Source organism: Toxorhynchites rutilus, chromosome 2, assembly GCF_029784135.1.
Source record: "Toxorhynchites rutilus septentrionalis strain SRP chromosome 2, ASM2978413v1, whole genome shotgun sequence".
Classification (NCBI taxonomy): Eukaryota; Metazoa; Arthropoda; class Insecta; order Diptera; family Culicidae; genus Toxorhynchites; species Toxorhynchites rutilus.
In genome coordinates, this window is record NC_073745.1 from 326,288,608 (window position 1) to 327,442,040 (window position 1,153,433).

At 38.4% G+C, this 1,153,433-nt stretch overlaps 10 protein-coding genes, 1 long non-coding RNA gene, 2 other non-coding genes and 2 pseudogenes across 23 annotated transcripts in view; 6 read left to right on the plus strand and 9 right to left on the minus strand.

The window, feature by feature from the left end:
- Positions 1-435: 435 nt before the first annotated feature.
- LOC129769103 (glycogen-binding subunit 76A) lies at positions 436-53,342 on the minus strand. Of its 9 annotated transcripts, none has more exons than XM_055771136.1 (4): positions 53,246-53,342; positions 51,891-52,608; positions 3,947-4,118; positions 437-3,379 (listed from the first exon to the last, which is right to left on the minus strand). In XM_055771136.1, the coding sequence occupies exons 3-4, from the start codon at positions 4,100-4,102 to the stop codon at positions 1,634-1,636; spliced, it is 1,902 nt and encodes a 633-aa protein (XP_055627111.1). In that variant the 5' UTR covers positions 4,103-4,118; positions 51,891-52,608; positions 53,246-53,342; the 3' UTR covers positions 437-1,633. The 9 variants fall into 9 exon arrangements, with proteins under 9 accessions (XP_055627105.1, XP_055627111.1, XP_055627106.1 ...); XM_055771131.1 differs by lacking the exon at positions 53,246-53,342 and adding an exon at positions 9,436-9,468 and having other exon boundaries at positions 51,891-53,231; XM_055771139.1 differs by lacking the exon at positions 53,246-53,342 and adding an exon at positions 52,861-53,230 and having other exon boundaries at positions 51,891-52,095.
- A 12,080-nt stretch (positions 53,343-65,422) lies between these two features.
- LOC129770465 (divergent protein kinase domain 1C) lies at positions 65,423-70,516 on the plus strand. The gene is made up of 4 exons (XM_055773306.1): positions 65,423-65,844; positions 66,055-66,213; positions 66,274-66,963; positions 69,941-70,516. Exons 1-4 carry the CDS (start codon positions 65,662-65,664, stop codon positions 70,151-70,153), a joined length of 1,245 nt encoding a protein of 414 aa, XP_055629281.1. The 5' UTR covers positions 65,423-65,661; the 3' UTR covers positions 70,154-70,516.
- Positions 70,494-71,868, minus strand: LOC129770466 (replication factor C subunit 2). Its single transcript, XM_055773307.1, has 3 exons — positions 71,638-71,868; positions 71,464-71,575; positions 70,494-71,402 (listed from the first exon to the last, which is right to left on the minus strand). Exons 1-3 carry the CDS (start codon positions 71,721-71,723, stop codon positions 70,569-70,571), a joined length of 1,032 nt encoding a protein of 343 aa, XP_055629282.1. The 5' UTR covers positions 71,724-71,868; the 3' UTR covers positions 70,494-70,568.
- Positions 71,869-73,766: 1,898 nt separating this feature from the next.
- On the plus strand, positions 73,767-75,335 carry LOC129764230 (uncharacterized). The gene is made up of 3 exons (XM_055763111.1): positions 73,767-73,944; positions 74,009-74,280; positions 74,343-75,335. The coding sequence occupies exons 1-3, from the start codon at positions 73,851-73,853 to the stop codon at positions 75,333-75,335; spliced, it is 1,359 nt and encodes a 452-aa protein (XP_055619086.1). The 5' UTR covers positions 73,767-73,850.
- Positions 75,336-75,461: 126 nt separating this feature from the next.
- On the minus strand, positions 75,462-76,500 carry LOC129767102 (uncharacterized; annotated as a pseudogene).
- A 4,075-nt stretch (positions 76,501-80,575) lies between these two features.
- LOC129770144 (deoxynucleoside triphosphate triphosphohydrolase SAMHD1) lies at positions 80,576-96,815 on the plus strand. 3 transcript variants are annotated; one of them, XM_055772793.1, is made up of 10 exons: positions 80,576-80,844; positions 80,938-81,072; positions 81,457-81,677; positions 81,740-81,827; positions 81,882-81,971; positions 82,320-82,759; positions 82,845-82,895; positions 95,827-96,004; positions 96,063-96,214; positions 96,276-96,815. In XM_055772793.1, exons 2-10 carry the CDS (start codon positions 81,004-81,006, stop codon positions 96,406-96,408), a joined length of 1,422 nt encoding a protein of 473 aa, XP_055628768.1. In that variant the 5' UTR covers positions 80,576-80,844; positions 80,938-81,003; the 3' UTR covers positions 96,409-96,815. The 3 variants fall into 3 exon arrangements, with proteins under 3 accessions (XP_055628768.1, XP_055628769.1, XP_055628772.1); XM_055772794.1 differs by lacking the exon at positions 80,938-81,072 and having other exon boundaries at positions 80,577-80,844; positions 81,435-81,677; XM_055772797.1 differs by lacking the exon at positions 80,938-81,072 and having other exon boundaries at positions 80,577-80,844.
- Positions 96,816-100,064: 3,249 nt separating this feature from the next.
- On the minus strand, positions 100,065-677,125 carry LOC129764690 (heparan sulfate 2-O-sulfotransferase pipe). Its single transcript, XM_055764045.1, has 6 exons — positions 676,459-677,125; positions 661,617-661,841; positions 432,453-432,610; positions 173,406-173,509; positions 101,020-101,579; positions 100,065-100,951 (listed from the first exon to the last, which is right to left on the minus strand). Exons 2-6 carry the CDS (start codon positions 661,658-661,660, stop codon positions 100,627-100,629), a joined length of 1,191 nt encoding a protein of 396 aa, XP_055620020.1. The 5' UTR covers positions 661,661-661,841; positions 676,459-677,125; the 3' UTR covers positions 100,065-100,626.
- LOC129764691 (uncharacterized) lies at positions 104,463-105,895 on the minus strand. Its single transcript, XM_055764047.1, has one exon. The coding sequence runs from the start codon at positions 105,802-105,804 to the stop codon at positions 104,671-104,673; it is 1,134 nt and encodes a 377-aa protein (XP_055620022.1). The 5' UTR covers positions 105,805-105,895; the 3' UTR covers positions 104,463-104,670.
- Positions 267,459-268,683, plus strand: LOC129764692 (uncharacterized). The gene is made up of 4 exons (XM_055764048.1): positions 267,459-267,625; positions 267,685-268,062; positions 268,139-268,293; positions 268,424-268,683. Exons 2-4 carry the CDS (start codon positions 267,924-267,926, stop codon positions 268,610-268,612), a joined length of 483 nt encoding a protein of 160 aa, XP_055620023.1. The 5' UTR covers positions 267,459-267,625; positions 267,685-267,923; the 3' UTR covers positions 268,613-268,683.
- Positions 313,633-314,332, plus strand: LOC129764693 (uncharacterized). Its single transcript, XR_008741197.1, has 3 exons — positions 313,633-313,789; positions 313,853-313,965; positions 314,033-314,332. It is a non-coding gene; the product is annotated as an uncharacterized LOC129764693 (long non-coding RNA).
- Positions 651,556-651,725, minus strand: LOC129772239 (U4 spliceosomal RNA; annotated as a pseudogene).
- A 17,011-nt stretch (positions 677,126-694,136) lies between the features above and the next one.
- Positions 694,137-1,153,433, minus strand: part of LOC129771902 (uncharacterized) — a 473,701-nt gene continuing 14,404 nt past the window's right edge. Inside the window, exons 2-16 of the mRNA XM_055776027.1 lie at positions 1,098,002-1,098,494; positions 955,838-956,024; positions 936,880-937,016; positions 898,916-899,041; positions 897,717-897,821; positions 834,635-834,720; positions 826,252-826,488; positions 747,687-747,845; positions 721,726-721,898; positions 709,353-709,543; positions 700,930-701,655; positions 700,609-700,866; positions 699,870-700,543; positions 699,578-699,807; positions 694,137-699,515 (exon numbers count right to left, since the gene is read on the minus strand). Coding sequence (XP_055632002.1) covers positions 699,253-699,515; positions 699,578-699,807; positions 699,870-700,543; positions 700,609-700,866; positions 700,930-701,655; positions 709,353-709,543; positions 721,726-721,898; positions 747,687-747,845; positions 826,252-826,488; positions 834,635-834,720; positions 897,717-897,821; positions 898,916-899,041; positions 936,880-937,016; positions 955,838-956,024 — 3,552 coding nt within the window. The 5' untranslated portion in view covers positions 1,098,002-1,098,494 and the 3' untranslated portion in view covers positions 694,137-699,252. The remainder of the gene's footprint in view (positions 699,516-699,577; positions 699,808-699,869; positions 700,544-700,608; positions 700,867-700,929; positions 701,656-709,352; positions 709,544-721,725; positions 721,899-747,686; positions 747,846-826,251; positions 826,489-834,634; positions 834,721-897,716; positions 897,822-898,915; positions 899,042-936,879; positions 937,017-955,837; positions 956,025-1,098,001; positions 1,098,495-1,153,433) is intronic.
- Trnai-aau (transfer RNA isoleucine (anticodon AAU)) lies at positions 728,099-728,172 on the minus strand. The gene has a single exon. It is a non-coding gene; the product is annotated as a tRNA-Ile (tRNA).
- On the minus strand, positions 728,752-728,823 carry Trnaw-cca (transfer RNA tryptophan (anticodon CCA)). Its single transcript has one exon. It is a non-coding gene; the product is annotated as a tRNA-Trp (tRNA).
- LOC129771903 (uncharacterized) lies at positions 885,203-886,672 on the plus strand. Its single transcript, XM_055776028.1, has 3 exons — positions 885,203-885,947; positions 886,009-886,186; positions 886,244-886,672. Exons 1-3 carry the CDS (start codon positions 885,203-885,205, stop codon positions 886,605-886,607), a joined length of 1,287 nt encoding a protein of 428 aa, XP_055632003.1. The 3' UTR covers positions 886,608-886,672.

The window sequence follows — 1,153,433 nt, forward strand, 5'->3', positions numbered from 1 at the left end:
GTCAGGCATCAGTGTCGAAAAAATAACGATGCTTCCACCAATATAAACAAAACCATTGCCGAAAATTGAAAAATGAAAATTTAACCTTCAGAGCACTAGCTCGAGTTTTCCGACGTTTTTCACTATACAGTGCGACAGCAGATGAAAATTTAATATCTTGTGAGTAATCGATTAGAGTTTGGTTGATATTACTTGATGGGAAGTGTGCGAAAACGATCATTCTCCTCACACTGTTGCGCAAAATTATTAATTTCAGGGCGAGGGGCGAGGTAGGAAGATGAAAAAAATGAGAGCCATTGTGGCTGCCATACCTCAAGAAGAAGATCTCCGGACGATTGTATTGTACAAAACGTGTGCCTACTCTGATACGGTTCTATAGGGAGTTTTGTTTGCTGCGGTGCCAGCACAGTAACAAAGTTCTTTGCAGACATTTTTTCAAACATTTCTTTATTCTATAATCTTTGGATAAACTTTGTTATTATACATGTGTTTATGTTTTTGCTCTAAATATACTCATATTCGCTTTCCTTTTCTAAAAATCTTAACTTATTTCCATGGCTTTGCCGTTCGTTATATTCCTGTTGCACTTTTGCTGTCTCGTGTTTTTTTTGTTTTTGTATCGACTCATGTGTCTCATGTGCGAGTGTGAAGTTGAAGTTTCCACGTTGATTGAATGATTAAAATTGCACTACCTGGCTAGTAGACAACAAATGAGTAAAACAACTCTGCTTAACGCATCCTTTTATTTTTTAAAGCTATGCTGTTCAGTTGTATGTGACTGACTTTTGGGGATGAAAGGTCAGAAAAATAAAAGTGTTTCGTACTCTTTCGTTCTTTGACGAACATCCTGCGTAACAATGTATTTAAAATGTGGGACTTATATTCTTACGTAACAGATTAAAACTTAACATGCATTTTCACTCTGCTCTACTCATCTAGTAAAGCCCTTCAGCTTTCCTTTTTGCTGTCCTTATGCTGTCTGATTGAATAATAGTTTGATATACATACACACCTACCACATGCTCGAAGTATAAGTGTTTATTTTGCCTTACAGTAGGATCCAATAAAACTTTTCTTACGTGCAAAATCTGCGAGACCTTGATTTACAATTTCTTGATCGGCCGGCACCGGCCGAGTTTTGCTTGACGTCAACTTTGCCAGTCTTTTCTGTACAATTTAAAATTTCTCTAACCTTTGATAGCTCTCACTAGTTGCCTAATAATATCCCCCTCGCAAAGGACAATGCAAATTTCTCTTCGAATTCTCTGTGAAGTCGTTCATTTGACAGGCAGAACTTTTGCGAAAAGAAACAGACACTTTTTAAAATAGGATAGAATGGATTACTAAGGGTCGGTGTGGGGTTTGGGAGAATCGCTAATAAATAAATTGATGATCACTAAAAATATTACTACACACTAAAACATTGTTCGACATTGTTGCTCTTCGCATACACGTAGTGACATATTGAGAAGCCGTGAGCTACTTCCCGCCTATCGTTTTTGCCATTCGTAACGTTGATTCAACAACAATGGTTAGTACGAGAGTTCCTGCTATTCGTTGATATAATTTCCAATATTTCAAGGCGGAGCGAGGTAACATCGGAGGGAGGTGCGTAGCCAAATCAGCTTACTCTCTAGTAGAAGCTCTTGCACCAGGCATCATCCGGGCTAAGCATTGCTTCGAGGTTGGCTGGTTTGACCGCCGCCTGGGGGAAGTGGTTCTGCTGGGTAACAGGCAAACACTGGAAAACGTAATTCGTATCGTAGTTATTGTCCCAGAACTGTTGTCCCCGACAGTGGAAGCGCATCGCCATTTCGATACGTTGCCCTATCTGGACCGAGTTGCCGTACAGAGTGAAGCTAAACTTGTCCGAGAAACCATCGCAGGAGTTATCTACGTAGCTGGCCTGCAAGTCAGCGTAACTGCGCCAATTGTCGGTACTATAGCGCACGTATACCGACTTGTGGAAGTCGAGATTTCTCACGCGCACCGTACCGGTGATCGTCAGCGTTAAGGGATCTGTAACGGCTGCATTCTCGAGGTTGACCTGTTTCTCGCGTACCCTGTCGAGGAAGCAAGGCAACGCGCCCGGTTGCTGGAACAGTGGCACCAACACCCGGTCAGCCTTTGGCCCGAGGCTGATTTGCGGAACTTGTTGCGGTTCTAGGTTAATCTCCAGATCCTCGTATGCAGACTTTGGAACCTTAGGAACTTCATCAACGAATGTTTTCACATCGGCTAGGTCCAAACCCAGCACGTCTGCAAACCGCACGATCTTCTTTCTCCCCGGAGTTCCCGGAGGTGTTTTACCCGTCTTTAGTGACGAACATCTGCGAATTCTTTGCGGCCGACTAAACTCTTCGTCTTCATCCCCAGAAGACGCCGCTTTCGCTTTATGTTCTTGGCATTCCTCTTCGTCTTCCCGGACAACAGCGCAATCTTGCAACTTCTTCTCAACGTCAGCCATCTCAACCTTCGGACTGAGATCATCATCCTCTGGTTCATCCTCGGCAATTCCGTTGATGAACTTAAGCACATCTATGGTGTACGGCTGGGATTGCTCGAGCGTTTCAACTTCCATATCTTCGTTCATTATTGTCACTCGTGGCATTATGGCATGTCCGTTCGATACTAATACTTTCCCGTCGTCGATCTCATCACGTCTCGCCACCTCCTGGCAATTGGCACTACTACTACTGGGCACTTCGGGTTTGCTACTGCAGGTCACCGCGTCTTCTCCCTCCATTGTGACGTCTTGCAGGGTGCTGTTTGAATTGTTCGAGCTCAGTCCTGTGTAGGTGGAGTCACGCGATTCGGTGGACTGTGACGGTGGTAACGATTCCGAGCAACTGTCACTATCTATCACTACTAATCCCAGCCCACTGGGCAGGTGACCGTTTTCCGGTTTCGGGCTTATCGCTGTCGGTACCGTTTTTCCTGAGGTAGAAGTGTGTGTGCTGCTTGTTGATTGCGCCGATGACGCCGATGTCGTAGACGGATTACAATCGTAGAAATCCGATCGCTGTTCCGGATCCGAACTTTCCGGGTCGTAGAATTGACAGTCTGAGGAACTCTGGCTCGAGGGACTGATCTGCTCCTGGCTGACCTGGGGCGTAGAGCAGGGCGATGCGCACACGTATCCCGATTCGGTTGCGGCAATTTCGGCCGGCGTCACCGAAGTGGTTTCGATGAGTCGTGTGTACTCGCACTCTTCCGCCGGCGAACCCGGGCTTTCGTTTCCGAGACCAAAATCGAAGAATGAGTCCGCTTCGGTCGATGCCATCCGCAGTGGCTGGAATCTGGTTACCGCCGCCTCGTCCTGTGAGAGCCATGTGTTATCGACCGGTTCGTTGATTTGGACTTCCTCGTCGGCATTTCCCTGCAACGAATATTTAACCCTAATTAATGACGATTAGAGGGTGGTGTTGTTCTATTCTATTGATATGAGAATTGGTTACTTTTTGGAATTTGTGGTTAGTAGCATCCCTACCGGAGAATGGTGGTGGTGTCGTTGTTGGCGAGAAGATGGTATCAGTCGGTGGTGGTGGGTGGCGTCATAATTGTTTGTACCGCCAGTTAGTTGTGTGGAGATATGGTGGCATAACATAGAAAGCAGTGAGAACATGCGCACGATATTTCAGGTCAGAGAGCACAGGTTTTTGTTTTTGGTTTTTTTGTTTGTTTGTGTCACAGGTCCAGTTCACACGGGCAGGGAAAGAAAAATAGAGAAACAGTGGTATGAGCGAGATCAATTCGTCGCGGTCAACTCTTCGCGCGTTGTTTGCTTAGTTTTCGCTGTTGGTCTGGGGTCCAGAGTTTGGAAGGAAATGACCAAAATGACAAAATTAAAATTAAATGTAGATGGGAGGATGATAAAAGAGAGATATCAAATGGTTATTAGGTGGTGATTCTAAGCTACCGCCAGTGAGTCATGTGCTGATCTCACCTGTGCGCCGAGCGTTCGCAAACGGGACTGGAGGCTACGGGCGAATGCTTCGGCACGACCGCGGCACGACATGCCGATCGGTAGCAGTGATGTAATGCCGCACGGTCTGTTATCAGGTCCTCCACCGGCTGCCGACGGATCGCCCGAAGTATTCATGGAAGCTAGACAGTTTCTGTAAAGGAAAGAAAAAAATGACGATATGAATAGATATGTTATGATTTGTGAACTCAATGCAACATTTAACAAAGTAGTAAATCAATCATTAGTGGTATAGTATTAGACCCTTCCTTCCTTGTTTGTATTAGAGAGGCTTTGAACTTTGCAGTTCATTCGCCTCTAACACATTATTTATTTTTTCAATAGAGTGTCCATTTCTATTTTAGGGTGGTCCGAAGAATAATTTTTTCCCATTTTTTCTAAAAAAGACTAGCTCATTGGCTTCAATTTAGTATGTCGATCATATGAATCGGTCCAAAAGTTCAAAGGTTATGAACGAAAATGTTCACGTTTGGGGGTGGGGTGCAGATAATGCTCACTGGACACGCTAAACAAATATTTTTTAAAAGTATTTGTTCTTTTTTCTATTATAAATGAGATCTGTTCTGCAAGAATGTTTAAACTTTCCGACCATTTTGAGTGCTACATATTTATCTATAAAATGGTTATGTCGAATATATTTCCATATCATCGAACTTCTTCACTGAAATATGTATCCTGAATGAAACATACATATACGGTGAGCGATGAGCGATGTGAGCTATGTTGATAACTTGATGGAATCACCGGAATATTTGAAGGACTCTACAAATAATTTGTACAACGGGGCGGGGTTTTTACGGGCAACGATTCGTGAATGGATTTCCCTGTCTACATAGCTCTGGACAGTCCAACAGTGGTACTGCACGTGCCTCGGCAGTAGAGTGTACACATCACAAAGGAATCTTCTAGCAACAGCAGATTTTCTCATTCGTGAGGAAACCCGAACTATAGCTACCAGTAACCAACGTAATTGCAGGAAAAAACTACGCGCTTTCGGAAACGAGTAACAATCAACTTTTCACTTCCGTTCTACGTAAGGATAGTCTCATTTGATATCTATCATTAGGTGACATGGTTTTTTTTACGCGGAGTTTCCAGCTAACGCGGTTTTTTTACGCGGATTTTCAAATTAACGCGGTTTTTTTTACGAGGTGCGTATCCCCCGCGTAAAAAAAAACCTGGGTGTAGATATTTCCTTTATTGTTCAATAGTTCAAGAAAAATGATTTGCATGTAGCGTGAAGAGAGAGCATCAATATTTTCAGCCTGCATGGGATTGCTTCGAATTGAAATGCAATAGGCTCATTATTGAGAGACGTCGTGTCAATTGTAATGAAAGCCACGATTAATCTTGGGAGACTTCAACTCTCACGGAACTGCCTGGGGGGAACCGTACGACGATAATCGTTCATCGTTGATATATGACCTTTGTAACAGCTTCAATATGACCGTTTTGAACACTGGGGAAACAACACGTGTACCTAAACCTCCTGCTAACCCAAGTGCTCTTGACCTCTCGCTTTGCTCGAATTCACTATCGTTAGATTGCAAGTGGAATGTAATCCAGGATCCCAACGGTAGTGACCACTTGCCAATCAAAATTTCTATCACCAATGGGTTGAATTCTTCTGAATCAATAAACATGGTATACGACCTCACAAGACACATTGACTGGAAAAAATATGCGGACGCGATTGATCTAGCCATCAATTCCAGAGATGGTTTGCCTCCATTGGAGGAGTATAACTTCATTTCTCGTTTGATCTATGACAGCGCGGTTCGCGCTCAAACGAAACCCATCCCAGGTTCCACCATTCGTCGAAGGCCTCCCAATCCATGGTGGGATGGCCAGTGTTCCAAGCTTTATGGAGATAAATCGAATGCATTTAAAGCTTTTCGGAAACGTGGAACCATTGAGAATTTTCAAACGTATTTGGACCTTGAAAATCAATTTAAAAACTTGATCAAAGGGAAAAAACGTGCTTATTGGCGAAATTTCGTGGGAGGGCTGTCACGAGAAACGTCAATGAAAAAATTAAGTGGCTCGAAACATGAGAAATCGCTCTTCAACGAATGAAAGCGAGGAATATTCACATCGATGGATTTTTAATTTTGCACGAAAGGTTTGTCCCGATTCCGCTCCAGTGCAAAGAATTATTCGAGATATACCACAAGATAGGTGCGATCTTGATTCCGAGTTTTCGATGGTAGAATTCTCTCTTGCTCTCCTTTCATGTAACAATTCTGCTCCGGGATCGGATAGAATTAAGTTCAACTTGCTGAAAAATCTCCCTGATGTGGCGAAACACCGCTTGTTGAACTTATTCAATCGGTTTCTGGAGCATAATATTGTTCCAGATGATTGGAGACAAGTACGAGTTATAGCTATTCAAAAACCCGGAAAACCCGCGTCCGACTTCAATTCGTACCGCCCAATAGCAATGCTGTCTTGTATACGGAAATTGTTGGAGAAAATTATCTTGTTTCGCCTTGATCGATGGGTTGAAACGAATGGCCTACTCTCAGATACACAATATGGGTTCCGCAGGGGCAAGGGGACGAATGATTGTCTTGCGTTGCTTTCTTCAGAAATTCAAATGGCTTACGCCGGAAAAAAAACAAATGGCTTCAGTATTCTTGGACATAAAGGGGGCCTTTGATTCTGTTTCAATAGAGGTTTTGTCAGACAAATTACAATCTCGGGGTCTGCCGCCTCTATTGAGTAATATGTAACTTGCTTTGTGAGAAACATTTGAACTTTTCTCACGGAGATTCGGCAGTAAGTCGGGTCTCTTACATGGGACTCCCCCAGGGCTCATGTTTAAGCCCCCTTTTGTACAACTTCTACGTAAGCGACATTGACAATTGCCTTACACAAAATTGCAACCTAAGACAACTTGCAGATGATGGAGTGGTGTCTGTCGTAGGATCAAACGAATCCGACCTGCAAGAATCCTTACAAGATACTTTGAACAATTTTTCAACCTGGGCCATTGGGCTAGGGATCGAATTCTCCACGGAGAAAACAGAGATGGTGGTTTTTTCTAGGAAGCATAAACCAGAAAAACCAAAGCTTCAACTTTTGGGTAAACCGATCACTCATGCTATGTCATTCAAGTATCTTGGGGTCTGGTTTGACTCTAAATGTACTTGGGGGGCCCATATTAGGTATCTGAGTAAAAAATGTCAACAAAGAATAAACTTTCTCCGTACAATTACCGGCACCTGGTGGGGAGCCCATCCCGAAGATCTTATAATGTTGTATCGAACAACTATTCTCTCAGTGATGGAGTATGGCAGTTTCTGTTTTCAATCTGCTGCCAAAACACACCTCATTAAACTCGAGCGAATTCAGTATCTTTGTCTCCGTATCGCGTTGGGATGTATGCCCTCAACGCATACCATGAGTCTCGAGGTTTTGGCAGGCCTACTCCCACTAAAAGATCGCTTCAATTTATTATCTCTTCGGTTCCTCATCCGGTGTAAGGTTATGAACCCATTGGTGATCGGAAATTTTGAGCAGCTGATCGAGCTAAATTTTCATTCTGGATTCATGAGCTCATATCATGAATTCGTCTCCATGCAGGTTAATCCTTCTTCGTATATTCCCAACCGTGTTTGTTTTCCTGACTACATCAATTCCTCTGTGCATTTTGATCTGTCCATGAAGCAGGATATCCATGGAACATCAGATTATCTTCGATCGAGGATCGTTCCAACGATCTTCGATGCAAAGTATGGGGATATCAATTGTGATAATATGTACTTTACTGATGGGTCCTCTATGAATGAGTCCACAGGATTTGGAGTGTTCAACGAATTTTTTAGCACCTCACACAGTCTTCAGAATCCTTGCTCAGTGTATATTGCTGAATTGGCAGCGATATACTGGGCGCTGGACAGCGTCGCCTCACGACCTGTTGAACACTATTACATTGTAACGGATAGTCTTAGCTCTGTCGAAGCTATCCGTTCAGTGAGGCCGGAAAAGCACTCGCCGTACTTCCTTGAGAGAATACGAGAAATTTTGAGTGCTTTATCCAGACGCTGTTATGTCATTACCTTTGTCTGGGTCCCTTCACATTGCTCAATTCTGGGTAATGAGAGCATGACTCATTAGCAAATCGGTTTCGTATATTATTAACATTAGAATTAAGGAAAAATGTATATATATACTAGTAACAATACAGTAAGGAGTTCGGCTCCTTTAAACCTATGTAACTGAGCCTGTAAAAATAAACGATTTAAATAAAAAAAAATTGTAATGAAATTGTACGGTCCTGGTCAACAGTATCCAGTTAAAAGAAAAATACTTTTGAATTGTGATGACGATTTTTGATTCTCTTGGTTTCAGTGATTTTCTGAGCGATACGATGAGTGATGTTGGGTTTACAAAGAAGTTAATCGTTGCTAACGATGGAACCAAATGGGTAGGCAAATCCAATTAAACAAAATGAAGCGTTTTTCTGGCGCTTAGAACAAAAATGGCCTAGTGCATCAGTTAATATCTGCACAACCGATCAAGAGCTTTTTACTCCGCCATACGCTCCCGTCCTCTCGGTCTCTAACTAACCACTTGGCCACGGGTGCATGCGACGCATAATTGTGTGCATATATAAGGAAACAAACATCTTCAAAATAAGCTGTCAACGCGACATTCTGAGCCCAGTTTAAGTGTGTTGCAGTCCGTGGATAAAATTCCAAAGAGAATAATAACAATTCAGAATATATTTTCAATTCTATTACGAATGTTTTTTTTAAATTTGGAATAACTCCATTGATTTTCAACACTCGAAATATATTACACTAGTGAAAATCACACTAGCTCACATGTAGTATTTCCTTCGAAATTTATTACGCCCTGCTTCCAAGTACTCTCGCTGTCGAACTTGTGACGTGCTCTCATTAGTTGATGTTTTGGATTTTTTTTAAACTTTTTTCTACATCCTTCCACTCATCCCTTCCCTACGAGAGGAATGATTTTCAAGCTGTGTTTCCCAAAAAAAAACCATATCACCCCGCATTGACGCTTCTGTCTGCCGCTCACATTCGATTATTTCCTTGCTCGCCCACCCTTTTTCGTTTTGGGTGCAAAGCGCGTTCTGTATTTTTACTCTGTTCATTGGCATCTAAAAATATATTAATATTCGCCAACTAATGGCCGTTGCTTGTTGTGCAGACAGTGAAAGCGATACTTGTGGCCGCTTATTATCGCTAGTCATCGTTGAAGTTATTGCCTCATCATATCACACATCACACGTTGAAAAGCCAGAATATGAACAAGAAATAACTTGAGTAGGTTATTTTCTTCGTGGTAACGCAGAAAAAAACTGAAGCGATGGGATTAGATGAATCATTCGTAAACAAGCATACAAGCGTGACAAACACTGCAAGATTTGGAAAATGCCGAGAAAACTATTTAAGTGTAAAAACCTGATTAAAGTAACGCACCACTAGAAGAGCAAGAACCGGGCGTCATGGAATCTAAAAGAAAGAGGGAACGTAGGAAAACTGGGTTATTCTATGTTCGATTGCGAAAACTGAACGTTTTTAAATCATTCAAAAGCAAGATTCAAAAGCTGTTTTTATATAGTGAAGAACCTAAATGCACCTCATAATGATAAGTGAAGAACTATGAAAAAATTGTTCGATTGTGGTGTAAGATTATTGTGCTTGAATTTTATTGTATTGTTCAGAATCAGGTTGTAAGGATTTTTTTCCCTGCTGGGTCTGATGGAATATATATTCCTGACCGGCGATACAAAACAGGGCTCCAGAATAGGTCCAGAATAGCGTTATCGTCTTGTAAGCGTCTTGTTAGAGCTCCGCAATTGCAGATCAAATGTTCCGAGGTTTCACTTTCGGCATTACAAAAGTGACAAATATCATCTTATACGGAACATCTTTACTGCTTATTTCGTAGTGTTGTGCGGTGTAGTCAAGATTACATTCTTCAAGGTGGAGAAGTTTCACCAAAACAGAAAAGATAATAAGGAAATTCGGAATAAGCTTTTGGAATGAAGATAATTTTAACGAGTCTCCATGTGGAAGGAATGTGCTTTTGTGTCAGACTTGCCTTGAAAGACTCGATTAGAGGTGGAATTAGCTTTCGATTCTTCTTTTTGAATCAGGACTGGGCTGTACTTGTAGATTTGTATGGTTGAAAAGATCTCTCCACGTTTTCTACTCTAGTCTTCGTGAAAACCAGCAACTATGTTTGCGACCTCCTTTGCAGTTTTAGGTTTTATGAGAACCCTCGAGAGCATTCTATATCACGATTATAGCTAAGACTAGTATCAGAATGAACGGATTGTGATCCCGGGAAGTGAGTCTTCATCAGAAAGTCTAATACTTCTGATTAAGATTTTGTGAACGTACCGTTCTTCTTCTTAAGCGAACCAAGCCCGTTCGAGTGGTCTTTTGCCAGAGTCTTATTGAGTCTGGCAACGATTGTGGTATTTTCAACGCTTTTGAATTTATTTACTCAGGATTGTTCTTGGTTTACTGTTATATTTGGTTAGGGCATCCAAAAATGATATGTCAGACAAAGACAAAGACGTATCTTCCGAAACGTGCCAGTTGTGTATTTTCTCAGAAATAAGACGTCGTGCACAAATTACGTAACGATAAAAATCCGAATTTTGGACCCCCTCCCCCTACGTAATGCATTTCCTATCTCTAACACACAGAAAGTAACGCAACCTCGAGCCCGCTCCCACCCCCTTTTCACGTTACGTGCACGTTGTGCACGACGCCTTACCGGACTGCACAGTGTTAGGTCCAGGACTGCTTGTCTAATAGTGCTAGTAAACTTTGGTTCATTTCCTATATTGGCAATGAACCAAATGAATGTCAATGGTGTTTGAAGAGAGAAATTCTGAAAGACATTCACCTCGACCATTTATGCCAGAACTACCCCACAAAGTGTGATGAACGTTGCCATCAAGGATGGAAAACAAGGGAGCATGATGTGATTTACGATTAATCGCAAACTGCACAGATCGTAATCTGTGCAAACTGCGACTAACTATTAATCCTCACCCATCATAACCAAATGATTTTCTCTTGGTAACTCTGAGTTGACCAAAGCATTACTAGACTGAAACTAGTCTGAATAATTGAGTTACTCTCCTTCCTCGTTTTGCTTTCAACTCCTAACAAGAATTTGCTCCATGGGAATGAGTGTCTCTATGACGTACGATTCTCGCTCTCTCATCCGGGTGTTCAATTTTCCTTTCCGAGCGCGTTTACTTCGATGAAACTGGGTAAAAAAAAAAAGCGCTACAGCAGATAGGACGACTTTAATGTTTCATGTTTCACGGAGGATTTCTCAGATGGTGTTTAAATTAATCAAGAGACTACAAACAATAATCCCTCTCAAATCACTAATTTTATGAGTTAATGTAAATGCGTTATTGGCCAAGGCTTTTACGACATCGAACACGTGGTCTTGCGAGATATATTTTTCCGCCTGCCCAAATACAGACCACTTTTTTCGGGGCCGAGTAAACTGGTGTCTAGAAAAGACCTTGATTACCTTGAATTAGCGCAAATATGTCAACATGTGTTTTTTTGTTTAAGCACGTAAATATTTGCTCATAATTTTTTTGGATTGTGGCACTCTACATAATTTGTATGCAGATAGACTATCCACAGTTTGTGGGGGAATGGAATACTCATACAACTCAAATGGATAATGATTATCTGCTATCACAAAGCCGAGAAATTTTTTGACGTTTTGTTTTACTATTGATTCATTCAAAAAAAAAAGCTTTATTTTTAAATGTTTTCTTATCCTGAGACTGGCTCACCATATTGCACTGCTACTAAAACCGTAGGCTAACTTCAAGGATATTTTTTATTCATTTTCGGCGAATAATCAATAGAGTGCCGTGTTATGAAACATCAGAATAATAGCAAAAACAATATAACGATCATAAGGTGTTGGACAGGTTATTCCAGACGACATTGGAATATATTCCATCTGATCATCTTTAGAAAGGTTAATGACCTTCAAAGGATAAATTTATCTTGGGCACATTGAATTGATGTTCATGACTTCCAGTCGGACGTTTATTCGCTCTGATAATAATTGTGTGGTCCGCATATATTCCAATGCCGTCAGTTCACTGAAATTATTCGCATACCGTTTGATGATAAGGTAGGATGTTGATAATCATTTGCTGCGATACCTATTGATCCAACAGTATTCATTCGACAATATGAAGACTGAATACCTGAAATTAACCAGATTCTACCATGCAAATCTGCGGTCAAAGCAGTATGTACACTTGAGAGATGCAACAAGTTTGAAGGGATATAAAAAAACATTAGTCGTTCGACAAATCTACTGCCACATATGTCGGAAGTCCACGATACATGAATATCATACGTCCATACTATTTCATTACATTTATTCGCAACGAAGAACGTAACCACACAGAATTGAATCAATCAAATATGTGATCCGTTTTATCTACAAAATAAAAAAGGGTCTGAAATTCAATCGAATTCGAAAGGTGTTTCGTGAAGTCACTAATTGAATTACTGTTGGAAAAATTATTTGGAGAGAAATGTGAATGTTCAGAATTATTGGAATCTAAAAACAATTTTGGGCGGGATGAGATTCGCCCAAATCTGCTGGTAATAAAATTAATCAATTGCATCCATTACCCGTCTGCTGTTTATCGGGCGGGAGACGACAGCAAAATAAAATCGACACGAGACTGAGTCAGCCACTCACTGCGGACAGTGCAATAGAGAATTAAAAATCCCTCGATGAGTGTCGTAAGATTTCAGTTGATCGTCTCTTGTTACACTTTCCGATCAAGAACTCATCATCCGCTCTATGGAATGGGATTAATCGTTTGTGGCTTGCACTCACGATAAAACCTGAGTAGTAGAAGTAATGCTTCGAGAGTGCAAGCAGTTGGGATTCCGCTCTCATATTGCTTTTTTGAGATCTTGGTAGCTCACCGTTCCAAGTATTCTCTCTGTGTACATATGAAGAATAAAAGAGCCTCGCCTGCTGGGGGTGATTTAAAAACATCCGACTAGAGGGATATACTTATTCATTGATCGTTGAATGTGATTTTTTACCATCCCTGGTTGCCATCACAGTCGAAGATAAAGTCATTGTTGACTTCTCTGCAGTAATTTACGAACGTCGCAACCTCTTGAGGAGGAACCTCTGGGACGTCGTCAGGGAAATAAGCAGACGCAATTATTATGTCGGATCTTCCCTTAGCGTTTGGTATCTCAGCTCTGATCACGAAAATGCCCCGTTCAAAGAATTCTGTGGTTGGATGTTGATACCTTGGATTGCTGCCATCGTGGTCCACGTTTTTCCTTGATGCTCAACTGTTTTGCAGGTTCGACAACGTCCAGTGGATTTTTGCCCTCCTGTTGTCTAGCTATCATAATTATCAAATTTCGAACGATTTCAAATGTCTGCTTGATCATTGCAGTCCGACTTTGGATAGAAGACGCCGAAGTCATCATTAATTGTGTCCCGACCACGAGCAGAATGATTATTCATATAGGCGAACAAATCTGTATATACGAAACGTTTCTCTGCAGTCCTTTAATCAGGGCTTCAGACAGTTGTTCTGACTGTTGGTTCTGGTTGTTGGCTCTTTTTGTAGACTGAGAGTAGTATGTAGAGAGGATTTGACGGATTTGAAATATTAGGCTGTCAAAAAAGTCCTGCGGTATTTCCGCGAGGTGTCGTTGTAAGCGCGTAGTTCTAGTTGTAATCATTGTATCGAGCCATACTATAGCTTGTTGGAAAGATATTTTTGCGCGCTATAATATAGTTCTTGACAGTGTTTTGTTTGGTTAAGTCGTTCGTGAGTTATAGTGTCGCAAATATGGAGCAAAATAAAGAGAAAATCCGACATATTTTACAGTACTACTATGACAAAGGCAAAAATGCATCTCAAGCTGCCAATAAAATTTGTGCAGTTCATGGACCCGATACAGTTTCCATTTCCACCGCACAACGATGGTTTCAACGTTTTCGTTCTGGTGTAGAGGTCGTCGAAGATGCGCCACGCTCCGGAAGGCCTGTCGTCGAAAATTGCGACAAAATCGCTGAATTAGCCGGGAAAGACCGGCATAGTAGCAGCCGTAGCATCGGCCAAGAGCTGGGGATAAGTCATCAAACCGTTATTAACCATTTGAAGAAGCTTGGATTCACAAAGAAGCTCGATGTATGGGTGCCACACACGTTGACGCAAAAAAACATCTTTGACCCTATCGACGCATGTGAATCGCTGCTGAATCGCAACAAAATCGACCCGTTTCTGAAGCGGATAATGACTGGTGATGAAAAGTGGGTCACTTACGACAACAACTACCATCTGTTTTTGTCCATGGCGAACGAGCTAGGTAGTCAGAAGTTAGCCACAAAAGAGGCCTGTGAAAATTGGTTATCCGAGTTTTTTGCCAATAAGGAAGCGAGCTTCTATAACAGGGGTATTATGAAGTTGGCATCTCGTTGGGAACAAGTCATCGAACAAAACGGCGCATATTTGACTTAAAACAGTTGATTGTAACTAATTTTATGAACAAATGAAAATTAAAAAAAAATACCGCAGGACTTTTTTGACAGCCTAATATATTGCGCTTCGAGAGGTGACGAACAATTTACATGAAAAATTGCTTTCCAAGTCTGTATGCCTTGAAACAAACAAAGAATGAAATCATTCCGGTTTCGGAGACATCAGCAATGGTGGATATTCAGGAGCGAGTCACTCAACGGTTAACGGTATTGTTGAAATCTAGCACGTAACTAAGCCTACAAAAGTGAAATTAATCTGTAAATGGGGTATGGATGGCAGTACTTAAAACAGAAAATGCAACCGATGAATTCTTGTTCTTGATTGCTATGATGCCCATCAAATTTATTGTTGTTGAAACAGGAGAAAAACCTTATGGTAAGATCCACGTTCAGAATCTACACATTTCTGCAGACCTATCAAGTTTATGTTTGCAAAAGGGAATGCAAACCTTATTTTGAATGAGCAACCTACAGTGGTCAGTCTGCCCTACGGCACATCAGCCCATGGTATCGATCTGCAGGTAACTTTCGAGTTTCTTTTCCACTCCTAAGGAAATGAACAGCTCTAACATCCACGAGACAAGTGCTGCAATCACTGGGATAGGTGTAAATCTCATCATAAGATTTTCAACCATTTTCAGAATTACAAGCGGCAAGCAAGTTCATATTACAAATATCAAACAATGTTGCTGGAAACAAGGCAAATCTACTTAGCTCTTTATAGCTGGTACTGCATGCCTTTGCCGTACACAAATTTTTGATCCATAGTGCCAACATTATTTCAATGTTGGATCTACCTATTGGGGACCTTTGTGAAGAGGCGTTGGAGATTACCCATAGGATCATCCGAAAAAGCCCTTCCGATCCATCAATATCCCTTAAGCGAAAATCGTCAGTTTGCAAGCATCAGAAGGATGACTAAATTATCTCAGTATTTTTTGGCTAACCGTGAAGTAGAAAGTTTCTAGAACGAAATTTTGAAAGACGTAACTAGATATTTCTAGTTACGATGACATTGAAAATGAGAAGGAACAATAGATGTAGAATGCAAAAGAACAGCTTCTAATATGTGTTTGGAGCAAGCTGCAATTTTATTCATGAATTAAAAGGTAAGTAGATAATATTTTAATGGAAAAGTGGCTTGGTTATAATAATACTCTTAAAAAACGGGGAAGTTGAGTTGGCAAAGTAATAAAACATTACCATTGATGCAATAAATGTGTAATTAATGCCAGCAATGTGAAGGGTATTTCAATAGGGACGCTACAAAAGTAGACCTATAGGGACAGCAAACGACGCCATATTTTCTCCCGCTCTCTTGACATTTCTCTTCAGTAAGGTTTGCCTTTTCATAATGGAAAAATATACGATCCAACAACGAGTCGAGATTGTTAAAATTTACTACCGAAATTCGGAGTCAATGGCCTCAATTTTAAGAGCGCTACGTCCAATTTATGGTCGTCATAATCATCCTGCCAGATCAACAATTGAGCGTCTAGTGGATAAATATGAATCCACAGGCACAGTACAAAATGTTCCCGTGCCAGTGAGACAAAGAAGCGTCCGTAGTGTTGAGAATATTGCTGCCGCTAGTGCATCAATTGAGGAAGACCCAAATCAGTCTCTCACACGTCGTTCTCAAGCGTTGGGCATCTCTGTGACGTCGTTGTGGCGAATTTTGCGAAAAGAGCTTGGTCTACATCCTTACAAGATCAAATTGACGCAACTGAAGCCGCTTGACCACCAAAAGCGTCGTATGTTCGCGAATAGGGCTGAGCAACAACTTGAAAATTATCCGGATTCTCATTGAAAAATCATCTTCAGCGATGAGGCTCATTTCTGGCTGAATGGCTTCATAAATAAGCAAAATATGCGTTATTGGTCAGACAGCAATCCACACGTACTCCATGAGTCACCATTGCATCCCGAAAAAAATGCGGTTTGGTGCGGTTTATGGTCCGGCGGCGTCATTGGGCCGTACTTCTTCCGTGATGATCAAGACCGGTACGTTACTGGGAATGGGAATCGCTACCGCTCAATGATAACCGAATATTTTTGGCCCGAACTGGATGATATGGACTTGTACAATATGGGGTTTCAACAGGACGGCGCCACAAGTAACACAGCGAATTTAACAATCGATTTAATGAAAACTAAGTTTGGTAAGCGTGTTATCACACGAAATGACCCAGTCAATTGGCCGCCTCGGCCGTGCGATTTCATGCCGTTAGACTATTTCCTGTGGGGCTACGTCAAGTCTATGGTCTATGCCAACAAGCCAGCGACGATTGATGAACTTCATACGAATGTCGAACGTGAAACTGCAGCAGTATCGGCCGATTTGTGCTCGAAAACCGTCGTGGTCATGCAAAATAAATCGAGTACATATTGGCATCAGATGTACTTCCACATGGATAAAGAATTTCATTGATATCCAAAACCGTTTTTGTTTTATTTAAAAAAAAATCGCTCTTATTGAAAAACCCTTTATATCCGAAAAGATAAGCACTTTTCACTTTTGACAAACAAAGATTTTTTTACATGAAACACATATAAGATTATTTAAAAGACATAACACACTGCGACAGTTTTTCTGATCTTAAAAAACAACTACTTAAACATCATTTAAACCAGTAATGATTCTGCGTATCCGAAATGATCAGATTTAACTTTAGAGAAGCAAAAATTTTGTCGTTTGAGACACTTTTGCGATTATTCAAATGACATGAGACTTTTGTGCAAACAGTAGTTTCGATACTTATGAACAATTTTTCTCATCACACCAAAGTATCACAATGACTTAATTCTGCTGTTAATATTTCTGGACATTTCATTTATCCCATTTTTTCTGCTCAACATTGTTGTAAATACAGGTCGGACTCGATTATCCGGAGAATTAATATTTTTTCACTCCGGATAATCGAATCCTCCGGATAATCGAACATAAAAAAATCGAATTTTCTCTCGGTAAACGTAATACAATTATGATTTGCACTTATTTATTAAACGGTTTTATCTAGGTTGACCTGTTTGTATGTTTGTGACTTTGTAACTTTGTCTGTAGCGCTGTACCACATTAATAGAAATCCAAACAACTAATTACTGTTTAAATTGTTTCATTCAGCTAGACCTGTTCTAAAATTTCCGAAAATCAAAAATAAAATACTCCGGATAATCGAGTCTAAAGTTCCGGATAATCGAGTCCGACCTGTAATTCATTTTTCATCATCCATGACTATTCGCTTGAAAACGGCGCGTTTCCGATACGTTTTTGAAGTGACCGCGGGAATCGCAGATGGAGATGCAATCCATTATTTTTTTCCGGTCAAATTGCATATACTCCATACATAGTACCGATCAACGTAATCAAACATCACCAGATGCTCATGAATTGTGATTACAGATATCCGTAATTAATCTGCCCATCTGATTCTTGATCAACGTCTTCATTTGGACATCCTCAGTGGCGGCACAAATTTTCTAAATCAAACGAGGTCGATGCAAATCGATTCGAGATTTTATGTGGATGAAACCATGTACTGCTTTTGTTAACCCTTTGCTGTCGGAATTAATTTCCCTTGAAAGAGATCCTTTTATCTTCCCACGCTAATAATATTTCATTTATACTGAGTACCGTTGCCTATTCTGCCGTTCTACGCATAGTAGTCCCATGTTCCGAAATCAGCAACTGAGAAAAACGCAATCAAAGTTTTCTAGCATAGTTGTCTACCAGAAGCTTTAGGGGAAAGGGGGGCAGTTTCGGATTATGCTTGTAAAAATTAAGTGGTAGAACTTTCAACCAAATTAAAAATATAAGTAAGTTAACAGCTCTTCCACCAACAGTTGTCATATGGTTTGACATCTCCTGGTCGTTTATTACTTACGAAAACAACACAGTGCCCTTTTTCATACACGTTTCGAAACTTTTGAGCTTGAAGTTGTAAGTATTTCCCTAATTCCTTTGTGAACGATTTAGAAATTTAGGTACACCAGCTCAGTTAGTAACTAATATGAAATGAATACAACAACGCATACAATGCATACAACGGGGAAATAAAGGTCTATTTTATTAGATAAAATTATGATTTGCCTTCGGATGGTGGTGGGGCACATTCGGACACTGTTTAATACCTCATAAAATTTGTGTCTGATTGTTGTTTACTAACAATCATCAATTTAGTCCGATTCTCAGACATAATGATGATTCGAAACTACAAAAAGAAAACCGATAGAACCAGCATCAACGAAAATGAGATGTAAGGAACTATCGAACTAGTTTCGAATAGAACGTTTTCAGGATTCTAGCTCACAGGTTCATTATCTTTGCTAATTTCCCAACTAACGGTTGAATAACGGGAAAACTGTTTCTCAATGTTCTGTAACATTTGAGAAAGGTATTTTTTTTTTTTTTTTTTTACTGTATTATAGTGACTTTCAACTCATTTGGCTGGTTCGTCACTTTTACTTCCATTTTTGGAAGAATGTCGGGAGTGAGAATTGAACTCGTGACCTTTAGCGTGAGAGGCATGGATGTTACCACTACGCCAGATCGCCTCCTCTTGAGAAAGGTAGCAAAAAACAACGTAAACGAATCAATTTCAAAAAATCGAAAAGTCACTTGCACAATTGCACTTTGGAAACAATTATATATTGCCGAGAAAATTGCACAATTTATGTATCTTTTCCACCTTATGTCACAAATCGCTTACAACCGCTGGATGTTTCAGTTATGGGCCCTTTCAAGCAAAAGCTCTCAGTTTCCCAGAACGATTGGCTACTCAACCATCCTGGAAAAATTATTTCTATACACGCCTTTCAGGTATAGTTGCATTGGCTTATAATGCTTCTTTCAATCTGAGTAATATCCTAGCTGGATTCAAAATGACAGGTTGCTATCAATTCTCAAGAAAGGTTTTTTCGGACATGGATTTTGAATGCTCGAATGATTTCACCTACTGGAGCGGAGGTAGCAACTGACTCATCGGGTAATACAACAATGCTGCGAAACATTGCGTCTACAGCACAGATAGATTTTCCAAAAACTTCACCGCGGAAAACCACCACTCGGAAACGGAAGAAAGTAAAATCACGAATTTTTACTGACTCTCATAGCAAGCAGTTTCCCTCCAGACAAATACTTATAAACAGAAAAATGCAGAATATGCTGGAAATAAGAGGAAACGGAAGTAATTGTTGATAAACAAAAAATTTTAATTTTTTTTTCGTTGTCCGAAAGTGCCCCAGGACTGTCCGAAACTGGCCACACATGGAGCACAATCGAACAAAAAGGCAATTTTCAAAAATTCGAATAAACCATTCGTAATTGCATCGACGCACACCTCTAACACGCTCATATGATACATTGATGTCCAAATGACAACCAGGATGAATTCAGGATTTTTTTTCACAGAAAATATTAAAAATCAAGGAAAAAAAAGTGTCCGAATGTGCCCTCCTTTCCCCTAAGCAATAAACCGGGTTTTTATGAGCAGTAAACTAGAGTCCAATGCAAAGCGAAAAGTTCCCCTCACATGAATCAGTCAAGCTTGATTACGGTTTAAAGATATATGGTGGGACAGTTATGCCTAGAATAATAACATGGGACAATTGAACTTGATGTTGTTTTTTGAAATACTGGGAACAAACAATAAGTTTTTTAGTGTTTAGCATAAAAACATTGTTTCATGAAGAAGGGGGTGATCTGCAACACCTTTGTAGAATATAAATTTCATTTTTATAAGTCATTCGCTAACAAGGTGTACACGTGTTCTGTTAAACTTTTTTCTCATTTGTTTGAGAATTAATTCGTTCTTCCAAACCAAACATCTGAAAACGTGACATAAAATTCTTGTACATGAACCGATTCATTTATTATGGATCCATAAAAAATACATGGAGCGACAGTTATGCGTAGAATATCAACATGGGACAATCGAGCTTGATGTTGTTTTTTTGAAAAGAGAGGAACAAACAAAAAGTTTTTTTTTGTTTTTCTAGAAGACTAGGCATAAAAACATCGTTTTATGAGGAAAAGTGAAAATTGTCAAAAAGTAACATGGGACAACTATGCGTAGAACGGCAGTATTGTTCATAGAAACTCCGTATACATTCGTGAAAAAAATCACTAAACATTAAAAATCGTATCGAAAAAATGTAAACTATTACATCGTTGAATAAAGTATTTAGTATGATTTCTTTCCGGGTGGCTGAGAGCAGACAAACGACCGCAAAGGGTTAATAAGTTTTCTGAACCAAATTATATAGCACAAAGTCTATTTCCCTTTTGGTGCCATTCGATATCCTGATCCGATATCATGATGTCCTCATAAATAATGCATATTCCGTCTGTCCTTCCATTCGAAAGGCAACAGCATTGGGTCCAAAGCACGGTACTAAATCAATTTCTTTCCATAGAATCGCCATCATCATTGATTTGTTCAATCAGTCTTATATTTTTTCGGCACCATCATATGCTTTCACAGAATGTATCAATCAGCAAAAGTCACACTGTACGGGGTTCGGGGTCAATTTCAGCCTAAATCAACCGCATCCATGTGCGGGAGTGCGCATCTCGTCGCTCGCAGGAAAGACGTGTTGCGGTGGCGATTCGACACAAACAACCACGCGGTATCCGTCACCCCCATTCATTTAGTCGCTTGCTCGCATTGCTGACGCACTTGCTTGCGTGTTCTTAGATCCCCCAAGGTCAAGTTCAGGCGGCATCTGCCTTCGGTTCCCACCAACCAAATTTGGTTCTAGAAAAATTGATGAAAACTTCTCCTGTTTGTGTGTGTGCGTCTTCTGAGTTGGGCAACAAAGTTAAGGCTGATTTAGACGATGCCAGTCAGCGCTCTAGTTGAAGTATCCAGTGAACAGAGAACAGACACTCTGTTCAAGTTACTTTTACCAGTATCGAACAAGTAATTGACCTCTAACTTAAACAGAGTGAGTCGACTGGGTGCTTGGCATCACCTGTAACGTGGCTACTCACGGGTCGGATTACGGGCTGATCTGAGGTTGGGATCCACTGTGTGCCGGGTAAGTCCATGTTGACGGGACGTCCGCACTAATTAAACAGAGTGTCTGTTCTCTATTCACTGGATACTTCAACTAGAGCGCTGACTGGCTTCGTCTAAATCAGCCTTTAGTTATTCAATCATGTCGCAAATTATTTCGCACAGGATCGCCGTTTCGCTCGTTTGTTTTGTTTGCTCGATCTCTCGCGCTCGAGTTTACACATCCGACGGGTGTTTGCGTGCTGCAACAGAAGCAGCTGGTTCACCTTCGAATGACATTGCACATATAAATGCCGAAATGAATGGACTTAATATGACTGGCCAGTTAGTGGTCAATGGAGGGAAACAAAAATGGCAAAAACAAACCGAAACGCAGATGGACGATATCAGCAGAAGTCATATGCACCCCACATGTGTTGATTGTGTTACTGTTCGGTGGTCATTAGGGAAGCTTTGCCCTGGGCAAAGTGCCCCAATTTCTCAAAGGTACAATAAAAGGTGTTTCATACGAAATGTAACGGCGCACGCGTGTAACAAGTTCTCCGGTGGACTTCCTCGCGTTGGTGCTTTTTGGTGTATGTGTGGGAATTTCACTTTCATCCGACCGCGGGAATCTACGCACTGTCGGCAGTGGAAACTGCCTTCAATTCATGTGATTTTGGCCTGTTACGAAACAGCGGAAGGAACTCACTGTGTTTGTGTCACAAGGACAGGAATGTGCGTGCCTGTCGTGGAGAACATCATCTCTATGTGGCCTTGGCACATAATTTCATAAATTCAGCCGAAATAGCTGGCACGTGTCGTCATGGGGGTGAGTCGGGGTATTCTATGCCAATGTGACTTCCTCCTTTTTCATTAAATCGATTCAAACATCAGGATTCAGGAATGTAGGGTGCTGGGAATTTCTGATTGATTTTATAGGGAACAAGAACTGTAAAATGACACATCTTTACTGCATCGAAAAAATAAATAACATTAGCATAGATTTCTTTTTTACAGAAAACACAAAACTTAATCGCTTTCAAAACTCGTAATCGTATAAGTAATAAATAATGTTCGTTCCCGGAACAAGATACAATGTTCAAGTGAGACATGAAAAATAGTTATTTTCTGATAATCTACGCACATTTAATCTCCCTAGCGGTCGGTGTCGGAATGTTTGACGGGAGACTGTTTGACAGGTTATCATCATTTAGTAATGAAGTATTTTGCTACGATTAATTCAGTTCTGAAAACTTTACAAACAATGGATGTTGAAAAAAGAGTATAATGGCGAGTTCGTTGAATTGTTCTAGATTCACCGGCATTCCTGAAATCGGGGTTTTGAAAAAATTGATGCCAAATGTCTTCAAATTACATGAAACGTCGAGATCTACTGTCATCTCGAAGTATTTTTTTTTTGTTTAAAATCGCCTCTCTGGGACTGGGATTTTTTCGGAATACGACCCAAAACGTATGGTTTCGAATGGCAATTAAAATAATCATCTCGATTTTTCATACGGGACTTCCTGCAAAATGTTGATTTGAACGAAAAAATACCCTATGCGAAATAATAGCTCTATCGAACTTCATTTACTAGTGTCGCACATGTCAAAATTTGAGTTTTTTGAAACTGAAAAACCATCCACAACCCAAAAATCAGAAAAAAAAAAAACGAGACAGCAGTAAAGCTCGATGTTTCATGCAATTTGAAGACATTTGGCTCCACTTCACCGAGATGCAGTAGTAGAGTTAGAAGTCTACTTTTTTGCAAGGAAAAAGTCTCACTAGTAAATCATTATGTGTGGCCGTTTGGATTCAAATCAGCAAACAACAATTTTAGTGTAAAACCTTTTGTTGTTGGATCTTGAAGAATGCCACTCAAAATACAATCAAAATACAAAACGATTATTTGGCCTAGAAATTTCAGTACAATATCGACGGATCAAAATCCACTAAATACACCCAAACTAGCGTTGGCAGAAAACATGTCATCTTTTGCAGAAATGATGTCATTCAGTGTGCTGGAGCGTCAAATGCGCAAATAATGAGCTGTTTTAAAAGCTTAAAAATGGTTTGTATATATGCGTGCAGACATCTCTTTCTGTTTTCTTTTCTCATTTCGTTTGGGATTGTGCAAAAAAAAAGTCCATACTACGTCAATGGGGATCAAACCAGGGCTGGAATGCAAAGCTATTTTACACGACCACGCTATCCACATGGCCAATGATGCTTCAGCAGTTGTTCAGCAAATGCGTGATAATATTGCACCTGATTATAAAACGAAGTTGGGAAGTGTTTTCTAAGAGTGAAAAAGGAGAGCATGAAGGAGAACAATATATATCTCGGTCTGGGCCGTGTATGTGGCAAAGTAAGCTGAAACCTTATGTGTCTTTTGTTTTTAAATTTTTAAATTTTATGACGAAGATTGTTACCGATGAAGTTTTATACGAACGGATAATTTAAAGGGGGATTTTTTTTGCATTTTCAATTAACCTGACGAAGTTTTTTTTGAACGGATTATATTATGTAAACTACTTAATTTTTAAATTATCTTTTTTTTAATTTGTATTTTTGTCCTCTCTATTATGCCCGTCATGATACTGGCGATGATGGACTATTTTTATTTTTATTTTGTTGTTTTTATATTATATTAGTTAAAAAAAAAATAAAAGTAGTCTACATAAGTTTGAGCGTCGCGCGCGTAACACAGATATAAAGGATATTAAATTGAAAGTTTTCTAAGTGCCGGTCTAGAAATTTTTCGTTAAGGAAATTTTCTCGATTTCTCTGGATGAGGATATTCATAGTCAATCCAATACAAGGTTGGCGGTTGGGCTTGTGCTCTGGTGAACCACTTGGCTGCAAGGGCCTCGTCGGGACCGTATCGGCTCTGTGGCGGACATGACTGAGTATTGGCTTGTCATTTGAAATTGCAATTGTTTGAACTTATATCTGTAAATAAAATCAGTTCGTTGTTTTTTTTTGTTTGCCTAACTGATTTCAATGCTGAAAAAAATAACTAAATTATCTTTTAGATAACTCGTCTTGCTCAAATATCTGTAGAGGAAGGAGGCGGGACCATCATCATCATCATCACCGCTCGCTCGTATTAATCTTATATTGCTGTACCATGTATATTATACAAATGCTTACCAGTATTTGTGAGTCATGACACTTTCTGTTATGTTATGTCTCATTTAATGTCATAAATCGGGATGACAAAACATGAGCTAAAAATCAATTTTGGGTGTAGTCACAAACATACCATATTTGGATACCTTTATTCAGTGTACAATTTTGCACGAAAAATAAACTAATGAGGATATCATGGAGCAATTCCACCCCAAATCAACTCGACCCGACGGATTTTTTTCTCCGATTTTTTTGAAACTTGATACTTATTCCCAATTTCCAATTTTCATAATCATATGATCAATTTGAGTTACGACTGTTATTTCAAAGGTCGTATTTAGATATGGAACGGATATCCGGTAACTATCCGGTATCCGGCCTATCCGGCCAACATTTTGTAAAGAACTGAGAGTTTTTCCATCTGGTTTTATAGTTATGAAACATTGGAATTTTTGGTTTTTGAATGTTTCGTGCCTGAACACAACAATAAAGTTGAAATGGCCAGTCGTATAAATGAATATAGTTATTGTATTCTACACTATATACTTCAGTCCAACCGACTTCTTACATATCTCTGGAAACTCAGAAAAAATGAGTAGTTCTATAGTTGTGAAACGCAGTGTATAACACAATATTGCATGAGACATGCAATATTATGCTTCAACTAATTTTCGTTTAATATTCTTTCATTGTTTCATTGTTAAGCTTTGTTGGGAGATTCTTTTGCACGCACCTCATAGTTCGAATCTGACAACAAGTGAAGGACAATGGTTTCTAAGAGAGATGAATTATGGAAATACTTTAGAAATAACAACAAGTTATCCAAAAAACTGTGCATGTGTTTAATCTGAATTGGATCATTTGAACTGTGCTGAACAAAATCCTGATATACGTAAATAAAATTGATTTCTTCTTCCCTTAACCAATTTATTTATCATTGAAATCCCATTATTAACACCTAGAGCAGAGTCCCAACCGGGCTGGGACCGACAATGAACTTTCCGTCTGGTCCTCACGGGCGGAGGATAGCCGAGAGTAACATTTTAACAGTGTGATTGAAATGTTATTTTTCTTAAACATATGGATTTTGATTTTTCAACAACTTTTCCGTACATAGTATTTTAATCAGATATTCGGCTAACAATTTTATTTTGAAAAAGTTACTGACTCTGCATCAGGTCTTGGCAATTTTGAAACTGAAAGATGAAAGATGAAAATTACTTTTTACTTCTTCCTTTCTCTTCAGCCAATTTCAAATTTGATTGTGTGTATTCACTACGCATACTGAAACATCGAATCTTCAATTTCGTTTTCGTTCTGCTGTAGTTTCCTTTGAATTAGAAAGCAGACGCTTTCACTTGACGATTGAAATTGCCATATTCATTATCATTTGAATGGGCTATACTGCTGTTCTACGCATAGTTGTCTCATGTTCCAAAATCGGCAACTGAGAAATTGCAATCAAAGTTTTATACCGTATTTGTCTACCAGAAGCTTTAAGTATTTCAGAGTGACTGCCATCATATGTACAAAGCTTAAAAAATCGGAGAGGGTCAAGACTGCGGCTGGCTGATTTGCCGTGGAATTGAGTCGTATTCAAACGTATCTGATTAAAATCATTGTTAAAAAAATTTAAAAAAAAATTAAATTATAAATATCTTGCATCAACCTTGCTTCCCACAGGGAGAACCTTCACAAATTTTCGGTGAAATCAAAATCTAATTGTGAAAGTGTTTCGTTATGATTTCGGCCTAAGACTAATTTTGAGCCCATCGTTTGAAACTCTCTCAGATAGAGACGTCGGTTAATCGTTCGATTAATTCAAATAATCGAATATCTGCAATTTTAATCGATCAATTATGTATCGAATAAAGAAAAATCAAAATATGAATACATCGAATAATTATCACAGTAATCGCGATTAATTAAAAAGGGAATCATTTTTTCCAAAAAATACAGTGCGAAATTTGTTTAATCACCATGGTTTTTTGTGGAAATTCATCGAAAATACTAAACCATTTACGGTTGAAGCATATAAATAATTCCCTGGTGGTGGAAGAGATTGGGAAGAAGAATTTAACATCTGCAGGAGTAAACGGCGGAATTGAAGGAGGTGGTCCAAGCTCCCGCACTAAAGTATTCAAATTCGGAGTACCAAGGAAAATATACCATACTAGTGGCCAATGATTCTATAAATATACTTCTTTTGAACTAGAAGCTATAGGGACCAAGCAGCAATTTTCAAACAAATGTACTATTTAAACAGATCAGGTTAAACAGAAAAATCATAATCTTTTTTATTATAAATCTCTGTTCATTTTGTTTACAATAAATAAATATTCGCTCGATTAATCGAATACTGCAAGACAATTATTTGAATGAATTGAATATTGAAAAATGGCCCCAAGATTTATCGATAATCGAATAAATGAAAAATTTAGACATCTCTACTCTCAGATACAAGCAGTGGATCCGATGTCGATATGAGTGACAACCGAAGTGAAATTTAAATAAATTAACGGGGTTTAGAGGCATGAATAGAGGAGAGTAGTCCTAAACCGAAACCAGACCAACAAGTCGACCTCCCTGGAATTCAAGAACAGCATGGTCAACTGATTTTTCATTGGTGTCAAAGTAGTGACATATTATCAAACATATGGAGAAAATCATTGAGTTTCCGAAGCTATCGATGATTGCAACATTGATTTTCAGTTCTCTCAGTTCAGTAACTTCTGTTTCTACAGCTTCAAAACCGACGTAAGTTCTTGTGGCTTCATCAGATGCTGTTAAAGATATCCAAAATTCTACGGTCGTAGTTGAACCTTTTTAGGTTGTGTTTGAATACGGATTCCAGTAAATAAAATTAGACTAATTATGAGTAACATTAGTCATCATCATTATTTTCAATGAGTTGAGCTCCAATATTTGCTGAGTTGAGTTAATCTTAATTGTTAACTTTGGGCGCTATGGGCCTTAAAATAACTATAAATGTAAAGACCGCGATGCGTTTTTCTAACACGGACTAAACTGTTTTTTCAAAAATATCACGAATTCCTCATGAAATTCCGGAGCCAAAATTGGATAATTTTTGTTACTGATATCATTTTTTTTAATTTGAACTCACTAAATGTTTCCGAAAACGTAATCCTATCTGTTTTAAATTTTTAAAACAAGACCTTTCAAAGAAAAATATAATATAAGCGCACTTTTGAAATTCAAATTCACTGTGTTTTAGAAAGAAAAGAAAAAACAGTGTTACTTATTTATTGTAACGCTAGTAGATGACATAGATTGTTGCGTCTTTCCGCATCAGATCGAACATGAGAAAGCAGGGTATCACGCTACATATTAATGCCAAAATGGCTCTCTTTCAGACTGATTCAAACGCTATATGAATAAAATGTGAGATGGGAAAAAATATTATTGACATCAAGACATAACTTATATTGGAACGTTATTTGAAAAAAATCTGTAATCGGTGACTACAGATTCTTGGTTTCAAATAGTCTAAAAAATCTGTATAAATACAGATTATTCTGCAGATATGGTAACCCTGCTTGTAACATCATACTCGTACGCAACATCGCATACCACACCCATATGTTGATGGCATGTTGAATGGATGTCTGTTCCATGACCACAGCCACAGCCACTGAGAGATGATTGAGTTTGTAAACACTATCCCGCCCCGTTATTGTCAATACTTGACGTTTGTCCCAATCGTGATCTCGAGAGCATCCACTTGCCATGAAATTTACACAAGCTATTATAATATTGATAAGCGTTCACCTGCTGTTTACTGATTAGCGATTTGAAACACTCATTCGAGCAAGAATAGAACGCGAACCGATGCTAAGTAATTTGCTCAATAACAGCTGTTAATATTATATTGAGTGGCACATCGGCGTGAAATAGACACACTCAAATTAGTCAACAAGGTGATTGTTAATGTTCGTCCATTAGACGACATAACCTGTTCGTCTCTCGCAATTTCGCGTATCATCAGCACACGAGAATGGCATAAAATCCAACACCTCGTAAATCACCAAGTGACTCCACCGAAAAGACGCGCGTTTTCGCTCTCTCTCGCGTCTATGGGTCACACAACGATCCAGAAATAAACCCCTTTGTGGTACGGATGACAGACGACGCGGTAGCTAAGAGTATGACTCTAGCGCCACAAAAGTAAATAATCGAAAAGAAAAAAAACAAAAGGAATCGTGTATATTCGCTCGAAATTTCGAAACAAGATCGAGAGTGAACATCTCTTCTAGCGTTGTCTTCGTCTTTCGATTTGATCGAGAAAGACCACGACACGGCCGGCGCTACGCAACGGTCATCCAACTCTCGCAACTGTAACGGTTCACGTGATCGGGTCGTGTCTTGTGGGTGGCTTATCGTGAGTGTTGGGGTGTACTATGAAGGGATTGGAAACTTAAACCGTTGTTCATCATTCACGTTCTATTTTGCTCTGTAGCTGAAGCTTTGGTGCGATAGAAAATCGGAATACTCGTGAATGATATCGTACAAGCCTCGGCTATTTGATGGTTGTTATAACATTGGGCATGTGGTTTCGAAAAAATATCGGGTAGTTGACGGATTGATGGTTCTTAGATGTTTCAAGTGTTACGAATATGGCCATAAGATTGTCGATTGCAAATCAGAGCTTAGTGTATGCCCAAAATAAGGTAAAAATCATCAATTCAAAGATTGTAAATCTGAAGAAATTCAATGTTCTAATTGCACCAAAATGTAAAATGAGCGAATATTAGACATAGATACAAAGCATTTTGCTTGAAGTAATAACTGCCCTATATTCCTTCATAACTACGAAAGGAAAAAGGGGCAGGTGGATTTCTCCATCTAGCCATCCAAGAAAGGAGCATATCGAAGATATGATATACTTTACCTGAATGTGGCAGGATTACGTACACATTTCGACGAAATTGAAATCTGGGTATCCAACAAAAAACCGTAAATACTAATATTGGTTGAAACACACTTGATGGTGTCAGCCGATCTAAATGAATGGTGTATTCAATAGTAAATTGCTTGTCGAGGTCTGTACATACTGGAGGTGTATCCATGAACATTTCGAACCTCATGAAGTTAAAGAAATCCATTATGATACATACGGGGACAATTGGTTTCTAGCTGTAGAAGTCAGAGGATGCAAAATGGCTGGGATATACGCTGGCATAAACCATTCGCCTAGTAGTAGCGATAAGGACTTTTTAGAATTTCTGGAAAAGTCAGTCAGTCAGTCAGCGTAATAAATATTGCACGCTAACGTTTATATACAAAATGACGAATAAGATTACGCCGAATTACCTACGAAATACTATAATGTACGGAAAAGATATGTATCGATATAATACAAGACAAGCAAGTGACTTAAGAACCATGATTTAGATTCTTGACCTGGTGTATAATCAATGATAATATGTAAGAAGACGAAGCTATGACGGATTAATTTTTTTTTGTGCTTTTGTCTTTTTTTGTCATTAGTCTATGATGATTGTGGTATTTTAGTTGTTTGTACACGTTTTTTAATTTTTTTTATATATTTCGAGTAGTCTACAACAGTTCGAGCATCGTGCACGTGAAGCAGCACAGAGAAGCCTAAAATTGAGCATTGGCTAAAAATGATGGTTCTGTTTTTAAGAAAATCATTTTATTCTAAGGGATTGAAAGTGGAATTTGCGAACAAGCTAGGGATAGCTCCACCGGAATTCTTGTAAATTTATCTTTTTAATAGATGATTGACGAGAACTTTCTGTGTTTTGGCAGATCTCATTGCAGATTCAGATTGAAGCAATTATGCCTCAGTTTGAATGAAGGGCCTGAAGTATCGGCTGGAATTAGGCTTAGGTTTGCTCACCTGTCTGGTCTCGAAAACGATTAACAGACCGTTGTCGGGTAACCAGTAAAGCGGGATTTCCTTTGTAAATTCAAGTCTGGTATGGGCATAGGTATTAGGTTCAATTCTTGATCGGTCAATGGTCTTCTCGGATTGGAAATTCTCTTGACATGCCTAGGTATATCTAGCGTTCATATAATGCCTTTACTTGCTCTTACGATTGACAATCTATGCCAGTGCTTACTGGTTGATTTGATATTACAAAGACACGCCTCCATATAATTATCTACAAGCTCAAACCTACGAAGGGCGGAAGAGTGGGACCAAACAAAAATCTGGTCTGGTTTTGTATAAACTTTTTTTTATGCCAGGGCTCATCTATCGGATGCACTCAGGGCACTAGGAAGGCAATCTGACTTACCGGTTAGAGACATCTTAGCTAGTCGCGATCTCAACCTTATGCTTTCTCTTCACCAATTTCTCAAAAAAGATGATATCTCGGTTTGATTCCTTCCCCCCTCATCACTCAACTCAACTACCCCACTTGGTCCATCCTAGTCCTAAATCCTAATCCTGTCCAATCAATCTAGTTTTAGATATAGTTATGATTAAATTGTTAGTCTTGAATATATAGAAAATAAGTTATATTTTCAAGTGAAATTTGACTCTGTAAACGTTAGATAATGAGTAATTGAGTCTAATTAAAAAACGTTTTTGGAAATAAGCCTCGGCTATTGTTGAACCTTAACAACTATGGTTGTTCAAAAAATGAGGACAGGATGTTAAATATCAACAAATTTGCTTCGGTATATGCATAATTGAAAGGGATACCCACCCTGGATAGGCGGAAAAAAATATTTTGTTTTACATTTTCGGGAGGTTTATACCTCCAGGAAAATGTTACACCGAAAGGATTTTTCGATATTTTATCTGATTGAACAGTTACAGCAAAAACCACAAGGTAAGTAGCATTACTGTATGAATTCATTAACGCGTTTTTCTCAAAATCATGTTTTTTCACCTGGTGGTATGTTCATGTCAGAATGTTGTGGATCGATTTGGCTGAAAAAAAACCTGCAGCATTTAAAAATGAATTATCTAAATTGTTACGTAGCGGTTTTTTGATATATATTTTTTTATGATTTTTTTCAAATATAGTAACGTCTCGATTATATCACATTCAAAAAATATTTTCGCGTGATATAATTGTAACGTGATATATTCTAAACAGTCTTGTTTTCCGTAATGAAAAACCAACATTTCAACATTGTTTTTCGAGCAACATATAAATTGTATAGAAACAACATTTCTTCTATTATTTATACCATAGACGCACAATACAAAATATCATAACATATCGAAATTTTGCTGCAGTATTGTCAAGGAAATAAAGGTTTTTGGTTTTCCCATTCAATCATATCATCCAAATTGTTAACTGCCGTTTTGTGTGGATTGCCCTCTGTTGATGTCATTAGATCACATGTATCAGAGTCACTCTTTGTGGTATTAAAAAACCACTCCCAATGAAGATGAAGATCAGCGAAAAATCAATCAATTGTTGTTTTTAGTATTTCAATGTCTTTTAGTTTGTTCTTTTTCGTAAAGTTAATAAATATAAAACGCATAAATATTTGTTGTTTTAAATTTCATATTTTGGTACTGTACTACCCGTTATTCTCATTGTTCGTGGTCACGTGAGGCTTTGCACAGAACTAGTCATTTCCAATACCATGAAATACAATTAAAACAGTTGGAAATTGTTCGAATTGTTCGAATATTTTTTTATTTTTTATCTCGGTTACTTGTCACTACCAAGGTCACACTTGGGAAGCAGCAAAGGCCGTGCATCTCATATTCCACACAATCAAAGAGAAAGTCGTTCATAACAAACCATAGTTGTTGATTCTGAAATTTGGAAGTAGAACGAGGTGCCTTTCAAAGAAATACGTGGTATACACAGTGAAAAAATCCTGCTTAATTCTCATATTTCGTTCAAAAAATTAACGAAGAATTGAATTTTTCACATTATTTCTCACGTTAGGAAAAACGTGATATAAGCGACACATTTTCAGTGATCAATTCACAGTGGTATAATTGAGACGTTACCGTAGCAATTTTTGTCGAAAAACAGATAATTCATATTCAAATGGTAGTCATTTTGACAAATTTTCGAATTTGCAAAAACCGCTACGTAACAATTTAGATAATTCCTTTCATAATTCATTAAAAAATTTCAGTCAGATCGGTCCACTAAATTCTGAAAACAAATTGTAAGGGGTTGTGTTTAGGACACGACTACATTTGACGTAAAACAACGGAATTATATTATTCAATCCGCTTGTTTATCACTTCGTATATTATTTCAGTATGCATCAGAATTTTTAAAATAACTTTTTAGTTATTTAGTCCCGAAAGACGTAGTCCTACGTAAAATATATTAATGTCATAAACAAAGTAACCTGGTTGTTCAGAGTACAAAAACTGTCGAGTTTCGTTTCGAATAAATAGCATTTGCGCTATATGCAGCTTTTGTTTCTTCATTTGAAGAGAAAGCGGTCCTAGCACATTGATTGCTCGTGAAAGCTTATAGTGAACAAGCTCCGGCAGTGATAACAGGTCAGGTTATCACCTTCTTACTTCAATGGGGCATGTACTTGCATAGCAGCACTTCGTCAAATATGATGATGTCAAAGAAGTCATGGGGACTGATCGTTAGAAAACTATTTACAAATTAAAGTAGTTTGGGAGTGTTGAAGTGCTCAAACGAACAATTTAATCTACGTGGAACGAGATACGAATTTCAACACGCCGTAGCTCAGTTGAAGGCATGCTAAGGTTTGTTTCAGTTAGAATCCAGAATTACTGTTCATTTTCTGGTGACGCGCCAGAAGCTCCGGGAGCTCGGATGGGAGGTTCTTTTGCATCCGCCGTATAGTCCAGACCTTGCACCAAGTGACTACCATCTGTTTTTGTCCATGGCGAACGAGCTAGGTAGTCAGAAGTTAGCCACAAAAGAGGCCTGTGAAAATTGGCTATCCGAGTTTTTTGCCAATAAGGAAGCGAGCTTCTATAACAGGGGTATTATGTAGTTGACATCTCGTTGGGAACAAGTCATCGAACAAAATGGCGCATATTTGACTTAAAACAGATGATGGTAACTAATTTTATGAACAAATGAAAATTCAAAAAAATACCGCAGGACTTTTTTGACAGCCTAATACAATCTCAAAACATAGGTTTAGCACAAGATGATATTTGTCGCTTTCGTAATGCTGAAAGCGAAACCTCGGAACGTTTGCTCTGTAACGGCGGAGCTCTAACAAGACGCAGACTATTCTGGAGCCCAAGGAAGTTTGATCTTTGTCGCCGGTCAGGACTATACATTTCATCAAACAGATTATTCCTAATTGGCACCTATCTTGCTATACCTTTCAGTCTACTTCTTCATCAATAAGCAGTAGATAAGCTAGAAGCGTAGTATAAAAAATGAGGCATACCACAATAGTTCAAAATAATGGACGCATTGGTTCACACCTAACAAGGGGGAAAAAAAGGTTCTCGACACAAGCAAGAGAACAGACTCGAAAATTTATACGGAAAAGTACCTGCAGGAACGTATCCTACCCTTTTTCGCCATATGGGGCCGTTTTTGTTTTCCTCTTTACGTCGTTCGGTTTGTCCAATAACGTTGCATAATACTCTCCTGTAATTGTTATTCCCTTCTGCAGGTAATTGATGAAGAATATGAAGAATATTTTGATGCCAAATGTCTTATAATTGCATGACACGTCGAGATTTACAGTTATCTCAAAAACAATTTTTTTGTGCAAAGGCGCAAAAAAAAATTTTTTTTGACAAAACTTTTGTTTTTCGAGATAACATTAAATCTCGACGAGTAATGTAATTTTAAGACATTTGGCATCAAATTTTTTTTTTTAAAACCCCGAATTTCGGTGATCTTTCATTTTTCAAAAAAACTCAAATTTTAACGTCTGTGACACTAATAAATAAAGTTCGAATGAGCTAATATTTTGCATAGGGTTTTCCATAGCAAGTTCCGAATGAAAAATCGAGATAATTATTTTTATTAGCACTTAAAACCATACGTTTCGTCTCGTATCCCGGAAAAAAGTCCCAGTGTCGATTTTTGACAAAAAAAAATTTTCGAGATGACACAGCAATTTTAAGACATTCGGCATCAATTTTTTTTTTGAAAACCCCGATTTCCTTTCCTTTCCGACCCTTCCTCTTGGGTGATTCTTTGATTTTCAAAAAACTCAAACTTTGCGCCACTCTTCCTTAAATCAGATTGAGCTGATATTTGGCCGAGGGTGTTTTTTCGTGGCGGTGAACATTTTTTTATGTGGTAATTTTTTGAAATTAGAGATGACCATTATCATTGATATTAGCTCATTAATTTTCCAACAACTTTGTCAAACATCATACTCCAATCAGACATCTAGATTTTATTTCTTCAAAGAAAGATCAATGATCTTGGAAATGCCCTTTTCAAAAATCAGCCGTAATCAAAATTGGTCAATTGACAACTATGATTTTTGGTAGTTTCCATCCTAAGTATCAAGTTTCAATAAAATTGGAGTGGGTCGGGTAAAATTTTTCTGTTCTTTGGTCAATTTGGTGTGGAATTGCTCTATGCTTACACCCGATAAATAAGAATGTAACGGGTGCGTTGATAATTATTGCGAAACTTTCAAACTTGCGTAACTTTTTTCATATTTGACCAACATTAACAAAATATTGCTCAATTTCCTTTTTGATTGTTTGTTTACATTCGCTACGTTTTGCAATTGTCAGTGACAGTGTTGCCAGTCTTCCAGATTTATCTGGAGTGTTCTTGACTTTCACGGAGTATCCAGACATTCAGATTGTCCTTTCTCTAGTCCAGACTTTTTATGATTCCTTCAGATTTCATCAGATTTGTTGCAATAATATAACATTAACTGTTCTGGCTGGCTTCAACTTTCGTGAAAGTTGATGAGTTTTTAGCAGTTACTCAATGACTTCTATAGCAACCTAAACTGTGTCTCTTACGAAGCAGAAAATATTCATAAGTTTCTGGAAATGATGCATCTGAGGCTGACATATGAATGCGCGAAAAGGCTGTTATTAAAAGCTCAGAGAGTTCTTGGTAGATTTGATGTTCTATGAATCTCTTTTCGTTTGTCGATTATGTAGAGTAGACCAAAGCGGTATCAATCTATAACTCGTTGAAAAATCAATTTTATCAGCTCTATTTGACTTATCTCTTATATATTTTCAAACTAATAATAAAACGAACAAGCATATATTTTTTAATATAGTTTCAATGTTATGATTTATATACCGTTACATATGTATCAATGTATCGCAATTCAAACCGTAAAAACAATTATTTCATAAATTTAAAAATATCCCGACACATCCAGACTTTTTATTCACCCGCATCTAGGGTTACCATCTGTTCTGATTTAGCAGGACATGACCTGATTTTGAGATGCTTTTGGGGCGTCCTGATTTATTTTTCATATTCTGATTTTTATGAAAAATTCAATTTTGTTGATGAATCACATCACTTACAATATCGCTTCAATTGATACATCATCACTCACTAATGACTCTATCGCCTTTCAATTTGCTGCAAACTCATGTAGGTTAAAAATAATGTTACTCTCTCTTCACGCTCAATAAAAAGTTAAAAGCGCAGTTATCAAATCGTCAAATGAAAATGAAAGCGTCTTATATATGAATGAAAATGACGATGTGGAAGGATGTGCAATGTGCCAGCAGGAAGAATCAGTTGCTGACGCTGGTTGTAAGACTAATATACCCTCATATGCCTCTGTTAATTCCTCTTTTTTTTTTGGAAAGACAGTCCGGGAAAATCTAGTGTGGAGAAAAGAATCTGAATGAAACATTCAATTGGTATACTCTCCCTTCTTCGCACCGTGTCCAGGCTTAGCCATTTTTGTATTGGAATGAATAAGCCAACTAGTCTAGTTTACACTAAAGTTAAAAATGGCACATATAGATACAGGTCGAACTCGATTATATACAATGTAAAAAAATTTTATTTTCGATTTCAAATATTACTTTTTTCAAGTGAAAATGAAATATTTCAACGTTAAAGTGAAAGGTTATTGACTATTATGAGTACATTGAAGTAAAAATCGTGATTTTTGTACATTCTAGTTGAAGATTCACCAGGAATTGTTTAACATGATATTGCAGCGAAATTTAAAAAGTAGGGTGTCCAAGAACAGATTGTAGAGCGGTTAGATTTATTAAATTTTTCTTTTATATTCAAAAAAACGAATAATATTTGCATAAAAAGACAAAAAAAAATTTTGGCTCGATTATATACAGTGAAAAGAAATCGGAGACTGTATATAACCGAGTCCGCCCTGTACCGTCTAGCAGGACATGTTCTGATTTGAAATTCTTTTAGGGCGTCCTGATTTATTTTTCATATACTGGCAATTGTCCTGATTTTTATAACAAATTCAATTTTGTTGACGGATAATAATTCATTCATTTTTTTTTGTATTTTGTTTTTGAGTAATTTTTTTTTTATTGGTGGTTTAGTGGGTTGTTCTTGTGTTTTGTTTCAATATTTTTAAATGTCTATACGGAAGTGTCATTTAACCGACTCATTACGCCGGAAGTACCTTTGTCTCACAGAAAGATGTAATGACTATGAGGTTGAGTACTTCATATGTGATTCATATATGCATTTGTGCATTTTGTCATTTTGTTGAAACAGAAGTCTGAATCCACAATGAACTATTACAGGTAAATCTGATTCGGAAAAGCATATCCAAACACCAAACATTGCAAAAAATTTCGATTGGAGTTCACTTTCAAATCAATACTGGATTAAAAAAAATTGGTTTTATTTAAAAAATTGGTTTTATTTCGTTAACTATAGCTGAATTAACAATCAATTTGAAGTGAATAATTATCGACTCGCCCTGCATAAGCTGTAGAAGTTTTTGGTGTTTTTATGGATTGACTCTTTGATTTTTATATTATGCAATTCTGTCCTTTTCAATATTTTAATTTGTCCACTTGACATGATATAAAAAAAAACAGAAAATTGTTTTTTCTGATAATAGCGATATGTTATTACATCATTCCAATACCTATCACAATGATTATTTATTGCTTCGATAAAATTTTTACTGATGATAAAGAAGAAAATTGGTGCTCCCGTGGCCGAGTGTTTAGCGTCACACCTAACATGCCAGAGGTTCGCGTTCGATTCCCGTTCTGATCGGGGGAATTTTTCGTCAAAGAAATTTTCTCCGACTTGCACTGTAGCCACGCGTATTCTAAGGCGTGCCACTCACAAAGTATCCAAGGTGTGTTATTTGGCATAGAAATCTCAACTAAATACTAATAAAAATGACGCAAGTAATACCACGTTGAGACGGCGAAGTGGCATTTAAGAAGAAATAAGAAAATTCCTTCTTGAACAGCCCAATTCAATAATTTAAATGAAACGAACTGTTGAAAAAAAGTCACAGGAGGGTTGTGTCCGAGACACGACCGCATAGTTGACGTAGGATTCCGTTAGGCTATCTGTTGTTTTGGATATCTTTAAAGAATTACATTGTTAAACTCTTCGATAATGATTTGGTAGCCCGGAAAAGGGCCCTTTTTGTGGTTGTTAGGTATTGTTTGTTACTCGACCAGTGTTCACACCCGAGTGATGTTGATAGAAGGATGGTGATTAGTCATTGGATGGTGCGTATCACGATAGAAGATACCAAAGTGGAATGAGATATAATGAAAGCCGCCTTCCGTGGCCCTGAACGAGATGGCTTATGTGTTATGTGTGGATAAAATGAAAAATAAACTCATTAACGTAATATAAGATAATTATCATTAACGAACACAATCATAAATTTTTCTCACCAGAAAAAGTGTTACTTTATTATAGAGAAAATATATTTGAAATGGAAAAGGTAATTTAATTTATAATTTTTACTTTCTGAGTGTTTATTCAACCCATTTTCATTTTCACTTGAAACCCTACGGAACACGGAACACGAGATTTATATTTCCTATTTTTCTCGTCGCATGCACTTTCCTTGGGAAAAAAATCGTTTCATATTTCAAATCATTTTAACACAATCGCTACCATATACAACTTGCGCTGAAAGTGTTACAATGCATGATCGGTCATTGATATGAAATTTCACGAAACAACCAACATAAAAGTTCCAAATTTAAATTTTATTTATAGGCTATCAAACATAAATTCTATTCAGTTCATTGAAACATCATTCTTAAATCAATCCATCCAAAGATTCTTCATCGCTCCCAACTCATTCGCCAGCACGTATGCAATCAGTAATGCCCACGCTAGTCACAATGAGCATTATCCATTTGCGCGCGTTGATAGTTAAACTATCTTGCTTGCTTGCTTCTTTGTTTTTAAGAGGCTTGAAGCTTTGCAGTTCATTCGCCTCTAAAATGTTAAACTATCGACCACGAGGGTATTCATATGCTGATTTCCCCCAGGTACCTTGAATTTGAAATCTCTGTTAGGGGATACATGTCGGTGGAAACAAAAGCTCCCCCTGCTTTCATGTATTTGCAATGCAGACTTCTCCCAGGCAGCTTGGTTTTGATGTCTCTGTTGGGGAACACATTTCGATGGGAACAAAAGCTCCCTTTACTTTGATGTATTTGCAATGCTGATTTCTCCGTATTTTCAATTTCGACCGATTTCAGAACGAGGTATTTCCGTTTAGAGATTTTTCGATTGTTCTATAGTTAGTTTCATATGATATACTATTTTATCAATTGGGATGAGCTTTTATGGAGTGCAGGAAATAACTGACCAACAATTGTAAGTACATGAGCCGTCGCATGCGTCGTCAATTTCGACCAATCAGAGGTGAGTATCTCCGTTAGGATGGGGGTTGAGATTTTTCAATTGTTCGACAGTTAGTTTCATGACATATATTATTTTATTCAATGTAAAAATTTTTATGGAGTGCCGAAATTGATGGACACAAAAATCTCATCAATCCATCATGAAATGACTGAGCAATGAGCGTTTGAAATTGGACAATTTTCACGATGTGCTCGATTTTCGATTTTCAATTTGTAACCCAATATGTTCCCGAAAGACGTAATCCTGCGTCAAAAATTAATCCTGACTCTGACTATAATCCCTCATAATGAATGACTTGTCAAAAATGCCACATTGAAGAGACAAAATATATATTAGCTGAAAATATAGACCTTCGTCGGGAACATATGATACTATCTCTTTAATTCAAAATTATGTGCCATTGTGTGCACAGTTATATCAGCTCATATCAGCTGACTCCCTCAATCAGATGAGAGAAACAGAAATCGCGATAGGGAAGGTCCTTGAACTCGGGGATACACGAGCTGATAATTAAAACGTAATTTAATCTACCCCCTATAGCTGATCCAAACAAACACACCATATGATTCGAGATGAAAATATATCTCCCCAAAAGCACGACCAAGATCGTTTTCAAGTCAATCTCGGATCGGTACAGCAAACGGAGCGACGCCGACGGAATTGAGTGGCGGTTCCGTAGGCTATTTCCTCGGCGATCGTCGCCAAAATATTGAAACATCAGATCGTATAATTAGACACTCAATGTCTGCATCGTCTCGCGGTCGAGGGTAAAATTAGTCGCGACATTGTCGGTTTTACGGAGCACCAAAATGGCACAAAATATGTGAACAGGTAAAGTGAATACGTCGGATGGTAAATCAGCCACAGTCATGGGATTTGTAGCCGTTGGGTGTGTTATGTGGGCGGGGAAACAGATGACATTTGTCAAAGGCGAGTGTTTATACGGGTTGGAAAATGGAGGAGGAGTCGAGCGATCGTCGTTGTCTCTGTTCGATATGGATAGCCCTTCGCGAGTATAGTATAAATAAATGGGGAAAAGCTTACAAGACCTTTGGAGGAACAACCGACATTTTCGGTTGTAGACAAGAGATATAATATCCAAATATTGAACCTATTCTTCCTACATACGAAGCAGAGACATACTCCATACGAATCATCCCTTGCATACAAGATCTCTCAACTATCCACCAAATAGTGCGCAACGACCGATGCGCTGTGAACAGTAGCGGTGAAAGTTTTTCCCATATACGATAAATATTCTCAAGGACTTACACAATTTGTTCTCCCAACTAAAGTAGGGGTAAATGGGTCAAAATCCTTTTTCTAGGGCAAACCAATTGAGAGAGCTTCGCACTCGTTCTCGTCAGTTTGCTGAGGGAATGCACTTTTGTGTAGAAGTTAAAAAATAATGAAATCCGCAGCAGGATCTACCATCTTTTAATCCCCATGCTTTCGCAACTAAAATACAGAGTCTTTGATTTCATTGATCCATCGTTGATTAAATAAACTCCACAATCGACTGTCCACTGCAACTGTATGGCGGTTTACTTATGCCCGAGTATATGTGACAACATACCAACGGTGGATGCGTTAACGCTGCATCTCTCGCGAAATGGGTTCTAAAACCTGTTCCCAAATCATTGCTATTCAAGGCGGGAACATTCTGACGGATATCAACTTTTTTCCCACCATACCACATACTCATTACTCCATTTGTGTACCCGAAAATTATCCTTGTTTGCGCTCTGCACGCTGTTCGTAATTATCACGCAAACATGGATTGATTTCTCGCGCACACTCTCTCTCGCGTATGCACTCAAAGGGTAATGATATTTTGAGTTCCGAATGCAGCCTTGTTATTGTTTTTATTTCGCGATGTGAACAAATCCTTCGCCGGTTAACGGTTCAGCACAGATTCCGTGCAATCCCACTAGGCAACCGTCCTGGCCGATAGAATCTTCTCGCGGCGCCATTTAATCAGGATTAATATGTGGATGAGCTCATTTTGTGTTGTACATGTTTTGTCTCATGCAAATATGTATAATAAAATACATGAGACAAACTGTGTATTTGTACAAGTATTGCCGTATTTACCGCAGAGATAACTGCAGGTGGTAGCAAAAATGTGCGAACAAAAAAGCGTTTTACACGTTTAATTTCGTATTCAAGACGCATTATGAAGAACACTTGAACCGAGAATTATTTATTAATTGGTACACACCAACATAGAGCAATTTTACATAGAACCGGTCCAGAAATGATTGATTCTATCGCAATTCCCTCTTATTTTGTTGAATCTTTGCACATATGATGTTGAATACAAAAAACATTTTTCATTACCATATAATCAATTCCATTTGAGACTATTCTATGGATCATATCCAAGAAAAGTGCCATCTTCGAAAAAAAATTAGTTTTAATACTTCAGAGTGGCCACTCAATTTCAATTTTTGAGTTTCCGCATTTTTCTCGCATGATTGCACGAAATTCCCGACTCTCAAAACTCAACGACTCTTGATAATATTGTGTTATTAGTTAAGAATTGATTTTTGAAACCCGAACTGCAAAAAATATTTTTACATTATTGTATTCAGGTTCCGCATTGTGCTCCCGTGGTCGAGTGGTTAGCGTCACACATTATCATGCCGGGGGTTCAGGTTCGATTCCCGTTCTTGACGGAGGAATTTTTAGTCGAAGAAATTTTCTCCGACCTGCACTGTGGTCACGCGTATTCTAGAGCTTGCCACTGGGAGTTGAAATGGACAGTCACATCCATAAACACATCCAATGCATGATGGAATGTGAAGGGAAGAATATTGAACTCTTTTTTATATTGCTTTCTCTTTTTGTTCTATTTCAGTTACTGGACGCACATACGCTGAGAGAGAAAATGAAATTATTCCTCTCGCGAGCGATAAACCTCTACGCTTCGTATATTATAAACCTGTCCATATCCCCCCACTACATGTCCATTATACTCGCATCGATAAAAATGTTCTACTTTTCGGCTTGTTTTATTTTCAGTAAAAAACATGGAAAAACACATTTTAAAAAAACATTTGGCCTGTTATTTCGAAACCAGTATATTGAACTGCAAGAAACTGCTTTTAATTTTTTGAAAACATGAGTTTCAAAGATACAGTTGAAGTTTTCCTTAACATGTCCGTCTTACCCCCATCTCCCCCTAATAACAATGAAGCAAGTAATACTACGTTGAGACGGCGAAGTTCCTCTAGGAACGTCAGAGCCATTTAAGAAGAAGAAGATGTGATAAACAATTGGACGGTGTGTTTCTCAGCAACAAATTGTGGGTTGAATGTAGGGTTCATGATATTCAGACGGGATCGTTTCTGTAATATATGCACCTGGGACCTGAAATGCTTTAAAACGTATCAGATTCCCCCCACATCTACCTACTATGTATTCAAAAAGTTTCATTTATTATAATAACTGACCAGAACCTCTTTGATCACATCCAAACATATTTCGAACATGTCTCGTAAACCTTCTATGATAAGTTCCTCTTCTATGCAATCAAAATTCTACAATTAATTCAATGTAAGTCAAATCAAGTAATTAAGTTACTTGAATCAAGTCTCATACGCGTGTCAGAATAAACAAAAATTAGGCAATCATGTTTTTAAAGCTCATTTTGAGATTCAGTAAGATATGTGGATTTGTTCAGGTTTTTGTTTAAATAATCAACCCGTGTTTAATTATTTCATTAAATATCGCAAATAAAATTTCACAGAAAACCTTTCTTGTTAAAATAACGCTGAACAAAAATGCTTAGCAAGAATAGGAGCGTATAAGACAAGATGAAGTAAATAACACGAAGTAAGTAGCACTTTTTAATGACCCTGAATTTGACGCCTTTCTCTTTACAATGCGTCCCATTTTTACTCCAGAGCCTTGATTTATTTTAGGGATTTGTTTCGACCCGTATGCTGGATCTACATTTCAACTATCAACTACTGTTATTTCAAAGATACGAATTTTTCTATTCGATGCCATAAGAAAACCATAAGAAAAAAGAACATAAATTAATAGTTTTATGTTTATTGCGTCATTACAAATCCAGTTCAACTTTCAACACGTTATAGCGTTTTAATTTTCTCGTCCATCAAGGCTGTCTGGGCGAACAAAAAATCCCGACTTCATGAAACAATTCCAGACTTTCTCCCGCATTTTTCCCGATGGATTTTGATTCCCGGCTTTTTCCCGCATTTCCCGCTTTTCCCGAATGGGTGGCCACTCTGATACTTCCTGCAAGATTGAAAAATGATATCCCAAAAGATCATGGAAAATAAACCCTTTAATCTCGTGGTGAATCAAGTCTGGCTCATGGTGCACTTGCATATCATAGGGCGTTAGAACCCTTAACAGAGCTCGATGCGTGACCAATCCTATGGAAGTTGAGGAACACAAAAAAATCTCAGACACAATTTCCTTAACTTTTCTAATTTCAGTATTCAAAAATTTGAATTAATTAATTTATTTGAATTTTGTGTGGAAGAAATTTACTTTCATTTTTCATCTAAAGAATACCGATTGAAATGTCCTGAGTTGTGGCTGTTACACAATGCAACATTTTTCACCCTTGCGATATTACCGAGATATTTCTCGTTGGAGGCCGTTTACAATGTTATCAAAATCATTCAAATGAAACCTAAAAACAAAATTAAAAAAATCGTTCAACATAGATATAAAGATATCATATAACTGTACATATACACTCTGTCCAACTTCTATAAGACCAGCCTGAATCATTTCGTTGCAACACAAACAGTTATAATTTCAACAAGATACATTAATACATTGTTGAATGCTTAGAATAAAGTATATTGAACGTCAATTTCGTTCAAAAGAGTAGTTTGTTTATTTATTGGGCTTAAATATGATAATTTCAGCTGTCCAGTTTCTATAAGACCATTTCAAAATTCATAAGTATTATCAATGAAAACTTCAAAACAATCGGTTGATTTACATGTCAATAATTGGCAATCTTGCCATTTCGGTTAATAACCTGGAAAATTGGTGTTAGAATACTATTTACCAAATGCTGCTGAGCGAATTTCTCGTTATTTTTCCATGTTTCCGAAATTGTGACCTTCAGCTCTTCAATCGTGGTGTACCGTTTTGCCTCAGTGTAAATTCTGTGTACAAGGATCCCCCTAAGATTTTCAACAGGATTCAAATCTGAAGAGCGAGCCCACCAGTTCAAAAAAATTAGTTTTTGGTCCTTAATCCATTTTTTAGTTTCCTTGCTGGTATAAATAGTAGCATTGTTTTGCTGGAATGTGAAAACGGTAGGATACAGGATTCCAGAACATTTATATAATCATTGAATGATGTGAAAGCTATCTTGAGCTTTCCGGTTGCACAGAATCCCGCCCAAACCATGCACGAGCCTCCACCAAAATTCCTGGTTGAAAAATACTGTTTCTTCATCCGTAAATCACGCCAGTATCTGTTGAAACCATCAGGACCATCCAAATTAAACTTTTTCTCGCCAGTGAAGATAACCTATACATTGAAGAAACTTTTCGTTATGGTATATAGCAAAATGTATTCTTTTGGAAACATTCTTTGTCACAACATACCATGTCCCACTGTCGGTTCATGTGAGCTTTGGCGAAACTCAGACATCTTCCGATGTGAGATGGTGTAAGATGAGGAGCCATAACCTTTTAAACACCCTTTATGTGAGGATTTTTTACCAAAACTTGACAAATTGTCACCCGAGTAACATTTAAATTGGAATATTGCTTCATTTGCATAAGCGATTTTGAAGTATTCGAAGCTGTTCTACCAATTTCTCACTAATACCGGTCAGAGAGCTTCGATTTACGTGGAACTCTCTCCTTCTTACCGTATTCTTGAGGATTCGTCAAATAATTGAGAACTACTCGATGGGATCGTTCAATCAGTATATGCATAACTTAAGCGTGTGTACAAGTAGCTTTCAATATTCTCATGACAAAATTGAATATTCTCAAAAAAAAATTAATGTAATAATGAAAGAGGCTCTCCAAAACCCATGAAACGTAGCAGTTTCGTGTTTGGTTAGACCTCACTTGCTGAACCATGTTATCGATAAAAGGCAATTCCAAGATAACGTTCCACCTATCTTGAGCGATGTTTCCAGTATTTTCTTCTGCCAGAAATCCATCCAAGGGCATCCAGGAGAAAATGCAGTATTGTGAAATATTGTCAAATATTACAGTGCTTTGAACGTTTCCAGATTATCGCAGATACAAACCTTAACCTAATGAAAATGTGAAAAAATCAAGATAAAACGCATAGACCGGTACATAGATCAATGGGACGCTTCGTGAAAACGAAAAGCAAGACAGTATGTGGCAAGTTAATTCTGGGATTCAAATCGTATCGTAATAAGGTAAATGATCTTGGTTTGTCCAGTCGAAAATATGATCATGGTTTGCCCACTTTTTTGAATGCTCTAATTCAGCGCTCCTGTGTCAAATAAGGCCTTTGAATGTTTCGAAACATATAAATGAAATTGCCTTTTACATGATTTATAGTAGTTTGATAGTACATTTTTACGAAATCACATGTTTTAAAGGATTATAAAATACACCTTCTATTTGTGTCAATGCGCCCCTCATTCGAGTTAACTTTTAATCGATCACCAGATGATTATTTGGCACGTATTCAGACCTTTTCTGGATTACAACACTTATAAATATTGTAAACATCATGCTTGCTCACCATTAGTATCGGGTTTACATAGCTAAACCATTAAATTAACGCATTTTGATGAACTCTGATCATGAGTTGTCCAATTCAATAATGTTGTTTTGTCCACATGATTTCTATGGCAACCGCTTGGCGCGCTGCAGATTGTTTATGTTTGTTTATGGTGAGCTTCGCGCATAGCAGAAGTATGGTTTTTCTGTGTTGATTGTGTTGAGGTGAACACTTCTAAAATGCCCAAGAAAAGGCAATATTCTGAAGAAAGCCTAAATTATGAATGAATCAATATGATGACAGTAAACTCAAGCAATGATAAATGCAACATCTAATTGTGAAATCGAATGTTTTCATTCAAAAATGAAGATTTCTAAAACCGGACAAACCATGATCATTTTTTTTTTTTGGGCAAACCATGATCAGAGGTGGTCAAACCATGATCATAATTCTTCTTTAAGGAAAATCGTTAAAAAAACATAAAATTTGACATTTGAATAATTTGAACACCTTATGGTAGTATTAGCAACTAGAGACTTGGGGCTTTTCAACAAACCCAAACTCGTATCGATTATGTGTGATTTTCATGAAGAAAAATCGATTTGCATTTACTAGTTGCGTAAAAACATCCCAAATTGGACAAACCAAGATCATTTACCCTACCTTGCAAAAATGCATAGCCGATGCGCATTTCCAGAGCAGGGAAATCTTTAGGTCAGGCTCAGTTTAGTTTTCATGGTTATAGCATCTAATTTATATCCAAATTTTGGAAGCTGGCGAGAAATAATTCTATCGAAATCTTGCATCATGACAACGCACTGACTTTTTTCTTACTAATTGTTAACGAGTTGATTTTTTGACAAAAAAAGTTGATTTTTTGGACCATCCGTTAATTATGAAAAATCATAACTCAAGAACAAAAAATAACGCATCTCTAATGCCTGGATATGTATGCGAAAAAAAAACCTCAGCTTTCAAGAAAAAAATTATAGGAGATTGTGTCCAAGATACGACCGCATTGTTGACGTAGAACTACGCTGTTATTTTATATAAGTCGCTTGTTTATACCTTCGGATATTATTCTATAATGCTGTGAAATTTTAGAATTTTTTTTTATTGATGATTCATTCTTGCCCTCGCAAAACAATACACTAGATGATCGTATGTCGCAATTTATTTCATGTCAATGCATTGAAAATTTACCTCGAACGCTTTTCCGGTGGCTTTTTTCGCAATTGACATAGACTCGGCTGCAGTCGATTATATACATGTTGCACCAGCACCATTATTCCACATCTCATAACTACATCAATATATCTTTGGCACCGCATGGAAACAACAACAATGACAACACTTGCAAGTATCAAATATCATGCTACAGGTTATTTAGTACTGCCTCAAGGAAATCGCACCTCTAGGCATCGTTCGTACAACGTAAACCAAGCGCCAAACAAGCGTTCGCCATAGCATGCATACAGAGCCATACATTGGTGGCTTGAAACTACTAGGAATGTAAACACCTCTCATCATTTTGCGCTGTTCTCAAAAGAAACGCTTCTGTTAATATTACTGGCCTCGAAAAAAGTTGCATTACTCTCTCGAGAGGAGCGCAGCTGACACCCTTAGTGGAGGAAGTTTTGTTCCCGGCAAGCGAAACCTAATACAAAATTCCAGAACGACATTTACTTTCTTGGTGACTAAACAAGCGAAATAAACTCTTTTTGTTAATAACAACCTCGAAACAGTAGCAATGCTTCGTCATGATCAATATTAGCGCAAATGCAATCCTAGTTGAAGGCAGTTTTGCGACTGGCACGCGAACCCAAATAACTTCTAACATTCCAGTAAGATATTCAAGATGCTTGATATTCCCCAAATAATTTTTTGGCCCACAACCTTAACGCCTGCTTCGCCATAACGTCAGTTTAATGCATTGATGCATTCTCAAAGACACCAACGAAGCCCTCATGATGACGGAAAACAAACAATGTTAACTGCTTGGAAAAAGACTGAATTATGCCACATAGTTTGTACTCTGCTGTAACACCCATCGATGCGAATTCGCTGATGAGTTTGTCAAAAGCGACCACCTTCACCACCAGCGGGGGGAGCTGGATTTCGGTTGCTGCCTGGGTAACGGCGTTTACATTTTCGACCTACGCGGCGAAATCGCCTACTTCTCTGTTGTTCGATGCGGTGTCACACTCGCGAAGGTTCAGTTCAGTGCGAGCGCTTTTCACTGCACCAACATCGCGTGCGTCATTAGATGACGTTTGCCTCGAAATTTTATTGCCCCTGGCAATGCGTTCATTTTTTGCAGCGCTCGAGCCTGCCTTCCTCTTCTTCTTGCTCATCACACACTACGCGAAGCCAATTTATGACGCGGAAAAAAATACACGATACGAATAACGCAAAAAACGAACAGAAAAACCAAACGACGATATCCAAGTTGGATTACCACTGGTGGGGTCCAATCTTAGATCGAAGCGCAGCGAAAGCAAAGTGAACTGGATTGCTCAACAGTCCGATGCCGAATGAAAGTTCGCCTCAGCGAGATCCACTGTTTATACTCAAGGCAAATATTCCCCTTCATTCTTCTACTTTTCCTTTGTTCACGGAGACTTTAAATCCTACGATTTCCCCTCCGTTGGTCGTCGATAAGTTGCTCGTTATTGACAGCTCTGTTCGGGAGAGCACACAAATGGACAGAACAAATGTATGGCAAAATTGAAACGCTTAAGTTTTCATGAATTTTAACCATTTACAAACCAGGGGATTCCCTTCACCAGGCATCCACTGGCTTCGACATCTTCAATGAAAATTCCAGTGCCTCTTTCAAACTCAAAGATCCTTGTTCCGTGTATGTCGCTGAACTGGGTGCGATATATTACGCATTAGGGATCATTGAAACATTGCCCATCGACCACTATTTTATTTTTTCAGACAGTCTCAGCTTAATAGAGGCAATCCGCTCAATGAAAGTTGATAAACGCTCATCTTATTTCCTAACAAGAATAAGACATCTATTGAGTGTTTTGGTCGAAAAATTATTCAAGATTACCTTAGCATGGGTTCCCTCTCATTGCTCTATTCCGGGGAATGAGAAAGCGGACTCGCTAGCTAAGGTGGGCGCTTTAGAAGGCACACTTTTTGAAAGGCAAATTGCTTATAACGAATTTTTTCACATTCCTCGTCAGCACATTCAGTTTTTCATACATAATACATAAGTTGGCAGCGCATGTGGAGTGAAGATGAGTTCGGTCGTTGGTTACACACGATTATCCCTAAGGTCTCGACTAGTGCATGGTTCAAGGGGTTGAATGTAGGTCGTGATTTCAGTGCGTGATATCTCGGCTTATGTCCAATCACTACAACCTAAACGCGCATCTCTATCGCATTGGGCTCGCAGCAAACAATCTTTGTGATTGTGGCGATGGCTACCACGACATCGAGCATGTTGTCTGGTCGTGTATCCGGTTCCATGATGCTCGCTCTCAGCTCTCTAGAGCACTGAGAGCACAAGGCAGACAATCGGATATCCCCGTCCGGGATATCTTAGGTAGCCGTGATCTTGATCTTCTGCTTCATCTATACCTGTTCCTCAGAAACGCCAATGTCAACGTTTAATGATGTTTCCTTCGTTGTGTCCCTGTTTCATATCCCTTTTACTTTGTCGCGGCAATACATACACACACTCTTTACAGATACACGGGCCAAAGGTTGTGCAGTCCACTGATCATTCAACAAGAGCCAAAGGTTGTACCGCTCACGACAACTCTACACGAGCTGAAGATTGTACCGCCCAGTGACCATTCTTCCCTGGATTCCTCGAGTCAAGAGAGATGCACCACGATTGATATGAGGTACAGAATAGGGGGGCGTCGCTGATTAATGGTCAGTTGCACCCCAATAGGAAGTATCCCGTGTCGGCCACACAAACAGAGAGTACTGGAGACTGCAACATCCAAATTATGAGAATCTTTGTAATACTAACCTCGAGCCAACCGCGAGTAATCTGTTACATATTACTAACATAGATGTAAGACAAAAATTGTCAAAATATTGAACTCCCGGCCCCGTCAGGCTAACGCCACATGTGCCTTAATAAAATATATATTTAGGGAAAAAAAAGCAAAAACCCATTTTTTTGCGAGCATAATATTTTTCCAAAAAAGACTAGCTAATTGACTTTAATTTAATATATCGATTATATGAATCGGTCCAGTAAATTAAAAGTTATGTTTCTTTTTTGAATTGTATTTTGCTGTTCGGAATTTGAGACAGTGACAAAAATGGTGTTCGGAATTTGAGACAAAAACGATTAAACATATTTTTAGTTTTTCACCATGAATATGTATTTGTAAACCAATTTTATTGTAGTCAAATCAAACAGAAGGCTCTATTGTATCCAAAAATCAAACTAATTTCGCGAAAGAGTACCATTTTGAGTAATGAGACACTGTTTAATGGCCATCAAAGCTTAAGTGTTCGGAATATAAGACAAAACGGTAAAAGAAGCAAGACAGGGAAAAAAGGATTGAGGTAATTCCACTTGAAAGGTGCCACTAGAAGCCTCTTTTGTCTATACAGTAGCGTGTGCTAAATCGATCTCAAACTATCAACAATAATTTTACACTGTTTACACTGCAAAATTTTCCAGAACTTCGGGCAAAACACAAGAATACTGCTGAATAATTTTGACATTACCTAAATAAAGTAGAAATGAAAAGTAGCAAAGAAAAGAAATTCATGCGTGTGAAAGTTTGTTTTCGTTGAATCTGAAACCTCACTACGCTTGAAATAAATTTTAGACAGATCACATACTATGCCCAAATAATCTTGACTTGTTCGACGTGATTATTATTAGCGACGCTATGTACTGTGATGCAGAAATTTAGAAAGTTCCTTTTAATGAGAAAGATTATTCAGTCTGTTCGAGTAATTTCGAGTAAGTTCAGATTAATCTAGGAAAGAATCCTCTTTCGCCCAAACTCAAATTTCCAAGAAGCTATCTATGGAATGCATCGAAACGCAAAACGAAACGAAAATTCGTATCATGTGAGTCAGCCAGCAGCACATTGCGAAAAGGTTATCCAAAGGACGGGCGCGTGATAGTGATGAGGTGACTCCGTCCGCATATAAAGCGACCGTTTTGTTCAATACATTCGGCGAATTTTGCTAATAGAGATAATCAGGTTGACCATGTGACTGAACAGTGTTTTGTAAATAGAGCGAATTGTGTGGGATGAAAACATTATGAAGCACTGGCCGCGTCGGCGATTTATTGCTCATTTGAGAGATTGGTGGATGGATGCATTCCCATGAAACACACCAATGAAGTAGATTTTTATTCTAATTTATTCACCATCTATATGCGCCGGAACACATAAATAAATTCGTTTGAGCCTTAAACATTTGCTTTTGAGACAAGTTTACATACGTAGAATATTCTTGGAGGCCGCTTCAACAATAACAAATTTCGTCCCGCCGATAACCGATAACCTTATCGAAATGCATACAAAAATATTCACAGAATGCATCACGAAAGCAAACAGGTATTAGTGCAGGTCAATTCCCGCGCGATTGCAACGCACAGCTACAGACGAACAATCAAGTGGTCAGTTGGAGCTGGTTTGGGCGCATCCAAAATGTTCTTCAGAGCAATTGCGGTTGCACCCAAATTGTGTGGGTGCGGGAAACAAAGAATCTTTCGTGTGCGTATGCGTTCGAGTGTAAACTTACCGCAGTTCAATGAATAACCCGATCAGAATCGCAGTCAATGTGATGATGATGTTGAACACCCAACCACCAAACTTTGACAGTGACGACTCCGTGAGTGGGGTGGTAATATCCTAGCGTGCTTTTTCAGGGCAGTGTTGGCTCGGCTGAATCGAATGCTTTGGCTTTGAACTCGTCGCAGTCGTTCATCAGGAACTTTCTCACTTTACTTGAGGAGGCACAAAGGGTTCATATCAACACCGCACAGATAACGTTGAAAACAACAACAACAATGAACATAAACAGTTTGAGTTGGATTAAAAAAATAAAATTGCTTATTTCTTCATAACTGGACTGGACCTTTGGTGAGGACGCGTATCGTTGCTTCGAATTATTTTAATGTTGCTGATGGAATCACTTGTGCCAAAATATGACGCTCGTTCGATTTTTTTTTTTTTTGATATTTGCGCTGTTTGGTTCTATTTTAAAAATAACCTCCCACTTATGGCCTATGTGTTTTCTCGGGGAAATTCGATTTCTGTCTGGAAAATTTCTTTCTATTTCCGTTGGCAGATCATCGATTTATGCAATCAATTCCCAACATTATTATTCCTCACTATTTCTTCACTCACTTTATATCAAGAGGACGCAACCTGCTGTATGATTGGGTGCTCTCTCACTGGTTGTGTTCGAATGGTTTGTTTCACATCGAATATTTATTCCCCTTTTCGCCAGGTTGAATCTGTGCGAGATTGAGAGAAATTTGAAGATGTTAACGCAGATCGTTCGTCGTTTTAATGGGATTAAAGAAAAAAAAAACCGCGCGGCCCTTCAAATTTGTCTCAATTGGCTCAAGTACACACGCTGGGTCTGAACGCACCCTAAAGTTGTCAAAACAAAACACCTTATTTCATATAACCGAAGTGGCTTGATAACACTCGGGCATCACTGCTATCACCGTTGCAAAACACAACACACAACCGATGAGTGGTACCTGCGAATTTTGGCAGAAATCTACAGATAATGGCCACTAACTACACAGTCCATCAAGATCTTTTGCTTGTCACGGCTATTCCGAACAGTTTGCCTCGAACTACAATCACCGCCGAAGCCAGATGAAGTGATCCTTTCCAGAACTCGGAGCCCAGCAAATCGAACGCTTCCGATTCGGCCACCGTTCAGCGAAGAAATTTTCTTTTCCTGCAGCAGCGCCAGTATCCAAGTGTCAAGAGAAGGACGTAGCAAGGTCGTTTATACACGGCTGCTGGTGGTTTACCACCCGAGATATTCGCTCTTCCTCTCTCGGTGGCCGAGTTCTCAATCTCGGTGGTTCACGGTGGCGCATGCGTTTCGCTCTCCGGTTCCGCTCAGGTACTCACCACCAAAACGCCAAACCGTTTACCGATGCAATACGAGACGTTCTGAGGATGAAACTCTTCTGGACGCTGATCTGGTCGCTGGTTTTGTGTACAGAGGCACCGATTCCACGTTTACGTTCATTAATAAAAATTGAGCGAGAACATAATCAAAGTAGAGCGCTGAGAAAGCTCTACTCGTCACATGAGCATATGAAACGCTCCGACTCCCGCGCTCGCTCTCTCTCCCTCTCGACCGGTTCTTTGATAGTAATTGATCAAAACATTCAACACATACCGTTTTACGGTGGAATCGAATGGGAATGACCGTCTGACGCTGAGACACGCGAGAAGGGTGGGTAATTGAATTTGGACGCGGTATTTTGTCACTTGACTATGGGCATAAACGTGTGGGTATTATTGGATAAATGGAATTAGGGCTCGCGCTATCTTTGCATCATCTCACGTGACGTTGGACAAGAGGGAATGTCGGGGGTGGTTTCTGAATTTTGTCAATGAATGATGCCCTCGACAGTCAGGTGGCAGTTATGTAAAAAAACTAAACTATCGGAAGGATGACGATTCATTTCTATCAGATGAAAGGGAGTGTTCTGTGTCTCGTCTTGCTATTTTCATAAATAACGAACGATTTGATTGGTTGAGCTACAACACTACCCGTGTTTGTATAGGAGACGTAAGCGTCAAAATGAACAAAATCGACTTTTTCGCCGTTATGCATTCTACGCAATGCGATACGTTTGCTCAACATGCAAACAAAAATTTTTTGTTCGAAATCAATTTTAAAGTTCAAATATGACTTATTTCAAGAAAAAATGTAACCTTTCAACGTTAAGGTGAAATTTAAATGGCTATTATAAGTACAGTGGGGTAAAAATCGCGATTTTTGGAGATTTTGCTTGAATTTTCACCATGAATTGTTTATCTGGGTTTCTCAAAGTGGTCGATATCGGTTTCTCGGGGGTCGACATGAACCAAAACTGATTTTGGGGGTCGACGAGGTCTGAAAATCGACACAAATAATATTAACACAAGTTCTTATTTATATTTTAGTATATACTTATATTTATTGATTCGAATGAAGGTATATAAAAAAAGTAAATATTTTTGATTCGAATGAAAGCTTGTATTTCGTTTGGGTTGGAGCAAATATGAGTTTCCCACAGCAATTTTTTTGACTCAAGTATAACTTTTGAAAAGGGCGTATCGATTTAGTAAGAGAATTTATGATAATTTATATCTCAAAAATTGTGATTCGTACCGAAATAGTGTTTTAGAAACAGTTATAGAATATTGATGTTTAAACGTGAAAAAAAAAATTATTTACAAAAAAAAACTTTAATTTGCAACATCTAAAATGCATATTTCTTATTTTTTTTATTTTTTTCATAAAAAATAGAAGTCATGTTGAAAATTTAAAAAAGCAGTCTGATATGGTAGAATTTTTTGACGAACTTTGTGGAACATCAAATTTATATGAATTTTCGAAACTTCAAATTTTTGTATATTAACAATCATTTTTAGCCACAAATTATGAATCCTGATGTAATTTCAAACAAAAAAAAGCTCATTATCAATCTTTATATCTCTTCGGTTCCTCATCCGGTGTAAGGTTATGAACCCATTGGTGATCGGAAATTTTGAGCAGCTGATCGAGCTAAATTTTCATTCTGGATTCATGAGCTCATATCATGAATTCGTCTCCATGCAGGTTAATCCTTCTTCGTATATTCCCAACCGTGTTTGTTTTCCTGACTACATCAATTCCTCTGTGCATTTTGATCTGTCCATGAAGCAGGATATCCATGGAACATCAGATTATCTTCGATCGAGGATCGTTCCAACGATCTTCGATGCAAAGTATGGGGATATCAATTGTGATAATATGTACTTTACTGATGGGTCCTCTATGAATGAGTCCACAGGATTTGGAGTGTTCAACGAATTTTTTAGCACCTCACACAGTCTTCAGAATCCTTGCTCAGTGTATATTGCTGAATTGGCAGCGATACACTGGGCGCTGGAAAGCGTCGCCTCACGACCTGTTGAACACTATTACATTGTAACGGATAGTCTTAGCTCTGTCGAAACTATCCGTTCAGTGAGGCCGGAAAAGCACTCGCCGTATTTCCTTAAGAGAATACGAGAAATTTTGAGTGCTTTATCCAGACGCTGTTATGTCATTACCTTTGTCTGGGTCCCTTCACATTGCTCAATTCCGGGTAATGAGAGGGCTGACTCATTAGCAAAGGTAGGTGCAATTGAAGGCGATATTTATCAGCGTCAAATCGCCTTCAATGAATTTTATTCTTTAGTCCGCAAAAATACCATAGTTAACTGGCAACGCAAATGGAACGAAGATGAATTGGGCCGGTGGCTCCACTCGATTATCCCTAAGGTTAGCCTCAATCCATGGTTCAAAAGTCTGGACATGAGTCGGGACTTTATTCGCACCTTCTCCCGACTCATGTCCAATCACTGTTCGTTAGATGCGCTACTCTTTCGTATTAATCTTGCCGACAACAATCTTTGTGTTTGTGGCCAAGGTTACCACGACATCGAGCACGTTGTTTGGTCGTGCGAGCTGTATCTTGTCGCCAGATCGAATTTAGTAGTCACCCTTCGGGCCCGAGGAAGGCAGCCCATGGTGCCGGTGAGAGACGTGTTGGCTCGGTTAGACCTTGATTACATGTCCCAAATATATGTATTCCTTAAAGCTATCGATCTTCGTGTGTGATTGTCCTTATATCCTTATTTTCTCCTTTTCCTTTTCCTTTGTGAGAGATCGGATCCCTTCTTAAGAATAAGATGAAATGTAAATACATATTAGATATAAGATAGGTTTAAGAATTGAGTGTGATGAGTGTGATTGAGAGTGTGAGTGTGATCATTGTCAACATATCCTCATATCCCCTCCTTTTCCTGAAGAAAATATGTCACCCTTCTAAACTCGAGTTGACCGCGAGTAATCGGTTTCCTATATTATTAACATTAGAATTAAGGAAAAATGTATATATAAGTTACCAACGGATCCACCAGCATGACCCCAGTTGGCAACGATACCGAGCCATCGTCAAACATCATACATTCATTATTTGGACCCCGTCAGCAGTTAGCACTTTATTGACACCGGAACAACGGGCATTACCCTCAAGCAGCATCAGCAGAATTCCACCGATGGACAACAACGTTAACTAGGTCACGCAATTCAGCAATAAACATCCGGGCAACGACAACGACGGCGAACGACCCTTGGACTGGCATCGACAGGTATCATATTGATAGGTCAGCAGATTCATTTAGGAAGTGTAGGGTAGAATTAAGTATCGGAAAATAAAGACGATCATTATTGGTCTGAAAGTTGAACAGTGAAGTTCGTTTTCATTTTTTTAAAAAAACTCGGCCGTAGTCCGCGATTCGTTAACTTATACTAGTAACAATACAGTAAGGAGTTCGGCTCCTTTAAACCTATGTAACTGAGCCTGTAAAAATAAACGATTTAAATAAAAAAAAATCAATCTTTAGTCATTCTCGAGATATTTAAAAAAATATTTCTGAATTATTATCTTTTTTATAGTAAACTAGCTGTCCCTGTAAACTTCGTCTCGCCCAAAATGTTTTTTTGTTATAAATACTATCAAACATTCACGTTTTCTTACTAAGCGAACGTCCATGGGTTCAATCGAAGAACTGTTCATTGATTGATTTTGGCCCTTTACAAATTCCTTTTAATATAAATTTCCTAGTACTTCTACCAGAACTCGTCATTATAATATCAAAATGTTTACAAACCCACTTCTCGTTAAAGATTTTTCAATCACTTGCAAATAACACGTTTGTCCTTTACATGGAATACATGTTTGATACAGAAAATATAATAGAATGATGACATCTGAAATCGGAATATTCCATCCTCGAGTTTTACCATTACCCCTTTGCTTGATTAATTTTCGAGTTATGCAGAAATTTGTGTTTCATTTGTATGGCTTCTCCTCCCTCTCTGAGGGGGGCCAGTCTTAAGTCTCTATCACAAAAACCTTCCCCGGTCCCAAAAACCCCTACAAACAAATTTTCACGCCATTCGGTTCAGTAGTATCCAAGTCCATAAAAATCAGACAGAAAGACAGAGCGACAAACATCACTCCATTTTTATATATATACTAGCTAACCCGGCAAACTTCGTCCCGCCCATTTACTTGATTAATTCTCGAGTAATGCAGAAATTTGTGTTTTATTTGTATGGCAGCCACCCCTAAGAGAGGGGGGAGGGGTATCTAACCACCATAGAAACATTCATTGCACCCTAAAGTTTCCATATGCCTAATTTGGTTTAATTTGCTTGATTAATTCTCGGGTAATGCAAAAATTTGTGTTTCATTTGTACGGCAGCCCCCTCTAAGAGAGGGGGAAGGAGTATCTTAACACCATAGAAACATTTATTGCATCCTAAAACCTCCACATGCCAAATTTGGTTTCATTTGCTTGATTAATTCTCGAGTAATGCAGAAATTTGTGTTGCATTTGTATGGCAGCCCCCCCTTTGAGTGGGGGAAGGACTGTCTAACCATCATAGAAACATTTATTGCACCCTAAAACTTTCACATGCCAACTTTGGTTTCGTTTGATTGATTAATTTCCGAGTAATGCAAAAAATTGTGTTTCATTTGTATGGCAGCCCCCTCTAAGAGAAGGGGAAGGAGTATCTTATCACCATAGAAACATTTATTGCATCCTAAAACCTCCACATGCCAAATTTGGTTTCATTTGCTTGATTAATTCTCGAGTAATGCAGAAATTTGTGTTTCATTTGTATGGCAGCCCCCCCTTTGAGTGGGGGAAGGACTGTCTAACCATCATAGAAACATTTATTGCACCCTAAAACTTTCACATGCCAACTTTGGTTTCGTTTGCTTGGTTAATTTCCGAGTAATGCAGAAATTTGTGTTTCATTTGTATGGCAGCCCCCCCTTAGAGAGGGGGGAGGGGTCTCAAAATATCACGAAAACCTTCCCCGGCCCCAAAAACCCCTACATACCAATTTTCATGTCGATCGGTTCAGTAGTTTCCGAGTCTATAAGAATCAGACAGACAGACAGACATCACTCCATTTTTATATATATAGATAGATAGATAGATAGGCTCTTTTAATATGTTTGTCGTGTTATACCGTGTTGCACAATCAAAACACAAATAGTTTTTAAAGAAGAATTGAAATCCGAACAACACAAACTGTTTGATTCAACCGTACGTTATGGGTACAAAAATATTTAACTTGTTTACGGTATGCCTAGATTGTACTTGTACTAACTTTATACACCTCTGTATATGTGCATTGACGAATCTACGCAAAGCTGCATCAGCTCATGCGACACCTACATTAGAGAACCACACAAGTGATGATGTTTATATTATTTCTATAATATTCTGTTGTAATTCATTCTAATCATTAAATGTCAACAGTAAATGGTAAGAGATTAATTTTTTTGTATATTTACAATGATTTTAACACGCAACTGGACCAAAGTCATAGATAATCTTCGAAACTTTTGAGTTTGATAATGCATATAGGTTATGAGTACTAACTTCCGGCCATTTTTCAGAAGCTCATACTGTGGATAATGGCGATACAATCGACATCATATAGCGGACCTTACACGGTCAACTTTATTGACAATATGATGACATTTGAGAGCATAATGACAGCTGAACATGGCCGACGACGCAGAAATCCGGATTTTCTGATTTTCGAGCATCAATATCGTGACATTTCATATAGATGCATGATGTTGACGTTTTACCTCACGGACTTCCAGACTGAGTTGCCAGATATGCAAGCGCACATTTAATTTTTGTTAGTCTTTTTTGCGATTGCAATTAAAATTTATAAACTACTGAAATTGTAGGTATCATAAATGGAAGCTTTTGGTTTGGAAAACCGATACTTTGAATAGCAAAATACGGTACTTTTCACGATACAAATCAAAACTTCAAAGTAAACTGACAATGTGATGGTGAGAGAGTGGATGAAACTTAACAACGTTTTAGGAATTTTTTAACGTTGAACTCGGTCATTCTTTGCGCTAGTGAGCGGGTTGTGTGCTTCTTCACACTCCGCTATAAAATTTGGAGAATGAGAAGATCTGGGGAAATCACAGATGAAAAAACATCATGTGTTAATTCAAGCTACAGTAGAATCCCGATTATCCGCGGAATAGTCGGGCAAACTCACCGCGATTAACGAATATCGCGATGACCCATTAAAGGACAAAAAAATGCAAACACGAAAAGAGATGTTTCAACATAAAAACTATGTTCTATGAATACAAAAATCAATCAACTATCCATCTATAAGGTCGTGTACACCAGTGGCTAAATAATGTAAAAGCCATGACCACAACAAAAGAGCATGGGCCTACCACTCACTAACAAATTCCGGAAAGGCCTATTGATTTACTATGGAACTCGCAGTCACGAATAATCCGCAGGGCGGATCACCCGCTCGCGGATAATCGGGGTTCTACTGTCATAGTCTCATTTATGGAATATAAACATTTGCTTGCAGATAAAATAACTTGCATATATTTTCGCAAACTAAAATAATCTGGCATCTCTGAAACTGAAAGGAACAGTCTGTATTTGTGAAACGAGTATTATGATGTATTTTTGAGAAGAAAAACCGAATTCTAAAGTGTAAATTATGAATGAAAATTAACTTTTACGAATCAAATTAGTATTCTATGTGAATGCAAATCACTTTTTTTTTTCTGCAAGAGGTGAGAAAATCCCATACAAAAATTATGTCTGAAATTGACGTTATATTATAATAATACTGTTTAGTAGGAATATCTGAAAATTCAGAGGAAGTAGGTTAAGTTAAGGTTAGGACTACGCGCTTCAACTTATTAAATATTACCAAGTAGATATTTTCATTCAAATTTTACCAATTGAAAATTGCCTTTTAGCCTTCTAATCTGATAGAGAATAGTTTGGATCCCAAACTCGAATGTCGCCACTAGCCATCGCGGATATTTTCGTTGTCTCGGGTTGAGGGCGATATTGACCGTGTAAGGTGGAAAAATATTGATTGAGGTTAGATCAGATGTTGAAAGCCTAGCTGTCACGATATTGAAGACACTTATTGTCAATCCGGTTGATCGTGTGAGGTGCCCATATCACGTCGATTGATATCATTGATTATGAAGGGGATTCCGTTCGGCCGATACGAGAAGGATCTGCAGTATTTGAAGCGCAACACATTCCACTCAACGTTTGCCTAGTAAAAAATGTAAATTACAACACTTATACCAAGTTGTTCTTCATATGTTATGAATGAAACAATGTAAAATGATGATTTTCTAACGTTCTCAGCGAAGAAAGAATATTTGATCCCGGAAAATTTGAATAAAAATTATGATTTTTCCTCAAAATTTAACAAATTTCAAACAAAAAAAAAACAAAACGTCATCATTTTACTCGCTACGCCATCTGGTTTAAAAATTTACGTAGATTCGTCAATAAAGTTACTCAGATTCAAACATTGCCCATCAGTCGAACAATCTGCCTTATAGAGTGAATAAAGTGCGATTCACATACAACATCCACGTCACGTTCACGCCACGTCACGTCACGTTACGTCAATTATTCTCCCATGCAATTCTTATGAAAACATTCACATACACCGGCAACGGAAACTTCGACTTGCCGTTGATGGAACTTATATCGCATAAAATGTAAAAAGCCGATTTTATATACCATTATCAAATTAAGTCGCAATTCGGGATAATAAACATCAATTTTCTGATGTACATTGTCCTCCATCAGGGTTTCCCCTGACTTCGATGATGTACATTGTCGTTAAATATATTTAATCCGCATCATATGCGTATATTACGCTGATACAGTTTGTGTGTCGTACAAGCGTATAATTTAAATCGATTCTGTACTGTAGTAAATCGTGTTGCATGCTGAAGAAAATCATGAAACAGTAAATCATATTAAATCCTAATAAAGAACATATTACATCATATTGAGGCGATTCGTGAGGCTATAATAAACATTTCACGAAAATATTTTGCGCCATTTGTTTTTTTTCTATGTCTATAATAAATCGTATATGAGTATGGCAAAAGTCGTATTGGGCGCTTTGACAATTCATAAATATATTCATATTAGATCGCAATTCAATTTCAACATAATCGCTATTATAACCGGTCAAAGTTGCATATTCATCCAAACAAATTCGGTAAGCATTTGCCATGTATGTATATAGCCTCCACTTTTGCATGCATATGCCAGTTAGGTGCATTATATGCCAACCAAATTTTAGGGCATATGATGTTATATATACGCTTGTTATGCGATTTAATGTTGGCTGCCCAGCAAACATTAAATTGTATAATTTTGCACGTGCCAAGTCTTACAAGAAATCCGAATAAATCAGAATCGCATATAATATCAATCAAAGTATGTATCGTGTATATTTGAAGTCGCATAAAATGTAAAAACTCGATTTTATATATCATTATCAAATTAAGTCGCAATTCGGTATAATAAACATCAATTTTATGATGTACATTGTCATAAAATATATTTAATCCGCATCATATGCGTATATTAAAGGGTGTGTCACATCAAATTGCATCACGGAAAAAACGCTGTAGAAATTTAATTTTTAGGAATTATAACTTCAGCTTCCGCTTATAATCAGATAAGAGTGTATAGATCACGTTGGACATGCTTCACTGTCAATTTTTCGTAAATTTGGAAAAATGTCGTCGAACGAAAGAGAGCGTCGTGAATTAATCCTGTGCACTCATTTCGAGAATCCGGAGTTGTCACATCGGGACATCGGCAAGATGCTGGGAATCGTCCAATCCACGGTCAGCAGAGTACTAAAACGATACTTCGAGAACCTAACCATCGACCGGAAGGTGAAAAACGGCAATAATGGATGCTCCGTCAGTGAAAAAGATCACAAGCGCGTAGTTAAGCAGTTTAGACGTGATCCGAGAAGTTCGGTCCGGGATGTCGCCAATAAGCTGAATTTGTCAAGTTCATTCGTCCAGCGGACCCAGCAGCGGGAGGGCCTGCGTACATACAAGGTTCAGAAGGCTCCTAACCGCGACGAAAGGCAAAACATGGTGGGGAAGACGCGAGCCCGGAAGCTGTACACCGAAATGCTGACGAAGCCGCATTGCCTGGTAATGGACGACGAAACCTACGTCAAAGCGGACTTTCGTCAGCTGCCGGGCCTGTTGTTCTTCTCCGCAGAGGACAAATTCAGCGTTCCGGAGGAGATTCGCAAGCAGAAACTATCCAAGTTTGCCAAAAAGTACATGGTGTGGCAAGCGATCTGCTCTTGCGGAAAGCGGAGCGCCCCCTTCGTGATGACCGGCACGGTAAACGGGCAGGTTTACCTTAAGGAGTGCCTACAGAAGCGCTTACTACCACTATTGAAGCAGCACGAGGGCCCGACCATCTTCTGGCCGGATCTCGCTTCGTGCCACTATTCAAAGGACGTGTTGGAGTGGTACGAAGCCAACGGGGTCACCTTCGTGCCAAAGGAAATGAACCCGCCCAACGCGCCGGAGCTTCGCCCAATAGAGAAATATTGGGCGATTATGAAGCAGGCCCTCCGGAAGAACCCAAAAGTTGTCAAATCGGAGGCGGACTTCAAGAGAAAATGGATTTCTGTTCAAAAAAAACTACAACCTGACGTTGTACAGAACCTTATGGACGGGGTAAAGAGGAAGGTGCGAGCATACAGGCTTGGGCTCGAAGTATGAATAAAAAGAAAATGCCAAAAGTTGTTTAATAGTTTTTATTTTACTGTCTAAAATTTTCAAAAGGATCGGTCTACTGGGCGAATTTCTACAGCGTTTTTTCCGTGATGCAATTTGATGTGACACACCCTTTACGCTGATGCAGTTTGTGTGTCGTATAAGCGTATATTTCAAATCGGTTCAGTACTGCAGTAAATCGTGTTGCATGCTGAAGAAAATCATGAAACAGTAAATCATATTAGATCCTAATAAAGAACATATTACATCATATTGAAATGTCAATGAAATGCTTTAACATTGACAAGTTTCATTTCATAACAGCAATGTCTGAACACATTTCAAAAATGGACTTCTGAATATCAACACTCGAAATTGCTGATGTTCGATGAAAGTAACAACGACAAACATCCCTTCTAATGAAACATGCAGCAAAACGAAGTGAACTACGCCATTGAACGCCAATCTTAGATATATACCACATCGAATCTGGCACATTGCATCGCATCGCTTAGCAAGATTGCCAGATTGGTTTATTGTATTCATTATAATAGTGATCAGAATTTAGTTGGATATGATTGAGAAAACATATTGTACAGTGAAAATTGTAATAAAAATAATTTAAAATTGAGATAGTTTCATTGATGTTCATTTATTTTTGATTATTCCAGTTCAATGATATTATATATTTGGTTTCTATGATAGGGAAATCAAAGATCCGTTTCTTAAATAATAAAATCGGCAACCAGGAATGACTGATCTTACTGCATAGAATGTATTAGGTTATATCATATCGAATCATATGTACGAGTTTTAACCGCTGTTGAATTAAATTTCAGATGGCCGTGCGAGATAGCTGGTGGGTGATTATCCAGACGACCGGAGTTCGAACCCACATCGGAGCAGTTTTAACCAAACATCAATCTGTGCCATTTTAAACATTTATATTCCGCTCCCAACACAAGTAAATTAAATTTTGCGCCATTTGTTTTTTTTTCTATGTCTTTAATAAGTCGTATATGAGTATGGCAAAAGTCGTATTAGGTGCGTTGACAATTCATGAATATATTCATATTAGATCGCAATTCAATTTCAACATAATCGCTATTATAGTCGGTCAAAGTTGCATATTCATCCAAACTAATTCGGTAAGCATTTACCATGTATGTATATGACCTATGTTTGCTGGGTGGGTCGTGTTGAGAGACAATGGTAATTTTAACTAGCTAGAAACATCAGAAGATCGATTCCACATTCAATTGCCTAACTGAATAAAACGATTTCGCTAGTACTGATACACTTCTCCAAAAAACGATACTAAAAATCGACTGCTTTTTGTGCTAGTATTTCTCCAATTGATGATTTGATTGAGTCAAATCAAGCTCTGCCCCCAATATTATCTTTTTTTGCCTGAATATCACACGACATGAAGATGTTCCGAGTATATTCCGTTGGTCTCCTCAGATAGCCCACATAGCTTCCCGATCTCATCCACATGTTGATGTTGAGCCTCCGTACAAGAAATAAACAAAACGCAAATATCTCACGCATTCATTGTTCTTGATAAATCTTAATGAATCGTAATTGATAGAGACGATCCAAAAATAATTGTTCGGTTTGGGTTACTCGTGTCAATGAGAAGAAATACGACTGGTGCGGGGCTTTCCGGTTGACACCAAGGCGCGTGTCGTGTCGATTGATTTCTGTTAAAAAATTTTAAAAGATGTACGCATTTTTCGCTGCACTATATCATTACATAATAATTTTTAGAGTTTTTTGACCTATAATTTCACAATTCGGTTAATTTTTTGTATCGTCAACTTGAGCTGGTAAATGTGATTCCGCCCTTGCTCTTTTCATTGACCTCACAGGTGAGCGTCCTTTCCAGACTCTGTTCAATTAAAACTGCTTTATGAGCAAGCCAATGATTCCTTGTGACGTTTGGTATTTACGTTTTTATGTAACTATTCGAACAACGCATGCGTCCGTTGTTATCCGGTCATCATACCCGTCAGAGAGAGAGAGAGAGAGAGAGAGAGAGAGAGAGAGAGAGAGAGAGAGCACCCCCATATGACGTCACTGTTCAAAACAAACCCTCCATTGCTTGGCGGAGAGTCCCGCCAAAGTATACGAAGAACTTTCGATTTCGCTTGGTTTATTTGTATTGATTTTGAATGGTTGGCACGCTCACCTGTGCATCATAAATGGCATGGAATTCCTGAACTTTAGTTTAAAGCCTCAGGAATACACACTTAAACATTCCCACTACCAAGAAAGCATGAACGTAATGTTGGCTTTGAAGTAATCTCACACGGTACATAGATTACGAGAAAAGAAGAGCACGAGAGCGCAATTTATTTGTTTACAGTGCAGGACAATAGAGAGCGAATCCTTGAACACCTTTTACGCCCACTCCTTTTCAGTGAGCACTGTGAGCACATATTGGCACGACGGAAAATTGAACTACGCGGTCCGAATTTAGTTGGGAAAGTTCACATTTGTTGCATTGATTTGAACGCTGTGTTCGTCAAAAGGATATTTGGAAGCCACACATGTTCACTGTTGGTGAATAGCGGATAGCTGGTGCTGTTCCTAGGGCAGGGTTCTGTGCGGATTCTTCACGAGAAGCCCTCGTACGGAACAATGATGGTCGTGACGAAGAAAGAATGGAAAAATCTAGCCCGAAAGCTACGATTTTCATCGCGTAGACGGCACTATCTGATTTTGGTGGCCGCCGTCTTGCTGATGGTGATATTGGTCTACTACCTCTTAACCTCGTCTTACTATTGCTTTGATACCGGAATCGAGTGGAAAGTATCCAAATTCGTAAGTGTTTTGAGTCGAGACTTGTTTTTCGTATCACATTTTTAGAGATGGTGGCTTTCCATCCACCCACAGGTTGCAGTTGTGTTTGTGAGCCGGCATTTTGCTAATTATTGATTTCTGTGTCGTATGATTTGGGAATTGCAACATAAGTGCATACATAAGTGATCTTTCTTCCTGTCCTTTCAATAATGGTCTTCATTCATTTTCCAGTGCAAACGCTATCACAATCTGGGTGCATCCGGGCTCTTATGTCTCGACTTTTGCAAGCGCAATGTTTTCTGGAACTTCCGATGTCCAGAGCCGAAGCTTGAGATTCATCATCCCAATCGTTTCCAAACGCAGAAACTGGAGCAACCTTTTTCAGTACTCGTAAGCTCTGTATACAATACCGGTATCGATTGACTCATAAAATGTGAAACATTTTTCTAGCAAGCGGTACCCAACGAGAACTACGAAAAGCTGTTCTGGGTCGACAGCCACTATCACGAGGAACACTACCCGACGGAAGCCGAGTACGAGAATATAGTCAAACGATACATTCAGAACAAGTACAACATGGACATTCCGTTCGACAAGATGCGGTCCCTGCTGCGATTAACGCATAAAGAGCAGAGGCAAATGTTTCACACAAGCCTGCGGGACAGCTGGAACTTGATTCAGAACCACGAGTACATCATGATGAGTTTGTTCGATGAGAAAGATCTTTTCCCGTATGTCACCGGAAATTGTGGTGAAATGTTTGCGGTGGAGCATCTCACAGCGGTTGATTTTGATGGCGGTCGCAGCAATTACATGAAGCATATCGATGTCAACCGCTGGCGGTACCATATAAAGGTGGCTGTACTGATCGTGGACTACATAACCGAGTTGGAACTGTACGGAGTTCAGATGTGCCACGTGGATCTGAGTCGATTCGGGATTAACAACAATCGTTTGAAGTACGACGATTTGAGGTTTATTTTTACGGAGTACACCATTAACAGGAAGCTTTCGAGTGGAACCCCCTGTACACGGCACGAGCACTGCAGTTTTATGCAGTGCAAGTCGGAGTGCAATTTGGAGAAAAATCGTTGTGAATCGACGGTATTGAACAATAATGTTCAAATTATTTGCGAGAAGGTAGGTAATAAACACCGTATTCTGATATCCGATCGAGTCAAAACTATCCGAACATATCTCAATTTTGTATTCTGCAATCCGATCGGCAACCCTGCCACGCAATTCGGCAAAGACGAGGTTGAGCTTCGTGTTGAATTTCTGTGAAATGGAGATTAACTTTTCTATATTGAGTATATGTTTTATGTAACAGAGTAACAAATTTAAGCGGAAATGCTACTTTTTTAGACAAAATGGTAAAATAAGGGTCAGAACTACGTTTTCAGAAGAATTCAAATAAGATCAAAAAAATTTCATCGCAATTTCAACATTTTAAAACAGTTTTCGGGCCTGCTAATTTGATAGAGAGTAAACAGCTTTACAAATAAGGATGAATAATGTTAACATTTGTTTTGCGTTAATGGGAAAGTTGCCACATTTGCACATGTCGATTTGATTTGAGTCGAACAGGTTTTAGAATGTAAAAGTCGATTTTGATCGATTCCGATCGAATTCCGGAATAACGGTGATATTATCAATATGATATTGAGCTGATATTCGGCTTCATTAAATTTTCTTTGATATATCCACCGTATCTAGTATGAGAGATTTTTCCTCCAATAGTCTTCATTAATTTTTGCACAGATGGGTTTCAATCGAAAGTAACCCTGTTCCTTACGATTTATGCTTATGTTAAAAAAGCTTAAATTTGGAGTACTTCCGAACAGCATTAATGTAGATAGTGGCTTCCCAATGTTGGCAATCCGATGTTTCAGAAGCCGGTGTGAACGGAGAAAAGCTGAATCATCGTCACTTCATGATTGTGGAGCGGACGTAGATATTAGGTCGTATGAATAAAAAAAAGTATTCACTTATTCTGCCCGTTTCCAAGTAAAGTAAACTTTCCTAGTATTTACTTGAATCCGTATGAATAAAAGTTTACTTTACTAATTTTATTTTCGAATTCGAACATAGTTTTTACTTTGTCAAACATCTATCAACTGATTGTTTAGGTTTCGTTTCAAAACGTTTTTTTTTTTGGACAAAGCGTGAATTCGCGATGAAAAAGGAATAGTGTCGACGTCTGGTGGCGACTTTCAATTAGGGACCATAGTTTGGGTTCCTATCTCGATAGTGTAATACCTATCATATTAGAAGACACGAAGTCAGTTTTCAAATTTGAATGAAAATGTTCACATCATTTTATTTAATCACTTAAAACACTTTTCTCCGACTTTTATTTAACCCTTTGTCTATACATTTCCAACATCATTACTGAAACTTTTCACTATAATATAAAGTTGTCTTCAAAAACAATATTCGTACAAGATTTTTTCACCACCTGCGAACAAAAGTGTTTTTCATTTAAACAGAATGCCAAATTGGTACGGAAAGGTTATTTTTCATTCATAATTTAAATTTTAAGAACGTGTTCATTCCGCCTGAAAATCAATCAATTTTTTTACGCTCCCCTAAACTAGTAAACGAAGCTCAATGCCATCAATGCGGATCGTTAATTTTATGTTTTATGTTGCCTGCGCTCAATTTACATTGGTTGGGATAGGGTTGCCAGAGCCCCGGTAGATATAGTAACCCTGCTCTAAAGAGAGGGCTCCTATACAAATGAAAAATACATTTCTGCATAATTCTAGAACTAATCAAGCAAACTGAACCAAATTTGGCAATTAGAGGTTTAAGGGGGCAAGAAACATTTGTAAAGTGGTTCAACACTCCTCCCACCTCTCTGAGCGGGAGGGGGAATGTTTCTATGATGGTATGACACCCCTCCATCCACTGGAATGGAGAGGGGGTCCCATAAAAATGTTACACATATTTCAACCAAAAATATTCCAACCAAAAAAAGAAAATTGAAAATTTTCGGAAAACTCTGAAGGAAAAAGGGAAAATTCGGAAAATTAAATTCCCATATGTTCTACAATTACATAGTGACAAATGCTGTTAGTCCATTTGATGTTTGCGTTAACAAAATTGATTGTTCGAAACTGGAAATGGATTTTTATGTGATGAAACGCACTCCTATATCTTCTTCTATCTATACCAATAAAAGAGTATCGCCGAATGTGTTCATAAGAGCAGAACTCGAGGAAGGAATTGTCCGATTTAGGGCTGTCTTTATTCTATCATATTTTCTGTATCAAACATTTATTCCATGTAACGGAGAAACATGTTATCTGCAAGTGGTTGAAAAATCTTGAACGAGAATTGTGTCTGAAAATAATCTGCTATTATAATGATGAGTTTTGTTAGAAATACTAGGAATTTTATAGTAAAAGGTAAATTCAACGGGGTCGATTAGAAGATCAATCAATGAACAGTTCTGCGATTGGACCCATGAACTTGCTCATAGTAAGAAAACGTGAATGTTTGAAGATATTGATAACAAAAAACAAATATTGAGCGGGACGAAGTTTGCCGGGTCAGCTAGTATCATATACAATATTTGCCATACAGCTGGTGATTTGGTTTGGGGGCACTTTTTACTCCCTTACCCGGCCAGGCCCTTTGATGCGTCAGCTCACCTATCGCCTAAAAGAGATGAATTTTCCGGAGATTGAATTATCTAATGGTACAAAACTAGGTGGTGGCCTGTTAACACACTGCGGATCGCTCACGAGTTTTCTCGTGTTTCGCATTCCGTCTAATACGGATGGATCACGAAATAACCCATGTTTTCTACACTTGATGGTTAAATTCTTGATCTTCCAAGAATCAAACAAGGCCTACCGATGTCTCGCCTTCGTCTCATCCACACCGAAGGAAACGATCTCATTCATGGAATCCGAACTAATGAAGCGTACAAGTTTGCCCCAAAACGTGCGGTCCTTAATGTGTTAAAACCAGAACTTTTATTTTCGCACTAGTCTAATGTACATCTACTCCCAACAACATCTTCAATGTGTATCACAGTAGAATAGATTCAAATATCATATCATATAATCTAATAACTCATATTTCTCTACAATCTTTGATATATCAACAGATCTTTCTCGGGACCAAACAATCGCCAGGCATTTTGGTGACGCAAAAGACGTCGGATCGCCTAGAGATGTTGGTGCAGCGCTGTGCCAACCCAAAGCGGGACACAGACATCGCTCCGGATCGTCCTCTTGGCACATCAGAAGAACTGAAGAAAATACTTTATAACGAGCTCACTGATACATACGAGAAACTTTCGACGATACGTGCTCCCTAGAAAGGTTCAAGCATACCTCGACTGGTTCACTTTTTGAACTGTTTGTGTATTTTTCGATTTAGATGTACATATTGGCTTCGACTGGAGGTTTCAAACATTATTATTAGCATTGGTAGTGTTACTATTGTGAGAAACCAAAATGAGGACAACCACAACCATCACAATCCTTTGAAACAATCATCCTCAGCAGGAGACAGATAGAGAAGTTCTACAATTATTCTTGTATTTGAAGTATTGTTTGATATTCGTAGGATATTTCTCATATCATCTGGAACGACCAATAATGAACTATAGGAACAACTAATAAAAATGTTCTCCCGTAGAGAGTGAATTGAATAAATTTGGTTCAACAATGTAGTAAACATTGTATTCATTCGAGCGATGTAATGAGAATTTTATTATAAAATAAGAAACATTATTGATAATCATACGACACTTCACACAGCTTCGCCAATAGTCCAGACATCTGCAGCAATGAGTTCAATCCGTCCACAATCTTCATGTGCGTTTCCCCAATCTCTCTAATGAAGCACAGCTTCAATTTCTCATTCATATTCAATCGCTTGCAAACGCGAAATATATTCCCAATAATATCCTCCGCAGCGTATCCCAATCTCCACAGTTTGGCCATAATCTTGTAAGCCTTATGGATATCTCCTTTAACGCAATGCTCCAGCATGTCCTGCACCAGCAGTGGATGTGGTTCATCGCACACTTTGAACACATTCGCCCCGCTAATGTGTCCGAATCCATTTGTGGTTGATTGCAGATTATTCAGTGCCTGTCTCATATCGCCCTGCGCTGTGAACACAATCGCTTCCAGTCCATCCTCTTCGTAGCTAAGTGCTTCCTTCTGGCAGACCTCAATCAGTTTAGCCAACACTTGGGAGTCCGACAATTTCGAGAAGCGCAGCATAGCGCACCGTGACTGAATCGGTTCGATAATCTTCTCACTCGTGTTACAAGCCAGTGCGAAACGCGTAGTGTTGCTGTAGATTTCCATCGTTCTTCTCAGGGCCTGTTGGGCACCCTCTGTCATACTGTCCGCTTCGTCCAGTATGACGATTTTGTGGCGACCACGCGGCAGAGTAACCTTCTGCTGGGCGAACATCTTGATCTTGTTACGCACCACATCAATGCCGCGTTCATTGGAGGCATTCAACTCAAGCACGGCCTCGCGGAAATTCTCCCCCAAAAGAATTCGAGCCAGACACAGTATGGTTGTGGTCTTGCCCACTCCGGGGGGACCCTGTGAGAAACAAGTGTTTAAAGTCATACACTCCAGTTCAATGCAGATAAATTTCTCTTACAGCGATAATTATGTTCGGAGCATTTCCCTGAGTGGCAAATACACCCAACCGACTGACGGTGTCCTCATTGCCAACGATCTCTTCGAACCTCTGTGGGCGATACTTTTCTATCCTACAATTTGATTATCATGAGCAACAATTACGTATTGGGCTGCCAAAAGCTTCGTAACTCACCAAGGTAGATTCCTCTTCTTACCGGAACCAGTGTCCTTTGGCGCACCTGAGGTGGACGCTCCTTCATTCACATGAGATTCTGGCATAGTGGATTTGTTTTGGGAGTAAAACTAATCAGATCAAGCAAAATAGAAATGCAGAACCATACACAATGTGCAACCTGTGCAGCATTCGAAAATAAGATTTTAGCGGTTTTATTGAATTTGTTGATGTTTTGATGGGAATCTGAGACGACGCGACTGCTGTCATAATAAAAAGCCTCATCGGCCGGAAAAGGTGCTTCATTTTATTAAGGTCCATCCTCACAAATCGTAACGCGACACTTAATTTTTGTAATGAAGTCGTTCAAAAAAAATGGTCTTGCATAGAGGCTTTAGAATGAATACGTACAAAATTCTAGGGTTCATTGGTTTTCCGTGAGCCATGAGCCATGAGTTTTGATTCATTTTAATTATTTGTTTGGCAACATAAACAGACGAAATTTTCGAACGAGTAGGATGAAGTAAATTATCGACATCGATGACAGATGTTTTCACTTCTACACCTCTGTTCTGTTTTGATTTGAAATTCAATCAGGGACATTGTGCACGGTCTTCAAAAGATGCCTATACGAGTATCATGCCTATAGTAGGAGTGGTAGAAGCTATTCGCATCGCCTTGTTTGAATCGAAACCTATTCGGAACAATCAACTGTCTGTGATGCCACGCGAAATTTGCTTTTCCCGCTGCAGCTTGTATTCCTCGATATAGCATGAGCTCGTTGGTCGATCTCGAACTGACGATCAACCCGCTTACCTCACCACCAGCAAGCATTAGCATCCCGTAAATTACCTAAAAACTGTCTCAATTGTTCTCATGTGAAGCTTTTCCCCTAGCTTTGTGTACGAAGTCTCGTCCACGTGTTCGAGTATCTAGAAACAGCGAGAGCCAAAGAGAAGAAATCGAAAAGTGGTATCGATCGGCACGCTACCCTAATCGATACCACTTTTCGATTTCTTCTCTTTGGCAGTCGCTGTTTCTAGATACTCGAACACGTGGACGAGACTTCGTACACAAAGCTAGCCGAAAAGCTCTCTCGGCGCTCTCGTTGAAAAATTCCTCCGGAAGTCTGGTTTCGATGGTAAGCGTTGATCTCAGGAAGATCCGTACGATAATGATGGCACCTTTTCGTCCAAATGGTCGCCCATTCCAATACACACAGGCTTCAGTGGGAAATCACCACCAGCTTCAGTTGCACCAACAGCAGCAACAGGTACAGCTTAAAATAATGTTATTTGTTATACTACAGACAGACATACAGCTGTACTAGCGTTGTACGTGTACAGCGTTGTAATGGTACCATCAGTGGCATCGACTGGGGCGTGCGGAGGGGGCGGACTGGGTGCACGATTTTAGGGGTGCAGAATGAACAGAATTTATATGTATATGATGAATCTGCCAAGTCACGTATCTTGTATCCAGAGATGCTAGGTTTGAAGACATGTCTTCATTTTGAAGACATTTTACTTATAGCGAATTTGTTTTTGTTCAATTTCAACCCCAGTACCACACTAACTGCTGCCAAAACGTTTTTTTTTATTCACTCAGTTTCAACCTACCCAGCAAACATTAAATCGTATAATTTTACATATGCTAAGTCTTACAAGGAATCAGAATAAATTATAATCACATATAATATCAATCAAAGTATGTATCGTATATATTTGAAATCGCATAAAATGTAAAAACTTGATTTCATATATTATATTGTAGCTTGCAAGAAATATCAGCAAAAGGCGATTATCTTCCAACATCAGAGGAAGCTGTCAAAATATAAGCGCAATAACTACTCAAGTCACTAATTTTTACAGATACACTAAAAACGCTCTTTTTCCACTGAAAAATACGGTCATACTGCCAATTTATTAAGTGACTCCTAGTAACCACAGTCAAATCCAGGGGCCCTTTACGGCTGTCAAAATTGCACAACTCTCGCCATCCGTGTAATCTAAAAATTTGATTCAGATGTTTACATTCTGTTGTAGGAAGGTGGTCGAACTTTGACTCAAAGTGTAAACAAACCGTCAGGAAAGGAGAAAAATACTCACTGAAAACGATTTTTTTCTACACTCCCCCTGGTCAATGCAGGCTAGTTTTAATTTACTTTTCGATCAACACATTTCGGTTGCTGAAAAGAGTTTGTTTCAAGGTTTGCTTCTTTTTGTACAACGGAAATGAAAAAAGTCCGTCGTAAGCGTCGTAGGATGGATGGATCCGAAGGCGGTGGCTTAGATACTGAGGTCTCGTCTTTGAGCTCAATCTCTGAAGGTAAAGGACAACAATAATATAGAACGAAAAATGAAATATACAATTCCAAACAATGCATTTTCAGATACAACTCTCCCTGACAAAAGTGACTCCAAGAACCCAACTCCGGATGCCCCGGATCCTGATGAGTATCAGTTCAATGATAATTCCATTGATTATGATGTGGAATATTTTGACGAAGCTCAAGATCAAAGCTCTCTCGAAAGGACAAGCAATGATGAATCGCATGCAGACCCTCTTTCCGAATCAGGAACTTCTCATTCAGCAAAGCCAAGTAATGATGATTCGCAAGCAGACCCACTGTCCGGACCAGGAGCTTGCCATTCAACAAAGCGAGTAAGAATATTTTTTTTACTTTTCTGACCAATTGATATTGAAAGGATTTCGTTCAATTGTAGCGGAAGACAGGTAAATCCAAGAAACAAATACGAGATCATACCTTTCATTCTGAGCTAGACGAGCTACTACACGGATCCAAGGAGAATGACAACCAGTATCGGTTCAAAGGTACTGTATTCGAGAAGAATTTCAAAAACCAGAAGTCATTCGAACGCTGTGGAGACATTATGGTATCCGGAAGTTGTGTAGAAGACGTTATGAGCAAAGTTTGGCAATTTTGTTTGAAGTTTATTTATCGTGGTGTTGTTTTCCCGGATGCGTCCGATGAGTCAGGAGATCTCAAATGGGAGGATCCACCCACGTTTGATGACCGTGACAAATTTATGATCTTTCACAACAAAATCAGCAAGCGAAGCATCATTCCCTCCTTGGTAGACGGACATACGCTTCAGACGTGGCTGACGAAGGATGTGTCAGTAATTTTATACAAATATTCCAATGTTGTATCAACGCTTCACAAGTGGAATCAAGTCGAAAGCCAACTCCTACGTTCGAAAACAGTGGACCGGGCAGGTGCAGAATCGGTTGGATCTCTGAATGATGTAAAGGAAGACTTGAAAAAACGGCATGGCAAATATTTGAGTGCCGACGATGTGAATAGGGGATGTTGGGCTAACTGGATTTGCAGCAAACCGTTGACAATGCGAGATGATCTGATGAGTCACACTCCACCACAGCATATCATTGGACTTTTCAGTACAGTTCCTGTCCACAGTGACGTCCTTTTGGAAAAGGCGAGATTGGATTTTCAAGTAGCATCCACTGTAAACAAAGCATATGTGAGGGTCTTGCAAGACCTGAAAGACGATCATCGTCAATTGATGAACATAGCATCCGTGATGGGCCAACGAATTACAATGCTTGAGGAAAAACAAAATGAATATGATACAATGCTTACTGCTATGAATAGCTCAGTATCTGCTAGAGAGAACAAGTTTTCAGTAGAATTGGCTCAATCCGTTACAGATTGCGTTGATGTGGATCACCTGTGATCATATGATGTTAATTGTTGGTGAATTTTTAATCGAATAAATAAAATGCACATTCAAAAAATTTTTTTTTTCTTTATTGAGTATCATCAAGCAAACAGATCAACCGTACCGTAAATGGCAGTAACATTAAATTTCAAACCCAAACGTTTTCATGTCTTGGCCCAAACCAATGCTTGGGTCAAATATGGCACCGTGAAGATACCCACATTTTGCAAAAATTTTCTCGGAATCATAATTTTTAAAATGTTTCAAAGCTTCACATATGGTAATAGTCAAATCTTTAGAGCTAATCTCAACATATGTTTTCTTTAAGTGTTTTTTGAGATATCCAAACACGTACTCTATAGGATTATAGAATGGAGCATACGCTGGCAGAAAGATCACAATAATTCCTAATGATCGTAGGTACTCTATTATTGCTTTGTGGCAGTGGATACGGGCTCCATCCATAACCCATACACTATATTGCCCAGGATGTCGTTTAACTGTTCCGCTTAATGCAAACGAACGCACGCAATCAAAAAATTTGTGTCGGGTAAATGTCCCCTCGGTGGAGAACGTTTCAAGCACACCGTTGCTCCCCAAGAAACTCAGCATAGAACATCTGGGCTTCCTAACGAACTCCCCACGGTATATAAGACGATAACCTACCGGTGCGTATCCTTTATTTCGGAGCAGTCCACGATTGTCAAAGGATATTTCATCCAAGAACACCAGGCAATGAATGTCCCAAGCTATAATGGTCATGTCGGATTGAAACCGGTAGATATCTTGTTGGCGTAAATGCAATGCCCGTCTTCCACGTATAACCTTCTGAGTGAAGGATTCGACTGATGGATGCGGAACTTATTGACTTATGGAAAGTCCGTTCAAACCGTTCCTTAGCTTCAAGTAAGTACAAGATGGGACAATCTTTATACAAGTTCACTATCCAAGATCTCTTCTTCGGACCAAATTGAAGGTAGACCTTTACTCTTTCCTTTCGTCCAAAATATTTGTTTTCGTCGTAAAGACGAATCCACTGCGAAATTGTTGAATGATGCTTGGCGTAGATTTTGGCCAATGTATTCTTCTTGATGCCTAAGTAGAAATATCCGTAGAGGCAATGGTAAACAGTGTTTACGGAAGCATGACGATGAAGAACGTTTTCGCGAATATTAGCCATATCAAATCGAGCCGGAACCAAGGTCGAATCTAAACGTTGACAAAACGTAAATCAGTATTTTTAACACATAAACATTGTTTCATAATAACCTACCGTTTTCCAATTTAAATGTAAAATCAATTCTAAGCAACTCTTAAACATTGAAAAAAAAAATTAATTCATCTCACGGCGATCTGTTGACATGAATGACAATAACAAGGGAGAACAAGAAGAGAAGCAAAAAGTCAAATGTGACAATCGGTGACAGCGCTTATTTTACGAGTATCTTTGGTGCGCGTTACCGCCGTCGCTGCATGCGGATTTATTATAAGCGCCGCAATATCATTATCAAATTAGGTCGCAATTCGGTATAACAAACATCAGTTTTATGATGTACATTGTCGTAAAATAGATTTAAACCGCATCATATGCGCATATTATGCTGATGCAGTTTATGTGTCGTATAAGCGTACAATTTAAATCGATTCAGTACTGCAGTAAATCGTGTTACCCAGCAAACATTAAATCGTATAACTTTGCACATGATAAGTCACATATAATTTCGTATCAAATCACAATCGCATAAAATATCAATCAAAATATCGATCATATATATCTAAAATCGCATAAAATGCAAAAACACGATTTTCCATGTCATCGATGGATTGAGTGGTAACGTTGTCATATCAAATCGCATATCAGTCCAAAAAGCATCGCATATCGTTATATACGGCTTTATATGCGTACGAAAAATGGCATATACGTATATCGCCTCCACTTTTGTGTGTATATGCTAGTTATCTGCATCATATATCATACAAATGTGTCTTTGTTGTATGTATATCGCATCCAATTATAGCTATTCATACGACTTAATGTTTGCTGGGTACATGCTGAAGAAAATAATGAAACAGTATATCATAATAGATCCTAATAAAGAACATAGCACACCATATCATTGAAAGAATTTTACTGACAAGTTTCATTCCATAATAACAATGTCTGATTACATATGGAGACATAAAAAAAAATTTTAAAAAAGAAGTGCTTTTGGTCGCTTGTTCCCAAAACATCGCAACTGCTGGAGATGCTAAACGGATCTAAACGAGTATGAACGAAACTCATCATCAATTAACAGATAAAAATGGATTATTGTTTGATTCATCAAAACAAAACAATTTGGTTTTTGATGTGATTGCCGTCACTTCAGCCGACTTAAAATTTCGGAACTGGCGGTTCATAATTATTGAAATTGATTTGACAGACCCACGATACTCTCTATCCTGTTATTCGGCAGTTTCGAGCAGCTATTTTGCTATTTTGCCAACGAATGCATTTGTCACCAAAAGATACGACTTGTTTTGTAAACAAATTTGTTTTTTCACGAGCAATGGCCGAACAGCAATTTTGACATTGCGGTCCACCTATAATACAACGCCTTGGATGTATACTACATCGATTTTGACACATCGCATCGCATCGCTTTGCAAGGTTGCCAGATTGATCTATTATATTTATAATAATAATAATCAGAACCTAAGTTGGATATGCTTGAGAGAACAAAATGTACAGTGAAAATTTTAACAAAAATAATTTAAAATTGAGATAGTTTCATTGACATTCATTTATTTATTTGATTTCAATTCAATGATATTATATATTTGGTCAAATTATCTTTTCCTTAGAACATAGTTAAATAAATAAAATCGGCAAGCAGGAATGACTGCACATACTGCATAGAATGTACTAGGTTATACTTTTTTCGAGTCATATGTATGAGTTTTAACCGCTGTTGAATTGTATTTCAGATAGCTGATGGATGATAATCCAGACGACTGGAGTTCGAACCCACATCGGAGCAGTTTTTACTAAACACCGATCTGTGCCGTTTTAAACATTTATATCCCAAACCCAACACAAGTCAATTGAATAATTCTTATTTCTACAAACATGAATACTCATATAAAAATGGCGATTTGTGAGCCTATAATTAACATTTCACGAAAATATTTTCCGCCATTTGTTTTGTTTTCTATGTTTGTAATAAATCGTATATAAGTATGGCAGAAGTCATATTAGGTGCGTTGAAAATACACAAATATATTCATATTATATCGCAATTCAATTTAAATCGATTGCCGTTGCCGATTTTATTATTTAACTATGTTCCAAAGAAAAGGATCTTTTATTTCCCTATCATAGAAACCAAATGTATAATATCATTGAACTGGAATAATAAAAAATAATTGAATATCAATGAAACTATCTCAATTGTAAATTATTTTTATTACAATTTTCACTGTACAATTTGTTTTCACAATCATATCCAACTAAATTCTGATTACTAGTATAATAAATATAATAAATCAATCTGCGATGCAATGTGCCAAATTCGATTTGGTATATATCTAAGATTGGCGTTCAATGGCGTAGTTCATATCGTTTTGCTGCATGTTTCATAAGAAGAGATGTTTGCCGTTGTTACTTTCATCGAGCATCAGCAATTTTGAGTGCATTTAATAATCTTCGAGTGCATCAGCATTTCATTGACATTTCAATATGATGTAATATGTTCTTTATTTGGATCTAATATGATTTACTGTTTCATGATTTTCTTCAGCATTCAACACGATTTACTACAGCACTGAATCGATTTGAATTATACGCTCATACGACACACAAACTGCATCAGCGTAATATACACATATGATGCGGATTAAATATATTTTACGACAATGTACACAATAAAATTGACGTTTATTATACCGAATTTCGACTTAATTTGATAATCTCGATTTGATAATCGAGTTTTTACATTTTATGCGATTTCAAATATACACGATACATACTTTGATTGATATTATATGCGATTATGATTTATTCTGATTTTTTGTAAGACTTAGCACGTGCAAAATTATACGATTTAATGTTTGCTGGGCGTACTTCGAGACACTTCTGCCGAGTCCTTATTCCACCGCTATGCTGTCGGTTTTGGTCAAGGGCAACTTCCTGTGCCTACTGGTGTGATCCGGTAGTACTGCATCACTTGGGGGGTTTTGGTCGGTCGGTGTCAGATAGGGTGGAGAGGGGAGGGGAAGGGAGGATTGTCGGAATTTTCGGATCTTTACAGAAATTGCAGCTCTTGACCCTTCTTCTTGTTGATCTTTCTTGTTTCTTCCCGGTTCCTGCGGTGGATCGCAGTGCTCCTTATACTCTTCACGGCCCGTCCCTCATGGATGTGTTTTGCCGGGTTTTGACGTTTTGCCGACGATTGTGATCGGTGGTTTGATCAATTGGATATTTTCCGGATTGGTCACGATGGAAGTTCCGGGGTGTTCTCCTGGGAGAGAATAATGGTAAGAATTGAGCAGTCCATCGTAACTGTTAGTAGTAATGATTGTGTACTTTTTCTAATTTGAAGCCGTGAATCAGACCCAATCGATGCAGGATCAGATGTGGCACTGCAGTGCAATGAATGCGTTGGCTGCTGTTGAACCAGAACTACTGGCTTCCAATTCATGAATGTTGTTAATATCGTATTTAAAATAGATAAATAAATAATGAATAAATATACATACAATAGCACAATAATTACTAAATAATTTGATGAAAATACATGCATAAAGGTTGGGTTAACATAACGTGTTTAGGGTATATGTGAAACCCACTTTGGATCAACGGCTTATACTGGGTTATACTGGCTGATTTGACATTTGTTTACCATTGTTATCGAGTAATATGAACGAAAAATACGTATTGCAAAAAATCATTCATTTGTAATATTTACCAAAAAATTCGTCATACATACCAATTTTTCGGGAGAGTGTATTAATTGAATAAACTTGAAAACCTCAAGATAAGTTTAATGAAACGTTCCATATAATCGATGGAATATTGTTCAAAATTAAGTTGTGAATTTTAGTATTCTTCAATATGCTAATTAAGACATTTGAAGACTTTTTTTCGTACCATGTAAAGACATTTGAAAAAAAACAGACATCCATTCTTGTATCCAACATTATACTTTCATTGCTAATATTTTCCCCGAGTGTAGCGCCACAATAATGCCGATGTGTGTGAGTGAATTTTCTACCAAAAAGCATGTCAAAATTTACTGACGAGTTTGTTGTTTTCTTTCCAAGAGGAGAATTCTTATTGGAAACAAATCGCGTTATATCAGTGCCAGTAAGAAGCTCTGCCTGAGCTTCAAACGCATTCGCTTTCATATACCCTTTGCTGCGGGATCACGTTCTTCTCCAGCTGTTAATCGTGCACGCGTGGAGGTGTTCGGAACTTGGGATTGATCTGAAGAGCCTCGTTAGACCGGGCATCGAAAGGGATTTATTTGTCTGCTGTATTGCAAAGGTAAACTTAAGTAACAAACAACTGTAGGTCTACGACTTAGTTAATTGGTTTTGTTCGATTCTGCTACCTCCGTTCATTATCATCTTCCGGTAGCTGCTGCTGCCACAAAGCACACGTACGATAGGAAACATAAAAGTGATAAGGAATGTGAAGGTCAACATGGTTGGAAATAGTAGTTCTCCCAGCTGGATGCAGCGTCTGTTTCGATCAATGATTTTGGTTGCCATGGTAATTGAGCTTTCGAAATGTTGCTGGGTAGTGAATGTTTACAACATGTTTTTGTGGGGGAGCATTTGTGGTACACCACGCATGGTGTACGCCTCTATTTGTGATGGCAACCGACTCAAACATTAAGCATTCAGCAAGTGTTTTCAATCAGAACTTTGTGTTTAGTTTGTGCTGGAGAGCAGAAATGTGCGTGCTAAGCTCGAATAGTTAGAGAAAGGTTCCTTTGTGAAGACCATTAACATCGGTTAATCGTGTTTACTCACGTTCCGTCAAGCGCGAGCATTAATTTTTTCTTTATTTCTACATTCGACGCGTTTGCATTTTCTTCCGGTTAAGAATTTGTTTCTCCTTGTTTCTTGAAGCATGCTGAAGTACTCCGATCAGTTTCAGAAAGGCGCCATGAACAACACGAGCAGCACCATAATTCACGCGTCATCGGAGTGGACACTAGTGGATGCGGTTCACGGAAAGGTTTGCTACCCGGCTTACGTTCGAGATATCATCGATACAATAGAATTCCAGCGACTCCGCAATTTGAAACAGCTGGGGACCGGCTCGAGAGTTTTCCCTGGTGGAACTCACACGCGGTTCGAGCACTGTCTAGGGTAAGCATAACAACTTTGGTCTTTTTTTTGGCATGGGATGAAGATTATCTTCTCTTTGACAGAGTGTGCTTCCTTGCTGGAAAATTACTGAAAACGCTCGAAGAAAACACTGGCGTACAAATTAGCGATATTCACCGGAAGTGTGTAATTGTAAGTATGGCAGTATGGCATTTCTTAAAATTTGAAACTGATTGTGCGTTTCAGCTGGCGGCTCTTTTGCACGATATCGGCCATGGACCTTTTTCTCACATGTGGGAGGACTTCGTGCACAGTGGAAGTGACAGTCATTGGACGGTAAGTTCAATAGTGTACAGTAAGTAAGAAGATGTGCTCCCGTGGCCGAGTGGTTAGCGTCATAACTAACATGCCGGGTGTTCGGGTTCGATTCCCGTTCTGGTCGGGGGAATTTTTCGTCAAAGAAATTTCCTCCGACTTGCACTGTGATCACGCGTATTCTAGAGCTTGCCACTCAGAATGCATTGCAAGGCGTGTCATTTGGCATAGAAATCTCAACTAAGTACTAATAAAAATGACGCAAGTAATACTACGTTGAGACGGCGAAGTTCCTCTAGGAACGTTAGTGCCATTGAAGAAGAAGAAGAAGTAAGAAGAAAAACAAAACAAATGTAATTTAAATTTCAGCACGAGCAATCTTCGTGTGATATGGCTCTCCAGTTGTTCGCTAACAACAACATAAAACTGTCCCAAGAGGCGTACGAACATTATTACGCCGAGCAGTTGATCTGCGCGCTGATCACTGGCAATCAGGATGCGCTGAGGACGCTCCTCACGCCGGACACAATGTTCCTGGCGGAGATTGTTCACAATAAGCGGTACAAGATCGATGTCGACAAGTGGGATTACCTGATGCGGGATTTATTCCACCTGGGCGCGGCAATTCAGGTTAACACTGAGTTTCTACAGCTGTTCGAGCGTGTTCGAGTTGTGCGCGATGCAAGTGGCGTGACGCACATTGGTTACAGCGCGAGTGATTATAGGCGTATTGTTGCGCTGTTTGAGGCGCGAACAAAGCTGCACATCGAGTGCTACCAGCATCCCACTATTTTGGGCCTGGAGAAAATGTAAGTGCTCGACAGCTGTGATCGTTTATTTTGGAAAAACTAATTTTGCCTTTCTTCTCGATTCTGCTTGTTTCGTACGGTTTAGGTTAATTGAGGCACTCATTCAGGCGGAAGAGCTCGGCTTCAGACTTCGTGGGTAAGTGTTTTTATCTGGTTATGCATAGAATAGAGTTTTCAGTTGATAATCAAATTGGAAAATGGGGAGTTTATCGCATCATCGACAGTTAACACAGGGACTGCTTACAATGGGTATCCGGTTTTGATTCCCGTTCTGGCCCTTTTGACAAAGGACTATGTGTTTGATTTATATATCCTCACTCTAAGATAAATGTAACGATTCATTAAGAGTTTTCAAACGCATATTACACAAAACCTCAAATTCATAACTCAATGAGCAATCTTTTTGCCTACAATTCGGCGTCAACTCACAATGTGAGTTGATGCGTATCACGAGTTAGTCTCCATTTTTTCGGACAAACAGACATTTATAAGTTGGCAGAATCAATGGAGGGATGATCTTGGAAGGTGGTTTTACTCTATTATCCCCATAGTTCAATCAAGTGTTCTTTCTTAACCGGAAGAAAATGCAAACGCGTCGAATGTAGAAATAAAGAAAAAATTAATGCTCGCGCTTGACGGAACGTGAGTAAACACGATTAACCGATGTTAATGGTCTTCACAAAGGAACCTTTCTCTAACTATTCGAGCTTAGCACGCACATTTCTGCTCTCCAGCACAAACTAAACACAAAGTTCTGATTGAAAACACTTGCTGAATGCTCAATTCACGTCTTTACGTGTAAGTCTTGTTACTAAAATTTATGTAATTGTGGTCCAGGATGTCATAATAACGAGCATGTTGTTTGGTTGAGTAGAATGTAATTAATGAATTAAACTGGCAGCTGATTTAGAAGTTCGAAGGTGAATACTCACGTGTATCGGATTATGATAGCTGAGTAGTCGTGAGGCCCGCTTCATTTCCTCGAATGTACTTGCCCACTCTCTTTTCCATTTCCTGTACATAAGCAGAACTTAGCAGCCAATGAGATCAATTCAGTACAGCAGCTACACAACCTTCCCAAGACAGCATGGCCAGAGGATACTTAATATACATCACCTGGCTGTAAAGTTATTACAACCCTCTACAAACAATGTTCCGGACAACGTGGCAACGAAGGAGAAGATGCTATTTATATCTATATTATATTTCTGTAGTCATAGATTTATTTGACTTAGGTTTATATTTATGTAGATTTCAACTATTTAGACTTGCGTTTAAAAATGATAAATGATGACTCCGTGTCTTTTAATTGAATAAACAGAAGAAAGTGCTAGTAATGGCTTCAATGGTATTCTTGTGTACATTATATACAGAATATGGTTCCGGATTCTACCACGTTATCTCATCTAACCCGTTTAAAGGATACACGTTCATACAAGAAACGGGTTTTTTCAGGGCTTCCAATTGATGTTTCAAAAAAAAAACAGATTTTGAACAATGAAAAAACTCAATTCAAAAGACATAACCCACAGTCCTATGCAGGGATGGTAAAAAATCACATTCAACGATCAATGAATAAGTATATCCCTCTAGTCGGATGTTTTTAAATCACCCCCAGCAGGCGATGCTCTTTTATTCTTCATATGTACACAGAGAGAATACTTGGAACGGTGAGCTACCAAGATCTCAAAAAAGCAATATGAGAGCGGAATCCCAACTGCTTGCACTCTCGAAGCATTACTTCTACTACTCAGGTTTTATCGTGAGTGCAAGCCACAAACGATTAATCCCATTCCATAGAGCGGATGATGAGTTCTTGATCGGAAAGTGTAACAAGAGACGATCAACTGAAATCTTACGACACTCATCGAGGGATTTTTAATTCTCTATTGCACTGTCCGCAGTGAGTGGCTGACTCAGTCTCGTGTCGGCTTTATTTTGCTGTCGTCTCCCGCCCGATAAACAGCAGACGGGTAATGAATGCAATTGATTAATTTTATTACCAGCAGATTTGGGCGAATCTCATCCCGCCCAAAATCGTTTTTTAGATTCCAATAATTCTGAACATTCACATTTCTCTCCAAATAATTTTTCCAATAGTAATTCAATTAGTGACTTCACAAAACACCTTTCGAATTCGATTGAATTTCAGACCCTTTTTTATTTTGTAGATAAAACGGATCACATATTTGATTAATTCAATTCTGTGTGGTTACGTTCTTCGTTGCGAATGAATGTAATGAATTAGTATGGACGTATGTTATTCATATATCGTGGACTTCCGACATATGTGGCAGTAGATTTATCGAACGACTAATGTTTTTTTTATATCCCTTCAAACTTGTTGCATCTCTCAGATTTGCAAGGTTGAATCTGGTTAATTTCAGGTATTCAGTCTTCATATTGTCGAATGAATACTGTTGGAACAATAGGTATCGCAGCAAATGATTATCAACATCCTACCTTATCATCAAACGTTATGCGAAGAATTTCAGTGAACTGACGGCATTGGAATATATGCTTTGTGACGACACACAATTATTATCAGAGCGAATAAACGTCCGACTGGAAGTCATGAACATCAATTCAATGTGCCCAAGATAAATTTATCCTTTGAAGGTCATTAACCTTTCTAAAGATGATCAGATGTTCAGATATTCCAATGTCGTCTGGAATAACCTGTCCAACACCTTATGATCGTAATATTGTTTTTGCTATTATTCTGATGTCTCATAACACGGCACTCTATTGATTATTCGCCGAAAATGAATAAAAAATACCCTTGAAGTTAGCCTACGGTTTTAGTAGCAGTGCAATATGGTGAGCCAGTCTCAGGATAAGAAAACATTTAAAAATAAAGCTTTTTTTTTTGAATGAATCAATAGTAAAACAAAACGTCAAAAAATTTCTCAGTATGTGATAGCAGATAATCATTATCCATTTGAGTTGTATGAGTATTCCCCCCCACACACTGTGGATAGTCTATCTGCATACAAATTATGTAGAGTTCCACAATCCAAAAAAAATTATGAGCAAATATTTACGTGCTTACACAAAAAAACACATGTTGACATATTTGCGCTAATTTATGTTTTTTGATTAATTCAAGGTAATCAAGATCTTTTCTAGCCACCAGTTTACTCGGGCTCGAAAAAAGAGGTCTGTATTTGAGCTGGCGGAAAAATATATCTCGCAAGACCACGTGTTCGATGTCGTAATAGCCTTGGCCAATAACGCATTTACATTAACTCATAAAATTAGTGATTTGAGGGGGATTATTGTTTGTAGTCTCTTGTAGATTAATTTAAACACCATCTGAGAAATCCTCTGTGAAACATTAAACATTAAAGTCGTCCTATCTGCTGCAGCGCAGTTATTTATTTTACCCAGTTTCATCGAAGTAAACACGCTCGGAAAGGAAAATTGAACGCCCGGACGAGAGAGCGAGAATCGTAAAGCGTACGTCATAGAGACACTCATTCCCATGGAGCAAATTCTTGTTAGGAGTTGTAAACAGAACGAGGAAGGAGAGTAACTCAATCATATTTTCACTGAAACTCATAATTGTAATATAAAAACATCATCAAACACAGTTCTTGTTCAGAGGGGTTTCTCCACTTGCAAAAGAACGTGTTGCTCCATTACAAAAATAACATATTTTATAAGAAGAAGGTAATTTTCATTCATAACTTTTATTTTCAAACATGTGTTTATTGCACATGAAAATCTATTATCACTATCATTTCCCAAAAGCAGAGCACGAAGTTCCATGCCATCAGCGCGGATTGACAGTTGTTTGTCATGTCTGTTAGTATTAGTACAATTCAGGCAGTTTTTCGTCCCATGTATTAGTATGTGTGTGCTATTGACGTTTGTTTGTTGTTTTTGAAATTCAGAATTTGCAAGTGATATGGATGGATTTCTACTTTACTCCTTTATTTCGCTGCTGTGGAACAAGTTTAGTGATGCAGGTTTCTGCTCAAAGCAAAGCTATGGTCAGCGATTTTATCGAGCTGAATGTGAAGGTCAGTTTTCGTTAATTTGAACACACCAACAATAGCTCTCTACTCATATTCTTATTGGGTATTCCACACAGTTCGACCTGACCCGGAAAGCGATCGATGACAGGGCTCGGCTCGAGGAGCTCAAGACCAAACTGTCTGCCATGTGACCGGTGATCAAGATGTTCTCCAGCCCGATGCAGAAGCATCGGCTCTGTCAGAGCGAAATCATCCAGCGGTTGGCATATCTGATTCGGTCATTTTTCGCCTAGGATCCGCGTATTGATAACTATGTATTTAAGCGAAATGCGCTCGAGAAGCCGTCCCTGCCCCGGGAGTACGCGATCGAGGAATTGCGAAATAGGCTGAGCGCGATTCTGGATGAGAATCTGCGGAAGCAGCGATGAAATAGTTTTTGAAGGAAAATTATGTTGTTTTAATCGTAAAGATTCATACTGCAATGGTGGAATAAAAAGACACTCTAGAATAGATGGATTATCTCGTAGGCAAATTCTAAGAAAATCACAGGAAGTGAATAAATAATTGAGTAGTGCCCTTAGCTTACGAAATGTTTTTTATTGGTTCATTCAAATTCTATTGGAAATATGTGGCAACAGAGCGTATGGATTGAATAATACTGTTTGTGTAAGTTTGGAAATAAAACAATTTAGCGTATGGATAAATACACCGCAACTGGACTTTTAAATTTATTTGTCATTACAATTGTATTCTGAAATGGGGCGAGAAGATTCACACCTTCGACCGCTCGATCGCACCTATCGGTAATAATACCGTTCTGATGCAGGGTACGCGTCATTTTCGCAAGAACCGCAATGTTTCTGGTGTGCCACATTTTAACACGGCCGTATATACTCTCCAAAGGAACGTAAATTTGAGAAGACTCGTAATTGCTGCAGCAGCCGTGTTTTCAAGGTTTTCCGTATGCAGACGGCTACATGTAGCAGGAGTATTTGCAGCAATGTTTATCTGTCAATCCACTATATAAATAAATGCACGTATGTGTATGTGAGAGATGCACGGTTTTGTGTAGCGCGAGGTCTTTTTCACATTGTTATCCGATTATCCGTCCAAACCCAGCGGTGCTTTTTGAAACCGGTCCGGCTGAAACCGGATAATGTGTAATCACCCTTACCAAGAGAAAATCATTTGGTTATGATGGGTGAGGATTAATAGTTAGTCGCAGTTTGCACAGATTGCGATCTGTGCAGTTTGCGATTAATCGTAAATCACATCATGCTCCCTTGATTTCCATCCTTGGTCCTATGTCATCCGTGCCCCTAGGCCCAGATCCATCAACTTTTTTTCTGTTAAAGAACGTTCTTCCGACTTACACCGGTACACGCGTATCTTTGAAACGACCGCTAAAACTACATTCAAAGCGTGTTGTTCGGCATCGAAATCTCAAGCGATATGAGTGATATGAGATAATAGAGATACTTCGTTGAAGAGACGAAGCCTCTCTAGAAATTTCAATGCGATTTAAGAAGAAGAGATTGAACGTAGTTTAAACTTCGCAGTTGCAGTTCATTTCTAGCGATTGATAGCGGTTGTGAACTCAACTTCTTACTAATTTCTCTCGTTCCGAACACACTTCACTGAACATATGGGTTAACCGTAATACTTTACACAAATGCATTGCAAACATTTCTTAACGGTGAGAAATCATTCGGTCTCCCAGCTCGCATCTATCTTGTGCATGGAGTTATAATTTGCAGAGAGTGCCTTAAATTTATTTTGCAAAAATCGCGCTTTCTATAATATAATACGGTGTCCTAGAGGCTGTCCATTGGGGTGGCAATTAAAATGGTCATCTCGAATTCCAAAAAGTTACCCCATAAAAAATGTTCACCACCTCGAAAAAACACCCCATGCAAAATATCAGCTCAATCGGACTTAAGGGAGAGTGGCGCAAAGTGGTCAAAATTTGTGTTTTTTGAAAATCGAAAAATCACGAAAGGAAATCGGGGTTTTCGAAAAAAAAAATTTGATGCCAAATGTTTGAAAATTGCATGAAACGTCGAGATCTACTGTCATCTGGAATTTTTTTTTGTCAAAAATCGGCACTCTGGGACTGTTCGCGACCGACAGCGCGAAAAATCCATCGCCATCCTTATTCCCATCCAAATCACTCGCTTCCATTCTAAATGCAGTGTGTGGTGCATAACACAACTACAAGCAGCAGCAAAACTCGAAGTACAGCGTAATCGAATACCAACGAAGTGTAAAGTGCATACAAACCGATAGGGCGCTTGCAGCGTGCATATGGATTAGTGATCTGTTGGGCAGGCAAAAAAGATCGCTGCATAGGATTTATATGGATTATTTTAGCGAAATAGTTGTAGATATTACAAGCTACACTGCATTAATAACATGCAAATATATGTCTCTTTACATAAAAATATTTACTTTTATCGTCAAAGCCATATATACGGAGAAAAATAGAAATTTCTGTTATGGCTATGATCCATATCAAGCGAAGCAGATTGATTATTCAAAAAGTGTTCACAGAAAAAGTGCGATCGGCACATTGCGATTGTATAGCCGGATTGTGTGAAGTGTGCTCCCATTTAGGCTTCGTGCTTTTTACCCTAAAATGCTGGTAAACTATAATGAATATTATTTTGCAGATAATCTTAATCGGTGGTTAGTTTTGCCAAAAAAGCAGATGATTATGTTGAAATTGAGAGCATATTCAGCCAGAAAGATCAACCAACCCCAGATATGATTTCCGGGTACCTGAATGCGCTGCGGAGAAGTGAAATATGGGTCTAAGAAAATTGATCGGAAACGAAGAAAATCTATCCATTGGCTAATTCATGGAAAATACAAGGAAGCATTCGAACGTGAGCTCGAGCCTCTTGAATCTAGGTCCGAACATGCTGATAATCCTTTCCTGTTATTTTTTCGATTCAAATCTAGTAGGAAAGTCGCTTAATGAACATCGCGAAATAGGTGCTAGTAAGTTAAGCAATATGCGTCACACAAAAGCTCTTGTTCGGTAAATAGCATGCCTAACTGTTTCACAAAGTTCATGTTAGTTCTATGTATCTATGTATCTACAAGAACGTCGATTGATAATGAATCCGCTTCTGCTGCATAGAACCTACGAATGTAAAACAAATGATGTTTGCCCAACAGATGCTCTGCATGTATGTTTAGCAAAAGCCCTATTCATCCAATATTACTTCATTCCAAATCGAACCTTTACCCGAGTAAGATCGCGAAATAAATCCATGTGTGTTAGAAAGTATTCATATGTCTTGACGTGGGACTGCGTATAACCGGAATATATGGGGGGTAAAATAAAAACCTAAACATAGAACATGCAAGAAAAAATGAAAGATTCCGAATGTTTATAACTCGAACATTTCTTACTGGATCGGAAAGTTGTTTACATCAATTGATAGGGAATATTTCTACGCATCTACCGCAATTAAAAAAAATTAGATAAACAATTGAATAACTGTAAAATGCGAAGCGTTATCTAAACGCCCTAACTAGTTCGCTTTGATTGGCTCGATTTACGGTTTCCCCAACACAGCCATCATAACCAAGCAGCCTTGGGGAAATCGGCATTGCAAATACATGGAAGTATGCGTACTTTTGTTCTCACCGAAATGTGTTCCCTAACACAGACTGCAAAACCAAGCAGTGTTGGATAAATCATCATTGCAAATACATGAAAGTCGGGGGTATTTTTGTTCCGACTGAAATGTGTTTCCCTAACACAGACTTCAGAACCAAGGTGTCTGGGGAAATTGACATTGCAAATTCATGTAAGTTGGGGGCAATTTTGTTCCGGCTGAAATGTGTTTCCCCAACACAGACTTCGAAACCAAGGTGCCTGGGGAATTGTCATTGCAAATTAATGCAGATCAGGGGTATTTTTGTTCCGACTGGAATGTGGCTGCCTAACACAGACTTCAAAACCAAGGTGTCTGGGGAAACTACGAGTACTTTTGTACTCGCTTGCTTTTGTGCAGACTAGAACAGCCATTTCATGCCAAATCGATATAGTGGTTCTCAGATTTCTATGAAAAAACATAGTTTCGTTCTTTATTGCAAAATATTAGACCGGTTTTTTTGACATAGGCTATGTCTTTGATTTCTATATAGGGGGGTCACTCTACGAAAAATGTAACGATTCATTAAGAGTTTTCAAACGCATATTGCTCAAAATCGTTATTGCGACATATGTTGTGTTATATATCATTAGACAGGAAATTTATTCAGAATTTTTTTTGGTTTCAACATGAACAGTGAATATAGTAGAAAAAAGTTAACAATTTGACGATTAGAATGGGTATGTTTTCTTTCGATAGCACTAACCGTTCGTTTTCTTTCCCGATGCAACGAGCAATCTTTTTGCTTGAATTCGGGCGTTAGCTCACAATGTGAGTTGATGCGTATACACCCAGGTTGTTTACGCGGTTTTTTTACGAGGTTTTTTACGCGGATTTTCCAATTAGCGCGTTTTTTTTACGCGGACCGAACTATAGCTACCAGTAACCAACGAAATTGCAGGAAAAAACTACGGGTTTTCGGATGCGAGCAACACTCAACTTTTTACTTCCGTTCTACGTAAAGATTGTCCCATTTGATATCTATCATTAGGTGACATGGTTTTTTTTACGCGGATTTTCGAATTAACGCGGTTCTTTTTACGTGGATTTTCCAATTAATGCGGTTGTTTTACGCGGTTTTTTTTCACGAGGTACGTATCACTCGCTTAAAAAAAGACGGGTGGGTAATGTCGGGGACATAACCGGAGTGACGTAGGACTATACAAAGGGGACAGCTTTTGTTAAATTTATATTTTAAATATATTGTTTTATTTTGTTCTCCTACGTGAATACCTACCTATCTATCTGAAAAATGAATTAGTTTACTGTCTACTCTTTATGAACATGTTGGTGGTTCTGAAAAGAACCTTTGGTGTTGTGTTTTGTTTTTATGATGTGATGCGATGCGATGTTAAACGATGCCATACAACCACACTGGCTTGAAAGAAAATGAGATTTTTTTTTGGGGTCCGCGCGTTTTGTACTCAAGCGGTACACACTCACAGGATAGAGACAAATCGGCAGACTGAGCCAAAGGGGCGAGTCCAACGAGACGAACGAATGAGCGTTAAAAGGCAGCGATGGCAAAAAAATATATTCATTACGATTTGTTCGCTCATTGCATTCACATGCAGTTGTTTCTAACAAACACGAAGGCACCGAAGACTAGTGGAATAGTGGAAAAGCCGCCAAAAAGTTCGGCACGGCGCAGAAGAATATTTCGGAAACCGACAAGAAGAAGGAGAAGGAATCATATGCTATCTACATCATAAGGTGCTGAATCAGGATCATTCCGACACCGGTTTCTCATCAAAGACGATGAGCGTCAATGCATCTTTGAGCGTATCGTACCAGAAGCTCCGCGTCTGATCCACTACGATAAGCGGTCAACCATTACGGCGTGGGAAATTCAGATCGCAATGTTGCTGCCCGGTGAACTTGCATGCGGTTTCCGAAGGTACCAAAGCGGTGACGAAGTATACCTGCTCCAAGTAAAGAGCGTTTACGACTGGTGATCCGGAAGCAAGCCCTAAAAAGGGTCCTTTTCAGGACCACAAAATCATCTTTAATCTAAAGAGTTTATTGTTTTGTTATCACTCGATATCCCCATCTTGTTCGGCTAAACCTTCCTGTTTAGCGATTGCGTTTGCCACTCGCCACAGCTTTCACAGTTACAAAATTACTTCCCATCCAGATTGTGACATGTTGTACAGTAAATTACACTTAATGCGACGTGCCGAAGCACCACTCAGTGTCGCATTGGAAGCGATTTTAACCTGTAATTGAACATCTGCGATGACAGTGGTACAGTGTTGACTTTCAATGTGGGATCATAATTTGGATCCCGATTTCTATGTTTACAAAAATGTCCAACCAAATATGTTGCATTACATGTCCGTCCAATTAGCTAAATGTTGAAATAAATGTAAATTACTGTACTTTCAATCTGGAGGCAATTTAAGAATTGGTGAAAATTGAATAATTGCGACCATCAATAAACTCAGAACAACTGACAAATTCATATACTCATCATATCCTGGCAAACAAATTATGAAAAAATCAATTTGTGTTTTATTATTATTTTGGATATTATTTTAGAATGCATGTTATACAACTGTATTTCGTGAACTCTTTTTTTGAAAGGTTTAATGGCCCTGATAAGCGCCGTGTTTTAAGGAATGGTTCCAATTTAGAAAACTCAATACTCGTGGTTTTGAAAAAAACCATTTCGAACGCCCTCGATGCCACCTTGTTCTGGATTTGCCACCAAAATAGTTTGAATAAAGAACAAACTTTTTTCTTCTGCTACCTGCTGCCGTTTTGCGATTGCGTTTGCCACTCGCCACTCACTGCAACTGCCTGTTGTTGACTTGGTGTCCACGGAACCGATTGTGGTCTGTTCTAAATGCGGGTTTTCTTATCGTCGCGATCCTCCTTTGCTCCTTTGGTCCTTTGCCATGTCCAGACATGGCTGCTTGTGTTGGTTTGTTGATGTGATGTGATGCGAAACGATGTGGTGTATGGTTTGGATGAGAATGATCGTTACGGCATCGGAGCGGGGATTTTTAAGCTGACTGGCTGACTCGAGAATTACGCATGTGTGAGACTGCGACCAATGTTTCGTTCATTTTTTTTTCTTTTTCCTTTCCAATCGTGCTTCATTCTATTTCGCTGCTGCTCTGGTTGCCCGTTTTGGTCGGTACGATTTGAGGAGCACAAAATGGACCAATCAAAAATGGGCACATAGTGTATTTGGACAATTCTTGATATTTCACAATTATTCAATTGTTTATCTCAAGAAAAATGAAATGTTATTCGTTATGATAGATGCGTAGATATATTTCCTATCAATTGATGCAAACACCTTTGCGATCTATTGAGAAATGCCCGAGTTATAAGCGTTCCAAATCTTGCATTTTTTCCTACTTGTTCAGTGCCTAGATTTTCATTTCACCCCCTATATCTTCCGGTTAGACGTAGTCCTACGTCAAAATACCTGGGTGTAATGAATTATTGTCCATTTACCGATAATAGGCATTTATTTGTTATTGCATTGTATGTTGCCCAATCAATTTGTACTCAATTCACGTTTTTATCGTGTAGGTCTTGCTACTAACAATTTATGTAATTGTGGTCCAGAATGATTTCTATACATAAGCAAACTTATCACCCAATGAGATCAATTCACTACAGCAGCTACACGATCTTCCTAAGAGAGCACTCATAGCCATAGGATACTCAATATACATCACCTGCTTATAAAGTTATTACAACCCCTTACAAAAAATGTTCCGGACAACGTTGCAGCGAAGGAGAAAATTCTATTTTTATCTATAATATATTTCTGTAGTCATGGATTCATTCGACTGAAACTTATATTTATGTAGATCTTAACTATTTAGACTTGTGTTTAAAAATGATACATGATCACTCTTTGTCTCCTAGTAATGGCTTTAATGGTATTTTTGTGTAAATTTTTGAACAGAATTAGGTTTCGGAATGTACCACGTTTTTTTAGGGCCTCCATTTGATATATTAAAAGAGAAAAAATAACAGATTTTGAACAATGAAAAAACTCAATTTAAATCCGATTTAGATGATCAAGATATAAAATTAATGCCAATGTTTTTTTTTTTTGCAAGTTCAATATTGTTTTATGAAAGGCTAGCTTATTGAATTCAATATATATATATATATATATATATATATATATATATATATATATATATATATATATATATATATGGATTTCTGTCTGTCTGTCTGATTCTTATGGACTCGGAAAGTACTGAACCGATCAACATGAAAGTTGGTATGTAGGGGTTTTTAAGGCCGGGGAAGGTTTTCGTGATAGTTTGAGACCCCTCCCCCCTCTCTAATGGGGGACTGTCATACAAATGAAACTCAAGTTTCTGCATTACTCGAGAATTAATCTAGCAAATGAAACCAAATTTGGCATGTGGAGGTTTTAGGGTGCAATCAATAATTTTATGGTGGTTAGATACTCCTCCCCTTCTCTTAGGTGAGGCTGCCATAAAAATGAAACACAAATTTCTGCATCACTCGAGAATTATTCAAGCAAATGAAACCAAATTTGGCATGTGGAGGTTTGAGGGTGCAATAAATGTTTTTACGGTGGTTAGACACTCCACCCCCTCTCTAAGGTGGAGTTGCCATACAATTGAAAGACAAATTTCTGCATAATCCGGAAACCGATCTAGCAAATGGAGCCAAATTTGTCATGCGAATGTTTTAGGGGACTTCACTGGAGTGGAGAGGGGGTCCCACAAAAATAGTAACATATTTCAACCAAAAATATTCTCACCAAACATGACAAAAAAAAAAAAATTCGGAAAACTCTGAAGGAAAAAGGGAAACTCGGAAAATTAAATTCCCATATGTTCTACAATTACATAGGTACAAGTTCTGTTAGTCCATTTGATGTTTGCGCTAGCGAAATTGATCTTTGTTCAAAAGTGGAAATGGATTTTAATGTGATGAAACGCACTCCAATATCTTCTTCTATCTATATCATAAAAAAAAAGAATGCCGGATGTGTTCATAAGAGCAGAACTCGAGGAAGGAATTGTCCGATTTAGGGCTGTCTTCATTCTATCATATTTTCTGTATCAAACATTTATTCCATGTTTCGGAGAAACATGTTATTTGCAAGTTGCTGATAAATCTTGAACGAGAATTGTGTCTGAAAGTAATTTGATATTATAATGTCGAGTTTTGGTGGAAGTACTGAAATTTTATAGTAAAAAATAATTTTAAAGGGTAGATTAGAAGATCAATCAATGGAAAATTCTGCGATTGGACCCTTGAACGTGCGCTTAGTAAGAAAACGTGGATGTGATAATGAAAAATAAATTTTGGACGGGACAAAGTTTGCCGGGTCAGCTAGTTCTTTATACAACAATGATTTAATGCCAATCAAATTAGTATTTGCAACGAAATTAACGAGTGGTTCCCATTTCAGATCAAAATTATCAGAAGCTCACCAGCTACCGTCAGTCTATCTTTACTTGGATGATAGCATCGTCAACCTGATCGAAATTAGTGAGAACGCCAAATTGAAAGGTGCACAAGACTTGCTGGCCAGTATTCGACTGCGGAGAATGTACAAAAATATTCACGTATCCTGCGAGCCATGTGATGTAAGTGTTATCATCCTTGTCTGTCGCAGAACTAATATACCAAACATTATCGTTGCAGATCGAAGATCTCCACAAACGTTTTGGTGGTCACCATTTCTTCCAAATCCGCAAGCGGATACCTTACGCCAGTGAGATGGCTCCTCGAGATGTACCGCTTTACGATGTGCAGGGCAACGTTATCGATAGTCAGGAGGTGGTCGATAGTGTGATGTAAGTGAACGCTGGTGCGATGTGATCTTGTATAGTCTAATATTTATTTTTCAATCCACAGGAAATCGCTTCCAAACCGTGGTCACTTCGAACAGTATTTGGTATACAGTAAGACCACCGATGAGGACTTTGTGGACAACGTTCGAGAGTATCTCCAGTCAACATGCTTACCAAAGATTGTTCAACAACAATAAGTTCTATGCGGGTAGTAGTGCACATATGCTTAAATTTTACGTATATTTGCACCTTTACGGATATTATTTATTGTTCGTTTTAAGAGTTTTTATTCGTTAGATTTGTTTTTAATTGTTAGTTTAGTAATATGCGGAATGAAAGTTTACCGCATTGAGATTAGCGTGGGCTATGGAATCAAAAAAAAATGAAGCAAGGCAATGTGCTTAATCAGGAACACGTTTTTATAGTATTGTTTTCATCTCGAAATTTAAGTGATATTCTTAGTGAACACCAAAGTTTTCATTTACAATTTCTGTATATTTGGTTCATTTGAAAATATGAACCAATTCTAATCACTGTGTTGTCAGGAATAAACCATTTTTACTTAAACGGAATAATAAACCTATTTACCATCTTAGCAAACAAGTATTGAGTATCTTATTACCGATCCTAGAAGATACCGAAAAAATCACCTTATGAAGCCTTACAGTTCATCACTATATTGGTCGTCACTGTTGGCGCGTTCTTAAGCGCAAAGGCAGTGGACTGTAAAGCGGAAAGAACGTTTCAACTGTGTGGAAATAAACTCTTTCTTCTTTCTTACAGAAAGGCAGGTATTGGTTTCCACAGCAGTCTACTAGCCAGATATCGATGGTGCGAAGGTTTCTCCTGGAAGGCAAGAATGCACATGGAAGTCAAACATTTGTTACTTTTTATCACTAGGTTTTATTCGAACGATGTTGCACATATACCGTGTGAAAACAGAATATCATCATCTCTCGACCACCACCTCTTTTTATGTGTCCTAGATCAATTAAGCAACGAATGTGATAACCACTAACTGCTACTTGCCAAATTATTTTCTAGCTCTTAGTACATTAAACCGTTTAACTTAAAAAGGTTTTTTTACTTATTTTATTTTCTAGTTTCTAGTAAATTATCTGTATCATTAGTATACTTCTCTACAATAAAATCATTCAACTTTTTTTAAAATTTTTATTTCTTACCTAACTTTCTTCGAAATATTTTGATGTTGTACTGTATGCTATTAGTCAAATCATTTCATTTGATACCCATATTGAAGGGATTGCAAAAAATACATAGCCGACCATTTAGTGGCGCGACCTCTTTGAATTTATGTTGTTTATTATGTTTGTGTTCTCCAAGCCAAGTCATTCAGTTATTTTTTAGCAATGGCCACATTGAATTTTTCAACATCATGTAATACGCAGTTTTATAATGACAGTAGAATTAGTGATGTCTTCCAAATTTCAAATTAATCAGTTATGAGGAACGGAGTCAAATTTCAATTAACGTGGGATAACCCTATAAAAACTCCAACATACATACAAACAGGGCAAGCTGAATGAAACCATTGAAAAGTAATTGTTTATTTGGGAACTTGGATTTGGATTTTTCATGATCTACTGTGTTCTATCAGTCGAGCACTTTCATTTAATACCCATATTGATATGGGGCTTTGAAAAAAAATTATGGCACCATTTTGTGGTGGCGGCCATTATGGATTTCCATTTTTCATAAATAACTGTGTTCTACTAGTCAATCCCTTTAATTTGATATCCATATTGATGGGGTTCTGTGAAAATATGTAATCCGCCATTTTGTAGTGGCGGTCATTTTGGATTTGCATTTTTCATAAACAACTGTGTTCTACTAGTCAAGCTAATCAAATCCATATTGATTATCCAATATGGAATTATTATACAAATTATTCAAAATTTCCGATCTAAAAATAAGAAAATTCAAAAATAAAATACTCCGGATAATCGAGTCTAAAATTCCGTATAATCGAATCCCAGATAATCGAGACCAACCTGTATTGTAAGTTTTTTTTTGTAAATAAAAAAAAGAATACTAATTTATTTTTCTCAGTGTATTTTTTCCACATTTTAATATGAATACTCTATAGCTTCTTTCGATACGATTGATAGTTTACTAACTAACTCTTACTTAAATCGATACGCCCTTTCCAAAAGTCACACTTGAGTCAAAAAAATCCCAATTGCTGTGGAAAATTCATATTTCCTCCAACACAAACGGAATACAAACTTTCATTCGTATCAAAAATACTTTTAATGTTCTTAAAATCTGAATTTTTGTTATACCAAATAAGTTGAAAACGGGAAAAACGGAGTTTTATTAGTTGCTCGTTAATGATGCTATGGGTAGGGTAAGCACACAAATCGTTTAGGGATTAGGGAATTATATTGTACTAGCTGACCCGGCAAACTTCGGCCCGCCCAACATTTGTTTTTTGTTATCAATACCTTCAAACATTCACGTTTTTTACTAAATGCAAGTTCATGGGACCAATCGCAAAACTGTTCATTGATTGATCTTCTATTCGACCCCGTTGAAGTTACCTTTTACTATAACATTCCTAGTATTTCTAACAAAACTAATCATTATTCATTAATCATTTCTAACAAAACTAATCATTCTAAATCATTATAATATTAGATAATTTTCAGACACAATTCTCGTTCAAGATTTTTCAACCACTTGCAAATAACATGTTTCTCCGTTACATGGAATAAACGTTTCATACAGAAAGTATGATAGAATAAAGACAGCCCTAAATCGGACAATTCCTTCCTCGGGTTCTTCTCTTATCAACACATTCGGCGATACTTTTTTATTGGTATAAATAGAAGAAGGTACAGGAGTGCGTTTCATCACATTAAAATCCATTTCCAGTTTCGAACAAAGATCAACTTCGCTAGCGCAAACATCAAATGAACTAACAGTACTTGTCATTACGTAATTGTAGAACATTTGGGAATTTCATTTTCCGAATTTTCCCTTTTTCCTTCAGAGTTCTCCGAAAATTTTCAATTGTCATATTTGGTTGGAATATTTTTGGTTGAAATACGTGTAATATTTTTATGGGACCCCCTATCCATTCCAGAGAAGGAAGGGGTGTCATACCATCGTAGAAACATTTGTATTGCAGCTCCCCCTTGGAGAGCGGGTGGAGTATCTAGCCACCGTAAAACAATTTATTGTACCCTAAAACCTTCACATGCCAAATTTGGTTTCATTTGCTTGAATAATTCTCGAGTAATGCAGAAATTTGTGTTTCATTTGTATGGCAGCCCCCCCTTAGAGAGGGGGTGGAGAGTCTAACCATTATAGAAACATTTATTGCACCCAAAAATCTCAATATGCCTAATTTGGTTTCATTTGCTTGATTACTTCTCGTGTAATGCAGAAATTTTAGTTTCATTTGTATGACAGCTCCCTCTTAGAGAGGGGGAAGGGGTCTCATACTATTACGAAAATATTCTCCGGCCCCAAAAACCCCTACATACCAATTTTTATGTTGATCGATTCAGTAGTTTCCGAGTCCATAAGAATCAGACAGACAGACAGACAGACAGAAATCCATTTTTATATATATAGATAGCATATCAGACATATCTTGAAGAATTTCCAATTCTATTACTATGCAAATCATCAGAATCCGTTCACTGTGAAAATAGTTATTAACGTTAACTTTATTTCATAAAAATGTGACCTGTTTTCTGGTTTGGAACCCTTCCTGAAAGACGTAGTTCTGCGTCAAAAACGCAAACAGGGTGTTTATGTTAGGGCTTTCTCAGTCTTATACATCATAATCTAAATTAAGTTAAGTTACAGTTTATTATTACTTTCTACAGCACATCTACAACTAGTAATTCACTAACGATCTACAATCTCCTCGTAATTTCTTTCTTGTAAATAGATCTAGGAAGGCTTTCTTGTTTTTCCTTTTTTATTTGTATATTTTCACGGCGATTTTCCTTTTGTTATCGGTTGCGTCACTATCAAAATGAATTCTCTGTCGAAATTGCCGAAAAATAAATGTACACATTTACATAATTTAAGCATCTATCACATTGGAAGTTTTGAACCTTCTCTGTTCGCGGATTAAAACAAAAAAAAAACAGCAATTCCTATTAATCGTCATGTTCCTTTCTTCTTCTTCTTCTTCTTCTCGATAACTTACTTAAACTCGATTACAAGCTATAAATGTGTGTGTTCGTCAGACATGTATAAATATGAGTCCTCCCAACGGCGTCAGGAGAGAGGAATGATGAAATGAAGACTTGTTTTAAAATGGTGGAACTTGAAGTGGTTGCCTCTGGCGGCGAACAGACATTTCCGCTGCCGAGAAGAACACCTGTCAAGGGCGTCAGAGTTTTTTCTACCGGTCTATCGGTTTCGCTGGCTTTTCGTTATTTGTGGGGTAGCTGAGTTGCGAGAAACTGTTTGTACAGCCGTTGTTTGCAGAACTGGTAGAACTCGATTTCGCGGGTAAAGTTTTTCCGAACCAGGTCCTTGATTTCCTCGCTGACCGGGGGCTTGAAGTTGTTTTTGTTGATCTTCTGTAAAAGGTTCACCTCGTTGAAGTACACGGAAGTTGCCCCGGAGAAGAACTGCGGAACGTATCGTTCCAGCACAGAGAGCGTTGTGTTTAGATCCTCCAGCACACCGACCACGGCGTACTGGCTTTCGACTACGTATTTGGCGCGCTCCAGGGCTCCTGGACTGTTGAAGGGTCTAGGAAGAACAGATAACAATGTTTGTAGGAAGCTTGTTGATAAAAAAAAAAATTGTGGTTATCTTACAGGCACTCCTCATCGTGACCACAGAAGAATAGAGTCTGCCGTCGATGATCTCCGATTCCTTCGTGGATTGCTCCCTGGGCATAAGTGCACTCTGGATCTCCCTGTAGCACACAAGTTTCGAAGTCCTTTTTCAGCCAGCGTGGATCGGGCAGGGGCAGATCGGGGAAGGCTTGCTTTCGTTCGACGAAGTACCATGGTGCCCGGACATAGTAGTACCAGCTGATAATGCGCTCGACCGGATCGCGGACCATATTCACGTAGATTGGCATTGGCAGTCCGAAGCGGGTGAAATTGGTGTAGCAGACGTGTTTCACGTAGACCGAAGGCATAGGCAGATCCGAAACCATCTCGGCCAGCTCCTGCTGGCGGTCCGGTGACAGACGGATTACCTCCAGACGTTGGACGACATCCCGATGGAAGGTGTAATCGTTGCGAATCGCTAGACGGCGTAGAAGCTCCATGAACGTTTGGCTGCCCACCTTCGGGACTCGGTTGAAGAAGATGATGGGGATTTGCGAGCGGCGTGTGTTGTTTAAGTCACGTGCACTCAGTGTTTGCATCTGTGGGGAGGAATAAAATGGACATTTGACCATTAGAATTAGAATTAGAATTATGGTAGTATCTATCATGATAAAACAACGGTGTACACAGATTTTATCGTATTAGCAAATTTCGGTTGAGCTAGAGGCAAGAGTGCTAATTAAGCTATCAAAATTGTAGTACATTGTTGTATAACAGTTTTGGAAGTGAGATCCACTATTCAAATTGATTGAATGTGCTATTGGAACTTACTAAAAAAGAAGATTGAGAATTGCTTTTCCCAGGGAAAAAGATCAAAGAATAGACATATACTGAGATTATTTAGAAACTCAAATCACGCTATAACAAATTTGATTCTGATGTTACAAAATGTTTTAAATTTAATACGCGTTCAGAGATCAGATGAAACTACTGAGAGTTATACTCTACAGTCTGTCCAACTTCTATAAGACCAGGTGATGATTTTGTTGCTTTGTGCCATTGTAAACAAACAATGCTTTAACTTACATTCTAGTGTATTGGTATTGGTGACTACCATATACACTGCATAATTTTCATATGTGTGTGTGCAAGCGCAGAACGTAAATCAATAAAAATCAATGTTTTGTATTTTTCAAGTGTCAAGTTTCTATAAGACCAGTTACATTTTTTCGTTGATTTGGTTGTTTTGATCAATAAATCTGGAGATTGCCGAGGGGAAAAGTACTCACGGAGAGAAAAGAAAGACAAATCGATGCATTTCACCAAGAAAATGTTGATATCAGAGAAATTTCTCGTCGTATTGGTTGATCCCATCAAGTACTTGCTCAATTATTTAACGAATCCTCAAGAATGCGGTAAGAAGGGGAGAGCTCCACGTAAATCGAAGCTCTCTGACCAGGATAAGCGAGAAATAGCTAGAACAGCTTCGAATACCTCAAAATCGCTTATGCAAATAAAGCAATATTTGAATTTCAATGTTACTCGGGTGACAATTCGTCAAGTTTTGGTAAAAAATCCTCACATAAAGAGGGTTTAAAAGGTTAAAAATCCTCATCTTCAACCACCTCACCTCGGAAGACGTCTGAGTTTTGCCAAAGCTCATATGAATCGACAGTGGGACATGGTATGTTGTGACAAAGAATGTTTCCAAAAAAATACATTTTGTTATATACCATAACGAAAAGTTCTTCAATGTAAAGGTTCTCTTCACTGACGAAAAACCAGAAATGTTGGTGGAGGCTCGTGCATGGTTCGGGCGGGATTTTGTGCAACCGGAAAGCTCAAGATAGCTTTCACATCATCCAAGGATTACATACATACTCTGGAATCCTCTCTCCTACCATTTTTGCTTAGACATCGTCACAAAAATATCACATATCATATCATATTCATATCAGCAAGGAAACTAAGCAATGGATTAAGGACGAAAAACTCAATTTTTTGGACTGGTCGGCTCGCTCCTGTTGAATCCTGTTGATAATCTTAGGGGGATCCTTCTACGCAGATTCTACACTGAGGGAAAACGGAACACCACGATTGAAGAGCTCAAGGTAGCAATTTCGGAAACATGGAAAAAAATATCGAGAAAATCGAGAAAATAACCAGCATTTGGTAAATAGTATTCCAACACGAATTTTCCAGGTTGTTCACCGAAATGGCAAATGACATGTAAATAAGCCGATCGTTTTCAATATTTTATTGATAACACTTATGAATTTTGAAATGGTATTATACAAACTGGACAGCAGAAATTATTATATTTAAGCCCAATAAATAAACAAACAACTCTTTTCAACAAAATTGACGTGAAATATACTTTATTCTAAGCATTCAACAATGTATGAATGTGTCTTGTTGTAGTTTCAACTGCTTGTGTTGCAACGAAATAGAATCAGGGTGGTCTTATTGAAGTTGGACAGAGTGTATATACTACAGGGTGGGCCATTTAAAGTGGAAGCATCTGGCAACCCCATAACTTTTGACAGAGATGTCAGATTAACAAATGTCATACCGCGTTGGAAGCGTCATTTCAGTACAATTTTAACCATGGAACAATACACACCTAAACAACGCGCTGAAATTGTTCAGCTGTACATTCAAAATAACTTCTCAATTGTGTTAACTAAACGTGCGTGGAAAAATAAAAATATAGTTAAAACATCGCCTGGAGACAACACTATACGTCGATTATATGCCAAATTTATATCGTCTGGTAGTGTTGGTAATGCCAGTCATCTGTCCAGACAACGACCAAGACGTTTCGACGAGAATATTGATGCCGTTCGAGCCAGTGTTGCAGAGACTCCATCGACATCAGGTCGCCATCGTTCGCAAGAGTTAGGCATCTCTCGAACCACTCTCCGACGCATAATTCGTGTTGATTTGAAAATGTTTCCGTATAAACGGCGCTACATGCCATACAGCGGCTGCCACGACCAAATTATTGCGCGAAATGTTCCCCGGAAGATTAATATCGAAAAACGGCGATTATGACTGGCCACCGAGATCACCTAATTTGATGCCTCCTGACTTTTTTTTATGGGGATATTTAAAATCCAAGGTATACACTGGTAAACCAAGGACCCTGGCTGCGCTGAAAGACAATATCCGACAAGAAATTGCTGCCATATCGGCCAAAACATTGGGCAAAGTGATGGAAAATGCCGAAAAAAGCGCACATTTTGCGGTCAAGGCCAGAGGCGGTCATTTACGAGATATCATAATCAAAAAGTAGTTAGAACAAATCTCCTTGGACCAAAATAAATGAATTTCAAAAAAAAACTTTTAAAATTCCACTTCTTTACTTTGCTATTGCAAAAACAAATCCTTCCACTTTAAATGGCCCACCCTGTATATATAAATTATGCCGTGACTTAACTCGCGGTTTAAAAAAAACTTTTATTTAATTTCTAATTACCTTTTTATTCGTTTATAACACTTTACATTCGGTTCATAAACCTTTATGCCCGTATTCAACTCGGCTACGCTCAAGACTAAATTCTATAATCGTATTACAAGGCTTAAATAGACTACATCTGCTGATCTCATTATTTCCGTCGGTGGTTCGAACCTGATCGAACCTTTGTTCGCGTCGTTCGATTGATTTCCGCGGCGTCGGCAAATGTTGGTTTACACGCGCGGTGTAACTTTGACGCCTCTGTCTGTTGCTATGGGTCTCGGCTGGGCTTTTGCTGACGTCTTGACTTCTGGGACGCCTTGGTCGGTCGGTTGTGGTGTAACGCCTCCCCCCTTAGATTCTCGTCCGTCCTCGGACGATCTTTCGAAAAGGACGAGACTCGGTAATGGTCCAAATTCTCCTTTTCCAATGGTTTGTTTAAGTTCCGTGGTGGTTCCAACATGGCTTCGAATTTCCAGAGTTGCTCTTTCCTTCGCTTTGAATCTTCTGTCGATGATATAAATGGTAAAAGAACAGATAATGATTAGCATGAGGAGGACTCCTCCTCCGATGGTTGTTGTCCTTTTTGAACGATGCAGGTCTAACTTTATGTCCTGCAGACTGTTAAGGTTTTCCAATTTGAGGTGGTTGATTTCATTATTCTCCTCTGTATAGTTTAATTGTATCAACTTATTTCCGTATATTGGGAGAAGGTATTCTTCACTATTTCCAAAAGTTACTTGGTTATTGAAGGTGATGTTCATCACTTTGATTGTACAGTTGTTTGTTTCGATGATTGTCGGGGTGTTGATCAGTCTGGAATTGTTGCATGAATCAGAGATCAATACATTTTTGTTTGTGTCAACAAGTATGACTCCTTTCTTAATTTCTTCGACACGGATGGGTTGTCTGACGGGTTTTATGATACATTTTGGTGTTTGGTGATTCAGAAGGTTATAGATGCAATCATCTTCGAGAAGGGTTGTAGCTTCGCAAATGTCGCAAAGTTCGCTTTGTCTGTAAATGATGTCTCCATGCTTTGCCACCAGTTTTACGTCTGTGCTGATTCGTGTACTGTTTATGTTGAGCGTCTGAATGTTGATCAGGTCGAACTCGTTGTCCCCGAGGATGGGTATTTTCACCAGTATTATAATTTCACCTTGGCTTACAATAACGCTTCCTGAGCTGTACTGGAATATTTGATCTAAATAGTCTAGCTTTAGCTTTTGAGCATTGAGTCTGTTGAAAATGTACTTCTTCTCTTCAAATGAAAATAAATTTCTGTTTAAAATGTTGAGTTTAGCAAACTCGATTTGTTCTTCAATATTTCCGAGAATCTGAATTATAGAGTCAAGGTTTACAATCATGTTGATATATTCCAAATCTGCTCTGGTTACCAAAGAATTGTTCCTCTGTTCCACAATCTGTTTATTGATCTTTTTGAGTACGTCTGTTATGTTATTAATTTTGTTTTGTATTTTTTCGTTAATGATTATTTGTCTTGATATAGATTTCGATAGTAAATTTTCCTGTTTCTCTAAAGTTCCCAAACTATGGTTTATAATTTCTAAATCGTCATTATCAGGGTTTCCTGCTATTAATTTTATTGCTGTTCCTAATGCGTTTACTAATGCTCTTTTACTTCTGTGGGAATACAAGCTCATCAATTTACCTTTTGAGTTTTGTATTTTGAAATCTAAAGTACTTCTTAAGTGGTCTATAACTTTAATATTTCCTGCGATTTTTTCAATGTAATTGATATTATGTTCGATAGAGTGGATATTAATCTTTTGGATAATTCTCTCGAATCCTATCCTAATCCTGACTTGTTTTAATTTTATGGCAATTATACCATTGTTGTGAGATAGATCTTTAAGTTTTGTGCAATTTATTATGACGATGCATGAAAATCTGCAACGAGAGTTAAATAATTGATTTATCGGTTATTTCTTTATTCTATTTTTGTGGATTTTAATATTATTGACGTCTTCAAATGTTAGTTCGTTGTTGTGTTTAATCGTTGTTATTTTAAACGGATCTTTGTCCTTTGTTAAACGTTGAGAGTTTTTTATGTATTTAATTTCGCCTGGTTGAAGATCTTCAGGTTTTTCGTTATTCATATTTTGTTGTTCGTATTTATCTTTTCGTCTATTTAGTTCGATTTTAACTGCAGATTGCAGGTTTTTAGATTTTTCAGATATTTCTTCCATATTCGTAGATCCAGAGTTATTAAAAATCAAATTTCGCGGTTGGGTTTTTATTACTGAGTGGAAACTATTATTGTAAATGTCGATGGCGATATTTACTTGCTCGTTTAATGTTAAATCTTTAAATTTTGCTTTGTTTGTGCGGAAGGTTTCAATTAAAGTGGAGTGGAAACGTTCCACGATACCATTTGAATTGGATCCACTTGCGAGGTGTATCTCTATATTGAGATCATTTAGGAATCCCATAAAGTCTATGGACCTGAAAGATGGCTCTTGGTCACTCACTATAGTTTGAGGTCTTCCAAAATTTCGAATGTGTTCGGTTATTGCGGTTTTGATATCAACTATTGTTCTTGTGCTTAATGGAATCGCGTTTGCAAATTTTGAAAATGAATCAACTATGGTGAGCCACTTTTGACCTTTTAGGAAGAAAATGTCAATGTGGACTCTGTCGAAAGGTTTCTGTCCAAATGTGCTTTTTCTAATTAGTTTGGGTGGATTTCTGTCATATTTGGCTTTTTTGCAAATATCACAGGAATCGACATAAATTTTGACCTTTCGATCGAGTTGCGGGAAAAAGTGTGTTTGTAGAATCTGGTTCCGGTTTTCTTTGATTCCTCTGTGTCCGTATTGGTGAATTCTTCTTATGATCTCGTCTTGCTCGACTTCCATTCTGATGTCCTCCAACATGGTCTCTGAAATAAATACTTTGTAAATAATATTTGAGGAAAAATGTTTTTTATACGTCTCCTGCACTAGTTGTGCTAATGAGATAGGTACTTTTATACAACTCAAACCCTTCGGATTCAGGGTCCGTTTCAACGTTTCAACTATGTCTTCTTCGGTGTATGTTCTTTTTACTATTGTGTGTCTGTGATATTTTGGAAAAATTTGTTCGTAGGCTGCAAGTTCTACATTTCCTATTTTGAATATGACTTGTGTCCGAAAAACGTTGATAGGTCTCTCAGTATACCGAATAAAGTAGTCATCACTCGTATCCGCTGAGTGTACTGTCGTTCCGTCACTTTCGTCGTCTGAAGGTTCGTTTCCTCGCTCAGAAGGTTCAACATTTAGGGAAAGCGATGATTGCGAGTGTGCGTTCAGGTGTTTTTCTATGTTTACGCGCGACAGCGCGTCGGCGACAACGTTTTGTTTTCCCGGTTTGTAGATTAGTTCGTAATCGAATTCCTCTAAAGCCAGCTTTCCTCTAATTATTCTGTGGTTAGCGTTCGTGAAAGAAAATGTTAGTGGTTGGTGGTCGGTGAACATTTTAAACTTTCTACCATAGAGGTATGGTCTGAAATGTTTCACTGCCCATACTATCGCGAGAAACTCCTTTTCGGTAGTGGAATATCGTTCTTCCGTTTTATTCAAAGTACGTGAGGCGTATGCGATGGGTCGGTCGTTACCTGCTGGCCCTTGTGACAACACTGCACCAATAGCGTGGTCACTCGCATCCGTTGTTAGTGAAAATTCTTTGCTAAAATCAGGGTAAATTAATACCGGGTCGATCGTCAGAAGTTGCTTACACTTTTCGAAGCATGTTACTACTTCTGGTGTAATTTCGAATTCAATATCCTTTCGGAGAAGTGCTGTTAACGGCTTTACAATTTTTGCGAAATCCTTAATAAATCGCCTGTAGTAGCCAAGCATTCCTAGGAATTGTCTCACTTCTTTTTCGCTTTTAGGTATTGGCCATTGCCTTATTGCATCAATTTTGTCGCTGTTTGGTCGTACTCCCTCTTCAGAGACTGTATGACCTAAAAATTGCGTTTCTTTCCTAAAGAACTCGCATTTGTCCAGCTGAATTTTTAGTCTTGCTTCTTTCAATTTTGCGAAGACTTGCGACAAATTTTTCAAGTGCTCTTGAAGCGAGCTGGAGAAGATGATGATATCGTCCATATAGACGAAACAACATACTCCTACTAAATCTCTCAGAATGCAATCCATGACTCTTTGAAAAGTCGCTGGGGCATTCTTCAAGCCAAATGGCATACGAGTAAACTCATATTTGCCACCGTTTACGGAAAAAGCAGTTTTTTCTGTATCTTCCTCCTCTAATTGAATTTGGTGGAAGCCAGAAACTAAATCGATTGTTGAAAAATATTTCGCCTTTCCTAATTTATCCAGAATATCCGTAATTTCTGGTATAGGGTATTTGTCATTAATTGTTTTCTCGTTTAGTTTTCGGTAATCGATCACTAAACGGAATTTTTTTCGTCCAGATGCATCGGACTTTTTAGGAACCACCCACACAGGTGACGTGTAAGGCGAGATTGACTCTTTTATGATTCCGTCTTTCAGCATCTTTTTAACTTGCTCCTGCACCTCGCTTTCGTACACGTAGGGGTACTTATACGATTTGGAGTGTATCGGAATACTGTCCACGGTGCGTATTTTATGTTTAATTTTATGGGTGAATGATAACTTATCACTTTCCACATATAAAACGTCGTTGTATTTCCTGATCAATTTCCTGAGGGTATATTTCTCCTCCTCATTCATATGATCGTCTCTTATGGTGTAATTTTCAGAGTCAACCTTTTTCGGTAGCTCTGTCAGCTCGAATGGGTCAACCTCTGTATCCAAGTCATTGCAAAGCTTGATCTCGTTCGAATTGATTTCCATCGATTTTTTTGTATAATTTTGCACTGCTACAAAGGCTGTGTTATTAGCACTTCTGTAGAGGCCTGGCAAGATAGAAAATTTTCCGTGAGGCTTTTCTTCCTCTATAAGAAAATCTCCATTTTTCTTGGTTTTCAATTTTATGAACTGATATTCTTGTTCATTTAAATTGATTTTATGTTTCTCGGGAAATCTCTTTTTCATTGCGAAAGTTTTTCTCCCGATCCTCAATGTATTTTTACTGACGTCGATTTTAGCATTTAAATTTCTCAATGACTCGTATCCGATGAGTCCATCGAAAAATTTATGAAATTTGAAAATGAAAAATTTCAGTTTTTTATTTATAAGAAATGGGTCGAAGGAAGCGGATTTATCGATTGTAAAGGTTCCCTTAATGTTGGTTACTTTTGAAATCGGTTCTGTTTTGCAGTTTTCTATGTTTACATGCTCGGGTGATATGTAATTTTTGTTCGCTCCTGTGTCGATCAAAAATTTCATCTCGCCTTTGGATGTTGCAATGGTGATGTAGGGAATAAAGTTATTATCGTTCATTATTTTTCTTTTTGTAGCGCCTCGGCCACGTGAAAATTTAGTTCATCGTTGACGAAATAATCGTCATCTTCCGAATCGAGGACGGATTCGTCCAGCTGTTCCGAAGTGTCAGGTTCTGTTTGATGATTTTTGCTGTGTTCTGCTGTTTCGTGGCTGTTAACCTCTGCCCGCGATTTCGCTGTCCTCATCGAGACATCGTCATCTGGCGGTGGAGCTCTAGCTTTGAATTTCGCAGACCCGTATGGTTTTTGATTATGCAAGTTATTGTTAGAATTTGAGGTGGATGGCTTCGCGTTAAAGTGATTGCCATTACTATTGGGGTTGGGAGACGGTTTCGAATTATGTGAACCGTTACTATTGTTGGATCTGATATTTTTATTTGTGTCAGATGGTTTTTGGTTTAACTTCTGCCTATATGCAGCGTTGGCATATTGTATGGTGATTGCATACGCTTCCTCCAGACTTTTAGGTCTGTAGCTTCGCACGTGCATAGACAATTCCTCTGTGAGCCCATCTATGAATCTAGTGAGAGTCATAAGGCTCACTAGATTATTTATTGCTCTTGTAGAGTTGTTATAATCATCCATTGTCGCTGCTGTGGATTTAATAGCAGTGTCTATGGTTTTGATTCGGTTGTAGTATTCAGTGATGGATTTTTTTCCTTGGTTTATATAAAACAACGATTGGATATGAGATGTCAAATCTCTCCTATCGCCGTATGAATTTAGAATAATTTCTTTGATTTCTGCCCAACTGTTCGGGTTGCCGGCAGCAATCAAAATTTCTTTGGCCTCTCCCACGATTTTATTCTTTACCGCTCTGACCAATTGGCTGTAGACCGGATCATCTCTGTATCTTTCAAAAAGATGCAGGGTGTTTTCGGCGTCTTCAAGCCATGCGTTTGTTTCCCGTTTGTTTCCGGAGAATGTTGGTAAATTCTTAATAGGATCCGGAGTTCTAAACTGCATAAACGGATCCTCCGCTTTTGCTTTAAGTGTTCTCAATTGCCCAATCAGTTCGTTCTGATTGTGAGTTAGGCTCCTTATGTGTTGGAGTAACCCTTGAATTGTTATTTCTTGTTGCGGAATTGGTGCATGATCATCCAATTCCGGGGCCAGAAGTTCCGGAGAAATCATTTGCTCCCGCTCGGCCATTTTAATAAATTTGTTTTTTCAAAAGAAAAAATCTTACGTACTTTATACGCGCGAGAAAATGTGTTGTTCTACACTTCACTTGTTAATGAATTAGTTATTCACTTTGTGATATATCAAGTGTCCGCTTACCACTGGTGGGGGCTCGCACTTCTGAATTAGTATTTTGTTGTGTTAGGTTTAGATAATTGTTCGTGTTTACTTACAGGAAGATTACTGCTTTCATCTCCTGGAGTCTGGGTAGGTTGAATCGGTTTCCTCGTAGATCGTTCGTTCCAGGTGGCGGGATTAGTTTTCCTAACGGCAGCGAGTCCTTGATTTTCGCTCAGGGGGTCCTCTCGCTTGTTCGTTTGGTTTCTTCAGTAGATGTAAACTTCTCCTCTTTAACTCGGTGGCGGTGCTTCCAGATATCCGCTCTATAAACACTACTCACTTCGTTGTACCACTTGGCCAATGACTGCGCCAATTATGCCGTGACTTAACTCGCGGTTTAAAAAAAACTTTTATTTAATTTCTAATTACCCTTTTTATTCGTTTATAACACTTTACATTCGGTTCATAAACCTTTATGCCCGTATTCAACTCGGCTACGCTCAAGACTAAATTCTATAATCGTATTACAAGGCTTAAATAGACTACATCTGCTGATCTCATTATTTCCGTCGGTGGTTCGAACCTGATCGAACATTTGTTCGCGTCGTTCGATTGATTTCCGCGGCGTCGGCAAATGTTGGTTTACACGCGCGGTGTAACTTTGACGCCTCTGTCTGTTGCTATGGGTCTCGGCTGGGCTTTTGCTGACGTCTTGACTTCTGGGACGCCTTGGTCGGTCGGTTGTGGTGTAACGTATATATACTATGCGGTCTTGGAATTATTAAGATAAGGCTATCAGGGACCGTATTTTAGTGGGAGGTTACGATAAAAATCTGCAAAAACATATCATACGATTCACAATCCGAGAATATAAACAATTCCACGATCCAAGATCAGACAAAACAATCATTTCATTTGTTTTGCACATGCCGAATTTAGCGATAGGAATATAATCAGGACATAGGAAGATTACTACATGGGCTGAAAAGTCCCAGGATTTTTCAACAGATGGCGCCACTAAAAATGAACAAGATTCATTTCGAGATGTTCATCTTTCACTAGTTTATGTGTGAAGTTCCATGATACTTCGTTCATTTGTTCACAAACTACAGTTGTTTAAGCGTCACTACCTGAGTGTGGAAAATGGAAAAAGAGAAATATCAAACATTGTTTTTTGATGGGAAAAACTCCTGAACAATGAATGCAGTGGTTGACGAAATGTTATTCCACTTCTGCTCCTGCTCCTGCTTCTTCCGAAGACTCTGTGTTGAGTAATTAAGTGAAAGTGAATAAAGTGTACTTATTTTGTAAATTGACGTTGCTGAGCCGATTTCGAAGCTTATCCTTGCTCTGATTATATTCAGAAAAAATGCAAGTCGAGGAGTGAGGCATAGTGAGATCGTAAGGAGCATGGTATCGAAGCGCCGGAAATGCGAGCGAACCGTTAATACTTTTAGGCATACTTCTTTAGGCATTTGTTTTCAAAAATCTCATCTTTCCTTTTGGAGCGATTCCACTTTTCTGTCACGGAATTCGCTCTCCAGATCTTGTAAATCCCCATCGTTAAACTCTGGGAACGCTTACTATACAACCTTGATGTTTGTTAAACAGGAAAAGTTTCTGAGATTTAACATTGCAGCTGCCTTCAGCCTCAGATCATTTAAATAGAATCTTTCTCATTTGCTTGATCGGTTCCATGAAAAAACTGCTACAAATATCTTTAAAAATTATTTGCCTTCGCCATTTATTGTTCTGATAGTTTCTTCTGCTACCATCTCCACATGAATAATTTTTTTTTCCAAAAACGTTAATTAATCAGACTTAATTACTTATTATCTAACGTTTACAGAGTTATATTTTTAAGATATTAATACATTCAAACATTCTCGTTTTCTTACTATGAGCAAGTTCATGGGTCCAATCGCAGAACTGTTCATTGATTGATCGTCTATTCGACTCCGTTGAATTTACCTTTTACTATAAAAATCCAAGTATTTCTAACAAAACTTATCATTATAATATCAGACTATTTTCAGACACAAATTTCGTTCAAGATTTTTCAAACACTTGCAAATAACATGTTTCTCCGTTACATGGAATAAATGTTCTATACAGAAAATATGATAGAATAAAGACAGCCCTAAGTCGGACAATTCCTTTCTCGAGTTCTGCCCTTATCAACACATCTGGCATTCTTTTTTTATGATATAGATAGAAGAAGATATTGGAGTGCGTTTCATCACATTAAAATCCATTTCAAGTTTCGAACAAAGATCAATTCCGCTAGCGCAAACATCAAATGGACTAACAGCACTTGTCACTATGTAATTGTAGAACATGTGCGAATTTAATTTTCCAAGTTTTCCCTTTTTCCTTCAGAGTTTTCCGAAAATTTGCAGTTGTCATGTTTGGTTGGAATATTTTTGGTTGAAATATGTGTAATATTTTTATGAGACCCTCTCTCCATTCCAGAGGAGGGAGGGATGTCATACCATTATAGAAACATTTCTCATACCCAAAAACCCTCACATTCCAAATTGTGCTTGATTAGTTCTCGAGTAATGCAGAAGTTTGGTTTCGAGACTAACAATTCAGTAATAACTAAATCTAAAGCTAGATTAATTGGACAGGATTAGGATTTAGGACAAGGATGGAGCGAGTGGGGTAGTTTGGTTTGATGAGGAGGGAAGGAATCAAACAGAGATATAATTTATTTTGAGAAATTGGTAAAGAGAAAGTATTAGGTTGAGGTCGTGACTAGCTAGGATGTCTCTAACCGTTAAGTCAGATTGCCTTCCTAGTGCCCTGAGTGAATCCGATAGATGAATAAATAATTTTTGCCGTCTTTCAAATGATTTCAAATGATGATCAAATTCAGTAGCATTGAACATTGAAACAATGTAAAATTCTTTGCAAATATTAATGAGAATGGTTAGATAAATATCAGCTCTTCATGTAGCATTGTTCAGGGTTTTCATCCTGGAAAAAATCAATTTGTTGATCGGGGGCAAAATATACTCCGAAAAAGCAAGAGAGGTTATGTCATTTAATTTTTGAGGGCAGTGAGTATTCTTCAAGCAGTCTGATTTTTGTCAAAGTTATACTAAAATCTTTCCATCTGTACTATTCTTATCAAAAATCTGTATGGCAATCTGCACCATTCAAAATATTTGTTGCATTTGTTTGTTGTTGTTTGATTGTGATGAATTATAGAGACTTTAAACTTTTGCAGTTCTAGTCCCTTGGGGACAAACTCAATCCAAATTCCTTCTTCACCTGCCTTGAGAAAGACAGTTCAACGTAATTTCTTGCCAGCAAACCGTGTCCCCTTCCACAAAGATCAAACGACGTTCTCTTGAAAATGTTCAATAAAATTCGCAATCTATATAAATAAAAGTGTGAGGCAAAATCTGTTGCCCGAAACCCGAAGAAGGGATGGTTCGATTTTAGCCTTCTTTATTTTGTTGTATTCGTCTCTTTCCGTAGATCAATATGGTGGAGAGAAAAACCGGAAAATTTTCGGAAAACTCTGAAGGAAGGTCAGAAAATTCGGAAATTTGAATTCTCACATGTTCGAAAATTACATCATAATAAGCGTTGTTAGTCCATTCGATGTTTGCGCTATCGAAATTGATCTTTGTTCGTAAGTGAAAATGGATTTTCATGCGAAATAACGCACTTCGATATCTTATATTCTATAAATAAAATTGGAAGGCCAAATGTGTTGGTAAGCACAAAACCCGAGGAAGGAATGGTTCAATTTGATTCATCTATATCAATATAGCAGAGAAAAATCTAAAAATTCGGAAAATTGAATTCCCATATGTTCTACAATTAGCTAATCGTTGTTAGTCCATTTGATGTTGGCGCTAACGAAGTTGATTTTTGTTCGAAAGTGAAAAAGGATTTTCAGACGGAATAACGCATTCCTATATCTTCTATAATATTATCTATAAACAAAAATGGAAGGCCAAATGTGTTGGTGTGCCTTAAACCCGAGGAAGGAATGGTCTGATTTGAGCTGTCTTTATTTTGTAATATTCTCTGTATCAGTCATGTATTCCATGCAACGGAGAAACATGTTATTTCCAAATGCTTGAAGAATCTTGAACGAGAATTGTGTATGAAAATAAATTTATATTATAAGGACGAATTTTTGTAGAAGTACTAGACAATCTATAGTAATCAATCAATGAAGAGCTCAGTGATTGGACTCACTAACGTTCACTTAGTAAGAAAACGTGGATGTTTGAAAGTATTCAAATCAAAAAATCTATTTTGGGCGGGACGAAGTTCGTCGGGTCAACTAGTTGAATATAAAAATGTCGATTAATCCAGACAAATCCAGACTTTTGATTTTACAAGATCCAGATTTCTGTTCAATACACCTGGCAACCCTGGCTTAACCCTTTATAAGACCGTTGAAACTAGGCAACGAATCGACTCAAACAACATAATCCTTGCATGAGAAAGAACACATTATCTTTGATTAAAAATATAAAACTGTTAAAACAGTTAAAAAAATGGTGGAGGTATAGTTGTCACTGTCCGTTAAGCTTAAAATCACTGCTTACCGCTGCCTTGTAAGCTCATTCTATTGTTTTTTGGTTATAGAAAAATTAAAACAATATCTCTAGTGCAGCAAAAAAAATTATATAGACTTACAAAGAAAAAAAATATAAAATTTTAATTTTCCATCAAATACACCATTCTTTTATTGAAGAAACTGCATTGAATTACACAGTAGATCGTAAATAGAGCGCTTATAGTGCAAAACGTATCAACTTGTTGCATGTTCAACGAATTTAAAGCATTTTTTCCGGCGCTATGAAATCGCAGATTTTTTAATATAAAAATGAATGAAATTAATATCGCACATTTTTAGCAGCCTCAAAAAAATTGAAATATTTACAGATACTATTAGAAGTCTTTGGTTAAGTAAACTATCCAAATAATATACCAAGTGCGGCAAAAAAAATTCTGTGGGTGCCAAAAAGTTGTTAAGGCCTTATAACAGGTTAACCAATCGCAAAGTCTTTAAATTAATAAGAATTTTATATGAATATTTCAAAAACTTTTCGTTTAGAAAAATTGGGTATAGGAGTCTGAGGTATCACTTAATCCAGGAAAAGGGGTCTATATAATCATCCTGGAATTGTACACTGTCATATCAGATAAACTTTCGTTCATTCGAATATTGAATTGAATATTATATTGTAATTGCTTGATTGTAGAAAAAATGTAAGTATTAGAAATTTGAGTTCATTCGTGAATTGTGTAGGGGAAAGACCTATAGTATCAGTGATATCGACTCACGAGCCGATACCGATTATATATATATATATACAGTCATTCCATGCCATCATCGTTTACATCGTTTCGGAACCACGGGCCATATATTTTTATATTTTTTCCTGAAAGTTGAGGTTTTTTCATATCATACATCCGTATACCAGAGAGGTGTTGTTCTTCGTTTTTAAGTTATGATTTTTCAAAGTTAACATGTTTTCAGTTTTCTTTCAACATTTCTATGCGACCAGACTGGATGTATGTGATTATAATTCAATTAATTGGCAAATGTGTTATTTTTTCAAAAAAAGCTAGCTAGTAGGCTTTAATTTGATATGTCGATCATCTGAATCGGTCCAGTAGTTCAAAAGTAATACATTTTTGAAGAAAGTAATTTTTGGGAAAAAAGGGGAAAATAATTTTTTGGACCATCGGGAAACTTTAAAAAAATCATAACTCAAAAACCTCCTTGGTTTCGAGTTATGTTATAAAAATCCTCAGCTTTCCATAAAAAATATAAAAAAATATAGCACCATAGAAAAAGTCGATATTTCGAATCACCCTAAAATAAAAATGAGCACCCTAACAAAAAATAAAAAAATACGAGTCTAATAGTTTGCGATAAAGAACGAAACTACCACTTTTTACGAAAATCTGAGAACTACTCTATCGGTTTGACATGGAATGGCTGTATATATATATATATATATATATATATATATATATATATATATATATATATGTATATATATATATATATATATATATATATATATATATATTAGGCTGTCAAAAAAGTCCTGCGGTATTTCCGCGAGGTGTCGTTGTAAGCGCGTAGTTCTAGTTGTAGTCATTGTATCGAGCCATACTATAGCTTGTTGGAAAGATATTTTTACGCGCTATAATATAGTCCTTGACAGTGTTTTGTTTGGTTAAGTCGTTCGTGAGTTATAGTGTCGCAAATATGGAGCAAAATAAAGAGAAAGTCCGACATATTTTACAGTACTACTATGACAAAGGCAAAAATGCATCTCAAGCTGCCAATAAAATTTGTGCAGTTTATGGACCCGATACAGTTTCCATTTCCACCGCACAACGTTTGTAGAGGTCGTCGAAGATGCGCCACGCTCCGGAAGGCCTGTCGTCGAAAATTGCGACAAAATCGCTGAATTAGCCGAGAAAGACCGGCATAGTAGCAGCCGTAGCATCGGCCAAGAGCTGGGGATAAGTCATCAAACCGTTATTAACCATTTGAAGAAGCTTGGATTCACAAAGAAGCTCGATGTATGGGTGCCACACACATTGACGCAAAAAAACATCTTTGACCGTATCGACGCATGTGAATCGCTGCTGAATCGCAACAAAATCGACCCGTTTCTGAAGCGGATGGTGACTGGCGATGAAAAGTGGGTCACTTACGACAACGTGAAGCGCAAACGGTCGTGGTCGAAGCCCGCTGAAGCGGCTCAGACGGTGGCCAAGCCCTCATTAACGGCCAGGAAGGTTCTGCTGTGTGTTTGGTGGGATTGTCAAGAAATAATCTATTATGAGCTGCTTCCCTATGGCCAAACGCTCAATTCAAACCTGTACTGCCAACAACTGGACCGCTTGAAGGTAGCACTCATGAAGAAGAGGCCATCTTTGATAAACAGAGGCCGCATTGTCTTCCATCAGGACAACGCCAGGCCACACACTTCTTTGGTGACGCGTCAGAAGCTCCGGGAGCTCGGATGGGAGGTTCTTTTGCATCCGCCGTATAGTCCGGACCTTGCACCAAGTGACTACCACCTGGTTTTGTCCATGGCGAACGAGCTAGGTAGTCAGAAGTTAGCCACAAAAGAGGCCTGTGAAAATTGGCTATCCGAGTTTTTTGACAATAAGGAAGCGAGCTTCTATAACAGGGGTATTATGAAGTTGGCATCTCGTTGGGAACAAGTCATCGAACAAAACGGCGCATATTTGACTTAAAACAGATGATTGTAACTAATTTTATGAACAAATGAAAATTCAAAAAAAATACCGCAGGACTTTTTTGACAGCCTAATATATATATATATTATGTTGGCATTCAAAACGGTACTTATGTTTGTATCGGTATTTTAAAGAACCACATCCTTCTCTGGGTGAAGGTTCACGTTTCTTCTGATCAACACGTTGTTCTACTGCTGTATTGGGTATCTAGTTTTTATGTGATTGACCAATATGATCAATTTGATCAATTAATTAAGGGTTTTAGTTTGAAGAGTATTATCGACACCCATAATTCTCTGTACGCTAAATTGCTTCTAGGAGACCACAAGATAATTAAACGATTAGTAGATGCAACCAATATCACGCTCCACCCTCATCCGGCTTTGCTTCAAAGAGCTGTAAAGTGCATTTCTCGAGTGCCTCCAACTGAGAAGTTGCTCGGCAAATACCCATGACGAACAAACTCTAATCGAGAGCGGCATTATTATTATTCGTCTTCGGCTTCGTCACCACGTCAATTATAAGCGAAATCAAATTAGCGGCACACAGTTGGAACCGTTGGAACCCGCTGAAAGGGGCGCCCATTCGCCAGTCCTAATGAAGGAATGACGTGACAATGGCGCGCACAGGCACCGAAATGAGCAAACATAAACAGGACTCATCCCCGCTCTTTCACTACGCGTCACCCTCTATATTGAAATAATTGTACACAAACGGCGGCACGTGTACAGAGAGTCTGCTAACTGTTTTTCCAGCTCTTGAATGCCTTTCGTGCATTTTGGCTTTGTTGGACGGTGTGCCGATGATGCGTTTTCTTGAAGGAAAACTAAGTGAAATTACCTCATCGTAAAGTTTGAAGGCTTCATATACGAAAAATCTAACATTAGGAATTCAGATGAGCTTTGTGCCTTCTAGATTCGAAACGTTTGTCGGAAAAGCATTTTCCTGCTTAACGAACCCCGGTGAGCGTCGCCGCTTCACAGCCCAAAGACTGCAATCATATAATCCTCAAACGATGGGCAAATTTCTATGCGCTTTATTATGTCTCTTTTGTTAACTAGCGAAGCATACAACTTAATATACATTTGTGCTAAACCGTCGACGTTTGTCGACATTTCATTTTTTTCTCTCTCTCTCGACAGCCTTCATATCCATCCTGCACCACCCCTCGGCTCGGCTCACGTTTCCCGGAGCAAGCAGATTATTCTCATTCAAACAAACCAGTAATTCGGCTGAGGATGATGATAATGATTTTATTCAGTTTTCATCCTTTTGTGAGTGTATGGTTTGTATGTGTTATTCGGGCGAAACAACAGTGAACGGAAGAGCCCGGTAGTCACGGTTCGGCTCCCAAATTCTTGGAAGAAGACTGTGTGCGACTATCTTTTGGGGTGGCACTAAGTGGCGAAATTGCAGCCAGGAAAAAAGGGGGAGAATGACAGCAGAGAAATGCAGCTATTCACCAGAAAAATGCTTGATTTACATGTGCATTTTACTCGCGAGCGAGAAAGCTGCTCCCCTTGGCCCGTTCCATATCCATTATGCACGACGAAAACAATTCTCTGATGGTGTTTTTGCAACGGGTCGTACGAAGTCGTTCTCTTTTGGAGCTCATTGTCTCACGCCATAATGGGTATAGGGTTTTCCCATAATCACTTTTTAGAATAGCAAAGTTATTTAGAATTTCAAAATTTTAACACTAGATTGCCCAAGCAAGTCATTTTGACTGCTTCTTAATTTCAATCTAGTGTCAAAACAGAAAATCTACGATGTACAGTGAACCGCCACAAATGAAGATATACTTAAAGTTTCAATTATCTGAAATTGAGACATTATTTTAAATACATTTTAATTACATTAAGGATGCCGAAATTACAGATTACGAATAAAAAAAATTGGTAACAAAACCTAAAACTTCATAACCCACGTTATATGCGAACCATTCCGAAAATTCTTCCGGCTTGCACTGTGGTCACGCGTATTCTAGAGCTTGCCACTTTAGAGTACATTCAAGGCGTGTTATTCGGCATAGAAATCTCAACCAAGTATTAATGAACGACGCTAGTTAATGAATACGTTGAGACGGCAAAAGTTCCACAGGGAACGTTAACGCCATTCAAGAAGAAGAAGTGAACTGCATTTTGATATTATACAAGGGCTGTGGAGTTGGAGAAAAATTTCCCGACTCCGACTTCCCACAATTATTAGTACCCACTCCAAATCCGACTCCTGCTAGAAAAAATAAACAATTCGAAACTAGGGTTTTCATTAGAGTTTAATTTACGATTTTCTCTGATTAGACAATAAAAATAAACATCAATATTTAGAATTTCTTTTCTAAAGCAAAATGTCACCCTTCTAAACTTGAGTCGACTGCGAGTAATCGGTTTCCTACCTTATTAACCTTAGAGTTAAAGAAAAATGTTGATATATACTAGTAAAAATGTGAATAAGAGTTTGGCTCCTTTAAACTTATGTTACTGAGCCTTTAAAAATAAACGAATTTTAGTAAAATTTAGAATGTTTGTAAAACAGAATTGCCTCAGCAAAATCTTCCTTCATTGGGGCTCGAAAATCTGACTTCACAATTTTCGAAGCAAAGAACAGCCTTTCTGTGCTAACTTGAGTTAGTAGGATGTTGTATTATTTGCTGTATTAGTTCGAGCAACATCCACGATGAGCCTTGGAAACGCTGGAATCACTTCATGAACTCTCATGTTGTACGATCGGACATATTTTTCAATCTCTGGCAAACAAGCTAGAATTCCACTTGTTCAACAGCAGGTTTTCCTTCTCTTTAGGTTTGTTTTTTTTGTTATTCTGCTAAGCATGGAAATTTGTGTTTTCTGATGAAGATGAAGACTCAGGATTATCGCTGCAAGTTTCGTCTACAGGTCCTCCTTCGTCAACAACAAACCTTTCATCAGTTCCGATGTTTTACATAGTGCTTTCTGGGCCATCGTTAATTGGCTCTCGTTAAGTAAAATTCTGCTCTTCGGTTCGATGAAAATTACTGCTAACAATATAGGGTTAGCCAGAAGTGTATGTTTTCTTTCCATGAATCGTACAACTCCATCTGCAATTGGTCATTGGGCGGAAAATCAAACTTCTTAATTCCAACATAAACTTACTAGGTGTCAGTTCTTCAAGCTAAAGTATTTTAGTTAGGTTGAACGGTTGAAACAAGAGCTTCTCCAGATCGATCGCTTTGTTCCACTGATTTTCGGTTAGGGAAGTATTCTCATTATCCATATCATTGATAAAATTTCTAAGTTCAATCTGTCACTGAATCGTGAGATATGTAGGGGAAGGGTGGTAAAGACGGACACCCTAAGAAAAAGTTGATTTCGTGAATTTCACAAAAAATATATAGCTATCTCACCACAAATTGATATTCTATGTCTCTTTTTTTTTAAATGTCTTTGAGGCAGAAATTTTGAAAAATGAATGTATCCGCATGAATGCATCCGTCACGAATCGTCAACTGGAGTGTGTGAACGGTGCAACGCATATGGAAGATCCATATCGGTAACTTCATCTATTACGGTATGAAATTACTTTCAACGAATTCAAAATCGGTTCTTAACGGATTTGCACAAGTTCAGTTTGCGGTTGAATCCGTGCTGGATGCTGTTGGCTTCCTAAAAACCAATAGCCGCAAATCTTTGACGCTTTGTCCAATGCTCTGCATTAGTTGGCCAGCTTTTCAGACTCCTAACTCGTTAAACGTGAAATGAGAAATCGTAAAATATTTAAAACCATATAATTACTTACTAATATGAGCCTTTTCAAAAAAAACTAATACGCACTATGAATTACTATAGGATGAAGCTTTCCTTGGAACTTTGGTTTCCGATTTTCCGAAAATTCCAAAATTCTCAATCGTTATCCCTGAAATTGAAAATATTATATCAAAATAACGCAAAACACTTCTTATCGCATAACTTTCCGCCACTGCTGTTGGTGCACTAATCTGTTAAAAGTATGCTGTGTTGACAGAATTTTATGCTCGTATCATTCAATATGACCAATGCGAACTTTTGTCCCGCATTACCCTTTACGTGATTTAACATGAAGAAAGTCATGATCAAATTCAAGTCCAAACATGCTCTTGATATTTTACTCCATTACAATCTTGCACATAGATTGTAAGCTCATTTGCGTTCAAAAATTCGTTGGATCATAAACTTATCTACTAATTTGATTCAAGAGATTATGTTAGATTGGTAGGTTTAAGACGCTGAACCCCGATTTTTTTTTGCTGCGCTATACATTCAGCCCGCATCAGGAGGGTTTACACAATATCAGTGTCGGTCTCAGTTCCCAAAGAAACTTATCGTAGAAATAGGAAACAGTCAGAAATTCTTCTGGAAAGTATCACATTTTGTAAAACATCCGAAAACAAACCGTATATATTTTTATTTTCTTACTTTGTAACTGTCAGTCAGTCAGCGCGGAAGGTGTTTAGAATTTCAATAATAACGAACTTCATAAAACACAAAACGATGTGAAACTATTCCACAGTCTTATTTTGATAAAAGAACACACATTGTGATGTACGAAAAATACCATGCGATTGAACCTCCAGCAGGAAAAAAGTGAGAAAGTGAAATGTTGAAGAAATCGAACATTGGCCATAACGAAATTTCAGCAGCGCATTCAAGATTGTTTACTTCGGAAGACGGTATATTTTGACGTGGGACTACGTCTATCCGGAATATATGGGGGGTAAAATGAAAACCTAAACACAGAACATGCAGGAAAAAATGAAAGATTTCGAATGCTTATAACTCGAACATTTGTTACTGGCTATTGATTAAACAATATGCGTTCGACGTGCATGTCAAAATCGAAACTGAGTGCCTAAATTTCATCAAATCAAGCAAATTCGCGGTTCGAGAAGTGTGTACACTTGAGCGATGCAAACTTCAGAGGGAAATGTAAAATAAAATAATCGTTTGATAATTCTTCCGTTCACATGTTTTGTCCTAGGCACCATACTGTTTAGTAAAAGGACTGTCATTAAATTTACTTGTAACGAAGAACATAATCTATTATAATGCATGAATTGACCTTACACAGCATTTGTTCAATCTTTTTGCTCACAAAACAAATATATTGAATTCAATTGTTTCATTCAATCAAAAATCTAATCAATACAAACAAACGATTGCTAGGCTAAGGTAGTCCAACGTCAACCTTGCGGTTATATAATAGATTTTTTTTATCCCATTTATTTATTTAAAGCTCATTAGCATTTCAGTTGTAACAGAGCTGAATTTTAATCGTGTACATGTCACATGGTTATCATATCTATAATTAGCACATTACACAGTTGCCATTCGCCAGTATTCCTTCTATACCATTAAATATGATACATTTACACAGTAGCCATTTAGGCGTAAAGAGTATTCTTTCTGTTCTCCATTAGACCAGTTAGACCACCGGACAGCGGAGACAGTTGATTGATCATTGTTGAGTTATTTATAGAACAGCAGTCCGATGTGTCTTGCAGAGCAGAGCATACAACTGCTCTGCTCTGCAAGACACATCGATGATCGATCTTATTTCGACCATAGATCGATCACCATCGATGATGATTGTTGCGTGGACGTATCTATTCTGCAACAACAAAGATGGTCAATGAGGGCCCTGAGTTTTGAACTCACGATCGATCGCTTACTAAGCGAACGCGCAACCAATGTGGCTACGGAGACCCCCATATAATAGATATAACACACCCAATTTTTTTTTCATTCATTTATTTCATCATTTCTGATTATAAATGTTTACCGGTATCGATTAATTTAGCAAATATTAGTATTAAAAATTTTCGTTTGAAAGAAAATGCTTGATTTGAAATTTTGTAAAATAAGGAAGGTGTATAAATTCAAGTTTTTCTTCAGAGACATCCATCCTCCTGTAATTGTTCGTCTGGGAATTTAAAATAAATAACATATATGAATGCCGTATATGTACTAATTGGAGTGATTTTTTGTTCGCAGTGGGTTTGTACTTGCAATAAAAATCGTAGGTTTTTGCCAATATTTCCGATTTTCCAAGTCATTTCTTGGAAAATGATAGATGGGGAAAAAATTGTTGAACATTGTTTTTTTTTTTGCGACAATAATTAAGATTACACCAATGGCTTTCGTAAAAAAAATTTGGCGACGTGGTCGTTTATGAGTTAATTGGCTAACTCTGTATCGTTCATAAACATTCTTTCACTATAATTGTTATAATATTGAATTCGTTAACCCTTTCACCTATAACATCGAGTTCCATTCGTGGTCTATTTGCATATTATAGGGCATTAGGACGCTCAGCAGGGTAGTGAAATTACTCTTTACGTGACCAATCGAAGTGTTTGAATTTTGTGCGCTCTTTTGGAAATTGAATCGAAGGCTAAGATGTTAATATTCGAATAATGACTTTACATTTTTAAGTTTATTTCATTTCATACCTTAATGAAATTGTAATTCAAATACAAATAAAAGAAACAATCTCTGGTCATAATTTCTTCGGTACCGAAGTAAAGTTCAGGAAGGTCCAGGTGGAGATGTCGCTGATTGGCCTTCAATTTGGCGAAAAAAGCCCGACGAAAAATAGGCAAAGATTAATAATAATGAATATTGCTGGAATTATTTAGTTAATACTCATGAAACTACGTTTAATTTTATCCACCAGATAACTCTATTCCGACCGAGATACCGTCATTTCAGACTCCCCGACAGTATCTACCAACCCTCCAGATGTGTCCTCGTCGCCCGGCGAGAAAACCACCCAATCTCCCATTGGAATAGTTTAACGTTTTTAGCAGAAGCTGCATCTTGGTCGGTCCGCTGTCATTCACTAGGTGGTATGCACAAAATGCACAATTGCAAGCAATTTTGCCCTAGTGAGTATTTTTTTCCTCTTCTCCCCTGTTGCAGTAGCTACACAGAATAAAAGAAGCCACTACACGAAACAGTCAAAAAATAACTGATGCGCTCAATTTAAATTTTATGTGCTCCTTCCTGTCCTAAAAAATAAGGAGGAAAAAAATGTCATAAAGTTTGCTTGTGGTATAAAGCAGCACTGGCTGAGGGGGCAAATGAAAGTCACACAAAAATTATGAAATATATTAACCAAACAAAAGATAACTGTCTCTCGGTTCGTTTCGGATGGAGGGGGAGTTGGAAAATAAAATTTTGCACACGTCCGACACATAAATGTTAATGCACATTTGCAAGAGGGTCGCTGTTTGAAACATGGTGCGCTTTCTCATGGTACTCTCGGGAACGGATCAGCTAATCGAGAGGTATATGACTGTATCAATCATTGGATTGTGACACCTGCTAACTCTGAAGCACTAAGGTTATTTTTTCTCCAACCACAATCTGAATGATATAAATGATGACCCAAAGCGCCACTAAAAACTCTATGATTGTTAGCTCGAACAAAGTGGAGTGATTAATTTTTCTTAAGAAATGTGTCTCGGTGCTAGGGAGCCAGTGAATCACCAATTTGATTGACGAGCCATCAATGCTTCAAAGCTTAAACCCCACAAAACCTCGTATTAATCAACCCTAGTGAAATCAATCAATTTTGAGTCATAAAGCTCGGGAGTCTGTCACGCGCAGAGAAACGCTGGATGGAAAGTGGAAAACCGTGGCCATTCGAGACCTGAGGGGAGGGCAGCCGAGAAAATTTCATTTGGCGTTCGATCAAAAAACGGTTGTATTTTCTTGCGCTGTGCCAAATTACCTAACAACGGGACTATGCGTTGCAAGGGTTGCAAGATTCATCAGTGGAAATTATCCTTTCACAAAGTGCAGGAAGGAGGACGTAACTAGGGTTTTGTTCCCATTGGCTGGGTTATTTTGTTCTATCATCCTAATTAATCTTCTTTCAATGGAAAGGAAGAAGCGCCTGTCTTTAGGATAAAGATAAGAATGATCGAGTCTAAAGCCAATTTTTACCAAGTTTATAATGGGAGCTTCGAGATATTGGGCTCGTTCGGAAATTAAATTTAACGATTGTACTTTTCAACCAAGCATAATAATTTTTCACAAAATTGTTCAAAAGCTTTTAAATTTTATCCAGCTATAAAATTGTTGCTGCATGAGGGGTCTTCGTATCTATTGGTTACACGTTCGCTTACTAGGCGATCGATTCTGAAAGCAAAATTCAGGGCCCTTAATTGACCACCTAAGTGTGTTGTAGTAGAATAACTACGATCCCGAAAAAATCATCAATGAAGAAGATTGATTCACGGTCGAAGTTCTATTCTCTGTCCATTCACACACGCTCTGCTGTATACAACAAGAAAAATCGCAATAATGATTACATCCAGGTTTTTTTTTATGCGGGGGATACGTAGGGTAAATGATCTTGGTTTGTCCAATTTAGGGCGTTTTTACGCAACTAGTAAATGCAAATCGTTTTTCCTTCATGAAAACCACATATAATCAAGACGAGTTTGGGTTTGTTGAAAAGGCCTAAGTCTCTAGTTTCTAATTCTACCATAAGGCGTTGAAATGGCGTTGAATTTTTTTTTCACGATTTTCCTCAAAAAAATTATGATCATGGTTTGTCTTCCTCTGATCATGGTTTGTCCAAAATATGATCATGGTTTGTCCGGCTTTAGAAATAACCATTTTTGAATGAAAAAATTGAATTTAAAAGTAGATGTTGCATTTTTCATTGCTTGAGTTTACTATCATCATATTGATCCATGCATAATTTAGGCTTTCTTCAGAATATTGCCTTTTCTTGGGCATTTCAAAAGTGTTCATTTCAACACACTCGACACAGAGAAACTTTAGTTTTGCTATGCGCGAAGGACACAATAAACAAACTGCAGCGCGCCAAGCGGTTGCCATAGAAATCATGTGGACAAAACAACATGAGTAAATTGGACAACTCATGATCAGAATTGAGTTCATCTAAATGCATTCATTACATGGTTCAGGCACCTCGTAAAAAATCGCGTTAATTGGAAAATCCGCGTAAAAAACCGCGTTAATTGGAAAATTCGCGTAAAAAAACCTCATAAAAAACCTGGGTGTATATCCACTATATTCGCTGTCCGGTCTAACTGAGCAATGGAACAGAAGGAACAGAAGGAATATCGTAGAAATTGCTATTGTGTAATTCACCATGTGTAAAGATACGATTAAATTATGTAACATGTACATGATTAAACCCGGCTCCGATACAACTGGAATGCTAATGAGCCTAAATAATTAAACAAATAGGATAAGAAAATATTGCTGGACAAATTTTCTCGCTCTGACGCAGGCGCCACAGAAGGTAAAACGATCTCCACAAAACATCGACAATTTTGTTATCAACCTTTCGTCCGCACAGTTGGCTAGAACTGAGCTGGATCTATTGAACAAGGGATTGAATTTTGCCATCTCCCCCTCGCGCCCCCCCCCATCGCAGTAAACAATATTGAAAGCGCAATACAGTACAACACTTTCACGTCGAAATCAGCTATACGGTACGACGTTGAGCAATGTTTATTAAAAACAGTACCCAAGACGGAAAGTGGGAAACAGATGAGCTTTGATACCTGGTGTGCAATACGACAGCTAAAAGCTCGCGATGTAGTTTATTCACGGGCAGATAAAGGGAATGCGGTTGTGATCATGGATAAACATGATTACGACTTACGGGTTCTTGACATGATTCGCTCCGGTCCGTATGAAGAGCATTGCTTCAAAAATGGGAAACCTAAAGATCCGCTTAATGCAATGACTGAAGAAGCTAATTCTGTTCGCCAAAAAGTCACACACTTGATGGGTGGGGATAAACTTGAACGAAAACTGAATGTACCCAATCCAAAAGTGGCATCGTTGCACTGCCTCCCAAAAATACATAAAAATCCAGTGGCGATGCGACCGATTTCGTCTAACATCTGCACTCCAACTGAAAAAATGGCTGCTTGGTTGGTTGAAGAATTGAAAAAATATTCCATAACTCACGGTAAAAGTGTCAACAATTCGTTTGAGTTGGTAGACCATTTGAAAGGCTTCGAGGTTAGGCGAGGGGAAATTCTGGTGTCGTTCGATGTTACAGCTCTTTTTCCGAACGTGCCAGTTACAGAGGCGGTAGATAGTTTGCGCAGACATCTGGAACGGAAACGCGTACCACCCAATCAGATCGACGCATATCTTTTGGTAACGAAAACCTGTATGAATCAGAACTTCTTTTCGTTCAGGGGAAAGTTCTACAAGCAAACGTTCGGTCTCAGTATGGGTAGCAAGCTATCGCCACTCTTGGCGGAGGTTTTAATGAAAGATTTTGAAACAGAGTTGGCGAAAGAAAAATTCTTCCCTCGGATGTGGAGACGCTATGTAGATGACATCTTCGCAGTTGTGAAAGAACGTTACTTGAAGCAGACGTTGGAGTTGTTGAATTCCCGACATAGGACGATTAAGTTTACCGTCGAAAAAGAAAAAGACGGTACACTTCCTTTTCTGGACCTGTACATTACCCGGAAGGAAGATAATCGGCTAAAGTTTGGGATATACCGTAAACCAATGTCTACGGATAGATATATAACTTCCGACTCTAATCACTTCGGCGCACAAAAACAAGTAGCCTTCCACTCCATGGTGTATCGTCTCCTCAACATACCAATGGAGAGAGATGATTACATAGCGGAGAAAAATAGAATCTACTATGCTGCAGAGCTGAATGGGTACAAGAGATGTTTTGTGGAGAAACTCCTTCGGAAACACGAGAAGAAGAAATGGAGAAAAAACAACACTACATTAGAGCCTGAGAAGGAACGATACAAAAGGATCAGCCTACCGTACTATCCCAAAATAACCAACGCAGTCCAGTCTACACTCCGGAAACACGGATTTCATGTGGTGTACAAAAGTGAGAGCACCCTGAAAGACCTTTTGTGCAACCTGAAAGATAGAATTCCACCGGATGAAAAATCAGGGATCTATCAGATTCCCTGCAAAGACTGTACTAGTGTATACATCGGTCAAACTCGTCGGAAATTCAAAATCCGCCTACGTGAACATAAGAATACAAGTGTGGCAGCACATGCTTGAACTCAAGCCCACTGCGTAGACTGGGAGAAGGCAAAAATTATTAGAAATGTACGAAAAGCCTCACAGTTGAATGCATGAAAATCAATGTACATCTCAACCAGCGATTCCCCACTTATGAATGAAGAAGATGCACCAATATCATCTCAACTCTTCCATCTGACGAAGCTGATAACTCAGCAAAATATATCTTCGACAAGTACTGATAACCGTATGAATATGTGTTGTGTCCTAGTTCCGTGTCGCGTCTCGCGAGTGAATAGTGATAAATGTCCTTACGTTAGCACAACCAAAAATAAGTTATTTTCAGTTATTTAATTATTTTCTCAAACTTGTAAAATCATTGTAATAAAAACTCTATTTGTTCATTCTGTTGAATTTTTTTTTATTTTATTGATTGCGCAGAGCCCAGTTATACCTCTCTCTTTCTCTATCTCAAAAAAAAAAAAAGAGAAGAAACGCGTCTGTGGAAAACAATTAAAGATGACTGTAAGTAAGACTAAAATCATGCTCATTATATTAGCAAACTCCTTATTAAAATATGATTTTGAAATAAATGATGAGACAATTGGATGCATTATACTACATAAATATTTGGGAGTTGGTATTGATCACAAATTGGATATCCATTCTCACATTGAAAATAATATCAACTTAACTTTTGAAAGTCAGAGAACTCATTACCATACAAAGAAGCGAGTATTTTTTGAAGCGATGACCAAGACATCTGATGAATTTCTATAAGATCAGTGGAGTTTTGTCCGCCATTTGATATTAAATGTAATTGACTTGGCGGCAACAATATAGTAAGGTACACCGGAGCAAGTGCAAACACGGGGTAAGTTAAAATGGAAGTCATAACTTTTACTAGGAATGATAGATTGATATATTCTTCAGTAAACATTGCCTTTCAACCCACCTTATGACGGCGCCAGTGGTTGTGTGGTTAGCGTAACCGCCTTACAATCCGATCGGCCTGGGTTCAATCCCAGCTGGCGTCGTTGGGATTTTCAGAGGCGAAAAATCTCTGGTTACGTCTTCCTTCGGAGGGGAAGTAAAAGAAGTTGGCCCGGCTCATGAGTTGTTGAGTCTGATAGGTAGGAACAGGTGGAGTCGCCTCCCTGATGTCGGTGATTGGCACTGAAGTGGCGGAAATAGGCCGACGAAAAATAAGCGAAGATAAAAAAAACCACCTTATGACAGCCATTACCATAATATTGGAGTGCTTTAACGCAATATGCGCCTTTCTTTACTTTTCCTCGTTCATGAAACCAAAACCAACATTTTTGCGCGCCGACTCAATCGGTCCGAAAACACTGATTTTTTCAAAAATATCACCAAAATTGTAGGGGAGCCGCAGGTAAGACGGACTTACCTACCGTGTAATGACCATCTTGACAATGAATACTGATCAAAAGTGGAATAGAGAAACAAAACCGAAGATCGAACATGATTCCGCGTGTGGATGTAACTTTTGCGTCTTCGATATTAAGCATTTTGAGTGGTTTAATTGTAAAATTGAATTCGCTGATGGTTATATTTCGGTTTGTGAGTTCACAGAGAAGCGATATTAGGTATGTATGGAAAAGTAAATTCATTTGTAAGTGGTAAATTTAAATTATTGAAACAATTGCACTAGGGGGGTTGAAATGGACAGTCACAACCATAATCACATCCAATGCATGATGGAAAGTGAAGGGAATAATAATGAACTCTTTTTTATACTGCTTTTTTGTTCTATTTCAGTTACTGGACGCACAAACACTGAGAGAGAGCGAAATTATTTCTCTCGCGAGCGATAAATCTCTACGATTCGTATATTATGAACCTGTCCATTTTCCCCCACTACATGTCCATTATACCCGTTATTATAGGCTTGTTTTATTTTCAGTAAAAACATGGAAAAACAAAATTTAATAAAACATTTGGCCAGTTATTTCGAAAACCAGTAGATTGAACTGTAAGAAACTGATTTTTCATTTGTGAAAACATGAGTTTCCAAAGATACAATTGAAGTTTTCCTAAACATGTCCGTCTTACCCCCATCTCCCCTACGTCCCCATTAATATGGATATCAAATGAAAGGTCTTGACTAGTTATAATACAACAATAACAATCGATATTGGTATCAAATGAAAGGGCTTGACAAGTTGAACACAGTAGATCATAAAAAATCCAAATCCAAGATGACCGCAGTCACAAAATGATCAATTACTTTTCATCAACTCCAACTTTCGCATATTGGTATCAGATGGAAAAACATCATCATCAGTGGCTGGGTGTGGGGGTGTGGAGGGGACGGACCGCCCCCGGGTGCACGATTTTAGGGGTGCAGAATGGACCGAATTTGTATGAAGAAATTGGATAAATATGATTTGGGGGGTGCAAATCGACCCTTCCGCCCCGGGTACGAAAGTTCCACTCGACGCCACTGATCATCATCATCAGCATCATCAGAAAAAAATAAAGAAAGAAATAAAAAAAGTTGAATGGTTCTAATGTAGAGAAATATACCAATGATACAGATAATGTACTAAAAACTAGAAAATTAAATAATTTAAAATTTTTTTTACACGTTGAGCCCCGGATTTTTCAAACTGCGCTACGTGTTAGTCCCCGCTTTTAAAAAAAATTATTGTATTAAAAGAAAACAGTCGGGAATTCAACTCTAAATTAGTCATATATCGTAAATCATCCGAAAACAAACCATGGTATTTTTTATTTTCTTATTTTGTAACTGTCAGTCACGGTGATCAACGTCTTTCTAATGAAAAGCTCAATGTCAGTCCCTACACCCAAAATTGATTTTTAGCTCATGTTTTGTCATCCCGATTTATTACATTAAATGAGCGTGAAAATAACAGTCACGACTCTCAAATACTGGTAGGCATTTGTATAGTATATATGGTATGGCAATATAAGATTAATACGAACGAGCGAAACAAGAGACACGTTTGAAATAAGCACGCATTACTTCGCCACATATGTACACTAATATGTGCTTATGAAAATGGTCGTCTCGAATTTCAAAAAGTTACCCCATAAAAAATGTTCACCGCCACCCTATGCTGAATATCAGCTCGACCGGACTTAAGGGAGAGTGGCGCAAAGCGGTTAAAGTTTGAGTTTTTTGAAAATCGAAAGGAAATCGAGGTTTCTGAAAAAAAATTTGAAGCCAAATGTCTTAAAATTGCATGAAACGTCGAGATCTAGTGTCATCTCGAGAAGAAATTTTTTGGCAAAAATCGGCACTCTGGGGCTTTGTTTCGGAACACGAAACGTAAAGTGTGGTTATCTCGATTTTTCATTCGGAACTTGCTACGAAATGCCGATTTGCACGGTAATATACCCTATGCAAAATATTAGCTCATTCGGACTTCATTTACTGGTGTCACAAACGTTAAAATTTGAGAAACGAAAAATCACCGAAAATCGAGGTTTTCAAAAAAAATAATTTAATGCCAAATGTCTTAAAATTGTATTATTCGTCGAGATTTTTTTTTCTCGAACTTTTTTTTAGCGTGGTCGTGCAAAACAGTCTTGCATTCTAGCCGGCCTTAGTTCGATCCTCGTTGATGTCGTTTGGCCTTTTTTTTGGGTGTAATCCCAAAAAAGATGAAAAAAGAAAAAAAGAAAGAGATGAAAGAGATGTTTCCATACATACAAACATTTTAAAGCGTTGGGGAACAGATGATATTATTTGCTCATTTGACGATACAAGGCATGAAAAGACCGAAAATAAAATGCTTTCTAGCAACCCAAACTAGTGTAGAGACCGACACGGACCTCAATATGTTAAGTTAAACGATTTCGTTGTGATTAAACATAATAATAATACAGATAGTTTACTAAAAGCTAAAAAATAGTAAAGCAAGTAGCAGTAAACACTCAATTGAAACGCGGTCTTCTGTGTGGAAGGAGTCCGATGCATTGGTTGGCAAACTTCAAGCCTTCATCCAGAAGCTGAACGAAACTCTGTCCATCCTCGGCTCTACGAAATCGTTCTGAAGCGGCTCTGAGCTGCTCACTGAAATGAACCGTCTCACAAATTGGTAATTTAAGTTTCAAAATATCTGAAGAGTACGGGCCTTGTTCAATCACACTGGTACCATTTTTGGTACGAGATTCGTTTACAACGATCGATCGATGAGTTGGTACATTATCGTGGTGCAGAATCCAAGTGTTATTCTTCCACTAATCGGGTTGTTTGCGACGAATTTTCCCTCTCAAATGCCAAATAACCTTTATTGACCGTTTGGCCAGTCGGGAGGACTTCCGAATGGACAACATCATATCAAAAATTTCCGCACAAAAAAAAAAATGTTACGTTGCTTTTATGCGGGGACATCGCCGGTCTGGTGAATTATAGAGGAGTTCTACCGGTTGCATTTAGAGGTTATCCATCAAGATTCTCTGCCATCGCGTATTGATATACATACGATTTCCGGAATTCCATTCGTCTTGAGTACCTTGTAAGTCAGGATAGGGGTTGTTGTTCGATTCGCTAAAAAAGAATCAAATTACAAAGAGTAAAACGCGCGATGAGCCAAGATCCGCCGCCGCGTGTCGAAATATACGATAGAATTGAGTTATACTCGAAATGATACACCTACCAAATAGCAGGTCAAGTTTATGAGAGAGAAGTTCTCTCGGTCGGTCGATACCTATGGAAATCTGCTTCTTATTGAAATCCTTTCGAATTTCAAAGTTTTGCTTCCTAGAGTGGTCGAGAGTTCGCGTTTTCATAATTACACCACTCACAACAGTAAATCTTGATTCATATTCCTCATAACTAACAGAGAATAGTTGTGGTGGGGTAACTCCTCTGAGTGCAAATATCGTACTAACATTCCTTCCCTCTCCCCGGTGATTGTAGGGACGTGAAACTGCCTCGTTATATACCTTTCAATCTTGAATCAGTGAAACCTGTAAAAACAACTATGGATTGCTACACCCAGATGCCATTCAGTGTGTTCTTTGTTATATTTCGCTAGTTCAGATTCATCATGGAAAGTGATTACGTAGTGTACATTCTATCCAAGCTCAAGCGCAAGCACTGTGAATAATTGGTGAATGAAGATTGCAAGGCGTGGTGATATGTACACATATACATACGCATTCCCACATATAAACACACTTCTTGCCCACAAACTTATAAAAACGAAAGATTCGAATCGTTCATTCTGAGGGTACGCGTAGAATGTTATACTTGTGGCTTCAATTAATTAATTTGGGACGTTCGTGGGATCGGATATCGATTTGAACAACACGCGTATTTGTTTGAGATAAAAAACTGGTGTCGTCCAGATCGGGTGATCGTTACAGGCTACAGTCACTACCTTATGGATTGTACGCAGGCCAATAATAATTATCGTTAGGTGATCGGTCCAACGATCGGGATCATGACAAACAATGACAGCTTTCAATGTTCTGTGTCATCTCTCGATCATACCATTGGACTGCGGATGATATGGTTTTGTTCGAAAGTGACTTATCCCAAAGGTGCGAACAAACTCTGCAAAAAGCGTTGATTGGATTTGTCGTTCTTGATCAGAGGTGATGTATGTTGTTACCCCAAAACGTGAAATTCATCCAGAAACTAGTGCTTGAGCAATGGTAGGCGATGTCGTATCTGGAATTCGTATTGCCTCCGGTCAGCGTGAAAATCGGTCGATGATGGAGAGCCAGCACCGGTTTCCATTACTTGGTGGAAATGGACATACAATATCGACGTTGATGTGACAAACCATCAGGTGTAGGGTATCGAAGGAAAGGTGATTGTGTGTGACGAGCAACTTTCGAGCGTTGACATTCTTCATCAATTTGACTGTCGGTGTAGGGGTAGTGCGGGGTAATATGGTCACCTGCTTGTTTGTTTGGTATATTGACTATTGATACCGCATTGATAGTCATCTTATGTTTGAAGTATTTCATGACTCTTGAGTCTGAAAGTAACCTTTTTGCTCGGTAATTTGCCCATCTAGCTCACCTGTTCTTACTCTCAGGGTCGGCTTCCGATCTCGGGAGGACTCATACTTCAGACGCGCGTAACTAGGAGGAACTTTTAAATGCCAACAAAAGTAGAAGGGACTGGTTCTTGTAAAAATCACAATTGTGTTAAATTTACTGGTTTCTTTTATTTTTCACGTGGTTAGTAAGCTCCTGGTGCACTTTTTCCGCTGGTCGTTGGGAAGGGGAGAAGGAGTAGCGTATCTTCAATCGTTGGGTTTGGTGGAGCCAGGTGTGTTCTGGATAATGTCCTTCTTCGGGTTCGTCTTCGTCCGGTGGTTTCTCCGTCGGGTAAAGGGGTCTCGTACGGATGAAACTATCCCCAAATGGTGGGATATAAGTTGCTTCACGGGCCTCTGCGATGGTGTAGTTACACACTGCCTGAATCGTTGGCGGTAGGATCAGTGCAAGTGTGGCCAGAGATGGTTTTCCGGGGACACACCTGAGAGCGACGGAGTGTGTACCGGAGCGTTCCACAAGTACTTGGCTATCTTCTCTCCACAACACCAAACGTACTATTTTTCCTTTCACACCACTATTCGCACTTCTCGTAACTCTTTGTCTCAAACTTTTCTAACCATATTACTCTCGATCTCTGGCATCAATGGCCGAGCCAATCCTTTCCGCTTTCCTTTTAAACTACTCCTTTCCTCTCTCCTCTCCCTTTCCGTCCTTTTCCTCCTCACCCTTCAATTCCATCCATCCTTCCTGTTTCCGGTCATTGTCAACCGTGTCCTATATATATATATATATATATATATATATATATATATATATATATATTAGGCTGTAAAAAAAGTCCTGCGGTATTTCCGCGAGGTGTCGTTGTAAGCGCGTAGTTCTAGTTGTATTCATTGTATCGAGTCATACTATAGCTTGTTGGAAAGGTATTTTTGCGCGCTATAATATAGTCCTTGACAGTGTTTTGTTTGGTTGAGTCGTTCGTGAGTTATAGTGTCGCAAATATGGAGCAAAATAAAGAGAAAATCCGACATATTTTACAGTACTACTATGACAAAGGCAAAAATGCATCTCAAGCTGCCAATAAAATTTGTGCAGTTTATGGACCCGATACAGTTTCCATTTCCACCGCACAACGATGGTTTCAACGTTTGTAGAGGTCGTCGAAGATGCGCCACGCTCCGGAAGGCCTGTCGTCGAAAATTGCGACAAAATCGCTGAATTAGCCGAGAAAGACCGGCATAGTAGCAGCCGTAGCATCGGCCAAGAGCTGGGGATAAGTCATCAAACCGTTATTAACCATTTGAAGAAGCTTGGATTCACAAAGAAGCTCGATGTATGGGTACCACACACGTTGACGCAAAAAAACATCTTTGACCGTATCGACGCATGTGAATCGCTGCTGAATCGCAACAAAATCGACCCGTTTCTGAAGCGGATGGTGACTGGCAATGAAAAGTGGGTCACTTACGACAACGTGAAGCGCAAACGGTCGTGGTCGAAGCCCCCTGAAGCGGCTCAGACGGTGGCCAAGCCCTCATTAACGGCCAGGAAGGTTCTGCTGTGTGTTTGGTGGGATTGTCAAGGAATAATCTATTATGAGCTGCTTCCCTATGGCCAAACGCTCAATTCGGACCTGTACTGCCAACAACTGGACCGCTTGAAGGTAGCACTCATGAAGAAGAGGCCATCTTTGATAAACAGAGGCCACATTGTCTTCCATCAGAACAACGCCAGGCCACACACTTCTTTGGTGACGCGCCAGAAGCTCCGGGAGCTCGGATGGGAGGTTCTTTTGCATCCGCCGTATAGTCAGGACCTTGCACCAAGTGACTACCACCTGTTTTTGTCCATGGCGAACGAGCTAGGTAGTCAGAAGTTAGCCACAAAAGAGGCCTGTGAAAATTGGCTATCCGAGTTTTTTGCCAATAAGGAAGCGAGCTTCTATAACAGGGGTATTATGAAGTTGGCATCTCGTTGGGAACAAGTCATCGAACAAAACGGCGCATATTTGACTTAAAACAGATGATTGTAACTAATTTTATGAACAAATGAAAATAAAAAAAAAATACCGCAGGACTTTTTTGACAGCCTAATATATATACAAACCAAAAAAAAAACAAATTTTGAACGAGAAAACAAACAAACAAAACTCTACTACGGTGACATCTAATTGTTCCGTATTTCGACGGTAACAAGTCACCCTGTACTACAATGGAGCTGTCCCATGTCAAGAAATAAATCCTGTCTTCTCATGATGAACGGGTAATTGTACGAACATTGAGAAAGAACCCTAAAACAAACATTCGTAAATTGATTACCGAAGTAGCCGGCATAATTGGAAGACCTGTCTGCGCAGACACTGTCCAGAGAGTAGCATGTTAGAGTGCACAGGAAATGTGGAAGCAATTCTTAAACGAGAAGAAAATAGAACCCGTGTCGTTCGTATTAATGACAAAAACGAAGTGAATTTTTATTGAACAAAATTGAATTACATTCTAGAATAATATGATACCAGTATAGCCAGATTGGCTCAAATTTAGACTGTCGGTGCTGTGGAGCAAGGGGCTCAACACAGCATACAGGAACAACGTGAGAGGTCGTGTTGGCCGTGAAAAGTATTGCATCTCAAAGGTGAATATGAAAAAAACGACTACAGTTTGTTAAGGCATATGTAAACATACCTAAGGAGTTCTGGAACAAGGTCTTTTATACGGATGAGCCGAAAACCAATATCTTTCAATCGATCAGATGGCGTGGAAGAAACCAGAATCGGTGCTTTAGACTCAGCATTTGGTTATCACAGTTTAACACGGCGGCGGTAGTCAGATGATGTATAGTAAATTGGCGGCATCTGGAACTGGAACCATGGTGTTAATCGATGGACAAGGTGGCTTAATTGGTCTTCTTGAAACGTAACCTGCAGTCTCCCATTCATAAATTCGGTCTTCCTCGTGATTACTACTTTCAACAGAATAATGACCCGAGGCAAACTGACTTCGTGGTGCCGGAATGCCAGCTCTATTATGTCCCAATTAACTCAAAACACCTCCGAAATCACCGAACTTGAACACTATTGAGTATATATGGTGAGAAATCAAGAACCATCCATCCATCAAAATCCAGGGAACGAAGCGGAACTCAAAACGACGATTACGGATATCCAGGAGGTTCTTCCGTCTACAATGACCAGAAATCTCGCCTCGGAGCTTGCAAGAATGCTGGACGCCAGAAGGGGGCCATACCAAATACTAGGGGAATTGATTTTTGTTATCTGTTAACATTTCTGAAATGATTTTAATTTTATTTTTAAGAAAAACTTGAACTATACACTCAATTTTGCCATATCTTAATTAGAGATTTTTTGTTTGTATCAAATATGAAGTAGAAATGTGACCATTTTTTTTCTTATCACTACATGAGAGTAAAAAGACTCGATTTTACGATGAATATAAGTCGCATTCTATTATTTATTTTTTAACCCCGAAAAACTCAACAATAACAAAGCACAAGCACAAGTTGTATACTCAATTTTGCGATTGACTGTATTTCTGGTACAGTTCGCGATGAAGTAATTTAATCCAAACTTTGATCGATCGGTTAAAAAAACGGCTAAATGTATCAATATGTAAATCATTATGTCAGCTCCAAATTACCTGAAAACGTTCTGAAACTTCTGGTCACGAGAGGTTGTGTTTTGAAATAAGCCTAAAGTTCCGTATGAAGGTCTCTTTGTTCAAATTTCTGTGGTCAGCACAGTTCGAAACATTTCATTATAAGTGATGCCGATTCGTTGTGTATATCTTTATGTTATACTCTTATCACAGTTTGTCAAGTCAGTAAAACTAATATATCGAATGCAGTATCTTCCAATTGATGGAAGTATTTTTTTATTTAATTTTTTGATCTTTCATTTCTCAAAAAGATTTATAAAAGTCGTGCTGATCTGCTACATTACTGCTGGTTATTAGATTACTTGGCTGGATAGCACAAGTAATTTTGAGTGGTACTGCAGCGATTGTAGTGAGACATTGCTTGTGACGCTACTTTGTAGCCACCACACCAAAGACTGAATGCACTCTTAACTGTTTTATAGTTGGTCCCATATATCCTCTTTTCCAGGGAGGTTTTTTTTTCAAAAAGTCGTAGAAAGTCCTAATAAAAATGTCGAACTTAACAGCCGTAACTCTGCATCCCGAATCAACAACCGCAGTGCTTGCGAACAGTTACGTTAAACCGACGGACTTAATGCACTCTTGTTCGAGCAATGAGGGTACATACGTGAGTCGTCCTTTTATGGCGTCCTGATATGGATAAAGCAGCGAATTGAAATTTAATTTTATGGATGTGGCCATAAAGACTAAATGCTGCACTCGTAAGCGGTTAGAATATGTTGAGTGCACACTGGCACGAGGGGTACCCCAACGGCTAGCAACAATGGCAATTTGTGTGAAGCAAAATCATTATTTTTGGTTGCCTGATTGATCGAAATTCTCGACCTGGTGTCTTTTAAAAAAAAAAAAAATCGAATAAGTAATCATGTTAGGTCCCCCAAATATCTGCAACCTCTTCACCGACGCGCTGAATTGACGATTTCTTTCACTATCACATTCCCTGCTGGCACTATTTACAGTTTTTATCCTCCCAAGAAGATGAATGTGCGCGAAATTGCACTAAAATACTACTTCTTGCTGCCGGCGCTTACCGGCTTTCGTCTGCCATCGGCCTGTGGAATGGGCTGGCAGAGAAAGGCTCGTCAAAGATGCTAGTTATCTCAAGCCCGGCTTGGCATGAGGCAGAGGTGACGGAGTTCCGGGGAGGGGAGAGGCTGCAGGTTCGCCACAGATGTACCCCCGCTCCGCCGCTCACAAGCAAGCAAGCAAGCGAGAGTCGGTCCGACATTGTTTGCTTGTTTTCAATTGCACTTTGATTGCTGGTTTTATGCGCGGAGGTCTAGCATCTTTCGGGGAGTCAGTCAGTCTGCCGGTTTTCCCCGTCTTCAGGGATGAGGGATAATCGGAAAGGGATAAGTGGCAAAGGGGTCAGTTTGGGAGCTCGGTTTTTCCGCTGATGGGCTCTTAATGAAGACAGTACAAAAGTGCAATGTGAACCGACCCAGGGAGTCGTCGGGGTTGCAGCGAACGATGTGTAGTTCCGAAGGAGATAGGAGAGCCGGAAAAACATGAACACTGAAAATGGACCGTGCCGAACGGACGATGATTTATTGTTAGGGGCAACCGGTGGAACGGGGAAAAATCATTATTAAGATGCTATTAATAAAATAGAAATGCTTTGCGGTGGGCTGAAGGGAAAGTGGATTATAAAGTGAACAAGGAGGAATTCGAGAGCACCCAGCAGCTATTCAGAACGGTGGTGGGTAGAAAGCTTTCCTATAGGCGGAATGAAATGTTTCTGATTCATATCCCACTATGACACCATCGCGACCTTTTGGAATGTGCGAAATTCCTTTCGCCACCGAAAACGATGTTAATTGATTTCACTTTCTCCAAATTGAAGAAATGTCTGATTAACACTCATTTATATAAGGTAATTTTTTCCCCACTCGAGTCGTCTGTCCGGTTGATGATATCGCGAAGCGAAACATTGTTGATCCAACGGCTGCCTCTCACGCAACCCGCTGACAACAAACAAAGTGATAACACTTTGAGCACTCAAACAAGACATTTTATTCGCGTGCTTAAACTGAACTACGAGAGCTGTGTGCGCGGATGGTATTGTTGTCCTCGTCGCGGAACCTTGTTCCTTTCTAATGCAAACATCTAATTTACCATCGCCAGAATTTATCCACTTTTGCTCGCGCTACGTTTGCAAACCCAAGCGTCGTATGCAAATAAGATACCATTCTGTAAGCTTTTTTATGTTTCGTTTTCGAGGGCAGCAGCAGCAGCTCGGCAGACTCGGTTTTGACACTGTGACAGAATGGCAAAGACCTATCCCACTCCCGCGCACCACTGGTAGCATCTCTGTTGCATAAAATTGTTGTTGACTGAAACGAAAGCTAGCGGCGGTGAATGGGTACCCATAAAAGCGGTGCAACGCGAACGAGATCACTTTTGGAACCATCAAGAAGAGCGGTTCCACACATTCTTTCCCAAACGCAGTCGTAACTGAATAGAACGTTTCTTAATGCGTGATGCTACATGGGATCGTTCAAATGTTGCTTTTGAATGTGCTTTGTACAGTAGTTCATCAAAACAAGACACATTGCAACCATTGTCACAAGCTGACACCGATATTTATTGCGCTTTGGAAGATGAGCGGAAATTGTCAATTTTCTACGACTACCAGGGAGCAGACATGTCGAAACATTCTACGTGCTCTTCATGTCTTGTTGATATTCACTTACTCATGTTGCGATACACGATTATGCAGTTCTATTTTATTCTGGTACTGTTGTAATGTAACTTAGTTTTTCAAGATGTATCTTTGAAACTATACGTTGTTTACATATAAATTTGAATCTCACGTTTTCTTACTTTTTGTGTCACATGCCTAAACGGAAACCGTTAGGCATGTTTTACATTTAATTTTACATTTCAACGTTACAACGTAACTGTGAATGATCCCGACATCTTGGCCGTAATACTGGACAGCTTTTTTCGTTTAACTCTTTGCGGTTGTATTTCTGCTCTCGGTTACTAGGCGTGGTACACAAATTACCCCCTATGTTACAATGAGTAACGGAACACAAGCCCCCTTCCCCTTAGGTTACGTAACGCCAACATAATATGTGCAAAAAGTCAAAGTTGTTTGAAAAATGTTCATAATACTCCAGGTTTGGACGTAAAACGTAATAAATCAGATACCTGCCCATGTCGAAATCAAATGTTCATATGGAATTTCCTTATATGCAAGAAGTAATTTCGCAAGAATTTTCGACAAGTTCAACACCAAGAGATGGAAAATTAATGCTCACAAAAGTTGGGAGTGGTGCTTCCAATCCATCTGGTGTTTGGCTGAGAGGAACATGGGTTGACATCAGTGCCACAAATTATCAAAATTTATTCACGAATGAAGGAATTATATTTTTCCCAGTATCGGATGAATTCTCTTCTGTTGAATCTCAACACTATATCTGTCATAATGAGTTTAACACAAGAGACGAGACGCGTGAACTTTGGGCCTGATTCTCGAATACACTTCACGGTGGAAACGAAATAAACGGCACGCCATTGAACTACGTTTTACGGGTTAGTGAAGTGTCGAAGATAATGATGAGTTTTCGGGCAGAATGAGCACTTTTCAAATAAAAAATCATTAATGAAAATTTACTTCTTCGTATCAAACTGGTATTCAATGTGAGTGGAAAACTTTGTTTTCTTCATGTGATATAATAATCTCATACAAAAATTTAATCTGAAGATAATTTGATATTATAATGATAAATTTAGTGGGAAACTAATCTCGCATCCAGATGTCGACACCGTACCGTTGTCATCGCGAATGCGTTTCATACCGTTTCCACCGTGAAGTGTATTCGTAGTGTATTCGAGAATCAGGCCCTTTGTCTGGTATATTGATCGAAAACAGCATGAACGAATTTCGAAAAGCCTGCATTCAGGCACTTCCATTACTGTCAATAATTTCAGGTGATTATCACGAACGTTAAGTTGATCTTCATCGCTTGCAGGGAATTTTTATTGAAAACTTGTCACCCATTGCACATATAAATGGTGGTGTATGCCATTTCCGGGCAATCGTGAGTAGATTCATAAAACGTAGCAAGAGTTATTCTATACATTCCATTGCCGAACTCGCCAAAAACAAGAATTTTTTGTGATGAATTGCCATCCTTTACCATTAATTGATTTCAATCTCAATTGGTGACGTTGAATTTTATGCTTTGATTTTCATTAACACGCAATGATCTTCATTTTAGACCTTACGAATATTATGACGAAAAGGAAGATGCAAATGAAAAATTAACTTCATGGAAAGCTGATGTTGATGTTCATTCCACTGGGGTTCATTTTTTTTTTCCAATTAATTTATTTGTAAGGCTCAATCGCATAAGCTTTGCGGAGCCGCTAATTCAAGGTTTGTTTATACAAAGTTTCAACTAATTGCTATGTTTAGTAGGATTCGACCGAATACTCGCGGTTTACTCGAGGTTAAAAGGGCAACATTTTTGTGGGACGGGTCAGGTTAGGGATATGGATATGAGGTATCGTTGTCTCAACTGAGAGTTGCCGCACGCACTGTAGCATTGTGCATAATGACCAGGGATAGCATCTGGTGTTCGACTATCTGTCGATGGTGGGCGACGGTGAGATGGGGGGACAAGACAAACAAACTAATAACGAAAAAGAAAAACACAAAAGCATTAAATACTTATACTAGACCGTTTCACAAACATATAGATCAACTGCATATAGCAGATGTCGCGAGTTCCCAACACGTCTCTAACAGGAACATAGGGTTGTCTTCCTTGGACCTCAAGGGCATTCAAAAGGTACTCTCTGGCTGTGTAATTATCCGTACATTGCCAAACTGCGTGATCGATGTCATCGTAACCGTTTCCACACCGACAGACGTTGCTTTGAACAAGATTTATTCTGTGGAGATGCACATCTAGCGAGTAGTGGTTGGACATAAGTCTGCGCATTACACGAATGAGGTCACGACTTACGTCCAAACCTTTGAACCACGATCTCGAAGAAACCTTTGGAATAATTGAATATAACCACCGCCCAAGACTTCCAGTGTCCCAATCGGTTTGCCGTACACTGTACACTGGGGTTCATTGCAGTACACTGGGGTTCATTGATAGTGGTGTTTCATATTTATCGACTCTCGCTTGAGCAGTAGGTTATCAATACAAGGAAGGCAGAGATTCGCCGAATTTGAATGTCGTGAACGTGAATATTTTCAGCACTGGTTGACATAAATTGATGTTGATTTACAAAAAAGCAACAACTCCGTGGTTCAATGCAGCAGTTCCTGTCGTTGCATTTCACTACTCGCAACTGGGATGGTCTCACATGACAAGCGAATCACTCGGCTTAATATCGTACTAATACCGCTTCATTGATTTGGGAGTTTGCGGACTCAATATATTCTGCTTTGACAGGATATCTATCGATCGCTAGGCTATTTCACACATCATCTAACGATTCCCCTGCATATTCAAAATGTTTCTTTAGCAATTCCGGGTCCCTTGTTTTGAGTTTTTCATCCAAGTGAAGTCTCTTAAAATCATATGGAAGTATTGAATCTGCTAACTCCCGGGGATTAGGGTCCTTCAACTCGGTTGGAAGCCCTGCTTCCCGGGGTATTTCAAGCAACGAATATTTCATCAAGATTCGATTGATTAAAATGATAACAATAACAATAACTGCTCAATAATAAATAACAATAAAGTAACAATAACACTAAAATGACAACAGCCATGTCAAAATTATCAACGCGATATTTGAGATACATTAAAGCAGTATTCTGGTCTAGAAATTTGAAAAAAATCAAAATTTTTTTCCTTCATATTTCTATAGATTAGGCATTTAAGGATATACCCTAGAGAGAGCTTATCGAAAATCCTATTATTTACCGAGTTAGAGCCATTTCAGTTATGCGGTATCTAAACTGGTACGGCCATAACAATGAACTTCAAACGCGTTTTTCTCGAAACTAGTTTTTTCAAACTTGCGTACACGATATCTCAAATTCTACTGAACCGATTCATGTTGAATTTGTTTGGACTGCATTTTGTTTTTCAAACGGCCGCCATTTTATCAAAAAAGACGTTTTTGACTTGTCCGAGGTTCATGCGATAGAGGCATCTTTACTGATTCAGAATCTGTTGTTTTTTGTTTTTAGAATTTTTTGTTTTAGATAACCAGATAATTTAGAGAAGAAACCCAAGAACGTCGCGTTGGGCGTCGAACGTGTTAAGTAACACATCCTCGACCGACCTACTCGCTGGTAGGTTAAAAAATCCCTTAAATTTAATACAATTCAATTACATGGAATATATTCTAAGAAACGGATTTTTTTCTACGTTTAGTGTTCCTACTCTTCACATAGAACAATCAATTCAAACTTTTTGTTCTATACAAGTATTAGGCTTGCGAACAACAATTATTCTCGCATAAGGTGAGATGCCAAGGTCAACCAGATTCGTTCCGAAAATGCCTTTCGAGATTACGGTTCGTTGCAACTATTGTTTGTGGATCACATGTCTGTCATGTGGTTGCAACACTGACTGAATTTCATTCCGGATGACAAAAGATAAAAAATAAACGTTCACTAAACTACTTAGATACGCATGGTTGACGTGGCCACCAGCACCTCTCAGTGAGGAAGAACATTTTCTTCTTGATTTTATCAGAATAATCAAGTGCGGAAAAAATGCGGCTTAAAACGTTTTTTCCCACGTTTCCCGTTTTTTTAAAAAATAGATAAATAAAATAAAATATACTGTTATAGTTTTTTAGTGGTTCATGCGATAGAGAAATGCACACAGATTGTATTCATATGAATTCGACATGAATCGGCTCAGTAGAACTTCAGATATCGTGTACACCAGTTTAAAAAACTAGTTTCGAGAAAAACGCGTTTGAAGTTCATTGTTATGGCCGTACCAGTTTAGATATCGCATCACTAAAATGGCTCTAACTCTATTTACTGAGGATTTAAAAAAAATCCTCTCTATGGTATATTCTTGAAAGTCTAAACTTCAGAAACATGACGAAGAAAAAATATTTTTTTTTTCCAAATTTCTAGACTAGAACATAGTCTTAATAAATATGAACGCTCAAAAGTGGACTAACGGAGTTTTATGGTTTTTGTTACATTAATTCAACTGTAAAATACAGTAGGCACTTATGTCAATTATGCATATATGGGTAGTAAAGTGAATCGATTTTTTTTAACAGTCTTCATAAAACACACGCAGCGCTGCGCTTGGGTTTAATTTTCATCAGCGCGCGTTCAAAGCAAACACGTATTCTCTCTTAGTGCGAAGTGCACAAAATTCATAAACACGACAGTGCAAAATGTACCCGGTGCAGAATTCAGATACTAAACATCACTTCTCACTTGTGTGATGCGCGCTTCATTCTATACACACACACACACACAAATACACATCAAATCCTAGCGCTCGCTTTGTCTTCACTCGTTCTAAGGAAAGCATAAAAACAACAGCGCGTCTCCATACGAACCGTATACGCTTGTGTGAAGAAAAATATTTCAACAGAGAGAGCAATCCAGATTCAAGAGCGTAGTATAGAACTACGGCGCAAAATTCAGCGCAAATATGGCGCTGACACCAAAACATTTCTTGCGTAACTTTTGAAAAGGTCCTAAGTAACAAAAGTGAACAAATCGAGTTAATGGATGCATACTATTAGTGCTCAATCATTGAATGCAATGCGAAAACAACCGTTCAAGTATCTATCCTTTTCACCTTTTTTATTACCAATACAAAAAATGTCCAATGTACAGATTCGAATTTTAAGCACTCGACTATTACTTCGGACGCCACTTTCCTCTGACGCTCGATACGTCCGAAGAAACAAAGCAATAAAAACAACACGAAGTCGCACTTCAGACATTTTGAGTTTTTGTTATTTTCGGGTGTTGATATCGTTTTTAGTGCAATTCAACGGGTTATAACAATAATGATCTGCTTTTAGCACGAAATGCAAGTATTTGAAGCGTTGTTCAGTAGTTATTTGCAAATTGTCATCGTACAACGTAATTTGTCCAATGTACGAAGCGATCAGTCAAAACGTCCAATATAACATTTTTCGCTCGGAGGTTTCAATATCAAACTAAAATCAAATTAAACAACTAAACAACAGTTACGATTGGTTTTGTGGAGTTATTATTGACTGCTAGTGGTAAAAGTAGTGATGAAGATCGATTTCTTTTGAAACAATTCGCGGAACAATGTTCCGATTTTCAACTTCCTTTTTCTCGAGTTGATGTGAATGTTACATAGGACCTTTTCAAAAATTACGCGAGATTTCATCTGTGTTTCGGAGCGTGCTCATTCGCCAGAGCGCATGTGTGCACAAGGAGTGGGAGCTCAACTGGGTAAAAATCTTGTTGCGCATCATCACCGTGTTACATTCAGGAGACTGATTTTTAATGACGATAAATGGGTCTCATGGAATTTTGATGAACTTCAATTCAGATCCTTGCTCCTCGAAAATCTATTTTCTCTATGATTACACAGATAGCAGAATCATTTTCAAAGTAGATGATCCTCCTGTCCAAGTCGGTCCCAATTAGTAATTTGGTGAGTTTCGATTACGGAAAATTCTGTGAATCATTCAAAACAGGACATGCGACAGATTGGTCTTTGATGTAGGACTACGTCTTTCATCTCTATACGGAATTGTAAGTCCAGCATTTCGTGAATGAGAGCATTTGAAGCGTAATGTTTTGGGCGTTAATACCTCTTTGCCAACTGAACGAAGTGGTATAACAAACACGTCATTCGAAGGATAAAATGTTCACGAGTGATGTTTGGGTTACCTATTGACCCGAAAACTTGTTTCAATAGTTTAAAAGTTGCTCTGAAAGCAAACTATTCAAATCTCAAAAGTCTATTGGGTGTGCAACCTAATTTGTTTTTCGAATGAAAACACATTTATTCCGTTGCGAAAGAAGCGTTAATCTTTTCGAAGTCAAGGATTAATCCAGCCAATTTTCGATACCCTGTTCTGAAGTAGAACATCTAAGCGTTCCGATCGATCGAAACAAATGGTAGTCGGAAGGAATAAGGTCTGCGTTAAAAGGCGAGGGTGAACCAGAAATTCTGATCCGCTATATTTTGAATAGTTTTAAACACTACATGTTGCTTAGGGTGGCAATGGATGTATGGGAAAAATTTCATCATCGAATTTCAAAAACCGACCATGCACATCGTGTTTATTGGCCCAAAAAAATGATCTGTGCGAAGTTCCAGCTTGATCGCACATGATTTAGGAGTGCCTCAAAGCGCTCAAAGTTTTGATTTTTTCATCCTCGAAAGTCTTCGAAGGAGTAAAGGAAATTTGGAAAATCGAAATTTTTTTCCGATGCCAAATGACTTTAAAATGCAAGAAACGTCGAGATCTGATGTTTTCAAACTTTTTCGGTTAGCATAAACGGTATTTGTCTTTAACACTAAAATTACCAGTTTCAAATCGTTCAAACTATTCCCTACAATGTTTTTCCGATAGTGCTGAGTCTCCATGAGTTTCCACAAGCATTCGAGGCGCTTCAGCTGTACTTTTCTTCCAACGTAAACAGAAAATCAAATCTCGCAAATGGTGCGTATTTGCAACGAAACTCGATATTTTCAATGTAGTTAAAATTGAACTTGTCGTGCAAAGCTTAAGACTCGTCAAAAATATTTGGTTGACATTTCACGATTCACGATGCAAAAAAATCAGCTGTGCCCGTCAACTCTTCATAACACTTTGAGCCATCTTGTGGAAACGGAACGAGTTAAACTGCACTACTAATAAAACAAAAGCAATGTTAGGCACGAAACAAAACGTCAATTTTTTTGTTAGTAGAAAATTACTGAAAGAATTGTACTGGTGGGTTAAACGGACAATTGCCAATGGGCGTTAGACGGACAGTGAAAAGTCTGTCCATTCTATTTTTAACACGTTGAACCCCGGATTGTTGTTGCTGCGCTTTCCAATCCGTCTGCATCAACAATATTTTCACAAAATCAGTGTCGATTCCCGCTCTCAAATATATTTATTGTATAAATAGAAAATAGTCGGAAATTCGACTAGAAAGAAGTCACAAACCTTAAAACAGCCGAAAAAAACATGTTCTTTTTTGTTTCCTTATTTAGTTATTCTTAGTCCCAGTGGTTAACTTTTTCCTAACAAAAACTCAATGACAGCCCCTAGGGACTGACACGGAGCTCAACGTGTTAAAGAGTGTCTCTCGTCTATAAGCGGGAATCAAACGGCCAAATATTGATTACCAAGCAGCTGACTGTAGCTTGATGCGAAATAGATGACCGTTTATACTATTGAAAAGCGCAATATAACTTTTAGGAGGATTAACATTTATGTCCATTACATTACATCATCACATCAATGTATTAATCTTCAGAAGGCGGGATTTAAAAAGAATCGCTTTTAAGGATTTTCGCGCCAGCTCGCCTCGAGTTGGCAGCACCCTCTCAAAATTCATTAGAGATATGAGTTAACCATCTTTGCATATTCAACTTTTCCAAAAACTGTATAAACATTCTTCTGGATAGTGTGAAACCTTTTTCGGATTTTTTTAATAGATCGATATAGTTCGAAAATGGCAACTGCCACAAGTTTTAAGTCATAGTTCATTAATTATATGTAAAAATGTGTTTGTTACTCCCTTAAAAGTAAATCTTTCGTTTGCTTCAGGCTTACATGTAGTTTCTCCCAGTTTCGTATTTGTAAACAAAAAGCCGAATATCCGGCGGCTGAATATCCTCAAAGCTTGCCAGATATCCGGTATCCGGTATCCGGTCCAACTACTATCCGTTTCATCACTAATTTAGAGGCATTATCGGCAAACCGAAAGTCAAAACAAGATTATATTATTTTTCCGCTGGTCAGTTACTTTCATTCATTACCCATATAATGGTGTATGTTATTTGAGAGTAGAATCGCTGCAAAAATCGAAGGCCCGTTCAGGACCATGGGGAGGTCTGTTTAGGACCACCATTTTTGAAGGTGTTGAAAAATGAGACTTCTGATTTGGCCTCTGTTTTCCCCTCTTTTAGTACTCATGAACCACATCGACCAGTATAAAACATAGTTTATGAGTTATAGCATTCATTCCAATGCCGAAGTTGCCAAAAAACTCAAAATTTTATGTGGTGAATGGCCGTTGCACCCTCTAATTGGTCGGATCAGGGCCACCTTCCCCTACATACGAGTAATAAATTGGTAAAAATAATTGTGTCTAGAACTCGACGACTGAATTGGCCGTAACATTGGAATTTAGATTGAAACGAAATAAACCCAATCAAGTTCATCATTTTAAAAAAATCGAATTTTGATGGAATTCTAATAATTGTAACGTTTTTGAAAACCTGATAAAAAATTGATAATGAAGCAAAGAAAATCGTTCAAAATTGAAATAAATAACATTAATGACATGATTTTGCAACTGAGGGAATGAAGATCGATCATTTGATTCAATTCTAATCAAGGGGAGATTTTTTAATGTAATATGTAAATTTATGGATGAACATATTTTTTATTTATCAAATTCTAAGAGTAAAGATTTGTCACGATAACTATCCGCGTCTCACGCATACGTATTCGTTCAAATTTGTGCTTACTCAATCAAACGATATGAGTGAGTTCATCAGCAGAACGTTGGACTTTTTTTTAAATTTTAATCAATTAGTTTGTTGGTTCACTAATCTGCATTTTATTGGAAGACAAAAAGAAATCAACCTTTTTCTTTTCATATTCAAGAGTAGTGAACAGATACTTTAACTCCTGTTGTGTCCTTCTCTCTTCAAGGTGGAAGTACTCGATTTTGAGTCGGAATTTTTCACTCCTTATTGCAGAAAACATAATGATAAAAAAATAAACGGAAAAAACGGTAAGAGTGAAGTTTATCCTGGTTGTAGTACCGAAGCGCCCTTCCAGAAATGCACATCTAACAAGATTATATTTAGGAATACAGGTAAACTTCGATATATCGTACATTTCACTTTCAAAATTGTACGTTGTATCGAATTGTACGTTATATCGAAGCATAATAAAGGGTGTGTCACATCAAATTGCATCACGGAAAAAACGCTGTAGAAATTTAATTTATAGGAATTATATCTTCAGCTTTCGCTTATAATCAGATAAGAGTGTATAGATCACGTTGGTCATGCTTCACTGTCAATTTTTCGTAAATTTGGAGAAATGTCGTCGAACGAAAAAGAGCGTCGTGAATTAATCCTGTGCACTCATTTCGAGAATCCGGAGTTGTCACATCGGGACATCGGTAAGATGCTGGGAATCGTCCAATCCACGGTCAGCAGAGTACTAAAACGATACTTCGAGAACCTAACCATCGACCGGAAGGTGAAGAACGGCAAAAATGGATGCTCCGTCAGTGAAAAAGATCACAAGCGCGTAGTTAAGCAGTTTAGACGTGATCAGAGAAGTTCGGTCCGGGATGTCGCCAATAAGCTGAATTTGTCAAGTTCATTCGTCCAGCGGACCAAGCAGCGGGAGGGCCTGCGTACATACAAGGTTCAGAAGGCTCCTAACCGCGACGAAAGGCAAAACATGGTGGGGAAGACGCGAGCCCGGAAGCTGTACACCGAAATGCTGACGAAGCCGCATTGCCTGGTAATGGACGACGAAACCTACGTCAAAGCGGACTTTCGTCAGCTGCCGGGCCTGTTGTTCTTCTCCGCAGAGGATAAATTCAGCGTTCCGGAGGAGATTCGCAAGCAGTAACTATCCAAGTTTGCCAAAAAGTACATGGTGTGGCAAGCGATCTGCTCTTGCGGAAAGCGGAGCGCCCCCTTCGTGATGACCGGCACGGTAAAGGGCAGGTTTACCTTAAGGAGTGCCTACAGAAGCGCTTACTACCACTATTGAAGCAGCACGAGGGCCCGACCATCTTCTGGCCGGATCTCGCTTCGTGCCACTATTCAAAGGACGTGTTGGAGTGGTACGAAGCCAACGGGGTCACCCGCCCAACGCGCCGGAGCTTCGCCCAATAGAGAAATATTGGGCGATTATGAAGCAGGCCCTCCGGAAGAACCCAAAAGTTGTCAAATCGGAGGCGGACTTCAAGAGAAAATGGATTTCTGTTCAAAAAAAACTACAACCTGACGTTGTACAGAACCTTATGGACGGGGTAAAGAGGAAGGTGCGAGCATACGGGCTTGGGCTCGAAGTATGAATAAAAAGAAAATGCCAAAAGTTGTTTAATAGTTTTTATTTTACTGTCCAAAATTTTCAATAGGATCGGTCTACTGGGCGAATTTCTACAGCGTTTTTTCCGTGATGCAATTTGATGTGACACACCCTTTAAAGTACTCACAAACGTAGTCTATATTACATTATTGTGTTGCTGTTTTAGTAAAGTTAATAAATAACTTCAATCAGAAGACGAAGCCAGCCTTTCTCATGATGTTTCCCTTCGTACTGTTGATTAAAGCATGATTCATTTAGAACCCGGAATCACAAAACCAGCTGTATTTCGAAATTGATTGAAGGTACAAAACTTGTTTTAGCATCACAATAAAAATAATTCATTGTTCTATCAGAAAAAAAATATTGAAAAAAAATTTCCTTTACACTTTGGAAATATGTACGTTATATCGAGGTAAAATGTACGTTATATCGAGTGACGTTATATCGAGGGTACGTTATATCGAAGTTTCCCTGTAATAACAGTGTAGTAAAAGGATGAACCTCTTCCAAACAATTAAGCTCGTTTTTATACATTATGGATTACCTAAATCTGAGGCTGATGTTCTCTAACAACTACCCAGTGTATTGCGTTGTAAAAATATGGATGCCATCCGAAATCTGCAAAAAATATCTTCAGTTCCATTTTCATATATTGCGGATGCTATCCATACCTGAGTGCAGCCAATCATGTTTAATTAACGAGACGACAGAAATTATCCTCTGATGGTGCAACACTCTCGATAAGACCCGACATAAGCTGCGAGATTTTCACGTTCGGTTCAAATCAACCGGTACACGGCAATCCTTTTTTCATCACTTCAATGAATAAGTGTAACGTACAATAAAACATATTGAAAAGAAGTGCCGATTCCGCCCGTTCTTGCTAATTCCTATAATCCCTTCCCCCACTTCAACAGATTCGTATTTCGCCGAACGAATGGCGCAAATCCCAACCTTCAACCCCTGGGCACGTGGGAGCAATTCGCACACTGAAGCTCTGGTCGCAGCATTCGAAAGGGGAGGTGGAAGGGGGACACGGAGGACAATCCGGTGCCGATTTAAGTTGTCGTTCGTTCCAATCTTGTGCGCTTTCTTGGAAACAAAAGCCTTGCGAGATGAAAATGAAATCAAATGAATATTCAATGCCGATAATATTTGCTGGATGTCGTATGAATGTATGTGTGAGCGGCGTGCTTTCGGAGGACTGCTTCCTATCGTTTGCTGCCTGATGCTGCTGATGCTGCTGCTTTTAGGTACATGATAGAACCCGGTGATGATGGGTGGGAAGGAGCCGCCTGATGGGTTTATGAATATGGTTCACTTGGCAATAATTCAACCCTAAATACTTTGGAACATAATAAACAACTTCAAACCAGTTGTTCTCGGGGTACTGGAAGCAAACTGGATGATATTCCAATCATAATTGTTTATGTTTATTAATTCCAAGACGTGTCTCTGTTCTCCAAACTTCCTCAGGGGAGGTCCTGTTGCGTTGTGAAAATGTGTGGCTAACGATTGGAAGTAATGAGAGAAATGAATAGGAAGCAATAATTGAATTCTGGTAGAGGCGAACGGTGGTCTTTGTCAACAACACCTTTAGTTTCCACACTACGATTTGTTTTCCGTCCATTGACAATGAGTTATAGACAAAATTCAGACAGCAAAATAAGGACGACGAAAAGGCGTCGGTGTCGGAGAATAAAACCGACGCCATTGTGTGGAGGCAAGATTTAAAGTCCTGCATGCACCATTCAGCGCAAAAACACAAACGAAATTAAAGATGCGGAAGTGATAAAAACAAATCTCGGGAAGGGCAAGAATTCGCCGGAAACCGAAGCCATGTTACCGGCGCGATATGCTGCATGTTGAAGTTAAGGTTATGTAAAAAGGATCTTTTTGTGCCGAGCACTGTGCATAACTATACTATTATATTTGCAACTCGCCGTGTGATAGCTATTCGCATTGCACAGACATAACTTCTGCACCACAAAGCATTACATTAAACGTTAGTTGTGATTTATGAACGTCTTGAAAAGATCACCTAAAATTAGGTGAATTTGTTTTACGAAAACATCTGGCGAGCGAGGACAACTATCGTGGTTGCCTATCTGATTCGAATCTGTGCCATCGGATGCAGACACCATAAGAAGCCAGCTTGATTGATTGCCTGGCGGAAAATATCATCTTATTCACAACACCGAAGTATTGTATCAAAGGAGAGATCTCACAGCCGCAAATTTTACCCGCGCAGAGGTCGTAAACATTCCCACCTCGACAGCCAAACATTGGCAAGAAAATTACAAACAAATGGCGGTCGGTCAGCGATTTGTGGCGCGCCAGCGTGGTTTCGGGCACGTGCCTTTCACCGACACCGACTTTGGCACCATCGATAGATCATAATTTACCGTCCGTCACTGCCCAATTCCACCTGCCACCGCGCTCAACCGACAACCCAAGACAACATCAATTGCAACGATTCATGTATTTTATTACCGTCAGAAACAGACCACAATCCGGGTCTGAGCCCGGGCACGGAAATGAATAACGTGACTCGCTATCGGACCCGTTGGAACCCGGCTAATGTAAGTAAGCCACCCTTTGATGGACTGCTCGGCGACGAGGCATTAATCAAATTTTTTAAGCGCGATCCAATTATCGAAGCCGTTTGTTATATCATCGCAAGTCGCAAGTGCACGCATCGCGCGGAGATTTACGATACGTATTTGCGCGCTCTGGCAGCCCCCCAGAGGGAACTCCAGGAAACGAGCAACGGAACGCAAAGCCTCCATAAAAAGTGGAACCACTTTAGCTCAATACGCTAGCCTAAATGGATCATTAAATACACATTTCTGTGGCATAAATCTCTTCCGGTACGATACGCTCACCTTTTGCGCTGGCGAAAATACAGGTTCGATGTTTGAAGATCTTTGTTTCCCAGCAACGGAGAAATGGTTTTGTGATTTCGCAACTGTTTCAACTTCAAATATCCCAACCAAATGCGTTAACCGAGATAGCTAAACGATTCACCTTGATATATTATAATCGGGTTTATCAAGTTTTCAAATTCCGATACATCAATTTTATCTTCTTTTTTTTATTGGAAACAAAGAGCTTCCAAAAATATAGCACAATTTATGGGCGTTGCGAGCAGGTTCGTATTATCGACAGAAAATTTTCAAGAGCCTCAAAGGGAAAAAGTAAAAGTAGGTAAACCTAGTGGAGCTTCTTTTTGTTCAGAGATACATTTAATTCTCAAAACTATTCCTTCATATTGTCAGATTTTTTGAATGTTTCTCTAAATAAACGATTCTATAATTGATGTGCTATTCTTCAAGGTCTTTCATTTATTGCCATTTTTATCCCTTACATAAAATAAAAAGGGTTTCCGCTCATAAATTTCTGAAGATTTGCGACTTGAATTTTTATAACATGCCAAATTTAGCTCCATTTGCTTGATTAGTTTTCGAGTTATGCAGAAATTTGTGTTTCATTTGTATGGCAGCACCACCCCAACCCCCCACCCCCCCTTGAGAGGGGGGTGGAGTGTATAACCACCGTGAAAACATTTATTGCACCCTAAAACCTCCATATAAGATAGAGCCATTTTTGTGTTAACAACTCCCAATTCAGAGCAGCGAGAGCAAATTTCCCGTAAAGTTATTGAAAAACAGTCATTGTGTTGAATTTTTGAATACATATGAACTGTTTAGGACCTGTTGAGTCTGATCATGAATTTTATTAGTGGTTTTTGTTGAAACTAACATGAAAATTTCAAGTACAAAAAACATCTGGCAACATTTTTACCATCAAGTGTTTTCCGCTAAACGGGCTATATTGCTATATTAACTATATTACCACCAATATTTTACGCTAGCTGTGCAGGTGGCATCTTTATTGCCACGAACATCTAACACTAGGGGGTCTTCGTAGCCACTTGGTTACGCGTTCGCTTACCAAGCGATCGATCGTGAGTTCAAACTCAGGGCCCTCAATTGACCATCTTTGTGTTGTTATAGAATAACTACGTCCACGCAACCATCATCAGTGATGGAAATCGATCCACGGTGGAACAAAGATCGATTCATCCATACAACTGCTCTGCTCTGCAAGAAACATCGGGCTGCTGTTCTATAAATAACCCAACAATGATCAATATCAACTGTCTCCGCTGGCCGGTCTGCTGAATAATGGAAGAACAGAAAGAATACCCTTTCGCCCAAATGGCTACTACTGTGTAATTTACCATAATGTAATGGAACAGAAAACTTAACGCCTAAATGGCTACTACTAACGACTGTGTAATTTACAATTTATAGAAACGTAAATATATGTACATGTACACGATTAAACCCGGCTCTGTTACAGCTAAAATGCTAATGAGCCTAATAAATAAATAAATAGGATAAAAAAAAAATCTAACACTAGCCCTTTTACGGGCAGGTGGCAGCTATATTGCCACCAACATTTTACGCTAGCCGGGCAGTGGCAACTATATTGCCACCAATTTTTTCAATGTTTTTGATTGTTTTGCGTATTGATAAAAATATTTTGTCTATTTTTTTTTAATTTTATTTTGTCTATATAAATATGTCCTTGTATTGGAGTTTGCGTTGATTACATGCCTCGTCCTCACGGCCCTCTAACGGGTTAAAGGGTTAAGCTGCCTTGACACTTCAATTTTAATTTAGGGCAATGCAGCAAATTATCAAATTATTAATTTGGAATCTGCCTGGCTCTGATTCAATGGATTGAATCAAATGAATTCGTTTTTTTGCCAATGATATGAAGTTAATCAAAAAACAATAAATCAAAATATTCCAGAATAATACATATTTTCATGCAAGACACAATTCAAGAGTTTCAAGAGTGCATCAGGTCTACCGTTTTTTTGTCCAACCTTTTTTCCCATATTTCAGACAACATATGGATTCCTCCTCTGAAGAAATGCTTGAACTGTTTTCGATGCGATTCACAAACCAACCTAATTTTTGGTTACTTTGTAAGAATAAAGTCTGCTTCATTTAATATTGGAACAAATTCTTTTGCTCATTGTGGCGCTCCTAGTGAACGGATTTGGAAACTTTTTTCACCCACGTGTCGGGAAATTCATTACCTTTCACCATGTATTTATGTCATAACACCAAACGATAGCATTTTGTAAACAACCGCCATGGAAGTCGAACGGAGAGATAAAATTGTGCACAGTTTTCTTGAAAATCCATTGTTGTCGGCATCTAAGCTAGCTAAACAGCTTAAAATGCCCAGAAATACCGTATGGCGTGTTATCAAGCAGTACAAGGAAACATTGACGACGGCTCAGAAGCCGCATTCGAAGCGTCGGAGTGGAACTGTCGACCGGAAACTGCGTGGGAAAGTCATCAAGGCCGTCAAGAGGAATCCCAATCTTTCAGACCGCGATTTGGCCAATAACTTCCAGGCCGCTCACAGTACGGTGCGACGAATTCGTCTCCGGGAAGGAATAAGGTCATTCCGAGCCAGCAAACAGCCAAATCGGACGCTGAAACAGAACAATGTGGCCAGAATCCGTGCTCGAAAGCTGTACGACCAAGTGCTGACCAAGTTCGACGGATGTATTCTGATGGACGATGAGACCTACGTGAAGGCGGACTTTGGGCAAATCCCAGGTCAAAAATTTTATTTGGCGACGGCTCGGGGGGATGTACCTGCAAAATTTAAGTTCGTGTTTGCGGATAAATTCGCCCGCAAGTACATGATTTGGCAGGGAATATGCAGTTGTGGACAGAAAACCAAAGTCTTTCTCACTGACAAGACAATGACATCAGAAGTCTACAAAAAAGAGTGCCTACAGAAACGGATTCTGCCGTTTATTCGTGCCCACGACCGTCCAGTAATGTTTTGGCCGGACCTCGCAAGCTGCCATTACAGCAAAACGGTTATGGAATGGTACGCAACGAACGGGGTCAGCGTAATACCGAAGGACCTTAACCCCCCAAACTGCCCCCAGTTCCGGCCGATAGAGAAATACTGGGCAATCACGAAGCGGAGGCTTAAGGCAAAGGGAAAACTTGTTAGGAACATGACTCAAATGAAGAACTGGTGGAATCAAATCGCTAAAACGGTGGACGAAAAGGGTGTGCGCCGCCTGATGTGCCGTATTACGGGAAAAGTACGAGAATTTCTTCGAAACAGCAATGAATAATTTTTTAAATTTTTTTTTATGAAAGAGTAAAGAAAATGCTACATTTGTATGAAAAACAAATTATGAATTCGTTAATAAATGACTGAACTACACGCAATTGTTTGTGTTCCAATATTAAATGAAGCAGACTTTAGAAGTGCTGCTCAGCCAGGCCAAGTGTCATCAGTCAACGTAATATAATTATGATTTGCACTTATTTACTAAACGGTTATATCTAGTCTGATCAGTTTGTATGTTTGTGACTTCGTAACTTTGTAACTTTGTCTGTAGAGCTGTAGAAATTTAACCCTCTTCCTGTTGACCGATTGGTCTTAAATTTGGAACAAATCTTTGTCTCTGGTATCATTATAAAACTGCGTATTCCATGATCTTGAAAGTCCAAGATAGCGGCCTCAACAAAATGGCAATTATGTACAAATTTTCTCAAAATCTCATCAATATCTTCTTCTTCTTCTTATATGGCACTAACGTTCCTAGAGGAACTCCGCCGTCTCAACGTAGTATTACTTGCGTAATTTTCATTAGTACTTAGTTGAGATTTCTATGCCAAATAACACGCCTTGAATGCATTCTGAGTGGCAAGCTCTAGAATACGCGTGACCACAGTGCAAGTCAGAGGAAATTTCTTTGAAGAAAAATTTCCCCGACCAGAACGGGAATCGAACCCGAACTCCCGGCATGTTAGGTTTGACGCTAACCACTCGGCCACGGGTGCACATCTCATCAATATGGGTTTTCCCAAAATCAATATGGGTATCGAATGAAAGGGCTTGACCAGTAGAACACATTTATTTACAAAAAATGCAAATAAAAGATAGTGGCCGCTACAAAATGGCGGATAACATATTTTATCAGAACCCCATCAATATGTATATCAAGTAAAAGGGATTGACTAGTAGAACACAGTTATTTATGGAAAATGTAAATTCAGAATGGCCGCCACCACAAAATGGCGCCAAATGTATTTTTTTCCAGACCTCATCAATATGGATATCAAATTTATTTATTACAAATCAAAACATTATGCAGAGGTATTATTTGGTTGATATTTTTAATAATTTAGTTCGATATGCTTTTAAGCTTTCTATTTTGGTACCAATTTGATTGAAAACATAAAAAAATCATCGAATAAAATGATTCTCGAATGAAGCGAATAGGAATCAAACTTCGGACACTATTTATAAAAAAAAAATTCGGACAGATTGAAATCAAATTTCGGACACTCCGTTTGCATAACGCTTTCTTGTGGTTTTAAGCACAATTTTGATTTCTGTACAATCACTAATACTATAAAATGATCAAACATCCGAAAACAACCCAACTTGGCCTGTCTAAAAGTCCTTCCATGCACACACAAATGTCTTAAAAATTGTCTGCAACCATTGATGGCTGGTTAAATTGTAATAGAACTTTAACCAATTGATTGTTTAATTGGCTTGAAATAATTTTCAACAATCTTTTTTATGATACTTTCTATTTTCCCCAAAATGCTTGTCGTTTATTGATGTTTCTTCGTAGCTTCATGGTTGAAAATACCGTAAGGCTCATATTCCTTCAATGATAACTATATATTTGAATTCAGGTTATTTTTGTTCAAAGTAATGAAATAATTGAAGGCATCAGAGAATGAATCTTGATTTTTGTTACATAGTTACATCTATTTTGTCATTATCCTTTTGTACCAATTTCTGTTTCTTAATTCTTGATTGTGCAGCTTTTTAAGTATTTTTCGATTCTTCAAGTTTTTCTTTCCGCTCCATCTTTTCATCCTGCTTTCTCAGCTTAGCTAATGTTTGGATTTATTTTTTTTCCCGTTAAAACTCAGTTTTCCATTCTTTTTCCTCAACTTCTTTGGCGCTTCGGAATTGCAATCAACTTCTTCGCAGGTTCTACTTCTTTATACAACATATCCCAGGACTCGCTTCTAGCCACTGCAGGAGTAACGTGAGGCTTACTTTTACCATAAGTTGATGAATTACTAGAATACACAGCAGCATAGGAAGGATTCAAGGTTTCTTCTGCTAGAAGTTCATCCAGTTGCACATTATCCACTAATTATTCAACTTCCCTCATATCTGTCTGTTGGTCTGAAGCTGAATAACATGTGTATTATTTATACAAGATTTCAAAATATTTTGGTGCGTTATATGAATCTACGCTTTGCATCCATAAGAAGCCTGAAAACTCACATTGTAGTATCACCAATTCCAACTGTCCGAAATATGAATCGTACACCCAAACTAGCGTTGGCAGAAAACGTCATCTTTGGCAGAAAAGATGCCATTTCCTGTGCATGAGAGACAAATGCGCAAATAATGAGCTATTTGAAAGCTTAAAAATGGTTTGTATGTATGCGTGCAGACATCTCTTTCTGTTTTCTTTTCTCTTTTCATTTGGGATTGTGCAAAAAAAAAAGTTCATACGACGTCAATGGGGATCGAACCAAAGCCGGCTAGAATGCAAAATTACTTTACACGACCACGCTATCCATATAGCTGCCAGCGCTATTATAAAGGAGCGTGATAATATTACACCTCATCATAAAATGAAGTTGGAAGGTGTTTCCTAAGACGACAAAGAAGAACATGAACGAGAATATTTCTTTCTCTGTCTGGGCCGTGTATTTGGCAAACTATATGAAAAGCTTTCATATGCTTTCATTTAAATGTGTCTCCTGTTTCGCTCCCTCATATTGGCTCTAGCATATATATTATGCAAATGATATACATGTATTGGGGAGTAGAACATTTTATGTTATCTTTCAGCTCATTTAATGTAATAAATCGGGATGCCAGAACATGTGCTAAAAATTAACTTTGGGTGTACACCCAAACTAGCGTTGGCAAAAAAAACATGTCATCTTTGGCAGAAATGATGCCATTTAGTGTACTGTTGAGTCAAATGCGCAAATAATGAGCAATTTTGAAAGCTTAAAAATGGTTTGCATGTATGCGTGCAGACATCTCTTTCTGTTTTCTTTTCTCATTTCATTTGGGATTGTGCCAAAAAAAAGTTCATACGACGTCAATGGGGATCGAACCTAGGCCGGCTGGAATCCAAAGCTATTTACACGACCACTCTATCCACATGGCTAATGATGCTTAAGAAGTTGTTCAGCAAATACGTGATAATATTGCAACTGATTATAAAATGAAGTTGGGAAGTGTTTTCTAAGAGTAAAAAAGAGCGCATGAAGGAGAACAATATCTATCTCGGTCTGGGCCGTGTATGTGGCAAAGCATGCGGAAAGTATATGTGTCTTTTGTTTCGCTCGCTCGTATTAATCTTATATTACTGTACCATGTATATTATACAAATGCTTACCAGTTTTTGTGAGTCATGACATTTTCTGTTATGTTATGTCTCATTTAATGTCATAAATTGGGATGACAAAACATGAGCTAAAATCAATTTTGGGTGTAGTGACTAGGTATGAATGCCATATTTAATGAATGAATACTTAAATAAATAAATGAATAAATTAATATATAAATACCTAAGAAATGTGGGTAAAAAGGATAGTGGTGGGTAAAATAGACATGCAGTTGATTGCAGCAGCGTAGTGAGGGTAGACAGCGCCCCTGGCAAACTATGAAAATGACGCCCCAAAAATACCACTTTTTTCAAATTTACTACTATAATTACACTTAGGTGCCTACTCTATCAAATTTCTTTTAAAAATCCTATTCAATTTGAACAAGTAAAGTGTCACCCATATCTAGGTGAAGGACCAACAAACGTTGTATTGCTTAAATAACTGTAAAACATCGCATAACACGTAGGGGCGCCCAGGAATGCGTAGCGAAAAAAACCAAAGGGTAATATAATGTTGGGTGTTTCAATTTTTCGAAAATCAAAGAGAGTTCGTTGGTTTCATGCAGGGAAAGAAGCAACTATTCATGATGAATGTCTTTTTACTCTATTGAAAGATGAAATATAATTCGGGGAGAAAAATTGCTTTTGGAAATGGTTGGATTTTGGCGCCCCAAAGAGTCGGCGCCCTCGGAAAATGCCGGGTTTGCCACCCGCATACTACGCTGCTGGTTGATTGGAATAGTTAACTCCTAACCCCTTCACGTACAATTTAATTTTCGAAAGAGCGGACCAAATGCAAACGCTTCGATGGATCACGCATCGAGTAATTTCACTTCTCTGCTGAGCGTCTCTGTGCCTCCTGCGTTACAAGCGCACCACGAGAGAGACTCGATGTTGTACGTTTTGGCACAATCATTTCAAATCGAGTGAGACTCGATGTTGTACGTGAAAGGGTTAATTTACGTATTCAGTTTGATGAGCACCCCTCCTACATGTTATGGTTTGCTATAAAATTAAATACTTGTCATCTGTGACCAGAAATTGAAAATTGTAAGTGATTTTGCGCGCGGATGTATTTATTTCGACATTGGTAGCAAGCATTTCGGATGTTTTAATTTCAAAATTTGACCCAGTGGTGATTATACTTTGCTGGATAAGTTAACTTTGAAGCGATGTTAGGAACGTAACAAATAGACAAATTCATTTGCAAGTGAAGGATTGTGAATTGTTCAAATAATCGTACCGGTGGGATCAAATGAGAAGCTTCATCCACCCCACAAAACTGTTCAACGGTCTGTTTATATTTCATTGTTTTGGGAAACATTTCTTTCACGCAGGACTATATCTTTCCCTAAGGGTGTCTAATTAGAAAATGCGTGATGTTAGTAGCAGATATATCTGCTACTGATGGATATTGATGATTTACATACCAATCGAATCACATTTTTTTCAATATCCTATACATTCAGTCTTCAGAAAACAAACGCAGCGCTGCGCTTGAGTTTAATTTCCATCAGCACGCGTTCAAAGAAAACTCGTATTGTCTCTTGGTGCGAAGAGCACAAAATTCATAAGGATGGCAGCGCAAAATGTACCCGGCGCAGAATTCAGATACTAAACATTTCTCGCCTAACTTTTGAAAAGGTCCTATGTAAAAAATGTAAACAAAACGAGTTAATTGATGCACGCTATTAGTTTTCAATCATTGAATGCATTACAAAAACAATCGTTCACGTATCTATCTTCTTCATCTTTTTACCGCCAATACAAAAAATATCCAATTTACATATTCGGATTTTAAGCACTCATCTGTTACTTCGGACGCCACTTTCCTCCGACATTCGAAAAGTCCGAAGTCAAAACAACACGAAGTCGTACTTCGGTCGATTTAAGTTTTTGTTCTTTTCAGGTGTTGTTATCGATTTCAGTGCAATTCAACGAGTGATAACAAAAACAATCTGTCTTTATAACGAAATGTTGATATCTGGATTGTTGTTTAGTAGTTAGTTCCAAATTCTTATCGTGCAACATAATATGTCCAATGTGCAAACACGGCAGTCGAAACGTCCAATGTAACATTTTTCGCTCCGAGGCTTCAACTTTAAGCTCAAATCACGGAACAACAGTTACGATTGATTTTTCAGAGTTATCATTGACTGCTAGTGGTGTAAGTGGTGATAAAGATACCTTTTAACACCTTCGGCGCCCATAGCGATTCGGTCGAGTTTCTTGCGGGGCCCAAATTCAACTGTCGGTGCGCTAGATAAATAAGCAGGCAACGATAATAATGAATTCGGGTTCGATTCAGGACTACTTTTCTGTTGAATCCGAATGAAATCAACCGAATGCTGATTAGAAAACTTATAAAAATAAGTTTTCTGTCAATTATACAGTGTTGTAAATGATAATAAAAATGAAATTTAACCGAACGTACTTGCTTTATGTACTATATTCGATCGCGATGAATAATTACAATTTTATTGGAGAATATGGAATATTCTGTTCAATCGATTGCGAAGATTCTGTGAATATATCATACTGACACATGTATGAGAAAATAATCGTCATAAACTATATCACATTTGGTAACTCCGATTTTTCACGTAATTTGTTTTCATCGTTCTTTGCGCTTGGTAGTTAAAAATCTAAAAGACGAAGCAAGTTGCAAGTTTTTTTTTGAGAATGAGAATAATAATTGCGCAACGCGGAGAAGCCCTTGTTTATTCCAAAAACAATATGTTTATTATGTTTCTTAAGACACTCGTGTTTTTTCATTCTTAAAATGTTCACCGGACGGCGTAATAGTAAATTTGATAGCGAGTATATTAGTAACGACGAAATAGTGCGAGGCGTTAGAAGAAAAGTTTCGAGTATTATCTCATCGAGTTCCGATTTGGATATTGAGGAACTATACGCAAGTGAAGACCTGGACGATATGCTAGAAGAACTTACTATAAACGACATAAAGATATTGATTTTTCAACAGTACATTTTAAAATACGATTTTTCACAAATAAGTATGTTCTACTATTCAAGCTGGAGTCAGCTCGCGCAGTCCGAAGCCGCCGGACGCAAAGTTGTTCGTGTCCGTTATTGTGTTGGAACAATACCGTTATCGGTTTCGCTGAAGTGATTGTGTCGCTCTAACGGTGTTTTCTTTATTGCGAGAGTGAAGTGATAAGTAATCACAACCAGCGGGAGGGAGAAGTCCTCCACTGCGGGCGCTGTGAGCGTGTGCCGTTCCTCGTCATCGTATTGTGGTGCGATACACCATTGCTGTTGTGCCAAGCGATCATCACGTGGTTCGATTGGAGCACCGTTACAAATCATCCGCACCCGTGCACTTCAAGTATTTTAGTTTATATATATATTAGGTTAAGGATTTAAAAAAAAAAAAAAAAAAGTATAATTGTATATCTGCCATAATGGCAGAGTGCGATCCTCTTGATATGGACATTGAATCTGATGTTTCCTCCTCACTAACTACTGGGAAGTCGCTTAAACGCGTTCCCCCCTCAGACGATGTCTTTTCAGAGGAAGAGTTAATCAACCTCAACAAGCCCCCTTCAAGAAAATTGGCAAACTTTTCCACTTCGCCCCCTCAATCTCCCGCTCCCGCTTCCGATTATCTCCCGAACTTGCCTCCCAGCCCAACTGTTCCCGCTCCCGCTCAACAATCGACCTCGTCCTCCCCCTCAGTTGTCCCCTCTCCGCGTGTCAAGGTCTATCCAGAAGATGCATCTGGATCTGGCCCATGGGTTGTTTTCTTCCGGCCAAAACCCAACGGGAAATCGCTCAACGTCATTCAGATCATGAAAGATCTGACAAAAAATTATTCCTCCGTGGTCGAAATTAGAAAGGTTCGACCGAACAAACTGCGTGTTGTCGTGGCTGATCGGAAGCAAGCTAACGAGATTGTTGTCGACAATAGGTTCGTACTAGAATATCGCGTCTATGTGCCCTGCCATAACGTAGAAATTTCGGGGGTGATCACAGAAACGGGTCTGACGAGCGCATTAATAAAAGAGGGAGATGGCAGATTTAAAAAGCTCCCTTTGACGAAAGTTAAAATTTTGGACTGCCATCAATTAGGAAAAGTGTCCCAGGTAGAGGGAAAAACAAAATTCACGCCGTCCGACTCGTTTCGAGTAACTTTTGCTGGTTCCGCCCTCCCTGACTACGTTATGGTGGACAAATTGAGGCTTCCGCTGCGTCTCTTCGTGCCAAAGCCCATGACTTGCAACAAATGCAAGTCAGTTGGTCACACAGCAGACTACTGCGCCAACAAGGAGCGCTGTGCCACTTGCGGAGAGCAACATGTGGGCAAATCCTGCGGTGCGACTGAGCATAAGTGTCCATATTGCGGGGGGACCCCACATGAGCTCTCAGCTTGTGAAAATTACAAGAGTCGCTGGGAGAAACAGAAGCGCTCTTTAAAGGAACGCTCGAAACGCACTTTTGCGGAAATTTTAAAGGGCGCTTCTCCACAGGCCCAACAACAACAACATCCAATCTCCTCACACAATATCTTTTCCACGTTGCCAGTTGACGAAATGGAAGCGGACACAGCTCACGGGGGTACACCGTTTATTTCCCAAGGGAATCCCCGGCGCAAAAATGTGACCACTCCCAAAATTCAATCACAAGTCCCTCCGGTGATATCCCCTGTTAGCTTGCCTAAAAAAACGAGTGCAGCGGACAAGCAAAATCAGGTTCCTCCTGGCTTCCGTGGGAATAGTTCACCTTCGAACGACCCAGCACTCGAGGGGACATCAAAAACCCCAACTGTCCCTATTTTTCCGTCCAGTTCAACTTCCCAATCGGGATTTATAAAGTTGTCTGACCTTTTGGATCAAATCTTCAAGTGTTTTAACGTTTCCGACTCCATCAGAACCATTGTCATTTCAATGCTTCCAGTATTAAAGACAATTTTGCAACAATTGATGCAAACATGGCCCCTCCTTGCAATGATTATCTCTCTTGATGTCTAATTCAAATAGAGAGGTCGGAGATATCACTGTTTTACAGTGGAATTGTCGTAGTCTTATCCCTAAATTGGATACATTCAAATTTTTAATTCATAAGTTCAATTGTGATGTTTTTGCTCTGTCCGAAACTTGGCTTTCTTCGCGAGATGATCTCTCTTTCCATGATTTCAATATTGTACGCTTGGACCGTGATGACAGATACGGAGGGGTGCTATTGGGGATCAATAAGTGCCACTCATTTTTTCGAATTGACCTTCCACCTATTGGAGGGATTGAAGCTGTTGCTTGTCATGCAAACATCAGAGGCAAAGACCTCTGTATTGTCAGCTTGTATTGGCCTCCGAGAGCTGCGGTTAGCCGCAAGCAACTTGTTGACATGTGCTCACTCCTTCCTGAGCCACGATTGATCTTGGGAGACTTCAACTCTCACGGAACTGCCTGGGGGGAACAGTACGACGACAATCGTTCATTGTTGATATATGACCTTTGTAACAGCTTCAATATGACCGTTTTGAACACTGGGGAAACAACACGTGTACCTAAACCTCCTGCTAACCCAAGTGCTCTTGACCTCTCGCTTTGCTCGAATTCACTATCGTTAGATTGCAAGTGGGATGTAATCCAGGACCCCAACGGTAGTGATCACTTGCCAATCAAAATTTCCATCACCATTGGGTCGAATTCTTCTGAATCTATAAACATGGCATATGACCTCACAAGACACATTGACTGGAAAAAATATGCGGACGCGATTACTCTAGCCATCAATTCCAGAGATGGTTTACCTCCATTGGAGGAGTATAATTTCTTTTCTCGTTTGATCTATGACGGCGCGGTTCGCGCTCAAACGAAACCCATCCCAGGTTCCACTATTCGTCGAAGGCCTCCCAATCTATGGTGGGATAGCATATGTTCCAAGCTTTATGTAGAACAATCGAATGCATTTAGAGCTTTTCGGAAACGTGGAACCCCTGAAAATTTTCAGACGTATTTGGACCTTGAAAATCAATTTAAAAACTTGATCAAAGGGAAAAAACGTGCTTATTGGCGAAATTTCGTGGGAGGTTTGTCACGAGAAACGTCAATGAAAAAATTATGGAAAGTGGCTCGAAACATGAGAAATCGCTCTTCAACGAATGAAAGCGAAGAATATTCACATCGATGGATTTTGAATTTTGCACGGAAGGTTTGTCCTGATTCCGCTCCTGTGCAAAAAATTGTTCGAGATATACCACAAGATAGGTACGATCTTGATTCCGAGTTTTCGATGGTAGAATTCTCTCTTGCTCTCCTTTCATGTAACAATTCTGCTCCGGGATCGGATAGAATTAAGTTCAACTTGCTGAAAAATCTCCCTGATGTGGCGAAACATCGCTTGTTGAACTTATTCAATCGGTTTCTGGAGCATAATATTGTTCCAGATGATTGGAGACAAGTACGAGTTATAGCTATTCAAAAACCCGGAAAACCCGCGTCCGACTTCTATTCGTACCGCCCAATAGCAATGCTGTCTTGTATACGGAAATTGTTGGAGAAAATGATCTTGTTTCGCCTTGATCGATGGGTTGAAACGAATGGCCTACTCTCAGATACACAATATGGGTTCCGCAGGGGCAAGGGGACGAATGATTGTCTTGCGTTGCTTTCTTCAGAAATTCAATTGGCTTACGCCGAAAAAAAAACAAATGGCTTCAGTATTCTTGGACATAAAGGGGGCCTTTGATTCTGTTTCAATAGAGGTCCTGTCAGACAAATTACACTCTCGGGGTCTGCCGCCTCTATTGAATAATATGTTATATAACTTGCTTTGTGAGAAACATTTGAATTTTTCTCACGGGGATTCGACAGTAAGTCGGGTCTCCTACATGGGACTCCCCCAGGGCTCATGTTTAAGCCCCCTTTTGTACAACTTCTATGTAAGCGACATCGACAATTGCCTTACACAAAATTGCAACCTAAGACAACTTGCAGATGATGGAGTGGTGTCTGTCGTAGGATCAAACGAATCCGAACTGCAAGGACCCTTACAAGATACTTTGAACAATTTTTCAACCTGGTCCATTGGGCTAGGGATCGAATTCTCCACGGAGAAAACAGAGATGGTGGTTTTTTCTAGGAAGCATAGACCAGCAAAACCAAAGCTTCAACTTTTGGGTAAACCGATCACTCATGCTATGTCATTCAAATATCTTGGGGTCTGGTTCGACTCCAAATGTACTTGGGGGGCCCATATTAGGTATCTGAGTAAAAAATGCCAACAAAGAATAAACTTTCTCCGTACAATTACCGGCACCTGGTGGGGAGCCCATCCCGAAGATCTTATAATGTTGTATCGAACAACTATTCTCTCAGTGATGGAGTATGGCAGTTTCTGTTTTCAATCAGCTGCCAAAACACACCTCATTAAACTCGAGCGAATTCAGTATCTTTGTCTCCGTATTGCGTTGGGATGTATGCCCTCAACGCATACCATGAGTCTCGAGGTTTTGGCAGGCGTACTCCCACTAAAAGATCGCTTCAATTTATTATCTCTTCGGTTCTTCATTCGGTGTAAGGTTATGAACCCATTGGTGATCGGAAATTTTGAGCAGCTGATCGAGCTAAATTTTCATTCTGGATTCATGAGCTCATATCATGAATTCGTCTCCATGCAGGTTGATCCTTCTTCGTATATTCCCAACCGTGTTTGTTTTCCTGACTACATCAATTCCTCTGTGCATTTTGATCTGTCCATGAAGCAGGATATCCATGGAATTCCAGATTATCATCGATCGAAGATCGTTCCTACGATTTTCGAAGCAAAGTATGGGCGTGTCAATTGTGATAATATGTACTTTACTGATGGGTCCTCTATGAATGAGTCCACAGGATTTGGAGTGTTCAACAAATTTTTTAGCACCTCACACAGTCTTCAGTATCCTTGCTCAGTGTATATTGCTGAATTGGCAGCAATACACTGGGCGCTGGACAGCGTCGCCTCACGACCTGTTGAACACTATCACATTGTAACGGATAGTCTTAGCTCTGTCGAAGCTATCCGTTCAGTGAGGCCGGAAAAGCACTCGCCGTACTTCCTTGAGAGAATACGAGAAATTTTGAGTGCTTTATCCAGACGCTGTTATGTCATTACCTTTGTCTGGGTCCCTTCACATTGCTCAATTCCGGGTAATGAGAGGGCTGACTCATTAGCAAAGGTAGGTGCAATTGAAGGCGAAATTTATCAGCGTCAAATCGCCTTCAATGAATTTTATTCTTTAGTTCGTAAAAATACCATCGTTAACTGGCAACGCAAATGGAACGAAGATGAATTGGGCCGGTGGCTCCACTCAATTATCCCTAAGGTTAGCCTCAATCCGTGGTTCAAAAGTCTGGAATTGAGTCGGGACTTTATTCGCACCTTCTCCCGACTCATGTCCAATCACTGTTCGTTAGACGCGCTGCTTTTTCGTTTTAATCTTGCCGACAGCAATCTCTGCGGTTGTGGCCATGGTTACCACGATATCGAACACGTTGTTTGGTCGTGCGAGTTGTATCTTGTCGCCAGATCGAATTTAGAAAACTCCCTTCGGGCTGGAGGAAAGCAGTCCAATGTGCCGGTGAGAGATGTGTTGGCTCGGTTAGACCTTGATTACATGTCCCAAATATATGTTTTCCTTAAAGCTATCGATCTTCGAGTGTGATTGTTTATAAATCCTTTTCCCCTCCTTTTCGTCCTTCGCGAGCTATCGGTTCCCTTCCTACTAACATTAGAATAAGTTAAATTGTAAATACATATTAGATGTAAGGATAGTTTTAAGAATTGAGTGTGAAGTGTCAGTGTGAATGAGAATGTGAATGTGAATGTGAGTGCGAGTGTAAACACAAATCTCCTTACATCCCATCCTTTTCCTAATGAAAATGTGTCACCCTTCTAAACTCGAGTCGACCGCGAGTAATCGGTTTCCTATTTCATTAACCATAGAATTAAGGAAACAACATGTTGATATATGCTAGTTGAAGTATAGTTAAGAGTTTGGCTCCATTAAACTTATGTAACTGAGCCTGTAAAAATAAACGGATTAATAAAAATTAAAAAAAAAAAATACTATTCAAGCCATTTCGTTTGATAGCCATATTGATGAAATGAAAAAAAAAAGTCCCATTTTATGATGGCGGTCATTTTGGATTTACATTTTTCATAAATAACTGTGTTCTACTAGTCAAGCCCTTTCATTTGATACCCATATTGATGGGGTTTTGATAAAATATGTAGTCCGCCATTTTGTTGCGGCCGCCATCTTGGATTTTCAAGATTATAGAATACGCAGTTTTATAACAAAAGCAGAGATAAAGGCGTGCTTCAAACTTCAGATCAATCGGTCAACAGGAAGGAGGTTAAATTTCTGTTTATGTGGGACAACCCTGCAAATAAATATACAAACATATGTGTGTGTTTAAACCGTATACGATTGTGTGAAGAAAAATATCTCAACAGAGAGAGCAATCCAGATCCAAGCGCGCAGTATAGAAATACGGCGCAAATTTCAGCGCAAAACTCAGCTTAAAACTGGGCGCAAGAACGGCGCTGACAACCAAACATTTCATCTGTGTTTCGGAGCGTGCTCATTTGCCAGAGCGCATGTGTACACAAGGTGTGGGAGCTCAACTGGGTGCAAAAATCTTGTTACGCATCATCACCGAGTTGTAATCTGAAGACTCTACACATTACAATTCCCTAGTAAGTAAAATTTTTAAATTGATGAAATTTGGAAGAAATACTCCACCTTTGCATCGGGACGAGTATTAGAAGAAATTTTACTCGTGATTTTAACTTACTCTCGCTGCAACCAGCGAGCATCCAACGTGCGCACTCAGAGGTTTTACCCGACTCGAAGCCTGAGAGAGTCGAATGAAAAATATCACTCCACAGTGCAATTTGAACCATATATTTAAATGTTGTTATAGAATTGAATTATAGGTGGCTGAATGAAAAGATGAATCTCGTTGGTTTTCATATCGTCAGAGTGAGAGGTTTCATTTATGATTGAATCATTGTTGATTTTATGCGTTGTCACAGTCAGACAAAGGTAATAGTGTAGGAACAAATGTCACCAGTTCATTTTACTGAAAGAAATAATTCCAAAACTTGGGTGTATTATAAAATAATATTCGAAGTGATTAATAAGTGAATTGTATAAATAAAATTCCTACGTCAGCAAAACGTTCATATTCTGGTGTCACCCCTGATACTAAAAAAAATTGCCTTTATTTTGAACTGTGCAGCCTGTGTTCAACTAATCAAATAATCAATTCAACAAAAATAGTCCGGAGTCTGCACGTCTTTCGTTAGTTATTCTTTACAGTAACTCTGTTCATGCCGTTACTGTAAAGGCATGTTCAGAATTCTCCATTTCTGAACCAATGCCGAAAATTTTGCAGTGAATTTAATAAGGAATCATTGCTATTATATATTCTGGTTGTAAGTCTTTCGAACTGACACTAGCAGGCAGATGTCAGACTCTGGGTGCCAGAGAATGTGTCCGACCGGTTCTATTTCGAATGCCACACAAAAACAACAGGATCCCCGAACTCACCCCCTTGGACACCTTGTATGATTTCGGGAACGAAAGAGAAAGTTCATTTTTAGCATTGATGGCATAACACACACACATTCCTCTTCTCCCCCGCAGGTATGCCTTCGAACACCGAACGGCCAGAACCAGAACCAGAACGCTCCCAAACCAGGCAAAGATGATTCCCAAAGGATCTTTATTGGTTTTGTTCGGTGTGTGTCTCGTGTGTGTGGGTGTTTGTATGTGCTCCTCTAGAGATGCTTTGCACAAATAGCTTTGTTGTGTTTATAAAGAGTGCTGCATTGTGTGCGTGTGTATGTGTGGCGGTCACTGTCATTGTTGTCAAATGTGTTGTATGTGTGTTTTTTTTTCTCGTACTGCACGAACATGTTCCCGAATTAGAACTGACATCGGGTTTGCTTTTGATGCCGGCGGTGGGGGTGGTTAAGTTGAATGTTTTTTGTGGTCAATTCTTAATAAAATATCCAAAGAGCGGTCGGTCCGGAGTCGGTGTCGGAGTTGGAGAAGGAAAGCAATATAATGTTATTATCAGATGAGAATCTGTGAGGTTTTTGTGGTCTCGGTTCGTGGAAAGTGGGTGAGCATGTGAGTATTTTTACTGCGAAGGGATACAAGCAGCAGCATGGCAGAAGACATGTGAGGTATGATGTATGTGATAGTTTTTAAATTTCGTTGTGACTTCGAATGTCTTATCGTTTAATCTGCTTGTTTTGCTTTCTCTGCAGGGGCTCGAGTATAAGAGTGGACGCCTTTGTTAAGCTTTGTGTTCTATTAAATGGAACCATTTTTAGAATAGACACAAGAGCATTGAGAACCCTTAACAAGAGCCATTCCGTTTTATAACATCGAATCAAAGAGGTATTTCACTGCCTCCAGACGATCACTTTTAATAGCTTTTCGAGAGTCGTCATCTTGCGAAAGCAAGATAATACAAACCGAGAGTATAATAATTTTTATCGCCATAGTTAAAATCGTTTCAAATCACAAAACATTATCGATGCCACTCCATTACGATTGGATATGCCTTTTGAGCGAGAAGCTTATTTGCAAAGGTACAAACCCAATCAGCATGAAACGCCTCCAGGAAGCAACTCTTCTACTCACCTGTCCCGTGCTCTTCAGGTAGTTGTACGTGTGATGGAGATTACTTTCACCGGGTCGGGGCTGTAGATGCTGTCCATGCCCCTGATTGGTAGTTCCAGAGGCAGCTGCAAGTAGGCAGAAACGGGGGAAACTGTTATGTTTAAGTGCAAAAGTGCAATAATTTCATTTTGAGCGAGATCATCAAACAGGATAATTGTTGGAGATTTTTCATTTGACAGCGCTGAATCATTCGTGAGAAACTATGCCGGTTTTGTGTAACTTGGGATTGGAACATTAGGGTACTATCGTGAAAACGGTATAAACTAACTTTCATCGGTTGAATGCGATATTTGCGAAATAGGATTCGATTTTACAATACAGCCGGTGTCGTGAGAATGCTAACGAGTGTACCACCATCGGGAAACTTTTTATCACGCAACATTAATCCCAAGCCTTTCAGTTGACCTGTAAGCCTTTCAGTTCGATTATTCACCAATCGGTGATACAGCCAGGTTGTAGGGATAGTTTCAGCATGTTGGTTATACTTTTCGGATCAACAGCAGAGCACCGATTGTCTGTTGATTTGGTGAAGGGGTTCAAACTATTGCAAACTTTTTACCGGGCGTTCAGCTTTTTTTTTGCCAGATGCTGCCAATTTCCACTGTTCTGGTTGATCAGTTGTTTTGAATTGTCGAGATGCTGTTGTTTGTGCTATCGTGCTGACCTGAGTCAGGTGTCCACGCAACTTAGAAATTTTGTAACCGACTATAGACTAGCTATAGGCGAATTTTATGCCAAATCATCTTAGGAGATGGTAGCACCATCTCAGACAGCAGCTTCAGATCTTATTATAATATGAACTTTTATCGAAGACGCCAACATTATATTTTTATAGTTTCTAGGCTCTTTTTTGTAATGTCTGACTTCTGAAAAAAAGTATTTTATACTCGTAACATTTTTGTGTGTAAATTCTCGCGTTTGGAATGTTCTTGACATGTTTCCAAATAGAAAAAAAATGCAAAACATGTAAATCGTATATTATACACACTAAAATGTTACGAGTAGAACACTAATAGTATTTTTTCGAAGAAAACATGAAAAAGTTGTTGTTAGAAGAACACTTTCCCTGTAATAGTTCCCTTCTTTCGATGAATGGGTCACTTAGTGCTAATTATATGGAGTATTCATATATTTTTCTTAGATTTTATAAAGAATATATATATTTTTTAGAAAAATGAATTTCAATTTTCAAAATATTTTGTATTTTGGGGTTGGTTGCAGGTACAAAACATATTTTAGTATCAAAATGCACATAATTTATTTTCTTTTCAGAAAAAAATATTCAAAAAAAATTCCTTTACACTTTGATAATGTGTACGTTATATCGAAGTTCCCCTGTATACACACAAAAAACTTACGAGTAGAACATCAATAGTAATTTTTGAAAGAAGACATGAAAAAGTTGTTGTTAGAAAAACCACTTTCCCTGCAACAGTGTCCTTCTTCCGATGTATGGGTGACTTATTGGTAATTGCATGGACTTTTCATATATTTTAATATTTTTTGAGAACCCAAAAAAAATGTATATATATATATATATATATATATATATATATATATATATATATATATGTGTGTGTGTGTATTTTTCATATATTAAACCATTTTTTATATTTCATTCTCTGATCAAAATTTTGAAGGTTTCAAAGTTTTATAATTTTATAATAATTTTAATAATGTTTTATAATTTTTCGAAAAAAAAACTAAACAAAAACTTTTAAACTTAAAAACAATCGTGCTCAAAAACACTCAGAATTTAATCAGATATATACAGTTTCAGATTTTAGTCGAAATTTGGAATATAGAAAATTGTTTAGGTTTTCATTAAAAATACAAAAAAAAATATTAAAAATTTACACTGAAAAAATTGTTTTTGAAATTTTTTCATTTTTCCTAAAAGTGTACACTGGTGTCGTATTTCACGCGGGGGATACGTGCTGTCTAAACAAAAACCACGTAAACTCCTAAATCCACGTAAAAATAAACTAGGTGAATTTCAAAATCCGTGCAAAAATCTAACGAACATTGAATTATTTGTTTAAAATGCAACCCATTTTCTAGCAATTGATTAACTGATTTTCTTCTATGCTACAATCATGATATCTGTTTCTTCATTTATTTCTCAGCTACTAATCAGTGATACAATACAAACTTATTTCGTGAAGAGTCGCATTAAATTTTTACGCGGTTGATACGTGTCGCGAAATCCGCGTAAAAATAAACCACGTTAAATTCCTAAAACCTCGTGAAAAATAACCGCGTAAAAAGCGACTACAGTGTATTTTTCTAAATTGTGAACGAAAATTGTATGAATAATTCATACAATTACTTTTTCTTTGTTTTCTTTGAAAAATTACCATTATTGTTCTACTCGTACAATTTTTGTGTGTGTATTATCGCGATATAACTTTCGTTCAGAATAAGAAAAAACACTTTTGAGAAAAATTGATTTCAACTTAAATTTTTGATTCAGTATAATTTTTTATTTTTTATGACCAAACAATTTTTCATATTTCAATCTCCGACTAATATTCCGTAGGTTTTAGAGATTTTGAGTATAATATTTTTTTTTTCGAAAAATTATAAAAAATAAAAAAAAATTATAAAATTATAAAGTTTTTGAGCTTTTAGACCTACAAAATTTTAATTATAGAATGAAACATAGAAAATTGTTTAATCTTTAAAAAAACAATACAAAAAACATAAAAAAATCACATTACAAAAAACATTTTTAAATATATATTTTATTTCAATAATTGAAATTCATTTTCCAAAAATTTATTTTTTGAAATTCTTAACAAATTTCTATATCCATATAATTACCACAAACTCATTCATACATCGGAAGAAGGGCACTGTTACAGGGAAAAAGTTCTTCTGACAAAAACTTTCCGATGTGTTTTTCTGAATTACTATTAATGTTCTATTCGTAACATTTTTGTGTGTCTTCAAACTTTTTCTATTTAGATACATATCAAGAACATGTCCAATGTGAGAATTTATACACAAAAATACTACGAGTTAAGCATTATTTTTTCAGGAGTCTCTATACAAAAATGCCATATATTCCAGAAATTATGAAAGATAGAATGTTGACCTATTTGACAAAAGTTAATATTTCCATAATATCTAGGACTTTGTCGAATACACAACGTTGCTATCTTGACTTTGAAGAAAATTAGAATTAGTTGTAACGGGTGTTAAATAAAAAATGAGAATTTTTTCAATACCTTTCAGTAACTCAAATAAAGAGCGTAAAATTTTCTTTCTCCAAGAAAATAGCTCTTTGGGCTCCCTAGAAACAGTAGGCGTGTTTGGTTTTGCTAGTTCGAATTTAGTCAAAGCAAAGATAGCGTCGAAACAGCACGTGCTCCACGAACGCATTGTACGGTTCTACGAAACGCATTTCCAGCAAGGAAAAAAGTTCACGGTGGCACATTTTAAGGAAGAAAATGTACCTGTCAGTACGGTATATCGTATCCTGGGTTCCCTAAACGGAAAGCGGAAGGTCGGAAGTGGTCGTCCGGTGACGATAATGACGAAGCAGAGGAAGACATCGTTAAAGAAGCTGTTTGACAACAAGGACGCAACCAGCCTGCGTGATGCCGGTCGGAAATATGGCTGCTCCCACGTATTGATCCATCGGACCCTCAAGATGAAAGGAATCGTCTGCAGGAAGAAGACGAGTACACGGAGGAGCAGATTGAGACGGTTAAATCACAGTGTCGGTGGATGACTAAAACATACCGCGGGACGTCTTTCGTTCTGGACGACGAAAGCTATTTTCCGCTGTCCAAAACGCATATTCCAGGAAATGATAATTACTACTCCAGCGACAAGTCATCCACACCGCCTGGAGTGAAATACAAGTTCAAGCACAAGTTTGGAAAAAAGGTTATGTTGTACATCGCCATTTCCGACCGGGGCATTTCAAAGCCTTGGTTTATGCCGAGCGGTCTGGCAATCAACAAACAAATCTATCGAGAAGAGTGCCTCGATAAAATCCTGCTGCCGTTCCTGAACGAGCATCACGCGGATGGGAAGTACGTCTTCTGACCGGACAAGGCGTCTTCCCATTACGCCAAGAAGACGCTGGCGTATCTTGAGGAGAAAAAGATACCGTTCGTGCCGAAAGATCGTAACCCAACAAACTTGCCCCAGTGCCGCCCAATAGAGGATTTCTTTGGCTCACTCAGTGCCCTAGTGTATAAAAACAATTGGAGGGCACGACACGAAGGACACGAAGCAACTGACTACAAGAATCCGGAATTGTATCCGGAAAATGGACGTAAGTGCCGTACAACGTTCTTGTGAGAGCATCGTGACAAAGTTGCGTCGAACAGCAGACCACGGCCCTTACTCAAACATTCACTGACATTTTTTTGGAGAAAATACATTATGTTATTAATAAAAAATACTGAAATCGATGAAAAAAAAAATTTTTTTTTATATGTGATTGCAAAAATTCTCATTTTTTTATTTAACACCCGTTGTTTTTTCCAAAAATAACATAAAAAAGTTTTTGTAAGGACACTTTTTTCCTGTAAAAGTGTAAAAGTATTCTAAAGTATGGATGATTTCAAGGACTTTTTTCACGTATTTTTTTCTGAGAATTTAAGAGAATATGTATGTTCTTATAAAGTTTTGTCTCATATTCTGAACACTTCATTTTTAAATGCAAATTTACTAAACTTTAATGTTATAAATAATTGGATTATGAAATCCTTACATTTTTTGGGGTATAGGCTTCATGCAGCCTATAATTTATAATATTAAACATTTGCAAAAAAAAAAATGCAGTTAGAATAAATGATCAAATGTTTGCGTAAATTCAGTAAAAGAACCAAGCATCGTTAATTTTCTTCATTTTTTAGTTTTTTCAACTATTTTGTTTGCTGTTTTCGTGTTAAGTGCTAGAAAAAGTAAGAATCTACTACACATGGACGAAAAAAAAGATATTTGATGCAGAATTCTTCATAAAAAATAGCATCAAAGTAGTGTTCGGAATTTGAATCAAGTTTCGATGGATGGTTCACACTATTTTCAAGCAAATACTGCAAAAGTTCACAAATTGAGGTTCAAGAACGATCCAATTTTGGAGCAACAATATAAAAAGACCATTTGTTAGCAGATGTTTGTAAGTTCTTTTCTTACAAAACGTAGATCGCGGGCACAAATCAACGAGAGTAAATTTTGATTTTCTTAGCCAGGTTTTGCGTGGAATGCCGTATGAAGTCATCAGCGGTTCCCAAAGACTTCAGATCTGGACGTCGTCTTTTAGAGAGGGCTTGGGACGAGTGACCAAGGTTTCAACCCTCACTCTCTTAAACTGTCACCTGGTATATGTAGACAGCCCCTTTAATGGACGTTAACTTCCAAAGCTACAGGGAACATATCATTTGCATTTTTGCTGTTCGGAATTTGAGTCAGTGACATATTTTGAGTTTTGTACAATGTGTTACGGCTTGATCCGGACCGTACAAATGGATTCAAAAAACAGGGAACACACTTCGATTCAATATTAACACTTTATTTCACACCAAAATAAAACTACAATAAAACAACGTTTAAATTTTCGCAACGATATCCTGGATCCTGGAAATATCCTGGAATATCCTGGAAACATTGTAGAATAATTAATACTTTATGTTATACATAACAATGAGTACCACATTTAAAACATTCCACTTAATACTTGAAGAAACAGTCGTCACAATGTATATAAACAATAACATTGCAGAATCAAAACAATAACAATCGCATTGTCATAGATTAGAAACGGATGGAAACGAACCTGCTATAAAACAAAGCTCAATTGTTTATAGCGAAAATTCTATAATACCCGAGCAAAAATGCAACACTAGAATTTACTGTACCGTGTACCGTATAAATAGGGTACGAAATGTACAGTACACAGTTCAGTCGCAAAGAAATCATTGTAGTGAAATGTTCAGTCGCAAATAAACTATCGAAGTGAAATAGTGAAACTACTTGAAACCGAGAGTTTAACAGAAAACGTTTCCTCGAATTGGAAAGTGTGATTCCGAGCAGTTAAAGAAAAAATAAAAACTCTCAACGAGAGAAGCATTTGTTCTGTCGAAATACCAAAAGTGCCGGGAAGTGTTCGATTCCAGTTCCGAGTCCGCCAGTCGTCGATTTTCACGCGATTTCAATATTTATTTGTAAATCAATTTCATTGCAGTCAAATGAAACAAAAGGCTCTATTGTATCCAAAAATCAAATTAATTTAGCGAAAGGTCCCATTTTGTGTAACGAGACACTGTTCAATGACCAACAACACCTAAGTGTTCGGAATTTGTGACAGAACGGTACATGGTTTTCTTGTAAGCTGAGGTTGTTTTTACACCAGATATCCAAAAATCAGAGATGTGATTTTTATCGTTTTAAAGTTATGATTTTTCAAAGTTGATCGTTGGTCTTAAAAATATTTTGACGTGGGACTACGTCTAACCGGAGTATATCGGGGCTAAAATGAAAACCTAAACACAGAACATGTAGGAAAAAAAATGAAATATTCCGAATGCTTATAACTCGAACCTTTCTTACTGAATTGGAAAGATGGAAAGATTTCTACGCATCTATCGCAATTAATAAAATGTTATTTTTCATTAGATAAACAATTGAATAACCGTAAAATGTTAAGCGTTATCTAAACGTCTTTACTACTTCGTTTTGATTGCCTTTGTGCAGACTAGAGTATGTTTCCTTAAGACGGTCTTCTAAACTTAGGAACCTGGGAAAATCGTGCAGACATTAGAGGCGAACGAACTTTCAACTTTGAAGCCTGTATAGAATAAAAAGTAGAAATTGAAGTTGTTGATTCATGCAAGCCGGGGATACTTCTGCACCCGCATGTTTTTTTGCACTCCGAAAACTGTTTTTCTAACATGGACTGCAAAAGCGGGTACGAACACAACGTTCCGGCTCGGTTATTCAAGATCGCATTGAAGGATATGCGTTCATATCTTCTGCTCACTGTATTTCTACGCATACGAATTGATGATTAGGTAAAAAGTTGATATCCATTTGCTGCGATAACGCCTATTGATTAAACAATATACATTCGAAGTACATGTCAAAATCGAATAGAGTGCCTGAAGTTCATCAAATCAAGCAAATTCACGGTTCGAGATTTACGTACACTTGAGGGATGTCAACTTCAGAGGGAAATGTAAAATTAAATAATCGTTTGATAATTCTTCCGTTCACATATTTTGTCAGGTCAGGTTTTCATCGTACCAAACGTAAAAAGACTGTCCTTAAATTTACTTGTAACGAAGAACATAGTTTATCACATTGCATGAATTGACCTTACATGGCATTTATTCAATCTCTTTATTCACGAAACAAATATATTGTATTCGATTGAATTCGGAAATTGTTTCATTCAATCAAAAATTTAATCAATACGAACAAATGATTGTTACGCTAAGGTAGTCCCACGTCAACCCTGCGGTTATATCGTATATATAACCCACCCATTTTTCCCCTTTTTTTTCCAAAATGACTTTGCTCAAAAATTCATAACTTTTAAACTACTGGATCAATTCATATCATAGAGGTCTAGGTCCTTATTAGCGAAAAACCATAGCAATAGATTTTTACAATCTTCTCTTGATCCCAATTACTTATCACTCTGGAAATTTTCCCATGCGAGAAAAAGGTGATAATCTTTTGGTGCCAGGTTCGAACTATATGGTGGATGTAATAAAATATCCCAATCAACGTCTCGAAATTGTGTGGCCTTGCGTTGTCCTGATAGAACACAACACCTCTTCTGTTGGCCAATTCTGAACGTTTCTGGTCAATCGCTAGCTTCAAACGGTCAATTTTTTGACAGTAGAGATCATTATTTAGTGTATTGCACTGAAAAAAAAAAATAAAAAAAGTTTTTTAAAAAATAAAAAAACAAAAAATCTCAAAAATCAATCAAAAATCTCAAAAATCAAAAATAAAAAAAAACAAAAAATCAAAAAATCTCAAAAAATCGGTTCTCAAATGGGGATCAACATAGGGTAGGAGCCTGCCTGTTGGTCTCAAATGTTCCTATCTCACGCCTCCACGAAGATCATATGACGACATTTTTAGATCGGGCGTGAACTGGAAACACACACCTGGTCTTGGCTCCGAGAACGGGTGTCGAAAGTGGCTAAGTGAGGGGGTGCGAGCGAGTCAGAGCGCTATATCTCTCCCGGGGAAGGCCTCCCGGGTCATGGAGGCCTTGCCAACCCGCTGTCTCCCGGGCAAAGGAGATACACCCACTAAAATGGAGCTACGATCACGAAGATTAATTAGAATGCGATCACCCGAGGAGGGTCCCCGAACTGGAGCTGGTCCTGGAACGGGTGTAAGAGCGAACGGCCAGCGGCTGGAGGGCGATGTGCAAGAGCGGGCCACCAGCCGGGTTCAACCCGAAGAGCTACCGCCACACGGAAACAGCAGCCATCGACATCACCCAAGAAACGCTGCGCCTACGAGACGTGTTGCGACTGCCAGACGACAGTCGTCCACACTTGTGGGTACCACTAGGCGCCGGATCATGTGGACACACGAAATGAATGAATTCGTGATCCGCGCCTATTACATCTGCACTGCTTTAGAGACGGACATGAGCGGTCGCCCTCGAATACTAACAATGTTCGAGGAAGCGTATCCAGAGTTCGTCGGGAGGCTTGATCAGAACGCGATGAACGCGAGGCGTAGAGCGATAGTACGCAACAACATGCTCTCCCAAACGCAAATCGACGAGATCAAGCAGCAGGTGCAGAGAGAAATAAGCTCCAGGAACAATAGAGCAAGCGATGTGTCGAGAAGAAGTTCAGTACGGCTGAGCAATTCATTCGCGAGTGGGGCACGCGAATCAGCACCAGTGGAGGCCACAGTACAACAACCCCCTGAGCCGGAAGACCCACAGCCAGATCAACAACTACTACGCGATCTGGTCTTCCACTACGACGAGGCGATCTCACAGTTCCGCGACACAGACCCATTGTCGCGCCCCAGGATCCCGAAGTTGCAGCATTCCCGTAGGCTGACAAGTGCAGTAAAGCTCATGAACGAGCACGTTCTTCCGCTGCACTTGGTTGATGCTGAGAACATGGAGGAGCTGCAACTGAAAGTTTACTGTGCTGCTGTGGCGACCGCCAAAAGTTTAGGATACCGTATTAGGCCAAGAGGCAGACTGCTCCAACATCTCCGTGAAAGGCGTGAGCCTCCATGGCGAAGGAGATTGGAGCAACGGATCCTAAACAAGCGCGCCGCAATTGGAAGACTGATGGCGTACAAAAGAGGCAGCAGATCGGCGAAATTATGTCGCCAAGTTGCTGTGATCGTGCGGCCTACTGAACTTCGCCAGCTGGGAGCTCACCAGCTGACGGAAAAACTCGACACACTGGTACAGCAATTGAGCGTCCTTACAAAGCGGCTGAAACGTTACTCTGACTCTGCAAAGCGCCAGGAACAAAATCGGATGTTCAGAGATAACGAGAAAGCGTTCTACGACCACATTAGCGACGAGAAGCCCGACTACCGCGAAGGTTTGCCAGATATTAGCGATGTGACGAACTTCTGGGCTGGTATTTGGGAGACCCCAGTAGAACATCGCGACGGGCAAATGTGGTTAAGACGGGAGGAGGAGAGTTGTGGTGAAATTGGGGAGATGCCAGCTATCATCGTCGGAGAGAACGATGTCCGCGAAGCCTCGCGGTACCTGAGGAACTGGGCAGCACCGGGCCCCGATGGTGTCCAGAACTTTTGGCACAAGAAGCTGACCGTCGCACATCCAAAGATAGCTGAGTGCTTCAACAAGGTGCTACGTGACCCACACAACCTCCCTGAATTCGCCACCCGTGGCGTCACATTCCTCCTCCCGAAAGACAGCAACACATTGAACCCATCAAAGTACAGACCGATAACGTGCCTATCGAGTCTGTACAAGATATTGAGCAGCATCATAACCGCCAAAGTTTCTGCCCACTGCGAACAACACCATATCATCGCAGAAGAGCAGAAAGGATGCAGAAAAAATACGCATGGCTGCAAAGACCAGGCCATCATCGACGCAGCCATAGTCGGCCAGGCGGTTTATAACCAGCGGAACCTAAGCATGGCCTATATCGATTACAGGAAGGCTTATGACTCCATACCTCACTCGTTTCTCGTCCGGGTATTGGAGCTCTACAAAATTGATCCCGTCGTCGTTAGGTTCCTGCAGCATGCGATGAGGCAGTGGAGCACGTCTCTGCACCTTAGTGATGGGGAAAATGTGTTGCAGTCTAGAACGCTGCAGATAAAGAGGGGGATATTCCAAGGCGACTCTTTCAGCCCGCTTTGGTTTTGTCTGGCACTGAACCCCCTCAGTAGGACGCTCAATAGAAACGGTCATGGCTATAAAATAAGGTATGGCGACGGCGCCCACGAAGAAGTGACCCATACCTTTTACATGGACGATCTCAAGGTCTACGCTGATTCACGTCAGCGTCTAGGTGTAGCTATCCGGGTTGTCGAAGAAATAAGCAGGGACATCTGTATGGAGTTCGGCCTCGACAAGTGTCGCTGTGTCCACCTGCTGAAAGGACAACTTACCGAATCCGAAGGCTACGAGGTCTATGACGGCGAGTTTATAAGAGACATGGTTCGTGGCGAATCCTATAAATATCTTGGATTCCGACAGCTCACCGGGATTCGCCACTCCGACATCAAGACGGAGCTGCGAGACAAGTTCTTGAGTCGAGTGAACTGTGTCCTGAGGACTTTCCTCAACGCGGGGAACAAGGTACGCGCGATCAACACATTCGCGGTTCCCCTGCTGACCTTCAGTTTTGGTGTAGTCAAATGGAGCAAAACTGACCTAGAGGACCTTGAGAGGAGGATGAGGAAAGCATTCAAAGAGGCCGGAATGCACCATCCTCAATCGGCACTGGAGAGAGTTTCACTACCACGCAAAGAAGGGGGACTTGGAATCGTCGACATTTCTGCACTGTGTGTTGCCCAGGTACGACAACTGCGCGAGTACTTCGCAGAACGCGCCAACCAAAACGCGCTATACCGGGCTGTCTGCGCCGCTGACAGAGGATACAGCGCTCTGCACTTGGCGCAAGCGGAGTACCAACTAAACTGCAATCTGCAGACAGTGGAGGAGAAGATTGCAGCTTGGAAGCAGAAGGCAGTGCATGGTGCCCACCCCCATCAACTGGACCGGCCACACGTCGACAAGGCCGCATCTAATCTGTGGCTAACGCGTGGTGAACTCTCTTCAGTAGTAGAAGCCGACATGATAGCCATCCAGGACAGGATAATGCCGACGAGAAACTGCAGGCGGTACGTCTGGCATCAAGACGTTGATGACATTTGCCGGATGTGCCATCAACCAGGTGAAAACATAGAGCACATTATGGGAGGCTGTCCCGTTTTGGCCAACGCAGCCTACACCGAGCGCCACAACAACGTGGCCCGTATTGCTCATCGACAACTGGCGCTCCAATGTGCTCTGCTGGAAGACAACGTACCAAACTACCGGTACCTGCCTGCACCTGTCCTGGAAAATGACCGTTTCAAGCTGTACTGGGATCGCACTGTTCTGACCGACCTCTCGATCCACCACAACCGCCCAGATATAATGGTTTACGACAAGAGCGACCGCAAAGTCACCATCATCGATGTCGCTATTCCACTGAACCAGAATCTGGAGGAGACCCACGGTCGCAAAATCTGCAAGTACCGACCATTGGCCGTGGAGCTCAAGGAACTGTGGGGGCTAAGGGAGGTCCCAAGAATTGTTACAGTCGTTCTCTCTGGAACTGGAATTATCCCGAAGACACTTCTGGAAGCGCTAAAGGTGTTGAACATCGAGAAGGAATTGGCCGGCATCCAAAAGTCGGTCATCCTTAGCACCTGCGCGATTGTCCGACAATTCCTCGGTCAGGACTAAAACAGCACGAGCATGCAGATACGTGCATTCCGCAGAGCCTAGTCCCCCTTTGGCATTCAGAAGCCCGGGGGCAGGTGAAAATTCTGGCTAGGTTCGCCTAGTTAAGAAGTGAGATAAGTCTGCCAAAACACAAGAAAAATTAAAAAATATTGAACTAATTTGCGCGTATATTACTGTTGCAGTATCGGCATTATAAACATCAATCACAATTTCAGCGGCCTGGCTTGCATTTTCGCATTTATAAAATAAAAAGTGTAAAATGTACCGAATTTTCTCTTTATTAGCCTCCATTGTTAACACCCTGTAACTCAAAACTGATTGGAACAAACAAAAAACAACGAATGATTTTTTTTAGTGTGAAATACCACCTTTACAACGAGTCTAAACTTGAAATTGTATGATCGATATTACGCGAACTATTGACCACTAAAACCAGCCAACGAGAAAATAATGGATAACTTTTTCCCCAACCTAATATAAAAAATATAGCGATCTTGGTCCCGAAACCATGTAAACTATAAAAAAAAACAAATACAATCAATAATTACCTAAACAAAATCCTTTTTTTTTTGTGAGCATAACATTTTTTTTTCAAAAAAGACTAGCTAATTGGTCCAGTGGCTCAAGAGTTTTTGATTTTTTCAATTGAATTTTCGCTGTTCGGAATTTGAGACAAAAGTGTTCGGAATATGAGATAGTGACAAAAATGGTGTTAGGAATTTGAGAAAAATGTGATCAACATATTTTTGGTTTTCACCAGGAATATGTATTTGTAAATCAATTTTTTTAGTAGTCAAACGAAAAAGAAGGCTCTATTGTATCGAAAAATGAAATTGATTTCCCGAAAAAGTACCATTTTGGGTAATGGGACACTGTTTAATAGCCACCAAAGCTTAAGTGTTCAAAATTTGAGATAAAACGGTAATCATAAAACGTAGAAAAATGGATTTCAATTTGTTTTATTTTTCAAAAAAAATTAAATGTTTTGGTATCTCTTATGGAAACATAAACTATTTTCTACATTTCATCCTTTGACCAGAAATTTGTAGGTACTATAAGTTTTGACTTACAATTTTTTGTAGAAAGTTAAGAAAAAAAAAATTTGGCCTTTTTCAAAAAGTAGTCTTATTCTTTTTTGAAGAATTCAAGTATATAAAGTTGCTTAAATGATCAACTTCTTTACACCCCCAAAGTTTCACTGCAATCTGAGATGTTGCTGCCAATGGCCAGTCGAGTTGGCATGAAATTCGTCTGTAGTAAAGCAAAACCAAATGATTAGCATACGTCAAAGTATGAACAATGCAGAAACAAACATCTTTTACTGCGAACAAACAAATCGATACCGTCATTCCAGCAACTTAATTGTGTCAAAACTCTAACCGAAAATAAATTCGGAGGTGCGGAATGTATGACATCTTTCTGTCGGCACACATTCCGCTTCGACGCTCCGTTGATAGCGCCGAGTCGCGTTAAATTTTCAAGGGACGGCCCCAAAACCACCCCGCTGAAAAATGTCCCCCACTCCGCACCAAACCCCCAAACCGCAATCTCGACAGCAGTGTGACGTGTTATCGGGTATTAGGGAATCTAGATTATTGCGGTATTTTTCATTGGCACCCGGTGGATAGCAACTTCCGCTTCCCACTCTCCACTCTCACCCACCAAAAAGGATCAGAATTTGGCGCGCTATTGTCACGCTATAACACCATCCGAACAGCTCTGTCGAGCCGAACCGTGACAGATTACGCGGCGGGCTTTTTATGATACAATTTATGTGATACCTGTTCCCATCAGAGAGAGACAGAGCGACAAAGCCCTCGGACAGGTTTCAGTTCGCATCCGTCGTCGTCGTCGTGGTCCGTATGCGGTGGGTATGCGAGTGGGTCATGCCTCATGAGCATAAATCATTCCGATAATTTGCTGGATGAACGATGGTGAGCGATATTGTAGCCGGCCGCTATTGAGCTGGATTTATCAACTGCTGAAATCTGGGAAATTCTGTAACCCTGTTTATTTGCGTACTATCAATTATCTGCTTGGGATGGGTTGAGATCGTCACATGTGTGTGTGGGTTTTTGGGTGAAACCATACGCAACTGGAAATAAGTTTGTTAGTTAATTTTCAGCGCGAATTTTGTTTGTTTTTTTGTTTCAATGTGATTCCCTCTTGAACAAACTGTTTTCTGTTTTTCTCAAATAGTTGTTATTAAATTATTTTCGGCGCTGATTATCGGTATGCGATGTTAATTTTTCGCTTGATAGAGAACTTCAATTCGTCGGATTGTTTTCGTCAGTAAACGAATAAAGTTTTAAAGTACTGCCTCGACCATTTGGCTTTTCGGTAGACGAAAAACCGATTCCTCCCACCGAATTTAAGCAGTAATCTTAATTGCGTTATATATCGTTTGCTATTTTTCTCCTCCGAAGGCGAAGTTCATCCCACAGAAAAGAGCGATTCTATTCTATTTTTAATGACTTCGATTTGATTTTGTTTTCTTTAGACGACTTTTTTCAGCCCCACTCATATGAAGTCATTCTGGGCGTCGAAATCCGTCGGGCTGTTCCCTGCCTTTCTTTCAGGAATTCACAAATTTCCAATTCAATCGTTTTGCTTCCGGATTCGTTATATTGCTTCCTTGATTATGTACATTTCCCGGTTGGCTATTATTGCTGTGGAGGAGTGAATACTGGAACATTTTGTTTCGTTTAAGAAAAAATATTTTCTCAGTGAGCTCTTCCCAAATTTATATCTATATAGCTGACCCGGCAAACTTCGTCCCGCCCAAAATTTGTTTTTTTTTGTTATCAATGCCTTCAAACATTCACGTTTTCTTACTATGAGCTAGTTTTGATCAAGATTGATCTTCTATTCGACCCCGTTGAATTTACCTTTTACTATAAAATTCCTAGTATTTCTAACAAAACTCATCATTATAATATCAGATTATTTTCAGACACAATTCTCGTTCAAGATTTTCAACCACTTGCAAATAACATGTTTCTCCGTTACATGGAATAAATGTTTGATACAGCCAAATTAGGCATATTGAGGTTTTAGGGTGCAAAAAATGTTTCTATGGTGGTAAGACTCTCCACCCCTCTCTCTAACGGGGGCCTGCCATACAAATGAAACACGAATTTCTGCATAACTTGAGAATTAATCAAGCAAATGAAACCAAATTTGGCATGTGAAGGTTCTAGGGTGCAATAAATGTTTTTACGGTGGTAAGACACTCCATCCCTCTATCTAACGGAGAGCTGCCATACAAATAAAAGACAAATTTCTGCATAACCCGAGACTCATAAGGCAAATGGAGCCAAATTCGGGATGTGAGGGTTTTTGGGTACTAATAATGTTTCTATGATGGTATGACATCCCTCCCTTCTCTGGAATAGAGAGGGGGTCCCATAAAAATAATACAAATATTCCAACCAAACATGATAATTGAAAATTTTCAGAAAACTCTTAAGGAAAATGAGAAAATTAGAAAAATTCAATTCGCATGTGTTCTACAATTATATATTGACAAGGGTTGTTAGTCCATTTGATGTTTGCAGTAACAAAATTGATCTTCGTTCGAAAGTGGAAATGGATATCCTATATCGTCTTCTATCTATATAAATAAAATTGGATCGCCGAATGTGTTGATAAGAGCAAAACTCGAGAAAGGAATTGTCCGATTTAGGGCTGTCTTCATCCTATCATATTTTCTGTATCACACATTTATTCCATGCAACAGAGAAACATGTTATTTGCAAGTGAATGAAAAATCTTGCACGAGAATTGTGTCTTAAAATAATCTGATATTATAATGTCGAGTTTTGAGTACTGAAAATTTATATTAAAAATTAATTTCAAATGGTAGATTAGAATATCAATCAATGAATAGCTCTGCGATTGGACCCATTAACGTGCGCTTAGTAAGAAAACGTGAATGTAATAACAAAAAACAAATTTTGGGCGGTACGAAGTTTGCCAGGTCAGCTAGTCTCCTATAAAACTACTGTAAATCATGAAGAAGACAATTTTATTTATATGTTTTGAAACATTTGAACACCTTCTTTGACACAGCTGCGCTGAACTAGAGCATTCAAAAAAGTGGACAAACCAAGATCTTTTTTTTTTTGACTGGACAAACCAACTTCTTCACCCTATAAAGTGAAAAGAATTTAAAGTCTGTATATAATCGATTCCGCCCTGTAGTGCAATAATGTTCCGGCAAAATTAATTGAACCGTATGTTTTTATTGAAATTTCAATGTATCCAAGTAATTGTTGATACTAACAAACTTGTTAGATTGAACGAGTTGAGCGTTTTATATTCACATGAATACAGGAGTACACCCATTCAAATATTTTTCAACAAAAAACAGGAAGTGGATTATTTCTGTGATATAACTGCGAGGTAAACGTAGGACTACCGTTAGCTCGGTAATCATTTATTTGAAATTGCATCGGAATCAATTCTGAATGACTGAATATTTTGAAAGATTCCTGAAAGTTTTTCTTGTTAGTGTATGGTTTTATGAGTATAAGTATGGAATTGTTATTAACATAAAATTCTACTTTTTCTAACTTGTTGGTGGTCCCGAAACGAGCCGATGAAATTTGAGTGGCCTTGTGAAAGCAACTGTAGATGTTTGATACATGATTCATTTTCGTTTTCGTGAGAACAACACGAGATTTTTCATGACCACTCCATGCGCAGAATAGAAACTGAGGGCGGCACTTCACGGTGAAAACGAAATAAAGTCTATATAACCTTGCATAAAATTCATTTCGTTTTTATCGTGATGTGGCAATTTTTCATGATTGATCCATGCGGAATCAGAACAGAGTCTGATGCTATGGACGGATTTACGTTAGATTTGCAACCAAATAGCGCAGCGAGTAAAATGATGATGTTTTGTTTTTCGATTTGGTCGTTCAAATTTTTTAGAAAAATCAGAATTTATCTTCAGATTTCCCGGTTTCACGTATTCTTTCTCCGCTAGAAAGGATAGAAATAGCCATTTTACAATGTGGTATGTATATTTTGAAGAATGGCTTGATATAAGTGTTGTAAATTACTTTTTTTTCAACTAGATAAACGACGAGTAGCTTGTGTTGCGCTAAAAATATTGCAAATCCTTCTTGTATCGGCCCGTACATTATCAATGATATATCCAACTTAATATGATATCGATTTCATCACCATTATCCACAGAATTCATAACCTGTATGCGTCATCAAACTCAAAATTGTCGTAGATTATCAATGATTTTGGTCCAATCGCGTATTGAAATCATCGTAAATATACAAAGTCCTAACTTTCTTACCATATACTGAAGACAATTGGTGGTTAAAATGAATCTAAATAGAAATAAAATGAATAATCACGACAGAATCTTGCTTTTCAGTGCGTAGAATAAACAAATATCATCACTTTTGTGGTTCTGAACTCTAATGTAGGTGTTGCATGAGCTAATTCAGCAACAATTTTTCATGACTGTTCCATGCGAAAGCAGAACAGAAACTGATGCGAGTAAAAGTACTCACGCCTTGCATGTATCCGCTATGGTTTCCCAAACACTAATGCAAGCGAGCAAAAAAAGTCGCAGCTTGCATGTATTCGCTATGACGGTTTCTCCAGGTGCCTAGATTTTGCGTCCGTGCTCGGGAACACATTGCGATCACCAATCATCATCAATGAGCAATGATGATTTCAACAGCTTGCTTTCAAAGCAATTTTTAAGCTATTGAAACGATTTTTTGGACCAATAAGTAAAAATCATATAACTCGTTGACATTTTATCTTTCGGATGAAGTGATTATTATACTGCTCCAATCAGCCGGTAAAGAGGTATTAACGTGCAAAACCTTGCACTCCAGCGTCACTCTCTCGTTTTCGAAACTTTGAACTTACACCCCGGTTCAGAAATGAAAGACGTAGTCCTATGTCAAAAGTAGTTTCCGAACTTCATAACTGGAGTTCAAGTAGCCCCGGCAATTAAACAGGGTTTTTTCTTTCTTTTTCTTCCCATCTTTGTCCACATTCTGGTCAGAAGATTGCGTACAGTACACAAGCCCCGCAAGTAAACGACCTGCAGTGAACCCAAACGGTCTTTTGGGCATATAAATAAAATTCTGCTGGGAGGCGACAATGTCTTACTCAAGTTCACCATCGACCCTGTGAGAGTAAAACCCAGCAGCAGCAGCAGCAGCAGAATCTGTTCCGACTTACCCAACAACTAATTGTGCCCAGCGCGATCTCTGTTTGTGTAACTGTTGCTAATTGTTATGTAATTCCTGTCTAGCTTTCGGCCGGTATGTCTCACTCTCGATAAGCTGCAATGCTGCCGGGAAACGGTGTGTGGGATCTCTGGCAAACCGTACAATACGCATTAACATAAACAACCACAATTAGCGCTCGATGTGTGTTTCTTCGGAGGTTGGTTTCCCCGTGTGTTTTGTTCTAGCCCCATGCCATGATCGTGCAGTAGCTGCCTTCAGAGATCATTATGTTGTTGCGTTCAAGCGGGAACCGTTTTTGATAATTGGCCGAGACATTGCCGCATAAGGCGAACAAGTGAAATTGAAGAAGAAGGGAAAAAACTGTACATACCCGCGGTTACCGGTTTCGGAATGCCGGTTGCGTTCCGTGTGGCCTACGTTTCACATGGCTTAGGGTATGCAACACAACACACGGAAAATTGAAAGAATGTAAACATAAAAAAAGCAATTGCGCACATTCGAGTCAGTCTTGTTGAAGAATGATCACCATTCGTCGTTTCCTATTCGTGGGTAGATATTTTTTTTCGTGGCATCTCAAACTTTCCATCTCCCCCTGTGATCCCGACAGCACCATTTATCACTTTCCATACAAGCTGAGATGAGATGAGAAAGGAAAAAAAAACAGTGCGCGGAAAGCTGCGATAATGTCAATCACAGCGATCAGCCCGACAGCGGACCGTTGAAAGTTTCGCCCAACCCCTTGGAACCTGTTAGCGGATTGGCGCGCGCGCTCGGAAAAAGCGCATCGCACGGAGATAATTTCACGACTTATCCGCCGCCGCCGCACTGTGACATATAATCACCGCCATTCCTCGTGTTGGCTAGGAAAAAGCCTCAATGTGCGGACCTCGTCCATCTCTCCCACCAGCTGGATTCGTTTGGTTTGGTTTGTGACCAGCGGACGAGTTTTTCCCGTATCAATTTTAATGGTAGAAAGTGCATGATTTACACATTCCTAGCTTTGAAAGGAACTGTGGTTGTGTAAGTGTAACATTTGCTTCCGTTGAAGTAGTCCTAATTTTTTCCACGCTGGAATATTATCAAGCAATGTTGAAAAGTGAGGCTATATGGCATCGTACGTATCTCACAGTTTTCTGGCAGTGTTTCATGCGTATTGATGAAACCATAGCAGATAAGTGAGCACATTACGTGGCGATGAAATAATACAAGTCAATCAGAACATTGATTCTGCTAGCGGAAGATTGGTCAGCATAAATAGCATCCGTGATTCCGCAATTGTTTGGCGTTCCCCAATGATGTCCGGATTAATTCTGTATTAGCTGACCCGGCAAACTTCGTCCCGCTCAAAATTTGTTTTTTGTTATCTTCACAAATTTGGCTCCATTTGCTTGATTAGTTCTCGAGTTATGCAGACATTTGTGTTTCATTTGTATGGGAGGAGCTCTGGTGCTTGTGCTCCAATTCTAAGATCACCGCAGTTCCCAAATAAAAAATTACTTTTTAATGGTTTCATTCATCTTGCCCTGTTTGTATGTATGTTTCAATGTTTGTCGGGTCCTCCAAGATTAATTGAAATTTGACTTCATTTCTGATCACTGATTGAACTGAAATTTGGAACTTACCTTTAATGCTGCTGTCATTATAAAACTGCGTATTCCATGATCTTGAAAAATTCAATTCGACCACCGCTGAAAAATGGCTGAATGGCTTCACTTGGATAATACACTACATTATGAACAACATAAATTCAAAAAGGTCGCCGCCAAAAAATGGTCGACTATGTATTTTTTGCAATTCCCTCAACATTGGTGTCAAATGAAATGATTTGACTAATAAAATACAGTACATCATCAAAAATTTCAAAAAGTTGAATGGTTTTATTGTTGAGCAGTATACTAATGATACAGATAATTTACTAAAAAATAATAAAATAAGTAAAAAAAACTTTTCAGTTAAACGGTTTAATGTACTAAAAGCTAGAAAATAATTCGTTCATTAATCTGGAGACTAAACTAAAATCGTGGAGTATATGATGAAACAACTAACTGTGGATAATGGAAATCCAACGTTTTTTTGACGTAGGACTACGTCTAACCGGAAGATATAGGGGGTGAAATGAAAATCTAGGCACTGAACAAGTAGGAAAAAATGCAAGATTTGGAACGCTTATAACTCGGGCATTTCTCAATAGATCGCAAAGGTGTTTGCATCAATTGATAGGAAATATATCTACGCATCCATCATAACGAATACAATTTCATTTTTCTGGAGATAAACAATTGAATAATTGTGAAATATCAAGAATTGTCCAAATACACTATGTGCCCATTTTTGATTGGTCAATTTTGTGCTCCTCAAATCGTACCGACCAAAACGGGCAACCAGAGCAGCAGCGAAATAGAATGAAGCACGATTGGAAAGGAAAAAGAAAAAAAATGAACGAAACATTGGTCGCAGTCTCACACATGCGTAATTCTCGAGTCAGCCAGTCAGCTTAAAAATCCCCGCTCCGATGCCGTAACGATCATTCTCATCCGAACCATACACCACATCGATTCGCATCACATCACATCAACAAACCAACACAAGCAGCCATGTCTGGACATGGCAAAGGAGCAAAGGAGCAAAGGAGCAAAGGAGCAAAGGAGGATCGCGACAATAAGAAAACCCGCATTCAGAACAGACCACAATCGGTTCCGTGGACACCAAGTCAACAACAGGCAGTTGCAGTGAGTGGCGAGTGGCAAACGCAATCGCAAAACGGCAGCAGGTAGCAGAAAAAAAAAGTTTGTTCTTTATTCAAACTACTTTGGTGGCAAATCCAGAACAAGGCGGCATCGAGGGCGTTCGAAATGGTTTTTTTCAAAACCACGAGTATTGAGTTTTCTAAATTGTAACCATTCCATAAAACACGGCGCTTATCAGGGCCATTAAACCTTTCAAAAAAAGAGTTCACGAAATACAGTATAACATGCATATAACATGCATTCTAAAATAATATCCAAAATAATAATAAAACACAAATTGATTTTTTCATAATTTGTTTGCCAGGATATGATGAGTATGTGAATTTGTCAGTTGTTCTGAGTTTATTGATGGTTGTGGACTTTCGCAATTATTCAATTTTCACCAATTCTTAAATTGCCTCCAGATTGAAAGTACAGTAATTTACATTTATTTCAACATTTAGCTAATTGGACGGACATGTAATGCAACATATTTGGTTGGACATTTTTGTAAACATAGAAATCGGGATCCAAATTATGATCCCACATTGAAAGTCGACACTGTACCACTGTCATCGCAGATGTTCAATTACAGGTTAAAATCGCTTCCAATGCGACTCTGAGTGGTGCTTCGGCACGTCGCATTAAGTGTTACAGTAAATTATGTCACAATCTGGATGGGAAGTAATTTTCTAACTGTGAAAGCTGTGGCGAGTGGCAAACGCAATCGCTAAACAGGAAGGTTTAGCAGAACAAGATGGGGATATCGAGTGATAACTAAACAATAAACTCTTTAGATTAAAGATGATTTTGTAGTCCTGAAAAGGACCCTTTTTAGGGTTTGCTTCCGGATCAGCAGTAGGAAAACGCTCTTTACTTGGAGCAGGTATACTTCGTCACCGCTTTGGTACCTTCGGAAACCGCATGCAAGTTCACCGGGCAGCAACAGACTGATTGCGATCTGAATTTCCCACGCCGTAATGGTTGATTGTAGTGGATCAGACGCGGAGCTTCTGCTACGATACGCTCAAAGATGCATTGACGCTCATCGTCTTTGATGAGAAACCGGTGTCGGAATGATCCTGATTCAGCACCTTATGATGTAGATAGCATATGATTCCTTCTCCTTCTTCTTGTCGGTTTCCGAAATATTCTTCTGCGCCGTGCCGAACTTTTTGGCGGCTTTTCCACTATTCCACTAGTCTTCGGTGCCTTCGTGTTAGAAACAACTGCATGTGAATGCAACGAGCGAACAAATCGTAATGAATATATTTTCTTCTTCTTCTTCTTTTTGGCTTTAAGAGGGTTTAAACTTTTCAGTTCATTCGCCTCTAATGAATATATTTTTTTGCCATCGCTGCCTTTTAACGCTCATTCGTTCGTCTCGTTGGACTCGCCCCTTTGGCTGAGTCTGCCGATTTGTCTCTATCCTGTGAGTGTGTACCGCTAGAGTACAAAACGCGCGGACCCCAAAAAAAATCTCATTTTCTTTCAAGCCAGTGTGGTTGTATGGCATCGTTTAACATCGCATCGCATCACATCATAGAAACAAAACACAACACCAAAGGTTCTTTTCAGAACCACCAACATGTTCATAAAGAGTAAACAGTAAACTAATTCATTTTTCAGGTAGATAGGCAGGTATTCACGTAGGAGAACAATATAAAACAATATATTTAAAATATATATTTAACAAAAGCTGTCCCCTTTGTATAGTCCTACGTCACTCCGGTTATGTCCCCGACATTACCCACCCGTCTTTTCTTACCTAATTTTCTTCGGAATATTTTCATGATGTACTGTATTCTATAAGTCAAATCATTCAATTTAATACGGATATTGAGGGGAATGCAAAAAATAAATAGTCGACCTTTTAGTGGCGGTGACTTTTTTGAATTTCTGTTGTTTTATTATGTTTTGTGTTCTCCAAGCCAAGTTATTTAACCATTTTTTAGCGACAGCCAAACTAAGTTTTTCAAGATCATGGAATACGCAGTTTTATAATGACAGTAGAATTAAAAGTGTCTCCCAATTTTCAGATCAATCAGTCAACAGGAACTGCGTCAATTTTCTATTAATGTGGGACAACCCTACAAACATTCGAACTTACATACAAACAGGTCAAGCTGAATGAAACCATTTAAAAAGTAATTAGTTACTTGGGGACTGCGGCCATTTGGATTTGAATTTTTCATGATCTGCTATGTTCTACTAGTCGAGCACTTTCATTTGATACCCATATTGATTGGGTTTTGAGAAAATATGTACATAATCCGCCATTTTGTAGCGGCTGCCATCTTGGATTTTCAAGATCAGATCAATCGGTCAACAGGAAGGGTGTTAAATTTCTATTAATGTGGTACAGCGCTACAGAGAAAGTTACAAAGTTAGACAGTTGAACTTCCTGTCAGAAGCTTATTATCTTTCTTTGTTCGTTACAAACCGTTTGAAGGTTACGAGTACATACAACAAACGGCCCAGGGGGTCTCCGTAGCCACATTGGTTGCGCGTTCGCTTAGTAAGCGATCGATCGTGAGTTCAAAACTCAGGGCCCTCATTGACCATCTTTGTGTTGTTACAGAATAGCTACGTCCACGCAACAATCATCAGCGATGGAGATCGACCCACGGTCGAAATGAGATCGATTCATCTATACAACTGCTCTGCTCTGCAAGACACATCGGGCTGCTGTTCTATAAATAACCCAACAATGATCAATCAACTGTCTCCGCTGTCCGGTGGTCCAACTGGATAATGGAAGAACAGAAAGAATACTCTTACGCCTAAATGGCTACTGTGTGAATGTACCATATGTAATGGTATAGAAGGAATACTGGCGAATGACAACTGTGTAATGTGCTAATTATAGATATGATAACCATGTGACATGTACACGATTAAAATTCGGCTCTGTTACATCTAAAATGCTAATGAGCCTTAAATAAATAAATGGGATCAAAAAAAACAAACGGCCCAATTCATGGCTACTATTTAGAGTTTCAAAAGAGTTAAACTAACAGATTTCTGAGCAATGAAAAGAATTACATTTGAAATAACCAAGTGTTCAGAACAATCACAGTCCTACGTTAAACTTCCATCCATGCCCCTAGGCTCAGACCCTTCTACTTTATTTTAATGATTCGATTATCCGGAGTGAAAAAAATCAATACTCCGGATAATCGAGTCCGACCTGTACCTGTAAAAATTAACTTTGGGACATCGAGACACTAGTTACAGCAGCTATGGGACAACCACTAGTTACAGCAGCTGAACTGTCAACTTCTGGCGAGCTTTTTGTGTTTGTGTTTGTAAAACGTTCAATTTTGTGTGCCATCAAATCAACTGAAATGAAATGCAATAATCAACGTAAGTTGAGAATATTTTAATGGCAAAGTGGCTTGATTCTAATAATACTCTTGAAAAACGGGGAAACTAAATTTGCAAAGGAATAAAAATAATGACATCAATTCAAACTTATCAACTTGGAAAACATTCCAGTTTTGGAGACATCAGCAATGGTGAACATTCAAGAGCTGGTTAGATCAACAGTTAACGGTATTGTCAAAACCAAAACATTCCACCATCTACATCTCCCTTATTCCTATACATTGATTGGATGTTTAATTTATTAGATAGAACGAATTATTGCACACAATTTTGTGTTGCATACAACATTCACGGAAACCAATCTGAAAGAAAGAATACATAATGGGCCTGATCACGAACATCACTGCCACGTACGCTTTCACGTCACTTACACTTCACTTAATCTTTCTGTGTCTATCATCATTGTCACGGACAGTTGCGTGTAAAAATGAACTCCGTGAAGTGAAAGTGTTCATTCCCGCTTATAGGAGACATGTTGGTTGCATAATGTATGGTGTTTGAACGTTGTGTCGGTTGCATAATTTCGGGTAATATTACAGGTAAACTTCGATATAACGTACATTTCACTTTCAAAATTGTACGTTGTATCGAAGCATAATAAAGTACTCACAAACGTAGTCTATAATACATTATTGTGTTGCTGTTTTAGTAAAGTTAATGAATAACTTCAATCAGAAGACGAAGCCAGTCTTTCTCATGATGTTTTCCTTCGTACTGTTGATTAAAGCTTGATTCATTTAGAATCCGGTATCACAAAACCAGCTGTATTTCGGGATTTATTGAAGGTACAAAACTTGTTTTATCATCACAATACAGGTAATTCATTGTTCTATCAGAAAAAAAGACGGGTGGGTAATGTCGGGGACATAACCGGAGTGACGTAGGACTATACAACGGGGACAGCTTATTCTAAATATATATTTTAAATATGTTGTTTTATTGTCTTCTCCTACGTGAATACCTACCTCTCTACCTGAAATATGGATTAGCTTACTGTTTACTCTTTATGAACATGTTGGGAGTTCTGAAATGAACCTTTTGGTTGTGTTTTTGCGTTTTTTTTGTAAAAAATTTCTCATTTTTTTCTCACTGTCTTATATTTGATTCTTGATTTTTTTTCCGAAGGCTTTGTACTCATTAAATGTTCAACGCCGGGCATTTTTCGGCGTATGCACATATCGTACAATCAAAATGATGGCTGTGATAAGGAATGCATAGGTGGTCGTCAGTTCATTGAGCACATTACCGTACCTTAAACTGTGGTTTCGGAGACGAATGAATTGTAATATTTGTAGTCTCCGCAAACAAAATAAATAAAAATGAAAAGAACTGAGGTTTTGGAGACGAACTCTACAATCTGTCGAGGAATAGACGAGCTATAAACGTTCTGAAAAATCAATGTGAATACTTGTTCTTGCTACCGAGAAAATTCGTTAATGCCATCCTGCATACAATGTGTTGTAATTTGGAGCCACTTTTAATTCGGAGACCATGTATGGGTTTGTGAAAACTGAATGATCAATTTAAAAGACCTCAACCACCAATAAGTTCAAAAACAAGCATAAACAAAATAATTCAGTTCATATTATATGTCATATTATGTCACTTTAGAATGCATTGGTATTGTGAATAACTTTTAATAACTTTTCTTTGAATGGCTTAATAGCCATGAAAGGCGCCGTGTTTTACGGTGGCTGGTTTTGCCACCAAAGCAGTCTGTATAAACAAACATTTTCCTTCTTCTACCTGCTGCCGTTTTGAGATTGCGTTTGCCACTCGCTGAAACTGATTGTTGCCACCGAACCGAATGTGCTCTGTTCTGTAGGCGGGTTTTCTTATTGTCGTGAGCAGCTTTGCAAGCCAACTCGAGCACTCCGGCGGCCGAAATTCTATAACCGCTATTAGGTATGCTGGTGCTCCGGCACCAATCTGTTGATGCGATGTGATGTGAAACGATGCCATACAACCACACTGATTTACGGTTTGAAAGAGAATGATATATTTTTCAGCGGATCCGCGCGTTTTGTACTTTAGCGGTACACGCTCACAGGATAGAGACAAATCAGCAGACTCAGCCAAAGGGGAGAGTCCAACGAGACGAACGAATGAGCGTTAAAAGGGAGCGATGGCAAAAAAATATATTCATTACGATTTGTTCGCTCGTTGGATTCACATGCAGGTGTTTCTAACAAACACGAAGGCACCGAAGACTAGTGGAATAGTGGAAAAGCCGCCAAAAAGTTCGGCACGGCGCAGAAGAATATCTCGGAAACCGACAAGAAGAAGGAGAAGGAAGCAAACGCTAAAAAGGGTCCTTTTCAGGTCCACAAAATCATCTTTAATCTAAAGAGTTTATTGTTTTGTTATCACTCGATATCTCCATCTTGTTCGGTTAAACCTTCCTGTTTAGCGAGTGCGTTTGCCACTCGCCACAGTTGGAAAATTTCTTCTCATCCAGCTTGGGACATGTTGTACTGTAAATTACATTTAATGCGACTTGCCGAAGCACCACTCAGTGTCGCATTGGAGATGATTTTAACCTGTAATTGAACATTTGCGATGACAGTGGTACAGCTTTCACAGTTGGAAAATTTCTTCCCATCCAGCTTGGGACATGTTGGGTCATAATTTGGACCCCCATAGAGTTTACAAAAATCCAAGTAGCTAATTATCGAACTAAAATTACTGTACTTTCAATCTGGAAGCAATTTAAGAATTGGTGAAAATTGAATAATCGAGAAAGTCCCCAACCATCAATAAGCTCAGCACAACTGCAAAATTCTCATACTCTTCATATCCTGGCAAACAAATTATGAAAAATCAATTTGTGTTTTATTATTATTTTGGATAATATTTTAGAATGCCTTGAACTGTATTTCGTAAACTCTTTTTTGAAAGGTTTAATGGCCCTGATAAGCGCCGTGTTTTATGGAATGGTTCCAATTTAGAAAACTTTGTACTCGTGGTTTTGAAAAAAAAAACCATTTCGAACGCCATCGATGCTGCCTTGTTCTGGATTTGCCACCAAAGCAGTTTGTATGAAGAACAAACTTTTATCTTCTGCTCGTCACTCGCTGAAACTGCCTATTCTTGTCTAGATGTCCACCGAACCGAATGTGGTCTGTTCTGAATGCGGATTTTCTTATCGTCGCGAACAGCTTTGCCAGCCAACTCGATCACTTCGGCGGCCGAAACTATATAACGCCGACTAGGTGGACTGGAGCACTGGTACTAACGCGCTCGGCATAGGGATTTTGCCTTTCCCTTCACTTTTCCTCCTTTGTCATGTCCAGACATGGCTGCTTGTGTTGGTTTGTTGATATGTTGTGATGCGAAACGATGTGGTGTATGATTTGGATGAGAATGATCGTTACGGCAGCGGAGCGGGGATTTTTAAGCTGACTGGCTGGCTCGAGAATTACGCATGTGTGAGACTGCGACCAATGTTTCGTTCATATTTTTTCTTTTTCCTTTCCAATCGGGTTCATTGTATTTCGCTGCTGCTCTGGTTGCCCGTTTTGGTCGGTACGATATGAGGAGCACAAAATGCACCAATCAAAAATGGGCACATAGTGCATTTGGACAATGCTTGATATTTCACAATTATTCAATTATTTATCTCAAGAAAAATGAAATGTTATTCGTTATGATAGATGCGTAGATATATTTCCTATCAATTGATGCAAAAACCTTTGCGATCTATTGAGAAATGCTCGAGTTATAAGCGTTCCAAATCTTGCAGTTTTACCTACTTGTTCAGTGCCTAGATTTTCATTTCACCCCCTATATCTTCCGGTTAGACGTAGTCCTACGTCAAAAAATATTGAAAAAAAATTTCCTCTACAATTTGGAAATGTGTACGTTGTATCGAGGTAAAATGTACGTTATAACGATGGTACGTTATATCGAAGTTTCCCTGTACATCGTATGAGATAATATTCCATTTAATTAATCGTATGTTTTAAAATGACAAGTTTTCGATTCTACCCTAATGATTAGTTTGCAGAATCAAATGCTGGCTCAAAGATAGGAGGAGGAATACTTGGTTGCTCTGGAATAATGTAGTTGTTGAACTTATAGGGATGTAATTTTACGCAAGAGATAAAACATGACTATTATGTTTAATAATCGAAATCTCACATACTCTTGTACTTAGCTCTGTCTTACTCATTTGAATAGTGAGAAATACTTAGAATCATTTTTTATGAACCGTTTCTACAATTTAGATGAATAATAATATCTTCTATATCTCAGAACAAACCCGAATGTATCCACCTCACGATCAACATAATCTGAGCTACTCCCATATGGGATTCTGAAGTTTAATTCTCTTATCCTTCCCATTCTCGTGTAATTTGATACACGGGACATGAGGTTTGATTTAATTATTTAAACAGAAACTGGTCAGCACTTTTTTAATATTCGTTCATTCAAAGTATGTCTTCGAAACAATACAATTGAAAATATCTATAACGTTGAAAGTTATAACTATTTTCTGGTCTGGTCCATCAATTGTGAATGTTTGAATTACAAAAACTAGCTTTGCAATGTTGGAAAAATTTTACAGTTATTATTTTGTATTCAAAATATCAACAAATCAATATTATATATAATCAACCATAATGATCGTATTTGGGACAGTGGCCCCCATTGCCATTTATGGTATTGCAACTCTCTCTTAGTCCAATCCTAAAAATAGAAACAATAAATTTCTATTCATTTGGGACAATCGGAAGTAGACCTTCGCCATGTTTCAATGGGCCTATGGGAGCTACATTTTCAATCCTTAATTGTAATAGCCATAGCGCATTTACCGAATCCAAATAAACAAATTTACGTCCTCTGGATACGTCAGAATTTCGTTCTAAAAAGGCCACCAGGCGGGTAAATTGCTGTCTGTTTATCTTTTGTTTCTTAAACACGACAAGACAATATTCAAAATGTTAGCAAAAAAGCTAAATAAATGCAAAATTAAACTTACTCCATTCCGCGTGACTAGCTTTCACCATCTAAAACACAAGTGACAAATATACCTGTTTTTCTCCGTGACATGCAAGTATCGTGGTATTCATAATAACACCGAGTTCATCAAAGTTGTCACGACGGAACTCTTCTGGATTCTACACACACGGTGACAGCCGTAATAAGGTTGTATACAATTCACTTCGTTTTCACCGTGAAGTGACGTTCGTGATCAGGCCCAATACATGAATTAGTTTCGCATTCGCTCGCAAAATATACCTCTTCTATTCGTTAAATTGTTCATATTTTTTACAATTTGCACCGTTGATGTATCAGGTCAAAAAATTGCTAGATAAATTTGTCGTCTAATTGTATATATCAGAGATGGCCAAACGGTAGTCCGCGGTCTACCGGTCCCTCGCGTAGGTGTTCCTAGGCGCATGCCAGCTGGTCTAGGATAGTGTCACCTCCACAATGCGCAATGGATTAAATGTCCCTCAACCTATTGCCGTGATCATTTTATAGGGTGTTTATGCTAAACTTAATAAAACATGTTAGTTGTACGGGAAGATATTACTTCATTAAATCTTGCGTTCAATATTTTCTTTCAGATTGTTAGTTATTTTATATTAACACATCCAGTTGTTCGACCGTAACTTGTAATTTTTTTTTGAAGTTTTCACTTTTGTTTTTAAATTGTCACTAGGAACAATTTCAACAATGTTTTCTCCAGGCATATTATTTGTTAAATGATGAAACCAATAAAAAATACATTTTTGGAGAAAACTTCATCTTCGAAGACTGCGAAATGCGTATTTTAATGAAGTATTGTTATATTTATTTTAAAACTGTCATGAGTAATGCGAATTAATTGTGCAGATTTCTTTCGAGGAATATTGTTATGAATAGAACAACAGTGACTAATGAGAAGATTGAAATTTCTAAAAGTAAATATTGGGTGCTATTATGTAATTCTAATTGAACAGAATTTTATTCGCTAGCTCTATTTTGCTGTTATAGATACAGTCGCGTGAAAGCTTTAAGCATAATTTTTCGAGCTTTACTTGTTGCATTCTTGTTATTTTGGGGGAAACATTTCGGCAACACTTCCAAATATGCAATTTGCAACACATGATGTTCGACAAAGAACAGGATTCGAAACGATTCTATCGATTTACAAATTCGAAAATTTACTCGGTGTCATAGTTATAGGGATTGAATCGACTATTCGATTCAACCTACATAATAGGGACCAATATTTTCGATAGACTTCTTATTAGTGATGAAACGGATAGTAGTTTGGTCGGATACAGGATACTGGATATCTGGCAATTGTCGGGTATCCGGCAGTCGGATATTCGGTTCTTTATTTGAAAATACGAAACTGGGAGAAACGGCATGGAGTAATGAACGAATTTTTACATAAAGACGTTTTGGCACAATAAATTCATATCGAGTGAGACTCGATGTTGAGCGTGAAAGGTTAATACTAGTCGAGTGAGAGTAAGTACTAGGGTAAATGATCTTGGTTTGTCCAATTTGGGGTGTTTTTACGCAACTAGTAAATGCAAATCGATTTTTCTTCATGAAAATCACACATAATCGATACGAGTTTGGGTTTGTTGAAAAGCCCCAAATCTCTAGTTGCTAATACTACCATAAGGTGTTGAAATTATTCAAATTTTTATGTTTTTTAACGATTTTCCTTAAAAAAGAATTATGATCATGGTTTGACCACCTCTGATCATGGTTTGCCCAAAAAAATGATCATGGTTTGTCCGGTTTTAGAAATCTCCATTTTTGAATGAAAACATTCGAATTCACAATTAGATGTTGCATTTATCATTGCTTGAGTTTACTGTTATCATAGTGATTCATTCATAATTTAGGCTTTCTTCAGAATATTGCCTTTTCTTGGGCATTTTAGAAGTGTTCACCTCAACACAATCAACACAGAAAAACCATACTTCTGCTATGCGCGAAGCACACCATAAACAAACTGCAGCGCGCCAAGCGGTTGCCATAGAAATCATGTGGACAAAACAACATTATTGAATTGGACAACTCATGATCAGAATTGAGTTCATCAAAATGCGTTAATTTAATGGTTTAGCTATGTAAATCCGATACAAATGATGAGCAAGCATGATGTTTACAATATTGATAAGTGTTGTAATCCAGAAAAGGTCTGAATACGTGCCAAATAATCATCTGGTGATCGATTAAAAGTTAGCTCGAATGAGGGGCGCATTGACACAAATAGAAGGTGTATTTTATAATCCTTTAAAGCATGTGATTTCGTAAAAATATACTATCAAACTACTATAAATCATGTAAAAGGCAATTTCCTTTATATGTTTCGAAACATTCGAAGGCCTTTTTGACACAGGAGCGCTGAATTAGAGCATTCAAAAAAGTGGGCAAACCATGATCATATTTTCGACTTGACAAACCAAGATCATTTACCCTACTACATAAATAATCAAAGAGTGTCAATCAATTATTTTCATTCATGACTACAAAACATGGAAACAGTGTTGCCACACGTACAGATTTATCTGGAAAGGTACAGATTTTTTCGTTATCTTTGGTACAGATTTTCGTCAAAAAGTACAGATTGGTACAGATTTTTTTCCGCGTATGGTATCTTACATTTGATTAAAGTAAAATTGAGATACACGACACGGTATCGGTATAGCTTGGTTTCAGAAAAGAACTATGGGCCTGATTCTCGAATATACTTCACGGTGGAAACGCAATAAACGGCACGCCACTGAACTACGTTTTACGAGTTAGTGAAGTGTCGAAGATAATAATGAGTTTTCAGGCAGAATGAGCACGTTTCAAATGAAAATCATTAATGAAAATTAACTTGTCGCACAAAATTCCATTTAAAAAAACTAAAGTATTGACGAATAGAAGGAAGACATTCATCGACTCAAAGAATAGAAAACTTCACAAGACAAAAATTAAACGACGTCGAAAAACATAAAAAAAAAAATCTACAAAACAAATAAGAAATACTAGACTAAGATTAATCTTCAATAATAACATATTTCTAATTTTAGGTACACACAAATACAAATCGATGGAACATCCATTCTACAAACAACATTACGAAAAAAATAATGAATATTCTTATATTTTAGGTACATCTATTTGTGCTGGAATGAATGGTTTTATTATAATGTGCAAGGGAAATTCTAAATAGCTTTTTTGCAACGTCTATGTATTTGTCTTGAATACATCTGTAGATTTCGCTTATTGTTGAATGGAATCTCTCGACGATACCATTCATTTCACTTTTATTCGATGCAGTGAAATACATGTCTGTTCCAAGATCAAGAAGCATACCTCGGATATCTGCGGATTTGAGTGATGGTTCGTTATCACAAACTATTAATTTAGGGCATCCGTACATTGTAATTAGTTTTGTTATGCCATTTCTAATATCGGGTATTGATCTTGATTTAATTGGTATCATCATCCCATATCTAGAGAGTTTATCGACTGCCGTAAGAAAGATATTCGGTTGGGAAATATAAATATCTACATGGACAATATCCAACGGTTTTTTGGGTATGGGGGTTTGTGAAAAAAGGATTTCGTATGGGTGACGTTCGTATTTTGCTTTTTGACACGTTTCGCATACACGAATGATTCGAAATTTTCTTCAATTCCTCTATGAGCTCTAGAGTGAATAGTTTCTATTACTTCGTTCTGCTCCTCAGAAGTTTTCAAGTCGACTAGAAGTTTTTGGGAAATAAAAATTTTGAACGTTTTTACTCTGCTGAAGTAGTTTTTGTATACAATCTGTATGGTATTGATTAATTTTTCTGGGCAGTAGATGCAATTTGTTCGGGAAAAATCTATTTTTGTTTTGAGAATTCTAATAAGAAGTGGAACGCCGTAAATATGTTTCGTTATTGTATGTCGAAACACTTTAGGAAAAATTTGTTCAAATTTTTCGTCTTCGTTAGTGCTAATATTTAAAATTATTTGATTAGAAAAGGAGTTTACTGGTTTCTCTGTGCATGGTATAAATTCTGAGTCGTCTGTATCTGCTGAATGTCGGAAGATGTGTCTTCCTCTTCATTTGCATTAATTTCTTGTGGTATTCTAGATAGACCATCTGCAACAACGTTTTGCTTACCAGCCTTGTATTGGATGTCATATGAATAATCTAGCAAGGCTATCATCCATTTTGCTATTTTCGTAGAAGGATCTTTGAGATTCATAGCTCCGGTTAAAGGTTTATGATCTGTATATAATGTAAATTTCTTTCCAAAGAGGTAAGGGCGAAAGTATTTAGTTGCCCAATAAATGGCAAGTAGCTCTTTCTCTATCGTCGAATATTTTTCTTCACTTCTATTCAGTGTTCTTGAGGCAAAGGCAATTGGCCTGTCTTTTCCTATCGGTCCCTGTGATAAAACAGCACCGATTGAATGTTGTGATGCGTCTGTGGTTAAGTGAAATTGTTTTTCGAAGTCTGGATATTGTAGCACGGAAGTACTAGTTAATATTTGTTTACATTTCTCAAAACAGTCTAAGAACTGTTGTGTGTGTTCGATGTTTTCGTCTTTTCTCAGGCATTGAGTAAGAGGTTTAGTTATTCGACTGAAATCTTTAATAAACCTTCTGTAGTAGCCTAGCGTTCCCAAGAAGGATTTGATATCTTTTTCAGTTCTTGGAGCGGACCAATTCTTTATTGCGTCTATCTTGTCTGGATTCGGCTTAACACCATCTTCGTTGACGATATGTCCTAAAAAGCTGACTTCTTTTTGCAAGAAAATACTTTTGTCTAATTGCACTTTTAGGTTAGCATTTTCTAAAGCATTGAATACTTTGTTCAGATTAACGTAATGTTCTTGCAGGCTCGTGCTGTAAACGATAATATCGTCCATATACGCAAGGCAAACGGATCCGACAAGACCTTTGAGAACGGAGTTCATGAGCCTCTGAAATGTCGCTGGAGCGTTTTTTAGTCCAAACGGCATCCGCAAATATTCGTAATGCCCTTCGTCTGTGGAGAAGGCTGTTTTTTGGATGTCTTTCTTATTCATACCGATTTGATGAAAACCGGATGCGAGATCCAGTGTTGAAAAATATGTGCATCGTCCTAATTTATCTAGGATGTCTGTGATATTTGGTATTGGAAATTTATCGTCCCCAGTTTTGGCATTTAATTTCCTGTAATCCACTACAATTCTCCATTTTTGTAAGCCTGAGGCATCTTTCTTCTTTGGTACAACCCATATTGGAGAGTTCCATGGGGAAATAGAAGGTCTAATTATACCTTCTTTCAACATCTTTCGAATCTGATTGCTAACTTCCTCCCTATGGCAGTGAGGATAACGATAGCTTTTCTGGTATACTGGTAATTCGTCTTTTGTGTGTATTGATTGTGTAACTTCTGAAGTGTTTGAAAGTGATTCGCCGTCGATGTAAAATACTGATTGGTGTTCGTTTATGACCTTTATTAGTTGAGCTTTCTCTTCTGAATTCAAATGACCTAATCTTAATTGGTCAATTAGTTTCCTGTATCTGTTACTGATGGGTACGTTATCATTTATGTGGTTTAAGTCTGTACTAGATTTCAATTGTTCGAAATTATTTGATTCTATTTCGAATGGGGAGTTTAAACTGAGCAGCTGTGATACTTTTGCTCTGTTTTCTATCGCTACAAAAGCTTTACTTTCATGTGCGTGATAGAGTCCAGCACATATGATTAAATTAGGTGAAATTTCGAAATCGCTTTCAATTAAGAAATCTCCATTTTTCGTAGAAACTGGGATTTCGATATTCAAGATCGTTTGTCTGGGAATTTCTTGTGAAATAATTTCTGGATATTTTCTGTACATTTTGTATGTTTTGTTTGCAACGTTCAGTGTATTGTTTCTAGTGTCAATGATTGCTCCTATCTCCTGTAGAGTTTCATATCCGATTAAGCCATCAAAGAATTTATGAAACTCGAAAACGTGAAAAACAAATTTGGATTTGATGATATCAGGGAATTGGTTAAATTCAACATAGCTATCAATCAAATGTTTTCCAGAAATATTTGTGACCAATGTTGGAGACGGTAATTTTGTTTTACAAGTCTGGGGCTCAAATAATTTTTATTGGCTCCTGTGTCGACGAGTAATTTTAGGTCGAATCCTTCTAGGGTTTTCAATCTCAAGTACGGTATGAAGTTCATGTTATCGGGTCTTCTTTGGTGCCCATATGAACATTTAGATTATCTACTAAAGCGGAATTTTCTACCGGAGTGTTTTGCGATGGTGGTTCTATGGTCAACTGTTCCGTTTTTTCGGTAGTTTTATCGTAATTTATATTATGATCGTAATATTGATATGGCTGTGGATAGTAATAGTAGTATGGATCGAATGATTCATCCACTGCGTTATGTAATTCTTCTACGTGAAATCTTGGTGGTCCAGTTTGCTGAAAAAGGTTACGGTTATTCTGTTGCGGGTGTATAGGAGGATAATTTATTATCTGGTTTCTTGAATTGGGTCGATTCATGTAGTCTACTTGTCTAGATCGGATTGATCGATCTACTTCCATAGGTACTTGTTTTGGTTGTGGTACCGGGTATGATTTTGGAGCCCAAACGTTTCTATTTGGTATTGGTATTCTTGGTATATTAAAGTTATAGTTTCTTGGTTGATGTGCGGGCATCATTCTAGAGGTTGATGGTTGAAATCTAGGATTTAAGGATTTAAAATATTTTGTACACGTCCGAAAAATTCCTCAACAGTGTTTACTTGCTGTAATTGAAATAATTCGCGCGTCAATGTTACGCTATCCCTTTTATCGTTATAATAAGCGATCAGGTTTTCTTTAATACTATCCCAATCTAGTGGAGTTCCATAGATTTCCAGGACTTGGTCTGCGTCGCCAATAACTTTTGCTCGAATTGATTGGAGCCACACACTATGAAAGGGTGTATTTTCCAATGCCGTTAAAAATGGAATCAGATTTTCGACTGAACGAATAAAGCTATGGAGCTTTACAGGATTTCCGTCGAAATTCGGAAGCTCTCGAATAGCTTGCGGAGTTTGCATAGATTTTAAGATTGTTTCGGCTTGCTGAAACATTTGCGCTGTTTCTACGGCCCTTCTGTCTTCATCTTCGTTGCTCTGATTTTCTACGTTCGCAATATTTGGAAATCGGTTTTCCATTGCTGTTCTGAGAATAATCAACACTTTCCCTTTATAAAATTATTGAGACACTGAATGAAACTTTCGCTTGGTAAAATTATTGAAACAAAAACAATTTTCGTTTGGTAAAGTTATTCAAACACTTGTGGTTTAATATTTTGTTACTACTAGTTTTTTAGTTATTTGTTACTTACATTAAGAAAAGGATGTGTTCCATATCCGCTGGAATTCCTTTGGTCCGGTCGTCGTAATTTTGGCTGCTTCTGTATTCACCTCGCAAACACTAGTATTCGCTTAGTCTTAGAGAGTTAAATACGTAGCCTGAACACTTTTCAAATTCAACTGATTTTCACTCAATGAATTGATAGATTCACCAAAACACGACGCCTGTTCGACTGCGCCAATTATATGTTTAGAGACGGGAACGATCTTTTTAAAAAAGAGAACAACTACACTTTTCGGAGGTTTAAACTAGACTGGCTTTATTTCTAAACTGTCCCTACAAGCTAAGCTAGATTCTGTTTTACATTTCCTATGCTACGAAACTACCCACACGTGTTCTTCTCTTCTTTCACTCATGTGTTGAGTGAGATGATCCTTATGCTGGCGCGCATGTTGAGTGTCCGGGGGTTCTATCGCTTCGTTGCTTATGTTGCTGTTCGGTTTATTGCTTCGGTTGATTTACGATCCTGCGCATATGGTTCCTTGCGCTTATCAATGAGTTCCTTGTTCGTGACGAGGCAGCGTTTGCTGGCTCGGGCTATAGTTTATGTTCTGGTCGTAAACGGATTGCACTTATGGTGAATGGTTTTCAATTCATGGAATCGGCTCTATGGGAAGCTTATGGCGTTGATACTGCGTTGGCTCTTCTGATGGAGTTCGTGTGGTCTATTGTGAGATCGGATGTATTACAGGGGCTAGGGTGGTACGTTGTTAACTTATATATATATATATATATATATATATATATATATATATATATATATATATATATATATATATATATATATATACATATATATAGGATAGAAAATCGTAAGTGATATTCTTTTCATTTTCTGCTATGACGCTTGTTGCTTAATTACTTTCATTTCGCCGGAGACCAACCGCGGATCGTTACCACGATAGCATCACTGTCATTTCGAAGCTTGAGCTAAGAAATGTACGAGCTCGAAACAACAACGCTCATTCAAGCAAACTAATCCTTCTTGAACGGTATGACCTACCACCACCAAATTGGCAATCTTTTCTGTTAAATATTAGGTTAAACTTCGTTTGCAGTCAACGCCTGCAATATATTTTATACATATACCCATCCATCCACAGTATCCGATTGACCATCGTCGTCCCCCCGGGGAACCACAAAGGAGGAGTGCATCTGGGGTGTGCCTCGGGTCGGGTGTGAAAGGGGTCGAACTAATCTAATTCAGGTCACTACACAACATCACAACCTGCCAATGCCAGTGCTAGCAGAGCCCCCGAGTACATGTCGTCTCGTACACTTATCAGCTGTGATGAAGCTGTTGGCTGCCAATCACCGCATCACATCTCTCATCTCAAATTTTTCGATTCTCCCACGAGTTAATTTATTCATGGTGCATTTCACCCCCTCTGGTGTGTGTGTTTGTGTGCCCAGTGCAGTGCCAGTGTCTTGTGCTGCTGCAATCTCGAATGTCGAAAACAGAGTGAATACCGGAGAGGCGCCCCCAGGTGCAGAGACCAAGTGGGCCACATGAATGACGCTCTTTGGTCTCCGCGCCGGCCCAGGCATGCATTCATTTAATTTGCATCGAAAATCAAGATGATAGTGCAGCGCTACTACTGCCCGAAGAACGCTCCGGACGGCTCCGGCTCCGGAAACGTTGGATGATTTAATTTTTAGTACAAATATTATCGTTTGATAGCGGAAAACAAGGTGATTAGGTGCGAATGGTCGTCACGGTGAGGGGACTTTGTTCGAGGTGTATGCAAATGAGGATTTAAATGCTTCAATTGATTTCAATTGCACCAACGGTTCGTCATGATGGTGAGTGAGTGCAAGTGCTCCACAAATATAGAGCTCAAGCAAAACAACAAAAAAAACGCTGGGTCGAGAACGCTGTTTTGAAAACAGGAAACGCGATGAGGTGCAACAAGAGCACTGCTGAAAAGTGACCACTTAATCAAATTTGATGTACATCAGCTTACGTGCATCATGCCGCTCTGGGTGAAGTCGAGGCCGATCGTGTGGGCGAAAAAGTCATACACATCGCCATCCGAAGGTCGCTGGGAAATGTGCAGCTGGTGAACCCCAGGCACTGACATCGCGACTGGACGGTTTTCACGGTTTTATGGTTGGTTCGTGGTTGATTGTGTGGAACTATTGAAGCGGAACCTAACACGGTTACCGTTGACCATTGTCGGTTGGATGGGAGGATGCTTCGGAGCATACAGTCAATTTAGCAGCGTACACTTTAAGAATCGTTTGATATGATATCACAGATTGATTTTCACCACCACATAGTGTTATTGAATCACCGAAAGTAACCAACTGACCGGCCGGTATGGACTTGTCAACCAATCAATTCAATCTGTCGCACTAATCAGGGCAACTACTACTCAACCCTATGTGGTGGAACAAGGTACCCATACTCGGTCCAAAGATAACACAAAGCACTATCTCACTCTCACCTAGGGAGGAGGGAGTCACCCACCCACCGCGGAACTATGCTCGCGTGCGATCGATCCACCGTGAAACTGAAACATTTCTGTTCGGTTAGGCACGGTTCGTTAATTTTGTTTACCAGTTCAACAGCTTCCAGTCCGTCAAGTTCATTATAATTTTTATTTTTGCCCCCGCTTTGTTCGACGTGAAGTGAGTGTGTTTGTGGGTGGTGGGTGGACGTGGGAGGTCGTTAATACACACCTACCTATATCGATGGCCCTTCCGGGTTCTAACTGCTGTTCGGTAGAATCTAGCGTTTGAATAACGTTGCGTTTTTTTTTGCCTGGTTCTACATCGATCGAGTGCAGTATGGAAAATGGAGCGGTCAAACTATCCAGCTCCGGGAGCAAATCGATTTATTGTAATCAAAGTGACGGGAGAATAATATCTAAATTGATTGCAAATTGAAAATTTATATGGTTTTCCCCTTTCGATTGGAATTACAAGTTATGGTCAAACATTTGTTTTGAAACATGTTGATGTTTGGATGAGGATGGTTGTTTAAATTGTTCATGAGATTTTTACATTTTGTCCCGATCTACTTATCATGCTTTTGTATTTTTTTTTCATTTGATGCTCAATTCAAATGACAATTGAAGCAACAAAAATAAGACATTTAATAAATTTATGTCGGTTGGAGATGAAATAAGCGTAACCCATGTATCGAATCTTTATATTCGGTTATTCAAACATCGAAGTATAATATACAAGATACTCTTAAACGAGTAGGTTGGGATCCCAAATGATGATCAAGACATTGGTGTAAAAACAAACGAAAGGCTTGAACATATAGTTCATAGAATAAAAACATTCTCTTAATTATTTTTTTTTTCCTTTCCTTGATAATTTCATAAAAAAAACTAGCTGACCCGGCAAACGTTGTTTTGCCATAAACATTATTTGGTGAAAAATATACGTTTGCTGTTTTCAAGATGGACGGCTAAATTTCTAACTGCTAGAACCCGTTTATTAATTGGAAACGCCAGACAACTTCATTGGAGGTGATGTACCGACGAATTTGGTAGCGCATTATTCCGTCGTTGTCATTTAATCGAGGAGAATTCACATCGGTATTCTGAATTTGAAAAACAGCCATATTGCTGCATTTGTTCACGGACTTGCAATTGTATTTATTGCTCTTTATCGATTTGCAGAACTCAACATTAGCATGAGCATTGAATGTTTTGCTCAGCTGAGGCGAGTGTGGTACTACCCAACGATTGTGAATGTCAATGCTGCGTTGTTGATATTTGCGAATGGTTGTCCGCCATTATCAGTACTTCTTCGTTGATATATTGGACATCCGCCTACGCTTGCGTTCGTGTCGTTGGGAAAACGCTTTGTACATTTTTCATCAAGGCGAAAAAAGTTTTAGACCAACATCGGGCCATGAATCATGTTTGTGGTGACAGTATCGTACAGTCACTTATAATCCATCATTAGCAGACTCGAAAATAATTTTAAATTGTTAAAAATTTAATGGAAATTATTACTCGATGTTGTTTACATACTATAGGGACATAGTCCTGATGCTAACTTAACTATTTTTCTATAAATCTCCTTGCATTTCTGCAAAAAACATTATTCAACATTATCAGAGACAATTCACGTTCAAGAGTTTTCCCCATTTGCAGAGCATGTGTTATTCTGTTACATAGAACTCATATTAGAGCATATTTTCGTTTTTTTTTGGTAGGGTCTATTTTCATTATAATTGTTGTTTTAAAAGCGTGTTTATTTCACCCGGAATTTTTCTTTCTTTTTCGCACGGAACACGAAACACGAAGCTCAATGATATCTATATCGAATTGCGTTTCAAGGTTGCCATATTTGCACAGCCCGATTATATAATATGGCGATCGGGTTGATGTTGTAACTGGTCATCGAAGACTTCCATTTTTGTTTAAACAAAGGTGATGGTACTAGGTCGGCGTTGCTCATGATAGCGTCTCGCAAGTGAATGTATTTTTCCTCACTGTTTATTGTGTCGTAGGAATCGCAGTCGTTCGCTCTCTACCTCTCTACCGTTCGCAAGTAATTCTACGATCTGACGGCGAACGTAAGGAACTTTAGGAACGTTAGTATCATTGAAGAAGAAGATGTGTATCAACGACGAACTCCAGATTATTGTTTCTTCTTCGAATCACGATTACTCGAGTCGCTGTGCAGTCTTCTCCAGGATTCCAGCAAAGTCTTCAACAACATGCGCTTCTACACACATGTTCTCCAGTTATTTTATCAGAATTGATGATTGGTTGTCACCTTGGAATCCGAGCATGTATGATATGAAGAATTTAAATAGTTGATTGAGGCTTCCGGTTCGCCGACGATGCACCTGGTTTTAGCCGAACTGGTGTTACTGGAGCATGTGTGGATGATAGTTGGATGAAGCGGACGTTGCCATCTGTCATTGAACAACGTAAGTATATACAGGGAAACTTCGATATAACGTACCCTCGATATAACGTCACTCGATATAACGTACACATTTCCAAAGTGTAAAGGAATTTTTTTTTTCAATTTTTTTTCTGATAAAACAATGAAATATCTGTATTGTAATGCTAAAACAAGTTTTGTACCTTCAATCAATCCCGAAATACAGCTGGTTTTGTAATTCCGGATTCTAAACGAATCAAGTTTTAATCAACAGTACGAAGGGAAACATCATGAGAAAAGCTGGCTTCGTCTTCTGTTTGAAGTTATTCATTAACTTTACTAAAACAGCAAAACAATAATGTATTATAGACTACGTTTGTGAGTACTTTATTATGCTTCGATATAACGTACAATTCGATACAACGTACAATTTTGAAAGTGAAATGTACGTTATATCGAAGTTTACCTGTATTTGTTCTGTTTGGAAAACTACGGGTCAATTATTTGGACATAGTTTCGGTATCCTAGCGGTATCATATATAGTTTACGACCTATCCTCATCCTTACCAAGTTTTTTTTTTGTTCCATTTATTTATTTCAGGCTCATTGGCATTTTAGCTGTAACAGAGCCGAATTTTAATCGTGTACATGTCACATATTTATCATATCTATAATTAGCACATTACACAGTTGCCATTTTTCGGCGTCAGAGTATTCCCTTCTATACCATTCCATATGGTACACACATTTACACAGTAGCAGCCATTTAGGCGTAAGAGTTTTCTATCTGTTCTTCCATTATCCAGTTAGACCGGACAGCGGAGACAGTTGATTGATCATTGTTGAGTTATTTATAGAACAGCAGCCCGATGTGTCTTGCAGAGCAGAGCAGTTGTATGGATGAATCGATCTCCATCGCTGATGATTGTTGCGTGGACGTAGTTATTCTGTAACAACACAAAGATGGTCAATGAGGGCCCTGAGTTTCGAACTCACGATTTACCAAGTTTATTAAGCATAATTTCATAAAAATCGGTCGAGCCGTTTCGAAGGAGTTCGACTACGAACATCGTGACACGAGATTTATATATATATATATATATATATATATATATATATATATATATATATATATATATATATATATATATATATATATATATATATATATATATATATATATATATATATATATATATATATATATATATAGATTCATTGATCATTGATTCGAATTTATACTAAATTTATCGTGAGTTTAGTTTTAAACGTTATTTGGCTGTAAAAATGGCTAGCGGATTTTGAAACAGAGACACCAGAGGTGGATTTCGAATCAACACATTTCTGCAATACTGGATCTTCACAAACTGATTTGGTTGCAACCAATTTTTTGGTTTGATACAATATAATGGACTCGAAAATGTATAGGGAAGAGTGCACGAAGAACCGTCTCCTCCCGTTCAAAGTTCACAAAGGTCGGATAAAGTTTGGCAAGCTGCCACTACAGTCGAGAAGAGCTTCAGTGCTATCGTGACTGATAAGATGGCGGAAAATGTGCCGTGTGTCCAGTTCACTTGATCGCTAAACTGACGATGCCCGTGTTGCCAAAACTGGACATGCCACACAACAATGAGGTTGATTACATTGAAGATGACCTTAATCCTCCCAACAGCCCCCAATTCTTTCCAATGGAAGGATAATGGGCAATTATCAAGCAGAAATTGAAGAAGGGTGCCAAAGTGTCTCGCGATGCCGCAGACATGAAGAGATCGTGGAATAAAATGGTCGCTGAGGTTGACTATCAGAGGGTCCAAACTTTACTTTATCAAAACTGTAACTGTTACCTAATCCCGATACACAACTGGTTTCGTGATTCCGTGATTCCGAAGCTACCATACCCGACGTACATAAATATTAGAAACTAGCTGACCCGACGAACTTCGTCTCGCCCAAAATAGATTTTTTGATTTGAATACTTTCAAACATCCACGTTTTCTTACTAAGTGAACGTTAGTGAGTTCAATCACTGAACTCTTCATTGATTGATTACCCTTTGACCCTTTACAATTTCCTTTTACTATAAATTGTCTTGTACAACGGTTTTTTTTTCATTTAGACCGTATTGGTTCGGAAATATTAGGCGATTTACTTAGGAGCTCCAAACTGTTCCCGCTTACCCTATCTATTGAATCTAGTTGAAGCCATACGAAGATTAGCAACACTAGTATTGCTGCTTAACCTTCGTAGTATCCAGATAATGTTTGGCTTTTTGAAATCAATACTATTTTTCAAACCTTAAACATATGATTTGTTTTTGCAGAATCACTACGAATCGTCAATTTCAATTTCACATCGAGCAACTTTGTAATGTAATCCGTGAATTTTTAACGGCCAATATCTCCCAACCAAATCGCACTACATTTCCGCAGCGGGTTATCCCAAAGAATAGCAACCGGAAGCTGCTACATACACATCCGAGTGGATCATCAACCGCATCGAGAAGTTATTCGTCGGAGGGACCTAACTTTTTCACTGCAGCAAGCGTGTTGCCTGCAGTTGGTGGAGTCGGTGCTGCCCTCTTGCGCTCTCATGGATTTGAATCCGAGTCGTAAAATTTAATTTCACTCAGTGCACACACATCCTTGCTTCCCTGCAGATACCGGCTTTGTTTGTTTGCTGCCCAACGGATTGCGGTGGTCGTCCTTCCCATTAGCCAAAGCAAACCTCGCCGGTAAATGGATTCCGTTCGTTCGGCACATCCTCACGTTCGGCAAGTGGTCTTCCGATAACACGATGGGTTGAAAACAAATTTTAATCGTAAATTTTTATTATGTTCTCCGCTCTCTGGTGCCGGTCGGAAAGTGGGATCAACCGAAATCGTTACGCATTGGACAAAAGCTGTTGTCGGTGGATAGTGCCCCCTATCGGTTGGCGAGCCCCTTTCCCGGATTTCCGGATTGAGACTACCGACTCGTGCCTATCACCGTTTGGTTGCGGGTCGAGAATTACAGCTGTAAATTCTGGCCAAACGTGCGTCAGGGAGAGATTTCCCGCTGAGGTCTTCCAAGAAAATAGAACCCCACCGAGAGGGAACAGAGTTCGGTTCGGTTTAGCGTGAGTAACCCCGAGTTGGATAAATCAAAACAAAAGTTCGTTTTGAGATCCACCGACTTACAGCTTCAGATTCCGCCTCGCCTCGGTTTGTTATTTTACCCGGTGGAAGTAAACAGAACGTATTGCAGGTGACCCTTTTTCCGGTGAGGTTTTAATATTGCATTAAGTTCAAAATGGGAAGATATGTATATGGAATCGTGGGGTAGACATTTTAATAATGATATATGTCAGCGTGAAAAATAACGATGCTTAAATGGAAAATATTTTCAGTGGATATCCACTATTTGTTTCATGATCGTTTTTTTGATTAATGAGCTTATGCACCCACAAATAGGTGTAAGCAACATATAGATTGTTGCAGAGACGACAGTTGAAGTGAAAAGTGGTTATTTGAGCGGATCATACATGGGGAATACAACGCGTAGCGCCCATACTGTTGAACTAGGGTGGGAAGGGGCCTTGCTTATTTATGCGTATAGTCGTGCAGACCGGGTGTGCCTTTATCAGTAACCCAAGAGTAAGTAACTGTATACCCTATTGGTTAGTGGACCGTCGTGCTGCGTTGGAAAAAAGCGGAGGAAAACAACCCATTGGCTTGTTTTTTTTATCTATTTAGTTTTTCCGGTTAAGCCATTCGTTTTACTTTCATTTGTCTGTCTATGAAATGAACTTCTTTCGGTAGGAAATTATTAGTAACTTGCTTGATGCATTCTCAATTTAGTTATCAAAAATATGTTTTCATTTTTTTTATAATTTTTACCTCTACTTGTTTTTCTATTGTGTTTATTTCAATTCAAGATCCCTTAGTCCAATACTTTTAAATGTCATAGATATATTTATTCTGATAATGGATGAATCTACGGCGTTCCAGAATTTTTGTGCCATTGAAAATATCTCTATCATCCAGGGTGAACTATAGAGAATCCTCTCTAATCTTTTTTCTCATTTTTTGAAATACGTTCTGCGAAACTTCTTTTAACTGTGAATAACTTTTAACAAAAATATATCTTATCCAAAACGTAGGTTCGGAAGAAATTGAATATGTAACGAAAAATATGAAAACGTTTATAGCTCGACTATTTGTTGGTACAGTGTCGGACAAAACAATAAGACCACTCCGATGTAAAATATTTAAATGATCCTTTAGCCGCCAATTCAAATAAAGCATACAACGAATTTCATGTCAACTCGTCGTAGGAATTGGGAGCACCATTTTAGATTGCATTGCAACGTTGTGTGTGTAAAGTGATTGTTCGTCAAAACAACTTTGCATACTTGAAATAGCCATTTGAAAATTATACTACTTTTTGAAAAGGGAGAAAGTTTTTTTTCTTAGTTTTTTACAAAAAATTCTTATTCGAAAACTATATTGCCTACAAAATTTTGGCATTGGGATCGTTGATAGTAATATTTGTGTTTGTGGTGATGGTTATCATGACATCGAGCATGTGGTCTGGTTCTGTAGCAACTTTTATTCTGCCAGGGCTCACCTATCGGATTCACTCAGGGCACTGGGAAGGCAATCTGACTTACCGGTTAGAGACATCTTAGCTAGTCGCGACCTTAACCTTATGCTTTCTTTTTACCAATTTATCAAAAAAAAATTATATCTCTGTTTGATTCCTTCCCTCCTCATCAAACCAAACTACCCCACTCGCTCCATGCTAGTCCTAAATCCTAATCCGGTCCAATTAATCTAGTGTTAGATTTAGTTATTATTAAATTGTTAGTCCTCATTATATAGAAAATAAGTTATATTTTAAGGTGAAATTTGACTCTGTAAACGTTAGATAATAAGTAATTGAGTCTGATTAATAAACTGTTCATTGATTGATCTTCTAATCGACCCCGTTGAATTTACCTTTTATTATAAAATTCTTAGTATTTCTAACAAAACTCATCATTATAATAGCAGATTATTTTCAGACACAATTCTCGTTCAAGATTTTTCAACCACTTGCAAATAACATGTTTCTCCGTTACATGGAATAAATGTTTGATACATAAAATATGATAGAATAAAGACAGCCCTAAATCGGACAATTCCTTCCTCGAGTTCTCCTCTTATCAACACATCCTTTTTTTGGTATAGATAGAAGAAGATATAGGAGATACATCAAAATCCATTTCCAGTTTCGAACAAAGATCAATTTCGCTAGCGCATATGGGAATTTAATTTTCCGAATTTTCCGTTTTTCCTTCAGAGTTTTCCGAAAATTTTCAATTGTCATGTTTGGAGGGGTGTCATACCATCATAGAAACATTTCTCATACCCAAAAACCCTCACATCCCAAATTGTGCTTGATTAGTTCTCGAGTTATGCAGAAATTTGTGTTTCATTTGTATGACAGCCCCGCCCCCTCAGAAAGATGGGAGGAGTGTTGAACCGCCTTAGAAATGTTTCTTGCACCCTAAAACCTCCACATGCCAAATTTGGTTCCATTTGCTTGATTAGTTTTCGAATTATGCAGAAGTTTGTGTTTCATTTGTATGACAGCCCCCTCTAAGAGAGGGGGAGGAGTATCTAACCACCATAAAAACATTTACAACATTTACTTGATTAATTTCCGAGTGGTGCAGAAATTTTTGTTTCATTTGTATGGCAGCCCCCCCTTAGAGAGAGGGGTGGAGACTCCAACCACCATTGAATAATTTATTGCACCCTAAAACCTCCATATGTCAAATTTCGTTTCATTTGCTTTATTAATTCCCGAGTAATGAGAATTTTGTGTTTAATTTGCATGGCAGCCCACCGCACGACCCCCCCCACCCTTGGAGTGGGGGAGGGGTCTCAAACTATCACGAAAACCTTCCCCGGCACCAAAAACCCCTACATACCAATTTTCATGTTGATCGGTTCAGTAGTTTCCGAGTCCATAAGAATCAGACAGACAGACAGACAGAAATCTATTTTTATATATATAGATGTGCATAGTCAATGTTTTCGAATGTTTCTAACAATCTCAAATATTTTCCTAAGTAATCTATTATTGTAATTTGGGTAAGATAAACTCGCAAAATATACCGATGGCGTAGAACTGATCAGCCGTTCTCCCGTGATGAGATTTTACACGTACGTGGGGAAATCCTTCTTTTATATATAAAGATACTAATATGGCTACGGAAAATAGGTTATGGGGGTGAAAATTTAAGTTTATACGCATATTTTGAAGTCAAATTTAAGATAAAAAAAAACTAAAAACAATTTGATTTTTTTTTGGCATAAGACCACCCTAATCGGCATTAAATATATAGTAATCCATACCCTAGCGGTACCATATATAGTCTGCGACCTATTCACATGTCTACCAAGTTTTCTGTGCAACGTTTCATAAAAATCGATCGAGCCGTTTCGGAGGAGTTCGACCACGAACATCGTGACACGAGATTTGTATATATATATATATATATATATATATATATATATATATATATATATATATATATATATATATATATATATATATATATATATATATATAAATATATATAGATTGACCATCGCAACTTTACGGTATGTTCAATGTACTCGGTCTATTGAGTCTCGCTGTCATTGAATTCTGCATTCTCATATAGAGCAATTAATAAATGATGGAAGCTACCAAAAACCAATTTTAATTGTAACTGATTTTTTATAAGGGCGTCTGCAGAAACATTGAACTTGTTTTTCAAAACATCGTTACTCAAAATCTAGATGCGCGATACATAAAATATGATGTTTGACAAAGTTGTTAGAAAATAAATCAACCATTTAGAAAAAAGTACATTTTAAATTTACTTTTGCAAAATCTTTTGAGTTTTGCCTATAATTTCCCACATTTTTTTTTCTATGGGTTTTATAGTTTTTGAGTTAGAATCTTACTTAATACTTAATATTTATACTTAGACCCTTTTCAAACAGTCAAATTTGAAGCACGCAAAACTCTTTCAATGGTCAATATTATTATACACATTAAGTTTCATTGAAACCTGGGACGGTTTTATCAACGGCTAGTAGAATTGGCATGAATTCCGTCATATATAATAATTATATCATATATTCGCAGTTGAATTATTAAATTCAATGATTCTACGGTGATGAAGAATTCTTGTATAACAACCTTTTTATGAATTGATAGATAAAGAAAAGAAAAGAAAAGAAAAGAAAAGAAAAGAAAAGAAAAGAAAAGAAAAGAAAAGAAAAGAAAAGAAAAGAAAAGAAAAGAAAAGAAAAGAAAAGAAAAGAAAAGAAAAGAAAAGAAAAGAAAAGAAAAGAAAAGAAAAGAAAAGAAAAGAAAAGAAAAGAAAAGAAAAGAAAAGAAAAGAAAAGAAAAGAAAAGAAAAGAAAAGAAAAGAAAAGAAAAGAAAAGAAAAGAAAAGAAAAGAAAAGAAAAGAAAAGAAAAGAAAAGAAAAGAAAAGAAAAGAAAAGAAAAGAAAAGAAAAGAAAAGAAAAGAAAAGAAAAGAAAAGAAAAGAAAAGAAAAGAAAAGAAAAGAAAAGAAAAGAAAAGAAAAGAAAAGAAAAGAAAAGAAAAGAAAAGAAAAGAAAAGAAAAGAAAAGAAAAGAAAAGAAAAGAAAAGAAAAGAAAAGAAAAGAAAAGAAAAGAAAAGAAAAGAAAAGAAAAGAAAAGAAAAGAAAAGAAAAGAAAAGAAAAGAAAAGAAAAGAAAAGAAAATATAGTTGGTTCTCAAATGGGGATCAACATAGGGTAGGAGCCTGCCTGTTGGTCTCAAATGTTCCTATCTCACGCCTCCACGAAGATCATATGACGACATTTTTAGATCGGGCGTGAACTGGAAACACACACCTGGTCTTGGCTCCGAGAACGGGTGTCGAAAGTGGCTAAGTGAGGGGGTGCGAGCGAGTCAGAGCGCTATATCTCTCCCGGGGAAGGCCTCCCGGGTCATGGAGGCCTTGCCAACCCGCTGTCTCCCGGGCAAAGGAGATACACCCAGAAAATGGAGCTACGTTCACGAAGAGTAATTAGAATGCGATCACCCGAGGAGGGTCCCCGAACTGGAGCTGGTCCTGGAACGGGCGTAAGAGCGAGCGGCCAGCGGCTGGAAGGCGATGTGCAAGAGCGGGCCACCAGCCGGGTTCAACCCGAAGAGCTACCGCCACACGGAAACAGCAGCCATCGACATCACCCAAGAAACGCTGCGCCTACGAGACGTGTTGCGACTGCCAGACGACAGTCGTCCACACTTGTGGGTACCACTAGACGCCGGATCATGTGGACACACGAAATGAATGAATTCGTGATCCGCGCCTATTACATCTGCACTGCTTTGGAGACGGACATGAGCGGTCGCCCTCGAATACTAACAATGTTCGAGGAAGCGTATCCAGAGTTCGTCGGGAGGCTTGATCAGAACGCGATGAACGCGAGGCGTAGAGCGATAGTACGCAACAACATGCTCTCCCAAACGCAAATCGACGAGATCAAGCAGCAGGTGCAGAGAGAAATAAGCTCCAGGAACAACAGAGCAAGCGATGTGTCGAGACGAAGTTCAGTACGGCTGAGCAATTCATTCGCGAGTGGGGCACGCGAATCAGCACCAGTGGAGGCCACAGTACAACAACCCCCTGAGCCGGAAGACCCACAGCCAGATCAACAACTACTACGCGATCTGGTCTTCCACTACGACGAGGCGATCTCACAGTTCCGCGACACAGACCCATTGTCGCGCCCCAGGATCCCGAAGTTGCAGCATTCCCGCAGGCTGACAAGTGCAGTAAAGCTCATGAACGAGCACGTTCTTCCGCTGCACTTGGTTGATGCTGAGAACATGGAGGAGCTGCAACTGAAAGTTTACTGTGCTGCTGTGGCGACCGCCAAAAGTTTAGGATACCGTATTAGGCCAAGAGGCGGACTGCTCCAACATCTCCGTGAAAGGCGTGAGCCTCCATGGCGAAGGAGATTGGAGCAACGGATCCTAAACAAGCGCGCCGCAATTGGAAGACTGATGGCGTACAAAAGAGGCAGCAGATCGGCGAAATTATGTCGCAAAGTTGCTGTGATCGTGCGGCCTACTGAACTTCGCCAGCTGGGAGCTCACCAGCTGACGGAAAAACTCGACACACTGGTACAGCAATTGAGCGTCCTAACTAAACGGCTGAAACGTTACTCTGACTCTGCAAAGCGCCAGGAACAAAATCGGATGTTCAGAGATAACGAAAAAGCGTTCTACGACCACATTAGCGACGAGAAGCCCGACTACCGCGAAGGTTTGCCAGATATTAGCGATGTGACGAACTTCTGGGCTGGTATTTGGGAGACCCCAGTACAACATCGCGACGGGCAAATGTGGTTAAGACGGGAGGAGGAGAGTTGTGGTGAAATTGGAGAGATGCCAGCTATCATCGTCGAAGAGAACGATGTCCGCGAAGCCTCGCGGTACCTGAGGAACTGGGCAGCACCGGGCCCCGATGGTGCTCAGAACTTCTGGCACAAGAAGCTGACCGTCGCACATCAAAAGATAGCTGAGTGCTTCAATAAGGTGCTACGTGACCCACACAACCTCCCTGAATTCGCCACCCGTGGCGTCACATTCCTCCTCCCGAAAGACAGCAACACATTGAACCCATCAAAGTACAGACCGATAACGTGCCTATCGAGTCTGTACAAGATATTAAGCAGCATCATAACCGCCAAAGTTTCTGCCCACTGCGAACAACACCATATCATCGCAGAAGAGCAGAAAGGATGCAGAAAAAATACGCATGGCTGCAAAGACCAGGCCATCATCGACGCAGCCATAGTCGGCCAGGCGGTTTATAACCAGCGGAACCTAAGCATGGCCTATATCGATTACAGGAAGGCTTATGACTCCATACCTCACTCGTTTCTCGTCCGGGTATTGGAGCTCTACAAAATTGATCCCGTCGTCGTTAGGTTCCTGCAGCATGCGATGAGGCAGTGGAGCACGTCTCTGCACCTTAGTGATGGGGAAAATGTGTTGCAGTCTAGAACGCTGCAGATAAAGAGGGGGATATTCCAAGGCGACTCTTTCAGCCCGCTTTGGTTTTGTCTGGCACTGAACCCCCTCAGTAGGACGCTCAATAGAAACGGTCATGGCTATAAAATAAGGTATGGAGACGGCGCCCACGAAGAAGTGACCCATACCTTTTACATGGACGATCTCAAGGTCTACGCTGATTCACGTCAGCGTCTAGGTGTAGCTATCCGGGTTGTCGAAGACATAAGCAGGGACATCTGTATGGAGTTCGGCCTCGACAAGTGTCGCTGTGTCCACCTGCTGAAAGGACAACTTACCGAATCCGGAGGCTACGAGGTCTATGACGGCGAGTTTATAAGAGACATGGTTCGTGGCGAATCCTATAAATATCTTGGATTCCGACAGCTCACCGGGATTCGCCACTCCGACATCAAGACGGAGCTGCGAGTCAAGTTCTTGAGTCGAGTGAACTGTGTCCTGAGGACTTTCCTCAACGCGGGGAACAAGGTACGCGCGATCAACACATTCGCGGTTCCCCTGCTGACCTTCAGTTTTGGTGTAGTCAAATGGAGCAAAACTGACCTAGAGGACCTTGAGAGGAGGATGAGGAAAGCATTCAAAGAGGCCGGCATGCACCATCCTCAATCGGCACTGGAGAGAGTTTCACTACCACGCAAAGAAGGGGGACTTGGAATCGTCGACATTTCTGCACTGTGTGTTGCCCAGGTACGACAACTGCGCGAGTACTTCGCAGAACGCGCCAACCAAAACGCGCTATACCGGGCTGTCTGCGCCGCTGACAGAGGATACAGCGCTCTGCACTTGGCGCAAGCGGAGTACCAACTAAACTGCAATCTGAAGACAGTGGAGGAGAAGATTGCAGCTTGGAAGCAGAAGGCAGTGCATGGTGCCCACCCCCATCAACTGGACCGGCCACACGTCGACAAGGCCGCATCTAATCTGTGGCTAACGCGTGGTGAACTCTCTTCAGTAGTAGAAGCCGACATGATAGCCATCCAGGACAGGATAATGCCGACGAGAAACTGCAGGCGGTACGTCTGGCATCAAGACGTTGATGACATTTGCCGGATGTGCCATCAACCAGGTGAAAACATAGAACACATTATGGGAGGCTGTCCCGTTTTGGCCAACGCAGCCTACACCGAGCGCCACAACAACGTGGCCCGTATTGTTCATCGACAACTGGCGCTCCAATGTGCTCTACTGGAAGACAACGTACCAAACTACCGGTACCTGCCTGCACCTGTCCTGGAAAATGACCGTTTCAAGCTGTACTGGGATCGCACTGTTCTGACCGACCTCTCGATCCACCACAACCGGCCAGATATAATGGTTTACGACAAGAGCGACCGCAAAGTCACCATCATCGATGTCGCTATTCCACTGAACCAGAATCTGGAGGAGACCCACGGTCGCAAAATCTGCAAGTACCGACCATTGGCCGTGGAGCTCAAGGAACTGTGGGGGCTAAGGGAGGTCCCAAGAATTGTTCCAGTCGTTCTCTCTGGAACTGGAATTATCCCGAAGACACTTCTGGAAGCGCTAAAGGTGTTGAACATCGAGAAGGAATTGGCCGGCATCCAAAAGTCGGTCATCCTTAGCACCTGCGCGATTGTCCGACAATTCCTCGGTCAGAAAAAGAAAAAGAAAAGAAAAGAAAAGAAAAGAAAAGAAAAGAAAAGAAAAGAAAAGAAAAGAAAAGAAAAGAAAAGAAAAGAAAAGAAAAGAAAAGAAAAGAAAAGAAAAGAAAAGAAAAGAAAAGAAAAGAAAAGAAAAGAAAAGAAAAGAAAAGAAAAGAAAAGAAAAGAAAAGAAAAGAAAAGAAAAGAAAAGAAAAGAAAAGAAAAGAAAAGAAAAGAAAAGAAAAGAAAAGAAAAGAAAAGAAAAGAAAAGAAAAGAAAAGAAAAGAAAAGAAAAGAAAAGAAAAGAAAAGAAAAGAAAAGAAAAGAAAAGAAAAGAAAAGAAAAGAAAAGAAAAGAAAAGAAAAGAAAAGAAAAGAAAAGAAAAGAAAAGAAAAGAAAAGAAAAGAAAAGAAAAGAAAAGAAAAGAAAAGAAAAGAAAAGAAAAGAAAAGAAAAGAAAAGAAAAGAAAAGAAAAGAAAAGAAAAGAAAAGAAAAGAAAAGAAAAGAAAAGAAAAGAAAAGAAAAGAAAAGAAAAGAAAAGAAAAGAAAAGAAAAGAAAAGAAAAGAAAAGAAAAGAAAAGAAAAGAAAATAGTGAACGAAGACTGAAAACATTTAGAAATATCATACTTCTCATAATAACTTAAAAAAGATAAAAAGCCTCTCTGAAAGGAAACTCAACTTTCAAGAAAAAATATTGAAAGGTATAATACTCTCTATCTTCAACCGAGTAAACTATAGAAAAAAACAAATACAATCAACAATTACAAAAACAATTCTTTAGCAAGTTTAATATTTTTGAAGAAAGTTGTTTTTGGAAAAGGTTGAAAAAAATTATTTCTCGGACCCCTCTAATATGGAAATGAGCACTTATATTTACGATACGGAACGAAATTTCCACTTTTCACGAAAATCTAAAAACCACTATATCGGGTTCATATGGAATGGCTAAGAAAAGAATAGACAAGAAAAGAAAAGAAAAGAAAAGGAAAGAAAACAAATCAAAAGAAAAGAAAGGGAGAGAAAAAAAGGAAAGAAAATAAAATGGGGATTGCAAAAAACAGCATTTGAAGTAACTACATGCCCGATATGTGATAAACTCCAATTCAGGTGAGTGTTTTTACGGTTTGCCATTTGAGTTGTGAGAGAGAAAAATTATGGATGGGTCATACCTATGATATAACCACAAGGTTGACGTAGGACTGCCGTTGGCTTAGTAATCTATCGTATTTCTTCAATTAGCAATAATCCCACCTCGGATGTTCCTCATTCGGTACGATATCGCCGCTGCGCAGAGCTATCTTTTGTGTGAATTGATTAAACTAGTGAATGAATGAAACTATTTACGAATTCAATTGCAAACAAATCCCAATTTAAGTCAATTCATGCATTATGGTAGTAGTTATCGCAGTCTTGAATAATCGAGCCAAAGCGTTACATTTGTACCCGCTTTTATAGACGTGATAGCAAAACGAATTCCGGAGTGTGAAAATGATTGGGGGTATAAACGTATTGCCGACTTGAATGTATCTGCAATGCCGATTTTCGCAGCTTCTTGGTTTCAGAATCTGTATTGGGAAAACATATTCCGGTTTACAAAAATGCAAGCGAGTACAAAAGTATCCGTAGTTTGCATCTGTTTTGCAATGCCAATTTCCCCAGGCTACATGTTTATGAAATCTGTGTTAGGGAAACATTCCAATTTGCAAAATCGCAAACGAATACAAAAGTACTCGCTGCTCACGTCTATTTTGCAATGCCGATTTCCCCTGGCTCTATGGTTTAGAAGTCTGTGTTAGGGAAACTTCCATCCATTCCAGCGATCGTACCTCAATCGTTGCGTAATCATAGCTGAGTGGATTTCCGAGCGATACTCGCTTATATACCGATTGCTATGATTTCAAATGCCTGTTTTGAAAGCAATTTTGGGGCTATTGAAACAAGTTTTTGGATCTAAAGTAACAATCATATAACGCGTAGACATTTTATCTTTCGAATGAAGTGTTTATCATACCATTTTGTTCAGTTGTTTAGGAGCTATTAACGCACAAAATCTCAATTCATTTCAAACCAGCTAAAGCCAAAGGCGCAATTTCATTTCAATCCAGCCAAAACCATGTCTATTGCCAGCGTGAACACAGTGGAGAGGACTTTGTGGTTTTAAAAGATACTTAAAATAAATTTACAGCGGAAGCATTTGAGATAACAGTGTGGTGTCAAAGAACAAATTGTAGAGCAATTGTAGGCAATTTGAAGGCGACATTCATCAGCGTCAAATCGCCTTCAATGAATTTCATTCTTTAGTTTCATTCGATTATCCCTAAAGTTACCGTGGTTCAAAAGTCCGGACTTTATTCGAATCTTCTCCCGACTCATGTCAAATCACTGTTCGTAAGATGCGCCACTGTTTCGTTTCAATCATGTCAGCAACCATCTCTGCGTTTGTGGCCATGGTTATCACGACATCGAGCACGTTATTTGGTCATGCGAGATGTATCTTGTCGCCAAATCGAATTTAGAAAACTCCTATCAGGCCCGAGTAAGACAGCCCAATGTACCGGTGAGAGATGTGTTGGCCCGGTTAGACCTTGATGACATGTTCCAAATATATGTTTTTCTTAAAGCTATCAATTTTCGTGTGTAATTGTGCCTATATCCCTATATTCTCCTTTCTTCCTATATACCTTATACCCTATCATTTTCCTGAAAAAATATGTCACCCTCGCGGTCGACTCTAGTTTAGAGTAAAAACCTTACCAAACCATAGATTTAAGGAAATTGTTAATGTATATAGTTATTAAAATATAATTAAGGATTCGGCTCCTTAAAACTTATGTAACTGAGGCTGTAAAAATAAACGAATTATAAAATAAATAATGAGTACACCGTGTAAATATGATGAATTACGCAAGCCTCCCAACAAAAAGTCGCTCGTCGTCTAGCTTCACCTCGTTTTCACATTTTCGTCAATTGTCGATAGTGATAAACAACTAATTTTCACGTTCGCACATTACCCGTTCCAAAGTATCAATATTCGAATTGAATTGAGTTTCGTTCGCGACACGCGGTGCTGTGCGGAAAACGCCTTCCTCTAGCCAAGACGCTGATTTACTTTCAAATAGGTACTTCAGGTTTGCTTTTTTATATCACCGGGGGCAGACGATGGAATCCAGGGAAATGGTTTTAGACTGATTAAGAAAAAATCGAGCAGGACTTTCATTGTGAGGCTTCTGACATTGGCTCCGGAAACAGTTTCGTTCGCTTCAGTGGCTAACGAAATTGAAAATACATCCAGTTTAAAATTGAAAACTTTATTCGACAGGAAAGGGAGCCCCCTTACGAATCACTAGAGGCACTGTTGCATGTTGTCAAACTTTTTTTCTATGCCAAATTCACAAAACGACAGTAGATGGATAAGTGGTGTTCCCGCGCTTTACCCACTTGTCACCCAGCGACAATGAAAGTTGAGTTTTGAGAGGGGGTTAAAAATGTTGAAATCGACTTTTCATCCCAATCTCTAGCGAAGCGGTTCTGAAGACAACTGAGAAGCCGTAGCAGAAGAAGAGAAGCACCGATAAAGGAGCGAAAAAAAAATAGTTCAACTGTTTATATTATTCATAAAACCAGCAGCAAGGGTGAGGAAGGAATTGAATTGCGAGAAATTCGGATCAAACTGGCGTGTGCAATTGCTGAAAATCTCTTGAATGGAAAACGAATCAAAGTGAAGTTCTTCGGAAGTGTATCCATTGCTGGAAGACTTTTTTTTTTAACACATGTGTTATCTGATGAATGTTCAAGCGAATTTTCGGGAAATTAGATACGCAGTGTACAAGTATAGCATTATTTATTCCAACATCTCAGAGATATGGACATTCTCATACAATAGCAATGTTATTTTCTGTGTATAAAAATATATTTTGATTGAACAAACTTGGCTTATGGACTCGGTTTGTTCAACAGTGACTCTGTTGAAATTCATTGAATGAGGTTTGGTTTGTAACTAAACTGTCAAATTCAACCTACAAACTTCAAACGTGTTTCAAGCGTATATGAAATCAATTTCCTCGTTTCTACTTCCAAAACCATTGCCTGAAGCATGTTCAAAGTTCGAAGCAACAGAGCGCTTGTAAACATCTTCTTAATCGGATTATTGAACGAAACAGAACGCAACGAAACATTATCTTTTGTCCGTGCAAACGGAACGAAAACAATGGACGAATTCCCGGGGAAAATCGCCAATTTTGCCGCCACCGGGTCAACTGGATCGTAAACAATCCGCTTGAACGAAAATTTTATTTTGTCTTGCAGTCACACGCTCGACCGGCTGGAAGGGATGAAAAACAAGTGGAAAGTGACGGAGAAAATGGTAGAAGCCGAACGGTTCACGGTTGGCAGCATCCGAAGAAGTCAAGTTGGACCGTTTTATTATTCTCAACATAGAGACCCCGGCAGCAGTTCATCTTCTCGTTACTGCTGCTGATTGTTATTGTAGCTCCTCTTCCTCTGCTCTGATGACCTACCGCTGACTCCAGCGAACCTTGAAGAAGAGATACACGCTTTCGACCCGCTCCCCGAAACAGTACGTGTGCACAGTCTGATGAATCAAAGCTTCGCTCGACACCGTTCTGCCACTCGCACTCGACACTTAAACGACAAAGAAAGCTTCAAGGATCGTCAGATAAAAGGATTACCCCCGCGAAAGGGGCCTCGCATGGTGAGATAACGTTTGATGATGATTCCAGGCAAACACTGACAACAAATACCGACGAGTACATCATGCAGATGCAACAATTTCTAGCATAATAGATTTTAAATCCATTTAAGCTGTTGTGTAATTGCCGAGGCATAACTCGCGTTTGTCTGCCATACTTTTCCGCGCTCTTCCGCGTGGGTGGGGTCCTAGTCATACTGCTTCAATCGACTCGTGGCTCATCCACTCGATGATAATCATAAACATATAAACATGGATTGCAGCTTGTGCACTTCTTCCAATTACCCTACTTTGGATGTGGAGTTCGCGCCGCATTCGAACCAAGCCAAACCACCGAAGGCATCATCATATTGCATTACGCCACTGATAGAAAATGAAGAGAAAAAAACTCCGACTGCAGTTTTGCTCGCGTTCGCTTGCATGTGTGTAATTTTAACGCGCTCAACGCTACCGTTTGTAACACCTCGATGCGTCCGCCCCCCGAGGCATCCCTTCTGGATGGAGTCGAGGATAGCGCCGCCAGCCGGGGAAAAAGCATACAAAGTCGATTGCGGACTCGTTTGGCTTGCACTTTGTGAACTCTTCCAGCGCCGCGCATAAATCACTCTAAATGGCTTTGATGCGGTCGATGATTGCTGCAGATAGCAGACAGCCAGCCAGCCAACGAGCGAGAAGCCATTGTGAGCCGATTATAAGCAGCAGGAACAAACGGGCAAGCCCCCCAGTGATAACCATTAGCTCTATTTCAACAACGTGTTCGATCTTTTTTTTCTGGGTCCTAGGATACACATCGCGCGGTTAATACTTCTGCATTGTCGAGCCGTACAGAGATCGATCCTGTCGAACGTCAGGCTTACAGATTGGTGATTATCTGTGGTACCTCCAAATAAACAAGAGAATAACTGAGGTAGACATGGTTTCAGTGAACTTCCCACCTCCCGTCGAATTCTACTCCCACGGAACGAATAATGTTCTAAAATGCGATTATTTCATAGAAATCCTAAAAAAAGCGATAAAGTTAACGTTCACAAAAATTACATAAAAAATTGGCTCCATTTTTGATGTTGCTAGCAGTAGTAGCATACATTCTGTCAAATATAAACCAGGAACTTGTTATTTTGAATCTTCCTGCTTTTTAAAGTTGGTACTACTGTCAGTGATCCTAAAGTCAATTTTGAGCGTGATCTGTCATTTAGTTCGTTTACTATAAAAAAACACATCAATTTATTTAACGACACACTTTATGTATTTTTATTTACACTTAAACGAAATTAAACAAACACTACAACAACTCTACACAAAATACGGTACCTGAAAAGAATGACAATTAATATCTCACATAAATGGCTAACAATTGTTACTTACCTTTTTCATCGTCCATTGAAACCTGTTAACCAAAACCTAGAATGGAACGATGATTAATAGAACACAATATACAACATAATACTTACCAGCTCTGAATACGACAGACAAAACCACAACAATTCAATTCTATACACATATTTTACGGTCTATATTATATATTACGGTCTATACATATATTTTTATTCTATACACATATTTTTATTCTATACACATATTTTATTATACATATTTTACGGTCGTTGGTTACATACGATTATCCCTAAGGTCTCGACGAATGCATGGTTCAAGGGATTGAATGTAGGTCGTGATTTCATTCGCGTGATATCTTGGCTTATGTCCAATCACTACAACCTAAACGCGCATCTCTATCGCATTGGGCTTGCAGCAAACAATCTTTGTGATTGTGGCGATGGCTACCACGACATCGAGCATGTTGTCTGGTCGTGTATCCGGTTCTATGCTGCCCGCTCTCAGCTTTCCATAGCATTGAGGGCACTAGGTAGACAATCGGATATCCCCGTCCGGGATATCTTAGGTAGCCGTGACCCTGATCTTCTGCTTCATCTATACCTGTTCCTCAGAAACGCCGATGTCAACGTTTAATGATGTTCATTTTTTGTGTCCCTGTTTCATATCCCTCCTACCCGATCTATAAACTTTTACTCAGTCGCGGCAATACATACACATCTTCTTCAATGGCACTAACGTTCCTAGAGGAACTTCGCCGTCTCAACGTGGTATTACTTGCGTCATTTTTATTTGTACTTAATTGAGATTTCTATGCCAAATAACACGCCTTGAATGCATTTTGAGTGGCAAGCTCTAGAATACGCGTGATCACAGTGCAAGTCGGAGGAAATTAGTTTGACGAAAAATTCCCCCGACCAGAACGGGAAATACATACACATACTCTTTACAGATACACAGGTCGAAGTTTGTGCAGGCCACTGACCATTCAACAAGAGTCAAGAGAGATGCACCACGATTAATATGAGGTACAGACTAGGGGGGCGTCGCTGATTAAGGGTCAGTTGCACCCCAATAGGAAGTATCCCGTGTCGGCCATACATACAGAGCACTGGAGACTGCAACATCCCAATTATGAGAATCTTTGTAATACTAACCTCGAGCCAACCGCGAGTAATCGGTTACATATTACTAACATAGCCGTAAGACAAAAATTGTCAAAATATTGAACTCCCGGCCCCGTCAGGCTAACGCCATATGTGCCTTAATAAAATATATATTTTGGAAAAAAAAATCAATTCTATGTAAACAACAATAAAGGTAATTGTCATACGCGTGGAACGGATGGAAACCGATTCACTATACAAACAGCAATTCTCGCGTAACTTTTGAAAAGGTCCTAAGTAACAAATGTAAACAAATCGAGTTAATGGATGCACACCATTAGTTCTCAATCATTGAACGCATTGCGGAAACAACCTTTCAAGTATGTATCCTTTTCATCTTTTCATCACCGATACAAAATATATCCAATATACAGATTCTAATTTTAAGCACTCAATTGTTACTTCGGACGCCACTTTCCTGTGACGCTCGATACGTCCGAAGTAACAAAGCAATCAAAACAACACGGTCGCACTTCGGACATTTTGAGTTTTTGTAATTTTCGAGTGTAGATACTGTTTTTAGTGCAATTCTACGAGTGATAATAATAGAGATCTGCTTTTAGCACGAAGTGCAAGTGGTTTGATCGTTGTTCAGTAGTTATTTTCAAATTTTCATCGTGCAACGTAATTTGTCCAATGTACAAAGCCGTCAGTCAAAACGTCCAATGTAACATTTTTCGCTTGGAGGCTTCAATTTCAAACTAAAATCACATCACAGCAGTTTCGATTGGTTTTCCAGAGTTATTGGTGGCTGATAGTGGTAAAAGTAGTGATAAAGATCGAGTCCTTTTGAAACAATTCGGGAAACAATGTTCCGGTCTTCAATTTCATTTTTCTCGAATTGATGTGATTGTTACAAAGGACGTTTTCAAAAGTTACGCGAGAATTGTATTATAGCGAATACTCTAGACGCGATCCAAACAAATAGAACTATAGATATTTGTCTATATATATATATATATATATATATATATATATATATATATATATATATATATATATATATATATATATATATATATATATAAATGGATTTCTGTCTGTCTGTCTGTCTGTCTGATTTAAATTGGTATGTAGGGGTTTTTGGGTCGGGGGAGGTTTTCGTGATAGAGGGGGGGGGGAGGTAAGTGCCATACAAATTAAACACAAATTTCTGCATTACTCGCGAATTACTCAAGCAAAAGAAAACGAATTTGGCACGTGGAGGGTTTAGGGTGCAATAAATATTTCTATGATGGTTGATCTCTACATTACTCGGGAATTAATCAAGCAAATGAAACCAAATTTGGCACATTGAGGTTTTAGGGGGCCATAAATGTTTCTATGGTGGTTAGACACTCCACCCCCCCTCTCTAATGGGGGGCTGCCATCCAATGAAACACAAATTTCTGCATTACTCGAGAATTATTCAAGCAAATGAAATCAAATTAGACATATTGCGGTTTTAGGGTGCAATTAATGTTTCAATGGTAGTTAGACTCTCCACCCCCTTCTCTAAGGGGGGACTGCCATACAAATGAAACACAAATTTCTGTATAACTCGAGAACTAATCAAGCAAATGGAACGAATTACTCAAGCAAAAGAAAACGAATTTGGCACGTGGAGGGTTTAGGGTGCAATAAATATTTCTATGATGGTTAGACTGGTTAGAGGGTGTTTCTGCCATACAAATGAATGATAAATTTCAGCATTACTCGAGAATTAATCAAGCAAACGAAATCAAATTTGGCATGTGGAGGTTTTAGGGTGCAATAAATGTTTTTATGGTGGTTAGATACTCCTCCCTCTTCTCTAAGGGGGGCTACCATACAAATGAAACAAAAATTTCTGAATTACTCGAGAATTAATCAAGCAAACGAAACCAAATTTGGCATGTCGAGGTTTTAGGATGCAATAAATTTTTCTACGGTTCCTCCCGCTCTCTTAGGGTGGGCTGTCATACAAATGAAACACAAATTTCTGCATAACTCGAAAGCTAATCAAGCACAATTTGGGATGTGAGGGTTTTTGGGTATGAGAAATGTTTCTATAATGGTATGACACTCCTCTCTCGTCTGGAATGGAGAGGGGGTCCCTTAAAATATTACACATATTTCAACCAAAAATATTCCAGCCAAACATGACAATTGAAAATTTTCGGAAACCTCTGAAGGAAAAAGTAATTTTATAGTAAAAAGTAAATTCAACGGAGACGAATAGAAGATCAATCAATGAACAGTTCTGCGATTGGACCCATGAACGTAAGTAAGAAAAAGTGAATGTTTGAAGGTATTGATAACAAAAAACAAATTTTTGGCGGGTCAGTTAGTATCGTATAAATAGGGCAAACCATGTTCAGTAGGTCAGTTGCAAATAAACCACCGAACAGTATAGACCAACCAGCTTTGGCTATATTCGTTCTCATCTCACCGCATAACGGGTACTTTGATGTCCCGGATGTTCACTGTGAATTGCTGACAGCATCTTCTTCCGCCGCGACAACTGGCTCCACTTGCTCGCGATCTTCTGGCCATCCTGAAATAACCACCTGCTTCAATAGTTGCATCTCTTCGTCATTGTTAACGTGATCTCGAAGTTCGCTGGCTGCTCTTTTGGACATATGTAACACGATGTGTACTTCCAGCTCCTCCTAAGATTTCTCGGTTAGCGGATTCGACACATCTCGGCTTAGTATATCGGAAATCTGTAAGGGTAGTGGGGGCAAAGTGGTCATGGGGGGCAAAGTGGTCACCTGCTTGTTTGGTAGTATAACTATCGACAATGGATGCTGTATTGATAGTCACCTTATGTTTGATGAATTTAATGAGTCACCCTGTACTTCAGTAGAGCTGACGCACGTCAAAATATCAATAAAAACAGAAATTGCTCTCTCGATAGCCATTCGGCCGTAGTTCTGTGCGCATGGTATCTAAGGAATTTCTCGTGAAATTGAGTTTTTTCAATCTGGTATGTTGGACCAATCATCAGTTTGGTCGACTGTTCACATTTTCTAGGAGAGGTGAACAGATTTTTTTTTCAATCTCAGCGGTTAATTAGCATAGAAATTACTTTGATGTTTGGGGGCAAAGTGGTCATAGGTGCATAACGACTTACAATGTTCTGATTACTAAAGCTGATATACCTCATCACATTCTGCTCTTGAAGTGGTTCCTTTTGTGGCTTTCACCTCCTTCTGTGGCCACTCCAACTAAACCAAGCCTTATTATGCGGAACGTTATGTGTTTTTTACAACGTTTTTGTATGCATGAAAAAAATTAAATTGAGACTCTAGGTGAATAGACCAAGCTTATTTCATACATGTACCTACTATATCGAATATGATTTGAACAAATTTGGACGAAAAAAATGCATAAATTCATCCCATTTAGCTTGATATGTGCGAGTGACCACTTTACCCCCACAAGGTGACCACTACCTCCAAGCAAAAAAAAAGTTCGATTTTTCACCTTGTTTTGTAATGACGGAAAATGTACTATTTTGAAATTTTATAGTAAAAGCCGTATGCTACCTTGAACAACAATGAGTTGAACTATAATATACTTAGAAAAACGGGAATTGTAGCGATTTGTGGACGTTGGAAATAGACATATTCCTTAGGGTGACCACTATGCCCCCACTTCCCCTATATCCTTTCCTCTCACGCACACTACTCGAGGGTTGTACTGCACTACGTCCAATTCTCTGTTTATCAAAGATGGCCTCTTCTTCATGAGTGCTACCTTCAAGCGGTCCAGTTGTTGGCAGTACAGGTCCGAATTGAGCGTTTGGCCATAGGGAAGCAGCTCATAATAGATTATTCCTTGACAATCCCACCAAACACACAGCAGAACCTTCCTGGTCATCTCGAATTTCAAAATTTAACCCATACAAAATGTTCACCACCTCGAACAAATACCATATGCCAAATATCAGCTTAATCGGACTTAAGGGAGAGTGGTGCAAAGCGGTCAAAGTTTGAGTTTTTTGAAAATCGAAAAATCACCCAAGGAATTCGGGGTTTTCGAAAAAAAAAAGTTTGATGCCAAATGTCTTAAAATAGGATTACTCGTCGAGATTTACAGATATCCAAAAAAAAATTTTTTTTGTCAAAAATCCAAAACCGGCTACAGGGTAACTTCGATATAATGTACATTTTACTTTCAAAATTGTACGTTGCATCGAATTGTACGTTATATCGAAGCATAATAAAGAACTCAAAAACGTAACTTATATTACTTTATTGTGTTGATGTTTGAGTAAGTTTAAGGAATAAATTCATCTGAAAGACGAAACCAACCTTTCTCATGATGTTTGTCTTCGTAATGTTGATTAAAATTTGATTCATTTAGAATCTGGAATCGCAAGACAGTTGTATTTCGGGATTGGTTAAAAGTACATATCAAGCTTCAGTATCAAAATATAGATAATTTAATGTTCTTTCAGAAAACCAATAATCAAAAAAATATTCCTTTGGACTTTGAAAAAGTGTACGTTATATCGAGGTAAAATGCATATCGAGTTATATCGAGTGACGTTATATCGAGGGTACGTTATAACGAGGGTACGTTATATCGAAGTTTCCCTGTATTACATATCGCTTGGGTGATTTTTCGATTTTCAAAAAACTCAAACTTTGACAGCTTTGCGCCAGTCTCCCTGATATTTTGTATAGGGTGTTTTATCGAGGTGGTGAACATGTTTGATGGGGTAACTTTTTGAAATTCGAGATGACAACTCTCATTGGAACCTTACTGTGCATATATTAAAAAAAAAAAAATAATATGAAAACAGCCACCAATGATATCGATTTGTTTCATGCTGCATGGTGTGTATTCAATCTGTAATCAACTTTATGCTGTTTGTTCAACTCACTTTAGAACTGATGAGCTATCAACCGAGCGAAATGTTCTGTTTTAATCATTATTGTTCCGATGCCACTTAAAGGTACGTATGCGGTACTGCACAACTATTGCATTGGTGTTCTGATATTGACATGCCACCCGATCCGGTTGCCCTCATAAGCAGGAACTAAGGGTAAAATGACACATAACGCCAATGTATGTTCGTCCCATATAGTGAAGAAGCCACCACCGTTCACAATGCTCGTTTACCCAGCTATTACATAATTATTTAATCGATCCATTATTCCACTCAGCCGCGCCCACATTACTGCCGGCGAGCTCCGAAAGCTCGTCGATGGGACATCCGAGTGGAAGCTATTAGCATTAATTTCCAATAAAAATAACAAATTAGTGTGGAATTGATCCGCTGGATAATGTTTCTTTTTCGTCCTGTTTTGTTTTCGCCAATAAAACACTTGCCTCATTATACTTTTTTTTTTTTTGTGGAATGGATCAATTACTCTTCCGAAACCGTAACGACGACCGCGCGGAGGAATCGAGACAGTTTGCTCCATTAAGGAGAACAACTTTCTTGTTTCTCGCTGCTGAAACCTCGCCGGGAATCCATTAACCATATCGTAGGGACGCAAAGTCAACGGTCAACCGAAGAGTCCATAAAATTGAATAAGTCATATAATGTGCCATTGCGATTCTCCGCAGTAGGAGCCCATTGAGACAAAGTCCACCATTAGCTGGAACCACGGTTGCTTCCCCTTAATCGCTGGTTGGGGCAAGCAGCCAAATCGAAACAGGAACCAAATTCGGTCGCAATGTATTCAGAATCATTTGCCATCAGAACCATCATTCATAGACGACAAACTACACAGGGAAAAATCCCATCGGACCGCCCCCTTCACCGACGCTCGGAAGACAACAAAAGTCTCGACGGACGTGTGAATGTTCCTCCAAACGCCAGATAAAAGTTGCATGTACAATCCATACCATCCGTTGCCATCGGCTTTTGGCCGGCTACGAGGCGACAACGATAGAGTCCGGGTGCAAATCCTGGTCGTCCTGGAATGTCGCCCGCCGTATGCCTCCCGCATATCGAAATCGGGGCAACGCGAGGAGTGGGCGCGACGAAACGACACTCCATCTTATCACCGGAAAAGTTCCTTCGTTCGGCCGGCAAGCAATGTTTCTTCCGGCCGATGGAAACGGATAATGTGGGGGCGGGGAGGGCATTAATACATGTGAGAGGCTTTCGGATGCATTATTGATTCTTCTGATGTTGTCTCTCGAGGGGGGACTTACGATGATGGCGTTTGTAAAAGGTTCATTTGGGTAATCCAAGCACTGACGTCAGTGGTTTCGTTTGTGGGCTTTCGCTAGGTCAGTATTTTGTTTTGTTTTCCAGTGTGGCTGCGGAACGTTAATAATTGATTGTGCAAAATTTATTCTATGGAAGCATGGTCATTTAAAGTTAATAGTGAAACTGTTGAGAATGATGTAATAAATATTACATTTCGTAGTAATCTTTAAGCAATCGTTGAGTGAATATTTGTTGTATTGTGGCTCGACAACACATTATTCAATAAGTTCCAATAACATTTGTCAAGTCATTGCACGGTTTAAACGATACTAGTTCACATTGAAAAGCAATGTTCCAGCAGAGAATAGAATTTTCCTGATTCCTTGTTCTAATTCTGATTTCAGACAAAGATTCCAGATTCAAATCTCATATTACATAAAAGAGTATCTCCTTATCCCTAATACTTCTTTTAAATTTTGTTTAGATCTAGTAGGGTGAATGATCTTGGTTTGTCCAATTGAGGCTGTTCTCACGCAACTAGTAAATGCAAATCGATTTTTCTTCATGAAAATCACACATAATCAAGACCAGTTTGGGTTCGTTGGGAAGCCCTAAGTCTCTAGTTTCTAATTCTACCATGAGGCGCTGAAATTATTCAAATATTTATGTTTTTTAACGATTTTCCCCAAAGAGAAATTATGATCATGGTTTGTCCAGCTTTATAAATCATTATTTTTGAATGAAAACATTCGAATTTACAAGTAGATGTTGCATTTCTCATTGCTTGAGTTAACTGTCATCATATTGATCCATTCATAATTTAGGATTTCAGAGAAACTTTATTTCTGCTATGCGCGAAGGCCACAATAAACAAACTGCAGCGCGCCAAGCGGTTGCCATAGAAATCACGTGGACAAAACAACATTATTGAATCGGACAACTCATGATCAGAATTGAGGTCATCGAAATGCGTTAATTACATGGTTTAGCCATGTAAATCTGATACAAATGGTGTATGATGCAAGTATGATGTTTATAATATTTGTAAGTGTTATAATCCAAAAAAGGTCGGAATACGTGCCAAATAATCATTGATTGATTTGAAGTTAGCTCAAGTGAGGGGCGCATTGACACCAATAGAATATAGATTTTATAATCCTTTAAAACATGTGAATCCGTAAAAATATACTATAAAGCTAATGTAAATCATCTAACAACATGGACAAACCAATATCATTTACCTTATTTAATATGAAAATCTCAAATAAGTTTTTTAGATTTCAGTTCATTGATCATATGTAATATCACGAATGTGGATTACGAATTAAGATCCCTATTTATATATTATTAATCCCAGGTTATTAGATGGATACAAAAGGGGGTCTTCGTAGCCACTTGGTTACGCGTTCGCTTACCAAGCGATCGATCGTGAGTTCAAACTCAGGGCCCTCAATTGACCATCTTTGTGTTGTTATAGAATAGCTACGTCCACGCAACCATCATCAGCGATGGAAATCGATCCACGGTGGAACAAAGATCGATTCATCCATACAACTGCTCTACTCTGCAAGAAACATCGGGCTGCTGTTCTATAAATAGCCCAACAATGATCAATATCAACTGCCTCCGCTGTCCGGTCTGCTGAACAATGGATGAACAGAAAGAATAACCTTACGCCTAAATGGCTACTACTGTGTAATTTATCATAATGTAATGGAACAGAAAACTTAACGCCTACATGGTTACTACTAATTACTGTGTAATTCACAATTTATAGAAACATTAACATATGTACATGTACATGATTAAACCCGGCTCTGTTACAGCTAAAAATGCTAATGAGCCTAACAAATAAATGGGATAAAAAAAAAGATGGATACACCGGAAAACAATTTTGAACACTGTTTGTAAGACACAGATTTACCAATTTGCAAAAAGGAAAATAGGATGTTGGGCCCAAATTTTAGATAACAGATAAATATTTTTTTTTGAATTTGAATTTGAATTTGAAATCTTAATGTGGAGCTGCATTCGGGATCTTATATCCGAGCATATGAACAGAAACTGTAATCCGAAATATGCAACTAGAGTTTTGGAATTTGAAAATGAATCTTAAATTAGTCAAAACAAAAAAAAAGTCGAGAAGTTTCAAATAACAATTAGTGATGTGGTGTCCAAATATAAAACAAATATACAGGGGATATACAAAACCCTAGGAAAATGTTGTCACCATTCAAGTATTCAAACCCCTTCGGAAAACATACCGATTTAGATGCCACTAGTTGCAAATGAATGGGAAGAAATGTAGTCCTAATATTCTGTCTATTTTGTATTGATTTCAGAAATTAGAGCTTGGGTCTCCGGCCAGTATCAAACTCGTCATTAAATGGCTATCATACCCCATATTCAATGGATAGATGGAGTATTCTCGCGTAACTTTTAAAATGGTCCTAAGTATCAAATGTAAACAAATCGAGTTAATGGATACACACTATTAGTTCTTAATCATTGTATGCATTGCAAAAAAGTCGTTCAAGTTTCTATCCTTTTTACCTTTTTATCACCGATACAAAAAATGTCCAATATACTGATTCGAATATTAAGCACTCGGTTGTTACTTCGGACGCCACTTTCCTCTGACACTCGATACGTCCAGCAATCAAAACAACACAAAGTCGCACTTCGGTCATTTTGAGTTTTTGTTATTTTCGGGTGTTGATATTGTTTTTAGTGCAATTCAACGAGTAATAACGACAATGATATGCCTTTAGCACGAAGTGCAAGCATATGGATCGTTGTTCAGTAGTTATTTTCAAATTCTCATCATGCAACGTAATTTGTCCAATGTACAAACCAGTCAGTCAAAACGTCCAATGTAACATTTTTCACTCGGAGACTTCAATTTCGAACTAAAATCACATAACAACAGTTACGATTGGTTTTTCAGAGTTATTATTGACTGCTAGTGGAAAAAGTAGCGATAAAGATCATTTCCTTTTGAAACAATTCGCAAAACAATATTCCGATTTTCAACTTCGTTTTTCTCGAGTTGATGTGAATGTTACATAGGACCTTTTCAATAGTTACGCGAGTATTGACAAACTTTCTGAAAGTGATATTATAGAAATGGTTATACAGGGCGGACTCGATTATATACAATCTTCGATTTCTTTTCACTGTATATAATCGAGTCAAAAAAAATTTTGTTAAAATAATTTTTTTATAAAAATATTTTTGGCTTTGTTTTGAATATAAAAGAATTTTATTTATTTTTTTTTTTAATTTAATTTTTGATCCATCCTCTCAAAGTCATAAAATATCTTTCTCATATAAAAAAATATTTCAGGAGGTGATAGATTTTTTTCATATTTGATGAAAAAAACCCTTTCTACACATATTTTCGAATTTCAACAATGACAGATCCATTGAACTATTTCTCTGTTTCGGGCTCTGTTTGCATTAAACTGGCTCTAATTTAAAAACTACGTCACGTAAAATAATTCCGTTGCTTCCATTTGAATGGTGAGAAAATTTTTCTACATGATACAATTGTGAAATTTACTAATTAGTGGATATACCTAACATTTCAGAAGCGGAAAGTTTAAAAGTTATTTGTTTTAAGATTTTATTCTTAATTTTATCTGAAAAATATATAATAAACTTGAATGTTTCTATCAACCAAATTAAAATTCTCTAACCGCTCTAAAATTCATTCTTTGACACCCTACTTCTAGCTTTTCAAATTTGGCTACACTATCATTTTAAACAATTACTGGTGAATCTTCAACTGGAATCTACCAAAATCACGATTTTGAATGGGTATGTTATTTCGATTTTACTAGCCACTCGTTCTCCCTTACAACGCAATGAACAATCGTTTTGCCTACATTCGGGCGATAGCTCACAATATGAATGCTCAATTCACGTTTTTATGTAGGTTTTTCTACTAACAATTTATGTAATTGTGGGCCAGGATATCATGATATCGAGCATGTTGTTTGGTAATGTAAAATTCAATTAATGAATTCAACTGGCTGCTGATTTAGAGGTTCGGAAGGGTGTACTCACACATGTTATGAATTCACTTGTTCGTTCTTCATATTTTCCCTATAAATACGCAGAACTTAACACCCAATGAGATCAGTTCACTAGAGCACACATGCCCATAGGATACTTAATATACATCATCTGGCTATAACGTTATTTCAACTCTCTACAAACAATATTTCGGACAACGTGGAGGCGTAGGAGGAAATGCTATTTTTATCCATACTATATTTCTGTAGTTATTGATTTATTGGACTTAGGTTTATATCTATGTAGATCTAACCGATTTAGACTATTGTTCAAAAAGCACTGATAAACTCCTTGTCCTCTTCTGCATAATGAAATTCATAGAAGAAAAGGGTGGCATGTGGTTCTAGATTCCTATTTAATTTAAGGGGAAAGTACACTATGAACACCATAAAAAATATGAGATTTTCACGATTCAACGATTCAACGAAAAAATAAATTACTATGATTAACCTGATATCACAGTTTTATTAGGCATATATTCTTTAACAAACAAAAAAATGGTGCCAACTGGACTGTCCCCTGAATAGCTGCTGTTAGCTGTTGTTAAACCCTTGCAGCCAAAACCTTGTGTACTGGTGGGAGTTCTACCTCCGGAACGGTCCAACCGATTTCGATGAAATAGTTTTTCCTAGATTCTCCACTAAATTTTCGGTCATCGTCCGTGGGAAAAATATTGATTTTTAACGAAATGGCGACATTTTTGGCAAAAAAATGCGTTTTTGCCTCAAAAATCAAGATAAAAACATTCACCAAAATATTATTATTCAAAATATCGAAAATTTAGTGGAGAATCTAAGAAAAACTATTTCATCGAAATCGGATGGACCGTTCCGGAGGTAGAACTCCCACCACTTTGCAAAACATGGTTTCGAGAAAAACGCGTTTTAAATTTTGGATAGGAATAGTGGGGTAAAGTGGTCAACTGCTTGTTTGGTAGTATAGCTATTGACTATTGACACCATATTGATAGTCACTTTATGTTTGAGGAATTTCATGACTTTTGAGTCACCCTGTAATTCAGTGGAGCTGTCGCATGTCGAAATGGAAATAAAAACAAATATCGCTCGCTAGTCATTCGGCCGTAGTTTTGTGCGTTTCGAATTTAAAAAAATTTCTAGTGAAATTTAGTTTATTTGACCTGGTGTATTCAACAAATCAGCAGTTTGGACGACTGTTCTCACATACTAGGAGAGGTGAAGCGATATTTTGTTTAATTTCAACGATTATTTCGCATAGAAATTACTTCGTTTTTGATCCAGGAAAAATATGCCACCCCAACCAAAACCAAACCAAATCATTATGAATAACGCTATGTGTTTCGTATCATGTTTTTGTACGTATGAGAACATTTCAATTACGACTCTAGGCCTAGCTCATTTCATACAAATTTGGACGAGAAAAGACGCATAAATCTATCTCTTCTAACACGATATTCGCGAGTGACCACTTCCCCCCCATAGGTGACAATTTTACATTCTCGCTAAAAAAATGTTCGAGTTTTCAACCATTTTTTTTAAAATGAAAAATGTACTATTTTCAAATTTCATAATGAAAATCTTGAACAACAATAAGTTGAGCTACAATATTATTCGAAAAACGGAAATTGTAGTGGTATGTGGACACAGTAAATGGGCATGTTCCTTAGGCCGACCACTTTCCCCTCACTTCTCCTATCTGTGAAACTAGATTTGTGGAACAGAGATTGCAGAATTTCGTATCCCAACTGTGAAATCCGCGTTGACGGCATTGAGCTTCGTATTACGAAATGAGGGCGTAGGCATGACAATATGGGTTTGCAGAAGAAATGAACACACCTTTCAAATAAAAATTATAAAACAAAATTATTTTTCCCAAATAAAATTAGTACTCTTTGTAAATAAACATCACTTTTGCTTGCAAGTAGTGAAAAAATATCGTGCAAAAATTGTGTCTAAAAATAATTTTCTATTATAATGGTAAGTTTTGGTGAGAATATCTGAAAATTCATAGAAAATAGTTTAAATTAGGGTCAGAACAACGTACTTCTAGTAGGTAAACAACGCTTAGAAAATTTTTTCATACAAATTTTAGCAATTTAAAACTGCCTTTGGGTCGACTAATCTGATAGAGAATAGTTGGCCTCATACAAACTAATGTCGTATTCAGATGTCGTCACCATTCCGCCGTCAACGCGAATAGCTCTGGAAGGAAATCATTATTAGGGAAAACGAACATGTGCCGGATTGGTGCAGAAAATTTAAATAGGGTAAATGATCTTTGTTTGTCCAGTCGAAAATATGATCATGGTTTGCCCACTTTTTTGAATGCTCTGTGTCAAATAAGGCCTTCGAATGTTTCGAAACATATAAATGAAATTGCCTTTTACATGATTTTTAGTAGTTTGATAGTATATTTTTACGAAATCACATGTTTTAAAGGATTATAAAATACACCTTCTATTTGTGTCAATGCGCCCCCAGATGATTATTTGGCACGTATTCAGACCTTTTCTGGATTACAACACTTATAAATATTGTAAACATCATGCTTGCTCACCATTTGTATCGGATTTACATAGCTAAACCATTAAATTAACGCATTTTGATGAACTCAATTCTGATCATGAGTTGTCCAATTCAATAATGTTGTTTTGTCCACATGATTTCTATGGCAACCGCTTGGCGCGCTGCAGTTTGTTTATGCTTGTTTATGGTGTGCTTCGCGCATAGCAGAAGTATGGTTTTTCTGTGTTGATTGTGTTGAGGTGAACACTTCTAAAATGCCCAAGAAAAGGCAATATTCTGAAGAAAGCCTAAATTATGAATGAATCAATATGATGACAGTAAACTCAAGCAATGATAAATGCAACATCTAATTGTGAATTCGAATGTTTTCATTTAAAAATGGAGATTTCTAAAACCGGACAAACCATGATCATTTTTTTGGGCAAACCATGATCAGAGGTGGTCAAACCATGATCATAATTCTTCTTTAAGGAAAATCGTTCAAAAACATAAAAATTTGAATAATTTCAACACCTCATGGTAGTATTAGCAACGAGAGACTTGGGGCTTTTCAACAAACCCAAACTCGTAACGATTATGTGTGATTTTCACGAAGAAAAATCGATTTGCATTTACTAGTTGCGTAAAAACACCCCAAATTGGACAAACCAAGATCATTTACCCTACCTCAAAAGAAATTTGTTCGCTTGCACTTCCGACACTTCGATGCTTCGTTTTTTTTAATTTTTACATCCTAGGCGGCCGTTGTGCGATCATCTTCTGAGCGACGAACTAGTTTCGTTGTTTCGAAATAAACTCGGCGTGGGCAATTCGAATTTTTTTTAACTGATAGTACGTAGGCTACGTTCATCAAGAGGTGACCGGAATAAATCGCCACAGTAAACAACTGCAACAGAAACAACCGCTTAGAAAAAGTGTAGTAGGCTAGAAATATTTGGCGCGGGAAAAACATCATGTGCCTCACATTTCTATTATAAATTTATTCTCTTGTTCTCGTTTTTCGAAATTTATTCTGAGGACAATGTAATGGGGACGAAGTCCCCATTTGGCGAGGATAAGGAATCGAGGCGGCCCATGCCGCCAAGATGACGCAATCCGAGTCCACCGCCGACCCGCCGTCGGAAGCGGCGGTGTCTCGCACGCAAACCTGGGATCCACTGATTGCCCGGTTAGTTTGAAACATAGGATACGATCCTTTAGCAATGTCCGACCGAGCTCTAGCGAGCGTCGGACGGTATACGTCTGCCCGGGGCGTTACGTTTGCCTGGGGCGATACGTTTGCCCGGTTAATTCTTGTTTTGAAATACAATACCGCGCCACAATATTTATAGCCTACTACACATTTTATAAGCGGTGGTTTCTGTTGCAGTCGTTTTCTGTGGCGATTTATTCCGGGAACCAGATAGGGTGCCAATGATAATGGTCATCTCTAATTTCAAAATGTTACCTCATAAAAAAATTTCACCACCTCGAAAAACACCCTATGCCAAATATCTGCTCAATCGGACTTAAGGGAGAATGGCGCAAAGCGGTCAAAGTTTGAGTTTTTTGAAAATCGAAAAATCACCCAAGGGGGTGTAAAGGAAATCTGGGTTTTCGTAAAAAAAAATTTGATGCCAAATGTCTAAAAATGGCATGAAACGTCGAGATTTAGTGTCATCTCGATTTTTTTTGTAAAAAGTCGACACTTTTTTCGGAATACAAAACGAAAAGTGTGGTTTTGAGTGCCATTAAAAATAGTTATCCGGATTTTTTATTCGGAACTTTCTACGAAATGTTGATTTGCTCGATAATATATCTTATGCAAAATATTAGCTCATTCGGACTTTTTATTCCGGAAAACAGGTGTCCGGAATTAAAAGCAAAAGTGTCCGGATATCAAAGCATGATTGAAAAAGTGTCCGGATTTAAAATCACGACACGATGAAAGAAATTTAAAATTTTGAACAAATATGACATGATGTTGTGGAGTTCTGTAGTTCATAACATAGATGAAGGCCTTCTAATTCCATAGGAACGCTAATTGTTAGTGCTATGAAACGTCAATATTTTTTAGTAGTTGAAGTTATATTCGTAAGCGCTCAAGCGTCCAGATTCTGATGCATTACTATATTGGTATCACAAACGTTAAAATTTGAGTTTTTTTTTAAAACGAAAAATCACAGAAAATCGGGGTTTAAAAAAAAAGTTTGATGCCAAATGTCTTAAAATTGCATTGCTTTTTTGTCAAAAAAAGTTTTTTTGGCACTTGGTCGATTTTCTATCTGAAGAATCGATTTTTTAAAAAAAAACATGTTTTTTAGATAACTGTAAATCTCAACGTGTCATGCAATTTTAAGACATTTGGCATCAACATTTTTTTATAAACCCCGATTTCCGGTGATTTTGTGGTTTTCAAAAAACTCAAATTTTAACGTCTGCGACACCAGTAAATGAAGTCCGAATGAGTTAATATTTTGCATAGGGTATATTATCATGCAACTCAACATTTCGTAGGAAGAAAATATGTCACCCTTCTAAACTCGAGTCGACCGCGAGTAATCGGTTTCCTATATTATTAACATTAGAATTAAGGAAAAATGTATATATACTAGTAACAATACAGTAAGGAGTTCGGCTCCTTTAAACCTATGTAACTGAACCTGTAAAAATAAACGATTCAAATAAAAAAAAAAACATTTCGTAGCAAGTTCCGAATGAAAAATCGAGATAACTACTTTTATTGGCACCCTAAACCATACTTTTAGTTTCGCATGCCGAAAAAAAACGAAAAGACCCAGAGTGCCGATTTTTTACAAACATTTATTTTCGAGATGACACTAGATCTCGACGTTTCATTCCATTTTAAGATATTTTTTCGAAAACCCCGATTTTCTTTACTCCCCCCTTGGGTGATTTTTCGATTTTCAAAAAACTCAAACTTTGACCGCTTCGCGCCACTCTCCCTTAAGTCCGATTGAGCTGAAATTTGGCATAGTGTGTTTTTTCGAGATGGTGAACATTTTTATAGGATAACTTTTTGAAATTTTTTTTTTTTTTTTTTTTTTAAATTTTCATTCATTGGCACCCTAATGTATAAGCATAATCGAACGAATGAATATTTCATGCTTGAGTGTTATATTTTCATGCTAATAACACACATTTTTCTATGCAATATATATTTTTAGTGGTACAGATTATGCTACAGATTTTTGAAAGAAAAGGTACAGATGAGAGAGATTTTTAACCCTCTGAGTAGTGATGAATAACGGGTGTTAAATAAAAAATGAGATTTTTTTCAATACCTTTCAGTAACTCAAATAAAGAGCGTAATATTTTCCGCTGTCCAAAACGCATATTCCAGGAAATGATAATTACTACTCCAGAGACAAGTCATCCACACCGCCTGAAGTGAAATACAAGTTCAAGCACAAGTTTGAAAAAAAGGTTATGTTGTACATCGCCATTTCCGACCGGGGCATTTCAAAGCCTTGGTTTAAGCCGAGCGGTCTGGCAATCAACCAACAAATCTATCGAGAAGAGTGGCCCGATAAAATCCTGCTGCCGTTCCTGAACGAGTATCACGCGGATGGGAAGTACGTCTTCTGGCCGGCTCCTACAAGGCGTCTTCCCATTACGCCAAGAAGACGCTGGCGCATCTTGAGGAGAAGAAGATACCGTTCGTGCCGAAAGATCGTAACCCAACAAACTTGCCCCAGTGCCGCCCAATAGAGGATTTCTTTGGCTCACTCAGTGCCCTAGTGTATAAAAACAATTGGAGGGCACGACACGAAGGACACGAAGCAACTGACTACAAGAATCCGGAATTGTATCCGGAAAATGGACGTAAGTGCCGTACAACGTTCTTGTGAGAGCATCGCGACAAAGTTGCGTCGAACAGCAGACCACGGCCCTTACTCAAACATTCACTGACATTTTTTTGGAGAAAATACATTATGTTATTAATAAAAAATACTGAAATCGATGAAAAAAAAAATTATTTTTTTTATATGTGATTGAAGTAATTCTCATTTTTTATTTAACACCCGTTATGTGGCAATTCTGTTTCCCAGGAGAGTATAAGGAAGATTCTTAGCATATCACCCAGCATTGGAAATTTATACACCCGAGTTTGTCCGAATCACCCCCGCCATCATCTCCGGAGGAATCAACAGCAATAATAACCGGCCAGAATCACATTCTCTAGATTATTTCCACTCGGCATAATAACACAGCCCTGCTCATGTCGCCGACCGCCCCCAAATGCCACCATCTGATTAATCAGCATATTGGATTGGAAAACATATTTACATGCAGATTATCAAAAACATGTACCTCAGCTGGTTGGGTCGGCGGCAAAAGCGTGTCCATGAATATTTACGATCTGTGCAAGCGGTGTCCCCCCCCCCGTTTTCCAGTCGCCGCGCTCGTGCTATATTTACCCGTGGCTCTCGGTTTGCGTAAAGCAGGACTGCAGGATGAAAGGCACTCGGCGGCGACGATAATGTTGTGAAATGGGATTGAAAATTGCTCGGAAGGCTGCGAGAACGCTGATCGATTCATTGATGTTCCGAAGAAAGAGGGGGGAAGCGTACGAAGGTAAGGCATTGGTGGAAGATTGCCGACAAACAACCGTCCCGGCCTCGCGGTGGGATGATAAACAGATATGCGCGACCGTACCGAGCGACGACCGAGTGATGGGAGTGCGCTCCCGGAAGCGAGTCTGGGGAGTAATCGCGGACAATGTCCTCTTCAAACTCTTAAATAATCAATAATGGATACTCTAGATATTTCACCTCGTCACATAACCAGGAAGACAAGTCCCCAATCTCTCCCGCAGGATTGCAGGAGGCGTGGTGCGTGTGACCGGAAACCGTCCCCAAATACGTTGGGGGAAACATCGGGCGAGGTTCGGGGAAGTTTAAGAACTTAAATATCGCTCATATTAATTATCAATTTGAGACTCGAGCCAAGAGAGCTTAATCCATTATGATCGACCGAGTTTATGCAAACTCGGCTGTTGCTGTTTGGTCGGTTGATAGCGCCAAGTTCGACCTGTCCTTTGGCGTTCGTTCGTTGCGAACAACGACGTCAGAGGACGATGATGATAGCAAAGGCCTGCCTATGGCTCCGTGGAATCTTCTTGTCGGTGTCTGGCAGCCCCGGAGCATCCCCGGCCGATTAGAAAATGCTAAATGTGCCTTGATTAGAGGCATTATTGTGCGCCCGACAAATGTGCCCTCATTCAGTTGGTTGGTTGGTTGGTGAGTGAGTGGGTTGCAGGCTCGGGTGAAGACAGACTGCTGGATAGAGTCCGACTTCCGCAAGGCTTTGCATGAGTAGTCGTACTAATCGGCAACGAGTAAGACTAAGCACATCCGGGCAAATAAAGAGTAATGTGTGGAACTTTCTGAGAGCATAACTCTAACCGCAAGGTACCTCCGTCGTTTTCACGTGGCCTGTTGGTGGCCGGGAAGCGGATTTTGGGTACGAGTGAAATCGAAACAGTACGATAACAACCACAGGGCCCCGGGCGGACCAGACTTTATTAAGCTTTGGCTGATTGACGACGAGGCGACCTATCTTTTGGAACGTATGATGAAGTTTTCCACATATTTTACACATATCATTCATTGGTGAGAAGAGATTGGTGATTATTCAAGGGCGGACCGAAAGTGTTGTCTGATATTTTCTTTTGATAAAAAGACGTTCTAATCGCACATCGTCCCAGCCCGCGTCAATCAGGACAACATTGCGAGTGCAATGGGGTAGTCGGTGCGTGGTCACAAGGTGCGATGTGGTTTCGAATGCGTGTCTGATTGCGTGTTACGTGCGCCTAGAATTTTGCGGTAGCAGCATTACCGTTGCGTTGGGGCGTGCGAAAGCGGTCAGCTTGCCGGATACTAATTGAATCCTAGGGACGCGAATCGCGGAAGTTCGGGCGAGGGTGAGAGGGTGAGAAAAATGTGCGTGATTGGTCTCATTCGGCCGAATGCGGGCTAAATTAATTTATATCACAGCAATTGCAAAGCCCATTGGTTCGGATTTCGAAGTCTTACTGGCAAGATTGTAGAGTAAGCCACGTATGTGTGTCGACAGAGCCTACATTAACCACAAAAGCAACCAGAAACCGCACACACAAACCGGAGGGGGGTATCGATTCCCAGCTAGACAATTACATAAATTATTCCACTCATGGATTCGTAGAAAGTAATCGCAAAAGCAATTTCCATTACCTCATCCATCCGATTCCGGGAAGCGTGCTTTTGCCAATCTTCGTCGAGCCAAAGTTCTGACCCCGCTCAGTTGGTGGGAAGGCTGGGCGGAGAATTGCTTCCACCGGTTTTCCACTTTCTTGCAAGAAATGTAGCCAACCGCACTACGATACTACACTCCCATACACCCACACACGCACACCCTTGGCCTAATTGCGGCAGCCTGGGGAGACGAGAAGGGGTGGAATTGAGTCAGGAATAAATTATTCAAGTCGAACTGCTTCGTTGGTTGGCGATGTTTGCTCCCAGTAGCTGCTAGCTGTGATCTATGGATCGGCTGGGCGGCTGCTGAAAAATGGAAGACTGAACGGGATGAGCTTCGGTACCACCCGCGCTCGTCGCAAAATCGTTTGAAGTCAAGAAAGTAACGTTTGAGTTTGCCGTGGCTAGGATCCGCGTTCTGCTGCTGTGACTGCTTGAGTTACAGTTATGGGATACGGCCGGCTGAGACGTTGACGCTGCCCAAGGACCTTCAAACTGAGCATCAAATTATTCCGGTTTTCTCGTGAATTATTATCAAGGTGTTTGGGTCTTGGAAGACGGTGACTCGGTGTTATGTGTGTTGAAAAATACTCAAGCAATCTGTTTTTTTTCACGTATTTAAAAAATAATAGAAGTTCCGAAGAATTTCTCAATTTTTTCAAAGAAATCACATAGGAGGAGGATCACGTTTTTTTTATGGTGAACAAGGTGAGTCGATTCATATTAAGCATTATTCTATATTTGCCAGCAGCAAGCACATAGGTGTTGTCCAAATACCACGTGCACAGAAAAAAGCACAGTTTCAGACTCTCCCTCTTTCTCCGTAGATAAGCCTGGACAATTATCATATCGCTCCCCCTGTTAACCAGGTAGGCGTTCTTCCATTGTTTCATTTAAAAAAGACTGGTGGGTGATGACGTGGACATAACCGAATAGACGTAGGACCTTCTCACTTCGTCCTCCACTTGTCATTCGACGTAAATACAGCGCGGACTCGATTATATACAGTTTCTGATTTCTTTTCACTATATGTAATCAAATCCTGTACATAATCGAGTCAAAACAAAATTTTTGACGTGGGACTACGTCTAACCGGAGTATATGGGGGTGGAATGAAAACCTAAACACAGAACATGCAGGAAAAAATTAAAGATTTCGAATGCATTTCTTAATAGATCGGAAAGATGTTTGCATCAAGTGATAGGAAATATTTATACGCGTCTATCACAATTAATAAAATGTTATCTTTTATGAGATAAACAATTGAATAACTGTAAAATGTTCAGCGTTATCTAAACGCCCTAACTACCAAGTTTTGATTGGCCCGATTTACGGTTTCCCCAACACAGACTTTAAAATCAATGTACCTGTGGGAACCCGCTTTGCAAATATACATTCAAGTAGGGGGTATTTTTGTTCCCTCCGTGCTGTGTTTCCCTAACACGGACTTCAAAATCAATGTGCCTGGGGGAATCCGCTTTGCGAATATATGCAAGTAGCGAGTACTTTTGTGCTTGCTTGACTTTGTGCAGACCGAAATATGTTTCTATAAAACGTACTTCTAAACTGAGAAGCCTGGGAAAATCGTCATTTCAGATACTAGAGGTGAATGAAGTTTCGCGGTTCGAGAATTACGTAAACATGAGAGATGCAAAGATTTCAGTGGGAAATGTAAAATACAATGATCGTTTGACAATTCTTCCGTTCACATATTTTGGTAGTCATAGGCATCATACCAAACGTAAAAGACGGTCATCAAATTTACTTGCAACGAAGAACACACACAATGCATGAATTGATCTTACATGGCAACTGTTCAATAGTTTTTACATACAAAGCAAATATGTTGAATTCAATTGATTTCGAAAATTGTTTCATTCAATCGATAATTTTATCAATACAATACAAATGCTCACTAAGACAATGGTAGTCCCACGTCAAACTTGCGGTTATATCATAGGTATAACCCACCCATTTTTTTTATTTGTTTTTTTTTGCATGTATTTTTCGTTTTTTTGAAAATAAAAGAGGAATTTCATTTTTGATTCATCCCCTTAAAGTCAAAAAAACACATTTCTCACATGAAAAAAATTAATTTATCCAGATTCTCTCAGGAGGTGATAGACGATCATATTTGATGAAGAAAATCTTCCAACGCACATGTTCGAATTTCAACATTGACAGAGTCATACAACTTTTTTTAGTTTCGGACTCTGTTACCTCAAACTGGCTCTACAGTAAAAAGTACGCTAAGGAAGACGATTCTGATGCTTTCATTTGAAAGATGAGAAAATTTAGTACAGGTTATAGTAGTGGAACAACTAAATTAGTGGATTTTAATAACATTTTGGAGGTGAAAAACTTAAAAGTTAATAATTTGCAATGTGTTATTATTAATTTTATCCTAAAAATTTATAATCAACTAGATTGTTTCTATCAATTAAATTAAAGTTCTTTAACCACTATACAATTTGTTCTTTGACATCCAACTTCTATCTTTCTTAATTTGGCTGCAATATCGATTTAAACAATTCCTGGTCAAAATTCAAGCAAAATCATCAAAATCACGATTTTTCCCCACTGTACATGTAATAGCCACTAAAATTACACCTTAACGTTGGAAGGTTACATTTCTTCTTGAAATAAGCCATATTTGAAATATGAAAAAAAAATCCAAACTGTATATAATCGAGTCCAAAATTGTATATAATCGAATCACATATAATCGAGTCTGTATATAATCGAGTCCGATCTGTACCTTATTTGTATTTTGGCTCGTTCGGGCCCTATAATAAAACTTGGGTAAACAAAACCGTCCGTTGTTATGAGATCGCTGCACAGAGACCTAGAATTGGGAATCGAGATTTGGAAAATTAAAACCGTGTTTTAGAAAACCTGTGGTTCAAAATTGTTTCGGGAAGATTGTGGTTGAATAAGAGATTTTCTAGATTTTATATTTCATTTTACAAATCCTGATTTGTAAAATGAAATATGAAATCTAGTGATTCTAGATCACTGATATGATTTTTATATAATTTCGGTGTTAGATTCCAGTTTCACATTGAAGAGTCTAGAGTTTGGATATATATTATAGATTTAGTTTTCATGTTAAGATACTAAACCCCAAATTCAGATTCCCATTCCAATTGATTTAATTGATTCGAAAAATTTTACATTGGTATCTTGAAATATGGATCTGAACAAGATTTTTTTAAAACGGAATAAGAATTTAAAATCTAAATTGTATTCTAAAATTTGTGGATTTTTGTATCTCATTGTCAAATTGAGATCTGAAATCTAGTAAAATCAAGTAAATGAAACGAAATTTGGCATGTGGAGATTTTAGAGTGCAATAAATGTTTCTATGGTGGTTCGACACTCCTCCCCCTCTCTTAGGGTGGGCTGTGATACAATTGAAAAACAAATTTCTGCATAACTCGAAAACTTATCAAGGAGCCAAATTTGGCATGTGAAGATTTTAAGGGGATCCTCCTCCTTCTCTAAGGGGAGAAGAGGGGGAGTTGTCTGTATTTATTCTATCATATTTTCTGTATCAAACATTTATTCCATGTAACGGAGAAACATGATATTTGCTAGTGGTTGAAAAAACTTGAACGAGAATTGTGTCTGAAAATAATCTGATCATAATATGAATATAATGAATAATATGAATCATGAATCTGAAATTTGGGATGTTGTATCGGAGCCTCAGTTATAAGAAGTATATGTATACAGTTATTCCATGCCAAACCGATATAGTGGTTCGAAGATTTTTATTACAATTGGTAAATTAATTCCTTATCAGAAAATATTCGACTCGTATTTTTCCATTTTTTCATTAAGGTGCCCATTTCCATTTCAGGGTGGTTTGAAAAATCAACTTTTTCCCCTTTTTCCAAAAATGATTAATTTCAAAAATTCATAATTTTCAAACCACTTGACCGATTTAGATTCAAATTACATATCAAGTATCAAATAAAAATATAACTACACTATTATGAAAAAAATATTGCGTCTGTAAAAAATACGGATTTTGTTTTCGTAATTATTGATTCTATTTGTTTTTATGATTTACATAGTCTCGAGACGCTATATTTTTTATATTTTTTACATGACATATCCGAAAATCAGAGGTGTTTTCTGTTTCGTTTTTGAGTTATTATTTTTCAAAGTTAACCGATGGTCTGAAAAATCATTTTTCGCTTTTTTCCACAAATAACTTTTTTCCAATTTATTAAACTATTGGACCGATTCAGATAATCGATATATTAAGTCTTAATCAATGAGCTTGTCTTTTTTTGAAAAAAAATATCACACTTCTTCGAAAAAATTGGATTCTAGTCGCTGGTTTATACGGTTAGATCATCTCTGGTTTCTGGATATGTTATGTAAAAAAATTCTCAGCTTCAAAAAAAAAAAACATTAAAAAAATATAGCGCCCTTGGTGCCGAAATCGTTTAGGGGTCAGGGACTCTCAACGTGGTCGATATCGACCATACAGATGCCATAAAAATGAAACACAAATTTCTGCATAACACGAAAACTAATGAAACAAACGGAGCCAAATTTGGCATGTGAAGGTTTCAGGAAGCATGAAACATTTCTATGGTGAATAGATACTCCTTCCCCCTCTCTAAGGGCAAGGGGGTTGCCATACAAATGAAACACAAACTTCTGCATAACGCGTGAACTAATCAAGCAAATGGAGCCAAATTTTGGATGTGAGAGTTTTTGGGTACGATATTTTTTTCTATGATGGTATGACACCCCTCCCTCCTCTGGAATGGATTATTTCAACCAAACATGACAATTGAAAATTTTCGGAAAACTCTAAAGGAAAATGAAAAAATTCGGAAACTTCAATTCCCATATGTTCTACAATTACATAGTGACAAGCGTCGTTAGTCTATTTGATGTTTGTACTAACGAAATTGATCTTTGTTCGAAGTAGAAATGGATTGTAATGTGATAAAACGCACTCCTATATCTTCTTCTATCTATATAAATAAAAATGGATCGTCGAATGTGTTGATAAGCCATCCAATTCCAATTTAGGGCTGTCTTTATTCTATCATATTTTCTGTATCAAACATTTATTCCATGTAACGGAGAAACATGTTATTCGCAAGTGGTTGAAAAATCTTGAATGGGAATTGTGTCTGAAAATAATCGGATATTATAATGACGAGTTTTGGTAGAAGTACTAGGAATTTTATAGTTCAAAGGGTAGATTAGAAGATCAATCAATGAACAGTTAGTAAGATAACGTGGATGTGATAACGAAAAATTAATTTTAGGCGGGACGAAGTTTGCTGGGTCAGCTAGTTCCTAGTAAAACTTATGGCTTCCGTTACATATTACCCCGATGTACCTCATATCTATTGAAACGTGAATTAGTATGAACATTTTACAGACTGGAGTGAATTTCTAAGATATATTTTGGAATCCGGAGTTCAAATAAATAATCTAGAATTTGAAGCTAATAATCTGAAATTGATTGGAATCTGGAAACTGAAATGAATATATGAAATATGAAATTACAGTTTGAATGAAATTCCTTTTATTTTTTAAATATGAAATTTGAGTTTAGCAACACATATTGGCACCTGAATTAGGGATTTTGTATGAAAAATATTAATCAATTTGAATCTGTTCAAATATTGCATTTCGTATCAATATCTCATATTCACTGTATGAATTGGTTTCCAAAGTTGAGACCTAGGATTTGATATTCGAATTATGAATCATAAACTAAAAAAAAAATAGGAAGAAAAAAAAGCCAGGTACATTACATCCTTATTACAACTGAAAATAAAAACAAAAGCTTAAATCCGAATGATCTAATCTGAATTTATTCGGAGTCTACAGACTTGATTTTCAATCTAGAAACTGAAAACAGAAAATTGATACTCATTATTAATAATCCAAGTTTTTGATATTTGTAATCTGGAATCTGGAAATTTGTCATGGGAACCGAATATTCAAATATTGTTTATGAAATCTTGAGCTTCACACCAAATATGTAACGAGGTTTTCCAACTCAAAGGGTACTCGGATCTGGATTTGTAATCTTTCTCTGAAATCTGGATCTAAAATCTGAATAGCGTGCCACAATCTATTCGGGGAAATACGCGTCTCTTTGGAGTTGTTCTATGAACGTTAGTACCATTGATGGAAAAAAGGATAAAAAGATGATTATAGATGCTATACTCTGGAATCATAATTTTAAAAATGAAAAAAATGAATGAAAATTAATTTCTAGTTTTGATTCCGAAGCTGCATTCTGAAATTCGAATTTCATTCGAAAATCCGTGGTAGCAATCGAGAATCATATATCAATATTTAAATTTGTAACCTGAAGCTGAAATTTTAAATATTGAGTTTATGTCTTCGAATATGAAATTTGTTCTGGATGTAAAAATCTGGAATCGGAAATTGAATCCTAGCTTTAGAGTTTTAGAGAGTTAATCGGTGATCAGAATGTGAGTTACCAATTAGGAATCTGCTTAACCATGAGACGATATTATCATGAGAGTGAGTCATTACTGTGGTATTCTAAAAATTGTGTAGGGGTAGTGATAATCATCTTATGCCTAAAGATTTCTAAGACTTTTGAGCCATCCTGTGCATCAGTAAAGCCGCCGCATGTCAAAATAAAAATAAAAACAAAAATCGCTTTTTCGGTAGCCATTCGGCCATAGTTGTGTGCGCATCGAATCTAAGGAATTCCTCTCGTAATTTAGTTCATTTGACTTGCTATTTTCGCAGAATCAACAGTTAAGCTGACTGTTCACATACTCCTGGAGAGGTAGGTAGATATTTTGTTTATTTTCAGCTAATTATTTGCATCGAAATTATATTGCTCTTTGGGGGCAAAGTGGTCACCTAAAAGTTGATTTTTGATTTTATAGATGACTTGTAATTATAAGAGGATAACTGATTGGCAAAGCTGGACACAAGAACAGTTGAAAACTGCAATAGACGCAGTAAACAAAGGAATGTCCAAAAAAGCCGCTTCGACCACCTACGGAATTCCACGTATACTCAGGAGACGGATTGTTTCGCCGAGAAGAGAGAATAGTTAGTAGGTATATTCGTGTATTTATTCAAAGGTACCACCGAAAAAAAGGAAGACTGCTGCAATGAAGGGTAAGCGACAGGTCGGCTCTATAACTTCATCTGAAGGAGGCGAGAATACAACAGTAATGCTGTGTTTGTCAGCTAGCGGACGACACCTGCCTCCGTTCATAATTTATCCTAGAGCGCGATTGCACGAAGCATTGAAAAAAGGTGGACCCTCCGAAACCAAGTATTCCTGCAACTGCAACTCATCAGGTTATATGACCAGTGACATCTTTATAGATTGGTCATATAAAAAAAATGACCTACAATGGTTTGAGCAGGACGAGTTATCTTATTGATAAAAATTGAGTTACTTTATTTTACATCATACTAACCAGTACTAACCAGTGAGCACATTAAATTGAAAAGAAAACGGACTGGTTTTCCCGTAGACATAGAAGACATATAATAATATAATTGTTCTTTCGATTATATAGACGTATAATCGAAAGAACAATTCAAGCCTTTATCTAAAGTATTCATTCCATGGCATGTCGAGAGAACTTCCAATCCGGGAAGACCCTAGACCGATCGGGAATGAAGCCATGAATTTACAAGGGAAATCCCGCTTTATCAGATCCCCGGCCACGGCCTGCAATTGAGATCGTTTCCGAGTTCTAGTAGCTGAGCAAACCCAAGCCTAATTTTAGCCGATACTTCAGGCCCATTACTTTACATATCCCAAGGCATGTCAAGAAAATTTCCAACCCGAAAAACTCCTTGACCGATCAGGAATTGAACCCAATACCTATGTCAGCATTAGCCTTGAATTTACAAAGGAATTCCCGCTTCACTGGATACCCGACAACGGTCTGTTAATCGTTTTCGAGACCAGACTGCAGAGCAAACCTAAGCCTAACTTCAAGCCCTTCATTCAACCTGGGGTATAATCGCGTCAATCTTAATCTTCAATGAGATCTGCCACAACACAGAAAAATCTTGATATAATTATCTGTTGAGTATTTCGATTGAGCTATCCCCAGCTTACCTCAGGTTTCCACATTAAACCTCTTGCAATGACTTTGTTTTATTCGATCAGAAATTCTTTTGCTTTTGTTCAATCTCACGTTCTCTATGTTTGCCAACGCGCGTGGGCTCAAACTATTGCAGACTTCACAATTATTTTTTTAATTTAATTGAATAACTAAGAAATAAATAATAATAATAAAAGCAAAAAAAAAAAATCATCACCATAGTCTTGACATGAAAAACACACGGACACATAAAAGACAATAATTTCTTCGTTTTATGAAATAATGAAATAGTGATGATGGTCACCTCAAAAAGTTTGAACTGTACGAGTTCTCTTGTTGATCTTTATGTAACAATTATCAAAATAATCAGTAAGCACGTTAAAGTAAAAAACAAAACAAACGGACTGGTTATATTTCAAACATAGATTCCTAATTGAAGAACAATTTATGTTATCAACTTAGACCGACTAAACCGATCGGGAATTGAACCCAATGCCCATGTCAATATTAGCTATGAACTTACAAGGGAAATCCCGCTTTATCAGATCCCAGGCCACGGCCTGCAATTGAGATCGTTTCCGAGTTCTAGTAGCTGAGCAAACCGAAGCCTCATTCTAGCCAATACTTTAGATCATTGGCTCGATAATTTCGTCGCTAAAGTGCAACCAACGGAGCAGGACCCTGCACTTTTAATAATTGATGGGCATAGTTCACACACGAAGAACCTAACTTTTCTTGACAGAGAAAGGGCCAATTTTGTCACAGTTCTAATACTTCCACCACATTGCAGCCATCACATGCAACCCTTGGATGTGACTTTCATGAGCCCATTTAAAGCACATTATGCCAATGCGGCCGAAGCATTTGAGAAACAGAATCCTGCTCGTGTGATCGGTCTGTATGATGTGGCTGAGTTAGTTTGTACTGCGTTCAACAACACCACAACAACAAAAGTGGCCATTGAAGGGTTCAGAAAGACAGGGATTTACCCGCTAAACAGGTCTGTCTTTACGGAAGAAGATTTCGCTCCATCTGAAGTGACCGATAAGCCTCTATTGGGTTCATCTCAATCAGATACAACTGGAGAGATCGATTCCACGGGTGATGCTGATTCCTCGGGCGAATTTTCTAAATCTGATCCGAATTCATCATTCACTGTTTCGCCATCCGAGATATTAGGCCGTATGAGTAAAAAAAAGTATTTACTTATTCTGCCCGTTTCCAAGTAAAGTAAACTTTCCTAGTATTCACTTGAATCCGTATGATTAAAAGTTTACTTTACTAATTTCATTTTAACGTATGTTGATGATGATGATGGTCCCGCCTCCTTCCCCTACAGAGGTTTGAGCAAGACGAGTTATCTAAAAGATAATTTATTTATTTTTTTCTCAACATTGAAATCAGTTTAGCAAACACAAAAAAAAACGCACTGATTTTATTCACAGATATAAGTTCAAAAAAATTGCAATTTCCAAAGACAAGCCAATACTCAGTCATGTCCGCCACAGAGCCGATACGGTCCCGACGAGGCCCTTGCAGCCAAAGGGTCCACCAGAGCACAAGTCCAACCGCCAGCCTTGCTTTGGATTGACAATGAATATCCTCATTCAGAGAAATCGAGAAAATTTCCTTTACGAAAATTTCCTAGACCGGCACTTAAAAATCTTTCAATTTAATATCCTTTATATCTGTGGCACGCGCGCGACGCTCAAACTTTTGTAGACTACTTTTATTTTTTTTTTTCAACTAATACAACTATAAAAACAACAAAATAAAAATAAAAATAGTCCATCATCACCAGTCCATCATGACAGACATAATAGAGATCAATACTAATTAAAAAAAAGATAATTTAAAAAAATTTTAGATAGTCTACATAATATAATCCGTTCAAAAAACTTCGTCAGGTTACTCAAAAACATTGAAAAACAAACTACCAAAAATTGTCCACATTAATTATCCGTTCGTATAAAACTTCGTCAATAAAAATCTTCGTCATAAAATTAAAAAAAAATCGTTCGACTGTTAATAAAACACAGTTTTCACGTGTGAAATACAGTGCCTCTTAAATTCTGTAAGTGTTGTTGCGCATTTAATATGTCTTGGCATCGAATTGAAAACATTTATTCCTTTGAAGTACAACGAATTTTGTGAAGCACATGACAAGAAATTAGGTGTTCTTAATTCATTCGCGTTTCTAGTGTTATATCTATGGAAATCACTTCCTCTTTCAACTCGATCACACAAATATCGAGGCAGCAAACCGTGAACTACTTTAAAAATGAACACCATAGTTAAATAAATAATTCTTTGCTTCACGGATAACCATTTTAGAGCGTCCAGCATCAAAGATGAGGAAGTGAATCTATTACATTTTAGAATCAACCGCATTATTTTATTCTGCAAACGCTGTAATCTCGATATTTGTGTATCATTGGCTAAAAATAATATGGAAGAACAAAAGTCTAAATGAGGAGAGATGATTGATTTGTATAGCTGTATTTTACTGCACATAGTTAAATCGTTTTTCAATCGGCATAAGATTCCATACTTCTTGGCAATTTTCCTGATGACATTGTCAATGTGAGTATTGAACTTGAGTTTGTCATCAATAATCACGCCAAGATATTTAATCTCCCGAACGCGATCAATGGTCTCATCATCAATTATAATAGAGACGTTTTCATTAGAACGATTTCGCGAGATTACCATAAATTTAGTTTTATTTATATTCAACTTCAATTGCTTATACTTCAACCATCTACTTAAAGAACGCAAATCTCCATTCAAATATAAAACGACCTGATTCAAATCATTAGCTGCAATGAATAACACAGTATCATCTGCAAAAAGGTTAATATCACAAAATCGTAAAACTCGTCGCATGTCGTTGATGTACATAATAAATAGAAGGGGCCCTAATACACTTCCCTGAGGTACTCCAAGATTATTCCCTACGGGACTGGAAATTGAATCATTAAAAATAGTCCGTTGAGTTCTGTCATACAAATAACTTTCAAACCATTTATATGCAGTACTCGTAATTCCAAAGCGCTTAATCGTATTCAACAACAAGGGCCTAGAAATTGTCTCGAAAGCGCGTTTCAGATCCAAGAAAACAGCAATGATGGTATCTTTACATTCTAATTTCTCTTTCCATTTTGCTAACACCAAGTTCAATGCGGTTTCACAGGAATGTCCTTCTCGATATCCCGATTGTTCTGGTATTAGCAAAGCGTTGAGATTTAAATATTGCAACAGCTGGCCTTTAACAACTAATTCTAATATTTTCTCTAATGTGTGCAACATGTTGATGGGACGAAACTCTTCGGCTTTAATCGTTCCAGCAACCTTTTGAATAGGAACTATGAAAGATTCCTTCCACACCTGAGGCACATGCCCAGTTAATAAAGACTTATTAATAAGGTCCAGCAAGATGTGATCAATGACATGAAAGCAATCTTGAATAACTCTAGCATTGACATTATCCACTCCAGCCGTTTTACCTAAAGAAAAGCAAATAGTTCTAAGTTCATTTAATGTAATTGGGTGAAATCTTTCAAATCTACAATTACTATCAACCGGCTGTCTTATTTCATCAGGTTCATCGACCAATTCAATGGACTGATTGATCAATGAAACACTATTGACGAAATAATCATTAAACTTGGATACTATAGCCTGTTCAGACTGTTCAAGTGTGCCATGAAAAGCTATGGACCGCGGTTTACTATTACTAGGTTTCAATAAAGATTTCAAAATTTTCCATAACTCTTTGCTGTTGTTTTGATGCTGATCAATCTTCCTCTGAATATATTCACAACGAGTTTTCTTAATCGATTGTGAATATCTATTGCGCGCGATCGTGTACATATTCCAGTGATTTCCATCATTTGTTCTACGAAATTTGTTGTACCATTTGTCTCTCTCACGTTTAAAGCGCAAAAGATCCAAATTGTACCAGCTGTTCGAGTTTTTCAAAGATACATACTTTTGCGTAACTAGCTGATTTGTACACGTTTTCAAGGTAATAGTAAGAACAGCTGCTGATTCATCTAAATTATCGACCTCGAATGGAAAATCCAGGCTTCTCATCACAAGATTCGAAACAGCATGTTTCGAATATTTCCTCCAGCACTTTAATTTAACAAAATCGTCGTTTGGCACGAAATTATCTACAATATTGATAACTAAGGTCTCATGATCGGTTATTTTCAAATTGGTATCAATGACTGTGTTAATAGTTTCAAAATTGGAATAAACATGATCAATTAAAGTTTTACTGTGCCTGGAAATACGCGTGAACTCATTTACTGTTTGTTTCAAATTGAAGAAATCAGATAAGCGCTTCAGATGGTTCGAATTGTAGTCATCACGCCAATTGATATTGAAATCACCAGCTAATATATTTAATTTGCTAGAATCAAGGAACATTTCGAGCCAGTTTTCTAAAATTTCAACAAAACGCTGATCACTTGAGCTGGGGCTATGATACAAAACACCATAATTACCCATCTTCATGCCACGTTCAACTGTAATGCCCAAAAACCAGTTTCCATCAATAACTTCGTTGAGGCGAAGATTGAATTGAACTGATTCTTTGACATAAATAGCAACACCGCCAGTATGTCTAGAATGCGATAAACAAGCAGCTACATTGTATCCCGGAATACTATATTGATCAAATGATTCAATTTCAATAATATGTGTTTCTGATAATAAAACTAAAAGTGGACGCTTTTCCTCAACAATCTGACGTAATGCTACGTAGTTTGTTGACAACCCCGCAATATTCAAATACAGAACATGAAATTGATTCACAATTCTTCTGGAACATGGTTGCTATTTATTGAAATGTAAGCTGCCTTTTTTCAATTCATAAAGTCTTTTGTATACTAAACACTCAGAACTAAATGCGGCATGGTTGACGTCCAAATTCATTTTACGTTCTCTATTCATTTTCAAACAATTAACACATTTCAATACAGTTGACGTGCACTCAGATGTCTTGTGTTTCTGACTACACCTAGAACACGTTTCACAATTTTGTTTGCAATCCGTGCTCTTATGTCCAAATTCTCCGCATTTGAAGCATCTTAACACACTAATCGCGGGAACTACGGAGCACCGATCAAACCCCACATTTATTTTTTCCGCACTCAGTAAATTATTATATGTGTCAACATCTACTTCAATCATAGCGCTATACTTGTTGTATGTGAAGCGTGGATTTTCGAAAACTTTCAAAACTTTTACATCTTTTATTGCGATGTTTTCATTTTGACTCTTTAAATAGTCAATGAAAACGGCGGAGGAATGCTGATCGCTCATGCCCACAATTTTTAATCTTGGCACCGATATGGGAACAACAGCATGGTAATTTTCACCCAAATTGCTTTCAATATCATTTTTGACATCATTTATGTTGGCTCCATTTGAACACTCGACAATGATGGAGCCATCTCTACCATTCCTAAAATTCCCAATTTTGTGTGTTTTTGGATCTAGTTTTGTTTTTAAATGCTTACGAGTTTCCTCGCAAGCTTGTTTGGACTCTTTGGGTTTTATTACAATAACCGACTGAGTTTTACGACTATTTTGCTTGATACTATTGCTCTTTATATTATTATCAATAGCATTGTTTGAACTTTTGACTACATCCGCGAAACTTATGTTATTAAGAATGACATCATCATTATCATTATTCTGATATTTACGTTTCTTCCGTTTAGGAATGTTTTGGTGCGATTCAGAAGGAATTGCACCAGGTTCATCGAGCGAATCATTCCTTGCAGCTAAATTATTCTGCGCGGTAAATGTTAAAAATGAACTTGTCATAGAATCCAATCTCTCACATATCAATTTTTCAAGAGACTCACATATATTTTGTCTCAAATCTTTCATACCGCACTTTAGCGCGCTGTCTAGCTGAGCCGTAATGTGATCTCGCATGTCCGTAAGCGAGTCAGAGAGTGAAGATAGTTTCATCACCTCCTTCTCTACCTTTCGCACACCCGAGATAAGATCACTTTGCTCACCACAACCCTGGTCTGATAGACAGTCATTACATTTGAAAAAAACATTTACGTTCTCCGTGATAAGCTTTGCTGTTGGCCTGCTCAGAAGTGTGCATTTGTAGTGGAACACTCCGCTACACTTACCGATACAGCAAACCGGCAGATCGCTTACCACTATCCCCAGTTTACACACCGAACATTCCATAGCCAACACAGATTAAAGCGGGACGCTATACAACCATACAGAGAAGAGAAATAAAGAAAGAATAAACCGCCACGGCTGCTATACAAGAAAAACAGCACGCCGGGGCCGGCTGAAAAAGGCAAAATTAAACAAGAATCGGTTGTTGTAGGCAACCGTTCTCCTACTTATCCTGATTTCTCAACAAAAAGGGCACGCGAACGAAGACTTCTTTCGCTGCACAGGGCAATATTTCACACTAAATATTCATAAACTATCACAGCACAAAACACAATACTATGTCCACCATGATAATTTTATAATTATCCGTAAGTTTGACAAAGTAAGAACTATGTTCGAATTCGAACATAGTTCTTACTTTGTCAAACATCTGTCAACTGATTGTTTTTGTTCGGTTTCAAAACGTCACTTTTCTCGCCCGTGTTGTGATCCTTTCATTGAAAAAAAATCGATAACAATGATTTTTGGCCACGAAAACATCGAGGTACTCGAAGAGATTGTTCTGGTAGATGATGGTAAGTTGAGTTTTTTAATTGTTGCTTAAAAATACTAGTTTCCAATCATAAATTTACAGTCAAAAGATCTGCCGAAAAATCAATCAGCAGCGGTAGCGGAAGAAAGAGGAAGAATCAATCTAATCAGGAACAAATGGATGCTGTGTTTGTGGATGTAGGAAAAATTTTACTTTCCAAATCGCAAACACCACCTGTGCGGGAGAAGCAAAAAACAGCGTTGGCGGCGATGCGACACCAGTTGCTCATCCGATGTGGATTGGAGTTCTCTGGCGACTAAATATTGAAGAAAATCAATAACATGAAGACCGCTGTTAAAGAAAAAACGGATACCAAAAAAAAAAAAACAGAGAACGTTAAAATTGTGCTCAACCAACCGCAAGAAAAGTTTTATGGACTGCTGGGGGGTGTTGACAATCCCAGCATCATCAGCGTTCCGTGTAAGTTAAAAATTATTCAATTATTTCAATTATATTGAAACTTATGAAATGTTATCATTTATCATAACTTTTACAGATGGTCTGGCAGTAGGAAGCAAAAATATTGCAATGGGGAAGGATCCACCGAAGGAGGAGCATGATTCATCTGATGATTACGATTACAACAGCTTGCAGAACGAGTTTCTGGCGCCGAGTCAAGCGTGTCAAACACTAAAAACAAATCAAAAATCGGTATGTGTTTTATTTTAATTCTACTTTTACTTTTCATGCGTTCTCAGTGATTAAAATGGTCTAAAAAATATCCTAAAATTGTTCTTCAAAGAACTTTTATAGTTTTTTAATTCTTTTTTTCTTATTCCAGGCACGTGGCAGAACACAACAAACAGTGTGTGAGGAACAACTTAAGTTCCTGAAAAAGCAACAAGATTATACGGATGTATTGAAAGCAAACCAAGAAGAGCGACACCAAAAAGAAATGGAGCTGTTGGTTCTGAAAAAGGAAATTGCTGTCCTGAAAATCAAAAAACTCAAAGAGAACATGATCATCTGAAAGTGTATATATTTTTTTGTATATATTTTTTAAATTAAAGTTAAATTAATAAAGAGCCCGATTTTTCTCAAATGAAGGACCGATGTCACAAACGAGTGGAAAAGGAATATTTGGCGCATCATAATACATTTACAATACAGCACTAAATATTAATCGCATAAGATAAACAAAAGAGTTTTCAGAAGGAAAGTACGCTCATGAGCATACTTGATAATGACAAAGTAAATACTTGATAAATGCTGTTTTATTCATACGAAATCAAGTAAACTTCCATTTTCGAAAAGTTCATACTCAGTTGCCAGTTTTATTCATACCAAACGTAGTAAATACTTAATGTCACTGCTCGAATGCGTGATTCAAGTAAAGTAAAGCTGAATTTTATTTTTATTCATACGACCTATTGCCACTTCCCAAAGCGAAGGCTGTGAGTTCTAAACGCAAGCGGAAGGTTACCAATGTCATAGAAATAACGACAGAGACGTATCGACAACAGTTGGCCGAGGCAGAAGCTTCGAAGAAGATTAAATCCATCAAAACTAGCCGCACTTCATTGATGCGCAAGCGTAAAAAAATGCAAAATCCAATACATACTCTGTGCGAGACATGTGGCACTCTTTTTTCGGATTCTGTTGATGGACATGGATGGATTGAGTGCTACAAATGTTTGGAGTGGTTCCATTCTTAATTTTTTCTTCTAACATTTTGTTACTGATATCTGATGTTCAAATCCCATAAATATGAAATAAATCAACTGAAGAAATTCCACTACAATGTTCTGTTTGGTAAAAGTTATAGACCATTATCACAAGCTGCTCTTGAAGGCGTCACTTATGGCTGGCCTTATTAGAAGAGTTTCGATAGATGATGGTATTTAATCCTGGGTAAATCGGCCATTCCAGCCAGAACCAAGCCTCATAAAGTGAAGCATTACCTATGATTTTCATTCTGAGTTTTTTTTTATATGAGAAAACTGCATTTACCTTATGTTTCAATGATGATTCAAACAAGCTTGGATAAGAAACAACGCATAAATCTATCTCATTTTGTATGATATGTATAGGTCCACTTTGCCTCCGCATTAAAAAAATGTTCGATTTTACTACTTTTTTTCTAATGATGAAAAATATACTGTTTTCAATTTTTATAATAAAAACCGTTTGCTATCTCGAATAACAATTAGTTAAGCTACAATATTCTTCGAAAAACTGGGATTGTAATGGTTTGTGGACGCAGGAAATGGACATCTTCCTTAGGGTAGGAGGCGATCTTGCGTAGTGGATCACCTCCATACCTCCCCCGCAGGGATCACGAGTTCAATTCTCACTCCCGGCATTCTTCCAAAAATGGAAGTAAAAGTGACGAACCAGCCGAAATGTGTTGAAGGTCACTATAATAGTGAAAAAAAATCTTCCTTAGGGTGACCACTTTGCCCCCACTTCCCCTACTCCCAACTCATCGAGTCACTTGAGAGCAGCAGTAACTTCATTGTAGCGCTCTGTATCGCTTAACACTTGTACCAGAAGTGATTCAATCGATGGTTCGATCCACATAATTTTTATTCCGATCCGAAGGAACGGTACGTGAAATGGTGTAGAGTACCGTTCGTGCAAACAACCAGGAAATGCAGATTGGATCAGATTCTTCTGTCCTTATTCACTTTCCTTCCATCAAGCCTTTCACCCGTTCTCATCTATTTGAAAGTTTTGTGGAGCGTAAGCGCTGCGAATACAAATCGGAGAAAACATTCCCCCTTTTTTCCACCATCGGTCGAAATGGCGTGATGGCGACTGCTAGCGAAATGAAATGAGTATGTAAACAAGTGAATCTTTTCCGATAAATGATTGCGCCTGGTTGGGCCATCTTCCATGATGGAACTTTTCCCTCGGGCGATTCAATGGCTGGAGCGTCTCATATCCCTTCTGGATCGTATGAGCCGCTAGGCATACGAACCGATTGTGATGCGATACAAAGTAGATATTCATTTACGGGTAAATCATCCTGTTTTAGACACGCTGAAAACATATGCGGTACGCTTGGGTTTCGTACGGTTTCGTCCGACAGTTGACAATCCCAGTTGAAGAGAGTTCACCCCAAATTTAAATCAGTTTTCACCAGTGATGAAAGACAAGTAGTCCACAGGCTAATGGAGTGTTAAGCCGACCCCCCCCCCCCTCTTTCTCTCTGTTGTTAGGGTATTAGGGATCAAAAAGGGGACACACAGTCCACATTGTCTGCTGCAGGAGATTTTAAATCCGATGGTTGCTGACCCTGTTCGGATTGCTGCTTCAACAAGACTCAGATACTCACAATTGCCTCTGGTTGAATCAATATTAGCACTCACCTGGAAAGACAGAAAAAGGAAAACGGTTCAAATTAGTTTGCTTACAGCATCATGTGGGGTTAACAGCTGCAAAACAAAGGAAACAGAACAAAAAAAAATTAAAGAACAAAATCCGTCTCGTGAGAACAATTTTCTTTGTTCCAGCAGAACCTTGCGTCATCCTTTTCGCCCATGTGTGTGTTTGTGTGTGTGTCAAGCGCAAACAAAGACGTGACGCGATTATGTAAATCATCAGGTAAATGTTGGCACCTCAAAGGAATAAACGTCCCACCAAAGCAAATCCCGGTCTCTCTTGGGCGGAGCAGAGCGATGACGAAAATTTTGCACCTATCTGTTTGCGCCATCGAAGCAAGAGATGAGATGAGTTCGGGATTCGGATGAATGGAGATCTCGGTGTGTTGAAGGAAGGGTTTCATTAGAGATGCATTGGGAAATTTGATCACGCGCTCGTTCGGAAACCTCGTTCGGATAAGATTTTGCCAGCTGCATGGCGTTTGCTGGTTCGCGTTAGAAAGTATGAGAGAATGGTTGCGACAAAAAGTGTTTCTGATTTTCGATTTTCTTTCTGTAAAACAGAAAAGTGTTCTTGAGTCCAGGTGATTCAATATAAGTGTAGGAAATTGACGGAATTTTCCGGTTCATTAAAGTATATGTGTCAATCTATGGTATTCGGTAATATATTAAAATATTAGCCGGATTCAGATGTTCGTATCGTTGCATTGATTATTATGTTAAAGGACCTGGCCGGGTAAGGGAGTAAAAAATGCCTTCAAACCAAATCACCAGCTGTATGGCAAATATTGTAAAGGTTATTAAATAAAACATTTTGGCAGTAGTACCATATATTTGGGTCCTTATATGGTGCACCATATAAGGATATATGATAAAAATGCACCTTTTTTTTCACCACATTCCCAATAGCTATAACACAAAAATAAGATAAAATATTAAAAGTACATTTTTTTAAGGTGTATCGATAAATATCTTCAAACAATTTTTTCATCAAAAAATATAATAATAGAAATTTTTTTAAATACGCGGTAAAAAAATATATATATATTTTTTGGCATTTCGAAATTTTGAAAAAAAAACTTTGAGACCCACTTCTGCTCTAACTTTTTTTAAATGCGTTCGTGTGTGTTTTTTTTTCTACATGTGACGTAATTTTTCCTGAATTTTTAAGCGCATTACACATTAGAGTAGTACTGAATCTCTAAATCCCAAAAAAAATTTCAACATTTCTATATTTTTTTTAGTAATTCAATTTTTGATATTTTTTTTAATATAATTTTTCTTGATACACCATAGTAAGATGCACATTCAGTATTTTTTTTCAAATTTTCATCTCGAAGCTTTTGAGGATGGCGTGAAATAAACGAAAAAGTACGTTTTTCACCATAGACCCTATGTTAAACCACATAGGGATTCAAAAAAACCGCCAAAATTCGATATCCTATACAATATTTGTCATACAGCTGGTGATTTGGTTTGGGGGCACTTTTACTGCCTTACCCGACCAGGCCCTTTCCTGATTGACGATAACGGTTACAATGAAAATGTCGCTTTTCAAGCCACAGGTACAGAAAACCAGAAAATTCCCACATTTATTAGCAAAGGTTTGGAGTCTTCATTTGAAATCGTTACTTTTTCGATGATTTGTACAAAGTGTTCCTTGAAAGTAGACTTGTTTGAATCAATTTTATCAATTAGCACGTTTGGTATGAACTGGATTTTCAGCATGTCGAATCTACTGACATATTTTCATTACATTTCTTGAAGTCGTCTTGTCGAAATATGTAAAGATATTAGTTTTACTATAATATTTTTTGTGACTGAATTGAAAATTGACTTTGTGCGTCAGCAGCAACGTTCGATTTTCATGTTCAGTAAACAACCTGATAATTCTGTTCTTTTGAACTAACAAACATAAGTTGTCGGAACACACAGTCTTTCCAGGCCCCTTCGCCGAGATAAACGTATTTTCTTTTACCCCGAGTTTAAGGAACGCTTTTTCTCGGCAAATATGACTCCGTTGATTATTCAGACATTCCATGCCAAATCGATATAGTGGTTCTCAGATTTTCACATAATTAATATTGAATGAAGACTGCAAACAATTTAACTTTGGAAAATCATAACTTAAAAACGATAAAAATCACATCTCCGATTTTGGGATATGTTATGTAAAAAACCTCAGATTTTAAGAAAAAATCTAATAGAATAAAGCGCTCTCTATCTTAAACCATGTAAACTATTAGGTGCGAACAACTGCTCCAACGGCATGAAAGAAAGGGTTTTTTGCATTCAATCGTTACTGGCGATGAAAAGTGGGTCCATTACTACAATCCTAAACGTCTGGCAACGTGTGGATACCCTGGCCATGCATCAACATCGAAGGCCGCGCGGAATATTCACGGCCAGAAGGTTCTGCTGTCTATTTGGTGGGACCAGTTGGGTGTGGAGTACTACACAATGCTCGGCCGCATGTCGTGAAACCGGTCAAAACATACTTGGAAACGCTGAAATAGGAGGTAATATCCCACCGTATTCTTCAGATATCGCTCCGTCCGATTACTACCTACCTAGCATTAGTTTTGAAAAAAAAAACCAAGATACTTACCGGTACTCTTATTATAAAAAACAAATACAATCAATAATTATGAAAACAAATCCAATATCCAATATCCAACATCGAATATCCAATTTTAACGCAAGTGTATTTTTTTTCAATGAAACTTCAATTTAATTCGATATGTCGATTTTCTCTCGATTGTCTGAAAAGTCATGAAGTCATTTTTTGAAAAATGTCATTTTTGAAAAAAAAAGGAGAAATTGATTTCAATGACCACCATACAAAGGAAATGGAGACCACAATGAAAAAATAAAAAAAATAAAAATGGTCCAACATTCTGCGATAAGGAACAAAACAACCATATTTTACGAAAATCTGAGAACCACTATATCGATTTGGCATGGAAAGGCTGTATTTGTCTAGCTCAGTAATTGCAACAGTTTCTGGTTATTGCGAGCTTCAATTTTTACCAGCCTATTCATCGAATAACTCCCACACAGATGATCGCGCATCATCATCCTCGATTTAGGGTAGTTCCGCAGGTTTTCATACACGGTTACACGGTTTTCTCTTCGGGTATTGCTACATTGTTAAAAACTCGAAGAACTTTCCACCGCATGCTCGATTACAACTCAGTCCCGGGACTCCAAAATAGAGAGAACAGCACCTTTATTTAGCAGCAGTTTATCCAACACATCATATATTGAATTCAAACTAGTTGGAACGTCTCTTTACATCCTTAGTTTGGGCTTGTTAAATGTGTGCTGCTTTTCATGGAGCTTGCTTTGTGTGTGGCGAACTATTTAGCTTAAAGTATTACATAATTGCTTTGCATTTATCCACGGCGGCTTCCTTACATGCTGAAATGGCTGTCTTGACAATCAAGTTGACCGAATTTGCAGAACATTCCGAATGCGAAGAAGTGTGGCAGTTAATGTCATATTTGTTACTATTACCAGAGCTGTTATTTTAACATGTATAGAAAACCATGTTAAGATTGCTGTGCGTATTTTCCACCCCATGTTTGCGGGAAATTAAGCGTACTTTAGCAAGAAGGTATTCAGTTTTATATTTGTGTCAATAATGAGTACTCCCTGCGTACAAATTTGTGTTATTAATGCTGGTTATATTGATTGCACGCAAAAAATTGATGAAGCTGACTAACTTCGACTAAATGTTTTTGATTCGAAAAAATATACGTCTATAAACGGATTGATGAAAAGCCTCGGACAAGAGTTTTCGTACAGAGGGCATCAGAGGTAAATTCATGATGATGGTATTCGGTACTCTTCGTATTGTATTGTCCAACTCATCGCCGTCGATTGTTATACTACTACCTAATCGGGTCCTGTCGTGCTCGGATACGGAAGCCAGCATGTATTTGGTTTTAGACGCATTGCTTTTCAGCCTAATTTTCTCTGCTTCGTGCTTAAGTCTGGTGTAATGTTCAGCTACCGTCTCAAATGTTCTGCCGACAATGTCTACGTCATCAGCGAAGCAGATGAATTGACTGGATCTATTGAAAATCGTACCACGCAAGTTAAACGCCGCTCGTCTCATAACACCCTCTAGCGCAATGTTGAACAGTAGGCAAGAGAGACCATTACCTTGTCGAAGCCCCCTGCGGGACTCGAATGAATCAGATAATCCACCCGATATTCGCACACAGCACTGCTTTCGTAGCCTTAAACAGTCTTGTCAGCTTCATGGGGAAGCCGTTTTCGTTCATGATTCTCCATAGCTCTTTTCGTGTTATTGAATCGTATGCGGCTTTAAAGTCGATGAATAGATGATGCGTAGGGACTCTGTACTCACGGCATTTATGGAGGATCTTCAACAAGTCAGTAGTAGACTTATTTTCGATGAAGCCGGCTCGATAACCTCCCACGAATCTGTTTGTCAGTGGCGATAGACGACGGAAGATGATTTGGGAAAGCAGAAAGCGGCGGCATTTAGGACGGTGATTGCACGAAAGTTTTCACAGTCTAGTTTGTTCCCTTTCTTGAAGATAGGACAAATAACCCCATCTTTCCACTCCTGCAGTAGTTGTTCTGTTTCCCAAATTCTGACTATCAGCCGATGCAGATAACTAACCAACTTTTCAGGACTCATCTTGATAAGTTCCGCTCCGATACCATATTTGCCAATTGATTTATTGTTCTTAAGCTGTTTGATAGCATTCCTAACTTCACCTATCGTTGGGGGTGGTACATCTTCATTATTTACTGCACCAACGTAATCGCATCCATCGTCATCTTGGTCTTCTATTTGTACGCCATTCAGATGTTCATCGAACTTTTTTTTGTAAACTAATCGTCCTAAATAAAAGCCGCTTCTTCAAGAAAATTGGGTATTTTAAAGTATGTTTTTTACCGATAATTTACCGGTTTTACCGGTAATGAAATTTGCATTACCGAATAACCGGTTATTGAAATATTGGCACGGTAATGCAATCCCTAATTTTAATTAGAGAAATTTTTGATAATTTATATCTCAAAAACTATGAGTCCTATCGGAATAGTGTCTAAGAAACAGTTATAGGGTGCCGAATGCGCAAATCTTCTTTTGCTCGAGCGCATTTGCAGGCGAGTTAAAGAAATCACGGCCTGCATGTATTCGCGATGGCGGTTTCTCCGGGTACTTTGATTTTGCGTCCGTGTTCGGGAACACATTCCGACCACCACAAAAGCATATTTCATCAATGAGTTAGATTGTTATGATGCTAATAGCCTGTTTTCAGAGCTATTTTCAAGCTATTGAAACGATTTTAGGCTCAATAAGTGACAATCATATAACTTTTTGACATTTTATCTTCCGAATGAAGTGATTATTACACCACTCCATTCAGCCGGTAAAGAGGTATTGACGATCAAAACCTTGCACTCCTACGTTACTCTCTTGTTCACGAAACTTTGAACTTACACTCCGGTACAGAAATGAAAGTCGTAGTTCTACGTCAAAACATGATTTCCATTGTATTGTTATGCTTTGTTAAACACCTGAGAAAAAATAGGGAAGTGCGACAGCAAAATGTTGTAGTCATATTCGAAACGCTGCAACTTCGCTGTAAATTGATTCATGCAGATAATAATGTTAAAGCTAGAAGTTTCTGGGTTTGAAAAATTGTGCGCACATATTTTGACATACCCACAAATGCATGAAAACTGGTGGACAAAATAGCAGGAAACAAAACAAAATTATAGGGGGTTGTATCCAAGACACGACCGCTCAGGAAGTACGACTACGCAATGCCAGATGTACAGCGAGTGAAAAATACGCTCGCGTCCACAGCTCGAGGGGAAGCGAAGATGATTACAAAACGAGCAGAATAAGCGATGTTCGCTGTTTCGGGTAGATAAAGACATTGGAAATTTTCCTCAGATGAAATGCAATTTTTTTTTCTTTATTAGAGAGATTTTCAGCCGAAGGCTGGTTCATCTCGGCCAAATGCAATATTTATACGCTAACGACAGCGTACATACTGTGCAAGGATGGAGTTTAAATCGCAAATATTCCCTTTTCGTTTTCCCCCTTCCTTGTTTCTATCCTCGCGGCTGCATAAGTTGCCCCTCATTGACAGCACGGCATGGGAAGCACACAAATGAACAGAACAAATGTTTGGGAAAATGTGAATGCTTACAATTTTCATCAATTCAAACTGTTTACAGACTATGGGATTGTAATGTATAACACATCAAACAAATCTTAGAGTATGTTCCGATTCGATTGATATGCAAGTCGTCTAAATCTGTTCGCAGCAAAAAGTTTCTGGGTTAACTTTCTTTCTTAAAACCGTGACCTGTTTCCTGATTTGGCACCCTTCAGGAAAGACGTAGTCCTACGTCAAAAATCCGTCTCTTCTAAGTTTCAACAATATACTTCTAAACAAGTCAATAACAAATCCAATTAAGTGAATTAATTCAGTTTCATTTGATTCTTAGAACATCTTATTAGAGATTTTTTTGATTCAATGGAAAATAATCCTTTCGGTATAGGTAGAAATATTTCATAAAACTCCAATCGCATAGCAAATCGATAAATATGTTTCGAAACTTGTAAAATTACAGTAGATTTTCTAAAATACTACACCTCTGCTCTCCAAAAAATGAAAAATAAAAATAACTTGTTTTTTTGTCAGAGCAATACTTAGAATTTGTATAGAATGTTTTCAAGTTTCCAAAATGCTCATCGATTTGCTGTGGGATAATTAACCCTTTGCGGTCGTATTAAATTTGAACATGAGTATCATACTGGTCGTGATTATTTTTACTTGAAAAAGCAGTGATGTATAACTTTGTGAGATTATATGCAGTATTTTCATAACTTGTGAGATTATGAAAAATGAACACGATTAATTTTATTTTGTAAACTTCAGATAAGTATTTACTAAACATGTGTTCCAATGCGTTACTTTCATACAGAGAATATGTGCAAAATTTTTTCTTTGTTTGATATCTTTCGAAACAGATCATAAAATGCAACCCTGGTTTTCGCATATATCACAAAAATAATTAGTTTGATGTCTTCCGCCTTTACTCTTTGTCACCAACTTGCAGAAATTGGCAAATAAATATTCTAATGTATTCTAGATCAAAAGTATACAAAAGTTTACTACACAGTGTTTTATTAACCAAGTCAATAGCAAATCGAATTAACCTTATCAATTAGCATTTATTTGATTCCAAGAACGCTCCTGCAGGTCATTTTACTACAGGAAAAAGTTTTGATAGAATGAATAATTTTCCTTTTTCTAATGAATACTTTTTCAATAATGCGATTATTCCCCAATCAGAAGGAAGTTTCGAAATTTCCGATTAATTCTGTACAAGATCCATTATTTATTATTCATTATTCGGCAATTTTTGCATAATTTTTGCTTTTGCTTTGATCGATTCTCTTAATTGACTTTCCGGATACCAAATATTGACCGGATAGGCAGGATACCGAATATCCGTTTCATCTCTAGATCAGACTGTTGGTATGTGATTCTCGGTTGTAAAATAACTGCCTGTTCCTCGTTGACGAGCGTCTCTGCTAGCTGACAGGAGAATCACAAAGGCGTGAGGATTGTGATGCAGTTTTCGCTTCTCTTCAGGAACTGAACAAATGATATTAACACATTCACTGAAGATTTAATTTTCGACAGAGTGGATCAAACAACTATGCTTCGGTCGGACACGCATACTGCTATTTCACTGCTATCGAACATTTAAAAGCGCCCTATGATATGCAATTGCACAGCGTGAAAATGTGAGGTACAACCATAATAGCATTTTATTTCGATAAAATCGCATGAATTAGTCGAATCACAACATCAAGAAGGTTGTAATGTATGCATCTTTACTGTGTTTGCATCAAAATAGCTACTTCACTGTTAAGAAGCAAGCATCAATGGGACAAACTATTTTCAAACTAAATTTTTCAACCAAAAAACAATGTTTTACATGGAATCAAGTACCAAAATCGACAAAAAAAGAAATTTCTGATGTTTAAAAATCACATTAGAGCCTTCAAAAATAAGATATGTTTTCTAAACTAGTAAAAAACTCACGCGTATTACCATAATAGGTACTATTGAGATGATACGTATTTCTACCCTACATATGAAAAAATAAGCGTGTTCGTACGAAACGAAACCTGTAGTCGTAAATTGATGTATATTTCACATCCATGCGTTTATTTATAACCAGCGTAAGTGAAATTTGAAAAAAAATTATATTTCTGTTGTTTCGTCTGTCTATCGCGTGAATCAATAAAAATATTTTTTTTAACATAGGACTATGTCTTTGATTTTTATATAGGGGGGTAACTCTACGAAAAATGTTACGATTCATTAAGGGTTTTCAAACGCATTTTACTCGAAATCGTTATCGCGACATATGTTGTGTTATATACCATTGGACAGAAAATTTATCCAGATTTTTTTTTGGCTCAAGATATGAAAAGTGAATACAGTAAAAAAGTTAGTAATTTGACAATTTAAATGGGTATGTTTTTTTCGATTTTACTAGCCTCGTTTTCACCGCAACGAGCAATCTTTTTGCCTAAAATTAGGCGTTAGCTCATAATGTGATTAGATGCGTATTATGAATTATTCTCAATTTGTCGATAATAAGCATTTATCAGTTGTCAGAATCAATGGAGGGATGATTTATGAATGATATTGGATGATGAGTCTCGATCGGGCAGTAGTCGGGTGCGGATGTGTTTCCATTTGCTCCGTGTTCGATTTATTTCGTCGTTCGACATGTTTCAACTTGTCACAGGTCAATCCAATTTACAATGTGTAAAAGTGTTGATGAAAAAACTACCTTAGCGTTCGATAGTGATTTTAAGTGGTGTAAAGTGAATCTGTTGCGTGTTGTGTTTAAAAAAGCATTTATGCATTGATTGAATGATTTTTCGTTCTCGAATAATCGAAATGTGTCGATGTGTACAGTTGGTGATTTTCAAAGGCCACTGCGTATGAATGTATTCTCTCGTTTCTCGTGCCTCGGAGCTCGGATACGCTCATTCTCAGTAGCGCTCGGTTTCTTGCTGTGACGGTTTTTTTTTTTGCAACGCGTGCGGATGATATTGCGGCGAATAAATGTGTTTCTTTTGGCGAATTCGATGTTTGTTCTCCATAGTGAATTTATCACCGATGAAGGAATCGCCGATATGGTTTGACTGACGAGCAGTGATGTTCTAAGCTAAGTTCTTTCTTTTTGTTATCTTCTTTCATAAATATTTCATAAATATTCATTCACATTTTCATTGCATTTCATTACATTTTCACATACAGTAAAAATGACTATTTTAAGAAAAATGCTCTAGTGTGGAACCAAGAATGACAGAAGTAATCATTGTCTCTGTTGCATTTTGTATTTTTCATAATTATAAATTATTTCTTTAAATTTGTAATGTCTATTTGTCAACAAATAAGACCAGACAAAACATCTTCCGTGGATCGTTTTCCTATTATGTATGCTTATATTTTATATATGTTATAGAATTATCTATTAATAATTAGCAAATTTCCAAGGAATTCAATTTTTTTTTTGACAATCAGATAGAGCATATAATTGTCGAGAGATTTTGTACCAACGAGAGAAGTGATAGCCAACTTTCACTACCGCTGTTTTTTTTCTCAATCAATAAAAAATCAGATCAAACATTTCTTTTACGCAGTTATTGACGTGACACCAATCGAAGGGTCGGATTGCATTAGACAATTTAACTGTTTAATTTCGCATAACTTTACTAACCGTTTATACTTTTATTTAATGTTTATACTTTTAATTTAATATAATTGATTAATTAACAATGGGTATTGGTTACCAAATTGTTTTATTTGTCCACGGAGACTTTGAGGGTGCTGAAGGAAATTGTTTTTTTGTTCTTCTCAAAATGTTTGTCCACTGCACACTTCGGAATAGGGGTATGTTGGTGAAATGTTTAGGGACTTGAGGCTCGAAGCGATGTGTATCCCATTTTCATGCAATGGTTTTTTATATAGTTGCAGCGTTTCTGAAGGCACCTGAAGGTTTTGATTTCGTCATTTGTTTTTCTGTTTTTGTCGAGTTTATAATAATAAACATATTACGTCAGATTCCGGAGGTAAATTGCAGTCCCGCATATCATAAAATTCACAGATTCATCATTTCAGATGCTGCATTTAAAATTTTGAACATTATGTTCAGGTTCCTGAACTTGGATATTCTCGAATTTCAGTATTCAACTTCTTTACAGGCCGCGGATATTATACAGGTGCTTTTACTACATACTTGGATAATACATTGTGTTTGTAGTTAGTAATTGCCATATATTTGTGTTGAATTTAGGTTACGATTGAAAATTTCAACAGGAACACGCAGAACATCTCGGGTTCAGCCTTTTCTTTCATATTCATTATTTGTTATCAATTTTCTAATTGAATATTGTGTTTTGTATACTAATTTTTTTTTAAATGTTTGTCAATAAAAATGAAATCATAGTTTATCAAAACAATCCTTTCCTTACAGTTACTAATGTGACAACGAAGGCCGGAGCGCATTTACACCATTTGATTTGGTATCATATAATTTTACTAATCAATTTTCTTCCTCACCAGATACCATTTGCACTAGGTAATAGTAATATTAATAGTGGTAGTAATAATAATAGTAATAGTAATAGTAATAGTAATAGTAATAGTAATAGTAATAGTAATAGTAATAGTAATAGTAATAGTAATAGTAATAGTAATAGTAATAGTAATAGTAATAGTAATAGTAATAGTAATAGTAATAGTAATAGTAATAGTAATAGTAATAGTAATAGTAATAGTAATAGTAATAGTAATAGTAATAGTAATAGTAATAGTAATAGTAATAGTAATAGTAATAGTAATAGTAATAGTAATAGTAATAGTAATAGTAATAGTAATAGTAATAGTAATAGTAATAGTAATAGTAATAGTAATAGTAATAGTAATAGTAATAGTAATAGTAATAGTAATAGTAATAGTAATAGTAATAGTAATAGTAATAGTAATAGTAATAGTAATAGTAATAGTAATAGTAATAGTAATAGTAATAGTAATAGTAATAGTAATAGTAATAGTAATAGTAATAGTAATAGTAATAGTAATAGTAATAGTAATAGTAATAGTAATAGTAATAGTAAGTAATTATTAGCAATAACAAGCCCTGCCAGCAACACCGGCTGAGTGTATCCTATGGCTTACCTTCCCTACTAACACACTCCTAAATTCCCGAGACATTTATGAGAGGTCGTAGAGTTCTCTGCATCTCTCTTAAGTAAATGTTGAACTAACATTCCTTCCCTTTCCTTAGCAGTTGCAAGGACGTGGCCAGGACAATTCTTAACTGTTGGAGAAAACATGCCTTCATCTAAGAGATATTACCAATCATCAGCAACGGATGGAGGCTAGTTTTCAACTTAACAGTTCTGAATTCGTACCACCTACGATATTGTGCAACTTGCTCAATGCTAATGCTAATGCTAATGCTAATATTGAAGATGATATTGGATGATCTCACTCTATACTCCCCAAAGATTTGACGAGAGCCTGGCTCAAAAGGTTAAACGTCGATAGAAATTTTATTAGATTGAAGTTCAGGTTGTTGTCCAATCAATTCGTACTCAATTCACGTTTAACGTGTAGGTCTTGCTACTAACAATTTATGGAATTGTGGTCCAGGATGTACAATACAACAAATACAATAATACAAACAATACAATTACAAACAATACAACAAATACAAACAATACAATTAATGAATTTAACTGGCTGCTGATTTAGAAGTTCAAAAAGGTATACTAACGCATATGTTCATGACATCCATTTAATGTATTAAAAAATACAAAAATACAGATTTTGAACAATAAAAAAACTCAATTCAAATTCGATTACTACACACAATCACAGTCCTATGTCAAGATCGCGTCCGTGTCTCTAGGCCCAGACCCAATGAGGTACATATAGAGGTGGAGCAGTAGGCGAAGTGTATCTGTATTGGTAAACAAAATATAGTGTCGTAATTATTTGCATTCAATATGGAATGTATATGTAAGAAACAAAACAATGTTGAAAGTACTCACGGTTGCATGATAATTTGAGCCAAAATTCTCATGAAATCATTCAACTGGTTGTTTTTTAACAGATGACAATTATATCGTGGCTTATTTCGATTATTCATGTGGTAAAAAGGTCCAGAGAGCAGTCGTATGCTTAGTTCTCGAAAACAGTAACATTTTCGGTGAAATTTTGAATAATTGGCGATTATTATCTCACAACATACACACCGACACTGAGAGCCTTCGAAAAATCAACTTCATAACGGTAAAATAATGAAACTTCGTTTGTTTCTATGAACGTGGGGGAGTGAAAATGCCGCATGGAAATATCACTTTTACCAGTCTTTTTCGACGTGATTTCACAAATATTCACTCCACGCTATCACATTAGCCTCGAAGTCAACGGGAGCTTTACAAAAATGAACGTTTTTAATTGATAAATTTCCTCCTGAAAATAGCATTTTCACATGGATGCGGTGGGCAATCAAAGATAAACACAACGACTGACGTCACTATTTGCGAAATAGTTATGGCAGCGTATGCTATATCGCTCGAAACTCGACCATCTTCATTACCTTTTTTCCAGGACATTGGCCCAGACCCATCAACTTTTTTAATTTTGCTATTTTCAAAAAATAGGAAAACGTAAAAAAATCATTTAAAACCGATTTTTCTCTACAAACAGCAGCATTTTTTCAAAAAAAAAACCTGTTTTTGACTTGTCCGAGGTTCATGCGATAGCGGCACCTATACTGATTTAGCATCTGTTCGATTTTTTTTTGTTTGAGATAACCAGAAGGGCTGGAATCGTGTACGCCCTGGCCCAACTTTTTTTTGAACCCTATCCCTTTATAAGTATGTAACTCTTCTAATTATGAATAATTTTTTCTTTCGTTTAAATTTGGTTTTATTGTTGAGAGATAGTCAAATAAATAATTATATATTTGATGGTAAAAATATTCTTTGTTTTATTTTATCGCAGCTCGAAAAACCGCCCGGAGTTCGTGCCTCTACACTAGAACACCCTCTTAAATTGGGTTTCAAATTTTGTGTTTATTTTCAGATAAAACTAAAATTTCGAAACCTGCACTTGAAACGGTGTAACCTGAGGAAATTATGTCGGTATTCTAAAAAAAATATACAAAAAGTATCGAAGTGTAGGTAAGAAGTTGAGATAAGAGAATTTTTCAATATTGAATTCTATTTTTGAGGACGTTTTTTATTTTATAATTTTTTGAGGTTCATGCTAACTGAAAACTAACAACTTTGCAACAATTTTGTCGACCTTTATATTTCGTTCAAGCTTTCGAGATTGATTTTTATAAAAAAATAAGGTCAATGGTTTATGAATACGTCGCAATAAAGAACTACTCGTTTTTAAAGTTGATCATATGTGAATGAAAATTGTAAATTTTGGGTAGCAATCATATACATGTACGCATGTACCACTTTTTTTTTAACCGAAAAGGGTCGGGGAGGTGTCCGATAAATTGTACGTGAAATTACTGTAAAGACTAACTCCAGTCTATTTGGGATGGCATCGTATTGACAAAATCTGGAACTTTCTCCCACACGCCGCTTTGTCCTTCCTGGAACTAACACATTGTCCAAAAAAATTCAAATCATTTTTGCTACGGAGTGAATGTGATTTTCCTAATTAGCTGGTGCGGGTGTGTGTCACGTAAGGGAAAGGATTTTCAAGCAGTCCCCGACATAATTCGAATCGATAGAATTCCCACGCACGTATACATTTGGGTATCCCGAGGTGGTTTAGTGGATCATGAGAATAAAGATACCGTGTAATAACATTGCCCCGATAGGTTCGCTTCGTAAAAATACACCACACGCAGTAATACGTGAGGACAGGTGAAAGGTGGCTGAAGCAGGCAGGCAGGTACACGAAAATATATTTCGATCGGATCCGATGGGTTGTCTGGGCACGTTTTTGTGCTAACGACAAAATCTGTAACATGGCTCCCCCAAAAAAACGCTGTAATTAATTCGTGTTACTTTTTGTTTCATTGGTCGACATTCGGTTATTATTTATGCAGTCTTCGTACACATCGTAATACATCGATTTGAATCATGCAAAGAAAACGAAAACATTTATTTCTCGCCATTAAAACCGCTTCCAAAATCGTTGATTGTTGTGTAACGTACGAACGTTCGAATGTACATTGCCTGGCTATTTGTGCTATCTAAATTCAAACGGTCAATCAAAGTGTACCCAGCTGGTCACCGACCGCAGTATCGGTACGGTTCTCCGCAGGGCGCCATCAGAGCCATTTTATTGACGTTTATCATGTAAAGTTCAATGTAATTTGTGAGCAATTATTTCACTGCAATTACCAATCGGTCCCCATATAGGCAAACGGATGAAACACCCGGCAATTGCCCTAACAGAGGCGGAGGACTGAACACCTCTGCCTGGTGCTGGCGAATCTGTTCGTAATATCGATAAGGCGTTAGGTTTCTAAATCCACTTTAGGACCAGTCTCATCAATATCACACTCGTATCCTCTTCATCGTGTTGGGTGTACCCAATAGTAACATGTTCGAATGGAAACCTATGGCCTGTAGGAGGTTCCTTCGGAAAGGCAGGTACACATCGACCTCTGCCTCCGGCCCCGTTGGGCACTCGAATGGCAATGATTGTGGCTTTACAAACCGAATGAAAACTGCCATCATTTATTTTCATTTTCTCTGGACTCTCCTTTTTCCGCTCGTCAGCTGCTTCGTTTTGGACAGCTTTCCGGATCCGCATGTGTACTCTGCGAACCCAAATTCACCCTCTCACCCAGCCAGGAAAGAACCAATTGGTTGGTTCCCCTCCCCTCCTACTTTCCCGATCGTCCATGCTTACCTGGAACCTGGACCGGACCAAATGCCACCATTCGAAAGCCATGGCCTTAACACCACCACCAACAACAACGGCAGGGAGCAACACTCGAAACAACTCGGAAATGGAACTGCAATGAATGTATAATGCAGCATAGAGGAGACAAATTTATGCAAATTAATAAGATTTGTGAGCTGCCGGTGCAACTGCCATTGCTACTGCTGCAACTACTTTTGGACTCAACGTTCTATGCTGGAGGTACGGTTTAGTCATTTTTCGACTCCTCGTCGACCTCACATACATGCAAACATTGACTGCAGGAACATACGGATTCAAGGAGCAGGAGCTTTTCTGACCCGAGATGAACGATAACAGCCGTCATTCAGTTGGATTCCGTGCGGAAAAGGGTTCTTCCTCTGGAATTACTTGTCAAAAAATATCTATATCCCGTAGGAGTTGAGGAATGACAGCCATGGACAAAATTATTGAATGTCAATCTTTTTATAATACAACTTAAATTTAAAATTCAATCTGACAATCAGCTATTACAAGCAAACAAACAAACCGAGAAACAAAAAAAAAAACAAAAACAAAGCACGAGAGGTAATTCGATGCACAAAACCAAATTCATTCGGCCGGCAATAATTTATCATCCGGTGGTTTCCCGCAAGCCAAATTGCATGCGATTAATGGAAAGCTATCTGCATACACCACTTTTATTGCCCTGCCAACAGTGGAGGAGTATGATGACAACGATGAATTGGATTGCAGTGTTTCGACCCCTAATTATCGATTTATTGGCTCATCCTCTAAAGTTGGAGAGGGGGTTGACACGTGGCACTTGTGCTGATCGTGGTGGATCGTTTCGGTGAGCAGATTGAAATAATTGGTCCGAAATTAACCATATGTCAAGCCGCTACTCTCGCTCCTGGTGCTAATGTGGCGGCAGTTTGATGTTGGCGAATGGTCAGCAAAATCCGCGTCCTAAATGGTAGTCACCTGAAACGCGTCGGCTAACGTTGAAAAATTTAGTTTGTGGATGATAATTCAATTCAGAGAATGAGTTCTGAGTACTGTATGGAACTATTGTAACATTCCTTCGTTCAGGCTCAATTGCAATCCAAACTACGGATATGTGGAGTAGTAATATTAGGTTGGGGAAAAAAGTTATCCATTATTTTCTCGGTAGCTGGCTTTAGTGATCAATATCCCGCGTAATATCGAACAATACAATTTCAACTCGTTGTAAAGCTGACATTTCACATTTCACATTCAGTTGTGAGTTACAGGGTGTTAACAATGGAGGTCAACAAAGAAAAAAATCGGTAAATTTTACACCTTTTCTTTAATAAAGGCAAAAATGCAAACCAGGCCGCTGAAATTGTGAATGGTGTTTATGGTGTCGATACTGGAACAGTAAAACACGTGTAATTTAATTTAGTTTAGTTTTTTTTTAATTTTTTTTTATTTTTATTTTTTTTTAGTGCAATACACTAAATCCAGGTCTCTACCGATAACAAATGGACCGTTTGAAGCTAGCGATTGACCAGTAACATCCAGAATTGGCCAACAGAAGAGGCATTGCGTTCCATCGGGACAACGCAAGGCCATACAATTCCGAGAGCTTGATTGAGATGCTTCAATGCATCCTCCATATAGTCCAAACCTGGCACCAAGCGATTACCGTTTTACGCGTATTTTGCGTTAGCAAATTCCGTAAAAACAAGCATCGTTCAATTTTCAGTTTTTGCAGTTATTTCAACTATTTTGTTCACTGTTTTCATGTTAGGTGCTAGAAAATGTAAGAATCTACCATAAATGGATGAAAAAAAAAAGTTATTTAATGCAGAATTAAAACTAGTATTGAAGGAGTGTTCGGAATATTAATCACATTTCCACGCATGATTCAAATTCCGAACACTTTATTTTTTAATGAAAATTTACTGAACTTTAATGTTATAAATAATTGAATAATCCCTGACATTCTCTGGCTTACAGGTTTCATTTTAACATCATTTACAGTTATCTATACATCCTATAATTTATAATACTAAGCATTTGCAAAAAATTTGACTGTAAAAACCAGTGATAAAATGTTTGCGTTAGTAAATTCCGTACAAAACAAGCATCGTGAATTTTTCAGTTTTTGTAGATGTTTTATCTACTTTGCTTGCTGTTTTCATGTTAAGTGCTATAGAATATAAGAATCTAACATAAATAAAGCATAGTTCATCTTAAATCTGGACGCACTAAAACGGGTCTATCTCGGAGCTATGTGAACGAAATAAAAATATTATGTACTCAAAATGTAGGTCTTTAATTGCACTTTAAAGGAAAAATCGAGGGGTTGTATCCAAGACACGACCGCTTAGGACGTAGGACTACGCAATCTTTTTTTTTTTTAGTTTGTTGGTTTATCATTTCGGATATTATTTGCGAATACGTCGAAAGTTCATAAATAACTCTTTAGTAAAAAGTTCCGCGGACCATGCAAAGGTTTAATGGCGTGCGTGGTTTTGTAGAATCATTCCGAGAAGCAACGATTCTTTCTTGCCTTTGCGAGAACAATACACTAATTGGTCATATGTCGCAATTTGTTTCTTTATATCAATGCACGCATTGCACTGAGTATTTAACGAGAGGCATCTTCCGTGCATCGCCATTCAACAAGCATCAAACACGCTTCTAACAGATGCACACAGTTGCAGCGATATACTTTAAGTGAAATATTCGCTAGCGTTACAGATCGAGGTGAAACATAAAACACAAAACGAGCAGAACAAGCGACCTCTGTTGTTTCGGGCACAGAAAGATTCGAAGAATTTTCTTCAGAGGAGATGCAATACTTAAACTTTAGCGACAGCTTACTTACATCGCAAATATTCTTTTCGCTATCCCTCTTCGTTGTTTCTACTCTTCTTCTTCTTCTTCTTCTTTTCCCTTATTTACGGAAACTTTAAATCCAACGATTCGTCTCCGGCTGTTTCTATTCTAGCGGCTGCATAAGTTGTTCGCTATTGACAGCTCTGTTCGGGAACGCACACAAATGGACAGAACAAATGTATGAAGAAATGGGAATGCTTCCAATTTTCATCAATTTAAACCATACACAGACTATGGGATTGTTATGTATAGTATATCAAACAAAACAAAGTTTCCGATTCGATTGGTATGCAAATCGTGAAAATCCGTTCGCAGCAAAAATAGTTATTAACGTTAACTTTATTTCATAAAAACGTGACTTGTTTTCTGATTTGGCACCCTTAATGTAAGACGTAGTCCTACGTCAAAAATAACAAAAAAATTATTCCGATGTGGTTTTAGATGAAATCTCGAACTTTTCGGCGAATACCACTCATCATAGTTTGGACACCCTGTTCGCTGACCTCAGCGGCCATTTTGTTCCACCATCTCTTCATCTCTGTTGCATCCCGAGTCGTCCTACCATTCTTCTTCATCTTCCGCTTGACAATTGCCCAATATTTTTCAATAGGGCGGAATTGAGGGCAGTTGGGTGGGTTGATGTCCTTTTCGACAAAATCCACCCCGTTGTCTCGATACCACTATAGTACGTCTTTGCTGTAGTGGCAGCTAGCCAAATCTAGCCAAAACTTTACTGGTCCTTTGTCTAATGTACGGAAGAATACGTTTTCTCAGGTACTCCTCCTTGTACATTTTGGAGTCCATGGTCTTGTTTGTCACAAAAACAGGGGTTTTCGTCCGCAGCTGCAAATACCTGCCAGATCAAACACTTTCTTGCAAACTTATCGCCAAAAACGAATTTGAACTTGCCGGGGACATCACCCCGACCAGTGGCTTTATAAAATTTTTGGCCTGGAAGCTGCCCAAAATCCATCTTCACGTACGTTTCGTCATCCATGAGGATGCATCCGTCGTACTTCGTTAGAACCTTGTTGTATAACTTCCGGGAACGTCCTTTGGCTACTACATTCTGCTTCAATGTCCGGTTTGGTTGCTTACTGACCCGATAAGATCGTATCCCTTCGCGCAGACGAATCCTTCTGACGGTGCACTGGTCGGCATTGAATTTCTTGGCGATGTCATAGTCCGACTGCCCTGGGTTTGCCTTGATCGTTCTCAACAGCTTCAAATGAAGTTTCCGATCCTTAGTTCCACTATGACGCTTGGTATGAACTTTCCGATCGATAGTATGCATCTCACGGAAACGTTTGAGAACGCTGCACACGGTCGATTTGGCCATTTTCAACGATTTCTCGATTTTTGAACCTGACCACGTCGGGTTTTTGACGTGGGTGTCCAAAATTAATTTTCGTTTCGCGGCTTCCATCATGTGTAACTTTTTTGAAACAAAACGAATCGTAATGAAATTTTCAGCACTGATAGAGGAAACAGAGCAAACAGTGCTGTCAAAACATTCTAGATCCGACCACTAGGAGCGCTGTGGTATATTATACAGTGCGTCCAGATTTAAGATGAACTATGCTTTAGATGGAATTTTCATTAAAATTAGCATTCAAGTAGTGTTCGGAATTGGAATCATGTTTCGACGCGTGCTTCTAATTCCGAACACTATTTTCAGGCAAATACTGCAATAGTTCGTAAATTGGGGTACAATCCAAAAATATATCCAAAATCAGAGGAGTGATTTTTATCGTTTTTGAATTATGATTTTTCATTAACCGTGGATCCCAAAAATAAATTGCTCCCATTTTCCAAAAATGATTTTTTTCAAAATTCACATCTTTTGAAATACTGACCGATTTAGATGAACCACATAATAAATTGAAGTTAATTCTTCGAAAAAATAATAGACTTGCACAAAAATTGGATTTCCCATGTTCCTATTATCTGCCCACTAAGTTACAATAAGCTACCAACACATCTCAACTTTGGAAAATCATAACTCAAAAACGAAAAAAATAATCAGATCTCTGGTTTTTGGATGTTATGTAAAAAAATCGGCTTTCAAGAAAAAATATAAAAAATAATGCGCCCTTGGTCCCTAAACCATTGAAACTATGAAAAACAAGTACAATCAGAATTAAGAAAACAAAATCCAAATTTTTTGCTAGAATAATTTTTTTCCAAAAAAGACTAGCTTAATGACTTTAATTTGATATATCGATCATATGAATCGGTGCAGTACTTCAAAAGTAATGATTTTTATAAAAAATTGCATTTTCGCTGTTCGGAATTTGAGACAAAAGTGTTTGGAATATGAGTCAGAGACGAAAATGGTGTTCGGAATATGAGACAAATGTGATTGAACATTTTTGTAGTTTTTCACCATGAATATGTATTTGAAAATCAATTTTATTGAAGCCTCTATTGAATCCAAAAATCAAATTAATTTCACGGAAAAGTACAATTTTAAGTGATGAGACACTGTTTAACGGCCATCAAAGCTTAAGTGTTTGGAATTTGAGACAAAACGGTATCACCTTATTTTCGCATTTAAACATTTCCAGAGTGAAATTGGGATCAAGAGAAGATTGTAAAAAAACTATTGCTAGGGGTTTTCGCCAATAAGGACAAAGCCTTCTTTGATAGAGACATTATTAAGCTACCTTTAGAATAGCAACAAATTTTACAACAAAGCATTAGCATTAGCATTAGCATTGAGCAAGTTGCACAATATCGTAGGTGGTACGAATTCAGAACTGTTAAGTCAAAAACTAGCCCACATCCGTTGCTGATGATTGGTAATATCTCTTAGATGAAGGCATGCTTTCTCCAACAGTTGAGAATTTTCCTGGCCACGTCCTTGCAACTGCTGAGGAAAGGGGAGGAATGTTAGTTCGACATTTACTTAAGAGAGATGCAGAGAACTCTACGACCTCTCATAAATGCCTCGGGAATTTAGGAATGTGTTAGTAGGGAAGGTGAGCCATAGGATACACTCAGCCGGTGCTACTGGCGCAAGTTATTATTACTATTACTATTACTATTACTATTACTATTACTATTACTATTACTATTACTATTACTATTACTATTACTATTACTATTACTATTACTATTACTATTACTATTACTATTACTATTACTATTACTATTACTATTACTATTACTATTACTATTACTATTACTATTACTATTACTATTACTATTACTATTACTATTACTATTACTATTACTATTACTATTACTATTACTATTACTATTACTATTACTATTACTATTACTAGTACTACAGTCAACCCTCTCTAACTCGATATCCAAGGGACCGTCGAGTTAGGGAGGTATCGAGTTCTGGAGAGAAAAATGCTTGTAAAATCAATCGAATGTGCCATGAAATCCATCGAGTTAGGGCAAATATCGAGATACAGAACATCGGGTTAGGCAGAGTTGACTGCATTACTATTACTAGAAAAATATGATACTAAATGTTATAAATGAACTTCAGCCTTCCGATTACCGTCACGTTGATAGCTGTGGAAAAAGAAAAGGTTTATTAAATTTTCAGATTTCTACGTTTTTAGATTTTTAAATTTTTAGATTTTTTGATTATTAGATTTCTATATTTCTAGATTTTTAGATTTGTAGATTTTTAGACTTTTTCAGATTTTTAGATTTTTTAATTTTTAGATATTTGGATTTTTATATCTTCAGATTTTTGGATTTTTATATTTTTAGATTTTTAAATGTTTAGATTTTTAGATATTTGTATTTTAAGATTTCTATATCTTAGATTTTCAAATTTTTAGATTTTTAGATTTCTAGATTTTTAGATCTTCAGATTTTTAGATTTTTGGATGTTCAGATTTTTATAATTTCAGTTTTCAAATTTTTTGGGTTTTTCTATATTTTCAATTTTTAGATTTTTCAAGATTTCTAGATTTTTGCTCTTTAGATTTTTAGATTTTTAGATTTTTTAGATTCTTAGATTTTTTAGATTATTAGATTTTTAGATCTTCAGATTTTTGGGTTTTTAGATTTTTAGATTTTTATATTCATATTATTTGCTTAGAACTTGCTTTGCTTTCCGGGATCGTTCTAACAATCGTTTCCGGAATAGCACCGACTCCGAGATTGCTACATCGGTGAGTGGAAAAACACCATCACTATCTCGCATCATCAGCGAGCAAGGAGAAGTTAACTTCTGTAGCATCCGATCTGTTTATGAGTTCATGAGAGAGAGCAGCGTCAATAGATTGTCAAATTATAAACATGCAAGTTCAAGGAATGTTTACTATGATGCGAGAAGTGTACTTAAACAACATTCCAACTCTTTAGAAATGTATACAATTTAGTATGAAAAAAGCTGTATGTGTATATGGTAAAAGAAAACTTAGCTGGCATTGCTGCATGTTCAGCCCATCCGTGTCGGTGATTCCTTCATTTGTGATACACTCACTACGACATAATAACTCCGCACTCGATGTATTAGACGAAGGCAAACAAACCGTTCGTCATGATGAAATATGACCGTGTCTGAGAGAGAGAGCACTATAATACAGAACCGAACATGCGACGAATTGAAAGTGCAACAAAAACGATCTCTTTACTACCACAAACGCGATATAAAAATGGCTTCCCAGAAAACTTCACTTCACCAAACCATCTCAAAAACATCTTCGAAGAATTGAAAAATCTAATGGTTTCGAAATCACATGCACTATTTTTTGCCCATTCAAAATAAAATAATCAACACAGCACTAACGCGCACATATTTTTCAGTATGCTGCCTCCTGCTCAACACAATGAAAACACAAGAACTCGCAAACGAAATACGCGGAGCACAAGAAATACACGTCCGCACCCGACGGCCGCTCGATCAAAACCTTCAGCAACAAATTTTACAACAAAGCATATGCATATTTGACCAGAATCGGACAATCCGAAGCATGTTAAAAATAGTTTAACCCAAAAATAATGGATAACTTTTTCCCCAACCTAATATTAATGAGAGTACTTTGCCAAACTCATCAGTTTAACATGTTTCCTCATTGATTGAAAACAGTTCAAATAGTCTTACTGTTGAATAAATTGTGAAGCGATGTCGAACATGAACGAACTTTTATATTTGCATCCAAACAGAAACCATCAGTGATTCATTAAGGCTTACAAGAATTCGGAACGTAAAACCATTTTATTATTTTTTAAAGTTACTTGTTAAATTTTGTACAATTTTTATGCGATTTATTGTGCGGTCCATGTCCTTCGCACAAAAACGGACAGATTTGGAGATGTACTGAAAAAAAGGAACATTTTTTTTCGAGGCGCTCTAAAAGATGGAGCATAACTCGGGAATTATATAACCGATTTAGCTGAAATTTCGCTACTACACTGCGTTTCAAAACTATAGAACCACTAATTTTTTCTGTGTTTCCAGATATAGGTAAGAAGTCGGTTGAATTGAAATATATAGTGTAGAGTACAATAGCTATCTTCATTTATACGACTGGCCATTTCAACTTTATTGTTGTGTTCAGGCGCGAAACATTCAAAAAACTAAAATTCCAGTGTTTCATAACTATAGAACCAGATGTCAGAACTCTCACTCCTTTACAAAATTAACGCCAATTTCATATGAATAACAATAAGTTTCTAATTCGTGTGTCATCTTTAGTTCTCAATCAGTTCACATAAACCATTCGGGGTGGTTACGACCAAAGTGCGCCACGTTGTAGTGTGTATCTTGTTCTACGCAGAGGATACTTCTAGGTTGAGCTCTTCAAATCACTCATACTGCTTGTAAGCTGCATCTACTATTCGTACAATCACTCCTCATAAGTTTTTGATAGGGTTTTGATCTGGTAAATAAACTGACCAGTCCAGAATCTGAAGCCCCTATTCATGGCATGGTTTCATGACCTTCCGGATTTTATGATTTGATGCCAAACTACTCAATTATCAAATTGTTTTTGATGCAAAAACAGCAGCAAATAATTTAGAAGTACTTCGTTTCACTCATACTGAAGGGATTTACGAAACGTGTAATTTAATTTTTCAACTCGTAGCTTTGCTGGCGGCACTGTGATGGTTTGGGGAGAATTTTCTCAAAAAAGACCTGGTTTAGAATGAACAGCCAGAAGTGAAACGAAGTACTTCAAAATCATTTGCTGCTGTTTTTGCATCGGGTTATTTGAACTGATTGAAAACTAAACCTAAACTTGTAATTCATGTGAAATTGGCGTTAATTTTGTGAAGGAGTGAGAGTTCTTACATCTGGTTCTATAGTTATGAAACACTGGAATTTTAGTTTTTTGAATGTTTCGCGCCTGAACACAACAATAAAGTTAAAATGGTCAGTCTTATAAATGAAGATAGTTATTGTATTCTACACTATATACTTCAATTCAACCGACTTCTTACATATCTCTGGAAACTCTGAAAAAATTAGTGGTTCTATAGTTGTGAAATGCAGTGTATATGCGAAAATGTGTTCTCTAAGACGCAGATTAGCGGTTATAAAAAATTCAAAAAATTGTATGTCAATCTATCTCGTGTCACGATGTTCTTGGTCGAAGTCCTCCGAAACGGCTCGACCGATTGTTATGAAATTATACACAAAATATTCGGTAGGCATGAGAATAGGTTGCAAACTATATATGATACCGCTACGATACCGATTACCGTATATTTAATCGGGGCTGTGGAGTCGGAGAAAAACTTCCCGACTCCGACTCTGACTCCGACTTCGCAAAATAATTAGTACCGACTCCGAATCTGACTCCGACTCCGACTCTTGCTAAAAAAATGAAATAATTCGAACCCAGGTTTTTATTAGAACCCGATTATGATTTTCTCTGATTAGACAATAAAAATAAATAGAAAAATTTGAATTGCTCGTAAAAACGAATTTGCTTCAACCAAATCTTCTTTTATGGAGGCTTAAATATCTGACTTCATAATTTTCCAAGCAGAGAACTGCTCTTCTACGCAGACTTGAGTTGGTGGCATGGCAGTAATGGTTCGTGCAACATCACGATGAGCTCAGAACATGCTGGAATCACTTCATGTATCGTCATCTTGCACGATCGGTCATATTTTTCAATCTCTGGCAAACAAGCTTGGATTTCATTCCGAAAGATGTTCATTGGCAGGTTTTCCTTGTGATTCTCTCCTCCGGGGAGACGTCGTTTTGCTTCTTCAAGCATCGTAAGCGTCGAAAGATGTGCTCTCTGATAAAAAAGAGGATTCAGGATTATCGCTGCCAGATTCGCTGACAGGTACATCATCCTCCTTCGTCAAAAACAAACCTTTCATCCGTACCGATGTTTCACATAGTGCTTCCTTGATCATCGTTAATTGGCTTTCGTTAAGTAAAATTATGATCTTGGATCGATGGAAATTGCTGACAACAATGTAGGGTCAGTCAAAATTGTACTTTCTAATCTTTAAAATGCTGGAGAATCTGACGGCTCTAGGTTGAGTGTATCGTTAATGTGGGTAATTTTCGAGCTGCCACCACGATGTTTGACCTAATCCTTTGATCTCAAAATAGCGTACATCGTATCGTTGCTGAGCCGATTTCAAATCTTATTTTTGTTCTGATTATATTCAGAAAAAAATCGCTCGAGAGTTGCCGTGGAGTGAGGCATAGTGAGAACGTTACAAAACAAGGCATCGACGCGCCGAAAAGAGAACCGTCAATTCTTTTTAGGCATTCAAAACCAACCCTGTACATGCTCGTTTTCTGAAATTGTGATTTCCTTACGGAGCAATTTTATTTTTATGGTACGGAATTAATCCTCCACATCTTGTACATTCCCATTGTAGAATCCTGGAAACGCTTCTAACTTCTTTCTGGTCAAATTGGAAAAGTTGTTAGGATTTAACATTGCCGCGAACTTGAGCGTCGAATCACCAAAATCGAATCTTTTTTTTTATTTGTTTGATTATCTCTACGAAAAAAAACAGCGACAAATATCCTTTGAAATGATCTGCCTTTCATTGTCCATTACTCTGATAATTTATTCGGATGCTATTCCATCCTAAACTTTTTGTCGCTTGATCTTCATATTTAATAGCATTGGACATTGAAACAACATAAGATTCCTTGCAGATATTAGTGAGAATGATAAATTAAAAATCTTTCAGCTCTTCATGTAGCATCGTGAAATCAGGTTTTTCAGCCTGGAACAAATGATTCCATCTGTTGATCTGGGGAAAAACATACGTCGCACCGTCCGGCGCGAATCCTTCCAGACGATCCTTGCAAGGAATTTCATTCTAATGAAACTTTGGATTGTAAATGCTTTTATGATCAGCAGCACCAAGCGATACTGCCTCGTAAAAGTCGTATTTACCTCAATGTTGTTTTGTTCAAATGTAAGAAATTTCACAAATGGAAAAAAATCGGTACCAATCTATACTTTTTGACGAAAACTCTGTACCGTACAGAATCTGTACCATAAATAATGATAAAAATTGCACCATTCCAGATAAATCTATACGTGTGGCAACACTGGCTCTAACGTTTCTAACGTTCGCCTTTTCAACGTAATATTACATATAGAATTTTTATTAGTTCTTATTTGAGATTTCTACACCAAACAATACGCCTTGAATGTATTCTTCAACAGTGAAAAGACAAGGCGAATGTTGCATAAACATCAAACAAAACTCTAATGAAGTTCTCTGGCATATCTTCCGTTTCTCATACAGGTCGGACTCGATTATATATAGTCGACCATTTTTTTTTTCAACAATTATTTTGAAATCCTATACATAATCGAATCTCAAGAAAATTTTTTTTTTCATTAATGTATGAATGTCAAACATTAATAGAAAAACACTTTTTTTGTGATTCGATTATGTATTGGATTCGAAAATTAGCGTTGAAAGCGAAATTGCGATTATATATAATCGAGTCCGACCTGTATACATTTCTCATATACGATTCTCATCTCAAATCTATAAATTTTGTCGTCCATATTGAAAATTAAAAGAGCGTATTTTTCACCAACATTTGAACGAAATTAGTATCGACATAAAATATAAAAACTGTACATCAACGACATGCGACGAGTTTTACGATTTTGTGATACAGGGAAACTTCGATATAACGTACCCTCGTTATAACGTACCCTCGATATAACGTCACTCGATATAACGTACATTTTACCTCGATATAACGTACACATTTCCAAAGTGTAAAGGAAAAAAAATTCAATATTTTTTTCCTGATAAAACAATGTGTTATCTGTATTGTGATGCTAAAACAAGTTTTGTACCTTCAATCAATCCAGAAATACAGCTGGTTTTGTGATTCCGGATTCTAAATGAAACAAGCTTTAATCAACAGTACGAAGGAAAACATCATGAGAAAGGCTGGCTTCGTCTTCTGATTGAACTTATTCATTAACTTCACTAAAACAGCAACACAATAATGTATTATAAACTACGTTTGTGAGTACTTTATTATGCTTCGATATAACGTACAATTCGATACAACGTACAATTTTGAAAGTGAAATGTACGTTATATCGAAGTTTACCTGTATTAACCTTTTTGCAGATGATACTGTGTTATTCATTGCAGCTAATGATTTGAATCAGGTCGTTTTACATTTGAATGGAGATTTGCGTTCTTTAAGTAGATGGTTGAAGTATAAGCAATTGAAGTTGAATATAAATAAAACTAAATTTATGGTAATCTCGCGAAATCGTTCTAATGAAAACGTCTCTATTATAATTGATGATGAGACCATTGATCGCGTTCGGGAGATTAAATATTTTGGCGTGATTATTGATGACAAACTCAAGTTCAATACTCACATTGACAATGTCATCAGGAAAATTGCCAAGAAGTATGGAATCTTATGCCGATTGAAAAACGATTTAACTATGTGCAGTAAAATACAGCTATACAAATCAATCATCTCTCCTCATTTAGACTTTTGTTCTTCCATATTATTTTTAGCCAATGATACACAAATATCGAGATTACAGCGTTTGCAGAATAAAATAATGCGGTTGATTCTAAAATGTAATAGATTCACTTCCTCATCTTTGATGCTTGACGCTCTAAAATGGTTATCCGTGAAGCAAAGAATTGTTTATTTAACTATGGTGTTAATTTTTAAAGTAGTTCACGGTTTGCTGCCTCGATATTTGTGTGATCGAGTTGAAAGAGGAAGTGATTTCCATAGATATAACACTAGAAACGCGAATGAATTAAAAACACCTAATTTCTTGTCATGTGCTTCACAAAATTCGTTGTACTTCAAAGGAATAAATGTTTTCAATTCGATGCCAAGACATATTAAATGCGCAACAACACTTACAGAATTTAAGGGGCACTGTATTTCACACGTGAAAACTGTGTTTTATTAACAGTCGAACGATTTTTTTTTATTTTATGACGAAGATTTTTATTGACGAAGTTTTATACGAACTGATAATTAATGTGGACAATTTTTGGTAGTTTGTTTTTCAATGTTTTTGAGTAACCTGACGAAGTTTTTTGAACGGATTATATTATGTAGAGTATCTAATTTTTTTTAAAATTATCTTTTTTTAATTAGTATTGATCTCTATTATGTCTGTCATTATCTGGTGATGATGGACTATTTTTATTTTTATTTTGTTGTTTTTATAGTTGTATCAGTTGAAAAAAAAATAAAAGTAGTCTACAAAAGTTTGAGCGTCGCGCGCGTGCCACAGATATAAAGGATATTAAATTGAAAGATTTTTACGTGCCGGTCTAGGAAATTTTCGTAAAGGAAATTTTCTCGATTTCTCTGAATGAGGATATTCATTGTCAATCCAAAGCAAGACTGGCGGTTGGACTTGTGCTCTGGTGGACCCTTTGGCTGCAAGGGCCTCGTCGGGACCGTATCGGCTCTGTGGCGGACATGACTGAGTATTGGCTTGTCTTTGGAAATTGCAATTTTTTTGGACTTATATCTGTGAATAAAATCAGTGCGTTTTTTTTGTGTTTGCTAAACTGATTTCAATGTTGAGAAAAAATAAATAAATTATCTTTTAGATAACTCGTCTTGCTCAAACCTCTGTAGGGGAAGGAGGCGGGACCATCATCATCATTATACCAATATCAATATAATTTTTTTTATTCAATTTTTGTAGCAAATATCAGAAAATAATTTTTTTCAAATGAGAAAAAATAACGCATTTTAACTTGAATTATACTGCGATGTGCTGTAATGAATGAAGAAATTTGTTTAAAAATTTGTAATTTCATGTTTTCATGTTTTAAGGTTGTAAACAATTCGAAAATGCAAACATTGAAAATCAAATTTATCATCTTGGGGTCTTCCCTCAAATGCTAACTACTACAATTCCCGTTAGACGGCAGATATGTGAATATGTTATGTAACAAATATTCAGCTTTTAAGAAAAAAATATAAAAATAAATATAGCGCTCTTTATCTCTAACCATGTGAACTTTAAAAAAACACAAATACAATCAATATTTACGAAAACAAAATTCAATTTTATGAATATTTGTGTAAAGAAAACTAGCTTATTTGTATCAATTTGATAAGTCGATCATCTAAATCGGTCCAGTAGTTCAGAGGTCATGACGTTTTTGGAAAATATTTTTATTATATTTTTGGGAGATAGTGGATAATCACTGCCACAAAATTCAGATTCCACATTATTATAAAACTGAAACGGCGCACGAACTTTTCAGTTGAAAAATCAAAAAGAGAGTAGGAAATAGTACACTCTGTCCAACTTCTAGAAGACCAGTTGCAGATCTTGCTACTTTGTGTTATTGTGAACAAACAATGCTTCAATTTATATTCTACTATGTAGGTATTGGTAACTACCATACACTCCATGATTTTCATATGTGTGTGTGCATAAGCTGATCGTAAACGAATGTTTTTGTGTTTTTCAAGTGTCAAGTTTCTATAAGACCAGTTACATCTTTCGTTGTTTTAGTTGTTTTGATCAATAAATCTGGAAAATGTCGAAGGGAAAAGTGCTCACGGAGAGAGAAGAAAGACAAATCGATTCATTTCATCAGGAAAATGTTGGTATCTGAGAAATTGCTCGCCAGATTGGGCGATCTCATCAAGTAGTGCTCAATTATTTGGTGATTCCTCAAGGATGCGGTAAGAAGGAGAGCACGTAAATCCACGTAAATCGAAGCTCTCTGACTAGGATAAGCGGAAGATAGTTAGAACAGCTTCGAATACTTCAAAATCGCTTATGTAAATAAAGCAATATTTCAATTTAAATGTTACGGGATACAATTCGTCATATTTTGGTAGAAAATCCTCACATAAAGAGGGCTTAAAAGGTTAAAGCTTCTTATCTTACACCATCTCACATCAGAGGTCTGAAGTTTTGCCAAAGCTCACATGAACCGACAGTGGGGCATGGTATTTTGTGACAAAGAATGTTTCCAAAAAATACATTTTGCTATATACCATAACGAAAAGTTCTTCAATGTATAGGTTATCTTCACTGGGGAAAAAAAGTTCAATTTGGATGGTCCTGATGGTTTCCACGGGTACTGGAGTGATCTACGGAAGAAGGAACAGTATTTTTCAACCAGGAATTTTGGTGGAGGCTCGTGCATGGTTTGGGCGGGATTCTGTGCAACCGGAAAGCTCAACATAGCTTTCACATCATTCAAAGATTACACACATGTTCTGGAATCCTCTCTCTTACTGTTTTTTGTGTGGATATTGTCACAAAAAATCACATTCCAGCAATTCATCGCAATTTCAGAAACATGAAAAAGTATCGAGAAATCCGTTCAGCAGAATTTGATAAATAGTATTTCAACGCTAATTTTCCAGGTTATTAGCCGAACTGGCAAGAATACCAATTATTGGAATGTAAATCAGTCGATCGTTTTGAGTTTTTCATTGATAATACTTATGCATTTTAAAATGGTCTTATAGAAACTGGACAGCTGAATTTATTATATTTGAGCACAATAAATACTTAAATAATAATATACTTTAATAATAATATTAATAATTTATATACTTTATCCTAAACATTTAACAATGTATGAATGTATCTTGTTGAAATTTTAACTGTTTGTGTTGCAACGAATTATTGTCGGGGTGGTCTTATAGAAGTTGGACAGAGTTTATTCAAAAAAAGAATTAATTTCGCAATTTATACATATTATGTTACAAGTAAAAATAAAAATGCCTCGTGAGAAATAAGGCAATACTTTACAATTTTTTTATATGCCATGTAGACAAGTTTTAAGAATCCAAAAATATAAACAGTCGTGGTATCTGATCTGAACATTTTTTTTAAATCATAAATATAGGGTCCATTTTTATTTCATAGAAATAGCAAATGTACGTTCTACGGACAATGTGGATAGAGAAAAAAGAGCCACATCGTTTCTGCATCTGTACTGGGGGGTTAAGTTGAAAATTTCGAAAACGTGAGCGCTACGTGTGGGGTGTACGTATTTGAGCGTCAATACCTTTTTGTCAGCTTAACGAAGTGGTATGCCAGTCACTTTCGTGTAATGTTTGTGAGTAATGTTTGTTACTTATCGGTACCAAAACTTCTTTTTATACAAACACAAACTATTGGAATCAAGAATCTATAAAATCGCTTAAATGTTATGTGCACCCGTGGCCGAGTAGTTAGCGTCCCACATTATCATGCCGGGTGTTCGGGTTCGATTCCCGTTCTGGCCGGGGGATTTTTCGTTAGCGAAATTTCCTTCGACTTGCACTGAGGTCACGCGTATTCTAGAGCTTGCCCCTCGGAATACATTCAAGGCGTGTTATTTGGCTTAAGAAATCTCAACTAAGTATTAATAAATGACACTAGTTAATGCATACGTTGAGACGGCAAAAGTTCCACAGGGAACGTTAACGCCATTCAAGAAGAAGAAAAACGCTTAAAAGTCCATCAAAGTTAAGATTGGTCAGTGGTTGATACATGTCGTCGGATGACCATGAAAACACTATAAATATTGTGCTCGCCCTGTCCAACCTCGGTTTCTGTTTTGCTACCGGGTAACGGAAGTGCAAAGTTTTCGCCCCAGAATGCATGCTCAGAATATGCGCGAAGTAAGTATAGTGTGAAGCTTTCACTGATGGGCTGAATGAAGCAGAAGAGAATATATAGGACACACCGCGTCCGTTTTTATACCATTATCTGGAGATTGATTGTGAATGGTTTAATCACACTTACGAGCTGCTGATTTTATGAGTTATCAAAAAGATAACGGTATTGGAAAAACAAATATGTAATCACCTCGGGTTGCACTGTGTCTAACACAAAGAAAAGTCGCGACGCATACTGAGTACGCTACGTGCGTGGCAATAAGGACAAAAATCTTATGTACTGTTCTCGCGGGAACAAGAATGAATAATGAATTTACCATCTTCAACTGCTTCTACAAAATCATGGAAACCCATCAATCCTTTTCAGGGTCACCAGAACTTTCTATGAAAGATTTATTTTTAAAAAATCGTTGCATTCTAAATAAGATAATATCCGAAGTAACCAAAAGTGGATTGATTTTCATAATTTTTTGACGGAAGAGAACTTCTGTGAATTTAGGAGCGTGCTCGGATGTATTGCTGTTATAATGATGATGTTCTGAATTCCTCAGACTCTCAGACTTTCTCCGTTCACTTGTATCCAACCCCCAATTCGAAACAGGCCAATTCGGCCAAACAGGCCCCAATTCGAAACAGGCCAGGAAACAGCCCAATTCGAAAAACTAAACTAAACACATGGCCTTGAGAAGAACCATTTGGGAAGCATTGCTGACGCTGCCATATAGTCGCTAGCAGCATTCAGCATTCGCGATTTATTGGTGACTTTTTCCGATCGATCAAATAATTTTCGTCAATCTGAGCATTGTTTCCGGGTTAAAAGTGGCGGCAAAGTGAAGCACATTTCGAGCCGGATGTATTTTTCAGCGGCGTTCTTCGGTGGAAAACTGGAGGTAAAACATTATTTCGCAGCGGTTGCTGTCATTTTGCTAAGAGATTCTTGAGATTCCGATCTTCTTAATTTTCTCTTGCGGCCCGCGACACCATTACTGAATGTGAATGGACGACACCGATTCATTGGAATCAAAATCTCTTCTAAAATGTAAAATTTAATATCTAGAAAATATTACATCACATAAGCTGCTTAACACAACTCAAGTCAAACACAGGGGAAGCGAAATCGAGATATGAAAAATCACGAGGAGTGAGTCGTTTTTCGTTTCGTATGTTCTCTAACATTAAGACTGAATCTGATAGTCCCATTTTGATTTCAAATACCTCAATACATTTCTCTTTTTCATCTCATACCTTCAAAAAACAGAATACCCAAAATTCACTTACAACATTCTTTGGTCTGTGATTATCTCACGTAGTTAAATAAATAAACTCTTTATCACTATAAGATCTGCGAAGTTAACTACTTTACTATTGCTGATAGTTACACGGCGAAGTAACCAAAGGTGCTGCAGAAATTAAAAGAAGCTTGATTTAAATGACTGATTGAGTTAATCAGGAACAAAGCGTTTAAGATATAATATGGATTATTTGAACAACAGTTCACAATTTGATCAAAATTATATCCGACCAATTTGTTTGTATTTTTCTGAGAGTGTAAACCTTATATCTATTCAATATTTTCCCGAGGTCAACCAATTCTGAGAGTGAACTGATTTTATGTTTCCTGATTCTAACGAGCTTTATCTTTGAGAGTCTGAGTTCATAAATGCATCGAAGAAGCCTTCCGGGCTTGAGTCTACAAGGGCTTCCCATCCTAGTTCATACTAAAGTTCATTAACATTTCGGATCACGTTCTGGCGACTATAACTACAGGGTGGGCCATTTAAAGTGGAAGCATCTGGCAACCCCCTAACTTTTCACAAAGATGTCAGATTAACAAATGTCATACCGCGTTGGAAGCGTCATTTCAGTACAATTTTAACCATGGAACAATACACACCTAAACAACGCGCTGAAATTGTTCAGCTGTACATTCAAAATAACTTCTCAATTGTGTTAACTAAACGTGCGTGGAAAAATAAAAATAAAGTTAAAACATCGCCTGGAGACAACAATTATATCGTCTGGTAGTGTTGGTAATGCCAGTCATCTGTCCAGACAACGACCAATACGTTTCGACGAGAATATTGATGCCGTTCGAGCCAGTGTTGCAGAGACTCCATCGACATCATCGGACAATGATAACCGATTTTTTATTGCCATTTGTTCGTGAAAATGAATTGGACAATTACTGGTTCCAACAGGACGGCGCTACATGCCATACAGCGGCTGCCACGACCAAATTATTGCGCGAAATGTTCCCCGGAAGATTAATATCGAAAAACGGCGATTATGAATGGCCACCGAGATCACCTGATTTGACGCCTCCTGACTTTTTTTTTATGGGGATATTTAAAATCCAAGGTATACACTGGTAAACCAAGGACCCTGGCTGCGCTGAAAGACAATATCCGACAAGAAATTGCTGCCATATCGGCCGAAACATTGGGCAAAGTGATGGAAAATGCCGAAAAAAGGGCACATTTTGCGGTCAAGGCCAGAGGCGGTCATTCACGAGATATCATAATCAAAAAGTAGTTAGAACAAATCTCCTTGGACCAAAATTAATGAATTTCAAAAATTTTTTTTTAAATTCCACTTCTTTACTTTGCTATTGCAAAAACAAATCCTTCCACTTTAAATGGCCCACCCTGTATTTATCACCCGAACGCAACAGCCCCCGTTTATGCACACATCGCATCACATCATCATCATCATCAACACAAACGCACAAATTGTAGCGTTCATCCAAGACAAAAACCACACTGCACACGCAAACTGCATTCCATTTCAATCCTCGTCGACTATGGACACGAAACATCTCCGGGAATCGAGCAGTTCAGTGTTGTCCCTGGCGGAAGCACAATACGGGAGGAGGTGGTAAGGTTTGAGGCAGGGTCTCGCATTTGAATAGCACGCAATTTGTAGAGTATCATTGTTCTTGCGGCCACAACTCGACCTCCACGGTATGCTAGCACTCACTCACGAACCACACACACTCCGCCCCACCCCATCCTCCCTTCCCAGCTGAGTGAACATTCCACATTGTGAAGACCGCTCCGCAAAATGCGTTTGTTAACAAATGTTTTCTTGTTGGTATTCCTCCCCCGTCATGAAGCTGCAGCGAAAGCACTTCGTCGAGCAAACGACCATTCACCCCCACACTCCCTCTTATTAGTGATCTCGAATACGGTAGGAAGGGCTGCTGATATGGGGTTCGGTATGATGTAAGTTCTGACTCGCTTATCCGATTTGCAACAAGATAACATTAGTGTTAATGGAGTGACCAATTGCTTTGCTTGTTTCGCTCGCATTTGGTAACCACTGAAGTTGACTGAGCGAGAAGCTTCACATAATGATTCGGAAGATATTTTCCCGTTGCAAACTTGGATGGGTCCAACCGCTGGCAGCTGCCGAAGCTGCCAGGACACACTGCGAGACGACAAACCTCTATCGAATTATCATTCTCCGCCCCCTCTTGAGTTGGTGGTTTTAATTTTCCAGCTTCAGCGCAGCCTTAGCATCTGGACGAAAACCAGGCCGTTGGGTAAATTATGCACGACCTCATGGTGATTACTAATGCTGTGGTTGTGCGAAAGCGCACTGCATAAACAAATAATCATCCGGCAATCATCGACAAGCGTTGGGCCTCGGAGACGGCCCCATTCCGGTGCGATCTGTGTGACGTTTGAGCGATGTCCGACGCTTTCACCGCCCAGGAAAACTCAGGAACACTGCTTGCCTGTCGGAACGTGACTGCAATGGGTAAATATCGGACCCGCTTGGGTGAGCTAATTACCGGATTTAGTGTTCTGGTGTTTTAGCGCGGCACGTCGGAATTCGCTAAAGTCGATGGAGTTCGGGGACATCAAAGTTTGTGTTCCGGGCTCCGGTCAAACGGGCCGACATGGACTGAGACTGAAAGAACTATCTCAACCTAATGTGAGATTCTTATAATTGATTTTCGTTTTTTATTGTTTTTTTAAAGTAAGAGATGAAAAACAAAGATGGATTGAGGTACAGTAGAACCTCGATTATCCACGAAATATTCTACAAATTTCACCTCGAATAACGAAAATCGCGAATAACGCAATAATGGACTAAAAATGAGGTCACGGAAGGACACGAGAAAAAAGGTATTTGAGCATGAAAACCATGTTTTATCAATACAGAAATCGTTAAAATATCAACCTTCATTGTCGTATACACCAGAGGTCAGATAATTTAAATGCATGACCAAACAAAAGAGCATGAGCCTACCACTCACAGAAAAATTCTCAAAAGGTTCATCGGGGAACATCCGCTCGCGGATTATCGGGGTTCTACTGTATTCAAAATAAAAATGGGACGATCAGAGTGAGGCTTTATTTTCATGTGAACTGGAAAAAACGACTGAATTCTCAGGGAATATTTCTACGCGTCTATTGCAATTAATAAAATGTTATTTTTCATTAGATAAACAATTGAATAACTGTAAAATGTTAAGCGTAATCTAAACGCCCTAACTGCCTCGTTTCGATTGGTCCGATTTACGGTTTCCCCAACACAGCTATCAAAACTAAGCAGCCTAGGGGAAATCGACATTGCAAATACATGAAAGTAGGGAACATTTTTGTTCCGTCTGAAATGCCTTTCCCTAACACAGACTTCAGAATCAAGGTGTCTGGGGAAATCAACAAATTCATGCAGGTCGAGGTATTTTTGTTCCGACTGAAATGTGCTTCCCAAGGTGCCAATGGGCATTGCAAATACATGCAAGTCGGGATCATTTTTGTTTCGACTGAAATGATTTTGCCTAACACAGACTTCAAATCCAAGGTTTCTGGGGAAATCGGCTTTGCAAATAAATGCAAACTGCGAGTATTTTTGTATTCGCTTGCCTATCTGCAGACTAGAATATGTTTCTCTTACACGGTCTTCTAAACTTAGGAACGTGGAAAAATCGTGCAGACACTAGAGGCGAATGAACTTTTAGGTTTGAAGCAAATTCGCGGTTCGAGGAGTACGTACACTTGAGAGATGCAAACTTCAGAGAGAAATTTAAAACGAAATAATCGTTTGATTATTCTTCCGTTTGCATAACGAGCGCAAAAGAACTGTCATTTAATTTACTTGTAACGACGAACGTAATCTATCACAATGCATGAATTGACCTTACATGTTAAATTACTTACAAAGCAAATATATTGAATTCAATTGAATTCGGAATTTGTTTCATTCAATCAAGAATTTAATCAATACAAACAAGTGATTGCTAAGTTAAGGTAGGTCCCACGTTAACCTTGCGGTTATATCATAGATATAACCCACCCATTTTTTTTTAGCTCGACTTCGTTTCCCCTGTGCTTGACTCGAGTTGTGTTAAGCAGTTACTTATGTGATATAATATTTTCTAGGTATTACAAATATTTTTTCATTCCGCGACTACGCTTGAGGTGGTGTATGCAAATAGTTTGAATTTAACACCACTTTTACGAGGATTTTGGCTGGTAGCTCATTAATAACCCATGTGATATCTTCCAAGGTCTAACATGTTAGAGGTTCATCTGTCTAGACGGAAGTCTTTTCGTCACCCCACAAACAGTTGGTTGGCCCATCTGGTGTTACTCTATTTAGTCCATTTTGTATGAGTAACAATAACGAAAAGCAAAGAAATCAATGACCTTTTTTTTTATGTAGCACTACGTGTTCCAGTGATGGCGTCAAATAAAAAAATAGGTCACATTTTTTTCATAAGACTAGAAAATGCAATTTTCGTCCTACGAACAATGTGAATATAGTTTGCTGTAATTCAAGCTCCGGCTTTGTCAATTTATGTAGAGAAGAGAGTGCTTCTGTGTTTTTGCACATCATAATGCCTACATTCCTACTGGTGTGTAAGTTCAAAATTTTTAAAACGAGAGCGTTGCGTTTGGGGTGCAAGGAACCGAGCGACTTTTTTTGTTGGCTGAACGAAGTGGTATGGCACTTTCAAATGATAATCTAAAAAAAAAATTTGTATACCTCAAACCTTTCGAAGAACCAGTAACAGCTTGGGCCATGGAAGAAATCACACCAGTTATCACAAAAATCTATACATTTTGAAGAAATCACAAAAATCTTTTAATATGTTTGAAAGCTCATCCAAGTCGAGATTGGTCAGTTGTCGGATGACCGTGAAAGCACTATAAATGTTGTACTTGCAGTGACCAACCTCAGTTTCTATTTTTATGTTGAATAGACGTGCAGACGTACCTTAGAATGCATTCTCAGAATATGTACGAAGTAAGCCTAGTGCAGAGCTTGCACTGACGCGCAGAAGCATTGCAGGGCAAAGAAGTATTAACACTAGGTTTACGGACGTTTCTTATACACCTATCTCTACGAACACGCGTCATTTTGACGCAAAATTCATGTTGTTTCATTTGAGATTACGATATCGGATAAAATTCATATGTTATTTGTTTTTCCACGTTTACTTAAAATATCTCTACGGATATGCAGTTCATTCGCATATCCGTAGAGATAGGTATACCACATAGAGAATTTCAATAGCTCAATGCTTTTGGAAGAAATAGACGTATATATATGTTCACCTCGATCAATGGATAAAAGTGATGATGTAATTTCTACTAGTTCTCAGTTTCTTATAACGCGGTTTCCATACAACGCGATAGATTGTTTCCATACAACGCGCTACGAATTAGCCTGGTTTGTATAGTTAAATCCGAGTTTCTTATAGCGTGGTTTCCATATAACGCGGAACGCACTCATCGCGCTATAGGAGGGATGACTGTAGAGAGTAGAGAGTAGAGAGTAGAGAGTAGAGAGTAGAGTGTAGAGAGTAGAGAGTAGAGAGTAGAGAGTAGAGAGTAGAGAGTAGAGAGTAGAGAGTAGAGAGTAGAGAGTAGAGAGTAGAGAGTAGAGAGTAGAGAGTAGAGAGTAGAGAGTAGAGAGTAGAGAGTAGAGAGTAGAGAGTAGAGAGTAGAGAGTAGAGAGTAGAGAGTAGAGAGTAGAGAGTAGAGAGTAGAGAGTAGAGAGTAGAGAGTAGAGAGTAGAGAGTAGAGAGTAGAGAGTAGAGAGTAGAGAGTAGAGAGTAGAGAGTAGAGAGTAGAGAGTAGAGAGTAGAGAGTAGAGAGTAGAGAGTAGTGAGTAGAGAGTAGAGAGTTAAAAGTTAAGGTTAGAAGAGCATGAATTGAACGCAGGGAAAGAGTAGAAAAAAAAGAAAAAAAAGTTGCGAGAGTCTTTTTGAGTGCAAAAACAAAGCTATTTCAATGACTATGCGGGAAGCTAATGAAAACATGGGACTGGGCCGCTAGCTGTCATTAAATTCAGGAATTATGAAGTGTAATTAATAATTTAAAGAAATTCGTGGGGTTGTATCCGAGACACGACCGCTTAGGACGTAGGACTATTATATTTATAGCAATATTTTTTTTGACGTAGGACTACGTCTAACCGGAAGATATAGGGGGTGAAATGGAAATCTAGGCACTGAACAAGTAGGAAAAAATGCAAGATTTGGAACGCTTATAACTCGAGCATTTCTCAATAGATCGCAAAAGTTTTTGCATCAATTGATAGGAAATATATCTACGCATCTATCATAACGAATAACATTTCATTTTTCTTGAGATAAATAATTGAATAATTGTGAAATATCAAGCATTGTCAAAATGAACTATGTGCCCATTTTTTAATGGACCATTTTGTGCTCCTCAAATCGTACCGACCAAAACGGGCAACCAGAGCAGCAGCGAAATAGAATAAAGCACGATTGGAAAGGAAAAAGAAAAAAATGAACGAAACATTGGTCGCAGTCTCACACATGCGTAATTCTCGAGCCAGCCAGTCAGCTTAAAAATCCCCTCTCCGCTGCCGTAACGATCATTCTCATTCAAACCGTACACCACATCGGTTCGCATCACAACACATCAACAAACCAACCCAAGCAGCCATGTCTGGACATGGTAAAGGAGGAAAAGTGAAGGGAAAAGCAAAATCCCGCTCGAACCGTGTTGATCTGGAGTTCCCCGCAAGGGTAGCTAGGCCGAGCGCGTTAGTACCAGTGTACCAGTCCACCTAGCCGGCGTTATATAGTTTCGGCCGCCGAAGTGATCGAGTTAGCTGGCAAAGCTGCTCGCGACGATAAGAAAACCCGCATTCGGAACAGAACACATTCGGTTCGGTGGACATCAAGACAACAGGCAGTTGCAGCGAGTGGCGAGTGGCAAACGCAATCGCAAAACGGCATCAGGTAGCAGAAGAAAAAAGTTTGTTCTTTATACAAACTGCTTTGGTGGCAAATCCAGAACAAGGCGGCATCGAGGGCGTTCCAATAGGTTTTTTTTTCAAAACCACGAGTACAAAGTTTTCTAAATTGGAACCATTCCATAAAACAAGGCGCTTTCCAGGGCCATTAAACCTTCCAAAAAAGAGTTTACGAAATACAGTTCAATGCTTTCTAAAACAATATCCAAAATAATAATAAAACACAATACATTGATTTTTTTCATAATTTGTTTGCCAGGATCTGATGAGTATGTGAATTTGGCAGTTGTTCTGAGCTTATTGATAGTTGGGAACTTTCCAGATTATTCAATTTTCACCAATTCTTAAATTGTTTCCAGATTGAAAGTACAGTAATTTACAATTAGTTCGACATTTAGCTAATTGGACGGACATGTATTGCGACTTATTTAGTTGGACATTTTTGTAAACATAGAGATCCACATTATGACCCCACATTGAAAGTCGACACTGTACCACTGTCATCGCAAATGTTCAATTACAGGTTAAAATCGCCTCCAATGCGACACTGAGTGGCGCTTCGGCACGTCGCATTGTATGTAATTTACTGTACAACATGTCACAAAGCTGGATGGGAAGAAATTTTCCAACTATGAAAGCTGTGGCGAGTGGCAACAAATCGCTAAACAGGAAGGTTTAACCGAACAAGATGGGGATATCGAGTGATAACAAAACAATAAACTCTTTAGATTGAAGATAATTTTGTGATCCTGAAAAGGACCCTTTTTAGCCTGCATGTGAATCCAACGAGCGAACAAATCATAATGAATGTATTTTTTTGCCATCGCTCCCTTTTAACGCTCATTCGTTCGTCTCGTTGGACTCGCCTCTTTGGCTGAGTCTGCCGATTTGTCTCTATCCTGTGAGTGTGTACCGCTAGAGTATAAAACACGCGGACCCCAAAAAAATATCTTATTTTCTTTCAAACCGTAAACCCGTGTGGTTGTACGGCATCGGCATCGTGGACGTAACAAAGGAGGACAAGTTAAGGGAAAGGCAAAGTCTCACTCGAACCGTGCAGGTCTCCAGTTCCCTGTTGGTCGCATTCACTGATTGCTCCGCAAGGGTAACTAGGCCGAACGGATTGGTGCCGGAGCACCAGTATACCTAACAGCGATTATAGAGTTTCGGCCGTCGGAGTGCTCGAGTTGGCTTGCAAAGCTGCTCACGACAATCAGTAAACCCGCATAAAGAACAGAGCAGCTTCGGTTCGGCGCTCATCAAGGCAACAATTAGTTTCAGTGAGTGGCAAAGTGTTTCTCCGGCACGTCGCATTAAATGTAATTTACTGAACAACATGTCACAAGCTGGATGGGAAGAAATTTTCCTACTGTGAAAGCTGTGGCGAGTGGCAAACGCAATAGCTAAACAGGAAGGTTTAACCGAACAAGATGGAAATATCGAGTGATAACAAAAACACAACACCAAAGGTTCTTTTCAGAACCATCAACATATTCATAAAGAGTAAACAGTAAACTAATCCATTTTTCAGGTAGATAGGTAGGTATTCACGTAGGAGAAGAAAATAAAACAATATATTTAAAATATATATTTAACAAAAGCTGTCCCCTTTGTATAGTCCTACGTCACTCCGGTTATGTCCCCGACATTACCCACCCGTCTTTTTTTAGTTTGTTGGTTTATCATTTCGGAAATTATTTGCGAATACGTCGAAAGTTCATAAATAACTCTTTAGTAAAGAGTTCCGCGGACCATGCAAAGGTTTAATGGCGTGCGTGGTTTTGTAGAATCATTCCGAGAAGCAACGATTCTTTCTTGCCTTTGCGAGAACAATACACTAATTGGTCATATGTCGCAATTTGTTTCTTTATATCAATGCACGCATTGCACTGAGTATTTAATGAGAGGTATCTTCCGTGCATCGCCATTCAACAAGCATCAAACACGCTTCTAACAGATGCACACAGTTGCAGCGATAAACTTTAAGTGAAATATTCGCTAGCGTTAGGCCGATTACACATTATCCGGTTTCTGCCGGACCGGTTTGAAACCCAAATGGCAAATTTCGACCGTACCAACCTCTTCACGGCGCCGTGATGCAGCCGTCTACTGCGATTTTAAATTATACCATTTTTGTATAATTTTCTTGATATTTTCACTAAATCTCATCATTATAATATAAAATCATTGTTAAACACAATTCTTGTTCAGGAGTTTTTCCCTACTTGCAAAAGATCGTGTTACTTTATTACATAAAGAACGTATTTCATCAGAAAATAAAAGTTTTCATTCATAATTTTTATGTTGTATATGAGTTTACTGCACCTGAAAATCCATTATAACTATCATTTCCCAAAAGCGGCGCACGAAGCTCTATGCCATCAACATGAATTGACAGTTTTTTGTCATGCTGTTAGTATTAGTACAATTCAGGCAATTTTTCGTCTCATGTAATAGTATGTGTGCACTATTGACGTTTGTTTGTTGATTTTGAAACCAGTTGATAATTTGCAAGTGATATGGATGCTGAAATTTTTATTTCACTTCTTCAACAACTACCAGTGCTGTGGAACTAATTCTGTGATGCAAACTTCTGCTCAAAGAGAAGCAATGGTCACAGGTGCACGATGTCATCATTGAGCATATTGCCACGGACTGTGTTATTAACGGTGAGTGGTGTTTTTCGACAAGCAGATCGAGTTATTTAATTAACCTCTATTTTTTGTTCACAGGCAACATTCCTTATTTGAAATTATTACTGAACGAGATCGGGGAGGTCAAGCAAATCTCCAACTGGTTCATCGAGGGGCGGATTTTGAGCGACTTAATCGAGCCGAATGAGAAGGTTAGTTTTTGTAAATTTGAACACACTAAAAATAATTCTCTCGTCTAATATTCTTTGGGTATTCCAGTTTGACCTGACCCGGGACACGATCGACGACGAGACCGAGGCACTCAAGCCCAAACTGTCCTATATGTGCTCTGTGGTCAAAATGTTCCCTTGCCCGACGCCAAAGCATCGGTTCTGTCAGAACGAAATTCCAGATTATCTGATTCGGTCATTCTTTGCTCCGGATAAGCGTATTGATAGCTGTGATGCGAATTGGGCTCGAGAAGCTGCCCCTGCCCCAGGATTACGTGCTCGAGGAATTGCGGCATATGTTGAGCGCGTTCTTGGACGAGGATCAGCGGAAGCAGCAAAGGAATAGTGTTTGAACGAATTATGTTATTTTAATCGTAAATTTTTTTACTGTAATAATGAAATAAAAAACACTCTAGAATGAATAGATGTGCATACATTCTCTTGTAAGTAAATTCCAAAATAATCACAGGAAGTGAACACATTATACATATAAATAAACAGTGCCCCTAGCTTATTACGGAATGTTATTATTATTGGTTCATCAAATTGCACTTTTATCTAACCGTGTTTCTGAGACTGTTGAAAAAATATGTGGCAACAGAGTGTGTGAAATAAATCAAGCTATTCATGTATGCTTGGAAACAAAATAATTATGCGTATGAATGAGTAAACCACAACTGGACTAGAGTTAGTTTTTGTAAACGTATTCTGAAGTGGGGCGGAAGTATTCACGATAGGTACGTTAAGAACGCCGTTATGATGCAGGATGTGTGTAATGTCCGTGAGGCCTGGTCTCACTTTGATCATGCTCATGGTGTGCTACACTCCAACAATCGGCCTTATGTGCTTTGCAAGGAACAAACATATGAGAACGCTCGTGGTTTCCGCAGCAGCTATGGGTTTAAGATTTTCCGTCTGCAGTCAGCTGCAAGTAACCGGAATATTTGAATCAATGTTTACCTGTCAAATCCACATATAAATAAAGTCATGTATGTATTTGTGAGAGATGTACGGTTTTGTGTAGCACGAGGTCTCTTTCACATTGTTGTCCGGTTTTCCGTCCAAACCCAGCGGCGCTTTTTGGCCGTTTTTGGCCCTTAGGCCGATTACACATTATCCGGTTTCCGCCGGACCGGTTTGAAACCCAAATGGCAAATTTCGACCGTACCAATCTCTTTACGGCGCCGTGATGCAGCCGTCTACTGCGACTGCAATGTCCGGTGACCGGACAAACATTATACGCGATGACAGTAGTATTGTGTCGACATCTGGTGGAGACATCAGTTTGGGAAAGCAAACCATTATCTATAACATTCTCAGACCATGAGACAGTTTTAGGTTGTTCAAACTTTGAATGAAAATTTTTACTTCGTATTATGTGATTACTCAAAACACGTAGAACTGACTCTTACTTAATTATTCTTGTATAACTTTCCTGATATTTCACCAAAACTCATCATTATAATATGAAATCAAATCAAACACAATTCTTGTTCAGGTTTTTTTTCACTACTTGCGGAAGAACGTATTGCTCTATTACATAAAAAACATATTTGTTAAAAAAAATGTTTATTTTCATTCATAATTTTTATTTTGTATATGTGTTAATTGCACCTGATAATTTATTTTTACCATCACTTCCCAAAAGCGGAGCACGAAGCTCAATACCATCAACGCGAATTGACAGTTGTTTGTCATGTTTGTTAGTATTAGTATGATTCAGGCAATTTTTCGTCCCATGTAATTGTGTGCTATTGACATTTGTTGATTTTGAAATCATTCAGAAGTTGCATATGGATGCCGAAAATTTTATTTCGCTTCTTTATTTCGCTGCTGTAGAACAAGTGATGCAAATTTCTGCTCAAAGCGAAGCAATGGTCACAGGCGCACGAGGTCATCATGGAGTGTTTTGCCATGGATTGTGTTCAACGGTGGGTAGTGTCAGCGACAAATTATTCATAATTCATTATTTAACTTCTGTTTTTGTTTTGCTCACAGAAAACTTCCCTCATTTGAAATTGATACTGAACGAGTTGGAGGATGTCAAACAAATTTTTTCAAGGGACAGATTTCGTGCGACTTCATCCAGCTGAATGTTAAGGTGAGTTTTTGTTAACTTGAACACACCTAAATAGTTTCTCTTTTAATATTCTTATTCGGTATTTAATACAGTTCAACCTGACCCGGAACGCGATCGACGAAGAGGTGGTAAAGGCTCGGCTCGAGAAATTCAAGACCAAACTGTCCGATCTGTGCTCGGTGATCAAGATGTTTCCCTGCCCGACGCTGAAGCATCGACTCTGTCAGAACGCAATCACCATTGGTCATTCTTCGCCCAGGACCCGCGGTGCGTTGATGCAAAATGCGCTCGAGAGGCTGCTTCTGCCCCAGGAGTACGTCCTCGAGAAATTGCGGCTGAGCGCGTTTCTGGACGAGGATCTGCGGAAGCAGCAATGTGATAGTGTTTGGAAGAAAATTATGATGTAATTTTAATCGCAAAGCATTATTACTACAATGCTGAAATAAAAAAAAACACTACAATGAATGGATGGGTACACATTCTCTCGAAGGCAAATTTCAATATGATCACAGGAAGTGAACACATAATACATTTAAATAAGTAGTGCCCCTAGCTTTTTGGGCAATGTTATTATTATTGGTTCCTAAAGTTGTACACTTTTATCTAACCGTGTTTCTGAGTTTGTTAAAAAGTATGTGGCAACAGAGCGTGTGAAATAGATCATGCTGTTTGTGTATGATTAGAAAGAAAATAAATTAGTGAGTGGATGAGTACACAGCAACTGGACAAAACTTAGTTTTTGTAATACTGTTGATGACAGCCAAGTTTTTTGTGCAGTAAGTTTTTCATGTTTATTTATCATTGCAAATTTACGTTGTTGTCGATGTTGGAACCGTTGTGGAACCATATGCGCCTAAGATGAACGCGTGCGCTCTGCAAATTACGGAAAAGGTTTGCGAACGTATTTTGAAATGGGGCGGAAAGGTTTACGCCTTTGACCGCTCAGATTGCACTTATCGGTAAGAACACCTTCCTGATGTGCGACTAATGTCTGCGAAGCCTGCAGTCACTTTGGCCGTGCTCATGGCGTGTCACACTTTAACGTTCCTCCGTATGTACTCTCCAAGGAACGCAAATTTGAGCAGGCTCGTGGTTGCCACAGCAGCTGTGGTTTCAAGATTTTTCATATGCAACCTGTTCATGACCCATCCCCAAAATCACCCCCAAAAGGCACATCATGAGAGGGTGAATGCCCTAAGCTGCTCACTAACATTAGTGAGAATTCAAAAAACACGGGCTCGATCAGCTCGGTGCAGCTGTACCACAGGCAACAAGAACAAGGTACAGATGCTTGATCTTCGCTCACTCATATGCGATCGGGAAGTGAAAGATTGGGGAATTCACCGCTGCCGATAGCGATCGGGAACATCGCACAAAGATGCGATCAACAAAGCGTAAGCGGAAATGATTTTATTATTCTGCGGAGCAGATACTTCGTCCACCATGGAAACAACAAAAAAATAAATATTTTATCGGATGTTTTGTTAAATGAATACAAATTGTAATGTTGTAAAACTGTACATTGTGAATATATGTTTTATAAACCTAGTGTTTTCATGTGAATATATGTAGTTCTACCAGAACTATTTTTTGAATGAAGAGAGGGATTCTTTGATGTTTGTGCCGGTTGTTTCGCCGTTTTGTATTTGCTGTCGGCATTGCGTGGAGTGAAGTTCAAGCTTTAGTTCGCCGATAGCAATTTGTGGTGGGGAAAAGGATTGGGAGCTGGAAATTGCGGGCTGTCGAATTGAGCCAACCACCCAATAGCAATCAGTTGCATGTAGCAGGAATATTTGCAGCAATGTTTACCTGTCAATCCACTGTATAAACAAATGCATGTATGAGTATGCGAAAGATGTACGGTTTTGTGCAGCGCGAGGTCTCTTTCACATTCTTATCCGGTTATCCGTCCAAACCCAGCGGCGCTATTTGAAACCGGTCCGGCAGAAACCGGATAATGTGTAATCGCCCTTACAGCTCGAGGTGAAACATAAAACACAAAACGAGCAGAACAAGCGACCTTTGTTGTTTCGGGCACAGGAAGATTCTAAGAATTTTCTTCAGAGGAGATGCAATACTTAAACTCTAGCGACAGCTTACTTACATCGCAAATATTCTTTTCGCTATCCCTCTTCGTTGTTTCTATTCTTCTTCTTCTTCTTCTTTTCCTTTATTTACGGAGACTTTAAATCCAACGATTCATTCGTCTCTGACTGTTTCTATTCTAGCGGCTGCATAAGTTGCTCGCTATTGAGAGCTCTGTTCGGGAACGCACACAAATGGACAGAACAAATGTATGAAGAAATGGGAATGCTTCCAATTTCATCAATTTAAACCATATACAGACTATGGGATTGTTATGTATAGCATATCAAACAAATTTTAGAAATTTCCGATTCGATTAGTATGCAAATCGTGAAAATCCCTTCGCAGCAAAAATAGTTATTAACGTTAACTTTCGTTCATAAAAACGTGACCTGTTTTCTGATTTGGCACCTATAATATAAGACGTAGTCCTACGTCAAAAAATTACAACAATAACACTTTCAATTAGAATATTTGTCATTCTTATAACAAGTTGATTCACGTAACACAACTTATACAGCACCTTGAATGTTTCAAATAAGAACTTGTGTTAATTAATAGGGGTTGACCTGGTCGATTACCAATTCAGTTTTGGTTCCTGGCGACCAATATCGGGAATATCGACCACATTGAGAACCACTGGTCTAGAGTTTCAACAACAACTTGCATTGTTTTTCGTAGCAAGTAAACTAGTCTCCAAAAACAATTTTCACAAACACACATCATTATGCATCCATTTCCAATGGCTACCATCAAAGTGTGAACTACTAATCGTGAGTGCTGTTTATTGCTTCTTCAAGTGGTGGAGGCTTTTTTATTACCTTTCTTCCCCAAACGTGCGTGTTGTGTGTGATAGAGCCGCGTGCGTGATTGTTTTGGGCAAACTCTCGTTTTCGTTTCGATTCAACTTCTGCCTGGATGTGTGTGTGCTTTTATCACGTAACGATGCGCGACGCGAGATTTTAGGTTTTTACGATTACGTCTCTTTACGTCTTTTCTCTTCACTCCATGGTCTCGGTTTATAACTAACTTTTAAATCCCATCAACCGACTAACGAAGCGTCGTGTGCGAATAACACGCGAGAGAATTTCTTTTCTGTGCAATCTGAATGAAATCAGTTACACAAATCAATTAATCTTCTTCGCTGGGGAAAATTTTGTGTTGCGAAAAAACGCCAATATGCAAACAATGGTGGCACTGGAAAAAAAGGTCCGCAAAAACCGCTGTGATGTTTACGGTGTGGAATCACCGTGTTTTGTTGAGGATTCTTGTTTTGTGTTTTGTTTTCTCTCCAATGTCGCATTGAGACCACCGATTGTTGTGTCTGATTTGATAGCGACAAAGCACAAACAGTGCGCGGGCGGAGTTACATCACACGCTGGTTATTGAACCGCGAGTCGATAGACTCGCACAATAAATCAGTTTCATTTATTCTCGAGAATCGATAAAAGATGTTGGTTCACATCTCTTTTTTTCTCTCCCGCGCATAAATCACACTCCGATTCCGCAATTACATCGTTTCTACCCGGTGTCCGTACAGGTGCCAGATTGAGGTTATTTCCACCCGAGACTATCACGTGCCGAGAAGCGTTCCGAAGTGAGTTTACAACACACTCAACCCGAGCGTTCTCGTATCAAAACTCAAGTAATTACTATTCAGCTCACACCGTTCCCAGATCCAGAATCGACCACTACTTCCGCGTCTTGTACCGAAGCTGGAACGAACTAAATAAATGTGAAATATTCTCCAGGATATCCGGTGCCCCAGCAGAGGGCACACGTTGATACGTACGATTGTTGCGGTTCCTCTGTGTGTATACCTCTATACATTACGCCCGACGCTCCGTCTGTATTATGAACTTCTGGAGCCAGAGATCAGAAATGGCTGTCCGACTGTTCGGAGATTGGAAAACAGTAAGAGTTACGCCCCATCCGCCTCTCCCGGTTGCTGCTGCTGCCGCCTATGTTGTGGTGGCAGCCGTCTGCGAGTGCGATTAACGGTTTTTGCCGGAGTTCCGAGAGTTCAACTCGAGAAAACGTTTCCGGAATATAAAGTGTGCCTGTGTTTGTATGTGGGCGCGGGAAATGTGTGGCCCTGCCTGCCTGCCTGCGACTAGGATCAACATTTTACCTCTGTTTTTGTGGTCAAAAGTGAACCACACGTGGTGCAGCCATTCTTGTGCCCCCACCCCCGCTTCTCGTAAGGTGGTAATGAGAAACTAGTTACAGGAGCTTTTTGCCAGAGCAGTCTGCGCTATGCGAAACCCTTTTCCGCTTCACCCGGTTTTACCGGGTCCTGAAATCGCGGTTTGACTCGTAGCTTGATCTCTGACCGGCTGGGCTGGTATTATGGTGTTGTAACAGCGTCGGCTGAGGATGCTTGATAACAGTCGGTAGACTTATCAATTGTGCCACCTCTGGAGAGGCTTGTGACGCAACGTGATGAGATTCGTGGATTATTCATGTTTCGATATTTGCGGGGGTTGAAAGGGCGGATTCACGAAAGGCGAACCAGCGATCAGGTAGATGAATTAAATTGTATAAATCATGATTATTCATAGTAGAGAAGATTTTTGGAACGAAAGCGCCGCGCCCCCGAACGAATTTTATCACACTGTGGTGTGGAGAGCACAATCAATTGAAAGGGGGGAAGCTGCTAGGCATTCGGAATGCTAAGTCGATGGGCGAGTCAATTACTTTCTGTTTCCAAAAAGGATTTGTAAACTTATGGTTTCGTGGCGGGGTAGAAGAATGGGGCGATGGAAGTGGAACTTCCCCCTTCGAGTTCGGGAATAATCACTTGTTCAGGTGAGGCAGCTTTGAGGGTGGGTACAAATTAGAATAAGAATTAGAATACGGCATACAAAAGGGGTTCTAGTCGCCACAAGGAAAAAAAACAAATTGGTGGATATTTAACAAGTTGAGCTCCGAGTGGTTAGCTTTATACCTAACGTGCCGGGGTTTCGGATTCGATTCCCGTTCTGTTCGGGGGAATTTTTTTCGCCGCTGAAATTTCCTCCAACTTGTACTGTGGTCACGCGTATTCTAGAGCTTGCCGAGTGTCGGTCTCTGCTTCCAAATATATTCATTGCACAACAAGAAAATAGCCAAAAATTAGACTAAAAAGTAGTAATATATCGTAAAATAACCGAAAACAAAGCATTTATTAGACCCGTATTTTTTATTTTTATTAGGGTGCCCATTTCCATTTTAGAGTGGATCAAGAATCAATTCTTCCCCTTTTTTCGAAAATGTCTTTTTTTTTAAATTCATAACTTTTGAACTACTGACCGATTCGGTTGATCGTCATATCAAATTGAAGTCAATTAGCTTAGTTTTTTTTTAAATACTATACTTGCAAAACAAATGGATTTTGTTTTTGTAATTATTGATTGTACTTGTTTTTCATAGTTTACGGGGTTTATGGACGCTTTATTTTTTTTTATTTTCTCTTAAAAACTGAGGCTTTTACATAAAATATCCAAAAATTACCCTAACATAAAAATTTAAAAAAAAATACGGGTCTAATATTTTGCGTTAAGGAACAACACTTTCAATTTGCACGAAAATCTGAGAACCACTACATCGGTTTGGCATGAAATGGCTGTAAAGTAATACATCGAAATCCGGACGCTTAAGCGCATACGATAATAACTCAAACTACTAGAAATATTGACATACCATAGCATGAAAAAATACTGTTCCTATAGAATAAGAAGGCTTTCATGTAAGTTATAAATCACAGAATTCCACAAAACCATGTTATATTTGTGTCGCCTAGTTGCAAAACCGGCCAACTCCAAAAATAAAAAATTTAAAGGAGAGACGATTTTCTGTTGCATCATGCTACCTGTTTTGCAGTACAACATGATTTTGAAACGCGTGTTTTGTAGGGAATTGACAGATATTGGTGCTGTTTCTCACTGCCAATAAGTGGAAAAATGTATCTAAGGTCTAAAAAACCGAAAAAACGAATTTCTCAAAATTGTGGAGTTGACCGGTTTTGCAACTAGGCGACACATTTGTTCAAAATTCAAAAAAGGTACTGGAGTGTGGTTTTTCTCCTGAAAACACATTTCCACTTTCGAACAAAGTTCAATTTCGTTAGCATAAACATCAAATGGACTAACAACGCTTATCATGATGCAATTGTAGAATATATGAGAATTAAATTTTCTGGGTTTTCGAAAATTTTCCGATCCCTTTGTCTTATCAACACATTTGACCTTCCATTCTTATTTATATAGGAGATGATAGAACCATTTTTGCAATGATTATCAAATTTTGAGAGAAAACAGCGGATCTCAATTTGCACTCCAGACACGATAGGTGCAGAGTTGCCAACTATAATTTACAATAATTAGGAACATTAAAAATAAAAATCAAGACGATGTCAGGATAGTTTATAAAGGGTGTGTCACATCAAATTGCATCACGGAAAAAACGCTGTAGAAATTTAATTTTTAGGAATTATATCTTCAGCTTTCGCTTATAATCAGATAAGAGTGTATAGATCACGTTGGCCATGCTTCACTGTCAATTTTTCGTAAATTTGGAAAAATGTCGTCGAACGAAAAAGAGCGTCGTGAATTAATCCTGCGCACTCATTTCGAGAATCCGGAGTTGTCACATCGGGACATCGGTAAGATACTGGGAATCGTCCAATCCACGGTCAGCAGAGTACTAAAACGATACTTCGAGAACCTAACCATCGACCGGAAGGTGAAGAAAGGCAAAAATGGATGCTCCGTCAGTGAAAAAGATCACAAGCGCGTAGTTAAGCAGTTTAGACTTGATCCGAGAATTTCGGTCCGGGATGTCGCCAATAAGCTGAATTTGTCAAGTTCATTCGTCCAGCGGACCAAGCAGCGGGAGGGCCTGCGTACATACAAGGTTCAGAAGGCTACTAACCGCGACGAAAGGCAAAACATGGTGGGGAAGACAAGAGCCCGGAAGCTGTACACCGAAATGCTGACGAAGCCGCATTGCCTGGTAATGGACGACGAAACCTACGTCAAAGCGGACTTTCGTCAGCTGCCGGGCCTGTTGTTCTTCTCCGCAGAGGACAAATTCAGCGTTCCGGAGGAGATTGACAAGCAGAAACTATCCAAGTTTGCCAAAAAGTACATGGTGTGGCAAGCGATCTGCTCTTGCGGAAAGCGGAGCGCCCCCTTCGTGATGACCGGCACGGTAAACGGGCAGGTTTACCTTAAGGAGTGCCTACAGAAGCGCTTACTACCACTATTGAAGCAGTACGAGGGCCCGACCATCTTCTGGCCGGATCTCGCTTCGTGCCACTATTCAAAGGACGTGTTGGAGTGGTACGAAGCCAACGGGGTCACCTTCGTGCCAAAGGAAATGAACCCGCCCAACGCGCCGGAGCTTCGCCCAATAGAGAAATATTGGGCGATTATGAAGCAGGCCCTCCGGAAGAACCCAAAAGTTGTCAAATCGGAGGCGGACTTCAAGAGAAAATGGATTTCTGTTAAAAAAAAACTACAACCTGACGTTGTACAGAACCTTATGGACGGGGTAAAGAGGAAGGTGCGAGCATACGGGCTTGGACTCGAAGTATGAATAAAAAGAAAATAAAATGAATAAAAAGAAGTATGAATAAAATGTTGTTTAATAGTTTTTATTTTACTGTCTAAAATTTTCAAAAGGATCGGTCTACTGGGCGAATTTCTACAGCGGTTTTTTCGTGATGCAATTTGATGTGACACACCCTTTATTGGGTTGTCCGGAAAGTTCGACGCCGATTTTTGGGAAAACAAAAGCATCACTTTTCAACAATCTTTCGTAATGCTTCACTCAGCAGTCTATCTTCCCAGAGAATATTTGCCTTCTCGTCGAGAACTGTTCATGGTATGTTTTATGCCGACCATAGAGTTGAAGTTCTTACCCTTGAAAAAAATTGACAGAGAACACGTGAATTCATGACTTTCTTCCGGTGAAGACCGGCTCAAGGGTTAGCTAAATGTGGTTCATTTCGCTTGCCACAGGTTTTTTTTACCACTCACCAAGCAAATCCATCACGATTTGCTTGAAATAGGTATTTTAAGTAGTTACGTTTATGAACCCGCAGAAGAAGATGGAATCTTTTAAAGGTTTTTCGATCAGATTGTCTGGAATCCTTATATCGAAACGATTCACGTAACCAAGTTCAGCAGTTGCACAGAAACGGTGGTTTTAGGTATCTCTAGCGAGAGTGCTAATTCATTTGTCGTGTACTGAGGATTATTCTTGATCAGTGCTAGATAATTCGATGGAACTCGCCAGATTTCATCGAATAAATAAGAATAAGAATAAGAATATTCTTATTATTGATCAGTGCTAGATAATTTGATGAAACTCGTCAGGCTTAAGAATAAGAATAAGAATAAGAATAAGAATAAGAATAAGAATAAGAATAAGAATAAGAATAAGAATAAGAATAAGAATAAGAATAAGAATAAGAATAAGAATAAGAATAAGAATAAGAATAAGAATAAGAATAAGAATAAGAATAAGAATAAGAATAAGAATAAGAATAAGAATAAGAATAAGAATAAGAATAAGAATAAGAATAAGAATAAGAATAAGAATAAGAATAAGAATAAGAATAAGAATAAGAATAAGAATAAGAATAAGAATAAGAATAAGAATAAGAATAAGAATAAGAATAAGAATAAGAATAAGAATAAGAATAAGAATAAGAATAAGAATAAGAATAAGAATAAGAATAAGAATAAGAATAAGAATAAGAATAAGAATAAGAATAAGAATAAGAATAAGAATAAGAATAAGAATAAGAATAAGAATAAGAATAAGAATAAGAATAAGAATAAGAATAAGAATAAGAATAAGAATAAGAATAAGAATAAGAATAAGAATAAGAATAAGAATAAGAATAAGAATAAGAATAAGAATAAGAATAAGAATAAGAATAAGAATAAGAATAAGAATAAGAATAAGAATAAGAATAAGAATAAGAATAAGAATAAGAATAAGAATAAGAATAAGAATAAGAATAAGAATAAGAATAAGAATAAGAATAAGAATAAGAATAAGAATAAGAATAAGAATAAGAATAAGAATAAGAATAAGAATAAGAATAAGAATAAGAATAAGAATAAGAATAAGAATAAGAATAAGAATAAGAATAAGAATAAGAATAAGAATAAGAATAAGAATAAGAATAAGAATAAGAATAAGAATAAGAATAAGAATAAGAATAAGAATAAGAATAAGAATAAGAATAAGAATAAGAATAAGAATAAGAATAAGAATAAGAATAAGAATAAGAATAAGAATAAGAATAAGAATAAGAATAAGAATAAGAATAAGAATAAGAATAAGAATAAGAATAAGAATAAGAATAAGAATAAGAATAAGAATAAGAATAAGAATAAGAATAAGAATAAGAATAAGAATAAGAATAAGAATAAGAATAAGAATAAGAATAAGAATAAGAATAAGAATAAGAATAAGAATAAGAATAAGAATAAGAATAAGAATAAGAATAAGAATAAGAATAAGAATAAGAATAAGAATAAGAATAAGAATAAGAATAAGAATAAGAATAAGAATAAGAATAAGAATAAGAATAAGAATAAGAATAAGAATAAGAATAAGAATAAGAATAAGAATAAGAATAAGAATAAGAATAAGAATAAGAATAAGAATAAGAATAAGAATAAGAATAAGAATAAGAATAAGAATAAGAAGAGGAAGAAGAGGAAGAAGAGGAAGAAGAGGAAGAAGAGGAAGAAGAGGAAGAAGAGGAAGAAGAGGAAGAAGAGGAAGAAGAGGAAGAAGAGGAAGAAGAGGAAGAAGAGGAAGAAGAGGAAGAAGAGGAAGAAGAGGAAGAAGAGGAAGAAGAGGAAGAAGAGGAAGAAGAGGAAGAAGAGGAAGAAGAGGAAGAAGAGGAAGAAGAGGAAGAAGAGGAAGAAGAGGAAGAAGAGGAAGAAGAGGAAGAAGAGGAAGAAGAGGAAGAAGAGGAAGAAGAGGAAGAAGAGGAAGAAGAGGAAGAAGAGGAAGAAGAGGAAGAAGAGGAAGAAGAGGAAGAAGAGGAAGAAGAGGAAGAAGAGGAAGAAGAGGAAGAAGAGGAAGAAGAGGAAGAAGAGGAAGAAGAGGAAGAAGAGGAAGAAGAGGAAGAAGAGGAAGAAGAGGAAGAAGAGGAAGAAGAGGAAGAAGAGGAAGAAGAGGAAGAAGAGGAAGAAGAGGAAGAAGAGGAAGAAGAGGAAGAAGAGGAAGAAGAGGAAGAAGAGGAAGAAGAGGAAGAAGAGGAAGAAGAGGAAGAAGAGGAAGAAGAGGAAGAAGAGGAAGAAGAGGAAGAAGAGGAAGAAGAGGAAGAAGAGGAAGAAGAGGAAGAAGAGGAAGAAGAGGAAGAAGAGGAAGAAGAGGAAGAAGAGGAAGAAGAGGAAGAAGAGGAAGAAGAGGAAGAAGAGGAAGAAGAGGAAGAAGAGGAAGAAGAGGAAGAAGAGGAAGAAGAGGAAGAAGAGGAAGAAGAGGAAGAAGAGGAAGAAGAGGAAGAAGAGGAAGAAGAGGAAGAAGAGGAAGAAGAGGAAGAAGAGGAAGAAGAGGAAGAAGAGGAAGAAGAGGAAGAAGAGGAAGAAGAGGAAGAAGAGGAAGAAGAGGAAGAAGAGGAAGAAGAGGAAGAAGAGGAAGAAGAGGAAGAAGAGGAAGAAGAGGAAGAAGAGGAAGAAGAGGAAGAAGAGGAAGAAGAGGAAGAAGAGGAAGAAGAGGAAGAAGAGGAAGAAGAGGAAGAAGAGGAAGAAGAGGAAGAAGAGGAAGAAGAGGAAGAAGAGGAAGAAGAGGAAGAAGAGGAAGAAGAGGAAGAAGAGGAAGAAGAGGAAGAAGAGGAAGAAGAGGAAGAAGAGGAAGAAGAGGAAGAAGAGGAAGAAGAGGAAGAAGAGGAAGAAGAGGAAGAAGAGGAAGAAGAGGAAGAAGAGGAAGAAGAGGAAGAAGAGGAAGAAGAGGAAGAAGAGGAAGAAGAGGAAGAAGAGGAAGAAGAGGAAGAAGAGGAAGAAGAGGAAGAAGAGGAAGAAGAGGAAGAAGAGGAAGAAGAGGAAGAAGAGGAAGAAGAGGAAGAAGAGGAAGAAGAGGAAGAAGAGGAAGAAGAGGAAGAAGAGGAAGAAGAGGAAGAAGAGGAAGAAGAGGAAGAAGAGGAAGAAGAGGAAGAAGAGGAAGAAGAGGAAGAAGAGGAAGAAGAGGAAGAAGAGGAAGAAGAGGAAGAAGAGGAAGAAGAGGAAGAAGAGGAAGAAGAGGAAGAAGAGGAAGAAGAGGAAGAAGAGGAAGAAGAGGAAGAAGAGGAAGAAGAGGAAGAAGAGGAAGAAGAGGAAGAAGAGGAAGAAGAGGAAGAAGAGGAAGAAGAGGAAGAAGAGGAAGAAGAGGAAGAAGAGAACCTTTTCGCCAATTTCATCCACATAGAATATCTGTGGTTTATCGCCGAGAAGCTTTGAAACGAAATTGAACGAAATCAATGGGAGTTCATGGGAGTCATTGGAGTTCTACAGAGAACGATACAAATAATAGCGATTCGGTGCAAGGTCCGTAATCAAAGATGTGTATGGTTTCACTTTGTCTTGATGCGGGACAACATCTATTCTGTTGATCAATTTTGGTCGTTTCCTCCTAATCGTTTCGTGTAATATATCAAGTTGTTAGCAATAGACCTTTGACATAACTTTGACAAGACATAACCTTATTTGGTGTCAATCCAGGTTTTGAAGTTGTGTGGGGTGATTCGTCACGCTTACCCAGTGATCCTTTGTGAACAATATTCCTATATTCTTCTCCCTTTCATCGCACGTGATGATTTTCTTCAGAAATGGCGTTTGCCATTTTCGTTTCTTCATATAATGCTTCGCTGATGGAATAAAATATACAGCCATTCCATGCCAAACCGATATAGTGGTTCTCAAATTTTGTTAAAATGTGGTAATTTTGTTTTTTATCACAAAACATTAGACCCGTTTTTTTCCTTTTTTTTCGTTAGGGTGACCATTTCCATGTTAGGGTGGTTCAAAAAATCAATTACAGGGAAACTTCGATATAACGTACCCTCGTTATAACGTACACATTTCCAAAGTGTAAAGGAAAATTTTTTTCAATATTTTTTTTCTGATAGAACAATGGAATATCTGTATTGTGATACTAAAATAAGTTTTGTACCTTCAATCAATCCCGAAATACAGCTGGTTTTGTGAATCCGGATTCTAAATGAATCAATTTTTAATCAACAGTACGAAGGGAAACATCATGAGAAAGGCTGGCTTCATCTTCTGATTGAAGTTATTTATTAACTTTACTAAAAAAGCAACACAATAAAGTATTATAGACTACGATTGTGAGTACTTTATTATGCTTCGATATAACGTACAATTCGATACAACGTACAATTTTGAAAGTGAAATGTACGTTATATCGAAGTTTACCTGTATTTCCACTTTTTCCTAAAAATGACCTTTTTTTTAATTCATAACTTTTGAACCACTGAACCGTTTTAGACGATCGACATATCAAATTGAAGCCAATGATCTACCATCTTATTAAAAAGTATTGAACCAGCAAAAAATGGATTTTGTTTTCGTAATTATTGATTGTAGTCGTTTTTTGTTGTTTTCGTGTCCAAAGCCAGGCGCTATATATTTTTTTAATTTTTTCTCTTTAAAAGCTGAGGATATTTTATATAACATATCTCGATATCAGAGATGCCATGAAAACAATAAAAAACGACCACAATCAATAATTACGAAAATAAAATCCATTGCTTTTGTAAGTTCAATATTTTTTTCATAAAAGGCTAGCTCACTGGATTTAATTCGATATGCCGATCATCTAAATCGGTTTAGAGGATCAAAAGTCATGAATTTTTGAAAAAAAAAGTCATTTTTGGGGAAAAGTGGTAAAAAATGATTTTTCGGACCACCCTAAAATGAAAATAATAAAATATACGGGTCTAATGTTTTGTGATAAAGAACAAAACTACCACTTTTCATAGAAATCTGAGAACCACTATATCGGTTTGGCAAGGAATGGCTGTATATAAGGATATATTGATTTTTTACTGAGTCAATATATGGACAACAAACTCCGCTACCACAAAACCAAACAAACTTTTTATCTATATTAATGTGCCCTAGTACTTTTTTCCATAGTCTATACCCACATAAAGCAGAATATCCAGACATTCGATGTCACTAATGGAATTACTTCAACACCGCTGAAAACATCAGGGAAAATCCGTTGGAAACCCACGTGAAATCGCGCACATCTTATCAAAATCGTAGCCCACGCAGTTTTTTGAACTGGAGAGAAGTTCTGAACCTAAATCAACGGTCAGAGCGAAGGTTCAGTCAACTTTCGTTTCTATAACAATTTTTATTTTCGTCCGAAATTTGGGGCTGTCCAGCACCAATGCGTTTCATAAATGATTCCTTCCAACCAGATGGTCTAAACTTATCGTGTAATGATGAGCCTAGGCTTACAACTTTATGGTTTTAAATGGCCCAAATGAAAATTAACGAGATGCTGGCAGCTGTTGTCAATGGCCGTAATGATAACCCCCCCAATTAACAGTTACGTTTAATTACGCTCAACATCACTCCGGCGGAGAAGAACATGGCCCATTAGCGAAACGGGTTCCTGTGTAGGATGGAGGATGGGACACAGAGCGAACACATCACACAGGCTGCAGGCTTTAGAGGTCGGCCGGCTTAGTAGCTGCTCCCCCTAAGCAATGCATCATTTCCAGTGGCCGAAAATAGCCCCATTAGCAGTTGCCGAAAGTCGTAACGTGAACCCGCGGGTCGTGTCGTGACCTGAGATAGTAATTTTTCGGCATTACATATGTTTGGGGTTGGCTAATTCTGCTGACGAGATGATGATGATGTGAAAGTGGAATCGTACGCAAAAATAGAGCGAAAGTGCAGCATCGCGAGTAATAGGGATTATGCAATTGAATTATGGCCCGGCGGAAAGGTACAAAAAAGAATCGTGGAATAGAGGCATTGCCCTAATGGGAGGATATTACATCGAGATGTAGGTTGAGGAGCAATTAAATGAAAGCTCCTATTTAGAGCGGCGAAGCGTTATGCAATCGGGACGGTGTGTGTTTTCTTTCACAAGCGTAATAATATTCGATAATGTTCTTCTCGATTCTACACAATTCAAGCCTGGTTATCGGCTTCATTCTCAATGGAGCAGGACAATATCATTCCTACAAGACATCATCAATGCGTTCAATCACCTGTAGGGAAAGTTAATTGCCGCACAAAAAGCGATACATTACCAAATCAGAGAATATAAACATGTTTTTCGAGCAAAGAGTCTGTTGTATGTGCAGCACGATGACGACAAATTCTTGTAACAGAATGAAGAAAAAAGCGTTCGATGAAGGAATATCTCTCCAAGGGTATCGCCATCCTTGCTCATACGAACGGAGAACAGATTTTTCCTCGCAGGCATTTCCGCCTCAACGTTGTCAAGAAATATGAAACTTTCTGTGATTTTATTTTCTCATCTCGATAATTCATGAGGGGGCCGTTTGAGCCCCATTCGCTGGCTTGACTTGATGGCAATTGATTTCGGAACGCTTCAAGTATTCTAGTCAGCCAGCAATATCGTGTAAAATTTCATCCGAAGCAGAATGGTATTCAACAAGATAAACTTCGTCGTGAAACTTTGTGTCCTGGAGCGAGGAAGCGATGAACCGAGAGGTCAGTGTCCGAGTTTCCGTATGTGAGTTTTATCGGACAGCCGCTTGTCATCGGGAAGGAAGATATGGAAGCATTTTGCGTCAAAAAGTATATAAATTTTACAATAAAGACACGCTCGGGAGATGTTCTGCATGCTTATGATGGGAGGCGGATATTTGTATTCCACCAAGCAATGGGGGTGTTTCCGATATGTTATCATAGTAGAATGTCATAAATAATAAAGACATTTCACTAAGACCCATCTCAGCGATTTGTATTTAGAATTTTTCGGAAAATAAAAGAATCTGAACTAGAGAAGTTATGTTCTAACTGGAAGTTTAATCTTGTTGTTGTGCGGTCACAAACGAATCAATAAATTTGTTAATTTATTCTCACAACCGTGCAGTATATTTTCGAGTAATAAATTACAAATTTCCTGAGAATAACATGGGTTACTTAAGAATATGTTCTGTATAATTAATAAAGGGAACTCACTTTTGGTGATTCGTTATCGCACTAATTTGTTTAGCCAGTTTTTACTCGCGGTGAGATTATCGATCTTAATCAATCTGGAAACTCCTTTATGAGTAAATAATTGGTTTTAAGTTCTATTGTTATTAAACTTCAATGATGTACAATGAAAACTAGATATTGGAATTTTCAATTTCATCCGTTCATAACTTTTTTACACCCATCTATTGTTTTTATAATTGTTTATATTTATAACCGTCGTGGAGGCGATCTGGCGTAGTGGTAACATACATGCCTCTCACGCTAAAGGTCACGAATTCAATTCTCATTCCCGACATTCTTCCAAAAATGGAAGTAAAAGTGACGAACCAGCCAAATGAGTTGAAAATCACTCTAATACAGATATAAAAAAAAAATTATAACCGTTGACAACCCCATGTTCGACACATGCGGTGTTCAGTCCACCGCTCAGCGCAGCGCACTGAAAGTACGACCGACAGGATGGCAGAGGAAGGAACGCTACGAAAGGACGATCGCGAGGACACAAACACCAACATACGCCCCACCCGTGGGAGAGTGCATTGCGAGCGCAAGCAAATTGCACTGCGTGCAGGGAGGAAGACTTCTATTTCAACCGCCAAAGGAAGAGGTTTATTTCGCGTGCTAAAACATTGGAAAGCAAGAAGCTAAAAAGAAAGTGATAATATTTTATCTTGTAAATTTGGTGTAAATAAAATGTGTACAAAGGAATAAGTGACTTATTTGCTACCAACCGATTAATCCCTCATTCGGTCCGTGGTATAGTTTTTGGTTTTGGATTGGTCCTTAACAGGACCAAAGAAGCGAATGGAATTTTCCATTTGCTTCGCATCGCACGCGGCACTGGGCCGCTCGGAATTATTTCCGTGGAAACGCATTCTCTCCTAAGTAGCATAACTGCTACTTTGGTTGAGATTGCCATATTCGTTGACCTTGCGTGTCAGCCGCATGGGCGGCTGTGGAAAAGTTTGGTTCGAACACGCACAAACATGATCGCAGCAAAATACAGTCCACTGCTTGGTGAAACAACAGGCGGGATCGTGTTCACGCATTTCTGTCAACCGTAGTAGAGACGTTGGGGCTCGTCGGGTCACGTGGCGGGCTCAACACTTGTTGTAAAATTGTTAACCTTCGTTAACCATTCAATAAAAAAATGAAGAATTTTCTGCTAACTGCGAAACTATCTATCGTTTCATTCCGAGTTTCCTTGAATTGCAAAACGTTTCCATAAGAATGTAGTTTTAATGACAATTGGCTTGTGGTGCTAATGTTAAACACACGAATTCCGGTCGAACCTAAGGATTCTTTCACCTACACTGCTATGATCGTATCCATTAACTTGCGATCGATAAACTATCAAACTATTTCATCGTCAGAACCTCTACCAGATAATCATGACATCGACATGTGTTGCTCTGTAGAGAGTAATGCTATTACAGAAGAAGATATTCAAACTGTTGAATTCAAATGTAAAAGTTACAAAATGTTCCACGTTAGAGACATTTAATAGCTCAATATAAATCAAATGTCGCAGTATAATACGAAGGAATAAAATAATAGGTTAATCACAATGAATACACTTTTCAATGTATTAGGCTGTCAAAAAAGTCCTGCGCTTTTTTTTTTCAATTTTCATTTGTTCATAAAATTAGTTACAATCATATGTTTTAAGTCAAATATGCGCCGTTTTGTTCGATGACTTGTTCCCAACGAGATGCCAACTTCATAATACCCCTGTTATAGAAGCTCGCTTCCTTATTGGCAAAAAACTCGGTTAGCCAATTTTCATAGGCCTCTTTTGTGGCTAACTTCTGACTACTTAGCTCGTTCGCCATGGACAAAAACAGGTCGTAGTCACTTGGTGCAAGATCCGGACTATACGGCGGATGCAAAAGAACCTCCCATCCGAGCTCCCGGAGCTTCTGGCGCGTCACCAAAGAAGTGTGTGGCCTGGCGTTGTCCTGATGGAAGACAATGCGGCCTCTGTTTATCAAAGATGGCCTCTTCTTCATGAGTGCTACCTTCAAGCGGTCCAGTTGTTGGCAGTACAGGTCCGAATTGAGCGTTTGGCCATTGGGAAGCAGCTCATAATAGATTATTCCTTGACAATCCCACCAAACACACAGCAGAACCTTCCTGGCCGTTAATGAGGGCTTGGCCACCGTCTGAGCCGCTTCAGCGGGCTTCGACCACGACCGTTTGCGCTTCACGTTGTCGTAAGTGACCCACTTTTCAGCGCCAGTCACCATCCGCTTCAGAAACGGGTCGATTTTGTTGCAATTCAGCAGCGATTCACATGCGTTGATACGGTCAAAGATTTTTTTTTGCGTCAACGTGTGTGGCACCCATACATCGAGCTTCTTTGTGAATCCAAGCTTCTTCAAATGGTTAATAACGGTTTGATGACTTATCCCCAGCTCTTGGCCGATGCTACGGCTGCTACTATGCCGGTCTTTCTCGGCTAATTCGGCGATTTTGTCGCAATTTTCGACGACAGGCCTTCCGGAGCGTGGCGCATCTTCGACGACCTCTACACCAGAACGAAAACGTTGAAACCATCGTTGTGCGGTGGAAATGGAAACTGTATCGGGTCCATAAACTGCAAAAATTTCATTGGCAGCTTGAGATGCATTTTTGCCTTTGTCATAATAGTACTGTAAAATATGTCGGATTTTCTCTTTATTTTGCTCCATATTTGCGACACTATAACTCACGAACGACTTAACCAAACAAAACACTGTCAAGGACTATATTATAGCGCGCAAAAATATCTTTGCAACAAGCTATAGTATGGCTCGATACAATGAATACAACTAGAACTACGCGCTTACATCGACACCTCGCGGAAATACCGCAGGACTTTTTTGACAGCCTAATATTAAAAAAGGCCGTACTGATCTCATAGTAATTTCCAGTGATTTTTTCTTAATTAGTTTCCTTTGTATGATTTATTTTTCAATGCTTGCTAGGATGAAATTTGAAGACATTCATTTATGTTTGAGGAATAATCTTGAAATTGTCAAATATAATTTCATAATGAATTTAAAAATCTAACTCAAAGAAATTCATTGAAAAGAATAATCGTTTTCGAGACAATCTTAACAAAATCTTCTCATTCAAAGTTCATCCTTGTCATAAGTTTTAACCCTTCTCAGCATGATTTTACCTTTATTGGTGAAATAAATCGAGGTCCAGACACGATCAACTTAAAGTGAATTTGTTCTTTTATATAATTTTTGGGCATTCAATGTTATGATGGAAAGTGAAAAACGATCTGAATGGACTTTCGAAAATAGCTAGTTCTACAGATCGGCACTGGCCTCTAGTATACTCGAGCATTCAAAACAAGAAACAAAACGACCAGTTGTACCTCGATATCTCAATCAAGAACTAATGAGGTTGAAGTAATTTCGAACGTGTACAGACTATTGACTATTGACTTAACCAATATAGGATTTTTCACATCCAGAATTCTTCGCGTAACTCCGCGAAAAAAAAACCCAGCAATATCATATCACTTTATCTTAACGGCTTGGATTGATTGATGAATCGAATCGCTAAACGTTGGAATAACGCGATTTGGAAATTTCTCACGGAATAAAGACAAAATCTTCACTGAAACTTTGACAAGTCTTACACGTTGTTTGAATGTCAAACGAGTCATAGTTATTGTAGAATTGCATCAAATTGAAATTTGAAATTTAAAAGATCGCATGTTAGACGACATTCTCGCTCACATGTTTGACAGCTGTCAGAAGGATACATAACTTGATAAATAATTATACTTGTAGATACCTATTTTTTGATAATGTCCATTTCTATTCTTTTTTTTGTTTATGACCATATTCGAAATATTTATTCGAAACAAATAAAAAAGTGTTTTTGACACTTTAGGGTACATCATTCAGTACAAGGGATTTGGCTTTTGGATATTTGGAAAGGTGAGACTTTTTTACGTAACATATCGAAACTCAGAAAGGAATGTATTTTTTTTGTATTTTTATTGACTCATATTTACTATTTAATGAAAGTTCATCTAATTATCATCTGGGCGTCGTCTACAATTTCTCCGTGAATAAACAGTAACTATCATTTGTTGTCAAAAGGTCGAAAGTTGGTCTGGCGGTTTTGTATATAGATTATACATTTTCAAAATTGAATTGAATCGTCGAAATCAGGATTGAAATGGAAACAACATATTTCAGCAACGAAAAAAATTGAAATTTGAAATTTTGTTCTTATTTACACAACTTAGATAATCAGCTAGCTAAGCGGACGTGTGCTTTTTCGCTCCGTGATGTGACCTTTGTGTGCTTGCGTTGTGTTTCTGTCGTTTGAATGATTTATAGTTTGTGAACAGCTGAATATGTACTGTCTTTTCTATAGATTTGAAAAAGTGATTTTTTGTTGAATTCAGTGCATTAATCGTGAAAATAGAAATAAATAGCGACTCAGTAATTCGAGCGAAGTCATTTTTTCAGTTCGCATTTGTGAGAGAGAATTTTCTCTAATCGTGCTCCTAATTGTCGCGCTCTTTGTTTCGCAATGTGCTTTCGTTCGTTGCGCTCTCGGTTTACCATACTGTTCTCGATCGTCGCGCTCTCGGTTGTGCATTGTGTTTTTAAATCATCACGCTCGCGTTTCCACTACGTTTGTTCACACCGCTGCAGTGAAAGTATCACAACAGGGGAGTCGCTGGCATGGATAGGATGAGGAGCCAAGTTTTCATTTTAATAAGATCCATCATAGATATTGCATTTTACTATTTGTGGGGTTTGAAGTAAAGATCTCGGATAGAAATTTTATATGACAGTGGTCCCGTAGCGCTCGATTGCTCGACGAAGCGGAATATGTGTGTATGTAGCGTGGAACAACTGCAGTGTATATCGGATTGCTTCGGAGAGTGAGATCCACTTATTCGCCATCGGTAACCTCTCAAACTTAATGACTCAGCACTCACTCAGTGCTGCACTTATTTTGTTAATATTTGTGGAATGGTGGTGGAGTCGGATTTATTTATGCTACTGTGTTATTTGCACCGGCTATTGGGAGGCCGTTTGTAGCGGCTCAGCACAGGCGGACATGTTCTTGATGCGATTGTAACGTGAAAATTACCATTCGAATTCAACTTGGAGCGTTGATGACTTGCTCTGAATTCCACATATCAGATTTCAAGTTTTCACAAATCTGAACCCTAATTAAAGAAAGTATCAAGTCTGGTCTTGTATGTAAGTGTCACATTGCAGAACTATGCTTTAGATCATGGAACTTCCAGAATTAATTAGGTAGTTCGTGTCTGAAGTAGTTTGTGTATTTTTTTAATTTCGTTTTTTGTTTAAATTTCTTTGTTATTATATTGATTATATTGACCTATCATTCAAATATAGTATCTTTGTTTTAAATTTAGCGAGGTAAATTTCAATTTAGTTAACATATGAGGTTCAGTATATTAGGCTGTCAAAAAAGTCCTGCGGTATTTCCGCGAGGTGTCGTTGTAAGCGCGTAGTTCTAGTTGTATTCATTGTATCGAGTCATACTATAGCTTGTTGGAAAGGTATTTTTGCACGCTATAACATAGTCCTTGACGGTGTTTTGTTTGGTTAAGTCGTTCGTGAGTTATAGTGTCGCAAATATGGAGCAAAATAAAGAGAAAATCCGACATATTTTACAGTACTACTATGACAAAGGCAAAAATGCATCTCAAGCTGCCAATAAAATTTGTGCAGTTTATGGACCCGATACAGTTTCCATTTCCACCGCACAACGATGGTTTCAACGTTTTCGTTCTGGTGTAGAGGTCGTCGAAGATGCGCCACGCTCCGGAAGGCCTGTCGTCGAAAATTGCGACAAAATCGCTGAATTAGCCGAGAAAGACCGGCATAGTAGCAGCCGTAGCATCGGCCAAGAGCTGGGGATAAGTCATCAAACCGTTATTAACCATTTGAAGAAGCTTGGATTCACAAAGAAGCTCGATGTATGGGTGCCACACACGTTGACGCAAAAAACATCTTTGATCGTATCGACGCATGTGAATCGCAACAAAATCGACCCGTTTCTGAAGCGGATGGTGACTGGCGATGAAAAGTGGGTCACTTACGACAACGTGAAGCGCAAACGGTCGTGGTCGAAGCCCGCTGAAGCGGCTCAGACGGTGGCCAAGCCCTCATTAACGGCCAGGAAGGTTCTGCTGTGTGTTTGGTGGGATTGTCAAGGAATAATCTATTATGAGCTGCTTCCCTATGGCCAAACGCTCAATTCGGACCTGAACTGCCAACAACTGGACCGCTTGAAGGTAGCACTCATGAAGAAGAGGCCATCTTTGATAAACAGAGGCCGCATTGTCTTCCATCAGGATAACGCCAGGCCACACACTTCTTTGGTGACGCGCCAGAAGCTCCGGGAGCTCGGATGGGAGGTTCTTTTGCATCCGCCGTATAGTCAGGACCTTGCACCAAGTGACTACGACCTGTTTTTGTCCATGGCGAACGAGCTAGGTAGTCAGAAGTTAGCCACAAAAGAGGCCTGTGAAAATTGGCTATCCGAGTTTTTTTCCAATAAGGAAGCGAGCTTCTATAACAGGGGTATTATGAAGTTGGCATCTCGTTGGGAACAAGTCATCGAACAAAACGGCGCATATTTGACTTAAAACAAATTTTTTTTTTTTTTAATCCAAAATATATATTTTTATTAAGGCTCATATGGCGTCAACCTGACGGGGCCGGGAGTTCAATATTTCGACAATGTTTGCCTTATAACTATGTTAGTAATATGTAACCGATTACTCGCGGTTGGCTCGAGGTTAGTACTTAAAACAAATGATTGTAACTAATTTTATGAACAAATGAAAATTCAAAAAAAAAACAGGAAGTGGGTTATATCTATGGTATAACCGCAAGGGTGACGTAGGACTATCGTTGATTAAGAGATCATTTGTTTGAAGTTTAATCTAAATCCATTCTGAATGAATCAATAAATGAATATTTGGGGGACGAGAAAACGAGAGCGTTACGTTGGAGGCACAAGGTTTTATGCATCCAATATAGGATACGAAAAAACTTGTTCTGAAGAATAATCTTCAGAAGCTTTCCTGCTAACTGTACTTGATTAACAAATCACAAACCCAAATGTATTATATGGATATTTTATGGATAGAAAACATTAAAATAAACTCTTTCGCTTGAATGTAATTTTCAATTCCAAGGGGAACTGGCAGATTGTTTTCCAGCAACGATTAGATATTTCCAAATTTTCCTCGATACTGGAAGCCCACCAGTGGTTAATGCTAATTCGATAATCACCTGTTAATAGCACTTGATTGAAACATATTTGGTCACAGTGTTACATGGATAGAAAACATTCAAATAAACCCTTTCACATGAATGTATTTTTAAATTCCCAGAGGAACTGGCAGATTATTTTCCGGATCTTTCTCGATACTGAATGGCATCCAAATGGAAAGAATTCCGTGCGTGTATGTGTGTGTGTAGCGGCTGCTTCGTTGGTCATCTTCTCTTCTCCTGAAGGATTGGCTTCTCTGTGCTCCCTCACAGTTTCAAACAAACTGCGTTTCAGGGCAGATCTCGATCCTTCGCTGTCCAGCACCCTCAGCAACAATGTTGTCTTGTCGATGTCCTCACGAAAAATGAATGCGTCTCACCACCAGAATATCGCTTAAGTATGCTTTTTGTGCGTGATTGAAACGAGAGAAGGCGTGGTTTACGATGGCAATTTGGAAGGCAAACTAGAGGGGAATGAACTCTCTGAGCTCGGAACTTTCGGCGACTGAGCAATAATCGATTGCGTACGCATACAATATTGGATACGGAACTATCCTACTGATGGGGAAGAATAATCTTCAGAAGCTTTCCTGCGAATTACACTTGGTTGAAAAATTACAAAATCAAATGTATTTGATCGCTGTGTTATATGGTTAGAAAACATTAAAATAAATTCTTTCACATAAATGTATTTTTAAATTCCCAGAGGAACTGGCAGATTATTTTCCGTATCTTTCTCGATGCTAAATGGCATCCAAACGGAAAGAATTCCGCGCGTGTATGTGTGTGTGTAGCGGCTGCTTCGAGATCTTCCCGGGGAACCGTTTGTGGCATCACTGATGGATTCCCTTCTGGCCTAAGGTGCACAAACAGGCTCTTGATGACACCGTTCATCCGCGCTTTCATGATAAACGAAGAGCTTCACCACAAAAGCGACAACATGCTCCAATCGCTGTTCAATTAGAACGAATGAAGTGTTTATCATACCATTTCGTTCAGTTGTTTAGGAGCTATTAACGCTCAAAATCTCGGTCTCCGGCGTAACGCTTTCGTTTTCGAAACTTTGATTTTACACCCAGGTATAGAAATGAAAGACGTAGTCCTACGTCAAAATACCGCAGGACTTTTTTGACAGCCTAATATAAATTTATGCAGTGTAGTTGAGTAACGAAATATATCACCCGTTCAAGATAGATTTTAGAGGAATTCTCTTCTCAAGTCTCCCAAATGTAGCATTCGCGATAGAATTTCGATAAAAAGTAAGTGCGATAGATAACAAAATATATGGATTTCTCTCGGTTACCTTCTCAGGTTTCCCAAAGATATGGCGTAGAGTTATTCCGATGAAAAATCGGGGGAAAAAAATATATAGATTTCTCTCGGTTACCTTCATAGGTTTCCCAAAGGTAATTCTCCGGCGTCGCGATCGGATTTCGATAAAAAGTAAACGCTATAGAGGCGACCTCTCTGGCCTTCGGGCGGCGAATAAAAAAACTTAGACAAATTCTTGAAAAGAACCAAAGTTTTTTTTTCTTAATTCTAATTCAAAAACTATGAAGCCTACAACGTTTTGACCAAAGAATGAAATGTAGAAAATCGTTTGAGTTTTGAATGTTTATGAAAAATATCAATTTTTCGAAATTATACTGACGAAAAAGAAATATTTTAATAATTGAAATTCGTTTTTCTCAAAAAAATTATTATGAATAGTCCATACAATACCCAACAAGTCATTCATACATCGGAAAATGGGTACTTTCACAGAGACGTTAGAAGTAATTTTCGAAGAAAACATGAAAAAGTTATTGATAGAAAAACCCTTTTCCTGTAACAGTGTCCTTCTTCCGATTTATGGGTGACTTTTTAATAATTTTATTGACTATCCATATAATTTTTGTTAAGAATTTAAAAAAAGTTTTTTAGAAAAAATGAATTGTAATTTTCAAAATATGTTTTTGCTATCGCATTACAATACTTGGTCAACTTCAACCATATTAGATTTAGTTTTTAATCATATCTGTTGTATTCCATATGAAATCTGCCAAATTAAAGCAGTAATGTAAAGCTGTTGTCCTAGAAGAAGTGTTCTATCCTCAATGCTCATTTATTCAATTCGCGTTGACCGTATTGAGCTTCATGTTCTGTCATTGTGAAGCAAAAATCATAATGGATTCTTCAGGTTTTTATAAACGCAATTTTTTGTGTTTTTTTTTTTGCATTTTTGGGAAGCTTATGTCCTCAGAAATATCGAAAAATCCTTTTAGGACACTAAAAAGATTTTTCGATATGATTTGATTTCATTGAAAATTTACACCCAAAAGTATGAGGTCACCTAAAAAGATATAGTATTGTTGTACGAATTTAAAAACGCGTTTTTCTCGAAGCCATGTTATTCCAACTGGTGGTATCGATATCTCAGGATCTACTCGACCGATTTGGCTGAAATTTTTAATCAGCGTGTAGAAATGAATACTCTAAGGCGTTACATAGTTCTCTGATATCTCATTTTTTTAAAATCGCTATTTAGGGGATGTCCACATACCACGTGGACAACTTTAGGGGGTGTAGGAGATAAAACAATGTCCACGCTTGTCCACGGAGAGGGGGGAGGGGGTATTGACCGAGTCCACGTGGACAGGAAGAATATTTTTTTTTAAATACAGCCCCCTGTGTTCTGATAAAAATATACGTGGTAGCCGATTCGGAATATTTCAGGAGGTGATAGAGGATCATATTTGATGAAAAAATTCTACGCATTTGGTCTATTCTCAACTAAAGTTGTTGAACTTTTCTTGAGTCGAATTCTATGTATTGAATCTAATGTAGAAAGTACGCTACTCAGAATAATTATGCTACTCATTTAAAAAATAAGAAAATTTTGCGTAGAATGCATTTGTAAAACATTTGAATTAATGGAACCAAGTAACTTTTAGAGGTAAAGATGAAACTTAAATTTTTGTGCTTATATATGTTTATATGCATGATAAACTGGATTTTCTAAAATGCACGATAAACTGGATTGTTTCTATCAACCAAATTTAAGCTGTCCAACCATTCTACAATTCTTTCCTTGAAACTAAACTGTTACCCTTCTTTTTATCTTGCTAAATTTAAATGATTCACAACATAATTTATGCACAAAATTTCTCAAGCGTAGTTTTTGAATTAAAGTCAGTTCAAGGCAAAAAAAAACGGTCTCAAGGAAAAGTTCAATAATTCTTTCGTAGATGAGATTTGACCATAAGCGTGGAAGATTTTTTTCATCAAATACGATCCTCTATCACCTGAAATATTTCGGATCAGTTACCTAACAACTTGTATATAACAATATTTGAAACAGATATAATAGTATTCGAAATTCTATTCAATTTATGAAAAAGTTTTCTCAGCAGTTTAACCCATTAACGACCAAGCTGTAAAAAATATTTTTTTAAAGAACTCATTTGGTGTTATTTTGTTTATTGGCGTTACAGAAACCCAAATCTTCAAGAAATAATTTTTTCCGTCCTTCCGTTTTCCGGAAAATGACAGAAAACCGAAAAATCGACAAACAAAAACAATGGCTAAAACTTACATTTATGATCCTGTAGGAGGTTCAACCCAACTATTTTTTTTTCAACATCACAATGTGTGTTCTTTTATAAAAGCAATACTGTAAGAAAGTTTAAATATATTTGCATTTTAGAAGGTTATGTTTTTTATTAGGTTATGTGAGGTTATGTACTTTTCGCACATAGTTGCTTTAATCTGAATTTATTGTCCAAAAAAGTTATACAGAATCGAATGAAATTGATGGTAAGTTATAGCTAATAAATTGAGCTCTCATTTGATGCCATAACTTTACCATATGGTAGCTTTCCAAAGCCATGAACAATCATCGAAGATGCTGTTCGATTTCTCGAACGCTTGGCCTGAAATGGGTAAAACATTTCTTCATGTTTTTGAAGAATCAATTAACTTTCTATTAAATTAATTGATTTCTCAAAAACTTATTCCAATCGGGCAGGATATTTCAAACCAAAAATTTGCAATTTTTTTTAAAAAAGGGAGGATCGGGCCAGCGTCTGATTAATTTGGCGTTGAATTGTTTTTTAGTAAACTGTTTGAATTTGATAAGTGATGTTTTGATAAGGATTCTAGCGGAGGAAACCCAAAGAGCAATACAAATAATTTTTCGGGCAAGGTAAGTGAAAAAAATCAATGAGTCGTGAGTTTTCTGATGAATACACCGATTCTGCATTCCGTCGGACTTGCATTCCGTTCGAAACCATTATTTCGGTCGAGATATAATTTTGCATTCCCTATTCTTTGCCCATTCAATGTTCGAAGAGAAGCAGATTGAACGGAATACAGAATGGAATTTTATCAAATCGATCGAAATATTTCGGATCGATCGAAATACAGAATAGGGGTGGTAGTTTTTCCCCGCGAGCATTTTGAAAGCCATCTATACACTCCATGAAGAATGGTCAATAAGCAGTTGAATAATTTAAAAATATACATTGAAAATATTCCTAATACGCTATCAGTACCCTCTTAAATTTCCGAAACTATAGCGGAAAAAGTTTTGCATTGCGCTGATGACTTAAAGTGAAGCGAATGTGTAAATGAATCGACATTTCCTGTGACCAATCGTACTCCGGAGTTCTTCAAAAAACTACACTCGACAAAAAAAATAGAGAAGCAAAATGCGACATCGAAAATTTTGAATGATTTTTGAAACGGTATAACTATGTTATAAAATAATGCATTCGTCAAAGCAACAACTAGACCTTGTATAGAATATTTTCAAGTTTGCAGTGGACAGGTTTGACCATCGATTTGCGGTGCGTTCATTATTTCATGAAATATTTATGATTCAAAATTAAAGGATAAACGGATCATTCTTTGAAAAGCAAACGTTTCTTTTCTTGCATTGTCTTTTGTTTACAACGCATATACACATTAAACTAAAATATGTACGTACGATATCCATAAACCAGAAATTTGTAGTTTGAAAATGCCGATTTTTTTGTCTTCATTTCATGATTTATATCAAAAATACAGGCGTTTCGAAATCGCTTAGAAATTTCGACCCTTTACTCCTCAATCCTTTATCAAATGAAGATCTTAAGATATCAGTGCATGGTCTCTATGCCATCTTTTCTTTTCTTGAAATTCTTTTTAATTGATAAAAAAAAATCTATGCATATTAAATTATTCGGTTTGTTTTTGTGCGCTTCATAAACTCGAAAAGTTCACCACTGATGGAACTCATATTATGACACAATATAAAATCCACCTCAAGGATTGTTGTTGCTACTGCCAACCCTTTAGGAAGCTATAAGATTTTCAGATGGAATAAGCACACTTCTGAAGTAAAGCTGTGAGCCTAAATCAACTTTCTAGTATTGAATACGTATTCTATGTGGTAGCAACACATTTTTCTGCAAGTGCCCACGTGGACAGCAGGGGGAGGGGTAGGAAAATGTCCACGCTTGTCCACGGAGGGGGAGGGGAGAGTGTAAAATCGTGCTTTTTCTGTCCACGTGTTATGTGGACAGCCCCATAGAGATTTTTCATGAAAAATATCTCATTTTAACAAAAATGGCCGCCATTTGGCTATTTTTCGAATTTTCAAAAACTCATTTGTAACGCTTTAGGTATTGTCCCAAAGTTTCAAAATATTCATTGGAATTTGTTCTATGACACCCCGTTGCTTCAGAACCGATACCACCTGCAAGGTACCGATTTTCAGACAGCATTTACGCATTCAGCTGTAAACAGCGTCTTAAGCATTATTCGTGCACTCAAAAAATGGAAAATACATCTTCAAATATACCTTAAACAATAACCAAAATACACGAACACTTTACTTTATTCGTAACATCCGAAAGAAATCAACGAAAATTCATTATTTTCTGACCTTCCAGACAGGGGTCTCCCCTTAAACAAAACACTGTATCTGATGATTTTATTTCATAATGGTGAGATTTTTTTGTAGAAATATCAGGAAATGTCTAGACAAATGGTGAAACAATTGAGCTTCAAAAAACATCAAGTAATTATTTCCGTTCAAAACTATGTGAATCTGTTTCGAGTCTCTACGTAAAGCTTCGAAACACATATTTGTACATAACTCAAGAACTAATGAAGCAAACAGAACCAAATTTGGCATGTAAAGATTTAAAGGGGGCGTTGTGAAAGTTTTCCGAAAAAAATTGTCATTTAGTGAAAGGATTTTAGAAGTATTTTGATAGAAATAATCAAGTAATAATTTTGACTAATCACGTAACCATTTGGCATAGGGATCGGTCTTCAAGTAATCACGCATCAGCTATTTTACAACACCTACACAGCATCACACAGGATAAAGCACAAGTCCTTCGCGATGGTGATTGATTGTTATCCGCGTGTGTAGTCATCATTAGCCCAGAACCGGCTCTGTCCGGCGCAAGCAGCGAACCGTAGCCACGATTGACATCGTCATTATTTACCTTTTTGACAGCTAATGGCATTTTGGCCCTCTGGTACTTCATCCCCCCAGCAGGTGGGTGGTCGGTGCAATACTCTACGAGAGAGTGTTTCCTGCCGTTGCGCCCCCAGTCTGTGGGGAGGACACCGCCGCCATCCAGTCTGCTGACACAGACGCCGAGCGCAAGAAGCAGCATATTGCAGCGAGAGGAGAAGATATAACTTTCCTCCATCGCCAAGGGTAACAACGAGCAGGAAATGCGAATTCAGACACTAATGTTGCAACAAACTTCGGACGAAAAAGGCAACCAAGCGCACCAGCTGCTCGGGTTGGGGGAGGAAATTAATTGACTTTTTTGTGACCGGTAGACCAACTGATTCCAAAGTCCGAAGAAGTAGACCAGGAAATCTGAACTGGTAAGAAAGAGGGGGCGACAAAAAGATAATTTCATTTGGGAAGGAAATTAACTGTTTTTTCATTAGATTAGCGAGCATTTTTGCGCCTTTGGTTTTGCTGCCCCGGGTTTTCTCCATCTGCCGCCCTGTCGCGGGTATTTGTGATGACTCTTTTATACTTTTCCGAGAGTAGTCTGGTTGTGATAAAGCGTTTCCGCGAGACTATTGATAGAAATTTGCTGTAAAACTCACCCACCACGATTCACACCAGACATCACACGTTTCACTGTATATCATTAGTATGGGCACACGTGAGCTTAGATGACTTAATGCCGCTCGTCAATTAAGGACCGAATGAATCCGTCATTAGCATTCCCCTTGTCGCAGTTTGAAAGATAGGTACGATCAAAACCGCCTCCTGCCGTCGCCTGGGGCAAATAGATTTCGCTGGAAACGTAAACTCCCGCCCATCCATCCTTCCGACCCCCGAGTGGAATATCTTCTTCCATCCGCGCCTTCACTCTTGCTCCAAGGTACCCGGAAAATTTGTTTCCATCCGCCGAACGATGACATCCTGATCCAAGTTTTAATCCAATTTAAAATGGTAATAAGGATTTGTTCTCGTGATTTTCCGCAGAAAAGGAGTAACAGATGATTCCCGTGCTGATATGATGGTGGTGCTTTTACTTTACATCCAGGTTTTTTTGATCGCTCTGTGCGCCCGTGAGGCTTCGACGCGGTCGGCGATGCTTGTTTGAAGGCTTTCGGGTTCCAACACTAAATCTTGACGGGAATGCGTATGTGTGTGTGAGTGTGGTATTCATAGTTTACATTTAGCGAGGCGTCAGCAGGGAAGGTTAAACCGCTACACTTCAACATCCTGAATAGCAGGAAAAGCATGCAGATTACTCGGGACCACAATTTCAGATTGGCGCGAGGATGGAAGTGGAACCGGAGCGGGAGTTAGTGAAGAGAAGATTTGTTCAGCACTCGGGGGATCGGAAGGATGGATGAATGGGAAGCTGGGTGAAGTCAACTTTATAATTACGTGAAATGTAATTATCAGAAAATGTTCAACTCTTACATTGGGTGTGCGCATGATATGCCTAAGAGTTTAAAACTTCTTTATGTAAATGATGGTTATAAGCTATCATGATGAGCCTTGCGGAGCTGAGCGTGTAGCTCTGACAGGGAAAGGTGGGTAGGCTAATTTACGGGCCGGAGAAGGGGGTTTAAGATTGCTTCAAACTTTAGGAACGCCCTGAGGGGGAAGGTAGAGAAACGCTTGATGATCGTTCAGTTCCACTGTGATAATATATTAATTACTGACATAGTAGAAGACATAGTAAAGTGCTAATGCTCGAGACTCTAGAGAGTTCCTCGAAACGGTAATTGTGTTGGGTGTCACATATTTGCTAAAAATTAAATTACTGTTTTGTTATTTAGGTACAAAATGTGAGTACTACATGAATATGAAATTTGATCGAACTGACATTTTGTTTCCAACGACTGTTCATCAAAGGCTGATTTTCGAATCTTTGCTATCAAAGGATTGGTAAATACTAGGCGAGAATGGGAATAGAAGTGTATACCAAAATGGGTACTTTAAGAAACTTTCGAAACTTTCGAAATAAGTTTATTTGTGATTTTTTAAGGTGCAAGACCAAGCTTCATACTTGTTTTTTTTTATCACTTTTGGAAGGCTGATATATTTTAACATTACATATCGATAAAAGTAAGAAGTGTATGTAGTTCAATATTTCTTTCTAGAATGTATTGACCAATTATAAAGGGTGTGTCACATCAAATTGCATCACGGAAAAAACGCTTCTGTAGGCACTCCTTAAGGTAAACCTGCCCGTTAACCGTGCCGGTCATCACGAAGGGGGCGCTCCGCTTTCCGCAAGATCAGATCGCTTGCCACACCATGTACTTTTTGGCAAACTTGGATAGTTTCTGCTTGCGAATCTCTTCCGGAACGCTGAATTTGTCCTCTGCGGAGAAGAACAACAGGCCTGGCAGCTGACGAAAGTCCGCTTTGACGTAGGTTTCGTCGTCCATTACCAGGCAATGCGGCTTCGTCAGCATTGCGGTGTACAGCTTCCGGGCTCGCGTCTTCCCCACCATGTTTTGCCTTTCGTCGCGGTTAGGAGCCTTCTGAACCTTGTATGTACGCAGGCCCTCCCGCTGCTTGGTCCGCTGGACGAATGAACTTGACAAATTCAGCTTATTGGCGACATCCCGGACCGAACTTCTCGGATCACGTCTAAACTGCTTAACTACGCGCTTGTGATCTTTTTCACTGACGGAGCATCCATTTTTGCCGTTCTTCACCTTCCGGTCGATGGTTAGGTTCTCGAAGTATCGTTTTAGTACTCTGCTGACCGTGGATTGGACGATTCCCAGCATCTTACCGATATCCCGATGTGACAACTCCGGATTCTCGAAATGAGTGCACAGGATTAATTCACGACGCTCTTTTTCGTTCGACGACATTTTTCCAAATTTACGAAAAATTGACAGTGAAGCATGGCCAACGTGATCTATACACTCTTATCTGATTATAAGCGAAAGCTGAAGATATAATTCCTAAAAATTAAATTTCTACAGCGTTTTTTCCGTGATGCAATTTGATGTGACACACCCTTTAATTATAATATTCCCTTAGTATAGTTACTCGTGTTTTCAATCATGTTTGCCAAGCGTTTGAATTCAGTATTACAAGATAATCTTTTAAATGAAACTGATTGAATATGTGAATAATTCATTTATTCTGTTCGAGATGTGAATGTATATAAATAAAAATGTAAGGCCAAATGTGTTGCTAAGCGCGAAACCCGAAGAAGAATTCGTCCGATTTGAGCCATCTTTATTTTGATGTATTCGTCTCTACTCGTAGATCAATGTTATAGGGAGAAAAATTGGAAAATTTTCGGAAAACTCTGAAGGAAGGTAGGAAAATTCGGAAAATTGATATCCCATATGCTTTACATTTACATCATGACAAGCGTTGTCGGTCCATTCAATATTTTTCAGGTGAAATAACGCACTCCTATATCTTCTATCTTCTATATCTAGATAAAAAGAAATGGAAGGCCAAATATTGGGTTGGGGAAAAAGAAATGTCGTATTTCTGATCGAAATTTGACGCTTTATTTAACATACTTTAAATTATCCAATTTAAGTCAAATATGCGCCGTTTTGTTCGCAAACTTATTGCCAATTTAGAAGGCAACTTCTTTATCCCCCCCTTATAAACCCCCCCCCCACTCCATATTTGCAAAAAACTCAGACAGCCAGTTTTCGCAAGCCTCTTTTGAGGCCAACTTGGTATCACCAAGAGCGTTTTGCATGGGCCGAAAGAGATGATAATCACTTGGAGCCAGGTCCGGACGGTGGGTGTAATAGGACATTCAATCCGAGCTCCCGTAGCTTCTGGCGGGCCATCGAAGATGTGTGAGGCCGAGCGTTGTCCTGGTGGAAAACAACACCACCAAAACCTTCCTGGCCGTCTACTTGGATGATTTTAACGATTTTATCGGTTTCCACGACGATTGGCCTACCAGTACGGGGTGTATCTTCGACAGCCACTACACCAGAACGAAATCGATCAAACCAACGCTGTGCTGTGCGAATCGTTACAGTATCGGGTCCATAAGCTACACAAGCTTTTTCGGACGCCTCCGTTGCAGTTTTACCTCGCAGGTAGTAAAAACGTAAAATAAGGCGAATTTCTTGTTTGGTGGACTCCATCTTTGACGCGCTATAACTTGAGACTGAAAAGGACAATCACAACACTGTCAAAACGACACTTGTAGCACAGATTGCCGTCTTTGAATAGCCGTATAGATGCGATGCGATAAGTACAACACAAGATATGTTTAAGTGTTGCCATATGTTGATAATATACGACATTTCTTTTTCCCCAACCCAATATGTTGCTAAGCGCAAAACCCGATGAAGGAATGAACCGATTTGAGTCGTTTTTATTTTGTTGTATTTGTCTTGTTCCATAAATTAAGATAGCGGATAGAAAAATCGGAAAATTTTCGGGAATCTCTCAAGGAAGTTCGGAAAATTCGGTAAATTGAATACCCATATGTTCTAAAATTACATCATAATAAGAGTTGTTAGTCCATTCGATGTTTGCGCTAACGTAATTAATCTTTGTATGAAGGTGGAAATGGATTTTCAGTCGGAATAATGCATTCCTATCTATGTAAATAAAAAATGAATGCCAAATGTGTTGCTGATCGCAAAATCTGAAGAAGGAAAAGGAAAAGACAATGTTTTGATGAGAAAAAAGTTTAGAAATTTGTTCTTTACAATTCATATCAAAACAATAATTTTGGGCGGGACGAAGTTCGCCGGGAAATAAATATGGAAATCGAATAATTTTAAAGGAATGTCTGAAATATAATCCTGCACCAATTGTATTCTTTAAAAAAAAAACAATTGTGATAGTACTTTTGAAGTCAACCGTTGATCTGCAGCCGACAAAGGTCCAAGGTCGATGTCCGAGCACAAAACAAGCATTGCTGCCACATATTAATCTGTACTGGAAGGCGTAAAAATATTTTTCAGCTGTACCCTTTTTTTAAAATCTGTATCATTAACCATATTTGTTGCATGGAAAAAAATGTTTTATTAGCCCAATGAAGAAATTGTAATTTAATTTTTGTATTTCTTATATGGCTCAAATTTTGCAGACGCTCTTTCTTTCTTTGATCTTTGTGACCAAAAAGGACAATTTGCGCATCACCGGTTTGCCGTTTTGATTCTAGCCTTACTTTTGAGAAGGACCTAAGCAAAGATTGCTCGAAAATTTCCAATAAAACATAACTCAGAATAGGTCGTTCCCAGGGCTGCTAACCATAATTTAAATAAAAAATTGGAAGAATGAAACTAAAAACCAGGAAGAAATCATGATAGCTCATATTGGGTTGTCTGGAAAGATCGTGCAAATTTTTGGGAAAACAAAAGTATCATTTTCAAAGGTAGACATACATTTATACAATTTTATACGCAGCGTTTCACAATGTTTCGCATCTTTCACACAGCTCTAAAATTTTATTCTCCCAGAAAATGTTCGCTTTCTCGTCGTAAACTGTTCAGCGTATTTTTGTGCTGTCCGTGGAGTCTTTGAGTACTGATTCCACAATCAATTATTCCAATCGCTTCATTTGTACATCAACATTGAACTCAAACCAGATCTTTTTTTTTTTTAATACCCGCAATTCAAATTTTGAACCGTATAAGAATATTATACATTATACATATGAAATTTGCCAAATTTAATTTTGTCACCCATGAAGTAAGATTCTGGAGTGAGAGTAAAGAAAAACTTACAGCATTATCCTTCTTGTTCATTTATTCAATTCGTGAAATGAAAATAATATAAGTGCACTTTTAAAATAAAATTTAAAATTATAAATGAAAATTTACTTTATAGGGGAACACTTTTTCTTCTCAAATGATGACAAATATTAAACAAAAAATCGACGTAGGACTACGCAATCTTTTTTTTTTATTTGTTGGTTTATCAATTCGGATTTTCGGAAATGAAACATCGCGTAAATTACCGTTTATAAAAAATCATTTCTCGGCTCTCGGTCAAAACCGTCAACAAAGCTAGGAGCTTATTGCCTGCGAACAGAGCCGATGCGCACGAGAGCAAATACGAATGGCAACTAAAAGTATCGGAGGTGTGCTATTCACATGTTCAGGAAATGAACAAGTTCTAAGTTTCGCGCAACGAAAACAGGCAACACACACAAAGCCAAACACTAATGGCTAGAGCGACCTATATTCATTTGCACTTTTCTCTTTTTTCGCCTGCTTTGCCATGGCTCGGATGGTTGTGTTAATTGCAATGTCAGATGCACTTCTAGTGAAATATTCGCTAGCGTTCAGAAAGATTCTGGCAATTTTGGTCAGATGAGATGCAATACTCATACGCAAATATTCTCTTTTCGTTATCCCCCTTCGTTGTTTCTATTCTAGCGGCTAAGTTGCCTTAATGTAAGACATAGTCCTTCGTCAAAACTATACCGAATAATAATGTTATATTATAATGAAAAATGTAAAGACAAACATTTGGCATGTGGAGGTTTTATGGTTCAATAAATGTTTCTATGGTGGTTAGACACTCGTCTCCCCCGTCTAAGGGGGAGTTGTCATAAAATGAATCCCAAATTTCTGCATAACTCGATAAAACGCTCTCCTATATATTCTTCTATGTATATAAATAAAAAATGGATCGTCGAATGTGTCGATAGGATCAAAACTCGAGGATGGAATCATCCTATTTAGAGCTGTCTTCATTCTATCATATTTTCTGTATCAAACATTTATTCCATGTAACGGAGAAACATGTTATTTGTAAGTGGTTGAAAAATCCTGAACGAGAATTGTGTCTGGAAATAATCTGATATTATAATGGCGAGTTTTGATAGAAGTACAGGGTTTTCCAACTTTAAATTCCGAAAGTAAATTGAAATAAAACACACTTAGAATTCGAATTTCGATGAAACTTTTATTTCAAAATAAAGTTTGGTTTATGCCATTATGTGTGAAATACAACATCATTCAAATGTCCACCTAGGGCTTCCTCGCACACCTTGATCCGGAACAGGTAATTTTCGATGACTTTTCGGCACATATGGGGCGGTATCTCGGTCATAACTTCACGAATGTTGTCTTTCAAATGCTCAAGAGTTTGCGGAGAGTTGGCATAGACACGGTCTTTCGCATACCCCCACAAAAAAAGTCTAGCGGGTTCAAATCGCATGATCTGGACGGCCAATTGGCATCACCAAAACGCGAAATTATGCGTCCCTCAAATTTCGTTCGCAATATGGCCATGTTCGGTCGTGTTGTGTGGCACGTGGCGCCGTCCTGCTCAAACCACATGTCATCCGTATCTTCAAATATCTTCAATTTGTGGCAAAAAAAAATCGGTTAACATGCGGCCATAGCGCTCACCATTCACAGTTACCGTCTCGCCGTCCTCATTTTCAAAGAAATACGGCCCGATGACTCCACCAGACCATAATGCGCACCAAACAGTGACTTTTGGCGAATGCAATGGCCTCTCAACAATCACGTGTGGATTTTCTGAGCCCCATATACGAAAATTTTGGGTATTCACATAGCCACCGAGCTCGAAATGTGCCTCATCGCTGAAGAAAATTTGATGCGAAAATTCAGCATTTTGCTGCTGTTGTTCGTTCACCCAATCGACATATGCCCGACGCATTCCATGGTCACCACGCTCTAATTTTTGTACCAGTTGGACTTTATATGGATGTAGGTGCAAGTCCAAATGCAAAATTCGCCACAATGATGTGTTTGACAAGCCCAATCGCTGAGCACGCCGTGGAATCGAAACATTCGGGTCATCCTCCACACTGGCAGCCACAGCAGCAATATTTTCGGCCGAACGCACATTACGATGATGCACAGGTTTCACAATATCCGCTACGGATCCAGTTTGTTCGAATTTATGCACTACATTAGCGATTGTGTGCTCTGTAGGCCGTCCTTGACGACCAAAATCCGTCCGTAATGCTCGAAAAACATTTGCCGGTTTTTCATCATTTTTATAGTATAATTTAACAAATAAACACGTTGTGCAATGCTAAAACGATCCATATTGTAAAATGGCATTCAACTAACGATATGACGCTTTGGTTGACAGCTATGTCAAACGGTTGTCAGCGCAGGGCTGTATACTTTCGGATGCCCAAAATGGAAAACCCTGTACTAGGAATTTTATTCTAAAAGGTAATTTTAAAGGGTAGATTAGAATATCAATTAATGAACAGTTCTGCGATTGGACCCATGAACGCACGCTTAGTAATAAAAACGTGAATGATCGAAGGTATTGAGAACAAAAAAAAAAGTTGGGTGGGACGAAGTTTGCCGGGTTAGCTAGTATAGTATAAGTGAAAAATGAAAATATGTAAAATTAAGGTTCAGTGACCCAGTGACCATTCTAGCCTGGATTCCTCGAATCAAGAGAGACGCACCACGATTAATATGAGGTACAGACTAGGGGGGCGTCGCTGATCAATGGTCAGTTACACCCCAATAGGAAGTATCCCGTGTCGGTCACACATACATAGCACTGGAGACTGCAACATCCCAATTATGAGATCTTTGTATTACTAACCTCGAGCCAACCGCGAGTAATCGGTTACATATTACTAACATAGTTGTAAGACAAAAATTGTCAAAATATTGGACCCCCGGTCCCGTCAGGCTAACGCCACATGTGCCTTAATAAAATATATATTTGGGAAAAAAAAGGTTCATTTGAGATAACTACACTCTGTCCAACGTCTATAAGGTGCTGATCTTGCTGCTTGATGTCATTGTAAACAATGTTTCAATATATATTCTAGTGTGTAGGTATTGGTGATTACCATACACTGCATGATTGTCATATGTGTGTGTGAATTTGTAAAGGTAATCTGCAATGTTAGTAATTTCAGCAACACGATTTACCGATATCACGATCAATCGCATAAAGATGGTGGAGTGACTTACCACAACGGTATGAGTAAATTCTGAGTATAAGTAATAATTCGATGTCGAATCCGATACAAATATGGGCAGTATTGTTTTCACATCCATATTTTTTTAAAATCAATTCTGAGAAAGTGCTGCTAATCCCACGCAGTAAAACTTAATGTGTTAATAATGGTCGATCAGAAACAAATTGTGTTATCACACATAATTGAATTCCCGTCAAACGCCTTCATAGTTACCCACTTATGGTTGCCCTCCTTCCAGTTGCTTCCGGTAGTCACGAAATGCACATAACATGGGCAAATAAGGGGATTTTAACACGCAAAAAACGTTCTAACTGTTCATAATACTCTTAATCCAATTAAAGCGTAAGCGACCAGCATTAAAGATGGCGTGGCTCTTGCAGAACCAGCGACACACAACGGGAAGAGGATGCGCAAAAGCGCCCAGACGAAAGAGTTTAACGACGCTTGGCAATGATTTATCAACTCTACAGTAATGTGCCACCGAATAGGCTCCCAAACCCGCCGTCGTCTCGAGAGATAATCTTCACGTACTGTACGCGATAGGATTTACCAAACCCCTCCGTTCTCCCTCCGGTCCACTTTGGTCAAGTTCCAAGTCTGGCGCTGCCTCCGTTGCTCTTCGTCGTCGTCGTCGTCGGCGGCTTTCTGCTCTTCCGCACTCTTGGACGCATCATATTGAAGCCGGTAATTGAAACCACAACACCACTGTCGAGTCAGACCACAAGATAACGATGGCATTGTGGCCGGACTATCATCACCATCGCCATCATCATCGTCATGTCTGCTGGAAGGCATTGGCAGTTGAAGTCCCCTCGACATGTGTTAATGAATAATGGGAATTCTGTGGAAAAAATCTGCGATGCTTTCTCCACACCCATTCGTGCCGCATCAGTTAACTGCTTCTTTTGCGATGCCCCCCCCACTTCGGGCAGAGATCTGGACAGAGACTAATTTTATTACGTTCATCTCGAAATGACAGAATATCAATTCCAATCAAAGCCCCGATCGGGCCGATTCCGAACACAGGCTACCACCGAACCAATGAACCACTCGAATCCCTAATGAATAGCAAGCGGCACAATATGTAATCAACGAGCTGTTAGGCCAGGAACAAGATGAATGCCCATTGGGGATACAAGAGCCGCAGCCGGATTTATTTAGGCAATACAGGAAAATGGGCTAATCAGAATTGTTCCTCTCGTGCACTTCATACCCGCCAAATGTGGCCGGGGTTGTCCAGAGGGGGACACGTGCTCTGACGGTCACTAGTTATGAATTAGCGAATCAGATCACATTTGATGAAATAATACTGTCTGATTCAAAATCGTCGAACTTCCTGAAATCAATTTCAAGCTGTGAACTTGGTGTTGGTCAAACGGAAATGTCATTTCAAAATAAGGTACCGTGTGTTTGAATGCGTTGCATATTTTTCATCTAAATTAGAAACAAATAAGCAAACGAAATTGATTTGGGTTTGTTGTTTATTGGAATGAGGATAGACTTTTCGAAAATTCACTTTATATTGTTAACGTCAAACGCTGGGAAAAGTTATAAAGATTTAATTTTAATGCAATGTAAGTTTAAAGGTTCATTCCAAATTTGGATAAGTGTCTAATTTTTTGCAGCTTAATATACTTTGATCCAAAGACAGTTTGATCCACTTAGTGCCAATGCACAGAAAGTGTAATCTGCTGCATGAAATTGATCTTCAAGAATTTTCAGCACTTCTGTTTTAAATTGACTCTACGTGTTGTATGGAGCAGGGATGACCAAATGGTAGTCCGCGGTCTACCGGTCGCCCGCGTAGGTATTCCTAGGCGGCCGCCAGCTGGTCTAGGATAGTGTCACCTCCAAACGCAATGGATTAAATATCCTTCCACTTTTTGCCGTGATCATTTCACAAGGTGTTTATGCTAAGCTCAATAAAACATATTAGTTGGAAGAGTAGATATTTTTCTTTAAAGTTTCCGTTTTAATATTTTCATTCGGATTGTTAGTTGTAACAACATACAGTTGTTCGACTATAACTTGTGATTAGGCAAAAAAAAATTGTCACTAGGAACAAATTAAACAATGTTTTCTCCTGGCAAATCATTTGTCCAGTTGTAACCAATTGAAAATTCTGGAAACATTTGGAAGCAAACACAATTTTGTTTTTATTGAGCTAAATTATTGGACAAAACTTCGCCTTTGAAGACTGCGAATACGAGTTTCAATGAATTATTGTTACTTTGATATTAAAACTATGGTAAGTAATGTGTACTAATTGCGCAGATGTCTTTCAAGAATTATATTCATGAATAGAGCAACTAATGAATGAGAAATTAGGAATTTCTAAAATAAAATATTGGATTCTTTTATGTAATCCAAGTTAAACAGAATTTTGTTCGTTAGCTCTATTTTGGTGTTATAGATACAGTTTTTCTAGCTGTTTTGTTTGCTTGTTGCATTCCTGATGTTTTGCTTTGGAAAACATTTCGGCAATGTTTCAAAATATGCAATTCGCCGACGCTCGATGTAGATTCTATCGATTTACAAAATACGAAAATTTGTTCAGTGTAGTTCAACTCTTACATTGTAAGAATGGCATTCTATTTCAGTCATATGACCATCACGGGCTCATTTACAGCGATCGATCCGTTGAACCTAATTTTCCACTACTTGGTCACTCATTTCGACCGAAATGTTGCGAATTTCACGTTGGATGTTGTCTCTGAGCTCTTCTAAAGTTGCTGGCATGTTGGCGTAGTTCAGTGACTTGACATAGATCCATAAAAATAAATCCAATGGCGTCAAATCGCATGAACGAAGCGGCCAATCTCGAAATAACATATTCACCAAACTTACTTTTGAATACATCCATTGTAACGTGCGCTGTGTGGCAAGTGCCGTCTTGTTTAAACCACATATCATTGATATTAAGATCTTCCAAATCTGGTTATCGACGAAGAAATACGGTCCAATCACTCCTCCGGCATCAAAACAACACCAAACTGTATTTTTTTGCGGATGCGATGATGTTTCTTGAAGCACAAATGGGTTTGCATCTGACCAATAACGCGCATTTTGCTTGTTGACCATTGTTGGTCGTTTAGCCAGAAACGAACCTCATCGCTAAAGATGATTTTGTGATGAAAATCACCTTTTTTTTCAAGATTCGCCAGAGCCCAATCAGAGAAGTTTCGGCGCTTCATATGTTCAAGTGGCTTTAGTTCTTGAGTCTATTTGATCTTTAAAGAATGTAGCCCAAACACTTTTCGCTAAATACGTCACAATGAGGTTGTCCAATTCTTGAGAACGCCGTGCAATTGACTGATTTCTGAGGAGGCGATCTGGCGTAGCGGTAACATCCATACCTCTCACGCAGAGATCACGAGTTCAATTCTCACTCCCGACATTCTTCCAAAAATGGAAGTAAAAGTGACGAACCAGCCGAAATGTGTTGAAAATCACTATAATAAAGACAAAAAAAAATTACTGATTTGGGTAATTTCGGATGGATTTACTACTTGAGGCCGCGATATTTTTGTTGCTTCGTGCGGGGCGGCTTCTCGTTGAAACGGAACGTTCAACTCAAATTTGGTCACTAAACTATGCGCATTATTACGGCCGAAAATTGGAGCAAGCGCTCTTAAAGTTTCAACCACTGACTCCAAATTTCGGTAGTAATTTTTAACAATTATTGAGCGTTGTTTGTTCGTGTACTTAACCTAGTTGAAAATGTTGATTTTGACTAACGTTTCGACATTGACAGATCATTGAAATATTTTAAGGGGTCGTTTACACGAAGACACAAAACGGTCAAGTCGCTAACCCTTTACCTCTAAGTAATTGAGGAATATAATAATCGTCTGGGGTCTATTTTTATGGTAAACAGTTGCTTTGTATGTTCATAAATGACGATATCCTTACAAAACAACGATTTTTATTGATGAAACTTTACAGAAAATAAAGAAATACTTATCAATTGTTTAGTAACCGATAATTATTTTATTATATTTATTTATTTTTTATTTAATTATATCTTTTTTTGCCTTAAAAAACGTTTCGTATTGCAAAATTACAGAAACACACACAGTCTGTAACATACGAGTTATGATTTTGTGCGCGAGTACAGGAGAGTCAAAACTATGTTTTATTGTCAAGAACTACTTCAATGGTAGACTGCGGCCTAGCATTTGAACAATTAGTCGCCCGTAAGGCCCAAAAGTTCATCCACCCCTGGTATAGAGAATACAATTTTGAACCTTTCTTTGCATCCATAACTGGCACGAAGATTTTCTCTTGATTCTTAAATTTTGTGATAAAAGTCGTGATAAATAATTGACGAATTTCATGCCAACTCGACTGGCCGTTGGCAGCACCATCTCAGATAGCAACGAAACGATGTGTGAGTAAGCGCATGGGTCTTTTAAACAACTTTGCATACTTGAAATATTCAAACAAATTAGACTACTTTTTAAAAAGAGCCAAACAATTTTTCTTGATTTTTTACAAAAAATTCTTACTCAAAAACTATAATACCTACAAAATTCGAGTCAAAGGATGAAATGTAGAAAATTGTTAAAAATCTTTTATAGTTTCTGAAATATAGGCCATATTGATATGGAGACCCCTGAAAAAAATAATGTTTTACTCGTTACATTTTTGTGTGTAAATTCTCGTGTTTGAAATGTTCTTGACATGTTTCTGAATAGAAAAAAGTTAGCAGAGCATGTAAATCGCGATAATTTATACATAGAAATGTTACGAATTGAACATTAATAGTATTTTTCAAAAAAAAAACATGAAAAAGTTGAGGTTTGAAAAACTTTTTTCCTAAAAAAGTAGCCATCTTCCGATGTATGGGTGACTTGTTGGAAATTATATGGGCTATTTATATCTATTTTATCACAATTAAAAAAAAACATAGATTTTAATATTCAAAAGTATCAATGCTTGATATGTCTAAATCAAATGTTTTTAAATAATTATCTACATTGCATTCTTTAACCAACATTGTGTAGATCTTATAGGTTTTTAAGGTCTTAAAGTTAAAAAACCCCAAAATTTCAAATAATTTTTTTATGGTACGGACGATCATTATCGTCTCGGCATTGTTTGTTTAGGATTTAGCCTCATGGGAGGTAAATCCATAACCATAGCGAGACGTCTTTTATGATCTGTTCGTCCTACGATCACTATCGCTTTGTCATGCCTAACCTAGGATATGGCCACATGGGTGGCAAATCCATAAGCATGACGAGGGTTGTTTTATGATCGGCATTCTCGGCATCCTAGCGAATGGATAATATAATGAACGCAAAACAAGTAACGAGTAAAACATTATTTTTTCAGGGGTTTCCATACCAAAATGCCCTATATTTCAGAAACTACAAAAGATAAAAAGTTGACGTCTTTGACGAAAGTACGTATTTTAATAAGATCTAAAACTTTGTTGAATACATATACACAATACACACTTGACTTTCAACAAAATTAGGATTAGTTGTAATTTTGACGTAGAACTACGTCTTTCATAAGACATTTCATTTCATTTCAAATCAGAAAACAGGTCACGTTTTTATGAAATAAAGTTAACGTTAATAACTATTTTCGCCGCGAACGGATTTTGGCGATTTACATACCAAACGAATCGGAAATTCCCTAAGATTTGTTTGATATGCTATACATTACAATCCCATAGTCAGTATATGGTTAAAATTAATAAAAATTGGAAGCATTCCCATTTACTCATACATTTGTTTTGTCCATTTGTGTGCTTTCCCGAACAGAGCTGTCAATAACGAGCAACTTATCAACGAGCAACGAAGTGGAAATTGTAAGATGTAAAGTCTTCCAACGGCCTTTTTGAAGGTTAGAGACGAATGAACTGAAGAAGTTTAAATTTTTTTTGGCAGACTTATCTCACTTCTTAACTAGGCGAACCTAGCCAGAATTTTCACCTGCCCCCGGGCTTCTGACTAGGCTCTGCGGAATGCACGTATCTGCATGCTCGTGCTGTTTCAGTCCTGACCGAGAAATTGTCGGACAATCGCGCAGGTGCTAAGGATGACCGACTTTTGGATGCCGGCCAATTCCTTCTCCATGTTCAACACCTTTAGCGCTTCCAGAAGTGTCTTCGGGACAATTCCAGTTCCAGAGAGAACGACTGGAACAATTCTTGGGACCTCCCTTAGCCCCCACAGTTCCTTGAGCTCCACGGCCAATGGTCGGTACTTGCAGATTTTGCGACCGTGGGTCTCCTCCAGATTCTGGTTCAGTGGAATAGCGACATCGATGATGGTGACTTTGCGGTCGCTCTTGTCGTAAACCATTATATCTGGACGGTTGTGGTGGATCGAGAGGTCGGTCAGAACAGTGCGATCCCAGTACAGCTTGAAACGGTCATTTTCCAGGACAGGTGCAGGCAGGTACCGGTAGTTTGGTACGTTGTCTTCCAGTAGAGCACATTGGAGCGCCAGTTGTCGATGAACAATACGGGCCACGTTGTTGTGGCGCTCGGTGTAGGCTGCGTTGGCCAAAACGGGACAGCCTCCCATAATGTGCTCTATGTTTTCACCTGGTTGATGGCACATCCTGCAAATGTCATCAACGTCTTGATGCCAGACGTACCGCCTGCAGTTTCTCGTCGGCATTATCCTGTCCTGGATGGCTATCATGTCGGCTTCTACTACTGAAGAGAGTTCACCACGCGTTAGCCACAGATTAGATGCGGCCTTGTCGACGTGTGGCCGATCCAGTTGATGGGGGTGGGCACCATGCACTGCCTTCTGCTTCCAAGCTGCAATCTTCTCCTCCACTGTCTGCAGATTGCAGTTGAGTTGGTACTCCGCTTGCGCCAAGTGCAGAGCGCTGTATCCTCTGTCGGCGGCGCAGACAGCCCGGTATAGCGCGTTTTGGTTGGCGCGTTCTGCGAAGTACTCGCGCAGTTGTCGTACCTGGGCAACACACAGTGCATATATGTCGACTATTCCAAGTCCCCCTTCTTTGCGTGGCAGTGAAACTCTCTCCAGTGCCGATTGAGGATGGTGCATTCCGGCCTCTTTAAATGCTTTCCTCATCCTCCTCTCAAGGTCCTCTAGGTCAGTTTTGCTCCATTTGACTACACCAAAACTGAAGGTCAGCAGGGGAACCGCGAATGTGTTGATCGCGCGTACCTTGTTCCCCGCGTTGAGGAAAGTCCTCAGGACACAGTTCACTCGACTCAAGAACTTGTCTCGCAGCTCCGTCTTGATGTCGGAGTGGCGAATCCCGGTGAGCTGTCGGAATCCAAGATATTTATAGGATTCGCCACGAACCATGTCTCTTATGAACTCGCCGTCATAGACCTCGTAACCTCCGGATTCGGTAAGCTGCCCTTTCAGCAGATGGACACAGCGGCACTTGTCAAGGCCGAACTCCATGCAGATGTCCCTGCTTATGTCTTCGACAACCCGGATAGCTACACCTAGACGCTGACGTGAATCAAAGCGGGCTGAAGGAGTCGCCTTGGAATATCCCCCTCTTTATCTGCAGCGTTCTAGACTGCAACACATTTTCCCCATCACTGAGGTGCAGAGACGTACTCCACTGCCTCATCGCATGCTGCAGGAACCTAACGATGACGGGATCAATTTTGTAGAGCTCCAATACCCGGACGAGAAACGAGTGAGGTATGGAGTCATAAGCCTTCCTGTAATCGATGTAGGCCATACTTAGGTTCCGCTGGTTATATACCGCCTGGCCGACTATGGCTGCGTCGATGATGGCCTGGTATTTGCAGCCATGCGTATTTTTCCTGCATCCTTTCTGCTCTTCTGCGATGATGTGATGCTGTTCGCAGTGAGCAGAAACTTTGGCGGTAATTATGCTGCTCAGTATTTTGTACAGACTCGATAGGCACGTTATCGGTCTGTACTTTGATGGGTTCAATGTGTTGCTGTCTTTCGGGAGGAGGAAGGTGACGCCACGGGTGGCGAATTCAGGAAGGTTGTGTGGGTCACGTAGCACCTTGTTGAAGCACTCAGCTATCTTTGGATGTGCGACGGTCAGCTTCTTGTGCCAAAAGTTCTGGACACCATCGGGGCCCGGTGCTGCCCAGTTCCTCAGGTACCGCGAGGCTTCGCGGACATCGTTCTCTCCGACGATAATAGCTGGCATCTCTCCAATTTCACCACAACTCTCCTCCTCCCGTCTTAACCACATTTGCCCGTCGCGATGTTCTACTGGGGTCTCCCAAATACCAGCCCAGAAGTTCGTCACATCGCTAATATCTGGCAAACCTTCGCGGTAGTCGGGCTTCTCGTCGCTAATGTGGTCGTAGAACGCTTTTTCGTTATCTCTGAACATCCGATTTTGTTCCTGGCGCTTTGCAGAGTCAGAGTAACGTTTCAGCCGTTTAGTTAGGACGCTCAATTGCTGTACCAGTGTGTCGAGTTTTTCCGTCAGCTGGCGAGCTCCCAGCTGGCGAAGTTCAGTAGGCCGCACGATCACAGCAACTTGGCGACATAATTTCGCCGATCTGCTGCCTCTTTTGTATGCCATCAGTCTTCCAATTGCGGCGCGCTTGTTTAGGATCCGTTGCTCCAATCTCCTTCGCCATGGAGGCTCAGGCCTTTCACGGAGATGTTGGAGCAGTCCGCCTCTTGGCCTAATACGGTATCCTAAACTTTTGGCGGTCGCCACAGCAGCACAGTAAACTTTCAGTTGCAGCTCCTCCATGTTCTCAGCATCAACCAAGTGCAGCGGAAGAACGTGCTCGTTCATGAGCTTTACTGCACTTGTCAGCCTGCGGGAATGCTGTAACTTCGGGATCCTGGGGCGCGACAAAGGGTCCGTGTCGCGGAACTGTGAGATCGCCTCGTCGTAATGGAAGACCAGATCGCGTAGTAGTTGTTGATCTGGCTGTGGGTCTTCCGGCTCAGGGGGTTGTTGTACTGTGGCCTCCACTGGTGCTGATTCGCGTGCCCCACTCGCGAATGAATTGCTCAGCCGTACTGAACTTCGTCTCGACACATCGCTTGCTCTGTTGTTCCTGGAGCTTATTTCTCTCTGCACCTGCTGCTTGATCTCGTCGATTTGCGTTTGGGAGAGCATGTTGTTGCGTACTATCGCTCTACGCCTCGCGTTCATCGCGTTCTGATCAAGCCTCCCGACGAACTCTGGATACGCTTCCTCGAACATTGTTAGTATTCGAGGGCGACCGCTCATGTCCGTCTCCAAAGCAGTGCAGATGTAATAGGCGCGGATCACGAATTCATTCATTTCGTGTGTCCACATGATCCGGCGCCTAGTGGTACCCACAAGTGTGGACGACTGTCGTCTGGCAGTCGCAACACGTCTCGTAGGCGCAGCGTTTCTTGGGTGATGTTGATGGCTGCTGTTTCCGTGTGGCGGTAGCTCTTCGGGTTGAACCCGGCTGGTGGCCCGCTCTTGCACATCGCCCTCCAGCCGCTGGCCGCTCGCTCTTACGCCCGTTCCAGGACCAGCTCCAGTTCGGGGACCCTCCTCGGGTGATCGCATTCTAATTACTCTTCGTGAACGTAGCTCCATTTTCTGGGTGTATCTCCTTTGCCCGGGAGACAGCGGGTTGGCAAGGCCTCCATGACCCGGGAGGCCTTCCCCGGGAGAGATATAGCGCTCTGACTCGCTCGCACCCCCTCACTTAGCCACTTTCGACACCCGTTCTCGGAGCAAAGACCAGGTGTGTGTTTCCAGTTCACGCCCGATCTAAAAATGTCGTCATATGATCTTCGTGGAGGCGTGAGATAGGAACATTTGAGACCAACAGGCAGGCTCCTACCCTATGCCTGTTAGACCATTTTTTTTTTTTTTTTTCTTTATTATAGTGATTTTCAACACATTTCGGCTGGTTCGTCACTTTTACTTCCATTTTTGGAAGAATGTCGGGAGTGAGAATTGAACTCGTAATCTCTGCGTGAGAGGTATGGTTGTTACCGCTACGCCAGATCGCCTCCTCAAGAAGTTTAAAGTCTCAAGCAAGGAAGGAAGGCAAACTTTCAATATCGTTCTGTATTCAAAGCAATGAATATCGCTTGTTCTTCCTTGTTTTGCGTCATCACATGTCTTCGTTTCGGATTGAGCTGTGGACGCGACCAAATTACTCACTCGCTGATGTCTCTGGCACTGCAATCATTGCATCAAACTGACGCCATTGCACAATGGTCCAGGAGATGCATTGAGGTGGAAATTAGCATTTAGAGCTTGACAGTTATTCTCTAAACAAAAACTGTCTTAGACAAAGTTGTTACTCATAATAGAGCATTCGTTTTTATGTTGTCAAAAATAGGGTGACCAAAATTGTCGATGAAATAAAAAATATAACTTTCTTATCTTTATAGATAGAGGTAAACATAGTTCGACAACATTGTAGCTCCAATTATATGAAACATCTTTGTAGAACAAAGTTATTCTCTATCTCTTGAAATAACCGATATAGCGTCTTTTTTTACGTAAGTTACGTAAGGGTCACCATGAAAAAAACCGTTTTTTGCTCTAACTTCTATATTTAAAATTTTACATGCAAACTGTCTTCGAAACACTTTTAGAGCTTACTAAAGGGTGTGTCACATCAAATTGCATCACGGAAAAAACGCTGTAGAAATTTAATTTTTAGGAATTATATCTTCAGCCTTGGTTTTATAATCAGATAAGAGTGTATAGATCACGTTGGCCATGCTTCACTGTCAATTTTTCGTAAATTTGGAAAAATGTCGTCGAACGAAAAAGAGCGTCGTGAATTAATCTTGTACACTCATTTCGAGAATCCGGAGTTGTCACATCGGGACATCGGTAAGATGCTGGGAATCGTCCAATCCACGGTCAGCAGAGTACTAAAACGATACTTCGAGAACCTAACCATCGACGGGAAGGTGAAGAACGGCAAAAATGGATGCTCCGTCAGTGAAAAAGATCACAAGCGCGTAGTTAAGCAGTTTAGACGTGATCCGAGTTGTTCGGTCCGGGATGTCGTCAATAAGCTGAATTTGTCAAGTTCATTCGTCCAGCGGACCAAGCAGCGGGAGGGCCTGCGTACATACAAGGTTCAGAAGGCTCCTAACCGCGACGAAAGGCAAAACATGGTGGGGAAGACGGGAGCCCGGAAGCTCCCGAAATGCTGACGAAGCCGCATTGCCTGGTAATGGACGACGAAACCTACGTCAAAGTGGACTTTCGTCAGCTGCCGGGCCTGTTGTTCTTCTCCGCAGAGGACAAATTCAGCGTTCCGGAGGAGATTCGCAAGCAGAAACTATCCAAGTTTGCCAAAAAGTATATGGTGTGGCAAGCGATCTGCTCTTGCGGAAAGCGGAGCGCCCCCTTCGTGATGACCGGCACGGTAAACGGGCAGGTTTACCTTAAGGAGTGCCTACAGAAGCGCTTGCTACCACTATTGAAGCAGCACGAGGGCCCGACCATCTTCTGGCCGGATCTCGCTTCGTGCCACTATTCAAAGGACGTGTTGGAGTGGTACGAAGCCAACGGGGTCACCTTCGTGCCAAAGGAAATGAACCCGCCCAACACGCCGGAGCTTCGCCCAATAGATAAATATTGGGCGATTATGAAGCAGGCCCTCCGGAAGAACCCAAAAGTTGTCAAATCGGAGGCGGACTTCAAGAGAAAATGGATTTCTGTTAAAAAAAACTACAACCTGACGTTGTACAGAACCTTATGGACGGGGTAAAGAGGAAGGTGCGAGCATACGGGCTTGGGCTCGAAGTATGATTAAAAAAAAAATGCCAAAAGTTGTTTAATAGTTTTTATTTTACTGTCTAAAATTTTCAAAAGGATCGGTCTACTGGGCGAATTTCTACAGCATTTTTTCCGTGATGCAATTTGATGTGACACACCCTTTAATACAAACATTTTTCGATGCAGAACTTGTCAATATCTTAACTTTACTCAGAGTCATTGATATTTTTTCCCAACAAACACGCTCTTTTCATTTGTTTGTCATTTTTTCTGGGGCAAACATAAAAAATGTTTGTTGACGGAATTCGAAAGAACAGATTTCACTCTTTATAATATGTGATTTTCAAGAGTACGTTATTTTTTGTGTTTGAGTAAATCAAAATTGAAATCATGAGTTTTTGGATGAAAACTCATCAATAACTTTGAGCAGGATTAAGATGTTGACATGTTCGGCATCGCCAAATGTTGGTATTGATAAGCTCTAAAAGTCGTACGAAGACCATTTTGATGTAGAATTTTAAATATTGAAGTTAGAGTAAAAAAACCTGTTTTTTTCAAAACCTGTTTTTTTCATAGTCACTCTAATGCAACTCAGATAGAAAGCGCTAAAAACAACTTTGTGGGAGATATTTATTGTTTAGACAAAAACTGTCTTAGACAAAGTTGTTACATATGTTAGAGCGCTCATTGTTATGTTATCAAAAATAGGGTGACCAAAATTGTCGATGAAATAAAAAATCTAACTTTCTTATCTTTACAGATAGAGAAAACCTAGTTCAACAATGTTGTAGTCCCATTTATTTTAAACAACTTTGTAGAACAAAGCTTTTTTCTATCTTTTAAAATAATGGATTTAACGCTTTTTTCTAAGTTGCATTAGGGCGACAATGAAAAAACGTATTTTTTCTGTTTTAACTTCTTTTAGTATTTTAGAGCTTATCAATACCAATATTTTGCGATGCAGAACTTGTCTATATCTCAATCCTACTCAAAGTTATTGATGGTATTTTACCCAAAAACTCATGATTTCAATTTTAATTTACTCAAACACAAAAAATAACATACTTTTGAAATCCACACATCATGTAGAGTGAAATATGCTCTTTCAATTGCTGCCAGTAAACTTTGTTTACGTTTGCCCCAGAAAGAATGACAAACAAATGAAAAAAACGTGTTTTTTGGGAAGAAATATCAATAACTTTGAGTATAGTTGAGATATTGACAAGTTCTGCATCGAAAAATGTTTGTATTAGTAATCTCTAAAAGTGTTTCGAAGACAGTTTGCATGTAAAATATGAAATATAAAAGTTAGAGCAAAAAAACGATTTTTTTCATGGTGACCCTAACGTAACTTGGAAAAAAGGCGCTATATCGGTTATTTCTAGAGATTCTTTGTTCTTTGTTCTACAAAGATGTCTCAAATAATTGGAGCTACAATATTGTCGAACTATGTTTACCTCTATCTATAAAGATAAGAAAGTTAGATTTTTTTATATCATCGACAATTTTGGTCACCCTATTTTCGACAACATAAAAACGAGCGCTCTATCATGAGCAACAACTTTGTCTAAGACAGTTTTTGTCTAGAGAATAACTGTCAAGCTCTAAACGCTAATTTCCACTTAAATGCATCTCCTGGACCATTGTGCATTGCATTAAGGTTCTGAGCTACATAATTGTGTGGGGAATCATCAAGCCAGGCTATCGCCGGCTCACCAAGAAAATAAATGTTATGGAATTTTGTCAGTCAATTGGTTTCGCATGACTGTGGGAAAACTCTCTCCACAAAAGATGACAGCTAAGCTAATCTAGACTGGCAATATTAACAGAAAGCGCAAAACGGAGATAAGTGTGTGTATATTTAGTTGCTTCGAGCCATCGATATATGGATATTTGTATGCGTACGTGCGTGCTTCATAACCCGTACGTTATAATAGTGCATCTTCGCTACGCTGAAACCCCATTTGTATCGGCTGCCGTATGCATTGGCCCTGTAACGATACAACAATCGCCTAATTTTTTTGCTATGATTGACGATTGTTTGGTGTTGCAAATTATGCAGTCGTAATGATGAATGTAAACAAGAAGGGGCGAGAGCGGGAGGGGAAATATTTACGCTAGAGTATTGGTAATGAATCTCTGCTGAGGTAAACATTCACCCTTTTTCCAAGCAGTTAACATTGTTTTTTTCTGTTATCAATGCATTGAACTGACGCTATGGTGAAACACCGTTTGTGCACCAAAAGTGATTTGTGGAATACCAAGTTATTCAATAAGTTATATTAAGTTATTAATTTATTTGGACTCGCGTGCCAGTCGCAAAACTGCTTTCAACTAGGATTGTATTTGCGCTAAACTTGATCATAATGAAGCAGTGCTACTCTTTTCGAGGTTGTTGAGATTAACAGATAGAGTTTATTTCGTTTATTTGATCACCAAAAAGTAAATGTCGTCCTGAAATTTTGTATGTGACTTGGTTTCGCTTGCCAGTAGCAAAACTTTCTCCACTAAGGATGACAGCTGCGCTTATCTCGAGCATGTAATCTTATGCTTATCTTAACTCTCCAAACAATTATCGTCAAATAATTCTCAATGAAAAGAAAACATTTCAGGGCGACCAAACTGGTAGAATGGTTATTTCAAAATTTTCGTAGCATTATAAAATAATATCCGCAGTTATAAACAAGCGACTTGAATTAAACTACAGCGTATTTCTACGTCAACAATGCGGTCGTGTCTTGAACACAACCTCCTATAATTTTTTTTCACAGAAAACATGAAAAAGTTATAGTTACAAAAACTTTTTCCCTGTATATGTGCCCATCTTCCGATGTATGGACGACTTGTTGAAAATTGTAAGAGCGCTTTTGAGAAAAGTTATAAAATAATTTTTTATTCACTGTTTTCTTCCAAAAAAATGATCTTTTTTTATGAAAATCTAAACAATTTTTTACATTTCATCCTTTGACCCGAATTTTTTTCGTATTATAGTTTTTGAGTTTTTTGTAAAAAACCAAGAATTTTTTTTTCTGTATTATAGTGATTTTCAACACTTTTGGCTGGTTCGTCACTTTTCCTTCTATTTTTGGAAGATTATCGGGAGTGAGAATTGAACTCGTGATCTTGAGCGTGAGAGGTATGGATGTTACCACTACGCCAGATCACCTCCAAGAAAAAAAAATTGTTCTAAAAAAGTAGTCTATTTTTTTAATATTTCAAGTATGCAAAAGGTTTTTTTTCCCGCATTGGTGCTTATTGGTGTCGCGCGTGAATTAAAAATAGTTTCCGCGATAGCATAATCAGAAGAAAAGCTCGCCTCAGCTAAGACTATCAAATCAGCTGAATTTTGGTTTTCACCAAATCATCGCCATTACTATTGGCATCGGATACCAGTGGTCAATCAGTGTGATTCGTCGCTCATTGACGAAAACGTGAAGAAGCACTTCTTGGTAGTGGTGGTGTTGGATTACGATCTCTCTTGCGCCGAGCGCCCAGCACGCGATCAACCGAGCGACAAGTTCAGCTGCACCGGTGGGTGCGTTTAGGTATTTAAGAATTATTAGTTTTTAAGATTGGATAGTTTGAAGATTTGAAAAAAAATGTTTTTTTTAACTGCCGCATAATCATGGCAGAAGGGGGAAGAGAGTTTCCTGATATGGAGACCTCTGACTCCGAAACTAACGCCCCTTCAGTTGTGCAAACGGCAGGAGGAAAATCGCTCAAGCGAAATACCACTTCGAAAGATGTTGCTTCCGAAGAAGAGTCATCCCACCTCAAGAAGCCCCCCTCAAAAAAACTCGCAACCCTCTCTTCTCAATCCCCGGAACCATCCACTTTACCTCAACCTCCGATCTCGCATCCATCATCTGTTGCTTCCGATCCCCCTCAACCATCCACCTCCTCTTCCCCCTCTATCGCCAACGTTCCCGCTCAACCATCGACCTCGTCTTCCCCCTCCGCTGTCTCCGCTCCCCGTGTCAAGGTCTATCCGGAAGATGCACCTGATAATGGCTCGTGGGTTGTTTTCTTCCGGCCCAAACCAAACGGGAAATCGCTCAATGTAATTCAGATCATGAAAGATCTGTCAAAAAATTATTCCTCCGTGGTCGAAATTCGCAAAGTTAGACCGAACAAACTGCGTGTTGTCGTGGCTGATCGGAAGCAAGCTAACGAGATTGTTGTCGACAAGCGGTTCATTTTAGAATATCGCACATACGTGCCCTGCCATAACGTAGAAATCTCGGGGGTGATTACAGAAACGGGTCTGACGAGCGAATTAATAAAAAACGGAGGTAGCAGATTTAAAAAGCTCCCTTCGATGCTAGTTAAAATTTTGGACTGCCATCAACTAGGTAAAGTTTACCAGGATGGGGAAAAAACAAAATTCACTTTTGCTGGTTCCGCTCTCCCTGACTACGTTATGGGGGACAAATTGAGGCTTCCAGTACGACCCTTCGTGCCAAAGCCCATGACTTGCAACAAATGCAAGTCAGTTGGTCATACAGCAGATTATTGCGCCAACAAGGAGCGCTGTGCCATTTGCGGAGAGCAACATGTGGGGAAATCCTGCAGTGCGACTGAGCATAAGTGTCCTTATTGTGGGACACGTGCTCTCAGCTTGTGAAACTTACAAGAGTCGCTGGGAGAAACAGAAGCGCTCTTTAAAGAAACGCTCGAAACGCACTTTTACGGAAATTTTAAAGGGCGCTTCTCCACAGGCCCAACAGCAACAACATCCAATCTCCTCCCACAATATCTTTTCCACGTTGCCAGTTGACGAAATGGAAGCGGACACAGCTAACGGGGGCACACCGTTTATTTCCCAAGGGAATCCCCGGCGCAAAAATGTGACCACTCCCAAAATTCAATCACAAGTCCCTCCGGTGATATCCCCTGTTAGCTTGCCTAAAAAATCGAATGCAGCGGACAAGCAAAATCAGGCTCCTCCTGGCTTCCGTGGGAATAGTTCATCTTCGAACGACCCAGCACTCGAGGGGACATCAAAAACCCCAACTGTCCCTATTTTTCGGTCCAGCTCATCTTCCCAATCGGGATTTATAAAGTTGTCTGACCTTGTGGCTCAAATCTTCACGTGTTTTAATGTTTCTCAATGCGTTTTAATGTCATCTCAATGCTTCCAGTATTAAAGACAATTTTGCAACAATTGATGCAAACATGGCCCCTCCTTGCAATGATTATCTCTCTTGATGTCTAATTTAAATAGAGAGGTCGGAGATATCACTGTTTTACAGTGGAATTGTCGTAGTCTTATCCCTAAATTGGATACATTCAAATTTCTAATTCATAAACTCAATTGTGATGTTTTTGCTCTATCCGAAACCTGGCTCTCTTCTCAAAATGATCTCTCTTTCCACGATTTTAATATAATACGCTTGGCCCGTGATGATAGATACGGAGGGGTTCTATTAGGGATCAATAAGTGCCACTCATTTTTTCGAATTGACCTTCCACCTATTGGAGGGATTGAAGCTGTTGCTTGTCATGCAAACATCAGAGGCAAATACCTCGGTATTGTCAGCTTGTATTGGCCTCCGAGAGCTGCGGTTAGCCGCAAGCAACTTGTTGACATGTGCTCACTCCTTCCTGAGCCACGATTGATCTTGGGAGACTTTAACTCTCACGGAACTGCCTGGGGGGAACAGTACGACGACAATCGTTCATCGATGATATATGACCTTTGTAATAGCTTCAATATGACCGTTTTGAACACTGGGGAAACAACACGTGTACCTAAACCTCCTGCTAACCCAAGTGCTCTTGACCTCTCGCTTTGCTCGAATTCACTATCGTTAGATTGCAAGTGGAATGTAGTCCAGGACCCCAACGGTAGTGATCACTTGCCAATCAAAATTTCCATCACCATTGGGTCGAATTCTTCTGAATCTATAAACATGGCATATGACCTCACAAGACACATTGACTGGAAAAAATATGCGGACGCGATTGCTCTAGCCATCAATTCCAGAGATGGTTTGCCTCCATTGGAGGAGTATAACTTCCTTTCTCGTTTGATCTATGACAGCGCGGTTCGCGCTCAAACGAAACCCATCCCAGGTTCCACTATTCGTCGAAGGCCTCCCAATCTGTGGTGGGATAGCCAATGTTCCAAGCTTTATCAGGATAAATCGAACGCATTTAAAGCTTTTCGAAAACGTGGAACCATTGAGAATTTTCAAACGTATTTGGACCTTGAGAATCAGTTCAAAAATTTGATCGAAGTGAAAAAACGTGCTTATTGGCGAAATTTCGTGGGAGGTTTGTCACGAGAAACGTCGATGAAAAAATTATGGAAAGTGGCTCGAAACATGAGAAATCGCTCTTCAATGAAAGCGAAGAATATTCACATCGATGGATTTTTAATTTTGCACGGAAGGTTTGTCCCGATTCCGCGATCTTGATTCTGAGTTTTCGATGGTAGAATTCTCTCTTGCTCTCCTTTCATGTAACAATTCTGCTCCGGGATCGGATCGAATTAAGTTCAACTTGTTGAAAAACCTCCCTGATGTGGCGAAACATCGCTTGTTGAATTTATTCAATCGGTTTCTGGAACATAATATTGTTCCAGATGATTGGAGACAAGTACGAGTTATAGCTATTCAAAAACCCGGAAAACCCGCGTCCGACTTCAATTCGTACCGCCCAATAGCAATGCTGTCTTGTATACGGAAATTGTTGGAGAAAATGATCTTGTTTCGCCTTGATCGTTGGGTTGAAACGAATGGCTTACTCTCAGATACACAATATGGGTTCCGCAGGGGCAAGGGGACGAATAATTGTCTTGCGTTGCTTTCTTCAGAAATTCAAATGGCTTACGCCGAAAAAAAAAATCAAATGGCTTCAGTATTCTTGGACATAAAGGGGGCCTTTGATTCTGTTTCAATAGAGGTTTTGTCAGACAAATTACACTCTCGGGGTCTGCCGCCTCTATTGAATAATATGTTATATAACTTGCTTTGTGAGAAACATTTGAATTTTTCTCACGGGGATTCGACAGTAAGTCGGGTCTCCTACATGGAACTCCCCCAGGGATCATGTTTAGGCCCCTTTTGTACAACTTTTGTGTAAGCGACATCGACAATTGCCTTACACAAAATTGCTGCCTAAGACAACTTGCAGAAGATGGAGTGGTGTCTGTCGTAGGATCAAACGAATCCGACCTGCAAGAACCCTTACAAGATACTTTGAACAATTTTTCAACCTGGGCCATTGGGCTAGGGATCGAATTCTCCACGGAGAAAACAGAGATGGTGGTTTTTTCTAGGAAGCATAGACCAGCAAAACTAAAGCTTCAACTTTTGGGTAAACCGAGCACTCATGCTATGTAATTCAAGTATCTTGGGGTCTGGTTCGACTCCAAATGTACTTGGGGGGCCCATATTAGGTATCTGAGAATAAAATGTCAACAAAGAATAAACTTTATCCGTACAATTACCGGCACCTGGTGGGGAGCCCATCCCGAAGATCTTATTATGTTGTATCGAACAACTATTCTCTCAGTGATGGAGTATGGCAGTTTCTGTTTTCAATCAGCTGCCAAAACACACCTCATTGAACTCGAGCGAGTTCAGTATCTTTGTCTCCGTATTGCGTTGGGATGTATGCCCTCAACGCATACCATGAGTCTCGAGGTTTTTGCATGCGTACTCCCACTAAAAGATCGCTTCAATTTATTATCCCTTCGGTTCTTCATCCGGTGTAAGGTCATGAACCCATTGGTGATCGCAAATTTCGAGCAGCTGATCGAGCTAAATTTTCATTCCAGATTCATGAGTTCATATCATGAATTCATCTCCATGCAGGTTGATCCTTCTTCGTATATTCCCAACCGTGTTTGTTTTCCTGACTACATCAATTCCTCTGTGCATTTTGATCTATCCATGAAGCAGGATATCCATGGAATTCCAGATTATCATCGATCGGGGATCGTTGCTACGATTTTCGAAGCAAAGTATGGGCGTGTCAATTGTGATAATATGTACTTTACAGATGGGTCCTCTATGAATGAGCCCACAGGATTTGGAGTGTTCAACAATTTTTTTAGCACCTCACACAGTCTTCAGTATCCTTGCTCAGTGTATATTGCTGAATTGGCAGCAATACACTGGGCGCTGGATAGCGTCGCCTCACGATCTGTTGAACACTATTACATTGTAACGGATAGTCTGAGCTCTGTCGAAGCTATCCGTTCAGTGAGGCCGGAAAAGCACTCGCCGTACTTCCTTGAGAGAATACGAGAAATTTTGAGTGTATCCAGACGCTGTTATGTCATTACTTTTGTCTGGGTCCCTTCATATTGCTCAATTCCGGGTAATAAGAGGGCTGACTCATTAGCAAAGGTAGGTGCAATTGAAGGCGATATTTATCAGCGTCAAATCGCCTTCAATGAATCTTATTCTTTAGTCCGTAAAAATACCATCGCTTACTGGCAACGTAAGTGGAACGAAAATGAATTGGGTCGGTGGCTTCACTCGATTATCCCTAAGGTTAGCCTCAAACCATGGTTCAAAAGTCTGGACTTGAGTCGGGACTTTATTCGCACCTTCTCTCTACTCATGTCCAATCACTGTTCGTTAGACGCGCTACTCTTTCGTTTTAATCTTGCCGATGGCAATATCTGTGCTTGTGGCCAAGGTTACCACGACATCGAACACGTTGTTTGGTCGTGCGAGTTGTATCTTGTTGCCAGATCGAATTTAGAAAACTCCCTTCGGGCTGGAGGAAAGCAGTCCAATGTGCCGGTGAGAGATGTGTTGGCTCGGTTAGACCTTGATTACATGTCCCAAATATATGTTTTCCTTAAAGCTATCGATCTTCGAGTGTGATTGTTCATACACCCTTTTCCTTCGCGAGCTATCGGTTCCCTTCCTACTAACATTAGAATAAGTTAAATTGTAAATACATATTAGATGTAAGGATAGTTTTAAGAATTGAGTGTGAAGTGTCAGTGTGAATGAGAATGTGAATGTGAATGTGAGTGCGAGTGTAAACACACATCTCCTTATATCCCATCCTTTTCCTAATGAAAATGTGTCACCCTTCTAAACTCGAGTCGACCGCGAGTAATCGGTTTCCTATTTCATTAACCATAGAATTAAGGAAACAACATGTTGATATATGCTAGTTGAAATATAGTTAAGAGTTTGGCTCCATTAAATTTATGTAACTGAGCCTGTAAAAATAAACGGATTAATAAAAAAAAAGTATGCAAAGTTACTTAAAAGACCTATGTGTTTACACCAACAACGTTTCGCTGCTATCTGAGATGGTTGTGCCCACTCCTAAGGCGAGTGGGCATGAAATTCATCAATTATCTAATAATTTTAATTAATTTTTTGATCATAACCAATCATAAAAATCAAATAATAGATGCGTTTCATAATTTCAAACAAAAATACTCGTAAGTTGGCTTGATAATGAATCGAACACTAAAATTTCAAGAATTGAAATAATCACTAAATAAGAAGAAATAATTCATCATATTTACTATTAACCATTCTTTCAATTTTGATTTTTAAGGCTGCTTTCGTAGCTAATATATCAAATGTGAATTTTTAGTTTATTGCAGGACTCCACCTCCACCATATCGTGATTGTTAGCAATCTCCACTTCTCTAAACTCCTACTATGGTACAATCATACCGCCGAATCGTACTCATTCTGTTAATAAAATAAGCTCAGCTGGAGCGACATTTCCCTCCCCCACTCCTCGAGTAATTTTTTTTTGGCGTAACTTTATAATCCGCTTATCAAACAACTAAGCTGCTGGCTGCTGGCTCCCCACTTTTTTTTGTCGGGAGGCGTGACAAAAAAAGGAATGCTTCCGCTTTCGGGGTTCGCTTTCATCCTCTGAGCCCAAACTTCCACCAAAATCGAAATACAAAGTCTTAATTGAAAGTCCCTTAAATTGCCGCGCTTCGTTGGCAGTCGCGTGACTCACCGCCATCACCATTATGCTCGAATTTAACACGATGTCAAGCCGCTGCCGCCGCCTTGTTAACTAACGCGTTGCAATTAACTTTTCTCACACACATTTTCTTTCGCTCACTCGATTATGTGTTGCAGGAACTGTGGTTTGCCGGGCAAGACCGGGGAAAATTCCATTCTTGGAACCATGGAACCCGTGCTAGGCGCCTGCAGGCGGTTCTTTGATCCATTCTCTCGACCTACTCGTTTCGGTGGAAAAAAGGACGGCTGTGTGGACTCTTGGTCTTGGCAGCCCGCAAGCGCCAACAGGAAGTGTCAGTTCATTAAACGGTTTTATGCTCACCATTCGGTAGTAAATCGGTGCTGGTACGGAGTGCGGTGCGGCTCAAAACTGTTTGCTTTTGAACGCAGTGGTCCGTCGTAATTACTGCCAAGAGGACGTATCCAATGGATTTAGCCGAGTTTCTGTCAGGCGGAAATTTGCATACGTACATAATCGAATCGTTATCGCGTAACGACTTATTTGCGAAGGACCCTTCCTAGCTGCATTTGTCGTCGATTGCGGTTCTGTTGATTATGTCCGTCGAATAATTACAATTTTTTGTTGAATATTGTCTATTCTGTCAAATACAGTGACTCAAATCCGTAATCGTACTTCACCATGCAGATCTTTTTTCCCTTGTTTTGAAAGGCGAAAACGAGCTTTCGGAACATTCTATTTGGATAAAGTCATAGTGTCATATGAGAGTTAAAAGGATTGCTATCTGTTTTCAGAATAATAGTTTTTATTTCTCTACAAATGGCGAATGTATGTGCTAATGTATGGAAATTGACTCAAACTCATAATCGTATGTTGGTTGAAATTTAAATTCGATTTCGAAGGTGTTGGTCAATTTTCGAATTCCATCATTAGTGTGGTATCGCTTGTTCATTGCTACTATCTTTAGCTGTCTTTGGCCCTATCTATGAGTTTTTTGGTATATTCGGAAGGAGTATTTATCAATTTTTTCATCAAGTGGTTTTTAAAATTGTTATTTTTATAAATTTAATGGTTTCTAAATTACCTACACAGATAACTTCCTCATTTTTTTTACTGGGATTGATGTAGGAAGATTGTTGAGCAATAACTTTGGAGCAATTGTAATGTAACCATGTACGAGCTTTATATGTCCTGAACTCTGGGTTATTGTCCTGGAAAAACTTGAATCCTCGATTCCATTCCATTTTGTTGACACTTTGCTTCATATTTTCCTTCAGGATGTTCAAGTAAACATTCTGATCCAATACACCATCGATGAAAACCAAATTGCTCATACATGCACCCTCATACCATCCCTCCACCACCACCATGTTTAAACGTTACTTTCAGTTTTTTTTTTACATTTAATTCATCGTAGGCCTCCTCCATACGAAATGATACCGATCGGAGCCAAAAATATCAAATTGGGACCCATCTACGGAAATAACATCTTACCAATAAGACATTGATGTGTTTCATGCTGTTTGGAATGATCAAATTGGAGTTACTATATAGAGGCGAATGAACTGCAAAGTTTGAAGCCTCTTAAAAATAAAGAAGAAGAAGAAGAAGAAATTGGAGTTACTATTTTTTTTGCTGAAAAAAGATTTTTCCCTCTGTGCCTGGGCATTGAAGTTGCCCTCCTTAGGCACATTACAATTTTTTTGGCTCAATTTGTTTTTTTTCGATGGTGTGATGGATCAGAATGTTTACTTGAACATCCTGAAGGAAAATATGAAGCAAAGTGTCAACGAAATGTGATGTAATCGAGGATTCAAATTTTGCCAAGATGATGACCCAGAGCTCAAGACATATAAAGTTCGCATATGGTTACATTACAAATACTCAAAAGTAATTGATATTCCTCATCAATCTTTCGAGATCAATCCCAGTAAAAAACTAAGGAAGTTATCTGTGTAGGAAATTTGGAAACCATAAAATTTATAAAAATAACGATTTTAAAAACCACTAGATGAAAAATTGATAAATATTCCTTCCGAATACATTTTGTTGTTTTTATATTGTAGTAGTTGAAAAAAAAAAAATAAATAAAAGTAGTCTACAAAAGTTTGAGCGTCGCGCGCGTTGTGCAGATATAAAGAATAAGAATTCAAAGTTTTGTAAGAGCCGGTCTAGAAATTGTTCGTAAATAAAAATTCCTCGATTTCTCTGGATGGGGATATTTAAAGTCAATCCAAAACAAGGCTGGCGGCTGGACTTGTGCCTTGGTGGACCATTTGGCTGCAAGGGCCTTGTCGGGACCGTATCGGTTCTGTAGCGGACAAGACTGAGTATTGGCTTGTCTTTTGACATTGTAATTTTTTGAACTTATATCTGTAAATAAAATCAGTTCGTTTTTTTTGCTAAGCTGATTTCAATGCTGAGAAAACAAAATAATATCTTTTAGATAACTCGTCTTGCTCAAACCTCTGTAGGGGAAGGAGGCGGGATCATCATCACCATCATCATCATCATCAATACATTCAAAAACTCGTAGATAAGACGTAGATAAGACTAAATAAGACTAACAGCTAAAGATAAGTGCAATGAACAAGGGATACCATACTGATGATGTCTAGTCTACAAATTTGAAGGAAATCAAAAAAAAATTCTTCAAGAATACTTTTCAAGAATATACCCTAGAAAGGACTTATCGAAACTCCTATTATTCACCGAGTAATAGCCATTTTAGTGTATTAGAGTATCTGACCTGGTACGGCAATAACAATGAGCTTCAAACGCCTTTTTCTCGAGACTAGTTTTTTCAAACTGGCGTACACGATATCTCAAGTTCTACTGAATCGGTTTATATCGAATTTATATGAATATATTTTGTATGCATCTCTCTATCGCATAAACCTCTAAAAAACGATGTTTTTTAAATTTTATTATTCTCAAAAAATCGGGAAACGTAAGAAAAAACGTTTTAAACCGCATTTTTTTTTCAAACGGTCGCCATTTTGTCAAAAAAAGATGTTTTTGACTTGTCCGAAGTATGCGATAGCGGCATCTTTACTGATTCAAAATCTGTTCGATTTTTCTGTTACAGATTCTGGTTATCTGGTTATCTGGCTGGAATCGTGTACACCATGGCAAAACTTTTTTTGAACCCTCTAACTTCATCAGCTCTTAACTATTCTAGTCATGAATATTTTTTCTCCGTTCAATTTTTGTTTTATTGTTAACAGATAGATGAACAAATAATGATATAATGAGTATGTAGAAATTTTCTTCGTTTTATTTTTACGGAGCTCGAAAAAACGTCCGAAATTCGTGTTTCTACACTGGAATACCCCCTTAAAGCGGCCCATAGACGTTCAATATTATGGAGCAATATTTTGGTTTATGCAATATTATTGATTGTCTAGGGGCAATATTGAAACCCCTACAAATAAAGCATCAATTTCTGCATAACTCAAGAGCTTATCAAGCAAATAGAGCTAAATTTGGCATGTGGAGGTTTTAGGGTGCAATAAATGTTTCTATGATGGTTTGACACTCCTCCCCCCTCTCTAAGGGAAGAAGAAGGGAGGGATCTGTCTTTATTTTATCATGTTTTCTGTATCTGTATCAAACATTTATTCCATGTAACGGAGAAACATGTTATTTGCAAGTGGTTGAAAAATCTTGAACGAGAATTGTGTCTGAAAATAATCTGATATTATAATGACTAGTTTTACTAGTTTTGGTAGAATTACTAGGAATTTTATAGTAAAAGGTAATTTTAAAGGGTAGATTAGAAGATCAATCAATGAACGGTTTTGCGATTGGACTCATGAACATGCGCTTAGTAAGAAAACGTGGATGTTTGAAGGTATTGATAACAAAAAACAAATTTTGGGCGGGATGAAGTTTGCCGGGTCAGCTAGTTATTAATACAAATTCAACTATAATACTTCTCACTAAAATATTATTCATTCTTATAACGAGTTGATTCACGTAACACAATTTATACAGTATCTTGTCGACCTCTTGGAAATTGAATTCGACTCCAAGGGGTCGATATCGACCACTTTGAGAAACCCCTGCCCTAGACGAACAAGTATATTACACAAACCAAAATAATCAATATTATTGATCAATAATATTGAACATCTATACTGCCACACACTCTTTACAGATGCACGGGCCGAAGGTTGTGCAGTCCACTGATCATTCAACAAGAGCCAAAGGTTGTACCGCTCATGACAACTCTACACGAGCTGATGATTGCGCCGGCTAGTGACCATTCTATCCTGGATTCCTCGAGTCAAGAAAGACGCACCACGCTAGATATGGGGTACAGAATAGGGAGCGTTGCTGATTAATGGTCAGCTGCACCCCAATAGGAAGTAGCCCGTGTCGGGCACACGTACAGAGCATCGAAGACTGCAACATACCAATTATGAGAACACTTGTAATACTAACCTCGAGCCAACCGCGAGTAATCGGTTACATATTACTAACATAGTTGTAAGACAAAAATTGTCAAAATATTGGACTCCCGGCCCCGTCAGGCTAACGCCACATGTGCCTTAATAAAAAAATATATTTTGGGAAAAAAAAATCTATACTGCCGTTCTACGCATAGTTGTCCCATGTTTTTTTTTGGACATTTTTCACTTTTCTTCGTAAAACGATGTTTTTATACGTCTTCCGGAAAAACACAAAAAAGTAATTGTTTGTTCCCAGCTTTTAGAAAAACAAGATCGGGTTCAATTTTCCCATGTTGATATTCTAGGCATATCTGTCTCGCCATATATTTTTTGTAGATACATAATAAATGGATCGGTTCAAGTACAAGAACTTTATGTCACGCTTTCAGAAGGGCTAATGCACTCATTTCCGGTTTGGAAGAACGAACTGCTTCTCGAAAAAATAAAAAATAAATTACAAAACCAGTGTACACCTAGTTAGCGAGTGCTTAATAACAATGAGATTAATATTTTGCAAAAGTGTTGCAGATCACTCATTTCTTCATAAAACGATGTTTTTACGCATAATCTTCTAGAAAAACACAAAAAACTTATTGTTTGTTCCCAGTATTTCATAAAACAACATCAATCTCAATTGTCCCATGTTGATATTCTTCGCATAACTGTCCCATTATGCATTTTTAGATCCGTAATCGAGATGGATTGATTCAAGTGAGGGGAATTTTTCACATTTCATTATACAATAGTGCTTATGAAAAACCTGGTGTATTGCTAAACTGAAATGCTTAAAGCTTCCGGTAGACAAATATGCTAGAAAACATTGATTGCGTTTTTCTCAGTTGCTGATTTTGGAACATGGGTCAACTATGCGTAGAACGGCAGTATGGGCCGTTTAAGATAGTAGAACCAACTAAAAAAATATAAAAAATGTTTAGTGAAAAGATTTAAAATTACAAATTTCCGGTATATATTTGACAGAATATATTTATTTAGAAATGTATTCAGTTTATTTCAGTAATTCAATTGTCAGTTAGTTTGAAGAAGAAAAAAAAGTATGCTTACAATAGTTTCAGCATCGTTGCGATGGCATTGATGGGTACAGATAATTGTAATTCTTCACATGTTTTTAATTTCAATGTTATGCTTAGACTTGAGAGAACTAAGCTGATGATTCTGAACACTTGTAGAATAATCTATTCAGGGATCATAACGAGATTTTTCTAGGTTGTGACAGAACTGATTATAAATTTCGATGGCCGCGTTTATACTTCATAAATTCTGAAGGGCCTTAAGTGATGGTTCTCGAATAATGTAAATATTATTTGAAAAGACTAATTTTGAAACTGGAATGAAGCTTGGTATAGCTCCATATATTTTCTCCGAGTTGTCGTAGCTTTGATTGCGTGTCCTTGAAGTAATGGTTAAAATTAGGGCTTGGGTTGGCTCAGCTATCTGATCTCAGAAGCGATCGAATTAGGCGACCGGTAGCGAGAAATAGTAATGCGGGTACTATTTTCTATGAGGGTTGTTGATTTATCGCTAGTATGGTAGTAGTAGTTATTCCATTCAATTGTCGATCTGTCAAGAAGTCATTCGAGTTGGAAGTAAAGGAAAGCTCACGTAAAGTTTTAATTCGTTTTTTTGGTAAAAATTATATGCCTGTGGATGGATTTTGAGAGGGTATTGTCAGTTCCGAGACAAGTTGGCAGGAAATATTTCATATTTTAAGTTATTTTAAATTCAGTAGCACAGAGAACTTATCTGTCGTGATGTGTATTTTGCATCTCATCTGCTTATATTCGCGTTGTGTATCTTACCTGAAATAAGAAAAAAAAAACAAATTTTAAATTGTGGGTATGGTTAATCAATGAAAAGAATTAAGCTACAAAATTACTTTATCCTTTTCTGAAATTCTGTTGGTACAATCCGAAACACAGATAGAAAACTTTACGCAGGGAACCAACCATTTAAATGTCACTCGCTATATTGAATTCCAATGCTTTATTTTATTTTCTGATTATATATTTTTTTTTTATAAAACGTTTATTTGTATATGCTCAGTAACATAAGTTTAAAGGAGCAAAATTCTAAATCCAATTTAAGTTCTGAAGTATATATACAATTTTGCTTATTCTACGATTAATATGATGGGGAACCGATTACTCGCGGACGACTCGAGGTTAGTAGGGTGTCAATTTTTTATCATGTAGAGGATTGTACATAAAGAGATTTGGCCAATACTGATGATTAAACACGGAGATCGAGATTTTTGTGGAAAACATATATTTGGAACATGTAATAAAGGTCTAACCGTTTGGTAGCTTTGTTCGCATTTTTTATTAGGGTGCCCATTTCGTTTTCAGGATGGTCCGAAAAATGTTTTTCTCCCTTTTTTTCAAAAATGACTTTTTTAAATATTCATAATTTTATATTTTTTAATTTTTTTCCTGAAAACTTAGGCCTTTTTACATAATACAGGCCGAACTCGATTATATACAGTCTCGGCTCCTATTTAAAAGATGAGAAAAATTATTATGGTATATACTAGTGGAACATCTAAATTGATTGAAGTGATTTTTGAAGTGAAAACTTGTTAGTTTTTTAGTAATTTTTAATGTTTTTAATGTGTTATTATTTATTTTATTCTAAAAATTCATATTAAATTTGATTGTTTCTATTAAATTAAATTAAATTAAAGCTCTCTAGCCGCTCTACAATTTGTCCTTTGACACCCAGCAATATCTTCAAAAATCACGATTTTTACCCCACTGTATAATATAATAGCCACTTAAATTTCACCTCAACGTTGGAAGGTTTCATTTTTTGCTGAAATAAGTCAAACTTATAACGTGAAAAAATTTTTTTTTCAAACTGTATAATCGAGTTCAAAATTGTATATAATCGAATCATATGTAATCGAGTCTGTATACAATTGAGTCTTTATATAATCGAGTACGACATGTATTTATAGTTTTCGAGTTTTCGTTCAATATTCCCATGTGAAGGTTATCACTATGAATAAGTCTGGATGTTCATAAATAATTACGTGTGTCATCGTATCTTGCATATTGTCTATTGCACTCTTTTTACTACAAGTTTTCGTTATTGAAATGAAGGAAGTTCAGACACTCCAGGAACAGTGGGCGTTGTTAGTCTAATTGAACGAATAAAAAATCTGAGGTTTTTCAATATTTTCGCATTTTTATTTAATGTTTTCGAATTTTTCTCGCTGTTCAAACATCGTTTTTGGCGGAGACGAACACAACAATACAAAAATAGCTCAAATTTCCCGCTTTGTACCCGAATGATGCGAGTAGAAACATTTGTGGAAATACATTTTCATATAGACGAATTGTGAAACGTTCAGAGTGTGAAAACATTGTCCATTTAAGCTGCTTTATGTTCTTGAAATTTCAAATAATAATTTATTTCTGAAAAGGTCCTAAGTTTTTTACGCGTTCTCTGCCCATCTTCCGATGTAAGGACGACTTGTTGGAAAATTCAAGGGCTATTCATATATATATTTATGGGGAATTAAAAAAATACGTTTTTGAAAAAAATCAATTTTAATTTTTAAAATACCTTTTTTGTCAGCGAAATTTTATTCCAAAAATTTTTTGGTTTTTTTTTGAGAAAATTTCTTACATCATCCTTTGACAAGAATTTTGTAGGTATCGTAGTTTTTAAGTCATAAATTTTTGTAAAAATTAAAAAAAATGACTTCCAAAAAGTAGTCTAATTTTTTTTTCGAATATTTCAAGTATGCAAAGTTGCTTAAATGACCCATGTCTTTACACCCACAACGTTTCACTACAATCAGAGATGGTGCTGCCAATTCCTAAGACGAGTCGACATGAAATTCGTCATTGAAGTAGTGTACGGAATATGAATCAAGTTTCTACGCATGATTCAAATTCCGAACACTTCATTTTCAAATGCAAATTTACTGAACTTTATAAAAAAATTAATAATCAAAACCATGATATTCTTTGGGTTATAGCCTTCATTTTAACATCATTGACATGTATCGATACAACCTTTAATTTATAATATTAAGTATTTGCAAAGAAGTGACAGTTAAAACCAATGATAAAATGTTTGCGTTAGCAAATTCTGTAAAAAACAAGCATCGGGCTATTTTGTTTGTTGTTTTCATGTTAAGTGCTAGAAATGGTAAGAATCTACCATAAATGGATGAAATAAAATGATATTTTATGCAGAAATCTTCATTAAAACTAATGCTCTGAATATGAATCAAGTTTCTACGCATGATTCAAATTGCGAACACTTCATTTTTAAATGTTATAAATAATTTAATATTCAAAACTCTGACATTCTTTGGGTTATAGACTTCATTCTTACTTCATTTACGGCTATCAATACTGATATAGCGCACTTGGTCCCGAAACCATGTAAACTATAAGAAACAAATACAATCAATAATCAAAAAAGCAAAACCCAATTTTTTTTTGGGAGCATAACTTTTTTCCAAAAAGGCTAGCTAATTGACTTTAATTTGATATATCGATCATATGAATCGGTCCAGTAGTTTAAAAGTTATGATTAAAAAAATATGCATTTTTGCTGTTTGGAATATGAGTCAGCGACAAAAATGGTGTTCGGAATTTGAGACAATAGTGATTAAACATATTTTCCGTTTTTCACCATGAATATGTATTTGAAAATCAATTTTATTAAGGCTCTATTGTAACCAAAAATCAAATAAATTTATCGAAAGAGTACAATTGTGAGTGATGAGACACTGGTTAATGGCCATCAAAGCTTAAGTGATCGGAATATGAAACAAAACGGTACAGAGTTTCTTGAGAAAGCAACCCTAAAAAAAACTATTCCAGCGATAATGACGTTGCTCCCGGAACAAAGGGTCATACAGCTAGAAGAAAATCGGAAATAAATTTAAAGCATTGTTTGCAGGAGGGCGTTCCAAAACCATAAACCATCATTTCATAACGATTCTTGTTTTCTTGCGTGCCATTCACATAGCAAAATTTTGCACTACAAAAACAACAGGTACCCCATTCTCTTTTTTTCCCCGACAAAACCTTCGGTTCCGCCGACGAATTGTGCACCTGCGCCAACGATCCAACCAAGCGATTGTGTACACTTTCATTTGCTGTCGTTACTGGGATAAATCATCGCAACCTTTCCAAGCGCAACTGTCATCCGTGTGCTCGCCACGATCTGATTAAACAATTAACCCCTCAAAATCCACTTTTGCTCTTCCTCGTTTCCTCGCTTTGCTTGACTCTAAATTTGTTTACACTTTTCCTCTGTCGGCTCCGCAAATCATAGCATAGCTAATCCACGGCTGATCAGCATCGCGCTGCTCCGGACCAATCTCCGCGGCACGAGGAGACGTCGTTGATGGAAATGTTAATCAAATTGTTGAACCACCCGCCGCTTCACCGGGGAAAAATCACCTCTAACCTGGGACAACACCATAAACAACAACAACAACAACACCATCATCACCATCATTCACCATCATCATTGTTGTCTCCTTCGTCGTTGCCATAAGCAGCTGCGGCACAGATTTTGAGCGCAATGTCATGCTTTTCATTGTTGCTGGGGTTGTCCGAGTTTCCACCCGAATCAGTAAGGAAAATTATTGGTCTGCGCCTCTGTTTCCTAACAAATTTGCCGCAATATGCATTTAATGTGTATACTTGATTACACCGTTGAAGAGAAGGAAAAGAAAAATCGACGGTTGGCGCGACCTAGGTGAGAGACTAACCTTACAAATTAAGGTCACAAAAAATGGGACCATTCAAACTATCTCAATAGCCTCCGCTTTCCCAACATTCAATTTGGGACCAAACCGCCTTCCCCACCGGTCGATTTCGCTTTTTCGATGGTAAGCGGGAGTGGGGGGAGAAGAATGAAATAACACAATTAGCAAATCATCAGTCTGATCATATTATTACATTTTTTTTACGTCAGACAGTCACGATTGTAGCCACCACCGAGTAGGAATCAACGGGAGAAGGTAAAGGCAAACGAAAACGAGATCAATGTGTACTTGGTCTCATGGAAGGCAAATAGTAAAGTGATTGAAAAAAATCAAACCAAATGAAATGGTCATTGTATTGAAAGAGGGGAGAAATCAAGATCGCCCGGATGGTAATTATCCAATTAGGTGGATTCACAGTACTCCATTATCCGCTCGCTAGACGAACCCCCGAATTTGTTGTACCAGGGAAGGTGAAATCGTAATTAAAATCTCACACACATCTCGATCGATTCGTCCGTGTGGCCGAGATGAATTGCATGGTGCTAAAACGATTCATCGAAAACAATGTTCGCCAGCTTTCGATTGGTAATTGTACGTTTCGTGTCCTACTGAGTTACTCAGCTTACCGAAAATCAGAAAACTTCAGTGACTCAACTCACTTCTGAATTATGCGCTCTGTCAAAAGGCGTTTGTGTTCGACCGATCTTCCTCTCGGTGTCGTTTGCTCACATTATTGGTCAAAAGCCATACGGCATCGACCGTACGTACCGTCGGTCGTCTCCCGGGCGAAGCTGCATGCAGCATGCAAATGTATGATACAGAACTCTTCTCCTCGTTGATGCGGTTTCGAGTGCATTCTGGTTTCTCCTTGAAGTCTAAGCGATCGCTTGAACCGGAGCAAGATGTGGTTTTTGCAACGTTTGCGACACAGAGTTATTTGGGTTACCGCATAGCTATGCGCCCCTATTAGCTAGGGTTCCGAGCACTTCGGTTCGAGATAAAGATAGATGCTCATATGGATTAGAACGCACAATTGGTTGGTGTGTTCGGACATAGAACAGAGCTGCAATTTCTGGAGGAAACATAACACAAGCTATTGACAGTGGTATGAGATCATCACCGAAATACATACAAAGCTCACTTACAGTATTTTCTTTTGTTCTAAAGTTGAACTGAGATGAGACTTTGTGATTTGGTATTTTTGTATTGGAATCATAATTGTAATTGTAATATGTGTAAATTGTAGTTTGTCGCTAGTCATTTATCTCACCGTTCGCCAAATTCACGCTCGATTTGGACACGGTTATCTTTTCGATTTTATCACTCTGTTTCCATATATTTATAAATCCAGCTCGTAGTTGTTTAAAACGCATACAAATTTTGTTCTCTCATAAGTGTTTTGTTGTTGAATTTCACGATACACACTCCAAAAAAATAGAGGAACAGAGTGCGGAGCAGGGTTATCATATCTACAGAATAATCTGTATTTATACAGATTTTTCTGACTTTTTCAAACCAAGAATCTGTAGATACAGGTTACAGTTTTTTTTGATTTTCATACAGATTTACAGATTTTTCAAAATAAAGATAAAAAATTAGTTATGTCTTGATCTCAATAATATTCTTCCCCAACTCATCAATTTCATTTATATAGCATTCAGTCTGTCAGTCTGAATGAGAATCTTTTTGGCATTCATATGTAGCGTGTAATACTGCTTTCTCATGTTCAGTCCAATGTATTGGAGAAAAGGTAATGAAGATGGTAGAGTCATTACGCTGCCATTTCTCAAATAGTGACGTCAGTCGTTGTGTGTATCTTTGATTGCTTACCGCATCCATGTGAAAATGTTATTTTCAGGATGTAATTTATCAATAAAAAAACGTACAGTTTATTGAGATCTCGCTGAATATAAGGCTAATGTGATAGCGTGCAGTGAATATTTGTGAAATCACGTGAAATCAATTCATAATAACTATGCCAATCAATGATACTAGAGCTAAGATTATGCTTCAAAATTGGACTTATAAATTTAACCGTTTGCGGTCTTATTAAATTTCGATATGTGTGTTGTACTGGTCGCAATTATTTTTACTTGAAAAAGCAGTATGTATAACTTTGTGAGATCATAAAAGATGAGGAAGATTCCTTTATTTATTGTAAACTTATGTAAAGTATTACCAAACAAAGTTTTTATGTTTATGTCTAAAAATGTTGGGGTACCCATCCAGGAGACCTCATTCAGTTGTACAAAACAACGATATTGTTAGTGTTAGGATATGGCAGTTTTTGCTTCCGATCAGCTGCCAGGATTCATATTCTCAAGCTGGAGAGAATACAATATCGTTGCTTGCGTATAGCCGTGGGGTGTTTGCATTCGACACATACGAAGAGTCTCGAAGTTTTGGCAGGAGTACCCCCGCTTACTCTTCGGTTCACAGAATTATCCTACAGATTTCTCATCCGTTGCAAGATCATGAATCCATTGGTGATTGATAACTTCGAAAATCTACTCCAACTGACTCTTCAGTCAAGTTTTATGTCTTTATACCATGAGTACCTTACCCACGACGTGTACCCTTCACCAGGCATCTCCAACCAAGTTTGCTTCCCATACTTCTGCAATTCCTCTGTCATTTTTGATCTGTCCATGCGACAAAAAATCCATGGAATCCCAGATCACCTACGCTCCGATTCTATTCCGCCGATATTTTCGTCAGAATATGGGAAAGTTAGATCTGATAAAATGTTCTTTACTGACGGTTCATTCATAAACGGGTCCACTGGCTTCGGCATCTTCAATGAAAATTCCAGTGCCTCTTTCAAACTCAAAGATCCTTGTTCCGTGTATGTCGCTGAACTGGGTGCGATATATTACGTATTAGGGATCATTGAAACATTGCCCATCGACCACTATTTTATTTTTTCAGACAGTCTCAGCTCAATAGAGGCAATCCGCTCAATGAAAGTTGATAAACGCTCATCTTATTTCCTAACAAGAATAAGACAACTATTGAGTGTTTTGGTCGAAAAATTATTCAAGATTACCTTAGCATGGGTTCCCTCTCATTGCTCGATTCCGGGGAATGAGAAAGCGGACTCGCTAGCTAAGGTGGGCGCTTTTGAAGGCACACTTTTTGAAAGGCAAATTGCTTATAATGAATTTTTCCACATTCCTCGTCAGTATACGCTCGTAAGTTGGCAGCGCATGTGGAGTGGAGATGAGTTCGGTCGTTGATTACACACGATTATCCCTAAGGTCTCGACGAGGGCATGGTTCAAGGGATTGAATGTAGGTCGTGATTTCATTCGCGTGATATCTCGGCTTATGTCCAATCACTACAACCTAAACGCGCATCTCTATCGCATTGGGCTCGCCGCAAACAATCTTTGTGATTGTGGCGATGGCTACCACGACATCGAGCATGTTGTCTGGTCGTGTATCCGGTTCCATGCTGCTCGCTCTCAGCTCTCTAAAGCACTGAGAGCACAAGGCAGACAATCGGATATCCCCGTCCGGGATATCTTAGGTAGCCGGGATCCTGATCTTCTGCTTCATCTATACCTGTTCCTCAGAAACGCCGATGTCAACGTTTAATGATGTTTCCTTCGTTGTGTCCCCGTTTCATATCCCTCCTATCCGATCGATATACTTTTACTTAGTCGCGGCAATACATACACACACTCTTTACAGATACACGGGCCGAAGGTTGTGCAGTCCACTGATTATTCAACAAGAGCCAAAGGTTGTACCGCTCATGACAACTCTACACGAGCTGATTATTGCGCCGGCTAGTGACCATTCTATCCTGGATTCCTCGAGTCGAGAAGACGCACCACGCTAGATATGGGGTACAGACTAGGGGGGCGTTGCTGATTAATGGCCAGCTGCATCCCAATAGGAAGTATCCCGTGTCGGGCACACGTACAGAGCATCGAAGACTGCGACATACCAATTATGAGAACACTTGTAATACTAACCTCGAGTCAACCGCGAGTAATCGGTTACATATTACTAACATAGTTGTAAGCAAACATTGTCAAAATATTGAACTCCCGGCCCCGTTAGGCTGACGCCCAATGAGCCTTAATAAAAATATATATTTTGGATAAAAAAAAAAAAATTCATCTTTGTGTGATATCTTTCGCATGTATCACAAAAATAAATAGTTTGTCGTCTCTCGCCTTTTAAATTCCTGTCTGTCTCAAGCACGGATGACAACTTTTGTTTAACTGAGTACCGTTATCTATTATTCATAGTATCACCGTTTTGGTTCGTGAACTTATTCAACAGACTAAAATTCGTTTAGAGAAATTATGAACTGACTCATTGTTGCATAAATTATAATATTAGTATACTTCTTTGCTGTAGTGGCTGAGAGCAAATAAACGACCGCAATGTGTTAATACAGATTACAATACAGATTTTCTGAGAAAAAAACTCAGATTTCAGGTGATTTTTGTAATGCTGCTACCTGATGAAAAATCAACGCATGAAGAGGGATACACTTCGTTTTGAAGCTTTCAAGTTTCGGAATATTTTATGATTATATTTTCATTCATCATTCGATATTTTTTTTTCCATACTTTTATTGTCTCTCAGGCCCAAAAGGTCGATTTTCGGCCAAAAACATTTTTTTGAGATGACACCAGATCTCGACGTTTCATGCATTTTTATGTTATTTGGCATCGAAAAATAAAATCGATTCTCCAAATTTCCTTTACTCTCTCCATGGAAGATTTTTGAGGATCAAAAAATCAAAACTTTGAGCGCTTTGAGGCACCCCTAAATCATGTCCGATTGAGCTGAAACTTTGCACAGATCATTTTTTTGGGCCAAATTCGATGATGAAACTTTTCCCATACATCCATTGCCACCCTAGGGGTCTCCCATACAATTGAAACACAAATTTCCGCATAATTCGAGAACTAATCAAGCAAACGAAACCAAATTTGGAATGTGGAGGTTTTAGGATGCAATAAATGTTTTTATGGTGGTTCGACACTACTCCCCCTCTCTTAGGGTGGGCTGCTATACAAATGAAAAACAAATTTCTGCATAGCTCGAAAACTAATCAAGCAAATGGAGCCAAATTTGGTATGTGAAGGTTTTAGGGGATACGAAACGTTTCTATGGTGAATAGACACTCTTCCCCCTATCTAAGAGTTGAAGAGGGGAGGGGTCTGTCTTTATTCTATCATATTTTCTGTATCAAACATCTTGAACAAGAATTGTGTCTGAAAATAATCTGATATTATAATGATGGGTTTTGGTAGAAGTACCCAGATTTGAGCCATCTTTATTTTGATGCACACGTCTCTGCCCGTAGTTCTATGTTATGGAGAGAAAAATCGGAAAATTTATGGAAAACTCTGCAGGAAGTTTTTCTGCAAATAGTAAAATATTGAAGAAGGTCGTCTCCAAAAAACGTTCGCATTGTTGGAGTGGAATTTCGAAATTATCGTCTATACTAGGTTTTTTCAAAGTGGCCGATATTGAACTCCTGGGGTCAATATACACAATAGTACACCCAAAGTTAATTTTTAGCACATTTTCTGGCATCCCGATTTATTACATTAAATGAGCTGAAAGATAACATAAAATTTTAATGATTTTCATTTTCATTTAAATGAGACACATTTAAATGAAAGCTTTTCGTATAGTTTGCCAAATACACGGCCCAGACAGAGAAAGATGTATTCTCGTTCATGTTCTTCTTTATCGTCTTAGAAAACACCTTCCACCTTATTTTATGATGAGGTGTAATATTATCACGCTCCTTTATCATATCGCTGGCAGCTATATGGATAGCTTGGTCGTGTGAAGTAACTTCGCATTCCAGCCGGCCTTGGTTCGATTTCCATTGACGTCGTATGGCCTTTTTTTTGCACAATCCCAAATGAAAAGAGAAAAGAAAACAGAAAGAGATGTGTGCTCGCATACATACAAACCATTTTTAGTCTTCAAAATAGCTCATTATTTGCGCATTTGACTCTCATGACCAGGAAATGGCATCTTTTCTGCCAAAGATGGCATGTTTTCTGCCAACGCTACACCCAAAGTTAATTTTTAGCACATGTTCTGGCATTCCGATTTATTAAATTAAATGAACTGAAAGATAACATGAAGTGTTCTACTCCCTAATACATGTATATCATTTGTATAATATATAAGCTAGAGCGAATATGAGGGAGCGAAACAGGAGACATATTTAAATGAAAGCATATGAATGCGTTTCGTATAGTTTGCCAAATACACGGCCCAGACAGAGAAATATATATTCTCGTTCATGTTCTTCTTTATCGTCTTAGAAAACACCGTCCAACTTCATTTCATGATGAGGTGTAATATTATCATGCTCCTTTGAAATAGCGCTGGCAGCTATATGGATAGCGTGGTCATGTAAAGTAACTTTGCATTCCAGCCGGCTTTGGTTCGATCTCCATTGACGTTGTTATGGACTTTTTTTTTGCACAATCACAAATGAAAAGAGAAAAGAAAACAAAAAGAGATGTCTGCTCACATGCATACAAACCATTTTTAAGCTTTTAAAATAGCTCATTATTTGCGCATTTGACTCTCATGACCTTTTCTGCCAAAGATGGCATGTTTTCTGCCAACGCTAGTTTGGGTGTACACGCAAAGTTATAACTGCATGAGTTACTGGTCATTCACTGCGTTATTCATACACAGCATTTAGTAGCAAAAAATCTGAGCCCTAGATCGCGCCAGTCTTTATTGTATGTTATAAAAATTGTGGTCTCCATGGCCTAGTGGTAAGCGTTGCGCTTGCCAAGATGGGGGCTTCGGGTTCGATTCCCGTTCGGGTCAGAAATTCTATCGTCATAGATCGTTTTTCTGGCTTGCACTGGTAAAAGGGAACTGTCTAGGGTATGGTGGGATGAGCAATTGCGCATTGCCAGTCCCAAAAACCCGGAAACAGCTCCTCTAAGCGAATTGACGCCGCTATAAGCCGGTCCTGGTGGTACTCGGGACGTAAAGCAGCAGTATCACGATGGTCCTCCTGCGAGATAGTGGGGTTGGTCGCAGGCCTTGCAAGCCGCGCCACTAAAACATCAAGCAACGAACGATACACAAGAAATTGTGAATCAGGCCAAATTGTAAAGACGTTAAGCCAAAATAAATAAATTAAAAGAATTGCTCATTGATACTTCGAAGCAATTCTTTCAACACTCTATTATTTGCTCGGCTATATGAGTAAAACGACGAAATCTTCACTCGGTTACTTTTACACGTTGGAGTTCGCTGACTACCAAGAGGCTCCCGCTTAGCAAGGTTTTCAGCTTTTTTGAATTTGTGTTTCGGATGCAGGGTGACGACTTCAACTTGATTGAAACAATATCAATAATATCGGCCTTTCTGACAAAACTCTAAGAACAAAATTTAAGCAGAAAAGAATATTCACAGTTTCCGCATTTGTCATTGTCATTTGTCATATTATATTATCATATGTCACTCACTTGGACGCATAACACAGGATTTTTTCTAAGATGTTTTAGGATCTACCAAATTTTTAAATTCCCTAATGGATAATAGACCCGTACTATATCACAGCCATGGAATGGGCCAAGGTGATTATGCAAGAAAAGTTGATTATCATCAGCACAGATGAGGAGCTTAAGCAGGAGTACAACCAAGGTTTTCATAATTTCTGATTGCCACGCAATATTGAAACACAGTATCCTACGTTGTGTAACATTGCTGAAAAATATCTCTTCGTTTCTTCATCATCATACTTTGTCGAAAAAGGCTTCGGTGTGGTGACAAACAACCAAAAACGAAAGGAATCATTTATAAACGTATCAATTTATCAACGAACGCGAAGATTTATGGCTTTAACTAACCAATTGAACCGTATTTTGATATTTTGGTAGTTGTGATAGATTGGTTTGCGACTTAAATGTTTTTATAGTCTGTGAGTAATTTGCATTAATAATTATTAATTACAGTTGATATTTACTAAAATTTATGTCTATTTATTTTGTTGAATATGAGAAAATATTTTTTCTCTGTATTATAATGATTTTCAACACCTTTGGCTGGTTTGTCACATTACTTCCATTATTCGGAAGAATGTCGGGAGTGAGAATCGAGCTCGTGACCTTTTGCGTGAGAGATATAGATGTTACCACTACGCCAGATCGCCTTCACCAAAAACTTTTAATTTTGGAACACTTTGATTTTAAATGGGGTTTTTTTTACATCCATCAGTGTAATATCTGAGGTAACAAAAAGCGAATTGATTGTTGATTGTTTTCCACGAAATATCTAGTGTAAATTTACGAGTGTGCTCGGACTCATTGATGTTTTCTTTTCGGTTGATAAATCAATTTTCGTGAATTCGAGCGTTGTTTTCGGGATTAAAAAAGGCGTAAAAGTTCAGCGCATTTCAAGCCGTATGTAAAAAAAAGTAGAGAGCTGTGTTCTTCGGTGGTAAACTGGAGGTGCACATTTGTAGTATTCTAGAGTTCATTCTAAAATTTAAAAATGTTTGTTCTCGCTGTTCTCACTAGTTTAGTTACGTTGACAATGCGGTCGGACCTCGGACACCTCCTTCATAATTTGGCTAAGAAAATGACCAGCCCTGTTGAGAAGTAATCTGTAATCAGTTATTCGGTAGAAGCCCGGTTCTGTTAGCACAAGATAATGTTACTAATCGGCTAGCATAGAAGTAGACATAGAGTTTGTTGCTTGTCAATATTTCGTTCACCAAGAAACATAAGATTTCATTTCAATGAATTCATTGTTCTACTTATAATATCCATTCAAATTTCTAAAATCTCTGAGTATGCAAATTGGTCCATTCATGAACTGCATTACTGATTACTTACAGCTAGAAAACGAAAATCCGTCGGAGTTTTGCTGTCCGTCACTCATTAGCATATTTCCAAGCCAGTCCCACTTAAGCCGTTGTTTTTGGGTGTCAACGAAAATACTAAAATTTCGTAACCTATCTTCGACCGAATTAGATATTATTCGTTTGTAATGAATGTAATCTTTTGAGGTTCTATGTGAAATCCTACTTTGGGTTTTGGGCGCGAAAGATTGACAAATTTATCCCCTTCAGCGTCGAAGGAAATCGAGAGGGGTCACTCGCCGAGTTGTCCGCCGTTGTTTGACTTCTCGGGAAATAAAACTTTCTTCCTACCGAGCGCGGTAATTAATTGCTCCAGCTTATTTGTATTGCTCTGTCATGTTCGAGAGGGTCATCAAGATTGATGTGATCTCCCCTCTCCAGAAAAAAACCCGAGCGCGAAGAATTTCATCTCTGTAAATAACTCAATCAGCTTGTACATTTTTTCGGAATCTTCGCCGAAACTGGAAGCGGAACCTTTTGAATAAATATTAAACTTTTCCCCTTTCCATTTCCCGGTATTATTTTTTCTTAGGCTGTGTGTGTGCTGTGTACTTGCAAAATTTTCTTATAAAATATTTTGGCGTTTCCCCTTGATTGGCAAGTCTCATGTTTTATGGGGCGGAAATTTGCTGCTCGCGTTCGCCCTTGGTTGGAGAGCAGAAAAAAATGATTATGATTGCTTTCCGTGGGCCGAACAAGGCAAAGAAACATGATGTTGATGTCGTGTCGAAGTATATGAGAGCACATATTTCCCGCCGTGCGCACGTGAGACTTGCTCCTTGCTTACTTCGAGAGCACTTTTGTTTATGAGCGTCGAGGCGTTCGTGTCATAAATGATTATTATCTTCAGGTACTGCTATCGCTGATGCTGCTGTTGATGCTGCCAGAAGCGGTTGGGGATCTTTGGCAGGTGAAAACATAGCTACAACCCACAGGCAGAGAACAATTGGCTCAGTGCAATTTCATTTTCAAATGTGCCATTCGCTTCGGTAATGTTTCCCAATGAGGTTGGCATAATGGTGCGTTCGATACTTCCCAATCCATTATTCATAATTGTGTGATTGACAGGGGTTCGGAGGGGGCAAATCAATAACGGTGCGAATTGAATAAAATTTCTTTTTTTACGAGCTCAAAAGTCATCTCCGTAATTTGATCTGGTTTAATGGTATTGGAGAGAGCGAGCAATAAAGTGAGCCCTGGCTTGATAATTCTCGGAAGATTTTATGGCCCCGGTCGTGACACAATCCGAGGACTTCGAGGGCTTTAAATTTTTCCTGGAGCTATGGGCTCGTCTCGCTACATTGCATAAATTGTTTGGCTTTCTATCCACTTATCTCCTCCGAGCGTAAATAATTCGAAATAATAAATATACATATTCCGGAGCGCACCAATCTCGTGATAACAACTTTCAATGACTCCGGTCCCAGTCTTGCTTTCTGCATTTGAACAATGCGGCTCGCTGTCACAGCGATACCTCATCTGATGTTGCCCACTCCAATTTTCTTTCTCCAGCGGTTCGAATCAATTACGTGCACTCAATCGTATCTACCGCTCCCCCGCCCGACAGGCTGGCTGGAGTGTCATTCTCTGTCCCACTGCCACTCCTGTTTTCTCTCGACTTGGTTCCATTGCCTGCTGCAGCAGACGACCGTCGTACGACGAACCTGGCCAAACCGGTGGTCCATGAACTCACACTTTCACGTGCGGACCGCACTACGGTTGTGGCGAAACTCTTGGCGCTCGTTCACCCAACGTGTCGTCAGTGGGTAAACGGTGCGGCCGGAAAATCGAAAGTATCTGTCTCGTTCCGCAATCGCGCAATCTGACTCCCCCACTCCTTCTCACCGGCGCGATAGATTCAGGAGCGCAGATAAATTTACTTTCAGATTGGGCACTCGCATATTTGCGTTGTTTGTCAGAGGGATTTCTCGCTTTTTATCTCCATCAAACCGCAATCGGCTCAATGGGGTGGGCGGTGCGTAAGGTGTCTTTGTGGTACTGACGGCTTTTCCGAAACAACTTGAATATTTTAAAGTTTAAATCGCGGAGCGTGGAAATAAACAGTCGGAAAATTATGCCGTGAATTATAGCACAAATTGATGGAAAACGTTATAGCCACAGCATGAATAGCGGTTCACATCATGAACTGAAACCAAATTTTTGATTAATGAATGAGAAAATGGGTACGACGAAAAATGCGTTATTCTAAAAGTTTCTTAGAAAATAATGAAGACTGTTGTCTCCGCTCAGAGAGGGGTCTGAGCAGAGTTCCAGAGTTAAGAGTAGACTGGCTACCCGATGTAGTAGAGAAATGATAAGATCGAATATAGACAAAGCAGGTTTGATCTATACTGATCGATGAGTTTATTGCGACTAACTTGCTCTGAACTTTTCGTGCCCTATTTATTCGATTGGCCCATAGTCATTTGAATAGTCTATAGCAATTGTTTCTTTGGTCGGGTTCCATCTCGAATGTTCGCTATAAACAATATGCTTGGTGTAGCGAGTTCGTTTCCATGCGTTCCCTATTCCGTGACAATTGGGTTGTTATTGTTTATACGAGTGTTATGATTGTCGTGTTGTCCTCAAAGGTGAGTATTATGTGTTGTCCAATTGAGCTTGAGCTTGAGCTTGGGTAGACTGTACAGTTCGTAGTTGCTCTCCGTGATTGACCTGAACCAACCAAATTGCACAAAGAACACACAGAATGACGCTTGGGACTAGCAAATCATTCTCGTAGGTAAAAATCAGGATTCACTGTGGTAAGTGATGTGATTATGTAAAGGAGAACTATCGACCACTCGACGAATCGAAAACCCTAGAACCTTGTGTTACGACACGCGGCAGAAATTGTATTTAGGTATCCTGAAAAGGAAACCCTGTAATATGAATTAGACCGACTATATATTTTATTATTTATCGCGTGTACTCTTCATCCAAATCCAATCGCGACGCCGGAGAGCTATCCTTGGGAAACCTGAGTAGTTAAGCGAGAGAAATCTTTATTTCCTATTATTTATCGTACGTACTTTTCATTAAAATAACTCTACGAATTATCTCTAGGCAACCTTTCATCGACATAACTCTCCGCGTCATCTTTGGGAAACCTGAGAATATAACCGAGAGAAATCTATATATTCTACAGAGGCTATCCATGGTTTATCTCAAGGGCCACTCGTAGGCTGTGAATCACTCGGCTACTAAAAGAAATTTGACATTTGATTTGCCCGTTTGAGGATCGCGATCTTCTCAATTCTACAAAAAAAAATCGAACTTTTTCGTCTTTATGTCAACACCCGTTGATGGAGGGTATCTATGGGTTAACATCTATGCACACAATTACGTAATCAACTATCAGATATCCAATTCACCATTTTTTGCTGACATATCCGATTAAACAGATTGTAGCAGATTGTACCAAATTTGCACCAATCGCCCAAATCCAAAAGAATGATGGTCGAACAATGATTGATCACGGCACTCACAACAAACATAAGAACGGCGTAACTTAAATTCAACACAACATCGGCCAAACTGCCACGCAAATGCCTTGACTGCATGTACATATGATACATTTGCATGTACATGCAAACACATGACCCGCAAGAGAGAACACTGGAAGCTGTGCTGCATTCAAGCTGCGTTACCATTGCGACAACGTAAGCTACAACATAAATCGAATTGAACAGTAGCACTTCACCAATCCTTTCCTCCACCAACAACTAGCCCACACTCGGTGAGTATTATGTGTTGTCCAATTATATGTAAACAATTATCTTTTCAGGCTGTGACTAACTAAAAGGTAGGTAAGCATACGTATCTGGGTAGGGGAAGCGAGGGTAAGCCCGCCACTGAGGATAAGACCGGCACCCCCTGAGTTTTACTAGAAAACTCTGATTAACTACGTTTTTGAATACTCTACATGTTAGTATTTATTATTTTAGTCGTTTTCAATCACATCGAACCCACCGTCATCCGTCAATTGTCAAAATATAAATCAAAACAAACGCGAGTGCCGATGATATGTAGCCGGATGTAATTTTCCGTCAGTGAAGTTTAAGCTTTTATTGTTGAACGCGGTTTCAAATTCTTTTCCGTTGCACTACAGTTTGTCCCCTGGATTGTTAGTAATCACTGGGATTCGAGTTGAGGTAAGTTAAAGCAATAAGTTAATAGAAATAGTCTTCTTGAAAAATGTGTGCTGTCGGGGTAAGTCCGTCACCCTTTCAGTGGGGGATCCCGGCATGGTTTGCGTTTAGTTGAAGGTTTCTAAGACATATTTTCCATCAATTTCAGATGCTTCGCAGCTACCAAAGGAAAACGAATCGAGGGAGTTGGTCCCAGGAGAACCTCACCCTTGCAAAAGAGGCTATTGTTAGTGGAGTTTCTATCAAACGTGCTTCCACGACTTTTGAACTACTGATGTAAATTTAATGTTGGATTTAAGCTGTTCGATAAAATTAAATGAACTTCATCATTGAACGAAAAATAATGGCTGTATGGTCTTAACGAAAATAATAAACTAATTACAACTAAACATAATTATAATTAGTTTTATTGCCATCATAATCACAAAAACCTGAAATCTTCTCTGTGATTTCAAGGCGAATCCTAGAGTGATTAAAAGCGTCGTATGACGGATATTGATTCAAGTAAGAAGAAAAACTGACCACCGGTAAGTGTTCAATGTGGTCCTAGATTCCATTAAACTTGTAATTGAATTGTGGTGTGGTTTGGTGATATCTTCTCCATATTCCATGTTCATCGGAACTTGTTCCGACCATATCTCCGGAATCGGTTGAGCGATTCGAACCATACTCGACATTTCGAATTAGAATACCTTCTATTTGCCGACTGTCACATTCAAACTGGTTCTATCTGTTGCCAAGTAGATGACGGTCTTACCCCATAGGGTACCGGTGTTACCCCCATGGGGTGCCGGTTTCACCCGCACTGGTTGATGAGCTTAATTTTTATGGCAGTTTTTTAAATTGACTATTACTTGAGAAAATTACCTTTAAATGTACTGATATTCCTTATAAAGGGTGTGTCACATCAAATTGCATCACGGAAAAAACGCTGTAGAAATTTAATTTTTAGGAATTATATCTTCAGCTTTCGCTTATAATCAGATAAGAGTGTATAGATCACGTTGGCCATGCTTCACTGTCAATTTTTCGTAAATTTGGAAAAATGTCGTCGAACGAAAAAGAGCGTCGTGAATTAATCCTGTACACTCATTTCGAGAATCCGGAGTTGTCACATCGGGACATCGGTAAGATGCTGGGAATCGTCCAATCCACGGTCAGCAGAGTACTAAAACGATACTTCGAGAACCTAACCATCGACCGGAAGGTGAAGAACGGTAAAAATGGATGCTCCGTCAGTGAAAAAGATCACAAGCGCGTAGTTAAGCAGTTTAGACGTGATCCGAGAAGTTCGGTCCGGGATGTCGCCAATAAGCTGAATTTGTCAAGTTCATTCGTCCAGCGGACCAAGCAGCGGGAGGGCCTGCATACATACAAGGTTCAGAAGGCTCCTAACCGCGACGAAAGGCAAAACATGGTGGGGAAGACGCGAGCCCGGAAGCTGTACACCGAAATGCTGACGAAGCCGCATTGCCTGGTAATGGACGACGAAACCTACGTCAAAGCGGACTTTCGTCAGCTGCCGGGCCTGTTGTTCTTCTCCGCACAGGACAAATTCAGCGTTCCGGAGGAGATTCGCAAGCAGAAACTATCCAAGTTTGCCAAAAAGTACATGGTGTGGCAAGCGATCTGCTCTTGCGGAAAGCGGAGCGCCCCTTCGTGATGACCGGCACGGTAAACGGGCAGGTTTACCTTAAGGAGTGCCTACAGAAGCGCTTACTACCACTATTGAAGCAGCACGAGGGCCCGACCATCTTCTGGCCGGATCTTGCTTCGTGCCACTATTCAAAGGACGTGTTGGAGTGGTACGAAGCCAACGGGGTCACCTTCGAGCCAAAGGAAATGAACCCGCCCAACGTGCCGGAGCTTCGCCCAATAGAGAAATATTGGGCGATTATGAAGCAGGCCCTCCGGAAGAACCCAAAAGTTGTCAAATCGGAGGTGGACTTCAAGAGAAAATGGATTTCTGTTCAAAAAAAAACTACAACCTGACGTTGTACAGAACCTTATGGACGGGGTAAAGAGGAAGGTGCGAGCATACGGGCTTGGGCTCGAAGTATGAATAAAAAGAAAATGCCAAAAGTTGTTTAATAGTTTTTATTTTACTGTCTAAATTTTTCAAAAGGATCGGTCTACTGGGCGAATTTCTACAGCGTTTTTTCCGTGATGCAATTTGATGTGACACACCCTTTATCTCATGGCAAATAAACTAGACAATGATTCTGTGGAGGAAACATATCAATATGTGCCCGCAGATCTCACAAAACAATACTTTTCCTTAGGGGGTCGGGCATACCCCCCATTCCCCTATATAATATAATAACTGTCCTTTTTTTCAGGTGCGACTTCAGACTCTGCGGTGAATGTGTTTGTAGTGTTTTTTTTGTGTAGTTTTCTTCTGTGTTGTGAATAAAGTGTTTATAAAAATAAAATGTGTGTTGTTCCTTTGTTGGCCGTGACAGCTGTTTTACTTATTCGATATAATTTTTATGGTTTTGAACACGCTGAATCCAAAAATGCTCCCTCAAAACAAATTAAACTAATCTTATAAAATAATTGAGTTTTTATAATTATTATATTTATAATCTTTTTTTTTTCTTCCCTTCATCTTTACATTTCTTCAATATCCTAGTGGAGTCGTTCACAATGTTCCTCCCTCACAATTCCCAGTTTTCCAGGTAAGTAGAGTTCTACGCGCGATAAGCCACATCACCGATTTATCATCGACACATATTTCCAAGACATTGGAGATCTTCGTAACCCAATTGGTTGCGTGTCCGCTCACTAACGATTGATCGTGAGCCAAAACTCAGGGTCCTCAATTGACAATTTATGGGTATTATTATAGCAGCCATTCCATGCCAAACCGATATAGTGATCCTCAGATTTTCGTTAAAAGTGGTAATTTTGTTCTTTATCGCAAAACATTAGACCCGTATTTTTGTATTTTATCAAATTATTCCACTATTTTCCAAAAATGACTTTTTTTCAATAAAAAGCAAAATTATCACTTTTACGAAAATCTGAGAACCCCTAGATCGGATTGGCATGGAATGGCTGATAGAATAACTATAATTTCATGAAATTATTCCAAGCAGATAAACATGGCTAATGGAAATTGGTTAAAATTATCGATTTTTAGGAATGCGTGGCCTTGCTCGCGCCTATAGTAGATTACTATTATTATGTCAAAACATTGAAATTTGTGAATTTCCGTAGGGAAAGACGAATAACAGCTAGGGGTAGTGGGGCCAAATTGGTCATGGGGGGCAAAGTGGTCACCTGCTTGTTTGGTAGTATAACTACTGACTATAGATGCCGTAAGGTGACTATCAAACCTTATGTTTGAAGAATTTAATGACTTTTGAGTCACCCTGTACTTCAGTAGAGCTGTCGCATGTCAAAACACAAATAAAAACAGAAATTACTCTCTCGATAGCCATTCGGCCTTAGTTCTGTGCGCATGGTATCTAAGGAATTTGGACAAATCATCAGTTTGGACGACTGTTCACATATTCTAGGAGAGGTGAACAGAAATTTTGTTTAATCTCAACGATTAATTAGCATAGAAATTATTTTCATATTTGGGGGCAAAGTGGTCATAGGTGAATAACAACTTACAATGTTCTGTTTACTAAAGCTGATATACCTCATCACGTTCGGCTCTTGAAGAAGATCCTTTTGTGGCTTTGACCCTGGATAAATATGCCACTTCAACTAAACCAAGCCTCATTGTGCGGAAAGTTATGTTTTTCTTACTACGTTTTTGTATGAATGAGAAAATTTCAATTGAGACTCTAGGTGAATAGGCCAAGGTTATTTCACACATGTACCTATTATATCAAATACGATTTGAACAAATTTGGATGAAAAAAATGCATAAATCTATCCCATTTAGCTTGATATGTGTTGATGACCACTTTGTCCCCACTAGGTGACCACTTTACCTCCAAGCAAAAAAAAAGTTCAAATTTTCACCTTTTTTTCCTAATGATGAAAAGTGTACTATTTTGAATTTTTAAAGTAAAAGCCGTTTGCTATCTTTAGGAACAATGAGTTGAACTTTAATATTCTTTAAGAAACGGGAACTGAATCGGTATGTGGACGCTAGAAATGGGCATATTCCTTAGGGTGACCACTATGCCCCCATTTCCCCAATATTTTTTTGGTACCATTTTCCATTTCCTAACTTACTTAAAAACAAACAAATGTTCATTATTCCAGTGATACTGAGATGGTACTTCCGAATCTCTCAGTGTCGGAATGTGACGCGGAAAACAGTCTGCAATATTGAGCTAAAAACTAAAAAAAATAGAAAATAGAAAATAGCGGATACGAAATGTTGGTTCACCCGCTATATGACCCAGACCATAACCCTCCTGACTACCATTTGTTTTGATTGATGAGCAATTCCAAATGAAATCGACAAATGACAAAACATGAGAATTTTTGATTCGAATGAAAGTTTGTATTCCGTTTGGGTTGGGGGAAATATGAGTTTTCCACAGCAATTGGCAATTTTTTGACTCAAGCGGAACTTATGAAAACGGCGTATCGATTTTAGGAAGAGAAATCTTTGATAATTTATATCTCAAAAACTATGAGTCGTACCGAAATATTAGGCTGTCAAAAAAGTCCTGCGGTATTTTTTTTGAATTCCTTATTAGCAAAAAACTTGGATAGCCAATATTCACAGGCCTCTTTTGTGGCTAACTTTTGACTACCTAGCTCGTTCGCCATGGACAAAAACAGGTGGTGGTCACTTGGTGCAAGGTCCGGACTATACGGCGGATGCAAAAGAACCTCCCATCCGAGCTCCCGGAGCTTCTGGCGCGTCACCAAAGAAGTGTGTGGCCTGGCGTTCTCCTGATGGAAGACAATGCGGCCTCTGTTTATCAAAGATGGCCTCTTCTTCATGAGTGCTACCTTCAAGCGGTCCAGTTGTTGGCAGTACAGGTCCGAATTGAGCGTTTGGCCATAGGGAAGCAGCTCATAATAGATTATTCCTTGACAATCCCACCAAACACACAGCAGAACCTTCCTGGCCGTTAATGAGGGCTTGGCCATCGTCTGAGCCGCTTCAGCGGGCTTCGATCACGACCGTTTGCGCTTCACGTTGTCGTAAGTGACCCACTTTTGATCGCCAGTCACCATCCGCTTCAGAAACGGACCGATTTTGTTGCGATTCAGCAGCGATTCACATGCGTCGATACGGTCAAAGATGTTTTTTTGCGTCAACGTGTGTGGCACCCATACATCGAGCTTCTTTGTGAATCCAAGCTTCTTCAAATGGTTAATAACGGTTTGATGACTTATCCCCAGCTCTTGGCCGATGCTACGGCTGCTACTATGCCGGTCTTTCTCGGCATCTTCGACGACCTCTACACCAGAAATCCAACCATCGTTGTGCGGTGGAAATGGAAACTGTATCGGGTCCATAAACTGCACAAATTTTATTGGCAGCTTGAGATGCATTTTTGCCTTTGTCATAGTAGTATTGTAAAATATGTCGGACTTTCTCTTTATTTTGCTCCATATTTGCGACACTATAACTCACGAACGACTTAACCAAACAAAACACTGTCGAGGACTATATTATAGCGCAAAAATACCTTTCCAACAAGCTATAGTATGACTCGATACAATGAATACAACTAGAACTACGCGCTTACAACGACACCTCGCGGAAATACCGCAGTACTTTTTTGACAGCCTAATCTATCTATCTATCTTCTATCTTCTATCTTCTATATATATGAAAATGGATTTTTGTCTGTCTGTCTGTCTGATTCTTATGGACTCGGAAATTACTGAACCGATAGACATGAAAATTAGTATGTAGGGGTTTTTGGGGCCGGGTAAGGTTTTCACGATAGTTTGAGACCCCTCCCCCTCTCTAAGGGGGGCTGCCATACAAATTTCTGCATAACTCGAGAATTAATCAAGCAAACGAAACCAAATTTGGCATGTGGAGGTTTAAGGGTACAATAAATGATTATATGATGGTTAGATACTGGACCCCCCTCTCTTAGGGGGGGGGGGGGGGGGTGGTTTGTATCTGCCATACAAATGAAACACAAATTTCTGCATTATTCGAGTCTTAATCAAGCAAACGAAACCAATTTAGGTATATGGAGGTTTGAGGGCGCAATAAATGTTTTCACGGTGGTTAAATACTCCACCCCTCTCGCTAAGGGGGGCTGCCATACGAATGAAAGACAAATGTCTGCATAACTCGAAAACTAACCAAGAAAATGCCAAATTTGGCATGCGAAGGTTTTAGAGGACACAAAACGTTTCTATGGTGAATAGACACTCCTCCCGTCTCTCTGAGGGGGGAGGGGGGCTGCCATAAAAATGAAGCATACATTTCTGCATAATTCAAGAACTAATTAAGCAAACGAAACCAAATTTGGAATGTGGAGGTTTTATAATGCAATAAATGTTTCTATGATGGTTCGACACTCCTCCACCTTTCTTAGAGTGGGCTGTCATACAAGTGAAAAACAAATTTCTGCATAACTCGAAAACTAATCAAGCAAATGAAGCCAAATTTGGCATATGAAGATTTTAGAGGAAACGTTTCTATGGTGAAAAGACACTCCTCTCCCTTCTCTAAGGGGCGAAGAGGGGAAGGGTCTGTCTTTATTCTATCATGTTTTCTGTATCAAACATTTATTCCATGTAAAGGAGAAACATGTCAACCACATGCAAGGTTGAAAAATCTTGAACAAGAATTGTGTCTGAAAATAATCTGATATTATAATGATGAGTTGTTGTAGAAGTACTAGGAATTTTATAGCAAAAGGTAAATTCAACGGGGTCGATTAGAAGATCAATCAATGAACAGTTCTGCGATTGGACCCATGAAATTGCGCTTAGTAAGAAAACGTGAATGTTTGATGGTATTGATAACAAAAAACAAATTGTGGGTGGGACGAAGTTTGCCGGGTCGGCTAGTTTACTATAAAAAAGACAATAAATTAGATTTTTTTTTCAAATATCTCGAGAATGGCTGCATTTAGAAGGAGATTGATAAAAAGCATTTTTGTTTTAAATCGCATCAGAATTCATAATTTGTGGCTAAAAAAGATTGTTAACATACCAAAATTCGAAGTTTAGAAAATTCATAAAAATTCGATGTTTCACAAAGTTTGTCAAAAATAGTTTTATCATCTTGTATTAATTTTTTAAATTTTCTAAATCTGAATATTCTTTTGTCATTTGTAGATTTCATTGGAATTGCTGATTGATCCTTTTTCAACAACTAAATTTTATGCTATAAAAAGATATCGTTACCCGACATGTATGAAAATGATTGTTGAATGTGATATTTTGAGCGCTTCATGAATCCGCCAAATCAATATCTTCCGGCAAAGTGAGTTTTGGGATTGAACGGATCAGTAATCTTTTGTTTTCACCCAATTGAAATGCCATTTACGGGATACATGTGCCGTCAAACTATATAACTGATTTTGCAGGGAGTATGATTGAATATGATGCTTTTTACAAAGATAATCCCTCTTTGATAGCCTGCGTTGCTCTCTTCCAACGTCGTTTGCCCATCTTTATTTGTTTTTTTTTCGTCGGCATCTCGAATCAATTAAACCCGAGAAAAGCTTCAGCTCTGTATGCATTAAATGCATTTTATTTCATTTATTGTTATCAAACTTACAGTTTCGCCGCATCAAATTATTCCTTTCCTGTAGGCACTTTACTGAACAATACACGAAAAGTTTGTTTAATCGATGTTCGAAAATCTTACATTTTCTGATAATTTGCTTTGTTCATACTTCCGTTTACTTCCACCTGTAAAATTTTACCAAAGCTTTTTTCAACGTTAGGTACATACGGTAATAAAAGGAGATGACATTACATATAGAAAAACCAAGTTGAGTCTCACTTTTCGAGATAAGTGGTCCCAATCACCCCGACTTACCCTACTAGGAATGAAACGTAGGGACTCTTCCGCCAATATAGCAAAAAAAAAGGCTGTCACCAACACGATTTACAAGATTTAACAAATAAAAAATTCTAGATAACTGCAAATCTCGACGAGTAATGCAATTTTAAGACATTTGACATAAATTTTATTTTCAAAACCCCTATTTTGGGTGATTTTTCGTTTTTCAAAAAAAAACTCAAATTTCAACGTTTGTAACACCAGCAGATGTATGCTCCCGTGGCCGAGTGGTTAGCGTCATAACTAACATGCCGGGTGTTCGGGTTCGGGTTCTGGTCGGGGGAATTTTTCGTCAAAGAAATTTCCTCCGACTTGCACTGTGATCACGCGTATTCTAGAGCTTGCCATTCAGAATGCATTCAAGGCGTGTTATTTGGCATAGAAATCTCAACTAAGTACTAAAAAATGACGCAAGTAATACTACGCTGAGACGGCGAAGTTCCTCTAGGAACGTTAGTGCCATTGAAGAAGAAGAAGAACACCAGTAGAGGAACTGGTACAAATTCTGTACCCCGTGGGTAATTTGGTACCCACCCGGATTTACGGCGGTAATGAGCGCACTCTGGTGATGAATAAAAAAAGTGTTCTAGTAATGTAGTAACAAACGTCAGATGCCAAAACCAAAAATATCTAAGTTTAAAAATAAACCAAGTTTTGTTGTTTTTGAAATCTCGACAATTTTTCATGTGCGTCTTTTGAAAAATCATTGAAAATCGAATAGTGAGCCGATTTTAAATATTATAGCTGATTTGGATCAAGAAATTGATGTTCTTCAACGAATTCGAGTAATTGTATCGAGATGCTATTAATTATTCATTAAGTATATTGTAATTGTAATGTAATGTATGTAATTGTTGTCTACTATAGTTTGACGAAATAAAGAAATAAATATTCAATATTTTAATCACAAATAAATTTCATTCCAAAGTGAAAATTCGGTGTGCGGGTAATTCGGCACCGCAATGTAAACATAATGTTGATGATACACTATGCTAAGTATTGCATTCACATGCAGCAAAATAAATTAAAATATTAACTACGCTTGCGACTTTTGTAAAGACTTCTGATTCGTTTTACTTTTTTTAGTTAGAAATAAATCGAGATGAAATTTGTTCGTTTTTTCTTGAAAAAATCGTTTTTTTGTTCCTCTTTGTTTTGTAAAATTGCATGCTTTTTGTCAAAGTTGAGTTAATTTACGTAAGATAGTGTAGTTCACTTCTATTTTGTATGAAAATGTCAAAAAATACATTTTTCAGTGATTTCAGGACGATTCTTTTAATTTGAAAAAATAAAAAAATGGAGTGCCAAATTTATACCCAGGCATCTCGGGTACTAGAATTTGAGTTATTTCACTTCTATGCTCAAAGCTCCGAGCCAAATCAAGATTTTTGAAATAGGTTTGCGGGAAAAGTCTGCAATAGATACCGTCGTAAGCTGACGTAATATGAAGAAATTTCGAGCATTGGCCAAGAGCTAAGTCCAAAAAAACAAAATAAGGCACCGAATTTGTACCATTTCCTTTAAATGAAATCAGAATGAGCTAGTATTTTGCATAGGCTATATTATCTTGCAAATCAACATTTCGTAGCTTTCGTAGTTCCGAATGAAAAATCGAGATACTTTTTTTATTGGCACCTAAAATTATACCTTTCGTTTCTTACTCCGAAAAAAGTCCCAGAATACCGATTTTTGACAAAAATTTTTTTTTCGAGATGACACTAGATTTCGACGTTTCATGCAGTTTTAGGACATCTGACATCAATTTTTTTTTTCGAAAACCCCGATTTCCTTTACTCCCCCCTTGGGTGGTTTTTCGATTTTCAAAAAACTAAAACTTTGACCGCTTTGCGCCACTGTCCCTTAAGTCCGATTGAGCTGAAATTCGGCATAGGGTGTTTTTTCGAGGTGGTGAACATTTTTTATGTGGTAAATTTTTGCAATTCGAGATGACCATTTTCATTGGCATCCTAATGTTCATGCAAATGAGCATTACATGTTACATTTTATGTTATGAAGAGAAGAGGAAGCCTAAAATAGTAAAAATAATTGCGTTACGTAATATTAGAACGACCCCTAGTCGCAAAATTAACAAATTTTACTTGTATCATGTCTGTGTATTCATAAATTATGTAGAACATACTGAGGAACGAAATTTGAATGACTCTTATTTTTTTAATTTATCATCATTCATTCATACAGCAATCACCAACAAATAACGTCCGGCATCTGCAGAAATGTGTGAAAATAATCTAATTTCATTGGTTTCAACTTACCCCAGGGTTGAAAAAAGCATGGGGTGAGTTCAAATGCTCAGAGCTATACGGGAAAAGATTTTTCAGTTTAGTTTTCAAAACCACTATACTTAAGTATCCCTATTCGATTACCTAAAGTGCGATTCTGGCGATATTTCCGAAAAAATCTGTGTTTTCGGACCGATTGAGTCAGTGCGCAAAAAATGTTTGTTTTGATTTCACGGAACAAGCAAGAGTAAACAAAGGTGTAAAAGATGCCCAATACGCAAACTCGGTTGATGCGAAGGAATCGACACGATTCCAAAGACTACTTGCTTTACTCAGAGAACCTTGGGTTTTTATACCATTTTTATTCTATCCTAATTCTGAGTTTCTCGAATGAGCATCGGGAGAGAACTTGTGTTACGCGAGCGGAATGGAGATAAAAAGCTAAGTGGTTTCGTTTTCTCCTTTTTTTTCTTTTTTCACTCTATAATCAATGTTTGCGTCCAATAAGTCTTTTTTACTCTCGAAACTGGACATGTATCCGATAAGAATAATTGGTGTTAAAATACAACTGTAGAACATATACTTTCCTTTTTTGCATGTATGAATGATAGTTTTAAATTAGGTATTCGCAATAATAGAAAGTGGAATAGTATTTTCGTTCGAAAATTTTTGCGACGCTCTGTGATGGTGGCTTGGGATGCTTGATGCCCTGATGATATAACTATAAAATTAATATCACAATTGATTCTTTAGAGTAACCCTTCAGTTATATCATCAGGGCTTTAAGCATTTCAGGTTGTTGTTGCAGGGTGTGTGGTTTGTGGGGCTGTCCGGGATGTGCTTCGGAACGGTACGTCCTATTAGGATTGATTGCCGCATTCGTCGCTTTGCCAGGGTTTGCCTCCTTGGATGAGTCCAATAGAAGAAACTAAACTTTTTTGGGATTAGTAAAAGTATTTTCAGTGTTTCCGTATGCTTCGTATATACTGTATAAATCAAAATAATAGTGGCATTGTAGGCATTGAAACAAATAAACTTAACTATAGCATTATAGGAAGAAAATCCTAGAGAGTTTACAAATGGGATAGGCTTAATAAGGGGTTTAGTAGGCCCTTAATCTATATAAACTCTAGTTTAGACTCTCCGTCGTCGTGATTAGAGTTCTATGAAGCGCACGCGCCAGGAATAACAGAATATATCGCCGGGCCGATGTGAGAAATAATGGGATATATAGCCAGTCCAATTAGTTTTACAGGTTTTCCTGCTCAGGATACCGCGTGTTGTGACATATGAAATTTTCGTTTCATCGAGTGGTTGATATACATAGTCAGTTTTAGCGAGTTTAAAACAATGTCTTCGGTGACCTTCTCAGATTAAGAATATATCGTCGATTAGAGGAATACTAAAAGGGTTTATTGGCGACCTTCTCAAGTTGCCAAAAATAACCTTGGTCCCCGCGATTGAATAAAATAGCTAGATAAATAACATTAATAGATAAAATAAAATAAAAAACAGATAAAATGAAATAAATAAATAAAAAATAGATTAAATAAAATAAAATAATAGATAAATATCAAGAGATAAAGTTCGAGAGTTTTTCAAGGAGTTTTTTTATAACCTTCTCAGGTCAGCGAAAATATCTATGTACTACGCACAATGTATAACGAAATGCATGACCGGTCCGATAAGAATGTATATTTTCTTCAAATATCATTTCGCGGAATAATTGAGAGTTCACGTTTTATAGAATCACATCACTTACCGCAGTGAATCCTGATTTTTCTTAACCATTCCCACTAACAACTATCCCTTCCATGATAAACGCTAGGGAACCACGCTATAGAGGCGACCCTTCTAGCCTTCGGGCGGCGAATATCATACTAACATTCCTTCCCTTCCCCTGGTGACTGTAAGGACGTGGCCAGCGTCGTTATTGACCATTTAAAGCTCGAATCACCGAAAATTGCACAACGAGGATGATTTGCTAGTCCCAAGCGTCATTCTGTGTGTTCTTTGTGTAATTTGGTTGGTTCAGGTCAATCACGGAGAGCAACTACGAATTGTACAGTCTACCCAAGCTCAAGCTCATTTTTATTCTATCCTAATTCTAGCCTAAATTCAAATCTAAAGGTGCGTCCACATTATGCCGAATGATGCCGATCGGCCTGTACCAGGCGGCATATTCGGTTCGTTATGTAATGTGGATGCCCCATCGGGTTCACGAAGCCAAAGCCCCATCGGATGCACGAAGCCGTCACGAACACACGAAGCACAATGTCGTCAACGCTAATTTACTTCGTTTTGTTTTGGTTCGACTTTCTTCGATTCGGACCCATTTGTTTCGGGTTGGGTTCGGGTTGATCCGAGTCGGTTTTCGGCACGTCGGCAAGTCCGGGCGGTACGTCCACATTTAGTTGTCTTTACCGGGCGGCCAAGGCCGATTGGGCGCATTGTGGACGCGTCTTAATGTGTGAAGGAAAGAGAAAATTATAAACGTTATTGCTGCTTATCATATAAGTCCTTTAACTATCGCTTATCTGTGATTCTCCACATGCAACCTGATTAGAGCTTATCTTTGACTCGTAACTGTATTCAAAGGGCAACGAACTTAGCACGATAAGAAATGTGGGCGATCTATTTGGTCCCTTTCCTTTCCGTTATTTTATTGCATCGGGTTTTATTGCACCCGCTTCCGATAGCGTTAAAGCATTTCAATATTCTGGTAATGGCTGTAATAAGGTGGGTTGAAAGATAATGTTTACTATAAATATTTTTATCACATCAATCTATCATTCCTTGTAGAAGTTATGATTTCCGTGCACCCGTGGCCGAGTGGTTAGCGTCTCACATTATCATGCCGAGGGTTCGGGTTCGATTCCCGTTCTGGCCGAAGGATTTTTAGCCAAAGAAATCTCCTTTGACTTGCACTGTGGTCACGCGTATTCTAGAGCTTGCCCCTCAGAATACATTCAAGGCGTGTTATTTGGCTTAAGAAATCTCAACTAAGTATTAACCCTTTGCGGTCGTATTAAATTTGGGTATGGGTGCCGTACTGGTCGGAATTATTTTTCCTTGAAAAAGCAGTGATACATGCAAGATTATGAAAAATAAACATTTTTTTGTGAACTATATACAGTCATACCTCGATATAAAGCAACCTCGATATAACGCAACTTTTACCTCGATATAACATAACTTTTTAAGATGTAAAAATAAACAATACAGAAATAGTTTTTGGAGTATAAATTATTTCGAATAAATGTTCCTAGTGAGTTTTCAAATAAATAAGTTCCATAAAATGGGGTAGTATTGGTAGTTTTCATTTTGGATCTTAATTTTATTTTTTGATAAAAAGGAGATTGTGGAAAAGCTATGTACGGATTTTTTTTGTATTACAGTCCACGACAATTTCCCTTATGAAATATGCATGCCTTCAACCTGAAGTTCTTGGGCGGTCTTTACACTTGGTATTATTATGGCATTTTTTGAACTTTTAGCATAGATTTGAACGTGTTTCAAGTACAAAATTCAGAGGAATTCCCATTTGGAGATGAAGTCAGTCAAACATAGAAACTATAAAATGAACATTGATACTAGAGATGAAACGGATATCCGGCCTATCCGGCCTATCCGGCCAATATTTGCTATCCGGCTGAATACCGTATATTTGAAAAATACACAATTTCTCATTAAGGTGAAGGTGGAAGCTAGCCACAAATGGCTGCCACAATGGCGCTCATTTCTTTCATCTCCCTCCCTCACCCCTCGCCCGAAAATCAATAATTTTGCGAAACAGTGTGAAGAAAATTATCGTTTTCGCACACTTCCCATCAAGTAAAGGCAACCAAACTCTAATCGATTACTCACAAGATATTAAATTTTCATCTGCTGTCGCACTGTATAGTGAAAAACGTCGGAAAACTCGAGCAAGTGCTCTGAAAGTTAAATTTTCATTTTTCAATCTTCGGCAATGGTATTGTTTGTATTGGTGAAAGCATCGTTATTTTTTCGACACTAATGCCAGACAACATCATCGAAACAGATTTAAAAAACTACTCAATAAAATGTTGTTCCTGAGTCATAGCGTGACATGTTATGAAAATCAATAGAATAAAATTGTGTTGATATCAATACAATCATTATTCTTACGTTTAATGGGTCTATAATGTAAGTTTTAGCAACTTTAACATTGGGTAAGAAAATTGTATTGCAGAGCTCGGAACACTGCCACGGCTGCCTATTCTTTCAAAAACAATAAACGGAAAAGTATTACATTCAATCAAAATGTCTCGGCCAACGAAAAGAAGGGTTAAGGCTCTCCAACGTGAATATTTGAAAACAATACGACCAACGAAGGAAAATATTAAGGAATTATCAGCATCGAGTTACTATGCGGAAAAACTTGTTAATATCAAAAGAGCCCTAATTCGCATGTGTTATAAATTTGCTCATGTTACGCTCGCATATAATCAGAATTTTACTTCATATGCAAATGCACCTTCTATATATATTTATGTTTGCAATTGTTCATCGGAATATTTTGTTCATACATCTAACTTCAGTATTGAATTGTTATTTTTTTACAAATGTATTCAAAGACTCGTGTCAATGAAGCGCCACACAGTCTGATAAGTGAATTGATCTATTCACATGTGCTTTACTCTTCTCTCACTAACACTATTACCCCATTTTTACAAGTGGGTTTACCTATACTACTACAATGGCTAGCTTCCACCTTCACCTTAACACAACATAAATAACGGACGGCGCCAGTGCTGCCGTGATCTCGCAAAGTGACGCAAGCGCCAAAATTGACATTTTACTTTTTATGTTATAGATCGAAAAAGAATACCAAATCCGACTGCAAAGTTTTATAGAAATGTGGAAAAATGACCTCGTAAAAGCTTGAAAACGAAATGGCGTAAGACCCATTTCCACTATGATGTGGCGCGAGCGCCATTTCTCTTATAATGTGACGTAATTTGAATCTGATGCGATGTGATTTTTAATCCGTTCTGATGGCATAGAATGAACGAGAAGGGACAACAAATTTCAAATAACAACATCAACCAAGGGACAAAGCATCTTGACGATGTTCACTTACGTCACTTGCCCAATGTCTCTTTCGGATGAATTGAAGCTAAGAGTTGATCGAAGGGTAACATTACCAGCAAGACTGTTTACGTTTCAAGTATGACTATGTCGTTTGACTTGATCTTCGGGTCTAAACAGGTTGCAATTAACTAATTCTTATCTTCTCCCCTTATAAGAAAAAAAAAACACTGTTGAAGATTACTTGCAGGAAACTTGAATCTCTATTAAAGGATATCCACGTAAAAGGAAAATTGATTCATAGTTCATTATTTTTATGTAAAAATGTATCGTTTCATCACTAATTGATACCAATTTCCCTTAAATATTTCCAGACCTTTTCCTCTACTGATCATGTTTGTCTACGAAATTATCTTAATTGGGATAAGAAAGGTTTATAAATACTGCTGGGTGATAGAAAATTAGTTTTTGCGCTCGTTTTGAGTAATCATGAACAGTTTTGCATCAGTCAAAATAAGAAAATTTATTTTGCTTCGATATAACGTAACTCGATATAACGTAACGAGAAAAAAAAAATGTTGCCTTATATCGAGGTATAACTGTATATGTTTCAACTTAACAATGTTTTTATATAAAAATTATATTTTATAATTCGTCTTCGTGTGAAATCTTTCGAAACAGTCTCCAAGAGTAAATCATATGAAGTATAATCAATTCATAATTTTATTTTTATTATCCGTTGAATATTAAACATTTTTGCCATTGTAGTTAATGTCAGCAATGTGTATCGGAAAAGATCAACACTTTTCATTTTTAACGGTCAAGGATTTTTTAAATGAGATCATCATTTATATCAGGAGACATAAGACACTTATGCCAACTATTATTCTGCTCTTTAAAACAACTACTTCAATATAATTTAAACCAGTAGTTAAAGGGTGTGTCACATCAAATTGCATCACGGAAAAAACGCTGTAGAAATTCGCCCAGTAGACCGATCCTTTTGAAAATTTTAGACAGTAAAATGCAAGCTATTAAACAACTTTTGGCATTTTCTTTTTATTCATACTTCGAGCCCAAGCCCGTATGCTCGCACCTTCCCCTTTACCCCGTCCATAAGGTTCTGTACAACGTCAGGTTGTAGTTTTTTTTTAACAGAAATCCATTTTCTCTTGAAGTCCGCCTCCGATTTGACAACCTTTGGGTTCTTCCGGAGGACCTGCTTCATAATCGCCCAATATTTCTCTTTTGGGCGAAGCTCCGGCGCGTTGGGCGGGTTCATTTCCTTTGGCACGAAGGTGACCCCGTTGGTTTCGTACCACTCCAACACGTCCTTTGAATAGTGGCACGAAGCGAGATCCGACCAGAAGATGGTCGGGCCCTCGTGCTGCTTCAATAGTGGTAGTAAGCGCTTCTGTAGGCACTCCTTAAGGTAAACCTGCCCGTTTACCGTGCCGGTCCTCACGAAGGGGGCGCTCCGCTTTCCGCAAGAGCAGATCGCTTGCCACACCATGTACTTTTTGGCAAACTTGGGTAGTTTCTGCTTGCGAATCTCCTCCGGAACGCTGAATTTGTCCTCTGTGGAGAAGAACAACAGGACCGGCAGCTGACGAAAGTCCGCTTTGACGTAGGTTTCGTCGTCCATTACCAGGGAATGCGTCTTCGTCAGCATTTCGGTGTACAGCTTCCGGGCTCGCGTCTTCCCCACCATGTTTTGCCTTTCGTCGCGGTTAGGAGCCTTCTGAACCTTGTATGTACGCAGGCCCTCCCGCTGCTTGGTCCGCTGGACGAATGAACTTGACAAAGTTAGCTTATTGGCGACATCCCGGACCGAACTTCTCGGATCACGTCTACACTGCTTAACTACGCGCTTGTGATCTTTTTCACTGACGGAGCATCCATTTTTGCCGTTCTTCACCTTCCGGTCGATGGTTAGGTTCTCGAAGTATCGTTTTAGTACTCTGCTGACCGTGGATTGGACGATTCCCAGCATCTTACCGATGTCCCGATGTGACAACTCCGGATTCTCGAAATGAGTGCACAGGATTAATTCACGACGCTCTTTTTCGTTCGACGACATTTTTCCAAATTTACGCAAAATTGACAGTGAAGCATGGCCAACGTGATCTATACACTCTTATCTGATTATAAGCGAAAGCTGAAGATATAATTCTTAAAAATTAAATTTCTACAGCGTTTTTTCCGTGATGCAATTTGATGTGACACACCCTTTACTCGAATAATGATTTCTGTATAGTCGAAATGATCAGAAGTTTTCACTTCAGACGAACAAAGATGTTGTTGCTTGAGACACTTATGTGATTATTCAAATAACATGAGACATTTATGCAAACAGTAGTTCTGATACTTATGAGCAATCTCTTCCATCAAACCAAAGTGTTACAATGGCTTAATTCTGCTGTTATGATTTTTGTCCCACATTCCCATGCGTTCAACGCACTGTGCGTAGTCTTGTGTGGGTGACTACTTTTGTTGATACTGAGTACCGTTATCTATTACTCATAGGAGCACTGTATTGATTCGTGAACAGGCTCACTACACATCAAGCTTCGTTTAGGAAAAGCATAAACTGATATTTGGTTGAATAAAGTATAAGTTTAGCATGATTTCGTGCTATGGTGGCTGAGAGCAGGCAAACGACCACAAAGAGTTAATAAATTACACTAGTTAATGTATACGTTGAGATGGCAAAAGTTCCACAGGGAACGTTAACGCCATTCAAGGAAGGAATGATGATTTCCGTTTTAACTTGCCCCGGTGTACCTTATATCATTGTTTTTGTTTATTCATCTCGGAAGAAGGATATGGCTAAATATATTTCATTGTAAAAACTTTCATCCACTTCCATAGGATATCATAACCGTCAAATAACTAGCTTTCGAAGCTTTCGTAACAGTTTCACTTTCCGTTTTTTTTTCTCTTTATTATATTTCATCACAAAAAATGCATTTCATTAACTTCAATTTCATGATTTGAATGAGAGCGGCGAATGTAGAGAACGAGTCCACACCATACGCCATGGGGGCGAATCGACTCGAGTGCATAGAAGCTGCCACCGCAAAGAGCCGAGAGTGAACTCATCAAATTTGCATTTCCTGCTGAAAAAGATCGCTCGGCAGTCGCGCTTCTGGTGAGAATTACCCCTGATTTGAATTCAAATTTAAAGACTTTTTCTTGCTATCTCGATTTTGCTTGTTATGTGTGCGATTCAAATCCACCGGAAATGTGACGATCTATGCAAGGAGACATTTATTGAACGAGGGTGTGTGTGTGCACTGAATGCAGATGGAGCAGACCCCGAGATGAACACATGCACTTTACATTTTCGAGCGTAATTGTCCCCCCGTTCGGTCACATAGAAGTTATGAATTACACCGGAGTGCAATCAAAATAGCGCTCGTGCAAACACCAACGGGCAAAGTCGCCCCGAAGGATGCTGGCAGGGAGTAGAATAGTGGCAGCCAATATCTGTTAACGGAGCTATTCCCTCCAGTCACTGTCCGTCCGGACCGTTTCCGCGTGAAGACAGAGAGATAGAGAGGTGGAAAACATATTCTCGTTTTCTGTCGCCAGCATCATCGATTCCGTCATCGTCAGCCCAACAAAGTGCCGTCGATATTCAACAAACCCTGCTCTGCTACTAGTTTTCGTGTCAGCATTTCCGTCTGCACTTATGCGCCAGGAGTTTTTCGTTCCCCGTCCGTTTGCCCCTTTATCTCTCCCGCTGCCTCCCCTCAGCCAAGCCGCGTTCAATCAATTTATTCTCATCCCCGTGGCAGTGCCAAACCGATCACAATTTACCCACCCACAGCGCCGAGGAGCAGCGTCTCTGAAGAGCCTAATTCTCGGTGCTTCCCAGAGCGTTCCGAGAAGAAACCACAGAAAGAAGCATAAAACTTAATGAAGCATAATATTACACAATTCAGACTAGCAGAAAATATGTTGCATAAATATTATTACTGGGTAACGCGGTGAGGAGCACTGCGGGGAAATCCGACCGGAATTCGGTCGATCAAACGAGAAAGGGGATTTTAGCGCTGTTTTTCCTGTCACCCTTCATGCAAGCATAACGAAGGAGGTAAATACAACACACATACACACGAGATGCTTTTCCTAGGAAAAGTGGAATAAGAAGCACCGTCGAAACTTTGGCTCCTAACTTATCGCGTGCGCTTCGGTGGGAGGGTGGAGAAAAAAAAACTTTCCACCATCGCCAAGCCACAGTCGAGGCGATGTTTGTTTAGTGCTATCCTGTTTGCGTTTACACCGAAAGTGAGCGCCCCTTGAGATGATTTCCGCTGTCGAGGTGTTATTGGAATTAGCCAAGTTCGATATTCCGAATATAGCTTACAAATTACAACGTTTCTCCATGAGCTGTGCAGAATACGGAGACGTCTTGCAATTTATAAAATCTCTCACAATCGAATGGATGCCCAAAAAGCTTACGTATGTATCTGAAGACGTCGAGATAAACAGGTTCTGTCACAATGTTAGACGATTAATACAATGTGCTCCCCACCCGCTTGGAGCTCGGAGTACTTACATGCGACAATGCCGCACACTTCGAACAAACATTCTATCCGAACCGCCAGCATAAACCGAACATCGGCTGCCGCTCACAAAAGGAGCAAAAGGAGCACATTCTTGGCTCGTATCAGTAATTTCAATAGAATCCCACTTATTTCTTATCACAATCAGATGTCCGAACAAATGCGGGAATTGCATTGTCGTACACACGGGGGCCATATCCGTCGTGACGTGAAGTTGGCTTCTTTGGCCAACGGCGGAGTCATCTTAAGAAAATGATGATGCCTCTGTAGGGGGGGGGGGGGGGGGGTTTGTGGAGTGGAGATGGGGTGGTCCACGTGCAGCAAATGTTCGCTGCAAATATTTGCGCAGAGGAACTGTGCAAACTTACAGCGCGGCACATTCCAGAGAGATCCGGAGGGCTTTTCTTTTCTACATTGTAGTAATTTGTTAAACTGCCAGTATCTCACCCCTGGTTCTTACACAGACTGGATTGAGTAAGAATTGAGGCTGAGTTCTTCTCCAATTCATCAACTCATACGGCAAGCTTTCGGTTCTGTCTGCGTTTCCGTACAAACATTATAAGTTTACTATACAAAAGATGGAAAATAACATCGCAAGTGACGGGTGGCTCCGTGTGTGTGTGTGTGTGTGTGTGTGTGTGTGGTGGGTGTTTGTGTTTGTGTACATACGTATGTTTTATTGTGCAGATGTGGACTGCACAAAGAGATTTAGTTACAGTAAACAACTTTCAAGAGAGACGGCAGACGGATGCTCTGATTTTATTGGAAATACTGCCCATCCTATGTCACACCTCAATACCATGGATTTCACAGAGATAGATATCTATCGATTTTACACATGAGATGTGTGTCACAGAGGTACGAAATGGACTTGCTCTTTCGAACCTTTCTATTAAATTTTTTTACTCCAAGTTTTATCCTTAATGTCTCTTGCAGGCATTCGTTAATGTCATAAAAAAGCAATAAAATATAATACTACTTACTGTAAACCAAATAATTTAAATTTAATTTACAGAGAATCATCCACAGCATTTTATTGTGCACGCGTTGAAGTTCCTGCGAACTGATACTTCGGGTTCAGCTCAGTTTCATATTTATATAGGGGAAGTGGAGGCATAGTGGTCACCCTAAGGAATATGCCCATTTCCAGCGTCCACATACCGATTTTATTCCCGTTTCTCGAAGAACATTATAGTTCAACTCATTGTTCTTCAAGATAGCAAACGGCTTTTACTATAAAAATTCCAAATAGTACATTTTTCATCATTAGAAAAAAAAGGTGAAAAATCGAACTCTTTTTTTGCTTGGATGTAAAGTGGTCACTTGCACATATCAAGCAAAATGAGATAGATCTATGCGTTTTTTCATCCAAATTTGTTCAAATCATACTTGATATAGTAGGTACATGTATGAAATAAGCTTGACCTATTCACCTAGAGTCTTAATTTAAATTTTCTCATGCATACAAAAACGTAGAAGAAACACATAACTTTCCACATAATAAGGCTTCGTTCAGTTGGAGTGGTATATTTTTTCAGGGTCAATGCCACAAAAGAAACCTCTTCAAGAGCAGAATGTGACGAGGTATATCAACTTGAGTAAACAGAACATTGCAAGTGAATGACACCTATGACCAGTTTGGCCCCAAACACGAAAGCAATCTCTATGCTAATTAATCGCTGAGATTGGACAAAATATCTGTTCACCTCTCCTAGAATAGGTGAACAGTCGTCCAAACTGATGATTCGTCCAACATATCAGATTGAATATACTAAATTTCACGTGAAATTCCTTAGATACCATGCGCACAGAACTACGGCCCAATGGCTATCGAGAACAATTTTTTTGTTTTTATTCACGTTTTGACATTTTGACAGTTCTACTGAAGTACAGGGTGACTCAAAGGCAATTAAATTCTTCAAACATAGGGTGACTATCAATCCGGTTTCAATAGTCATTAGTTGTACTACCAAACAAGCAGGTGACCACTTTGCCCCCCTGTCTGATTCTTATGGACTAGGAAACTACTGAACCGATCGGCATGAAAATTGGTATGTCGGGGTTTTTGGGGCCGGGGAAGGTTTTCATGATAGTATGAGACCCCACCCCCCTCTCTAAGGGTGGGCTACCATACAAATGAAACACAAATTTCTGCATAACCCGAGAACTAATCAAGTAAACGAAACCAAATTTGTCATATGAAGGTTTTAGAATGCAATAAATGTTTCTATGGTGGTTTGACACTCCTCCCCCTCTTTCAGGGTGGGCTGTCATACAAATGAAAAACGAATTTCTGCATAACTTGAGAACTAATCAAGCAAATGGAGACAAATTTGGCGTGTGAATGTTTTAGGGGACACGAAACGTTTCTATGGTAAATAGACGCTCCTCCCCCCTCTCTAAGGGGTCATGTTTTCTGTATCAAACATTCATTCCATGTAACGGAGAAACATGTTACTTGCAAGTGGTTGAAAAATCTTGAACGAGAATTGTGTCTGAAAATAATCTGATATTAAAATGATGAATTTTGGTAGAAGTACTAAGAATTTTTAAGTGAAAGGTAAATTCAACGGAGTCGATTAGAAGATCAATCAATGAACAGTTCTGCGATTGGACTCATGAACTTGCACTTAGTAAGAAAACGTGAATGTTTGAAGGTATTGATAACAAAAAATAAATTTTGAGCGGGACGAAGTTTACCGGGTCAGCTAGTCAACGTATAAAACAACCTGAGAAGTACGCTTCACTTCGTTGTGATATTTTCGTCAATATGGGCTCTGAAACCTAATTGCCTGTGAAGAATTGGTCCGAGGTAGACTATCTCATCAGATCACTTTATATTGGAGTCATTGAATCATACTCTTGGTCGTCAGTCGGATCAAGCCTCGGAGATTGCGACTTGATGACCCAGCGTTTATGCAAATTTTCCAGCTAGTGAAATACTCTGTCGGAGCATCCAATCCTCCATCAAAGAGTACGACACGATCCTCCCGCAAAAAACTATTCGTATTCGGTCTTAGCCTTCGACTTTCCACTATATTTTTTAATATGTTCGAGAGGGCAGAGATCAGGATGATGTGGCGATAGCTCATGGTGATCGATGGATCTTCCCTTTTTCAGCCCTGTGATGTTCTTGGCTAACATTAACAATAAAGCGTAGCAAAGCTAGCAGCATCAATTCAATTCAAAATTTTGTGGAGGCGATCTGGCGTAGTGGTAATATCCATGCCTCTCACGCTGAAGGTCACGAGTTCAATTCTCACTCCCGACATTCTTCCAAAAAATGGAAGTAAAAGTGACGAACCAGCCAAATGAGTTGAAAATCACTATAATACAGATAAAAAAAAAAAAAATCAAAATTTAAACTACACAAACAATTTCTTGGTCTAATCAATGAGTTTGAATCTTTGCTTACATAACCATAGTGAGATTGTTGGTCATAAATGTTCTAAGCCTGCTGCATTCGGTAGGAGTTACGTAATCTAAGAAGTTAACGGGTGTTAAATAAAAAATGAGAATTTTTTCAATCACATATAAAAAAAAATTTTTTTTTCATCGATTTCAGTATTATTTATTAATAACATAATGTATTTTCTTTAAAAAAATGTCAGTGAATGTTTGAGTAAGGGCCGTGGTCTGCTGTTCGACGCAACTTTGTCGCGATGCTCTCACATGAACGTTGTACGGCACTTACGTCCATTTCCCGGATACAATTCCGGATTCTTGTAGTCAGTTGCTTCGTGTCCTTGGCCCTCCAATTGTTTTTATACACTAGGGCACTGAGTGAGCCAAAGAAATCCTCTATTGGGCGGCACTGGGGCAAGTTTGTTGGGTTACGATCTTTCGGCACGAACGGTATCTTTTTCTCCTCAAGATACGCCAGCGTCTTCTCGGCGAATTGGAAGACGCCTTGTCCGGCCAGAAGACGTACTTCCCATCCGCGTGATGCTCGTTCAGGAACGGCAGCAGGATTTTATCGAGGCACTCTTCTCGATAGATTTGTTGGTTGATTGCCAGAGCGCTCGGCTTAAACCAAGGCTTTGAAATGCCCCGTTCGGAAATGGCGATGTACAACATAACCTTTTTTCAAACTTGTGCTTTAGCTTGTATTTCACTTCAGGCAGTGTGGATGTGGACTTGTCGCTGGAGTAGTAATTATCATGGAATATGCGTTTTGGACAGCGAAAAATAGCTTTCGTTGTCCAGAACGAAAGACGTCCCGCGGTATTTTTTGGTCATCCACCGATACTTTGATTTAACCGTCTCAATCTGCTCCTCCGTGTACTCCGGCGACCTCGTCTTTATCCTGCAGACGATTCCTTCCATCTTGAGGGTCCGATGGATCAATACGTGGGAGCAGCCATATTTCCGACCGGCTTCACGCAGGCTGGTTGCGTCCTTGTTGTCAAACAGCTTCTTTAACGATGTCTTCCTCTGCTTCGCCATTATCGTCACAGGACGACCACTTCCGACCTTCCGCTCTACGTTCAGGGAACCCAGTATACGATATACCGTACTGACAGGTACATTTTCTTCCTTAAAATGTGCCACCGTGAACTTTTTTCCTTGCTGGAAATGCGTTTCGTAGAACCGTACAATGCGTTCGCGGAGCACGTGCTGTTTCGACGCCATCTTTGCTTTGATTAAATTCAAACTAGCAAAACCAAACACGCCTACTGTTTCTAGGGAACCCAAAGAGCAATTTTCTTGGAGAAAGAAAATTTTACGCTCTTTATTTGAGTTACTGAAAGGTATTGAAAAAATTCTCATTTTTTATTTAACACCCGTTATTTGAACTGCTATCTAAACTAGGTGAGGTACTCATCGGGAGTTGTTGGAACGGGACCACTCTACTATGTGTCACAATGATCGCGATTGTGCTTTTCGACCGATGCCGTGTCAGTCTAGCCATATCTTTGCGCAATACCGTCCCTTATACTGACTTTCTTGGTACAATAAACCGCGGTTATTGTGATAGAGTTGACAGAAGCGGAGACTTCCACCTTCAGAGCCCCCGCAGACTGCAGATTTTTGTTGGCCGACTTAATCATTACAGAGCTACATGCATATGCGCACACTACACCGATTCAGTATCGGCCGATAAACAATTTTGATGAGCTTCCCGATTGCATTCAAACTGTTTTGTTGGCCAACTATCGGCCGTCTGTTTAATCAGTACTGGTTAGCTTTGGCTTACGTACTCACGACGATTGTTTATCGGCCGGTAGTTCTATTCGCTCTCAATTCACTCTCAATTTTGGCATCCGACATACCAATAATATTTTTCAAAAAATGGAAGATTGATCTTAAAAAACCTGAAAGAAAATTGGATCCTTATGAATCGTTTGATATTAAGAAGATCTTTTTTGTTTTATCTAAAATCATTTTCATCATCAAACCTGCTACAGTACGTCTCCCGGCGAGTACAACAAATGAAAAATCAGTGTAAAAGGGACTACTATGATAACATGTTCCGGAACGCCGATCAGAAAAGTATACGGAATAACTTGAACGAAGTTTTCGGACTAAAAGATTATTCAGTAAAGATCGACGTGGATGGACAGTTAACTTCACATGGTCCTGCCGTTGCCAATCGTTTCAATGAGTTTTTCAGTTCCCAGCTTGCCTGTTCAATTTCTAGTAGACGGAATATCAATAAATTTAGAACGCTCAATCCCTTGCGAAACTCCATCTATTTGACGCCAACTACAGATCAAGAGGTTATTTTGAGAATAAGAGATCTTGATTCCAACAAAAGTTGCGGTTTAGATGGCATCCATGTAGCGTTCCTCAAAACACATCACGAAATGTTTTCTGGACTGTTACAGGACGTTTTCAATGAAAGCATTTCGACTGGTATCTACCCCGATCGTCTGAAGATGGCTCGAGTAATTCCCGTGCATAAGTCTGGCAGTAAAATGGATATCAACAATTATAGACCAATATCAATTTTATCCGTTCCAAGTAAAATACTAGAGCAACTTCCGGTATCAAGATTTACCAGCTTTTTCAACCAGAATAATGTTCTGTATAGCCATCAGTTAGATTTCGAGCCGGATCCAGCACTCTAACTGCTATGTGTGAGCTAACTGATGACATCTACAAGGCAATGAATTCACGTACAATAATGGGAGTTTTGTTTTTGGATCTTCAAAAAGCCTTCGACACTATAGACCATGAGGTGCTGCTGCAAAAGTTAGATTCGTATGGCGTAAGAGGAACAGCTAACGATCTAGTTAAGAGTTACTTAACTGACCGTACCCAATGTGTTGTGATCAGCAACTCCATAAGTGCCCAGTGTCCGTTATCTGTCGGAGTGCCACAGGGAAGTAACCTTGGTCCCTTATTGTTTTTGGTTTACATCAATAACCTGGCAAGATTAAACTTATATGGCAAGCCTCGTTTGTTCGCAGATGACACATCTCTGTCATACCAAGCATCAGATCCAGAGAATATTGTCCGGCAGATGAACAAAGATATGCATATCCTTCAAGATTCTTTTAATGAAAATCTTCTGTCTTTGAAATTGAGTAAAACTAAACATGTCGTGTTTCACTCGCCACGACTACGATTACCACCACATAGAGTGTTAGTCGTGAATGGAATGGTTTTGGAGCAAGTAGACGCCTTTAAATACCTTGGTGTAACTCTCGATGCCGCGCTTAGTTGGGAAGATCACATTGCTAAACTCCAAAGAAGCCTATGTATTATGCATTCGTCCAATATATGGTGTCAATTTGGGGAGCAGCGTCTAAGTCAAGTCTGCAAATTCTACAACGTATCCAAAACAGATGCCTAAAAATTGTTCACAGTAAACCACGACTGTATTCTTCATTCTGTATATATTCTGAAGTTAGTCCATCAACCTTACCAATCTCTGCCCTTCGTGAACTTCAGTGTTTAACCCAAATGCAGAAGCTCCAAGTTGATCCATCTGCTCATCACAATCAATCGGTCACGACTCCGTTGCATGGCTACGTGCTGAGAACCAAGGAGCTCTTTCTATTCGGCGTCCGAGGACTGAGGCAATGAAAAAATCATGCATATATTATGGAAAACATCGCTACAACCAACTGCCACTTAGTCTACGAGCTCAACGTAACATGACAGACTTCAAACATCAACTGAGAATGCGTATTAGATAAAATATTCGTAACTACATCATCTGAGTGCCTAAGGTGTTGAATCCCTGTGAACTCTACTGAGTACTTCTGCTTAACACCCCCTTCAAAGAGATTAATCTCACTGGGGGTGAGACCCAACCCAACTCCATGGATTTGCCACAACAACTGTTCGAAGGAACCACCATAATTATAACTTCTGGGTGCATACAATATATTGTAAAATGTTATGAATATATATGTTATAATAAATGTAACAATAATAATAAGAATAATAAAATCAGCACCTATTCAAGTGTTTGTTAAATAGAATCTACTTCGAAGCTTCGTGCAGTATTTATATGTAATTCATAAAATAGCGAAATAAACCATTAACCATTCGAGCAGATCAAAATGTCGTTTCCCGCCACTCGAACATTACTGTGAAACAATATTTGAGGATCTTTTCTTCTAGAAACTCTAGAAAATACGGTTTAATTTAAATAAGAGATATTAAAAAATCTCATATTTATCACTCGTTAATGACACGGTTTCTGGTTATATAGGGTTGGGGAAAAAGAAATGTCGTATTTCTGATCGAAAATTGACGCTTTATTTAACATACTTAAAATTATCCATTTTTAGTCAAATATGCGCCGTTTTGTTCGCAAACTTGTTGCCATTTAGAAGGCAACTTGATTATCCCCCCTTATAATTCCCCCCCCCCCTTCCTTATTTGCAAAAAACTCAGACAGCCAGTTTTCGCAAGCCAACTCAGTATCACCAAGAGCGTTTTGCATGTACCGGAAGAGATGATAATCACTTGGAGCCAGGTCCGGACTATACGGTGGGTGCAGTAGGACATCCCATCCGAGCTCCCGTAGCTTCTGGCGTTCATCAAAGATGTGTGAGGCCGAGCGTTGTCCTGGTGGAAAACAACACAATTCCTGTTGATCATTTCTGTCCGCTTTTGGACAATCGCCTGCTTCAAACGGTCAAGCTGCTCACAGTAGAGAACCGACTTGAGGGTCTGGCCATAGTTGAGCAGCTCATAGTGGATGATCCAATCCCACCAAACACACAGCAAATCCTTCCTAGCCGTCAGTCCGGGCTTGGCGATGGTTTGGGCCAGCTCACCGCACTTCGACCACGACTTTTTTCGGTTTAGGTTGTCGTACGTGATCCACTTTTCATCACCAGTCACCATCTTCTTCAAAAATGGGTCGAGTTCGTTCAGTTACAGCAGTGCACCGCACGCGTATGATCCGATGCGATAAGTACAACACAAGATATGTTCAAGTGTTGCCATATATTGACAATATATGACATTTCTTTTTCCCCAACCCAATAGATCACTGCATCAAACCCAACCTCAATCATCTGTTCTTTTCCTTCTTACTCGAATTTTGACATTTTGACATGCATAATGGAACATATCTCCGCGACGATTGTTTCTAGAGGAGTTCTCTCGGATTCTCAGATTTGCAAAAGATAACTCTCGTTCGAGATTGAAGTTCTATGTAGATGAATAAAGGAACATATCGCCGGCCCAAAATAACTCTCCGCCGTCGTGAATGGAGTTCTATATAGTGTATACGCTACGAATAACATAATATATCGCCGGGACGATTGATTGAAGAGAAGTTCTCTCGGATACCTTGTCAGATTTCCCACAGTTCACTTTCCTCCGTCGCGATTGTATTTCGATTGAAAAAGTTGCGATAAATAATAGTATATAAAGGGTGTGTCACATCAAATTGCATCACGGAAAAAACGCCCAGTAGACCGAAAAACGAATTCGCCCAGTAGACCGATCCTTTTGAAAATTATAGACAGTAAAATAAAAACTATTAAACAACTTTTGGCATTTTCTTTTTATTCATACTTCGAGCCCAAGCCCGTATGCTCGCACCTTTCTCTTTACCCCGTCCATAAGGTTCTGTACAACGTCAGGTTGTAGTTTTTTTTGAACAGAAATCCATTTTCTCTTGAAGTCCGCCTCCGATTTGACAACTTTTGGGTTCTTCCGGAGGGCCTGCTTCATAATCGCCCAATATTTCTCTATTGGGTGAAGCTCCGGCGCGTTGGGCGGGTTCATTTCCTTTGGCACGAAGGTGACCCCGTTGGCTTCGTACCACTCCAACACGTCCTTTGAATAGTGGCACGAAGCGAGATCCGGCCAGAAGATGGTCGGGCCCTCGTGCTGCTTCAATAGTGGTAGTAAGAGCTTCTGTAGGCACTCCTTAAGGTAAACCTGCCCGTTTACCGTGCCGGTCATCACGAAGGGGCGCTCCGCTTTCCGCAAGAGCAGATCGCTTGCCACACCATGTACTTTTTGGCAAACTTGGATAGTTTCTGCTTGCGAATCTCCTCCGGAACGCTGAATTTGTCCTCTGCGGAGAAGAACAACAGGCCCGGCAGCTGACGAAAGTCCGCTTTGACGAAGGTTTCGTCGTTCATTACCAGGCAATGCGGCTTCGTCAGCATTTCGGTGTACAGCTTCCGGGCTCGCGTCTTCCCCACCATGTTTTGCCTTTCGTCGCGGTTAGGAGCCTTCTGAACCTTGTATGTACGCAGGCCCTCCCGCTGCTGGGTCCGCTGGACGAATGAACTTGACAAATTCAGCTTATTGGCGACATCCCGGACCGAACTTCTCGGATCACGTCTAAACTGCTTAACTACGCGCTTGTGATCTTTTTCACTGACGGAGCATCCATTTTTGCCGTTCTTCACCTTCCGGTCGATGGTTAGGTTCTCGAAGTATCGTTTTAGTACTCTGCTGACCGTGGATTGGACGATTCCCAGCATCTTACCGATGTCCCGATGTGACAACTCCGGATTCTCGAAATGAGTGCACAGGATTAATTCACGACGCTCTTTTTCGTTCGACGACATTTTTCCAAATTTACGAAAAATTGACAGTGAAGCATGGCCAACGTGATCTATACACTCTTATCTGATTATAAGCGAAAGCTGAAGATATAATTCCTAAAAATTAAATTTCTACAGCGTTTTTTCCGTGATGAAATTTGATGTGACACACCCTTTATTGCCGGCTCAATTAATTAAACAGGTTTTCCTTTTCAGGTTACCTGAAGTTACCAAAGTAAATACACATCGAATCGATCGAACGAAAAATGTCAAAAAACAAAATTGGTCGAGGAACAGGAAGAGTTAGGGAGGGATGATATTTATGCATTATGAATTTATTTTAACTATCAGTCCCAGTGACCAACGCGTGAATATTTTTTTTGTGATTTCTTGTTCGTCCTATCTAATATCATTATAAATACGTTTCTTGTTTCGATAAAGTTGATGTTTCATTCAGTAACGAAACCTAAGTATTATGGAGGGGTGACACTCTTGTAACCCGCCCCGGGTGTCACCCGGTCACGCTACGCCACTGCGGATATCAATTCAATTTTACTTCATATATTTTTAGTTCAGTAGTCGTATAGCTTCAAGCTGGAAATCGAATTCGGGTACATAGTATTCCATCTACCATGCAAGGCGATAAAGGTTTAGATTTACCGCATGGACCATACACCATGTTTGTGGTAACAGTATCGAAAAGTTATTCGAAATCCGATTGGTTTGGAACTTGACGTCGTTTAAATACATAGAAGACACAGTCCCGATACTAACATAACTTTTTTGTCTATAAATTTCCTTGCATTTCCACTAAAACTTTATCCATAACATAAAATTATCGTCAAACACAATTTTCGTTCAAGACTTTTCCCCCAATTGCAAAAAAAAAGTGTTGCTTTTTCACATCGAACACATTTTTGTTATGTTTTGATGCTCAATGTTGTCTATGTCAAATTGCGTCGCAAGGTTGACACATTTGCACAACTCGATTGGACTTGAGTCGAATAATTTCGACTCTAACACTGTGTCGGCGTTGCTCATGATAGCGTTTTCCATTTTTCCTCACGCCATTTATGTTGATTAGGTTGTAGGAATCGCAACCGTTCGCTCTCTACCTTCGCGTACATGTCCACCATGAATTTTTGGCACAGCTCACGACATCATATAATGACATCATACGATACACATAAAATCCATCGAGCGCACTTCTTTGTGTTATTCGTCTGATATGGCTATTCATATATATTATTTCAAAATAAGTAATTATGTTAATAATGAATGGAGTACATTTGGCAGGATCACGTTGTCTAATGTTAGTGCAATATTCATCTTGTTCTTTCAGAACGGTCCAGGATTTTTCGTGAAAGATATTTCTTCTGACTTGCATTGTTGTCTCACTCATTCTAGAGCTTGCCACTCACCATACATTTAAGGCGTGTTGTTTGGTATAGAAAACTCAACTAATTACTACTAAAAACGATGCAAGTAATACTACGATGTAAAGGCGAACGTTGGGAACGTTAGTGCTATCGAAGAAGAACATGGAGAGAGAGTTTATTCTAAACGAAAAATTCAATATTCGTTCAAAATGTTTATTGAAAAATATACTTCTTTCTTTCTTACATTCAACGCTTTATTTGCATCATGTCACATTCCGTTTCTCTCAATTTGGTGCTGGCTAATAAAGAGCCGAATATCGGGCCATCCGGCCTCGAAGCTGGCCGGATATCCGGTATCCGGTCAAGCCACTATCCGTTTCATCACTACTAATGATACTAACGATTCTTGTGGACCTTCTCAGTACTGTTTTCTTATCGAATGAACATTGAAGCTTAACTGATACCGCAAATTTAAACCAAACTTCCGCTGGTATCAACGTTTAAAATAATCTTTAATTTGGAGTTCCGTCATCTTCGGTCATAGTAATCTTACTTGTTGGTGGTGCAACGTCAGCCCTACTAGCCCAATAATATCGCACCGGATCCTCGGTCTTGTCGTCCTTTCTCGGTTCGGCAGAAGTGGCGAAGCAGAAGTGCTTTTATGATGGGACAAAGATTCGCTCGACAACAGCATCAGTAACTGGTGGAAGAAGTGTATACACACGCAATAATTTATAAGACGGCGTCAACAATAAATTTATCGTTCCTTTGCTAAGCTCAAACATATCTCGTGGCAGAAGACGGAAACCGAGAGATATCCAGCGAGTGAGTGAGTGAGTGATAGAGTGAATGGGCGAACATTTATCCATTGAACCGTAGTTTAATTTATTTTCTCTCTGCGGTGGACAGATGAAAAAGTGCTTTGCCGCATCTCCGCAACCGAGAGAAAGAGGCTCGGCCTAATGCACTTACCAGGACTAAAGCTCATAATAGACGGAAGCAGCTTTCCTCCTCCGGCTGACTCTGAAACATGACTGTTATGAAAAGGGAAACGATAAATCGAATGCGATTTTATTGGCACAATATGTATACATTCGGGCCCACACTCTCCTGCTCTCGGCAAACGGCCGAAATTTTGTCAATTTATCTGAAAAATTCTTGCTTGCTTCAGCATGACTTTCATATAATTCGATAAATCTATTCATTAGCCCTGGCGCAGAGCAAACATTTTATCTGCACTCGATCCTTGGTTGATCCGAGCTGGCCAATCGAGTGCGCACACCCGAGGCCGCCCGGGGCCGCAGGAGCGCTTCACGTCGGGCCAAGCCGAGCCGAGCCTTTCGAAATCCATTAGCTTTGACGATAATTAAATTCCCGGACGGGGCGGCGCGGCTGCATCTACTGCTGCCGGCCAATGCTGTTGGACCGGATATGCCCTATCTTTTTGCGCTACTGCTTAAATATTGTCCACAGTCCACACAGTGAGTGAATGGAGGGCATCGATGCGAAAGTGCGATGAGAAGATCAATTTTCCTTCATTGGTAATACCGATTTAATAGCCGAATTGGGGCCGGTGCCTGGATATATTCGAAGTCACGACGAAATATGATGTAATTAATTCCTGCCGAGCGGCCAGGTGAGGATTATTCTCTTTTTCCACGGCGGTGAACGATGATAAAATTGGATATTTTCGGTTGGTCGCGTGCTCTGTTACCGGTGTTGTGTGATTGGGGGTCATATCACTTTTTACGATGTAAATATCGAATCCAATCGGTGGTGGTAATGTTTCACTAAGTTACGGAAAATAACGTTCATTGTGAAAAACCCCCATCAGCACGTTCCCGTCGAACGAAACTCGGTCTCCTAGGGGAGCTATTACTTCCCCCAGCTTGCCTCCCCCTCCCGTATCGACATTACTGCAACGTTTTCCAAACAAATTGGATAAATGGATATTAATTCGATCAGAGGTGAAAATCGATACCCTCTTCGTGACAGCAGAAAATTTTACAGCTCTCCCAGTGCCAGAGTTTCCTGAGGGAAGTCTGTCGATACCGAGAACCCACCCTTCGAACCGTCCGTGGCTATGTGGTGGGTGGGGAGATCGGGAAAGCATATAGATAGCTGATATCATCGCACATGTACCGTAATGTCTGAGGGAAAATTCATAATGATTAAGTTGACAATATTCGCTCCCTTGACACCCGGGGTTGAATCCTTTCGCGCAGCAGAATGTTCGGGGCAGGGTTCGGAGGGGGTTCGAGACGAGAGTTTATTTGGTCTGCCGTTCTCCAGACGGCGTGACACTTATCGTCATCGTGGCCCGTAGTAACGCATCCCGACAACCGTGAGCTCGCGAGAAATAGAAGGCAGAGTAGAGCTGTGCTGCAGCTCTGGAAAGGAGAACCTACCTTGACTAATTGAATTACCACTTAAACCGCTGCTTGACATTAATGACGAGGGCTGCAATTTATCTTCCATTTCACGGAGGCGTGACGTCAGGCTCTGGGTGTGCAGAAACAGGAACAGCGTGCACGAGATTGCAATCAGTGCAACGAATTCTGCATATCTGTTGGGGAAGAAAGTAACGGACAACGGATGGGTGGATTAATCATAACGTAGCTAGTAATAATGGGAATGATTTTGCTAGGATAAAAATTAGATAAGACGACGCTTCATCTCGCCGGCGAGAAAGAGAGAGAGCCCGAGAGATCGAAAGTGTGGCAGTTTCAGCGCAGCGCCACGAGGGTTTTCACAGACCAGGCAATCTACTGATTAAATGAGATGAGACGCCGGTGTGATCGCTGGGATTTGATAGACTGCTGCCAAAGGAAACTACGCGTGCAATCTAGAAGGGTAATGAGCTTCAAAATTAGATACATTGGAGAGTTTCGAAGACTCGGGCCAATTCATGCTACAATCTGACAGACAGAGATATTTGCTATTTTGCTGTTCCCTTGTTAGCGAAAACGAAATAATGTGGTGATAAATATTCAGTTTACTGATGATTGAATGAGTACATGACATGACCATATGGAAAATTGATGCAAATCATGAATCGAACAGCTAATTAAAATTTAAAGTGAACGATTGCAACTTTTTTATGAATTTATTTTCAAATGCATTAGCAAGGCAAATTGGAAAAAATATAAACTGAGAAAAATGGGCCTTTTTATTTACGAAAAAAAGCCATATCTCAAATTCATACTTCATAATTCATAATTTTTCGCTAGACTTTCCATGAAAAATAGAAGTCACTTAGGATGCTTTTTTTTTTAAAGTAAGATGTAAAATGATAAAATTGTTTTTGAATAATCATTGATGGTATTTCTGTAAAGAAAGGTAAAGAATATTGATCTGAAAAATGTTAGTTAATTCCAGAGCGTACAACATTGAACTATTCAACAAGAGAATCACCGGTACTAATGTTTCACTGATATTGACGAGGAGTCTTGGACCGGCTAGTTACCCCGAGTAGATATTCGAAGAAATTACGAAAGATGCAAAAAAATCCTTTTTACATGAAGAAGACGAAGAGTCGAATTATGAACAAAATGGCAAAAGAATACAAAAAATTAATTTTGAACAACTTTGCCTAAGCAAAATGCAAAAAATTGGAAAAAAATTGGGTTTAATAAACATATGGTAATTCGTGTCAAAAAATTGATATTGTCTACAATAATATAAATAATATAATATCTACAATATTCCGGTCAAAAAATGAAATGTAGGAAATTTTGAAAAGTTTTATAAACAATGCAAAAAAAAGGAAAAATTGCTTTGGGGAAAAATGAAATTTATTTTTCTCACGAATTTATTTTTTTTTATAAAAAATATTACAATTACCAACAAGTCCCCTATACATCTGGAGATGGACACTTTTACAGGGATAATTTTTTTCTAACAACCACTTTTTCATGTTTTCTTTGAAAATACTACAACTAATCCTAATTTTCTCTAAAGTTAAAATAGCGATAGAGTGCTTTCGACAAAGTTATAGATCTTATTGAAATATAATCTTTTGAAGACGAAGACGTCAACTTTCTATTTTTTATAGTATCAGGAATACGTGGCATTTTTGTATGGAGACTTTTGATAGAATAATGTTTTACTCGTAACATTTTTCTGTTTAAATTCTCGCGTTTGACATGTTCTTGACGTTTTTCTAAATAGAAAAAAAAACTTCGCGGAACATGTCGATCGCAATAATTTATACACTGAAGTGATACTAGTTAAACATTAATAGTATTTTTTCGAAGAGAACATGAAAAAGTTTTTGTTGAGATGACTGTTTTTTGTAGCAGTGCACTTCTTCCGATGTATGGGTGACTTGTTGGATATTGTCAGGTCTATTCATAGATTTCTTTTAGAATAAATGTATTTTTAAGAAAAATGAATTGCAATTTCAAAAATATTTTCTTTCAGCGTGATTTTTTTTTGAATTTATTTATGTAAATTTAAACCATTTCCTAAATTAGACCAATATTTTTTATGTTTTATAGTTTCCGAGTTGAGAATTTTCGGATAAATAAAATGAGTAAAAAAACTTTTTAAGTTAAACGGTTTCATTGTGATTAAACATAATAATGTACTAATACCTAGAAAATAATTAGGCAAGTAACAGTTAACGTTATCACACCTCTTTTCCATTAGGGACATATGATGAAATCCCTAATTGTGGATAATGGATACGTGCCCCACGATTTTATTTTAGTCTAATCAATGCCCTAGATTAATGAAGAAGAGGTGTGATAACTGTTAACTGCTACTTGCCTAATTATTTTCTAACTTTTAGTACATTATTATGTTTCATCGCAATGAAACCGTTTAACTTAAAAAGTTTTTTTTACTCATTTTATTTATCATAAAAATCTCAACTCAAAAACTATAAGACATTTTTTTTATTTTATTTTCTAGTTTTTAGTATATTATCCGTTTCTTTAGAATATTTCTCTACAATAAAACCATTTTATTGTATATTATTAGTCAAATTGTCAAATCATTTCATTTGATACCGATATTGAGTGGATTGCAAAAATACATAGTGTGTTCTCCAAGTTAAGTTCGTTCGTTTGATACATATTAGGCTGTCAAAAAAGCCCTGCGGTATTTTTTTTGAATATTCATTTGTTCATAAAATTAGTTACAATCATCTGTTTTAAGTCAAATATGCGCCGTTTTGTTCGATGACTTGTTCCCCACGAGATGCCAACTTCATAATACCCCTGTTATAGAAGCTCGCTTCCTTATTGGCAAAAAACTCGGATAGCCAATTTTCACAGGCCTCTTTTGTGGCTAACTTTTGACTACCTAGCTCGTTCGCCATGGACAAAAACAGGTGGTAGTCACTTGGTGCAAGGACCGGACTATACGGCGGATGCAAAAGAACCTCCCATCCGAGCTCCCGGAGCTTCTGGCGCGTCACCAAAGAAGTGTGTGGCCTGGCGTTATCCTGATGGAAGACAATGCGGCCTCTGTTTATCAAAGATGGCCTCTTCTTCATGAGTGCTACCTTCAAGCGGTCCAGTTGTTGGCAGTTCAGGTCCGAATTGAGTGTTTGGCCATAGGGAAGCAGCTCATAATAGATTATTCCTTGACAATCCCACCAAACACACAGCAGAACCTTCCTGGCCGTTAATGAGGGCTTGGCCGCCGTCTGAGCCGCTTCAGCGGGCTTCGACCACGACCGTTTGCGCTTCACGTTGTCGTAAGTGACCCACTTTTCAGCGCCAGTCACCATCCGCTTCAGAAACGGGTCGATTTTGTTGCAATTCAGCAGCGATTCACATGCGTTGATACGGTCAAAGATTTTTTTTGCGTCAACGTGTGTGGCACCCATACATCGAGCTTCTTTGTGAATCCAAGCTTCTTCAAATGGTTAATAACGGTTTGATGACTTATCCCCAGCTCTTGGCCGATGCTACGGCTGCTACTATGCCGGTCTTTCTCGGCATCTTCGACGACCTCTACACCAGAACGAAAACGTTGAAACCATCGTTGTGCGGTGGAAATGGAAACTGTATCGGGTCCATAAACTGCACAAATTTTATTGGCAGCTTGAGATGCATTTTTGCCTTTGTCATAGTAGTACTGTAAAATATGTCGGATTTTCTCTTTATTTTGCTCCATATTTGCGACACTATAACTCACGAACGACTTAATCAAACAAAACACTGTCAAGGACTATATTATAGCGCGCAAAAATATCTTTCCAACAAGCTATAGTATGGCTCGATACAATGATTACAACTAGAACTACGCGCTTACAACGATACCTCGCGGAAATACCACAGGACTTTTTTGACAGCCTAATATATCTCAATCAATATTTTTTTAGATGATATGGAATCAGCTATTTTGTAGCGGCGGTCAAATTGGATTTATCAAGATCATGGGACAAGCAGTTATAAAATAACAGCAGAGATAAAGGTGTTTTATAAATTCGGTCAGTTCATATTGGTCAAATTTCTGTTTTTGTGGGACAACCCTACAGACATACAAACATACATACGAACAGTTCAAGCTAAATAAAATCGTTTAATAAAGTAATTTCCTATATTGTGATTGCGGCCATCTTAGATCTGGATTATTCATGAACTACTGTGATCTACTATTCAAGCTCTTTCATTTAATACCCATATTAATGGGGTTTTGAGAAAATATGTAGTCCGCCATTTGGTAGTGGCAGCCATCTTGGATTTGTATTTTTCATAGATAACCGTGTTCTACTAGTAAAGCCCTTTCATTTGATATTCATATTAATGGGGCTGTGTTCCACCTTTCATTTGATACCCATATTGATGGGGTTTTGGAAAATCCATATCGATGAGGTTTTAAGAAAATATGTGATCCGCCATTTTGGATTTTCGAGATCATTAAATACGCAGTTTAATAAAGATTACAGAGATAAAGGTGTGTTCTAAATTTCAGATTAATCGATTAACAGAAAGGGGGTCAAATTTCTATTAATGTGGGTTAACAAACATGTTACAACATACAACAAACATGTTACAGACATACAAACATACAAACATACTACAGGGCAAGCTAAATAAAACCGTTTGAAAATAGAACAAAACCAACAAAATTTCATGAAATTTCTTATTTAAAAAAACTATAAGACATTTAAAATGTTGGTCGAATTAAATTTAGGAAATTGTTTAAGTTTTCATAAAAAAAATATTAAAAAACATTACACCAGAAAAAACATTATTTTGAAAATTGAAATTAATTTTTCCCAAAAACTTTTTTTGTAATTCTCAAATAATATATGAATATTCTTTTTATTTTTTTAATCAACATTCAAACAATTACTACAGTTTTAATTTTAGTTTAAGTATTATAGTTTATGAGTTATAATTTTTTGAAAAAAAAATAAGAAAAAAAACTTTTTTTGATGATTTCAAGTACGCAAAGTTCTATCTGAGATGGTGCTGGCAACTCCTAAGCAGGGTTACCATATCTACAGAATAATCTGTATTTCTACAGATTTTTTAGATTTTTTGAAACCAAGAATCTGTAGATACAGATTACAGATTTTTAGGGTTTCATACAGAATATACAGATTTTTAAAAATAACGCTCCAATAATAGTTACGGCTTGATGCTATTGATATTTTTTACCATTTCACCCATTTCATTCAAATAGCCTTCGAACCTGTTCAACTGAGAAACATCTGTTTTCGACATTCATGTGTAGCATGATGTCCTACATTCTAATGCCAACGTCTGCGTTATTAGTGTTATTTACATAAATTAAAATAGAACGCCAAATGTGTTGGTAAGCGCAAAACCCGCAAATTATTTATGATGATTTTTACCAATTGATTTGGGCTTTCCCTAACAATCTATTGCAATGCAATTATAAAATTTCCTATAGCTAATATGTTAAAATAGCATTGAAAATAGAGCTTCTAATTCTCCAATTAACTTTCTGTTGACGGCGAACGGCGAAGTAGTCCTAGTCGAAGCGAAGCTTCTGAGATCTTCATTTTTCACTTTCGAAGATATCGGACCCTGATAAGAATTGTTTCCGTTCAAAGCATTCCGAAACAATTCCAGCATTTTTCGCTTTCTTCCAGGAAAACTTTTCATGTTCACTCAATTTTTTTAACAGCGTTCAAAACACCCAAAGATACACAAGTAAGGCAAGCCATCGTTTAATGTTCAAATGACTGCAATGTTTATGTCCCACCCATCTATACAGTGAAGCTGCATCCGTAGGGCTTCCCAGCTGACACTGATTCGTTTGAAACGTGATCGAGAGTGGATCACCGCCACCCAGAATGAAAAACGCATCGCGCAACGAACGCATACTCGGATTGGAATCCACATCCGATCGGAGAAACCAGATCCCGCCTAAGGGGACGGAACGAAATCAGCTGTGTTTCGCTTTCAATCGCCTCTCTGAGTGCTTATCATAAACTAAGCATAGGTTTGAAAACTAGGGCGACAAGCTTCAAAAGATTTAAAAATAATACGTCCAGCAAGCACAGGTGATGTAAAAAAATGCGCAATGCAGATTGATTATTTTCAATCCATTTTCCTCGTGCGTTGGAATGCACCCAATTTCTTCAAACGGATCCAGGTTTTTCTTCTCCCTTTCCGACTGAACAGGGGTCCGGTTTCACTTTCAATTCCTCTACATCTTTGCGCGGCTCCGGGCTAAGATTGGACGGCGACTTCTCCGAAAGTGGGATATTTTTCATCCGAGGCGAATCGCAGCCTCTCGTCTGTACCGTGGATGCAAAGGTGGAAAATCTTGTGCCAATTTGGTCCGGTTTTGATTACAGCTCGATACTTTCTCTGCCATCGGAGCTACAGTTTGCAGCTTGCTTTTTTCTATCTATTTATTTTGCATTGAATGAAAACGATAGCAAACGGTTCACGTATCGTCGATAGCCCCCAGCGGCGAGAGGAGCTGCGGGAAGCGACGTCACGTCATCAGGTGCAGATTTTATAGTTGCTATTTTCTTCAATCGATTGCTACCTGATAGACGAGATCTCACTCACAAGCTCACAAGCGTTTGCATTGATTTACACTTTCGATGGCATCCGGAGAAAAACGAGAGGAGCAGAAAATTGCTGGCGATTATTTGTTTACGAGTATATTATGACTAGTAAATGGTGATGAAAATGAATTCGCAATATGCAATCAAACGAATTTCATTCACACAGCATGTTGCTTCATGTTAACCTGACACAGCAGAAGAGCAAAATTAAATGATTGAAAGATAAATAGTTTCATAGTGTAGTATGTGACTATGGGATGTTCGAGGCTAAGCTGCGCTAGCAGCTGCTTATTAACGTAATAAAACACATTCAATTTCCAGTTGTATTTGGATTACACTTTTGCTTCGATGTTTCGATATTATATTTAAGACATCTTATGACTGTTTTCGGGAATCTTTATCACGCGCATGGTAGAAATTCAATCACCATATAAGAGTTACGTCGAAATAAGTAACTAGTCAGAAAAATGTTCGTTACGTTTGAAGCGCTTGTCTCTTGGAGGTATCAGCTTCACTTTCGCAGAAAAACAAATTGATTCAGTCATAAAGCTCACAAATTAACACATTCCGTACTTTTATGTTTTTCTGCAAGTTAGTTCGAGAAAACTCTATAATCATTATATAGACAGACTCCCACCATCCATTTACTCGATACTTACGAAGTGACCGGTCTCGAATTTGTTTTACCTTCGTTAAAAGTTTTACTGGAAATTGATTCGAGGAAATAAATCACAGCATTTTTAGATTCAAATTGAAAATAAACTATTTACCTCACCTACCTTATTTTATTGAGAAAGAACTCGTGATTGAAGGAGTGTAGTGCGGTAAGATGAATTTATTTTGAACATTTGTGAAGAAAAATTTTCATCGTAATCAGAATAGCGTTATATTGCTAAATCCGTCACCATTTCAATAGTACACCCAAACCAACGTTGGCTGAAAACATTTCATCTTTGGCAGAAATGATGCCATTTCGTGTGCTGTAGAGTCAAATGCGCAAATAATGAGCTGTTTTAAAAGCTTAAAAATGGTTTACATACATACGCGAGCAGACATCTCTTTTTGTTTTCTTTTCACATTTCATTTGAGATTGTGCCAAAAAAAAAGTCCATACGACGTCAATGGGGATCGAACCAAGACCGGCTGGAACGCAAAGCTATTTCACACAACCACACTATCCATATAGCTGCCAGTGCTGTTATTACACCTCATCACCTCATCGTAAAATGAAGTTGGAAAGTGTTTTCTAAGAGGATAAAGAAGAACATGAACGAGAATATGTCTTTCTCTGTCTGGGCCGTGTATTTGGCACACTATACGAAAAGCTTTCATATGCTTTCGTTTAAATGTGTCTCCTGTTTCGCTCCCTCATATTGGCTCTAGCATATATTTTATATAAATGATATACATGTATTGGGGAGTAGAACATTTTGTGTTATTTTTCAGCTCATTTAATGTAATAAATCGGGATGCCATAATATATGCTAAAAATTAACTTTGGGTGTGCTCTTTTGGTTTTTCCAAAATAGGCCTCAGTTTCGGTAATCACTTCATCATCGGTCTTAACTTTCTTGCCAGCGAGCATTCTCTTCAGGTTTGCGAACAGAAAACAGATCTGGAGAATACTGTGGATGCAATTCGAAGCCCAATTCATGCAATTTTGCCATTTTCATAAATTTGTGATTTTTTCATTTTTTTTTCACAATAACAAGTCGATTTTCCTCAAATGTGATGAAATATAGAAATTCTCTATGTGGTATACCTATCTCTACGGATATGAGTCACTTTGACACGATCGTAATGTAGACAAAATTTTAAGTAAATATGCAAACACCAATGTTATATGAATAACTAGCTGACCCGGCAAACGTTGTTCTGCCATTTAAATTATTTCTAGAGAATATTTTGGGTGTTAAATAAAACATAATTAATGTATTATTTGAATGTGATCGATAAAAAGAACGAATGAAACGAACGGAAGATGTTATGATGTTTCATGATGCAATGTATTTCATTTCATTAACTGATATGTTCGATCTCTCAAAAGTTAAATATAAAGAAAAAAAGTAATAGATTTTTGTCGTAAAGTTGAAAAATGAAATAAAGAAAATCAATATTCATATCGCTCAAATGATGCATCATTGGAGGAAAAAACGCGCTTCTCTTTTTCAATATGCACGGCTAAATTTATAACTGCTGGGTCTCGTTCATGAATTGGGAATCCAACGATACGCTGGACAACAATTGAGCTGATGTATCGTTCTTATTTGGAACCGCATTACTCCGTTGTTGTCACTCAATCGAGGAATATTCACAGCGATATTCTAATCCAGAATCACAGTCACATTTCCACTCCCTTTATCCACGGACTAGCAAATGTATTAATTGCTTTTTACTCAGCTGAGGCGAATATGGTACTACCCAACGATTTTGAACTTCAATGTCTGCGTTGTTGATATTTGTGAATGACATAATCAGTATTTCTACGTTGATATATTAGATATTCGCCTACGCTTGCGATCGTGTCGTTGGTGAAATCTCTAGGAAAACACTTTGTACATATTCCATCTGCATGCAAGGCGATAAAGGTTTCGAATCACCGCAGAGACCATACACCATTATTGTGGTAACAGTATCGAACATTTATTCACTTCCGGAATCCGATTGGTTTGAAACTCTACCGAATTTCACGATCACTCGATGTCGTTTAAAAACATAGAAGACATAGTCCTATCTCTAACTTAACCTTTTTTGTCTATTAATTTCCTTGCATTTCCGCCAAAACTATATACATAAAATAAAATCATCGTCAGACACAATTTTCGTTCGAGATTTATCCCCCCAATTGCAGAGAATTTGTTGCTTTCTCACATCGAACATATTTTTGATACGTAGAATTAACTTTCATTAAAAAATAATAATTTAAAAGCGTGTTGATTCCTCCCGAATATCGATTTTGCATTTTTGCTTCACAGATGAGAAGGCGAACGTTGGGAACTTTAGTGCTATTGAAGAAGAACATGGAGAGAGTCGTATGAACGATGTGTATTAACGATGAATTCCAGATTATTGTTTTTTCTTCGAATCACGATTTCTCGCGTCATTGTGCAGACATCTTCTATGATTTTGGTAATCCTTGCGCACTGAATCTAGACACGTGCTCTCCAGCAGATGTTTTATCGGAATTGATGACAATAACGTGATTGCCATTTTGTAAACCGAGTAAGTGTGATACTTACAGCTCGCTGGCGATACGCCTGGCTTTAGACGAATTGAGGTTACTTGCGAATGTGTGGATGAAAGTTCGATCTAGCGTCATCTGTCATTTAACAATATAAATAAATTCGTTCTGTTTGAGAAACGACCGACGGTTAAATTGTTTGAATATTGTTTGTACAAAACTACTAAAATCGCGATTAAAAATAGGGTATGGGGGTTTAAATTTGTGGTTATATGTATTGCTTGAGGCAAAATTTAAGATAAAAACATCAAATTTTTTTCAGCATCGAGACAATCTAATCGGTATTAAATATTTAGTAATCCTAGCGGTATACAGTTTACACCCTATCCTCATGCTTACCAAGTTGTTTGTGCATAATTTCATCAAAATTGGTCGAGCCGTTTCTGAGGAGTTCGGTAACAAACACCGTGACACGAGATTTTTATATATATACATTCCACGTCAAACCGATATAGTGGTTCTCAGATTTTCGTCAAAAGTGGTAGTTATGTAAGAACATAACATAACATAAAGATATCGCAAATTATTAGAGTCGTTTTTTTTATTTTTTTTGTTAGGGTACCCATTTTCATTCTAGGGTGCTCCGAAATTTTTTTTTCGCATTTTTAGCAAAAATGACTTTTTTCGATATATCAAATTAAAGCCAATTAGCTGTTTTTTTTTGGAAAAATTCTACAATTGCAGAAAATTTGAATTATGTTTTCGTTATTATTGATTGTATATGTTTTTCATAGTTTTCTTGGTATCGGGACCAAAGGCGCTATATTTTTTTATATTTTTTCTGGAAAGCTCATAACATATCTTGAAACCAGGGAGGCGTTTTTTTTGTTTTTAAGTTATGATTTTTAAAAGTTAACCGATGGTCCGAAAAATATTATTTTCCCATTTTTTCCACTACAAAAAATCATAACTATTGATCTACTTGACCGATTCAGATGGTCGATATATCAAATTAAAGCCAATGAAATGAAATCTTGTTTGAAAAAATATTACACTCTGAATAAAAATTGATTTTGTTTTCGTAATTATTGATTATATTTGTTTTTTAAAGCTTACATCGTTTCGGGACCCAGGGCACCATAGTTTTTATATATTTTCCTGAAAGCTGAGGTTTGTTCACATAATATATTCGAATACCAGAGTGTTATTTTTCGTTTTTAAGTTATGATTTTTCAAAGTTAACATGTTTTCAGTTTCGTTCAATATTTGTATGCGACTAGACTGGATGTATGTGACTATAATCCAATTAATTGACAAGTGTGTTATTTTTTCAAAAAAGATTAGCTAGTGCGCTTTAATTTGATACGTCGACCATCTGAATCGGTCCAGTAGTTCAAAAGTAATCATTTTTGGGAAAAAGGGAAAAATTACTTTCTGGACCACCGGGTAAATTTGAAAAATCATAACTCAAAAACGAAAAAAACACCTCCCTGGTTTCGAGATATGTTATGTGAAAAATCCTCAGCTTTCCACAAAAAATATAAAAAAATATAGCGCCGTTGGTCCCGAGACTATGAAAACTATAAAAAAACAAATACAATCAATAATGACAAAACCAAAACCTGAATTTTAAGCGTAGCATTTTTCCAAGAATGACTAGCAAATTAGCTTTAATCTGATATGTCGACCATCTAATTCGATTTAGTAGTTAACAAGTTATGGATTTTTGGAAAATGTCATTTTTGGAAAAAAGGGGAAACAGTCGATATTTTGGATCACCCTTAAATGAAAATGGGCACTCTAACAAAAAAAAAATAAAAAAATAAAAAATATGGGTCTACTAGTTTGCGATAAAGAACGAAACTACCACTTTTTACGAAAATCTGAGAACTACTTTATCGATTTGACATGAAATGGCTGTATAGATATATTGGAATGTACCGACACTTCGGTCCGCTATATCCGTTATGCGATACGGACATCTCAAACGAAACAAGTGATAAGCAACTGTTGCCGAGAAGAATCAATAGAAAGAATGAAACACAGAAAGTCAATTGATGTCAGAGATTTTCGAAGGTTCTGTTTCAGTTCGTGTATTGAAAAATGAAATATTTTTTGAATTTATAATATAATTGTGAACCTTGATTTAACCATTTTTAATTGTTTGCTTATCGGTCATAATTAAATTGCTTTCTGAGTGTTTATATATGTATGTTGCGTCAAAATGTTTGCGTGTTCGTAGAGATAGGTGTAAAAGTAACGTCCGTAAACCTAGTGTTAATATTCCTCGAGTAGAAGATATTTTTTTCAACCTGAGAAGATCACAGAGTGAAATCCCTAGTTAGGAGTCTATCCATTTCCTTAGTAAAAGCAATTGATTGAAATTAAAGTGGCGTTCTCTATTTTTGATCGCGGACATAGATCGCATTAAGAAAAATGATTTGTGAGTGTTCGGAATTATTTGGATTAAAATTTCAATTGTTGTTGAAGTTCTTCGGAACAGCTAGTTTTTAAATTAAATTACAAGACGTATTCGTGTACTTTGCATACATAAATATAGAAAAATAAGTATTAAAAAATATATATTGAACATAATTGATAGATATAACTTACTTTTATTATATTAATTCGTTTATTTTTACAGGCTCAGTTACATAGGTTTAAAGAAGCCAAACTCTTATTTATATTTTTACTTGAACAGTTGCTCAGCGGTCTTAGGCTTTCTTTCTACATGAGAGATACAACCGTTCTCTTCTCTGTCCAAAAACTAACTCCTTTATTTTCTGTCCCTAGAAATTAAATACAAGTTTTTCTTAAAATTTATGACTCAACATGAGTAAGCGAACTTGCGATAACCTAACAGTAAGACTATGAGTAACACAAAAGCATAAACAAAAACGCTATCGTAAAACTAGACCTTTTCTCTTTTAGAATAAACAAAAATGAACTATGAGTCACACGATCCGCAAAAAAGGATCGTGCGATAAAGATGTATTTATTTAGGCTCGAGCTATTGATAATTATGGGTATACAAAAACCCGTCTGTTGCGGTCGCTGCATACTATTAACATGTTTTCTTAATTCTACGGTTATTAAAATAGGAAACCGACTCGAGTTTAGAAGGGTGACAAATTTTCCTTAGGAAAAGGATGGAATGTAAGGAGATTGTAACATTGTTCACACTCACACTCACATTCACATTCACATTCACATTCATACTCACACATCACACTGAATTCTTGAAACTATTCTTACATCTAATATGTATTAACAGTTTAACTTATTCTAATGTTAGTAAGAAGGGAACCGATAGCTCGCGAAGGACATTTACTTTTTTTTATTCGTTACCGCGTTAATTTAAATAACCCGTTGTCACTCATGGTGAGATTATCAAATTATTAAAAAAAAGTCAAAAAATAAATTTATAAAATATATACTGTTGATCGTAGAAAAAAAAACTTCTCGATACTACTTTTTGTCAATATTCTTTTACACTGTATAATTAGAACAAATAAACGCTGGATGGATATTACATCACATCGTCGTTTTTCAATTCGTCTATTGTTCCTATTTTATTTGTTTTGTGTTTACCACAGTCGACCATAGCCAAACCCACTAATTAGATGCACCACTTCGCGACCGAGTAATTTCGGCCTGCAGGCGATACAGAATATTTAAAAAAATAATATTTTTTTAAGTTATCGATAAATTTCCATTATTTTGTTTTATGACAGAATGTTATTTTACCGAATTTGTCATGTTTTTTCTTATACTAATTTTTTTTCAAATCACTCCGTCAACATAATGAAAAAAAAAGAAGAATCTCGGAGAATCATCATTCCCGAAGGTCCATGCAAACCGTTCAGTCTCATTGCGCTCGCAATCACTCCGTAGCGATTTAATTAATCTTAAAATGGTTTTCCCAAAAGCAGTCAATTAGCTGCAATGTTACAATCCTGGCAGTGCAAGTAACGAACCATGCTTTTCTACATTTTTTATCTCCCCCTCAACCGCTCTTAGCTGTACGCGAAAACATGCTTCGAGTGCCAGCTGAAGTTGTTTTATGCCGTTGTACTTTTTTTTTTATTTTCTTTTAGCGCCCCCTCCATCTCAGTGTGTGATACCATTCCCGTTACCCGAAGTGAGCATTCTCCATCAAGACAAGCTGTGTGGGGGAACAGGGGGGAATGAATGAAGCGGGTGGCAAACATGTGCGAAGTTTACATCGGGCTTTACATCAATTCCAGACACTATAATCTCGCTCACTCTCTCTCTATTTCTATTGCACTCTTCAGGCGAATGTATGTTAGGCCTCGAGTGAACTGCTCTCTTATCGCCAGCAACTGACTCAGCGAAAACCTTGGCAGACTGCTTGCTTGCACTCCATCACTGACCTATCCCATCCCGTCCGAAGCGAGGGCGGTTCAGCTGTTCCATTTCCTGCCTCCCGCGCGGTTTAAGTGTGGGTGTTTGTGTATGCACTATCACCTCCAGCAATGGACTATAAACTTGAACTCAAGATCCAAGAAGCTCTCGATGAAGTGCGCATTATACCACTCTCTCCAGGCTCATTCGAGACTCGGGGGGAGTTTGACAGCCACTCGAGACGGGATACACTCACACACACACTCACTTTGCTCTAATCCAATGGAAGCTGTCAAAATTTGTACAAAAAATCATTTTGTACGAACGATCCATTAATCAAAAGTGTGCGCGAAGTTAAGTAATAATACATTTCACAAGTTGTTTCCGTGCCCTCGTTGATGGTTATCAAGAAGAGCTTCTCAACAGTGGTGAAAATATTGAACTGAGGGTGTTTTCCTTTAATCTTTTTTCGAGTGTTCCATTGCAACGGAAACAAAGTGAACGCATTTACACCCGCAATCCGTCCGAGTATCGGTTCGATGAAATCGGAATCCGCAATGCTGTGCCATCTATCCACATTATAATTAGCTCCCCCTTCCACCCTGTAGCACCACTTTTTTTTTTTGTGAAAACCCAGCGGTACTTTAGAAGTGAAGTGCAAAATTATAGCCGCCGTTCTGCTGGCGTTCCGAGTACCAACCACTCCAAGAGACGCCTTTCGTTTTTTTGTTACTTTCTGGGAAAAAGGAAATACTATTGCCTTCGCGAGTGAATCGGGGCCGAGATGCAATGCTAATTGCATCCCTGTTTTCTTTTGCGTTCGCCCTCCATCCAATGCTCAACTGCATTTCTTCCTCGCTTCACGACATCGAAACCATTTGTTTTTTTTTTCTACTCGCTGCTAATGTTCGAAGATTAATCGATCTGATTTAGGAGTTTTTTTTTCTTCCCGCAAAGAGTGGGGAAAAAGCGAAACGATCGGACGCTTTGTGGCGATTGAATTTGTATTTATTGCACCGGGTACTCTCTCTATTAGCGTTCGAAATTGACGTTTCGAAGCGATCCTGTGAATTTGCGAGTATTCGTAGTAATGAGCTTCTAGTTATTGGGTAATCATTTGCAGTGGGTTTTTATGAATTCGGTTGTGGAATGAGTCAATTCATTTTCAACTTAGGGGATTAAAACGACTCCACTTAGCTAAATACCTCTTACTTTTGAGTATACGAAGACTAATAATCTTGTAAACTTTGAACAATTTTCGCATTTCACTTTGTGAATATTCATGACTCATCTATCTTTCATTTATTATATCCTTAAATCCCTTTTATTTTTACTGGTTTATTTTATTGTTCGTGCTTGTTTTTCCATTGTTTTTATATGAACATTGTTATGTCATTGCAAAAATTTCTAACTGTCTCTCATATCTGAATTTTCAATAAAAATGTCAAGTTCTAAAAATTAACCCCTTTAACGTCAATTTATTTTCAGTCAGCACTGCTCTGGTAGACGATTTATTTTTTTTTCTTTTTTTCTAGAAACATGCACACAAGTACAGGCTCTTTCAGATTAAACGCTCACGCAAAAAAAAATCGAATAGCTCCTTATAATTTTTTTTTCGCTCCGTCGATGGTAACACTGCATACTCCACTTCGGGACGATAATATTCGGCTACTCCTTCAGTCTGATTGGATGGTTTTTAGTGTCAAGACGTACAATTTACAAGAACGTGTATTTTTAGTGAAATCGTATTACTCGACCAACCGAAGCCCTAATGAAACTTTGTCCTCTTATGGTAAGAATTTCAACATGACCCACAGGCACTGCTCTCATGAAAAGCATCAAACCTCAATAATTTCTGGCAAATCCAGCTCGTCATTGTCAGTTTGTTCAGGAAAGTTTATGTCGTGCTGGACTTGTCGTTTCCGTTCAAGGGGTTAATCAAAGTGAAATTATTGGTATACAATATAATAGTTTTTGTGAGCTGTTCGTATTTTGAGAGCCTCATTCCTCGCTTTGTCGGGTTTTTAGGCTGCACCGTCATTTATTACATCTATAATTTCACGAAACTCTATCACAAAATCTCATTTATTACTAACTCTACTCGAAACATTTAATGAACACTAAAATTTTCACTTCAAACATTCATTTTACCCAATCTTAAAATTGGTTTTGAACAAGCTCACAAACAGTGTTGCCACATTTTAGTTTGTACCAGAGAGGTTGAAAATCTTTCTGATCTGTACTTTTTCGTTCCAAAATCTGTACCATCGAAAATTTTCGTTGTAGAAATTTAGCATGAAAAAATACTCATTTATTTGCTACATTTACATTTGCAAGTCCTTCGTGTGTTTTATAATGCTTATATATATACACAGTTTTTTTGAATCTAGATTGCGCACTATCATGAATTAAAATTAGTGCTGCACCTTAACACGATTCTTACGTGGATTTTAGGTGTTAGGTAACGGGTAGCTCAGCGGGCTGTCTTCTTTCTTCTTTCTTCTTTCTTCTTTCTTCTTTCTTCTTTCTTCTTTCTTCTTTCTTCTTTCTTCTTTCTTCTTTCTTCTTTCTTCTTTCTTCTTTCTTCTTTCTTCTTTCTTCTTTCTTCTTTCTTCTTTCTTCTTTCTTCTTAATTTCGATGAGTGTTGATCATGTCAATCTAGGGTACGATTTCTAGACAGCTCCAATCTGATAGAGGAAAAGTTTTGGAGCTAGAGAATAACTGCTCGAGAAGCCATGGGGAAGAATTGAATTCAACATGAAATTAAAAGGAAAACCGTAAAATCTTCAATGAAATGCTGTTTTTTTTCAGTTCTTTTCATTCCAGTATTTTGGCGCCGTTTTGTGTTTTCTATGCTTAAAATAGGAAAAGTTAGATTTTTAACCTGTACGGAAAATGAGTTAAATATTTTTGCCATTTCAACCGCTTAGGGTCAGCTGTTTAAAACAAGCAATATAAATTGAGTTTTCATTTACGTTTCCGTTTGTGCTTCGCTCTTTCGCTCTAAAACTTTCTTTGTCTCACTTTAACACTTGTCTAACTCAACTCCTTCAATATCAATTCCGGTCTATTAAAGTGTGTGTCACATCTAATTGCATCACGGAAAAAACGCTGCATCACGGAAAAAACGCTGTAGAAATTTAATTTTTAGGAATTATATCTTCAGCTTTCGCTTATAATCAGATAAGAGTGTATAGATCACGTTGGCCATGCTTCACTGTCAATTTTTCGTAAATTTGGAAAAATGTCGTCGAACGAAAAAGAGCGTCGTGAATTAATCCTGCGCACTCATATCGAGAATCCGGAGTTGTCACATCGGGACATCGGTAAGATGCTGGGAATCGTCCAATCCACGGTCAGCAGAGTACTAAAACGATACTTCGAGAACCTAACCATCGACCGGAAGGTGAAGAACGGCAAAAATGGATGCTCCGTCAGTGAAAAAGATCACAAGCGCGTAGTTAAGCAGTTTAGACGTGATCCGAGAAGTTCGGTCCGGGATGTCGCCAATAAGCTGAATTTGTCAAGTTCATTCGTCCAGCGGACCAAGCAGCGGGAGGGCCTGCGTACATACAAGGTTCAGAAGGCTCCTAACCGCGACGAAAGGCAAAACATGGTGGGGAAGACGCGAGCCCGGAAGCTGTACACCGAAATGCTGACGAAGCCGCATTGCCTGGTAATGGACGACGAAACCTACGTCAAAGCGGACTTTCGTCAGCTGCCGGGTCTGTTGTTCTTCTCCGCAGAGGAAAAAATTCAGCGTTCCGGAGGAGATTCGCCAAAAAGTTTGGCAAAAAGCACATGGTGTGGCAAGCGATCTGCTCTTGCGGAAAGCGGAGCGCCCCCTTCGTGATGACCGGCACGGTAAACGGGCAGGTTTACCTTAAGGAGTGCCTACAGAAGCGCTTACTACCACTATTGAAGCAGCACGAGGGCCCGACCATCTTCTGGTCGGATCTCGCTTCGTGCCACTATTCGAAGGACGTGTTGGAGTGGTACGAAGCCAACGGGGTCACCTTCGTGCCAAAGGAAATGAACCCGGCCAACGCGCCGGAGCTTCGCCCAAAAGAGAAATATTGGGCGATTATGAAGCAGGCCCTCCGGAAGAACCCAAAAGTTGTCAAATCGGAGACGGGCTTCAAGAGAAAATGGATTTATGTTCAAAAAAAAAAAACTACATAACCATAACCATAACCATAACCTTATGGACGGGGTAAAGAGGAAGGTGCGAGCATACGGGCTTGGGCTCGAAGTATGAATAAAAAGAAAATGCCAAAAGTTGTTTAATAGATTTTATTTTACTGTTTTTTCAAAAGGATCGGTCTACTGGGCGAATTTCTACAGCGTTTTTTCCGTGATGCAATTTGATGTGACACACCCTTTAGTACCATTTCCAACTAACCGAAAGCCACCATGTTCGTTTCGGAATACGATATTCGACTTCCACTGGTATAGTCCTCTCACCCAATACCCATATCGTAAGGGGTATCCATCATTATTGGTCATTTTGATCCATTATCAGCAAACCGGAAGTCGGAACAAGATTATATTCTTTCTTCGCTCGACAGTTACATTCATCCATTACCTATGGTTTCCCCTTTTTCGCACTCACCGCACCGCGCCTACCAGTATAAAACATAGTTTGGTAGTTATAGTATTCATTTCAATGCCGAAGTTGCCAAAAAAACCAGAATTTTATGTGATGAATGGCCATTGCAATTTAGGGGATCGGTTCAGGGCCACTTTCCTTTACTTTTAATGATACTTTTAATCCAACCATTTTCGTACACCTATACAATTGCAAGGCTTGTCATATTCAAGCATCATACACCATCATATCATAACAAAAAAAAAATATGAAGGGCAATAAATCGTCATTTTCACCATTGCTCGTGCCCAAATCTCCATATGTTTATTGCAATGCTTGTACTTCTGGCATAAAAATTACAATGTGCGAGAGCATAGAAATATGTAATTTGCAATTTATATTTAAAATCTCGCTCAAGCCAGCGAGCAGTCAACCGAATTTGTTGAAGCTAAGAGTTAGTTTTAAAATTTCCAAATTGCCTTTTGCAAAAGCTACGATAGCGTTCGCTAGTTTGCGATAGCGATTTGGTTTTGATCTTTGAGTGACCTATTCCAAATCGAGACATGATTAAGCTTTCAAGATTAAGGCCTTTTCAAGGCAAAGAAAAGAACTAAGGTACAATTTTCGACAGTTGTTGCTCTGCTTCGGTACGGATCGTATCGCATCAAATGTTTCGCTCAAAATGAAAATGGCTCAGTGCAATCCGTGCATTGATATAAGAAAACATTTTGAAATTTGCTCACAACTGCTCACAAAGTATGAGTTATTAAAATTAGAATCGATTTTTTTCTAGAAGAACCAAAACATTTTTTTTGTTAAATCACACTTCTGACAGTTTTTTACAACGAAGTGCTTCATTTTGGGTTGTTCTGCAGGGTAAATTTATAAACTTAAAGAATCCCGTGGTTTCTTAGCTTAGCTCAATTTGAGATTTCCTCTAAGGGGAATCTAAGGGGTACGAATTTTGGATGTTTGCTCGAGCTATGAAAAAATAAAACAAATAATATTTTTGCTATGAAACCATCATTAGCCATGAGTGGAATTGAGTGACTCTGATCACGTTTTGCGTCGAGAAGTTGTTAGTGATTAATTCCAGCATTGTCTACATATATCGTAACGGACTCAAAGTGCCTCTCGTCGGTTCAAACGACTTCAATCTAGTTCAAGTGAGTAGGATGGGGGCCCAAAATCTTAAAATCGTTCAGAAGGGGTGCTACAACGTTAAGCTACTCAGCTCACGCGCGACATCTCTAAATGCTCTTCATGTTTTAGCAACAGCTCATTTCCAAACAAATTACAATCACACCGTTGTGCGTTCATAGGTACACTCTACGTAGCAAGTGGGCTTCCGGTTCCTTCCAAATCTCTCCAGGGATAGGCTCATGAATAATTTGGTAAAACTCAAACAACACTTGAGCCCCACTTTCGAGGAACCGAGAGAGAGAGAGAGAGAGAAAGAGCGGCTCGTGCTTTGATATTGCCGTCATTAGATGTTAGCAGGTGACATTTTCCGAATCACTGAAGACCGAAGCGTAACGTTTCGCTTCGGTTGGCAATTACTCACGACTGGTTAAATATTAAATTTAATTTTCAGCTGCATTACAAGATGAGCTTCTAGCGAGGACGCCATTCCGACGCTCCCCCCTCTTTCCGAGGATGCTGTGCGTGGTGACGGTGGTTGGCTGTGGAGGACCTTGTGATGTCTCTCTGTCTCTCCCCACACCCCAGGTACATAAGTCGTCAGAGTGATGTATGAACACGTAAAAACGCACACCCACTTTACACATTCTCATCACGCGTGAAAGGATATCCTCTTCGGTTGCTACCAGCACCGAAAACACGTGCGCTGCCAGTGGTTCCACCCTCTTTCAGGGAAGTAGCTGCAGGTGGAAGCTTCTCTCCCTTTGGGGTCAAGCTGTTTCCGCTACCAGGACGACTCAGCAGAGTGGTGGTTTGATATGTGTGAATCGTGTCCAAAACTGACACACAACTCTTGAACCGTCGCTCTTCGGTCTGATGCAATTTTTGGCACAGCGCACTTTCCGTGGGATGCAATATCGTGTTCTGGAAGAAAGGAACACTAACATCGCCGCAGAAACACTTTCCAAACGTGGAAGGATAGGTCAGCCACCATCACATTACTACACTTGTATTGGGGAAGAGTATCAAATCGCATCAGTGTGACGGTGTTAGCACCTACGACAGAGTATTCGGTGTGAAATTGTGTGTACAGTTAGTGAAACCCGATAATGTTTCGAATCAAACTATTTGATTATATCATATTTTCACTTCCACATCGATGCCGAATAAGGCACAAACTTAATCACGATGCATGGATGGCCATCAAACAATCCCAAACAAATATAATGGCCGTATCGGCAAATTGAAGCCTTTCCGCTCAATTTGCCGATACGGCCATTATATTGAATTCCATAATTGAATATATTTGCACGCGCCGTCGGAAGACAAACGGTAAACTTAAAAATCAGAGTTGCTGCGGAGAGAGATTTCTTTGCGTCGTTTACTTTTATGACATCCACTGTTACTAACCACCGTGCTCATATGCATGTATTTTCGATACACACAAAAAAAATAAACCCTTGTAAGACATCGCGACCCATTTTCCGCAAACCTTACAGCTCCCGAACAAATCTCCGCGCCGACAGCCGGCGTCGCAAGTCTGCCTACAAAATTTGCGGCAATAAAAAGTTATAATCTAATTTCTGTGCGCACATGGCGTCACAATAGTGTTGTGTAAAACACGACCACACGCGGAGCGCATCTTTCTGAGTGGTTTTCTTCGCTGCTAAATAGCATCGAAACATCGCCGAGAGTAAGTTGTTTTGTTGGCGAGATGCATGCTGCATGGAACCGGTGTGGTGTAATTACTCGTCATTTTCGTTTCATGCTCTGAAAAGAATTTTCTTCCCATTAGATTCCGAGCTTTACGTCTCGTAGACATCGCACTAAAAATGTGGACGAAAATCTGAAATTTCGTTTTTAAGCTCGATAGCGAAAGTGTCGAAATACGGCGGTAAATGTAATGTGTTTTATTTGTGTCGTTGATAACGAGCCACTATGCGTTTTGACGTAGGACATTTCTGTACCGGGGTGTAAGTTCGAAGTTTCGAAAGCGATAGAGTGACGCTGGAGTGCAAGGTTTTGAACATTAATCACGTCTATTCCGGTTCCCGTTCGGGTTTGAATTTGGCTAAATGATGCATTTTGTAAACCGTTCGACTTCGATTACGCACATTTATCAATCCGTTCGACTTCGAATTATTTCGAAATTTGATTTTCTTCATTACAATGATGCCAAATTTGCAGAATTCTACAACACAAATAAAATTCGTATAAAGGTACACATTCACATCAAAAATTATCAAAATTTCGGCTGATTTCAATAGAATTGCAGTCAAAAGAAAATTCAATTTTTGATTCAAATTTATTGTTGTCGCGGTTCAGTTGATATGAAAGAATGCCGAATTTAGCAAGCTTTACATAATTATAACCAATTTCAGTACAATTTGTATCATTGCTGAAATTTGTATACCAGGCGCATCCGTCTAAATTTTTAAGATATTTCATAGCTCATGTATTCAACTAATTTCAGTTACTGTTATTAAAAGAAAATTTCATTGACTGGAGCCTTTGTTATGTAATTGCAAGTTTGTAATGACCCGGGAAACTGTGAAAAAAAAACATGTTGAGGGTAAGGTGATCAACATAAAATCAGCGAGACCCTGGTTTAGCCAAAAAACTTCAGCCAAATCAAAAATCGGATAAATTCAGGTAAAATTTCATTTGAATCTCATCTATTTTCGAAAAAAACAAACAAACAAACAAACAAAACAGTTTCTTTTTGGTAATTTTTGGCCAATGAAATATGAATCTTTATCATTTTTTATTATTAACTAGCTAACCCGGCAAACTTCGTCCCGCCCATTTACTTGATTAATTCTCGAGTAATGCAGAAATTTGTGTTTTATTTGTATGGCAGCCACCCCTAAGAGAGGGGGGAGGGGTATCTAACCATCATAGAAACATTCATTGCACCCTAAAGTTTCCATATGCCTAATTTGGTTTAATTTGCTTGATTAATTCTCGGGTAATGCAAAAATTTGTGTTTCATTTGTACGGCAGCCCCCTCTAAGAGAGGGGGAAGGAGTATCTTAACACCATATAAACATTTATTGCATCCTAAAACCTCCACATGCCAAATTTGGTTTCATTTGCTTGATTAATTCTCTAGTAATGCAGAAATTTGTGTTTCATTTGTATGGCAGCCCCCCCTTTGAGTGGAGGAAGGACTGTCTAACCATCATAGAAACATTTATTGCACCCTAAAACTTTCACATGTCAACTTTGGTTTCGTTTGATTGATTAATTTCCGAGTGATGCAAAAAATTGTGTTCCATTTGTATGGCAGCCCCCTCTAAGAGAGGGGGAAGGAGTATCTTATCACCATAGAAACATTTATTGCATCCTAAAACCTCCACATGCCAAATTTGGTTTCATTTGGTTGATTAATTCTCGAGTAATGCAGAAATTTGCGTTTCATTTGTATGGCAGCCCCCCCTTTGAGTGGGGGAAGGACTGTGTAACAGGATCACTGGACCACCTACAACCCGATACACATGCCCTTATGGCAACAAAATTCTAGCAAGTGCGTCACGCTGTGCAACCAAAATAAACATGCGAACCATGTCGTAAATTCAGGCCAAGGTTCCGATGGTTATTTATTGCATAATATGACGCGCTGACCATTAACTTCCTTTGTTTACTTTTGCACTTCTTCGCTAGCTTCGCTAGCGTGAATTTAATGACAAACACATGCTTGCGCAAATGCGCAAACGTTTCCTATTTTTGCTTTCGATTCCGGTTGACATCTTTTCGGACACATGTGTTATGTGTTTTACTACAATTCGCCTGACCACGCATAATAATAGAATTTAGGTTGTAGCTAGTTGTAAGAAATAAACGAATTGAATAAAAGGGAGTCTGACCCAGTTGGGCGGACTCAGTATGAACGCGTACGTGAAAGTCTTTTCATATAACCGAAAGAAACTACTGGGTGTCCACATGGCGATCCTGCGACCTGCGACATGGCGACCGAGACCGGGACTAGTGTGATCTGTGCGGTACTAAGGGTGAGCCGGAAAGTGTTGTTGTGCGACTGAACAGAAACCAATTAAGCAAATTAAGGTGCAAACAGTGATCTACAAATTTATTTCTCTCGAAAGAATAAAGTGAGTGATAGACGTTGGTCAAAGATTGTAGTGAAAGAAGAAGAAAATTCCGACAATGAATCGCTTGTTCCGGATTGATTGAACAATAAAGACATGCTGTCGAGCATATACAGCAAAGTGGAAAGCATGTTGAAGGAAAATGATTCCTGCACGGAGTCGGTTGGAGAAGCTCATTTGTTTGTGCCATCGTTGTCTGCTGAGAAGTTTGATTCACGATCGATGTTTACGTTGAACTGCAAGTGCTCTAATCCTTAAAGAGTCATTAACTGAACAAACCTATCCTTACATCAGAACCACCGAGCCGTCGGGGCCCAGCGCGAGACAAAAAGACAAAAAAAAAAATTATTTTAGCTGGTGCTGGTGAAAAAAAAGAGAGTGATTTGTGATTTGTGAGTGCTGATAAATGAGACGCATGACAGAATCAGCGAATCGATATTGAAAGCAGCAAAACAGGTGCGCGAGGGCATGACGCTAAAACACACCACTGGGTAGCCTCAACGGTCAGCAAGGCATTCCCATTTAAAGAGGCGTTCCCGCAATACAGTGATTCCGTTGGTACTTGCAATCGTACTGGTACCACCTGCAGCAGTAGCGTTACTTCACCACAGCATCGCTAAGTGTTACCCCCTCGTCAACATAGAAGGAAATCAACTAAGTCAGACAGGAAGCAGCCATCACATGCAGAGGTGCCGGATGGAAAAGCAAGGCGGGTGAGCTCCTGAAATCATTATATATATAAGCAGTTCTTAATAAAAAAAAAAAAAAAAAAAAAAAAAAAAAAAAAAAACGAAACGAAATAAATACATAGATAGTTGTTGCCCAATGTGTTTTGAGACCAGCATGGGTCTTTTTAGCTCTAAAACTGTAGCAAATACAGGAGACCCTCAGGTCCAAATATTGAACCACTTAGAAAATCATGGTCAAATGCACGAATACCAAGGAACAATCCTTTGTATTCTTCTAGGCGTAATTATCATAACAACGCTCATGAAACTTTTTAAAGCCTACAAAACATGGGTAACAGCTCAAGCTGTGGAGGCGGCACGTAAAATGCAAGCGGCGTCCGACCTAGTATAAAACCAGATGGATCAAACTACAGCTAAGTTACATAAAAACGTCCAAAAACTACAAACAATCAACAAGACGATCCAACAAGAAATAGTAAAAAATCTTAGAAAAACTACATTGAGGGCTAAGCTACAAGAAGCAGAGCAATTATATGCCGAAGTAAAACGAATTTTAAAACTAAATATAAATACTATTAAGGGATCGGACTGCCCCCACTACATATCAACAGCTAAAGAAACTATCCAAAATATTAGAGAAACTATAACTAGTAATAAACAGTATAAAAGACGTAGCCTAAAAGAGATTGGACTAGCGGTTTTATTTACAGTAGGATTGAACAAAATAAAATCAAAAATGGCAAACCTTCCAGAAACTATTAAACTCACTTCCTCCATAGTCCCTCAATTTGACGGAACAATCGACAAACTAAAATCATTTTTGGACGCACTGAACCTAGTAAAAACACTAGAAACAAATGACAATAAAACGACTATCATAACAGTTATTTTAACAAAACTCGAAGGAAGAGCTAGAAATGCCTTCCCCGACACACCATCTTCTTTGGAAGAAATCATTCAAACCCTTAAATCGACAATTAAATCCACACCCCCCGCTCAAATAATAGCAAAAATGACCGGTCTGAGACAAAATGGTAATATAGAAAATTTTTGCCAAGATCTCGAAATACTGGTCAACAAATTAGAAAATGCGTACATCGGAATTGAAGTTCCAACACAGGTTGCTAAATCATTGGCAACAAAGGAAGGAATAAAAAGCCTAGCTAACGGACTGAAAAACGAAAAAACCTCTCTAATCATCAGAGCGGGTACTTTCAACTCATTTTCAGATGCAACAACAAAAGCACTGGAAGAAAATTCCACAAGTTCGAACGTTAACATTCTCTCCTATTCGCAAATTAACAGAAACACAAATCGATACAATAACAATTTCAACCACCCTGCTAACAGGGGCAATTATCAGCGTTATCCATTTAATTCTACCAACAGAGGTAGAAACCAACACAGCTTTAATAATCAACAACGCAGAAACGCACAATTTTTCAACAACTCAACTTTTCCTCAAAGAAATAATAACAACCAGGGCCGACAGAACCAAGTTCGAGGTCAATTTACAAATAATAACACGCAGCGATATCACAACAACCAACACAATGCTAATTTTAACCGTCCGGTACAATACATCCGATTGACGGGAAACGAAGAAATTCCGACGGACGACCTCCAGTCCGAGCCGGTTATGTCATTGGAGGGAAACCAACAGTTAGGAAACCGATGTTAAACATTTACAAATGTGACGTAACTTGTTCAATGTTCGTCACCCTAAAAATGCAAATGACTAAAAGACCATGCACATTAATAATCGACACAGGTGCGGACATCTCTATAATCAAAGAAGACCCAATTAACGGAAAGCAAATAATAGACACCAACAATAAATGCATTATTAACGGAGTTACAGAAGGAAAAATAGAAACAATTGCAAGCACATGCACAAACATTATATTCAATGACATAGAAATTCCACATCAATTCCAAATCGTCAGCAATAAATTTCCAATAAAAGCTGATGGCATCTTAGGTAGAGACTTTCTAACCAAATTTGAATGTAACCTATGTCTGAAAACATGGCTAATGACATTCTTTTATGATAATACGCAGATAGAGATACCAATTCAAGATAACTGGGATAATAATTACGTTATCCCACCAAGATGTCAGTTAATAAAACAATTTTTCTTACCGAACATAGAAGAGGATACCGTCATAATAGCACAAGAAATTAAACCAGGCCTATTCTGCGCAAACTCAATAATCTCTAAAAATTCATCATATATTAATCTCATAAACACTAATACAAGTGAAACAACAATACCAACAGATTTCAAACCACTAGCAATACCTTTAAGCGAATACTCCATTAATCAACTTAACACAACAATAAATCAGGATTCTCCGAATAGAATTACCCAACTACTCAAAGAATTAAAACTGGAAAACACACCAGACAATGCGAAAACTAAACTTATCAAACTTTGTACAACTTATAACGACATTTTCGCTTTGGAAAAAGATACATTAACAACAAACAATTTCTACAAGCAAAAAATATGTTTAGAAGACAAAACTCCAGTATATATAAAAAATTACAGAACACCTGAAGCCCAAACAACAGAAATAAATAAACAAATTAATCACATGCTCGATAATAAAATAATTCAACATTCCATCTCACCATATAACTCACCAATATTACTGGTTCCCAAAAAATCTAACAACCAAGATAAGAAATGGCGATTGGTGGTTGATTTCCGCCAACTAAACAAAAAAATTACACCAGATAAATTTCCACTTCCAAGAATAGACGAAATCCTTGATAATTTAGGTAGAGCAAAATACTTTTCCACATTAGATTTAATGTCAGGTTTTCACCAAATAGAACTTGACGACAAATCAAAAAAATACACAGCATTTTCAACGTCTAACGGCCACTACGAATTCACTAGGTTACCTTTCGGCCTTAATATATCCCCAAACAGTTTCCAGAGAATGATGTCCATAGCTCTCAGCGGACTACCTCCCCAATGTGCATTTCTTTATATTGACGACATAATCGTTGTTGGATGTTCTGTAACTCATCACCTCAACAATTTAGAAAATGTATTTCAACAACTACAAAAGTATAACCTAAAATTAAATCCCCAAAAGTGCTTATTTTTTAGACCCGACGTGACATACCTAGGACACAATATTTCAGCTGTCGGCATACAGCCCGACCAAACAAAATTTTCAGCAATATTAAATTACCCCACACCTTCGACTCCCGATGAAGTCAGGCGTTTTGTAGCCTTCTGTAATTATTATCGAAGGTTTATACCGAATTTCGCAGAAATAGCACACCCATTGAACAAACTGCTAAGAAAAAACGTAAAATTTGACTGGACCCCCGAATGTCAAATAGCATTTAATAAATTAAAGAATGAACTCATTTCACCAACGTTACTTCAATTTCCTGATTTTACACGAGAATTCAAACTAATAACTGACGCCTCGCAAGTGGCATGTGGCGCAGTATTAACCCAAGAACAAGACGGAATAGAACTTCCAATAGCCTATGCGAGCAAAGCCTTCACGAAAGGTGAGGCAAATAAATCAACGATTGAACAGGAATTGACTGCAATTCACTGGGCAATAACGTATTTTAGACCCTATCTTTATGGTAGAAAATTCACTGTGAAGACAGATCATAGACCTTTAGTTTACCTATTTTCTATGAAAGACCCCTCATCAAAACTCACTAGAATGAGGCTGGATCTAGAGGAATTTAATTTCGACGTAGAATACTTACAAGGAAAACTAAATGTAACGGCTGATGCCCTATCAAGAATAAAAATTGACTCTGAAACACTGAAAACAGTGATGGCCATGCAAACTAGAGCCATGACTAGGAAAACACAAAGAATTGAAAATAACCCCGAAAAAGCGAATTTCACTGCACTCGACAACACCGAGTCTGATCAACTTAAAGTGTACGAGGCAGTCGAACCTAGAGAATGGGAGAGTCTACCCAAACTTCAATGCGGACGCGCATTTGAAAGTAATGAAATCACTTGTGAAAATGAAACTGAAATAATAAAATGCGCAATAACAAACAAAACAGGATATAGAGAAAAAATGTCGACATACACTGAAATTGCAAGCAATGACGAAAAATCCCTAGGAAACTTATTACAAAAAATTGAAAATATGACCAAGAAACTGAGAATAAGCGTGATAGCTCTAGCGTTATCGAGCGCAATATTCCAATTATGCAGCGTTCAACTCTTCAAGAAGACTTGTAACGACTCACTAAAAGACTTGCAAATAGTGCTCTACACACCCAAGCGTGTGATAGAAAGCAGTGAAGAAAAACTAAGTATCCTAAAAAATTTTCACAACACACCAATAGGCGGACACGTTGGTGCCAGCCGACTATACAAAAAACTCAGTAGACTCTATTCGTGGACAAAAATGAAACAAGAAATTTATGATTACGTCAGAAATTGCATACAGTGCAAACAGAACAAATACTTAACGACATCTAACGAAAATTATATACAAACCAAAACCCCTCAAAAACCCTTCGACCATATATCCATGGACACGATTGGCCCCTTCAATAAATCAAATTCCGGAAACAGATACGCCCTAACTATCCAATGTAACCTTTCCAAATATGTAATAATAAAACCAACCTCCGACAAACAAGCATCTACAATAGCAAGAGCTTTCGTCGAAAACTGCATCCTTGTTTACGGCACTCCTTCTGTTATCCAAACAGATCAAGGAACCGAATACAAGAATGAATTATTCGAGAACATATCTAGACTATTACAGATAAAACAAAATTTTTCGACACCCTATCACCCCCAATCCATAGGAGGACTAGAAAGGAATCACCGTTGTCTGAATGAATACGTAAGACAATTTGTCAACCCTACACAAAGTGATTGGGATGACTGGCTGCCTTACTACACATTCTGTTACAACACGACTCCTCACACAGACTTTTCCTACACACCTTTCGAACTCGTTTTTGGCAGAAACGCCATACTACCCTTCAATATCCAAAATCCTACACATATAGAACCAATATACAATCTCGAAGACTACCACAAAGAGCTACAGTTCAAACTAAAAGTTACAGCAAAGACTACTAAAGAGTTAATTGATAAAATAAAAAAGAAGCGTACAGATAAACAAAGTGAACTTGCCAAACCAATACAAATAAAAATAGGAGATTCAGTCCTGTTAACGAATGAGAACAGAAGAAAACTAGATAAAATATACCTTGGACCATTCCAAATAATATCAATTGAGCATCCCAATGTCACAATTGTAGACATTAAAACTAAAAACAAACAGACTATACATAAAAATCGCATAATAAAATGCAACTAATGAGCAACCCATCTCCATTAGGGGGAAGGGAATGCATAACTAAATTAAATTCCCAGACGATCACGAGTTTATAATATTACCTATTCAAATACCTATGTTGTATTGTATACTACAACAGTTTACCAAGTTAGTAATTAGTTAGTTAATTAACTCGAATACAAAAAAAAAAATGTACATATTCCAAATATTAAACAAACATGTTTATACATACAAAAACCAGAATAATTGTAAGGTCAGACGAATTCTAGGCGAAATTTACTGAACACGAATGATTCCATTAGATTACATCATTCTCAAAAAGAGGGAAGGTGTAACAGGATCACTGGACCACCTACAACCCGATACACATGCCCTTATGGCAACAAAATTCTAGCAAGTGCGTCACGCTGTGCAACCAAAATAAACATGCGAACCATGTCGTAAATTCAGGCCAAGGTTCCGATGGTTATTTATTGCATAATATGACGCGCTGACCATTAACTTCCTTTGTTTACTTTTGCACTTCTTCGCTAGCTTCGCTAGCGTGAATTTAATGACAAACACATGCTTGCGCAAATGCGCAAACGTTTCCTATTTTTGCTTTCGATTCCGGTTGACATCTTTTCGGACACATGTGTTATGTGTTTTACTACAATTCGCCTGACCACGCATAATAATAGAATTTAGGTTGTAGCTAGTTGTAAGAAATAAACGAATTGAATAAAAGGGAGTCTGACCCAGTTGGGCGGACTCAGTATGAACGCGTACGTGAAAGTCTTTTCATATAACCGAAAGAAACTACTGGGTGTCCACATGGCGATCCTGCGACCTGCGACAACTGTCTAACCATCATAGAAACATTTATTGCACCCTAAAACTTTCACATGCCAACTTTGGTTTCGTTTGCTTGGTTAATTTCCGAGCAATGCAGAAATTTGTGTTTCATTTGTATGGCAGCCCCCCCTTAGAGAGGGGGAGGGGTCTCAACATATCACGAAAACCTTCCCCGGCCCCAAAAACCCCTACATACCAATTTTCATGTCGATCGGTTCAGTAGTTTCCGAGTCTATAAGAATCAGACAGACAGACAGACATCACTCCATTTTTATATATATAGATAAACATTTCCGCTACATTTTAATCTAGGCTCAGCTTGATTTCAATATTTTCACCAATGAAAGTCATGTAATTTTTGGCAGAATGAATGAAACCAAATTTCGGTTGAATTCAGCAAATATTTCAGCCAAATTCAATTATTCTGTTTGTTTGCGACCGATAGCGCGAAAGAGGAGCAGCAATCCAATAAAGTCACTTCCCTTTCCCACCCCTATCCTTATTCACATCCAAATCTATTCCTCCCATTCTAAATTCAGTGTGTGGTGCATTACACAACCACAACCAGCAGCAAAACCCAAAATACAACATCAAACTCATACAACCAAACAAATGCAAATGAATCGATCCCTACCAATGCAATATTCATTCCGAATGCAAACTTTACCCGTGTAAGATCGCGAATAAACCAACCAAATTGTTTAGAAGTATTCCACGTTTTGAATTCCTGTGGTTTTTTTCCAATTGATTAATTTTCCTGTGCCACATCCAATGGTCTTCCTGAAGTACAGTATAATACCAATTCCTGAGCAATCATCGTCCAGGCCTCCTCCGACCAAAGGATTCGCCTTTCCTCAATGGTGTGATCCACCACTATTGATTCACTATTGAAGTTTTGTCTTAAAACATTGACTGTATATTCAATGTATTGCAATCAATGAAAAATTTATAGAAATCCGTAAATTTGAAAAAAAATATACACACAAAAACAAGTCTGAAATATGTGGTAGGATGAATACAGAAATAAGATATCGAAAAACAAAGTTCCTTGCACTGCTATATGTATGAAGTTCCCAAAAAATGGAAAAGGGTTGCACGAAAAGGTTGAAAACAATTATAAACCAGAAAAGGTGTCATTGCAATATTCTAAGAAATGGTTGAAGTTGTGAAAAAATATGAGTAAGCTTCGGGAAAACACACATTTCAAAACAATACAATTTAATCAACAACAACCGATATATTCGCTTCAAGTGATTTCCCATCCCATCCAAAATTGAATCACGTTTCGCATATCCCGAGAGAGAAAAAAAAACATACCCAGACACATACTCCCCCCCTCGAACGGATGTTTCACACGTAAATCCAAGTTTATTTTCTTTCGGTTGAATAACAATCGTTTGGCGTTTGGATAACATTTTGAATGCTCTCTCTGTTCGCAATTTTACTGATATTGAATTTTTGTCGCAAACTCTATCTTGTTGCAGACTGCAGGGATATGGTATTTCTTTTTTTATGACTTGGTTCAGTTCTCTGCGTTAACAACTTCTTTTTCAAACATCACGATGCGATTCTCGCGGTTAAAAAGGTATCTGGCAGATATTTATACACATCTACATTTCCGGATTAACATAGCAGATTTTCAAAAAAATCATCTGGGAGCCCTAGGGATGATGACATCAATTCTGATAAAGGCCGAAAAAAAAACGAAAACAACACATTTGTAAACTTTCATTTCATTTCCTCATAAAAGTGCGAAGGTTTGGCTTTTCTGTGGAAATCTTCAGGTCTACCGAACGGAAGAATCCCTCGGGATTGAGATTAGAAAATGTACCTATATATGCGGGAATATACCATTTACACAACAATTTCTGCTATGTAAGTTTGCTACAAATTGAAAGCCGGCGTAATTCATGAACGTTTATGAACATTTTTGAAACTGTTAGCTTATGGTTACCATGAACACGGAGCCGGTGCCACCGGAATTGCGCCCATATCTGCTACTGCTGATGGAACTCTTGACTGAATCGACAGTTTAACGTGGCGATGAACTGATGCCTTATGAAGCCGACTGGGCATCGATTCTAGATGTGGTTTCAGCTTGGACCCATTTAGTAACACTGCCACACTACGTATGCAAGTGATGCGCGACAAATACAAAATTGACATTGGCTGGATCATTATGCTGCATTGCTGGCTGGGTTTGCTGCAGAAAACGAGCGGGTGAATGTTTGTGCTTCGAAAATGGTGAATGATGTGGCACAATCGAAACGAGAGGGAAATTCATTCCTACGGAACCTGCTGAAGGAAAAAGTTTTTTTTCCTATCACACAGAGCAATGTTTGTGCATCCTTAAGCAGAGAAACTTGCACTGCAAGTCGCTGCCGATTGGGATGAACTGGGCGTCAATTTGAAGACACCCTGATCAAAACATATCAATACGGAAGGCGTTCCAAAAAAGATGTAAGTATCCTGTGGCATTCTGAGTAGTTTCTCGAGTGGTTTACGCGGAAGTTTGTATTTACCATTATTTTCTATACAACGAGTTTGCACATCCCATTACTGACGATGTCGTCTTATCGCAACTCACGTTCGTGATACATGTTCCTGGGACCATCGAATTTCAAGCAAATTTATCAAAGCCATTCAGCAAACATTCATCATAACAGCACAAGGGGACGAACGGAAGATTACTAGCGACTGTTTCCGTTTGCAGGATGTTATCTTTCGAGAAAATTATGATAAAATTGACAATTCGATAGTAGATAGTAGACAATGTTAATACTTTTTATTTTACTTGTTTCTTCGTTTTGTTACTCTCGTGATCATCTTTACTGACAGATATTGCCTTCGATTGCGTTTTTGAGTAGACTGGAGCAATACAATAAGGATTCTTTTGCCTTCTTAGCATATTTGAGAATTGCCTCACGAGGATCTTGATCATCTTTCACTCTCTTGCTCAGACTAAGATTCGTAATAACATACGACGACAAGTTGGCTCCGGAATTTACAACACACCCTCCTTGTCCACTGGTAATGGGCAAATGTGATCGTTTGGATTTGACGATATCCAAATGATTCTTCTCCAACTTCTTCCGATGACAGCGAGACTTCTCCTGATGGAATATCTACAACGCGAGAGGAGCGTTGAGTGGCTCCGATCACTTCCGCATCCCACTTCCGGCAATAGATACGAACCAGGCAAAGTTTGGCTCTATTTCCATTACCGAATTACATGTGAAAAAGTAATTGTAAGTCGTCACTGTTTCGAAAAGAATCAGAGATATTTGAACGTTAATTTTAAGAATAATTTGAAATAAAATGATTGATCATTGCATTGATCGACAACAGGTGTTTATTAGGCAAATGACAAAGCAAAGAAAATCTCAATCTGCGATTCTAGGTCAATCGAAAACATTCGTTTTCAATGCCTTACGTAATCCAAAACCGCATGTAGCCATTGGATATCCCCGAAAACGACGGTCACATGAAACGATTTTCTAGCACTGAACCATTGAAATCACAAACGAGGTTTAAAGACGAGTAAAGAGGGATCTCGATCTGGAGGGCATACTTTATTCCTAGCGGAAGAGACATTTGTTTTTGTTTTGGTTTCACAGTTGCCTGACAGCTGCGATGAATGTTCGAAATTCAAAACTCACTGCCCTTTAGAATTCGAGGCAAACGGGTAGAATACAAAATATTCGAACTCGAACGGATTGTGAAATCCAATCAATCCAATCGCCGATCGTGAACTGGAATGAGGGTGAATACCTCTTTACCGGCTGAATGGAGTGTGACAATAATCACTTCATTCGAAATATAAAATGTCAAAGAGTTATATAATTGTCACTTATTGGTCCAAAAAATCGTTTCAATAGCTTAAAAATTGCTTTGAAAACAGGCTATTGAAATCATAACAATCTAGCTCATTGATGATGATTGCATTTGTGGTGATCGGAATGTGTTCCCGAACACGGATGCAAAATCAAGGCACCTAGAGAAACCGTCATCGCGAATACATGCAGGCTGTGATTTCTTTTACTCGCTTGCAAATGCGCTCGAGCAAAGGGACATTTGCGCATTCGGTTCCCGTGATGCAATCGTATTCAAGAGCTTTCGCGTCGACGACGGAATGGTTTCGACATCTGGATACGACATTAGTTTGTATGAGACCAACTATTCTCTATCAGTTTAGTCGGCCCTAAGGCAGTTTTAAATTGCTAAAAACTTGTAAGAAAATTTTTTTTTGCGTTATTTACCTACTAGTAGTACGTTTTTCTGACCCTAATTTAAACAATTTTTCTATGAATTTTCAGATACTCTCACCAGAACATATCATCTATATGTATATATATATATATATATATATATATATATATATATATATATATATATATATATATATATATATATATATATATATATATATATATATATATATATATATATATATATATATATATATATATATATATATATATATAAATCTCGTGTCACGGTGTTTGTTACCGAACTCCTCCGAAACGGCTCGACCGATTTTGATGAAATTATACCCAAAATACTTGGTAGGTATGAGAATAGGTTGTAAACTATATATGATACCGGTAGGATACCGATAACCATACATTTAATACCGAAAAGGGTGGCTCTAGGCAGAAAAAAAATCTGGATATTTTTTTTTCAAAAATTTGACTTCATACCATACATATAACCTTAAATTTCGACCCCAATTCCCTATTTTTAATTGCGATTTTATTATTTTTGTGTCAACAATATTCTAATAATTTAACCGTTGTTCGTTTTTTCAACAGAACGAATTCATTTAAGTTGTTCAATGACTGATGGCGTAACGCCCGCTTCATTGAACATCCATCTACAAATACACAAGTAACATCAATTCATCTAAAGCAGGGAGCATCTCCGACGAGCTGGAAGCCTTTTTGAATGAGCACAATGAGTTATCGAAATTCTTCAAATCACATTTGCTCGGATTACAAAATGACAATCACGCTATTGCCATCAACCCTGATAAAACATAAAACACAAAACAGCACGTGTGTAGATCCAAAGCACAAGCGCTGCTGGAATCATGATAGCACGGTGACACGAGAAATTTAATGCGAAGAAAAAACAATAATCTGGAATTCATCGTTGACACACACCGTTCATACGACCCTCGTTATGTTCTTCTTCAATGGCACTAACGTTCCCAAGGTTTGCCTTCTCAACGTAGTACTACTTGCGTCATTTTTATTAGTAAATAGTTAAGATTTCATTGACGAACAATACGCCTTGAATGTATTCTGGAGTGGCAAGCTCAAGAATACGCGTGACTACAGTGCAAATCAGAAGGGTTACTTTAACGAAAAATCTCTTGCATAAACATTAGACCAACGAGACCCCGTCACAGGTACTTAATTCATTATGAACATCATTTCTCATTTTGATTTAATTTTTATGAACATGCGACGAAATAAACAGAGGGCGCGCTCGATTTTTATGTTTATCATATGGTGATTTGACATGGTCAAGAAACGCCAATACAAGATATCGTAAGCTGTGCCAACAATTTATGGTCGACATATACGCGGAAGTAGAGATTGAACGACTGCAATTCTTACTACACAATCAACAAAAGCGGTGCGAGGAATAATACATTCACTTACGAGACACTATCATGAGCAACGCCGACACAGCTTTAGTTATAGCCAGGCCAAAGCGCAATGCATTGTCATGACAATGCGCGTGTGTTCAAACACAAAATGAAGTTCGATCGTATTCGTCCCCACATATTGTTGGTTGTATTCTGTTGAATGGAAAAAGCGCAATTTTGCATTCTGTTCAAGCTCAAGTCCAATCGAGTTGAGCAAATGTGACAACCTTGCCACGCAATTCGACGTAAACAACATTGGTCTCCATGTTCCTTTTCTATGAAGCAAAAATAGTAATGGTTTTTCTGGTGGAATAAACACGCAAAATTTTGCATTCAAATACATTCAAAACAAATTTAGCATCCAAACGAAATCGAATAATAATTTTCATTCAAATTTCAACAATTTAGAATTATTTCCGGAATTAAGCCGATAAGATAGAGAATAAATTGAACCACAAATACGGATGACTTATTTTGACCATTGTTTCGCGACAAGGCGAACGAATTTAAGAGTGTAAAAGTCGATTTCGATTGAATTGTAAAATCCGATCACTCATATGCATATATGAATGTTGAGTTCTACAAATCGGTGAAGAGTAATAAAAACATCCATGAATAAAGGAAGCAATATGGCTGTGTTTCAAACTTAGATTACCGATGTGAATACTCCTCGATTGAATGACAACGATAAAATAACGCGATTCGAAACAGGCCGATTATTCAGCTCCATTGATGTTAGCTGGCGTATCGCTGTTTTCCAATTTATGAACGAGACCAAGCTGTTATAAACTAAGCCATGTTGAAAATCACATGCACGTACTTTCTAACAAGGAGACAGCAATAAATATTGATTTTCTATATTTCATTTTTTCTACTTTACGACAAACTTATATTACTTTTTTCAGTTGACGTTTAACTTTTAAGAGATCAAACATGTCAGTTACGTTAATGAAATACACCAAGAAACATCATATAACCTTTCCTTCAAATCACTTAATTCGTTTTTTTATCGGTCACATTCGATTTATTTTAAAGATCGTTAAAATATTCAAACACACTTACAATACATTAGTGTGTTTTATTCAACACCCAAAATATTCACTAGAAATAATTTATTTGGCAGAACAACGTTTGCCTGGTCAGCTAGTTATAATATAAAATTATCTTTAGACACAATTTTTGTATGATATTTTTTCACTTCTTGCAAGCAAAAGTGATTTTCATTTACATATAGTATTAATTTGATTTCGGAAAAATAATTTTCATTCATAATTTTTATTTTAAAAGTGTGTTCATTTCTTCTGTGAACTCATATTACCATGCCTACTTCCCCATTCCGTAATACGTTCAAATGCCTTCAACTCGGATTAGTATCTATTCTGCTTTCGCATGGAATAGTCATTTAAAATTATTTACTTGATTTTGCGCCCGAGCAGACATTGATTTTTCCGCAGACATTTGCCCATTCGGCTTGGTGTTCCGTGATGTAATTGCATTAGCATTGTACAGCATTAGTTTTTATTCTGTTTTGCACATCGAATGGTCATGAACAATCTCGTATATTATTCTCACGAATAAAAAAAACGAATCATGTATCAAATATTTTACATATCTTACAAAGCCACTCAAACCCATCGGTTCCTTTCAGAACCAGCAACAAGTTCGAAAGAGTTTAATGATAATAACAGTTCCATACTCATAATCATCCAGCCACACATTAAAAAGAAAAACTCAGCAATCTTCCAAAGATTCACTCATTCATTCATTGAGAACTGATTCAGATGCAATTTTAAATAAATGATTACTGAGACAGTGGTAGTCCTACGTCTACCTTGCGGTTATATCACCGATATACCCAACTGCTAGTTTTTTATACGATTTAAAGAAGGTTGTCGAAGGAAAATATGACAGGTTAATTCGATGGAATTGGTTTTGATCTCGCTTGAAGTACCCGAAAGTAGGACTCTTGATCAAAAGGTATCCGACATCACTATCGGCTAACACGGCTAATACTAGCGTTTTGAACCGAATTGAGGTTCAATCAACCAAATCATCGAAATTTATTAGAAAAAATAGACGTCTTGATTATATCACTGTGCGTTTATTTCACGTCTTGTTTCGTCACTCTCGAATTTATCACTGACAATTTTTTTATTGCTTGTATCACGTTTTTAAAAAAAAACATGGGAAAAAATGTGTAAAGTTCAATTCACTGTTAAATTATTGGAGAAAACATGACTATTAAGCAGATAAAAATATTTTAAACACTCACGCCAAATGTTGTGATTATCCGTATTCACGGTGTTTACGGAAAATTTTCTTGTCGCGTAATTTGTAGCGTATTCCACCTTTGTTTTGAAAATTGCTCTTATTAATTTCATACGTTTGGAATCAACAAATTATTATGAGCGTCTTTCTTTTTGGTTGTGTGAAATAAGATTGCACGGCTGGTTTCTCAAGTTTGGCCCGTGTACGAGGTTATAGTGAAGTATTCTATTTCGTCATTCATTTTTGATAGCTTTTGCGAATGTAGATTTGTATTTATTCCTGTGTAGCGACCAGTAGGGAAGTTAGGCTAATGGAAAAAATCGTCCAGAGTGCGAACTGAATTACAGCGCGTACTCGATTATATACAGTCTCCGATTTCTTTTCACTGTATATAATTGAGTCAAAAAAAATTTTTTTTATTCGTTTTTTATGCATATATTTTCCGTTTATTGAATATAAAAGAAGAATTTAATTTTTGTTATATGAAAAAAAAAAATTTTTTTTCTAGAATCTCTCAGAAGGTGATAGATGATCATATTTGATGAAAAAAAATCCTGCTACGCATATGTTCGAATTTCAACAACAGAGTTGTAGAACTTTTTTTTTGTTTCGGACTCTGTTGCTTCAAACTGGCTCTACATTAAAAAGTACGCTACGGAAGATGATTCTGTTGTTTCCATTCGAAAAATGAGAAAATCTAGTACAGGATCGTGGTTCCATTACCACGAACAACTAAATTAGTGGATTTTAACTACATTTTGGAAGTGATAACTTAAAAGCTAGCATTTTTTAATGTGTTTTTATAAATTTTATCCTATCAATTCGTATTGAACTTGTATGTTCCTATCAATTCAATTAGAGCTTTGTAACCACTCTACAATTTGTTCCTTGACACTCAACTTCTATCTTTCTTAATTTCGCTGCAATATAATTCCTGGTGAAAATTCAAGCAAAGTCTTATAAAAATCACCATTTTTATCCCACTGTACATATAATAGCCACTTAAATTTCATCTTAACGTTGAAAGGTTACATTTTTTCTTAAAACAAGTCCTATTTGAAATGAAAGAAAAAAAATTCAATCTGTATATAATCGATTCCAAAATTGTATATAACCGAATCACATATAATCGAGTCCGACCTATGTCAGTGATTGTTGATGATTGGGAGATCGAAGAACCTTCGATACAACACCTTCAGTGTATTACCTTGGGTCTCAATATGCCTTGCTGGCAACTATTTTGTGAATGGTTCAAAATAAAACTACAATTCAAATTCATTGTATTAGTAGACAATTGAAATGCGCTCCATTATGGGGATGAAATTTTCTCTAATAACAGATTGATGAGAGCATTTTTCTATTGCCTAGTCCAACATCTATTGCTCTATCAAGGATAAGAGAAAGATTCAAAATATAGAACTAATCTATCGAAAGCAACTAAAAATGACAATCATGTGCATATACACTGAATAAGACACTGCAGAAAAAAAAACATTGAAAGCTATATCTTGTCTATATGAGTCCTGATGACACGTTTTGTTAACCATAATAATCAAATCTTGAAGGCGAATAGGTGTGATGCAGAACAATGATTTAGTTTAAGAATACAACATTTCTTTGTCAACCTTGTTTAAAAGTTCTGATCCTTAGACTCAAATAGAAAAACGGGAGCTCGAACCAGAAATGATATGTCACATATCAGTATAGAGGATAGACAATTAATGGGGAATTAAAAATACTACAATTAGGAATGAATGAAAATACCGATGTTGAGGAGGATGAAGATGAACAAAAAAAAATTTAATGGTACAACACTATGCAATCCAAATAGAACGACAATCAAAAACATGACATGACATGATAGAATCCGTACAGCAAAACGACTTAGATTTAGCTCATCTCTTTGAGAACAAACGAGAAATTGTTATAAGAAAAGCACTGCAGCAATAGTTTCGTTATACAGGGTAACTTCGATATTACGTACATTTCGCTTTCAAAATTGTACGTTATATCGAAGCATGATAAAGAACTCAGAAACGTCTCTTATATTACTTCATTGTGTTGTTGTTTGGGTAAGGGTAATGCTAAAATTCAACTAGAAGACGAAGTCAGCCATTCTCATGATGTTTCCCTCCATACTGTTGATTAAAGCTTGCATCATTTAGAATCCGGAATCACAAAACCAGTTGTATTTTGGGATTGGAAGATACAAAACATGTTTTAGTTTGAAAAAAAAAAAACAGATATAGTAAATGCTCTTGGTTTGTCCGATTTAGGGTGTTTTCACGCAACCAGTAAATGCAAATCGATTTTTTTTTCATGAAAATCACATATAATCAATACGAGTTTGGGTTTGTTGAAAAGCCCTAAGTTTCTAGTTGCTAATGCTACCATAAGGCGTTGAAATTATTTAAATTGTTATGTTTTTTAACAATTTTTCTCAAAAAGAAATTATGATCATGGTTTCTCCACCTCTGATCATGGTTTGTCCGGTTTTAGAAATCACAATTTTTGAATGAAAAAAAAATCGAATTTTCGAGTAGATGTTGTATTTTTCATTGCTTGAGTATACTGTCATCATGTTGATCCATGAATAATTTAGGCTTTCTTCAGAATATTGCCTTTTCTTGGGCATTTTTAAAGTGTTCACCTCAACACACTTAACACTGAGAACCTTCATTTCTGCTATGCGCGAAGGATACCATAAACAAATTGCGCGCACCAAGCGGTTGCCATAGAAGTCATGTGGACAAAACAACATTAATGAATCGGACAACTCATGATCAGTATTGAGTTCATCTAAATGCATCAATTACATGGTTTAGCTATGTTAATCTGATACAATTGGCGTGCAAGCATGATGTTTATAATATCTGTAAGTGTTATAATCCAGAAAAGGTTTGAATACGTGCCAAATAATCATCTGGTGATTGATTAAAACTTAGCTCAAACGGACGCGCATTGGCACCAATAGAAGGTGGGTTTTATAATGAGCTTGAGCTTGAGCTTGGGTAGACTGTACAATACGTAGTTGCTCTCCGTGATTGACCTGAACCAACCGAATTGCACAAAAAACACACAGAATGACGCTTGGGACTAGCAAATCATTCTCGTTGTGCAATGCTCGATGATTCAAGCTTTAAATGGTCAATGACAATGCCGGCCACGTCCTTACAGTCACCAGGGGAAGGGAAGGAATGTTAGTATGATATTCGCCGCCCAAAGGCCAGAAGGGTCGCCTCTATAGCGTGGTTCCCTATAGTTTATCATGGAAGGGACAGTTGTTATTGGGAATGGTTAAGAGAATCAGGATTCACTGCGGTAAGTGATGTGATTCTAAAAACGCCAACTCTCCACTAGTCGGCGAAATGAGATTTGAAGAAAATATACATTCTTGTTGGACCGGTCATGCATTTCTTTATTCATCGTGCGTAGTACATAGATATTTTTCCTGACCTGAGAAGGTCATAAAAAACTTCTTTAAAAACTCTCGATCTATATATTTTCATTCAATTGCGGAGACCATGTTTATTTTTGGCAACCTGAGAAGGTCGATATTCCTCTAATCGACGATATATTCCTAACCTGAGAAGGTGACCGAGGAAATTCTTTAAAATCGCTAAAACTGACTTTGTGTTTTGATGTTCGTCGCTTGTATTATCTTTTGCGGCAGAAATTTTCTTCGTATATCCTGAGAAGGAAAACTCGTGAAATTACTTGGAGCGTTAACAAGTTTTAGGCTGTCACATTAGGCGGATTCGCCGCCGCGGAGCGGAGGATCTACAGTGTATTGTGAATGAGCCATGTCACACAGAGCGGGGCCGTTTTCAAATGGAGAAAATAACCGTCGCGATATCCGCGGAGGCGAATCGGGCTAGTGTGACATCAGCCTTATTATTTATCGCGCGTACTTTTATCGGACTGCAGTCGCGATGGCGGAGAGTTAACTTTAGGAAGCCTGAGAAGGTAACCGATAGAATTCCGTTAACCATCGGGCGTACTTTTAATGGGACGGTTTTTTTTTTTGGTAACCTGAAAAGGTAACCGGAAGGTAAATTATCATTCAATATCTCTATTTAAAAAATATATGCTGAAAAAAACCTAGCTCATCATGCGTGTAGGCTCTCATGGTGGTACTATCACTACGATACGTTCGAATACACACAAACATAGCAAACCAGTTACGAAAAAGCACCACATTCACAAAGAAGCCAGAACCGGCTTCTTCACAATGCACTCACTGTGCATTGTGAACTCTCTGTTCAATTTCATTTCTCAAATCGTACACACGCGACGAAGAAAAAAAACATGTCACAACACGAATAACGAACACAAGATACATAAATCTTCCGCGAAAAATTGACTTCCAATTTGATAATCTACGGAATTTATCCATGAAGTTTTAGGAAATCCAACTGGATTGAACTGTATTGAGTTAGGCAGCACACATTTTCGCAACATTGACAGATATTTTTCACTGAATGAAATCTCTTATTTTTCAAATATTTTTATATCCAAAGACGAAGGTTCCATGAGAAACCTGAAAAGGTCAGTGGGAAACACTTCTTCAACAAAGCGAATCTACAATACTCCTATACTTTCAATTATTTTTTTTAATACCTGACGATGTTATTAAGGTGAAGGTGGAAGCTAGCCATTGTAGTAGTATAGGTAAACCCTCGTGTAAAAATGGGGTAATAGTGTTTGTGAGAGAAGAGCAAAGCACACGTAAATAGATCAATTCACTTATCAGACTGTGTGGCGCTTCATTGACACGAGTCTTTGAATACATTTGAAAAAAAAAAACAAATAACAATTCAATACTAAAGTAAAATGTATGAACGATATGTTCCGATGAACAATTGCAAATATAAATATATATAGAAGGTGCATTTGCATATGATTCTGATTATACGCGAGCGTAACATGAGCAAATTTATAACACATGCGAATTGGGGCACTTTTGGTATTAACAAGTTCTTCCGCATAGTAACTCGATGTTGATAATTCCTCAATATTTTCCTTCGTTGATCGTATTGTTTTCACATATTCACGTTGGAAAGCCTTAACCCTTCTCTTCGTTGGCCGAGGCATTTAGATTGAATTTAATACTTTTCCGTTTACTGTTTTTGAAAGCATAGGCAGCCGTGGCAGTGTTCCGAGCTCTGCAATACAATTTTCTTACCCAATGTTAAAGTTGCTAAAACTTACATTATAGACCCATTAAACGTAAAAATAATAATTGTATTGATATCAACACAATTTTATTCTATTGATTTTCATGACATGGGACGCTATGACTCCGGAATAACATTTTATTGAGTGGTTTTTATAGCTGCTTCGATGATGTTGTTTGGCATCAGTGTCGAAAAAATAACGATGCTTCCACCAATACAAACAAAACCATTGCAGAAGATTGAAAAACGAAAATTTAACTTTCAGAGCACTTGCTCGAGTTTTCCGACGTTCTTCACTATACGGTGCGAAAGCAGATGAAAATTTAAAATCTTGTGAGTAATCGATTAGAGTTTGGTTGATATTACTTGATGGGAAGTGTGCGAAAACGATCATTTTCTTCACACTGTTTCGCAAAATTATTGATTTTCGGGCGAGAGGTGAGGGAGGGAGATGAAAGAAATGAGCGCCATTGTGGCAGCCATTTGTGGCTAGCTTCCACCTTCACCTTAAAAGAACTTGAGAAACCTGAGAAGGTCACCGGAAAAAAACCTCAAATTAAAATGGACTCATATATGATAATGTGCGTGATTCATCACGCTCTGAATTTTCTCCGATCAATGATATATCCGAAAGCGCGGCAGCCGCTTCAAAATTAAAATCTAGGATCTAGAATCTCAAATTTAAAGTTCGAGTATCCTGGTATTCGAGTTCTTCCTGAGTGCGGATCCTTATGCAGATACATCCACATTGGGAATCTGAAAATCTAAAAAAAACATACAAAAATACACCCAGCCCTACTGTGAATCCCCCGAGAAGTTATATGCGTTAAAGAGAAGAAAAAAAAAGAAAAAAGTCACGGGAGGGTTGTGTCCGAGACACGACCGCATAGTTGACGTAGGATTCCGTTAGGCTATCTGTTGATTTTGGATATGTTTGAAGAATTACATCGTTAAACTCTTTGATAATGATTTGGTGGCTCTGAAAAGGGCCGTTCTGTTAAGTTGTTGGATATTGTTTGTTCACTCCACCAGTAATTACCGAGTAATGCTGATAGAAGGATGGTAAACAGTAGTTGGATGGTGCGTATCAAATAAAAGATACCGAAGTGGAACGAGATATGATGAAAACCGCCCTCTGTGATCCTAGACGAGATGCCTCCTGTATTATATATGGATGAGCTAAAGAAAAACTCCAATGTAATAAAAGATAATTATCAAAACCAAACACAATTATCGATTTATCTCATCCGTAAAAACATGTTACTTTAATATAGAGAAAACATATTTGAAATGGAAAAGGTAATTTTCTTTTATAATTTTTACTTTCTGAGTGATACTTCAACCCAATGCGAATTTTATTTGGACTAACAACAACTAATACTATATGTAAAGCATATGGGAAATCACTTTTTCTAATATTTCTTCACTTTTCCAATTTTTCTCTCCGTATAAACTTTCCTTGGATGAAAATTAACACAACAAACAATTGAAATAAATCGTTTCAAATATCAAGTCATTTTTAACACAACTTACAATTTTACACTTATACTTGTGCTAATTTTTTCACAATACACGATCGGTCATTGATATGAAATTTCACAAAGCAACCAACATTAAAGTTCCAAATTAAAATTTTATTTGCTATAATTAATCGTATCACTCACCTTACTTGCAATATAAAAATGCCCCCGACTTGCATATATTTGAAATGCCGATTTTCCCCGGGAACCTTGGTTTAGATATCTACACGTTTCCACCGTGAAGTGTACATTTTGGGTAGGAGTTTGGGTAGCTACTTTTATGAATTTGCAATGTCGATTTCCCCCAGGCAGCTTGGTTTTGTCTCTGTTAGGGAATACATTTCGGTTGGAACAAAAGTGGCCCCTACTTTTATGTATTTTTAATGCCGATTTTGAGATTTTCCAATTTTTCGATAGTTAGTTTCAAGACATATATTATTTTCTTCAATATAAAAAATTGTTATGGAGTATCGAAATCGATTGACGAAAAAATTTCATCAATCCATCATGAAATGACTGAGCAATAAGCGTTTAAAATTGGACAATTTTCACGATGTGCTCGATTTTCGATTTTCAATTTGTACCCCAATATGTTCCCGAAAGACGTAATCCTACGTCAAAAAGAGAAAACTTAGCTCGCTTAGCTTTCCGCTGAGTCCAGGTTGGCAGCGTCTCGTTCAATGATGATGCCACCACTAAGGTGCACTACAAGAAAAACAGGCACATTTACGCTCGGAGGAACAGCTAAGAACACGAATGAAAACGAGTAGGCATCGGGTGACGCGAGTTACGGAAATTTCACACGAAAAACCATTTCAACCGGTATAAAATTCTACTGATATGCTCTCACAGAGAGCAGAGAGCTTCTCTGACAAAACTAGAAACGGAGTGATACAAAACAAAATATGGCCGCTTGAGTGGAACTTCGCAATAAACAAAGTAACTAAACATCTTTCTTTTCCCATTCTATCACAGTACTGCTGCACTGAACATCATTCTTTGATTGGATAAATTGTTGCAACAGCAAATCACTCCGCGCATGGTATTTTCCCACACTTGAACTGAATGATGTTTTCACACACTTTTCACAAATTTGCGCTCGAAAATTTTCTTCAGGAAGATTCTTAAAAAACTTCTTCATGCACATCACATCACACGTAATTGTAACCGAAATGTAATACAATAACAACAAAACGTAAGAACACGCTGGATCATATTGAATAATGAGCGATCCGAAAAAATATTATGTGCGGAGAAAATGAGAACGCGTCTGCGCTCAATGACTGCCGGATAGAGACTCCCAATAGAAGGTGTATTTTATAATCATTTAAAACAAGTGAATCCGAAAAATATACTATAAAACTACCGTAATTCATGAAAAAGACAATTTTATTTCAATGTTTTGAAATATTCGGACACCTGATTTGACACAAGTGCGTTGAATTAGAGTATTCAAAAAAAGCGGACAAACTATGATAATATTAGGCTGTCAAAAAAGTCCTGCGGTATTTTTTTTTTGAATTTTCATTTGTTCATAAAATTTGTTACAATCATCTGTTTTAAGTCAAATATGCGCCGTTTTGTTCGATGACTTGTTCCCAACGAGATGCCAACTTCATAATACCCCTGTTATAGAAGCTCGCTTCCTTATTGGCAAAAAACTCGGATGGCCAATTTTCACAGGCCTCTTTTGTGGCTAACTTCTGATTACCTAGCTCGTTCGCCATGGACAAATGGACAAAAACAGGTAGTAGTCACTTGGTGCAAGGTCCGGACTATACGGCGGATGCAAAAGAACCTCCCATCCGAGCTCCCGGAGCTTCTGGCGCGTCACCAAAGAAGTGTGTGGTCTGGCGTTGTCCTGATGGAAGACAATGCGGCCTCTGTTTATCAAAGATGGCCTCTTCTTCATGAGTGCTACCTTCAAGCGGTCCAGTTGTTGGCAGTACAGGTCCGAATTGAGCGTTTGGCCATAGGGAAGCAGCTCATAATAGATTATTCCTTGACAATCCCACCAAACACACAGCAGAACCTTCCTGGCCGTTAATGAGGGCTTGGCCACCGTCTGAACCGCTTCAGCGGGCTTCGACCACGACCGTTTGCGCTTCACGTTGTCGTAAGTGACCCACTTTTCATCGCCAGTCACCATCCGCTTCAGAATCGGGTCGATTTTGTTGCGATTCAGCAGCGATTCACATGCGTCGATACGGTCAAAGATGTTTTTTTGCGTCAACGTGTGTGGCACCCATACATCGAGCTTCTTTGTGAATCCAAGCTTCTTCAAATGGTTAATAACGGTTTGATGACTTATCCCCAGCTCTTGGCCGATGCTACGGCTGCTACTATGCCGGTCTTTCTCGGCTAATTCAGCGATTTTGTCGCAATTTTCGACGACAGGCCTTCCGGAGCGCGGCGCATCTTCGACGACCTCTACACCAGAACGAAAACGTTGAAACCATCGTTGTGCGGTGGAAATGGAAACTGTATCGGGTCCATAAACTGCACAAATTTCATTGGCAGCTTGAGATGCATTTTTGCCTTTGTCATAATAGTACTGTAAAATATGTCGGATTTTCTCTTTATTTTGCTCCATATTTGCGACACTATAACTCACGAACGACTTAACCAAACAAAACACTGTCAAGGACTATATTATAGGCAAAAATACCTTTCCAACAAGCTATAGTATGACTCGATACAATGAATACAACTTGAACTACGCGCTTACAACGACACCTCGCGGAAATACCGCAGGACTAACCTAATATTTTCGACTGGACAAACCAAAATCATTTACCTTACATTCAAATTCATAATCACTGACATTCGTTTGAATATGTTGAATTATAAAGATAGAAGCCTTCTATTTATATCAGAGATCGAAATCCTCGCTCGTATGCACGATAAATATTCAGTCAATCAATCTAGTTTTCGATGAACCGTGTATTGTTGAATTTTTCGTCTCTTCCTTTTCACCGAAAATTCTTTTTCAGAGAGAAAGAGATGTGGAAAATCTCTATCTCGGAAGTTCAACGAGAATGCTTTTTCGTCTCTCATTTGGTACTGAAAATATGTAGTGAAAAATCATAGCTAACTTTACCAACGTTAGTCTGTTAGGACAGCGTTCAAACGATCTGCATTTGGACAGCGTCTGAATTGAACAAATGTTAATCCATCTCATGTTCACTTCACGATGAAAACCAATATCATAACTCGATGAAAAATTAAAATCGGCATTGAATTTCTCGCGATAATCGAAGTGAGCGTAGAACATTCTCTCGCCTCTTATATTCTCAGCTATTTTTCCCTGTGGGTAAAAACGGATGTTTTTCGTCTCAAATCGGCGAGCATTTCGATCTCTGATTTATATTAAATTTTAAATTCCTCTAATTACCATTCATCACTGCTGTTTTATCAATAACCGTATTTCTTTATAGGACTAATTTACAAAATTAATTTTTATATACATGGTGGGAAAAAAAGGTGATATTCCAAATAAGGAAAACTCAGTTCTTGGGTTAGTACCCTACAAGCTACAATTACTGTCGCAAAGCACTCATCGTATTCAGTAATTATTGTAATAATAATGAGTGTTTATATAAATGTTTCAAGCGCTTGACAAAGAACTGAAATCCTAGAACGAGAGCTGAACATGTTTAATTAACCAAAAATGCAGCGGTTAGCATCCCTTCCTTGAGAAATATCCAGATTAGCATAAAACTACACTCAACAACGAAACAGGATCAATTCCCGGATTCCCGGAGCGGCACATAGTTTGCGCGTCTCATGTAGATCTACCATCGATACAGCTTCGCCGTTTCCGCACAAACTTTACACGCTAATTAATTTACTTTTCACATCATGTTTCCATCTGCTGTCTCAAGCACACACACACACATAATTTTCCCGGCAATATCCTCACCCCCAATTCCCAAAACGCAGCGGCTTCTGTTCGTTCTATGCCGAAAAGTGCACCGAAGTGAAAATTGATCATCACGTGAAGACCCCGATCCCTCTCCTTAACCCCGGCCTTAACCACTTCGCATTTTGCGCCGGTAATCTAACTGAGGAGCACTCGGCACAGTAACAGTAACGTTACATTTGAGAAATCTGCATCCGCCCCGCCTCGGTGCACCCAGCCAAGGAACAAGTCCCATGCAGAAACCCCCCGTTCTTCTCCGCCCCGTTCGGATGCCTTCTGTTTGCACATCGAAAGGAGAGGAAAACAGAAACCAAACTCATTAAAATCTGTCATTTCACTTCGTTAGACAGCAGCTCAGGAGTCCAGAATGCGCCTCGGCATAGCGCTCCTTCGCTCCGCCGCCATAATATCCTTGGGTTGCAGCGAGAGGAACGTCACAGAACAGAACGGGACTGTAATTTACTGGACTAAATATTACCAACATTCGGGAGGGGGCATGTGGATGTGATGGGGGGGACGTTTGGGACTCACCGGAAACCATCGGGCGACGCAAGGGAAAATAAGTCGCGCACCCGGTTTATAAATAGGAGATAAGATAATGAAATTAAGAAACACAATTTGAAACTTTAATTGGAATGCAGTCTGCAGGCTGGGCGTCATCCGGATGAGTTCAAATCGGATGCAAAAGTTGATGTCGGGGAAACAAAAACAATATGGGATTAACAAGAACCACTTCAAGGAGCGAGTTTTAACCGTTTAAGTAATTGCTTTAGGCGGAAAAGTGGTTTCGTCGAGAGGAGCGGTGAAGGTCCCAACACTAAGGCGACGTTAAAATATAACAAAACTTTATTAACTATTCACAATTCAGAGCAGGTTCGGTGTGCACTATGCTGTGTTTATAAATTCACTCAATTGTATTTTGCAAGGTCGAGATAAGGTGTATTCTCTTTTACCTTCGAGACAGCGCCCCTTATCGGCCCATCACGTAACCTTTTCTAAATTATGCGTGAGAATCACACCGGGGACCAATCAAGATCACATCGCGTAATCTTTCGACACAATAAATTACCACTTCGCGTCGCATTTGATCTTCTCCCATCAAGCTGGATCTGCTGAAAATGGAGACCATAGTACGTGATCAAGATCTTCTCCGGCAACAGTTTAACATCGTACCACCACGGATCACCACGACCGACGGGGATGTCTCCGAAAGGGTACCTGTATACAGCTGAATAATAATCTAATCGAATCCCTCGCGTCTAAAACAATGAATGCATTTCAACAGATTCACACGAGCTGATAATGGCTGACTGGGGGTGGGACGGAGAGGACGAGGCCTTAATTGTTTCGACTTGAAGTCAAGCATGAGCATGAGTTACTTTACAAGCTCGAACTCTAACTCCGGTGGCATCCGTTTAGCGGTGGCGGTGCCATTGTCGGAATGAAAAAGGTCGGTATTTACAACTTAATAAATTGGGGCACCATAGCAGCAGCAGTGGCAGGAGGAGCAGGGGAGGTACACCCGAGACGAGGCCAAAGCAGCCGTCGCGTTGGGAAAATATGGAAAGAGTGTAAGGGTGAGGTGGCTTGCGAAGCGTGTGCAAAGTTTTTCACGTCGTGTGGTGTTTTGATCGGTGTCAGTCAGAGCGACAAGAGGGACGAAGGCGGTTGTGTTTTTTGTTGTTTATGCTTGCTTTGGATTCATTGCTTTGGATTTGGCATGCGAACTTTTCAACATAAGGTCGTCGAGTCGGCCGAAAACACAAAGTAAGGTTCAAGTTGAGTCGCACTTCTGTGGTTTCGTGCTTCACGTGGGAATATGCGAGGGGCGCATTTAATTCAAATTTAACCCTTTGTTTCAAATCTTCATTTGCGTTGGGAATCTGTAACATTTTTCTGTTGCTTCCGTCATTTTGGTACATTACGAATTTTCAATGGGTCATGTTTTAATTTAGGAATATGAACACCAAATCTATAAGGGTAGTGAAGAATTGATTTAAATAAACTGCAATGAGCCTTTTTATTTTTCTCCAAAATTACGAGCAAATAGAAGTTCTACCCAAAGCTAAGTGTATTTTCAAAACATTTTTCAATCTTTGTCGGTTATCTAAAGCTAAAATTTGTCCTTTCACTTTTCTGAAATAATACTACTTTTTTATGAGCGAAGTTTAATGTCTCTATGGTCTTTATTGTCACTTTAATGATCAATGTCACTAATGTCGCAAACAATGGATCAAATACACATTCTAATGACACTCTCTCAGCAATATTCAGAGCTATTTGAATATCATTATGAGTAAGGCTCAGATCGACCATCATAATCCAAAATTGAAACAAAACGTAATGGTGTAGTTCCGATGAGAGTTAGGATTCAGAAATTGAACAAGAAGGTGTTCGCATCATTTTTTTTTATTAATTATTATCAGATGTACTGGTAAGTTTATTCGGCTTTACAACAGATGGCGTAACTTGATTATTATTCCAGTGAATCCCATTTCCACATTGGAAAGCTATTGTCATTGTGTGTCTTTTTCAGTATACGTCAAAAAGTTGAAGCGTAAACAACATAGTTTTTTGCCACTTCGCATATGTCGAGTTTCGTGCCAACTAGAATGTTTTTTCGGGGAGTGTTACTCCATTACTTCAATATGAAGAAAAAATCTGCAGAAAGTCATCGCATTTTGGTGGAAGTTTATGGTGACCATGCTCCAACTGAGCGAACGTGTCAGACGTTGTTTGCACGGTTTAAAAGTGGTAATTTTGACGAAGACGAAGAACGTTCCAAATCGCTAAAAAAGTTTGACGATGAAGAATTGGAGGCTTTACTCGATCAAGATCCGTCACAAATGCACCAAGAACTTGCAGATACACTTGGAGTAGCTCAGCAAACCATATCCGATCGTTTAAAAGCAATGGGAATGATCCGAAAGATAGGACATTGGATGCCGTTTGAATTCTCTCAAGGATTCGTCGAACGCCGTTTCTTCACGTTTGAACAACTGCTCCAATGGCATAAAAGAAAGGGTGTTTTTGTATCGAATCGTGACTGGCGATTACGACAATCCTAAACTTCAGGCAACGTATGGATACCCCGGCCATGCATCAACATCGACGGCCTGCTAAAACCGAATGAAACCATTACAGGGGTCCTCTATCGACGACAAGTGATGCGTTTGAGCCGTGCACTGAAGGAAAAACAGCCATCGTGAAACTTTTAAGGACTGTGTTTCTTCCAAATTATTCGAGATTTTTCTTGTCGTCTGATAACAATACTCGATCCAATAGATCAGTGTGCTCGTCGTATTATAGTTAGTCTTTTACTTGCAGGGAATCAACTATGCTCAAAAGTTCGTCTCGATAGAAAACCACTTTTATGTTCATTGTTCGTTTATTGTGAAATAAAATTCAAAAAAGCATTTCAAGTTTCTCTGTGATGCTCGAAAGTAAAAACGTGCTTCAATTTGGACGACCATTGGATCGGGAAACTGTCCGATATCTTGGAAAACTAATAATAAGAACACAACGTAGCGTTTAACCGATCATTGGGTTCTTGTGAGTTTAGCTTATAATGACGATCAGCGCAATACTGCCATGGATTGCTAGTTTATACTGCCATTCCATGCAAAACCGATATAGTGGTTCTCAGATTTTCGTTAAAAAAAGATAGTTTTGTCCCTTATAGAAAAAATATTAGACCCGTTTTTTAATTTTTTTTCGTTAGAGTGCCCATTTGCGTCATGGTCGGAAAAATATTTTTTTCCAAAAATGTTTTGTTTTTTTTCATAATTTTTGAACAACTGGATCAATTTAGAAGATTGACAAGTCAAATCAAAACCAATGAGCTAGTCTTCTGGAAAAAAATATTGCACCTCCAAAAAAAATGGATTTTATTTCCGTCATCGTTGGTTGTTTTTTTTTTAGTTCACATAGCTTCGGGACCAAGAATGCTAAAATTTTTTTCTTTCTTTAAAGCAAAGGTTTTTTACACACCACATCCAAAAACTAGAAAGGTGTAAGTCATGATTTTTCAAATTTTACCGATGGTTCCAAAAATGATTTTTTTTTCAAAAATGACCTTTTTTCCAAAAATGACTCTTTTTAAAAATTTTCAAAATTCATTACTTTTGAATTACTGGACCGATCCAGATAATCGACATATCAAATTGAAGCCAATGAGTTAGTATTCAAAAAGTTTCGTCACCATTTTTTAATAGTCTTCAAAACACTAGAAAGAGAACCTTTCTGTTTTTTTGGATGTAATGCCACCACCGCTTTCATGAAAAAAACATAAAAACTATAGTGCCCTTGGTCCCGAAATCTAGTAAACTATAAAAAAAATACAATCAACAATTATGAAATTCAAATTTTTCGCAAGTGCATTTTTAAAGACACATAACACATTGACTCCAATTTGGTATGTCGATAGACGAGTGCATTGAAAAAATGAACTAATTTCGGTTGGCGATAAAAAAAACTACAAAATTCAATTCAGTAAACCAAATTTTCCTTGAATCCTACGTATATTGGGCCTACTACAAAAATGTATCGACGCCCTTATCAATGGATTTGCAGCAGCCTTGGCGAAAACTGGGAAACAATTACGCCCGATACTTCGATCGTACTGCCAGTTTCTCTTCAGAGCGCAAAGAAGTTGGACATCGTGAGGCACTTCGTGTCCGCCAGATATAGCCGATCTGGCATTTAAAACATCCACTTTCTTCAGGAGAATGGCGAGAGCGCCGAAAGGAAGCCTGGCGCTGATCGTTCGACAGTGCTGCGCAACCGTAAAGTGCAGCAGAAGCTGAAGAGGTAAACCGAGAGCAAGGTGGCCTCGCCGACACGCGTCTCGGACCAGAACGACAAACTGTGAACAAGTACATGGTTTAAATTGCGGAAGCGTCAGTCTAGGCTGACCGTGTCGGAGCAGCAAGCAATCGCCCAAAAAGAACATGCTGAAAAATATTTTCTCATCGACCACTGCTAAGGTTTCGGTCAATTAACGTATGGCTGTCCGGCAGGGTGTCTAATAACTTTTTAGAAGGCTTAATAAATGTAGCATTCAAGCAAAATTTAGTCCATTGAATTAACTGTTGTAGTATTTTGCTATTTCATCGTCATTCGAAATTTGTCCATTTTGTTAATGCATACGTTATTTGAATCCAGTAGTTCAAAAGTTATGAATTTTTGAAAAAAGTAATTTTTGGAAAAAAAAAGGAAAAAAAGATTTTTCGGACCACCATAAAATGGAAATGGGGACCCCAATGAAAAAAAAAAATTGCGATAAGGGACAAAATTACCGCTTTTCATGGAAATCTGAGAATTATGTAGGGTAGAAAAACCTATCATCGCAATAGTACCTATTAGGGTAATACGAGTGGGTTTTTTTATTAGTTCAGAAAACATATCATATTTTTAAAGGCTCCAATATGATCTTTAAACATTAGAAATCTCTTCTTTGTCCATTTTGGCACTTGATTCAATGCGGAACATTGTTTTTTTGTGTAAAAAAATTAGTTTGAAAATAGTGTGTCCCATTGATGTTTGCTTCATAGCATTTTTCTAAGGAATATGCGATCAAAATAATGATATTTTTATGCTGTGAAGTAGCTGTTTTGATGCAAACACTGTGTAGACGCATACATTACAACCTTCTTGATGTTGTGATTCGACCAATTTATACGATTTTATCGAAGTAAACATGTATTTTTGCACTACCATAATTGGCACAAATTTACATCTACATTATCGAAAGCTGCCTTGTTCCTATTATGGATGTACGAAATCGCTGCAAAGCTGAAAAAGCAGAGATTCTATGTTTCTATTATGGTTGTACCTCACGTTTTCACGCATACATAGCGCGCTTTTAAACGCTCAGTAGTGTAGTGAAATTGCACTACGTGTGTTCGATTGAAGCATATTTCTAGATCAACATGTCAAAAGGGCCTATCTTCTTTGATCTATTCTCTTCACCATCTTTCTCTTTCGATAACCACGGCCTTTCAGACAGATTTTGCTCCAGTTTTGCCATGTAGTTTGATAAACGAGGTCCCCTTTCACAATCCTTGTCGTCGAACACGTCAGGAAATCCTATTACTGTTGAGTTATTAATGAAAGAGAATATAGATGAAGAGAATCGATCAAAGACAAGCAAACCATTTGTCATGACAATTGTCATGCGAAAATGCGAAAACAGAATAGAAACTGAGAGAGGTTGGCGTCGACATCATGCCTCATACCGTATGTTTCTATTCTGTTTTCGCATTTACGCATGACAATTGTCATGACAAATGGTTTGCTTGATCAAAGAAGATAGACCTTTTTGACATGTTGGTCTAGATTTGTTTGATCCACTCTGTTGAAAATTAAATCTTAGGTGAATGTGTTGATATCCTTTGTTCAGTTCCTGAAGAGAAGCGAAAAGTGCATCACAATCCTCACGCCTTTGTGATTCTCCTGTCAGCTAGCAGAGAGGCCAGGCCACGAGGAGCAGGCAGTTATTTCACAACCGGAAAGCACAAAGCAACAGTCTAATCTAGAGATGAAACTGATATTCGGTATCCTGTCTATGCGGTCAATATTTGGTATCCGGCCGGCTACCGGATATTAGAAAAAAAACAATAACTTCTCATTGACAGAAGATAAATCATAACCGGAACTTGTAATGCTTGTTAATTATTTTTTGATTTGAAGTTAATTAAGTGTACCCTCTCTCAGATTATCATCCCGGAAGTTCTTATTTTTTTTAAATTTTGAATACAAATAATTGGTTGATGTTCTTTACATATTGAAATTATTTGGAACAAAATCTGTCTGGAAGACCATAGGTATCGTAAGAGAATTAATTAAGATTTAAATTATTATTAATTCTAATTTATAATTAGATTATAAATTAGAATTAAGAGAGTCGATCAAAGCAAAAGCAAAAATTAGGCAAAAATTGTCGAATAATGAATAATAAATAATGAGTCTTGTACAGAACTTATTGGAATTTTCAAAATTGGGAATAATCGAATTATTGGAAAAGTATTCATTAGAAAAAGGGAAATTTTCCATTATATCAAAACATTTCCCTGTAGTAAAATGACCTACAGGAGCGTTCTCAGAATCAAATGAATGCTGATTGATTAGGTTAACTGGATTTATTGTTGACATGGTAAATAAAACATTGTGTTAATCTACAAAATCTTAAAAAAAAGTTTTCTTTTTTCTTGATTTTTTTCTTTCCAATATTAGTCTCCACTACACCTACACACAAAAAGATAGAAGCATTCAAGTATTACATCAAAACTTGAAGCTTTGAAATGATGTATAGCCCATCCTCATGTAATGGTTTTTCACAAAGATATAGTGTTCCTGAAATCATTTAAAAACTTCGACTTCGCGCTCCGTTCCCATAACTGTTGTCGAGTGTAGAATCAACGACATAGTATTGCATACCAGGAATAATGTTTAGAGGCATAGTTCTATTTTAAAAATATTATAGAAGTATTATTTGAATCCTTTTAACACTTATTTCATGTGACACCGACTATTACCATAATAGGTCCACTTATTACGAAACTTCAGGAACTCTATCACCATAATGGGTATATGGAAGTGGCATTTTTAAACATGTTTTTATACAATTTAGTCAATTAATCATGGAAATATCAGTGAGAATCTTCAAAAACAGAGTTCAAACTGATAGAAAAAGTATACTTTTGTATACTTTTGAACTAAAATAGAGTATTTATTCCCTATATGTTTTCAAAAATGAACATGGTTATTATAATTAGAACCTGCTATCGGTGGATGATTACGAAGTTTTTCTTGGGTCAATCGCAAGCATCGTCTGGCCGAAATGTGGTTTCAACAAGAGAGCGCTTTTGAAAAATATCGAGATATTATTCTTCCGTTTTGGACTTGAAAATTGACAGTCTTGATCAGGGGTGGCCAAACTTTTGGGCATTACGGGCGACTAACTTTTCAAATGTTAGGATGCGATCTACCAACCTTGACTGTATCAAAAAGTCATTGGAAAAAGAATTCAGTACAAGAGGATAAAACAATGTTTCAACTCTCCTGTATTCGCGCACAATCTCATAGCTCTTACACTCGCGTTAGAGAATGTGCGTGTCTCTGCTTTTGTATATTTTAAGACGTTATTAAAATTTATTTAAAGTTAAACAGAGATAATTAAATGAAAAAAACTTCAGAAAATATTTATTTATTTATTTAATTCAGCCTCCCTGACACAACATTGTTGTTTCTCGGTCTGTGAGACCGTATGCTCGGGTATAGGACGTATTTAAGTATTAAAGCATTTGAGGAAAATCATAGGCCTAATATATAATAAATATTCAATGTTAAATTATTTTATAAAATAAAAATAATTATCGATTACAGATTCTGTAAAGTCTCATCAATCAATATCGTTGATTTTTTGTCATTCATGAACATACAAAGCATTTATTTTCCATAAAAATACATTCATGGTGATTATTAATTCCTCCAATAGCTGAAGATATAAGTACTAAAAACATGATGTTAGAAAAAAAAATCAATAATTTCTCATTATCACAAGATAAATATTTTTTTTTCAAAATAAATTTAGTATTAACTCATAACATTAATTTACTAACTATATTACTTTCAATATATTTTTTGCTTCGTACAGCAGGCCAGCTTCAGTATTTCACAGTAAACACTACTGCAAGGAGCTGATAAACTCTGGCAAACCTTGCCAATTGGGGGTACTTGCTAGAGTTTAATGACCACCAAACGTAAGGAACGTGATTGCAACCGATTCGAAATGTTTTCGCATAACAGTCGATTTCGCTAGTGATGGATTTTTTTTCTGAACGCGACTGACGGCTGAACTGACTCATGAACTGAACTGATCGTTTTCATTTGCCTCTTCGTTGAAACTGTCTCATAAGGTGTCATTAGTTTCGTGTGTAACTCCGTTTCGTTTTTTTTGCTTCATTTGCTTCGTTTGCTTCGTTTGATCTAATTTGTGGTGAAGTAAGTGTACCCTCTCTCAGATTATCATCCCTGATGATAACTACATGTTTTTAAACAAATATAAAAAAATAATTGATTAATGTTCTTTGCTCATTTGAATTCGTAGTATCTACTCTTACTCGACCAGTATTACTTTTTTTTTCAATATTCTTTTTTACGCGGTTTTTTACGAGGTTTTTTTTACGCGGATTTTCCAATTAACGCGTAAAACCACACCAGTGCTATATCGCATCTCTCCCTCAGCTCACATTTCTCTCTTATGCTTCCTCAGAGCATAAAGGGTGTGTCACATCAAATTGCATCACGGAAAAAACGCTGTAGAAATTCGCCCAGTAGACCGATCCTTTTGAAAATTTTAGACAGTAAAATAAAAACTATTAAACAACTTTTGGCATTTTCTTTTTATTCATACTTCGAGCCCAAGCCCGTATGCTTGCACCTTCCTCTTTACCCCGTCCATAAGGTTCTGTACAACGTCAGGTTGTAGTTTTTTTTTGAACAGAAATCCATTTTCTCTTGAAGTCCGCCTCCGATTTGACAACTTTTGGGTTCTTCCGGAGGGCCTGCTTCATAATCACCCAATATTTCTCTATTGGGCGAAGCTCCGGCGCGTTGGGCGGGTTCATTTCCTTTGGCACGAAGGTGACCCCGTTGGCTTCGTAACACTCCAACACGTCCTTTGAATAGTGGCACGAAGCGAGATCCGGCCAGAAGATGGTCGGGCCCTCGTGCTGCTTCAATAGTGGTAATAAGCGCTTCTGTAGGCACTCTTTAAGGTAAACCTGCCCGTTTACCGTGCCGGTCATCACGAAGGGGGCGCTCCGCTTTCCGCAAGAGCAGATCGCTTGCCACACCATATACTTTGTGGCAAACTTGGGTAGTTTCTGCTTGCGAATCTCCTTCGGAACGCTGAATTTGTCCTCTGCGGAGAAGAACAACAGGCCCGGCAGCTGACGAAAGTCCGCTTTGACGTAGGTTTCGTCGTCCATTACCAGGCAATGCGGCTTCGTCAGCATTTCGGTGTACAGCTTCCGGGCTCGCGTCTTCCTCACCATGTTTTACCTTTCGTCGCGGTTAGGAGCCTTCTGAACCTTGTATGTACGCATGCCCTCCCGCTGCTTGGTCCGCTGGACGAATGAACTTGACAAATTCAGCTTATTGGCGACATCCCGGACCGAACTTCTCGGATCACGTCTAAACTGCTTAACTACGCGCTTGTGATCTTTTTCACTGACGGAGCATCCATTTTTGCCGTTCTTCACCTTCCGGTCGATGGTTAGGTTCTCGAAGTATCGTTTTAGTACTCTGCTGACCGTGGATTGGACGATTCCCAGCATCTTACCGATGTCCCGATGTGACAACTCCGGATTCTCGAAATGAGTGCGCAGGATTAATTCACGACGTTCTTTTTCGTTCGACGACATTTTTCCAAATTTACGAAAAATTTACAGTGAAGCATGGCCAACGTGATCTATATACTCATATCTGATTATAAGCGAAAGCTGAAGATATAATTCCTAAAAATTAAATTTCTACAGCGTTTTTTCCGTGATGCAATTTGATGTGACACACCCTTTATCACGGTAATAAGTGCTTGTAACGGAGTTTTACGGTCCCCGTTACCCGTTACGCAACACCTTTACGTGTGTTTTAGGTGTTGCGTAACGGGTAACGGGGACCGTGTTTTTACGGGCGACGATTTGTGAATGTCTTTTCCTGTCTTCTTAGCTCCGAACGGCCCAACAGCAACACAACATTACCCTTTTTACTTCCGTTCTACGTTGTGTATTGAACAATTTTATAATGGGTATGACAAAAAAAAAAACAATACAGAGGACGTGAACAATAAAATTTCAATTGGAATATTTGGAAGAGATAGGAAGCGCAACGAACATGCGCTACAAAATATTTTAGCGGTACAAGGATAGTCCCATTCGATATCTATCATTAGGTGACATGATTTTTTTACGCGGAATTTCCAATTAACGCTTTTTTTTTTACGGTGATTTTTGAATTAACGCGGATTTTCCAATTAATGCGGTTTTTTACGAGGTACATATCCCCCGCGTTAAAAAAACCTGGGTGTATCCGCAAAAGTTTCATCATAGAAAATATATATCAGATAAAAAATGCCCAAAATTCCTTGCAGAAAACTTGATACTCTATTAGGAAATATTCATACTATACGGAAAATTTATTCATAGTTCATTATTTTGATGAAAATGTTCTTGGTGCCGATACTGGAATACCTTCGCGGGCGACCGGTAGACCGCAGACTACCGTTTGGCCATCCCTGGTCTCGATCGTGTGATTTGACATCTTTAGACTACGTTATGTGTGGTTACGAAAAGTTTTAATAAAATTCGAAAATGTTTATGAATCATTAATAGTCGCTCACATGTTCGTACACCCAGACGTGACAAGTAATGAACCGTCATAAAGGTCCCTTTTGGTAACACACTTCCATGAATGTCCTCCCGAGTCATGACTCGCTCGCCAAAATCATCCACAAAACCGCTTGATGGGAAATAATTTCAACCCTTTCAGCCGTATCCAATTTGAATATTGCTGAGTTTGGAACTCTAGCCCAGAATCACACATAAAGTATCCAACCATAGCTCGTGCGAGTGTCGTTGCATACCCTCCAACGGAACGCAACGTGAGCAACTGGTCTCTTTCGGCAGATACCGACCGATAATTAAATGCCACTTAATTTCGAATCGTCCCACTGACCATCAGCCCGGGCGTTAGTATTCGCCGAACGACTCGGACTATGAGGCCTTGCCCTCATGTAGGCCCACTCTCGAGACGTCTATGTTGTCGAACGAAACGAGGCTAATCGCAATGATTTGTGTAATAATTACTATTCACAATCAATTCCTGTCAAAATATGGTAGCCATTGATATTTCGGATGCTATCTTCCCGCGCCCGGCTGAATTTATAACCAACCGACTGAACTATCCAACTCCTTTCCAATCGCCTTCAATAACGCCCGGTCGGTGCGTCGATTCGATTAGTTCGGACCGAGATGGTAGGTAGGCGTAGTCGCATCTTGCTCCGTTACTTCGCCGAGAAAATGCGTTAGTCGTCATTTAGGTTGCAGTGTTCTGCAGATGTCATAAATGCATAATCGATTATTAACCTTTTGTTGCTCCTGTCGGTCGAATGCGAAGCCACCACAGCGATATTTATTGCGGTGGTTCAGGGCACTACATTGACCGCGATTCACATTCGCGCAAATGAGCAGAACATACAGAGCCAATTAAAATAAGTGGAAAACGAGAATTGAATGCGTTTCTGGGCGGGTCTGTGCGAATTTGGGTGATTTTTCATCACATGAGTGGCAGGATCAAATTAACAAGGTGATTATTTTCGTTTGGCATGATTGCACATCGATGATGTGGTTTTGATCTGATGCTGCTCCGAAATTGGTTTGGCTGGTTTGTGGGCGTCATCTACTTTCGATCAATTCCGGTCAATGGTCTTGGGTTCTTGACACATTGGATTGATTTTAGTGTTTCACTTTCATCTGTACAATCAATGTTATCAAATTCGAATTCAGTTTGGTTTCAGCACTCGTGAGATAAACATCTCTTTAGTGAGCTCTTCAAATCAATTCAACGACTCTTTCTTCCCTATTGTTTGGTATAGTTCATTTGAGTCTCGTAACAAAGAAAACTATTGTGAAAAAGAGTGTCTAGTCGAACGAAATGGCGGATGGCCCTGGTGGTGGGGAGCCATCACGGTTATTCGGATCTAGATTTGGCCAACTAGCAGATATCGTTGACTATGAAACAAAGCAACGACCTTCGACAGGAACGACGCCGAAACAGAAGAAACGCGGAATTTCCAGAGATTTAATTCAGGAAAAACAGTTTTCCAAGGAAGCGCGTATAGAAGGGAACAATGGACCGCGTTACTTGATTCTGACTCGTACAGATAACGGGGAGACAATGGAAAAGGTGTCGCCATTCTTCATCAAGAAAGCAGTGGATAGCATTTCTCTTAATGTCACAATCAGTCGGATGCGAGACGGAAAATTGTTACTGAAATCGATCGACAGACAACAGGCGCAAAAATTGTTGAAACAAACAATGTTGGGAGGAAAATATGGCATTAAAGTTGAGGAACACCCAACCCTCAATTTGACCAAGGGCGTAATCAATTGTCGGGACTTTATGTTTCTCAAGGACGAAGAAATCTTGGAAGAACTAAAGACTGAACACGTAATTAGCATCAGACGATTCTCGGATCGAATCAAGGACGGAAAAACGATACGATCATCCACGTTCGTATTAACATTCAACCTTGGAAATTTACCTTCATCGATCAACGTCGGTTTCTACAACTGTAAAGTGAAACAGTATGTTCCATCTCCTTTGAGATGTTTTAAATGCCTACACTATGGACACGACAAAGAACGCTGTAGAGGGAATCAGATCTGTGCTAGATGCGCGAACCTCTACCACGAAGGAGAGTGTTCAACACCAGTAGTGTGTGTGAACTGTCGTCAAAATCACCACGCTCTCTCAAAAGAATGTCCCATATTCCAAGACGAACTTGAGATCCAGAAGCTAAGAGTAACTGAGAAAATCTCTATCCGTGAAGCCACCCGTAAACGACGACTTCAAGTTCCGCATCCTATCCCACACCGATTGACTAGAAGTTTTGCTGATGTTACCCAACACATGGTCACCGAGAAAGCGAGACCCGAAGGTGCTGCTGCAATTGTTGTGGCTACTACTACAGACGCTGCTGCCCATTCATCCAACAAAACCGAATTAACAATTAATCCGAACAACAAAGCCGGAGATGCTGATATGGCCGAGAACTCTATCAGAGAGAGAACTTCCGATAAGAACAACTCCTACAAAACAAAGAAACGAAGGTAAACTAACACCACTAACATCAAAGGACAATACTAATTTAACTGAAGTGAATGAAACAAATATGTTGCAAAATAACAGTCAATCCTCCATTGTGAGGAAAGGACAAGATGAAACACTAACACCACCAGAAAACTTATTTGAAAATTCAATGTCTTATCCCGTAATGGACGAAAACGAATTATCTACAATATCACAAGCAGTCAATACGTCCATATTTGTTGACGAGGTTTATTTAGATGAATTGTAAAGATCCTCTGATTTTCTTAAAAACACGCTAACCCCTTTTATTATGGATAGAACAATCATACAATGGAATGCAAACGGTTTTTATAATAATTTTGATGAACTCAAATTACTCATAAGTGAATATAACCCGTATGTAATCTCGATTCAAGAAACTCATTTCGATCATAGTCGTAGACCTACTTTAAAAAATTTCAATATGTATTATAAACTTGATCAATCCCATTTAAGAGCATCAGGAGGTGTAGCAATCGCGGTTCATGAAACCTTCTTCTCTGAAGAAATTAACGTCGATACAGAACTTCAGGCTGTAGCTGTAGCGATCACTTTTCCAATCCAAATGACTGTTTGTAGCCTTTATTTGCCACCAAACAAACCAGTTACTGATACCGAACTTAACGATCTCCTGAAACAGCTTCCTGTGCCATATTTGATTACAACCGATTGTAATACACATAACGTAATTTGGGGTTCTGGCAATACAAGTTCAAAGGGCAGACTTATCGAATCTATAATTGATCAACACAATTTAAATATTTTAAATGATGGTTCTCCAGTGTTGCCAATAACTCATATTCAGCTATCGATTTGTCATTCGGTTCTCCTTGTCTCCTCTTCCACTTTTCGTGGCAGGTACATTCAGACCTTTGCTCGAGTGATCACTTCCCTATTATACTGACACCTCTCCAACGTAATCTCAATATTACGAGACGCCCTCGTTGGGTCACGCAAGCAGCTGACTGGGCGAACTATCAACATTTAGTATCCTTAAATGCTGATTATGATCAGCCTGGCGATGTGTTGCATAAAATAGAACAGTTTTCCCCTTGTCTGAATATAAAATCTTGCGGGCAAGGGCCAGGCGAGAAATAAGAAAAGCGCAATATGAATCATGGTCTAAATTCGTACCAAGTATAAATCTAAACACACATGTTCGAGAAGTGTGGGCAAAAATACAAAAAGTGAGTGGAAAAGGGAAACCTCGAACAATTACGACATTGAAAGTTGATAATAATGTCCTAACAAATCAAAGTGAGATTGCTGAAACACTTGCAAACACATTCTCATCTACATCTAGCTCAGAAAACTATTCCCCCGAATTTTTGGAACACAAAATTCAATGTGAACAACATAATACTATAATATATGAAATTGGAGGTGTCAATGAACTCAATTCGCCGTTTACTTTCGCTGAGCTTGAACGGGCATTATATAGCTGCAAGGGAGGATCCACTGGACCTGATAACATCCATTATGACATGATTAAAAATTTGCCTTTGGAAGGTCTGTATCACCTACTAAAATTGTACAATGAGATTTGGGAACAACGAGTTTTCCCAGATCAGTGGAAAGAATCAATCGTTATAGCTATTCTGAAACCGTTGAAAAGTTCTTTGAATCCTCTTAACTATTGTCCGATATCGTTAACGTGCTGTCTCTGCAAACTTATGGAAAAAATGGTCAACAAAAGATTGATGTGGTATCTAGAATCTAATGAGATACTAGATTCGGTACAATCCGTATTTCGTAAATATCGAAATACGATGGATAATTTGATCACCCTAGAATCAGCTATTCAAGAGGCTTTTGTCAACAAGGAACACTTAGTGTGCATCTTTTTCGATCTTGAAAAAGCGTACGATACTTCGTGGAAATACTTGATTATTCAACTATTATCTGACTATGGCGTCAGAGGAAATATGCTTAAATTCGTAGATAATTTCCTCCGTGATCGACAATACCGAGTAAACGTCATCGCTACATAATCAACAAAATGGAGTCACCCAGGGAGCAGTGCTAAGTGTAACGTTATTTTTGGTTGCAATGAATTCCATAAAGAGATACTTCACCCCTTCTATAAGAAAACTTATCTTTGCTGACGATTTAGTAGCTTTCCTCCGCAAGAAATCTTTAAGAGAAATTCAACAAAATTTGCAGTCATTGTTGAATAGCCTCCAACAATGGAGCAATCATACTGGATTCAGATTTTCAATCCTAAAAACAAAAGTCATGCATTTTTGAAAACAAACGTCATGCTCGTCCCATCCATCGCTCTTCTTAAATGGGCACACACTGAATGTTGTGGATTCTCACAAATTTTTGGGAATGACTCTGGATTCAAAACTCAGTTGGAATAACCATATTAAACAATTGAAGGCTCGTTCAATGGCAGCAGTCAAAGTCATACGTACTCTGTCAAACACAAACTGGGGATCAGATCGAAAAACACTTCTTACATTACACAAAACTCTAGTCCTGTCGAGATTGGATTACGGTTCAATGCTATATTCTACAGCTCGAAAGAACATTCTTAAGCAACTCGACCCTGTTCATAATTACGGAATAAGATTAGCCATAGGAGCATTCAGAACAAGCCCGATTTCCAGCATTCTTGCTGATTCTGGAATGATTCCATTGACGTTGCGAAGAGACGTACAGACTGTTACATATGGAATAAGAATCCAATCACAAGCGAACCACCCTCTGTTTCCTTACATGAGTAATTCGGAAATCACAAATCACTACTCATCTCGACCTCGGCTAGCACGACCATTCTATGTAAGGTACTTTGAAACACTAGATAAATATCAATTAAACATTGAAAGTATTTCTCGTCGTGGTTTTCATACTATTTGTCCATGGACTGGAACGAAACCAAACATAGATATATCATTAGCTCGTTTTGAAAAATCGAGTACTTCAGATGATCAATATCGTATGCTTTTCAGAGAAATAGAAAACAAGTTCTGTGATTTTTTATTTGTGTATACTGATGGGTCTCAGTCTGGCGACTTCACCGGATTCGCAGTATTTAGTTCGTCGTATCAGTACCAAGAACATCTCGCACCAGGATCAACGATTTTCTGCGCAGAATTAAAAGCAATACATCATGCGATTAAATATGTATTTCAAGCACATTTTATCTCCAAAGCCCTAATTGCATCCGATTCCCTGAGTTCTCTGAAAGCTATTGAGAGTATTTTCAGTGATAATCCAATTATCCAAAATATCCAAGACGATTTAAAAACCGCAAATGGCTATGGCAAAGTAATCAACTTTTTATGGATTCCAAGTCATTCTCGAATACATGGAAATGAAACGGTAGATGAACTGGCCAAACAATCTTATGTGTTGCATATTAATGATCCAGCTCTAGACATATCTAGTGGTAAAGCTCAAATAAAGGCAAAAATAAAAGAGTGTTGGTTGAAAACCTGGAATGATATCACCGAGAACAAATTACGAACTATAAAAACTGCGCCTTATGAATGGCTCACGTCATATCGGCAATCACGAAAAGAGGCAGTGATTTTAACGAGAATGAGAATTGGCCACACACACATGACACACAGTTACCTTCTCGATAAGTCCCCTCGCCCACTATGTACAAAATGTAATTCCTATCTTTCAATCAAACACAAACACATTCTAGATGATTGCGTTCTATATGCAAAAGCGAGACAAGAGTTCGGTATCAGTACTTCAACCTTAGGAGACGATCTCACTGGTGTTGAAAATTTGTTAAAGTTCATTAAAGAAGCAAAATTAGATAACAAAATTTAGACATTAAATTAAATCAGATTAAAGTTATTTATAAGTAGGATGATTTGTTAGGATTATAATATGTGATAGCTTGTATATGTAAGAATTGTGTAGTTGGGCACAAAAAGCCATATTTGTGCTATGTGCCATTTACTTGAATAAAAAAAAAAAAAAAAAAAAATCGAATTACTTGCATTTTTGTGGTTCGAATGATGCGCCACATTTCACATTCCCAATTGGATGTAATTCTCATGAAAAGTAAATTTGCCTACTTACCTGGGTCCGATTAGGAAACCGGTGACGAGTCTTTTTCGCGACCCACAGTGCATATAATCAAAACATTCGCCCGTGTTGTTGACGATACGGTAACAATTAACTAATTTGTAAACATCATCGAACGTATGTTTGGCCTCCGTTCGTCGTCTGCCTTGCGAGTTAAACGTAATCCAAAATTGTCACAAACGCAATTTGCCTCTCCCAGAAGCGTCGAAACAAACTGTTACTGCTGTGGTGTAGTATTATTGTAAAGAAAAAAAAGCCAAAAAAAAAAAGAATGTATAAACAATCAGAAACAACAACAGAAGAAGCAAAAAAAAAATGCAAAACAAACATCTGTAGCGACAGCGAACGCGGTTTCGAATTTGTTTACAAATTAGCTGTAACATTATTAAATTAAATTTTACAACGGTCACATTAAAATGATAAAACCAAATGTGTGTTTATGACCGGAAGGGAACCGGAGAGAACGAGAGAGAAAGAGGGATCAAATCGAAATCCGCCCATTCCCCTCTTTTCCACGACGCACCATAGTAATTCGGGGCGAGTGAAATGCAGCCGGGAAACTGTTAACAAATTTCAAAAATAATTATATCACTCGCTGCAATTTCCCGAAAGCCCCCGCGGCTGGTCATTCGTTTTCCCCCTCAGGTGGGAATTCCATATGAGTGGGGTGCGGACTTTGGCCAGTGGCGGCGGGGGCGGCGGCAGCGCGTGCAGAAAATGCAAATACAGCTTAACAACAAACCGTTTCACGATTACTAATTGTTCCACGAGTGGGGTGTATTTTTGTTCGCTGTCAGAAGGTTTGGGCCCGCAAAAAAAACGCCGTTGTTGCACATAGTAAAAAAAAGGGATTGTTCAGTCTATCGTGTGTACTTTTTTTGTTCATCCAAACCGCTTGAAAATTGTGAAATGGCATGAAACGGGAAGAAGCCAGGGAGAAATGCAAAAACAACAAAAAAAGCACACACAAAAACGCGATGGATGATGCAAATGCAATGTTTAAAAAACAACGCTATCAGGAAAGTGAAATTAAATTTATCACATGCGAAATTGGAGGCGAATAAATCTCATTGGATTTACATACATAAATGTTTCTTAATGAGACAAACTGTGAAAATGCATTTCACGTCAACGGGACAAAGCTTTAAAGCAAATGGTAGCGAAACAGGGGGCGGATAATTGGGTGGAGGCCGTCGCATGTGAGCACTGTTCATTTTGTTTTTCGGTGCTCTGAGACGAATTAACTATACTTTAGGGAACACGGTTGACAACGGAACATGTAGTTCGCATATGTTTAAATCAACAGTGGAGATTTACGTTCGCAACATTACGTGCGAAATATTAATGCATCCCGATACTACGCGTGTTTGCATTAATTCGAAATGAAACGAAAATTTTTCGTAGAATGAAACATATTAATTTGAATATGACCATTCGTATTGCTTTCCGATTGGTTCTGTTGTTTTTTTTTTCATTTTTTTTGCTCATAGCAAACTAGCATTACAATTTTTATTCCACAAAGGGAGAAATCGGAGCAACTCCTCTTTTCATTTTTCATTCATTATTATATACCGTTCTGAATCATATTTCGGACGCTTAAGGTAAATGACGCAGAAAACAAATCTAAACTTTATGCACAGGTATTATTTGGTTGATAATTTTAATAAATTAGTTCAATATGCTTATAAGCCTTCTACTTTGGTACCTATTTGATTGAAAACATAAAAAATCATCGAATAAAATGCTTTTCAAATGAAGCGAATAAGAATCAAACTTGGGACACTAAATCAAATTTCGGACAGATTGAATTCAAATTTCGGACACTTCATTTTGTAATTTTTTGGACGAAAATTACATTACACTTGATTATATTTTATAGTCAACTGCGAAACACTTACCAATCAATTACAGTAAACTGTTAACAATGATGAGAACTGATGAAACACGGGATAAATTTAAATATTTATGAACGGGTAAATTCTACGTGCTCACGCTAAGGAAACGTCAAACACAAACGATAATGAGTAGTGTTGTAAGATTTCTGCCGATTATGTTATAATTCAAATGTAGTTCTCATATGAAATGATAGTGAAACCAACAGATTACTCTAAAGAAGAAATTGTGATATTAATTTGATAGTTATATCATCAGTGCATTGAGCATTTCAGATATTAGACCAAAGTGTCCGAAATATGATTCAGAACGGTACTCAATTTTAATGATGACTGATATTTTATACAGATGTACCCAAATCATTAATCTTTTTTTAAATCGTGACTTGAAATCCAGCTGTGTGATTAAAATATAGTGTTCGACAAAGTTAAAGTACAAAGTCAATTGACTTTCCAGGAAAAATAACACATCAAATTCACGAGTTAAACATATCTAACAAATGAATGAATTAATTTTTTCAAATTTTATTATAGAATCAAACATAATGTTAATTGTGTTGTTATGTAGATTTGTAGCGAGAATTAAAGTGTTGATATTGAATTGATGTATGTTCCTTTTTTTTTGTTTGAATCCGATCGTACGGTGTGGGTCGGGCCGTAACAATACCCTAGAAAGGATTTTTCGAAAATCCCATTATTTACCAAGTTATAGCCGTTTTATTGATGCGGTATCTAATCTGGTATGGCCATAACAATTAACTTTAGTGCGTTTTTCTGGAAACTACTTTTTTCAAACATTTTGGCCATTATTTTGTCAAAAAACATGTTTTTGACCTGACCGAGATTCATGCGATAGTGGCATTCTTACTGATTCAGAATCTGTTCGATGTTTTTGTTTCAGATAACCAGAAGGACTGGAATCGTGCACAACATGGCACATTTTTTCAATTCCCTCACTACATGAACTTTTAACTATTCTAATTATGACTCTTTTTTCCGTACAATTTTTGTTTCATCGTTAACAGATAGATAAATAAATAATGATATAATGGATAGTTAAAAAATATTCTGTGTTTTATTTTTCTCGAAAAACGTTCGTAATTTGTGCCCCTACACTAGCATACCCACTTAAGGTGAAGGTGGAAGCTAGCCATTGTAGTAGTATAGGTAAACCCTCGTGTAAAAATTGGGTAATAGTGTTTGTGAGAGAAGAGCAAAGCACACGTAAATAGATCAATTCCCTTATCAGACTGTGTGGCGCTTCATTGACACGAGTATTTGAATACATTTGAAAAACAAAAACAAATAACAATTCAATACTAAACTAAAATGTATGAACGATATGTTCCGATGAACAATTGCAAATATAAATATATATAGAAGGTGCATTTGCATATGATTCTGATTATACGCGAGCGTAACATGAGCAAATTTATAACACATGCGAATTGGGGCACTTTTGGTATTAACAAGTTCTTCCGCATAGTAACTCGATGTTGATAATTCCTTAATATTTTCCTTCGTTGATCGTATTGTTTTCACATATTCACGTTGGAAAGCCTTAACCCTTCTCTTCGTTGGCCGAGGCATTTAGATTGAATTTAATACTTTTCCGTTTACTGTTTTTGAAAGCATAGGCAGCCGTGGCAGTGTTCCGAGCTCTGCAATACAATTTTCTTACCCAATGTTAAAGTTGCTAAAACTTACATTATAGACCCATTAAACGTAAAAATAATAATTGTATTGATATCAACACAATGTTATTCTATTGATTTTCATGACATGGGACGCTATGACTCCGGAATAACATTTTATTGAGTGGTTTTTATAGCTGTTTCGATGATGTTGTTTGGCATCAGTGTCGAAAAAATAACGATGCTTCCACCAATACAAACAAAACCATTGCTGAAGATTGAAAAACGAAAATTTAACTTTCAGAGTACTTGCTCGAGTTTTCCGACGTTCTTCACTATACGGTGCGAAAGCAGATGAAAATTTAATATCTTGTGAGTAATCGATTAGAGTTTGGTTGATATTACTTGGTGGGAAGTGTGCGAAAACGATCATTTTCTTCACACTGTTTCGCAAAATTATTGATTTTCGGGCGAGAGGTGAGGGAGGGAGATGAAAGAAATGAGCGCCATTGTGGCAGCCATTTGTGGCTAGCTTCCACCTTCACCTTAAGTTAACTAAAATGATCGTCGTTGGTGTTACGTATAGCTTCGACGTTACCCATCAGTCTTTTTCAGCACAACGTATACACCTCAGCGTTTGATGAAGAAGTTTCGGATCATAGCATCTGAAAGCAATAAAGTTTCCTGTTGGAACCGCAACATAAAACCAGTTTTTCAATTATTTTAACTCCTTATTGGTGGTATGAATTGAAAAATTGTAAGGGGTTGTGCCACATTTTCGTGTCGTGTAAGGGGACACGACCACATTTTCGAAGCAGAACTGCGGAATTGAATTATTCAACCCACTTGTTGATTATTTCGGATATCATTTTACAATGCATCTAAATTTTTTAAATAACTTTTTTACTACTTCAGTAGTGTTAAATCGCAGAAGTTCCTCTGTTCTCGTTCATTGCCCGGACAGCGAATGTAAAGTGAATGTAAGCGAAATTGCAATATCTTCCATTTATTCTATTCTTGTATGTGTATATGTGGGTGAAGTCAGCATTAGACATAAATGATGTTCGCTCGGTTTATTGTGCTGGCTAGCTCGCTCACTCGCAACTGTGGCCTCATTCCATCCCGTTCCATTCCATATTGAACTTCTTCAGTTCATTCGCCTTTAGCCCTGAGAAAGGGCCTTTGTGGAAAGAAACACGTCTCCATACTCCTCCTACACTACACTGTTCTTAAAAGAAAATCTATTCCCGCTCGAAGCTCACCGGCAACGATGTTCCTCCGATGACCACCAAACGGGAAGTGAGCAAATTATTCTTTCTTTCTTTCTTTGTTTTTAAGAGGCTTTAAACTTTGAAGTTCATTCGCTTCTAGAGCAAATTATTTCACGTGTATTCTGTTTTATTGTGTTCCACACTTTGATACGACGGGCTTCTTCTTCTTCGAGACAGGCTTGTGTAGTCAATGTGATGCAACATCACGGCTTACAGAGACAAGGCTAGTTCTTTAGCGAGTAAACATTTTTATTGATGACGTCATCCGAGTCGTCAGTGTAAACCAGCCGTACGGCACCCGCTATGTTTTTGATGCCAACATCTCAAGCGTCAAAAGTATTTGTTTTCTCCAAAGGAGCGATCCACGTTGACGACATTGAGCTTCGTTTACTAGTTTAGGGGAGCGTCAAAGAATAGCTGATTTTCAGTAGGAATGAACGTTTTCAAAATTAACATTATGAATGAAAATTAGCTTTTTCATATCAAATTAGTATTCTATTTAAATTAAAAACATTTTTGTTTGCAGGTGATGAAAAAGTCTCTTACGAAAATTGTTTATTAAGACAATTCTATATTATAATGAAAAAATTCAGCAACAATGTTGGAATTTTATAGCCATATATGGTTGAATGAAAGGCAGAAATACGTGTTTCAAGTAATTAAATAACATGATGTGAAAATTTTCATTCAAATTTTAAAATTTAAAAACCGGTTTCGTGTTTTCTATCTGATAGAGATTACACTATCGAGTTTGGGACCCAAATAATGGCCCTAATTTGAAGTCGCCACCAGACGTCGACACCATCGCGAATTACCAATTTACCACCATCTGACATATCGTGATGTCGATGATGGACTTTTACAGCAGAGGGATAGTGAGATATGCGGTGACGGTAGGTAGAGTGAGATAGCGATAATCGTGCCATACACCTGGTGTAAACAGACGCCAGTTGTATTTTGTTTTCTGACTTACGCGTAAATGAAAAATCGAAAATGGTTCAATGCGCTGTGAGCGGGTGTATAAATTATGAAAATGACATTATCGGGCCAAAAAAAAGATTCTTTCGCTTTCCGAAAAACCGAAAATTATGTTCTTTGTGGATAAATGTTTTATCAAATTATTCATGGTGTTAAATATAATCAACTATATTATCAATGCACAAACTTACAAAGCGTTCTTCAACACACGGTTTTCTATTTGCTGATCCAGCGCACTCACAGATTACCCGAATTGCCTCGGATCTTCTGGACAGCTACAGTACTGCCACTCTTCGACAGATAAATAGTGTACCAAATGAAAACATTCGCATTCTGGACTTGTGCTTTGTCAGTTCTACAAACCAAGCTCCTAGTTTGGTACTAGCTCCGACCCCTTTAGTCAAGGTTGTACGGCATCATCCTCCACTGCTGATATCGTACGAAAGGAGTAAAATATCTTTAAGAGACGACCCTGTATCTGTGAGCTACAATTTTTACAAAGCCGACTTTTCTAGCATCTCTGATGTCTTGAATGAAATCAACTGGGACGAAATTTTAGATAATGACGACGCTAACAGTGCAGTGCAGACGTTTTCTAATGTTTTGGCCTATGTCATTGATCGACACGTTCCCAAAAAGGTTCATACTATTGCTAAAGGACAACCCTGGCAAACATTGGAGCTTCGCAACCTTAAATCGCGAAAAAGAGCTGCCCTGAGGAGATTTTCAATACAAAGAACTTCAATTTCAAAGATCTTTTATCGGCGTATAAACAGCGTTTACCACAAGCTCAGTCAAAGTTGTTTTAGACGATATCAACGTAATTTACAAAACAATTTTAGAAGAAATCCTAAATCGTTCTGGAAATTCGTCAACAAACAACGCAAGGAAGATGGATTGCTTTCTACAATGTCATACGAGGGTACGGCAAGTTCAGATACAGAAGAGATATGTCGTTTATTCTCGAAAAAGTTCTCCACTGTGTTCTCTGATCGCTCACTATCTACAACGGAAGTTGCTTCTGCTGTCAGGAATGTTCCGTCAATGAGCTACTCTTCGATGTTGCGGAATCCCATATTCTCACCGCCGCCGCTAAACTAAAATCTTCTGTTAGTCCAGGCCCAGATGGTATTCCATCCATGCTATTGAAAAGATGCATAAATAGTTTAGCGACGCCATTGTTGTATCTCTTCCGGCTTTCCTTGAGTTCGGGAACTTTTCCTGAGCTTTGGAAAACAATCGAAATGTTTCCGGTACACAAGAAAGGTGATAAGCGAAACGTCGATAACTATCGCGGTATTTCATCGCTTTGTGCTGCTTCTAAACTCTTTGAATTAGTAGTGATGGAACCCGTCTTCTCGTTTTGCAAACAGTACATAACTGATGATCAGCATGAATTCATGCCGAAACGCTCAACATCGACGAACCTGTTAGTATTTTCAAATTATATAGTGGATAGTTTGTCACGGAATAGCCAAACTGATGCCATCTATACGGACTTGACTGCTGCATTCGACAAGATTCATCACGACATCGCAATCGCAAAACTGGAAAAGCTCGGATTCACAGGAAGGATGTTAGATTGGTTCAAATCCTATCTCAAAGAACGAAAAATTCGCGTTACCATCGGTGATAGCAGCTCCAACATTTTTTCTGCAGCTTCCGGTATTCCTCAAGGAAGCCACCTCGGACCCCTGATCTTTCTAATCTACTTCAACGACATTTGCTTGGTATTAGAAGGACCTCGCGTTTCGTTTGCGGATGATTTAAAAATCTATTGCCGTATTAGTTCTGTAGCCGACTGCTGATTTCTTCAACGACAACTGGATATTGTAGCCGAATGGTGCGCCACGAACTGTATGGTTATAAATCCATTAAAATGTTCCACGATATCCTTCTCTAGGAATAAAGAACCGATCACGTTCGAATACGTTCTCTCTGGTGTTCCCATTCCACGAGTTATGAAGATCAAAGGTCTTGGAGTGATACTGGATTCGAGACTGTCGTACAAAGAACATGTATCGTATGTTGTAGATAAAGCATCTAGAAACTTGGGATTCATTGTGCGGGTTTCAAAAACTTTCACGGACGTACATTGTCTCAAATCCCTGTATTGCGCTCTAGTTCGGCCTGTTCTGGAATACTGCAGTATCGTTTGGAATCCGCACTATCAAACTGGCATTACGAGAATCGAGTCCGTTCAGAGAAGATTCATTCGGTACGCACTTCGCCTGCTTCCGTGGCGTAATCCTCATCAGCTCCCTAGTTACGAAACCCGATGCTTGTTGATCCATCTGGATTCACTGCACTGCAGAAGAAAGCTAGCTAAGTCTTTGTTTGTAGCGGGTACACTCACTGGTCGCGTCGATTCTCCAGAAATTTTAAGCCACCTAAATCTCAACGTACCACCTCGACGGTTGCGGAGAGTTCCTTTTCTGCGGACCATACTTCGGCGAACGAATTATGGCATGTACACAGCAATAGCAAGCCTTCAGCGTGCATTCAACACAGTTTCTACGGCGTTTGATTTTAACATTTCGCGTGTTACATTGAAACAACGGTTTTTAGAAATAAATAGAGTTAGATAATTGTATCATTTGGACCACTGTAGTCTGTTGATGCCAGAACAAATAAACAAATAAAGCACGAAAAATAAAAAATAAGAACACATTTTTCAGACAGTCTCAGCTCAATAGAGGCAATCCGCTCAATGAAAGTTGATAAACGCTCATCTTATTTCCTAACAAGAATAAGACAACTATTGAGTGTTTTGGTCGAAAAATTATTCAAGATTACCTTAGCATGGGTTCCCTCTCATTGCTCGATTCCGGGGAATGAGAAAGCGGACTCGCTAGCTAAGGTGGGCGCTTTAGAAGGCACACTTTTTGAAAGGCAAATTGCTTATAATGAATTTTTCCACATTCCTCGTCAGTATACGCTCGTAAGTTGGCAGCGCATGTGGAGTGGTGATGAGTTCGGTCGTTGGTTACACACGATTATCCCTAAGGTCTCGACGAGTGCATGGTTCAAGGGATTGAATGTAGGTCGTGATTTCATTCGCGTGATATCTCGGCTTATGTCCAATCACTACAACCTAAACGCGCATCTCTATCGCATTGGGCTCGCAGCAAACAATCTTTGTGATTGTGGCGATGGCTACCACGACATCGAGCATGTTGTCTGGTCGTGTATCCGGTTCCATGCTGCTCGCTCTCAGCTCTCTAGAGCACTGAGAGCACAAGGCAGACAATCGGATATCCCCGTCCGGGATATCTTAGGTAGCCGGGATCCTGATCTTCTGCTTCATCTATACCTGTTCCTCAGAAACGCCGATGTCAACGTTAAATGATGTTTCCTTCGTTGTGTCCCCGTTTCATATCCCTCCTATCCAAACGATAAACTTTTACTTAATCGCGGCAATACATACTCACACTCTTTACAGATACACGGGCCAAAGGTTGTGCAGTCTACTGATCATTCAACAAGAGCCAAAGGTTGTACTGCTCATGACAGTTGTACACGAACTGATGATTGCGCCGGCTAGTGACCATTCTATCCTGGATTCCTCGAGTCGAGAAAGACGCACCACGCTAGATATGGGGTACAGACAAGGGGGGCGTTGCTGATTAATGGTCAGCTGCATCCCAATAGGAAGTATCCCGTGTCGGGCACACGTACAGAGCATCGAAGACTGCGACATACCAATTATGAGAACACTTGTAATACTAACCTCGAGTCAACCGCGAGTAATCGGTTACATATTACTAACATAGTCTAAGCAAACATTGTCAAAATATTGAACTCCCGGCCCCGTTAGGCTGACGCCATATGAGCCTTAATAAAATATATATTTTGAATAAAAAAAAAAAAAGAACACATTGTTTACTTCAACGACTCAGATGACGTCACTAAAAAGTGACTGATCCGGAGTAGCTAGCCTTGTCTCTGTAAGCCGTGATGCAACATGTTTGCGTCCCTTTCGTTCTTCTTTCGAACCGTGTGTTTTTCTATGTGTGTGTGATATCAGCATTAGGAAAGAATATAGTCCACTCGCTTGGCCTGCTGGTTTGAAACTGTGATTTCAAATCGGGGATGGCTTATCCATACCAAACAAGTTGAAAACGGGTGAAAACGAATGTATTAGTTGCACGTTATTGCCTGTACGGGTGGCGTTCAATGTTACCACATTGAAATCTGTATTTACGAGTTAAAAAATCTTTTTTTATCTGTAGCGAAAATAGAAAATCTGTATTGGAATCTGTATTGTGGATTATGTACCTGATAAGAGTTTTGCGTTAGATTTAAATACGAAGCAATAATTGCATACTTGTAGTGAAGTGTATAGAGTCTGCTTATCCATATGTTTAAGCTCGTGATCACTGGTATAGCTTGCCAGTAGTTCTAATAAGAATAAGACTATTTTACGATTTTCAGGCCTATTCAAAAAGTTTACTGCGCAATTCTTTCTCGCACAGAGATCTAATTTGATAAAAAATGTGTAATATCTTAAATTGAGAGTGTTAGATACATAGAGAATAATGCTAAATAAAAAATAAGAAACATTTGAAAATGTATTTTTAGGGAAAACCGACGAAGAGAGTTTATTTTATTTAGTTTCGCGTTATAAACATTCATTTAATCCTCACTTTCCCACAGTGGTTTTTATGCATGGTCTTGCAGAATTTCACCTTGATGTCGTTTGACAACAGTACTGAGGCACTTCTCCCTCGGATTTTAACAAATTACTTCGATTTGATTATTGCGTTCACAGTTTCTGCAGCGAGACGGTTTCCAACTTTTGTCAATTGTTTGCACAATTGACAGAAGCAAAAACAGTTCAGTTCAGTTCTGTTCGAATTGTCTGAGTAAGTTTGTTAATTGTTGCGTAAAATGATCAAATATTTAAAAATTATTTCATCTTGTTACAAAATCTGTATAAAATCTGCATGAATGTCCAATAATCTATATTCTGTATTTACAGATTCTTGGTCAAAAAACATGCTGAAATCTGTATCATTACAGAAAAATCTATATATGTGGCAACACAGGTGGCGTTAGCACACAAATCGGTAGAACAGAGACAGAGACAAGGCTAGCTACTCCGGATCAGTCATTTTTTAGTGACGTCATCTGAGTCGTTGAAGTAAACAATGTGTTCTTTTTTTTTTTTTATTCAAAATATATATTTTATTAAGGCTCATATGGCGTCAGCCTAACGGGGCCGGGAGTTCAATATTTTGACAATGTAGAAGTATGGTAAAATGGAAATGCGTCTAGTTTTCATTAATTCAAACCAAAAACAGACTATGGGATTGTAATGTATAGCATATCAAACAAATATCAGAGAATTTTCGATTCGATTGGTATGAATCTGATGGCAGCAAAAATAGTTATCAACGTTAATTTTATTTCATAAAAACGTGATCAGTTTTCTGATTTGGCAACCTTAATGAAAGACATAGTTCTTCCTCAAAAAATTCTGAAATCTCAGACACATCGTCGTCATAAATTTTGCTCATTGCTGTAAACTAAACTATTCAGAACATTTACAATTCCCTATGAAACAATTACTCACGTTTAGTGATTTTTTTCTAGCTGATTAAAATTTTAACTGCATCTATCTGCACAAGATCCGAACAACATATTTCTGCAAATTTATCATAACCTTCATCAATAATTGTAACGTATTATTCCAATGAATAAAATAAATTATTCCTTATCTCTATTAAATTCTTCCTTTTCATTATTAAAATAGTATATATTTATCAGCAACTTTAATTGTATTGAACTGCCAGTATTTCGCTGTCTGACTTGAGATTAATCCTGAAATGCTGACCACCATTAGTACTTGGTATAATTTGGTATGAAGCATCAACACATTGAGAATGGTGTACATACTTTTACTATTAATTTACCAGAAATGGTAATTTCAACAAAATCTAGTTGATTGTATATGACGAATTTCATGCCAACTCGACTGGCCGTTGGCAGCATCATCTCAGATATCAGTGAAACGTTGTGGGTCTTTCAAGTAACTTTGAATACTTGAATGAAATATTCCAAAAACAATTAGGCTATTTTTTGAAAAGGGCCAAAAAAATTTTCTTATTTTTTCCAAAATTTCTATTTCATAAACTATGAAACTTACAAAATTTTATTCAAAGAAAGAAATGTAGGAAATCATTTAAATTTTCATAAGTCAAAGTTTTAAACATACTAATTTTTTTTTCCAAAAATTGAAATTCAATTTTCTCAAAAACCTATTTTTTTAACATATTCAAAGAACCTGTGTGAATAGCCCATACAATTATCAACAAGTCGTCAATACTTCGGAGGATGGGCACTTTCACAGGAATAAAGTATTTCTAACAACAACTTTTTCACGTTTTTTTTTAAATACAACTAATCCTAATTTTGCTAAAAGTCAAGATAGCGATATAGTGCATTCGCCAAGTTTTAGATCTTATTAAAATATATTGTGTGTACATTCTCGCGTTTGTCATGTTCTCGACTTGTTTCTTAATAGGGAAACCATGGCAGAGCATGTAAATCATGTTAATTTACACATAAAAATGTTACGAATCAAACATTGATAGAAATCAGAAAAACTTTATCCCTGTAAGGGTGCCCATTTGAGTGCCAATGAAAATGGCCATCTCGAATTTTCAAAGCGAACTTGATTAAAAATGTTGATTCCCATGGAAAACTGCCCTATGCAAAATATCAGCTCAATCGGACTTCATTTACTAGTGTCGCACAGCCGTCAAAGTTTGAGTTTTTTGAAAACCGAAAAATCACCCAAGGGAGGAGTAAAGGAAATTGGGGTTTTCGATTGTTTTTCTGATGCCAAACGCCTTCAAATTGCATGAAACGTTGAGACCTAGTGTCATCTCCAAAAATTTTTTTTGTCAAAAATCGACACTCTGGGACTGGCCAATTTTTCCGGAATACGAGGCAAAAAGTATGGTTTAGCGTGCCAATGAAAATCGTCATATCAATTTTTCATACGGGACCTCCTGCGAAATGTTGATTTGCACGATAAAATACCCTAGGCAAAATATTAGCTCATTCGGACTTCATTTACTGTTGTCGGAGATGTCAAAATTTAAGTTTTCTGAAAATCGAAAAATAACCCGAGGGGGGAGTAAGGTAATTCGGCAATTTCAAAAACAAGTTTTTGATGCCAACTGTTTTACAATTGCATGAAACGTCGAGATTTACTGTTATCTCGAAATTAGAATTACATATATGGAAATTTGAACGATTTCCTACATTCCCTTCTTTGACTAAAAATTTGTAAGTTTTATAGTCATTGAGATTTTTTTTTGACTCTTTTCAAAAAGTAGCCTAATTGTTTTTGGAATATTTCAAGTATGCAATGTTGCTTAAATGACCAATATCTTCACACCCAAAACGATTGACTACCCTCTGTCCAACTTCTATAACCACCCTGATTCTATTTCGTTGCAACACAAACAGTTAGAATTTCTGTTTGAATGCTTAGAATAAAATATATTTAACGTCAGTTTCGTTCGAAAGAGTTGTTTCATTATTTACTAGCTAACCCGGCAAACTTCGTCCCGCCCATTTACTTTATTAATTCTCGAGTAATGCAGAAATTTGTGTTTTATTTGTATGGCAGCCACCCCTAAGAGAGGGGACAGGGGTATCTAACCACCATAGAAACATTCATTGCACCCTAAAGTTTCCATATGCCTAATTTGGTTTAATTTGCTTGATTAATTCTCGGGTAATGCAAAAATTGTGTTTCATTTGTACGGCAGCCTCCTCTAAGAGAGGGGGAAGGAGTATCTTAACACCATAGAAACATTTAATGCATCCTAAAACCTCCACATGCCAAATTTGGTTTCATTTGCTTGATTAATTCTCGAGTAATGCAGAAATTTGTGTTTCATTTGTATGGCAGCCCCCCCTTTGAGTGGGGGAAGGACTGTCTAACCATCATAGAAACATTTATTGCACCCTAAAACTTTCACATGCCAACTTTGGTTTCGTTTGCTTGGTTAATTTCCGAGTAATGCAGAAATTTGTGTTTCATTTGTATGGCAGCCCACCCTTAGAGAGGGGGGAGGGGTCTCAAAATATCACGAAAACCTTCCCCGGCCCCAAAAACCCCTACATATCAATTTTCATGTCGATCGGTTCAGTAGTTTCCGAGTCTATAAGAATCAGACAAACAGACAGACATCACTCCATTTTTATATATATAGATAGATTGTGCTTAAATATGATAATTTCAGCTGTCCAGTTTTATAAGACCATTTCAAAATTCATAAGTATTATCAATGAAAAACTCAAAACGATCGGCTGATATACACGAAAATAATTGGCAACCTTGCCACTTCGGCTAAAAACCTGGAAAATTCGTGTTGGAATACTATTTACCAAATGCTGCTGAACGATTTTCTCGATATTTTTTTCCATGTTCCGAAATTGCGACCTTAAGCTCTTCAATCGTGGTGTACCGTATTCCCTTAGTGTAGATTCTGCGTACAAGAATCCCCCTAAGATTTTCAACAGGGTTCAAGTCTGGAGAGCGAGCCGGCCAGTCCAAAAAATTAAATTTTTTATCCTTAATCCATTGCTTTGTTTCCTTGCTGATATGAATATGATATGATATGTAAATTTTTTGTGACGATATCCACGCAAAAACGATAGGATAGCGGATTCCAGAACATGTAATCCTTGAATGATGTGAAAGCTATCTTGAGCTTCCGGTTGCACAGAATCCCGCCCAAACCAAACCAAAAAATACTGTTCCTTCTTCCGTAAATCAGGCCAGTTCCCGTTGAAATCATCAGGACCATCAATTGAACTTTTTTCATCAGTGGAGATAACATATGCATTGAAGAACTCTTCGTTATAGTATATAGCAAAATGTATTCTTTTGGAAACATTGTTTGTCACAATATGCCATGTCCCAGAGTCGGTTCATGTAAGCTTTGGCGAAACTCAGACATCTTCCGATGTGAGATGGAGTAAGATCAGGAGCTTTAACCTTTTAAACCCTCTTTATGTGAGGATTTTTAACCAAAACTTGACGAATTGTCACCCGAGTAACATTTAAATTGAAATATCGCTCCATTTGCATAAGCGATTTTGAGGTATTCGAAGCTGTTCTAGCTATTTTTCGCTTATTCCGGTCAGAGAGCTTCGATTTACGTGACGCTCTCTCCTTCTTACCATATCCTTGAGGATTCGAATAATTGAGCACTATTTGAGAAATTACTCTGATACCACCATTTTCTTGGTGAAATTCATCGATTTGTCTTTCTTTTCTTCCCGTGAGCACTTTTCCCTTTGGCATTTTCCAGATTTATTGATCAAAACAACGGAAAAATGTAACTGGTCTTATAGAAACTTGACACTTGAAAAATACAAAACCTTTGGTTTACGCTCAGCGCTTGCACACACATATGAAAATCATGCAGTGTATGGTAGTCACCGATACCAATACACTAGAATATAAGTTGAAGCTTTGGTTGTTTACAATGGCACAAAATAGCCAGCTCTTATAGAAGTTGGACAGAGTGTACAATCTGAAATAATGCTGCCAATTCATAAGACGAGTTGGGGTGGAATTCGTAATATTTGAATTTATTTCATCGCGAAGTTCGAACAATCGGTTCCCTTCTTACTAACAATAGAATAAGTTGAAATGTAAATACATAATAGATATAGGAATAGGGTTAAGAAATGAGTGTGCTCATCAACATTGTTACAATCTCCTTATATCCCATCCTTTTCCTGATGAAAATATGTCACCCCTTTAAACTCGAGTCGACACGAGCAATCGGTTCCCTCCCTCATCAACCTTAGAATAAGGAAATATGGGACAAGGAAAAATGTTAGTTTATACTAGTAAATATATAGTTAAGAGTTTGACTACTTTAAACTTATGTAACTGAACATGTAAAAATAAATGAATTGAAAAAAAAAATCGCGTAAATATCAGCAATTCAAAACTGCGCAGTGTAAGGCTGATGTCACATTAGGCGGATTCGCCGCCGCGGTTGGCTCGAGGTTAGTATCACAAGTGTTTTCGTAATTGTGATGTTTCAGTCTTCAATGCTCTGTACGTGTGCCCGACACGGGATACTTCGTATTGGGATGCAGCTGATCATTAATCAGCAACGCCCCCAAAGTCAAGTCAAAGTCAAAAATTTATCTTTATTTACATTAATTTTCAGTTTTGTGAACAAGTTTTTCTCTCAAGTGATACATTTATAATAAATTTTCATCTTTGCTTCTCTTGTTTTTAATAAAGTTGTGTGTGATTCCTAGGACTATGTGAATTTGAACCCTATGAATAGGGATTTGGTGATTCTTGTTTTTTTAATAAGACTAAAACTAAACTAATCTACCCTAACCTTCTTCTTCTTCTTATATGGCACTAACGTTCCTAGAGGAACTACGCCGTCTCAACGTAGTATTACTTGCGTCATTTTCATTAGTACTTAGTTGAGATTTCTATGCCAAATAACACGCCTTGAATGCATTCTGAGTGGCAAGCTCTAGAATACGCGTGACCACAGTGCAAGTCAGAGGAAATTTCTTTGAAGAAAAATTTCCCCGACCAGAACGGGAATCGAACCCGAACCTCCGGCATGTTAGGTTTGACGCTAACCACTCGGCCACGGGAGCACACACCCTAACCTAACCTAACCTAACCTAAAAATATTTACAATTTATACATAAAGATCCCTTATAAGGGGGTAATCAGATGCAAAACATTTTTGAACGAATTTGTCTTTATTATTTATGATAGTTACATTGAATGATTGTTGATTCAGCATTTCGTGGATTTGGTTGTTTCTCGCGTAAAAAGGAGCATTGGTGATCATTTTAAGCACTTTATTCGGAACTACTCTAAGCTTGTTTTTATGCATCATTGCACATGATTCCCAAACTGGTGATGCATATGTAATTACCGGTTCAATTATTTGTTTAAACACAAATTATTTGTTTAAAGACTTATTTGGTCTGGACAGTTTTGATCTTCGATTGATTAATGGGTATAAGCATTTAATCAGAGTTCCACATTTTGATTTAACTTGATCAACATGTGATCGGAATAGAAGCTTCGAATCAAGTACAACTCCTAAGTACTTTACATCGCGATACCAACCAATTTGGGTGCCCAGAACCGTTAATGTACAGTCTTCAGGAGGAATCAGTTTGGTGGACTGTTTATGCAGAAACATCACCGCTTGAGTCTTTGCTGAGTTTATTTTCAATTTCCACTCCTCCATGTATTTTATAAGACTATCAAGACATCGCTGGAGTTTGTTTTTAAGTTCTCTTGGCATCCTTCCCTTCACCATGATTGTCGTATCATCTGCAAAAAGTGACAGATTACATCCTTCAGGTAAGGGAGGAATGTCAGATGTGTAGATATTGTACAATATTGGACCAAGCAGACTACCTTGCGGAACGCCTGCAGGAATCCGAAAGATGTTTGATTTCACATACCCCAGGGACACCTTGAAAGTCCTGTTTTGTAAATAAGATTTAATTGTTTGGATTATGTGAGGAGGGATGTTGAATTGGCAGAGTTTATATATCAGTCCATAATGCCGCACGTTATCGAACGCTTTTTCGACATCAAGTATTGCCATTGCAGTTGACTTTGATACATATTTGTTCCTTTTTATGATGTTCAACACCCTCACCAGCTGATGTGTAGTAGAGTGTCCCTTTCTAAAGCCAAACTGCTCAGGCAATAAGGTATTGTTTCTGTCCAGACAGTCCGTCAATCTATCCAACAGAAGACGCTCGAAGGTTTTGCTCAAAGCTGGAAGAGGTCTGTAGCTTGATGTTGTTTTTGGATCTTTCCCGGGTTTGAGAATTGGGATTATTTCCGCTGTTTTCCAAATCGAAGGGAAGTAATGTAGCTCCAAACAACGATTAAATATGGCAGACAGGAGCGAGTAAACTTTGTTACTCATCTGTTTCAGCACAATATTAAATATTTCAACAAACCCGGGGGCCTTCATATTCCTAGTCGATTTCACAGCTGAAATAATTTGTTCAGAGGTTATTTTCTTATCTTGGTGTACTGTAAAGAATTTTCCCTCGAGATTTTGCACACAACTCGCAACCATTTGTGACTTTGAACTCTGTATATTCTTTCCTAAGTTATGTGAGCAGACGAAATGCTCTCCAATGGCGTTTGCTTTTTCAAAATGTGTTATGAGCAATTGATTATTATCCGCTTTGAGAGGTGGTATTTGCTTTGGCTTGGATTTTAAAACTTTAGCCATTTTCCAAAAGGGTTTTGAATGGCTGCCAAGCCTTTCAACGGTTCTGGAAAAATGTTGGTTTTTCAAAGCTTCTATTCGTTTTCCAATTTTCCTGGACAAAATTTTGACTTGCTGTTTTCCCTCTCCAGACCTTTGGAACTGGCGTCTAGTCAAATTTTTTAATCGTATTAAATATTTAGTTTGGGAATCAATAGCAATGTGCTTACCTTTTATCAACGTTCTCCTAACCCATGTTGCATCTGCCTCCACGATCGCAAATTGAAGGTGGTTTAGTTCCCGGTCGATATCTTCAGCCGATACTATTACCGGGTTTTCTCCGATGGCAGCATCCACAAGTCTTCGAAAGCGATACCAATCAACATGATGGTAATCCTTACGTGTTTCTTTCGGGGCAGGAACGATTTTGCAAACCATATTGCAGATGACAGGATAGTGGTCCGAGCTTAAATCGCTGTACACCACCGGTTTGGAAAGAACAACATTTGCCAGAAAAACGTCAAGTGTAGAAATAGTTCCTCTGGATGATAGGTAAGTGGGTTCATCTGGATAGTTGACCGTGTAGTATCCCAGCAATGCATCATCCGCCAGAAGAACACCATTTTTGTTTCTGCGAGAGTTTCCCCATAATTCATGTCGAGCATTCAAATCTCCTGCGATGATGTATCTCTCATGGCCTCTGGTGAGTTTTGCCAAGTCATTTCTGAAAACTCTAGAGTCTCCGCTGATGTCTGTGCACTGACGAGGCGTATACACGGCTACGATCCTAACGTTTCCACTGGTTAGATGTAATTCGATTGCTAGTGCTTCAATGATTTTCGTGTTTTGATGTTTGAGTGTGCTAAATTTCAATCCCTTTTTCACAATCAAAGCCACTCCTCCTCCATCAGAATGGGATCGATCTAAACGAATTGTGGTGTAGTCTCCAATAGAAAAAGATTTCTCTGCAGATAGGCACGTTTCTGTGATGATGTCTATGCCGATATTGTGAGACCGAAGGAATTCAGTCAACTCGCGAGCATTCCAAAGTGAAATGTTGAAGTTGTTAGACGCCATACTGGATAATGAAGGTTCCGAGTACTTGCGCTTGCTCAGCTTTGTTGCGGCATTGACGAAGCGCACCAGTCATATCCACAAAGATTTTCATCAACTCAGCTGCATTAAAAAGATCCGCGTTGTTGTTAGTTGGAGGACTTAATGTAGGTGTTGTTTGATGTCTCAGACCAGGAGGAGGGCTGCTCCACTGATTTTGAACGGGTGCACGGGCCATATTAGGTCGGGCTGAAACACGTTCATTCAGTGCCGGAAAGTCATTTGAATTAAAGACGGGCTCGACCGGTTTTATCACTTTGGATGTGTTGTTGGAAGATGCTCGTTTTCGGATAAGTTTGAAATGTTCACGTTTGGGACACTGTTTGTCCGAACCCTGGTGTCCTCCACCACAGTTAGCACATTTCATGGCTTCTACAATCGGACACTCCTCCGAAAAGTGGTTTTGGGCGCAGCCGTTGCAACGAGGAGCCATGTTGCAATTTCGGGTTCCATGGCCAACATTTAAACACCGCTGACACTGGGTGACATCCCTGTTTCCGCCACAATAGGGTTCCCATTTTACAATGATAGAAAACAGGGAACGGATTGCCTGCAAGCTGTTCATGGTCACTGTTCCTCGCTTAAAATGCAGAAGGTATAGACGATCTTTAAATCGTTTCACCTTTTCGTCACGTCTTATGATACGATGAATTGCTATTGGGGCCATTTTGTAGTGCTCACGAAGAATTTCATCAAGGTCATCGGTGTCAATTTCTGGCAGTCCTCTTAAAACGGCTTTAAAGGGTTTTTCCCCGGGAATATCATGGGAATAAAACTCTGCTTTGATTTCCTTCAGGTATGCCAAAGTTTGATTATAATGGTCTTTGGTTTTGATCACCACCTTGATGCCGATTCTGCACAATTTGAATTCAGCTTCAATTTTTTGTGCTGACAAGTTTTCCATTAAGAGGAATTGATTTTACCATGAAAGGCGGAAGCTTAACAATTTGCGGAATGTTAGGTGGCTTCCCAGATTCACTTAATTTCACTGTTTCACTGGTCATCGATGTGTTACTTGCGACATCAGGTGTTTTAGTGCTCTGCATCGAATGGATAGAATTCTTCCTAGGGCGCTTTTCATGAGCAGTGCTGCATCCATTTTTGTTTCTGGGGCTCTGCCCCTCTGCCAATCTCTTGCAGATCTCCGAACGTGTTCGAACGTGTTCCTTTTTTTTTCTTCACCGCACACGACGATTTAAGAAAACGAATAATAGCTGCTAACGCGACGGCGGTTAGAACGAGAATCAGCAACGCCTCCCTCGTATGTACCCCATATCTAGCGTGGTGCGTCTTCTTGACTCGACCGGCCATTTATCCAAATTCATTTTTATATTCCACATATAAATTCATTACCGCTAGTAATGGTTAGACTTTTGAAATAAGGTATAATATCGTAGTTGGTTCTAGTTGTTCTTCGCTTTAGATGAGCGTGACTTATGCAGTGATAAAAAAATGCGGTGTATTTCTCGGTGCTCTCAACCCCTTGATCGATAATTTATTTTCAATCAGGTACTGCTCCGTCAGATGATTTTTTTTAGTTTTAGGAGAAGGAAATACTTCTTCATCTGACTGTTCATATTCACTAAATTCAACACTGTCACAGATACTGCTCCCATAAAAAGCATCAAACCTTAATAGTTTCTGGCGATTCCAGCTCGTCATTGTCAGTTTGTTTAGGAAAGCAAACACGTTTAGCAAGGGATTAATCAGTATGCTTTTCCTTGCATGTGTTCGGAAATTGGTTATCAATTTTTTTTACCATATCGCATGATAATTGTTTTTATGTATTTTAATAAAAATCTGGCTTCCGATTCTTATTAAACGATTTTATTAAACACTCTGATTAGCAATCGGACAATTTCCACCGCAAACCTGAACCCATCAACCACAATCACTGGAATCGATGGAATCCATCGCTCACTTGTTCAACCCACAAACCAATTTCCGATTTTCCCGTAGAAGAGAAAGGGAGAGGCAGATAGTTCAGATGCGTAGCCGTAATGCGTCAGTTACTGCAACGATGCCATAGGTCTCCACCACCCCCCTGGACAAACAACATTCACATTTCACGCCTTATCGCACAAACATAATGACACGTGTTTATTGTATCGCTTTCCGCCGCCGCACCCAACCCAACGGCCAAAGCACAGATTGCAAGCCAGCTAGCCGCCACCGATAGCACAGATAATCGCAGTAATTTTCCCACCCATCGCAGTGGCGGAGTGCAATGATACATGAGTAAGCAAAGCACTTAATTATTGATGATTATGGATAACGCCTTTCCTCCGCCGCCGCCAGCCAACCCATCGTCGTGGTCCGCTTGCCTTGCTGAAGGGGGTGCCACTCCGATACGAATTCCCGAAACGAGCAGACACACATCCGCACATCACACATCACAAGTTCACTCGAGCGTGGGTGGTGCCGTTCGTCTTCCTCCGTCGTCTTCTAGCGGCCTTGAGAAGGTGGAGGAAACATTCAACGGATGATAGTGGAGCAAAAAGCAGTCAAGTTGTGATTTGAAATGGTTGATTACAGCGACGATAATTATGAAAGCGGCGCGGGGAATCATAAATCTTGCACCGTTTGTAGAAATTGATGACATTAGGAATCAGTTAACAGGAACAGCTGAAACGCTGATCTTTCGATTGGACGTTTCAGTTTCGAGAAGTATGTATATAAACCAGCACCGTAATCAATCCTTCAAGGGTCATAAATTATTCGCAAATGAATGCCATGAGCGTATGCAAATTGACACTTATGAATTCATTCCGATACATTTGCCTCGGTCAAGCTGTGGGTTCGGATATATTCTGGAGAAAGAAAATGAAATTGATTTCAACGATGATGACAAATTTTCTCCGTTGCCCAAATGATATTCGTGAGCTGAGAAGGCGTGCTTGAATGAAAATCTGAATGAAATTGAAGATGAGAAGACAGCTACGCAAACAAGGCTCTCAATAACAAATTACGAGGAATTTGGGATTTGTAAAACGTCGCATCAAATAGGAATAGAATGAGCTAAATTTAATTATGGTATCTATTTGTATTTACTTTTGAACGGACGTTTTGAGATTCTTTGGAACAGTATAATTATTACGCAATGACGTACGAGTTGTTGATGATTTATATGGTTTATTGGACATCTTTAATAGAGAGTTACTGGTATTCAAGGTTCCTCGAATAAATTGTTTTGATGAGGCATTCCAGCAATCAACACGAAACCATTTTCATTTCATACTTTTAATTTACCTGAATCTTAAACTTTTTTGACGGAAAAAAATTTATGTATATCTCCAAAACTATCATTTTAAATCTAAATTAAAAAAAACCCATATTGTGTCCAGCAACTGGTTTTTCATTCGATCCTGGGCAAATCAAAAATTAATTTTTCATGGCTATTAAAAATCTGCACGCTTTTCCCAAAAATTTCTAGCTCAAAAGCATAATACCTACGAAATTCTCATCAAAGAATGTTTATATGTTTATATATTCATAAAAAAAATGTTTTTTTTAATTACACTGAAACAAACATAATTATGAAAAATCAGCCATTCCACGTGAAACTGATATAGTGGTTCTCAGATTTTAGTGAAAAGCGATAGTTTTTATTTCTTATGTCAAGATATTAGACCCGCTTTTTTTTTCACTGTAGTACCGATTTCCATTTTAGGGTGGTTCGAGAAGAATCTTTTTTTTCCTATTTTTTCCAAAAAAGATTTTTTTTTTCAAAAATTCATAACCTAAGCCGAATCAGATGATCGACACATCAAATTTAAGCTAATCAGCTAGTTTAAAAACTAAAATTCATTTTTCTCAAAAACGTTTTTTTTAATTCCCAAAAATATATATATGAATAGCCTTTAAAATTTCCAACAAGTCATCCATACATCGGAAGATGGGCACTATTACAGGGAAAAAGTTTTTGTAACAACAACTTTTTTTATATTTTCTTTGAAAAAAATACAACTAATCCTTATTTTGTTTAAAGTCAAGATAGCGATATAGCGTATTCGACAATGTTTTAGATCTTGTTTAAATATAAACTTTTGTCGAAGACATTAACTTTCTATCTTTTATGGTTTTTGGAATATATGTCATTTTTGTATGAAGACTCCTGAAAAAAGTAATGTTTTGCTCGTAACATTTTTGTGTGTAAATTCTCTCGTTTGACATGTTCTTGACATGTTTCCAAATAGAGAAAAGTTAGCAGAGCGTTTAAATTGCGATAATTTGTACATAAAAATGTTACGAATTAAACATTAATAGTATTTTTTCAAAGAAAAAAATGAAAAAGTTGTTGTTCGAAAAACTTTCTTCATGTAAATGTGCCCATCGTCCGATGTATAGAAAACTTGTTGGAAATTTTATGTCTATTTTTTTCAGAATTTTAAAAGCATATGTTTTCGCGAAAAAATAAATTTAAATTTTCAATATTTTTTAATGAAATTTTTTTCCCAAAAATTCTTTGATAATTTTTAATGAAAACCTAAGTAATTTCCTACATTTCATTCTCTGACCATCTTTTTTTAGATGTTATAGTTTTTAAAATAAGATTTTTCTAAACAAGGTTAAAAAAAACTCAAAATTTAAAAAAACTTACAAAAAAATATCATACCTACAAAATTTTAGTAAAAAAATGGAATGTAGGAAATTATTTTGGTTTTCATTAAAAATTAACAAAAAATTTCTTGGAAAATTTTTTTATTGAAAATAGAATATTTTGAAAATAAAATTCATTGCTCGAAAATATATGCTTTCAAAATTCTGAAAGGAATAGATATAAATAGCCCTTAAAATTTCCAACTAGTTTTCCATACATCGAACAATGGGCACATTTACATGGAAAAAGTTTTTCGAACAACAACTTTTTCATGTTTTTTTTTGAAAAAATGCTATTAATGTTCAATTCGTAACATTTTCTTTGTATAAATTATCGCATTTCAAATGCTCTGATTACTTTTCTTTATTTAGAAACATGTCAAGAACATGTCAAACGTGAGAATTTACACACAAAAATGTTACGAGCAAAACATTACTTTTTTCAGGAGTCTTCATACAAAAATGACATATATTCCAAAAACCATAAAAGATAGAAAGTTAATGTCTTCGACAAAAGTTTATATTTTAACTAGATCTAAAACTTTGTCGAATACACTATATCGCTATCTTGATTTTAAACTAAATTAGGATGAGGATGTTTTTTTTAAAGAAAACGTGAAAAGTTGTTGTTCGAAAGCTTTTTTCCCTGTAAAAGTGACCATCTTCCGATGTATGGACGACTTGTTGGAAATTTTAAAGGCTATTCATATATATATTTTTGGGAATTTAAAAAAAAACGCTTTTGAGAAAAATAAATTTTGATTTTTTAAATAACTTTTTTGTCAGCGAAATTCTTTTCTAATTTTTTTGTTAAAATTTAAACAATTTCCTACATTTCATCCTTTGAAAAGAATTTTGTAGGTATCATAGTTTTTAAGTTATAAATTTAAAAAAAAATAAGAAAAAGAATTTGACTTTTTCAAAAAAGTAGTCTAATTGTTTTTCGAATATTTCAAGTATGAAAAGTTGCTTAAATGACCCATGTCTTTACACCCACAACGTTTCACTACTATCTGAGATGGTGCTGCCAACTCCTAAGACGATGAATGAAACTCGTCTACTCCTTTTTCTACTTTTTCATGTTTTATTCGAAAAATTACTATGAGCTTGAGCTTGGGTAGACTGTACACTTCGTAGTTGCTCTACGTGATTGACCTGAACCAGCGAAATTTCAAAAAAAACACACCGAACGACGCTTGGGAGTGGCAAATCATTCTCTTTGTGCAAGTTTCGGTGATTCGGGCTTAAATAGTCAATAACGATGCCGGCAACGTCAATGCAGTCACCAGGAGAAGGGAAGGAATGTTAGTATGATATTCGCCCCCCGAAGAAGGGTCCCCTCTGTAACGTGGTTCCCTAGCGAAAATTGTGGAAGGGATAGTTAGTTGGTAAAGGTGAAAATCAGGATTCACTGAGGTTAGTGATGTGATTATGTAAACGCTAACTATCTCGAAAACTCGACGAACCCACACTTCGAAAATATCTTTTTTTACAACACACGGCTGAGATTCTCTTTATGTATCCTAAGAAGGAAAACCTCTAGAATTAATTGGATCGGCTATATATTTATTGATCGCACGCACTTCTTAACGAAATTCAATCGCAACAGCGCAGAGGTAATTGCAGGAAACCTGAAAAGGTATCCATGAGAACTCGTCTAAAAGTAATCGGACCAGCGATATATTCCGTTGTTTAGCGCGTGTATTCTGTATTGAACTCTAATCGTGTAGATGAAGTTATCTTTAGGAAACCTGAGATTATAACCGAAAATATTTCTGTAAAATAAAATATACCGGACACATGTTATTCATCGCACGTTTTCTGACTCGAGCTCCAATTCCGATGGCGAAAAATTATCTTTGGGAAACCTGAGAAAGTAACCGATGGAATCTTTTGAAAGTCAATTGGACCGGCGATATATTCCGACACAGAAAGACAGAGGATTCATTTGGGGACATATAGTAGGAAAACATTCAAACACTCAATACTCATTAAACAAAGAACGGTTACGTTTCTATATAGTTTCTATTCGTTTCCTATATATGTTATTTGAATTAATTTAAGAAGATTTATAAAACAAAACTACTAAGGAAACAGACGAAAATATGATAATCAAAAATGTCTGGATTGGACCAGTGATGTCACTCGCGTGAATGTTCCTCTGAAACGACACTTGCATGCAGCAAAACACCATTTAACTGGCATACGAAAGCCGAGCTCAGTTAACAACAATACTCTATGCTTTGAATTCTCGCCGTAGAGAAACATATTACCTCGCGGGGTTAATGCTCTATTCGCCACCTAACAGCTCTCTCCTATTTTTATCGTTCTACTCTTATGGGAGAATTAAGCAAATTTTCAGTTTAGCGCAAATAGTTTATCTGACAGAACAAATCCATTAATAAAAAAAACTATGAAAAATCGCGGTTATGCAAGTATCGATAGTTGTGGCAAATTTCAACGGCGATCAGCAGAACCGAAAGACTATCGTAAACCTCGGAACACCTATTTTAACACAGACAAGAATCTGAAATGAATTTAAAATGCGGACTGCGAATAATTAATATGCACACTTCCCCCCATTTAAAAAAGAAAAAATTTGAACGATCACAACCGTTTTGAGACCTCCGAAAATACCACAGCACACCATCAAATAAAATTTAAAAAAATGTAAAACACATCCACACTCGATGAATGCTGACGCGAAAACTATTACTTCGAAAAATTATTAGGAATGTTGAAAACGTTACATTTTTGTGTGTAGATTATCGCGATTGACATATTTTGCAAACTTTTTTTTATTTAAAAACACGTTAAGAATATATCAAACGAGAATTGACAAGAATTTTCATAATAATTATGATAATTTTTGAGTTTTGAAAATAAATTAATTTTTCATTTTCCCAGAATAAAATGAAAAATGAGTTGTTCGAGCCAATAGGGGCTTTATTGTGTCAATAGCATAGGATTTTTAAAATATGTAATTTTTTAGATATTCCATTTCTAAACTTCAATCTCATTTTTTTTGATAAAAATTCGATTTTTGGTTTTTTTTTGTGTATAGTTTTTTCAGAACCGAAAAATTATAATCTATAATTTTGCCTAAGATACTATTTCGATCAAATAAACCGTTTTGGCATTATAATTTATTTTCGGAAATGATACCATTTTTGTATGAGCCCTTTTCAAAAATTAGTCATGATCATATTTGAACAACTAATACCGTTGAATGGCATCGTATCTAGTGCCGAACAAGTTGGCAAAGTTTCAGCTAAATCAAAGATTTGAATTTCTAAAGCTCTTTGAAAATTCGTGTTGATTGGTGGAATGCTTTTGATGGGCAATTATGTCGACCTTAAAATGATAAAAAGCATGATAAATTTCTCAAATTGAACAATAACTTTCGTGAGACATGATGACAGTGATAATTGGATTAGAAGTTAAAGATTGAAATATTAATTCTGTTCTGTAGCAGTTTTTGCATTAACAAGTGGTCTCTAGTGATAACGCGATGAGCAACAAGAGACCATGTGTCAATAGCTAACTTAATTATTCACATCGCTTAGGTGAACAAATGAGAAGCATCACAAGTGTATTCCGCTTATTACTAGGCAATACCTTGGAACCGTACGAGCCCGGGACGAACTCTCCACACTCCCCCCAATTATTCGTTGAAGCGTGAAAATGGAAAAGCGGAAGGCCAGGTTGAACACTATAACACACGGCTCTATAAAGGAAACCACCAAATGACGCTTGGCGTGGGGGAACGTCAGGATTGCAAAGGTGCCTTTCCAGTTGCAATGGTTGGAATAAAAATTAAAAAAAAAGTATCGATGGAAAGCACGGAAAAAAGCCGCCAAGCGCTGGGAAAAGGGCTACAATGAGAGACTCGGCAATGAGACAACGGCAATAACGCCAACAACCGAAAAAAATGATTACCGGCGGAGATAAAGGTGTAAACAGCCGAGTCGGGGTGTGATGAATGTAGAGCAAATTACTCTGTGAACCGGTTAATCGATGCGGTAAATTAATAACTCGTGTTCGAGTTTGCTACCTTGTGCGTTGAAGCCATTTTTCACAACCCCCGGCGAACTCGATATGTATTGTTGCGTAAATGGTCGGGAAATGGGGGTGGGGAGGGGTGTTGGTTAATCGTCTCGTCGGTTGTAATTTTTGACTCCAATTGCGAGCTCCGCCAATTCCGAACAGCGATGCAGATGAAGGCTTCGCTCTTTTGGAAATCAATCATGCCTAGAGAAGCATTTTAAGTGGAGAAGGATTTGGAAGAAGATTAAACACTCTGGCAGCTGAAGAGTGTTAATCTTCAGCTTGGGTAGGGCTTGAGAAGCATTCGGGTCCCTGCCTGGGGGAGACTGGAGGGGCCTTTGAAGTGCCAGTAGCTTTCTAGAATTTGTATCCGTTTGATGTATAATCAAATACAGAGAGATTCTGATTTAGCTTGAGGTTTATTTTTACACTTTATTCAACTGGGAGCCTTGTTGTTTTTTTTTTAACGCGCGAATGATATGTGGTCGAATGGATGTGCCGGAGAGCTATTTGACAAATTCTAATGCTATTCGAAAGAGCTTGTTAATGGTTCTATATTATCCGAGATTCATCATCACTTCGTTTGTCTCTTGATTATATATTTTGGATCCCGTTCCTTAGAATTAGCGAACTAACTTACAGCGATAAAGAATGATTTGTCATTAATACTTTTAATATACACACCTACCGGTTTCAAAAATATTCACATTGCCTTCCTGTGCTGTTACTAGGCACAAATTAAGAGGGGAATAGTGCAAATTACCTGAAATAAAAAAAATAAATGTTAGAAGCCTCAATTTTTGTTTTTATCAAAGGAATTTTTTATTGATAACATTGCTAAATCGATTCTTTTCTATTCATTTAAAGTTGTGCCTGCTTTGTTTTTCTGCTACTTATTTCCAAAAATATTAAATCAATAACAATACTGGTGAAAAGTTTCTGCAGGTGCTCTTCAAATATTTTTTTTTTAATTCATTTATTTTAATTCATTTATTTTTACAGGCTCAGTTACATAAGTTTATATACACTTGATATAAACAAATTTTCCATAGTTCTAGTTAGTATGGCGGAAAACCGATTACTCGTGGTCAACTCGAGTTTTGAAGGGTGACACATTTTCTTCAGGAAACGGAGGGGATAGAAGGATATTGTAACAATGTTGATGATCACACTCAATTCCTAAATCTATTCGTATATCTAATGCGTAACTACATTCCAGATTATTCTACTATTTATAGCAAGGGGACCAATTTACTATTCTATTAAATTCTCTTTTTAAATAGATTCAAAAACGTTCCTTGTTTTAAATTTATCGTTTGTTAACTTTTCTAGGTATAAGAAAAGCATTTCTTCAACTAATGCCGAAAAATGTGGTAAAATCATCAAAGAAGGTTTAAACTCTCACGAAAGCCTTCTATCATTTTTTTCTAAACCCCCACAACATTATCGAGTCAACTGGATAGAGTTCAATTCATCCTTTCAACGTTCATATTGTGAATTGAATCTCGACTAGATTATTAAGGAAAACATTGAAAATATGGGGAGAATAGCTGACCCGGCAAATTTAGTTCCGCCCAAAACTTATTTTTCGTTATCACATCCACGTTTTCTTGCTAAGCGCACGTTCATGGGTCCAACCGCAGAACTGTTCATTGATTGATCAACTGATCTACCCTTTAAAATTATTTTTTACTATAAAATTTCAGTACTTCTATCAAAACTCGACATTATAATATCAGATTATTTTAAGACACAATTTTTCATCCACTTGCAAATAACATGTTTCTCCGTTACATGGAATAAATGTTTGATACAGAAAATATGACAGAATGAAGACAGCCCTATATCGGACAATTCTCGAGTTTTGCTCTTATCAACACATTCGGCGGTCCATTTTTATTTATATAGATAGAAGACGATATAGGAGTACGTTTTATCACATTAAAATCCATTCCCACTTTCGAACAAAGCAAGTATACCATACCATATCATAGAAACGATTAACGATCCCTAAAACCTCTATATGCTAAGTTTGATTCCATTTGTTTGATTAGTTATCGAGTTGTTTAGCACCCTTTCTCCCCTCTTTAGGGAGAGGCAAGGAGTGTTAAACCATCATAAAGACATTTATTGGTCCCTAAAAGCTCCACATGCCAAGTTGGGTCCAATTGCCTGATTGATTCTCGAGATTAAATTAAAGCTTTTTAACCGCTCTACAATTTGCTCTTTGACACCCAGCTTCTATACTTCTTAATTTGGCTGCAATACCGATATGAACAATTACTGGTGAAAATTCAAGCAAAATCATCAAAAATCACGATTTTTTCCCAATGTACATGTAATAACCACTTAAATTACACCTTAACGTTGAAAGGTTACATTTCCTTTCTGAAATTAGTCGCATTTGAAATATAAAAACTAATATTTTTTTCCAAACTGTATATAATCGAGTCCAAATTGTATATAATCGAATCACATATAATCGAGTCTGTATATAATCCAGACCGACCTGTAAGGGGTTGTATTCCCAGAACAAATATTTGTATGCAAACATTACAATTTGCAAAATTAGAGAAGCTTTTCTAAAACACTATCAAAAACCATGAATCGTGAATTATTCATCATCATCAGGGGAAATTTTTCATTGAAACAGTAATATCTCTGTATTGGATGAAACTACAGGAACGTTTTAGGGATCAAATGAAAGCTGGTTGATGAGGATAATAGGATTTGCTATTGTTTCTGTCGACAAAAATTTGTGTTAATCCACAAAATCTTTGGATAGAATGAAATCGATTTTTTATTTCTTCTCGATATTATTGCCCAGTCCATCTTCGTACATCAAGCAGAGTTACCATATCTACAGAATAATCTGTATTTATACAGATTTTTTAGACTTTTTGGAACCAATAATCTGTAGATACAGATTGCAGATTTTTTGGTATTCATACAGATTTACAGATTTTTCAAAATAACGATCCAATACTAGTTATGGTTTGATCTCAATAATATTTTTTTTCTAACTCACCAATTTTATTCATATAGCATCCGAATCAGTCTTTATGGGAGTCACTTTGGCATTCATATGTAGCGTATAATACTGTTTTCTCATGTTCAATCTACGGCGAAAAGATGCAAAAGTCTGCGTCAAGATTTACAATAAATAAATAACACTGTTTTTTTCTACTGAAGAACAGAGAATGCGAATTTTATGCGGTTTTAGGGATAGGGACCGTATAAAAAAGTCGCATAAAAAAATCGCGCAAAACATCACCAGTAGCTTTAAAAAATTGTGTTCGGTACATTTCGGTAACTTCGTCAAATATGCTCCTTTTCATACACCGCACAAAAAAAACCGCACAAGAAAAGAAATCGCACAATAAAACCGCACAAAAACCGGTTTTACTGTATACTATCATCATCGTCAAATTGATAATAACTATGCCAACCAATGATACTAATATAATACTTCAAAATTAAACCCATAAATTTAACCCTTTACGGTCGTATTAAATTTCGACATGTGTGTCGTACTGGTCGCAATTACTTTTATTTTGTTATAACTTTGTGAGATTATCACAAGATTCCCTTTTTTGTAAACCTCTGATAAGTATTTACTGAACAAAGTTTTTTTGTTTATGTTTAAAAAAATATTCGCTATAATTCTTCTACGTGTGATATCTTTCGCATGTATCACAAAAATAATTAGTCTTGCGTCTTTCGCCTTTTGTCTTTCTGTTTGAACATGCAAAACAATGTTCTTCACATCTACACAGTGTCGCGATATACATCTTTTGTTTATACTGACTCTATTATTCATAGCAGCACCGTTTTGGTTCGTGAATAAGTTCACAAAATTAAAACTCGTTTAGAAAAAGTGTGAAACAAAAAATTGTTGCATAAATTATAATGTTAGTATACTTCTTTGCTGTGGTGACAAACGACCGCAAAAGGGTTAATACAGATTTTGATACAGATTTTCTGAGAAAAAACTCAGATAAAAAGATTTTTTGAGACCAAAAACACAGATTTTATTATGGCAACCCTGACATCAAATTAAACATATTAAGTGTTTACTCGTCAACAGGTATGGGCAAAATCGCATCGAAATTCGTTCAACAACACTCATTCACAGATAAAACTCAGCCTTCTGTTCTCCGTTTATGCCTCACTTTATTTGAGACAGAAAACATTCACCTATCCTCTTCGCAAACTTCATTCTCGATTAGAATGGATAAATACTGTCTCGATTCCGCTTTTCTATTCTCAGAATTTTTTGCATCCCCTCATTTGCCTCATTTGCTTGAGCCAGCGAGTGTCTCTGTAAAATAATTCGTTTTTCACTCAAATAGCAATCATTGAGCCTCGATCGCGGCAGTAAAATATAGGTAGATAGTTGAGATCGAGTTGTTTCCTGTGCACTATTACAATGACATTTATTTTGTTTCTAGTATGATACGATCTAAGCCAACGAAAAAGACCATATTAACGCAAGTAATTGATGAGCGGGAAGGTGGATTTCATGTGCACTTGAATGCTGACAAGGAAAAGAGTACAAGGGAAAATAAAATCATACATACACGCAGATTCAATCTATTTTGACTCACTTGTTATTTTGTTTCGTGCGATCCTTCCAAAGGAATATTCATTCATTGAATGTTGTTTTCCACTCTTTGTTTTGTTATGTTTTCTATCAGTCCCGAATGAAGATGGTCGGGGAGTGTAAAATGATTCATCGTGCAATCTCACGATTGTTTGCTGCATTCTTTTCGCCATGATTATTCCAAGCAGATACACGAGTGATTTATAATCAGGTGTGGAGAAATGAGCGAATGAACTTTTCCATACTTGCTCGTCAATACACAAAAATTTCGCCACTTCTCCATGATGAGTATACTCATCAATCACAGTTAACTGATTAAAAATCTACTTAAACTGAATGTGAGAAAATGCCATTTTATAGGCTTTGTTTTTCATATTGAAAAAGAATAACAGAATTTTTTATGTGCCATATTATAATTTCTTTTTATGATATTCCTGGTAATAAATCAAATAAATAGAATATAAAAAATAAAAATATAAAACTAGAGAGAAAAAAAGGTAGTCCCCTTCTAAATTTTATCGTGTAATGTACACCAAATCTCATGTTTTGGTAGATGATTGATGGAAATATGCGAATGAAAATGTGTGTAGTAGTTTTTATCTGTTGAGTTTATTTGGGTTTCAAATTTTTAATCAATTCATCCACAACTTCTGTTAGCTATTGACCAATAGTATAGAATGTGTACTACCAAGATATTTGGAGTCAGCCAAATGTTTCAATTGGAAAAATTTAACAAAATCCTACTGACAGTAGGGGTTCTCCGTAGCCACATTGGTTGCGCGTTCGCTTAGTAAGCGATCGATCGTGAGTTCAAAACTCAGGACCCTCATTGACCATCTTTGTGTTGTTACAGAATAGCTACGTCCACGCAACAATCATCAGCGATGGAGTTCGATCCACGGTCGAAATAAGATCGATTCATCCATACAATTGCTCTGCTCTGCAAGACACATCGGGCTGCTGTTCTATAAATAACTCAACAATGATCAATCAACTGTCTCCGCTGTCCGGTAGTCTAACTGGATATTGGTATAACAGAAAGAATACTCTTACGCCTAAATGGCTACTGTGTAAATGTACCATATGTAATGGTATAGAAGAAATACTGGCGAATGGCAATTGTTTAATGTACTAATTATAGATATGATAAACCATGTGACATGTACACGATTAAAATTCGACTCTGTTACAGCTAAAATGCTAATGAGCCTTAAATAAATAAATGGGATAAAAAAAAAACTGACAGTAAAATAAATGTTGTCCACGTCAACTTTCAACGATTACAATCCAATATAGGACTACTTCTGCAAAGTAGTCCTATATTGGAATAAAAGCTGAGCCTTCAGCATCCCCAACTGCATTAACTCTCGCGTCACCGAAAAAAAAATTTGACTTTTTCGGCGACTTTCAGTGGAATATGCCCATCTGTAAATGTTGTGTGAATGTGTACGATATGCCGCTCACCAGACCCAACTGCCCACATTTCGGACCACAGTTCCCGACCTGCACTCTCCCAAGCCACCCACAAACGAACGCAATTCAAACGAGTTCCGCAAGCCCCCCTCGTGAAGTCCCGGGGTCTAGATGGTCACCGAGAGAATTTCTGCAAATAGAATTCATTATCGTGCTATTAGTGTTGCTTCCCAACCCACCCACGCTTGGCAACTATTTCATCCTGTTAGCCGCCGCGAGTGAGTATCAGAGGGGGCAGAGGGACTATCCATTAGACTGTGTTTTGCTCCCATTGGCCCAATTTAGCAACCGCTGCTGTCAGTTCACTTTTTAATGGGCTGCGGAAAACGCAACCCAACCAACCACTTTGTCACGTCATGCTTTGGTGGGGGGCATTTTTTGTTCGTTTTGAAAATACATTGTTAGTGACAAACAGAGTTAGGGTCTCACTATCTGATAGAATTAAAAAACAATTACCAACCCGGAAACAAAAAAAAAAAACTGAAAAAACCGGAGCTTACCCGCTGCGAACAAAGAATTTAAAAATTTCGACAACATATTTTCATCCGGGCAGATTGTCCTCTAAATTATGCGCACCCATCCGGAAGCGAAGGGATGATTGGACCGGATCAGTTCAAGTGCTGACCCATTCATCGCCGTCGGGTGGAGATGTCACACAATCGGTCTCCCCCCCACTCATAATACCGCGAAGTCGGGGTCGGGGCTCGCTATTGCTAGATTATGCTAAACGACTTCCATCCACCGTAAAATTGCTATCAGCCATCAGTCTGATAATGCTGCTCATTGTAAACAGCCATCGCCAAAGCCGTGACCATCAAGTTCGGTACCATCTGAACCCATCTCGGTTATGACACGCACCCGCACCCATTGTCCACATCCTGTGTCCCCCTCGTTGCAGGGGCAGTGAATTTTTTCCTTCCCGAGGGTGGGTTCAAGGCTCCCACACCTCACTCCCGCATCAGAGAACCTATCATCCTTCCTTCGTCACTCCTTCTCGAGCAGCTGCATTTTATTATTAATTGAGGTTAGTATGCTTTTCCGGTGGAACGATTTTCACCAGCTTTCGCCATGATTTGTTTTTCCGCCGCCGGAGATGGAACGAACGAAGCTTGCCTCGGTTCCTCTGAGCTGTTGGCTGGAGGGTGCGCGTGTGGGTGGAAAATCGAAAGATCCGAACAATGGTAACTACCCCACCGGGAGAAGCATTGTTTTTGGGTTCGCTTCGCCAGCTCCGGGATTCGGTGGGAAATAGGATAACATTTGAGTTAAATAAAATGAGGAAAGCCATTTTTAAAGCAGCCTTGCGTTGTGTTTAAGAGGGATTTTTTCCCTGACAGCAGAGGGTGCTTCTGGAAGAGAAATTTACGGTGATAAAGAGGCTTGTAACACGGGGTAAAGTGCATGAATGAGATTTTTTCCTGTGCTGAAATAAAAAAAAAACAACGAGAACAACACGACGTTCTTAGTGAATCACGAGAGGTGTTGTGTCTATTTAAGGTTCAGGCGGCACAGTTTTCGATTACGTTTCGCTCACAGTGAAAAAATTCGCTAAACCCTGAAACAGAGCCACCTCCCATTACTAGCCTCAGTGCCGGAACGACAACGGAAATAATTCCGAATGACAAATTGGATGGTAATTTATAACTGGATCAACAAGCCTGCTGCTCGAAGCAGCCCTCAATCATTGCCGTCCGCCGAGATTAGGCTGCAAAGCTAAATTTGGTTACATCTTGTTGATTTTTTGCTTCCGTGTCGCTCCTCCTCTCAGTCTCGCTCAGCCTAACGCGAATCTGATTCGTTTGCAGCCAGGGGGAAAAGGGCGAAATATATTTATTATGAAAGAGACACGAGAGACTGAGGGATTCCATTGAACCGAGATTACCATTTCCGCTCCACCGGATAATTTCAATTGAATTAACCTGCTACTTTAAAGTCCCAGAAATTGAGAGCCCGACACGCATAATATTTCCTCCGCCGCCCCGTCCCGGAAATCACTAATCCCTAGCTGAACTGATTGCCGTCATCCCCTTGCTAGCTTTGGTTTTTTTTTTCAAATTTAATTACAACGGGAGGCAATTTACGCTTTAATAGCAGCCAATTCATCTCCCGATATCCTGCTTTCCTTCAGTCTCTCTCAGCACTTCGAGATGGGTTTGGTTTGGTGGCGCTACCGACTTTCAGAAAACCATTTCTCGTGTGGTTAGGGTGAGAAAATGGGATGACGGCAGATGGTCCGAAGTGTTGCTTCTATTGCCATTAAATGACCATATTAAAAGAAGAGCGTGAGAGCGGGTGGAATGGGTGAAAAATGTTCCCCGAATATGGGGATAAGAGTTCATCCGTTAAGAGCGCTCCCTCGGGACCCGTCGCCACCGGTTCAATGGCGCGATTTGGTGGGCGGAGAGGGGCCAAATGAAAGGTGGCGAAAGCTGGTCGGTTTTAAATCGATGGGTCACAGGCTGCGTTTTATGGGATTTTGGTGGTTCGATTGTTTATCGACTGTAACCGGTCGGTGGTTTTCCCAATAGGCAGGCTCCGAAAGAAAAAGGTCGCAAATAATTTGTAGCTTAAATTTTTGAGAGCTTGTTTGGATATAATTCAAAATTTTATTCGAAAATATTGTAGCGATAAGAGATCCATGAATTTTATTTGAAATAAATGCCAAACAAACATTATTGCACCAATTGCACCAAGAATGTGATAGAAAGAAAGTTCATTGAGCTTTAGAATTTAAAATTGGCAACACTGTTTATATATGTGCATCGAAAAATCATCTGAAATCGGAGCTTAAAAAAATAATTTGGTGCCAAATGTCTTAAAATTGCATGACACGTCGACATTTACAGTTATGTAAAAAAAATTGTCAAAAATCGACTTTTCAGGCGGAAACAAACAATTTTTTTGACAAAAAAATTATAGGAGGTTGTGTCCGAGACATGACCGCATTGTTGATGTAGAACTACGCTGTAGCTTAATTCAAGTCGATTGTTTATAACTGCGAATATTATTTTATGCTTATTTAATGCTACGAAATTTTAGATATAACCATTCTGCCAGTTTGGTCACCCTGAAATATTTTTTTTCTTGTAGAATCATTTGACGATTATTTCTTGGACTTGGATTTCGCAGAACAATACATGCTTCAGATAGGCGCAGTTATTATCCTTAGTGGAGAAAGTTTTGCTACTGGCAAGCGAAACCAAATCCAGAACGACATTTACTTTCTTGGTGACTAAATAAACGAAATAAACTCTTTCTGTTAATCTCAACAACCTTGAAAAGAGTAGCATTGCTTCTTGCAATTTTAAGACATTTGGCATAATTTTTTTTCATAAACCCCAATTTCCTTTACTCCCCCCTTGGGTGATTTTTCGATTTTCAAAAAACTCAAACTTTGACCGCTTTGCGCCACTCTCTCTCTCTCTCTCTTAAGTCCGATTGAGCTGATATTTTTCATACAGTGTTTTTTCGAAGTGGTGAACATTTTTTATGGGATAACTTTTTGAAATTCGAGATGACCATTTTCATTGGCACCCTAATACAGTGGTATACATTCGTTTAGCCGCACCCTATTTTTCCTCAATATTTTTAAAAATAAGTCAATTCGTTGTACAGTTTTGCTCATAAAAGACGATTATTGTTTATTTTCATCGAATTCATTCTAAGAAAAAGGATAAATTCACTTTTTGTTTTCAAATAATTTAAATATGTGGAATCATGGTGGACATTCGTTTAGCCGCATCCTAAAATTTCAATAAAAGAAAATTTGTGCGGCAAATTTCGAGTCCAATTGGTAACTAATATTTAGTATGTCCACCTCCATTTCGGATCACTTCGAAAACTCGATTTAGCATCGAGTCAGACAGCTTTTGAAGTGTTGCCATATTGATTATAGCCCAAACAGTCCGGACCATCCAAATTGAACTTTTTTCGCCGGAATATACAACATTTCTTCATTATAGTTCCAATTCCATGTATTGCCGGGCGAAAATGAGATAGTTCTGCTTCTGGGTGGCGGTCAGTTTCTTATTCAAGTTGACTTATTCAAGTTGTGCGCAATATGCCTATGAGCAGGACATCGTTTCCTGGTTGCTTTTTGTCTTACTCGACCTTTAAGACGCATAGTAACTTTGGTGTTCCTTTTTGTTGGTCGTTATATCCCATATTTCTGACACTATGTAAAGAAATTCCGTACCACTTTCTCAGATAGACCAATTTTTGTTACGATCGAGCGATTAGAAAACTTTTGTTCACTGAATATCTTTATAATTTTCCGCCCCTCGTCCGTCAATAGAATACCTTTCGCCATTCCTTTAAATTCTACGTAAATCACTAATCTGACCTACTCTTATATTTATCTTGTAAATTGAACATTCCCAAGTATTTTTTTCAAAAAACACAGACAAAGGCTTGGTCTCGATGGCGAAAACTCGATTTTTATGCCCTGCGGCTAAACGTATGTCTCGGGAAAAAACGACGTTTTAATGTTTATATTATGATTGTGACTCACGTCCTTTCAATAAAAATGACTTAAATATACTATCACTACAGCAAATAAGTATCCCGATAAAATAAACATTCCTAGTTGTTTTGTAAGTGTTTCAAGTTTTTTTTTCAAATGCGGCTAAACGAATGTCTATCACTGTATATATACAGCCATTCCATGCCGAACCGATATTGTGGTTCTCAGATTTTCGTCAAAAGTGGAAGTTTTGTTCTTAATCGCAAATTAAACGACCAGTTTTTTGTTAGTTTTTTGTTTAGGTGACCATTTCCATTTTAGGGTGGTCCGAAAAATCCATTTTTTCGCCTTTTTGCCAAAAATGACTTTTTTCAAAAAATCATTTCGAACCACTGGACTAATTCAGATGTTTGATATATTAAATTGTAGGTGCTCCCGTGACCGAGTGGTTAGCGTCCCACACTATCATGCCGGGGGTTCGGGTTCGATTCCCGTTCTGGCCCGGGGATTTTTCGTCAAAGAAAATTGTTCCGGCTTGCACTGTGGTCACGCGTATTCTAGAGCTTGCCACTCCAGAGTACATTTAAGGCGTGCTATTCGGCATAGAAATCTCAAACAAGTATTACTAATAAAAATGACGTAAGTAATGCTACGTTGAGAAGGCAAAAATTCCACTGGAACGTTAGAGCCATCCAAGAAGAAGAAGATATATTAAATTGAAGCCAACTAGCTGGTCTGTTTTGAAAAAATACTACAGTTGCAGAAAATTTGAATTATGTTTTCGTTATTTTTGATTGTATTTGTTTTTTATACAGGGTGGGCCATTTAAAGTGGAAGCTTCTGGCAACCACATAACTTTTGACAGAGATGTCAGATTAACAAATGTCATACCGCGTTGGAAGCGTCATTTCAGTACAATTTTAACCATGGAACAATACACACCTAAACAACGCGCTGAAATTGTTCAGCTGTACATTCAAAATAACTTCTCAATTGTGTTAACTAAACGTGCGTGGAAAAATAAAAATAAAGTTAAAACATCGCCTGCAGACAACACTATACGTCGATTATATGCCAAATTTATATCGTCTGGTAGTGTTGGTAATGCCAGTCATCTGTCCAGACAACGACCAAGACGTTTCGACGAGAATATTGATGCCGTTAGAGCCAGTGTTGCAGAGACTCCGAAACATTGGGTAAAGTGATGGAAAATGCCGAAAAAAGGGCACATTTTGCGGTCAAGGCCAGAGGCGGTCATTTACGAGATATCATAATCAAAAAGTAGTTAGAACAAATCTCCTTGGACCAAAATAAATTAATTTCAAAAAAAAATAATTAAAAATTCCACTTCTTTACTTTGCTATTGCAAAAACAAATCCTTCCACTTTAAATGGCCCACCCTGTAGTTTCCAAAGGCGCTATTATTGGAAACGGGACCAAAGGCGCTATATTTTTTATATTTTTTCTGGAAAGCTGAGAATTTTTCACATAACATATCTCGAAACCAGAGAGGCGTTTTTTTGTTTCTGAGTTATGATTTTTCAAAGTTACCCGATGGTCCAAAAAATCATTTTTTCCCTTTTTTTCCACTACAAAATATCATTCCTTTTGATCTACTGGACCGATTTAGATGATCGATATATCAAATTAAAGCCAATGTTTGAAAAAATATTAAACTCTAAATAAAAATGGATTTTGTTTTCGTAATTATTGATTATATTTGTTTTTTATAGCTTGCATCGTTTCGGGACCAAGGGCGCCATATTTTTTATATTTTATTTTCTGAAAGCAAAGGTTTTTTCACATAATGCAGGGTTTTACATTTCGGGCTTCCGAAAGTATACAGCCCTGCGCTGACATAGCTGTCAACCGAAGCGTCATATCGTTAGTTGAATGTCTGCCATTTTACAATATGGATCGTTTAAGCATCGCATAACGTGTTAATTTTGTTAAATTATACTATAAAAATGATGAAAAACCGGCAAATGTTTTTCGAGCATTACGGACGGATTTTGGTCGTCATGGACGGCTTACAGAGCACACAATCGCTAATGTAGTGCGTAAATTCGATCAAACTGGATCCGTAGCGGATATTGTGAAACCTGTGCATCATCGTAATGTGCGTTCGGCCGAAAATATTGCTGCTGTTGCTGCCAGTGTGGAGGATGACTCGAATGTTTCGATTCCACGGCGTGCTCAGCAATTGGGCTTGTCAAACACATCATTGTGGCGAATTTTGCATTTGGACTTGCACCTACATCCATATAAAGTCCAACTGGTACAAAAATTAGAGCGTGGTGACCATGGAATACGTCAGGCATACGTCGATTGGGTGAACGAACAACAGCAGCAAAATGCTGAATTTTCGCATCAAATTTTCTTCAGCGATGAGGCACATTTCGAGCTCGGTGGCTATGTGAACACCCAAAATTTCCGTATATGGGGCTCAGAAAATCCACACGTGATTGTTGAGAGGCCAGTGAATCCGCCAAAAGTCACTGTTTGGTGCGCATTAAGGTCTGGTGGAGTCATCGGGTCGTATTTCCTTGAAAATGAGGACGGCAAGACGGTAACTGTGAATGGTGAGCGCTATGGCCGCATGTTAACCGATTTTTTTTTTGCCACAAATTGAAGATATGGATACGGATGACATGTGGTTTCAGCAGGACGGCGCCACGTGCCACATAACACGACCGAACATGGCCATATTGCGAACGAAATTTGAGGGACGCATAATTTCGCGTTTTGGTGATGCCATCCAGATCATGCGATGTGAACCCGCTAGACTTTTTTTGTGGGGTTATGCGAAAGACCGTGTCTATGTCAACTCTCCGCAAACTCTTGAACATTTGAAAGACAACATTCGTGAAGTTATGATCGAGATACCGCCCCATATGTGCCGAAAAGTCATCGAAAATTACCTGTTCCGAATCAAGGTGTGCGAGGAAGCCCTAGGTGGACATTTGAATGATGTTGTATTTCACACATAATGTCATAAACCAAACTTTAATTTGAAATAAAAGTTTCATCGAAATTCGAATTCTAAGTGTGTTTTATTTCAATTTACTTTCGGAATTTAAAGTTGGAAAACCCTGTATATACCAGAGAGGTGTTATTTTTCGTTTTTAAATTATGATTTTTCAAAATTAACATGTTTTCAGTTTGCTGGACTGTATGTTTGTGACTATAATCCAATTAATTGGCAAGTGTGTTATTTTTCAAAAAAAATTCTGCAACTGTAGTATTTTTCCAAAAAAAGACCAGGTGATTGGCTTTAATTTGATATTTCAATCATCTCAACCGGTCTAGTATTTGAAAAGTTATGATTTTTTGGAAAAAGTAATTTTGGAAAAAAGATGAAAAAGTTGATTTTTCGGACAACCCTAAAATGGAATTGGTCACCCTACTGAAAAAAATAAAAAATATGGGTAAATTACGATAATGAACAAAACTATCAATTTTCATGAAAATCTGAGAACCACTATATCGATTTGGCTTGGAATGGCTGTATATAAATGTCCTGTTCGTTTGTGTGCGCGTCAAAAAGTTTAAAAGTTCGGAACCGATTGAGCTCCAACTATGATACAACATACAAAACAACCTAACACATCTAGGATTGTTGTTTCATGATATAAAATTGAAAAATTTAACTCAACCATGCAACCACAATGTGCCACAGCAAAGCGTGGCAGGGTAAAACACAGGTTTGTTTTTATGGTTTAAAGTATTCAAATATTTTATTTTCGAGGAATTCATGAGTGCCTCGCCACAATAATTCTTCGATTTTAAGCTAAACTATTCTCGAGTCATTTTCGCACAGGTGCTCAGTGAGTGCATATCCCATTGATGAAAGTAGTTGATCACAATTAAGTGGTTCAACCGTTTCCCTAGTCGATCTAGCTCGTCGTTTTTGGATCAAAGCACGGTTCAATTCGATCAATTGTTTTTGGAAATGTTCTCTATTAACAGTTTTCCGGTTTCGAAAAGGACCTGTACCACATTAAACCTCGCAGATTTCTGAAAGCCCACAAACAACGGTTGATGTACCCGGTTGGCCAGTGTCAGCATATAATATGATCTATTGTGTTTGGGAAATTGAAATATATCCACTTTTCATCACAGGTCTCGATCCGATACAGAAATGACTTTTTTTTGTAAATTTTCACAAATTCCTTTCCGGTTGTTTTCTGACGGTCGAATCCAGGAGTACATCTTAGTACTTCCAAAATCTTTTCTACGACAATCATCATCGAGAAACGGTTCTTGTGTTTGGCCATCGTTTTCGTACAATGAATAGCAACAAATCGCAGATCAACCTTTTACATTTGTATGAGTCATTCATGTGTTCAGGTTAGGATTGGGCGATTTCGGATCGATTCTTAGAAGATCGATCTTTTCCATTCCTATTTCCGATTTTTTGAATCGATCTTTTGTACTCGATAAAATCGAGAAAATCGATCTATAATAATTAATAATGTATTATTTATAATAATTTATAATAATTTATTTATAAAAACGACTGCCTGACGGGACAAGATGAATGCATGATGTCCTTCATGCTGAGGACCAAAACAAAATGCTTTTGATGTTTGAATAGAAATATGAAATTTGTACTCCCTGTTTGAAGAAAAAACGACATTCATACAGAATAAGCAGATAAATAAAAAAGCTTTTAATTTTTCAAAGATCGATTCAGCAAAAATCGATTCGTCAAAGATCGATTCTTTGGTTCCGATTTAATCAGTGGATCGATCCACCAATCCTAGTTCAGGTGTCATATGTATACTTCTTGTAAATATATGTTTTGCTCAAATACGTATAACTGTAATTTGAAATAAAACACAGATGAGAATAACCCTGAATTCCATTCAAAAGATAATTCTTGGCCATTATATTTGAATATGATTTTAGGAAAATGGCTACCATGGCTGTCTCAAAGATTTTATATTAAAAGTTTGTTAATTTTGCAAACTGTATCTTCTTTACCACCACAAAAACGCCCTTCATAATATTGTTTTAGAGGGAATGATTATTATATAAAGAAAATTCAGTTGTCTATAAATTCAGATGCATATAAAACGGAATGGCAGCTTCGATGTATGAGGGTGATTTGTTTGTTATTTCAAAATAAGTGATAGACAATTGGAACTGCAACTTGGCATTAAGACTAAGATTCAGAAATGTCAGAAATATGATTTTTTTTATTATAAAGATAAGCACAAATGTCGGCAGAACAATTGTTATGAACATTGGAATGATTCCAATTTACATTTATTTTAGTCATTTACCGACTAGGGAGTTCTAATGTATAACATATCAAACAAATCATAAATAATTAACTATTCGATAGGGATGCAAATCAAGAATTCTTTGAAATTCTAGAACGAAGGTTTTGGAACCAGGAACGAGGTTTAGAATATGTCAAGAATTATCAGGAATAAGTGGTCTCACCCGCCATACTCCTCAAATATTGCTCCCTCAGATTACAAATTGGTCAGGTCCATGGCGTCGATCATTCCTGAGTAGCGGTTCTAGAAAAAATCTCTAGCGAAATCCAGAAGTGCCTTGACAGCTGGATCGTTTAAAAAAAAACCGAACTTCTACCAGCGTGGAGTCCGTGTAATTCCTGAAATGTTGGTCGAGGTTGTGGATAGCAGTAAGTGTTATGTTTCAAACATATGCTTTTTATCAAAGAGTCATACTTGAACACCTAATACTATTTAATTTTACCTCAATTCCAGTTCAGTTGTTAAATTTGACCTAATATTATAAAATATTCAGTTAGGGGAAGTGGGAGCATAGTGGTCACCGTAAGGAATATGCCCATTTCCAGCGTCCACATACCGATTTAAATCCCGTTTTTCGAAGAATATTATAGTTCAACTCATTGTTGCTTAAAATAGCAAACGGCTATTACTATAAAATTTCAAAATAGTACACTTTTCATCATGAGAAAAAAAGGTGGAAAATCGAACTTTTTTTTTGCATGGAGGTAAAGTGGTCACCTAGTGGGGGCAAAATGGTCACCCGCACATATCAAGCTAAATGGGATAGATTTATGCGTTTTTTCGTCCAAATTTGTTCAAATCATATTTGTTACAGTAGGTACATGTATGAAATAAACTTGGCCTATTCACCTAGAGTCTCAATTTGAATTTTCACTTGCATATAAAAACGTAGTAAGAAACACATAACGTTCCGCATAATGAGGCTTGGTTTAGGCTGGAGTGGCATATTTATCCAGGGTCAAAGCCACAAAAGGATCTTCTTCAAGAGCAGAATGTGATGAGGTATATCAGCTTTAGTAAACAGAACATTGTAAGTTGTTATTCACCTATGACCACTTTGCCCCAAACATGAAAATAATATCTATGCTAATCATTCGCTGAGATTAAACAAATATCTGTTCACCTCTCCTAGAATATGGGAACAGTCGTCCAAATTGATGATTTGTCCAACATATCAGATTGAATAAACTAAATTTCATGAGAAATTCCTTAGATACCATGCGCACAGAACTACGGCGGAATGGCAATCGAGAGAGTAATTTCTGTTTTCATTTGTATTTTGACATGTGAGAGCTCTACTGAAGTACAGGGTGACTCAAAAGTCATTAAAGTCTTCAAACATAAGGTGACTATCAATCCGGTTTCAATAGTCAATAGTTATACTACCAAACAAGCAGGTGACCAATTTGCCCCCACTACCCCTATAGTTTTTAGCTAAATTCTACAACAAAAATAAAATTCGTATAAAGGTACACATTCACAGCAAAAATTATCAAAACTTCGTCTGATTTCAATATAATTGCAGTGAAAAGAAAATTCAATTTTATTGTTGTCGCGGTTCAGTTGATAATAAAGAATGCCGAAGCTTTACGTATTTATAACCAATTTCAGTCCAATTTGTATCATTGCTGAAATTTGGATGCCAGGCGAATCCGTCTAAATTTTTAAGATATTTCATAGCTCATGTATTCAACTAATTTCAGTTACTGTTATTTAAAGAAAATTTCATTGACATTCCGAACTAGAACCTTTGTTATGTAATTGCAAGTTTGTAATGACCCGGGGAACTGTGAAAAAAAAAACATGTTGAGGGTAAGGTAATCAACATAAAATCAGCGAGACCCTGGTTTAGCCAAAAAACTTCAACCAAATCAAAAATCGGATAAATTCAGGTAAAATTTCAATTGAATCTCATCTATTTTCGAAAAAAACAAACAAACAAAACAGTTTCTTTTTGGTAATTTTAGGCCAATGAAATATGAATCTTTATCATTTTTTATTATTAATAAACATTTCCGCTACATTTTAATCTAGGCTCAGCTTGATTTCAATATTTTCACCAATGAAAGTCATGTAATTTTTGGCAGATTGAATGAAACCAAATTTCGGTTCAATTCAGCAAATATTTCAGCCAAATTCAATTATTCTATTTGTTTGCGACCGATAGCGCGAAAGAGGAGCAGCAATCCAATAAAGTAATTTCCCTTTCCCACCCCTATCCTTATTCCCATCCAGATCTATTCCTCCCATTCTAAATGCAGTGTGTGGTGCATTACACAACCACAACCAGCAGCGAAACCCGAAAATCAACATCAAACTCATACAACCAAACAAATGCAAATGAATCGATCCCTACCAATGCAATATTCATTCCGAATCCAACCTTTACCCGTGTAAGATCGCGAATAAACCAACCAAATTGTTTAGAAGTATTCCACGTTTTGAATTCCTGTGTTTTTTCCAATTGATTAATTTTCCTGTGCCACATCCAATGGTCTTCCTGAAGTACAGTATAATACCAATTCCTGAGCAATCATCGTCCAGGCCTCCTCCAACCAAAGGATTCGCCTTTCCTCAATGGTGTGATCCACCACTATTGATTCACTATTGAAGTTTTGTCTTAAAACATTGACTGTATATTCAATGTGTTGCAATCAATGAAAAATTTATAGAAATCCGTAAATTTGAAAAAAAATATACACACAAAAACAAGTCTGAAATATGTGGTAGGATGAATACAGAAATAAGATATCGAAAAACAATGTTCCTTGCACTGCTATATGTATGAAGTTCCCAAAAAATGGAAAAGGGTTGCACGAAAAGGTTGAAAACAATTATAAACCAGAAAAGGTGTCATTGCAATATTCTAAGAAATGGTTGAAGTTGTGAAAACATATGAGTAAGCTTCGGGAAAACACACATTTCAAAACAATACAATTTAATCAACAACAACCGATACATTCGCTTCAAGTGATTTCCCATCCCATCCAAAATTGAATCACGTTTCGCATATCCCGAGAGAGAAAAAAAACATACCCAGACACATCCTCCCCCCCTCGAACGGATGTTTCACACGTAAATCCAAGTTTATTTTCTTTCGGTCGAATAACTATCGTTTGGCGTTTCGATAACATTTTGAATGCTCTCTCTGTCTCTCTCGCCCTTCGCTCGCATCGGTAGTTTCAATTGCTCAGGATGTGTAAATCACTGTATTTTACTGTCCGACGTGCAGTTTTATTTTTTTTTCTGGGTTTTACTGATTCTTCCCGTCCCTGATAAAGGCTTGGAAGCCTCGGTCGAAAAGCCACAATTGATTGATTGAAACAATGTGTTACTGTTTTGTGGTGGATTCGGAACATTGTTGGCAGGCGGGTCCAGAGCAGCATACAATTTCGTTCTTTTACGACCCGATTTGATCGCACCTCCCCCTCAGAAGTGATGGTGGTGGTGGGGATGATTCCGTGGCGCCAAGCGAAGCAAGACTTTCCGCTCCGCCCCAGCCCTCCATGGCCAGAAAACAATGGAAAAGTTGGACTGCAGTACAACGATTTATCTGAAATTAGATTCAGATCATCAGATTTTGAGGGCCGTGAAAAAAGTATTTTTTACCCGTTCCCCCCGAATTTCGCTTCATAAATCAAGAACAATAAAACGTGTATATCGATAGCTGCAGCACCAGCAATAGCAACTGTGGTCGAGGTTATGAAAAGTTCGTGAAGGGTGAGCTTCTTCTGCCCGACAGCGAGCAGAGATTGGGTGCAAAAGTTTCGTCGAGAGTTGTTGTCGGTGGTATACGATAATATATCTATAAAAAAGTAAACCAAAAAGTGAACGAAAACTTATAGCGACGTGTGCGAGGATTGCGTGAAGGGGGTGCGGGGGTGAGAAAAGAACAAGTTACACTTGGCTTGAGCGAACGTGGCAAAGTGCAGTGGCGCAGCACCACGTAGCGAATATCGAACGGCGATCGGGATAAAGACATTTTTGCAATAAAAAAGCTTGATTTAAAATTCAAGGGTATCATTTGGGGGGTAAATTATTCAACCCGTTACACTAAACTACTTTTTTAAGTGCCTCTTCATGAGAGGGCGACTGTATGCGGCGATAAGAGGGGAACCCGTTTCGTAAAAATTCACGTGCGATATGTGGTTATGTAATGCTGCTGCCACCGAAACTTCCCCTCGTCCAATTCAATGAAAAGTGAATGTTGTTCGCTCAAACATTATCTCAATGCGAGAATGATTTTTTTTTTGCCGTTACCTCAAACAAGAAACTGGAGCACTGCACTGCAACATTCAAAACAACAACCTTACGTCTAATAAACTTTGAACGGAGATTCATTGTTTACGCCCCGCTTCGGCTTCTGCCGGAGTTTGTTATTTTATCCCGTTCCATTCATCTAACATAAAAGAAGATGCAACAAATCAAACATGATGCGCTTTATCTCGAAAATCCCCCTCATTCGGCGCTAGTTTCGCCCACACTGTGGCCGGAATAGTATAAACAACAAAAAAATATTGAAACCATTCCGTGCAGCTTGTTTGATGGTATGCTGAAAACTGACTTTCCGAGAGTGAAAAAAAGAGGAAAACGGAATAAATCATCACAAGATGAATGCGCGAGCGCACAACAGAATTTTTATTTCTATGAATTTGCCTTTTTCGTTTTACACGGCGATTGCCAAACAAAAAGAGTTGACTGCCAGAGGGATTGGCGCTGATAGCAGAGAGCGCGCTTTCGGCTGCTGGCAGAACCAAATTAGATGCGCACACAGGCATGAAGATGTGAATGTGTTCTCCGCGGGGGAAAAGATATCCCCGTTCGGATTCTGGGTCAGCTGATTCCATCTGGCGTCTGCACGGGGAAGACCTACAATATTTTTACGAAGGAACGAAAGGGGAATCAACCTCTCACTGCCAGACTGCCAGTCTGGAGAATGGTTTGATGGTTGGAACAAAGGGTGAACGCAAATGGGGTTACGAATAGTGATTGGCCCTCCAAATAATTGGAGAGGTCTGGATTGGATTGTTGATTCTTGCGAAATGCGTCCAAAGTGATTCTGAATGTTTCAATTTGAAATGTTGTGTACTTTGCGATGCTGGTGAGTGAATGTTTGATTTGCAAATGCATACGTACCTCGCTAGTGCCACTCTGTTATATGTTTGCATCATCATGGTATTGCCAATTTTTTTCTCAATTTAACATAAAGGGTGTGTCACATCAAATTGCATCACGGAAAAAACGCTGTGGAAATTCGCCCAGTAGACCGATCCTTTTTTTAAATTTTAGACAGTAAAATAAAAACTATTAAACAACTTTTGGCATTTTCTTTTTATTCATACTTCGAGCCCAAGCCCGTATGCTCGCACCTTTCTCTTTACCCTGTCCATAAGGTTCTGTACAACGTCAGGTTGTAGTTTTTTTTTTAACAGAAATCCATTTTCTCTTGAAGTCCGCCTCCGATTTGACAACCTTTGGGTTCTTCCGGAGGACCTGCTTCATAATCGCCCAATATTTCTCTTTTGGGCGAAGCTCCGGCGCGTTGGGCGGGTTCATTTCCTTTGGCACGAAGGTGACCCCGTTGGCTTCGTACCACTCCAACACGTCCTTTGAATAGTGGCACGAAGCGAGATCCGGCCAGAAGATGGTCGGGCCCTCGTTCTGCTTCAATAGTGGTAGTAAGCGCTTCTGTAGGCACTCCTTAAGGTAAACCTGCCCGTTTACCGTGCCGGTCATCACGAAGGGGGCGCTCCTCTTTCCGTAAGATCAGATCGCTTGCCACACCATGTACTTTTTGGCAAACTTGGATAGTTTCTGCTTGCGAATCTCCTCCGGAACGCTGAATTTGTCCTCTGCGGAGAAGAACAACAGGCCCGGCAGCTGACGAAAGTCCGCTTTGACGTAGGTTTTGTCGTCCATTACCAGGCAATGCGACTTCGTCAGCATTTCGGTGTACAGCTTCCGGGCTCGCGTCTTCCCCACCATGTTTTGCCTTTCGTCGCGGTTAGGAGCCTTCTGAACCTTGTATGTACGCAGGCCCTCCCGCTGCTTGGTCCGCTGGACGAATGAACTTGACAAATTCAGCTTATTGGCGACATCCCAGACCGAACTTCTCGGATCACGTCTAAACTGCTTAACTACGCGCTTGTGATCTTTTTCACTGACGGAGCATCCATTTTTGCCGTTCTTCACCTTCCGGTCGATGGTTAGGTTCTCGAAGTATCGTTTTAGTACTCTGCTGACCGTGGATTGGACGATTCCCAGCATCTTACCGATGTCCCGATGTGACAACTCCGGATTCTCGAAATGAGTGCACAGGATTAATTCACGACGCTCTTTTTCGTTCGACGACATTTTTCCAACTTTACGAAAAATTGACAGTGAAGCATGGCCAACGTGATCTATACACTCTTATCTGATTATAAGCGAAAGCTGAAGATATAATTCCTAAAAATTAAATTTCTACAGCGTTTTTTCCGTGATGCAATTTGATGTGACACACCCTTTAATGTTGTAATAATTGGCCCTTTGTAGATAGAATGAATCATGAATAATGTAGTTACATATTATTCCATATGAGGAAAAAAAACTAACGTACCTCGAGGAAAAAGAGATAATAGAGGTGTGAAAAAGTTTTTTTTATATTAATCTAGCTTTATTCTAAAGCAGGCTTGAATGCGGGGACCGTCATTGACACAATTTTCATAACGTTCGTCGTCTTTTGTCGCTTACGTTCGAAAATTCGAGTTCATTCGCCATCCCTGTAAAAAATGACATTTGTATTTCAAGTTTATTTGACACTGCCACATTTCAAATCCATTTTTCGTTTTATATTTGTTCACAATTCGCGAGTAAACGTGATAGTCTTTTACATAGAATACATATTCGATGAGGAAAAGTTAATTCTCATTGGTAAATTTCATTTTAAAAGATTGTTCATTTCCCCTGAAATTTCATTATTACTATTATCGCTTCCCAAACTCGGAAAACGAAACACAATGTCGTCAACGCGAATTGGATACTACCACTATTATGATGGTAATCAGTGTTGCCATATTTTCATCTGTACTGGAAGGGTTAAAAATATTTTTAGTTGTACTTTTTCCTTCAAAAATCTGTCGTTGCTTTTATAATCAGAAAAATATAGTAAGAATATTAGAAACAAGGTATCGAAGCGCCGAAAGTGCGAACGAACCGTAAATTATATGATTGAATTACGAACTAATTTCACTTTTAGGGCACGTTATTTGCTTTCCAACTCTTGCAAATTCTCATCGTAGAAACCTAAAAACTCTTCTAATACTACTTTGATGTTTATTGAATTGTAAAAGTTTCTAGAGTTTAACATCGCAGCAGCATTAACTATCGAATTATTGAAATCGAATCTTTCTCTTATTTGCTCAACCAACTTCACTTGTCATAAACATTGAACAAATCTGTACCAATCAATACTTTGGAATAAAAAATGTGTAATCTGTACCGTACATAATATAATCAGAAAAAACTGGGTTATACCTATGATAAAACCGCAAGGTTGACGTAGGACTGCCGTTGACTTAGTAATCATTTGTGTTTTTTCTTTCAATTAGCAATACTCGCCTCGGATGTTCCTCATTCGATACGATTTTGCAGAGCTCTTTTTCGTATGTATTGATTAAATTATTGCTTAAACTAGTCAATGGATGAAACAATTTACAAATTCAATTGCAAACAAATCCCAATTTAGGTCGCAGTTATCGCAGAAAATAGTTATCAACATTTTGTCTAATCATCAAACGGTATACGTTCAATGAGCTGGCGCCATGAAGGGATATGCAGTCTTGAATAACCGAGCCATAGTGTTGCAGTTGTACCCGCTTTTGTAGACCGTGTTAGCAAAACGAATTCCGGAGTGTGAAAATGCATGGGGATATAAAAGTACTGCTGAGATCTGCAATGCCAATTTTCCCAACCTATTGTTTTCGGAATCTGTGTTGGAAAGACACATTCTGGTTTGCAAAAATGTAGATAACCAGCTCGCATCTCATTTGCAATGCCAATTTTCCCACGTTCTATGGTTTTGAAATCTGTGGTAGGGAAACATTCCCGATTTGCAGTAACGCAGGCGAGTACAAAAGTACTCGCTGCTTGTATTTATTTTGCAATGCCTTGGCCATGAAAAGTCTGTGTTACGGAAACATTCCGATTTGCAAAAGCTCAAACGAGTACAAAAGTACCCGCCGATTGGATCTAATTTGCAGTACCCTTCTCCGCAGGTTTCATGGTTTTGAAGTCTGTGTTAGGGAAACATCAAATCCTTCCAGCGATGGTACTTCAATCGTTGCGCAATCATGACTGAGTGGTATCCCGAGCGACACTCGCTTTTATACCGATTTGTGTTATTTCAACAACCTGCTTTGAAAGTAATTTTAGGGCTTTTGAAACAAGTTTTTGGATCAAAGAGTAGCAAGCATCTAACGCGTAGACATTTTATCTTACGAATGAAGTGTTTATCATACCATTTCGTTCAGTTGTTCAGGATCTATTAACGTTCAAAATCTCGTTCTCCAACGTAACGCTTTCGTCTTCGAAACATTGAACTTACACCCCAGTATTCGAAATGAAAGACGTAGTCCTGGTTTTAATGTCTCTGTTGAGGAACACATTGTGGTAGGAACAAAAGTTTCCTCTACTAGTGATTCCCGATAATCGTTCGATTAATCGATTAATCGAATACTTCCTACAGAAATCGATTATTAATTGAACGAATACTGCGCAACCAATAATCGAAGCGAACGAATAATTTTCGTCGATTAATCGATCCAGAGAAAAAAACGTACGGCCGTTCCATCCTGAACTTTAATTATTATCTTTGACGCTCCCCTGAACTCGTCGGGGAAGCTCAATGCCGTCAACGCGAATTGAGCTTCGTTTACGAGTTTAGCGTAAAAGATAATAATTGATTATCAGGCGGAATGAACACTTTTTTGATTCTAGATGGCTTTCTAGCAAATGAGAAATATTAGTCTAACTAATTATTCCTCTCAGTGTGACGATTAATCGATTAATCGATTATTTGGGGCGATTAATCGTATCGAATATCAAACTGCTGAAAAGTATTCGATTAGCTGATGAACGATTTATTTCATAAATCGGAGATCACTGCCCCCTATTTTCATGTATTTTCAATGTCGATTTCCCCCAGGCAGCTTGGTTTTGGAGGTCTCTGTTAGGGACCCGCCGCATGTGTCGTCAATTTCGACCAATCAGAAGTGGGTATTTCCGTTAGGATAGGGGCTGTGATTTTTCAATTGTTCGATAGTTAGTTTCATGACATATATTATTTTCTTCAAAACAAAAAATTGTTATGGAGTGCCGAAATCTATTGACGCAAAAATTTCATCAATCCATCAAGAAATGACTGGATCAAAGCTTCGCAGTTACCTGTGGCAACGGAAGGAACATGATTGCAGCCGTTAAGCAGTTACAATCATATCTGCAAACGATGCCCTTTCCGATCGATGATGCAGAAGACGAAGACACAGACAATCTCCAAGATTCCGTTTCAAGTCCGTTTTTTGAGCTCCATAAACAACCACTGCCTCCTCTTTACTCGAAAACTCGTTGGAGCGGTGTCTTTCAGGTAATAGAGTTCTACAGTAAGCGCGAAGTATGACCGTCGATTTTGAAAATTAAATATATCCTAAAATAAATTATAATTTTCAGATCTTGCAGAACAGTAAGAATCTACGAATACGTGGCATACGCCCGTGAGTAATCGGTCCCTCATTCCTTTAACCATAGAATAAGTGATAATGTAAATAATAAATTATAAATATGAATTCTATGGATGTTTTTTAAGTGAAAATGTGAATAAACAATAAAATTAAGAATTTGGCTGAGCTTGTAAAAATAAACAAATTAATAAAAAATACAACCTCCTCAAGTTCCTCGAGTTGATCAAAACAAAAAATTAAAAATATCACACAACATTCAAAGTACATTTTTTTCTTGAATTTGACATGAACTCACACTACAGACGGAGAAAAAAAGAGAGAATCGAGACGCTCACTCTACCGTTTTGTTTTGTTCTTTAATTCGTCTCTAGTGTGACAGTAGTACACTAGCTGAAAAGTTTTTGGTCGCGTCACCGAAAATGTGGACTGTTTACAACTCTGTTCTAAATATAGTTATTCGTATTTTTTGAATGTGATTCCCTGCAGAAGACTACCTCGGCGGAGGAAGTCCAGTTGGGTAATCAATTTTTTTATGTTTTGCCATGACAGAGTTATTTGGTCGGGGTTCTGCCAAAACGAACCAAGCACCAGAAATATTGTTTTGGGATATTTCAATTTGAAGTTTGAACTCCCGTTAATTTACCATGGCTGATCAATAGGGTGCCAATGAATGTATGGGAAAAATCGACCCTAAAATTTCAAAAAGTTACCATATACAAAATGTTTACTAAATTCGTCCCCTTGCTATAAATAGTAGAATAAGTTGAAATGTAAATACACTATAGATATACGAATAGATTTATAAATTGAGTGTTCATCAACATTGTTACAATTTCCTTATATCCCATTCTTCTCCTAAAAATATGTCACCCTCCTAAACTCGAGTACACCGCGAGTAATCGGTTTTCCACCTTACTAACCATAGATGTAAGAAAATTGTTTATATATATAGTTTTAAAATTATATTTAAGAATTCGGCTCCTTTAAACTTAAGTAACTGAGCCTGTAAAAATAAACGAATTAAAAAAAAAAATTTTTACTACCTCGAAAAAACACCCTATGCCAAATATCAGCTCAATCGGACTTAAGGGAGAGTGGCACAAAGCAATCAAAGTTTGAGATTTTTGAAAATCGAAAAATCACCCAAGGGGGGAGTAAAGGAAATCGTGGTTTTCGAAAAAAAAAATTGATTCCAAATGTCTTAAAATTGCATGAAACGTCGAGATCTACGGTCATCTCGAAATTTTTTGTTGTCCAAAAACGACACTCTGGGTCTTTTTTTTTTTTGGAGTACGAGACGAAACGTATGGTTTTAAGTGCCAATAAAAATAATTATCTCGAATTTGTTGCGAAATGTTGATTTGTACGATAATATACCCTATGCAAAATATTAGCTCATTCGAACTTCATTTATTAGTGTAGCAGACGTTAAAATTTGAGTTTTTTGAAAATCGTAAAATCATCGGAAATCGGGGTTTTCAAAAAAATTTTGGTGCCTTAAAATTACATGACAAATCGAGATTTACAGTTATCTTAAAAATTTTTTTTTTGTTAAAAATCGACTTTTCAAATGGAAAAATGGCCAAGCGCCGAAAAAAAAATTTTTTTTTTACAATTTTTTTTTCGAAGCAACAGTGAATCTCGACGAGTTATGTAAAAAAATTTTACGTCTGTGACACTAATAAATGAAATTCCAATGAGCTAATATTTTGCATATGGTATATTATCGTGCAAACCAACATTTAGCAGCATGTTCCGAAAGAAAAATCAAGATAACTATTTTTATTTGTATCCAAAAACATACGTTTCGTTTCAAATTCCGAAAAAAAAGTCCCAGAGTATCGATTTTTGACAAAAAAAAAATTCGAGATGACCCTAGATCTCGACGTTTTATTAAAATTGCATAAAACTTCGAGATCGAAATTATTTTTTTTTGTCAAAAATCGATACTCTGGGACTTTTTTTTGGCATCAAAAAAAAAAAAAAAACCAAAGCCCCGATTTCCTTGGAGCATTTATCGATTTTCAAAAAACTCAAACTTTGACCGCTTCCCTTCCCGCTCTCCCTTAAGTCCGATTGAGCTAATACTTGGCATAGGGTGTTTTTTCGAGGTGGTTAACATTTTTTTTGGGGTAACTTTTTGAAATTTGAAATGACCGTTTACATTGGCACCCTATTGATCTTGGATGTATTTTTAGTCCGAATAGTCAATAGTTATTGATAGATTTACGGGTACACTACAAACCAAAGCAAAATAACAACCATAAAACCAGCGGCAAAAGCGCAAAAGCGCTCCGATTTAAGCAGTGGTTTTTATGGACGGATTCGTCATCGCCCAATTTACTGAAAATATTGGTAATGAAGATCTTACCATAACTACTTTTCGCTCCGTGATGTCAATAATTTGGTTTATATATAATTGCCTTTTATACCCATGTGCTATTTTCAGTACGTTTTTTATCAAATAAAAACAGAACAGAGCTCCCGCTGAATATGAGTATAATGCGGCAGTGTGCAAAGGATATTGGGAGAATCACGTCTTAAAAAACGAATAAAAGTGATATTTCTGTGCATCATTTTCGCTCCCTCACGATCATAGAAACAAACGAGCTTGCATTATTTCAACGATATCAAGTTAATGTTTTGAAGTCTCTCAGTGTCGGTATATGGATCATTCAAAAAATAAGTTTGAGTGCCTCAGAAATCGCGGAAAGGTAGGTTACTCTGTAGCAGGTGCTCTGCAATTAGAGCACTATTGATATCATCTGCCGTCGCGTTCGAATCACCGAAACTTACACGATGAAAATGATTTGAAACTTCCAAACGCTTCCAAGGGTTCTTTGTGAATTTCGCTGGTTCAGGGCAATCCCGGAGAGCAACTGCCAAGTGTACAGTCTGCTCAAGTTTAAATTCTAACTCATAGTAAAAATAAAAAAATATATATATATTATTGACGTATTGATGTAGAACTAACCTGTTATTTTATTCAAATTGCTTGTTTATAACTTCTGATATCATTTGAGAATGCTGCGAGATTTTTATTTTGCGCTAGAGAAAAATTACTTTACTTTCTCATTCTCAAAATAAGCGCAGCTGTCATCCTTTGTGAAGAAAGTTTTGCTACTGGCAAGTGAAACCAAATCACATACAAAATTCCAGAACGACATTTACTTTGTTGGTGACTAAATTAACGAAATAATCTTTTTTTGTTAATCTCAATAACCTAGAAAAGAGTTGGATTCACGATGGTCTAGCTTGATATTTCGCAAATAATTATTTGGAGCACAACCTTAACGTCTGCTTCACCATAGCTTCAGTTCAATGCATTGATGGAATGTCAGGGGCACCAACGAAGCCCTAATGAAACGGAAACAACCGATGTTAATTGCTTCGAATGGAGTAAAAGACTGAATATTTGCCTCAGCAGAGATCCATTATTCATACCCTAGCGCAAATATTCCCCTTCCGCTATCTCCCCTCCTTATTTGCACCCGTAGCCGAGTGGTTAGCGTCTCACATTATCATGCCGGGTGTTCGGGTTCGAGTCCTTTCTGGCCGGGGGATTTTTCGTCAAAGAAATTTCCGTCGACTTTCACTGTGGTCACGCGTATTCTAGAGCTTGCCCCTCGGAATACATTCAAGGCGTGTTATTTGGCTGTAGAAATCTCAACTAAGTATTAATAAATGACGCTAGTAAATGCATACGTTGAGACGGCAAAAGTTTCATGAGAACGGTCACGCCATTCAATATAATATATCTCCCCTCCTTGTTTATATTTATTATTACGGCTTCATAATTAGTACCACTAAACAATCGCCCATCATAGCATCGAAAAATTAGGCGATTGTTGCGATGCACACGGGAGCAGATACTTGAAGGAGCAGGCTTGAATCAACTAAATATACACACAATTATCCCTATTTTGCGCTTTTCTTAACAGAAGCTCTTTCTGTTGATATTGCCGGTCTCGATTAGTTTAGATATCATCCTTGGTGGGGATATTTGCTACTGTTATGTGAAACCAAATCACAAACAAAATTCCAGAACTATCATTTTCTTGGTGAGCCGATGAAAGCCTAGTTTGATGGTTCCCCACACAGTTGTGTAGCTCACAAATGAGCAAAACAATTGTATAGGAAAATAGAAATGCTTCTAGTCGATTTAAACCATTTACACACCAAGGGATTGTGATGTATATCGTATCAAACAAATCTTAGTGAATTTCCGATTCGTTTAATGTGTAAATTGTCAAAATCCGTTCGCGGCAAAAATAGTTATTAATATTAACTTTATTTCATAAAAACGTGACCTGTTTTCTGATTAAATGACCTGTGTTCTGATTTAATGAAAGACGTAGTTCTACGTCAAAAATCACAAGTTCACAAAAATAAAAAAAATGAACATTCATAAAATTAAACAAAATCACAATCACATACCACATTTTCAATTTAATATCTCTTCCGATTTCAAATATGCCATCCTACTGCTGTACTGTAATAGAAATTCACTTAATTTAAATAAACAACTTTTTGCATCCGTATCAAGGACTAATTCTTCTGTTTTGTATTTTCAGCTGAAAATTTCGCTTTCGTTAGACGGGTAAGGAATCAACACAGATGATCTCGCATCGTCAGCATGTTTCCAAAGTACTGAGACACACTCTGTACCACACCGTAAATAAACATATGAATCCAAAATTGATGTTGAGTTTCAACAAAATAATTACGCGCCGAGATTGCCCGGAGACATTAAACGAGAATCGTAATGACTTCATTACATTCGTATTACAATACGGCAAGCTTTAAATCCTGGCAAATCCCGACGACACACAAGCACGCACATCGATTAGAAGACGACGGCAGCAGCATAAAAAGGCGAACCCAAATTAAAGAAGCTCCCAGCTTACCCAGGCTCCCAAATCCATTCAGCCACCCACGACAGCGCCACCCCGTAGCCATGAAAAAAAAAAAGACATCGCGTGTGTATGTGGTATGTGTGGGGGCGTCTGTGTTCGCCGCCATAAATGTTGTACATGTGTATATATGTGTGTACCACCAAGTTCGTTTCGTACATCAAAGCGAAGCGAAGAATGAATATACAAAAAAAAAAGAAAAGAAAAAACAGCTAAAACGGCAGTCTTTTGCATATTGGACAGCACGCGTGTTTTGGGGCCTAGAGCCACGTCGTTCATGTTTCCGTCCGCAGCCTCCGCAGAATTACCGTCAGACCGAAAATTTTTCGAGGAATGGTGACGTGTCTTAAGCATAATCCACAGATGGATTGGATTGAGCCATTTTTGTCGTCCCAGCAAACACAGACACAAAGAATAACCCGCCTGTCCCATGATGGTGGGGGTGGAATGAGTCGGGCATATGTTCTTCATTCATGAGGCATAAAAATCTTCGCATGGGACTTTCGATTCAATTTCTGGGCTGAAGTTTTTTTTTTGCTTCGGCAGGCCGCCAAACGCTGGAGATCAAGGGGGGGGGGGATAGGCGAAGGAAAGATTAGAAAACACTCGGAAGGAATAGTGTGGTTGATTGAATTTTAAATCATTGGGATGGTGCAAATCTTCAAAAGGGTTTAGCAGGGATTGCGGGAGTCTCGGACCGCGAAAGGTTGCGGAACGGGGATGGACAGCTCGTGAAAGGAAGTTCAAAAGCAATTCAGCTGTTGGTTGTGGTCAGAGCAGTGAATATTATGTCTTTTTTTTATCAAGTTTCTTATAAGGAGCTGTCCACATACCACGTGGACAGAAAAAACATGATTTTAGACACCCCCCTCTCACTCCGTGGACAAGCGTGGAAATTCTTTATACCCCTCTCCCTCGAGAAAACTAATTTTTTTTACGCTTAAATTTTATTTTAAGTTTGTTTATATTTTTTTTTATTCTATGTTTTATTGATAAAAATGATAGCCTCATCAATGGTAACGATTCCTTTTGAAATCTTCGATTTTTTTAAACATTGTCCGGAAGCTCATTATTTTATTGCGAATTCCGTTTACGTTATCTCCATATCTGTATCAAAATATCGTTTGTGAATCTACTTTCGAGTATTTTTATTAAAGCTGGCTGGCTTTTTGAGTTGAGAAACGTCAGTTGTATTTTGTTTTGTTTATCCACGAGTAGAGGATAAAAGGTAAAAAATCGTAATCAATGCATAAGCCTTAAGTGAATATACTCCGGGTGTCGCGCTTTGTTTCTCTCCTTTTCCAATGTTTTTTCGTACTCAATCTCAATATATCAAAAAGGAAAAAAAACTCTTCAAACCGTGGCAGTTTAACTATTGAAACCGACAAAGAACTTCAATATTCCGAATAAACGTGTCCTGAATTTTTGATACCTTCGTCTCTTAGCTGCGTGTAGCAGGAATCTAAAGTCACAAAGATTCCTGTAGAAGGATAATCTTACTTGGGTGAAATTGTGGCCGAACTAAAAACGTAAATAAATAAAGTCTTTTGAAAAATCGACAAAATCATTTGTTCTGTGGATTGGAGAAACATTTGACAGAGAGTGCATGGGGAAAAAAGTTGCACAAATTTTTACAAAAAACACCAAAAATTTTTGAAAAAAAATGTCGCTAACAAAAATGTTATTTCAAAAATTAAAATTCATTCTTCTCAAAAACTTATTTCTTTAAAATTCCCAAAAATATATATTTGAATAGCCCTTACAATTTACAACAAGTCGTCCATACATCGGAAGATGGGCACTTTTATAAGGAAAAAGTTTTTCTAACAACAACTTTTTCATGTTTTCTTTGAAAAAAATACAACTTATCCTAATTTTGTTTGAAGTCAGAAATCGATATACTGTATTGGACCATGTTTTAGATCTTGTTAAAATATAAACTTTTGTCGAAGACATCAACTTTCTATCTTTTATAGTTTTTGGAGTAGAAGTCATTTTTGTATAAAGACACCTGAAAAAAGTAATGTTTTGCTCGTGTGTAAATTCTCACGTTTGACATGTTCGTGACATGTTTCTAAATAGAGAAAAGTTAGCAGAGTATGTAAATTGCGATCATTTATACATAAAAATGTTACAAATTAAACATTAATACTATTTTTTCAAAGAAAAAAAAAATCAAAAAGTTGTTGTTCGAACAACTCTTTCCATGTAAATGTGCCCATCGTCCGATGTATGGAAAACTTGTTGGAAAATTTATTTATTTTCCAGAATTTAAAAACATATGTTTTCGAGAAAAATGAATTTTAATTTCCAAAATATTTTTTTTTCAATGAAATTTTTTCCAAAAGAATCTTTGAGTAATTTCCTAAGTAATTTCCTTCATTTCATTCTCTGACCAACTTTTTGAAGATCTCGTAGTTTTTAAGTTAAGATTTTCCGAAAAAAAATTGAATTTGAGTTTTTCAATTTTTTTTCGGAAAATCTTAATTTAAAATAAAACCCACAAAAAAATCTATCAGACCTACAAAATATCGATATTGCAGCCAAATTAAGAAAGAGAGAAGTTGAGTGTCAAAAAACAAATTGTAAGGTGGTTAAAGAGCTTCAATTTGATTGATTAAAGCAATCTCTTCTTCTTCTTGAATGGCGTTAACGTTCCCTGTGGAACTTTTGCCGTCACAACGTATGCATTAACTAGCGTCATTCATTATTACTTAGTTGAGATTTTTTTTAAGCCAAATAACACGCCTTGAATGTAATCCGAGGGGCAAGCTCTAGAATACGCATGACCACAGTGCAAGTCGAAGGAAATTTCTCTGACGAAAAATCCCCCCGGCAAGAACGGGAATCGAACCCGAACACCCGGCATGATAATGTGAGACGCTAACCACTCGGCCACGGGTGCACATTAAAACAATCTAGTTTAATATAATTTTTTAGGATGGAATTAATAATATCACATTAAAAATTATTAACTTCTAAGTTTTTCACTTCCAAAATGTTATTAAAATCCACTAATTCAGATATTCCACTACTGTATTCTGTACTAAATTTTCTCATCTTTAAAAATGAGAGCAACAGAATCGCCTTCCGTATCGTATTTTCCAATGTAGAGCCAGCTTGAGGCAACAGAGTCCGAAACAACAAAAAAAAAGTTCTATAACCATTTATCAAAAAATAAAGAATGAAAGAGTTGAAGAACTAACCAATTAAATATTAAAGAATTCAACAATTAGAGAACTGCAGAATTAAAGAACTAAAGCATAAACGAAACCAAGAATAAAGGAACCAAAGTATCAAAGAATTAAGGAATCAAACAATTAAAAATCTAACGAGCCTCCGTTCTAATGAGCACGAAGACTACTCAACACATTCTGTGCCCGTAGGCCGTAGGCGTGATTGTTGTCATATGCCAAGGAGGCTAAGAGAAACTAATTTGGGCTCATTACGATCACTCAAGCAATCGACACTGACACACACCAGATCGGGTCACCTCCTTCGCACACCCACACAATCAGAAGGCATTCATTGTATATCTGTATGTACAGCATGACACAACGTACGATCAAACATTATACACACCCATACCCACAGGACAGACCTACCACGTAACAAATAAACAAACCTACAGGTCAAGTCGATTCATAAACAAAATGATAACAGCGCGACAAAGCGCACCCACAACACAAATGAAACAAATCCTCATGACAACAAACACGCGAGCAACAAATAAAACAGAGAACAGCAAAACATACACCCACACCACCCTGAACCCCTTGAATGGAAATGACGAGTCCAGTTCGTCATAAACCTTCCTGCACAAACCGACAATGGCGAGACGTACTCACCAGAAACTATTGAGGTTTGATGCTTTTTTTAGAGCAGCATCTGTAAGTCGTGTCGAGTCTATTGCTTTGGTATATAGGAGAAGTGTGTAATACGCACCCCCTAAGCGAGAATGGATTTATCTTGACCGTGCTCTCAAAATTTAAGGTAACAACAATGTCTGTACGTTGATCAGTTAACCCTTGGTCATCTGTATTCGTTCTGTATTTTAGATGCTGAATAACAAAAGTGCTACGAATTTTATTTTGTAAGGCGCTCAAATTCTAAATTTCCAATCATACGGTGTTAAAAGGCCCAGCAGAAGTATAATATGCCCATGAGTTGTTTCTCTCAGAGACTATAAAGCGCAGAGAAACAGCTTGTATGAATGAGAGATTCGATCAATCTATTTCCTTCATGCCCACCAGCGAAGAGAAGAAACCGTTCCTCCGGTGAGCGTGTTCTCCCAGTATTCGTGCATTAATTCTCCAGTCCGCGCTCTTGTTTTCCTGCATTCTCTGAGCACATAATATAGATGCCAGATGTGAAGACATGTTTTCGTTGTCAAGACATTCAATTTTGTGAAAACATACTGAGGTCATTTCAAAGTATGTGAAAACAATTGTTTGTGTGATTTATCGAACATGATTTAGAAATATCGTGATGGTTTGCTCGTTTTTGTTCATTATGTTTACAGTTGAAGACATTTATTCGTACCATGCAATGATATTTGAAAAAATCATCTGGCATCCCTCACATACAAGCTATTTCTCTCGTGAGAATGTTTACGGCCGAATGCGAGCAAATTGCCCCGATCAAGGGTATGCCATCCTGCCCGATGGTAAGCTGATGCGGAAAATATCAAATTGAGGAAGAAAAGAATTCTTTCTTACCATTTTCTTCACCTGAGATATTCACTGGGAACACGACTCAATAGATATGACCCACAGTTATCGCCTCTGAATCGGGTTTAAGCAACAAAAACCTTATAGAAGTGATGTAGAAAATTACATCGAAAATCGCTTCCAAAGAAAATTATTTTTCTTATTTTTTTAAAGCATGTTACAAATGTAAAACTTTCATGGTAGGATTTTATCATTGACTAGCACGTTTGCCTATATCCATTGCATTTCTATTCTTGCTGGTTTATGAGAAAATAAGGTGGGTCAAATTGCCCGGCAGGCGCGTTTTAGACACATCTCCTCTACTTGTGTGCATGCTTCTAGTTACCGTTATAATGCAAACTGTATAAATTCACGCCGCCATGCAATGTTGACTGAAAACAAACCATGGTTGTAGGGGTCAATGAAGAACACGCTCCCCACTCCACACTGATACAAAACCCGCTGCATGCGTCGAAACCAGCCTCCATGCCATGAATACATGTGTTCCTCTCTGCTCCCTGCAGTACACAACACAACATAAGCCATCAAAAGCAATAGACTCGAGAGACAGAGACATAAGCGCACACGTAGTTCGATAAAAGTAAGAAACACAAATACAGATACTACTCGCTCTCTGCAGCTCTCTGAGCTGAAATACACAAACACATCCAAACTGGGCCAGCGATGAGGAAGTATTTTCTTAACCCTCCTGTACTCGCGTGCAAAATCATAACACGTATACTCGCGCACGGTGTCACAGACCGAAAATTGAACTTCTCTGTGATGTATCCATTGTGTATTTTTCAGGCTTTATTGGCATTTATTTGAAGAAGAGGGTATGATTGAATGAAAAAACTCCAAAAAATATGTTTTCTTTGTCTTTATTATGTTCAAATAGTCATCTAATTCAACCTCCTCAAAACCAGAGTAATTTTTGATACTCCAACACAAATAACGGAATTCGACATTTTCACTGTTATTATTTAAAAGTGAGCAACTGAATGTAATTCATGAAAGTATAGAGAGCTATAAAATAACATAGAAACGTATTAATCGATTGTGGTTTCATTGGAGAAAGAATCGAAACATAGCATAACTGCATGCTCGAAACAAACATATTTTTTACATTGCATGCAGTTGTTGCGTATTTTTCGGGCCTTTTATCGAAGAGAAGAATGTATAACCACCTTCTAGATAATTACCAGATGATAAAGGCTCTGGAATATGATGTTTGCATATTTCTAATATTCTTTGTCTCTGTATTCTTGGTAAACTGAGAATTAATGTCTTTTTTAGATAGGGCATGAAAAGATGATATAACTTTTTTTTTCTTTTTCTTGTTTTCTTGTCGATATTGTCCATTATAAAAAAACCGAGACTTTTTTATTTTTTTATTAATCCGTTTATTTTTACAGGCTCAGTTACATAAGTTTAATGGAGCCAAACTCTTAACTATATTTCAACTAGCATATATCAACATGTTGTTTCCTTAATTCTATGGTTAATGAAATAGGAAACCGATTACTCGCGGTCGACTCGAGTTTAGAAGGGTGACACATTTTCATTAGGAAAAGGATGGGATATAAGGAGATGTGTGTTTACACTCGCACTCACATTCACATTCACATTCTCATTCACACTGACACTTCACACTCAATTCTTAAAACTATCCTTACATCTAATATGTATTTACAATTTAACTTATTCTAATGTTAGTAGGAAGGGAACCGATAGCTCGCGAAGGACGAAAAGGAGGGGAAAAGGATGTATAAACAATCACACTCGAAGATCGATAGCTTTAAGGAAAACATATATTTGGGACATGTAATCAAGGTCTAACCGAGCCAACACATCTCTCACCGGCACATTGGACTGCTTTCCTCCAGCCCGAAGGGAGTTTTCTAAATTCGATCTGGCGACAAGATACAACTCGCACGACCAAACAACGTGTTCGATATCGTGGTAACCATGGCCACAACCGCAGAGATTGCTGTCGGCAAGATTAAAACGAAAAAGCAGCGCGTCTAACGAACAGTGATTGGACATGAGTCGGGAGAAGGTGCGAATAAAGTCCCGACTCAATTCCAGACTTTTGAACCACGGATTGAGGCTAACCTTAGGGATAATTGAGTGGAGCCACCGGCCCAATTCATCTTCGTTCCATTTGCGTTGCCAGTTAACGATGGTATTTTTACGAACTAAAGAATAAAATTCATTGAAGGCGATTTGACGCTGATAAATTTCGCCTTCAATTGCACCTACCTTTGCTAATGAGTCAGCCCTCTCATTACCCGGAATTGAGCAATGTGAAGGGACCCAGACAAAGGTAATGACATAACAGCGTCTGGATAAAGCACTCAAAATTTCTCGTATTCTCTCAAGGAAGTACGGCGAGTGCTTTTCCGGCCTCACTGAACGGATAGCTTCGACAGAGCTAAGACTATCCGTTACAATGTGATAGTGTTCAACAGGTCGTGAGGCGACGCTGTCCAGCGCCCAGTGTATTGCTGCCAATTCAGCAATATACACTGAGCAAGGATACTGAAGACTGTGTGAGGTGCTAAAAAATTTGTTGAACACTCCAAATCCTGTGGACTCATTCATAGAGGACCCATCAGTAAAGTACATATTATCACAATTGACACGCCCATACTTTGCTTCGAAAATCGTAGGAACGATCCCCGATCGATGATAATCTGGAATTCCATGGATATCCTGCATCATGGACAGATCAAAATGGACAGATCAAAATGCACAGAGGAATTGATGTAGTCAGGAAAACAAACACGGTTGGGAATATACGAAGAAGGATCAACCTGCATGGAGACGAATTCATGATATGAGCTCATGAATCCAGAATGAAAATTTAGCTCGATCAGCTGCTCAAAATTTCCGATCACCAATGGGTTCAGACCTTACACCGAATGAAGAACCGAAGAGATAATAAATTGAAGCGATCTTTTAGTGGGAGTACGCCTGCCAAAACCTCGAGACTGAATTCGCTCGAGTTTAATGAGGTGTGTTTTGGCAGCTGTTTGAAAACAGAAACTGCCATACTCCATCACTGAGAGAATAGTTGTTCGATACAACATTAGAAGATCTTCGGGATGGGCTCCCCACCAGGTGCCGGTAATTGTACGGAGAAAGTTTATTCTTTGTTGGCATTTTTTACTCAGATACCTAATATGGGCCCCCCAAGTACATTTGGAGTCGAACCAGACCCCAAGATACTTGAAAGACATAGCATGAGTGATCGGTTTACCCAAAAGTTGAAGCTTTGGTTTTGCTGGTCTATGCTTCCTAGAAAAAACCACCATCTCTGTTTTCTCCGTGGAGAATTCGATCCCTAGCCCAATGGCCCAGGTTGAAAAATTGTTCAAAGTATCTTGTAAGGGTCCTTGCAGTTCGGATTCGTTTGATCCTACGACAGACACCACTCCATCATCTGCAAGTTGTCTTAGGTTGCAATTTTGTGTAAGGCAATTGTCGATGTCGCTTACATAGAAGTTGTACAAAAGGGGGCTTAAACATGAGCCCTGGGGGAGTCCCATGTAGGAGACCCGACTTACTGTCGAATCCCCGTGAGAAAAATTCAAATGTTTCTCACAAAGCAAGTTATATAACATATTATTCAATAGAGGCGGCAGACCCCGAGAGTGTAATTTGTCTGACAGGACCTCTATTGAAACAGAATCAAAGGCCCCCTTTATGTCCAAGAATACTGAAGCCATTTGTTTTTTTTCGGCGTAAGCCAATTGAATTTCTGAAGAAAGCAACGCAAGACAATCATTCGTCCCCTTGCCCCTGCGGAACCCATATTGTGTATCTGAGAGTAGGCCATTCGTTCCAACCCACCGATCAAGGCGAAACAAGATCATTTTCTCCAACAATTTCCGTATACAAGACAGCATTGCTATTGGGCGGTACGAATTGAAGTCGGACGCGGGTTTTCCAGGTTTTTGAATAGCTATAACTCTTACTTGTCTCCAATCATCTGGAACAATATTATGCTCCAGAAACCGATTGAATAAGTTCAACAAGCGATGTTTCGCCACATCAGGGAGATTTTTCAGCAAGTTGAACTTAATTCTATCCGATCCCGGAGCAGAATTGTTACATGAAAGGAGAGCAAGAGAGAATTCTACCATCGAAAACTCGGAATCAAGATCGCACCTATCTTGTGGTATATCTCGAACAAATTTTTGCACAGGAGCTGAATCAGGACAAACCTTTCGTGCAAAATTAAAGATCCATCGATGTGAATATTCCTCGCTTTCATTGGATGAAGAGCGATTTCTCATGTTTCGAGCCACTTTCCATAATTTTTTCATTGACGTTTCTCGTGACAAACCTCCCACGAAGTTTCGCCAATAAGCACGTTTTTTCCCTTTGATCAAATTTTTGAACTGATTCTCAAGGGCTAAATACGTTTGAAAATTTTCAGGAGTACCACGTTTTCGAAAAGCTTTAAATGCATTCGATTTTTCTACATAAATCTTGGAACATTGGCTATCCCACCATAGATTGGGAGGCCTTCGGAAAATGGTGGAACCTGGATTGGGTTTCGTTTGAGCGCGAACTGCGCTGTCATAGATCAAACGAGAAAGGAAGTTATACTCCTCCAATGGAGGTAAACCATCTCTGGAATTGATGGCTAGAGTAATCGCGTCCGCATATTTTTTCCAGTCAATGTGTCTTGTGAGGTCATATGCCATGTTTATAGATTCAGAAGAATTCGACCCAATGGTGATGGAAATTTTGATTGGCAAGTGATCACTACCGTTGGGGTCCTGGATTACATCCCACTTGCAATCTAACGATAGTGAATTCGAGCAAAGCGAGAGGTCAAGAGCACTTGGGTTAGCAGGAGGTTTAGGTACACGTGTTGTTTCCCCAGTGTTCAAAAGTGTCATATTGAAGCTGTTACAAAGATCATATATCAACAGTGAACGATTGTCGTCGTACTGTTCCCCCCAGGCAGTTCCGTGAGAGTTGAAGTCTCCCAAGATCAATCGTGGCTCATAAAAACCGAGACTGTAATTGTTAAAAATTACCATAAGCCACCGATTAGTTTATAGTTTACTGTTTACAATTCTTTCACAAGTGTGTATATGTATGACCATTATATTTAGCGAATAACTATACGAAAGTCGAACATTTATATTTTGCTTTTGAACGTATGAATCTAACGACGAATATATCGACGAATAGTTAATATATGAATCCGTTCAATCCAGTTACAAAAGGGACTGAAATCAAATAAGAATAGCCCAGTAATGATCTTATGCATTATATTCAATAAATATTCCACGCCACTAACATTAATTTATACATTTCATTCAACAATATTCTAGAAAATGAAAAAATGCACTTGTCCAAAAAAGTTACTCCTATACGCGCGTCGGTGTGTCAGACCGAAAGTGTTGAAAAAGTGGCACACGTTCCCTTTGTACCAACACATGCGATACGCTAAACGATGACGAACGACGAATAACGAAGCTAGAGAGAATCGCAAAGTCGTAGTGTTGATATTTTCTGAGAAATGAACGAATTATTGATTTACCGGTTTGACAGACCAATGCGCGAGTATAGGAGTGTTAACTATAGCATTTTCACAACTAAAGGCATATCCATTTCGTAGCCAAAATTCACGGATCCGAGTGATTCCTTTCCACTAAATCGCGACAGGGTACCATATTGGCCATAAAAATGCCAACTTTCACGCACAAAAAACAGATTCAATCGCCACAATCCGTAACAAAAAGTGGAGTACAAAAGCACACGTCCGTCGCGAACCGATGCACAAATCGAACTCACTTTGTGGAACCTCTTGTTTAGGGATTCAGATTTTTTAGATAAATTCTAATAATTGGTTTTCAAACGAAACCCTTGATTTGATTGTCTAATTTTGATGAAAACTTGAACAGCTTTGATTGCTTGCCATGATTTTACAATAAAAAATGCCTAAGATTAGTTTTATATGTGATGTTTCGATGAGGATTTTTAGAAAAAAAAAATTAAGTAAAACCGGGAGAAATCAGAAAATAAAGTACAATATATATATATATATATATTTTTTTTATCAAGCTTTACGAATAAAGTACAAGAAAAAATTTTGTTCTGCTTTTCTGATGAACCTCCGAACTTTTCGCTAAACACCTCCCATCATTCTCTGCACAGTAACATTGTCAACAGTATTTGACATCCTTTTCCGCCTCTATTTATAAATCAAACGTTTTTAGTGAATAAAACATAGCATAGAAAATAGGAAAAAACTTAAAATGAAATTTATCCGCGATTCAATTGTTTTATTGGTGTTTTTTTTCCCTAAAAATGGAGGAATATCCACGTGGACTATCTTTTTTCAATATTCAACTGATTGTGTTCATTAATCTGCAAGTTGAAAAAAATATAAATTAACTTTACTTCAACATCCTCATACAAACGTTCAATTCTCGGGTAGCTGTTCCACTTTATGTTCTCATTTTACGGTGATTTGATTTAGAGCGATAGTGATAGATTGTTAGAATGCGAAACAATGTCCTCCCCTTCGACATACGTTCAAGGCTTCGCGCTTCCCCACACTGCTTCTTCGCGAACCAGCGAAGAGTGCTCAGATGCGCTGTCCCATATTCGAATGATCTCTTATTAGAGATCCTATGAATATGCAAACGAGCGAACGTTAAAATGATTGTTGACTGCAATGCACGGGGAGTCGTCCGTAACACGATTCACCTTCTGTACCCACACCACCTCCGGGGATTCATCCTCTGAATGATGAAAAATCGGCTCAATTTGTGCGCTTGTAAATTTTATGCTAATATGCCGTCATGTCATAATGTGCTATAGCTACGAGGCTCTTTCCCACCGCCAGCAGCGAGATGTTGCTCCACTTTATCTTTCAGCTGGTGAACGTCACTTCCTGCACACTCTGCCATGTCAATTGTCCCCTCGCCATCGCCCCACTTACACATCCTTCTCACGTTCGATTTGCGATTTGCGATTCGTCAAAACACAGCACACAGGCCTTATCGTGTTCCTTCGAACGCGAGTCCATAAATCAACTCTCCCGGCGAATCTGAAAAACGATACAAGTAAACACGAAAACGAATCGATTTTTTGTTTTGTATGTCAGTAAGCACATTTTTCTGTCCCCAGTCCCCATTTACAAGGCTTTCGACGAAATCGGAGCCGGCGGGGCAACACAAAAAATGTTTTTCGACAAATCGGTCCTTCTCCCTCCCCTCGCCCCAACTCAACGTCAAATGCACTATTCATGCGTTCGCCGACGAAACACGATATCCTTTAATACCACCGCACGGAGTGCATTCGATTCCGGCGGGACATGCAATTTTGCATATCGAATCTAATCCTCGGCGAATCGCATCGACCAGAGCCACATTTTCAGGCTCTAGATTTACAATAAGCGAAAAAAATGCGCTTGCCTTGTCTCTCATCCTCTGCGTTGACAGTCCTCCGTTAAAACAACAACCGTCATGAGAAGCAAATAGAAAAACGCGAATTGTTTCTCTGCGAAAACGATGTATCGTGTACTATTTCATTAATATTTATTCGTAATAAATTTAAAATGGAAAAAATCTTCCAAACATCCGAGAGCACACGCTAGTGCTGGGTACTCCGCAGCTACTCTTCTACCTGCAAGTCTAGCAGCACTTCACGCCGGATCCCCATCGTTATCGTTTACTGTCGATTTTATCCCCCTCACGTACAATGTGGATATTTGGACTGCAGCAACAAATAGGTGCATCTCACGTACACGTCGACTCCCCTGGTTTGGATCCTCGCATAACAACGACCGCTTGCGTATCCCTGTCAACTTCGCCTTCGCCAGGAGCCCCCGCAGCGGAACCTGCCGGGACTGGATGCACAGATGCGATAAATTGTGTTTATGTGAATAAATAAAATACAAATAAATTCCCGATAAACACCCCACTTTTCAGCGGGTTGCGTCGCCTGGGTGGTTTTGGTGATGCTACACGATATGTGTGGTGGGAGTTGTTGGGAGTTGGGGACGCACAGTGGAGTAAATGCGCGGTGTTCTACTTACCTACTTAGCGAACTAAAGTATCGAAACCTTGAAACGTTCGGAAATAATTTCGTTTTGTGTAGGGGAACTTTGGGTAAAACGCACCACCATGAAAAATCTAGGAAAACGCAGTAATCGGCAGAATTTTGCTGTGCTTACAACTACCTTTTTTCATTATAAATACAATTAAATGTATTGTAGCACCAAAAACCACGACTATCTTCATAAAACAATAATATAAATAATATTTTATATTAAAAACTGCATGATTTCATGCAACTTTGACCGCTTTTCATAAGACTTTTGAAGCAATAAAAACTTATTTAAATTTTAAAAACTCCAATACATTCTCAATTGTTACCAGAGCTATCAATTGAGTTTGAATAAAAAAAATGTTGAAAATTCTTTTTTTATATCAAAATGCAATTTTATAATCCATCTCATAATGTGGCACATCGCTCCAGTATGGAGATTAATAAAGAGTTAGTCAGTTGCAGTGTTACCAATTCAAATATTTTCTGCAATTGTTTTATACCCATAAGGTTTCTGAAAAACATGAAACCATTTTCACATAACTTTTCTTGTATTGTGTAATAAGAACCAGAACGAACAAAATTATTTCAATGTTTCTGACTACTAAAATCCATCCATTATTAAGAATAATGCAAACCTTAGAATCAAAACTAAAACTCATAAATGCAAAGGCAAAAAGTCTGGCAGCACATTTGTGAACAGCGGCACGTAGCGATATATTTATGAACAGCGGCACATATTGATACGCTTGTAAACAAAAATATAGGATTCAGAATCCTTTGGCGTTTTCGGCGTTTTATAACAAAAATGCCTCAAAAATTCGAGATCATCTGATGATTCTAACTGGTAGAAACATAACGGAAGCTGAAAGTATAAGTAGCGAATCAAGAGTTAGGGAAAGTAGGGGCAAAGTGTTCACCCTAAGGAATACGTCCATTTCGAACGTCAACACACCGATTCAATTCCCGTTTCTCGAAGATTATTATAGTTCAACTCATTGTTCTTAAAGGTATCAAACGGCTTTTACTATAAAAGTTCTAAATAGTACACTTATCATCATTAGAAAAAAAGGTGAATAATAGAACTTTTTTTTTTTGCTTGGAGGTAAAGTGGTCACTCGCACATATCAAGCTAAATGGGATAGATTTATGCATTTTTTCATCCAAATTTGTTCCTATCATATTTTATATAGTAGGTACATGTATGAAATAAGCTTAGCCTATTCACCTATAGTCTAAATTTGAATTTTCTCATGCATACAAAAACGTAGTAAGAAACACATAACGTTCCGCATAATGAGGATTGGTTTAGTTGGAGTGGCATATTTATCCAGGGTCAAAGCCACAAAAAGATCTTCTTCAAGAGCAGAATGTGATGCGGTATATCAGTTTTAGTAAACAGAACATTGTAAGTTGTTATTCACCTATGACCACTTTGCCCCAAACATCAAAGTAATGACTATGTTAATTAATCGCTGTGATTCAACAAAATATCTGTTCACCTCTCCTAGAATATGCGAACAGTCGTCCAAACTGATGATTTGTCCAACATATCAGATTGAATAAACTAAATTTTACGAAAAATTCCTTAGATACCATGCGCACAGAACTTTGGCCGAATTGCTATCGAGAGAGCAATTTCTGTTTTTATTTGTATTTTGACATGCGACAGCTCTACTGAAGTACAGGGTAACTCAAAAGTTATCATATTCTTCAAACATGAGGTGACTATCAATCCGGTTTCAATAGTCAATAGTTATACTACCAAACAAGCAGGTGACCACTTTGCCCCCCATGACCAATTTGCCCCCACTACCCCTATCCAAAATCAACGCTTCGATGTCGTTTGATATTTTGACTCGTTGTTGTGGTGCGTTTTGGACACGTATAAGTGCATCTTACCTCGCTTGTTTTAGAATGGTGTAATATGAATGCGATTAGAATTCTCGTTATTTCTGTTGGTTTGCCTATTCGTAATCGTTATTGCACATTTAATTACAAAGAAAACAAACGTGGCTACGTTGCGGATGTGAAGAAACGTTGAAAGATGTAGTAAAAATTCATGTTTCATCCTGTTTTGCGTCTTGTCCGGACTTCCCCTACTACCATTTATCATTAATCTATATCTATAAAAATGGAGTGATGTCTATCTGTCTTTCTGTCTGTCTGATTCTTATGGACTCGGAAACTACTGAACCGATCGACATGAAAGTTGGCATGTAGGGGATTTTGGGGTCCTCACATTATCATGGCGGGTGTTCGGGTTCGATTCCGTTCTGGTCGGGGGATTTCTCGTCAATGAAATTTCTTTCGACTTGCACTGTGATCACGCGTATTCTAGAGCTTGCCCCTCGGAATACATTCAAGGCGTGTTATCTGGCTAAAGAAATCTCAACTAAGTATTACTAAGTGAACGCCATTCAAGAAGAAGAAGAAGAAGGGTCTTTGGGGACGGGGAAGGTTCTTATGATAGTTCGAGACCCCTCCCCCTCTCTAAGAGGGGGCTACCATACAAATGAAACACAAATTTCTGCATTACTCGAGAATTAATCAAGCAAACAATATAACATTTGGCATGTGAAGGTTTTAGGGTGCAATAAATGTTTCTATGGTGGTTAGATACCCTCTCTCAGGCCTCTCTCTCACCTCATCACATTCTGCACTCGAAGAAGATCCAGTTGTGGCTTTGACCATGGATAAATATGCCACTCCAACTAAACCAAACCTCATTATGCGGAACGTTATGTGTTTCTTACTACGCTTTTGTATGCAAGAGAAAATTAAAATTGAGACTCTAGGTGAATAGGCCAAGCTTATTTCGTGCATGTACCTACTATAACAAATATGATTTGAACAAATTTGGACGAAAAAAATACGCATAAATCTATCCCATTTAGCTTGATATGGGCGGGTGACCACTTTTCCTCCGAGCAAAAAAAAAGTTCGATTTTTCACCTTTTTTTTTTTTTCTAATAATGAAAAGTATACTATTTTGAATGTTTATAGTAAAAGCAATGAGTTGAACTATAATATTTTTCGAGAAACGGGAATTATATCAGTATGTGGGCGCTGGAAATGGGCATATTCCTTAGGATGACCACTATGCCCCCACTTCCCCTATGGAGGTTTTGGGGTGCAACAAATGATTCTATGGTGGTTAGACACTCCACCCCCCCCTCTCTAAGGGGGGCTGCCATACAAATGAAACACAAATTTCTGAATTAATCTAAGATTTTTTTAGATAAAATATCCAAAATTCAGAGATGAGTTATTTTGTGTTATTGAGTTATGATTTTTCAAAATTAACCGAGAAATAATTTTTTTCTTTTTTTTTCAAAAATGACTTTTTTTGAATTTATAACTTTTAAACTAACGGGACAATTCAGAAGATCGATATACCAATTTGATGCCACATTAAATACCACATTTATATAAAAATTGGATTCTAGTCGCATAGATGATTGTCCAATCGCATAGTAATATCGAACGAACACTGAAAACATGTTAAAAACACCTGTCTGATATTCGGATATGTAATGTAAAAAAACCTCAGCTTTCAAGAAAAAAAAATTAAAAATATGGTGACCTCAGTTCCGATACCATGTAAGCTATGAAAAACAATTACAATCAATAATTACGAAAAAATATCGGTTTTATTTTCAAGTGTAATGTTTCTCAAACAAAGCTAGCTCATTGGCTTTAACTTGATATATCGATCATCTAAATCGGTCCAGTAGTTCAAAAGTTATGAATTCTTGAAAAAGGTCATTTTCGGAAAAAAAAAAAAAAAGGGGAAAAGTTCATTTTTCGGACCACCATAAAATGGAAATGGCCACCCTGATGAAAAAAAAATAAATAAAAATATGGGTCTAATATTTCCCAACTAACCAATTTTCATGAAAATCTGACAATCACTATACAGGTAAACTTCGATATAACGTACATTTCACTTTCAAAATTGTACGTTGTATCGAATTGTACGTTATATCGAAGCATAATAAAGTACTCCCAAACGTAGGCTATAATACATGATTGTGTTGCTGTTTTAGTAAATTTAATGAATTACTTCAATCAGAAGACGAAGCCAGCTTGTCTCATGATGTTTCCCTTCGTACTGTTGATTAAAGCTTGATTCATTTAGAATCCGGTATCACAAAACCAGCTGTATTTCGGGATTGATTGTAGGTACAAAACTTGTTTTAGCATCATAATACAGATAATTCATTGTTTTATCAGAAAAAAAAAAATTGAAGAAAAATGTCCTTTACACTTTGGAAATGTGTACGTTATATCGAAGTTTCCCTGTATCGGTTTGGCATGGAATTCAATTTTATGCTTGATCCATTCTCACCCCCACTCACTGTAAATAAGAGATTATTTCTAAAATATTGAAATTCGAATGAAAACAAAAATTTGATGTTCAAAATCAGTAATGACTCATCTGGAAAGCCTTCAAAGGATAAACCAATATTTACAATTTTAGTAGTTCTGTATAAAGCTGGGCATGAGATTTTTCTGGGATGTTATTTGATGTCTATTTACACATCAAACTTTGATGTATTATTAAATAATAACTATTTGTACTACAGTTAAGGGTTATGCATTGGAAGTCTCCTATTAAATATTCGCAATATTTGCCAACATATTACTAATAGTAACTTTCTCCATTTTTGACCTAATTTCACTCCCATAACCCATTTTCACCCCCATCGATGGTACCTCATTTAAATCTTGATACCAAAATTTGGTTTGGTCAAGCCTGATATAGGAAGTGGAATAGCAAAGAATAAGACCAAAAAATTGGATTGAAATAGCTTTTCAATGTAAAAATTTGATAATTTCAATATCAAAGTAATACTTGAACAGTGCTGGTTTGGTATTGAATGTGCACGTTTCAGTATTGAACTAATATTGTGGGATCTAATCAAAAGTTATTCCTGTGTTCTAATGGCACGTTCACATCAGGGAAATCTATAGCAATATATGGATTTATTCACGTGAAAATATATGTAAACGTGTGGGAATATGTCTGATACTCTTATTCGATGCATTTATAACTACTACACTGCGTTTCACAACTATAGAATCACTCATTTTTTCTGAGTTTTCAGAGATATGTAAGAAGTCGCTTAACTATCTTAATCTATAAGACTGGCCATTTTCACTATATTGTTGTGTCCATGCGCGAAACATTGAAAAAACTAAAATTCTTGTGTTCCATAACTATAGAACCAGATGGAAAAACTCTCCCTCCTTCACTAAATTAATGTCGATTTGACATGAATTACAATAAGTTTCTAATTCGTAGGTCATCTTTAGTTCTCAATCAGTTCAAAGAACCCGTTGGGGATGGTTTAACTAACTTTTAAGTTTTCCTCTTCCAAAATGTAATTTAAATCCATAAATTTAGATATTTTACAAATGTATCCTGTATAAAAATTTCTCAGCTTTCAAACGGAAGCAACAGAATCCTCTCAGGTAGCGTACTTTTTGAACTAGAGCCAGTTTGAGACAAACAAAGTCCAAAAAAAGTTCTATAACTCTGTCATTGCTGAAATTCGACCATATGCCAAGAAAGATTTTTCCATCAAATATGATCGTCTATCACTTGCTGAGAGATTCTGGATAAACTATTCTTCTTCATATGAGAAAGGTGTTTTCTGACTTTAAGGGGATGAATTAAAAGTATTTTTTTTTCTTTTACATCTCATAAACGAAAAATATATGTATAGAATAAATAAAAAAATATTTTGTTAAACTCGATTATTTACAGATTTCGATTATATAAAGTGAAAGGAAACCGAAGACTGTGTATAATAGAGTCCGCCCTGTAATTTTAATTGTGAAAGTAGATGTCATTTTGACTACTTCGAACGACAGATGGATTCACTGTGAGTCTTCCCAGAATCGATGCACTATCGCAAAGAAGTGAGATAAAAACTATCCTGGGTGTACACATATACGCATGATATATTTAAAATATATAGATAATGGGAAAAAAAACACTGCTCAATCGCGAAAGTTTCACGAACCGGTAAACCGGTGGTAGCTGACAAACACTGGGTTGCAACAGCAACAGCAGGAACTACAGCTTGATAACGGTTCACTAGGATAAAAGCCGCAACTCTACCTTTCCCTGCCATCCCCATTCTCATATGTTCCTTTTTTTTCCTATTTGTATGTATCATTTCATGAAACCTATCCTTCGCGCAGCGTCACGACCAGCGGAAACCATATGACAGAAATATTTTGTTTAGTCACGTAAATTGTTGCACTTCAGGACCCAATTTCGTTTTGCCTGCCAGCGGTTCGAACAACTATTTCGTAAACATTGATATCGCGTAACAAAATGCCCGCATCAGGGAACCTGGCACGTTTCTTTCCCTCGCTTTTTCGCTCTCAGCACAAGCTATGTGTCAATTTTCCTGTATTGATCTGTCCAATTTCGGCTGAGCGAAATATAGAAATCATTGGAAAATTATTGCTCCCATCGTATATTCTATTTGCAGGCCCCTTCGGGTCAACCGCTTGGATTCAACATGTGGCTCAATGGTGGCGAGCTAGTTTCAACATATTATAAATTCTTTATTGTCACTTGACCGCGATCCTACCGCCTACGGGGTTGGGAAACTGTTCCAATTTCCCTTTCAACCCGCTACCTACACGGGAGTAGATGAAAATTCCGATGGCATTTGGCATGACGATAATTGGTTACACATTTTATTGATTGTCCTGTAGGTATATGCACACGCATAGGCGCATAGTATATCTGCCTGCAAACAAATTCATGTTTGTGCATCGCGAGCATAACTGTGCTGGCCGTAAATTTATCGGCACTGGAATGGAAATTTATGGTTGATGGCGGGATTGCACTTTTTTTTCTCTTTTATACTGCTTGTGAGGCTCTTTTTTCTCCCGCGTAGATTTATCGCTTTTCAGTGCTGCGACAGATATTAATTAGTTTTATGTTCTAATCAAAACTATTCCGGTTATTTTTTACCGGGGAAGATTTAGTGATTCAGTGCTGTGCGAACAGCGTTTCATTATTGTTTCGCACGAATCACCAGTTTGCGTTAATTGAATGGGTGGCGTTTATAGCCACTAGCAGTTCCTACTGCTTGTCGGTGTTGTTGTTGTTGTTGTTGTCGGAAAACACCAATTGTCACCTGGGGGATGAGCGTATCTTTTTTATGTTATGTTCGCACGCGCGTTGATTTGATTTGCTAACTTTGTTGCCACCTCAAACCATGCGTAACATCATTCCAGTGACACGAGGAAACCACAAAACAGACCCGATGTTCCCGTTGACGACGGATGGTATGACAAACGGTTCATTTCGATTGTTACGGATTACATTTCATTATCCTGTGTTGTTCCCTAATCCTTCGTTCGATGTTTGTGTCCTGTTGTTTTGATTTGTACCGAATGTGTGTTGATCAGAGGGTTCACAACATTGTGATTGTCCGGACGAGGTCAGCCTAATCCGGATAAACAGTGCCACTCATCACTGGTTATAAACATGTAGCAAAATGGTGTAATTGGAATTATAGTGCCTAATACAGCTTAATTAGTGTTACAAAGAGATCAAGAAATTATATGAATGATGTATCATTCCGGTACAATTGAGATGGCGAGTAGTATTATTATTATTTTAGCTGAACCAGCAAACTTCGTCCCGCCCAAAATTTATTTTTCGTTATCAAATCCACGTTTTTCTACTAAGCGCACGTTCATGGGTCAAATCGCAGAACTGTTCATTGATTGATCTTCTAATCTACCCTTTAAAATTATTTCTTACTATAAAAATTCAGTAGTTCTACCAAAACTTGACATTATAATATCAGACACAATATATAGACAGACATTTTCAGACACAATTCTCGTGCAAGATTTTTCTTCCACTTGCAAATAAGCCTGCCTTACATCAGACAATTCCCTCCTCGAGTTTTGCTCTCATCAGCACATTTGACGATTCATTTTTATTTATATAGATAGAAGACGATATAGGAGTGCGTTTTATCACATTACAATCCATTTCCACCTTCGAGCGAAGATCTATTTCGTTACCGCAAACATCAAAAGAACCAACAACGCTTGTCAATATGTAATTGTAGAACACATGCGAATTGAATTTTTCGAATTTTACCATTTTCCTTCGGAGTATTTCGGAAATTTTTAATTGTCTTGTTTGGTTGAAATATTTGCATTATTTTTATGAGACCTCCTTTTCTTTTCAGAGGAGGAAAGGATGTCATACCATCATAGAAACATTTCTCGTACCCAAAAACTCTCCAAACTCGTGTTTGGCTCCATTCGCTTGATAAGTTCTCGAGTTATGCAGAAGTTTGTGTTTCATTTGTATGGCAGCCCCCCTTAGAAAGGTGGGCGGAGTGTTTAACCACCTTAGAAATGTTTATTGTCCCCTAAAACCTCCACATACCAAATTTGGTTTCATTTGCTTGATTAATTCTCGAGTAATGCAGAAATTTGTGTTTCATTTGTATGGCAGCCCCCTCCCCTAAGAGAGGGGGGAGGGGTTTCGAACTATTATAAGAACCTTCACCGACCCCAAAAACCCATACATACCAATTTTCATTTCGATCGGTTCACTAGTTTCCGAGTCCATAAGAATCAGATAGACAGACAGAAATCTATTTTTATATATATAGAAGATATCAATGTGCTGTTTGTTATTTCAAGCATCACTTTAGAATTCATCGAACTGTTGCATCGAATTGTATTGAAATAACTCTTCTGCGGAAGGTCCGGTGGCCCTGAAAAGCGCCATGTGAATGGGACTGGGTGGGACTTGTGACGCAATGGTTCGCCTCTTTTCAGGTTTCTATCATATTGAGCAAATTCGTCGTACGTTCTGTTAAATATACACTCTGTCCAACTTCTATAAGACCACCTTGAATGTATTTAGTTGTAACACAAACAGCCGCAATTTCAACAAGATATTTTCATGCATTGTTGAATAAAATGTATTCAATGTCTATTAAAAAGAAAAGGTCTTTTGTTTATTTAAGGGGATTAAATATGATAATTTCAGCTGTCCAGGTTTTATAAAACCATTTCAAAATTCAATTATCAATGAAAAATTCAAAACAATTACATGTCAATTATTGGTAGCCCTGCCATTTCGATTAATCACCTGGAAAAATCGTGTTGGCATACTTTTTACCAAATTCTGACAAATGGATTTCTTGATATTTTCTCATGTCTCCGAAATTGCGGCTTTGAGTTCATCAACCGTGGTGTACTGCTTCCTTTTCCACAGATTTTCAAAGGATTTCAAGTCTGGAAAGCGAGCCGGCCAGTCCAATAAGTCAAGTTTTCAGTCCTTAATTCATTGCTTAGTTTCCTTGCTAGTATGAATAGCGGCATTGTCTTGCTGGAATGCGTTTTTTATATGATGAAACCATTAAATGCGGATAATGCAAATCCAACGTGCCCCACGATTTTATTTTAGTCTCATCAATATTCTTGATCAATGAAGTAAGGGATATGATAACTGCTAACTTGCCTAATTATTTTCTAGCTTTCAGTACATTATCTATATTATTATTATGTTTAATCACAATGAAATCGTTTAACTTAAAAAGTTTTTTTTACTTATTTTATTTTCTGGTGATTAGTACATTATTTATATTATTAGCATATTTCTGTAAAATAAAACCCTTCAACTTTTTTAAATTTTTTTTATTTCTTACTTAATTTTCCTCGGAATAATTAGTATGATGTACTGTATTCTATTAGTCAAATGATTTCATTTAATACCGACATTGAGGGGATTACAAAAATACATGTTACCTACCCCACAGACATTCAAATATACAGGGTTTTCCATTTCGAGCTTCCGAAAGTATACAGCCCTGCGCTGACAACCGTTTGACATAGCTGTCAACCAAAGCGTCATATCGTTAGTTGAATGTCTGCCATTTTACAAAATGGATCGTTTTAGCATCGCATAACGTGTTAATTTTGTTAAATTATACTATAAAAATGATGAAAAGCCGGCAAATGTTTTTCGAGCATTACGGACGGATTTTGGTCGTCATGGACGGCCTACAGAGCACACAATCGCTAATGTAGTGCGTAAATTCGATCAAACTGGATCCGTAGCGGATATTGTGAAACCTGTCCATCATCGTAATGTGCGTTCGGCCGAAAATATTGCTGCTGTTGCTGCCAGTGTGGAGGATGACCCGAATGTTTCGATTCCACGGCGTGCTCAGCAATTGGGCTTGTCAAACACATCATTGTGGCGAATTTTGCATTTGGACTTGCACCTACATCCATATAAAGTCCAACTGGTATAAAAATTAGAGCGTGGTGACCATGGAATACGTCGGGCATACGTCGATTGGGTGAACGAACAACAGCAGGAAAATGCTGAAATCTCGCATCAAATTTTCTTCAGCGATGAGGCACATTTCGAGCTCGGTGGTCATGCGAACACCCAAAATTTCCGTATATGGGGCTCAGAAAATCCACACGTTAATGTTGAGAGGCCATTGCATCCGCCAAAAGTCACTGTTTGGTGCGCATTATGGTCTGGTGGAGTCATCGGGCCGTATTTCTTTGAAAATGAGGACGGCGAGACGGTAACTGGGAATGGTGAGCGCTATGGCCGCATGTTAACCGATTTTTTTTTGCCACAAATTGAAGATATGGATACGGATGACATGTGGTTTCAGCAGGACGGCGCCACGTGCCACACAACACGACCGAACATGGCCATATTGCGAACGAAATTTGAGGGACGCATAATTTCGCGTTTTGGTGATGCCAATTGGCCGTCCAGATCATGCGATTTGAACCCGCTAGACTTTTTTTGTGGGGTTATGCGAAAGACTGTGTTCATGCCAACTCTCCGCAAACTCTTGAACATTTGAAAGACAACATTCGTGAAGTTATGACCGAGATACCGCCCCATATGTGCCGAAAAGTCATCGAAAATTACCTGTTCCGGATCAAGGTGTGCGAGGAAGCCCTAGGAGGACATTTGAATGATGTTGTATTTCACACATAATGGCATAAACCAAACTTTAATTTGAAATAAAAGTTTCATCGAAATTCGAATTCTAAGTATGTTTTATTTCAATTTACTTTCGGAATTTAAAGTTGGAAAACCCTGTACATACAAACAGGTCAAGCTGAATAAAACCATTTAAGAAAGAAATTGGTTATTTGGGGACTGCGGCCATCTTGGATTTGGATTTTTCATGATCTACTACGTTCTAATAGCACTTTCATTCGATATCCATATTGATGGGGTATTGAAACAAAAAATCACCGTTCACCGTTTTGTAGTGGGTGTCATTTTGGATTTGAATTATTTATAAATAACTATGTTCTACTAGTCAAGCTCATCCGTTTGATACTCATATTGATGAGATTTAAAAAAAATATATATTGCGCCATTTTGTGGTCTACTAATCAAGCCCTTTCATTTGATTCCCATATTGATGAGATTTTGAAAAAAATATATATGACGCCATTTTGTGGTGGCGGCCATTTTGAATTTGCATTTTTCATAAACAACTGTATTCTACTAGTCGAGCCCTTTAATTAAATACCCATATTGATGGGGTTTTGGAAAAACCCATATTGATGAGGTTTTGAGAAATCTTGAATTTTCAAGATCATGAAATACGCAATATTATAGTGACTGCAGAGATAAAGCTGTGTTCCACATTTCATAAGAAGGGTGTCAAATTGCTATTAATGTAGGGCAGCGCTACAGACATGTTACAAACACAAACGTTTTACAAACATACAAACAGGGCAAGTTAAATAAAACCGTTTAAAAATGAAACATCGCGAGAATGCCTGTTTCTCGAATTCGCGGTCAAAACGCTTTTCACAACGGGAACGATGCACACGAGAGCAAATATGAATCGCCACTAAAAGTAGTGAATATATGTACAAATTAAGTTTCGCGCAACGAAAATAAGCAACACACACAATACTAAACACTGGTGGCTTTAAGGCAGTATTCTTGCCGAGAAATTTGAAAAAATTTAAAAAAAATTCTTCATATTTCTGAAGTTTAGACATTCAAGAATATACCCTAGAAAGGATTTTTCGAAATCATATTATTTACCGAGTCAGAGCCAGTTTAGGGATGCGGTATCTAACCTGTTTCGACCATAACAATGAACTTCAAGCGCGTTTTTCTCGAAACTGGTTTTTATTAAGCACACAAATGGACAGAACCAATGTATAGGAGAATGGGAATGTTTCCAATGTTCATCAATTTCAACCATTTCCAGATTATGGGATTGTAATGTATAGCATATCAATCAAATCTTGGGGAATTTCTTTGGTATGCAAATTGGCAACATTCGTTCGCAGCAAAAATAGTTATTAACGACAACTTTGTTTCATCGTGACCAGTTTTCTAATGAAATACGTAATCCTACGTCAAAACATTTGCTTACGCTCAGCGCTTCCACACACACATATGGAAATCATGCAGTGTATGATAGTTACCAATATCAATACATTAGAATATAAATTGAAGCGTTGTTTGTTTACAATTACACAAAGCAGCAAGCCTGGTCACCTGGTCTTATAGAAGTTGGGCAGACTGTGGTTTGGCCCAAAAAAACGAAGTAATTTCCTAAAAAATAAAAGCTACCCGAAAGATGGGAAAGATGGGCAGCTTCGATGACCATCATAAAATATTTTGAACCATTTTACAACAATAAACGAGCATTTCCAATGAAAAAATAGAAGTGGGTTACATATGTGATATAACCGCAAAGGTAGACGTAGGACTACCGTTGGCTCCGAAATCATTTGTTTGAAATTACATCTGAATCAATTCTTATAAGTATAAGTATGGAATTGTTATTTACATAAAATTCAACTCTTTCGAACTTGTTGGTGGTCCCGAAACGAGCCGATGGAATTTGAGTGACCTTGTAAAAGCAACTGAATATGTTTGATACATCATTTAGGATAGGAACTGAGGACGCCATTTCACGGTGAAAACGAAATAAAGTCTATATAATGTTGCATAAAATTCATTTCGTTTTTATCGTGATGTGGCAATATTTCTGTTTCATGCGAAAGCAGAAGAGAAACTGATGCGAGTAGAAGTACTCACGCCTTGCATGTGTCCGCTATGGTTTCCCAAACACTAATGCAAGCGAGCAAAAGGAATCGCAGCTTGCATGTATTCGCTATGACGGTTTCTCCAGGTGCCTAGATTTTGCGTCCGTGTTCGGGAACACATGGCGATTACCAATCATCATCAATGAGCTAGATTACTATGCTTTCAATAGCTTTCTTTCAAAGCAATTTTAAGCTATTGAAACGATTTTCTGGACCAATAAGTAACATTTTATCTTTTGGATGAAGTGATTATTATACCACTCCATTCAGCCGGTAAAGAGGTATTAACGTTAAAAACCTTGCAGTCCAGCGTCTCTCTCTCTCTCGTTTTCGAAACTTTGAACTTACACCCCGGTACATAAATTAAAGACGTAGTCCTACGTCAAAATCCGGTTTCATATCTCTGGTATTTATTCCCGATCGGAAAGTTTTCAGAAGCAACGAAAAGTTCGTCAAACTTCATTTTATATGGATATGCTGCAATTGACACGAAATATATCCCAAAAAAATTATCTTGAAATTTAAAAAAAACTTGTTTAATGTAGAGAATCATTTTAGTCACTGCAATCTTTACAGAATCCATCCTTATTACTGATCTAACTTAAACTTGAATTGTAAGTATAAACATTTTTTCGAAGACCACATTTCAATTTAAAAAATCAGAATTAATGATTTTTTATTCGGAAAAATATAATTTGGAAGTATGAAGTCTTATTAATAATTGATTAAATGATAATGACAAGGAATAGCGGCCAGTAGATGTACGATTCTGTGTATAATTGCATTACTTGTTAACACAATAAACTTAGTGATCAGAAAATGACATAAACACAAAATAACTAACACGTTGAAAATGAAATCCAAGAGTTCACTACATTGTGGATCAATCAATGCTTGGGTCCATTCCATTTCTGCAGTCACTAGAGACACTCGTACTCGTTATGCTCGTCCCGGGAGCAAACAAAAAAACAGTCCAACAATTGCCAGTTAATCACTTTGCTCGCTATTGTCGATTTGATTTGATGTTCTGCCGGTAGCGCATCCGTATCGAGAGATTACTCAAAATTGGATGTGGTTATGAATATCTTTTACAGTGCACCTGAAAAAATCCTTCTCGCTCCCAAATCATGTGCCAGTTTGAGGAACTCACGTTCCATGAGCATTCAATCCTGGAGAAATTTCACCCCCATTTTTTTGCACACCTCCTATTTCTTCGAGCACGAAGCATCAGTACCGTGACTTGTTGAAAAGTTCCTTCTCCGAAACGACCCCTTTCGCTCCGGTGGCGACACCAACAAAATCCTGCAAATCAAACTGAAACTTTCACTTCAGGGATTGAAGCTAAACGAATGTGGGGGGAGGAAGAAGATGTGTGAGCCTCAGGGTCGATCCGGATGAAAAAAGGGGTATATCTCTGCTCCAAGCTACAAAAAACGAGGTGACACTAATTAAATTCTCCTTTGTTCCGATGTTCGATCTGTCATCTGTCACCAGTTTCTGTGCCACCTTTCCGGTCCCACGGTATCCCGTCCAGAAAATTCACCTCCAGTCACAGTCACGTTTCAGGTAACTTTGCACATGAAACAAGTGGTAGGAAAAAAAAGCGAAACCAAAGAACGAAGCAAAGGAACTTTTGCTTCGTGCGATTGCTGCAGGCGAAGTTGTTCATTACTTTCGCTCCAATTGGGGCCTGGTGTAGAGATCAAGTGTACTCGCAGCAACTGTTCGAAGTGAACTTGAAACGATTTTCCTTTGGAAATGGAAGTATTACGTCAGATCTTTTTAGTTCCAAATGGACAGCCGTGTTCGTGTTCAATTATCCTTCTCTGGTCAGCGAAGGTGGGGACGGGAACACTGTTAAATAATTAATGAATTATGAAACCCATACTCCCATCGGGTGATTGAAGTGACGCAAGGTTGTTGTTACACCATTGGAGCTGCTGCAGTTCCACATGATGATAATCTTCATCAGCGTAATCTAAAATTGCGCCGCGGGACAACATATCGCCGCCGCACTGGCAGTAGCAGCAGCAGCAGCATGTCCTCCTGTTATGAATTACGCGGGAATTGCTTCCATTTTCGTGTTAAACCATTCCGGTGGCCCCTAAAAGCCCGCCGTTTCGCCCGGAAGTCGTGTGCACACGGGGCGGAAGCTTCCCGAAAGTTATGACGGTGCTTTGGTGCAGAACGTGTCGTACCGTCTCTCCGCCGTGCGCGCCATAAAACTTGACACCCTGACACGAGCAGTTTCGATTGGAATACAACCCAGCCGAGCGTGGGTGTTTGTGTGACTGTGTGTGCATCCGTTCTACGAGATAGCGGGGAGGTTTGTCCTTACCGTGAGTGACACGATTGTAACATATATTCAGCATCTGCGGGTATAAAATTAGGGACTGGCTGCGATCAGCTCCCGAAGCCCCGGTGGCAGTTTTACAACTGACGATGGCAATAATTGGAAGGATGATGATGACGATGATGATGCTGGGGAAAACTATATGCAATTGCACGTCGGATGTCTGCTGCTGCCACTTTTTGCGATTTATTTTTACACACCGCAGTAAACGAGTGACGTCACTGTGATCGTCTCGGGATGAAAAACGCATCAGCAGGATGCAGAAGATAGTGTAGCTGCCAGCTTAAAAAGCGGTGGGGTTCTATGTGGTAGGGAATTAACAAAAAACAGCGAATGTATATATATATATTCACATTGCAAGATTATACACGAGTGTTCTAATAATATTAGCTTGGGTAAATCAATATTTTTCAGGTAGGTGCCTTCAATGATCAACAAAAGTTATATTTTTTATTTTATCGACAATTTTGGTCACCCTATTTTTCATAACATAAAAATGAGCGCCCTATCACATGTAACATTTTGTCTCACACAGTTTTTGTCTAGAGAATAACTGTCGAGCTCTAAATGCTAATTTCCACTTAAATGTATCTCCTGGACCATTGTGCAATGATATGAATAAATGCTGAGTATGTGGAATAATTCGATGTCGAATCCGAGGAGTTATAATACTAAGAACCAATACCATTTTAATTTTACTACTGATCTGATTGTTTCATTATCTACTTGAAGATTCAAATGCAGAAATTTAGGTAATTATAACAATGAAAAACATAATTGCTTCTCTTTTGTTCATCGCAGTGCAGTGTACAGAAAATAATAATTATATGCGCAGCGTTTCAATGGTTTCTTATATTCATCTATTAGGAAACACTAAGAAATAAGACACTAACGTGACAGGCATGTTTGAACTCTACAAAGAATGTGATTCAAATGTAAATTTAGCTTATAGCACCTAACACTGACAATTGTTGATTTTCGAACGATGTATGAAAGCTGTATGGAACTACGTCTGTTATGCGGACAAACAGTGGTTTTTCGGAATAATTTTTTTTTTTTCAAAATTGCTCAAATGTTTTCGAACAAAAAAAGGTTTTTTTGCATGTTGAGCAAACGTATTACATTGCGTAGGATGCAAAACGGCGAAAAAGGCGATTTTGTTTGTCGCTTACGTCTCCTATACAATCATGGGCAGTAGAGGCCATGTACTCCTTATACTCATCAGGAAGCATCCGAGTCTCACTATCGAAGGCTTTTGGAGCGTTTCAAGAGAGCCCTTAAGTTCGGTCGCCTCGATTCGAAAGACACCAAAATGTCTTATTGAATCTGTTAAACGATTTTTCTCTCCAGCCAGTTTTGTTCAGAAGCATTCACCTGTTTCGGATTAATTTTCACCGGTTATGGAAGCATCCCACATGCTGATAAAAATCTGTGTCCATAGCGCTCACCCCAACATTTGTCCAATAGACCTACCGCTCAGTAACATCATCCGTGCCCCACGGGGTCACCGCGTCGCTTATATTAGGATGTCAAAAAAGTCCTGCGGTATTTCCGCGAGGTGTCGTTGTAAGCGCGTAGTTCTAGTTGTATTCATTGTATCGAGTCATACCATAGCTTGTTGGAAAGGTTTTTTTGCGCGCTATAATATAGTCCTTGACAGTGTTTTGTTTGGTTAAGTCGTTCGTGAGTTATAGTGTCGCAAATATGGAGCAAAATAAAGAGAAAATCCGACATATTTTACAGTACTACTATGACAAAGGCAAAAATGCATCTCAAGCTGCCAATAAAATTTGTGCAGTTTATGGACCCGATACAGTTTCCATTTCCACCGCACAACGATGGTTTCAACGTTTTCGTTCTGGTGTAGAGGTCGTCGAAGATGCGCCGCGCTCCGGAAGGCCTGTCGTCGAAAATTGCGACAAAATCGCTGAATTAGCCGAGAAAGACCGGCATAGTAGCAGCCGTAGCATCGGCCAAGAGCTGGGGATAAGTCATCAAACCGTTATTAACCATTTGAAGAAGCTTGGATTCACAAAGAAGCTCGATGGGTGCCACACACATTGACGCAAAAAAACATCTTTGACCGTATCGACGCATGTGAATCGCTGCTGAATCGCAACAAAATCGACCCGTTTCTGAAGCGGATGGTGACTGGCGATGAAAAGTGGGTCACTTACGACAACGTGAAGCGCAAACGGTCGTGGTCGAAGCCCCCTGAAGCGGCTCAGACGGTGGCCAAGCCCTCATTAACGGCCAGGAAGGTTCTGCTGTGTGTTTGGTGGGATTGTCAAGGAATAATCTATTATGAGCTGCTTCCCTATGGCCAAACGCTCAATTCGGACCTGTACTGCCAACAACTGGATCGCTTGAAGGTAGCACTCATGAAGAAGAGGCCATCTTTGATAAACAGAGGCCGCATTGTCTTTCATCAGGACAACGCCAGGCCAAACACTTATTTGGTGACGCGCCAGAAGCTCCGGGAGCTCGGATGGGAGGTTCTTTTGCATCCGCCGTATAGTCCGGACCTTGCACCAAGTGACTACAACCTGTTTTTGTCCATGGCGAACGAGCTAGGTAGTCAGAAATTAGCCACAAAAGAGGCCTGTGAAAATTGGCTATCCGAGTTTTTTGCCAATAAGGAAGCGAGCTTCTATAACAGGGGTATTATGAAGTTGGCATCTCGTTGGGAACAAGTCATCGAACAAAACGGCGCATATTTGGCTTAAAACAGATGATTGTAACTAATTTTATGAACAAATGAAAATTCAAAAAAAATACCGCAGGACTTTTTTGACAGCCTAATGTAACCGGCTGGTGAAAGCGTTCCAGTCTTTCCGACCTAGACTGACGTGAACTAAAAAAAACAGGAACACAGAAGAAGCACCGACGCCACCTAATATAACGGGGCAAGAACGTCATATGCAGAAGCCCACAACCGGTGCACATCCTGCCTCGTCAACATTACAGAAAATGATGCTCCTTTCGGTGTGCCTCCCGGCGGTCCTCCACCCCAAATTCCACATACATAGACGGGAGCAGCACTTCTCGTACTGATCACCTTCTGTCCGTGGTCGTGGAAACTGAAGAGAAAAGCACATCACACGTTGAAAAACTTGAACCTCCTGCTTCGTTCCGCTTTTCATACGCGAGCGAAAATGACATTTTCTCCCGACCTCCCCCACTGCCCACATCTCCAGGCACCGCCAGGGTCTGACCTGGCACGCGAGAGAGATAGAGAGAGCTGTTGTTGAAGGCGCCGTTGATTGAGGATTAGAAAAGCGTGCGCCCCCTCTTTTTTTCTCACACTCTGCGTCCGTCATCGTTGCGCCGGGTTGCCGAGTAGGTGGAAAGCACTTTTGTGACCCCACCCCAACCCCACCTTGGCTTGTTTGTTTATTTTTTGCCCTCCTGGGTTGGTACCTTTCTTCTTTCGCTCTGCGGTCGATGGTTATCGCTTAGGGTTCGGAACACGTCGATGCGATGATCGTCGTATATCGGCAGTGGCTCGCAGCTGGTTTATGATTAGGTATCGATTTTAATAGTGCAATTGGCTGGAATGACACAAGCTGCCGACAGAATGTGGACCGTTCGGTGTGGCTAGAATGGTTGAGATATCGAATCAGTGGCTAGTTTTTGTGCCCTCGATAGTGTAATGATGATGTTATTCGAGCTGCTATTTTGTGGCAAGAAATGCGCTGCTGAATTCTTGTTTCAATTATGTTTAACGGGGCTCATTTGTGGTTGAACTAGATGGATGGATTGATTGGATGTGGCTTGTTACAATTGCGTGTAAAATAACCCATTTCCTGATGTGTAACTCGATCATCTAGTGAGTTGGCTGCGGATTGAGGTAATAGCCTCGATGTAAGAGATAAACTATCTCCAAAGCATATACATGCTTACAATCTCTACTCTCTCTACAAGCAAACTTCTAACAAAGTCTCCGTCAGTTTCCATCAGTGGATCTATCTATCTTCAGGAAATTCAACGCTCATAACTACCCATGCCCCGCTGCAGCACTCGGTCCTATCGCCTATCTACACATCAAAACATAGGTTTCCGAACAAAACCCATTTTCTGCCCGAAACATTCCTACCATCTTTAGCTCAGACAATATTTGCTGGTTCACCATCGGATCACCCGCGTGCCTTCACTTCGACCGTCCGACCAAGAATGCAACCGACCGCTGGTTTGTCTCGAAGTTGGGTCCACAACTTGGCCCAATTTTCAGCAACGCAATCAAGATAAAGCCTTTTCAGTTGAGTTGATTCAAATTCACACAGGTCAGAGGATCCTGTCAGCAGAGTACAACGGCAAAACGTTTCACTGCTTGTGGAAAAATTTATGGCCGTTGCAATCGGACCCCGGACCCGGACGGACACAGCTCGAAATGAACTGGTTAGTTGTAACAAAACTGAGAATTATAAACTCTTGTACTTTTTCCACCCATTCTTCCCCGCCCACTCTCGTACCGTTGCCTATACACACACCCACACAAAACCCACTTTGAACTTTCACCGATTTACCACCATCTGGACGAATGGCTGGACTAAGCGAGAGAGAAGGACCACTGCGAGACGCCCGGACACGATGAAAGAGTTTCTTCAGGCTCCTGACGAGTGGCGACCGGACTCTTGTTTCGGGACGGCAAAAGCAGGAAGGAAGAAACAGTTTGTTGGGAGATAAGAATAACTTACCCCAAACGTATACGCTGGTGAACCCCCGATAAATGGACATAGTTTAAAGAGGAGTTTACTCCCCCCGGGGTAGAAAAGCGATCTCTTCCTCTGCAAGATTATTAGTGAAGAGAATGGATGAGCCAAATTAGTGGAAAATTAATTTCAAGCTTTGGCAGGGAAGGGAAGACTGAGATACTGCTGCCCTTAAACGACACTGGTGATTCAGGATGCGATAAATCTCAATTGTTTTCTTTTTGCCCCTGTTCGGTGAGAGCGGGTGCATATTTGATAAGGATTCAACACGGGCAGTGATAACCCGTACGAAGATGGATGCTTTCCGGATGATTCGATTGATGGGTGATTGAGGATTTGTTCCACTACTTACGGCTTTCTGACAGTGGTTTGTTACTTGTGAACAGACGCGCCCTGTAGAGGGAATTAGTAGTCGAAAAGCTCAAAATAGTAGAATTAGCTTAAAATAATCAAAATTTCAGTCAGATGAAAATCCCAGCAAAAATGAAACAAAAAATTAAACTGAAAGTAGCTAGGACGAAAGCGTAATAAGGAAAGAAATTTTTGGAAATAATTTTAACGTAATCCGGCACGAAGATGTCTGGTGGAGGGGTCCTCATTGGCATTAATGCAAATTTCACTTCTGAAGAACTTATAACCAAAAAATATAAAAAATTTGAACATGTTTTTGCAAAATTATCTATATATATTTGTTTTCGTGTATTTCTCACTCGAACATGCAAACAAAAAGTCGTATGAATTATTTTTTTCAGATGGCAAATCGAATTGTAGAAAACTAGAACCAGAAGTGAAATTGCATATCTACGGCGGCTTCAATAAAAATAAAGTAGACTTCATTCCCGATAACGATAATGAATGCATTCTACTTCTAGTCGTCAGAGAAAATGAAACCCTCCATTATACATTTGTCGGAATTGCATACTTCGGTCTTAATCAAATAATTAACGTAAAAAATTCCTAAACATTTTTATTTTGACCTTTTATTCAGTAACATCACCGACGACTTTTGTGTGAATTAGTTCATGACTCCTCTTAGGAAAAATGAAAAATTTCACACAACAATTGAATACTCAATCTTTATACATAACATATAATTACTCATCGACTGTGAGTATGAAGAAGTACCGGAATACAACAAGACCAACTTTGAAGTCATCAAATGTAGCCTACAAGCCATAGTATGGCAAACTTTATTAAACAGCGAACGAGATGTCAACTTATCCGTACATATTTTTCACGAAATTCTGAATAACATAATATCAGAATTTGTGCCGAAGAATAGAAGACCAACAAATTCGACCAGCAAATATTCTATTTGATTTAACGTTTAAATCAAGAAATTTAAAGAATAGACAACAAAAAGCACACAAAAAGTAAAAAATAGACAAAATTTGCTGGAATATCAGAATATTTTCAAGGACTAAATTTTGCCATTAAATGTGCACACGAAGAGTATAATAGAAAGGTCGAAACTGAAGTCAAATCATGTCCGAAGAAATTCTTTAATTACACCATCTCGATGAAGATGTGGGGAATTCTTCGAACGAAATTTGTAATTTTTTCAGGAAGTATATACCACATTTTTCGAAAAAAAATCGCGATCGGGATATTCATTTTTAACGGAATATCCAAATGACATATCGGTGAACTATTTTTCACAACAAGACATACAGGACGAACACGAAATTATTGCGACACATTCAACAGGGCATAACTTTTTTACCATTGGGTAAAAATCAACCAACTTTTGCACACTTTCTCATTGATGTGTATTGTCTACATGCTGTCAAACTCGAAGTCGTGTTTTTCGATTCAACGAAAATGGAGGTGAATCAACGCGAGTCGAGAGAACAAATTCTTTCCAAACACCTGGAATTTCCTGACCTGTCGCACCGGCAGTTGGAAAAAATGTTGACAATACACCATTCTACCGTCTCCTGAGTGTTGAAGTGGTTCCAGGAGCGGTTCACGTTGGACCACGGCAGAGGAGCTGGAAGAAAACCGGGACCGGAGAACAAAAAACGGAGGGAAAGGTGAAGCGGATGCCGAACCCCAACGTCTCAAGCCGTGATTTGGCTAAAAAGATCGGCATGTCGCAGAGCTACGTCCAGAATGCAAAGAAGAGAGCTGGACTACATACATACAAGGTACAGAACTTCCCAAACCGCGATTAGCGGCAACAATCGACGGCTAAAACTCGGGTACGGAAGCTCTACGAGAAGATGCTGACAAAATATGGCTGCTGTGTGATGGACGACGAAACGTATATAAAAGCCGATTTTAAAGCAAATTCCGGGGTTGGAGTTTTTCATCAGCAATAGCAAGTTCGATGTGGACGACAAATTTAAGAAGAAGAAAATGTCGAAGTTCGCCTCCAAATATCTCGTTTGGCAGGCCATCTGCTCTTGCGGACTGAGAAGTGAGCCTTTCGTGACAAAGGGCACAGTAAATGGCGAGATCAAGAAATCTGAGTGCCTCGAGAAGCGTCTTTTGCCGTTCTTGCTGCAGCAGGACGAAGCTCCGCTATTTTGGCCAGATTTGGCATCATGCCACTATTTTAAAAGTGTCCTGGAGTGGTATGGGGTCAATTCTGTCCATTTTGTTCCAAAGGACATGAACCCGCCAAACTGGAGCAGACCTAGCCAATAATGAAGCGGGAACTTCGGAAGAGCAAGAAGACAGTCAATGACGAGAAGGACATGTTAAGTAAATGGGAAAAAACTGAGAAACTGGTACCGGATGACACTGTAAAGACTTTGATGGAGGGCATCAAGCAAAAATGCGTTCAATTTTACACTCAAGGCTCCATCGATTAACTTTTCTTTTGATTTTTTAAGCAAATATACGTATAAAACTACCCTAAAATTTTGGTTTGATTCTGAACATTATAAGAAAATTGGCATGACATTTTCGGTGTCGCAATAATTTCGTGTTCGCCCCTTATGCCAAGCATTTAAGAAATTAGACGGAACGAAAGCACCAGGACCTGACGGAATAGCACTTGTATTCCTGAAGAAGCTGGCTGAGGAACACACCCTTCCCTTACATTGCATTTTCAATATGTCACTACGAACTGGAATATTCCCAAAAAAATGGAAACAATCTTTTTTGGTACCTATCTTTGAATCAGGCGCTGAAACTGACGTATGTAATTATCGTGGAATTGCCATTATCTCATGCATTTCTAAACTATTCGAAGCAATAGTGAATGAAAAAGTTTTCCTACAAGTAAAGAATAGTATAATAATATGACTTCTAATAGTATGGCTTCTCCAAACGACCGCTCAACTGCAACTAATCTGTTGGCATTTGTGACTTTTCTTTTGAATCCAATGGAAAATGGCAAACACTTAGAAACTCTTTACACTGACTTCAGTAAAGCATTTGACTGTATCGATATCCTATTACTACTCTTCAAATTGTAGAAAATTCGAATGGAACAAGGACTTTTGAACTGGTCTAATTCTTATCTAACAAATCGCGAACAAATTGTTCATTTTCAAAATTATCTCTCCAACCTAGTAAAAGTCACTTCGGGAGGTTCCACAAGGCTCTCATCTTGGTCCTCTTCTTTCCATTCTGTACGTTAATGACATCTCCTTTGTTCTCAAGCGTATCAATGTACTTGTGTATGCCGACGACATGAAGCTTTTCGCGGAAATTGGAAATGTAAACGACATCGAAGCATTCCAAAACGGAATACATGTATTCCACACTTGGTGTAATAAAAATCTACTTAAACTGAATGCAAAAGAAAAGGTAACTCGATAATATTTAGCAGAAAAAATCATGTACCAAATATTGTAATCAAAATGTGGTAAAATGTGAAATAGTTAGAGATCTAGGCGTCGTCCTTGACTGTGAGCTGACATTCACAGAACACTACAACTCTGTAATCAATAAGGCAAATACTTTGTTAAGTTTTGTCAAACGCTTTTCACATAACTTCCAGGACCCATACACAATAAAGCTTTTATATATCACATATATAAGGCCCATTCATGACCACATTGAGTCAGTCCAGAAACAGTTTCTCTTATTTGCACTCCGTAAGCCGAACTGGACCTCATTTCCTCTTTCTTCATATGAACATCCAAGCACTAAAAGAACGCCGTAAATTTGCAATGCTATCTATTGTTAATGACCTAATTTCGTAACGAGTCCAATCAGCTGAATTACTAGAAAAACTAAATTTCTATGTACCTGGGCGTCAACTAAGAATACGCAATTTGTTTCTAACCAAAACATCCAGAACAAATTATGCAAACAACGCCTCTATTAATCGCATGATACAAACAGTACTGCGAAATAATTGACACAACAATGAATAAAAACAGCTAAAAACAAACATGTACCGTAAGAATAATATTTAACTTAAGGAAACATTGTAACATTAACATACACGAATGTAGTCTACATTTGGTTGACGAAAAAAAAAGTGAATAAATAAGAAAATAAATAATTAAGTCGAGTTTTCCAGAAGGTAAGTAGAAAGAAGAAAAATCGGATATCCGCTATGTCTTATAACAGCGAATTTGACTGCAATGCAAAGAATGTTGCCTGTCACACCACTAAGTCACAGCCCCTTGAGAACGAAAAGTATTTTTTTTATTCTTTATTTGAGAGGCTATCAGCCTCCTGGGCTGGTTCGCCAAAACGAAAAGTAAACAGTGGTGGCGATCAGAAATCAATCAATATTACTAAAGAAAGTTGTATTTTTATTGTACTAAATAATTTATAAAAAAATCAAGCATTATCTTTACGATTATACCACGTTTTGATTAGACCATTAGTATTTAGGCATTTAACATTTTCAAAACATGCATAACGCGAGTTCAGTGTAGAGCATAATACTTATTAATATTATCAGGAGACTATTTCGTGAGATAACATGCTCACCAAACTTGGTTTTCAATAAATAGATTGTTAAATTGGCTGTGTGGCTTGTAACGCCGCCCTGTTGAAACCACACCTTGTTCAAGTCCATATCATCCAATTCGGGCCAAAAGTTATCATTGAGCGGTAGCGATTCCCATTCACAGTAACGTGCCGGTCGTGATCATCACGGAAGAAGTACGGCCCAATGACGCCACCGGACCATAAACCACACCAAACCGTAATTTTTTCGGGATGCAATGTTGAGTCATGGAGTACGTTTGGATTGCCACCTGACCAATAACGCATATTTTGCTTATTGACGAAGCCATTCAGCCAGAAATGAGCCTCATCGCTGAAGATGATTTTTCGATGAAAATCCGGATGATTTTCACGTTGTTGTTCAGCCCAATTCACGAACATACGACGCTTCTGGTGGTCAAGCGGCTTCAGTTGTTGCATCAATTTGATTTTGTAAGGATGTAGACCATCTTTTCGCAAAATACGCCACAACGACGTCACAAAGATACCCAACGCTTGAGAACGACGTGTGAGAGACTGATTTGGGTCTTCCTCAATTCATGCGCTAGCGGCAGCAATATTCTCGTCACTACGGACGCTTCTTTGTCTCACTGGCACGGGAACATTTTGTACTGTGCCTGTAGATTCAAATTTATCCACTAGACGCTCAATTCTTGATTTTGCAGAACGAATATGACAACCATAAATTGGACGTAGCGCTCTTAGAGTTGAGACCATTGACTCCGAATTTCGGTCGTAAATTTTAATTATCTCGACTCGTTGTACGCAAACCGAACTGAAAAGAAATGTCTAGAGAGCGGGAAAAATATGGCGTCGTTTGCTGTCCCTGTCGGTCTTCTTTTGTAGCGTCCCTATTGAAATACCCTTTACTTCAACTCGACCGACTTTTTACATATCCCTGGAAACTCAGAAAAATTGTGTGATTCTATAGTTATGAAACGCAGGGTAGAAGGACGAGGTCGGTGGCCGTTTAAATCACCAAACATGCACAATGAGAACGGATTGCTGTTCTCAAGTGACATTCAGTGTATTTTTCTTGCAATTCTGAATCTGATTCAAGTCATTCATTAAAAGCAACTTTTATAACGCAGCAACGCAGTTTATAATCAAACAAATCCAGTATCCGGAACACTTGCTGAAGTCACTTTTATAAATAAAAATTACTCGGTTCCTGCAATCAGCTAAACCAAACATATACTCAAGTGTACAACTAGCCAATTTGTAATAGCATTTCTTCATGTATTGATCTTTATTTTTGTTTTCTTCTTAAAACGACTCACATGAACTGTGGTGTTTTAGGTGCTGCCATGCAAATGAAACATTAACTTCTGCATAACTCGAAAACTAATCAATCAAATGGGGTCAAATTTGGCATGTGAAGGTTTTGGGGGGCACGATGGACCGCCAACCTCGCCTAGCGGTCTAGGCGAGTGGTTTTTCTTTATAAATGAAAACACAACCGTCTTCTTGAAACTCCAACTTCCGACTCTCACTGGCCGACACCAACCAGCAGACTCCTTTATTCTTCTCTCCTTTTTTCATATATCCCATTTCATGTTTTTCTTATCTTACATTCTATTGCCTCCTCCTTGAGGTATAATCAAGCTAAAGGGATTCGAGATAAGCTTTACTTAACCTAGACCCTATCTCTACATAAAAATAAACTTTGAGTCATACGATCGTAAAAGCAACAGATTAATTTATTTGTTCGGGATCCTTCTGACCTTATCGTAAATGTGTCCCTATCTGAAAAACCAAGACTCATACGATCGTAAAAGCAACAGATTAATTTATTTATTCGGGATCGCTCCGACCTTATCTTTTACCCCTGCACAAAAATAAACTATGAATCATACTATCTGCGAAGAGAATTGTATGAAGTTTATTCAGGTGCGGCGTATTAATAATAATTCTGGTTTTGGGTCGTCACAACGAAACGTTCCTATGGTGAATAGACACTCCTCCCTCCACTCTAAGAGGGGACTGCTATACAAATGAGGCATACATTTCTGAATAACTCAAGAACTAATCAAGCAAATAGAGCCAAATTTGGCATGTGGAGGTTTTAGGGGGCAATAAATGTTTCTATGGTGGTTTGCCACTCCTCCCCCTCTCTAAAGAAGGAGGTGAGGACTGAATAACTCCAGAACTAATCAAGCAAATGGAATCAAACTTAGCATATAGAGGGTTTAGGGATCGATAAACGTGTATATGGTAAATTGACATTTCTCTCCCCTCTCTAGAGGGGGGCTGCCATACAAATGAAACCCAAATTTCTGTATAACCTCGAAAACTAATCAAGCAAATGGAACCAAAGGGTGGAGGTTTTAGGAAGCAATAAATGTTTCTAAGGTGCTTACATACCCCTTCCCTCCTCTCTAGGTGGAGGTCTGCCATACAAATGAAAAGATATCTGCATAACTCATGAACGAATCAAGCAAACGGAAATGAAGAAAATGGAGAGGGGGTACCGTAAAAATAATACACACATTTCAACCAAACATGCCAATTGAAAATTTTCGGAAAACTCTGAAGAAAAATGGGAAAATTTGAGAAAATTTGAAAAATTCAATTCGCATATAGTGACAATCGTTGTTAGTCCATTTGATGTTTGCACTAACGAAATTGATTTTTGTACGAAAGTGAACATAGATTTTAATGTGATAAAACTCACTCCTATAGCTTCTTCTATCTATATAAATAAAAATGGATCGCACAATGTTTTGATAAGAGCAAAACTCGAGAAAGGAATTGTCCGATTTAGGGCTGTCTTTATTCTATCATATTTTCTGTATCAAACATTTATTTCATATTACGGAGAAACATGTTATTAGCAAGTGGTTGAAAAATCTTGAACGAGTATTGTGTCTGAAAATAATCTGATATTATAATGACGAGTTTTGGTTGAAGTACTAGGAATTTTATAGTAAAAGGTAATTTTAAAGGGTAGATTAGAATATCAATGAACAGTTCTGCGATTGGATCCATGAACGTGCGCTTAGTAAGAAAAGGTGAATGTGATAACGAAAAATAAATTTTGGGCGGGACGAAGTTTACCGGGTCAGCTAGTAAGTAAATACAAACAATGACTTTTTTGTATTTTTTAGCTGCATCCCAATAGGAAGTATCCCGTGTCGGGCACACGTACAGAGCATTGGAGACAGCAACATCCCAATTACGAGAACACTTGTAATACTAACCTCGAGCCGACCGCGAGTAAGTGATCATCATTCTACGCCTTAGAAAGAGTAGGTTGTTGTTTTCACTTGTGCGAAATCAGTGGTAAAATTTGTGCAAACAAAGTGTTGTTACTTGATTTTTATCGCAGTGGTTAGCACTAGTGGATTACATCTATGTGTTCGGCGCAAGAAGGATAAGTTTGGATGTTTATTTTGTACTTGTAATTTGCGATCAAATTGATGTGTTAATTGGTATTCAAGAAAATCACAACACTTATCACTGTAGTAGTGGTAGTGTTGAAAGCAGCTTGAATACCTCACTCTTGATTTAATTTGCTGCTGATACATAGTGTGTTCTCCCAGCACTTTCTACCAGCACGCGCTTGTGTTGTTGTTTTTTTTTATCCTCATTTGCCTCGCACGGCCCGGCCGATGGCCGGTGCACACGCAGATACAATTGAATGTATTGATATGGGTCTGGTTGATATGTGTAGCCGCTGCTGTGAGAAGATAGAAGATCCGAACACAGAAGCGATAGAGTGCTACGGTAAGTGTCATGAAACAATACATGTTGTATGCTTACCAAGCGCGGTGCGGGAAAATATCGATGTTTTGAGAAAAATAAAAAATGCCGTTTTTGTTTGTGATACTTGTCTCTTGTTACATGAAAATGGTTTCGGAAATAATCACTATGATGACTCCGTCAGTAAAATTTTGAGTAATATAAATGAGCTGAAAGGTTTAGTTGACTTGGCCAACAACTTTGAGCTCAAAGTCAAAGAGGCAGTACGGACGGAAATTGGTAATCTATTAAAAAACAATATTGATATTAACGCAGATGCAGAGGAAACACCTCAGCGGTACAATCTGCGTTCAAATTCGAAAAAGCGCCGACGTGACGAGCCATCAAATCAAAATGAAAATACAACTCCATTGAGTTTTGCTGCGGTTTTGAAAGATGCTAGGAAAACAACAAATGAGAGTGTAGCTGATAAAAAAACTAGTACAAAAAACAAAATTTTGACCAGGGAAAAAGTTTTAATCATTAAGCCAAAAACAACGCAAGAGTCAGATGTTACAAGACAAGCTTTGAAATAAAATGTTAATCCCAAGGGATTAAATATAAATGGCCTGCGAAACGGGAAAAATGGCGCTGTTGTTGTCTCTGCTATGGATAAAAACTCAATAGAGTTATTGAAGGATAATTTTGAAAAAAAATTGGGTCAGGACTACGAGGTTAAAATACCAGAAGCACTGAAACCGACCATTAAAATAATCGGATTTAGCGAGAAATTAAATGAAAATGATTTAAAAATAACGTTGATGAAGCAAAACCCTTTGTTGCATAAAAATAAGCATTTTCAAGTGAGAAAAATTTACAGTAACAACGCTATGAAATACAACAAATACAGTGCAATTATAGAAGTCGATGGCGATACATATAATAAAATTATGGAAGCCAAGTCAGTATTTTGTGGTTTCGAAAAATGTCGGGTAGTTGATGGGTTGATGGTTCTTAGATGTTTCAAGTGTTGCGAATATGGCCATAAAATTGTCGATTGCAAATCAGAGCTTAGTGTATGCCCAAAATGCGGTAAAAATCATCAATTCAAAGATTGTAAATCCGAAGAAATTCAATGTTCCAATTGCACCAAAATTAAAAATGAGCGAAGATTAGACATAGATACAAAGCATTTTGCTTGGAGTACTAACTGCCCTATGTTCCTTCGCAACTACGAAAGGAAAAAGGGGCAGGTGGATTTCTCCATCTAGCCAACCAAGAAAGGAGCATATGATATACTTTACCTGAATGTGGCAGGATTACGCACACATTTCGACGAAATTGAAATCTTGGTATCCAACAAAAAACCGAAAATACTAATATTGGTTGAAACACACTTGACGGTTTCAACCGATCTAAATGGATTCAATGTAGCTGGGTATTCAATGGTAAATTGCTTGTCGAGATCTGTACATACTGGAGGTGTATCTATGTACATTTCGAACCTTATGAAATTTAAAGAAATCTATAATGATACATACGGGGACAATTGGTTTCTAGCTGTAGAAGTCAGAGGATGCAAAATGGCTGGGATATACGCTGGCATATACCATTCGCCTAGTAGTAGCGATAGGGACTTTTTAGAATTTCTGGAAGATTTGTGGCTGCAACACATTCAAATTCATGTACAAAAGAGAATAATCATTACTGGTGATTTTAATATTGATTGGGCCGAACGTAAGAAATCTCATGAATTGAAAGCAATCACACAAGCCGCTGGATTCAAACAGAGAATTAATGATCACACCAGAATAACAAGGACAACTTCGACGACTATTGATTTAGTTTTTACTAATTTTGACGATGGTGTTATCGAGATTCTTCATGACAGCAAAATCTCGGATCATGAAACAATTGGTATGATCTATAACTTCTCTGATGTTGAGTTTATCGAAATAAAGGACAAGTTATATAAGTGCTGGAACAATTATTCGAAACGCAAATTGGAATCTGTTTTACAGAACAAAATAATGCCGATTGGAGAACACTCCTCTCTTCATGATGTTGCAAAAAATCTTGAGGAAGCACTTTGCTCTTCAATGAAAAAGATATTGACCCCTAGAGGATCGGGCATTCCAGCACAAAGACAGAGCGGAGACAAAGCTTGGTATACCACTACGCTAGCTTCCATCAGAAGAAAACGGGATCGTTACCTAATAATAGCTAAACGTACAAACAGTATTAAATATTGGGACATGTACAAAGTATGGAGAAATATTTATGTACGTGAACTAAAGAATTCCAAAAATAAATTAATTCAAAGTGAATTAATGGCAGTTCAACATGATCCAAAGAAGCTGTGGAAAAAAATAAAAGATTTGTGTAATCCATGCGGAAGTAAAGATATCGACATTGAATTTGACGGTAATACAGAATGTAATTTCATAACAGCTGAAAAATTGAACAAATTTTTCACGTCAAGTGTGGAGGAAATCCACAATGGTATTGTGCCTCCTACAAATCGACTAAATCTTGCTTTTCCTAGTTTGTCTTCACAATGGAGATGCTTTAGAACCATCAGTATGGAAACACTGAGGAAGGTTGTGATGGATTTAAGAAACTGTGCGGGTGTTGACGATATCAATAAAATGGTATTAGTAGATGCATTTGATTTAATCAAAGAGAATCTACTATATATAGTAAATGAGAATGAGATGAGATGTGAATGAGATGAACAGTCTGGATTTAGGAAAAACCACTCTTGTGAAACGGCTCTTAATTTGTTGCTTCTAAAATGGAAACGTGAATTTGTTCGCTGACGACACAGCGATATTTGTTGTGGCAGATACATTGCAAGACTGTTACAGAAAAATGAATCTTGAACTACAAAACTTAGATGACTGGTTAAAATGGAAAAAATTTAAATTAAATTTAAGTAAAACGAAATAAATGGTAGTGTCGACACGCAGTCTTGATAGTGGCAATCTAAGTATAAGTATAGATGGGCAACCCATCCAATATCTTGGCGTTATTCTAGACGAAACGCTGCTTTTTGAAGAGAACATTAATTATACTATAAAGAAGGCAGCTCAAAAATATGGAGTGCTTTGTAGAATAAATCGTTTCTTGACTTTTGAAAAAAAAAATAACAAATAACAAAATAACGATCTACAAAGCGCTGATCGCTCCACATTTTGATTATTGTGCATCTGTACTATTTCTTGCAAATAAGAGACAGATGCAAAGAATGCAAATGTTGCAAAACAAGGCTATGCGCCTGATATTGAGATGTGATCGACGAACTCCGCGGAGATTCATGCTAGAATGCCTACAATGGATGTCAGTCAGTCAGCGTATTAAATATTGCACGCTCACGTTTATATACAAAATGACTAATAATATGACGCCGAATTACCTACGAAGCACTATAATGTATGGAAGAGACATGCATCGATATAATACAAGACAAGCAAGCGACCTCAGAACCATGAACTTCCGAATGTCGTGTACCCAAAATTCAATTTTTTATAAGGGATATCGACTGTATAATACCTTACCCAATGAGGCAAAGACAGCAACAAGCCTTCGAATGTTTCGTAGTATTTGTAAAGAGTTTTTGAAACATGATTTAAATTTTTGACCTGGTGTGTAATCAATGTTAGTATGTAAGATGACGAAGCTATAACGGATTATTTTTTTTTTTTTTTTGTGCTTTTGTCTTTTTTTTAGACTATGATGATGGTGGTATTTGATTTGTTTGTACTCGTTTTTAATTAATTTATTTTTTTTATACATTTCGAGTAGTCTACAACAGTTTGAGCATCGTGCACGTGAAACGGCATAGAGAAGCTTAACATTGAGCATTGGCTAAAAAAATTATTCTGTTTTTAAGAAAATCATATTCTAAGGGATTGAAAGTGGAAATTGCGAACAAGCTAGGGATAGCTCAACCGGAATTCTTGTAAATTTTTCTTTTTTTTACAGATGATTGACGAGATCTTTCTGTGTTGTGGCAGATCTCATTGCAGATTCTGATTGAAGCGATTATACCCCAATTTGAATGAAGGGCCTGAAGTATCGGCTGGAATTAGGCTTAGGTTTGCTCAGCTGTCTGGTCTCGAAAACGATTAACAGATCGTTGTCGGGTATCCAGTAAAGCGGGATTTCCTTTGTAAATTCAAAGCTGGTATGGATATAGGTATTAGGTTCGATTCCTGATCGGTCAAGGGTCTTCCCGGATTGGAAATTCTCTTGACATGCCTTGGAATATCTAGCGTTCATATAATGCCTTTACTTGCTCTTTCGAGTGACAATCTATGTATATGCTCTTAACTAATATACTGGTTTTGTTTGTATTATAAAAGAAATCCATATATATATATATATATAGTTATCAAAGAAAATTCGTCCAGCTCAAATCGTTGTAGGAAAATAAAGTGGGACCGTCATCATTATTACATAATGAATAGAGTACTGTTTTAGGTGTAGGTGCATGTGTGTGTGTTTTTTTTATCTTTAGACTATGATGATGATGGTATGTTGTTTTTATTATTTTTTTTCTTCAATTTTTAATAATTTTAGTTATTAGATTAGTTTAAAAATAATTGTGAAGTCTACAAGAGTTTGAGCATCGCGCGCGTGAACCGGCATAGTAAAATTCGAAATTGAACATTGGCAAAAGTGATTTTTTTCTTTGTTTTTGTTTTGTTTAATAAGATCGATCCATTCCAAGGGATTGAAAGTGGAAACTGAAAAGAAACTAGGGATAGCTCAACCGGAATACTTGTAAATTTATCCTTTTGACAGATGATTGACGAGATCTTTCTGTGTTGTGGCAGATCTCATTGCAGATTCAGATTGACGCGATTATACCCCAATTTGAATGAAGGGCCTGAAGTATCGGCTGGAATTAGGCTTAGGTTTGCTCAGCTGTCTGGTCTCGAAAACGATTAACAGATTGTTGTCGGGTATCCAGTAAAGCGGGATTTCCTTTGTAAATTCAAGGCTGGTACTGACATAGGTATTAGGTTCAATTCCTGATCGGTCAAGGGTCTTCCCGGGTTGGAAATTCTCTTGACATGCCATGGAATATTTAGCGTTTAGATAATGCCCTTACTTGTTCTTTTGATAAACAATCTATGCCAGTGGTACAACCGGACCGTTTTTTGTTTTTAACTAGCTTACTGGTTGATTTGATATTACAAAGAAACTCCTCCATATAATTATCCACAAGATAACTCGTCCAGCTCAAACCTATGTAGGGGAAAGAGGTGGGACCATATAAAAAAAAAAAAAAAAGTAATCGGTTACATATTACTAACATAGATAATAAGAAAAACTGTCAACATATTGAACTCCGGCCCCGTCAGGCTAACGCCATATGAGCCTTGATAAAAATATATATTTTGGAAAAAAAAATGACTTTTTTGTCATAAATCATTCTAGTCATTAGACAGTAAAACTATAAACTATAAAATAATATAACCATATATCTCATTTATTCGAACACTTTTCAACTTGACTGATGTATGCATTTCTAAGTTTACTTTCTCTGTGCTTGCTTGCAAAATAAATTTGAATATTGAAACACAATTCGAGTTAATCTCAATTTGTTTTCGTCTCAAGCGGTCAATGATCCTTTGAAAATGTCGAATGATGCACCTAGAGGGCGATGCCCCAACGATGTCATTCCAATAAAAAAGCGCATATTTCGGCGACAGTCTGTAAACATACACAGGTCTTAACGGCGCTGCTAGAGCATCTGGAGATAGCGAAAGTGTGAAAAGATCATGAGAAGGATCATGCAATTATCGTACCCTTTCGTTCAGTTTGGTCCACCAGGAACTGAACAATGATTAATCACTACCGAAGCGTGACGGAGACAGACTGGCATGAGCACGAGTATTTCTCGAACACGTTTCGGGCGATTCTGAACACAAAGCGATTTCACAGAAAATGAATATGTATCAAGTGTATTTCATTTTGTTGATATATTGACTTAAAAGCGATAAATAGAGAATATCCATGATACACAACTTCTATGCATTTCCATTGGCCAAATGATTGTTGGCCTGAAATGAAACACCCTTGAATTCATAGCATAGTACCTCAAAAATTTGGCCTCAAACTAGGGTTCTAATCAATGTCATTAGCATTCAAACAGCAAGCCCAGAAGAAGGCACAAAAACAAACCAAACATCCACCAACCGCTTGGCGCGTCCAGCCCCCATAAATCTGTCTCGCAGCTGATGATGGTTCCATTTTTAGTCGTGGAGAACGTGTCCCACAAAAAAAAAGTTTGACCGTAAACACGGACCGCGAAGTTCACATAATGATAACATTAAAAATAGCGTGAGGAATTGTTTTCCGCTGGAACAATTTCGGCCATTTCGGCCGTGCGCTGATTTTCGGTGGAATTTTAACGGCCATCACGCGGCTATCGCGGTTCTCCCAGAGACCACTGACTGACCTTGGGATGGAGCTGCCATCGTTTTTTCGTCAGCTGTCAGCCATTGTATTTGGGGTAATTCAATTGCAGGCCATAAAAGCTCAGCGATGGATGGTTGGCCATCGGAGAGGAGAATGTCGAAACCTGGTCGGTCGTGGGATTTTCTCAGAACTTTCGCAAATTACGCCCATTTGGTGGGATCAAATCGTCTTCGTTGCTCTGCAAGTTGATCACCAACCGAACATTGCTTTCCAACGCATAAATTTGAATATTGAGCAAGTGTTCGAACAGCTCGGGCAGTTGAATCTCATTACGCCATGATACTAGTCTTTTCGGAGTGAGCTTATTTTCGTAACCGCGTTGTAACCTGCTGTTCAATGACTTCGAACAATTAGCGTTTGAAAGGAAACTGGTCATCACGTGAATTCAAACACCACTTAATGACAGAAGAGCAAACATGTTTTTTATTGATGATATAAATATAAAATCACCTTTAGAGAAAGCTGAATTTGAAAGTGAAACAGATATGAGCAATAATTGAGAGAAGCGCCAAGGACACCCAAATGCTAATTGAGTGTTGTGCAATGCGAGGAATCCACATATTACGAAACCGTACTGAAGCAATATTTAAATGAAACGCTTAAAGTTTGGGTAACTGGATCAAGAGCACGATTTATGGTTTGCTTTTCATCAGAGCAACACATCGTTATGTCACATAATGAAGCTTTCGAATGGAATGAAATCGATGAGACTTTCTAAATTTAATACAGTTTCGATAAAACGATTTCGCATTCAGTTGTTCGATGGAATTAATGTGAAATATTTGCATACTCAGAGTATTACAGGACAATTTTTTTTAGACATATAGAAATAAACCGCATGATCCGCAAATGTTTAAAGATGTATGTAAAAGGATATTGCATCGCATTAACTTTAGTTTCTCAATCACTGAAACGGTTAAGAAACGTTTTTCAGATGAACATTTCTTACCGTTTTTCGGAAACGGTCTACAACACGAGAAAATTCTGTTGTAGTCCATTGTGATATACTGTTATACACTCTATAAGGACGATTGTTCGACTGATGAACGATGCTTGAATCTGAGTAACTGTGTTGTTGGGATTTCAATTCTACTTTAAAAACTGTTTGTGTTTTGATTGTGCAACACGAATAATATGTTAAAAGTTTGTATTGAGATAAAAAAAAAGAATTTTCAATATCGTTACGTTTTGTATTACCTCACATCTTAAATTTTTTTTCAACGTAACTCCTAAACTTATTTTTACCATAATGATGAATTCGGAAAAAATTGGAACAAATTCATAGAATTTCATGAACATGACGGTATGATACGATAAACATATTTGAAAGGTCCTATTTACTATAAAAAGACAATAAATTAGACATATTTTATTAAATACTAGCTGACCCGGCAAACTTCGTCCCGGGTAGAGTACAGTATAGAGTAAAGACAGCCGTAAATCGGACAATTCCTTTCTCGAGTTCTGCCCTCATCAACACATTCGGCGATCCATTTTTATTTACTTCGATAGAAGACGATATAGGAGTGCGTTCTATCACATTAAAATCCATTTCCACCTTCGAGCGAAGATCATTTTCGTTAGCGCAAACATAAAATGGACTAACAACGCTTGTCAATATGTAATCATAAAACATATGTAAATTGAATTTCTCGAATTTTCGCATTTTCTTTCACAGTTTTCCGAAAATTTTCAATTGTCATGTTTGGTTGGAATATGTTTGGTTGAAATATTATTAGACCGTCAAAAAAGTCCTGCGGTATTTTTTTTTGAATTTTCATTTGTTCATAAAATTAGTTACAATCATCTGTTTTAAGTCAAATAAGTTCGATAAGTTCGATGACTTGTTCCCAACGAGATGCCAACTTCATAATACCCCTGTTATAGAAGCTCGCTTCCTTATTGGCAAAAAACTCGGATAGCCAATTTTCACAGGCCTCTTTTGTGGCTAACTTCTGACTACCTAGCTCGTTCGCCATGGACAAAAACAGGTGGTAGTCACTTGGTGCAAGGTCCGGACTATACGGCGGATGCAAAAGAATCTCCCATCCGAGCTCCCGGAGCTTCTGGCGCGTCACCAAAGAAGTGTGTGGCCTGGCGTTGTCCTGATGGAAGACAATGCGGCCTCTGTTTATCAAAGATGGCCTCTTCTTCATGAGTGCTACCTTCAAGCGGTCCAGTTGTTGGCAGTACAGGTCCGAATTGAGCGTTTGGCCATAGGGAAGCAGCTCATAATAGATTATTCCTTGACAATCCCACCAAACACACAGCAGAAACTTCCTGGCCGTTAATGAGGGCTTGGCCACCGTCTGAGCCGCTTCAGGGGGCTTCGACCACGACCGTTTGCGCTTCACGTTGTCGTATATGACCCACTTTTCATCGCCAGTCACCATCCACTTCAGAAACGGGTCGATTTTGTTGCGATTCAGCAGCGATTCACATGCGTCGATACGGTCAAAGATGTTTTTTTGCGTCAATGTGTGTGGCACCCATCGAGCTTCTTTGTGAATCCAAGCTTCTTCAAATGGTTAATAACGGTTTGATGACTTATCCCCAGCTCTTGGCCGATGCTACGGCTGCTACTATGCCGGTCTTTCTCGGCTAATTCAGCGATTTTGTCGCAATTTTCGACGACAGGCCTTCCGGAGCGTGGCGCATCTTCGACGACCTTTACACCAGAACGAAAACGTTGAAACCATCGTTGTGCGGTGGAAATGGAAACTGTATCGGGTCCATAAACTGCACAAATTTTATTGGCAGCTTGAGATGCATTTTTGCCTTTGTCATAGTAGTACTGTAAAATATGTCGGATTTTCTCTTTATTTTGCTCCATATTTGCGACACTATAACTCACGAACGACTCACCAAACAAAACACTGTCAAGGACTATATTATAGCGCGTTTCCAACAAGCTATAATATGACTCGATACAATGAATACAACTAGAACTACGCGCTTACAACGACACCTCGCGGAAATACCGCAGGACTTTTTCGACAGCCTAAAATTTTTATGGGACCCTCTCTCCATTCCAGAGGAGGGAGGGGTGTCATACCATCATAGAAACCTTTATTGCCTCCTAGAACCTCCATATATCAAATTTGGTAAAAACCAAATTTTATATATATATATATTTTTTTATTTTATTTAGTTATTTATTTATTTATTGTCGTCAATCAAAATCTCTTTAATAAAGAAAGAAAAAAAAATTGTCGTCAATCAAAATTGTAGACCGATACATTCTTAATTCTACTTAAAACTACTTACTTAAAACTAAGAAAAAATTAAAGAGAGTTGGCTGGATGATTCATCCATTTAGGATTTTAACAAATTACATAATCAAAAAAAAGTTGTTTTTTTTATTTATTCATTTCGTCAAACCAGCGTAGACTAAATCTGCTGCCCAAATATTACAGTGAAATTTAACCCATTAACAACCAAGCTGTAAAAAAATTTTTATACGAAAGCCATTATTGTATTTTCGATTATTAACGCTAAAGGAACTCCAATGTTCAAGAATTATTTTTTCCCATCTTCCATTTTCCGGGAAATGACTATTCGAAAAATCGAACATTGGCCGAAACCCGCACTTTTTTTTTGCATGTACAAACATACTACGAACTAAAAGTCACTTCAATTAGCAAATATACGGTATTCATAAATGCACCAATTTTGGATTCCTGCAAGAACAAGAACAGGAGAATGGAGGTCTCTAAGTATAAATCCAAATTAATCCACCTAAGGTGAGATGTGGCATTTCTTATTTCATGTAATTTTAACTTATTACTGACGGGCTTTTTCTTTCAAACGAAAGCATATGCTGTTATTTTTATTGTAACTGTGGAGAAAAGTCAATGCTTGAAAACTAGTCTCTCCAATTATCCATTTCCTGAAAAAATCGAACATATTCCAAAACCTGCAAAGTACCAGAGTACTGGTAAAAAACAATGGCATAGAGGGTTGGGAGGTTATTATTCGGTCCAGCGGAAGAATATTCACACAAACAATCTCATTAGAATCCTCGTTACACGTACTGATCATTTCCTCCAGCTCCCCCACAAAAAAAAATTCAACGGGCCATCACCTAAGGTTGTTACGGACAAAAAATCATACAGATTTTCAATAATATTTGCTAAATTAATCGATATTTGCAAACATTCACAACTGAAAATGCAAGAATAAATCAAAAACCTTCCGTCTTCTAAAGCAAACAAATCAAAATGCGCAGCGGAGGTTAGATGTGTTGATGTTGATTCAGCAGAAAAAAAAATGTTCGTTATGGCCAACGTTCGATTTTTCGAACACTTAATTTCCCCGGCTGTTATTTTCCTGTATGCGGCTCAATCGAATGATTTTCGCTCTATATCATAATGTATGTTCTTTTATCAATGCAACACTGTATGAAAAATTATCAAAGTTGCTGTTCGATTTTTCGAACACTTGGCCTAAAATGGGTTAACTATATCTTATTCTATTCAGGTAGTCTTTAAGCATTGACCTTGACATGGTTACCTCAATGATTTCACTGTGTTCGTTACAGAGGCTCATCATACGATTAATAGGACTATATTTGGCATAATTCGTTCTTCGGTAATCTATGTAGAAAATAGTTTTTCTGGTGTCTAATAGGTGTCTAATAGGCCCTCTGAAACCTCCAAATGCACAATTTTGGTTCCGTTTGTTTGATTAATTCTCGAGTAATGCAGCCCGCCTCCCCCTATTAGGAAGGGGGAGGAGTGTCAAACCACCATAGAGACAGTTTTACCTCCTAAAACCTCCATATATCAAATTTGGTTCCTTTTGCTTGATTAGAGCTTGAGTTATGCAGAAATTTGTGTTTCATTTGTATGGCAGCCTCCCCTTAGAGAGGGGGGAGAAGTGTCGAACCACTATAGAAACGTTTTTCGAACCTCTATATGCCAAGTTTGATTCCATTTGCTTGATTAGTTCTCGATTTATTCAGCAACCACCAACAAGACCCCCCCACCGGTAGAGAGGAGTAAGAGTGTTAAATCATCTAAGAAACGTTTCTTGTCTCCTAAAACCTCCACATGCCAAATATGGTTCTGTTTGCTTGATTAATTCTCGATTAATGCAGATATTTGTGTATGGCAGCTCCCCTTAGAGAGGGGGGAAGGGGTCTCAAACTGTCACGAAAACCTTCCCCGGTCCCAAAAACCCCTACATACCAATTTTCATGTCGAACGGTTTAGTAGTTTCCGAGTCCATAAGCATCAGACAGACAGAAATCCATTGTTATCTATAGATCTCGAGAATGGCTGCATTTAGAAGGTGATTGATGCTGAGCTTCTTTGTTTTTGTCACATCAGAATTCATAATTTGTGGCTAAAAATGATAGAAGTTGCGAAGTTTCTGAAGTTCATAAAAATTCCACAAAGTTTGCCAAAAATAGTTTTACCATCTTGGACTTTTTTATTTTTCCACATTATTTTCTATTTTATATGAAATTTTTTTTTAAAAAAGTAAGGTACCGAAAACACCATTCTTATGTACCCTTGGGTGATTTTTCGATTTTCAAAAACTCAAACTCTCTGTCAGTGTCTGTTCGGCTCGAAATTTTTAATGCGAAAGAATGCAAGGCACGACCGGGTAATGAAAATGGTTTTTTTTTCTTCAGGATGTTATTCAAGACTTATAATTGTAATTACTTCAAATGACATGAACTGGACACCCTCGACTGTGGGTACGTTCCAATGATCCTTGTATTAGCACAAATGTAAGTGACACGTGGATGTGGAAACCCAATTTGTTCTTCTTCAATCAGCACATCGAGTCTTTAATCAGTGATCAAATTAGAAGAAGTATAACTTGCCAATTATCGTATCAAATCACAGATCGAGTCTTCGTAGTTGTTCAATCGTGTTGAAAATGTCGTGTAGCTAAATGTACGATGCGTATAAGCGGTGTTTTGATGCGGATTTTGATCAAAAAATTCAAGCGGACTAAAATTAAAATTGGAAGAAGTTGAACAATGGAGGATATAGGTAAAATAACAATGAATTGAGAACAAACGAATCGAGAAATCGGTGTCTCGGAATCCTAGCTTTACGCGGCATTAATGGCGATTCAGGGGATTTAGGAGTATCAGATGGATCAGTAGGGGAATGTCGAGAAATACGGACACAGTTGGAATGAAGGACTCCCCTGTATAATAGATAAATTCCGTTTTTGATTATATCTTTGACACTCACTAAAATAATGTTCTCATTGTTATCGAGTAATTCTTTGGAGTATTTTTCGTTACGTGAATGTTTCACCATCACTTCTCTTTCAGTTTGTCGAATCAGCGGTGAAGTTATCTCATTTTTACTCCAGAAATATTGACGAAAATAAAATACTAATCAAGTCGGGTAAGAAGGAAACTCCACCGACAAAAGACAAACATTTTGCTTTGAAAACAATTAGATTATCTCCTCCTTCTTTTATTAACAGAAGCCCGCTAACTACGTTACTACGTTAAGCTACGTGCAACCAAATATCATGGACGAATCAGCAGAGCGGTTTTTAAAACGTAATCCGAATTAGTCATTCCGAATGCCGGAAGCTATTTTAGACATGAAAAAATGAGAAAAATTACAAACCTTACTAGGTGATTATAGTCTAGCCTTTTTGTTAGATATTTTTTTCACATATTTGCATATTTGAAGACCTCCAAGACTTATCGAGTACATAAACTTAAATTTTCAGCTTGTGTCCATTTTCCCACCCAAGGGGTCCATCTTTCCCGCCAAGTGATGCCGGGCACATTCATTCTTCAGAACTTTTGCCTCAAAGACAAATTTTATTATAAAAAGAGACCTAGACTATTAATTTGTGGTGAGAGAGCTATATATTTTTTTGTGAAATTCACGAAAAAAATCAACTTTTACTTAGGGTGTCCGTCTTTACCACTCTTTCCATATATGTGCACATAGGTTCAATCCGGAAAGAAATAGATATCAAGCAGATAGAATTCAAGTAGTGGAGGCGATCTGGCGTAGTGGTAACACTCATACTTCTCACGCTAAAGGTCACGAGTTCAATTCTCACTCCCGACATTATTCCAAAAATGGAAGCAAAGTGACGAACCAGCCAAATGTGTTGAAAGTCATTAAAATACAGATAAAAAAAAAAATAGAATTCAAGCACAGTGTAAGGCACACTGTGCCACAGTGCTGCTGTGGCCGAGTGGTTAGCGTCACGCCTAATTTGCCAGGGATTGGGTCTCGATTCCCGTTCTGTCGGGGGAATTTTTCGTGAAAGAAATTTCCTCCGACTTGCACTGTGGTCACGCGTATTCTACAGCTTGCCCCTCAGATTGTATTCAAGGCGTCTTATTTAGCATGGAAATCTCAACTAAGTACTCATAAAAATGACGCAAGTAATACTACTTTGAGACGGCGAAGTTCCCCTAGGAACGTTAGTGCCATCAAAAAAGAAGAAAAAGAAGAAGAAAGGCTCATTTAGAAAAACAGAATCGTGCCAACCGAAAATCTACATTAAAAAGAATGATTGGTAATGATCCCAGATTGGTTACTCTCAACTCTTCGAGCAAGTTCAAAGGAGAATGTTTATTTTAAATGTAGTTTTAAAGGTGCGATTTTATCTTTACAGATTCGTGGACAATCTGGTAAACCAAAGCTAGAGTACGAGCAAGCAGATTTCTTATCAACGATCGTTGAATTAATCGTTATTAAAGGAACAGCAGATGATCGGCGTCGATGTGATAAAATTCGTACGTGTGAAGCATTTAACGTATAACATAATGAACTAGGGAAACAAAGCTCCAGAAATACAACCTACCTAGATAATTCACAAGATGATCCCTGACGGAAATTTTGGCACGAAAGCTATTAGGTAATATTGAAAATTTGTACTTGTAGGATAGTGTTGTCGAGCCCACCGTGCAGCAGACGGCAGGTCAGACGATTGAATTGGTGGGTTCCGGGAACCCTATTAAGCTGGCAACTGACATCCAAAGAGAGTATGACATAAAAACAAACAAACCAAATGAAAAAGTGAAGATTGTAAAGTGAATGATAGAGGTAAAAAGATTTATAATGGATATTAAGGGTACGAGGGTCACTATTTATATTTCGGGAATCGGAACAAAAACAAATAGTTAAGCTGCGAATATATTTTTATTGTTTTTCAAAGTACTCGCCACGATGATCGATACACTTTTGCATGCGCTTAAACCAATTTTCAAAGCATTTATTCCAATAGACACGAGCCTTTTTTTTTTTTTGAGCGATTGTCAAATTATGTGGGATCCAACGTGAACATAATTTTCGCACAACTAAGTGTTCATGTAAAATCGCATATATGCTGGTGGAACTAATGCTTAGAGATGCCTCAATCTCACATTAGGTTACATGACGATCTTGCTTAATCATTTCGTGCACAGCATCGATGTTTTCCAGCACTACAGTCGATTTTGGACGACCTTCACGAAACTCGTCGAACAGCGAACTACGACCACGAATTCACTATACCAGCGATACACAGTGGTTTTTGATGGAGCTTCATCGCCAAAAGTCAAATTAAGTTGATTGACGCACTCTTGTTGTGATAATCCACGTCGAAAGTCGTAAAAAATCATCGCACGACAATGTTCACGATTCAGTTCCATTTTTTTGCCGAGACCAAACTTTCAACTAAATATAAAATAAACAAATAGCGTCCGTATGACAAAATGTTCTGAGTACGTATATGGTCAAAAATGTCAAACTTTACGATGGAACCGTCAGATGGACTCACATGACATCAGTGTTGCCAATTCCCGAAATATAAATAGTGACCCTCGTATTAGCTTGGCGCGTTGCAGTTTGTTTATGGTGTCCTTCGCGCATTGAAGAAATAAAGTTTCTCTGTGTTAAGTGTGTTGAGGTGAACATTTTTGAAATGACCAAGAAAAGACAATATTCTGAACGAAGCCCAAATTATGAATGGATCAACACGATGACAGTAAACTCAAGCAATGAGAAATGCAACATCTACTTGTAAATTCGATTTTTTTCATTCAAAAATGGTGATTTCTCAATTCGGACAAACATGATCAGAGGTTGACAAACCATGATCATAATATCTCTTTGATTGTTTTTTTTTCTTACAAACATCAGCTTTTTCCACTTGCCCCACATATATTAGTAGTTGGGTTAAGTGGATCACGTACAAGTAAACATTGAAAATTGAATGCTTTTATCTTTTACAGCCACCGGAAGAATGAAAAATGGTTCGCACAAGCATTCGTAAGCGTCCTCCTGCCAAATACAGTGGACAGGACTTGACAGATGCTATAGATGCTGTAAAAAACGGCAAGATTAGGATAAAAGCGGCAGTAAAGCACTTCCGGATTCCGTACGCAACACTCTTCAAGGGATTGAAAGAATTGAGAGGTATTAAAAGTATCACGGGAGGCCGACCTACAGCTTTGCCGTTGGAGGTTGAGCGCAGATCGCCGATTGTATCAAGAAAATGGATAAATGGGGCTCTGGACTATCCGAAGAGGAGACAATTTTGGCAATAGCCGAGTACGTGAAAGTTAACAACTTTCAAACACCGTTGGTAAACGGTATTCCAGGAGACATTTATCCGAAATTTCAAGCGCCGGTATCATCTATCTCAAAACAAAGCCCCAAGCCGTTGAGGTTGCACGGAAAAGAGAAGTTGAAACTTTCGTGATGACGGAATACTTCAAGCTCCTAAAACAGTTGACCACGAACGTGCCTCCACAACAGATATATAGCATCGATGAGACTAGTTTTTGCCTCGATCGCAGTCGGGTTAAGACCATCGGATGATGATGATGTTGGATTAAAGAGGCTTTAAACTTTTCAGTTCATTCGCCTCTAAAAGTCGACCATCGGAGAAACTGGAACAATTGCTCATCGCGTCACGGGCGGTTCCGGAAAAGAAAACATTACTGTGTAGATGGGAGGAAATGTTGCTGGTGAAAAATTAGCGCCTCTTATTATTTTCAAAAGATCCTACCTATGGCCTATGGCTATGGATTACAGCTGAATGTAATGAATTTCCTGGAATGGTCGAATTTCGAACGGTCCTTATTAAGCGCTACCGCTGAGGGACAATTGGCTCTACTCTACGATGGCCATGTATCGCATATTTCTCTTGCTCTCGTCATAGAAGCAGTCGAGAATAATGTAGTGATACTCATACTTCCGCCTCACACAAGTTATCTCTTGCAGCTTATGGACCGGGCGGTATTTAAACCATTGAAGCAAGAGTATGATAAGGGCGTTATCCAGTGGTAGCAAAATTACTATGGGACGAAGCTATCTAAATCAGCTTTTTCAAACTTTAATCTCCAATGTTTGGAGATCATCCGATCCACAAATAATCAAAAATCAGTTCGGTAAGGCCGATAGATGGGCACGTTTCATTGTATCACAGGAAGCTTCTTACACGTCAGAGAACAACACTGTGGAGATTGTCGAAGGATCAAACAAGGCTCTATCAAAAGTGACAAACATCATAGATGCGGCAATAGCAACATGCAATTGCTTAGAAATGACGTTCCTCAGAATAATTCTTTTAAAGCAGTTCTTCTCGGCAATGTGAAACAAATTCCTGTTTCCAAACCGCCGAGGTAAAAAGTTTGTCCTGGGGCAGAATTTCTAACATCGACTGATGCAGTTGTCAAGCTAGAAACGATCAAATCGGTTAAAGAGGCGACACAGAAAGCAAAAGGCATAACTGAGCTTAGCGATGAAACTTCTATTTCTATCGTTTGACCTTATTTTGAAGACTTTACGAAGCAATGAACATTGTTTTTCTTTTTGTTGATTTTCTTAACTGAATTCATTAATTTATTTTGCGTTATCAAAGAACGAACGAAATTGAGACAAACAGATTGTTTTATTAATTCCCAAACGCCTTTTTAACAGAATTTGAACATGCTGCAGACAAATTTTTCCAGGTTTCCACATACCCCCGTATCAAGGGGTTAGTGGACTTTCGGGGTTTAAAAATAATTTTTGGTTAAGCATAAGATCTAGTTGATGAATTCTTTCTGTGGTTCAATATATAGATAACTAATTAACTATAGTGGTGATGTATGTAATTAGTTTAGAAAAATAATCAACAACATGAAAAATCAACTAGACTAGCTTGGGCATTGGTTCGACAACTCGCAAGCAGATCGGACAAGTTTTTAATCGATCCAACAAAGGTGTTTTTTTCACATCGAATAATAGTGTTCTTTTTCACCGGTTGCGCTTGCGAGTGGAGCGAAGTTTAAAGTGGTGCGCGCTGAGGATCCAAATCAGACACATTCATCACACACGCCACACAGCCGCGGCAAGTAGAAATTTATTTTTCTTTTGTTTCCCTATCATTCCTTCTACCTTCTGTGCACGATTTACACCATTGTTCAACTTTGTGTTAACCAAATCGGCAAACGTTGGCATTAGGGGTGATCATTATTTCTTATATACCGTTGAACTTTTATTGGAATTTTTTTTTTCATTTTATCATTTTATTTAACATAAAATAAATTGAATTTAATATTCGCATTATAACCCTATAAAAAATATTTTTTTCACTTATTTATTTATTTTGATTATCATTATATTCTGTTCATATCGAACAGTTGACCGATTTTTTGATATGGCTGAGGGCGGGAAGGATCCCCCATCGACGCTATTGAATATTTCCGATTCCGATCCTCCTCCTGAAGAGCAGGAAGATGAAGCTGAAGTTGAGGAAGAAACTTCTGTATATGAAGTTGGAAGTTCCGAAGATGAGGACATTGACGAAAAACAGGATTTTCGTCCAAAAGAATACCATAAAGGCTCCAAAGGCCCATTCATTGTATACTTTAGACCAAAATCTAAACCTCTCAATGTCATTCGTATCTCGAAGGAACTTACTCAGAAGTTTTCTGCAGTTACCGAGATTACACGGATGGGGCCAGACAAACTACGAGTTGTCGTCTCAAGCAGGACCCAAGCGAACGAAATCACGCGCTGCGACCTCTTTGCGATTGAGTATCGCGTATACGTGCCCTGTTGCAACGTCGAAATAGACGGCGTAATAACCGAAAAGGGTTTGACTCGAAAAGAGATTATCGATGGTGTCGGTCGCTTCAAGAACTCTTCACTAAAAACTGTGAAGATTCTTGCATGCGATCGACTGAAATCTGTGTCACAAAAAAATGACAAAAGGGTTCTCAATCGGACAAACTCTTTTCGTGTGACTTTTGAGGGTTCCGCCCTTCCAAACTACGTTGCAATAGGTGCACTTCGTTTACCTGTTCGGTTGTTTGTACCCCGGGTAATGAAATGCAACAAATGTATGCAACTCGGTCACACGGCCGCCTATTGTTGCAATAAAAAACGTTGCGCAGATTGTGGAGAGAGCCATGATGAGAATCCTTGCGCGAAAGAGCACAAGTGTCTTCATTGCGGCGGGACTCCTCATGATATTATTCAATGCCCGTTGTACAAACAACGAGGGGAAAAAATCAAGCGTTCCTTAAAGGAACGTTCCAAGCGGACTTATGCAGAAATGCTTAAGAGTTCCGTTCCAACGACTCAGGACAATCCCTACTCCATTCTGCAGAACGACGAGCCTGTTGCTGACGCTCCCAATGCAGGAAGTTCCGGTACATCGCAGGGTGCCGTCAGGAAAAGAAAAATTACTTCTTTTCCTTCACTCCCCAGAAAGACGACCGAAACTTCCCAAGTTGGAATGAAAACTCGAATTGAACGTGCTGAGAATAGACCGAAGCAAGTACCTCCTGGTTTAAGCTGTTCTTCCACGCACCAGGGGTCCTCAACACTTCCCGGAGCAGCACCCACCCGGTCTGTTCCATTTTCGCGGTCGAGGCAACAGCCACAATCTGGTTTGCTTGCGCTTTCTGACCTGGTGGACAACATTTTAAATGCTCTAAATATAAATGACCCTCTTAAAAGCATAGTATTATGTTTGCTTCCGATTGTAAGAACATTTTTGAAAGAAAAATGTGGTTTTTTAGCAGCGTTCATTTCCCTCGATGCCTGATTCAGTGCAAGAGGTCAAGGATTTGACCACTGTAATACAGTGGAATTGCAGAAGCATCATCCCTAAACTAGATCAATTTAAATTTTTAGTTCATAGTTCTAACTGTGATGTATTTTCCCTCTTTGAAACATGGCTTTCTTCAGCCGACGAGCTGAATTTCCACGATTTCAACATTATTCGCCTCGATCGAAATGACTCGTTTGGTGGCGTACTATTGGGGATCAAAAAATGTCACTCCTTCTATAGAGTCACTCTCCCATCGATGATAGGCATTGAAGTTTTCGCTTGCCAGACACAAATCAATGGCAAAGATTTCTGCATTGCCTCGATATATATTCCTCCAAGAACCATGGTCGGCCGCCATCAGTTTTTTGATATCATCGCGGCATTGCCGGAGCCGCGACTAATCTTAGGTGACCTCAACTCCCATGGAACAGCATGGGGGTCACACTATGATGACAGCCGTGCCACGTTGATTTATGATCTGTGCGACAACTTCAACATGACAGTTTTAAATACAGGGGAAGCAACTAGGATAGCCAACCCTCCTGCACGGGCAAGTATGCTAGACATATCACTTTGCTCTTCTTCATTATCCCTGGATTGCACGTGGAAGGTAATCCAAGATCCCCACGGTAGTGATCACCTGCCAATAATTTTATCGATCGCCAATGAATCAGGTTCTCGTGAGTCAGTCGATATTGCGTATGACCTCACGAAAAATATTGACTGGAGAAAATTTGCAGAAATAATATCTGAAGCACTTGTTTCAATGCATGAACTTCCTCCACTCGAAGAGTATAACTTTATATCGAGTTTGATTTACGAAAGCGCACTTCAAGCTCAAAAGAAACGTGTACCGGCTACCACTTTCCGACGTCGTCCTCCATCACTTTGGTGGGACAAGGAATGTTCAAAGGTCTACCTTGAAAAATCATCCGCTTTCAAAAAATTCAGGAAAACTGGATTAGTGGAATGGTTTCGAAAGTACCAAGCTCTAGAAGCCAAACTAAAAGGTCTGATTAAAGCAAAAAAGCGTGGATATTGGCGGAAGTTCGTCAATGGTTTGTCAAGGGAGACAGCTATGAGCACTCTTTGGAATACGGCTAGGAGAATGCGTGGCCGGAACCATACAAATGAAAGTGAGGAATACTCTGACCGTTGGATTTTCAAATTTGCAAGAAAGGTTTGTCCCGATTCCGTTCCTGCACAAAACGTCGTACGCGACATTCCGCTCCAAGGCGATTATGAGAATTTTTCGATGGTAGAATTCTCAATTGCACTTCTCTCATGTAACAATTCAGCTCCGGGGTCGGACAAGATTAAATTCAACTTATTGAAGAATCTTCCCGACTTGGCAAAAAACATCGTTTGCTGAACTTGTTCAACAAGTTTCTGGAGCTGAATATAGTCCCGCATGACTGGAGACAAGTGAGAGTGATAGCCATACGGAAACCCAACAAGCCGGCAAGCGATCACAACTCGTATAGGCCGATTGCAATGTTATCCTGTATTCGTAAATTGTTAGAGAAAATGATTCTACTTCGTTTGGACAAGTGGGTCGAAACGAACAATTTGCTGTCAAATACGCAGTTTGGCTTCCGCCGAGGTAAAGGGACAAATGATTGTCTCGCGCTGCTATCTTCTGAAATCCAAATCGCATTTGCTCGCAAAGAACAAATGGCTTCCGTTTTTCTCGATATCAAAGGGGCATTTGATTCAGTTTCCATGGAAATTCTCTCAGAGAAACTTCATAATCGTGGACTTTCACCAATTCTGAATAATTTCCTGTACAATTTACTCTCATAAAACCACATGTTTTTCAATCATGGCAGCTTGAAATCTTCTCGTTACAGTTTTATGGGCCTCCCACAAGGCTCCTGCCTAAGCCCCCTCTTGTACAGTTTTTACGTCAATGATATAGATGATTGTCTAACTAGAGATTGCACGTTGAGACAACTTGCAGACGATGGAGTTATTTCCATCACGGGTACTAATCCCGCCGTTCTGCAAAATTCCTTGCAAGATACCCTGAACAACCTGTTCACGTGGGCTCTCAAGCTGGGTATCGAATTCTCTACGGAGAAAACTGAAATGGTCCTTTTTTCTAGGAAGCACGAACCCGCCCAATTCCAGCTTCACCTATCCGGCAAAACGATCCAACACTCTATGTTTTTCAAATACCTGAGTGTATATTTTGATTCTAAGTGTACCTGGGGGAGACACATTGCGTATTTGAAACAGAAATGCCAGCAAAGAATCAATTTTCTCCAAACAATTACCGGAACATGGTGGGGTGCCCATCCAGGAGACCTCATTCAGTTGTACAAAACAACGATATTATCAGTGTTAGAATATGGCAGTTTTTGCTTCCGATCAGCTGCCAGGATTCATATTCTCAAGCTGGAGAGAATACAATATCGTTGCTTGCGTATAGCCATGGGGTGTTTACATTCGACACATACGATGAGTCTCGAAGTTTTGGCAGGAGTACCCCCGCTTACTCTTCGGTTCACAGAATTATCCTACAGATTTCTCATCCGTTTCAAGATCATGAATCCATTGGTGATTGATAACTTCGAAAATCTACTCCAACTGACTCCTCAGTCAAGTTTTATGTCTCTATACCATGAGTACCTTACCCATGAAGTGCACCCTTCACCAGGCATCTCCAACCAAGTTTGCTTCCCATACTTTTGCAATTCCTCTGTCAATTTTGATCTGTCCATGCGACAAAAGATCCATGGAATCCCAGATCATCTACGCTCCGATTACATTCCGGAGATATTTTCGGCAGAATATGGGAAAGTTAGATCTGATAAAATGTTCTTTATTGACGGTTCATTCATAAACGGGTCCACTGGCTTCGGCATCTTCAATGAAAATTCCAGTGCCTCTTTCAAACTCAAAGATCCTTGTTCCGTGTATGTCGCTGAACTGGGTGCGATATATTACGCATTAGGGATCAATGAAACATTGCCCATCGACCACTATTTTATTTTTTCAGACAGTCTCAGCTCAATAGAGGCAATCCGCTCAATGAAAGTTGATAAACGCTCATCTTATTTCCTAACAAGAATAAGACAACTATTGAGTGTTTTGGTCGAAAAATTATTCAAGATTACCTTAGCATGGGTTCCCTCTCATTGCTCGATTCCGGGGAATGAGAAAGCGGACTCGCTAGCTAAGGTGGGCGCTTCAGAAGGCACACTTTTTGAAAGGCAAATTACTTATAACGAATTTTTTCACATTCCTCGTCAGGACACACTCGTTAGTTGGCAGCGCATGTGGATTGAAGATGAGTTCGGTCGTTGGTTACACACGATTATCCCTAAGGTTTCGACGAAAGCTTGGTTTAAGGGATTGAATGTCGGTCGTGATTTCATTCGCGTGATATCTCGGCTTATGTCCAATCACTACAACCTAAACGCGCATCTCTATCGAATTGGGCTCGCAGCAAACAATCTTTGTGATTGTGGCGATGGCTACCACGACATCGAGCATATTGTCTGGTCGTGTATCCGGTTCCATGCTGCTCGCTCTCAGCTCTCTAGAGCACTGAGAGCAAAAGGCAGACAATCGGATATCCCCGTCCGGGATTTCTTAGGTAGCCGTGATCCTGATCTTCTGCTTCATCTATACCTGTTCCTCAGAAACGCCGATGTCAACGTTTAATGATCTTTCCTTCATTGTGTCCCTGTTTCGTATCCCTCCTATCCGATCTATAAACTTTTACTTAGTCGCGGCAATACATACACACACTCTTTACAGATGCACGGGCCGAAGGTTGTGCAGTCCACTGATTATTCAACAAGAGTCAAAGGTTGTACCGCTCATGACAACTCTACACGAGCTGATGATTGCGCCAGCTAGTGACCATTCTATCCTGGATTCCTCGAGTCGAGAAGACGCACCACGCTAGATATGGGGTACAGACTAGGGGGGCGTTGCTGATTAATGGTCAGCTGCATCCCAATAGGAAGTATCCCGTGTCGGGCACAGGTACAGATCATTGAAGACAGCAACATCACAATTACGAAAACACTTGTAATACTAACCTCGAGCCAACCGCGAGTAATCGGTTACATATTACTAACATAGTTATAAGGCAAACATTGTCGAAATATTGAACTCCCGGCCCCGTCAGGTTGACGCCATATGAGCCTTAATAAAAATATATATTTTGGATAAAAAAAAACATGAAAAATATGACTCTTTATTTTTGAAATAATGTTTTTTGGATCCCACTTGCACCAGTGTACCTTACATATTTTAAGATTGCAAACTAAAACTTTTTTTTAAACGAAAAAAGGGCACTATTTTTTTCTCATTGTATATTTTTTTCACGTTTAAACGTTAATACTCTATATTTCTCTCTAAGACACTATTCCGGTACTATTTCTGTATTTCTCTATTTCTGCTATTTCTCTTACTAAAATACGCTCTTTTTAAAAGTTCCGCTTGAGTCGAAAAATTCCCATTTGCTGTGAAAAGCTTATATTTCCTTGAACCCAAACGGAATAAAAACTTTCATTCGAATCAAAATACATGTTTTTAATATCTGCATTTCCAGGACGATTTCATTTGGAATTAACAAACAGACAAATGCAATATGGATGAGATAGTGCAAAAATTGATTGCAATAGACGATATTAAATATTAATTTTTAGTTTTTGAAACAATATGTGAATTATGTGTAAACAACGGTAGTCTGTAAAAGTCTCAAAAATTTAAGAAATACAGCTTAATCTTGAGATATGTCAATCGTGATATGAGAATATACAATATGAGAATATCTTTCCAATAAATCAGGCAACCATCGAAATGTTCAGCTTGTTTTCAATCCCCTTAAGGTCGAACCAAATGAAGAGTATACCTCCGATTGTTTCTCCACACCGTTAAATTAAAGCACATATTTCTCACCTGGAACCCTTCGAACAATTGAAGAATTTTAACGCTCGACCTTATATCATCCTAAGTGATGGCACACCGCCGGAATCTTGAGTAACTGATTGCTCTGAATCAACAGTTACTTCAGACGAGAGACACGCTGGGAAAACAGCGCCAAGACGGCTGCCACGAGTTGCTCCAATTTTTTTTTTGGTTTTGTTTTTTTAATTCGGTAGCTTCTCTTCGATAATGCCAGTCATCCACCAATGAATGAACCCTTTCCTCACCAATTACGACCGCGGAACGGCGGTCGGGTGGGTCGGTTTATGAAATGCGTTGCATTTCGGTAATGCACCTTGGAGGTCAGGAAGGCGCCGTCAAGTGGCGTGGTTTCATCACGCTCAATTGCGCGCCTCCCCCCTCCCTCAATGCTTCCAGTGCTCTGTCTCGGACGAAAGTGGTAACAGTTTCACAAGAACGCAAACAGAGAGAGGTGAGGTAATGGTTCAACAGTGCCATTAGCGCAGCTGGCTTATCCGCGCCGCCGACGGTAATGGAATTGGAAAGCCCAATTGCACTCTCGATCGACGCAGACTGATTTTGAATTCGATTGTCCGACCGCTAGTCGGTGGTCTACCCCCGTGCGATGCCCCGTGGTTACCGGGTTTTTTTTTGTGTATATTTTGGGTTTGTCGGTATCATTTTTAGTAGCAAGCTGTTTGGGTAAAAAGTTTCCCTGGTCCGAGAATTTGGGGCAACCCGCTCCGCCGCAGCTATAATTAATAACGACGTGATTCCCTTCTCTGTTATAAATTAATTAAAGTGCTGTATTACGCTTGTGCTTCCGTCGAGTACACAATTGCGTTCGAATTACCATTACTGGATGATGGAGGAGCAGAGGGTGATCGTAGAATAGTAACCTCGCGATTGGTTTGTTAGGAAGTCACCAAGTGGTGGGAGGAATCGTGAAAGATAGATGGTTTGTTTGGAATAGAATAAATTTATCAGAGTTCTCACTGCAGTGGAATTGTTGTGCAGAGAAAACTCTAATTGCTTCAGATGACTTCCATTATTGGTACGAAAGCTGATTCTTTTTACTATCTTGATGTGGTAAGTTTAGGTTTTAAATGAGAAAGAAAGTTTTTCTGTAATTGTTTATTTACTAATTGGCGAAACACTCAAAATGGAAGAGTTTCAATGTACTAATAATTTTTCGGGTAATATTTGGATCCAGTTCGAGTGAAGATAATTGGTCGTGATAAACATCTGAAGAAGATATCGGCTGCTGTTCGTTGTATCTGCTGTCCTTGAATGATACTAAAAAAAAGCTGTCCATCGAGTGGAATATAAATCAAAATAAAATTCTTAAAAATTCATAGCCAAATGCCAACGAATATAAAAGTTCATTCCATTAATGAGTCATTACACCAATCAACACGATTTTTCGAAGAATTTTTTAATTTTATATTTTTTATTTAGTTGAAACTGTGCCAACTTGTCATTTTACGGTACAGGTTGGACACGATTATATACTGATTACTAGCTGACCCGGCAAACTTCGTCCCGCCCAAAATTTGTTTTTTGTTATCAATACCTTCAAACATTCACGTTTTCTTACTATAAGCAACTTAATGGGTCAAATCGCAGAACTGTTAATTGATTGATCTTCTAATCGACACTGTTGAATTTACCTTTTACTATAAAATTCCTAGTATTTCTAACAAAACTCATAATTATAATATCAGATTATTCTCAGACACAATTCTCGTTCCAGAATTTTCAACCACTTGTAAATAACATGTTTCTCCGTTACATGGAATAAATGTTTTATACAGAAAATATGATAGAATAAAGACGCCCTAAATCTGACAATTTCTTCCTCGAGTTCTGCTCATATCAACACATTCGGCGATACTTTTCTATTGGTTATAGATGGAAGAAGATATAGGAGTGCGTTTCATCATATTAAAATCCATTCCCAGTTTCGAACAAAGATCAATTTCGCTAGCGCAAACATCAAATGGACTAACAGCACTTGTCACTATGTAATTGTAGAACATATGGGTATTTAATTTTTCGAATTTTCTTTTTTTTCCTACAGAGTTTTCCGAAAATTTTCAATTGTCATGTTTGGTTGGAATATTTTCGCTTGAAAAATGTGTAATATTATTATGGAACCATTCCAGAGAAGAGAGGGGTGTCATATCATCGTAGAAACATTTCTCATACCCAAAAATCCTCACATACCAAATTGTGCTTGATTAGTCCTCAAGTTATGCAGAAGTTTGTGTTTGTGTGCCCCCTGTAACTTGTGTTTCATTTGTATGGCAGCCCCACCTTAGAGAGGGGAGTGGTGTGTTTAACCACAATAGAAACATTTATTGTACTCTAAAACCTCCATATGCCTAATTTGGTTCCATTTGCTTGATCAGTTCTCGAGTTATGCAGAAATTTGTGTTTCATTTCTATGGCAGCCACACCCTCCCCCTCATAAAGGTGGGAGTAGTGTTGAACCACTTTAGAAATGTTCCTAGCCTCTAAAACCTCCACATACCAAAATTGGTTCATTTTGCTTGATTAGTTCTTGAATCATGCAGAAATGAATGCTTCATTTGTATGGCAGTTCTAACCACCATAGAATCATTTATTGCACTCTAAAACCTCCACATGCAAAATTTGGTTCCATTTGCTTCATTAATTCTCGAGTAATGCAGAAATTTGAGTTTCATTTGTATGCTCTGTCTTCGCAGGGGTCACACGAAACGCTGCAAAAAAATCAGCTTTATGGTGAAAAGTTAAATTTTTGTTCCGTGCATAATATTTCACTCTACGCCGTTTTTATTTATAAAACAGAAACTTTTTTAGTTACTCGAGTCATCTAAAACGTTCAAACAGTGTATTTCCGTACTCGAAAAATCCAATCAAAAAACGATCATTTAAAAAACCTTGTAACTTGTACTAAGTACTCTAAGTACTAATCGAAACTAATAATTTGCTGTTGTATTTTGTTTATGCAACATTCACTTGTAATATGTAATATATAACACTAATAATATTAGCGTGAACAACTTGTGATATTAGACTTGTAGATTTGTACTTCTAGATTCATGATGCAACAGGAATCTACAAGTTACAAGACTAATATTATTAGTGAAATTTCGATTATGCAACAGGGCCAAGGAAATGTTTAAAATGATATTGCACTGAAATTAAAGAAAAAAAGTTGGGTGTCGAACAACGAATTGTGAACCTTTAATTTGGTTGATAGGAACATTCAAGTTTATTATGATTTTTTTGGAAAAAAATCAATAATACCACCTTAAAAATAACCATCTTTTGAGTTTTTCACTTCTAAAATGTTACTTAAATCCACTAATTTGGAAGTTTCACAATTGTATCCTGCAACAAATTTTTTCATCTTTCAAATGGAACAACAAATTGTCCTATGTAGCGTAATTTTTAAGCAGAGCCAGTTTAAGGCAAACAGAGCCCGAAACAGAGGAAAAGTTCAATAACTCTGTTATTGATGAGATTCGAACACATGCGTGAAAAGATTTTTTTATCAATATGATCGTCTATCACCTCCTGAAAGAATTCGGAATTCGGAATGGTACGACTTTAAGGGGATGAATCAAAAATAAACAAGGGATGTTTTTTGACTCGATTATATACAGAGAAAAGAAATCGGAGAATGTGTATAGTCGAGCCCGCCCTGTATTAGTTTTTTAAATACGATCACGACTAATTATTAAAAAAGGCATAGATTATAACTTTGCGGTTCTGTGGTTCTATACACACTGACGAAAAACTTTTTTTCGACCAAAAAAATTGAAAATAAACTTAAAAAATATAATATCTCAAAAATGATTTTTTAATCTCAATTTTCGACACAACACAGCTCAAATTGTCTCCAACCACTGGAAAAAATGTATCTTAGGAGATAAAAAATGTTTTTTATGACATTTTGAAATTTGCAGGAAATTTGTAGTTGCTCTCTGTGATTGAACTGAACCAACCAAATTGCACAAAGAACACACAGAATGACGCTTGGGACTAGCAAATCATTCTCGTTGTGCAATATTCGATGATTCGAGCTTTAAATGGTCAATAACGACGCCGGCCACGTCCTTACAGTCACCAGGGGAAGGGAAGGAATGTTAGTATGATATTCGCCGCCCGAAGGACAGAAGGGTCGCCTCTATAGCGACATGACCTGAGAAGGTCATGAAAAAAGTCCTTTAAAAACTCTCGATCTATATTTTTAATCAATCGCGGAGACCAAGGTTATTTTTGGCAACCTGACTACTACCTTCGACAATTCACTGTTGACCATTAACGATTTACTTTTTACGATTCGCGATCTACGATTTATAACTCGGTTAACGATTCTCACGCAACTCCTGATAAGGACCCATCCGCTACGATCGACTCTCTTCATCAACATTCTCTTTCGTTGATAACTCAGCAATAAAGCACTGTCTGATGTACTCAACGAACAGGAGTGTAGAACCGAACCTTATTTGTTAAACTATGTGGCAGAAAAGGGTAAAATCTGCTTGCAAGGCCGTGATTATCAAAAGAGAAAGTCAGTGTAGAGAACCGATCAAAGTAGATAGGTCCTCTTCAAATGTTACGCGATAATTGCACCATATGATTGTCGATTCTAAATTTTAGATATTTAATTCTATGATTAACACTTATCTTGCTTCGTGTGACTCACCCTGTGTTTTTCTTTCTCATATATGCTCTCTCCTGGAAAGCTGCCAGTTCTTTCGCTGGTATTCTAATTACTTTGTTGCAGCATATTGTATCATGCGCTCAATATATTCGTTTGCATGAAAGATAAGTTGAGAGAGAGCAATGGAAGTATGTCTTATCCTGCTTAGTGATAGTATCAATACAACACAACCTTCGTTCTGGAAGATGGAACATAAGACCGCACACTGAACTCGACAAACTAATCCGATCAAATGCTCGACATTTTAAAATTTTCAGGTTCTTTAACAAAAATTTCTAACTCAAAAACTATAATACCTACAAAATGTTCATCGAAGGATAGAATGTATGAAATTATTGCAATTTCTATAAAAAAAAGTGCATAAAATTATTTTTGTTTCAATTACACTGAAAAAAATAAATTAAAATTGAAATTCATTTTCCTCAAAAACGTATTTTTTCAAAATTCGTAAAAAATGATATGAAAAGCCCTTACAATTTCCAACAAGTAACCAATACAACGGAAGATAGACACTTTTACAAAAACAACATTTTTCTAACAACAACTTTTCATGTTTTATTCAAAAAAAAAATTCAACTAATCCTGACTTTGTTTAAAGTCAAGATATAGATATAGAGTATTCGACAAAGTTTGATGTGAACTTTTGTCGAAGACGTCAACTTTCTATCTTTTATAGTTTCTGAGATGTATGGCATTTTTATATGGAGACTTCTAAAAAAATAATGTTTTACTCGTAAATGTTGATTGTTGTGTGTGAATTCTTGCTTTTGACATGTTCTTGACGTGTTCCTAATAAAGTTTGTAGATCATGTCAATCGTGACCAGGGCCCGAAATCTTCGACGGTGAAAAATGAAGACCGACACTACTCCCAGAAGCTCCGCTTCGACTAGAGCTATTTCGGCAGTCATCGCCAACAAAAAAATGACTTGACTAGAAAATGAATTGACTAGCGTTGACTAGCGAGGATGACTGGTGAACTAGTCCAGTCAGTGGTTATTTTAACTGACTCGACTAATGAATACAAATCTGCCTCTTCATTCAACTGACTTCAATCCACATTTCCATTTCCCCCTGACACTAATTTCGTACCCCCGTATGCAATCTTATTGTACGTCCATATAAAGAGGAACGAAAACTTGATTCCTGATGCAAAAAGTAGTTACCCCATCAATGGACGGTTTATTTTCTACCAATCGTGAACTCAAACCAACGAACTTAGACATTTATCAAGTATGCTATAAAGGTCCTCGCGTTAGTATTAGTTAGTATTAGGCGTGCAAAATAGCTCACACACACACACAGCACGCTATTTTATACATGTGAGTAATTTTCGTGTACGATACAAAAAAATCTAGCTCACCTGTAGCGTTTGTCTAACCACGGTGAACTCAAACATCGATGCATGCATAAAGATACATGGGAAAGAGAGAGAGGAACGAATTCGTTTTGGGGGAAGTCACTTCAAAATGCAATGAGGACAATTTGACTGGGAAGAATGAAATGATATAGTCGAGTCGGTAGAGGGAGATAGTGACTAAACGCCCGACTTACTGTTTAGTCGTTTTGGCGGAGAAACTGCGTGAAGGAGCCAAAAGTCATTACTAACAGAATACGGATATAGTCAGTCAGATAGTCAGCTGACTATCCTCAGTTGACTATGATTATGCAGAGCCCTGATCGTGACACTAAAATGTTACAATTTGAACATGAATAGTAATTTTTCAATGAAAACATGAAAAAGTTGTTGTAAAGAAAATGAATGGGCAATTCATACACATATTTTTCAGAATTAAAGAAATCATATTTTAAGAAAAATAATTCTCATTTTTTAAATATGTTTTTTCTCTTTAGTCAACATTCTGTAGGTCTTTTAGTTTTTGAGTTAAGATTTTTCTCAAGCATATCTTTTTGTTTATTAATTTGTTTATTATTTGTTTATTAAGGCTCATATGGCGTCAGCCTAACGGGGCCGGGAGTTCAATATTCCGACAATGTTTGCTTACAACTATGTTAGTAATATGTAACCGATTACTCGCGGTTGGCTCGAGGTTAGTATTACAAGTGTTCTCATAATTGGTATGTTGCAGTCTTCGATGCTCTGTACGTGTGCTCGACACGGGATACTTCCTATTGGGATGCAGCTGACCATTAATCAGCAACGCCCCCCTATTCTGTACCCCATATCTAGCGTGGTGCGTCTTTCTCGGATACCGGATACACTTTTCCATGTTTTCTTTGAAAAGTTACTATGAATGTTCAAATCGTAAATTTTTAGTGTAGAAAAAGAACCATTTTAGTGCGTATACTATCACGATTGATATGATCTGCATTTTTTTTGTATTTAGAAGCACGTTAAGAACTTGGAAAACGGGAGAATACATCCCCCAACAATTTACATTTTCGAGTGAAACTTCCATATTTCAGGATTTTTGCATACAAAAATGCCATATATTCCAGAAATTATAAAAGAAAGAAAGTTGATGTCCTCGACAAAAGTTCATATTTTAATTAGATTCAAAACTTTGTCGAACATACTATATCGCCATCTTGACTTTAAACAAAATTAGGATTTTTGTATTTTTTTCGAAGAAAGAAAAAAACATTTTCCCTGTAGAATTGCCCATATTTTGATGTATGGGTGACTTGTTAGAAATTGTAGGGACCATACATACATTTTTTTCAGAACTTAAAAAAAATACGTTTTCAAAAGAAAGTAATTTCGATTTCTAAAAAAAAATTTACGGTGTGATTGAAAAAATGATTTTTGATATTTTTTTTTCATAAAAATTTCAACAATTTCCTACATTTCATCTTTTGACGAGAAACTTGTGGTTGTAGGTTTTTGTAGGTTAGAAACTTTTGTGTAAAAACTTGCAAATTTGAAAATGCCATAAAAGTTCATTTTTCATTTGCCCAGGATCCAATTTATTCCAGTTGTTGGAAACGATATAGGCTTTATTATTCCATTTTTAAATAAAAAAAAATATTCTTGGTAAAAAAAATAGTTTCTTTTTCCAGTATTTACTTTTTCTAGGACCAAAAAACAATAATTTATAACTTTTCCTAAGACACCATTTCGATCAAATAACCCGTTTTGGCGTTATAGTTTATTTTCTGAGATGATTCCATTTTTGCATATGCCGTTTCAAAAATTAGTCGTGATCGTATTTAAAAAAAACTAATATAGGTCGGACTCGATTATATGCAGACTTGATTATATATGGTTCGATTATATACAATTTTGGACTCAATTATATACAGTTCGAATTTACAGCCATTGCATACCAAACCGATATAGTGGTTCTCAGATTTTCGTGAAAAGTGGTAGTTTTGTTCTTTATGGCAAAACATTAGACCTGTATTTTTTAATTTTTTCACTAGGGTGACCATTTCCATTTTAGGGTTATCCGAAAAATCAACTTTTTCCACCTTTTTCCAAAAATGACTTTTATCAAAAATTCGTAATTTTTGAACTGCTAGACCGGTTCAGATGATCGACATATCGAATTAAAGCCAATCACTCTTTTTTGAAAAATACTACATCTGCAGAGAATTCGAATTATGTTCTCGTTATTATTGATTGTATTCGTTATTTATTGTTTTCATTGTCTCGGGGCAAAAATGATTTTTCGGACCATCACTCAACTTTGAAAAATCATAACTCAAAGACGAAAAAAAAACCTCCTCCTTGATTTCGAGATATGTTATATGAAAAATCCTCAGCTTCCCAGAAAAAAATATTAAAAAAGAGCGTTTTAAGCAAACTTCACAACTAAAATGACGCGACAAAGATTAAGACTGGTTTTTAAAATTAATGGAAAAAAAAATAAAAAGTCCCAGGAGGGTTGTGTCCGAGACCGCATAGCTGACGTAGGATTCCGTTAGGGTATCTGTTGATTTTGGATATGTTTGAAGAATAACATCATTAAATTCTTTGATAATGATTTGGTGGCTCAGAAAAGACCGTTTTGTTTGGTTGTTGGGTATTGTTCATTCACTTCACTAGTGTTTATTGAGTGATGATGACAGCAATGATGACAGGAGGATGGTAAACAGTCATTGGTAAACAGTGCATATCAGATAGAAGATGCCGAAGTGGAATGAGATATGATGAAAACCACCATCTTTGATCCTAGACGGGATGCCCCCTGTGCTATGTATGGATGAAATAGAGGAAAAAGAACTCACCGATGTAATATAAGTAATATAATATGTAACAATTATCATTTTTTTACATCAGTAAAAACATAATACTTTAATATAGAGAGAACATATTTGAAATGGAAAAAGTAAATTTCATTTATAATTTTTTGCTTTTTGAGTGTTTATTCAACCCAATGCGAATTTTAATTGTACTAATAACACCTATTACTATATGTAGAGCACATGGGAAATCACTTTTTCGAATATTTCTTCACTTTTCCAATTTTTCTCGCCGTATGAAATTTCTTTGGATGAAAATGAACACAACAAAACAGACAGCTAAAAACCGAACGACTCGTTCTCGAACGGGAACACACCTTGGTTTTTATTTATGAAAATTTAAATAAATCGTTTCATATATCAATTTATTTTTTGCACAACTGCTAACATATATAATTTTACACTTACACTTGTGCTAGATTTTTCACCATACACGATCGGTCTTTTTTTACCTTTCTTTACTTTTCAACATTAAAATTGAAAATTTAAATTTTATTTGCTAGAATTAATCGTATTACTCACCTTACTTGCAATATAAAAATACTCCTGCCTTGCATATATTTGCAATGCCGATTTCCCTCGGGCAGCTTGGTTTTGATGCCTCTGTTAGGGAACACATTTCGGTGGGAGCAAAAGCTCCCCCTACTTTAATGTAATTGCAATGTCGATTTCCCCCAGGCAACTTAGTTTTGATGTCCCTGTTAAGGAACACATTTGGTGGGAGCAAAAGTTCCCCCTACTTTCATGTATTTACAATGCCGGATTCCCCCAGGCAGCTTGGTTTTGATGTCTCTGTTAGGGAACCGCCGCATGTGTCGTCAATTTCGACCAATCAGAAGTGGATATGTCCGTTAGTATAGGGGTTGAGAATTTTCAATTGTTCGATACTTAATTTCATGACATGTATTATTTTATTCAATAGAAAAAATTGTTATGGAATGCCGAATTTGATTGACGAAAAAATTTCATCAATCCATCATGAAATGACTGAGCAATAAGCGTTTGAAATTGGACAATTTCCAAAATGTGCTCGATTTTCGATTTTCAATTTATACCCCAATACGTTCCCGAAAGACGTAATCCTACGTCAACAAATATAGCGCCTTTGGTCCCGAGACCATGAAAACTATAAAAAACAAATACAATCAATAATAACGAAAACATTATTAAAATTTGTGCAACCTTCGTACCAGCTAATTGGCTTTAATTTAATATGTCGAACATCTGAATTGGTCCAGCAGTTCGAAAATTATGAATTTTCAAAAAAAGTAATTTTTGGCAAAAATGCGAAAAAATGGATATTTCGAACCCCCCTAAAATGGAAAAAAATAAAACAAATGCGGGTCTAATAATTTGAGATAAAGAGCAAAAGTAGCACTTTTGACGAAAATCTGAGAACCACTATATCGGTTTGGCATGAAATGGTTGTATATATTTCATATTTCAAATATGACTTATTTTAAGGAAATAGGTAATATTTCAAAATTAAGGTGAAATTTCATTGACTATTATAAGTACATTGGAGCAACAATCGTGACGATTTTTATCGAATTCTCACCAGAAATTGTTTGTAACGATATTGCAGCGAAATTAAGAAATATTAATCAAATATGATTGTCTATTTCGTTATGTGAGATTCTGGATAAATTTATTTTTTCTCATGTGAGAAAAATATATTCTGACTTTACGGGGATGAATCAGAAATTAAATTTCTCTTATATATTCAAAAAACAAAAATATATGCATATTTGACTCGATTGTATACAGTGAAAGGAATTGGAGACTGTATATAATCGTGTCCGCCCTGTAGTTTCAGCTAGATCAATAAAATGAAAGTGCGTGCGGCAACTCTCGGTTGAGACAACGATACCTCATATCCATATCCCTAACCTGACCCGTCCCACAAAAGTGTTGCCCTTTTAACCTCTAGTAAACCGCGAGTATTCGGTCGAATCCTACTAAACATAGCAATTAGTTGAAACTTTGTATAAACAAACCTTGAATTAGCAGCTCCGCAAATCTTATGCGATTGAGCCTTACAAATAAATGAATTGGATAAAAAAAAATAATATGAAATTGATATAAGTTTGTGTTGATTGACAGAAACCCTCTAATAACAAAAATATATCTGAAACCTTCACATTAGAAATTATTATTTTGTTTGCCCATCAACAGAAGCAATCACCATTACTAAACAAATCTGCATTATCAAACTTCACAACCCACGTTAAAGCTTTGATGACAATAAAAAAATGCAAATGGCGGAAATATAAATAATTAGCGCCGGCAACGGTCGTATTATGTTTCAACCCTCCATCCGAAAACAACAAGAAAGACAAATCGATTCACCTTAATCTACTAGACATCCTTTCCCGAGCAATATCCTTTATCAGATTACATTGTTTCATCAAGAGTTGAGCATTACCCTGTGTGGGTAAAGCGGCAAACAAAAAGTATCCAAATATTTTCCTTTCCCCGCTTTCCCTCAGCTGAGAGACTGCCAACTAAAAGTACAATAACGATTCCATGAATAATTAACAATCATTTTCCGGCCATTCGTCATAGCAATATCGCTAATGAGATTCCGGATCAACCTTACGTACCGCGGCGGTGGCGGTGGCAGCGACCAGTCCGATGTTCTGTTTCCCGGTAAAAATTGGAGCGCGAAGCTCAACCCGCCCGTCATGATTCGCGGAGCGAGAAAGCGCACAGCCAAATTGTGATTATGATTAGGAGTCCGACACTTGTCTCCAGAACTCCCTTTTTCTCTCTCTCTCTCTCGAGCCCAGGCCTCAGTTCCAGATTTATGACCTCGCGATTTGAGGAGAGCGACTTAATTCTGGGGCCAGCCGCTGTCGGCCGATAAACCGCTCCCCGGAGGCGAAAGGGTTGGGAAATTAATAAACCGCTAACATTTTTGTGCCCGCGAAAGCCCTTTTTTTCTGGTGGTCGGAGAAGAAACGCACGGGTGCTGAATTTCACGCAACGTAGCGAAACCTACGGGATCAGGGATATGACTGAGTTCTCTCGGAGGGAAACGAAAGTCGACGTCGAGATCGTTTAGAAATTCATAATTTATGACGACGAACGACGAAGCCGGCTCACGGTTCCATTCCGCTTTCTTCCCCCGTCATAACGGGAAGGAAGCGAGAGGAAGTTTACGAAATTGAAACGCGAGCCTTGGAAGTGGTGCTGCCCTTCGCTTCCCCTACCCCGCATGGGGTGGGAGTACTTCCCATCCGGCCATTCCGAACACGGGCGGATGAAGTAGAACGCGAAATGATGGAGAACTGCGAAGAATGTAATTTAGAAATGGAACGATAAATTTTGAACTTTTTGGCGGCCCGCGTTGGGCAAATGACAATTGTCACAATTTATGAAGGGTTGCACAGTTGTTCTTTGTATTTCCAACGTGAGTTTGGCGGCGGAGGGTTTGCTGAACTTGCAAAATTCGTGCCACTCTCGGAGTGAATAGCATGAAACTGCGAGAATTTGCTTTTTTTTTCATCCGTAATTGATTTCTGTTCAATCTTCTAACGGTGCACTCCCCTTCATCAGCATCTTGCACTTTGTACCTCTGGTATGCGCCATCACCTTTCTTTCTCTCCGGAAGACAATTACCGCTTAAACTACCCGTCGAATCAGACAATTCGTGTATATCTCCAATCGCAAACGCACTCAAACAAGTGCATTGTTTTGGCCTCCCCCCACGTTTGGACCGTGTGATTCATGCGATGCCTCTTGCTTGGCTATGGTAATTTTTAGCCACTCGAGTGTGAACAATGCAACCGTTATGCTAATGGCGATGCTCCAACTCCACGGTTGAAGTTTGGCTCAGTCTGACAATCGAAAAACGCTACTTCCCCGATATCTCGAATACCCGATGGAAGGCAAACTTTTGACGTAGGATTACGTCTTTCGGGAACATATTGGGGTACAAATTAAAAATCGAATGTCGAGCACATCGTGAAAATTGTCTAATTTCTAATTTCTAATGGAAATATCCACCTCTAATTGGTCAAAATTAACGACACATGCGGCGGTTCCCTAACAGAGATATCAAAATCAAGCTGGCTGTGGGAAATCGACATTGCAAATATATGAAATTAGAGGGAGCTTCTGTTCCCACCGAAATGTGTTCCCTAACAGAGACATCAAAACCAAGGAGCCCGAGGGAACATTACATTGCAAGTAAGGTGAGTGATACGATTAATTCTAGCAAATAAAATTTAAACTTGGAACTTAAATATTGGTTGCCTCGTAAAATTTCATATCAATGATCGATCGTGTATTGTAAAAAAATAGCACAAGTGTAATTGTAAAATTTTATGTGATTGTTGTGTTTAAAATGACTTGATATATGAAATGATTTTTTTCAATTTCCATAAATAAAAACCAAGGTGTGTTCCCGCTCGAGAACGAGTCGTTCGGTTCTGTTTTGTTGTGTTAATTTTCATTTTCATTTTCCATTTCAAATATGTTTTCTCTATATTAAAGTAACATGTTTTTACTGATGAGAAAAATTGATGATTGTATTCCGTATTGGTAACTATCTTATATTACAGACAGACCCGGCAAACTTCGTCCCGCCCAAAATTTATTTTTCGTTACCACATTCACGTTTTTTACTAAGCGCACGTCCATAGGTCCAATCGCAGAACTGTTCATTGATTGATTTTCTAATCTACCCTTTAAAATAACCTTTTACTATAAAATTCCTAGTACTTCTACCAAAACTCGTCATTATAATATCAGATTATTTTCAGACACAATCCTCGTTCAAGATTTTTCAACCACTTGCAAACAACATGTTTCTCCGTTACATGGAATAAATGCTTGATACAGAAAATATGACATAATAAAGACAGCCCTAAATCGTACAATTCCTTTCTCGAGTTTTGCTCTTATCAACACATACGGTGATCCATTTTTATTTATATAGATAGAAGAATATATAGGAGTGTGTTTTATCATATTAAAAAAAATCAATTGTCATGTTTGGTTAGAATATGTTTAGTTGAAATATGTGTATTTTTTTATGGAACCCCCTTCCATTTCAGAGGAGAGAGGGGTGTCATACCATCATAGAAACATTTCTCATATTCAACAACATTCACATGCCAAATTTGGCTCCATTTGATTGATTAGTTTTCGAGTTATGCAGAAATTTGTGTTTCATTTGTATGGTAGCCTCCCCTTCGAGAGGAGGGAGGAGTGTCGAACCACCATAGAAAAGTTTATCGATCCCTAAAATCTCTATATGCTAAGTTTAATTCAATTTGTTTGATAAGTTCTCAAGTTGTTCAGCACCTTCCTCTCTCCTTCCTTAGAGAGGAGAAAGGAGTGTCAAACCACCATAAAAACATGTATTGCTCCCTAAAATCTATATGCTAAATTTGTTTCCATTAGTTTGATTAGTTCTCGAGTTATGCAGAAATTTATGTTTCGTTTCTATGGCAGACCTCCCTTGAGAGGTGGGAGGAGTGTTGAATCATATTAGAAATGTTTCATGTCCGCTAAAACCTTCATATGCCTAATTTGGTTTTATTTGCTTGAATAATTTCCGAGTAATGGAGAATTTTGTGTTTCATTTGTATATATATATATATATATATATATATATATATATATATATATCTATATATATATATATATATATATATATATATCTATATATATATATAGATATATATCATATCATATCATATCATATCTCATTCCAGTTCGGCATCTTCTATCTGATACGCACCACCCAACGACTGTTTACCACACTTCCGTCATCATCACTCGGTAAACACTGGTAGAGAGAACAAACAAACAACCAAACAAAATTGCTCTTTTCAGGGCCACCAAATCATTATCAAAGAATTCAACGATGTAATTCTTCAAATATATCCAAAATCAACAGATATTCTAACGGAATCCTACGTCAACCATACGGTCGTATCTCGGACACAACCTTCCTGTGTATTTTTTCTTTGATTGTTATATTCTCTACAACTGTTATTATCGTTTGATCACAGGCAAAATAAAGATAAGAAAGTGGGACCGGGAATCAATCGGTGACACTTGTTTTGGATGCGTTTGATAGATGCACCCAACCGATGGGTGAGAATAATGTGGGGGATGCGTACCTAGTAAAAAACCGCGTAAAAACCGGTAACCGGGAACCGGTAAGTCAGATTGCCTTCCTAGTGTCCTGAGTGAATCCGATAGAGGAGTCCTGGCAGAATGAAAGTTTATACAAGACCACATGCTCGATGTCATGATAACCATAACCACAAACGCAAATATTACTATCAACGATCCCAATGCGATAGAGATGTGCATCTAACAAGTAATGATTAGACATGAAGCGGGACATAACGCGGATGAAGTCCCGACCTATATTCAATCCCTTGAACCATGCGTTTGTCGATACCTTGGGAATAATTGTAAGTAACCAGCAACCCATATTATCTTCACTCCAATTGCGTTGCCAATTGGAGAGTACGTAACTACGAGGAGTACAAAAAAAAATTTATGATTAGTTGTTTGTCGTTCAAAAATGGTGCCTTCCAAGGCCCCGAGCTTAGCTAACGAGTCCGCTTTCTCGTTACCTGGAATGGAGCAATGGGCCCCAAGCTAATGTAATCCTACAAGATTTTACCGCTAATCTACCCAAGAGCTGTCTTATTCTCATAAGAAAATAACATGAGGCTCTTATAGGTTTTATCGAACGGATAGCTTATATAGGTTTCAGATCAACGGAGGAGGATCCCCTAATGGAAACCATTCCATCGTCTGCAAGTTGTCGTAGCGTGCAATATCCCGAAAGGCAATCATTGATATCATTAACATAAAAGTTGTATAATAGGGGGCTCAAACATGAACCTTGGGAAGGCCCATATAGCTTAGTCGAGAGACCAAATTTCCATGAGCAAAACTCATGTGTTTTTCTGACAGCAAATATTACAAATCATTATTTAAAGTTGGCGAGAGTCCACAATTATAAAGTTTATCTGATAATATATCAATAGAAACAGAATCAAAAGCCCTTGTTCATGCAACGCGTAGTTTATGGACGAGCTAAGCCGCTCGAATTTGTCTAGATAGCATACTCTTTCTAACGTATCATTCTTGTCAGCCTATCGCAGCATCCGGTTCATTGCTATAATGCGCATACAGTGAATGTTCGTATTTTCTAACCTACCTAAGTTTTTCCAATTTTCTTCTTTTATTGCATCAGCAATTCGTCATTTTTCATCCATAGATCAATTATTTTTCGGACGCTCAGACTCCAAGATATCGTCACTGACCAACTTACCCCTATGACCAATAAGCCTACCCTACTAATCATGTATGAATTTTATTTCGCTGAAAATATTGATAGATCAGAAATATCCCTATTCTTAATGAGTAGGTCATTGCGAGTTCAAAAACCCATCCTATTATAGTAGTAGATGAGCGCTCGTTTTTATGTTGTCAAAAATAGGGTGACCAAAATTGTCGATGAAATGAAAAATCTAACTCTCTTATCTTTATAGATATAGGTAAACATAGTTCGACAATGTTGTAACTCCAATTATTTGGGACATCTTTGTAGAACAAAGTTTTTCTCTATCTCTTGAAATAACCGATATAGCGCCTTTTTTCTAAGTTACGTTTGGGTCACCATGAAAAAAACTGTTTTTTTGCTCTAACTTTCATATTTCAAATTTTATATGCAAATTGTCTTCGAAAGACTTTTAGAGCTTACTGATACAAACATTTTTCGATGCAGAACTTGTCAATATCGCAACTTTACTCAAAGTTATTTATATTTCTTCCCAAACATAAAAAGCTTGCATGCATGCTTGCAGCTTGCAAAATAAGAAAATGTATGATGTTTTTTTTTAATTTTTTTTCTGTATTAATGAGAATTTCACGTTCAATAGTTCATTTGTTCATTTCCTCGACGAAATCGTTATTTTTAACATTTTTAGAGGTGCTCTATTTCCAATAAATCCAATAGTATTGGGTTGGTTGATCATAATTAGTCTTCTCCCTCACCACTGGGAGTGATATCACTGCCATCTGAAGCAGTTGCTTCACTCGCCATCACAAGTGGACAATTTCAGCCACTCGAAACTCATTTCTGAACCCCATAAAGGCCACCTTACGCTCCGCGACTTATTAACATATCACAAAGTGTAAACAAAAAATAACGCTTTCTTCCCATCGATACCAAAGTTCATTGTCTGCTTGCGAATCGGGGGCCCAAAATCAGAAACCGCACCCCACGTATGGAAGATCGCTCACCTTTCTCTTTCGTTCCGCGACTGATACGCAGCAGCAGGAGGCAACATCGAGACAGCGACTTGGGGAGGTTTGCGGAGGTCGAAGGAAGAAGTGCGTCAGAAATTTCGACTGTTCAATATTCGCAGCCGGCTGCCGTCATAACGAAAGCAAAAGGGAAGAAAGCACTCATCTCCGGACCGAAAAGAAGACGCTCTCGCAATACTCGTATATTGGAGCCGTGGTCTTAGCTTCGCGTGGTTTGGAGTCTGGAGGAGGATGCTGCTGCTGCTGCTTTGCTACATTTCACCTTCCGCCACGCATTTGGGTACATACAAACAGCCTGGCGTTGGCTGATGGGAAATGCGAAAGGGCACAAAACCGAGGTTTGCTGGGCGAGGTTTTATTAGCTTTTGACTAATGAATATGCACGATCGTGTGCTATTACGTTTATCAAAATGAAGTCTTACTCACATGCGCCCGCCTTCCGGATCTAAGCGAAAAGGTAAAACGTGGCAAAGTCTCGCGCTGGCGTGCGATTTTGTAAGGCGTGCGTATTCATTTCACTGGAACCGTTTCCGCTCTGGATGTTTTCGATTTTCAAAGACAGCTTCAGCCTGTGAGGCCAGGGGAGGATCTGGGGGTAAAATATGATAATTGGGTCAAGATTGCGGCTTCCCTGCTCCGACATATGAAGCCGTAAACGTATCTCGAAATAGGGAACGGGGAGCAACCTCTCGCGTAACGAGTTTAAAGATCCAGCAACACTAACTTTCTCTTCTGCGTTAGGTTCGATATGTCTGCCGATGACAGAGCGTATGATTTCGAAGCGCGAGTTTCCCAGAATGGTGAAAAACTGCTGGAAAACACACGGCAAAAGTTATTTGGATTACCACCGAGAAAATTTGTTAGCTCAGAGGACGTACACCGCCAATAATTTCAAGATTAATAGAAGAGGAAATTTAAATATTCTTCTGTTGGGCGATGTTTGAACTTGGAGAAGTTTAATATGAATATTCTAACATTGGACGAGGTTCAAAAAATCAAAGTCTAACAGCTGAAGAAAAGAAATGGTGCATAGCTACGGAAAGATATAGATTCATCCTCAACTACTTACATCTACTACTATAATAGGATGGGTTTTTGAACTCGCAATGACCTACTCATTAAGAATAGGGATATTTCTGATCTATCAATATTTTCAGCGAAATAAAATTTATACATGATTAGTAGGGTAGGCTAATTGGTCATAGGGGTAAGTTGGTCAGTGATGATATCTTGGAGTCTGAGCGTCCAAATAATAATTGATCTATGGATGAAAAATGACGAATTGCTGATGCAATAAAAGAAGCAAATTGGAAAAACTTAGGTAGGTTAGAAAATACGAACATTCACTGTTTGCGCATTATAGCAATGAACCGGATGCTGCGATAGGCTGATAAGAATGATACGTTAGAAAGAGTATGCTATCTAGACAAATTCGAGCGGCTTAGCTCGTCCATAAACTACGCGTTGTGTGAACAGGGGCTTTTGATTCTGTTTCTATTGATATATTATCAGATAAACTTCATAATTGTGGACTCTCGCCAACTTAAAATAATTATGTGTATGATTCGCTGTCAGAAGAACACATGAGTTATGCTCATGGAAATTTGGCAGTCTCCCGATAAAGCTATATGGGACTTCTACAAAGTTCATGTTTGAGCCCCCTATTATACAACTTTGGAACATGGAACATGGTGGGGCGCCCATCCAGGAGACCTCATAAGTTTATACAAAGCAACGATACTTTCGGTCCTCGAGTACGGTAGTTTTTGCTTCCGAACGGCAGCCAAGACTCATATTCTAAAGATGGAGCGAATACAATATCGTTGCTTGCGTATTGCTTTGGGTTGCATGCAATCGACTCATACGATGTGTCTTGAGGTTCTGGGTGGAGTACTTCAGATAGTCTCAGCTCAATAGAAGCTATCCGTTCGATAAAACCTACATGTTATTTTCTTATGAGAAAAAGACAGCTCTTGGGTAGATTAGTGGTAAAATCTTATAGGATTACATTAGCTTGGGTCCCATTGCTCAATTCCAGGTAACGAGAAAGCGGACTCGTATTGGCAACGAATTGGCAACGCAATTGGAGTGAAGATAATATGGGTCGCTGGTTACATACAATTATTCCCAAGGTATCGACAAACGCATGGTTCAAGGGATTGAATGTAGGTCGGGACTTCATTCGCGTGATGTCCCGCCTCATGTCTAATCATTACATGTTAGATGCACATCTGAATCGCATTGGGATCTTTGATAGTAATATTAGCGTTTGTAGTGATGGTTATCATGACATCGAGCATGTGGTCTTTGTCTTGTATAAACTTTCATTCTGCCAGAGCTCATCTATCGGATTCACTCAGGGCACTAGGAAGGCAATCTGACCTACCGGGTAGAGACATCTTAGCTAGTCGCGACCTCAACCTCATGCTTTCTCTTTACCATTTGCTCAAAATAAATGATATCTCTGTTTGATTCCTTCCCTCCTCATCAAACCAAATTACCCCACTCGCTCCATTCTAGTCCTAAATCCCAATCCTGTCCAATCAATCTAGTGTTAGAGTTAGCTATTATTAAATTGTTGATCTTAATTATATAGAAAAAAAGGAATATTTTAAGGTGAAATTTGACTCTGTAAATGTTAGTTGAGTCTAATTAATGAACAGTTTTGGGGAAAAAAATATCTCACTCTACTCAAAGTTATTGATATTTATTTGTTTTACAAAACTACTTAAAATAACTGGGCCTACAACATTGTCGGACTATATTTGCCTCTGTCTATAAGGATAGAAAAGTTAGATTTTTTATTCGTCGAAATATTTGGTCATCCTATTTTTGACAACATGAAAATAAGTGCTCTACCATTTGTAACAACTTTGTCGCAGACAGTTTTTTTTTCAAGAGAATAACTGTTGAGCTCTAGCAGCTAATTTCCACATAAATCTACCTCCTGGATCATTGTGCAATGTGGTTCACCATAGGATCTATCATGTCATACACAATTTTGGTTTTTTGCACGCCGTTTCCAATCGAGATTCTTCGAGATGAAAATTTGAAAAAAAAAATTAAGTGCAATTTACTATGCTGTATCAATGTCCTGGAAAAAAGGTAATGAAGATGATCGAGTTTCGAACGACATAGCATGCGCTGCCATATCTATTTCGCAAATAGTGACGTCAGTCGTTGTGTTTATCTTTGATTGCCCACCGCATCCATGTAAAAATGCTTTTTTCAGGAAGTTATTCATCAATTAAAAACGTTAATTTTTGTAGAACTCCCGCTGAATATGAGGCTAAAGTGATAGCGTGGAGTGAATATTTGTGAAATCACATCGAAGAAGACGGATAAAAGTGATATTTCCATGTGCCATTTTCACTCCCCCACGTTCATAGAAATAAACTAAGCTTCATTATTTTACCGTTATGAAGTTGATGTTTCGAAGGCTCTCAGTGTCGATGTGTATGTTGTGAGATAATAATCGCCAATTAATCAAAATTTCACCGAAAATGTTACTGTTTTCGAGAACTAAGCATACGACTGCTCTCTGGACCTTTTTACCACATGAATAATCGAAATAAGACACGATATAATTGTCATCTGTTAAAAAACAACCAGTTGAATGATTTCATGAGAATTTTGGCTCAAATTATCATACAACCGTGAGTACTTTCAACATTATTTTGTTTCTTCCATATACATTCCATATGCAAATAATTACGACACGATATTTTCCTTACCAATACAGATACACTTCGCCTACTGCTCCACCTCTATATGTACCTCTTTGATGCTGTATCGAGAAATATTTTGAAAAAAAATTGTCATCAAAAATTGAAATATGTACTAACAAAAATCTCCAAGTATAGATTTTTTTGAGGATTTTGAGATTGAGTACTATTCTAGTTCATATTTAAATGTGTTCGTAAGCTTTTTTTTCGAACATATTTAAATATAAATTAAACCAATACAGGTCGGACTCGATTATCCGGTGTATTGATTTTTTTTCACTCCGGATAATCGAGTCGTAAAAAAACAATTTTCTCTCGGTAAACGTATTATAATTATGATTTGCACTTATTTATTAAACGGTTTTATCTAGGTTGACCCATTTGTATGTTTATGACTTTGTAACTTTGTAACATTGTATGAACGCTTTACCACATTAATAGAAGTTAAACCCCCTTTCTGTTGACCGATTGATCTGAAATTTGGAGCAAATCTTTATCTCTGGTGTCATTATAAAACTGTGTATCCCATGAACTTGAAAATCCAAGATGGCGGCCGATACAAAATGGCGAATAACATATTTTCTCAAAACAGCTTCAATGTGGGTATCAAATGAAAGGGCTTGACTAGTAGAACACAGTTATTTATGAAAAATGTAAATCCAAGATGGCGGCCGCCACAAAATGGCGGATTACATATTTTCTCAGAACCCCATCAATATGTATATCAAATGAAAGGGATTGACTAGTAGAATACAGTAATTAATGAAAAATGCAAATCCAAAATTGTCTCCACCACAAAATGGTGCCATATATATTATTTTTTCAAAACTTCTTCAATATGGGTATCAAAAGGAATTTCTCGACTAGTAGAACAGCAGATCATTAAACACGTTTTTGGTTTCATTCAGCTTGACCTGTTTGTATGTATGTTTGAATATTTGTAGGGTTGTCCCACATCAACAGAAAATTGACCCTTTCCAAATCACGCCATTTAGCCATTTTTTTGCGGCGGCCAAATTTAATTTTTCAGGATCATGGAATACGCAGTTTTATAATGACAGTAGACTTAAATGTATGTTCCAAATTTCAGATCAATCATTCAACAGGAACGGGGTCAATTTTCTATTTATGTGGGACAACCCAACAAACATTCAAACATACATATAAACAGGTCAAGCTGAATGAAACCATTCAAAAAGTAGCTAGTTGTTCGGGGACTGCGGCCATCTTGGTATTGGATTTTTCATTATCTGCTATGTTCTTCTAGTCGAGAACTTTCGTTTGATACATTTTTGGGCATTTTTCATAAATAACTGTATTCCACTAGTCAAGCCCTTCCATTTGATACCCATATTGATGGGGTTCTGAGAAAATATGAAATCCGACATTTTGTAGTGGCCGCCATCTTGGATTTGTATTTTTCATAAATAACTGCATTCTACTAGTCAAGCCCTTTCGTTTGATACCCATATTAGCTATTCAATATAGAAGATTATACAAATTATCAAAATTTCCGAAAATCAAAAATAAAATACTCCGGATAATCGAGTCTAAAAAACCGGATAATTGAATCCCGGATAATCGAGTCCGACCTGTATCTAAAAAAGCGCAGGAACATATTTGCATACGAATTAGAGCAGTACTGAATCTCTAAATCCAAAAAAAAAACAATATTTCAAAAACTTGTTTAGTACTTTAATTTTTAATGACCGTAATCTCGCAATGTGATGTAAGCGTCATAGTTGACGTTTGAGTTTTTTTTTTGATCGATAGAGAATGCCAAACTGCGAATTTTTGCAGAAATGTATAAAAATGATCCAGTAAAAGTTTGCACCCGTGGCCGAGTGGTTAGCGTCCCACACTATCATGCCGGGTGTTCGGGTTCGATTCCCGTTCTGGCCGGGGGATTTTTCGTCAAAGAAAATTCTTCCGGCTTGCACTGTGGTCACGCGTATTCTAGAGCTTGCCACTCCAGAGTACATTTAAGGCGTGTTATTCGGCATCGAAATCTCAACCAAGTATTAATGAATGACGCTAGTTAATGAACACGTTGAGACGGCAAAAGTTCCACAGGGAACGTTAACGCCATTAAAGAAGAAGAAGAAGAAAAGTTTGAAAACGGAGTGGCGTAAGCGCCATTTCCACTGTGACGTAGGCTCCAATTGCGCTATGATGACACGTAAGATCAGGTTGATTGTGATGCGATGTGGTTTTTATCTGATCTAATGGCATAGAAGGTATGAGCTGGGACAGTATATTTTACGCAACATTTTTCGTAGTGTACGTTTAACATAATGAGAGTCATATACGTTCATTCTTGTAGGAAATAACTTTTCCGAAAAGCTTATCATACCAAATGTTCTAATGAAACACAGTACAGTGCTACATCTATAATGTGATCTACTTTCGTTTTGGTTAATTCAGATTTAACTTCATGGACGTAATTTTCGAACCATGACACCTTCAATGAATAGTCTGAAAGTCTGATAGTCTTCCCACTTGTAATTATGGGATTGGAATCAATGTCGAACAACGTCATTGACACCTGCATACAATTTACGTGTATTTCGTATTCTAGTTGCGCCACTCATATGAACTTCCAAACGAGTAGGCTTGCTTGATGTTGATCGAATGATTTTAGCATTAATATTTGGATCCCATAGTTGCCCCTCTCACATCAATCTTCAGTATATCAAATCTGCAATCCTTCAGTATAAATCTGCCACATTCAGATCCATCATTGCATGGCCATTTCGCGTTGGGTTCGCTTACGCCACTCCCAACGCACGTTTCAAAACGAGCCAGAATTTCTTTTCCCTTTCGTTTGGGCTCTTTGGTTGACCTCGCGCAACTGTATCGACGATATTGGATGGCGAGGGAAAAAACCAGTTCCAACCATAAACATGTCCAACAACAACACGACAACAAAAATTCATAATAAAAACATCGTAGAGTACGTTTTGGTAGAATGTGAACCGTAAGCAAAACCGCAACAACAACAAAAAATCGTTCCGCTGGAAGCGTAGCCCTTTTTTTTGCTATGCGTTATTCGAGCTTCCATTTTTACCATTGCGATTTTTTGGTGTGCGATTATGTGGTTTGATTTTTGTTGTAAGTCGATTTGCTGAGTGTTAGGGTTATTTCTGCCTTGTGAACAAATTGCACTTTCCTTGCCTTCCTACCTATCTTTCCCCGCTATGTGCATGATGATCAAACGAACAAAAAAATAAATAAATGCAACGGTCTCGTTCTTCCGTCTTCCCACACACGCACCCCCCACCAAAGCAACGGGCCTCGAAACTGGCCATAATATGGTGGAGCGACGGTTGGAAAGGGTTAACGATCGCTGCGTCTCGAAAGCCGAAGCGGACGTTTGTTCGTGCGAAATTATGCCGCTTGTAAACGAAAGTGGTATTTTGTAATCAGCTGTTGATACAGTTAATGATGTTGCGAAATCGGAAGGATCTAAATTTTGACAGTGTACGTTCCGCGGCTGCGTGTTTCCCATTCTGATTAAAAAACTAAAAAGCACTAAAAAGCTTAACGAGTCGAATAGGAGATAGGGGCTCTTCCGTTCGAAAACTCGGAGCTGTGCCACAATCTAACATGTTATGTGAAAGGTTGTCATTATTAAGCTGAAAACTCTGACTCCAATTTCCCAACTCTAGGAAAGGGTACACGACTCACGTGAGGGTCAAACCGACAAATAACTCAATTGAAATCACGGCAGATGGAAAGCGGAGTTCACACACTCAGAGTCGGTTGGATGCCGTAAAATTTATATTCAAGCTCGACTCGTAAAACATAATTGAGTCTAATTTGGAGCCGAATGCACACGCCGAGCCCGAGGTAATTCAGAGCCGTCGAAATTACGGCCCAGAAATGGTGGCTAATAATTTTACTCTCGATCCAATTGAAGCTCTCAGGGCAGGTGGTCCAAGCCGAGATAATGACCTCAGACATCAAAACAAAGCAAAAGTAAAGTAACAGTGCAGCATCGCTACTCATTAGCCGATGGTGGTGAAGGGCAACCTCGTTTGTAACCTTTCCTAGGTTTGGCCACATTAGTGGACCGATAGCGACGCAAACGAATTGCGCGGTTCCATCAGAGATGCTATTACTTTTTTTTCTCCTCCCGTTGTTTGCATTAAATTTGAATGCATTCTACCACTGTGAACCCCAGCGGAGACCTCTCACTTGTCGATCATCGAAAGGAGGAAAAAACAAACAATAATATACACAAATGAGCCCAATTTCACTTGGGGCCATTTGATGTTAGAAGTGAGAGGTGTGATGCAAATGACGCGAAAAAAAAAGTCAAGGAGTCATTACATCGCATCTCGTACAATGTGAGCTCGGCGTGTGTTTTTCAACCACTCCACTGTAATTAATGGCTACCCACCAAAAGCACCGGATCTGAAATAAGTTTTTTTTTGTTCGATTAGATAAACACGTTTGTCGGATTTGAAATATGGCTTATTATTTAATTTACTGGCTTCGGTTATCTCATAATTCAAGGATGAAATAAGAATCCGGAAGGCTGCCGAAATATGATTCTAAGCAGGGTTACCAACTATTATTTTCAAAAATCAGAGAGAATGAAAATAAATGAAATAAACGAATAAAATCAGGAGAAATAAGGACACTCATATTGTGTTGTCCGGAAAGTTCGAACCGATTTTTGAAAACACAAACGCATGGTTTTTATAGGCAGACATACATTTATTTATATTTATGTGCACAGTTAAGTTCCACGATCTTGCGAGCAGTAGTTGTGGGAAGTTATCGACTGTTTGATTAGTAGAAGCTCATAATGGAGCTTCATGAATTATGAACAAATTCAGCTTCAAGATCAATTTCGTAAGATTATACTAATGATGAGTTTTTGTGGAAGTATCATGAAATTTATTGACACAGTTGTAAAGTAAGAATTAGGACTACGTGTTTTAACTATTCCAAAAACAGCAAGTAATTATTTTCATTCAAAATATAACGATTTGAAACTGCCTTTAGGCGTGCAAATCTAATAGAGTAGCTTTTTTTTTCACGCCAACTTCAAGCTTTAATAAATGTCGACAGGGTATCTTCGATAAAGCGTATCACTTCGGAATATATATATAATAAACAAAAAAAGATTAAACATTATTCGAATGCGGACTGGAGAGATTTTTTATGTAGGCCATTATGACAATTCTTTATTCCAACCAGCTAAACTTCGTATATTTATTACGGACCATTTTCATTCTAATAAAGCAAGAAGTACAAAATCAGGAAAAATCAGGAACATTTCAGAAAAATTAGGCAAGTGTTTGTCAGGATATCAGGGAACGCGTCAACAAGTCAGGGAAATCCTGAAAAATCAGGAAGGTTGGCATCTCTGATTCCAAGACTACTATCTGTCTGGCGAATAGCGTAAGTCGGTCAAAAAGGCCAATTAAAATTAAATTTATGGGCGTCTTACAAACATTTGGAAATATAGCAAGGCTATTTACTGAGGATTACTATTCCATAATGTCAAATAATTTAGTATCTCATTCTTTCAGTTGATTTTTCGGACAACTCTAAAATAGAAATGGTTACCCTAATGAAAAAATAGAAGAATACGGGTCAAATGTTTTGCGATAATGAACAAAACTACCAATTTTTACGAAAATCTGTGAACCACTATATCGGTTTGACATGGAATGGCCGTTATATTATGGCAATGAAGTCTTATTAAAATTATTAAGACATTCTTTTAGAAATAGTTGAGTAAAGGTCAGGACCTCATGTATTAAATATTTAGGGAACCCAAACCAAATATTTTCATAGAAGGGAACAAGTTCGAGCTTCCTTTCCCATTAAAAATTTCGAGCTACCCCCGCGATGTCTGATCTATTATTTAGATCTCATGATTCATCATGTTCATTGTGTCGTTGCTGGGTCAATTTTAGAACTTATACTTTTGGTGTTTCTGTAATGAGAAAAAAACATTCACGGATGCCAAGGAGTGATGAATAGTAGAAATACTGTTAACAAGACTTCGAAACACCGGTAAAGCGAACTAACAGGCAATTCCTTTCAGGCATCCCACTTTTTTCAACGCTGCATATGTCGAGTCATCGATATATTTCTTTCTCATTTGCTTGACAAGTTCCATGAAGACCCTGCTACAGAAATTTCAGAAATTTTTAATGTTTTAATAGTTTCTTCGGCAGCTTCCAAATGTGTGTGCTCTTGCTGCTTTTCGAATGATTTTAAATTTTAGCAGTATTTGCATTGGACATTGATGATTCGTTAGATGTTTCGCAGATAACAATGAGAAGCATTAGATTAAGTTTGCTGAGAGAGGGAACTGAGCAACAAACATGAATACAAATTTGTGTTACACATCGAACTTCGCTGATACGCATCGTTCTGTTTATGTGAAGAGTGATTCAAGTAATAGAAATTAAACAAGAAAGAGTGTTATAAATATCACACTTAAAAAATCTTTAATCTGTACTTTCTAACAAAAATGCGAGGTTTGTTAAAAAATGTCGCGATTTTCGAATTTCCGCGGATAACGTATTAAACGAACTAACTTTCTTTTGAGGTTTTATGTTTTATTCCAAAAAAATATACAAAAACTATGGATAGGTTATACCTATGATATAACCGCAAGGTTGACGTAGGACTGCCGTGGGCTTAGTAATCATTTGTGTTTTTTCAATTAGCAATAATCGCACTTCGAATGTTCCTCATTGGGTACGATATCGCCGCTGCGCAAAGCTGTTGATTAAATTATTGATTAAACTAGTGAATGAATGAAACAATTCACGAATTCATTTGCAAACAAATCCCAATTTAGGTCAATTCATGCATTATGGTAGTGGTTATCGCAGCAAATAGTTATCTACATTTTGCCTTATCATCAAACGGTATGCGAAGAAGTTCAGTGAGCTGGCGACATGAAGGGGCATGCAGTCTAGAATAATCGAACCAAAGCGTTGCATTTGTACCCGCTTTTGTAGACCGTGTTAGCAAAACGCATTCCGGAGTGTAAAAATGCATGGGGGTATAAAAAGTACTGCCGAGATCCGGAATGCCGATTTTCCTAACTTATTGGTCTCGGAATCTGTGTTAGAAAAATACATTCCGGTTTGCAAAAACGCAAGCAAGTACAAAAGTACAAGCAGCTTGCATCTCATTTGCAATGCCGATTTCCCTTGGCTCCATAGTTCTGAAGTCTGTGTTAGGGAAACATTCAAGTTTGCACAAGCGCAAACGAGTACAAAAATACCAGCAGCTTGCATCTATTTTGCAATGCCGATTTCCCCAGGCTCCATGGTTTTGAAGTCTGTGTTAGGGAAACATTCCGATTTGCAAAAGCACAAACGAGTACGAAAGTATCCGCTAATTGCATCTACTTTGCAGTGCCAATTTCCCCTGGCTCCATGGTTTTGAAGTCTGTGTTAGGGAAACATTCCGATTTGTAGAAACGCAAACGAGTAAAAAAAGTACCCGCTGCCTGTATCTATTTTGCAATGCCGATTTCCCCAGACTCCATGGTTTTGAAGTCTTTGTTAGGGAAATATTCCGATTTGCAAAAGCGCAAATGAGTACAAAAGTACCCGCTGCTTGTATTCATTTTGCAATGCCGATTTCCCCAGGCTCCATGGTTTTACAGTCTGTGTTAGGGAAACATCCATTCATTCCTGCGATGGTACCTCAATCGCTGTTCAATTGTAACTGAGTGGATTTCCGAGCGGCGCTCGCTTATATACCGATTGGTGATTTCAATAGCCTGTTTTGAAAGCAATTTTAAGTCTATTGAAACAAGTTTTTGGATCAAAAAGTAACAAGTATATAACGCGTAGACATTTTAGCTTTCGAATGAGGTGTTTATCATACCATTTCGTTCAGTTTTTTAGGAGATATTAACGCTCAAAATCTCGGTCTGCATCGTAACGCTTTTGTTTTCGAAACTTTGATTTTACACCCCGATATAGAAATGAAAGACGTAGTCCTACGTCAAAAAAAAAATCTGTATCAAATTTTGTGAAGTGATGAAGTAATGAAAATACTCGAATACTTCATTCCTAACATCCGAAAAAAAATACACGAAAATTTATTATTTTTCGACCGTTCAGAAAGGGGTCCCCCCTCAACTTAAAAAATCATAAATCAAAAACGAAAAAACGCCTCCTCTCTGCATAAGTACACAAAAAAATACATCGAAATAATCAAATGATTTGAGAAGCTGTAACTTCCTGATAAATCAACGCATGATGATGAGATATGCATTTATCGTTTTGGAATATTTAATGTTCATATTTTTGACTAAATTCTTAAATGCGTAGGAAACGCTAATGTCCGGAAAGACATTAACATTTTTCTATATTTTTATTAGTTTTTCATGATTAAAAATATACATGTTTCTAAACACGTAAAAATAAATCCAGCTAACCTAAATCATTTGCTTTAATTTGGTTCTAAGAAAGTTTCTATTCTACAGAAAAAAAATATCCAAAAAACTACAGTGAAAATTTTCGATAATTATTAGCTTTCAAATGAGGTATATCTCATTTCCATGTTGTCGATATTTTGACCCTATAATTTTTGTCGAGTGTACTCCGATGATAATCCAGCAATTACAACTGCATAAGCTTTACTAATCAAAAGAATTTAATTCAAAGATGAACATACAATCAAATCAATGGAGTTAAAAGTAAAGAGAAAAAAAAAACTATAAAAAGAATGTGATTTTTGTTGTTGTTATTTTTAAAAGAATGTCTTAATATTGGGTTGGGGAAAAAGGAATGTCGTATTTCTGATCGTAATTTGACGCTTTATTTAACATACTTAAAATTATACAATTTAAGTCAAATATGCGTCGTTTTGTTCGCATATTTATGTTCATTATCACTATATTTTTAAAAATATTTTTTCTGGGAAGCTGAGGATTTTTCACACAACATATGTCGGAACCAGAGAGGCTTTTTTTTCGTTTTTGAGTTATGATTTTTCAAAGTTAACCGATGTTTCGAAAAATCAATTTTTTCCTCTTTTTTTCGAACTACGAAATTATTGTCGGCGAGAACAAACATTACAGAAATTTAACAACGAAATACTTTAAAAGCATTGATATGGACCAATGAATGAATGCTCTGACTGAGTGCGGGTTGCGAACGCATTGCGAAGCAATAACACTCAGCATTAACATGAACTGCTGATTGTTCGCTGTCTAGAGCGACATTGAAACACTGAACTTATTGAATATCCAAGTAGTTTCTTAGTTTCTTTTAGCAAAATTACATTTTCAGCGCTTCCAAGAACAACGCCCCAAAGAACACGCAAAACGGCAACAGAAGATCCGAACCGACTCAGTTGTACAGTGGTAGTAATGGCGGCAGTAACCGCTGCGGAATAAATTTCACATTCTGTTTTCCAGCGAAGAACATCTCTCAGCACTAAAAAATACCTTCTTTACGTCCGGCTCGGAATGCGCTGTAATTTGACGCTACTTTCAACCTGGAAACAATACTTGAATTTACGAAAATTTAATTATCGATCGAATAAAAGTCACCAATGAGTCATTCACGATGTATCACTTCTCCAGACAGTGGCAACGACGATTTTCGAACGGCCTTCCGCAAAGACGAGTGTTTAGTTCAATTTTCCAAATTGGCTTTTTTCAAGGCTAGAGGCGAATGAACTGCGAAATTAAAAAAAACTAAAGAAAACTGTACTACACACATTTTAAAGCCTCTACAATTCAAAATAATTATTATCATCAATCCGAACATATTCTAAGTTCACACAAGCACTCTTCTAGCGAAAAGATTATAAACATCAATCCGCTTTTTATATCTCGGGATAAATTTGAAAAATAATTTTCAAGTCGATGGTTATGGTAGTCCCGAAAAGGGTCGATGGGTGGTTTTGTAGAAGCAACTAAAGATAGTTGATTTATGCTTCATTCTTGTTCTCTCGAGAAGAATACACGATTGACAAGGCACGCACTGCACTCAAAATGCCATATGCAATTATATCTGTTCTCCATAACCGTTATCTATATGATAACGCATAAAATCAACAATTCGTGCGTGTGATACAGTCATACACAAATAATCTCCAACTAACGGTACAGAAACCAACGCGGTACGCGTTTTGTTTAATATTTCTCTTCTGCTTTGCTCATGGTAATCAGTGCAAGCTCTGCACTATGGTTGCTTTGGACATATTCTGATAATGAATTCTTGGGCGAAAAATTTTGCACGTCTGTTCAACGAGGCCAATATTTATAATGTTTTCACTGCCACCCGATGACAATTCTTAAACAAGTTTTTGGATCAATAAGTAACAAACATCACTCATATACAATTAATATTTTGTATTAACTGATTTTCAACCACTTCGTTCAGCCGATAAAGAGCTATTAACGCTCAAAACGCTGCACTCCAAACGTAACGCTCTGATTCTCGAATCGTGAATGCTGTGATCTGAAATCGCAAAAGTTGCGGGCGGAGCCTCAATTGCAATCTTTTCTCTGTCCACATCGTCCGTAGAACGAACGCTGCATTTTCATTTGGATTCGCCGGATTCGCAGCGGTAAGGGAACCGCGGGGGTATAATGGACAGGTGGTTGATTTGTATAGTTGCATTATGAATTTCAAATTTCTGTTGATAGGAACCGCTTCTACATACTATTCTATAATATTTAAACCATCATATGACAATGAATACTGATCAGAAGTGGAATAGGGAAACAAAAACCGAAAATCAAACATGACTCCGCGTGTGGATGTAATTTTTGCGGCTTCGATATTAATCATTTTGAGTGGTTTAATTGCAAAATAGAATTCGCTGATGGTTATATTTCGGTTTGTGAGTTGACAGAGAAGCGATATTAGGTATGTACGGAAAAGTAAATTCTTTAGTTAGTGGTAAATTAAAATTATTAAAATAAATACACTCGTGGGGTTGAAATGGACAGTCAAATCCATAATCACATCCAATGCATGATGGAAAGTGAAGGGAAGATGATGATGATGTTGGATGAAAGAGGCTTTAAACTTTTCAGATCATTCGCCTCTAAAGTGAAGGGAAGAATATTTAACTCTTTGTTATATATTTCTTTCTCTTTTTGTTTTATTTCAGTTACTGGACACACAAACACTGAGAGAGAGCGAAATTATTCCTCTCGCGAGCGATAAACTTCTACGCTTCGTATATTATTGACCTATCCATATTCCTCCCACTCCCGTTATACCTGCATCGATAAAAATGTTCTACTTTTCGGCTTGTTTTAATTTCAGTAAAAAACATGCGAAAACAAATTTGTATAAAACAGTTGGCCAATTGTTTCGAAAACCATTATATGGAACTATAAGAAACTGCTTTTAAGTTCTGGAAAACATGAGTTTCCAAAGATACAATTAAAGTTCTTCTTAACATGTCCGTCTTACCCCCATTTCCCCTATATAAATAATGTCCTTTGCTGATATATTAGCTCGGATAGGTATGCACACAAATGTTATGCAAATGTTTATACAAATGTAATACAAATTCAAAAACAGTCATTAACGTTAATAATAATTCATGAAAACGAACCCCGTTTTCTGATTTGACACCATTACTGAAAAACGTAAACCTATCTTGAAAAACAGGTAGTGATTTCCTAGGTTTTCGTGATTATTACACATACAAAATGATTTAGAATAAAGTAAAACCAGGTGGGCCAACCAGAAGAGCCCAGAGGGCGCAGGTTGAGTATAGCTGTTCTAGTGTAAACTAATCAACGTGCATTAGAGTGCCAATAAATGTATTGGAAGAAGGGACCTTCAAATTTTCGAACGAGACTTCCTAAAAAGTGTTGATTCTCGCGAAAAATACCCTAAAAGACCATAAAAATACCCTATGCGAAATCTCAAGTTGTCTTCAAATTGCATGAAACATCTACTGCCATCACGAAAAATTTATTTTATCAAAAATCGACTCTCTAAAAATTGATTGTGGCCCTTTTGATTTATCATATGGGGGCCTTCCAGCAAAATGTTGTTTTGCACGATAAAATACTCAAAATAAAAAAAAAATACTTGTCTAATATTTTGTGATAAAGAACAAAACTACCTGTTTTCACGAAAATCTGAGAATTTGGCATGGAATGGCTGATATAGAGAAAAACCGAACCGACACTCAAATTGCTAAAAAAATATTAAAACTGAACTCAAAAACGTGTAACGGAACAAAAGCTAGCGAAAAAAAATACAACAGAAAAAGAGTTTGATGATCTTCGACAATCCAACATTGTACACAGGTGCCACGATTGAACAAAGAATTTACGAAATATGCTAAGAAGTGATGCTCTGAAACTCTGCACCTAGCGCAAACAGAATGTTATCGATACACTGCGTTTCATAAATATAGAACCAATCACTTTTTCTGAGTTTCCAGGGATATGTAAGAAATTGGTTGAATTGAAGTATATAGTGTAGGATATAATAACTGTCTTCATTAAAAAGACTGGTGATTTGAACTTTATTGTAGTGTTCAGGCGCGAAACAATCAAAAACTAAAATTTCAGTGTTTCATAACTATAGAACCAGATGGAAATATTCTTACTCTTTTATAAAATTAACGTCCATTTCACATGAATTACAATAAGTTTCTAATTCGTAGGTCATACTTAGTTCTCAGTCAGAACAAATAACCCATTCGGGGTGGTTTTGATCAAGTTGCGCCATGTTGTAGTGTGTAGCTCGTTCTACGCAGAGGATACTGCTCTTTCAATCTCTTCAAATCACTCATATTGCTTATAAGCTGCTTCTACTATTCGTACGATCACTCCTCATAGGTTCTTGATACGGTTTTTATCTAGTAAACAAGTTTACCCTATTTAATAAACCATGCCTTGACTTTCCGGATGTTGAGAATTGATACCAATTTTTTTTTCCTCTGTTGGTTGTGAACCACTGCGTCCATTATTTTGAACTGTTGTGGTAAAACACAAATTTCTGCATAACTCGAAAGCTAATCAAGCACAATTTGGGATGTGAGGGTTTTTGGGTATAAGAAATGTTTCTATGATGGTATGACACCCCTCCCTCCTCTGAAATGGAGAAGAGGTCCCATAAAAATATTACACATATTTCAACCAAAAATATTCCAGCCAAACATGACAATTGAAAATTTATACCAAATTACCCAATTATCACGGAATTTTTGTTGCAAAAACAGAAGTAAATGATTCTGAAGTACTTCATTGCACTTTTAACTGTACATTGGTGTTGAAGAAAAGCTATCTGAACCAGGCCGTTTTGAAAATACTTTCCTCAAACCATCAAACTGCCGCCTGCAAATTCTCCTGAAATAGTGAAACCCATGGCATTAACTTCTACATTAGTTTTTGGACCCGCAGCTTTGGAGGTGGAATTTTCATGGTTCGGGGAGAATTTTCTCAAAAAGGTCTGGTTCAGATAGCTCACCATCAACACGAATGAACAATCGGAAGTGCAACGAACTTTTCAGAATCATTTACTGATGTTTTTACATCAAAAACAATTCCGGAATTTCATGGCATGGTTTAACGACTATAGTCTTCAGATTCTGGACTGGTCAGCTTGTTAACCAGATCCAAACCCTATCAAAAACTTTTGAGGAGTGATCGTACGAATAGTAGAAGCAGCTTATAAGCAATAAGAGTGATTAGAAGAGCTTAAACGAGAAATATCCTCTGCGTAGAACGAGATACACACTACAACATGGCGCAACTTGGTCAAAACGACCGCGAATGGGTTATTTTTTCTAATTGAGAAGTAAGGATACAACCTACGAATTAGAAACTTGTTGTAATTCATGTGAAATTTACGTTAATTTTGTAAAGGAGTGAGAATTTTTCCATCTGGTTGTATAGTTATGAAACACTAGAATTTTAGTTTTTTGAATGTTTCGCGTCTGAACACAACAAAAAAAAATTTGAAATGGCCAGTCTTTAAATGAAGATAGTTATTCTATCCTACACTGTATACTTCAATTCAACCGATTTCTTACATATCTCTGGATACTCAGAAAAAAAAGATTGGTTCTATAGTGAAACGCAGTGTAGTGAATGGAAATTTGAGAGTGCGAAGCTATCACTTCAATTTGATAAGGTATTTTTTGTGAAACAGAAAATAATTTACAGATTAGAATATTAATGTTGCTGACATGCCATGTTAGGTGGTTAGGTGCTTTCAATTTGCTATTCTGAAATTCAAATGCAATTGCCTTTCAATTGTAATGGCTTCTTCTACTTGTAATGAGAATGGTCCATTCATTGATACACAAGAAAAGCTAGGTGATATGGAAACCGCCACAATAAATTATCAATGAGTACTTGCAAAAACTTATTCCGTGTTACACCAAATCGAAAATTGAAGCCAAAACTTCAAAGACTAGAAATTTCAGGCAAAGAAAAATTTTCCCAACTCATGATTTCAAGAATCCTTTTTTCATCGAACAACTGCCGATGAAGTATCTGGAAAACCCCTCATTTAACCTCTCAAATTGCTCTCGCTGAACTCATTCTGATCCAATCGATATGTACCGATGAATTTTGCAATAGCTTCCGCTATCGCTTTCAATTGCAAAAGTTCTCCTCCGACACTCTCATTGAATAACTATAAAAGTCAACCCCGGGGATGCTCGAAGAGACGATAAACAAGCATTATGCTCTTTTCCCAGTCGAATTTGAATTTCATGCTGCAAATTCATCGACTCGAGATAAAGTTGTTTTCCGTTTAACTTTTCGCTTTTCCACAAGCCGACTGCCATCTCCACCCACACCCATTCCCATCCGAAACGGTGCCCAAACTATGAATCAATCAAGCATTCCGTTCCCCCATAGCTTTCAATCAGAGAAGACAAGAGAGCATACTTTGGTGGAGTTTGGTCTATCCCATCGCTCGGATGGTGGAACGCTCGTCTACATGCACTTTTTGCCACTTTTTGTTCTATCCCCCATCCCCACGCCCTAATACATTCAGTAAACGAAGGAAATAAAATTCATCTCAATCGGAAACAATGTCGAATGCCTTTTCCCAAACCCAACAATCCGACAACTATCGCAGTTTCTGACGCCTCTGGCGTGTGTCACGTTTGACAGACAGCGAGCGGCACATGAATCTCTTCATCAGAGCTGAATAGATCGTCAATAAAACTTTAATTATTCGATTTGAGCGTGTATTCAGGCGTGGACCTGAAGCTTTTACAGCCGCGCCTCGCACTTCGAGGGGTCCACTCCGAGTGTTCATTCTAATCCATGTTTCCATTTCATTGCCTTCAAAGTCAGCCACCGGTCGTTCGTTTCTTCTTTCACAGCTTGGTTGCACTTCCGCGGCTCTTCAACCATCCTCCCCTCGCTTACATTTTTGTCGCGTGTTTTTTTTTTGTTTTGTTCGCTGACGAAAACCAAACTGCTGTTGGAAACGAGGAACGGAGGAAAAAATTACGGGAAAATCGTTTTTATCATTTGTTCAATTTATTTACAATCAATTTGAATTTAACAAGCACTTCCCCGTGAATCACCCCGTTGTCACATCCACCCACCCACACACACCGTGTTCGATGCTTTGACTTCAATCAAATTCGAATCGCAGCACTGTCACGCGACTTTGGAACATCATCGCCAATCGAGCGGCGCACAACGATTTCCCGCTTTTCCCACCCCGCTGCTTTCGACGAATCGAATTACATACTCTTTCTGTCCCCCATCTCCCACACACAGTCAACAACAGACAGTTGAAAACCGATCGATTGAGCCATCAAAACAAATCAAACCCAGGCGACGAACTCCATTAAATTCCCCAAAAAAAAGCTGGGCGCAGCAAAGAAGTGCACTAATTCGATTTTCACCCATTGCGATTTGCATTTTTCAGCCGCCAGCGCCACCACCATTGCCGCCACCATCGTTGGAATTGGAATGAGATTTTCCTCAAAAATTTCGCCCGCCAGTTGGGATCCGTTCGAACACCTCCGCAATAACATCCGTCGCTCAATTAAGCACATAATTAATCTGTTTTTGCTAAATGAGTTCTCCTTTTTTCGTGCATGCGTGTGTGGATTCGTGGATTCGTGGGTGGTTCAAATTGAGGCTGGGGGGAGGGGGATAATTTGAATGCAATTTAGTAGCTGTTGTTTTCGAGCCGGAGAGTAGAATTGAAAGTTAATTGCGGAGAGTAGAATTGAGGGTTAAAAGCATATCGACACGCGCAACACCCACGCATACACATACACTCGTGCGGTAGACCTCACGGAAACAGAGTAGCATAGCAAAATTAGATGGCAGAGTGGAAAAAGCGGAAATTTCATACGCCGTTGAAATAATAATAAACACACGAATGATGCCGGCTGCCGGCTGGTAATCGGTGCGCACCAATCGATGCTTTGTTTTTGTGTTAGTTTTTTGAGTATTATAATTTCGGGAAAAAAGCTTCCCGATTGCGTTTGGATGCTTTAAGGAGTTACAGTTCTTTTTTTTTTTTGCGCTACCCTCCTTCACGCTCGTAGTCCAATCATATCAAATATTAATGAGCACAATCCAATTTGCAGCTCAAAGGCTGCCTTTTGATTACTGAAGCGGCGGAAAACAGCGCCCGCGGAAAACTCAATTTCCGAGAGCGCCTGAGCGCCGGGGGACTCACCTTTTTGGGAAGGGCATCCTTCTGTGTCTGAGCAACACATCCATCGCTGACAGGCTCTGCTTTTGCTCGTTGCCGCTGCTGAAGTTTTGATTATTGACACACGCACTCGCATACACACATACACACACTCGACAAGTGACCCACTGCCGGCTCGTCAATTACACAGCATCCAATGCTCTGTTTTATTTTTTCCTTCTTTGATGGTTGTCCGGAGAACAGTTGGTGCTGAAATGGAAATGATGAAAAAAAAAGGTTGTTGAGAATGGGATTGTCAAATATTTATTGTGGTGTGCTTTGGATGTCAATCGCAGGCGCTGAATCGCTTCTCGAGATCAAATAATGATCCCTCTGTGAGGAGGACCTTTGATTATCAGTCAGATCATGAAAATTTCATTAGTATTCTTGCAACCAAATATTCATGAGATTTTTCATTGATTCATGAGTTGAGGGATAATCAGATCAAAAATCAAGATTTACTGACAGTAAACTAAGTTTCATTGTTACAATTCCGCAGTTTGCAGGGCTTCACAAACTACAAATACAAAAAGTTAAAAATTAATATATTTAAAGCATTACAAATGAATACGAATAATAGTAATAATTGTATACGATCCGTTTTGGTAATACAAAAGTTTGTGGATGTGTTTCCGAAATTGAATTTTAGAATCGAGGTAGTATTTTTCTTGCTATTACAGTGATAGACATTCGTTTAGCCGCACTTGAAAAAAAAACTTGAAACACTTACAAAACAACTAGGAATGTTATTTTTATCGGGATACTTATTTGCTGTAATGATAGTATATTTAAGTCACTTTTATTGAAAGGACGTGCGTCACAATCACACACACACACAAGGCGGCATCGGTGGATGTAAACATTCAAACGTCGTTTTTTCCCGAGACAAACGTTTAGCCGCAGGGCATAAAAATTGAGTTTTCGCATAATCACCAAGCCTTTAAAATACTTGGGAATGTTCAATTTACTAGATAAATATTAGATGTGCAACGTAAGATGTTGGTCAGATTAGTGATTTACGTAGAATTTAAAGGAATGGCGAAAGGTATTCTATTGACGGAAGAGGGGCGGAAAATAATAAAGATATTCAGTGAATCAAAGTTTTCTAATCGCTCGATCGTAACAAAAATTGGTCTATCTGAGAAAGTGGTACGGAATTTTTTAAAATAGTGCCAGAAATATGGGATACCGTTCTGAATCATATTTCGGACGCTTAAGGCATATGATGCAAAAAACAGATCTAAACTTTAGGCACAGGTATTATTTGGTTGATATTTTTAATAAATTAGTTCAATAGGCGTTTAAGCTTTCTACTTTGGTACCTATTTCATTGAAAACATAAAAAAATCTTCGAATAAAATGCTTTTCAAATGAAGCGAATATGAATCAAACTTCGGAAACTGAATCGAATTTCGGACAGATTGAATTCAAATTTCGGACACTTTATTTTTATTGACGAAAATTACATTATACTTGATTATATGTTATAGTCAACTGCGAAACACTTACCAAGCAATCACAGTAAACTGTTAACGATGATGAAAACTGATGAAACACAGGAGAAATTTAAATATTTATGAACGGGTAAATTCTACGTGCTCACGCTAAGAAAACGTCAAACACAAACGATAATGAGTAGTGTTGTAAGATTTCAGCCGATTATGTTTTAATTCAAATGTAGTTCTCATGTGAAATGATAGTGAAACCAAGGGATTACTCTAAAGAAGCAATTGTGATATTAATTTGATAGTTATATCATCAGTGCATCAAGCATTTCAAGATATTAGAACAAAATGTCCGAAATATGATTCGGAACGGTGGAATGGAATGGAAACTAGATTGGAGAAATGTTGTATTTTCCGGCGAAAAAAGTTCAATTTGGATGGTCTGGATTGTTACAGTTGCTATTGGTACAATTTAAGTCAACGACATGTCGTGAGATCGAAGCGAAACTTTGAGGGCGCAAGTTTGACAGTGTGGGGAGCCGTTTCCTATCACAGCAAGCTTCTCTGTTTCATTTTCACCCGAATGAACTCCGAAAAGTATCTTCAGTTACTGGAGGACGTTTTGATTGGCCATATTGAGAATAACGTTTCCGAGGATGTGGTTTTTTCAGCAGAATAATGCATAGATCCACGATTCCAAGCAATCGAAGGCATTGTTTGCCGAGAAGGACATTCCGTTTCTTGAATGATCTGCTGGCAGTTGATTGCAATCCCATAGAGAACCTATGGAGAATTTTGGCTGAGATGGTCTATGCAAACGGATTTCTTTTATTGAAATTTTAGGATGCGGCTAAACGAATGTCCACCCTGATTCCACTTAGAAAACAAAAAGTTAATTTATACTTTTTTTTTAGAATGAATTCGATGAAAATAAACAATAATCGTCTTTTATGAGCAAAACTGTACAAAGAATTAACTTATTTTTAAAAATATTGAGGAAAAATAGGGTGCGGCTAAACGAATGTTTACCACTGTATAAGTGAAGTACAAGTTTGAATTTATATAAATAACCCAAACGGAATTACACCATACCTAAAATAAGAAAAAATAAAAGAGAATTTATTTATTCTGGGAATTTCAAAAGAAAACACCATAGAAAAAATAAATTTCAACACAACATAATGAAATGATATAGTAAAATGAAGCTAGAACTGACAAACCCGATACTTTTCACAAAATTTAATACCAATGTCAGAGTGTAGGATGTAGGTATGGTCAAATATATTGTAAATATTTTTTTCTATTTATTTCATTCCTTGACACTTTATAAGGTCGTGAAAAGATGGCAAGGAATCGACTCCAACTTCAGAGAGCATAATTTTTACATGAGGAGAACACATATTTATAACTATTGAAACAGTTGAAAAAAAAGGTGGCAATATACACTCTGTCCAACTTCTATAAGATCAGGTGATGATCTTGCTGTTTTGTGTCAACAAACAATGCTTCAATTTATATCCTAGTGTATTGGTACTGGTGACTACCATTCACTGCATGATTTCCATATGGGAGTGGGCAAGCGTTAAGCGTAAACAAATTGTTTAGTATTTTCCAAGCGTCAAGTTTGTATAAGACCAGTTATATTTTCCGTTGTTTTAGTTGTTTTTATCAATAAATCTGGAAAATGCCGAAGGGAAAAGTGCTCCCAAAGAGAGAAGAAAGACAAATCGATGCATTTCACCAAGAAAATGTTGGTATCAGAGAAATTGTTCGTCGGGTTGGACGATCTCATCAAGTGGTGCTCAATTATTTTGCGAATCCTCAAGGAAGGAGAGAGCTTCACGTAAATCGAACTCTCTGTCCAGGATAAGCGGGAAATAAGTAAAACAGCTTCGAATACCTCAAAATCGCTCATGCAAATAAAGTCATCTTTAAATTTAAATATTTCCCGGGAGACAATTCGTCATGTTTTGGTAAGAAGTCCTAACATAATCTAATCTTACACCATCTCACATCGGAAGACATCTGAGTTTTGCCAAAGCACCAATGATCCAACAGATGGGCATGGTATTTTTTTTACCCTCCACTCACCCCCATCTCGAAGATACTCTCATTTGAGGATCCTGGAGTTGGGCTGCAGTTATTTAAAAAAAAAGGACACAAACAAACATTTAGAAACGAGATGAGTGGACAAGAACATGAAGAACAAAAATGTATGGACCCCAGTGAAAAATAATATTTCTTTTAAGGGATCCATAAAATAGGAGGACAAAACATATAATAGAAAAAAAAAACAAATAAATATGAAGCATTAAGTTCACAAAATAGGGTACTGGCAAGCATACAACGATACATGGATTATTGTGGTTGAACGATCTATATTACGAAAACATTGGTCATTGATTTGAGATATTGTTTTAATTTCTTTTTAAAATTATCAGAACGTGTGATAATTCGAATTTCAGATGGCAAGGCATTAAAACGAAATGGTCCATAAAACAGAATGCGTTGCTCACCAACATTAGTTGTTGCTCTACTTCGCATTAAATTTTGTACTTGTCGTGTGATGTGTTGATGATTTACGATATATATTGTCAAGTTATGGTTAATATTATTGTCATTTATAAAGCTGTGGATAAGTTTAATAGTCTGAAATTCGCGTAGTCCAAGAAGAGGCAACTTACAATTTCCTTATATCCCATCCTTCTCCTAAAAATATGTCACCCTCCTAAACTCGAGTACACCGCGAGTAATCGGTTTTCCACCTTACTAACCATAGATGTAAGAAAATTGTTTATATATAAAGTTTTAAAATTATATTTAAGAATTCGGCTCCTTTAAACTTAAGTAACTGAGCCTGTAAAAATAAACGAATTAAAAAAAAAAAAAAGAAGAGGCAATATTTTATGAGAATCGTCGGAATATAAGTCTAACATTGGATGGGAGATTGGTAGTCTGTATATTATTTTCAGACACCTTTTTTGCAACACTTGTAGTTTTTTAAGTTTCGTTTTACATGCATGTCCCCAAACCACTATTTCATATTGCAGTAATGAGTGAATACATGCAAAATAAAAAAATTCTCAACGGTCTCTGTGATACAAAGTAGGATACTCTCTTCAATATACTAGAAAGTGAGGAAATTTTTCTTTCTAAAAAATTTATTTGTTGTGTCCATGATAAACATGTGTCTAGATGTATTCCAAGGTATTTAAAATTGTTCACCTTGTCAATCGAAACATTCTCAAACTTTGGGTCGGGACAAGCGAAGATTTTTTTCCTTGGTGAGTGGACGAACATGTATTTAGTTTTTGACAAATTTAGTGACAACAGATTTTGTTGAAAATACCTACAAAGAATAGCCAGATCATTTTCTATATTTGATACGACGGTTCTAGAGTCAGAACATGGATAAAACAATGCTGTGTCGTCAGCAAACAGTCTAGCAGTTCCTATCAATGGCAGATTACCGATATCATTGATGTACAACAGAAACAACAGGGGCCCAATAATGCTGCCCTGTAGTACACCATTGTTTATTAAACGCAGGGCACTTTTGGCATCATTCAATGCGACATATTGCTGTCTACCGGTGAGATAGCTATGTACGAGGTCGCTGGCTATTCCTCGGATTTCATAAATATTTAATTTTTTCAATAATATGTCATTATCAATTGTATCGAAAGCCTTTTTAAGGTCCAGAAAAAGAGCACCAACTATCAATTTGCGATCGATTCCATCTATCAACTCATCCACGAGCTCAGTAATGGCAGTTATAGTGCTGCCGCCTCGTCGAAACCCATACTGAAGCTTGTAAAATACAATGTTTTCATTTAAAAATCAAGTAATCTTACAATGAGAAGTTTCTCAAATATTTTATTGAATACTGATAGTGTTGAAATCGGTGAAATCGGTTGCTAGGGTTCGTGCAATCACCGGATTTGAAAATTGGCACAATTCTAGCAATCTTCAAACAGTTTGGGTATCTTCCTGTAGACAGCAATATAATGAACATTCCCGAACAAATTCTGGAAAAGGCAACGGCGTTCGTTTTTATAACGTTCACTGGAATATTATCGAATCCACAATGGATGGTAGAGTTTGGGACATGATGAGAGTACATTAATGGGTTACCATCATTACGTTTAGGAATTTCGTTAGATGACTGGGTTTATTTATTTATTTATAATGATACTACATCCCATTGAGAGATTAGATCTTCTTCACAATTTTTCGCCAATAGTCCCGATCCATGGCTGCAGTTCTCCAACTCCCGGCTGCACCGATTCTTGCCAAGTCCTGCTCCACCTGGTCCAACCACCTCGCTCGCTGGGCTCCTCTCCTTCTTGTTCCTACCGGATTCGATGCGAACACCATCTTTGCAGGGCTGCTGTCCGGCAATCTTGCAACATGCCCTGCCCATCGCACTCGTCCATCCTTGGCGACTTTCTGTATGCTGGGTTCGCCGTAGGGTTGCGCCAGTTCGTGGTTCATTCTCCTTCTCAATACTCCGCTTTCCTGTACACCACCGTATATTGTTCTGAGCACTCGGCGTTCGAAAACTCCAAGCGCTTGTGAGTCCTCTTCAAGCATCGTCCATGCTTCGTGCCCATAGAGAACAACCGGTCGAATTAGGGATTTGTACATGGTACACTTCGTACGGGGTCGAAGTTTATTGGACCTCAAGGATTTGCGGAGCCCATAGTAGGCACGACTTCCATTGACAATGCGTCTTCGAATTTCACGGCTGTTGTTGTTGTCAGTTGTTATCAACGAGCCAAGGTAGACAAATTCCTCTACCACCTCGAGCTCGTCGCCGTCGATCACAACACTACTACCAAGAAGAACTCTGTTGCGAGCAGTCCCTCCAGCTAGCATGTATTTAGACTTAGACGCATTGATCCCAAGCCCAATCAGCCCTGCTTCGTGTTTCAGTCGGGTATACAAGTCGGCTACCGTCGCATGTGTTCTTCCGATTATGTCCACGTCGTCGACGAAGCAGATAAACTGACTAGACTTGTTGAAAATCGTGCCCCGCATGTTGAAGCCCGCTCTCCGCATAACACCTTCCAGCGCCACGTTGAAGAGCAGACAGGAGATTCCATCGCCTTGTCGAAGTCCCCTGTGAGTCTCAAATGATTCCGACAGCTCACCTGAGATCCGCACACTGCACCGCACACCGTTCATCGTTGCCTGAATCAGTCTTGTCAGCTTTCGGGGAAAGCCGTGTTCGTCCATGATCCTCCATAGCTGTCGTCGGTCGATTGTATCATATGCGGTCTTGAAGTCGACGAAGATGTGGTGTGTAGGGACCTGATACTCGCGGCACTTTTGGAGGATCTGCCGCAGTGTAAAAATATGGTCCGTCGTCGAGCAACCGGGCATGAATCCGGCCTGATAACTTCCCACAAATCTACTTACTATTGGCGATAGGCGGCGGAAGAGGATCTGAGACAAAATTTTGTAGGCACCATTCAGGATTGTGATGGCCCGATAGTTCCCACAATCCAACTTGTCGCCTTTTTTATAGATGGGGCAGATTACCCCGTCCTTCCACTCCTCCGGTAGCTGTTCTGTGTCCCAGATCCTGACTATCAACCGGTGCATACACTCTACAAGTTTTCTCGGCCCTCCCTTGAAGAGCTCCGCTACGAGGCCATCCTTACCAGCTGCTTTGTGGCTCTTGAGCTGATTAATGGCCTCCTTAACTTCACCCATCGTCGGGGGTGGTACGTCGTCGTTGTTCATTGCACCGGTGTAGTCCTCCTCAACGCCGTCTAGGTCTCCTGTCTGCGCGCTGTTCAGGTGTTCATCGTAGTGCTGCCTCCACCTTTCGATCACCTCGCGTTCGTTCGTCAAGATGCCTCCTTCCTTGTTTCTGCACATTTCGGCCCGCGGCACAAAGCCTTTGTGCGAGGCGTTTAGTTTCTTGAAGAACTTCCGCGATTCTCGAGAACGATAAAGCAGCTCCATCTCCTCACACTCTTTCTCTTCCAGGCGGCGCTTTTTTTCCCGAAAGAGATGTGTTTGCTGCCTTCGTTTCAGTCTGTATCGTTCCACGTTTTGTCGAGTCGCTCGTTGCAGCATGGCTGCGCGTGCTGCATCCTTCTCGTTCAGGAGCGCTCGGCACTCGTCGTCAAACCATTCGTTCCGTTGTCCTCGTTGTTCATACCCGATGACGGTCTCTGCTGTGCTGCTAATTGCTGATTTTAAGGAGTTCCAGCATTCATCGAGGGGAACAGCATCCAGTTCGTCTACCCCCGGTAACGCAGCTTCAAGACGCTGCGAATATGTTGCAGCAACGTTCGGCTCCTGTAGTCGTCGTAGGTGGTACCGTGGTGAGCGCTGGTGTCTTATGTTATTGACGACTGACAGTTTAGAACGCAGTTTGACCATCACCAGGTAGTGGTCTGAATCGATGTTAGCGCCACGATAGGTTCTGGCGTCGATGATATCCGAGAAGTGCCGACCGTCGATCAAAACGTGGTCAATTTGTGTTTCTGTTTGCTGTGGTGATCTCCAGGTGTAACGGTATTGGAGGCTGTGCTGGAAGAAGGTGCTACGTATGGCCATGTTCTTGGAGGCAGCGAAGTCGATAAGTCTTAGGCCGTTTTCGTTGGTTCGCTGATGGGCGCTGAACCTACCAATTACCGGTCTGAATTCCTCCTCCTGGCCGACCTGAGCGTTCAAATCACCGATGACGATTTTGATGTCGTGTTTTGGGCAGCGATCGTATTCACGCTCTAGCTGCGCGTAGAATTCTTCTTTATCGTCATCGGTGCTAGCTAGATGGGGGCTGTGGACGTTGATAATGCTGATATTGAAGAAGTGGCCTCTCATCCTCAATCTGCACATTCTTTCATTGATCGGCCACCAACCAATCACCCGTTTTTGCATCTCCCCCATCATGATGAAAGCTGTACCCAGCTCGTGTGTGTTGCCGCAGCTCTGATAGATGGTATATCCACCATGGAACGATCGCACCATCGAACCTTTCCAGCACACCTCCTGCAGCGCTACGATGTTGAAATTGCGGGCTCTCAATATTTCCGAATGAATTCGGGTACTCGCAAGAAAATTGAGAGACTTGCAGTTCCATGTTCCGAGTTTCCAATCTCTAGTCCGTGTTCTTTGCGTAGGTCTAGTCCGATTGTCCTGTCTCGAATTTCTTTGTGAATTTTCCTGTGCGTTTTATTTTTACGGATGGCTTGCAGGGCCTGCACCAACCCCCTGTCTCGCCGGAGGACCGTCGTGCACAGCTCTTTTTAGAGTCCCCGCTGGCACGAAGACAGTGATCAGCCGCCCCTAACATGGGGATCAGACGCTGTTTAGAGCCGCACTTCCCTGTCAGCATACGACCAAGATCCCACCGGGGTTGGTTACCCGATCTTCACTATGGTTACTCGTACCCCAGCCGGTACCACGGGGAGGTAGGGAAAGGAGTTACTGGACAGGAAGCTAAGGACCACGAATGGGGTCTATTTTATGCCTGCAGGTACGCGAAGTACCGATGGTACGCTTAGTCCAGTCATTTACCAACCTATGATGACTGGGTTCCGATACTTGAAAAGTATTCGTTAAAAATTTTACACGCTTCTTCGTCATTTGTACATTCAACACCAATATGAGTCAGACTAATTTGGGTTTTTTCCTTTGAGCGCCCTGAAATGAAATTCAGTGTTTTAGATAGCTTTCACATCGTTCAAAATGAATAGCAAGTATTACATACATGTTCGGGTATCCTCTACTACCGTTTTTACTTAGATATCGTCGCAAAATTTCAAATTCCAAGTCGCGACTTCCGAACCAATGTTTTCCGTTTCAGTAATTTCCAAAATTCTTCAAGTCTGTTTTCAATACGTTCATTGATGAAGAAATAAATACGAACATCGCCTAGCATTTTCCCCTGATGTTATGAATATCCTATCAAAAAGTAGGTGGAATTTCAATAACGTTCAACCCAGTTAACGGACAACTTTGATAATTTGTCAAGTCTTTGGAAATCAACAACATGATAATGTTTTTGCATCAAATGATAGACTTAATTTCTTAGCTACCACTTACCGTCAATTTCATACCATTTTAAAAATCGGTTTAAAAAGAAATATGTGCGGAAATTGTTTCAAATTCAATGACAAAAACTAAAAAAAAATAAAAATATGTGAACATTTCTAAAATATTACTTTGATAAAAGAACCAACATTGTGATGTAGGACAGAAACCATTCGAGGTTCATCTCCGGAAAAAAAGGGAAACAGGAAAACAGGAAAAAGTATTTTCGATTATTTTCGAAGATAATTGCGGATTCTTGAGTGTCACACTACACTTAAAAATTATGACTATAATCAATCCAACGACGAAATTACTGAAACTTTGAGTTCAACAAAGTGGTAGGAACGACTTAATATACTTCGACGTTAGGCTAGCCATGTTTGGTAGAATTAAACGTTTTGTGCATATTTTCGCCTTTCTTTAGAATTGTATAAGTGAATATAATTTTCGAGTACTGATGACACTTAAAAATTTAGAAAACGAAGTATAACCAGGTGACTCTGACCATTAATATGAACGGGTGATTTTTCGGCTGAAGGAGGCTTCAATATTCACAGCTCAGGAATTTTGAAACGTTGGGCTTGAAAAAGGTCGTTTGGTATGCACTGCACAACTAAACAATAATACAACTAGACACTGGACGGATTTATTCTTACGATCATATACTTTCAAAATATGAGTATGGAATCATTGTACCGTTATGAATCATATTTCGGACAACATCATAATTTGGACACTTTGTTCTAATATCTTGAAATGCTTAATGCACTGATGATATAACTATCAAATTAATATCACAATTGCTTCTTTAGAGTAATCCCTTGGTTTCACTATCATTTCATATGAGAACTACATTTGAATTATAACATAATCGGCAAAAATCTATCAACACAACTCACTTTCATTTGTGTTTGACGTTTTCTTAGCGTGAGCACGTAGAATTTACCCGTTCATAAATATTTAAATTTCTCCCGTGTTTCATCAGTTGTCATCATCGTTAACAGTTTACTGTGATTGCTTGGTAAGTGTTTCACAGTTGACTATAAAATATAATCAAGTGTAATGTAATTTTCGTTCAAAAAATTACAAAATAAAGTGTCCGAAATTTGAATTCAATCTGTCCGAAAATTGATTTAGCATTTTATTCGATGTTTTTTTATGTTTTCAATCAAATAGGTACCAATGAAGAAAGCTCAAAAGCATATTGAACTAATTTATTAAAAATATCAACCAATTAATACATATGCATAAAGTTTAGACCTGTTTTCTTAACCGTCCGAAATATGATTCAGAACGGTATGTGAAAATTGTGTACTGTGTTTCAAATGTAATTCACAAATGAAGTGATAGTGAGACCAAGGGATTACTCTAAACAAGTAATTTTGATATTAATTTTATAGTTATATCATCAGCGCATTAAGCATTTCAAGATATTAGAACAATGTGTCCGAAATATGATTCAGAACGGTAGTTGTGTCATGTATCACACATTAAGGAAGGGGGTGGCTTGGATATGGGAATATGAATTGGAAAGAATCTTCGGAAAATCATTTCACTTTGTTCGCACGGTCGGTAGCATAATCATTTTAGTTAGTAGCAAAAGAAGAATTGCAAATTTTTAGCAGGAAGAATAAACATTGTTTACTTATACACATTTTACATTACGAATACAGATTTTTTTTTATACATTTAAAGTGCACGTATCGTTAGTTTGTGAAATGGGACCGTCAGAGAGCAACTTTTTTCAAACATCGTCTAAATCACACCGGGATTTCGATTGTCACATGTCCTAACTTTCTGTTCTGCACCCATACGTAATCAGAATGGAACTCTTATTCACTCTTACTTAGCTTGATATCCCCTTGAAACACTTAAAAGTAAAAGCATAATCATTATTAACTCTTGGCGGTCGTTTGTCTGCTCTCAGCCACCATAGCACACTAAATACTTTATTCAATGATGTAATAGTTTACATTTTTTCAAAGCGAATTTTAATGTCTAGTGAGCAATGTCACGAACGTTTGCGAAATTTTGATTAATAATAGGTAACGGTACTCGATACAAACAAAATATTATCAGCGAGGAAAGATAAGATGATCTCTTTCAAAAGAAATTAATTCCGATCGCAAAGGGTTTATTGTATATTCATTCATGTCAGAGTCAGCCTCTAATCTCTTGTAATAAGGTTCATCATGTTTGGTTGATCCTATTTTACCTATATTCAAATACGCGCACGATGCTTAAACTGTAGTAAGCTTCGCAACTATTTTTAATATAGAATTTACAATCTCACTATCTAAACAACTGAAAAAAAAAATACTATCATTATCATTGTCGTTAGACATACAAAACATGTAAGAGTAATTACAAAACATAAAACATAAACAGAGCGTGATCTATCCATTCAACATACATACAGTGATTCAAACTCGTAATCGTACTCCACCGTGTAAATCTCTTTTCCCTTCTTTTGAAAGTTGAAAACAAAGTTTCAGAACATTCTATTTAGATGAAGTCATAGTGTCCTATGATAGTTAAAAGGTTTGCTATCTGTTTTCAGAATAATGGTTTTTATTTCTCTAATAATTGCGAATGTATGAAAATTGACTCAAACTCATAAAAAAATTGAAATTTCAACTCGAGTCATAAGGCGTTGATCAATTTCAGGATTCCATCATTAGTATGGTATCTGTCTTTTACCATTATCAACAAGTTTTTTGGTGTATGCGGAAGGAATACTCATCCATTTTTTGATCAAGTGGTTTTTAAAATCGTTATTTTTAGAAATTTGATGGTTTCTAAATATCCTACACAGATAACTTCCATATTTTTGACCTGGGATTGATGCTGGGAGATTGGGGAGAAGAATCAATAACTTCTGAGCAATTATAATGTAACCATGTGCGAACTATATGTGACTTACGCTTAGGGTCATTGTCTTGGTAAAACTTGAATCCTCGATTCAATCTCATTTTGTTCGCACTTTGCTACATGTTTTTCTTCAGGATGTTCAATTAAACATTCTGACCCGATACACCATCGATGGAAACCAAATCACCCCCTAAATTGCTTTCAGATTTTTATGCTCAATTCATCGTTTGGCTTCCTCGATACGAAATGACAACCAACGGAGTCAAAGATATTGAATTTCGACTCATCTACGGGAATAGCATCTTCCCAGTAAGACATTGTTGTGTTTCATGCTGTTTGGAAAAATGGAAATTGGAGTTATTGATTTATTTTGCCGTTGAACGGTTTTTCCGTCTGTGCTTGGACATTCAAGTTGTTCTTCCTTGGCTCATTACAAACATTTTTTTGGTTTAATTTGATTTTCATCGATGGTGTATTGGATCAGAATGTTTACTTAATCATCCTAACAAAAAACAAGTAGCAAAGTGTGAACAAAATGAGATTGAATCGAGGATTCAAGTTTTACCAAGATAATGACCCTAAGCATAAGTCACATATAGTTCGCACATGGTTACATTATAATTGCTCAAAAGTTATTGATATTTCTCCCCAATCTCCCAGCATCACTCCCAGTTAAAAAATATGGAAGTTATCTGTGTAGGATATTTAGAAACCATCAAATTTGTGAAAATAACGTTTTTAAAAACCACTTGATCAAAAAAATGGATTAAATTTCTATCCGAATACACCAAAAAACTTGTAAATAATGGCTAAAGACAGCTAAAGATAGTTGCAATGAACAAAGGGTACCATGCTAATTATGGAATCCTGAAATTGATCAACGCCTTATGACTCGAGTTGAAATTTCAATTTTTTTATGAGTTTGAGTCAATTTTCATACATTCGCACATACATTCGCAATTATTAGAGAAATAAAAACCATTATTCTGAAAACAGATAGCAAACCTTTTAACTCTCATATGACACTATGACTTCATCTAAATAGAATGTTCCGAAACCTTGTATTCGACCTCCAAAAGAAGGGAAAAGAGATTTGCACGGTGGAGTACGACTACGAGTTTGTATCACTGTACATGCATGCGACCGTTACTAACGAAAGGCCCACTAATCCGGATCATTCATTCAGTGTTTTATGAATAAATTTTCGAATTTTCTCTTTGATGACTTTCATTGTTAACACCCTGTGGCTCACAACTGAATTGAACAAATAAAAAACAGCTAAACGATTTCTTAGCGTAAAATGTCACCTTTACAACGACCATGAACTTGAAATTGTATGATCGATATTACGCTAGATATCGGTCACTACAGCCAGCTCCCGAGAAAATGTTGGATTTCTTTTTCCGCAACCTAATAAATGCCAAAATGCCGAGACACAACTTAATGTCATGTATGGTCTCTACACATGTAGGTATGTTTATTTCAATGATAAACCATTAGTGAATAGTTTTGCAGTATTACTCAACGAATATCTGACAAATTTAAAACTGGTTTGAAATATTACTAGATCAGAATTTCATCTTGTACGCGTATAAAACCATGAATTGGCATGATTAGTGGTTCGTAACCATAGTACCCATGATCGTTATTGGAAGATTAGTTTCGGTACTAGGGAACCAGGGAAATCTGGATCAATTTGAAGTTCAACTCGAGTCGTGAAGTTGGCAACTGGGAATGAAAAACAAAAACAGGCAAAAACAGCACTAGAACAAAATATCACTTCAGATGAACAGAACAAGCAGGATCACCGAGCCGGTTGGCACTGAATTACAACGAGTTGCACTGAACGTACCAAGCGTGATAAATTTGTATCGTATAAAGCTCTAAATAAAATTTTATTCCAGTGATGAAACTTGTAGAGCTGCAGTCAGAAGCTGCTCATCATAAGCAGCAGTACGAAATACGTCCTCAGTAATCAGCGACGAATGGACTCGATACGAGTCAGTGGATTAACTGGATTAACGAGACTGCACTGAGAAAATGGAACAGATGTTCTACCAGATTTCTGACATCGACACATAATGAGGTCTGATGATCTTGCTAACCCTAACCCATTGCTAACCCATTGAGCCTTAGACGTTATCGTACAACTATTGGAGGTGATCCTTGTTTTTTGGCAATAATCTTAATAATCGGATAAGAATTTCTGAGAACTTGAAAATCAATAAATGGATGTATATGAAGACACATTTGGAATGAAATGGTCAGAGATGAGTTCTAGTTATTGGCAACACGTTGAAAAAGTTTATTCACACATGATATAAAAACTACATTGGAGGAAAGTTCATAATAGCAGAAGTAATCCAAAGTAAAATGATTGGTTCCTTCACAAAAACGGACGAAACACATTGTTAAAAATATCACAACTTATGTCCGTTATCCATCAGCTCTTAACTTACCAAATTCGTTCCTATTATCCTCCAGATTAATCGGTGCGATCACGAAACCACTTAACCTCAATATTCTTTCGCCAAAACAGATTTTGAAAATAACAACAACAATACACAACGAACACTTCTTCCCCGAGCACGATTCAATCAAATTCACGACTTCACCGCGTTTAAAACCAAATTGGATCACTTCAGCTCACTTGGAATCACTTTTCCTTGCGGTAGCAATTGATCTCACGTTTGGACAAAATTGAATTTCGCAGAACTTTTTTTTCTTGATTTCCTTTTTTCTCACCTCCGCTAATATATACGTTATTTTTTTACTCGTGGCGATTATTTATTTATTTATTCTCTCACTCGCTGCTTCTCGCGATCCGATTCGCTACCGGAGTTACTGAAAGTGTAATTGAATTTGGGGGCACTTGTCGCCAAGCGGCAACGTACTTCGCAGCTGTCAGACGCTTCCCCTGGGATCGCCAATTAGTAAGTCACAGCACGGCAAGACGATTCGCTTCCAAATAAGCTTCGAAATTTCGTGAATTACGACGGGCAATCGAGCACAAAGTAAATAAAAACATGAACACCACGCACACCGCAAAGTATGTTATACCGAAGGAAAAGCATAAAACCAGCGAAATTCCCGCGCGACTGGCTTCCCGAACGCGTTGTGGCCAACTAATGCCTATAACGTTCACGACTTAACTAAAACTGTTTACGGTAATTTTGTGTTTTTTTTTTGGTCTACAACGCGCTGAGCTTAGTCTCAGCCGGTATCGGAGGCTCGCTCCGCGGCGCACTGCTGGTACCTCTTTCGCTGGTAACAGAGGGAGCACTCTCCGAGCGAGGTGTCCATAATTTGTACCCGAACGGGTTCTGGAGAAGCGGCGATTCGACGGCGCATTTGCCCATAGTGCCCACAAAGGTGCCCTCTGGTTTCATGCATTCGCTTGTACACCTTTCTTCGGTCTTCAGCGAGGTGCGAGAACCACCAGGTGAGAGAAACCAACAGAGAGTGATGCGAGAGAGCAAAGGCCCTTAACCGGCTCCAACCGGCGGTATTGTTGGGAAGCGATCAGCGGGAGATCTCGCCCGATCAGCGTAGGCACGCTTGTGCTACATTCTGTCGATCCCAGCCATAACAGCACCACCCACCCATCGATGCTACGCTACGAGCGCGTGGCTCTCACCTTTCACAAACAGCTGACCGCGCGTAAAGGCTTCCGTCTCATTGTCCGTCGGGTCTTTACGTGGGGGAGATCATCTCCGGGTGGGAGATCTGGGTCGAATGCAATGTTGATTGGCGCTGGGTCTCGCACCCCTCTAAACTGGGGCTGCTAACGTTGCGTATATATTCATTCCATCGATGGCGTAATTACACGTCGAATAGGGGATGGTTCGAAACCTAATCTCACAGATCTAATAATCGACTCTAATAAGTATGAGTATTTGACCTTTCATACATCTACATATCCGCCTGGAAGACATAACGAATGATCATCCAATAACAGCAACGTGAAGATATCCGCAAATGGTAATTAGACGAACGGTATATTTAGCTGGCGATGCTGCCTTTGAACGAGACTTGTCTCGTCGAAGGCTGACAGTTCGGAACGATTGCATCGTGCTTGGTGAGCATCGAACGTCATCACAGACCTATTTAATTCAATATAACTAGTTGAACCATTTTTCAATTACACGATTGTTCAGGGTAAACACGACAGGGTAGATTCTTGGAGTAAGAGGCTATTGCTAACTCGTGTGGGAATTTATACCAACAGTGTTTATTGCAAACATCTGCATGTTTATGATGGACATGTTGGGATTTCACATCTTTATTCATATCTACCAAAAGACTTCGAAAGGTGTGATGAATTGGGTTAAATCTGTCATACCAAATTCGAACGAATGAGGTTTGGATTAAACATGTAAAAGCAATATGATATGGAATACGAGCCAGTACTAATTTAACCTACACCCAAACTAGCGTTGGCAGAAAACATTCCATCTTTGGCAGAAATGATACCATTTCGTGTGCTGGAGATTCAAATGCGCAAATAATGAGCTGTTTTAAAAGTTTAAAAATGGTTTGTGTGTATGCGAGCAGACATCTCTTTCTGTTTTCTTTTCTCATTTCATTTGGGATTGTGCCAAAAAAAAAGCCCATACGACGTCAATGGGGATCGAACCAAGGCCGGCTGGAATGCAAAGCTATTTCACACGACCACGCTATTCATACAGCTGCCAGCGCTGTTATATTGAAGCGCGATAATATTACACCTCATCATAACATGAAGCTGGAAAGTGTTTTCTGAGAGGATTAGGAAGAACATGAACGAGAATATATCTTTCTCTGTCTGGGCCGTGTATTTACGAAGTATTTACGATTTACGAGTATTTACTATACGAAAAGCTTTCATATGCTTTCATTTAAATGTGTCTCCTGTTTCGCTCGCTCATATTGGATCTAGCATATATATTATACAATTGATATACATGCATTGGGGAGCAGAAAATTTTCTGTTATTTTTCAGCTCATTTAATGTAATAAATCGGGATGCCATAACATGTGCTAAAAATTAACTTTGGGTGTATCAATGTCTCTTAATCTGTTCAATTATGATGTGATCGAATCGGTTACACCGATAATCAAACAAATTGAATATATTTATTTGATTCCAAGATTAACTGCTTGTTAACCGAATGAAATCAAAAAGACTATAGCTGTGTATAAGTAAGAGGAAAAAGAAAGTAAATTACGCTTAGAAATTGTGTTTACCGAATTGTCAAAAATATTGTTTCCTCGAGTATCCTACGTTCATCCATAGGTTTTTTTTCTTTTCTTAAACTGTGCGTATAGTGATGATTATCCTAATTTGTGTAATTTTCAATATTCCATAACACATTTCAGTTGAGATCGATTTGATCAAATTTCGTCATCCTCCCATATCAGCCAATAGTTTTGTTCTTTATCGCAAATTGTTAGACCCGTATTTTTTTTTTCAGGCTGCCCATTTCCATTTTAGGGTGGTATGAAAAATCAACTTTTTCTCCATTTTCTAAAAATGACTTTTTCAAAAATTCATAATTCATAACGTATCAAATTAAAGCTAATTAGCTAGCCTTCTGCAATTCTGGTTTTGTAATTATTGGTTGTATTGTTTTTTTTTGCTATCTTGAAAGCTGAGGTTTTTTTTACATAACATATCCAAAAATCAGGGAGGCTTTATTTTTTGTTCTTGAGTTGTGATTTTTCAAAGTTAACCGATGATCCGAAAAATCATTTTTTTCCGATTTTTTACACCACCAAAATTCATAACTTTTGCATTACTGGACCGATACAGATGATAGACATACCATATTGAAGCCTATGAGAAATAAATAATAAACTTACGAAAAAATTGTTTTTGTTTACAGTTTACTCGGTTAAAGCTTCATTTTATATATAAGCTGAGCTTCAGCTTTCAAGAAAAAAAATTTTAAAAAATATAGTGCTCTCTAGTTTAAAGCCATGTAAACAGAAAAAAATACAATCAATAATTATGAAAAAAATCCAAATTTTTTGCAAGTGTAATTGCTAACTAGCTATTTGACTTTAATTTGATATGTTGATCATCTGAATCGACCTAGTAGTTCAAAAGTTATGAATTTTCGAAAAAAGTCATTTTTAGTAAAAAACAAAAAAAGGAGAAAGTTGATTTTCTCACTCTAAAATGGAAAGGGGCTATTCATGGGCCATCATAAAAAATATGGATCTAATATTTTGCGATAAAGAACAAATCTAGCACTTTCCACGAAAATTTGAGAAGTACTTTATCGGTTTGGCATACAATGGATGTTATAGTCTTATACCTATTTTTTATATTTAAACGTATTTTCAGATAAATTTTAATTACTAATAAAAACCATACCAAAAGACAGCGCTGAACTAAGTGTAATCATTTTTATTATATTTTGAAATTGCGTCCGAATCTCACGGTAGCAACAACAGGTGGTTTGCCATAGGAAAGACGCAATTTCCAGTGTTTCCCATTCTTTTTTATGCTAATTATTAAAATAACAAAAATCACTAAAAAATTACTAAAATAAGAGCAAAAATCCTATCAATCAAATGCAAATGTCCAATATCCTTTCGAACAAAAAAAAAAAACTATCAATACTAAAACTATTTCATAAAAAAAGTAATGGGTTATATCTGTGATATAACCGCAAGGTGGACGTAGGACTACCGCTAGAATGGTAATCATTTGTTTGAAGTTGCATCTGAATTAATCCTCAATCAAGTTCTGTTCTTTTTTTCAGGGACTTCAACCCGGAAGTCATCCGTCTCTTAATTCTCAATGAATGAATCAATATTTTAAAAGAACGTCGAAAGTTTTTCTTGCTAGTGTATGAGTGGATGAGTATAAATATGGTATCTTATAAACAGGGATACACATGAAATGCCGTTCTTTTGAACTTTTTGGTGAATAGAACCGAGGCGCCTTGATTATGCCCCCGTGTTCGGGAACACATATTCCGTTTGCCAAAACTGTAAGAGAGTAAAAATGTACTCACAGCTTGCATGTGTCTGCTATGACGATTTCCCTTGGTGCTTTGATTTCAGTTCAGTCCGGCGGCAAAAAAGAAAGATGACTGGGAGAGAAGAGCATAATGCATAGGCGTATGAGCGAGACCATCCTCATGTCACATCGCAATTACAATCCAAATGGATTGCGGAGCGGGTGCCAGCTTATATACAAATTTGTATGATTTCAATAACCTGTTTTCAAAGCAATGTTTAAGCTATTGAAACAAGTTTTTGGAATAATAATTAACAAGCATATAACGCGAGCAGGATGCAGATTGCCTTAAACCTTACACAATCATGGTGTATTACAGAAGGTTTGAGCATAAATTCCTCAAAAACAACAATTATTCTTTTTACCATGAAGAAAAAACAGCAACTGCAGTCCTTGCATTTTGAGGGAGAAGAAATAAAATGCAGCGTTTCAGTGAAATATCTAGGCGTAAACCAAGACGATAAACTAAACTGAAACGTTCACTCAAATTCAATAATGAGTAAGCCTAATAAAGCCATATGGGCATGTTTTAAAATGATGGGTGGAACATGAGGCCTCAAGGGGGGACCCCGATCTGGAAGGTCGAAAAATCGAACTGTTGTTTGTTGCACTATTGAGAAGCTTATGCCTTCAGAAATGTACTCTCAAAAGAACTTTGCGGTATTTGATTTCATTGAATAGTTACAGCCAAAAGTATGAGGTCACAACTATGGATATAGCCGATTTGGCTGAAATTTCTATCAGCATTTAAAAATAGTTCTCACTCCCGACATTCTTCCAAAAATGGAAGTAAAAGTGACGAACCAGCCAAAATGTGTTGAAAGTCACTATAATAGTGTAAAAAAAATAAAAAATAAAAATGAATTATCTAAAGCGTTACTCAGCCGTTTTTTGATATTTTTTTTTATACAGCAATTTTTCATGAAAAATAACTGATTTTTAATTGAAATGGCCGTCGTTTTGGTAATCTTTGGAATTTTCAAAAAACCCTTATATAACGCAATTTGACCATATGCGTGGACGATTTTTTTTCATCAAATATAATCGTCTATCATTTCGTAAGAAATTTTGGATGAATATATTTTTTTTTCATTTGAGAAGTGTGTTATCTGACTCTAAGGGGATTGAATTCTTTTTTATATTCAAAAAAAGAAAAATATTGATTTGTTATGAAAACCAAACTTAATCGTTTAATTACGTAATAATAGACTGTAGGTCATTGTAGGCGGAGTCACAATAAACAGATTCTACTGTACTTCCACCATTGATCATTTTCAATTAGTTGAATGTCTTGTCATTATTTTTTTTTCGAATCAAACTAGTCGAAATGTCGCAATAAACGACTAAAGTGATGCCAAAAAGCCGGCACTAGCTGTTGCAGAACGTGTTAGGCGTACAGAAAACGGAAGCTAGGAGAAACGGTTTCAGTGACTACACTTGGATGCTCAAGCGGGAAATTCGAACATTCTGGACAATGAAGTTGCGGATGATACATCTTATCATTTCAATCGATACAACCCGTTTGAGGGATATTAGTACACATAACAAACAGCTTTTTTCAGGGCCATCATTTGAAGTTTCAAATATGGTAAAATAACAGATTTCTGAGCAATGAAAAAAAGTACATAAAAAAAAACAATTGCTCCGAACACACAGTCCTACGTCAAACTTACGTCCGTGTCCCTAGGCTCAGACCCTTCTACATTTTTGTAGGAAGGTCATTTTTTAGAACCGAATCGTGTAATGAATCGTGGTTTTCTGGCTCTCTATGGTGGTTCATGGCTCTCCGTCAGAAAGTGCCTCGTCACCTTCGATTTTGGATACTGTTCAAGCATCTGAAAGACGCGCTTTCGGAAAATAAAAACTCTGTTCAGGAAAACCGTCATCTTAAACAAAAGAAAACACGGACAACGCCCCCAAAAAAGAAAACTAAACCACAAAAAAATCCAAAAGATAGTCGGTTCAGGGCAACTTTCCCCTAAATAGAATAAGGTAATCAATAGAAACAAAACATCAATAAAATATTCGACACATGACAGTCATTGGGGTGTTTCCCGCTGAATATATATTTTTTTCGTTTTGTAGTTTAAACGTAAAATAGGTGTTGTAAAAAACATGTTTTCTTTAAATTGGCCCACTTTCATGCCTTTTATAAAAAAGTAAACCAATTTCAGTTTTGAAGTACAGTTTCCCAGTATAGGACAACGAATGTGATTTTTTTTCAATGTTTGATAAAAAATCAAAGAATTTTGGCCAAAGTCACTTATAGGATACATTTTAGTTTTTTTTGTGCTCCCATGGGCAACAAGACAAGAAACTAGTGTTACAAGTTTCTGTAAAACAAAAACAAACATCGTATTAACTACTAAAATCCTAAACAAACTAGTAAACCACCGTATCTAAACTGCTATGCAATTTTTACCAGCAAATACATTAGTCTGCAGTGACCAATGACAATCTCTCAACTATACGTGTCTTTTAAATACATAATTTTCGTTTAACGCGATTTCGAACCAAAAATTGACTCATTATCTTGTAGAAGGCTCCCACGTTCTGAAATGCGATATTCGAGTCGAAATCAACGGAGTCTTGTCATCGTATGCTTCAAAACTCTGAGAATATATTCTCCAGGTACCGTTTAGTCTGGTGGAGCAAACAACTTTTGGATAATAGTTTAAGTCCCGGAACATTATTGACACATTGTGTAAAGCCATCGTTTCTTGATACATTGTAAAGATGTTTGCATCCATCGATTGAAAATGTGGCAATTGAAGTCCAATAATAATGAAGTAGCACTGACCATTCTGTGCTGATTTAAAATAATTATACGCGAATTTTCATGATAAAGGGTGTGTCACATCAAATTGCATCACGAAAAAAACGCTGTAGAAATTCGCCCAGTAGACCGATCCTTTTGAAAATTTTAGACAGTAAAATAAAAACTATTAAACAACTTTTGGCATTTTCTTTTTATTCATACTTCGAGCCCAAGCCCGTATGCTCGCACCTTCCTCTTTACCCCGTCCATAAGGTTCTGTACAACGTCAGGTTATAGTTTTTTTTGAACAGAAATCCATTTTCTCTTGAAGTCCGCCTCCGATTTGACAACTTTTGGGTTCTTCCGGAGGGCCTGCTTCATAATCGTCCAATATTTCTCTATTGGGCGAAGCTCCGGCGCGTTGGGCGGGTTCATTTCCTTCGGCACGAAGGCGACCCCGTTGGCGTCGTACCACTCCAACACGTCCTTTGAATAGTGGCACGAAGCGAGATCCGGCCAGAAGATGTGCCGGTCATCACGAAGGAGGCGCTCCGCTTTCCGCAAGAGCAGATCGCTTGCCACACCATGTACTTTTTGGCAAACTTGGATAGTTTCTGCTTGCGAATCTCCTCTGGAACGCTGAATTTGTCCTCTGCGGAGAAGAACAACAGGCCCGGCAGCTGATGAAAGTCCGCTTTGACGTAGGTTTCGTCGTCCATTAGCAGGCAATGCGGCTTCGTCAGCATTTCGGTGTACAGCTTCCGGGCTCGCGTCTTCCCCACCATGTTTTGCCTTTCGTCGCGGTTAGGAGCCTTCTGAACCTTGTATGTACGCAGGCCCTCCCGCTGCTTGGTCCGCTGGACGAATGAACTTGACAAATTCAGCTTATTGGCGACATCCCGGACCGAACTTCTCGGATCACGTCTAAACTGCTTAACTACGCGCTTGTGATCTTTTTCACTGACGGAGCATCCATTTTTGCCTTTCTTCACCTTCCGGTCGATGGTAAGGTTCTCGAAGTATCGTTTTAGTACTCTGCTGACCGTGGATTGGACGATTCCCAGCACCCAGCATCTTACCGATGTCCCGATGTGACAACTCCGGATTCTCGAAATGAGTGTACAAGATTAATTCACGACGCTCTTTTTCGTTCGACGACATTTTTCCAAATTTACGTAAAATTGACAGTGAAGCATGGCCAACGTGATCTATACACTCTTATCTGATTATAAAACCAAAGCTGAAGATATAATTCCTAAAAATTAAATTTCTACAGCGTTTTTTCCGTGATGCAATTTGATGTGACACACCCTTTAATTCACTACAGAGCTATCTCATTTTTCTCCTATTTTCTTTTTACAAATTCTATTGATAATATCTAATCTAATCTGTTTTTGTGCGATCTAGTTCTTTGTGCTTAGTGAAGTGGGCTTGTTTCCGATTTAGAAATAAAGTCGCGCAAAAACCGGTGTAACTGTATACAATTTTATATCAAACTAGCTGACCCGGCGAACTTCGTCCAACCCTCAATTGATATTTTGATTTATATCATTTCGAACACTCAATTTCCCACAAAAATTTATTTTTATGTACGTGATCTATGGTCGTGGTGTATAATTTCTTTTTTTGGCATATTAACCTGACGCTGACTAAGACGCATCAAACCTTATAATGACTGTTTAAATCCGTTGCTCCGTTCTTGAGTTAAATCGTGAGGAACGGACACTAAATCATTTTTATTTATATATATTATATATAGATGTAGCATCGCTATGTAAGAGCTCGGAACGTTTCATGTAATCAAATTAGATTTCGAGAGGTAAATGAGGTTTAACTCTGAACAAAATTACAAATAATAAGGTTGAAGTTCCATCGGTGGTTATTTCACGGATTTTATCTGGTATATATTCCCATCGTCAATATCACACGTCCGTTCCCACTAACATCCGGTGCGCGAGAGCACCACCAATTCCAGAAATAGAACGGAACGAATAATCACCCGGTGAAAAAACGTGTCTAAACGTTTGCCTTCGATATTCATCCCCGCTAAATGGTACCAGATCGATTCTTTCCATCTAATTTCCATCTTCTCTGCCTCACGTTCTTCAAAGTTTTAATAGTTCCGGCGAGGCGAATGGTCGGCGTTATGTTGAAGAAATTGAATATCGCGAAAAGATTGACGGGTGAATAACCCACAAGAAATGAATGAAAACCCAAAAAAAACTAAATTGGGCAAAAACATCTGAGAAGATTTTTAAGTGTTGAGTTGTTTGTGCGTATTTCAATCCGAAACAATTAGTTCGAATTTTGTTCTAATGTTTACGTCGTGCTGCTATGGAATGGAAAATATATGTAGATATTTTTGTACCAAGTTCGAGCTCTGAAACTGGAAGTTACAGCAGAACAATTAATAAGGTGGAACCGAGTCAGTCGTGCCTTCCACCGATTAATGGTCTAACAAATAGACATTTGTTTCGTACGAATTTGGACCATCCACAATGGAGACGGAGCGAAACATCTTTCCCAAATTAAATTTTCGCACCATTTCATCGCGAATCGCAACCAATTTTGACAGATTTTGCTGAGCCCAGAGAAATCCGGAAACATAAATGCTTTCGCAGCCCGATTCAGCTGCCCCCATTGTCCGGTGTGCGATGACGATCCAAAAGATGATTAGCTGTTTCTTTTCATAGTTTTAATGTTTGGTTGACAGTTTATTGCATCTATAAACGATCCACGAGAAAGCTGTAATGCAATCGCAAACTCTGTGCTTCGTTGAAAGGGTGGGAAATTTCAAGGAGATTTCGGGTCGAAGTGAAATATTGAAAAGTATAGCACAATCTCGCGTCTGATACGATGCGAACCTGCGCAGTGAATTTGAGCTTTCACTGATAATGATTACCACTTGACAACCATTCTATGAACCTTTTTCTGCACCAATTTATCCGGAACGTTCATTCTGGGTAAGATATAGCTCACTTATTTCACCTAGCTGCTACAGTGCGTCTCGCCTTGGGGCCTAGCTCGAAAAAATAGACTGATGGTGTTTGCAGTTCGTGCGATTTCCAAAGTATGGAAAACAATCAAAATTTTCACGTTTTTCTTCCGGCTAGAAGACATGGAAAAGTTGGTTTTCATTCTCAATTGTTTTTTTTTTCACAAAAAAATTTCAACAATTTTTTGGAAAAAAATTCCGCTGACAAAAAAGTTATTTTAAAAATTAAAATACGTGTTTCTTAAAAATGTATTTTTTTAAATTCTCAAAAATATATATATATGCATAGCCCTGACCATTTCCAACAAGTCGTCCATACATCGGAAGATGGGCACTTTTACAGGGAAAAAGGTTTTCGAACAACAGCTTTTTCATGTTTTCGTTGAAAAAAATAAAACTTATCCTTATTTTGTTTAAAGTCAAAATATCGATATAGTGTATTCGACAAAGTTTTAGATCCTTTTAAAATATGAACTTTTATCGAAGACATCAATTTTCTATCTTAGGCTTTCATCAAAAATTATCAAAGATTTTTTTGGAAAAAAATTTCATCGAAACAAAAAATTTAAAATTCAAATTCATTTTTCTCGAAAACATATGCTTTTAAAATTCTGATAAAATAGATATAAATAGCCCTTGAAATTTTCAACAAGTCACTCATACATCAGACGATGGCAACATTTACATGGAAAATGTTTTCGGAACAACAACTTTTTCATTATTTTCTTTGAAAAATACTAATAATGTTCAATTCGTAACATTTTTATGTATAAATTATCGCAATTTACATGTTCTGCTAACTTTTCTCTATTTAGTAACATGTCAAGAACATGTCAAACGCGAGAATTTACACACAAAAATGTTACGAGCAAAACATTTTTTTTTTATCGGGAGTCTTCATACAAACATGACTTATATTCCAAAAACTATAACAGATAGAAAGTTGACGTCTTCGACACAAGTTCATATTTTAATAAGATCTGAAACTTTGTCGAATACACTATATCGATATCTTGACTTTAAACCAACTTAGGTAAAGTTTTATTTTATTCAAAGAAAACATGAAAAAATTGTTGTTCGAAGAACCTTTTTCCCTGTGAAAGTGCCCATCTTCCGATGTATGGACGAATTGCTGGAAATTGCAAGGTCTATTCATTAAATATATATTTTTGGGAATTTAAAAAAAATACGTTTTTGAGTATTTTAATTTTTAAAATAACTTTTTTGTCATGTTTTAATAATAAATGTTTTGTATTTTTTTATGTGAAAATTTAAATAATTTCCTACATCTCATCCTTTGACATGATTTTTTGTAAAAACTTAAGAAAAAAAAAATTTCAAGTATGCAAAGTTGCTTAAATGACCGATGTCTTTACACCCACAACGTTTCACTACTATCTGAGATGGTGCTGCCAACGGCCAGTCGAGTAGGCATGAAATTCGTCATTGTATGTTCATCAAACTAAGCTATATAAATTGACTCTACCTGTTACCAGGGATACCATATATACAGCATAATCTTTTTGTAACCAAGAATTTGTTGCTATAGATTAGAGACTTCATAAAGAATTTACAGATTTTTAGGAATAATGTTCCAATATTAACCCTTTGCGGTCGTATTAAATTTGGGCATGGGTGTCGTACTGGCCTGAATTATTTTCCCTTGAAAAAACGGTGATACATGCAAGGTTATGAAAAATAAAAATTTTTTTATTTTTTTGTGAACTATATACATGTATTATCTCTACAATGTGTTTCAATGTGATGTTTTCATATAAAAATTATATTTTATAATTCGTCTTCGTCTTCGTAAACGGTGTAGGGATTGATTGGTCGGGGGAATTTTTCGTTAAAGAAATTTCCTCCGACTTGCACTGTGATCACGCGTATTCTAGAGCTTGCCATTCAGAATGCATTCAAGGCGTGTTATTTGGCATAGAAATCTCAACTAAGTACTAATAAAAAATGACGCAAGTAATACTACGCTGAGACGGCGAAGTTCCTCTAGGAACGTTAGTGCCATTGAAGAAGAAGAAGAAGGGATTGATTCACTGAATAAATCGGTACCAAAGAATCGATCTTTGAAAAATCAAAAGCCTTTTTTCCAATTTATTTATTATCCTGATCCGGTAAATTTCGTCTCGCCCACAATTGATAGTTTGGTTTAAATAATTTTCTAACACTCACGTTTTCCTACGATATTGTGTTGCTGAAAGCGATCTACAGACTAAACGCTCACACAAAAAAAATCGAATAGCTCCTTATAAAATTATTTTTCCCTTCGTCGACAATATTCGCCTACTCGTTCAGTTTGACCGGATGGTTTTTAGTGTCAAGATGTACAATTTAGAAGAACGTATATTTTTAGTGAAATCGTATTACTCGAGCAACCGAAGCCTTAATTATACTTTATCCTCTTATGGTAAGAAATTCAACGTTTCTCGTCGTCGATTACTTCCTCTGGGGGTACGTGAAGGACCGTTGCTATGTTAATAAACCACAAAATTTGGAGGAACTTAAAGAAGAAATAACTCGGATTTTCAACAGCATCGAAGTCGTAATGTTACAGTTGTACATGAAGAATTTTGTTCACCGTTTCAAACGCGTTATCGAAAAAAGGGATGATCACATCGAAAATGTCTTAAAATAAGCTTTATTTTCGTTTTTTAAAAATAAAAATCGGTTCACTTTTGCAGATGTTATTAAAATTTGTTGCGTGAGCGTTTAATCTGAAAGACCCTGTATATTCGCGATTGATAATAGTGAATGCCACTCTAATTTCAGTTAGTGATTCCCTTTCGCTTTGAATGTCATAACTTTAATTTTTTTGACGTGGGACTACGTCTAACCGGAATATATGGAGGGTAAAATGAAAACCTATACACAAAACATGCAGGAAAAAATGAAAGATTTCGAATGCTTATAACTTGAACATTTCTTACTGGGTCGGAAAGATGTTTGCATTACATGAAAGAGGGAGCTTTTGTGTATCCCTAACAGAGATTTCAGATTTCAGAGAGCTTGTTCCCTAACAGAGATTTCAAAACCAAGGTGCCTGGGAGAAATCGGCATTGCAAATTCAAGCAAGTCGGGGGTACTGTTGTTCCGATTAAAATGTGTTTCCCTAACACAGACTTCAAATCCATGGAGCGTGGGGAAATTGTCGTCGTAAATACATATTATTCGGAGGCATTTCAGTTCCGACTGAAATGTGTTTCGCTAACACAGACTTCAAATCCAAGGAACGTGGAGAAATTGGCATGTAAATTCATGCAAGTCGAGGATATTTTATTCCGGCTGAAATGTGTTTACCTAATACAGACTTCTAAACCAAGGTGTCTGGGGAAAACTACATAGCAAATATATTCTGAACTTAGGAACCTGGGAAAATCGTGCAGACACTAGAGGCGAGTAAAATTTAAAATTTAAAACCTCTATTGTATAAAAAGTATAAGTTGAAGTTGTTTGATTCATGCAAACCGAGGATACTTCTGCACCCGCATGTTTTCTTTTTTGCTCTCGGGAAAGTGTTTTTGTAACACGGATTACAAAAGCGGGTACGAACACAACGCTTCGACTCGGTTATTCAAGGTTGCATTGAAGGATATGCCTTCATATCTTCTGCTCACTGAATTTCTACGCATGGAATCAATACAAACAAATGATTTGATGATTAGGCAAAATGTTAATAACCATTTGCTGCGATAACGCCTATTGATTAAACAATATGCGTTCAACGCACATGTCAAAACCAAGGTTGAGTGCCTAAAGTTCATCAAATCAAGCAAATTCGCCGTTCCGGAAGTACATATGTACTTCTTGCTTGTACTTGAAGTACTTGAGAGATGCAAAATTCAGAGGGAAATGTAAAATAAAATAATCGTTTGATACTGCTTCCGTTCACATTTTTTGCAAGTCATAAGAATCATACAAAACGTAAAAGGATTGTTATTAAATTTACTTGTAACGAAGAACTTAATCAACCACAATGCGTAAGTTGACCTTACATGGCATTTGTTCAATCTTTTTACTCACAACGCAAATATATTGAATTCGGAAATTGTTTCAGTTAATCGAAAAATTGAATCAATACAAACAAATGATTACTAAGCTAAGGTACGTCAACATTTCGGTTATATCATAGATATAACCCACCCATGTTTTTTCAATTTTCTAAATAAATAATCTAATTCGTTTATTCGTTCATGAGTTAAAACATAACGAACCGACACCAAATCATTTTTATTTATATGAATGAGTGTCATCTTTTCTTCAAACAGGATATACAATATATTTCATTTCATTCTATTCACATCAAAAGCATTTTGATTTTTTTCTCAGCATGAAACGCGGTGGTCTATGGTAAGATTAAAATCGACTGAAAAACAAATCTACAAACAAAAAAATTTCAAGATCGAAAAAATCGAAAGAAAAAATATTATTCTAGCTTTTTTTTTGTGTAAAAGAATCGATCCAGAAAATCAAAAATTCAAATGGAAAAAATCGATCTTCCAAATATCGATCGAGGATCGCTCATTCTTAGCACAGACCCTACTATTTCTTTGAGAACGGTTCAATTCGATCAATCGTTTTTGGTTACTTTTACTTTGAAAATGTTTACGACGCATTCAAACCATAGTACGCAGGCTCAAAATGTACAATGTCTTTTAACACAAAAAATGAGACTTTTGAATAAAATATTGCTGATAGATGTCAAAAACATAAAAAATTTTAATCGATATAGCTTTTAACCTTTTAAATCAGTTTGTATAATTATTGATATGTGGATTCCGGTATCTATGAATAAGATTAAAACAGTACATCAAAAAAGTTATTCAAATACCTAGTAAGTGTTGCTGACCATTGAGTGTAACGGCCTGGAAAACCAAAAATTAACTACATTTGTCGTTTTACCTAGATGGATAAACTCGTGATTTTATAAATGATATCCAGTTCTATACTCACCTGTTCCAACCGCTAAATCTTTTTCATCCTGTCTCATTGCTCATTATCGTCACTGCGTTACGTGTTCAGCTGAAGTACAAATTCGATTGGAGGACCTGAACGAACTGGAAGGCATAAAACACGACGCAAACGGATAGCAGCAGAAATAAGTTAATGCTTCAAATTCTCATTTTCCACTTTTCTTTGCCACGAGAGTACCAGAGAACCAAAGAGAACGATGATGCTACGATTTCTCTCTCCAAGTGACTCATATTTAAGCCAGAAACTCTCTCGCTCGTGTAGATTTTCGTTTTGTTTTGATCACTCATTTGTCGCATTGTCGGACTTGTTGCCGTGGGCCACGTGCTTCACTCCGACAAAAGTGTGAGCGTTGTTCCCATCGGAGAGTCGCTCAGAGTTTGTGTCTGGGGATTGCGATTTCTCTCAATTAGAATTTTAAATTCATTGGCACCGAAGCAAGATCATTCGAATGAGGTCAGCCAATAAGTACGCAGATTGTGGCAAAGATTTCTTTTCGTTCTAGTGACAATATTGGACAGACAGCTGATTCAGACTTTCTTTTTTATCAAATCATCTTTTATTTTGCTCGGCACGATTCACTTTTTTACAGTATTTGTTGTGTGTAGTGGTAGTCAATTGAATAATCATACTAAAGAAAATAGACCAATCAACGGTATAATGGCAGCAGAATTCTTCCCGATCGATCTAACGCGCTTGAAATCAAAACGTCAAACGATCGGTTGGTGCTCACAGTTCTGCTTGTATTTTTTCTAGATGATGGCAGCATTTTTTCTTTCTTGCTTTGGAAAATTGAAATATGTTCCTATATAATAAGTACGAGTGAGACTTTTTGTTTACTTTAATCATAATATCAATCTCGATTCAATATCTCATCTCAGTTCTAATCTTTATTGAATAAATTCGCTTTAGTAACTATCATCCGAATTGTAGATAACTAATGATTGATTTTTTTTTGTTATACATTTCCTTTTCACATTACGGAACAAAAAAAAAATGTACAGAGCAAGTGTTGAGTGTGGGAAAATGTTCGCAACATTTTATGGTTTCAATTGCGAGTAGCTCATAGATTGCTCTACTCATCGACGCCGTTGTACATATATTTGAAGGTTGTTTGTCATAGAAATAAGCTAATTTTATTCTCCTCTCAGTGATACGAATCACATAGAAAAGGTGAGAAATCCTGGGGAAGTCTAATAGGGTAGGCATAACAACCGCGTGAATGGTAGTGTTTTGTTTATGAAGACTTTAAATAAAGAAACTGATGAAGAATATCCCTAAAAAATAAATCGAACTTTCCTCACACTCAATTTCCTATGTTTAACGATACCCTTCCAAATCCTATCATTTTTTCAAATTTTATGTTGTTGTTTGCTGTTGATGCTTTGTTTACAATGTCTTAGTGTTCCATTTTTCTTCATAAAGAGTCTATGGGATGATTTTTGTCTGCTGTGTCATACTTTGTTTTTTCTTTAAATATCAATTATTTCATGTAACTTCATTTTTACTTACTTTTTGTGTGGTGTTGTGCCTGGAAAGATTCTGTGCAATATTTTGTTATGTTTATTTGAAGTTTAATTCTCTAGTGTTTTTTGACTCATTCGATCGTGTCAGTTGTTTGCTTCCACTTGCTGTCTCGTACAGTGTGCCCGAGAAGAGCTCGATTTTTGGCGTTTGGTTCCTTACTAATCTCATTGGAATGAGTACTTAGTAATAATTTTGATTTTCCTCTACACGGATTCTACCTTCCGGAAATTCCGATACTCGTAATCACGATTTACCCGTTCACAGTGCCTCATCAGTTGTTGAAAGTAATGTTGAGCAACCCTTCATATCAATCAGCTGCTGTTTGCATTTTTGCTTCTTTGCATATTAAGTCTTATCGGGTTTCCTGTCGCTTCGAAGCGCACATCCTAACTGATTCTGGCAAGTAGTAAGCCCTTTTCGTTGCTCCATAGGATCTCCGAAAAGGGTTCGCTTACCCGGTTAGATGGGGTCATAGAAAAATATTCGTTTGACCTTTGCTATTTTAGCTTGTGTTACTGATAACAATGTATTTTGTTCTTTTTTTACAACATTAATCGTTTTCCTAGTGCAAATGTATGTGAGTGCATTTAAGTGTCTGTGTGTGGGTTTATATAATTCTTTACCAGACAACTGACTGCTTTCAAGGTTAGTGAACTAAGGTGGAGAAGTTTTTTCACCAGTGGAGGATGTTATCGAATGTTACACTCGCCCAATTTGATTGCTAGGTTTTTTTTTTCTTCTAGTATTTACACGACTTTTACAATGGCGCTATTTACAGTGAGGATTGTGTTTTATTTCAATTCATCCATGCGACGGGATTGACGTCTTCGTGGATTTGTGGATTTTGACAACCGTGGAGAGTTGATTGGTTGGTTAATGAAAAAAAAAAAAAAAAAGTTTTATTCAAAAATAATAACAAATCAATAAATTGGTTCCGAATCGGATTTCGTAATATTTTGTCGACATTATTTAACATGTTTCGTATAATGCATTCATAAAATTCTTCATGAAATGGTCTCGAAAGATTATTGAACGCTTTTTATCTTTATCTTCTTGTTCTTGGATGGCACTAAAGTTCCCAGTGGAACATTTGCCTTCTCCACGTAAGTATTACTTGAGTCATTTTTATTAGTAGTACTTTTTTCAGATTTCTATGCCTTATAACACGCCTTGAATGTATTCTTGACTGACAAGCTCTAGAATACGCATGACCACAGTGCAAGTAGTGCACCCGTGGCCGAGTGGTTAGCGTCTCACATTATCATGCTGTCTCACATTATTTTTTGGTCTGCCATACAAATGAAACACAAATTTCTGCATTACTTGAGAATTAATCTAACAAATGAAACCAAATTAGGCATATGGAGGTTTTAGGGTGCAATAAATGTTTCTATGATGGTTAAACTCTCCATCCCCCTATCTACATGGGGCTGCCATAAAATAAAACACAAATTTCTGCATTACTCGAGAATTAATCAAGCTAATGAAACCAAATTAGGCATATGGAGGTTTTAGGGTGTACTAAATGTTTCCACTGTGGTTAGACACTCCACCCCCTTCTATAAGGGAGAGCTACCATACAAATGAAACTCAAATTTCTGCATAACTCGAGAATTAATCAAGCAAATGGAACCAAATTTTGCATGTGGAGGATTTAGGGTGCAACAAATGTTTTTGCGGTGGTTTAACACTCCACCCCCCTCTCTAAGGGGGAGCTGCCATACAAAATTCAACGGGGTCGATTAGAAGATCAATCAATGAACAATTTTGCGATTGGACCCATGAACTTGCTCATAGTAAGAAAACGTGAATGTCTGAAGGTATTGATAACCAAAAACAAAGTTTGGGCGGGACGAAATTTGCCGGGTCAGCTAGTCCCTAATATTTTCGCTTAAAAATATAACCATATCAATTCTCCAAGAATGATTTTCACCGATGGTTCATGAATTAACGGATCTACTGGTTTTGGTATCTTTAACGAACATCTCACTTGCTTCCATAAACTTGAAGAGCCTTGTTCAGTGTATGTTGCCGAACTGACTGCAATATATCATGCGATTAAGACCATTGAGTCCTTACCACCTGATCACTATTTTATTTTCTCGGATAGTCTTAGCAGTATACAAGCCATTCAATCCTTGAAACAACAGACGAAAGCATCATATTTTCTTATCAAAATTAGGGATTCATTGAATTTTCTTGTTGATAAAAGTATTCGAATTACTTTCATTTGGATTCCGTCCCATTGCTCTATTCCTGGTAATGAGAAAGCGGATACACTCGCAAAGGTGGGTAGTATGCAGGGCACAGTTTTTGAAAGACAAATAGCGTATCGGGAAGTCTTCTCCATTTCCCGACAGCAGTCACTCACCAGTTGGCAAAACCAATGGAACAGAGATGAGCTTGGGAGATGGCTATACTCTATTATCCCCAAAGTTTCAACGAAGGCCTGGTTGAAAAGATTAGATCTTGACAGAAATTTTATTAGAACTATGTCCATATTGATGTCCAATCATTCCGCGCTAAATGCGCATCTCTTCCGCATAGGTCTTGCTACTAACAATTTATGCAATTGTGGTCAAGGATATCATGACATCGAGCACGTTGTTTGGTCATGTAATGAATTTTGCAATGAAAGAATTAAACTGGTTGCCGATTTAGAGGCTCAAGGAGTACACTCACGCATGCCAGTTCGCGATATCTTAGCTACTCGCGACCCTAATTTTATGTTCCCCATATATGTCTTCCTAAGAAGCGCTAATGTTATTATTTAGGTCCCATTTCCTACTCCCACTGTCCATTCTCCCTTCCTTTCCTATTACACAATCAGAACTTAGTACCCGTTGAGATAAGATCATTACAGGAGCTATTAACATAACAAGGAGGCACTCACTTTGGTAGTTTTTGGATACCGTTGCTACATCATCTGGCGATGTAGTTGTTACGACCCACCACAGGCACTGTTCCAGACAAGGATAATACCGACGAGGCAACGATGGAATAAATTATATATTTTTATATTGTTCTGTAGTTTTGGCTAATTAGACTTAAGTTAATGATTATGTAGTTCTAATATATTCAAATAGTTTAAAAATGTACTGCTTGATGATGGCTCTTTATCCACTTGAGCCTTATTAAATAAATAAAGGAAAAAAAAAACAATGATGCCACAAGGGACAACTTCTGAAGTCCGTGAGAAGCCGAGACACAAATCCAATGTTGCTTCTGCTGTCACTACAAAACAATTGAATTAGATTCACAATTAATTTTCTAAATTAAAGTAACTTGATTCTAAAATTTCCGCTTATCCGAATTCCTAAAATTCACATTCCGAATTCCTTAATGAAACGAATAGAATAATATTGAAGGGATGGCAATGGCTATCCGTCAGTTATCTACGATCATCAAACCTCCCTTTTAATTGGCCAATCCCAAACGATACCAAGCAGTCGCTTGAAAATGGCTTGGCGGGTAACTACTAATCATGGAGCAAGGTTTTCTTGCGTTTGGTCCTGATCCTTAACGAGCCACGCCTCCAGTTCAGCGTCTTCGAAGGTGTTTGTTATGCTTATACGCGGAGAATCAGTCACGGCCGTATGTCAATGTCGACCAGTATTTACTTCTAGAGACGTCTACAATGACAAACAACGGTAGCTTTTTGACGCACCTAAAAAGTCATTCAACTTTTGAGCATCATGGACTTTGCCTTGGTCCACATTCATCTCCAACGGCGTTCATCCAATAATAACTACCACCTGCGAATGACGGATCTCTATAGTAGCATGTCCGAAAAAGAACCTGAAACTATTGAGAACCAGAGCATAGGGTTCAAAACTCCACAAGGAGGATGGCTGTTATCCATGGTTATTATGCAAAGAAAGTAATGGATAAACTCATAATCACATCACTCACCAAAGGTGAATCGACCTCCTCCTTCTGACAACTATCCCTTCCTTGATAATCGCTAGAGAACCACGCTATAGAGGTGACCCTTCTGGCCTTCGGACGGCGAACATCATACTAGCATTCCTTCTCTTCTCCTGGTGACTGTAAGGACCTGACCGTCTTCGTTAATTGACTATTTAAGGTCGATTCACCGAAATTTGCACAATGAGAATGATTCGCTACTCCCAAGCGTCATTCGGTGTGTTCTTTGTGCAATTTCGCTGGTTCAGGTCAGTCACGGAGAGCTTCTACGAAGTGTACAGTTTACCCAAGCCTAAGCTCAACGGCGTTCATCCAATAATATCGAGACGGAGTGGACACTGTTTTTTGAATCCAATTTCTTTCTTCCTTTTCCAATTCCAACTTTTCTTCTTCCAATTTCTTAGCGCCATAATATTGAACGTCTATGGGCCGCTTTACCCTGCGTTTCTTATCAGTGTCAATCCTCAGTCTCGATTCCGCATAAAAACTTATGGATCGAACACAGAATTGCGATGGTTCAATGATTTTATTTTTTTTTTCAAACACAGCATCGTGCTGTCTGTATTTGTGCCATGCACCATACATTGCATTTCGATGAGAAGGGAATAGATGAAGTATCCCAAAAGATTCTATCTCCAACTTGTGGACATCAATCAATAACGATTGATACAAAGAAGTTCAGCTCCATTTTCCTCTAAATTGAAATCATCGTAATAAAACCGAGCAAAGCACCAGAGGAAATCATACTCACTACAAATGAACATTTCCAAAACTCAAACCATGTTAATGTTTCTCGGTTCCCATCTTCAAAAGTGTACAGGGTTCGTTCTGTTTCCATTTCGAAAAAAAATCAGTTATGGTTCCGGATCAGTTTGAATGCCACAAATTGCACGAAGTTAAGAGAAAATTACTGAAAAATGCAACATATAGGAAAAAAACAATAAATCCACCAGGTTTCACCACGAATCCAATCCTCGCAACAATCTACAGGTAACACAAACCAAGGTTTCGGTATCGAACCGATCAACAGAAAATCTATTCTAGTAATTTGGTTTGTTTTCTTTCAGTGTATCATGTCACAGTTTTTTGTGACATTCCGTGTCGATAACAGCTTATAGTAGAAGAAGTTTAGTAATTGTTTTGTTTCATTTTTCCTCTTGGTTACATTTTCCCTTTCTGCTATAGTAGTTTTATTTTTGTTTTTCTCAGTGAGTAACGTTTCTCTTAAAAAAATATTTGGCTAGTTTTTTTTTGTTTGTTTGTTTACTTCCCTTCTGCCCCATATTGTTTGCCTTAGGATGCTATCGCTTAATTCAAGTGGCGACTCTACACATAACTACGGCTTATCTCCTTTATTTTTTTTTTTTTTTGGGATTGGGCCCTGACAGCCGCCATCCACCATCCGGAGCGGCGGCTGAGCAGCAAGGCGTCGCCGTACAATTCTATGTTTTTTTTTGTTTGCTATAATTTACTCTTCCGTGTCGAATCAACGAGCCCTCTGGGCCAATCGAAAAAAGATCGTAATAGAAAACTAAGGTTGACAAGTTGACAAGACTTTTGTAGAATAAAAATCTTACAAACGCTTAAAAAGATCTCTATATTACTTTGTTCTATCAAGTTTCACTTGGTTTTGAAAGATCTCAGCTTTTATGGCTGTATACTGTGTTTTTTTTTGTTTGTTCTATGCTTCGTTCTCCTCCCTCTCTCTTTTATTGGCTTCGTCGAAATGGGGTCTGAATTATTTTCAATTTTGCTTTCGGCGTCTCTCAAGGGTAGTTTTGTCCATCTTGTTTGTGTCATCGTTCCCTCGTAAATTTGGTATGTCCGTTTATATATGCGTGTATGTATGTGTTCGTATGTAAGTATGTACGTGTGTGTGTCTTTGTGAATTTTTGGCGAAAATTCCTGGGGGAAACCAGCGCAGAAGAAGAAGGTCATTCATTACCTTTGGTTGACGTTCAGCAGTATGCCAGATCGTCCATGTCGACGTAGACAACATGTCACACGGTCGTCTCCCGGTCCACGTGGATGTATTCGACCGGTTGCAGTCCGTGTCAGGAGTCCGGATCGAAGAACAGCGGCTCCTTCTTGTAGTCCTTCTTGGTGAGGGTTCCGTTGAGCGAGGGCGGTGCCGTCTTCAGCTTCTCACTGGTCTTTCGGCGTTTTTTCACCATCGCCAACACGCAGAAGATGAGACAGGCGGACAGGGCGGCGGCAAGGATGCCGAGCGCAGCGAACACTCCACTCGGCAGCTCCATCAGTCGGCTGCCGCACACCTGTTCGCTCTCGTCGTGCCCGGACGGGCAGTTGGGTCGACCTAATGGAGTAGATTTGAAGTGGGTTAGACGATGGATCGATGGATCGATGGCCGGGACATACCATCGCACCACAGAGTGCTACCGATGCAGGCATCCAGCTCGGGGCAGCGATGTTCGCACTCGGATTCTCTTGGGTAGAGACCAAATTCTACTAGGGTGTCATTGGCAGTGAAGTTCGTTTGCAAATCTAGCTGCTGAATAAGCGAGGCTTTGGTGCGTTGAATCTCCAACCAGGAGAAGGCAATGCTGCCCGACTCTTTGTGGATTGGCTCCAACACCATGCTGACGGGTCTGTATTCATTGGAGTTTGTGTTGAGGGAGGTGCAACATTCGACATAAATTGGAGGACTTACCTATCCGTACTAAGGAAGGGCTGACCACTCAGCCAATCCTCCGAGAAAATGTGTAACGCGGCAGACCGGCTGGACGGAGACGACGGGCAGATGACTCGCATTACCTTCAGTGGCTTCCCACTGTACACAATTAATCGGTTTCGGGTGTGGCATTTAGAGAAGTCTTCCTGTGTGGGCTCTACGGAAAGGTAGCTTCCCCAGGTTCGTACGAACAAGCTACGATCCTGCTGCTGGGCTTCGATATACCACGGTAGTCCATCGCAGCTTGCTTCGTGCGATTTTAACGGATAGCTAACGCTATCTTCACCACCGGAACCTCGTAACTTAAGTCGCTTTCTGCACTCCTTCGTAATCAGGAAATCGTACGAAGCGTGAAAGTACACGTCGGCAAAATCCTCCGAGATGTTCAGTCGGGTCACAACGAAGGTCAATTCTAGCGTGCGCGAGTTTGAAATGAATGTAAGGGGAGAGTTGTAGGTACTGGTATTGTCACAGAAGCATCCGAGTGGTATCTTCACGTCTTTGTAGGGTACATCGAAGATCCGCAGCTCGCCGACTCTACCTTCGGGATCGCTTTCAGAAGGAACACATCGAGCCCGACCCGTGTGTCCATCAGATTCAGTGACACACGTAGCCGACTCCCCGAAGGATACGTTATACAGCTGGATACGCACCTAGAAGACGAGTTCAACAGACAATCACTGACGTGAAGATCTAATCCCAAGCATCGCAAACTTACCCTTTCCCCGACGGAAGCTTCAAACCGGTAGAGACAGGAGATGTTCTTTGCTCCTCCCCGACCATGCAGAAACACGTTGCGAGGCGATTGGAAATCACCATTGCTTTTGCGGAACACCCGTGAACAGAGCAGCGGAACTTCCTCTCCCTTTTGACCGAGGTACGGTTCGCCACCCAGCTCCGTATCAATGTATTCGTATTTGATGCCGAAGCTGGACGGGAACAGCGATGTTCCCACCATGGTGTGGAACTCAATTTTCTGTGTGTAAAATGGGTCGATCAACAGGACTGATTGTGTCAACAGAAAAACAACAAAACTTACCAAATCACTTCCGGTACTGACATAGCTTTCCAGCGGAGTACATGGCCTCATCCGGTTATCCTTTGTCTCCAGCGAGACATGATCGCACAGCTTGGGCGCCTCGTTGTCGTAGAACTCCGCCAACAACCGGCGGCTATTTCTACCGGACTTCTCACGACGCCCAGAGCTTACTCCGTGCTCTTTAACCAACTCGTTGGGACCATCTTTGCTATATCGGGAACTCTCTTTGGATCCCTTCCCACTACCGGAAGAGTATTTGGGCATCTTCTCCTGCAGACCGATGCCCGCGCCGAACACTAATCCCTTGTCACCCATGATACCACTCTGGTGCTGCGCCTGTTGGGGCTGTGGCGGCTGGTTAAATATACTGTTCACGGTCGGCCCATATATGTACTGATCTACCGGATTCCAAACGTTGTCGACGTTGATCTTCAAACTTTTACCATGCTGATTTGCTGTACCATAGTAGGTACCAACCGTGCGGTTCATCATCTGCTGATACAGCACCGTTGTACTGCTGCTGGTGGTGGTCGTGCTGGCATACAGAGCGGAAGTCACACCCGTTGGACCGCCGGTACCATACGAAGTTCCAGCAGAAGACGACAACGGTGAAGACGCGGCAGCCGACGTGATAATGGACGAGGGTGAGGTCGTTTTCAGTGGAACGTGGGTCCCCACACTGTCCCAAATGCGGAGTCGGGTTATCCAGGGGTGAGATGTTTCGCTCTGAAATGAAAGGGAAAAGCCAAATTGGAGCACTCCAAATGCCTAACTTTTTTATGTGATTTTGAGACTGTCCTTCCATATAATTGTAGATTCCAAATCACTCGATGGATTTTCAACCTTTATACATTTCATCACAAAAATCATATAAAAAACTTTTTTATAGCATCATGTAACAGTAGATATTTAAGATGCTTTTTTAAGTTTACCATTTTTCCCAGATAGTTTATTCAAATATCTCTCATTAAACTTAAAAGGATTGAAAATTTGTCGAAGTATGCATAAAAATAATAATAAATTATAAAATATTTATTTAATGTATCTCAAAAACGAAAGAATAAGTCTTCCTGAGATTTCGATATTTTATGTAAACAAAAATCTCAACTTTCTGAAAATGACATAAAAAGTTAGGATCACTTTGGTCTGGACATAACGAAAACCACAAAAAAGAACATTCCTAGATGTCTTGCCTGGAAGTAATTCCTTTCATTTGCAAATCGTAAATCGTATAAGCGGTTGAAAAAATACGAATTTCCACAATTGGACGTTTTGTTAAAAAATACGATTTTAAGACTAAAGGGTGTGTCACATCAAATTGCATCACGGAAAAAACGCTGTAGAAATTTAATTTTTAGGAGTTATATCTTCAGCTTTCGCTTATAATCAGATAAGAGTGTATAGATCACGTTGGCCATGCTTCACTGTCAATTTTTCGTAAATTTGGAAAAATGTCGTCGAACGAAAAAGAGCGTCGTGAATTAATCCTGTGCACTCATTTCGAGAATCCGGAGTTGTCATATCGGGACATCGGTAAGATGCTGGGAATCGTCCAATCCACGGTCAGCAGAGTACTAAAACGATACTTTGAGAACCTAACCATCAACCGCAAGGTGAAGAACGGCAAAAATGGATGCTCCATTAGTGAAAAAGATCACAAGCGCGTAGTTAAGCAGTTTAGACGTGATCCGAGAAGTTCGGTCCGGGATGTCGCCAATAAGCTGAATTTGTCAAGTTCATTCGTCCAGCGGACCAAGCAGCGGGAGGGCCTGCGTACATACAAGGTTCAGAAGGCTCCTAACCGCGACGAAAGGCAAAACATGGTGGGGAAGACGCGAGCCCGGAAGCTGTACACCGAAATGCTGACGAAGCCGCATTGCCGGGTAATGGACGACGAAACCTACGTCAAAGCGGACTTTCGTCAGCTGCCGGGCCTGTTCTTCTTCTCCGCAGAGGACAAATTCAGCGTTCCGGATGAGATTCGCAAGCAGAAACTATCCAAGTTTGCCAAAAAGTACATGGTGAGGCAAGCGATCTGCTCTTGCGGAAAGCGGAGCGCCCCCTTCGTGATGACCGGCACGGTAAACGGGCAGGTTTACCTTAAGGAGTGCCTACAGAAGCGCTTACTACCACTATTGAAGCAGCACGAGGGCCCGACCATCTTCTGGCCGGATCTCGCTTCGTGCCACTATTCAAAGGACGTGTTGGAGTGGTACGAAGCCAACGGGGTCACCTTCGTGCCAAAAGAAATGAACCCGCCCAACGCGCCGGAGCTACGCCCAATAGAGAAATATTGGGCGATTATGAAGCAGGCCCTCCGGAAGAACCCAAAAGTTGTCAAATCGGAGGCGGACTTCAAGAGAAAATGGATTTCTGTTCAAAAAAAACTACAACCTGACGTTGTACAGAACCTTAGGGACGGGGTAAAGGGGAAGGTGCGAGCATACGGGCTTGGGCTCGAAGTATGAATAAAAAGAAAATGCCAAAAGTTGTTTAATACTTTTTATTTTACTGTCTAAAATTTTCAAAAGGATCGGTCTACTGGGTGAATTTCTACAGCGTTTTTTCCGTGATGCAATTTGATGTGACACACCCTTTAGTTCTGGACTCCATAGACTCAAACGGGACCAAAATTTTTGAATTGTTGTTATTTTATTAGAACTCAGAATCAGAATCTAAGATACGGTTGCATACTAAAGATAGAAATTGTAAGAAATTGATGATTCGGAGGAAGGTTCCAATGATTGAGAAGATTCGACAGATTTGGGAGGTTTGGAAGATTCTGAAGAATAGGAAGATTTGGAACATTCTGCAGAATTGGAAGATTCGATCAACTTGGGGAGTTCTAAAAATTTCGAAAAAATTTAACGATTTCAATTTCGTCGTTTTCTGGAGACTTCCGAAGATTTCTGAAAATTTTTGAACATTTTTGAAGATTACTGAAGATCTATTAAGATTTTTGAAGACTTCAGGAAACTTCAGAATAAATATTTCGAAAATTTCTGAACATTTCTAATGATTCCCGAAGACTTTTAAAAATTTCTGAATTTTCCTGAAGATTTCTGAAGACTTCTGAAAACATCAAAATAAGGGCACAAAAAATTTCAAAAGTTTCTAAAGAACTCTGAAAGCTTTTGAAGATATTTGTAGACTTTTTAATATTTTTGAAGATTTTCTGTAGATTTATGAAGATTTATGAAGATTTATGAAGCTTTATGAAGACTTATGAAGATTTCTGAAGATTTCTGAAAAACTTCAGAAAATTTATAAATTTTTTAGAAGTTTCTGAAATTTTCTGAAATTTTTTTAAGATTTCTAAAGATTTCTGAATATTTCTGATGATTTCTCAAGATTTTCTCGACAGTTTCGAAGATTTCTTAAAATTTCTTAAGATCTCTGAAGACTATTGAAAGCATCATTTAATTTTGGTTTGGTAGGACACAGCAAATCTTACAAACATTGAAAGGGTTAAAATTGACCGGTTTCGGGCTCGATGTTGCTCATCTACTGGACTGTATCAGATTTAATGTTTGTAAGGACTATATGTAAGTGTTGTGTCCTAGTCCAGTTTCGCGACTCGTGAGTGGTATTGAAGACCTCCGAAGATTTCTGAAGATTCTCTGAAGATTTATGAAAAGTTCTGGAGATTTCTGAAGATTTCTAAAAATTTCTGAAAACTTTTGAATAAGTACTCCGAAAATTTCTAACCATTTTTAAAGATTTCAAAAGACTTCTGAAACTTTCTGAAGATTTATTAAGTTTTCTGAAGATTTTGAAGATCTCTGAAGATTTCTAAAGATTTCTGAATATTAATTCCGAAGATTTCTGAAGAATTCTGAAATATTCAGAATAAGGACTTCGAAAATTTATAATTATCTCTATATATTTTTTTAAGATTTATGAAGACTTCTGAAGATTTCTGGAAATTTCTGAAAATTTTTGAAGAATCCTAAATTTTTTTGAAAATTTCTGAAGATTTCTGAAGATTTCTGAAGAATTCTGAAAATTTCTGAAAATTTCTGAAAATTTCTGAAAACTTCTGAAGATTTCTGAAGATTTCTGAAAGTTTCTGAAGATTTCTGAGCATTTCTGAAGACTACTGAATATCTATGAAGATTTTAGGAGATTTTCGGAAGATTTATGAGGACTTCTGAAGATTTCTGAAAAGTTCTGAAAATTTATGGAGGTTTTCTAAGATTTCCGAAAATTTCTGAAAACTTGAAACTTTCTTTGAACATTTTTGAAGATTTCTGAAGAGTTCTGTAAATTTTCTAAGATTTCTGAAGACAATTGAAAATCTCCGAAGACAATTCCTGAAGATTTCTAAATATTTCTGAAGAATTTTTAAGATTCCTAAAGACTTCTAAATATTTCTCAAGATTTCTGAAGATATTTAAGGATGTCTGTAGACTTTTTAAAATTTTTGCTGTTTTGGAAAGTTTCGGGATTTCTGAAGATTTTTGAGGATTTCTCAAGATTTCTGGAGATTTCTAAATACTTCTGAGGTGTCTGAATATAATTGAAGATTATCAAAGATGTTTAAAGATTGCTGAAACTTTTGTTTGTTTTGTAGCTTTCGAAGATTTTTGGAAATTTTGTATGTTTTCTGAAGGTTTATGAAGATTTTATAATGATTTTGGGTATATTTAGAGATGATTTTGAAGATAAGACAGAAGACTTTGAGATAATTTTATGAGGAGATTTTTAGGAGATTTTGAGAAGGTTTTGGTAACATATTAATAGATTTTGAGGTGGTTTTAAGAAAATTTTGAGAAGATTTTGAGAAAACTGAAGAGATTCCGAAAAGATTTTGTGAAGTGTTTAAGAAAATTTTAAGAAAACTGAGAAGAATTTGAAACAAAATTGAGAAGATTTTGAAAAGAGTTGAGAACATTTTGGGATGATCTCGAGAAGATTTTGAGAAGATTTTGAGGAGATTTTAAGAAGGTTTTGAGAAAATTTTTAGGAAGATTTTAGAAAGATTTTAAAAAGATTGTGAGAATATTTCTGAAAACTTCCGAAGAATTCAAAAAACTTCCAAAGATTTCTGACTTTTTATGCTTTCTGAGGATTTTTGAAAATTTCTTAAGCTTTCTGAAGACTATTGAAGACCTACGAAGATCTTTAAACATTTGTGAATATTTCTTACGATTCCTGAAGATTTCTAAACATTTCTCAAGATTTCTGAAGATATTTGAGAATATCTGTAGACTTTGTAGTTTTGTAGTTTTTGAAGTTTTCTTTGAAAAGTTTCGAAAACTTCTGAAGATTTCTCAATATTTTTGAAGATTTCTAAATATTTTTGAAGATTTCTGAATATTTTTGAGGTGTTTGGTATATTTGAAGATTACCAACAAATTTCAAAGATTTCTGAAACATTCTGAAGATTTTTGTAGCTTTCTGAAGATTTTCGGAGATTTAGTATGTTTCAAAAGATATATAAGGATTTTGAGAAGTTTTTTTTTAAGATTTTGAGAAGTATTTGAGAAAATTTGAAGGAGATTTTAGATTGGGAAGATTTTGAAGAGATTTTTACATGATTTTGAGAAGTTTTTAAGAAGATTTTGAGAAGACTGAAAAGATTTTGAGAAATTTCCACAATATTTTGAGAAGATTGTGAGAAAATTTTAGGAAGAATTTAGGAAGATTTTGAGAAGATTTCGGGAAGATTTTGAAAAGATTTTGAGAAGGTTTTGAGAAAATTTGAAGGAGATTTTAGATTGGGAAGACTTTGAAGAGATTTTTAGATGATTTTGAAATGTTTTAAAGAAGTTTTTAAGAAGATTTTGAGAATGCTTTGAGAAGATTTTGAGATTATTTCAAGAGGTTTTTGAGGAGTTTTGAGAAATTTCAAGAAGATTGTAGAGAGATTTTGAGATGATTCGGGAAGATTTTGAGAAAATTTGAGGGAGATTCCAAATTGGGAAGATTTTGAAGGTATTTTGAGATGATTTTGAGAAGTTTTTGAGTAGATTTTGAGAAATTTCGAGAAGATTTTGAGAAGATTTCGGTAAGATTTTGAGAACATTTTGAGAAAAATTTAGAAATATTTTTAAAATATTTTGAGATATTCCAAAACTTTGAGAAGATTTTGAGATTATGTTGGAAAGATTTTGAGAAGACTTTGAGAGAATTTTGAAAATTTTCAAGAAGATTTTGAGAAAATATTAGGAAGATTTAGAGAATTTTTTTTAGAGATTTTAGATTAGTAAGATTTTGAGAAAACTTTGAGGAGATTTTGAGAAATTTCCACATGATTTTGAGAAAATTTTAGGAAGATTTTGAGAAGATTTTGGGAAGATTTTGAAAAGATTTTGAATAGATTTTGAGAAAATTTTAAGGAGATTTTAGATTGGGAAGATTTTGAAGTGATTTTTACATGATTTTGAAAAGTTTTTGAGAAGTTTTTAGAAGATTTTGAGAAGACTTTGAGAATATTTTGAGAAATTTCCACAAGATATTTAGAAGATTGTGATAAAATTTGAGGAAGAATTTAGGAAGATTTTGAGAAGATTTCGGGAAGACTTTGGAAAGACTTTGAAAAGATTTTGAGAAAATTTGAAGGAGATTTTAAATTGGGAAGATTTTGAAGAGATTTTTAGATAATTTTGAAATGTTTTTGAGAAGTTTTTAAGAAGATTTTGAGAAGACTTTTAGAAAATTTTGTAAAATTTCCACAAGATTTTGAGAATATTGTGGGAAAATTTTAGGAAGAATTTAGGAAGATTTTGAGAAATTTTAAAAACATTTTGAGAAAATTTTTAGATAATTTTGGAAAAATTTTGAAAAAAATTGAAAATACTTTGAAAAAATTCTGAAAAATTTCAAAAAGATTTTGATAAATCTCGAGAAGATTTTGAAAAGATTTTACACAGATTTTCAGAAAAATTTAATAGAATTTTGGGATGATTTTGGGAAGATTTGGAGAAAATTTTGAAAAGATTTTGAAAAGATTTTGAGAAGATTTTGAGGAAATTTTAAGAAGATTGTGGGATGATTTTGGAAAGATGAATTTTTAAAGATTTCGGGATGATTTTTCAAAGATTTTGAAAATATTTTGCGGAAATTTGATTTTAGAATGATTTTGAGAATATTTCTGAAGACTAATGAAGTTTTCTGAAAATTAAAAAAAAACTTAAGATTTTTAAAGACTTCAAGATTTCCGAAGATATCTGAAGCTTTTATGAAGATTTTTGAAGATTTTTCTCGAATGTTTTTTGAAGATTTAATTTTTTTTAAAGATTTCGGAATATTCGGAATGAATTTCTGAATTTTGCAGATTTTGAGAAAATTATAGGAACCTTTTGAGAAAATTCTGAAGGTTTTTGGTAATTTTAAAGACGTTGAAGGTTTTGAAGATTTTGAAGATTTTGAAGATTTTGAAAATTTTGAAGATTTTGAAGATTTTGAAGATTGTGAAGATTTTGAAGATTTGGAAGATTTTGAAGATTTTCAAGATTTTCAAGATTTTCAAGATTTTCAAGATTTTCAAGATTTTCAAGATTTTCAAGATTTTCAAGATTTTCAAGATTTTCAAGATTTTCAAGATTTTCAAGATTTTCAAGATTTTCAAGATTTTCAAGATTTTCAAGATTTTCAAGATTTTCAAGATTTTCAAGATTTTCAAAATTTTCAAGATTTTCAAGATTTTCAAGATTTTCAAGATTTTCAAGATTTTCAAAATTTTCAAGATTTTCAAGATTTTCAAGATTTTCAAGATTTTCAAAATTTTCAAGATTTTTAAGATTTTCAAGATTTTCAAGATTTTCAAGATTTTCAAGATTTTCAAGATTTCCAAAAATTTTAAAATTCTTATGGCACTTCAATGAACTTCTCCGTCTGCGGAACAAACAGAGAACGAGATTAAATAAAAGACGATGCAGACGAGCGGTCGCTGCCATGATAAACATGATTTATTCCACCAAAGCGACGTCTGATCGGCAAAACAACGCAGCGAAAAAAAAACTTTGCTTGTCCAAAGTTGCTACTATTTCAAAGTTCAGCAGCAACCGTACAAGCGTGAAATGGTGCCCGCGGGGACGGTCAGCGACAACAAACCGACGGAGGGGAGGGAATTGGCTTCCCTTCCGAGTGCAAGAGAGAGATGGGCGACAATGAAGTTAAAAGTTAAATTTGTTTTGGATGCGATAAAATAGGGTTTTCGATAAATTACCAACAAAGCATTCGAGACTTTCAATGAACCGCTGCCGTCGCCGTTGCGAAAGTTTGCGGTGTCCGAGAAAGGGAAAAAGTTCAAACTTTTTGACTAATTCAATTTGTGCAGAAAACCTTCCACCATCGGATCACACGAGAATGGTTCTTGATTGGTGTTTGCCATTCGAGGTATAGATATGTTAGCTCGCTGCATTCGATTCGTTTATACAGTTTTAACTAAATTATCATCATAACAAATTTTCACTCACCTTCCCCAGCGTCGAGTTGTCTCCAGACCCGCTCTGTTGCAAAATCTGCAGATGGTAGTTGGTGAACGAAATCCATACCAAATCCGTCGGCATCCCGTGGAAGTAATACGTACAGGTGGTGTTCGGTGGCAGTGTATGACGGGGACTGAGCATGTGTCCAATTCGTCCCCGGCGCGAGTAGAGAACCTCATCTGAAAAAAAAGACAGACCATTACTTCCAATGTTTTTCTGACAATCCTATTTTCCCGCATCTAATGAAACGCCATCCAATATAAATGAAAAATTTCAAGTAATTTGCAAATTTATGCAATATTACTTCGCGCATTATCATCATAAATTTCCTAGTACAATTGTTTAAAATGTATTCTCCATCTACTTTCGCTCGTCTGCACCCGATAGACTGCCATTGCGACACAGAAAGCCCATTTCTATCGCCCAGAAGCGAGGATTCACTTTTTTTTGTTATTTTGGTTCTGCCACTCTGTTTCTCCTTCATCGGTCCCATGGTTTCCATATTCGGATCCTCTTTCAATTTGGTCCTCTCTCGACAAATCGCGTATGGAACGGGACCACTGGATTAAAATTTGCGAATCAATTTAAAATTCATGAGAAATTTTTCGTTGCCCGAATATTGTGTTTGCCGAAACACAGTGAGTGGTGGTGGTGTGAAAGAGGGGCAAAGTTGCAAACGGATGCGGTGGTGGATTTTGCACCACTTTGATTCCGGATGTTCTTTTATTTCAGAGTAGGAATTGAGAGATTCAAACAAAAAAAAGTTGGCTCTACGGAACAAATATTTAGTGATGACGAGAGTGGCGATGGGAGTGACTTCGGCCTTAGGCTGGCTGGTTGATTGCATAGTCAATATCGATGTGAATCGTTTTGGGGGTTTTGCGAGAAGAGTTTGATGTTCATGTTTGATAGCGAGATAGATATGTGCAGCGCCGAAATCGTTTGAAAATACACGAAGGGAAGCAAGCAGAGATGCCAACCTTCGTGATTTTTCAGGATTTTCCACACTTTTTGTCACACTCCCTAACATCCCAGATTTTTATAAAATGATCCTGATTTTTCCTGATTTTCGGGTGCAAAATTACCCAAGAGCAAAATTTTCTTTTCAAAGTCATTATAATGAGATTTATATAATCGAACTAGCTAACCCGACAAACAGAAATTTGTGTTTTATTTGTATGACAGCCACCCCTAAGAGAGGGGGGAGGGGTATCTAACCACCATAGAAACATTCATTGCACCCTAAAGTTTCCATATGCCTAATTTGGTTTAATTTGCTTGATTAATTCTCGGGTAATGCAGAAATTTGTGTTTCATTTGTATGGCAGCCCCCCCTTTGAGTGGGGGAAGGACTGTCTAACCATCATAGAAACATTTATTGCACCCTAAAACTTTCACATGCCAACTTTGGTTTCGTTTGATTGATTAATTTCCGAGTAATGCAAAAAATTGTGTTTCATTTGTATGGCAGCCCCCTCTAAGAGAGGGGGAAGGAGTATCTTATCACCATAGAAACATTTATTGCACCCTAAAACTTTCACATGCCAACTTTGGTTTCGTTTGCTTGGTTAATTTCTGAGTAATGCAGAAATTTGTGTTTCATTTGTATGGCAGCCCCCCTTAGAGAGGGGGGAGGGGTCTCAAAATATCACGAAAACCTTCTCCGGCCCCAAAAACCCCTACATACCAATTTTCATGTCGATCGGTTCAGTAGTTTCCGAGTCTATAAGAATCAGACAGACAGACAGACATCACTCCATTTTTATATATATATAGATTAAATAACATAAAATTTTGAAACCAATATTCAGTTCTTCTTCTGCTTGATGTGCTTTTCTTTTTAGTGAGTAAAAATTCAACCCAAAACATAGACTATGAATACAGATGAATTCTGAATATAGATTTTTCTGTAATTGACTGCAGTGTTTTGTTGCATAGGTTTTTAGAAAAAAATATTACCGATCAAAAGATCCGGGTATACCCTGGCTTTTTCTCTTCTGAGAGAGCTTATACCATGCTTATCAATTCTTCCACCTTCCTTAATTAAATCTCAATAAAATGAAGATTAAATGAATAGATTAGGAACGGAAAAAATGGAAGGAATGTTAGACACTAAAAAATATGCAAAAAAAGATACAGATCCGTTATATTTCGCAGCAAATAACATCTAAATACATCAAATCGGTATATGAAACATTTAAAAATAATAATATTGAATAATCTATATAAAGTTATTTGGAAAGCCGTCTCAGATGAATACCAAATCGTTGAAACGTTGATCAAGAATAATCCTCGGGACAGGACAAATAAATACGCATATTCTCTACAGATACCCACAACAACCCTTCAAGTAGATCTGATGAAATTTGGTTTGGTAAATCGTTACGATGCGTGAATACCACAGAATTTGACAAAAAAAAAACATTTATAGATTGCATCTCAGTCTGCGACACGAAACGCAATGAAAATGCCGTTTTAAAGCAAATCGTGACGGGTGAGGAAAATGAATCATTCACAATAGTGTTGAGCGGCTGAAAACTTTGAGTAAGCGAAATAATTAGCTAACCCCAAAGCCGATCTTTACTCGAAGAAAGACGTACTCTGTAACTGGTGGGATTGGGTAGGAATTCTGGATTATGAACATCCACCTAGCAACCAGTCGACACATTCCCGCAAGCACTGCTCGCAAGTGGGCAACTTAAACCGATTCAGAACCAGAACGATGCATAACTAAAACCCTTAATTAGTCAATGTGTCAGATTATTCAGATTATTTTTGGTTCAGGATCAGGTCCTTGCAAAATTCTCTCAAGGGCAAAAACTTTAACTCTTTGGACAGCATAGAAAATACCGTGAACAGTTTTCGGTGTAAAAGCAAACACATTCTAGGTAGATAGAATTGTTAAGTTACGTTGTAAAGATGGTATATGATTGTGGTAAAACTTCTCACCACTTTTCCATATCAGATGGTGTTTTGATGGTTCTGACACATTTATCCAGTTCATCTCAGACAGAGAAAGATAAATATTCTCGTTTATGCCCTTCTTTTTCCTCTTAGAAAATACTTTCCAATTTCATTTTATAATGAGGTGTAATATTATCACGCTTTTATACAACAGCACTAGTAGCTGTAAGGATAGCGTGGTCATGTGAAACAGCTTTCATTCCAGCCAGTCTTAGTTCGATCCCCATTGGCATCGTATGGATTTTTTTTTGTGCAATCTCTAATGAAATAAAAAAAAAAGAAAAAATAAAGAGATGGCTGCTCCCATACGCATAAACATTTTTAAGCTTTTAAAACAGCTCATTATTTGCGCATTTGACCCTCCAGCAGACGGAAAAGCATTATTTTTGCCGAAGATGAATTTTTTTCTGCCAACGCTAGTTTGGGTGTACTGACCAATTGATAATAATTTTGAATACATCTTTAGCTCTGTATCATTACTATATATCTCTACAATGAATCCCGTTTAATTTTTATAAATTTTATTTCTTTTTTTTTTTGGAATATTTCTATAAGTTAAATCGTTTCATTTGATACTGATATTGAGGGGATTGCAAAAAAAAAATAGTCGACTGCTTCGTGGCGGCGACCTTTTTGGATGTATGTTGTTCATAATGTAGTATGTTCTCCAAATCAAGTCCATTCTTTTGAAACACATATCCCAATCAATATTTGTTTGAGATAATATAAAATCAGCCATTTGTAGTGGTTTCGGATTTTTCAAAATCATGGAATATGCAGTTTTATAATGACAGCAGGGATAAAGGTGCGTTTCAAATTTCGATCAATCAATCAACACGACGAGATCAAATTTCTATTAATGTGAGACAGCGCTACAAATACACCTGTTACAAACATACAAACAGGGCAAGCTAAATAAATCCATTTAAAAACATGGCCTGTCTTCAGTTTGGAATCCTTATTGAAAGACTTAATCCTACGTCAAGAAGACGTTTTTCATATTTTGGTAGCTCTGGATTAATTTTAAAATTTTAAAACAACGATATACATTTTGTCATGCCGGTTTGCGAACTATCGGCTAACGGGAAACATCGATTCGTTTACTCCATGATCAGTAATGGTCATCTTCTTCTATTCAAATAAGAACGGTAGGCTAAATGTGTTGGTAAGCGCAAAGCCCGAGGAAGGAATGATCCGATTAGGGCCGTATTTATATTGTTGTATTCGTCTCGTTCTGTAGATTAATATGGCGAAGAGAAAAACTGGAAATGAATTTCCAGACGAAATAACGCACTGCTATATCCTCTATTTAAAATCAATTTTGGGCGGGATAAAGTTCGCCGGGTCAGCTAGTCTATATACAGCCATTCCATGTCAAACCGTTACAGTGGTTCTCAGATATTCGTGGCAAGTGGTTATTTGTTCTTTATAGCAAAACATTAGACCTACATTTATTTATTTTTTCATTAGGGTGACCATTTCCATTTTAGGGTGGTCCGAAAAATCGACTTTTTCCTTTTTTTTCTCCCAATTATTACTTTTTCCAAAAATTTATAACATTTGAATACTGTGTAGCGATGATCGACTTATCAAATAAAAGACAATGAACTAGTCTTCTTTCAAAAATATTCTACTGACAAAAAAAAAATGGATTTTGTTTTCATAATTATTGATTGTATTTGTTTTTTATGGTTTTCATGCTCCAAAAAAATAATTTTTTCCCCTTTTCCTAGAAGTGAAAAATTCATAACTTTTGAAATACTAGACCGATTCAGATGATCGATATTTCAAATTGAAGCCAATGAAATAATCTTCATCGGAAAAATATTACACTTGTTAAGAAGAATTGGATTTTGTTTTTATAATTGATTATATTTGTTTTTTATAGTTTACATAGTTTCTGGACCAAGGGCGCTATTTTTTATATTTTTATTGAAAACTGAGGTTTTTTTCATAAAGTATCCAAAAAATCGGATAGGTGCTTTTATTCGTTTTTGGGTTATGATTTTTCAAAAATAATACAATAATACAAAATAAACAGAAAATAGGAACATGGGATACATTTTTTTGTTGCAAGTGAAATATTTTTTTTAGAAAAAGCTATTCTAGCCAATGAATTCAATTTGAAATATCGTTCATCTCAATCGGTCCAGTAATTCAAAAGTTATATTTTTTGAATAAATTTTCTTGGACCATCGGCTAACTATGAAAAATCATAGCTTCAAAACGTAAAAAAACACTTCTCTGAATTTTGGATATGTTATCATCAGCTTTCAAGAAAAAAATAAAAAAATAGCACCCATGGTCCCGAGACCATGAAAACTGAGAAAAACAAATGCAATCAATAATTATGAAAACAAAAACCATTTTGTTTTTTGCAAGTGCAATACTAGTTCATTGCTTTTAATTTGATACGTCGATCATCGAAATCGGTGTTGTTATTCAAAATTTGTGAATTTTTGAAAAAACTCATTTTTATAAAAAAGGAGAAAAGTTGATTTGTTGGACCACCCTAAAATTGAAATGTTCACCCTAATAAAACAATGAAAAATACGGGTCTAATGTTTTGCAATAAAGGACAAAATTGTCACTTTTCGCGATAATCTAAGAACCACTATATATAGGGTTGTGGAAAAAAAAGTCGTATTTCTGATCGAAATTTGACGCTTTATTTAACATACTTAAAATTATCCAATTTAAGTCAAATATGCGCCGTTTTGTTCGCATTTAGAAGGCAACTTCATTATCCCCCCTTATAAAACTCCCCCTCCTTATTTGCAAAAAAAAACTCAGACAGCCAGTTTTCGCAAGCCCCTTTTGAGGCCGACTTAGTATCACCAAAAGCGTTTTGCATGGACCGGAAGAGATGATAATCACTTGGAGCCAGGTCCAGACTATACGGTGGGTGCAACAGGCCATCCCATCCGAGCTCCCGTAGCTTCTGGCGGGTCATCAAAGATGTGTGAGGCCGAGCGTTGTCCTGGTGGAAAACAACACCATTCCTATTGATCATTTCTGGCCGCTTCTGGTCAATCGCCTGCTTCAAACGGTCAAGCTGCTCACAGCCAGAACACCAGAACGAAATCGATCAAACCAACGCTGTGCTGTGCGAATCGTTACAGTATCGGGTTCATAAACTACAAGATTTTTTTTCGGCCGCCTCCGTTGCAGTTTTAACTCGCAGGTAGTAAAAACGTAAAATATGACGAATTTTTTGCTTGGTGGACTCCATCTTTGATGCGCTATGACTTGAGACTGATAAGGACAATTACAACACTGTCAAAAGAACACTTGTAGCACAGATTGTCGTCTTTGAATAGCCGTATAGTATGACCCGATGCGATAAGTACAACACAAGATATGTTTAAGTGTTTCAATATATTGACAATATACGACATTTCTTTTTCCCCAACCCAATATGTTTGGTGTGGAATGACTGTATAAATGAAAATGATTTGGTGCCTATTCCTCACGATTAAACTCAATAACGGAGCAACTTATTTGAACAGTCAGTATCAAGTTTGATGCATCTTGGTCCGGTGTGGTGGTGTGTTGATTTGGAAAAAAATGTTTCCCTATCCTATGACAATGAGTGATTCGTTTAAAATTTTGGGCAAATAAAATACACCTCCGCTCCATCTCAATAAATTAAATATAATAAAATTTCTAATTGTAACATTCACAGTACATAGGACAGTACACACATATAATTTATATTTGTAACACCCACAGTACACAATTTATATAACCCTATTACCATGCACAATTTAACGAAAATATCACAGTTGATCACAACAAATACACAACACATTAAAATCGCCGATCGAATTACACAAGAATTAAAAACAATTGTAACAATGAACGCACACTACGAATTTATACAACTTAAAACAATGAACTGTTCATAGAGAAGAATACATGAAAAGATGCAGGTTTTTTCAACTGGGGAACCCAGTTTTTCCTGCTATGATCGGAATAAACTTGTTAGCAAACGGACGTTATTTTTCACTCTGGACACAATCATCCTTGGACGGACTCTGCCATTGGGACCCGATCACGGGACACGGACAACGCATCTACGAGCGTACAACCTATTTATCTGTTCTGAACAAAATAAGCGTCAATAGATATCAGAGTTTTTCACAATTCATTCTATCAATATCATTGTTAAGTGCACGAATCAATTTTTAAATTGAATTGAACAAATATGTATAGAAAATCAATTATTTCTTCACCTACGGTCGTTTAAATGATAATTCAAGGTTTTAAGGATACAAAAACCTGATTGAATCCACCTAAAGGTGTGTTCATGTCTTTCCATAACTCGATTTAAACATTGATCTGCAGGTCAACCAGAGACCATTCATGTCATCCTCATGTGGCCAAAAACCATTGAAATTGAATTATAAACACCATGTTTTTCGATGTGTCGCATGATGCGATTCGGTTCTGGTCATTCGTAGTGCTTTTTTGTAAAATAGCTTTTTCTGACTTGATTGAATAGTAATTACAAGTATTTGATTACTTATTCAACTTATCAAGAAGTGTTTACACGAATTCATCATGAAATCTAAAATTCAATTATAATTTGGTTTGCTTTGCTTCTATAGACCAACACCTAGTATTACTTAGTATTAGTCCTTCCTTTTGTATGCGAGAATGGAAGCTATCGAATGTTTGGAAAGTATGTGTGTGAGTGTGTTTGGAACTAACCCCGAGTAAGCCGCGGGTAATCGTTTCCTCAAAGCTAATTTTTAATTATTAAGTTTATGTTATGTATATACTATAATGGTTGATAGGCCAAAATTTGCCCTATGGGACAGCTGAGCCTAATTTATTTTAATAAAGGAAAAAAAACTTATCAAGTATCGGCTAGAAGTGAATTAATATGTTTAGCGTCTATAAATATTGCTTTGTTTTGTTAAAAATATGTTTCCTTACCATAACAAAAAATGGAAACGAAAATGCTATTCAGAAAAATATTAATTTTCATGCAATTTAATAAGTGGTTCGTTGAGAACCATTGACAAAAAGAAACTTCAGATGGTTATTGAACATGTCAGATTAAAAAAGTTTAAAATTAAATTGCATAATACCTCTGAAAACTTATGTTTGTTTTCAGTAATCAATTTCACCCCGGTGATCAATTTACCCCCGGATAACGGTACTAAAATTGAATAGAGCGTGGTGGAGATGTTTAGATACCCACATTAAAATACCAAGAATAGGTATAAACTTTCCGGGAAGCATGCATCTAAAAATTATTTTTGGCTATTTGTTTATTTATTTGGAAAGCATTTCCACGGTGTCGCCCGCTGTGCAGTCGGTTCCCTAGACTTCAATTGGAAACATGCACGGAGAAAAAAATTCTCATAGAAAGCTTCTTTCTATTTAGAGAATGTTTTTTTTTTTCACGGGAAAAAGCTATGGAGTATTTAATCATACTTGCAAAATGGGTATGAACTCATAGCTTCTGAGATCATGCAATTTTTGCAATACGAACTAAATTTCTAGTTAGTTTCTGTGAAAAAGTATTCTGCAAAGAAATGTTTTAAGAGGAATTATTTTTTTCTGTGCATGAAAAGAAACGAAGAACAATGAAATACTGCGACAACGGGTGGTATGTTTGATGCATGATGTGTTTGAATTATAAACACCATGTTTGTTTATGATGTGAGAAACAAGTGTGATTCAAACATGTTTGTATTTGTGCATCATTGGGTATGTTTAGAAAAAACATTGAACACTAGCGAAAAGTATGTTCGTAATAAAACACAAACATGGAATTTGACCATCGCGCGGACATGTGTAGGGTAACACGGGGTGATTTGGACCACCCCATTATCTTAAAAAGTACGACTCAACTTGGATTTTTTATAATGTCATCTTCTTTTATTGTTTAACCGTATGTAACTAACGTAAAAAAACTTTGGTAAAATTGGACAGGTGGGAGGAAATGGTAGCATGAACACAGCAAGCACTTTGATTGTAAAAAAATGTGAGTTTTCCGATCGTGGTTTAAAGGTTTTTCCCGCTGATTAAAAAAATTTTTCGTGTATTGTGCAGTAAAGTTCTGTTCGCCTACAGAAGAGGAACAATTTGATGCAGCGAAACTGTAAGTTTGATAACAATAAATTAAATTAATTGCATTTTAATTTTTGCATGTTGGACACATGGACACGTTTTTGTGGGGTGAATTGGTCCTACAGATTTGAGGTTTTTCTTTTGTCTAATTGATTCCAGATGCCGCTGAATTACAAAAAGAGGATAGTCAGACAACGTTGGAAGAAGGAGCAGCTTGAAAAAGTAACGCAGGCCATCAAGAACGGATTTTCAAGCATCGAGAGTGTTTGAAAATGCTCGAACAACAGTGAAAAAATCGATGCAAAATTCGAGATTTTTTTTTATCCCATTTATTTATTTTTTAGGTTCATTAGCATTTTATCAGTTACAGAGCCGGGTTTTTATCGTGTACTTGTACATATGTTTATGTTACTATAAATGGTAAATTACACAGTAGTAGTAGTAGTAGTAGCCATTTATGCGTTAGGTTTTTCTGTTCCATCACATTATGTTAAATTACACTGTAGTTGCCATTTAGGCGTAAGGGTATTCTATCTGTTCTTCCATTGTTCAGCGGACCGGACAGCGGAGACAGTTGATATTGATCATTGTTGGGTTATTTATAGCACAACAGCCCGATGTTTCTTGCAGAGCAGAGCAGTTGTATGGATGAATCGATCTTATTTCGACCGTGAATCGTTCTCCATCGCTGATGATGGTTGTGTGGACGTAGTAATTCTATAACACCACAAAGATGGTCAATTGAGAGCCCTAAGTTTGAACTCACGATCGATCGCATAGTAAGCGAACGCGTAACCAAGTGGCTACGAAGAGCCCCAAAAATTCGAGACACACTGGACCAAATCACCCCGCATCAAATTTTAATGTCCAAAAATAATTTCTTTTATTTTATTATATATTTTGTAGTTTAAAGCTTGATATAATGATTGAACATTATAGATTGAGAGAAAACTTAGCTTAGTATACAATGTGACATTTTTTTATTTAGACCGTATTGGTTTGGAAATATTAGGCGATTTGCTTAGGTGGTCCAAATTTCCCCCTTTTCCTCTAAGTGTTTTTCGGAAGACTGACAAGCGGAATGTAAATAAACAGCAAAAAGGAAGAGCTCGCAAGTTCGATGCTCATTCCATCTAACTTTTCACTATCCGTTTTACCCCATCAGTAAGATCATTTGCATAATCATCCAACACAAACATGAAATTCAGTAGCTAACCATTCAAATCAAAAACATGTTCATCTTACCCAGGGTTCCCCTACTGTATAGAAAAGTGTTTTTTGTTCAAAGTCATGATCTTTGAAGCTGTGATAACTAGTTTTTCCTTATTTTGATCAAATATGTGAATCATCTAACGACTATCTGCTTCCGACTACATCATTTAAAAAATAAAATAAAAATCGATAATATCTATACCTCGCGTAATATCGATCATACAAGGCCAAGTTTGGCGATTATCATAATTCACTCAAATTGTGGAACAACAAAATTATTCGTTGCAATATTAACAACATCAGAACAAACAAGTGGAGCAGTGAGCCATTGCATACTACTGTGGGTGAGGTAAAAAACAAAATAAAAAATGCGCGAAAGTATCAACAAATGACGAATTTCATGCTAACTCGACTGGCAATTGGCAGAATCTTCCGATGTATCAGTGACTTGTTGGAAATTGTAACGGCTATTCATTTTTTTCAGAATCAAAAAACAAAATCTTGAGAAAAAAAATTTTAAATAATTTTTTTACACACTTATTTGATATTTTTTAATGAAAACTTGAATAATTTTCAATTCTTTTTTTTCTAATCAGTTTTTTAGTTTTTGCGTAAAAGAATGAGTTGAAAAAAAAATTAATTATGAAAAAATACGTTTTTGAGAGAAAGGAATTTAAATTTTCAAAATTTTTTTTTTCGACGTAATTTTTTTAAATAAAATTTTGGTATTTTTTGAATAGCCTACATTTCATCCTTTGACCAAAATTGTGTAGATATTATAGTTTTTGATTTTTAAATTGATGTAAAAATAAAGAACAATCTTTTGGCACTTTTCAAGAAATGCTCTAATTCTTGTTTGAAGAATTCAAGTAAGCAAAATTTCTTGGATTACCAGTGTCTGTACACCCACAACGTTTCACTGCTATCTGAGATGGTGCTGCCAACTCCTAAGACGAATTGGTATGAAGTCCGTCGAATATCTTATCCTCTGTTGTTGACCATTAACTCGTAGCATGTATCAACTCGAATGGATAGAATTGCGGATTAAGATTAGACGACATGGTCGCTCCATGACTTTTTATGTTAAACATAAGATTGTGTTTATGCGGACATTCTTCAAAATCTTGAGCAGCTGAACACCAACATCCGGTAAGCCGTTGGCGATATGTTATGTTCAAATAACAAGAGTTAATTTTTAAAATACAATTATTGGGATGGATTGTAAAACGAGTTTTTAACACTCTACTGAATTTTCTGTAAAATTTTTGTTTGACGTTTTCATCATGGTAAGTTCTGTGATTGAGTACGAACTAACTCTTTGGGAGTGTTGTGCTGAATCCCATAAGTTAAAATTATGACGGAATCAGAATAGAAATCTGAGGATAGTGTTAGATGTGCCCAGTAGGACCAACTCAGCCTGGAATGCACGAATTGCATAAGCTAGATACGCTCGATGGTACGTTCCATAAGATTGTGATGTCGCTCCGTTGTTGTCATCAATTTTTAATAATCTTGCGATTGACATTGATTGATTTAAGTGCTACTCAGTATCGGATATTCTAAAAGTGGAGTTTGTAGAACAGTAGAATTCTGCAGCTTAACAAATGCCTCAATTATTTCCAGCTGTGCAACAACATTGCGATATTAATTACAACTCTGTCATCAGGCGATTGATAAATTGTTTTAGTTAGACTTGGTGAATACAACAGTAATTGGCTATATTTTCCTAGCAACAATGTTGAAATTAAAGATTCATAAAGCACTGATCCTCAAGCAGCCCAAGGTATTATCGTAAATTTATAACAAGTGCTAGATGTGCCATTCAGATGTGCATCCCCAAGCGTTTCTCGAGGGCAGATTCACTGGGATTGAATAATCCCGAATGAGATACATAAAAATATTAGCTGATCGAATTTAGAGTACGGTAAATATCGACATGAAAAGTGAATCCTCGTTAGTCGGAAAAATGTTTACGCCCCGAGGGCCCGGGGAGCGAAACACGTATGTAAATATACCAAACGGCAGCTGGCCGAATGCACCCTATTTCACATCTCCCACTCCCAGTCCCACCCCAACAAAAACTATTCGCTACGTTACCCACCTGGATTGGATGCATTGATGTGGAACTCGCATTTGCTGCCCTGGGCAAAGTCGTACGAATCGGAATCGACGAACAGAATGTCAACATCCAGCTCGAAGCCACGGTTCGATTGGCCCGACTGCAGCGGCGCGGAAAATGGGCTGGAGTGGAACGCAATCAGCATCTCGGGACCCCTGGAAAAATTCAAATATAGAAATTTATTATTTTATGAGCGCTGATTTCCATCTGATCAACAGTTATCGTTTCCCGTTCGGTGGCGTGGAATCGCATACATTTATTTGAGCGGGATTTTAACAAAAAAAAAAGTGCATAAATGGGATAGGAATTTGAACAGCAGTGTGTTTTTTTTCGGCTCTTTGCAACTCTGAAGAGTTTTAAGGGTTCTCAAAGTTTATTATTACCACAGAAAGCTGGAAATTGGTTGCCCAAATGGGCACTTAACATAGTCTACACTCAAATAACACTGAACGCGATTCGCTTCTTTCCAGCAAAACCCATCAACAGCCACAGCATTCATTTTACAATGCAAAAACTGCTTCTATCCACTTTTTTCTAACCACAGAGCATCAGTTCGGTGAGCTTTCATATAACTCTGGCTTCCGCAGTTACTCTTGCTTTTTTTTTGCATCCTTCAGGCGGTGTGGTCATGTTGAGCAAAAAAAACAAGTTATTTCTCCTGTGTTCCGTAGTTCCGCTGCAAAACTCCTGTACAGAATAATCGAAACGAAACGCTGAACTAGAAAATCATACAGCTCAAAACACAATGATAAACATTCCGATCTAAGTATCACCGTTTTGTTCCTGTATTCATGAAACAAAATGGCACCAATCTCCCTTTTGTGCAACCGAAAATAAGCATCGCTTTCCGCTCACAAAACTATATCTCTGTTCACATTTGTTGCTTAGGTTATAATTTCGAACATTGGCTGCACGTTTCCGACTCGCAGTGAACTAAACATGATTTTATGCTTAAATGACTCCCGCTTTTGCTGTGCACTGCAGTGTTTGTGTGTGCATGTATGTATGTTGTGGACCTGCTTCATCAGCATCCTTTTTCCAATCCGTGAAACAGTAGAAACAATCGCAATTTGAATCGCTCATGTAAAACTGTTGTTATGTTGCGAAGTTCCTCTCTCACTTTCCCGCTGTCGAAACATAGCGGTCCTTCCCGGGGATACCCACTTCCGGTGTTTCAAAGCGTTTCCATATTTTGCCATCCGTAAACAGAAAAAAACCGGAGAGAGAGAGAGAGAGAGAGCGCCAGGGTCTGCCGGCGGTAGACAAAGTTCGGTTCTTTGTTTGGAGTCAGTAAAATGAGATTTCTATACAACCGATCTGAACAGGGTCCCCCCTCACCCAACCCCTATGTGTCGGTCGGTCTCCCGGTTGGTTGGTTGGTTGGGTTTGGATAAAGCGAACGAAAATTTCCAGCGGGGCGCTAAACAACGGACAAAAAAACATTCTCTAGCGTGAAGTTATCGTTTTTCCCGCGGGAGTTGGTGCCATTTCCCGGTAGCCAGTGAGAAGCTGTTGTCACTTCGCGAACCGCAGCGCAATTGCGAAAGTAATGGTGCTGTTCCCTGGGATAGCAGTGCGCAACAATCGGGGTGGAATCGTCGGGTGGTTATTCGGAGAAGTGGGAGTTGGAAATGAGCGCTCACCTGGAAGGTGTTGGTGTGCATCCATAGGGGCGGAATTGATGTGCCGTTGCTGGGTGTCGGAAGGCGGGAGTAGATGGACTGGCATTGTCGCAATGAAGTGGAAAAACACTAGAATGTTCTCAAAAGACATGCAAGTACTCCAAAAAGTGTAAATGTGTCCAGAAGTTATGGGGTGGAATTTTAAAGAGTATTAAAGGATGTACTTGGAAATAAATCCACACACTAAGTTGTTCGCCAAAATAACGCATTTTATCGGATTTTCTTGAAACATTCAAGAATTGAAGGACTACTAATTAGTGATGATTTCTTTTTTTTAAATTAAATTTCTACTCCCAATCCGGAAGCTGCTTCTCTCTCTACAACACCTATCAAATTAAATAATATATATTTATTTTATTAAAAATAAACTATGTACATTATAATTCACTTAACTTCATACTATACATTAAACTATACATGACATAACTTAAACTGACTTCTGTAGTTTTCGTTTTGTGTTCTGCTTCAAATTTGCTGCTGTTGCTGTTAACGCTCTGCTGTCTCAATTCGAACTGCCCTATGCTGTCCTTATACAGCATGCTATTTCTCCTCTTAGCTGTGCCATCATGTTCAATCTTGTTTTCGGGCACACGATGAATTTAACTTCAGGGCGCGGCGTTGTATGCGATTCATTCTCCTCTCAGTGCGCTTGTGACTGAACAATCACAATGAATAACATGTTTTTAAGATGAACAATTGAATAATTGTGAAATATCAAGCAATGTCCAAACGCGCTATGTGCCTCGTTTTGATTGCTCCAATTTGTGCTCCTCAAATGGTTTTTATCAATAGGAGCAACCATATTAACAGAATTTGGATACAAGCAAAGCATTGATTACCGCCAGTCGAATCAAATAAAGGGCCTGGCCGGGTAAGGAAGTAAAAAGTGCTCCCCAAACCAAATCACCAACTGTATGGAAAATATTATATAGGGTATTAAATAAAACATTGTGGCAGTAGTACCATATATTTAAGTCCTTATATGGTACACCATAGGATCTATGGTGAAAAATGCACCTTTTTGTATTTTTCACACCTTTCCTAACACTTTACCGACCGGCCGTCGATTATTCGACTTTTGCTCCACAGCGCTTACCGACCTGTTGTCGATTAATCGACTTTCGATCTTTCTATTAGATTTGGTTAGGTTAGATTGACAAGTAGCAAGCAGCAAGCATTTCGTATTCTTTATTCCGATAATCGGTGCTTTTCTCAAAACTTTAGCCCTTAAAAATGAATAAAACGGATAGTGTCGGTGAGTTTTATCTCGACGATTTGTCAGATTGTCTTGGCTGCCGTTCAGCAAGTAGTACTGATGACGAAAGTGATAGCAGTAGTATAGCGATTCGAAAGCGACGTCCTGTACCGTTAATATACAGTGATTCAGAAGACGAGGGCATAAATGATAACGTTGAAGACAACAATGGTATATGGTCAACGAACGACAAGAATTTAATTTTGGAACTTTTCGAAGGCAGCTCTGGGGTAAAAAATTTGCCAAGTTCCTCTGAAAGCGTAATAAATATTGTGAATTTATTCATTGGAGGTGACCTGATTGAGCACTTCGTGAGGGAGTCTAATAGGTATCATTATCAAATTGTGGAAAAATATAGAATTACATCAAAAACGAAAAAATGGAAAGACGTCACGGTGACTGAAATGAAGAAATTTTTGGGCCTGATCATTCTCATGGGGCAAGTAAAGAAAGACGTTCTTTACGATTATTGGTCTACAGACCCATCTATAGAAACGCCGTTCTTCTCGAAGGTTATGAGTAGAAACAGATTTTTACAAATAATGCAAAGCTGGAATTTTTGTAACAACAACGATATTTCTCCCAATTCGCATAAGCTGGTGAAGGTCCAGCCTGTCATCGATTATCTCAAGGAAAAACTTAACAACATATATAAACCAGATCAACAATTGTCTCTATATGAATGTATAATTCCGTGGAGAGGTAGACTGTCAATCAAAACATATAATCCCGCAAAACTCACAAAATACGGAATACTGGTCAGATTGCTGTCTGAAGCTCGTACAGGATACGTATCCAACTGTTGTGTGTATACCGCTGATGGAAAAAAAATAGAAGAGACTGTATTATAGATCATTGGACCGTATAAGAACATGTGGCACCATATATATCAAGATAATTGCTATAATAGTGTCAACATTGCTAAAAAATTTTTAAAACATAAATTGCGAGTGTGCGGGACGCTTCGAAAAAACAGAGGTCTTCCTCAAATACTTTAAACTGCCAAACTTTCAAGAGGCCAACATCAATTTCTTAGAAATGGCCATATTTTATTACAAGTATGGAATAATGGCAAAAGGAACGTACACATGATCTCGACAATACATTCTGCACAAATGACGGAATCTAGAAATAGAAGCAGGACATCAGATTGCCCCATACAGAAGCCTATTTCAATAATAGATTATAATAAATATATGAAGGGCGTAGATCGCGCAGATCAATATCTGTCCTATTACTCCATTTTTAGGAAAACAAAAAAATGGACGAAACGTGTCGTAATGTTCTTCATCAACTGTGCACTTTTTAATTCCTTTAAAGTATATACAACTCTGAATGGACAGAAGATTACATATAAAAAAATTCTGCACAAAGCGGCACTTTCATTGATAGAAGATTGCGAAACTGTAGAACAAGATAAGGATCTACCTAATTCCGAACCCACAAGAATTACATCCCGATTTGATCATCCCGGAAGACTGGCAAATTTCGGAAAGCATAAACTGGTAAATATAGTGACCAGTGGTCGATGTAAAAAACCCCTACGACAATTCAGAGTTTCGCTTGTAAATACTGCAACGTCCCACTACACAAAGGTGACTGTTTCGAGCGGTATCATAGTTTAAAAATATATTAAACAACTTCTTTCTTCGATAAATATTGTTATATGGATTATGGTATATTTTATGTAAATAATAAACTGAAAACGATTGTAATAGATAAAATAAATATTGTTTAACACTAATATGATTTTATTAAAAAATAAAATAAATATGTGTATCGATGAATATCTTCAAACAATTTTTTCATCAAAAAATCTAATAATAAAAAAAATTAAATACGCGGTATCAAAAAAATATATATTTTCTGACATTTCGAAATTTTGAAAAAAAAAACTTTGAGACCCGCTTTTGCTCTAATTTTTTTTATAAATGCGTTCGTTTATGTCTTTTTCAATACATGTGGCGTAATTTTTTCCTGAATTTTTAAGAGTATTTCGAGACACAAAAATATTTTTTTTTCATTATTATTTTTATTTTCTTGAAATTGATTATTTTATTGTATTCGTGATTTTCAATTGTGAGATTAAAATAAAAAAATAATAATAATATGGATTTTTGTAAGTGTTCTTCTCACTAATTCGAATGATCTTTCCACAAGGACTTTATTTTTTCTCACAGAGCTCTATCATACTGCTGACTCCTATGAATTTGGTAAACCATCTAAATCCAATGTAAAGATAATCTCATATCATAATCTCATAATATTTGCTCTTTTCAACTATGGTCCGAAACACCAAATTTGAACCTGGTGATCTAATAATCGTTTCTAGGGAGTTGATGAACCTTGGACCTAGGCCTTGAAGTAGAATTCGAAGGTATACAGTGTTCAGGTTTTTGCGGAGACATTTTGATACCCATTCCGATTAGGTGACATCTGCGTTATATGAACATGTAGCCCATAATGGTTCATAGATTTACGAACAAAGAAAAGACTGTCGCCCAACAAATTCTAGCGACATTTCGTATCGTTATGTTCGGATGGGCTTGAATTTCACCAAAATTTTTGTGGGCATCTTGGGGTTCATGTTCTCTTTCTTTCCTTCGGCCATTAGATACTAATTGAAGATGCTTATTACAAGGAATGAGAAGCTTACGGATGGCACAAAAAGTACCATTTTTTTCGCGGGTGGTTTGCTGTTTTGGCGTGTTCATTGTATGTTAGGGTGGTCGCGAAAATATGTATGTCGAATTTCAAAAACCTTGTACGTACATTTTTTTATTCGGCCGAAAGAATGACATGTGCAAAATTTCAGCTCAATCGAACATGATGTAGGGGTGGCTCAAAGCGCTCGAAGTTTTCATTTTCTAACATCTTCTAATCTATGAAAAAAATCAAAGTAATTTCTATGTGAATTAATCGCGGAGTTTAAACAAAATATCTGTTCACCTCTCCTATAATATATAAATAGTCGTCCAAACTGATGATTTGTTCACGACTAGACTATCAATTTGTGATGAGATGGCTATACATTTGTTGTAAAATTCATATTGGATCACCAGATTTTTCTAATCTGGTGATCCAATATGATTTGTAAAAAAATCATTTTGGAAACAAATTCAATAGAAAGTTCATCTAATTACCTTCCATCTGATGTAAAAGACAGAAAATTAATTATATTTAAAAAAAAAAAAAATTAAAAACAGCAAAAAGCTCATTTTTATGACCACTCTAATTCAGTATGCTGAAGCCTGAAGATGAAGTTAAAAAATGAGAGTTTGAAATTTTGTGACAATGAAATATAATGATTTACGTGTTTTTTTTTATCAGCGGATGATTCATAAGCCTCTCTAAAACAAAAAGATCAGATAAGATATGGTTATTCTGAATGAACGTGAAATGGAGGATGAAAAAAAACTGGCTCCAGAGAGGATCGAACTCACGACCTTCGCGTTATTAGCACGACGCTCTAACCAACTGAGCTATGGAGCCCTCGACGGTTTCCCGAACATAAGATTCTCGTTGCGTGATGCAGTGATAATCACGTTCGCATAAAAATCATCTAATCACTTCATCCTCTTTACTCTGCGCCGCGATTGATGTGAGATGGCGAAGTTTCTCGTTTTATTGTGCAAACCTTGACACGACTTCAAATGTTATCTAAAGACAAACAATAGTCAAGTCTTTCGCCACCAGGATATATTAACTTAAGCCATCTCACGTTACTCACCGCGCGGATTAGAGGGATGTATTTTTATCTTACGACTTACGACTTGCACACCAATCAGCCGAAAAACATACGATTTTGACGCAACTTCCTCCGATTTTTTTGAAACTTGGTATTGTGATTTTGGATAGCTGCCGTGATATGTACGAAGTTTCACGAAAAAATCGGATAGGGTCATGGCAGCGACCGGATGATTTTGCGTGGATTTGCTCTGCTATAAACAACTTTGCTTCTTCGAGTAAAAAATATCCAAAGCGATCATCATAATTTCAGATGAAAGTCAATGGGGATTTAATTTGTGATAATTTTTGGCTTGTATGTTTTTATAAAAGCAATTTTCTCATTGACCCCGACGTGATTTGAACACGCAACCTTCTGATCTGGAGTCAGACGCGCTACCGTTGCGCCACGGAGTCATACGTAAAGAAGCCATAGTTGAACTCAGTATCATCTTCCTCAAAGGCTTAATTGTTCAAAAATGAATGTAATTTGTTTGAATCAAATATTTGTACTCCGTGAATAAAGTATTTCTTCATCTGCTACGCATTGGTGTTATTCGTTCGCCCTGAAGGTGGGACCAGAATACCGCGCTATGCGTCGCGTCGCGATAATTGTGCTTTGACACTTCATTTTAAACATGTGTGTTTCCATTTAATCGCCCACAATAATGCGTTGCGTCATTAGCATCGTTGTACCAAACGCTAACATTTGTTCTAAACTGCTTGCGCCCAATATGTCAATGTGTTGTTTTTAAAAACATTCAACTGATTCGTGGACACAACAAGAACAAGATTTTCATACGAACTGAAATTCATTGAAAAGAAGTATAAAGAAGTTATTATGTATTCATACTTATGCAGAGTTAAGCAACCGATGCAAACTGAACATCAGCTGAATTCATTATATTTAAGGTAATGATGAATAAACGGAAATTTATGCGTAATTAAAAAATGAAATTACAGATTCACAAGTTTATTGAAGTTGACTGATTGAACTTTACTTTGTGTTTGTTTACATGAAAAGAGGTGACGCGAACGCTAGATTGTGATTACAAATCAGCAGACTGCGTCGGGCAAATGTTTCAGCACAAAACGCAAGCAATGACAGCTGATGAGAAGCAACGCACAACGCGGCATTCTGTTTCCACCTTAAGTCTCGTAGCGTTTCCCGTATCACGTAACGCAAATTCAAATCAAATTCAAATTGGAGAATTCGATAAGGGTTGAAACACTTTCATTTTCATTATTCGTGCAGAAATTATCTACAGAAAACGTATGTATTGAAGGAGTATTCTAGTCTAAAAATTTGAATTTTTTTTTCTTCATGTTACCAAAGTTTCATCTTTTTTTTTTTTCAGATTTTCAAAGTTCCACATTCAAGAGTATTCTTTGGGAAGAATTTTTCTAAATCCTCATTATTTGATTATTTGAGTTATTGTAGTTTTAGTGATTTTAGTAATCTTGTACGGTCTTGACTCAAAACTATCTATCTAGAGGATATTTATTGGATTCGTGTACGAAAGTGCATTATCAAATATGTATTCTATCACTTCTTTATATCTAATTTAAAAATATTCGAACCAGACCATTCCACAGAAAAACGAGGAAAACTTGTTCACATGTGTTTTCGTACAAGATGGAATCTTATCGAGAGTTCTTACAAAAAAAAACTACATCAAAAGATCTTTAAATTCGTTTAAATTCGGATAAATGAAAAGGATCGGTCCAGCGGTTGAGAAGTCATGATATTTTTTTAAATCACGATTTTGAAAAATTACGATTGATGGGCCAGTCTAAGCTGAAAAAAGACTAGTCTAATGACGGAATCAAAAAAAAAGTAGATGGGTCTGGGCCTAGGGACACGGACGGGAGCTTGACGTAGGACTGTGATTGTTTGTAGTGATTGCTTTTAAATTGAGTATTTTCGTTATTCTAAAATCTGTTATTTTTACTATTCATTAAATGGAGGTTATAGAAAATTAGTTTCTTATATTATATAATATTAAATATATTAAATATTTGGTTTTTTTACATCGATGTTCAAAAATGTGCACAAAATATCATTAGAGCCATTACCACCCTTTTCTTCTACTTATTTAATTATGCAGAAGAGGACAAGAAGTCATCATTTATCAGTGCATTTTTGAACAAAAACCTAAAGAGGTTAGATCTACATAGATAAAAACCAAAGTCTAATGAATCAATAACTACAGAAATATAGTACGGATAAAAGTAGCATTTTCTTCTTATTTATAGGGAAGGGAATGTACAGGGTTTTCCAACTTTAAATTCCGAAAGTAGATTGAAATAAAACACACTTAGAATTCGAATTTCGATGAAACTTTTATTTCAAAGTATCTCGGTCATAACTTCACGAATGTTGTCTTTCAAATGTTCAAGAGTTTGCGGAGAGTTGGCATAGACACGGTCTTTCGCATAACCCCACAAAAAAAAGTCTAGCGGGTTCAAATCGCATGATCTGGACGGCCAATTGGCATCACCAAAACGCGAAATTATGCGTCCCTCAAATTTCGTTCGTAATATGGCCATGTTCGGTCGTGTTGTGAAGCACGTGGCGCCGTCCTGCTGAAACCACATGTCATCCGTATCAATATCTTCAATTTGTGGCAAAAAAAAATCGGTTAACATGCGGCCATAGCGCTCACCATTCACAGTTACCGTCTCGCCGTCCGCATTTTCAAAGAAATACGGCCCGATGACTCCACCAGACCATAATGCGCACCAAACAGTGACTTTTGGCGGATGCAATGGCCTCTCAACAATCACGTGTGGATTTTCTGAGCCCCATATACGGAAATTGTGGGTGTTCACATAGCCACCGAGCTAGAAATGTGCCTCATCGCTGAACAAAATTTGATGCGAAAATTCAGCATTTTGCTGCTGATGTTCGTTCACCCAATCGACGTATGCCCGACGCATTCCATGGTCACCACGCTCTAATTTTTGTACCAGTTGGATTTTATATGGATGTAGGTGCAAGTCCAAATGCAAAATTCTCCACAATGATGTGTTTGACAAGCCCAATTGCTGAGCATGCCGTGGAATCGAAACATTCGGGTCATCCTCCACACTGGCAGCAACAGCAGCAATATCTTCGGCCGAACGCACATTACGATGATGTACAGGTTTCACAATATCCGCTACGGATCCAGTTTGATCGAATTTACGCACTACATTAGCGATTGTGTTCTCTGTAGGCCGTTCATGACGACCAAAATCCGTCGGTAATGCTCGAAAAACATTTGCCGGTTTTTCATCATTTTTATAATATAATTTAACAAAATTCACACGTTGTGCGATGCTAAAACGATCCATATTGTAAAATGGCAGACATTCAACTAACGATATGACGCTTTGGTTGACAGCTATGTCAAACGGTTGTCAGCGCAGGGCTGTATACTTTCGGAAGACCGGAATGGAAAACCCTGTAGAACGGACATTTGAATTCAGGGGAGTGAAGCGGGCAAAAAAATTACATAACATAACATGTGTGAGTATACACTTTCGAACCTCTCAATCAACAGTCAGTTAAGTTCTTTAATTGCATTTTTTACATTGCCAAACAACCTACTCGATATCATGATATCCTGAACCACAATCACATAAATTGTTAGTAGTAAGATCTACACGATAAACACATGAATTGAGCACGGACTGATTGATCAATATATAATACTGACAAATGACTGACAAATGCCTATTATCGGCAAATGGAGAATAATTCATAATACGCATCGACTCATAATGTGAGCTAACGCCGTTAAAAGGGATTTAATTATTTTCGATAAGTAACAATCCTACCAAATGTTCTAAATAGTATGAAATTTTATGACACTTAATGATTTTATGAATTTCATTACACTCGAAAAAACTTGCAATAAAGCCCAAAACCCAAGTCCCAGGAAGCAGTCCAGATGTGCCGATCATATGCTGGCACAAATGCGATACCCGATGGAAATTTAATTTATAATCTATATATATAAAAATGGAGTGATGTCTGTCTGTCTGATTCTTATAGACTCCGAAACTACAGAACCGATCGACATGAAAATTGGTATGTAGGGGTTTTTGGGGCCGGAGAAGGTTTCCGTGACAGTTTGAGACCCCTCCCCCCTCTCTAAGGGGGGGGCTGCCATACAAATGAAACACAAATTTCTGCATTACTTGGAAATTAATGAAGCAAACCAAACCAAAGTTGTCATATGAAGGTTTTAGGCTACAATAAATGTTTCTATGATAGTTAGTCACTCCTCCCCCCACTCAAAGGGGGGGGGGCTGTCATACAAATGAAACACAAATTTCTGCATTACTCGGAAATTAATCAAGCAAACGAAACCAAAGTTGGCATGTGAAGGTTTTAAGGTACAATAAATGTTTCTATGATAGTTAGACACTCCTCCCCCCACTCAAAGGGGGGCTGTCATACAAATGAAACACACATTTCTGCATTACTCGGAAATTAATCAAGCAAACGAAACCAAAGTTGGCATGTAAAGGTTTTAGGCTGCAATAAATGTTTCTATGATAGTTAGACACTCCTCCCCCCACTCAAAGGCGGGGCTACCATACAAATGAAACACAAATTTCTGCACTTCTCGAGAATTAATCAAGCAAATGAAACCAAACTGGGCATATTGAGGTTTTAGGGTGCAATAAATATGTCTATGGTGGTTAGACTCTCAAACCTCCTCTCTAAGGGGGGCTGCCTTACAAACGAAACACAAATTTTCTGAATTACCCGAGAAATAATCAAGCAAATGAAACCAAATTTGGCATGTGGAGGTTTTAGGATGCAATAAATATTTCTATGGTGGTTAGACACTATACCCGCTCTCTAAGGGTGGGCTGTCAGACAAATGAAACCCAAATTTCTGCATAACTCGAAAACTAATCAAGCACAATTTGGGATGTGATGGTTTTTGGGGTTTCGGATTTCGGGAAATGTTTCTATAATGGTATGACACCCCTTCCTCCTCTGGAATGGAGAGAGGGTCCCATAAAAATATTACACATATTTCAACCAAAAATATTCCAAACAAACATGACAATTGAAAATTTTCGAAAAACTCTGAAGGAAAACGGAAAAATCTGAAAATTGAATTCCCATACGTTCTACAATTACATATCGACAACTGCTGTTAGTCCATTGGATGTTTGCGCTAGGGAAATTGATCTTTGTCCGAAACTGGAAATGGATTTTAATTTGATGAAACGCACTCCTATATCTTCTTCTATCTATACCAAAAAAAAAATCGCCGGATGTGTTGATAAGAACAGAACTCGAGGAAGGAATTGTCCGATTGAGGGCTGTCATATTTTTTTGTATAAAACATTTATTCCATGTAACGGATAAACATGTTATTTACAAGTGGTTGAAAAATCTTGAACGAGAATTGTGTCTGAAAATAATTTGATATTATAATGATGAGTTTTGTTAGAAATACTAGGAATTTTATAGTAAAAGATAAATTCAACGGGGTCGAATAGAAGATCAATCAATGAACAGTTCTGCGATTGGACCCATGAACTTGCTCATAACAACAAAACATGAATGTTTGAAGGTATTGATAACAAAAAACAAATTTTGGGCGGGACGAAGTTTGCCGGGTCAGCTAGTGTTTTATAAATAAACTCAAATATTTTTGTTCATATAAACTGGGAGAAAAAAAAAATACAGCCATTCCATCTCAAACCGATATAGTGGTTCTCAGATTTTCGTCAAAAGCGGTAATTTTGTTCTTTATTGGAAAACATTAGACCCATATTTTTTTCATTAAGGTGCCCATTTTCATTTTATGATGGATAGATTTTTTTTTCACTTTTTTCCAAAATGACTTTTTTTCAAAAATTCTTAACAATTGAACTAATGAACCGATTTAGCTGATCGATATATCTAATTGAAGCTAATAAGCTAGTCTTTCATAAAAATCATATTGAACTTACAAAAAAAATGTATTTCATTTTCGTAATTATTGATTATAGTCATTTTGTATTGTTTTCATGACTTTGGACTATAGGGCACTATATTTTTTATATTTTTTCTTGAAAGCTGAGAATTTTTTACATAACATATCTCGATATCAGAGATGCAAAATTCAAAATGCAAAAGAGATTTTTCAAAGTTCGATGGTTCGATAAAGCAATTTTTCCTACTTTTTAACACTATAAAAATTCATTACTTTTAACTACTAAACCGATTCAGATGACCGACATATCAAATTGAATCTTATGAATTAGTTTTATTTAAAAAAATACATTTTTTTTAATTTCGTTTTCGTAATTATTGATTGGGTCAGTTTTCCATAGTTTTCGCGGTGAAAGATAGAGGGTGCTATATTTTTGATATTTTTTTCTGGAAAGCTGAGGATTTTTTAACTATCATATGTCTATTTCAGAGATGCTATTTTTTTTTGTTTTTGAGATATGATTTTTCAAATTTAACATGTTTTAAGTCTTCGTTCAATATTCCTATGAGACTAGACCTATGCGACCAGAATCCAATTTTTCCGCAAGTGTGATACTTTTTCAAAGTTTAGCTCATTGGTTTCAATTTCATCTGATTCATCTGGATCGGTTCAGTAGTTCAAAAGTTATGAATTTTCGAAAAACGTCATTTTTCGATAAAAGGGGAAAAATGATTTTTCGGACCACCGGTTAACTTTGAAAAATCATATCTCAAAAACGAAATAAATAGCATCTCTGATATTGAGATATGTAAAAAATTTAAAAAATCCTTAGCTTTCAAGAAAAAATATAAAAAAATATAGCGCCCTCTAGTCCAAAGCCATGAGAAGAATAAAAAACAGATACAATCAATGATTACTAAAATAAAATGTATATTTTTTGCAAGTTCAATATTTTTTCATAAAAAGCTAGCTCATTGACTTCAATTTGATTTGTCGATCATCAAAATCGGTTCAATGGTTCAAAAGTTATGAATTTTTAAAGAAAGTCATTTGTGGGAAAAAGTGGAAAAAGTTGATTTTTCGGAACACCCTAGAATGAAAATGGTCACCCTAACGAAAAAATAAAAAATACGGGTCTAATATTTTGCTATAGAGAACAAAACTACCACTTTTCATAGAAATCTGCCAATTTTAGGGTGGCCCAAAAAATCATTTTTTCAACTTTTTCCCAAAAAAGACTTTTTTCAACAATTCATAACTTTTGAATCACTGAACCGATTAAGATGATCGACATATTGAATTAAAACCAATGTCTGTTGTTAAAAAACATTGAACTTGTGGATTTTGTTTTCGTAATTATTGATTGTAGTCGTTTTTTGTTGTTTTCAAGACTTTATACTAGAGGGCACTATATTTTTTTTATATTTTCCCTCCAAAGCTGAGGATATTTTACATAGGATATCTCGATATCAGAGATGCTATTTTTTTCGTTTTCGAGATATGATTTTTGAAATTTAATATATCATTCCGATTTAGGACATTAAATGACCCTACAAATAAGAGAAAATGTCATGACTCTCAAATACTGGCATGGCATTAATAATATACGAAGGCAGTCCGATAAGTACTTAGCCTACAAAAAAAATTGGAAAAGTGGCGATTTATTTCTCAACATAGTATCTTTTAATTCGATACACTTGACCCAGCGATGCTCCAACTTCTTGAATCCATCTTAAAAAATACGTTTTCTCCATTTTTCCATTTTTCTAAAATCCGTGGACACGCCCGCTTTTACACACGGTCAAACCGAAACTACGAGTCCGATTCGGCTGAAATTTTGACAGCAAGCGTTTACGAGAATGTACTACACGATACGTAATCTCTCTTGCGATACTGACACCATCAGGCGGTAAGGCTAAATACTTGTTGGATCGTCTTTATCTATACCTTTTTTCGTGTGGGGGATAGGGACTGCATAAAAAAATCGTGCAAAACTTTACCAGTAGCTTTAAAAAGTCGTGTTCGGTACACATTTTGTAAAAAACTTTTTTTGTGCGGTAGATAGGGACCGCATAAAAAAAGTTTCCCCCAAGAAAATAACTCAAATCCACACCATTTGCTGTTCAATTTGCTTTTGTTTCCCTGCTTTGCAACGGGACAGTTTGCCTTTTCGGTTGCGCGTGGTTGTGCTTTTAGTTGCATGTCGAAACGTGTTGCTGTTAGAAATCATGTCATGCAAACACTTAGAAAAACCTAGAGCGTTTGATGGGAGGAAAGGAATGAATTCTGAAGTGGATAATTGAGACGCAAATATGCTTTTTTCGCACTGAAATGCATATAAACAATCGAAAAAAAACTAAATGGACGATAACTTCGTCAAATATGCTTCTTTTCATATACCGCACAAAAAAAATCGCACAAAAAAAACCGCACAAAAAAAATTCGCACAAAAACAACCGCACAAAAACAGGTTTTACTGTATATAAAAATGGATCTGTCTGTCTGATTCTTATGGACTCAGAAACTACTGAACCGATCGACATGAAAATTGGTATGTAGAGGTTTTTGGGGCCGGGGAAGGTTTTCGTGATAGTTTGAGACCCCTCCCCCCTCTCTAAGGGGGGACTGCCATACAAATGAAACACAAATTTCTACATTACTCAAGAACTAATCAAGCAAATGTAACCAAATTAGGTATCTGGAGATTTTAGGGTACAATAAATGATTCTATGGTGGTTAGATACTTTGTATGGCAGCTTCCCCTTTCTCCCTGCCATACAAATGGAACCAAATTTCTACATTACTCGAGAATTAATCAAGCAAATGTAACCAAATTAGGCGTATGGAGGTTTTAGGGTGCAAAAAATGGTTCTATGGTGGTTAGACACTCCACTCCCCTCTCTAAGGGAGGGCTACTATACAAATGGAACACAAATTTCTGCATTACTCGAGAATTAATCAAGTAAATGAAACCAAGTTAGGCATAGGGTGGTTTTAGGGTGCAATAAATGTTTTTATGGTGGTTAGATACTCCTCCTCCCTTAGTGCTTCCTTGGCCGAGTGGTTAGCGTCATAACTAACATGCCGGGTGTTCGGGTTCGATTTCCGTTCTGTTCGGGGGAATTTTTCGTCAAAGAAATTTCCTCCGACTTGCACTGTGATCACGCGTATTCTAGAGCTTGCCACTCAGAATGCATTCAAGGCGTGTTATTTGGCATAGAAATCTCAACTACTCAACAACTCAAGTACTAATAAAAATGACGCAAGTAATACTACGTTGAGACGGCGAAGTTCCTGTAGGAACGTTAGTGCCATTGAAGAAGAAGAAGATACTCCACTCCCTTCTCGTAGGGGAAGGGGGCTGTCATACAAATGAGGGTGCACGAAACGTTTCTATGGTGAATGTACACTCCTCCCCCACTCTAAGGGGAGAAGAGGGGAGAGATCTGTCTTTATTCTATCATATTTTCTGTATCAAACATTTATTCAATGTAACGGAGAAACATGTTATTTGCAAGTGGTTGAAAAATATTGAAAGAGAATTGTGTCTGAAAATAATCTGATATTATAATGATGAGCTTTGGTAGAAGTACTAGGATTTTTTTAGTAAAAGGTAAATTCAACGGGGTCGATTCAATCAATGAACAGTTCTGCGATTGGATTCATGAACTTGCGCTTAGCAAGAAAACGTGAATGTTTGAAGGTATTGATAACGAAAAACAAATTTTGGGCGAGACGAAGTTTGCCGGGTCAGCTAGTATATTGATATAAAAATTGAAAAATAAACTTCCTTCAAACATCTGAATTTAATGACTTTGAAAATGAATGTTAAATCCAAAAGTTTCAACAAACTATGTACATTGAAGTCATTTGATGAATACATTGTCATTTATTCCACAATATCTGAATTATATCAAAACATTCCTCAACATGATGTATATAATGGGAATATATTTCATTTTCCATTCGTTTTTTGACACTGTAGTAAATCGTGGAAAATCAAATTCGCAACATAAACACCAAACAATTTCAATGACGAAAATCCCTGGTCCCTATTTTCTTTCAACAAAATCATCCAATTAACTATTCGCCAAATCAGCTTCAATTTGCTGTGACACCGTCACCCACCCTTATCACCAAGGAAACGCCTCTGAAGTTCAGAGGGAAAGTCCACCCGGCACAGAAAAGTTTTGCACAATGCACCTGGCAAGTGGTGCATATTCATTAGTAGCAAATTTTAGTTTTTTTTTGCTCACGCCAATTGCAGCCGGCAACCCAACTAAAACAATATCACTAACGACGAAGAAATATTTTCCTACAAATTATAGCTAGTTTTGCGCAGACCCGCAGACCCCGTTTTACACGTCCAGCATCCTTTCGCTGGGGGTGGTGAGAGGAAATCCCGCACAACAAACGGCCGTGTGATGAAGTTTTCCTCCATTGATTCCTCCCCGCAAAAATGCGAACGGTTCGCCGAGCAGCAGAAGCAGCAGCAGCGGTAGCGGCAGCACAATTCCTCACGCAATTCCACACAATCTTTTCCCACGACTGGGGGAGAAGTGTCGGAGGGTAGCAAAAAGCTTTATTAAGTTTCTTCGCTATCGTGAGGAAGCGTGAAAATTATAATTAATTTAATTTGTTTTCCATTCTTTGCGTAGCTGAAGCTAACTTCCGCGCCCAGGAAAGTGTCGGATTATAGTCGTTATGAGGGAGAGAGGTGCGCGGGATTGGTAAAAATGTTGGCGGAGACTAGGCTCAAACTTTGAACTAAAAACGCCATCAATGCACAGCGCTGCATTTCATCCGTGGATTCACTTGCTGCTTTGAGATTTATTCCTCCACTTGTGACCGCCGTGCTTCAAAAGGACGAAAAATTGATAAACTTTACCATCGAACCGTCAGACGAAGGACACAGACTTTCGACATCCATTTATATTATTGAGAGAAAAAGTACAAACACGTCTACTGAAAAAAAAAACCGATTTAAAATAATTCATATCAAAGTTGACAATGTCATTCACTTCCCTGGCTGCTGAGCAATCTCATCTAAGTGCAGCAAATGTTAATATTTGTTCATAAAAGTGCACCCGAGCAGAGGATAAAAATTTGCCAAAGTAATTGACATGGCCCGGACGGTCCATGAAGGGACCACCGCCATTTTCATCCGCCACATTCCGTTTGTTCCCCAGGCGAAACTCGAGCCTCGTAGCTAATTTCATATTCAAATTGGAAGCGGCCCGCCATCCAGGGTCGATTGATCGATGTATCAATTAGTGAAATGGAGCTTTTGGTCGATTGTTGTCTTTATTTCGTTTTGGCGTTTGCCTCTCAGCCAGGGAGCAGCCAAAACCGCATTGCAACCTTTGTTTTGAAATTACGCTAGTGCGATGCCATTAATTTTAATAGGATCGCTTGTATGATCGACTCTCAGGCTTGGATGCGAGATGAAAAACATTGACTACTGTGCTTGGCATGCAGATTGTCCGCAAAAGTTTTTGTAAGCCACGAAAGCCGACTTAAGCCAGGGCACCCCGGAAGCACTTCCGACCACTAGATTAGGATTACGTGTGCATATCCGAGACTGTGAATCCACGTTCATCCTTTCGTAGTTTTATTTGCACAAAAAAAAACGAAAGACGGAAGCGCCATCATCTCGTGAAAGGCAACGGAAAACGCAAAGGGATGTATGAAGGATATGAAGGAGCCGGTTTTGGGCTTTGTGCAAGTTGATTGCTTTGCGGTGGCTCTGGGTGATGCTGTAACACGATTGCGCTACTGCTCTGCAGCATTGCAGTTTTGCATCGTCAACAAAGTGGCGGTTATGGTCAATGTGCCAGGAAACAATGTTTTGGGTGGTGGTGGGGCTCGTGCGAGAAGCTGGAGCTTGAGCTGAAGCAATGAATTGCACCGATGGAGACTAAACGGAGACGCGCTAATCGTTGAACCTTTTCATGGTCAGGGCTTCGGAATGAAGTCGAAGACTTTTTTTCGATAAAATTTAGGATGACTATGTAACATTCATCCTTCCATGTGTAGGAGCCATTTGATTCATAAATTCCAACGAAATTGTTTTCATAAAAAAATCAGCTATTCATCATTTTCAGGCATGATACTCGTGATTAAATTCAATTAACTACCGTAAAGTTTACAATTCACAAGTTCAGTCATCTAATATCTGAACGAACAAAAACGGATTCATCTCGGTACCATGTTAATGAAATAAAAATGTTAAGTGCTCAAAATGAAGGTAATCCCGATTTGATTTGGATGAAACCTGAACTTTTCTTCGAATACCATATTTTGGAATCCGCTGACTAATCTAAGCGGCCATTTTGTTCGGCCATCTTTTCATCTCTGTCGCATCTCGAGTCACCTTTCTACTCTTCTTGAACTTCTGTTTGACAACTGTCCAATATCGGGCTCAATCGGGCGGAATTGAGGGCAGTTGGTTGTCCTTTTCAGCAATTCCAAATGAAATCGTCCTAAAAATGCAGATTTTAAAAACTTGTATTTTTGATTCCAATGAAAGTGTGTATTCCGTTTGGGTTGGAGGAAATATGAGTTTTTCACAGCAATTGGGAATTTTTTGACTCAAGCGTAACTTTTGAAAAGGGCGTATCGATTGCAGAAAGATAAATCTTTGATAATTTATATCTCAAAAAGAGTTTTAGAGTATTGATGAAAAAAATGTACACTGAGAAAAAAAATTAGTACTCTTTTTTTTATTTACAAAATAAAAATTCAATTTGCAATATCCAAAATACATATTTTTTAATTTTTTTTTTTCAATTTTTCCATACAAAATAGAAGTCATACAGAAAATTTAAAAAATGGGCCCAAGATGGTAAAACTATTTTTGACGAACTTTGTGAAACATTGAATTTTTAGGAATTTTCGAAACTTGGAATTTTTGTATGTTAGCAATCATTCTCAGCCACAAATTATGAATTCTGATGTGATATACTCTATAAATCTTTCTAAGACACTATTTCGGTACGACTCATAGTTTTTGAGATATAAATTATCAAAGATTTCTCTTACTCAAATCGATACGTCCTTTTCAAAAGTTAACCTTGAGTCAAAAAATTCCCAATTGCTATGGAAAACTCATATTTCCTCTCACCCAAACGGAATACACACTTTCATTCGAATCAAAAATACTCATGTTTTGTCGTTTGTCGATTTCATTTGGAATTACTCTTTTCGAAGAAATCCACCCCGTTGTCTCGATACTATTGCAGCACTTCCTCTTGTTTGTCACGAAAGCCGTTTTTGTCCGCAGCTGCAAATATCTTGCAGTCCAGAGGTATTCTTGTGAAATTATCGGCACAAACGAATTCGAACTGGCTAGAGACATCACCTCGACCAATGACTTTATAGAACTTTTGTCACTGATGAGAGCAACAAAAAATCCACCGCATTTGAAATCACAGTGTTTAATATTGTTGACACAATTTATAACTATGTAGAAATGAGAACGAGATTGAAGCAACACCTATATCAATTGGTAGGATCTAAAAAGAAATGTATTCAGGCAATTTAATTTGGGTTATGATTCGGCTAAACTTTACACCGCCGATAGTTAACATAGTGTACACCGTAACTGAAGGTTACCGGAATGAGCAGGAATCTCAATATTAGGTCGTATGAATAAAAAAAAAGTATTTACTTATTCTGCCCGTTTTCAAGTAAAGTAAACTTTCCTAGTATTGACTTGAATCCGTATGAATAAAAGTTCACTTTACTAATTTCATTTTAACGCATGTTCGAATTCGAACATAGTTTTTACTTTGTCAACATCTGTTAACAGATTGTTTAGGTTCCGTTTCGAAAAGTTTTTTTTTTTGGACAAAGCGTGTATTCGCGATAACAAAGGGATATTGTCGATGTCTGGTGGCGACTTTCAATTAGGGACCATAGCTTGGGTCCCTATCTCGTTAGTGTAATACCTATCAGATTAGAAGACACGAAGCCAGTTTTCAAATGTTAATATTTGAGTGAAAACATTCACATCATGTTATTTAATCACTTAAAAATACCTTTTTCCGACTTTTATTTAACACTTTGTCTATACATTTCCCACATTATTACTGAAACTTTTCATTATAATATGAAGTTGTCTTCAAAAACAATTTTCGTACAAGATTTTTTTACCACCTACAAACAAAAGTGTTTTTCATTTAAACAGAATGCTAATTTGGTACGGAAAGGTTATTTTTCATTCATAATTGAAATTTCAAAAACGTGTTCAATATTAAAGAGAAATTAAAGAGAAATTTGGGTTTTGACACCTTTCTCACATGAAAAAAATTAATTTATCCGGATTCTTCCAGAAGGTGATAGACGATCATATTTGATGAAAAAAGTTCTATAACTCTGTCATTGTTGAAATTTGAACATATTTCAACAATGACAGAGTTATAGAACTTTTTTTTTTGTTTCGGACTCTGTTGCCTCAAACTGGCTCTACATTACAAATTAAGCTACAGAAGACGATTTTGTTGCGTTCATTTGAAAGATGAGAAAATTTAGTACAGGATATAGTAGTGGAACATCTAAATAAGTGGATTTTAATAACATTTTGGAAGTGAAAAACATAAAAGTTAATTATTTTTAATGTGTTATTATTAATTTCATCCTGAAAAATTATATTAAACTAGATTGTTTTTATCAATTAAATTGAAGCTTTTTAACTGTTCTACAATTTGTTCTTTGACACCGAACTTCTATCGTTCTTAATTTGGCTGCAATATCGATATAAACAATTATTGGTGAAAATTCAAGCAAAATCTTCAAAAATCACGATTTTTACCCCACTGTACATGTAATAGCCACTTAAATTACATCTTAACGTTGAAAGGTTACATTTCTTCTTAAAATAAGTCATATTTGAAATATAAAAAAAATATTGTTTTCCAAACTGTATATAATCGAGTCCAAAATTGTATATAATCGAATCACATATAATCAAGTCCGACCTGTACTCAGTTGTTACTTTTATTCATTCCAAACGTAGTAAAAAGTGAATCTCACTGCTCGACTGCAAGTTGGCATCTCGTTGGGAACAAGTCATCGAACAAAACGGCGCATATTTGACTTAAAACAGATGATTGTAACTAATTTCATGAACAAATGAAAATTCAAAAAAAAATACCGCAGGACTTTTTTGACAGCCTAATATTAGTAGTGCTAGAATACAGCCATTGGAAGCACTAGTCGGTCTTTACTAACTAACTTTAACTAAATTTAATTGTAATTTTTGTATAGTTATAAGAGTAGAAGAAAGCATTGTTTAAGTCAAATAAATGTTCTGTGCGTCTTATAAAATTGTGCTGTGGTGTTGTCACTTTACGTGAACTGGTAAAATAGGGTTCAAATTGACCCTGGATAAGAGTTCCGTCACAAATCCGGAAACCCTGCAACGAAAATTTCTTTGAAACGGCGTGAATAGTGGTTCCAATTCGTAACAAATATTAAAAAATTAAAATATTAATATTAAAAGTCTATTCAAACTTTTAGGTATTATAGTAAATACTACGTGAATGATGGTAATCAGTAGACAATTTTGCCATTTGACTATTGATGATTTTTTTTTAGAAAAATAAAAAATACTTTTGTTTTTTAAATGGGTACTTTGAGGGTATGGCATGAAAATACTACTTCATAGTTTATTTAAAAAAATAATTATTAAAACAAATAAATAATAGTAAGTCCCTGACCTCGATAACCAATTTTCAAGGCTTTCTGACATACTTCACACGAGGTTCTGAGGTGTAGGCGGTCCAACTTGTTTCAAGGCGCCATCCTCGCAACTATCCGGGCCGATAAGAAGAATGCTGCTGTTTTCTTCGCAGTATGTTACGGGTCATTATCTTGCTGGAAGGTGAAGTTATCCTTGAGCCTCATTTTAAGCATGGATTCTCCCAGGTGCTCGCACAAAATGTCGATGTAACCATTGGCAGTCATAATACCGTTGACCTGCGCTAAGTTTCCCACCTCAGCTCACGAGAAACAGCCCCACACCATGATGATTTCACCATCGAGCTTCATATTCGGTTGTAGATGCCGGTCCAGGAGGTTATCGTCGCTCTTTCGCCACACCTTTTTTTCGTTAAACAGCTCGGACTTGTGCTTTCAGAACTCCAGCGACTTGTTGACATGGTCCCTCTCAAACTGAAGTGGTTTTTTTTGTTGATATTGCTGATCATCGGTCGCTTTTTGGCGAAAGAGCTCTCCAAGTTCCGTTCCACCAAACGTCATCGAATGATGCGACTGAAAAGGTCCAGATCCAACCTTTCATTAATCGCCCGAATGGCCGTTCGTGGGTTTTTTTTAACTTCCTGGATGATTAGCGTGTCCATTCTTGTATCAGTCTTACATTTAGGTCCTCTTCCCGATCGATCGGTCACAAAGCTGGACCGCATCATGACCTACTAATTACCGTAAAAGTAGGTGTTATTGACTGGAATACCGAAAAGTTTGAAAAACCTCTTAATGTTGGAATACTTTGATTTTTTTTCATTTGAGAACCTTTGAAATGAAGTTGTTTTTTTTGCGCCCATCGGTGTAACTTCAACTTTCGTCTTTTGACCACTCGATTTCATTCCATTGCCCTTCTTCATTGCATGCGACTCCTTCTGGCAGTGTTCCGGTATTGAATTCGTTGGCGGTATCATAACCCGACAACGCTGCTTCACTACGACGCAGGTTATAATTACGTCTATCGGTAGTATACACCTCACGGAAAGGTTTTAGAATGCTGCACACGGTGAATTTAGCGCGAGTTTTTGAACCAAAATGTCCAAAATTTATGTTTGATTCGCGACTTCCATTAACTATATCTTCTTTGAAATACAATGAATAGTTACGAATTTATCAGCACTGAATGAGGAAACATTTCAAATTCAACCACTAGGAGCGCTGCAGTAAAATAAACAGTGCGTTCAAATATTAAATGATTCGAGCTTTATATTTGACACCCTGATCACCAATGCCTTGAAAAGAACTCACCACTTTCTATCGCGGTGACTGCGAGCGGATGAAGTTGTTTCCTTTTATTTTAAAAGAGAATTCTTTTTTTTATTTTAGTGACTTTCAACACATTTCGGCTGGTTCGTCACTTTTTACTTCCATTTTTGGAAGAATGTCGGGAGTGAGAATTGAACTCGTGATCTCTGCGTGAGAGGTATGAATGTTACCACAACGCCAGATCATTTCCGCTTTTTAAAAGAGAAACCGAAGTGAGGTGTCGACTATCACCCTAAGAGGAAAATTGTTTTTGAACACATCGGAAAGTTGATGGGGTGCCGTGTTGTGGATGCAATCACGTTGCAATTTTATTCGCAACTTCAAATCCAAGGTGGAACTCGATTGAAAAAAATACAAAATGTCGGTTTTTATGCCGTCTGGTAGAGAGTGTTTGTGTTTTTAGGTGCATCACACGCTCACATTGTTGTTATTTTTATTAACACCAGGTTTACGGGACGCGTCATTTTGACACATTTCGAAGTTTATAAGGAAAATTACAAAAAAAATGGTTGCATTTTTTTGTTATTTTTGTAATGACTTTAATCCCATGATCAAGGTTTATTTTCTTCAAAAGTGTTGATATATCGAAATTCTCTATGTGGTATACCTACGAGGGTCGTTCAAAAAATAAGTTTCAGTGTCCCAGAAATCACGGAAAAATAAAGTTAGGACAAAAAACAAGGTGATTTTCGTAATTTACGTTTTATTTTCTATTTTTCTACATAATCGCCGTAAAGTTCTAGGCATTTTCATAGCATTCATAGCGTGCTACTAGTTTCTGTATCCCGAGCGTGAAGTGCGTAGCGTCCAACTTTTTGAAGTACGATGTAACTGCGTCGCGAATTTCTTCAGTGTTATCGAATCGTTGACCGCCGAACGCCTGTTTCATCACCAGGCATAAGTGATAGTCGCTAGGGGCGAGGTCTGGGGAGTAAGGAGGATGCTCGAACACAGTCCATTTGAATTTTTTCAATTGCTCTTGAGTAACGCGAGCAGAATGGGGCCATGCATAATAGTGGATGAGGAACACTCCTTTCGTCAATAAACCTGGCCTTCTGTTTCTTTAAAACAAGTGTGCATATTCATGTATTTCAGTTCCTGGACACTATGGCCTATAAACAAACTAAGATATGTGGAAAATAATCAACTGTTTAATTGAGTTTTTCTTCGAATTTTGGTTTGTTTGATGCCTTCTTATTTTGTTCAACTTTTTTTTACTAAATTAGTTAACATTATATTTTTTTTTTGTTTTTACTTTTACTTCACTTTAGCCTAAAGTTTCATGTTCGTTTTGCTTCCGGTGATGAATTTAAGAAACGGTACGGTTTCTTCTCGATCATCACCATAACCTCTCTTATCCAATACCGTATTTCAAATTTGGTTTTAAATTCTTATTAGTAATGAAATGATTAGTGAACAGTTATGCTTGGAGGCACATATTTTGCATTATTTTGTGAAGCAAAAATCAACAAAACCGGTGGTGACGTCTTGACAGAGTCCACGGTGCACGTAAATGACAGGAAAATCTTGATGTTTTAACATCAATGATGGGATTGATGGCAACAGCCAAAGAAATGAAACTTCAACCTCCCATTAACACCACTTGTGTGCTTGTGCTTCTCGAACGTCACGAACGAACGAACAAACGTTCCATTTTCTTCAAAAACAACATAATCAGCATTGCTCAAAGCCGACAACCGAAGCGTGAAGCGTCTACCCCCTAAACCGCATCACCCCCTCTCGAAAAACTTGTCGGCGAAAGCCGCCACCAGAAGAAGCATAACTTTCCAGAACTCGGCTCGTTTCAAGTAATAACTTTGACAACTTGAATCTTTCCGGAATTGAATCTTTACTACCCTGCATGTATAATTGAAATCCGTGGCAGCGCGAAAATGATCGGACCACGGACCGGAATCCGAATCCGAAACTTGCCAGACATATCAGCCGGCGTATCAGTTTAGGAGGTGACTTGTTGGTCCCGATGAGGGGAAGCTGGTACCAGCTGCGGGGCGAAGGAAGTCAACAACACCCATTCTGGCGACCGGAAAACAACGTCATGTGATTGGTGCTGTTGTTTTTCTTTGTTTTCTCTGCCTAATTCCTAGCGAAGTGAGCAGAAAAATGCGCTTTATTATCTATTGAAGAATATGATAAAGTTATCTCATTATAAGTAGGATTGGAAAAGTTTTTTTTTGTGTTTTGTGCTCCTTCTGTTATTGTAAACAATGTTTTACTGACGTTTCTTTAAAATTCGTGTGTATCGGAAGATTTCCAGTAATTTTCATTTTCATTTCAGAATGTGTTGCAATGGGTTCAGACACTAACCTTGAAACCACCTTTGGCAGCCAATCACCTCCGCAATATTTGGCCAGAACCGGGTCGTTCGTACTGCTGCCATCGTAGAATATCAGATGGTCACGTTCTCCTGTGCAATCGGACCACGCCCGGACCGCCCGGGACGTCTTGTTTAGACTGGCAATTGACCTGTAACGAAAGGGTAGAGCGAAAAAAAAAATGAAACACAAAAATTACCAATCAAACATTGCCCAGTTTTGGCTGAACAGAAGTGGATGAAGGTCGATAAAGGTGAGGTAGAAATTTAAGTCCTGCCTCCAGGTTCTTGTTTGGGTTAAACATTTTGTGAGGACGAGCACTTTTCGTGTTGCGACATGAAGGATCGGTAACGGGTTTCCTGGAAGGAAACAACGAAACCGCTAGAACAAATTTTCGGGAATTTTTTCTTTCTGCTTTCTGAGGCTAAATTGAACGATTTGAACTCGCTAATCAACTGTTGGATATTAAAATCTTGTAAAATACATGAACAAATTAGGGGAACGGGACGCAAAATATGAAAAATGTTGATGATTTGTATGAATTTGGCAGATAGGGAGAGGAACGTCACGACCCATCTTTCAGTTTGACCATGTCAAGCCGATTTAAACTGGCGAAAAGCATTGGAAAACACATTGAAAAAAAAAAACCATCCATAATGATGCCCTCGACGAAAAAAAGTACGAACAAAAAAACCCTATGCAGTGGTTTCGGGGAACGCTTCCAGGAACTCAATGGGCAACAACTGGTCGGGGTCGGAGGTTACGGAACCGGATGAGGGTCATTTTCGCCAAGCGGTTTGCAGGCTGAGGTCAGTACCGGATCGGAATAATTTCCGGGAAATTTTCATTATGATTCATTATTGATTATGTTAACGGTAGCCAACACTGGGCACAACAGTAGCCCCCAAAGAGGGGGGCGAGGGGTAAGCATACCGTGTCTCATTGTGGGAAACGACACCGTCCGTTTGGACGGAATCGATAGACTTGAGTGGTGGGGCGGAGAGTAATCATCGCATGCCAGGAGCATCGCGTGACCCGCTGGGGTTGTGTGTTTTTGTTGATGAGCTCAATTGCCACGATGAGCATTACAACGGAATTATAATTAATGTTTGATTAAGCAGAATAGTTTTCCGCCACTGTTTCGTCGTGGGTTGGATGGAAATGATCGTAAATACTATAAATCAATGGGATACTCTATGATTTCTTTGGTTTTATTATGATTGCAAGGAGTTCCGTGATTATATAGCGAACAAACGCATACAATATCAACAAACACTGGCGACTCTGCACTCTGTCCAACTTTTGTAAGACCGAAACGAGTGATTTTTGTTCGTTCCGACCATTTTGACATGCCTTTGACCAGCTTTGTTTACGAACCCAAAAATTTTACATTTCTCTACGAGACAAGTTTTGCTCCAAATCTGGTACACCGAAAATATGAACTTGAAAAATATACATAATACTAACCCCATTTCGATTTGAGTTCGAATTTTGTCGATACGAGTTACTCGTTTCGAAATGCGCAATGCCACCCCAGGATAATCTTGGAAACAAACAATGTTTCAATTTATATTCTAGTGTGTAGGTATTTGTGTCTACCATACACTGCATGATTTTCTTATGTGTGTGTGTGCAAGCGCTGAACGTAAACGAAAGTTTTCGTATTTTCAACTGTCAAGTTTCTATAAGACCAGCTACATTTTCTGTTGTTTTAGTTGTTTTGATCAATTAACCCTTTCATCGCCCCGTCACCCAGATGTGGGTGACACTTTTCTCGTTCATATCTCGTTTTCTTGTTTTGTAGAATAATCAAAAAATTAATAACATGAAAAATCTAGTTTTTATACTATACTTTTGAACGGTTCTAATTGGGTCAATTGTGAGTATGTTTGTTTGTTTATCTGTACGGTTGTCCCATATCAATAGAAATTTAACCCCTGACTGATTCGCAGTTTAAGAAAAAGTCTAAACAAATATTTTGGTTTTATATGGATTTTCAAAGATTTTCCATCTCTTAACTAAATCGTCCTCCAACACATCAAAATACAATTTAATGCCAATTAACATGAATTTGAACCTAACGATAAGATAGTCGTTTAAGTATTGTTTGTTTCATATGACTTAACGGGAGACAACGTGATTCGCTACAAATTCAGACATTCTCATTAAATAGACCTTTTAATAGTGAGCCTCGAAACAGTCCATATGCAACTCATAATGAATTGCTGAAGGGGTTCCTCATAAGAGGTAGATTCCTCAATGCTCCATGTTTAATTTATGAACTTCAATTCCGACCTGTACTTAATAAATCTTTGCCCTAACCACCCAAAGAGAGGGGATACATCAATTTCTAAATTTTGAGCACGTTCCAACCATTCCTCCGCCGTAGTCTATTGCCCCTTTCTCCTCTCCCTCTGCAGAGCGCGAGGCCTGCACTTAATCAACCACTCGAACCGGTCGCGCTTGGCCAAGGTCTTATTCGGGAAGCACTGTGCAAACACCAAGAAAGGAAAGAACAAAAAAAAATCGGAAGTTCATAAATTAGACATTTTTATTGTCGCGTCGCTTATTTTGCAGCCACCTCAGAGCGACAGCCCCGCCTCCCACCGGATGTCTTGTCCCTTTGCACCTCACGGACAACCAAAAAAAAAAAACAGGCGATAGCAACTTCTTACACCGGGGCGCAAAAGGCTTGTCTTGTTGGCACTTTCCAGAGCGGACGAACGGAAAAATAACGTCCCACCGACGTCGTCTTCGTCGTTGGCGTCGTTGGCGTCGTTGGCGTCATCGTTCGTCCTGTCGTTATCGCCTCGATACTGCCAAAAGAGCGCCCTCCGTTGTGTTGGCCGCGTTGTACATCGACATTTTTCATTGGCGGTACATTCTTTTTTTTTCTGTGGATGTGACCCGTCCCCGTCGTTGGTGTTTTTCTCGCACTCTCTGCTCGAATTCCATGTGATTCACCTCCTGCGGATATTGCGGAAATGGAATTCTAGGAAAGGGATGTAGTTCGTTTTATTTCGCTCCGGCGTTCAATGGTTTGGCAATCCCTTTCTCTCCCCTTCGCCCTTTATTTTTCTTCTTCGGTGAACTTTAGATTCCCTTTTTTTACTCCTTACTTCATTGAAGTGTACGATGCAGTTTGTGCTGAGCGGGCAAAAGCTGCTAGAATGTTATTTCGCAAATAACTCATTCTCTCAATGGAACTAGTTTCGGACTTCCTTCTTCTTGTTTTTTTTTTTCATTTAATTTGTTTTCCTATATAGAAAAATTAACATTTTTATGAATGTTGTTCGGTCGGATTATCCACGGAATGATTAATGGCCGGTCGCTGGCAAGTCAACCAAAGCATCGCCAGGCTCTGAAGTTAGCCTGGACCGGATGTGGCGTCAGCGAAAGTGTGCTCGTTTCCCACGACGACCCTGTGGACCAAAGCTGGTGCAAATTTGTGCATTCTGGGAAAGAAAAAGACAGGAATCCAGACGACGAACAAACATGTTCATAAATCATGCAGCCTGCAGCAAGACAATGGCCCATGAAGAAGGTAAAACGGAACCGGAAGGCGAAAAACAATATCCCCAGAAAATGTGACCAACCGAGTGGTCTGCTTGGTGCGGAAGAAAATCTGGAAAATCTGGCCAAAGTTTTGGTCGTTTTTGCGCTGAGTCTAGTGGTCTCGTAGAGCAGATAATTGAGCACACTTATAGAAGAGCGTTTCTTTTTGCCGATACGGTGGCTATCAGTGAAAATCAGTTGCTGAAATGGGCACACCGAAAAGCTACTGTAATCTGATGAGATCAACGAATAATTTCGTTGGCAAAACAATGCCGCCATCATCCACGGGAACTCGTAGTTTAGTCTACTAAATTTATGAAACCGTAACATTGCCAAAGCGACGGCCAGCAGAGGACCAATTAACTTCTGCTGTTTATGCTCAATTCCGGTAAACAAAAGAAGAAACACAGAACACGGGCAGCACGTGAAAGCTCTGAATTTATGAAGTCACTCGGTTCTGATGGTCCTCCATTCCCCAGTCCAGTATTCATCGCCCACGAGGCTCCGCGAGGTAACGTAAACACCCGAACAGATTGGAATTAGTCCCGCCAGCATCGCGGCCACGATGATGATTACGGTTTCTGTTTTCATACGTTTGTCAACTAATAAAGTTTCGAAACTGATGACAACTGATTACGAGACGAGAGGGTGAATTTCGATTTCGTTTGGTGTTAAGACACCGGGGAACAATAAATCCGCCATTTTAAATAGGAAAGCTGCTCCACGTCCGTCTCCTATTGATCGCTCTCGTTGTTTCGAGCTTCTAGGAGTGAGAAAAAATATGGTGCCCCGTTTCGATGTTGAATCCATAGAGCAATTCCAAATGAAATCGCTTTGAAAATGCAGATTTTTAAAACATGTATTTTTGATTCGAATGAATGTTTGTATTCCGTTTGGCATGAAGGGAATTTTTTGACGCAAGTGCAACTTTTATCGATTTTAGTAAGAGAAATCTTTGATAATTTATATCTCAAAAACTATGAGTCGTACCAAAATAGTTTCTTAGAAGGAGTTCTAGAGTATTGATGTTTAAACGTGAAAAATATACACTTAGAAATTTTTTTTATAAATTTCATACAATAGAAGTCATGTGGTAAAACTATATTAGACGAACTTTGTGAAACATCGAATTTTTATGAAGTTTCCAAACTTATAATTTTCGTATGTTAACCCCTTCCCGTATTATTTAATACGTTACACATTAAGTGGTTTCACTACTCTGCTGAGCATTTTAGCGCCCTATGTTATGCAAGTACACCACGAGTGGGATTCGATGTTGTACGGCAAAGGGTTAGAATTTTAGGCACAAATTATGAATCATGATGTGATTTAAACCGAAAAAAAAGCTAATTATCGATCTCCTTCTAAATGAAGCCGTTCTCGAGATATGAGGGGGTCAAGGTTGCGTTACTAACTGTGTATACGAGATAGGAAATTGCGTTACGTAGGAGAGAGTGGGATGTTTAGTGTTGCATAATTTGTGCACGACGCCTAAGCGAACGTTCAATGCCAACCCTTCACAATTTCCTTCTGTTATAAATTTCCTAGTACAGGGTTTTCCATTTCGGGCTTCCGAAAGTATACAGCTCTGCGCTGACAACAGTTTGACATAGCTGTCAACCAAAGTGTCATATCGTTAGTTGAATGTCTGCCATTTTATAATATGGATCGTTTTAGCATCGCACAACGTGTGAATTTTGTTAAATTATATTATAAAAATGATGAAAAACCGGCAAATGTTTTTCGAGCATTACGGACGGATTTTGTTCGTCATTGACGGCCTACAGAGCACACAATCGCTGATGTAGTGCGTAAATTCGAACAAACTGGATCCGTAGCGGATATTGTGAAACCTGTGCATCATCGTAATGTGCGTTCGGCCGAAAATATTGCTGCTGTTGCTGCCAGTGTGGAGGATGACCCGAATGTTTCGATTCCACGGCGTGCTCAGCAATTGGGCTTGTCAAACACATCATTGTGGCGAATTTTGCATTTGGACTTGCAGCTACATCCATATAAAGTCCAACTGGTACAAAAATTAGAGCGTGGTGACCATGGAATGTGTCGGGCATACGTCGATTAGGTGAACGAACAACAGCAGCAAAATGCTGAATTTTCGCATCAAACTTTCTTCAGCGATGAGGCACATTTCGAGCTCGGTGGCTATGTGAAAACCCAAAATTTCCGTATATGGGGCTCAGAAAATCCACACGTGATTGTTGAGAGACCATTACATCCCTCAAAAGTCACTGTTTGGTGCGCATTATGGTCTGGCGGAGTCATCGGGCCGTATTTCTTTGAAAATGAGGACGGCGAGACGGTAACTGTGAATGGTGAGCGCTATGGCCGCATGTCAACCGATTTTTTTGCCACAAATTGAAGATATGGATACGGATGACATGTGGTTTCAGCAGGACGGCGCCACGTGCCACACAACACGACCGAACATGGCCATATTGCGAACGAAATTTGAGGGACGCATAATTTCGCGTTTTGGTGATGCCAATTGGCCGTCCTGATCATGCGATTTGAACCCGCTAGACTTTTTTTGTGGGGTTATGCGAAAGACCGTGTCTATGCCAACTCTCCGCAAACTCTTGAACATTTGAAAGACAACATTCGTGAAGTTATGATCGAGATACCACCCCATATGTGCCGAAAAGTCATCGAAAATTACCTGTTCCGGATCAAGGTGTGCGAGGAAGCCCTAGGTGGACATTTGAATGATTTTTTTTTTTTTTTTTTTATTAAATCGTTTATTTTTACAGGCTCAGTTACATAAGTTTAAAGGAGCCAAACTCCTGACTGTATTGTTACAAGTATATATAAACATTTTTCCTTAATTCTAATGTTAATGGTGTAGAAAACCGATTACTCGCGGTCTACTCGAGTTTAGAAGGGTGACATATTTTCTTCAGGAAAAGGAAGGGATAAAAGGATATGTTGACAATGTTCACTCTCACATTCACACTCACATTCATTACACTCAATTCTTAAGCCTATCTTATATCTAAAATGTTTTTACAGTTCACCTTATTCTATTGTTAATAAGAAGGGATTTGATTTCTCGCGAAGAAAAAGGAAAAGGAGAATATAAGGATATAAGGATAATCAGACACGAAGATCGATAACTTTTAGGAAGACATATATTTGGGACATGTAATCAAGGTCTAAACCAGCCAACACATCTCTCACCGGCACATTGGGCTGCCTTCCTCTAGCCCGAAGAGAGTTTTCTAAATTCGATCTGGCAACAAGATACTCCTCGCACGACCAAACAACGTGTTCGACGTCGTGGTAACCTTGGTCGCAGGCACAGATATTGCTGTCGGCAAGATCAAAACGAAAGAGTAGCGCGTTTAACGAACAGTGATTGGACATGAGTCGGGAGAAGGTGCGAATAAAGTCCCGACTCAAGTCCAGACTTTTGAACCATGGTTTGAGGCTAACCTTAGGGATAATTGAGTGGAGCCACCGGCCCAATTCATCTTCGTTCCATTTGCGTTGCCAGTTAACGATGGTATTTTTACGAACTAAAGAATAAAATTCATTGAAGGCGATTTGACGCTGATAAATTTCGCCTTCAATTGCACCTACCTTTGCTAATGAGTCAGCCCTCTCATTACCCGGAATTGAGCAATGTGAAGGGACCCAGACAAAGGTAATGACATAACAGCGTCTGGATAAAGCACTCAAAATTTCTCGTATTCTCTCAAGGAAGTACGGCGAGTGCTTTTCCGGCCTCACTGAACGGATAGCTTCGACAGAGCTAAGACTATCCGTTACAATGTAATAGTGTTCAACAGGTCGTGAGGCGACGCTGTCCAGCGCCCAATGAATTGCTGCCAATTCAGCAATATACACTGAGCAAGGATACTGAAGACTGTGTGAGGTGCTAAAAAAATTGTTGAACACTCCAAATCCTGTGGACTCATTCATAGAGGACCCATCAGTAAAGTACATATTATCACAATTGACACGCCCATACTTTGCTTCGAAAATCGTAGGAACGATCCCCGATCGATGATAATCTGGAATTCCATGGATATCCTGCTTCATGGACAGATCAAAATGTACAGAGGAATTGATGTAGTCAGGAAAACAAACACGGTTGGGAATATACGAAGAAGGATCAACCTGCATGGAGACGAATTCATGATATGAGCTCATGAATCCAGAATGAAAATTTAGCTCGATCAGCTGCTCAAAATTTCCGATCACCAATGGGTTCATGACCTTACACCGGATGAGGAACCGAAGAGATAATAAATTGAAGCGATCTTTTAGTGGGAGTAGGCCTGCCAAAACCTCGAGACTCATGGTATGCGTTGAGGGCATACATCCCAACGCAATACGGAGACAAAGATACTGAATTCGCTCGAGTTTAATGAGGTGTGTTTTGGCAGCTGATTGAAAACAGAAACTGCCATACTCCATCACTGAGAGAATAGTTGTTCGATACAACATTATAAGATCTTCGGGATGGGCTCCCCACCAGGTGCCGGTAATTGTACGGAGAAAGTTTATTCTTTGTTGACATTTTTTACTCAGATACCTAATATGGGCCCCCCAAGTACATTTGGAGTCGAACCATACCCCAAGATACTTGAATGACATAGCATGAGTGATCGGTTTACCCAAAAGTTGAAGCTTTGGTTTTGCTGGTCTATGCTTCCTAGAAAAAACCACCATCTCTGTTTTCTCCGTGGAGAATTCGATCCCTAGCCCAATGGCCCAGGTTGAAAAATTGTTCAAAGTATCTTGTAAGGGTCCTTGCAGGTCGGATTCGTTTGATCCTACGACAGACACCACTCCATCATCTGCAAGTTGTCTTAGGCTGCAATTTTGTGTAAGGCAATTGTCGATGTCGCTTACATAGAAGTTGTACAAAAGGGGGCTTAAACATGAGCCCTGGGGGAGGCCCATGTAAGAGAACCGACTTACTGCCGAATCTCCGTGAGAAAAGTTCAAATGTTTCTCACAAAGCAAGTTATATAACATATTATTCAATAGAGGCGGCAGACCCCGAAAGTGTAATTTGTCTGACAAAACCTCTATTGAAACAAAATCAAAGGCCCCCTTTATGTCCAAGAATACTGAAGCCATTTGTTTTTTTCCGGCGTAAGCCATTTGAATTTCTGAAGAAAGCAACGCAAGACAATCATTCGTCCCCTTGCCCCTGCGGAACCCATATTGTGTATCTGAGAGTAAGCCATTCGTTTCAACCCAACGATCAAGACGAAACAAGATCATTTTCTCCAACAATTTCCGTATACAAGACAGCATTGCTATTGGGCGGTACGAATTGAAGTCGGACGCGGGCTTTCCGGGTTTTTTAATAGCTATAACTCGTACTTGTCTCCAATCATCTGGAACAATATTATGCTCCATAAACCGATTGAATAAATTCAACAAGCGATGTTTCGCCACATCAGGGAAGTTTTTCAGCAAGTTGAACTTAATTCTATCCGATCCCGGCGCAGAATTGTTACATGAAAGGAGAGCAAGAGAGAATTCTACCATCGAAAACTCGGAATCAAGATCGCACCTATCTTGTGAAATATCTCGAACAATTTTTTGTACAGGAACGGAATCGGGACAAACTTTCCGTGCAAAATTAAAAATCCATCGATGTGAATATTCCTCGCTTTCATTCGTTGAAGAGCGATTTCTCATGTTTCGAGCCACTTTCCATAATTTTTTCATTGACGTTTCTCGTGACAGACCTCCCACGAAATTTCGCCAATAAGCACGTTTTTTCCCTTTGATCAAGTTTTTAAATTGATTTTCAAGGGATAAATACGTTTGAAAATTCTCAATGGTTCCACTTTTCCGAAAAGCTTTAAATGCATTCGATTTATCCTGATAAAGCTTGGAACATTGGCTATCCCACCATGGATTGGGAGGCCTTCGACGAATAGTGGAACCTGGGATGGGTTTCGTTTGAGCGCGAACCGCGCTGTCATAGATCAAACGAGAAAGGAAGTTATACTCCTCCAATGGAGGTAAACCATCTTTGGAATTGATGGCTAGAGCAATCGCGTCCGCATATTTTTTCCAGTCAATGTGTCTTGTGAGGTCATATGCCATGTTTATAGATTCAGAAGAATTCGACCCAATGGTGATGGAAATTTCGATTGGCAAGTGATCACTACCGTTGGGATCCTGGATTACATTCCACTTGCAATCTAACGATAGTGAATTCGAGCAAAGCGAGAGGTCAAGAGCACTTGGGTTAGCAGGAGGTTTAGGTACACGTGTTGTTTCCCCAGTGTTCAAAACGGTCATATTGAAGCTGTAACAAAGGTCATATATCAACGATGAACGATTGTCGTCGTACTGTTCCCCCCAGGCAGTTCCGTGAGAGTTGAAGTCTCCCAAGATCAATCGTGGCTCAGGAAGGAGTGAGCACATGTCAACAAGTTGCTTGCGGCTAACCGCAGATCTCGGAGGCCAATACAAGCTGACTATACAAAGGTCTTTGTCTCTGATGTTTGCATGACAGGCAACAGCTTCGATCCCTCCAATAGGTGGAAGGTCAATTCTAAAAAAAGAGTGACACTTATTGATCCCCAATAGTACCCCTCCGTATCTGTCATCGCGGTCCAAGCGTATTATATTAAAATCGTGGAAAGAGAGATCATTTTGAGAAGAGAGCCAGGTTTCGGACAGTGCAAAAACATCACAATTGACTTTATGAATTAAAAATTTGAATGTATCCAATTTAGGGGTAAGACTACGACAATTCCACTGTAAAACAGTGATATCTCCGACCTCTCTATTTAAATTAGACATCAAGAGAGATAATCATTGCAAGGAGGGGCCATGTTTGCATCAATTGTTGCAAAATTGTCTTTAATACTGGAAGCATTGAGATGACAATGGTTCTGATGGAGTCGGAAACATTAAAACACTTGAAGATTTGATCCAAAAGGTCAGACAACTTTATAAATCCCGATTGGGAAGTTGAGCTGGACGGAAAAATAGGAACAGTTGGGGTTTTTGATGTCCCCTCGAGTGCTGGGTCGTTCGAAGATGAACTATTCCCACGGAAACCAGGGGGAACCTGATTTTGCTTGTCCGCTGCACTCGATTTTTTAGGCAAGCTAACAGGGGGTATCACCGGAGGGACTTGTCCTTGAACTTTGGGAGTGGTCACATTTTTGCGCCGGGGATTCCCTTTGGAAATAACCGTTGTGCCCCCGCTAGCTGTGTCCGCTTCTATTTCGTCAACTGGCAACGTAGCGAAAACATTATGTGTGTTGATTGGTTGTTGCTCTTGAGCCAGTGGAGAAGCGCCCTTCAAAATTTCCGCAAAAGTGCGCTTCGAGCGTTCCTTCAAAGAGCGCTTCTGTTTATCCCAGCGACTCTTGTAAGTTTCACAAGCTGAGAGCTCATGTGGGGATCCCCCGCAATATGGACATTTATGCTCAGTCGCACTGCAGGATTTCCCCTCATGTTGCTCTCCGCAAGTGGCACAGCGCTCCTTGTTGGCGCAATAATCTGCTGTATGACCAACTGACTTGCATTTGTTGCAAGTCATGGGCTTTGGCACGAAGAGTCGCACTGGAAGCCTTAATTTATCCACCATAACGTAGTCAGGGAGGGCGGAACCAGCAAAAGTTACTCGAAACGAGTTGGACGGCGTGAATTTTTTTTCTTCCCCATTCTGGGAAACTTTTCCTAGTTGCTGGCAGTCCAATATTTTAATTTGCTTCAAAGGGAGCTGTTTAAATCTGCCATCTCCCTCTTTTATTATTTCGCTCGTCAGACCCGTTTCTGTAATCACCCCCGCAATTTCTACGTTATGGCAGGGCACATATACGCGATACTCTATTACAAAACGATTGTCGACAACAATATCGTTAGCGTGCTTCCGATTAGCCACGACAACACGCAGTTTGTTCGGTCTAGCCTTTCTAATTTCGACCACGGAGGAATAATATCTTGCCAGATCTTTAGAAATTTGAATGACATTTAGAGATTTTCCTTTTGGTTTGGGCCGGAAGAAAACAACCCTTGGGCCAGATCCAGGTGAATCTTCTGGATAGACCTTGACACGAGGAGAGGAAACAACTGAGGGGGACGAGGTCGATTGTTGAGCGGGATCAGGAACAGTAGGGCTGGGAGGCAAGTTCGGGAGTTGATCGGAAGCGGGAGCAGGAGATTGAGGGGGTGAAGAGGAAAGGTTTGCAAATTTTCTTGAGGGGGGCTTGTTTAGGTGACTTAACTCTCCCTCTAAAGAGACATCCGAGGGGGGAACGCGTTTAAGCGACTTTCCAGCTCCCGTAGATATGGAGGGGTAGACAGTGGATTCAATCTCCATGTCAACGGTTCCTTCTTCATCTGCCATTTAAAGTGGCAGATGTACACTTTTTAGTTAATTTTTCAATTTTTTGTTTGTTTTTTCTTTCTAAAGCTAATAAACTTAACCTAATAAAATTATTGATACTTATGATGCACACCACACCAATGCGGATAATCTCCAACGCGTATCAATCCTTCGGTGCAGCTGAACCGGTGTATCGCACCACAGCACGATAATGGTGTCGATGACGAGAGGCGATAAATTCACCAGCACACAGCACACAGCGCCCGCGCTGCAGGCCTTCTTCCTCCTGCTTGTTGTGTCCGCTTCAATGCAATCCAGCTACAATCTAGGGAATCCCGTTATTGCGCACAATCACTTGACCAGTCACGAGAATAACGGTATCACTTCAACGATACACGATCACGAAATATATGCGTCCGGCGGCTTCGAACTTAGGAAGACGAATGACATTTGAATGATGTTGTATTTCAAACATAATGGCATAAACCAAACTTTAATTTGAAATAAAAGTTTCATCGAAATTCGAATTCTAAGTGTGTTTTATTTCAATTTACTTTCGGAATTTAAAGTTGGAAAACCCTGTACTTCTATCAAAACTCGTCATTATAATATTCACAATTGAGGGGCTTTGAATGAAAGGGGTGTAAGTGATTCGATCGTTTTCTCTACATCGACTCTCTCTTCTGGTCATAACTTAGCTGCAAACTCATTTTCAGCTGTATTTGACAATGTGGAAGATAGGTCAGAACTTCATCTGTCGGATTCTATAGCAAACTCAAATTGGAACGTTTTTGCAGTTGAGTTACTAATCAAAGAAAAAGTTGACGAAGAGAAATCGATCAAGTCACTTACTCCCCTTGCATTTTAAGCCCCTCAATTCTCTTCAAGATTGTTCAATCACTTGCAATTAACATGTTTCTCCATTGCATGGAATACATGGTCGATACAGAGAATATTAAAATATACAGACAACTTAAATCGGTCAATTCCTTTCTCGAGTTTTACGCTTACCAACACATTTGGCGATCCATTTTTACTCATACAGCTACTCCATGCCAAAAAGATATACTAGTTCTCAGATGTCCGTGAAAAGTGATTGTTTTGTTTCTTATCGCAATATATTAAACCCGTATTTTTATATTTTTTCGTTAGACCAGTTCGATTTCAGCGTGATCCGGAAAAACAGTTTTTTCCCATTTTTTTCCGAAAATAAAGGGTGTGTCACATCAAATTGCATCACGGAAAAAACGCTGTAGAAATTCAATGTTTAGGAATTATATCTTCAGCTTTCGCTTATAATCAGATAAGAGTGTATAGATCACGTTGGCCATGCTTCACTGTTTCGTAAATTTGGAAAAATGTCGTCGAACGAAAAAGAGCGTCGTGAATTAATCCTGTGCACTCAGTTCGAGAATCCGGAGTTGTCACATCGGGACATCGGGAAGATACTGGGAATCGTCCAATCCACGGTCAGCAGAGTACTAAAACGATACTTCGAGAACCTAACCATCGACCGGAAGGTGAGGAACGGCAAAAATGGATGCTCCGTCAGTGAAAAAGATCACAAGCGCGTAGTTAAGCAGTTTAGACGTGATCCGAGAAGTTCGGTCCGGGATGTCGCCAATAAGCTGAATTTGTCAAGTTCATTCGTCCAGCGGACCAAGCAGCGGGAGGGCCTGCGTACATACAAGGTTCAGACGGCTCCTAACCGCGATGAAATGCAAAACATGGTGGGGAAGACGCGAGCCCGGAAGCTGTACACCGAAATGCTGACGAAGCCGCATTGCCTGGTAATGGACGACGAAACCTACGTCAAAGCGGACTTTCGTCAGCTGCCGGGCCTGTTGTTCTTCCCCGCAGAGGACAAATTCAGCGTTCCGGAGGAGATTCGCAAGCAGAAACTATCCAAGTTTGCCAAAAAGTACATGGTGTGGCAAGCGATCAGCTCTTGTGGAAAGCGGAGCGCCCCCTTCGTGATGACCGGCACGATAAACGGGCAGGTTTACCTTAAGGAGTGCCTACAGAAGCGCTTACTACCACTATTGAAGCAGCACGAGGGCCCGACCATCTTCTGGCCGGATCTCGCTTCGTGCCGCTATTCAAAGGACGTGTTGGAGTGGTACGAAGCCAACGGGGTCACCTTCGTGCCAAAGGAAATGAACCCGCCCAACGCGCCGGAGCTTCGCCCAATAGAGAAATATTGGGTGATTATGAAGCAGGCCCTCCGGAAGAACCCAAAAGTTGTCAAATCGGAGGCGGACTTCAAGAGAAAATGGATTTCTGTTCAAAAAAAACTACAACCTGACGTTGTACAGAACCATATGGACGGGGTAAAGAGGAAGGTGCGAGCATACGGGCTTGGGCTCGAAGTATGAATAAAAAGAAAATGCCAAAAGTTGTTTAATAGTTTTTATTTTACTGTCTAAAATTTTCAAAAGGATCGGTCTACTGGGCGAATTTCTACAACGTTTTTTCCGTGATGCAATTTGATGTGACACACCCTTTAACCTTTACAAAAATTCATAACTTTTGAACTACTCGACCGATTTCGATGACCGATGTATCAAATTGAAGTCAATTATCTTATCTTTTTAAAAAAATATGGATGGGTTATACCTATGATATAAACGCAAGGTTGACGTAGGACTGCCGTTGGCTTAGTCATCAATTTATTTCTTCAATTACCAATAATCCCACCTCAGATGTTCCCCATTGGGTACGATATCGTCGCTGCGCAGAGCTTTCTTTTGTGTGTATTGATTAAATTATTGATAAAACTAGTGAATGAATGAAACTATTTACGAATTCAATTACAAACAAATTCCAATTTAAGTCAATTCATGCATTATGGTAATAGTTATCGCAGCAAATACTTATCAACATTTTGCCTAATCATCAAACGGTATGCGTAGAAGTTCAGTGAGCTGGCGACATGAAGATATGTCTTCCAATGCAGTCTCGAATAATCGAGGCATAGTGTTTCATTTGTACCAGCTTTGGTAGACAGTGATAGCAAAACGAATTCCGGAGTGTAGAAATGCTTGTGGGTATAAAAGTGTTGTCGACTTTAATCTATCGGCAATGCCGATTTCCCCTGGCTCCATGGATTTGAAGTCTGTGTTAGGGAAACATTTCAATTTCCAGAAACGCAAGTGAGTACAAAAGTACCCGCTGCTTGCATCTATTTTGTAATATAGATTTCCCCTGACTTCATGGTTTTGAAGTCTGTGTTAGGGAAACATTCCGATTTACAAAAACGCAAACGAGTACAAAAGTTCCTACTGCTTCCATCTATTTTTCAATGCCACTTTCTCCTGGCTCCGTAGTTTTAAAGTCTGTGTTAGGGAAATATCCATTCATTCCAGTAATGGTACCTCAATCGTTGCGCAATCATAACTGAGTGGATTTCCAAGCAACACTCGGTTTTATACCGATTTGTGTGATTTCAATAGCCTGTTTTGAAAGCAATTTTAGGGCTATTCAAACAAGTTTTTGGATCAAAAAGTAACAAACATATAACGTGTAGACATTTTATCTTTCGAATGCAGTGTTTATCGTACCATTTCGTTCAGTTGTTTAGGAGCTATTAACGCTCAAAATCTCGTTCTCCAGCGTAACGTTTTCATATCCGAAACTTTGAACTTACACCCCAGTATAGAAATGAAAGACGTAGTCCTACGTCAAAATTGTAAGAGGTTGTATATAGGACACGACCGCATATTTTCGAAGTAGAACTACGCAATTGCATTATTCAATTCACTTGTTTACCACTTCGAATATTATTTTAAAATGAATCGATATTTTTGTAATAGATTAAGTTCTTCGTAACAAATAAATTTGATGAACGTCCTTTTACGTTTGATATGATGCCAAGGACTACCACAATATAGGAACGGAAGAATTGTCAAACGATCATTGTATTTTATATTTTCCTCTGAAATTGTTGCATATCTCATGTTCACGTAGTTCTCGAACCGCGAAAGTTCATTCATCTCTAGTATCTGAAATGCCGATTTTCTCAGACTTCTCAGTTTAAAAGTACGTTTTAGTGAAACATATTTCGGTCTGCACAACGAAAAACGAGTACAAAAGTACTCAACACCAAGAAATACCTTCGACTTGCATGTATTTGCATAGCGGATTCCCCCATACACATTAATTTTGGAGTCCGTGTTAGGGAAACACAGCTCAGTGGGAAAAAATTACCACCGACTTGCATGTTTTGACAAGAGAATTTGTTCACAGTGAAAATAGTTATCAACGTTAACTTTATTTCATAAAGACGAGACCTGTTTTCTGATTTGGCACCCTTCCTGAAAGACATAGTTCTATGTCAAAATATTATACTCGCAAATAAAATGGATTCCGTTTTCGTAATTTTTTATTGTATCTATTTTTAATTGTTTACATAGTCTCAGGACCAAGGGTGCTATTTTTTTTGACGTAGGACTACGTCTTACAAAAAGGGTGCCAAATCAGAAAACAGGTCACGTTTTTATGAAATAAAGTTAACGTTAATAACTATTTTTGCTGCGAACGGATTTTAACGATTTGCATACCAATCGAATCAGAAACTTTCTAAGATTTGTTTGATATGCTAAACATTACAATCCCATAGTCTGTATATGGATAAAATTGATGAAAATTGGAAGCATTCCAATTTCCCCATACGCTGTGAACGCTAGCGAATATTTCACTTGAATATTATCGCTGCAACTGTGCGCATCTGTTAGACGCGTGTTTGATGCTTGTTGAATGGCTCTCGTTAAATACTCAGTGCAATGCGTGCATTGATGTAAAGAAACAAATTGCGACATATCAGTGTACTGTTCTCGCAAAAGCAAGAAAGAATCGTTGCTTCTCGAAATGATTTTACAAAACCACGCAAGCCATTAAACATTTTCAGGGTCCCCGAAACTTTTTTACTAAAGAGTTATCTATGAACTTTCGACGTATTAGTAAATAATATCCGAAATGATAAACCAACAAATTTCAAGGAAAATATTGCGTAGTCCTACGTCCTAAGCGGTCGTGTCTCGGATTCAACCCCTCGAATTTTTTTATATTTTTTTCTTGAAAGCTGAGATTTTTTTTACATAACGTATGCAAAAATCAGAGAGTCGTTATTTTTTGTTCTTGAGTTATGAATTTTCCCAATTAACCGATGCACAGTGGGGAATCGCTGGCCACCAGGCAAAAAACGAAATTGGCGTCAGTTGTTTCGTAATACTTTTTCCTTACTTGCTATATTATTCAAGTGCTTAAATCATAAGCGTAATATCGTCAAATTTTTCATGACTTTTCAAAGCTCGACATATTGACGTTATTTAACAGTTTTTTGAAAGAAAGTACATTACTTTGAAACGCTCTGCAGCTTCAATGATAGCTTGGATTTTTTGGCGTCAAAGGAAACATTGTTCAAAAAACTATACAAAATAAATCTCTTGCATTGCTGCGGTTGTGACTACATTCAAAATTCAGGTAAAAATATAAGCTTTCAATTGAATACTGTCCGATGCTGCACAAAATTGCGCGAATTGTCGTTTTAGTGAGAAAAGCGGTGGCAAGTTTCATTTCAATTTCAGTTTAATTTACAACGTTGTGTGATTCCAGTGTCATTGCTTCCACGATTCGTTCAAAATAAATATCAGCGACGTATTAGAAAAACAAATTCATAATTTCGTTGAGTCTTATAACGGAGTCTTCAACTTCAGCGGTACCACACAATTCAAAATCTAGTAAGAGGTTTATTCATGGTTTGATGCATGTATTTGAAAGTCGCTTTTAAACCTAAAGACCCGGATTAGAAAGACAAACAAATATATGAAACAATTAAGCAAAAAAATTCACTTGACGAAATGAAAATAGCAGCGAAAGAGATCATGAATTCCAAACTTTCTGAAAACAATTCAACAGGAGATTTCAGCAATCACAACGGGAACGTGATCAGCAGCAGCAAAGTTGTACTTTGACGACAATGCAATAAGTTATCATAATGTGTATAGAAACGTAAGCAGTGATAAAATGAAATTATAGGCAAACAAAATTGTTAGTCAAGGAAAATAAATGCTGATTAAAAATAAATTTTAAAAACTCTATTGTTATTATTGATATCTCTTAAAAAAAAGTATAGGGAATGTTGTAACAAATTGTTGAGAATTTTTTTTTCTTTGGTAAATGTTCGTGTTCTATTGACGCAATTGAATAATAACTATATTAAAAAAAAATATCTCATATACGACCATTTAACATGTTATACATTTTGATTTTTAATATTTTTTGTAAACTTAAAAAAAATCCTGAATTCATCCTGGTTGTCATTTGGACATCAATGTATCATATGAGCGTGTTAGAGATGTGCGTTGATGCGATTTTGAATGGTTTATTCTAATTTTAGAAAATTGCCTGTTGCCCCTTGTTTTGGGCAGTTTCGGACAGTCCTGGGCAGTTTCGGACAGTCAGTATTTGTCTGAAAGGAAACTGTTTGCTATGAGAGTCAGTAAAATTTGTGATTTTGCTTTCTTCCGTTTTCGAGCGATGATTTTCCGCGGTGAAATTTTTGGAAAAGGTTCAAGCGGTTGTAAGCGATTTGTGACATAAGCTGGAAAAGATACATGCATTGTGAAATTTTTTCGGCAATATTTAATTGTTTCCAAAGTGCAATGACTTTTTGATTGATTTTTGATTTTTTGAAATTGATTCGTTTACGTTGCTTTTTGCTACCTTTTTCAAATGTTCCACAACATTGAGAAACAGTTTTCCCGTTAGTTGGGAAATTAGCAAAGACAATGGACCCAGTTGGACCACATGTGAGCTAAAATCATGAAAACCTTTTTTTTCGAAACTAGTTCGATAGCTCTTTCCATCTGATCTTCGTTGGTGCTGGTTTTATCGGGTTTCTTTTTGTAGTTTTGAACCATCATTAGGTTTGAGAATCAGACTAAATTGATGTTTGTTAGTAAAAAACAATCAGACACACATTTTATGAAGCCACCCTTTCTCCTACTATAGAAAAGACAATAAATAAAAAAAATTAAATATCTCGAGAATGGTTGCATCTAGAGGAAAATTGATAAAGAGTTATTTTGTTTAAAAGAACACATAAGGATTTAGAATTGGTGGCTAAAATTGCTACAATTCATGAAAATTCGATGTTCCGCAAAGGGTCAAAAATAGTTTTATCATTTTGGAATTATTTTTAGAATTTTCTACATGACTTCTTTTTTATATGAAAAAAATTAAAAAACAATTAAAAAATACATATTTTAGATATTTTAAATTAAAGTTTTTTTCGTTAATAAAAGAAGGGTACTAATTTGTCTTTCTCAGTATAATTTTTTTTCACGTTTGAACAACAATAGTCTATAACTTTTCCTAAGACACTATTTCGGTACGACTCATATTTTTAGATAAGACTGATCAAATATTTCTCCTACTAAAATCGATGCGCCCTATTGAAAAACTACACTTGATTCAGAATATTCCAAAATGCTGTGGAAAACTCATATTTCTTCTAACCCAAGTTGCATACAAACATTCATTCGAATCTAAAGTACTCATGTTTTGTCATTTGTCGATTTCATTTGAAATTACTCCATATTGAAAAATCTTTGTTCCCGTGTTGGTTATATTCGCTCCGCCTCGCCCCGGAAGCCCTGCTTTACACCGACTGTTTCACTTTCCAATCCTGTTTCTGTTATTTTCGTTCCTTATCCTGTTGTTATTGTTTCCCAGCTTTGGTCTTTTTCGGAAGCAGCAATGCTCGACCGCAAGTGTAACAGCGCACGATTACATGCTTTAATGCCGGCGTAAATCCTCCCGGGCAGCCGGAGGGTCGTGGAGCGTGGGGCAGCAGCTTACAGGAGACGCACAAAGAAAACGCAAACTGTTTCCCCCCTTAGCGTCAGCTAGCGTTCGTGCTTCCTTGGGCCAAAAGTTCCCATGGAGGCGGGAGCAGCATGAAAAAAGCGAAACTACGATCAAAGCTACCTGAGCAATCCCGCCGCCAGCCACCGACCAACCGACCGAACCATAAGTTGGAACAAGAAAATTCTTAAAATATTTATTTAATAATTCAGGATATAATGAAGGAGGAAGCTCACAGCCAGCTCACTCCCACTCCATCGAGGAGCACTCACCGCAGCGGAAGAGCAGCCTGAAGTTGTTCTTTGGAGAGCTCTTCGAGGGTGTATGCCTTCAGCTTCAGTGGACGTGGTGAAACTAAGTTCAAAAAACCCTTCCAAGAGTGTAACTTTCCAGACGCAAGGCACACACGGGTAACGAATGGAACGGACGGATGCATCCGTGGCCGGAACTTTCTCAGACACTGGGAAACGGTGGTGATCTGGGCTGGGAATGGAATGGAGTGTTCTATTGACAATAAATTTCACTCGCAGTGAAAATTATAATTGAAAAGTTTTTATGTTCGTGATGATGAATCTGTGAGGAAATTTGGTGTCTTATGCTATGTAACAAATTGAATCATTATGCGAGGTTCGTTCGATTAGACTTTATGGTTCTTTCTGACACAGGTTAGCTGAAGGATGATAGACAGCCATTCCATGCCAAACCGATATAGTGGTTTTCAGATATTCGTGAAAAGTGACCGGGACTGGATCAAAACATATCGAAAGTTATTAGGCACGTATTGTTTTGCTTTTTCATTGGGGTGTTAATTTTCATTTTAGGGTGATCCGAAAAATCTACTTGATCCTCGTTTTTCCAAAAATGATTTTTTTTTTCGAAAAAATCATAGCTACTGGACCGATTCAGATGATTCCCATATCGATTTAAAACCAATGAGCTAGTCTTCTATATTACATATTTCAAAAGAACTGGATTTTATTTTTGAAATTATTGACTGTATTTATTTTTTAAAGTTTGCAATTTTTTTATTTGGTTTTTACCCTCCTATTCTCGCGCATACAGTCTGACAGGCCGAGAATCAATGAGGTGGCTGAATTAAATGTTAGTAGTCAACTGAATAAAGGTCATTCGCTATCCAACTCTTGACGAGTAAAGTTCAGTGTCGGTATTGTGCGTTGCCACTTTTGCTATTGTGCTATTGGTACGAGTGAAGGTCATTGCTGTCCGCTTTCGACCTGACCTTTTGTGAAGTGGACGAAAGGAACAAAGGAAGCAGCGCTCTTGCAGCGAGCCGGATTGCGGCTGTTGAACTGATTCGGCATAACGGGATCGCCATCGCGTGACTGTCGCAAACGGGATTCATCATCACGTGGCTGCGTAAGCTATTCTTGCGCTATTGTGTTGTCTCCGTAGCGCGTAGCCTCTGTCTCTCCCTGATTAGGGCAGTAGAGCGCATTATTGGAACAACTTATATATTAAGGTACACATATTTATTATTAATATTATTATTCAATTCATTTGTTCATTGTTTGATATTATTATCATAATTTTTTTTTTTGCTATTTTTTTTTAAGATTATTGTTAAAATCAATAATAATTTAGAAATAAGACAGAAATTTTTGTAAAATGGAGAATAGTGGAGGATCTCCAGAGATGGAGATCTCCGATAATGAATCTCATATAAGATCTGGGAAAAAACATAAACGAGTCCCTCATAAGGAAGATAATTCTTCTGGGGACGAATCCGCTCATCCTACCAAGCCCCCCTCTAAGAAAATTGCAAGCCTCCCTTCTCAACCCACTGTTACTTCCACTCCCCCTCTCCCATCATCGATTTCGCTTCCCCCTTCTGATGCTTCCGATCCAACCCAATCCTCGTCCTCGTCCTCATCCTCATCCTCGTCCTCGTCCTCGTCTTCCCCCTCTGTTGTCTCCGCTCCACGTGTCAGAGTTTATCCAGAAGATGCACCTGGAACTGGCCCTTGGGTTGTTTTCCTCCGGCCAAAACCGAAAGGAAAAAACCTTAACGTGATTCAGATCATGAAAGATCTGGCCAGATACACTTCTGTATCTGAAATTCGCAGGGTTAGACCGAACAAATTGCGAGTTGTCGTGAATGAACGGAAACACGCAAACGAGATTGTTGCTGATCAACATTTCACTCTCGAATATCGAACATTTATACCCTCCCATAACGTAGAAATTGAGGGGGTGATAACTGAAACGGGTCTGACGAGCGAACAAATAAAAGCAGAAGGAAAAGGCAAGTTCAAGAAGCTCCCCTCAATGGAAGTGAAAATCTTGGACTGTCGCCAACTCGGGAAACTTTCCCATGATGGGGACCAAACTAAATTTACGCCGTCCGACTCGTTTCGAGTCACCTTTGCTGGTGCCGCCCTCCCTGACTACGTTATGGTGGACAAATTGAGACTACCTGTGCGACTCTTCGTGCCAAAGCCCATGACTTGCAACAAATGCAAGTCAGTTGGTCACACTTCGGATTATTGTGCCAACAAGGAGCGCTGTGCCACTTGCGGAGAGCAACATGAGGGGAAATCCTGCAGTGCGACTGAGCATAAATGTCCATATTGCGGGGGATCCCCACACGAGCTCTCAGTTTGTGAAAATTACAAGAGTCGCTGGGAGAAACAGAAGCGCTCTTTGAAGGAACGCTCGAAACGCACTTTTGCGGATATTTTAAAGGGCGCTTCTCCACTGGCCCAACAACAACAACCAATCAACACACAAAATGTCTTCGCCACGTTGCCCGTTGACGAAATAGAAGCGGACACAGCTAACGGGGGCACACCGTTCATTTTCCAAGGGAATCCCCGGCGCAAAAATGTGACCACTCCCAAAGTTCAAGGACAAGCCCCTCCGGTGATACCCCCTGTTAGCATGCCTAAAAAATCGAGTGCAGCGGACAAGCAAAATCAGGTTCCTCCTGGTTTCCGTGGGAATAATTCACCTTCGAATGGCCCAGCACTCGAGGGGACATCAAAAACCCCAACTGTCCCTGTTATTCCGTCCAGTTCAACTTCCCAATCGGGATTTATAAAGTTGTCTGACCTTTTGGACCAAATCTTCAAGTGTTTTAATGTTTCCGACTCCATCAGAACCCTTGTCATCTCAATGCTTCCAGTATTAAAGACAATTTTGCAACAATTGATGCAAACATGGCCCCTCCTTGCAATGATTATCTCTCTTGATGTCTAATTCAAATAGAGAGGTCGGAGATATCACTGTTTTACAGTGGAATTGTCGTAGTCTTACCCCTAAATTGGATACATTCAAATTTTTAATTCATAACTACAATTGTGATGTTTTTGCTCTGTCCGAAACTTGGCTTTCTTCGCGAGATGATATCTCTTTCCACGATTTTAATATTATACGCTTGGACCGTGATGATAGATACGGAGGGGTGCTTTTGGGGATCAATAAGTGCCACTCATTTTTTAGAATTGACCTTCCACCTATTGGAGGGATCGAAGCTGTTGCTTGTCATGCAAACATCAGAGGCAAAGACCTCTGTATTGTCAGCTTGTATTGGCCTCCGAGAGCTGCGGTTAGCCGCAAACAGCTTGATGACATGTGCTCACTCCTTCCTGAGCCACGATTGATCTTGGGAGACTTCAACTCTCACGGAACTGCCTGGGGGGAACAGTACGACGACAATCGTTCATCGTTGATATATGACCTTTGTAACAGCTTCAATATGACCGTTTTGAACACTGGGGAAACAATACGTGTTCCTAAACCTCCTGCTAACCCAAGTGCTCTTGACCTCTCGCTTTGCTCGAATTCACTATCGTTAGATTGCAAGTGGAATGTAATCCAGAACCCCAACGGTAGTGATCACTTGCCAATCAAAATTTCCATCACCATTGGGTCGAATTCTTCTGAATCTATAAACATGGCATATGACCTCACAAGACACATTGACTGGAAAAAATATGCGGACGCGATTGCTCTAGCCATCAATTCCAGAGATGGTTTACCTCCATTGGAGGAGTATAACTTCCTTTCTCGTTTGATCTATGACAGCGCGGTTCGCGCTCAAACGAAACCCATCCCAGGTTCCACCATTCGCCGAAGGCCTCCCAATCCATGGTGGGATAGCCAATGTTCCAAGCTTTATGTAGAAAAATCGAATGCATTTAAAGCTTTTCGGAAACGTGGAACCCCTGAAAATTTTCAAATGTATTTAGCCCTTGAGAATCAGTTCAAAAATTTGGTCAAAGGGAAAAAACGTGCTTATTGGCGAAATTTCGTGGGAGGTTTGTCACGAGAAACGTCAATGAAAAAATTATGGAAAGTGGCTCGAAACATGAGAAATCGCTCTTCAACGAATGAAAGCGAAGAATATTCACATCGATGGATTTTTAATTTTGCACGGAAGGTTTGTCCTGATTCCGCTCCTGTGCAAAACATTGTTCGAGATATACCACAAGGTAGGTGCGATCTTGATTCCGAGTTTTCGATGGTAGAATTCTCTCTTGCTCTGCTCTCATGTAACAATTCTGCTCCGGGATCGGATAGAATTAAGTTCAACTTGCTGAAAAACCTCCCTGATGTGGCGAAACATCGCTTGTTGAATTTATTCAATCGGTTTCTGGAGAATAATATTGTTCCAGATGATTGGAGACAAGTACGAGTTATAGCTATTCAAAAACCCGGAAAACCCGCGTCCGACTTCAATTCGTACCGCCCAATAGCAATGCTGTCTTGTATACGGAAATTGTTGGAGAAAATCATCTTGTCTCGCCTTGATCGATGGGTTGAAACGAATGGCCTACTCTCAGATACACAATATGGGTTCCGCAGGGGCAAGGGGACGAATGATTGTCTTGCGTTGCTTTCTTCAGAAATTCAAATGGCTTACGCCGAAAAAAAACAAATGGCTTCAGTATTCTTGGACATAAAGGGGGCCTTCGATTCTGTTTCAATAGAGGTTTTGTCGGACAAATTACACTCTCGGGGTCTGCCGCCTCTATTGAATAATATGTTATATAACTTGCTTTGTGAGAAACATTTGAACTTTTCTCACGGAGATTCGGCAGTAAGTCGGGTCTCTTACATGGGCCTCCCCCAGGGCTCATGTTTAAGCCCCCTTTTGTACAACTTCTATGTAAGCGACATCGACAATTGCCTTACACAAAATTGCAGCCTAAGACAACTTGCAGATGATGGAGTGGTGTCTGTCGTAGGACCAAACGAATCCGACTTGCAAGGACCCTTACAAGATACTTTGAACAATTTTTCAACCTGGGCCATTGGGCTAGGGATCGAATTCTCCACGGAGAAAACAGAGATGGTGGTTTTTTCTAGGAAGCATAGACCAGCAAAACCAAAGCTTCAACTTTTGGGTAAACCGATCACTCATGCTATGTCATTCAAGTATCTTGGGGTCTGGTTCGACTCCAAATGTACTTGGGGGCCCATATTAGGTATCTGAGTAAAAAATGCCAACAAAGAATAAACTTTCTCCGTACAATTACCGGCACCTGGTGGGGAGCCCATCCCGAAGATCTTATAATGTTGTATCGAACAACTATTCTCTCAGTGATGGAGTATGGCAGTTTCTGTTTTCAATCAGCTGCCAAAACACACCTCATTAAACTCGAGCGAATTCAGTATCTTTGTCTCCGTATCGCGTTGGGATGTATGCCTTCAACGCATACCATGAGTCTCGAGGTTTTGGCAGGCCTACTCCCACTAAAAGATCGCTTCAATTTATTATCTCTTCGGTTCTTCATCCGGTGTAAGGTCATGAACCCATTGGTGATCGGAAATTTTGAGCAGCTGATCGAGCTAAATTTTCAATCCAGGTTCATGAGTTCATATCATGAATTCATCTCCATGCAGGTTGATCCTTCTTCGTATATTCCCAACCGTGTTTGTTTCCCTGACTACATCAATTCCTCTGTGCATTTTGATCTGTCCATGAAGCAAGATATCCATGGATATTCAGATTACCAACGATCGAGGATCGCTCCAACGATCTTCGATGAAAAGTATGGGGGTATCAATTGCGATAATATGTACTTTACTGATGGGTCCACTATAAACGAGTCCACAGGATTTGGAGTGTTCAACGAATTTTTTAGCACCTCACACAGTCTTCAGAATCCTTGCTCAGTGTATATTGCTGAATTGGCAGCAATTCATTGGGCGCTGGACAGCGTCGCCTCACGACCTGTTGAACACTATTACATTGTAACGGATAGTCTTAGCTCTGTCGAAGCTATCCGTTCAGTGAGGCCGGAAAAGCACTCGCCGTACTTCCTTGAGAGAATACGAGAAATTTTGAGTGCTTTATCCAGACGCTGTTATGTCATTACCTTTGTCTGGGTCCCTTCACATTGCTCAATTCCGGGTAATGAGAGGGCTGACTCATTAGCAAAGGTAGGTGCAATTGAAGGCGATATTTATCAGCGTCAAATCGCCTTCAATGAATTTTATTCTTTAGACCATCGCTAACTGGCAACGCAAGTGGAATGAAGATGAATTGGGCCGGTGGTTTCACTCGATTATCCCTAAGGTTAGCCTCAAACCGTGGTTCAAAAGTCTAGACTTGAGTCGGGACTTTATTCGCACCTTCTCCCGACTCATGTCCAATCACTGTTCGTTAGATGCACTACTCTTCCGTTTCAATCTTGCCAGCAGCAATCTCTGCGTTTGTGGCCAAGGTTATCACGACATCGAGCACATTGTTTGGTCGTGCGAGGTGTATCTGGTCGCCAGATCGAATTTAAAAAACTCCCTTCGGGCCCGAGGAAGACAGCCCAATGTGCCGGTGAGAGATGTGTTGGCTCGGTTAGACCTTGATTACATGTCCCATATATATGTTTTCCTTAAAGCTATAGATCTTCGTGTGTGATTGCCCCTAAATCCTTATACCCTCCTTTCCTTCCTTTGCGGGTAATTCGTCCCCTTGCTATAAATAGTAGAATAAGTTGAAATGTAAATACACTATAGATATACGAATAGATTTATAAATTGAGTGTTCATCAACATTGTTACAATTTCCTTATATCCCATCCTTCTCCTAAAAATATGTCACCCTCCTAAACTCGAGTACACCGCGAGTAATCGGTTTTCCACCTTACTAACCATAGATGTAAGAAAATTGAAAAAGAAAGAAAGTTAAAGAAAGAAAGTTGAAGAAAAAATATTTTCTGGAGTTTTTTCATTCAATTACATCTTTTTCTTTGAATAAATACCAAAAACGTTCAAAAATACACAATAGCAATATTACAGAGACACGTGCAGTCTGTGAGTATACGAGTCACGATTTTGCGCGCGAGTACAGAAGAGATATAGTTTACATAGTAGAAAATAGCGAGCCTTATATGTTTTTTTCATATTTTTTCTAGAAAGTTAAGGTTTTTCTACATAACCTTTCCAAAAATCAGAGAGGCGTTTTTTTTTCGTTTTTGAATTATGATTATTCGCTTGGAGAAAAAAGATAACTAAAAAAGATAACGATTTTGTCGTTCACAAGCAAAATGCATGTCACGCGTGGTTTATTTTGTTAATGTTCGTCCTATTTTGAATTTAAAATTAGGATTGGTTTCATTATTGCAATTGAATTTGATTCTCGGCAAAGCTGTAAATATTCAAAAATACATTAATTTTTTTTTCCAATTCATTTATAATATTAAAAAAAAAACAAAAATCCGGAGGAAACTGAGATAATTCATAAATTGGATACACAAATAATATTCTAGTGGAAAAGCAAATTTAAAAAATAGTTTAGTTGCTTTCAAGTCATTTTTTGGCCTATTGCGTGAACGTATTATCATGATAAATTTTACAGGAATATTTGTGAAAATTTAAAAATTTCGTTACGGAGTTGAACTGATTGAGCTATTATTAAATATGATCTTTGATGGAACCTCGGTTGAATACCAACAGAAAAAACTGAAAAATTGTGCGAATCTAATTATTACATATAACATTGTTGGGAGAGAAACATAATTTTATATACAATTTGTGTCTGTGAAACAAGAAGCACCTTTTCTTCTCCCAGTAATTGAAATAAAAATTCATACAAGGAAATGTCCTATTTAATCTAACGATATCAGTGCCAGGAAATAAATGACTGAGAAGCTGCTTATGTTTGTTGTGTTCTAGCCACCGTCCGACCGACCAACCAACCGGCAATTCAAAGTACCGATATTGGTACCGCTGATTAAAAGTGAGAACGAACGATTCAAAAGAATAGGTTCACTGAGCTGGACGGTTAGTGACTGAACCGTTCATCAAAATGAACTGCTTTGCCCATCTCTATCTCATAGTATGGTTTCCTCATACTTTCTCACATGTTTTTTCGTGACGGACAAAGTGAGTCGATACATGTTGAGAATTATTCTACTTTTTCCGATAGAAGGAATGATCAGAATCAAAGAAGAGGAAGATGGTGATACTCTAATATCCCCAAGGTTCCGACGAGAGCCTGGTATAATGGGTTAAACGTTAATAGAGTTTTTATTAGAAAGGTTGTTGTATATTCATATTGTGTTCAATGTACGTCTCTTTAATGTAGGATATGATATTGAGTACGTTGGTAATTTTGAAAATTTTGCAATGAAAGAACAAAATTGACTGCCGATTGAGAGATTCGAAAGGATACGCTTACGCTTACCAATAAGCGAGATCTCACCACAGGAAATGTTTCAGAAAAGGTATAATATTGCCGAGCCAAGTTAGCTTTTCAAATCTATATTATCTATATTTAAGAATACACTGTAAGATGATGTCTTCGTATCGTATTGAACTAAATTGAACAAACGAAAGAAAAAGGCAACCGATCGATTAATATTTCTGTAGGAATGGTTTTGTCAATAAAGATTGTTATGTATATTTATGAATATCTATACGAGAAAACCAAAGAATGCCGTGTTTTTCTTGTTAATATTGGATTGTCTATCTGATTTTTTCTTCATGAGTTTGCTATTGAAAATAGAATGTAGTGTAAGTCAATGGTTTCGAATTTTTGCTACCACTACAACTCTTAAAACTCGATTGAAGGACAATTTATATAACAAACGGTTTTCTAGGGCCACCATTTGAAGTTTTGACAGTAAATCTAGACGTATCATGCAATTTTGTTAACAAAAAAATTTTTGGCGCTTGATCGTTTTTCCATCTGAAAAGTCGATTTTTGAAAAAAAAATTTGTTTTTAGATTACTGTAAATCTCAACGTGTCTCATGCAATTTTAAGCCACTTGGCTTCAAACACTTTATTTTGAAAACCCCGATTTCCGGTGATTTTTCCATTTTCAAAAAAACTTAAATTTTAACGTCTGTGACACCAGTAAATGAAGTCCGATTGAGCAAATATTTTGCATTAGGAATATTATCGTGCAAATCAACATTTCGCATGAAGTTTCATTTGAAAAATCGCGATGATCATTTTCATTGGAACCCTGAACCATACATTTTGATTTGTATTTCGAAAAAATAGAGCCCAGAGTGTCGATTTTTGACAAAAAAAAAAGTTTTCGAGATGACCTTGAAGATCTTGACGTTTCATGCAATTTTGAGACTTTTGGCATCAACATTTTTTTAAAACCCCGATTCCCCCTTGGGTGATTATGGGATTTAAAAAAAAACTGAAACTTGCTGAAATTTTGCATAGGGTGATTTTTCGAGGGGGTGAACATAACTTTTTAAAATTTTAGATTCGACTTTTTCCCATACATTTATTGGCACCTTAATGTACAGTCATTCCATGTTAAACCGATGTAGTAGTTCTCAGATTTTCGGGAAAAGTGCTAGTTTTGTTTCTTTTCAGAAAAACAAATTATTTTTTTCGTGAGGGTGACCATCTCGATTTTAGGGTGGTTTAGGGTTTATCATTTTTTCCGCTTTTTTCCAATAATAACTTTTTCAAAAAATTCGTAGCTTTTCAACTACTGATTCAGATAATGGACTAATTTACTAATTTTTTTTAAGAAATATTATTCTTGCGAAAATTTTGAATTTGATCGAAAAAAAATTTGAAATTTTGAATTGTGATCGTTCATTAATTGGGAGGAGGCTGCGATTATCATGCGAAGACCTATTGAGATCGGCATTACATCGCATCACAAAAATGGAACGAAATGAAATATTAATATTCTTTATGACTCATATTCATAATTCTCAATGCCTCAATTCCTTCTATGATAGATTGAGCAGAAGAACCAATTCGACTTGATTGTGATAGTCTGCAAACGAACATTATTTCACCGAAAAAGCTACTGCTTCCGATGCCTAATAATAAGAATAAGACAATGGAAACAAATCACAATACCATAGCTATCCATTAAAAATAAAGCAACTTCATGATTTCATGTGTATTTTACCTCAAAATTTCACGAAATCGTGAGTATATTCTACTTGTTTTTTCGTTTCTTCGCCATAAATTTCATATTCAATGTAATCAATGACGATATATTTTTTTTTGTTTACCGATTCACATATACGTCATCTACCACTCCACCCTGTTATGTATCCCACTGATATTCATTAATCATTTTCAATTAGACAGTTGAACTTCCTGCCAGAAGCTTATTGTCTTTCTTTGTTTTGCTCGTTACAAACCGTTTGAAGGTTATGAGTACATACAACAAACGGCCCTTTTCAAGGGTACTATTTACAGTTTCAAAAGAGTTAAACTAACATTTTTCTGAACAATGAAAAGAATAACATTTAAAGCAACCAAGTGTTCTGAACCTTTACAGTCCTACGTCAAACTTCCGTCCGTGCCCCTAGACTCAGACCTTTCTACTTTTTTTTTCCTGAGAACTGAGACTTCTTTACATAACATATCCAGATATCAGAGATGTGATTTTTGTCGTTATGATTTTTCAAAATTAACCGATCCGAAAAATCATTTTTTAATTTTTTTTTTCCAATTTTACCTTTTTTTCAATTCGTATCTTTTTCAATACTGGACCGATTAGGATAATCGACATAACAAATTGAAACTAACGAGCTGGCTTTTGATACTACACAGGCGAAGTAATAGGATCCTAGTCGTATAGATCTAGGTTTTTCGCATAGGGATATTGAATGAAGAATGAAAGCAAGATAGTTTTTAAAATTCATAATTCAAAAACGAAGATAAATATATCTCTGTTTTTTTTATATGCTATTTAAAAAATCCTCAATTATTTTTCGAGGTGGTGAACATTTTTTATGGGGTAACTTTTTTAAATTTTAGGTTCGACTTTTCCCCATACATTTATTGGCCCCCAAGAAACAATATTAAAAAAATATATAGTGCTCTCTATCTTTAACCATCTTCTTCTTGAATGGCGTTAACGTTCCCTTGTGGAACTTTTGCCGTCTCAACGTATGAATTAACTAGCGTCATTTATTAATACTTGGTGGAGATTTCTTAAGCCAAATAACACGCCTTGAAGCTCTTGAATACGCGTGACCACAATGCAAGTCGAAGGAAATTTCATTGACGAAAAATCCCCCGGCCAGAACTGGAATCGAACCCGAACGCCCGGCATGATAATGTGAGACGCTAACCACTCGACCACAGGTGCACCATTTAAAATATAAAAAAACAAATACAATCAATAATTACAAAAACAAAACCCATTTTTGTTTTGCAAATTTCACATTTTTTCAAAAAATAATAGCTCATTGGCTTGAACTTGATATGTCGATAATCTGTATCGTTTCAGTGGTTCAAAAGTTATGATTTTCTTAAAGTCATTTTTGGAAAAAAAAAAAAAGGAGAAAAAATTGGTTTTTTAGCCATTAAATTAGGTTAACTTTGAAAAAATCATAACTTAAGGACGACAACAATCACATCAGGGGATCTTCGTAGCCTCATTGGTTGCACGATCGCTTGGTAAGCGATCGATCGTGAGTTCAAAACTCAAAACACGGTCGAACGGAGATCGATTCATCCATACAACTCCTCTGCTCTGCAAGAACATCGAGCTGTTGTTCTATTAATAACACAACAATGATCATAACAACTCTCTTCGCTGTACGGTGGCCTAATTTAACAATGGAAGAACAGAAGAAATATTCTTTCCGAAATCGGTAACAAGATGGTAGACAAATTTCTGTAAATTTGAACAGACTGTTTATTTAACGTTTAAGTTGTTAAATTTTCCCTGCAGGTTAAGAATATTTTTATAACTACAACATATAATTCATAAATTCAGTGACTCACGTTTAGTGTCTTCTCAATCCCGCTATATATCCAGAGAGCGGTTTGCTAAGGTAAATTTGTGAGGTCTATCCTATATCTATAGGTCCTACAATTTCAGCAACATACTGTTATAAAAAACCTGCGATTAAACCCAGTTACCTTTAGTTTAAGCATTATTTTTAAGCTCAATTTTACCTTTTATTCATTTAACAGTACTCATAGTTTTAATTACTTTTAGATTAGTATCTAAGATTTTAGCAATATTATATATCTATAGAATGCAACAGGGAATTCAACTATTTAATCGCAAGAGTTCACATTATTTTATTCTATTGTGAAACTTGTTTCCATTTGTCCGTGTCAGTAATGGAGGCGCGTTCGCATATTGCGTAACAAATACTCTTGCGCCTAAATGGCTACTGTATAGATACGACAAAACAAGTGAAATGTACATGATTAAAATCAAGGCGCCTAGAAATATATCCTAAGGTGGGCCAACTTGCTAAAACCACTTTTCAGTCATCTTGGAAGTCTACTGTGTTTAGTTTGTAAACAAAACACAATACGCTTGTGCCCAAGCTCGCCCGTGATCAGTCTGTCTCTTTCACGCTTCAAGCAAATAATTCCCCTTCTGCTTTCTTCCGTACTGTTTTCATATACCGCTCCCCTAATCAACTTAGTGACGAAACGGCCTCACCTTAGGATATACTTCTAGGCGCCTTGATTAAAATATGGCTCTGTTACAGCTAAAATGATAATGAGCCTGAATAAAAATACACAAATTTAGAGATTAGCGAATTATAATGTATAGTATATCAAACAAATCTTAGAGAATTTCCGATTCCATTGGTATGCAAATCCTGAGAATTTGTTCACAGTGAAAATAGTTATTAACGTTAATTTTATTTCATAAAAACGTGACCTTTTTTCTGATTTGGCACCCTTCTTGAAAGATGTAGTTCTACGTCAAAAAAATAGAAAAATATAGCGCCCTCTAGTCCAAAGCCAACAACAAAAAACAAATACAATCAATAATTATGAAAGCAAAATTTGTTTTTTTTTCTGCAAGTATAATATTTTTCCTAAAAAGAAATATAGCCATTCCATGCCAAACCGATATAAAGGTTTTCAAATCTCTGTGAAAAGCAGTAATTTTGTTCCTTATCGCAAAATATTAGACTGTTTTTTTTTTATTTATTTTATTAGAGTACCCATCTACATTTTTAAGTGGTCCAAAATATATTTTTCCCCTTTTTTCCAAAAACCACCTTTTTTTAAAACTCATAACTTTTGAATTACTAAACCGATTCAGATGATCGATGTATCAAATTAAAGCCAATCTGCTAATAAAGTCTAGGACATTGATAAGACTAAAATATTTCCATTATCCACAATTAGCGACATCCTCATAAGTCCCATGATTTTATTTTAGTCTTATCAATGTCCTAGACTAATTAAGGAGAGGTGTAGTAACTGCTAACTGCTACTTGCCTAATTATTTCCTAGCTTTTAGTACATTATTATTTTAATCACAATTAAACCGTTTAGCTTAAAAAGTTTTTTTTGGCAGACTTATCTCACTTCTTAACTAGGCGAACCTAGCCAGAATTTTCACCTGCCCCCGGGCTTCTGAATGCCAAAGGGGGACTAGGCTCTGCGGAATGCACGTATCTGCATGCTCGTGCTGTTTTAGTCCTGACCGAGGAATTGTCGGACAATCGCGCAGGTGCTAAGGATGACCGACTTTTGGATGCCGGCCAATTCCTTCTCCATATTCAACACTTTTAACGCTTCCAGAAGTGTCTTCGGGACAATTCCAGTTCCAGAGAGAACGACTGGAACAATTCTTGGGACCTCCCTTAGCCCCCACAGTTCCTTGAGCTCCACGGCCAATGGTCGGTACTTGCAGATTTTGCGACCGTGGGTCTCCTCCAGATTCTGGTTCAGTGGAATAGCGACATCGATGATGGTGACTATGCGGTCGCTCTTGTCGTAAACCATTATATCTGGGCGGTTGTGGTGGATCGAGAGGTCGGTCAGAACAGTGCGATCCCAGTACAGCTTGAAACGGTCATTTTCCAGGACAGGTGCAGGCAGGTACCGGTAGTTTGGTACGTTGTCTTCCAGCAGAGCACATTGGAGCGCCAGTTGTCGATGAACAATACGGGCCACGTTGTTGTGGCGCTCGGTGTAGGCTGCGTTGGCCATAACGGGACAGCCTCCCATAATGTGCTCTATGTTTTCACCTGGTTGATGGCACATCCGGCAAATGTCATCAACGTCTTGATGCCAGACGTACCGCCTGCAGTTTCTCGTCGGCATTATCCTGTCCTGGATGGCTATCATGTCGGCTTCTACTACTGAAGAGAGTTCACCACGCGTTAGCCACAGATTAGATGCGGCCTTGTCGACGTGTGGCCGGTCCAGTTGATGGGGGTGGGCACCATGTACTGCCTTCTGCTTCCAAGCTGCAATCTTCTCCTCCACTGTCTGCAGATTGCAGTTGAGTTGGTACTCCGCTTGCGCCAAGTGCAGAGCGCTGTATCCTCTGTCAGCGGCGCAGACAGCCCGGTATAGCGCGTATTGGTTGGCGCGTTCTGCGAAGTACTCGCGCAGTTGTCGTACCTGGGCAACACACAGTGCATAAATGTCGACGATTCCAAGTCCCCCTTCTTTGCGTGGTAGTGAAACTCTCTCCAGTGCCGATTGAGGATGGTGCATTCCGGCCTCTTTGAATGCTTTCCTCATCCTCCTCTCAAGGTCCTCTAGGTCAGTTTTGCTCCATTTGACTACACCAAAACTGAAGGTCAGCAGGGGAACCGCGAATGTGTTGATCGCGCGTACCTTGTTCCCCGCGTTGAGGAAAGTCCTCAGGACACAGTTCACTCGACTCAAGAACTTGTCTCGCAGCTCCGTCTTGATGTCGGAGTGGCGAATCCCGGTGAGCTGTCGGAATCCAAGATATTTATAGGATTCGCCACGAACGATGTCTCTTATAAACTCGCCGTCATAGACCTCGTATCCTCCGGATTCGGTAAGTTGTCCTTTCAGCAGGTGGACACAGCGACACTTGTCGAGGCCGAACTCCATACAGATGTCCCTGCTTATTTCTTCGACAACCCGGATAGCTACACCTAGACGCTGACGTGAATCAGCGTAGACCTTGAGATCGTCCATGTAAAAGGTATGGGTCACTTCTTCGTGGGCGCCGTCGCCATACCTTATTTTATAGCCATGACCGTTTCTATTGAGCGTCCTACTGAGGGGATTCAGTGCCAGACAAAACCAAAGCGGGCTGAAAGAGTCGCCTTGGAATATCCCCCTCTTTATCTGCAGCGTTCTAGACTGCAACACATTTTCCCCATCACTAAGGTGCAGAGACGTGCTCCACTGCCTCATCGCATGCTGCAGGAACCTAACGACGACGGGATCAATTTTGTAGAGCTCCAATACCCGGACGAGAAACGAGTGAGGTATGGAGTCATAAGCCTTCCTGTAATCGATATAGGCCATGCTTAGGTTCCGCTGGTTATAAACCGCCTGGCCGACTATGACTGCGTCGATGATGGCCTGGTCTTTGCAGCCATGCGTATTTTTTCTGCATCCTTTCTGCTCTTCTGCGATGATATGGTGTTGTTCGCAGTGGGCAGAAACTTTGGCGGTTATGATGCTGCTTAATATCTTGTACAGACTCGATAGGCACGTTATCGGCCTGTACTTTGATGGGTTCAATGTGTTGCTGTCTTTCGGGAGGAGGAATGTGACGCCACGGGTGGCGAATTCAGGGAGGTTGTGTGGGTCACGTAGCACCTTGTTGAAGCACTCAGCTATCTTTGGATGTGCGACGGTCAGCTTCTTGTGCCAAAAGTTCTGGACACCATCGGGGCCCGGTGCTGCCCAGTTCCTCAGGTACCGCGAGGCTTCGCGGACATCGTTCTCTCCGACGATGATAGCTGGCATCTCTCCAATTTCACCACAACTCTCCTCCTCCCGTCTTAACCACATTTGCCCGTCGCGATGTTCTACTGGGGTCTCCCAAATACCAGCCCAGAAGTTCGTCACATCGCTAATATCTGGCAAACCTTCGCGGTAGTCGGGCTTCTCGTCGCTAATGTGGTCGTAGAACGCTTTCTCGTTATCTCTGAACATCCGATTTGGTTCCTGGCGCTTTGCAGAGTCAGAGTAACGTTTCAGCCGTTTTGTAAGGACGCTCAATTGCTGTACCAGTGTGTCGAGTTTTTCCGTCAGCTGGTGAGCTCCCAGCTGGCGAAGTTCAGTAGGCCGCACGATCACAGCAACTTGGCGACATAATTTCACCGATCTGCTGCCTCTTTTGTACGCCATCAGTCTTCCAATTGCGGCGCGCTTGTTTAGGATCCGTTGCTCCAATCTCCTTCGCCATGGAGGCTCACGCCTTTCACGGAGATGTTGGAGCAGTCCGCCTCTTGGCCTAATACGGTATCCTAAACTTTTGGCGGTCGCCACAGCAGCACAGTAAACTTTCAGTTGCAGCTCCTCCATGTTCTCAGCATCAACCAAGTGCAGCGGAAGAACGTGCTCGTTCATGAGCTTTACTGCACTTGTCAGCCTACGGGAATGCTGCAACTTCGGGATCCTGGGGCGCGACAATGGGTCTGTGTCGCGGAACTGTGAGATCGCCTCGTCGTAGTGGAAGACCAGATCGCGTAGTAGTTGTTGATCTGGCTGTGGGTCTTCCGGCTCAGGGGGTTGTAGTACTGTGGCCTCCACTGGTGCTGATTCGCGTGCCCCACTCGCGAATGAATTGCTCTGCCGTACTGAACTTCGTCTCGACACATCGCTTGCTCTGCTTGTTCCTGGAGCTTATTTCTCTCTGCACCTGCTGCTTGATCTCGTCGATTTGCGTTTGGGAGAGCATGTTGTTGCGTACTATCGCTCTACGCCTCGCGTTCATCGCGTTCTGATCAAGCCTCCCGACGAACTCTGGATACGCTTCCTCGAACATTGTTAGTATTCGAGGGCGACCGCTCATGTCCGTCTCCAAAGCAGTGCAGATGTAATAGGCGCGGATCACGAATTCATTCATTTCGTGTGTCCACATGATCCGGCGCCTAGTGGTACCCACAAGTGTGGACGACTGTCGTCTGGCAGTCGCAACACGTCTCGTAGGCGCAGCGTTTCTTGGGTGATGTCGATGGCTGCTGTTTCCGTGTGGCGGTAGCTCTTCGGGTTGAACCCGGCTGGTGGCCCGCTCTTGCACATCGCCTTCCAGCCGCTGGCCGCTCGCTCTTACACCCGTTCCAGGACCAGCTCCAGTTCGGGGACCCTCCTCGGGTGATCGCATTCTAATTAATCTTCGTGATCGTAGCTCCATTTTATTGGGTGTATCTCCTTTGCCCGGGAGACAGCGGGTTAGCAAGGCCTCCATGACCCGGGAGGCCTTCCCCGGGAGAGATATAGCGCTCTGACTCGCTCGCACACCCTCACTTAGCCACTTTCGACACCCGTTCTCGGAGCCAAGACCAGGTGTGTGTTTCCAGTTCACGCCCGATCTAAAAATGTCGTCATATGATCTTCGTGGAGGCGTGAGATAGGAACATTTGAGACCAACAGGCAGGCTCCTACCCTATGTTGATCCCCATTTGAGAACCTGCTTATTTTATTATTTTATTATTTTTTTTAAAGTTGATATTTTTTTACATGACATATCAAAAATTCAGAGAGGCGTTATTTTTTGTTTTTGAGCAATGATTTCTCAAAATTACCCGATGGTCCGAAAACTCATTTTTCCCTTTTTTTCAAAAATTCATAACTTTTAAACTAATGGGTCAATTTAGATAACCGATATACCAATTTGAAACGAATGAGTTGGTCTTCTTTGAAACGTATATTTGCGTAAAGATTGGATTCTAGTCGCATAGATGTAGTCCAGTCGCATAGGAATATTGAACGAAAACTGAAAACATGTTGACTTTGAAAAATCATGACATTAAAACGAAAAAAAACACCTCTCTGATATTCGGATATGTAATGTGATTTTCACAGCTTTCAAGGTAAACTATAAAAAAATATTGGCCCCGAAAACATGTAAACTATGAAAAACAATTATTCGGATATCAAGGAGTGCGAAAACAAAATCCGCCGTTTTTCCATGTTTTATAGTTTTTTAAACTTTTTTTCTAAATTTAATATGTCGATTATGTGACTCGGTCTAGTAGTTCAAGCGTTGTATTTTTTTGTGGTGGAAAAAAGGGATAAAAATTTGTTTTTCGGACCATCGGTTAACTTCGAAAAATAAAAACTCAAAAACAAACAAAAACACCTCTCTGATTTTTGGATATGCTATGTAACAAAATTTCATCTTTCAAGGAAAAATCTTTTACAATCATTGATTACGGAAACAAAATCAAATTTTTTAGGAAGTGTAGTATTTTTCGAAGAAGAATAGTTCATTGGCAGAATTGTTTCAGATGAAACTATGGGTTCAATATCATACTTTCAAACTGTATCGTATGATATCAAGCGAAATTACATGAGATAACCAGCCACACCAATCCATTTTCAAATTAAATCACACAGCTACACTCGCTCAATAATTTCAGGACGACCGTTTCAAAAAGTTTTTCTACGCTGGTTTCGTGAGCAAAAATGTTACGTAAGAGAGCGCTCTGTATGAGATTTTTTTTTTACAATTTTCGTATGAGTGAATTTGTTCCCAAAGTTTGCAACATATATGGTATATGCGAACCTGAAAGTTATCCGCATTCGGAATCTATCAATCAGTACGAAACCAACTGCTAAACAGCAAAAATCAGAAATCGATGGTTTTTTTTTGTTATGTTGTCAAATAAACACGAATGCAATATACGCGTATTCGTTGTTATAACCTTAATCTGACGGAACCCAAGAACAAGAATCGGAAAACAGTTCCATAGAAGCAATTACCATACAATACCCAGCCGGGGGAAACGTAGCGCTCACGCAACTCACGGATGAAACCCGAGCCTTAACCCCAATAATTGCAGCACGCCTCATGTCAAGGTAAAATCCGCGGTAGGTGGAAAATTTAACCTGGTCCATAAACGTCAATCAGAGCATTGGGCCGCTGGTTCACATACTATATGGGGAACAAGGTAATGCCAATGTCGGAACGTGTTAAACGCAATGTTCAAGGATTCATCTGGATGGTTGGGGTATGAGAGCGCAGGAAGAAGTGGTGGCACTGTTGCACACTCCCGTGTGAGCACGCCGGCGTTTCCGGAATGCATTTTTTTCCAGTCGGTTATTTTTGAACGATGTGATGTGTTGGCAGAGCGTGCGGCAGAGAAGGTGCGTCGGAACAGGCCTAGGCCTCCGTTCCGCTGTTGATGGCGCTGGGAATTATTCAAGGCTATCGATATGAATATTTTAATTATAGCCCGACAAAGTGATTAATTAATAATTGAAAATTATCATCGTAGTTTCAAGAGCGAGAGAGGTGGGGGTGTGAGGGTGCGGTAAGTGTGTCGCCTGGGTTTGATGAGCTTTCGGGCGAACCATCAGTTAACAACATTACGAGCACATTATGCGTCTCCATGAATGTCATTAAATTTTTAGCTCCCTTGAGGGGAGCATTTAATATAACAACAATAGAAGTTTATTCCACTAACAGTGCAAATTTGTGAAATGTAATATAATTTTAAAATCATACAATGAAATAATTCACTTTTTTCTGGACAGAACTATAATTTTCAACGTTCTCTGACATGACTATTCTACCGAACGTCTCCGATAATTTGTTAGACTTCAACAGTATTTGTCTGTCTCACACAAATCAATGAAAGTTAAGCTCACTCTATTGGAGAGGAACTTTCCGTTGTTCCAGTTGGTGTTGGCCCCGATTCAAACTCTGCCGACGAGCGGCATAATTTATTAGTTTCGTTTGCCCCCATTATGGTTGATTTACACTTGCCTCTCCGGCTGTGATTCTTCGCTCGGAAAGCTTGTTATGATCAGTTGCGTTTCCCCCATTTTGCAATTTGCATAATAAGTATTGTCATACAGAGAGAGAGAGGGCTGTTCGGTCTTCCACAGCACAGCACGATGCAATGATATTTCAGACCCGCTCTTGTAATAACTATGATAGGAACGGTTTCGGAGTTAGTGACAATAGGAAGTTCAATCACATATACTTAGTTGGGAACACAATTCGTGGCAGCATCGTCGTTCCTCTGAAACGCATTTTCCAATCACCGGAAACGACATCCACACGAGCGACGACGACGGGAGTTCCTGAAAACATCGTCCTCTTCGAGCGCAGCATAACTTTGGCAGCGGAGGCAACTGTAAAGCACAATGAATGCTATCGCTTGTACATGTGCACTTAATCGAAAATTTTAATTAACAAACTTTCAACGAGATATGTTCAGTTATTTTGAAAACCTCGTCGTAGTTGGGTTGCCACAGTGTTTGCATTTGTGTGCTGCGATTCGTTGGCATTGCTTTGCTCTAATTAGTTTAGGAAGCTTGTGGTTGGAGCTATCATGAAGTGGAATTTTTTTTGGCTGACATTCAGAACTCATAGCCTGACGGCGTTTTCGTGTGCTGTACATGTCCTTGTTGGTTTGTGTTGAAAAGTTTCAATGTGTTGTATTGTTTACCGACGTTGCAGTACGAAACTATTGCTTCATCTCAAAGTGGCAAACTCATACGATTACAGTAAAAATGTTACAATCATCGGGTGTGAGTATCAACACAAGGGGAATTTCATTTGTTTAAAATTCTTATGATACCTTTGATCACATACTCATACCATGTTAAGATGAGTGGTATGGTAGCACTTAGAAGAAGTGATGTTTCTGTTCAACCACATCTGGGCTCCATGACGAGCACTCTGCTGACGAATTATCAAAATCGGAAGAAATAATTAAATATGTATACCGTTCTCAATCATATTTCGGACAACATCATATTTCGGACACTTTGTTCTAATATGATGAAATACTTAATGCACTGATGATATAACTATAAAATTAATATCACAATTGCTTCTTTAGACTAATCCCTTGGTTGCACTATTATTTCATATGAGAACTATGAGAACTTTTAATTATAACATAATCGGCAAAAATCTATCAACACTACTCACTATCGTTTGTGTTTGACGTTTGCTTAGCGTGAGCACGTAGAATTTACCCGTTCATGAATATTTAAATTTTCCCGTTCACTTCTCATCATTGTCATTGTTAACAGTTTACTGTGATTGCTTGGTAAGCGTTTCGCAGTTGACTATAAAATATAATCAAGTGTAATTTTCGTGCAAAAAATTACAAAATAAAGTGTCCGAAATTTGAATTCAATCTGTTCGAAATTTGATTTAGTGTCCGAAGTTTGATTTTTATTCGCTTCCTTTGAAAAGTATTTTATTCGATGATTTTTTATGTTTTCAATTAAATAGGTACCAAAGTAGAAAGCTTAGAAGCATATTGAACTAATTTATTAAAAATATCAACCAAATAATACCTGTGCGTAAAGTTTAGACCTGTTTTCTGCATCATATGCCTTAAGCGTCCGAAATATGATTCAGAACGGTACTTTGATATTCGCGACATTCATTGCTTTTTTTATTTACAGTGACTCAAACTCGTAATCGTACTCTACAATCTGCTTTTTCTTTCTTTTGTAAGTCGAAAACATGTTTTCGGAACATTCAATTTAGATAAAGTCAGAGTGTCATATGAGAGTTAAAAGGTTTGCTATCTATTGTCAGAATAATGGTTTTCATTTCTCTAATAATGGCGAATGTATGTGTTAATGTTAGAAAATTGATTCAAACTTATATTCGTACGGTGATTTCAACTCAACTGGATTTCGAAGGCGTTGATCAATTTTAAAATTCCATCATTAGTATGGTATCCCTTGTTCATTGCAACTATCTTTAGCTATCTTTAGCCGTTATCTACGAGTTTTTTGGTGTATTCGAACGGAATAATCATCCATTTTTTCATCGAGTAAGTTTTAAAATCGTTATTTTTAGAAATTCGATGGTTTCTGAATTTCCTACACAGATAACTTTCTTAGTTTTTTACTGGGATTGATGTCGGGAGATTGTGGAAGAATATCAATAACTTTTGAGCAATTGTAATGTGACCCAAGTATGGAAAAAATCATTCACTCATTTCTCCACACCTGATTATAAATCACACTTGTATCCGCTTGGAATAATCATGGCGAAGAGAATGCAGCAAACAATCGTGATATTGCACGATGATTTTTTTTTACTATCCGACCATCTACAATCGGAACTGAGAGTGAACGTAACAAAACAAAGAATGGAAAACAACATTCGATGCATGAATGCTCCTTTGGAAGGATCGCTCGAAACAAAATAACGATTGATTCAAAATAGGCTCAATCTGCGTTCATGTATTATTTTATTTTCCCTTCTACTCTCTTCCTTGTTAGCATTCAAACCTTGTATCTCCATCAGCATTATATATCAGCCATTCCATGCCAAAACGATATAGCGGTTTTCGGATTTTCGTGGAAGTTTGGTTCTTTATCACAAAATATCAGACCCGTATTTTTTTAATTTTTTCATAAGGGTGTCCATTTCAATTTAGGGTGGTCCGAAAAATCTAATTTTTCCCCTTTTTTAGAAAAATGACTTTTTTCAAAAATTCATATCTTCTGAACTACTAAATCGATTCGGATGATTGATATATCAAATTAAAGCCAGCTAGCCGGTCTTTTTTGAAAAATATGCTACAGCTGCAAAAATAATGAATTGTATCTTCGTATGATTATTGATTATATTTGGTTTTATAGTTTTCATGGTCTCGGGATCAAGGGCGCTGTATTTTTTTATTTTTTTTCTTAAAAGCTGAGGAAATTTCACATAATATATTCAAAAATCAGAGATGTGTTCTTTTTCGTTTTTGAATTATGATTTCTCAAAGCTAATCGATAGTAAAATAAATCAGTTTCCTCCTTTTTTCCAAAAATGACGTTTTCAAAAAATCATAACTTTTGAACTACTGAACCGATTCAGATAATCGACATATTAAATTAAATTCAATGAGCTAGTTCTCTTTGAAGAAATATCACGTTTGTAGAAAAATGAAATTCTATTCACACAGAGGAATATCGAACGAGGACTAAAAACATGTTAATTTAAAAAAATAATAACTCCAAAACGAAAAAGAATATATCTCTGATTTTTGGATGTTTTGTAAAAAATATTTAAAAATATAGCGCCCTTGGTCCCGAAACCATGTAAACTATAAAAAAAAACAGGTTCAATCAATAATCACGAACACAAATCCATTTTTTTTGCAAGTGTCATTGCAGCACCCCTTTACAAATAGATTTAATGAGATAATCTAACCAGAATAAAGGGAAGAATCCAATAAGGATTCTCAAATAAGAATGTCAGAATCTGAAACGTGCATTTTATCAAATATTTTACATAAAATAATAACTATGAATTTCCTATGGAATGTAGTATATAATATTCCTATATTACTTACTGTTTTCTTCAACGTATTTCAATAGACAACGGAAATTGTCTCAAAAGAAATAAAATAGAATGGAAATTGACTAATAACGGAACAAATAGATCATTGTATATGATTTCAATCGTTTATTTTATCTGAGCATCAATTCAGGTAATACATTATAAATATATAGTAATGTTTTAGGTAACTAAGCTAAAGATTTATATTAGCTTGCAATCCGATGTCATTGCTCAACATTTCAGCAACTTTAGGAAGTAGATCTGAGTTGAGTTTCAACACAAGCAAATTTTCCACTGAATTTTCACTTAATCGCGTTCGATGGTCTGTGAGGATTAGTTTTAGGCCACTAAAAGCCCTCTCAACAGATACCTGAGTAGAAGGGGCTGCTAAAACTACCATCGCTATACGGTACAGTATCGGTGAAGTTATTTTCTGCGATTCCCAATACTTAAGTAAATCGAATTGAGCATTTGGATCAGCATGTATTGTGGACTGAATTATTGGTACTTTCTCCCGTATTTCCAGTTCTTTGATTTGAGAAAGTACTGATTCGTCAATAGAGTGTGATAGTCCCATCGGAATATTCTCTTCTTCAAAAAATGACGAGATATATATATATATATATATATATATATATATATATATATATATATATATATCCAAATCGTCCTGCGGCTCACTAGCTGGAGTCTGCTCTGTTCTTATACCTTCGATGTCATTGAGTCGATGATGCAAGTTGAGGAGAAATGTCTGTGAAATTAGGAAGCTAATACATTTTAACTTTTTTCTTATCAAATAATCGTTATTCATCAAATGACGAAAACAATTCTTACCTGAACTTTCGCTTTGTCCTCCGTAGATATACGCCTTGCACCCAAAAAATTATATCTAGGGTCTAAGTACATGCATGCTTTGAACTGCAATGTACTAACCAGTTTTTGAGCTCGTGTTTTGAAAGTCTCTAACAATTGTACGGCGAGCTCGTTGGCTTTTAATTTATCCAGGTTTGCTTGGCACTGTAGCCAATACGTGTAAAATTCAGACAATGCACAATGTACTTTTTGCAGTTTAAGCGTAAGTATGAAAGCAGGTTCAAAGGCTTCACAAAACTTCTCGATGAATGGCCAGTGTTGAGTAAGATCTACAAAATGAAAATGGTATACAAAATGAAAATATTTGGAAATAATACGATTTCACCTGTTTCGGGAAAACTTGTTTTCAACAAATTGAAAAATTGCCGTTGTTTAAGTAGGGATGCCACCATTAGATACTTTCCATTCCATCTTGTATCATTGGTGATAGGAGGTAGATGAGCATCGTGAGTTTTGAAACATTTATGATATTTACGGTTTCGCAGCTTTACAACTATGCCTTGGATCTTCGCGATACGTTCTTTGTATGGACGTATGACATCCCACACAGCCAATTGAGCCGTGTGCGCCGCACATCGCGTACTATCAAGTATTCCCTCGAATTCATAGTCGTCGTTTTCTTCGCCTGGTGCAACAAATCGTGTCTCTTCTCGGTTTTTATCAAAAAAATCGTTTGCAGGTAATGCACTATTGGATGGAGTACAAAACTGATACTTAGATACAGCTTCGTTGTCGTCGTCGTCATCCGTGTCATTACAAGTATCATCAGCATGCTCGAAAATGCCACAAGCTTCTTCATTAGCAAGGAGCAAATTAATTGGTGGGCAGTTATTTAAATTAGGTTTCTCTAACATTTTCTTCAACAATCCAACTGTCGCCACCATATTGCTACCATTATCGTGGGCGACAGAATAAATTTGGTTCAATTTAACACCATATTGGTTGAGCACATACTCTAATGTTTCTGTTAGATTTTCCTTCGTCTGTCGACAATGCATTTCCTTTAGGGCTGAAAAAAATTAATTGTAGAGAAAAATAAGTTGAAATAGTTGAGAAAAAATGCTTTCAAAATTTGATGAAGTGTCTACAGACGGTTTAAACTCACCAAGATTTCGAAATAACATTTCGCCATTGTGATAGTACTGCGCATTAATACCAAATATTTGGCGATTTTTACGTGAAGCGCTGTCAATTTTGAGGCTTATTAATTTTGTTTCCATTTCTTTCTTAACAAAAATACGCATCAGAATAGTAGCTTTATCAACCAAGTCTGAGATTGTCTTCCTGTTAATGTGAAGACCTGCAGCTACGTACTGTGACTCAAGAAGAGTTTTGTATGAACCTTTTTCAAAAAAATTATATGACATATGACTTTCAGTTGCATGGTTCCCAATATCAGTTTGCCTTTGTCTGTTTCCACTAATAGTTTTTTAGGTTTTTTGTTGACTGTCGATGAATCAGAATCAACAGCTTCAAATGATAGCAACCCCAACCTATCATAAACACTTGGATGTTTGTTTTTAATATGCCGCTTGAAGTTCCCATAATTCAACACTTTTTGCTCATAAATGCATTTGTTATCGGCAATGCAAATGAATCTACCTTCCCGCACACCAATAACTTGGGTTAATACTGTCTTTTGCGTTGGCTTAGATCGTTTCATACTATAAACAAAAACATTTCATTACAATAGTGAACAGGAAACAACTCGATTTCAATTACCTGCCTGTATTTTACTGCCGCGATCGATGCTCCGATGATTGCTATTTGAGTGAAAAACAAACGATTTTGCATGTACGATAATTGAATGTAAACTGTATCACAGAGACACTGGCTGGCTCAAGCAAAAGTTTCCAATCTGATTCTCTCACCATCTAACGTCACTCCGAGAGGCAAATGAGAGAATGCAAAATTCCCTGAGAATAGATGAGCGGAATCGAGACAGTATTTTTCCGTTGAATTCGTGAAGATGATAGGTTATTATTTTCTGTCTCAAATAAAGTGAGGCATAAACGGAGAATAGAAGGGTGAGTTTTATCTGTGAGTGAGTGTTGTTGAACGAATTTCGATGCGATTTCGCCCATACCTGATGTGACCATATGCGAACTTTATATTCTTTATGCTCAAGGTCATTGTCTTGGTAGAATTCGAATCCTCGATTCCATCCCATTTTGTGGACACTTTGATTCATATTTTTCTTAAGGATTTTCAGCTAAACATTCTGGTCCATTACACCATCGATGAAAACCAAATTGCCCATACACTCACCCTCATACCATCCCTCCACCACCATCATGTTTAAACGTTGTTTTCAGCTTTTTATACGTTTAATTCATCGTTTGGCTTCCTTCATACGAAACGACAACTATCGGAGCCAAAGATATTAAATTTGGACTCATTTACGGAAATAACATCTTCCCAGTAAGACATTGATGTGTTCCATGTTGATTGGAAAAATCAAATTGAAGTTACTGATTTATTTTGTTGAGAAACGTTTTTTCCTTCTGTGCTCGAGCATTCAAGTTGCTCTTCCTAGGTACATTACCAACTTCTTTTTTTCTGCTCAATATGATTTTGTTCGGTGGTGTAATGTATCAGAATGTTTACCTGAACATCCTGAATGAAAATATGAAGCAAAGTGTCAACAAAATGGGATGGAATCGAGGATTCAAATTTTACCAAGAAAATGACCTAGAGGACAAGGCATATAAAATTCCCACATGGTCATATTACAATTGCTCAAAAGTTAATGATATTCTTCCACAATCTCCCGACATCAATCCCAGTAAAAAAAAAACTAAGGAAGTTATCTGTGTAGGAAATTTAGGAACCATCGAATTTCTAAAAATAACGATTTTGAATACCACTTGATGAAAAAATGAATGAATATTTCTTCAGAATACACCAAAAAACTCGTAGATAACGGCTAAAGACAGCTAAAGATAGTTGCAATGATCAAGGGATACCATACTAATGATGGAATTCTGAAATTGATCAACGCCTTCGAAATCAAGTTCAGATTTCAACCAGCGTACGAATATGAGTTTAAGTCAATTTTCATACATTAACACATACATTCGCCATTCTTAGAGAAATGAAAACCATTATTCTGAAAACAAATATCAAACGTTTTAACTCTCATATGACATTATCTAATTTATCTAAATTTATCTGAATAGAATGTTCCGAAAGGTTGTTTTCGACTTTCAAAAGATAGAAAAGAGATCTGCATGATGGAGTACGATTACGAGTTTGAGTCACTGTATGTTCACATTCAATTAGCACACCTAATTATTGGGGTAAATGAGACAGTGAGATATGAGCGTGGGTCAGATTTCACTTCATTGTCTAATTACCTCACGTTTTTTTGTCGCTTATCGTCACGCACGATGATGTCGTGTTTGCGTGTGATACTTATGTACCCACGACGAATCAAAATGGAAGCTAGTTTTTGAGGTTTCAGTGCAATTTTCAGTGAAAAGCACTTGACATATCCGAATAAAATTTTCGCAATCTCTGCTTTCTCTCTGACCATGGTTTTGTGATTTTCAATTTAGATTACTCCGATTTAATTGATGTTTACTTATGTTTACGATGTTAATTAATTTGATTTTTGGATACAATAGAGCCTTCGTTTTCATTTGACTACAATAAAATTGATTTACAAATACATATTCATGGTGAAAAACTAAAAATATGTTTAATCACTTTTGTCTCAAATTCCGAACAGCAGAAATGCATTTTTTTTCATTATCAAAACTTTTAAACTACCGATCTGATTCATATGATCGATACATCCAATTAAAATCAATTATCTAGCCTTTTTTGGGAAAAAGTTATGATCGCAAGAAATTGTATTTTGCTTTTGTAATTATTGATTGTATTTGTTCCTTATAATTTACATGGTTTCGGTACCAAGGTCGCTATATCGGTATCAATACCTGTGAATGATGTTAAAATGAAGTCACGGTTTTGAGTATTAAATTATTTATTACATTACAATTCAATAAATTCACATTTTAACATAAAGTGTTCGCAATTTGAATCATGCGTAGAAACTTGATTCATATTCCGAACACTAATTCTAATGAACATTTCTGCATAAAATATCATTTAATTTCATCCATTTATTGTAGATTCTTACCATTTCTGGCACTTAACATGAAAACAACAAACAAAATAGTTGAAAAAACTATAAAAACTGAAAAATTAACGATGCTTGTTTTTTTTACAGAATTTGCTAACGCAAACATTTTATCATCGGTTTTGACTGTTACTTTTTTGCAAATGCTTAATATTATAAATTATAGGCTGTACAATACCTGTCAATGATTTTAAAATGAAGGCTATAACCCAAAGAATTCCGGGTTTTGATTATCCAATTATTTATAACATCAAAGTTCAGTAAATTTACCTTTGAAAAAGAAGTTTTCGGAAATTGAATCATGCGTAGAAAGTTCATTAAAATTCCGAACACTACTTTAATATGAATTTTAATGAAGATTTCTGCACAAAATATAATTTTTTCACCCATTTATCGTGGGTTAATACTTTCTCTAGCACTTAACATGGAATCAACAAACAAAATAGTTGAAAAAACAAAACAGAAAAATGAACGATGCTTGTTTTTTACGGAATTTGCTAACGCAAACATTTTATCATTGGTTTTGACTATCACTTTTTAGAGAATGTCTAATGTTATAAATTATAGGCTGTATCGATACCTCCAAATGATGTCAAAATGAAGCCTATACCTCAAAGAATGTCTGCGTTTTCATTATTCAATTATTCATAATATAAAAGTTTAGTAAATTCTACAAATTTAAAAATGATGTGCTCGGAATTTGAGACTGTTCGGAATATGAGACAAAACGGTTCTTTCGATTCTGCAGGAATTGATTGACCAGGAAAATACCGTGTATGATGAGGATGTGGAGTTTGGGGCCCTGATCGACGATGGCTTCATCAGTTTTGGACCTACATTAGGCTGATGAAGATGAAGAGTCCGAAAATTGGGATTCAAACGAAACAGCCTTATGTGGAATCGAAAAAGTTATTACTCGGGCTGAGGAAAACGGATTGCCAATGCACAGTGGTCCAGAAGGTGCATTTAAGTGGAAATAAGCATTTAGAGCTCGACAGTTATTATCTAGACAAAAACTGTCTTCGACAAAGTTGTTACACATAATAGAGCGCTCATTTATATGTTATCCATGATAGGGTGACCAAAATTGTCGATGAAATAAAAAATCTAACTTTCTGATCTTTATAGATCGGGGTAAATATAGTTCTACAATGTTGTAGTCCCAGATATTTGAGAAATTTTTGCAGAACAAAGTTTTCTCTTGAAATTACTGATATAGCGTCTTTTTTCTAAATTGCGTTAGGGTCACCATGAAGAAATCGTTTTTTTTTTTGCTCTAACTTTTATATTTTAAATTCTATATACAAACTGTCTTCGGAAGACTTTTAGAACTTACTAATACAAACATTTTGCGATGTAGAACTTGTCAATATCTCAACTTCATTCGATGTTATTGATATTTCTTCCCAAAAAATACGATCTTTTTATTTGATTGTCATTTTTTCTGGAGCAAACACAAAAAATGTTTGTTGACGGAATTTGAAAGAACTAATTTCACTCTATAAAATATATGATTTTCAAGACTATGTTATTTTTTGAGTTTGAGTTAATTAAAATTGAAGTCATGAGCTTTTAAACATCAATAACTTTGAGCAGGATTAAGATATTGACGAATTCTGCATCGAAAAATGTTGGTATTGATTAGCTCTAAAAGTGGTACGTAGACAATTTTGGTTAGAATTTGAAATGAGTAAGTTAGAGAAAAAAACCGGTTTTTCATGGTTACCCTAATTTCATGGTTACCCTGTACCATCGCTAAAATTAATTGCAAGAAAAAATTTTTATTAGCATGAAAAAACACTCATTTATGTTCTACGAAATATAACATTTACTTACTATTTCCATATTTACATTCATCCGTGCGTTTGATGATGCTTATATATATGCAATCATTCCATACCATACCGATATAGTGGTTCTCAGATTTTCGTGAAAAGTGGAAGTTTTGTTTCTTATCGCAAAATATTAGACCCGTATTTTTCATTTTTTTTTTTTCATTTGGGTACCCATTTACATTTGAGGGTGGTCCGAAAAATCGACTTCTTGACTTGAAGGCCGACGCAAGAAAGCAAGCTTATTCGCTTCAAATTGGTATATCAATCATCAGAATCGTCCCAGTAGTTTAAAAGTTATGAATTTATTAAAAAAGAGTGGAGAAGAAATTTGGAAAATCGAAAATTTTTATCGACGACAAATGAAATTTTGAGAACTGACCAGGTACATTTTGTTTATTGGCCCAACAAAATAACCTGTGCAAAATTTCATCTCTATCGGGTTGCCTCAAAGCAGTTAAAGTTTAGATTTTTTTACCATTCAGTCCCAATAGGTCGAATTTCACCCAAATTTGGTTTTTTTTTCGATATTACACCACATCTCGACGTTTTATGCATTTTTAAGTCATTTGGCATTGAAAAAAATCGATTTTAAAAATTTCCTTTTTACCCTTCTTGGAAGATTTTCGAGGATCAAAAAATCAAAACTTTGAGCGCTTTGAGGATTCGATTGAGCTGAAACTTTGCACAGGTCATTTTTTGGGTCTACAAAATGTACATAGTCGGTTTTTGAAATTTGACATGACCATTTTCGCTGCCACCTTAGGCTGTATGTATATATGTATTTTTAAATTTAGATTGCATACCATCTTTAAAATAAATCGATTCGCCTCGATATTCAATCTAATCTTTTTTTATCCCTTTTGTTCATTTTAGGCTCATTAGCATTTCAGCTGTAACAGACCCGGATTTTAATCGTGTACATGTCACATGCTTATCATATCTATAATTAGCACATTACACAACACATTGTATGGATGAATTGATATTATTTCGACCGTGAATCGATCTCCATCGCTGATGATTGTCGCGTGGACGTAGTTATTCAGTAACAACACAAAGATGGTCAATGAGGGCCCTGAGTTTTGAGCTCAGGATCGATCGCTTACTAAGCGAACACGCAACCAATATGGCTACGGAGACCCTCATCTAATCTTTTGATTTTAAAAATTCATTCATCGTCAATATAACGTTGATAGAAAATTTTTGGGATTAAATTGATTAAACATTGCAACAGTTTTGAGCGTCCGATCATTAAAATCGAAGCTTGATCAGCTCGACGAAAAAACTGCTACGAATATCCTTAAAAATTATCTGCCTTAGCCATCCATTGTTCTGATAGTTTCTTCTGCTGGCATTCCGACATAAACATTCTTGCCACTTTTCAAATGGTCGGTGTTAAGTCAGAGAGGACCAAGTCGCAAAATTAAACATTTCGAGTTATTGATTGCATTAGGTTAAGCATTTCATAAGCTACATACCACATTAATCAAATTAGGAAAATTACGCGTGCAGCAGGAATAACGTATCGAAATTGTTTCGAATGCTCAATGAAAACCTCTTATAGCACAAAACTTCAAGCTCGTTTTTCTCGCAGATATTAGTGAGGTTAGATGAAAATCCTTCGTGACTTCATGCAGCATTGTGAATCAAGCCTGGAACAAATTCAATCTGGGGCAAAATATATTCCAAAAAAGCAACAGCACAAGTTTTTTATCACAATTATACTAAAATCGTTTTCATCTGTACTATTATTTTTTTTATTTCTAAATATCGCAATCTGTACCGTTCAAAATATTTGATACATAGAAACATCTTTTGTAAAAATAGTACGGAAGCCGTTTGTTGGATGATTATTATACACACTTTTGCAAAACTTTGACTTCATCAGTTTTTAAAAGTTTCGAACTGCATGCTGTTTGATCGAATGTTTTGAATTCATGATTGTGATCATCGTGTCGCTGTTTTGTCGATTTATCGATTTATATCGAGATGTTTAGCTTTGTTGCTGTTATAATGAGAAAAAAATCACTTGATTGTAGACGAGGAGTGAAGCATAGTAAGAATATGAATGTGCGAGCGAACTGTCATTTCTTTTCAGGTAACCGGTTTTTTCCAACAGAGATTTTTTTATGGACCAGTTTAGACACGGTATTCATTTTCTATCATAAAATAAAAAAAACGCTTCCAATACTTCTTTTAAGCTAGATTGGGGATATTTCTGCGATTTAACATAGCAGCAGCCTTGAGGGTCCAATCATCGAAATCAAATCTCTCCTTCATTTGTTTTTACCAGCTCCAAATGGTATTAATTTATCACTCCAGAAAATCTGTTCCTATTTATCTGTACTTTTGTACAAAAATCTGTAATCTATAACCTAGAGAATCTGTACCAAAAAATCAAAAAAAATCTATATCTTTCCAAATAAACCTAAACTTGTGGCAAAACTATCCGAAAGTCGTAGAAATATATCAAATTAAGAAAAAGCAAATGCAAACGCTCCAGCGAGCACACGTCCAAACTCCCAAAACAGGAAAAACAAAATGAACAAAATCACCAAACGAATAAAGGAATATAGTACATGGACTCTTATCCAAGCAATAAAGAATTAAAAAACATATCGGACACAAATCACAGAGCGATTCAATGTCTGATAATAAGACCAGAAAAAGACATCAGAAAACTTAAGACATTTGAAGACCTCGTTACTGGGAATATTCGTGAACCCAAACAGCTCAAACATGTGATGCTAAGTCAAAGCATGTGAAAAATAAGCAAAAGTTTGGGCAAAAAAATCGATTTTTTTGTGAACTTCAAGAATTTTTCGGCATTTTCTCTAAAAATCTATTTTTCGCTCATGAGGACATCCTTACATAGCATTTTTTAAATGTTGACTTCTTATCAAAGGCTTTTCTATAATGAATCGAACCGGCGATATATTCCACGATTCATCGCGCGTAATGTCCATCGTATTTTCTATAACGTGGCGGTGGAACACCATTAATAGTACCAACATAAAAGCCTAAAAAAGACATAAAAGCACTGAGTCTCGGTCTAGGTCTTGAAAGAATTTTGCATATAACCTAACAAGTTACAATCTGAAGATGTTACATTTGATTTATGGTCAGCTGTATCCCAATAGGAAGTATCCCGTGTCGGGCACACGTACAGAGCATTGGAGACAGCAACATTCCAATTACAAAAACTCTTGTAATACTCGAGCCAACCGCGAGTAATGGGTTGCATATTACTAACATAGATAATAAGAAATATTGTCAAAATATTGAACACCCGGCTCCGTCAGGCTAACGCCATATGAGACTTGATAAAAATATATATTTTGGAAAGCCACATTGTTACCTACTACCATATCCTTGCACCACAAACATAACTTCTGTCATTTTCCCCTTAAATTCATGAACAAAATTGAAGTCAACGAGATTAGTTTTCATCATTGCTACGACAGCGACAGCGCTAAACAAATTCAACCACCAAAAACACGCCATATTCATTAGTCGAACTGTCAGCAGTTTTGAGGTGTTTTCCAGCCGCAAACTATGTCTCTCTCTCACTGGCACAAACAGCACAAAACCTATGCGAATGTCAGCTTTCCCTGAGCACACTGACGACAACGGAAACGGCTCCAAACCAGAAAGCTACAAACTTTTGTGGACGGATTACACGACCCCGCGGTTCGAGTCGAATCCGTTGCCAAACGGAACAGCCAGCGTGGGCACACCTGAGAGTGAAACGTTCGTCCGACCCGAGGACATTAGCAGCAGCAAAACCGCGGCGAGAGAAAGTTGAACGGTGGTCATTGGAACAACTTCGTGGTCCGTGGGAGCGTTGTTCACCTGTGCCGGTTTTTGTATGGCCCCGTCCGAATTTTACTTTTCGCGCCCACCTGTGAACAACCGGTTCCGTGAGCTATTCGACATCGTTTGGTGTCGGGCGGAAAGTTTGTGTTGATTTTTGCTGGATTATTTCGGTGGGTTTCAAACATCCGGTTCCCTTCGCGGATGACACGCCGAATGAAGTCCATTATTAATCCCGTGCTGTTCCCTTTTTTCACTCTTTTTTGTTTTGTTTTGTTTGAAACGTAGTTTTTGAAGCAAGATTATTCGGTTTTATCATTGCTTCCTTTCTACACGTGCAAAACCCAAAAGCTACGGTGCGGCTACCGCTATGAATGGGGAGCGCATATTTCACGCAGAGTGCGCCGCGCCTTCTGCGGGATGTTGCTGTAAAATAAATTTAATGAAATTGAGCTTCATTCGGTGGTAACCATGTGTGAGAACGTAATCTGGTTCCTGGTATACACACGTTTTAACAGAGAAAAAACAACCATCTGCCTCGTCTCAATCACGGGGAGCTTATGCAGAGATTTTTTTGCTCCCCTCCCACTGCGTTTCATCGTCATTCCGCATCCGTTCAATTATAAGAGTTGGGAATTTTTGTATCCGACAGAAAGTATTCGTGATGAGGGTGGCCTGGAGAAAGGGGGGCTGCGAGCCGACGGGATATAGTCTGCTAAGGAAACTGTCCTCAGCTTTTAGCGGAAGCGGAAAATGAAATTATCTTCGTCTTTTCATACATTTTCGCCGGTGACAAACGCGCGTATTTGCAGCTGCTGCTGTTGCTACTGTTACCTCTAGTCAGTCAGCCTTGAAACCTAGAAGCGGTGGGCTTAAGGCCCACCGGATGCGCGGAGAGGATAGAAGATCCGTGAGGGAGGATTTCGTGGAATTTATGAAGCTGGTAGTACAAATCCGAACGACTTCAGTCATTTGCGACGAAGCAAAATATTCAGCTTTCGGGAAAAGCTTCGTTTGAATCTGACTTTTTGTGTGCGAGTGTGTTCATGGGAACTATATCCACAGAGAAGATTCGGACGAGCGAAGGAATTCATTACAACCTTGTGTACTTTGTATCCAAGAGCAACCTGTCAGGCGTCGAAAAACTTGAAACGTTTCAAAAAACTTGTGCTTGGCTGAGGTTGAGGGACGAACAATTAAGAGAATCGTTAAAGTTAACGTCCAGTGAAACGAATATATGTAAAATAATTAGTTCATGGGCTATTCAAAATTGTTCCTGAAGTCACTAGAATTTCGAAAAAAAACAGTAGAAGATTGATAGATCACGTCTGCTCACTCCTCAGCCTCAGGGAAATTATTTAAAATCAAGAGTTGTAACAAGGTTCTGAGGGGATAGTACACTATGAACATAATAAAAAGTATGTGATTTTAGCAATTTTTTTCAACGAGAAAATAAATTACTATGATGATTCTGATATCACAGTTTTGTTAGGTATATATTGCTTAACAAACAAAAAATATATTGGTGTCAATTGGACTGTCTCCTGAATAGCCGCAACCGGTTTGTTGAATCCTTGCAACCTAAACCTTGTAAACTGGTGGGAGTTCTACATGTTTTTCTAATGGACCAATTTTAACCAATGATTTTTTCACGTAATCTTGGATGTATGTCCTGTCATCGTACGTAGGTTTTTTTTCAATATTGATTTTTAACAAAATGGCGACATTTTTTGCAAAAAAAATGTGTTTTTGCCTCAAAAATCGAGACAAAAACATTCACCAAAATTTTATTTTTCAAAATATCAAAAAAATCTTGATGAAAAACTATTTCATAAAAAAATTGGAGGTAGAACACCCACTAGTTTTCAAAACTCAGTTTCGAGAAAAACGGGTTTTAAATTATGGATCCACGTTCCATACGAAAAGACTTAGGTCCACTCATTGGCTTGTAACTTTGGAACGGAGCATCGGACAAACCTGGGACAAAAACTACAGTAAAGTAGACTTCCCAGAGCCATTTTAAGTCTGAAATATATTTTTAATTTTTTTTTCAATTTTACATAGTATAGGGGAGAGGGGGACACATTCGGACCCTTTTTTTCCCTTGATTTTTTATATTTTTTTAAACATAAATAAAAATCCTGAATTCATCCTGGTTGTCATTTGGACATCAATGTATCACATGAGCGTGCTAGTGGTATGCGTTGATGCGATTACGAATGGTTTATTCGAATTTTTGAAAATTGCCTTTTTGGCCGAATGTGTCCCATGTGTGGGGCAGTTACGCACAGTCCTGGGGCACTTTTGGACAACGAAAAAAAAAAATTCTATGTTTAACAACAATTACTTCCGTTTCCTCCTATTTCCAGCATATTCTGTATTTTTCTGTGTATCAGTATTTGTCTAAAAGGAAATTGCTTGCTATGAGAGTCAGTAAAAAATCGTGATTTTGCTTTCTTCCGTTTTCGAGTGGTGGTTTTCCGCGATGAAGTTTTTGGAAAAGGTTCAACATTTTTCAGGGACAAAGTTGCTAAAGTAAAATCTATCTTTGCTGTAGACGCAATGTTTCGCAGCATTGTTGTATTACCCGATGAGTCAGTTGCTACCTCCGCTCCAGTAGGTGAAATCATTTGAGCATTCAAAATCCTTGTCCAAAAAAACTTTTCTTGAGAATGGATAGCAACCTGTCATTTTGAATTCAGCTAGGATTGAAAGCTAGGTGATTGAAAGAAGAATTATAAGCCGATGCAACTATGCCTGGAAGATCGTGTATAGAAATAGTTTTCCCAGGATGGTTGAGTAGCCTATCGTTCTGGGAAACTGAGAGCTTTTGCTTGAAAGGGCCCGTAACTGAAACATCCAGTGGTTGTAAGCAATTTGTGACATAAGGTGGAGAAGATACATGAATTGTGCAATTTTCTCGGCAATAGTTAATTGTTTCCAAAGTGCAATGACTTTTTGATTGATTTTTGATTTTTTGAAATTGATTCGTTGCTTTTCATCCCTATTGTGTGTCTCTGGCTTGAAAACGATATCGAAACGAAAACGAAAACGATCTTGCAGCATCTGGAACCGTTGTTTTTGAATAGAGCGCGCACGCAGATGGCGTAACAACGGGGTAAGACCGCCCCCTAAGAAACCCCAATTTTCAGTTAAACGTCCTTTAGGATGTCCTCTATTTGTTCTGCTGCACATCATTGAGAATATAATGATCTACTACTAAAAAATGGGAACTGTTGATTGTATAATTTTTTCGGTTTTTTTTCATTAATTTTTGAAATGATAAAAAATTACTTTTAATTTTTTTGGCGGGTAAGAAATGCCACCGGCGGGGTAAAACGGACCATGAAGGGGTAAGACGGAGCGATGCCCTTTTGCAAACAGTTTAGTCTATTCTAAGGTACTAAATGTTTAGGGTTGTTCATAAACTACACACAAACTTCTGAAAAGGCCATCCATATTCCACGTGCAGAGTTTTGAAAATATTCGTGAAAAAATTACCAAATTTTCGGAATCTATATCGACGATTATCCACGTGGGTAATAAATGTCTCAAAATCTGCTCACGTGAAGTCTAAATGACCCCGAAGTAGGTATTTCTAGTTCCGATTCGATATGTTGTTTCGTTCAGCCAGTTCCTTGACATCTCGCAGTGTGATGGCGTAGAATCGATTCTCCAGCAGCAGCAAATGCTCCACCAGTTATTCTTCCTGAGTTGTGGTAAAAACTGGATCAATGGATCCGAGTTTCGTCGTCGGTGATTTATTGCCTTTGATTTGTTGGTGGTTCTAGGAATTCCAAAACTGACTGATGCTGTCCTGATGGACATGCCGTTATCCACTGCCGCTTCAGCCATATTCAGCTTCTCCAACGTCCATTGCATCCGCAACGACTTCCTTATGTACTTTCAAGATATTTGTGTGTAAAGAGACGAGCAAAAAGATGGTATTTTATTTGATATGGAAATCATTCAATATCACAACGAGTGGCGCTTTTACCACTTCGAAAATGGTCCGTCTTCCCCCCAGTGCACCTTTTGCATTATTCTGCACTTTACACACATCTATTATTATACTAGCTGACCCGGCAAACTTCGTCCCGCCTAAAATTTGTTTTTTTGTTATCAATACCTTCAAACATTCACGTTTTCTTGCTATGAGAAAGTTCATGGGTCCAATCGCAGAACTGTTCATTGATTGATCTTCTATTCGACCCCGTTGAATTTACCTTTTACTATAAAATTCCTAGTATTTCTAACAAAACTCATCATTATAATAACTGATTATTTTCAGACACAATTTTCGTTCAAGATTTTCCAACCCCTTGCAAATAACATGATTCTCCGTTACATGGAATAAATGTTTTATACAAAAAATATGATAGAATAAAGACAAACCTAAATCGGACAATTTCTTTTTCGAATTCTGCTCTTATCAACACATTCGGCGATCCTTTTTTGATATAGATAGAAGAAGATATAGGAGTGCGCTTCATCACATTAAAATCCATTTACAGTTTCGAACAAAGATCAATTTCGTTAGCGCAAACATCAAATGGACTAACAGCGTTTGTCCATATGTAATTGTAGAACATATGGGAATTTATTTTTCCGAATTTTCCCTTTTTCCTTCAGAGTTTTCAGAAAATTTTCACTTGTCATGTTTGATTGGAATATTTTTGGTTGAAATATGTGCAATATTTTTATGGGACCCCCTCTCCATTCCAGAGGAGGGAGGGGTGTCATACCATTAAAGAAACATTTCTCTTACCCAAAAACCCTCACATCCCAAATTGTGCATGATTAGTTCTCGAGTTACGCAGACGTTTATGTTTCGTTTGTATGGCAACCCCCCTTGAAGAGGGGGGAGGAGTGTATTCACCATAGAAACGTTTCGTGCCCCGTAAAACGTTCGTATGCCAAATTCGGCTCCATTTACTTGATTAGTTCTGGTGTAATGCTGCAATTTGTGTTTCATTTGTATGATAGCCCACCCTTAGAGAGCGGGAGGAGTGTCTAACCACCATAGAAATATTTACTGCATCCTAAAACATCAATATGTCTAATTTTGTTTCATTTACTTGAATGATTCTCGAGTAATGCAGAAATTTTTGTTTCAATTGTATGGCAGCAGACAAAACACTCTGGGACTTTTTTTTCGGAATACGAGTCGAAACGTATGGTTTGAAGTGCCAATAAAAAAATAAAAATAATTATCTCGATTTTCCATTCGGATCTTGTTGCGAAATGTTGATATGCAAAATATTAGCTCATTCGAACTTCATTCATTAGTGTTGCAGACATTACAATTTAATTTTTTTGAAAACCGAAAAAACACTGGAAATCGGGGTTTTCAAAAAAAAATTGTGCCAAATGTTTTAAAATTGCATGAAAGATCGAGATTTACAGTTACCTGAAAAAAATTGTTTTTTGTCGAAAATCGACTTTTAAGACGGAAAAACGACCAAGTGCTAAAAGAAATATTTTTTTTGACAAACATTTTTTTTCGAGATAACAGGAAATCTCGACGAGGAATGTAATTTTAAGACATTTGACACCAACATTTTTTTTTAAAAAAACCCCGATTTTCGGTGATTTTTCGATTTTCAAAAAAACTCAAATTTTTACGTCTGTGACACTAATAAATGAAGTTCGAAGGGGCTAATATTTTGCAAAGGGTATATTAATGAGCAAATCAACATTTCGCAGTAAGTTGAAAAAATGAAAAATCGAGATAACTATTTTTATTGGTACCCAAAACCATACGTTTCGTTTCGCATTCCGAAAATAAAACTAAGTCCCAGAGTGTCGATTTTTGACAAAAAAAAAAATTTCGAGATGACACTAGATCTCGACGTATGCAATTTCAAGACATTTGGCATCAAAACAAATTTTTCGAAAACCCCGATTTCCTTTACTCCCCCCTTGGGTGATTTTTTGACTTTCAAAAAACTCAAACTTTGACCGCTTTGCGCCACTCTCCCTTAAGTCCGATTGAGCTAATATTTGGCATAGGGTGTTGTTTCGAGGTGGTGAACATTTTTTATGAGGTAACTTTTTGAAATTAGAGATGACCATTTTCTTTGCACCCTAATATATATATATACAGCCATTCCATGTCAAACTGATATAGTAGTTCTCAGATTTTCGTCAAAAGTGGTAGTTTCGTTCTTTATCGCAAACTATAAGACCCGTATTTTTAATTTTTTTTTTTATTAGGGTGCACATTTTCACTTTAGGGTGATCCGAAATATCGACTTTTTCCCCTGAACCGATTTAGCGGTCGACATATCAAATTAAAGCCTATAACCTATTCATTGTTGGAAAAATGCTACGCTTGCAAAAAATTTCAGGTTCATGGTCTCGGGACCAAGGGCGCTATATTTTTTATATTTTTCATGGAAAGCTGAGGATTTTCCTCATAACATATCTCGAAACCAGGAAAGCGTTTTTTTTTAGTTTTTTAGTTATGATTTTTCAAAGTTCAAAAAATAATTTTTCCCTTTTTTCCGACAAATGACTTTTTTCAAAAAAATATTATTTTTGAACTACTGGGCCGATTCAGATGATCGACATATCAAATTAAAGTCTACTAGCTAGCCTTTCTTGAAATAACACATTTGCCGATTAATTGGATTATTGAAAAATCATAACTCAAAAACGAAAAATAACACCTCTCTGGTATTCGGATGTATTATGTGAAAAAACCTCAGCTTTCAGGAAAAAATATAGAAAAATATGGCGCTCTTGGTCACGTAACGATGTAAGCTATAGGAAACAAATATAATCAATAATTACGAAAACAAAATCCATTTATATTCAGAGTGTAATATTTCATTCAAACAAGACTAGCTTATTGGCTTTAATTTGTATATGTCGAATATGTCGATCATCTGAATCGGTCCAGTAGATCGAAAGTTATGATTTTTTGTAGCGGAAAAAAAGAGAAAAAAATGATCGGTTATCGTTGAAAAATAATAACTCAAAAACAAAAAAAAAACGCCTCCCTGGTTTCGAGATATGTTATGAGGAAAATCCTCAGCTTTCCATGAAAAATATAAAAAATATAGCGCCCTTGGTCCCGAGACCATGAAAACTATAAAAAACAAATACAACCAATAATAACGAAAACATATTTCAAATTTTTTTCTGCAACTCTAGTATTTTTCCAAAAAAGGCCACCAGCTAATTGGCTGTGATTTAATATGTCGATATGTCGTACATCTGAATTGGTACAGTTGATCAAAAGTTCTGATTTGCTACCTTTCTCAAATGTTCCTTTTGCTACCTTTTTCAAATGTTCCAGAACATTGAGAAACAGTTTTCCCATTATGCAACCGTTAGTTGGGATATTAGCAATACAATGAACCCAGTTGGACCACGTTCTATTCGAAACTAGTCCGATAGCTCTTTCCATCTCATCTTCCTTGATGCTGGTTCTATCGGTTTTCTTTTTGTAGTTTCGAACCATCATTAGGTCTGAGAATCAGCTTAAATTGATGTTTGTTAGTAAACAACAATCAGACACAAATTTTATGAGGTATTAAACAGTGTCCGAATGTGCCCCGTGAACGATGTCCGAATGTGCCCTACCACCATCCGAAAACAAATCATAATTTTATCTAATCAATAGACCTTTATTTCCCCGTTATATGCACGTTGTATCACTTAATTTTTACAAGCGGTGTCCGAAACTTCCCCCTCTTTCCCTACTACCCCCTTAAAGGAGCACTGTCTCGTTTTATCGCAAGCAGCTCTACTGAAACAATTGACAATCTAGATCCTAGGGTAGCTACTTTCACTGATATCTTGAAAGTGTGTTCCTATAGCTTAGCTTTTGAACAACATATCAATCATAATGACTCGAGCAGGATGTACTCTTTATCGCATTCACGCGTTGAACATACCAAAAAATATTACAGAAGCGATATACAGAACGATTGGAAAAGGTATATCTCCACGAGAAACATGTATTCACAAAAATGTAATCACAAGCCATGAAATAGATTATCTGGGAATTGATGCAGAAGAAAATTGCTCAATTTTAGACTTTATATTTGCTTCAGATTATCAATTCGATTGAGTTGTTCAGAGTAAAAGTGGAATAAAACTGGGGAAGGACTATGAAATCAGGATATGCGAAGTCTTAAATCCAACTGTTAAAATAATTGAATATAGTGAAAACATGGATTGTTGGATAATTGGGCTGGTTCTCAAGAGTTGCACTTCATTACAAACTTTCCTAAGTGTCAGAGGTATATATATGCAGATTATTTTGATTTTTAGCTTTTATTTGTGTTTTTTTGGGTAAAATATATTTTTGACCTGTATACAGATCGAGTAAAATGTGTTGTTAGATAGCGAAAAATGCCAATGAAAAACTCCAAATAAATCTGATTTCTTATGCTCATAAAAATTAGCTATTAAGTACACTACACAGCGTTATTTGGATAAGGCGGTGTGATCAGTAGCCGATCCCAATGTTTTCGATACAAAAAAAAGTTATATTTTTTCAATAATTAAATACGCGCTAAATACCACGATTTCATTGGCCTAGTTAGCGCTCCAATACCACTGTGAAAACAATTGTAGCTATCCACCGTGTATATAGTTCAATCCAAGGAAAATAAGAAAACGAAGGTAGTATATAAATAGTCGCCTCGCTCTAGCCGTCTCAGTCACTTGTAAAATACCCCACACAATATCTAAGTATCCAGGTTTACAGCTATGGCAATGTTTCACGTCGAAAAGATGTTCGACAACGCTTGGCAGGATGGACTAATTCACAAGCCCTTGTCAATGCCCCTGTTTATCTGGTAAAAGTAATCTACGGTTGTCTCCTAAATCGAACATTCAGAGACCATTTCTCTGGACAGTGCCGAATCAGAAAACTGTCTCATCACTGCAGGCGTTCCACAAGGTACGCTCTGTCCAACTTCTATAAGACCAGGTGATGATCTTGCTGCTTTGTGTCATTGTAAACAAACAATGCTTAAGTTTATATTCTAGTGTGTAGGTATTGGTGACTACCATACACTTCATGATTTTCATATATGTGTGTGCAAGCGCTGAGCGTAAACGAATGTTTTCGTATTTTCAACTGTCAAGTTTCTATAAGACCAGTTACATTTTCCGTTGTTTTAGTTGTTTCGATCATTTGAATCAGAAAAACTTCTCGTCGGATTGGACGATCCAATCAAGTAGTGCTCAATAATTTGGCAAATCCTCAAGGATACGGTTCAGTCAGCTCGCGCAGTCCGAAGCCGCCGGACGCAAAGTTGTTCGTGTCCGTTATTGTGTTGGAACAATACCGTTATCGGTTTCGCTGAAGTGATTGTGTCGCTCTAACGGTGTTTTCTTTATTGCGAGAGTGAAGTGATAAGTAATCACAACCAGCGGGAAGGAGAAGTCCTCCACTGCGGGCGCTGTGAGCGTGTGCCGTTCCTCGTCATCGTATTGTGGTGCGATACACCATTGCTGTTGTGCCAAGCGATCATCACGTGGTTCGATTGGAGCACCGTTACAAATCATCCGCACCGTGCGCTTCAAGTATTTTAGTTTATATATATATTAGGTTAAGGATTTAAAAAAGAAAAAAAGAAAAAGTATAATTGTATATCTGCCATAATGGCAGAGTGCGATTCTCTTGATATGGACATTGAATCTGATGTTTCCTCCTCACTAACTACTGGGAAGTCGCTTAAACGCGTTCCCCCCTCAGACGATGTCTTTTCAGAGGAAGAGTTAATCAACCTCAACAAGCCCCCTTCAAGAAAATTGGCAAACTTTTCCACTTCGCCCCCTCAATCTCCCGCTCCCGCTTCCGATTATCTCCCGAACTTGCCTCCCAGCCCAACTGTTCCCGCTCCCGCTCAACAATCGACCTCGTCCTCCCCCTCAGTTGTCCCCTCTCCGCGTGTCAAGGTCTATCCAGAAGATGCATCTGGATCTGGCCCTTGGGTTGTTTTCTTCCGGCCAAAACCCAACGGGAAATCGCTCAACGTCATTCAGATCATGAAAGATCTGACAAAAAATTATTCCTCCGTGGTCGAAATTAGAAAGGTTCGACCGAACAAACTGCGTGTTGTCGTGGCTGATCGGAAGCAAGCTAACGAGATTGTTGTCGACAATAGGTTCGTACTAGAATATCGCGTCTATGTGCCCTGCCATAACGTAGAAATTTCGGGGGTGATTACAGAAACGGGTCTGACGAGCGCATTAATAAAAGAGGGAGATGGCAGATTTAAAAAGCTCCCTTTGACGAAAGTTAAAATTTTGGACTGCCATCAATTAGGAAAAGTGTCCCAGGAAGAGGGAAAAACAAAATTCACGCCGTCCGACTCGTTTCGAGTAACTTTTGCTGGTTCCGCCCTCCCTGACTACGTTATGGTGGACAAATTGAGGCTTCCGCTGCGTCTCTTCGTGCCAAAGCCCATGACTTGCAACAAATGCAAGTCAGTTGGTCACACAGCAGACTACTGCGCCAACAGGGAGCGCTGTGCCACTTGCGGAGAGCAACATGTGGGCAAATCCTGCAGTGCGACTGAGCATAAGTGTCCATATTGCGGGGGGACCCCACATGAGCTCTCAGCTTGTGAAAATTACAAGAGTCGCTGGGAGAAACAGAAGCGCTCTTTAAAGGAACGCTCGAAACGCACTTTTGCGGAAATTTTAAAGGGCGCTTCTCCACAGGCCCAACAACAACAACATCCAATCTCCTCACACAATATCTTTTCCACGTTGCCAGTTGACGAAATGGAAGCGGACACAGCTCACGGGGGTACACCGTTTATTTCCCAAGGGAATCCCCGGCGCAAAAATGTGACCACTCCCAAAATTCAATCACAAGTCCCTCCGGTGATATCCCCTGTTAGCTTGCCTAAAAAAACGAGTGCAGCGGATAAGCAAAATCAGGTTCCTCCTGGCTTCCGTGGGAATAGTTCACCTTCGAACGACTCAGCACTCGAGGGGACATCAAAAACCCCAACTGTCCCTATTTTTCCGTCCAGCTCAACTTCCCAATCGGGATTTATAAAGTTGTCTGACCTTTTGGATCAAATCTTCAAGTGTTTTAACGTTTCCGACTCCATCAGAACCCTTGTCATCTCAATGCTTCCAGTATTAAAGACAATTTTGCAACAATTGATGCAAACATGGCCCCTCCTTGCAATGATTATCTCTCTTGATGTCTAATTCAAATAGAGAGGTCGGAGATATCACTGTTTTACAGTGGAATTGTCGTAGTCTTATCCCTAAATTGGATACATTCAAATTTTTAATTCATAAGTTCAATTGTGATGTTTTTGCTCTGTCCGAAACTTGGCTTTCTTCGCGAGATGATCTCTCTTTCCATGATTTCAATATTGTACGCTTGGACCGTGATGACAGATACGGAGGGGTGTTATTGGGGATCAATAAGTGCCACTCATTTTTTCGAATTGACCTTCCACCTATTGGAGGGATCGAAGCTGTTGCTTGTCATGCAAACATCAGAGGCAAAGACCTCTGTATTGTCAGCTTGTATTGGCCTCCGAGAGCTGCGGTTAGCCGCAAACAACTTGATGACATGTGCTCACTCCTTCCTGAGCCACGATTGATCTTGGGAGACTTCAACTCTCACGGAACTGCCTGGGGGGAACAGTACGACGACAATCGTTCATTGTTGATATATGACCTTTGTAACAGCTTCAATATGACCGTTTTGAACACTGGGGAAACAACACGTGTACCTAAACCTCCTGCTAACCCAAGTGCTCTTGACCTCTCGCTTTGCTCGAATTCACTATCGTTAGATTGCAAGTGGGATGTAATCCAGGACCCCAACGGTAGTGATCACTTGCCAATCAAAATTTCCATCACCATTGGGTCGAATTCTTCTGAATCTATAAACATGGCATATGACCCCACAAGACACATTGACTGGAAAAAATATGCGGACGCGATTACTCTAGCCATCAATTCCAGAGATGGTATACCTCCATTGGAGGAGTATAACTTCCTTTCTCGTTTGATCTATGACAGCGCAGTTCGCGCTCAAACGAAACCCAATCCAGGTTCCACCATTTTCCGAAGGCCTCCCAATCTATGGTGGGATAGCCAATGTTCCAAGCTTTATGTAGAAAAATCGAATGCATTTAAAGCTTTTCGGAAACGTGGTACTCCTGAAAATTTTCAAACGTATTTAGCCCTTGAGAATCAGTTCAAAAATTTGATCAAAGGGAAAAAACGTGCTTATTGGCGAAATTTCGTGGGAGGTTTGTCACGAGAAACGTCAATGAAAAAATTATGGAAAGTGGCTCGAAACATGAGAAATCGCTCTTCATCCAATGAAAGCGAGGAATATTCACATCGATGGATCTTTAATTTTGCACGAAAGGTTTGTCCTGATTCCGCTCCTGTGCAAAAAATTGTTCGAGATATACCACAAGATAGGTGCGATCTTGATTCCGAGTTTTCGATGGTAGAATTCTCTCTTGCTCTCCTTTCATGTAACAATTCTGCTCCGGGTTCGGATAGAATTAAGTTCAACTTGCTGAAAAATCTCCCTGATGTGGCGAAACATCGCTTGTTGAACTTATTCAATCGGTTTCTGGAGCATAATATTGTTCCAGGTGATTGGAGACAAGTACGAGTTATAGCTATTCAAAAACCCGGAAAACCCGCGTCCGACTTCAATTCGTACCGCCCAATAGCAATGCTGTCTTGTATACGGAAATTGTTGGAGAAAATGATCTTGTTTCGCCTTGATCGATGGGTTGAAACGAATGGCCTACTCTCAGATACACAATATGGGTTCCGCAGGGGCAAGGGGACGAATGATTGTCTTGCGTTGCTTTCTTCAGAAATTCAATTGGCTTACGCCGAAAAAAAAACAAATGGCTTCAGTATTCTTGGACATAAAGGGGGCCTTTGATTCTGTTTCAATAGAGGTCCTGTCAGACAAATTACACTCTCGGGGTCTGCCGCCTCTATTGAATAATATGTTATATAACTTGCTTTGTGAGAAACATTTGAATTTTTCTCACGGCGATTCGACAGTAAGTCGGGTCTCCTACATGGGACTCCCCCAGGGCTCATGTTTAAGTCCCCTTTTGTACAACTTCTATGTAAGCGACATCGACAATTGCCTTACACAAAATTGCAACCTAAGACAACTTGCAGATGATGGAGTGGTGTCTGTCGTAGGATCAAACGAATCCGACCTGCAAGGACCCTTACAAGATACTTTGAACAATTTTTCAACCTGGGCCATTGGGCTAGGGATCGAATTCTCCACGGAGAAAACAGAGATGGTGGTTTTTTCTAGGAAGCATAGACCAGCAAAACCAAAGCTTCAACTTTTGGGTAAACCGATCACTCATGCTATGTCATTCAAGTATCTTGGGGTCTGGTTCGACTCCAAATGTACTTGGGGGGCCCATATTAGGTATCTGAGTAAAAAATGCCAACAAAGAATAAACTTTCTCCGTACAATTACCGGCACCTGGTGGGGAGCCCATCCTGAAGATCTTATAATGTTGTATCGAACAACTATTCTCTCAGTGATGGAGTATGGCAGTTTCTGTTTTCAATCAGCTGCCAAAACACACCTCATTAAACTCGAGCGAATTCAGTATCTTTGTCTCCGTATTGCGTTGGGATGTATGCCCTCAACGCATACCATGAGTCTCGAGGTTTTGGCAGGCGTACTCCCACTAAAAGATCGCTTCAATTTATTATCTCTTCGGTTCTTCATTCGGTGTAAGGTTATGAACCCATTGGTGATCGGAAATTTTGAGCAGCTGATCGAGCTAAATTTTCATTCTGGATTCATGAGCTCATATCATGAATTCGTCTCCATGCAGGTTGATCCTTCTTCGTATATTCCCAACCGTGTTTGTTTTCCTGACTACATCAATTCCTCTGTGCATTTTGATCTGTCCATGAAGCAGGATATCCATGGAATTCCAGATTATCATCGATCGGGGATCGTTCCTACGATTTTCGAAGCAAAGTATGGGCGTGTCAATTGTGATAATATGTACTTTACTGATGGGTCCTCTATGAATGAGTCCACAGGATTTGGAGTGTTCAACAAATTTTTTAGCACCTCACACAGTCTTCAGTATCCTTGCTCAGTGTATATTGCTGAATTGGCAGCAATACACTGGGCGCTGGACAGCGTCGCCTCACGACCTGTTGAACACTATTACATTGTAACGGATAGTCTTAGTTCTGTCGAAGCTATCCGTTCAGTGAGGCCGGAAAAGCACTCGCCGTACTTCCTTGAGAGAATACGAGAAATTTTGAGTGCTTTATCCAGACGCTGTTATGTCATTACCTTTGTCTGGGTCCCTTCACATTGCTCAATTCCGGGTAATGAGAGGGCTGACTCATTGGCAAAGGTAGGTGCAATTGAAGGCGAAATTTATCAGCGTCAAATCGCCTTCAATGAATTTTATTCTTTAGTTCGTAAAAATACCATCGTTAACTGGCAACGCAAATGGAACGAAGATGAATTGGGCCGGTGGCTCCACTCAATTATCCCTAAGGTTAGCCTCAATCCGTGGTTCAAAAGTCTGGAATTGAGTCTGAACTTTATTCGCACCTTCTCCCGACTCATGTCCAATCACTGTTCGTTAGACGCGCTGCTTTTTCGTTTTAATCTTGCGGACAGCAATCTCTGCGGTTGTGGCCATGGTTACCACGACATCGAACACGTTGTTTGGTCGTGCGAGTTGTATCTTGCCGCCAGATCGAATTTAGAAAACTCCCTTCGGGCTGGAGGAAAGCAGTCCAATGTGCCGGTGAGAGATGTGTTGGCTCGGTTAGACCTTGATTACATGTCCCAAATATATGTTTTCCTTAAAGCTATCGATCTTCGAGTGTGATTGTTCATACATCCTTTTCCCCTCCTTTTCGTCCTTCGCGAGCTATCGGTTCCCTTCCTACTAACATTAGAATAAGTTAAATTGTAAATACATATTAGATGTAAGGATAGTTTTAAGAATTGAGTGTGAGGTGTCAGTGTGAATGAGAATGTGAATGTGAATGTGAGTGCGAGTGTAAACACACATCTCCTTACATCCCATCCTTTTCCTAATGAAAATGTGTCACCCTTCTAAACTCGAGTCGACCGCGAGTAATCGGTTTCCTATTTCATTAACCATAGAATTAAGGAAACAACATGTTGATATATGCTAGTTGAAATATAGTTAAGAGTTTGGCTCCATTAAACTTATGTAACTGAGCCTGTAAAAATAAACGGATTAATAAAAAAAAAAAAAGGATACGGTAAGAAGGAGAGAGCTCCACGTAAATCGAAGCTCTCTGACCGGGATAAGCGGGAAACAGCTAGAACAGGTTCGAATACCTCAGAATCGCATGTACAAATAAAAGCAATCTTTGAATCTAAATGTTTCACGGGTGACAATTCATCAGATTTCGGTAAAAAATCCTCAATCCTCTCATAAAGAGGGCTAAAACTCCTAATCTTACACCATCTCACATCGGAAGACGTCTGAGTTTTGCCAGAGCTCACATGAACCGACAGTGGGACATACATTTTGCTATATACCAGAACGAAAAGTTCTTCAAGGTATAGGTTATCTTCACTGACGAAAAAAGTTCAGTTTGGATGATTCTCAAGGTTTCAACGGGTACTGGCGTGATTTACGGAAGAAGGAACAGTATTTTTCAACCTGGAATTTTGGAGGAGAATCGCGCATGATTTGGGCGGAATTCTGCGCAACCGGAAAGTTCAAGATAGCTTTCATATCATTCAAGGATTACATACATGTTCTGCAATCCTCTCTCCTACCGTTTTGGCGTGGATGTCGTCACAAAAAATCCACATTCCAGCAAAATAATGCTACTATTCATACCAGCAAGGTAACTAAGCAATGGATTAAGGACCAAAAACTTAATTTTTTTACTGACCGGTTCGCTCTCCAGACTTGAATCCTGTTGAAAATCTTAAGGGGGATCCTTGTACACAGAATCTATACTGAGGGAAATCGGTACACCACTATTGAAGAGTTCAAGGTAGCAATTTCGGAAAAATGGAAAAATATCTATAAATCCGTTCAGCAGAATAGTATTCCAACACGAATTGGAATTGTTGGAATAAATAGTATTCCAACACGAATTTTCATGGTTATTAGTCTAAATTGCAAGATTACTAAATATTGCCATGTAAATCAGCCGATCGTTTTGAATTTTTCATTGATAATACTAATGAATTGTGATGTGGTCTTATAGAAACTGGACAGCTGAAATTATCATATTTTAGCACAATAAATAAACAAACAAGTCTTTTGAACGAAATTGATGTTGAATATACTTTATTATATGCATTCTACATTGTATGAATGAATCTTGTTGAAATTCTAACTGTTTGTGTTGCAACGAAGTTCTAGTCTTATAGAAGTTGGACAGAGTGTAGTCTTCTGGGACCGACATTTTTATATCAGAATCTACGAACCTTCCCGCTGGTTGCAACTATTTTCTCTTTGCGGATGATACTGCAATTTCAGTAAAAGGAAGAACCCCTAGGGAGCTGATGGACAAACTCATAGACTCAACTCACGGTCATCGAAAATAAAAATCAACGCTTCGAAAACTGGCATCATCATCTTCAGTTACAGGATATCCTACAAGTTTATACCAGCCCCAACTGCAAAGTAGTAATCAATGGTGAGCCAGTTGATGGGTCTAACGGGTCACTTATGTGACCATCGATACGAACTACTCTTCAGCCAGTGTGTGGTTAAGGCTTTGTTCAAAAGCTATTTTCATAAGTTTTCAAAACATGGGAGCGAAGCGTCATTCCGTTTAACGAACCATTAGCAGGTACCGCGAGACTTTCTCCTTGTATGAGCTTGAGCTTGAGCCGTGGGTACTCTGTACACTTCGTAGTTGCTCTCCGTGATCAGGTCAATCAGCGAAAATGTACAAAGAACACACTGTATGATGAAGAAGCCCTATAGCGTGGTTTCCTTACGATTACAATGAAAGGAAACTTGTTAGTGGGAATGGATAGGAAGAATCAGGATTCACTGTGGTGAATGATGAATGCGTGGTAAGTAAGTATGTTGCTGACCTGGAAAGATCACCGAGAAAACTTATTCAAAAATTCTCGTAGTATATATTTTTTATAGTGTATATCAACTGGAAATAACAACTCTGAAATATGTGATCGAATAACATCAGCAGAAGAAAATTCACACATAATGACAATAAATAATTATATTAGATTGGATGCGCAGAACAACCCACCTTTTTTAGCTCGTATACTGTTTTTAAGAAATATACGAGAAATTGCTATGAAAAAAGCTTTGCAACAATGATCTCGATATATTATGTTGCTCTGTGTAATAATATGCTGTATTACAGCAAACGATGTAATAAATGTTTTTTTTTTCTAAATATTTTGCATGTCACACGGAAAAGAGCGTTAGAATTATACATTAGGGTGCATTAGGGAAAATGGTCACCTGGAATTTAAAAATTACCTCAGAAAAAAAGGTTCACCATCTTGAAAAAACACCCTATACAAAATATCAGCTCCATCGGACTTAAGGGAAAGTGACGCAAAGCGGTCAAAGTTTTAGTGAAAATGAAAATGAAAATCGAAAAACCACCCAAGGGGAAAGTAAAGGAAAACGAGGTTTTCGAAAAAAAAATTGACAAAAATCAACACTCTGGAACTTTTGGAATACGAGACGAAACGTATGGTTTTGGGTGCCAATGAAAATAGTTATTTCGATTTTTCGTTCGGAACTTGCTGCGAAATGTTGATTTGCACCATAATATACCGTATGCAAAATATTAGCTCATTCGGACTTCATTTATTAGTGTAGCAGACGTTAAAATTTGAGTTTCTTGAAAACCGAAAATCGGGGATTTCAAAAAATATTTCTGATGCCAAATGTTTTAAAATTGCATGACTCGTCAAGAATTACTGTTATTTCGAAAAAAAAATTTGTAAAAAAAAAGTTTCTTTGCGCTTGGTCGTTTTTCCGTGTGAAAGTCGATTTTTCACAAGAATTTTTTTTTAAGATAACTGTAAATCTCGACGTGCAATTTGAAAACATCGAGAAGAAGAAGAATAAGAAGAAGAAAAAGAAGCAAAAAGGAAGTGAGAAGGAATTCAGAAATTTCGTAGAATAAAATAAAAACTCATCAGAATCCAACCAAAAACGAACCCAGTAACACTACCAAAGTTATGATCCAACAATACCAAAGCCAATGACTACACCAGGTTTATCCAGAACGGCCAAATTTTCATGAAGGATTAATTTTTCGATTCAACTAATTCATAATCCGGATCGATCACTTCACGCAAAAGTCACATTGTCATTTGAAAAATTGAAGCAAATTGAAAAAACAGTATACACTGAAGTCGATTTTTACGCGTCGCGTTTTATTTTATGCGGCTTTTTTTAAGCGGTTTATTTTTACGCGGATTTCGGAATTTACGCGATTTTTTTTACGCGGATTTCTGAATTCACGGGTTTTTTTTACACGGATTTCTAAATTTACGCGGTTTTTTTAACGCGGCTCGCATTAACCGCGTAAAAATTCAATATGCTAATTGATGTGACATTTCACAAAATAAGTTCGTATGGTATCACTGATTAGTAGCTGAGAATTAAAAGAAGACAGATAGCATGATTGTAGCATACAAAAAAATTGAGTTGTTAGAGTATGAGTTGCATTTTAAACTACTAATTCACTGTTAATATTGTAAAACGTGTTTTAAGATATAGTCGATTCGATAAGTTATACAGGGGAACTTCGATATAACGTAACATTTTCAATGGAAAAAAATCATGACAAATCGTCTTAGAAATTGGCAGTGGAACGTTGTAGGTGTAAAGACATTGGTCATTTGAGCAACTTTGCATACTTGAAATCTCAAAAAAAAAAATTAGACCCCACCAAGGATTTTTTTTTATAAAAACCTACCTCATTAAAAAAACGCGTTAATTAGAAAATTCGCGTAAAAAAACTGCGCAAAAAAAACCGCGCAAAAAACCTGGGTGTACATTCTGAAAAGCGCCAGTTCTTTTTCATTATCTTTTACAAACTAATTTAATTTAAAAACTTAATACATACCTACAAAATTATGAATAAAAAATTAAATATGGGAAATAAAGAAATAGCATTTTTTTAAATTACACTGAAAAAAAAAATACCAAAGTAATAGTGCCTTTTTTCCAATGTATTGGAGATTTGCTGGTAGTTGTAAGGGCTGTTCATATAATTTTCGTTCAAAACTAAAAAAAATGTTTTTGAGAAAAACGAATATTAATTTTCAAAAAAAAATCATTTTTTTTATTATTTGTCATTTTTCATGATAACTTGCCCAATTTCCAATATTTCAATGTCTGACCAAAGCTCTGTAGTTCTTTTAGTTTCTAAGTTAGATTTTTTTTTAAATGCTAAGCTTCTTTAGAAATCATTTATCTCATAAACTTTAAGACCTTCTAAATTTTATTCAGAGAATGAAATATAGGAAATAATTTTATCTATCATGAAAAAATACCAGAAAAAAAATTTATGAAAATTACACTGAAATTGTTTTTATTCAATTAAAATTAATTGTTCTAAAAAACTTATTTTAAGTTCTGAACGAAAATAATATGAATAGTTATACAACTACCAACAAGTCTCTCAAAAGGGGGTCTTCGTAGCCACTTGGTTACGCGTTCGCTTACCAAGCGATCGATCGTGAGTTCAAACTCAGGGCCCTCAATTTGACCATCTTTGTGTTGTTATAGAATAACTACGTCCACGCAACCATCATCAGCGATGGAGATCGATCCACGGTCGAAATAAGATCGATTCATCCATACAACTGCTCTGCTCTGCAAGAAACATCGGGCTACTGTTCTATAAATAACCCAACAATGATCAATATCAACTGTCTCCGCTGTCCGGTCTGCTGAACAATGGATGAACAGAAAGAATACCCTTACGCCTAAATGGCTACTACTGTGTAATTTACCATAATGTAATGGACCAGAAAACTTAACGCCTAAATGGCTACTACTAACTAATTTACAATTTATAGAAACATAAACATACATATACACGATTAAAACCCGGCTCTGTTACAGCTAAAATGCCAGTGAGCCTAATAAATAAATAAATGAGATTAAAAAAAAAGTCTCTCAAACATCGAAAAAAGGACACTGTTAAGAGGAAAATTTTGACAAGCAAGCAGTCATTTTATCTATTTACTCTCAATCACCAGTATAATCACCACATCATGAGAAAGGCTGGCTTCACTTTCTAGTTGGATTTTGGATCGTTACTTGTTAACTCTACCCGAACAGCATCACAATAAAGTGAAATATGAGCTATATTTCTGAATTCTTTATTGTGCTTCGATATAACATACAATTCGATACAACTTACACTTCTGAAAGTAAAATGTACGTTATATCGAAGTTTCTTCGTAATGTAGCTTTTTATCTTCAAGACGAGTATACTCGACAAAATTTCGTTCCGTTTTGACGTAGGACTATGTCTTTCATTTCTGTACCCGGGTGTGATCTCAAAGTTTCAAAAACGAGATCGTTACGTTTAGGGTGCAAGATATTGAGCTTTTAGACTTAGGCGGGTAAACGAAGTGGTATGATAGTTACTTTATTCGAACATTGTGGACAAATCCTATTCTGAAACGATCAAAATCAACTAAAAGATACAATCTTAGAAAATTTTCTTAAAAATCGCTGAGATTTCTGGAAAAATCGATATTTTATGGTGAACAGAAATTACAAACGTTTAAACAGAGCTCTGTATTTTGCTAATCAAAACCGCATTCAATCAGATTTACGTGTCAACCCAAGAGGATTCTGGAGGTATGTTGACACCCAGAGGAAAGAGCTGCCTACCAATTCAACGGCGTTTTTGTCGTCGAGAATCTCGATAGCGATCAAATCGATACAATCGTTACCAACGTACCAAGCATGTTATCCACAAGTATGTCTTCAGTAATAAATGCAATTATCGTTCACGATGCCTGCGAAAAATTGAAGAATTCTTCGAATGCTGGACCCGACAGCATTCCTTCTGTTATTTTGGAAATATAATGTTGTCCGAAATATGATTCAGAAAGGTACTGAAGATCACTAAATTCTTAATTCTTAATTTCTACAAAGTTCGTTCTCGCCGGCATTGATTTCGTAATCCTACGTTAACAGTGCGGTAGAGGATTAGACATCATCCTTTGATTTTGATTAATGCGCTTAAAACAACAACATAGCAAAAAGAAGTTTTTGTCATGAAATTTCAAGAGTAAAGTAAGTAAGTTAAACTGCATCTCAAATATCCATTTTCATGCGGAAACATTTGAACAAATTGATGTTTTATGGTTTCTGAGGATTAGAGGTCGAATGGGAAAGACGATAAAAGAGGAGACGCTTGGTGTCGTTTGGTTAATTTTTTATGGAGACTTTTTTTATGGAGTTTTATGGAGACGCATGATATTTTTTAGGCTAACTCGAGCAATTCCATGCCAAATAAATTTTTCCGTTTAGTTCTTGTTGTAGGGGAACTGGTAAGACCGGCACCCCATGAGTAGAAAACTCTAATCAACTATGTTTTTGAACACTGTGAAGGCCGTGCCAGATGATGGTGGGGGGAGCGAGCGTTTCGCTTTGGCTCATGTGGAAGGACACTAGCAAACTTTCATGTCCTTTTAAAGGACAGACTGGTTCCACAAGCACGTTAACAGAACCACCACGATCACAAATGGACTGTATCACTTCCTTGGCACTTCCTTCTGGATGGTTGCTGGTTCTCCGGTGGAATCAGGATGATGTTCCGCTGATTAAAAACTAGTTGATGGTTTTGGCTTTTGTACAACTTTTATTAACACGGAATAATGCACAGAATTGTCCTTTACTCAATGGTGGTTGGTGGCTGTCCCACATTAATAGAAATTTAACTTCCTTCCTGTTGACCAATTGATCTGAAATTTGCAACACACCTTTATCTTTGCAGTCATTATGAAACTGCATATTCCATGATCTTGAAAATCCAAAATATCGGCTGCAATAATGGCGGATTTCATATTTTCTCTAAACCCCATCAATATGAGTATCAAACCAAAGGGCTTGATTAGTAGAATACAGTTATTTATGAAAAATATAAATCCAAGATGGCGGATTACATATTTTCTCATAACACCAAAAATATGGATATCAAACAAAAGGGCTTCACTATTAGAACACAGTTATTTATGAGAAATGCTAATCCAAAATGGACCACGTCAGATTTCCATTATCTACAGTAAGTTGTTTCATTACATGCCCCACGATTTTATTTTAGTCTCAGCAATGCCCTAGATTAATGAAGAAAGGGGTGTGATAACTACTAATTGCTACTTGCCTAATTATTTTCTAGCTTTTAGTACATCACCCGTATTATTATTATGTTAAATCATAATTAAACCATTGAACTTAAAAAGTGTTTTTTACTTACTTTATTTTTTTTTTGTTTTTAGTACACTATCTGTATTGGGGGGTCTCCGTAGCCACATTGGTTGCGCGTTCGCTTAGTAAGCGATCGATCGTGAGTTCAAAACTCAGGGCCCTCATTGACCATCTTTGTGTTGTTACAGAATAGCTACGTCCACGCAACAATCATCAGCGATGGAGATCGATCCACGGTCGAAATAAGATCGATTCATCCATACAACTGCTCTGCTCTGCAAGACACATCGGGCTACTGTTCTATAAATAACTCAACAATGATCAATTAACTGTGTCCGCTGTCCGGTGGTCCAACTGGATAATGGAAGAACAGAAAGAATACCCTTACGCCTAAATGGCTACTGTGTGAATGTACCATATGTAATGGTATAGAAGGAATACTGGCGAATGGCAACTGTGTAATGTGCTAATTATAGATATGATAAATATGTGACATGTACACGATTAAAATTCGGCTCTGTTACAGCTAAAATGCTAATGAGCCTAAAATAAACAAAAGGGATAAAAAAATACACTATCTGTATCATTAGTATATTAGTGTTCTCTACAAAAAAAAAACATTCAACAATTTCTTTAAACTTTTGGATTTGCACTTTTCATAAATAACCGTGTTCTACTAGTCATTCTGTGTTCTTCTAGTCAATCCCTATCGTGTGATACCCATATTGATGGGGTTCTGAGAGAATATGTAATCGAAAAGCAGACATGTCAGGACATGTTGGGGCGCGAACAAACACTGTACATGTTAGTATTCATTATTTTAGACGTATTAAATCAAATTGAACCCACCATAATTCGTCAAATGTTAGAATATTTACACGTTAACTGCCACGCCAGTCACCGGTGACTGACACCGAGTTTTCGCTCAGGCTACGTCAGTCACCGGTGACTGGCAGTAAAACATATGATAATAAAGGATTTTCGAACAAAAATACCTTCCACTACGATAAGAAACGATGGCCCTCATACGTTTAACAATTTCCATAGAGTCGCTATAAAACCGTGGCATTCAACGTGTTAATCAAAAGAAACGCGAGTGCCGATGATGTGCAACAGGATGTAATTTTTTGGCAGTGGAATTTTAGCTTTCATTCTTGAACGAGGTTCCAAATCCTTTTTCGTTGTTCTACAGTTTGTCCCCTGGATTGTTATCTATCACTGGGATTCGAGTTGAGTTAAGTTAAAGCAATATATTAACGGAAATAGTCTCCTGAAAAAATGTATGCTGTTGGGGTAAGACCCTCACCCTTTGAGTGGAGTAAGCCCGGCATGATTTCCAGTTAGTTGAAGATTATTGGGACATATTTCCCAATGCCTCGCAGCTCTCAAGGAAATCGAATTGTGAGAGTGGGTCCCAGGATAATTTCACCCTTGCAAAAGAGGCTATCTTTGGAGGAGTTTTTGTCAAACGTGCTTCCATGGCTTTGGAATTCCCAGGTCTACATTACAGGATCACGCGATAAGGTGGCTCGAAACTAGGTCCATGTTCACTGGAGCTTGTTCCGACCATATCTCCGGAATCAGTTGAGCGAAATTGCCATTTAAAGGCACTGATGTTTCTTATATCTCATGGAAAATAATCTAGACAATGATTCTGTGAGGGAAACATAACAATATGTGTCCTCAGATCTCACAAAACAATACTTTCCCCTATCGGGTCGGGCTTAGCCCCAGTTCCTCTATTGTAAAAAGATAAAGAAAGAAATAATGGAATAATGGGTGGTAAAAATATTCCTTGTTTCATTTTTTCGGAGCTCGGAAAAATTTCCGAAATTCGTTCCTCTGCACTAGAATGCTCCCTTGAGTTCTTTTTTTTTTTCCAAATGTTGAAAATTGAATGTGATAGATATGTTAACATTGTGTTGCTGTTGATCATCAAAATATGTTTTATAACATCAGAGAAATCACTGCATAGGAAACTTTTCGATACATTTTATATCAATACGACCTTATCGGAGTTATTATCACCAATTAATGTCACCAATTCCCAAATGGAACAAGAATCACTTTAAACTTACCTTTTAACTAAAGCCTTATGCTCGTTCTCCTGGCTGATGGCGACCATTGCATGCTTGCAGGTCGGCACCACCTTCTGGCGGATGGTCCAATAGCAGGTCACGTTCCGCGGATACATTCCCGGATAGTTCGGACTCTGTAGCCGGCATTTTTTCCGATAGCACTCGTCGTACTGTCGGGTGCAGTAGGTTCCCGGTGTGACACGGCCCAACTCCAGCAACTCATTCGGGGCACCATACCTAATTCATGTACACAGAGAGAGAGAAAAGCGGAAAACTTGTCAATTGTTCACACCGATTGAAACGACAAAAACGATAATGGGAATGTGCAAACTTTCTCAATTTAAACCGAAATTCATCCTTATAACCAAACAAGTTCGAGTGCGTGTGATTCCAGAAACGGACAGAGATATGTTTATGTTTGCCAACGTGGGCGAACCTTCCTCCTTGGCTGTTGGCTTAATTTCCGAGAAGCTACCTGGTGGGCTTCCCAATTTTATGGTTCATCGATTTCAAATTGAGTCGAATAAATGAATCAATGAATACGGTTTTGGTTGAATGTGGCAGCTGGAGGAATCTCCAGCGCTTCGAGCCAACTGAAATGAAGAAGACTAAACACATTTAACAAAAAAAAAAAAAAGATTGAACAAGATAGGAGCAAAATCAATTTTGTTCTTTATCCCATTGGAAACATGATGACAGTGAGGAAATTCTGGGAATGACACTGGATTCCATGTCGAGAGAGTGCTTCGAACGAAATAAATTGCGTTGAATTGGAATAAATGCGGAGGGCAAAAACAAATGTTGAAAACAGAGTGCATGACTGTCGTTTACTAGAAATGTTTGGCATTTTCAGGCAAGTTCCATCGACTTCATCAAACGCTGGGTCATGCTCACTCTATTTACAATATGGGAAGAAGATTTATCCGTTTGTCAGGTGTAAACTCTGGGTGTCGTTCAATGGCATTCAAACGCGTATATATTCAGTCTATGCTTGCACAGCCAGCCGAAACTAGCTTGTAGGTACTGAAACCCATTCACAAAATATGCTGAATGTGCACTTGTTGTTGTACGGGGCAGAGGAGGACTTGGGAAAACAAGTTTTGATTGTGGCATCCCATCGTTTGCTGTAATCATGCAGCAGCAGTACCCACTCACAATAGTGGCCGCCTCCCTTCGAACCAAACATCCCTCCGCAGGAGCTGAAGTTCTGTTTGCGCTATTCTATTTGTTCGTATCCGTGTATTTCGAAGAGTTTACCTTCATCTTCTTGTTGTTTCCAAAAGGGGTCTGTTTGCCAACAGAAAGATGCTGAGTCGCTCTCTCTAAAAAAAAACGGAGTGGAAGGGGGTCAGTCCTATGATGCTGTACAAAAATTGAACATTTCATGTACGCTACATGCTGGCGTTGAGAATGGGAAGATGCACAAACGAAGGCTTTCAGTCAACATGGTTTGCCCCAAGATCTATACGTCCTTAGTAACAACGCTGCTGTAAGAAGATGAACAGTGTGCAGCAAGACTCAGAGTGTGACATGATTGATTTTGAATTTGAATAACATCAGATGCATAGCCAGCAAATCATGAACTGGCGTGTGAGTCTGTATGATTGTGTGTACCATTCGAAGACATACAACATGCTGCATCTTCGAGTCATTGCGTTGACATTTTGCATCCTGAAGTGCGACACTGATTTCGCTTCAAAGGAATGGTTTGTCAGGTGACATGATGATTGGCGCCGAGAGATGATCGAGGAAGTCAAATATTGATTCGGTGAGTGAAATCACAGTGTGGGTGTGTAGATTTATTTGTAGTTCGTCGCAGGCAGATGATGAAGATGTTTGCCATGTTCGCTGTATTGCACTCGATACGCAGGCTAATGAACGATAAAGTGTTGAATAAATTACTCCGTAGCGTATATTGTATAAACAGACTTGACCTTGTGAATCAGCTCGAATTTGGAGATGATACATTGTTCATTATAAACCACAATGCTAGTTCGAACGAATGTGTGAAAAATAAAAACATTTCTGATTAGAAGAAGTTGAACAATTAGTTCTCGCTATGTTAGTGAGAAAACAATTTAAGAATGAAACCATAGATTTTCGGCAAAAAATCGATCAATGAATAGTGATAAATTTTGCTATACTTTGCGCAAGTAAAATGATAGAACAACTTCGACCACAAATTAAAAATAATTGCATGGATGTCCAACAAACATCCTGTAGACTTCCATAGAACATGGATGTTGCATGATCTGATATTGTTTACTTTTTATTTTAAATCCATACAAATTTATAATGGTACTAGCTGTACCCTGCCACGCTTCGCTGTGGCACATTGTGGTTGCATGGTTGAGTTGGATTTTTTTATGTTTTAACAACAATCCTAGATGTGTTTGGTTGTTTTGTATATTGTGTCATAGTTTGAGATCAATCGGTTCCGTACTTTTCGAGTTTTTGACGCGTACACAAACGAACAGATTTTTTTTATCTTCTATCTTCTATCTTCTATATATATATATATATATATATATATATATATATATATATATATATATATATATATATATATATATATATATATATATATATATATATATATATATATATATATATATATATATATATATATATATGGAGTGATGTCTGTCTGTCTTTCTGATTCTTATAGACTTGGAAACTACTGAACCGATCGACATGAAAATTGGTATGTAGGGGTTTTTGGGGCCGGGGAAGGTTTTCGTGATATTTTGAGACCCCTCCCCCCTCTCTAAGAGGGGGGGGGGCTGCCATACAAATGAAACACAATTTTTTGCATTACTCGGAAATTAATCAATCAAACGAAACCAAAGTTGGCATGTGAAAGTTTTAGGGTGCAATAAATGTTTCTATGATGGTTAGACAGTCCTTCCCCCACTCAAAGGGGGGGCTGCCATACAAATTAAACACAAATTTCTGCATTACTCGAGAATTAATCAAGAAAATGAAACCAAATTTGGCATGTGGAGGTTTTAGGATGCAATAAATGTTTCTATGGTGTTAAGATACTCCTTCCCCCTCTCTTAGGGGTGGCTGCCATACAAATAAAACACAAATTTCTGCATTACTCGAGAATTAATCAAGTAAATGGGCGGGACGAAGTTTGCCGGGTTAGCTAGTATATATATAGAGATAGAGATAGATGAGGGAAATCGATAGATTTTAAATCACTTCGAAACACAATTTCAGTTCATGATTTTGTCAAACACGTGGAAAAAAGATGTTCCCTTCACATAGAACACATATTCATTACTGAATATTCGATTTTCATTAGAAGCTCAATTTCAGAAACGCCTCTGATCATATATAAAATAATTTTTTTCTCCAATTTTCCAATTTTTTATGCCGTAACTACACTCCTTGTAGTGGATTGTATATTGTATACAACTTTGAGCTCGAACAGAACATTTTTATATATATAGAGATTACAAATTGTGTAAATCATTCCCGCGAAAGTATGAATCAATTTGCGAATAATCTGTACACTAACGGATTGGAGTTCATCCACCGATGAAAATGTGACACGAACTGCGGTCTCTGTTTGCAAGGAATAAACTTTTTTCTAACTGGCAAAAGTTTAGTGGAATCCCAAAAACTCATGACGGTGTAAGGCATAACCAGTTCGAAAAACTAAAAAAAAAAATTAAATTCGAAACCTCGGTCTCATTTTGAACAAATGGACATTGTACAAGAATGGCCGATAGGTGAATATAGGTGTTCATGAGAGAAACAAACTTGAAATCTTGGACTAAGGAGAAACTTTGAATCAATGAATGCAGGAAATTGCGTATCCTTATTGAATCAACATCGATAAGAATTCTGTTATACGGTGTCAACCAGGGTTGCCAACTATTATTTTCAAAAATCAGTAAGAATGAAAATAAAAATCAGGGAGAAATCAGGATAGCTCATATTGGGTTCGTGCCAATTTTTGGTAAAACAAAAGCATCATTTTTATAGGCAGACATTCTATTTTTTTCTACAATCTTACATCATCTTCCAGGCAGCTTAAAAATTCAATCCTCTAGAATTTCAGAACTGAAGTTTTCACCATTTAGAGAATTTTGGAAAATTCTTTTGATCGTTTATATATTCTTTCCAAAAACCTACAGCATCACTACATTGAAAGGGACTGAAATCAATATTCTAAATTTATTTGAATCCATCGTCCATACTTTGAATGAACCTTTACTCACTTATTTTAATTTACTCTTTTATTGAATGAGGAAAGTATATCAGCAGTGGATGAATTGTTTTTTTTTAAATTTTGATGTTGTTTGATTTGATTATAGATATATCCACTACAGCTTCGCCATTAAAGTTGATTTTACTTTGAATCTGACGAGCAAATGTTATATAACATCTTATTATATTGAATTGAATCAAAAAAGGTTCTCATGTGTAATTACACCTTCTTACAATTACACTCTTGAAAGTAGTCCTTCATCAATAACCTTGCGGCTACTCGTACATACATATTATACAAGTTAATATTGCTCCTTAAATATAACCTCGTTATTATTTGTAAAATTCGTCAAATATTATGGTTTCATAAAATTATTTAGCAATGGAATATTTGTGCGTAGTGAAATTAATTCGACATTTTCACTCTGTAAAAGCTCATTCAGTCGATTTACAACGATCATACATATTGGTAAAAAAAAGTTTGCTTCAGTGATTTAATGTAAGCATTCAATATGTGCGGACAGAAAAGCTATTATGGCAATCCTCATTTGCAAGCAAGAAAACTTTGACAGGTATCCCATTATTTTTTTTTTCATTTTTCATTCTGATAAAGTAAAAAGTATAAAAACCAGTATAAATCAGGAACATTTCTGAAAAATCTGGCATAATTGACTGTTTGTAAGGATATCAGTGAACGTGCCGAAAAGTCTGGGAAATCCTAAAAAATCAGGAATGTTGGCATCTCTGGTGCCAACCGTCTGCGAGCATGCTACCTGCTTCCAAGCTTAAGTCAGTTTCCGCTGATAAATTAGTAAAGACAGTAATGGTCCAGCAAGAGGTTTGGAGTTGTGAACGAAAAACCGAAGATTATGTCAAGAACTAGGCAATTGACTCAAAAATATATAAAGGCAAAACTTTTTTTTTGACTCACCCAATTCTCGAAACAAAAAGATTTGAGATAAAGACGTTCACGATTCAAAATTCATGTTTTCCACCAAATATACGCGTTATTTGGGCCATATATAGAATAACCTATTCCAGGGTCATAGAGATTCTATACAGTTCTATAGCAGTTTTTCAGACATCATAACTCAACATTATAGATTGAATAATGGAATATCTATACCTCAATCAGCACTCGTGGTTACTTAACCATTTATTATCAAAACGTTCGTGGTTTACGTACTAAATCGAACGCTTCGCTTCATTCGTTGCTCTCCTGTGGTTTCGACGTGGTAATTTTCACCGAAACGTGGCTTCATTCCGACATTGCGAATACCGAGTTGGCAGCTAACTATACAATCTATCGTTGTGATCGGAATTCTCGCACCAGCTCATTTCAACGCGGTGGCGGCGTTTCGATTGCTGTTAATCCCTTGATTGCAAATCTGTGCATCTGTTAGACAGTGAGAACCTCGAACAAATCGCCGTACAAATTGTTCTTCTACATCGATCGCTCTTCTTATGCTGCATCTATATTCGTCCCAATAGCCATCTGGATATTTATGCCAAGCACGCCGAGTCTGTACAACAAATTATAGATACGGCAAAGCCTCATGATTCAACTATCGTCGTGGGTGATTATAACCTACCAAATTGAGTGTGGAATTTCGAAGAAGACATCAACGGCCTGTTGCCACTCAATGCATCGTCTGAACAAGAACTTGCTCTTGTAGAGTTCATTTTGTCCGTTGGACTCAAGCAAATCAATGATCTAGTCAATGTGAATGGCAAGTTACTTGACCTGGTTCTCGTTAGCGATTCACAGGCATTGAACTGTTTGATCCACCATCTGCTATTTTAAAAATCGACGATCATCATAAGCCGTTACTTTTAAAACTTGACGTCCATTCGCCTGGCCAGATCCGCCAACCCGGTGTTCCAGCAGCTTGCAGTGAGTATGACTTTACACGGTGTGATTTTAACGCTATCAACGAGCGAATCGGCTCGTTGAGTTGGACAGAGCTTCTTGACCTCTCTGACATTGATGCAGCCGTCTCTGCCTTCTACGACAACATATATCGAATAATTCAAGACACCGTTCCTGTTGAAAGATGTAAGCCATCCCTAAATTTCACACAACCATGGTGGAATTCCGAACTCCGTAATCTGCGTAACCGTCTGCGAAATGCTCGGAAACGTTATTTCCGCTCCTAAACAGCTGCAAATGAATCTGCTGTATAGTTGGTTGAAGCCGAGTATAGTGGTTTACATGAACTTAGCTTTCGGCAGTACATTGACAATTTGCAGAGTAGTTTCAAGATAAATCCATCATCGGGAATATCATAAATTCCCGAAAAGGCACAGCACGTATTCCAGTGGACGTTTCATACTGTAGTCAAAGCTCATCTGACGCTGCTATCTCTGCTAACCTCTTTGCGGAATTCTTCCGAACCATTTACGAAGTCGATCAGGCTCCAAGTCCGCAGGAATACATTGATATCTTGCCGAGTTTTGATATTCGTCTACAGCAAGTCACTTTCAGCCACGACGATATTCTCAAAGCCCTCTCTTCTGTTGACGCCTCGAAAGGTTCTGGTCCGGATCGAATTCCACCTTCCTTCATTAGGATTTGTGCTGCATCATTGACCACCACTGTGAAGTTTATTTTCAATCGATCACTTCTTGACTGCGTCTTTCCTGAGTCATGGATGCTAGTGAAAGTCCTGGAAAGACTGCTACACGATAAGCTGTATACGGCAGTCCGATCGTTAATCTCGGAATTTCAGCACAGGTTTATGAAGAAACGCTCCACCATTACCAATCTGCTGACCTTCACTAACACTCTGGTTGGTGCCATCGAGAAGCGTTGACAAGTTGATACCGTGTATATCGACTTCTCCAAGGCGTTCGACAAAGTTCCGCATGGTCTAGCTATCACAAAACTGAGCCGCCTCGGTCTTCCTTCGTGGATTGTTCGCTGGATAGAATCGTACCTTTCGTCCAGGAAAGCTTTCGTGAAGGTTCACGACGCCACATCGAATGCGTTTCACCTACCGTCCGGGGTTCCTCAGGGTAGTCACCTTGGTTCTCTCGTCTTTATACTCTTTTTAAACGATGTACGCGACCACCTAAGCTGCTGCAAGCTCTTGTATGCAGATGACCTTAAACTCTACCGCATTATCAAGACGACGGTTGATTGCCTGGCTCTGCAAGCTGATATTGAACGCCTGTCATCGTGGTGCAAGATGAACGGAATGTTGGCAAACCGAGCCAAATGCAAAATCATCACCTTCAGCCGAAGTCAAACACCAGTCACGTTTGAATATTCGATGAATGAATCACCGCTTGTGAGAGTAGGCTCTATCAAGGATCTTGGGCTACTTTTAGACAGGAAATTGAGATTCAACGAGCACATATCGATGACAGTCACTAAAGCAAACTCCATGCTTGGCTTCCTGAGAAGAAATACAGCGCAATTTGACGACGTACAAGCCATGAAGTCACTCTACTGTTCTCTGGCTCGCAGCGTGCTAGAGTATGGAGTCCAATTCTGGGCCCCGTATCATAGTGTGCACGTAACACGTATCGAAAAAATTCTGAAACATTTCATAAGAAAAACGTTACGGCGGCTCCCATGGACAAATTCCGACAATCTACCGCCTTACGAACATCGATGCGCGCTCATCGGACTTCAAACTCTGTCGAGCCGGTGAGTTTTCTGCAAAGAGTGTTCATCTACGACGTACTAAGCAACAACATCGACTTCGGCAGCATACTGCAAAATATAAATATTCACGTTCCGAACCGCCATCTCCGAAGCACTTCCTTTCTCAGAGTTCAAGGACACCGTACTACATACGGATATAATAATCCGCTAGATAGATGCTTTAGGCTTTTTATCGATGTGCACGATATTTTTGATTTCAATATAAGCAGACTAGTTTTTGAAGATAGAATTAAGAATGTCTAAATAGTCTGTGTGGTCTGTGATCAAAGATGGTAAATAAATAATTAAAATAAAATATCTTCTCTAATCGTTTCGTTCGACTCAATAAATCTTAAAATCCCAACCCATTCCGTCGTCTATCCCTTCTGCACTCACACACATCTCAACATCAAAACTTTAAATGGAGCATCGTGCGCGAGATGAGAATAGTGAAGGAACATCGCGGAACATCGGCGTATACAAGTTTTGCATTTTTCTGCGGAATAATTTTACCTGACAATAGCATCTGATTGACTTATGAATTTGTACCGGATGCGAAACTCGAACGGCGTTCCGGCCTGCATCGGTGCATGGAAAACCTGCAAAGAGAGAAGACACACAGAATCAGAATCGGTTAGTGGATGAGAGAGAGAACATAAAAAAATCGGAACGGAACAGATACAAAGCCGAAGAAATTACTGTCATCTGTATTCAAATGAAACATACATATATTGAGAGTTGCTTCGGAAAAAGCTTTCCGAGCGAGAAACGTGATGAATGTTTTCGGGGGACACACAGTTGAGGGCAACAGATTCAAAGCCGACGACGATATGATTCCCGGATAGATGGCGACGCGCGGCGTTTTAAGCACTTTGCCGCCAGGCACAGGCAGCTCGCCATGCAAATCGCGCTGACGTTGCTGGCGACAAAGTCCTTATACTTCCCGGCTTCCCTTCCAAAGGATTAGAAGCGATAGAATGATGGCCGTGTTTCGGTTTCGGAAATCACTTGAACGACAACTGCCGGGCTGAAGCTGAAGCTGTGGCCGAAGAATGGGGCAACTGGATTGGAACTGGATTCGAGGTTTCGAGGCGGAGGCGGGATGATGCATATTCATGACGCTAAAATGGGTTTTTATGGAGGTGTGTTTGGTGTGGGCATGACATAAGTGGGGGGAGGGGTATTTCTAATTCTAACAACGCTCGGGTGACGTTGCTCCGGTTGCACGGGAAACAGCAGCCCTTTTGGGTTGTTACTCTTTCGGGGAAAGCGACGGGGAACATGAGAAGCTCAGCTTTTTTGCGTCATCGGGGTGATCCAAAACTTGCTATCCTCTGTACGTGTCGTATATGTGCATTATGGATTTCGGTGTGAAATGGGGGGCAAAATGTAAATTTGGATATGAATTATGTTTCAACGAGCGAAGTTAAACATTCCGAAATGTGTATTTCCTCCAGAGAGGCGAAAAAGCGATCAATTTCTGATGCATTAGAGATACGAGCGTTTGGGATAATCTTCCATCATGAGAGGGGAAAATCGAGCTTTAAAATCAGGGAAACTGTGCGATGAGAACATTTTTGAAACTTCCGCAAAATGTGTTCGGACAGCGTCTAGTGTTGACTTAGGACACCGAAAGCAGTGGCGAATATCAAATTAAAATGTTGTCCCAAGTTTATCTTCGTTATTCGTGCAAATGTGTTCCCCCTCTCGAATGGAGTGGATGGAGCGGCCGCTCGTTGGAACCGGGCCGGAGCGAACGACGAGCGAATACTCGTCGAGCAAATGTTTACTTAGGAAATTAATGATGGGAACCTACATGGCATCATACGAAAAATGGGTGGGACAGGCTGAAGGAATCAATCTGCCGCTTCTTGATGGGAAAAATCCACACAGACCAGAGCGTCACCAGCAGATGTTCGATAAAACATTTGATGAAATCCAAGATTGACACCGGTGTGACGATGGTGGTGGAGCCGGGCAGAGGTTCGCAAAGATAAAACTTATCATTGTGTCATCGATGCACACTTGTTTCGACTTGTTTCATTGACCAACCCATAGCGAGGGCACTTTTCAATCACTCTACAGAAATAACTTTAACAAACGTATTTGTGTTCGAAAGTTGTTTGTTGTTCGTTTCTTAGATATTGGGTTTCATTCCCGATCAATCAAGGATCTCCCTGGATGGAAGATTTTTTGACATGCATTGGATCAAACTTTGAACTTGAAATTGAAACTAGAATTATGCTAAGGCATACTCAGCTGACTATGCCTGGGAGCAACCGTTTATCGTTATTATTTTTTTAAATTAATTAACCCATTACATGATGATAATAGAACCGCCTGCTATAAATCAAATCATAGCCGTCTTGTTCGAAACAGTATATCCTAGCTTGTACAGGGTTTTCCAACTTTAAATTCCGAAAGTAAATTGAAATAAAACACACATAGAATTCGAATTTCGATGAAACTTTTATTTCAAATTAAAGTTTGGTTTATGCCATTATGTGTGAAATACAACATCATTCAAATGTCCACCTAGGGCTTCCTCGCACACCTTGATCCGGAACAGGTAATTTTCGATTACTTTTCGGCACATAGGGGGCGGTATCTCGGTCATAACTTCACGAATGTTGTCTTCCAAATGTTCAAGAGTTCGCGGAGAGTTGGCATAGACACGGTCTTTCGCATAACCCCACAAAAAAAAGTCTAGCGGGTTCAAATCGCATGATCAGGACGGCCAATTGGCATCACCAAAACGCGAAATTATGCGTCCCTCAAATTTCGTTCGCAATATGGCCATGTTCGGTCGTGTTGTGTGGCACGTGGCGCCGTCCTGCTGAAACCACATGTCATCCGTATCCATATCTTCAATTTGTGACAAAAAAAAAATCGGTTAACATGCGGCCATAGCGCTCACCATTCACAGTTACCGTCTCGCCGTCCTCATTTTCAAAGAAATACGGCCCGATGACTCCACCAGACCATAATGCGCACAAAACAGTGACTTTTGGCGAGTGCAATGGCCTCTCAACAATCACGTGTGGATTTTCTGAGCCCCATATACGGAAATTTTGGGTGTTCACATAGCCACCGAGCTCGAAATGTGCCTCATCGCTGAACAAAATTTGATGCGAAAATTCAGCATTTTGCTGCTGATGTTCGTTCACCCAATCGACGTATGCCCGACGTATTCCATGGTCACCACGCTCTAATTTTTGTACCAGTTGGACTTTATATGGATGTAGCTGCAAGTCCAAATGCAAAATTCGCCACAATGATGTGTTTGACAAGCCCAATTGCTGAGCACGCCGTGGAATCGAAACATTCGGGTCATCCCCCACACTGGCAGCAACAGCAGCAATATTTTCGGCCGAACGCACATTACGATGATGCACAGGTTTCACAACATCCGCTACGGATCCAGTTTGTTCGAATTTACGCACTACATCAGCGATTGTGTGCTCTGTAGGCCGTCAATGACGAACAAAATCCGTCCGTAATGCTCGAAAAACATTTGCCGGTTTTTCATCATTTTTATAGTATAATTTAACAAAATTAACACGTTGTGCGATGCTAAAACGATCCATATTGTAAAATGGCAGACATTCATCTAACGATATGACGCTTTGGTTGACAGCTATGTCAAACGGTTGTCAGCGCAGGGCTGTATACTTTCGGAAGCCCGAAATGGAAAACCCTGTAAAAATAACATTATTCTTGATTTATCCTTTTCCGCCTACCATAACTCGTAGACAACATTCAATTCCTACATTCATTTGGTGTGCCAAGTGATGAAAATATGAATATTCTTCACCAAACAAACAAATACAGAAAGTTCATTCTGAAACGGCTTTCGAGATATACTCGTCATATTGATTCGAGAGATGCTTTCCGAAAGGAGTCTCGTACATTGTCATACCCCCCATCCCACCTTTAAAGGAAGAACCAGAAGTACGCGTCATATATGTCGTAGTTTTTGGTTGGTGTCACCGTCGTCTTGGTCGTCTTAGTTTTCCTCTAAGATAAGCTCACCACAAACTCCTCGAATCCGGCGGAAGTTCGAATCGCTGGAAGAGAGGGAGGGGACGGCTGTGCATGTGTGTGAGGAGTATGTCTTCGCTGCAAAACTTGTATGTGGAGAACAGACAGACACCCACACTCGCTATGGTTGCAACACCGAATTACATGTATCATCATCGTCATCCCGGCAAATGTGACAGAAGATGCCACCCGTCTCCAGTCCCAGGCGCACGGGGATGATGGCGTGCCGGTTTTTCTGATGGATATTATTGGGGAAGTTGTCTTGTCACTAAAGTTTTGCAAACGGGCCCAGATTGCGGGCAAACTGGGATCATGGTTGGCAGAAATGAAGATGAACGGTTTGGATTTATGCGGAGAATAAATTCTCGCTGGAACAGTTTGTACGCAAATGTTATGATAAACTGAAATCGGTGGCAGTTGAAGTTGTTACATACATTTGGGAAGCTCCAAACATACTTCGGGATAATTTGGATCAATTTTTGATACATATAAATTCACCAATGCGTGATTGGAATTTTAATCAACTATTATTAATGGCCTGTGAACTACATCAAACTCCGAACGTCTGTTCACCATGGAGGTGCGGTTCAAACAGTGTCTGTGTGGCATCCAGCGGCTGAATACGAAATGTTTTTCCTGTGAAGTTAGATTTAAGCTAGTAAACCCATCGCGGAGGATGGGGTTCTTGGTGTAATAACCCACTATACCAGACAAAACAAAATATTACGGATACCTAAGTAAGAAGCATACGGAATGATTTAAATGCAATGACTTTCAGCATGAAATAATGGATACGTATTGGAACACGGAATGTTTTCATCTTGGCACAGCAGGCTAAGCTGACCCAACTGGCTTGGGCTGGGTGAAGTCCGTTGGCCGAACGGGGAAACACCGACTACCTTCGGGATAGGTACTACTGTACTCTGGCATACGTGGTGACAATGCTCCACACCACCGTGGAGTTGGCTTCCTGCTCAATGTGCAGCGAGAATAACCTGAGTTAACCACACACCCGGAAGAGAAAATGTATCTCGGAGGAGACCTGGAAGAAAATAGATGATCGAAGGAACGCCAAACTCGCGATTGAGCGACAAAGAACTAGAAGGAAACAAATACAGTTAATCGTCGGTATCGTGCATTCTACCTAGAAATAAAGCGCTCGTGTCGACGGGACATGCGAGTGTGTGCTGACTCTCTTGCTAACGAAGGGGAGAGAGCTGCTGCGACCGGTAACGCCTTCTCTACGGTGTATCGTGACGGAGCAAGGATAAATACCAAGATGCCTGTTAAAAACCGCGACTGGTCAGTTGAAAACCGACCCTACTGACCAGCTGAAACGCAGGTTCTAACACATCAAGTGCCCGCGAATAACCAGTCATCAACACCCCAGCGTGAGCCGCCTTCAGTGAGACACATTTCCCGCGTCAGAACGGAAGCGCCATTATTTCGAGAGATAGCAACAGCAATCAAAAGTATGAAATCCAACAAAGCTCCGCAGGGCATCCTAATAAAGGTCACATTTGCATTTTCAGTGAAATATCTTGGCGTAGATGCTTAACTGAACTGGAACGCACACTTAGATTCACTCATCAGTAAGGCCAGCATTGTCCTATGGGCATGTTCTAAAATGATAGGAAGCACATGGGGTCTTAAACCAAAAATGATTATGTGGGTATACACTCTCATTGTGCGGCCTAGGATAACCTATGCCTCACTAGTATGTTGGCCAAAGACTAAGGAGACTAGGACCTAGGACTAATTATGACATTCCATACAGAATGATAGAACTTTCTCGTCCAGTATGGGATGAAGGAGGTCCCAATGGTCGTAATGGTTCGATCCTGTTCTATACCGATGGGTCCAAAATGGGTACCAGAGCAGGTGCTGGAGAATATGGCCCCAGAACAAAATTTCTGTAGCTATGGGAAACAGGCCAACAGTTTTCCAGGCAGAAGTAGCTGCAATAATAAAATGTATAAATGTTTGCTTCAGAACAAATTATAGACATGCTAACATTTGCATCTTCTTAGGCAGTCAGTGGCACTTAAAGTCCTAAATGCTTTTAAATGCTCTTCAAAAATTGTCTGGGAATGCTTTTCCCTTTTACGGCAATTAAGTCAGATAAGTTTGGTACAACTGTACTGGATTCCTGGCCATTGCGGTATAGAGGGCAACGAGCGAGCTGATGAACTTGCCAGGAACGGCTCAAACTCACCATTCACTGGTCTAGAACCAATCTGTGGACTTTCTGACTGGTGCTGAAAAGTGAACTGAAGAAATGGGAAGACCGAGAAGTGACAGCCAATTGGATGGCTGCAAAACTTAAAGCAGGCAGAAAAAATTATTACGCCGAATATGAAAATTACTCACCAACTGCTGGGCCTCAATAAGAAAGACTTCTGCATATTCACTGGCTTTATAACAGGACACTGTACGAGTAAATACCATCTCAAAAACATAGGTTTAGTGCAAGATGATATTTGTCGCTTTTGTAATGGACACAGTGGTTCACACCCAACAAGGTAAAAAAAGTCCCAAAAAAAGGACTTAATTTTATTGCAAACACTAGCGGCAAACAGTACATTGTCAATGAGGAGAATGAATCGGAACAAATGATGGCAATCGAAACGCGTTTGGACGCGTTTGGCATATTCTTAACGTGTTGCTAAATAAAAAAAAAAGTTTGCAGCATATATCGATCGCGATTATTCACACAAGTTACTGATACTCCTCCACAATCCCGTAGTAAAAACTATGGGAATAATCTGGGTAGTAAAGCTTGAAATCATCAAATTTTTAAAAATAACTATTTTCAAAACTACTTATTCAATGAATGGATGAATACTCCTTCCGAATACACCGCAAAACTCGTAGATAACAGCTAAAGGCTTCTAAAGATAGTTGCAATCAACAAGGGTTACCATACATGAGATGGAATTCTGAAATTCATCAACGCATTCTAAATCGAGTTGAAATTTCAACCACCATACGAATACGAGTGTGAGTCAATTTTCATACATTCGCACATACAATCGCCATTTTTAGAGAAATACAAACAATTATTCTGAAACAAATAGTGAAAGTGAAAAGGTTTTCACTCTCGTGTGACACCATGACTTTATCCAAACAGAATGCTCCGAAAGCTTGTTTTCGACTTTCAAAAAAAGCAAAAAAAAGACCTGCATAATGGCCGTACAATTCCGTACAAGTGTTCAAACCTCTGTAGGAGTATGAGGTGGGTCATCATCATCATTCTTGTAGTGTTTTGACATAACCTACATTCAATCCCTTTGAACGATGTACTCATCGAAACCTTAGGGATAATCGTGTGTAACCAACGACCGAACTCATCTTCACTCCACATGCGCTGCCAACATACGAGTGTGTGCTGACGAGGAATATGAAAAAAAAATCGTTCTAAACAATTTGTCTTTTAAAGAGCGTGCCTCCTGAAGCGCCCACATTAGCTAACGAGTCCACTTTCTCATTTAACCGAAACATGTTAACTTTGAAAAATCCTAACTCAAAAACGAAAAAACATCTCACCTCTCAGAGGTCCAGTTACGAAACAAAAGTTATAAAAAAAAAAGTCACAGGAGGGTTATGTCCGAGGCACGACCGCATAGTTGACGTAGGATTCCATTAGACTATCTGTTGATTTTGGATATGTTTGAAGAATTACATCGTTAAACTCTTTGAAAATGATTTGGTGGCCCTGAAAAGGACCGTTTTGTTTGGTTGTTGTATGTTAACTCCACCAGTGTTTACCGAGTGATGATGGCAGAAGGATGGTAAACAGTCGTTGATGATGCGTATCAGGTCAAAGATACTGAAGTGGAACGAGATATGATGAAAACCGTCCTCTGTGATCCTAGACAAGATGCCTCCTGTGATATGTATGGATGAAATAAAGAAAAAAATATCACCAATATAATATAAGATAATTACCAATACCGAACACAGTCATTATTTTTTCTCATCAGTAAAAACATGTTAAACATGAGAAAACATATTTGAAATGGAAAAGGATTTTTTTTATAATTTTTAATTTCTGAGTGTTTATTCAATCCAATGCGAATTTTAATTGGACTAACAACACCTAATACTATATGTAGAGGATATGAGAAATCACTTTTTCTGATATTTCTTCACTTTTCCAATTTTTCTCGCCGTTTAAACTTCACTTGGGTGAAAATGAGGCACAACAAAACAGACAGCTTAAACCAAACGACCCGTTCTCGAGCGGGAACACACCTTGGTTTTTAATTTTAGGAAATAAAATTAATCGTTTCATATATCAAGTCATTTTTAACACAACTGCTACCATATAAAATTTTACACTTACACTTGTGTTAAATTTTTCACAATAAACGATGAAATTTCACGAAGCAACCCCCGACTTGCATATATTTGCAATGTCGATTTCCCCCAGGCAGCTTGATTTTGATGTCTCTGTTAGAGAACACATTTGGGTAGGAACAAAAGTTACCCCTACTTTCATGTATTTGCAATGTCGATTTCCCCCGAGCAGCTTGATTTTGATGTCTCGGTTAGGGACCCGCCGCATGTATCGTCAATTTTGACCAATCAGAAGTGGGTATTTCCGTTAGGATAGGAGATGAGATTTTTCAATTCTTCGATAGTTGGTTTCATGACATATATTATTTTCTTCAATATAAAAAATTGTTATGGAGTGCCGAAATCGATTGACGCAAAAATTTCATCAATCCATCATGAAATGACTGAGCAATAAGCGTTTGAAATTGGACAATTTTCACGATGTAATCGATTTTCGATTTTCAATTTGTACCCCAATATGTTCCCGAAAGACGTAATCCTACGTCAAAATGGAAAAAGGGGAAAAGTTGATTTTTCAGACTTTCCTAAAATGGAAATAGACACCGTAATAAAAAAATAAAAAAAAATATGCGGATCTAATATTTTGCGACAAAACTACCAATTTTCACAAATATCTGAGAACCACTATATCGGTTTGGCATGAAACGGCTGTATATTAAAGTGCCAATGAAAATGATCATCTCGATTTTTCAAACGGGACTTTCAAAGGAAATCACAGTTTCAGAAATCGAGCATGTGCAGAATTGGTGGACAAAAATTGATTGTCTAAAACGAATAGACGGTTCGCTCGAATTTTCGGCGCTTCGATGTCTTGTTTGTGACATTCTCACCACGCCTCACTCCTCGGAATGTTTTTTTTCTGAATATAATCAGAATAAAAATAAGTTTCGGCTCAGCAACGGCACGATGGACGTTATTTTGAGATCATAAGATTTTACTAGAAATGGTGGCTATGTATAAGCATCATCAAACACACGAATGACAAATGTAAATGTAGTATTTGTAGTGAAAAGATGAATACATTTTTTCTTGCTAATAAAATAGTTTTTTTCTCTACAACAAATATTTTCGATGGTACAGATTTTGATACATATTTTTGGGAGAAAAAATACCGATGAGAAAGATTTTGAACTCCTCTGATGCTGATTAAAACGTGACAACACTGATCATAAGTATATTCAACATTTCGTTATTTCTTCCCCATGAACTTCATATTTAGTGTAATAAATGACGACATTTTTTTTTATTCCACCCTGTTATGTATTACACTGATATTCATTAATCATTTTCAGTTACTCAGCTGAACCTCCTGTCAGAAGCTAATTTTGTTTTTTGTTCGGATCAAGTGGTGCAAAAAAGCCTGCACTAGCTGTTGCAGAACGTTTCATTGCCGGTTTTATTGACGTCTGAAGCTGATGGCCCAATATCCACCGTGCTACACTTAGATGCTCAAGCGGGTAATTCGAGCATTTTGGACAAGGAAGTTGCGGATGGCACATCTTACCACTTCAATTGTCACAACCCATTTGAGGGATATCAACACACATAACAAACAGCCCTTTTCAGGGCCACCATTTGGAGTGTCAAAAGAGTTATAATAACAGATTTATGAAAAATGAATATTGAAAACATAAAAAAAACAATAGTTTCGAACAATCACAATTCTATGTCAAACTTAAGTCCGTGCCCCTAGGCTCAGATCCTTCTACTTTTTTGGTGGTTTTTTACTAGTCGAGTGAAAGGTTTATTGACGATTCTCTATTTGCAGTGAAACGTTGTGGGTGTAAAGACATTGGCCATTTAGGCAAATTTTGCATGAATTCTTTGAAAAAAATAGACTATAGTGATTTTACGAACATTTCCAACACGAGAACTATGAGACCTACAAAATTTTGGCCAAAAAATAAAATGTAGAAAAGCTTAGTAGTTTTTTAAAATTACGCTGAAAAAAAATTTTGAATACAATAATCAATGATTTCTATTTGAAATTTTGTTCATATTTTTTTATGAAAACTGACTATTTCCTACATTTCATTATTTGACCAAAATTATGTAGATCTCATAATTTTCGAGTTAAATTTTTTTTCGGAAAAAAAGTTGAAACAAAAAATTTCAGATTTCAAAAAACTTCTGACTCAAAAACTTTATAACTTACAAAAAACTTATGTTTTCATGTTTTCTTTGCTACACTACTACCAATGATTTACTTGTAACTTTCTTTCACGTAAACTAACGCGATTGACATGCTCTGCAAACTTGTTTCATTTAGAAACATGTCAAAAACATGTCAAACCCGAGAATTCACACACAAAACTGTTAAGAATAAAATATTATTTTTCAGTCTCCATACTAAAATGCCACATATTACAGGAACAATAAAAGATAGAAAGTTGACGTCTTCGACAAAAGTCCATATTTCAATATGATCTAAAACTTTTTTAAATACTATCTCTACTTCAAATTAAATTAGGATTAGTTGTAATTAGCTGAAAGCATGAAAAGTTGTTGTTAGAAAAACGTTTTCCCTGCAAACGTGTCGATCTTTCGATGTATGAATTACTTGTTGGTTTTTATATGGGCTATCATGTAATTTTTTTGAGAATTTGAGAAAATATTTTTTGTGACAAATGAATTCCAATTTTTAAAATAAATTTTTTTCAACGTATTTTTTTTATTTTGTCATGAAAATTAAAGTTATTTCCTTCATTTTATTCTTTGACCAAAACTTTGTAGGTCATATATTGAGTTGCCCGAAAAGTAATTGCCAATTTTTTCATTGCAAATAAAATACGTATTTTTTGCGCATAGAATGAACACATAAATATGGAATGAACATCACTTTAAAGCTTAAACTTTCATGTTTTGTAATATTTTATGAACAATTTCTAATCTTGGTGTGTGAAGATGTAGTGGACATAATTATCGGGGAGAAGTAAAAATTCGATTTCTTTCTGTTTCTTTAAAAGATTTTGTGGACTAACACATTTTTTCTTAACGATATTTTTGATTGAATGATTGACCCCTCCGTCTTTGATGATTAATTGTTCAACAATTAATGATCGCATTGCATTTCGGCCTAGGATAACCTATGCCTCACTAGTATGTTGGCCAAAGACTAAGGAGACTAGGACCTAGGACTAATTATGACATTCCATACAGAATGTTCGAACTTTCTCGTCCAGTATGGGATGAAGGGGGTCCCAATGGTCGTAATGGTTCGATCCTATTCTATACCGATGGGTCCAAAATGGGTACCAGAGCAGGTGCTGGAGTATATGGCCCAGAATAAAATATCTGTAGCTATGGGAAACTGGCCATCAGTTTTCCAGGCAGAAGTAGCTGCACTGATAGAATGTATAAATTTCTGCTTCAGAACAAATTATAGACTTGCTTATATTTGCATCTTCTTAGGCAGTCAAGTGGCACTTAAAGTCCTAAATGCTTTTAAATGCTCTTCAAAAATTGTCTGGGAATGGTACAACTGTACTGGATTCCTGACCATTGCGGTATAGAGGGCAACGAGTGAGCTGATGAACTTGCCAGGAACGGCTCAAACTCACCATTCACTGGTCTAGAACCATTCTGTGGACTTTCTGACTGTGTGCTGAAAAGTGAACTGAAGAAATGGGAAGACCGGGAAGTGACAGCCAATTGGATGGCTGCAAAACAAATCGAAAGACAATTTTAAAAACTCTAATAAATTTTGTACAGGGATAATTCATTACATTGGCGAAAAAACAGTTCATTCAATTGTTTTTCATCGACTTCCAAAAAGTGGCAAAACATAAAATAAATGGAAGTTTATTCGTAAAATATTCAAAAACATGAGAGTTTAAGCTGTAAAGTGAGGTACATCCCATATTTATGTGCTGATTTTATGTACAAAAAAGTATATTTTATTTGCAATGAAAAAAATTCGTCAATTACCTTTCGGGCAACCCAATTGTTTTTGAGTTAGAAATATCTGTTAAAAATTATAAATAAGTAAATAAAACAATCATCAGACATACGTAAACAATTGTAAACAGTCGTGATAAAGGATACAAAAATTGGTAATAATGCTTTGACTGATTTGCGCTGATAATTGTCCTTTTTCAACAATTCAATAGCTGAAATATGCAATTCTTCATCTTTGATTGGATGGAGTCAAGCAGGCAACACTGCAAATACTCACACATTACAGGTCGGACTCAATTATATACAGACTCGGTTATATATGATTCGATTATATACAGTTTGAAAAAAAAATGTTTCAAATACGATTTATTTCAAGAAAAAATGCAATATCTTAAGATAAAGATGAAAGTAAATTGACTATTACTACAATTAGTACAGTGGAAATTAATATTATTGCAGCAAAATTGAAAAAAATAGGTGTCAAAGAACCAATTGTAGAGCAGTTAGAGAGCTTTGATTTGATTAATGGAAACAATCAAATTTAATTATGAAGTGTTGGCATAAACTTGATAACAACACCTCACGAACCGCCGTTTGAATACCGTTTTATATTTCCATAATGTTAAAATTAATCCACTAACTCTGATGTTTCACAACTGTATTTTATGTTAAGTTTAATAATTATGCTACGTAACATAATTCTGTGGTTTCCATTTGTAAGAAAGCAACAGAATCGTGCTACGTAGCATACTTTTCGAAGTAGAGCCAAGGCAAACAGACCCCGGAACTAATGAAAAAGTTCAATAGCTATGTAATTTGTTGAAATTCGACGATATGCGTAGAAGGACAGTAGACAGTTTTATTCTAATCCCACATAGCGAAACTTTTCTGGTTGTCAATCCATAATTCATTTCGGAAAAGGATCAATTTTGTTGCGATTTATCAGAGATTCACAGATGGAAATTCGGTCAACGAGTTTTTTTTTGCGTTAACTATCGTTGTATCCATACATCAAGTTTTTTTGTATCCAGTCTTATTCATGTGGTTCCAAATGGTTCTTGTTCAATGTTTGGATGTTGAACAATCGAAAAGTACTATCGACACTTTCGTGAAATAGCTAGTTAGAGCACCTTTGCACCTTTGACATAAAAATTTACAGAACGGAATTGGCGACATCATCAGGACCATAAACACAACTCAAATTCTCAGCTATCTTGTTTGTGTTTCTTTTTACTGGAGGCTGTCTTGGACGATAATGGGCCAAGCAACACAAAACAGTTTAATGGAAAAAAATGTATAATATATATTTTCAAATCTAGTAAAAATAGGCGGTCCTGACCAGAATTCCTAGATTTCAACGGCTTTTAAACAACAAATCAGAAGTCCCTTTTATGGATACGTTCGACGTCAACGTTGACGGAGGTCGATTTAGGACCACTGGACATATTTGGACTCCCTTCCTCTACAATTATAACTATTTAAATGTGTGAATGATTTATCGCTTTTTCTTACGAATAAAAGCTCTAAAGCTCGTGGAGTTCATATTGAAGCTGGATTAATTTATCACCCTATTGTTTAGTTAGCAGTTTACGTCGAATCTCTTCTTGTTCTACGTTCTTGAAAGAGGATTATACAAATTTTCCTCATATTTTTCAAATCGAAGTCCTCCCAATCCATGATGATATAGTCTATGTCCGAACTTTACTTGGATAGATCGAGTGGAAACGTGTAACTATTGACAATTTTCGAACCGTATTTAGTTCTAGATGATCAATTTTCAAACTTTATCAAAAGAATATTCGCGCATATTGGCGAAATTTTGTGGAAAGAGGCTCGAGACATGAGAAATCAAACTTCAACTAATGAAAACAAACAATATTGGACGATGGATTTGTTTAAATTTTTCCCGCACTAACGGAAATAAAAACCGAGATATACCAAAAGAATGATCTTGATTCAGAATGTTCGATGATAGAATTCTCTTTTGCTCTCCTTTCATGTAGAGAAGATGTGTCTAAAACGCGCCTGCCGGGCAATTTGACCCGCCTGATTTTCTCGTAAACCAGCAAGAATAGAAATGCAATGGATATAAGCAATCGTGCTACTCAATGATAGAATCCTACCATGCAAGTTTTACATTTGTAACATTATTTAAAAAATGAGAAAAATAATTTCCTTTGGAAGCAATTTTCGATGTAATTTTCTACATCATTTATATAAGGTTTTGTTGCTTGAAACCGATTCAGAGGCGATAACTGTGGGTCATATTTATTGAGTCGAGTTCCCAGTAAATAACTCTGGTAAGAAAGGATTCGTTTCCTTCTCAATTTGATATTTTTCGCATCAGCTTACCATCGGGCAGTATGGCATACCCTCGATCGGGGCAATTTGCTCGCTTTCGGCCGTAAACATTCTCACGAGAGAAATAGCTTGTATGTGTGGGATGCCAGATGATTTTTTCAAATATCTCTACATGGTACGAATAAATGTCTTCAAATGTAATCATAATGAACAAAAATGTCTTCACATCTGGCATCTTTATCATGTGCTCAGAGAATGCAGGTAACGGAGGAACGGTTTCTTCTCTTCGCTGGTGGGCATGAAGGAAATAGATTGATGGAATCTCTCATTCATACAAGCTGTTTCTCTGAGCTTTATAGTTTCTGAAAGAAACATCTCATGGGCATATTATACTTCTATACGAATATTATTTATTTATTTATTCGTCTTCGATTTAAACGTACAGACTATAAATTACTCCTAAAAATCTTAATTCTATTTTTAAACACGCATCGATTGATTTCATAGTCAAAACAGTCATTAATGTCGTTAAAAGCACGGAGAGCTGTGTCGAAAGGGTTAAAGTAACCGTAACCGGTCCGGTGTGCGGGGACAGCGACAATGTGTGAGTTCCTCAGTTGTCGTGGGGGCACGTATAGAGGAATGTCCTGCAAAAGTTGAGGACAGTCAATGTTGCCACGTAGAATGTCAAAGACCATTAGTTGCTGAATTGCTCTGCGCCTGGCATTTAATGTTTCCATTTTGATTAACATGCAGCGGGCAGGATAATCAGGCAGATTTGACGAGTCATTCCATGGTAGGTTTCGTAAAGCGAATCTGTATTCTTTCAATTCTGACGACCATGGATACGTGATAAGGTGGTTCTGCTGGGCTATTTAACACCGTATGATTGCAAATTTAGAATTTGGGTGCCTTACAAAATAAAATTCGTAGCACTTTTGTTATTCAGTATCTAAAGTACAGAACGATTACAGATGACTGACGGTTAACTAATCTACATACTGACGTAGTTGTTACCTTAAATTTTAAGAGCACGGTCAAGATAAATCCATTCTTGCTTAGGGGGTGCGTATTACACACTTCTCCTATAACAATTCTGCTCCGAGATCGGATAGAATTGAGCTCAACTAACTAAAACACCTCCCTGATGTAGTAAAATGTCGCTCGAATCAGAATGGATTAAATTCTGATGTTTTCTATTTATGTATCTCGTGATGTTCGAGAATTCACCAATTATTGTGCAAAAGCTCATATATTATGACATAGCCTTCAAAATAATGAAATATTTATCTGCTATATATTATCAATGTATGTTCAAAATTGTATTATAAAAGGCTTAAGAAAAAATATTTCATCACATTTAATCATTGTATGTTACAGAAAGTTCAGCCATCAATCAGTGATCAAATATATATTCTCTAAAACAATTTATTTCATCTCGGAACATGTTTTCAGTACACTCAGCAACAAAAGTTACCCATTTCCGCCATTCAACTCTGGCAGATCTGACAATGTGAAACTCCAGCATTTGTGCATTGCCGTCTCCTGGTGAAATAACAAAAAAAAATACATACTCTCGCTATCCTTCTCGTGCAAACATATTCCACGAGCCAAGAGCCGAAATTAACGAAAATGAATGTTCCCCAGGGATGCATACGAAACGAGTTTCATTAATTACGCCAACAAGCAAACTTCATATGCACATATATAAATATATGTACACCGGCAAGTTGGGCCAGCAGGTCCACCGTCATGCCATGGATGGGAGGCGGGGAGCGTAGTCAGCCATATGACAGCCAACTTGAGGTTCCAGCGCTATCCACCCACCCTCTACCAGCGAACGGTGTTTCTTTGGCACCAGGCTAAAATTGAAACGACTGAAACTCGAGATTTCTCCTGGATCGCCCATTAAAAAGTGCCAGGATGCACTACAGTTGCGAGGTGTGGCAGCACCAGCTCTGATGATGGAAAATGGAAAAAGCATAAGCCCAGCCGCATACACACACACACACACACCTGCAAAGAGAGAGGAAAGAAGGAAAAAACGTCGAATGTGAAAAAAGGAAAACAAACTAAAAACGAGAGACTTGCAGGGTGAGCCAACAAGAGAGCAATAAGGGCAACATAAAATTCCCATAAATCAGCTTTTAATTAAGTTAGTAGCGTTTCAAATATTTACGGTGGGGTTTGCGAGCGGAGCTTGGACCGGCTTGGAGCTTGGGTTCACTTTGGGAATGCTGTTATTGTGCAGCTCAGGTTTATGACGGGGGTTTTCTTGTTTTTCTTTCGGGGAAATAAACACCCTCATACAGAATGATTTTACTGCTACGTGTGGTGGCTTCGTTCGGATGTGTATGGGAAAAATTAAGATGAAAGAAATTTGTTGGGGCCAGTGTTGGCCTTCGACACAAACACAAATGTAGCAATTTGCGAATGAACCGATGACACATGTAGAGTAAAATATTGTCGACCTGCATCCGGTCGTGCGGGGAAAAGGAGAATGCGGATCTAACTTTATATCTGACAACATTTCCAGCGCTGGTCACAATGAAATTCCATTACATGAGTTTCGTTTTTATAAGATGCGACCATTATTGCTTTGGCAGTTTTGCCGGTCGCCGAAAATGCTAATTTTGGCAACTGTCCCGAGAAATTTGCTCGCAAAACAGATTTCCTGCATTTCCATTATAATGGCATCGTGAACCTTTACGACATTGTTCAAAGCCTGCGGCACCGATGGTGGGCCCGCAAAGCCCTCTCGAAAGCTCCATACTAGAGTGTCAACAAAGACACACACACACTCAGCCATCCGTACCCTTCGTGTTTCCTCGGCACCTCGCACGGCAGCACCGGAACCACAGCTTCACTTTTAATGCCGTTGCTGCTGCTCCTTGTGATGGTGGGAAAATCTTTGCTCTTTGTACAAACGATAACGAGGAAGAAAAGGGAGAAACAAGAGAGAGAGAGAAAAAAAACACCATTCTGGGAAGCCAAGAATTTTAATAACGGTTGAACCGGCTAAGACGCAGAAACGACATTACCATAGAGCAAGTTTTAGTTTTAATCCGATGTTAAGCAAGGGGCCCGTAATTAGTTCGGGGCTAACGATGCCCCTTCGTCTCGAAAGTACTACTAATTGTGCCAAGATAAGTTGCCGAGGAACATTTCACCTCCGAGCGATTGAGGCAGGAGGATGCAAAGCAGATCCCGACAATAGATTTCTCGAGAAATGGGTTATAATAGTTATCGATATGCAAAGTGGGCACTGCACCCCGCTGGCGATGTTCATAGGTTCTTTATCGTTGATTGGAACTGTTTTAATAAGTATCATGAAGAGTTGTAGAAGTTTCAGTGTTATTAAATAATGAGTGTGTTGTCCTAGATATAAAATACAATGGACTTCGAGTCTTATCGTATTACCTTTTTCTTGTTTCTTAAATTGACCGTTGCAAAATAATTAAAATTTCTCTTGGCGCCATAAAAATATGTTTCTTTTATAATCTATCGTACGCGAAAGGGATAACGAAATTACGTATATAAAAAAAAATCCGAAGCGATTCAGGTCAGAATAGATCGCTTTCTTCATAAATTCTGCGTGGAATTGCTTAATAGCTAAGTTTAGGATAAGCACGTTGCTAAAACAAAACCAATATCCTGAAAGCTAATGGGCAGCTGTTTAGCTGAAAAGTGATATGAATTTCACTAACAGTGCTGGTGATAATCCCACCACTTAATCAGTTGGACAAATCTATGGCGGAACTACTGAAAATCTTTGCTCGAAATTAAAAATTTCAAATCATACATATTTAATTGAAAATCAGGAATCTAAAATCGACTTCGATTTCAGAGTATGGAATCGATTAGCGATTGCTCGATTCTCTCGCTTAGTTCCCCTTGATAACGTATGAATCGGACACGATTCTTAAATTGGTCATATCTCGAGAATGGTTAGCCCTAGTATAAAATATCATATAATCGCATGTAGATTCCATTTATCTTTTTTTTTTCTTAAATTGTTAATATTTTTCAAAGTATTAAGATTTCATAAATTTTCAAAAAATCATATCTCTATTTTGAAGAGTCGGACACCACACCATGTCAAAACATATTGAATTGAATGAGTTTTCTGATATAGAATTAATAAAAAAATCAACGGGTTTTTTTAAGTTGCAACAATTTTTAACATTAAATTCAGTCTTTGAGCAATATTTTTCAACAGTGTATACAAAATATTATTTGTTCCTGTATAGTTTAATGGCATTCCAGCAATTTTGCCGCACGTCAAATGTTAATCAGACATCTTAATTTTAAGTCATGATTTTTTGAAAAAAAATAATGATGCGCCCTGATAAAAGTCAGTCTTGATTAAAATTGATAATGTGATGATGAAAATTGTGATTGCGGGTAGCTGCCACCATATTAACGAGTTTTTAAAAAATCGGAGAGAGTCGCGTTAAAATCGGCCGTTTTTGGGATGGTGTGGCGTACAATTACTTCTTTTGTTTATTTCATAGAGACTTCAAACTACAAAATTAGCAACATGTTGTAGGCGATCTCATATAAGCATAATCAAGGAACAAACGCATACTTTTCAGGGGGAAAAAATCTCCTTCTGTCGGTTCCCTGGTCATTCTGAAATTCCCTGGAAGACTTTTTCACTCACAATACTCAACACGTTGAGCCCTGCGTCTTTATTGTTGCGTCATCCAGCCCGTATCACGAGAACGAGAGAGCACTACACGGAGAGCAATGTATGTGTCGGCCTCAGCTCCCAAAGATATTCATTTTATAAAAATAAGATAACACATCCAAAAACAAACAATTTTTTTTATTCTCCTACTTTGGAACTGTCCACCGCTTTCCTAACAAAAAAACATTTTCAATCCACATAGGGACTGACGTATACGATGTAAAAAGTTCAATGTCGATCCCTAGGGACAACCTTCATAATGTAAGAAAAAGCCTTAGAGACATTCTCAGCCGAGACTAATATCGAGAAACCAATTTGATTACCTTTCTGAAATGAACTGATTTATTTGATGAAATTTTAAGGGGTATTGTAGTGTAGGGGCACAAATATCGAAAGTTATTTCGTCCTCTGAACACATAAAAACAAATTTTGCTATCCATTCTTTCATTATTGGTTTGGTTTTAAAAATACAACAAGAGCTGTACGGAAAAAAATATTCTAAATTAAAAAAGTTCCAAGCAGTTGAAATGAAGGGGTTCAATCAGATCCTGTGGCATGGCGTGCAGAGTGCAGAGAATTAAAAAAAATCAAAATGCATGCCGCTATGTTATGAATCTCGGACATGTAAAAAAACCTTTTCTTTAAAAAAAAAGTTAAATGGCCACTTTTTTTTAACAAAAAAAAAACAAAAAACAAAAGAAAAATTAAGACGATTTTAACTATTTTATGGTCGTAAACCAAATACCCTCGACCCCCCCCCTCCTTCCACCCCACACATTCAGAGATGCTACACCAAACCATCAATGAAACATTTCTCGTTCCCTGAAACCTTTACATTTCAAGTTTATCGCCATCTGCTTGATAATTTCTCGATTTATGCAGAAATTTGTGTTTCATTTGTATGGCAGCCACCCCCTTAGAGAGGAGGTGAGGAATATCGAAGCATCATAGAAACACGTATCTGAATTTTGATTCATAATTTTGAAATTTATTGCACATAAGTTATAAAAATAGCATTTATCTCTATTCAAGACATAAATCGGTCATTGAAAATAACGGGAACCTGAAATTAAAATATGGAGTTTTAATCTGTGGTGTGGAGGCTTGAGATTTGACTCCTAGATTCATAATTTCCATCACAACGTGTTTACCTTTTCTTCTCTTGGCACAATTAGTATGATTGTCTAATTATAATATTTTAAGATTAAGTTTTCGACAAAATTGTATGCAAATCGTTATTAATAATATTTCATGTACACTGTTTAAAAAACTTCCTCAAAATTTTTATTCAATATTAGTATATCAATATCACCTCTTTAGATATATTGCATATATATTTTTTTATTAAAATTTTATTAAAATGAGTCGTTTCGAAATTGTGTCTTAGAAAGAGTTATAGAGTATTGATGTTTGAACGTAAAAAGAAAAAAAAAGCAATCTTTTTTTATTTACAAAAAAAACTTTAATGAGCAATATATAAAAGGCGTGTTTTTATTTTTTTTTTAAATTTTTTTTTTCATATAAAAAAGAAGTCATGTACAAAATTTGAAGAATGAGTCCAAGATGGGAAAACTATTTTTGACCAACTTTATGGAACATGGGATTTTTATGAATTTTCGAAACTTCGAATTGTTGTATGTTAACAATCATTTTTAGCCACAAATTATGAATCCAGATGTGATTTCAAACAAAAAAGCTTATTTATCAATATTGTAATCGCGTACATGTCACATGTTTTGCCGCATCTATAATTAGCACATTACAGTGATGCCATTTTTGAGCGTAACAGTATTCCTTTTGTTCTTCCATTATTCAGTTAGACCAGACAGCGGAGACAATTGAGGGGCTTAGAATGAAAGGGGTGTAAGTGATTTGATCGATTTCTCTGCATCGACTCCCTTTTTTGGTCATAACTTCGCTGCAAATACATTCCCAGCTGTATTTGACAATGTGGAAGATAGGTCAGAACCTCATCTATCGGATTCTATAGCAAACTTAATTTGCAACGGTTTTGCAGTCGAGTTATTAGCTAAATAAAAAGTTGATGAAGAGAAATCGATCAAGTCACTTACACCCCTAGCATTCTAAGCCCCTCAATTGATATGATCATTGATGTCTTATTAAAAGAACAACAGTCCGATGTTTCATGCAGAGCAGAGCAGTTGTATGGATGATCGATCTTATTTCGACAGTGGATCGATCTCCATCGCTGATGATTGTTGCGTGGACGCAGTTATGCTGTAACAACACAAAGATGGTCAATTGAGTTTCGAACTCACGTTTACTAAGCGCTTACTAAGCGAACGCGCAACTAATATAGCTACGAAGACCCCCAACCGGACGTTGTGGGTACAAAATTATTTAACTTGTTTAACTTGTAACTTGGACCAGAAGTCAGTTATCTTGAAGGTACTTCTGTGTATGTAGGGGAAATGGGGGTAAGACGGACACGTTAAGAAGAATTTCAATTATATCTTTAGAAACTCATATTTTCCGAAACTTAAAAGCAATTTCTTACAGTTTAATATACTGGTTTTCGAAATAATTGGCCAAAAGTTTTATAAAAATTTGTTTTTCCATGTTTTTTACTGAAATTAAAACAAGCCGAAAAGTAGAACAATTTTATCGATGTGGGTATAATGGACATATAGTGGGGGGAATATGGACAGGTTAATAAAATACGAAGCGTAGAAGTTCATCGCTCTTGAGAGGAATAATTTCACTCTCTCTCAGTGTTTTTGTGTCCATTAACAAAACAAGAAAGAGAAAGCAATATAGAAAAAAGAGTTGAATATTCTTCCCTTCTCTATTCATCATGCTTTGAATGTGATTATGGAATTGACTGTCCATTTCAACCTCACCAATGCAATTATTTCAATAATTAGAATTTACCACTTACGAGTGAATTGACTTTTCCGTACATACCTAATATCGCTTCTCTGTCAACTCACAAACTGAAATATAACCATCAGTAAATTCAATTTTGCAATTAAACCACTCAAAATGCTTAATATCGAAGCCGCAAAAATTACATCCACACGCGGAATCATGTTCGACTTTCGGTTTTTGTTTCTCTATTCCACTTTTGATCAGTATTCATCAGTCGATCAATCTTCCTTATAGAGTGAATAACAGTTTGAACATCAATATTCTATAGCTCTTTTTAAGACACTATTTCGAAACGAGTCATAGTTTTTGAGATATAAATTATCAAAGATTTCTTTTACTAAAATCGATACGCCCTTTTCAAAAGTTACACTAGAGTCAAAAAATGCCCAATTGCTGTGGAAAACTCATATTTCCTCCAACCCAAACGGAATACCGTTCTGAATCATATTTCGGACGCTTAAGGCATATGATGCAGAAAACAGGTCTAAACTTTATGCACAGGTATTTTTTGGTTGATTATTTTAATAAAATAGTTCAATATGCTTTTAACACATCATATTTCGGACACTTTGTTCTAATATCTTGAAATGCTTAATGCACTGATGATATAACTATAAAATTAATATCACAATTGCTTCTTTAGAGTAATCCCTTGGTTTCACTATCATTTAATATGAGAACTGCATTTGAATTATAACATAATCGGCAAAAATCTATCAACACTACTCACTATCGTTTGTGTTTGACGTTTGCTTAGTGTGAGCACGTAGAATTTACCCGTTCATCAATATTTAAATTTCTCTCGTGTTTCATCAGTTCTCATCATCGTTAACAATTTACTGTGATTGCTTGGTAAGTGTTTCGCATTTGACTATAAAATATAATCAAGTGTAATGTAATTTTCGTGCAAAAAATTACAAAATAAAGTGTCCGAAATTTGAATTCAATCTGTCCGAAATTCGGTTTAGTGTCCGAAGTTTGATTTTCATTCGCTTCATTTGAAAAGCATTGTATTCGATGATTTTTTATGTTCTCAATCAAATAGGTATCAAAGTAGAAAACTTAAAAGCATATTGAACTAATTTATTAAAAATATCAACCAAATAATGCATGAAGTTTAGACCTGTTTTCTGCATCATATGCCTTAAGCGTCCGAAATATGATTCAGAACGGTAAATTATCTTGATCTCAAACCTCTAACATGTTTTCATTCAACGCTCTAGAACCTTAAGTCTTTACCTTAATGGCGTTTTCATTCATTATAGTAAATATGTTTATTAGGATGCCAATGAAAATGGTCATCTCGAATTTTCGAATGGAACTTCATGCAAAATGTTGGTTCCCGCCAAAAAAAAACCCTATGCAAAATTTTACATCAGTTTTAGTTTTTTGAAAACCGAAGAATCATCCAAGGGTAGTCGATACATGAAATCGGGGTTTTCAAAAAAGAACATTTCAATGGTAAATGTCTTAAAATTGCGGGAAACGTCGAGATTTACCCTTGAATGGTTTATCGGTTTTCAAAAAACTAAAACTTTGACATTTTTCCGACACTATAAATGAAGTGCGATTCAGCTGGAATTTTGCATTGGGTATTTTATCGTGCAAATAAACATTTTGCAGGAGGTCCGAAGGAGGTCGAAGGTCACTTTTTCCCATACATTCATTGGCACTCCAATGTTCATGCATCAGCAATATGAACAAATTGAACACTTTTGTTATTGTTAGGGTAGCGTATTTCAGGCTGAAAAAAGTCGAAAACACTGAAATAAAATCTTTTTCGTTACTCGTGATTATTTGATGATATTCTGTGGATTTTTTGTTGCAGAATGTTGCCAGTGGGAACGACAGCAACGAAAATGATTGTAAAAAAAGTTCACTATCGATCCGCAGGGACTGGACCGACCGTACGACCGTAACGTAGTGTACTGTTCACTGGACCACTTTGATTGAATCTACTGGATTTGCTGAACTCCCACAGATAGGCGTACCTTAAAACGTTTGAACACCACTCAAACGGTGGATTTGATCATTTTTGCTATCCTTTGCTATCCTGCGAACATACCATGTCGGGATTTCATAAGTTTTGTGATGAATCAATTCTCTTATTAAGTAGTTCAAAAGTTATGATTTTTTGTAGTGGAAACAAGGGGAGGAAATTATTTTTTGGACCACCGGTTAACTTTGAAAAATCATATTTCGAAAACGAAGAAAACATCTCTGATATCGATGTATGTTATGTAAAAAATCCTCAGCTTTCAACAAAAAATATGAAAAAAATATATATAGCACCCTCTAGTCCAAAGCCATGAAAACAATGTAATCAATAATTACCAAAATAAAATCCTTTTTTCAACATTTTTTCAATAAAAGGCTAGCTAATTGGCTTCAATATAACATATCATCTGAATCGGTTCAGTGGTTCAAAAGTTATCAATGTTTTGAAAAAGTCATTCTAGGGAAAAAGTGGAAAAAAATAGTTTATGAACCACCCTAAAATTGAAATGGTCACCGTAACGAAAAATTAAAAAATACGGGTCTCATATTTTGCGATAAATAATAAAACTACCACTTTTCATGGAAATCTGAGAACCACTATATCGGTTTGGTATGGAATCGCTGTATAACAAGTTGGTTCCCGTAGAATAAATTAATCATTTAAAATTAAAAATTTGGAATCTGGTTCATTTCTAAATCTGGAATGGGTATCGGAATCTGAATTCTGAATTGTAAAGTCTGAATCTGAATTTGAATTCGGTAACCAAATTGAACTAGAAATTGGATTCAGAACTAATGGATTTGAATCTGTAATGCTTAGTCAGAATGTAAATTCTGAATAAGGGCACTCTCATTGTTGGAATTTAAATAACAAGTTTTATAGTATTGTTTGTCACCATTTCGATAGCAGTAGGAGTATAGAAAAATGCCACGATATTTGTGATCAGCACTGATGCCGCTTAGCCATGGGAAACACCATTCCCTTGTTTCATATCTTGGCTAAAAATATTTGTGGTTATTGTTGTCGGTTCGTTCGTTCATTCATTTGAGGGTAGAACGATATAAGGTCATGTGTAACAGTGCCATCTATTGCAATTCTCCATCCATGATAGATATATTGCTACTAAATACACGCCAAAAATTAGAACTAGTGTCGCCATTCCCTGATCTGGCCAGAATCTTTTCACCCCCTTCAAGATAAATGCTGTATACGAAAGGGCCCTTTCCTAGGATCGCAATATGAAGTGACGGATTTTCACAGATCTAATCGAGGAATAATAATTGAAATCAGTTTATTTGAAATCATTTGATTTTAGTATTGTTTGAAGAAAAAAAAAAACCATCTCTTGAAAATCTTCCGCTAGATTGATGCTAGTTTCAGTGTGATTCCGCATCATGTCATACTCAACCAAGCAAAGGTCGCTTCAGCTCTCAGCCAGGGGACAATTGATAACGAAGATAATGGTCCCGGTCGATGTTGCCTATCGTTACTACCTCCTTGCCGAGGCAAGAAATGGCAAGCATTGGACCCCTTTCGAAAGGTGCAGCGCTCAGCACATCCGAAAACGAACATGTTTGTCTTTCGTCTTCCCATCGTCTCTTGGAAAACAAAAACGTGAAGGGTACAAAGTGGAGCTTCAGGATCCGTCTTGTTACCTTTGTCTTGCGCTTGCGAGAGGAGATGGTGGTCGGTAGGTGTGAAATGAAAACAGCTCCATATCAGCTCAGCAACAGCAGTGTAATTACGGATCAAACTAAATATCCCTATTTGTCTCCTGGCTCTCCTTCCCCAGTGTGGCTTTCCGAAAGCGGCGGAAGACCCGCGAGCAGGTCTGAGATGATTATTTTCAACTTACAAGAGTGACTTTCTGAAAGTGAGACTTTCACAGATGATGCACCCGGGCTGGGATCTACTGTTCAAGCCTCCTGAGGTTCGCTTCAGGCGGGCTCAAAGATTAGCTATCAATGATAAAAGAGAGCGTAAACTTTGCAGCATCATGCCTCGAAGGTGTTACCATGTTATGCCTCATGATATTATCTCACTCCCGTTCCTCCTGTCGTAGTGATTCTAACCCAATCAAAAAGTGCCCCGAGAAAACCTCCGATTTGAACTCCTGAAGCTTTGACTCTCTTCTCTTATAGCTTGAATGCGAGAAAATGAAATTGCTGTTTGTCTGCAAATTGCTAATAACTGCTTATCAGACTCTGCAAATCTTTCCCCGACAGAAAACGTAAACTCCGCCCTTGTGAACAGCAAGGCATGCACTGGAGGACGTTTTCATGGGGCCAATGTTTTACGATGGAGCCAAGATAAGACACAAGTAAGTAATTATATATCGACTAAAGGCTATTAGAAGAAATTAGAACAAGCTCTACGGCAAACCGTAGCCGAAGCTAACGATAATGCGATACTCGGTGCGGGCTACGGGAAAATTGTGTTAGTTTGTTGCACTTAATCGGTGCTAATCTGTAGCTGAACCGGATTTCGGAGCTGAGGATGCGGGTCGTGTTCTAATGGGGATGCGCATAGTGCTGCTTGGAGATTATCGATTTTCCTGCTGGGTGGATTCAATCGTAGGAAATTTGGAATCTGACACAAGCTACAATTCGAGTACCAATGAATATTTTTGAAATTGGATCAAGGAGCGCGATTTTGTATAGAACTAGCTGATCCGGCGAAATTGTCCCCGCTCAAAATAGATTTTTCGATATGAATACCTTAGAACAATCACGTTTTCTCACTTAGCGGACGAATCTCAGAACTATTCATTGAGAGATCTTTTAATAGGAATTTTTCGCGGCTAGATTCGAATGAACTCTGTAGTCTAACATTACTATAATACAAAATTAAAACCAATCAATCAATAATTTTTCGATGACGTCTGTACAGTTTCGATATCTACGGTGGTGTGGAGCGTTTAACTTCATAAGATTGGCAAGCTCGAATGCACTTTCAAATTGTTTATTTCTGTAGAACATACGGGAATACAGTTATCGCAAATTTTCCCACCATAATCCAAAATAAAAAAAAAAAACATTTGTTCTCGCCGTTATATTGTTCTAAGGCCAGAGACGAAAACAACAAAATAGAAACAGCTCGAACGAGTTTTGCGACCAGATTTGGCGATTCTTTTTCATTTATATAGATATGAGATGTACGTAAAAAAACTTTGTTACCCTATACAAAACATTCACTAGCTCGAAAAAACACCCTATGCGAAATTTCAGCTCAATCGGACTTAAGGGAGAGTGGCACAAAGCGGTCAAAGTTTGAGTTCTATGAAAATCGAAAAATCACCCAAGAGGAGAGTAAAGGAAATCGGAGTTTTCGAAAAAAAAAATTATTGATGTCAAATGTCTTAAAATGTCATGAAACGTCGAGATCTAGTGTCATCTCGAAAGAAAATTTTTTGTCAAAAATCGGCACTCTGGGACTTAGTTTTTTTTCGGAATGCGAAAAGAAAGGTGTGGTTTTGTAAATCTTGTAAATCTTGACAAGTAATGCAATTTGAAGATATTTGGTATCCAACATTTTTTTTGAAAACCTCAATTTTCGGTGATTTTTCGTTCTTCAAAAAACTTCAATTTTATCGTTTGTGACACCAGTAAATGAAGTCCGAATGAGCTAATATTTCACATAAGGTATATTATCGTGCAAATCAACATTTCGTAGTAAGTTCCTCGTTTCGTATTCCGAAAAAAAACTGAGTCCCAGAGTGCCGATTTTTGATAAAAAAAATTCTTTCGAGATGACACTAGATCTCGACGTTTCAATTTTTTTCGAAAACCCCGATTTCCTCTATTCACCCCTTGGATGATTTTTCGATTTTCAAAAAAAACTCAAACTCTCCTCGATCGACTGAAACCTCTTTCCACAAACTTCAAAAACAAAAAAAAAACGCACGGGGCCATATCAGGTGAATACGGTGCATGCTCGATGGTATTTACTTGATGTTTAGTCAAATAATTCAGTACAAATTGGGCTCGGAGTGATGGCACGTTATCATCATGCAAAATCCAAGAATTGCCGGCCGACATTTCAGGCCGTTTGGGACGTACAGGCAGACACTAAAACCTGACAGATGTGCGTTATATGGTCATACCCCATGAGAAGGATTATTAGATGGAGCAGATGGCAGAGTTTGCGAGCATAGTGTGCGTGAGAGTCAATATTTGTGTTTACATTCAATTGCCTTCCACATCGGCAAATTTTTTATCAATTAAAAACAGATCTTTTCGTGGAGTTCCCACTGAGCATGCGTATAATGAGACAGTGCGCAGTGGACATTTGAGAAATGATGTCGGAAAAGATAAATGAAAGTGATATGGTAAGTATGTCATATTCATTCTCTCACCTTCATAAAAACAAACAAATTTCCGTTATTTTCGCGATGATACGATATTATGGAGACTCCCAGTACCGGTATATGTGATTTGAGAAAAATAATTTGGAATTAAGCAACATTTCATTGAAAAATCTGCTATTTCAGAGGACTAAGAGTACGACTGTTCTCTGGACGTTTTTGCTCCTTAAATGATCGAAGTAAGTCAAAGTACAGTTATTATCTTTGCGCTGCGGTAGCGTTAAAATGTATGTACCAAAAATAATATTTTATGCATTTTTTTTATCTTAAAGTTGAACTGTTCTTTTGCGTTTTTTAACGGTTTTATTTAGCTTACCCTGTAATTTGTATGTTTGTAGCATGTTTGTCTGTAGCGCTTTACCACATTAATAGAAATTTGAGCCCCTTCCTGTTGACCGATTGATCTGAAATTTGGAACACACCTTTATCTCTGCAGTCATTATAAAACTGCGTATTTCATGATTTTAAAAATCCCCTACAAAATGGCGGTTACATATTTTCTCAAAACCCCGTCAATATGGGTATCAAATGAAAGGGATTGACTAATAGAACACAGTTATTTATGAAAAAATGCAAATCCTAGATGACTGTCACCACAAAATGGCGGATTACATGTTTTCTCAAAACCAACCCCATCAAAATATGTATCAAGTGAAGTGACTTGACCAGTAGATCACAGCTATTGGAGAAAATTCAAATCCAAGGTAGCCGCTGTAACAAAATAGCCAATTATTTTTTTAAACGGTTTCATTCAACTTGACCTGTTTGTATGTATGTAGGGTTGTCCCACATTAATAAACAATTGACCCCGTTTCTTTTGATTTATTGATCTGAAATTTTGAACAAACCTTTATCTATGCTGTCATCATAATATTGTGTATTACATTATCTTGACAAATCCAATTTGGCCGCCGGTAAAAAATGGCTGAATTGCTTGATTTGGAGAACACACTACATTATAAACAACATAAATTCAAATAAATGTATGCGTTTTTTGTAATCCCCTCAATATCGGTATCGAATGAAATGATTTAACTAATAGAATACAGTACAACATCAAAATATTCCGAAGAAAATTAGGTGAGAAATAAAAATAAAAAAAAAGGTTGAATGATTTAATTGTATAGAAGTATACTAATCATACAGACAATGTACTAAAAACTAGAAAATAAAAAAAAGTAAAAAAAAAACTTTCTAAGTTAAACGCTTTAATGTAAGCTAGAAAATAATTAGGCAAGACCAAAAAATCGTGGGACACATCGGATTTCCATTATCCACAGTTAGTTGTTTCATTTACGATTTTATTTTATTTTAGTACCATCATTGCCCTAGATTAATGTGATAACTATCAACTGTTACTTGTCTTATTATTTTCTAGCTTTTAGTACATAAAACCGTTTAACTTAAAAAGTATTTTTTTTTTGCTTTTTTTCATTTTTTCCTTCTAAATATCTGAACTGGATTCAACAAACGTAAATGTGATGTGATAACTATCAACTGTTACTTGTCTAATTATTTTCTAGCTTTTAGTACATAAAACCGTTTAACTTAAAAAGTATTTTTTTGGCTTTTTTTTTCATTTTTTCCTTCTAAATATCTGAACTGGATTCAACAAACGTAAATATCTCAATTCAATATTTACAGGAAATCATTCCTTCTTTGACAAATGAGCTTCTCTGTCGGGTAGTGTTCGACTGATTAACCACATTTTATTTTTTGTAATATTTTTTCTTTCTCATCCGGGATCGTTCACCATACGGGTGAACGTTCTTTATACACATTCTAAACGGTCCATATAAATGGAAGTGACCTTGTCTCTCGTAAATTCTCAAAAAACTCGTTGTGTGATAATACTGACCCTTAATCTCTTCCCAACACATTATCTGTTTCTCTTTCTTTATTATTTTTTAACAGATTTCAATATGTTTTTTATGGCGACTGCTTCAAATTGACAGCTTTCTTCTACGTGTATGGGCTACGTGATCTAAATCACTGGAGAATGTTTTTAATCGAATTCGCAGTTCATCATTCATACAAAATTAATAATTTAAATAATATAAAGTAAAACAATTTATATTTTTTAATAACTTTGAAAAATATAGTACTCAACACCGCTCTCTTTAGTTTTCGCTCCACCCACGCAATATACAAATTTTCGGATACCAGTTGATGTATGAAGGTAATAACATTAATGACGTTTATCATCATTAAATATAAAAATACCTTCTTATTGAATATATAGCTGTAAATAGTACATTCGGGTAAATGTTGCACTCAAGTAAATGTCGCATTCAGGTAAATGTTCATTCGGATAGGTATTTATATTACACTCTGGTTATTGGAATTCGGGTGAATGTCTTTCGGGTAAATGTGACACAATCGTTCCTAACATTCTCACTATGCCTCACTTACCCTCGGTAACCGTATAGCAGTGTTTGAATTTGGAGTAAAAATGGAGTAAAAATAAACTCCGTGGAGTGAAAGAGTTTATTCCCTTTTATAAGAGACATGCAGTTGCATAATTTCGGACGTTTGAACGTTATGTAGGTAAAATCAATACAGTGTATGAGATAATATTCCATTTAAATAAGCGTATGTTTTAGAATGACATATTTGCGATTATACGTCGATGATTCGGTATTTCAATGCCAACTATTCAGGGTTCATACCATTTGTTTGGTTCGTTGGTTTGCTGAATTAAACGCTGGTTCAAAGATGAGGAGGAATACTTGGTTGCTCGTGAATAATGTAGTTGTTGAGCATTTGGGAATGTAATTTTATTTTCTCTTTCTAGAAATTACTCTAGAGATAAAACAGGACTATTATGTATAATAATGAACATCTCATTCCTTAGCTCTGTCTTTCTCGTTTGAATAGTGAGAAGTATTTAGTGTAGATCAAGGTTAGAATCATTTTGTAAAAACTACATTTCTACATTTCTTTATTTGATTTACGGAACACAAGGTTAATTATTTAAACAGAAACTGGTCAACAGCATCGGTCAAAAACATAATCTTCATATACAACATCTGATGGATTTCAATGAATGTTCTGAAAGCAGGAAGTGATGCAGATTTTCTTCAGACGGATATCAAAATTATGAAAAAAAGAATGTCAAAACAGTATCTTGTGAATGCTTTGAAATGACACTCATTTTTTCCTTGTTTGAAACTCATTATCAGTTCAGTTAAATTCTTTGTGTTTAAGGAACATTAAACTTTGCAGTTCATTTGGCATTTGGTTACTCTTCATATCGCAGTAACCGAGTCCAAAAAAATGAATTTACGTCCTCTGGATACGTCAGGATTTCGTCTAAAAATGCCATAAAGCGGGTAAATTGCTTATGTTTATGTTTTCTTTCCTAAACAAGACAATACAAGATACAAAATGTTAGCAAAACAGCTAAATAAATATTAAATCAACTTACTCAATTACGCGTGACTAGCCTTTACCATCTAAAACACAAGTGACAACTGTACCTGTTTTTCCCCATGACGTGACAGTATCGTGGTATTCATAATAACACCGAGTTCATCAAAGTTGTCACGACGGATGAACTCTTCTGGATTCTATACACACAGTGACAGCCGTAATAAGGTTGTATACAATTCACTTCGTTTTCACCGTGAAGTGACGTTCGTGATCATGCAAGCAACCTCTCACGAACATATAACCAAACATGAGTGGATTATTCAGATACTTGTATGAATGACAGTAATCACTTGTGTTACACTAAATGATTAAACCAAGAGAGGAACGAAGACTGTTGATTGCATATTCGAACTGTACCAAACATCGCACACTATTTTCGAAGCCTGCATACAATTTTGAACTGCATATATCGTCCCGTTCTACTATAGCGAAAACCTCTGCACAGACAAGTGCAAAGCGAAAAGTGATACAAGAAAAATTACGCCATCATCCGGTTACCATTTGCGGAGAGCAGTGAATGGGAAAAGAGCTAAAACGAGAGGGTTTTTTGTTTTTCGCTGGAGCGGCGTTGCTAGTAAAACTATGCGGTCTATATGAATATATATATATTTGGGTGCCAATGAATGTATGGGAAAAAATCGACCCTAGAATTTCAAAAAGTTACCCTATACAAAATGTTCACCACCTCGAAAAAACACCCTATGCCAAATTTCAGCTCAATCGGACTTAAGGGAGAGTGGCGCGAAGTGGTCAAAGTTTGAGTTTTTTGAAAATCGAAAATCATCCAATGGGGGAGTAAAGGAAATCGGGGTTTTCGAAAAAAAAATTATGCCAAATGTTTTTCAGCATGCAAAACTAATAGTATGGTTTAGGGTGACAATAAAAATAGTTATCTCGATTCTCCATTCGGAACGAAATGTTGATTCGGGGTTTAAAAAAAAAATTGATGCCATGTCTTAAAATTTCATGATACGTTGAGAGTTACAATTATCTCAAACAATTTTTGTTTTTCAAAAATCGATTTTTCAGACGAAAATACGACCAAGTGCCAAAAAAAACATTTTTTTTTTTGACAAAAAACATTTTTCGAGATAACTGTAAATCTCGACAAGTAATGAAATTTTAACACATTTGGCATCAATTTTCTTTTTAAAACCTTAATTTTCGCTGATTTTTCGTTTTTTAAAAAAACTCGAATTTTAACGTTTGTGACACCAGTGAATGAAGTCCGAATGAGCTAATATTTTGCATAGGGTATATTAAGGTGCAAATCGACATTTCGTAGCAAGTTCCGAACGAAAAATAGAGATAACTGTTTTTATTGGCACCCAAAACCATACTTTTCGTTTCGTATTCCGAAAAAAAAGTCCCAGAGTGCCGATTTTTGACAAAAAAAATTTCGAGATGACACTAGCTCTCGACGTTTTATGCAATTTGAAGACATTTGGCATCAAAAAAAAAATCGAAAACCCCGATTTCCTTTACTCCCCCCTTGGGTGATTTTTCGATTTTCAAAAAATTCAAACTTTGACCGCTTTGCGCCACTCTCCCTTAAGTTCGATTGAGCTGATATTTTGCATAGTTTTTTTTTTGAGGTGGTGAACTTTTTTTATGGGGTAGCTTTTTGAAACTCGAGATGACGCGGAGCCGATCTGGCGTGGAGGTAACATCCATACTTCTCACGCTCAAGATCACGAGTTCAATTCTCACTCCCGACATTCTTCCAAAATGGAAGGTAAAAGTGACGAACCAGCCAGAAGCGTTGAAAGTCACTATAATACAGAGAAAAAAAAAAAAAAAAAAACTCGAGATGACCATTTTCATTGGCACCGTAATATATATATTTCAAGGGATAGTAGCGTTAAGAATGGAAAATATAATCTGACTACCTTCCCCCTGAGCCTCTATCTAGCTAAATAATCATATAGCTTGCACTCTTTGAGACTTAAGAATCAGGATCTGCTACATTAGTTGAATATGAATCATTCGCTTTACGTAGTCCGTATGATCCTGATGCATGGAGGGGCTCGATATGTAGCGGTAGTGGGGCAAATTGGTGATGGGGGGCAAAATGGTCACCTGCTTGTTTGGTAGTATACCTATTGACTATAGATGCCATATTGATAGTCACCTTATGTTTGAAGAATTTAATGTTTTTTGAGTCACCCTGTACTTCAGTAGAGCTGTCGCATTTAAAAATATAAATAAAAACAGAAATTTCTCTCTCGATAGCCATTAGGCCGTAGTTCAGTGTGCATGGTATCTAAGGAATTTCTCGTGAAATTTAGAATAGAAATTACATTGATGTTTGGGAGCAAAGTGGTCATAGGTGAATATCGACTTACAATGTTCTGTTTACTAGAGCTGATATACCGCATCACATTCTGCTCTTGAAGAGGATCCATTTGTGGCTTTGACCGTGAATAAATATGCCACTCAAACTAAACCAAGCCTCATTATGCGGATTGTTGTTTGTTTCATACTACGTTTTTGTATGCATGACAAAATTTGAATTAAGGCTCTAGGTGAATAGACCAAGCTTATTTCATATATGTACCTACTATATCAAATATGATTTGAACAAATGTGGACGAAAATAACGCATAAATCTATCCCATTTAGCTTGATATGTGTGAGTGACCACTTTGCCCCCACTAGCTAACCACTTTACCTCCAAGTAAAAATAATGTTCGATATTTCACCTTTTTTTCTAATGATGAAAAGTACACTATTTTGAATTTTTATAGTAGAGGCCGTTTGTTATATTGAACAACAATAAGTTGAACTATAATATTCTTCGAGAAACGGAAATTGAAGTGGTATGTGGACGCTGGAAATGAGCATCCATAGGGTGACCACTAAGCCCCCACTTCCCCTATACGTTAGAGGCAAAGAAAAAAATAAAATTTCTGCACCGAGAAGTATTTTCAACACTGCTTTGTTTCTTCCTCATAAACTTCATATTCAATGTAATCAATAGACGGCGCCAGTGGTTGTATGGTTAGCGCAACAGCCTCACAATCCGATCGGCCTGGGTTCAATCCCAGCTGGCGTCGTTGGGATTTTCTGAGGCGAAAAATCTCTGGTTACGTCTTCCTTCGGAGCGGAAGTAAAAGAAGTTGGCCCGGCTCATGAGTTGTTGAGTCTGATAGGTAGGAACAGGTGGAGTCGCCTCCCTGATGTCGGTGATTGGCACTAAAGTGGCGGAAATAGGCCGACGAAAAATAAGCGAAGATAAAAAAAAAAAAAAAAAAAAATGTAATCAATGACAACATTTTTTTTTGTTTACCGAAAACAAATTTCACTTGTTCTACGGTTATGAGTACATATAAAAAACGACCCTTTACATGGCCATCATATGGAGTTTCGGAAAAGTTAAAATAACAGATTTCTGAACAATGAAAAGAATAACATCTGAAAAAAATTGTCCGAACAATCACAGTTCTACGTTAAACTTACGTCCGTGCTTTCTATAGTTTCGGCTTCTGTGGAATTTAATTTTTCAGCGATTTTTGGGAACTTATTTGACTTTTGCTTTAGGGCAGCTGCACCAGCAGTAGCAGCAGCTTTCTTTTTGCTGGTCGCCTTCTTCACAGCATTTTATCTTTCGAATGAAGCGGTTACCATACCATTTCTTTCAACCGGCAAAGAGAAATTAATGCTCAAAATCTTGTTTCTTCAATGTAACGCTCTCGCCATTCAGGGTTTTTCGTATCGTCAATCGTCACGTTTTGGACATTATGATTGTTCACATTTTTAAACGACAAATTTTGATTCTGCCAAAATCACTTACAATGTATCACATCAACTAGCAACAGCGCCCTAATTCAGCAACAGACAAATATTGTGGTCTGTCTGTACGCTTGATTTGGCTTGATGGGGGAGAGGAACTTGGAGAGAGTCGGTGTTGACGTGTGTTGTCAGTTGAGGGGCCTTGCGATATCATCATTTTCGTCGCACTGAATCATCGTCGCTCCATCGCTCGCCGGGCGTTGATGAAAACAAGGAAATAACGAAGGCATCAGCAGTAATCCAGTGGAAATATACGTTTTCATTATCTAGGACCGCTGTCGGATCCGTGCCCGAGCGCCACACTGTCACTGCCGTCGTGGTTGTTGTTGTTGTTTTGCACTGATAAGCGCTCGGGTGTAATCCATGTCATTGCTGAACAGATGAGCTTCAGTCAGGACTTTACTCCTCACCATCCGCACTAGGCACCGATAATGGGAGAGTCGTATTAACACTAGGACAAACATAGAGCCCAAGGTGGCGAGCGGATGGGGGAAAGGGGGCAGGTGCTTGGGTATTCGAGTCCGAAAAGGAGCTTCCGCCGCAAAGTTGGAGTGAAGCAGATGTCAATTTGTTTTGAACCGAGCCGGAGAAATGGAAGCTGCTGAGTACTCTTTACAGCTCCGAAGGGTCTCTTGTCTGTTTGGATTGAATTGCGTTAGGCTTGAGAGATACTTGTTTGTGGGAATGCTTCATTGATGGGTTTCTCGGAATAAGGGAATGCTATCATGTACTCCGTGGGTTTGTGAATACTCGCAATGAAACTTTGCGGCAGAACAGATAACTAACAATCGTGAAAATGAAAAACATTCGCATAATTGGTTCTAATTTATTTAGAACAAACTTTCCTGTAGCAATCGTTTTGATATGTTTTGATGTTGGGAACATCATCTTGCCGCCAAAAGGTAGATGAATATTCTGCGCTACGTTTTCATTTGTGGCTATCTTCAGATCACGTATTGAATTATTGCTACAGCAATGCTTGCGGCTAATTCGCTCCTCTGCAACCAAAACAAAAAATGTATGCCTCAGGTGAAAAACGAAACGTGACGCTGAAGAATGGAACCACTAAAAGGCCCAACCGAGAAAACCAAAAGTGTACGAAATGCAAAACAATAATTACACCACAGCTCGCTGCAATATTTTCCGCTTTCGCTCCTTTAGCTACCAGCAAAATGGCTTTCATCTGGTTTTTTCTCCACCTTGTTATCCGCGTGCTCGCTTCAGGTACAGGTATAGTTATTTTTTTCTCTCCCCTCCTCCCCCAATACATCCGCCTATGCTTAGATTCGCCCAGAGCGTACAATGATAAAATATTGCACCAGCACTGGCCACGCGATGCTGATGCTGATTCCGGGCATTTCCCAAAACACCACAAGCTTGCGAATACAGTACTTTTTTTTTTCCTTCACAGTTTTTGCTGCTGTAGCAACGGGGCTACCGAATTCGAGGCACGTCCCGCCGGCGGCTTGACTCCTCTGCGCTTCGAAACCGCTGAAAAACCGAACTCGGTGCTGAATTTGCACCGATTCTCTCCTCGATCATTCATTTGCTGATTCACGTCCGCGAGGAATGTGCTGAGCCGTTTTCCACTTGAGTCCAGTTTCCGGGCAGTCGGGCAGCTGGCCGTGTAGTGGCCGGAGCGGTCCCAGCTGGCGGTGGGCTATTCCGTATCCGCGATGCAGTCGGAGTTAATCTTGTTGCAAGAGCGTGTTGTCGACCGTTGGGAGGGTAATACCTGAACATTGTTCGTGCCGGAGAGCGTGCGTTGCGGTATTGTGAGTTATTGTATTGAACAGGTAAAAGATGAAAAAATAAGTAAATCGAACAGTAACCTGGATTGAGTCTAAAACAGGCACAGTAATGGTTTACTATGTTTTTGCAGCTTGGTGTTTTCTATTTATCGCTGCCTCAAACTAAAATATAATATAGTTCATTTAAAATTCAGCTTTCACATGAGTTGTGTTCTGCGGTTCAAAGTATACAATCTATCTATCTATCTATCTATATATATAAAAATGGAGTGATGTCTGTCTGTCTGTCTGATTCCTATAGACTCGGAAACTACTGAACCGATCGACATGAAAATTGGTATGTAAGGGTTTTTGGGGCCGGGGAAGGTTTTCGTGATATTTTGAGACCCGTCCCCCCTTTCTAAGGGGGGGCTGCCATACAAATGAAACACAAATTTCTGCATTACTGGGAAATTAACCAAGCAAACGCAACCAAAGTTGGCATGTGAAAGTGTTAGGGTGCAATAAATGTTTCTATGATGGTTAGACAGTCCTTCCCCCACTCAAAGGGGAAGCTGCCATACAAATGAAACACAAATTTCTGCATTACTCGAGAATTAATCAAGCAAATGAAACCAAATTTGGCATGTGGAGGTTTTAGGATGCAATAAATGTTTCTATGGTGATAAGATACTCCTTCCCCCTCTCTTAGAGGGGGTTGCCATACAAATGAAACACAATTTTTTGCATTACTCGGAAATTAATCAATCAAACGAAACCAAAGTTATCATGTGAAAGTTTTAGGGTGTAATAAATGTTTCTATGATGGTTAGACAGTCCTTCCCCCACTCAAAGGGGAAGCTGCCATACAAATGAAACACAAATTTTTGCATTACCCGAGAATTAATCAAGCAAATTAAACCAAATTTGGCATGTGGAGGTTTTAGGATGCAATAAATGTTTCTATGGTGTTAAGATACTCCTTCCCCCTCTCTTAGAGGGGGCTGCCGTACAAATGAAACACAAATTTTTGCATTACCCGAGAATTAATCAAGCAAATTAAACCAAATTAGGCATATGGAAACTTTAGGGTGCAATGAATGTTTCTATGGTGGTTAGATACCCCTCCCCCCTCTCTTAGGGGTGGCTGCCATACAAATAAAACACAAATTTCTGCATTACTCGAGAATTAATCAAGTAAATGGGCGGGACGAAGTTTGCCGGGTTAGCTATTGCTAAATATAATTATAGGCAACTGTTGCAATAGTTACATATATCTATTATTTCTATAGAGTAAATTGAATTGCTAAGACCTTTTGTACCTTGAAAGAGGATGTTCTAAATCGGGAAGTCAGAACATTTGCTCTAAAATTAATTTTGGTTGTATATGAAAGAAATTGTTGAATTAAAGAAATTTCTATAATAAAATATACAAAAAATATCAAAGGGGTGGAAAGTTTTTTCAAGATACAAGAATTTTCAACATCATAGTAAATTTCAAAGAAATTTGTTTTAACAGTGTTTTAAAAATATTATTTTCTCTAAATCTATCTTCTATCTATATATATACAGCCATTCCATGCCAAATCGATAAAGTGGTTCTAAGATTTTCGTGAAAAGTGGTAACTGTGTTCTTTATCGCAAAACATTAGACCCTTATTTTTTTTATTTTTACATTAGTGTACATTAGGGGAATTCTAGGGTGGTTCAAAAAATCAACTTTTAACCTTTTTGTTTTCCAGAATTTACTTTCTTCAAAAATTCATAACTTTTGAACTACTATACCGATTTCGATGATCGACATATAAAATTAAAGACAGTCTAAAGGGTGTATCACATCAAATTGCATCACGGAAAAAACGCTGTAGAAATTTAATTTTTAGGAATTATATCTTCAGCTTTCGCTTATAATTAGATAAGAGTGTATAGATCACGTTGGCCATGCTTCACTGTCAATTTTTCTTATATTTGGAAACATGTCGTCGAACGAAAAAGAGCGTCGTGAATTAATCCTGTACACTCATTTCGAGAATCCGAAGTTGTCACATCGGGACATCGGTAAGATGCTGGGAATCGTCCAATCCACGGTCAGCAGAGTACTAAAACGATACTTCGAGAACCTAACCATCGACCGGAAGGTGAAGAACGGCAAAAATGGATGCTCCGTCAGTGAAAAAGATCACAAGCGCGTAGTTAAGCAGTTTAGACGTGATCCGAGAAGTTCGGTCCGGGATGTCGCCAATAAACTGAATTTGTCAAGTTCATTCGTCCAGCGGACCAAGCAGTGGGAGGGCCTGCGTACATACAAGGTTCAGGTCAGCTGCCGGGCCTGTTGTTCTTCTCCGCAGAGGACAATTTCAGCGTTCCGGAGGAGATTCGCAAGCAGAAACTATCCAAGTTTGCCAAAAAGTACATGGTGTGGCAAGCGATCTGCTCTTGCGGAAAGCGGAGCGCCCCCTTCGTGATGACCGGCACGGTAAACGGGCAGGTTTATCTTAAGGAGTGTTTACAGAAGCGCTTACTACCACTATTGAAGCAGCACGAGGGCCCGACCATCTTCTGGCCGGATCTCGCTTCGTGCCACTATTCAAAGGACGTGTTGGAGTGGTACGAAGCCAACGGGGTCTCCTTTGTGCCAAAGGAAATGAACCCGCCCAACGCGCCGGAGCTTCGCCCAATAGAGAAATATTGGGCGATTATGAAGCAGGCCCTCCGGAAAAACCCAAAAGTTGTCAAATCGGAGGCGGACTTCAAGAGAAAATGAATTTCTGTTCAAAAAAACTACAACCTGACGTTGTACAGAACCTTATGGACGGGGTAAAGAGGAAGGTGCAAGCATACGGGCTTGGGCTCGAAGTATGAATAAAAAGAAAATGCCAAAAGTTGTTTAATAGTTTTTATTTTACTGTCTAAAATTTTCAAAAGGATCGGTCTACTGGGCGAATTTCTACAGCGTTTTTTCCGTGATGCAATTTGATGTGACACACCCTTTAGTCAAGTGTTGCCACTTCCTTGAAAATTGGATTTTGTGTCCATAATTATTGATAGTATTTGTCTTTTATAGTTTGCATGATCTCGGGACCAAGGGTGCTATTTTTTGAATTTTTTCTTGAAAGATGAGTTTTTTTACAAAACATGTCCAAAATTTAAAGAAGCATTAATTTTTGTTCTTGAGTTATGATTATTCAAAATAAATCGATGCACAGTGGGGCCGTTCTGAAAAAGACGGTCGAAAATCTCTCCTCGTTTAACCTTACATTCAGCGTTGCCACATTTTAATGTGTACCAGAGGGGTTAAAAATCTTTCTCATCTGTACTTTTTCGTTCAAAAATCTGTACCAAACATATGTACCATCGAAAATATTCGTTGTGGAAATTTAGCATGACCAAATACTCTTTTATTTACTACATTTTCATTTGCAAGTCCATCGTGTGTTTTATAGTGTTTATACATAGTGTTTTTCTTTTTTTTTTTATTTCTTCACTCTTGATATTTCTTTGACAAACAACCGATCAGCAGAATTTATATGCCAATTATATCTGCTTCGTGAACTAGAATGCGATGCACCGATGACGACATGTAATACACTCCGTAATGCCACTTAGCGACTGTAATACCGCTAGGCTTTTTTCCACGACCCGTAATTAACAGCCTAAATTACAGGACTTATCTCAGAGCTGGTCAAGAAGTTTTTCAGTAATTTAAAGTGTTTTGGAATGTGGTCATCCCATGAAAAAACAAGCGTTCGAAGTTGTGTGAGTTGCAAAATATTTTGTGAGACCGCAAAATATTTCATTGGTCATTGCGGGTGGCATTATAAGCTGCCATCGGTGCATCACATTCTCATTCACGGAGCAAATATAATTCGCACAGAAATTCTGCTGGTCGGTTGTTTGTCAAAGAAACAAAAAGAGTTGAGAAATAAAAAAAATTAAAATTTTACGTGGAAAACGTGGAAAAAGTTCAAGGTATGTTAATTTTTTTAATGATATGTGTTAAATGTTAATTTTTTTTAGATACTATACTTGTTGTAAACCTTCAAATTCCAATTTGCAACATTGAATCGGGCATGTCAACAAAAAAGCTTGGCAGATTATTAAATCGTTTATTTTTTCAAGCTCAGTTACATAAGTTTAAAGGAGCCAAACTCCTGACTGTATTGTTACAAGTATATATAAACATTTTTCCTTAATTCTAATGTTAATGGTGTAGAAAACCGATTACTCGCGGTCTACTCGAGTTTAGAAGGGTGACATATTTTCTTCAGGAAAAGAAAGGGATAAAAGGATATGTTAACAATGTTCACTCTCACATTCACACTCACATTCATTACACTCAATTCTTAAGCCGTAGGCCGTAGTCTTATATCTAATATGTATTTACATTTCACCTTATTCTATTGTTAATGAGAAGGGATTTGATTTCTCGCGAAGGAAAAGGAAAAGGAGAATATAAGGATAAAAGGACAATCAGACACGAAGATCGATAACTTTTAGGAAGACATATATTTGGGACTTGTAATCAAGGTCTAAACCAGCAAACACATCTCTCACCGGCACATTGGGCTGCCTTCCTCTAGCCCGAAGAGAGTTTTCTAAATTCGATCTGGCAACAAGATACTCCTCGCACGACCAAACAACGTGTTCGATGTCGTGGTAACCTTGGCCACAAGCACAGATATTGCCATAGGCAAGATTAAAACGAAAGAGTAGCGCGTCTAACGAACAGTGATTGGACATGAGTAGAGAGAAGGTGCGAATAAAGTTCAGACTCAATTCCAGACTTTTGAACCACGGATTGAGGCTAACCTTAGGGATAATTGAGTGGAGCCACCGGCCCAATTCATCTTCGTTCCATTTGCGTTGCCAGTTAACGATGGTATTTTTACGAACTAAAGAATAAAATTCATTGAAGGCGATTTGACGCTGATAAATTTCGCCTTCAATTGCACCTACCTTTGCCAATGAGTCAGCCCTCTCATTACCCGGAATTGAGCAATGTGAAGGGACCCAGACAAAGGTAATGACATAACAGCGTCTGGTTAAAGCACTCAAAATTTCTCGTATTCTCTCAAGGAAGTACGGCGAGTGCTTTTCCGGCATCACTGAACGGATAGCTTCGACAGAGCTAAGACTATCCGTTACAATGTAATAGTGTTCAACAGGTGGTGAGGCGACGCTGTCCAGCGCCCAGTGTATCGCTGCCAATTCAGCAATATACACTGAGCAAGGATACTGAAGACTGTGTGAGGTTCTAAAAAATACGTTGAACACTCCAAATCCTGTGGACTCATTCATAGAGGACCCATCAGTAAAGTACATATTATCACAATTGATACGCCCATACTTTGCATTGAAGATCGTAGGAACGATCCCCGATCGATGATAATCTGGAATTCCATGGATTTTCTCCTTCATGAACAGTTCAACATATACAGAGGAATTGATGTAGTCAGGAAAACAAACACGGTTGGGAATATACGAAGAAGGATCAACCTGCATGGAGATGAATTCGAGATATGAAGTCATGAATCCGGAGTGAAAATTGAGCTCGATCAGCTGCTCAAAATTTCCGATCACCAATGGGTTCATAACCTTACACCGGATGAAGAATCGAAGAGATAATAAATTGAAGCGATCTTTTAGTGGGAGTACGCCTGCCAAAACCTCGAGACTCATGGTATGCGTTGAGGGCATACATCCCAACGCAATACGGAGACAAAGATACTGAACTCGCTCGAGTTAAATGAGGTGTGTTTTGGCAGCTGATTGAAAACAGAAACTGCCATACTCCATCACTGAGAGAATAGTTGTTCGATACAACATCATAAGATCTTCGGGATGGGCTCCCCACCAGGTGCCGGTAATTGTACGGAGAAAGTTTATTCTTTGTTGACATTTTTTACTCAGATACCTAATATGGGCCCCCCAAGTACATTTGGAGTCGAACCAGACCCCAAGATACTTGAATGACATAGCATGAGTGATTGGTTTACCCAAAAGTTGAAGCTTTGGTTTTGCTGGTCTATGCTTCCTAGAAAAAACCACCATCTCTGTTTTCTCCGTGGAGAATTCGATCACTAGCCCAATGGCCCAGGTTGAAAAATTGTTCAAAGTATCTTGTAAGGGTTCTTGCAGGTCGGATTCGTTTGATCCTACGACAGACACTACTCCATCATCTGCAAGTTGTCTTAGGCTGCAATTTTGTGTAAGGCAATTGTCGATGTCGCTTACATAGAAGTTGTACAAAAGGGGGCTTAAACATGAGCCCTGGGGGACTCCCATGTAGGAGATCCGACTTACTGTCGAATCCCCATGAGAAAAATTCAAATGTTTCTCACAAAGCAAGTTATATAACATATTATTCAATAGAGGCGGTAGACCCCGAGAGTGTAATTTGTCTGACAAAACCTCTATTGAAACAGAATCAAAGGCCCCCTTTATGTCCAACAATACTGAAGCCATTTGTTTTTTTTCGGCGTAAGCCATTTGAATTTCTGAAGAAAGCAACGCAAGACAATCATTCGTCCCCTTGCCCCTGTGGAACCCATATTGTGTATCTGAGAGTAGGCCATTTGTTTCAACCCATCGATCAAGGCGAAACAAGATCATTTTCTCCAACAATTTCCGTATACAAGACAGCATTGCTATTGGGCGGTACGAATTGAAGTCGGACGCGGGTTTTCCGGGTTTTTGAATAGCTATAACTCGTACTTGTCTCCAATCATCCGGAACAACATTATGCTCCAGAAACTTATTGAATAAATTCAACAAGCGATGTTTGGCCACATCGGGGAGGTTTTTCAACAAGTTGAACTTAATTCTATCCGATCCCGAAGCCGAATTGTTACTTGAAAGGAGAGCAAGAGAGAATTCTACCATCGAAAACTCGGAATCAAGATCGCACCTATCTTGTGGTATATCTCGAACAATTTTTTGCACAGGAGCGGAATCAGGACAAACCTTCCGTGCAAAATTGAAAATCCATCGATGTGAATATTCTTCGCTTTCATTCGTTGAAGAGCGATTTCTCATGTTTCGAGCCACTTTCCATAATTTTTTATTGACGTTTCTCAAACCTCCCACGAAATTTCGCCAATAAGCACGTTTTTTCCCTTTGATCAAGTTTTTAAATTGATTTTCAAGGTCCAAATACGATTGAAAATTCTCAATGGTTCCACGTTTTCGAAAAGCTTTGAATGCGTTCGATTTATCCTGATAAAGCTTGGAACATTGGCTATCCCACCATAGATTGGGAGGCCTTCGGGAAATGGTGGAACCTGGAATGGGTTTCGTTTGAGCGCGAACTGCGCTGTCATAGATCAAACGAGAAAGGAAGTTATACTCCTCCAATGGAGGTAAACCATCTCTGGAATTGATGGCTAGAGCAATCGCGTCCGCATACTTTTTCCAGTCAATGTGTCTTGTGAGGTCATATGCCATGTTTATAGATTCAGAAGAATTCGACCCAATGGTGATGGAAATTTTGATTGGCAAGTGATCACTACCGTTGGGGTTCTGGATTACATTCCACTTGCAATCTAACGATAGTGAATTCGAGCAAAGCGAGAGGTCAAGAGCACTTTTTTTAGCAGGAGGTTTAGGAACACGTGTTGTTTCCCCAGTATTCAAAACGGTCATATTGAAGCTGTTACAAAGGTCATATATCAACGATGAACGATTGTCGTCATACTGTTCCCCCCAGGCAGTTCCGTGAGAGTTGAAGTCACCCAAGATCAATCGTGGCTCAGGAAGAAGTGAGCACATGTCAACAAGTTGCTTGCGGCTAACCGCAGCTCTCGGAGGCCAATACAAGCTGACTATACAGAGGTCTTTGCCTCTGATGTTTGCATGACAAGCAACAGCTTCGATCCCTCCAATAGGTGGAAGGTCAATTCTAAAAAATGAGTGACACTTATTGATCCCCAATAGTACCCCTCCGTATCTGTCATCGCGGTCCAAGCGTATTATATTAAAATCGTGGAAAGAGAGATCATTTTGAGAAGAGAGCCAGGTTTCGGACAGAGCAAAAACATCACAATTGAGTTTATGAATTAGAAATTTGAATGTATCCAATTTAGGTATAAGACTACGACAATTCCACTGTAAAACAGTGATATCTCCGACCTCTTTATTTGAATTAGACATCAAGAGAGATAATCATTGCAAGGAGGGGCCATGTTTGCATCAATTGTTGCAAAATTGTCTTTAATACTGGAAGCATTGAGATGACAATGGTTCTGATGGAGTCGGAAACATTAAAACACGTGAAGATTTGATCCAAAAGGTCAGACAACTTTATAAATCCCGATTGGGAAGTTGAACTGGACGGAAAAATAGGGACAGTTGGGGTTTTTGATGTCCTCTCGAGTGCTGGGTCGTTCGAAGGTGAACTATTGCCACGGAAGCCAAGAGGAACCTGATTTTGCTTGTCCGCTGCACTCGATTTTTTAGGCAAGCTAACAGGGGTTGTCACCGGAGGGACTTGTCCTTGAACTTTGGGAGTGGTCACATTTTTGCGCTGGGGATTCCCTTGGAAAATGAACGGTGTGCCCCCGCTAGCTGTGTCCGCTTCCATTTCGTCAACGGGCAACGTGGCGAAGGCATTTTGTGTGTTGATTGGTTGTTGTTCTTGAGCCGGTGGAGAAGCGCCCTTCAAAATTTCCGCAAAAGTGCGCTTCGAGCGTTCCTTCAAAGAGCGCTTCTGTTTATCCCAGCGACTCTTATAAGTTTCACAAGCTGAGAGCTCGTGTGGGGATCCCCCGCAATATGGACATTTATGCTCAGTCGCACTGCAGGATTTCCCCTCATGTTGCTCTCCGCAAGTGGCACAGCGCTCCTTGTTGGCGCAATAGTCTGCTGTATGACCAACTGACTTGCATTTGTTGCAAGTCATCAGCTTTGGCACGAAGAGTCGCACTGGAAGCCTTAATTTATCCACCATAACGTAGTCAGGGAGGGCGGAACCAGCAAAAGTTACTCGAAACGAGTCGGACGGCGTGAACTTTTTTTCTTCCCCATTCTGGGAAACTTTTCCTAGTTGATGGCAGTCCAAAATTTTAATTTGTTTCAAAGGGAGACCCGTTTCCGTAATCACCTCCGAAATTTCTACGTTATGGCAGGGCACATAGGCGCGATATTCTATAACAAACCTATTGTCGACAACAATATCGTTAGCGTGCTTCCGATTAGCCACGACAACACGCAGTTTGTTCGGTCTAACCTTGGAAATTTCAACCACGGAAGAGTAATATCTTGCCAGATCTTTCGAAATTTGGATGACATTGAGGGATTTTCCCTTTGGTTTGGGCCGGAAGAAAACAATCCATGGGCCAGATCCAGGTGCATCTTCTGAATAGACCTTGACACGGGGAGAGGAAGCAACTGCGGGGGAGGACGAGGTCGATTGTTGAGCGGGAGCGGGATCAGTAGGGCTGGGAGGCAAGTTCGGGAGTTGAGCGGATGCGGGAGATTGAGGGGGTGAAGAGGAAAGGTTTGCAAATTTTTTTGAGGGGGGCTTGTTCAGGTGGATTAACTTTTCCTCTAAAGAGATATCTTCCGAGGGGGGAACGCTTCTTCTTCTTCTTGGATGGCGTTAACGTTCCCTGTGGAACTTTTGCCGTCTCAACGTATGCATTAACTAGCGTCATTTGTTAATACTTAGTTGAGATTTCTTAAGCCAAATAACACGCCTTGAATGTATTCCGAGGGGCAAATTCGTGAATACGCGTGACCACAGTGCAAAGTCGAAGGAAATTTCTTTGACGAAAAATCCCCCGGCCAGAACGGGAATCGAACCCGAACACCCGGCATGATAATGTGAGACGCTAACCACTCGGCCACGGGTGCACTATAGGGGGGAACGCGTTTAAGCGATTTTCCAGCTCCCGTAGGGGGTAGACAGTGGATTCAATCTCCATGTCAACGGTTCCTCCTTCATCTGCCATTTAAAGTGGCAGATGTACTTTTTTACTTATTTTTTCAATTTTTATTTTTTTATTTTTTCTTAACCTAATAACCTTAACCTAATGAAATTAATAATACTTATTTTGCACCCAGTGCGGATCCAATGGTTTCCAACTCGAATCGCGTGTCAATCGTTCAGTACAGCTGAACCGGTGTATCGCAACACAGCACGATGATGGTGTCGATCACGAGAGGCGACAAATTCACCAGCACACAGCGCCCGCGGTGCAGGCCTTCTTCTTCCCGCTTGTTGTGATTGCTTCGATACAATCCACTCGCAATATAGGGAATCCCGTTAGGATGCGATGATCACTTCAACAGCCACGAGAATAACGGTATCACTTTCTTGCTCGATAACGATATATATATATATATGCGTCCGGCGGCTTCGAACTTAGGAAGACGAATGATCACATAGAGATAACCTCTTGATAATTTGAAGCTATTGTAATAAGTTTTCATTCTTTTCTTCAAAGGTGTCGGTTTTACCCGACAAGGTGTCGATCTCACACGCACTCCCATTTATTTCACCTGAAAACATCAATTTTTGAATTCTGTCAAAATTCGAGTTCTATTCAAAAAATTATCAACAGATGTAGAATGGTTCATAAACGGTTGAAGAGAGGTTCTGTAACGATTTGAAGTCGAAGACACATGGTAAATCTTGGGAATAAGTGGAAATTCTTGGGGTGTTGGTTTTAACCTGACTTCCCCTATATTATGGATACAGTTTTGGTGGAAATGAGAGAAAATTTATAGAAAATAAAATTGAGTTAGGGTCAGGACTATGTCTTCTAAGTATTTGAACGACATCGAGTATTAATTTTCATTCATATTTTAACAATTCAAGTTTCAGACCAATTGAATTTCGGAATATTTATAATTGTTCGATAATGTAATAACAAACATGGTCCATTTGGTGATCTGAGACTTTTATCGTCTTACATGGCAGATGGAATATGTACAAAGCGTTCTCCTAGAGATTTCACCAACGACACGATCACAAGCGTAGGTGGATATCCATTATATCATCGAAAAAATGTTGATAATGGCGGACAATTCAGTTCAGTTCTTTGTTTTTATAAGGGGCTTTAAACTATTCATGGTTGTAGGCAATTTTTAAGACATTTGTGTGTGCATGGAAGGTTGCAGTACACTTTGAGACAGGCCAGGTCGTTGTTTTCGCATAAAAAACTACCAAAACTATGTGGAAGCGATCTGGTGAATTGGTAACCACAACACTTACGGTTACCTGATAGCTGCGCTGAGTGGAATAAATGTGCCGCGGTTGAGGCCTTTTATGTTTTTTTGTTGTTCTAAACGGGGATAAATTGGACACATTGTAGGACAATACGCATCCCCAAAGGATCTTTCTTCGTGATACAATCACAGCTAATAAAGCATCACTTGATCAGTACTACATTTGAAATTACAAAGTTGATTTTTGCTTGTCACAGTCCAAACTCACATGAGATGTCGGTATGTATGCAAAAGAATCAGTAGAATTAAATATTCCGTTAAATTAAACTGTGGGAAATAATTGGTTCCAGGGACCAGCATTTTATCAAAATTTTGCAATAAGTGCAATAAGTTTAATATAATTGATGGTGATTTTAACATTGACTGGCTAAATGAACAAATTCGAATCGATTGATACGGTTATCATAATATGTTAACCCAAAACAAGTTTTCAACGAAGCTATTGAAATATCTGAATGCAGTAGAGTTCTAATCGATAATGTGTTTTCAAATTCCGTTACTGTTCATTCTTTTAGCGTGTATACTGAATATAAACAGATGGACCGTGATGGAAATAGAATGAAGTTCAGATACTGTTCGAAAAATATTCGGAATAAGACAAGCCTCACCTTTTTTCGATGCCTGGATTTTGTAGCAATAGCGGGACTTCCGAATAATAAATCAACTCTTCTAATTGATAATTTGGGAGATTGTACCAATTATCTAGAGTTTGAAAAAAATTTGATTAACAGCCGATTTTTTTTTTTGATCATCTGCGCCTCAAACACAAAAGAGATACAAAAAAGTAGGGGAGAGGGAGACACATTCGGACACTTTTTTTTTCCTTGATTTTTAACATTCTTTGCAAACTTAAAAAAAGCCTGAATTCATCCTGGTTGTCATTTGGACATCAATGTATCATACGAGTGTGTTAGAAGTGTGCGTTGATGCGATTACGACTGGTTTATTCGAATTTTTGAAAATTGCCTTTTTGTCCGAATGCCATTATCCTGGGGCACTTTCGGACAACGAAAAAGAAAATTTATGTTTATCAACATTTACTTCCGTTTCCTCTTATTTCCAGCATATTCTGCATTTTTTTTGTTTTTCAGGATTTTTCTGAGAGGAAACTACTTGCTATGAGAGTCAGTAAAAATTCGTGATTTTGCTTTCTTCCGTTTTCGAGTGGTGATTTTCTGCGGTGAAGTTTTTGGAAAAGGTTCAACATTTTCCGGGGACAAAGTTGCCAAAGTAAAATCTACCTATGAGGTAGACGTAATGTTTCGCAGCATTGTTGTATTACCCGATGAGTCAGTTGCTACCTCCGCTCCAGTAGGTGAAATTTGAGCATTCAAAATCCTTGTCCGAAAAAACCTTTATTGAGAATGGATAGCAACCTGTCATTTTGAATCCAGTTAGGATATTACTCAGATTGAAAGAAGCATTATAAGCCGATGCAACTATACCTGAAAGGTCGTGTATAGAAATAGTTTTTTCCAGGATGGTTGAGTAGCCAATCGTTATGAGAAACTGAGAGCTTTTGCTTGAGAGGGCTCATAACTGAAAAATCCTGCGGTTGTAAGCGATTTGTGGCATAAGGTGGAAAAGATACATGAATTGTGCAATTTTCTCGGCAATATTAAATTGTTTCCAAAGTTTTGATCTTTTTGAAATTCATTCGTTTACGTTGCTTTTTGCTACCTTTTCAAATGTTCCAGAACATTGAGAAACAGTTTTCCCGTTATTCAACCGTTAATTGGGGAATTAGCAAATACAATGGACCCAATTGGACCACCTGTGAGCTAGAATCATGAAAACGTTTTATTCGAAACTAGTTCGATAGCTCTTTCCATCTCATCTTCGTTGATGCTAGTTCTATCGGTTTTCTTTTTGTAGTTTCGAACCATCATTAGGTCTGAGAATTAGACTAAATTGATGTTTGTTAGTAAACAACAATCAGACACAAATTTTATGAGGTATTAAACAGTGTCCGAACAGGGTCTTGAACGTTGTCCGAATGTGCCCCACCACCATCCGAAATAATAATGCATATTAATATCAATGAGGGACATAATTTTTGATGAATTGAAAGGTGTTTATTTTGCATTGCAAAAATTGGCAAATATCGATAATGTCAACGCAAAAGTGATTCAAGATGGCTTTCAATTTATTGGACACGATCTGGTGGACCTAATGAATGAATCTTTATGAACTGTGCACGGGCTGAAGATGTGGAAGGAGTCACTTGTAATTCCAATCCCCAAAGTTAATGGGTAATGCTTCACGCTTGAAATAGATGATCACATACCAGATGAGTTAACCTCAAGCAATCCAAGTAATCGAACGTTTTCTCATATTCTCTTCTGTCACATCACCTCCGAAGATGAGCTCGACCAGTCTAGTTCGACCGGGCCTGACCACTGCCATAGTGGGGCATCTACCAGCGATCAAATCGCGACTTCGCAAGAAGGTTGCCCAGTTGACATTCGTGGATGTCCGCCGAGCCCGACTGCCACTGTACGAAGCCCTGGTGAGTGATTTGTACGAGTCGGGCTACATTAACGCAGCCTATCTGCTGCTAGAGCTGATTGAGTTCGAACACGATCACGTCCCACAAACATCCGATCCTGCGATCGAAAGGAAGCGTTTGAAGAATTCGAAAAAGCATCTCATGTTTCTCTTTGAATCACTCCGTGACGCTGAAGGATGCATGAAAGAGCAGCAGTATGAGATGGAGGTTGAGCATCTGCTGAAAGTGGGCCGGTGGTTTCTGGCTGACGTTCAAAAACGATGGCTGGGCCGGCAGTTTTTCCTGATCAGTTTCGATCGCTGCAGAGACACACATCTGGAAGAATCGCGTGTCGGTGCAGTGGCCAAACATGATTACGCAATGTTTTTATTGACGATGGGTCAATTCAAGGAAGCAACTGAATTGCTAGAAAGCGCGAGGAGTCAAGCAGTTAGACAAAATTGGACGGTGGACATTGGAGACTCTAAGAAATTACTTATCAACGAAATTTACGGCCAGCTTTTTCTGGCATATTCGCTGATGAGTGAGCATTTCAAGAAAACGAATTCACACATGTACGAACACTTCCTGAGATTAAGTCATGAGTGTGCGATTCAGTGTAGGGAAAACTAGCTGCTAGCTGTTTGTGATCACCAATAACCGAGGGACCTTATTTACAGCTAATTTGGATCAAGTGATTTGCGAATCATGCATGCAATTTGGCGATTTTTTACTTGAAATGAGAAGCTTCGATGAAGCACTTGAAAACTTCCAGCAAGCGTCCAAAAAAGCAAAACGAATCAAAGCAAAGGACATTTATTGCAAATCAAACGTTCGAATGGTTGCCTTATATTCAAGGTAAATAATCCCGCTAGGGCCATTCATCCAATAAGTTCTCGTCCCATTTATGCATAGGATGAACGAACCGTGTATGCGTGACAATTCGCGCGAAATAGTGCAAAATCTAACGGCGGACGACAAAAAGTCGGAATGCTATGCCGAACTCCTGCTGCTGACCTCCGAGATGTATCTGGAAAACGGCCGTACCGCGGAAGCGATCGAAGGTTTACGGGAGGCTCTCGAAATATACAAACATTTGCGCAATGAAGCTAAAATCATGCAGATCTGCTGTTTGGAAGCCTCGGTCTCCACCACCGGTTCTACATTTGGACAGTTCGTCGATATGGTTAGGGATGCCGAATGCTACGGTCCCGTTTCGGAGAACCAGAGTCTCTTCAAGCTGCTCCGCTGGACCACTGATGGTGAACCATTTTGGTGAAGGTAACAATTGATCAAAAAATGGGTTTTTTATTCAGTATTCAAACAAGCATATTTAAAACAAAATTAGAGCTATGTTTTACGTCATTACTGTTTATTAAAAATTACTAAATATAATTCTCTGTCCAAGAAGTTTTTGAAATGCTTTTGAACAGCTCTATTCGATTACATCGCGTTTAACCATAATGCAGCTTCATACTTCCCCTTTTTTTCACTAATAACTGCTAATTGAATCCACTCACTGCGTTATTTTCTTGTTGAAGCATGAATTTATCAGCTACGGTTTCATTTTTCGGCAAAAGAATATTTCTAATGAATAGAGAGCTGCAGTGTCAACACTCCTCCCTTGAACCTATGACTACGATAGGACTTGACGAACAAATCAAGCAAACAACTCAGATTGTTAACACAAGATCTATTTGTGATGCACGTTGACTGGCCAGGTCCAAGCAATTTTTCTAGCATGGGTTGTACACGGTATAAAGAATTTTAGTGAATATTTTATAGTCAGTAATCAACATACTGATTGGCCGTTCTTTATTGATCACCATTTTTGGGGCATATACCAGAGGAAAATAAATCTGGAGAACACTCGCCATCAACAAGAAAGGAATTATACAGTGTTAGCAAATCATTTTTAAATAAATCGAAAAATATTAAGGGGAAACCCTGGTCTGACATACAAACAAAACACAAAGGGCCTGGCCGGGTAAGGGAGTAAAAAGTACCCCCAAACCGAATCACCAGCTGTATCGCAAATATTGTAGAGGATATCATATAAGAAATTTTGGCGGTTTTCTTGAACCCCTATGTGGTTTGACATAGGATCTATAGTGAAAAACGTACTTTTTCGATTGTTTCACGCCATCCTTAAAAGCTTCGAGATAAAAAATTTAAATAAATACTGAATGTGCATCTTACTACAGTATATCAAGAAAAATTATTTTGAAATTTTGAATTTTTTTTTTTTTTGGGATTTAGAAAGTCAGTAAATGTGTTCCTACGGCTTTTCTAGATATGTGTGATTTTTTCATTTTTTTTTCAATGTTGCGCGGTACAAATTTTTTTTTTATATTTCCAAAGAGTCTGGCTAGGTAAGGGAGTTAAAAGTCCCCCAAACAAAATTACCAGCTGCATGGAAAATATTGTATAGGGTACTAAACAAAAAATTTAGCAGTAGTACCATATATTTGAGTCCATGTATGGTACACCATAGAATCTATAGTGAAAAATGCATTTTTTCGTTTTTCACGCCATGCTCAATAGCTTTGAGTCAAAGATATGAAAAAAATACTGAAAGTACATCTTACTAAGGTGTATCGATAAATATCTTCAAACAAATTTTTCATCAAAAAATATAATGATAAAATAAAATTAAATACGCAGTACAAAATAATTTTATATATTTTCTGGCATTTCGAAATTAAAAAAAATATAACTTTGAGACCCACTTCTGCTCTAATTTTTATATCAATGCGTTCGTATGTGTCTTTTTTTCCTACATGTGACGTAATTTTTCCTAAATTTTTAAGAGCATTGCGAGACACAAAAACAATTTTCTTCATGGTCTACATTACTATTTTTATTTTCTTGAAATCGATTAGATGGTTTTCAATTGTAGGATTGAAATAAAAAAATAAAAACAATTCGGATTTTTTTAAGTGTTCTTCTCATTAATCCGAATGATCTTTCCACAAGGGCTTTATTTTTTTCTCACAGAGCTCTATCGTACTGCTGACTTCTATGAATTTGGTAAACCATCTAAATCCAATGTACAGATTATATAGCGCACAGCGTATAGCGCAATGCTCTAAATATATCGACAAAATTTAGACATATGAAAAACAAAATTTGAAAAATATTAGAGCAGTAACGGGTCTTTAAATTCAAAATAAATTAAAAATGCCCAAAGGCAAAAAAAACATTTTTTTTTCGGGCAATCCTCTTAAAAATTCAAGAAAAAATTACGCTACATGTGAAAAAAAACAACACATACGAACGCATTTAAATAAAAATTAGAGTAAAATTGGGCCTCAGAGTATTTTTTTTTTCAAAATTTCGAAATGCCCGAAAATATAAATAATTTTTTTGTGCCGCGAAAAACACTCTAAAAATTCTGAAAAAAATAACATATGCTTAAGACGTAGGAAGAAATTTGAATACAAACTAGAGTAGTACTGAATCCCAAAATAAAAAAATAAATAAAATTTAATTAATAAAAATAAAAATTCATTTAAATTGTTTTTTAGTGTTTGATTTTCTGAAGAATTGTTTGAAAATACTGATCGATACACCTAATGTACTTTCAGTTTTTTTTTCATATTTTTGTCTCAAAGCTATTGAGAATGGCGAGAAAAAAAAAGAAAAGGTGCATTTTTCACCATAGATCCTATGGTGTACCATATAGGGACTCAAATGTATGGTACTACTGCCAAAATGTTTTATTTAGTACCCTATACAATATTTTCCATACAGCTGGTGATTTTGTTTTGCGAATTTTTAACTCCCTTACCCTGCCAGACTCTTTGGAAATATAAAAAAAAAATTTTTGTACCGCGCAACACTGAAAGAAAATCTGAAAAAAAATCACACCTGTCTAAAAAGCCGTAGAAACACACTTAAATATGAATTGAAGTAGTACTGAATCTCTAAATCGCAAAAAAAATCCATATTTAAATTTTTTACAGCCATACAGCTTGATTTGGTTTGGGGGCACTTTTTACTCCCTTACCCGGCCAGGCCCTATCTGCATAATTCGAGATTTAATAGAGAGGCTTTAAGAGTACAACAAATGTTATATAAACCCTCTGGAAGGAGCAGGAGGGTACCATAAAAATATTACACACATTTCAACCAACCAAATTGACAACTAAACATGACAATTGAATATTTTCGGCAGACTCTGAAGGAAAATAGATAATAAGGAAATTTTAATTCTCAAATGTCCTACAATTACATCTTGAAAAGCGTTTTTAGTACATTCGATGTTTTTGCTAACAAAATTAATATGTTTGCGAAAAAGTGAAATGAATTTTCAGGTGAAAAAAACGCACTCCTATTTATACCTTCAATTTCATTACAATACATCAAACTAATGCTCGCAGTGGTACAATGCTCCTACAGAAGAATATCTTCAATCCAAATAAATAAAAATGAATCGCCAAGTGTATTGGTAAGCGCAAAACTCGAGTAAAGAATAGTCTGATTTGAGATGTCTTCATTTTATTATATTTCCTGTATCAACATGTATTCCTTGTTACGGATGTTATATTATAATGAGTTTTGGCAGAAGCTCTCGTTATAACATTGTAAAGGATTAATTAGAAGATCAATCAATGAATAGTCCTGTGACTGGATCCATGAACGTTCGGTTGGTAAGAAAATGTGAAGGTTTGAAAGTATTGATAGCAAAAAATCCATTTTAGGCGGGCCAAAGCTTGCAGGGTCATTCAAATGTTTTGAGAAGTTGTTAGAGATTATAAGCATATTCATTAAATTTCATTAAAATGACAATATATTACAATTTTTTTTAATTACTCGAGAATGGCTGCATTTAAAAGGAGATTGATAATGAGCTTTTTTGTTTTAAACCACCTCGGGAATAATAATTTGTGACTAAAATGTATTGTGAATATATCAAAATTATGTCTCCGCCCAGAGAGTTATCTGAGCGGAGTTCCGAAGAGTAGTAGATTAGAGTAGAGTGGCTACCCGATGTAGTAGAGGAATGATAAGATCGAATATAGACAAAGCAGGTTTGATCTATACTGATCGGTGGTTTTATTGCAACTGAACCTGTTCTTAACATTTCGTCTCCTATTTATGCCATTGACCCATAGTCATTTGAATAGCGTTTGTTTGGATTGCGTCTAGAATATTCGCTATAACACAATTCTGCGTTGTACAGCGGGTTCTTTTCCATCTGGTCCTGGTCCTTTGACAATTCACTTCTTATTGTTTGTGATTGTAATGATTGTCTATAAGTTGTTTTGATGTGCTGTTGTGTTTCAAAAGGTGCGAATAATGTGTATACACTTGAGTCAAAATATTCCCCATTGTTGTGGAAAACTTATATTTCCTCCAACCCAAACAGAATATGTACAAACTTTAATTCGAATCAAAAATACTCATGTTTTGTCATTTGTCGATTTCATTTGGAATTGCTCGTTTGCATCAATTTCGATTTAACTATCGCGAGCTCCGATGAGACATCGACGTTCTGATATTTTTTTTACACAATATCCCTGAAACATAAATAGAAGAAGTTTTTCTAACGATTCAATTCTCAAATCTCATTTCTGACGAAAGTCTCAATGCACTTCTTTGCGTTATTGTTGCACCATAAATTAAAATTCTGATAGGATTTAGTCTCTATTTAAATATACCCATCCTCAAGTAATGCGATATCCCTCTTCCAATTACTTCGACCATAGAAATTGAAATCAAGATCTTCGACTTTTAGTTTTAATATGAGACTGTGGTGATCTAAGAACGGCACAGCAACATTTCCAAATTTTTAGTGGAACCTACAAACCTTACTGAACCATACATACGATCAAGTCGCGATTTAGAATTTCCCGTAGAGAAGGTGAATTTACCTTTTGAATTTTGTGCTAATTCAACATCCGATAAATCTACCTCGGTTATTAATCTCTACAATTTCTACATTCCCAACTAATTCTATTAAAAGTGACGAAATGGCATTGAGTCAGTGAAGTCATCATCCGAACTCTCTGTTTCCAAAAATGTTCTGGTGGTTGTTTCAGTTGTTGATCTCCCTCTCTTCGTGCGTCGTAACTTCGCCATCACTAACTTCGTTGATGATCGTTGCCGTCGTTTAATTGTGTTGAGCATTAATTGAAGCTACATTCTCTTTCATTGTTTCTTGCACGTTACTCTCTCTATCTGTTTTCGCGATCAGTGTTCGGTCGATCGCGGCGTTTGATACTTCCACTCCGTTATCCCCTCTCTTGTTGGGAATCTGGAGAACAGTTATCGATTTCAATAGAGCGTCCATTCAGCTTTCCATTCTGGTACCAACTTTGAGGTTAGCTGTGACTCGGCTGTTGGACTTTCTCTCAAACTGGCTAGTTTAGGACATTCCGCCCTTATGTCCCCGTTTACAAAAGAAACATTTATTTTTGAGCCCTTCATAATACAGTCTTACACGGAAGTGTCCAACTAAAATCGGTATTCGTCGGGATTTCTTTCTCGATTTTCATATGTACCACTCTGATTCCCCAAAACGATTGGTATCCGTACTCCGTAGGATATCTTTCCCGGACGTGTTGTCGAATTCTTTCGAACAACCCATTTTTTTTTGGGCCATGTTGAGAGACATGTTGAACATACGGATGTATTTGAATTGTCGGCTGGCCAATTTCAATTGAACACGAGTTATCTCGAGTTATATTGTTCATCTATAGAACTGGTGAACAATAGAACTGGTTGCCAACTGTAATTTTCAAAAATCAGGAAGAATGAAATTTAAAAAAAAAACGAGAAGAAATCAGGACAGTGTATATTGAGTTGTCCGGAAAGTTCATGCCGAGTTTTGGGAAAACAGAAGCATAAATTTTATGTGCGGCAGTTTTTTTATACAATCTTTTTAAACTCTTTTTCCACGCAGCTGAAAAATAATATATTCCCAGAACATTTTTGCTTTCTCATCTAAAATTGTTCAAGTCATGTTTATGCTGCGAGTTTGGCATTGCCATGATGGAACACGACCCTTATAACGTTGACTAATTCTGGAAGTTTGTCCTAGATTACATATTATATATTTTCAAATGGTTTTTGAATCATGTATATGGTAAATGATCTTGGTTTGTCCGATTTGGGGGGTTTTTACACAACTAGTGAATGCAAATCGATTTTTCTTCATGAAAATCACATATAATCGATATGAGTCTAGGTTTGTTGAAAAGCCCCAAGTCTCTAGTTGCTAATACTACTATAAGGCGTTGAAATTGTTCAATTTTTTATGTTTTTAACGATTTTCCTTAAATGAGAAATTATGATCATGGTTTGCCCAAAAAATTATCATGGTTTGCCCGGCTTTAGAAATCACCATTTTTGAATGAGAAGTAGATGTTGCATTTATTATTGCTTGAATTTACTGTCATCATATTGACCTATTCATAATTTAGGGTTTCTTCAAAATATTTCCTTTTCTTGGGCATTTTAAAAGTGTTCTCCTCAACACTGAGAAAGGTGTTGAGGTGTGCTATGCGCGAAGGATATCATAAACAAACTGCAGCGCGCCGAGCGGTTGCCATGGAAATCATGTGGACAAAACAACATTATTGAAGTGGACAACTTATGATCAGAATTGAGTTCATCAAAATGCGTTAATTTAATGGTTTTGCTATATAAATCTGATACAAATAGTGTGCAAGAATAATGTTTACAATATTTGTAAGTGTTATAATCCAGAAACGGTCTGAATACGTGCCAAATAATCATCTGGTGAACGATTAAAAGTTAATTTAAATGAGGGGCGCATTGACACCAATAGATGGCGTATTTTATAATTCTTTAAAACAAGAGATTCAATAAAAATATACTATAAAACTACTGTAAACCATGAAAAAGATAATTTTATTTATATGTTTTGAAACATTCGAATACCTGATTTGACAAAGGTGTGCTGAATTAGAGCATTCAAAAAAATGGACAAACCATGATCATATTTTCGACTGGACAAACCAAAATCATTTACCTTACTTCATACTTGAGATTGATATTCCTAAGTGAGAAAAAAAGATCTAGCAACAATGTCCTCAATGTTTACTGCTTCAGTTCACGTTGACAACATAAACAGCATTGAGATTCATGTTCTGTCATTTTGAAGCGAAAATCATAATAGATTTTTCAGGTGGAATAAACGTATTTTTAAAATAAACATTATGTATCAAATTTTACTCTATCATATCGAATATGTATTCTGAGAGATAGATGAACACGTTTCCGAAATATGTGAAAAGTATTTAACAAAAAGCAGTATCTGATAATGATTTTACATTTCAATGATCAGCTTTTATCAGGAAATGTATGGACAAAAAGTTAATTAAGAGTTAAGACTACTTGTTTGAAACATTCAAAAAACATCAAGTTATTATTTTCATTCAAAATATAATGGAGTGTCTTTCTTTTACACCAACTTCGAGTTTGTTAAAACGACAAAGTACCTCCGATGGCGCGAATCGCTTCGGAAAAGATAGATAATAAACCAAAGAAAGATCAATATCAGTGTCATAGAATATCAACAAATATTCACGAATTACGAACATGTTTTTGTTTCAGTGTCAATTGACTTTTTTTAGCTTGAAATTCACATGAACCAAACTAGAATTCTTCGTCTTCGTCTTTTACGTAAAACTTCTGGTCATTGCGCTTGCGCACAAAAAAAATCGAGAGAATTTTGTAAAAAAAAATCGCGGAAATAAAATCACGGAAAAAAGAAATTCAAAAAAGGAATGTATACGGAATGGACATCGTTTTCAGGAAATACAGCTCACACAACTTTCACTTATACTTGTACCCTATCACCCGTATCCCGTGAGGAACCGTTTCTCGACTCACTGTATCTTATTACGGTTATACCTCGATATGAGGCAACTTAATTTTTTTTCTCTTTACGTTATATCGAGTTACGTTATATCGAAGCAAAAAAAAAACATTTGTGTTTACTCAAAAAGCCCTAAAATTAATTTTCTATCATCTAGCAGTATTTATAAACCTTTCTTATGCCCATTTAAGATAATTTTCATAGGCAAACATAATTGAGGGGCTGAGAATGCAAGGGGTGTAAGTGGCTTGATCGATTTCTCTTCATCAACTTTTTCTTTAGTTAATAACTCAACTACAAAAACATTACAATTTGAGTTTACTATAGAATCGAATAGATGAGGTTTTGACCTATCTTCGACATTGTTAAATGCAGTTGGGAATGAGTTTGCAGCTAAGTTATGACCGAAAGAGAGAGTCGATGTAGAGAAATCGATCAAACCGCTTACACCCCTTTCACAAATTGCAATGGAGTTGATCGCAGTTGATTTGCACGACAATCTTGGACGAGTTGTTATGGATATCATTATCATATTATAGATATGGGTATTTAAAGACTTATTTGATCCTTTTAAAACATATTTTTGAGTTTGCCTAGTTGAAAATATGCAAAATCATTAAATTCGCACAAACCAAATGCTACGATTCATAAAAACAGAAATTAAAAAAAAATCCGATATTTTATAATATTTGGCAACTCTGGCATCTTCATGTCATTGCTTCGTTTTTGGACGACGAAGAAGAGTAAGAAGCCAGTTGTCTGATCTTATCTTATGTTTAAACGACAAACTAAAGTAAGCAAGATGCGAAACGCTTGCGTTAGAAATGAGTTGCAAATAAGAGTTGTAAATAAATAAGAAAATAAGTTCAGCATGTATTGATCTAGATCGAAGCTCAATGCATGAGGTCTATTTTCTGAGACAGAATATCTGCAGATCTCTAATTAATATAATAATTTCACAAAATCTTCAAAATATCTGGAATGCATAAAAATCTATGAAGCACAGTAAAATCGAAAAAAGCAAACAAGAACCAAATATTTGCTCGTCGATGTTATGTCGAATGTCGCGTAATAAATCTGGATACCCTACGGTCTCACTTGGCAGTAAAGATGTCGGTTTATCGTTTAATTAATTCTAATTACCGAATATCTGCAATTATAATCGAGTAATTTGTACAGCTATACCTCGATATAAGGCAGCTTTATTTTTTTCTCGTTACGTTATATCGAAACAAAAAAAAATATTTTTTTATTGTTGCAAAACTTTTCGTGGTTATTCAAAAATGCCCAAAAACTAATTTTCTATCACCTAGCAGTATTTATAAACCTTTCTTATGTCCATTTAAAATAATTTTCGAAGACAAACATGATCAGTTTTAAGTAGAGGAAAAGATCTTAAAAAATTGAAGTGAATTTGGTATCAATTAGTAATAAAATGGATAGTAGTTTGGCCGGATACCAGATACCGCATATCCGGTAGCCAGATATTCGACTTTTTATTCGCGAATGCGAGTCTCGAAGACACTGCATGTGTGCATGAAGCGAATAAAGGATTACATTTTCGGAGAAATACACTCATTTTTACGTAAAAATAATAAACGATGAATACATTTTCCGTTTCGAATGGATAATGGATAATGGATAGAGTATCAAGTTTTGTGCTCGGAATTTTCAACAGATTTTTTTCTAATAAGGATTCAACTACTCAGGAGAAGTTCAGAATTACTTAATTGCAACCTTTTTATACCCGAGGATCAAGTAAGACTATTTAGGAGTTCTTGGAACGTAAACAGTCTTGCTGGCAATGTTATTGGAGTATTTAAATTTCTTGCGACGAATCTTCTGAGAGTAACACCTCATCGTCTTCTTGTAAATTAAACTAAAGAGACTGAATCAAACCTTATACACGAAACTCACGACAAACCTTCTGGGACTGTTTCAACGGAGTGACAAATGAAAATAATGATTAGCGTCGCGTTCAAGAAAAACTAGCTAACGAAATCGACGAAATGTGGAAACATTCAGAATCGATCTCAATCACGATCCTTACATTTGGTGGTCATTAAAATCTAAGCAGTCAATCGTTGGCAAGGATTGCTGAAGTTTATCTTTCAGTTCCTTGTAGTAGTATTACAGCGAAGACTGTTCTCTGAAGTTGGCCTGGTGTACGAAGCAAAGCGTAATCGGTAGTGATCGTCAACTTCTTATAATTTATTATTTATGTATCATAATTTACCACTGGGTAATTTGAAGCACTGTTCATAAATTAATTTTATGAGTAAGTATTAATTTAATTTAGAAAAAAAATCTTGTAATCGAACCCAATTTTTATTCATGAATAAATGATTTTGCTGTGTTAGTTAGATAATGAGCTATTTTGTTATGATTTATGTTGTGTTAATGAGAAATTGTTGTTTGTTGATCCGATATCCGGACGGATAGACCGGACATCCGTTTCATATCTAGTATCAATGTTTATTTTATAGTTTCTGTGTTTGACTTACTTCATCTTCAAATGGAATTTTTCTGGAATTTTGTTCTTGAAAAAAGTTCAAAGTTATGCTACAAGTTAAAAAAAAAATGCCATAACAATACCAAGTGGAGATACCGCCCATAAATATCAGGTTGAAGGCATGTGTATTTCATAAGGGAAATTTTTGTGAACTGTAATACAAAACAATCCGTACATTGCTTTTCCACAAGTTCCCTTTTAATAAAAAAATTAAATAAATTCAGGTAAAAGTAAAACGAATCGATAAACATATTTCCTGAAATGTTCCAATTAGCTAAATGTTCCGATCGGCGTCATTGTTTACATTTTTGAAATGTCCATTAAGTACGAATTCAATCATGTCGGAAGTTTCCAGAACTAAATTAATTCAACTTTTTCGAAAATTTCCATTATCGAGATTGAGACCCAAAATGAAAACTGGACGTAAACGTAATTTCTTTTAATAAGTTTAAATGTTGAAGAAAAATGTGAGCTTTATTTGTGAGCTAACTAAGGCAGTACTTGTTTTGAAAATATGAAACATAATATTCTTAGGTTTAGAAAGGACATATTCACAAAACATTGAGAAAAAGACCAATGCTACCCCATTCTACGGTACTTGTTTGTTTGAAAACTTACTAGAAACATTCATTCGAAATGATTTATATCCCAAAAACTATTTCTATATTGTGTATTTTTAATTCTAAGACATCTTACAAAGTTACGCTATATCGAGGTTGCTTTATACCGAGGTATGACTGTGCTATGCTGACCCACCATGAACGATTTTTGTTTATTTAACAAGCGTAAAAATCACTTTCAGAGATTTCGGGGAAACTAGTGTTATCAGGGAAAAAGAATTAGTTATACAATATATTACCACCGCAGGGACAGGTTTCTAATGGCCGCGATTCAAAAAAATAGAACTCCTTTGCTCCATTTCCTAACACCCTGATGAAGTGACGAGCTGACAGACTAGCCAGTATGCCACATAATCATTTCAATTAAAAGCTTCTCTAATAAGGGGAAGATAAGTTGATTGAAATTACCTTGACAGATGCTGTCACAGTTGCCGTTTCGCTATAGTAGAGCTGATGGCCGGATGCTTTGCCACACCAGGAACCACCAGTGAAGGGCCGACCCAGTTCGCTGAGCTGTAGGGATGAAGCAAAATGTACATAGTTTTATCAATCATCTTACCACACACACATTTAGACACACATAAAATCGTCGGCATCTTCAAAGGTATACAAATGCATCAAACAGAAAACAGCTCCGTAACATTGAATTACTATGTTATTCATTCCCGAAGCCATTTGAGTGCCAAGTCTGTTTTCAGGTTACATGCAATTGATGTTTGACAACAAACGGATGAGTATATTGAATCCGACCCATTCTCCTCGCTACCGTTCAATGAAATTGAAACTTACACTGCTGGCACAAAGTCAATCACTCTCGAGCGGCGAGGAAACTTCATCAATAGTGTGGGACTTCCGGTATATAACCGAAAAAGTTGTTGATGGGATATTTTGAGTTCTGTTGAAGGAAGTCCCGGGACAAATGGAAAATGGCAAAGCATTCCACTTGGAAACAACAACCCGTGAAAAAAAAGACACACCTGGTATCTATCTGCGCCTGGGCACCATCAGGGTTACAAACAGCAGACTTTACTGTCAGTTTAGTTTAATGGCAAAGGAAACAAACGAAAACTGCTGCTGCTGGTACACCTGCTATCGCCATATATACGATGTCAGGAGGGAGCTACAAATACGTTACTGGCTTCCTCATCCCTCTCGCCACCCACTCACTGTACAATTCTGCCCGAATACCGATGATGGGTGTGCAGCAAGAGTCGCCGGAGAATGCACAGAGAATAGGATATTGAATCGGTTGACAGCTTGGATGGGACACGAATAGGATATAGGTTACGGCGTACCGTTCGTTTCTGGAGCTGGAGCTGAAAACTGAAATGGTTGACAGCTTTGCTGTTGAAAAAGATGGGTGGGAAGAATTGTTTCGCGAAAACTGATCGAGCTCAACTCTGACAGCACCAAACTCATTTGAGCATGTGAATTTTTCAAACGGCTACAATGCGTGGCAATTCAGTTCGAATAAAAATCACCACTGTCTGTTCGCAAGTTCAAAAGATAAATTATTAAAAAAAATTCTAACAATGTATATCAGAAGGATAGAAAACGCTCTTTTCATTAAGATTGCAATTTCATTAGGAACGCAAAGTGATTCTTACCTGCATAAACCCCTCCGGACAGCCGGGAAGATCTCCGCCGCTAGTTAAACTGGCATCGCTGGAATCCATGTCAGGATCGATTAGACCACCGTCGAAACGACCGACAGTGAACCTGTCGAAGATGATCTGAAAGGAAAAAAATGAAATGATTGATCAATAAGTTACCGACGAGTTAGGACGTTTATACATCAAATTTTCCAATTGTTACTAGAAGTGTTTTGTCAAATGACAGTTGTAATGCACATTTCACCTCTGTGGAAAGTATAAACTATAAAAGACAATTATTTCGAATGTAGTATGATGATTTAATTAGTTTTTGTTGAGATAGAGAAGGCCTGGCAAAGCATTCCACTTGGAAACAACAACCCGTGAAAAAAAAGACACACCTGGTATCTATCTGCGCCTGGGCACCATCAGGGTTACAAACAGCAGACTTTACTGTCAGTTTAGTTTAATGGCAAAGGAAACAAACGAAAACTGCTGCTGCTGGTACACCTGCTATAATTCAAAAATTAATGCATTCTGAGTTCTGTATTAGATGGTATATGCTTCTGTAGATGAATACTTTCTGTGGCTGGTACGAGGGTCACTATTTATATTTCGGGAACAGGAACAAAAACAAATAGTTAAGCTGCGAATATATTTTTATTGTTTTTCAAAGTACTTGCCACGATGATCGATACACTTTTGCATGCGCTTAAACCAATTTTCAAAGCATTTATTCCAATCGACACGAGCCTTTTTTTTTGAGCGATTGTCAAATTATGTGGGATCCAACGTGAACATAATTTTCGCACAACTAAGTGTTCATGTAAAATCGCATATATGCTGGTGGAACTAATGCTTAGGGATGCCTCAATCTCACAATAGGTTACATGACGATCTTGCTTAATCATTTCGTGCACAGCATCGATGTTTTCTGGCACTACAGTCGATTTTGGACGACCTTCACGAAACTCGTCGGACAGCGAACTACGACCACGATTGAATTCACTATACCAGCGATACACAGTGGTTTTTGATGGAGCTTCATCGCCAAAAGTCAAATTAAGTTGATTGAAGCACTCTTGTTGTGATAATCCACGTCGAAAGTCGCAAAAAATCATCGCACGAAAATGTTCACGATTCAGTTCCATTTTTTTGCCGAGACCAAACTTTCAACTAAACATATAAAATAAACAAATAGCGTCCGTATGACAAAATGTTCTGAGTACGTATATCGTCAAAAATGTCAAACTTTACGATGGAACCGTCTGATGAACTCACATGACATCAGTGTTGCCAATTCCCGAAATATAAATAGTGACCCTCGTATAGCTATCTGAATCAAAAACTATGTAGTACACAACAGCATACTGCATTTGTAACTCCAAATCTTGCGTTTCGAAATAGTAAAATCATATACGACTCTGACTTGCAGTGTCAATTTGATAACATCAATTTACAACATAATTTCATACCATGGATTACGGTTTTTGAGTTTTTTACGATCCATCTGATTATGAAGTCCCTCTCACAGCCTTTTTTGAAACCAGAGAAACCACGAAGACGTTTTTTAACAAACTGGCAAACAGAGCAATGATATATACAACAGTAATGAGAAGCTAATAGGGTACGTATTCAGGATGATCGTGTATGTGGTGACAATCATCATCCGAACCTGCAGTACCAGAACAAAACAGTTCCAAGCTGTTACTACATTCATCACCAAATATTGACCGTGAACCCATCAAAGCCACTAACTGGAACGATTATTTGATAAATTATCAACCCTTCAACTTCATCGCTGTCCTGAAAACATCGATTTCGAACGAGGTCATGTGCCGACGGAAGGCATCGATCGATCAGTGGATGAGATCAAAATTAAACTGGATCAAAGGCAGCTCATCTACCGGAATAAAGGGTGTGTCACATCAAATTGCATCACGGAAAAAAACGTAGTAGAAATTCGCCCAGTAGACCGATCCTTTTGAAAATTTCAGACAGTAAAATAAAAACTATTAAACAACTTTTGGCATTTTCTTTTTATTTATACTTCGAGCCCAAGCCCGTATGCTCGCACCTTCCTCTTTACCCCGTCCATAAGGTTCTGTACAACGTCAGGTTGTAGTTTTTTTTTTTTAACAGAAATCCATTTTCTCTTGAAGTCCGCCTCCGATTTGACAACTTTTGGGTTCTTCCGGAGGGCCTGCTTCATAATCGCCCAATATTTCTCTATTGGGCGAAGCTCCGGCGCGTTGGGCGGGTTTATTTCCTTTGGCACGAAGGTGACCCCGTTGGCTTCGTACCACTCCAACACGTCCTTTGAATAGTGGCACGAAGCGAGATCCGGCCAGAAGATGGTCGGGCCCTCGTGCTGTTTCAATAGTGGTAGTAAGTGCTTCTGTAGGCACTCCTTAAGGTAAACCTGCCCGTTTACCGTGCCGGTCATCACGAAGGGGGCGCTCCGCTTTCCGCAAGAGCAGATCGCTTGCCTCACCATGTACTTTTTGGCAAACTTGGATAGTTTCTGCTTGCGAATCTCATCCGGAACGCTGAATTTGTCCTCTGCGGAGAAGAACAACAGGCCCGGCAGCTGACGAAAGTCCGCTTTGACGTAGGTTTCGTCGTCCATTACCAGGCAATGCGGCTTCGTCAGCATTTCGGTGTACAGCTTCCGGGCTCGCGTCTTCCCCACCATGTTTTGCCTTTCGTCGCGGTTAGGAGCCTTCTGAACCTTGTATGTACGCAGGCCCTTCCGCTGCTTGGTTCGCTGGACGAATGAACTTGACAAATTCAGCTTATTGGCGACATCCCGGACCGAACTTCTCGGATCACGTCTAAACTGCTTAACTACGCGCTTGTGATCTTTGTCACTGACGGAGCATCCATTTTTGCCGTTCTTCACCTTCCGGTCGATGGTTAGGTTCTCGAAGTATCGTTTTAGTACTCTGCTGACCGTGGATTGGACGATTCCCAGCATCTTACCGATGTCCCGATGTGACAACTCCGGATTCTCGAAATGAGTGCACAGGATTAATTCACGACGCTCTTTTTCGATCGACGACATTTTTCCAAATTTTCGAAAAATTGACAGTGAAGCATGGCCAACGTGATCTATACACTCTTATCTGATTATAAGCGAAAGCTGAAGATATAATTCCTAAAAATTGAATTTCTACAGCGTTTTTTCCGTGATGCAATTTGATGTGACACACCCTTTACCACTATCAGAAGACTGCGCTTCATTGCTTCAAAACAAAATATATTAATCTCCCCAAGATTATTTGAACCAGACTCGCCGAAGTTTCGAAATAGGAATTTCTTCAGCTCGGTTCAGTGTCTTCCAGATTGTGGTCGTCTATTTGGGAAACTTTCCGAAGAGAAAAAAAACTAAACCCACCCCACTGTTTACCCCTCTAAGTTCGGTTAACAGTACAATAGAACGTTTTGCAACACCTACAGAAAAGCACTTCGTCAACTTTCACATTCTTGTACTAAACACCGACAGTCATTCGGTGGATACAGTTGCAGACACGAATCTCATTCAAGTATAAAAGTAATTTATACTTCTTTATTAGTATTACAGGTACAATAATAATCCTAATGATGTTTATTAATTAGATAAAACCAAACCTACAGGCGATCTGGCGTAGTGGTAACATCTATAGCTCTCACGCTCAAGGTCATAAGTTCAATTCTCACTCCCGACATTCTCCCAAAAATGGAAGTAAAAGTGATGAACTAGCCAAAATGTGTTGAAAGTCACTATAATAGAGAAAAAAACCCTAAACTGAATTATTTAAAGGCGAATGAACTGCAAAGCTTAAAGCCTCCTAAAAACAGGAAGTTGGTTATATCTGTGGTACAACCGCAAGGTTGACGTAGGACTATCGTTGATTTAGTGATCGTTTGTATGAAGTTGAATCTTAATCCATTCTGAATGAAGGAATAAATGAATATTTGGGGGACTTTGGGGAAAATCGAGAGCGTTACGTTAGAGGCACAAGGTTTTATGCATATAATTCTTCTTCTTGAATGGCGTTAACGTTCCCTGTGGAACTTTTGCCGTCTCAACGTATGCATTAATTAGCGTAATTTTTTAATACTTAGTTGAGATTTCTTAAGCCAAATAACACGCCTTGAATGTATTCCGAGGGGCACGCTCTTGAATACGCGTGACCACAGTGCAAGTCGAAGGAAATTTACTTTGACGAAAAATCCTCCGGCAAGAACGGGAATCGAACCCGAACACCCGGCATGATAATGTGAGACGCTAACCACTCGGCCACGGGTGCACAATGCATATAATATTGGATACGAAAATATTCTACTGATGGGGAAGAATAATCTTCATAAACTTTCCTGTTAATTGCACTTGATTGAAAAATCACAAAACGCATTTGATCGCAGTATTATATGAATAAAAAACATTAAAATAAACCCTTTCGCTTGAATGTAATTTTTAATTTCCAGAGGAACTGGCAGATTATTTTTCAGCAACGATAACATCTTTCCGGAATATGCTTGATGCTGGATGGCAACCAAACGAAGAGTTCCGCGCGTGTATGTGTGTGTGGCGGCTACTTCGATGCCTCAAGCCGAACCGTTTTTCGATGCTGATACTCTCTTGGTCGCCTTCTCTTCTCCTGTTCGATCGGCTTTTCTGCGCTCTCTCACAGTTCCAAACAAACTGAATGAGGTCAGGCCAGGTAATGAATCCCTCGATCCCTCCCCGTCCAGCTCGTCCAGCTCGTTCAGTTCGTTCAGTAACGATGTTGTCTGGTCGATGTCCTCACGAAAAATGCATTCGTTTCACCACCAGAATATCGCTTAAGTATGCTTTTTGTCCGTGATTGAATCGAGAGAAGGTGAGAGCAACAACATGCTCCAACCGCTGTTCAATTATAACTGAGTTGATTTCCGAGCGGCGCTCGCTTATATACTTATATTTAATGGTGATTTCAATAGCCTGTTTTGAAAGCAATTTTAAGGCTATTGAAACAAGTTTTTGAATGAAAAAGTAACAAGTATGTAACGCGTAGACATTTTATCTTTCGAATGAAGTGTTTATCATACCATTTCGCTCAGTTGTTTAGGAGCTATTAACGCTCAAAATCTCGGTCTCCGGCGTAACGCTTCCGTCTTCGAAACTTTGATGTTACACTCCGGTATAGGAATGAAAGACGTAATCCTACGTCAAAACAAAGAAGCAAGCAAGCTAAATTAAATTATCTGCAAGTGCGAAAAGATAGCGATAACTGGGTAGAGCATGAGACTATCCGAGGTTGAAGCGGCGTGCAATGATTGAATTCCTATAAGTTTGCAGTGATGCTCATAGCTGGGGAGATGATGAGTATTATTCCAAGGTAGATAACGTAAGGAAAACCTCACAAACTTGCGCTGAACAGGCTCAACACGTGAAATGGCATTCTGATAATATGGTCCCCAAACGATAGGCTCTGAGGCAGGTGAACCAGGATTTCCCATGGCCGTGCGTTGCCATGATGGGATATTATTGACACGTGTCTGGTCGCATAATCGAGTAACGTATCTAATTCTTCGCCTTCAAACTTTTTCGGTTGATCCGGACGCATTTTACCTTTAACACTAAAACCACCACTTTTAAATCGTCCAGATCATTCCCCACAAAATCTATCCGATGGTGCAGAATCACCACAAACTCCCAGAAGCATTCGATGCGCTTCAGATGCACTTTGTTCCGAAGGGCACAGAAAATAAAAAAACTCCCCTCAAATGGTACTCGAGTTTACTCGAGATTTCTAATGCAATAAAAAAACTGAACTTGTTCAAAACTCAAAAACTTGTAAACAATATTTGGTCGACAGATGTCGACATTTCACGATTCTGCAATAACAAAATCGCCGCCGACAGCACTTTGAGCCATTTTGTGAAAACCGAAGAAATTAAGTTACATACCCAACAATACATACAGATTTTCAAAGACATCATGACAGCCTTCGGCTGATACAAACAACTAATTTTCAATCGCTCTTAGAACAGAAAACTTATTTCTTAAGAATAAAACGCCTGGTTCGAATGTTGAATCGTACGTACATTCAAATTTTTGTATTACTTGTCTTAAATGGTTACAATTTTACAAAGTGTTGAAATTTCATAAATTTCAAAATTCGTATTTCCGTTTTGGTGAGTCCGACCCGGCCCCACTATACGTGTGTTTTTTAAACAAAATCGAAAGAGAGATGTTTTGAGATATATAATATAAAGTAATATTAAATTCAATTTTTGAGTAAGATTTTTTAAAATGTAATTTTTTTATAATATATAATTGATTTTCCAATATCTTTGTCCCACATCATATGGTCGGTGTTGAGTCAGACCGGACCATGTGACATCTTTATGATTTTGTGAAAAAACGAATTGTAACTTTAGTGCTGTAAGGGGTCTTCGTTGATAATCAAAAATAATTCTGATACGTTATTACTGTTGTACGCGTGATTTTCCGAATCTGATAAATGTGATATGTAGCTTACGAATTGCCTAACCTAATGCAATCAATAATTAAAAACTTTTAATTTTGCGACTTGGTCCCCTCTTACTTAACATTATATTTCATTAAAAATATGTGGATTTCGAGTTACGATTTGTTGAAAGAAGGATCGATGACTTTGAATACGTCGTTTGAAAAAATCAGTCAGTAATTTAATTTCGTCATATGATAGTGAAATTTCTAATTCTGAGTAGCTGCCATCATGTGTACCAAGTTTCACAAATATAGGAGATGGTCGGAACAGCGCACAGTGGGCGACTCTATATAAAGGCTGGCCAAGCAAAAAGAGTGACATTAAATGCGAAAAAAAAAACATAGTTTTTACATAACTTCGGGATGCTGAACACCAAATCCATTTTTTCGCCATTTATGAAAATTCATAAATTTTGAACTACTGGATAGATTCAGATGATCGATATATCAAATTAAAGCCAATTACTTATACTTTTTTAGAAAAAATATTACGCTTGTCAGAAATTTGGATTTGGTTTTCCTAATTATTGATTGTATTTGTTTTTTGCTGTCTTCAAGGCTTTGGGCTAGAGAGCGCAATATTTTTTTATATTTTTTTTTTCTCGGGAGCTGAGGATTTTTTACATAAGATATCCAAAAATCAAAGGTGTGATTTTTTTTCGTTTTCAAGTTATAAATCTTAAAAGTTAACCTATGGTTTAAAAAATCAAAAAAATCCCCCTGTTTCGTAAAAAGGCTTTTTTGAAAAAATCATAACTTTCGAACAACTGGACCGATTTAGATGAATGACATATTGAATTGAAACCAATGATTTAGTCCTCTTTGACAAATAGTTTTATTTGCGAAAAATTTGAATTCTTGTTTAAGAAATTATGAAAAGCTACCACAATCAATAGTCTTCATGATTTTTCAAATTTAACTTGTTTTCAGTCAGTCTCTCAGTCAATATTTCTATTCAACTAGATTGAATCTATGCAACGAAAGTCCAATTTATTCGCAAGTGCTTAATTTTTTTCAAAAAACAATAGCTCATTGGCTTAAATTTTATATGTCGATTATCGGAATCGATCCGGTAGTTCAAAAGTCATTTTTTCGAAGAAAAGGCAACAAATGATTTTTCTGACCATTGATTGACTTTGAAAAATCATAATGGGAAAACGACAAAAATCACATCTCTGATTTTTGGATATGTCATGTCAAAAATCCTTAGCTTTCTAGAAAAAAAAAAAAAAATAAAGCGTCCTTTGGTTCAAAGTCTTGAAAACAACAAATACAATCAATAATTACGTAAACCAAATCCAAATTTTTGATAAGCCTAATATTTTTCCTAAAAAGAATGAGTAATTGGCTTTAATTTGATATATCAGTCATCTGAATCGGTCTACTAGTTCATAAGTTATGAATTTTCACTTTTGGGAAAAAGACGAAAAAATGGATTTTTCGGAACACCCTAAAATTGAAATGGGCACCCTGATGAAAAATTAAAAAAAAAACGGCATAATACTTTGTGATAAAGAACAAATCTACCACTTTTCGCGAAAATCTGAGAACCACTATATTGGTTTGGCATGGAATGGCTGATGATAACATTTTTCGACTATTTTTACGAATGAAATGTTCTTGGGCATATTTAAATGTTTTATTACTCTGCTTTTGAGCCTCTTCGGTCATTCTTTCTATAGGTAATATTGCGGTTTGAATAATTTTATAGCCATGAAGTAAAATTCTGTGCAAAGCAGTAGTCATATAGTATCAAGAGTACAGATCGACGTTACGTTTTGCTGTGTCCATACAGTAATCGTGATTTTTTCTGGATCTATCTGCTTGGAACATGAAATTTCTATAAGAACATTTCGAAGTTGTTTAATAAATTCTGTCCCAAAAAGAATGACAAGCGAATGAAGGGAACGTATTTTTTGGGAAGAAATATCAATGACTTTGAGTAAAATTGAGATATTGAAAAGTTCTGCCTCGCAAAATATTTGTCTTAATAAGCTCTAAAAGTGTTCTGAAGACAGTTTGCATTTAAAATTTTAAATACAAAAGTTAGAGCAAAAAAACGATTTTCTCGTTGTGACCCTAACGCATCTTAGAATAAAAGCGCTATATCGGTTATTTCAAGAGATAGAAATAAACTTAGTTCCAAAAAATTTTCTTAAATAACTGAGGCTATAACATTGTAGAACCATGTTTATCTCTATGTATAAAAATAAGAAAATTATAATTTTTATTTCATCGTAGGTGTTGGTCACCCTATTTTGACAACATCAAAATAAGCGCTTTATCATATGCAATAACTTTTTTGAAGATAGTTTTTGTCTAGAGAATAATTTTCGAACTCTAGATGCTAATTTCCACTTAAATGCACCTCCCGGACCATTGTGCAATGATGAGAACCATTTTTGAAGCTTTCTTAAATGTGAAAATTCCATTGATTGGTATTGCTGGGCTGGAATACCGATTTATTCGTACCTGATTTTTTTTTTTGGTGGCATGGCATATGTTTTGAATCCAGATTTTAGCCAGTGCTTCAATTACAGCCGATATGAAATATGAATCATGCATTCAAAATAACATATCCAACCATGTTAAACAACGATATTGTAACTTTACAAGCATAGTAGCGCTGCGCAGAAGTTGTATTTGTTAAGGCATTGACACATTTTCCATCGATCATTGTGCGGAATAATGAGAATTAAACAATGCTTTCACTGCCTCTCATCATTTACCTTTTTTTAATTTTTTTCTTTTTCATAACATTTTAATGATAAATTTTATGATGTTTAGCCCAAATTTATATTTAATCCTCTACAGATTACTGTGATACGAAAAATTTCATCTATGGATTATTACGGGTTTGATTCAAATAAATCCTAGATAAAATATCAATATTATAAAATATATACAAGGGCGGTCCGATAAATACTTAGCCTCATCGCCCGATGGTGTCAGTATCGCAAGAGAGATTACTTATCGTGTAGTATATTCTCGTAAACGGTTACTGTCAAAATTCCAGCTGAATCGGACTCGTAGCTTTGTTTTGACCGTGTGTGGAAGCGGGCGTGTCCGCGGATTTTAGAAAAATGGAAAAAATGGAAATTCCGCCGTCGCCACGGCCAAATTGGTCGAATTACACTACGAACTGCTGCTCCATCCACCGTATTCTCCAGATTTGGCCCCGTGCAATTTTTTTTGTTTCCAAACTTGAAAAAGTCACTCACCGGGCAGAAATTTGAGTCGAATGAGGAGGTCATCGCCGCCACGGAGGCGAGAAAACGTATTTTTCAGATGGATTAAAGAAGTTGGAGCATCGCTGTGTCAAGTATATCGAGCTAAAAGGAGACTATGTTTAGAAATAAATCGCCACTTTTCCAAAATTTTTTTTTTTTTTTGTAGGCTAAGTACTTATCAGACTTCCCTCGAATATGCGATCGCTTTTCTCTCAAAAACTATAATTGGCGAAATTTGGCGCTACAGCGGACAGTGTTTATTTGAAAGCTTATAGTTTTACGTCAATTTTGCATGTAGTCGCAACACGTGGCAAACTGCGGCAACAAAGCTGGTTATCTACAAAAAATCACTTTTTGATTGATTTATTCTTGTCGGCCCTTATATACTCAAATTTTACAATATCTAATGAAAGAGATTTGCTTTGGAATAGTTTGTCGAACAACATTTATGTTTACGTCAAAAAAATCCAAACTATCATTGAAGCTGCAGAGCGATAGCAAGAAAAGAAAAATATTATGAAACAGCTGAAGCAATTTTCATTTCTTGCCTGATGGTCAGCGATTCCCCACTCAGATACGATCTCACAGACCGAGAATCAATAATTTAAATGAAATTGAAGAAAAAATATTCTCTGAAGTTTTTTCATTCAAATATATATTTTTCTTCAAATAAATACCAATAACGCCTAAAAATACACAATAACAATATTCCAGAAGGTACAGGAGGGTTAAAGCCAAAAAAACTATCAGCAATATCAAAAGTAATCCCACGTGATAGCGCTTAGATGTTTTACATATCAAATTGATCATGTTATTGAAAAAAAAATACAAAAATTAAAAATTTAAAAACCCCATTCAATCGGAAAACTCAAATACAGTTTTGGTAATCGCAAAAATAAAATTAAAGAAGGCTTTACTATTTTTATATTTCATAATAAAATGCTGTGTATTTGATCTACATTTAGTTAAATTGCTTCGAAAAACTAACAAAATGCTCAAAATTATTCTGCTTCGATTAATTTATTTGGAAATAGCGTTTCTTTCATATTTTGAACGCCCTAATTAACATTCAATATGAATGTAGTGTTTTTACCTTGATATCAAAAACACCGACTTCACGAGTGCTGGTGTATCGCTCGGGACACTAACTTATATCCCCGTTTTCGTTATGATGGATTGTGCGGGATGAGTTATAAAGTGAATCTAAACCATCCGGGCAGTGCAGAAATGGAAAGTTAAATTTCCAATTTATATTCACAGTTGGTGGAAGTCACTCTCTACTTCCGATCGTAATCTCAAGCACAGACTATATACCGCCAGCCCGTGTGCAAACAGATTTGGGAAATTTCAACACTCAAATTGATTTCAGCTTTCCAATTTTCCACTGGCAGCAATTTACCTCTGTTTTCGCCGCGGCTCCCATAGGAGTAAATCCCCAATCAGCGTCGAACAAAGCGAACGGAGCAAAGCCGTGAAATCCTTTTGTCGATCGTTACCACGGCACGCGGATTGAGCCATATTTGTCTTCTGATTGTCGACTGTCGGGAAATTCCAATATTGGGACGGAATCGATCAACGAAACCTTAAGATTTCGCCATTCCTATGTTTTTCTCCGTTTGTGTTGAGTTGAGTTATACGTCGTATAGGAAGAGGATCTAAAGAAACGTTCTATCTACGACACACACGATTTTGGCGCCGATTTCTCCTTCCCGAAGATAGCGACGGGTGGAAACTTATGAGATTCCCGGTCCCTCGCTTGCCCCACAGACAGGGATTTCCGCGCACAACGGTCCTTGCTGCCGGCAATCGTGTTTCTTCGAGCATCCTCTAGTAGGAACCGTATCCTCCATTCGGAATGAAAAGATTTCTTTTGTTTCCCATACCTCGCTCACAGCTCTCGAGCCCGTTCCACTATTTCACACAAATACAAGAACTAGTTTCACATTTCGACTGCAATACAGCAGTAGGAAACTCCACACGTAGCTAGCGGAATAGATTGTGAGAAATCTCAAGATTTCCCAAGATTCCAGTTTCGGGCGCAAAGCGAGAACGTCGGCTTTTAATCAACCGCCCACAACTATCACCGGCTCCATTGTTCAGAGCTCTACACTCACCCGCACTCACACAACCCCACAGAAAAATGAGATAGAGCGCGGAATGATGGTTTCAGCTCTGATTGATTAAAAAAGTTTTAAATGAATTCGGGGAATTAACTTATGAAGCGAAACAATTCCATCCGTCCGCGTCGCTTCGGCCGCATTCGTTCGTCGTTCATTTTCGGCAGAGAGAGAGAGAGAGAGAGAGAGAGAGAGAGAGAGAGAGCGATCTGCGGTTGGATTTATTCGCGCGCGCACTCTCTCTCGAATGTTTGGCCCCCCACAGGACCTTCGCCAGATCTAGCCAGGAATCCGGACAAGCGAAAAAAAGAGGGGAGGGCACAAAACGGGTACAAGTTCCACCGTTAAGATGCTCCTCCAGCCGCTATTTATGCACTTCCTTCCGCTTTCCTGGGTATAATTTAAAACTTCTAGCTAGATGGAAATACAAGATTTCCCCTTTTTCCCGTTGGTGGAGAAGAGACAGAAGCGAGATGCAAGGTGGATTTGTGAGCGGTTGGTATGTTATGTGGGGGAAGGTAAGGTTATTATTCCATGCGTACGCTAGTGAGAATTCTAGTGTGATTCCAAAATGGTAAACAGAAGGCAAGTGAATAGCTATGCTCAAGATTGAAACAGCAAGTATCAGTTGGGGGTGATTTCAGAGATAATTAGACAATAAATAACAGACACATGAGATTGCAAAAACTATTCACTGCGAAAGCTGTGGTTCATTCGGCGAAAAATTCAGTCAGCGCTTTGTTCTACGTTAAGAAATATTCTGGAAATGAGGTTAATGCAAAACAGATGTATCTGTAGAAAGGCAAGGTAGAAAACTACACAAATAGAACATTGTTACAAAATTTGATTCAGTTGCGATCGACAATAATTGTTTTTTTTTTTGTTTTCTTTACTTTCCCAGCACCAACAGGAGCAGTCACAGTTTCGGGTATCATCATTAATTTCAATTAACATATGTAAATTATATTTCATCGTCTCAAAATGGTAATTCGTGTTTTTTTTCCTTCGCTTACCCCAGCACAAAGAAACTTTTATTTGAGATTCATAAAGACGGGTAGCAATTAAAAATACGATATGAGGCATAAATAAACAATTGGCTTTTTAAAGATATCCATTTCATCAATTTATAAAAAAGGAAAATATATACAATATTTTTATATATACAGCCATTCCATGCCAAACCGATATATTGGTTCTCAGATTTTCGTGAAAATTGGTAGTTTTGTTCTTTATCACAAAACATTTGACCCGTATTTTTTATTTTTTCATTAGGGTGACCATTTCCATTTTAGGGTTGTCCGAAAAATCAACTCTTCCTCTTTTTTACAAAAATCACTTTTTCCAAAAATTCATAACTTTTGAATTACTAGACCGATTCAGATGATCGACATATCAAATTGAAGCCAATCGCCTGGTCTTTTTTGAAAAAAAAGAAGAAACGCAGGAACAACCTGCATGGAGATGAATTCATGATATGCACTCATTAATCCGGAGTGAAAATTTAGCTCAATCAGCTGCTCAAAATTTCCGATCACCAATGGGTTCATGACCTTACACCGGATGAAGAACCGAAGAGATAATAAATTGAAGCGATCTTTTAGTGGGAGTACGCCTGCCAAAACCTCGAGACTCATGGTATGCGTTGAGGGCATACATCCCAACGCAATACGGAGACAAAGATACTGAATTCGCTCGAGTTTAATGAGATGTGTTTTGGCAGCTGATTGAAAACAGAAACTGCCATACTCCACCACTGTGAGAATAGTTGTTCGAAACAACATTATAAGATACTCTGGGTGGGTCCCCACCTGATGACGGTAATTGTACGGAGAAAGTTTATTCTTTGTTGACATTTTTTACTCAGATACCTAATATGGGCCCCCCAAGTACATTTGGAGTCGAACCAGACCCCAAGATACTTGAATGACATAGCATGAGTGATCGGTTTACCCAAAAGTTGAAGCTTTGGTTTTGCTGGTCTATGCTTCCTAGAAAAAACCACCATTCTCCGTGGAGAATTCGATCACTAGCCCAATGGCCCAGGTTGAAAAATTGTTCAAAGTATCTTGTAAGGGTTCCTGCAGGTCGGATTCGTTTGATTCTACGACAGACACCACTCCATCATCTGCAAGTTGTCTTGGGCTGCAATTTTGTGTAAGGCAATTGTCGATGTCGCTTACATAGAAGTTGTACAAAAGGGGGCTTAAACATGAGCCCTGGGGGAGGCCCATGTAAGAGAACCGACTTACTGCCGAATCTCCGTGAGAAAAGTTCAAATGTTTCTCACAAAGCAAGTTATATAACATATTATTCAATAGAGGCGGCAGATCCCGAGAGTGTAATTTGTCTGACAAAACCTCTATTGAAACAGAATCAATCGGTTTCTGGAACAACATTATGTTCCAGAAACCGATTGAATAAATTCAACAAGCGATGTTTCGCCACATCAGGGAGGTTTTTCAACAAGTTGAACTTAATTTTATCCGATCCCGGAGCAGAATTGTTACATGAAAGAAGAGCAAAAGAGAATTCTACCATCGAAAACTCGGAATAAAGATCGCACCTATCTTGTGGAATATCTCGAACAATTTTTTGAACAAGAGTGGAATCAGGACAAACCCTTCGTACAAAATTCAAAATCCAACGACGTGAATATTCTTCGCTTTCATTCGTTGAAGAGCGATTTCTCATGTTTCGAGCCACTTTCCATAATTTTTTCATTGACGTTTCTCGTGACAAACCTCCCCGAAATTTCGCCAATAAGCACGTTTTTCCCTTTGATCAAATTTTTGAACTGATTCTCAAGGGCTAAATACGTTTGAAAATCTTCAGGGGTTCCACGTTTCCGAAAAACTTTAAATGCATTCGATTTTTCTACATAAAGCTTGGAACATTGGCTATCCCACCATGGATTGGGAGGCCTTCGACGAATAGTGGAACCTGGGATGGGTTTCGTTTGAGCGCGAACCGCGCTGTCATAGATCAAACGAGAAAGGAAGTTATACTCCTCCAATGGAGGTAAACCATCTCTGGAATTGATGGCTAGAGTAATCGCGTCCGCATATTTTTTCCAGTCAATGTGTCTTGTGAGGTCATCTGCCATGTTTATAGATTCAGAAGAATTCGACCCAATGGTGATGGAAATTTTGATTGGCAAGTGATCACTACCGTTGGGGTCCTGGATTACATTCCACTTGCAATCTAACGATAGTGAATTCGAGCAAAGAGGTCAAGAGCACTTGAATTAGCAGGAGGTTTAGGTACACGCGTTGTTTCCCCAGTGTTCAAAACGGTCATATTGAAGCTGTTACAAAGGTCATATATCAACAATGAACGATTGTCGTCGTACTGTTCCCCCCAGGCAGTTCCGTAAGAGTTGAAGTCTCCCAAGATCAATCGTGACTTGCCAACAAGTTGCTTGCGGCTAACCGCAGCTCTCGGAGGCCAATACAAGCTGACAATACGAAGGTCTTTGCATCTGATGTTTGCATGACAAGCAACAGCTTCGATCCCTCCAATAGGTGGAAGGTCAATTCGAAAAAATGAGTGGCACTTATTGATCCCCAATAGCACCCCTCCGTAGCTGTCATCAAGGTCCAAGCGTATAGTATTAAAATCGTGGAAAGAGAGATCATCTTGCGAAAAAGGCCAAGTTTCGGACAAAGCAAAAACATCACAATTGAAATTATGAATTAAGATTTTGAATGTATCCAATTTAGGGATAAGACTACGACAATTCATCTGTAAAACAGTGATATCTCCGACCTCTCTATTCGAATTAGACATCAAGAGAGATAATCATTGCAAGGAGGGGCCATGTTTGCATCAATTGTTGCAAGGTCTGTCAACTTTATAAATCCCGATTGGGAAGTTGAGCTGGCCGGAAAAAAGGGACAGTTGGGGTTTTTGATGTCCCCTCGAGTGCTGGGTCGTTCGAAGGTGAAATATTCCCACAGAAGCCAGGAGGAACCTGATTTTGCTTGTCCGCTGCATTCGATTTTCAACGGGCAACGTGGCGAAGACATTTCCCCCGCAATATGGACATTTATGTTCAGTCGCACTGCAGGATTTCCCCTCATGTTGCTCTCCGCAAGGGCACAGTGCTCCTTGTTGGCACAATAATCTGAAGTGTGACCAACTGACTTGCATTTGTTGCAAGGCATGGGCTTTGGCACGAAGAGTCGCACAGGTAGTCTCAATTTGTCCACCATAACGTAGTCAGGGAGGGCGGCACCAACAAGGTGACTCAAAACGAGTCAGACGGCGTAAATTTAGTTGTCTCCCCATTATGGGAGAGTTTCCCAAGTTGGCGACAGTCCACGATTTTTACTCCCATTGAGGGGAGCTTCTTGAACTTGTCTTTTCCTTCAATTTTTATAAGTAACGTTCTAACCGATCACGATGAGCTTTCGCAGAAATAAATCTTTCGCTCCCGCTTCCTTCCGCAAAATTGCCAAAATATAACAATGGCAAATACTGCGGACTATATTTTCTTTTATTTACCGAACATTCCAGCCCAACCATGCTTTTTTTTCGAGTAATCCGTGATTTATCAAAACCATAATTTATATTTACTCGTTTCCAATTGCCATCCGTCTTTCTCGGCACCATATCAAAAGTCTCGATGAGTTATTTACCCCTCCACAGCATTCGCACGCAGAAGGAGAGTCCATTCAATAACACCTTCCCTCGTGGTACCATATTTCCCATTTCTGCGGAATACGGGTTCATAAATAACTGCAAAGAAGTTACTTCGAGAGCACTTCCCGAAGCCCTGTACAGATCTCGGTGCGGAACAGAAAATATACACACCCACATCGCCCGGGAAAGAAAGAAAGCGCTGCGGCCGTTGTTTTTATTGCCATTTCCGGAAGAGCACGTGGCGTCTCCATTGCCGTACATCATCTCGCTCGAGTGGCACGAACGAGGAGTAGGAGGAGGCACTCCAGCGAAAAAAAAAGAAGCATATCCGCGCGCCAAGAACAACAGTAACTGAAGTTTCTTCCATCGCTCGGTAGATCCTTGTTAATGTGTGAACGTGACTTACATGACAACCTTGGCGCCGTCATTCGAATCAAGATAAGAAGATTTTCTTTCACTTCCTCCGTTTCACACCGCGCGGCACACGAAAATTAATTTTTCCCCACAAAAACCGCTTTCGGATCCGGAGAAAGTTGCTGTATTTGTTGGCGCTTCCGGTGCTAGTTTTTCATATTTAGAGGCCCCTGTGAAAGTCGGTGTTATTTTATTCGCTATAACCGCCCTTCTCGTAATCGTTAGAAGTAAGAAGATCCCATTTCGCTGATCCGCAGAAATACTACCGCCTCACAGCCATTGGATAGCGCGGCCAGTGGACACATCCATTACAACTGTTTTGTTTGTACAATCCACATTGATAGCAAAGCTAGAGGAAGATAGAGAGAGAGCGTGATGGTGGACCTGGGACTACCCCTCGGAGGCATACACAGCTCTTCTCTGCGCTTTGAAGGAACCGAACTCCGTACGGCACATGCAAGCATATTGTTGAGCCGAGAGTCTTGAGCTGGAGGGATAAGAAAGTTTTCTTGTTACTCAGCAGTATTGTTTAGTTTTGAGATGAACAACTAATTGGGTCCTTGGATCGGACATACAATTGGTGGTGTGTGCAATGGGCAGAATGGGAGATAGAGGCAACGGCGGCGGCGGCGAGTTTAGGATGCTGCCGGCGCTGTTGTTATTGTTGTTTTGATGTTGTTCAGAATCATTGAGCACAGCTCCTCGTCGGAAGAGGATAGTGGGATGCGGAAATCTGTGCTGGGGTTGAAACAAACATGACACACACACACACCCATATACATATAGTATGTATCAAACGGTAATTGCTGATACTCGGCTATAGGATGTGTCCACTTTGTGCTGGCGACAAGTTGGCTTTTGTTGTTTGAGTGGGTGGACCCGAGACAGTCAGTCATTGCGAATGATGACGCACAGCCGGGAATTTGAATCTGAGCAAGAATGTATTGCTCTGTTTGATCAAACTTCAAAGCTAACCCGGAAAACTATACGGTGGAGACGCCCGGTCATTATCGTGATTCTTGCTTCTAGTAATAGCTATAATCCCTCTCAAAGAAGAATTCTAAATCAGAGCCCCGATGGAAAGCCGATTCACCAAATCTCACCAACCCATCGTTTTTCAGACAAACGAGCGTTCAGCTTATTACGGAATCCCCAAAGCGATTAATTATGAATGCCTCCATTCACCTATATAATTCATCAAGCATCAATCGAAGCAAAAATAAATCCTTGAAAGACATCAGCATCCATCGGAGGGGGGGCTATTGGAGGGTGGCGCCTGCGGAGATTCACTAGGAAATCAATTTGCCTTCCCCATTTCCTTGACGAGGCGTTTCGAATCGTTACAAAATAATATAACACCAACCGACCGCCTTCCGACCGACCGAATACTGGCGGTGATCATCTTTTACAGTGAATCATCAAGTTGATGATTTATTTTGCCGTCTTCTCTATCTCTGTCCAGTTCCTTAGAGTAATGGGATGTTTTCTCGTTTTTTTTTCTGCGCATCTTCCGCCATTCATCCAACCATTTCAATTTACTGGCGGACGATGAGAAGACCTTCGCTTTCTCGGCTCTGTCCTGTGGCTGCCGGAGGATGTACCGAAGCGAATGACTCTGCAGTTCCCATAGACTGTGTGGCACATTTACACCCGCCCGCAGGCCCGGAGAAAACTACGGAAATGACATTTGATGTGATTCTTTTGCTATGGCGCGGAGTAAGAAAAAAAAGCGATACTACTGGACAATGTCGGACGGAAAAAGAACTCATTTTAGAGCTTTTATGGAGCGATGTGTCGTTTCATTGTCTGTCTCACGAAACACGCTTTACGACTCGTCAGTCTTGGAGGGTGGTCACCACGGTCCCGAGGAGGGGAATGATGATGGTTTGGAGGGAGCAGGAGAATAAAAATGAACGCCCAGCTCAATTGAGTTCACTCTGTCAAGTGATTATGTGCCCGGCAGTCAGTTGGAGAAAATGCAGTAATTGGAGCAATGAATAACCATTCCATGAAAAAAAAAACATCGCCACAGCAGATGAGAACGATGGAACGCAAATTCTGGTTAGCAATTTCCATTTTTACAACGTCGTGGGACGCTCCGTTGGTACGGACAATTATTGCTAGTTTTTTTCTTGGAGTTTACCACATACACCTGAGCATGAGATGAGAAAGTATCGTAAACTGTTTAAAAATCATTTGTGAATTTCAATACTCGGTCGTAGAATATATTTTGAGTAACCTGGAAACGCCATTAACAGAAAAACTACGAAATTATTGCAGGCAAGAACAAACATTAAAGTTATTTAATAATAAAATTCTTTGATATTTGGTTGCAATGACAAAGGCCTATAAATGAATGCTTCCATTGAGTGAGGAGCGCGAACGTTTCGAGTAGCAATTTGAGTAAATTGTAAAATTAAATCTAAGTATAAAATGTTGATTGCTCGCTGTCTAGAACACTGAAACTGAAGTAATGAACTTCCTAAATAGACAAGTAGTTTTTTCGATATCTCTTAGCAAAATTACATCTCCAATGCAGAACCAAACATCTCCGAGGCCGCAGAACGGCAACAAAAAAATCCAAATCGAATATATTGTGTGATGGTGGCGAAGGCGAAAGCATTAACATGGAAACAAATTTTCTGCTTCAGTTTTCCAACGAAGCTCAACGTTGGAAAATATCTTACCTCGCTTTAACCCTGAAATAAGAATTGAAATCACAAAAATTTAATGGTCGATTGAAAAAAAAAAAGACACAGGAAGGTTGTGTCCGAGACACGACCGCATGATTGACGTAGGATTTCATTAGGCTATCTGTTGATTTTGGATATGTTTGAAGAATTACATCGTTAAACTTTTTGATAATGATTTGGTATCCCTGAAAAGGGCCGTTTTGTTTGGTTGTTGGGTATTGTTTGTTCACTTCACCAGTGTTCACAACCGAGTGATGATGACAAAAGGATGGTAAACAGTCGTTGGATGGTGCGTAACAGATAAAAGACACCGAAGTAGAATGAGATATGATGAAAACCGCCCTCTGTGATCCTAGACGAGATGCCTCCTGTGATATGTATGGATGAAATGAAGAAAAAAAAAAACTCACCAATGTAATATAAGATGATTACCAATACCGAACACAATTATCAGGTTTTCTCATCAGTAAAAACATGTTACTTTAATATAGAGAAAACATATTTGAAATGGAAAAGGTAATTTTCTTTTATAATTTTTACTTTCTGAGTGTTTATTCAACCCAATGCGAATTTTAATTGGAGTAACAATAGCCAATACTATATGTAGAGCATATGGGAAATCACTTTTTCTAAAATTCCTTCACCTTTCCAATTTTTTCTGCCGTATAAACTTTTCTTGTATGAAAATGAACACAACAGTCAGCTTGAACCAAACGACTCGTTCTCGAGCGGAAACACACCTTGGTTTTTATTTATGAAAATTGAAATAAATCGTTTCATATATCAAGTCATTTTTAACACAACTGCTTGTGCTAAATTTTTCACAATACACGATTGGTCATTGATATGAAATTTCACGAAGCAACCGACATTAAAGATCAAAATTTAAATTTTATTAGCTAGAATTAATCGTATCACTCACCTTACTTGCAATAAAAAAAAAATTTTAAGGGGTTGAATCTAGGGCACGACCGCACATTTTCGACGTAGAACTACGCAATCCACTTGTTTACCCATTCGAATATTATTTTAGAGTGCATCGAAATTTTTGTAATAGATTCTTTTCTTCGTTACAAATAAATTTGATGAAAGTCCGTTTACGTTTGATATGATGTCTGGGACTACCAAAATATGTGAACAGAAGAATTGTTAAACGATCATTGTATATCACATTTCCCTCTGAAATTATTGCACATCTCATTTTTACGTAGTTCTCGAACCGCGAAAGTTCATTCATCTCTAGTATCTGGAATGAAGATTTTCCCAGGCTTCTCAGTTTAAAAGTACGTTTTAGGGAAACATATTCCGGTCTGGACAACGACAAGCGAGTACAAAAGTACTGAACACCAAAAAATATCCCCGACTTGCATGTTTTTGCAAAGCGGATTTCCCCAGGCACACTGATTTTGATGTTCGTGTTAGGGAAACACAGCTCGGTGGGAACAAAAATATCCCTGACTTGCATGTATATTTGCAAAGCGGTACCACGATACATCGATACAAAGCGGTACATCGATTTTGAAGTCTGTGTTAGGGAAACCGCAAATCGGACCAATCAAAACCTGGTAGTTAAGGCGTTTAGATAACGTTTGACATTTGATAGTTATTCAGTCGATCATCTCATGAAAAATAACGTGTTATCAATTGATGCAAACATCTTCCCGATCTGTTAAGAAATGTTCGAGTTATAAGCATCCGAAATACGGGTAGGGCTAGCAAATCCGTTGTTTTTGCAAGTTCAATGTTTTTTAACAAAAGTGAGTTTTTTCAATGAGTTTTTAAAACTCATTGGCTTCGATTTGATTTGTCGCTCATCTAAATTTCGGTTCAAACAAGCGAACTCAAAACCAATAGAGTGTAGAAGTGAGCGTTAGTGTGTTGCCTTTCATTTTGTGATAGTCGGCCAATTATGTATTTTTGAATGTCCTATAGTCCAGTCTTTATCCTAGAATCTAAGTGAAAAGTAGTAACTGTGCTGTTTCTGTAGTAATGTAAAATTAAATGTAGTCTAAGTAAAATTAGTAGTTTTGTTGAATAAATGTAGTGTGTATCAAAAATTTGTTCAAATAAATGTTCAATGTAATCGTTCGTTTTAACTTTCTTTAACTAACTAAAAATTTCATGTCGCGAAAGTTGTGGTGGAATACTTCGATATTCAAACAAGAAACAGTGATGAATTTTTGCTGTTTTTTTTATTTTTTATGAATTTTTAAAAAAAGGTATTTTAGGGAAAATATTGAAAAGAATGATTTTTCGGGCCACCCTAGAATGGAAATGGTCACCCTAACGAAAAAATAAAAAATACGGGTCCACTTTTAATGGAAATCTGAGAACCATTATACCGGTTTGGTATGGAATAACTTATATCTTTACAATATCCTGTAGGAAAAAAAATCGATTAAATGGCAGAGTTTCGAGCTGATGCTGATCTTTTTTTTTTTTTTTATAAATTCGTTTATTTTTACAGGCTTAGTTACATAAGTTTAAAGGAGCCGAAATCTTAAATATATTTTTAAAACTATATATATGAACAATTTTCTTAAATCTATGGTTAGTAATGTGGGAAACCGATTACTCGCGGTGGACTCGAGATTAAAAGGGTGACATATTTTTCTCAGGAAAAGGATGGGGTAAAAGGAAATTATTACAATGTTGATAATCACACACACTCAATTCTTAAATCTATTCGTACATCTGTTGTGAATTTACATTTCATTCTCCTGTTTATAGCAAGCGGACCAATTACTCACAAAGGAAGAAATGGAGGGTATAAGGATATAAGGATAATCACACACGAACATCGATAGATTTAAGGAAAACATATATTTGGGACATGTAATCAAGGTCTAACCGAGCCAACACATCTCTCACCGGCACATTGGGCTGCCTTCCTCTAGCCCGAAGGGAGTTCTCTAAATTCAATCCGGCAACAAGATACACCTCACACGACCAAACAACGTGTTCGATGTCGTGGTAACCTCGGCCACAAAAGCAGATATTGTTGCCGGCCAGATTGAAACGAAAGAGTAGCGCGTCTAACGAACAGTGATTGGACATGAGTCGGGAGAAGGTGCGAATAAAGTCCCGACTCAAGTCCAGACTTTTGAACCATGGTTTGAGGCTAACCTTAGGGATAATCGAGTGAAGCCACCGGCCCAATTCATCTTCGTTCCATTTGCGTTGCCAGTTAACGATGGTATTTTTACGAACTAAAGAATAAAATTCATTGAAGGCGATTTGACGCTGATAAATATCGCCTTCAATCGCACCTACCTTTGCTAATGAGTCAGCCCTCTCATTACCCGGAATTGAGCAATGAGAAGCGACCCACACAAAGGTAATGACATAACAGCGTCTGGATAAAGCACTCAAAATTTTTCGTATTCTCTCAAGGAAGTACGGCGAGTGCTTTTCCGGCCTCACTGAACGGATAGCTTCGACAGAGCTAAGACTATCCGTTACAATGTAATAGTGTTCAACAGGTCGTGAGGCGACGCTGTCCAGCGCCCAATGAATTGCTGCCAATTCAGCAATATACACTGAGCAAGGATTCTGAAGACTGTGTGAGGTGCTAAAAAATTCGTTGAACACTCCAAATCCTGTGGACTCATTTATAGTGGACCCATCAGTAAAGTACATATTATCACAATTGATACCCCCATACTTTTCATCGAAGATCGTTGGAGCAATCCTCGATCGTTGGTAATCTGAATATCCATGGATATCTTGCTTCATGGACAGATCAAAATGCACAGAGGAATTGATGTAGTCAAGGAAACAAACACGGTTGGGAATATACGAAGAAGGATCAACCTGCATGGAGATGAATTCATGATATGAACTCATGAATCCGGAGTGAAAATTTAGCTCGATCAGCTGCTCAAAATTTCCGATCACCAAAAGGTTCATGACCTTACACCGGATGAAGAACCGAAGAGATAATAAATTGAAGCGATCTTTTAGTGGGAGTAGGCCTGCCAAAACCTCGAGACTCATGGTATGCGTTGAGGGCATACATCCCAACGCAATACGGAGACAAAGATACTGAATTCGCTCGAGTTTAATGAAGTGTGTTTTGGCAGCTGATTGAAAACAGAAACTGCCATACTCCATCACTGAGAGAATAGTTGTTCTATACAACATTATAAGATCTTCGGGATGGGCTCCCCACCAGGTGCCGGTAATTGTACGGAGAAAATTTATTCTTTGTTGGCATTTTTTACTCAGATACCTAATATGGGCCCCCCAAGTACATTTGGAGTCGAACCAGACCCCAAGATACTTGAATGACATAGCATGAGTGATCAGTTTACCAAAAAGTTGAAGCTTTGGTTTTGCTGGTCTATGCTTCCTAGAAAAAAACAACAATTTCTGTTTTCTCCGTGGAGAATTCGATCCCTAGCCCAATGGCCCAGGTTGAAAAATTGTTCAAAGTATCTTGTAAGGGTTCTTGTAGGTCGGATTCTGTTGATCCTACGACAGAGACCACTCCATCATCTGCAAGTTGTCTTAGGCTGCAATGTTGTGTAAGGCAATTGTCGATGTCGCTTACATAGAAGTTGTACAAAAAGGGGCTTAAACATGAGCCCTGGGGGAGGCCTATGTAAGAGAACCGACTTACTGCCGAATCTCCGTGAAAAAAGTTCAAATGCTTCTCACAAAGCAAGTTATATAACATATTATTCAATAGAGGCGGCAGACCCCGAGAGTGTAATTTGTCTGTCAAAACCTCTATTGAAACAGAATCAAAGGCCCCCTTTATGTCCAAGAATACTGAAGACATTTGTTTTTTTCCGGCGTAAGCCATTTGAATTTCTGAAGAAAGCAACGCAAGATAATCATTCGTCCCCTTGCCCCTGCGGAACCCATATTGTGTATCTGAGAGTAGGCCATTCGTTTCAACCCATCGATCAAGGCGAAACAAGATCATTTTCTCCAACAACTTCCGTATACAAGACAGCATTGCTATTGGGCGGTACGAATTGAAGTCGGACGCGGGTTTTCCGGGTTTTTGAATAGCTATAATTCGCACTTGTCTCCAATCATCTGGAACAATATTATGCTCCAGAAACCGATTGAATAAATTCAACAAGCGATGTTTCGCCACATCAGGGAGGTCTTTTAACAAGTTGAACTCAATTCTATCCGTTCCTGGAGCCGAATTGTTACAAGAAAGGAGAGCAAGAGAGAATTCTACCATCGAAAACTCGGAATCAAGATCGCACCTATCTTGTGGTATATCTCGAACAATTTTTTGCACAGGAGCGGAATCAGGACAAACCTTCCGTGCAAAATTAAAAATCCATCGATGTGAATATTCTTCGCTTTCATTCGTTGAAGAGCGATTTCTCATGTTTCGAGCCACTTTCCATAATTTTTTCATTGACGTTTCTCGTGACAAACCTTCCACGAAATTTCGCCAATAAGCGCGTTTTTTCCCTTTGATCAAGTTTTTAAATTGATTTTCAAGGTCCAAATACGATTGAAAATTTTCAATGGTTCCACGTTTCCGAAAAGCTTTGAATGCGTTCGATTTATCCTGATAAAGCTTGGAACATTGGCTATCCCACCACAGATTGGGAGGCCTTCGACGAATAGTGGAACCTGGGATGGGTTTCGTTTGAGCGCGAACCGCGCTGTCATAGATCAAACGAGAAAGGAAGTTATACTCCTCCAATGGAGGCAAACCATCTCTGGAATTGATGGCTAGAGCAATCGCGTCCGCATATTTTTTCCAGTCAATGTGTCTTGTGAGGTCATATGCCATGTTTATAGATTCAGAAGAATTCGACCCAATGGTGATGGAAATTTTGATTGGCAAGTGATCACTACCGTTGGGGTCCTGGATTACATTCCACTTGCAATCTAACGATAGTGAATTCGAGCAAAGCGAGAGGTCAAGAGCACTTGGGTTAGCAGGAGGTTTAGGTACACGTGTTGTTTCCCCAGTGTTCAAAACGGTCATATTGAAGCTGTTACAAAGGTCATATATCAACGATGAACGATTGTCGTCGTACTGTTCCCCCCAGGCAGTTCCGTGAGAGTTGAAGTCTCCCAAGATCAATCGTGGCTCAGGAAGAAGTGAGCACATGTCAACAAGTTGCTTGCGGCTAACCGCAGCTCTCGGAAGCCAATACAAGCTGACAATACAGAGGTCTTTGCCTCTGATGTTTGCATGACAAGCAACAGCTTCGATCCCTCCAATAGGTGGAAGGTCAATTCGAAAAAATGAATGGTACTTATTGATCCCCAATAGCACCCCTCCGTATCTGTCATCACGGTCCAAGCGTATAATATTAAAATCGTGGAAAGAGAGATCATCTCGCGAAGAAAGCCAAGTTTCGGACAGAGCAAAAACATCACAGTTATGAATTAAAAATTTGAACGTATCCAATTTAGGTATAAGACTACGACAATTCCACTGTAAAACAGTGATATCTCCGACCTCTCTATTTGAATTAGACATCAAGAGAGATAATCATTGCAAGGAGGGGCCATGTTTGCATCAATTGTTGCAAAATTGTCTTTAATACTGGAAGCATTGATATGACAATGGTTCTGATGGAGTCGGAAACATTAAAGCATGTGAAGATTTGAGCCACAAGGTCAGTCAACTTCAAAATCCCGATTGGGAAGTTGAACTTGACGGTAAAATAGGGACAGTTGGGGTTTTTGATGTCCCTTCGAGTGCTGGGTCGTTCGAAGGTGAATTATTCCCACGGAAGCCAGGAGGAACCTGATTTTGCTTGTCCGCTGCACTCGATTTTTTAGGCATGCTAACAGAGGGTATAACCGGAGGGGCTTGTCCTTGAACTTTGGGAGTGGTCACATTTTTGCGCCGGGGATTCCCTTGGAAGATGTACGGTGTGCCCTCGTTACCTGTATCCGCTTCCATTTCGTCAACTGGCAGCGAAGCGAAGACATTGTTTGCGGTTAAAGGTTGTTGCTGTTGGGCCAATGGAGAAACGCCCTTCAAAATTTCCGCAAAAGTGCGCTTCGAGCGTTCCTTTAAAGAGCGCTTCTGCTTCTCCAAGCGACTCTTGTAAGTTTCACAAGCCGAGAGCACGTGCGGAGTTCCTCCGCAATATGGACACTTTTGCTCAATCGCACTGCAGGATTTGTCCACATGTTGCTCTCCGCAAGTGGCACAGCGCTCCTTGTTGGCGCAGTAAGCTGCTGTGTGACCAACTGACTTGCATTTCAGGCAAGTCATGGGCTTTGGCACGAAGAGTCGCAGCGGTAGCCTCAATTTGTCCACCATAACGTAGTCAGGGAGGGCGGAGCCAGCAAAAGTGACTCTAAACGAGTCGGACGGCGTAAATTTCGATTCTTTCCCTTCCTGGGATACTTTGCCGAGTTGTCGGCATTCTAAGATTTTAACCTTAATCAAAGGCAGCTTTTTAAATCTGCCATCTCCTTCCATAATTGATTTGCACGTCAGACCCGTTTCGGTTATCACCCCCGAGATTTCTACGTCATGGGAAGGCACGTAGACACGATATTCCAGGGTAAACCTCTGGTCGACGACAATACCGTTTGCGTCTTTCCGATCAGCCACGACAACACGCAGTTTGGTCGGTCTAACCTTCGAAATTTCTGTCACGGAGGAGTATCTTGCCAGATCTTTCATGATCTGAATAACATTAAGTGCTTTTCCGTTTGGCTTAGGCCTGAAGAAAACAACCCACGGACCAGTTCCAGGTGCATCTTCAGGATAGACCTTGACACGTGGAGAGAAGACAACAGAAGGAGAAGGAGATGACGAGGATTGAAGGGGATCGGGGACAACAGGATGGGGAGGCGAAATCTGAGCTGGGGTAGGAGCGAGGGGGGTTGGAGAGGAGATATTTGCAGGTTTTTTAGAGGGGGGCTTGCTAGAGTTAGCAGACTCGTCCCCGGACGAAACATCCTCTGATGTAGGAACGCGTTTAAGTGTCTTCGCTGTTCCTTTATTAATTTTTTCAACCAGAGGGGAGACATCATCAGAGATCTCCATATCTGGAGATCCTCCCCCTCCTTCTGCCATTCTGTAATCGGTACTTATAATCTAATATTTTGTTTTAATAATAATAATTAAAAAATAAAAAAATAAAAAAAAAATAAAAATTGGTTCTCAAATGGGGATCAACATAGGGTAGGAGCCTACCTGTTAGTCTCAAATGTTCCTATCTCACGCCTCCACGAAGATCATATGACGACATTTTTAGATCGGGCGTGAACTGGAAACACACACCTGGTCTTGGCTCCGAGAACGGGTGTCGAAAGTGGCTAAGTGAGGGGGTGCGAGCGAGTCAGAGCGCTATATCTCTCCCGGGGAAGGCCTCCCGGGTCATGGAGGCCTTGCCAACCCGCTGTCTCCCGGGCAAAGGAGATACACCCAGAAAATGGAGCTACGTTCACGAAGAGTAATTAGAATGCGATCACCCGAGGAGGGTCCCCGAACTGGAGCTGGTCCTGGAACGGGCGTAAGAGCGAGCGGCCAGCGGCTGGAGGGCGATGTGCAAGAGCGGGCCACCAGCCGGGTTCAACCCGAAGAGCTACCGCCACACGGAAACAGCAGCCATCGACATCACCCAAGAAACGCTGCGCCTACGAGACGTGTTGCGACTGCCAGACGACAGTCGTCCACACTTGTGGGTACCACTAGGCGCCGGACCATGTGGACACACGAAATGAATGAATTCGTGATCCGCGCCTATTACATCTGCACTGCTTTGGAGACGGACATGAGCGGTCGCCCTCGAATACTAACAATGTTCGAGGAAGCGTATCCAGAGTTCGTCGGGAGGCTTGATCAGAACGCGATGAACGCGAGGCGTAGAGCGATAGTACGCAACAACATGCTCTCCCAAACGCAAATCGACGAGATCAAGCAGCAGGTGCAGAGAGAAATAAGCTCCAGGAACAACAGAGCAAGCGATGTGTCGAGACGAAGTTCAGTACGGCTGAGCAATTCATTCGCGAGTGGGGCACGCGAATCAGCACCAGTGGAGGCCACAGTACTACAACCCCCTGAGCCGGAAGACCCACAGCCAGATCAACAACTACTACGCGATCTGGTCTTCCATTACGACGAGGCGATCTCACAGTTCCGCGACACAGACCCATTGTCGCGCCCCAGGATCCCGAAGTTGCAGCATTCCCGCAGGCTGACAAGTGCAGTAAAGCTCATGAACGAGCACGTTCTTCCGCTGCACTTGGTTGATGCTGAGAACATGGAGGAGCTGCAACTGAAAGTTTACTGTGCTGCTGTGGCGACCGCCAAAAGTTTAGGATACCGTATTAGGCCAAGAGGCGGACTGCTCCAACATCTCCGTGAAAGGCGTGAGCCTCCATGGCGAAGGAGATTGGAGCAACGGATCCTAAACAAGCGCGCCGCAATTGGAAGACTGATGGCGTACAAAAGAGGCAGCAGATCGGCGAAATTATGTCGCCAAGTTGCTGTGATCGTGCGGCCTACTGAACTTCGCCAGCTGGGAGCTCACCAGCTGACGGAAAAACTCGACACACTGGTACAGCAATTGAGCGTCCTAACTAAACGGCTGAAACGTTACTCTGACTCTGCAAAGCGCCAGGAACAAAATCGGATGTTCAGAGATAACGAAAAAGCGTTCTACGACCACATTAGCGACGAGAAGCCCGACTACCGCGAAGGTTTGCCAGATATTAGCGATGTGACGAACTTCTGGGCTGGTATTTGGGAGACCCCAGTACAACATCGCGACGGGCAAATGTGGTTAAGACGGGAGGAGGAGAGTTGTGGTGAAATTGGAGAGATGCCAGCTATCATCGTCGAAGAGAACGATGTCCGCGAAGCCTCGCGGTACCTGAGGAACTGGGCAGCACCGGGCCCCGATGGTGTTCAGAACTTCTGGCACAAGAAGCTGACCGTCGCACATCAAAAGATAGCTGAGTGCTTCAACAAGGTGCTACGTGACCCACACAACCTCCCTGAATTCGCCACCCGTGGCGTCACATTCCTCCTCCCGAAAGACAGCAACACATTGAACCCATCAAAGTACAGACCGATAACGTGCCTATCGAGTCTGTACAAGATATTAAGCAGCATCATAACCGCCAAAGTTTCTGCCCACTGCGAACAACACCATATCATCGCAGAAGAGCAGAAAGGATGCAGGAAAAATACGCATGGCTGCAAAGACCAGGCCATCATCGACGCAGCCATAGTCGGCCAGGCGGTATATAACCAGCGGAACCTAAGTATGGCCTACATCGATTACAGGAAGGCTTATGACTCCATACCTCACTCGTTTCTCGTCCGGGTATTGGAGCTATACAAGATTGATCCCGTCGTCGTTAGGTTCCTGCAGCATGCGATGAGGCAGTGGAGCACGTCTCTGCACCTCAGTGATGGGGAAAATGTGTTGCAGTCTAGAACGCTGCAGATAAAGAGGGGGATATTCCAAGGCGACTCTTTCAGCCCGCTTTGGTTTTGTCTGGCACTGAACCCCCTCAGTAGGACGCTCAATAGAAACGGTCATGGCTATAAAATAAGGTATGGCGACGGCGCCCACGAAGAAGTGACCCATACCTTTTACATGGACGATCTCAAGGTCTACGCTGATTCACGTCAGCGTCTAGGTGTAGCTATCCGGGTTGTCGAAGACATAAGCAGGGACATCTGCATGGAGTTCGGCCTTGACAAGTGCCGCTGTGTCCATCTGCTGAAAGGGCAGCTTACCGAATCCGGAGGTTACGAGGTCTATGACGGCGAGTTCATAAGAGACATGGTTCGTGGCGAATCCTATAAATATCTTGGATTCCGACAGCTCACCGGGATTCGCCACTCCGACATCAAGACGGAGCTGCGAGACAAGTTCTTGAGTCGAGTGAACTGTGTCCTGAGGACTTTCCTCAACGCGGGGAACAAGGTACGCGCGATCAACACATTCGCGGTTCCCCTGCTGACCTTCAGTTTTGGTGTAGTCAAATGGAGCAAAACTGACCTAGAGGACCTTGAGAGGAGGATGAGGAAAGCATTTAAAGAGGCCGGAATGCACCATCCTCAATCGGCACTGGAGAGAGTTTCACTGCCACGCAAAGAAGGGGGACTTGGAATAGTCGACATATCTGCACTGTGTGTTGCCCAGGTACGACAACTGCGCGAGTACTTCGCAGAACGGGCCAACCAAAACGCGCTATACCGGGCTGTCTGCGCCGCTGACAGAGGATACAGCGCTCTGCACTTGGCGCAAGCGGAGTACCAACTAAACTGCAATCTGCAGACAGTGGAGGAGAAGATTGCAGCTTGGAAGCAGAAGGCAGTGAATGGTGCCCACCCCCATCAACTGGACCGGCCACACGTCGACAAGGCCGCATCTAATCTGTGGCTAACGCGTGGTGAACTCTCTTCAGTAGTAGAAGCCGACATGATAGCCATCCAGGACAGGATAATGCCGACGAGAAACTGCAGGCGGTACGTCTGGCATCAAGACGTTGATGACATTTGCCGGATGTGCCATCAACCAGGTGAAAACATAGAACACATTATGGGAGGCTGTCCCGTTTTGGCCAACGCAGCCTACACCGAGCGCCACAACAACGTGGCCCGTATTGTTCATCGACAACTGGCGCTCCAATGTGCTCTACTGGAAGACAACGTACCAAACTACCGGTACCTGCCTGCACCTGTCCTGGAAAATGACCGTTTCAAGCTGTACTGGGATCGCACTGTTCTGACCGACCTCTCGATCCACCACAACCGTCCAGATATAATGGTTTACGACAAGAGCGACCGCAAAGTCACCATCATCGATGTCGCTATTCCACTGAACCAGAATCTGGAGGAGACCCACGGTCGCAAAATCTGCAAGTACCGACCATTGGCCGTGGAGCTCAAGGAACTGTGGGGGCTAAGGGAGGTCCCAAGAATTGTTCCAGTCGTTCTCTCTGGAACTGGAATTGTCCCGAAGACACTTCTGGAAGCGCTAAAGGTGTTGAAAATGGAGAAGGAATTGGCCGGCATCCAAAAGTCGGTCATCCTTAGCACCTGCGCGATTGTCCGACAATTTCTCGGTCAGGACTGAAACAGCACGAGCATGCAGATACGTGCATTCCGCAGAGCCTAGTCCCCCTTTGGCATTCAGAAGCCCGGGGGCAGGTGAAAATTCTGGCTAGGTTCGCCTAGTTAAGAAGTGAGATAAGTCTGCCATAAAAATAAATCTTATATCTTATTTATTTCTATTCACCACAATGCACCCCAGTGCTGATGAACTGGCAACCGCTGCTTGCTTCTCAATCGGAGCGCTTGAGCGCTCGGCACTATCACACACCACTAAGAAGTGATGCTCTCCTTCACACTGCTGTAAGTGAGTAGCGAATCGAGTTCACACTGCGTTTTACGATATCTCGAACAGTTCGAAAACGCGCGAAAAAAGCACACCCGGGCAATAAAAAAAAATAACAGCCAACGGTAACCGAAAACAATGCTTTAACGGAGACGCTCACAGCACATGACCGGTTACTCGAAGCTTATGCCGAAGAATGAGATGCTGATCTTCAATCGAACCATTTGCTCCGATGGACCCCTTAAAACTGTAATGTTAAGCAGTCAAATATCAGCTCAAAAAAACTCTTGCAGCACATGTCCATTCCAGTAGTCCGTCATGAGTTGTACAAAAGCTGCTTCACAGCTAAAGAAACATTTTCGAAACGTTTCTCTGACAAACTATACAAGTAAATATCAATGGTAAACAACAGCTTCAATTTGTTCTGAATAATCTTTTATACAAAGTATAGCTCATTATATCATCTCATTAAGCACCCAATGCTATTGTTCGAAGGTAATTCAACTTACTAATTTGATTGATGATTGTTGGGTAACATAACATAACAATTCCGTAGGACGATCAATGAAACAACTCTATAGTTTTGTAAACAAATAACTGTCGCTTGGATCCAGATCCCGATAACACGATATCAAGGAAAGTAATTCGTTTGAACGGCAATACTTTATTATGGTTGCGATCGACTGAGAGTGAATAGCATTGTCTCGATGAAAAAAGGTATTTCCTCTTCATTTTTTAATTTTATTTCTTTTTATCTTCAATGGTACCGACAACGCCATAATATATCCGCTAATGATAGTTATAAATCCTTCAAACCTTCTCTGAAATTTAATAAGAAGGATTTGAAGAGAACAATATTTAGAAAATAATATAATTTTGTATAGTAACCGATAGTTATTTTATTTTATTACATATGTTTTTCATTAGTTTAAACTTTGTTTTAAAGTATCACATTAAATTCATTTTATAACAATTTACAATTTACATTTGACAAAAAAAAATTTGGAGGTACAGCGTGTGGGGTCGAATTTTTTAAGTGAGTTTTGAAATGCTGACACTTCGTGAAAAATCAGCGCATGAAGAATGAGCGATGAAGGTGGGATATATATCATTTCTTCAAAAATATTCTACGAACACGCTATGCTCAATTGAGAATCTTTGTTTGCATCTGCATATTGAGGAGTCTGCGGGTTGCAGGAAAAAACTACGTGTGAGTCCTGAATGACCTATTCGAACACCTGTCAAAGCTCCCGGGCCCCGATCACACTATGGGAAATTTCCATAACAGCAAGCGGACAAAAATATTTTCATCATTCTTTCAATACTTCTGGTATTTCTCCTACTTGTCATGATCGGAATAAGTTGATTAAGATCATTTGTTGCTATATTACGGTCAGATTTTGATAGAGGCGTATTTTTTTTATATAGAACTAGCTAACCCGGCAAACTTCGTCCCGCCCATTTACTTGATTAATTCTCGAGTAATGCAGAAATTTGTGTTTTATTTGTATGGCAACCACCCCTAAGAGAGGGGGGAGGGGTATCTAACCACCATAGAAACATTCATTGCACCCTAAAGTTTCCATATGCCTAATTTGGTTTAATTTGCTTGATTAATTCTCGGGTAATGCAAAAATTTGTGTTTCATTTGTACGGCAGCCCCCTCTAAGAGAGGGGGAAAGAGTATCTTAACACCATAGAAACATTTATTGCATCCTAAAACCTCCACATGCCAATTTTGGTTTCATTTGCTTGATTAATTCTCGAGTAATGCAGAAATTTGTGTTTCATTTGTATGGCGGCCCCCCCTTTGAGTGGGGGAAGGACTGTCTAACCATCATAGAAACATTTATTGCACCCTAAAACTTTCACATGCCAACTTTGGTTTCGTTTGATTGATGAATTTCCGAGTAATGCAAAAAATTGTTTTTCATTTGTATGGCAGCCCCCTCTAAGAGAGGGGGAAGGAGTATCTTATCACCATAGAAACATTTATTGCATCCTAAAACCTCCACATGCCAAATTTGGTTTCATTTGCTTGATTAATTCTCGAGTAATGCAGAAATTTGTGTTTCATTTGTATGGCAGCCCCCCCCCCCTTTGAGTGGGGGAAGGACTGTCTAACCATCATAGAAACATTTATTGCACCCTAAAACTTTCACATGCCAACTTTGGTTTCGTTTGCTTGGTTAATTTCCGAGTAATGCAGAAATTTGTGTTTCATTTGTATTGCAGCCCCCCTCTTAAAGAGGGGGGAGGGGTCTCAAAATATCACGAAAACCTTCCCCGGCCCCAAAAACCCCTACATACCAATTTTCATGTCGATCGGTTCAGTAGTTTCCGAGTCTATAAGAATCAGACAGACAGACAGACATCACTCCATTTTTATATATATATATATATAGATAGATGAGACGAATTTCATGACAACTCGTCTTAGGAGCAAATTTGAATACTCGAAATATTCGAAAAAGAATTAGACTACTTTTTGGAAAAAGTCATTTTTTTTCTTAATTTTTTACAAAAAATTATAACATAAAAACTATGATACATATACAATTCTTGTCAAAAGATGAAATGTAGGAAATTGTTTAAATTTTCACAAAAAATACCAACATTTTTTTGGAAAAAAATTTCGCGGACAACAAAAGTATTTTAAAATTAAAAAATTATGTTTTCTCAAAAACGTATTTTTTTTAAATTCTCAAGAATACATTTATGAATATCCCTTAAATTTCCCAACAAGTTGTCCATACATCGGACGATGGGCACATTTACAGGGAAAAAAGTTTTTCGAACGACAACTTTTTCATGTTTTCTTTGAAAAAAAACTAATCCTAATTTTAATTAAAGTCAAGATAGTGATATAGTGTATTCGACAAAGTTTTAGACCTTATTAAAATATAAACGTTTGGTGGCAGACGTCAACATTCTATCTTTTATAGCTTTTGGAATACAGTTCATTTTTGTATGACGACTCCTGAAAAAAAAATGTTTTGCTCGTAACAATTTTTGGGTGTAAATTATTACGTTTGGCATGTTCTTAACATGTTTCTAAGAGAAAAGTTAGCAGAGCATTTAAAATGCCATTAATTAAAATTAAAAATGTAATGAATTGAACATCAATAGCATTTTTCCCCGTGCTCCCGTGGCCGACTGGTTAGCGGTCCACACTATCATGCCGGGGGTTCGGGTTCGATTCCCGTTCTAGCCGAGGGATTTTTCGTCAAAAAAAAATCTTCCGGCTTGCACTGTGGTCACGCGTATTCTAGAGCTTGCCACTCCAGAGTACATTTAAGGCGTGTTATTCGGCATAGAAATCTCAACCAAGTATTACTAATAAAAATGACGCAAGTAATGCTACGTTGAGAAGGCAAAAGTTCCACTGGAACGTTAGAGCCATACAAGAAGAAGAAGAAGCATTTTTTCTAAGAAAAATATGAAAAAGTTGTTGTTTGAGAAACTTTTTCCATGTAAATGTGCCCATCGTCCGATGTATGGAAAACTTGTTGGAAATTTTAAGGACTGTTTATATCTATTTTTTTAGAATTTGAAAAGCATATGTTTTCGAGAAAAATGAATTTAAATTCTCAAAATATTTTATTTCCAATGAATTTCTTTTCCAAAAAATTCTTTGATAATTTTTAAGGAAAACTAAAATAATTTTCTATATTTCATTCTTTGATTAAAATTCTGTAGGTCTGATAGATTGTTTTTAAAAATTTGGAGTTTTTTCGTCTTTTTTTCGAAAAATTTTAATTTAAAAACTATATGATTTTCAAAAAGTTGATCAGAGAATTGAATGTAGGAAATTCTTTAGGTTTTCATAAAAAAATATGAAACAGATTTTTGGAAAAAAATTTCATTGAAAAAAAAAATTTTAAGAATTAAAATTAATTTTTCTTGAAAACATATGTTTTTAAAAATCAGAAAAAATAGATATAAATAGCCCTTTAAATTTCCAACAAGTTTTCCATACATCGAACGATGGGCACATTTACATGGAGAAAGTTTTTCGAACAACAACTTTTCAATTTTTTTCTTTGAAAAAATACTATTAATGTTTAATTTGTAACATTTTTATGTATAAATTATCGTAGTTTACAGGCTCTGCTAACTTTTCGCTATTCAGGAGCATGTCAAGAACATATCAAACGTGAGAATTTACACCCAAAAAGGTTACGAGAAAAATATTATATTTTTCAGGAGTCTTCACCCAAAAATGACTTATATTCCAAAAACTATAACAGATAGAAAGCTGACGTCTTCGACAAAAGTTCATATTTTAATAAAATCGAAAACTTTGTCGAATACACCATATCGCTAACTTGATTTTATACAAAATTAGGATAAGTTGAATTTTTTTCAAAGAAAAGTTGCCCCATGTCTTTACACCCACGACGTTTCACTGCTATCTGAGATAGCGCTGCCAACGGCTAGTCGAGTTGGCATGAAATTCGTCAAGAGGAATTTATACATGGATTTGTTCAGAACTCAGTCTTTTCCTCCTTTCAGTGGTTGCCTTTCGAATACGCATTTAATGTGTTAGGAACATGTACCGTCAATGGGGGTGAAAATGGGTTAAAAATTGTAGTTTTCGAACTTTTCGTTGAATAACTATCGTAAATTAGAGTAAAACACAATTATGCTTTCGTAGAAATGTAGGAATTGTTGAATAATATTTATTTTTCACTGAACTACGAATCAATGAAGGTTGACCCAATCTCACCCCTTAGAGGGGTGACAAAGGGTCAATGTGATGAATATAACTTTCTATTAAGCATTGTGTTCAGGAATCAATTTCTCAATAATTTCAAGATAATTTAACAACATGTAAGTGTCTTGAATGATTATTTGAGTTACGAAAATAGTGTCAATCCACCTAGAAGTGCGATGGAAGTGTTTATATACAGCCATTCCATGTCAAACCGGTATAGTGGTTCTCAGATTTTCGTGGAAAGCGGAAGTTTTGCTCTTTATTGCAAAACATTAGATTCGTATTTTTTATCATTAGGGTAATCTTTTCCATTTTTGGGTTGCCTTAAAATTAATTTTTTTCCCCATTTTTGTTTATGTCTTTTTTTTAAATTCATAACTTTTTTACTACTGTACCGAATCGGATGATCTACATATCAAATTAAATAGGTGACCATTTCCTTTTCAGGGTGGTCCGAAAGGTCATTTTCTTCTCATGTTTTCCAAAAATTACTTTTTTTTAAACTCATAACTTTTGAACTACTCCAAGTGCTCCCGTGGCCGAGTGGTTAGCGTCTCACATTATCATGATTCGGGTTCGATTCCCGTTCTGGCCGGGGGATTTTTCGTCAACGAAATTTCTTCCGACTTGCACTGTGATCACGCGTATTCTAGAGCTTGCATAGCTCGGCATAGAAATCTCAACTAGGTACTACTAACAGAAAATGACGCAAGTAATACCTATGTTGAGAAGGTAAAAGTTCCACTGGGAACGTTAGTGCTATCCAAGAAGAACTTTTTAACTACTGCACCAATTCAGATGATGGACATATCAAATTGAAGCCAATTAGCTAGTCTCTTTTCGAAAAATATTATACTTGCAGAAATTTGGGATTTTGATATTGTAATTATTGATTGTACTTTTTTAATAGTTTACATTGTCTCGTTATTATAAACTGATGCTTTTTCACATAACATATCCGAATATCAGAAAGGTTTTTTTTTCGTTTTGAGTTATGATTTTTCAAAGTTAACATGTTTTCAGTTATCGTTCAATATTTCTATGCGACTAGTCTACATCTATTCGACTAGAATCCAATTTTCACGCAAGTGTTGTATGCTTATGATTTTTCGGACCACCTATATAAACAACTAAATGGAAATAGTCCATCATAACCAATATCACGACTGACATAATAGTAATAAATTAAACCTTAAAAAGATGAATATAAAAAATCTTTGTCATTTTTGCGCAATATTCATTGAATGTAATAATAGAAAATAATAAAATAAATAGTTAAAAAAAACTATTGGGGCATGGATTAGACACACTTCCCTCAGTTTGGAATCTACCTTAAAAACCACGATCAACAGTGACTTACCTGTACGATATCGCCCTGCTCATTGCCTGACGCAGTGAACGTCAGATGACACAGAAATGGCAGCCGATTCCACTGCGGTGGAGGCACCGTCAGTGAATACGTCCTTCCAATATCCCCGTAATATGTCCGGTTGCAAACTGTTTGAGTAAAGGATGGAAATGGAAACAATTAAAAGACTGAAGATTGGCTAGAGTGAGAGTAGGTAAACAGAAGAAAAGCAATATTTAATTTTCCTCTAGGCCTGGGGTCTAAGAAGACAAGTTTAAATTCAATTTCACTTTCACACGTTTGCAGGTTGCACTCTACATTCATACTCCAGATATACGATGTGAATTTGATAGTCTTTATAACTGAGATGACGGTTTCCGTCCTTAAATCAAGGGGTTGCCGACATCGAATTATTATCAGTTGCTCCATTTGACTGACATTTACGGCAGGCGATAAGCGATAATTCCGTATATCGTTACTGTTGGAAGACCCCGAAATTCGTCAGAATCCGCAGTTGAAACTATATCCAGCATCCCATTCAAACGGAATTAACAGACAACTTCGCGTACCCAATTAGCCTATCTGTTGGAGCAGGCATAATTCCCCCGCAGCCCATAACCCTTGTGTGGGGCCTGCTTGCTAATTTACAATTTAATTAAATTTTGGCCCACCGTAATTGCTCAGTCACACATCGGAAATGATAATTCTGGGGCTTAACATGTGAAACGAGTGTGTGTATTTGCATATGAGCACCCCCGGCTCCCACCACCTCGAAGCAATTACATACTTTTAGCAATCAGCCGTGAGTACATCAATCGCGCTCTCCTGACGGTCATAAGAGGCTCCGAAGCTCTCGGCGCGAAAAATGGTTAAAAATACACTGCATATTTTTTCAAGCCCAGAGGGCTGTTTATCAACACTTGTAGCAATGCCTCCCGAACCCCCCTTTTGAAGCCGCTCGTTTAACTTGTCGGGGGAGTACCCACGAAATGGCGAGCACAGTACTAATGCTAGGTACGCATGTGTTTACGCAAAGCTCTCAATTTTGGTGGAATGCAGGAGTCAGATAATACAGTAATTTTTAATTATTCTTTCTTTGAGGTTACGACTATGTGTCATTTCATTGTATGTGAACGCTAGCAACGCTAATATTCCGACTTTTTATGTCACGCGGGGGAAGAGCCCCATGGAAATGGAAAGTACGTGGGCAGTCCGATAAGTACTTAGCCTATAAACAAAAACAGAAATTTTGGAAAAGTTATTTCTCAACATTTAGCTTGATACACTTGTCCCAGTGATGATCCAACTTCTTTAATCCATCTGAAAAATACGTTTTCTCGAGGTCTGCAAAGTAGGCCTCCGTGGCGGCAATGACCTCCTCATTCGACTCGAATTTCTGCCCGGCGAGTGACTTTTTCATGTTTGGAAACAAAAAAAAAGTCGCACGGGGCCAAATCTGGAGAATACGGTGGATGAGGCAGCAGTTCGTCAGGCTGCTTAAGTTACCTTACTAGCAGATTCCAGTACCGAGAATCACGTGGTTTGAGCAATTTTCCTCGATTTTTGTCCGCGGTTTCATAAAAGATTTTCATAAAGGTGCTGAACGTAGTCCGAAGGCGCCAGTCCCGAAGACCTGAATCGCTCAGGATTGTTTGATTGGAGGGCTCTACCAAACACCGGGCAATATAAAGTGGGCGCTAGAATTTGATGTGTATGTGTGTGTGTATAGAATGAGACGCGCATCACACAAGTGAGAAGAAATGTTTAGTATAGGAGAAGTATGTAATACGCACCCACTAGCGAGGATGGATTTATCTTGACCGTGCTCTCAAAATTTAAGGTAACAACTACGTCAGTACGTAGATTAGTTAAACCTCAGTCGTCTGTAATCGTTCTGTATTTTAGATACTGAATAACAAGAGAGCTACGAATTATATTTTGAAAGGCGCCCAAATTCTAAATTCCCAATCACACGATGTCAAATGGCCCAGTAGAAGTATAATATGCCCATGAGTTGTTTCTCTCAGAGTCTATAAAGCTCAGAGAAACAGCTTGTATGAATGAGAGAATCCATCAATCTATTCCCTTCATGCCCACCAGCGAAGAGAATAAACTGTCTCTCCGGTGAGCATGTTCTCCCAGTATTCGTGTATTAATTCTCCAGTCCGCGCTTTTGTTTCCCTGCATTCTCTGAGCACATAATATAGATGCCAGATGTGAAGACATGTTTTCGTTGTCAAGGCATTTAATTTTGTGAAAACATACTGAGGTCATTTCAAAGTGTGTGAAAACAATTGTTTGTGTGATTTATCGAACATGATTTAGAAATATCGTGATGGTTTGCTCATTTTTGTTCATTATGATTACATTTGAAGACGTTTATTCGTGCCATGCAGAGATATTTGAAAAAATCATCTGGCATCCCTCACATACAAGCTAGTTTACTCGTGAGAATGTTTACGGCCGAAAGCGAGCAAATTGCCCCGATCGAGGGTATGCCATACTACCCGATGGTAAGCTGATGCGGAAAATATCAAATTGAGAAAGAAAAGAATCCTTTCTTACCATTTTCTTCATCTGAGATATTCACTGGGAACTTGACTCAATAGATATGACCCCCAGTTATCGCCTCTGAATCGGTTTTAAACAACAAAAACCTTATAGAAACGATGTAGAAAATTACATCGAAAATCGCTTCCAAAGAAAATTATTTATTTTATTATAGCATGTTACAAATGTAAAACTTGCGTGGGAGGATTCTATCATTGACTAGCACGATTGCCTGTATCCATAGCATTTCTATTCTTGCTCGTTTACGAGAAAATCAGGCGGGTCAAATTGCCCGGCAGGCGCGTTTTAGACACATCTCCTCTATCTGAGTTCTGCGCCCGGTACATTCTGCGCTGTCGTGCTTATGAATTTTGTGCTCTTCCCACCAAGATAGAAAACGAGTTTTCTTTGAGCACGATGAAAATTAAACTCAAGCACAGCGCTGCGTTTGTTTTCTGAAGACTGGTTACAAGTGTCCACTCAAAATGCAATAAATTAGTGTTTATGATTCATTCCATCACTCGAATGAGGAATTTGTCCTATTTTTAATAGAGTCACGTTCGAATCAACGAATCAACATTTTGGTCATGATTATATGACCATCTTTAAAAAGTGATTAACCAACATGGACGGAATGATTACTCTTCGTTGTGAACTAGACTCTCAATTAGAGCATTTCAGTGTGGCGGAGGCGATCTGGCGTAGTGGTAACATCCATACCTCTCACGCTCAAGGTCACGAGTTCAATTCTCACTCCCGATATTCTTCCATAAATGGAAGTAAAGTGACAAAATGTGTTGAAAATCATAATGAAAGAGAAATTTCGACGTAGGATTATTTTAGAGCTTGCGCGTGAGCTTGGGTAGACTATACAATTCGTAGTTGCTCTCCGTGATTGACTTGAACCAACCAAATTACATCATATTCACAAAGAACACACAGAATGACGCTTGGGCCTAGCAAATCATTCTCGTTGTACAATCTTCGGTGATTCGAGCTTTAAATGGTCAATAACGCCGGCCACGTCCTCACAGTCACCAGAAGAAGGGAAGGAATGTTAGTATGATATACGCCGCCCGAAGGCCAGAAGGGTCGCCTTTATAGCGTGGTTCCCTAGCGTTTATCATGGAAGGGATAGTTGTTAGTGGGAATGGTTAAGCAAAATCAGGATTCACTGCGGTAAGTGATGTGATTCTAAAAACCTGAACTCTCAATTATTCGGCGAAATGAGATTTGAAGAAAATATACATTCTTATCGAACCGGTCATGCATTTCGTTATTCATCTTGCCTAGTACAGATATTTTTCCTGACCTGAGAAGGTAATAAAAAACTCCGTTATAAACTCTCGATCTATATATTTATTCAATCGCGGAGACCAAGGTTATTTTTGGAAACCTGAGAAGGTCGCTAAGAAACCCTTTTAGTATTTCTCTAATCGACGATATATTCTTAACCTGAGAAGATCACAGAGGAAATTCTTTTATACTCGCTAAAACTGACTATGTATTTCGATGTTCGTCACATGTATTATCTTTCGAAATATTATTCAATTGCGACAACCGAGGTTATATTTTAAACCCAAGAAGGAATCCGAGATACTGCTTCAACATTACTCAAATCGACGATATAGTTTTCAACTGGTCACCTAAGAAATTCCTTTAAAATCAACTGAACCTACGATATGTCTTGATATTCATCACTGGTATTATATTAAAAAAATCAATCTCGACGGCAGCGGTTTTCCTCGAAAAACCTAAGAAGGTCACAGATAAACTTCCTTCAGAATCTGTCGAACCGATTATATATTTTGTTATCCATCACGCGTATTACATTTTATACTTCATATGTTAACATATTTTTCAATCGTCACAACTAAGGTTATTTTGGGCAACCTGAGAAGATCGGCAAGAAATTATTTAGCATTTTTCGAATCAACGATATATTTTAACCTGAGAAGATCACCGAGGAATCCCCTTCAAAAATTGGTATTTGTTCTCCTCCCTACGTAACTCTCGCGTATCGATTACAAGAGATAACAGAAAGACGACAAACACATTTAATATTTAGTTAGACTACATAGCCGATGGATGTGGCAACGATGACGTCATGCTGCTATTTTTTCCGACATGTTTACACCTCCTTGATGTTGAACTACATTTACTGTGATATTCTCACCACAGCTAAACTAACATACTCAAAAAAGAAAAAGTCACAGGAGGGTTGTGTCCGAGACACGACCGCATAGTTGACGTAGGATTCCGTTAGGCTATCTATTGATTTTGGATATGTTAGAAGAATAACATCGTTAAACTCTTCGATAATGATTTGGTTTTAATAATTCTGTTAGGGAACACATTTCGGTGGGAACAAAAGCTCCCCCTACTTTCATGTGTTTGCATTGCCGATTTTCCCCAGGCTGCTTGGTTTTGATGTCTCTGTTAGGGAACATATTTCGATGGGATTAAAAGCTCCCCTACTTTCATGTATTTGCAATGCCGATTTCTTCCAGACAGCTAGGTTTTGATGTTTCTGTTAGGGAACACATTTCAGTGGGAACAAAAGTTACCTCTTCTTCTTCTTCTTCAATGGCACTAACGTTCCTAGAGGAACTTCGCCGTCTCAACGTAGTATTACTAGCGTCATTTTTATTAGTACTTAGTTGAGATTTCTATGCCAAATAACACGCCTCGAATGCATTCTGAGTGGCAAGCTCTAGAATACGCGTGATCACAGTGCAAGTCGGAGGAAATTTCTTTGACGAAAAATTCCCCCGACCAGAACGGGAATCGAACCCGAACACCCGGCATGTTAGTTATGACGCTAACCACTCGGCCAAGGGAGCACTAACAAAAGTTACCTCACTTTCATGTATTTGCAATGTCGATTTCCCGCAGGCAGCTTGGTTTTGATGTCTTTGTTAGGGACCCGCCGCATATGTCGTCAAGTTCGACCAATCAGAAGTGGGTATTTCCGTTAGGATAGGGATTGAGATTTTTCAATTGTTCGATAGTTAGTTTCATGACATATATTATTTTCTTCAATGCAAAAAATTGTTATGGAGTGCCGAAATCGATTGACGCAAAAACTTCATCAATCCATCATGAAATGACTGAGCAATAAGCGTTTGAAATTGGACAATATTCACGATGTGCTCCATTTTCGATTTTCAATTTGTACCCCAATATGTTCCCGAAAGACGTAATCCTACGTCAAAAAGCAAACCATACACACACAGGCACCGATTGAATAAGAAGGGAACGCACTCAAGTCACTCACATATCGTTTCAGCTTGCACTTGCAACTATCACAATAAAAAAAAATGAAAACTGCTTTATCAAGTTCACTTTGGCATACCACTGACGAAATTACCATTTGTCCAACTATTTCTTGCCAGCAAACACATAAACAACTCTACACACCGTAGATGATTCCTATTGGAATTGGAATCTTTTTCAGGATTCCTGTTGGAGTTCGCTTGTTAACGAACAAGAATTTAATTTTCAAGTTCTGTGTTGGCTAAAATAAAATCTAGCACTTTTCATGTGGAGCTTGTAGGTAGAAAAAATGTAAGCTGTGGAAGATTAAAAACAAAGAACTTATCTGTAGACGGTTTCCGCTCATTTCAGCCATGTCGATGATTTCCTTGGCGGTGATACAATCATTATGAAGCACTATCTTCGCACTCGTAAACACTCGTAAATTTTCAGTATGCTGCTGAACGCTGTACTTGAAAGAAAAAAAGTTTTCAATCCGCAATTTCACGCACCATCAACAACAATTCAAAAACTGCATACAAAACAACACTGCTAAAGGAACGCAAACATTTCTGTTCGGATAGCACAGAATAAAAAAAAATGGGTTGGTTATATCTATGATATAACCGCAAAGTTGACGTGGGACTAGCTTAGCTTAGCAATCATTTGTTTGTATTGATTAAATTTTTGATTGAATGAAACAATTTCCGGATTCAATCGAATTCAATATATATTTTTTGTGAGTAAAGAGATTGAATAAATGCCATGTAAGGTCAATTCATGCATTGTGCATCGAATCGTTACAAATAACTTTAATGACAGTCCTTTTTCGTTTGATATAATGCCTAGGACAAAATATGTGAACGGAAGGATTATCAAACGATTATTTTATTTTACATTTCCATCTCAAGTTTGCACATCTCAAGTGTACGTACTCCTCGAACCGCGAATTTGCATGATTTGATGAACTTCAGGCACTCATTGCCAGAAATTCAGTGAGAAGAAGATATGAAGGCATATCCTTCAATGCAATTTTGAATCCAAAGCGAACCAAAGCGTTTTTGTAATCCGTGTTAGCAAAACACTATTCGGAGTGCAAAAAAAACATGCGGGTGCAAAAGTACCCCCGGCTTGCATGAAGCAACAACTTCAACTTATACTTTTTATATTATAAAGCCTTTAAACATGAAGGTTCATTCACCTCTAATGTTTGCAAGATTTTCCCAGGTTCCTAAGTTCAGAAGACCATGTTAAGGAAACATATTCTAGTCTGCACTAAGGCAAGCGAGTTCGAATGTACTCGCAGTTTGAATTTATTTGTAATGCCGATTTTCCCAGGCACCTTTGTTTAGAAGTCCGTATTAGGTAAACACATTTCAGTTGAAACAAAAATACCCCAGACCAGCAATGCCAATTTCCCCACGCTCCATGAATTTGAAGTCTGTGTTAGGGAAACACATTTCAGACGGAACAAAACTACCCCCGATTTTCATGTATTTGCAATGTCGATTTCTCCAACACTGCTTGGTTTAGAAGTCTGTGTTAGGGAACACATTTTGGTGAGAACAAAAATCCCCATACCTTCATGTACTTGCATTGCCGATTTCCCCAAGGCTGCTTGGTTATGATGGCTGTGTTGGGGAAACCGTAAATCGGGCCAATCAAAACGAGGCAATTAGGGCGTTTAGATAACGCTTAACATTTTACAGTTTTTCAATTGTTTATCTAATGAAAAATAACATTTTATTGATTGCGATAGATGCGTAGAAATATTACCTGTCAATTGATGCAAACATTTTTCCGATCCAGTAGGAAATATTGGTGTTATAAGCATTCGAAATCTTTCATGTTTTCCCGCATGTTCTGTGTTCAGGTTTTCATTTTACCCCCATATAATCCGGTTAGATGTAGTCCCACGTCAAAAAATCTCTAATAAAACTGTGTTCGGAGCAACAGAAAACACGTCCGCACCCGATGCCAGCTTGACTCCCTTCTTCGACGTAGGATTATTTTAGATCTAACTTAACGCAGGCGTTTTGTTGGCTATTCAATGTCACTAGGGATTGCATTACCATGCCAAAATGCCAATAACCGGTTATTCGGTAATGAAAATTTCCTTACCGGTAAAAATATACTTTAAAATACACCTTTTTTTTAAGAAACGGCTTTTATTTATAATGATAAGTTTACAAAAAAAAAACATTTTGCAAGTTTTTTGCTGGTTGAAGTAATACTTAACACGTTAAGCCCCGAATTTTTCTTGCTACGCTTTCCATTCAGTTCGCATCAGGAGCATTCGCACAATATCAGTGTCGGTCTTCGCTCTCAGAGATATTTATTGTATAAAAAGAAAATAACTAGAAAGTCAACTAGAAAGTAGTCAAATATCGTAAAACATCCGAAAAAAAACAAGTATTTATTATACATCCATATTAGATAACTGTCAGTCCCAGTTGTGGATTCCGCCTTGCCTTTCAGACGGACGAATAACGAATGCGCGAGTTAACGATTGAACCCTAGACACAACCAGCCCATCGTCAGCATAATCGCGTATCGCATGAGAAGCGATATGAGCCGCCGCAGATAAACAAACATCATTTCTGCTGAGTGGACAACCACCGCGGGACTGTCATCAGTTAGTTTACATATAGCCTGGAGAGATGAAATAAAATAGTCTTAACTTCATCACCGACAAGTGCAGTCGAACTTTTATTTTTAAAAAGAAAACCCTAGAAAATATTTAACTGGCGCCCGAATAGGGACCTCGCCAGTGTGGGAAGAGTATAAGGTTTTGTGTTGTGAATTCGTAAAAAAGTGAAGAAATCAAATTCAACAATTAGGTTCAACGAGCCTTCATCACGAAACCGAAGCGGAACCAGGACACCGAGTTTGTTAAACTCAATCGCTATTAGGACCCCGAGTAGCAGCCCATCAAGGACGGCAAAAGGATTTACCCCGACGTAGCTACCTGGTTTTCCCCCCACCAAGCGCGGTTAGCGAGGAATCAACACAAAAAGTCCAACTCTTGTTTCGACATGTTGGCATTTATGTAAGTCGTTTTTATTTTTATTTTTATTGTTAACAGTGAATAAATAACCGTGAAAATAACCGAATAAAAAGAACTAATATAGTGTTTTTAAATTTATTTTGTAAATGATTCAGTGAAAGATTTGATTGTTTTTAAAGTGTTTAAAGTGTATTTTATTTTTCCTCAATTTAAATTTAGTGAATGATTTGATAATTTTAAAGTGTTTGAATTGTGATCAAGAAATAATTTCGAAGATAATTTCTTCATAATTTCCTCAAATTAAATTTCATAAATAATCTTACACAATTTATTCAAAAAAGCCTCGAGTTGGTATTTATTTTAGAAATATCATGGCTCTCAACGAAAATCCGCAGCCAATGACGGCAGAAGATTTTGTAGGGATTGGGAAAATCCCAGATTTTGTGCGAGACGTAAAACAGTTTAGCGGAAAACCGACTGAATTAGTGGACTGGATAGCTGACGTAGACTCGATATTCCGGACATATCGTGAAAAACATGCGACAGCCGACCAAATTAATATACTTGAAAGAGTTATACGTCGAAAAATCTGTGGAGAAGCAGCGGATATTTTAAATTCAAACAACATTACTAGCAATTGGGAGCTAATTAAAAACACACTTGTTCTCTACTATAGAGACAAGCGCGACGTCAAAACTTTAGACTTTGAGCTAACAACAATTAAAAAGTTAGCGACTGAAAGTATCAGTACATATTACAGCAGGGTCAACGAAATTTTATCACACGTAATTGCCCAAACACACACAGATGATAAATTGAAAATTAATGCAGCTGTACACATCAGCTATTTTCGCGAAAAAGCTCTTGATGCCTTTATCAGAGGACTCGAAAAACCTTTGAACATACTTTTGAAGAGTACTAATCCTGGATTTCTAGGTCAGGCCTACCAATTTTGCATGGACTACTATAATATGGATCTTCGAAGTGCCCCGTATAGGAATGAGTTTGGTAATCAGCTAATACCCAAACCCAAAGAACCACCAAAAATGATTCCTAGAATGCAAAATCCTAATTTCCGCCCAGTTCCACCTCCGCTTCCGCCAAGATTCCAAAATACATTCCCATTCAGACCAAATCCATTCAATCCGAATATATCACGACCAAACAATTTTAGACCATTTAATTCACCGCAGAGAACATTTCCTCCACCGGAACCGATGGATGTCGACCCGAGTTTGCGAACACGAAATGTGAACTATGGTAATCGACCACCAATCAACATAAAACGCCCACACCCTCCTTCCCAACAACATCCGAATATAAAACGGCAAGCATATCCACTTGAGAATACATATCAATCCTATGAAGAAGACTATGACTATTACAATCACTACGACTTTGAATCTCAACCTAACTTTGATACTGACTATGACCCTTACTACAATTACGAAACACAACCAGAAACAGAAAATCAAGATAGACCTGACACTAACGACCGACCAAACGACGGAAACAGTCCACCACAAAATAATGAAACCATTGCATCTTCCAATTTTTTAGAATGGACCCCCGAGTGGTAAGTATACCGTACATAATGCTCAAAACCTCCATTGGAAATTTTCCCTTTTTAGTTGACACAGGCGCTAATATTAATATTATTAGTCCGAAACTGGCTTATAGTTTTAAACACTCGAAACCATATCATTTAAAAGCAGAAAATATCTCTAGTGCGAATGGTAGCTTCAACGCTTCTTCAGCAATAGACATTAATTTCTTTTCACCGAAAATTGATTACACCGCACAGTTTATATTGCACAAATTTCATAACTTTTTCGAAGGGATCATCGGAACCAACATATTAAATGCACTAGGTGCAATTGTTGATTTAAGGAACAAAAACTTGACACTACAATTAGACGAACAGAAACTGGCTATACCTCTTCAGTCCTACATTCCTCAACGTACAGCTTCGAACAGCTTAACTGTGACGACACCTGACACCACTAACAATGACCTAATCGAATCAGAATGCTCCGATCATGAAATTGAAAGCAAAAACGTTTCAGATCCATCTTTATTTAGAACAAATCACCTTTCAGACGATCAAAACAAAAAATTATTGAATATACTTCAAAACCACGACTCAGCTTTTCATAAGCCTGATGCTAAGTTAACATGTAGCACAGTTGTAGAGTGTAGTATCCATACCACTGATGATATTCCAGTTCATCAGAAGGTGTATCCTTACCCTGCAGCTTATGTTGACGAAGTGAACAAACAAATTAACAAACTTTTGAATGATGGAATTATACGACCCTCTCGGTCAGCCTGGACGTCACCTGTTTGGATTGTCCCGAAAAAAACAGATGCGTCAGGAGAAAAAAAATTCCGCATGGTCATTGATTATCGGAAAATCAACGAAAAAACTATTTCAGACCGATATCCTATGCCGGAAATTAACTATGTATTGGATCAATTGAAAGGTCAAAAATTTTTCACCGCTCTTGATTTGGCATCTGGTTTCCATCAGATTAGAATGAAGGAAACTGACATTGAGAAAACAGCGTTTTCTATTAACAATGGCAAATATGAATTTACAAGAATGCCATTTGGTTTGAAAAACGCTCCGGCAATTTTTCAACGAGCTATCGATGATGTGCTCCGTCAATATATTGGAAAAATTTCCTACGTTTACATAGATGATGTAATCGTATTTGGCAAAACATTTGAAGAAGCTTTAGAAAATCTGGAGACCATAATCAAGGCATTGAACGATGCGAATCTCAAGATTCAGTTAGACAAATCTGAATTTTTGCATCATGAAATTGAATTTTTAGGATACGTGATCGAATCTGAAGGAATAAAACCGAATCCACAAAAAATTGTAGCAATTAAGAAATATCCACCTCCAAAAACAATAAAAGAATTGAGATCTTTCCTCGGAATGATGAGTTATTATAGAAGATTCGTGAAAGATTTCGCGAAAATTGCTAAACCCCTCACGAACCTTCTTAGGGGGGAGAAGAACATAAGTTCATCTAAGAAAATTAACCTCAACGAAACCGAAATAAATTGCTTTGAAAAAATGAAATCGTTACTATCGTCAACAGACGTGTTAGCATATCCAGATCACACAAAACCCTACATACTGACAACGGACGCTTCAGATTTCGCGATTGGTGCTGTGCTATCGCAAGGTGAAATAGGAAAGGACAGACCAATTCATTTTGCATCACGGTCATTAACAAGAGCAGAAGAAAAGCATTCTGTGCCCGAGAAAGAAATGTTGGCAATATATATATATAACATTTCGCTAGACAAAACATGTTAAAAATCCGTTTCACTCAGAAAATGCTCATCGACATACCAGAGGAACACGATCAATGGGAAATCATCAAAAAAGAGCACTATAGGGCACATCGTGGCTTAGAGGAAAACAAAGCCCAAATCCTTAGGAAATTTTATTTCCCACAGCTGAATAGCAAACTTCGTGAGTTCACGAAAAACTGCCAACTGTGTCACGAAAACAAATACGATAGAAATCCTATTCACTATCCTCTCCAAAAAACACCCATTCCTAACGCACCATTTCAAATTGTCCACATTGACATCATGATTCTAGAGAAATTAATATTTCTTACATACGTTGATAAATTTTCTAAATTTGCTCAAGTCCGTTTAGTACAATCAAGAGCAGCTATAGATCTTGTACCTGCTATAAAAGAAGTTTTAACTAAATACAAACTACCGGAGATTGTCGTGATGGATAACGAGAAATCCTTCACTACAGGTGACCTGGTAAATTTCTTCAACGAAAATAAAATTACTCCTTATATAGTAGCTACAGGTCGAAGCGAGATGAATGGAGTGGTTGAAAGATTTCACTCCACCTTACAGGAAATTTTTCGGATTACTAAAGCTGAAAATCCAAATAAGAAACCAGAAACACTTGTTGAGATGTCAGTAATAAAATACAACTTCACTGTTCATTCCTGCACAAAATATACTCCTTATGAAGTAATTATCCCAAGTTCCCAAAGCTCAAATATTATTGAAGCAGTTCATAAAAAGCTACAGAAAAAACAAGACCAGGACTTAAAACACCACAATAAAAAACTGACTCTACGGACTATAGACCCAAATAAAGAAGCTTTTGAAAAGACACGACGACGAGTAAAAGCTGTACCCCGCTACAAAAAAATTAAAATCAAAAATGTCCATAATAGTACAATAACTAATTCAGATAACAGACGTGTGCATAAAAATGACTTAAAGATTCGACACAATTAATTTCTTTACAGACTGTTACTGACGCAAATCTCTGGACCTGTCATGCCACAAACGATTTCGGTACATAAGGCAGACAACCTACCTCTTTTCATATACGACAAAGGATACGGCCGAATACAAATCAACTATCATTACTACATCCATCATTTTAAATTAGAGCCGTTCAAAGTTCACGTAAAAGATCTAAAGTCGAAATTCAATGAAATAGAAGCAAATCAGTTTACTAATCTTATACTAGATAAATTCAATGGGTTAGATACAAACATAAAAAATCTTTTGCCAATAAAGAGAAGAAAACGATGGAATCAATTAGGAACAGCATGGAAATACCTAGCAGGAAGCCCCGATGCTAACGATCTCAAGATTATCAATAGTTCTATCAACGGCCTTATCAACAATAACAATGAGCAGGTTAGAATCAACAGAGAAATTTCACTACAAATGAAAGAAGCCGTGTTTAAAACAAAAGAATCTATTCAACTGCTTAATCTTGAGTCATCTGAATTGTATTCTGTAAACATACTCTTGAACTTAAAATTCCTGAATGACAAATTAAATCAAATTATAAAAACAATAACGCTAGCAAAAGTAGGGATGCTTAATGAACAAGTACTGAGCCAGAATGAAATAGAGTTAATTATTGAAGATCTAAGTAAAGAAAATGTAACTGTTTGGAACACCGCTGAAGCATTAACTTATGTCACTACATCTATTGTAACCAACGAACATGAAATAGCACTTTTACTCAAACTACCAAAGCTAGACCCGAGAATCTTCAGAAAAATCTTCATTCTACCAACATGGTTCAATCGTCAACAAATCCACATCTCCAACCATAACTATCTTAATCATGAAGACCAGTACTATATTGTGAGCAGCCTGCAGCCAAGAATTTTCGATGCCAAAGACATTACACCTGACTCAACAGTATGCGTACCATACCTGCTTAACGGAAAACCAGCAAAATGCGATTATCTAGCCAACCCAGCGGAAGAAATCATTTCAATTGACAGCCAACATCTCATCACGAATGTGTTAGACAATTTCACCCTGCACACCAACTGTGGCTTATCCGAGAGGAACCTGTCGGGTACTTACCTGATTTCATTCAACAACTGTGAGGTAACAGTTAACAACCAAACGTTTTCAAACTATAACCGGAACATAACTGGAGAACCTATTCATTTGCCGATGTATGGCATACCTATAGAAAAACAACGTATTGTTGTTAATCTGAGCTTACATCATTTGCATAATCTGCACCTAGAGACAAGAAAAGAGATGGAAGAAATCCGTTTAAACGCCACTAGTATACAATGGCCACATTGGACAATTTTTGGAGGACTATCATTTACTCCCATTGTCATAAGCATTATTTTCTTTTTGTTCATTTCCCGCCATAGAAGATCAGAAGTCAAAATCCAGATGAATCACCAAAAGCAGGCCCCAGATGAAGCAAAGAGATTCCAAATATTACCATTAAGTGAAATTCTTCGTATGGAACCTCACACTTAAAGGGGGAGAAGTTAACGATTGAACCCTAGACACAACCAGCCCATCGTCAGCATAATCGCGTATCGCATGAGAAGCGATATGAGCCGCCGCAGATAAACAAACATCATTTCTGCTGAGTGGACAACCACCGCGGGACTGTCATCAGTTAGTTTACATATAGCCTGGAGAGATGAAATAAAATAGTCTTAACTTCATCACCGACAAGTGCAGTCGAACTTTTATTTTTAAAAAGAAAACCCTAGAAAATATTTAACTCGCGCTGAGTTGCCTACTCGAACGTGTTTCAGCCAATGCTGAGAGAGCCGGAAGGATGACATATCAGGCCGCTAAATTTGTTTGTCATCCGTTGGTAGCGCTGTAGAGAAGGTGTTGCGAAATGCATGATTCGGTACTGGCGTAAGCCAGTGGGATATTCTATTGTAGGGATTATAAACCCCCACACCAGTAGTCAACGTTTTTCTAATGAAAAACTCAACGTCAGTCCATAGGAAACGACACGGAACTAGTGACGTCGACTGGAGGAGAGAGGAAGGCGAATCCGGGTACACGATTTTAGGGGCGCAGGATTTGCCTCTGGTGCCCTCTGTACGAAAGCTCTTTTCCGAGGGTTTTCATCAAGCTTAGGCTGGACGTTGATACCTTTGATTGATGCAATCATCATTCAAGTTTTTCCTTGATGCTCAATTGTTCTGCAAGTTTCGCATCGTCCAGTGGATTTTTTCCTCCTGTCGTCCAGCTACTGAATCAATATCATCGTCGTCAAATTTGATCAAGTCAGGAACAATTTCAAATGCCTGTTTAATCACTTCAATGTGTGACGTTTAACAGAAAACGCCAAAATCATCATTAATTGTGTCACGACCACGAGCAGAATGATTATTCATATATGGGACCAAATTTGCATATACGAAACGTCTTTCTGCAAACCTTACAACCAGGGCTTCAAGCAGCTGCTTCGAAATTTCCGATGATCAGATAGCTGTTCTAACATAAATTGCAATCTTACGTCAGCTTCATAAAGGGTTACAGATGGGCAAAACGGTTCATTTCAATGAGCGGCTCAGAGCCGTGCGCTCAATGAAAAGAGCCGGCTCACTTGAGCGGCTCGACGGCTCTTCTCAAGAACTGGTTTATTGGGATATGTAAAGAATGGAAGACGTAAAAAATAAGGTTTAAAACAATAATCAGTGCAGAGAAAAATAAAAATATTACTTTACTGAAGGTTTTCTCTGATATATTTCCATCACAATGATCTCCTTTATATTTTTATTTATAAACATTATCTTTTCAATGTTATCCGATGAATGTCTACTACATCTTTCACTGCAAACTTGTTTTGCTTTCGGAAAAACTCGCTCACATGGTACTGAAGTCGCCGGAGTACATAATATTTTCAAAAAAAGATAGAGCCGCGGTGAGATAGATTTCCTTTCATTCCACTAAAACGAAGGGTCGCTTAGTCTCAGCAAATGTGGTTCCGCTAAATGTTCATCTACAATAGATGTTGCAGCAGCTTTTGGATCATGCGAGGATCGAAGATTGCCAACCAATGCATCAAAATCATCCCATACAGATGACAGCGCTTCATCACCAACGATTTGTGGTAGTTTCGTAGGTGTGTATTCTATGGATGTCATTTTTAGCATCCTTATCAACGACTGGTGTGCATAGTTTTACTTCCTGTTATCCCCAAAACCTTGCTGCTTGAAGCGAGGATCTAGCAGTATTTGTTAGGCTACTAATTCGTCTGACTCAAGATTTGTAGATCGCTTTACCAGCTCCGGAATCAATTCATACAGAGCTTTTTTTATAATCACTAGAACTGATTTCACTTGATTCATATAATGTTGATCATGTCGAATTATCAGTCGGGAGAATATAGCAGTTTTCGATAACGACGCAGTTTTCTCCCCGTTTTATATCCCAAACGTTTTTAAAATATTTCGAATGGAATGTTTTCATGATTAACTATATTACATTAGTCAAATCATTTCATTCGATACCCATATGCGGGTTGGATTTATCATAAATAACTGGGATTTACTAGTCAAGCCCTTTCATCTGATACCCATATGATGGGATTTCAGAAGAAATGTGGTCTGCCATTTCGTACCAGCCGCCATTTCGGATTTACATTTTTCATGAATAACTGTGATCTACTAGTCAAGCCCTTTCATTAGATACCCATATTTATGGGGTTTCGAGAAAATATGTAATCCGCCAAAATTTACAAACATGCAAACAGTTAAATGAAACCGCTTAAAAAGCAGCATGGCAAACATATATTTCTTCCGCACTGCCGCAAGCTACGGTCCGTCAGAACGAGCGTACGATTCACGGTTCTTTATCAATAAGCCAGCTCTTAAAAGAAACACGGTTCTTTTATAAACCGCAGTTCTTTTTTGAACCGTGGTTCTCAAATGAACGGCTCCTCAATGAACCGCGGTTCAAAAAGAGCCACGGCTCATAAAAGAACCGTGGGTCTTTTTTGAACCGTGGTTCATTCAACAGCCGTACATCTAAGAGCCGTTCATTTGAGAGCCGCGGCTCATTTTTAAAGGACCGTGGATCGTACGCTCTTTCTGACGTACCGGTTCAAATGAGCGGCTCGTGAGCGCTCGCCCATCTCTATAAAGGGTGCATTTCTTCCGGCATAGGAGTTCAACAGCGACCAGAACTGATCCGAGGGCGTCTGCCAATTCCTTTGTCGCTGTTCGTCGCTGAAGCTTGTCCTGGGACTCGTTTTCAGACCGAGCTGAAGCTTGAAGATCGTAGAATCAGCGCAATACTGCCAGTTGTGTTTGATCGATCTTATTTGATTCTCGAGTAATATTTCTACGCGGCATAAAGGCAAATATTATTTATGGTATGAAGATAAAAATTACCGAATTAACGGTTATTGATTGTAAAATTACCGGTAATCCGGCAACGGAAAATGACTCGGTAATACCGGTAAAACTGGTTAACAATCCCTAAATGTCACTTACAAACTTCAAAACGACATCATAAACGTCTGTCGTTCATGAAATTGTGACAAATGTGACAATGGGCTCATCCAGTCTATCTCCTTGGTTCGATCATAAAGAAATTATTTCTGAATGAAAATTGGTATGTAGGGGTTTTTTGGGGTCGGGGAAGGTTCTTATTATAGTTCGAGACCCCTCCCCCTCTCTAAGGGGGGCTTCCATACAAATGAAACACAATTTCTACATTACTCGAAAATTAATGAAGCAAATGAAACGAAGTTTGACATATGGAGGTTTTAGGGTGCAATAAATGATTCTAGGGTGGTTAGATACTCCTTCGCCCTCTCTATGTGGGGGCTTCCATACGAATGAAATACAAACTTCTGCATAATTCGAGAGCTAATCAAGCAAATGGAGCCAAATTTGAGATGTGAGGGTTTTTGGATACGAGAAATGTTTCTATGATGGTATGACACCCTTTCCTCCTCTGGAAAGTAGAGGGGGTCCCATAAAAATAATGCACACATTTGAACCAAACATGACGATTGAAAATTTCCGGAAAACTCTGAAGGAAAATGGGAAAAAATTCAATTCGCATGTGTTCTACAATTACATATTTACTAGCGTTATTAGTCCATTTGATGTTTGCGGTAACGAAATTGATTTTCGCTCGAAAGTGGAAATTGATTTTAATGTGATAAAACGCACTCCTATATCGTCTTCTATCTATATAAATAAAAGTGGATCGCCGAATGTGTTGATAAGAGTAAAACTGGAGAAAGGAGTTGTCCGATTTAGGGCTGTCTTCATTCTATAATATTCTCTGTATCAAACATTTATTACATGTAACGAAGAAATTTGTTATTTGCAATTGAATGAAAAATGTTGCATGAGAATTGTGTCTGAAAATAATCTGATATAATGTCGAGTTTTGGTAGAAGTACTGAAATTTTATAGTAAAAAATAATTTTAATGTACATATCTTTAAAATTATTTTACAATAAGCATCTTTGGGAGCTAGGACCGACACTGATATTGCTCGCTCTTGATGCGGGCTGAATGGAAAGTGCAGCAAGAACAGTTCGGGGCTCAACGTGTTGAAGGAAAATGAATGCTCCTACCTAGCATGCCGGGGGTTCGGGTTCGATTCCCGTTCTGGTCGGGGAAATTTTTCTTCAAAGAAATTTCCTCTGACTTGCACTGTGGTCATGCGTATTCTAGAGCTTGCCACTCTGAATGCATTCAAGGCGTGTTATTTGGCATAGAAATCTCAACTAAGTACTAATGAAAATGACGCAAGTAATATTACGTTGAGACGGCGGAGTTCCTCTAGGAACGTTAGTGCCATTGAAGAAGAAGAAGATCTATGAGTGATATAAATACCCACCTGTACACATCTTGGGCTCATCACTGCCATCACCACAATCATCCTTGCCGTCGCAGTACTTGTCCAGTGGCACACAGAACGCTCCGCCTTTGCACGGATATTCCGATATTTTACAGCCGAAGCAAAGTCCGGCCAGCTTTAACGCCAACGCTGCCACCAGCGAACAGTGTATTGCTTTCATATTCATCTGAAACAGAGAGATAGAGAGAGAAAAAAGGTCACAGTCAGCAAATTTAATTACGATTCAATCACTCGAATCATTATATGTCCAGGTTTGGTTTGGAAATTAATTTGACAGCTAGAGTGGTTAGAATCATACATCGCTGTGGAGAAAAAAAACTCCTAATTCAATTCCCGAATGGAAACTCATAGAGCCGATTATTCACCACCGCTTCGCTCTAGCATTATTCAATTATGTATTCTAATTATCTCTGATTTGATGATAATAATTTCATACATTTGTGATTATTCGGCGACCGACGAAGCGGCGAAGCCATGTCCGAAATTCGAATCCCGAAAGCGTACGCGTGGCGGTTGATAAATTTGGCAGCAGGGATCGAGAGAGAGAGAGAGAGAGAGAGAGAGAGAAACAGAAAAAAAATATCTGTCAACCAAGTGTCAGGTGATGGCAAGTGGCTGGGAGGATGTTCCATACTCATAACTCTCCATTGACCACAGGCGGCCATACACTTCCACGTAGTCTCCCACAGCGATTCGGGCGGTTGGGCGCACGCACGCACGTGTCGCAATCATCATTAAAGGATCGGTACGTGCGGATAAATGGTGCGCGCCAATAATGCACAAAATAAATATCGACACGAAACAATGTACATACATATGCACACTCATCAAAATTGACAATCGCCACAGTCCTGTTGCATCCCTATCCCTGCCGCCTACGCGTTGCGAATGTCACTCCGAAGAAGCGACGACGGGCAGCTGTCGGTGGGGGCTTCAATGTGAAACAACATTTTCTTTTATTTATGGTTGTAGCCCGGTGTGACGACCGAAATTTCGACGTTTTTCATAAAAAAAATTTAACAAGAAAATAAAATGCGATCGTTCTAAAATTGTTACATGTTTTTATTAGTGTTTCAAAATATAGAAAAAAAAAATTTTATTTTACAAAAAATTGTTTTTAATATTTGACGTCAGAGTGGAGTCCTCGAAAAAAAGATGGTTCGGGGAAGCACACAGCCTTCCGAAGTCATCTGAAATAGAAAAATTCAAAAATATTATTACTCTGCAGACATTTTTTAATTAACTAACCTATAATATAAATAAAAAAAACTAAAACAAAATGGCGGACTCGTAAAAAAAGTTCTCAAACCCTTTTTTTGTTTGACGTAGAACTACGTCTTTCAGGAAGGGTGCCAAATTAGAAAACAGGTCACGTTTTTATGAAATAAAGTTAACGTTAATAACTATTTTCACTGTGAACGAATTTTCATGATTTGCATGCTGATCGAATCGGAAATTGAAAGATCTGTTCGATATGCTATACATCACAAGAATTTCCTTTTTCCCACACATTTGTTCTGCCGATTTGAGTGCTAGCCCTACCTGTAGTTCAAATGCTTATAACTCGAACATTTCTTAATAGATCAAAAAAATATTTACATCAATTGATAGGAAATATTTCTGTGCGTCTATAAAAACTAATAAAATGTTATGTTTCATGAAATGAACAATTGAATAACTGTAAAATGTCAAGCCTTATCTAAACGCCCTAACTGCCAAGTTTTGATTGGCCCGATTTACGGTTTCCCCAACACAGACTTCAAAATCGATGTACCAGTGGAAATCCGCTTCGCAAATATACATGCAAGTAGGGGGTGTTTTTGATCCCACCGAGCTGTGTTTCCCTAACACGAACTTCAAAATCAATGTGCTTGGGGGAATCCTCTTTGTTAAACATGCAAGTCGGGGGAATGTTTGTTCCCACCGAGCTGTGTTTCCCTAACGCGGACTTCAAAATTAATGTGCCTTGGGGAATCCGCTTTACAAATACACGTAAGTCGGGGTTTTTTTTTGGTGTTGATAGCTATATCGATATACCAGTTTACCAGGCCAGACCTACCAGTTTGAAATTGTTCGAATTTCAAATGAAAATGTTTACTACTGATGTAGTAACAAAAAAAAATATTTCGAAAATTTCGATGCATTCTAAAATGATATTCGGAGTGGTAAACAAGTGGATTGCATAATATAATTGTGTAGTTCCACGTCGAAAATGCGGTCGTGTCCTAGATAGAACCCCTTACAATTTTTTCTTGATAAATTGTTTAAATGAAATAGTTTTTTTTATTGAAAAATAAACGTTTTAAAGGTTACGTATTTAGATATGTATGTCTAGAATAACGGATGAAATTTTTAGCCAAATCGGTTGAATAGTTTTGGGTCAGTGCTTCCTCGAAATTTCGAAAACATGGTTTTGAGAAAAACACGTTTAATGTTTTGTCGCACGCTTTCATACACACTACGGCACTGTTTCTTATATTAGCTATAACTTTAAAAATATTTAAAATTTCGGTCGGAATTTTTCTGAGTATATTTTTAAGATGTTTTTCTTCCGCTAAATGTAAAAAAAAAAACATTTTTTGAACCCGTGACACCGGGCTACTACCTTAAGTTAACTCTAGTTTCTTATGGACTCTGGCTAGTTTCCCAATCTAAGATGAACCAAAGCTCAGCGACTATGAAACCACACAACCATCGAAAGTTATCCCCCAGCAGATAATCCGTGGTCGCAAAATCAGTAGCGAGTGTCGCATTCATATTCTTCACAATTCACCTCGAACCGGCTCAAACAAAAATGAAACTCATCCAAATCCTTGCAAGGACTCGACGTATTCTATTTCGGGAGAAAAGTTTCCCTTCGTTGCGGTTCCGAGCTTTTATCAGAGCGCAAGCAGAAGCAGCAGCTGAAAGATGCTGATGCTCCGACAGGACTTCTCGACGGGTTCATGAATGGTACACAGAGCAATGCGAGTAAATTGTGGTCTTGTGGTGCATCACTTGTCACCCACAAAGTGTCACATTTACTCGCCAACCGAATGTCGTCGGTGTGGTCAAAAAAGTTTTCCCGTTTCCCAGATCGCATAACTTTACTCGTTTTCTCATGTGAGTGACTGCACTCTTGAAGGATGCCGCGTTGATTGCGCCTGTAAAAAAGCGGAACTTTTCTGATTTCCATATTTGCAATCAAACAGAAATAATGAAAATTATTGTTGCGCCCCTTGTCCGGGGCCCTGGTTAACAAATGTGAACCAACAGAAAAAGAGCAAACAATCAACACGAGAAGAGGGTCTGCCTCATCACATGATTCCGGGACGAGATTCCACTTGACCGGTGGCATCGTCGCAGACAACGCTAGGCAATGGCGACATGAACCGTTCCTCACACATGCCTTATCTCTGGGATGTGTAAACTCACCGCTTCAGACGGGGAGAGAGAGAGTTCATGGCTTCATAATGAAAGGCAGATTTATCCACTTTATCATTGTTTCCTGGATTGGTCCCGGGGAATCCCTATCGCTTTTCGAGTTAGTTCAGTTCATGTTTGCACTAAATCCGTAGGCGCCAACCACGATGATGACGACACGGAAGAAGGCGACGGGGATGATGATGATGATGTTGTCCTACAAGGTTCGGTAACGCAACATTTGGCTTCTGGAGGGGAATTTAGCCAGTCTCCATATCCTGTCATGAGCATCCACAGAAGTCGACTCAGATTTGGAAAAAAAATAGGCAAATTTTTAGAGTGATGCATTATGTTTGTGCTAGGTAAATGCCCTCCTAATAAGAGGGGTGTGAAAACTGGAGGGTATGAGGCACGACATTTAAAACATTTGGTAATCATGTTCAAAATGTCGTGCCTCATATCCCCTAGTTTATGCTTATGGCACTGGAATTCACACATTGATAGGTACACTAATCGAATCAAATAAAACAGAAAACAATGTGCGTGGAGGCGATCTGGCGCAGTGGTAACATCCATACCTCTCACGCAGAGATCACGAATTCAATTCTCACTCCCGACATTCTTCCAAAAATGGAAGTAAAAGTGACGAACCAGCCGAAATGTGTTGAAAGTCACTATAATAGAGAAAAAAAACTATGGGTGGGTTATACCTTAGATATAACCGCAAGATTGACGTAGGACTACCGTTGGCTTAGTAGACATTTGAGTGTTTGATTAAATTATTGATTAAACCAGTAATTTAATGAAACAATAACCGAATACAGATTCGAACAAATTCCAGTTTAGGTCAGTTCATGTCTTGTGAAAAGATTACTTTCTTTGTTGCAAGTCGTATGGCATGATGCTTTGTTCATTTCATTCATTTCTCGTGGACTTCCATAATTTGTGAACGATAGAATGGCTAAACGATAAATGTATTTAACATTTCTCTCTGAATTTATGCATCTCCCATGTGTACGTACTTCTCGAACCGCAAATTTACTTGATTTGTTGAACTTCAAGCACTGAGTTCAATCGATGTTATCGACGTTATTGCAGCAAATTGTTATCAGTATTTTACCAAACGGTATACGCAGAAGTTCAATTAGCTGAAGACATCAAGGAATGTCTTCCTATGCAGTCTTGAATAACCGAGCCAAAGCATTGTGTTCATACCGCTTTTGAAGTCTGCACATATTCCCTAGTGTAAAAATGCATGCGGGTACAAAAGTACCCGCACATTGCATGTATTTGCAATGCCGATTTTGTCAAATTCCTTGGTTTTGAAGTTTGTGTTGGGGAACTCATTCCGGTCTGCAGAAACGCATGCGAGTACAAAAGTACCCGCATCTTGCATCTATTTCGCAATGCCGATTTCCCCAAGCTCATTGAAATCTGTGTTGGGGAAATTCATCAAGTAGCCGCACCTTGCATCAAATTAATGTGACGAATGAACAGTATTGTATAAAAATTTGCATTAGGCACCAAACAACGTAAAAAACGAAAATTAAGAATACCGAACATTCATAATTCTCGGTGACAAGTATCCTGAACGCTACGCTGTTTTAAATTATTTTTAATCACTTCATTTAAGTTCACTTTCACTGTGTAATCACGTTGTAATCTCTTGAACTAAATTAGTCGATGAGTGTATTATCATTTAGGGTGGAACCTCAACCAGGAAAACCGGTAAAACCAGGATTTTTCAAAACCAGGAGAAATCAGATGGATTAATGTTTTCAATTGTTATTTGAATGTAGTGCTCTTGCATGTTTTATATACATTGATCTTCAATTAGAGAGTCAACGGAGCTTTCGTCGACACTTGAGTTCCGTCTAAGGTCAGAGTCTTTAGTCGACGCAAGATTGATTTTTCATCTTCCAAAAACACAAACATAAAGAATTACACCATTTCTTTCGATTCAGGCTGTTGGAAAACGTGAGTATTAAGAAATAAATTACTAAAAATAATACAAATAATAAAATTGAAAATAGGCGCTGCCAAAAAAGATTCAATGAAAATCGCAGTCGTGGATACAATTCAAGACTACTGTAATTAGTCCATTTCCATTCGTACGAGTAAGGTTCTGAGCTCATTTGGGCAATCTTCGTCAGCAAGTGATAGACATGATCCCATGAAACTCTAGTGCTCTAGTGCTTAGCTCTTTCCGCATATGTTTCCGGACAGTGGAATGGTACCAAAGATGCAGCTCAGCAGAACTAAAATGAGCTATCTGATCACATACGGTATTGAGCCATACTCTTTGAATGGCATCCTTCGTTTACTCGAAAATTGCAAGGATATCGTTATCGGATTCGATGAAACGTTAAATAAGATTTCACAAAAGCAACAGATGGATGTGCATCCGTTCCTGGAATGTAACGAAGGAAATGTTGGAATCCAGGTACATTGGCTCAGCTTTTCTAAGCTCAACGCGTGCACTGGACTTTTTCGACAGATTGAGGAAATATTTTGAAGCTAAACCTAGTTTGAAGTGGGTCAACTCAGCATTGACGGTCCCCATGTTAATTGGAGAGTAGTGAAGCAGTTGCATGAAGAAATTCGTGAAATCCGAAGCAGCCAAAACTACGAGCTCACGAATATAGGTAGCTGCAGTTTGCAAGATTTCACAATTTATTCAAAGAAGGAATGAAATAGCCTGTTATAAAATCGAAAAATTCCTCCAGTGCTTGTACAGCCTGTTTGAGAACGTTCCGTTAAGATGTGCGGAGTATTCTTGAACTATTGGATCGGCTGAAGTTCTGCGGAGTAAAATGGATCGAAAACCAACAGATGGTATAAATAGCCTTGGACATGCTGCCGTACCTTAAAATCTACGTAGCCGCAGGCTAAGCACAAAAGGAACGTAAGTACAAAGATACACATCCAGATTTCCGTAGGAGCTTTGCCGCTGTTTTCACAGCCAGTACTTAATTAATAGGGGTCGATTTTTAGACCTCGTCGACCCCCAAAATCAATTTTCGTTTGTGTCGACCCCTTGGAAACCGAGATCGACCCCAAGGAGTCGATATCGACCACTTTGAGAAACTCTGCTCTAGCCAAATATTCCCCTTCGTTCTTCTTCTTTTACTTTGTTCACGGAGACTTTACATCTTGCGATTTCCTCTTCGTTGCTCGTCGATAAGTACAGGGTGGGCCATTTAAAGTGGAAGCATCTGGCAACCCCATAACTTTTGACAGAGATGTCAGATTAACAAATGTCATACCGCGTTGGAAGCGTCATTTCAGTACAATTTTAACCATGGAACAATACACACCTAAACAACGCGCTGAAATTGTTCAGCTGTACATTCAAAATAACTTCTCAATTGTGTTAACTAAACGTGCGTGGAAAAATAAAAATAAAGTTAAAACATCGCCTGGAGACAACACTATACGTCGACTATATGCCAAATTTATATCGTCTGGTAGTGTTGGTAATGCCAGTCATCTGTCCAGACAACGACCAAGACGTTTCGACGAGAATATTGATGCCGTTCGAGCCAGTGTTGCAGAGACTCCATCGACATCAGGTCGCCATCGTTCGCAAGAGTTAGGCATCTCTCGAACCACTCTCCGACGCATAATTCGTGTTGATTTGAAAATGTTTCCGTATAAACGGCGCTACATGCCATACAGCGGCTGCCACGACCAAATTATTGCGCGAAATGTTCCCCGGAAGGTTAATATCGAAAAACGGTGATTATGACTGGCCACCGAGATCACCTGATTTGATGCCTCCTGACTTTTTTTTATGGGGATATTTAAAATCCAAGGTATACACTGGTAAACCAAGGACCCTGGCTGCGCTGAAAGACAATATCCGACAAGAAATTGCTGCCATATCGGCCGAAACATTGGGCAAAGTGATGGAAAATGCCGAAAAAAGGGCACATTTTGCGGTCAAGGCCAGAGGCGGTCATTTACGAGATATCATAATCAAAAAGTAGTTAGAACAAATCTCCTTGGACCAAAATAAATGAATTTCAAAAAAAAAAATTTTAAAATTCCACTTCTTTACTTTGCTATTGCAAAAACAAATCCTTCCACTTTAAATGGCCCACCCTGTAGCTCGTTATTGACAGCTCTGTTCGGGACAAATGGACAGAACAAATGTATGAGGAAATGGGAATGCCAATTTTCATCAATTTATACCATATACAGGCTATGGGAATGTAATGTATAGCATATCAAACAAATCTTAAGGAATTTCCGATTCGTTTGGTCTGTAAATCACCAAAATCCTTTTGCGGCAAAAATAGTTATTAACGTTAACTTTTTTTTTTTTTTTTTATTAAATCGTTTATTTTTACAGGCTCAGTTACATAAGTTTAAAGGAGCCAAACTCCTATCTGTATTGTTACAAGTATATATAAACATTTTTCATTAATTCTAGTGTTAATGAACAGAGAACCGATTACTCGCGGTTTGCTCGAGTTTAGAAGGGTGACATTTTTTTCAGGAAAAGGAAGGGATATAAGGATATGTTGACAATGTTCACACTCACATTCGCACTCACATTCATCATACTCAATTCTTAAGCCTATCTTATATCTAATACGTATTTACATTTCACCTTATTCTATTGTTAGTAAGAAGGGATTTGATTTCTCGCGAAGGAAAAGGAAAAGGAGAATATAAGGATATAAGGACAATCACACACGAAGATCGATAACTTTTAGGAAGACATATATTTGGGACATGTAATCAAGGTCTAACCGAGCCAACACATCTCTCACCGGCACATTGGGCTGTCTTCCTCTGGCCCGAAGAGAGTTTTCTAAATTCGATCTGGCAACAAGATACACCTCGCACGACCAAACAACGTGTTCGATGTCGTGGTAACCTTGGCCACAAGCACAGATATTGCCATCGGCAAGATTAAAACGAAAGAGTAACGCGTCTAACGAACAGTGATTGGACATGAGTCGAGAGAAGGTGCGAATAAAGTCCCGACTTAAGTCCAGACTTTTGAACCATGGTTTGAGGCTAACCTTAGGGATAATCGAGTGAAGCCACCGACCCAATTCATTTTCGTTCCACTTACGCTACCAGTTAGCGATGGTATTTTTACGGACTAAAGAATAAAATTCATTGAAGGCGATTTGACGCTGATAAATATCGCCTTCAATTGCACCTACCTTTGCCAATGAGTCAGCCCTCTCATTACCCGGAATTGAGCAATGTGAAGGGACCCAGACAAAGGTAATGACATAACAGCGTCTGGTTAAAGCACTCAAAATTTCACGTATTCTCTCAAGGAAGTACGGCGAGTGCTTTTCCGGCCTCACTGAACGGATAGCTTCGACAGAGCTAAGACTATCCGTTACAATGTAATAGTGTTCAACAGGTCGTGAGGCGACGTTGTCCAGCGCCCAGTGTATTGCTGCCAATTCAGCAATATACACTGAGCAAGGATTCTGAAGACTGTGGGAGGTGCTAAAAAATTCGTTGAACACTCCAAATCCTGTGGACTCATTCATAGAGGACCCATCAGTAAAGTACATATTATCACAATTGATACGCCCATACTTTGCATTGAAGATCGTAGGAACGATCCCCGATCGATGATAATCTGGAATTCCATGGATTTTCTCCTTCATGAACAGATCAAAATGTACAGAGGAATTGATGTAGTCAGGAAAACAAACACGGTTGGGAATATACGAAGAAGGATCAACCTGCATGGAGATGAATTCATGATATGAGCTCATGAATCCAGAATGAAAATTTAGCCCGATCAGCTGCTCAAAATTTCCGATCACCAATGGGTTCATAACCTTACACCGAATGAAGAACCGAAGAGATAATAAATTGAAGCGATCTTTTAGTGGGTAACGTTAACTTTATTTCATAAAAACGTGACCTGTTTTCTGATTTGACACCCTTAATGAAAGACGTAGTTCTACGTCAAAAAAAAAAAAAAGAAAACAATGTCTTCATGCACGTTCGCCATGGAATTCGAAACTACTGGTTCTTGTTTTTTTTTGGATGCTTACTAACAGATAGAACCGCCAAGTATATATTGCACATGTGCCGATTTATATTTGCTGTGTTTACGTGGGACCTATCCGAGATCCAGATACGCACCGGAAGCACTGTAGTAGCGTTCAGTATCATGAAAATAACTCCACCATTTTCAATTTAATGAGTATAAATAAGCTAATTCCAATATCAGAGTATTAACGATTCATCAATTATTCAGCTAGCGACCAGACGGTAGCGAGCCTTTCCAAATGACCTTTCTCAAGGCCGAATGTTTAGTTTAAAAAATCGGCCTTTTTCAAGGCTAGAGGCGAATGAACTGAGCCACTATAATCCAAACCCTGTTCATCATTATTGAAGTCATAGTTTCGTTCCAGCTTGAAAAAAGAATGGAACAATGAAAAATAGATAACGCACACAGTGGTGCATCACATCATATTCGCATCTGTCCCCAGTACAGTTTAAAATTACGAAAACAAGAGTGTTACGTTTGGGGTGCAAGGACTTTTACGTTGATATCTCTTTGCCGCCTGGAGGAAGTGTTGTGAAAGTCACTTTATTCAATGATAAATGATGTATGATTGATGTTTGTTACTTATTGACCTAACGTTTCCATAGCTCAAAAGTTTTTCATTGGCGTTTCCATGGTTAAAAAAACTGCTTTGAGAGCTAGCTATTGGTATCACAAAAATCTATAAATATAAGTACTTAATTGAATGTCCAAATCCAGCTTATGGTTGGTTAGCGATTGATACATGTCTTCGTTTGTCTGTGAAAGCACTTTCAATATTGTGGTCGCACTGGTCTACATCAGTTTCTATTTCGCTACCGTGTTGGATGGATATGCAAAATAGTTCGCCTCAGAATATGCGCAGAGCAAGTATAGTGCATTGCTTGCACTGATGGGCAGAGGCGAAACAGAAAAAAATCTACAAAACCACACAAACCCATCGATCATCTTCAGGGCTACCAAAACTTTCGTGTAAAGAGTTATTTTAAAAATTTCGATACATTCTAGAATAATACCCGAAGTAATATACAGTGTCTTTTTTTAATTAAATGGTTTAATGATGATCATGTTTTGTATTACAGACGGTTCCTCAGTATTTCATAATTTTTCAGTTCGTTCACCTAATTTGGCTAATTTGGAAAACTAAACTAAACACTCGGTCATGAGAATGGTAATTTGGAAAGTATCGCTGCTGCTGTCATCTGGTCGCTAGCTGGATGACTGATAAATTTTTTTTAAAAAATGTAACACAGACTTCTGATTAAACTTATGATTCAAAATGATGTTCAACAGGTTGTTGGAAAATAAATGAACCGTTTGAGAAAAATCACATTTTAAATGTAGTGTTGAAAATCTTTTTCAAAAATTAAATTTAATATTGAAAACTTTTATATCTCCAAACACTCCCCCTTCGATATTTTTTTTTGTATATTTTTATTGGAAAGCCCTTCCAATTTAACAAAGTTTGACGTACAGTGGTGCCGTGGTGAACTCACCAAAATGGAGAGATGAGTTTTCGAAGATTTTTGAAAATTCAATACACTCTGTCCAACTTTTATAAGACCAGGTAATGATCTGGCTGCTTCGTGCCATGGAAAACAAACAATGCTTCAACTTATAGTCTAGTGTATTGGTATTGGTGACTACCATACACTGCATGATTTTTATATGTGTGTGTGCAAGCACTGAGCGTAAGCCAAAAGTTTTGTATTTTTCAAGTTTCTATAAGACCAGTTACATTTTTCCGTTGTTTTAGTTTTTTTAATCAATAAATCTGGAAAATGTCAAAGGGAAAAGTGCTAAAGGAGAGAAAAAAAAGACAAATCGATGCATTTCACCAAGAAAATGTTAGTATCAGAGAAATTTCTCGTCGGATTGGACGATTTCATCAAGTATTGCTCAATTATTTGACGAATCCTTAAGGATATGGTAAGAAATAGAGAGCTCCACGTAAATCGAAGCTCTCTGACTGGGATAAGCGGGAAATAGTTAGAACAGATTCGAATACCTCACAATAGCATGTGCAAATAAAGCAATATTTCAACTACTTAACTGTTCGGGTGACGATTCACCAAATTTTGGTAAAAAATCCTCACATAAAGAGGGCTTAAAAGATTAAAACTCCTCATCTTACACCTCGTCTGAGTTTTGCCAAAGCTCACATGAACCGACTGTGGGACATGGTATGTTGTGACAAAAAATGTTTCAAAAAAAATACATTTTGCTATATACCATAACGAAGAGTTCTTCAATGGATAGGTTATCTTCACTGACGAAAACAAGTTCAATTTGGATTTACGGTAGAAGGAACAGTATTTTTCAGCCAGGAACTTTGGTGGAGGCTCATGCATGGTTTGAGCGGGATTCTGGGCAACCGGAGAGCTCAAAATAGCTTTCACACCATTCAAGGATTACACACATGTTCCGGAATCCTCTCTCCTACTGTCGCTCCACAGCTAGGCTAGTTTGGAACTAGTCCTCTCTGGAGCCACCAAATGTTGGCGCAGCTCAGAGGACGAGGAATGGATTCCTCGTTGCAACCACCAAATGTGGTTGCAGCTTATCGTGCTTTGAAAATAGGGAGGCCCTTTACCGGACGCTTTGTGGTAGGCCAGATCTAGTAGAGTGCATATGCGCCTACTTTGTTAGATCCGGTGGTACCGCGTCACTGGGAGGTTTTGGCCGGGCGGGGCCAAGGGGGAGGATAAAGGAAAGGGAAGAGGTTGGAAGTTTCGGATTTGGCCGGGATTAATTTGGCCTCTGGCTATACTCACTCGACCTTCTATTTGATCCTTCCTTGGTTGATCCTTCCTTGGTTGATCCTTCCTCGGTGGGGGGGGGGCTCGTCCTGGATGTGATATTTTGCCTTGATTTAAAGTGTGCAGTTCGAGAGTTCAGATGAGAGTGCTTTATTCATAGAATTTCTTAGGTTTTTATACATAATTTTATCTCTAGCTACTATTTGTTCTCCCTTTCTCGCTCATGTGCGAGATCCGGGGAGAACACGTGTTTTTTTTCTATATTTCTACCCTTTGTTACTCATAGCGATAAGTTGCCTGCGCAGCCCATCGCAATAAACATATTTGCCTCCTTGTGAGGTCTTGTCTACCCCAGAAGGGCGTAGCATAAGAGAGAGAGAGAGAAAAGAAAACAATTAGTTATTCTAAGCCAGGCGGGCAAACGAGGGATGATTATTTACACGCTCGCAGGCGTGTTATCTTTTCCCTTTGTTTATTGCCCTAATGAGCTCCTAACGAGCTCTTACTCATATTTTTCCTACTCTGTGTCATTCCACCGGAATAAGCTCCGGTGCAATAAACAACCTACGCAGCATTTGTTTTGTTTATCTTTCCTTTCCTTTATCTTTCCGGCGGAAAGCCGGGGAATAATGTTGTTTCCTGACTATTCATGATAGAGCGTGGTCTAAACACCCGCTCTATCGTTCCGCGATGAATCGCGGTCTTAATGCATGACCTGTGCGGCGACATACCGGCCCTCGTAAATCGCGTAAGGCAGATTTACCAATTGAGCTGTGCCGCATCTGTTTCTAATTATTTCTTCAATACTTCTGATGTCGAATTGTTTCATTATAATTCTACAATATCCATTAGGGTTATGTTTTTATTACATTTTCTTTTTGTTTCAACTTGAAGCTATACAAATCAAATTCGATTTACTATGAGTGGATGATTCATGGTTGAATAACGTAAACCATTTGAACGTATTCGTTTGCCTATGGATTTATTTTTTAAGTGTTGCAAATACAATGCGATCTTATCCTTTTCTGTGTTTCAATCATTTACAGCTTAGTGCTTCATCAATTCATCTATATGACTTCTTACTCTCACAGGAGTATATTCATTTCTTCAATATTTCTTCTTTCCATAAAAGTGTCCTGAACTACAAATCATTAATACATTCAACGTGTTTTTAACAGAACGATTTTCAATTCGAAGTTGTGTTTTTTTTTATTTAGCATATGTCTGGTTCTACCGGTTGACCTCCTCAATGCTTGGTCCTTGATTCATCTTGGCTCTGGCGCGAGCTTACATCTATTTGGCTGCTTCTTTCGGATATGATGCTAGGTTCGCAGCTTGTCCTCCTCAATGCTTGGTCCTTAAAGTGCAGTGTCCTCGTCGTTCGTAATTTTTGAACCTTGTCCGCGGAGTATAATTGCTTTAATTGAGTCATGTCCTTGTACAATTTGTAGTATCTCTCGTTCAACTGCTCTCCCATTTTGGACGCCTTGGTATTCATTTTTACCATTGACTCCGATACTTGATGAATCTTTTCGTCTTCGTGAATTCGCATTGCTTGTAGCTCGTTTTCCATGTCGTCGCTACCAAATATCAAATCCGCCAAAAAACCGAAGAATCCTTTGCTTCGTTTGGTTCTCGTTGTCTGCTTGATCTCATCAATCGCGTCATCGCATAAACGCTCAACAGATGTTGTAATTTGCTCTAGTAGAGAGTCTTCGATGACAAACTCGATGTCTTTCATTGCTGTCGTTAAGTTACTTCGTATGGAGTTAATTGATTTGATGTCTTCACTGGGAATCGTATTTGTTTGAATATTTGTTTGCCATATGCCTCTATGCAGTAAACACGTTCCTTGATGATCAAACATTAATCCGTCACTGTCGATGGGTTTTATTGATATAGCGTTGATTAGAGTGAACGACATTATGATCGTCATTATAATTTTCATTAGGTTCGAAAGGTTGAACTGGGATGTAGGAACGCCTTTTGTTATAGCCTTGTTTCGTCTTCTTTTTTGCTTTGATTTTGTTGGATGATTTCCTTTACTTGAGATCGTTGCATTTCTTTCCTACGATGAAGATATCAGCATCACGTTGTTGTGACTTCTCATAGGTTCTTTGACTGTTTCTTGAGAACGATCTTGAATTCGTGTTGGACGTCCGATATGAAATTCATTCGTCGAAAAGTGTGCAGCCATCATGTTTCTTAATTCTTCGTCTCGTTGAAGCAGTGCATTTCCATGGGAAGAGGCTGGAATCTCGTATTTAATCTCAGATTTAACATTTCCAAAGATAAACCAGCCTATTTTACTTCTTACTGCTATTGGTTCATTGTCGCCTCTTCTTTTGGTTTCCATGGCGGTGAGTAAATGGCTGTGACTCAGCCCTATCAAAATCGTCGGTTTTGCTAATTCATAGCTCTTGATCGGAAGGTCCCTCAAGTGAGGATATTTTGCAGCCATTGCCTTGTAGTCCATTGTTTGAGTCGGGAGTTGTAGGTTCTTAATAGTTCTTACGCCGTCAAGTCGATATGACTTTCTGGAAGACCCTTGAATGCGAACTAGGACTATTCTGCTGTTAATTTCGTTCCGAGACACGTCTTGTGTCCATTTCAGTTGTAGGGGTTCTTCTCTTCCGTGAAGGTCTAAAGAGTTTGCCATTTCCTCATCCAGCAATGTCAGGGAAGACCCTGTGTCCAGGAAGGCATATGTATCGACTGAATGCCTTCCGTTCTGAAGCGTTACCGGAATGACTTGATAGTACTTCTCATTTGCTGAGGATTTGTGGATATTGCAGCTGGCTTCATGCGGAGCTGTCGTGGACGTACCATGAGCGGTTGGTTCTGTTGGTTTTGAGTGTAGCATTCTGTGGTGGTGTTTGTTGCACCCATTCAAACCGCACCTTCTGGTACGTCTGCAATCTTTAACCATATGACCTGTACCAAGGCATCCGAAACATATTTTTTGCTGGACTGCCAATTGACATCTTTTCTGGATGTTCGAATTCTCAAATTCCGTGCAATCAAAAATTTTATGGTTATTCGAGCAAACCGGACATTTCATACGTGGCATCTCTTGATGGACGTTCGCTTGGTTTCTAGTTACTGTTGGTAGAGAAGAGGCCATATTCCTCATTATTCTGGCGTGAGGTTTCAGCCAGTTGCTCAATTCTTCTAGAGATGGAACATCACCATTCATCATCCTGTTGCGTGTCCACTCTATTTGCAAGTTGTAGGGAAGTCTCTTTATTAGGTCTTCTATTAACCGTGCATCTAGTAGGTAACCTCTTTGGTTTATAACCGTCATATTTGCCACCATATTTTCTAGGGCATCAGACATTTCGATTATTACCGATCTACTCTCTTTTTTAAGTTTTTGTAGATCGTGCAGTAGTTCCTCATATATGAATTTCGGGTTTCCGAAATTTTCCCCTAATCTCTCCATTATGCTCGGAACATTTTCTGAGTTTGTAAATAGTTACTGCACGCTTTTAGCCGCGTGTCCTTCCAGCGCAGCCTCAAGTCTGGAGAGATTTTCATGATTGGAAAACGCACATTCTCTCGTGCTGACTTCGTAAATCCTCTTGAATTTCGGCCAATCCTTTGGTGACCCGCTGAATTTTGGCAAGGGAGTCAAAGCTTGCCTTTTCATTAGAATCATGAAGTCTCCATGCTGTGGAGCTGGTACCATTGCACTCCGCTCCCAGCCAATTGATGGACCGGGATTTATTGGTAGTGGAGTTTGAATCGTTGCTCGATCATGTTGTTGCCCGGAAATGTTAATTAGGGGTTCAGTTGACTGCACTTGTGCCGGAGAGCATGGTAACTCCGTTTGTTGCTGTGTTGCTGTTGTCGTCGTACCCACGACTAAAGTGTTGAATGAAGCCTGCAATGTTGCTATTTCGCCTCTTAGATTTATCATGTTGTTGCGTTCGCTAACATGCATCTCTGTTAGTCGTGTGACTAGATTCGTTAGATCTTCTATCTGTTTTTGTTCCCTTGAATTATTTGTGGCGGCAGGCGCTAAAGGTGTCCGTGGAAGTGCATGTGCTCCTTGTTCGTTAATTCCTTCGGTGGGGTTACACAGCGAGCAAACCAAGTAGCCTTCTTCTGTTGTCGGTGTGTAACCTACACACGTGTTATGATAATTATTCTTACATTCTCGGCATTGAACCAAATTATCCGGATCAATCTTCTTATTGCATGCAAAGCAGCATGGGCGGGAAGATCTCGTGAAACTTGATTTCATTTTGTTTGTGAGGCGCCTTGTTGCCGTCACTCCTTGTTTAACCTTCTTTAGTGCGTAAGTGGCGAGGCGCCTGGTTGCCTTCGCCTTTAGTGCTCCAAACGTTGCTAAATGTTCGTCTTCCGGCCCTCGTGACCGGATTACTGGTGTATGACGAGGCGCCTGGTTGCCTTCGTCCAACTATGCCTGACTGGCGGTCAGTCCTCTGGATCTAGTTTTTTTTAGTTTTTCGTTGCCTTTCTTGGCATTCCCTTCATACCGTCTTCAACGGACTGGGTTTGTCCGTCTTTCAGGACCAAATTTCTGTTTCTTGAGATGCGCAATCTGCCTCTTGGCTAGCTGGTGGTGACCACAGACAACCGCACCTTGTTCGTCTTTACAAGACCGAACGTTCTCCGTGCTAAGACGGGCGCAAAGCAATTTAAACAGGACTCTCAACTCAACCGAGCACTTTATTGTGAGTTCGTACCTTGTCTTGAAATAAGACTCCTCTCTGGATCCACCAAATGTCGCTCCACAGCTAGGCTAGTTTGGAACTAGTCCTCTCTGGAGCCACCAAATGTTGGCGCAGCTCAGAGGACGAGGAATGGATTCCTCGTTGCAACCACCAAATGTGGTTGCAGCTTATCGTGCTTTGAAAATAGGGAGGCCCTTTACCGGACGCTTTGTGGTAGGCCAGATCTAGTAGAGTGCATATGCGCCTACTTTGTTAGATCCGGTGGTACCGCGTCACTGGGAGGTTTTGGCCGGGCGGGGCCAAGGGGGAGGATAAAGGAAAGGGAAGAGGTTGGAAGTTTCGGATTTGGCCGGGATTAATTTGGCCTCTGGCTATACTCACTCGACCTTCTATTTGATCCTTCCTTGGTTGATCCTTCCTTGGTTGATCCTTCCTCGGTGGGGGGGGGGCTCGTCCTGGATGTGATATTTTGCCTTGATTTAAAGTGTGCAGTTCGAGAGTTCAGATGAGAGTGCTTTATTCATAGAATTTCTTAGGTTTTTATACATAATTTTATCTCTAGCTACTATTTGTTCTCCCTTTCTCGCTCATGTGCGAGATCCGGGGAGAACACGTGTTTTTTTTTCTATATTTCTACCCTTTGTTACTCATAGCGATAAGTTGCCTGCGCAGCCCATCGCAATAAACATATTTGCCTCCTTGTGAGGTCTTGTCTACCCCAGAAGGGCGTAGCATAAGAGAGAGAGAGAGAAAAGAAAACAATTAGTTATTCTAAGCCAGGCGGGCAAACGAGGGATGATTATTTACACGCTCGCAGGCGTGTTATCTTTTCCCTTTGTTTATTGCCCTAATGAGCTCCTAACGAGCTCTTACTCATATTTTTCCTACTCTGTGTCATTCCACCGGAATAAGCTCCGGTGCAATAAACAACCTACGCAGCATTTGTTTTGTTTATCTTTCCTTTCCTTTATCTTTCCGGCGGAAAGCCGGGGAATAATGTTGTTTTCTGACTATTCATGATAGAGCGTGGTCTAAACACCCGCTCTATCGTTCCGCGATGAATCGCGGTCTTAATGCATGACCTGTGCGGCGACACCTACCGTTTTTTGCGTAGATAAAGGGTGTGTCACATCAAATTGCATCACGGAAAAAACGCTGTAGAAATTCGCCCAGTAGACCGATCCTTTTGAAAATTTTAGACAGTAAAATTAAAACTATTAAACAACTTTTGGCATTTTCTTTTTATTCATACTTCGAGCCAAAGCCCGTATGCTCGCACCTTCCTCTTTACCTCGTCCATAAGGTTCTGTACAACGTCAGGTTGTAGTTTTTTTTTGAACAGAAATCCATTTTCTCTTGAAGTCCGCCTCCGATTTGACAACTTTTGGGTTCTTCCGGAGGGCCTGCTTCATAATCACCCAATATTTCTCTATTGGGCGAAGCTCCGGCGCGTTGGGCGGGTTCATTTCCTTTGGCACGAAGGTGACCCCGTTGGCTTCGTACCACTCCAACACGTCCTTTGAATAGTGGCACGAAGCGAGATCCGGCCAGAAGATGGTCGGGCCCTCGTGTTGCTTCAATAGTGGTAGTAAGCGCTTCTGTAGGCACTCCTTAAGGTAAACCTGCCCGTTTACCGTGCCGGTCATCACGAAGGGGGCGCTCCGCTTTCCGCAAGAGCAGATCGCTTGCCACACCATGTACTTTTTGGAAAACTTGGATAGTTTCTGCTTGCGAATCTCCTCCGGAACGCTGAATTTGTCCTCTGCGGAGAAGAACAACAGGCCCGGCAGCTGACGAAAGTCCGCTTTGACGTAGGTTTCGTCGTCCATTACCAGGCAATGCGGCTTCGTCAGCATTTCGGTGTACAGCTTCCGGGCTCGCGTCTTCCCCACCATGTTTTGCCTTTCGTCGCGGTTAGGAGCCTTCTGAACCTTGTATATACGCAAGCCCTCCCGCTGCTTGGTCCGCTGGACGAATGAACTTGACAAATTCAGCTTATTGGCGACATCCCGGACCGAAATTCTCGGATCAAGTCTAAACTGCTTAACTACGCGCTTGTGATCTTTTTCACTGACGGAGCATCCATTTTTGCCGTTCTTCACCTTCCGGTCGATGGTTAGGTTCTCGAAGTATCGTTTTAGTACTCTGCTGACCGTGGATTTGACGATTCCCAGCATCTTACCGATGTCCCGATAAGACAACTCCGGATTCTCGAAATGAGTGCGCAGGATTAATTCACGACGCTCTTTCTCGTTCGACGACATTTTTCCAAATTTACGAAAAATTGACAGTGAAGCATGGCCAACGTGATCTATACACTCTTATCTGATTATAAGCGAAAGCTGAAGATATAATTCCTAAAATTTAAATTTCTACAGCTTTTTTCCCGTGATGCAATTTAATGTGACACACCCTTTATCATTACAAAAAATTCACATTACAGCAAAACAATGCTTCTATTCATACCAGCAAGTAAACTAAGCAATGGATTAAGGACCAAAAACCGGCTCGCTCTCCAGACTTAAATTATGTTGAAAATCTTAGGGGGGATCCTTGTACGCAGAATCTACACTGAGGGAAAACGGTGCACCACGATTGAAGAACTCAAGGTCGCAATTTTGGAAAAATGGAAAAATATTGAGAAATCAGTTCAACAGAATTTGGTAAATAGTATACCAACACGAATTTTCAAGGTTATTAGTTGAAATGACAAGGTTACAATTATTGACATGTAAATCAGCCTATCGTTTTGAATTTTTCATCGATAATACTTATGAATTTTGAAGTGGTCTTATAGAAAGTGGACAGCTGAAATTATCATATTTAAGCACAATAAATAAACAAACAACTCTTTTGAACGAAATTGACGTTAAATATACTTTATTCTAAGCATTCAACAATGTATGAATGTATCTTGTTATAATTCTTACTTTTTGTGTTGCAACAAAATAGAATCAGGGTGGTCTTATGAAGTTGGACAGAGTGTATACAGGTGTCTGCTGTGGACATTTTCTCATCAGTTATCAAAATGGCGTGCAAACAAGAGAAACAACTCATCAAAATTTGGGCGCATCGCTAAAATCCGAGCTACTCAGAGCTACTCTGATATCTCTGAGTTAGTGAAATTGTTAAAAACCGTCACGTCAACCAATTTCTCCAACGTCATAACAGGAAGTCCAACGTATCCATTCGAGATCTCGCAGTCGAGGCGTCTATAGTCCCGAATTTCGGACGATTCAAGTCAAAAAGAATGTTATCATACAAAACTGCGGTCGTTTGAGAAAAATAATTGTTTGCTATGTGCGATGCATGTAACGTTCTGAAACTGTTCGTGAAGTCTGGCCATTGCCCTGAAATCCGGAAGTAGTAGACCGACAAGGCCAGCGAGTCCTAAATAACATGGGAAATTAGTTTCTTCAAGCAGAATCAAGCAGATGCTATTATCAAGGAAAGTGACCTGAAGGGAAATGTTTCGCAATCCTACATCCAAAGTAAGAAGAAGATGGTTGAATTGGGAAGTTCTGAAGGCAGATTGTTGGAGACAAAGAAGCGCTCTTGAAAACTGCAGGTAAACCTGTTTTTATGCGAAGGATAAGGACCAGATCAATAAAAAGAGTTGGGAAAAAATTCACGAGCAACTTTAAAAAATTGTTATCGCTACCCAATTCGAAAAAAATGCGGTGAATAGGAACCGCATAAAATAAGTTTTCTCTTAGATCATCATTCGTTTTACGTTGGAATTATTATGGTGGCGTCGCTGTGTTTTTGCTGCATGTCGAAACTTGTTGCTATCACGAATCATGTCATGCACAACATATTGCATTTGATGGAAGGATGGGAATAATACAAGATGTAGACAATTTTGATGTGAACATGCTTTTTTGTACTGCTAGTTGCGAAATTACACGAAATTACAATTTACGTTTTGAAACAGGCACTCCTTTTTATGCGAGGTGTTCATCGGAGGTCGTGAGATGAGGCGGTCCAACGCCTAGTGAATGGCTATCAAATCAGCAATATAATCTGAGCTAGAAAACTCAAGACTTGTTGAAGATACTGAACCTTCGAAGAGCCCTCTGAATCCTGCAGACACATTCATAGAGAACCCATCGGTAAAGAAGAGATTATCACAATTGATGCTTCTATATTTTGCATCGAAAATCGATGGAGCAATCTCCGATCGATTATAATCTGGAATTTCATGAATTTCCTGCTCCATGGACAGATCAAAATTTTACATTGATCTACTCAGGAAAACAAACACGGTTGAGAATATAAGAAGAAGGATTAACTTGCATTGAGGTGAATTCATGACATAATGTCATCATGCCCGATTGAAGATTTAGCACGATTATTTGCTCAAAAATTTCCTATCACTTATGGGTTAATAAACTCACACCCGCTAAGGAATATAAGAGATAACAAAGAGAAGCAATATTGTAGGGATAATACGCCTCCCAAAATCTCGAGACTCGTGGTGTGCCTTCAGATCAGGGTTGCCAATAATATTTTTCAAAAAAACTGGAAGATTCATCTTAAATAAAACTGGATCCTGAAAAACCCTCTTATTTTAAGAAGATCGGCATTGATATATCTAAGATCATTCTTTTTATTTTCTTTAGGAGCCTCGTAGTTCGACTGGAATTCATGAAATAGCGAAATAAACCATTCATTAATCATATCATTCGAGCAGACCAGAATGACGTTTCCCGCCACTCGAATATTACTGTGAAAAAAATATTTGGGGATCTTTTTTTCTAGAAATGCTAGAAAATGTACAAGAATTTAAACTTTAATAGCCATTTACCCGGCTGAATGGAGTGGTATAATAATCACTTCATTTGAATGATAAAATGTAAAAGAGTTAAATGATTGTCACTTATTGGTCCAAACAATCATTTCAATAGCGTAAGAATTGCTTTGAAAACAGGCTATTGAAATCATAACAATCTAGCTCATTGATGTTGATTGCTTCTGTGGTGATACGGATGTTGAGAAACATTATGATGAAAGGTATACTGGACTACGAAAAGAGTATAAAGTTGAAACATAACTACATAATGTACGAATAGATTAAATGATGTGCCAGGAAAAACGAAGAAGAGTAAACATGTAAAGTTTGAATTTGTTACAATAAATATTTTATCACAGAATTGGTATTAATTTAGGTCATGCGGAGTCAATCAAATATATTTTTCAAGTTCCTACAAATCATTGCGCCTTTTTTACATGCATTTTCTGTCAAATGTTTCTCCGATCAAAAGAACAAACGTTTTTGTGACTCGGGCTTTGTATATTCATCTTCTTGGCCGAACCAGAATTTCACCCTAGAAAGATTATCTATATTTCTGCTATACGCAGCTGAAAATTGAAGATATCGAAAATTCAAGAAACGTTTATTCGAAATATTCAAATTGATTGCCGGTTTCAATAGTTATAACTAACTGTCATGATTTGAATCGTTTTTCATCAAATCGTTGATAAGGCACAGATTGAAGATGGAAAAACTATGGGAAAAGAGAAAAAAACCTGACATCCGAAATATGTTCATTCAAATATTATGCATTGATCCTGATTTTTGAATGAACTCGAATGAAATAAATGTGGTAATTTGTGTAATTCGTTCTTTTCAGTTGTTTTAATGAAGGAAAAAAGTTCAAACAATATAATTCTAGCGTTCAGTATCATAAAAACTTAACATTTTGCGAGAAGTAAAATTGAATCATAAAAACTTGGAAGAATCCAGTTTAAACTGGAACATTGGCAACGCTGCTTGAGAGCATACATCTCACCGCGATGCTGATACAAAGAAATATTGAAGCGATGGCTTCCAGAAACTTGAAGTCGTCGGTACACATCCCAGCAAGATGGAGATCCAAAGCATACCTCGAAGCTGGTATCAAATTGGTTAACGAAAAAAAAAAACAAAGTTTTGGAGTGGTCAGCACAATTTTCTGACCTTAACCCAATAGACTATTTGTGATCTATTTTAATAGTTAAGGTTTAAAAAATAATAACACAAACCTTCGACAACTACGACAAGTATTTGCAACTGAGTAGAAAAAAATCTACCCAGAAATACAACTAAGCTTGTTGAATCAATATCAAGCTGTCATTCATGCAAATGGTAAAAAAGTGGATATCCGGAAGAACTGAAATAGACGTTTTGCCTTATTTTTTACTGTTATTTCAGTTATCTGATCGCAAAAATTGACCATGGTTTTTTTTTGTGCGGTTTTTTATACGAGGTTTTTCACGCGGATTTTCCGATTAACGCGTTTTTTTTTTTGGGCGGATTGTCTAATTAACACGGTACTCGCGTAAAAAAAGACCAGCGCAATATCACATCTCCCCCTCAGCTCACATTTTTCTCTTATGTTCCTTCAGAGCATATTACGGTAATTAGTGCTTGTAACGGAGCTTAGCGCTTGTGAAGGAAATGAGTGCCGCACCTTATCACGATTCTTACGTGGATTTTAGGTGTTGGGTAACGGCTAGCTCACCGGGCTGTACAACGGGACGGGGTTTTTACGGGCAGCTATTCGTGAATGGAATTCCCTGTCTACTTAGCTCTGGACGGTCCAACAGTGGCACTGCACGTGCATCGGCATTAGAGTGTACAAATCACAAGGGAATCTTCAGATGATCTCATTCGTGAGGAAAACCGAACTAGAGCTACCAGTAACCAACGAAATTGCAGGAAAAATCTATGGGTTTTCGGAAGCGAGCAACACTCAACTTTTTACTTCCGTTCAACGTAGTATTTGATATCTATCATTAGGTGATATGTTTTTTTACGCGGATTTTCCAATTAAGTTTTTTTCCCAATTCCGGTTTTTTTACGTGGTACGTATCCACCGCGTAAAAAAAAACCTTGGTGTATATCTTTACCGATAGAAAAATCAACATAATTTTGATTAAGTGTATTGCATTATTGATTTCCAGAAATCCGCTGAGCTCCGAAAATATTCGAAAGTTTTCAAGAATTGAGTAATTCAATGGTTCTTACGAATGGCCAATCACAATCACCCCCATTCACAAATAATTTGTATTTGTATTTGTATTTGTATTTATTTCTCAATTCAACTGACAATTGTTGTCTCAATGAATAAAAAACTTATGCTAATCTTAGTTGTCGGAAATTGTTGGCAGAGATATTAAAATCGAAGAGATTGAAATTGTCGTTGAAATGCTGACAGATCGAACGGATGGGCTCATGCAACCCATAATTTCTGCTTCGTGGATCCAACAGCAGAAAATCACGTTGGCGTAATGGTCTTTCAGGCACGTACATGTTCAGTTGAGCCAGCAGTGGTGGGCAGTCAATGTCTCCTGAGAATATTTTCCCAGCAAACGTAGCTTGAGCGACTATGCGTCTAACTTCAAGTGGTTGAATATTCAACAGACGACAACGATCCTCGTAGGGTGGCAGGTTCCGAGGATCGCGCCAACGAAGAAATCGGAGGGCGTATCTGACGAACTTCTTTTGAATAGCTTCAATACGGGCGATCCATCTGGTGTGATAGGGGCACCATACTACTGAGTTTGATTCCAATATTGATCGGACAAGTGAACAGTACAGGGATCGGAGACACAGTGGGTCGCGAAATTCGTCGGCAATTTTGAATATAAATTGGCGATTGGCTCTGGCAACAATATCGTGATAGTGATTCCGAAAAGAAAGTCCGCTATCCAGGATAACTCCGAGATCCTTGAGGTGTTGTACTCGGTCAAGATGACAACCAAACAGGATGTAGTCATGGATGATCGGTTGATTTTTGCGGTGATAGGAGATCACGTTACATTTTTCGACACTGACACTCAGCATGTTTCTGGAACACCAATCTGCAAAGGTACATACCAAAGTTTGCATACCGAATGGCATTTGACTAATTTGAATATTTTTGCATCGTCAGCAAAAAAGAAACGGCATTCCGGAGGTATCAGCAACGAAACATCATTCAAAAATAATGAAAATAATAGCGGCCCGAGGTTACTGCCTTGCGAGACTCCAGAATTGTTGGAAAACGTCTCCGATTCTGAGAGGCCAATCTTGATCCGAACTGAGCGATCTAATAAGTAGGATCTGAACCAATTAACACTTCTTGATGAAACACCGAGTTTATCCAGTTTAGCGAGGAGAATTTCGTGGTTCACTGAATCGAAAGCAGCTTTCAAATCCATGTATGCAGCATCAACTTGCCATCCCGAGTCCATACTTCGTAAGCAAAACGATGTGAACTGCACCAAGTTGGTGGATACCGATCGCTTTGGGTAGAAACCGTGCTGTTGTGTGTCGATATAGTATTTGCAACAAGCAAACAAAGATCCATTTACTATTAACTCGAACAGCTTAGAACATGCGCACAAGGACGTGATACCGCGGTAATTACCAACATCGCGTTTGTCGCTTTTTTTATGCACCGGAAACATATATGAAAATTTCCAACGGGTTGGAAATTCGCTTTGCTGAACCGACAGATTGAATATCGTTGTTAACGGAGAGCAAAGAACATCTGCACAAAGCTTCAAGACTGCTGAGGGTATTCCGTCGGGCCCAGCGGCATACGAGAGCGTTAATTTACGCATTGCGGTTTTCATCATCTCTTCTGTAAAGTGAGGAATGTCGAAGTTGAATTCATCACAAGGCAGTCCGCTGGTAGCTTCTGCAACTTGCATAGCAGAGGTTGAGGAATTGTTGAACACTCGTTTGAAATGACGTGCAAACAAATTGCATTTCTCAGGATCATTATTAGCCGTGCTATTTCCAAAAAACATAGAACAAGGCAGTCCAGCATCTTTTCGTTTGGTATTCACAAATGACCAGAACCCACGAGGGTTGGTGCGTAGATTCGCTTCCGTTCGTTTTACGTACCGATTATAGAGAAAACGGTTATATTGACGGTAACAACGACTGGCCAAATTGAACTGTCGTTTGAAGTAAGATGACCGGCAGTTACTGTAACTTCGCAGAGCGGTTGATCGTTTTCGCTTCAGCTCGCGTAAGCGGCGATTGGACCAAGGAGGATTATGAGGTGGTCGTCGAGCAGGAACAACACGAAAGATTGCATCCACTACTGCTGTACAGAAGTACTCCACTGCGACATTGACACTATCGGTAGATTCGATGAAATTCCAGTCAATATTGGCGAGTTCATCACTCAATAAAGCGTAGTTGGCTCGACGGAAATTCAGAGATGTTTGTTCAGATGGTGCAACATAAACGATCGGAGTGTGCAAGCTTATTAACGTGACGAGAGCAGGGTGATCAGCATCGAGATCAATTAGGGGATCAGCCGCCAAAGCAATCGAAGAAATGGGTAATGCAGCATCATTGGCCAGGACAAGGTCCAGTAATCTACCATTTCTATTCAGATGTGTGTTGGCTTGAGAAAAACCGTGAAGGTTGAATCCGTCCAGGAGAGCACATCAGGCCTCGGATATATGCGATGTCAATGGATCGATGACTGGTGTACTACTTTCGGGGAAACACCACTGCAAACCTGCTTGATTATAGTCACCGAACAGAAGAGCAGGATAGTGAACTTTCAAACGAGCTGAAACTGAACCAATGGATTCCACGTGTTCGTCGATCGCCGTACTATCGTTTTTCCTGTTAGGCGGGAGATAAATAACGCCGATACTTATAGTGTTGTGATTAACTTCCACCAAAACCCACAGTTGCTCAAGTAGGAAAGAAATAGGGGCAGGATCAAGATAACTGGTTAGTCGCCTCGTGATAGCAATCAGTACTCCTCCACCACGAGATTTATGACTATTCAGATGACTTCTATCGGTTCGGTATACGGCGTACGAAGGTCCAAAAAGCTGCGTTGAGAAAATGCGATCATCCAGCCATGTTTCAGTCAGGACAATCAAATCAAACTCTTCTTCGGAAACAGACAAGAAGAAAGCATCTATTTTGGTCCTCAATCCACGCACATTTTGATAATAAATCCGGAGGTTCGAGGAGCGTCGATCGCAGGAACTGGAAATCGAAGGGATTTCAGGTGCCGAAAGTTCAGAATTATCAGTATACTCGCCTGAACTTACAGGCCGGAAGCTCCCTGGACCAACAGCGACCACAGGACCGAGACAATGGTGATGGCATATGTTGATAAAGGTCACGACTGTGTCGGGTGGCGAGGGAACTTCCTCAATACCTGTTACTGGTTGTCCCGGATCCAATGTAGAGGCATCGAACAAAAAAGAGGATGAGCAGCAATTGCTAGAAGGTGAACCATTGTCAAGTACCAGAAGCTCGTTATGACAACTATAGTTGACTGCTGTTGCAGGTAGGAAGCCCCTTTTACCAACACCAACTGTAGGACCGGGACGACGATAATGACTGGCGTTAGAAGAGAGCACGACTAAGTTGGGCGGTGTAGGGGCTTCCTCAATACCTGTTACGGAGTGTCCCGGGGCCAGTGATGTAGTGGTGACGTCAGAAACCGCAGAGCTGTGATGAATTAGTTTTTTGCCAGGTCAACAAACTCTCGGAATTGTAACCCGGCAGGCCATGAGGCCGGATCAAGTGCCAAATCCTTAATGCTAGGATCCAGACCAATCTTAAATGACACAAAAGTCATGTTACTAGTATCCCTGCCTTTAGGAACCAGTCGGAAAATTTCAGCTGGATCTACGGTGTCCAAACAGCGGGACACAATGTTTTGCACGTCGCTATCAGAGATGAGTGGATTCAAACGCGTTAAATACAGCCAAAACTTAACCGGAGGCGCAGCAGGTGAGATGGAAGGTACAGAGAGATCGCTCAAATATATCGATTTAATTCCTTTTGCCATTGGTACATCGACATCAGGGCGATCTTCGCGTCTACGTTTTACGCCTGAACTAGGCCAAACTGGAGCTACACTCACTGAGCGATAGCGTTGTGGATTTAATGTCAAAAAATTTGAAAATCGACCAGGGATACAAAAATATTTTTCACAAACTGTAAATTCAAACACCAAACTGTGGAGTTTTGATGGAACAAAGAGGACAAATACAAAATACATTTAACTGTTTTTGTTCCTAAGTCATTTTCTGCTTATTCTAGCTTTTTGAATTTATCTTTTACCATTACAAATCAAACATGGTTGCCCTTTTCACGACACGACAGACCGGCTTCTCCCACCCTCTTGGTACATCACGTTCGGCGAATAAACTTTCTACTTTTGGACACGGCGACAAAATAACGAGAGAATCAAAAAACAACCTCCCAGACATGCCATCCCCAAAGACCTACTCGGGCCGAAAATTGCTCAGGTTAATCCATCCCAAAATTATATTTCTTCTCCGAAGCCGGGGATGTTTATGTGTGAGAGAGCCGAAAAAAAAGGTTAGGTCGGTCGATAGCAGCCAAGGGATTAACTGTGTCCGATCCTAGCCGGGATCAAGGCCCTACGTCAAAGTGTACATACGTCACCGGTAGATAAAATATTCTGTTTTCATATTATGTGTTGCACTTCGAGACACACATGCACGAGCAGCACACATTTTAATGCACACAGAAAATAATTCTGTCGTCTGGAAGAGCCTAGAAGTGGTCACACCTGAGCTCGGTGAAGTAAATGTAAAATATTAAATAACCTCGACAAATTGAATTTTCCTGCTCGTCGAGTGAAAAAAAAAACTAGTACTTGACTTCACGACATTTTCCAAGAAAATGGTCCACGTTGTTTATTCTGGTCAACGGTGCAAAGAAGAAGAAGCAGAAAAAAACACCGATAAGGCAGAGGAAATTTATATCAACACAATTTGCCGCAATCCTTGATTTGTTTCTTGCAGAGAGGTTGCTCATCGCCTCTTTTCTGAGCTGGAGAAAGAAACGGATAACAGCAGGAAGCATGCTGGAGGCGAGCATGTTACTAGCAGTTGGAATGAAACCGACGATAATTTGAATTTGCATCCAAAAATAGTTTACGTTTGGGTAGACTAAGAAACGGAATGTAATCACATGAAATGCCAACGGTTTGAATCGTCGTCGTAACAAACAACTGTGATTAAGCCGAATTTATTAGCTTTTAGGGGACAGCTTTCTGGAGTAATTGTGTTAACTCTCTTAAGTGGATTATTTCCCCCCTCCCCGTGCTTCATTGCAGCAAGGCGGGGGCGGATGGATAATGTGAATAAGTAATATGTCGTCCTCTGCGCTCTCCGTTCATAACACACAACTGCAGGGAATGTTGATTCTGTATTTATTTGCTCAAGTGTGGTATGTTTTCGTATGACTCGGTCGCCCGAATCGGACTGACGTCGGTTTCGCATTTGATATAACGGCTACAAATAGATTTCCGCTCCGTTGGATCGGACGCAGTTCGATTATCTGCCTATATCTTAGCGACAGGCAATTTGCCGACGAGGGGGATGCTGCTTTCTGGACCTATAACAAGCCGCTGCTTTTGTAATTTGTCACTCGATTTCAGCTGAATCTGACAAACAGCGGGACGTTTGATTACGAGGGAAAAAATGATCGTCCCACCGGAAGCTGCGACCGAAAGGTAGTAAGCTAAGGAATACTATCTTCGTAGCTCGATATGAACTCTGCAATATTTCAAATATATTACTTATTTTCGTATTTTCGTGTAGAACAAAAAGCTGTTCAGATTCTGGCCGATACTTTTTCCCACGTTATCTTAGATCAATATTAATTATTGAAATATATGATGAAATGATCGTTAGAGAGAAGTAGGCCAATGATTCAATAATTCATTGAATACTAGCTGACCCGACAAACTTCGTCCCGCCCACAACTGCTTTTCTGATTTAAATAATTTCTAACACTCACGTTCCTCGAAAATCATTTTTATGTGCGCGATCTATTGTCGCAGTATATAATTTCTTTCTTGACATATACACCTGACGCGGGCTGAGACACTTCAATCCTGATACTGTACAAATCCGTTGCTCCGTTCTTGAGTTAAATCGTGAGGAATGGACACCAAATCATTTATATTAATATAGATTCAGGATAATCGGGTGGCTTGAGATCCACTTCCAGGATGGAGACCACAATACGAGCAAAAGGTAAATTTGTTCGACTTACTTTTTGACGTAGAACTACGTCTTTCATTAAGGATGCCAAATCAGAAAACAGGTCACGTTTTTATGAAATAAAGTTAACGTTAATAACTATTTTTGCCGCGAACGGATTTTAGCGATTTACATACTAAACGAATCGGAAATTCCCTAAGATTTGTTTAATATGCTATACATTAGAATCCCCTGGTTTGTAAATGGTTAAAATTCATGAAAACTATAGGCGTTTCCATTTTTCCATACATTTGTTCTGTCCATTTGTGTGCTTTCCCGAACAGAGCTGTCTATAACGAGCAACTAATCGACGACCAACGAAAGGGAAATCGTAGGATTTGAAGTCGCCGTGAACAAAGGAAAAGTAGAAGAATGAAGGGGAATATTTGCCTTGAGTATAAACAGTGGATCTCGCTGAGGCAAACTTTCATTCGGCATCGGACTGATGAGCAATCCAGTTCACTTTGCTTTCGCTGCGCTTCAATCTAAGATTGGACCCCACCAGTGGTAATTCAACTTGGATATCGTCGTTTGCTTTTTCTGTTCGTTATTCGTATCGTGTGTTTTTCTTTCCGCGTCATAAATTAGACGTTTCGCGTAGTGTGTGATGAGCAAGAGGGGGGCAGGCTCTAGCCCTGCAAAAAACGAACGCATTGCCAGGGGCAATGAAATTTCGAGGCAAGCGTCATCTAATGATGCACGCGATGTTGGTGTAGTGAAAAGCGCTCGCACTGAACCGTACCTTCGCGAGTGTGACACCGCATCGAACAACAGCAAAATAGGCGATTTCGGCGCGTCGGTCGAAAATGTAAACGGCTTCTTTGGTGCCTTTGAGAATGCATCAATGCATTAAACTGACGTTATGGCGAAGCAGGCATTAAGGTTATGCTCCAAAAAAATATTTGGGGAATACCAAGCATCTTGAATGTCTTACTGGAATATTATAAGTTATTTAGGTTCGCGTGCCAGTCGCAAAACTGCCATCAACTAGGATTGCATTTGCGTTGATATCGATCATAATGAAGCATTGCTACTATTTTCGAGGTAGTTGATATTAACAAAAAGAGTTTATTTCGCTTGTTTAGTCACCAAGAAAGTAAATGTCGTTCTGGAATTTTGTATGTGATTAGGTTTCGCTTACCAGTAGCAAAAATTCCTCCACTAAGGGTGACAGCTGCGCTTCTCTCGAGCATGAGAAAGTAATGCAACTTTTTTTGAGGCCAGTAATATTAACAAAAGCGTTTCTTTTGAGAATAGCGCAAAATGATGAGAAGTATTTGTATTCCTAGTAGCTTCAAGTCACCAATGTATGGTTCTGTATGCATGCTATGACGAACGCTTGTTTGGCGCTTGGTTTACGTTGTACGAACGATGCCTAGAGGTGCGATTGCTTTGAGGCAATACTAAATAACATGTAGCATGATGTTTGATACTTGCAAGTGTTGTCATTGTTGTTGTTTCCATTCGGTGCCAAAGATATATTGATTTAGTTATGAGATGTGGAATAATGGTGCTGGTGTAACCATCAATTGGGTCAATTGCGAAAAAGGCCACCGGAATAGCGTTCGAGGTAAATTTTCAATGAATTGACATGAAATAAATTGCGACATACGATCAGCTAGTGTATTGTTTTGCGAGGGCAGGAATGAATCATCAATCAATTATCGTCAACTGATTCTACAATGAAAAACCATTCCAAAGATGATTCTACTAAGCAGTTGTTTCGAAAATTTCACAGCATTATAGAATAATATCCGAAGGTATAAACAAGCGACTTATATAAAATAACAGCGTAGTTCTACGTCAACAATGCGGTCGTATCTTGGACACAACCTCCTATAATTTTTTAATTCTGACAAGGTTATACTAGCCTCGAACGACCGCATATTATTTGTGTCCTAATATTCGGTTGGGGAAAAAGACATCCATTATTTTCTCGGTAGGTAAATGTATTGATCGATATTTCGTATAGTCAATCAATTTCATATTTCGTTGTTAGGGGGGTATTCTAGTGTGGATACACGAATTTCGGACGTTTTTTCGAGCTCCATAAAAATAAAACGAAGAATATTTGTTCATCTATCTATTAACAATAAAACAAAAATTGAACGGAGAAAAAACATTTATAACTAGAATAGTTATGAACTGATGAAGTGAGAGGGCTCAAAAAAAAGTTGTGCCATGGCGTACACTATCCCAGCCCTTCTGGTTATCTGAGACAAAAAAAAAACCAACAGATTCTGAATCTGTAAAGATGCCGCTATCGCACCTCGGACAAGTCAAAAACATTTTTTTTTTGACAGGATGGCGGCCGTTTGAAAAACAAAATGCGGTTTAAATCGTTTTTGCTTACGTTTCCCGTTTCTTTTAAAAATAGTAAAATTTGAAAAATATTGTCTTTAGAGGTTCATTCGATAGAGAGATTCCTGGAGATTATATCCATATAAATTCGACAAGAATCGATTCAGTAGAACTTGAGATAGCGTGTACGCCAGTTTGAAAAAAACTAGTTTCGAGAAAAACGCGTTTGAAGTTCATTGTTATGGCCGCACCAGGTTAAATACCGCATCACTAAAATGGCTCTAACTCGGTAAATAATAGTATTTTCGATAAGTCCTTCCCAGGTATATTCTTGAATGCCTTTACTACAGAAATATCGAGGATTTTTTTTTTCAATTTTCTAGACTAGAATATTGCCTTAAGGTGACATTTCACACTGAAAAAATTCTGTTGCAGTTTTTTTTGTTTGTTCCATTCATTTGTGAATTACAGGGTGTTAAAAATGGAGGTCAACAAAGAGAAAATTCGGTACATTTTACACATTTGCTTTTATAAATGCTAAAACGCAAGCCAGTTCGCTGAAAATGTGAATAGTGTTTATGGTGCAGATACTGCAAAAGTAAAATACTTGCAATTTAATTTTCAATTTTTTTTCTAAATTTTTAAATTTTTTTTTATTTTTATTTTGAGATCTATACTGCCGTTTGAAGTCGATTGACCAGAAACGTTTAGAATTTGCCAACAGAAGAGGTGTTGTGTTCCATGAAGACAACGCAAAGCCACACAACTCCGAGAGCTTGATTGGGATATTTTAATGCATCCACCGTATAGTCCGGGACATGGCATCAAGCGATAACCACCTTTTTCTAACATTCCAAAACTTCCAGAGTGATGAGAAATTGTGATCAAGAGAAGATTGTAAAAATCTACTGCTAGAGTTTTTCGTCAATAATGGCCAAGACATCTATGATAGAGACATTCTAAAGCTACCTTTAGAAAGGCAACAAATTTTACAACAAAATGGTGCATATTTGACCCAAATCGGACAATCCGAAGCATATTAAAAATAGTTTTGAGATTCACCCAAAAATAATGGATTACATTTTGGAACATTTTAGTACAAGTTTTGATCGAACAGCTGGATGTGTAGGAATCAAATAAATAACAATTTGAGTATAAAAAATTTAAACGGAACTCTACACGAAAAAATCTCCCTGTTTCATTAATATCGATATACATTGAAAAATGCTCACGGAAAAAAGTCAAGGGCTATTTAACCCAATGTTATTGAAGAGACACTATCCTAACCCAGCAACCGGTAGCCCGCGGACTACCGTTTGGCTATTTCGTTTGGTATATTTCCGTTTGGTATATTTCCGTTTGGTATATTTCCGTTTGGTATATTTCCGTTTGGTATATTTCCGTTTGGTATATTTCCGTTTGGTATATTTCCGTTTGGTATATTTCCGTTTGGTATATTTCCGTTTGGTATATTTCCGTTTGGTATATTTCCGTTTGGTATATTTCCGTTTGGTATATTTCCGTTTGGTATATTTCGTACATGTTCTATAGCGACACCGTGGAATGTAAAGAATAAGGATTTTTCTGTATGTTCGTACAAAAAAAAGGCGGAAGACGCTAAACTATTTTTTTGCGATGCAAAACCAAACCAGAAAAACCATATTGCCGTAGAAAAAAGTCACAGGAAAGTTGTGTCTGAGACACGACCGCATAGTTGACCTTAAACCTTAAACTCTTTGATAATGATAATGATGATTTGGCCGTTTTGTTTGGTTGTTGGGTATTGTTTGTTTACTCCACCAGTGTTCACCGAGTGATGATGACAGAAGGATGGTACACAGTCGTGGGATGGTGCGTAACAGATAAAAGATACCGAAGTGGAACGAGATATGATGAAAATCGCCCTCTGTGATCCTAGACGAGATGCCTCCTGTGATATGTATAGATGAAATAAAGAAAGAAAAAACTCACCAATGTAATATAAGATAATTACCAATATCGAACACAATTATCATTTTTCCTCATCAGTAAAACCATGTCGGGACTTTATTCGCACCTTCTCCCGACTCATGTCCAATCACTGTTCGTTAGATGCGCTTCTCTTTCGTTTCAATCTTGCCAGCAACAATCTCTGCGTCTGTGGTCAAGGTTATCACGACATCGAGCATGTTGTTTGGTCGTGCGAGCTGTATCTTGTCGCCAGATCGAATTTAGAAAACTCCCTTCGGGCCCGAGGAAAACAACCCAATGTGCCGGTGAGAGATGTGTTGGCTCGGTTAGACCTTGATTACATGACCCAAATATATGTTTTCCTTAAAGCTATCGATCTTCGTGTGTGATTGTACCTATGTCCTTATACCCTCCTTTTCATCCATTGCGAGCGATTGGCCCCCTTGGTATAAACAGTAAAATAAGTTGAAATGTAAATATACAATAGATATACGAATAGATTTGAGAATCGAGTGTGATCATCAACATTGTAACAATTCCCTTATATCCCATCCCTTTCCTGAAAGAATATGTCACCCTCTAAACTCGAGTAAACCGCGAGTAATCGGTTTTCCACCTTACTAACCATAGTGTTAGGAAAATTATTTATGTATAGTTTAAAAACATATATTTAAGAATTAGGCTCCTTTAAACTAATGTAACTGAGCCTGTAAAAATAAACGATTTATATAAAAAAAAATTAAAAAAAATAATCAGTAAAACCATGTTACTTTAATATAAAGAAAATATATTTGAAACGGAAAAGGTAATATTGTTTTATAATTTTTACTTTCTGAGTGTTTATTCAACCCAATGCGAATTTTAATTGGACTAACAATACCTAATACTATATATAGAACATATGAGAAATCACTTTTTTCTAATATTTCTTCACTTTTCCAATTTTTCTCGCCGTACTTTCCTTGGGTGAAAATGAGCACAACAAAATAAACAGCTTAAACCAAACGACCCGTTCTCGAGTGGGAACACACCTTGCTTTTTATTTATGAAAATTGAAATAAATAGTTTCATATATCAAGTCATTTTTAACACAACTGCTACCATATCCAATTTTATACTTACACTTGTGTTGAATTTTTCACAATACACGATATGTCATTGATATGAAATTTCACGAAGCAACCAACATTAAAGTTACAAATTTAAATTTTATTTGCTAGAATTAATCGTATCACTCACCTTACTTGCAATAAAAAAATGCCCCCGACATGCTCATATTCGCCGATTTCCCCCAGGCAGCTCGGTTTTGATGTGTCTGTTAGGGACCCGCCGCATGTGTCGTCAATTTCGACCAATCAGAAATGGGTATTTCCGTTAGTATAGGGGTTGAGATTTTTCAATTGTTCGATAGTTAGTTTCTTGACATATATTATTTTCTTCAATATAAAAAATTGTGATGGAATGTCGAAATCGATTGATGCAAAAATTTCATCAATCCATCATAAAGGGTGTGTCACATCAAATTGCATCACGGAAAAAACGCTGTAGAAATTTAATTTTTAGGAATTATATCTTCAGCCTTCGCTTATAATCAGATAAGAGTGTATAGATCACGTTGGCCATGCTTCACTGTCAATTTTTCGTAAATTTGGAAAAATGTCGTCGAACGAAAAAGAGCGTCGTGAATTAATCCTGCGCACTCATTTCGAGAATCCGGAGTTGTCACATCGGGACATCGGTAAGATGCTGGGAATCGTCCAATCCACGGTCAGCAGAGTACTAAAACGATACTTCGAGAACCTAACCATCGACCGGAAGGTGAAGAACGGCAAAAATGGATGCTCCGTCAGTGAAAAAGATCACAAGCGCGTAGTTAAGCAGTTTAGACGTGATCCGAGAAGTTCGGTCTGGGATGTCGCCAATAAGCTGAATTTGTCAAGTTCATTCGTCCAGCGGACCAAGCAGCGGGAGGGCCTGTGTACATACAAGGTTCAGAAGGCTCCTAACCGCGACGAAAGGCAAAACATGGTGGGGAAGACGCGAGCCCGGAAGCTGTACACCGAAATGCTGACGAAGCCGCATTGCCTGGTAATGGACGACGAAACCTACGTCAAAGCGGACTTTCGTCAGCTGCCGGGCCTGTTGTTCTTCTCCGCAGAGGGCAAATTCAGCGTTTCGGAGTAGATTCGCAAGCAGAAACTATCCAAGTTTGCCAAAAAGTACATGGTGTGGCAAGCGATCTGCTCTTGCGGAAAGCGGAGCGTCCCCTTCGTGATGACCGGCACGGTAAACGGGCAGGTTTTTCTTAAGGAGTGCCTACAGAAGCGCTTACTACCACTATTGAAGCAGCACGAGGGCCCGACCATCTTCTGGCCGGATCTCGCTTCGTGCCACTATTCAAAGGACGTGTTGGAGTGGTACGAAGCCAACGGGGTCACCTTCGTGCCGAAGGAAATGAACCCGCCCAACGCGCCGGAGCTTCGCCCAATAGAGAAATATTGGGCGATTATGAAGCAGGCCCTCCGGAAGAACCCAAAAGTTGTCCAATCGGAGGCGGACTTCAAGAGAAAATGGATTTCTGTTCAAAAAAAACTATAACCTGATGTTGTACAGAACCTTATGGACGGGGTAAAGAGGAAGGTGCGAGCATACGGGCTTGGGATCGAAGTATGAATAAAAAGAAAATGCCAAAAGTTGTTTAATAGTTTTTATTTTACTGTCTAAAATTTTCAAAAGGAACGGTCTACTGGGCGAATTTCTACAGCGTTTTTTCCGTGATGCAATTTGATGTGACACACCCTTTAAAATGACTGTGCAATAAGCGTTTGAAATTGGACAATTATCACGATATATTAGATTTTCGATTTTCAATTTGTACCCCAATATGTTCCCGAAAGACGTAATCCTACGTCAAAACATATTGTTCGGTATACACATTCCTAAAGTTCACAAACATTAAATAGATCTTGTTTATCATTCATGACTTTACATGCTATGTAGAGCAGTGATACAGGGAAATTAGTGCCGACCAGTACGACATCCCTGTCAAAATTTTATACGACCACAATGTGTTGAGCTCTTAGCCAATGATTTAGTTTCCAAAAGACCGGACCTACTGCAAACGCTTCGACGTGTCACGCATCGAGTAATTTCATTACTCTGCTGAGCGCCTCAACACGTTATGATATGCAACCAGTAGTATTCGATTTTTTTATTAATTCGTTTATTTTTACAGGCTCATAAGTTTTAGGGAGCCGAATTCTTAACTATATGTTTATAGCTATATATAAACAATTTCCAAATTCTATGGTTAGTAAGGAGAAAACCGAGTACTTGCGGTTGACTCGAGTTTATAAGGGTGACATTTTTTTATTGTTCAGGACAAGGATGGGATATAAGGCGATTATAAAAATGTTGATGATCACACTCAATTCTCAAATCTATTCGTATATGTATAGTGTATTTACATTTCAACTTATTCTACTGTTTATAACAAGGGGACCAATAAATCGCAAAGGAAAAAAGGAGAGTATACGGATATAGGGACAATCACACACTAAGATCGATAGTTTTAAGGAAAACATATATTTGGGACATGTAATCAAGGTCTAACCGAGCCAATACATCTCTCACCGGCACATTGGGTTGTCTTCCTCGGACCCGAAAGTAGTATTCGATGTTGTAGAAGAAATGTTTAAACTCTGACACAATATTTGGCAATGATTTCTCGCGTAACTTTTGAAAAGGTCCTATGTAACAAATGTAAACAAATCGAGTTAATAGATGCACGCTATTAGTCTTCAATCATTGAATGCATTACAAAAACAATCGTTCACGTATCTATTTTCTTCATCTTTTTATCGCCGATGCAAAAAATATCCAATGTACAGATTTGGATTTTAAGCACCCGGCTGTTACTTCGGACGCCACTTTCCTCCGATGCCCGAAACGTCCGAAGTAACAAAGCAGTCAAAACAACACGAAGTCGTACTTCGGTCGTTTTGAGTTTTTGTTTCTTACAGTAGTTGTTATCGATTTCAGTTCAATTCAACGGGTGATAACAATAATAATCTGTCTTTAGAACGAAATGCTGATTTTTGGATTGTTGTTTAGTAGTTAGTTTCAAATTCTTATCGTGCAACGTAATATGTCCAATGTGCAAACGCGGGCAGTCAAAACGTCCAATGTAACATTTTTCGCTCCTTGGCTTCAACTTTAAACTAAATCGGATAATGCCTTCCTCGAGTTCTGCTTTTATCAACACATTCGGCGATACTCTTTTATTGGTATAGATAGAAGAAGATATAGGAGTTCGTTTCATCACATTAAAATCCATTTCCAGCTTCGAACAAAGATCAATTTCGCTACCGCAAACATCAAATGGACTAACAGCACTTGTCACTAGGTAATTTTAGAACATATGGGAATTAAATTTTCAGAGTTTTCCAAAAATTTTCAATTGTCATGTTTGGTTGGAATATTTTTGGTGGAAATATGTGTAATATTTTCATGGGACCCACTCTCCATTCCAGAGGAGGGAGGGATGTCATACCGTCAAAGAAACATTTCTCATACCCTAAAACCCTCACATCCCAAATTGTGCTTGATTAGTTCTCGAGTTATGCAGAAGTTTGTGTTTGTGTGCCCCCTGAACCACTATAGAAATGTTTCTTGCCCCCTAATTTGGTTCCATTTGCTTGATTAGTTCTCGAGTTATGCAGAAATTTGTGTTTCATTTTTATGGCAGCAACCAAGGATGGTTCCAATCGTATCAACGAGCGCTCGTTCAATTCTCTTATTTGATTCATTCAAAGCACACAATAATATGTTTTAAATCACTCATGAAACAGAAAACTGACGCGTCAACGAAAACACTGAATAAACACAGCGTGAGAGTCATCGTTTGGTATTTGTGCGCGTGTTCATCGATGCTTGCTTGTATCATTTTATGATTCGTTCGTTAGTTTCTGCCGTCGCTTTACTTTCGTTTCCTGATCCGATTGGGTGCTTAGCCTCAGAGCTTTGGATCGAATCGCTTTGTGATAGAGTGGTGTCGCTCTCAGAAAAGAATTGAATCGCAAGGCAAAAATGCGATGCGATGAAAATATAACTTTTCGATGTGCTAATGCTCGCAGGTGCGCACCTAACAGTTGTGGTCTAATAACTTTTAAAAGGAAAGCCAATAGGGTTCAGTTTGCTTACTAAATAGTAACTATATATAACCTTCGAAACGCAATCTATAAATGCTTCGAGTTTTGCTTGTCCAATATTTATTATAATACAAATTGTCAAAAGCAGATTTTTGTCCAATAGTGGAGGCACAAGTTCGCAGCCTATGGGGCAAACGATCGCACTTATTTAAATAAGCTATTGAGATAACTTGTATCAAAAATCAATGATTTATCATTGGTAGCGTGTGAAAAAATCATTAATAGCGTGTGTAGGCATCATCCAAGAGGGAATGGGTAGTTGATTACTTGCTGGCTAGACTGATTTGTTGTAAATTTCGAAAAGGCATACGATGCATCCTCATGAAGCTAGATCTCGTCCCTCTAGTTTTGTAACCTGGTTGTATCCGCGCTGGACTTTGATGGCTTTCGCAAAAACACCAAATCTTTGAAGAAATCGTTTTGTCCAATGGTCTGCAATGGATGATCAGTTTCTCAGACTGCTCACTCTCGACTAGAGATGAAACGGAAAGTTGATTTTGTTTTCACTCCGGATGATCGAATTTTCCGGATAATCGAATCATAAGAAAATTAAAAGGAAATCTCTCGGTAAACGTAAAATAACTATGATTTGCACTGACTTATTTGTACAATGCAGTATCTTAGCCACAAATTGACTAGCGCCCCATGGGGGAGGAATAATGTTTTGAAATTCGAAAAAAAAACATTGCCTTGTTACAGCTCATGAACCAAAATATTATTCAAATGATCAAGTCCAAATACAAGCAAAAGCTTGGCATCCAGGAGCCAAGGAGAGTTCGATGAGATGGTTAAGCGAATCAACATTAGGGATGCTATGTTTTGGGTGGCCGAGGCTTGGGACGAGGTACCGAATGATTCCATTGATCCCGTTGTCGGCTGTAAAAGAACGCATGAACGCATGAACGGTGTTCGGATGACTCAAACTTTGGCGTCTTTACGACAACAGTAAGTAAAGTCTGAACGAGCTAAAATATTGTATAGTGTATTTTTTCGAGGTAATCTTTTTTTTTCAGGAAGTCCCATTCGTAAATTTGAGATGACCATTCTCATTGGCACTCTAATGCACATCGTTACTCGTGAATTTATTTTTAAACCAAAATAAATAATAATTTGCAAGAAAAAAATTAAATTAAATTAAATCTATTCTGCGATAATATCGCAACATATGAAGATGCGAAATAGACATCTTTTGAGAATCCAATAAATCAAAGAACTATCCAAGTGGATTCAAAGATTAATCACTTATTTTGTATTCTTTGCAACAATCTCAACACTCCTACCCCAACTTTTCCTTTTCCTTACTACATCCATGATTATTCGAAAGATCATATGATGCACTGTTGATAACCGAATTAAAACATACTAAACAGACATTGCTCATCCTAACTACATCCATGTTTCATCAAATTATTATATTAGGTATGTTTAAATATTAAATCGATGTATTCATTTAAATTTGGAATTGCCAACGTATATAAATTTACTGCAGATAATCGAAACTAGTTGTATAGATAATAATTCCAGCTAATAACCCCTTTTCCAGCTCTCTCCTCTATCTAGCTTCGTACAAACTTGTTCAAATAACCATATTTATAAAGTATATTAACAAATTGTTCAAAACTTTCGATCAAAAAAAAAAATCAAAACCAAAATACTCCGGATGATCGAGTCCGACCTGTACTTACTCTTTCTTAACTTATATTAAAATTATTTCAATATAACCCCAAAAAATCATAATTGTAACCTTTTCTGTTATTAAGTTCTTAACAGAAGAAAAGCTGTTCAATATTTCTTGCAGCATACGTGATAATCTATTAATATGTGTTCTTCGCCTTAACTCAGTTTTTAAAGTGATTTAATTCATCCTCTTTAAAACATAATTATTGATTGTCGGTCTGGGAGACCATTTGCGCGAGTATATTAGGGTTAAAAACAGGTTAAAAACGTTTTGTTGGGAGAAGTAATGGATACAATCTGGAACGTAACGTTATTTGATGGTGTGAAAAGTTCTTTCGGATTTACATTAGAACTTTATTTCTTTCCTGAAGAAACATTCCGCAAAATCTGAAATATGTATATTCGGAAGATTACTGTATCGTATTTATTTTCCATCGATTGGTGAAACGCTATACTCCATGCGAAAACTGGTAAATATTGACCATCCGGATAACATAAAAATTCTTGCTATCAATTTCATATCATATCTGTGTGTATATTCTCATGCACCAGACATTTTCATTCGATGTTTTCTTCTTTACGTTACCGGTGGTCCTGTTTATTTTGGTCGTTAAAAGTTACTTGCTGGCGGTTTTCCAATGTCCTTTATGCTGCTATTTTTCGGAAGCAAACTACTGTACCACAAGCATTTACAAATCATAACATCTTTTATCGCATATACAATTAACCCACATTAATCTAAAATATGTATTACACCTGATAAATTTAAAGAATAAGTAGGGGACATTCAAAAACAACTGATCGAATAAAAATCGCCGCCCTGCTTATAAATATTTGTACGGTATGCATCACAATATACAGACATTTGCTGCATTGGCCCTTAAAACGCTTGCTGTCGGTATGATAATTGTTCAAATGAGTACAATCACGGGAAAAATATCGCTCGGCGATCCTTCTCTGTCTCATCCGCACACAAATCCGATCGACGGAGAGTGACTCATTGGTCGACAGAGCTGCTGTTCTTTCTACTTACGAGACAGAATGAACTTGTCTACCACATGTTTGGATTCGCTCACTCACTGAGTGGTATCGTATGATGCGAGACGAACACATTGATTGAAGAAGTTGTTTTCACATGCTGAAAAAAGTTGGATGCATTCGTCGATTCTCTCGTCAATCATCAACATTGGCAGCAACACAACGTTTCACGTCCCCTAAAACATTCGCATGTTGGCCAGACAAATTTAGCACCATTTGCTTGATTAGTTTTCGGATTATGCAGAAATTTGTCTTTCATTTGTATGGCGGCTCCACCTTAGAGAGGGAGTCGAGTGTCGAACCACCGTAGAAACATTTATTGCACCCTAAAACCTCCACATGCCAAATGTGGTTTCATTTGCTTGATTAATTCTCGAGTAATGCAACAATTTGTGTTTCATTTGTATGGCAGACCCCCCCCCCCCTTAGAGAAGGGGGTGGAGAGTCTAACTACCACAAAAACATTTATTGCACCCTATAACCTCAATATGCCTAATTTGGTTCCATTTGCTTGATTAGTTCTCGAGTAATGCAGAAATTTGTGTTTAATTTGTATGGCAGCCTTCCCCTTAGAGAGGGGGAGGGGTCTCAAACTATCATGAAAACCTTCCCCGGCCCCAAAAACCCCTATATACCAATTTTCATGTTGATCGGTTCAGTAGTTTCTGAGTCCATAAGAATCAGACAGACAGAAATCAATTTTTATATGTACAGATATTACGTTTTCAAAATATAAGAATTTCCATTCATGTTGTGACGGTTTCAAAAGCGCCAACAATGAATCCCGTTGCCTCCTCAGTACAAAAATTCACTCCCTTTAACAGCCCTATTTCCCCAATCACAGACAAATAAAAATAACTCCATAACTCCTGGGAGTACGACCGGAGCAATTCCATTCACCACAGGGGAGTACTCCCAAGAGATCTCCGAATTACGTAATAAACAGCACTAATCCAATAATGATTCTATTTAAAATCCAAAAAAACATTTGCCCTCCACCCGCGCTGGATGGACATTGGGTATCAGTCGTATGGATTGCTGGACAGCAGTTATGGTCACGGTGGACAAGCCGTTTATGTGCTTGACTCCGTCTACCTCAGAACACTTCGATAATGCTTGTAAGGCGATTTTATGGTGTTGGAACATTAGGCTTATTGTGAAATAATGTGTCGACCTGCGATAACTTGTGTTAACAACTCCTACATTAACGGCGGTAATGGGGAGGAAAACCTGCGATCAAAGTGGGGCGACCTTACTCTCGGATATTTATTCCCGTCAACGCGTTTATTCCGCCTTACACAGGGACAACGTTGCATAAATTGGAGGTATTTTCATTCAGGCCAATTTTTGCTATATTACTGAATGCATAAAAAGAAGCAGGAGATAACTTTTTATTAACTTACTCTCAAGGAGAACGACCGGTTTGGCTTTCCCGCTTTTCCCGGTGAGGCAGCCGGAGGGCATTATACACGCTCGCCAGAACAGGACGAAAAAAAAGAAGAGAATGTCGCTCTTTTTTGTTCATGTTCAACGATAGAATACACTGGGGAATCCAAACGACGGATGAAGGGTTTTCGCTCGCTCGTTCCCAGGGATCAAGCGCTGGAACCGAGGCTCTGGCTTGCGCACCGAGCTAGCACAAGTGGGCCACAAGCCTTGGTGCTAATGCGATACTGTCGTCCGTGAAACAGCAATGGCTTTGGCCACTCACGAACATAACAAGGTCTCATTTCCCGGGCTGCAGAACACCCCCTTTCACCTCTTTTGCTTGGCCCGCAGCGAATCGTCCTCGTCGTAGGAGGAGAAGGAATAGCACTTGAGTGCGAGGTTCTCTTCTTTATTATTATTATTTTATTCTGTGTGTGCTTTTTTTTTCGCTCCCACTCCCCCTCTTTTGTATTACGACCCATCACTTCTTGGGGGGCGTACATTCACCGGTCTCCTCCTGATGAGAGGACAAAGGGCTGTGGGGGGAACGCTTGTTCACACCGAAGGAACTTACCATCCTGCTGCGCTCGTTATATCATTTATTCGTCGAAAATTGAATAAACCTGAGAGCACGTTTCAAGATCCACTCGCGAGAATCGATTGAGACGACGTAAGGAGCATATTGTGGGTTGGAAAATTGACGGGAAACCCGTTGGGATGGGCAGAATACGAAATTAAAAATCGAACGCGTCAGCACAAAAAAAATGGTTAAATGGCTAAAATGGATTAAGAAATGAGGGAATGGGTTTTTTTTCGTTCTGTGCAAGCGGTATTCAAAAGGTCATCCTCGCTCAATGAAAGTTGCAATTGCAAAGTTAACGACTTCATTTCAGGAGAAGTGTTTTTCTTAAAAATACATATAAGGCAGAACATGACACACGCAGGTTTTTTTCGAACAAAAGCCGAAGCCTGCACCGACTCGACTCAGAAGCCAGTTATGTCAAAGGGTTAATCCTGTTAAATAAAAAAATGAAAACAACAAAACGAAACACCGTAGAATAATGGCATCAGTTAAACTAATATTTGTTCTGGAGAAAATCAGCTCCTTGGCATTACCATCTATACCCCTCCAAAAGCTGTAAGTCGATGTTTAGCTCGTACAGAAGAAACAAAAGTGGTTTAGGTGGATAAAATGCAAACAACTGGAACTGTTCGAGAACAAGACGAATGTCAACATTGTAGCTACTAAGTTGGTACTTTACCCCACTCACGTATATTTGCGCACACACTTACACACGCCCCGAAAAAAAGACCCCCATGGGGTGCGTTGGTAGGGTTAAGGTGTTTCACATTACGTATCACGTGTCACCTTAAGGAGTGCGGAGCGGCTGGTTTTACGACTGCGATCCAAAACCGATTGAGGTGTCGGTGGTGGTGGGCGGTCAACAACGTTTGGGGAGAAGAAAAGGCGTTGGTGATTGATATTGACGGAATATAACAAGACAGCCGTTACTGTTTCTTTTCTCACAGATATTTATATGGGTGATAGGCGTTTCGACATATTGAGTGTGCGTTTCGTGTCAGATAAAGGCTGTGTGCTGCAGCGAATTTAGCTGGCTTCGTGTCAGCTTCGCAGAATGTATCTGTTATCCGAATTGGGTGTGAAATTGGGGATGACTGTGAAGTGGCGTTTCCGAGGAAATGTGGAATATTTTGCGTCTGTTTGTATATCAATTCAATGTACCATACTTCGCACGGTACGACTTTTTGAACGGGGTGAATTCTGTCACTCAAATTATATATGCACTATTGAGACGCAACTCATCTTTGCGCGGTCAATAAGTGGTTATTGTTTACTTTTTTACTGCTTTCTTTTTTTCATTGACCCGCGCTGTACCTACTTGCGCTGTTTTCAAAACTCATTTTTTTGCTTCGTTTTAATTCACTTTTGAATGAGCCCAGAAAGGCACACATAAGACATTCTGAAATCGTTTTGTTGTAATAGTAGGAGAATCAAAGGTTCCTGATCTTCGCAGCTTTCCAGTTCCTTCTGATTACAATAAAGTGTCCCCGGTCTCTAAAAGGTATCATGGAATCAACCAGCATTCTCTTACGTTCACTTGTTGTTCACGCGAATAACATTATAATCATTCATCCAGGACAGTGTTGAAAAAAATCATCTTCGCTAAGCTCAAATGCATAGATTTTCGGGCTAGGTTGCATCGAAAACCTATATATTCCAAACGAAAATTAAAATAACAGATCTAGACCAGTTAATATGAGCAAATGAACTTTTGTTCTTCAATATGTTTTGAAGTGTATTTTTCCACCCAGTGTCATTTTCATCTTGGTTATTCAAGATGCCAGAATTGAATTTCATTTCAGCCAAATGAATATCAGCTGTTGTTTACTTTTAACCTGAGGCAGCCGTGTGCGGTTGGTTTTTATTTATGCCGTTGTTACCGTCTCGCCAAACAAACTCCTGCGCGATTTCTTGCACAGTTCGTTACATCGAACTCTGGCTTTTTTGCTCTCTAAATGGTCCTGCCTGACTAATTTTTTATTTTTGAACTTTGACTCAAAATCAATGCCAGAACGAATATCGTTTCGAATGTGATGAATGTCAATTTTATCTTCCGATATTTAAAGTATAAATAACAGCGAAGTTATGAACCCCACGCAATGCCGAATTCATTCATTGAAGCAAATTTGTTCATGCATCAGCAATATGAGCAAAATGAACTCGTTTGTTATTGTCATCAATATAATGAGGGTAATGTGTTTCAAGCTGAGAAAAAGTCATACACACTGAAATAAAAATCATTTTCGTTACTCGTGAATATTTGTTGATATTCTAAGGCACTGATCCAGGGAGTCATGTCAACCCTCCTTACAAAATTAGCATTGTTTCATGGGTCTTAAAAAACGTCTCATCTGTTAATTTTGAACACGAATGTGTACGTAACCTTGGGGAAACAAGCGCATTGAGAAAACATGACATCCGTAAAGATCCAGAATGATCAAAATCTATTCAACACATGTTTGACGATTTTTTTTTTGAGTACACATTAAAAAAACCGGAAAACCTCATTTTGTAAAGGCGTGCGTGGAGAATTAATTTTTTATTTCCATTCTGGTGATTGATCTCCAGTTCTTAAAATAGCGTCCAAGCAAGTGGAGCAACGCACATATCACCGTTCTCCTCGGACAATTTCGATTTTTTTTGTTTCGACGAAATCTATCGGCCGATGAAATGTCTGATTGCTCCTTTTGATCGGAACCATTTGTGGAACACAAATTGGACCAATAAAAACGTGGCTCATAGCGCATTTGGACAATGCTTGATATTTCACAATTATTCAATTGTTTATCTTATGAAAAATAGAATGTTATTCATTGTGATATATGCGTAGAAATATTTCCTATCAATTTGATGCAAAATTCTTTGCGATCTATTAGGAATGCTCGAGTTATAAACGTTCGAAATCTTTCATTTTTTCGTTCTTTTTTAATGCTAGATTCTCATTTTACCCCCTATACCTTTCGGTTAGACGTAGTCCTGAGTAAAACTAGCATACATGTCAAATCAAAAGGATGCCGTATAATTTCAACCCGCACACCTGCTACCTCAAGGAATGTGAAACAATTGCTGCTTTTCCGCGCCAAAAACGACAAACCCGTACTGTTTTGACCGAATTTGGCTTGCTGCCATTATGGTGGAAAGGCGATGGAATGCTACACCAAGAATAATATCATGGTGATGATCATAATCACAAACCATCCAACACCCCAGACCACTGTCCCATAGAGAATACTGTGCCATCGTCAAGTGTAGGCTGACCAAATAGTTCCGGGCTAAAAAACGGAACACGTAAGCAAAAAAAAACCAAAAGTCAATTTTTAAAGAGTTTTATTGAGTGAATGAAACCGAGAATAAAACCTAACAATTAAAAATTCTTATGCAGTCATTCCATCCCAAACCGATGGTTCTCAGATTTCATTAAAATTGGTAGCTTTGTTCCTTATCGCAAAATATTAGACCCGAAGTTTTTAAATAGAAGGGAAAAAATGATTTTTCGGGCCACCCTTATGAAAAAATAAAAAAATACCTACTTTTTGTACCTTTTTGTTCTCGACCAAGCAAGAATATTTAGATAATATGATTTTTGGAAATTATCTCATAAATTTCGTCACAATCCAGATGAAAGTTTTTTTTTCTCTATTATAGTGAGTTTCAACACATTCCGGTTGGTTCGTCACTTTAACTTCCATTTATTTTGAAGAATGTCGGGAGTGAGAATTGAACTCGTGATCTCTGCGTGAGAGGTATGGATGTTACCACTACGCCAGATCGCCTCCACAAGATGAAAGTTCTATTTGACAATTATTTATGATTTCAATATCGAGTCGAGACTTTTCCGTTGTCCACATATTGTTCATCATGGAAAAATCATTCCAATTGATGCGATACCACTAGACACAAATAAAATGTAATAAATAGGCTGAGTTACATTATAGAAATTCATTTTCCATTTCTGAGAATATTTGCACCCAACGATTTGTAATTGGCAAGGATTGTTAGATCCCATACCATCTTATCTTATCAATTTCAATTACTTTAGTTATTGTGTACTCATCAAACAACATGTTTCTATTTATCTGAAAAAGTACATTTTTACTAATGCTACTTTGAATGGTCAATTAGGAATGGACTTTAATAAAATCCATTTATACTGTTGTGTGTTTACTAGACAAAATTTCATTTTTCAATATACCCCAACGCAGTATCGTAAAATTATCCACAGCTTAAATAGATTTCGTTTACTGTGTTTTATCTGAATTAACTGAACTTTCAAGTCCACTTCGCTGTTCACTAGTCAGGAATACATCTTTTCTTTTGTGTTGAAGAGTTCTATTTTTTGTATAAGTCGTTTATTCATACTGTCTCATACTGTAAAATGAAAACATAAACACTGAACATACAGGAAAAAATGCAAGATTTCGAATGCTTATAACTCGAACATTTTCTACTGGATTGGAAAGATGTTTGCATCAATTGATAGGGAATATTTCTACGCATCTATCGCAATTAATGAAATGTTATTTTTCATTAGATAAATAATTGAATAACTGTAAAATGTTAAGCGTCATCTAAACGCCCTAACTACCTCGTTTTGATTGGCCCGCTTTACGGTTTCCCCAACACAGACTTCGAAACCAAGCAGCCTTGGGGAAATCGGAATTGCAAATACATGAAAGTAGGGGGAACTTTTGTTTCCACCGAAATGTGTTTCCCTAACACAGACTTCAAATCCAAGGAGCGTGGGGAAGTTGGCATTGCAAATTCATGCAAGTCGGGATCATTTTTGTTCCGACTGAAATGTATTTCCCTAACACAGACTTCGAATCCATGGAGTGTGGGGAAATTGGCTTTGCAAATACATGCAAGTCGGGGGCATTTTTGTTCCGACTAAAATATGTTTCCTCAACACAGGCTTCAGAACCAAGGTGTCTAGGGAAATTGGTATTGCAAATTCATGCAGATCGGGAGTATTTTTGTTCCGACTGAAATCTGTTTACCTATAAAGACTTCTAAACCAAGGTGTCTGGGGAAATCGGCATTGCAAATACATGCAAACTGCGAGTACATTTGTACTTGCTTGCCTTTGTGCAGACTCTAGCGCGTTTCCCTAACACGGTCTTCTAAACTTAGGTACCTGGTAAAATCGTGCAGACACTAGAGACATGGCATTCGTTTAAACTTTTTACTCACAACGCAAATATATTGAATTCGGAAATTGTTTAACTTAATCAAAAATTTGATCAATACAAACAAATGATTATTAAGCTAAGATAGTCCCACGTCAACCTTGCGATTATATCATAGATATAACCCACCCATTTTTTTAAAATCTAAAGTACATTTACAATTTGCTTATTCTACGGTTAAAAGATTGGGGAATCGGTTAAACGTAGACGACCAGAAGTTAGAAGTGCTACATGTTTTTATCATAAAGAGGAGAGGACATAAGGTTATTTGGACAATTTTGATGTTTACACACGGAGAACGATAGTTTTGAGGCAAAGATAGATTTAGTCTAGCCGAGCCAACACATCCCGCACCGGCACAATGGTTTGTTTCCCTCGGGCCCGAAGAGAGTGTCGTGATACATGCTCAATGTCGTGATAACCTTTGCCACAAACGCAGAGATTGTTGCTGGTAAGATTGATTCGAAATAACAGCGCGTCCAACGAACAGTGATTCGATATGAGTCGGGAGAAGTTGCGAATGAAGTCCCGACTGAAGTAAAGACCTTTGGACCATGGTTTGAGGCTAACCTTGGAGATAGTCGAGTTAAAGACGATTTGACGCTGATAAGAATTCAACTGATGTTTCTGGTTGTAAGCAACCATAGTTCTAAGCAGTTAAATCCCGTAGTTCAACAGGACACTTTTCTTGAGAAAGAAAATAAGGGCGCAATCCTTCAAGAATACTAAGAACCCTCTCGATAGAAGATCCAACAGCAAGAAATCGTGTGTTACCCTGCTCAAGCAATTTAGCATCATGTTCACCAACGAAATCACAAAACTCTTCAATTTTCCAACACGAATCATGTAAATATGAAGATGTTTATAAAGTTTTACAATGGAGCTTTCAATATCGATTGCATGTTGAAGAAAGTTGTGTGAAATCTCTGCAAATACAACAATGTAAACCAGAATTCATTCATCAGATGTTCATCCGAATAAAATTATTGAAAATAATGATAGTCAAAATCGGTCGAAAAAACGGTACGTTTGATCAGCCTAGTCAAGTGAAACTTGAGGAAGACGTAAAAACCAGAGAGAACGAAAAATAATTCGAAGCAACCTGACGTTCGACGTTTGCTGTACAGAACATTATGGCGGGTGTTGAACGAAAGGCACGACTGATCAGATTTGCCGAGGTGGACTCTACCGGACACTACCGCATAGTTAACGTAGGACTACGAAAGCATTGCCCACGAGAGCAAATATTATAGAAATGTAAAACGAAACTGTTAAATACAATTATTGCACTGAGTGAGGAGTACGAACGATTCACAAATCAATAAAAAAAACTAATTCGAGCAGATTGTCTTATTTACTTTCAACATTCATTTCACGTTTAACTTTTCATTAAGACCTATCTGTTTTGATCGATTCTCTTTACTGACTTTCTCTTTCAATTACCACGGCCTGGCATACAGATTAAACGATAAACGAGGTTCCCTTCTACACTCCTGATCATCGAACAGATTAGGGAATGCTTTTCCCGCTGAGTTATTAACGATAGATAATGTCGATGAAGAGAATCGATCAAAACAGATAGGGCCTATTGAAAAGTTAAGCGTGATTTGTATTGTTCATTGCAGGCTGTCAACAGCGTCTCCGAAACACTGAACTTAGTGAAATGTTAAAGTTTTGCAATCGTTGCGAAACAAATTTTTACCTACAGTTTTTCACTGAAAAAGACACAGCTCCCACCGCTGAAAAATACTTTCTTCACATCCGGCTTGAAATCCGTCGCACTTTGATGTCACTTTTAACCCCTAGACAATGCCAGTAAAACTATAAAAATCAATTCACTTTTTCTTATTTCGGATATTATCTTAGAATACATCGAACTTTTGAAATAAGTTTTTAAATGGAAAGTTTTGGTGAGCCGATACTTTGCATGATTTTATCGAACCAGATGAAGAGTGTTAACTCATTAATCATGCTGGTCATATGTCGAAATTTGTGTCCTTATTGCCAATGCACGTAATGCATATCTTGTTCTATACACACACTGCACCCACAGACGATTTCATATTTGTACCACCACTATCATTGATAACACTAAACTTCACCTAACGTTATGAAAACCGACGCAAAGTACCTTTTCATATAGCCTTCACCTCGGATTGATGAATAAAAATTTTGAAAAAGATCAGAATCAACTATGCGGATTGACATATGTTGTTTATAATAATTCTTTTCTGCTTTGCTTCTGCTCGCCAGTGCAAGTTTTGCTCTATGCTCGGTTTGTGCATATTCTGAGAATCCATTCTGAATTCATGAACTAAAAAATATTTTTTGAGATCTTCTCTTTTTTATTTCCTAAATCTTTTTTGTCGGAAAAGCAATTTGAATAGTTTTCTTTTTACTCTAATTCGAAACACCCGACACGAGATTCTGTTTATCCTGGAATCGAAGGGTAAGAGGTTGATGCCATAGAGAATTCTGGAAACAATTCCGAAAACGGATTGATAACGAACTTGGTACGACTATTCAAATAGTCTTTTCGAAAATGTAGGAATTGTATTAAAAAGGCACTCAGTGAAACATTATTTGGGCTAGTTGTCGGATATAAAAATACATGATTTATCCCCAAGTAGCGATATACAGGGTGGGCCATTTAAAGTGGAAGGATTTGTTTTTGCAATAGCAAAGTAAAGAAGTGGAATTTTTAAAAAAAAAATTTTGAAATTCATTTATTTTGGTCCAAGGAGATTTGTTCTAACTACTTTTTGATTATGATATCTCGAAAAAGACCGCCTCTGGCCTTGACCGCAAAATGTGCCCTTTTTTCGGCATTTTCCATCACTATGCCCAATATTTCGGCCGATATGGCAGCAATTTCTTGTCGGATATTGTCTTTCAGCGCAGCCAGGGTCCTTGGTTTACCAGTGTATACCTTGGATTTTAAATATCCCCATAAAAAAAAGTCAGGAGGCGTCAAATCAGGTGATCTCGGTGGCCAGTCATAATCGCCGTTTTTCGATGTTAATCTTCCGGGGAACATTTCGCGCAATAATTTGGTCGTGGCAGCCGCTGTATGGCATGTAGCGCCGTCCTGTTGGAACCAGTAATTGTCCAATTCATTTTCACGAACAAATGGCAATAAAAAATCTGTTATCATTGTTATCATTGTGATGGCGACCTGATGTCGATGGAGTCTCTGCAACACTGGCTCGAACGGCATCAATATTCTCGTCGAAACGTCTTGGTCGTTGTCTGGACAGATGACTGGCATTACCAACACTACCAGACGATATAAATTTGGCATATAATCGACGTATAGTGTTGTCTCCAGGCGATGTTTTAACTTTATTTTTATTTTTCCGCGCACGTTTAGTTAACACAATTGAGAAGTTATTTTGAATGTACAGCTGAACAATTTCAGCGCGTTGTTTAGGTGTGTATTGTTCCATGGTTAAAATTGTACTGAAATGACGCTTCCAACGCGGTATGACATTTGTTAATCTGACATCTCTGTCAAAAGTTATGGGGTTGCCAGATGCTTCCACTTTAAATGGCCCACCCTGTATCAGTGAGATTATCCTGTTCACCTGAATTCCTTCTAGAGTGCGAATTGAGTTTTTAAGAGGTAAATATGCGTGTTTCTATCCGTGGGTTTGATTTTCCATAACGGTGGCTATATATATATATATATATATATATATATATATATATATATATATATATATATATATATATATATATATATATATATATATATATATATATATATATATATATATATATATATATATATATATATATATATATATATATATATATATATATATATATATATATATATATATATATATATATATATATATATATATATATATATATATATATATATATATATATATATATATATATATATATATATATATATATATATATATATATATATATATATATATATATATATATATATATATATATATATATATATATATATATACGTTACACCACAACCGACCGACCAAGGCGTCCCAGAAGTCAAGACGTCAGCAAAAGCCCAGCCGAGACCCATAGCAACAGACAGAGGCGTCAAAGTTACACCGCGCGTGTAAACCAACATTTGCCGACGCCGCGGAAATCAATCGAACGACGCGAACAAAGGTTCGATCAGGTTCGAACCACCGACGGAAATAATGAGATCAGCAGATGTAGTCTATTTAAGCCTTGTAATACGACTATAGAATTCAGTCTTGAGCGTAGCCGAGTTGAATACGGGCATAAAGGTTTATGAACCGAATGTAAAGTGTTATAAACGAATAAAAAGGGTAATTAGAAATTAAATAAAAGTTTTTTTTAAACCGCGAGTTAAGTCACGGCATTATTGGCGCAGTCATTGGCCAAGTGGTACAACGAAGTGAGTAGTGTTTATAGAGCGGATATCTGGAAGCACCGCCACCGAGTTAAAGAGGAGAAGTTTACATCTACTGAAGAAACCAAACGAACAAGCGAGAGGACCCCCTGAGCGAAAATCAAGGACTCGCTGCCGTTAGGAAAACTAATCCCGCCACCTGGAACGAACGATCTACGAGGAAACCGATTCAACCTACCCAGACTCCAGGAGATGAAAGCAGTAATCTTCCTGTAAGTAAACACGAACAATTATCTAAACCTAACACAACAAAATACTAATTCAGAAGTGCGAGCCCCCACCAGTGGTAAGCGGACACTTGATATATCACAAAGTGAATAACTAATTCATTAACAAGTGAAGTGTAGAACAACACATTTTCTCGCGCGTATAAAGTACGTAAGATTTTTTAAAAAAAAAAAAAAAAAAAAAAAAAAAAAAAAGAAAAAGAAGGAGAAAGAAAGGATGCAGGAAAAATACGCATGGCTGCAAAGACCAGGCCATCATCGACGCAGCCATAGTCGGCCAGGCGGTATATAACCAGCGGAACCTAAGTATGGCCTACATCGATTACAGGAAGGCTTATGACTCCATACCTCACTCGTTTCTCGTCCGGGTATTGGAGCTATACAAGATTGATCCCGTCGTCGTTAGGTTCCTGCAGCATGCGATGAGGCAGTGGAGCACGTCTCTGCACCTCAGTGATGGGGAAAATGTGTTGCAGTCTAGAACGCTGCAGATAAAGAGGGGGATATTCCAAGGCGACTCTTTCAGCCCGCTTTGGTTTTGTCTGGCACTGAACCCCCTCAGTAGGACGCTCAATAGAAACGGTCATGGCTATAAAATAAGGTATGGCGACGGCGCCCACGAAGAAGTGACCCATACCTTCTACATGGATGATCTCAAGGTCTACGCTGATTCACGTCAGCGTCTAGGTGTAGCTATCCGGGTTGTCGAAGACATAAGCAGGGACATCTGCATGGAGTTCGGCCTCGACAAGTGCCGCTGTGTCCATCTGCTGAAAGGGCAGCTTACCGAATCCGGAGGTTACGAGGTCTATGACGGCGAGTTCATAAGAGACATGGTTCGTGGCGAATCCTATAAATATCTTGGATTCCGACAGCTCACCGGGATTCGCCACTCCGACATCAAGACGGAGCTGCGAGACAAGTTCTTGAGTCGAGTGAACTGTGTCCTGAGGACTTTCCTCAACGCGGGGAACAAGGTACGCGCGATCAACACATTCGCGGTTCCCCTGCTGACCTTCAGTTTTGGTGTAGTCAAATGGAGCAAAACTGACCTAGAGGACCTTGAGAGGAGGATGAGGAAAGCATTTAAAGAGGCCGGAATGCACCATCCTCAATCGGCACTGGAGAGAGTTTCACTGCCACGCAAAGAAGGGGGACTTGGAATAGTCGACATATCTGCACTGTGTGTTGCCCAGGTACGACAACTGCGCGAGTACTTCGCAGAACGCGCCAACCAAAACGCGCTATACCGGGCTGTCTGCGCCGCCGACAGAGGATACAGCGCTCTGCACTTGGCGCAAGCGGAGTACCAACTCAACTGCAATCTGCAGACAGTGGAGGAGAAGATTGCAGCTTGGAAGCAGAAGGCAGTGCATGGTGCCCACCCCCATCAACTGGACCGGCCACACGTCGACAAGGCCGCATCTAATCTGTGGCTAACGCGTGGTGAACTCTCTTCAGTAGTAGAAGCCGACATGATAGCCATCCAGGACAGGATAATGCCGACGAGAAACTGCAGGCGGTACGTCTGGCATCAAGACGTTGATGACATTTGCCGGATGTGTCATCAACCAGGTGAAAACATAGAGCACATTATGGGAGGCTGTCCCGTTTTGGCCAACGCAGCCTACACCGAGCGCCACAACAACGTGGCCCGTATTGTTCATCGACAACTGGCGCTCCAATGTGCTCTACTGGAAGACAACGTACCAAACTACCGGTACCTGCCTGCACCTGTCCTGGAAAATGACCGTTTCAAGCTGTACTGGGATCGCACTGTTCTGACCGACCTCTCGATCCACCACAACCGGCCAGATATAATGGTTTACGACAAGAGCGACCGCAAAGTCACCATCATCGATGTCGCTATTCCACTGAACCAGAATCTGGAGGAGACCCACGGTCGCAAAATCTGCAAGTACCGACCATTGGCCGTGGAGCTCAAGGAACTGTGGGGGCTAAGGGAGGTCCCAAGAATTGTTCCAGTCGTTCTCTCTGGAACTGGAATTGTCCCGAAGACACTTCTGGAAGCGCTAAAGGTGTTGAATATGGAGAAGGAATTGGCCGGCATCCAAAAGTCGGTCATCCTTAGCACCTGCGCGATTGTCCGACAATTTCTCGGTCAGGACTGAAACAGCACGAGCATGCAGATACGTGCATTCCGCAGAGCCTAGTCCCCCTTTGGCATTCAGAAGCCCGGGGGCAGGTGAAAATTCTGGCTAGGTTCGCCTAGTTAAGAAGTGAGATAAGTCTGCAAAAAAAAGAAAAAAAAAAAAGGGTTCTCAAATGGGGATCAACATAGGGTAGGAGCCTGCCTGTTGGTCTCAAATGTTCCTATCTCACGCCTCCACGAAGATCATATGACGACATTTTTAGATCGGGCGTGAACTGGAAACACACACCTGGTCTTGGCTACGAGAACGGGTGTCGAAAGTGGCTAAGTGAGGGGGTGCGAGCGAGTCAGAGCGCTATATCTCTCCCGGGGAAGGCCTCCCGGGTCATGGAGGCCTTGCCAACCCGCTGTCTCCCGGGCAAAGGAGATACACCCAATAAAATGGAGCTACGATCACGAAGAATAATTAGAATGCGATCACCCGAGGAGGGTCCCCGAACTGGAGCTGGTCCTGGAACGGGCGTAAGAGCGAGCGGCCAGCGGCTGGAGGGCGATGTGCAAGAGCGGGCCACCAGCCGGGTTCAACCCGAAGAGCTACCGCCACACGGAAACAGCAGCCATCGACATCACCCAAGAAACGCTGCGCCTACGAGGCGTGTTGTGACTGCCAGACGGCAGTCGTCCACACTCGTGGGTACCACTAGGCGCCGGATCATGTGGACACACGAAATGAATGAATTCGTGATCCGCGCCTATTACATCTGCACTGCTTTGGAGACGGACATGAGTGGTCGCCCTCGAATACTAACAATGTTCGAGGAAGCGTATCCAGAGTTCGTTGGGAGGCTTGATCAGAACGCGATGAACGCGAGGCGTAGAGCGATAGTACGCAACAACATGCTCTCCCAAACGCAAATCGACGAGATCAAGCAGCAGGTGCAGAGAGAAATAAGCTCCAGGAACAACAGAGCAAGCGATGTGTCGAGACGAAGTTCAGTACGGCTGAGCAATTCATTCGCGAGTGGGGCACGCGAATCAGCACCAGTGGAGGCCACAGTACAACAACCCCCTGAGCCGGAAGACCCACAGCCAGATCAACAACTACTACGCGATCTGGTCTTCCACTACGACGAGGCGATCTCACAGTTCCGCGACACAGACCCATTGTCGCGCCCCAGGATCCCGAAGTTGCAGCATTCCCGCAGGCTGACAAGTGCAGTAAAGCTCATGAACGAGCACGTTCTTCCGCTGCACTTGGTTGATGCTGAGAACATGGAGGAGCTGCAACTGAAAGTTTACTGCGCTGCTGTGGCGACCGCCAAAAGTTTAGGATACCGTATTAGGCCAAGAGGCGGACTGCTCCAACATCTCCGTGAAAGGCGTGAGCCTCCATGGCGAAGGAGATTGGAGCAACGGATCCTAAACAAGCGCGCCGCAATTGGAAGACTGATGGCGTACAAAAGAGGCAGCAGATCGGTGAAATTATGTCGCCAAGTTGCTGTGATCGTGCGGCCTACTGAACTTCGCCAGCTGGGAGCTCACCAGCTGACGGAAAAACTCGACACACTGGTACAGCAATTGAGCGTCCTTACAAAACGGCTGAAACGTTACTCTGACTCTGCAAAGCGCCAGGAACAAAATCGGATGTTCAGAGATAACGAGAAAGCGTTCTACGACCACATTAGCGACGAGAAGCCCGACTACCGCGAAGGTTTGCCAGATATTAGCGATGTGACGAACTTCTGGGCTGGTATTTGGGAGACCCCAGTAGAACATCGCGACGGGCAAATGTGGTTAAGACGGGAGGAGGAGAGTTGTGGTGAAATTGGAGAGATGCCAGCTATCATCGTCGGAGAGAACGATGTCCGCGAAGCCTCGCGGTACCTGAGGAACTGGGCAGCACCGGGTCCCGATGGTGTTCAGAACTTCTGGCACAAGAAGCTGACCGTCGCACATCCAAAGATAGCTGAGTGCTTCAACAAGGTGCTACGTGACCCACACAACCTTCCTGAATTCGCCACCCGTGGCGTCACCTTCCTCCTCCCGAAAGACAGCAACACATTGAACCCATCAAAGTACAGACCGATAACGTGCCTATCGAGTCTGTACAAAATACTGAGCAGCATAATTACCGCCAAAGTTTCTGCTCACTGCGAACAGCATCACATCATCGCAGAAGAGCAGAAAGGATGCAGAAAAAATACGCATGGCTGCAAAGACCAGGCCATCATCGACGCAGCCATAGTCGGCCAGGCGGTTTATAACCAGCGGAACCTAAGCATGGCCTATATCGATTACAGGAAGGCTTATGACTCCATACCTCACTCGTTTCTCGTCCGGGTATTGGAGCTCTACAAAATTGATCCCTTCGTCGTTAGGTTCCTGCAGCATGCGATGAGGCAGTGGAGTACGTCTCTGCACCTCAGTGATGGGGAAAATGTGTTGCAGTCTAGAACGCTGCAGATAAAGAGGGGGATATTCCAAGGCGACTCTTTCAGCCCGCTTTGGTTTTGTCTGGCATTGAACCCCCTCAGTAGGACGCTCAATAGAAACGGTCATGGCTATAAAATAAGGTATGGCGACGGCGCCCACGAAGAAGTGACCCATACCTTCTACATGGATGATCTCAAGGTCTACGCTGATTCACGTCAGCGTCTAGGTGTAGCTATCCGGGTTGTCGAAGACATAAGCAGGGACATTTGCATGGAGTTCGGCCTCGACAAGTGCCGCTGTGTCCATCTGCTGAAAGGGCAGCTTACCGAATCCGGAGGTTACGAGGTCTATGACGGCGAGTTCATAAGAGACATGGTTCGTGGCGAATCCTATAAATATCTTGGATTCCGACAGCTCACCGGGATTCGCCACTCCGACATCAAGACGGAGCTGCGAGACAAGTTCTTGAGTCGAGTGAACTGTGTCCTGAGGACTTTCCTCAACGCGGGGAACAAGGTACGCGCGATCAACACATTCGCGGTTCCCCTGCTGACCTTCAGTTTTGGTGTAGTCAAATGGAGCAAAACTGACCTAGAGGACCTTGAGAGGAGGATGAGGAAAGCATTTAAAGAGGCCGGAATGCACCATCCTCAATCGGCACTGGAGAGAGTTTCACTGCCACGCAAAGAAGGGGGACTTGGAATAGTCGACATATCTGCACTGTGTGTTGCCCAGGTACGACAACTGCGCGAGTACTTCGCAGAACGCGCCAACCAAAACGCGCTATACCGGGCTGTCTGCGCCGCCGACAGAGGATACAGCGCTCTGCACTTGGCGCAAGCGGAGTACCAACTCAACTGCAATCTGCAGACAGTGGAGGAGAAGATTGCAGCTTGGAAGCAGAAGGCAGTGCATGGTGCCCACCCCCATCAACTGGACCGGCCACACGTCGACAAGGCCGCATCTAATCTGTGGCTAACGCGTGGTGAACTCTCTTCAGTAGTAGAAGCCGACATGATAGCCATCCAGGACAGGATAATGCCGACGAGAAACTGCAGGCGGTACGTCTGGCATCAAGACGTTGATGACATTTGCCGGATGTGTCATCAACCAGGTGAAAACATAGAGCACATTATGGGAGGCTGTCCCGTTTTGGCCAACGCAGCCTACACCGAGCGCCACAACAACGTGGCCCGTATTGTTCATCGACAACTGGCGCTCCAATGTGCTCTACTGGAAGACAACGTACCAAACTACCGGTACCTGCCTGCACCTGTCCTGGAAAATGACCGTTTCAAGCTGTACTGGGATCGCACTGTTCTGACCGACCTCTCGATCCACCACAACCGGCCAGATATAATGGTTTACGACAAGAGCGACCGCAAAGTCACCATCATCGATGTCGCTATTCCACTGAACCAGAATCTGGAGGAGACCCACGGTCGCAAAATCTGCAAGTACCGACCATTGGCCGTGGAGCTCAAGGAACTGTGGGGGCTAAGGGAGGTCCCAAGAATTGTTCCAGTCGTTCTCTCTGGAACTGGAATTGTCCCGAAGACACTTCTGGAAGCGCTAAAGGTGTTGAATATGGAGAAGGAATTGGCCGGCATCCAAAAGTCGGTCATCCTTAGCACCTGCGCGATTGTCCGACAATTTCTCGGTCAGGACTGAAACAGCACGAGCATGCAGATACGTGCATTCCGCAGAGCCTAGTCCCCCTTTGGCATTCAGAAGCCCGGGGGCAGGTGAAAATTCTGGCTAGGTTCGCCTAGTTAAGAAGTGAGATAAGTCTGCCAAAAAAGAACAAACTTATCTCACTTCTTAACTAGGCGAACCTAGCCAGAATTTTCACCTGCCCCCGGGCTTCTGAATGCCAAAGGGGGACTAGGCTCTGCGGAATGCACGTATCTGCATGCTCGTGCTGTTTTAGTCCTGACCGAGGAATTGTCGGACAATCGCGCAGGTGCTAAGGATGACCGACTTTTGGATGCCGGCCAATTCCTTCTCGATGTTCAACACCTTTAGCGCTTCCAGAAGTGTCTTCGGGATAATTCCAGTTCCAGAGAGAACGACTGGAACAATTCTTGGGACCTCCCTTAGCCCCCACAGTTCCTTGAGCTCCACGGCCAATGGTCGGTACTTGCAGATTTTGCGACCGTGGGTCTCCTCCAGATTCTGGTTCAGTGGAATAGCGACATCGATGATGGTGACTTTGCGGTCGCTCTTGTCGTAAACCATTATATCTGGCCGGTTGTGGTGGATCGAGAGGTCGGTCAGAACAGTGCGATCCCAGTACAGCTTGAAACGGTCATTTTCCAGGACAGGTGCAGGCAGGTACCGGTAGTTTGGTACGTTGTCTTCCAGTAGAGCACATTGGAGCGCCAGTTGTCGATGAACAATACGGGCCACGTTGTTGTGGCGCTCGGTGTAGGCTGCGTTGGCCAAAACGGGACAGCCTCCCATAATGTGCTCTATGTTTTCACCTGGTTGATGGCACATCCGGCAAATGTCATCAACGTCTTGATGCCAGACGTACCGCCTGCAGTTTCTCGTCGGCATTATCCTGTCCTGGATGGCTATCATGTCGGCTTCTACTACTGAAGAGAGTTCACCACGCGTTAGCCACAGATTAGATGCGGCCTTGTCGACGTGTGGCCGGTCCAGTTGATGGGGGTGGGCACCATGCACTGCCTTCTGCTTCCAAGCTGCAATCTTCTCCTCCACTGTCTGCAGATTGCAGTTGAGTTGGTACTCCGCTTGCGCCAAGTGCAGAGCGCTGTATCCTCTGTCGGCGGCGCAGACAGCCAAAAGAACAAACTCTTTTGAAAAAACAAATTTATTAAAATGGCCGAGCGGGAGCAAATGATTTCTCCGGAACTTCTGGCCCCGGAATTGGATGATCATGCACCAATTCCGCAACAAGAAATAACAATTCAAGGGTTACTCCAACACATAAGGAGCCTAACTCACAATCAGAACGAACTGATTGGGCAATTGAGAACACTTAAAGCAAAAGCGGAGGATCCGTTTATGCAGTTTAGAACTCCGGATCCTATTAAGAATTTACCAACATTCTCCGGAAACAAACGGGAAACAAACGCATGGCTTGAAGACGCCGAAAACACCCTGCATCTTTTTGAAAGATACAGAGATGATCCGGTCTACAGCCAATTGGTCAGAGCGGTAAAGAATAAAATCGTGGGAGAGGCCAAAGAAATTTTGATTGCTGCCGGCAACCCGAACAGTTGGGCAGAAATCAAAGAAATTATTCTAAATTCATACGGCGATAGGAGAGATTTGACATCTCATATCCAATCGTTGTTTTATATAAACCAAGGAAAAAAATCCATCACTGAATACTACAACCGAATCAAAACCATAGACACTGCTATTAAATCCACAGCAGCGACAATGGATGATTATAACAACTCTACAAGAGCAATAAATAATCTAGTGAGCCTTATGACTCTCACTAGATTCATAGATGGGCTCACAGAGGAATTGTCTATGCACGTGCGAAGCTACAGACCTAAAAGTCTGGAGGAAGCGTATGCAATCACCATACAATATGCCAACGCTGCATATAGGCAGAAGTTAAACCAAAAACCATCTGACACAAATAAAAATATCAGATCCAACAATAGTAACGGTTCACATAATTCGAAACCGTCTCCCAACCCCAATAGTAATGGCAATCACTTTAACGCGAAGCCATCCACCTCAAATTCTAACAATAACTTGCATAATCAAAAACCATACGGGTCTGCGAAATTCAAAGCTAGAGCTCCACCGCCAGATGACGATGTCTCGATGAGGACAGCGAAATCGCGGGCAGAGGTTAACAGCCACGAAACAGCAGAACACAGCAAAAATCATCAAACAGAACCTGACACTTCGGAACAGCTGGACGAATCCGTCCTCGATTCGGAAGATGACGATTATTTCGTCAACGATGAACTAAATTTTCACGTGGCCGAGGCGCTACAAAAAGAAAAATAATGAACGATAATAACTTTATTCCCTACATCACCATTGCAACATCCAAAGGCGAGATGAAATTTTTGATCGACACAGGAGCGAACAAAAATTACATATCACCCGAGCATGTAAACATAGAAAACTGCAAAACAGAACCGATTTCAAAAGTAACCAACATTAAGGGAACCTTTACAATCGATAAATCCGCTTCCTTCGACCCATTTCTTATAAATAAAAAACTGAAATTTTTCATTTTCAAATTTCATAAATTTTTCGATGGACTCATCGGATACGAGTCATTGAGAAATTTAAATGCTAAAATCGACGTCAGTAAAAATACATTGAAGATCGGGAGAAAAACTTTCGCAATGAAAAAGAGATTTCCCGAGAAACATAAAATCAATTTAAATGAACAAGAATATCAGTTCATAAAATTGAAAACCAAGAAAAATGGAGATTTTCTTATAGAGGAAGAAAAGCCTCACGGAAAATTTTCTATCTTGCCAGGCCTCTACAGAAGTGCTAATAACACAGCCTTTGTAGCAGTGCAAAATTATACAAAAAAATCGATGGAAATCAATTCGAACGAGATCAAGCTTTGCAATGACTTGGATACAGAGGTTGACCCATTCGAGCTGACAGAGCTACCGAAAAAGGTTGACTCTGAAAATTACACCATAAGAGACGATCATATGAATGAGGAGGAGAAATATACCCTCAGGAAATTGATCAGGAAATACAACGACGTTTTATATGTGGAAAGTGATAAGTTATCATTCACCCATAAAATTAAACATAAAATACGCACCGTGGACAGTATTCCGATACACTCCAAATCGTATAAGTACCCCTACGTGTACGAAAGCGAGGTGCAGGAGCAAGTTAAAAAGATGCTGAAAGACGGAATCATAAAAGAGTCAATCTCGCCTTACACGTCACCTGTGTGGGTGGTTCCTAAAAAGTCCGATGCATCTGGACGAAAAAAATTCCGTTTAGTGATCGATTACCGAAAACTAAACGAGAAAACAATTAATGACAAATACCCTATACCAGAAATTACGGATATTCTGGATAAATTAGGAAAGGCGAAATATTTTTCAACAATCGATTTAGTTTCTGGCTTCCACCAAATTCAATTAGCGGAGGAAGATACAGAAAAAACTGCTTTTTCCGTAAACGGTGGCAAATATGAGTTTACTCGTATGCCATTTGGCTTGAAGAATGCCCCAGCGACTTTTCAAAGAGTCATGGATTGCATTCTGAGAGATTTAGTAGGAGTATGTTGTTTCGTCTATATGGACGATATCATCATCTTCTCCAGCTCGCTTCAAGAGCACTTGAAAAATTTGTCGCAAGTCTTCGCAAAATTGAAAGAAGCAAGACTAAAAATTCAGCTGGACAAATGCGAGTTCTTTAGGAAAGAAACGCAATTTTTAGGTCATACAGTCTCTGAAGAGGGAGTACGACCAAACAGCGACAAAATTGATGCAATAAGGCAATGACCAATACCTAAAAGCGAAAAAGAAGTGAGACAATTCCTAGGAATGCTTGGCTACTACAGGCGATTTATTAAGGATTTCGCAAAAATTGTAAAGCCGTTAACAGCACTTCTCCGAAAGGATATTGAATTCGAAATTACACCAGAAGTAGTAACATGCTTCGAAAAGTGTAAGCAACTCCTGACGATCGACCCGGTATTAATTTACCCTGATTTTAGCAAAGAATTTTCACTAACAACGGATGCGAGTGACCACGCTATTGGTGCAGTGTTGTCACAAGGGCCAGCAGGTAACGACCGACCCATCGCATACGCCTCACGTACTTTGAATAAAACGGAAGAACGATATTCCACTACCGAAAAGGAGTTTCTCGCGATAGTATGGGCAGTGAAACATTTCAGACCATACCTCTATGGTAGAAAGTTTAAAATGTTCACCGACCACCAACCACTAACATTTTCTTTCACGAACGCTAACCACAGAATAATTAGAGGAAAGCTGGCTTTAGAGGAATTCGATTATGAACTAATCTACAAACCGGGAAAACAAAACGTTGTCGCCGACGCGCTGTCGCGCGTAAACATAGAAAAACACCTGAACGCACACTCGCAATCATCGCTTTCCCTAAATGTTGAACCTTCTGAGCGAGGAAACGAACCTTCAGACGACGAAAGTGACGGAACGACAGTACACTCAGCGGATACGAGTGATGACTACTTTATTCGGTATACTGAGAAACCTATCAACGTTTTTCGGACACAAGTCATATTCAAAATAGGAAATGTAGAACTTGCAGCCTACGAACAAATTTTTCCAAAATATCACAGACACACAATAGTAAAAAGAACATACACCGAAGAAGACATAGTTGAAACGTTGAAACGGACCCTGAATCCGAAGGGTTTGAGTTGTATAAAAGTACCTATCTCATTAGCACAACTAGTGCAGGAGACGTATAAAAAACATTTTTCCTCAAATATTATTTACAAAGTATTTATTTCAGAGACCATGTTGGAGGACATCAGAATGGAAGTCGAGCAAGACGAGATCATAAGAAGAATTCACCAATACGGACACAGAGGAATCAAAGAAAACCGGAACCAGATTCTACAAACACACTTTTTCCCGCAACTCGATCGAAAGGTCAAAATTTATGTCGATTCCTGTGATATTTGCAAAAAAGCCAAATATGACAGAAATCCACCCAAACTAATTAGAAAAAGCACATTTGGACAGAAACCTTTCGACAGAGTCCACATTGACATTTTCTTCCTAAAAGGTCAAAAGTGGCTCACCATAGTTGATTCATTTTCAAAATTTGCAAACGCGATTCCATTAAGCACAAGAACAATAGTTGATATCAAAACCGCAATAACCGAACACATTCGAAATTTTGGAAGACCTCAAACTATAGTGAGTGACCAAGAGCCATCTTTCAGGTCCATAGACTTTATGGGATTCCTAAATGATCTCAATATAGAGATACACCTCGCAAGTGGATCCAATTCAAATGGTATCGTGGAACGTTTCCACTCCACTTTAATTGAAACCTTCCGCACAAACAAAGCAAAATTTAAAGATTTAACATTAAACGAGCAAGTAAATATCGCCATCGACATTTACAATAATAGTTTCCACTCAGTAATAAAAACCCAACCGCGAAATTTGATTTTTAATAACTCTGGATCTACGAATATGGAAGAAATATCTGAAAAATCTAAAAACCTGCAATCTGCAGTTAAAATCGAACTAAATAGACGAAAAGATAAATACGAACAACAAAATATGAATAACGAAAAACCTGAAGATCTTCAACCAGGCGAAATTAAATACATAAAAAACTCTCAACGTTTAACAAAGGACAAAGATCCGTTTAAAATAACAACGATTAAACACAACAACGAACTAACATTTGAAGACGTCAATAATATTAAAATCCACAAAAATAGAATAAAGAAATAACCGATAAATCAATTATTTAACTCTCGTTGCAGATTTTCATGCATCGTCATAATAAATTGCACAAAACTTAAAGATCTATCTCACAACAATGGTATAATTGCCATAAAATTAAAACAAGTCAGGATTAGGATAGGATTCGAGAGAATTATCCAAAAGATTAATATCCACTCTATCGAACATAATATCAATTACATTGAAAAAATCGCAGGAAATATTAAAGTTATAGACCACTTAAGAAGTACTTTAGATTTCAAAATACAAAACTCAAAAGGTAAATTGATGAGCTTGTATTCCCACAGAAGTAAAAGAGCATTAGTAAACGCATTAGGAACAGCAATAAAATTAATAGCAGGAAACCCTGATAATGACGATTTAGAAATTATAAACCATAGTTTGGGAACTTTAGAGAAACAGGAAAATTTACTATCGAAATCTATATCAAGACAAATAATCATTAACGAAAAAATACAAAACAAAATTAATAACATAACAGACGTACTCAAAAAGATCAATAAACAGATTGTGGAACAGAGGAACAATTCTTTGGTAACCAGAGCAGATTTGGAATATATCAACATGATTGTAAACCTTGACTCTATAATTCAGATTCTCGGAAATATTGAAGAACAAATCGAGTTTGCTAAACTCAACATTTTAAACAGAAATTTATTTTCATTTGAAGAGAAGAAGTACATTTTCAACAGACTCAATGCTCAAAAGCTAAAGCTAGACTATTTAGATCAAATATTCCAGTACAGCTCAGGAAGCGTTATTGTAAGCCAAGGTGAAATTATAATACTGGTGAAAATACCCATCCTCGGGGACAACGAGTTCGACCTGATCAACATTCAGACGCTCAACATAAACAGTACACGAATCAGCACAGACGTAAAACTGGTGGCAAAGCATGGAGACATCATTTACAGACAAAGCGAACTTTGCGACATTTGCGAAGCTACAACCCTTCTCGAAGATGATTGCATCTATAACCTTCTGAATCACCAAACACCAAAATGTATCATAAAACCCGTCAGACAACCCATCCGTGTCGAAGAAATTAAGAAAGGAGTCATACTTGTTGACACAAACAAAAATGTATTGATCTCTGATTCATGCAACAATTCCAGACTGATCAACACCCCGACAATCATCGAAACAAACAACTGTACAATCAAAGTGATGAACATCACCTTCAATAACCAAGTAACTTTTGGAAATAGTGAAGAATACCTTCTCCCAATATACGGAAATAAGTTGATACAATTAAACTATACAGAGGAGAATAATGAAATCAACCACCTCAAATTGGAAAACCTTAACAGTCTGCAGGACATAAAGTTAGACCTGCATCGTTCAAAAAGGACAACAACCATCGGAGGAGGAGTCCTCCTCATGCTAATCATTATCTGTTCTTTTACCATTTATATCATCGACAGAAGATTCAAAGCGAAGGAAAGAGCAACTCTGGAAATTCGAAGCCATGTTGGAACCACCACGGAACTTAAACAAACCATTGGAAAAGGAGAATTTGGACCATTACCGAGTCTCGTCCTTTTCGAAAGATCGTCCGAGGACGGACGAGAATCTAAGGGGGGAGGCGTTACACCACAACCGACCGACCAAGGCGTCCCAGAAGTCAAGACGTCAGCAAAAGCCCAGCCGAGACCCATAGCAACAGACAGAGGCGTCAAAGTTACACCGCGCGTGTAAACCAACATTTGCCGACGCCGCGGAAATCAATCGAACGACGCGAACAAAGGTTCGATCAGGTTCGAACCACCGACGGAAATAATGAGATCAGCAGATGTAGTCTATTTAAGCCTTGTAATACGACTATAGAATTCAGTCTTGAGCGTAGCCGAGTTGAATACGGGCATAAAGGTTTATGAACCGAATGTAAAGTGTTATAAACGAATAAAAAGGGTAATTAGAAATTAAATAAAAGTTTTTTTTAAACCGCGAGTTAAGTCACGGCATTATTTATATATATATATATATATATATATATATATATATATATATATATATATATATATATATATATATATATATATATATTTCAAATTGAAATGAAGGAACCACTTCTAGCCCTGCGAATCGAACCAGAGGATTGATCAATATATACACGATGAACAGAGCCGCAATGATAAACAAAACTGTCGGCCTTGAGAAAGACCATTTGATAATCTCACCGCCGTCGCCGTCCGTTCGCTAGCTGGATAGGCGATGGAACGTGAATGAGGAGATTATATATTGTTCCATCGGCACCATTATTCCACATTTCTTGACCACCTCAACCTACCTATGGTAAAGCATGGGAACGACAATGAAGAGTGCGTGTGATGCCAAAAATTCAAAAACACTCTTCCCAGACTCATGAAAATCGACGTTATGCCTCAATCGGACAATGTTTGATCGCTGTATGTTTTGGATCGATAGCACCAGAGGTGTGTTTTGAGGTTGTGTGATTACTGAATGAGCAGAAGATGATCATGAGTTGTTGACAGGACCCGAAATCTTCGAAGTTGAAAAATGAAAATCAACTCTCCTGTCAGTAGTTGCCTAGGACTACTTCAGTATTCGCCGTCAACAGAAATTGAATTCACTAGAAATGAATTGACGAGCGTTAAGAGCGAGGATGACTGATAATCTATTCTAGCAAATGGTTATTATGATTGACGTGAATACAAATCTGCTCTTCATTCGACCTGACTTCAATTCACACTCCTACTCCCTCTGACACGAATCTCGTTACCCCCGTACACAATTTTATTTTTTTGTCCATATAAAGTGAAACGAAAACATGATTGCTGATGCAAAAAAGGAGTTACACCATTAATGGACAGTATATTGTTAACCCACTGTGCACTCAAACCAACTAACTAAGACAGTTATCAGGAATGCTATGAAGGACTTCGTGTTAGTATTAGTAAATAGCGTGCAGTTTGAGAGGAATTCTATACAAAATTTTAGTTTACTTTGTGTCAAAGATGAATTTTGTGACAAAAACACACTGAAAAACGGGTTTATATCAACAAAATTCACGAATGTGTCGGTGTTTCTGAACACAAGACTGCACGCTATTTTATATGTATGAGTAATTTTCGTGTACGATACAAAAAACCTAGCTCACCTGTAGTATATGTCAAACCACGTTGAACTCAAACATCGATACATGCATACTCGATACATGAGAGAGAGAGAGAGAGAGAAACAAATTCGTTTTGGGTTCACTCCAATATGCAATAAAATACATTTGAAGAGCAAGAATGAAATAAGATAGTCGAGGCGTAGAGTAAGATAGCAACCAAACTCCCGAATGACTGTTGAGTCATGTTGATGAAGAAATTGCAAATAACATGTTCCCCCGTTACATGGATTGCATGTTTGATAAAGAAAAGTAAATTGCAACTGGACTAACAACTATGTCATTGTACAGGGTTTTCCAACTTTAAATTCCGAAAGTAAATTGAAATAAAACACACTTAGAATTCGAATTTCGATGAAACTTTTATTTCAAATTAAAGTTTGGTTTATGTCATTATGTGTGAAATACAACATCATTCAAATGTCCACCTGGGGCCTCCTCGCACACCTTGATCCGGAACAGGTAATTTTCGATGACTTTTCGGCACATATGGGGCGGTATCTTGGTCATAACTTCACGAATGTTGTCTTTCAAATGTTCAAGAGTTTGCGGAGAGTTGGCATAGACACGGTCTTCCGCATAACCCCACAAAAAAAGTCTAGCGGGTTCAAATCGCATGATCTGGACGGCCAATTGGCATCACCAAAACGCGAAATTATGCGTCCCTCAAATTTCGTTCGCAATATGGCCATGTTCGGTCGTGTTGTGTGGCACGTGGCGCCGTCCTGCTGAAACCACATGTCATCCGTATCCATATCTTCAATTTGTGGCAAAAAAAATCGGTTAACATGCGGCCATAGCGCTCACCATTCACCTCATGTGCCTCATCGCTGAAGAAAATTTGATGCGAAAATTCAGCATTTTGCTACTGTTGTTCGTTCACCCAATCGACGTATGCCCGACGCATTCCATGGTCACCACGCTCTAATTTTTATACCAGTTGGACTTTATATGGATGTAGGTGCAAGTCCAAATGCAAAATTCGCCACAATGATGTGTTTGACAAGCCCAATTGCTGAGCACGCCGTGGAATCGAAACATTCGGGTCATCCTCCACACTGGCAGCAACAGCAGCAATATTTTCGGCCGAACGCACATTACGATTATGCACAGGTTTCACAATATCCGCTACGGATCCAGTTTGATCGAATTTACGCACTACATTAGCGATTGTGTGCTCTGTAGGCCGTCCATGACGACCAAAATCCGTCCGTAATGCTCGAAAAACATTTGCTGGTTTTTCGTCATTTTTATAGTATAATTTAACAAAATTAACACGTTGTGCAATGCTAAAACGATCCATATTGTAAAATGGCAGACATTCAACTAACGATATGACGCTTTGGTTGACAGCTATGTCAAACGGTTGTCAGCGCAGGGCTGTATACTTTCGGAAGCCCGAAATGGAAAACCCTGTAGAAGACATGGGAATTACGGGAAGAGACGAATACAACAAAATAAAGACGGCTCAAATCGGATCATTGCTTCCTCGGGTTTAGCGCTTACCAACAGAATTGGCCTTCCATTTTTATTTATATAGATAAAAGATATAGACGTGTGTTAATTCGTCTTAAAATCCATTTCCACTTTCGAACAAAGATCGAATAGGCTAACAACAATGATGTAATTGTAGAACATATGAGAATTCAATTTTCTGAATTTTTCGACCTTCCTTCAGAGTTTTCAGAAAATTTTTCGAATTTTTTTTCAGCTATATCGATCTACAAGAAGAAACGAATACAACAAATGAAAGACGTCTCAAATCGGACCCATCCTTTTTCGGGGTTTGCGCTTACCAAAACATTTAGCCGTCCATTTTACATTTTTTATATATAGACCATTCAACTCAATGAAAAAAAATCACTTCTGTGTTTAATTGCTACCCGACTCCATTTGCATTCGCTAAACAAACAAGCACATTAGAGGCGTATTATCATTCATTGATAGATGACAATTTTTACGATCCGCCATCGTCGGTTTTGCGAAACGGGCCCCGACATCATTCAGATCCAATTTGTTTTATGTCCTCCGCACGGCATACGCGCCAAATTCCACCGGGAGCTCCCAGGGCCGACAGTTTGTGCCATAAACTCCCAATTTGGACCTTTGTCCTTTTACCTGGGCCTCGCCTCGTCTCGCGAGCCGCCCGGTGAGCAAACCTTGGTCGTTACGCTTCCCTCAATCCTCCCCGCCGCTGCAGGGAGCCCCACTATGTAGTGTATTTTTATTGCGGCGATGAAGTCGACCGAACGACCATTTCGAGACAATAAAAGTGGTCTTTTTTCTCCATTTCGGTCGAACGCAGTAGGATTTTCGGGTTGCCACCATCGTCCCCATCGCCACGGTTCCTGTATGTGTGGGTGTGTGTCACAATCCGAGTGACGTTTATTTCCCGCGAGACTCGTTCCGGTGATCCCAGCTTGCGATACTCGTTATTGGAACGGTGGCCAGCCATGCGTTGTCCGTGTCCCCGTGTCAGTAGCCGAATCGGAGATGTGTTCTTTTTTTGGTCCTTTTTTCTCCTTTTAGCTCAATGGCTCAATGGCACCTTGCGTTCGTATTTCGATCTCCATCAGCGTCGGTAGAGTGTGCTCCATCAGTGAAGGAAAGATGATAAATTGGAGCGTGGAGTAAGATAATGGAGTTTGGCCGGAATAATGTTTTGGGACGATCCCGGAACGCCGGCGAAGGCCCCCACAAAGCGAAGTGAAGTGAGCAAACAACGTATAGTCCGCTTAATTGTGATCATAATTTATATCCCATTAACGATTTTGGGCAGCGATAAGTGAAGGTTGCAACACAATACACACACACAAACAGGACGGATGGCTCCTTGAGGGGAGGTCAGGAAATTTAAGGCCCTGAGCCGTGTGCGCCATGTCTGGGATCGCTTTCCTCCGAAGGGAATTCCTTCGCCATGTCGTCTCATTTAGGCAAGATGTTCTCTCATGAATAAATCATTCTTTCGTTGCGACCCGTTTCGTATGTTTACGGCCCAGACCAGGCGAATCTGGGCCGAGCCGAACCATGTCTTGTCTAGGAGAGAATAAATTTCAATAATTTTCCGGTCATAGATCATAATTTTATTAGTTGATTTTTTGTGTGTCTCCTTGTCTCTTCTGTTCTTCTGTGACAAGGTTTGTTCCCTGTTTTTTTCCCACCTTGCACTCCATCTCCAGAAGGGTTTTTTCACCTTCCGCCGATCCGGCCGTGGCCATTCAGTTCGAGTAATTTATCTTTCGGGGTTGATTTATGGCGCTCGGGCAGAAAATTACCTTAAACGGGAAAAAGTGCGACAAATTACCGTGCCTGGCATGACGAGGGGGCGGAGGGAAGTCGATAGGGAGAATGCAGGGTGAGATGTCTTGTTTGAATATGCATGAGATTTTTTTTTTCTATTCTTACACAAAATCGAATCACCCTTAACTGGTGGATGGATGATGATAGGACGTGATTTGTGTCGGGAAATGTTCAAGGAAGGGTTAGACGGTGAAGGTCTTGAAGGTCCCGTTTTTTACCATCGCGCAGATTTTGTTTTGATAATCTACAGATTATAAAATTGGTAGTAATTTGTATTGTTCCATAAAACGCATTATTCAAACGGGCAGATACAGAATCTATTTCTAATCATACCGCTATGTTGAATGCTTTACACGCAAATAAATCATATTTCTTCCTTAAATCCATTTTTTCGTTTTGTGGAAGATTGCTGCTCAAGGGTATCGGATCCTATAGAATATTCAGTGAACAGCATTATTTTCAATAATTTCAGAACAATAGTTCAATTAACTCGGAACTGGTGAATTTAAATACGTAAGGTTAATCTATTTTCGATAGTGCTTTCAATATTACGGTCAAAGAATCGGTGCATATTAGATATGCACCAATCCGGCTCTGACGTAAAAATAAGGAGTTAAAGGGTTAAGGAGGGACCCTACTCTGGAAGGCCAAAAAATATCGGATTTTCGAGTTGGGACACTTGGTGAGGGTTCATTTAAAGATTTTTTTTTTATGTCAATACAGTGGTTATTATGCTATTGTCAGTTAGACGCGTGGTCAGTCTCTGAAACTGGTGATAGGTTTTTTTTCAGAATCTAGTGTATCGAATCTGGTTGAAATGCAGGTTAAAGCATGTCAAATTGAACTATCCAATTATCATATTCACAACTGGCCCAGAACAATTCGTTATCACTTCGACCCGAGTCGAAGAGATATTGAATACATATACTTAATACCTTTCTGGTCAAGCTAGGCTGCAGATCAGTATTTGACTGCTGGATCTGGCCTTGCGATTCACATGTTTCCGTATCTGGCTGCTCTAAGACCATTCGAGGTCCTGCTAGTGGCAGGATAGGAAGCACGACAGCTTATGTTGAAGAATGATGTGCATCAATAACTCCCATTATTAAAAAATGTTCGAGAATCTGTTCCAGAAGCTGTTGTAGCTCGGATATGTCAATTAATCTACTTCTTTTCTACTATCCTTGTTTGTTATTCTAGTTACTACACTCACAAAACAATAATCAGTTACGCCTGTGATTTCTTGAATACTATATGTTACTAGCTAACCCGGCAAACGTTGTTCTGCCATATAAATTATTCTAGTGAATATTTTGGGTGTTAAATGAAACATTTATAATGTACTAGCTGACCCGGTAAACTTCGTCTCGCCCAACATTAGTTTTTTTTGTTATTTTGTTATTTTGTTACCTTCAAACATTCACGTTTTCTTACTATGAGCAAGTTCATTGGTCCAATCGCAGAACTATTCATTGATTGATCTTCTAATCGACCCCGTTGAAATTACTTTTTACTATGAGATTCCTAGTATTTCTAACAAAACTCATCCTTATAATATCAGATTATTTTCAAACACAATAAAAACACATTTATTGCACTCTAAAACCTCCACATTCTAAATTTGGTTTCGTTTGCTTGATTAATTCTCGAGTAATGCAAAAATTTGTGTTTCATTTGCATGGCAGTCCCCCCTTAGAGAACGGGGTGGAGTGTAACTACCATAGAAACATTTATTGCACCCTAAAACCTCAATTTGCTTAATTTGGTTTCATTTGCTTGATTAATTCCCGAGTAATGCAGAAATTTGTGTTTAATTTGTATGGCAGCCCCCCCTTAGAGAGGGGGGTGAAGAGTTTAACCACCATAAATTCATTTATTGCACCCTGAAACCTCCACATGCCAAATTTTGTTTCATTTGCTTGATTAAGTCCCGAGTAATGTAGAAATTTGTGTTTAATTGTATGGCAGCCCCCCCTTAGAGAGGGGGGAGGGGTCTCAAACTATCACGAAAACCTTCCCCGGCCCCAAAAACCCCTACATACCAATTTTCATGTTGATCGGTTCAGTAGTTTCCGAGTTCATAAGAATCAGACAGACAGACAGAAATCCATTTTTATATATATATATATATATAGATTATTATAAGCGTGTTGAATGTTTTAAAGACCTAAAGGTCGTGGAGTAGAAAAATGGAATGAAGAAAACCAATATCAATTTCGTTCAATTATTGTCTCGTTGTTGGAAAATACGCGCTTGCCGTTTTAAAGATTTATAAGTGTTCATGAACTGGGTCCAACGATACGTCAGACAACTTCAATGGAGCTGATGTACCGGCCTGTTTGGTAGCGCATAGAATTTTTAATTTTGAATTTAAAATACAGCTATATTGCTTCCTTAATTCATGGACTTGCAAATGTATTTATTGTTTTTCATAAAATTGCAGAACTCAACATTGATGCATTACATTTCATTTATTCATTACTATCAACAGGCCTGAACATGAGTGCCCTAATGATACTTAATACTACAATAGCTGAGCAATTCTCCCCACCTGCAGAGAATGTATTACTTTTGGCGTAGGATTACGTCTTTCGGGAACATATTGGGGTACAAATTGAAAATCGAAAATCGAGTACATTGTGAAAATTGTCCAATTTCAAACGCTTATTGCTCAGTCATTTCTTGATGGATTGATGAAATTTTTGCGTCAATCGATTTCGGCACTCCATAATTTTTTTTTATATTGAAGAAAATAATATATGTTATGAAACTAATTATTGAACAATTGGAAAATCTCAACCCCTATCCTAACGGAAATACCCACTTTTGATTGGTCGAAATTGACGACACATGCGGTGGTTCCCCAACAGAGACATCAAAACCAAGCAGCCTGGGGGAAGTCGACATTGCAAATACATGAAAGAAGGGGGAGCTTTCGCTCCCAGCGAAATGTGTTCCCTAACAGAGATATCAAAACCAAGCTGCCTGGGGGAAATCGGTTTGCAAATACATGAATGTAGGGGGAACTATTGTTCCCGCCGAAATGTATTCACTAACAGAGACGTCAAAACCAAGCTGCCTGGGGCAAATCGACATTGCAAATATATGCAAGTCGGGGGCATTTTTGTATTGAAAGTAAGGTGAGTGATACGATTAATTTTAGCAAATAAAATTTAAATTTGGAACTTTAATGTTGATTGCTTCGTGAAATTTCATATCAATAACCGATCGTGTATTGTGAAAAATATAGCACAAGTGTAAGTGTAAAATTGTATATGGTAGCAGTTGCGTTAAAAATGACTTGATATATGAAACGATTTATTTCAATTCTCATAAATGAAAACAAAGGTGTGTTCCCGCTCGAGAACGGGTCGTTCGATTTAAGCTGTCTATTTTGTTGTGTTCATTTTCACCCAATAAAAGTTTGTACGGCATGAAAAATAGTAGAAAATGTGATTTCCCATATGCTCTACATATAGTATTACGTGTTGTTAGTCCAATTAAAATTCGCATTGGGTTGAATAAACACTTAGAAAGTAAAAATCATAAAAGAAAATTACTTTCTCCATTCCAAGTATGTTTTCTCTACATGTTTTTACTGATGAGAAAAATTGATGATTGTGTTCGGTATCGGTAATTATCTTATATTATCTTATATATTGGTTGGTTTTTTTTTCTTTACTTCATCCATACATATCACAGGAGGTTTTGTCTAGGATCACAGAGGGCGGTTTTCATTATATCTCGTTCCACTTCGGTATCTTTTATCTGATACGCACCATCTAAAGACTGTTTACCATCCTTCTGTCATCATCACTCGGTAAACACTGGTCGAGTGAACAAACAATACCCAACAACCAAACAAAACGGCCCTTTTCAGGGCCATCAAATCATTATCAAAGAGTTTAACGAGGTAATTCTTCAAACATATCCAAAATCAACAGATCACCTAACGGAATCCTACGTCAACTATGTGGCCGTGTCTCGGACACAACCCTCCTGTGACTTTTTTTTACATAGAACACATTTAATATGTGGAGCTAATTTTTCATTTAAAATTTTCACGCTTTCAGTTTATTCCACCCGAAAATCCATAACCATTTTTGGATCACACAAATGGAACACGGGGGTCAATGTCGGCTATGCCGTATTGTGTGGCAAGGTTACCACATTTGCACAACTCGATTGGACTTGAGTCGAACGGATTACAGAAAGCAAAATTGCAATCCGTTCGGGTAATTCTGACTCGATCAGATACAGAATACGGGTTAGTAGTTTATCAGTAGACATATCTGGAATTTCTAAGGAAATTACACCATCGATTTACTCAGGGCCTTTCGATTTTGTCGACTAACCAAACTAAAAATATGCTATTGGAGAAGAACATGAACAGAGTCGTATGAACGCTGTGCGTCAACGATGAATTCCAGATTATTGTTTTTTTTTATTCACAATTTCTCCCGTCACTGTGCAGTCGCCTTCTATAATTCTATCGCCACTTGCGCATTTAATCTACACACGTGCTCTCCAGTAGGTGATTGATGAAAATAGCGTGATTGTAATTTTTCAATCGAGCAAGTGTGATTTGAAGTATTTCAATAATTCGTTGTGCTTATTCAAAAATACTTTCTGCTCTCCAGCGAAACGCCCGGTTTTAGACGAAGTGAGGTTACTTGCGAATGTGTGGATGAAAGTTCGATGTAGCGCCATCTGTTATTTAACAGCACAAATAAATTCGTAATCGGTATCACAACGGTATCGTATGTAGTTTACAACCTATTCTCATGCTTACCAAGTTTGAGCATAATTTCATCAAAATCGGTCGAGGCGTTTTGGAGGAGTTCTGTAACAAACACCGTGCAACGAGATTTTTATACATATAGATAGGTTCTAATATCGTCTCGGCAGACTCGATGTTGTTTTCAGACTCTTCATAGGTTGTTTTCTTGATCTTCCATGCAGTTTTCAATTGTTAGTTGAGGATCTGTAGTTATCGTTGCTTTTTTTGGTTTTTAGTGAAGTTGCTCGATCTAAAACCTCATCATTAATTACAACTTTTACCATCTTTCTTCGTTTGTATTTCAACTTTTTTTTGTTTTTTTTTTAATTTTTTCTGTTGATTTGCTAGTACAAGGCCCTACATGCTTGGTTGGGTATCCTTTTTTGATTTTATATGGACTGCAGTGCTGTTTGATTTTTAGCAACCCCATTGATGAAAAATATACTTTAGAAATTAAGGAATTTATCTCTTGATATTTCATTTCAATAGCTAATGGTTTTCTTTATTTCCATATTTTTTTATTCTAGGAAATTTGATTTAATCCAACAAAATGTCAACCAATTGATCACGGCTATCCAAACAGAACATCCGAGACTGGTTGTTTTATGCGACTGTTGACAGTATGCACATTTTTAAGGTCTGTCTTTATAATGAAATGTTTTGCCAAAATTGTTATATTGGTACACATTCTCTCTCGAATAGTATGAACGCGTTGTAACACAAAAAAGCTTACCTTAACGAAAGCTGGTATGATGTTTGTAGCAAGCGTCACAATGAAGCTAGATGTTTAAATCTTGTATTGTTCATACGTTTTTTTCATTCGATCCATTCTTGTTATTTTTTGTCCGGCTCCCCGAGAATCACTTTGTCATCTTAATCGTATAATTTGCAGCATGTAATAATGACACGAAAGGCATTCAGGGTGTTGATTATCCCGAATGCGCTATATATTATTTCATAATGACAAATGTTCCGAAAGTTACCACACAAAAAGGGGAATTTGAATTTTAACAAAATCTTTATGTTACAATTGGAATAAGTTTAAGTCTGACTTATTGAACACCTTTAATCAAGCCTGCTAGCAGTGTTTATCCGTATATCCCGGCGACAAGTGCGAAGCATTCTGACTTGAGACTTCCCCACAGCAATTCCTGATCAGTGCTGTTAGAAATGGTTAGATCTTCAACCATGATTCTATCTATCGTCCAATGACGAGAAAGCCGTTGCGTTGAGAACTTGATCCTAACCAGTGGAAACAGCTTCAAAAATGTATACCTTCGCCATTGAAATGCCTCAAAAATATTTTTCATCTAACAGTTTTGATTGAGACTGTTTTTTTGGCCTGAAAACATCCATGGAGTCCGCGTGGTGATTACGTGATTACGTTAGTAATCCACAGTGCTGCTCCACTTTTTTTTAAATTCAAATCAACCAAATCCAAACTCTACAACAGGAATTTTGTTCTGGTATTTCTTTTTAGGAGAATTGAGGGTGAATACGGACAGGTTACGAATAACGTTATGTTTTGCAAAACATGAATGCAGTTTTTGCAGTTCAATAGATTTTTTTTTCAAATTAATATTTCGAATGTTGCACAAAAAAGGATTTTCCAATGTTTTTATTAGAATAAAAACAGATGAAAAAGTTGAACACTTTGGTGGTGCGGGTAAAATGGCGAATTGTGGGGGTGAAACAAAACATGTTTATCGCACATCTCTGAAACCTGCCAAATGATTTTTACATTTGTCAATGTGATTTCTGATTATAGCGACGAGGCATACCTAGGAATAGAATAAACAAATGTTTTAACAGCTTTTCACTTTCCCTTTTTCCTTTGCCAGCTAGGTTGAACATTCAATGGCTCAACCCAGCAAATCACAGTGGCAAGTGATCCCTCGAAAGGTGTCTCAGAATAGGCTTACTACCGGGTAATTGGAAGGGCTTCGCGATCAAAAATAAACTGAACAATCTCATCCTCTTTTTTTCATTTTTTTTTCTCAAAAGCATCTATTGATGACGGTTGTTCTACGGCTGTTCACAAATTATCCAATTTTTAGTAATTATTACTCAGGCATTTTATTAAAAAAAAAACTGATGCCAAATGTCTTAAAACTGCATGAAACGTCAAGATTTTTTTGTTATCTCGTTTTGTTTTTTGTCAAAAATTTACTTTTTTAAAATTTTAAATTTGATGAGCATCCCAATTAGAAGAGATGTTACGGACCCATCTTAGATAGGGAAAATCAAAGCGCTATCAGGCACAATATATGATTAGAAAATTATAGCGCAACAAGCGCATTTGTAAAATGCAAATCAATTCCAGCGAAAAGGAACTGTTTCTCTTTCCTTAGCTCCCAGATAAAAGTGAACATGATTTATGGCACTGAAAATATGTAAATGCTAGAATGCTATGCGAAGAGGCGCATAGCAATAAACAAACCAAGTGAGCGGTTTTTCTCAGCTTGGACAAACGTAAATACGTTCATAAAGACTAGGTCCCTTCTTAACCAGATGTTGATAAGAAGATGGAAACAAAAACATATTGCACTTGTTTGTTTAGGTGTGAGGCAGAATCTAATCGCCAACCGCATGGTCTCGACCTTTATCGCATGAGCGCGAAGGGCGAAGGAAGAATAGGACGCTAAACGCATGCGTTTAAGCGATAAGCGGTGCATAATTTATGACGCACGCAATTAGGGCATATGTTTATTTAGGTTTTTTGAGACCCTACGCGGTGGCGTAGTGGATAGAAATTCCCACGCTGGTAGATACGATTAGAACCGCACGGAACAGGCGGGTAAAATTATGTAACCAAATCAGGCAGTAAAAATGTTTGTTGAACCCCTAGTGAGGGCGAAGGACCGCAACAAACGGATATGAATAGGAGGCAGATAAGCCGACATGGTTATCTGAGTAGGGAAGGAAGATCTTTTCTCTCCCTCACAATTTTAGGCTGGGTAAGAATTTCGGGTATATAAACTCAGAATTCTTGCCTAATAATTCAGTTCAATTCTAAGTTCGATTCAAGGTTCCAAACGGCATTGGTTTAATCCAAAATTTCAACAGTTCAAATTTTCAATCAGTTAAAGTTCAATTACACGGTTCATACTCTACAGTTCAAACTTTTATGTTTCTACATCCGAAACCACTCCCTCGCGTTGGCAACCAGGCGCCACGCTCCTAACAAGGAAGGAGCTCGAGTAAAGGTAAATATAACGGAAATATCCCACTCGAAAGTGTTCGCAAGTTTTCGCTCGGACGGATCAATCTGAAGTCGTCTGATTCCGAAACGTCTTTGCGATCACGGGATATTTTCCGATCGGACTCAGTCCTTAAGAGACAAAAAGGTCCAGGGAAGCAGGTTCCCTGGTCAACTACAAGAGGAGGAGTCAGTCCAGAATTCCATATTTTGCATAAGTCCAGGGAAAAAGGTCCCTGGCCGTTAACATTGGTAGCTCCAGAGAGGAGGAGCTGAACCAAAATTACAATTAGCATGAGTCCAGGAAAAAAAAGTTCCTGGCCGTTAACAGGAGATGTGTCTAAGACGCGCCTTCCGGGCAATTTGACTTGCCTGATTTTCTCGTAAACCAGCAAGAATAGAGATTCAATGGATACAGGCAATCGTGCTAGTCAATGATAGAATCCCACCATGCAAGTTTTACATTTGTAACATGCTTTAAAAAAATAAGAAAAATAATTTTCTCTGGAAACGATTTTCGATGTAATTTTCTACATCATTTCTATAAGGTTTTTGTTGCTTGAAACCGATTCAGAGGCGATAACTGTGGGTCATATTTGTTGAGTCGAGTTCCCAGTGAATATCTCAGATGAAGAAAATGGTAAGAAAGGATTCATTCCCTTCTCAATTTGATATTTTCCGCATCAGCTTACCATCGGGCAGTATGGCATACCCTCGATCGGGGCAATATGCTCGCTTTCGGCCGGATAACATTCTCACGAGAGAAATAGCTTGGATGTGAGGGATGCCAGATGATTTTTTCAAATATCTTTGCATGGCACGAATAAATGTCTTCAAATGTAATCATAATGAACAAAAATGAGCAAACCATCACAATATTTCTAAATCATTTTCGATAAATCACACAAACAATGACCTCAGTATGCTTTCACAAAATTAAATGTCTTCAAAACTAAAACATGTCTTCACATTTGACATCTATATTATGTGCTCAGAGAATGCAGTAAAACAAGAGTGCGGACTGAAGAATTAATACACGAATACTGGGAGAACACGCTCACCGAAGGAACGGTTTCTTCTCTTAGCTGGTGGGCATGAAGGGAATAGATTGATGGAATCTCTCATTCATACAAGCTGTCTCTCTGAGCTTTATAGTCTCTGAGAGAAACAACCCATGAGCATATTATACTTCTGCTGGCCCATTTAACACCGTATGATTGGAAATTTAGAATTTGGGCGCCTAACAAAATAAAATTCGTAGCGCTTTTGTTATTCAGTATCAAAAATACAGAACGATTACAGATGACTGAGGCTTAACTAATCTACGTACTGACGTAGTTGTTATCTTAAATTTTAAGAGCGCGGTCAAGATAAATCCATTCTCGCTTAGGGGGTGCGTATTACACACTTCTCCTATACATTCAAACTGTTTTGTCGGCCAACTATCGGCCGTCCGTTTAATCAGTACTGCCTAGCATCAACCTACGCACACACGACGATTGTTTATCGGCCGATAGTTCAAATCGCTCTCAATTCGCTCTCAATTTTGGCATACGACATACGTGCCGTGCGAATCACTGAGAATGGGATGCACCCAATGCTCTCGGAATCTCTTTTTGATTTTTCTTCTTCGTTCTCTTCTCCGTTGTCAAATAAATAAAACACAGTCGTTTGAGAATAGTCCGTCGAAAGTTGGCTAGTGTGCGAACTATTGACCAACCAGACTGTTTGGTTGGTTCGGTGTGCGCACTAGCAACCCAACCTGACCAAACTATCGGCCGAAAAAAAGTCTGTCGTTTCATGCAATTTAAAGACATTTGGTATCCAATCATTTTTTTGAAAACTCCGATTTTATGTATTCATGTTAATTCATCGTTAAAAATATTCTCTCTGTGTATAAACTATATGAAACCCCGCGCTCACCGATGATGATGTCAATGCATTCGGTTGGATGGAGAATATGCATTCATTGATCGATAGAAGCAGTTTTTGACGTAAGACTACATCTTCCAGAACAGGCGACAAATAAGAAAACGGTTCATAAAAAATACTACTATTTTCACTATTTTTCAAAATAATGTTAACGTCAATAACTATTTTCGCTTCATAAGCGTGCTTCTGTAATTTTGCGTCACACGTAGTTGTTGTTTTCATGCGTTGCCAAAGGAGGATTGAAGTGTTTTCTATGCAGTTTGATAATGTGATTATTCTGCTTATGAAGTAGATCTCCGTTTTTGTTGTGGTACATGGGCTCGTTAGATCTGAGAAATCATCGTATTCTCGTGTCATCTGGTGGAGAGTGTTTCAGCATTTTTTATTTCACAAGCAAACATTTATTTATGCATTTGATAGATTGGTAGAATGAAGAGATTAAGAAATGTGAAATGATGATGTTGGTTGGACAAAATATAATCGTCTCTGACCGAATGTGTGTCAATTGCAAAACAGACCGCCGCGATAGCTTTCGCGATAAATACTCTATGCAATGCGTATTGACATATAGACTCCAAATTCGACATATGACCAGCTTGTACACTGTACACTGTACAAGAATGAATCGTGAAGGAGTGAGGGAATCGTGAATGAGATAAATGCTGTATGGCAAATTTTGTGGATTATTTTTTGGGATTTTTTGTTTTGGTTTTTGGATGCTTTGGAGATGTAATTTTGCTAAAAGATACCGAAAAGCTATTTGTATATTGAATAATGTCAGTGTTTCAGTGTCATTTCAGACAGACAATATTAAAACTCTAAAAGTACAGGTTATAAATGATAGTTTATTTGACAATTTTTTCAAATTGGCTTTATGCTTGCTTAGCGAATCTTGTCAGTGCTACCAAGTGTATGTACTTAAGAGATTCTTTTTTTCGATGTTTGTTGTCGGCAGAAATAATATCGTAGTCCTACGTTGACAATACGGTCGTGTCATGAACGTCACTCTTATATTATATTTTACCAACACTGGTCCTGATTGCGGTTTAGTGCTGGGATGGTGATACTCAAAGCTCACGAGCAAATGAGTGTTGATCTATGTATATTGATCTATCTATATTGATTTATAGCAAAAGTTGTTTTTCAGTCTATTGCATGTTTTGATTAAACGGTTTTATTTAGCTTCACCCGTTTATATGTACGTTTGTCTCTTTGTATGTAGCGCTGTCCCACATTAATACAAATTTGACCCCATTCCTGTTGACCGATTGATCTGAAATTTGGAACTCAGCTTTATCTCTGCAGTCATTATAAAACTGCGCATTCTATGATCTTGAAAATCCAAGATGACGTTCGCTACACAATGGCGAATTACATATTTCGTCAGAACCCCATCAATATGAATATCAAATGAAAGGGATTGACTAGTAAAACACAGTTATCACAGTCTATATGAGTATAAAATACAAGTGCTCGTCTGGTAGAACACAATAGATCGCGAAAATGCAAATCCAAGATGACCACAGTCCACAATTAACCAATTAACTTTTTCAACGGTTTCATTCAGCTTGTCCTGGTTGTAAGTATGTTTGAATGCCTTTAGGGTTGTCCCACATTAACCCTCCCATAGTCGCGCATACGGTCCGAGCATAAATGAGGTGGCTGAATTAAATGACTGAACTGAATGAAATTGAAGAAAAACATTTTGTGGAGTTTTTTCATACGATTATATTTTTTTCTTTACATATATACCAATAACGCCTAGAAATACACAATAGCAATATTACAGAGACACGCACAGTCTGTGAGTATACGAGTTATGATTTTGCGAGCGAGTACCGGAGGGTTAATAGAAATTTTACCTACCCCGTTACTATTGACTGATTGATCTTAAATTTGGAACACACCTTTATCTCTGCTATCATTGAAAAACTGAGTATTCCATGATCATGAAAAAACCATTTTGGCCGTTGCTACAAAATGGCTGAATGGCTCGACCTGGAGAACACACTTCATTATGAACAATAGTGGACAATGCTACAATCAGCGTTCAACAAATTGAAATCCTCGAAATCTGTTGGACCGGATGGAATCCCATCATTGATTTTAAAAAAATGTGCTGTTGGATTGATGTCTCCAATGCGGATTTTGTTCAGCTTGTCCTTGTCAACGGATATCTTTCCGTCGCTTTGGAAGAGAGCATACATTTTTCCGGTCCACAAAAAAGGGGACAAAATGAACGTTGATAACTATCGAGGAATCTCTGCCCTGAGCGCGGTTTCTAAACTTTTTGAACTCGTAGTTATGGGACCGATATTCTCCCATTGCAAGCAATACATTTCCATCGATCAACATGGATTCATGCCGAAGCGTTCTACCACAACGAATCTTCTCTCTTTCACAACGTACATATTCGATGGAATGTCCAATAGTGTGAACCAAACGGATGTTATCTACACCGACCTGTCAACCGCCTTCGACAAAATCAACCACGATATTGCAGTGCAAAAGTTAGACAAGCTTGGTTTCAGCGGAAATCTCCTGCATTGGTTGAAATTCTATTTGACCGGACGCTCTCTCACGGTGAAAATTGGCGATGGCCTCTGGTTCCCGGAATAAATCGCCACAGAAAACGACTGCAACAGAAACCACCGCTTATAAAATGTGTAGTAGGCTATAAATATTGTGGCGCGGTATTGTATTTCAAAACAAGAATTAACCGGGCAAACGTATCGCCCCAGGCAAACGTAACGCCCCGGGCAGACGTATACCGTCCGACGCTCGCTAGAGCTCGGTCGGACATTGCTAAAGGATCGTATCCTATGTTTCAAACTAACCGGGCAATCAGTGGATCCCAGGTTTGCGTGCGAGACACCGCCGCTTCCGACGGCGGGTCGGCGGTGGACTCGGATTGCGTCATCTTGGCGGCATGGGCCGCCTCGATTCCTTATCCTCGCCAAATGGGGACTTCGTCCCCATTACATTGTCCTCAGAATAAATTTCGAAAAACGAGAACAAGAGAATAAATTTATAATAGAAATGTGAGGCACATGATGTTTTTCCCGCGCCAAATATTTCTAGCCTACTACACTTTTTCTAAGCGGTTGTTTCTGTTGCAGTTGTTTACTGTGGCGATTTATTCCGGTCACCGATAAATTATTTAATTTTCATTCATTAATACACTGAGCCAATCGCTTTTGAACAACCTTCCTAATAATGCAATAAGTTTTCCTTCCAAAAGCGGGGAAACGTGACAAATCACTCCCAAAGGCATTCAGACTAATTAGTTAGCATCAATATTGCTGAAAACTATGGAAAAAGTATAACAGGTCGGACTCGATTATCCGGAGTATTGATTTTTTTTTCACTCCGGATAATCGAATCAAAACATTTTTTTTCTTTATTTGTTTTTTATTGCATGTATTTTTCGGTTTTTGAAAATAAAACAGGAATTTGTTTTTTGATTCATCCTTAAAGTCAGAAATCACATTTCTCACATAAAAAAAATAATTTATCCAGATTCCCTTACGAAATGATAGACGATCATATTTGATGAAAAAAATCCTCCTACGCATATGTTCGAATTTCAACAATGACAGAGTTACAGAACTTTTTTTTGTTTCGGACTCTGTCAAACTGGTTCTACATTAAAAAGTACGCTACAGAAGACGATTCTGATGCTTTCAATTGAAATATGAGAAAAGTTAGTACAGGATATAGTAGTGGAACAACTAAATTAGTGAATTTTTATAACATTTTGGAAGTGAAACACTTAAAAGTTAATAACTTTCAATGTGTTATTATTAATGTTATCCTATAAATTTATATCAAACTAGATTGTTTCTATGAATTAAAATAAATTTCTTTAATCGCTCCACAATTTGTGTTTTGTCGCACAACTTCTATATTTCTTAATTTGGCTGCAATATCGATATAAACAATTCCTGGTGCACATTCAAGCAAAATCTTCAAAAATCACGATTTTTACCCCACTGTACATGTAATAGCCACTTAAACTTCACCTTAACGTTGAAAGGTTACATTCCTTCATGAAATAAGCCATTTTTGAAATATACAAAAAAAAAGTTTTCCAAACTGAATATAATCGAGTCCAAAATTGTATATAATCGAATCACATATAATCGAGTCTGTATATAATCGAGTCCGACCTGTACTGTATTCTATTAGTCAAATCATTTCATTAGATACCAATACAGGTAAACTTCGATATAACGTACATTTCACTTTCAAAATTGTACGTTATATCGAAGCATTATAAAGTACTCACAAACGTAGTCTATAATACATTATTGTGTTGCTGTTTTAGTACAGTTAATGAATAACTTCAATCAGAAAACGAAGCCAGCCTTTCTCATGATGTTTACCTTCGTACTGTTGATTAAAACTTGATTCATTTAGAATCCGGAATTACAAAACCAGCTGTATTTCGGGATTGATTGAAGGTACAAAACTTTTTTTAGCATCACAATACAGATAATTGATTGTTCTATCAGAAAAAAAAATATTGAAAAAAAAATTTCTTTACACTTTGGAAATGTGTACGTTATATCGAGGGTACGTTATATCGAAGTTTCCCTGTATTGGGGGGATTGCAAAAAATACATAGTCGACCATTTTGAGGCGGCGACCTTTTCGAATTTATGTTGTTCATAGTGTAGTGTATTCTCCAAATCAAGCCATTCAGCCATTTTTTTGCGGCGGCCAAATTGAATTTTTCAAGATCATGGAATACGCAGTTTTATAATGACAGTAGAATTAAATGTATGTTCCAAATTTCAGTTCAATCATTCAACAGGAACGGGGTCAATCTTCCATGAATGTGGGACAACATAATATACATAGAAACATAGAAAAACATAGATACATAGAAACAGGTCACGCTGAATGGAACCATTCAAAAAGTAATTATCCACGAGCGGATTATGCGCGACAGCGAGTTCCATAGAAAATCTATAGGCCTCCCCGAAATTTGTCACTGAGTGATAGGTTCATGCACTTTTGTTTTGGTCATGGCATTCACATTATCTGACCACTGCTGCAGATGACCTTGTAGATGGGTAGTTTAATGATTTTTGTATTGATAAAACACAGCTTTCATGCTGAAATACCTTTTTTTTCGTGTTTGGAACTCATTTTTCGTTCTTCATTGTGTTATCCGCGATTTTCGTTATTCACGTTGAGCTAGGCTTGCGCGGATAATCGGGATTCTACTGTAGTGGTTTGGGAACTGCGGCAATCTTGAAATTGGATTTTTCATTATCTGCTATCTTCTACTAGTCGAGAACTTTCCTTTGATACATTTTTGGACATTTTTCATAAATAACTGTGTTCTACTAGTCAATCTCTTTCGTTTGATACGCATATTGCTGGGGTTCTGAGAAAATATGTGATCTGCCATTTTGTAGTGGCCGCCATCTTGGATTTGCATTTTTCATAATTATAATGCTTCTTATCGATCAAAGGCACAAGCTATGAGAAAAAGACACTTCGATAACTGCATAGTCCAATGGATCCAGGGCATGCTCATACATAGACGAATCACCTCGGAGATCTGTGATTGCAACGAAAGGTTGCCCACAAGGAGGGGTTCTATCACCTCTCCTTTGGTCACTTGTAGTTGACGACCTTCTGATAAGTTTAAAGGTAAAAGGATTCGAGGTTGTGGGCATTGCCGATGATCTAGTCATAATGGTACGTGGCAAGTTCAACGACGTATTATCGAGCAGAATACAGATGGCCTTAAACTTTGTACAATCTTAGTGTATCACAGAAGGTCTGAGCATAAATCCCTCAAAAACAACAATTATTCCATTCACCAAAAAGAAAAAACTGCATCTGCAGTCTTTACATCTTGGGGGAGAGGAAATGAAAAGCAGCGCTTCAGTGAAATATTCAGTTGTTATCGTAGATGCTAAACTAAACTGGAACGCGCACTTAGATTCACTATTCAGCAAGACCAACTCAGCCTTATGGGCATGCTCTAAAATGACAGGAAGAACATGGGACCTTTAACCAAAAATGGTTATGTGGGTTTACACTGCAATTGTGCGGCCTAGGATAACCTATACCTCACTTGTATGGTGGCCAAAGACTAAGGAGGCTGTAGCTACAAAAAAGCTAAACAAACTCCAACGACTAGCATGCGTTGCAATTACTGGAGCAATGCGAAGCACTCCTTCAAAGGCATTGGAGGCTATTCTTCACCTGGTACCTTCTAACCAATATGTTCAGCTAGAGGCTAAAAAAAGCGCTCTGAAGCTTAAAAGATGGAAAAAAATACTAGGCGAGGACAAAACTGGTCACTTGAGCATCCTGAATCTCTTACCCATTGAACCAGCTTCAGAGATGAACAATGATTGGATGGAACCTAGGACTAATTACAACATTTCATACAGAGTGATCGAACATTCTCGTTCAGTATAGGGTGAACCCAAGGTGGCCCCAACGTTCGTAATGGTTCAATCATGTTCCATACTGATGGGTCGGAAATGGGAATCAGAACAGGTGACGGAGTGTATGGTCCCAGAACAAAAATCTCTGTGACTATGGGAAACTGGCCAACAGCTTTTCAGGCAGAAATAACTGCAATAATAGAATGTTTAAATGTCTGCCTCAAAAGAAAATATAGACATGCTAACATCTGCATACTCTCAGACAGTCAAGTGATAAATTATTTAATGAATGCTCTTCAAAAATTGTCTGGGAATGCATTTCCCTTTTACGGCAATTAAGTCAGATAAGTTTGGTACAACTGTACTGGATTCCTGGCCATTGCGGTATAGAGGGCAACGAGCGAGCAGATGAACTTGCCAGGAACGGCTCAAACTCACCATTCACTGGTCCAGAACCATTCTGTGGTCTTTCTGACTGTGTGTTCAGAAGTGAGCTGAATAAATGGGAAGACCGGGAAGTGACAGTCAATTTGATGGCTGCAAAATTTAAACAGGCGAAAAAAATTATTACGCCGAGTATTGAAATTACCCAACAGCTGCTAAGCCTTAGTAAGAAAGACTTCAGCACATTCACTGGTCTTGTAACAGGACACTGCCCGAGTAAATACCATCTTAAAAACATAGGTTTAGCACATGATGATATTTGTCGCTTTTATAATACCGAAAGCGAAACCTCGGAACATTTGCTCTGTAGCTGCGGAGGTCTAACAAGACGCAGACTTCAACACCTTGATAAGGCTATTCTGGAGCTCATGGAAGTTTGGTCTGTGTCGCCGATCAGGACTATAAATTTCATCAAACAGATTATTCCTAATTGGCACCTATCTCGCAATAGCTTTCAGTCTAATCCTTCATCAACAAGTAGTAGATAAGCTTGAAGCGTAGTATAAAAAAGGGGTATACCACAATAGTTCATAATACTGGACGCAGTGGTTCACACCCAACAGGGGAAAAAAATGCAATAAGCTTTTAGGTTATTTTGAAATATTAATGGTTAAAAATTTCTTGCGTTTTCCAACTTTATCACCCAATATCACAGGAACAACACCTGGCATAGACATGGAATTGTTTTAGTTAAAGAGTTAATTTCAGTAGAATTTATCAAAAGATGGATTGTTGAATGTCAGTTTTAAGTTTTTTATCCTTCTAATATCCTACAGTGTGATGGCTGTATTAAAACGTCACTGAAAAATCGGCAAAAGAGTACACTATCACATCTTTGCTGAACTGGATGAATAAAAAGTGTTCCTCTGTCTTCCAATTACATTATACGTGGTCTTCATATTCGGTTACGTTATTTTTCCACGGTAGCACTTTTGCATCCCCCTCCGCTGCCGCCAACTCCAGGAAACGATTATTCACACCTTCGCCAGGGGTGCCATTTATCCAGCTTACATCCCCCACAATTCTTGCCGCTATTAATTATTTAGTTTACTCCCTGCCATTAGGCGGAGAACATTCTCAGCAAGATACATTTTATTCCCTCTGACAGCCGAGCAATCTCCCGAAAGGAAATAAACTCACGAGGAAGCGCGCACTTTCTTCGCGTGCCTTCCTCTTTTTTATACCTCTCGCCACGACTTTTACCTTCCCACCTCTTCACCCACAGCCCGGCTGATCAAGGTCCGTCCGAGACTCATCATCATGTGAGATGAACGGTAAAAAAAAGCCATTTGCACCGTCGTCGTTAAATAACTGCCCGGAGATCCCGGGGCAACAAAGGGAAAGTCAAACATTTATGTTATTTCCTCTCTCTTCATAAAAATAAATGAAAGAAAGAAAACTTCACGGTCATAAATTGGCCCGGTGAGGGGACGGGGATGGACGAGTCCGATTGCCGGATAATAGTGGGAACATGGAGCATGAATGTGTTGGCGGGTTCAGCATCGTCACGGGATGTGTGTGTTCGAGGGATTCGCGGGAAATCAAACGCGCCAGGTCAGAGCCGTAATGTTTAATGTTCTTGAATTGTACAACATTGGCATTCAAACGGTTTTTTTTTTCAATTGTATTATGAATGAACTATCAAACACGAATCACAAAGTAGTAAAATACAGAACGTGCTTCTGGTACCCAATTTGACAATTTCGATGAACGAGAGTTCTAGCGTAAATTCCCTTAAAAGCAGCTGCACACTTTAAAACGACTTCACAATATCCGGCGAATGGTTATCTTGCAGGGGTGTTCGTTAAAGCAATTTCGCTCTGGCTAAAAAAAAAAACTCTGGTCAAGATGAAAGCCATTGAGCCTGGAGAAGTTGCTGATCTGTACTAATACCCGGTTCTGTTCTTTCTTCCCGTAATACGGTCCAAGTTTTGCTTGTTTTAGGTTGTAAGAAAATGAGTGCTTCAAGCTTCGTTCTTTCGTGTTCTCTTTTTCTTCTTCTCTCTTCTGTATCGCTGCAGAAAACTGAAAAGTAGGGGATAAAAAAAAGTGTAATGCTAAACTTCTTTTGAAAGTATGTTTACCGTTTGCATCGAACCGTTTTTCCACCCACTCTCATTATGCTGTTCCCACCGACACGTTCGAGCCAACTTGTTACGCTGTGTCTGTGTTCAAAGTAGCCTTTCATGAGTTTGAATGGAAAAAGTTGCTCCCGTTGATGCTGTGCTAGTTTGGGAATTTAAAACCACCCCAAAGTAATACTGATAATGAAGATGTTCGCAGCAAATGACCGGACGAAACTTCTTTCGATTCCGGGAGGCTTACGCGTTCCGTTACTTCCTCCGGCGCTGACCGAAAAGGATTCAAATGTAATAATTGATTAGCTAATTTGTGACCAATTATTTTTCGACGAGAATATGCCATTTCGGTCTTCGGTTCACTGAAGAAAGTGAAATTTTTACGAGCGCCTCTGTTCTAGAAAAGGGTTCAATTTCGGAATCTTGGGAGGATTGCTCCGGCAAACCCTTGTCAATCCTTTCATGGTAGGAAATGGCAGTTTTAGTAAATAAATGGCTTCTTGTCAAAAAAATAATGCTCTGTCCGGAGCGAGGGGGGGGAGTCGTTGTGTTCGGATCAGTTCGCTATCGATTTTTCCGTCAGCTCGGCTGTGTTTGGAGCCTTGTTACCATGCAAAGCTATCAGACAGAATGAGTATCGCTTCGAATAGATGATGCCCATAAACATCATCCGAATGGCCGTCGCAGTTTAAATCGTCTGTTACGCACTAATAAACACACAAACGGCCCGAATGAATCCCATCGTAAACAAACCCCGTGAAAGTGTATTAAAGTTCGAAGATGTACACAAGGACCCAAGGGGCTCGGAATTCACTGAGGGAGGGGTGGTGTATTGATCGCACATTTCAAGAGTTTTATGAAGCACACTTCTTGTTCTGGTCCTCTCTCTCTTTGCCACTGTCGCGCTTTCGTTGCCTGGGATGACCATCCGATGGGGGTATCCGCAAGCTGAGAGCACCCAACAACCCAACACAGTGACAATCTCGGAATCAGCCGGGCGTTATTTATTATTCATTATGCTGTAGTGCGGTGCGGTGGCCATTGTTTTCCGCTCAACGATATGCTTTTTATGGTTGATTTTCCAATCGATGAGGCAGCAGTCGATTGTGATTCGCGCGTGCGGATGTCAACGGACGACGTCTGCCGTCGTCCTGGAGTGTACACTCCGTCACATCGTCTTCACTTTATGATGGGGATAGTCATAGTGAACGTGAAGTCTGTTTTCGGTAGATGTGCTCAACCAGACTATTAATTATTTATGGAATTTTCCATGCACGGTCAAACTATTTTTTGTGGAGTTCCTTCAATATTGGTTAATCGTTTAATGACCGTTTGACTAGAATCAAATATGAAGAAACTGGGACAGATGAGACATTGGAAGATATGAAGAGTGCGAACATGTATGGGTAAAATTATATGTAGCAAGTAAAGTACACATTTTTCTTCAGTATATTTCCAACCTGGAGACGCCTATGGAAACTCATGCGAATTATACTTTCATGCGATAAATTTTATTACGACAGAAAAAGACCCTGAAGCAAAATTAAATATCAATGGCAACTAGAGTGCCAATGAATGTATGGGAAAAAATAGACCTTAAAATTTCAAAAAGATACCCTATACAAAATGTCCACCACCTCGAAAAAACACTCTATGCAAAATTTAAGCTCAATCAGACTTAAGGGACAGTGGTACAAAGCAGTCAAAGTTGAGTTTTTTGAAAATCGAAAAATTACCCAAGGAGGGAGTAAAGGAAATTGAGGTTTCCAAAAAAAAAAAAAATATTGAACGAATTTTTTTTACGGAAAAACGACTGTGCCTAAAATATTTTTTTTGACAAAAAAAATTCGAGGTAGAAGTAAATCTCGACGTGTCATGCTATTTTAAAACATTTGGCATCAAAACAAAAAAATTGAAAACTCGAGATAACTTTTTTATTCGTACGCAAAACCATATGGTTCGTCTCGTATTCCGCAAAAAAAAAAACTAAGACCCAGAGTGTCGATTTTTGACAGAAAAATCTTTTTAGAGATGACAGTAGATCTCGACGTTTCATGTAATTTTAAGGCATTTGGCATCAAAAATTTTTTTTTCGAAAACCCCGATTTCCTTCACCTCCCCCCTCGGGTGATTTTTTGATTTTCAAAAAACGCAAACTTTGACCGCTTCGCGTCACTCTTCCTTAAGTCCGATTGAGCTGATATTTTACATAGGGTGTTTTTTCGAGGTGGTGAACATTTTTTATGGGGTAACTTTTTGAAATTCGAGATGGCCATTTAAATTGGCACCCTAATGTCAACTGTAACCACACCCAAAATTCATTTTTAGCACATTTAGGCCGATTTATTACATTAAAATTAACAGAAAATGACATGACTCTCAAATACTGGTAAGCGTTTGTATAACATATATATAGTATAGCAATATAATATCAATAAGGGAGATCCATTCTCCACGAACTCCACTAATTCCTAGTTCTACAGCATTCTTCTGCGGAACTGCCTATCCTTCTGTTCCTAAAACACTCGAATGATGTATTGGCTGATTCTCAGTTTAACGTCCGTAGGAATTTTGACATCGAATCGTTGAGGGAACTGCACACAGGACTATGGATCTAGCTTAGAAAAATTGTAAGGGGTTGTATCTAGGACACGACCGCATATTGTCGACGTAGAACTACGCCATTACATTATGCAATCCACTTGTTTACAACTTCGAATATTATTATTATGTATTATGTTCTTCGTTACAAATAAATTTAATGAACGACTTTTAACGTTTGATATGAGGACTACCAAAATATGTGAACGGAAGAGTTGTCAAACGATCATTGTATTTTACATTTCCCTCTGAAATTATTGCACATCTGATGTTTACGTTGTTCTCGAACCGTGAAAGTTCATTTACCAGGCTTCTCAGTTTAAAAGTACGTTTTAGGGAAACATATTCCGATCAGCACAAGGACAAGCGAGTACAAAAGTACTCAACACCAAAAAATACCCCCGACTTGCACGTTTTACAGTTATTCAATTGTTCATCTCATAATAAATAACACTTTATTAATTGTGATAGACGCGTAGAAATATTTCCTATCAATTAATGCAAACATCTTTCCGATCTGTTAAGAAATGTTCGAGTTATGAGCATTCGAAATACGGATAGGGTTAGCACACAAATCAGCAGAACAAATGTATGGAAAAAAAGGAAGTTCTTCCAGTTTTCATGAATTCAAACCGTTTAGAGATTAGCGAATCATAATGTATAGCATATAAAACAAATCTTAGAGAATTTCCGATTCGATTGGTATACAAACCATGAGAATTCGTTCACAGTGAAAATAGTTATTAACGTTAACTTTATTTCATAGAAACGTGACCTGTTTTCTGATTTGGCACCCTTCCTGAAAGACGTAGTTCTACGTAAAAAAGCACCGTACATGGTAAGCGGCGCCTGATTCCACGACCAATTTCACATATGTCGACTGTTTTGGTTTCTTTCCCTTGCAAATGAATGTCTGTAAACAGCACTTCAGGAGATTTTGGGTATAAATGGCTGGCTCCTGGAAACTGGTTCTTCCCTCTGCGATAAAAGAAAATTTTGTGAAGATCCATACAAATCAACAACTATTTGACGAGCCATCGAGGCGAAACACTGTTCGTCTAACAATAACAATCTGAAATTGCATTAGTATATTTCAGTGTTTTTTTTTCAATTCTATACTGAGAAGTAATTTCAAAGTTTCGAAATCGAGAGCGTTACGCCGGAGCAACAAGTTTTTGAGCGTTAATACCTCCTGAACAACTGAACGAAATGGTATGATACACACTTCATTCGAAACCCGCATGCATTTTCATACATCCGAATGTGTTTCCTCAACACAGACTTCGGAACCAATGAGATGGGTAAATCGGCATTGCAGACACACGCAAGCCGGCGATATTCTTATATTCCCATGCAGGGTTGCCAAGTTCAGTTAAGTCTGAATGCGGGTGAATAAAATGACGAAAACCAGTGGGCATCCAGCTTAAGCCACGGGCTAACACTACGCAGACAGTCAATCGATCAACCTGACAGATCAACTAGTCAGATGAAGAAAAAGAAAAAGATAAAAAACAAAGCTATAGTAAAGTGGTACAATTGAATATTGAATTCTATGAGAAATTATTTGCAAATTAGTTCAGACTAGTTACAAAAAAAAAAACAAATTGAAAAATCTAAACCGTAATCTCCATAAACCAGAACGAATCGTGGAATTTGAAACTATCCTGCGAAAATTGGAATCAGCCTGCCAAACCATAGTAGCACGAGGACCTGGAAAGAAACTATTAAATGTAAGATAGACTTGGAATCACATTAATTTAGAATTTAAAATTGACGAATAAAATAATTTACAGTTTGAGCTGCTACTAAAAACTGCTCCAAAATTGTGGTGCATTTTCCAAGGTAAATCCGAACAAACTCAAAATTTAATAAACGGATCAATCCTCAAACACCATGGTAAAGCCTGGGAATTTCACATTGACCCCCTGCAGTGCATGTTCCAATACATCGGAGATTATTGAAGATATGGTGGGATGTGACGCGTGCGATGGCTGGTTCCACTGCCGATGTGTGGGAACTACGCCGGAAATCCTCGAAGACCAAGAAAAGTGGTTTTGTCCGTCAGACTCCTGCCAGAAGGTGGGAGAAACGTACTATAAAAAGTTGAAGGAAGTTAAGAAAGGAGCGAAGCCGAAGGAAATTCCTGCAACGGATGACCTATCAGACAAGAGAAGCGCCAAATCCGAGCACCAAGGCGGTACTACTCTCGACAAACGTCTACATGCGCTAGAGAAGGAACATAAAGCCAAGGAAAGGGAGATGGAAAATGAACGAATCGTATGAGAAAAGCGTATTGAACTGGATCGATTATTAAGGGAAAAGCAGCGAAAAATCGATAATGAGCTGAGGGAGAAGGAAATGCAGCAGGAGAAGGAATTCTTGGAACAGGAACTGCATGATGCAAAGGCTCATGCTCACCGTATGCAAGAGATGCGGCAGTCGTATAAAGATGTGATAAAAGGCATAAAAAGACCTTCAGCGAATCCAGGGGCGAAGGAAGAAGGCGATGACGAGGACAGTGTCGATGAAGAAGAGGAAACCGAACGCAAGTCAGAAAAATCTGAACAGGTGAATTATACACGACGAATGTCGAATAATGAGGTAATCTCAGACGGGCTGGGGCCCAACTTAGTTGGTCCAACGAAAGCACAATTGGCAGCACGAAATGCGATTTCCAGGAAACTTCCAATTTTTACCGGAAAACCTGAGGAATGGCCATTGTTTGTCGGCAGCTACGAAGCCTCTAATACAGCCTGCGGCTTCAACGACGTAGAAAATTTAGTCCGATTGCAAGAGAGCTTGAAGGGCCCTGCATTAGAGAGCGTTAGGGGGCAATTGCTTCTGCCAAAGTCAGTGCCTAAAGTAATGAGCAAACTCCGCCAACTCTATGGACGTCCAGAGCAAATTTTACATTTCCACCTAGAGAAAGTGAAACGATTGGATCCTCCAAAGGCAGACAAATTGGAGACATTCATCCCATTTGGAAATGAAGTGGAACAACTATGCGACCATATTGAAGCGGCGGACCTTCAGCAACACTTAATTAATCCGCTTTTAATCCAGGAATTGGTCGACAAACTGCTTGCAGGTGACAAGCGAGAATGGATTCGCTTTCGAAACAAAGAGAAAACGGTGACGTTGAGAACATTATCGGACTTCCTCTCCCAGATTGTGTTGGAGGCATGCGAGGCAAACGTGAGCTTCGAGTATAAACCAGCATCCAAAAGTATGTCCAGTCAGGTGGCAAAGGGAAGGATCCGGGAGAAAGGAGTCCTTTTCAATCACAGCATGTCTGAGAATCTGGAAAGTGATTTAACAATCGTCGACAAATTAAAGCCCTGCAAAATGTGCAAAAGAACGGATCATCGACTTCGTTTTTGCCAGGACTTTAAAGCGTTGGATTTTGAAAACCGCATGAAGTTGGTGGAGAAGAGCAAACTTTGCCAAATATTCCTAAATGATCATGGAAACGCTTTCTGCAAATTTAAAATCCGGTGCAATGTAGGCGACTGCCGTGAGCGCCTTCACCCGTTATTGCATCCACCTGAAAGCGCGATGGTTATCAATACGCACATTCATACATCTAGTTCTGTAATGTTCCGGATGGTTCCGGTGACGCTGTACTGCGGAGATAAGCAAGTAACAACGCTGGCATTCCTGGATGAAGGAGCCTCAATTACACTCGTTGAACGTACTCTGACTGACCAGTTAGGTGCTGAAGGCGTTCGACAGCCGCTCACCATAAAATGGACTGCTGATGTTACACGGGTTGAAATTAATTCCAAAAAGATGAATTTGCGGATTTCTGCGCTGGGGAAAGACAAGGCATACTTGCTCTCATCCGTTCAGACCGTTGAAAAACTGCTTCTTCCAAAACAGTCGTTAAACGCTGCTGAAATATCGTCAAAATATAGTCATCTGCGCGACCTGCCGATCGTTTCTTACTCGGATCAACATCCTGGGTTGCTCATTGGTTTAAACGACTTACACACTATTACGCCAATTGAAGTCAAGGCCCGAGGAATAGGAGAGCCGATAGCTGTACGCTCTAAGCTCGGATGGTCTATATACGGTCCGATGGTAGGACACACAAGCGGTGAAAACATCATCGGCCATCACCGTGAAATTACCAATGAGGATATCTACAATCTATTGAAAAATGAATACTCTCTCGAGGAATCCACAGTAGCGGTTGTGCAGGAAACGAAAGATGAGAAGAGAGCTCGGGAAATTTTAGAGCGGACGACGGTGCGTGTTGGTGATTTTTTCGAGATCGGGCTTCTATGGGTTACCGATGATTGTACCTTTCCGGATAGTTATCCGATGGCCTGTCGCAGACTAAAACAGCTTGAGCAGCGTTTGACAAAGAATCCAGAGTTATACGTGAAGATCCGTCAGCAAATCGAGGAGTACCAACAAAAGGGCTATGCCCATCTGGCGACGTCAAGGGAACTGGCGGAAATTGAACCACAGAAGCGGTGGTATCTTCCGTTGAATTTTGTTCAGAACCCGAAAAAACCTGAAGAAATTCGCCTCATATGGGACGCTGCGGCAATGGTGAATGGCGTGTCCCTCAACAGTCAGTTGCTCAAAGGTCCTGATATGCTCACTCCGTTGATAGCTGTATTGTGTCCCTTCCGTGAGCACCGCATTGCTTTCGGAGGAGACATTCGGGAAATGTACCATCAGATGAGAGTTCGCAAGGCAGACAAAAGAGCACAGCTATTTCTCTTCAGGAAAAATCTACAAGACGAAAATCCGAGTGTTTATATGATGGATGTTGCCACATTTGGGTCAACTTGCTCTCCGTGTTCGGCGCAGTACGTAAAAAATCTCAACGCGTCAGAATTTGCGGCGGAGTATCCCGAGGCGGCAGTGCGTCGAGCCAAGGATGTGCGATTCATCCACTCAAAGGCGGGATTCGAGATAAGAAATTGGGTCTCGAATTCCACTGAAGTATTGGATAGTCTAGGAGAACAGAAGCCAGTTCAAGCAGTTCATCTCAACGTTAATAAAGCAACGGAAAACGAACGAGTCCTGGGAATAATTTGGAATCCATGCCAAGATGTCTTTTCTTTCGCCACCGATCATCGACCAGAGTTGAGACCTTTTTTCAATGGCACTCAACGACCAACAAAGCGCTTGGTTCTAAGCTGCGTAATGGGGTTTTTTGACCCTCTGGGACTGCTAGCTCCATTTACAATTCACGAAAAAATTCTCGTCCAAGACTTGTGGCGGGCAGGTTGTGGCTGGGATGATGAGGTAGATAACAATTCCTTGAAAAAATGGACGCGATGGACAGAACTTTTAACGCAGGTAGATGCTATACGTATTCCACGTTGTTATCTCGGCGACTCCCATTCATCTGCTGTCGAATCACTCCAACTCCACATTTTCATGGATGCAAGTGAGCAAGCATACGGCTGTGTGGCCTACTTTAGAGCGATAGTTGATGGAAGCATAAAATGTCATTTAGTGATGTCTCATGCGAAAGTAGCACCTTTGAAACGACAATCGATTCCTCTACTCGAATTGATGGCGGCGGTTCTGGGCTCACGATTGCTTCATACGGTACAGTCATATCATACCCTCCCTATCAGCAACAAATTCTTCTGGAAGGACTCTCAGACGGTTCTCAGTTGGGTTCGCTCCGATCAACTGAAATATAAACAGTTCGTGGCGTTTCGTATCGGGGAGATACGGGAAAACACCAACATATCCGACTGGCGATGGGTTCCAACAAGGCTTAACATCGCGGACGTCATGACGAAATGGGGAAACGGACCTCCCTTAGAGTCGGACAGTCCATGGTTCAACGGTCCACAATTTCTTTCTGAACCAGATACGCGGTGGCCAGTAAGTACATTACCTACCGTCGACACTAGAGAAGAAATGCGCACATGTATACTACATCACGACGTGGCGTTTTCTGATCCACTGGTTAATGTTAACTCCACCAACCGTTGGATTCGTCTTCTTCGGAGCACAGCTGGAGTAATTCGGTTCATAGCAAATTGTCGAAGGAAAATGGCAGGTGAACACATCGTAGTGTCCAAGGCAACCACGGGTCAGCAACTTCTGCTAAAAGCAGCACCGAAATCAATCCAAAAATCGTTTCAACAGGACGAGTTGCAGGCTGCTGAAACAATCCTTTTAAGGCAGGCTCAAAATGCCGGATTTCCAGAGGAAATGAGGATCCTTGGGAGAAATGTAGAGCGTGAATCTGAACAAACTTCGGGTCGGATTGGAAAATCAAGCACAATTTACAAAATGAATCCAATACTCGACAACCAAGGAGTTTTGCGTGTTGGAGGCAGACTAGAGCAATCAACATTCGCAACGTTTGATATGAAACATCCAGTCATACTTCCTAAAGGTCATGCGGTAACCGATAAGTTGATTCTGTATTATCATGAAAAGTTCGGACATGCAAATCGTGAGACCGTGTGCAACGAACTTCGGCAACGATTTCATATTCCGAAACTGCGGTGGGCTATCCAACAAGCAGTGAAAAGTTGCGTTTGGTGTCGCGTCAACCGTTGTCTACCACAAACTCCCATGATGGCACCGCAATTTGGCGGTTATCGAGATCCCTAGTAAATCCGGTATTTCCTAGAACTAGGTGGAACCGGAGTTTACGGGCTGGGGTGTGACGAAAACCAGTGGGCATCCAGCTTAAGCCACGGACTAACACTACGCAGACAGTAAATCGATCAACCTGACAGATCAACTGGTCAGATGAAGAAAAAGAAAAAGATAAAAAACAAAGCTATAGTAAAGTGGTACAATTGAATATTGAATTCTATGAGAAATTCTATTATTTGCAAATTAGTTCAGATTAGTTGCAAAAAAAAACAAATTGAAAAATCTAAAACGTGATCTCCATAATCCAGAACGAATCGTGGAATTTGAAACTATCCTGCGAAAATTGGAATCAGCCTGCCAAACCATAGTAGCACGAGGACCTGGAAAGAAACTATTAAATGTAAGATAGACTTGGAATCACATTAATTTAGAATTTAATTATTTTTTTGACGAATGAAATAATTTATAGTTTGAGCAGCTACTAAAAACTGCTCCAAAATTGTGGTGCATTTTCCAAGGAAAATCCGAACAGTTTGGATTGGTCTGGATATTTATGAAATAAAGGTTTTTGACGTAGAACTGCGTCTTTCATTAAGGGTGCCAAATCAAAAAACAGGTCACGCTTTTATGAAATAAAGTTAACGTTGATAACTATTTTTGCTGCGAACGGATTTTAACGATTTTAAAACCAAACGAATAGGAAAATAGATTTGTTTCGTATTCTATACATTACAATCCCATAGTCTATATATGGTTCAAATTGATGAAAATGGCGAGCATTCCCATTTGCCCATACATTTGTTCTGTCCATTTTTGTACTTTCCCGAACAGAGCTGTCTATAACGGGCAACTTTTGCAGCTGCTAGAATAGAAACAGCGAAGGGGGATAGCGAAAAGAGAATATTTGCGAAGTGAACTCCACCCACATAGTAAGTAAGCTGTCGCTAGCGTATAAGTATTGCATCTTCTTTGAGAAAAATTCTCAGAATCTTTTTGTGCCCGAAACAACAAAGGTCGCTTATTCTGCTCGTTTTTCGTTTCATGTTTCCCCTCGAGCTGTGAACGAAAGCGAATATTTCACATGAAGTGCATCTGGCATTGCAATTAACACAATCATCCGAGCCATGGCAAAGCAGGCGAAAGAAGAAAAGAATACAAATGATTATAGGTCGCTTCTAGCCATCAGTGTTTGACTTTGTGTGTGTTGCTTGTTTTCGTGGCGCGAAACTTCGAACTTGTCAATGGATAAGCCGAGCTGGGAGCATTTCTGTAGAAAAATATAGATGAAATGGTACAAAAATGTCAGATTATCTTAAAAATACATTGGTTTGAGGTGTGGTTTTTGGTTCAGTGATTTATCAATGTAAAAATATTGAGTTTCAGAAGTTAATAAGTTTTCAAACATTTTCAAAGCTTGAGGCTGGGACATAATGAGTTATGAAAATGACTATATCTCGATTACTTCTCAGCGAAATTTTAACTCCTCTGGTAGCCTCAAACTCACTAGTAATTAATTTTGGTTTCTGGAAACAATCGGATTATAAATAAATCCAGATACTTGGGAAAACTATACGATGGCAAAATGAAATTAATAACATGCCTCCCGAAAATTCAGATGGTTTGGTTCCGTTCGACACTCTAATTATGAAGCAAACCAAATAAACTAAACAAATCTGCGGATCAAATGCAACTTTTTTTCTCCAGATAAGCATTTTTTAATAGTTATGGCCGTTTTATACTGGTCTCATTCTTTAGTCTATCTCTTATATAAGAGAAAATGAAGCATTTTAACCCAAGTCCACAAGAAAAAATAAAGAGGGTTATGTCCAAGACACAACCGTATAGTTGATGTAGTACTGTGAAATTGTGTTATTCGATTCGCTAGTTTATCACTTCGTATATGATTTTGGAATGCACTGAGATTTTACAAATAATGTTGGTGACACTGAAGAGGGCCGATGTTTTGCGAGGTTCATATGTTCCATTAGCACCATAATTCCACATTTTTTAACCACTGCAATTTGTCTTTGGCAACGCAAAAAAAAAACAACAAAAAGTGCGTGTAGCGCAAAGATACAAAAGCACCCATCACCCGACATGGAAATCGACGCGGCGTCTCCATCGAACAAAGTTGTACCGCTGTTTACGATGTGTTCCATTCTACAATTCTTCCTTGGTAGCATTTGGGAGAATGTTAGCTGCTCGCTAGCCGGTGTGGTCTCCGATTTGGAGTCGCGAATTGCATATTTATATCTAGGAAGTTGAAACGGATCACGCATGACGGCGCCAGTGGTTGTATGGTTAGCGTAACAGCCTCACAATCCGATCGGCCTGGGTTCAATCAAAGCTGGCGTCGTTGGGATTTTCTGAGGCGAAAAATCTCTGGTTACGTCTTCCTTCGGAGGGGAAGTAAAGAAGTTGGCCCGGCTCATTAGTTGTTGAGTCTGATAGGTAGGAACAGGTGGAGTCGCCTCCCTCAAGTCGGTGATTGGCACTAAAGTGGCGGAAATAGGCCGACGAAAAATAAGCGAAGATAAAAAAAAAATAAACGGATCACGCGTATTCTAGAGCTTGCCACTCAGAATATTCAAGGTTTGTTATTTGGCAAAGAAACCTCAACTAAGTTCTGATAAATATGACGCTAATTAACTTACTTTGAAGCGGCAAATTTCCTCTTGAAACGTTTATATTATTGAAGAAGAAGAAGAAGTTGACAAAATGTGGAGCTTAAATTGCAATTGTTGCTTTTTCCACACTGTTCGTGGAACAAAAGCTGCAATTACATTTCGAGTGAGTGATTTACCTGCGCCTGATTTATTGGTTTTGTCCAAGAAAGAAAAACTTAAGATCAGTTTTAAAGTGACAGAAAGGGAAACTACCGTAATGGGATTGTTCGATTCGATCAAATGTCATTCGGATGAATGTCTTCCAAAGATACAAAGATAGGTAAGCACCAAGTACAGACCAAAAAAAACAAACTGGATAAATGAAACACCCAATCCTCGCCCGAACCAAAACAAAAAACATTTCGGATAAATCTTCTTTATTCCAAAACCTTGAGGCGAAGCAGCGAACAACGCACACACAATCTTTATCTCTCGCAGGATATATCTCTGCCGCTGCTGCTGCTGTCTGTCTCCTTCCGAAAACTCCGAGGAACCCAACGAACCACCCGACAATATATGTATATGTGTGACTGTGGCGCAATTCCGGGGGCCCCTTGATATAAATTGAAATATGGGTATGGAAGACGCCTGCTAGGTCAAAGCGGGACAATTCCCAGAGAGTCAGTAGTAGCAGCAGCAGCAAAAGATGGCCGTAGCGACGACAATTTCGAATTGCGCTGGTGGCGTTGGTGGTGTCGTATCTCCACTCCGGCCAGGCTTTGGTGACAGCGTGTGTGTGTGTGTGTGTGTGAGTGTGCATGTGCGAAGGTGAGGGGTGAGATTTATGTGGCGCGATTATCTTGCGAAAGGAAACGATTATCTTGTGGAAAGCAAAGCATGGTGCCATGGCAGCGAATTGTGGGAAAAAATACAACTTCCAAGAATGGTGCGGAGGTAAATGACAGGCTCAAGTGCTTTCGTGGAGTGATGAATTTGTTGTACAGATATTAATGTGAAACTCTGGAACAAGTTTCAGGGTGAGATAGACCATTGGATTATGGCTTGTATCATCGTCGGGAAATTTCATGTTGACAGTGCTGAAGATTGGTGTGGCAATAAAGCGAATGTGTGCTATGTATAATCGTTTGTTTGCTGCTCGTTGTTTTTGTTTTTTTTTTCGACATTACACCTGGCCATGATAAATGCCGACCACTCATAATCATTCGCAGTAGTGAATCATCCGAAATTTCATCAAGACAGCTGTGGATTGTGATGATTCCACGAGCTCCCCGTTATCACGTTTAGTATTTGCTGTAATCCGTTTATACCCGTCGGGGAACACATTGAATCCATTTCGATCCTAGAGATATCTTCCCCAAGTGATTTCCCCTCTCACGACACCCCAAAAAAGGAGAGAGGCTAGCCGTGAAAAGCCGACTAAACCTATTACGTGCGAAAGCGATAAAAGGACCCTATTTCTTCGGCTACGGCTTATGTTGAACGAACCGATCCCATAGTAAATGCCGAACGGCGGGCTGATAATCTAATTCTATTTCTGTTTCAGCGCGAGAGATCGAGTCGATAATTGGCCTCTCGATAAAGTCACATGAGCGCTCACACATACACACACGCGCACGCCATTTTCGGATGCGAGGATCCACTGTTCCCACCTCTGGGTAGGAAAAACCGTATCCTTCCTATTGGAGCCCCTTGTGTTTTTATTGCGTAGTAAATGTAATTCCTGATTCGTTTGAGGTTTTTCAACTATCTTCAAATGGATTCTCGTGTTGCGTTCGAACGGAGCGCGTTGATGTTAATTTCAACCACCATATCAGAAGAAAAGCTGCATTACTTTAATAGAACCGCCCCTGATACATGAACATAAACTTAAAAAAGTTCCTTTCTTCTTCTTTCTTCCGATACTTAAAAACCATACTATTAAAGCTAAGATCCTGTGGTGTCTGGAACATGGTTGTATTGAGAAAAATGTTTTATGACAGCCAGAATGCTTTATGATGATGTTTGACACTGCCCCGTGTTCTAAATATGAACTCGTTGAAACTTTGCTTTGTCATTGGTTTCGACGAGTCTTTAAGCAAGACTACAAAGAGGTTGCAGATGGATCTCCATGTCAGATTTTGTGATGAAGAAGACAAGAAGGTGGGTGTCGTACTGCTCGGGATAAATTACGCTTGAGAGAGCATGTATCATGTGAGATAAATAAGATCTGTTTATTTCTTGTGAACATCACAAGAAATTCACTAAAAAATGTGTTTTGACGTGTTTTAATATAAAATTTATATTTCATAATTCTCCTTTGCGTATATCACACGAGAATAGGCTACAAGTCGTTTCATCAATTTTCGTACTTCTCTCATATTTATATTGTGATTTATAATAAAATTTGGTTTGCTAATGTAGACAGTTTCATCCTTTTCACTATAGTTGTTGTATCCGATGTATCGTAGCTACTCATCATCATTACTATCCTCTTACCTTTCCACACTAATAATCTTTTGTTTATACTGAGTACCGTTATCTATCATTCATTGAAGCTCCATTTTAACTCATAAACAGGTTTATTAGACTAAGAGAAGGTGTGAACTGATGCATGGTTGTAAAAAGTTTCAAGATTAGTATGATTCTTTGCTGTGGAGGCTGAGAGCAGACAAACGACCGCAAAGGGTTGAAGAAGGCCTGGGTATTAACAAACTTCTTCTGGTGTCGATGAACAGCACCAACGTGAATTGGTCATTTCACGCGAGCTGCATCTAGACTTTCAAAAAGGAGAATGAAAACTCTTGCATTTGGGTAGAGCTTCGGTTTTAAACCGTTGATGTATTCTGCGACGAAAGCCGTATCCTCCTTTGATCTTTCCGTCATTGATCCCGATCGAAAATTGGCTGGAAAAAGAAGCTTTCAACTATTGTCTATTTTGGTATTTGGCGGATTTTTGACGTATCAGTAGAGCTCCAGCAGACTTAGCACTGAACTTTTTACCAAAATGGTATTCTGTCTCTCGTGTGGAAACCTCAACTTTGAGAGGGCACCGCATGTTTTTTATAAGAATTTGAGGAAGCAGTTGTGTTATGCGACAAGTTTATGACGCTATGCTTAACTTTGGAACCATTGCAGCTAGTTAACTCAACGAGTTCGATATTCCCATTTATTTATATAGAAAACAAGCAAAGCCGAAAAAAGAAGCTTTGGTGACAAATAAATCAAATTTAAAGAAGCAGCCATGAGAAGCCGAAGCAAAATCTCTCGAGACGATATGAATAACATTTTGGAAAACGCGCAGAAGGTGGCCAGAAAATTGAAAAAAAATAGTTTCGTTAAAATCGCAGTTCGCCGTTTCGTATAATTGAACTGAATCAAAATGAAAATGACTCGTTCTGTACTAGATGACTTTGAACTGTATTAACAAATTGAATTTTTTTTTTACTACACTTCTTAGTCGCCGTTTAACTCAATAAATTAATTTATTCGAAGATATCGACATATGTTCATAAATTCCATTATTTTTGCCTTTGAACTATAACTATACAGAATTAGTAGAAAATTCGATTGTTTGCATTTTGTAGCCCTCAGTAGAGCAAACAGCGCGGACGAATCAGTTGCTAGCAAACAAGAACAGTAAGTTTGATCACTACGATCGGATGAAATTCCCATTCTCCTTATCAAGAAGATTAGGAACGCGGGAAGAGAGACGGAAGGAAACCGACAGTTTCCAACCGATTCAAAAAGAAAATAACTAATTATAAAAATAAATAATAATTTTGTATATACTGATCGACACAAAGAGAGATCCATCCCTATTACGAATCAACACAACCTTGAACAAAACCTCTATGCTTCAAACTGTTCTTGATTTTTATAAATGGTGTTGAAAAATAAAACTCCAAAGCTCATTTTGCCATAAAAACATTGTCTTCTAGAGTCTTCTAGTCTTCTAGTCTTCTAGAAAAAATAATTCTATTTTTCATTAGTATATCCCTCGGTTTTGAAACTTCAAACAAACAAATGCCAACAAATTGTAGAGCTCTGATGTAAACTTTTAGTGATAAAGAAAATTGTTTTTGAAACTGTAAAAAAATGGACGGACACAAATATCAAGGTAGGTCAGAAACTTTACTATGCGTGACTTCAAGTGACGAATAACAGCGGAAAATAGCTGAGAAGTATGGAGTCGGGAGAAATCATATCTACAAGACCCTGAAGCTCTGGGAGCGTATAATCTAGTTGGATGAATCAAAGTTCAAGCTGTTCAATAAGAAACGGCGGCTAAAAGTTTGGCGAAAGAGCGATGAGGGACTCCAAGATAGATATCTCCAACCGACCAAGAAATATGGCAGTGGAAATATTATGGTTTACATGGCCTTACATGGAAAAAATGGCCCGAAATAAGCAGCTCTACAAAAGGCTCGGGACGAATTTTACTAACAGAACCTTAGAAGTCACGTGGAAAGCATGTCAATTTACAATTGAGGTCAAAGTAGATCATATTGACTTCTAAGCATTTGCTTTGGATTTTTTTTTTATTTTCGTTGAAAACATGAAGCAATTTTTTTTGTGACCTATATTAACAATTTGCCGACCATGTCAGTATTCCCCTCACCTCCCATACTTATAAAAACATAAAACTAGTTGACATGTGTAAACGGAACGTCAACGGAAAAGTTGTTTGAAAAACTATACAAAAGAAATCTTTTTCATTAGATATTGTAAAAATTGATCATATCAGGTACAACAAAAAAAATGAACAAAAGTGTTTTTTTGTAGAAAACTCGCCTCAAAGTTTTGTTGCCATAGTATACCACGGTTGTGACTACATGCAAAATTAAGGGATAAACAAAGGCTTTGAAATGAACAATGACGGTTGTAGCGCAAAATTGCGCAGATTGTCGTTTTAGTGAGAAAAGCGATAGCAATTTTTTTTGTTACATTTTTAACATTGAAATTTTATCGAGGATTTAATTGAATTAAAACCACAATAATCCATTGAAGAAAAATTTCGTATCATCATAAACATCACAATATTTATCATTAAAAAGTTTTAAAAAAGAAAATGAAATTAATGAGTCCATCGTTATATCCAAGGGATAATGACGAAAAGCAATTAAGGCATTGTTTCATTCTCAACGCTCTTCGCTTGTAAAGTTAAGGTTGTAACTTCGCATAGCACTCTACTTGTAAAGTTTAAAATGGTTGAATACTTTGCTTTGAATGCCTAATTCATATTCAATATCGACTGAGATTCAAGCGCTGGCAAAAATCTGGGTTCGAAACGCATGTCATCCCACAAAAAAAAATTATGTTAGCATAAATCGGTATTTCAGCCCAGCAATACCAATCAATGGAATCAGGAAAGCTTCAAAGCTAGAATAGGTCTCATCATTGACATACCAAAGCCTGGAGGTTGTAGCAACAGCAATGATGGCAATACCGTCCGTAGATTTTTTGCGAATCCCGAAACAAGTTCCGAAATAACTGGCGTGGATTCAGAATTGATTGAACGACTTTCAAATATTCTTATAGAAATTTCATGTTCCAAGCAGATAGATTCAGGAAAAACATAACTATTACTGTATCGACACAGCAAAACGTTGCGTTGATCTGTACTTGATACTATATATGACTACTGTTCTGCCGTTCTACGCATACACTCTGTCCAACTTCTATAAGACCAGGTGCTGATCTTGCTACTTTGTGTCATTGTAAACAAACAACGCTTCAATTATTATTCTAGTGTACCTGTATTGGTAGCTATCATACACTGCATGATTGCTGCACTGCATCATATGTGTATGTGCAAGCGTTGAGCATAAACAAATGCTTTTGTATTTTTCAAGTGTCAAGTTTCTATAAGACCAGTTGCGTTTTCCATTGTTTTTAGTTAGTTTGATTAATAAATCTGGAAAATGCCGAAAGGAAAAGTGCTCACGGATAGAGAAAAAGGACAAATCGATGCATTTTACCAAGAAAATCTTGTAATTAGAGAAATTACTCGTCGGATTGGACGATCCCATCAAGTAGTTCTTAATTATCTGACGAATCCTCAAGGATACGGTAAAAAGAAGAGAGCTCCACGTAAATCTAAGCTTCCTGACCGAAAAAATCGGGAAATAGTTAGAGCACTTTCGAAAACTTCAAAATCGCTCATGCAAATAAAGCAATTTTTGAATCTAAATGTTTCACGGGAGACAATTCGTCAAATTTTGATAAAAAGTCCTCACCTAAAGAGGGCAAAAAGAATAAAGCTCTCAATCTTACACCATCTCACATCGGAAGACGTCTGAGTTTTGCCAAAGCTCACAAGAATCAACAGTGGGACATGGTATGTCATGACAAAGAACGTTTTCAAAAGAATGCATTTTACTACCTACATACCATTACGAGCAGTTCTTCAATTTTTTTTTACTTTTAACTTGGTTAGGTTATCTTAATTGACGAAAAAAGTTCAATGTGGAGGGTCCTGATGGTTTCAACGGGTACTGGCGTGATTTACGGAAGGAGGAACAGTATTTTTCAAGCAGGAATTTTGGTGGATGCCCTTGCATGGTTTGGGTGGGATAGATAGCTTTCACATCATTCAAGGATTACATACATGTTCTGAAATCCTCTCTCCTACCGTTTTTGCGTGGATATCATCACAAAAAAATCACATTCCAGCGAAATTATGCTACTATTCATACCAGCAAGGAAACTAAGCAATGGATTAAGGACCAAAAAGTTAATTTTTTGTACTGACTGGTTCGCTCTCCAGACTTGAATCATGTTGAAAATCTTAGGGGGATCCTTATACGCAAAATCTATACCGAAGGAAAGCGGTACACCACGATTGAAGAGGTCAAGGTCGCAAATTTTGAAAAATGGAAAAATATCGAGAAATCCATTCAGAAAAAGTGGGTAAATAGTATACCAACACAAATTTTCCAGATTATCAGCCCAAAATGCCAAGGTTGCCTATTATTGACATGTAAATCAGGTAATAGTTTTGAATTTTTCATTGATAATACATATGAATTTTGAAATGGTCTTATAGAAACTTGACAGCTGAAATCATCATATTTAAGCACAATAAATAAACAAACAATTCTTTTGCACGAAATTGACGTTAAATATACTTTATACTTAATACTTTTTTTATATACAATGTATAAATGTATCTTGTTGAAATTATAACTGTTTCTGTTGCAACAACATATAATCAGGGTGGTCTTATAGAAGTTGGACAGAGTGTAGTTGTCTCATGTTCCAGAATAAGCAACTGACAAAAACGCATTCAAAGTTTATATATATATATATATATATATATATATATATATATATATATATATATATATATATATATATATATTTATTTGACTACCAAAAGCTTTAAGCGTTTCAGTTTGGCGATTCACCGGGTTTTTTTATAAGCAGTAAACTATTGATTGATGAAATGTGAATAGTTTCCCTCACTTGAAACAATCAATCAAGCAATAAACAATAAGTTTTTAAATATTTTCCCGAAAGATTATACATAAAACTTCGTTTTTTGTAGAAAAGAATGATCTGCAACACCTTTGCTGAATATAAATCTTTGTTTCGGGCTCTGTTTGTCTTTAACTGACTTTAATTGAAAAATTCACCCATTCCATATAGCGATACTCAGATTTCCATGAAAAGTGGTAAATGTGTTGTTTATCGCTAAATATTAGACTCGTATTTTGTTTTTTTTTTTATTAGGATGCCCATTTCCATTTTAGGGTGGTTCGAAAAATAATTTTTTTACAATAATTACTTTTTTTTTAATTTCATGACTTTTAAACCACTGAGCAAGTTCAGAAAATCGACACATCAAATTGAAGATAATGAGCTAGTCTTGTAGAAATTTATATTACACTTGGAAAAAACAACGGATTTTTTTTCGTAGTAAAGTAAAACCTGTTTTTGTGCGGTTTTTTTTGGGCGAATTTTTTGGTACAATTTTTTTGTGCGATTTTCTGTTCCTGTACGGTTATTTTTGTGTGATTTTTTTTTGTGCGGTGTATGAAAAGAAGCATATTTGACGAAGTTATCGTCCATTTAGTTTTTTCGATGGTTTATATGCATTTCAGTGCGAAAAAAGCATATTTGCGTCTCAATTATCCACTTCTGAAATCATTCCCCTCCTCTCATCAAATGCTCTAAGTTTTTACATGACATGATTTCTAACAGCAACACGTTTCGACATGCAACTAAAAGCACAAAACAGCCACGCGCAACCGAAAAGGCAAAGTGTCCCATCGCAAAGCAGGGAAACAAAAGGAAATTGAACGACGAATGGCGTGGATTTGAGTTATTTTCTTGGAAGAAACTTTTTTATGCGGTCTCTATCTACCGCACATTTTTGTTTTCAAAATGTGTACCGAACACGTTTTTTTAAAGCTGCTGGTGAAGTTTTGCACGATCTTTTTTACGGGACTTTTTTTTGTGCGGTCCCTATTCCCCGCACAAAAAAAGGTTTGCCTGTAGTTCAAATGTTATGAATTTTTGGAATAAGTTATTTTTGAAAAAAAAGGGGAAAAATTGATTTTTCGGACCACCTTAAAATAGAAATGGGCACCCTAATTGAAAAATAAAAAATACGAGTCTGATACTTTGCGATGAGAAACAAAACAAAGTTTGGCATCGAATGGCTGAATTGAGCCAATTATGCTGCTTTCATTTGAATGATGAGAGAATTTTATGCAGAATACAGTAGTGACCTTCCAAATTAGTGGATTTAAGTATCATTTTAGAAGTGAAAAACTGTAAAGTTAGTGGTTTTTATGGTGTTATTTAAGTTTTATTCTTAATTTTATCCAAAAATACATAATAAAGTTGAATGTTTCCAACAACCAAATTAAAAGTCGCTCTACAAAACGGTTCTTGACACCCAACTTATATCTTATTTTATTTTCACTGCAATATCATTTTAATTATTTGCTGGTGAATCTTGAACTGGAATCTATCAAAATCAAGATTTCTACTTCATTGTACTCAATATTCTTTCACTTTAACGTTGAAATATTTAATTTTCGCTTGAAATAAGTCATATTTGAAATATAATTGAACTGTATATAATCGAGTCCGACCTGTATCTATATATATGAAAATGGATTTCTGTCAGTCTGTCTGTCTGATTCTTATAGACTCGGAAACTACTGAACCGATCAAAATGAAAATTTGTATGTAGGGGTTTTTGGGGCCGGGGATGGTTTTCATGATAGTTTGAGACCCCTTCCCCCTCTCTAAGCGGGGGCTGCCATACAAATGAAACACAAATTTCTAGATTTCTCGAGAATTATTCAAACAAACGAAACCAAATTTGGCATCTAAAGGTTTTAGGGTGCAATAAATGTTTTTACGGTGGTTAGATACTCCTCCCCCTTCTCTTAGGGGGGCTGCCATACAAATGAAACACAAACTTCTGCATTACTAGAGAATTGATCAAGCAAATGAAACCAAATAAGGCATATGGAGGCTTTAGGGTGCAATCAATGTTTCTATGGTGGTTAGACACTCCACCCCTCTCTCCAAGGGGGGCTGCCATACAAATGGAACACAAATTTCTACATTACTCGAGAATTATTCAAGCAAACGCAACCAAATTTGGCATGTGAAAGTTTAAGGGTGCAATAAATGTTTTTACGATGGTTAGATACTTCTCCCCCTCTCTAAGAGGGGGATGCCATACAAATGAAACACAAATTTCTGCATTACTCGAGAATTAATCAAGCAAACAAAACCACTTTTGGCATGTGGAGGTTTCAGGATGCAATAAATGTTTCTATGGTGGTTCGACACTCCTCCCCCTCTCCTAGGGTGGGTTGTCATACAAATAAAAAATAAATTTCTGCATAACTCGAAAACTAATCAAGCAAATGGAGCCAAGTTTGGCATGTGAAGTTTGTTTCTCCCTCTCTCTAGGGGAGGGGTCTGTCTTTATTCTATCATATTTTCTGTATCAAACATTAATTCCATGTAACGGAGAAACATGTTATTTGCAAGTGGTTGAAAAATCTTGAACGAGAATTGTGTCTGAAAACAATCGGATATTATAATGATGAGTTTTGGTAGAAGTACTAGGAATTTTATAGTAAAAGATAAATTCACCTGGGTCGATTAGAATATCGATCAATGAACAGTTTTGCGTCTGGACTCATGAACTTGCGCACAGTTATTAAGAAGAAGAAGAAGAAGGAGAAGAAGAAGAAGAAAAAGAAGAAGAAGTACAAGAAGAGAAATATAATGATGATAATGATGATGATTGTTTTATTTTGTAATCTAAAGAAAATCTTTTATATTTATAGCAGAATTTGTTTGATAAACTACGTCCATAAACTACGTGGTCTTATCTTCAATAGAGAGGACGACCAGTGGGGTTACTTGTGATCAAAGATCATAGAATTATATAAAAGTGTATGTAAAAAATACTACGGGGGGAGGGTGCCATGAAATCCGAAAAAAATGAAACGCGTACTTCACGGACGGACCCAAATGAGAAATGAAAATGAAATGAAGATTCGTGTTCAGTATCCCGAAATTGTTAATGTTAAGGATAGTGTTAATAAATCATATTGCTTATCTATTACGCCACTTCTCAGTCGTCATTTAACTCAAGCAAAAGAACACAAACATTCATGTATTGAAAGATATCGACATTCGTTTTTTTAATTTTCTTGTTCTTGCTGATTTTGTTGTTGCGAATTGTTTTTTTTTTTTTATACATTTAGCCACAGAACACACAAATAGCAAACCACGGAAATAATAGTGAATTGTATTGCTACTTTTTATCTGGATTTTTTGTGAAAAATAATCGGAAAAGGGAATTTCATTTCGGATTTTGAGTCGACACCCTGAACATCGAGTTTTGTTGGTGATTTTTGAATTAATGTTATTTCGTGCTCAGAGAGCACAGCATTGTTTCGTTTTTTCACGGTGAAATAAACTAACCGAATCACTGTTAGTTTCACTAGACGGAGCGTTTCCATTCTAAACACCTTAGAAAATCCAATTTAGACCCTAATGGATTATTTCAATGTTAATAATACTCAGATAATTTGGCTTAACACTTAGTCAAAATGACAAGAAATTTTAAATGTACGGCCCAGAAGCTCCTGATAACAATGAAATTTCGTGAAATTTCAATTTCCACAACTCGAACGCTGCCCGCAGAGCGAGCGGATTGACTGAATTCATCGAATTTTGGGAAACTGCTGCTACCGTCAGTCTGAAAGCTACCACGATAAAGCACTGCCTGGAACCCTTTCCGATCAACAGATCGAATTTCCCCGAATCAGCAGGAGTTGTTTGCTATTCATTAACCCCAATCCATTACCATTAAGGATTTATACGGTGACTCAAATTTTACAGGTCTGAAGTTCTGAAGAGAAATGAGAAATGGAAACATTCGTATGTGTGTCGATGTGCGCCTAAGTTCCATAAATATGACAAAATTCCGCATCGTACCAATGGATCATCCCTGTCGAACAACCGTGCGATGCTGAGGTGGAGTGGTTAGAGAGCACAGCGCATAAAAATCAATCCATATCACTTCGGTTCGTGACCGGAACACTGAATATGTGAGCTTACCTTGTGTCGGCGTTTCCACAATGTTCACCAAACCGAGAGAGAGGAAAGGAAAAACTTTAACCTGCAAAAATTCTGAGTTCCGTGTGACCGACGATGGTATGGTCGCCGCGCGTATATGTCATAAACATGCCTCATGCAATTCGAAACAGAACCGGAGCGTTCGGTTGCATCCAAATGATCGCGTGTGTGATGTTTCAGTGGGAGAGAAGGACAAATATTTATGATGCAATTCGGTCAAATGTGTTCTCCTCGATGATACCAGTCGTGGTTTGATTCCCACCTAAAAGGTCGGCCTTCGTCCGGCATCAAGGCTGAGCTCAGGCCCCGGCCGGTGTCTGTGTGTGTGTATGGATGTGCATGTCCTCGATGTGCAGCGGTCAAGTTTTACTGCGGCACATGCTTCGTTTGCTTGGCTGGGATCGGAGCCAAAAAATATGGAATGCTATGGCGCGTTGGTCGGCGGGAGAAGCATTCTTTGCATATTTTAATTTACGACACAAGTCCTGGCAGAACGTGTGTTCTTAGCAATTGCAATGAGCTGGAAGAATAATGAGTGCTTGCACTGTGCGACTTCTAATTCATTCATCTGTGGCCTTGGGGACCGTTACGGTTGCCTGAGATGATTAAAAGATCTGGATGGGTTCCAAATGATCACAGAATGATTTGCTGTGCGTTTCTTCGGATTATGTCAGCTCTTGGCTCGTTTCGGACAGTGATAGTGATGTATATGGATTCACATAAGCTTCGGTAACAGGCAAAAAACTGATTCAAGTGCATTGAAAGTTTTACCATTAAGTGTTTTGGGCTCTATGGTGGATGTTACAATTCCCAATCAAATTAACGAATAACCAAAAATGTGTGTGGTTTGGCGTTGTCCTGGTTGAAGGAGATACCAATACGATTGACTAATTCTTGACCTTTTTCCGTTAATCGCTGCATTCAGTTTATCCAGTGGCCGACAGTAGACTTCCGTATTGATCGTTTGATTCCTTGGAAGCAGCTCAGAAAAAAACCACTCCTTTCCAATCCCACCAAATTGAAAGCAGTATCTTCTTTTGGTGATTATCAGCTTTCGAGATGGTTCGTGAGGGTTCATTATGGTTGGACCGTGATCGTTTTCGATTGACATTATTGTAAACAATCAATTTTTCATCGCCAGTAATTATTCGCTCCACAAAAGGATCGAATTCATTGCGTTTGAGATGCATACCGTGAACATCGATACGCTTTATTAAACTAAAAAGAATTTTTTTTTTATTCATGTGTGACCCATGTTTATTAACGATTAACAAGGCGTTTTATATATTCGTGGATTGTTGATTTTGGTATTTTCAACTACTCCAAAATCTCTCGCTCAGTTAAATGACGATCCAAATCGATAATGGTTTTTTTTTTCGAGCTCATCTTCGAGCGAAAAAGTAAACTAAGTAAACTAAAAGTGACATAAGACATTCACTGTTTGTTACAAACACCACCATTAGTGACGTAGGACTATCGTTGATTTAGTGATCATTTGTTTGAAGTTGAATCTGAATCCATTCTGAATGAATGAATAAATTAATATTTGGGGGACTTCGAAAACGAGAACAATACGTTGGAGGCACAAGGTTTTATGCATCAAATATTGGATACGAAAATGTTCTACATTCAAATAAACTCTTTCGCTTGAATGTAATTTTCAATTCCAAGGGGAACTGGAAGATTTTTTTGCAGCAACGATCACATCTTTCCGGATTCTGCTCGATAACCAGCAAACGAAAAGAGTTGCATGCGTGTATGTGCCGATGCCTCAAGCGGAACCAATTTTCGATGCTGGTACTTTCTTGATAGCCTTTTCAGTGACATCACTCTCCTCCCGATAGATTCCCTTCTGGCCTAAGCGACAACATACTCCAATCGCTGTTCAATTACAACTGAGTGGATTTCCGAGCGGCGTTCGCTTATATACCGATTGGTGATTTCGATACCCTGTTATGAAAGCAATTTTAAGGCTATTGAAACAAGTTTTTGGATTAAAGTAACAAATATATAACGCGTAGACATTTTATCTTTCGAATGAAGTGTTTATCATACTATTTCGTTCGGTTGTTTAGGAGCTATTAACGCTCAAAATCTCGGTCTCCGGCGTAACGCTTTCGTTTTCGAAACTTTGATTTTACATCCCGGTATAGAAAAGAAAGACGTAATTCTACGGCAAAAAACATGAATTCATCATCATATGAAAGCTAAAGTTGAATCGAGAACACGAGCCTTTACCATCTGTGTGGTTCAAACATGGAGTCGCATGATCTTTCATGATCCACCCATTCTACCACAAATATGGAGTCGCGATGTCCATCGTATTCTTAGCACAATTATTGGCAATGGATGCTACAAAATAATACGTACTAATAGAATAGAGGACAGTTAATGAATCAATAAAGACGAATTTACGATATGAGATAAAAACAAGCAACCGGATAGAACATGAATTCTTTTGAAATGAAGATCGAGCTACAACTTCCCGTAACTGCAAGACATGCAGGTTACATTTTGCTGGAGAGTGAGTTTGTTGTTTGGAGGAAAAGACAACCGAACATCGTTTGACCGAACATCTTGAAATGATTAGAGAAGGATTTGCTCGAAAACATTTCTCGCTTGGTACAAAATAGCAGTCCGTTGCTTTTAGTGACGAGAAGAAATTTAATTTGGGTGGTCCAGATGAGTTTCAACATTATTGGCATGATTTGCATAGTCGTCCTCAGATCCAGAATGAGTCGAAATTTCAGAGGAGGATCGATTATGGTTTGGAGCGCATTTTGCTATAACTACAATTTTTTTTTTTCGTATAAAATGAACTCAAAATATTCGACAGACATGCTGGGAGAAGTTCTAATTGATGCTGCAGAAGAGCTTGTTGGTGAAAATTGTATTGCCTCTGGGTGATCCTGTCCCGAAACAAGTGGGCAAAATCTACGAAGGAGCCTTAAGAAATCTCGTTGATTTAATGCGAAATCGATTGATTGAAGTGGAGACAATACATTGATGTTTCAAAATCAAACCCGGTGAGGCATAAATTTATTACAAAAAAAGTCCTTTTATGATTATTTCCATCATGTTTCCCCATCATATTACGTTATTCTAAAACTATCATAGAGTCATGAGTAAAACCGAGTGTAATTGATTATTATCGCTATCTCAGACAGATAGTAACACTTTTAGTTCGAGATAATTGAATTATCTTATCAAAATATTGAAAAAAAACGGATGCCTCTATATACAGTCATTCCATGTTAAACCGATAGAGTGGTTCTCAGATTTTCGTGAAAAGTGGTAATTTTGTTTTTTATCGCAAAACATTAGACCCGTATTTTCCTATTTTTTCATTAAGGTGACCATTTCCATATTTTTTCTTGAAGCTTAGGTTTTTTCTACACAACATATCCAAGAATCAGAGAGGCATTATCTTTTTGTTCTTGAGTTATGATTTTTCAAAGTTAACCGATGGTACGAAAAAGAATTTTTCCCCTATTATCCAAAAATGACTTTTAATTAAATTCATAGCTTTTGAGCTACTGAGCTGATTCAGATTTAGATCATTAATATATCAATTTGAAGCCAATGAGTTGGTCTTATTTGAAGAAAAATACCACACTTGCGTAACAATGGATTCTAGTCGCATAGATGTAATTTAGTCGCATAGGAATATTGAACGAAAACTGAAAATATGTTACCTTTGAAAGATCATAAACTCATAAACATAAGGAAAAACAACACACTGATATTTGGATCTATTATTTAAAAAAACCTCAGCTTTCAAGAAAAAATATTAAAAATTACGGTGCCATTGGTCCCGAAACCATGTAAACTATGAAAAACAATTAGAATCAACAATTACGACAACAAAATTCTATTTTTTTCCGAAGTAAAATATTTTTCTAAACAAGAATAGCTCATTGGCTTTTATTTGATATATCGATCATTCGAATCGATCCAGTGGTTCAAAAGGTATGAATTTTTGTGGTGGAAAAATAAAATAAAAATCAATTTTTAGTACCATCGGTTAATTTTTAAAAATCATAACTCACGAACAAAAAATAACGCCTCTCTGATTTTCGGATATATTATGTAAAAAACCGCAGCTTTCAAGAAAAAACCCTTGGTTCCGAAACCATGTAAACTATAAAAAAAAAAAAAAAAAAAATACATACCTATGAAGACAAAATCCAATTTTTTTTTTTTGCAATTGTAATATTAGGCTGGGGAAAAAGTTATCCATTATTTTATCGATAGCTGGCTTTAGTGAGCAATATCTCGCGTAATATCTATCATACTATTTCAGGTATAGCCTCGTTGTAAAGGTGGCATTCCACACTAAATCAAATCCTGTTGCTGTTTTTTGTTTGTTACTTTTAGTTGTGAGTTACAGGGTGTTAACAATGGAGGTCAACAAAGAGAAAATTCGGTACGTTTAATATTTTTGCTTTTATAAATGCGAGAATGCAAGCCAGGCCGTTGAAATTGCGATTGGTGTGTATGGTATCGATAATGCAACAGTAAAATAGGTGCAATTTAATTTATTTTTCAAAATCAATTTTTTTTTTTTAATTTTTTAAAATTTTATTTTCAGTACAATATACTAAATTGAAATCTCTACTGTCAACAAATGGACCGTTTGAAACTAGTGATTGATCAGAAACGTTCAAAATTGGCTAACAGAAGAGGTTTTGTGTTCCATCAGGATAACGCAAGGCCACATATTTCCGAGAGCTTGATTAGAATGTTTTTATGCATCCACCAAATAGTCCGGACCCGGCACCAAGCGATTACCACCTTTTCCTCGCATTGCAAAATTTCCAGAATGATAAGAATTGGGGATGAAGAGAAGATTATAAATATCTATTGCTAGAGTTTATCGCATATAAGGACCAAGACCTCTATTATAGACATTATGAAGCTGCTTTAGAATGGCAACAAGTTTTCCAACAAAACGGTGTATATTTGACCCAAATCGAATAATCCGAAGCATATTAAAAATAGTTTTGAATTTCACCCAAAAATAACGGATTACTTTTTCCCCAACTTAATATATTTTTGAAGTAGACTTTAATTTGATATGTGGCTGTATGTATGTACATTAAGGTGTCAGTGTATGGGAGAAAAATCGACCCTAAAATTTCAAAAAGTTACTCTATAAAATATGTTCACCGCCTCGAAAACACACCCTATGCAAAATTTCAGCACAATCGGACTTAAGGAATAGCGGCGCAAAGCAGTCAAAGTTTGAGATTTTTTTAAATTGAAAAATCACCCATCTTCTTCTTCGTTTCTAAAAAAATGTTTTGATGCCTAATGTCTCAAAAATGCATGAAACATCGAGATCTACTGTCATCTCGATTTTTTTTTTGTCAAAAATCGTCACTCAGGGACTTCGATCGTTTTTCGGATTACAAGGCAAAACGAATGACAGAGTGCAAAAATAATGTTTTTTGACCAAAAAATTTTTTTTCGACATGACAGTAAATATCGACGTATTGTGCAATTTCCGGTGATTTTTTGGTTTTCGAAAAACTCAAATTTTAACGCAGTAAATGAAGTCCGATTGAGCTAATATTTGCCATTGGGTATATTGTGGTGTAAATCAATATTTCGCAGCAAGTTCCGAGTGAAAAATCGAGATAACTATTTTTCTTGCCACCCAAAACCATACGTTTTACCTCGAATTCCGAAAAAAAATCTATATTCCTGAGTGACGATTTTTGACAAAGACAACTTTTTCTAGATGACAGTAGAGCTCGACGTTTCATGCAATTTTACGACATTTTGCGTCAAAACATGTTTTTTAAACCCCGATTTCCTTTACCTCCCCTTGGGTATTTTTTCGATTTTCAAAAACCTCAAACTTTGACCGTTTTGCGCCACTCTCCCTTAAGTCCGATTGAGCTGATATTTTCTATAGGGTGTTTTTTCGAAGTGGTGAACATTTTTATGGGGTAATTCTTTGAAATTTAAGATGATCATTATCATTGGCACCCTAATATAGCGATTCTAAGACTAAAAATAGTCATTTTAAGTGCTTCAATATTGCTCATGGGGGTCTCCGTAGCCACATTGGTTGCGCGTTCGCTTAGTAAGCGATCGATCGTGAGTTCAAAACTCAGGGCCCTCATTGACCATCTTTGTGTTGTTACAGAATAGCTACGTCCACGCAACAATCATCAGCGATGGAGATCGATCCACGGTCGAAATAAGATCGATTCATCCATACAACTGCTCTGCTCTGCCAGACACATCGGGCTACTGTTCTATAAATAACTCAACAATGATCAATCAACTGTCTCCGCTATCCGGTGGTCCAACTGGATAATGGAAGAACAAAAATAACTCTTACGCCTAAATGGCTACTCCGTGAATGTACCATGTGTAATGGTATAGAAGGAATACTGGCGAATGGCAACTGTGTAATGTGCTAATTATAGATATGATAACCATGTGACATGTACACGATTAAAATTCGGCTCTGTTACAGCTAAAATGCTAATGAGCCTTAAATAAATATATGGGATAAAAAAAAAATCTTGCTCATCATCGCAAAGATTGGTCACCTGCAAAAAAAAAATTGACCCGTATTTTTTTATTTGCCCATAAGGGTGCCCAGTCTTAAAATAGGGTGACAAGAAAATAGCGACATTTGACGTTTTTCTTATTTTTTTTATTTTTTTAAATTTTATTTTATTTTTCATAATTTTTAGCAATGTGCTTTAAATTTCATTTTCTGGCTTCATCGATCACATAATCTCAAATGACATGAAACTATCCACGCAGATATAAATTGGTAAAAATACCGTCTTCATTACCAGGCTTGAAGCGCGATGGTTCACGCTCATGCCAAATAACTACTAATCGTCTTTTTTGGTATGTTTTATATTTGTTGCACTGATTTAACAAACATATGGTCATGTACCGATCTCGTAACTCATCGTACGTTACTCTCGAAATATTAACTGATCATTGAAACTTTTTCAATCTAAACAGCTTCGAATTGTTTATGTACTTCTGACATAAATTGCGTCTATCAATCTCTAGTTTGCTAGTGAAACATATGATATAGTCCAGCATTTTCAATCGAGCACCCACAGCGATCATCTGTAAATTTAATTTCAAGAACTTTTTACGAGATTCCAAATCAGTAGCTCTGGTATGCACTCACTCTATCCGCACACCTTCATCATTTTCTACTAAGTATATGGATTCGGTGGAGTTCAAATAGAAAATCTTCTCATATATAGTTCTGTCCATTTCTCTTTACTGACCACCCTCCCTCCACGGAATTTCATCCCCAAATACGTTCCCATTTGTGGCAAGCCAACCCAAAGTCTCCGTCGTCTGTGTGCTCCATTAGGCAGAGGATTCCTTCTGTCAGATTCATATTCTCGCGTCTGCCCAGGCTTCGGGTGGCCCACGAGAGAGGGGACCGGTCATTAATCTTCCTATTTGCTGTACAATTTCCAGCATTGTCATGTCTTTGCCATTTACTTGACGTGCTCGGCCCAGAGGATGTTTGCGCCGTTAAGGCCTTTGGTGCCGGCGTGCGGGCGGCAATCCAGTAACTTGATCCCTTGCCGTGAGCTAATGGGGACTTAGTCCTGTTCATAGGATATCAGACTCGAAAATTAGGACAAAATGATACGTTCCAGTGGTGGATTTGGCCAAATATGAGTGTGCTTGGCAGAAACCGGGCGAATGGCGACCAGGACCACGGCCGGCAAACATTGTTACGCTGTTGGCTTCTGAACTCGGATTCCAGCGCACGTGATGCGCATAATGGGAACTGAAGGGAGGGATATAAATGAGCAGAGGCATGGCGCATTGGGTATTGTTTATCCTGTTTTCAGGTGGAGAAAAGCAAAGGAAAAGAAAAACAGGATGAGCTATCATTATGAATCACATTTTATCGTCGTATCATGTTGAATTATATTAATGAAGTGAATGAAACATTTATGAGCTGATGGATCCGGAATTTCCGGGAACGCTTCCGACTTGCTGTTGATCTTAGCCTGCTTTAATATTGAAAATGTTTGAGCCTTTCCATAATTTTTAATAGAATTTGCCCCTCACGCGCCACCTTTTCACCAACCGCTGTGTTTTCCACTTGGTCTCAGTGTTCCACGAACCGCTTCAGCGTGTTGTTGTTCGCCTAATTTTGCTGTATAATTATATAATTACGTTTTCCCGTGAAAGTAAATTTCACTCGCCAATGAATTCCACCTCTCCCGCTGAGCCACATCATCCACAGCATCCCATCTTGTTCTTAATTACAACTTCTCCTGGCACAGTAATACAAACGCACCGGTGCCACTGAAGGCAGAGTGGAAACGGTGGAAAATAACAAAAAAAAAAACAACAACAACTACACAGTTCTGCTCCTGTTTCCAGTTGAGGAAACAAAACGAACTTCGAGTTTTCACGTAGCCGTACGAATCGCGCGTGACCCAGTACGAGGATGGAAGGTAATTCTGGCCTTCGACCCTCCCCCACCTCCTTCCAGAAATGAAACTAAAGTTTTTCATCCGTCTCCTGTACGGTTGAGGTCCTTCTTTTCCGAAAGCCATCCACGGTAACGGCACCAACGGGACGCAAAAATACCCCAAACAGCAGGCAAAGTTTATAATTGATTTTTTATGTAAATGGTGTTCCATAATACGTTGAATAATCCATCATTCGGAGGGGGCAGCAAGGATCTGTCCCCGGGGGCGAATCTCAGAATGCTGATTTAAAGTTAGAACTTCTCACACGCCCGCACTGATGGGCGGTGCGCTGGAGAGGGGAGCGAGGGTTGGAGTCAGAAGGTCCGGCGAAGGTTAACCGAGAAACTAAAAACAAAACAACACAAAGTTTTGTTTCTATTTATAATTGAATGATGGTCGTGGGAGTCACAACGGCAGGAGGGGGAAATTCTCCGCCAGTAGTGGTAATGGGTGAAATTTTCCCAATAAAACAATCTCTACCCGCACAGAGATGATTAGCACACGGACCGTTTCAATTGGATGGGGGGAAAAGCACCGTTCCTCCGGTTCCAGCATTCGCATCATAAATACATAACATAAATCAGAACGCAACGAGTGGCTGGATTGCCCCCTGGGCGGTGGTGGCGGCGCCGCGGCGGATTCTTCACGGGGCACTGGCATGTGTCCGAGAAAGTTTTTCATCTTCATTAGAATTCCAGCCGAAATCGTAATAGAGTTTGAGGCAAATGATACCAACGAGGATGGACTTGCTTGCTTTGCCTCACTTCCTTTGGAATTGTTGGTTTCGGCAGTAAGAGAGGGGAAAATTTTCTGTTTTCAGTCTTTCATGTTTGGGATGCAATTGGGATAATTAATTCTTTGGTATGTATGGAATTATTCAAAGCGGTTTTTTTCCCGGAATACTTTTCTTTTCACAATCAGATATGGGGAAGTGGGGGCATAGTGGTCACCCTAAGGAATAAACCCAATTCCAGCGTCCACATACCTCTTCAATTCCCAGTTCTCGAATATAATAGTTCAACTCATTGTTGTATTATAGTTCAATAAGCTTGGTCTATTCACCTAGAGTCTCAATTTAAATTTTCTTATGCATACAAAAACGTAGTAAGAAACACATAACGTTTCGCATAATGAAACTTGGTTTTGTTGGAGTGGCATATTTATCCAGGGTCAATGCCATAAATGGATCCTCTTCAAAGGCAGAATGTGATGCGGTATATACGCTTTAGTAAACAGAACAGAACAGAACAAGTCGTTATTCACCTATGACCACTTTGCCCCCAAACATCAAAGTAATTTCTATGCGAATTAATCGCATAGATTAAACAAAATATCTGTTCACCTCTCCTGGAATATGTGAACAGTCGTTCAAACTGATGATTTGTGCAATATATCAGATTGTATAAACTAAATTTCACGAGAAATTTCTTAGATACCATAGGCACAGAACTACGGCCGAATGGCTATCGAGAGAGCAATTTCTGTTTTAATTTATATTTTGACATGCGACAGCTCTACTGAAGTACACGGTGACTTCAAAGTCATTAAATCCTTCAAAGATAAAGTGACTATCAATACAACCAATTTGCCCCCACTACCCCTATAGCAGAAGTGCTTCCAAAGATTTTCTACAAATGTGAAAAATTGAAAAAAAATTTTGACTATCGTTCTGAATCTGAATATTTCGGACACTTTTTATAAATAACTTGAAATGTTTAATGCTCTGATCATATAACTATAAAATTAATATCATAATTGATTCTTTAGAGTAACCTTTTAGTTATATCATCAGGGGATTAAGCATTTCAAGTTATATTTAAAGAGTGTCCGAAATATGAAGCTGTCCGATGTATGATTCGGAACGATACGCTTTCGATTTCTATATCGGAGTTTCACTACGAAATTGAAAATGAGGCATGTAACGAAAAAATTAAAAACCTTCGAATCCTTATTAACGTATGTTTAATAAAAAAAATAAGAATTTCTTCAGTGATACATTGAAAAAAATATATTTCAAGCAATTCAGTTTTTTTTATTAAACACATAACGGTTGCTCTTCAAAAAAGGTCGGTGAGTGTTGGCAAAGGGGCCGTGCTCAGCCATACGGCACAACTTGGCGGAAATGCTCTCACGAGAGCGCTGGACGGTACTGACATCCATCTTCCGGAGCTGAGGGAGCCGAAAGAATCCTCGATCGGACGGCCCTGGGGCATGTTGGTCGGGTTCCGTTCCTTGGGTACGTACGGTATCTGTTTTTCCTGAAAATATGCCAACGTCTTCTTGGCGTAATAAGAAGACGCCTTATCATGCCAGAAGACGTACTTCCTATCAGAATGATGCTCCTCTAAGAACGAAACCAGAATCATCTCCAGGTACTCTTCCTGGTACACCTTTTGGCTGACCAGGGACAAAGGGATTTCAAAGCTCTGGTTTAACAAGTTCGCTCGACTTGTTAAACCAGGACTTTGAAATATCTGTCAGAGATTGCAATATACAGCATAACTTTCTTCTCAAACTTATGCTTGTATTTTAACTTAACCCTTTTGGATCGATCTTTTTTACTCGAGAAAATCGAGAAAATCGTTTTTTTTGCTTTCGATTTTTTCGATCTTCGATACCGGTGTTCCGCTCGATGCTCCGGGATGCCAGGATCGGGTAAACAGTATTTACCGGCACATTTTCGTCCCGAAAGAGGTCTACCGTAAACTTTTTTTTTTTTCACGCGTTTCGAAGAACCGTACAACGTACTCGCGGAGTGCTTGTCGTTTCGACGCCATCTTTGATCGAACTGACAACTCCTGAGCGAAAAGAAACGAGCAACCCGTTTTTAGGAAGCCCAGAGAGCAATTCGCTCGGTGAGAAAAAAATAACGCTTTTTACTTTTTTTTACAGAAAGGTATTGAAATCATTCTCATTTTTTATTGACCACCCGTTATATAAAATCGTTATTGCGATAAATATTATACTATGTTCCAATAGGCGAGAAATTTATTCAGCTTTTTTTTTTTGTTTTAGACCCAAACAGAAGAGAGATACATGCTGATGGACCATCGCTACAGCGCCAATGTTGCAGAATTCCATGTTTTGAGCATCAACTAGTTACTTCAAAGGAATGTGATCGTTCATTATTCCCACTCCAGTTGTCCGTATCTTCGGATGCCACAAAAAGGTCCCTCTTGCAATACTGTTTTATTGCTTGACATCATCGAGAGAGGAGTTTTGTTCTTCGGAACAGATCTATCTCAGAACCATGTTGATGAAATGAAAAGAAGATCAATTAGAGAAAAATATCGAAAAAATTATTCCGATTTGAAAACCAGGGTTTTTTGTCCGCAGCTGGAAATACCTCGCAAGATTATGAGCTTTCAACACTTTCAAATGCAGCTAGGAGCGCAGCGGTAAAATAAACAATGCGTCCAAATATTAAATGACTCGTGATTTAGATTAAAGTTAGCGCCGTGTTTTTAGTAACACACTCTTTGTGCAACTTTTGACGTAGGACTACGTCTAACCTTCCAATATAGGGGCCCATTTCAATATTTCGTTGTGAAAAAGTGTTCAGTTTTTGAACGCTAATACCTCCTCAATTAATGAATGGATTTGGGTTCCAAATACACACATTGATAGGAAATATCCTCAGCAATTGTTTATATGCTACACATTACGGTTTTCCAGCTCATATAAAGTACAACATGATGAAAAATTGGAAGAAAGTATTCCCTACTTTCCCATACATTTTGTCTGCAGTCCCGCAGAAAACAGCTATTCATTACAAGCAACCACGGGTACGGGCGAAACGTATGGACAAGGTGAAGGAGGGAGACAAAATAGAGATTAGAAATAAATATGGGCGGTCGCTACAACGTTAACTATAAGGCTATATAAAGTGACCGATGGTGGGGCTTGGCCACATTCTATTATCGGACGCCAAGCAGGAAAGACGCTATCTTGAAATTGATTTTAGCATATAAAAAATATCACTGCATTTGCCGGGGATGTATGAGGTGCCATACCGCAAGAGTGAGAGACAGAAGGTTCAATGGGATGTGGAGCAGGAGAGCTTATAGAAGTGTGTTAAAAGCGATGGAAGCGTCGCGCCGGGTGAATGAGTGGCTAATCGCGCTCGATTTGATAGAACGCTGGAGTTTTTAAACGGTTTTATTTAGCTGTGACATATTTATATGTTTGTATGTCACATGTTTGCCTATGGCGCTGTACCACATTAATTGAAATTTGACCCCTTTCCTGTTGACCAGTTGATCTGAAATTTGGAACACACCTTTATCTCTGCAGTCATTATAAAACTGCGTATTTCATGATCTTGAAAATCCAAGATGGCGACCGCTACAAAATGGCGGATTACATATTTTCTCAAAGCCCCATCAATATGGGTATCAAATGAAAGGGATTGACTAGTAGAACACAGATATTTATGAAAAATGAAAATCCAAAATGGCCGCCACCACAAAATGGCGGATTACATATTTTCTCTAAACCCCATCAATATGAGTATCAAATGAAGGACTTAACTAGTAGAACACAGTGATTCATGAGGAGTGTAAAGCCCAATTATATCACGATACCAGACGGTAAATTCCTTTTACGATATGCTTGCCATCAAGTGTGTGTTTGTTGCCGGCTGAACCCCTACAACATTTGCACCGCACGACATTTGCAAGACAAATTTTGATTTTTTCGTATTTGAATCTAAGCGTTTAAGTGTTTGCTGAGTTCTGAAGTTTTATTCTATCCTTTTTTCTGTAATTTTGTACATGAAAAGTTGGTCATTCTGGATTCTGTGCTCCATGATATTCGAATAATGGACACCCCTTGGTGTAGTCCTACGTCTCTCCAATTATGTCCACGACATTACCCACCCGTCTTTTTGTTTGTGTTTTTTTGTGGTATTTGGTTCACTTCAGTACCATTTTATGTATAACTAGCTGACTCGGCAAACTCGTCTCGCCCAAAATTTGTTTTTTAGTTATTAATACCTTGAAACATTCACGTTTTTTTACTAATCGCAAGTTCATTGGTCCAATCGCAGAACTGTTCATTTATTGATCTTCTAATCGACCCTGTTGAATTTACCTCTTACTATAAAATTCCTAGTACTTCTACCAAAACTCATCATTATAATATCAGATTACTTTCAGAAACAGTTCTCGTTCATAATTTTTTCATTCAATTGCAAATAATATGTTTCTCCGTTACATGGAATAAATGTTTGATACAGAAAATATGATAGAATAAAGACAGAACGATGTTAACTGTGACTTACTGTATATCTAGAGTAACATGTGTGATTTAAATTCTTATTCTTGATAGAAAAGACAGAAACAGAAGACAGACACAATAATTAATGAAGCAATCAGAAATAGGAAACAATCGAAGCTGTCCGAAATAACATTCAACATCACCATAACATCTCGAGCCTCACACGAGAGATATGGTTATAGTCATAACCATAATCCAGGGGGTCTTCGTAGTCACTTGGTTACGCGTTCGCTTACCAAGCGATCGATCGTGAGTTCAAACTCAGGGCCCTCAATTGACCATCTTTGTGTTGTTATAGAATAACTACGTCCACGCAACCATCATCAGCGATGGAAATCGATCCACGGTCGAAATAAGGTCGATTCATCCATACAACTGCTCTGCTCTGCAAGACACATCGGGCTGCTGTTCTATAAATAACCCAACAATGATCACTATCAACTGTCTCCGCTGTCCGGTCTGCTGAACAATGGATGAACAGAAAGAATACCCTTACGCCTAAATGGCTACTACTGTGTAATTTACCATAATGTAATGGAACAGAAAACTTAACGCCTAAATGGCTACTACGAACTACTGTGTAATTTACAATTTATAGAAACATAAACATATGCACATGTACACGATTAAAACCCGGCTCTGTTACAGCTAAAATGCTAATGAGCCTAAATAAATAAATAAAAAAAAAATAATCATAATCCAGTAAATCGATATTAATTTCATCGATGGAGAATCGAGAAGAAATCACTAGTAAATCGACAGGGAGATAACGTGTTTATTTACGAAAGTACTATTAGAAAACAAATATGTACCTGGTAACTTCCAGTGCTAGTTCGAAATTATTTACCCCAGTTCTATCATGGTTATTTATGTGCTCCCTTGATTTCCAATTCCAATTCCAATAAACTTATGCCCTCTCATCGGCGGTGGAACATATGCTGTGAATTAAAGATTAATTTTTACCTTCAGACTTCTGAGAATTTGTTTCGGTTAAAATAAATAAATTCGGCCGAATCATCAGCGTTCCTAACCTAGTTTCAATCATTTTATCGTATTACGATGAAATTAGTTTAGGAAATTAATGACATTAACACTTCTAGCAAAACTTCTTGTTAATTGTACATCAAAACGAATGAAATTTGGATGACGAGGTATATCTCACTAGATGAAACTGTAAGTATTAAAATAAGAATCTCTTCTGGGAAGAAATCGATACCATTAAATAGAAATGATAACCTTGGAATATGTATGTGGCGGAATAATAAACTGCCAAGTCAAATAATTAGCTCATTACAATGGCCTTGCAATTAAAAAGAATATGTATTCATGCTAACAAAATATGGGGGAGGTGGGGGTAAAACGAACATGTACAGAAAAAACTTCAATTATATCTTTGGAAACTCATGTTTCCCAAAACTTTGATGCAGTTTTCTGTCAATATACTGTTTTTCTACCTAATTGGCCAAATAGTTCACCAAAAAGTGTTTTTCAATGTTTTTTTACTAAAATTTAAAGCAGACCGAAAAGTACAACATTTTTTTCGGTGCGGGTAATATGGACAGGTTTGTAATATATGAAGCGAAGAGGTTTATCGATCGCGAGAGGAATAATTTTATTCAACCAAGGTCTGAATTCATCACGAATGTTCGTTAAATGAAGAAAAATCGAATTAATCCACCTGGAAGTGATATCGTGCTTTTCAGCAGTATAAACGGACGGACCCTCAACTATTTTGCTTTTGGTTCCAGTCAACGTCCAAACAGTCCACATTTGGCGATTTGATTTCCATTTTTAGACGCAGGGCATTCCAGGGAAGGGAACACATTAAACAGACTTTTCACAGTCCATCTCACTCCCACTGGCAACTGTCCGTTTTACCTCACCAGTGCAATTATTTCAATAATTTAAATTTTCCACTCAAAAATGAATTTAATTTTCCGTACATGCCTAATATCGCTTCTGTGTTAAATCACAAACCGAAATATAACCATCAGCGAATTGAATTTTGATATTGAACAACTCAAAATGAGTAATTCCAAATGAAATCGACAAATGACAAAACATGAATATTTTTGATTCGAATGAAAGTGTGTATTCCGTTTGGGTTGGAGGAAATATGAGTTTTCCACAGAAATTGGGAATTTTTTGACTCAAGCGTAACTTTTGAAAAGGTCGTATCGATTTGAGTAAGAGAAATCTTTGATAATTTATTATTAATTAATTACAAAATAAAAATTCAATTTGCAACATCCAAAATACACATTTTTTTAACTTTTTCATACAAAATAGAAGTCATGCAGAAAATTTAAAAAATGGGCCCAAGATGGTAAAACCATTTTTCACGAACTTTGTGGAACATCTTGCTTATAATTTCCAACAACTTTTTCAAATACATCATCATGGTTCATTTTTTGACTCAAGCGTAACTTTTGAGAAGGGCGTATCGATTTGTGTAAGAGAAATCTTAGAAGGAGATTAATAATAACCTTTTTTGTTTTAAATCACATCAGGATTCATAATTTGTGGCTAAAAATGATTGTTAACATACAAAAATTCGAAGTTTCGAAAATTCATAAAAATTCGATGTTCCACAAAGTTTGTCAAAAATAGTTTTACCATCTTGGGCCCATTTTTTAAATTTTCTGCATGACTTCTATTTTGTATGAAAAAAAAAAAAAAAATAAAGATTTCTCTTACTCAAATCGATACGACCTTTTCAAAAGTTACGCTTCAGTCAAAAAATGGGTGGATTATATCTATGATATAACCGCAAGGTTGACGTGGGACTACCTTAGTTTATCAATCATTCGTTTGTATTGATTAAATTTTTGATGGAATGAAACAATTCCCGAATTCAATTGAATTCTATATATCTGATTTGTAAGTAAAAAGATTGTGAAATGTCATGTAAGGTCAATTCATGCATTGTGATAGTAAATTTAATGACAGTCCTTTTACGGTTGGTATGATGCCTAGAACAAAATTTGTGAACGGGAGAATTTTCAAACGATTATTTTATTTTACATTTGCTTCTTAAGTTTGCATCTCTCAAGTGTACGTACTTATCGAACCGCGAATTCGCTTGATTATATGAACTTCAGGCACTCAGTTCCGATTTTGACATGTATGTCGAACGCATATTGTTTAATGAATAGGCGTTATCGCAGCAAATGGTTAACAACATTTTGCCTAATCATCAATGCGTAGAAATTCAATGAGCGGAAGATATGAAGGTATATCCTTCAATACAATAATGAATAACCGAGCCAAAGCGTTATGTTCGTATCCGCTTTTATAATCCGTGCTAGGAAAACACTTTGCGGAGTGCAAAAAAAATGCGGGTGCAGAGATACCCCCGACTTGCATGAATCAAAAACTTCAACTTCTACTTTTTATACTATAAAGGATTTAAACTTGAAAGTTCATTCGTCTCTAGTGTCTGCACGATTTTCCCAGATTCCTAAGTTTAGGAGACCGTGTTAAAGAAACATATTCTAATTTGCACAAAGGCAAGCGAGTACAAAAGTACTCGAAGCTTGCATTTATTTGCAGAGCCGATTTTCCCAGACATTTTGGTTTTAAAGTCTGTGTTAAGCAAACACATTTCAGTCGGGACAAAAATGCCACTGACTTGCATGAATTTACAATGTCAATTTCCTCAGACACCTTGGTTCTGAAGTCTGTGTTGGGGAAACACATTTCAGTCGGAACAAAAATTCACCCGACTTTCATGTATTTGCAATGTTGATTTCTCCACTCTACATGGATTTGAACTCTGTGTTAGGGAAACACATTTCAGTCGGAACAAAAATACCCCCGACTTTCATGTATTTGCAATGCTGATTTACCCAAGGCTGCTTGGGTTTGATGGCTGTGTTAGGGAAATCGTAGATCGGGCCAATCAAAATGAGGCAGTTATGCCGTTTAGATAACGCTTAACATTTTACAGTTATTCAATTGTTTATCTGATGAAAAATAACATTTTATTAATTGCGATAGAAGCGTAGAAATATTCCCTATCAATTGATGCAAACATCTTTCCGATCCAGTAAGAAATGTTCGAGTTATAAGCATTCGGAATCTTTAATTTTTTTCCTGCATGTTCTGTGTTTAGGTTTTCATTTTACCCCCCATATACTCCGGTTAGACGTAGTCCCACGTCAAAATTCCCAATCGCTGTGAAAAACTCATATTTCCTCCAACCCAAACGGAATACACACTTTCATTGGAATCAAAAATACAAGTTTTTAAAATCTGCATTTCTAGGACGATTTCTTTTGGAATTGCTGAAATGCTTAATATCGAAGCAGCTAAAATTACATCCACACGCGAAATCATGTATGATTTTCGGTTTTTGTTTCCCTTTTTCACTTTTGATCAGTGTTCACTGCCAAAGGGTGGCTTAAATATTATAGAATAACATGTAGAAGGTGTTCACATTAACAGAAACCTGAAATTCAAAATGTAGCTATACGAATCAACCCCCCGTCCATATTACCCCCACTGTCCGTATTACCCGCGGTTCCCCTGCTAAAAATTATGTATCTCTAATTACAACAAAAATTATCCGAAATTCTATAATTTTACTTATTCAGATTTGATGGAATAGGTATCAGAAAGAACTCAGAAAAGCAATGAAAACCTAAGCGTTGTCATTTGGTCTATTGTTCGAAACTACATTACCGTAACGCGAATGTTGATCATTTCTTCTATCAAAACACGTATTTCAAAATAATCGATTGTATTTCGAATACTAACGAATGAAATATTTTTGAACCAAGAACAATAAGAGTCTGTAAGGGATCGTTATTAACGATGACATGTGCGATTTTATTTGGCCTTTACATGACCGTTTGGTCCATTCGCCGTTGAACCCGCTACTGGTGAACGTTTGAATCAAATCATACTCCTTTCCGGTTGCTAATGTAATCCTCGCCTTATTGAAGGAAAAAAAAACTCTAAGGAGGAATGGGAAGAGAAATGTATGGGATGAAACAGCGACGCATCGAATTGGAAATCACGGAATAATTGAAAGTGCTTAATGTTCGGTAAAATAAAACGTTCCGTTTTGTTCCCCGCAAAATAGTGCCTACTCATGGCTACTTTCCCAACAGACTTATAATGGGAACAACAACAGCGCCACCCTGGCCAAGAGAATCCGCATCGGTTCCACAGTCCTACATTCGTTTTCCATCCCAATGACACGCAGGAAATGACCTAAAAATCCTCGACCCGACAGAAAAGAACGGCACAGTCACATACACACGAGAGCAACGGAAGTAATTTTCAACATAACATTAAAAAGCCTGGGAATTCCCCTCGGCGCTCGGATAAAGCAGTAGCAGCAGCCGCCGCAGTAGCTCGCAGCCCCCGATATGGCCCCCCCCCCTCCGGTCGAAACATTGGTTCAGAACACGTCGTTGGTGCTGAATTATTTGATTCGCTCCGGAGTGTGACCAAACAAGCAAATGTGGTTCCACGATAAGTACACACGCCTTGGCTTGGGGTTTTGGTGCCCATTCGAATAAGTGAACGAGGAATGCCACATCCACCGAAACAGGGTGGAAAATTTATGTCATGCAGATAAAACGGTGGGACTTTCCTGCCGGAACGGACCGAACGCGAGAGGGAGATTTCTCGTGCACTTTTTCACTCTCTGCCCCCTCCTTTTTCCATGTTCGTCATTGCAATTGCCGCTTGGCTTAGTGGCACTTGGTCATCTCTGCACACTTTGCCCTTCTTCCGGGACATTCTCTATTCAGCTCATGTGGACGTGATTATGTCCGTGTGCTGTCCCAGCTTTATGATAGAGACATGGATCTGGCAAGTGTCCCTACACGTGAACTCGGAACGGAACAAACTGCATCGTTTGATCCTGGGGGGATAAACTAAGCGACTGTGCAGTGGGCGGCTGTCCAATCCGTGTCTTCTCACCTTGACACTAGATCAAGAGGAAGGAATTAAGTTATTTCGGGGAATGCACGCTTGGGTTGAAATATGAGAACCATGTTTGTTTTATTTCATGTCCTGATAAAAAAGTAATGTCTGGAAATGAATTTTATCACTCCTTGCACCAGAAAATATTCCACGTACCACCATTCGTAGGCCGACCACTTCCTCACTTCGGTGTCCCCGTTACAATGATGAAAATATCATTTACATTTACGACCGAAGCCTCACATCCTGGCAAAGAAACAGACCCAAAGAGTGACACTTGTTCTGATCATCCGTTCCATGGTCCGCAACTGCTGGAACGGTGACCGCAATTCTTTCGTACGCTGGAGTTGTCAATGGATTTTATAGCCCTCACTTTACTGCCCCCGTTCCAACTCGCTTTTCTCCCTCTTTGAAGGAGAAATAAGGACATCGGTACGGGGCAAATGTTTGAGGTTCTGCTTCATCTTGAATTAACTTTCCCCACTTTTTTTTCATTTTGTTTGCCATACAAAAGAAGTCACCACACAGCGCTTTCTCGGACCGTCGGCATTGATGAAACCATCCTGCTCTCGGAGTGAAAAAGATCTGATCGGACACTTTCCATGCGGCGGTCGGTCCCTTTTAACCCCTCCGTCGAGAAGGTTGATTTATGAGCGGCGGAATGTTTGCCGAAGTTCGTGAAGATGGACATATGATTATAAACAGAGAAGCACGGAGGGTGAATGGTTTTTTTCCATTCACCTTGATTTGTTTAATCTGTTCACGTGTTTTGGTTGGGGAGTGTTTTTCACTTTTGGGTTTGACACTCTTGATTCGAGTGGCTGGAATCCAATTATGGGATTTTTTTTCTGTCTATGGGGTAGGCTTCACCTTTCATGAAGGCCACCGAACGGTTCGGATCGTATTTCATCCATTCGAGGTGATACTTTACTTTTTCGAGAGTTCTTTGCAAATATATACCTTTTTTCTATTTGCAGACTTTCTTGTGTTGAATGTTGTGAATGACTTTGTTATTAAAACTCCGTAGCTCGAAAATTCGAGCTTTGCATGTAGTTTCGAAACACTTTCGACGGAGGTATAAAACACCAAGAAAGGCATATGCGGTGTTTTCATCCCCAAAAGAAGAAGGACTGGGCGAGGTTACGAGTACGAAGATGACTCTGGTTCAAACTCAAACGGAATGCTTATGACCCATTCCAGCGTGACGTGACAACATTTTGACTTACTAAAAACAGTTTTTTTTCTCGTTTTCATGTATAAATCACACGATTTCCAAATAGTAATAGTAAAATTGAGAAAATTTCCTACAATAATCTTCAGTTCAAGAATATTTACAGTTGAATTCGCCAGTGCAACACTTTTATGATGTGACAACACCTGTCTTTTTGCGGTTTCCGACTTTTGAACATTAAAGTTATATTTTCAGTTCCGTTTCAGAACACATAAACTTTGTTCTATTATTTGTCAACAAAAGATGAACGGTGATTCCTGTATATCCAGTTTTTCAGTTTTTCGAGGAGTTGTATCCGAGACACGATCACTTAGGACGTAAGACTATGCAATCTTTTTTTTTTAATTTGTTGGTTTATCATTTCGGATATTATTTGCGAATACGTTGAAATTTCATAAATAAGTCTCTAGTAAAACGTTCCGGGACCCTGAAAAGGTTTAATGGCTTTGGAGAATCATTTCGAGAAACAACTAAAAATGGGAGTATGAGGCAATCCTCGCTTTTACCTTTCAGCTAAATACATCCTTCAACCTGTGAGATCGAATGCGTGTAATGTTGTAATAAAGCTCATCAAAGACATCATTTTTGTTTGAACACACGTGCTGTAATGTCAATGAAATGCATTGTGTTTTGACCTGGCAATAGCAAAGGCTGTGTCGGCGTTTCTCATGATAGCGTCTCATGAGAGAATGAATGCTTCATAGGAATCGCAGCCGTCTGCTCTTTACCTTCAAGTAAACGTCGATAATGAGTTGTTGCGACAGCCCACGACATCGTCCTGACCACGTCGAATCGTCATACACATGAAAATCCATCGAGCTCTCGCCACTCGCTTGTTTCTTTCGTCTCCTCTAACCGCATGTTTATAAGTTGATTCAAAATGAGAATTGACGTTCATAATGAATCAAGTAATTGTGGTGATATCTTATGCAATATCCGTCTTGTCTGTTCAGAACGGCGGGGGAATTTTTCGTCAAAAAATTTCTTTCTCCGGATTATTGTTCCTCTTGTCGAATCACAATTTCTCGCGTCGTTCGCATTCGTTCATTGGCGTGATTATCATTTTGCAATCCGAGCATGTGTGATTTGAAGAATTTTCAATAATTCCTCGTACTTATTCAAAAAGGCTTTCAGTTCGCCGCCGATGCACCTGGCTTTAGGCGAATAGAAGATGAAATGTGTGAATGAAAGTTCGAAGAAGCCGATACAGCGCCATCTGTCATTTAACAACGTATAGAAATTCGTTATGTTTGAAAAACGAACGACGATAAAATTATTTGGATATTTTTCATTTATAAATACCAAAATCGCGATTAAAAATAGGGAATCGTGGTAAAAATTTCAGGTTATTTTTATTTTTGAAGCCAAATTTTGATAAAAATTCAAAAATTTAAAAAAATATTCAGAATTTTTTATTCTGCATAAAACCATCCTAATCGGAATTAAATGTAATTGAATCGGTATCCTAGCTGTATCATATATAGTTTACGACCTATTCTCATGTCTACCAAGATTTTTGTGCATAATTTCACAGAAATCGGTCGAGCCGTTTCGAAGAAGTTCGACCACGAACATCGTGACACGAGATTTTTAAAATACAGATTACTCTGAATACTTCTCACTTTCCTCTGAGATCTCCCCTTCCCCTTCCAAATGTCCATTCTATAGGGGGATGTGGTTTTAACGCGACCGGTAATCCTGAACCTACCCCTCTCTGTATCTCAGGAACGGTACTTCCTACCGAATTTTCAGTAGCATCTAATGAAAGGTATCATAACGCTGACAATTTGATAACATGGTGACCTTTTCCTGGCTCTCTTCATTCTAGCGTTTTAGCACCAGAAGAACTAGTTTTGACCTGTATGCAAAATTAGTTCAATGTTCTTTTAGATTGTGAAACTTTGCAAACAAGGCAACTGTAATTACTTGTGGTATGTTCATCAAAACAAGCTATAAAAATTGAATCTACCTGTTACCTGTAATACACGGTATGCCGTTATTTGGGAAAATTCGGGGTGGTCCTAAACCGACCTACAAATTTTACATCGTGATTATTTAACACGTTAACTCTGGCGCTTGCCATCAATGGCTAGCACAATCGTGGTTCATCGAGTGGCGCTCACTACAGGGGGAACGCATTTGATTTTGCTATCAGAAATTTTGATAAACTCTTTGTAGGCATCTGTGTACACGTGCGCGTACCTGTGCAAGGGCTATTATGTTTGCGTGTTGAAGATGACTTTGACTTTGACTTGGACGTTGACTTTGATCGTTAACCGTTAACGTTTGTGTGTGCATTTGGATATGTACTTTCTTTGTCTAACTTCCCCGTATCGCTCTAAGGCTAAGTTCTTACCACTCAAATATCAACTCCCTTTCGCTTGAATTCTATGTGCTCACTATCAAATTTTATTCCCTTTTTTCATTCTTCTTCGCGTACGCCAACGCTACCATTCACGATCGTATTGAGGAATTTCATGCCATTTCTGGTCTTTTAGATCCATTTTTAACGAATCGGAAGTCACCATCCTCGATTTTGAAATGACATTGGAATACGGTCTTCTACTTCCGCTGGTAAAACTCCTGCAACCAATACCCGAATCGTATGGGGTTTCCATATTTTTTGTCATTCAATTCTACTACCAGCAAACCGGAAGTCGAAACAAGAATCAATTCTATATTGTGGAATCTACGTTCATCTATTGTTGACAAAACATAGAAGAAAGTTTATTTGTATGTTTTGAAACGGTTTCAGTTCCGTTTCAAACAGTAATGTTCAACGGTACGAAACAGTAAAAAGTAAGTTGTTGTTTCGTCACAAAAGTATTGGACAGACAACAAGCCAATCACTTCTCTATATATAAAAAAATCTCGTGTCACGATGTTCGTGGTCGAACTCCCCCGAAACGGCTCGACCGATTTTAATGAAATTATGCACAAAACGTTCGTTAGGCATGAGAATAGGTCGTAAACTATATTGCATACCGCTAGGATATCGATTACCGCATAGTTTATTCCGATTAGGGTGACACCATGCAAAAAAAAGGATCAAATATGGAAATTTAGGTTTTTTTTTAATTTAAAGTTTTTCCCATTAATCGAATACTATTAGATCTACCAAAAGTTGGTCAGAGAATAAAATGTAGGAAATTTTTTAGGTTTTCATTAAAAATTGTCAAAGATTATTTTGGAGAAAAGTATAATTGAAAAAAAAATATTTTGATATTTAAAATTCGTTTTTCTCGAAAAAAAATGTTTTTAAAATTCTGAAAAAAGAGATATAAATAGCCCTTGAAATTTCCAACAAGTTTCCCATACAACGGACGATTTTTTCGCACATTTACATAGAAAAGTTTTTCGAACAACAACTTTTTCATGTTTTTCTTTGAAGAAATGCTATTAATGTTCAATTCGTATAAATTATCACATACTACATGCTCTGCTAACTTTTCTCTGTTTTGATACATATCAAGAACACGTCAAACGTGAGAATTTATACACAAAAGATGTTACGAGCAAAACATTTTTTCAGGAGTCTTCATTCAAAAATGACTTCTATTCCAAAAACTATAAAAGATAGAAAGTTGATGTCTTCGACAAAAGTTCATATTTTAATAAGATCTAAAACTTTTTCGAATACATTTTATCGCAATCTTGACTTTAAACAAAATTAGAATTAGTTGTATTTTTTTTCAAAAAAGTTAAAGTGCCCATCTTCCGACTCGTCTCGTTGGAAATTGTAAGGGCTATTCAAATATACACCCAGGTTTTTTTTACGCGGGGGATACGTACCTCGTAAAAACGTAAAAACCGCGTTAATTGATTCGCATAAAAAACAACGTTAGTTCGAAAATTCGCGTTAATTGGAAAATCCGCGCAAAAAACCATGTCACCTAATGATAGATATCAAATGGGACTATCCTTATGTATAACGGAAGTAAAAAGTTAAGTGTTACTCGCTTCCGAAAAACCGTAGTTTTTTTCTGCAATTTCGTTGGTTACTGGTAGCTATAGTTCGGTTTTCCTCGCGAATGAGGTCATCTGCTGTTGCTGGAAGATTCCCTAGTAATTTGTACACTCTTCTGGAGATGCAATACCACTGTTCGATCGTCCAGAGCTAAGTAGACAGGGAAAGACATTCACGAATCGCTGCCCGTAAAAACCCCGTCCCGTTGCACCGCCCGGTGAGCTCCCCGTTACCCAACACCTAAAATCCACGTAAGAATCGTGATCAGGTGCGACACTAAGTGCTAGGCTCCGTTACAAGCACTAAAAACCGTAATATGCTCTGAGGGAACATTAGAGAAAAATGTGAGCTGAGGGGAAGATGTGATATTGCACTGATCTTTTTTTTACGCGGGTACCGCGTTAATTGTAAAATCCACGTAAAAAAAACCTGGGTGTATATATATTTTTGGGAATTAAAAATACGTTTTTGAGAAAAATAAATTTTAATTTTTTAAATAACTTTTTTTTCAGCGAATTTTTTTTACAAAAAAATTTCGATTTTATTTTGTGAAAATTTAACCAATTTCCTACATTTTATCCTTTGACAAGAATTTTGTAGGTATCATAGTTTTTGAGTAATAACTTTTTGTAAAAAATTAAGAAAAAAAATTGGCTTTTTCCAAAAAGTATTCTGATTCCTTTTCGAATATTTCAAGTGTGCAAAGTTGCTTAAATGACCCCTGTCTTTACACCCACAACGTTTCACTACTATCTGAGATGGCGCTGCCAACTCCTAAGACGAGTTGGCATGAAATTCGTCATTAAGCTGACCATGAACAAAAACATTATTTTTGCTATAATAATGATTGATTTCCGTACTCCTCACAAAAAAAAAGGATATCCTTAGAAGTAAACTATGAGCCATTGTTAGTTTTTTGTCAATTCAAATTGAAGCGGTAGATGATAGCGCAGGTACTAGTCAAGGTCTTCCGGAAAGAAGACAGTATCTGCTGATGTACCGCGCTGCATAATATGAACAACGACTACACAGTCTACATTAGAGCTTGAAGTGTGTTGAAGAAGGAGAAAATGAAGATTGTTTTAATGTGATTTTGAAACGATTTTCCGAAAAGACATTGATACTGGTATTTACAGGCACAACGCACAACCTGATCTTCAATGCAATTTACAGATCCTCGAAACTCCAGACTACAATTCAAGCCCACGAAACAGTCCAAACATTGACATACGTTTAAGCTGTAACATTCATTTATCCGACATCAAAAGAACGAAATCTGTAAAAGTTCCGGATCAATTTTCCATGTAATAAAGCACATTTGATGAACAAACTACAACCCATGATTACGGGACAATCCTTGCTCCAAAGCGTCATCATTGTGTTGAGTCCATAAACTTTTCCAACCCATTTGGCGAATCCGGAAGACTCATCTACATAGCGCGCACTTAGTGCAACGTTCAGTTCAATGCCACGGTCGTTCGTATTAATATACAAAACAAAAACGGAAGAAAAAATCTTTCTCCCCGCTCCACCCCGATCGTGATAGAGCCGGAATGACAGACCATAAATATTCCATCGAGTCGAGCAGCCCATAAAAAGTGGGTCTTCTGATGAACCCACCACTTTGCGAGCAGAATAGCACCGATAGCCGACAGGGATTCCTTTGCGATGACCTGTATGAGGAAGGTCCAATCTCTAATCAGATATGATTAAACCGATTCTTCCTCCGTGTGGGGGGAGACGACGGCCAGCAGAATCGGGGAAAGGAGAGAAAAATCTCTGTAATGGATTCCGTGTTGCTGCCGTAAAATGGGATCCATCGGATAAGGAAAAATCGGCCCGAAAGCGGACCGGCGAAGGATGCGGAAAAAAGAGGCGAAGGAGATTCATTCGACTCAAACAGTTGTGATTCATTTTCGCTCGTTTAATGGAACCCTTATAATAGTTATCTGGCCATCTCCACCCGGCCGAAGTGGAGTTCGTATTCGTTATTGTACGTTTCATATATGTCGATGGCAATAAAGATGGCCCTTCCCCTCTGCATGCTTTTAACCGTTCCGCCTGAATTATCCAGCGGAGAAATGCCCCAGCCGGAGATAAGTGATTTTTCTCGCAGAAAATTGCTTCCTCTGTTCTGGTTTTAGTATGCTCGAAATCATGAATTTTCTGATAGGCGCCCGATGATAAAAGCAGCCTTCTTGTCGACGATGAGTTGTTCTTCTGTCTCAATTCATGAATCGTTTTTTTATGCGCATAGATTACATTCGGATGGGAATGGTTGCTCGATGAGATATTACATTCTTGAGACTGTTTCAACAAATGTTAAAAACACTATCAGGAAAACTTTTCCTTCTTCTCTCCGTTGCAATCTGAGTATGGCATCCATTCAGTGTGCATAAGAACCCAAACGATGCTCAGCCACACGGAGTAGAGCATCCTTTGTCTCGATTGCACCCTATAAACGACGCTCTCGGGATCATTGCACAAGATTCAAACCGTCGGAAGCAATACGTCCCCATTCTGTCGTTCCTCCGAACGCAAACACACCCTCACACAATCCCCATTAGCTGTTTATAGATTATATTATCCAGCGCAATAACCTTACCTTTTATATCGTTTCACTTTGATAATCTTCTATTCAAATCATAATAAATCCACTTAAACGATTTTCCTCCTTTCTCATTCACTCACTCAATATACTGTTTCACATGCCACACTGGCAGCCAACGTGACAGCTGCCTCCCTCTCCTGCTCCTCCTCTACGCGTCCCGCGGATACGTGGTCTTGAAACTGCTGCTGCTGCTATTGGATTTTTCACACTATTATCGAGACGATGGAAAACATAAAAGCACTCACACTTTCGCCGCCATTGTCGTCCTTCCGATGGGCTCGATATTGGAAAATTAAACTTTCTTCTCCTTCTGTGCGACACAGAACGATTCACGTACACGCACCTTTCCAGAGCGAGAGAGAGCGAGAGATACACACCTTAGATCACTCAAGCGAAGCGGAATCAATACCTCTTGCAGGTCCGGGTTGTGTTTTCTCTTCGTTTACGCCACTACACACGATTTTTGTTCTCTTCTGGTGACTATGCCCTGAAAATGAGATGCAAATGGAGAATAAATATTAGAAAAGGCGAGCTGCTGGTCGGAAATTGTTTGCATTGACAAAGCTTCGTAGGGTATAAATGTATCCAAAAGTGTGTAAATTCAATAGTCCGTTACTAACTGAACCTCGGAGAGACCCCATAAGCATTGTAGTCGGAATACTGAATGAAACAATAGGTAGATGTTATTTGTTTCGCATGTAATCAACATAATGTAATGGAACGTCGTACTCACGCTCAGATTCTGAAAGATCTGACAAAATATTATTCCTCCGTGGTCGAAATTAGAAAGGTTAGACCGAACAAACTGCGTGTTGTCGTGGCTGATCGGAAGCAAGCTAACGAGATTGTTGTCGACAATCGATTCATTCCTAGAACATCGCGCCTATGTGCCCTGCCATAACGTAGAAATTTCGGGGGTGATTACAGAAACGGGTCTGACGAGCGAATTTATAAAAAAGGGAAATGGCAGATTTAAAAAACTTCCTTTGACGAGAGTTAAAATTTTGGACTGCCAACAGTTAGGAAAAGTGTCCCAGGAAGAGGGAAAAACAAAATTCACGCCTTCCGAATCGTTTCGAGTAACTTTTGCTGGTTCCGCCCTCCCTGACTACGTTATGGTAGACAAATTGAGGCTACCACTGCGACTCTTCGTGCCAAAGCCCATGACTTGCAACAAATGCAAGTCAGTTGGTCACATAGCAGTTTATTGCGCCAACAAGGAGCGCTGTGCCACTTGCGGAGAGCAACATGGTGGAAATCCTGCAGTGCGACTGAGCATAAATGTCCATATTGCGGGGGATCTCTACATGAGCTCTCAGCTTGTGAAACTTACAAGAGTCGCTGGAAGAAACTGAAGCGCTCTTTAACGCTCGAAAGGCACTTTTACGGAAATTTTAAAGGACGCTTCTCCACTGGCTCAACAACAACAACAACCAATCTCAACACACAATACCTTTTCCGCGTTGCCAGTTGATGAAATGGAAGCGGACACAGCTAGCGAGGGCACACCGTTTATTTTCAAAGGGAATCCCCGGCGCAAAAATGTGACCACTCCCAAAGTTCAAGAACAAGTCCCCACGGTTATATCCTCTGTTAGCTTGCCTAAAAAATCGAGTGCAGCGGACAAGCAAAATCAGGTTCCTCCTGGCTTCCGTGGGAATATTTCATCTTCGAACGACCCAGCACTCGAGGGGACATCAAAAACCCCAACTGTCCCTATTTTTCCGTCCAGCTCAACTTCCCAATCGGGATTTATAAAGTTGTCTGACCTTTTGGACCAAATCTTCAAGTGTTTTAATGTTTCCGACTCCATTAGAACCCTTGTCATCTCAATGCTTCCAGTATTGAAGACAATTTGGCAACAATTGATGCAAACATGGCCCCTCCTTGCAATGATTATCTCTCTTGATGTCTAATTCAAATAGAGAGGTCGGAGATATCACTGTTTTACAGTGGAATTGTCGTAGTCTTATCCCTAAGTTGGATACATTCAATTTTTTAATTCATAAGTTCAATTGTGATGTTTTTGCTCTGTCCGAAACTTGGCTTTCTTCGCGAGATGATCTCTCTTTCCACGATTTTAATATTATACGCTTGGACCGTGATGACAGATACGGAGGGGTACTATTGGGGATCAATAAGTGTTACTCATTTTTTAGAATTGGCCTTCCACCTATTGGGGAGATCAAAGCTGTTGCTTGTCATGCAAACATCAGAGACAAAGACCTCTGTATTGTCAGCATGTATTGGCCTCCGAGAGTTGCGGTTAGCCGCAAGCAACTTGTTGACATGTGGTCACTCCTTCCTGAGCCACGATTGATCTTGGGAGACTTCAACTCTCACGGAAATGCCTGGGGGGAACAGTACGACGACAATCGTTCATCGTTGATATATGACCTTTGTAACAGCTTCAATATGACCGTTTTGAATACTGGGGAAACAACACGTGTTCCTAAACCTCCTGCTAACCCAAGTGCTCTTGACCTCTCGCTTTGCTCGAATTCACTATCGTTAGATTGCAAGTGGAATGTAATCCAGGACCCCAACGGTAGTGATCACTTGCCAATCAAAATTTCCATCACCATTGGGTCGAATTCTTCTGAATCTATAAACATGGCATATGACCTCACAAGACACATTGACTGGAAAAAGTATGCGGACGCGATTGCTCTAGCCATCAATTCCAGAGATGGTTTACCTCCATTGGAGGAGTATAACTTCCTTTCTCGTTTGATATATGACAGCGCGGTTCGCGCTCAAACGAAACCCATCACAGGTTCCACCATTCGCCGAAGGCCTCCCAATCCATGGTGGGATAGCCAATGTTCCAAGCTTTATGTACAAAAATCGAATGCATTTAAAGCTTTTCGGAAACGTGGAACCCCTGAAAATTTTCAAATGTATTTAGCCCTTGAGAATCAGTTCAAAAATTTGATCAAAGGGAAAAAACGTGCTTATTGGCGAAATTTCGTGGGAGATTTGTCACGAGAAACGTCAATGAAAAAATTATGGAAAGTGGCTCGAAACATGCGAAATCGCTCATCAACGAATGAAAGCGAAAAATATTCACATCGATGGATTTTTAATTTTGCACGGAAAGTTTGTCCTGATTCCGCTCCTGTGCAAAAAATTGTTCGAGACATACCACAAGATAGGTGCGATCTTGATTCCAAGTTTTCGATGGTAGAATTCTCTCTTGCTCTCCTTTCATGTAACAATTCGGCTCCGGGATCGGATAGAATTAAGTTCAACTTGTTGAAAAACCTCCCCGATGTGGCCAAACATCGCTTGTTGAATTTATTCAATAAGTTTCTGGAGCATAATGTTGTTCCGGATGATTGGAGACAAGTACGAGTTATAGCTATTCAAAAACCCGGAAAACCCGCGTCCGACTTCAATTCGTACCGCCCAATAGCAATGCTGTCTTGTATACGGAAATTGTTGGAGAAGATGATCTTGTTTCGCCTTGATCGATGGGTTGAAACGAATGGCCTACTCTCAGATACACAATATGGGTTCCGCAGGGGCAAGGGGACGAATGATTGTCTTGCGTTGCTTTCTTCTGAAATTCAAATGGCTTACGCCGAAAAAAAACAAATGGCTTCAGTATTCTTGGACATAAAGGGGGCCTTCGATTCTGTTTCAATAGAGGTTTTGTCAGACAAATTACACTCTCGGGGTCTGCCCCGAGAGTTATATAACTTGCTTTGTGAGAAACATTTGAACTTTTCTCACGGAGATTCGGGAGTGAGACGGTTCTCTGTTTAAGCCCTGTTTAAGCCCCCTTTTGTACAACTCCTATGTAAGCGACATTGACAATTGCCTTACACAAAATTGCAGCCTAAAACAACTTGCAGATGATGGTGTGGTGTCTGTTGTAGGATCAAACGAATCCGACCTGCAAGAACCTTTACAAGATACTTTGAACAATTTTTCAACCTGTGCCATTGGGCTAGGAATCGAATTCTCCACGGAGAAATCAGAGATGGTGGTTTTTTCTAGGAAGCATAGACCAGCAAAACCAAAGCTTCAACTTATACTTTCTCCGTACAATTACCGGCACCTGGTGGGGAGCCCATCCACAAGATCTTATAATGTTTTTTTTTTTCCAAAATATATTTTTTATTAAGGCACATGTGGCGTTAACCTGACGGGGCCGGGAGTCCAATATTTTGACAATTTTTGTCTTACAACTATGTTAGTAATATGTAACCGATTACTCGCGGTTGGCTCGAGGTTAGTATTACAAGTGTTCTCATAATTGGTATGTTGCAGTCTTCGATGCTCTATACGTGTGCCCGACACGGGCTACTTCCTATTGGGATGCAGCTGACCATTAATCAGCAACGCTCCCTAGTCTGTACCCCATATCTAGCGTGGTGCGTCTTTCTCGACTCGAGGAATCCAGGATAGAATGGTCACTAGCCGGCGCAATCATCAGTTCGTGTAGAGTTGTAATGAGCGGTACAACCTTTGGCTCTTGTTGAATCATCAGTGGACTGCACAACCTTTGGCCCGTGCATCTGTAAAGAGTGTGTGTATGTATTGCCGCGACTAAGTAAAAGTTTATCGATCGGATAGGAGGGATATGAAACGGGGACACAACGAAGGAAACATCATTAAACGTTGACATCGGCGTTTCTGAGGAACAGGTATAGATGAAGCAGAAGATCAGGATCCCGGCTACCTAAGATATCCCGGACGGGGATATCCGATTGTCTGCCTTTTGCTCTCAGTGCTCTGGAGAGCTGAGAGCGAGCAGCATGGAACCGGATACACGACCAGACAACATGCTCGATGTCGTGGTAGCCATCGCCACAATCACAAAGATTGTTTGCTGCGAGCCCAATGCGATAGAGATGCGCGTTTAGGTTGTAGTGATTGGACATAAGCCGAGATATCACGCGAATGAAATCACGACCTACATTCAATCCCTTAAACCAAGCTTTCGTCGAAACCTTAGGGATAATCGTGTGTAACCAACGACCGAACTCATCTTCCCTCCACATGCGCTGCCAACTAACGAGTGTGTCCTGACGAGGAATGTGGAAAAATTCATTATAAGCAATTTGCCTTTCAAAAAGTGTGCCTTCTGAAGCGCCCACCTTAGCTAGCGAGTCCGCTTTCTCATTCCCCGGAATCGAGCAATGAGAGGGAACCCATGCTAAGGTAATCTTGAATAATTTTTCGACCAAAACACTCAATAGATGTCTTATTCTTGTTAGGAAATAAGATGAGCGTTTATCAACTTTCATTGAGCGGATTGCCTCTATTGAGCTGAGACTGTCTGAAAAAATAAAATAATGGTCGATGGGCAGTGTTTCAATGATCCCTAATGCGTAATATATCGCACCCAGTTCAGCGACATACACGGAACAATGATCTTTGAGTTTGAAAGAGGCACTGGAATTTTCATTGAAGATGCCGAAGCCAGTGGACCCGTTTATGAATGAACCGTCAGTAAAGAACATTTTATCAGATCTAACTTTCCCATATTCTGCCGAAAATATCGGCGGAATAGAATCGGAGCGTAGGTGATCTGGGATTCCATGGATTTTTTGTCGCATGGACAGATCAAAAATGACAGAGGAATTGCAAAAGTATGGGAAGCAAACTTGGTTGGAGATGCCTGGTGAAGGGTGCACGTCGTGGGTAAGGTACTCATGGTATAAAGACATAAAACTTGACTGAGGAATCAGTTGGAGTAGATTTTCGAAGTTATCAATCACCAATGGATTCATGATCTTGCAACGGATGAGAAATCTGTAGGATAATTCTGTGAACCGAAGAGTAAGCGGGGGTACTCCTGCCAAAACTTCGAGACTCATCGTATGTGTCGAATGCAAACACCCCATGGCTATACGCAAGCAACGATATTGTATCCTCTCCAGCTTGAGAATATGAATCCTGGCAGCTGATCGGAAGCAAAAACTGCCATATTCTAACACTGATAATATCGCTGTTTTGTACAACTGAATGAGGTCTCCTGGATGGGCACCCCACCATGTTCCGGTTATTGTTTGGAGAAAATTGATTCTTTGCTGGCATTTCTGTTTCAAATACGCAATGTGTCTCCCCCAGGTACACTTAGAATCAAAATATACACCCAGGTATTTGAAAAACATAGAGTGTTGGATCGTTTTGCCGGATAGGTGAAGCTGGAATTGGGCGGGTTCGTGCTTCCTAGAAAAAACGACCATTTCAGTTTTCTCCGTAGAGAATTCGATACCCAGCTTGAGGGCCCACGTGAACATATTGTTCAGTGTATCTTGCAACGACATTTGCAGAACGACGGGATTAGTACCCGTGATGGAAATAACTCCATCGTCTGCAAGTTGTCTCAGCGTGCAGTCTCTAGTTAGACAATCATCCATATCATTGACGTAAAAACTGTACAAGAGGGGGCTTAGGCAGGAGCCTTGTGGTAGGCCCATAAAACTGTAACGAGAAGATTTTGAGTTGCCATGAGAGAAATTCATGTGCTTTTCTGACAGTAAATTGTACAGGAAATTATTCAGAATTGGTGAAAGTCCACGATTATGAAGCTTCTCTGAGAGAATTTCCATGGAAACTGAATCAAATGCCCCTTTGATATCGAGAAAAACGGAAGCCATTTGTTCTTTGCGAGCAAATGCGATTTGGATTTCAGAAGATAGCAGCGCGAGACAATCATTCGTCCCTTTACCTCGGCGGATGCCAAACTGCGTATTTGACAGCAAATTGTTCGTTTCGACCCACTTGTCTAAACGAAGTAGAATCATTTTCTCTAACAATTTGCGAATACAGGATAACATTGCAATCGGCCTATACGAGTTGTGATCGCAAGCCGGCTTGTTGGGTTTCCGTATGGCTATCACTCTCACTTGTCTCCAGTCATGCGGGACAATATTCAGCTCCAGAAACTTGTTGAACAAGTTCAGCAAACGCTGTTTTGCCAAGTCGGGAAGATTCTTCAACAAGTTGAATTTAATCTTGTCCGACCCCGGAGCTGAATTGTTACATGAGAGGAGGGCAATTGAGAATTCTACCATTGACGCTTTGTGCAGGAACAGAATCGGGACAAACCTTCCTTGCAAATTTGAAAATCCAACAGTCGGAGTATTCCTCACTTTCATTGGTATGGTTCCAGCCACGCATTCTCCTAGCCGTATTCCAAAGAGTACTCATAGCGGTCTCCCTTGACAAACCATTGACGAACTTCCGCCAATATCCACGCTTTTTTGCTTTAATCAGACCTTTTAGTTTGGCTTCTAGAGCTTGGTACTTTCGAAACCATTCCACTAATCCAGTTTTCCTGAATTTTTTGAAAGCGGATGATTTTTCAAGGTAGACCTTTGAACATTCCTTGTCCCACCAAAGTGATGGAAGACGACGTCGGAAAGTGGTAGCCGGTACACGTTTCTTTTGAGCTTGATGTGCGCTATCGTAAATCAAACTCGATATAAAATTATACTCTTCAAGGGGAGGAAGTTCATGCATCGAAATGATTGCTTCAGATATTAATTCTGCAAATTTTCTCCAGTCAATATTTTTCGTCATACGCAATATCGACTGACTCACTAGATTTTGATTCATTGGCGATCGATAAAATTATTGGTAGGTGATCACTACCGTGGGGATCTTGGATTACCTTCCATGTGCAGTCCAGGGATAATGAAGAAGAGCAGAGAGATATGTCTAGCATGCTTGCCCGTGCAGGAGGGTTGGCTATCCTAGTTGCTTCCCCAGTATTTAAAACTGTCATGTTGAAGTTGTCGCACAGATCATAAATCAACGTGGCACGGTTGTCATCGTAGAGTGACCCCCATGCTGTTCCATGGGAGTTGAAGTCACCTAAGATTAACCGCGGCTCCGGCAATGCCTCGATAATATCAAAGAACTGATGGCGGCCTACCGTAGGCCTGGGAGGAATATATATCGAAGCAATGCAGAGTTCTTTGCCATTGATTTGTATCTGGCAAGCGACAACTTCAATGCCTGTAATCTATGGGATAGTGACTCTATAGAAGGAGTGACGTTTTTTGATCCCCAATAGTACGCCACCAAACGAGTCGTTACGATCTAGGCGAATAATGTTGAAATCGTGAAAATTCAGCTCGTCGGCTGAACAAAGCCATGTTTCACAGAGAGAAAATACATCACAGTTAGAACTGTGAACTAAAAATTTAAATTGATCTAGTTTAGGGATGATGCTTCTGCAATTCCACTGTATGACAGTGGTCAAATCCTTGACCTCTTGCGCTGAATTAGGCATCGAGGGAAATGAACGCTGCTAAAAAATCACATTTTTCTTTCAAAAATGTTCTCACAACCGGAAGCAAACATAATACTATGCTTTTAAGAGGATCATTTATATTTAAAGCATTTAAAATGTTATCCACAAGGTCTGAAAGCGCAAGCAGGCCAGGTAGTGGCTGTTGCTTCGACCGCGAAAATGTAACAGACGTGTTCGTTGTTGTTCCGGGAAGTGCTGAGGACCCCTGGTTGGTAGCATGACCACGTAAACCGGGAGGTACTTGCTTCGGCCTATTCTCAGCACGTTCAGTTCGAGGCTTCATTCCAACTTGGGAAGTTTCGTTATTCTTTCTGGGGAGTGAAGTAATTTTTCTTTTCCTGATGGCACCCTGCGATGTACCGGAACATCCGGCATTGGGAGCGTCAGCAACAGGCTCGTCGTTCTGCAGAATGGAGTAGGGATTGTCCTGTGTCGTTGGCACGGAACTCTTAAGCATTTCTGCAAAAGTCCGCTTGGAACGTTCCTTTAAGGAACGCTTGAGTTTTTCCCCTCGTTGTTTGTACACCGGGCATTGAATAAGATCATGAGGAGTCCCGCCGCAATGAAGACACTTGTGCTCTTTCGCGCAAGGATTCTCATCATGGCTCTCTCCACAATCTGCGCAACGTTTTTATTACGCCGTCTATTTCGACGTTGCAACAGGGTACGTATACACGATACTCAATCGCAAAGAGGTCGCAGCGCGTTATTTTGTTCGCTTGGGTCCTGCTTGAGACGACAACTCGTAGTTTGTCTGGCCCCATCCGTGTAATTTCGGTAACGTCAGAAAAATGTTGAGTTAGTTCCTTCGAGATACGAATGACATTGAGAGGTTTGGATTTTCGTCTAAAGTACACAATGAATGGGCCTTTGGAGCCTTCAGGGTATTCTTTAGGACGAAAATCCTGTTTCTCGTCGATTTCCTCATCTTCGGAACTATCAACTTCGTAAACAGAATTTTCTACCTCAATTTCTGCTTCATCCTCCTGCTCTTCAGGAGGAGGTTCGGTATCAGAAATATTCAATTGCGTCAACGGGGGGTCCTTTCCGCCCTCAGCCATATTAGAAAAATCGGCCAACTGTTCGATATGAACAGAATATAATAATTATCAAAATGAATAAGTAAAAAAAAAATATTATAAGATTATGCTGCGGATAATATTTATATTAATTTATTTTATTTATATAAAATTCTAAAATGAAAAAAAGTTCCAATAAAATTTCAACGTTTGCCGATTTGGTAAACACACAGATGAACAATGGTGTAAATCGAGCACAGATGGTAGAAGGAATGATAGGAGGACAAAAGAAAAATAAACTTATACTTGCCGCTGCTGTGTGGCGTGTGTGATAAATCCGTCTGAATTGTATCCTCAGCGTCTCGGTCGCGCACCACTTTGAGCTTCGCTCTACTCGCAAGCGCAACCGATGAAAAAAAACACAGTGAGTTATCGAACGAATGTACCCATATTCAGCGAGAACTTTAAAAAAGTCTGTTTCTGATTGACGAAAAAATGACTGAAATTAGCGTTTTCACGTGGATATGATGATAGACACTAATAATTATAATGTTGTATCGAACAACTATTCTCTCAGTGATGGAGTATGGCAGTTTTTGTTTTCAATCAGCTGCCAAAACACACCCCGTTAAACTCGAGCGAATTCAGTATTTTTGTCTCATTATTGCATTGGGATGTATGCCCTCAACGCATACCATGAGTCTCGAGGTTTTGGCAGGCGTACTTCCACTAAAAGATCGCTTCAATTTATTATCTCTTCGGTTCCTCATCCGGTGTAAGGTTATGAACCCATTGGTGATCGGAAATTTTGAGCAGCTGATCGAGCTCAATTTTCACTCCGGATTCATGAGTTCGTATCATGAATTCATCTTCATGCAGGTTGATCCTTCTTCGTATATTCCGTGTTTGTTTCCCTGACTACATCAATTCCTCTGTACATTTTGATCTGTTCATGAAGGAGAAAATCCATAGAATTCCAGATTATCATCGATCGGGGATCGTTCCTACGATTTCAATGCAAAGTATGGGCGTATCAATTGTGATAATATGTACTTTACTGATGGGTCCTCTATGAATGAGTCCACAGGATTTAGAGTGTTCAACGAATTTTTGACGTAGGACTGCGTCTTACATTAAGGGTGCCAAATCAGAAAACAGGTCACGTTTTTATGAAATAAAGTTAACGTTAATAACTTTTTTTGCTGCGAACGGATTTTAAAGATTTGCGTACCAATCGAATCGGAAACTTTCTAAGATTTGTTTGATATGCTAGACATTACAATCCCATAGTCTGTATATGGTTTAAATTGATGAAAATTGGAAGCATTCCCATTTCCCCATACATTCGTCCATTTGTGTGCTTTCCCGAACAGAGCTGTCAATAACGAGCAACTTATGCTGCCGCTAGAATAGAAACAGTCGGAGACGAATGAATCGTTGGATTCAAAGTATCCGTAAATAAATGGAAAGAAGAAGGAGAAGAAGAAGCAGAAGAAGAATAGAAATAATGAAGGGGGGAGAGCGAAGAGAAAATTCTTAGAATCTTTCTGTGCCCGAAACAGCAAAGATCGCTTATTCTACTCGTTTTGTGTTTTATGTTTCGCCTCAAGCTGTGAACGCTAGAGAAAATTTCACTTGAAATTTATCGCTGCCACTGTGTCCATCTGTTAGACGCGTGTTTGTTGTTTGTTGAATGGCGAGTACGGAAAATGCCTCTCGTTAAATAGTTAGTGCAATGCGTGCATTGATATAAAGAAACAAATTGCGACATATCGCCAACTTAGAGGCGAATGAACTGCAAAGTTTAAAGCCTCTCAAAAACAAAGAATCAACATATCGCCTATCGTTGCGTGGACACCGACTGGACAACATTGTTGCTGGACGAGCTGGACAGCGAGGGATCGAGTGCCTTTCTCAAGGCAATGAGGGTGGAGGTGTAGTGCTGGAGTAGAGTAAAGTTTTCCAAGGGCCTTTCTCAAGGCTAGAGACGAATGAACTGAAAAAGTTTAAAGTCTCTATATGTTTTTTTTTTTTTTTTTTTTTTTTTCTTTATTTTTGAGACTTTCAGCCTCCTGGGCTGGTTCGTCTCAGTGAGTATGAGTGTGAACATTGTTACAATCTCCTTACATCCCATCCTTTTCCTAATGGAAATGTGTCACCCTTCTAAACTCGAGTCGACGCGAGTATTCGGTTTCCTATTTTATTAACCATAGAATTAAGGAAACATGTTAATATTTTCTAGTAAAAATGTAGTTAAGAGCGTGGCGTGGAGCCTGTAAAAATAAACGGATTAATTAAAAAAAATGGGTATTTTTGATTGGAATGAAAGTTAGTATTCCGTTTGTGTTAGAGGAAATATGAATTTTCCACAGCAATAGGAAATTTTTTTTGCTCAAGTGTAACTTTTGAAAAGGGCGTATCGATTTTAGTGAGAGAAATCTTTGATAATTTATATCTCAAAAACTATGAGTCATACAGAAATAATGTCTTACAAAAAGTTATAGATAATTGACGTTTAAACGTGAAAAAATGTACACTGATTACTGATTTAGTAGTCTTTTTTTATTTACGAAAAAATCCTTTAAGGGGGGACCCCTGTCTGGAAGGTCGAAAAATGATGAATCTTCGTGATTTTTTTTCGGATGTTAGGAATAAAGTGAAGTGTTCGGGTATTTTGGTTATTGTTGAAGGTATATTTGAAGATGTTTTTTCCATTTTTTGAGTGCACGAATAATGATTATTACGCTGTTTAGAGCTGGATGCGTAGATGTTGTCTGAAAAAGATACCTTACTGGTGGTATCGGTTCTGAAGAAACGGGGGGTCGTAGAACGAATTCCAATGAATATTTTGAATCCTTAGGACAATACCTAAAGTGTTACATAGAGGTTTTTTAAAATTCGAAAAATTTCTAAAATGGCGGCCATTTTTGTTAAAAATACGTCATTTTTCATAAAAAATCGCTGTTTAAAAATTCATAAAAAATCGAAAAAATGAAATATCAAAAAACGGCTATGTAACACTTTAGATAATTCATTTCTACATTTTTAGATGCCAATTTCAGCCAAATCGGTCGAGTAGATCCTGAGATATCGATACCACCAGTTGAAAAAACATGGTTTCGAGAAAAACGCGTTTAAAGTTTTTTTCAAGTTTTCGGTCAGCAATGCGTTGCAATAAATGAAGTAGATTATATTGAAATGAGTTTCTTTTTTTCTTTAAGTAGCTGAATACCTGTCCGTTACAAATTTATGAAAAAAAACAAAATGGCGGATGCAAAATGGCGAATGAAAAATGGCGGATCAGAAACGGAAAACATATGTTTGAGGAATATTAATGTATTTGTAACACAAAATAATACACTTTTAGAAATGATCAACTTTTAGTTAGCTATTCCGGCTCCATACACTTCGCCTTCGGCCTCCAGGAAGCTGTCCGCAGCACTTTTTCTGGCCGCAGCAATCATTTGTCGAGCAATCTTACTGCTCTCGTATTTCTTCACTTCTGCCTTGGAAATTCTTTTTTTGTTCAGTTGCAAATATAACGCATGGCAGCTCGGTCCAATCAGCATTCCCATTAATTTCATCATTTTCAAAACAGAAATATAGCCATCGTTAAACAAACTAACTGCTGTATAACTAGCGAAGTCAACAGTGTGTTTGCCACTATGCTTGGATTTTGGAGCGATTGACCAAATAACTGAATTGAGGCTTTCATTATTGTTCTGCGTAAACCCCCCTTCGCATCGTTGCAATAAATTGTCTGCCGAAAGGTCCTCATAGACTGGTCGAATTGCGTCCTGCACATCTTTCGGCAAAGGTTCGTGGTGATCATAATCCTTCAATGTGTTCAATTCGTTTGCTTTCAGATATGAGCACCAGGCACTATCACATAAGTCATGTTGTGGATGCCTGTTGTTCGAAACTTTGTGAAGAAATGTCGCCCAAATCGCCTTCTTCATCTCCTCTTTACTGTCAGAATTGCGTCGAATTGCTAGACCGTAGTAAACTGTCAATTCATTGATTAGTTTATCGGTCAGCTTTCCTCTTCCTCCCAGGCCTTTGTTGTTCTTTTTAACACTTCGCAGTCGAGTTCCCATTCGCTTCTGTACATGTCCTATGCATTCCTTCTTTACAATGTTGACGCCTTTATACGGATTGCTGTCGACAATTCCCTTGTAAGTCTTGCTGTCACCATCACCAACGTAATTAGTATATCGAACGGAGTACTTTTCCTCGGAGCGCAGAAACATCTCCCGAATCGCGTCAACTTCCATTCTTCCAGCTGATCCCTCGTGGTTGTTGCTGCAGTGGTTCGCGTGATCTTCTAACCACGAATCGTATTCCGGGCTTCCCATCAATTTCTTCCAGGTCTCGCATTCTTTACAGTACGATGATTTTACATTTATATCAACCACTTTTCCACTGTTATACCCAATCAAGGACGACACTCCAAATAGTGAAGAATACCCACGTTTCTTCCAAGTGCCGTCTCCAGAAACCGTGATGTCTCTGCTTCCTCCACTCATTTTTGTTTCATCAGCGACTGCATTTTCCATAGAACTTTCACCGAAAACTTCTGCTGCTTTGAAAATGTAGGAACTGATATTGTCGTACGTGCTCTCCGCGACTTGCTTTGGGAGATCCATTAGTCCACAAAACTTTTCCAGCGCAGCATAGCCAAGTCCCAGTAACTTAAATACGAAGGTGATTCGGCGGTTGATTTCATATGCTTTTCGACGGATTAAAGGACTCGAAAAAACATATGTTGGTTTACAAGACGGACAGTTGATCACCAGTTTAAATCCAAGTCCGCGGCAACTTTCCTCGGAAAATGTTACATTTCCATCACATTTTTTACATTTCGTAACTTTCGAAACGACAGAAAAAACTGTCAAAAAATTGATTATGCGATACCCGAAAGAATCATTCACAGCAATGTCAGACAACTTTGGTGCTTTTAGCTTCTTCGCCGATCGACTTGTATTCTCGATTCTTCCTCCATATCTGTTTATTGGATAATTTTTTCGCTTTAAGGATACACGGTGGGGTCTCGCAATTCTTGAGCCTTTCGTATCGCGATACACACTTTTCGGACTCATGTTTAGGCAAAATTTGTAAAACTGTCTATTTTTATACCTGTCAAACACAAGCGAGTGAACAACTGAACAACAACAAACAGCATAACCAACACCAATTTAGAAAGCTCCCTACACAAATACAAATACAATTCCAACAAAATAAATATATGTATGTACAGAAAAAACTAAAATTACCATCTTTCACTAATCGGCAAAACAGCTGATACTTCACCCTTCTACATCCTCCATTATTTATAACTGTGTATGTGTGTTTCTGTATGTGTATGTGTATGTGTATAAGTCTGCATGTGTATGTGTATGTGTGTATTTGTATGTGTGTGTATGTTTGTGTATGTGTGCGTATGTATGTATGTGTTCGAGAGAGTATGAGAGCAACCAAAAAGCTAGCAAAACGGCTACTGCTACTTTTCTTGAGGTCACCTCATACTTTTGGCTGTAATTTTCCAACGAAATCAAATATCGAAAAATCCTTTTAGGACAACATTTCTGAGGGCATAAGCTTCCCAAAAATGCAAAAAAAGAAAATTCGATTTTTTCGATTTTCCAGACCGGGGTCCCCCCTTAAGTAAAGTCGTAAGGACAACTAATTATTCTCCAGTCCACTAGCTACAGCGGATCATCGCAGTCAATATTTCCCGCCCAGATAACCACCAGACCCTCCAAATAAGACCCAACTTTGTCACTTCCCGGTAGTTGTTAATTTACAAATGGCGAATATTACTTATTTGCACACGGAAACAACAGCCCATAAAAGGAAATTTTTACACCCGTAACGACACAACGACCCAATGGCGGCGGCTCTCGGAATGGGGGCCGAATATTTCCATTCGCAGCGGACGGCGCAAATCACAAAGAATATCAGAGCAATAACAATTCACACAAAGGGCCTCTTCCACCATCATTGGCAAATCTCGAATTAATAATCGTAACAGTAAAACATTTCCAGGTCCTTTTTTTCAGGCGGCCACAGTAGAACCTTTTTTTTTTGTTTCGTTGTTTTGATCCATCGGAGATTCCTCCCGCTGATTCTAATCCGAAGGATTTTTCTTGCTCAGACTCGGGCGTCGTCATCGTCGTCGTTATGCCGGTCTGTACTTCACTTTGATGGTGATAATTACAACTGGCCGTGACTTGTTGGCAATGGTGCGGAGCGGGCATTTTTTTTCGTTACTCTTTACGGCCCGAAAGAATTAATTCCCAAACGACACGATAGTTGATTTTGACGAATTCGGAAGCCTTAACTTCTGCGTCGAAAATTTCGCCGAACTTAATTTGAGCGTCTTAAATTTCTTGATTTAATTTCCATACCCTACGAACAAAGCAAATTGTTCATGAAATGTGAAAAGGACTGCGGAGGAGAGACTGTAAATTTTCTGACGGGTTTTCTCCTGTCAGCATTGCCAGTCCTGTCCCACTGAAAAGAGGAGAGTGGTGGGGGGTGCGATGGTGTTAGTGGGAGTCTGTTTTCCCCCGAACTGAAGCAGACGCGACGGAGAAATGTGGATACCCGCAGTCCTCCGATAAAATGAAAACATTTCCATTTTAATTATGCCGTCATGATGCAGAGTGTGTATGAATGGGGGTGGTGGGGGTGTATGCGACTGGGAGACATGAAATGAAGGGGGTGTTGTGGAGTTGATGACCGAGTTCACAACCAACGCTGCCAACCATTTCTTTGCCGTGATGAATGGAGCCATTGTTTCCCTTTTTGCGGCCCTTTTTTGGCGCGGAGGGAACTTTCGTTTTGTTCCGCGAAGGAATATTTCTTCGGAGTGATAAAAGCGAGGAGCTTAGTGACTTCGCCGACAGTTTGGTGATTTAAAATTTAAGTATCAGGAATTCAACTAAGAAAAATCAGACTCGGAAAAGCATTCGCTGAAATTCGTACGATGAACTGATCCGGAAAATTGGCTCCATCTGCATGGTTCAATGCGGTGTTGTTGAATACTCGTCAATCACACTTTCTCATCTCGAGATGGAAATCCTTCTCCCAGGAGCCCAGAAGACAATGGAGGTGCAACATTTTTAATTAACTTCACTTCACCCCGTTTCGGTTCGGGTTCGGCTAAAATTCCGAGACGTGGCCTAGTTGCTGCTGCTGCTGCCGCTTGTGATGGTTAGGGTCAGTCAGCTTCTTCAGCCAGGTTGTCTGCCATCACTTTCGTCCGAACGGATAAGCTGGAACGTGCGCAGTATAAATCATCATCAACTGAACTCACGCCCTCTGGTGGATGGTTCGACCCTTGTTCAAGGATTTTCGTTGAGCGGAACGGGCCGTGTTATGTTGTATGCTCTGGGTAGTTGATTAAGTCATAAATCAGATCTCGACTGTGTGTTTCGTAAAAAGGAAAATTACACTGCTGTCCCGGCGGAGAACCTGCGTTTTATTATTGTGCGATGACCATCGTTCGTTGCCTTGGGGGTCGACACGGTCAGAACCGGGAGATGAGGGTCATGCTACCTTTTTATCCGGTCCCAGTGGTGGAAGGCCACACCATGTTTGTGCAGCGGACTGTTATGCCAAACAGCGATACGTGAATAGTTTGACAGCACTGACCACTGACTGATGTCAACCACCAAATGATGTCGCGTCGAAAATAATTCTATCACCCAGTCAGTCATATAATTAAATCAACTCAAATTGATGTTACCTATTTACAGGTCTCTTTCCAAGTTTGCCATGTCCCGAAACAATTAGCAACGGGGCTCGATAGTGAATAAGTTATCATCAAGCCAAGCGCAAAAATAACAACTTACCCCCTCCCCTCCGCTTGGGAAGGAAACTTTTCCACGAGAGGTATAAAACAGATCCGTCATGTTCCCAAGTACCCATTATGGGGGGTGTGGGAGAAATAGATGCGGCTCCTTCGAGACAGCATAGTACTTTTACTGGGCCTGTTGTTTGATCGCGCGTCTTGTTTGACACGAAAACACTGTAAACAACCATGAATTGAGAGTTTTTGTCCTGGGGCGGTATTTCTGCTGAACAGCATCAATTAATGGAGCACATCAATAACAAATGAATCGCTGGAAATACTTGCGATTGACGTTGTGTGTGTGCATATTTGTTATTTTCTTTGCACAACTGTTTGCGGTAAACACTCTCAGAGCAATATTTGTCGAAAAGTTGATCCTGCTGACGCGTTCCCCACTTCGGGGTGTGGAAAGCTGATGAGTGGGGGTTTCTTTTCGAAGACAAATTACGGTGATTTTTGGAAATATTGCTAATGCTTGAATATTTGATGAATAGGATACACATAGGACATTCAGAAAGTAGTTTGTGTTTTCGCTGGGGGAGAGTGATGTGAGAGAAGGCGCATTCTCGTGGTGAAGAGCCAAATCGTCTTTTTTAATGGGCGAAAGCCCCCAAACGACTGATCATACCTGCATAACACAGTTTATCCAGTAGTGCATTTGACAGTTTATCCAGTAGACTTCAAACTTCAAAATAATGAACATCATTTTCACGGCTGACTTGAGTTCTCGGTCACTGAAGCGCACTCACGCTAACATCTCCGATGCAACTGCCGCAAGTTCGGTTAGCTGACACCCTCAGCTACTCTACGACACTGTTGAAAACATTTAAAAATTGGTTCGTGTGAATCAGTCAAACGTCAATATTTTATATCCCTTTTAATTAAAGAACCGATTTCGAGAACCAAACCTTTCCACATGTAAAAAACATGAAAATAATAGACTAATCAAATGTCAAATCACTTAGCAAGTAATTACAATTGTCCATTCTTTAGAAAAGCTAATCGAGATAGGAGATAGGCAACTCAAACATAGAAATGGTATCGCACGACAGCAAGAGAGTGAACGTTTTTATTTCGTTGGAACTTAACGATGAGCAGTCTTGAGTCTGAATAAAGTTTGTCTCAAACTAGCATTTAACTGAGAGGCATTTGAGAAGAAACCTTTTCAAGAAAACAAACCTCGCAAATGTCAACTGGCAACCGAAGTGAAGCTTCTTATGTTAAAATACATGGTATTTTTTCCATATAGATATAAAACTTTAAATTGGAATACATAGTACACAGCTAAGTGATTTTAAGGAACATCTTGTGTCCCGTGACAGGCTCCGTGGTATGAAAACAAAATATCATTTCTGAGTGGATTAATTCAGTTTTTCAATATTGAACGAACAGTAGAAATAATTATACCTCATTTGAATCAAATTATTCCTCTTGCGAGCGATATACTTCAACGATTCGTATATTACACTAGCTGACTCGGAAAACTTCGTCTCGCCCAAAATTTATTTTTCTTTATCACATCCACGTTTTCTTATTAAACGCACGTTAATGGACCCAATCGCAAAACTGTTCACTGATTGATCTTTTAATCTCCCCTTTGAAATTGCCTTTTACTATATAATTCCTAGTACCAAAACTCGTCATTATAAAATCAGATTTTTTTCAGACACAATTCTCGTTCAAGATTTTTCAACCACTTGCAAATAACATGTTTCTACGTTACATGGAATAAATGTTTGATACAGATACAATATCTATATATATGGTTGGGGAAAAATAAATGTCGTATTTCTGATCGAAATTTGACGCTTTATCTAACATACTTCAAATTATCCAATTTAAGTCAAATATGCGCCGTTTTGTTCGCAAACTTGTTGCCATTTAGAAAGCAACTCCATTTTTTCGGCCGCCTTCGTTGCAGTTTTACCTCGCAGGTAGTAAAAACGTAAAATATGGCGAATTTCTTGCTTGGTGGACTCCATCTTTGACGCGCAATAACTTGAGCTTGAGCTTGAGCTTGAGCTTGAGCTTGAGCTTGAGCTTGATCTTGAGCTTGAGCTTGAGCTTGAGCTTGAGCTTGAGCTTGAGCTTGAGCTTGAGCTTGAGCTTGAGCTTGAGCTTGAGCTTGAGCTTGAGCTTGAGCTTGAGCTTGAGCTTGAGCTTGGGTAGACTGTACAATTCGTAGTTGCTCTCCGTGATTGACCTGAACCAACCAAATTGCACAAAGAACACACAGAATGACGCTTGGGACTAGCAAATCATTCTCGTTGTGCAATTTTCGGTGATTCGAGCTTTAAATGGTCAATAACGACGCCGGCCACGTCCTTACAGTCACCAGGGGAAGGGTAGGAATGTTAGTATGATATTCGCCGCCCGAAGGCCAGAAGGGTCGCCTCTATAGCGTGGTTCCCTAGCGTTTATCATGGAAGGGATAGTTTGTTAGTGGGAAGGGGTAATAATCAGGATTCACTGTGGTAAGTGATGTGATTATGCTAACGCAAACTTGAGATCACTTGACGAAACGAAAACTTGAAAACCAAATGCATTTCGTAGCCGTGAAGATATTAAAGGGTGACCTGAAAAGGTCTCTGCAAAAGGATCATAACTCTGGTAAGTGAATTAATTTTGTAAGCGTGGACCCAATTACTCGTTGAAACGAAAACTCGAACATCAAATGCATTTCGTAGCAGCTGAACGGTAACCTGAAAAGTCTCCTCTGTTCAACGGAGCAAAAACTCGAAAATCAAATGCATTTGAAGATTGAATATATTGAAGGGTCACCTGATAAGGTCTTATCAGACTCGGATCGGACTTAATAATTGTGCCTAGTCGCACATCATGCTCTTCCATTGTAATACACGGAAATCACGGAAGTTTTCCGAATTGGGACTCTAGCATCTTGAACCTAGTCTTGCAATTTATATTTGAACCTCGAAAAGGAAAACTTGATACCTGCGATTTGGATTTGTAATAAAAACTAACAATTTCTCAAGTAATCAGTCGAGCAATTATTAACGAAATCATTGTTCTTGTAGTAAGGGTTAGAATGACATAATTGAAGGAAAAGCAACGTCAATCCTCTATTCAAAAAAAAACGAAAAGGAGATACATACAAGAAGAACTCACTGACATTCAAGGTGAACTACTAATCCCAAGAAAAAAACATGGGTGAGCAAAAGAGACAAATGTAAGTTAATTCAAACTTTTCTCTCGACCTCCGTAACATTTTCATGGTCGAAACGCACACTACATTGAATATTCTTGCATGGAAATCTTATGGCCGCTTGTACATACACATCAAAGTCAACGTCTAGCTAGATTTAAAAGAAAAGAAAATCGATGTTACGTTGACGTCAATGCGCTCTTTACCACGAAGACAATATTAGATATATAAAAACCTCTAAAACTATTGGATCTTCTAAAACTCTAGAATGTCGTTTAGATTGAATGCAACTTCACGCGAAAATGCGGCTGCACAAATCTCACGCAACTGCGAGAAGTAAACAACGACATAGAACTGCACCGGCGTGGCTACACCGTCCGCTCCGCCTTGCCGTGACCGAAATCGTCTGCCTCGAACAAACAAAACAGCCTGCCTCCATCCGTCAGCTATCGCACAATCAAAATATGCTCTCCGATCCAATCCTCTCACAAAAACTCGACTGTACGTCAACCGACGAAAAGAATCAAACTACCTTGGGCTTCCGAAGCAAACGAGTCCGTTCTGGGAAGCAAGGCAACCACACCAATACAATCACATGTTTGCTGGTCATCCTCCACGATCGCGCACTCGTAATGCCACACTCTCACACGCAGCCGCACCCGCCATCACCTCAGTATTCTACTGACTGACACTTTCTCTCTCTCGCACACAACACCGAGAGACTTGAAGCGGATTGCATTTCGGATCGGTTATAAAAATAACAAATTGTTAATAGTACTTAGCTGGGATGTTGATGTTTCTCGATACAGTTGGATCATTTTGCTGGCAGAATTAGTGGTTAGTGGATTCCATCCTTAATATCACTGCTGTAAAAAACATGCTCTAAAAAGCAAGCTACCACGCATACACACATAACCACGGTACACGAGAGAGTTGAAAAAAAAACAACGCCATAATCCAGTAAAATAACCACAAAACTGATTAACTGAATTTGAACTTTTTTTTTTCATTACAACACCATTAACACAACGAAACCAGAAACCATTTTCACGATAACTTCCACCAACAAACTATTCCTATCAGCGAATAGAGCCGAAACAGGTTGAAACGCGCTAAACAAAGAAGAAGAAAAAATCAGACGCGGAGCAAAGAAAAACTCATCCGCACCCGACGAGTGTTCGGTCGAGACTCCTCTGTGACGCGCTATAACTTGAGACAGAAAAGGACAATCACAACACTATCAAAACGACACTTGTAGCACAGATTGTCGTCTTTAAATAGCCGTATAGTATGACCCGATCCGATAAGTACAACACAAGATATGTTTAAGTGTTTCCATATATTGACAATATACGACATTTCTTTTCCCCCAACCCAATATATAAAAATGTATTTCTGTCTGTCTGTATGTCTGTCTGTCTGATTCTTATGGACTTGGAAACTACCATACAAATTAAACACAAATTTCTGTATTACTCGAAAATTATTCAAACAAATGAAACCAAATTAAGCATATTGAGGTTTTAGGGTGCAATAAATGTTTCTATGCTGGTTAGACTCTCCACCCCCTCTCTAAGGTGGGGCTGCCCTACAAATGAAACCAAATTAGGCATATTGAGGTTTTAGGGTGCAATAAATGTTTTTACGGTGGTTAGACTATCCACACCTCTCTCTTAGGTGGGGCTGCCATAAAAATGAAACATTTCTGCATTACTCGAGAATTAATCAAGCAAATGAAACCAAATTTGGCAAGTGGAGGTTTTAGGGTACAATAAATGTTTTTACGGTGGTTAGACACTCCACTCGGGTTTCCTTTTTTTTTTCCAAAGATTTTGTGGACTAGCACAATTGTTTGTCAACTGATTCAATAGCAAATCCAATTAGTCTTATCAACCAGCCCTCATTTCTCTGTCTTTGATGATTGATTGTTCAATAAATAAAGCACCGCATATCGAAAGACAGTTTTGTATAAAATTATCCTTGTACAGAATTTATTGGAGTTTAACGTGTTACTTTGGGGGGTCTCCGTAGCCACATTGATAGCGCGTTCGCTTAGTAAGCGATCGATCGTGAGTTCAAAACTCAGGGCCCCCATTGACCATCTTTGTGTTGTTACAGAATAACTACGTCCACGCAACAATCATCAGCGATGGAAATCGATCCACGAAATAAGATCGATTAATCCATACAACTGCTCTGCTCTGCAAAACACACCGAGCTGCTGTTCTATAAATAACTCAACAATGGATCAACGACTGTCTCCGCTGTCCAGTCTGCTGAACAATGGATGAACAGAAAGAATACCCTTACGCCTAAATGGCTACTACTGTGTAATTTACCATAATGTAATGGAACAGAAAACTTAACGCCTAAATTGCTACTACTAACTACTGTGTAATTTACAATTTATATAAACATAAACATATGCACATGTACACGATTAAAACCCGGCTCTGTTACAGCTAAAATGCTAATGAGCCTAAAATAAACAAAAGGGTTAAAAAAAAACGTGTTACTTTATGTAGTTATTGTTTTAGTCCACAAAATCTTTTGAAAACAGAAAAAACTTTTTTTATTTCTTTCCGATATTTTCTTCTTCTTCTTAAATAAACTAACAAAAAAAAATTATTAGTACTTAGTTGAGATTTCTATGTCAAATAACACGCCTTGAATGTATTCAGAGGGGCAAGCTCTAGGATACGCGTGATCATAGTTCAAGACAGAGAAAATTTTTTTGAAGAAAAACTCTCCCGACCAGAATGGGAATCGAACACGAACCCCCAGCATGTTAGGTTTGACGCTAACCGGCCACGGGAGCACAATTTATCCGATATTTTCTACGCACACCAATATAAAAATTTATTCGTAAACTTCAGAAATCAAGCTTTAAAATGATCCCATCTTTATGCGTTCATTCTATGTACACAAAAATGGTATATTATTTGGAATGATAAAAAAATCGATAATTACTTTCCGGACACCTCATAGTCGTAATGCATTGAATTAAAATATAAGCTGTTTAAATATAATTGTGACTAGTTTCAATCGCCAGTCACAAAAAAAAAAAGAATCGAATATGATATAACCGCAAGGTTGACGTAATCATTTGTGTTTTTTGACGTAGGATTACGTCTTTCGGGAACATATTGGGGTACAAATTGAAAATCGAAAATCGAGCACACCGTGAAAATTGTCCAATTTCAAATGCTTATTGTTCAGTCATTTCATGATGGATTAATGAGATTTTTGCGTCAATCAATTTCGGCACTCCATAGCAATTTTTTACGTTGAAGAAAATAGTATATGTCATGAAACTAACTATCGAACAATTGAAAAATCTCAACCCTTATCTTAACGGAAATACCTACTTCTGATTGGTCGAAATCTACGACACATGCGGCGAGTCCCTAACAGAGACATCAAAACCAAGCTGCCTGGGGGAAATCGACATTGCAGATACATGAAAGTAGGGGGAGCGTTTTTTTCCCACTGACATGTATTCCCTAACAGAGATTTCAAATCCAAGGTGTCTGAGGGTAATCAGCATGTAAATACCCTCGTGGCCGATAGTTTAACTAACGACGCGCACAAATGGATAGTGCTCATTGTAACTAGTGTGGGCATTCTGATTGCATACGTGCTGGCGAATAAGTTGGGAGCGATGAACGAGTGTTTTTATTTTGTTATTTTCGTTCCAATAAGAATCTTTCGATGGGTTGATTGAAGAATGATTATGCTTGACAGAATTAAATAAAATTTTAATTTGGAATTTTTATGTTGGTTGCTTCGTGAAATCAATGACCGATCATGTATTGTAAAATTTTTAGCACAACTGTAAGAGTAAAATTGTATATGGTAGCTATTGTGTTAAAATGACTTGAAATATGAAACGATTTTTTTTTCTCCCAAGGAATGTTCATGCGACGAGCAAAATTGGAAAAATGAAGGAATATTCGAAAAAGTGATTTCACATATGCTCTACATATCGTATTGGGTGCTGTTAGCCTAATTGAAATTTGTATTGAGGCAAATAGCATCGTGTTCCGTTGGGTTTGAAGCCAAAAGATAATGGGTTGTATAAACACTCAGAAAATTAAAAATCTAAATGAAATTACCTTTTCCATTTCAAATATATTTTCTCTATACTAAAGTAACACTTCATTTCTGGTGAGAAAACTTGTGTTCGATAATGATAATTATCTTATATTACATTGATGAGCTTTTTTTTCTTAATTCCATCTATACATAACATAGGAGCCATCTCGTCCAGGGCCACAGAGGGCGGCTTTAGTTCGTGATATCCATCTAATGAATCCATCTAATGAATAACCACCATCTTTCTAGCATTATCACTCGGTTATGGACACTGGTGGAGTGAACAAACAATACCTTACAACCAGATAAAACGGACCCAAATCATTATCGAAGAGTTTAACAATGTAATTCTTCAAACATATAAAAAATCAGCATGCAGCAGATAGCCTAACGGAGTCCTACGTCAACTATGCGGTCGTGTCTTGGACACAACCCTCCTGTGACTTTTTCAACTACAAAAGTACCCGCAGCTTGAATCTATTTTGCAATACCGATTTCCTCAGGCTCATTGGTTTCGAAGTCTGTATTAGTTATTACTGATTCCAGCGATCGTACATCAACCGCTGCGCAATCATAACTGAGCGGCTTTCCGAGCGGGCACTCGCTTATATACAGATTTGTGCAATATTAAAAGCCTGTTTTTAAAGCAATTTTAAAGCTATCGAAACAAGTTTTTGCATCAATAAGTTACAAGCATATAGCGCGTAGACATTTCATCTTTCGAATGAAGTGTTTATCATATCATTTCGTTTAGTTGTTTCTGATATTAACGCACAAAATCTTGTTGTTCCGGCGTAACGCTCTCGTTTTCGAAACTTTTTACTTACACACAGTATAGAAATGGAAGACATAGTCCTACGTTAAAAAAATACACACTTCATTTTAACTCCAGAAAAGATACATAATATGGGAAAACTGGGAAATTTGTAAAGGACGGTGTTGTTTCATCCGAAGAATGGAACGAATTTATTTGAAATCGTACAGAAATTGTGGCATGCTAAGTATCTATTAAAAAAAAGGTGGCACGCGTAACATGAAAACTCAATACAGGTAAACTTCGATATAACGTACATTTCACTTTCAAAGTTGTACGTTGTTTCGAATTGTACGTTATATCGAAGCATAATAAAGTACTCACAAATGTAGTCTATAATACATGATTGTGTTGCTGTTTTAGTAAAATTAATGAATAACTTCAATCAGAAGACGAAGCCAGCCTGTCTCATTATGTTTCCCTTCGTACTGTTGATTAAAGCCTGATTCATTTAGAATCCAGAATCACAAAACCAGCTGTATTTCGGGATTGATTGAAGGTACAAAACTTGTTTTAGCATCACAATACAGATAATGCATTGTTTTATCAGAAAAAAAAAATTTAAAAAAAAGGCCTTTACACTTTGGAAATGTGTACGTTATATCGAGGTAAAATGTATGTTATATCGAGGTAAAATGTACGTTATATCGAGGGTACGTTATATCGAAGTTTCCCTATATTGTTTCACAAAACAAAGAATATATTACGAGATATTGAAAATGAGTTTTTGTACATAAAATGTTTATTTCAGTTATTTATAAAGAGACAAAGCTCAGCGTTATTTTGGCACCCGCTAAACATTAAAAATCGGAAAAATATAATAAAAGTCAGACAAATATTTCGCGGATATGTGTTTGTTCCCTTTTTGAAGAGTGTGTACACAGATCACAAAAAAAGAATGGCGTTAGCCCCTCACCGTCATGTTGTGACGTGTTTTCGAATCGCGGGTGTATAGTTGATATTAAATGATGATATGGAACAAAGTTGGCTCACTAATTCCGAAATGTTTTTTAAGTTCCATGATCCTGTGGTCATTTAGTTTTCGGGATCAGTATCCATCATAAATTGATTTTTTTTGCTGCAGTGGAAATATTATCGCATTGGAGTATTGAGCAGGGGGCTCAGGCTGCGCTCAGAAAAAGATGTGCGCGTTTGTGCTGTGTTTTTATTTATATTTTGTGTGAGCGGAAAAGTGTGTACTCTGCCCTTGTGATTCCAAGTGCTCTGAAAGTTAAATTTTCGTTTTTCAATCTTCTGCAATGGTTTTGTTTGTATTGGTGGAAGCATCGTTATTTTTTCGACACTGATGCCAAACAACATCATCGAAACAGCTATAAAAACCACTCAATAAAATGTTATTCCGGAGTCATAGCGTCCCATGTCATGAAAATCAATAGAATTAAATTTGTGTTGATATCAATATAATTATTATTTTTACGTTTAATGGGTCTATAAAGTAAGTTTTAGCAACTTTAACATTGGGTAAGAAAATTGTATTGCAGAGCTCGGAACACTGCCACGGCTGCCTATGCTTTCAAATACAGTAAACGGAAAAGTATTAAATTCAATCTAAATGCCTCGGCCAACGAAGAGAAGGGTTAAGGTTTTCCAACGTGAATATGTGAAAACAATACGATCAACGAAGGAAAATATTAAGGAATTATCAACATCGAGTTACTATGCGGAAGAACTTGTTAATACCAAAAGTGCCCCAATTCGCATGTGTTATAAATTTGCTCATGTTACGCTCGCGTATAATCAGAATCATATGCAAATGCACCTTCTATATATATTTATATTTGCAATTGTTAATCGGAACATATCGTTCATACATTTTACTTTAGTATTGAATTGTTATTTGTTTTTTTTTTCAAATGTATTCAAAGACTCGTGTCAATGAAGCGCCACACAGTCTGATAAGTGAATTGATCTATTTACGTGTGCTTTGCTCTTCTCTAACAAACACTATTACCCCATTTTTACACGAGGGTTTACCTATACTACTAAAATGGCTAGCTTCCACCATCACCTTAATTGAGTGAGATTTCTAAGGAAGCCATTTTATACTTCATATGTGATCGTGAAAACTCTATCGTCTTGTTGTGCTCGTTTGTGTTAGTGTGCTCTTTGCCCGACGTGTGTATACACATCCATTTTTAGTCGTAGTGTCACAATCAAAGGAACCATCGACATGGATGGGCTGAGCGTGCAGTGGTGTCAGATAAGTTTGATTTTTTCCATGCGCACATTATTTAAATTTTTTGATTGTTAAGTTTTTAATTCTTCAAACCTTTGATTCTTCAAGTCTCTTTTTTTATTTCTTTTAATTCTTTGATTATTCCTTTTTTAAATTTTTTCATTATTTAATTTAATTCGTTACCGCCGTCGCAATTGTAGTTCGAGAAAGTGTAGCAGGATGGATACTGAAAATATCACCTGTCAGATTATTTTAGAAGATTTTTTTCGGTTTCCCAAGATAAATTTTCTGACGTTGTGATTAAAGTTTGATAAAGACTAGGTACGATAAATAACGAAATATATCACTGGTCCGGTTAATTTTAAAGGAATTTTCTCGATCACATCATCAGATTTCCCAAGAATAATTTTCCGTCGTCGGAATTTTAGTTCGATTAAGAGTAGGCACGATAAATAACAAAGTACAATTTGATTTTTCAATATTACAACAAATAGTTATTTTAAATATAAAGGAATTTATACTCTCAGGTTTCTCAACAATAATATTCTGTCTTTGCGTTTGGAGTTAGATAAAGAGTAGATATTGTAAATAACGAAACACATCACAGGTCCGATTAATTCAAAAGAAATTTTCTCGGTTACCTTGTTAGGTTTCCCAAAAATAATTTTCCGCCTTCGGGACTGAAGCTCGATAATGACGAAATACATCACAGTTCCGATTAATATTAGATGAATTTCCTCGGTTACTTTGTCAAGTTTCCCAAGAATGTTTGATAAATGTTATGAATATAAGATTTTCGGGATTTCGTTTCGACGAGTGGTCAACAGTTCGCGTTAACATAATCACATCACTTACCACAGTGAATCCTGATTCATACCTCTCCCACTAACAACTATCCCTTCCATGATATTCGCTAGGGAACTACGCTACAGAGGCGACCCTTCTGGCCTTCGGGCGAAGAATATCATACTAACATTCCTTCCCTTCCCCTGGTGACTGTAAGGACGTGGCCGGCGTCGTTATTGACCGTTTAAAGCTCGAATCACCGAAAATTGCACAACGAGAATGATTTGCTAGTCAAAAGCGTCATTCTGTGTGTTCTTTGTGCAATTTTATTGGTTCAGGTCAATCACGGAGAGCAACTACGAATTGTACAGTCTACCCAAGCTCATGCTCAAGCTCAAGTGTGTACAAAGATGGCAAAAAAATTCTATCACAGCACCCAATATATAAAACCAGCATGCAAATACAGCTTATTCTGCATACCTTGAATGCGTCTGGCCGTTTTGAACGGAATCAGACAGTTTCAGCGCAGATCACATTTCCTAAGATGCTCTACATTATTTACAACAAAATAGATTGCATTAAGAGATTTGCGTGCATTATATTCCCGCTGGATGATATTTCTGCCGCATTAGTGTTTCTGTTTTGTGTTGTGATTCCGCATTTATTCCCCCACGAAAACATCCGCAAATTCCGACATCATTTAATGAACACAGGAAAAAATAAAAACAACCTAATAGCAGATATGCGTCGCACCGCGCAAGCTTATGATAAGTATGTTATAAGATCATCGTTTCCCATTTGCTGCCTGGACTCTCCCCTCATCATCGTATGAATGCTTCCAGTAAAAGACCAGCCAGCCGGACCCAACTTCTAGGGAGAGAAGGAGAAAGTGGAACGGAATTGGTAGATTTTAATGGAAGTTATTTTTAATTTTTCCGCGTGTCTGCCTCGCTCCCAACCGGCTATGTTTGCCAGTTTGGCCGGTCGGTTGGCCGGTCTGTCGAGAAAGGTACATATTTTCTGGCCCTCCACGGAGGAATTTTCGCACCTTTTCCGGGTATCCCGGCAGCGCGCGCGCTTCGTGCTAAATACGTGTGCAATCTCGCATTCCCGGCACCGCACAACGCCGGAGTTACTTTTGCTGCTTGGGCGCCCTCTGCCGCATGTTTCGGTGGGAACTTTATCCGGTCCCTTTTATCCTTAATGAGCTGTAATTAAATAATTGATCATGCTGAGGAAAACAAATAAAATTCATTAATATTGTCGTTATTATTATTATTAAAAATATTTATGATATTTGCAGGCAGTTTCGTTGAAGCTCTTTCTATTGGGATTTTGCTTCCCTTTCTCATTGCACGCATATGCGATTATAGTACACTCAGTAGAGCAATGAAATAAAGTGTCAGCGAGAAGCACGATACATGTCCAATACACGGGAATTATCAGATGAAACCGTGAATAGTGCTTCATTGGCATTGTTAGGGGGATTCATCTCGTCCATGCTGTGGTGGCGGAATACGAATTGCATTCTCATTTTATGCTTCATGTGCTGATAGTAATGAATGAAGTCATTTTCCATCCAGGAGACCGGCTGCCGGAAGAGACAGAAAGTGGGTGGCTGGGCGTGGGAGGTTTTCGATTGAATGGTAAAGGCGGAGGTTAGGGGCGGAGGCATATGTACACTTTGTGTTGAGTACACACCGAAAGACAGATATACCGAGTCGAGAGCACATATTCGCATATCGTTAACTTCCTGGAAGTGAATATGTGTACATTTTTATCATCAGCGCTGGGAATGAGAGCGGAAACGGCTGTTCTCATTTCGACACCGCCAACGCTTTTGTTTCGGGCTCGGATGGAATGTTTGCTGAATTTAAACCAATTTATTTACCTCTTCTGCTTTCAACCTCCCCCTGAGGCTTATTCTTAAGTCCCAAGTGTGTACCATTTCGTTTCTCCACCCACCTTCGGAACAAAGAGTTGGTGTATCATTATCACTAATGAGGTAATTTTTGCGAGAGGAAACCCGAATCGTGGATTGTTTAATATTCATTGTTCACTTTTCTCGAAGAAGATCTCCGTGGTTTTTTTTTTATTTTCAATTATGTTTGCTAATCCCAGGATCAGAGCCATTGTTGCGACTTGTTGTGTACCCGAACCGAATTTGTGTATAAACAACACAAACTGTAAGAGTCAACAGAGCCACGTTGTAACGCAGATTGTGATCTACCGAAATTCAACTCACAAAGAGAATTGTTTATTCGCCGGTGCAATCCTTTAGCGAATTGGACTCAACTTCGCTCAACCCGAGGCCGAAGTGAGACAAATAGGCCTACTGGCCACAAAAAGTCCAATAAAGCCCTAGGCAACCGTTCCTACCCTCGTTCTACCGAAGCTGACCGGAAGCTGGATGGTATCAGATCAGCGCGCAACACGTATGCAATCCACCCCAACCGGGTGCAGTCTTTCATCTGTGTTCCGCACTGTGTTTCGGGAGTGCGTGTGCAACCATTCGCTGACATTCATCGAGTTTTGTGGCCGGTTTCAGGGCACTCCAATGATGACGATTTTGGGCGCTACAAGTGCAATCAATTCCGCATCGGAGTTGAATTGTTTGGCGGCTACATGTACGCGAGTTTGGAAAGCCGCGTTGGACTTTGGACTGCCTCGAAACAAAAGGAGCAATGAGACGGATGTTTTTATGGGTTCTTCTTCTCCTTATGGGAGCTATAATTGGAATGTCTGTATGTCCGAATTGATTGGCAAACGAAAAACGCGCTCCGCAGCGAAGGTTTGTAGCACACGATTGGAGTAGTTGTTCTCTATTTCCACTGCTTGTTGACAGGAGGAGGCTATTTGCCTAAGCGGTGTCTGAAGCTACGTCGTTTGTATTCGATCAACCCACTGCTTTGTTCTTAACCGATAATCTCCGAGAACAGAAATTTAGCAGCTTGTTGCAAAACAAACGTGGGTCTAGTTTATTAACAAAGCTTTCAAGTTTCAGTGATCGAAAAACAAAATTGATGGATCCATGAAAACTGAAACGATAGTGGAGCGGATTGAACAAATTCCTGTCCAGCTAGGGAAGAAACTGGTACTGGAACAATCAGAAATCATAACAGAATATCTATATAAATAAAAATGTAAAGCCAAACGTGTTGCTAAGCGCGCGAAACCCGAAGAAAAAATCGTCCGATTTAAGCCATCTTTACTTTGATGTATTCGTTTCTGCGCGTAGTTCAATGTTATGGAGAGAAAAATCGGAAAATTTTCGGAAAACTCTGATGGAAGGTCGGAAAATTCGGAAAATTGATTTCCCATATGTTTTAAAACTACATCATGATAACGCATTTCTATCTACATAAATAAAAAAGGAAGGGCAAATGTGTTGCTAATCGTAAAATCCGAAGAAGGAAAGGTCCCTTTTGAGCCGCCTTCATTTTGTTGTATTCTGCCCATTGAACAATGTTATGATGAGAAAAAGTAATTTGTTCTAAAAAATTCATATCAAAACAATAATTTTGTGCGGGACGAAGTTCGCCGGATCAGCTAGTAACGATATAAAAGTCACAAGTCTTTGTTCTCATGCAACTGTTCGCGGAAAAGAAAACATGAAAATCGAAAATGAACACGGTTTTACGGATAACAATAATTTTTTAACGTAGGACTACGTCTTTCATTTCTATACTGGGGTGTAAGTTCAAAGTTTCGAAAACGAAAGCGTTACGCCGGAGAACGAGATTTTGAGCGTTAATAGCTCCAAAACAACTGAACGAAATGGTATGATATACGCTTCATTCGAAAGATAAAAAGTGTACGCGTGCTATGCTTGTTACTTTTTGATCCAAAAACTTGTTTCAATAGCCCTAAAATTGCTTTCAAAACAGCTATTGAAATCACACCAATCGGTATAAAAGCGAGTATCGCTCGGAAATCCACTCAGTTATGATTGCGCAACGATTGAGATACTATCGCTGGAATGAATGGATGTTTCCCTAACACAGACTTCAAAACCATGGAGCCTGGGGAAACTGGCATTGCAAATAAGATGCAATCAGCGGGTACTTTTGTACTCGTTTGCGTTTTTGCAAATTGGAACGTTTCCCTAAAACAGATTTCTAAACCATGGAGCCTGGGGAAACTAGCATTGCAAAATAGATGCAAGTTGTGGATACTTTTCACTCGTTAGCCTTTCTGCAAATCGGAATAAATCCCTATCACGGATTTCAAAACCATGGAGCGTGGCAAATTGGCATTGCAAATGAGATGTAAGCTGCGAGTACTTTTGTACTCGCTTGCATTTTTGCAAACCGGAATGTGTTTTCCCAACCCAAATTCCGAAAACAATAAGTTGGGAAAATTGGCATTGCAGATCTTGGCGGTAATTTTATACTTCCATGCAGTTTTACACTCCGGAATTCGTTTCGTTAACACGGTCTACAAAAGCGGGTACACCTTCTACGCATACCGTTTGATGACTAAATGGTAATGTAAATGGTAAAATGTTGATAACTATTTGCTGCGATAACTACTACCATAATGCATGAATTGACCTAAATTAGAATTTGTTTGCAATTGAATTCGTAAATTGTTTGATTCATTCACTAGTTTAATCAATAATTTAATCAAAACATACAAAAGATAGCTCTGCGCAGCAGCGAAATCGTACCCAATGAGGAACATCCGAAGTGCGTTTATTGCTAATTGAGAAAATACAAAACGATTACTAAGCCAACGGCAGTCCTACGTCAACCTTGCGGTTATATCATAGGTATAACCCATCCATAGTTTTTTTTGATAATTTGTTTAAGAATGACCTACCGATAATTTTTAGGGTTGTCTAGAAAGATCGTGCGGATTTTGGAGAAATAAAAAAAATCAATAGCATACCCAAGGGGGAGTAATGAAATTGTTGTTTTCGAAAAAAAAAGTATGCCAAATGTCTTAAAACTGAATGAAAAATCAAAATAACAGAGCAAAATCGACGTTTCGTGCAATTATAACACATTCGGCATAATGTTTTCCTTTTTATTAAAAAAAAACCCTTTTTCCTGTAATTTTTCAATTTTGAAAAAAACTCAAATTTTAACATCTGATAAATGAAGTCCGATTGAGCTGATTTGCATTGAGTATTGACCATTCCCATTAGCACTCAAAACAATAAGTTTTGCCTCGTATTCTGAAATAAAGATTTAAAGTCCTAGAGTGTCGATTTTGTACAAAAAATTCAAGATGACAGTAGATCTCGATGTTTCATGGCAGACATTTGGCATCAACTTTTTTTTTCGAAAACACCATTTTCATTTTCATTTTCATTTCAAGCACCACCGCACCTCCCAAAATCATCATAATTGATGTTCAAACACTGGGCCACTTTGTTTGATCTACCCAAAACCACGTGAATGTATATGTTTTCGATTGATTTTTTAACTGGGACTAGTATGATATTTGATGTAGGACTTTTTCCATTTGGGGGACTCGCTCTGCGTAATGGAAAATGAGGCATGTAACGATTATTAAGGGGCAAAAAATCAAAATAAAAAAAAATTAAATAAGTAAATAAAACTTTTTAAGTTGAACGGTTTAATGTACTAAAAGCTAGAAAATAATTAGACAAGAAGCAGTTAGTAGTTATCACATCCGTTCCTTTTTTAATCTAGGACAACGATGAGACTAAAATAAAAGCGTGGGGTATATGATTAAACAACTAACTGTGGATAATGGAAATCCAACGCTTATTTCTTACCTAATTTTCTTCGGAATATTTTCACGATGTACTGTATTCTCTTAGTCAAATCATTTCATTTGAGATCGATTTTGAGGGGATTGAAAAATATACATAGTCGACCATTTAGTGGCGGCAACCTTTTTGAATTTAAGTTGTTTATTATGTTTCGTGTTCTCCAAGTCAAACCATTAAGCCACTTTTTAGCGGCGACCAAATTAAATTTTTCAAGGTCATGGAATACGCAGTTTTATATAACAGAAGAATTAAAAGTTGTTCCAAATTTCAGATCAATCAGTCAGCAGGAACGGGGTCAATTTTCTATTAACCCCTTACCGTATGATTTAATTTCCAACAACAGGGCCCTAACACGAACACATTGAATCGTTCCGATACTCTGTTAAGTATGTGCATCTTACTTACGATCGTAGCAGTCCCGTATCATCACACGCCTGAAGCATGTATCCATTTCACATCGATAGACCACGAGTGAGGTTCGATTTTGTACGTTATGACACAGTCTAATCGCAACGAGTCTGGTTCGACGTTATACGTAAATGGGTTAATATGGAACAACCCTACAAACATTCAAACATACATACAAACAGGTCAAGCTGAATGAAATCATTTAAAAACGTAATTAGATGTTTGGGGACTACGGCCGTCTTGAAATTGGATTTTTCTTGATCTCCTATGTTCTACTAGTCGAGAACTTTCCTTCGATACCCATATTGATGAGGTTTTAAAAAGAATACATGGCGTCATTTTGTGGTGGCAGCCGATTTGGATTTGCATTTTTCATAAATAACTGTGTTCTACTAGTCAAGCCCTTTCATTTGATACCCATATTGATGGGGTTCTGAAAAGATATGTAATCCGCCATTTTGTAGCGGTCGCCATCTTTGATTTACATTTTCCAGAAAAAAATGTGTTCTACTGTTCAAGTACTTTCATATTGATGGAGTTTTGGTCCGCCATTTTATAGCGGCTGCCATCTTGGATTTTCAAGATCATGGAATACGCAGTTTTAAAATGACACCAGAGGTAAAGATGTGTTCTAAATTTCAAATCAATCCGTCAACAGGAAGAGGGTTGAAGTTCTATTAATGTGGTACAGCGCATGCCAGATTCGTGTTCGTGTCCATCATCATCTCTTTTATGCAAAACCATGTTTTCTTTCGCATTTAACGACACTTTTTAAATTGGCTAGTTAATTGGTTGTCGATCATTTGATATGTCGATCATCTGATTCGGCTCAGTAGTTCAAAAGTTATGAACTTTTGAAAGAAGGCATTTTTGAAAATAATTTCATTTTTCGGACCACCCATAAATAAAAAATTGGCACCCTTATTAAAAAAATACAAGTCTAATATTTTGCGAGAAGGAAAAAAAACCAATTTTCTCGAATTCTGAGAACCACTATATCGGTTTGGCATGGAATGGCTGTATAGCAGTTTCGATCAGATGAAACCATCACGGAATTCTCTAAACGCTGTTCTTCACCATCTGACTCCTATATTTTCCAATTCCGCTGCAATATAATTTCAAACAATTCCTGGTGAGCCTCCAATTAGAATCTTCTAAAATCAAGATTTTCACCATATTGTACTTATAATAGCCAAATAACGTTCACCTTAACGTTGAAGTATTCCTTTTTTTCTTGGAATAAGTCATATTTGAAATACAAAACTTTTCTTTCAAACTGTATGTAATGGAGTTCAAAGTTGTATATAATCAAATCATCTATAATCGAGTCCGATCTGTAACTTCAAGAACCAGGTTTTAAAGGATGAACACGAAATTATTGCGACACATTCAACAGGGCATAACTTTTTTACCATTGGGTAAAAATCAACCAAATTTTGCACACTTTCTCATTGATGTGTATTGTCTACATGCTGTCAAACTCAGAGTCGTGTTTTTCGATTCAACGAAAATGGATATGAACCAACGCGAGTCGAGAGAACAAATTCTTTTCAAACACCTGGAATTTCCTGACCTGTCGCACCGGCAGTTGGGAAAAATGTTGAACATTCACCATTCAACCGTCTCCAGAGTGTTGAAGCGGTTCCAGGAGCGGTTGACGTTGGACCACGGCAAAGGAGCTGGAAGAAAACAGGGACCGGAGAACAAAAAGACGGAGGGAAAGGTGAAGCGGATGATTAAAGCAAATCCCAACGTCTCAAGCCGTGATTTGGCTAAAAAGATCGCCATGTCGCAGAGCTACGTTCAGAATGCAAAGAAGAGAGCTGGACTAAATACATACAAGGTACAGAACTTCCCAAACCGCGATGAGCGGCAACAATCGACGGCTAAAACTTGGGCACGGAAGCTCTACGAGAAGATGCTGACAAAATATGGCTGCTGTGTGATGGACGACGAAACGTATATAAAAGCCGATTTTAAGCAAATTCCGGGGTTGGAGTTTTTCACCGGCAAGAGCAAGTTCGATGTGGACGACAAATTTAAGAAGAAGAAAATGTCGAAGTTCGCCTCCAAATATCTCGTTTGGCAGGCCATCTGCTCTTGCGGACTGAGAAGTGAGCCTTTCGTGACAAAGGGCACAGTAAATGGCGAGATCAAGAAATCTGAGTGCCTCGAGAAGCGTCTTTTGCCGTTCTTGCTGCAGCAGGACGAAGCTCCGCTATTTTGGCCAGATTTGGCATCATGCCACTATTCTTAAAGTGTCCTGGAGTGGTATGAGGCCAATTCTGTCCATTTTGTTCCAAAGGACATGAACCCGCCAAACTGTCCAGAGCTGCGCCCGGTGGAGCAGTACTGGGCAATAATGAAGCGGGAACTTCGGAAGAGCAAGAAGACAGTCAAAGACGAGAAGGACATGTTAAGAAAATGGAAAAAAAAAACTTAGAAACTGGTACCGGATGACACTGTAAAGACTTTGATGGAGGGCATCAAGCGAAAATGCGTTCAATTTTACACTCAAGGCTCCATCGATTAACTTTTCTATTGATTTTTGAAGTAAATATATGTATAAAACTACCTTAAAATTTTGGTTTGATTCTAAACATTATAAGAATATTGGCATGACATTTTCGGTGTCGCAATAATTTCGTGTTCGCTCTTTAGTTGAAAACCTGACTAAGCAAATCACCGTTACTCTCGTTGGTTTGCGCCTGCGACCTACGTTTTGCGAGAAAAGAGCATACAAACATTCGTTTAAAAATTGTGTTAGGTCATTTTATCATATTGCTCAAGAATCGGACTGTACATGTACCCTAATTTGTGAACTTTTGCTATATTTGCATGGAAATAGTGTGTTCAAATGTCTACTGTTCAGAATTTGAATCATGCGTCGAAACTTGATTCAAATACCAAACACTAATTAAATACTATCTTTGTTTCGGACTTTTCCCAGGTTAACTGGGTGCTAGAACCCGCGGCGATCCGTGTGTGCCGAACGAAATAAAAGAACGCGTTTAACTTCACAAACACTTATGATAATTCACACGGAATTTATTTCTGCTGCTGCTGCGTAGTGGATCACCGATGGTGATAAAAGAGAGGCTGAGCCTGATCTCAGTTCCCTATTCATAGGCTAAGCTATTTTCCCTTTCATTCTCTATGCGTAGTAAATGAGAACTAATCGTAACGCATACTGCGGTTCATCGTGAATTCAAAATTCGCCTTAACAATCTTATATGATGATTTCTGCATAAAAGATTTTTTTTCCATTAAATTATAGTAGATTTTTACCTTTCCTATCACTTAGCATGAAAACAGCAACCAAAATAGTTAATACAACAACCAAACCTGAAAAATTCACGATGTTTGTTTTTTACAGAATTTGCTAACGCAATTATTTTATTATTGGTTTTGACTGCCACTTTTCTGCAAATTAGTATTACAAATTAAAGGCAGTATCAAACCCTGTAAATGATGTTAAAATGTAGCCTGTAGCCCAAAGGATGTCGAGGTTTACATTATTCAATTATTTATAACATTAAAGTTTAGTAAATTTACAGTTAAAAGTGAAGTGTTCAAAATTTGAGACAAAACGGTACACTATTATATTAGTGGCTATGGCATGACTCATGGTTTAAATGTTCAAAAAGCTATATTTAGTTATAGGCATAGGTAGATGATTCATCCTACATACCTTCTTTTTTTTCACTTAAATTCTTTTTATTTTTCAATTTGGTTTACACTATAATATAATACTACATTTCAAGTGATCAACCTAAGGTTCTACATCTTTAAGTTGCAATGTCAAGTTCTGTAATGATTTTTATCATACGACGAATTTCATGCCAACTCGACTGGCCGTTGGCAGCACCATCTTAGCGGTGAAACGTTGTGGGTATAAAGACATGGGTCATTTAAGCAACTTTGCATAATTGAAATATTCGAAAAATAATTAGACTACTTTTTGGAAAAGGCCAATTTTTTTTTCTTAATTTTTTACAAAAATGTATAACTTAAAAACTGTGATACCTACAAAATAATTGTCAAAGGATAAATTGTAGGAAATTATTTAAATTTTCACAAAAAAAATACCAAAAATTTTTTGGAAAAAGATTTCGCTGACAAAAAAGTTATTTTGAAAATTAAAATTGATTTTTCTCAAAAACGTTTTTTTTAATTCCCAAACAATTACAATTTCCAACAAGTCATCCATACATCAGAAGATGGGCACTTTTAGGGAAATTTTTTTCGAACAACACCTTTTTCATGTTTTCTTTGAAAAAAATACAACTAACCCTAATTTTGTTTAAAGTCAAGATAGCGATATACTGTATTCGACAAAGTTTTAGATCTTGTTAAAATATAAACTTTTGTCCAATACATTGACTTTTTATATTTTATAGTTTTTGGAATATAAGTCATTTTTGTGTTAAGACTCCTGAAAAAAAAAAGTTTTGCTCGTAACATTTTTGTGTGTAAATTATCACGTTTGACTTGTTCTATAACATAAAAATGTTACGAAATAAACATTAATAGTATTTTTCAAAGAAAAAAAAAAGTTGATTGAAAAACTTTTTCCATGTAAATGTGCCCATCGTCCGATGTATGGAAAAACTGTTGGAAATTTTAAGGGCTATTTATATCTATTTTTTCAGAATTTTAAAAGCATATGTTTTTGAGAAAAATGAATTTTAATTTCCAAAATATGTTTTAAAATTAAGAAAAAAAAAAACATACAAATAAATCTATCAGACCTACAAAATTTCAGTCAAAGAATGGAATGTATGAAATTATTTTGGTTTTCATTAAAAATTACCAAAGAATTTTTTAAAAAGAAAAATATTTTGAAAATTGAAATTAATTTTTTACGAAAACATATGCTTTTAAAATTCTGAAAAAATAGATATAAATAGCCCTCAAAATTTCCAACAAGTTTTCCATACATCGGATGATGGGCACATTTACATGGAAAAAGGTTTTCGAACAACAACTTTTTAATTTTTTTTTTCTTCGAAAAAATACTATTAATGTTTAATTCGTAACATTTTTATGTATAAATTATCGTAATTTACATGCTCTGCTAACTTTTTTCTATTTAGAAACATGTCAAACGTGAGAATTCACACACAAATATGTTTCGAGCAAAACATTTTTTTTTTCAGGAGTCTTCATGCAAAAATGACTTATATTCCAAAAACTATAAAAGATAGAAAGTTTATGTCTTCGATAAAACTTTATGTTTTAACAAGATCTAAAACTTTGTCGAATACTGTATATCGCTATCTTGACTTTAAACAAAATTAGGGTTTCTTGTATTTTTTTTTCAAAGAAAACATGAAAAAGTTGTTGTTCGAATAACTTTTTCCTTGTCCATATATCGGAAGAAGGGCACTTTTAAGTGTCCATCTTCCGATATATGGACGACTTGTTGGAAATGATAAGGGCTACTTATATATATATATATATATATATATATATATATATATATATATATATATATATATATATATATATATATATATATATATATACGATTTATATATATATATATATATATATATATATATATATATATATATATATATATATTACGATTACGATACGTCGATTGCCTGATGCTAAACCAACAAGTAAGTCTAGATTTTGATAAGTTTATAAGTTACGAATAGTTGATTTTTCATGCAAAAAATTGAAAATGAATTGAAATAGTAGAGTTATCCCACAGGAAGAATTATTTGCTTGCAGATTCTTCAGCATTGCTTAATTGAATACATTTATTTTCAATTCTCGTTAATACTGATACCGATCCAATAGTAAGAATGAACTCATATCAATTTAGAACAGAACAACTATTATCACCGATTTTGCCCCCGCGAATCGATTAAATTCAAAACCCAACCTGGCGTGTCATCTGCATTTGAATTACCCGCAAATGGGCTTACTGTATGCCATGAATAGAATTTCACGTTCCCGAAGTGAATAGATCTAAATTTAGCTACCCACTATTTATTCAAAGTAGCACCTTTGGTGGATTCTCGATTGACTTCTGGAAAATATCTCCATCCCGAAAAAGAAACACTTCGAACTGATACCTCCATCCCCCAGCCCGGCCATAATCAACATATCGTTGAAATTCCAAAGGACACCAATTTGGGAGGGAGAACTTCTTCGTGAATAGACGACGTATCTTTTTTCTTATCAGCTTAGGATTCTTCCAGCCCGGCAACATGATAGTACTGAAACACACGACGCACCTTCATTCCATTTGAGTTCCTGTTGTTAGAGTGAATCTTGTTATCCCCACACGGCACCACCCCACCCACCGAGCAGACTTCCTCTTGCGAGTAGGTACATTTTCAGTCCCAATTTCATTTTCCCAGGAAGAACACTTCTCGCATGCTTAATTTTTCTTTTTTTTTTCGTTGCCTCGCTCTCACACCTCTCGCAGAACCTTCCTCCGATGACAATTGGGAAAAGGAAAAACTTTGTAACCTTCCGAAGCAGCCAAAGCAGCGCTCCCACTCTCCCATTCGTCACCCAATTTGGAAGGATCGATTTCGTCGCTCGAAGTGTTTTGCAGCTCACAACGCGACATCGGGACTCGTATTTTATCTCTTCATCGGAATATGACGTGTTTGGGAAAGGAAACGAATCTGGGTGACAGATAGCAGCAATATTGATGAGAAGCGAGCTCCACACAAAAAAAAGCATAACAGAAAAGAGAAGTTTCAAATTAATTCGACCACCGGAGCGGAACGAAAGCGGAACCTTTCCCACTTCTCGATTCGTTTCCAGCTTGATTTTGAGCTATGTGCGGCGGAATGATGATAGAAAACCATCGATACAACAATGGGGAAAAAATCTCGCGTTCATGCAATAATCAGGTATTGATTTCGAGGCTTCGTTTCATTGTTAATGATGTTGGCAGTAAATTGTGCTCCGATTATGTAAATCCGCCTGAATTTACAGCCCATCGACAGACCGACAGATGGTTGAAATGGCGATATCATAACTTGTTTTTCTCTCACAATTTTTATGAGTTTTTTTAGATATCGTACAGTTGAAACAAAAAGGACATTCGTTATTGAGTAGATATATTGCATTCCTTTGAATAATGCTAATAGAGAAAAATTATATTATCTTAATCTGAGATGTTTCCCAAATTCTATTCCCCATAGATCTTTGTTCATCCCCAGCGAATAACACTGCTCATATCATCCTATTTTCTCCCGAGTTCTGTTCGGCTAATTCAGCGGAAGCTGGAAGAAAAATTCCTTTGACGAAAGTAGCAGGAGGCCATCGTGGCTCGATGCGTTCCTCGCTTACAGACATAAATCGTCTCTCGCGTCTCTAAAACCCATCGAGCAAAAAACCCAAAAAAAGGAGAAGCGAGCTGAGGTCGTCAGAAGGCAGTGCTGCTTCGTACAAGTTATGGCTTGGAAATATTCGCCTCCAAAACCGGATGTTATTTACCACCGATGTGCGAGTCAGAACGGATTACACTGGAACACCGCGGGAGCAGAGGACGGGGCAGGATTAGGGGACGACCCCAAAAAAAAATGTGATATAAAATTCTGGTACATAAACCAAAAAAGAAAACACCCACGGACGAGTGATGAAGAAAAGTTCCGAGCCGAGTTTTAGACGGAAGGATAATTTAAATTGCAAAGTGAGCCTCAATCACATTATGCGTGAGGAAGGTAGAGAGATAAAAAAGAGATTTATTCTCATTTTATCTATCGCGCCGCGTTTGATTTACTAGATCTAAATCTAAAAACGAAGAAATGCTTCTTTAAACGTTTCTACACAGTTTCGATCAAAAGTGCAAGACTGCGTTTTATATGCTTATCAGTTTGAGAGAGATTTTTGGAGTATTCTAGTTCCCTCATTTTATCTGGTGTGGATGTTTTTCTGAGTTTCTTGTCGTGATCAAACAGACTGGTATGAATCAAAAAACAAATGAAAATTGTTAACCTGAGCTTTGATTTCTGCATCTCTTCCTCACTGCGACAAAGGCTATTCGAGCCCAAGTAAAGGGTGTGTCACATTAAATTGCATCACGGAAAAAACGCTGTAGAAATTCGCCCAGTAGACCGATCCTTTTGAAAATTTTAGACTGTAAAAAACACAAGTTAGCAACTTTTGACATTTTCTTTTTATTCATACTTCGAGCCCAAGCCCGTATGCTCGCACCTTTCTCTTTACCCCGTCCATAAGGTTCTGTACAACGTCAGGTTGTAGTTTTTTTTGTACAGAAATCCATTTTCTCTTGAAGTCCGCCTCCGATTTGACAACTTTTGGGTTCTTCCGGAGGGCCTGCTTCATAATCACCCAATATTTCTCTATTGGGCGAAGCTCCGGCGCGTTGGGCGGGTTCATTTCCTTTGGCACGAAGGTGACCCCGTTGGCTTCGTACCACTCCAACACGTCCTTTGAATAGTGGCACGAAGCGAGATCCGGCCAGAAGATGGTCGGGCCCTCGTGCTGCTTCAATAGAGGTAGTAAGCGCTTCTGTAGGCACTCCTTAAGGTAAACCTGCCCGTTTACCGTGCCGGTCATCACGAAGGGGGCGCTCTGCTTTCAGCAAGAGCAGATCGCTTGCCACACCATGTACTTTTTGGCAAACTTGGATAGTTTCTGCTTGCGAATCTCCTCAGGAACGCTGAATTTGTCCTCTGCGGAGAAGAACAACAGGCCCGGCAGCTGACGAAAGTCCGCTTTGACGTAGGTTTCGTCGTCCATTACCAGGCAATGCGGCTTTGTCAGCATTTCGGTGTACAGCTTCCGGGCTCGCGTCTTCCCCACCATGTTTTGCCTTTCGTCGCGGTTAGGAGCCTTCTGAACCTTGTATGTACGCAGGCCCTCCCGCTGCTTGGTCCGCTGGACGAATGAACTTGACAAATTCAGCTTATTGGCGACATCCCGGACCGAACTTCTCCGATCACGTCTAAACTGCTTAACTACGCGCTTGTGATCTTTGTCACTGACGGAGCATCCATTTTTGCCGTTCTTCACCTTCCGGTCGATGGTTAGGTTCTCGAAGTATCGTTTTAGTACTCTGCTGACCGTGGATTGGACGATTCCCAGCATCTTACCGATGTCCCGATGTGACAACTCCGGATTCTCGAAATGAGTGCACAGGATTAATTCACGACGCTCTTTTTCTTTCGACGACATTTTTCCAAATTTACGAAAAATTGACAGTGAAGCATGGCCAACGTCATCTATACACTCTTATCTGATTATAAGCGAAAGCTGAAGATATAATTCCTAAAAATTAAATTTCTACAGCGTTTTTTCCGTGATGCAATTTGATGTGACACACCCTTTAGATGCAATAATTACTTCAGAAAGAATGAAACGTGAATAATTTGCAGTACATCTCCGCTACAATATCGAAATTGTATGAATCCGAAATATCAGAAATAATCCGAAAGCAAAACATCCTCTTGTCAGAATACACTCGACAAAGGAATTATAAAAACAGAGAGCGAAACCTAAATTTTTAAACGATGTTTGAAATGATTTAACTTCGTGAAAAATGAACACATCGACACATACAACATATTGTTCATGTTCATTTTTTTTTTCATAATTTCATTAAAGTAGGTATGAGTCCGTTTTTTTTTCTAGACAAAACTGTCTTCGACAAAGTTGTTACATATGATAGGGCGCTCATTTTCATGTTGCAAAAAATATGGGGAAACCAAAATTTGCGATGAAATAAAAATCTAACTTTCTTATCTCTATACATAGAAGTAAACATAGTTCAACAATGTAGTAGTCCCAGTTATTTGAGACATCTTTGTAGAACAAAGTTTTTCTATATCTCTTGAAATAACCAATATAGTGCCTTTTTTCTAAGTTGCGTTAGGGTCACCATGAAAAAAAACTGTTTTTTGCTCTAACTTTTATATTTCAAATTCTACATACAAACTGTCTTCGAAAGACTTTTAGAACATACTAATACAAATATTATGCGATGCAGAACTTGCCAATATCTCAACTTCACTCAAAGTTATTGAAATTTCTTCCCAAAAAATTCGCTCTCTTCAATTGCTTGATCGGAATGGTTTCTAAAGTACCAAGCTCTAGAAGCCAAACTAAAAGGTTTGATTAAAGCAAAAAAGCGTGGATATTGGCGGAAGTTCGTCAATGGTTTGTCAAGGGAGACCGCTATGAGCACTCTTTGGAATACGGCTAGGAAAATGCGTGGCTGGAACCATACAAACGAAAGTGAGGAATACTCTGACCGTTGGATTTTTAACTTTGCAAGGAAGGTTTGCCCCGACACCGTTCCTGCACAAAACGTCGTACGCGACATTCCGCTCCAATGCGATTATGAGAATTTTTCGACGGTAGAATTCTCAATTGCCCTCCTCTCATGTAACAATTCAGCTCCGGGGTCGGACAAGATTAAATTCAACTTGTTGAAGAATCTTCCCGACTTGGCAAAACAGCGTTTGCTGAACTTGTTCAACAAGTTTCTGGAGCTGAATATTGTCCCGCATGACTGGAGACAAGTGAGAGTGATAGCCATACGGAAACCCAACAAGCCGGCAAGCGATCACAACTCGTATAGGCCGATTGCAATGTTATCCTGTATTCGTAAATTGTTAGAGAAAATGATTCTACTTCGTTTGGACAAGTGGGTCGAAACGAACAATTTGCTGTCAAATACGCAGTTTGGCTTCCGCCGAGGTAAAGGGACGAATGATTGTCTCGCGCTGCTATCTTCTGAAATCCAAATCGCATTTGCTCGCAAAGAACAAATGGCTTCCGTTTTTCTCGATATCAAAGGGGCATTTGATTCAGTTTCCATGGAAATTCTCTCAGAGAAGCTTCATAATCGTGGACTTTCACCAATTCTGAATAATTTCCTGTACAATTTACTGTCAGAAAAGCACATGTTTTTCAATCATGGCAGCTTGAAATCTTCTCGATACAGTTTTATGGGCCTACCACAAGGCTCCTGCCTAAGCCCCCTCTTGTACAGTTTTTACGTCAATGATATGGATGATTGTCTAACTAGAGACTGCACGCTGAGACAACTTGCAGACGATGGAGTTATTTCCATCACGGGTACTAATCCCGTCGTTCTGCAAATGTCGTTGCAAGATACACTGAACAATATGTTCACGTGGGCCCTCAAGCTGGGTATCGAATTCTCTACGGAGAAAACTGAAATGGTCGTTTTTTCTAGGAAGCACGAACCCGCCCAATTCCAGCTTCACCTATCCGGCAAAACGATCCAACACTCTATGTTTTTCAAATACCTGGGTGTATATTTTGATTCTAAGTGTACCTGGGGGAGACACATTGCGTATTTGAAACAGAAATGCCAGCAAAGAATCAATTTTCTCCAAACAATAACCGGAACATGGTGGGGTGCCCATCCAGGAGACCTCATTCAGTTGTACAAAACAGCGATATTATCAGTGTTAGAATATGGCAGTTTTTGCTTCCGATCAGCTGCCAGGATTCATATTCTCAAGCTGGAGAGGATACAATATCGTTGCTTGCGTATAGCCATGGGGTGTTTGCATTCGACACATACGATGAGTCTCGAAGTTTTGGCAGGAGTACCCCCGCTTACTCTTCGGTTCACAGAATTATCCTACAGATTTCTCATCCGTTGCAAGATCATGAATCCATTGGTGATTGATAACTTCGAAAATCTACTCCAACTGACTCCTCAGTCAAGTTTTATGTCTTTATACCATGAGTACCTTACCCACGACGTGCACCCTTCACCAGGCATCTCCAACCAAGTTTGCTTCCCATACTTTTGCAATTCCTCTGTCATTTTTGATCTGTCCATGCGACAAAAAATCCATGGAATCCCAGATCATCTACGCTCCGATTCTATTCCGCCGATATTTTCGGCAGAATATGGGAAAGTTAGATCTGATAAAATGTTCTTTACTGACGGTTCATTCATAAACGGGTCCACTGGCTTTGGCATCTTCAACGAAAATTCCAGTGCCTCTTTCAAACTCAAAGATCCTTGTTCCGTGTATGTTGCTGAACTGGGTGCGATATACTACGCACTGTGGATCATTGAAACATTGCCCATCGACCACCATTTTATTTTTTCAGACAGTCTCAGCTCAATAGAGGCAATCCGCTCAATGAAAGTTGATAAACGCTCATCTTATTTCCTAACAAGAATAAGACAACTATTAAGTGTTTTGGTCGAAAAATTATTCAAGATTACCTTAGCATGGGTTCCCTCTCATTGTTCGATTCCGGGGAATGAGAAAGCGGACTCGCTAGCTAAGGTGGGCGCTTTAGAAGGCACTCTTTTTGAAAGGCAAATTGCTTATAATGAATTTTTCCACATTCCTCGTCAGTACACGCTCGAAAGTTGGCAGCGCATGTGGAGTGAAGATGAGTTCGGTCGTTGGTTACACACGATTATCCCTAAGGTCTCGACGAGTGCATGGTTCAAGGGATTGAATGTAGGTCGTGATTTCATTCGCGTGATATCTCGGCTTATGTCCAATCACTACAACCTAAACACGCATCCCTATCGCATTGGGCTCGCAGCAAACAATCTTTGTGATTGTGGCGATGGCTACCACGACATCGAGCATGTTGTCTGGTCGTGTATCCGGTTCCATGCTGCTCGCTCTCAGCTCTCTAGAGCACTGAGAGCACAAGGCAGACAATCGGATATCCCCGTCCGGGATATCTTAGGTAGCCGGGATCCTGATCTTCTGCTTCATCTATACCAGTTCCTCAGAAACGCCGATGTCAACGTTTAATGATGTTTCCTTCGTTGTGCCCCCGTTTCATATCCCTCCTATCCGATTGATAAACTTTTACTTAGTCGCGGCAATACATACACACACTCTTTACAGATGCACGGGCCGAAGGTTGTGCAGTCCACTGATCATTCAACAAGAGCCAAAGGTTGTACCGCTCATGACAACTCTACACGAGCTGATGATTGCGCCGGCTAGTGACCATTCTATCCTGGATTCCTCGAGGCGAGAAAGACGCACCACGCTATATATACAGACTAGGGGGGCGTTGCTGATTAATGGTCGGCTGCATCCCAATAGGAAGAATCCCGTGTCGGGCACACGTACAGAGCATCGAAGACTGCAACATACCAATTATGAGAACACTTGTAATACTAACCTCGAGCCAACCGCGAGTAATCGGTTACATATTACTAACATAGTTGTAAGACAAAAATTGTCAAAATATTGGACTCCCGGCCCCGTCAGGCTAACGCCACATGTGCCTTAATAAAATATATATTTTGGAAAAAAAAAAAAAGAAAATTACATTTTTTTATTTCATCGACAATTTTGGTCACCTATTTTTTGCAACATGAAAATGAGCGCAGGGAGGCGTTTTTTTTGTTTTTTAGTTATGATTTTTCAAAGTTACCCGATGGTTCAAAAAATCATTTTTCTTTTTTTCACAAAAATGATTTTTTTTTAAATTATCACTTTTGAACTACTGGACCGATTCAGATGATTGACATATCAAATTAAAGCTCACTAGCTAGCCTTTCTTGAAAAAATAACACACTAGCCAATTAATTGGATTATAGTGACATACATCCAGTCTAGTCGCATAGAAATGTTGAACGAAAACTGAAAACATGTTAACTTTGAAAAATCATAACTTAAAAACGAAAAATTACACCTCTCTGGTATTCGGATATGTTATGTAAAAAAAACCTCAGCTTCCAGGAAAAATATAAAAAAATGACGCTCTTGGTCCCGAAACGATGTTAGCTATAGAAAACAAATATAATCAATAATTACGAAAACAAAATCCATTTATAATCAGAGTGTAATATTTTTTCAATTGGCTTTAATTCAATATGTCGATCATCTGAGTCGGTTCAATAGATCAAAAGTTATGATTTTTTGTAGTGGGAAAAATGGGAAAAAATTATTTTCGGACCATCGGTTATCCCTGAAAAATAATTACTCAAAACGAAAAAAACGCCCCCTGGTTTTAAGATATGTTATGTGAAAAATTCTCAGCTTTCCAGAAAGAATATAAAAAAATATAGCGCCTTTGGTCCCGAGACCATGAAAACTATGAAAAAACAAATACATTCATTAATAATGAAACCAAAATTGAAATGTTGTGCAACTCTGGTATTTTTGGAAAAAGATCAGCTAATTGGCTTTAATTTGATATGTCGATCATTCAAATCGGTTCAGTAGTTCAAAAGTTATGAATTTTTGAAAAAAGTATTTTATTGAAAAAAGTGGAAAATTTTGATTTTTCGGACCACTCTAAAATGGAAATTGTCACCCTAACAAAAAAAATAAAAAAATACGGGTCTAATGGTTTGCGACAAAGAACACAATTTCCACTTCCCACGAAAATCTGAGAACCACTATATCGGTTTGACATGGAATGGCTGTAGGTCCTACAGGAACATACTAGGAATCGAATGAAATCCGAATTTAAAAAATTTAATTAGTTAGCAAAAAAAGTGTGCTAATCCACAAAAACTTTGAAAATACAGGAAGTAATAGATGTTTTATTACTTCCCGATATTTTAGTTCACTACATCTACACACACCAATATAAAAAAAAGTTCTTAAAATGTACAAATTCGAGAATACGCATGTACCAGTGCAAGTCGGAAAAAACAGGAAGTGGGTTATATCTATGGTATAACCGCAAGGGTGACGTAGGACTATCGTTGATTTAGTGATCATTTGTTCGAAGTTGAATCTGAACCCATTCTGAATGAATGAATAAATGAATATTTGGGGGACTTCGAAAACGAGAGTGTTACGTTGGAGGCACAAGGTTTTATGCATCCAATATTGGATACGAAAATATTCTACTGATGGGGAAGAATAATCTTCAGAAGCTTTCCTGCTAACTGCACTTGATTGACGAATCATAAAACCAAATGTATTTGGTCGCAGTGTTATATGGATAGAAAACATTAAAATAAACTCTTTCGCTGGAATGTTTTTCTTCAATTCCCAGGGGAACAGGCAAATTATTTTTCAACAACGATAACATCTTGGCAACCGAATGAAAATAGTTCCGCGCATGTATGTGTGTGTGTGTGGTGGCTGCTCCTATGTCTCAAGCGGAACCGTTTGTGGCATCACTCTCCTCCTGATGGATTCCCTTCTGGCCTAAGGTACACAAACAGGCTCTTGGTGACATCGTTCATCTGCGCTTTCATGATAAACGAAGTTAGCTTCACCACAACAGCGACAACATGCTCCAATCGCTGTTCAATTATAACAGAGTGGATTTCCGAGCGACGCTCGCTTATATACCGATTGGTGATTTCAATAGCCTATTTTGAAAGCAATTTTAAGGCTATTGAAACAAGTTTTTGGATGAAAAAGTAACAAGTATATAACGCGTAGACATTTTATCTTTCGAATGAAGTGTTTATCATACTATTTCGTTCGATTGTTTAGGAGCTATTAACGCTCAAAATCTCGGTCTCCGGCGTAACGCTTTCGTTTTCGAAACTTTGATTTTACACCCCGGTATAGAAATGAAAGACATAGTCCTAAGTCGAAAATGGAAAAAATACGATTTTTTATTTCTTCCCGGCATTGTTGTCCACTACACCCACACACATGAAGAAAAAATATGTGCGTAAAATATTCGAACACCTGAAATTTGTAGCTTCAAAATGATGTATATCCCATCGATATGCATTGATTTTTCACGAATTTACAACATGTCAAAAATCACTCAAAATTTCCGACATCGCACTCTTTTCCTCTATTTTTTTTGTCGAGTGTAGATTGTAAAAAAAATAAAAATCGCTGTATGCTATGGAACTATGGCACAGGTCTTGCTGGTTATTTGATATATCTGCTCCGACTAATCTTACCAGTGACACCTTATCTTCTTTCACAAAATGATCAGTCATGGTCAATCACTCCAATTTTCTTCCAGAATCGCTTGATGTAAAATTTTCCCACTGTAACAAAAAAACGGCATCCCCCAGAATCATTTTTTAAGAGCGACTCTGACGTTCGATCTTAAGCAACAAGGAAAATTGTTATAGAATGGTCTTGTTTCTAGTTTTGGTCTGTATAATACGAGATAACTGGTTTTGAATATCAGAGCAGTCAATGATGACTAGTTAACTAGTGGAGGAGAAATGATGCGCTCTTGCTCAGCGTGATAAAATCGAAACGATAAACAAAATCAGCAAATTACTATCACTAAAAATGGGTCTGTCAAATAACCGTATAAGAACAAATGATAAAATCATTCAAAATTGATTACAATTTCAGAAGAGTGTAGTGTTAATTTTTACCGAAAAATTCTAAATGATTCTGTAAGAAACTGTCTTCGAGACAGTCTGGACAGTCTGAAGTTGGCATCAAGCTTTATGCAGTGGGAGCATTGTAACCAACTATTTTTCACCGAAGTGCAATGCCGACACAGCTAACGCCAGCTCAGAACTTTCGCTATGATTGATGGAGCAATGGAAAAAGAATGGTCGTCCTGGTTTCCAGTTTTCATATAATCCACACCCAAAGCAAAACTTTTAGGTCTAAGCTGTCTGTTCAATTTGATAGATGTCCATACCGTAAACGATATGTATTTTGGTTGAAAAAAATCGAACCGAATTTTAAGATATGGTTTTTTTAACTGCCTATAAAACTCAAGATGTCAGAAAAAGGTCTTGATTCATAATTATTTGAATGACAGAATGCATTTAATTCTTCAAGTGAATTCCACATTAAACTTTTTCAAATGTGTCTAAAAATCTTATCAAAAAAACATCTAACAAAGATGAATTGTCAAAATCCCATGATTCACCTGTCATTCTACGGCGAAATTTACCCATCAGACATTCCATTAAAATGCACTCTCAGAGGAGACCGGCAATCTGAATCACACTTAATCACAATTTCAAAGCTCGTATCATTATCCGGAGCGTGCAATCAGACAATTTAGTCATACGCACAAAACCTACCTACTCTCGATTATCTCTCCTCACGAACAGAATTGCTGCCAAATTGCTGACGAAACCCCAACGCATCATTAGCACTCGTACATGCAACACAAGGATATTGATCAGTTCGCTCCGTGCAAAGTACCTCTTTTGGCGAAAGCAAAAGCGCAAATTTAGCACGTTCACATGTTTCTATTCTCGCTATTCATCTCTTTATATACACCCACACCCGCACTGCATTTATCCAGAGTATTATACAATGCGGTGAATAAACTCATCCGTGACCTCCTTGCTGCTCTCCGGGGGAAATAGTTCCGGTGTGGAGCGTAGAACAAAACGGAAAACACGCGGATTATTCAACATCCATCATCTCATCTGACCGCACAAACATCGCGCACTCATTCGCGTGTAGTTCTGCAATTACTGTCCTTCTATTTGTATGTTGATTTTTCTCGTTTTTCCACCCCCCGGACTATTTGCTTCACAGTCGCTTATTCCCCCCGGCGTTGGACACTGAATCGGACGTCACTTTGTCGCGTCATACATTTGGTTTTTCTTCCTTTCGTATCCTACTGTCAGGAACGAATGCTTTCAGCAGCAGAAGATAATCCTTTTCGGGAATGTCATCCTGAATGGTTCTTCTCGCACTGCTCCAATCGATATTCACAAACCGAACCGAACACACACACAGAACATCACCACTCTTCTTAATCTCGACCGATTGTCAGTTGTCTGTTGTTTGACATTCGCCTAATCGAATCGAATCTTTACTGTCGCTATTTTTGTGTATCCTTTCGCAAAGCACAAGCACACACAATATGTATTGGATTTTACGGCCCCATATACATTTGGTCCAGTCGTTCCACCAGGAAAGCACCAGCATCGAGCTTCGTCCCGCAACATTCGGAATCCGCCGCGCTACAGACGATGACGGCTCAGGAACAACCAACTGAGAGCCAGGCAGCCAGGAGGATGTGTCCTCAGCATCATGCTTCTTAGCGCTGTTTTCGGCACCTCTCCGCGTGTGGCCGTATTTTCTGTCTTCGATGGATGTGGCTGCTGCTGCTGCTGGATGGTGGATGTGTCCTGAGAGCGCGAGTGAGTATTCTCCGCCACACGACGGGGTTTCGGCTCTGAGCGAAAAGAAAGGATAAAATCGGAGAGATGGCGTGAGAATGATGATTATGACGATGATGATGACGACGACGACGACGAAGGCGATGACACTTGCTGCCGACGGTGAGCATAAACGGCGGATAAACGGCGAGAATATATCTGTCCCCAAACGTGTTGAGTTTTTGTTATTGGTACAGGATGAACATTGGGGAGCTTTCCGTCGGGAAGCTTTTTGGATGATGATCTCAGCGAATGAGTGGGATTTGTAGGGTATGTTGCAAAGGGTAATAAAATTCATACGATGTTTCAATTGTCGAAGAATTGGTTCCGAGTAGTTCAGAATAAATGATATGTTTGTACTTTCAGAAAGTTCATTAAGGGGGGAAATACGTATGAGTCAAGTATGGGGCCAAGAAGATTGATTCTACGAAGGTGTCAAAATAGTATTATACAGCGATGGAACTGCTGACCAATCAGTAAGTTACAGTAATCATTGATTTTTATGTACCTAAATTTAAAAACGACTACACTACCTGGAAAAATATTATTTTGAACATATTTCCCAGTTAGCATATTTGATAGCTCGAAACCGCTCTATCAATCGTACTGAAACATTGTACACATTTTTCAATTATGTTACTTTTTATGTAGGAGAAGACGGAGTAAGACTGCCCCCTAAGAAAACCAATTTTCAGTTAAACGTCCTTTAGGATTTCCCCCTATTTGTTGTGCTACATATCATTGAGTATATAACAATCTACTACCAAAAATGTGTAACTGTTGATTGTATAACTTACTCGTCGTTTTTTCATCAATTTTTGAAATGAAAAAAAAACACTTCTTATTTTGCTGGCGGGGTAAGAAGGGTAACCTGCGGGGTAGACGGAACGATATGATTTTCAAACAGTTTAGTCTAGTAAAAATAACAGGAATAGTGTTGTCTAAGGTACTAAATGTTTAGGGGTGTTCATAAACTACACACAAACTTCTGATAGGCTATCTATATTCCATGTGCAGAGTTTTGTGAAAAATTTACCAAATTATCGGATGATTATCTACGTGGGTCTAAAATCTCCCAAAATCTATTCACGTGAAGTATTAATGACCCCGAAGTAGGTATTTCTGGTTCCGATTCGATATATTGATATCACAACGTGTGGCGCTTTTACCCCGTCGAAAATGGTCCGTCTTCCCCCCAGAGCATCTTTTGCATTGTTTTGCACATTACACGCATTTTATATTATACTAGATGACCCGGCAAACTTCGCCCCATTCAAAATTTATTTTTTGTTATCAATACCTCCAAACATTCACGTTTCCTTACTTACGATCATGGGTCCAATCGCAGAACTGTTCATTGATTCATCTTCCAATTGACCCTTCACAATTTACTTTTAATATAAATTTCCTACCAAAACTCATCATTATAACATCAGATTATTTTTAGACACAATTCTCGTTCAAGATGTTTATTCACTTGCAAATAACATGTTTCTCCGTTACATCAAATAAATGTTTGATACTGAAAATAATAAAGAACAAACATAGCCCTAAACAATTACTTCCTCGAGTTTTTCTCTCATCAACACATTCGCCGATCCATTTTTATTTATATGGATAGAAGAAGATATAGGAGTGCGTTTTATCACATTGAAATCCATTTCCACTTTCGAACAAAAATCAATTTCGTTGGCGCAAACATCAAATAGACTAACAATACTTGTCACTAAGTAATTATAGAACATACGGGAATTGGATTTTCCGAATTTCCCCATTTTCCTTCAGAGTTTTCCGAAAATTTTAAATTGTCATGTTTGGTTGAATTATGTGTAATATCTTTATGGGACCCCCTCTCCATTCCACAGGAGGGAGGGGTGTCATATCACCATAGAAACATTTATCGTACCCAAAAACCCTCACATCCCAAATTTGGCTCCATTTGCTTGATTAGTTCTCGAGTTATGCAGAAGTTTGTGTTTAATTTACATGACAGCCCCTCTTAGAGAGAGGGGAGGAGTGTCTATCCAACATAGAAAAATGTATTGCACTCTAAAACCTCCACATGCCAAATCTGGGTTCGTTTGCTTAATTAATTCTCGAGTTATAAAGAAATTTGTGTTTCATTTGTATGGCAGCCCCCCCTTAGAGAGGGGGGAGGAGTGTCTATCCAACATAAAAACATTTATTGCGCCCTAAAACGTCCACACGCCGAATTTGGGTTCATTTGCTTGATTAACTCTAGAGTTATACTGAAATTTGTGTTTCATATGTATGGCTGCTGTATTCGACATAGAAACATTTATTGCACCCTTAATCTACTGAAGGCCTGGGATACTGGCAACTAACGGAATATGCAGTTTTTGCTGGAGAAACCTTTATTTCGGTTACCTTGAACATAAGATCGCTTGCAACCGCAATAGACGAAAACTTTGTTTTGTTTACAATTTTGATTTTTCGTGCGCTCAAGTGTTGCAAATAACAAAAATATGCTATTAATGCCTCTTGCGTAGCATATTTGCCAAAATACTGAGGATTTCTTATAAAACTAGAAATGGTTCGTCTTACCCCGTCTTCCCCTAACCTTTTTTTTTTAAATGGAAAAAAAATATTTTTCACAAGCCAACTATTATTTATCATCATTTTTACCCAAATTCAAATTTGAGTTGTTTTTTTTAAATAGATTAACCCATGATATCTTTATTTTTGTTTACATTACGTTCATCTACAAAAAATAACATTAATGATTGTTTATTAAATGGTTTGTCATGGTTTTCAGATGAATATAACAGGAGCCACAAGTCCCGCCAATCAACAACTTTCACTGTGTTATTTCCAGATAGTAAATAAATCGACCATTTTTTAATCTACGCCATGTTTCAAAAATATTGATAGAGTTATTGTTTAAGCAAATAATAAAAATCAAGTAAAATTCACGCATTTATATGCATACAGCTGGATAAAACCAAAGAATGAAGCAATGGATAATGAACACATGTAAGGTAGCCGAACCAACCAAATGAATATGTTT

Excerpts from the sequence above, each read along its gene's own strand:
- LOC129770144 (XM_055772793.1), top strand. The coding sequence starts at position 81,004 with ATGGTTGGAAATAGTAGTTCTCCCAGCTGGATGCAGCGTCTGTTTCGA. Across the intron at positions 96,005-96,062 it reads TATCCTGCGAGCCATGTGAT|ATCGAAGATCTCCACAAACG; the intron begins GTAAGTGTTATC and ends TTATCGTTGCAG. Across the intron at positions 96,215-96,275 it reads GAGGTGGTCGATAGTGTGAT|GAAATCGCTTCCAAACCGTG; the intron begins GTAAGTGAACGC and ends TTCAATCCACAG.
- LOC129764691 (XM_055764047.1), bottom strand. The coding sequence starts at position 105,804 with ATGATTGTAAACCTTGACTCTATAATTCAGATTCTCGGAAATATTGAA.
- LOC129764690 (XM_055764045.1), bottom strand. The coding sequence starts at position 661,660 with ATGGATGTGTTGCTCAGACACAGAAGGATGCCCTTCCCAAAAAG. Across the intron at positions 432,611-661,616 it reads AGGATGCCCTTCCCAAAAAG|ATATGCAGAATTCGTTGCAC; the intron begins GTGAGTCCCCCG and ends CTTCCCCAACAG. Across the intron at positions 173,510-432,452 it reads TGGTAATTCAATTAGTCAAG|CTGCCTCTGGAACTACCAAT; the intron begins GTAGGTTCTCCT and ends GCCTACTTGCAG.
- LOC129771903 (XM_055776028.1), top strand. The coding sequence starts at position 885,203 with ATGAGCTCGACCAGTCTAGTTCGACCGGGCCTGACCACTGCCATAGTG. Across the intron at positions 885,948-886,008 it reads TCATGAGTGTGCGATTCAGT|CTAATTTGGATCAAGTGATT; the intron begins GTAGGGAAAACT and ends CCTTATTTACAG. Across the intron at positions 886,187-886,243 it reads ATGGTTGCCTTATATTCAAG|GATGAACGAACCGTGTATGC; the intron begins GTAAATAATCCC and ends ATTTATGCATAG.
- LOC129770466 (XM_055773307.1), bottom strand. The coding sequence starts at position 71,723 with ATGCCAGAATCTCATGTGAATGAAGGAGCGTCCACCTCAGGTGCGCCA. Across the intron at positions 71,576-71,637 it reads AAGAAGAGGAATCTACCTTG|GATAGAAAAGTATCGCCCAC; the intron begins GTGAGTTACGAA and ends ATCAAATTGTAG. Across the intron at positions 71,403-71,463 it reads CTCCGAACATAATTATCGCT|GGTCCCCCCGGAGTGGGCAA; the intron begins GTAAGAGAAATT and ends TGTTTCTCACAG.
- LOC129764692 (XM_055764048.1), top strand. The coding sequence starts at position 267,924 with ATGAAGACCGCTGTTAAAGAAAAAACGGATACCAAAAAAAAAAAAACA. Across the intron at positions 268,063-268,138 it reads CAGCATCATCAGCGTTCCGT|ATGGTCTGGCAGTAGGAAGC; the intron begins GTAAGTTAAAAA and ends TAACTTTTACAG. Across the intron at positions 268,294-268,423 it reads TAAAAACAAATCAAAAATCG|GCACGTGGCAGAACACAACA; the intron begins GTATGTGTTTTA and ends TTCTTATTCCAG.
- LOC129770465 (XM_055773306.1), top strand. The coding sequence starts at position 65,662 with ATGATGGTCGTGACGAAGAAAGAATGGAAAAATCTAGCCCGAAAGCTA. Across the intron at positions 65,845-66,054 it reads AGTGGAAAGTATCCAAATTC|TGCAAACGCTATCACAATCT; the intron begins GTAAGTGTTTTG and ends TTCATTTTCCAG. Across the intron at positions 66,964-69,940 it reads TTCAAATTATTTGCGAGAAG|ATCTTTCTCGGGACCAAACA; the intron begins GTAGGTAATAAA and ends ATATATCAACAG.
- LOC129764230 (XM_055763111.1), top strand. The coding sequence starts at position 73,851 with ATGAAAAAAGTCCGTCGTAAGCGTCGTAGGATGGATGGATCCGAAGGC. Across the intron at positions 73,945-74,008 it reads TTTGAGCTCAATCTCTGAAG|ATACAACTCTCCCTGACAAA; the intron begins GTAAAGGACAAC and ends ATGCATTTTCAG. Across the intron at positions 74,281-74,342 it reads CTTGCCATTCAACAAAGCGA|CGGAAGACAGGTAAATCCAA; the intron begins GTAAGAATATTT and ends GTTCAATTGTAG.
- LOC129769103 (XM_055771130.1), bottom strand. The coding sequence starts at position 3,625 with ATGTTCTCACTGCTTTCTATGTTATGCCACCATATCTCCACACAACTA. Across the intron at positions 3,399-3,458 it reads CTAACCACAAATTCCAAAAA|GGTTAAATATTCGTTGCAGG; the intron begins GTAACCAATTCT and ends GTCATTAATTAG.